Source organism: Triturus cristatus, chromosome 4_2 (genome assembly GCF_964204655.1).
Source record: "Triturus cristatus chromosome 4_2, aTriCri1.1, whole genome shotgun sequence".
Taxonomy (NCBI): Eukaryota; Metazoa; Chordata; class Amphibia; order Caudata; family Salamandridae; genus Triturus; species Triturus cristatus.
The window spans coordinates 85,496,394-86,485,339 of NC_140586.1; the positions used below are offsets into that span (position 1 = coordinate 85,496,394).

Genomic DNA, 988,946 nt, shown 5'->3' on the forward strand with positions numbered 1-988,946 from the left:
TTACAAGAAATATGACTCAGTGTGCGCTGCAAGCCATTTGGGTGCACCGCACTGAGTCACTTTCAAAGCACAGGGATGCGACATATTTACAATAATATGTCGCATCTCTGTGCTTCCCCCTGCGCTGGGGCACAAACTGCTGCCATGCACCTGCACAGGCACCCTTGCACCATGGTGCAAGGATGCCTGCATCGTGGGGAGATTGTTTAGGGTTCCCTTCCTGCACATAAACAATCAGAAATGGCGTTTTTCAACTTCTAAGTGTGCTGCATTAGCACACATAGAACTTGCAATACGTAATTGTTTTACTGATTGTTTATGTGCAGTAAGGGACACCTTCCTGTACATAAACAATCACCAGAGGTGATTTCCTCTTTCTATGCGTGCTGCAGAACGGAACACGCATAGAAATAGGGAAAACAACGAGGAGAAATAAATACATTTCTCCTTGTTGAGCCTCCCTATGCCTCCGCTGGGGAGGCATAGCATTCAGATACATTTCCAGATTTATGATTTCTAGTAAATCTGGAAATGTGACTGGTTTCATGGGTGTTGCGGGGGAACACCCAAAGCAACACCCATGGAACGCCCCTTTCACGCAAAGTGCTGTGTGCAAATGGGCCATATTTACAAGACCAGGCAAAGTCACGCAGGGTGGCTTTTCCTGTCCTTGGAAATATGGGGCACTAAAATGCGCCACCGGTGCGTCACTTTTCGTGACACACCCGTGGCACAAGGGGCTTGTAAATCTGCCCCTATATGTGTGTGATGTAAAGTGCTCTGACATCCTACAATGGTATGACAGATGCTGTAAAACAAATGAAATACATGTGACAGACAGGCTTTGGAGAGATGAGAGGCACTGTTGGAGGGTGATAATAAGGGAATCATTGAAGAACCCCAACAAAGATTGTCGTATCCTGGTGCATAGTAAGGTAATCATTTACTATTCTTTAAAAGCTGATATAATTCAATATATAATGCTAAATTTGTAGTAGAATGCACCATTGTTTCCTACATTTTCTTGGGGGGAGAGCCTCCCAAAGCCCCCTTTGTAGTGGTCAGGCTCACTCACTGCACTTGGTGTGCACTATATGGGGACTAGTCTGAAAACATTTGCCAGGGCTGCTTTGGGTTCCAGTCTGGCCCTGGCAGGAGCCTTGTACTGCGAAATAAAACAAACCATTTAAATGTTAGTCACGGAGATGTAGCACTAACCTTCCAGTTTTTTGCAAATTCTTTCAATATAATATACTAAAATCCTTAGTAATTTGAGTATTTGTTTTGTGTGCACAAGTGTGTTAACTGCTTTTGAATTATTGTTTTAATGTTTGAAATTTAAATCATATAAATTGCTTGGGGGTCCCCGGCTTACAGTGGTGACTCAATGGGGGTCCTCAGGAGTCAAAAGTTTGGGAACGACTGGCCTGGAGTATGTTTATCAGAACATTGTCAGTTACTCAAAGCTTTCATGTACCAGGAATTTATCAAATATTATAAAAATCATAAATTTTATGCAAGCAGAAAAAATAAGATGCTATCAAGAATAAGAATAAGATTTTTTTAAAAATTCAAAAACGATTAAACATACAGAAAACAAAGAGTAAAAAAACACAATTATTGCTGGTAACTATCTCATTTCAAGGAGTAAAAGATTCTAGAACCAAGCAAGCCTAGCACAGGTAAGTGTATATGCTACTTTTCAAGGCAGGTTGAACAATACAAGCAAGCGGAATGAAAATGACGTTGTTACAAGTTTGGAAATGCTTTCAATACAGTGGAAATTACTGTTTGATTACTTGGAATTACTTTGCAGATTACTTTCTGGATTACCTTTCCTACTCAGTGTGATATCCCTAGATATCACACTGGGACAATTCTTAGAGAAAAGGTAAGTAAGCAGCTTTTAGTTCTTTGCAGTTTTATTAAAGTTCAATACAAAACCAACTCTACAATTAGAACATTTTTCAAGTAAAAAAAGTCAATGTATTCCTATGGAGAGAAATTAAGTTATCGGTTAACAGGCAAGTACTTTGTTGTGAGAGTTGGTATTCTGGGGTTAGAACCAGGGTTCCCGCATGGTCATGAAGCACTCTCAAAACACCCTCAGCAGCACTAGGGCGGCCGAGTGCAGAGTGCTGAGGCCCTATGTTATCCAATGGAGGGTAACGGGGATAGGGGGCTTCCGGTTGGTTGCTACTCACGAGCAAGCCACAAAGTTGTGGGAACAAATCTCCTGGGGTATAGCTCAGGGCAAAGGGGGATCCATTTTCACACCCAAAGAACACCCGCAGCGGCACAGGCACGGCTGGGTGCAGGGTGCTGGTTTGGTGTTGGGTGCCCTGTTGATTTCAATGAGGATTCTCTGGTTTCAACAAAGAGTGCAGGCTCAGGGACAGAGATCTTCTGGAGGTGACCACCGGTTAGACAGGTAAGTTGGGATGCCTGGGGCTGCTGGGACACTGTCCTTTGGGCCACCGAAGGCCGTGGGACTTCGGGTGCAGGGGTGTCTTTTGGCATCGGGTTTTCCTTACCAGCTCCGATCGCGGTCGGGGGAATCCTCCAGAAAGAGGCTGCAGGCTTCACTGGGAGATTCGAGGCAGGTCAGAGATCACCAGATCTCAGGCAGGATCACTGGGGAGACCTCCCTGTGGTGTTGGGCCACTCGAACTTGGGCTGTGGGCGTCGGGTGCAGAGTGGTGCAGACTCGAGGATTTGGCCAGAGCCAGAGTCTGTGGGTGAGCAAATCCGGTGCTCACGGGAGACAGAGTCTTTTCTGTGGAAGGCAGGGCAGGTCCTCGGGGTTCTTGAGGTTGCTGGCCGCAGGACACAGCGGGATTTCGCTTCTGCAGGTTCGAGGTGGGGACAGGCTGGTAGGGCTGGGGCCAAGTCATTGAGTGTCCTCCTGTTCTTAGCTTAAGCACGGCTCTTCGGTCCTTCTTCTTTTCTTTTGGTCGTGTTTGTATGAGGATGCATGGTTTGGAGTGGTGCCTTAATACTAAATTTAGGGGCGTTTCAGTTAGGTAAAGGTTGGGACCAATGGGTTCGTTCCTTGGGGTGGGTACACCCACTATTATGCCACCCTCCAGTGGGAGGGGGGGCATATGCCTCACTCTGGTTGGCTGGGTCCCCTCATCTTCAAGATGGCAGGGACTGGGAGTTGTCCTTCACCTCGCCTCCCCCACCTAAGGGGTGGGGTTGGCAAAGGTGGGCACATCTCCCTTCCTCACTTGGTTTTCCTGCCGATTCTCCCACCCAAAGTGGGGGTCAGAACCGGTGGGGCCAGTTGCTGGAAGCAGCAAAAGGCCTGGGGAAGCTCACAAAGGCGGCAAGCCTTTGAAGGTTCCCCTTCGTGGACCCTGCCCATCCTGGGGAGGGAGGCTTGGCACCTCGTCCCAGGATGTGCATTGTTTCAGACCCCCGAGAGTAGCAGGCTCTCGAACCAGGGGTCCAGAAACATGTCTGTGGTGGCAGCTGGCGAGCAGCCACTCAGCCTGGACACTAGTGTTAGGTCGTATTTCAGGGGCCATCTCTAAGATGCCCTCTGTGTGCATTTTTCATTAAATCCCACACTGGCATCAGTGTGGGTTTAATGTGCTGAGAAGTTTGATACCAAACTTCCTAGTTTTCAGTAAAGCCATTATGGTACTATGGAGTTCATAATGACAAACTCCCAGCACCATATACTCTTAATGGCATTATTGAACTTACAATGTCTAAGAATTGTCTTAGACACTGTAGGGGTACAGGGCTCACGCACCTGTACCCTCACCACTGGTATAGTGCACCCAGCTAGAGGGGTGACTGGCCTATGTCAGGGCAGTGGGTTGTAGGCATGGCACACAGGGATGTGTGCCATGTCGACTCTCTCCTTTGTTCTGCATCAAAACATGCAGCCTGCAAAGGCAGTGTGTGTGTGTAAAGGTACAGGGCCTGTAAGGGTGGCACAATAAGTGCTGCAGCCCTTGAAGGCCTTCCCTGGCCACAGTGCCCTTGGTACCTGTGGTACCCTTTACAAGGGAGTGACCTGTGGGCAAAGAGTGCCAATTGGGTTTTGTTTTAAATGCAGTTTAGGGAAAGAACATAGGCCCTGGGTACCTGTTTGGCAGGAACCTAGGGCACACTCAGTCAAAGCACATCAGCAAAAAGTGGAGGCAACCATGCAAAAAGAGGGCACTTTCCTACATGCATAAAATATTGTGTTGAGAATATGGACTTAACTACAACATATATGTAACTTGATGATATATATAGATATGTGGAGTTAAGAGGAATAAATCTGTACTTAGGTATTTGTACTTACCTTCATGGTAATTTGGTCTTGATATTTTTTACATGATATTCTGTCCACACGATATTTTTAGCATTGATATTCTATCAGACAACCAGGAGCATGCTACTCCGGAATCCAAGGTTTTGTTTGTTAAAATAATTTTTTTGAGTTTTCCCCAACCATCGCAGCAATAAATCAACGTTACATACAATAGCCTCTTGCAAGAGAACTAGGCAGTATAGGACATTTCAGGAGAAACTAGTTCCTCAAAATTGTCTCCCCTAACACCCCCACCCCACCCCCTCTCTACCCCCACCCCCCCTTGTCAGTGTGCCCACGTCAAACCCCATCCGGTTGAGGCATACAGTGCCCCATGTATTGAGAGAGCCTAACTCAATCTTATGGGATAAGCTCCAATATTGTTCTCAAAAGGACCAGAGGCTTCACGCTCCAGAATCCAAGCTTAGAGGTAAATACGTAATAGGTTAGTAATCTGTGCTTCCTTTTCCTAGAAGTAAGTTATGGTAAGTATGTTATGTTTGTGTTCTTGAGAGCTCCTTTCACGCTACGGTTGGCCTCCGCGTCACCATGTGGCACGCAGCCGACCATGGATGCATGAACAATATTCACATTAGATTATCGAGGATATCGTAATAGGAGCAAACATTGCAAGGTAAACAGAGCCGGCATTGGCACACTTAAGATGTATGTTAATATTTGCTCATCAGATGATTTATTCCCTCAGAAGTAACGCCAGGCTTTCAATTTGTCGCGGGCTATTAATATGTTGGACTTTGTATGCAGTATACAACCAGATTACAATAGCAATTCTTCTGCCAAAAGGCGAAATAAATATACAGAGCAATCCACGCTCGAGGAGACAAGTTATTTATTAAATAACCGTAGGATAATCCAGATTTGCCCAAATTTGAGGGATTCTTCTAAAAGGCTGTGCAGTGTCCTCAATATAGAAGTTAGCTCAAATTCTCCCCATTCCCAGAAATGTATCAGATTTAATTTAGCTCAATTACATTGAAAATACTCAAATCTTCACACAATAGCTGATTCTGGTATTAAGTCATTATATACAGTTCACAGAGAAAAAAATGGAAAAGCTCGACTCAACCTGAACCACGGGTAGTTTCTCTGGTAATATTCCATTGTGCTGTTGTTTAGCACGTCTTTTCCATTCCTAGAGGGAAGCAACTCTGTGCAAGCTTGTCTGAGCCGTAGTCGGGGATGAGCAGACCAACCTAAACTGCTAGGGCATATGGGTCTCCGAAAGGGACCACAAGGAAAGTCTGACACGTTTTGGCCTTTCTCAGTTTCATTTCTGTGGTGCAGCTAGAATTACCATGGCAAAGAATGCTAGAGACCCAATCTTAGGAATACCTGTGGCACTTTGGGCGACTCAGTTTTAGCATGTCAGTGTCATTCAGGGAGTGGAGTCATCCATATGCAAATAAGCCCCAAAAAGAACAGTCCACTTCGAAATGTCAGTGTTACGTATCTCTACAACGGTTGGAATGTCGACCCTGACCTCCTTTCTGTTTGCCATGTCTCTACACCCCTTTCCTAACTGGACTAGCTTTTATAGCGAGAGGGAAAGCCATTTTGTAAAAGGGGAAGGTCAGCCTATCCACAGTGTTCCTGTCAGGAGATGGGAATCGCAGCCAATAGCTGTACGAGTATGTCAGACAGACAGGGGAACGTTGACAGGGAGGATGACATGACACTGAAACTGTTCCTTGATGCCAGGTCTCTGTTCTTACTTTTCAGACAAATGTAACTGAGAGTAATAAGGATATGGAGGACAGGATAGCCTCTTGGGGCCAGATGTAGGTGGCTAAATACCGGTCGGTAACTCCGAAATTCGGTAAATTTCAGCATTACCGACCGGTATTTAGCCATTCCTAATGTAGGTAAGGAATCGGTAAATAAGGAATCGGTAAATACCGATTCCTTAATACCGATTCCTTATTGCACTTGCATTGAAGGAATTGGTAATACCGATTCCTTAGATGCAATGTAGGAAGCACATTTAAGAGGGCTTTTGGGCCTTAAGAAATCGGTAATTACCACCAACTTCAAGCTGGTGTTAATTACCGATTTCCTTTAAAAAAGCACTTTTTTGCTTTTTTAAGAGTGTCATGTGGCACACATCCATGCCCTTAGGACATGTATGTGCACCACATGTGCACACATGCACATTTCAGGGGTGCAACAGGTTGTCCTTTGGACACCCTGGCACCCTTGAAATACCTCCCGGTATTACCGATTCAGTAATACCGAATCGCTAATACCGAATGTCTTCACATTCATTCCTATGGGCCTCCAAGCCCATAGGAATGAATGGGTAAGTATTCCTTATTACCGAATCTCAATTACCGAGATTCGGTAATAAGGAATATTAAGGATTCGGTATTTTTTACCGAATCTTTACCTACATAGGAAATACCGATTTCTTCATACCGAATCGGTAAAATTCGATATTAAGAAATCAATATTTCACATTTACCTACATCGGGCACTAAGTGATGTCAGATGGAAGGCCTTCATTGCTCTTTTTCAGGCCTCCTTGTATATATCCTTGAATGACTTGTTTAAACAATATGACCTGCTCCCTCAACTTTGGAAACACCTCCTGTTGTGTCGGGAATGTTCTCTGTATGCTGCTCATGTGTGCCCGACTGCGAGTACCTGGTATCCTGATTTTTAGGTCGAGCCTGGGCAGCGCATGAGCTGCTCTGCAAGGCATGCTGTATTAAGGTATGGATGTGAAGCTCCGCCCACTCTCCACCCAGTTTTTTATTTGGCTTGTGTCATTATCCATTGTAAACTGTGGCGTTTCATTAGTCAATAGGCTTAGTAATCCCTCCTTAGTACCACTGTTTCCCATTTTGTAATCTCCCATGAGGACATCCCCTTTTACGTGTGCTGTTGCTCGGTAGGCTTTAATTACAGCCTCCGAGCACTATTTTCTCAAAGAGCTTTGTCCTGCCTGCTCTTGCCAGCAGGAAAAGGCAGGACAAGCTTTCTCCTAATGCATTTGCAATGCAATAGGTCTCGCATTTGCAAGAGTTCAAGCTATTGGCATTGTAAATGACAATGCTTTTTATTTATCTGTTTAAAAAAAAACAGATAAATAGAAGGCATTGTCATATGCAATGCCAATAGCTTAAACTCTGGTAAATGCGAGACCTATTGCATTGCAAATGCTTGTTTATTTTGACCCTACCCTCACTCTAATCTAGTGTGCGCGCAGACTTGCCTCTTGACATGAGTGAGGTCCTGGACCTATTCTGTGACCCAGAGAGACTCACCAAGCATGCCCTCATTGTACTGATAGTTGACTACCATCCCTGTCATGGATTTAAAGTAGTAAGATGTGAAATATAAATCAAGAAAGAAACAACTACTTTATTAGCAGATATCACACACCGGGTGGTGGGGCAAAAGGAAAGGAGAATGCAGAGGGAAAAACAGCATTACAAACAGCAAGTTGCACAAAGCATTATACTACAACACAATCTGTTAGACCTGTGAGCCTTAGGGTGGTCTGCCCTCACACCTTTTGCCTTCACCGTCCTATTTTTAATGAGTTCATTTTGTTGGCCTTAGGACTATGCGCTTTACCCACTGCTAACCAGTGCTAAAGTGCTTGTGCTCACTCTTGAAAACATCGTAAAATTGGCTTACACCTGATTGGCATTTTTTTGAAACCTTTAATTTTCATCAACCAAACATACAGCGGTAGTGAGACTATAAGACATGCGACATATTGGGCATAGTAGGGGAAAGTAAATCAAGAACCAATCATCCTCTACATGATTTCTGAGAACCCAACGTGAACACAAGCACCCTTCACCTTTCAGCCCTCCAATACGAGCCAACCCCCTAATTGGAGTCCTCTTCCCTGACTGCAAGCGGTCCATCATTTCCATCACCCAACATGCTTTCATCATCAGAAGAGGCCACGGTGGCCTTGGGGTCTAGGAGTGTATCACAGAGCAGCGGCGTCACTAGGGTTGGTGTCACCCAGTGCTGTAACTCATGGTGTCACCCCAGGACAGGGTGCCATCTCTCTCCAGTCTCCACCAGTATTTTCTCAGCCCCTCCCACCCCCATGGCCCCCGGTTACTCCGCATGCTCCTCGTTCCATTTGTATCCAATCTGTCCCTGCCTGGGCTCGGGGCTTCCCCGTGCAGGCTGGTCCGTGGGCGGGGCGGTGGTCCCATTATTTTGCATTTTGGTGTCACCCCATGTGATGGTGTCACCTGGTGCGGTCAGCACCCCCCTAGTGACGCCACTGTCACAGAGGTCCCTCCACACTGTGAGCTCCTCAACCACATTGTTGTCTCGGCTACTGAGCTTTAAGTGAAATTCCTCTGCATTCCTGGAGATCGATATGCCAACAACTCTTTGTCCCATCCAGGTGATGGCGACCCTGCGTCTGGCCAGAACTAGCAACAGTTGCAGAACTTTGTACACCATCTTCCTATCCTTTGGACTTTGAACGTTCCCCAAAAGGAAACACTGTGGTGTGAGCTCAAGGTGAAGGCTCACGGACCTCTTTAGATCTGCAACCATCTGGGTCCAAAAGTACTGCCCAGCCTGGCAGTACCACCATGCTAAATGCAAAAAGTCTGCCCAGCTAGCACCGCATTCAGAACAACTGTCAGGTCAGGAAGAAGTCATATGGTGTAGGTCTCGTGGAGTAAGGTAAATCCTGTGAAGAAAATTATAGTGAACATCTTAAAGCGGGCGTTACGCAAGACCATGTGTGTAAGGTCACTGACACGTGCCAAGTCCCCATCACCCAACAGGACATCCAGGTCGGCATCCCAAGTGGCCCATGACCGCGGAGAGGGCCCCACGGCTTCCATTTGCATTGCCTTGTATAACAGCGTGATCAAGTGATGGCCTGAGCCACAGGACAAGAGTATGCCTAGAGTATGCGTGGGACAGGGTGCCGAGGGAAAATGTGCCAAGCCTCCCTAGCTATGTCTGCCAGGCCAGCATGGTGTAGAAAATGCCCAGGGACATTTGTAAATTTAACACAGGATTGCTCAAATGATATGAAGGCCTCTCTGGGGTACAGGTCTCCAAGGAGTTCACACATGCCCCCACGCCAAGCTTGGAAGGACACGTTTTCCATCATCTGTCTGATGGAGTTTAATATTCAGATCGGAAGTTCTCAGTGGAACGGGGCCCGCTTCAGCACAGTTTGGACAAAGGGTTGCCAGATAGTGGCCGTGTGTCAAACTATGTATGGGATGTCTTGTGGACTACCCCCATACTCCATCAGGAGCTCGGGCAGGCACTGCACCTGGACTCTCCCAGTCAGTAGGCGTTTTTCCCAATTATCTCCGGGATCCAGCCACTGAGCTGCGTGTTGGAATTGAATGGCATAGTAGCATAAAGCGAGACGTGGAGCTTCCAGTCCCCCCTCCTCATACATTCTATTTAGAGTCGTCGGGGCCACTCTGCTACCTCTACCCACCCGCAAAAGGGATATAAGCAGTATGTCCAATTGTCTGAAGACCCTCTTTGGAAGGGGGCAAAGGAAGCTCTGTAAAACGTACAGGCATTTCAGAAAAAGCACCATCTTGGCGATGGTCAGTTGGCCCATCAGTGAAAGAGGAAACGTGTTCCAAAAGAAAACGGAGGATCTTAATCCCTCCACCAGGCTGTCAATATTAAGGCTGAGCTGTAGTGCATTGGTGTGTGCCACTTTGATCCCCAGGTGTCTAAACTGAGACATCTCCCAACGTCGACCCATATCTGGTAAGTGCTCTGGCATAATCCCGACCAGCGAGGCAAGTGGGAACGACAGGAACTTGGTGCAATTAAGCCAAAGTCCGGAATGATTCCTGAAACCATCTAACAGCTGAAATATTATTGGCACAGCAACCCGAGAGGGGGGGCTGGGACACAGGTAAAACAGAGCATCGTCCATGTAAAGCAAAATAATGTGACGGGCATCTCCAGAGCATATGCCCCACTCCTGCAGCTCCCGGTGCATCCATATCGCCAAGGGCTCAATCACGAGCGCAAACAGGAACGGCAGGAGAGGGCAACCTTGCTGCGACCCACATCTCAGTGTTCATGCCTTTGAAAGACTGTGCCTGACGTGTACTCTAACTCTCGGCTCATGTAGAGCACACAAATCCTCCCGTGAAACTGAGGATCGAGGCCCATGACATGCAAGACCTCGAGCAAGTAGCCCCAGTCCACCATGTCGATAAGCATTCTCCAAGTCAACAGCGACTAGTGCCATCTACTCATCGCAGCCCTGGACCTCATGCAGCACATGGGACAATCATCTCAGATTCATCCCATTGTAACATCCAGGTATGAAGCCACACTGGTCTTCATGCACCAGATAAGTCATATGAGCTGTAAATCCAATTCGAGGCCATGTAACCTGTGAATGAGTATGCCAACGCCTGGCACCCCACCGGGTCCACAAGGATGTCCAACAGCATCCTTCATGACCTCGCGCCCTGCGTTCACCCCTCCAGATCACCCTAAAATATAAGGGAGAGTGATCAGATAAAGAATGTGCTAGGTGTGTCACAGCATTATGTTTTAACACTATTTTCTGATAAATTCCTGAAACCTTACCCAAATCCTTTCTAGACACTTCTTTGTAATTGTCCAGTAAAATGTCAATATCATCTTCCTGAGCGATCACACACAACTCAGAGTGGTCTTCTTTATCCTTGAGGATAATTTTGTACATGCAACAGAAACATTACCAAGTGTTATCACACTTAAAGCATTCCTTGAAAATACTTAGACATGTCTTAATCAAGCAACATGAAACTGTGAGCCACAGCGAGTACATCTTTTTTCATCTATGGAATTTGTCCAGCCTTAATTCCATCCTTGATTTCTCAAAACTACCTTCAGAAATAGTAGCCACATCACTAAACCCCAAATCCACATTTAAAGTATTCAAAGATGCAATGAACTGCCCCACAGTCTTCTTAGTGTCATTTATCTCAAGAAGAGTTGGGTTGCGTGACAATATTTACAAATGGCAGTGGTGGAATAATTGGTAGCACATCGATTCCCCTTGTGCATTCAATATGACCAAACAAGTACTGGTGCCCCTCGAGGTTAAGAGAACCGCACCCAACTGCCTAAGGTGCATAAACACCGAAGCCCAATTGGACCCAGTGAAAACATAAGACAGAAATTAACCTCGGCACTCCTGTTCAATTTTATGTTGATTCATAAAGTTATTTGAATAAATCAGTTCACAATACCAGCAGGACATCAATATCGTTCTTGCCATATCAATTCAATATGAATAATTGTCAGAATATTGAGTTACAAAGTTAAAACACAGTAACAATATGAACAGGATTATGCAGCTTGATGTAACAATCCTCCTTTCAAGCGTTGAACCGGCAGCCGACACGTGTTTCGTTTCTTAGAAACTTTTTCAAGGCTTTAATCATTGTTTGCAAGGACGACCAAGCAGTGAAATAAACATGTCCAAGTCTTGTCATGGGGATTCGTTTGTCCCTAGGTATATTTTGTCTCTCTTTGTTATAACAGACGACGGCGTTACGTCTTATTTGGTATTCGTTAGTTTTTGTGGTTACATAGTCTTGAGCTATGATAGGCCCATTTTAAAATCGAGACCCCCTCGCGGCTCAGACGTTCCGCATTCGACATATAGCATCTAATGATTCTCTGATATACACATCAGGCATTAGGCCCAATGTCATAACTTCAGGCAAGTACTCTGGGCGTGGCCACATACAAATCAAGAGACTCATTAACATATTGGGGGAGTTTTAAGTTATATAGGTAGCTGCACTTTATGTTATTGATTTTAATTGTACAGTATTTTATGTGCTATGTTTTATGGACTACGGTCTAAAATAAATGTATTTATGATGAGGATAATGAGCAACAACATGTTGGTGGTAAGTAAAACAAAAATGAACCTCTTCATTACTTCATGAGATTCTTCTCAGAAGTGCACTTTTTGTCTTTCCATTGTTTCAGTGAAACAGTTGTAACCTCTTGCATCCACACTTAGTGGATCTAGAATATTCAAAAAGTTTCTCACCCTCCATATGTAAAAGATTTAAAAGTATTATTTTATTCCTCTATGAATTCAAAGGATTCCCATCAATTGCAAGCATACCGTTTTGAAATCGTTTTGGATATTTTTCTGACGTTATACATAGTTAACTAGACTTATTTAGGAAATATGATGGCAGATTGCCATACTGTTTTATGAAATAAACAAAAACTGAAATGACACTCAAGAACAGTTGATATGTGTGCGAAACGTAAAAGTTACAAGCCTCTTGTAGAAGGATTACTAAAAAAACAAACGTACAGGACATATAATCCCACTGATCATTTTTTAAATCGAACAGAATTACCAGCATCTTCCATCACATGGATTGCTGAAAAGTGTTAAAAGGATACCACTGCCTCACAAAAAATAAATAATCCTTGACAGCTAGACAACGAACTCTCTAGAAATACACAAGCTTGAGACTGCATCTCTCACACACACTATTTGGCTTCCTATGGAGACAACACAGCAACCCTGTTGATGTGTTTGCTTTTGCCATGCACAAGAATCAGGAATAAATGGTCGAGAGGCCAAAAAACACTTGGAATGGCAGGAGTCCAAAGCAGGTGACCCCGCATTTTTTACTCCGCAAAATCTTTAACAAGCAGTGCTTTACAACGCAATCCATTACAACGCATTTCTCATTACAACGCAATTTACTATTCTAACTCCACCAGGGCGTTACTTTGGGGAATGCATTGTAATGGTTTGCGGTTTAAAGCCCTGCGTTGTAAAAGATTTTGCGGAGTAAATAATGCGGGGTAATGGCATGCGTTATAAAGGATGTTTCCTGACTAAAAGGAGTGTAAGTGAATAGGTACAATGCCTGGTGTGGCAGTCACTCCATTTCGTCCAAATTGAAAACAGCTTGTTGCCATATATGTGGTAAGAAATGAACACCACATCAAGAAGGAAACAACTCCTTTATTAGCAGAGCCCACTCACCTGGTGGTGAGGCAATGCAACCCCATAACTGAACTTGGACCTCCAGTTCCAACTAAGAAGAATACATAGTATGTAATGAGAATGTGGAACTAGAATGTGGCGATGAAGGAAGGGTCAAGAAGGGACGGGATATGCAGTGGGAAGAAAAGCATGGCAAATAGCAATTTACACAAACCATTACATTACCACAGTTTAGCACAAGGGGTGGTGGGGCACTGTTAGTTGAGTGCTGAACCCACCCAATAACTTCCTGAGAAGCTGGCGACAGCTCGCCATCACTACCAGTGACATCAAGTGCTGAAGGGGTTGTACTTGGTCCAGTTTGCGGAACCATAGTAGGATGGATCCATCCATATCAGAGGCAAACTACCTCAACCCCCATGGTTTATGCCCAGTAGCAACAATAAGGTGATGGCATATTTAAGAAAGTTTTTTGTATACAAGAGCTCACCCGTGCACTCTTCTCCCAACTGTGAAACGATTTTTTCAGGATGCTGGAGAGATAGTTCTATGAGTAAAACTTTCATAATTTAAACAAAAAGGTCACAGGTTTGAATCCCGGTGCAACTCATCAGCAGCCTGAAGGTAAAATAAGTTACCATACATTAGATAACAGTTAATGTCTGTTATTTACAGCAGCATGAAGGACTATATGAAATTGATGCTAAAGTTCATGGCTACCACCACCCCATAAGAAGTATTTTCATAACTAATTTGGTCTCTCTTTGTTGACCTACTCTCTATGCCAATGCTTTAAAAAAATAAAAAAAGAGGAAAAGACGTCCAATGATGTACCTGATGTTGTCAACCGCATCATTCTGTAGGAGCATGCAAGTGTTATGAGTCTGACTAAGGCTCCTAGTTTTCCATTTGTACTGATTTTCACACATAAATGCTAACCGAAAACCATCAATTTTTCAGTCTGTATTTATTTTTAAATATGAAAAAATAAGGAAAATTGATTTTCTTTTGGACATTCACATTACTGTCAATCACAAGTGTCATGCCTATAGATGTGCAGATTGAGATAGGGGAATAAAAAAAAACATTTCCATATGAGGCTTAAATAACTCCTGATGTGAGTCCAATACTGACTTGCTTCTGCCGCTGTTCCTGCAGCCCCAGCCCCAGCAACTTGCCGCATTTCCACAGCGGGGGAGAGAGGACCACAGCCACCACGCTGCAACGTGGGCGGCAGACCCGCAGAGCCGCACGTCACCACTAGCGCCAGCGGCAGGACGAGGCAGGGCTGGGCCACCCCCCTGACATCTTGGCAACAGGAGAACCGTGTGATTTGTAGATTTTAGATTGGCCAACTAAGGACATAAAAGGTACTGTTCTTTTTTTTCCTAGCATCAAAGTGTATCTAGCCCCGTATAATGAGCAAGCGCAAGGCAACGGGCTCCTTGGTGGGCGGTGGGGTCACGGGGACTCTTGACGCTTTCTTAATTAGAGCGGAATCCTTATTGGTCTATCAAATCCAGCTTACGGAGAAGAGACTTTCCCTGGACTCTATAGTGACTCAAAAACGATCATCTATGGGCAGCATAGCCACGTCTAAATCACCCAATGACGGGGGTCTTCCATGCCCAGAAAAGAGGGGAGTTGGTAATAACCAAAAAAGTCCAATTCCCGTTGTTTGTCCCTGCAGGTATCTCCCCCGCTACCCCCACCTGTTGAGCTGCAAACTGTGAAGAGTGGCTCCTTAGAGAAAGCTGCAAGAGATATTGGGGGGGATACTGATTCGGACGCTTTGTCAAGGCAGGGGGAAGGGACCATTACATTGGTCGGACCAAGTACAAATGCTGAAACCACATTACGCTTAGGCGGGGCGGTTATTACTCGCTCTAAAAGGGCCACCAAATTAAATAGCTCTATAAAGTTATTAGACAACGACATTGTTCCAGTAAAGCGAACGAGGGGTGGGGGGCCCTCTAAGTCTAAACAAAAACCGAAACAAAAGCCCAGACCAGCGTCCAAAGCTATCAGGCCCCCAGACATAGAGAGCACTGTAGATAACCATTTGTGTCTGTGAGAAGTTGGCCTGGCATATGCTGTTCCTAGTTATAGGGACACCTTGCACCAGTCCAATTCGACTCTTATTGATGATAGGTTTAAGACAACCTTTAAAGAAAGCTATCCTAGTGGTAGCTGTGGAGAGCAGCCTTCAGGCTAAGTCTTGAAGGAGTGTTAAGCTTATTGTTTTACCATAATAACCTCTTGAATAACCAAATGAAAGAGTAACCCACACAGGTATATATATAAAATATATGTATTTATTCTAGACAGAATCCCACAGTCACTTTATGTGACTAGTGGCAAAGTTACACTTCAAACAAGCATTTATAAACACAATAAATAGCACAGAAATCAATGGGCCCCAGGGGGGGACCAAACCATATACTAAAATAGTGGTATAAGAACCACGACAATTCTACAGGTAATGCCTAGGGCATTCAGGATCGCTTGCCCCTTCAGAATCCACCCACAGTTAAGAGGAAGGGGACCCACGGGAGACGCGTGCAGTGCAAAGAGCTGCTATCGGGATCGCAATGTTAGCCTATGGAGAATGTCGCGGTTGAATATTTAAAGTTTAAAGACACTTCTAGCAGTAGTACAAAGTTAAGGCTTGAGACTTAAGGCTTTGGAGAGCCCACCACCACGGGAGTACCGAAGTACCACTGTTACCTGCCCCAGGGAAGCCGGGTGCATAGGTCGATTCTGGTGTCGGGTCGCGGGCTGATTTTCAATGGAAAAGTAGTCCAAACTGCTGCTAGCTGAAAGCGTCGATGAAGTCGTGAAGATCTGAGATGCAGAAAATGTAGAGAAGAACCTGAAAGCAGAGGGGACAGAGTCTGGGTCACGGCACAGTGACCAGGGGGCTCACAGCAAGGAGCCCTTCGATGTCGGGTGCTTCAGGTGAGGAAGATGCAGCTTGGCTCTGCAGTCACGGGCTCCGGGAGGCTTCAAGGGAGGCCAGCTTCTGGAGGGCGACTGTCCCACGTCGGATGAGGGTCACTGCGGTGTTAGTGTCCCGATTGGATCCACTAAGCCTTGGCAACCGCAACCCACGCAAGATGAACAAAGCAGCTGCTGGTGCAGACCCACGAGGTCTGAGGGTGCTCTCCTTTGGAGAAAGCGCAGAGCAGGCCTGGAGCAACCAGAGGAACTCTTGGATGTGAAGATTGTCCTCCGCCAGGGCCCACAAGTCGAGAGACAAGGGACCGCGGAAGGCAGCAAAATGGAGTGCGTAAAAGGGCTCCCACGTGCCACCGGAGCGGACGAGGGAGCTGAGATTTGGCACGGATGCTGCTTGAAGGTTGGCTCAGAAATGGGCCAAAGCACAACTTCCCCACTGGTCGGGGTCGTGTGCTATGCAAGAGGTGGCCGGGGTCTCGGGGTATGCAGGGATCTCGGCACCCACGTGGTCCACGGTGCTCAGACTTTCTGGGCACGCTCACAGGACTCTGGGATGCTCTGGAGACCCACCTCAAGGTTGCTGGAAGACGTCAAAGTTCGTGAGAGCAGCGAAGTTCCAACCGGGTATCTTGCAGTCTTTCAGGTGCCTGCCAAGCAGGGGGATAACTCCTTTATCCCAAGGGAGATTTCTTCAGTCAGCTGGGCAGCAGCTCATCGAAGGTCAGTTCTGTAAAGTTCTGGATTAATCTGAGGCTCTGGGGCCAAGTTATTCACATATATCCCCAAGATTAGGGGATGGTCCCAACTAGAGCCTACCAATCAGAGTAGAGACGGGAAAGGGTGCCGACACCCACTCCCCTTTGTGTGTTTCCCGCCTGGGCGAGGGGCAGGATGCCCCTGAACCGGTTCCAGGCAGTGTATGCAGAATTGGGGCTCTGCAGCTGCCTACGTGCAACTCTGAAAGGACATTTGGTGCACCCACCCTGTTCCAATCCACATATCCTGTCTGGGGAGGTGCTGGCACCTCCCTGCCACAGGAGCCCTATTGTCCAGATGGCGAGGCTGGGGTTTTCCCCAGCAACAGCCAGCCAGAGTCGTGTAGGTGGCGGACAGTAGCCATTTTGTGGTACATGTGCACTTTTAAATTGGTGTCTAAATTCTACCGCTTTTCCCATATCGCCCTTCTAGCAAGGGGGAATCATACCCTCATGCCCATGGCTGGACTGGGGGTATGATTCCTTCATGTTTGACACCAAACACGATATGGTTCTGTGTAGCCATTATCAAGTTATCGCGATGACGCAATTTACTTATAATGCGGTTAAGAGTATATGGTATGGCTACACTACAAACAACCTAGTAACGATTTTATGAAGGTTGCAGAGAGGCCCTACTCACGTAGGGGTCCCCCCTCACACATACCTCAGCACCCAGCCCTGTAGGATTACCAGGGCCTGCCATAGGGGTGACCTATGAGAGTATATGTGTTGTAATGGTGTGGGATATAGGGTACCTACATCCCTGTAAGGGGTGCTAGCACCACCTTACCCAGACTACAGTAGTGGTCTGGTGGTGTCAGTTTGTGTGGCTGTCCCGGGGTGGCACAATAAGTGCTGCAGCCCTGGTAGGCCAGGGGGACCCATGCCCTGGGTACCTAGGGTACCATCTACAAGGGACTGGTAGGGCATGCCCAGCATCCAATTAGGTTTGTACCTAGAGTACTCACATCAGTTTTAGGGAGAAAGCAGATAGGCTGGGGTCCTGGATAGCAGGATCCCAGCCAGACTAGTCAAAAACCACTCAAATACCAGGCAAAAAGTTGGGGGCAACCATTAGTCAGATTCCACTCTCCTACAGTGTCATAACTGTGGAGGGGATAATGCGGGGCAGGGATTGGACACTGAACTATGGACACGGATGGAAACAATGTTAACCACTCTTCTGGGGCCCGTATTAGAGAAAATCAGGTCAGTAGAAGAAAGATTGTCGCTGCTCTTGACACAGAACAGTACCTCAACTACTGAGGGCAATGGGTGTGTAACTAGCAGCCACGAGGTACAGGAGGGTCCCAATCTACCAGATGTACCAACTATAATAGGCAGAGTGTCACCCCCAGGGCCCCTGGAAGGAAAGGCACCCAGTACACATATTAACCCCAGAGGTTACAGGCACATGAGGGAAGGGACTATAGGTCACAACACAAATCAACAATTAGCCCCCATCAATACTGGGGGTAGAGTAACCATAACCCAAGACTCTGAGCAAATGTTAGCCCACACTGTTCGGGGTACCCCAGACTTGCGGTCTTTAGATTTGTCGCCTGCTTCATGCCCATATACAGTGGTTCTGACAGGGGTTCCGGCCTGCATAAGTGATGGAGAAGAAACCCCACTAATGTTGATTAATAAAGCAGCCCACTGGATGAGTAGAAACGCAGGATTCAACATCACTAATCATAAGCATATTTTAATGGCTAGAAGGGTGTCCTGGATCGGCAAGTCCAGGAAATGTTTTCCAGGGGACTGCGTGATCGTGAATTTTAGGCACCATGAGCTTGTTCACAACTTGCTCACGCAAAGTAAGGGGTTTTATCATGATGAGGTTGGCTCCAGCATCAAAATGCTCCCCTTGGGCTTCTTTTATAGGCTTACGATTAACCCGAACAACAGTGGTGAACACAAGGACCACATGGTGGGAACATATGGGGGTGGCTCAACAATCTCAGTATGGAATCGGTATGCCCCACTTAAGAATGCGAGGGATCTAAAATAATAAATAATTGATTGACTGGACCGGTCGGGGGAAACTAGGGGCGCCCATGGTGTGGAGAGTCATACTTCTAACACAGACTTGAGAGGAACTGTTAGGGCAAATTCAAATGAGGACACCATAAGTCCATCGCATTCAGAGTTTTTGGGACCCGGCACGCAAGAGCATAGTCACTCACTGACAGAACCCCACAGTCCCCAATTTTGCCTTACACCAGACATCCCAGACGGACACAGCCTGGGGGATTTTAAGATAATCTCCTGGACTATAGCAGGCTTATGTACTAAATTTAAAAATGAAGATTGGTTAGTTTATATTAAAAAATTTCAGGTTATCGGTCTACAGGAGACGTGGGAGGTAAATAGTAGTACCTTCCACCTTGAGGGCTATAAAACTTATTTTGTGCCTACAAGTAAGGCCGCATCGGGGAGAGCAAGGAGAGGATTGGTTACATATGTCAACCTCAAGTTACAGGGCAGATGGACCGATCTGGGCTGGAACTTAGATTTTATGCAGGGGATTAAGTTTTATAATAAGGGCCACAAATTAAATGTTATTATTTTTTATAATGCGATTTTACCGCGCCAGAGTACTGTAAGAGTGGATGAGTTGGAGAGTAGGCTCACGTGCATCCAGGAGCAAGGGGCGCAGATGCCCCAGCTGGTTTTAGTCGTTGACTTAAATTGCTACCTGTGCCCACACCTGAAAGTTAGGAAAGGGGACTGGTTGTCGTGCGCTCTGGAAGAGGGCCCGCACATGGAACACACAAAGGAGGGAAGGGTGTTAGGCAAGTTTTTAAACACACACACCCTCACACATACCATGGACCTGGCTGAAGTTGAAAAGGATAAAATTGTGCACCCTACATTTAAAGGCATAGGAAGTGTTTCTTTTATTGATTTTATCTTTGTTGCGAATACACTAAAAATATGGGTCACAGGCTTCAAAATTTGTCTAAGTATTTTCAGTGATCATAACCCTCTAGTCATGTCCCTCGCGGAGTTAAATCTCTGCAAGAACCCACAGAGAGTGGGGGGGAGGGGTGGTATGTGCCACAGAACAAGGGAGGAGGCTCAGATGGTCACAGATTAACGGTGAAGCCCCTTACAGAGCATTAGCGGAAAATGGCCAACAGCTTATCGCGGACTGTCTAAACCCAAATGTGCAGGGTGCTGAACTGGTCATTGCCCATCTAATTGATGGTCTGCTTAGGACCAAAACACACAAAGTAAGAACGAATGACCAAAGGTGGTTCGACCAACAGTGATCCCGCGCCCTGAGAGAGCCGAAATTAGCATTAAAATCCTCTCCAAGAGACAAGAGCAAGGTGACCCTATGTAGGGCAAATTATAAATCGGCAGTAAAACGCCGTAAAATTAGTTTGCAGCAGCAGGCCTCGGAGGACTTAAGGGAAGCGATAGAGCTAAAGAACACAACTGCCTTCTGGAAAGTTATAAATGACTCTTGCTTCCAAGAGGCAAATAAACCAAGGGTAGCCAATCACATCTTGCCAGAGTCATGGCACAAGCATTTCCATGGGCTTTACAATCACTGCCTGACTGAGGCCTAGATGGAAGCTGAAGGGGGGGAGCAGTCTATCAACCAGACAAGTTTCACCCTGGGGGAGATTAAGGCAGGAATTGAAGGACTGACTCGAAATAAGGCCCCGGGTCCAAACTTTTCTTGAGCCAGGTAGATCTATGGGCACCAATCCTGACCAGAGTCATTAATGCAGCAGTAGACACAGTTATGCCACCATCCTCGTCCACAGCGATAATCGTTCCTATTTTTAAAAAGGGCAATAAGGTCAGCCCACTTTGCTATCGGCCCATTTCCCTAATCGATGTGTCAGCAAAAGTTCTAAGAAGGGCTATCCTCAGCCGGTTAATGGACTGGGCGGAGGATCAACAGATTATCAGTGACACCCAATATGGCTTTACGCCAGGAAAGTCAACCACCGATCAATGTCTCAATCTTTATTTATTGGTAGCCACGAAACTGTGTGCTTGGCTTTCATGGACTTGACGGCGGCTTTTGACCGAGTCAATCGCAGGAAATTATGGGCAATTATGGGAGGCCTTTGTGTGGACCCCAGACTTATCAACATTCTAAAGGTATTGCACCAGAATACCACTGCCAGTGTCAGATACAATCAGGAGGGAAGTACCACTGACCCTTTCCCATGTTCAAGTGGGGTGAGACAGGTATGTATTCTGGCCCCATTTCTGTTCACCCTGTACATAAATGGCTTGGATCAGGCACTTAGCACTTTAAAGGTTGATACACCACGGATTGGCTCAAGAGGGATCCCCGTCCTGCTTTATGCGCACGACGCGGTTCTCCTCGCGCGGACATCCAAAGGGCTTCAAGGTTTGATAGACAGCTTTGTTTCCTTTATGGAGAACCTAGACCTGTCCCCCAATCTAACCAAGTCATACATCATGGAAGTGGGGAAAAAAAACGAGCAAAAATTATGTCTACTCGATTGGTTCCCATCACCTGGGAAAGGTGCACTTTTCTTACCTGGGGATATTATTTGACAGTCGTCTTAATTTTAAGGCCCTTGTAGAAGAGAAATGCCGTACATTAGTGAGCTGCTCTGGGTCGATCATGAACTTTGCACGAAGGCTGGGCCGTTTGTCCCCGGAGCAAATCCGGAGATTATACAGCTCTATATGTTGTGCCAAAAGTCTTTATGGAAGTGAGGCATGGGGTTTTATTGACACACAGCATCTGCAAACTGAGGAAAACAAGTACCTCCGGCGCCTACTGAAAGTGCGTCAGAGTACACCGTCCCACATCATTCATGAAGAACTGGGCGTCAGTTACGTCAGAGATAGGCTGGAAGCCAAACCCCTAACCTGCTGGGCAAAAATATGGGCAAATACAGAGGCCTCATTTAGCAAGCAGATTATAACAGACTGCCTTGCCCGTGACCAGGGGCTGAACATCCCATGGCTCAAGTATGTGAAGGAGACTCTAGAAGTCATAGGATGCGCAGATCTCTTTAATAACCCCACAAAAATGTCAGTGCATGACACAACTTTGGTGCAGGCCCGGTTCGAGAAGCATGTTATAGCACTCAGGGAAGATAGGGAACTGGTTAAACAGTCAGTTAGAGAACACCTCCTGACTAAATCATGTTTGGGTATTGAGCCCTATCTATCTTATTTCCATAATGCCCACAATAGATTTATAATGACACGTTTTAGGCTCAATCTATTTGACCACACACTAGCTGACCCGGTAAGATACACTCCTTCCATAGAGTTGAAGGGTCCGTGTGGCTGCGAACATCGGTCTCCACAGGATAACCTTCACTTTGTTTTATTATGCCCTTTTAATTCATAACCCAGGAGTTTGTTTTTAAAAAGTATTTTAAAGACTTCTAGATTTAAACATGCAAAGGTGGCCCGAAAATTGTCTACAGACGCATTAACCCTGTTCTGCACTGTAAACTTTTTAAGGGTAGCCGTCAGACTCAGAAATACAAGAGGTATTAGATGAACAAATGTGGTTCGTAATGCCAGCCTGTAAAAGGCACCTTAAAAGATGAATTTGATGAGGGGAAGGGTCTTTTAATTGTGAAGGGAGTGAATATGTATCAATTTCAAGCTGTCAAACTATTATGTTTCTCTCTTAATTTTGGTGTTTTCTACATGTACTTTTGTGGCCCGCGATGTTAGCCTCTTATTGGTCCTAAATATGAATTTCACGTGAGAAGGGGTTTCCATTCATGGATGGATCGAACACGTATCACTTTAAGCTGTTGATTGTTTTGTTTTTATATTACGATGTATTTTATCTGCACTTTTATGGTATTTTTTTATACCGAATAAAGTATTATAAAGTAAAAAAAAAAAAACTCCTGATGTGCATTACTGAATGGAAAAGTTTTCAGATTACTGTATTGTAAATAGCTAAAACCCAATGAACATTCAAATATGAGTATACATTTATAGATGAAATAAATATGGAAATATACCTATAGAAAATAACTACCATAAAACCAGGAGTCCTAGTTATGATGTACGTGAGCTCATGTGTCACCATACATGCTCACGCCTATGGCATGATACAGGAGCCACCACTTTCATTTTTATTTACCGATCTAAGATGGCGGATGCCTCTTTTATATGTATATTAAACAAAAAACAATGTATGGCTGGTTTAGCGCTCAATAGCAAGTCGCAGCTGCTGGGCCCTCCCAAACAAAAAAACTTTTTTAAAAAATGTTTTAAATGACCATAAGGGGTGGAAGAGTATCGGAAGAGCAGGTAGGATGCAGGGGAGGGCAGGGGTAGAGGCAAGGGGGAGTGAGTTGGAGGGGGTCAATTGAGATATGTAAAAGTGTTTGTTAGGGCCTGTCAGCAAATAGCAGCTATTGGGCCCTCAAAAGTCAAATTAAAGTTATGTACTTCTAGGACTGCAAGTGCTGCAGAGCAATACAAGAGTGAGTGAGAAGCATATGAATGGGAAGCAATAGGGGACGGGTTTTTCTGGTGTATGCAGCACACAAGAGAGTAAGAAAACATATTCACATTCATGGAGTGCTTAACAAAAAAGTAGTTCCCTAAATGTGAGCAGTAGGACACAAGTCAGTCAATCAACAAAATGGTAAAGATAGGGAAGGACAAACACAAGAAGAGGAAGGCAAACCACTGAATAAAAACAGCAAATTAGAGTGACATGAAAGCCAACCAATGGTAAGCAATGGCCGTGCTCCAAGTCCACTGTACATTTTTTTTTATGGTTCTCAATAGGCTTTCGCTACTTCTACAAACTCAATGATAAATTCTACAGAGGGCTTGACCAAAAAAAAAAACAACTATCAAGAAACTTGCTGACATTACTGAAAATCTTTTTGACCCTTATCTTGTAGCCATCACATTGCTGACCCAACTTTTGTGACAATGTCGCACAGATTGTAGGATGCTGGCTCTGTATGTCATATTATCACTAGGTGGTAATACTGTGCACAGAGTCCAGAGCCTCAAAAGTGTACAGGGCTCAATGCAAAACCCAAAGTGCTCTATTAGTGGTGGTGTGGGCGAGCAGCCTTAGGCCTAACACAGAGGAGCGTAAGACGTTTATTGCACAACCGTGATCAATAATGGATACACAACTCAAGAAGGAGATCCAGATCAATTTTATAAAAATTATACTTTGTTTGTATTTTATTTTAAGACCCAGGTCTTCGTAATGAGGTCAGTACGTTTTAATTAAAGATACTTTTCACACTCAAAAGTTGTAATATTCGAATAGTTCAAGATTAGCCTATGGAGGAAATCAATTGAGGCATGTATCAAGCGAGTATACAACTTACAGCTCCAATCTTCGGGTGATCAGACCCACACTGAGTGCAGGGTCGGTCGTGGGGTACTGGGGCACCCGTAAGGTGCAGATGTCCATATCTTCGCTGAGGAGGTCGATACCAGCGATTATCTTCACCCTCTCAGTCGGTGGGGGCAATGAGCGGGATAGGTTTCAGCAGGCGACCAACACAGTTATTGCCGCGGTCTCTGGCAGTCGATGACTGTAGATTAGGTGGGGGTCGTCCGTCATCGGATCATCTTGGACAGATCGCAGTCGGGCAGGCATTGCAGGAAGCGACTGGTAGGTCCACTAGCAGGAGGGTACAGGCTTTCGGGCACGGAGCTGTGAGGCTGTGAGTAACTCGGGTCGTGAAGCCAAGAGGACCCCTCGAGGTCGTGGAGGCCGTCCAGTTGCAGTGCTTTCTTCGGGCAGTGTAGAATCGCGTCGACACATGTGCCGGTCCTCTACCACTGCGGTCTTCGGTAGATCTTTGGTAGCAGTAAGTCGCATCGACACTAGTGTTGGTTCTCAACTGCAATGGTTTTTGGAGTTCTTCTGTAGCAGGGAGTCGCATGGACAAGTGTCGGTCCTCCCTGTGACGATTCTTGGAGTTTGTTTCTTCTTGGACAGGTCCACTGTCCACGGGAGTTGTGACTCTTTGTCGAAGGCAGCAGTCCTCCGAGGGTCTCAGAGGTCTCTAGCTTGAAGACGGGTCGCAGGTTCAGAGAAGCTGGAGGCAGGCCGGTAGAGCTGGAGCCAAGGCAGTCGTCATCTTCAGTCTTCTCTGCAGGGTCGTCTTCTTGCTTCTTAGGTTATCCCAGATTTGAGGGTCAGGTCTGGGGGAGCCCCCTAAATTCTAAATTTAGCAGGCGTTTTAGGGGAGTAGCAGGTAGGGCCAATGGGCACCTTACCTCAGGTGGCTACTACTTCTACTATGCCACCCTCCTAGAGGAGGAGGCATAGACCTAGCGCTGATTGGAGGGGTCCCTCCATCTTCAAGAATGCGGGGACTGAAAGTTGTGCTTCACCTCGCTTCCCCCCCACCTTAGGGGTAGGGTTGGCAGAGGCGGGCACACCGCCTACCTTTTTTTATTTTCATGCCAGCTTTCCCACCCAAAGTGGGGGTGTAAACTGGGGGCTGCCATCTGCTGCTAGCTGTAGAGGTTGGGAGTCGCATTACAAAGGCGGTAGGCCTTTAAAGCTGCCCTCTTTGAGTACTGGCCCATTCTGGGGGAGGAGGCATGACATCTCTGCCAAGGATGTGCATTGTTTCAAGTCCCAGAGAGCAGGGACTCTTTACCCAGGGGTCCAAAAACATGTCTGGTGGTGGCTGGTTGCCTACAGCCGGTCAGAGACCAAACCAGGGTTGGTTTGCGGATTAGGGGGCACCTCTGAGGTGCCCTCTGGGTACATGGGACAATAAATCCCACACTGACATCAGTGTGGATTTATTGAGAGGAATAGTTTGGTACCAAACACTCCTATGTTAAGTAAAGCCATTGTGGCACTGTGGAACTTGAGTTGTCTAGTTCCCAGTCCATGTACTCTCTATGGCTTCACTGGCCATAACAACACTGGGAAATGGCGCCCAATATTGTAGGTGCACATCTGCTCATTTTGATATAACCTCTCATGGAGATTAGTGTACCCTGCCTTAGGGCTTTGAGGCTTGCTAGAGGGACAACTTACCTATACTGTCAGGCAGTGCTAGCTAGCATGGCACCCAGGCAGGGTGCCATGTTGACTTTGTTGTTTTCTCCCTCACAGGGGCATGCAGGCTGCAAGTGTAGTAGCATGGTCCCAGTGAGGGGGTTCCCTAGGGACCGTCCTCAGCTTCCAGGCCCTATGTACTCAGGGTACCTTTTGCTAAGGACTTACATGAGGCAGAAGTACCAATTAGGGTTTTTTAGGGAAGGGGCACCAGCACAGGGGACCTGCATAGCAGGAACCCTGTGCACCACATTTGAAACTACATCAAAATCAGGCAAAAAGTGGGGGCTAACCATGCAAAAGAGGTACTTTCTCACACAGATCAACAAGAAAACATAATTGTGACTAAATATTTCCAAGAGAATATGGAGTGATGAGTCTCAAGTCTCTGTATCCAACACAGCCCCAATCAAATCTGACTGCCAGAGAAGAACCTGGTTTGGAGACAATATAGGCTTCCGCCTACAGACTGATAAAATATGCCTGGAAGGCAAGACCTACAAAGGCTTTTGCCAATTTCAAAATGCTTTTTTGGTCTTGAGATGGCATAATACCAGTAATTAATATAATGGCCGTTTGACAACCCTGTGCTAGGGACTAAGATAAATTCAAGTGTTCCGTCCATCACTACTTTGGTCATTGCAAATGGCTATATGCCAAACTGTAGGAAGCTGGCTCTTTATATAATATATCAAAAAGAGATATACTGTGCAAAGAGTCCAGGTATTCCCTTATGAGTGGACAGGTGTGAGAAAGTGCCATCTTTCTTGCATGGTATGCCCCCACTTTTTGCTGAATTGCTGAATGTACTTTTACTGAGTGTACCCTGGACTCCTGCCAATCAGGTGCCCAGGGCCTATGTTCCTTCCCTAAAAACACAAAACACAAATTGGCAAACCCTGGCCACATGTCAGCCCCTGGTAAATGGTACCCTAGGTACCCAGGGCCTTGTGACCAGGGAAGGCCTCTAAGGGCTGCAACACTCATTGTGCCACCCTTAGAGGCCCTGTACCCTTACACACACACACACACTGCCCTTGCAGGCTGGGTGTCTGGGTGCAAGACAAAACAAAGAGTCGACATGGCACACATCCCTGTGTGCCATGCCCATCACCTACACTGTCATGGCATACATCAGCCACCCCTCTAGCTGGGTGCCATATGCCAATGGTGTGGGCACAAGAGCAGGAGCCCTGTGCCCCTACAGTACCCAGGTCCATTCCTGGGCTCTGTAAGTGCAGTGCTGCCATTTAAGAGTACATGGTGCTGAGAGCACGTCAAAAACGAACTCCACAGCACCATAATGGCAACACTGGAGACTGAGAAGTTTGGTATCAAACTTCTCAGCACATTAAACCCACACTGATGCCAGTGTGGGATTTAATGTACCAAGCACCCCAGAGGGCATCTTAGAGATTCTCCCTAAAACCTAACCCACAATCCACGTCTGTTCTGAGGCTGCCACACAGCAGACATGTTGCTGGACCCCTGGGTAGGAGAGCCCCTGCTCTCCTGGGCCTGCAACAATGCACATCTTGGGTGAGGTGCTAAATCTCCTCCCCCAGGATGGGCAGGGGGAAGCTTCAAAGGCATGCCGCCTCTGTGAGCTTCCCCAGGCCACTGCAACCCCCCACTCCGGCGGGAAGCTTGGCCGGAAACCCCAAATAAGGACAGGGGATGTGCCAGCCTGCCAACCCCACCCCTCAGGTGGGGGAGGCGAGGTGAGGTGAAGCACATCTCTGGGCTCTCGCCATCTTGAAGATGGGAAGCCCTACCCTATCAGGACTAGGCTACTGCCCCCCTCCCACAGAAGAGAGGCAGGATAGGGGGTGTACCCACCCCAGGACAGGGACCCATTGGTCCCTGCAGCTTCACCTACCTGTAACGCCCCTAAATCTAGTATTTAGGGGCACCCTGAACCTTCCTTCCCCAGATTCCAGATTCCAAGATCCGAAGAAGAGCTAGAAGAAAGAAGACCTGCCCTGCAGCTGCTAAGAAGAGGAAGACACCAACTGCTTTGGCCCCAGCCCTACCGGCCTGTCGACCCTCGAACCTGCCCCTGCTCCAACCCGGCATCTCTTGTGGCCAGCAACCTCACAAACCCCGGAGGACCTGGCTACCTTTTGACTCTAAACCCCTGGGACTCCCATGAATAGAGGCTCTACTCAAAAACTACTTCTAATCCCTGGAAGCAGCCCGGAACCGGGAACCCAGCAGGCTCTGCACCAGTCAAGCCTAGCCTGTGCCGGAGTGAACAAAGACCACGAAGACTATCCCACGGCGACTGTGACCCCGAGTCCGGCACCCAAGCACCTCCCTCGACACTCCTGAAGAAGCCTGCAGCCTCAGAACCAGGTGCCCCCCCAACCGCGATCAACAGAGGGTAAGATTTCCCGACACAAAAAGGCACCCCTGCACCCGACGCCCCGCGGCCCCCTGTGTCCAATCCCGGGGTACCTACCTATCCTCCAACTACCCAACTTACCTCTCGAAGTGGTGGTGCACCTGAAGAATCCTCGTCCCCGAGCTTGCAGTCTTTTTCTAAACCAGAGATTTCCCATTGAAATCAATTGAGCGCCCGAAGGCTCAAAAGCACCCTGCACCCAGCCGCCCGAGTGGCCCTGGCAGTGTAACCTCTACACCTATCTACTTCCCCACTTGCCCTGAGTAATTGACCAGGAGCCCAGTTCCCACAGCCGCATGGCCTGCTAGTCAGCAGCCACCAACCAAGGCCCCCCTACCTCTCATAGGATAACATTGGGCCTAACTCTCTCTGCACCCGACCGCCCTTGTGCCGCTGAGGGTGAACCAACTGTACCTACCTGACCCTGGGAGACCCCTGAGTCTATGCCCAGAACATTAACTCTGCCAGTCGAGTACTTGCCTTTAAACCGATAACTCAATTTTCTCCATAGGGTAACATTGACTTGCTTTTCCTGAAATTTCTTCAAAGTGTGGACTTTTCAAAACTTAAAATATTCACCAAAAATCAGCCGAGTAACGAAAACGAAAATACTCACCTGCTCTTAGGTGAGCTCCCAGTGCTGGATCTTGGTGCCCAGCACTGACTCTGAAAAATACTTACGCCTGTACTTACCAGTAACCCAATTTTCTCCCATAAGAAATCATTGACTGTTTTTCTGTGAAATTTCTTCTGTCAATTTCTGCAATCTTTAAATATTCTTTAAAAATCGAATACATTTCTGAAAACGTAATTACTTACCTGTTTTGGATATAGGTCCCAGTACGGAGTCTAGGCACCCAGTACTGGATTACAAAAGTAACGAGAACATATTGTACCTGTAACTTGAATTTTCTGCCATAGGGAATCATTGACTGTTTTCTATGAAATATTTTCTAAGTGTCAACTTTTAAAATAGCAAAATATTGTCTAAAAATCACCACAGTAATTAAGTCGACTTTCATCACTTGATTCCAAGTACTGACCCAGGACTGAATCTAGGATCCAGTCCTGGAATTCCAAAAGTAATCCTAAAAGTAATCTGTGGCAAATAACTTGAAACTTCCATTGAACTCAACGCATAATTGTGTTTAAAATTGTGTTGCCTATTGCAACCACTTGTAACTTTCTACAAAAGTCAATTGCATATTGCAAAAGTATTTATATAAAGCATCTTATTCTGAGAGAAAGTATATTTTAACACCTATTGTTGGTTCTAAAATAAAACAAGCATATATTTTTTATATATAAACACCATTGGCCTAGAGTTCAGTTATTGAGTGTGTGAGACCATTTACTGGCTGAGTGTGTGCAACAAATGCTTTACACTGTCCTCTGATTCTGCCTTACTGCTCGACCAAGTTACCACTTTAGAGAGTAAGGTTATATCTAACTTTTGCCTCTGCCAAACCTCTGGGGACTGTGGACTCTGTACACCCTGTACCTATTTGGGAACAGCATATACCGAGCCACTTTCTCACACCGGGCTTGAGTAGGGGTCTCATATCCCGGCTGTATGCGGCTTTAAAAGTTGGCATCTGTTCATAATCGCTAGACTGTGGATCTGGATGACCCGATTACTGATGGGGAGTGGAAACGGGCTCGAGCCAAGTGAAGGACACCGCTAGCAATGTGCGTTTTAAGCTCACACAATTGTATTATCTCCACCGGGCTTACCCAACGCCTCCGCATTACCACAGAATATGCCTGGACGTTCTGAAGGTTGTACCAGGTGCACGAGGGCCCCTGCAGTCTTCTTTCATGTGACATGGTGATGCTACAGACTTAGGACCTATTGGGGTGGAGTGGTGCAAGCACTAGAGGGGGGGGGGGGGGTAATGGTGCCTGGCTGGAATTGACAGTTCGCCATTGCCTCCTAGGCCTACTGCCGCTCCCTAAAACAGGGAGAAATATGGGGCACAGATTTGCTCTATTGGGACTGGTGTTGGCCAAGCGACGTATTGCAATACATTGGGTCAATGCATGCAGCCCCAAAGATTGCCCCCGGCACAAGTGCTTGATGGACATCAGGAGTGGGCGAGTAGTGCAGGTTCAAAAGGTTACGGACGGACGAAAATGCAGAACGTGATTTAGCCTGGTGAATGTGGAATGGGAGGATGGTGATTTTCCCATTTGGTATTCCCTGTTATGGCATGGGAGACACCTTAGGGAAGCGGAATGCTGTGAGTGATTGGTTAGATAGCTGCCCCCCCCCACAAGGTGGGTGTTAGAATGCCCCATATCAGGCAATTGTGAGGCCTAGATCTGGTCCCTGTTTGCTCTATTCGGTTGCACAGAGAATGGGAGATCGGTACCCCCCTGGTACGATCCATGCTTGCATTAATCTGCACATAGTACATCGCCGACGTATGTATAATGGGGGACGGACAGTGCTGCAAGGTTGATATAGTGCCATGTTGTTTGGTTTTGTTCTGTTTTTCATTTTATGTAAAGATTGTAATAAAGACAATAAAAAAAAAATCTCTGGTGTCACAAATGAAGAAAATAACTTGTCTACTGAAATTTGACTTCGTTTCTTGTCGAGCAGTGTGATGTGAAGTTATCTTGAGCTGTGGGGGAAGTAAATAGAAACCATGTAAACCCAGTTTATCTTGTACTTTAATACACATTATTAATGCTTGTGTTAGTGGCAAAACGAGGACAAGTCAGAATACAGTTCACTCTTTTCAGAGGCAGGCTAACAGCAGGGAGGGTTAGGGCTGTCAGTCATTTACACGTCAGGCAGATTCAGATATGCTGCTATCTCTCCCCAGCCGTACCTGTTCTTCAGAGTCGTTTGATTGTTTATGCTCTGAAATGTCTTGACAGTCCGGAAAATACAAAAGTGTCTAATGCATTCTTCACATAGTGCTCTGAAGTAGCTAGCTAGACGACACACGGAGCTATACAAATATCACAAAACCGATCTCTCCTGAAAATATTTTCAAGGTGGAGACTTCCTGTCACAACCATAACTGTTCATTGGGTGCTTTGAGCTGAACTGGTGACAAACATTACCAAGCATTTGCAAAGCTAATATAATAGATTTGGCATTGGCTGCTAGCCTTTGGTCTTCATCAATGCCTGTTTTTTTGTGCAATGGGTTTTGCAAAACGTTATTCTTGGGAAAGTTGCCTGGCCCTTGTCAATCTAAAAAGAAAAGAATTTTTTTTTTTTAGCTCACTAGGCATTCTTGCCATTGTACCCTGGCACTGAAGGAGACTGACTACCTTGCGTGTGGATGTGTCTGTTGTGAAAGGGCAGAGTGCCGTAACTGACATTGAAGTTTGCCAATGGCTGCCCCATGCTGAATGCTGTAGTGGGCGGAATAAAAATGTGAATGGCGCGATAACACACTATTGGATGAAGAGGGCTGACTGAAAGCCCCTTATTAGGAAGTATGTTATAAAAATAATTTTCATAAAATAACAAGGATTTGCAATGCAATAGGTCTCGCATTTTCGAAACTTTAACCTATTGGTATTGTAAACGACAATGCCTTTTATTACTGCAGGTTTTTTAAACATAAATAAAAGGCATTGTCATTTACAATACCAATAGCTCAATATCTCGCAATTGCGAGACCTATTGCATTGCAAATGCTTGTTCTGGGTGTACTGAGAGCAGAGGCTCTCACCCTAGGAGGTCAAAACACTGTCTCGAGTGGCAGGCTGGCAAAACACAGTCAGCAAGGACACCAGAGGCTGGTGGGCTTTCAGGGGGTACCTCTAAGGTATCCTCTGATTGCATGTATTGGTAAATCCAACCCTGGCACAAGTGTGGGTTTATCAATAAGAGATGTTTGATACCAAACATCCCTATTTTCAGTGAAGCCATCAGGTAGCTGGGGAACTTGTTTTCACCAGTGTACAGCATATTTTTTTTTAATGGCTTACCTGTTCACTTGTACTGGCAGTAATGGGACTGACCAACGCCACTCTGCTTTACTCCTCTCCACTCTCCTTTACTTCTCTCTACTCTCCTTTACTCCTCTCTACTCTATACCACTCTACTTTACTCCACTCCTTAACGCCACTCTGGTTTACTCCACGCCACTCTGCTTTGCTTCACTCCACTCTTCTTTACTCCACTCAACGCCACTCTGATTTACTCCACTTCACTTTGCTTTACTCCGCTTTATACCACAGCACTTCACTCTACGCCATGCCACTCAGTTCTATGCAGTACCGCTACACGCAACACCATTCAATGAAATACCAATCCATGCAACCCCACTTCACTCTATGCCACTTTAACCGCACCAGCTTTTTCTATTTAAAACATGATCCATTTAGTTTTTGTTTAAAATGTAGAGGAGGAGCTTAGTGCGCATCCAAGATGGTCGCGTGAGCACAGGGCTCCGCGGACCCTCGCCACTCCTCGCAATTTATCCTGATCATATCCTGATTTCTCGGACGGACTCTCGAAGGTGAACCTCGACTGAGTCCAAAACTCTTTTCAGAATTTGAATCGGACTTGGGCGACCAGAATTACAGCACTTTGAACTTTTGAGGCCCACCTGGAGGCCGTGCCGGGGACTTGGTGACTTGTGGAGCCGGGTCGTAGTTGAACAACAACGGCAGTGGGACCTCATCGGTGGCCGTACCCCCACTTTCGGTTTCGTTTCCGGATCCTGACATGGTCTGATTGAGAGACTGTTTAGCTCGGCCGGGGACCAATCCAGCCTCCATTTAGTGTCATTGCTGCCTCCTCATTATAGCCTCTTGGGTCAAGTCGTGACTTTCTCCGGACCGTACGAGCCAGCTTCTTGGCCTGTTGGTGCCCGACCTGCCGGCGGCCATTTTCACCAGGTCTTGCGGGCCCCTCCGGGGTGCATCTTCCAACATGACGGGCAGGGGTGAACCCGAGAAGCGGAAGACCAAGACGTCTCTTCGTGGGGGACCGTTCCAGACAAATGTTATGGACCGTTACACTCAAGCCAAAGGATCCCCCGGGCTCTCCAGTAGTACCCCGGAGCACGCCAGAGACGACCCTTCTGCCCCTGTTGACTTGTCCCTGCAGGACATTGTGGGCGCCATCGCCGGCATGAAGGAGACCATCGGCCAGCAGTATGAGGCTCTGGCTCGTAAAATTGACACGGTCGCCATTGATGTCACTCTAATCAGGGCCGACCCGTCCAAGACTAACGAGAAGGTGAAGTCATTGGATTTGAATACTTCCAGCCTCACAGCCGATGTGTCGGAACTTCACACAGACCTTGGCACTCTGAAATCGGCCAATGACCTGATGTCCCATCGGCTGGAGGACTTTGAGAACAGGGCAAGACGCAACAACATTCGCGTCATAGGGGTTCCAGAGAATCCCGAGACTCGTTCGGTTGACCTCCTGGTCGAAGATCTAATCCTCACCCATCTTGCCCCTTCTGGACTGAGCAAGTTTTCGCTGTGGAGCGTGCACATCGTGTTCCGGGCGGTAAGCCCAAGCCTGGCGCGCCTCCGAGGCCTATCATTGCAAAACTTTTTCATTTCAGAGACCGTGATGCGATTTTGCAGGCTTCGAGGGTGCACGGCCCGGTGAAATTTGAAAACTCTTCTGTCAATTTTTTCCCGGATTTCACTCAACTTGTCCAGAGGCAGAGGATGGGCTTTAAGGGGGTTAAGCGACGTCTCCGGGACCAGGGATTGAAGTATGCTATGCTTTTCCCTACCAGGCTTCGAGTGGAATACGAGGAACGGACCTTCTTTTTTGAGCGACCGGACAATGTGAGTGACTGGTTGGATTCCCTGCCTGGTCAGGGCGATCGAACGGGGCACCCTGGCGGTGCCGAGGGTGGTGAGCCTACACAGAAGTGACCTTTTGGTCTCTAACCCTGACAATCGGACATTGCTCAGTTGGGTTCTAATTCTTTTGTATATTTTGCCTTATAGTAGTTCGCGTTCGGGTGGAGAAGGGCCTCTCTCCTTCTCCGGGGTCTTTTTGTAGAATGGGATTGTTAGGGCGACAGGCACACTGCATTTTGGGGTGGCTTTTTAGTCTGCAGGGAGGGGGGAGTTGTAACGGGTTTTGGTTGGGGGGTGGGAGAGGGTGTTTGTGTTCGTGTTTTCTTTTCTCAAGGCGGCATATTGGTTCTTTCTCTGCTTCAGGTGTCCTGCTCTCTGTGGGGGGACTCATGCAACTCTTGTGGGGATGGGGGGTAGTAGGTTGAGGTTGATATCTTGGAACGTCAATGGATTGGGGGATCGTATTAAACGGGGTGTTGTACTGCAATATTTGCGTCGTTTGACCCCTGATGTGGTACTCCTGCAGGAAACGCATTTGGTCGGCAATGTGTGTCATGCTATGAATAGGTGGGGGTACCGATTGGTTGCACACTCCGGGTTCACCACTGGTTCCAGAGGGGTGGGTATTCTGGTCCGGTCTTCCCTCCCACTAGAGATTGATAATGTCATCCTTGATGACAGAGGGCGTTATGCCGCCCTAACCGGTAGGTGGGAGGGTAAGACTCTTTCTTTAGCCACGATATATGTTCCCCCAGGCCTCCAGACCTCCACTTTCTCTGATGTTGGTCGGATGTTGCTGGAACTCCCCGATAGTCTTCTCCTCATGGGTGGGGACTTCAACTCCGTGCTATCCGGCGATCTGGATCGGCACCCCCCCCCCCCCCAGGCCCTTCCCGTTTCCCAATAATGGCTTGGTGGGTTTTTGGACACCTTTGGTTTGGTGGATTGCTGGAGGTTAATGCATCCGACGCAATGTCAATACACCTTCCACTCCGGGACTCATGGGAGTCTCTCCAGGCTTGATTACTTCCTCATGCCCGCGGCCCAGTCCCCCCACGTTGGGGAGGCAAGACACTTGGCCGGGGCATTTCAGATCACTCCCCTGTGTGGCTTCTTTTTGACACGGGGACGCAAGCCGTGGGGCGGATCGCCCCTATTAACCCTTGGCATCTGCGCAACCCCAAGACTCGTAGCAGCCTCATTAAGTCGCTCGACCACTACTTCCTGGAGAACGAGGGGTCTGTTTTGTCCTCTATGTCCTTGTGGGAAGCCTTCAAAACTGTTATTCGTGGACAGGCCCTATCTTTAATAGTCGAGACCAAGAAAGCTAGTAATGGGGAGGTCGTGAAGCTGGAGGCCGAAATACTGGAGTTGGAGGCTGATCTCGACTTAGGTGTCACCCAGGATAGGCTCCGCGCCCTTAGCTTGAAACAGTTTGAATATAAATCCCTTGTTACTGATGCTGCCAAGACAATGTACAGGGAACAGCAAGGTAGACTGTATGATGTCGGGGATAAGGCGGGTAAATTGATTGCATGGCTTGATAAGAAGGAGAGAGTGAACCGTGTGGTCCATGTGCTTCAGAATTCTGACGGTGTGCATGTGACTGACCCTGGCGAGATTGTGGAGTGTTTTGCTGACTATTTTCGTGTGGTCTACTCCCCGGTGTCCGATAGAGATGAGGATGACTCTCGTTTCTTGTTGAGGGACATTGCGCTGCCCTGCTTGTCTGAAGAGGATCGAGAGCGCATGGAGGCGTCGTTGTCGGCCGACGAGATTGCTACCACGATTCGTTCACTTCGTTCTGGCAAAGCTATGGGCCCCAATGGATTGCCTATTGAACTGTACAAATTGCGCCCGGATAAAGCCGCACCATTTCTCCGTGATATGTTTCTGGAGTCGCGTGAGCTTGGTTCCCTCCCTTGTGACCAGCGTCTGGCCACTATAGTTGTGATTCCTAAGGAGGGCAAGCCTCGTGATCGTTGCGCCTCATACAGGCCTATTTCCCTATTGAATGCTGAACCGAAGATTCTCGCCAAGGTCCTTGCTCTCTGTCATCTGTGACCTGATTCATCCGGATCAATCTGGTTTCATTCCGCACCGGAACACTGCTCTCAACTTGCGGCGCTTACATGGCGTTCTTGCCAGGGCGGAGTTTCTCTCCGAGCCGGCCATCTTGGCTTCCTTGGACGCCACGATGGCCTTTGATACGATCGAATGGCCATATCTTTGGGCCACTCTGGCGAAGTTCGGTTTCGGTGCGGGATTTATTAGTTGGGTGAGACTTCTATATACGGATCCGCTAGCTCAGGTTGTTGTCAATGGTAGGGTGTCCCAGCCCTTCGCTCTCGGGAGGGGTACTAGGCAGGGGTGTCCGTTGTCCCCCCTGCTCTTTGCTCTTGCTTTCGAACCGCTTGCAGCCTGGCTCCGATGGGAACCATCGATAAAGGGCATTCAGTGGGCCCCTGACTTTGAAGACCGGGTTTCGTTGTACGCCGACGATATTCTTTTGTACCTCACCTCCCCGCGTGAATCCCTTAACGTCCTATTTGACGTCCTCACTTCTTTCGGTAAAAACTCTGGTTTGATCATTAATTGGTCTAAATCGTGTGTGTATGTTATCTCCGGTGGCCTTCCCCCCTTACCGAATAGGTTTCCCATTCAAATTTCGCAATCCGGTTTCAAGTACTTGGGAGTCTACGTATCGTTGGACCCGGCGGTCCGCCACGAGCATAATCTCCTTCCCCCTCTCCGGCGATTGAAGTTGGACGTGACTCGGTGGCGTAGATTGCCGTTGTCGCCACTCGGTCGAGCGGCACCTTTTAAAATGATGTCCCTGCCCCGATTTCTCTACGCACTCCAGAACTCCTTTGATATTATTCCGGCGGCCTACTTTCGGGAGGTGGAGGGTTTACAGAGGAGACTTGTTTGGGACGGTCGCGCACGCATCGCTCTGGCAAAACTGACTCTCCCCTGGTATGACGGGGGCATCGCGCTCCCGGACATCAGGCGGTATTATTGGGCCTCCCAGTTGTCCGCCATCAACCATGCTACGTATGCACCCGGTCCGAATCCGGCTTTTGAGATGGATAAATACCTGTTGCCTAGTGGCAACTTCAACAGAGCGCTCTACTCTCAGACGGCGGGGAGGAACCTAACGGGACCCACTAAGATCGCAGTACGTGTGTGGAAGGATGCCAATGTGGCTGTGGGATGGAATGATCGCCTGACACGAGCGACCCCCTTGTTCGCATCGGACAGATTGGGATGCCTCTGGACAACGAAAGGTTTTGATAACTGGGATATGATTGGCATTAGCAGAGTGGGCGATCTCTGGGTGAAAGATGCGGTCAAATCCTTTGCGGTGCTTCAGAGTGAGTAGGAGTTGAGTGAGAGGGAGTTCTTCAGATATGCACAGGTCCGCCACGCTTTGCTGTCGGTCTTCGAGGCCGGTACCACAGTCCCTGCATCTTCACCACTCGAGGACCGTATACTTGATGGTCATCTGCCCGATAGTACGATTTCCTTGATTTATAAGAAATTAATCAACAATCGGGCGGACCTCCTTGTGCGTCTTAGGGAGGCCTGGACCGGAGACGGGTTGGAGTTGGATGACGAAGACTGGCAGTCCGCACTGTCCTCCCCGAAAGAGGTTGCCATTCCTGCCCGTCTCCGTCTCGTCCAACTCAAAATTCTTCACCGTGTTTATGTGACGGGTCCTCGTTTGGTTATGATGGGTTTTTCTTCGGATGGGTTGTGTAAGCGCGGCTGTGGAATGAGCGCCACCTTCCTTCATATCCTTTGGGAGTGCCGCGAGGTTGCGGCATATTGGCACCGTGTGCATGCTGTAATGGAGTGTGTTACTGGGGTCGCTCTGTTGCCTGAGGCTCGTCGATGTTTGTTGAATGTATGGGAGCCGAATGACTACAACGTCGCCCAGGCCCGGTGGGCGGCACTGGGGAACATGATTGCAAAGAGGGATACTGCGCAGCTTTGGGGTTCCCAACGGCCTCCCACCGTGTCAGTGTGGAAGGAGAACATGGACTGGTGCATGTTCAGAGAGAAGACGGTGTATCTGGTTCGGGGCAAGCCTGGGGCGTGGGGTAGAATTTGGGGTCAGTGGAACACCTACCGAGGTAACATCTGTACGCCCCCTTTCGTAGTTACTCCGGACATTTCTCTGTCCCCCTGATCCTGAGGTTCCTGGAATACTGTACCCTTTTGGCTGATTGTTCTGACTTCCCCACTGCCTCCCCCCGGTCATCTTTATTGTCCTCCTGATTCTCTACCTGGTATGGTGGGATCCCCCCGTCGGAGCTCGACACCGTCTAGACTGTTTCTCGCCTTGAGTTTTGTTTCATTGTTTCTTTGTTTGTTCTTTTCTTTTTAAAATTAAAAATATCTGTATCCTGCCTAGCTTCTGAGTTGCTTAGAATATCTCCTGTAACCCTGCTTAGCCTCTGGGGATCAGTCACTGCTGCTTCGTGACATCCAACAATTGATATGCATATACTAGCGGCCGGCCCTGGTGGTTGTAGGCCCATATTTGTAATGATGCTATTTTGCACAATAAAGTTTTTTTTTTAAAAAATGTATATTATGTTTGGCGCTCAACCAATACAATATTTAGATACCAAATGGCTTTCCAAACTAAACGTGCATGTCCAAGCCATTTATACTTTATTTAAAATATGTATTTGTGACCATGCTTAGCCCACAAGATCCTGTTACAGGGATTTACTCATTTACAAAAAGCTGCAAGCCCACTGCGAGTAATCTGCATATAAAGTAGAATTACCTGTACGCCTTGCATTGTCCCAGTCCGTCCAGATTTTAAATATATAGTTATTTTATTATGGTTTGCTGGCAGTTGGATAAAAGGGCAATGCGGCCAACTGTAATGTGCAGCTCACCAAATGCTAATATTTCAGCTTTATAAGTAGGAAACCCTTTTCTGACTTTGGGGGATTTGTTTCTTTCTGGAGCAAGACCTAAAAACCTTGGTCCAATCTCTGGTTCTCTCTAGGTTGGACTATTGCAATTCTCTTCTTGCTGGCCTCCCCAAAACCCACCTTTCCCCTCTTAAATCCGTTCTCCATTCAGCGGCTCATTTTATATTTGGAGCCAAAAGAAGTGACTACATCACACTCATTTTGTCTTCTCTTTGATGGCTTCCCATCGAGGCAAGATCAATCTACAAGACTGCCTGTATCACCCACAAAGCCTTGCACACTTCCCCCCCTCGATACCTGGCAAATAAACTGAAAATCCCTGGAGGCTCTGGACCGTCTCGTAATCCGGAAAATGTACTGCTTGAGCAACCCACCTTCAAAAGGGAAAGATTGATGGCTCAATCCTTCTCAGGCAATGCAGTGAGAATCTGGAACTCGCTTCCTCCACTCTTCTGTACCACCACCTCTACCCAGGACCTTCAAAACTGACCTCAAATCTCTTCTCTTCCGAAGACACTTCAAGAACTAATACACCCCTTTTCATTTCCTTCAAGGAAGATATTTAATTATTGTAAATTTGTATTCTATGCCTGTACAATCTTCATCCTATTGTGTTTTTTGTGTTTTTGAGTGATTGCCATCTATTATTTTACCTGTTCTTGTTTCTCGTTTGTTTCTGCAACGTGTACATTTGTAATATTCTACTCACGTATCGTATTAGGTTTTATTGTGAAGCGCTCTGGCACCTTTGGGTAAAGCCCGCGCAATATAAAAATGCATTAAATAAATAAAATAATAATAAAACTGCCATTACAATTATATAAACTTATGAGTTACCAACAGGCCGGTAGTTTCATTGTTTTCAAATTTTAAGTTCACTATTATAAACATGTTACATTGGTCCATGGGGAGATATATATTACATTTGCTCTTATTGTTTTTTAATAGTTTGCAGACAAGCATAATTAATCTAATTACATTTGGTGCTTTTTTATGTAAAGATGCATATACCACCCACATGCATCCCACCAACACACACCACTACATTCCACACCATGCCACTGCCCCCAAGTCACTGCACTAAGCAGAACTTAGACACCAAGTTTGCAGTACAGAGCACAGCAGCCGCACTGCTCTACAACATACCTTAAAAACATTGCTAAAGCCAATAGCCCTGGCTAAACTCATATAGTCTCAAAGACAAGACCTATTGGCTGTGCCAATTCTTGTTATTAGGCTTTTTCGAGGACTCCTCGATAATTGTTAGAGTCTCCGAGCGCTTTGGGCTTAATCCAATTGGTCCAGGTCAGCATGCCAAGCCCCGCCCACGTCTGCATTGTGCCCATAAAACGACCTGCAGCTGACACCGAATATAACTTGGCCCGCCCCCTCAATGTGCTGCAATTGGTTGTCAGTCACAATGACACACCCGCAACTCTTTTGACGTGTCGGAGTGCTGTGACTAGCGTCCACAAACTTTTAGCCATTTTCTATTGGTTTCATGACCATTTACGCAGAGAGCAATATGGTGTTGCAGTAGTTCTAAGATGGCGGCTGCATGGTTCGTTTAAAAATGGTGCCTATACTTACGTCAAGCATGACGCCATCTTGGATCGGAGTCGGGTTCTGTTTCTTCCAGGGGGAAGCATTGTTTAAAGCAGGCACCAAAGTGTGGAGTGCGTGTTACGTCACTTCAGATGGAAGTAGCGTCTCTTAAAACGACCGATGTCCTGTCAGTTCCAACTTGGAAATGGCTGCTCTTAGGTGGCTCTCTGGGTTTAGTCTTCTTTCCGCGGCGATAGCCGCATTCACGCAGCCTCAGGACACCGAGTTCACCTTTGTACTGCCGGCGGGCCGGCAGGAGTGTTTTTACCAGACGGCTGGGGCAAATGCCACCATGGAAGTGGAATATCAGGTGAGGATGACGACTGGTAGTGTATTACTTCTGTGGTCGCTTGGCAGTATTATATAGGACAGTATGCTAAAAATTAATTAAACATTTAGGCAAAGTGTGGTACCTGCTACCCTTTGTACACGGACGCGACAAAGTGCGCTACTGCCAAGCTCCCCCTTGTCATGTCTAAACTATTGAGACAGGTCTGTCGTTTTAAGTCCTAGGTTTGTTCTGTTGGCCAAAGCACTAGGAATGCTACACGTTGCATTGGACTGCTTGGCAGGTGCAATACCTTTCATTGAATGATGTGCTTGTTTTATTTCCCTCAGCAGTTTGGTTATATGTATTTATTTAATGGGTTATTGCCATCGGCATGTGTTTATGCGAGTTGCTCTTTATAGGTCTGGGGTAGGGTGACCAGATTTTGAGGACCAAAAACTGGGACAGGCTAGCAATAAACGTAGGACTGAAGCCTTTAGTCTTATTTCTATATCTGGCCTGTCCCGGTTATTGCGTACCCTTGTAAATATGTGCCTATAATACAGTAGACTTGTAACTGTGTGTATGTATGTGTATATATATATATATATATATATATATCCAAACAATAGGAGGAGTACACCCTGGATGTACTTCAATGCCTCCGTAATAAAGAGAGAGCTGCACCAAAAGGATTGATTAGTCCTTTTTAGAAGACCCCTCACTCACCAACTTAGTTGGTGACATGCTTCATCATCGGGGTCCCACCCGGATAGCCGAATGCCATCCGGGTGTGCTGCGACACCTGATTACAGTGGAGCTGGTATTTTCTTTTGTGTGCAAGTTAAAAGAAGTGGTTTAAAAATTAGCCAGTTTTAACTCTCTGCGGATAAACTCTTTATTCTGGAGCAACTGGACAATGTTAAAAATTCAGGGGATACCATGCGAGGTTAGATTGGCCTGAGGTATCTAAAGGTGAAGTGAAAGATAAAAGTGGTCTACGTGTTTCAACCTCGTGGAGAATTCTCCAGGTTTTCGTCAGGACCAGTGATAGTAACCAGGGCGGTCTACACACGCTAAGGTGTACCCTACCCTTAGTTAATGTGAAACCCCATCATGTACTCACAGTGGGGATAGATCCTTTCTTGAAATTCTAGAAAGGAAAAGCCTGTGAAGACAAAAGAAAAGTATACTCAAAGCATAATCAATTATATACATGACGTTAATACAAGGCTCCTCTCATTCAGCATCTGGTGCTTCAAGAAGTATCAGATGACTCTCAAAACGGTCATGCTAGGTGTGCCATTTAGAATCTGTGGCACCATAGGGCTAAAAATAAGTCCAACATGTATTTTAAACAGGGCTGGAATCTGCCCGTGATCAATTAATACAACCCACTCAAACAGAAGTGTGTGTGCGCGTGCACTCACAGAATATACTGGGGTGCACACATCCAGAGACGAGCGGTCACAAAACTACCAAAGCAGATGTTACACTCGTCATTCATCAAATACACACGGACTGTTTCAAATTGCTTTAACGTGGGTGTCTGCGCTCTCACTCGCCTAAGTGAGTGTATGTAGAAAACATAGAAGAGCATACTCAGTGGCTAGTGTGTAAGACACAAGCGAGACACAAACAGGTGAAGAAAAACAGAGGGGGAAGCCGGGGGCGCGAGGCTTACTTGCGGCGCTAGATTAGCGCGCCTCATGGGTGACGGGGTCAAGGAGCTTGTTCCTACCACGATCTGGGAATGAGAGCGAGGGAGATGAGAAAGAAGGCATGGGGTGGGGGTCAGACTTAGCGGTGCCCACCCACATAGAGTCTGTGAACTTACTGTGTGTGGAACAAAATCGGCTGTTGTGCCTAATCCAGGACCCGCATCGGCGCCCCGAGGAACATCGAAGCACAGTCGGCGTGGGGATAAATACTCAGTGTATCCGGGTTGACGACGTGTGGGGGCGTGGCCGAGGGATGGGCATGGGTCACAAGATGACGTACCCACTCAAGGTTGTGATGCAGGGCGCCATTGGTAGTCAATGACGCTCACGTAAAGGGGGCGTGGTGGCCGGAGGAGAAAGTAGGGCGGTGCGCCCTAAGTGTTGACAGATGGTAGTGTCTAATGTGTCTGATGGCATAGCGGCCCGAGTGAAAGGTGCGCTCCTATACGTGGAAGTTAAAGGAGGCTGAGCAATGCGCTCGGTTGCTATGGACGTTGAGGCTTTTGTCAACATAACACTGGGGCCAAAAGCCCTGGAACCCAGCAGAAAGGGGAACAAAGTCAAAAGTGAGGCAGGCACTCAAAAATAAAGAGATTTAATTAAAGATAAAGACTATTTAAGAGGCCCAAAAAGTGGAAGGCGACAGGTAGGGGGGAGAGGACGTGATGTTCCAGGAAACCAGTAACTACTGGGAAATGGCGTATACCTAGAGTAAGGCCGGCAAAAGGAAATAAGGAAAATCACATTCAATCTGATATATAGGGAAGCGAGAGAATGACTCATCCATCAAGGATGCACGTTAGGAGTGCCACTCGTCTCTAGCATTCTGCTGGAAATAATCATACAGTACAGCCAGATATTGACATTGTTGATAGTATTTCTGATCCCTGGATCAGAAAATTAAAGGAAAAGCAGTCTATTTATATAGAACAGAATTCCACGTAATATTATCATTCAATCCATTATGTGAGTGGAAAGCCTGTATATCCAACGTTGTTCTTTCTCGAATAAACGTTGTTGTAATCTGTCTTCTGTCTTTATTTGCTCTATGATGGTCCACCTCATATCATTAGTTGTATGGTTCATCAGGAGAAAGTGTTCGGTGAGTTTTCATTGATTTTTTTGCACCTGATTGTGCTGCGATGTTTACAGATTCTTTGTTTGATTTTTCTACTGGTTATTCCCACATACTGGAGATTGCAAGGGCACACAATCCTGTAGATAACATTGGCACTGTTGGGGAGGAGCCAAGATGGCGACCGGGACGGCAGCGTAGTCTCCCGGCTCCGTGAACCTCCGCATCCCGCACGAATATCCTGCCTGAGATCCTCAACCTGTGCTACGTGGTCTTGTTTCTGAAGGAGAGGGGCTCCCGACTGTGTGACTCCGAGGTTTCTAGCAGTGCTATCGCCGGAGAAAACTGCATCTGAACCTTGCGGCCTGTGTGACCCTGGAGCCGGGACATCGAGTGGACGCCGTGGCCGGGTGGCAGTGCGACAACAGCGGCTGGTGGTGACTGGGTGGAGTCGGCCCACCGGAGCGGTGCCAAACTCGGCCTGCACCTCGGCGTGGTCATTTCTACTGCCCAGTGTAGCTGACCGAGTGCATAACCGGGGGCGCAAATCTTGGATCCTCCGGTGGCTGCCCCTGCCTTGATGGTGAGCTGCCCGGCCGCCGTCCGTATCCTGCCCCGATCATTGCGGGCCGCCCCCGGATTTCTACGGGAGCTGGTCCGTGGTGGGGACGACTGTTGCCCGTGACCACAGATAGTTTTTTTGCCTGCCCCCGGAACCCGGTCACCCGCGACGTGGACATCGCGACGCTTGTCCCGGGGTCCCGGCCCCGGTGAGGGTCGGGCATACTTGGCGGCCATCTTGGGTCGATGAAGCCTACCATCCTGTCCGCTGGGCCGCAGCGGGCCTGTGAGCGTACGATTTTTGAGAGTGTGGCGGCGAGATCACAAAGAGCTGAGCTGGGGTACGGCGACCTCCTCGAGGCTATTGGTGCTCTTCACTCCTCCTTGGTTCATGGTTTCGTGATCTTGGGGAGTAAGCTTGATGGTGTGGCGTCGGAGTTGGGGCAGTGGCGGCCCGCCTGTCCGCACGAACACAGAGTCTACCCACACTGCGCGCAGGAGGACACTGTGGCGGCCACCCCTGAGGTTAGTGTACGACTGGACGCCCCGGCCAGTATGCTACAGTGTGTTCGACCTTCTGAGGGCCTGATCTTTCCCGGAGTCGTCGGACCTGAGTGGGATTTGGTGGCCTCATCCCGTGCATGCCCTCCTGCGACCCAGAGACAACTCCAGCACCTAATGTCTGCTTTGGCTGCTTCTGCCTTCCTGAACCTTGCGTGCAGAGCAGATCCTAAGGCAGCCCTGGGAAGCCTGTTCCCTCAAGCGGCGGACTGTGTTGATGCTCAGAGACTTCCACCCCACCTGTGTGCGTCGCTTCTCTGTTGTTATTGGACATTCCTCTGCCTAGGAACATTGGGTATGGTGCTGGGTCGAGGGGTCGGCATGGGCAGAATTCCAAAGAGTGGTCAGGGATGAGGCTAGCCCCTCGGGGGTGGTCGCCTAGTGGACGGTCGGGCATGGGGTGGTGTGCTCTCCTGACAAGGCTACTGGCACAATAGGTGCATAATGCTCCCCATCGAGGTTGGAGAAGATTGTTTTTGTACTGTTCCTTGTTCACTTCAGGGGAACCTTACCGTGCGGGAGGGAGAAGCCGGGGGTCTGTTATGAAGGCCCTCCTCCAGTTTATAAATACTTTCTCTACCCCCCCGTCTGGTGGGGGTCCTTTCCTACTTCTTTTTCCCTATTCTCCTACATTTCGGGTCTGGTTCCAGGGCGACAGGCACACTGCTGGGGGGGGGGCCGTACTCATCTGCAGAGGTGCAGGGTGGGGGGTTGGGGGAGGGGATTCTGTATTCTTTCATCTTTTTTTCCATGGCCTCCTTTTTCTTCTCTGATTCTTTTTGTTTTCTTTTCTGGGATCAGCGTGATACACCTCCTTTTGCTATGCCTCGTTGCCGTTCCATGTGTTCACAACTTCCGGGGTGTTCTTGGGGAGTTCTGGCGGGTGACTGCGGGCGCAACTGTATACTATGTGTTTCCCCATCCTGATGTTCTTGTGTTTGCGCCATTGACAGAATAGATTGCTGTAAATCGCTAACGTTCATTACTCCGCATATCCGCGATCGTTGTTTTTTTTTAAAATTGCTTGTCACCTGATCCTTCTGCCTCGTTTCATCATAAAATGAAAACCTCTTTCTCCTGGTGCCCTACTTACGCTGTTCACAGTATTAGCAGTACGATTTTGCTCCCCGAAGTGCTGCCTGTGTTTATACTTGTTGTTACTGCTCTGATTGCTTAGCGGCCGGCCCCGGGGGGTTGTAGGCCCATCCTTGTTCTTCCTGAACTGTCAATAAAGGTTTTCAAAAAAAAAAACATTGGCACTGTTGCAATTGGTGTGTGCTCGTAAAGTCCACACTTTTCCGGGTTCTAGTTCCAGTGTCTTTGCGTTGTCTGTAAGATGACAGATGCTGCAATTTCCACATTTAAAATGTCAAGTGATGTCCGGTAGACCCCAAGCATTTAGAACAGTTGCTGGTTTGTCTTGGGTGGTTCCTTTTGGGCGTGTGTTCACTATAGAGTCTTTTATGCTTCTTGATTTTTTTGAAGGAAAACCGCGGTTTTTCCCACTTCAGATTTCCGGTGTTCAGAATAGCCCAATGTTTGTGGATAGATTTAGTGACCAAATTCAATGCCGTGCTGTATGTCGTTACGCAGGTCAGTGGTATCTCATCTTCTGATCTTACTTTGTCCTCCAAAAGCACTGCTCTGGGCTGGTTGCGTGCTCTTTTCTGGCACTTTGTGAGGATTCCTTCAGGGTAGCCTCTTACAGTCAACTTTCTCGTGAGATCCATCGCCTGCTTGCAGTAGTCAGTGATCTTACTGCAATTCCGGCGTAGTCATAAATATTGGCCATAGGGCAGGTTTTCTCTCAATGGTCTGGGGTGGAAGCTTTCAAATCTAAGTAAGTTGTTCTTTGCTGTTGGTTTGTAGTGGGTTCTAGTTTCAAGGCGATCATTTTCCTTGGTGATCACGACATCCAGAAATACCATGGTGTTATGATCTTTAGTGTGGGTGAACCTCAGGTTCTGATCACAAGTGTTGATCCACTGACAAAATTCAGAGAGAGTATCTTCCGGTCCTTGCCAGATGGCAAGGACATCATCGATGTATCTTTTCCAGAAAATGATGTAAGTGGAAAATGGGTTCTGTTTGTTAAGTATGAATTTCTTCTCGAAGTCTGTAGGAGAGTAGGGTCTGCTATCCTATGGTCACCCCAAATTTTTGCTTTTTGCTTCACTGGTTTTTTGACATATTGAGGCTGTGGGCCTGCCAATCAGACCCCCAGCCTGCTGTTCTCTCTACTAAATTAAAACTATGCACCCTAGGTGCATAACCAATTGGAAGTGGATCACCCTGTCAGCCCCTGTACCAGTGTACACTAGGTACCCAGGGCATTGGTGTACCCAAGGCCTGCCAAGGGCTGCAGCATGTATTATGCCACCCCAGGCTTGGCCTAACAATCTGACACAACTGGCTGATCACTCAGCTGGGGTAAGTTGGTGTAATCACCTCTTACTTAGGTGTAGTATACCTATACCTAACCTTAAATGGGACACCTGGTAACCTATAAGTCACTCCTATGGCAGGCCTTAACAATCCTGAAGGCAGAGTGCTTGGTTCCATGTGAGATGGTGCTCTGGCATGAGCTGAGCCTGTCTGCAGTGGTCGGAACAACTTCCTTCTACTGTTTCCAGATATCGTCATACCATATACTCTTAAGTGCATTATGAACCTCGCGGTTAAATGCTATCTTTGGTTTGGCTTTATCAAAACATGTCGAGTAAGGTGTCATACGAATTAGAATACTAACCCCTCGCCAATTCTGGCGACGGGGTTAGCATTCCACCCTTCTAGAGGGACACGACATGTACAGTACCTGAAACCCGGGTAAAATCAGACATAGCCTCAGCTCCACAAAATGGATGCTGCCACCACAGACACAAGTCTGCCCTCCTGCTGCTGGGAGTCCTTCCAGCTTGGGGGGTGTGGACAAAGGGTTTCCTGCCAGGGGAGGTGCGTGCACCACCCCAGACAGGATTTTGTGTATTGGTCAGGTAGGGCTTGAAAGAAACCAGACATGCCTGTGGCTCACAAGGAGCCTCGGTGCATATGCCAGTTCAAACCGGTCCTGGGGCACACCAGTCCCGGGCCTGGGGCGAGCTGGACAAAGGATTGGGGGTGTAACCACCCCCCTTCCTGGTCCCACCCATAGGGAGGGACCTAGCAGGTAGTCCGGCCCCTAGAATCCGAATAAAGGTAGGAGCTGTGTCCTAAGACTTCAGACATCCTGGAATCAACTTGAAACTAAGAAGAAGACGGGAACTTCGACGCTCTGCCGCACAGAGGACTGAAGCCAATCTCCCCTGTGGTCAGGGAGTGACCACCTTGCTAACGCAAGCACCATCCAGCGAATCAACGTCTGCTTTGCCGCCGCCTCCCGCCGGAGCCCGAGCCCAGAGACTGACAAGACCTGAACCTCCAGACCTCTCACCGCCCGATCCACAGTCCCTGCAAAGAGGAGACCCGTGGAGGCACCGAGACACGTGGAGCCAGCCATCTTGAAACGACCACGACAAGCTGACCAGTGCAACAACCGAGGCTCCCTCCAAGTTGTGCTTTGGGTCCTGAGAAGCCCAACCCTCGAGCAGCATCTGCACCAAAGGTGAGCCCTCCAGCATCTCCACGATCTGCGTGGGGCCCTTCTGCATTTTGCCACTCGACGCGCCTAACCGGTTGCTGGCCGCTGGCTAGTGGCCATCTTGGCGACGAAATCTACGACAAACACCGCTGGTCTGGTTGCTCCAGACTGGCCCTTGCTCCCCTCCAAAGGAGCAGTTCCTCTGACCTTGCTGGTCAGAACCATCAGCTTAAACTCCTTGCCTACAACAATTGCTTTTGCCAAGGCTTGTTTGCTTCGATCAAGTCGCCGACACCGCCGACAGCGAGAGCCTGCGTGGGACAGCTCGTGACTCGACTCCTGGACGTCGTCGACCTTCAGGGACCACGTGGCTGCAGAGTCAAGCTACACCTTCCTTCCTGTTTGCACCCGACATTGCCTGGTACCCACCTGGTGCCACGCTGGTCACTGGCTAGTGACTGTGAACACTGTCCCCTCTGCTTACAGGTCTTCAACATCTCCGATCCACTCTTGGATCCACTGCATCTCTCCCGGACCGACCGCCTGCAGCATCTTTGTCTTCAAGCTCAACGGAACAGATAGAAGAAACCCGACGCACTTTGAGGCCTATGCACCCGCTTCCTGTGGGTGAGGTAAAGCTGGTACTCCGGTGCCCAAGTGTAGTAATACATCTCTAGTGCCTGTGTTCCAAATCTTAAGTTCCTAGGTCATCCGGAAGATTCCTTTTGCAGTAACTTTGTACTTTTTACGCACCCATTGAAACCTATGGGAGCACGCGTGTGACTATTTGCTCTGCACACGCCACCCGTGGACCTCCTGGTCACTAACTGACGTTAGCTCCTTGTAGGCCCAGCGATTCTAGAGGCCCTAGGCCTTTTCCCTTTTCTGTTCGTGGTACTTATACCACTATTTTAGTATATGGTTCGAGTGGCCACCAGGGCCTATCCATATAAAGTGCAACTTCTGTGTATTCTGTGATAATCTTGTTTGACGATTTGTGCTCCTGTGCTCATAAAGAGACTAGGGGTTACTTTGATAAATAAATACATATATATTTTGAATATATATCTGTGTGGTGTCCTTTCATTGGTATAAAAGGGGGTTACTATTGGTAAAACAGCTGGCTTAACACGCTTCACGAGTTTAGCCTCAAAGACTGCTTAGCCTACGCTACCACTAGGGCAGCTAGTCCAAAAAGGTTGACTTACAACCACACCATAAGGGTTGCTTGGCATGGTACAAGGTGATCACTTTAACTAGCGAGCAGCATATACCAGGCCAACTTCTCACAAAGTCCAAGACATAAAGTCCTGCCACACTTGGGGCGAAAGTGCTTCCCATAGAAGTACCCCCTGTTTGGAGGTAGAGGGTACCCTCAAATAAGAAAAAGTTTCTCTTCAAGGCCAGTCTGGCGCATTCCAGAATGAAGTTCTTAGGTGTCCGAAATGTCCAATTAGTCTCATCCAAGGCTCTCTTGAGTACTTCCAGAGTATCGTCCTGGGGAATACTTGTGTAAAGGCTTTCAATGTCAAAGCTCACCAGTATTGTGGTATCATTTACTTCGATGTGGTCCAGAAGTTGTAGTAGACTCTTGGTATCTTGTAGATATGTTGTTGTGTTTTGTACAAGGGTCTTAAAGAAGACGTCGCAAAAGCGTGACAAAGGTTCTTGTAGGGAACCTATACCAGATACTATGGGTCTGCCTGGAGGGGGGGAGCTTATTTTTATGCATTTTTGGCAAGGTGTAGAAATAGGGAATTTTTCCCTCACTGTTGCACAAAAAATCTGCCTCTTGTTTTGAAATGTACCCCCTTGTTTCAGCGTGATCAACCAGGGACCTTATCTCTTGTTTTAGATCCAAGGTGGGATTAGTTGTCAGTCTACGATAATTCCTGTTGTCTGACAATAGCCTTTGGCATTTTTTACGATAGGCTTCTTAATCTTGGACAACCACTCCACCCCCTTTGTCCCCTTGCTTAATGACAATGTTTTCACATCTTTTCAAACTTTCTAGAGCAGCGTTCTCCACCTTGTTCATATTTTGAAAGGGCCGTTTGGGCTCTAGATTTTCTATGTCATTAAAGACCGCCTGTTCGAAGGCTGAAACTTCCACTGGGATGGTATGTGGTGGTGGTGTGAATGTGGACTTTGGTCGTAGTCCTGTTTCGTTCTGATCTTCATTGTTTGATCTTTCACCTTGTTTTTCGAAGAAAGCTTTGAGTCTTAGTTTCTGGAAGAAACTTGATAATTCGCAGTGGAGTTGGAACTTGTCTAGCCTCGAGGTTGGAACAAAGCGTAGTCTTTTGTTAAGTACTTTTTCTTCGGTGGTTGTCAGTGGTCTAGTTGCAAGATTAGTTACTAGACTCTGCTGTTGCTCGTCCCTGCTTGGGGTTCCCGTGTCTTGCTCCGTTCCTCCCAATGTACTTGATTCGTACCTTTCCTTCGGCCTCTTCCCCTGCCTAAAAAAGGCGGCCTATAGGAATTCGGGGGGAATAATGGTTGGGGGAAAGGTGGTTGCCATCCGTACATAGGGTAGTGTTGTGGCAGATTGTAAGGGCCCTGGAAACTTGGCATCATTGGAGTGTTGAAAGTGGGCCAGTTGCTCTGGGTCCTATTCCTTCCTCTTTGTTTCTGTCTATTGCTTCCTGTGCTCGAATTGCTGCTGGCTGTAGAGGCATAACTTGAGACATCTGAATCCTGGTCTGATCTACTCGGTGGTGTGAACTCGGGGTCCGAGTAGGGATAGGTCTTGATGTACGAAAAACATTTCAAATCTTTTTGAAACTTTTGTACTTTTTGTTGGGTGAGATTATCTTTATATTCATTAATCTCTTTGAGTTAGTCGAGTCTTTTTTTGTAACCTGTGATGGTAGTTTTTATGTGGCTCTCGGTAAGCTGGATCTCGATTAGCATTGTCTCTGAGAGTCGTAAAGCCGTCTTGATAATTAGCACATACCAGTCACACGTGCAGTGCCACGCAATCTGTGCCCAATCTTGTCTGAAGGTAGGGTCATCTAGGAAGATACGTGGTGCATTCGTGACTAGGAGACCTTTCGGTGCCATGTTGTTCCTCAGGTATTCCTTGAGGATGGTTCCGTGTAATATGATCCTTATTCTGTTCCTTTTCATTTCCGTTAGTTTTTCCAAATCTGTTGTCTGTGAGATGGTCTGTGCTATGCTAGCATCCGCAAATAGGGAGGGGTCTCCCAAGATGGCATCTACTTCCTCGCTGGAATAGGAAAGTCCCTGGTTCTCGCCCATGATAGCACAGTGTCCAGGTATGCTCAGTGTAAGGATATGCTCTCGCAGCTGTGCGCTGCCTATACCAGAAAAAGAATGAGAGAGAAAGGGTATTCTGCATGGGAATACTCCTGGTCCCCTTAATCAATATAGCCAAACAATAGGAGGAGTACACCCTGGAGGTACCTCAATGCCTCCGCAATCAAGAGAGAAGTGCACCAAAAGGACTGATTAGTCCTTTTTAGAAGACCCCTCACTCACCAACCTAGTTGGTGACCTGCTTCATCATCGGGGTCCCACCCGGATAGCCGAATGCCATCCGGGTGTGCTGCGACACCTGATTACACTGGAGCTGGTATTTTCTTTTGTTGTGTGCAAGTGAAAATAAGTGGTTTAAAAATTGGCCAGTTTTAACTCTGTGGATAAAACTCTTTATTCTGAAGCAACTGGACAATGTTAAAAATTCAGGGGATACCATGCGAGGTTAGATTGGCCTGAGGTATCTAAAGGTGAAGTGAAAGATAAAAGTGGTCTACAGGTTTCAACCTCGTGGAGAATTCTCCAGGTTTTCGTCAGGACCAGTGATAGTAACCAGGGCGGTCTACACACGCTAAGGTGTACCCTACCCTTGGTTAATGTGAAACCCCATCATGTACTCACAGTGGGGATAGATCCTTTCTTGAAATTCTAGAAAGGAAAAGCCTGTGAAGACAAAAGAACAGTATACGCAAAGCATAATCAATTATATACATGACGTTAATACAAGGCTCCTCTCATTCAGTATCCGGTGCTTCAAGAAGTATCAGATGACTCTCAAAACGGTCATGCTAGGTGTACCATTTAGAATCTGTGGCACCATAGGGCTAAAAATAAGTCCAGTATGTATTTTAAACAGGGCTGGAATCCGCCAGTGACCAATTAATACAACCCACTCAAACAGAAGTGTGTGCGCGTGCACTCTCACAGAATATACTGGGGTGCACACATCCAGAGACGAGCGGTGTTATATACACACACATGCGCGCGAGCACATTCAAGGCTAGCTCCCTTTAAAGGGCAGAGCTGGGTCACACAAGTGGCTAGCCTTTGTAGAAAGAGAGGGGAAAGCCAGAGAAAATGTCTCTTTAATGGATTTCTCTTCGCGCTACACTTATCTTTCTGCAACAAGGGCTCCAATGGTATGCTAAATCCATGCACTAAAGAAAAAAACCGGGACATTTTTCTGCTACACCCGGGCACTACACAAAAACCAGCACATTTTCTTAATTTGGGGGATAGTGTCGGGACACCGGGACACTTGTCCCAAAACCAGGACGTCTGGTCACCCTAGTCTGGGGTCCTCGTTGGCCAGAAGCACACATAGTTTTTAGTGAAATTTCCATGGTTTATGTATTTAAAACGTTCTTTAGACTAAAACTTCGTCTTTGCTTAAAAAGGACTCCATAAGAGTCTGCAAGTAGTGCTATGTAATAAGAAGGTCTTGGCTTTGGCACCTGTTGGCTTTGCCAGTTCCTGTTGGAGATGCTATACAGTGTTGGGAAAATGCTGTGTAGCATCGTCAAAAAAAGTACAAAGGTGCAAATATCCGACAACTGATAGAAGATGTGCCATCTCGTGATGCATATAGGAATGCTTTCATTACAACACACGAGTACCAGTGGGATGACTCTGACCCCATTTGCCTTGTATTTTTATTTTTTTCAAGCAATCCAGGATGGCAGAAGCCACTTAAATCAGTAAATTAAAAAAAGTTCCGCAAGAGCACTAAATAAATAAGTCAAAAGGGTGGCTGGGGGTCAAGGGTGAGGGAGGAAAAGCAGGGTAAAAGGAATGCAGGGTGTGGAATAGCACAAGCAAGAGCAACATGGGAAGGTGGGAGGAAACCAAACTGGGAGCGCAACAGGGGGGGGGGGGCAAAGCACACAGGTGAAGCAAACCCTGAGTGCTGGTAAGAAGTATATGAGAGAGAAGAACACGCCTGAGAGAGCAACAAGGTGGGTGGACATTTGTGGGAAGCGCAGGAGGCAGAGAGCTGGAAAATATATGCAGTCTTAAAGGAGTGCTGTAGGAAATCTACAGTCTCTGCCTGGTCATTCTGGATTTTTTAGCTGGACCCTATATTTTTGCGCGCTTTATAACTCTGGGCACTTTACCTTTCCTAACAAGTAGGAAAGTGCCTGTGCCTTTTAAACATGGTTGAATTGGCATATTCTTTATTGGCGTATTGAACTTGCCTTTAAGTCCCTAGTAGATGGTACAAAGTGTATTCAAGGAAATTCCTCTACTGGACTGCAGCACCTATTGTGCCATCTACTACAGTAGCAGTGCAAACATGGCTTCTGGCCAACCGTTTGTAGTCTGAGCAATGTAAAATCTGCAGTTCGATCTCTAAAAATAAACCTTTTTGGCAGGTCAAAAACTTAGTTTTTAATTAATATGTCAACCCTATGTAGGTCTTGTAGCCCACAAGACAGGATACATGGTATTAAAAAGTAGGACCTGCATCATATATTGACTTTTCTTGGGGGTTACTCTAGGAGAAACCAAACCCCGTCTTCTCATTTCATCATAGGTTCCTGGCTTTGACATGGTCCCCCCCGTCTTTTTTTGTTTTTTCTCCATGATTGGGCTTACCTGATTCTTTGACAATAGATACCTGCTTTACTGCATTGCTCCTTGTGACCCTTTCAAGTGTGTTCCTTTGTAAGTGCTTGTCTCTCGAAAGTTCTGGTCTCCATGGACAAAGTCTTCCATTAAAATATGAAGCAGAGCAAATCTGGTACTGCTGTCTGAAGGAAGCCTGGAGTCTGAATATATGCTGGCCCCAAACATAGATTGCATATGGAACAATTAGATCTTGTTAAAATAGAGCAAGGAAGAAGTAATGTTGGTGTGATGTCTTTGGGTGGGAAGTGAAAGAGATTCTATCCTGAGGTGCTTGTGCTAAAATGGGAGATTAAAGGGGGTTTGAATACCACGAATGTCCAGTAGTGGCACATAGTGAGAATGGAACATTTCTCTCCTGTAGCACAACCAACTCTACTGCTTGCTGTTATGTGCAAGCTGCTTACCAACAGAAAATACAATGGGTATCCCTCCTGTCAAGCATTCCTGTGGCAATTCACACCAGTATTCTGAATTAATTTGTGGTAGTGCTTTAGATCCTAGGCATATCACCTGATTGCCCACCTACTGAGGGTGCTAGACTTTTTTTGTGTGTAGGCGTTTGCTTGTGCTGTGTACAGGCATCTTCTATTTGTTTACTCAGTGACTTAATCCCAAACTCACATGTCCTCTTATCATGTAGGTCATTGGTGGTGCTGGCCTGGATGTCGACTTTATCCTCATGAGCCCCGCTGGAGCTATGCTTGTGGCAGAGTACAGGCGATCAGACGGAGTGCACACGTGAGTCTGGGGATGGGTGCAGTGAGATGTAGTCTAATCCTGAAACCCTGTCAATTCTCACTGCAGAAACATAACCTGAAAAGACTAGAATTAATTTTCCTCTCCACCTAATTTTCAAATTTTGTTGGCCACCATTACGAGATTAGTAAGACTGCATTTGTTTAAATTATGCTCTTCTTTTCCCCATACCCTGTCACATGAAACAATAATGCAAGTTTAACAATGGCTACTGTAGGAAACTGGGTTTTTGTTGGAGCCCCACACACTTTGTGCCCAGTATTTGATACAGCTTTGACCGAAGTGTACTGGGTTCCTGCTAACCAGGTCCCCAGTACTAGTGTTCTGTCCCTAAAAAGGTTCAATTGTTTTCCCAAGTTGGCAAAGCTTTAGTACTCTCCATAAGTCTCCAGTAAATGGTACCCCTAGGGCCTAAGGTACTAAAGCATGAATTGTGCCACTCTAAGGGACCCCTCACCAAGCACATGCAAGACTGCCATTGCAGGCTGCTTGTCTTGGTGCAGACAAAAGTGAAATTGCGACATGTCACACATCCTTGTGTGGCATGTTTCCTACCACTGCATTCAGTATTTGTAAATGATCCCTACAGCAGGTCTAATAGCTCTAAGACAGGGTGTTGAATATTACATGTGAGTGCATACCTGCATGAGCAGATATGCCCCAGTGCTGGCCTGTCCTGTTACTGCCAGTAAAAGTGACCAGGGAAACCATCTTAAGACATTTGCTGGGCACTGGTGAAAACAAGTTCCCCAGCTACATGGTGGCTTCACTGGACAGCCCACACTGATGCTTGTGTTGAATTTACCAATACATGCACCCAGAGGACACCTAAGAGGTGCCCCCTCAAAGCCTACCAGACTCTGGTGCCCTTGCTGACTGGTTTCTGCCAGCCTGCCACTGAGACACTGTTCTGACCTCCTAGGGTGAGAGCCTCTGCTCTTAGTTCACACAGTACAAAAGCCTGTCCTGGAAGAGGGTGTGACACCCCCACCCCCCCACACACACACAGGATGACCTACTGAATAGCCTTCCTTGAGTGGCAAGCCTCATAGGGCTTCTGCCTTTGAAGTGCGAATCTGGCTCCCCCTCACAGGAGAGGAAGCCGACCCCATTGTCCAGGGCCCCTATGGCACCTGGACAGGTGGGAAAATTAGATAGTGAGGTAGGCGTACCATATCCAGGCTAGTACAACTCCTAAGATAGGCTACTGTGAGGTGGACAATGTTTTTCAGAAGTAGCCATTTATATGATGGCATACTGTATACTTATTAGCATTATACATGTATGAATCTAGCCTTGTTCTGCTGGCAGGGACGATGGCGTGACGATAATCCAACCACTCCCTTTGGTGTTCAGTTGGAGAACAAGTAGTCTCGTTCCCCAAAACTGACACACAAGGAATGGGGGAGTGGGTAAAATAAAACAGACTGGTAGCCTCCTCTCACTTTGTCCTGCTCATGCTGTCTCTTCAGGGCACTGGGTGCGGTAAACTGTTAGAGTCCCCACCTCACATGTAAAACCTGCAGTGACCAAAAGAGAGAAAAACAATTTACCTAAGCGTTCCCCCTGGCCCTTCACTCCATATATACATCCCTTCTACTTATAGGGTTCGCTCACCTGCAAGATTTAAGGCTTGACCGTAGGACTCTTTACTCACGAAGGAGTTAATTTCCTCACACTCCAATAATGTACATAAATCAAATAACCATGATCTGTCTCATAACTAATACTATGTCAATAGTTCACTTGTTAGGGACTGTTTCTCGTGGTAGCAAATCCTTAAAGTCAAACTACATATCGTACAAGGATTCTTACTCCGGATAGTGGATATAATCTACTCCTAACAAAGATTAGAGTCATGGGCATTCACTTCCAGTACATTTAGCTTCTGTAGGTGGAAGCCGGCCAAGAAATATGGCGTCGCACCCGCGTTGCTGCGCAGACCTCGCGGCAACTCTGACAGAAGAGCTTGTTGTCGATACCCGTGGTCCAGAAAGAGATGGCCTCTCTAGGATACACAGGAGCCCACCAAAGGTGCTTCAAGAGGTAGCTCGGAAAAGTGAGCAGCAACAGAATCCAAGTCGAAGAGCATGATGCAAAGCCACACCCCTCCAGGAAATGATCGGGTGGAAATCTGCCGGCTCAAGGAAAGAATAGCAAGCACTGATGCTTGCTTGTTGCACTCTTAAAGACTAGGGAGTGTATGACGTCTCCTGTGGTTGACGTTTTACACCCCCCCCACACCCCCGCAGGGCCTGAGCCCATGTGCTGGTTCTCCCCGACTGGCCTTCAAGGCAGAGCCTGCAGCCTCTTTTTCGCAGTGACTAATCTCCATAGAACCTATTGGGCTCCCGACTCTGTTTTGCACCTTGCACCCAGCTGCTCTTGTGCCGCTTGTGGTGTACTGCTTGTGCTGCTTTGGATCTTGCCCACCACGCACCTTAACTTCTGGAGATCAGTCATGTAAGTCGCTGTACTATACCTGTTTGCAGAACTTGTTCTACCATCCATAGGATAGATAACATTGCAGAACTCAGAAATTGCACGGTGTCCACTTTATAAAGTGGGAAAAAAATTATATTTCAAAACGTACTTACCTGCACAATCTTTCTTCAATGCTAAATCTTATATATAGGTACTTGTTATTTTTATAAATTGGTGTGGAGCTCCTTGTTGAGTAGTGTCATTTATTTATCATTGTGTGTATTTGCAAATGTCTTGCACTCCTCTGTTAAGCCTAAGGCTGCTCCTGTGTCAATTGTTTGTTTGACATAGAAGTTTTTTATTAACCTAACTGGATCTCTCTTTAGACTTGCAGAGAAAGTAGGTTGTGGTTCTTGCATGAGGTTATTACTGGCATGTCACAGGCTCATCACCTCATTTGGCAGCTTCTGTGATTTTTCTTCTTCTTGCTTTTCTTCTTTTTCCCCTCGTATGTGTAAAGCATTTGTATGTAAAGTATTGGTTGAGTGGAAGCTGCAAGGTAAGGAGGGTGATGATGTGTTTTGGAAAAGAGTGTACGTAGTGTATGAGAGGGAATAATCAAGTTAGTGTTTGTTAGATTTGAATGCTAAAAGAGTTAATGCGTGGTACAGTGGAGTGTAAGGGTTGTGTTTTTTGCGGTAAAAAGAAGAGGAGGGTGTTGGTGAGTGGAAAGATGGAAGGCTGAGTATAGGTTTGTTTGACAGAAAGGGGTATGTTAGGAGTAATTCGGGAGTGTGCGTGTCCGGATGGGTTATAGTGTTTTTTTTGTGTTTGAGTGAAGGTGCAAATGTGTGGTAGTTGGGGTATTTTGTAGTGGGTTTTGAGACCTTGAAATGTGTGTAGTGTTTGTTTGTAGTAAGAGTACATTCACAGAGTGTGTTAATATGGTTGTGGATGGGTTCAGTTGGATGCTGGCGAATGGGAAAATGGGCAGCATTTCTGGCTCTAGGACTGACCAGTCCCAAAAGGCAACTGTCCTTGTCCTCTCTACCCGGGCTGAGACGTCCTGAGCTCTAAACTTAATTAGCCCTAGTGATCAGGTGACCCCCTTAGGCCAATGGGAACCCAAGCCCTAACCCATAACACCACTAGCCCCAAGTCCAATAGGAGACCAGGCCCTTGCAACCACAGCCCCAGTCCAAACAGCTAATCCAAAATGAAACCCTAAGCCCTAGGTCCTATAGAAACCCGAGCCCCAGGACCCAATCAAAAACCCATAGACCTATCCGCCAGTCAGAACACTGACCCTAAGCCCTACGTCCAATAGAATCACCAACCCAGGGTCCAATCAGAACCGTAGACCTATCAGAGCACTAACCCTAAGCCAAATAGAAACACCAGTTACAGGGACCAATAAGAGCACAGATTTAACGTCCAATAGCAAACTTATATAAGGAGCGTGTGACCTCAAGCACAGGCTGATGGACAGGGAGAGCTGCCCCTGAAGTCAGAATCATCTGGGATACAGACTGGCTCAATCCACACTTTTCAGGTCCTGCTTTGGCCAGCAGGTAAGGCCCAAATCTAAAACCAGTGAAAATACTGCATTTCGGGCACTTCATGTTGTCTAGCCAAAAACGAATGCTAGATGCACTTTCCAAACACACTTTAAACCATACAGCAGATTAAGCAGTCTCTTAAACCCGCTCTGCTTAGCCTTTGACAGTGTCATTTGCCCTTTTCTTTTTGTTTTTTTACTTATAAAGACACAAACTGGGTGGGTTGTGGAAAGAGACTGGAGTTGCCCTTGCTGGCCTAAGCACAATGCAGGGAAAACTAGGTGAGAAATTCAACGGTCACAGGTAAAAGAAAACTAGCTGTTTTAAAAGAACAGATTGCACAGGAACAAAGAGTTCAATTTAAGCGGTCGCTGATAGAAAAAAACCACAGCAGTTTTAAAATATCAAGAATACACAGTACAAGCCTATGTTCTTACTACGTTTTCTGTTTGCTCACTGGGTTGTTTAGGGCAGAGAGAGGCTGGAGCTACAAGATGGAGGTGGCTGTCTTGGGGTTCCCTACATAGCCAGTGTTGCACTCTCAAAATGGGTCCTATGTCCAAAGCTTCCAGGTTTGGAATACTTCTTGCCAAAGTGGGGATTCTTCCTTGTTCAGTTGTGCATTTCATTTAGAGTTCTCACACCAATTTTTCTCTTTCATCAGCTGTGGTCTTGGTCAGTTAATCAACCTGAAACATAATTCTCACTTATGTCCTTTGCGGTCACATGATTTAAGTGATTTAGCTGAGAAACAAATTCACGTCTCTAACTTTGTTGTGCATGTCAGTTCCTTCGTATTTAGTTCCTAACATGCATGACTATAGTAAAAAAAAAAAAAAAAGTCTTACCTAGCCAGTAGATTTGGCGGTACTTTTGTAAAATTTCACAAGCAATATCTATTTTACATATCAGTTTAGCGTTAGCAGGTTAATACGTTTTGCACTATTATAATATTTACATTGTGTCATCTGGTGTAGGACCATACAAACTAGTAACCCTGCACTGTTCGTATCAAGTGTTTAGGGTAGGCAGGAAGGGGTTCTTTATGAGGTATGTTGTAACATGACTGTGCATTTTTCTTGAGCCCCATTCGTATCATAACATTAGATTGTCTGAAGAAGGTAACCCTTGTCTTAGTGATGACCCACTTAAGTGTCTATATTGAATGCAAAATAGTGGTCAGCTGAACTTGGCTTACCAATAAGGGACTGAATGAAGTGATCGCCAAATAAACCAGCTTGGAGTTGCATGTCACATTTATCTCTGAGTATATCTCGTGCTTGATGTTAAAGATTTGCATCGGCGTGGGTTATCATTCCCACTTGTAACACTGGAATCCCTTATCCTGCTTTCTTCTAGCGTAGACGTGACGGAAGAGGGAGATTACATGATGTGCTTCGATAACTCCTTCAGCACCATTTCGGAGAAGCTTGTGTTCTTTGAGCTGATTTTTGACACCCAACAGGGGGATGATGAGGCAGAGAACTGGGCTGAAATGGTGGAGCCAGATGAACTGCTGGACATCAAGATTGACGACATTAAGGTACAAATGCAAAGTCTTTACCCAGAAGGTTAAAAAAAAAAAATTTGACTGCTACATATGTAATGACTTTCTGATACATAGGCAAAACTATGCCCTGATTGCCCTAGAGGGGATCCCACCACTCCACATAAGATATGAGCAAGCAATATAGTTGGGAGTTAAACAAGACAGAAAATGTTCCATTCTCACTGAGTTTTTGCTAGTACCAGCAGAGTGGCCTTGCTGCATGAGAATTTGTCAAATGGCCTGGTAGTGTTGCAATTTTTTATATTGAAGGGAGAGATAGGACTTGATTAAATGGTTCCATTAACTCTTCTATTGCACTGGTTACCCTGTCTTAGCTGAGAACTACTTCCAATTTGTGGCAGCCTGGCACCATAGTGTGGCAAGGCTAGGGATGATGCCTTTAGAGCGACTCCCCTCCTGGTAGCTTGTGGCCCCTCTATTATTAACCTATAGGCGTAATTTACAATGAATTGGCGTAGGGCAGGGCCGTAAGTCTTTTTGATATGCTGCCCTACACCAATTTGAAAGGGCAGGAATGCACTGTATTTTCAAGATGCGGTGCATTCCTGTCGGCACACAATTTGATGCCTAGCACCAACACAGACACCCTTGCACTGTGGTGCGAGGGTGTCTGTGTTGTTTGCAGGATTGTTTTTGTGCTGGAAGGGACACCTGCCTGCACACACAAACAATCCATGGAGGCTTTTAGCTCTTTTTGTGCTCCTGAAGCACACATAGAAAGAGGGAAGAAAAAGGAGGAGAAATAAAGATTTGTTCTCGTTACGATGCCCCCCCTTGCATTCCCAGGGTCACAGATCCTTGTAAATCAGGGAATGTGTCCAATCCAATGGCATTGCATGGGAACACACCGCAACGCCCATGGAATGTCTCCTGACGCAGTGTAAGGCAACGCAGCGGCTTGTCCTGCGTTACCGTACACCATATCTACGAGGCTGGGAAAAGCCCTGCAAAGTGGCTTTGCATGACCTCGTAGATGGGGGTCTCTACTCTGCGTTGCCGAAACGTCATAAAAAGTGATGCACCAGCGGCCCATAGGACTTGTAAATAAGCCCCCAGTATTCGCATTTAAAATTGGTCATCAATTGGCCTCATCCTCCTCAGATCAGTGAAGCAGCACCTGAGGGGCAGTAGCTGACAATATGTGGAATACAGACTGCACAATGCTTTCAGTTTTAAGCCCTGTCTGCGTGGTAGTAGAAGTGTGAGGCTTTCCTGCACTGCAACTACCAGTTCCCGGTAAGAAGAGCTGAACAAAGCAAAGAGGGAATAATGTGGTTTCTTAAAAGGGTGCTTAGGTTAAATGCACTGCTACACCGACTGAGTGTAGGGTGAACTTACTCTATTTTACAGCCGGAGTATAGTGGGTAAGTTAAAGGAACAGGTTAAAGATACTGCTATATCTGGTTTCTGTCTGCTTATGCTCTCTCGGTAATCTTACAGCAGGTGGATTAATTTCCAATTTCCATGGGCGACCATTTTTCCCCCCCATAGGATGCCATTGAAACCATGAAGGGCCGCCTGGAGAAGAGCATGCAGATGCAGACTGTGCTGCGGGCGTTTGAGGCCCGTGATCGCAACCTGCAGGATAGCAACCTGGACAGAGTCAACTTCTGGTCAGCTGTTAACCTGTTTGTGCTAGTAATGGTGGCTGTGGTGCAAGTCTACATGCTGAAGAGCCTATTCAATGACAAGAGGAAAATCCGGACGTAGCTTTGGAGCCTAGGTGGAGGGTGGGCTTGGGCCATCTCAATCCAGGGTGTGGTAATACGAACAATAACTGTGAGTTGGGAAGGTGGATGGGTTAGTTGCTTTTGGTACACACAAACTGTGAAAGGAAAGACACAGCACTTCAGAAGCTGAAGTCCTTCGTCCTCTTTCAGACACTGCTTCAGTTTCTGATATTTCCAGGGGCAAAGCTTTTGGATGGATGCGTGAAGGCTGGTGCCGTGCTGCTCAGGCACAGTCTTTGTACATTTCCCTACTGGACTCTGCCGATGGAATTCACCTTGGGTTCAGGAGGCCAAGAAACATCACCCACAAACACGATATCCATTGGTCTCCTTGGTATTTCAAGAAGAGAAAAACATGCAGGAATTCAGACAATGTGAACACTGGTGGTTACAAACGTTTACTAAATGGGGATGAGGAAAGGCACCTTTTAATTGTTAATTTAAGTGTTGAGGTTGTTATTAGGAGCCCCCCCCCCTTATCTTAAGAATTTGTGATGCAGCAAATGCCAGTGGGGCGGCTTCCCTTTCAGGTCTGTAGTCTGTTCCTCCTGGATACACTCCTACAGTCGCCAGTCCAGCCATGGCATCTATCTGGGGCAACAAAAATCTTTATTTTGTCTCGCAACCAGTGTTGTTGTGTATAATGTTAGTATGTGCAGCTAAAGTGCTCTGTGGCATTGATAGACACCTGCCTCCTTAGTTTTAAAAATTGTCCGGGCGAAATAGTTGACTTGTTGGATTTTAAGTGAAATAATTGAAGGCAGATGGGCTTTGGGGGAGAGAAGGGGGGGGGTGTAACGGCTGATTATGTGGCTTTAAAAAAAATGTAAATGGTCTAGTAGCCTCATGTATAATAATCTTAGTTCAAATATACATAAATAGCGGGACTTTAGGTCATTCCTCTTCACTCATTGGCCTGTCCAACTGTCATTTACATTTTGCCCATGACTGCATGCATCACTGGGCAGCGGCTCTGCCCACTTTTGCCATTGGCTGTCTTGCCCTGGGAGTGAGAGCGTTTAGCCTGATCACACCTGCACATGGCTGCAAAAAGAAGTGACACTTCAGTTCCTAAGCTGATTGGCTAATACTTTACTTTTACAATGTTTTTTTCTCCATTTTTGGTCATCCTTGTGTGTATACATGTTTAGGGAACAGAAATCCACAACCAATATTAGATTTCCTTTGTGCCAATCAGAATATTTTTCTTGTGATAGAGCTTAAAAGTAAAAGGTCTTTCTGTTCTAAGTACAAATGCCTGCAAGAAATCACCCATAGTGTGCTATAACTGTACGAGAAGGCAATTTATTTATAGTTAAAATTATTGCACACATATGCCACCACATTTAAATGCAGTTGGCACTGTGTATAAAGTATATAAATAGCCAACACACCAGCTTGTGAAGGCCACACCCTTCCGCTGTGCTTGTATTCTACTGCAGAGAGGTCTGTGTGATGTTCTTTTCCTGGTGACTGCCCCAAGGTGCCTGTTCCCCTTCCCTTGTTTTATCCTGACTTGTTGCTTCCATACCAGCATGGTTCTATTCCCATTGGAGCCATTTTGGGAAGACAGATTTTCATAGACTACCTCTAAAATAAACTGAGCAGGGCCACAATCAACAGCAGCCGCACCTCTATTTTGCAGGTGCACACAAATTGGAAGAGGAATCTCCCCTCACGCTATTTCCTTCTAAAACAATTTTTATTACTGTGCTCGGGCGTTTGAGTTTTTCTTTACCTGGCCAATACACGTTGGAGTTAGATATGCATCTCACTGACTGTCGGAAGAAGGACCAGATTAGTCTGTGCAAACTTGCATTGACCGGTCAGTACCTCTTAAAAGTCTCACCTGGGAATGATAGCAGCATAACAGTCACAAATCTAATGAGTGGTTCGACTGGAGCTTTAAAAGGATCTCTCCCGCTATGTCAGGGTGATTAGACTCAAGGCAGAACACACCATATAATGTCCACAGGGCGAATGTCTACTGGCTCAGGGTTGACTCGTCCAGTACCAAGTCAAGGTATAACTATCCTTTCCAGTGTCTGCTTAGTGTAAGGGATAGGAGGTGCAAGTTGGTGCAATGTTTACGTGGCAGCATTTCACTATTTACTTTTATTTTCAGTAGTCTGGAGAAAAAAAAAAAAGGTATACAAGCTATATCTTCATTCTCAAATGTGTATTTTTAAATGAACCGATTTGTAGTTAGTAAACCTCAAGTCTATATGTGTGTTTTTATTTCTTTAAAAAAAACTTAAAAGCCATTTTAGATCAAGAAGCAACAATAGTAATGTGCCTCCTCATGGAATGGTGCTCCTGACTGCCGGAGCTTGAAGGAAACCAGGGGTGGATCCTTTTACTCCTTTTTTTTTTTATGCCATCACTTACATTTTTGGTTGAGGGTATTGAAATGAAATTAAGGAATACATTAACTCTACTCATCTGAACTTATGACTTCTTTTACCCAACGATGTCTGAAATGGGAACTACATTCTCTTACAATAGGGTTCTGGTTTATGCAATACTGTTCCCACCAAAATACACACCCAGTTGCGCCCGCCCCCCTTTTTTAAATTTTTTTTTTTTTTTTTTAGAGGTGCAGATCTGAATGCATTTGTGAGCACCTTTGTAAGTGGAGTACATCTGGTGCACAGAAATAGATACTTGATCTGTCACAGGTGTTTGAATGGGTTAAGAACCTAAAAATGTAAACTCCCAGCCCATTGTAGTGTCTTTGAACTATGTGCACTTTTTATTGATTAAAAACCAATTTCCAAAAAGAATGCAAACATGGAAAAATGAAACGTGCCTGTTGCGAAAAACATTTACAAAACTAGAATATAGGAATTGTATTCATAAAGTTGATGATTTTGCATACTTTCTGCTTAAAGTTCATGGTGTCCGTGCATGTGTGCACCACAGTTGAACGCGGTCTGTTCTTGAGGGCCCCTGTTAAATCTTTTTGGGCTTAGGTGGGGTTAGTGCTCCCAGTCTTGAGTGTTGTGACTCAAACTTTGAGGAAGAAGGAAACGTGCAGCTCATGCTTTTTGGCCTATGTAAACAGAGGCATTTGATCTGCTTTTAATATGTTACGGATTCACTATCCTGCCTGCTATTAAGGTGGTCTTCTGTATGACTCTGGTTTGCATTCCGGATTGAGGTTAGAGTTGAATTATGAAGATTTGTTTTGGTAATCGAGTTTTGAAAACTGTGAAGACAGGGGGGGGGTGGGGAGTGGGGAGAGGTATGCTAAGGGTCCAACTGATGTGTGATTATTTGATCAGCCACACACCTACTGGTACTGAAAGATACTTTAGTCTCCTCCTAACCAACATGCCTTCCTCTTTTCCAACATTCCCACAATCCCACCCGCCCCAACTGGAAGTATATTCTGCCAGAACAGAATTCTAGGAATCACAAAATCTTTATGCTTAAATGTTTATTTATTTTTTAACTATGGCATGCAGACTGTATTGGTAAAATTGTGATGCAAATATGTTCTCAGCCACAATTTCCTTAACATGTACTCTACTGTACAGAGCATTTTTCTACTAGTTTTTCTGACCCTTTTTGCTCGTGAACTACTTTTTAGTTGTCTGGTTAGATAAAGTAGCCTAACAGTGAAGTGGCTGAACTTTGCTCCCGCGTAGAAACAGCAGCATGGTATAATCCGTCCCCCCCCCCCCCCCCCATTTATAAGGCTATGCAACTCCAATTTGTGAACATCGTGGTTTGTCATTGGAGCTTTGTTGGGGGTTAGTTTTTAAAGGCCTCTTTTTATTAACTTTAGAGCAGACAAGCAATTTTGCATCTGCTCAAGTTGGTCTACTTGACGTCTCACTGTGCCACCAAGCATATGGCAGGGTTTACAACCTGGAATAAGTTTGCCAGCCTTCTTAAACACCCTTTGGCAGGTGACTGCTTCAGCGTACTAGATGATGCACCCCCTATACATACAAACCAGACACTAAATGTGCCATTATTCTGTAAGCTGCTATCTGATGTATGGGATAGTTTCCTGTACCAGGGGATGTGAAAGTTCAAGAATTTTATAGTGTACTACTTTGTGCTTTTATTTAAAAAAAAAAAAAACCTTACTAAATATGCAAACTTGTGACAATCTAACTGACTGCCTGTCAGGGTAAATAGTCCTTTGTACAATTGGGCTCCTGTTGATACAGATTTGTAATCTATGCAAGTTACAGTTGGGCATTGGTGTTGTTAAATAAGAGCAGTTAAGAGGATCACATTTTGATTTTGTTCAGTCTTCGCCTTAGCCCCAAATCTGCTTTCTTTACATTTTGGTGTCCAGTCAGAGATATTTTTGGCACAATAATCTTGATTGCCCCCCAAAAAGTGTTCCCGTTTTTGGGACATCACACTGTGTTAGTGCATGGTCTCTATGCACAAATAAACTGCGCGTCTTAATTTAGTCGGTGCCTTTGTGATCTAAAGAAATCCATGGATTCTTCAACTCTACAGCGTTGCCTGTAAGAGTAATAGTGTTTGTGCTTTTATGGGTAAGGCTGTGGTTGACTTTCTTCACGGGTGAGTGAATATGCTCTCTTTGTGTTTTTTGGATACAGCTTTTGCTGCAGTTCAACGTGCGGAAAACTGATAGAAGTGAGAAACCAATCCTTGGCCCACCATTAGAGCACTTTTGCTTCAGTTTACACCCATAGCAACATTGAACGTGAGATCAGAGTTTAGATTTCTAGCAATTTTACAAAGATTCGTGCCTCTTGTTTGCAGTTAGTTATCCAAAAAATGGTTTGCGTACCTTTAACAAGTGTTGGGGCTTCAGACTAATCTCGATTCACGTGCTGTACGTTATTCCAACTGGGCATGTCCCATTGTAGATCAAAAAGAAACTGTCAGCAGCAATTTACCTACAATAGTCTTCCAGTACATTTTGTTCAGTCGAATAGATATGGATTAGGAATATAAAAGTCTGCCTTTTTGTTGTTGTAAAGAAATAGCTACAGTAGCCCAACATTTACGTGGAACCTGGTCTGGTTTAGAATTCAAATGTTTTCTTGACTCCTCCTGTCCATCATTTTGAAGTATTTGGGTACAACGGCTACTTAATCAGGTAGATTTACTTTGTTAATCCTCCGTTAACATGATCTATCGCCTTTGAATGTGTAACTTTACAGTGGGTAACACTATTTTTCACAACCCAGCTGCCATCAGGGTTCCCCAATTCTGAGAATTATCATTGTTTCTTTATTACTTCACTGTTTACAAGCTGCCTTTAAATACTTTTATTTTCATTATGGTGGCTCCTTTTTTCTTTTTCTAGTTAATGCCATTTTGGTACAAAAATTGACTGTATTTTTATAAACAGATTATTTTTGGGAGGTATAGGAAATTGGGACACATGTCTATGCAGTAACATGAACAATAAATGAGATTTCTCCATCAGCCTGGTGGTATTTTATTTCTGTTTGTCGTGGGTTTCAAGTGCTCAATAATACTTTCTTTTGAACTCCATTTCAGTTGCTTGTTGCATACAGATGGTTCCAGCAATAGCGTATGTCTCATCTATACTGCTGGGTACTGAACCTAAGTCAAAGACACCACGGTGATTACATGACCCCCATTGGAAACCTAATTCTGCTTCCCAACAAAACTACTCACTCATTGTATATCCCAACCCCAGGTGGTACCACAATTCACCCTGCCAGTTTTCAAAAATCACAACTCAGGCCTCAGTAAAATGCGTCCAAGTCTTGTGTAGCAAATCAGCAATAAGTCAACAAAATTAAGAATCCGATGCATCATCGACGGAAGTGATAATCATTGGCTAAGCCAAATTGACTTGGCAATCCTGCAGTTATTCATTTTTGCAAGCATATGCAATAGGCATTTACAGTTTGAATGTAGTAAAAATGCCAATATCTGAAGGTGTGCACGTTTTCAAAAAAGTAAATGTGATCCATCATGGGGAAAAAAAACATGAAAAGAAATCTACGATTAGCCTACCGGCTCTGCTACTGAAGTGAGATGTTCTGTCACTCATCGGGAAGAGAGGCAGTGGCAGAAGTGGGATTACACATTGGCCCATGCTTCATGTTGTCATGGGCGCCAGCAAATTGCATTCAATTGTCGCCAGAAGGATTATATTCCCAGCAGGAAACAGGTGAGACAAACCTCCCTGTTGGCTTATCCAAGGTGTGATTGGCAATGCCTCAAGCCAATGAAAAATTTTTCTTGAGCCACAGCCACTTGGCAACTGTATAGAATACAAAATAATGGGACGCAATTACACATCGATCACAGAGAACTTCCTTGTAAGGCTGGGGGCTAAGTCAGTTATGTGGGTGCTGTAAGCTGCCTTTTTGTAGCAATTCGGGGGACCAATGTATGGGCTTGCACATCTGCAATTTCTGGATTTTAACTAGTTCTTACTGGACACTTACACTTTAATATCTGGGGATCTTATCCACTAGAGTAGAGTGGTTTGGGGGGAGTATCTCTACTTTAGAAGCAAGTTCGACATCAGACATTTTTAACAAGAGAAAATGGTACAAATCCATGCTGTATTCCTAATACTTTCTGGTACTCAATTCAGCACAGGCGAGAAGCTCTGTCTATATGCCTTCTCCAAACACACGGTTTCCATGACCCTTTATTAAACAAGCCTATTGTCTTGCAGCAGTTTTTCGAATTAGCCCAGAGGTGCAGAGATTAAATCTGAGACAGGCTCTTCCACTGTCGCTGTAACACAGCTTTCTTGAACCTGGAAGGAGTAACGAAGTATGAACACAAAGATCTGAGGTTCCTCTTGGGAATATACCATGAAATTGAGTTTCTCAAAAATTCTGGACCAATGCCATGTAGGGCCTTAAGCGTGAGACAGTGTTTTAAATCTAATGCAATTTCTGACTGTCAACCAGTGTAATTTTTTTTATGGCAAAATTAGCGGACTGATAGTTTGGCAAGTTTAGCAGGAGTTTCTGGCTGCAGAATTCTGCAGCACCTGTAATTGGTTTAAATGTTGTTTCTGCAGGTTGGACTATAGGCCATTACAATAATCAATTCTAGATAAAATGAGTGATGAGAAAACGGTTTTCCTTGCACTAACTGGAATATAGGGCAGAATCTTTCTGATGATTTTTAGCATATTATAAGAGTGACATGCCTAAAGCTGTAAACAAAGTGCTTAATTGATGGCGTGTCGAGGGAGATGACCTCCATATTTCATTGGATCCCCACGTTCCAACACTCCCAAAGTAAGCAGAAGATGCCTGATTGATTTTGTTACTCGTTAATAGTTTAGTTTTTTCCAAATGCATTTTACACCACTGCAAGTTATCAGGAAAGTACAGTTGTCCTGTCTTTTAAACACACTAAGTATTATTAAGTATTGACATTTGTACTTGAATCATAGGTACTTCCATACACACACATTTCCAGACAGGCCTGCACTCTCCTTGAGCACAGGGAAGTACAACACCATATGTGGCATAATGCCAACATTTGGAAGCGAGAAAGAGGGACGTTTAAAAACAGAAGATTTTATTTTACTTGCATAGATTTGGAGGCACGTTTATGGTGGAGACAGCAAAAATAAGGCTGTATGTGCTAAAAAAAAAAAATCGTGGGTCACCCTGCTTAGACAGATGTGTTGGCACGTATGGCATGGGTAGAAATGGAAGTTATGCAAATATTCTACAAGCGCACAAACACTTTGGCAATGGGGCCTACATGAATAGGGGTGCTATCTAGCACTGTAAGTGAGTTACAAAAGTTTGAGGGGGTACTCAAAAAAAGACACGGGCAAAGAAGTGTAACTAGGAATATTTTATTAGAGGCGTCACTTTAGTAACACAAAACACACTGCGTATATGATTATAATACCTTCATCAGCTTCATCCCAATTATTTTCAGGGAGAAAAATGCAAGTACTCCTGAGGCCGGGCTTACATCCTCCCCACCCCTCAAAATAAAGTAACAGTGGAGAGCCACGGGCAATGGCCAATGGGTCAAAGAAGCCGCGGGTTGAAAAAGTTTGGGAACCACTGCTGTAATGGGCTGGCCCCTCAAACTTGGCAGAGGAGTCCTCCTCTTTTTGCTTTCTCCTTAAGGACAAATGTTTTCAGCAAGGAGCTTTTAAAAGCCCAAGTAGGATGACCATGTAGAATGACTTTAGCCCAATGGTTTATGAATTCCCACAGTCTATTCCCTTTAATGTAATGGTCTGTCTTTTAAGTTGGTTAGACCTTTAAGCCCCTCTTCCAGATTTGTTAAATCCTCTGCATTCGGTAAACCCAAAAGGGGACATTTTCCAACTATTTAGACAAAGCTCCTCTCCCAAATCCCCCAGCTAGTCAACAATCTGTGTTCCCATTTCAAACAGGTTTATACCGATCTTAGATCCCTCCCAGTGTACCATTGTAGCTCCTTGTCATTTTTTTGCACCTCGCCAGGGCATAGGTTATGATCCCTTTGAAGCCCCAGTACAAAGATCCACAGGGGAAACCGCATTTACAGCGCAGGCATTACCACGCATGCCTTCACAAGGAAAGGCAAGTATATTTGAGGGGTGTGTGTATATGTAAAAGTTACTTTCCTTCGGTAACATAATATCTGGTAGACACACAGTCTAGCTGCATATTCATTAACTTTTTAATTCGCCTCAGGTGCCAGTCTGGATCCGAAAATATTTCAGCAGTACCTCTGCACGCCAGGGGACGGTGTTATACGGCTCCGTGATGATGTTGACTCCGGTCCTTATGTCAGTAGAACATACAAGTCCCTTCCAGCGAGCGGACATCAGTTTCTTCTGTGAAACCTTACGCGTCAGAACGCGGAGCCACTATAGAAACTGGTTGTGGAAACGGTGTGCCAAAAAGTTAAACACCATATACTTTATCGACCATTCATCAAAAACCTTTGAAACCATGGGCCTTGGTAAATAACCCCTATGTAAGGGAAGAAACCCTTACACTATAGCCCATTTATTAGTGGCAATGAGTGGCATGATAATAGGAAATTAAAACCAATAAAAACAGCACCTAGCTGATTGTTGAGTCACACCATTACGTGACATATTGATAGTGTCAACACCAGGTATAATGATACCAAATAAATCTATACTGCCCACTGGTGTCCAATTCAGTGTGAATAGAAAACCTCCCCCACCATACTGACCACACACCTTTGGAAGTGGACAATATCCAAGCAAGACCTATGTGGCCAGACCAAGTGGTCGGTGGAGTCTCAACATAAGTTGAGATAGTGATCCCTGGTATATAAAACCAGTACTGAAAAAGTGCATAACCCTTACCTCATAGGACATTCGCAGTGTGGGGAGGATGGGTAGGGAGTAAACTAATATGCGGCTAGACTGTCTCTACCAGATATTACATTGCCGAAGGTAAGTAACTTTTCTTTCTGATAAAGACATTTAGCCACAGATTCCTTAACTTTTGAATTAAATACCATAGCTATACACTCCTGGAGGAGGGTCTGCAAACTAATCTTACGAAAGTTCTCAAGGAGAACCAGCCGGTCATAACTAACAACCGACCAAGTGACGTAGGAATAGCAAAACAAGAGATTGGCACTCAATAGAATCCATGATGACTGTCACAGAACATATAAATAATAAACAACCTTACAGGCCCAAGAGAATTGGCCTTTGAAGGAAGAATCCCCCAAAAACCATCTGTCAGTTATCAGACATTAACCTCTATTCCCCCAAGAGGATGGAAACTCGTTGATAAAAAGGGCAGAGTGCAAGAGAAGTCATATGATAAAGAAATATCAGTGGAAAGAGCTGTCCTGATAAAATCTCATTGAAAGACTCAGAACCCATTCCATTATACCAAGATGAATGAACACCAAAAGAAAGGTGAACATGAATACCTCCATGGTATTGAGAATTTTGCTTGAACAAAATGACCACCCGAAGGTTACATAATACACTGTAAGGAGGTTAAAATTACACCAACAGATTTGAATTTAATATTGATATTCATCAATTGTAAAAAAAAAAAATGTTTTCACCACAAAGGTGTATCACCTGGACATTTACATGATATCTATAAAATTGAGTCCCAATAGACTAAGTGGTCTGACAACACACAGAGCATCGCTGGCCGACATTTACCGCAGGCCAGGAGGTATCTACAAAGCCTAAGCCGGCATGGCCTTCAGTGTCATGGTCAGAAGTTCTGAGCATGACTCTGAACCGTGGGTCCGCTCAAAATCCCAAGATAAGTGAAAGAAGAAAAGGCAACACACCTATTAGTGCTTTATCAAAATATTAAATAAGAAAAAGATAACATTAAAGGTAAATATATAAAATCAATCCATGTTAGCAACAAGCGCATTCAGCAACACTTGTGAAATGAAACGCAGTTAGCTCACAAGTCTGCATCAAAAAGTAACGGCCATGATTTGCAAGGACTTGTAAAGCACTGTGAAAATAGACTATACCCAAAAAGACAGGTAGTATAAACCCTCCAAACAGATGCAAAAAAGCACTGTGGACGAATAACAAGAAGAGCTTTTTATGAAGCTGAAAAACTCCATAAATTGAATGACCGAAAACGGGTAAGGAAACTGCAGCTAGAAGTCTCCATCAGTATGATCCCGACACTACCAATCATACAGCATAAGATACAGAGTTCACCCCATATGTTCAAGGAATGAACAAATGAAATAATTATCTCTTCCACAGTGGTGAAGGCAACTAACTTGTGTCTTCCAAAGAATAAACCATACATTTGGTGAGTTTACTCTCACAATTTTCCAAAAAGCATGGCACATGTATTAAAAAAGTAGATATGCAGTCTGCCCAGAAGGAGAAGACAACTTACACCCTAAAAACACATAGTCCTAGAGAATGTTAATGAAGGATGACCACAAGAACATGTATTCAAAGGAATACAAAACGTAGGCCCTGAATATTGCCATAATACATATACCCACCACAAGACTAATGAGAACATACAACGTTGATCACTCTAACAAGTAAAGACCAGAGCATCTCTATATACTGGACTTACCACTGGCATACTAACATGTCCCTATGATGGACAACAAAAGGTTGGAAACAAGCTTATTTTAGCATACTGAACTGCTTCAAAGAAGCCTGCGTCAGAAAATCTTTCAACAAGAAGGTACATCTCATGACAATACCCTCTTGAGCACAAAGCTCATCCTCAGCGGCCAAGGGACAAAGTGAAACCTCTCTCTATCTAAATCAACCCTAAGAAAAGGAAAACAATTGGTTCTGAGAAAAAACATCTCCTCTCGCAGGACACCAAATGGTCAAACCAATAACAGACACGTAAAGTGCCCTAACAATGCTTACTCGCTTTGAAAGAAACCTACATCTCAAATATAAGAACAAGTTACACCAGTAACAAACAACGAAAAGCTAGGATTCTTAAGACCTCTGTCTTCCACAGAAGCATCTCAACGCTGCATCAGCTTGCCTCCCAACAAGATGGCCACCATCAAATGGCATTTCGACCAATGTTGACTAGACAGTCTCCGAGAAACCCAGAGTTGCCAATCAAGCTCTACGCCTTATTGCCACTGCGCGGCCTACAGAGTCAGTGATGTCCAAACCATACCTTATGGTAGCGGTCTTCAATCTGTAGGGCGCGACCCCCTCGGGTGCTGTTGAGTCATGGGAGGAGGGTCGCGCATTCCTGGGCCTCACTTTTGACTCTCAAACCGTCCCTGGGCAGTTCATTATGAAATTAAAATACTCCAAGCTGCAATGCTATTCAGGGAGTGTTCTCTTGTTCTGTGCAACCGGAGCTGATGAGACCGCTAAACAAGGTTTCCTTCTAGGATGCCTGCTTGCCCGAAAGGAATGGAAATATACGCTACTGGTTAATCTGAAAATGTAAAGTGCAATTTGCAGCTGTAAAGAATGCTTAGAAGCCTGTACTGACTTTCATTGATCGAATCTTTGGAAGCTTTGTGATGAGCTGTGAAGTGTGTGCTTCTAATTGTAAATATATTTACATAGTGCTTACTATCCCAGAGGAGGTGTTCAAGGACAGTATGGCTCAACAAAAAAAGGGTAGGGCGGCCAGGCTGGCTGGAAAATAAATTGTGGTGAAATGTGTTGGAAGAATAGGAGTGTTTTATACCAAGAGAAGTGCCCAAACACCTAGCAATATGCATTACAGATTGCTGCTGTAAACTGTCACTTACATGGCAGGCACGTTCCTATTCTGATCTTCCTGTAGCAGACTTTTTATCAGCAGATCAGTAGCCCTGGTGCATTTTATGGGAGCTGATAATAAGTTAAAATGTTGGGGGGTCTCCAGTTTCATATTCAAATAAGTGGTCACAAAAAGTATCAATGTACTGAAAGATCTTACTAGAAAAGCTCTGAAGTGAATGCTTTTAATGGTAATTGTATTTACATACCGCTTACTATCCCCTAAGGAGGTGTTGAAGGAACAGTTATGTACAAAAATTGCATTGCGTATGGTCTGGGTATTTCTAAAATTGAAATTTTTGGAAGCACCATTTTATCGTAAAACAGTTTGCACATTTTGTAGCAGTTTTATCTTATACTGTGTGTAATGCAAATATGAAATAATGACTCACATATTCACAGTGCTTTCTATCACAGGCTGTGACCTCATAACACTAAAAATACACAAATCCCTTTTCTCCACTTTACCAACCAAGATTTAATTCTGTGTCTCTCTTGTTACAAACAGACCGTTCAAGGTGGATTAACTACTAGAGGTTTGATAATGTAATATATTGCATTGCCCACTGAGTAGCCGTTTTTAAAATAAAAAATGAGCTGACCCTTAATTTGTATGTAGCTACCTGATGGTGAAGGACCTAAAAAACATGCAGAATAGTTTTTCAGCCGAACCTTTGACCCACTCAAGTGCTCACACTCTCAAGGCCCTCCAGACGCCCCCCAAATATGACTGAAATCAACAGCAGCAGCAAACCAATATAACCAGGAGTCCGTTTTTGCTCAAATAGAAGCGTCTGTTTTCATAATGTTAATACTATACCCTTTTTAGAAAAACAACATGAAAGAAGATTAAGGGACCACTTCCTACCCTGGAATTAAAGAAAGAATCCTACTTGGACCTTACAGTTCATCCTTAATGACTGTAAATGGTATGTTTTACGTATGATGTATGATGTTCAGCAACCTGCAGTTCCATGCAGCTGTGAAAACCAGGCCACCAACATCCCCTGAATTATAGTTTGGTTCTCCTCAGATGCTGTGCACTCAAGTTGCCCCCATGCATTACAGCCATTATACCCAGGGCCACTGGAATTATGTGATTGTGCAACCGCAGCGATTTTCACATAATTATAGATGTGCCACATGGTCAATCATCGTCCACATAAGCTGGCGATTTTAACAAAAAAATGTGTTTATAGCTTAACCGGTCCACTAGTTAAAAAAAGCAGTGACACATGTTGCTGCCAGTAAGGGCCCTTTGCAAAGCTGGACTGGTCACCGTTGTGTTGCTTATTGTCATATTAGGTGTTAAAAAGCTATTTATGATGTGCAAGAAAAGATTGATCATCTCTCTGGAGAAAAATAAGCACGCTCATCACATTAGTTCAGAAAGGTGTTATCTAAATAAGTTTTGCCAATATATGTTTTATTTGCGAAAAAGTACCATTGTGAATTTTTGGGTAGTTCTTTTGGAGACTTTTTGTTTGAACTGTGTAGTAAGCCTGTGATACCAAACGACAGTCTCCCACAAACTTTTGGTTTGCTAAACAATGATTTGCAATGGTAATTGCGAATGTTTATGGTTGTAGAGGATGAGGCGTACCAGGTTCTAGACATTTATGTCAAGAGAGGGTCCTAAAAAAGTTTTGACAGGGGGGGCCTCGGCATCAAAAAGTTTGAAGACCTCTGCCTTATGGTAAGCCTAGCAGCCTGTTGATCATTTTTAATCAAATCTCCAAGCGGACATTATCCGGAAGAGATGGTAACAAATTCTGTAGTGAATCCCATAAAGCATGGGCATTTTGCCCCAGCACACAAGATGTATTTATGGATCTCAAGGCTGAACTTGCCGAAGCAAAGATGTGTTCACCACATGCATCATGATTCCTAGACTCCTTACCCACTGGATTCTTAGGAACAGAAACTACAAACTACATCTTGCGAAGAAGTCTCAACTTGAGTCACCAAGCTACAGGTGGAAGGGTGTCTATGAAGACAAACTGGGTCCCCAGGTGCAGGCAGGTGTCTACGTGCAATATCACGGTCTACCAAGGCCCTAGACTTAGGTTTGGCCCAAGAACCTAACAAAATATCAAAAAGGGCCTCCCCAACGGAAGAACAGGTTCTTCCCCTGTCTGTCCCTGAAAAAGGACCTCAATAAAAGGGTCTCTGGACCTTTGCACCATAGGAAATGACAAGTTTAAAACTCTAGAGTGTAGCCACTTTTCTCAGCATGTCTGCAAAGGAGGAACTTGTCTCCGTGGAAAGGCCTTGGGGAAAACGCAGCCCTGAAGCTGAATCCAGGCCACTAGCCTCTCCTAGAGCAGACAACCAGCTCTCCTCCATCTGAGGTACGTTAATACTGGAAATGGGCTGAAAGGGCCCTGCTTCAATCGACACGGGCTGTCTTTCAACAACCTCTGAGAAGGAATCAAAACCTGCATATTCCTCTCCATCTGAATAGTCTATTCAGCATCAGTCCTTATACGACGCCTACATGGAGGAGGAGAAGCAACTTAGACCCACGACGCTGGCGTCTGTGTCGGAGTCAGCTGATCGAAGTCCGGCGTCATAGGTTGAGATCCCGAAGGACTGTGGTCCTGCGCCAAAGTGGGGCCAACCGATGTCCACCCCTCAACTTTAATGGCTCAGCCGTCACAGAGGGCAAACCCTCCAATGGAGCTCCACTCACCTTTCTGGGGCCTAAGGGCACCCCAGAGGAAGATAGGGTCCCAAAAATTAAGTGCAAAGAATTAGAATATTCCTTCATCTGAGCCATTGACACACCAGCTCCGCATCACCCATGGTTTCCGGGAGCTGGTGCGGAGTCGCGTTCGGCCTCAACTGTCGAGTAAGCAGAGCCATGGGAGACTAAATATCCACGCGATGAAGTCCAGGAATGCTGTGACCTCAACCGCCCCTTACCGTTTAACTTCCCCGGAAAACTACGTCCTCCTGACTGGCTGCGGTTCCGAGGTCGGCCTCGCTTTTCCAGAGATGACAAAGACAGAGGCTGGGAAGACTCAGAGGATCGTGACAGATGCGTCACCATCAACTTGAGACGTCGCTCCTTTAACAACTTTGGTTTTAGGTTCTGGCAGGAGCCACAATCTTCGGCGTTGTGGTTCTCGCCTTAACATCACAAACAAATTGTATGTGGGTCCATAACCAACATATGTCAGTTACAAGACCCACAAGGTTTGAAACCTGTAGACATCTGGCAAAGGTACACTGTTCCACCGACACAGTGTCGCAGCAGGTCAGGCAAAAAAAAAAAACCAATCAACCCAAGGAACTGATTCTCCAGATCAGCGTTACAGTGAAGAAGAAACTGATGTCCGTGCGCCAGTGGGGATTTATATGGCTCCACTGACGTCAGGACCAGAGTCAACGTCATTACAGAGCTGTACGATGCCATCCCCTGGCACGCAGAGGTACTGCTGAAAAATGTCTGGATCCAGACTGGCACCTGGGGAGGATTCAAAAGTTAAGGAATCTACGGCTAGATGTCTTTATCAGATTTATATTTTAGAGTTTGGGGTGGTCAAGGCTATAGAGTGGTAAGGGTGTTTTTAGGGGTTAGGGTGTTTTTTGGGGGTGGGTAAAGGTATAAAGTGTCAAGTGTGTGTTTAGGGGTGGGTATAGGGTGGCAAGGGTGTGTTTAGGGGTGAGTTGGAGCATACAGTTTTAGGGTGGTTTAGGGGGTGAGTCAGAGTATAGGGTATTTTTAGAGGTGGGTACGGACATAAGGTAGTAAAGGTGTTTTTTGCGGGTGGGTAGGAGCCTACAGCAATAAGGGTGGGGTAGGGGTATAGGTTGTTTTTAGGGTTTAGGAGTAGGTAAGGGTATGTTATGGGGGGTGGGCAGGGTATAGGGTGGTAAGAATAATTTAAAATCAGAATTAGCAAAGCCAATAGGTCTCACCTATGCAAGAGCTATTGGCTTTTCCAATGTATTTTAACTATGTTGTACACCAGCATGGATAAAGGTTATTGGCGTAGAGGAGAGTGGCATGGAGTGTCGTACAGTGGAATGGTGAAGGGTGTCAGAGTGGAGTCGCTGAGAGTGGAGTAGCGTAGAGCGGATTGGTGTAGAGTTGCAGAGTATAGTGGAGTAGAGTGCAGCAGTGTAGAATTCAGTGGCTTACAATGCAGAGTCCTAGAATACAGTGGTGTAGATTTGAGTGTTTTGAAGTGGTATTGAGTAGAGTGCAGTGATATAAAGTATAGTGCCATAAAGGGCAGGGGCATAGAGTGAGGTGCAGAGTGGCTTAGAGTGCAATGCCATAGAATGCAGTAGTGTAGAGTTCAGAGATGTAGAGTGCAGCTGTGCAGAGTAGAGTGCATAGCCAAAGTAGACAGGTGTAGAGTACATTGGTTTAGAGTGTTGCAGAGTATAGTGGCACAGAGTACAGTGGCATAGAATTCAGTGGTGTAGATTAGAGATGTGCAGAGTGGCGTGGAGTGATGCAGAGTGCATGGGAGGAGAGTGCAGTGGTGTGCAGGGTTGTGAAGAGTGGAGTAATGCAGGGTATAGTGCAGTGCTATACAGTGTAATGGCAAACAGTGGTGTAGAGATGCAGAGTAGATTAGTGTAGTAGCGTGGAGTGGTGCAGAGTAGTGGCCCAGAGCATTGGTAGACAGGCGTGGAGTGGTACAGAGTAGAGTGCAGTGGTGTGGCATAGAGTGGCATACGTATGGTGTCGTAGCGCACTGCCCTTAGAGACAACACATTTTCAATTGAAACGGGCATTACATTTGCACAGACATACAATTTTACAAATAAGACTATACAGCTCATAAACAATGTGTGGAAGTGGCATCACCTAGTGTATTGATGTGATCGTATTAAAATTTGTTTCCGCCACACTTCAGAATTAACAAAAATGTGCTTTCCTAATTCTGATATACTTGCACAGTTCATTTAAATGTTGCTGTGTGCTAGAAAAAACCCTTTCCTACCCCTATTATCCAGCAAGATTGTTACCTAATCATCTCACTTTGAAGCTAGAGAAAGAAAAGTAAACACCAAGCTCCCTCCGAAGATGGAGCCTAACATTTGACCTTTGTGTTTGAATGCACAGTAAATGTAACAAGATTTACATGCCTGTATACAAAAAAGGAGCACTCATGGAAGAATACAAGGAGAGGTAGTATGAAAAGACTTCCCTCCTTAGGACCGAAGAACTCAGGGTGGACAGCCTAAAGTAAATAAAGCCTGCAAATAGAAAGCCAGAAAATGTTTGTTACAGACCATAAGGCCAATTGTAAGCAACAGGCAGAATGCGTTCCCAGGGAAGCTTTCTGAATGTCCCCAAGATGTCTTTAGCAAACCAGACAGCTGTAATGTCTAAGGCTTCGACAAAAAAAAAGGGTGGGGATCCCGCGCCCCCCAAAAAAAGTAAATATTTGTTTTCAAAAGAATGAGAATGGATCCCCCCTCACCCCCAGAAAAAACAAAATTATGTATATACTGTGAGAAGTTGGTCTGGTATATGTCTACTAATTAAAGTGGGCACCCTGTACCCGTCCAAACAACCCTTATGGTGATTTAAGAGGTCAAAGATAACCTTAGAAAGCTATCCAAGTGGTAGCTGTGGAGAGCAGCCTTTAGGCTTAGTCTTGAAGGAATATTAAGCAGCTTGTTTTACCAGAATGCAAACTTAATGTATTGGTTAAATGAAAGGAGAACCACACAGTAGTTATAAAAATATGTATATATTATTATAACACACCTTAAATACCTCATAGTATCTGCACATTTACACGCATATAAACTCAAAGCACAAAATACTGTATCCCAGAAATCGTAAATAGCCCTAATACGGAGTTGGCTCCCGAGGGAGACCAAACCATATACTAAAATAGTGGTATAAGAACCACGATTCGAGTCAAGACAGTGTCCAGAGGTTGTAAAATCGCTGGGACCCCAAGGAACCACCCAAGGTAAGTAAGGAGGGACTCCACGGAGGACGGATGCAGTGTGAGAACACGACCGCGTGCTACGTACAATTCAATGGGAGAGTCACAGTTGTATTATTAAAGTTTAAGGACCCTTCCCAGTGGATTACGAAGAAACCCTTTGGATCATAGGAGGTTCGAGAGCCATCCCACCCATGGATACCGTAGTACCAGAGTTACCTATCCCAGGGAAGCCGGGTGCATAGGGCTGAAGTGGTGTCTGAAACCACAGTCGATTTCAATGGAGGCCTTAAAAGAAATGCCACTGCTGGAAAGAAGAAAAGTGTCCGGTGGAACCCACAGGTGGATTCTTGATGGCAGGAACCTGAATAAAAGGTGGCGATGCAGGATTTCGACCAGTGTTACCATCCTGACTGTCTGTGTCCAGTATTGGTGTTCACTCCCCTGATTTATTTTTTATTAAGAAAAAACCTTGTCCCTTTGCAGCAACAGGACCTTTTCGATTGCTCCTTTGGAAAGCTTGACCTTAGCCTATTTGTGTAAAAAGTGAAGATGAGGGGGAGGGGTTCCCCTGGGTGGAGTAGTGGACGGTATCTCTTTGAACTCCGCACATGACCCATAGTTATCTCCTTCCACTGTTGGAAATTCTCGCATCCAAGGGATGAGAAAGATGGGAAGCTGGTACTCGATCTTGTTCATTGTTTTCTGCTAGTGTCTTGGCCATGGGTGGGTGTTCTCTTGTGGCCTTCCTGGCGAGAGAAACTAGCCATCGATGGTTGGCAGTATGCAGTAGGTTGGTAGTTCTGTCTGTATTGTGGCTGATAGGCTTGATATTGTTGGGCCCTTTGGAAGCCACCTCTGTAGGCGGTGAAGCCGCGTCCTCTGGCTCCTCTAAATGGTACTTTCCTGTACTGCTGGGTGCCTAATGATTTTGCCTTGTCTGTTTTTATTGTTAAGAGTACCTCATCGATGTGTTTGCCATACAAAGTCTCCATCGAAAGCCATATCCAGTATCTTCGTTTGGACTTCTAGCCTGAAGGTGGTGGCCTTTAACCACCCCTGGCGTCGTAACACAGCAGCACCCGCTAGCTGTTAAAAGCCTTTGTTGGCTATGCCCATTGCGCAGTCAATGGTTTCTGATGCTGCACGCTCTCCCTCCAATAAAATTATCCTGGCTTCTTACCTTCTGGAATGAGGTCCAACATAGAGCACATGTCAGACCACATCCGACGGTCATAGCAGCCAATTATTGCCAAGGCATTAGCTGCCCTAACCGTGATTGCTGCCATACTTGAGAAAGTTTTCCCATAATGTCCAATCTACATCCTTCCTTATCAGGCAGAGTTGTGATGGGAATGGCAGTATTCTTGGATCTTCTTTGTGCTGCCTGCGAGATGACTGAATCTGGTCTTGGGTGATCATGAGGCAAGATAGGGAATCATTTGGCGCCCTGTATTTTTTATCGATCCGAGGAAGCACAGGAGGTATTGTGGCAGGCGTTTTCATAATTTTCACACCCTCCTGGCAGATGTAATCTATTATGGGAAAAGAGCGTACAGATTTTCTTGTTTCCGCCTTGAAGTCATAGTGGAAGCAATCTATTTTCTTCAGTCATTTGCAGGTGGAACCTGGTGGTTGCTCTCGCCATTAGATTATGGAACCCTCCAATGTCTTTGGCGGGGAAGAGTCTGCTGGGTGATGGAGGAGGGAGGGCGTGGTGATAATGTAGTCATCCCAAGGATCCAGTGGCGGTAATGGATCCAGTATTCCACCTTCTTCTCCTCTTTCCTCGTCTCAGGAAGAAGGACATTCTGTGGGAAGCACAGCGATCAGTGGGCGAGGCGTGATCTTAGATGTTAAAGTTGGTGGCAGAGTCAGTCTACGTGGGGGCTGCGACTGAGGAGCAGGCACTTCCAGTTAGTCACTCTGAGGTGGAAATCTCTGCCTATGAATCAGCCAGCATTGCCTGAAGATCTTGGATGAGAGAAGGTGGTGGATGCGACATGTCTCTAGAACGAGGCACAGGCAGGAGGCCATAAGGGGTTGGTAATGGTGAGGTGGCACAATACAAGTTTGCTGATATTACTGGGCATCATCCTTGTAGTCATCATCATCTTCCTGACATTTAATATGTAGCTCGGATGAGCTATGAGCTACATTATATATGCCATAGTCTCCAGTCATCCAAATCCCGTAAATGAGAAGGAGGTCAAGGTTTCACCCTGCTGAGTAAAGTTACCTTCGGTCGTAGGAAAGTTTTGGTAACTTTAGTGATGTTTACCGTTGTTGACGGTGTCGTAGTCATGGGTATTGAAAATTTGTTCGTCGACGGCAAGGACATGGCCTGTTTCGTCGTCATCAACGGATCGCCCATTTGTGGTGTCTTCGTTGATGTAATGAAGGTCGTCGGTAAGGTCATTGTTGATGATGCTGTTCGGGGTATGCTCACTGTCGATTGGCTTTTAGAGATTCTCGCCGATTGTGTTGGTCCGGTGATAGCTACTTTTGTCGTCTTTCCTGCCGTCGACGGAGCTGACCATGAGACAGGGGTGCTTGTCGACGAGCGTGGTGCCGTCGATGGTGTAGTCGACGGCAGTTTGTCAGATCTGTGCTTCATAGAAGCTGAGGAAAAGGCTTGAGGAAAGTCTTTCTTTTCTCGAAGGTTTAGAAGGTAAAGACAAAGCAGGTTCTGAGGAAACTTTGGGTGTTTTCTCCTTTTTTTGAGTCCTTACTCAAATCAAATCAAATCAAATCAAAAATAAGCTTTATTCGGAAAGTTAATTTCAATCCATAAAAGCGTATACATTATAACATATCATACTAAATACATAAAACACAAAAAAAGGTTTATAAAATCCTATATGTACAAGATATAGTGCAAGGAAATTGTCGGTACAAAATTGGGAAAAGCGAAAACAACTTTACAGCTCGAAAATATACAAGTCATTATTTCAAATTTAGCTACCCTGTTATTAAATTGGTGAAAATTTGGTGGAACTAGGGACCAGAAACAATATAATGTGCGCCCCCTACTGCGTTATTAAGATGCGATTGGGGGATAAATCCAAAACAATGTATGGAACTATGTCTTTATATCAATAATACTGTTTGTCCATCTGTTCACCTAAAACCTAACTGGGAACTATTGCTTTGTATGATCAAGTGCGGGAAAAAACATTTACATGTCATGTGAAGGCGATAAAGAGAATCCACCCAGCAAATATATAATACAATATTAACAACTTTAAAAGTCCATATATACAAAGATGCTAAAATGAGTTAACAGTTTTTAGGGCAAAATAGAAGAAACGTATGCCCCCTACTGCTTTATTAGGATGCATTGGGGGATAAATCCAAAACAACGTTTGGTGACTGTTGTCTGCCATTCTTCTAAAATGTACTCTGTTCACAAAGAATCTAGAACAATACTATTTCTGTGTTTAATCAGATGTTTTAAAAAGACAGCAACATTATAATTTATACTTTATACTGTTGTTATCAAGACATTGAAGAGCCAAGAATGCTGGTCGACATTGACGAATTCCCCAAAGTTTAAAAATTGGTTTCAGCCATCTCTTTCTTAGTTCTTCATAAAATTTACAAAATAAGGTGACATGAATTGTTGATTGCACAGAAATGGAATCACATGGGCAGAGTAATAATTCGTTAGACCAGTTATTGACAGTTGGAAAAGTCACCAGCCTATGGAAAACGTTCAGACGGAAGCGGGTGAGCACAAATCTATCGTAACTTTTATCTGTGTTTTGAAGATATAGTTGCATGCCTAGTGAAGTAGATATCATTATGTTGTGGCTCACTGATAGTTTTGTGGCTTCATTGGTTAGTCTCAAACTCTCCATGTGATTCATACAACGTTTCTTAAAATCTTTCCTTGCAATAGCTGTCATGGAAAAGGGATTGTTAAAATAATCGGGATTACCAATGTCTGTCATAAAATCCTTCACATACTTAATCCATTTAATTTCGAGGCAGTGGTCCAGTTTAAGAACATCTTGAAGCACCAACTGATTAAAGTGGTTTGTTTCTGACTTCCAAATACGGTGCCATAAAGTTATGGGTTGAATTTTTATAATGTCCGTAATATAAGGGACTCCCAGCTCAGCATGGCAAACGAAAGTGGAAGTTGAAGCTGGAACCGCTAATAAATATCTTAGAAATGCGTTTTCCACTTTCTGCAGTTCAGAAACATTCCTATGTCCCCAGATCCCTGCCCCGTATGTTGCTACGCTTATACATTTTGCGTTATAAATTTTAATCAGTTCTGATGGTGGTCTTTTCCCTAATTTTTGGGAAAAATTGACAAGGGCAGTGGTAGCTCTCGTGAAAAGGAGTTTTCTTTGTGTAATTGCTTGGTTTCATGTGCCCTTATCGTCTACAAGAATTCCCAAATATGAGTAAGTAGGAGTACAAGCCAATTTATTCCCGTTTAGGTAGATCTCTTTACTCTTTTTACTACCTTTGCCACAGTTCATCACAAAAGTTTTTGAAATATTAATATTTAAATCGATGCCTTGCATATATTTGTTATACAATTCTAATGCCTTCTGGAGAGCTATAGGCGTCCTAGCTAGGATCACAGCGTCGTCAGCATACAATAATGCTGGTATGCGTCTGGGGGTCGGAGTTTGCTGAACCTGGGGGACGTCCTGGGTTCCATCCAATAGGGCCTTCTCAAGGCCATTTGTATAAAGAGTGAAAAGGAATGGAGCCAGGACGCACCCCTGTCTAACCCCTCTGAGTACTTTAAATGACGAAGTACATTCTCCCGCTTTTCCATACCGAACTCTCGCTGAGGCATTGCTGTAGAGGGCTTTCAGGAAATCTATTAAGGGTTCTTCTACTTTCATTTCCTTTAAAATATACCACAGTTTATCATGAGCAACGCAATCGAAGGCTGAAGAGAGGTCAACAAACGCAAGGTATAGTTTCCCTCTCTTCGCCCTCGTGTATTTGCCCAACAGAATGGCTAAATTAAGTCCCTGGTCTATTGTCCCCAGGCCTTCTCTGAAACCGAACTGTAAATCAGACAGTATGTTCTTGTCTGCTGCCCAGGTTTGCAGCCTCGTAAGAAGGCACAGGCAGGAGGCCATAAGGGGTTGGTAATGGTGAGGTGGCACAATACAAGTTTGCTGATATTACTGGGCATCATCCTTGTAGTCATCATCATCTTCCTGACATTTAATATGTAGCTCGGATGAGCTATGAGCTACATTATATATGCCATAGTCTCCAGTCATCCAAATCCTGTAAATGAGAAGGAGGTCAAGGTTTCACCCTGCTGAGTAAAGTTACCTTCGGTCGTAGGAAAGTTTTGGTAACTTTAGTGATGTTTACCGTTGTTGACGGTGTCGTAGTCATGGGTATTGAAAATTTGTTCGTCGACGGCAAGGACATGGCCTGTTTCGTCGTCATCAACGGATCGCCCATTTGTGGTGTCTTCGTTGATGTAATGAAGGTCGTCGGTACGGTCATTGTTGATGATGCTGTTCGGGGTATGCTCACTGTCGATTGGCTTTTAGAGATTCTCGCCGATTGTGTTGGTCCGGCGATAGCTACTTTTGTCGTCTTTCCTGCCGTCGACGGAGCTGACCATGAGACAGGGGTGCTTGTCGACGAGCGTGGTGCCGTCGATGGTGTAGTCGACGGCAGTTTGTCAGATCTGTGCTTCATAGAAGCTGAGGAAAAGGCTTGAGGAAAGTCTTTCTTTTCTCGAAGGTTTAGAAGGTAAAGACAAAGCAGGTTCTGAGGAAACTTTGGGTGTTTTCTCCTTTTTTTGAGTCCTTACTCTCATGGGAGAGTTTGAGAGGTTTCCTACCCTCTCCAGAGGTACCTTCTTGGGGTCTGGCTCTCTTGTGAGGCCTAGAAGATCCATCACTCTCCTCTTCTGATAACGTTCTCTGTTGAGTCGTCTGGATCCATAATAGTAATCTCCCTTCTCTATCCGTAGAGTTTTTGAGGACAAAGTGCTACAAATCTGGCATGGTCTTACCTCATGCTTGGGATGAAGGCAGTATATGCAATCCTTGTGTGAATCATCCACATGAACTCTTCCCTGCTACAGGTCTTACATGAGCAGAAATGGCCTTTCTTATCAGGCCTGATGGTACAGCTGGTTATTCTAGGATAAGATCTAGTTGAGACTGAAGAAAACTGAGTAGAACTCAGGGAGACTCCTTTCACCCACAACGTGCGGTGAAAATCCGAGGAAAACTGCCTCTGCTTGGAGTATTCCGGATGGTTTGGTCCTCTTTTTTAAAAAGGACATAGGCTGTTAAATTCATGGCCTAATGCCACTATAGCCTATGGCAATTGTTAACAACTGCTTGATTATGTTACTGTGGGACTCTCATCTCGACAACGAGGAATTATTTAAGCATGCGAATCTATGAAAGATGCTCCAGTACTGGATAAGTGTATATATATATATATATATATATATATATATATGCATCCTTATTAAGCACAAATCTCTGTGTAGAGCATATTTTCCAAGGGAGGGTTAACTAAAGTACCAGTGAGAGGTGATTCGATTTTCATTCATTGATTGGTGTGCCTGTCCAGCTGTATGGTTTATCGGCAACAGACCCTTTCACTTGGTCTCAATTAACTTTCACAGGTTGTTCGCAGAAGAGGATAGTGACCTCTGATCATACCTCATTTCCTTCCGGTTTAACTCAATATCTACGAGGGATTAGGAGCCAGTATTTAGGATTATTACATAAAGACAATTAGCTCCAGTCAGGTGAGTACAAAGGAGGCAGACGGGTCCAGAGGGAGTGTGTGAGAATGGAAAATCAGTAGCCCCTTTTTGTCAACAACACAGCAGGGCATTCAGTAGAGGGGGGGGGGGATAAGGTTAGAAAAGGGAAATAAAGAACCAGCTTGTCCAGGCGTGCTTGTGTGTGTGTGTGTATACCCACACAATTTTAAAAGATAATATCAAGAACATTCTGGAAATGTGCTAGTTATAGTTAAATCCATAACTCGCGCACCACACACAATGTTCGTATTTCATATCCTTTCCTCCTTCAAATTCAGATGTCCTGTGATCATCAAAGTTCCAGAGGAGGGCAGACCCCTCTCCCTTGCTCAGTTTCTGTTTGCAGAGTTTGTGTGTTACTCTTCTTGTACGTAATGTCTTCTCTCCAGGAGACGGTGTGAAACAGTCTCACATCTTTAGATATTTTTTCTACAGCTATATTCTGCCCAGTGCTCATCACTCGTGCAGGTGGTGGTCCAGGAAAGTCCTCATCAGCTGTGACTGTGATGAGGAATCAGGGAGTGACTCCTGTAGCGACGGCCATGGTCTCCTGCTGTCCAAAAATGATCTGAGTGGCTCCTGTTGCCAATAAAAAGACACATTGATGTGGTGGAAGAATATGTACGATTTCGCTTAATGAAAACCTCAGTATACTTTTAAAGGTGCTTGTACCGATGTGCGGTCTAGTAGTGGGGAGGGCGGAGCGTGGGCGGAGCGAGGGAAGAGGAAGGGGCGAGGAAAGGGAAACGGGGCAGTTAGAGTAGGGACACGAAAGGTAGAGGTTGAATAAAGAAGCCTCTCCGAACCTACTGTGTCTGTCGTCATTGAGGGGCGCCGCAGGGGGACACGACAGCTGGCGACGAGGGTGGGATGAGCAGTGGACTCTCCCGGACCCGACGACGTAAACGACCCGCCGAAGACCGAGTGGTGGCAGGTGACGGCGGGAGCGCTGACACGCGCGCGAAGCGCCCGGAGTCTGACCCGGGACCTGCAGACGACTGAAGCGGACGAGAAGGGGGAAGCCCAGACCCTGTTTAAGGAACCCCCCCCCCCCGCGAGAGAATTGCTTCGTAAAAGGCGATCTCGACACATGAGAGCCCCCCCCCTGCGCAGGAGACACGAAGATACGCGTGCGAGCAGCAGTGAGGCCCCCCCCTACCTGGCGCAAGCGGCAGGCTCCAGGAGTGGGTGAGTGAAGCTTCAGCACGCTGCAACAAGCAGAAAGCAAGGCTCGAGCCTCGTGTGAGGCCCCACGTGTGCAGTGACCCGGTGGCCATCTTGAAGTCAGGCAGCCTTGGAGGGACATCCCCATTGAAGTGAATAGGCGGCCATCTTAAGGTCAGGCGCCCAGGACAAATTTAAACAAGCACAAGCCAACACAAACAAGCACGAGCTAATACAAACGAAGGAACAAACAGACACGAGCAAAGCCACAGCAAGCCTGAAAGCAAACAAGCATAAGCAACAGCAAGAGTGAAAGCAGAATACAACCAACAAGTACAAGTCAAGGCAAAACAAACGAGCACGAGCTAATACAGACAAGTGAACAAGCAAGCACGAACACAGTCACAACGAACTTAGGAAAGCACCGGAGCTGACGGAAGTAGGTTGAGCTGCACACACAATGTCGAACAACGGATCACCGACCCGTCAGGAAGTGAAGCCAATCGTCATGGGACTGTCACACTTGCGCCCTCCGGAGCCTCTGGCGCTCGTCGTCGGTAGCAGTATGGGCCCCCGCTGGGAGGAATGGATAGAGGACTTTGAGGACTACATCAAAGGCTCCAAAGTACTCGGAGATGAGGACCAGCTGATTGCACTCCGCAATCTAGTGGGGAAAGATGTCAGCAAGATGATCAAGGAAATTCCCGCAGCAGATGCAGGAACATACGCCAAAGTTCGTGAAGCCCTCGATAAAAAATTCATACACAAGAAAAATGTGGACTATGAGCGGTATGTGTTTCAGCGGGCGCGACAAGAGAAAGATGAGATAATGGGCGCCTACATTACGCGGCTTCGGCGGCTAGCGCGTCACTGCGACTTTGAAAGGTTTTCAACGGATGATGCCATACGCTTGCGCGTGATCGACGGCTGCCAGTCGGAGACACTTCGACGAAAACTGCTAAAGAAGACCCACACACTGGACGAAATAGAAGAACTCACAAGAGTGCACGACCAGGCGGAGGAACATGCCAAGTCCATGGAGTCGGGGTGCACGGAGCGCAAGGAGCTTGCGTGTCAAGTGCGCACCGGTCGTCCTCGCCGGGGGTCGAAAGAGCGCGAGCGACATGCCCGACCATCGTCGCGCCGCCGCTACCCAGAACATCGGCGACCTGACTCGGGAAGGAGGAGCAAGAGACACGATCACGCGAAGAAATCATCCGCAAGACGGTGCTACCGATGTGGATACGACTTTCCACACAGCGGGACATGCCCGGCCATGGGGCAACAATGCCGCAAGTGCGGCCGGAGTCATCACTTTGAAGCTATGTGCGGGGAGTACCGCCGCGAGAAAGACAAAGACAAGACCGCGCCTGAGTCGTCGAGAAGAGACACCCGCCGGCACCATGTGCGAGCAGTCCATGTCCGTCAGAAGTCATCATCAAGGTCCTCCCATTCCAGCAGAGAGTCACGGTCGTCCAGGTGGTCAAGGCGATCTCCATCTCGAGACTCAGGATCATCTTCGGACGAACAAGAGTATTCGGTAGAGTACGCGAACATGATCGCTGACCCAGACCAACTCAAAAAGTACCCCCGTTTGGACATCAGCGTTGGTGGCCATAACACGAAGTTCGTGATGGACAGCGGGGCGTCGCTGAATTACATCCCAGTGACTGAATACAGGAAGATGAACCCTCGCCCCCGACTGAACCCTGCGCACGTCCGTGTTTACACCTGGATGTCCAGGGAACCACTTCCGTGTCTTGGGAAATTTCCGACTGTACTGAGGCACCAAACGACATCAGTCCCCTCGGTGATACATGTCATCGAGGGGCCGGAAGCGGACTGTCTCCTCAGTCTCCCGACGGCCGAACGGCTAAGACTGGTTGAAATTCTATATCGCGTCACCGATGACGGTGACACCGTCCGCAAGTTCCCAAAACTGTTCACAGGACTCGGCAAAATGAATAGAGGCCAGATCCGCTTGCATATCGATGAACAGGTTCGGCCGGTTGCTCAGCACCCCAGAAAGGTTCCTTTTCACCTTCAACAGGCTGTAGAAGATGAACTGCAAGACCTCCTGACAACCGACATCATCAAGCGTACGGAGGGCCCCACGCCGTGGGTTTCACCAGTGGTGATCGTCCCAAAGAAAGGAACTCCAGGGAAAGTCCTACTCTGTGTGGATATGCGCATGCCCAACACAGCTATCGAGAGAGAACGCCACCCAGGACCCCATCTGAGTGACATGATAGCCGCACTAAATGGTGCGCGCGTGTTTTCCAAACTTGACCTCAGCAAGGGGTACCATCAACTGGAACTCCATGAAGATTCTCGGTACATCACAACGTTCGCGACGCACCTGGGGCTGTTCCGGTATAAACGACTGAACTTTGGTATATCATCAGCTGCCGAGATATTCCAAGAAGCCATCCGGCAGACTATCCATCACATCCCCAACACACTGAATTACAGTGATGACATCTTAGTGTATGGGGCAAACATTCAAGCGCATGACACAGCCCTCGACAGAGTCTGCCACGCGCTATTGGACGCAAACCTAACTCTCAACAAGGAGAAATGCGAATTCCATCAAGAAAAGCTGAAATTCTTTGGGCACGTCTTCTCTAGTGCAGGGATGAAGCCGGACCCGGACAAAGTGAGCTCGCTGAATGACACCAAGAGTCCACGGGATGTCAGCGATGTGCGGTCCTTCCTAGGGATGGCGAGCTACTGCTCGCGGTACATCGAAGACTACGCCACTCTCAGTCACCCCCTCCGGAGATTGACCAAACAAGGCCAGACATTCGAGTGGACTTCGGAGTGTGAGCGAGCCTTTCGAGACATCAAACAAGCGGTGGGAAGAGCCGACAGTCTGGCGTACTTCAGCCCGGACCGGAAAACTGAGATCACAGTGGACGCCAGCCCCGTCGGTCTCGGTGCCATCCTAGCCCAATACGATAAGGACACTGACCAGCGTCACATAGTGGCCCATGCCAGCCGAAGTCTCTCAGACACGGAGAAGGCCTACTCCCAACCCGAGAAAGAGAGCCTCGCGGTAGTATGGGCCTGCGAACATTTCCACGTATTCATATATGGAAAACACTTCACCATGGTGACAGACCACCAAGCGCTTGTCACCATCTTTGGGAACCCTCACTCCAAAATGCCACCCCGCATCGAACGATGGGGACTACGCCTGCAAGAATATACTTTCACCATTGTCCACAAACCAGGAAAGTCGGCCAACCCAGCTGACTACATGTCAAGGCACCCTGAAGCTACCCACCGTCCCACTCCGTCTGTAGCTGAGGAGTACATCCACTTCATAGTGACCCAGGCAGGGCCGCCGGCTGTTCCCCTGGAAGCCATCCAACAAGCCACCTCGCAGGATGAGCTGCTACAAAGGGGGATTCACCGGATACGAACACATCGGTGGAGACAGGACGATGCACCGGAGGAGAGTGACCCAGAGAAGTGCCAAGAGCTACAGGCGTTTAAGAATGTGAGCGAGGAACTATCCGTCACAGCGGAAGGGCTGCTCCTGAGAGACCACCGGATTGTCATCCCACAGCACCTGCGCCAAGGAGTCATCAACTTGGCCCATGAAAGCCACCGAGGCGTGGTTGCGACCAAGAGGGCCCTTCGTGAACGTGTCTGGTTCCCGTTCCTTGACAAAATGGTAGAACGTACCCTCAAAGACTGTCCGCAGTGCCAAGTGGTGGGGCGCGGTGATCCTCCAGCTCCGCTCCAAATGACACCACTACCATCGGGAGTGTGGCAGGAACTAGCCATGGACTTCTACGGCCCAATGCAGTCGGGCAAGTACGTGCTGGTGATTGTTGATGAGTACTCGAGATTCCCCATCGCTCAATTTGTCCCGTCCACCGGAGCAACTGCTACGCTCGCCGTCCTCGACGAAGTGTTTGCAGCGTGGGGAGTACCCAAAGTAATGAAGACAGACAATGGCCCACCGTTCAACGGGCAGGAGTTCAGCGACTTCATGAAAGTAATGGATATCCGACACCGGCGAATAACACCGCTATGGCCTCAGGCCAACGGCACTGTTGAAAGATTCATGGCCACCCTCAAGAGAACATTCCAGCAGGCTGTGCTTGATAGAAAAGACATGCAAACAGCCCTCAATGACGTGCTCCGATCATACCGAACGACACCACATGCCACCACAGGCAAATGCCCAGCGACACTCATGCTGGGGCGGCCCATTCGGACACGAATACCCACCTGGGAAGGAGCATTACGACCTGTGTCCCCAGGTCGCGTCCATCAAGAAATGGTGACCACCGACAGAGCTCGCAAAGAGGGCATGAAGACGTATGCTGATGGTCGTAGGCGAGCCCGATCGCTCTCTTTCCGAGAGGGAGACTGCGTGGTGGTTAAGCAGGAGCAATGTAAGAAAACGGACAGCAGGTTTCGAGCAGAGCCGCTGACAGTCACCCGGCAAAAGGGAACCATGCTGACGGCAGAATCAGACAGGAGACGCATCACTCGAAATGTGTCTCATTTTCAGAGATGTAGCTCGGCTCTGCAGGATGCGCTAGAGTCACAACTCCAGCCTCCGAGAACTGATCAGACTGAACTGCGAGGTGAGACTGTTACTGGCCCAGAGGAGAGAAGCGAAGGTAACACTGCTGCGATTCCAGAAGGCCGGTCTCTCAGACCACGACAGACAATTCGCCAACCACGTCGGCTGATTGAAGAGATGTAAATATTTTGTAAGTTTGTTCTGTTAACAAAGGGGGAGATGTACCGATGTGCGGTCTAGTAGTGGGGAGGGCGGAGCGTGGGCGGAGCGAGGGAAGAGGAAGGGGCGAGGAAAGGGAAACGGGGCAGTTAGAGTAGGGACACGAAAGGTAGAGGTTGAATAAAGAAGCCTCTCCGAACCTACTGTGTCTGTCGTCATTGAGGGGCGCCGCAGGGGGACACGACAGTGCTAACAAGTCAGAGAACTCCAGAGAATGTAGAGCAAGCCTCGCTCTTGTTGATAGGTGTACTGCGTCTGCCGATTTTTTGTCTTTGTTTAAGGTCTGGGTTTACCTCCTTAAAGACAATGTGATACTAGCCCTCTTCTAAACAAAAAGTATGGGAAAATAAGGCATTCACCATATTTTACCTAGGATACAAATGCGTTTGGCGTTTGTGGACAAACTTTGCTCAAAGTTCACAAACGTTTGAAGAGAACCCAACATGCTCTCCAGGTTGTATTAGTTTAGAAACTCTACTGAAGGTTCCCAAACGTTGAGGTGAGTTTGCAGACTTCAAGGCCTATTACCTGCTTCAAGCTTGCAGACCCTGAATGGTTTGCAAGCCCAGCGCAAAACGTCTAACATTTATTTAGTATCTTGACTTGGGAGGAGGGTCTCTTTGCTGTCGTCCCCTGCATCCAGTGTCCCAAATTGCAGACCCTGGGGTCAGGTTATGCTTAACATGCCCAGTTATAGGGCGTTCCATTTTTTTCGGGATGCAGTGACCAGCCATACCCCACATCCAGTAACAGATATGCCATGTTTGGTGCAATTCTGATCAGCATTTTAACTCTGTAGCATAGAGCCAATGTTCCAATGGGAGTTAAAATGGTTATTTTTGGACTAAACCTTTTGTTTCCTTCTCTTTTCCCACCTTTGACAGATTAGCACAAACCCAGAAATGAAAAACGTAGCTGGTTTTGCAACTTGATTATAAGCAAACCAAAAATAGTCTTGACAATGGAAACTCGCACCTAACCAAACTACAGTCACTGTCCCCAACCAATGCTCAATTTGAGCCGATGGGGTCCCTCTGCACTCATCTTTTGGGAATGGCACTTATTTTTCCTCATTGGACATTTCCCCAGAGTAAAAGGGGAAAACACACAAAGGGGGAAGAAGAAGGAAGAAAAAGAAAAGAACCTTCAAGAATCAGATAGGAGTGTGTCGCTGTGGATTAGAGGCGCGAGTTGGTTTCAAGACCAACAGCCTTGTTATTTGGGCACCAACATTTAATAGTGCCGGCTGTAGGCTTCTGAGCAGAGCTTTCTGCACCGACACTCATTCTTGTATAAATTAAGCACTGTCCGGACTGTTTAATACATGTATATATTTGACATTCATATATAAACTACCCATTCCTGGGTTATCTGTGCGTTGTGCAGTGAACAAAAGAAAAAAACGCTTCAACTTATATCAGAGTAAATTTCATTTTAGTTCCAAATGTGCTCATAATGAGGCGAGAAGCTGAGAAAGGGATAGATTGGTGATGGATGCAGGTACACACAGACCTTATATCACAAGTGCAAAAGAGACAGAGTATATGGAAGCAGCCCTAGAACAGGCAGGAGTTAACTTCCAGAGAGTGGTTTCTCTCAAAGCAGGAACCCATGATGACTGTTTGGTTGCTTCTTGGCAGTGCTTGGAGCAAAAAAAAGTAAACACCGTTTACTCGTACTTCCTTCATTTTATCTGTCAAAATCAGCAGTGCTTAGAGCACTACAATTAACTTGGAGCACGAAGGGAAATGACGTATGCTATATTTGGACCAATTGATTTATACTGGACATATTTATAACAGAGCAAGTGTTCCATTATGTCCATTTCACTAAGGAGGCGCCATCTTGGAGCACAGGAATTAACGGAGGTGCAGTTTCAATGGTGTTCTACTGAAACTCTCTCAATTGAAGGAGCCAGTTGAAAACAGATTGCAAAAGTAGGCTACCAAAATCGCCCCCCGCAATAAATTTCTTGCTGCAGAACCTGGGGCCTCCTGTCCCCAAACGTGATAAAACTAGAGTTATAATAGTCAACGGGTATTAAAAGAGTAATAGAGTCTGGCTGGATTTGTGAATACTACACAGGTCAATTTTCTTTGTTGAGAGATATTTGTGAGGTTGAAATTTTGGCAGTCTAGATTTGGGGGTTGATATTTTTACATGGAACCCCCACTGAAGCACACCAGATCAGAGTTAGCATAGTAACTTGCTCCCAAGGGAGATACCAGCCCTTAAATAGACTATAGCTGGTGACTTAAGAAAGGGGTCATTTAAACACTAACAAATCTATTAATATTAGGGATATGACTTTATGAGAACATGCCACACATTAAGAGCAGAATCGTCCCTAATAAACTGGGAAAAGGAAGACTGGTTGAGGAGTGGGTGCACGGACATCACATTCTTTTAAAGGATACTGCAACGTTTGAAATGGTATATGTTTAAACATTACCACCAGATAAAGAGAGAATTTAGTAAACTACAGATTTTTGCCCGTCTAGGAATCCTCAACTTAGAGGGGGTTGTTTATCACTTTGACCAGTCAAGCGCACCCCTTCGAATTCCCTTTTCAAGAGAGGGAAAGTATATATATATATACAAGTAATAATCTACCAATGTGCAACAGATTCTAACCCTTAGAAGGTCTCCAAAACTTGGATGAAAACGACTGCCAAGACCCGGAAGACAAAACTGAACAGGGCATTCCCCCAATTAGCATGACCATAAACGTACAAAACACCAGCGGCTCATGATCATGTTGAAATAAGCACTTCAATCCCAGAATCTCTCCAGATCCCAAATCCCACTGTGGCCAAGTATGATAAGGTTCATGGAACATAGCGGGAATAAGAGCCAAAAGAGGGAATTCATGCTGAGAAAACTTTCTCGCAATGCATCATATCATCGCCCTCCAGGAAACTTGGGAAGTTAACGATTGTTTTTATCTAGACAGTTTCATTTCATTTCACAAATGTGCCATTTCGTCAAACATGGGTAGAGCGAGAGGGGGTTTACTACTAATGTTCTCACTAAAACTCTCTTGCAAGACACGTTTGGTTGATTGTAAATCTCAGAATGTTTTGGCAGTAGAACTGTCCTTTAAGGATCGCCCCACTGGACTAGTTACACATTTTTACAATTCTTTTACCAGCGGGCATGAGCTGGAATACCTACAAGATTTAAAGGACTTCTTGGAATGTTATGAGGAGGCTAAACCAGTTTATTTTGAAATAATAATTCTAGTGGATTTTAATATTCATAAATGTCATTTACATTGTTTCTCAAACCAGGACAAGGGGAAATTTATATTTTCATTAAATCATTTTGAGTACACACCTTCAGGTAATTTGCTCGAAGGCATTTTAGCAAATCAAAATCTATGCGGTCTCCAACAGTTGGACAATATGGTGCCAGTACCCACTTATGTAGGAAATGGAAGAGCTAGCATTATTGACTGTATCCTATTGTCTACTCCACTAGTTTTATTTACCGAGGATTTATTGGTCACTTGGCCAAGCTTTAGCGACCATAACCCACTTACTGTTGCTATATTATTTTTTGCTACCGAAGTTGGAGAATCCGGTACCTGTTTGACAAATACAAATATCAGCACTAAAGATCAGGCCCGCAGGCTAAAGTGGGAAAGGATAGCCCCAGATACGTTTTTTACCAATTGGTATACAGTTTGCGCCCCTGAAATTGAGTCCTGCCTAGACCCTGATATACAGGATAGCTCTATATTAACCTCCTTCGGGAAATTAACAAAACAAATCCAATCTGACCTCACAATTTCTGGTGGAACCAGACACCCAAAGGCTGTAAGATGGTTCAATGGTGCATGTTCAGCAACCCATATGGAGATTATACAGGCCCTAAAAAATACCCCTAAAGACAAAACAGAAATTAGGGATAAAAGAAAGGCTTATAAGATAGCAGTCCATAACAGGAAGAAGGAGTTAAAAGAACAAGCCTGGCATGCCCTACAACAAGCTAGCATATTGAAAGATAGCGCAAACTTCTGGTCGATAGTTAACAGACCCTTCCTCTCCAAAACTCCTAACTCTAACATTGATTGTTTAATCCCAGCTTAAAAATGGGTATCGCATTTCGGAAATATTTTTAGCGATATAAACCTGGGAGAAACAAAGGAGTATAGGGAAGGTGGACAAACTAGCACACCACTCCACTTTAGGGTAGAGGAAGTCTATGAAGCAATTGTAACTACAGCTGGCAGAAAGGCCCCAGGCCCCGACAGGGTACCGGCCGATCTATACAAAGCAGATCCAAATGTATGGGCTAGCATTTTAACAAATGTTTTTAATGCTGCATGTTCACATGGATATCCGATGTCCTGGGGGAAAGCAGTTATCGTTCCCATATTTAAAAAGGGTGCAAGGGATGAGCCTACATGTTATAGGCCAATCTCACTTTTAGATTCTGCAGCCAAAATTATGGGAAAAGTCGAACTAAATCGCTTAACAACATGGCTGGAGGGTTGAAATATTATTTCCAAACTGCAATATGGCTTTAGGCCTGGTAAAGGGACCTTGGATCAATGCTTCAATTTACACTTAGTGGTAGGAAAGTACACCATCGCCAAAAAGTGAACAATACACTTGGCATTCATGGACTTGATGCAAACCTTTGACTGTGTTAACAGATCAAAGCTGTGGTCTATCCTAAGTGATATGGGTCTCGAACCAGAGCTTGTGAACTTCCTACATGCTATCCACAAGAATAATACAGCAGCTGTCAGATACAACAGTAATGAGGATCTGACAACCACCTGGGATGTGGAAAGAGGGGCACGCCAAGGTTGTATCCTGGCCCCTATCATTCACACTATACATAAATCATTTGGGAGATTCTTTAATAGCCAGTTGCAAAGATATTCCTAGATTTGGCGACAAGATGATCCCCGCATTTTTATATGCGCGGCAGTAGTTCTCCAATCACTTTTAGATGCTTTTATAGTTTTTATGGATTCTCTAGACTTATCAACAAATTTAAAAAAATCGCCCACTATATCTATTGGCCCAGGAAAGTAAAAAAAAAAGATCAAATTTTACTGCAAAGGAATAGACTTAACAAAGGTTCTAACTTTCCCTTACCTGGGGGTACTTTTTGACGAATTTGCATCATGGTGCCCACAAATTACGCAAAAAAAGAATACTCTTGCAAGGGCTACAGGAGCCACACCAAATTTTGCTAAAAAACTAGGGACTATACCCATTACGGCCCTGACGATTATATATAAAGGAAAAATGTATCCCCATGGCAACCTATGGCAGCGACATCTGGGGATATAAAGAAGGAAAGGGCATTCAGCATGAGGAAGACAAGTTCTTACGTAAGGTCTTGGCAGTTCCGTATTCCACCGCTGCATATATAATACACGAAGAACTAGGGGTGGGTTACATATCAGATCAGATTGCAGTGGCCCTGTTAATGCGCTGGCTGAGAGTATGGGCAAGTACATTACAAATTTAAACCAAATAATAATCACCGATTGTCTAGCACTAGATAGAGCCAAACATATCCCCTGGTTTAGGTATTTAAAGGAACTGACAAATTGGCTAGGTCGTCCTGACTTATTCCTGAGCCTCAAACCCATGGACATACTCACAATTAAAAACAAATCAAACTTCAGTTTTTGTCCAAGCGCTAGGGTCTAAGGGAAGAAAAGGAGCTGTTAAAACCATCTGTAAGACGCTATGTTACATTATCCACGAACAACCAAGTCCAACCTTATTTACTAAGTGTTGGTAAACCTTTCCGTTGTTTTGTTTTAACAAGATGTTGCCTGCAAATGGCTTTTGTCAGTCCCTCAGGGCTTTTCTAAACCTGGCACCTTAGAACCCTGTCCTTGTGACAATTGCTCTGAACAGGATATTCTCCATTTTTTTTTAAATTCTTTGTATTATATTCATTATAAACAAGGCACAACTCGCTCAAATTTCGTACAGTTACGTTACATTTCAACAGTGGACATTCCCCTAACACTGCTCATAGACATTCTTCCCAGCATGGTTATTTTCATCGCCCCCCCATTTTACTCCCCCGTCTCAACCTCATTTTCATCATCAGTGCTCTCTTCCGCCTGCATCCCTGGCGGCCCACATATGTATCCCCTGAATTTATTCCAGTTCCCCCACACCCTGCTCCACTTTCGAGGACAACCTCGACTGATGTACACTGCTCTTTCGGTCACCATGGCTGTGTCCATATCCTTGCACCATACGGCGAGTGTTGGCAATTCTGCTGAGCCCCATTTTTGTGCGATATTACGTTTTGCGAGCATTATCCCCAACGTGGCCCAATTCTGCGCTGTACGAGTAAGGTCATTTGGTTCCCAAACATTTATCAAACATCTCCTGGGTTCAGGCATCAATGACACTTCCTCTGCCTGTGATATTGTTCTCATCACCTTTATCCAGTACTCTATGACCTTTGGGCATTGCCACAGTGTATGGTAAAATGTACCCTCCTCCCCACATCGTCTAAGGCAATACGGGTGTGATGTTGTACCTATCTTGTAGAGGGTGCGTCTAGTGTAGTAGGTACGGTGCAGTATTTTGAGCTGCACCAACCTAAGTTTTGAAGGTATTCCCACCTCCCGCGGGGAAGCTATTGCCTCCTGCCAGTCGGTGTCGTCAAGTTCCCCCACATCACGGAACCCTTTTCCCTGAGTGTCACATTAGGATCAGGCAAGTTGTTAATTAGTTTGCGATAGGTGAGAGAGGTAGCCCGTTTGTGCATGCAGTCAGTCAGTCAGTATCCTGTCTTCTAGGGGAGTGGCCTCCGGGATCTCTGTATCAGGTGTTAAGACAGCTTGGAGTGCGTGTTTTACCTGCATATATCGAAAGATTTTGCAGGGTGCCAGCTCATACTGTTGTTGAAGACGTTCGAATGTTATTACTTTTCCTTTGCGCCACATGTCTCCCACTGTAGAAATGCCAATTGCGTCCCATTGAGCAGACCCCTTACAAGTCCTGAGCCTTCCCAATGGTTGCGTATCCCAAAGAGGAGTGAGTTGGGTTATAACCCCATACCAGCCCAATTTAGTATGTGCTGTATGCCATATGTTAACCGTATGTTTTGTGGGCCCTAGTAACGAGGTGGCCTGCTTCTTGTTGTAAAGGGCTGACAGCATACCTTCTGGTCCTAGTCCTGATCTGTCTGCTTTGAATACAGGGTCCGCTTGTGGGGCATGTATCCATTGATTAACGACTTAACTGAGCTGCACAATAGAATAATTGTATGTTTGGAAGTGCTATACCGCCGTCATACCATCCCTTGACCAACTTGTCCTGCGCTATGCGTGCTGGTTTGTTCCCCCACAATAGACTAGAGACCTGAGCTGCTATCAATTTGAAGTAACTTGGTGGCACCGGGAATGGTGCATTTTCCAGTGCGTACAAGAATCGGGGGAAGCGCCATCATTTTAAAAAGTGCTGCCTTACCCAGCAGTGTCAGTGGTAATGTTCCCCAATGTATCGCATCCCTTTTTAAACGTTCCAATGGGGGCATGAGATTTCTTTTGAAGAAGTTATCAGGGTTGGGAGTTATGTATATGCCTAAATATTTAAACCCGTCTTCTGTGATCTGCAGTGTGTAATCTGCCGGGAGTGGAGGTGGTGGGTCATTTAGTACAAACAGGATCGATTTGGACCAGTTTATGGTGTATCCAGATGCCCGACCAATAAGTTTGCATATACTTAAGAGTACCAGTATGGAGCGTCTAGGAGAGGTCATATACAGTGATACATCATCCGCATATAGTGAGATGCGGTCTTCCCAACCTTCCGCCCATCTAAGTCCTCGGATCATCGGTTTCCCACCTAATCCACGCTGCCAGTGGCTCCAGCACAAGGGCAAAAAGCAGTGGTGACAGAGGGCAGCCTTGGCGTGTGCCACGTGTTAGTGGAAAATTCTCGGAAATATGACCATTGGCCATAACATGTGCCACCGGCTTAGTATATAATAAACGTATCCATGTGCAGAATTTAGGGTCCAAAGCCCAAGTGAGTAAGCACAGCAAATAGGAAGGACCATTCAACCATATTGAAAGCCATTTGTGCGTCCAGGGAGAGTATGACAGCTGGTTCCTGAATATATGGGATACGGGCCATCACACGAAGCAAGCATCTCAGGTTAAGAGCTGTGTTTCTGCCCGGCATGAAACTGGACTGGTCTGGATGTATCAGGGTCGCCAAGTGTGGCGTCAGTCTGATCGCAAGGAGTTTGGCAAGAATTTTACCCTCTGCATTGATTACAGATATTGGTCTATACGAGGTGCATTCTTCAGGGGGCTTTCCGGGCTTTGGGATCGCCACTATGGTGGCTAATCGTTGATCTAGTGGGAGTTCATCCGTCTGTAGACTATCAGCGTACATATTTAACAAATGTGGGGCAATGATCCCAGCCGTCTTTTTATAGAGTTCAATCGGCACCCCATTAGGTCCAACAGCCTTCCCAGATTGCAGTGAGCTGATCGCCACTTGTATCTTTTCGACCATAAGGTCAGCCTCAAACGTAAGGGCCGCCTCCGCTATGAGTTTGGGCATATTAATATCCTTTATGTAAGTCAGTGCCTCATCCACAGTCATAGCGGATAATGACGTATATACCTGCTGAAAGTGTTACGCTAGTGTGTGTACTATTGTCCGTGGGTCAGTCGTCTCCTGACCTTCCCTTGTCCAAATTCGTGCTATCCATTTTTACCTTGCTCCCTTTTATCGAGCCATGCCAGAAGTTTTCCGGCCTTATCGCCTGTGTCGTATATCCTATGTTGTGCGGCCGTCAGTCGCTGCTTGGTCGCTTCCCTAAGATATTCCCTATGCTGTTGTACAAGACGCAAATGCTGGGATGTAGCCGGTGTTGGGTTGTTGGTGTGTTGAGTGTCAGCGTTATGAAGTTCTAACTCTATATCGTGCAGGTCCTGTTGTTTTCTCCGTTTATGACCTGTAATAGAAGCGATGGCCTGCCCTCTGTGAACAGTTTTGTAAGCCTCCCACAGGGTAGTTGGGGAGCGGACCGATAGAACATTCTCTTGAAAGTAGTGCTGTGTCCCTTACTAATAGCTTTCTTGATCTTTGGGACCTGCAAATAACCAGGGTGTATGGGATAAACCCGCTGTCGCATTCTATGGCGGTATGTGTATGTTAGCAGCACTGGAGAGTGGTCAGAGATACCTCTGGGCCTAATCTCTATATTTTCAACATTTCTCAAACTATCTGCGGAGGCGAGAAAGTAATCTATTCTAGATAAACTATTATGAACCCCAGAGTGGAAAGTGAATATTCGTGCTGTGGGGTGGCGACTTCTCCATATGTCAGTGAGCCCCAGTGCCTCTAGAAAGCTCTCAAGGTGAGAAACGCCAGTCGTGTGCATTCTTGCGGGGTACCGGTCTAGGGTTCCATCTATTATAAAATTAAAGTCTCCCCAAATCAACAGTTCCCCCTCCGGGAGGTCAAGCAGAAAGTCACTCAGAGCCGGGAGTGTTACAGAGTGCAGGGCTGGGGGAATATAGACTGATACTATATTAATAGCTTGCCCCTCCCATTGACCTGCAACGGCCGCGAAGCGACCATATGTGTCTGTCTTTGTTTTATGGACTATTAATGGTGACTGTTTTCTGACTAAGATACCCACATCCCTTGAGCCAGAAGAGAACTCCGAGTGTGCAATCATTTTAAACCCCCACTTGTCTAACGCCTTACACGTGGTACCTGTGAGGTGCGTCTCTTGCACAGGGCCACCATCGGGGAGTACCGTTTTAAACTTTGCAAAACCAAGTCTCTCTTAATTTTGTCCCCCAGGCCGTGTACGTTCCACGTAATCAAGGACAATGGAGCTACTTGTGTCATGGGAAACGATCTTGGATCAATGTCTAGTGGGCCTAATGCCGCCATAGCATAGAATTAGTGTTCCGGATTTAGTTGCGTAATGTGATTGCCGACCAGTGTCTAAAAATGTCCTATACATGTGTGCCTTTCTAGAAACTAACAAAGAAAAAACAGAACCACATAAACAATCCCAACCCTTCCACCCCCCTTCCTGCCTCCCTGCTAGACGGAATCATAACTACCCGCTACCTCAACTTTTCAGAGTGCTTAATACCCAATCCCATGTACAGTACTTGCGTGTAGGGGGGGGAGAAGTCCGCAGGAGGCCGTAGTCTATCCCCACCCCAAAGACGATCTTTCAACAAAGTTCCATTGTAGCTATTTCGGCAATTCTACTGCCGTGGTCTGTGGTTCCTCCCCTGGCAGGGGGGATATTCTCCATTTAATATTTTTCTGTGATTATGTTTCCTTACGTAAGAAATTCATATTACCATTATGCAGAGATTGTCACTTTGTGTAAGTTAGGCCAGCCCTACTGTACCTCCAAATGTCAGCTTCCCCCATGGTCTGTTTTGGGGTTGCAAGTTTTTTAACAGGAGCCATTAGGCACAGGAAAAAACTGGCTTTTTAACTGTCATTATGATTTTACATGTTTTTACTTCGAGGCCCAATATGTGCTATAAGCGAGGATTATCCTAACTCATGAGTTTGCCCTACTGCACTTTATACAATGCATTTTGTACTGTATGTATAGCGGGTCTTGGAATTTTGTATGGTTATTATTAATGTTATAAATGTGGACTATGTTGCCTTGAGTATGCCTCTTTAGCACCCTGTACTTTATAAAAGTCCCTGTACTATATGTATCCCAGGGCTCACTTTTCTGATGGATTACAGGAACAACATAAGCGGAGTCTTTTTGTATTTGATCATGTTTGCCCATTTGCACTTTGAATTTCGGACATAATGCTTTGCACGTATTTTAAGACATGGTTACCTGGCTGACATTAGGAATGCTTTTTTTGTTTTAGAAAATTTTGAACTTTTAAAAAAAATGTGTGTTAATGAAATGCAGTGTTGTATGTTATGTTTACTTTTATGACATTAAGTTGTCGAATAAAGCATTCTTGACTTGACAGGGAAAGTAGCAATGTATAAAAATAAGATTTCTTATATTGCACGTTTTGCTGTTTCTGGACTCCTTTCACTTTAAATTTACAACCACAACCCATCCATAGAGCCCAATACATCAATATGGCAAAAACATCAATACCATTCTAGCAAACACGGAAACAACCACAAGACATATGTAATCATCAATTTTATATTTAGAAAGGGTATAGAATTATCATTCTGTTGAAGTAACAGTTGTCTTTGCATAAAGAAGGAAACAATCCAAATGCGGCCAGCCACGTTTCCAGATTACAAAATGGAGCGCGGCATAGGACACATGTTCCTGATTTAAACGTCCCTTAAGTTGTGCAACAAATTTTAGGCAATAAATATCTAAAGCATTGTATGAAAGAAGAGCAAGACATTTTTCAAGGAGCAGAAGATATACATACACAACAGAAACAGATTATTGAGCTACATGAACCAATTTCTTTGTAGGAACCCCAAACAACCAATACATTAAAAAATCATGATAGGTGCGGAGGTTTATCTATATATATATATATATAGATATAAATATATCTCTATATACATAGATAGATATATATGTGCTCCAAAAGACTCTGAATATTTTTTTTAATAAAAAGCAGAAGTCATTTAGTGACAGCTCCTTCATGGGTACTGCAGCGTAAAGAGAGGCAGTCTTCTCCAGAAACCGTGATCCATTCGAGCATAGGCTGGAGAAATTGGCCACCTAAACAGGACATACTCTCCTACAAGTAATGGCTAGAGCGAGAGGTCTACCTATAATGTGTTCTTTAAAAAAGGCCTTCAGTGGTTGGCTTCCCTTCAATGTGTCCTCCTTTGAGCCATGGCCAAGCAGTTGATGCTCCTAAACCGGTCGTTCTTTGTGCTGCTGATGTTCCTAAAACATGCCCTCCTTTGAGCGAGGGCAAGAGTAGCTGGCTGCCTGAAAATCTGCCCTTACTTTAGCAATAGTTTTAGCCACTGGTGTCCCTAAAATATTCCTTCCTATGAGTGATCGCTGAAGTGGTTGGTCTGATTCCTAAAATGACCTCTGCTTTGAACGACGTCCATTTTTCAAAATGTACCCTCCTTTCAGGTGGGCTCGAGTGGTCGGTCACCTACTTAAGAAGTGCCCACTTTTAAGCAAAGGCTGTAGAGGTCAGGTCTCCCTAAATGTGCCCTTCTCTGAGTGAGAATTCCAGTGATTAGTCTTCTGACGCAAGTGGGCCCTTCATTGAGCAAGGCTAGAGTACTCCGTCTCCTTCCTGAAGAGCGCTAAAGTTTGAGCAAGGACTGAAATGGTTTGCCCATTTATGTAGATATGATCGTTGTTTCCTTCAAAAGCAGGGGTGTAGCTCAACAGTTTTTATGCACTTGCTCTTCAAATTTGTTCACTTGCATCAATTCATAACTGCAGGCCATACTCTTTTGGGAAGCTTTTAAACCTCCCACCCAATCATCACACACAATGTTCGGACTGAGCTCTTACCAACGATGGGTAATGTGAGAACAGGGTGGTGCAGTGCTCTCCCAGCTCAACTTCTAAAGATGGGCTACAGTGAGAAAAAAACCTGAAAATTCTCAGCTGCCCACAGAAGGGCCAAGCCATGAGCAAAGACTGTGGCATATGTACCTGCCCCCACCCCATGTGCCCTGTGATAAAGAACTACCCTCTACCTAAAAGCAATGGAGACATTTTGTTTCTGTGATCATCCATTCACAGCCAGGCGGTTTATCCTCTGTGCAGCAGTACAAAAAGCATCTCTATCCCCAACCTTGTCCAAAAGCAAAAAACCATATCAAGACATGACCGAAGACTGTGTTTAAAACATTAAAATGACACCTTAATGATTTGTTCTATCTGCATAGGTAAACCACCCACTGAGGAAAACTTAGGTAAAGGGGGCTACTGGACCACTTACTCACCCACTACAGGTGTTTGGAGTTTCATGTACACGTCCATTCTGCACACACATCACTAATTTGGATTCTATCCCCAGATCAAAATGTCAAAGCTCCTAATATTGCAGGACAGAAATCAGATCAGATGAGCACAAAGCAACATTTAGGCACACTCTTAGAAGGAGCGAGAATCAAGTTAAACAGAATTTATTACCCTATTACCTTTCACCAGGAACTTACATTTTATAGGTCGTTTTACAGCCTGCCTGGATGTCCATATTCATTTTGTGGGGCAACCAAAGCTTTCTCTTATTGTCTGCACTATCAGCTGCTAAATTTACTTTTAAAAACATTGTAAAACTGCAGAAATTTCTATAAGTGCTCAAAGATTTAAGTTGCTGCATAGGAAATAGAAGAAACATTGCTCGTTAATGCACGGCAAGCGGCCATGCTGCAGATCTTGCCTGGCCACCTTGGTTGCTGCATTTCGTTTTTGGAGGAATCTTGCTCTAGGTGATTTTGAATGCACCTGTAAATTTCAGAACATCATGTTCAGTAGATTCCGCTCTCAAAATGATTTTATGTGGGTTATCACAAACATTTTCAAGTTCATCACTGACTGCCAAACTCCAGCCCGGAAGTGGACTCCGATCGCTGCAGGACTGAGCCTATTTTAGCAGGCTAGACATTTATTTGGAAATAGGGTATTATACTGGAACAAGCTCTAATATGAAGGGGCGGGGTAATACATTATTTTTAGCCACATCTAACAACATCGAAGTAAGTAAGGTGCAGTCCAAGCAATTTCATATTTTCTACCCCCAAGGAAGAGCTTTGAAAGAATCCCACCTGCATTTTTTAACAGGCCCGTCCCCTGTAAAGAGGTTAATATAACTCTGTTCTAATATGCTCCAAATGTTTCAACCCATGTAGTATGGGGTGGGAGTGGGGCTTCTTTTACACCTGTTCATTATTTAATAGTAACTGAATCACAAGGAGGATGGGGGTGACTGACTAATCCCTCAAATCAGACCAGATCAGCTTGAGTTGATCAGGAGAGTCTCTCAATTAAACAACCAGCAGGAAGATTAATGTCATGTTCAAGCTCCATCTTGCCCAATTGGTGACCGAGGCTGTGGCCCCAGTTAAGTCCAAATCACGCCAATGACACGCAGGAGCAATTCTGTCCATCTTCATGACGCAGCAGCATTTTGTTGGAGGAGACGGCACCTCATCACCAGAGTGGCTTGAACTGAGAAGTTGGTGGAGGACGCCTAAACACAAACCAGAAAAAAAGATCACCAAAAGTAAGAAAACATTTGCGAAAGCTCAAACGCTGCTTCTTTTCAAGGGAAGTCCACTTTGGTTTTTGCGAAATGTTATTTTTTACATTTTTATTAGCCTCTCAGCTGTGAAAAAAGTGCTCATCAGTAATGTAAAAGTAATATGGACTTATTGTATCGAGGCACAAGTTCCACTACCGCGAAGGCAGGGATTTTCTGTGCTTCATGGAAGGGAGCTCACAAATGTTGAAGGTACAATGTGGGACTGGGGTCAAGGGCAAGTAGTTTGGTGCGTCTGTTTTGAGGTTGAAGGAAAAGAAAGATTCTCACATTTAGGACATGAGAATGCAGATACCAGGTAGCTGATGCAACCCTTTGGTTATACCCCAGTGTTAAGTTCAGAACTCCATTCTCTATGCTGCATCATCTCACAGCAAAACAGTGGCGGACGGTAATCCAGGCAGGAGGAGGGGTGGGTAGGCTACACAAGCATCCACTCACCAATCTACATGTGAACTCACCCACCCATGCATTCAAAAACATGTACACATAATCCCACCATTCCCAAGCAAAGACATCCACCTATTCACAGCACACGCTCACAAATACACATACATTCATAGATACTCACATGCACACCACATCAAACATTAACATTAAAATAACTAACTGGCTGCAACAGAGATCTCGGCCTCAAGGTTCCTGCAGGATTGGGATTGCTGCCTCCTTTCATTGCCTGTCCTACCTTGTAAGACAGTGGGATGGGGTCATCGAGACTTGCTGACACCATCCCACACTGTGATGAGGCCTCAGTGATACACTCCGCCCTTCAAGGTTTCAAACTGAAGCACTCAGGACTAAGGCTCCCTCTCGTCAAGAGGGGAGATCCTTCAAGCATTTTCCCATACGGAAGAGGTCACGCCCACAGGGCTGTGACATCTTAAGCCCGTCAAAGTTCACCTTTAGGCAGCCAGGTACCTGCACATTTAGGACAGGTCTAGCGCCAGTCTACCTGAACATAGATAGTGTGTCAGGCTGACCTTTGCTCAGCCTGACAGACCCTCTTCATATTGGCCAAAAGGAGGTGGGGTATGGCCCCTCCACCCTTAAGAACAGGTCGCTGCTGCAGCAAAGAGTTCAAGGTTTAGATTAAAGATATAATATGGCCAGGAAACATATTAATTTTTTGCATATTAGCACAATGCCCTTTTAAGACAAGTATTTCTCAATTATGTAAGAGCCTTGTGAATTATTTTAATTTTGTCCGTTACGAGTGGGCGGACTCTTCTTTGTCCACCATAGACATCAGCAGCCCCAAAGCAAGTCCCTGCAAATAAGTTACGTTGCATCTCCAGGTAACCTTTTTATTAAAAAAAATTCTGCCGAAATAAATCTCTGGTCGGTCAGAGTATGACAGGTCAGACAAGACTCCTGGGCAGAGTGTGCTGTCTAATGGGTTTAGCTTTTGGGGGTGAGTACCTACATTTACACCAGCTCTGGATGCACTGAGCATTGGCCAGGCTAGGGTTTGTCATTCTCTTGAGCAATAGCTAGGCGTCCAGCTCGAAGAAGAGCATGAACAAACTATCGCAAGAGAGAAAACGGTTAGTGGGCTCCTGCAGCTCCCAAAAGGTACAGTTAAACGGTATAGAGAGCCCTTGGGCCACTGTGGAGGAAAGGAGCCATGCACCACTGCGTGAGGGCCGGTGTGTCATGTTTCGGTGCACCCAACCTCATAGCCCGGCAGGAGGCAGTGGGAAGCACAGCCCTGCCGAGCAAAAGACCAGATGCACCCATCTATGATGATCCTTATGTAACGGGCTGCCCTGTGCGCCAAGGGAACCTGGTGCAATTTGTTATTATAGACAAAAAAGGGGGTTAAGTTCATAACTTATGGGGGTTAGTGTGTAACAGAGTTTGTGTGGTAACTATGTAGAGGGTATTGAGATACTGATCCTTTAGTCAATCAAACCACAACACTGACTATACGGTTTATCACGGTGATAACCTTCAATCATTTTTGTCTAAGAAAGCACATGTAATTAGTTTGCACATTCAAATTATTTCAAAGTAGAATACACTTCTGAAGTGTATGAACATTGAATTACAGCTTTGACAAGTACTTCAAGTAAAGTGACAGCGCAGTGCTGAGGTGATTGTGATCCTAGTAGTGGGGGTCAAATCCTAGGAGAAACAGAGCACAGCCAATAGGAGTACAGAGATGACAATATTTGGCACATTTACTTTCCAAATCAATGTCCTGTCCTTGCAGGCAAATATTATCCCATCACCATGCAGACAAGGCTCCGTGCCATGGCTTGTCTCATTTTCACTTCCTTCAAACCCCTTTAACAAAGAGAAAGTGAACAACCAACCCTAGATCCCAACCCTTTTCCGCAAATTTCCCAAATCCTCTTGTTGGCCAATCAGCTCTAAATGCGAAGCCACCTTGCCCTCCATGCAGTACTTCTCCATCTTTCACACTCGTCATATGAGGGTTTACTAGGTTTTGAGGTGAGAACCAGTTCTAGAAGTATACAGAGACTATAAATTGGGATTTCATGTCCATTCCCTTATCACCAGCAGTGACAAATGGGAAAGGGTGTTGACACTTTAGAATCAGCCCATGGTACAGCAATGGGCACCTAACCTGCCTTTCACACTTTTGTAAATTTACACCTTCTTTGTGGCCTTCTCCAATCCTTCAGTTCTTACATTTTTCCATTTGCTCTTGAAAACCTGGAGGATTTGGGTGGCCTTTGTTCTATCTCATGATCACAAGAAGAGCATCTGCAAATGTGATGCTGCAGGACACGCAGCACCAAGCAGAAGAGTTCCATGGCTTTAACGTAGATTCAACGTTCTTCAACCAGGATTACAAAAACAAAGGATCTTACACAAAACCATTGTGCCCATGACCTCTTTGAGACTCTGAGGTATCCATGGCTCTAATGCACAACCGCTGCACATCAAGTGCACGGAAAAAGAGGTTCTATCATTCCAGCTCATTTGTATAGGTGCCTATGAAAGTGCACTTATAAAGGCAACATGAACTTAGGATGTGAGGGGTAGCAAGGTGGCTAGGATCTCATCTGCAGAAAGATCAAGCAAGCTTCTCAGCCAAGATAAGAGAGACTAGAAATGTAGTACTTGTACAGAGTAAAGAGAAAAGAAGACTTGCTCCACAGATGAGAACTTAAGATGAGTTTGAAGGAAAGAACTGCAGTGGTAGGAAACAAAAACTATACAATGAACATTGGCAATATCTTGACACTCCAAACATGTCTAATATCAGGTGTAATTAGATCCTGCATAGACAACCAATACGTAGAACTCAATCACTGCCCCATCAGCAAAAGACCAGGGGCAATCGCAAGCTGAACTTTGGCGGGGGAAGAAAACAGGCAATGAAAGTAGAGTTATCCCAGTACAAAAGTTGAGATATTGACCAAATGTTTCTTGGATCCAACATAACCTATTCTCTGATTCACATTCCCTCTGGCAATTTTTCTCCCCAAAAGTAAGATTATGTAAAAAGTAGCGAGGCATGCTGCATGCAGGGGAGTTGTAGGTGTATAACTTTTGAAAGATTCAGGTATGTGCTTGGACAGAGGACCTATTCCCCCCCTTTGCTTTATCATTCAATTGAGTCATGCCCCTGAAGGAAGCCATGTTCCTCCTGCAGTCTCAAAACCTACAATACTGGAATTGTGCCTTTCATCAATTACTCAGAACCGCTCCATTCCATCCAGTCAGGTTTTCTTGAAAGCACTTCACACAAGCTCATTGCCATGTCTCAACCTTTCTCAGAACCCATCTTCCCTACCACCGTGAACCTCTTTTCCACCCTCTCCACAAACTAAATACTCTTTTCCTCGCAGTAAAAACCTCTGGGTTCACCTCAGCAGTCACATGCTTCTAGCTTTTGATGGCCATCTGGGCTACTTACAAGAAAATAAAAAATTAATAAAAACATATATAGGAGATATGAGCACAACACTGAAAAACGAAAGTGACCAGCTCTACTTAAATACTTCCAACCACTTTGTGTATTTTTTTTTTTAACCAAAGTAGTCTACAAAGAAGATTGTCTTTGTGTTACATGAAAAGATTCAGTGAATTCAAATTTTAAATAACCATTTTAAGTTGCAGTATTGTAAAGCAGAAATCGGAATCTTGCTCTTGTTATATGTAATTTTTTTTGCAACCCGATTCTTGTTATTTTTCTTTTCCCACTATAGATAGGACTACAAGTACCAGAAAGCAATGCATCAACTACTCTCACCTGAAATGGAATAATGGGAGGTCACTGTGTAGGGTCTAATGGGCGATTGCTTGTACACATACAGCATGAACGCCTTTTCCTTCACTGTTTCTATAAAGTATGTTTGGATTTTCATACTGGAATTACAGGAATGTTCAGCAGCATTACAATTTTAGTTTTCAAACTAAAATCTTTCTCTCATGTACAACAAGGAAGTCCGTGATACCAAAGCATTGTCAATGGGCCTGCGAGTAAGGGGACCAACGCATGATTTTATTGGGCAGATGATGAGAATGCCAGGTGGCAGTAAGGAAATTATTACTGAAAAAGGAGTCTAAAAGGCTTTACAGAATTGGGGTTTAGGGCATATTTAAATGTCTTTCTGAGGTTGCAAACCCTATAACATTGTGAATCGCAAGAACTGGGAATCCAAACTTTTGGGGTTTTTAGGTTCTATGTTAGGTAAAGAATTAATTTATATTCAAGTGGTATGTTGCGATTAAAGATGTAATGTGTTTTAAATTGGACTGTTTATCTGTTTTTTAATAAAATATTTACTTTTCTGTTTTGTGTACCTGAAAACATAATACAAATACAATCAATTGAAGTTAGGTCTGCAGGTTTTACTACAGGCAATTCCATATCTAGATTATAATTCAGCTCACAAATATGTATATTTACAGGATGTATTGAAGTGGGGAGATGTGGTGGGGACCCCATCAGCATATCTTACAAAGGGTGGGGGGGGGGGGGGGGGGGGGAGACGTCAAGTTCCATTACGCCACTAGGTGCCTGAGTAGAAATGCAGTGTGTATAGCCACTGTAGAGGTCAAGATATGGGTCCCTTGATGGCAATCCTTACCATAAAGGCCTTAAAAGGTCTGGTAAACAAGGCTGGGGGGGAGGGGGCCCTCTGGGACCACTATAAAAAAAAAGCTCTGGACTTAGATTCCAGACGAGACAATGCTGTATAAGCTGCTGAAAGGGCTCAGAGTCCTTAAGCAGAGTCATTGGAAAGCCCAGGACCCAACTTTGGTGAAACCCGCTGTAAAGTCCAAGGGGGCATGTCAGGACACAGTTCATCAAAGGTGCAGACAACTGTCAAATACACAATCATGAACACTGGGTGAAAGCAAACTCCATGGGTATTGCAGATAAATGTCAGATAAACACCAGTGAACAATGCACCAGGTTAAATCAAGTACCTAGAACGTCACACAGGCAGTGCGAACATGGGCTGAAAGTGAGCACCATAGGAGATGAAGACTAATGTCACATCTGCTGCCATGAACACTGGTTGAAACGAAGCTGAAGTTGCAGACTCAAGCCCAGTGTCTACTGGGTGAAAGGAAGCACCATAAGTGTCAAGGACAAATGTACAATAATATCCATGAATATCAGTAAAAGCAGGCAAAATGAGTGGTGCAGCAAATGTTAGCTAGACACAGGTTAACAGTGAACTGAGTAAAAGAAATCAATGAAGCGGTGCAGATGAGTGTCAGTGGACAGTTGTGAATGTTGGACTAGGTTCAAGAGGCATGTCAACAAAGGCCCTCTGGAGTGTCCCAAAGCTCGAAAACTACCTTTCTTGTATTGGGCCCAGAGATATGCTTAGATTTCCAACCATGCAACACTTTAGGAGCCCGAATAACAAGTTACTTACCTTCAGTAACGTATTATCTAGTAGGGACACGATCTAGCTGCAGATTCCTTAACTTTAAATTCCACAGGCATCAGACTGGATCTGGAAGATCTTTGCCTGAACAGTAGCCATGTGTGCCGGTAGGTGGCACTGAGCTGCTCCATGCGGCGTCCTCGTAACCTATATAGGCACCACCTCAGCACCTGGATGTCAGTTACTTTTCACTACTTTCCACGCCAGGAATGCAGAGCCATGAAGTGCACTGACACTGGTGTGTCCAAACTAGGGCCCTCAAAGGGATCAGACCTGACATTAGAAACTTGTCTGCAGGGCGGGGAGGATGGGTGGATCGGTAAGGAATCTGCAGCAAGATCCTGTCTCTACCAGATAATTCATTACCGAAGGTAAGCAACTTGATCATCTGATAGAGACATCTATCTGCAGATTCCTCATCTTTGACTGGATAACCAATCAATACGATCCCAGTAGTGGGCTGCGGATAAAGTCTAAACTAAAAAGTCCTGCAGGACCGAACGGGTGAAGTGCCCATCCCTGTGAACCGGACTGTCCAGGCAGTAGTGTTTGGTATACGTGTGCAGGGATGCTCACACTGCTGCCTGTCAGATATCCAAGATTGGGACTCCACGTGCTAATACAGTGGTAGCAGCTTTAGCTCAGGTGGAATGAACCCTTAAGCCCTCAGGGGGTTGCTTCTTGGCCAGTGCGTGCAGATGTTAATACAGAGAATGACCCAGTGCGAAATGATTAGTTTCTGTACCCCCCCGACTCTTCTTCTCTCAAACATACACCACGAAGAGAAGGTTGTCCACCTGGAACTCTAGTGTGCGGTCAAGGTATAACGACAACACTCTTTTTGGGGTCCAGGCGGTGGAGTCGCTCCTTTTCTTTTGAGGGATGTGGGCATGGTGACGGATTGGCCCACATGGAATGGTGTTACCACTTTTGGCAAGGAAGAGGTCCTACTGCGAAGCACCAATTTGTCTGGAAAAACAGACAGTAATGGAGGCTTAGATGATAAAGCCTGCAGATCACTCCCCCCCCCCCCCCCCCCTCCCCCTCCCATAGCAGATTTTGTTGCCACAAGAAAGGCTGTCTTGATGGTTAGCAACCGGTGGGGACAGTTATAAAGAGGCCCGAAAGGAGTGCACATTAAGAAAGTAAGAACTAAATTAAGGTCCGACTGAGGCATAATGAAAGGAGAAGGAGAAGGAGGAAACATTTACAAGACCTTTAAGAAACCTATTTACTATAGGAGATTTAAAGAGGGTTGGTCAGGCAGTCTCAAAAAGGCAGACAGAGCAGAAAGGTAACCCTTTAGAGTGCCCAGAGCAGAGCCCTGCTGGGCAAGGGTGAACATAAAAAGAAGGATATCAGAAAGGGAAGCACAAAGAGGGTCAATAGACTTTTCTGCACAACGGGATACAAATTTGTTCCACCAGCAGCTGTATACTGTCTTGGTGGAGGGACTCCTGGCTGACAGAATAACATTACAGACTTAAGGAGGAAGGACGAAAGCTGTCAACAGTCACCGCTCATTCTTCATGCAAGAAGGCGTAGAGTTGACAGGTTCGGGTGGAGAGCACTCCCTTGCTGTTGTGACAGATGTCAAGTACCCCACAAGGCTTACCTCTGCTTGTGGAGTGATTCCGCAGAGACGACAAGAGAGCCCGTCCCTGTACCCACCTGACCCTCGTGGAAGGTAGAACCCAGCAGGGATGAGATGGACGCAGGGAAGGGAGCCAGAAAGAAGGTAGGGGGTTGGAGCGTAGGGTTTCTCGAAGACTACTGGAAAACAAGAACAAAGACCCAGCTTAGTAAGGGACCCTTCTCCTATACGCCCCGTAACCCACACACAGAAATGCTCTTGTCCCCGTTCGGAAGACTCACCAATGTACAGCAGACCACGGGTATCAAAGTATACTGGCAGCCCGGAGCGGAGTCCTGAAACAGGGGCTGTCCTGTAAGCTCCTCCTAAGCCAAAGAAAAAGCGCTCCTGCGTGTATCGTGCCCTCGAGTGTCTTCATGCACCTGAGGCACTTCTGGTAGGCACACGTTCCGCTGAATGCTAGTACAGCACTGGGGTATCCTGGCCCACCTCAGCGTCAGGGCAATGGAATTGTGCAAAAGTAAGGAAGAGTAAATGACCCCCTAAAGTAACCCCTCAGTGCTCCTGCGCGGTTTGGGGACAAAATTACCATAAAGCGCTTCGGCGCAAGAATTCAAAAAGCAACACTAGCGCCCATGCGCGGTGCACTTACAACAAGGATGATGCGCTCCAGCGCGGTGGAAATAAACACGCAAAACAAACAAGCAAATGCGCTCCAGCGCGGTGACAACAAATAAGGCAAATGCGCTCCAGCGCGGTGAGAACAAATAAGGCAAATGCGCTCCAGCGCGGGAAAGCAAGATCTAACCCTCGCAACGCTCCGGCGTTTGCAAGAATCACGGATCGGGTAGGATACCTGTACTTGGTTCCAGCGTGGTTGCGATGCCTCCACCTGTCTCCACAGCACGGCGAGTCCACTGGTGTTCGACGTTGCTTGGCTCCGGGACGATCCTCGCGACTCAAGCTGCCTCCTAGAATTCGAAGCAATGATTCCGGCGGGAAACGCGCTGTTTAAGCGTTTCCCCCGGAAGTGGTTTCCTGACCTTTCGTTGGTGTTGAAAAGACTAGACCGGGACTCTACTTCCACCCGGAAGTGAGTCTCCCGATCATTCTGTGTGTGTGTTTGCGGGAGCAACGGGAGTACCAGCAAGCGCCGGAATCACGACAACAGAAGATCCTCCAGAAGGGGCAGCTTGATTGGAGGATTGGTGCTCATGCTGAGAAGCTTGGGATACCAGACTCTCCATGCCCAGTCTGGAGCCGCAAGGATGGTTTGGGCCCGGTCGTTCCTGATCTTCTTGAGAACTCTAGGCAGAGGTGGTATGGGTGGAAAGGCATACAGGAGGCCTGAGCTCCATTCAAGACGAAAAGTGCCTCCGAGCGAGAGCTGCCTTGGAAACTCTAGAGCGCAAAACTGTTGACATTGCCCGTTCTCAGTGGAGGTGAACAGATCTAACCAAAGCTCTCGCCACTGCTGAAAGAGACCTTGTGCCATCTCTGGTTGGAGACGCCATTAGTGATCTGCTAGGCATCGACACCTTTGTTCGTCCGCCCTTGTGTTCAGTGAACCTGCCAGGTGTTGAACCACCAGGGAAATGCCCTGCTTTTCCAGCTGTTTCCAGAGACACAGGGACTCTTGACAAAGGGTCCATGGCTCCACCCTGCCCTGTTTGTTGCTGTACCACATGGCGGTGGTGGTTTTCATGAACACTTGCACCACCCTTCCCTTGATGGAGGGTAGAACAACTTTCAATGTCAGTCGGATTGCTTGGAGCACCAGCATGTTTATGTAGAGTCTGGATTCCACCAGAGACCACAGTCCACTGACCTCCACCTCTCCCAAATGGCCGCCCCATCCCAATAATTATGCATCTGTCAGTACTGTGAGATCTGGTTGGGGAAGGGCGAGAGTTCTACCTCTGACCCAATCCTGATTCGTTATCCACCACTTCAGGTCTTTTTGCAGTTCCCTCTGAGATCTGGGCCATGTCGGAGAGATTCACCTGCACCCACTGGAACTTCAGGTCCCACTACAGAGCCCACACACACCATCTGGCATGTGTCACAAGCAGGAGGCCATGAGGTCCAGCAGCATCAGAGTAATTCTCACCGAAATCCAAGACAAAAGCTGAACCATCTGTATCATAGCCTCAATATCCCAGACTCACTGTTTGGAAGGATATGCCCGAAACTACACTGTATGCAGAACAGCTCAGATGAAAAAGAGCATCTGAGAGGGAGTCAGGTGTGAGCTTGGCACTTTGATAGTGAACCCCAGGGAGTGCAGGAAGTCTTCCGTAGTTTGGAGGTGGGTGACAGCCTGGGGTGAGCCCTCCTTCAGCAGTCAGTCATCAAGATAGGGGTAGACTGTCACCCCCTGATCTGCAGAGATGAGCTGCGACCACTGCCATCACCTTGGTGAACACCCGAGTGGCGCTAATAAGGCCAAAAGGAAGTATGATGAATTGAAAATGCTCGAGGTCTACCGTAAACCGTGGGTAATGCTGATGGGCAGGCAGGACACAGATATGGAAATGGGAGTCCTGCAAGTCCAACGCTACCATCCAATCTCCTGGGTCGAGGGCAGACAAAACCTGAGCCAATCTGTGCATCTTGAACTTCATCTTGAGGAAGAGGTTAAGGGTTCTCAGACCTAAGATAGGGTAAATCCCTTTGTTCTTTTAGAGAATCAGAAAGTAGTGTGAATAGTAACCACTGCCTACTGCTGACACCGGAATACTCTATGGCTCCCTTGTCCAAAAGAGCTGTGACTGCCTCATTGAATAAGGAAAAATTCTCCTCCGTCAGCCGGTCGTAAGATGGGGGCAGGGAAGGATTCAAAGGGAAGGGAGTACCCCCTACGAATGATTTGTAAAAGCCACCTGTCTGATGTTATGGACTGCCAGCAGTTGAGATGGCAGATTCTGCCACCAACTTGACACCCATGATCTTGTAGGGCAAGATTAGGAGGACCTAGAGGCTGCGACTGCAGAGGGATTGGTGGTTGTGGCAGACTTCTTGCTACCTGAACTACAGGGGGTGGGGTGAACCAAATCTTTGGCCCTGCAAAGTCTGGGAAGCTTGCGTGGGGCAGTGACTGGAGTATGACTGGTATGGCAGAAAACCCCTTCCGTAGCCACGAAAGTGGCAATGAGCAGACGAGGGTTGACGCAGGGCAACTGAGAGGCCCAAGGACTTATCCTATGAGTCCTTAAAGTGCTCTGCTTTGTCCCCGAAGAAACTGTTGCCATCAAAGGGCATGTCCATGAGGGAAGCCTGGACGTCCCTTAAAAAGCCAGATGTTCTTAGCAAGGCGTGGCATCCAAGTTCCACCATTATTGAAACTGCTCTGCCCAGCGAGTCGGTCATATTCACACCACACCTGATGGTGAACTTCGCTGCATCCCTCCCGTCCTTGACCTCTTGGGAGAGAGTGGCCCAGGTCTCCTCCGAGACCTGTGGCAGCACTTGGGCAACCATGCTGTAGTGGCCCAATAAGCATGCAGTGTTCACCGACCGCAATGCAAGACTTGTGGAAGAAAACATCCTCTTCCCCAAGCTATCCAGCCTCTTGGATTCCTTGTATGGGTGTGTGGCAGGGAATGTGCCATGGGATGTACAGACTTGAACCACCAAGCTTTCAGGGGTGAGTTGTTGGGTGAGGGAGCTCTGGTCCCCAGGTGCAGGGTGTTGGCGGTGGGCAACTGTCCTGTTAACAAGGGACCCAGTGCTGGGCTTGGACCAGGTTCCCAACAGAAAATCCATCAGTGCTTCATTAAAAGGGAGCAAGGGTTCGTAAGGTGAAGCTCCACTTCCGGAAAAATGTTAGTCTTGACTGCCACTGAAGGCAACTCGAGATCCAGGACCTCATCTGCCCTTTTCACCACCATGGAATAAGATGCTCCATAGCCATTGTAGGGGGGAGAGAGCATAGCAGTATCTGGGGATGTGTCTAAGTCCCTGCCATCCCAGAGTTCCTCCCACCAGTCTTTCCTGGCACTCTAACTGGTATTCTAAAGGGTTCAGTGACCCCTCCCATTCTTCCCCGAAGCCTAGCTCTTCAGAATAGGGCTCAGGCCCCAACCAAGGACATACGAGTCCTGTGAGCGCTGGAATCGACGTCGCTTGACGCTGTTCTTGCTCCATATCGGATTCGTAGATGTAAATGGGGCTGGTGCGGACGGTGTAGGGAGCATCAGCGTTGGAGCCGTGCGCTGTGGCATGACAGGCACCGGTCCGGATCCGGGATTGGATCCATGGGGGCCCATCACAGCTGAGGCTGAAGCCACTGGCGCAGAACCAGTTGGGGCCCCTCTGACTCCACAGGGCCCGCAGGCGCACCGAAGGCGTCAGTCCGCTCAAATACATGGCCTCATAAAATTCCTTTACCTGAGCAGGGGTCGCTCCAGCTCCTGTAAAAGCTGGGAGGCTTGGAGTTGGCCCTGGCAACGATTCCGAAGAACCATGCCTTGAACGTTGATGCTCCTTTGTCGCGTCTGCCGATGGATGAGGAGATGTCGAAGCACACTTCGACTTCTTGTGCTTCTTCCCGAGTGTCCTGATGACCAGGAATGGGAGGAAGACTACATAGGGCTCCTAGAATGGTTCTGTGACCTCAGAGGTGTCATCTGCTAGCAGCTTCAGGGACTGCTCCCTCAAAGCCTTCGGTGCCATGGCCAGGCAGTCTGAGCAAGACTTGGAGCCGTGGTTGCGCTCGAGACACCGCAGACACGCGAGATGTGGGTCCGTAACTGACATGATGCGATGACGGGCGCTACACAATTTAAACCCTGCCTTCCTCAAAGACATCACCTCAACACACCAGGAGAGAACATTTCTAGAAAAAATATTTTTAAAAATCGAGAAAATGTCAAAACAATTCTGTCAAGAAGCAACAGAGGGGTAGCACTTTTTTGTGGAAGCACACAAATTCCACCCAATCAAAACGTACTCCTCACTCCCAACATGCAAGCAGAGCCAAAGCGCTCTCCTCGTGATTCTCATATAATTGTCTGGTGACAGCTGTGCTGCCAAACCAGACCATAATGAGCTGGGGGAGTGAGACACATTTCAGTAGTATGCTACAATGTGTCAAGCCAAAATAGGTTAATCACAAAGGCAACTGTGGTCTGAGATTAGACTTGACTAAATGCCGGTTGCAATATTAGTTGATAACATGGCATTTGGTAAAGACGAACATAGACCATAACAGGTGTCCGAAGACCAACTTCACATAGTGTAGTTGTGTCCACAAGTAGTGTATGATGACTGCTTGATGAGTAACTACGATGCATATCTACAAGACATTCTCCTAGGTTCCCCGGGGAGGAAGGTATTTCCGCAAATGTCAGATCCGGTTACCGGCGGACTGTGTTTGCTGATTTCCAGCTGCTAAACACACTTTAGCAGCTTTGGGGAGTTTTGGACAAAAATGCTCCGACTATACCCGATCTCCTTAAGTTTCCGGACGACAATGGTTCTCACAGAGTTTCTAAAATCGAAATCACTGATGACGCTGGATCCGGGAGAGTCTGTTCTATGGCTTCACCTACATGGATACTAAGAATTTGTATTTTCCACCAAGGTCTTTTTAATACAGCTATTCAAGTTGCAGTCAGGGCTCCCACCCAGGCTCAGGAGTATGAACATCTGTGACACATGGGAGTCTCCGGGGCCCATTATTTTGCTTTACACCACTTTGTAACTTTATCCATTTCTCTCAGTAAAACTGAATATGGCTCTTATGCATGCATAAGCGCTCCCTTTCCCCTCCTAGACTCCATTGCATAATTACTCCTTTCCGCGATTAGCATTATGCAGAGAATGCAGCTGGGAAATGGAACTAAGACATCAATAACTAGCCTGAAGACATGCAGAAGATATTTGGAAGGGCAAACCCTCCTGTATTTTGAACATATGGAAATGGCCTACAGACAAATATAAGAGGGGCATTTATTCAAAGATCTAGTCACAAATGTGTCTCTGCCACACGCAAAAATAATGTATGAGTATCCTGAGGAGCAGATGCCTTGATTGTTGAGAGATGACCGGTTGACGACGAGGGCGCTTTTCAAGAGAGGTGCAGTTTAACAAAAGACATGGTGAGTGTGAGGGTACTAAAGATCGGTGGTTCACCACTGAGGAAGGATTTTCATCCAATGCCCAACTAGAGAAAGCAGCAGTCACCTGGACAGTGGTTACTACACTCACTTAAGCAACATGAGGGTGAAGGAAAGGGCAGAAAGACACACAAAATAAGCTCCTTTGGTTCCACCGAGGGGCTTGTGTCACTACACAGCTGCAACATCGGATAACGCAGAGTATGCCGGAGGTCTGCAGTTAGTTGCGCTTACTGCACACTCTTCGAGGCAGCCACCCTCAATGAGCCAACTCTCCTCATCATGTAGTATAGAGGGAGAGGACAATTTATGGGGACAGGAAAGTATGAGGCAGACACCCATTTACAGCATCTCTCTGACAACTCTCAAGTCCTGAAATAGAGACATAAGCTTGCTGCCGAGGGCGCATGTTCCAGGTTACAAACTAGGGGCTCCTTTCGAGACACTCGTCTCTACCACACATAGGTCTGGATTACCTTTCAGAAGACCACCTAATGGATGGCTCCAATGTGGCAAAGTAACAGGCCAGACAAAGGTGCCACACATGACAACTTAGTCCCCCAGCTCTACTGCCAGTTTGAAGAAAATACTCTCTCATACAGAAGAGGTCCATGGTGGAGACAGTGTCTATGATCACTGCTTCAGATCTCACTAGTGAAGGAAGGCTTTTGGTGCTAGGTTTTTGCCTGCATCCCCAAGATGTTTACAGAATGGGACAGACATGGTAGGTGTCCTATAGCAGTGATAGGAGAGCTCTCCTCAGTCCGAACCCTTCCCTACTCACACACACTCCCTAACAAACTCTGATGAGCCACTTCAGACCAAGAGCTGTGAATGGAGCAGGCAGAGGTGACATCCCCAGTTAGGACCATGGATGTAAGGACTGAAAAACTGATTGTCCAGCAGTTAGCCCCAATGTTCTACTTACTGGAGGGAGAGTCTGCTTTCGATACAGGAGGCCTTTAGTTACAGAAGTTTCGAGACCCACCACAATGTTTCAGAAGTGGTCTACCAAAAGAAAGCTTTTGGCGAATTGGAGTCTTGGAGTGCCCCAATAAACAATCATTTTGGCAGTCACAAAGGTGGGTATGAGCTACTTCACAGAGATCCAAATATTGAAGAAGGAATTCAGTTTCGTGCACAGAAGCTGCAATGATTCAGTGCAAGAGTGTGTGTGTGTGTTTGTTGCGGGGGCAGGGGATTGAGAAGCAGCAGTCAATTTGAAGCCACTGAAAGGCAGCCACCTGGGCAGGATCCTGGGGATGACCGCAGGGGCAAGAAAAAGGAGGCAGTGGGCCTTGGTTAGAGAAAACGGAAGCATCCTGCTACTGGTGCTGAGGTTTCCCATCAATGATTAAAAGTACCTCCTCGGTGCATACATGACAGAAATGTAGACATTTCTGGAAAGCTGTCAAGAAGTAAGCCAACATTAGCATCTTGACTTGCTGTATGGTAAGGAACTGATTTCTATCATAAAGATCTCGGTTGAATACTGGGTGTAACTTCCCAGAGCCTTTTCTGCAGGCAGGACAAGCTCAATCACTCTTTACAGGTTGAAATTCTCGACCACCTGTAGATTGTGGTTGAGTGGAGCACAGAGAGGACCCACGAATCAATGGTAATCTGGGTCCAATGATGGAGGTGGAGGGAACCTTCATCATACCATGAAGTGGAGAGGTTAGCCTGAATAATTGTATTTTACTTAGATGACGCAGAAGCATTAGGGCACAGTAGTGCACACAGTGTCCAGGACATCACTTCTAGTTTATTTTCCAATTACATGGCATTGGACTAGGGTGGAGCCCAGGGCCGGCTCCTCCAAGGCGGAGGAGCATCACCCCACTGCTCTCAGAGCAGTGGAAAAGGGAAAAATAAAACTATAATAACAAAGTTATTATCATTTTTATTTTTCGTTTCTGTAGGGGTGGAGTAGGGCGGGCGCAAGGCTGGTGGCTCAGGGAGAAGGAGTGGACTGTGCACACAGTGCGCAGGACTGCTGGGCCGGCCAGCGCACTTTGCATGTTCCCTATCCAGGCTGCATGACAGCCTGGGTGGGGAACATGCACAGGCTCCCTGTCCCAGTCTGAGCACCGAACTACGATGCTCAGATCAATCACAAAGCTGCATTGCAGCAATGTGATTGGCTCAGAGGAGCCTGTGTGCTTCCGGTCTCTTCAGCAACGAGGGATAAGAGACGGAGGCGGCCACGGCATGAGGAGGTAAGTGTTTTATTTTTAAATATTTTGCCCCCTCCACCCTCCACCCCCCACCCCGTCCCCTGCCAGCCTCCACTGGTGGAGCCCTTTCCACCGTGTGCACTCAAAGCACGTTCAAGATGTTCAAGCATTGTCAAAGGTTTTAAAGCAATAGTATTAAACACAATGTACCCACTGAGTGCATTACGACCCATGCCATTTACATAGCCTGAAGGTGGACAAAGAGGACAAAGAGTCACTGGGGAAGTCAGTAGGGAATTTGGTCTCTATTGAGCCCGAAAAAATGGGTCAATATTTGCCTTGATTAATCCCTATGTACATAGAAATCTTGAGAAATAGAAAACTCCTGCTGGTGCTTCTGTATGAAGAGAGGATGGGAGAGGATGTGGTCTCACAGCTAGACTGCAGATTTTGGAGCTGGAAAAACAAGGTTCCAGCCTTGGGGTCGACTCCACATCCTGTGATTCTGGGTAAATCGCTTAATCTCCCCGTGCCTACAAAAAAAAAATGAATGTGTCCTTGTGTAACAAATGGTGCTCACGTAAAGCGCTCCAATACCTTCGGGTCGAGTTCGCACTATATAAATCGGCACACTTTTTTTTTTAATGAAGACAATCTGGCCTTCAATGACTGGAAGACGTGGCTTGGTCTTAGTGGTGCCTACTTGATATAATTGGCAAATTAATTATGACTGTGCCAATGTTGTTATGCTAGATAGCCTCATCTATTGTTGGTTGAAACTTTTTCTTTCTATTGAAAGGGAGATTGCTGTCCTTCTCAAGGGACTCTGTCTTTTGGACCAAATACTTAAATCAGGCCTGCCAACACAATGACAAAGAATAGTTCATGCTACTGGTGGCAGTGCTGATAAGGTCCATAAATATCTGCAATTCCTGCCAAGCTGTCTCCTTGCTACAGTTATGCATAAGCTTACACCATTCCAGGGCGTTATCTAGGAGCGAAAAGGTGTACCAAACTCAAAGGTGTACCAAACTCGTACTAGAGGTACAGCCTCCCCTCTATGCCTGAGAGAAAAAGCGTCTGACTGACCTAGTTCTAGGACACCCCCGCGCCGCACGGCCACCAGCTGCTGCGTGTGCCTCCCCGCATTTGTGCCTCGTTGCCCGGCTGCCGCCGCGGGGCCACGCCCCCTCCTTCGAGCGGCGTGGTCCGCTTCTCTCCCTGTGCCCCTGCTGTCTGATTGCTTAGAATTGTTTGTATAGTTGTATTCTTGCCTTCTGTATCTCGTGTTTTTCTAATCCCTGTGCCCCTGCTGTCTGATTGCTTAGAATTGTTTGTATAGTTGTATTTTTGCCTTCTGTATCTCGTGTTTTTCTGCCTGCGACTAGCCTTCGCCTTCCCTCCCCGCTCCCCGCTTCCCGCCACCGCCGCTAACCCCGCCCCTTTTTCCCTTCTATACCCTCCCCGCTCCCGCCTTCCAGCTGCTCCGCCCCCCCGCGCACTTCGCCATATATGGCGACCGTGCGAACGCGCAGCGGTCACGCGCAGCGGGCGCGCCGATTGTGCGCCGAAGGCGCGCCTAAGGTAAGCCCGTCTGCGCCCGTCCGCGCCTGGACCGCGCCCAGTGCCAAGACCCCTGGCCCACGAGGACCCCGGCCGACCCGCCTGACGTACACCGCCGCCACCCTCATCGCACTCAACACCGGCCGATTCCCAGGATGCTACCGAGCCACACCACGACGCACCCACGGACCCTTCAGCTGCCACGCCTGCAAGTTCACCTGCATCCGGACCTGCCTCGCACCAGCACCCGCCAAGTCGAACACCAGCAGCACCCACCTCAAGTGCATCCTGCTCAACACCCGCTCCGTCCACAGACACGCCATCGAACTCTGGAACCTCCTCGACACCACAGCTCCAGACGTTGCCTTCCTCACGGAGACCTGGATGAACGCCTCTTCAGCTCCCGACATCGCCATCGCCATCCCAGAGGGCTACAAGATCACCCGGAGGGATCGCACCGCCAACCAGATGGGAGGAGGCATCGCCATCATCCACAGGAACACCATCCGTCTCACGACCAGCACCGACAACACCCTGACCACCGCCGAACACCTGCATTTCCAAATCCACACCGACCCGAAGACCACCCTTAGAGGCACCCTGATCTACCGACCTCCGGGACCACGCACCCAATTCAGCGAGGACATCGCCGACTTCGTCAGCCCGCATGCCCTCCCCTCCGCTGACTACATCCTCCTGGGGGACCTCAACTTCCACCTGGAGAACAACTACGACCGCAACACCAGCACCCTGCTCGACAACCTCGCCAATCTTGGACTCAAGCAGCTGGTGTCCACCCCCACCCACCTCGCCGGACACACACTCGACGCAATCTTCTCATCCAGCACAGACATCGACTTCAGCCACGCCACAGAGCTTCAATGGACGGACCACAGCTGCGTCCACTTCACCTTCAAAAGAACGACGACCCACCACCACCAGCAACAGGCTGCCCGCAGAAGCTGGAACAAGATCACAGCCGACCAGCTCGCCACCTCCCTGAGCCAGCACCCTCCTGCCAGCTCAGCGAACCCCAGCCAGGCCGCCGACAACCTCACGAAGTGGATCAGCAACTGCGCGGACGAGCTCGCCCCGCTGAGGACCCCGCCCAGCAGACCCGGCAGCAAGAAAGCCCCATGGTTCACCGACGAACTCAAGAGCTCCAAGAAGAACTGCCGAGCCCTCGAGAAAGTCTGGAGAAGGGAACCAACACCGGACAACAGGACCACCTTCAAGCTTGCCACCCGGAAGCACCACCAGCTGATCCGCGCCGCCAAGAAAACTGTATTCAAGGACCGGCTGGACAACAACGCACACAACTGCAAGGAACTCTTCAACATCGTGAAAGAGCTATCCAACCCCAGCGCAGGAAACAACGACATCACCCCATCGCAAGACCTCTGCAACTCCCTCGCCTCATACTTCCACAACAAGATCGCGGACATACACAACAGCTTCAACAACCAACCAACGCACACCACGACCGAACAACCACCCCCCACGACCACCATCCACGCCTGGACTCCGATCAGCACCGAAGACACCATCCGCACGATGAACTCCATCCACTCCGGATCGCCGACCGACCCCTGCCCTCACCACGTCTTCAACAAGGCCGACGCTGTCATCGCACCCCACCTGCGAGACATCATCAACACATCCTTCGACACCGCCACCTTGCCTGAGAGCTGGAAGCACGCCGAACTCAGCGCTCTACTCAAGAAACCCACAGCGGACCCCACCAAACTCAAGAATTACCGCCCCATCTCGCTCCTCCCGTTTCCAGCCAAAGTCATCGAGAAGACCGTCAACAAGCAGCTGGCCGCCTTCCTTGAGACGAATGGATCCCTCGACCCCTCACAGTCTGGCTTCCGAGCCAACCACAGCACCGAGACCGCCCTCATCGCCGCCACCGATGACATCCGAGCCCTGATGGACAATGAAGAAACAGCGGCCCTCATCCTCCTAGACCTCTCCGCGGCATTCGACACTGTCTGCCACCGCACCCTAGTACAGCGCCTCAGCAACGTCGGAATCCAGGAGAAGGCTCTGGAATGGATCATCTCCTTCCTCGACGGAAGAACACAGAGAGTCCGCCTACCACCGTACAAGTCAGAGGCCACCGAAGTCTTCTGCGGCATCCCTCAAGGATCCTCGCTGAGCCCCACCCTCTTCAACGTCTACATGAGCCCCCTCGCGGCCATCGCTCGCCAACACAACCTCAGCATAATCTCCTACGCCGACGACACCCAGCTGATCCTCTCCCTGACCGACGACCCCGCCGCCGCCAGAGCCAACCTGCACGAAGGGATGAAAGAGGTAGCCGAGTGGATGACGACCAGCCGCCTGAAACTGAACTCAGACAAGACGGAGGTCCTCATCCCGGGCTCTTCACCCTCCGCCTGGGACGACTCCTGGTGGCCTCCCGCCCTGGGCACCGCACCCAAACCGACAGACCACGCACGCAACCTGGGCTTCATCCTGGACTCCTCCCTCTCCATGACCAGGCAAGTCAACGTCTCCTCGGCGTGCTTCAACATTCTACGCATGCTACGGAAGATCTTCTGGTGGATCCCCACCGAGACCAGGAAGACCGTCACCCAGGCCCTCGTCACTAGCCGACTGGACTACGGCAACGCCCTCTACGCCGGTACCACCGCCAAGCTCCAGAAGAGACTCCAGCGGATCCAGAACGCCTCAGCCAGACTCATCCTCGACATCCCACGAACCAGCCACATCTCCGGACATCTGAGAGACCTACACTGGCTCCCCGTCAACAAAAGAATCACCTTCTGCCTCCTCACCCACGCACACAAAGCCCTACACGACCAAGGCCCGAGCTACCTCAACAACCGAATCAACTTCCACGCTCCCAAACGCCACCTCCGATCAGCCAACCACGCCCTCGCCGCCGTCCCCCGCATCCGAAGAGCGACTACAGGAGGAAGGTCCTTCTCCTACCTGGCCGCCAAGACCTGGAACTCCCTCCCGACCGACCTGCGCCTGACCCAAGACCACCTCTCCTTCAGGAAGAAGCTGAAGACCTGGCTGTTCGAGCAGTAGCGGCACCCCCCTCCCCCCAGCGCCTTGAGACCCTACGGGTGAGTAGTGCGCTCTATAAATGTCTTTGATTGATTGATTGATTGACTGGTACATCCCAGTCCCAAAATTTGTGAGACATTTTACTTCTGTGTCTATGTGGGAGGTCAATGCTTTATCCGCAGCATGGAGTGTGATTTTCTTCAGATTTCCTGAGCCTGCTTAGATATCTGGTATTCGATACATACGGTGGAATATGTTAGAGGAGACCAGGCTTCCACCAATACATAGATGCTCTCATTTTTCAGCAGGGGTGCTGAAGCTTCAGTGGACAGTGTATTCATTGCCTTGGTCTTGGCTGACGCAGGCTCTTGGTAGGGTGCAAGTATTTTGTGGTCTCTGGTACAGGCATAGGAATTGGGATATGGCTTCTCTGGGAAGAGCGTTTGCAGGAAGGATCCACAAGACATCACTCACTAAACTTCTGTTGAAACGGTAAGAAAGCAGGTGGTGGCCTAGCAACTAGAGGAACACAGCAGTGCTGGTAGCGAATAGGTTGGACGGAGCGTGGGCTGGTCCTCAGGTGCCGAAAGATACATTGGTATTACCAAGAGTTGCTCTTCAGCAATGGAAACTCGGCAGAAAGGATGGACAGCTTCCTGACATCTAGGTTCGTTCTCAGAGCATCCAAGAAAGGGTCTTTGCACATGCTGACTACATAGAGACAGAGCCTGCCCTAGGGATCTAGGAGAGCTGGGAGAGGATGTGCAATTCCTAATTAGTTTGATTTTGTTCAGTTGAGGCTGATACGTCAACTATAGAGTTAACCGTCCCCAACATGTGGACATCAGGGAAAAATTAAGGCAAGTGTGTGGGGGAAGAAGAATTCAGGTCGAGTGAAGCAATAGAGGGCGAAACCACAGAGGGTGGGAAAGCAACACTGAGGGAATGGGGGGGACAAGGCAGACGGGCTCCTGGCTCGTAAAATGCGCATACGGCCAACAAGTAACCATATTAGGGAAATTAAGGATGGGGGAAGGTAGACTGCACCAAGAGATGTCAGACATAATCACCGTCTTCCATCGATAGTATTCAGTCATCTACCAAGCCCAAAACCTAGATGGGCAACACCAAGACGATTATCTTTGCGACTCTGATCTCCCTGACACGGAGGAAGAGTTAGGCCTATTGGAAGAGGAAAGTACCCCAGACAAGGTCAGAGCAGCAATTAGCAACCTCCCATCCTGCAAGGTCCGGGGCCCAGACGGGTACTCTGACTCATTTTACAAAGCCTACACCTCCCTGTTAGTGGAAACCCTAATGAAGGTGTTCAACTTTTCCCTGACATCGGCAGTAGTCTCCGATACAATGTTCGAGTCTTCTTACGCTACTGTTAAAGACTAACAAAGTCCCAACATGCTGTTCCTCATACAGACCAATCGCTCTGCTGAACTGCAATGTGAAACTCTGTGTCAATACTCATGGTTTGGCTTCAACATATCTGACCAGTACTCTTTGCTCACCAGCAATCAGGTTTCATCTGCAACAGGCAGGCTAACGACAATACCTGATTGGGAATTGCACTCATGGAGGCTGCAGAACAGCAGCAACAGCCGATGGCTCTCCTCTTTCTAGATGCTAAAAAGACGTTTGACAGGGTGGACTGGGCATATCTGTCGAAAATACTAGAAAATGCCTCACCCAGGCCCCAAGATGAAATCTTTCACTGTAGCAAATTTTAATAAATCATTTCCGTTTTTGCCTTCACAATGGTGTGCTTGGCATCCAAAATCCAGTCCAACCTCCCCATTCGTTGCGTGATGGCTGGTGGCAGACAGCATAAATTAGCCCTATTTGCCGAGGATATATTGTGCTTCATCACTGACCCAGACTCCACCATTCCTGATCTGATTGAGGGAACTAGATCAGTTTGCCTAAGCTTCAGGCTTCATAATCAATTTCTCTAACTCATGGGGCATGAGTGTAGGAGACCCACAGGACTATCTCAAGGAGCCAGTCCAGAATTGTGACTTTCAATGGGCGACATCAGCGATCACATATCTGGGGGTCCAGCTCCAGACAAGCATGAACGCCCTATATAATAGCAATATTCCTCCTCTTTAAAGACCTTTATAGGTGGATAAGTCAGAAATCTCCTGGCTAGGCCTACTCAACTGTCTTAAAATTTACTTTATGCCCCGACTACTATATGTCCTCCAAACCCTCCGCCTTACCATCCCCAAATCGATAGAGACACAGATACGCAGCAAAATACTTAACTTCGGATGAGGGCAAATCTCCAAGGGTGGCATGGTCGACTCTTTCGACCCACAACAGACAGCGGTTTGGGATTTCCAGATGTTGCCACATACATCCTGGCAGCCCAGCTCCGACCCGCACTCGACTGGAACCACGACCCTGACAGTGAGCCTTGGGTGCAGGTGGAAAAGACCTTTTCTCCAGTCCCTCTGGGCAGTCTCCTGTGGCTGCCTACATCGGCCTGGGCACGCGGCCCCTCACCTCTACCATTGACATCCACACTCCTTGCCTACTGGAGAAAGGTACGAGGGAGACGTAGGTTCTCGAAATACCCCTTTCCTCACTCCCCTAGCTCACAACCCCGACTTTCCCCTGGGTGCAACAAACTCAGGTTTCTTTGGTTGGGACCGAGGCCAATCTTCCACTGTGAGGTACTTCTACAATGATGGGGACTTGGGTACAAATGGGGATATGGCTGAGATATACGCCCTGACCAGTTGGGACACTTACAGGATTGGACAGGAACTACACTGTGCTGGAAGACCCCCACCTGCTTACCTATGCAAAGGGAGGAAACGTCCCCAGAAACTTTATACTTTTACAATGTTCGCCATAGAGGCATCTCATTTCTGTTACATCCTCAACCTCACACCCGCAAGGAAACATGCCTACATGAAACAATGGGAAATGGATTGGTCACAGACATTACAGATGAAACATGGGGAGCAATATGGCAGAGGGCCTCAAAGTCTTCCATTTGCCTCCGATACAAAGAATTCTTACACAATCCTTACACGCTGGTACATCACACTCGTACGACTCCATAGGAATTTTGGGGTCTGAGAGCTGTGTTGGAAGGGGTGTGGGGAACGAGGCACTTTCCTACACATATGGTGGCCATGCCCGACGATACAAATATTTTGGGGTGAGGTCCTCCACGTGATACACTCCATCACTAGCATTTTGCTGTCACATGATCTTCTTCTGGTCCCCTAGCTGGACCCAGAGGCGGATAGACTTTTTCCCACGACGAAACCTCAGGGGCGGCTTTTCTCCCATCTCCTTTTGGCAGCGAGATTGAGCGTAGTAGCCCAGATGTGAAAGCAGCCACAAGCACCCTCATTAAATATGTGGTGGGGGAAGGTGTGGTCAATCTATGCCACGGAAAAGGTTGCAGCAGATATAACGAGACAGAGCTGCTAAATTCAACATAATGTGGCGTTCATTAACCACGTACATACGGAGTCAACAAAGAACTGGAGGGCTGCATCTAACAATGTCCAAGACGCTGAGGGCTTGGGAGATGTGGATGATAACCCTCTCAGACACAGACAACGGCCCAACACAAGCTATGCATTCAAACTGACTGACATTACTCACTGGGGATCACACGGGGAGGGATGGGAACACCAATATGAATTGTGATACGATGACATATCCTGTCTGTTGAAAACAACATTTTACATTCTGGGGGAGCTGCTCCCACCCCCTGTTATTGTATTCAGTGATCCTCGGGGCAAAACTGTAATGTGTGTCATAAATGCACAATAAAGTTGTTAAAAAACACTGAGGGAGCGGGAGGGAGTATGCAACAGAGGGTGCAGGGAGGGAAGCAAATGGAAACCAGAACATGAAGGAGAGTGGAGGCAAACGAACAAGAGAGCTGGAGCACAAGAGAGGCGGCTCGAAGGTCGAAGCTGTATAAAAATGAAAGCATGCAGGCTGACCTGGGTCCACGAAGGAGACCCGCTAAGAGGGCAGCTGCCTTAGTGCCACAAGATGGCACAGGAGGCAGCCTCCCAGTGTTTGGGGCCATCAGGGGTACGGTGTGCCACGTCACTTCCGGGTAGAGGGGGTGGGGGGTGAGGTACATATACCTCTCACCTCCCTCTGGGCACCCTCTTTGCCCACTACCCTGACGCCATTTCCCTCCCTACCGCATACCCGGCGTTCAGGCAGTGTGTGTGGGGGGGTTTTGTCTAATGTATTCTTTTGTGTTGCAGGCGGAGTTACAGGGCGATCGAGAGGCTGTAAGGTACATACGGGTACCATCTGCAGAAGCACAACAAGTGTGCAAAGGCCAAATATCCCCAGGGAGGTCCTAGAGTTGGACCCTGGAGGAGCGACCGCGCCCCATTAGTCCTACGGGCAGTTGTGGACCTGAGCAACCGGGGGTTGCCTGGCAGGCTCCGCCCCCTTATGGGGCGTGAGCAAGGGGGTGGGCTGTTGGTCCACCGGGGGGAGGGGTCTTCCCTCCCCCAAAATATGGCAAACACCGTTGGGTAGGGCCTTGGTGTAAGTTAGCTCATCAGGTGGCAGGCGGCGAGGGGCTGCCTGCCTTGGAATCGCCTGTAAGATAACCCAACATGTTGGCATATTTGTAATGCTAATAAACCTGCAGCAGTTTTCTCCACAAAGAAGGTGTTTTGTCTGGCTATTTCTCGAGGAGATTGCTGTATGGGAGGATGGCGAGTGTTGCCGATATTGGCACAATGCGTAGAGGCTCACGAAGGACAAAGTTGTGGAAAACTAAGTTTATAATGTTAAGAAAAATGTGCTGAAAGAAGTTGGAAAACAGAGAGCGGGGTAAAATGACGTCCCCGGTTAGTCTTTCACAACTAGACAGCTGCAGTCTGGCAGGCTTTGACCTAAAAATAGGTAGGGGCTTGCCCGCATATGCAACATGCAAGTGTAGTTTCAGTGAGTAATGCTCCAATCTTAAAAGGAGTTTCTGGTTCAGCCGCCGGGTGGCATGGAAGCCCACATGTTGTGAAGCAGCAAGAGACGAAGACATTTCCAGATTCTGAAGTCACTGGCTCTCCGGGCAGTATTTAATGCCATGGGTGGCAGATCTACAATTGTGTCTTGAATGAAGCCTGACTTCATGACTTGCTTGTACTTGAGGGAAGCTTGTGCCGTCTCTGCTGACCACTTCGCTTATCACAACCCTCCTTTCTCATGTCACCTCTCCCTCATCCTCTCCATCCCATTTTTTGAACACAGTTGAAGACTACAACTTGGGGGGGGGGGGGCACATTTGGTTTCGCTCAGGGCGCTCTCTGAGCAGAACCTGTGTGCGGGTGTAACATAGGAAGGCCATAATAACAACTTTGTCCCGCAGCATCTTAACTGGTAGGATGACTTTGTGAGCGAATATTTTCAGGAGCAGCACTACGGAGACCCCTGTGCAGGCATTTGAACATTGTATCCCCCACTTGTACTTGTGAAGTCAAGGGCAGCTTCAGAAACATCTTCCTGTCTTTCTACGTTTATTATCAGCCTTACCAGGAATTCTGCCTAGCCTGCAGAGGGTGTAGACAAACCACACGTTGAAGCCGGTACAACCAACTACAGATACCCTAGGCTCAGACAGAAATAAATGTAGACTTTATCTTTAGTGGAACCACACTTTAAGGTCTTTAGTTGTTACTTCAACTTGATAACCTCTTCCCAGTTCTTAATTCAGCCAGACCCAGCGATTCTTTTACCTTACTTGCAAGCTTGATCCTTAGGCCAAAGGAGTAAGGAATGGTAACCTTGAAGCGCCCTTGAATCCATTAGCAGTGCTACATCCATGCTTCAGTTTGAGGGAGTCCGGGGCTCAGGTAGCCATGTTGCTGATGCTGGCCGAACCATCCACCAGGAACGGAGTGCCATCAGCACAGTACTGATGCTTGAGTCATTGGTGCTGTGTCACTGATAGAAGAGGCTGAAATCAAATATTAAATAGAACAGGCAAGATAGGGGGGGATAAAATGTCCCCATCTGCTCGGTCATGGAGGGAGCACCCATTCAGAGAAGGGCCAAACCATGAGAGTTCAGGTCCAGCAAGGCCAGCCACACCCGGAGCCTCCACAGGAGTAGATTATGATCCACAGCGTTGAAGGCTGTAAGGAAGGTAGGAGTAAGCAGAACTGCGCTGTGTGTTGGCGGTCCACAAGAGGTTGGCCACCATCTCTAGCAGAGCGGTCCCTGAACCGAAGATAGACCAAATACCCGACTGATGCGGGCCAAGGTGTTCCTATTATCTAGAGATATATGAATCTGTAGGGACTGAAAGATCGGTAAGCCTGGAGCACCTCAACCCTGGCTGGCTGTAGTTGAAATCTATGTTAATAATCTGAATGATGTTGCTCTGCTGCCCTTACTCGATCTCTTCTCTGTATGGGGCGGCTGCCTAGCGGCTGTCTCTGTTCAGTGTGTACGGGGCCTCGCATAGGTACTGCAGACAGCTGCTGTCTGAGCTCTGTCCATCCAGTGCGGTTCCAGAATATCGCCTGACAAATATTGTGGTGCTTACAAAACTACCCCACTTTGGCGTTGATAAATCAAAATCTATACCTAATGAGACATTAGACAAGTTGATGTACATGACTTACCTGCGAGGGAAGCTTGAATTGTAGCTGCCTGCGCTGTCCAGCCCCTCCTCCCCCGTCTCAATTCTCCAGATGGTTGCACTTATTTTCTATACAACCCTGGCCGGCTTGCCTTCCTTTTCGCATTAAGCCCTTCGTTCGTACACCCTCCTCCCCAACTTCCTGGATACCAAACTGCGAGCTGCCACAAATATGGCGGTTGCTAGCCAACACAATCTTAGTTTCTGCTTAGTTTCACTTTAATGTTTGCAATAAAAAAAAATAATAGAAAAACGTGTGTGTAGGGAGGGGGCGTATTAAATGGCATGCAGAAGGTTCTGTCTTTTGATGGGAAACATGTGTAAGGCGTCACAGGAGGTCTCCCGCTGCGCCGAGAGCTCCATATCTGGTTCTTGGGCTTGGGGCGCAGCCAGGACCAGGAAGAGGGGGCGCGGAACAGTAAAGAAGGGGTCTTACATCTGGCGCGGGCCAGCAGGCACCACTGCCAGTACCGACCGCTGTCTCCATCGTCGCAAACAGCTCCTGCTTCTGGGGTGCCCCTTGAGAGGGGCTGGACGCCAGCTCGATTTGGCAGCCCTGTGCGACCCCGCAGACTGCCAAACACAACACACCAACGTCTCCGAGTTAAACCAGCCCACATGGTGAGCTGTAAGGCTTCTTTGCGCTCGTTTGTCTGTCCGTAACAACACGCAGGACCTGTCCCCGGGGGGGGGGGGGGGTGGGGGCCTTGGTCCTGAGTGAGGGGGTGAATGGACCATCAGGGAGGGCCTGGAGAGAATCTAGCGCCTTTACTACTGATGGTCTGTCCAGGGGCTGTGGTGCTGCTCGTTAAAGACACCCTGTCAAACAGCTGAAGCGTTGCATAAGAGGTGGCTGTTACGTTGCCTGTTACAGACGGTCTATCCATGGGTAATAGCGAAGGCAGAGATAACCTGTCTAAACGCCGAACTTTGGCCGTCACAGATGATGCGTCTTACCGCTGGAGAGCTGGCCATCAGAGATGGACTCTCCCAAAAAGGGGTCCCTGGCCCTCAGAGACGGCCTGTCCTATGGCTGGAGCACTGACCACCAGAGGTGTGGCTGGAAAGGTGGTCTGTTCAAAGAAGGTGACAGGAGCCTTCAGCGCCTGGGGCTTTGACCATTAGAGATGGGTGGCCTTTCTTTGGAGTGGACATTTGGCAGTACCAATGACAAAGGGGCATTTGCCTTCAGAGATGCTATGCCCACATGCTGCAGAGCTGGCCGCCGAGGAAAGCTGCTTCAAGAGATGTATCAATGGCCATCAGAAAGGCCTGTCCAGTGCCGGAATCTTGGCAATCGGAATTAGAGGGGCCAAAGGACAGACTGGTCTCTGAAAACAGATGTTCTGGTCATAAGGTTCTGTCCAGAAGTTGGCATACGGACGATGAAAACCGGAGATGAAGCATTTGCCAACAAATTACTTGAGCTACGGCCATCAGAGATGAGGGTTTGTCCAACACAAGTTCATGTAGCTCAGGGTAACTCCTCACAGAGTTTGCTTTGCATCCCAAACACACAGGTTAGCGGAAATATTTATTTTATTAACTAAAAACCCCAACAACTTGATTCGAATTCGCATGTTTACATCAAAGAAAACTTTACAGTACAAAACATCAACTTCATGGTTGGTCAATTGGCAGTACTTTAACACATTTCCACAACCTGGGGGCCGTTAACTCACTGGATGTGAATATATTCAGGTCTGCATCAAAGTAAAGGAATTATCTATGCGCCTCCATCATGGGGTCTGCTCCTCACCAAAGTCTGATGAGAGTTCATGGTGGGCGCCTGGAGCACTCTTAGGCAGTACTATGCAACAGGGAATTATTATAGTTCCAAAGACATAACATTGTGTGGGGTTTATACATTTATTGGTACCTCCATTGCACAAGATTAAAACCACAAGGGATCATTTGTGTCAGTTTTGCCAACATGTCTTTGCATCTCAACAAGCTCTAACAGGTCTTAGGCATTCGTCAAAACTATGGTCCGATTTACTATGCACTAGCTGCAATTCCCCGTGAGTTACGTGATGCGATAGGTAGGTGCAGAAATTGTGATACGACACACTTGTTTAATGTGACAGGCTCCTGTGAGGATCCAACACGAGCAGCCCTCAGATATGCTCAGAGATAGGTCAATTTGCCCGTGCAGCTGTACATAATGCCGAGCGTATAGCATCACTGACCTCATGAATTCTAAGTTCCGAGAGCTAGGCGAGAGGCAGAACCACCTTAACGAAACAGACATGATGGATCCAAACAAAAGAACCTTACATTTGGTAATGATATTTCAGGTGGATACATAATCTTACTGCACATTCCTTACCTTATGAATACTCCTTGCAGGCCTCAGACTGGCTCAGAAAACGTTTTCCCTAGCAATGGCTCTCAAGGGCTACTAGGTGGTGCAGCACAGCTTCCACTGTGAGGCTGGATGTGACATCACTGGAGTATATAAGCCATCCACAAACATGATGGCATCACTTCCTAATATCCTGTCCACACCCAATAGAGGCAAGTGGAAAAGAAACTGAAAGAACCACAACAGTGACAAATGCAGCACGTTATGAGACTTTGTACCTTCTGATATTAATCACACCACTAGCTCATCAGTGAGGAGTCTGTGGGAAGATTATATATCCTTCAAAAATATTTTTACTAAAAAGGTAAAAAAACTTTCTTTTGATTTGCAAAAGTATGCAAGGACGACCACATAGCTACCAGGCAGTCGCTTCTGCAGCCATAGTCCTGGTGGGATGAGAACAAATGTACTCCAGAGGATCTTTCTTGGTCAGAGCCTAGCATATCTTGATACAAATATTCACCCATTGGAAAATAGGGTTTGATCCCCACCTTGTCCTTTTTAGCCACAATGAGGTGAAAAAAGACAGAAGGGTTAGAGACTGGCCCATATGAAATGCAGAAACTACTAAGGGTGGATGCGAAGGACCAATTTATTCAGATAGCACTGTGAAGGGTAGATAAACCAGAATTGCCACCAACTTAACTATTTTAACAGTAAGTACCAGGCAAATGTGCATCAGCTTGAATTGAGATGCCGTTCAGAAAGTGAAAACAACATTCAAATCACATTGAGGAACAATGCATTGAGTGGGAGGGAATGAGGAAGGCAAGCCTTTCAGATAACGTGTCACTAGGGTTGCTTTAAACAGGGAAAATTTGGCACGAAGACACAATAGCAGATATAGCTACCAGGTAGTCTGACTGTAGCCATAGCTAGACCCTGCTATGCAAGGGACAAGGCAAACCTAAAGATGTCGGACAGGTGACATGTAAAGGGATTACTTCCTTACAACTCACATCATTATACAAATCTTCTCCTGAAACGTGTGTAAATGAAGTAGATGGCAAGTTTCTTGGCCAAGATGACGTCTGCAACTTTGTGGAAGGCGAAAGGATTCTAGATGGAACCATTCAGTCTCCACCTAGGCACCTGCAGTGTATGGAGTCTGCGGTGGAGGACCTGACCATCCTTCTGTAAGAGCAGGTCTGCTCTGAGCAGGAGGGGAAGAAGAAGCAGAATTCAGAGAGTCAACAGATCTGCGGACAAGATCCTCCTTGTCCGTTCTGGAGCAATCTGAATCAGCTGTACGTGATCTTGCAGCAGAACTTTAGGCAGAAGAGGGATCAGTGGAAATGCTAACACAGGCAGAGTCAATCTGCACTGGAAGGCATTAACCAGGAAACCATCCTAAGCAGAGTGTATGGCCCATAACAGAGGACATTGATTCTCACATCAAGGGAGTCTGTGAATGAATGAATGAAGCAGCATTCATGGAGCGCACGCCTACTCCAAGGAGTGTCCCGGCACTAGTAGCAGTTTCTCTGCAACCCAGGAGACTGGTTGGAATTACCTCATTTGCTGAACAGCCAAGTTTTTAATTTCTTCCTGAAAAGTGAGAGTTCAGGCTTTAGCACCGAGATACGAGAATGATCTTCCACCAATTCTAGTCCTGTGGATTTTTGGGCTGGTGACTAGATGACCATAAGTAAATGTCCGGAGGGAGCATATATAAAAAAAACTCTTCCTAAGATATACTGCGCCCTTTCCATACAGTACTTTATGTGCCAGGACCAGTGCTTTAAACTGAATCCCCTTTTTCACGGAAAGTCAGTGAAGTTCATAAAGATGTGGGACAAACTGGCTCTAGGGGCCAGATTGAGAATCTCTGGCTGCTGAATATGGAACAATTTGTAACCGGTTCATTAGATATTCTGGCAGACCCAGATACAGGATATTTCCATAATCGAGCCTGGAAGAGATTAAGACCTGAACCACTCTTTTCCTAGAATCAACAGAGAGGAGAGGCAAGAATATTTTCCGAGTGCACTGTAAATCAAAACAGTACCCACCAGAGATTGAATTTAGGGTAGCAGAGACAGCACACGGTCAATTTTAATCCCCAAAATTTTTACAGAGCTCTGAATAGTGGCCGGGGAAAGGACATCCTGGGGCCCCAACGATCTCCAGACTTCTGTAGGAGTTGTGCCAAAGAAAAAATTCTCCGATTTGTCTGTGTTGCATTATAGTTGGTTGAAGGCAAACCAGTTAAACACTTAGACAGGTTTCGATGATTTCACCCTCAAATCCTGCCCCTTTATCACAGGTGAAAAGAAGCTGAGTGTCGTCAGCATACAATATCACTTTGGCTCCATATGATTCAGCAAGAACGGCTAGAAGTGCACTACTGGAAAGACTCCCTGTAAGTCGTGCACATGTACAAAAGTCAATGCGCCATCCTGTCACCCAGATGAGAACTTCAGCACAGTGAAGAGACATCCGCGGACACAATAGTCTGTGATGTGTTAGCGAAGGGCTGACAGGGGGACCCCCTTGGAATGCTGGAGGGGTTCATCTGCAAGTGAGATACAGAAGCACAAACTGGAAGATCAGCACCTGCGGTTAAAGTATTTCATGGTGCTGTAGCCATTGTGCCTCCTCAGGTACCACAGGAAGGCTCTCTGTCACTGGCATAAGGCAGCTGCAAGACTAGCATGGACAGGGTCAGAGCTGGAGTCAGACACATTGTAATCATCGCTAGAATAAGGAAAGATCTTAAAGAGTGTGTCACACATCACCCCAATAAAGGTCAGCCTCTTTGTGGGAGTGAGGAGAGTCGTCTGGATTTCCAGGCAAAGCTTAAGTCATGAAGGATGAACATCGTCCACCGCAGATGGTCCTGGACCAGTGCCGGGGACTCAGATTCACTAGGCATTTGTTCAAGAATGAGAATACCGGGACGATCAAGCACCACAGTAAGACACAAAAACACTAGGGCTTTTGCAAGTCTGAATGGAAGGATCACAAACTGATCGTGTTGGGATTCCACCATAAACTTTAGGTTGTGCCTGTTGTTGGGTTAAGTGGAGGATCCTAAATGTCTAGGGATGTACACCAATCTGCCGAGTCCAAGGCCAACAGGAATTTGATTACAAACAACATCTTGAATTTGTCCTGCCAGATGAGCAGGCTCAGAAGATGGAGAGCCAAGCCAGGCCCAGGCCTCGATCCTAAAGAAGTACAATTCAGAGCCTCTCTTTTCCAGAGTCACCACCTTTATGGCTCCCTAATCTAGCAAAGCAAGGATTTCAACTCTATGATTGAGGCGAGAGTCTGTTCTCCGAAGGAAAGGTGGTGTTCTGGAATGAAGGGAAAGAACGGCGTGGCTATGGAAGATCAGTTGCATGGACCAGAGGTCTGCTATGATTTGTTCCCAAAGGGTGGCAAAATGTGAAACCCCCGTTCTACTGGAAGAAGATGCAATGGGGGGGGGGGGATGGGTCAGCCTGCAGAGGATGGTCAGGATTGATTCTTCTGCTGCTGCTGGCAACACCCTCTATAGGGCAATCCCTGCCCTGAAATGAGTCATTTAGTTGCGGCGTTTTAGCAGGCTGAGATGGTTTTATGTCGACTGCACAGCCCTAGAACAACCAAACAGCATCCAATAATGTTGGTGGAATTTAGGGCTGTCAAAGGCACGAGTCACAACCCTGCTGTTCTAGAAGTGTTGCAAGGAGTGTACGTTCTAACCGACTAGCCCTTTGACATTAAAAAGGCATGTCCACGAGTGTAGCTGGACATCTCCCAAAAATTCACTAGAAAGCATTCCAATGCAGAACAACAGTTATAATCACAGACTGCATAATAGCCTCAAGGCTAGACTTTAGTATCTGTTTGGATGTTTCAATGCCACCATTCACCAGGTCAATGAATGGCTTTTTCATATGGTCTTACAGGCTGATAACTAAGTTTCACTAGTTTCTATAAAGCATAAAGAACAAGTTGCATACCTTTAGTAACGCTCTTTTGGTAGATACTTTAACCACAGATTTCTTGTGAATATCTCCACGTGTCAGACTGGATCCAAAAACTTCAAAAGCAGTGCTCCTGCATGCCAGTAGGTGGTGCAGTGCGACTCTGCATCGTTGATCGGAAGTGACGGAGTAGCATATAAGTGACACCCATGTTTGCGGACTTCAGTGTCTTTAATGATTATATTTGTGCGGAGCCCATTGGGAAACGGAAAGATTCAATGTGTGCAGATTCCTAAATTAAGATCTTTTTAGATGGAAAATACCCTATAACAGAAATAACAGGCAAGAGGGCAGCGAGAAATCTGTGGTTAGACAGAGTATCCGCCAGAAAGAGCATTACCATTGGTATGCAACTTGTTCTTCTGATCAATGCTTCTAAGTGCAGATTCCTCACCTGGTGAACATATACCAAAGCAGTACCTTCCAAGTTGGTGGGTCTGTGAACTGGTTCAGACTAAAAAGTCCTGCAGGACCAAACGGGCAAAATGCCCATCTTGATAAACCTGGCAATCGAGGCAATAGTACTTAGTACACTGGTGCACTGATGCCCGGGTAGCTGGTTGACAGTCTCCAGGACAGACAATCTACATGCCAACACAGTGACAGCAGCCTTGACCCAGGTGAAGTGGGCCCTTTAACCGTCTGGAGGCTTGTACTTTGCCAATGCTTAGCAGATTTTAATCCAGAGGACTATTCATCAAGAGATGGTCTATTTCTAAATTGCCTAGTCCATCTTCATTCTAGAGAACTTCACAGGGCTGATTGTCTACCCAAAGCTTTTTTTTGGTGTGATTGATGTAAGAGCAGAGTGCCCTTTTGAGGTCCAAACAATGGAGTCTCTTCCTCTGTCAAAGGATGTGGCAAGGCGAAGGAGGTTGGGAGAGTGATAGCTTGCCAGACATGAAAAGGAGTCACCATCTTCGGTAGGAAAGCAGCTCGAGTGCTTAACACAAGTTTGTCTGTGGAAAAAGGTGGTGTTTGAATGCTGGACCACAAGGGCCTGAAGCTCACTCCACCAGCATGTGGATGTTATCACAACCAGTAACACAGTATTTAAGGCGAGTAGGTGTAATGGAAAGCTGTGCACTGGTTCAAAAGGAGCACACAATAGAAAAGTGAAAACCAGATTTAGGTCCCCTTGTGGCATCACAAAGGGCTTAGGTAGAAACATGTTTTAAACCTTTCAAGAAATGCATCGCAACTGGTGATTTGAACAAGGATTGTTGGTCCAGTAAACGTGAAAAGGTCGAGAGGGCCAATAAGTAACCTGTAACTGTGCCCAGTGAAAGACCTTGCTGCGCAAAAAACAAAGAACCCCACATCCAATAGTTTGCTCATAACGGGTCCAACCAGTAGGTACCACACCAGGGCACAAAGTTGTTCCAGCACCCTGCGTATGCAAGTTCATAAAAGGGCACTTGGCTGCTAGGATGACAATGACGACCTAAGGAGGAAGATCAAAAGAGATTAACGGTCACCTCTCAATCCCCACACATGGAGGTCCAGGTTCGAGTGCAGGACCCAGCCTTGCTGCTGCAACAGAAGCTCCTCCCTTAGTAGCAGCCTGATTCGAGGACAGATGCAGAATCCCAGATGTTTCGGGTATCAAACTCTCCTGGCCCTCTCTGGAGCTACTAAGATGACTTGGGCCCAGTAGTTTCTAATAAACTTCAGAAAATGGGGCAGGAGGAGTTAGGAGGGGGAGGCATGCAAGAGTCCTGTGCTCCACTATAGGCGAAATGCGTCTGAAAGAGCCTTTTTGGAAACTCTGGTATGCCAAAAATATTGAGATTATGTATTCGCAATGGTGGCGAACAGTTAAAACCCAGGACTCGCCCCATTGCTGGAAGATGTGGCACCTGTGGGTCTAAATTGCCATTTATGGTCTGCTAAGCACTACTGGCAGGTGATCTACCACCAAGGAAATCCCTTGATGCTTCAGCCATCCCCAGAGGTGTCATGGTACAGGACTTAGGACTCCCCCCCCACCCCACCTTGCTTGTGGCAGTACCACAAGGCAGGGGTGGTGTCCATGATACCAGCTGTCCCTTTCTGGAGGATAGGAGGGCCTTCAACATAAAGCAAAATGCCTGCAACTCCGACAAATTGATGTGGAGCTGAGTCTCTGCTGGAAACCAGAGTCCACTGATCTCCACTTCCCCATGATGGCCTCCCCAACGCAGCAGCAAATAATTTTTCACCACTGTCAACTCTGGGTGGGGTAGGTAGAGGTGTCTGCTGCTGGTTCAAATGCAGTTAAGAAGCCACCACAGCAGATATGTGCATTCTCCTCCAATACCTGGAAGAAATCTGACACATTTCCTTGGTGATGGGTCCCCTGAGACTTCAGGTCCCACTGCAAGGATCGCATGTGCCATTACACATGATCAACAAACAGGATACAAGAGCCTAGTAAACCAAGAAGCTTCAGAGCCATCCTCACCAGGACCCAAGACAGACTGAAAAACTGGGATCGTAGATCAAAATTGTTGGACTCTTTGGTACAGAGGAAAGGTTTGAAAATGAAGGCGTTGAGAAGACAAAGATCAAGCAGTGGACGGAGGCCTCCATCCACCCTCTGCACAAGGAATTAGTGGTTATAGCACCAAATTCCCACTCCTGAGACCAATTGTGGCTCCAATGGCTAAAATAAAAAGTCTGCACTTCCTAGAATAAAATTTACACCTGGTCCTCCAAGAAGTAATTCGATATAGGTGGCATGTGCGGTGGGTCCAAAAGGAATAGCAAGGCATAGCCTCGTTGGACAATCTGCAGGACCCATTTGTGGGATGTAATGTGTTGCCTCACTTGCAGAAAGTGGCTGATCCTGCTTCCTATCAGATCACTGTGTGCCCCAAAGTGTGCACTAACGGGGTTCCACGGTGAAGGTAGGAAGAGTGGAGGAATGGAACGTGCATTGACCTCAATGGCAGGTTTTTGTGTGTTGGGCCCACAGTCGACCCTGAAAGGCCTAATGTGTGAGTGGTGGAGCCAGACACTGTCGAAATGCCAAGCCCTTGCCATATCCTGAAAAAGGGGGAAATTGTTGGGGGATTTAACAACCTACCAGCTCCAATCCACAAGGATGAGTTCTGCCTGGCATGCCCGAAGAGGACAACGAATCGGTGCTGAGTGCCCACACATATAAGAAAGACTCCTGGCTACTCCCAAGAACCGTTCTACTCAGTGATTGGAACTTACAAACCTTTAATGTTTTGGGGGAAATGCTAATGCAAAATATATTGTTCAACCTCTTGACGGCAATGACTCCACTCTCTCAACCAATTTTTTAGTAATGACTAAAAACACACCGCTTACGGCAAAAAAGGGTCCCACCAATAGAAGGTCCCCTAGCCAGTTTGGGGTGTTTTAGGTAATTAAGGGATGGGTGGCCGGGAGGGGAGAGATCTGAATCTTTTGAACTTTATAAGGTTCCCTGGCAATGCTCGTACAACAGAAGTAAATCCCTATCTTAAAGGTAAAGAATTTACACTTTTTAAACCATTTTTTAAGGAAACGTTAGCACAATTAAAATGTATTATCCCGCTTTTAGGTTAAGAAGGGTCTAAGCAATAACTGGTGTACTTGTAAGCACAGTGCGTTTTAACTTCAAAGGGATGGGAGGCAGGGAGGGTGGTGGGAGCTGGGGTGGAGGGGTGTTGATTATGTGTTTTTATACTTTTAAGATTTTAAGTAATCACACGGTTAGTAAACTACTTACTTACTGTTGGGGGGGATCCCCAAACAGGAGTTGAAAGGCCCAAAGAATGTGCTGCCGCTTGGCTCTTTTTAAAGCGCTCTAGGGCTGAGTCCACCTTTTCACTAAATAGGCAGGAGCAATTGAAAGGCATTTCTGCTAAAGACACCTGGATGTCTGAGGAGAAGCATGTAGACCTCATCCATGTGTGGCAGTGGAGTGGCGCTTGTTCCTATAGCCTTTCCCAGACAATCTGTGCTGTCTAGACAATAGCGGATGATGAATTTGACCATATCCAGAACATACAGAATGGTTTGGGCAAAGACGGCACATAAATCATCTAGGACCTTTGGTAAGATCTCTCCAACCAGGTCCCAAAGTGCGTTGGTATAGCAACCAAGTAGGCAGCTTTCATTAACCAAATTCAAAGAAAGGTTAGCAGAGGAGAACATTTGATTACCAAAGGTAAGTTTTGACTATGTCAGGAGTGGTTGGGAAGGTGTTCAGGTTTACTCAACTGGTAGATGACTGTACCACCACGATTTCAGGGTTTGGGTGCGGAGTGAAGAAATCTGGGTCGCCAGTGGCCAGTCTATGGTGGCGTGAGTCTTGTTGGTTGACTGGGGGACTAGAGCATGCTTTAGCCCAAGTGTCCAACAGTGTGTCAGTAAGGGCTTGATTGAAGGGCAAGAGAGGTTTGGTCAGTGACTGGCCTGGCTGCAGGACCTTGGTTTTTACATCTATAGTGGGGCGGTAGAGATCAAGGACCTCAGCAGCCCTTCTAATCAAACTGATGAAAGATGTACTTTCTTTTGTTGCTGGGCTAGGGGGGAAACAACCCAGTACAGGATGTGGTGTCCAGCCCACTGGCATCCTGCATGTACTAGATGTCATCATAGGGCGGGGCAAAACCTTCACATCCCCACCATTGTCATCCCCACGGGGCAGGCTCTGGGCTCAGCCAGAGCGCCAAAAAGCTGGTGTACAGTCTGTGCATGGTTGAGCAGAAGTGGAATTGTGTATGAGTCTGATGGATTCAGTATATTGCTAAGCACATCAAGATCTGGATGTGGACTCGTTCAATTTGAAGCTCGCTCGGAGTTGGATACTAAGATGGGTTACAGTGGCATCGGTGCAGGTGCAGATTTTTTTTATTTTTATTGGTGAACATATTCCATACAAAAGAACAACATAACAGAGCATCTGACAAGCAACCAATCAGCAATGAATAGGGGTATACAGATGATGATATAGGAAAAACAATCATAATAACGGAAGCGCCATGGAGAAAAATATCAGAGAAAATACACATTGTCTTGGCCAACCAATGTCTCACCCATCCAGAGCCTAACTGGAACCCAAATCTTTCCCAACTTCCTCCTACAAACATTATCTAGCAAAGACATTTCCAAAAAACTCATTCAGAAATTCATGCCACCACACCCAGGGAGTTGGGCCAAGCTTGCAAGCCAGAAAAAGTCTGGCCAGAGAGCAAAAGAAAAAAATACAGCTAGCAACATTTTGAGGAATAGCAGATGAATGCCCTAGTATAATTAATTTCAAATCCCACATGACAGCAAAGTGTGAAATACTGTTAATTTTCCAAAAAACAAATGCCACGTAGCTATGTAGGACTGTAAAAGCAGTGAAGACGAACTACATTGCTCCTTCCGCCCCACATCGAAAACAATGATCATCCTTTCTAAGCTTCATTAGCCATAAACGGTGAGGAGTATAATAAAACCCATTAATGCATCTGATGTGGTGGACCTTAATTCGGGGAACATTAGGAAAATTATGTGCAAGAAAATTACTGAGCCTCATATCATCACCTATTACTACTGAGCCCAGTGGCCTGCTCAATTAATCTGCCCCTAGCTGAAAGAGATCAGACCGATGGTCCAATCAGCTGACAACATTAACTTTTAGGCCACATTGATGTTTCACTTCTCAGGAGCTCTCATTAAGAAATCTGAAAGAGTGTTTTGAGAGAAGCCAATCTCATCTTTACTAATGCCAGTAATGAAATGTCGAATTTGCAAGTACCTAAAAAATATAATATGAGGAAGAGAAAAACGCATAGTCTCGAACGGAAGAAATACAAGCCCCTCGAACATTTGTCCTAGAGTAAAAAGTTTAGCCAGCTCTCCTGGAAGCTATGATGAATATATAGGTGTAAATTAGGTTTAAATCCTAAATATGTATATTGACTAAAAAGAGTGGCATCTGGAAAACCTTTTTTGAGAGAACTCCAGATTAGATGAAACACCTTTAGAGTCTTAAATCGGGTCCTTTTAAAGTCGACCATATCGATCATGCCAATGCAAGGGGCAATGGAGTACCCCAGAGGTAAATACTCAACAAACATATGGCCCTGCATCCATATTCCCCTACCCATATCCAAAAGAAGTCGAGACAAAAATGAAGTGAGCTAATAAAACTGCTAATCAGGAAGGAAGACCCCCACATAAATCCCTAGGCAGCTGCAGGAGCTCTATATTTATGGCAAGGTTTCTTATAACTCCAGATTAACTTCTGCCACCATGCCTCAATCTTATAAAAATACATTTTAAAAAAGCCAAAGATGGAAGAAAGCCATAGAGGTGAATACATCAAAAAATATACAAATACCTGGGGAGGATAATCATTTAAATGAGATTACACCTGTCAATCGGGCCAGGATGTAGGTGATTCCACTCGTTGAAAAAACTGACTGGCTGTTGATAAGAGTTTCCCATAATTGTAGTGAATGATGTCTTCCATTCGTAGAGTCAGTTCTATTCCCAAATTGGTTGCCGAATGGAGCCACCTCTTATCATGGGAAGGAGGGATGATATTAGACTAAACCTGTGTTTTGTCAGGATTAAGCTTGTATCCTAAAATTTCAGCAAATCACAGCGCGACCGCCTCTAATGCCCTAAAGGCCATAACCAGAATAGAGTGAAGACTACCAGCTCGCCTGTATAAGCAGAGACTTTCCCCTCAAATCGATTTATAAGCAACGGTTGGATATCCTCATATTTTGAGAGCTTGAATATGCGGCTCGATATATAATGAAACAGTTGAGGGGATAGGGGGCAGCCCTGCCTGGCGCCTCATGAGATGTCAGTAGGGTCTGAAAGAAAACCCAAGCAGCAGATCCCAGCTTTCAGGCCAACAAAGAGCTGACAAACTATATATGAAATGAGGGTCAAATCCCGCAGATTGCATTCCTGCCCAAAGAAATGGCCAGTAGACCCAGTCAAAGGCCTTCTCTGCGTCCAGCATAATCATTCCAACAGAGCCCTCGTCTGCAGAGGCAGCCTCGAGAGCTGTAATAGCCATATTGGAATGGGAGGTTGTATCACGTCCAGGAATTGATTCATGCTGGTTTGATCCACCAGCCCTGAGATCACTGTGGATAGCCTATTAGCAAAGACACAAGTGTAGATTTTAGAATCTGTGTTAAAGAAATTAGACGGTACGAGCCACAACGGGTAGGATCCTTCCCTTTTTTGAGGCAAATAACAATATTGGTCTCTCACCAAGACCCCAGGACCTGACCCAGTGCATTGAAAGAACTAATAAGATCCCGAAGGAACGTGGCCAGAATTTGATCTGGACCGGAAACCTTGCCCTTAGCTAAAGAGCTGATAGCTGTTGCTACTTCAGACAATAATATAGGCTCTTCTAATCTAGCCCGCTGAGCCTTGTTCAGCTTACAATGAAAATACCTCCTATGAATTGGTGCAAAGCCTCAGTGGAGGCAAAGCAGTCATTGACCTAGAGATTCTGATCAAATAACAGGAATACCTTCCTGATGCCCACAGGATGTTCCACAAGCTCCCTAATTTCAGATCTAATTTGCTGAACTAGTACTAGTACCAGTGCTATCTTTGACTCTAAAGTAGAGTAGCCAACCCATCTCATCTGCCTGGCATGCAACTTTTTAACTGCTCGATCCCGTATCCTCTTCCTGAGAGACGCCTGCAGAATAGCTAACTGCTCGGAGAGAAAATCCCAGTGTTGCTCATTCTTGGCGATTATGCTATACCCCAGGCTAGCTTCTATCGAGCCAAGAGTAGGGCGTGTTTGAATCTACTCCATAGTAGCTACCCTCCACTGATAAGCAGCAAACTCCAGCATGTGTCCTGGCAGAAGGCCTTAAGCACATCCCAAACGACAATAATAGCTGCGGATCTGACATTAACCTCAATACACTCCCTGAGGAGCATGTTCATTGAACGGATACAATCATCTTCCAGGAGCAGTTTCCGCTCAAATGTCCAACCTTGCAGAGACTGGAGAAGCCCTCTCGACTGAATAAACTGGGATAAAGAATTGTGATCAGATATAATTTTCAGATTAACCAAAATCTTCAAGAATAAAATCAGAGAATGTCTAACTAAGAACATGTTGATATGTGAGAAAGATTTGTGGAGGCAAAGTAAAAAGTAAAGCCAGGTTTGCTCTCTCATAACGCCATACATCAACGAGTGCATGGGAGAACATAAGCTGTTACAGTACACCCCTGAGTCTTTGCTACCCCTGTGCTGGATTCAAGTTCCCCTGACCTTGATATGTAGTATCTATTTTAGGGCATAGTGTGACATTAAAGTCCCCACAGATAATAAGGGGTGACGGTCAAAAGTGCAGCTCAGCCAATAAGAATTCAACAACTGTCCGGTCATCATAATTTGGCCATATTCTACACAAATAATAAAACGCATGCTGCCTTTCTGAATGGTTGCGATAAACCAATGTCTGCCAGAATCAACCTTTTGCCTCACCACCCCTTATGTTCTATCCCAAACCAGCAGTGCAACACCCCTCTGGCCTGAGGTGAAACGCGAAGTACATAAGACTCTATAGCCAAGCTCCTTTAACAGTGATATTTGTTCAAAGGGGTGAAGCGTCTCCATCAGACAAACATTTTGTGGTTTAAGAATATTTAGTTCTGTCCTGACTATCTTGCACTTATGAGGCGCTTTTAACCCATCTCTCTATCTATCCATCCATCCAGGAGAGAATGTGCAAATGCTAGCCAAGACCCCTATCTACCAGCCATTATCACAGCAGATCAGAACCCACATGCTTCCCTTAGACACCACACATCTGCCACCCCTCACCCTGAAATTGAACCCCAAAATTAACTGTTCCAATTGTTTCTAGTCACCAGCTCTTTCTCCAATTTTTACCCCCAAACCTTTCTAACCTCTCAAGGAAAGAACAGAACCACACAACAAAAGGTGCACCAAATAATCCCCCAACCCTCCTTAACCCACAACTTAAAGGCCCCCACACCCCTGCGCTATGCTCTAAAAAAAAAAAAAGGTCATCTGCCACAAAACAATCTACATGCTAGATGGCTGATGTTTCCGGATAGGCACAGAGCCAAGCCCACTCCAAGTACATCTTAGCCTAAAGAGCAATACAGCCCCCACCAATTATCCAAGCATAACTTTTAGCCAGTAAGTAATACCACCCAGGCTGCCAAATTTATTCTGCAATGTTGCTGGCTCCATAAAAGAAACTGTCCCCCCGAGCTTCTGTAGGGCTGGCATATGTTCCTGGAGCTGCCAGAGCTGCCCCACTGTTTGATGACAAAAGTCAGACCAAACAAAAAATTCAATCCCACATGGCCTGATAGGAGACTTAGATGGGGTCGCTCAATAGATACCCTGTCGCAGTATGGAATTCCCAAATCAGATGTGAATGGCGCGGGGGTAATGGGAAGATTCGCCCTTGCTGGGAGGCCTAAGTGGAGAGCGAGGTGCTCTCTATCATGCTATCCATGTCCAAATCGCTTTGTGTTAGAAAAGATTCTCTAAAAAGATACACAACTTATCCTCTAGGGTCATCTCCTTCCTTGCCCTCCGGGATGCCCAAAACTCTCAGGTCAGCCTTGAGGTGGGTTTGATCGAAGATGGCAGCACAATGCCAGACATGGCCTGTCTCTGGGTCCTCTCGGGAAGTATCAAAAGGAATCAGCCAAATAGGCCCCCCCTCCCCCGCTTACCTGCCCCTTTCGGGAGGGGGTGGGGACACTGCAACCAGATTGACTACTTCTCGCTCCCTCTGTATGGCTGCCCGATTCGGTGGTAGATGGTTTGCGGAGCGATGAACAATGAGCGGAGATCAGAGTCTGCATCTTCCCATGGTCCTCAGCACTGTGGAGAGGGTGGCGCCTCTTTTCTGGGGCTGGTGATTTCTCAGCAGCACAGCTGGTTAGTACGGAGCGGGTCATCAAGCTGCTGGCACACCAGCCCCAGACTGGGGGAAACTATTGAACTGCATTTGCTTCATTATTTCCCTTGCAGCCACCAGATGGCATTGTATAGGGCATCGACTTCTTCAAGAGCTTCATTTAAGAAAATTCTAAAAGATCACCGATCTCTGGGCATTTCTATTTGCTTTAACTCACCATATATTGGCTGGGATGCCTGTCAAGGGGGGCAGTAAAAGGAAGTGTGAGGGGGTAGGGGGCATTCTCACCCCAATAAGACTTGGAAGTAAGCGGCTTCTGCCGAGCAAGTTGGCAGGCAATAAACCTGATAGCCCTGGGGGACCTAGTCCCCCGCACTTTGGGCACTGCCAGGGGACATCTGAACCTGCCTGGATCAGCCTGTAAGACTCAAGGAGCTTGTAGGAAAGTAGGATCTGCTTTCATGGTTGCCCCCACTTTTTGCTGGTGTTATTCTGTTGGGATCCTGCTTCCGCCCTAAATTTGACAGTGGTAAGTACTTTGGTACCTTCCCAATTGGCTACTGGGGTACCCTTGTAAGTCCCTAATATATAGTACTGAGGTACCCAGGGCATAGGTACACCATGGGTCTCCCATGCGCTGCAGCATGCTTATACCACCAATTAGAGACAACTCAAACTGTGACTACAGGCCTTTCATTGTAGCCTGGGTAAGCTGGTGCTATCACCACTTACAGATATAAGTTTCCTTATATCCGAGGTCACTGCACTTAAAACCTATAAGTCACCCCTATGGCAGGCACATCAGTCCTGAGGGCAGGGTGCTTGGTTACAAGTATGAGGGTGCCCCTGCATGACTTGATTCTCCAGGCTTTGTAAGTGCGGTCAGCCATTTAATACATATACTGGACATCAAGTCAAATACGAGATGTCTAACTATATATTGGCTGCACCAAAACCAGTCATGTTTGGTATCAAACATGTTGGAATCCTACCCCAACACCGATTCTAGTTTTGGACGTAGTATCCCATGTACTGGGGGGCTCCCTTAGGGTGCCCCACCTGTATTCCCGGTACCAGCCTTATAGAGTAACAGTAAGCTAGTGCTGCTGCAGGCCACAGACACAATTCTGCCCTACTGCTGCTGAGCTCTAGCAGGGAAAGGCAGAACAATAGGTTTCCTGCCACAGGGAGGTGTGACCACCTCCTAGAGAGGACTTAGTGTATTGGGCTGTTGGCATTTGCCAGTGCCACCAGACTGCTTTGAAGGGCACATTTGGTGCCCTCCTTGCATACTCCAGTATGAGCCAGTTCGGGGAGCTGGTGGCTCCCACTCTGGTGCAAAACTAGACAAAGGACATGGGAGTATCCTCTCCTCTGTCCAGCCCCTCCTCTGGGAAGGATCCCTATATCGTCCCAACCCTTTCCCTAGGGTATTTAAGGGCTTACCTGTGGGTGGCTGTTCAGATTTGTCGTGGGACAAGATTCAAACCCGAAACCACTTCAACCATCTGGGCACCTCGGACTTCGCCAGGAACCAAGACTGCATCAAGGAAGACTCCTGCTGCGCCTGGCCTCGCCTTCCTGCCAGCCTTCTGCGTTGTCTGTGCCTGTGCTCCATCCAGGTTCCTCTCCAGGCCTGGGGGTGTCAAGGACACCCAAAGCAATCTCCCTTGGAGCGAATGAGTCACTCCCCTGCATCTGCAGGCACCGCAACAAAGTTGACTGGACTGCTTCTCCTGATGTCGTACGGACTCCGAAAGGCCCAGCAACACAGGTGATTGTTCTGCAACTCCCTCGAGGCCTGCCCTCTCAGCAAGTTTCGAACCAGTATCCCTCATCGAAACTGCTGGAACAGAACCCCTGTGCACTGCGACGACTTGCCGTTGCCAAGGCTTGTTGGCTCTGTCCTCCAGAGATCTTCAGGCTACAAGAATCTCCAGCCTCCAGCATCTCTTCCTGCCAAGATCTTCATCCTCACCACATCCTCTGCACCGTGGGCCTGCATCTTTGGTGAACTGTTTGAGGTCCTCTTTCAACTCCTATGCCTTCCCTCTTGAGGGTCTTCTTTGGCTTCAGTGGGCTCCTCTGCTTGCTCGGGGCCTTCTTTGACTCTTCTGAACTTGGAGAATCCCTTGGACCTTGTTGGTCTCAATGCTGCACCTTTTTTCGTTTACCATGTCTGTTGCTGCTGCCAAGGCCTGTTGGTGCTCCTGCCAGACACTGACCCCCTGGTTCTTGACTTCCAACGTAGGACACCTCGTGAACAGCTCCTGGTCTTCCACAGCATTGTCTGGTCCTCGCAGCAATAAGGTCACCATAATCCCTCCTGCATCTTCCGTCATCGGTGTTCATTGATCTTCCGTGCCTCCAGGTCACTCCAAAGTGGCATAGACTCTGTCCCCCTGCTTGCAGGATCCCCTCTTCAAGAATCCATCCTTCGATTCCACTGGACTCTTTCACCTTCTTCGCTAGCGGCATATAAGATTGAAGTCCTCCATTGTGGTCTACGGCGGTATCCAACGTCACTTCGCACCTATGCACCTGGCTTTCCCGGTGTAGGTATCTTGGTTCCTGGTCTAGCCACGGGTGGGCTGACTCTCCAACCTTCCATCTTACACAGGGTTTCGTCAGGGTCCACAGGGAAGGGTCCTTCTTGAAAACTGCAACTGCAATGTTCCCATTGACTTGCATTGAGTAAGCGGTTGTGTTTCCACTCTGCACACAGCCTCCGTGGGGTTCCTGGGTACTTACCTCAGGTGGTTCCTTGTGTCCCCAGCTCTTCTGAGTCTTCTGATCCAAGTCCAGACTTCGTCACAGTATGCATTCCACTTCTTTAGTATATGGTTTGGTCTCCCCTGGAGACCACTCTGTATTTGTGCTTACTTACCCGTTTTACATTAGAAATATTGTGCCGATATCTCCTGGTAACAGATATACCAATGTGTTAGTGAGTGCATATAATAAATAGAACAAGTTTTAACTACACTGTGTGGTTCTTTTTCGTTCTAACCTACACTATATGATTCGTTCTGGTAAAACAAGCTGCTCAACACTCCTCCTCGACCAAGCCTGAAGTCTGCTCTCCACAGCTACCACTTAAACTCACCATAAGGATTGTCTGGATTAGTGCAAGGTGCTTCACTTAAATAAGTGTGTACCATATACTAAGCCAGCCTCCTACATAGCTGAATTTGATCTGCCCATCAATTCTGGTACTACATTACCCGCTGTGGTTTCAATGGGTACAGGGCTTGGAGGGGCATCTACAAGTTCTCAGATAACTATGGATTGCTATAGCTACCCCTCTTCCTGCTGCTATAAGGGGTAATGGGCACAAAGCAGTGCTCCCTGAGGATACATCTAGGACTACTGCGGCCCCTTAAATCCTCATACCGAGTCTGGCAAGACGGAGCTATCAAGTAGAGCCAGTTCTGCCCTCCTAATTTCTAACGCCTCACTGGTGGAGCCTATTGTTTCGGGAGCGGTGGAATCCTTTCGTGTTTTGACTGATGTTCTCCCAGCTGAGTGGAAGGAGATTTAAGAGGATAATGCGGATTTAAGGAAGGAGCAACAGCTTGAGCCAGTAAATGTATGGATCAATACCTTACAGAATTCTCTGCTGGGGGAAGCAGCCACTTTGGGAGTATCAGCCCTTCTGGCTATTGTTGCCAAGAAGACAGTAACCCAGAAGGTTTTTATTTTCTCTTTCAGATTTAAGTAGCCTGTCTGACACCGACAATCAAGAACAAGGAGTCCATCCAGAACTCAGGAGGAGATGTCCCCTGCTTTCGGGGGCTTCATGCTCTGCTGTTTCCCCGGGTGTCCGGCCTTGCTCAAGTGGTACTGGGGTCTGACAACTACTCAGCTCAAGTCTGCTTTTGAACGTGGGATCCTTGACCCAGCTTTCTCACTAGGGGAGGATGAGATGCTTTGGGACCCTGATGGGACTGAACTAACACCCACTGATTCCCCTCCATCAGCTTCAATCCCTCATATTACCACTCCAGCTGCTATTTTGTCTGTTACTAAGGTTTCAGCTTCAGTGGGAGTATCCCTGCAGGAGAGATCAGTATGTCCCTACTTTGGCTGCTATTTTCAACCTTCTCCTGCAACATAGGGAAGAATATAGGAAAGATTCTCATGCATTGAAATCAGCCCATCTAAAGGCTCTAAAGACTGAAGTGGAGACATCTCAGGCCGCACTTTGCACAGTAGTCGGAGAGAATCATCTATCCTCTAGCACGATTCTCAGCTCTCCAGTCATTCGGCATCTGGAGAATAGATCCCACTGGTGTAGATTTTGGTGTTAAGCCCGAAGTGGGTTCAAGAGCCACAGATGACACAGAGTATGAACCTGCTGGTGGTAACCTGAATGGAGATACCTGTGAATCCTTGGGCCTGAAGGCACGCCAGAGGGATCCAGAACCATGCCAAAGATGCACAGCGTGGCCGCTTAAAAGGCTTCAAGCTGTTGTGCTGTTTCTGGTGGACCTGGGAACTGGGGATTAATTGGAAACAAGGATGGAATAAGCTCCTCTGTGGAATGGGAGTGAGACCTGGAGAGGGGGGGGGGGGGGGGGGGGGTGACATTCGCGTGCCCTTTCTGGCAGACTAAACTTTGGGAGCGGGTCCATGCGCTTGACTTCGACTCGGAGCAGGACCGTCGTGGTGCCTCTCAGTGCTTCACCACATAGAGCTGCGTGTTTGGATGGCTTTGAGATACATCTGGGTGCTGTCATTGCAGGCTTTGGAGTCATGTGTCAAAACCCAGATACCAGAGGTATACCTCATGGGAATCAGTCACAGACAGTTAATGAAAGATTTAAACCCTGTTGTTTTAGGAGGAGACAACCCTTAGAGACTGGAAAATCTGTAAAATCCCTTCACAGAGTGATGAACAGAGGAGTGGAGCATCATATTCACATCTAAGAGGGAGGGAAGAAAGGAATTAAAGTCAGGGCACACAGGTGGTGCATATATGTGACTCCGTTCATCACTTCTAGAGCAGAATGGCGCTGATGTGGAGGCGCATGGCACTACCATCCAGTACACAAGAACACTGCTTTTGAGTTTCTAGAGCCAGTCTACCAACTGGGGATATTCAGAAGTTTTGGAATCTGTGGTTAGAAGTATCCATCAGAATGCACTGGCCTAAAAAACACATGGCATTAGCTTTAAGTAGGGCCAAACTGCCAGAGGCAAAATCTTTGCAGCCCAAGGGGTCAGGTTACTTGGATTCCCTGTCTAGAGAGTCATGGCCATCTACTTTGCCACACAGGTGATGTTATTCCCGATCGACTCTGGCAGATCACCTTCTATATCAGCACCGAAGAAGGCCGGAGCGAACAGATATGGCACCTTGGCAAGTTTCAACTTAGTCATAGGCACTGGGGCTGAAGCTTGTGGAGGCACACCATATGAGTCAGAGTCATTGAGCCAGCAGGAACAGTCTCCCCCAATCACTGACGGCCTTCTGGAAGCATAAGAGTTGGAAGCTGCAGTCTCATGCCACTAATCCAAACACCACAGTCATTATGGGGGTTCGAGAGGGACATCTTCACATAGCAATATTGGCAAGACTTAAACCATATGGTCCCATACAGAGACATTTCACCTAGTCCCTGTGGAAAGCTGAGGAAAAGGTCTGTGAAACATCAAGAGCGCGGTATGAACTGCATCCATGAGGTGTAAAAAAAGAGAAACTGATGCCAGAGCGCTGGTGGGTGCTTAATAGACTATTGATGTCGCATCTGCTGGAGGCCCTGCTAGAATCACATTTTGCCAACTGGTGACACAGGAGATTCATTGATGAAGAAAACGTTTTCCAGACCAGTTTGACGCCTGGAAGAGAGGGATCTATCAGAAATACCCTATTGATTTTACACGTAACCAATATACTTAGTTAACTACCATCTGAGAGTTTCATTATTTGTCTCATGCAATTACATCCTATGAATAGAACTTGCACAACTTAGGCACACTAGTTGTAGGGTAGAACTGACACGCACTGCTTATACAGGTGGGAAAGAAGACAGATCGCGCCTCACCTCCTAAAGCGCTCCATAGGAGCCAATCTGGATGTTTGAAAATGTTGGTGCAGTAGGTTATATTGACAGTATTGCTTGGAGCAACTATGTGAAAACATACAGGGTCCTTTCTTCAATATATGTATGGGTTTTGATATTTTTTGGAATTAATGAACAAGTTACTTACCATGGGTAACAACCTTAATGGCAGAAGTCTTCAAACTGTGGGGCATACACCCCTGGAGATTCGTGGTTGTGTTTCCAGGGGTACGCAAATGCCTCAGTAAGTATTCTGAAAATGAAGATGGCCTGGAAGCGCAACTTTGTTTATTTGTCATGTTTACATGAATTGTTTGAAGTGCATAAAAAAGTATGGCAAATGTTATACTTGCTGTGGTGGCGGCATCAAAGAGCTAGCTAAAAAGAACAAATAGTGACAAGTATTTATAGTGTATGAGAGTATAACCTCTAACAGAAAGCACTGCAAATATATGTAGTTATTTAAAAATTGCATTACACACAGTACAAGCACAGCCAATGGAATTATGTGGCAGTGGAGGGCCAAATTATGCACCAGGGTTGACTAAATTATGCGGCAAGAATATGCAAAATATGCAGCATAACACAGCAGATTTACAAATGGTAACACTGTCGGGGCAAAAACTTCACCTTATGGATACCAACTGAACACCCACACATGGCAATAAGCAAGTGAAAGATAATCAGTAAAACTTTGTGAAGGGCTTTCCACACCGTGGGGACACGTCAACAAGGTTTTAGTAATTTTTGATCTGTTTGAGCTACAGTTTTTTTGTTAGAACCCTTAGATTATGCAGTAGATTACATAATATGTGGCAAATTCAGAAAATCCATAATCAGGCAGAACACACCACGGCCACAGAATCGCATAATTCAAGCGGTCCAGAGTAGAATATAGCCTGCCACAAAATGATTTAGTGTTTAAGATAAAACTAGTGCTTTCAAAGCCAACATTTTGTTAACAGGTAATCAGATTATACCTAGTGCAAAAATGTGTATAGGTCAATTAAAAGGATGCTTTTTATTAGGTCCTAGGATGCTTGTTTCCAGTCCAGGGAGGTCCTGGACTGGCAGTTCGGGCTGGACTGTTACCATTGGGCACAGGGTCTAGACTGATTTGCATATGGCTGGTTCAAACTGGAATGGCATGGTGAGCAGAAAAAGGATGGATTTAGGCCCATATCTCTGTACTGGGGTGAATGTATGACATTGTTCTGCATTCTGTCCATCAATTGTTGTTTTTGCTTTTATTAGTGAAGCAGATGCAGTGGGTTGGGGCTTTACAAAGGGGCATGGGACCTCATTTTCCTTTTCAGCATTAAGGCTAAGGGTACCTTTGCTGCAAAGAGACAGGCAACACATGGGAGCTCCTTTTTCTGTAAGGGAAAGTCTGTTTCAAGATTTGAGTGATGGTCGGGCATGGTGGAAAGGGGAGGCAGAGGAGACCGCCCGCTACTCAGGGCTGCAGATATTAGTGCAGCAGGTGCAGTTGCATTTAGGCCCAGGAGTGCGAGGGACTCAAAACACCCCAATTATAAGGAGCAGGATTTTTTTGGTCAATTTCTTTCGTGTATGATACATTTGTTCTTTTTTAAGTTTCATATTGTGTGGATTATGAGCTAAAGAAAACGTACCCCTGAAATGATTTCATAAGTTCTGCCCCCTGCAATCAGCCCTACCTCTCCCACAAATTTTGCCATAAAGTTTGAGGGGGGCCAACTGCAAAACATTTTGTTTCGAGGGTCTCAGAGCAAAATAGTTTGAAGAACTCTGATTTATGGTGAATACCCTACCTGCATACTCCTCACAACTTGAATCCCCCTCCAAGGTGCCAGCCTGGATCAGGAAACAACTTTCCTCCACCAGTAGGTGGTGTCACAACAGTCTCGGCATCAGTCATCACCAGGGACATGATATCATGGAATCATACATGGCATCACCCCCAGCTCACAGATGTCAATCTACAGTCTTTAATGTCCTCTGAGGCAAAGGCAAGGCGAACTAGATTGACAAAAGGGTGCAGTAAATGAGAACCAACTTGGGAACTTTCTTTTTTTAATTGAACTTTTCTCATAACAGAGGCGCATGTCTTTACATTGTACAGTGCAATGTTCACAGAATTCATACATTGTAGCCAGCCATATCGTGCATGCTATATATAGAGAGAACTTACTAACATTTTGGAATAGAAACAACTAACATCGCCTTGAGAAATCCAGCACTGTGACCCCAGCGCAGTGAATATCATGGCGTGAAGAGCGACACACCTATCCCACCATTTGCAGACCTCCCCACCTTAGGAGCTTAGTTTACAATTGGCCTTCGGTTTCTCTATTTACGTATAGTAAATATGTCACGAACGGGGCCCAAAATTCTTTTGGTTTTTGATGCTGCAGGTAGTTCTTCTGCGTATGTTTCAAGCTGCGTCCTACGGTAGGCCAAATTTCAAATCCACTCTGCCTGTTTTGGCACCCTTTTCCCACCCCAACATAAAGATAATCTACGCTTGGCCAATAACAGAGCCACAGCCACGAACTTGTGTTGCGCATTTGGTATGATCTTGAGGAGGCCCAACAGACATCTCAGGAGAGCATTGGATTCTGGTCCCCACCATTGCCGTAATTACTGCGTTATCTGTTTCCAATATTGCGCAATTTGGCTACAGGTCCATGCGAGATGAAGGAAATCTGCCTCCGCCTCCCCACATCTCTCACATTTCGACTCTGGGCACAGCCCATATTTTGTAGTTGCTGGGTGTTGTAATAAGCTTGCTGTAAGTATTTAAAAAGGATGATTTTTAGGTTGCTATTTGAGATGTCTGTCTAGTAACCCGCAGCAGGACTGCCAGTCCTCTGATACTAGGTGTGTCTAGGGCTGTGTTCCATCAATCCCTGGCTGAATCTATTGGGACCTTGCATTCCCTCTGGGAGGTCCTATACAATTTAGTTATCAGTTTTTTCCTATTAGCGCATTCCAACATGATCTGCAATGAGAGCAGTTCTGGCGGTGCTTAGGGGAAGCAAGGGTACAATGCCTTCATTGCTGACCTCAGTTTGGGGTATACGAATCTCTGCATTAGAGTGCCCCTCCGTCTGCTGATAAACTCAGGTAATAAGATAAAACGAACCCGCAGGGCAGACATCCCCAGGGTTCTAAGCCCGGCTTCCTGCAGTATTGTCAGTGCCCCTGATTCTCTAGTGACCGATAGAGGGGTGATGCAGTAGTGGTAATTTAGCAGCATATAATGGTGTCTTGTTTGCTCGCGTGGTAAGTAGTTTCCATGCTCTGTTTGTGCTGTCTAGTGGACTTGCAGTTTTGAGGTTAGTTACTGGGCACTCATGCCTAAGTATCATGTTAAGGGGGGTCGAATATACTTCATCAGGCTAAATAGCTATGTGTGCAATGTATCTTTGGGCGTGGTACCAGTAGTGGGCGAAGTGGGCGTGGGCACAGATAGTAAAGATAAAGATCTGGGGCATCAAACCCACCCTGTGTATAAGGGCGTGAGTGTCTGCCAGCTTATACTAGGTTGTTTGCCTGCCCAGGCAAGTGTCGTCATACAGGATTGCAATGTCTTCAAAAATTTTGTGTGAGGGGGATGTTGACAAATAGTTATAAATTGGGCAGAATGACCATCTTCATTATTGCCAGTCTATCGGCGAGCAACAGAGGGAGCCTGATCCAGCACACTATTTGATCACGCAGCTTTGTAATAACAGTACCATAATTTTGGCGCATAAGTTCTTCAGGGTCCCTATGTATCCAAACTCCGAGGCATTTTAGTGCCTCCGTGCACCAGTCGAGAGGGATTTCAATTGAATGAGGCATGGTTGCCATCATTAGTGGGAACACCGTTGATTTATTCCAATTAATATTCAACCCAGAATGCCATTCAAAGTTGATATATTCCCTAAACGTGGGTTCTAACTTTGTGCTTGGGTCTCTTATATAAACCACCATATCATCCACGTAGAGCAATATCGCAATAGGCCGTAGACTGTAACCCAGGGCTGCAAACAAGTGCTTTTGTCTTATGATACAAGCCAGGGGTTCTAGTGCAAGGGCAAAGAGAATCGGGTACAGCGGACATCCCCGTCTCATTCCCCTGTATATTTTTACTGGTCCTTTTATTTTGGTGGTTAAGCTACGCCCCGGAATCCGTCCCTACCCATATGCCCTCGCCACCCATCTTTTTGATAAAAAATTGATCTCTTGGTCCACTGTCTCTGTGTACTCTTGAAGATGTGTTCTGATGTTAGAGCGTTAGGGGTTTAGAAACAGTTTCATATGCTCTCTCAAGCATCTGTAGCTGTGCTTCAAGTTGGGACAATCTGGTGTGTAATGACGACAGGACACCAGCCCTGAGCCCAATGCATGTGTCTCGGATTGTAACCTTAAAGGCTTCCCATAATACATACGCTGTGTCTACCAATCCCTTATTTTCACTGAAAGTGTATAATAGCATTCCTTAACCCATCCCAGTAAATGGTCTGCGAGGGCCGAAGCCTGCAGTTTCCATTGGAACAGTCGGGGGGTTTCAGTTGGCAGGGCCAGCGATAATAGTACTGGGGAATGGTCAGATAGTGTTGTAGGCAAGTGTCTAACAGCGTGTGTCCAGTTATTTACTTTGCGGGTTACCAGACAGAAATCCAGTCTGGACGACATGCCATGTCCAGTCGATATGTAGGTGTCCTCTGTCCTGCCCGGGTTCCGAAGCCGCCAGATATCGCTAAGTTCCCAATCTGCCATCCCCTCCGAGTACCTTAGCTGCTTGTTTGATCATACCTGAATGGGCTACGGACCAGTCTACAGTCGGATCTAGTGGGAAATTAAAGTCTCCTCCCCAGACAATAGTGGATTGTTGTAGTTTGTAGATTCAACTATATACCACAGTGAAGAGCTCGGGGTGGTTTACATTGGGACCATATACATTTATTAAGGGGAGTGCTGTGCCTTTGCAAGTATGTTACGTTAACTGATTTTTGTATAGTGTAGGAAGCCAGTGCAATTTGCACCGCAGGGGGGTGGCGTGGGACCTTCTTGGCAGCCTAAAGATCAGCCTGGCTGCGTCATTCAGTACCACCTGCAGTTTATTAATACGTTTCTGGGGAAGGCCGATATATAAGGCACTGCCGTAGTCTAGTCTGGAGACAATTGTGGCCAATACAATCATTTGTAGAGAAGCAGTTGAAAGGAGGGGGGGGGGGGGACACGTTTCTGTAGCTGTCTCATGAGCCCAATACAAGTTCCAAACACTGTGGTGAATTGGTTGGCCATGGAGAACTGAGTAAATCTTTATGCCCAGGATTTTCACAGCAGATACTGCTGTGGGGGTGGTACCCATCTCCTGGGGCCACAAGTGATCACTCCAGGGGTTGTCTTTTGTGGAGATGACAAGGGCTTCCGTTTTGTCAGGGTTGATTTTTAGTGAATTGGCTGTCATCCAATTCACTGTGAATCTGAGGATGTTTTGAGCCAACTCCTGGGCATGGGTGGAGTTGTCAATCCGGAGGATGAGTTGGGTGTCGTCCACATAGTTGAAAACTCGGCAATCCATGTCGGTTAGAGCTGTCACCAGAGGCTGCAAGTAAGTGTTGAAGAGGAGCGGGGACAATGCGGAGCCCTGAGGGAGGGTGCCCCTGTCTGATACCTGCTCCCCTAACTGGATCCTCTGAGACCGCTCTGACAGGAAGGATTCTAGCCACTGGTGTGCCGGCCCGTGAATGCCCAGGTCCGTTATTTGATCCAGCAGCTGAGTATGGTTGACCATATCGAACGCCGCTGATAAGTCTAATAAAATCAGGGTGCTCAGTTTTTTTTATTATCGGCCATGATTCCGAGGTCATCAATAACAGATAACATCACCAGCTCCGTACTGTGATGGGCTCTAAAACCAGCTTGTCGAGCCTGGAGTATCTGATGTTCCTCCAGGAAGGATGAAAGTGTCTTGAAGACGTGTTGTTCTACCACTTTCGCCAGGAAGGGGAGCTGGGCCTACAATTCTTGAGATTAGCAGCATCTGCTCTCGGTTTCTTTAACAGAGGGGTGACTCTGGCCTCCTTCAGATTGGAGGGTAACTAACCAGTTTCCAAGGAGTTGTTCAATAAAGCGAGGATCTGCCTTTCCAGCCCAGGAAGGGTCATTCGGAAAATCCTCGAGGGCAAGGGTCTGCGGGAGAGCCCGAATTAGTGCGATTCATTAGTTGCGTCAGTGACATAGAATCCAGTTTAGGGAAGATAGTGAGCTGCTTGCAGGGGGGAGGGGTGGCCAGATTCTGGCCTAGAGATCTGTGGTTGATGGGGGTATTATCAATCTCAGAGAGGATGTCCCTGACCTTTTGAAGTAAGAAAGTCTGGAATACGTTGCAGTCTAGGGGCGCGGCTGTGGATTTTACCTCAGACTTTTGGCTGAGTTTTTTCAGTATTCTGAAGGTCTCTTTCTGTTTCTTAGGCGCGTCTGTAATTCTCGCCTCGTATTATTCGGCTTTCCTGACAGTGATGGATTTTTTATATGAGGTCAGTAAGATTTTATAAGTTGCCAGCTCTGCTGGGTCATATGCTTTACGCCACCGCCTCTCGGCTCGGCGGAGGCTCTGCTTCAATTCCCAGAAGGCCCCTTTCCCTTTGTCTCTCACCCTGTCCATTCGCTCCGGTGCCACTTTACCTATGGCTCTGCGTAGGGTGTTTGTCAGAGCTTCACTCTCCTGGTCGAGATTCCCTGATTAAATGTTGGGGGCGGGAGCCTGAGTAGGGTATCTACTAGGTTATCGGCTCAATTTTTTTTCCAGCTTCGCACCTTTATCCACTCCGAGGGTGATTGCGATAGTTGGCTGTCTATTGGGACCCAGCAGCTAATTAATGCGTGGTCCGACCATGCACAGGGGCTGATAGCTATTAGATTGGCCCGTGGTTGCGAGGTCCAGATAAGGTCCAGGATGTGCCCTTTTAAATGGGTAGGGCCATCTGCCAATTGATGGAGTCCCATCACGCACATTCCTGTCTCAAACTGGCTGACGAGCGTCTCCCTCGGTGTTTTGTCCCATTGATAGTTGAAGTCGCCAACCACTAGGAGTCGTTGGTACCGTGAACAGAGATCAGTATTAATGTCTGTGAAAAGATCATTAAAACTGGGGGATGACCGTGGGGGTGGTACACAACCAGAAGTAGGAGGCAGGATGATTTAAATAAGATTTTGACCCCTAGTATGGCAGCATTTTCAGTGCTCTGCCACTATTTTGGTGACCATATCCGGTAATTAAACAGAATGGCCACGCCCTCTCCCCGTGTCTTTCCTGTTCAGAAAGCGTCAAAGTCTCCCGGGAGAGCTGCAATGATGTCTGGGACTGAGGTGTCGCCCAACCAGGTTTCGGTGAGTGCTAGGATGTCTATGTCACCATCTTGGAGGAGTGAAAAGACTTCCAGGTGGTGCTTCTGTAAGGAGCGCGTTTTAAGAATTGCCACCTTCAGACCTGGTGGGTTGCTAGGTATGGTGTTGTTCTGGGGGGCTGGACACAGGGTGATTGGTCTGCCTCTTACATTGTTTCTCAGAATATTTTCACCTCTCAGCTGATCTGCTGCCTTTTTGCTTAAGGCAGGACTACCGGAGGCTAGGGTCTGCAGTTCTGCCCCTGAGTAAGTCCGAAATTGACCAGGGGTTCTGGCCCCGGTCAGACGCGGACGGGCACAGACTGGCTTGCCTCAGGCACGCCTTGGGCGCACCCGCTGTACGAGTCCGCTGCGCGTCTGCTCCAGCGTGGCTATTTGGCTATTCCCCTTCCGCCCACCAACCAATCAGCTCTGCGTGGCAGCAGTTGTTCTCCCCCTGTGCACTAGACCGCATTAGCAAGTGGAAGTGCTGAGACCTGGGAGGGCAAAATCGGCGAGGAACAGGTAGGACGAGTGAAAGTTCAATTTTAAAAAGTGTGCGGTTCGAGTTTAAAGGGTGCAATTCAGTTTTTAAAAGGGTGCAAGTCACCTTTTTCTAAGAAGCAATTTCCATTTTCAAGCAGCAAAGTAACGTTTGTAAAAACAATTAGAAAATATTAAAAGCTTAAACAGTGTTCCCAAAGACCAACTGCTAGCATACCATGTGGACCGCTTTGTGAGCTATGGCGTGTCCCTCTCTATCGCTGCGCGTCTGCTCCAGCGTGGCTATTTGGCTATTCCCCTTCCGTCCACCAACCAATCAGCTCTGCGTGGCAGCAGCCGTTCTCCCCTTGTTTCACTAGACTGCATTAGCAAGCAGAAGTGCTGAGACCTGGGAGGGCAAAATCGTCGATGAACAGGTAGGATGAGTGGAAGTTCAATTTTAAAAAGGGTGCGGTTCGAGTTTAAAGGGTGCAATTGAATTTTATAAAATGTACAATTCAATTTTAAAAAGGGTGCAATTAAGTTTCTAAAAGGGTTCAAGTCACTTTTTTCTAAGAAACAATTTCTGTTTCAAGCAGCAAAGTAACATTTGTAAAAACAATTAGAAAATGTTAAAAGCTTAAACAGTGTTCCCAAAGACTAACTGCTAGCATACCATGAGGACCGCCTTGTGAGCTATGGCGTGTCCATCTCCATCGCCTACCAAAGTAGCCTGCCATATGACGAATCTCCCCAGGTTATCTGTTTCCGAGTGTACCGTGGTGAAGGGGGTACCCTTACAGACTAGTGTTAGTACCCCCCTGGAATAGAAGGAGTATGAGGATGCAACTTTTTTGTGTGCCCAACGTGTTCCTATAAGTGTTGCCGCTTACGGTGTGAGGTGCGTCTCTTGAATAAACACAATATCTACTTGGTGCCGGTCGAGATACGCAAAAACCTGCCTAACTTTTGGGGGATTGTTTAGCCCCTGTACGTTCCACGTGATCAGGTTGAGAGCATGTGTTTTAGTGGTCTTCTAAAGATCCCATTGATTTGTGTGTTTGTGTGTGGGGCATCTTCTAGGTAGGAATGTGTCCAGGTGGGATGCAGTGTGAGAGAAATGTGCTTGGGGTGCCCGCAATATGTCAACAGTAACAACCCTTACCTCCACCCACTTTGGCGGCAGAAATGTGCCAAAGCCATTCCCAACAAAAAAACAGTACAGTTAAACAACATAGTGTCGATCGGCCAATAAGGCCCAGGATATAAAACATACATTCGAATTTGGTGGAGTCTACCCTTGTTGGGGGGCACAAGAGCGCTTTACCACTCTAAGGTACGAAGGGGGCCAGGAGATCTATAAGAGGGACCTAGTCCACCATTTTTTTGGTCCATGAGGAGTAGACAACCCCCTTCTCTGGCAAAGTCACGTTGATTCTCACAGTAATTCTTTAGTGCAGTGGTATATCCTTACCAAATGTACATTAACAGTACCAGTGCACCCTCTCCCCAGTTTCTTATCCTGGGCGTTGCACCTCCCTTTTCCCCCCTTTTTCTTTTTGCCTACTTTACAGTGATTTGTACACCCCCTAGATAACACTTATCTATGCAGACAGTTCATTGATGTTATTCAGTTCCTTTAAGGTGGGTATCGACATAATATGTTCCTCCCTACTTTTTTGATGAACTCCATTGCTGCTTTGGGAGTGTTGAGTATAATAGGACGGCCTTCCTGTTCCACTCGGAGGCAAGCTGGATATAGCATGGCGCACTTTAGGCCCAATACCTGCTGCTTCTTCTTCGACTGCCCAAATTTGCCCCGTGCTGCCTGTACTGTGAGAGTGAAGTCTTAGTAGAATTATATCTCGTTCCCATCAAGCTTGATAGTGCCGCGCTCACGGGAGAGGCGCAGCACCACGTCCCGGTCTTTATAATTTAAAAGTTTAGCGATGATCTGGCGTGGTGGGGCACCACGGGGCGGTCCTGCCTGTAAGGATCTATGTGCCCATTCCACTATGAGTACTGTTGACAGCTCTTCACTGCGAAATATGTTTCTCAGCATCTCTTCAACGTAGTTTTCCAGATGACCCGTATTTGTGGATTCCGGGACACCTATTACTCGGAAGTTATTACGGCGCGACCACACTTCCAAGTCCTCATTTTTGGTTTCTGTAATGGGTCAATCCTTGGATGTTGTCTTTGGCTACTGAGACAGGTGCTCCACCGCAGTGAGTCAGTGGTCTTGTTTTTCCAACTTTGAGGGCATCTTATCCATACGTATGTTGAGAGCATCTATCTTGCTGTCGTTCGATTGCAGGCTCTGCTGCATGGCCTGCCGTGTTGCTTCCATGGATCCGTTTGGCTGCGAGGGTGAGTCTTACTCAGAGTCCGAATGTGCATGTTGCGAAATGTTGGGTGCTTTTTTTTGCCTCAAAAGTGAGGCGCGACTGCTGCCTGTCAGTTTTCCCTATTTTGTGAGACAGGTTATACTATGCTGGTTTGCTGTTTCACTTTGCTACCTTATCTTCGCGGTGGCCTTGTTATTGATGATTGCACAATTCGTCACCAGGTGCAGATTCCCTATGCTTCTTGCTGCCTGCACCGTGACGGCCCATGGCTCTTCTCTCTCCCACAGTGCCCTCCCACTTTTCAGATTTAAGTAGGGTGCTAAAGTCGCAGCCCCCACTTGAAGGTTATTTGCAGTGCTGTTCCTACGCTGCCATTGTAGCACTTGTGCACGTGCTGACTGCTTCTCTTACTCTGGTCGTATTAAACATTGTGGGGGGAGGCGTCACACACTCCCCCGTGCAGGCGAGGTATGATCTTTGTAAGTTGAGGAAGCCAGGGTCATTGGCGGGGCAACAATGGGTTGTTGGGTCCACCAGTGCGCTCACTGCCTTTATATTGGTCCCTCCTCTTTAATTAGCCTTAGTTTCCCCTCCGTAGATTCTGCCGGCATTTACTTGTCATATGCCACTGGCGTTTATTTTGGGGGTGGGGGGGCCTAAGTGGTGCGAGTTGGGTGGCGTCCATTGTAGGCCTGCTTACATGCCTGGTGGGTGCCTAGAGAACAGCAATCCAATTTCTGCATACTTTCTCAATCATCCAGCGACCTGTACTGGTGTCATGCAGCTACGTGTCCCACCTGCTATCTCCCCGTTGTGAGTTGTAGGCTTTGAAAGGATGTTCCCCCTCAGCCCGGGGTAGGAACCCACCACGCGAAGGCCAAACACGTTTTAAACAGTTGCCGGGGGGCCAATGTCTGGCATAGCACGGCCGCCAGCCAGCCCCACGGCTCTCTTGCGCTGCGAAGCCCCCGATTGGTGTCGTTGCCGCCTTACTGTGTGCTTCCATTGTCGCTGCATGAGTCTCTGGGGCCCCACGGCGAGGGCGTAGTGGCGTCCTGCACTGTACGCTCCTCCGCTACCGGCCTTCCCATTCTCGGTGCCATCGCTGGCCAGTGCTTGTTCGCAGCCTTGCCTGTCTGGTGATATCGGCTTCGGATGCGCGGGGGAGGGGGGGGGGGGCACAGGTCCTACCTCCCCTGGTTCTCGCCAGCTTTGTTGTAGGCAGCGTCAGCGCACCAGCTTCACGATGCAGCGTTACAGGTTCTCCCCGGTCGAGCCGCTCTGTCCTCAGATTACCAGTCGCTGCTGCCATCCGTTATTTCCGGAGGGGTGGACCAGCCTCTCTCACTTGCAGTTTTATCTGTCTGGTTAGGTGCACACAGTTCTTTCCTGTCCTACATGTGGGGGTTGTGCTGCAGTACGGTTACTCTGTTTTTGGGGCCGTCGGTGGCTTCAAGAGGCCCGGATATCAGTTGGATTCTTATCCCGGCCGGCGGAGCTGCGCTACCACGCGGCCATCTTGCTGAGAATTCAACAGAGCCCCACCCACCCCCTAACTTGGAGCCTTATTATGAACTGTAGCATGACCACTTCTGGGTAGGCAGATGAGATCAGTTAGGAACCTGAAGGAAGATACAGTATCCACCAGAAAGATTGTTACCAAAGAGAAGTAAAGTGTTCTTCTGATGGATACTTTTCACCTCTTGAATGAATATCCAATCAGGACCTAAAATGTGGTGGGTCTAAGGTGATGATCTAACCTCGAAACCCTAGAGCACAGATCTAGTAAAATGGTCATCTTGCGGATTTGAGAGGTATTAAATGCCTGGTTAAGTTGTGAACCAAAGCTGAAGTCGTCACCTGGCAGCTGTCCTGGAGAGTGCTCAAGAGGCAGCTGAGACTCTGGAAGAATGGACTTTGAGGTCCTCAGAAGGTTCCTTATTGGAAAGAGGATAGCAGGTTTTGACACACAGCACAATTCAGTGGGAAATGGTCCTCTACTGGATCGCTTTGCCTTTCTCGAGGTTCCAGATAGTGTAGTTTTTCCTTGGTGCGTAATGAGGCATATAGAAAGTTGGTAGAGTGATGCACTTACTCATGTGAAACATTGTGACAATTTTCAGCAAGAAAGAGTAAAGGACCAATTTGTTCTTGTAATGAAAGGAAGATGGACAAAGCTTGTAGCTCACTAACATGGTATTCCACGTCTACAACCACAGGTGACAACTGTGCAATGGTTCAAATGGTAAATGCATCACAAAAGTGAGCTCCAATTTAGGGTACCACAGCTTCCTCAGAAACTGAGGGATCTGAGCGATGGGAAAAAAAACGCAGTGGAGGTGGAAGTCCTACTTCACTCAGAACTTGTAGCCCACGGCTCCTTGCAGTGTACACGGCAAGGTACTGAAAATTGCAGGCTGTGCCTGTTCGAGTGAGAAAAGGGTTCTCTGGAGGGGCGCCCCAGATGACAAAGATGGATTTGGTCACCTGAGTGAAGGAGTCACATGTGGTCAGCAAGATGCCACAGACGGATATTGTCAACCTGCGCGTTTAGAGATTTCACCAGATGGTTCATGAGCAACGAGATTGTGACCTTGAGTCCAAGACCATAAATTCACAGCCTCCAAATACAGTGGCACAATCCTACACCACCATGCTTGTTGGCGTACCATACTGCAATTATCCTATCGATAAGGACCTGCACCGACCACAAGATGAGGGAAGGAACACCTTGAGGGCTAGGCAGGCAGCCTGAAGGTTAAGCAGGCTGATAAGATACATTTTCTTTGAAGAAGACTAGTAGCCTCTGATCTCCAGCACATCGAGATGAACGCCCCAACTGATGGCAGGGGAGTCGGTCACCGCTGGTGGAGGGCAGGAGAGCCTTCCGCAAATCAGGGTGTCACGACCCTCGGGTCTCAAGATGCTTGAGGAAATCTGGATGTTGTCCATGAGGACTCCCTAGCTTTGAGCCAACTGAAAGCAGAGGCACCAGTGAGGTATCACCAAGTCTGTGGAACCAGAAAAATGCATGTGAATAGGCTCAAAAGGAGCATGACTGTTCGGGCCAGGAGAAGAGTTCCCTCCCAAAACAGTATCACAGACTGAATGTCCCCAACCCATTGGGGAGAAGTGTTCCCTGTAAGTCGAGGGACACCAATTAGTCACCCAGTTCCAGAGCCAGTTGAACCTGCACCAGAGACCGTATTTTCAACTTCTGTTTTAGAGTTCAGAATGCATTGGTCCGAATAAAGCAGGGGCCACAGTCTTTCTTGAGAACAAGGAAATACCAAGAACAGCATACTTGTCCTATCTCAGCTTGCAGCACAATGTTTACAGAATATGATCCCCCTGCACTATAATGCAAGCATGGTCTTTGGAGGTGACTGTGAAACAGGAGGGCTGGAAGGGGTGATTTCTGGAGTGGATGTGTGCAGCCCTGTTGAACAATCTGGGAAAAAAGAGGGTCTCTTGTAATGGACCACCAGAAGTGTGTATGCAAAGATGTTCTTCTCCAGCAGGCCACACATTGTGGTCAAGGTCCTGTTAAAGTAGCTTAGCTGAAGCTGCTGTTTAAGAGGAGGAAGACTGCTGTGGTCACCTCCAGCCTCGGCAATCACCATGTCCTCTATTCTGTTGAAATAACTAATTGTACTGCTATACAGGCAGAGAGGTCTGACATCTTTGAAAAGGGCATGCAACAGGAGCAACCTGTGAATTTAGGGTAGGTAGGGAACCTTCAGAATGCTCCCACTCAACACCAGTAAAATCGTCACACAGGTTGATCGCTAGCAAACTGAACTATGTGAATGCACTATTTCAGCATCTCCACTTATCTGACCAAGAGACTCCAAGTCATCCAAATCAAACTCCCACACATACATCTCCACATCGCAAAGACCTCCACTGGCTAGGTTCAACTTCCTTACACACATACAAAGCTGTGCACAAGCAAGGCCCAGTATACCTTAACAGCCCATCAGCATCCACACCCCTACCAGAAACCTCCACTCAATCAGCCTTCTGCTGGCCCACGTTCCTGCATCCAAAGAGCCAGAGGGCACGCATTCTCATAGCTGTCCCCCAAGGCCTGAAACCACCTCCAGCTGTGCACCAGAGTCTCTAAGCTCAGTCCTGGATGCCCGCACCAAACTGAAAACCTGACCAGGGACGCACCACCCTTTTTTTTTTAGGAATCAGTGTACTGTCTTGGGAGATATGTACCGGGAAAATAACATGACAGATAAAAACAGACTGACTGGGAGTCCAGGCCCAAAGATCTGATTGTAGCCTATCATTGCTTACAATATTCCAGAAGAATTGCCTTTTTTCTTCGAAAGATGACTGATTTTAAATAGCATTCCCACTAGGGATGCCTGGACATCAACTACAAGAATGGGCGATAGATAGTTAGGGAAGGGCCTATAGATTCAGCCATCAACCAGAACATATCCAGGCGGGACAGGAGAGTTTGCTTTCATCGAGTCTTGTTAATCAAGCACCACCTCCTAAAAGTGATCAGAGAAGTAATTTAGCTGATTCGGGATGACCTACTTTGTCATTTCCGACAAAGAATAGAAATAATAGGCATGAAGACAAGTCATATTAGTAGATCACACTACAAAGCCCCAGGAGGAGAAAACAACCTGCCCCATAGCTTCAGGTATCTTGGATTTCTTACTCCTACCTAGGGAAAATACATAGAAAGGGATCTTAATTCTCTCTTTGATCGAAGAGGCCTGGATGGTAGACAGCCCTTACAACAAATCCTTCACTCCTAATGCAATTACAACGCGGTTGTTACAACAACCGCGTTATAACAACGCATACCATTTTCCCGCTAGTCATAACAACGACTTGCGGAGGGGACAGGTGTTGGATTTAAAATCCAACACCTTCCCTACTGTTGCACAGAATGGAGTTGGAATAGTAAATTATAGTATTCCAACATCCAGCGCCTCCCCTAGAGGAAGTCGTTGTTAGGACTTGACCGCGTTGTAATGGCATACGGAGTGAAGGCATGCATTATAAAGAGGCATATTCGGCCTGGAAAATGATGCTCTCCATAGAAGGATGAGCAGTCAAAAATGTATAGATCATCCAGGACCAGGATTATGACAACACAACTGGACGATTCACAGAAGGCACAGCCACTCGCTTATTCCAAACCAATATGGGGTCAAGCAGATTATCATTGAATGGAAACTAAAGTTCAGCCACAGAGGAGGCTGGCTAAAGGATCTCAATTGGCCTTTCTTCTGCTCCATTAGCAATCCAAGACTTGTGCAACCTAATGCTGGACCTATGTAAACAAAGTGATTTCCCTTCCGCCGCCGCACAAAACAGGCCACATCTACCTCTGAAGAAGTGTGCATTTCATTAGAATTTGAGGGTTAAATAGTCGTCTGCCTTAGCATTCATAGGAGGGAGAAGGCGGGCACCTCACTACTGCCATCATCATGCTATAAAATTTCAGGCATCTGAATAGGATCAGTCAGAGCCAAAAATGGCACCAAGGATGCCATAGTACTCATGGGATAGTGGCCTAAGATATGCTTTTTTTTAAATAGAACTAAAAAATATCTTAGTCTTCAAAACATTTATCATGTGATGAACCCAAAGTCAGGACAGCTAGTGTCAAATCAAAAGTCATGTCCGGGCTGGTGACCAGCGTTGGGACAGAGTCGTGGTGTCATCAACCAGGCGGGAGAGCTGTTCTAAAAAAATCTGGATCCAGTCTGGCGCCTGGAGGGGATTCAAGAGGTGAAGATTCTGCAAGTAGAAGTATATCAGAAGCAAGTTTGTTAGGTAGGACACATCAAAATGCATCAGATTTAAAAACTCTTACTCTTCGTGTTGTAGAAAGGTTTAACTACAACTCACACAATGGTGAACACCTCTTCGTATCCTACCATGCTGCAAGTCCCCTCGCCCGCCTATGAGTTTAAAGACCAAATTATTTATCTTTGGAAACGCTCTTTCTGCTGGCGACTATCTAACCATGGAAGGTGGGTTGGAGAGGAAACTAAAGGCAAGGACCCATCTGTCAGAGGTGATGGATTGCTAACCTGGGAGGAACTGACTAATCAAATACCAGAAAATCAGATCAGCCTCATTTAGGCGTTTGGCGTAACAGGACATTGGTACAAACAACTCTTCCAGTGCAATCTGTGGTGTCGAAGCCTGCACTGATGAATTCCTTATAGCACATCCTGCCCATATTAATAGCCCCAAAATCCTCCAGGACCACTGGCAAGATCTTGTTACACACATCCCATAAGCCATGCATATAGCAGCATAAAAGGCAGCCCACATTTATGGATTGTAGTGCCAAGGTGGCAGAAGAAATCACCCGATTGTCAAAAGCATCAATCCGTTTGGATCCTTTATCCAAACAACTTGTCAGAAATGAATTAGGATTAACCTTACTGTTACTGAAGCCTGCACTATAAGACTTTCTGGGGTAGGGAGCTTGGTTAGAAAATCCAGATTTCTGGGAGCAGTCATATATCGGATGATTGACTGTTGATTAACAGGCGGACAACAACATGGTTTTGAACACGTAGGCATCAAGGCACCCTTAAGAGCATAAGTGAATCGGAGTGAGAGCTTCGATGTTGCCAGCTCAGGTTGGAGTAGCTCCATCAGAACAATTCCGCTAGTCTCAATGGATGGCAAATGCAATTCTAGTCCCTCAGGTGCCCTTCGAAACAGCACTGCATATGAGGCACTTTTCTCCAATGGTGACCCTGAGGCGAGTCAAGCTCTGTTTCAGGCGAGGTGTCAAACAAGCTCATTGTCATTTTTTAAGTCAAAGTATAAGGCATCATCAGTATAACATAGGGGACCACAGCCACCCCCTCCCCATCTTGTGTCATGGAGTGAACCCTGTTCTGGTATGGGATCAGAGCCAAAAAAGGAGTGACACTTCTGCTGACAGTACAGTTGTGGTAGAGGTGTGGGGTTAGAGCCAGGAACCTGTTGCTCTTTAGTTATTCTGTAGCACACTGAGCAAGCTCGGGCTGGTGTTGTATCAGAGTCTGACAGGGGAACTGGCACAGGTCGGCATCAGCAACGGCATCTGTGCTGTGGAAACCGGCATGGACTGTTTGACCAGAGTGGAAGCTTGTAACAGTCAGACAGTGTCAAGGGAGGACCTGCCAGTGATAATCGCTCTGGAGAACCCCATTGCTTCATGGGGCCAAAAAGCACACCAGAGAGAGCGAGAAGTACACTAAATATTTGCAACACTGCCTCCTTAAAAGTCAGTGATGGCCCAGAGAACTCTAGGGATGTCAGGACCAGCTGGGGTAATGGTCATGTGACCAGTCACTGCAGAGTGCAGCTCACAACTCTATGGCCTTGCACCTTTACTTTGGAACCAGAATGGTGGGATGGGGTCGAGTACCCGTCCACTTTCTTGTGCTTGGACTCTGACGTACTCAAAGATTTTGAGCAGGATGTAGAGTAGTTGTGAGAGCGGGCTCATGACATGGTCTGGGCTGTGTGCAAAGACTGCAACTACTTTGTAAGCTTGGTGATGTACACCTTCTGCCCCCAAGTCTTGAATTACCTTTGAATGCATTAGTCACATGCTGTGGTATCGTGACTGGAGGTCAGGCACCAAAGGCACACTTTGTGGGGGAAGGGGGGGGGGTTGTCAGTGTCTCAGCACAACTTGAAACTTGTCATTTTCAGAGGGGATGCAGTTCCCTAGCACACTGTCATAGTTAAATTTCAAAACTGTCGGAAGAGAGAAAATTGGGAGTGGAGCTCTGGATCTGCGTCAGTAGTGTGGCAAGGAACCAATGTCCGTGCGCACGGGTGCTACTTATATGAGACTGCACTTTATCACTTGCAAGGCGGTATTGAGCCCGAGCGGAGGGCGTGTAACACTGCTGGAAAATATTCTGCAGATCCAGTCTGGTGCTGGTGGGATATTTAAAAAGTGAAGAATCTCTGGTTAGAAGTATACATCAGAAGATAAGTTCATTATTTTTCAGGAGAACTTCAATCTAAGAAGACAGCTGTGTTGTCCCTTTTAATGGGGTATTCCTGTTCTTTAAAATTTCGGTACAGTCCTGGCTAAGTGCTGTCTATAATCTGTGGAATGTAAATCAGTGTTCATCCAGGTTTACTACGATAAAACAGCAGTAGACTTGTCACAGTATTTAATACAGTCAAGCATCTTTATCATTAACTTTTGAGCCAACCTGGTAGTATTGATCAAAACCATTCTGCAGAGGAGGAGCGTTGCCCCACTGCTTCAGAGCTGAAAAATAAAACTCTCTCTTACTATCGTTTGCTTTTTAGCTGCTGGCTCTGAGCCAGCTTGTGTAGAGAGGGGCGGTGTCGGACCATGGGAGGGAGGAGGAGGAGTGGTACGTGCACTTCTAAGTGTGCATGTCAGTTTGGCCGGCCAAACTGACATGCACACTTAGGTTTCTCCAAAACCTGCTAACAGCACAGACTTCCTGTGCCTGAGCAAGCGTTGATCCAGCTCGCTCAGGCCAATCCCCATGCTGCTCTCATGCTTGAGAGCAGTGCGAGGATTGGATGGGGGTTGTGATACTGCCCAGGGACTGTTGAGACAAGGAACTGCAACAGAGGATCACAAGGCGGCCAGCTGCACTTAGGTGTTGTTTAAAATTTTTGTATCATTAGCCCACCCTGCTTGATTCCCGCTGGCCCCATCTACACCACCACCCCCTCTCCACCCGCCTGCTATTATTTTCCAGTGTCAGCCAACACTGTTCTGCAGGCCAAGATTTAAAAACAAAAACAACTTTAGAGAGTTGGACAAACAGCCCTTAATTTGATAATACAAATGTAGAGACACTGTGCCTCACAATGAGTCATTAATGTGCACGCAGTATGAATGGATCACCCAACTGAGGTTAATGTGGTTCCTATGGACTACCAAGGCACAACACTCCTGGTTTATAGGTTTGGAGGTACCTACGAAAGCCCTTTGATAACATTAGTTGGGCCAGTGAAGCTAATCCATCCTGTTACTTCAGAAGTACATGCTAGCATGTGCCCTCTACCCCCAAATTAAACACACAATCATCAACTCCAGGCACTATGTAAAACCTCAACAGGTACTATACCACTTAAAACCACATACAAAAAGCGAACTCTCAGCCCCCCCACAAGGTCAAGAGACATTCCACAGAGGAAGCTTGTTACCATGGTGTCAAAGCACCCTAAGTTTTTGCTGAGAATATTTAATTATTAATATTTTAACGGGATCTCAGGGCTTATTTACTTACACTTCAATATTTTGATTAAAAAGTTACTTTATTGTGCTTTCAGGAATTCACAGCTTTGTATTGGACTAGGCTACCTCATCACCCAATACCTCATTTGTATCAATATTTACCTTACTGTATGTCACCCTGCTACTACTCTACCATAATCAGTATTAGGAAAATGTTCCTTACCTTTAACACTACTGTTCTTTGATCCTGCACATGCGCATATTGTGTGGGACAAGACGCCAAAAGATATAACTGAAACTACACCTCATCTCGAGTTCAGTTCATACACTTTATTCGGATAGGCATTGTATCCATAAAAGTACACCTCATCTCTAAGAAGTGTCTTCAGAATAATGAAAATAGACTTGAAAACATAAAATGAAGAGAAGCACTGGTAAACTGTATAATTTTTTTAATACATGAATCTAAAAGAGTAGGACCCGGTGTTCTTGGCTCACAACTGAATGGGAAAAACTCAACAATGGCCACTGATGCTTGGTGAGATTGTGCGCATAATCTTATACATCCCACGCGGCAACCACATCATCGGCCACCTGAAAGACCTTCACTGGCTACCGGTCAACAAGAGAATTACATTCAAGCTACTCAAACACACCTAAATCACTGCCTCTCCTACACTCCCACCAGACATCTCTGCTCCGCCCAACTGGGACTGGCCACAGTCCCACAAGACCACGGCTGGAGGAACACTCTTCTCTTACCCTGCTGCGAAGACCTAGAACTCCCTATCTCTGCACCTCAGGCAATCACCATCGCTGCCGCATTTTAGGACGGACCTCAATACCTGGCTTTTTGACTGAACCGCAGACCCAGGCCCACCGGTCATGCTTTATAAGACCCTGATTGATAGATTGGACTATTGCCTGCTTGAGAGTGGTGTTCCTTTATATCCGTGGAACTCAAAGTACGGCCTGCGGGCTGCCAGCGGTCCGGCAGACCTTCCTAAGCAGCCCGCGGACCTTTTTCACGGCATCATAATTGTAGCGGGATCTCGGTAAACACAAAAGAGGGCCGCTGGAGCATGCACATGCTCCAGCGGCCTTCTACTGTGTTTACTGAGAGCCTCGGTGATGTTGTATGCCTAACACTGGCGGGAAAGCAAAGGCCCCTTTGAAGTCAGCTGTTGCACATTCACAGCTGACTTCTACGGGGCCTTCCGAAAGCTCTGCTGCCTTTGTCATTGACGTCGCTGCCCACAGCCTGATCCTTTCTACGCCGTCTGCTGCTTTTGAGCACTGCAGCAGGGGGCCTCTGGTGGATGGGGTCAGCCTGTGCCCCTCCTTTCCACCTGCAGACCAGCTTCTTTTCAAACCAGATTCCTGCTAGCCAGTCTTCTTCCAGGTCAGTGATTGACTGTTTTTTGGATGTTTGTGGGCCGGTTTTACAGTGTGCTGAGTTAGGTATAACATACAGTACCCACACGATTATAAAATGAATGGGTCTGAAAATAGGTAAAACACATAACCAGCTTTGAAATGCCAATCTTATGTTATGTATGTTCACTAAAGACTTTAGAAATTGTACAAGATTTTGTTGACTGTTTATTTGCCTATTTGCACAGTGAGAGGTTTTCTGCTGCTCATCTGCAAATTATTGCACAACCGTACTTTCTATTTGCTTATTTGCTCAAAGAGAGGTTTTGCTGCTTTCATATAACTGCACTGCTTATTTGTCTATTTTCCACAAAGAAAGGTTTGCTGGTATCGTACAACCATACAGCTCATTTGCCTATTTGATTAGAGATGTTCTTGTTTCTTATTTGCGTATTTGCACAAAGTAAGGTCTTGCTATTATTAGCATACAACTGTACTCCTTATCTGCACAAAGAGCTTATTTGCGGTAGTTCTTGTATGATTATTTATTTGATGTATGTTGCTTAATGCTCATCTGCACAGGACGAGGTTTAAACATTTCCTTAGCCATATTCATTTGTTACGGCTGCCTTTTCGCATGTTCCATCATTCTCCTCTCAAAGAATTAATAATATGTTGAAGTTCGTTTCTTTTAATACAAATGGTCTTAATAATGTTCGGAAAAAAAACGCTATTGAATGTTGGCTTAAAAATCTAAACCCGGATATTATCTATTTACAAGAGACCCACTATAGAGAACAGGATGACTCAGATAAAATTTCGAGAACTGGGCCGCCAAAGGATATCTTCATCAGCTGGGCTCGCTCAGAGAGGAGTATGCATGTTAATAGGAAAACATGTAGGTTTAACTCTGGCTGGTACAGTCATAGACCACAAAGGTAGATGGGCAACTGCACACTGTAAATTAAATATAGACATAATTCTTGCTACAATGTATGCACCAATCTTAGATAACCCTTTGCCATTTTTACAGTTGAAGAACGCCATAACAGGGCTCCCTGGGTTAATCTTATGGGGGGGGGGGGGGAGACTTTAATTTTCTCCAGAATTCTTCACTGGACTCCTCCAAAAAAGATCGCCGGCAAAATAAACCCCAAACTGCTTTGGCTATCCAAACTTGTAAATCAGATCTTGATGATATGGATCATTGGCAATTCTCCAAACCTTTTAAACGAGAATATTCATGCCATTCAGCAAAGTATAACTCTGTATCCAGATTAGATTTTTTTTTAACCTCTCATGATTTAGAGCTATATAATTATGTACATCTGTTTAATGCTTTCTCTGATCATGCGGCAGTCTGCATGGAGGTAAAGTTGGGACCACAAGACATAAGCCCTACTAGAAGATGGTTTTTTAATAATCTCAACCTCCTTGATCCTAAATGATGTACAGACATTGAAGAATTTATCGAGCAGTTTTTTTTTTTACACAGAATAGAGGTACTGCCCCATTAAATACGATTTGGGACGCATTCAAGCAAACACTTCGCGGGTTAATAACATCTAAAGAAATACCAAAGCAGAAGGCAAGAAAGGAGGAGAAAATAAAACTTCAAACTGATCTCACGGAGGCAACCCAAGAACACTACAGGGTTAGATCAATGTACTCTGGGCAAAAACTTTACGAGGCTAAGAGCAGGATGAGGGATTTTTATTATGTTCTAGGTGAAACAAATAGTAATCTCTATGCCCAGAAGATCTATGAGGAGAGCGAATACACAGGAAAGCTCTTGGCCTGGCAAGCTAAAGAAAAGCAGGCTCGTAACAGAATAGATCAATTAATTAACCCCATCACTAAATCGTATGCTAAGACCACAGCCTCTATTGGCGAGCTGTTTTTAAAACACTATGAGGGAGTCTATCAAGCGACCGAAGGGGCCTCATCTGTTTCCATTGGGGAGTTCTTAGAGCAACAGATAATACCGAAATTAGATGACGGGGGCAAGAAATGCCTCATAGAGGACTTCTCACTGTTAGAATTAGATAAGGTGATTAGTTCCCTCTCCAATGGTAAGGCTAACGGTGATGATGGTCTTCCGATTGAATTTTTAAAAAAATTTGGAGGAACCCTACATAAAGAATTTTTACTTTTACTAAATGACCTACTCCAAGGAGGCTCCCCACCAGACTCTTTCCACTCAGCTGTGGTGGTTAGCATTTTAAAAAAAGGAAAGGACAAGGAGAATATACATTCATATAGACCCATACGTCTCCTAAATACAGATTATAAAATTTTTACAAAACTTTTAGCAAATCGATTGAATAAAATAGTGGGATGTTTGGTAGCTAATGACCAGTGTGGTTTTATTGCAGGCAGGCATCTCCATTCAAACACGAAGTTTGTATTGGAGGCACTAGATTTTTTTTAAACTAATAAAGTGAAGGCTCAAATCTGGCTTTTAGACGCGGAGAAGGCCTTCGATCTAGTGTCATGGGACTGCCTTTTTGCTATTTTGCACAGTTTTAATTTCCCGGAGGCTTTTATCATTCTTTTAAAACATCTATATATGGATTCTAGGGCACAGATTATCATCAACAATTCTCATATTGGGACATGTCTGGTCACTAGAGGCACGCGACAAGGTTGCCCCCTGTCGCCAATTTTATTCGCGTTATTTATCGAACCTTTGGCGATTGCGATTAGGAAAATACGGACCGACAGTCCCAGTAGCTGGCATGACTAATATAAAATTATATGCCGATGGTATTGCCCTTTTTTTAGACTCTAAACCCTCTAGTCAATTGAAAATTTTAAAAATATTCTCGGATTTCCAAAAACTAGGGGGTTATAAAATTAATGCTAATAAGACGGAAATTATTCTAGTAAACTGCACTGTAGACACTTTAATACCAGAATTCAGGCAAATATACAACCCATCCCCAAAGAGGTATTTGGGAATATTTATATCGGATAATTTGGAAGATCTGTTTTTATTGAACTTTTTACCTCTGTTAAAAAAGGTTGGGTCTCTTCTAGATAGTTGGAATTTATTACCCCTGTCCTTAATGGGGCGAGCAGCATTAATACGAATGTCGGTTTTACCTCTTTTTAATTTTTTGTTCGACGCCGCACCTTGTGCAATCCAGGTCTCCTTTTTTAATAAAGTGGACGCCCTGATCTCCTCTTCTCTCTGGGCTAAAAAATCTCCTAGGCTTGCACGCAACACTTTATACCTCCCTTTTGCAAAAGGAGGGTTGTCCCTTCCAAAATAATTAGAGAATATTATTTTGCATCCTTTGCACACCACAGTTTTAGGTTTCTTTTTTCAGACACTAACGTGGCAGACAATTTTTTTATGAAGAAGATACTGTCAGAAGTAAAAATAATTGATCCGATTAGAATCACCAAAGACCCAAAGAAAGTTTGTTACAAGTTCCTTCAGTGGATTTTCAAACAGAAAACTGAGTTTTTGAAATTTTACTCTATTCCTAGAATAAGTAATACAATGGATTCGAACAACTTTAACTTTGGAGAAGAGGGAGGTATGGATAGTAAAATATTAAATCTCTGGAAAGAAAATGGCTTTGTGAAGATTGAAGACTTCCTCACCGGAAATAGGTGGAAGTCATGGGATGAAATCTCCAGGCAGGTACATCATTCTTATTCCACCTTGAATTGGTCTTTCTGTATGTTCAATCCAAGGCTTAGAGTTGGATATAGGAAATCTATACCACAAAGAAAGTATCTCGACAGCTTTGAATAATAAAATTAAAAAAAAGATGAGTATCTGGATTTAATTATTAAAAGAGGACAAAGGGCAGGTATTCTCCAGTAGGATCATTGAGAGGTGGAAAAAGAGGGAAAATATTGAAATCAATAAGCTTGTATGGGATAAGATAAATAAATTTAATAAAACAATTTTCCGTGGTGCGAATTTTAGACGCATGCAATTTTACAATAAATGGTTGATTTATAGAACTCCCTCCTATCTCCATAGCATCTTCCCCCTAGTTGCTGATAAATGTTTCCGGTGTGAGGAGAAAGGGAACTGGAAACATATTGTCTGGGAATGTCCTAAAATCCAGCCATTTTAGAAGGAAATTGAAAAATATCTCTCCCTTGAGCTTAAAGCCACTATTATATTTGACGACTTAATTCCTGTACTAGGTTGCTCTGTGAACCATACTCCATATGACGAGTCCTTTTTCATAGCCTCTTTAATAGCCAAATCCCTTATTTTGCAGTCCTGGAAAACCGATCAAGTACCAACTTTCCAGGCTTGGAAGGCAAAATTACTACGAATCCAGGGCAGGGAAAGAAAATACGCATTGAGATCAGGGGCACTTAAGAAATATGAGAAGTTTTGGAGTGTGTTTGAAACGTAGTCTTTTCGATTGTATTTTCTGACAGCATTCAATTTTAACTATATTATCTTAAATAATAGTCTGCCAGATTGTTTCTCATTATGCATTTTGCGCTTTACAATTGCACATTGCACTTTACAATTATGATCTGAATTGTGCCTTGTACCGTATTAATTCTATTACAATTGTGCTTTGTATCATGTATTCTGTTTTTATGAACTCTCAATAAAAAGAATAAAAAAAAAAAAAAGATTTTGTTGACTGCTTGCTGGTAAATATACAGCTAGCCTAAAATATACATTTCAATAGTAAACAGTCAATGGTACCACAGCCCTGCATCAAGCCTCAAAATATGGGATCCTCTGGTTGTACTTTTTTGTGCAGTATTTTTGCCTGGTCATAACAGGGACAGTAACACATTCTGCAATACCAAACTGGCACTTCGTTGCCGCAGGAATTTTCTTATTGAAGTGCAGGGCATGCTGCTAATTTCCACATATCTTTCTTCGTAGCACTTGCTCGGTTTCCTTTTACCACAGGGTCGGAAATCAGTTAGCTGGGAGAGGACAAGACAGGGTCGACCATCTCCTACAATTTCTCGCAGTATATTGTCCCATCCATATGGGGCGGGGGGAGGCATTCAGGCGCACAGAATGTCAGCTAAGGGAAGTTACACACTGGGACACTGGAAGAACATGGGGTTACATACTTCTTCGTGAAGTGCCCTGAATTCATATGAATTTGCAGCTGTAATTATAATTTGCAAGCACCTTCTAACAAGCCTAATTGTACAAGCACAGTGTAAGACCCCTGCACCCTTCCAAATTTTGCCTGCCAAACCACGCACAAGCCCCCCTCAGTCCTCTCTATAAACTGAAACACACATCCAATGACCATCTCCATTTCCTCTCTCAACTTCTGAAGCAAACTCAGTGCCTCCCATCACTTTGAATCCTACATCCAGAAAGATCATGTGATGCCCACTTAACCGTCCCCACAGTTGCTCAAAGCACATCCAAGAACCCTTTCTGCTTACTCTGTTGGCTGCCCAAAGCTCAGTCTAGGGTCCTCTCTGCCTCCTTACCCTGCTCACCCAAGCCACACACAATGGCTCCTTCACCCATTTGATTGAGGCATGCCCATATTTATCTGCCTCCTCCTTTGAAAGCCAATAGATAGTAACTTTGCCTGCAGTATTACAGCCATGCACAGGAGGGGAGATGCAGCCCCTGGAAGTGGGAGTGAAGTGTAAAAAAAAAAACTGAAATGCCTAAAATACTGTGTGTTTGTATGCGAGTGTGCGCATTCGCGAGTGCATGTCTATGAAAGTATGTGTGTGCATGCATATGTGTGTGTGTATTTGTGTGTGTACACACACGTGAGTGTGCATGAGCCTTGTGCCCATTGCCCACCATGGTGCAAAAAATAATTCTGAATGCATTAAGGTCAAAGTAGGCGCAGAGAAGAGGAACCAATGCAAGTGAATGCATGCGACATTATGCTTTTGAAATACAGCACGGTCAAGTAATGTCTTAAAAACGTGATTTTTCTTGACTCTAGTAGCCCCACCCCACTTAACACCACCCTCACCTGCAGGCCCATCGGTGCGGCCCTCGGCCACAACCCAGACTATTCTTATGGCCCGAGATAAAGTTAGTGAGTACCCATGCTTTATATGATGATATGGCTATGGGAAAAGTTTGATTTCATTTTTTATTTTGAAAGGCAATGGTATGGAAAAAACTGGACAAACAAGGCAGTTCCACATGGGTTTTCCACCCATTTAAATTCTCCAGGATTTTCTGATGTATTCATTTTGCTAAAAGATACAAAAACAAATGCCTTTAAATATGCACTGTTTGTTTAGCAATGGAAAGTTTTATTTCTGTCTGTTTAAGAAGTGTTCTGGGATACTGATCATGCACAGAGAGATATTCTAATACTTATGAAAATTCCCTAAACTCCCATAATGAAGAACTAAGATTGTGTTTAACCAATTTTTTTTTTAAACTGGTTTTATTTCTAATGGATTTAACAGCATGGTTTCGTCTGCATCTATATTTTTTTAAACTCATCTATAAACGCTTCATGCTGAAAAAATATTTCTTCTGGCATTCCGACAATATAAACTCCTAGAATGCAAATATCAGTCATGTATAATCCCTTCTCTAAAAATCAGTATGTCAACGGTTTCCTTTTTTGGAGCTCCAGTAATCCAGAAAAGTTCAGAGAGTAACTAACTTCTCAGAAAACTGATTTGAGATTTTAAACAAAACCACTTAATTTGATATGAGCAGGTTGTATAAGCCAGAATAGTACCTGGTCTCGAAATTAAGGTATTCTTCCTAGCAGACACTGAAGGTATGGAAAGGAGCAGGAGAGCAGACATTAAAGAACGTTGCATAAAAAGCACTTTACCAAGCGCTTCCAGAATACTATCAATGACCATGAAGTAGAGCATTCTCAAATTTATGACTCTGAAGATCACATGGTTGAGAAGTTAATGGTGCTCACCTGTACCACCACACATCATCAGCATCTTCCCTGTAGATCAATGAGGCTTTTCTCCTACCAAAAGGGTAAACATGAAGGGGGGTGGGGGTTAGGGGGGCCTTTAGGGTTGTGGAGAAAATGTTTCTTACCTGTACTCCTAGTTGTCTTCCAGGGTTTCACAGGAATCTTCATCAAACTCATAAGCATTGAATCTTCCTGCCCATGTGCAGGATCTCAGAAATCTTTGCAAATTATATATCTATTTATGCACAAGTTTTTAAAAACAAAAATACACTATTATGTATAGAAAATAAAAGAATTTGCAGCCCAATAAAAGCTACAAGAGACCAAGTTTCATTTTTAAAAACATCTTTAATTGTATTAACATATTCACTGTATCCAAAGAGATGAGAAATATCAGTCACAAACCTCTTTTTAAAGAGGGGAAAAGTAACAGGAATGCAGGACAATGCTAGCACATAGGCTACACGACTAGAGTATTAAAACTGGCACTATGGCTTTAAGGTATTTCATCCTTACTCGAGTATCCCATCATGCATCAGAGGTGAAAGGTCAGTTCATTTTTTTACAAAGGTAAAGATCATGGGCACAAAATAAAAACTACTGCTTTAAACTCCTGTTCAGGGAAGTGGCACAGTTACTCATGACTTTGATGAGGATTTCCCTGGAGGAGAACTAGGATTACAGGTAAAAAAAAAAACCTTTACTCCTCATCCAGGGATCCTCATTAGTAGTCATAGAAGAGCAAGCTAATTCCACAACAAAAATGTGTGGGCAAAAAAGATACTAATAAGAAACGTACCCTCTGGAAATATGTAAAGCTGCTACATGAAGATCAATATACATCTGCATCTAGTAAATGTGTGTATTGATCTCCATGTAGCAGCTTTACGTATTTCGAGATGGGTAGGTTTCTTATTAAAACCATAGTCTCTGCTTTTCCTCTAGTTGAGTTGGAGGGATTTGTTTGCTAATTGGTAACAAATAATGATACAAGAAACAATCCACCTGGAATGGATTGTTTTGAAGTAGAGACACCAGTCCTAGGAAGACTGTTACTCGAACAGGTGGTCAGGTTTGGCTATCTCTTGTCACATCAAGATAAAATTGCAATACTCTTGACATACAATGAATGGCCCCAGATTTGGGGAAAAAGGTTGTTGAAGAAATTGTCCGACATGAAAATCTGATGCAACCTTTGGAAGAGTGCGTTCTCATTACAACTTTGTCCTTAAGAAAAACTTTAGAATGCTCTTTTGAACACAAAGCTTGAATTTTGGTCATTCTGTGGAAGGACGTAATGGTTATAAGAAAGGCTATCTTCCAAAATAAGTATTGCAGATTTGCTTTATGTATAGGGTCAAAGAGAGGACCAATGAGTTTGGAAAGCACAACGATTCCCATGGGGTAAAAGAGGTCTGAATGGGAGGCAATACAATAATACCTTAAAAGAATTTCTTCACTACAGCTACATTGAAGAGAGGTTTGTGAAGGAACTAATATGGCGTTACTGACGGTAACTAACTTGTTCATCTGATAGAGACTTCTAGACGCAGATTCCTTATCTTAGAAAGATACCCAAGCAATAACTCCCCGGAGGTGGGTCTGCCAAACAATTTCACACCAGAAAGTCCTGCAGGAGTGAATGGGAAGACGATGCAGAGAAGATTTTAATGCAGAGTACGATCCATCAAGAGATGGTCTGTTTCTGCACAGCCTTCCCCTTCTTGGCCCTCACGTGCCCCGCGAAGAGTTGATCGTCCACCCATGATGGTTTTGTGCGGTCAAGGTAGAATGACAATGCTCTTTGTGGGTCCACCCAGTTGAGTTTCTCCTCTTCTCTAGAGGGATGAGGCAGAGCGTTAAAAGTAGGCAAAGTGAGGGACTAACCTACATTGAACGGGGTGACAACCTTTGGTAAGAAGAATGCTTGAGTCTGAAGGACCCGTTCGTCGGGAAAAAACAAGATGTAGGGAGACTGATAGGACAGTGCCTGTAGCTCAAGGATCCTTCGGACAGATGTCATTGCTACCAGAAAGGCTGTCTTGTTGGTGAGGAGCCCAAGAAGACAAGAATAAAGCGATTCAAAAGGAGAACATATTAGAAAGTAAGAATCAAGCTATGTTCCCATTGAGGCATAAGAAAGGGAGATGGGGGAAATATGTTCTATAGACCTTTAAGGAACCTATTTACAATAGGGGACTTGAAGAGAAAGGCTGATCTGGCAGCTGTAGAAAAGCACAGATTGCAGACAAATAACCCTTCAAAATGCCCAATCCAGAGTTCTGCTGGGCCAGGGTAAGGATAAACTAAGGAACCTGGGGAAGGGAAGAAGATAAGGGATCAATCCGTTTCTCAGCACACCATGCCACAAATGTATTCCATCGGTTGGCATACATCGTCTTGGTGGAGCAAAGCCGCTCAATCGCCACGTCTGAAGGTGGAGGGTTGACTGGATTGGGTGGAGAACCCTCCCCTACTGCTATGACAGAAGATCCTCCCGAAGGGGCAGCCTGATCGGAGGACAGATGGCCATGCTCAACAGCTTGGTATACCAAACTCTTAGAGCCCAGTCTTGAGCCACAAGGAGGACTTTGGCCTGGTCGTTCCAGATTATCTTGAGAACTCTGAGCAGGAGTGGTATGGGCAGAAAGGTGTACAGGAGGCCTGAGCTCCACTCGAGACGAGAAGTGTCTCCTAGCGAGAGCTGCCTTTGAAGTTCCAGGACATAAAATTGCTGACAATGCACATTCCCAACAAGTGCTAAACAGATCTAACCAAGGCTCTCCACACTGCTGAAAGAGACCTCGCATCACCTCCGGATGAATACTCCATTTGTGATCTGCTAGGCATCTTCGGCTGAGTTTGCCCGCCATGACATTCAAAGAGCCCGCCAGGTGTTGAACCACTAGGGAAATGCCCTGAAGTTCCAGCAATGTCCAGAGGCTCATGGCCTCTTGACAAAGGATCCACTACCCCAACCACCCTGTTTATTGCTTTAGCACAGGTCAGGAGTGTTGTCTGAACACCTGCAATAGCCTTCTATTGATGAAGAGTAAAAAAGGCTTTCAATGCAAGCCGGATCACTCAGGGTGCAAATAGGTTGATGTGGAGTCCGACTTCCACCAGAGGCGTCTGATCTCCACCTCTCCCAGATGGCCACCCATTCCAGGAGTGACGTATCTATCACTACTGTCAGATCTGGTTGCGGAGTGTAGAGGGGTCTGCCACTGACCCACTTGTGGTTCATTAACCACAACAACATATCTTTTGCAGTGCCTCTGATATCTGGACCATGTCGGCGAGACTCCTCTGATGCTGCGCCCACATATGCCAGAAGGCACGCGTCACAAGCAGGATGCAAAAGGCCTTGAGGCCCAGCAGCCTCAAAGTAAGTCTCACGAAAGCAAGGATAGAGGCGGACTCATCGGTATTATAACCTGAATATCCTGGACTCGCCATTCGGGAGGATAAGTAAAAAATTACACTGTGTCCAGAGCAGTTCCGATGAAAGGGAGCATTGGAGAAGGTGTCAGATGTGACTTTAACACATTTATAGTGAACCCCAGTGAATGCAGGAGGTCCACAAATAGTCTAGAGGTGGGGGACGTCTTGTCAGGGACAAGCTCACTTTCAACAACCAGTCATCGAGATAGGAGAGGATTGGCACCCCTGATCTCCGCAGGTGAGCTACAACCACCACCATCGCCCAAAGAGGAGCACGGTGAACTGAAAGTGCTCTTGATCGTCTGTGAATTGCAGGAGTATGGAAGTGTGCACTCTGCAAGGCCAACGTTACCATCCAGTCTCCGGGATTCAGGGCAGACAGGTCTTGAACAAGCGTAAGCATTTTGAACTTCTTTTTCAGGAAAACATTGACAGGGTGCAGATCTAGGATAGGATGAAGGCCTCCATCCTTTTGGACACTAGACTAGATAGCAACCACAAACTACTTCTGCTGTCGGCACCCTCTCCATGGCTCCCATGGCTAAGACAGCCACCAGTTCCTGGTAGAGTACGGAAAGATGGTTTTCCGTCAGCTTGTCACAAGTCAGTGGCATGGGTGGAGGGTTGGTCACCAAGGGGAGTGAACAGCCCCTTCGGACAATCTGGAAAACCGAGCGGTTGGAAATTATCGATCTCCAGTGGTGAAGGTGATGGCACATCCTGCCTTTCAATTGGTGCCCATGATTGTCGGAGGGCAAACTAAAGAGGCTTGGAGGCTACAGCTGACGGGAGTGCTGGACTGGCCCACGGAGTCTGTGGGTATGCGTCCTCGCCCATGCAGGGGCTGGGAATCTTGCTTGTTGTGGTGGCTGGGCGGGTAGAGATGCAGCTGGAAGCACCTTCCGCAGCCACGAAAGGTGGACTGGGGTTGGCAAGGGGACATGAAAAAGCCCAAGGACCTGGCCATAGATCTGCTTTACTTGAAGCGCTCTAGTGCTGAGTCCGCCTTGTCTCCAAAGAGACAGGAGCCATCAAAGGGCACGTACATAAGCAATAATTGGACATCCCCAGAAAAGCCAGTCGTCCTTAGCCAGGTATGGCGACGTAAGGTCACCGATTAAGTGTCCAACCCACATCGGATTGTGAACTTAGCTGCATTTCTCCCACCAGTAAAAGCTTGGGAGAGTATGGCCCGGGCCTCCTCCGGGACCTTAGGCAGCACAAGAGCAACCGAATAACAGAGTAAATGGGATAAAGACATGCGGTGTTCACAGAATACAGTGCCATGTCGGCGAAAGAAAACAATTTCTTGCCCAAGGTGTCTAGCCTTTTGGATTCCCTAACCGGTGGGGTTGGAGGGAATATGCCAGGATTTACTCGGGAAACGGAGGCTTGGACCACCAAGTTCTACGGGGTAGGGTGCTGTGTGAGGATATTGGGGTCCCTTGGAGCGTGGCAATGGCAACAGGAAATTGTTCTGTTCACAGGAACCTCTGTGCAGGGCTTGGACAAGGCCCCGAATAGGACGTCCATGAGGACTTCATTAAACATGAGAAACAGTTATGAAGGGGTTACTTTCGGCTGAAGCACCTCTGTCAAGACGTTTGTCTTGACAGCACAGAGGGCAGCTGAAAGTCTAGGACCTCGGCTAACCTCACAACCACAGCAAATGAGGCTCTCTCCTCCGTAGCCACGGTAGGAGGAAAGTCCAAGCCAATATCTGGGTGGTGTCCAGTCTACTGGCATATGCCAGATCCTCACACCAGGTGTCCTGATTGCATCTAGGGGCTGGTATTCAAAGGGGCCAGAGTCACTTTCCAATCCTCCTCAAGTCCAACCCCAAAGGAATAAGGTTCAGGAACAGACCTGGATGGCACAGCTCCAGCTGGCACCCATTCGGCTCCACGTCGGAGCCTGGGATAAGAATGGGGATGGCGCGTGGCGCCAGGGAAGGTCGAGGTGGCTGACCGGCATCAGTCCTGATCCATCTGTGGATCCAATGGCGCAGAGGGCAAACCTGCTGGCGGAAGACCAGCAGGCTCCCCTCTTGAACCAGAAGGGCCTGAAGGCCTCCAGAAGGTAATGGCCACCCACAAAAAATTCTCAAAGTTGGGTGGGGTTGCTCAGGCCCCAGGAAACTAGAAGAGACACGGAGCCAGCCAGTGCCAATGCTCCAAAGTCTAGCTGGGCGACTTAGAGGGACTTTTTGCTCTTTTTCCTGTAGGACTTATCGGAATGAGACGACTTCAACTGCGACGAAGATCGATAGCTGTGCAACCAATCCATAGACCTCCTCTTGACCGGAATCGAAACAGTCACAGCGTCCCACATCGAGCAGCAAGGAGTTTGAGGGATCACTCCCACAAGGCCTTGGAATGCATGGTGCGACAATTGACACAGGTCTTAGCATCGTGGCCACGCTCATACCACCAGAGACAGACGACGTGTGGGTCCACCACCCACATTTGTCAGTGACGGGCATCGAAGGGCTTGAATCGAGCCTTACTCATTGATAACCCTGCCACACCAGGAGAGAAGTCCTAAACAAATTCAGCCAAAGTGGGAAAAAAAAAATAATCAAAAATTAATCAGGGTAGTTCTATCTGCGGATCTGCGCTGACTGCCGCGGAAAGACAAACTGACGTCAGCGCGCTGAGGTGGTGCCTATATAGTCACTGCTCACATCACTTTCGGCATGGACAGAGCCATACGATACGAACACCACCACCTACAGGTGCGCAGGAGTGCTGCTCATGAAATATTTCTAAATCCAGGTTGACACCCGGGGATAATTCTAAGGGAAGGAATCTGCAGCTAAAAGTCGCCATCAGAAAGGCCAGAAGTGTCTTTTGTAGCTCTTAAGACAGGATTTGAAACCATCATGCCCTCCTGTAAAATCTCCGAAAAATCCTGTCTGTCCACATTTTTCTTCATATTGAATCCATAGGTTTACTATCCATGTCAGGAAGAACAGTGGATGAAGATGCAACAGTGTGACATTTCTTAGCAGAAGAAATTATCACTGAATCATTAGTTGTATCTGATCTAAAAAATAGAGGCTCTTTATATTTTTTCATCAATTTGGAAGGTGCAGCTTTCAGGGAATCTGGTGTCAAACTATTGCATGGTGGGTTCCAAGAGACCTGGAACCAAGAGCAGCAAAGGTTTTGAAGAATCCCTGTGGTGAAGAGTTTTAAAAAAACACTGACGTAGAGGTGTTAGCCATCAGGATAGGGACGTTTAACTTGGTAGCTCCACTTACCAAAACTTTGTTAAAGGTATTAATTTTATTTTTTGATCATACTATCACTGGTGCAGAATCAGAAAGTGTTGGAGGAGAATCTCCAATAAAGGAACACAGAGTATGGCACTGATGGTGAATAGTGTCATCGCCTAGAGGTCCTGCCTGAAGATGATCTTCCAGTATTAAGTCTGTGGCATTTTCATGGGGATCTAGTTTTTCATGGGGGATCTAGATCTAGTATATCCCCTTTTCCATGGAGTCTCTTTATGCTCAGGCTGAGATGGAACCTGTGGGACCACTGGTGAACTTGGTCGCTGTGGTGAAAAAGGAGGAACCAATGACACTTGTGAAAAGCGTAGAGAGATAGGCATTTAGGTTGGAGGAGTGGGCGATAGACTGACCGCAGGCATCACATTCCCTGTGGGTGAGCATGCCCTGGAGTACTCTGAATCTGAAGTGTGTCACTAACCTTTAAAGCAACAGAGGCAAACAACTGTATCCCTCTGTGATAGAGATGAAGTTATTCTTTAGGCATTGATGGGGGTGGTCTTGGCTTTGACTTGCTGAGTAATCTTGACATTTATGGTGCGGTACCATGTCTCGATTGCGAAGCATGTGGCAACAGTTCCTGTTCTCAACGTCATAGGCCTCAACATTGATTGGAAAATGTTCCTAATGAGACTTCTTGTGCTCTTTATATCTACCTCTTGGGCAGTCCCTAGAGCGAGACAAAGGTGCCAAGGTAGACGTATATTTGGCTCCTCGCCCTTCTTCACATCCTGAAGCGGTTTCTTGAAGCCTTTTGCTGTAGACTGAGCAATCTGATCCTCTGCCTAGCCTTCAGGGTTCTTCTGGACATCTTTTTGCAAAGTCCACAGTCTTCTAGATGGTGAACCTCAGGAAGACAAACAATGCAGCAATTACAACTTTTTTTAGCCACTGGCAAGTTACTTCACAAAAAATGAAGGCATTCTGACAAGGAAATATGGTCAATTCCGGTCAGAAAATAAGGAAAAACCCCTCTGGTTCTTAAGTGCGTCGAGTGAGGTTGGTTAGATCAGGTTTGAAAGAGGTGTTTAGAGACAATAGGCCAAAAAGACTGAGTTCAGTGCTCCACGATCCAGTGGACATGAGAATGAAACATGAACTGATCTGTCACCTCTGGAGAATGATGGTATACTGGAGTAAGGCTGAGACCGTTAAAGGCACAGTACCAGTTTTAATGCTCTAGGTGTGCAGCCTATGTGCTAGCACTTAAATTCCCTCTATTTTTTGTTTCTTTTAAAGATTTGCGACTGATATTTCTAAGCACTTTAGAAACAATGACTATATCAATACAATTAGAGAGGTTTTTTTTTAAACATAGAAGATGAATTACATTTGACCATTTCTAGCTATTTTTGGGCAGCAGAGCCTATTTTCTATACATATATGGACCCTTTTTGTTTTGTAAAAGAACTTACACATATATATTACAAGGTACTCCTGGATCCCACACGTGGGCGGGGTAAATCAGTGCTTATGACCATTGATGAGTATCCCCTTGAAAATTATTTTAAGGTCATAGATCTGTAACGTTACAGCTCTGAAGAAGAGGCCCATAAAGGTGAAGTAAATGGTACATACATTCCCCGTTCCCCAAAAGTCTGTGAAAGGCTTATAGCAAATACCCTCCATAATGGGAAGTCTTTTTCAGATTCATAAACCCTGGGACCTTTGCCCACTGTGAAAAAGTACCATCCCCCCAACAAGATCCAGTAACTTAAATAAATAAGGAATATGCTACTTACCAGTATGCATCTGTTCTTGGCATGTAGAGCTGCAGATCTATACACTGTGCATAGATCGCCATCTGGTGTTGGGCCCGGATGTTTGCAGTTTGTTTTTCTTCTTGGACAGTCTTTGGAAGTCACGAGTTCGGTGACTCCTCCTTCGGTCCGCACTGCGCATGGGCTTCGGCTCCATCCTCAGATTGTTTTTCGCCAGCAGGGAAAAGCTGGAGCGTAGTGATAATAGTAAGAAACCCATGTGTGTTGTATCTAAATAAGATAGACTGGAACGGATACATGTAGCCGGGGAGGCGGGTGGGCGTGTATAGATCTGCAGCTCTACATGCCAAGAACAGATGCATACTGATAAGTAGCATATTCCGTTCGAGGCATATGAGCTGCAGATTATACACTGTGCATAGATTATATAGCAGTACCCAACCCTAGCGGCGACCACCGGTATCCGTTGCAGTGGTTTGAAACAGTGTCTTTAGTACAGCCTGGCCCACACTAGCTTGTTGTTTGGAGTGCACGTCTACACAGTAATGTTTTGTGAAGGTGTGCGGTGTTGACCATGTGGCTGCTTTGCAGATGTCATCTAAGGGTATGTTCCCTAGAAAAGCCATAGAAGCCCCTATCTTTCTTGTAGAGTGGGCTTTAGGTGGAACAGATAATGTTCTTTTTGCTTTGTGATAGCAAATTTGTATGCACTTTACAATCCACCTAGCTATCCCTGATTTTGAGATGGGGTTGCCTTTATGCGGTGGAGAGAAGGAGACAAACAACTGTTTAGTCGTTCTGAAAGGTTGCGTTCTTTGTATGTAGTACAGTAAAGCCCTTTTAACATCAAGTGTATGTAGAGCCCTTTCCGCAACAGATTGGGGTTGCGGGAAAAAAAACGGTAATTCCACCGATTGATTAAGATGGAAGGGGGAAATGACCTTGGGCAGAAATTTTGGATTTGTGCGAAGTATCACCTTGCTGTGATGTATCTGTAAAAAGGGTTCTTGTATAGTGAACGCTTGTATCTCAATAACCGTTCTATGGGAAGTGATAGCTACGAGGAAAGCTGTTTTCCAAGTAAGGAACTGTAGCTCACATTTATGCATTGGTTCGAAAGGCGGACCCATTAGCCTGGTAAGAACTATGTTTAGATTCCACACAGGTGAGGGTGGTGCCCTGGGTGGAATTACTCTTTTAAGGCCTTCCATGAAGGCTTTAATAGCAGGTACTCTGAAAAGTGATAAATGCTGTCTGTTTTGCAGGTAAGCAGCAATTGCTGCTAGGTGTAGACGGATGGAAGAGTACGCCAGGTTACACCTTTGAAGATGGAGCAGATAGCATATGATGTGCTGTATGGATACATCTAAAGGGTTGATTGTATTGTTACGGCAGTAAACAACAAATCTCTTCCACTTTGCGGCATAGCATGCTCGAGTGGTAGGACGTCTGGCTTCCCTGATAATGTTCATGCAATCAGGGGGAAGATTAAGGTATCCAAATTCTAAGATTTCAGGAGCCAGATCGCAAGGTTGAGCTGAGCTGGGTCCGGGTGCCTGATTTCTCCATGGTTCTGGGTTAGGAGGCATGGGGACAGGTGCAGTTTTTGATGTGGCACCACAGAGAGCTGTAGTAGTGTGGTGTACCACGGCTGCCTGGCCCATGTTGGGGCTACCAGAATGAGTGTGAGGGAGTGCTGTTGTAGCTTCCTTACCACTAATGGAATTAGCGGGAGAGGTGGAAAGGCGTATGCAAATTTGCCTGACAAGTTCATCCATATCGCATTGCCTTTGGACAATGGGTGTGGGTATCTGGCGGCGAAGCTTGGGCATTTTTTGTTTTCGTGGGTGGCGAAGAGGTCTATCTGAGGATGCCCCCACTTGTGAAAGAATGGGTGAAGAACTTGTGGATGTAGTTCCCATTCGTACATTTGCTGCGTTTGTCTGCTGAGCAGATCTGCCATGGTGTTTTGTATACCTGGGACGTGCTGTGCCAGGAGAAAGATTTTTTGTGGGATTGCCCATCTCCATATGCTCTGTGCTAAGCGAGAGAGCTGGGGAGAGTGTGGCCCCCCCTGTTTTTGAATATAATACATTGCAGTCATATTGTCTGTGCGAATGAGGACTGCCTTGGCTGAGATTTGTTTCTGAAACGATTTCAGGGCTAGAAAGATCGCCAACAACTCCAAATGATTGATGTGGAGTAACCTCTGTTGTGGCGTCCATACACCTTGCACTGTGAGGTGTAATAGGTGCGCTCCCCAGCCGGCGAGCGATGCGTCCGTTGTTAGAACCACCTGAGGAACCGGGTCCAGGAACGGTCGCCCTTTGGAAAGGTTTGTGGTGTTCCACCACTGCAGAGAGCGATGGGTGCGACCGTCCACCAACACCAGATCCGTCAGCTGTCCCTGGGCCTGGTTCCACTGGCGTGCTAGGCACTCTTGGAGTGGACGCATGTGAAGTCTTGCATGAGGCACTATGAAGATGCAAGATGCCATCATCCCTATTAGTTTCATGAACACTGTTGCTGGGAGAGAGTGCTGAAGAAGGAATCTTTGGCGCAAGACTTGTATGCTTGCGATTCTGGCTGAGTTGGGATAGGCTATGGCTCTTGAGGTGTCTATAGTGGCACCGAGGTATTGTTTTGTGTGAGACGGTATTAAGTGAGACTTTTGGTGGTTCACCGTGAAGCCTAGCTGGTGGAGTAGTTGGATGGTAGTGTTTGTATGCTGCACACACTGGTGGTAGGACGCGGCTTTTATGAGCCAGTCGTCCAGATAGGGGAAGACGTGAATGTTCTGTCTTCTGAGTTGTGCCGCCACTACTGCCAGCCATTTGGTCAACACCCGTGGTGCGGTTGTGACCCCGAAGGGGAGAACCTTGAACTGATAATGTTGGCCGTCCACCACAAATCGGAGGTACTTTCTGTGAGCAGGGTGTATTAGAATATGAAAGTATGGGTCTTTCAAGTCCAGTGTAGTGAGAAAGTCGTCCTGACAGAGGAGTGGGAGAACTTGTTGGAGAGTTACCATGTGAAAATGGTCTGAATGGATATATGCATTTAGAGGCCGGAGGTCTAGAATAGGCCGGAGGGTCTCGTCCTTCTTTGGTATTAGAAAGTACAGAGAGAAGACCCCTAAATTTTGCTGATTGACGGGGACTTGCTCTATAGCTTGTTTTTGTAGGAGGGAGAGTACTTCTTGTTTCAGAAGTGTGGTATGTTCTTGTGACATCGCACGGTGTCTGGGTGGAATGTTTGGGGGGGGTATAAGTTAGTTCGAGACAGTACCCTGACCGAATAATTTGGGTCACCCATTTGTCTGATGTTATGGTCTCCCAGGTTTAAAGGAAATCTTGTAGTCTGCCCCCGACCGGAGTGGAATGGTCTGGGGGGAGCGGGGGAAAGTCATTGTGTGGGCGGTGTGGCAGAACGGGCGGTGTTGGTTTTGCCCCTGCCTTTATTATTGTTTCCTCGATATCCACCTCTTTGATAGCCCTTTGTGAAGGTATTTTGAGGAGGGGACTTATAGGATGTGGAGGCGTTATCGGAAGAGTAGCCTCTGCCAGAGCCTCGAAAGGAGGAACGGCGAAAGGAGCGTCTAGGGGTGTGTGATTGTAGTGCTCCCATAGACTTTGCCATATCTGTATCCTTCTTCATTTTTTCCAAGGCTTCGTCTACTTTTGGGCCAAACAAGTGTTGTTGGTCAAAAGGGTGGTTTAGTATAGACGCTTGGACCTCTGGTTTAAAGCCTGAGATCCTGAGCCAGGCGTGGCGGCGAAGCAGAACACTGATGTTTATAGCCCTGGAAGCCGTGTCTGCTGCGTCAAGGGCACATTTAATAGAGGTGTTGGTAATAATCTTTCCCTCTTGTATTAGTTCATTAGCCTTATTTTTAGATTTCTCTGGGAGGTGTTGCATAAGAGCCTCCAGTTCATCATAGTGTGCTCTGTCGTAACGCGCCAGCAACGCTTGCGTGTTGGCGATGCGCCACATATTGGCAGCTTGCGAGGCAGTGCGTTTCCCTGACGCGTCTAGGAGTTTGGACTCCTTATCGGGTGGCGGAGCTTCACCTGATGACTGGGAATTAGAGCGCTTCCTAGCTGTGGCTACCACTAATGAGTCTAGGGGTGCAGGTCCTTTAATATAGGCAGGATCTGTGGGGGCTGCTTTGTATTTCTTTTCTATTCTGGGGTTTAAGACCCTAGCTCTGACGGGGTCTTTGAAAACCTCTGTCGCATGTTTGGTCACCCCCTTAAGCATGGGTAATATAGCGGTAGATTTATCTGCTATGTCAAACGTGTCAAGTAGGAAGTCTTCCTCAACTGGATCACTGTGTAACTCCACCCCATGATAATGTGCCGCCCGTTGTAAGAGGTGGTGGAACCCCAGGGAGTCCTCTGGTGGAGATGGCCTGGATGGATAAAGATCATCCTGAGGCACATCTGGGTTGTGATAATCCTCCCATGGGTCAGGTGTTCCCGGAGGAGTGGGGTCCTATGGGGCATCTGTTGGATAATAGAATGGATCCCCTTGGTCATCAGGGTCTGGAGACGGGGTTGGAGAGCGATGAGGCAAGGGTGGAGAAGGTGGGGGCGGAGATGGAGGGAGTGGAGGAGGTGGAGGTGGTGGAGAGGGTACTCTGAATGGAGATGTGGCAGAGTCCTTCCGTTTTGGTGGTGGAGGTGGAGCTGGCTTGTCTAAATGTCTTTTCTTGGAAGACAAAGTCAAATGTCCAGTCTTTGGATCCTTGGTTAAAGTCTTTTGAAGAGGATCTGGCGTGAAAAGCTCCTCCGGCACCGATTCCTCTACCGGTGCCGATGTTTTCGGAACCGAGGGCTTCGTTGGTTTATCCGCGCCATGCTTTCTCGGGGCCTCCGATTTTTTGGTCGGCGCCGAGGCAGGCTTCGACACGGAAGCGTCTGTGCCGAGGGACTTCTGTTTGGTCGGCACCGAGAGGCCAGGTTTCGACACCGATGGCTTCGGCACGGAGCTGGTTTTCTTCGGCACCGAAGGGTGTTTTTCGGCGCCGCTAGGAGGCTGGCTCGAGCCCGAGCCGCCAGGAGACTTGTAATGCTTTTTCACCGGGCCCGAAGGTGGGGTGATGGAAGCGGTATGCTTGGTTTTACCTAGGCCCGGGGGCGAAGAGGTAACCGGAGTCTTTTTCGGTATGGGCGCGGGAGGGGGTAGAGTACTCACGACCCTGTGCGCCGGTGTGATCTCCTCCATGTCGGAGTCGTCGGCTTCGGAAGCGCTGACGACGTCGTCCTCCTGTTCGGTGTGCTGCTGTCCCGAAGCCCCTGTATCTTCTCCGAAGATGTCAGGTGGAGCCGAGGTCGATGAGTGCGCCATGGTGCGTCGAGCTCGTCGATCCCGAATGGTCTTTTTCGATCGAAAAGACTTACAGGCGGGGCAGTCTCGGGCCTCGTGTTCGGGAGAGAGGCAGAGGTTGCACACCTGATGGAGATCGGTGTGGGGAAATTTAGACCCACATTTTGGGCACTTCTTGAAGGGAGTCCTTTCCATCGGCTGAGACCGGAGTCGAGGTAGGCCCGAAGGCCGCTGCCAATGCCTGGAATCGAGGAAGTGCCGAAAAGAGAGATGAAGAAGCCGATTTTCGTCTGAAGAGTCTCGATGGACGAGGATTTTTCGCCGAAGGTCAAACTGGAAAGGTTCGAAGCCGGAGCACGAAGTATAACATCCGAGCCCGATGGCGGAAAAAAACAATCTGAGGATGGAGCCGAAGCCCAGGCGCAGTACGGACCGAAGGAGGAGTCACCGAACTCGTGACTTCCAAAGACTGTCCAAGAAGAAAAACAAACAGCAAACATCCGGGCCCAACACCAGATGGCGATCTATGCACAGTGTATAATCTGCAGCTCATATGCCAAGAACATATATATAATATAATTGCAACTGAAATAAAATAAAGGACTTTAGTTACAAAAAGAAAGTTACTTCCTTGTGTCATTAGTTTTCCATCTTGAGTAGCATTGTCAGATTTATAATATGAGGAATGGTAAGCGGTCTTAACCCCTTCAGCGCGGCGCGGATTTCCGAGCCACGCTGAAGGTTCTGAGCGCGGGCGGGGCCATGACGGAACGGTTCCGTCATAAGCACAGCCCAACCGACGTGCATGACGGAACCGTTCCGTCATGCGCGTCGAAGGGGTTAAATTGTTAATCAACAGAAGATTCCTTGAAGGAGCATCGCCCTTTGCAACCACTGCTGAAATAGTCCCACCCATTGCCCAAATTATAAATCAACAATGGATATCCTTTTGTAGATTGTGTGAGACGCATAAACCATTAGATGCTTATGTGCAACAGCAAGGGTCTGCAACATTATGGCATTAAAGGCAGCAGCATGACCAAACAACAAAATGACATGTGCTGAACAACAAGTGACAGAAGACCCACACCACACCTTGAAACCATAGAGACAGTGCCAGGCACCAAACGTCAATAACCGAGTAGAACGCACAAAGGGAGGGGTTGAACGGATAAGAGAAATAAAAGACAAGAGTCAGGAAATGAGACCCACACAGCCAGCACCAAAAACTTCCACCGAAAGAAAATTCCCTTTATTTTAGTTTATTAATTGTTTACAGAAAGGAGGCACTTACAATTATTCAAACTGGATGAAAACATTTGAGAGTTTGCAATCAATTTATTTTCTTAAGTCAAAATGTTTGCACCATTTTCTGTTAAGTCACACAAAACAAGAGGGAAAGATCAAATATAAATCCACATCACAAAAAGAGTTGTCAGGAACAGTACAAGATAAGCACATGGATTTGTTGGTTTGGTCAGCAAATAATTCCTGCGCTGTAAAGGTAAAATCTGCATTTTAGTCCACCCTTCACTACAGTGACCCAAGGCAATACATGACCCTTATTGAGAGAGCTAAAATGTACTTGCCAATACATGTACATCTGGCAGTAAATTCGTTATTGGTTTTGTGATGGTTGGAGGCACACAAAGTATCTATTTGTAGACTCGAGTAAAAAGGAAAAAGCCATATTGATAATCCAGCACTCGCTCGCCTAAGGCAAAATGTAATTCTCTCTTCACACACCCTCATACATATATGTATTTTTTCCACTTAAAAAACGTAGTTAAGAACGGAGTTATGGCTCTGGCTTAGATGAGTGAAACCACTGAAATTTACCAATTATGGTTTCTAACACAAAAAACGTATGTCCTAACTCGCGCCGCCTGACATGTTGCTTTCTTGATGGCTATTTGTTGCTTCTGTGATGTTGGCAAATTGGTGTTTTTGAGCATGGCGGGAACCGCAACTTATAACTTGAGTTGTGTGCATGGGAAATAATAACTGGCAAATCTCAATGTTTTTGCGTGTTTAACACAGACCATATTTCAGTTTTATCTGTACTTTTTCTGTGAATTTCCTTATTTTTAAAATTTACTTATTTTACAACCCCAGCCACACATGACCTTTGGTCCGTGCACAGAAGAGCTGACTGCAGGGCGTAGCCTTCGGCAAGACCCCGAGCCTTACCGACGCCATGCAGCCAACTTACACCGTGGAGACTGTCACTGTGTGTGTGTGCGCGATATATATATATATATATATACACACACACACACACTCTGAACCTTACAGTCAGTGAGGTGAACCATAATGCCAAAGTATTTACACATTTGTCTACGAAAAGGTTGAATTAGAGAGTAGTAGCATCTAGTTTTAAGTGTGTTTAAATTTGCCCCACCTCAGATTCCTGGAAAACCCTGCTGGATGTTTTAACAAACATACTGGCTAGACTCATTCACCGTAATATCTACTTCACGCAGCCAGAAACATAAGAGCAAAGTAACCCTGGGTTGAGGTATTGGTAATAACAGGCACAAAAAGCCAACACTCGACAGTGTCCACCTGTCTGCAGTAATATTCAATACCCTCGAAAGTCAACAAAGCCTGTTTGGTCAGAGCTTGCTGCTCATTCTCGGAAAGTACTGCAAAGGAGGCTATTGTGTTTGAAAAGAAATGTAACCACTTACTAAAAAACCAACTAACGATCAGTAAAGAATGTAGGCTGACAAAGCATATACAAAAATTCTACAGTCCAGTCAACAGGTATGTTCTCTAGTAAAATGAATAAACTTAAAAGTACAGTTCATTTCTAGATTTGTTTTGAGGTGAGCACAAAATGGTACTGCCGTTCAAGAGTACATCAGCAAAATCATATTTCTAGCTAAATCAATGTCACTATAAACGTCCATACATCTTTGAGTTACATCAGTGTGACAAGAAGTTCCATTTTGATTTTTCATCTGCTACTTTCCAGATACGGGAGCAATTTATCTTTCAACTCCATCACACGTGAAAGGTTTCAGGGCAGCACAGAGGCAGAGGACACCTCACATTGCCGGAATGGTCCTGTATTTAGGAACACTTGGCAGATTACAAATTCGTTCAGAGTCTTGCAAGGTTAAAAAATGACTCCACTCAAATATTAAAATTCATAAACCTATATTTTACTATTCATTAAAAAAATGAATGTATAGGCAGATGTTTTTATATTTGTTACCACAGTTTCATTTAAGCTGTTATTTATAATTATTGTGCATTTATTTAGACTCAAAGGGCAAGATTTGACTTGCAGGATTCCGGTCAGCAGGGAACAGTTTATAAAATAATATATACAACTAACTTTACTAGAAAATGTGGGAGTGTTTTTAAAATGTATAGCTTTTTCTAAGAATAAAATGTAATAGTTTGTATTATCGTTATCTGCAGCTGCACTACGACCCCAACCAAATATGCATGTGAATACTTGTGTATTGTACATAAAATATAATAATGGCAAACAAACACCCTTGCGAAAGGAAGCCCGGCTTTCAGCTATGAGCACTTCGCATGTCTGTAGATACGCGGCCATGCTTCCAATGGGAGAAAAACTAGGAGGCCTAGAAGAGAAAGTACTGTGCCTTATAAGCCAGTGCTGGCTGAAGGTGTCACTTATGAATCACCTATCAGTTTTATACACCTGTCAACTATCATACTAATTTTAAGAACACCCTAAAGTGAACTGAACATAATTTCGGATAGGCTGAGCCCGTACTGCAGACAAGTGATCTGTTTTGCATTACATACAGCATAGGCAATTTAGTAACGAGCTTATTAGCAGGCCTCCACCTCTATGTCAACCAGACTGTACAACATATGCACTACAAACTAAATGTGAAGCACAAATCTGTTCAATGTGCCATCATTTAGCGTGGCATAAATCTCCCTACACTATTCCACACCATTGCTGATGAAAATCTGATCTCTGAAGGGTGAGGAAGGGATTACAGAACCGTATTAAGACATGCATTTTTCAGAGAGTAAGTCTGATGCTTTGAGTTTTATACCATATGCAAGATTTCTCAAAGACTCTGTGTATTACCCAGATAAGGTCAATCGGAGAATCTTTCCTAAACCTTCAGAACCTGACACAGGATATAGAAGGGCAGGGCTATGGCTTAACAGTACACTCTTTGCATTTTGTTCCTACCAGGTCGTTGAGTAGTATTCTTAGTTTTCATGCTATATGTTGGGGACACGAATAAAGATTTTAGGCTCCACCATGAGGTAGTTTTAATCCTACTGTTTACTTCTCCAGCCTGCTTCACACCCCCCACACCACCCAGCGTACAAGTAGGATCATCTCCCAGACAACATCTTTTAAGTGCTCCTCCTTACTGAGGTGAGGAGTTGTAACCCACAGCACAAGCTTGCACAAGTGGTGTGAGGAGAGACCTTATGATGAAGCATGCCACCCTAGGGTGGGTGAGTATTTTCGTCCTTAAACAATGTTTTTGTGTATTTGTTGATTTTATGCCAGAGAGACCACTTAGGACACCCCCACCCTTAAATTAATCGGGCTATCCTTCTCTATAGACCCGGAGTAGTTTTGTGTTTTTATGTATTTAGTTGAGAGACATGCTCGTTGGTCTTTCACCTCCTTCAACCCCTGAATGTTTTGTGCTTTAAATATGTTCAAACACACAACTTTTGTATTCATATTTTCTGCAACTTACTCCATGTTAAAGAGGGATGCGGTGAATAGTGACATGACACATACATCCGGAGTTCAGCCACATTGTGCAGACCCAGTAACTGGCAACCACACACTATGGATGAAAAAACGGTCTGTACTTCATGCAAAAATGCCACGTTCAACTAAAATGTATAAATTAAAACATGACTACAACAAGAAAACTACTTCATAACAATGATCAGCTAAGAGTGAACTGAATATTCAACTCCATACTCAATTCAAAGCCAGTGTTTTTCAATTACAAGCGTTTATTTAGAATGAAAGTGGGAAGGATGCTATGGTTTTAGGTATCTTGCATTGAAGAAGTAATTCTTGTCAATGGACCTTAGTGAGAAGAGAAACTGCATGAACTGTTAACACTTTTTAGATAGGGTCAGGTGTAATTTATGGCAATTTTTTTTATTTTCACCTAAAAGAGTTGTTTCATGTCAAAGTCTCTGCTGGCTTTGCTGATCTGGCGGCACCACCGTATCCTACTTCATTTTGAACAGATGACTTGTGGTAACTGAACATCTTACACATAGCCTATCTTACAGTTGATAGCGGTTATTGTGCAGACTTGATGGCAGTACGTTTCAAGTGTGGACAAGGGACCACTCCAACTATCAACTTTGAATTCATTAGCTTTCAAGCCCATTACAGAGCACTGAAAGATTGTGATGCGTCAACAAATGCCCAATCCAAACCCTGAGCGTCTGCTTTTCTTCTGTACCATTCTCCGAAACGAACATGGAAGATCAGCACATCTGGTATACAGGAAATCTTTTCCTACCAAACCGAAAAAAACATTTTTAGCAGCGAGATACCGTAAAGCTTTATAATTCAAATTTCTCCATGACTTAAAGGTGAGGAGGGGTAATTAGTCGAAATTTTGGTTTTCCAAAGAAGAAAATGTTCAAAACATGCATTACACAAGAATGTCTGGTCTTCTACAATAATCCATTCAGGAGCAAGGAGCTCAAAACAGTATGCTCTCAAGTGTTTTTTTTTTTAGAACAGCTTGACTTAACAGCAAGTTTAAAATTAGCTGTTATGCCCCCTTTAAGATCATTTTACTCCAGACTTTGCCACAAAGAGGACAAAACAACCAAACAGCGGATCTCTAGCATAGTCTGGATTCGATGCAGTTACCTGCTCTCTTGCCAGTTTGAAAATGTGTATTTTCCTATGCAGGCTTATAAGGATCTCGAAGGAAGGAGTAAACGTGTTCTAGTTGCTTTGTCGCTGCTTCAGGAACCATGAGCCCATGTTCTAGTTCTCCTTTTCCTACTTGAATAAAGTGTGTGGTAACTGAGGTAACACAGTGGCTGGGGGATTTAAACCATGTTTTTCCTTTAAAGTTTCCTACTTAAAGCAAAAGTGGGACATGCTACAACATCAGGTAATATACAAAGTACAGAAAACCATGTTTGTATAAAACAGAAAACTATAACCTCTATTGAGATCCACTTAATTGCTTTGGGTAGCTTACTTTTACACTACAGGACTAGCCTTGAAAGCTAGTTAAATAAACCAATATGCAACTGTCGACCACAACACAAAAACGTCGTGTTTGATGCAAGTAGCTCATCCAGTCCGATTTATTTTCACACCTTGGGTCTGATTTAAAGTTTGGCGGACAGAGTAGTGTGCGTTAGGATTGTGGAGGACATTACCTCTGCCATCCCGAGGGTATTTCACCTGACAAACTTAAAATACCTGCCAACGCTGCAGTCTGTACACTGCAATTCCTTTCACTAAACTGTCGGTTTGTTGACGGTAGACCAAACTATTGCCATTTTTTGTTTTTTCAAATACCAACTCCGAAAGTGGGAGGTTTTTTGGGGGGAAAACTAAAAAAAATCCTAATGTGTTTAACTGCGTCTCTTGCATGTGGAAAACCATCCAAGATCCCAGGAACCTTGTGATCACAGTTAACAAGATGTACAAATACCACCAAAGGCGAGAAATCTCTTTCTCAATAGTGCTTACTTCTGCTCTCTTTTTGCATAAATATAGCAACGGAAAAAAGCACAATCTACTCGTACCAAAGTGCTTCCAGTTTTAAAAGGCTTCTGGTGTGAGAACTGGCAAATCAAAGGCCTAGTAAATGTCTAGCCAATACATTAATATAAAACAGTTAATACCGGATTAGCATTGAGGTGGTTCCTTGTAAAGATGTCATGCATCTCTGGTTGACAAATGTACAAAACAAGGACACCCTGTGGCCGAGTTGGCTTCAAGAAAATGCAAATTAAATCAAAAGGAAAACTTGATTATGAGTCTGGGCATATGGCGAAAGAGAAAAAGGGGCTGAAGCGTACACAGATTTGACAAATTTCTATATTTATGGTGAAATCACCCAAAGAGTCACAGTTCTTAAAGAATTAAAAATCTGCCTTTCTACTGTCATTTCATAGGATCTAACCAGACTACGCCACACACTCCTTTCATGTCACAAACCACACAGGTGCTCGGTCTCAGTTTCAAGTCCCCATGACATTTAAAATCCATTCTTCTCCTGTTATCACAAGATTGCATTCTGCACAATGGTTCAAATCCACTTGTTGAGTAGAATAATTTATAGCACATGCCATAGTCTGTCTGACCAGAAGATATCCTGGTGACTTGGAGAACGTACTACCTGTTGCCATATCACAGCAGTTCAAAGTTAATATGACATTATTTCAATCATACTCACACCTCACTTAAGCCAAAATATATACCATCTGGTTAATATATCTTAGAAACTGCTTTCAAGTCTCAAGATGATCCGATCTCCCATGGCATAATGGGATTTACGATTCAGTGGACCCAAAGCACGTTATTACTGAGATTAGTGTGGCTGGTAGTATAAAGACTACATTTTTCAAAGCGTTTATGGGGAGTTGCCCCGTACGTGTTTTGCAGGGAGTACAGCATTACTCCTTAAACAGATTTTATTAATTGGACATATACTTAAAGTCAGTTCACAAAATAAGTAACGTTGACCATGTAATATGCCGATATGGTCGGAATGAGGCTGCTCACATACCATGTACGACAGCTTGGCATTGAGCTACCCTGAGAATTCGAAGGAGCTTCAACTGTGGTAACAGGATTTAGGCATTTGGTAGTCTTTCTTGTTCTTCTAGGAACATGACCGGAGATAACAGCATGTAAGACACTTCTTTTCTAATGTATTTTGATCTGTAATTTCCCCTCAATTTCTATTTTGCAATATTTCATTTTTTACTAAGGATAGTTTTCCAATTTACTGGCATACACAATGTAATAACAGAGTCTTTAACTTGAAACATCTTAAAGAACATATGTAATGATTTGGTGTAAAATTGTACACCTATAAAAACGGTTTTAAAAAAGAGCACACACCTAAAGCCAAGTCAATACAGATGCATATTCTTTTTAATAGTAAGTTTCAGTCCTATTGTGTTTGCATATTATATTTCACTCCGCATTTGGGTTACTCTTTCCGGTGTTTATTTTGTATTATATTTTGTATTCTATTTTTCAGAATACTAAACTCAATTGTATTTCCTCTGATAAACGATGCATCTTTTGACTGACTGATAGATCTTTTGCACTTTTCAGTTGCATTCACAACTTTGTTTTATGGCTTTCCTGGTCATTGCTTATATATCTCTTTAATTGAACAATGAATATGCAGTGGCGGCTGGCAGGGCTGTGTATTGCAGCCTGATGAGGGACATGCAAAATGTGCATTAATGTTTGGCCAGCCCAAGGCGGCCGGCCAAGCAGGCATGCACACTTAGTGTGTGCACACAACTCCTCTACGAGTGCCGCAAGTCCCGCCAGAAGAAAAATAAAGTGATAATAACAAGGTTATCATCATTTTATTTTGTTTTTTTCTGCTTGGAGGGCAGTGGGGCGACGATCCTCTGCCTTAGCGAAGGAGCCACCCCTGTGAATATGATCAGCCTAAAACCCAAAGGCAGAGGTTGAAACCGTACACCTGGTTTTTGACATGGTGAGGGATTCAAATAGTAAATAAATGTCCAAACTTATTGCATGCATCATGAGAAAATGTGGATGCAGGGGGTTGTATGTTTTCTATGAATTTACACGGCTAACACGAGAGACCTCTTCAAAATGGCTTTCCAAATATAACATCCAAGGTCTTAATCACCATCTCTAGTACTTACTTTCTGAACAGTGCTAAAACAATTTATTTGAACTGACTGAATAACTAAACATTGCAACAGCAAACAAGCGCATAAGTGGATAAAGAATAGAAAAACATAGGTGAAGATATTGCCATGATTTTCATACCACTTTTTGCCAATAGCGTCAACCATTTCAAGCCATAGCTAAGAATGTAAGACCGCTGACCTAAAACGGCTCTTAACCTGAATCTTTTCTCCATTTTCAGGTGCTTTTGGAAACTTGTGGACTACATTTTGTTAATAGGACAGGTGATATTTTGAATATCCCTTTACTGAAATAAAGCTAAATTTCTCCGTCACTTGGCATAGAATTTCAGCGCTAGTTTTAAATGCCATTCTCAGTTCTGGAGTTTAATCGCGGAATTAAAGGGCCATGTGGAACAAAAATTCATTAATTGCAAAGCATTTTCCTAAACGAATTTTCTAGAACAAATTAGACTGAATTTCAAGATAAACAATGCGCCTCAATGCATTCTTCAGTTTTGAAGTTCACATGGAGCCACAAGATCCACAACAGTGTGTTGGGTGAGGGGGGAGAGAGGGGTGAGTACTTAACCGGAGGACTGAATACAGGACAGGGCAATCGCCAACTTCCAAAAAACTCTCTTCGGGACTTTCCATTGCACTGCCTCAGGTCTAAACTCGCACAGCCTCCTTACTTAGGAAGTAACATCTTACCATTCCACATTTTACGGTATGTCTTTTACATAAATCTAGGAAATGCAGATTTAATGAACTCTAATTAAAAGTTAGTTTGCAAGGCTTGGGCAAAAAGGTAACAAAAACAAGTATATGTTCATATAATAATACATAATTGTGTGTGTACAGAAAGTAGGAGTTAAATCACTTGATCTCTTTGAATAAACAGGGGTTTCACTAAGTTATTCTAAAAGTTACTGAAAGTTTCCTGAAAGTACAAAAGTTTACCATTCGGATACATTCAAATGGCCTCCGTGCCAGACTACCTCTCTCATTAGCTAAACTCAAAACAAAGTGCAGCATTAGATCCCCGGAGAGAAACTCCCCAGACTGTTTCCTTCTGGATACACTAGTGGTATTCAGTACACAGAACAACATTAAAGCAACAGTACTGCTGGGGGAATGAAAAGAAACAAGGCGCCAATGCGCAGCAGCGCACTTCTGGCTCCTCCAGGCTTGGTTTCCACTTGCAACCAAAAGGTCGGCACCAGCCACGAAACCGTGTGCAGCCCTGCTGCTCATACCAACAAATCAAGTTACACTAAGTGCTTTGACCTGGGAAAGGAACAAAAACTTGAAAGCAGGTATCTGCAGAAGACGTCTGTTCAGGGGGAACCAACATAAGAAGAATGTAGTCCATTTCTTTAATAAGTTGGAAGATATACAAAATGCATCGTGGGGCAGAAAATACATCACAAAGGAGGGTATGGAGAATGATTGTAGTACTGTTGCTTTAATATTGCCTCGTAAATGACAATCTGTTCTCTCAATAAAGGGAAAAAAGGAGAAATGTGCACGTAAGCACCAAACCTCAGTTTCTGTATTTGCACCCTATTTAATGAGACATTCTGGAGTGAGACACAAATGGCACATTAAGGCAACAGCATACACGGCGTAAACAGAGACCCTTGGGGGGCATTTGCAGGCGGTGTCCAGGTTTCGGCCAGGATGTTAGTGCAGGTTTCCAGCTTTAGAAACGGTACACACCAAGCCCCACACGCCTTTTCCACAACCGGTCGCGGGTACGAATTTGAGAAAAAAAACTCCAATTTTTTTCCACCATCAAAATCAGTAGGTACTGCGTTACAGCAACAACGCCTGAAATTAGTACACAGGAGAGCTCTGCTCCTCCCCCAACGTCTAATCTAATAATGACGGCTCAGCTGGTCTGATAATGGTAGGTCGGTTCGGTGCTGCTGGGGGTCTTCTGCTGCAAGGAGAACAGAACACAACATGGGAAAAAGGGAGTGGAAGTAAGAAAAGGAGTGAACACTGGGTGATTGGGAGAATTACCATTTGCAAACTGAGGAGAGAAAGACCTTCGTTCAACATGCAAAATATCAGCAAATCATGCCACAAAAGAAGTCACGTACAAAGGGTATTGCTTTGAGATCTTTAAAAGTCAATTACCATAGGACTAAAATAAAAAAAATGAAAATTTAATATACCAGGCACGGTCAACAAAAGCGTGCTTCAGAATGTGCTAGCATAAGGTTAAGATGATCAACGCAAGCTCTAATATGTAAGCGAAATCATGCAGCTGAAGCAGTTCCAGGAGTTAATTCTTGATGCCTCAGCACCGGATCCCAATTGCCATCTTACATGCATTGGCAACTAGAAGAGGTTAAGCCAACAAATTAACAGCCAGAGCCGAGCCAAGGGTCTGGCTTGGCTCTAAGAGCCATACACCAGCTTTGCCTTAAAAATTATTTAGCATGTAAATCATGCAACAAACATTTTAAAATATGGCAAAGTCTCTTCAAAATGCAATAAAAAGTGTCTAACATACAAAGGCGTTTGACCTTAATACATCTGATTATATCACTGTACAGAGATGTATTTATTGAAAGTGAAACTCTTTAAACATGAATTTAGAGATTTTCCAACCCCCTCGCCCTGACATCATTAATAAATTAAGAGGCAAATCCGTTTTCATGTGTCTCCTATGTGTGGTTTAGATTCCTAATATACATGGAGTAAGATTATAGTTATTAAATCAAACACATGAGGTTTTTCTACAGTGTACATCCTGAACTCATCACTTGAAGGTGCTCTCATGTGATAATGAAGAACAAAGAGGCTGAGAGAAATAAAATATTTGCCTGTTTCATTTCAAAGTTCAAGACTGTCTTTAATTCTTGGCACATTAGGTCAAAGCATGATTGGCTGGCAAAAGTCACATGAAAGCTTGACTCGCTTTGGCTTGAGCATCCAAAGGGCTTCGAGCTGAGCTTGAGCCAGTTTCGAGCTTTCAGTGGTTCGCAACACAGAAATGGGCAGTGGATGGTATGGTGCCCTTTTGCAATTTGAACAGATTCAAGATGGTGGAACACAGTTTGTATATGCAATTTAACAGGTGCAGTTCTGCTTTCAAATGTTTTCAACATTTTATCTCCCTGGAGGCATTTTAGTGCATAGATGTATCTGTGGACTGCTGAAAAAAATTAGGAGATACACTTTCATGATAAAATAAAATATAAAAATTCAGATGCATCCACACATCTGATTAGTAGTTCTGATAATTATCCTCTGCATCGTGATTACAACAGGAGACTGCAAATGCAGACACTCAGTTAAATAGTAATAGAAGGGTGAAGTTTGAGCTTGCACCAGGCACCACTTTTCTGTTCCTAGTATTGGTCTTGAAACATATCATGATGAACCCTTATGCAAAAAGATAATTCCTTCTCTATTGGTATCCTAAAGGGAGAATTACTAACCTGCAAAATAAAACAAAAGTGTAGGCATTCTTCTCTAATTCACATCTTGCAAACGGTTCCAAATTACTGGGGAGGAAGATTCGCACCAATTGCAGGGTATGGATCAATAAGTAAGAATCTGAGAAAGATTCAGTCCCGGAGTACGATAAAAAGGTTTGGGTATAGCAGTGGTTCTCCATGGTGAATATCCTCATATTTACAGTACTTGAACAGCTGCCAACTGTCAAACAGATGGTTTAGGTTTGCAGATGAAGCAATTTAAGAGCTGCGTACCTAAAAAAACCGTCCACTGCAGTTTGACGAGTAAGAGTAGTTCTACAGAAAGGGTGTCCAAATGAAACTAACAATTGGTAACGGAAATAATGTCGCTTTCTCTCTCTCTTCATAAGAAAAATCATTACCGAAGAGAGATAATTTTGCGGAAAAGACAAAATTACCTCTCTTCTGTAATGATTTTTCTTATGAACATTTTATTGTCTCGCAGATTCTGCACAATATAAACTTCTTCCAGGTGCTTAACTGGATCTGGAAAATTCCCCCTTCAGTGATAGCTCTCAAGTGTTGTCGGGTGGTATCATGCGGTTTTGACTGCCTATACTGTCAATCTGGCAGAAGATCCTGGCACTTTTTTCCATATCCCATGGGTGTGTGCAGAGGACCTGATCAAGTATGACCCAAAGCAACAATAGCAGTAGACAACACATTGTATACTATGGGAACTTATTAACAATTGCACTCCCTCCCCAGGACTAGAGGGAGGGCATTAAATAATTTGTTTAAAGATATAGAATCCACCATGTATATTATGATGCGTTAGAAAAGATCAAGTTGCTTACCTTCGGTAACGATATATCTGTAAGAAACATTAGTAGTGATAGATTCCTTACCTTAGAATATCCCCAGGCGTCAGACTGGATCCAGAAAGTTTGTCAGCAGTAACCCTGCGTGTCGGTAGATGGCATCGTGCGGCTACGCGTCAGTCGGCGTCGTGTTCACCGGGATGACGTCGTGGCCACTCTTTGGCGCCGCCAACGCGCGCGGACGTCAGTTCTGGACACGACTTTCCGCGCAAGGAACGCAGAGCCATGCAAGATACTGACCACTGGTGCATTGAAACTAGGGCCCTGAAAGGGATGACCTTAACCCTAGAAATCAGTTTGCAGAACGGGGAGGATGGGTGGGGCGGTAAGGAATCCATCACTACTAATGTTTCTAACAGATATATCGTTACCGAAGGTAAGTAACTTGTTCATCTGAAAGAAACACATAGTGATAGATTCCATACTTCAGAATAGATACCCCAGCAATACCAACCCCGGTGGTGGGTCTGCGAACCAAGATCACACCAGAAAGTCCCGGAGAACAGAACGGCCAAAGAAGCCATTTCTCCGGACTTGACTGTCAAGGGAGTGATGCTTCGTAAACATGTGCAACGAGGCCTACGTGGCTGCCTGACAAATGTCTTGCAGGGGGACACCAAGTCCCAGTGCAGTAGTGGCAGCAGTTGCTCTAGTGGAATGAGCACGCAGCCCCACCGTAGGGTCCTCTTTAGCCAAAGAGTAACAGGCTTTGATGCACAAGACAACCCAGCGGGAGATAGTCCTCTTGTGCACCGCCCGACCTTTCTTGGTGCCAAGGCAGCCAACAAAGAGTTGGTCATCCACCCGGAACTGATGTGTGCGGTTGAGATAGAAGGTGGGCAAGGTAATGGACTGCCCAATGTGAAAGGCCGTAACAACTTTTGGCAAAAAGGAAGGACGGGGCCTGAGCACAACCTTGTCCGGATGGACCGACAGAAAGGGAGGCTTACAAGAAAGAGCCTGGAGCTCACTCACTCGCCTAGCAGAGGTGATGGCCACCAGGAAGGCAGTCTTCAAGGTCAAGAGACGAAGAGGACAGTTGTGAAGGGGCTCAAAGGGAGCGCACATCAAGTATGTAAGAACCAGATTCAAGACCCACTGTGGCATCACGAAAGGAATAGGAGGAAAAAGGTGTGTAATGCCTTTGAGAAATCTATTTACAACAGGGGACTTGAAAAGAGAGGGCTGATCAGGGAGCCTGAGAAAGGCCGAAATAGCAGAACGGTAGCCCTTGGGCCAAAGAAAGAAGGAACAAAAGAACCTCCGAAAGAGGGGCAGAAAGGGGATCAACAGCATTTGCTGTGCACCATGCCACAAACTTGTTCCACCTGCAGGCGTATACCACCTTAGTGGAGGGACGCCTGGGTGCCAGAATGACATCACAAACTTCAGGAGGCAAGTCGAAAGGAATCAACTGCCGCTGCTCAATCTCCATGCAAAGAGGTGGAGTCTGGACAGGTTCTGGTGGAGGACCGTCCCCTGTTGCTGCGACAGAAGATCCTCCCGAAGAGGCAGTCGGATTGGTGGATCTATGCTCATACGGAGTAGTTCGGGATACCATACTCTTTGAGCCCAGTCTGGAGCCACAAGAATGACTTGTGCCCTGTCGCGCCTGGTCTTCTTCAGCACTCTGGGCAAAAGTGGCATAGGCGGAAAGGCGTACAACAGACTGCAAATCCACTCGCGACGAAAAGCGTCGCAGAGCAAGTGCCGCCTTGGAAATCCCAATGCGCAGAATTGATGACATTGCGTGTTCTCTTCGGTGGTGCACAGATCTAACCAAGGCTCTCCCCATTGTTGAAAGAGACCTTGCACCACCTCCGAGTGAAGACGTCATTCGTGATCCATCATGCACCTGCTGCTGAGTTTGTCCGCCCTGGCGTACAGAGAACCTGCCCGGTGTTGAACCACCAGGAAAATGCCCTGATGTTCCAGCCATGTCCAGAGGCGCAGAGCCTCCTGACCAAGGGTCCACGACTCCACCCCGCCTTGCTTGTTGCAGTACCACATGGCGGTGGTGTTGTCTGTGAACACCTGCACAACTCTCCTCTTGACAGAGGGAAGGAATGCCTTCAGTGCAAGTCGGATCGCCCAAAGCTCCAGAAGGTTGATATGGAGCTTGGATTCCGCCGGAAACCAGAGGTCTCTGATCTCCGCCTCTCCCATGTGGCCACCCCATCCCAGGAGGGACGCATCCGTCACCACTGTGAACTCCCGTTGGGGAAGGGAGAGGGATCTGCCGTCGACCTGATGCCGGTCAATGAGCCACCACTGCAACTGTCTTGCAGTGCCCTCTGAGATCTGGACGTGATCGGACAGGTTACCCTGATGCTGCGCCCACTGGAACTTCAGGTCCCTCTGCAGAGCCCGCATATGCCATCTGGCATGATTGATCAGCAGGATGCAGGAGGCCATGAGACAAAGCAGCTTCAGGGTCACCCTGACCGAAAACTGGGACAAGGGCTGAAAGATCGGGATCAGAGCCCGAATAACCCGGACTCGCTGTTCGGGAGGATAGACCCGAAACTGCGCCGTGTCCAAAACCGCTCCGATGAAGAGGAGCTTCTGAGAGGGAAATCAGGTGCGACTTCGGCACATTGATGGAGAACCCCAGCAAATGCAGGAGGTCGGCCGTAGTCTGGAGGTGGGAGACGACTGTCCGGGGCGAGCCTGCCTTCAACAACCAGTCGTCGAGATAGGGGAAGACTGAAACCTGATCTGCGCAGATGAGCTGCGACCATCGCCATCACTTTCGTGAACACCCAAGGGGCGCTGGTAAGGCCGAAAGGGAGCACGGTGAACTGAAAGTGCTCGTGGCCTACCGTGAACCACAGGTAACGCCAGTAGGCCCGCAGGACTGGGATGTGGAAATACGTATCCTGCAAGTCCAGCACTACCATCCAGTCTTGTGGATCGAGAGCAGACAAGACCTGAGCCAAAGTGAGCATCTTGAACTTCTTTTTGCGGAGGAAGCGATTGACGTTCTGGAGGTTTAAGATAGGACGCAGGCCCTTGTCCTTCTTTGGCACCACGAAGTAGTGGGAATAACAACCACGCCCTACTTCTGGCGCCGGAACGCGCTCGATGGCCCCCTTGGCCAAGAGGGCCGCAACTTCATTCCGAAGAAGCACCAAGTGATCCCCCTACATGCGGTGGTACTGAGGTGGCATGGCTGGAGGGGTAGTCTCGGAGGGGAGGGAGTAGCCCCTTCGGACTATCTCTAAAACCCACCTGTCCGATGTGATGGTGCACCAGTGGGGGAGGTGATGGCGAATGCTGCCGCCCACTGGCGTTTGATGGGCCTGAAAGCTCAGACTAGGAAGGTTTGGAGGCAGTGGTGGCCGGGGTGGAGGTGGACTGACCCGCCCGCTGGCCCCTTGGTCCGCCATGGCGGAACCCGCATCTGCGCTGGGATTGTTATTGCACAGGCTTGTGGCTCTGTTGCGAACGCTGCGGGGCACCCCTTCCAGTGCCACGAAAGGAGCGAAAAGCAGACGGCGGATGAGGGTGGACTGCAGAGAGTCCTAAGGACTTGGCCGTAGCCCAGGAGTCCTTGAACCTCTCCAACGCGTGGTCTGCTTTATCGCCGAAGAGGCGACGGCCATCAAAGGGCATGTCCATAAGGGTTGATAGGGCATGTCCATATGGGTTGATTGGACATCCCCCGAAAATCCAGTTGTCCTCAACCAGGCGTGGAGTCTGATCGCCCCCGTCGTTGCAATCGATCTGCCCAGTGAGTCGGCGGTGTCTAGGCCACAACGAATCATGAACTTTGCTGCGTCTCACCCCTCTGCAACAGCCTGGGAGAGAGTTTTCCGGGCCTCCTCCGGACACTGGGGCAGCACGTCCGTCACCTTATCCCAAACACAGTGGGAATAACTGCCCAAGAGGCATGCGGTGCTCACGGACCGCAGCGCAGAACTGGCAGAAGAAAAAAATCTTCACAAACTGATCCAGTTTCTTGGATTCCCTATACAGAGGTGCGGTAGGGAAGGCGGTTGGAGAAGCAGAGGATTGGACAACCAAGCTCTCGGGGTGGGGTGTTGGGAGAGGAAAATAGGGTCACCCGGAGCCGGGCGATGGCGGCGGGCCACGTTCCTATCCACAGGAGCCCCTGTGGTGGGCCTGGACCAGGTGCCCAAAAGAACATCGGAAAGTGCTTTGTTGGAGTGGAGCAGCGGTTCCTCAGAAGTAGCTGCTGGCTGAAGCACTTCTGTCAGGAGGTTAGTCCTGACGGCCACCGTAGGGAGCTCGAGGTGTAGGGCCTCGGCCGCTCTACGTAACACCACCGCATAACTAGCGCCCTCCTCCGTAGCCACGGTAGGAGGAGACAGCATGCCAAGGTCTTGAGAGGTATCCAGACCACTGGCTTCCCCCAACTCCTCTGCCCAGTCCTCCTCATACTTGCAGTCGGCTGCGAGAGGGTCCTCAAACCCCTCCCAGTCCTCCCCTTCTCCTCGGGCCGTTCCACAGGCTGAAAATAAGGAATAGGGACATGGGGATAGGAATCCCCGAGCGGCGTAGAGAACGGCATAGACCGATGCCGGCCCGACGGCGCGTCCCCTTCGGGCTGAAACAGGGGCAGACGTCGTCCCGAGGAGCGGGCGACGTCGGAAGTGGTGCCAGTGGGGTCGACGTCGGTGGAGGTGTTATTAGGTCAACCGGCGTCGACCGGGATCCACAGGGGTCCTGCGGCGCCAGGGCCGGAGCCGCCAGCGATGGAACATGAAGACCCCCAGTCGGGCCCAAAGGCGCACTGGCGGGAGCCGACGGGCCAAAGAGTCGAGCCATGGCTGACAGGAACTCTTGTATCTGGGCCGGAGTCGCCGACGGACCTGGAATGGGCGGGTAGGCCAGTGGCGACACCACAGGCTCCGCCGGAGCCGCGGGGGAGGCCCCACCTGCACCGTCAGCCGCGACCGGCGAGGGGAAGTCGGAGAGCGATGGTGCTTCTTCGACTTCTTGTGCTTCGCCTTACTTGACCCAGAGTGCGAAGACTTGGAACCAGAGGACCGATGATGATGACTCCGCGCACGGTCCCTCGACCTCCCCCGAGACCTGGAACGGCGCAGAGCCGACTGCCAGAACACAAGCAGCTTTGGGACCGCTCCCGCAAAGACTTTGGCGCAATCCTTCTAACAAAGGGCTTTATTTTCAAAGTGACTCGACACCTCTCCTGAAATTTGCATTGGGAAAGGAAAACGAGAAGTGAAAAACAGTGCACATGACAGCTTTCTGTGAGCTTGGATCAGAGGACCTGGGTTGGCACTTGTGAATCTACAGCACTACCAGCAGAAAACAGACTGTTACAAGTATGTAAAGTTTTCTGTCTGCAGCAGGTGTTGCTTTACACTACGTGCTCAGACCAAAAAGTAGTACCCAACTCCCTAAAGCAGTGCCTCGTGAAGCGGAAGACATTTAATAATGGCAAAAAGTACGCTCTGCTTGACCCGTGACTTGTGGCGGATATGAATGTCCGTCCACACAGTAGTGCTTGGCGAATGTATAAAAATCTTTCCTGATCCAGTCTGACACCTGGGGATATTCTAAGGTGAGGAATCTAACTAACGTGTTTCTTTCAGATGTAGAAGTAACACCTATGTATATATCTGCTAGCGGGACATAACCCAGAAATGCCACAGTGGTGCCATTCTTGTAAGAGGAAGGAATCCAGGCATACTATAGAGTGTGAGTTCCCCTTTGGCATAACAAAGCTGAAAGCATCTGGCTCGCAATGTCTACATTTGAGAAGGAGTTGCCAATGTGTGGGTAGGCAAATGCAACAAATAGTGGTCTAGTTCTGCTGATGGACAGAGTATTGTTCACACAGTACAAAATGGCTTGTTGCTCATCTAAAGTGTGTAATGCTTATTATGGGGAAGCAAAAAAGATGGAATTGAAAGGATTGATTTGCATAAAATGGCAAGACGAGTTTTGGCACGAAAACGAAGAAGTGTGTGTAGCAAGACCCCATCTTTGTTCATGTGCACAAAGGATTCTTTGACTGATGAAGCCAGAATTTCACCAACTCTCTACTGGACACGAATAGAGGGTCCTCCAGATATCTAGTGAGGACCATATATAGGAAGGGATTTGTCTTTTGAAGGTGTAGATAGAAGACAGTTTGCTGGACTGTGACTGCTAAGGGCTGTAGGTTGTAACAAGTACAGTAATCAAAGTTTTTCCATTTTGCCACATATCATGAGTGCAAGCAGGGTTCTTAGCCAGCTTGAGAATTTGCACGCATTCTTTAGGGAGCTGCAGATATCCACATTGTATGACACCACATGCCAAATCGCAAGATTGAGTGATAGGAGGCTGGAACCAACCTTGATGCTCAATGTGGAAGTCTGGACGCATCCATAGCTTTTTGTATGGTTGAAGGGGCATCCATAATAGCAAACAGTAACAAGGCTCATGGACCCACATCATGGCAATGAGTATCACTGATGCCCAACACATCTTGTGCATATGCGAAGGAGTCCGAATCAGTGAAGCAAAATCATGTGCAAATATCTCTAGCCATCTCATCATGACACATTTCCTAGGGTCTGTGACTACGAGAACCTGTAGGTGAAGGTTTGCATTTTTATATGTGGAGAACATATTCACAGTTGGGAGCCCCACACAGGGGGAAGTAGTTGTTGATAACTTGGGAGTAGATCTCTGATTCATGAATCTTCTGGTGCCATCTGATGAGACTGTCACTCCTGAGGTGTACTCGTCTAATTTGATGACAGAGTGGTCAAAGCCACATGGTATGGACCACCTTGAACATGTGTGGAGAGTGTGTGTTCCCCTACATGGCAAACAGACTGTCTATTCAGCTCAAAATCACTTTGTTGGGGAGTCTGGATGGACCATGCAATCAGCATTACACAACTGAGATGGATCACCCAGCACTATGCGCTTTTCTGTTTCATCAATTTTTAACTTTCTTCGTCAGTGGCAGAACTCCCCCTTGTATAAGAGCTCTTTTCCAAACCAGGTTCCTTGTCTGGGAGTATGTGTCCTTGAATAAACAAGTGGTCTAGGGGTGCAGGTTTACATTTTTCTCCACCTGTTATGCAAATAACCTAAATTTCACTAGGTCCTTTAAGTTATGATTTTATTTTATTTAAGGTTTGTAAAGCGCTTGAATCACCCCGTAATTAGTGTCTCCGCGCTAGGACTTTGCTTTCGTCAGCCAGGGAAGGGACCTTTTAAAACAGTGCCGTCTTAAGAAGCCCCAGGAACTGCAGGTGATCGGTGCACTTCCACAGCTGGATGGGTAGTTGGTTCCAGTAGGTCGGGGCTAAATGGAAGAACGCTTTACCTTCCTCCCAGGATTTTTTGCAGCGAGGAACTACAAGAAGAGATTTGGACCAAGATCGAAGTGCCCTGGGAGCCTGGTATTTAGTGAATTTGTCTGTCAGATAGCTGGGGCCTTTACTATTTAGGGATTTGTGTAAAATACAACATATCTTAAAATGGATCCACTTGCGCACTGGGAGCCAATGCAAGCTCTGCAAGAGGGGAAGGGAGGAAGTGCGGGAGGGAGCATTGGAGATAAGCCGGGCTGCGGTATTTTAAACCACTTGTAGTCTGTTCAGAGATGCTTCATTCGCTGAAAATCAGCAAAGCGTTGCAATAATCCAGGTGACTTAATACTAGTGTCTGAATGAGGGTTTTCCGAGTGGACAGGGGGAGGAAGGGAAATACCCTTCGCAGGAGGCTTAGGACATGGAAGCAGGCACCGATGGTGGTAGAGGCCGGTTCCTTCAATAGTAACTTCTGGTCCAAGCGGACCCCTAAGTTTTTTACCACGGTCTTGGGGGTAGGTGTAGATCCTAGCTCCGCTGGCCACCAACTCAGGGACCATCTCAAAGATGCGTCGCCAAACAGCATAATTTCAGTTTATCCTGCATTAAGCTGGAGGGAATTGTTTCTCATCCAGCAGGCAATGGTCTTCATAGCTTCTGAGAAGGAAGATGGACTTAGTGTTGGGGTTGTTTTTGTCAAAGGAGAGTAAAAGCTGGGTGTCATCAGCATACGAGATAGGAGGGAACCCTAAATCCCCGAGTACTCCTGCCAGCAAGGCAACATAAATGTTAAATAGGGTGGTACTGAGACAGGATCCCTAGGTACTCCCTTGGTCAGTACCATGGTCTAGGATTGGAAAGTGCCCAAGTTGATAGTCTGAGTTCTGTGTGACAGAAAACTCAGAAGCCACTGCATGGCTGTCCTTTGAATACCAATTTCACCGAGTCTCCTGAGCAGGATTTGGTGAGAGACAGTGTTGAAGGCCACTGATAGGTCAAGCAGCACCAGTAGAGCTACCTGTCCATTGTCTAATGACTGTCTGATGCTTTCAGTGACAGCAATCAGAGCTGTCTCAGTGCTGTGCCTGGGTCTAAATCCTGACTGCGAGGCCTCAACAAAGTCAGAGAGGTGCTTAATAATATCTTATCTGTTGAACGCTTGTATTGTTTTTAACATAGGCAAGAACTAGGTGCTCCTCTCAGTCTTAAGAATCATTCTCCTTCTCCTCGACATGAAGTGGATCTTTGCGTTGTGCTGCAGCTCTCAGTAGAACTTCATGGTAGGCAGAGAGGATGGGGTAGAATGCTAAGCATTCTTTGGGTTAAGTTTGTATTTTTTATAACTTTATTGGCATTTTGAATTACACACACATTACAAGGACACATGAACCATGTTACAGTCAAATGCACGTACTACTGATACATGGGTGTACACGATCCACCTCTGCAAAATGTCTACGAAAATCATGCCACTATAGCCGGTTAACTCCCTCCCCTCCCTCTCTCCCTCCAACCCTCCCTCATTTCAGATGTCAGATCACAGAGCCATGAATAAAGACTTAACCTTGTATATAATCGCCCGGGGTCGTATAGTGACGCCTAACCGGTATCTTCATCTTGTTCCTGTCGGGAGCTCAGCGGCACTGGTTTTGATGCCCTTTCACCTGAGGCCCTTTGGATCTCCGAGGCCTTCTCTTCTTTTAATTCTGTTAGTATATAGGACCATGCCTGGAGATAGTCAATGATTTTTTCATCCTTTCGAATAAATTTCACTCAAACCATTTCCCCGGTTGCCCATTCGCACATATCTCTCATCCATTCCTCAATCTGTGGGGACCTGGGTTGAAGTCATGCTATAACAATGCGTCTCTTAGCCAGAAACAACTCCAGAAGAACAAACCATCTGCTTTACTTCTTATGTTTAGGCATGCGCAACAATCCCAACAATACTTGTCGGATCTCTTTAGGGATTGCCCATCCTGTGACCCTCCAAAGACGTGCAAGCACATCCCAGTAGGACAGTAGCGTCAGGCAGGCCCAAATCATGACGAGAAAATCCGTTGTGTGCGCTTTACACCTTGGGCATTCATCATTGCAGGTCGGATATATTATGTGTAATGTACGTGGGGTGAGATATACCTGGTGAACTAGGTTATATTGAAGGAGCTTGAACCATGCACTGGAGTTCACTTTCTGCACCCCCTCATGTACTTCTTTGCGTTAAATTCCTCGGTCAAGGCACGGGAATGTAGTCTCTAGCATCTTCGAGCAACTTTATTTCCCCGAACCGGCATGTGTTGCAACCACTCCTCGGTGTCGGAGCCTGTAAGTTGAGGCATGTACAGATTTTGTTGCAGTGCCTCTGCACACAGAGTGCAGGTCTAACCATGCGGTTGCAAGTGGTATTGTGTTGAAAAGGTGTGCTCAATGCTGCTGTGAAAGTCATAATTTGTTCTCAAACGACAAATTATTTTGATGCAGAGCTGCAAGGCGCACTCAAAATGCATCCGAACTGGATGGTTGAATAAAAAAGAAAATCTGATGTCGAGTAGGTGTTCTGGTGCCTTGTGGTTTTCAGGGAGAGTATCAGGAGCTTTTGAGAGAGAGTCAGGTGTGACTGTGGGACAGGTATAGTGAACACTAGTGAATGCAGGAGGTCCGCCTGATTCTGAGGTGGTAGAGGACTGCATGGGAAAAGCCCGTCTTCAACAGACAGTTGTCGTCGTAGGGGGAAGACTGGAACCCCTGAACTCAGCAGATGGGCCGCAACCACTGCCTTCATTTTCGTGAACACCCAAGGGGCGCTGGGAAGGCCAAAGGCAAGCACAACAAACTAAGTGCTTGTGCCTCACCTTGAACCACAGTTAAGGTCTGTCGGCTGGCAGAATGGCTATATGGAAATGTGTACAGCACCACCATCCAGGCACCAGGGCAGACAGGAACTGCGCCAATTTAAGAATTTTGAATTTTTCCTTTTTCTGGAAGAAGTTGAGAGGACGTAGATCTAGTATAGGATGGAGGCCTCTGTCCTTCGGCACCAAAATGTAGTGGGAATAGCAACCACGACCTACTTCTGATGTTGGCACCCTCTCAACAGCTCCTTTGCCCAAAAGAGCCTGCACATCCCAGACACAGCAGGTAGAGATGATCCTCCATCAGCCAATGTGAGGACAATGGCATGGGCAGCAGGGTTTCCGTAAATGGAAGGGTATAAGCCAGCTGACTAATTTGGAGCACCCACTAGTCTCACGCTATGACTTGCCAGTGGGGCAGGTGATGCCTAATCCTGCCGCTAACAGGTTACCTGTGATGCTGTGAGGGCATGTTAAAGGGGTTTAGAAGCAGCGACTGCCTGACTGTGGGAGATGGTGTGGGGGGTTGGAGAACTGGGCAGATTTCTAGCCTTAGGCCCCGCAAAACTTGTTGTAGCCACGTCCTTGAAAGGACTGGAGAATCTGTTGGCTGTGGTGGTTGGGAGGAAATAGATGCAGCTGGAGTGAAAGGCAGAGTGTGGCTGGTGTGGGCCCATGGTAAATTCCCAAACAACCGGAAGCTGACCCTACTGTCTTTGAAGGGCTCAAGCTCTGGATCAGCCTTGTTGCCGAACAGATGAGTGCCCTCAAAGAGCATGTACATAAGGGCTGCCTGGACATCCAGAGAAGCTAGTTGACCCCAGTCAACCATGGCAACGAGACTCTACCGAAGCAATTGCTCTATCCAGCAAGTCAGTCATGTCGATTCTGCAGCGTATCATAACCTTTGCTGCATCCCTGCCCTCAGCAATGGCCTGGATCAGGAAGGTTCGGGGCTCCGCCTAAGCTCCGTGGCAGCAGGCAATGATCTTGCCCACAAGAGTAACTGTGTAGTGCTTGGCCCAGGCTCAGAGACTTTGATCCAGCTGCTGAGTTGTCAGTGTGCTTGGACACCGAGTCCCTGTACACTGACATTCCCCAGGTGGAAGGAATTGAGGTGGTGAGGGAGGCTCTAAAGAATAAACCTGGTCCAGTTGTTTTCCCAACTAAATTTATTGTGGACCTTTGACAATTTCATTGACTCGCAACTATTTCGAGTTTGATGAGCAAGATTATCTATAAATTAAAGGGACATTTATAGGGGCTTCTTACACCCCAAATTTTGCCATACTGTTTGTGGACAATTTAAAAAAGAAAAACATATAGGCCAACTCTGTGAATTCTTTTTTCGACAATGTGCACCATTGGATGTGCTACATTGATGACATTCTTTTTATTTGGAGGGGAAATAATTCACCTGTAGCCACCTTCATTGATTGGCTGAACTCTCGCTCACCCAATTTGAACTTTACCACCCACTCCAGTAATGAAATGATTGACTTTTTAGATCTTACAATCATGCCCCATGATAAGCTAGCAACCAAACTTCACACTAAACCTACGACTCGTAACACCTTACTCCAGTACAAAAGCCATAATTTAAAGGGTTTGAAGGATGGGCTCCCATTCAGACAGTTTATTTGAATTAGAAGAAATTGTAAATTCGGAAGTAATCACTTCCGTGAAGCTAACATTCTAGCCAAAAAACTGGAGCATCGTGGATTACCGTTACGCCTTATCAAAAGATCTTTAAAAAGGTCATGGTACAACCATTGCAAATGTCTGCTGACTCCCCTTGATAAAAAACACAATGGAGAGGGTAGTATGTGTGACTACGTTTTGCACACACAGTAAAGCCTGGACCAAAAATGTAAATAAACATTGGCCTTTGATTCAATCAATTGGTATCTCTGATAATCTGCCCCAGTTTTCATTCAAGAGGGCCCATAGCATACAGGACCCTTTAGTGCTTGCCTTCTTATCTAAAACCAATTCCCCTGATTTGGCCTTATCATGGGATTTTTAACAAGATTGTTGGCCATTTTAAATGTGGAAACTCTGTTTTTGTTACTCCACTACTAATACCAAACAGTCCCTACACGCTAACATCATTCACAATTTAAGAGACCATACCAATTGCAACTCCCAGAATGTCATTTACGCAGTCCCATAAGTGTTGCATATGTTGTAGAACTCTTAATGCCCCTCTGGTGTCATTTCCCAGAGCACAACCACTCTAAATAAAACCAGATGGCAGGTCATTAAACAGATACGGAAACCTCCCAGGGGTGGGGACATCCACATGTTGCTGAATAGAGCATGATGATGTTGGAGCTTATGATGTGATAGCATTAATAAAGGTCTCAACACATTGGAGGAATGTAATTCTGTTCTGCTCTAACAAAGTTGTCTGACTGAAAACACTGACTGCATATACATGTCTGCACTCTCATATATATATATATATATATATATATATATATATATATATATATATATATATATATATATATATATATATATATATATATATATATATATATATATATATATATATATATATATATATCTCAGCACCTATAACATGTCAAATACGCTGTATGTATACTGCCTTCAACATATGTATACTGCTTTCAGGTAAAGACCATTCATTTATTCTCATTAATGAGCCAAACATAATACAACTATACAGCTAATTAAGCTTTATATTGGTCTCTAGTCCTTGACTTCCTGTCTTTCTTTGACTATGTATGACTATTCTACTAACAACACGCTCACTACTTAACAATAGTGCATGAGTGAGCTTTTTCACTTTCAATTTATTTATGAACATCTTCAATCATAATCAGGCTCATTTTACTCTCTACGCTGGTATCCCTTTAAAATTACTTTGCTTCAATGCCTCCATTCATCTGGTACTGGTATATGACAGTGTCTATGCCTCCGCGCATGCCCACTGCGGTCTTTTCTGGTTTTGGAAAGGATTTTTTGTATACCTAGATTAGTCGGGCACTCCTTGGAATTTCATAATACCAGATTATTTGGGCCTCAATACCAGACTCAATTGATGCGATACACAATTTAAAATGTAACATTAACATTTACTTTGCCGTGCGGGCGCATCGCGCCGTGGCTTCTTATTTATCACCTTAACATTTTTCTTGGAGATATTCTTAGAGATATTTTGTAGTTCTTATTTGTTTAATGAGGCAGCATTACGTCAAAGGTAAAGACTCACCTGACTGGGTGAGCTTTTACCGACGTGGTCTTTTTTCATGGGGAGCAATGCTATAAGACGCTGCTCTGGACGGGGTTCTACAGAGAAAGTCGGAGAGGCTTGTGAGTGACTAGCTGATTGAATAGACAGGTACCAGACTTTGCCACAGTGGTGGCTTTTCTCATTGTAGCATTTTTACTTTTAGTCAAAACTAAATCCATCCTCTTCTTTTAAATAGCTTATATTCTGTGAAGTGACTAATGCCTGCAGGAGGTTCCTACAAGTTGTAATTAGGACCCCCATGCGCCCGTGTGAATTGAACTTGCGTGGTAGTGGAACTGTAGGTCCTTGGTGAGTCTTTGAATTATTTGCATATCGAATGTCCACTGGTTTAGATGGTTTGTCTGGCAATCATCATATCCTTGGGTTGCAGGGACTATGGAAGATGTGTTATGCCCGAAAGCTTATTCACTATTTATGAATCTTTTTGTATCGGGGCACACTGCTTAATATCTTGATTTATTATACACCCTCTTTGTTATGTCTTTGAGTACTCTTCTATTGGCAAAATTATTTTTTAGCACACAACTTAGTGATATCAATTTAGTGATGGTTTTCATTACTATCTTTGCACAGCTATTAAAGTATGCATGACACTCAGATTTTTGTTGTGTGTTATACTCAATTTTATTGGCTTGGCCTGTGGTTGAGCTGCGTGTTCTGGTACCCCCTACAATTTCAGTTGTTTCTGATTACAGACTGAATTTGTTGGTTGCTCACAATGTTTGTTTTATGTCCCGATGATGCAGTGGCGGCTGGTGACATTTGAAAGTGGTGGGGCGTAAAGTTATCATGGTACTGCACTGAGGCGAGCGAGCGAGCCCTAACAACTCCTCCGAGAAAATTTTGAAAAAAGAGTGGATAAATGGAGCATTTTCAAGCAAATTTGAGGAAGCAGGAAGGTTCTCACGCTCTTCCTCTCCATCCGTGTCACTCTCACCTTGCTGTCACTCTTTCCACTCCCTTTTGCCCTTCCCTCCTTTCTGTGAACCTCTCTCTGTCCTCCATCTCTGTCACTCTCCTCTCATTGCCATTGTTTCCACTCTCATTTGGCCCTTATGAACCTCATCACACGCTCTTTATCTCCATCTGTGTGACTCTCCTTGCTGTACCTCTTTCCACTTCCCTTTGTCCTGTCCCTCCCTGCAAATCTCCCTCATCTGCATCTCTGTCACCCCCTCTTTGAACTCGATTAGATACAATCGATTGCTATTCCTAATTTGAAAAAGGCAGTGTACCATCAAAAGTTCCCATGCCCGTTATCCCAACCAAGACAATCAGATTGGCCAAAACTAAGACACCAAGCAGCCTCAATAAGTCGGACACAGTGAAACAACCTACTACATATATGTCTATCTCACTTCTTAACACATTACCAGCAACATCTGATACACAATAATATAGAAGCAAGTAATCAATGGGGAGGGAAAAAGAAGCTGTGGTCCAGTCGGCTTCCTTATCAGTTATGCAAAAAAATCAAAGGGGAGTGGACCACTTGTCCTGTATATCCAGGGTCTTTTACGTTCTTGGTTCCTTCATAAAAGAACCCTCATAACTATACACAGGTATGGCAGCGGCATGAACTGGGTTACCGCTTATGTGTAATAGTACAGCATCATCATTGGGTCTTTTTTTGTGTGTATGCTGACCTCCACCCGGAGGAAGACCATCTGGTTAGACAGTAGCGTCCAGACATGAAGGTTCAAGAGGTGTGAGAAGGTCCATGTCAAGTGAGTTAAAATCTCTAGATCATTGTATCAAAAGCAATTTTATTCTGGAGATCTTGATCAGAGAAAGGTAAAAGAAAAATTCAAGTGCGGAGGAAGACCGAGTTACTGGTCTACCGTACTGTAAAGATTAAAGGTCAAAGGTCGACATGTTTCAGCCTACTGTCGTAGTCTATAGGCTTTCATCAGGACCAATGCAAGGAGGGCGCATTATGGCTCCTTATCTAGTGAGAATCTCCCACTAGTTTAATTAGAGAGGTCAGTTCGTTTATCTGTACCTAATTAGAAGAGAGAAAACAGTGTTTTTTCTAAATAGTTTTAGGGAGCAAATAATCATGAAATTCTGTCCCATGAATTAATTTGGAGCTACTACCTTAATTTTTAAAAAAGAAGTGAAGGTTAAAATGAATTGGACTATTTTGGTGAATATCGAGCGAAAAAATGGGGCGGCTAGGTGAAGGGGAAAAGATTGTGATTGGTCTTGGCGCGAGTGCTTTTAAGTGCAAACGGCTGGCTGTTCGAATAATATTGGTGAAAAAATATATCGTTGATTGTTAGTTGAATTTGTGGCTGATTCGTAATGGCGAGTATATCTCAAAATAGGTTGAATATAAGAGATTTATGATATACGCTTAAAGTCATTAGTGGAAATCGTCGGCAGTGTGTATCTCAGCAGGACAGGCAGAAGGAAAGGAGTAACCTGGAACGAACAGGAACGGCAAGTACATACCCGGAGTATGTCCAAAGACCAACCAGGCCCCAGCAATGCGAGTCACTGGTGACTAACCTAACAGACACGATACTCACGGAAGATCAGGAGAAGGTACTAAATAAAGGACTAGGTTTTGTCCCTACCCCAACTCTAGACATCTTCGAATTGAAATGCGAACTATCGGAATTCTGTAGAAAAATCAAACTTAAAGCCTTCTTTATGAACAAAGAGAATGAAAACCCGACAAGTGACACCAACCTGAGACCCAAGTCGACCTTCTGTCCACCCAATCATTTAGTCCCAGTGGAAGTACAAGCATTCGAGAAAGCGATCCTCAGAGAAGTAGATAACATTAAACCCTCTAGCAAAACATTCAACAACATCACGAGACGCGAGAAACAAGCTATGGAAGAACTGAGTAAGAATGAAAATGTGATTGTCAAACCAGCTGACAAAGGAGGTGGCATCGTCCTTCTTGATAAACAAGGATATGACACACAATGTCTAGAATTACTGTCCGACCAGAAATTCTACGAGAAGATCATCGATGACCCCACGAAAAGATTACAAGGGACCATAAACTCAATGCTAGAAGAAGCACTAACTAACCACTGGATTTCTAAACATGAGGCAGACTTCCTCAATACTAAATCCCCCAGAGTACCATACTTCTACTCTTTACCTAAGACTCATAAAAACAGAGTCCCCCCACCAGGACGACCCATCGTCTCTGGGATTGGCTCTGTACTGGAACCTCTATCCCAGTTCGCTGACCAGTTCCTCAAACCATTAGTACAACGTACACCCACTTACCTTAAAGATACAAGAGACCTCCTGAACCAACTGGAAAACCAGGTCTATAACGAGAACACCATGTACTTAGTGGGGTTGGACGTGGAGAGTCTGTACACCAGTCTCCCACAACAGAAAACACTAGACACCTTGGAAAACATTCTTTTTTCTGAACCTTGGATCCATTCTACACCAAGACATTTCGTGTTAGAGTGTTGCAAATTAGCCCTGACAGAAAACTATTTTGAGTACAATGGAGCACTTTACAGACAACGCCACGGTACATCTATGGGGAGCACATTCGCTCCTAGTGTGGCGGGTCTGTATGTCAGCAATTTCGAAGAACAACACATAAGGAACTCCACCAATCCCTACTTCACACAGATAAAATTCTGGAAACGTTACATAGATGACGTGATCATGATTTGGGAAGACAGTGCAGAGACATTACTAGAATTCATAGGATGGATCAACTCTAGAGATGAATGCCTTAAATTCACTCACACATCGGATAAACGACAACTTGACTTCCTTGATGTCACGATTTATTCAGAGAACAACATCCTCCAAACAAAAACGTACCATAAACCCACGGCGAAGAACAGTTTACTATCCTACCAGAGCTTCCACCCACGCCCTCTGAGAGATAACTTACCATTCAGTCAATTCCTCAGATTAAAAAGAAACTGCAGCGATCTTGAAACTTACAAAACTCAAGCGAAAGATCTAAGGGAGAAACTTGTCAAAAGACATTACCCGATGAAAATAATCAACAAGTGCCAGAAAAGAGCACGTCATCAACCGAGAGAGAACCTCCTACAAGCTTCCACACGAATAGAACCTGAGAATCTCTTGACATGTGTTACGACTTATAACACGATATCCAACACAGTAAAAAAGATTGTCAACAGAAATTGGAGGATCCTTACCTCTGACTCTTTACAATGGCCAAAACCAAGGTTTGCTAATAAAAGAACGAGAAACCTCAAGGATTTTCTAGTACATACCAGACCAGCGCCATATACCAAAAAGGAAACTATCACAGCAGCATGGAATCTTGAACCAATCACAGGACACTACCCCTGCGGCACATGCTCAGTATGCAATACGACAAAGGTTACCAAAACCATACAACTTCTCCCCAACTTTTCTTGGGCATTACGTCAACACACCAATTGCAATACTACACATGTGATTTACATGATAACCTGCCCTTGCAATCTCAGGTACATAGGCATGACCTGCCGCAAAATAAAACAAAGAATCACGGAACACAAAAGCAATGTGAACTGCAAAAGGTTAACCACTAAAATGAGCCGGCACTACGTAGAGAATAATCACAACGCCAATGACCTAAAATGGGTAGTTTTGGAGAGTTTGAAATCCGTTAATCATACTGCTGAACGCACTTTGTTTGAGAAAGAACAACGCTGGATTCACCGTCTGGGCACAGATCACCAGGGCCTCAATGATAATATTCCTTGGCACACACTGGCATAATCTGAACTGTACCCTTTGAGCCTTTTTTGAAGATCAGACAATTCCTGCTGCGCTCTTTTTATGACATTTTCATCAATAACCCCCTTTTTTGGATATCTAGAGACTAATCAATAACTGTAAATAACCCCCCCCCCCCCTTGTTGTTCTGTCCTTTACCAGAATCTATACCAGCCTGAAGCAACAAATCATGGGCATACATTTATCTGCACACTTCACAGACAATGACCCGAAAAACCGTACACCGATCGCGAGTTTGCCAACCATTGTGAATGCCAACCACCGCTAAGAGAATGTACATAAGGAAACTAGTCTCTCTTCTATCCTAATCCTCCTTCTGATCGCGAGATTGCCAACCACCATGAACGCCAACCACAACCAAGAGAATACACATAAAAAACCAGTCTCTCTTCCATCTTTATTCTCCTCTCGCTTCATAACGGCAAGACGCCACCAGCACATCCAATCGGAGGCGCAGCGGACAGAGGCAGAACAAGTCATCGAACGAGGAGACACCGGTAAGCGCCAATGGCGGATACGACCAGAACGCCGAGATACACCAAGTAAGATGTTTCTAACCATCCCCTTTTTCTTATGCCTCCCTCCGAACCTTAGAAATACGGTTCTCTCACGCCCCCGGGCACCTCCAGAATACGGAACTTTCTATACTTGAGGTAAATAATTGTATGACAACCATTAACGGTATATGTTTCTTTGATTCACTTTGCCAGTATCTCCCTCTCCCTTTCCGTAATCACCACAATAGGCGTTACTCTGATTGGATATTGTCGAAATCTACATTAATGCCTGTCCTGCTGAGATACACACTGCCGACGATTTCCACTAATGACTTTAAGCGTATATCATAAATCTCTTATATTCAACCTATTTTGAGATATACTCGCCATTACGAATCAGCCACAAATTCAACTAACAATCAACGATATATTTTTTCACCAATATTATTCGAACAGCCAGCCGTTTGCACTTAAAAGCACTCGCGCCAAGACCGATCACAATCACAATCTTTTCCCCTTCACCTAGCCGCCCCATTTTTTCGCTCGATATTCACCAAAATAGTCCAATTCATTTTAACCTTCACTTCTTTTTTAAAAATTAAGGTAGTAGCTCCAAATTAATTCATGAGACAGAATTTCATGATTATTTGCTCCCTAAAACTATTTAGAAAAACCACTGTTTTCTCTCTTCTAATTAGGTACAGATAAACGAACTGACCTCTCTAATTAAACTAGTGGGAGATTCTCACTAGATAAGGAGCCATAATGCGCCCTCCTTGCATTGGTCCTGATGAAAGCCTATAGACTACGACAGTAGGCTGAAACATGTCGACCTTTGACCTTTAATCTTTACAGTACGGTAGACCAGTAACTCTGTCTTCCTCCGCACTTGAATTTTTCTTTTACCTTTCTCTGATCAAGATCTCCAGAATAAAATTGCTTTTGATACAATGATCTAGAGATTTTAACTCACTTGACATGGACCTTCTCACACCTCTTGAACCTTCATGTCTGGACGCTACTGTCTAACCAGATGGTCTTCCTCCGGGTGGAGGTCAGCATACACACAAAAAAAGACCCAATGATGATGCTGTACTATTACACATAAGCGGTAACCCAGTTCATGCCGCTGCCATACCTGTGTATAGTTATGAGGGTTCTTTTATGAAGGAACCAAGAACGTAAAAGACCCTGGATATACAGGACAAGTGGTCCACTCCCCTTTGATTTTTTTTTTTTACACAATAATATAGGACAGCGGTTCCTCCCTTCCCCACTCTGCCTACAGTGGTGGCTACAGGAAAGCATGGTAGCAAACGGACAGTCTCTCCTCTCTGGCCTCGGTCGCTGGTCTTTTTGCTGGGTTATGTACCTGCTGTGAGTTTATGAACTCTGTCTCTATACCCATAGCACATTAGATGGCATCACGATGCGTCGTTGCGGACATTCCCACTTGTCCTACAGAGGTTCATTTGTTCTCAAGTACGGACGCTCAGTCATGTCTGACCTTCAAGCACCACTGACTCAAACAAGGAGTCTGTCTTTTAAGTAAATCTTTTCATTCCACTGCCATCCTCTGCTGAGCTCTCTACTGGGTATATGGCGGCGTCACGTCATTTATTAAGAATAACTCGTTTTTTCTCCTCATAATACCATCGTTTTTGCCAATAAATAACTGACGACGTTACTCAGTATGAAAGTTTACAAGTTATCGTTCTTGGGAAAATGAGTCCTTCGGCCTTCCCCACATCGCCTGCACCTGCCCCCTGCTTACGTTTTATTGCCCCAGGGTGCTATCAGTAGTTGTGTCAGTCAGTCACTACTCGCAAAACTAGCGGGGGAGGCCGCTAAATTAAATGTATGACTGAACTCCGGCTGTCTGAGAGGCATTCATTTCTTACAGAGGACACCAGGAAAATGCAGCTCATAACGTCGCACGCAAGTTACATTGCCAACTTCCAAGGTCTATCGAAATAACACATTGTACGGCTCAACATAAAACATTTCTTCGCAGTGATTTGAGGCTGCTTGCTATTATTGTGAGGTACATTAAATCTGCCATGCATGGCTAAATCTAAAGCAAGCACGCTCCTCCTCGTGTTCTCAGCGACATAAGCGCCTGAGACATGAATTCTCTGAACATAAATCCCTCACTTGTGTCTGTAAGGAGTGCGCCACCCGGATAAGCTCTCCTCTAGTTTATTTATTCATGATTAACGGCCCCTCTTGGGTTTGCTTCGCGTGTTAACGATGTCATAATATTTCAAGTTTGGCTGAACCCTGCGTATCAGGTTACAATCTTGAGCACAGCGTTGCGAGGTAAGGCACAACCGATGAGAGGGTTCTTTGTTTTGCATACATCACAGACATCTCAACTCAAGCTGACAAGCAGTTTTCCAACATTAGAAAGGCAGAACAGCGCTTGAATGAAAATGAGCAGTTGGCACCTGACTCGACAGGATAGGGAAAGCGAACATTCGCACAGGGATTCACAAACGAGCAGCAGACACATCTGAAAAGCGCAGCAGCTTCGACTATGCAGGGACAAAACCTGCAAGTCCTCAAGGACCAGGCACGGAATATGTAATTCTTACATGGTTCTGTCTCAAAGTGTCTGTCCATTGTCTACTGATTATCAGGGGAGGAGGTCACGGGGGGCGGGGGGGATTACAATTAAAAAACAGAAAGCTTACCAGACTAGGTCCGCACGGCGCCTCTCTGCTCCTCGGCCAGGTCCCGTTGGCGCCTCTTCTAAGGAACAGGCAGCACTGGTTGGCAACCCCTCTAAGCCAATACTGACGCTGCTCCAGCAGGCAGCAGCGCCAGCATTGGCTTAGAGCAGGATGACTCACCGCCCGCCTGCCCATTAGGAGACCGAGGTTTGAGCCTTTGCTCAACCCTCGCTCTCCTAATGGGCATGCGCCAGCCACAGCAGACAGTAGTGCGCATGACTGGGCACGGAGCGAAAATTCGCCTCCTTCACCCAGCATGCGCACTGCTGCCTGCTGTGCACTCTGTCTCTGCGCCACCCCTGGTCGGTCTGCTGCATGTCAGTCACTCAGCAGCAGGACGTCGGACCGCCCTCCCCCTTCAGACTCTGAAGGGGGTGGGCAGTCCGAGTTCATGCTGACGTGACTGACATGATTGTCAGATTCAGAAAATTCTTCCTCGACGCCGAGGAAGCTGCCGGTGCGGGCGGCTTGTGGGGCAACGCCCCAGCGCCCTTAATGGATGCACCGCCACTGCGATGATGACCTAATGAATCAATAAGGTCGAAACACCGGCAAATTAAGAAAAAGCATACACTGCATCTTGTTTCGGTCACTAGACGGACTTATTTTTGTATTCATTTCCCTCTGTCATTGTCTTGTCTACACTGTAATTTGCATTTTCATTTGCATGTCTTGTGTGACCTTCTAAGCACGAATTATGTATTGTGTTTTTGTATTATCTATGTTTTATATGAATACTTTGCAACAACAAATGATTTTACGAATAATTGTTGTTCCTTATTTTTTTGTGTGCTTTATTTGTATTGAGTGATTGTATCTCTGTATCACTGTTTTATTTATTTGAAAAGTTTTATATAGCGCTGGTTAGACCCGGAGGTATCACAGTGCTTTACATGAGACAGGACATTGTTTCAGAACATTGTTACATAGTTACATCAGTTACAGTTACCAGTATATGCTTAGAAGAAAAACTTGAGCTTACACAATAATAGCAGATATTTGCACGTAGCATATCCAGGACAAACGTCAGATGGGGAATGGAAGGTAGTGGGGGAAAGGTAAACAGGGGAGAGGAAAGCAGACAGAGTCAGTTAGATCTGAAGAGGGAATGTACTCCAAGGGGAATGAAGCAGTTAAGGAGACAAACAGATAAAACCGTGAAGAACTGTGAAATATAATGTCCGGCTGGGTAGGTGACGGCTGATGGGGTGACCCAGAGCCAGGCTCCACTATAGCTGCATAGGACAGCTCCACTGGTCAGCGGCCAAGGATACTCTGGCTTCGCGGTCAGTACAAACAGTTATAGTTCCAGCCCGTGGGGCATCGTCATAGTTCCATAGAAGGCCATTCAGTCACCATTATAGGGTCAGGCGGGACGGTGGGGAGACGACACCTGGGATGCTGAGGATCGTCTGGAGTGATTCAGAGCTGCTGTTAGTCGCCATCTTAAGAACAGGCAGGTTGTCAGGTGTAGCAAATTATGCCCCTCTGATTGTCAGGGGCACCTCGTAGCCCACAATTTCAACTGCTCCACTGGTAATGAGGGAATTCCATAGACTATCATCGCTGAATCTCTTGGATATTAAATTCAGTTTGGAAAGTTTCTTTCTTTAAAATCACTTGGATTGCACTTCTCACTAAAGCTTTTTCCACATTCCGTGCAGTGAACGGGTTACTCACCAGTATGGATTATCAGCTGTATGAACAGTTTGCTTGTCTGAGTGACTTTTCCCACAAATTATGTGCCCAAACAGGGTTTCTCAGCAGTGTGGATTTTTCTCACATTTCCCACGCTAAATCTGCCTTGACGAATTATGCATCTTCCAATGCTGGAAAAGACTTGTGCTTTGAGTAAAGCTTTTCCCACATTCTGTGTAATTATATAGTTTGTACCATGTATGGATTATTTGGTGGCTCAGTAGTGTACTGTTTAGAGAAAAGCATCCCCACATTCTGTGCACTCATAAGATGCCTCACCAGTGTGGATTCTTTGGTGTACCAACAAATTGTAAGAATCTTTTACAGCATTCTGTACACTGTAAAGGTTTCTCACCAGGATGGATTCTAGGATGTCTAAACATTCACAACCAAGAAACATGTACAAACCAACCATGTCTACAGGAAGGGGTGGAAGGGCCAATCAAATAGCAATAGCTATAAGACAGAACCTGAAGAGCAAAACACAAAGCGCTTTAAGGCTCAGAGGATGATAATGTTCTGGCGAACAATGATCAAATAGACAGACTCCCACAGAGGTACAGATATCAAAGGTACCCAACAAGGGGTACTAAACTTCAAGAATGTATGATATCGTACGTCTGAAAAATAACCCAACAGAGGGTGGAAATCTGCCCCCCAAACGAGGGTCCAACAGTGCACAAGCTGAGAATCCCAACTCAGTATATCTATCTATCTATCTATCTATCTATCTATCTATCTATTTAGAAATGCTCTCATAGCATACAAAAGATACTCCACATAGAATATGGAACGTACCATGAAGGTATCAACTCCTGAACTCTTCCGCAGAGCAAAGCAAACGGCAAGACCTGTATATCAGGTATCAATCAAGGGAGGCTGGACAGTATTGCCCGAAGGGTTCGGACACCCTATATTCCTTTCGCCTGCCAAGCTGTGCATTCCCGTAAGAAGAACAGAACAGGCTGTATAGGCGCAGATAGAGAGTTGCCTTAAGCAGACTGTTCCATCGGCTCCGCATCAGATTGCGTTCGGCAGGGATGCGTCAGTTAAATTAATTGGTGCGGCGTCAACTGGCGACGCAGTCATTGGCTGACCTGACTCAGACGCTGAAAGTGAAGACCCCGAAGGGCCATGCACCGGCACCGCCTCAAATCCGATAATGGATTCAGATGTCCAGACTGTAACTGAGAGCAAACTCGTCAGCGAGGATCCAGTCAAGGCACCTCCCACCTCCTTGGGGCTAGAAAGTGCGCCAGAGGGTAATTGAGACTCAAAGACTTTATGTAGGGAAATGTACTATTCCCGCATTTGGGCTACAGCCTTCTCGGCTCCAGGAAATTTTGGGAGGCGCTTTGTGGACTCAAGAATTCTCACCAACCAAAGGTTGGAAGGCAGTATTTGAAACAAACTTGCGTTTGGACGGTTTGCGCTTAGGAGCCTCCCTCAATGGATACGACGCTCAACCGGTCTCTGGACTTCGACGAGGACGGACGACGCCACCACGGTGCCTCAGATAGATGTGCTGTCAGAAGTTTCATTCAATGCTCGCTCAACGTCTTTGGCCAAGGAGACTGGCAGGGACCACACTCCTTTGAATCATGGTGGTCTCCCAGACACCACAAACAGATGGTATGAAGATCTGTGATCGAAATCGGTCTGTCACAAGATCCATAGGGTTTAAACCCTGAAAGGGACATTACATCTGGCTGACGTATAGCCGATCGACACCACCTTCTGGCTTGCAGATGTACTGCTCAAGATTTTCTGGACCCAGTTGGATGCCTGGGAAAGATTCTAAAGGTAAGAAATCTGCAGCTATAATAGTCTCTATCAGATGTGTGTGATCTCTCTCACTCATGGTCAGCTTGAATGTTCTACCACAGGAGTGTTGTTCCGTTTGTACAACTATTATTCAGTGATATTACAAACCATGTCTGGACACGAGCTATGGCTGTTTACCTAAATGAAACCCCAAAAAGAAAAAAAAGAAAAGACTGGCTGTTTTGCCTGAAATTACGTCAATGGAGCTCCATGAAATGGAAAGGAGGAATGCCTTCAGCGCTGCACTAACTGTCAGCAGATCTAGCATATGTATGTGCAGGTGCTGCTCTCACACAGACCACATGACATGTTGTCCAGAAGAGCACCACGGAGACCTCTATCTATGGTAGCCTGAAACTGCAGACAGCTGATGTAATGGCCCACCAAGCGATAGGCAAGGCACATCCACCATTTGAGAGTTCGAAGAAAGCTTTAAATCTCTGCCAGAGCTGAGATATAGCCCTGAGGCTTTAGCCTCTTCTTTCACAAGTGTCAGTAAAAGTCCTCATTCCACATCTGCCACCAAAAAGACTCACAAGGCCATCAGGCGCAGGAGTTGCAGAACTGGGATTGGCATTCGAACTAGAAACAACAAAATCATATCACAAATATCTGATATCCTCCTCCGAGGAGGTAAAGCCTTCATACAGAACACACTGTGTAGGGACTTGGTCTGATTTCTGGGCATTGGTGATAAAGCCTAAGTTGAGCAGTAAGCTCATGGAGCATTGAAGATGTTCAGTGGGGAAACAGCCATCACATTGCATGCATTACACCTGCTCTAGGGGGCGCTCTAAACTAAGAAAAAGTATAATTTACTATTCCAACACCTTCACTACTGTTGCACACACTGGAGTTGGAATAGTAAATTATACTATTCGTAAGTCCAGCGCGCTCCCTAGAGCAAGTCGTTGTAACAACTTGCGTTGTAATGGTACTGCGATGCAACAACGCGGTCGTTGTAACAACTGCGTTGTAATCACATGCATTGTAAACGCATGCGATGTAAAAGGCTATATTCGTCCAGTGACTAGCGCAGTAGACCCAGCCTTCATCAGCTAGCTGTCCAAGTACATACAACTTTCGCTACATCTCTCTGGTGAGTACTTGCACTGCTGTCTTCAGACTAAATGGTGGAACCACAAACTGATATGGCCAATATCCCACAGTGAACCTCAGGGTGGAACGGTTAGTGGGTAGAACTGGCATATAAAAATTGACATCTGGGAGGTCCACGGATACCAGCAAACGCTCTGCAGTAAGGGCCAAAAGAATCTGGCTCACGGACAGCACTTTGAACTTGTCCTGTCAAATGAATAGATTCAAAAGGGAAAGATGCAGGAAGGGAACCAAAAATTAGAGGGAATAAAATCCAGTGCTCCTTTCCTCTAAATGCATGACCTCCATAGCTCCTCTGTTAAAGCTGGGCAGGAACTCTCACCTCAAACATCAGCAAACATCAGCAAGTGCAGGCAAGCACATCCTGGAGGCAGAAGAGCAGTCCAGAGGGGAGGATGGAAAAGATGGGGTGTAGCACTTGCAGAGAAGCTGGATCTCCCAGCAATCCGTCATAATCATCTCCCAGCTGGTGGCGAAATGTGAGACTTTACTCCCAACCAGAAGCTTTTGGTGTAAGTAGGACGAGGTCAGAGTTAAGTAGGTTTCGAGGCAACAAAGCCAGGAGAAGATTGCAGGGATTTGGAGGTGCTGCTACTGCTGATGGTGTCCTTTAGATAAACCCTTACCCAAAAGGAAAAGAAACATCCATTAGGGTGTTTGAGTGAGGTCACCGTTGTGCCAGGGAGGTCAGAGCCAGGGAACACTCTGTTGCACAACAGTTTTTGAATCATTCTATGGAGGATTCGGTTTACTCTCAGCTGTTGGTCATTAACCCTTCGATGCTCATGACGGAGCAGTTCCGTCATGAGCATCGGTTGGGCTGTGCTTATGACGGAACCGCTCCGTCATGAGCGCTGGCACTCCCCCCCCCTGTGGCATCGATCTTGGCACCTTAGAGGGGGATGCCACTCCTGACCCCCCCACGCTTCCCCATGACGTCAGCGCGCACAGCGCGCGCCGTCATCAGGAAGCGCTGGAAACCATTTGTTTCCAGCGTGTCAAAGAGGAGGGTGAGTTTTTGCTGCTCCGGTGGGGCCAAATGTAGATGCCTTGAGGCATCAGGGGAGAGGAAACAGTGTTCCCTCACCCCTGATGTCTCAATGCAGGGCATTCCTGGTGCACGACAACTGCATGTCCCCCCTCCCCCGGGGACAGATCGGCCGTGTTTTGGCCGATTCTGGAACCAGGGGGGGGGGGGGGGGGGGGGCAGAAAAGCCCACTAGAGGCAGGGAATTTGTATTTTCAAAAATCGGAAGCGACCCCTTGGGCAAGGGTCGCTTCCAGGGACCCTATATTTTTTTTAAGTATATTCTGCCCCCAGATTGGTTTTTTTTATGTGGCCTTTCTGCCCCCAAACCCCACTAGACACCAGGGAATGTATTTATTTTTTAAATGAAAGCGATCCCTTGGGCAAGGGTCGCTTCCTGGGGTCAAATTTATTTAAAAATTAAATTCTGCCCCCCCTGGGGACAGATAGTCCGATTTTTTTGGCGTTTCTGGCCCCAGGGGGAGCAGAAAAGCCCACTAGAGCAAAACATAGTGAGGCAACATCAACATTGCCTATCAAAAAATGTTTTGGGCCCTTCCCTGTCGCGGGTACTTGGGCCTCCCACACAAGTGAGGCACCATTTTTATCGGGAGACCTGGGGGAACGCTGGGTGGTGAGAAATTTGTGTGAGCTCGGTGATGCCACAACTTTCACACACAATAAAGTGTGAAAAAAGTGATTTTTTCAGCTACAATTGAGGTTTGCAGGGAATTCTCGGTAAGGAAACGTTGGGGGATTCACGCAAGCCATACCTCCCTGGAAGCCCCCGGGTGTCTAGTTTTCAGAAATGTGTGGGTTTGGTAGGTTTCCCTAGGTGCCGGCAGAGCTAGGGTTCACAAACTACAGCTAGGCACTTTGCCAAAAAAGGGTCATTTTTCCCTGCGAAATTGAGGTGTGACCACGTTGCATTTTTGCACAGTTTCCTGTTGCGGGCACTAGGCCGACCCACACAAGTGAGGTACCATTTTTCTCCGAAGACTTTGGGGAACACTGGGTGGGTGGAAATTTGTGGATCCACGCAGATTCCAGAACTTTCCACCACAGAAATGTGGGGAAAATGTGTTTTTTTGGACAATTTTTTAGGTTTGCAAGGGTTTCTGGGTAACAGAACCTGGTGGGAGGCAGTCAAGTCACCCCCATCCTTGATTCCCCTGGGTGTCTAGTTTTCAAAAATGTATAGGTTTGCTAGGTTTCCCTAGGTGCCGGCAGAGCAAGTGTTCAAAAACTACAGCTAGACACCGCAAAAGAAGGGTACATTTTCATTGTGAAAATGTGGTGTATTCACGTTGGGTTTTGAGCCATGTCGTGGGCACTATGCTTACCCACACAAGTGAGGTACCATTTTTATCGGGACACTTCGGGTAATTCAGATTTGTAAAGCAACTGTTATTACCTATTGATTTTGTATGCATTTCTGCCTTCCAAATGAAAGACTGTGTAAAAAAGAAGTCATTTTGAAAAATGACCGATAATTCTCAGTTTTTGACTCTGGGTTCGTCGGGTTCTTGGTGAACCTACAAGTCCTATATATCCCCACAACCAAGAAGGTCAAGCGGATGTAACGGTATATTGCTTTCAAAGAGCTGTCATAATTAGAAGAAGTTACAGGTGAAAACGTTGACACAAAAGGCTGTTTTTATCAACTAATTTTCAATTTTTCCTATATTTAACTGTTAGTTTCTATCAAGAAACCTTGATGGATCTACACAAATGACCCCTTGCTGAATTCAGAATTTTGCCTACTTTTCTAAAATGTATAGCTCTCCAGGATCCATTATTACTTTCACACCCATTTCTACCATTAACTGGAAGTAGGTTGAAAGCACAAAAAATAGCAAAAATAGGCTATGTCCCAGAAAAATGCCAAAACTGTGTAAACAATGTTGGTTTTCTGACAAAAGTCTGTCATTCCCTAAAAGCTGGGAAAATAATGATTTCAGCCCCACACACCCTTTTTCGATAACATTTGCAGGGAAAAACCCAGACACTTTCATTTCCAGCCCGTTTTTCCAATTTTTCCACACAAAAAAAATATGTTGCTGTATTTTGGCTAATTTCTGGGACCCCTCCAGGGGAATCCACAAACCCTGGGTAACTTTAGAATCCCCATGATGTTGGAAGAAAAGGACGCAAATTTGGCGTGGATACCTTATGTGGTCAAAAAGTTACAGGGGCCTAAGCGCGCACTACCCCAAATTGCCAAAAAAAAAGCTAGCCAGGGGGGAAAAGGCCTAGCAGCGAAGGGGATAGAGGGCAAATCCATAAAGGTTGGTTGGTCAGCTCCGGAGAAGCATGCAGAATACATCCAAGCGTGGTACAAAGAGTCACAGCTGTGGCCGTCAACTGAGCCATGGTGTCAGCCAAATCCAAGCAACGCTTTAAAGACTTGTTTGGAGGCATCCAGTCCATCGCTGAACAGATTAAAAAACAACTTTTCAGGAGGTCGGGAAAGCTACCATCATTTTTTGCTGTCACCAACAGCACATAGACCTAGCAGCTGCCCAGAAGCTCTGACATTAGTTGGGCAAATATTTATAGTACACAAATTTTTGAGCTTTTGTTTAGCAGTTCGTATTAGGAAAGCATAATGGAAATACAAATACAAGTTTGGTTTAAAAAGAAAGACTCCCAAAACACAGACGACAAACTTGCAAGTTCCTAGATCTGGTCATAGCCACGGCCAAACGACAAATTACAAAACGATGGAAAGCATCAGATCCCCCACAAGTACAGGCTTGGAAACGTTCCACCATTGCGTGGGCCAGAGCAGAAGGCATAGCGATCAAGCGGGAACTAATAGTGGGTCTCAGGAAATTATCTATAGCTGAAAACTGGGATGCGATCCTGGCAACTCTACAGCAATCTACAGTCCTGCCAACTCAGTCCCTTCAGACACCTAACCTAAATAGCCAACACCGCGCACGTGACCCTCACTCATAGACCACGTTTCCGCAACCGATCATGCGCCACAAACTAAACGATACTACTTTGATGCTCTTGCACATCATAACCTTATGGCAATGGCATTGCTAAGGGGTGCCCTCAGGGGCATAAACACAGCATTCTACATACTCCAACCAACATGTGCATTCCAACCCTACTCCAAGTTCAACACCCCATGTACACAGTTATTATCACATGACCAGCTTAACCAATCTATCTGCATCAAATTGACTATTTAAACATAACCAACTCCGCACCATGTGCATATGTACTAGATGTATTAGTTGTGGGGAAAATACGGTACAATAAGTAACCTTATGTTAAAATACTATGTCGAATCAGCTTTTGAAACCTCACTGTTGTATTAAATGTATATTGATGTCCAGTGACGCACATCATTTAATGTCGCTACACGCTGCAGAAAAGATGCAACAACTGCTCATGTATTTGTTTACTAAATGCCAATAAAAACAGATTTAAAAAAATAAATAAAAAAAAGAGGTCTTTTTTCATCAAAATGAGAAGCTTTCTGAACCGAGCTAGAGGCCGAACAGAAGAGCTGAAACAACCAGAGACCGAGATATGAAAAAATAGACTTAAACAATCCCCTGATGTTCCTCTACAACATTGCATAGACTCTATAAGCACTGTATCTGTATTTCCATAGCACCTACGGGTATTTTAAACTGGGAAGCAATGCCTTCTTATTGATTTCCAAGAAGTGACCATCTATGAATACCGTAGAGTTAGCACAGAACGCAAGACAGACTGAGGTATGCCACAAGTGGAGCTTAAACAATCCCCATGTATTCCTTTATAATGCCACATAAACTCTGGAAAAGTAATAAGAACTTTACCTGTATTTCTGGAGCACAGAAGAAGAATTGGAATGCGGTGCATTTTAATGGTTACCGAGTGGCGACCATTTATAAACACTGCAGAGTAAGCATATAGGATTACATTACGAGGTACGTGTGTTACTGCCAGTAAATCAATATGAATCACCTTGGACCTGAGTAATGGTAGCAAGATAATTGTTCTTTGGGCTTAAACTTTCCTAGTAGAAGCCGATGAAATAAGATAGTGACCGACAAACACCCCATCCACTACCATTTCTGTACCCTTCATAAATGGAGGGATGTGCTTCAATACAAAAAACCCTAATATTAGATGCGTACACCTTTTTATAACTAATCAGAGTCATGCTACGATTTACTCATATAGCCCTGCTCATTCAATCCTCGATGGCCTATTGAGCACGGTTGTGACCCCAATATAATCTATGAGTGCTTATGTAACTTGCCTTCATGACAAAGAGACAGATTCTGCACAATCAGTGCACCGGAAAATAAGAAACACACTAGTTTTATTCAGATGACGGGGACAGGTTTATACACCACCTAAAGTGATTGCCCTTCCCTAAATAGACGGGAAGTCTAACCAGATAGATTGCAATAAAGTTGTTCATTTCATTGGTTCCTGACTAAGTTGATGGAATGAAGACAAATCTAAGAGGACTATTTGCAAAGAACAGCTGAAGACTTGTTAACAATAATATTTATGGACTCACAGGTGACTGTTGTACGTTTTTAGGTGTTTTACGGATTTTGTGATGAGGCTGAATGTTGAGGCAGAAACATGTCAACAGAATATATTCAAGAGAGGTTCCATCCAGTAAAAGGAACACTACATGATTTCATCAAAGTAAGAGATAAGACTATAAAGCAATATTAGTCTTTCTGGAATAAACGGGTGGATACACTATTGGGTACTGTGGACATTTTTCATAATTGGACGCACACATTTGTAAAGTAACGAAATACAAGGACTGCTGAAAATGATTGACATTTTTATGCACTTCTGTAAACAGATTTATTATGAATCACATACAAGTATTATTTATTGCCCCAAAGTGGAGTAATCATGCAAAGGTAGTATTGTGAAATGCTTATTCAGAGTATGTTTTATAATTAAATCTATATTCCAAATTAGATGCAAGTGTGTTGCCTCAACAGACACTGGCTTCTTTGGAAGCAATGCCGGTGCGGCAGACTGTGGAGGCATAGAGTCTGGTGCCCTTGGGGGTCCGGGTTACAGATGTGTCAAACTGAGAGGAACTGGCCGGCCCTTCAGGAGTTGCTCAGAAGGTAGTGAAGCAGTCCTGATAATATTCAGCACAGCCTGATGAAAGGTCACAACGTGTGTGGGTCTGTACATGGGAGTCAGGAGCTCAGGCTTCATCTTCTTTAATATCGGAACTATCTCGGATGACTAAGAAGAGAAGAACATCTACGAATGACGTAAAGTCTCCAAATGTCCCAGGAATTATTTCTCAAGCAAGATGATGACCTCTATTTCCTATGGTGTTATTTGTGTTTTTAGAATGATCTTTTGAGAGATTATTCCATGACAGGACACTTATCTGAAAACAGGGACCAGTTAGGGTGACACTTAAGGCCATGGCCAATAATAAAATGTGTTCCTGACCACTAATGACCTTCAGATGCATTGAGAAACAGGAGTTACAGACCGATGGATCATGTTTGAATCCAAGGCACCATATATAGAGGTCCTGCAGATCTGACAAAGAATTCTTTTTATAGCATCTACAACAATGTTTAAACCCTGGACCCTTAGGAGACATATGCCCTATTTTCAGTCGAAAGCAGAGGATTTCTGTATCTCAAGAACCAAAAGAGGTTGAGCAGTGTTGAAGATGTAGACGTCAATTAGGGGTCGCAGTTGCGACCCCTAGCAGAGTCCCTGGAAACCTGACAGAGAGGACTCCTGATTTACAGGACTCACGGTTTCATGTTTAATTTCTTTAAAAAATCTTTTTTTTTTTAAATCACTGTAGTGAGGCTTGTTCGTGTTGAAAGAACTGAACAAAGCTACAGTTACTGACACTTAACACATTAGCTTTCGATTTTGTTTTCAGCCGGTGTTACATAATTTAATGCAATGTTACAAAAAGCAATGTACTGACAGGTCACAAGTTCAATAAGGAAACGGTTATCTGGAGCTTGGCACCACCCAGATGGGTCTCAGAGTACAGTGGCAGATGGAAACTACGGCTAGTGGAGGGGCAGGCAAATGAGTACATGAAATAAATCCATAAATAAAAACATACTTACCTGCTTGCTGCATACGTGTCCTCCTCGCTACGGTCCTCTTCTTCAAGTTATGTTACATCCAGTGCCCCAGCTAACTCCCTTAACCAATCCTGGCACTGCTCTCCTGGTGTAATGCTCCGATTCCTGGCAGTTGCAGCAGTCCCAGGGCAGTCCGACTGCCCTAGGTGCAATAGGGCGGTCAGAAGACCGCCACATCGCTCGCAAGTCTGGCAGTACATTGATGCCAGACTTGTAATTAGCCTCTATATCTGGAAATACGATGGTTGTACTTGAGCATTAGGTAGTTGCTCCTATGATGACATGCCTGTTTGCTGATCACTGTTCTACCTCAGACATACAGTGCTGCATCTTGCTTTATAAATGGGTGAAAACTTACACAGTGTTATCTATTTTAGTGTCTTTTCTATTATTATAGTAACTTGCTTTTATAGCAGGCCTTTCAAGTTCAATGATATCACTTCCTGGCAAGTTAACCAATGTTGAGTGTCATGAGATCACTTCCTGTGATGTCATAAGGGGTGTATCAAAGAATGTGAAGTCACTTCTGCTACCCTGGCATTTTAATGAATCAACATACATTGATGCGCAGAAAAACAGGAACTTGTACTAGAATTAAAGTCGACACTTTATATATTCCAGTGTCATTACATCATGAGCAGGCGAAGCTGCGTGGAGGCATGTGTCTGGGATGAAGAGTTATTACTGGCGGAAAAAGTTTGAGTTTAGTCTGGAGCATGAAAATATTTATAAGGTGAGGAATCTGCTGAAAGTAGTATACATCAGAACAATCATAAAAATGAAGGTCAGTCTAATTTTAGTACAAGTGAGCATTTCACTATTCACTAATAAATTCAAACAAACAGTGAAACAAACATTGATCATGTTTGCCATCTGTTATTGTAAATAGCAGTGCATTCTTAACCCCTTCAGCGCGGCGCACCGCGCTGTGCTGAAGGGTTCTTGCGCGGGCGGGGCCGTGACGGAGTGGTTCCGTCATCCGCACAGCGCGACCGACGCGCGTGACGGAACCACTCCGTCACGCGCATCGAAGGGGTTAAAGACATACTTCTTGAACCGCTGGAATACTCCTGAATTACTTTCACAATAAAGCCATCACTCACTGTAAATAATCATAGTCATAGTCAAGAAAGCTTTATTCGACGATTGTCATAAAAGCACATATATATCATACATGTTAGAAGATAAAACATTTTAAAATATTTTATAATGGTTTAAAACAATAAATAAATAGAGATATTTACAAACTGATTCAGCAATTCATTCGAAGGAAAATTAATCAAGGCAGCATTTTGCTCCTAATCACCCATGCCCTGCCAAGAAACTTTGCAACAGATATATAAACAAATGAAGTTTCTGCAGATCGTAAAATGCGAACAGCCACCTTGGTATTCGTGGTACCCAAGGTCCGGCACATTGGTTTAAGCCAGGTCTGTCGGGGGATTATGTAGGAAGGGCATTGGAACAAAAAGTGATTAACAGATTCAACAGGTGCAGTACAACCCGGACAATTAAGTAGATTTTCTGTAGACCATCTAGATGTAAACTCTCTTACTGGAAGACTACCAACTCTGAACTGAAAATAAAGCTTCCGGTCCAAAGGACTGGTTATCTCATCCCAAAAAGGTGCCAAGGAAATGGTATCCTTAAAGTCCAAGAAGATGCCAGATAGTGAAAGCGGTGCTGTTGATCTGAAAACTTTGGATGCTACCATTTCCCAGTACAAGGCCTTCAAGACTTGTTTGGTGGGGAAACAAGCATTTTGAGGATCCTCCCACAGATTTTTTAGGCCCAGGTCCCGAAGTGACTCATAGATCCTACGGAGCCACTTGACCTTTCGACTAATGTCCAGTTTAATAATGTCCATGAGGCCAAGAGCAAAAAGCCTAAGTTCGGGGGTAACCCATAGCCGCCTCCAGTATAGAATAGGGCGGAATGAGGCAATTAATGCTATCGGTCTCATACCAAGGTCATAGAATAATGGGCAAAGGGGAGTGCTCTGTGGTAGACTTGTTAAATTTCGAAGGAAATTATTCTCAGAGGAAGATAGCTTATGTAAATTTTCAAATCCCCACAATTCAACTCCATAAAGTGCAGCTCCAACCGCTTTTGCATCATAGACCCGAAGAGCAGGATCAATGGGTTTGGTCAAAGATTTGGCATGTTCTTTACTTAAAGCACCAGAGAGTTGAGAGTGCTTAAGAGATGCCAAGTTAACCTGCTTTTTCCAGCTCAAGTCATGCTGAATACAAATGCCCAGATAGGTAAAATCTTGGACCTGGTCCAGTAGCAGACTATTCATAAATATCTTGCATTTAAAAGATTTTGGTTGATTAAAAGACATAAATTTAGACTTTAAGACATTAATTTCAAGCCCACGGGCTAAACAGAACTCCTCAAACAAACTTAAGGACCTCTGTAGGCCACTCGGGGTTTTGGAAATTATGAGGCAATCGTCGGCAAACATTAAGATAGGAATTTTAGCACCTGCCAGAGAAGGGGCATCCACTTTCGCATCTATTAATAGTTTTGCTATGTCATTAATGTATAGAGAAAATAAGGTTGGTGCAAGGACGCAGCCCTGCCTGACCCCCTTTTGGATTGGGAACTGCCTGGTCACTTGTCCAACACCACCCCATCTGATCTGCGCAAAGTTGTCTAAATGGAGTCTAGCAATTAGGGAAACCAGAACAGCTGGCATCCCTAGATTGTCTAAGACAGCCCATAGGGTTTGCCGAGGGACTAGGTCAAAGGCTGCCCTAAGATCAATAAAAGCTGCATACAGGCTGCCACCCCCCAAAAAGACAACCTTCCAGTAAAGCATAGCAAAATGCAGCACCTGATCTATGGTGCTTATTCTTGCTCTGAAGCCAGCTTGTAGATGAGAAAGGATTGCATTATCTAGGGCCCAATCCAACACTTTGTTCAAGATCAGCCTGCCTAAGATCTTTTGTGTGGTATCTATCAGGCTGATAGGACGGTAGTTAGCGGGGAGAGACTTGTCCCCCTTCTTGAACACTGGAATAATTTCAGCTCCCTTCCAGGATGTCGGGATAGGAGCGCCTCTAGCAATCAAATTGGCTAAAGTTAAAATGTAGTTACCCCATGACTCACTATTACAGGAGAAAATATCAGCAGGGACTCCATCCATCCCAGGAGCCCTCCCAGGAACCAATGACTTAAGGGCAGTAACAACATCACCCAAACTAAAGGCATCTTCATTGTAAAAAGTATATTGATAACTTAGAGATGGGCATATGTTTTCATCAATTGCATATAAAGATTCAAAATGCTTGACCCAATCATCTTGTGTAACCCAGTTTTGTGGTTTATCAGGGTTACCGCCAGCCCCCCATTTAAAAACTGACCAGAATTGTCTCATGTCTTTATGGGCACCTGCTTCCCTAAGTTCCTGCCATCTTTGGAAGTCCCATGCTCTCTTAGCTTTATAGATGGCTTGCTTATATGCATACCTAGCGGGACGAACTAGGGAGATGTCGCCTGATTTCAATGCGGTGCCCAGATTAGCACGAGCTTCTCTGCAATCGGTAGAATACCAACGTAATGAGAAGTCGAAATTAGGTTTAGTTTTTTTGGTGGGTCTAATAAAAATATCTTTAAGTTCTGCGAAGAAGGATTCATGGATCGAAGTTCCCAGATTACAATGAGTTGCCGATGGGCACTGGTTGAGTACGGCCCCCATATCCTGAGTGGCAAGCACTAATCTATTAAAAATATGAGTTAAGCTTTCTTGGCTTTGAGCAACCTTTGCCCACTTTACGTGACGCATATCATTAGAAATAATCACGTCTTGAAGGACCTGGGGAGAAAGATTATTATGAGTAGTTGGAGACACCCAAAACGAGATAGTCAGAGAGAGAGGATTATGATCACTCTCCAATCTGGCTATAACTTCCATGCCCTTCAGGGGTTCCCATAAATCTAAAGATATAAGGATGTAATCTATCCTGCTTGTGCGGGAACCACTCTTGAAGGTAATAGATCCAGATTTATCCTGTTCAGTCCTTCCGTTAGTTGCACGAAGCCCCTTGCTTAAGCAAAGGGCGTTGATCTGGATTGCCAGTTCAGACCAACGAGTGACAGGTTCAAGATCTAAACATGGGACACCCCATAAGCCATCCTCTGCAGCCGAGATACTCCAATCAATACCAGAAAGGGGTTCAAAGGTTACGTTAAAATCACCACCTACAATAACATGTGAGTGGTGGGAATAAAGAAGCAAGAGTTCCTCCAAACGTGCTATAATATCGGATTTCTTGCCCCCAGTACTTCTAGCATAGACATTGTAGATATCCAGCGATTTGCCGTTTCTAAACTTGAGCTTAAGTAGCTGGATATCTGGGTGAGAGGTGGAAAGCTCCTTGACGATAATACCTAGGTCCTGTCTAATCCAGGTGGTGAGACCACCTGAAGGACGCCCCTTTTTGCCCTTAACGGCCAAGACATTAAAATTCAAAAAACCCGCTACAAACTGAGCCTCCAGTAGCCAGGTCTCTTGGAATAAGCAAATGTCATAAGAATTGATAAATCGTACCCAGTTAGGATCGTTCAACTTAGATTTCAGTCCTGCGATATTCCAGGACAGAAGTGTGCCATACTCAGAGATGGTTACACTGTCATCTTGAATACATTCCAGGGCACCATTCAATAGGGTGTTCTCTATCGGATTTACAAGAGAACAATGCATAACCAGACTATCCAGTTTACCAATAGCAGGGACTTTGTTAATCTCTGGGATGCTGCTCGATGGAGTCATCCTTACATGAACTTTGGAAGCATGTTGGTTATCCCTACTAGCCTGGGCACCGGAGTTAAGGGTTTTGTTAGGCAAAAAAGGGGAGGCAGGGGAAACCACTAGCCTAGCTTCATTACAAAGTCAATCATTTGATTCAAGGCCGGACTCTCCCAGGGGCTGTAGCCAAACATCACCTGAGCAAGAAGTTTGTATAGGGGAGGACTTGATTTGGATTGAAGAATGGTCAGGAGGACAACTTCTAAATTCTAGGTTAATGAGGTTATCTGCTAAAATGGGATCGTAGAAAGTGACCTCTATAAGGTCCATCCTATTACCATTCTGAGAAATCCTTCTAGCTCCCTCTATGTCAGCTCTGATTACAGAGCAGCAACCCCTTACATGCCTGAGCCAGTGTATGACCTTGTTAACCAGAGATTCACTACATTCAAATTGGGACCCAGAGGACAGTTTTGGAACATTTACCATAAGGACCTTTCGTGGGTGAAAAGTGCGACTGCGTGGCCCATGTCTATGAGTTTGATGGTAGAGATTACCTCTAGAAGTGGTTCCTGTTCTCTCATTAGTAAGAGAAGATCTTTCAGCGCGTGGTAATGCCTGAGGCATACCAGGAGAGACTCTAATAGGATGTCTAACAAAAGGTGGGGTGCAAGCAGCGGCAGAATTAGCCTTTGATATAGCTAAGAGACGAGACTGGATATTCCCGGGGTGAGAAACATGGGGCAGTTTCTTGGTATTAACATTAGATGTTACTGACGGCCCATCAGACACCTCTATAGAGGCCTTTACCAAACCCCTCTCCGAATTAACAGAGTTTAGCTTAAAGTGAGTATCGGTAGCCGGCTTAGATTCCCCCAACTTCATGACAGCGGATGATAGTGTATCAATCTTAAGTTGCATAGTCTCAATCAGGGAATGCAGATTTTTCACTAGAACCAGCAGAGATTTTATATCATGTTTAGAGGATTCAGTCCCCATGAATTCCTCAGGCAGGTTAATGATAGGACTATCTTGTGGTAAAAGTGGACCTGTATTTGTATCCAAGCTTGCTGGAGAAAGCAGGGCTGGACAGCTAGCTTCAATATCAACTTCACTCAGAATGGAAAACCTGTTGCTACAAGCTATACCCGGTAGACAATTGAAGTCAGAAGGGGATTTATCATAGTGAACTTGGCTCGCATCCGTTGATGCTGTGGGGGTGATAGAAACCACAGCTTTGCCCCTTACCCCACTTGATTGTTCTTCCCCACCCTTTTTCGAGAGGAACATGTCCGGGACTATAACACTACTTTTAGTAGACACATTTCTACCACCAATAGCACCAATAGCCTGCAAAGGGGTGGCGTTAAGTATTTCCCCACATTCGTCAACAATAACCTCGATACGGTCTATTACACAGTTACTGGCTGCATGTTGGCGAGCTTTCTTTGCTCTTGATTTCCTTATCTTAGGGTTCACAGGCAGGGAACGTGAAGAGTCCGAATCTCCCTCGGGGGTTTTCCTTTTACCCATGGCAGTTAGAGTTGATGATAAATATACAGACCTTGATGAACCGGGGACACCTTGTTGAGGACCAGGCCGACCCGACCCAGTTCGACCCCGGACGGCCACAGACGGCCCGCCCTCTGCCCGGGCTCAGCCCGGCGCCGCCCGCGCGCGTCCCGCGACGCGGGGTGTGCTGACAATTTTTAAGCGCCTCCGGGCGCTAATCTGATGACGCTGGTTGCCGAGGTGGGCCCGGGGATCCTGGGTAATGTAGTCTTTGAATGCCCACCCTCCACGCTGCGGCCACGAAGATTTCACACGCGGCGGCGGGAGGGGGGGAAAGGACTGAGCAGCAGCAGGGCACTCGGAGGCAGTGACGCCCAGACCCCAGGTAAGAGCAGGGGCAGCAGAAAGTCGTGGTTTGGAGGCACCCGCTCCACCGGGTGTACTGACGATTTTTAAGCGCCTCCGGGCGCTAATCTGATGACGCTGGTTGCCGAGGTGGGCCCGGGGATCCTGGGTAATGTAGTCTTTGAATGCCCACCCTCCACGCTGCGGCCACGAAGATTTCACACGCGGCGGCGGGAGGGGGGGAAAGGACTGAGCAGCAGCAGGGCACTCGGAGGCAGTGACGCCCAGACCCCAGGTAAGAGCAGGGGCAGCAGAAAGTCGTGGTTTGGAGGCACCCGCTCCACCGGGTGTACTGACGATTTTTAAGCGCCTCCGGGCGCTAATCTGATGACGCTGGTTGCCGAGGTGGGCCCGGGGATCCTGGGTAATGTAGTCTTTGAATGCCCACCCTCCACGCTGCGGCCACGAAGATTTCACACGCGGCGGCGGGAGGGGGGGAAAGGACTGAGCAGCAGCAGGGCACTCGGAGGCAGTGACGCCCAGACCCCAGGTAAGAGCAGGGGCAGCAGAAAGTCGTGGTTTGGAGGCACCCGCTCCACCGGGTGTACTGACGATTTTTAAGCGCCTCCGGGCGCTAATCTGATGACGCTGGTTGCCGAGGTGGGCCCGGGGATCCTGGGTAATGTAGTCTTTGAATGCCCACCCTCCACGCTGCGGCCACGAAGATTTCACACGCGGCGGCGGGAGGGGGGGAAAGGACTGAGCAGCAGCAAGGCACTCGGAGGCAGTGACGCCCAGACCCCAGGTAAGAGCAGGGGCAGCAGAAAGTCGTGGTTTGGAGGCACCCGCTCCACCGGGTGTACTGACGATTTTTAAGCGCCTCCGGGCGCTAATCTGATGACGCTGGTTGCCGAGGTGGGCCCGGGGATCCTGGGTAATGTAGTCTTTGAATGCCCACCCTCCACGCTGCGGCCACGAAGATTTCACACGCGGCGGCGGGAGGGGGGGAAAGGACTGAGCAGCAGCAGGGCACTCGGAGGCAGTGACGCCCAGACCCCAGGTAAGAGCAGGGGCAGCAGAAAGTCGTGGTTTGGAGGCACCCGCTCCACCGGGTGTACTGACGATTTTTAAGCGCCTCCGGGCGCTAATCTGATGACGCTGGTTGCCGAGGTGGGCCCGGGGATCCTGGGTAATGTAGTCTTTGAATGCCCACCCTCCACGCTGCGGCCACGAAGATTTCACACGCGGCGGCGGGAGGGGGGGAAAGGACTGAGCAGCAGCAGGGCACTCGGAGGCAGTGACGCCCAGACCCCAGGTAAGAGCAGGGGCAGCAGAAAGTCGTGGTTTGGAGGCACCCGCTCCACCGGGTGTACTGACGATTTTTAAGCGCCTCCGGGCGCTAATCTGATGACGCTGGTTGCCGAGGTGGGCCCGGGGATCCTGGGTAATGTAGTCTTTGAATGCCCACCCTCCACGCTGCGGCCACGAAGATTTCACACGCGGCGGCGGGAGGGGGGGAAAGGACTGAGCAGCAGCAAGGCACTCGGAGGCAGTGACGCCCAGACCCCAGGTAAGAGCAGGGGCAGCAGAAAGTCGTGGTTTGGAGGCACCCGCTCCACCGGGTGTACTGACGATTTTTAAGCGCCTCCGGGCGCTAATCTGATGACGCTGGTTGCCGAGGTGGGCCCGGGGATCCTGGGTAATGTAGTCTTTGAATGCCCACCCTCCACGCTGCGGCCACGAAGATTTCACACGCGGCGGCGGGAGGGGGGGAAAGGACTGAGCAGCAGCAGGGCACTCGGAGGCAGTGACGCCCAGACCCCAGGTAAGAGCAGGGGCAGCAGAAAGTCGTGGTTTGGAGGCACCATAAATCTTTTCTTTTGGAAAAACAAATAATTCACATTGTCGATTATCCACATTACATATTCTTTGTGTGCCAAAAAATTAGCACCAAAACCCAATGCATTTCGGGACACAAGGTCCCTTCGTCAGGGGTATTCTGTTCACTGTGCGTATTAATAAACAATGTGTCGATAAAATGTAAATAATCAATTTCAACCAATAGGAACCATAGAAAATCCTTTTTAACTTACATAGGTTTTTTTTCGACTAGCTGAAGAACGCTATAAATCAATTTGTGTTCAGCAAGCTGGTTGCTTACGAAGTCAAGAGAAGAGAATGGTGACATTATACGATCATACTGCATGGCTGTCTTTAAAACATTCACTGGATTCAGTGATTTCAACTGCAACATGAGCTTGAAATTTGGCCTCAAGGCATGGTTAGTTATCGGATGCTTGATGGGAATGTAGCCTCGTGTTAAACTGCCAACACATGTTCCTCCCTTTTTACTGAAAAGGCATTGATGTGTTTCAAGACCGCAGTGGGAATAGAAAAGAGAGAAGCTGGGAGCACTCTAGCAGTTTTCATGTGTGCACACACACACCATAAACACAGGCAGGTGCTCACACCACAGAAGGTGACTTGATATGGAAAAAAAATAACGGCAATAGGACGAGGGGACGAATCTGCATGCCTACCTTTGGGACATGCATGTTAGTTTGTGCATTCTCACAGCAAGGAGTTCAAAGATGGAGGAACACTTACCTAGGCACACCAGGAGGAATACCAGGTGGTATGCGTGCTGGCCGGTTAGGAATCTGAGGGGGTGCAGCGAAGGGATCCTGGTTAGCTGTGCTGAAGGGGCCCTGACCTCCAGGGCGTGATGGAATGGGAGGGGCCACGAATGCTGATCCACCAACAGGAACTGGAATCAGTGGTGGTCCAGGAGTAGGACCTCTGACTGCTGGCGGTCTGCCCGGTGGAAGCACTGTGGATACAGGTCTTCTCTGAGGTGTTGGGCTGCAAAAATAAAGGGAAATTTAAAAAAAGAGGTCACACAATTCTGGTTTAAGAAGTAGCAATTAGTTTCATTTCTGCAAACTTTTCCCAGCATAGGCACCTTCCTTAAATTATATTCTTAGAACTTGTACCTCCCTTTCTCCAGATGCAAGATATGTCATCCTCAGACAATGAAGTTTAAAACCTTAGAATCTAGGTAACAATCCCAAGCTGGAGAATGACTGTTACATGCAACTAGCTTTCATACAGCATGCAATCATCTCTAGATATACAACTTTACAGTTCATACCCGTTCTTGAAGAAGAGTCAAGAAATATTAACGCGGTACATTGCTGCAAAATTGACCGTGAACATTTCCCAACCTTTGTAATCCAGGCTGGAGCATAAAGAAGACAATGTTATACTTCTATATGGAATCTATATCCTTGAAAGGCAAACGTTAACCATAGTACAAAATCTGTGACCTTTATGCAACATTAGGGAGGATTTAATGTGTGTGGCACTACACTGAGGATTCCATATTCTACCACCTTGCCTCACATTTTAGTTTGAGACAACCGGGCAGGATGTGTATGCGACAGAACCATGGATATATAATTTCAAAGGTACAGGAAACAGATGACGCCTTGCCCCAAAGACCCAGTGAACCATTTGTATGGAGGTTACGACTGTCAGATGCACGTGCTCAAGTGCACTAGGTTCAACAATGAACAAGGCTCTGGTGAAAGATCCCTGCAGATCAACCTAATCTACACAAGGAAAAAGCAATGCTCTAGCATATGACTGCCCTGAACATCGGATTAAAATCCCTCCATAAAAAAAAACTCATGTTGCATGTATTTTTATCAACGAGTATGTAGATGGGTCATTATAACAGATTAAAGCAAACACAAGGAGATGATGGACAGAGCGCTGAAACTTTTCAGACACTCACCCCCAGTCACAGATCTGATTTGAATCCATCATCATTCTTTAGCTCACTTTGCCACTCCAGTTCAGACACAGCCATTTGCAAATCAGTCTTGACCCTGTGCCTCATGGAAACAGTCCAACCTGAACTGCCAAGCCATGTCTTCCCTGGACCGGAAGAACAAGTTACTTACCTTCGGTAACGCTTTTTCTGGTGGATACAGTATCTGCCTGTGGATTCCTCACCTTGTGAATATCCCCTGCGCCAGCAACATTCGGAAACTTTTGTAGCAGTCCACGCCGATGGGGTCGAAGATGACGTCACAGAGACACGGCTCCGCTCGCGACTCCACTGACGTCACCGGCTCCATAAGAAGACCTCCTCGGCGTGATGACGTCAGTTCCGCCCCTTTTTTCCGTGCCTTCGAGGCACACGGACGGACTGACAGCAATATGTACATAAACAGCATACACAGTACACAATATGCATATCAACACACACAGTGTGGAAAAGAAACATCAAAGCACTAGAAATAACCCAATGTCCTTGACAGTCATAAATACATTTGAAATCATCAATAGAATTACCGTCATAGAGTCACTGGAATAGAAGGATGGACAACGGGGAGGCGGGTGGGTCAGTGAGGAATCCACAGGCAGATACTGTATCCACCAGAAAAAGCGTTACCGAAGGTAAGTAACTTGTTCTTCTGATGGATACATCTGCCAGTGGATTCCTCACCTTGTGAATAGATTCCACAGCAGTCCCCACTCCCGGAGGAGGGTGTCCATCCCCCTATACCAGAAAATCCTGAAGGACGGAACGGGCAAAATGTCCGTCCCTCCTCACCTCAGAGTCTAAACAATAATGTTTTGCAAAGGTGTGAAGGGAGGCCCAAGTTGCCGCCCTACAAATGTCCTCCACAGGAACACCCCTAGACAAAGCAGAGGTAGAAGACTTTGCCCTAGTGGAATGAGCTCTTAAACCCTCCGGAGGCTCCTTACCAGCTAGGGAGTAGCAGATCTTGATGCATAGCACAATCCATCTTGAAAGGGTGCGCTTGTGCACCGCACGACCCTTTCTGCAGCCAGCAAAGCCCACAAAGAGCTGGTCATCAATCCTGTAGTCCTTAGTCCTGTCCAGGTAAAAGCTCACCGCCCTCTTAGGGTCCAAGCGGTGAAGTCTCTCCTCCTCCTTGGAAGGGTGAGGGGGAGGATAAAAGGTAGGAAGGGTAATGGACTGCCCCAGATGGAAGGGAGTTACCACCTTAGGCAAAAACGCAGCCCTGGTCCGGAGAACCATTCGTTCAGCATGCACAGTCAAGAATGGGGGTTTTGAACTAAGAGCTTGAAGCTCACTTACTCTCCTTGCCGAGGTGATTGCAACGAGGAAAACCGTCTTAAAAGACAACAGTCTCAAGGGACACTTATGTAAGGGCTCGAAAGGAGAACCCATAAGATAAGTCAGTACAAGGTTTAAGTCCCACTGAGGTACAATAAAGGGAGTAGGAGGAAATTTATTCGTAAGGCCCTTGAGAAACCTAAGCACAATAGGTGATTTAAACAAGGACGGCTGATCCGGCAGGCATAGGAAAGCCGACAAAGCCGATAAATATCCCTTAACAGTGGCCACAGCAAAGCCTTGCTGGGCAAGAGAAAGAGCAAACTGCAGAATGTTAGACAAACGAGCCTTCAAGGGATCAATCGACCTCTCTCCACACCAGAGAACGAACTTAGACCACCTATAGGAGTATATGGATTTGGTGGAGTGTCGCCTGGCCGATAAAATAACATCCACCACATCTGGCGGGAGAGAGAAAGAATTCAGGTTGCCCCGTTCAATCTCCAGGCATGAAGGTGTAAGCTCTGGAGGTGGGGGTGTAGAACCTGCCCCTCCGACTGCGAGAGGAGGTCTGCCCTCAGAGGGAGACGGAGCGGAGGGCACGAGGAGAGGTGGAGAAGATCTGTGTACCACACCCTTCTTGGCCAATCCGGGGCGATCAATATAACTTGGGCCCGGTCTTGGCGAACCTTCCTCAGAACCCGAGGAATCAAGGGTATGGGAGGAAACGCGTAAAGGAGTCGTGAGCCCCAACTCAACTGAAACGCGTCTCCCAACGCCCCCTGCATCGGATACTGGAGACAGCAGAATGACAGGCAGTGCGCGTTCTCGAAAGTGGCAAACAGATCCACCCGAGGAGTTCCCCACGTCCGAAAGACGTGACGAACTACCTCCGGATGGAGCCTCCACTCGTGGTCGGCAGAGAACTGCCGACTGAGACTGTCCGCACGTACGTTCAGCACCCCGGCCAGATGATTCGCCATCAGACAAATCCGATGGTCCTGAGCCCAGGACCATAAACGCAGGGCCTCTCTGCATAGACAAAGAGACCCCACTCCTCCCTGCTTGTTTATATACCACATCGCGGTAGTGTTGTCCGTCAGAACCTGAACAGACTGACCGCGAAGGGAAGGGAGGAAGGCCTTGAGCGCCAAGCGTATCGCCCGTAACTCCAGAAGGTTGATGTGAAGCAACCTTTCCTCTGGAGACCAAAGACCCTTGATCTCCAGATCCCCCAGATGCGCACCCCACCCTAAGGTGGATGCATCCGTTATCACTGTGGTCACCGATGGAGGTAGATGAAAGGGCCTTCCTTGAGACAGATTGCCCTCCACGCTCCACCAAGATAGATCCGCTGCAGCTTCTCTGGAGATCCTCACAGACTCCCTGAGATCCCCTTTGTGCTGATACCACTGCTTGCGGAGGCACCACTGGAGCGCCCTCATGTGCCAGCGTGCATGGTTGACCAACAGTATGCAGGAAGCGAACAGACCGAGCAGGCGAAGGACCTTCAGAACTGGAACAACCGCTCCGCTGAAAAACAAAGGAATCATTTCCTGTATGTCGAGAATCCTTTGAGGAGGAGGGAATGCTCGACACACAGTAGTGTCCAGTACCGCACCTATGAACAGGTTGCGCTGAGAGGGCACCAGGTGAGATTTGGGCACGTTGATCGAAAAACCCAATCTGTACAACAGCCGAGTTGTATCCTGCAGATGACACAGCACCTTCTCCGACGACTCCGCCTTGATCAGCCAGTCGTCCAAATAAGGGAAAACCGAAATTCCCGATCTTCTGAGATGGGCTGCCACCACTGCCATCACCTTTGTGAAGACTCGAGGTGCCGAAGTAAGACCAAACGGGAGAACCGCAAACTGATAATGTTGCGATCCTACCGTGAAACGGAGATACTTCCTGTGCGACTTCAGGATGGGGATGTGAAAATACGCATCCTGTAAGTCGAGCGACACCATCCAGTCCTCCTGATTCAGCGCCTGAAGAACCTGCGCAAGGGTGAGCATCTTGAACTTCTCCTGTTTCAGGTAAAAGTTCAGGATTCTGAGGTCTAGTATCGGACGCAATCTGCCGTCCTTCTTCGGGATCAGAAAATACCGGGAGTAGCATCCCTGACCCCTCTCCTGCTCCGGAACCACCTCTATCGCCCCTTTCTGAAACAACTTCAGGACTTCTTCCTGCAGGAGAAGACGGTGGTCCTCCGAGCAAGCACCTTGGCAAGGAGGGTAAACTGGAGGGAATTCCCGAAAGGGAAGGGCGTACCCATTTTCTACAAGATCCAGAACCCAAAGGTCTATAGTAACCGATTCCCAATCTTGTAGAAAATGGGTAAGCCGGCCCCCCACAGGACCAGCATGATCCGGAATGTCGAATCTAGGGCTGTTTTGCAGTGGTGGGAGGGGCAGAGGAAGAGGAAGAGGAGGAGGAGAGTTGACGGCCACGTGAGCGACCTCTAAGTCTTCCTCTATATCCCTTGGAGCTTTGCTGCTGCTGCTGCTGCTGCTGCTGGGCTGGTCTATAAGAACGAAAACTCGCCCTTCCAAAACCTCTGTACCTTTTGAAAGTACCTCTCGGCTGGGATTGAAGGCCCAACGACCTAGCCGTAGCCTTACTCTCTTTGAAGCGCTCGAGAGCTGCATCAGCCTTCTTCCCGAACAGACCAGACCCATCAAAAGGTAAGTCCAACAAGGTCGACTGGACATCCGAAGAAAATTCGGAGGACTTAAGCCATGCACCCCTCCTGGTGGCAACTGAAGACCCCATGACCCTGGCAACTGAGTCTGCTGTATCCAAGCCACTCTGTATAACCTGGCGAGCAGCCGCCTGGGCATCCGACAGTACTTCACTGAAGCCTGCCCTATCCACCTCCGACAGCTTCGGTGCCAACTTTTTAGCTGAATCCATAAGCGCATGGATATAGCGCCCCAATAAACAAGTCGCATTAGAAGACTTTAATGCCATACTGGCTGAAGAAAAGACTTTCTTGGCTGATTGGTCCACCTTCTTGGCCTCTCTGTCCCCTGGGACCTGAGGAAACGCACCTTTTGAACGTCCAGAACAAGCAGCCTGAACGACCAGACTTTCAGGTGAAGGGTGTGATGACAAAAACTCAGGATCCCCCGGAGCCACCCTATATCTCCTTGCAACCACCTTGGACACCGCAGGAGCTGAAAAAGGCTTGCGCCACACATCCAACACAGGCTCCAATATAGCTTCATTAAAAGGCAACAGCGGCTCTGACACCGCAGTTGGAGAGTGCAACACCTCAGTCAAGATATTGGACTTGAACTCAACAGATGGCAATTGAAGGTCCAACAACTCTGCAGCCTTTCTGATTACAGCATGATAAGGAGCTGCGTCTTTTGAAGGTTCATCTGAAGGAGGAGTGATCTCCCACTCCGGAGACAAATCCAACCCACTTGCCTCCTTCAACTCGTCAAACACCTCATCGGATTCGACCAATTCCCCCTCTTCAGCCTCATCCATAAGATAGCTCCTCTCCTCCAGCACTCTCTGCGCCTCCCTCCTGGAACGGATCCGCACCTGCGGCGGCGCCGTGATCGAATCCGACGGCGCCGGCAGAGGCGTCGAACGCGGATCAGCTGGAGCAGCCGGCGTCGAACGAGGTCGAGCCGGCGCCGGTGAAGAGGGAAGCGGCGTCGATGTTTTCGGCGCCGGCATCTGCCAAGACGGCGTCGCTGGGAAGAAAGGCATAAACGGTGCTTGAGGATAAACCTGCGGCACTCCCAGATTAAAAGCCATCGGACCCATCGGACCCATAGGTGCACCAGAGGAATACATGGCCCGTGAGAACACCCCATACATCGCATTGAGATACTGCGAGGGGTCCTGACCTGGATTAGGGAAAGCCGGATACTGGTCAGGTAACACCGGACTCGGGCCTGCCGGCGCCGACGGTGGAACTTGCGGCGTCACAGACTCACCCGGAGCCTGATCATCCTCCTCCTGGGCCGGAGTCGGAGACGGAGCCGAAGGACCTGCAGGACCTGGAGAAGCCATCGGCGCCGGAGAGGACGCCGGCACCGGCGAACCAGCCGGAGCCGGAGAAAACACAGGAGAAGATGGAACGGGAGGCGAAGCCGGAACAGGAGAAGGAGACACTGACTCCCTTCGACGCCGAGCAGGTGATTTAGACTTCGACGTCGAGGCCTTGTGATGAGACGAATGCCTCCTTTTCTTCTTATGCTTCTTGCTCTTTGAAGCATGTCCCGACGTCGACTTGGAAGCCGACCTCAACCTCGACCTGGATCTTCTTCTACCTCTTTTCTCCTTTCTCTTCATCCGGGCGATAAAGAGCTTTGCCTCTCTTTCCTTAAGAGCCTTTGAGCTCATCTTCCTGCAACACGAACATCCTTCAACATCGTGGTCCGATGACAAACACCAAACGCAGTCGTCATGCGGGTCAGTAATGGACATGTGTTTGCCACATTCATGGCAAGGCTTGAAACCAGACTTCCTTGCCGACATTCTCGAAGAAAGACAGAGAAACTTCGGAATAAACACAAAGTAACAGGTAAAGCTACCAGTAACGATTCCCGAAATCCGTTGGCGTCGTCGGCGCGGAAAAAAGGGAACTGACGTCATCACGCCGAGGAGGTCTTCTTATGGAGCCGGTGACGTCAGTGGAGTCGCGAGCGGAGCCGTGTCTCTGTGACGTCATCTTCGACCCCATCGGCGTGGACTGCTACAAAAGTTTCCGAATGTTGCTGGCGCAGGGGATATTCACAAGGTGAGGAATCCACTGGCAGATGTATCCATCAGAAATAAGCATCCTGGGTCTGGTTTTGGGGTAACACCCCCTCATCAGCTAATCTAGCTTGAATCCAGTGTCAAAGTGAGCAAGGGACCCACATCTGGGCATACCCTGCTAACTTAGGGCAAACAAAACAAACACAAGGAGATGATGGACGGAGCGCTAAAGCTTTTCAGACACTCACCCCCAACCACAGATCTGGGTTGAAAACATCATCATTCTTTAGCTCACTTCGCCACCCCAGTTCAGACACAGCTATATGCAAACCAGTCTTGACCCTGTACCTCTCATGGGAACAGTCCAGCCTGAACTTCCAAGCCATTTCTTCCCTAGACCGGAAACTAGCATCGTGGGACCGGTTTCGGGGTGACACCCCTCATCAGCCAGGTTGAAACCGGTCCCAGGATGCTTGTTTCTCGTCCAGGGAAAACAAACCAGACTGAACAGGACCCCAAGAGAAACACAGAATTCTCACAATGTGGCTAACACTTGGTATGGTTCCCCTAGTAGAACATTATGCAACTTGGGGCATAGTCTTTGTTGCCATATATACCCAAACAAAATGGTACACCATCCATTGCTGTTTTGCCTGAAGTGCTAAAACAGATTCAAAACGAATACGGGGCTGACCCTACCCATTATTTGGAGATTTTTGCAGCAGTTTCCTCAAATATTTTAAGTAAAATTTATTTTTATTTTTTTAATTTACAAATTTTATTAGAAAACCATCACTGGGATACACAGCTATACGCCTACAACCCTGGGGCCGTCAGCTCAGTCTTATTATGCATACTACACAGCTTTATAGCCCACATCCTGGAGGCTGAGCAGCATCACCGTAAGCAATTATAACTGTCAACATCTTGCACTACGCGTATGCCACGCAACTGCGTTTAAACAACCTTCTTCTTACCCTACAACAAACAACGAGATGTCAGCACCACACTACACTATCGGGAACCCCGCCTATGGAAGGATTATGATCTTATCACGAGGCTTGGAACTTGAAACATCCCTTCTGCTACTGAGCAGTGCCATTTTTCAACCAACTCTAACCATCCATCCTGACCGTCAATGCCATCTATCCAGCCAGTCACCTTTCCCTACCCCCCTAGGCCACCCACTACCCAAGGCAGAGCCCATCCTTCCCCATTACTGGGCTGGAGAGTCAGGACCCACTTCAGGTACTATCGGTGCTGACGCTGTCGAGTCCTTACCTTTATTATTCACATATGAAGTGTATAACCCCCAGAAGTTCTTCGGTCTATTTCTAGGGGGAGCAACTCGCTAAAGTTCTCCAATTGTGTATAACAGTAAAGTACATCATGCGACCACTGTGGGCAGGGGGCCCCTCATCCAGCACATTGATACTCTGTGTTTAGTCATTAATAACCCCATGTCCACTAGTCAGCGGATCGCTTTCGGTAATGGTTTGGAATGGCCCAGCAATGCCAAGACTGGGTCAGGAGGAATCTCCAGTTCTACTATGTTACTTAATTCAAGGAATATCTTTCCCCAGTACCGGGCTACGCCCGGACAGTGCCACGCCAGATGCATGAAATCCGCACGCGGGTGATGACATCTATCACATAATGCCTCTTCTCTAAGCTCATATCTGTGTAGCCTCTCCTGCGTGTAATACACTCTATTGATGTATTTGAAGTGTACAAGTCTGTGTTTACCGTGTAAGGATATCCGTTTTGTGTTATTGCAACAATAATACCACATGGCATCATCTATCAGCATGTCCAGGTCACGTTGCCAGGCAAGCCTGGCCTTCGTGTACTGGTTGGCCCTGTGGGACATAGCCATCTGATATATATTGGAGACGATTTTCCAGGGGGACTTGGTTTTGATTATATGTCAATTCCTTTATCTCCAGGGGCTCAATCATATCCTCCCCCAGTTGTTGGTGTAGTGCCCTACGCAGTCTGTGGAACTGGAATCTCTGCAATACCGTGCGGGATTCTGCAGTAACCGCGACCTCCTCCCACTTCTTAACTACCCCTCCCGAGAACAAATCTCCTGCTTTGTTCAGGGCGAGCGCTTGCAATGCTTGCAGCACCCTACCGTCTCTACAGGGATCCAGCCAGACCAAACAATCAATTGGCATTTCTGGAGAATATAACAGTGCCCCCGCTTGCTGCTGTAATAAGCAGTGCCAGGCATGCCGTGGTGAGTTGAGGGAATCTAATATTCCTGTCCTGCGATCTACCGGCTCAATGATAACTGCTGGAAGCGGAACGGGATCGGCAAATAACTTTTCAAGCTTAAGGAACGGTATATCTTCTTCGCCGTGTATCCAACAGTGCGCCTGCGCTCCCTGTGCTGCTCTGTAGTACAACTCAAGGTCCGGAGCACCCAGGCCCCCCAATTGATATGGCAGTGTAAGCACTCTCCACTATACTCGGGCTTGCTTACCAGCCCAAGCCAATTTTATTAATAATGTTGTCAATCTAGCAAAAAAGGTGCAAGGTAGCACTATCGGAATATTTACAAATAAGAATAGGAACCTAGGCAACACCACCATTTTCATAATGGAGATTCTACCCAGTAGAGACAGGAGTAGTCTAATCCATGTTTCAATGTCTTCCTCTAGTTTGGTGACAGCTGTACCATAGTTATTGCGAAACACTATTTCTGAGTCTGTATGCAACTTGATGCCAAGGTATCTGACCGAGTCATCAGTCCATTGCAGGGGGTATTCCATCTCAAAGTTCTTGGTCGCCGGCGTGAGTGGGAAGGCTATGGATTACGACCAGTTAACTCGTTGTCCAGACAATGCCCCGAAGCGCACTACTTCTCTGAGGACCGGCGAAAGGTTGTTTTCTGGGTTTCTAACAGAGTAGAGTGTCGTCTGCATACGTTGAAATCACGGATCGCCCCCGGCGACACTATATTTAGGGTGGCCGCTCGGCACTGGTGGCCCGTTGCGGCTGCGGCGGCCTTTAATAATTTATTTAGGGACACAGTGCGTCACTAAATAAATTATAAAGTCCGCCGCAACGGCGCGCGCGGCCCAGTTTTAAAGAGTGCACTGGGCAAGCAGCGCGCTGCGCACTGCGCACACCTCACCTACCTGGTTGAAGTGCTGAGTGCGCCAGTGCCTGCTGCTGCATTGCAATCATTGCCACCGCACCATGACGATCATCCCAGCCTGCTCCAGGGCCGTCAATCTAGGAGAGCGTGCGCCAGCGCTACCAATGACGGCCCTGGGCTACATTTTTGCCCAGCCCTCGCGATGAGAGCGTAGCGGTGACGCGTAACGCGCTTCACCACTACGCACTCTCGTGAGGACCCAATTGTGGCCTGGGGCAGTCTGCTGCGGCAGCGTGGATAATTCGTTTTATATGCAGCCAGGAGAAAAGAAGTTTGTTTATTCCTAATCACCTTTCCTGACTTATCACATGCTTATGACATCCGGCTGTGACACAAAGTTTGACTAATGGAGTAGTAGGTAAGAGAATGTGTGAGACTATTTATTTTTGTTTTAAAAATATGCGCAGGCCCAACAGGACACGTACTTCGTGTACGCTTCATTTAAACAGTTTTTATCATTATCATGGCTGATGCTGAGCAGAACAACAATAAGACAATAACAAATGTCCCAATAACGCTGGTGATTAATGATCCGCTGGAGAGCAATAATTTGTCTGTTAGTAGTTTTTAAATGCAGATGAACTGTATTTTGTGTGGAAGGTCAGTGGGTTACTGCCTTTGTCACAGAGATCCCCCTGTTACTTGCAGTTCAGAAGTTACAATCCTAACATAGGACAGTGACCAATGAACTGTCACCAAAGAGCTGCATACAATACAAACATGAATGGTACAGTTTTTTTGTTTTGTGATATAGTTAGAACTTCCTCAGTCTTTCATCATTCTAATGTTGCTAAAATGAGTAGGTTTGTTTGGGCAGAGACACGTTTTTATCAGTAAAGCTGACCCCCATGGAATACTCTTTTAAATCCTTAAGGTTGTGTTTCCCCAGACCAAACCCTCTCAAAATATACTGCCCACCAGTATGGATGACATGTGATTCCTACACCTTGTAATCCTCATTGGCTTATGTGACATTCCCTGTAGACTGATTTACATACTTGTATGATTCATTGTCTCTGTATAATGTGTTCGTGGTGTAAAGTGCTGACACACTACACCGATATGAGTAGCGCTAAACAACAAATGTATATGAGAGAGGGGCTACGGAGCGATGAGGGCCACTGGTGGAGGGTGGCAGTGAGGGAATCTGAGGAGGAGGTAGTTGGAGGGGCTGTGGAGCGATGAGGGGCACTGGTGGAGGGTGACTGCAGGGCTCGAGTCAGGGTACCAGGCGGGTGGACGGCGTCCCCTCATTTATTTTAACGGGAGCTCGATTACTGGAGCAAATGGAGCCACACATTTACTCTTTGGCCTCTCTGGGGCGAGATCGGAGCTCATTCAGAACGCTGCTCACGCGCTGGCTTCTCTGATGCAATGGCATCTAAGGGGTGAGCGAGGGGAGGCAATGAGTCTGATGGTGCAAGCCACCTTTCGTGACATCACTTGCTGTTGTGACGTCAGCGACCCCCCACTTCTTTTTTTAGGACTTGTGCCCTGGGTGACAGTGAGGGAATCCGAGGAAGAGGTCATGGTGTGGAGGGGGAGCTAGGGTGAGATGAGGAGCACTGGTGGAGGGTGGTAGTGAGGGAGTCTGAGGAGGAGGTCATGAGGGGGAGAGGCTACAGAGAGATAAGGGGCACTGGTGGATGGTGGCAGTGAGGGAGTCCAAGGAGGAGGTCATGAGGGGGAGGGGCTATGGGGAGATGAGGGACACTTGTGGCGTGAGGCAGTGAGGGAATCTGAGGAGGAGGTCACTAGGGGGGCCATGGAGGGATGAGGGGCACTGTTGGAAGGTGGTAGTAAAGGTATTTACGGAGAAAGAGGTTATTAGTGTGGCGCCAAAAAAGACTCATCAGCGCTAAAGCCGGCCCTGTCATGGCCTTTCTGTTTTTGTTTGTTTGATGCACTATTACAAGCTGGTTTTGGGTACCAAGAGCACATGTCTTTTCATTCCCAGGGAGTTGGTTGCTGCTGCATGGAAGTAATGACAGGGAGCGACCCCTGGTTGTTGCCTTTGGGCCACCAGAGTGGGCTTTGTATCCGGTCTGTGTTGGCAAGGTGGAGCTGACTGACCCCTTTGTGCTGCGTTTAGTTTTAAGTGACAACAATAAGGGTTCTGGCTTCAACGCAGTAAGGCTGCGCCAATACAAGATTCAACAAAAAAAACATTTTTTATGTCTTTGTATATATTGTATGTTATTGTATATACCTTTCAAGTCTCTATTTTGTTGTGAACTTAAATTGTTGTTTAAAGAAAGTCCTATAAAAAATTTTTTTTAAAAACTTAAAAAATTCTAGGATTAATAATCAAAATAAAAGAAATGTTTATAAGAAGCCAGACTAAAAGATTGGTCTTTATGAATTGAGGATTGTTACTCAATCAGAAGAAATTATTGAATCAAAGTGCAGTACTGGCGTTTAGTTTTAAGGGCACACAGCGAGTCATTCCCTGTGAATAATTAATTAGCTGTTTTTGAAAGATAAAGAATCACAGGCTTCAACACTGTTAAGTTGGTTTTGGGTCCACAGAGCACATCACGTTTGTGCAGGTCCCCACTGCTTTAATGGGGGGGGGGGGGGGGGGGCCATGATGTATGGTCATTTAATGTCAGCTGTAGATGAAGGTTACATGAACAGTGTCATGTATGTGCATGTTTGCATTGTGTTGAGGGGATTACCAGGTAATTGTTCACGCAGCTCTCTGATGATTGTCACATGCGGTTTTTCTGAGTCCCCAGATAGATCATGCAGTCTGTGTGTTCTCTTTTGTACTGCCAGTCACCGGTGTATTCAACTGTGTAGCCTTGGACCGTGTCATGTATGTGCATGTAACTTGCATGATCAAGGTAACTATTAGCGGCGATACTACGTGTCTCTCGGACCTCTTTGAAGTGCATGCCCTCCCCCCCCCTCCCCCCCCCCCCAATACTGGAGAACCACAGTTTACAGGTAAGTAACAATTGTTCTTCTCCAGTATTGGGGTGTCTTTCATAGATTCACATGCTTGAATAGAATAGTGAGCAGTACTCTGCAGCCTGAAGTGGCAGTAGCAAAGTTGCATGAAATACAATGACATAGCATCACAGAAGCACAAAACTGATGATAACCCAAGGAGGAGGGAAGTAACAGAGGCTCACCTTATCTGAAAAGATTACAAAGAACTGCTTAGTCCACTGCTGTATCGGCTTCGTTGATCGCCTCCAGGCAGTAGTGCCTCGTGAAAGTGTGCCTGCTGGACCACGTAGCTGCCTGGCAGATTTGATGAGTTGGCACACCAGCGAATAGGGCAGTAGAGGAGGACATCGCCCTTGTAGAATGCGCCCTCACTCCGGAAGGAAGAGGCCTGCCAGCCTTCTGATGGCAGAATGATATCGCTGAAGAAATCCAACGTGCAATTGTTGGCTTGGTAACAGAATGTCCCTTACAGGTTCGTCCATAGGCAACGAACAGTTGGTCAGATTGGCGAAAGGGTGCAGTTCTGCTAATATAAAATTTGAGGCATCTCTTTAAGTCCAAAGAATGCAGACTCTGTTCCGCTGGAGATTGCGGATGAGGAAAAAAGGTTTTTAAAATCACAGGCTCATTAAGATGAAAGTCGGACTGCACCTTCGGCATGAAAGCTGGGTTAGTTCGAAGGATAACAGTCCTATTTAAATTGGAGGAAAGGAGGCTGGATTGTAAAGGCGTGAATGTCACTCACTCGACGTGAGGAAGTCAGAGCAAGCAGGAGGGCAACCTTCCAGGTCAAGAATTTAAAATCTGCTGAGTGGATTGGCTCAAAGGGCGCCTTCATAAGTTGCCATGTGGCCGGGGGACGCCGAATGGGTGGAAACATCCGGAACAATCCCTTAAAGAACTGTTGAATCACTCTAGACGAATAGAGAGAGGAAGAGCCGTCCTGGCAAAAACGAGAAATAGCTGTCAAAAAGACTTAGAGTGGAATGAGAAAGTCCTGACTGTGCCAACTGCAAAAGGAAAGGCAGAAGCTGTGCCGGAGAGGCGTGCACTGGGTGGATGTTAGCAGACGAACACAAATGGCAGAAGCGTTTCCACTTTAGTTAGTAGAGGCGCCCGCGCCCTGGCAAGAACCTCTCTGCAGGCAGGCGAAATATTTAAGTGAGCAAGTTCAAGGTGCTCAGGTTCCAGGCCAACAATTTGAGCCAACTGGGGTTCGGATGGCAGATCCGACTGTTGTTCATCGTGAGAATGTCCGGCCGGGGGCGAAGAAGGATGGGCTGCCGAGGCCACCGGGGAGCAATCAGGAGAATGTGGCATGGTTGTCTCCGCATTTTCCACAACACTCTAGGTACCAGCGGGATTGGCGGAAAAGCGTAGGCAAATATTTTGCACCAGTCCATCGAAAGGGCATTCCCGCACGACCTGCTGTGGGGAAGCCAACTTGTGTAAGACTGGCATTTGCTGTTCTGTGGAGTTGCAAAGAGATCCAAGCCCGGGTGACCCCAGAGGCGGAAGACGAAGTTCAGAGTCGGCTGATGCAACTCCCACTCGTGGGTCGATGACGCGGACCTGCTGAGAGAATCCGCCAGAATGTTGGAAATGCCTGGTAGGTGGACTGCTGTTAAGGTGATCTGATGGACTATGGCCCAATCCCAGATCTTCTGAGCTAGCTGGGAAAGCAGCAGAGATTTGGTATCGACCTGCTTGTTTAGATAGTGCATGCTCGTGGTGTTGTCCGTTTGAATGAGCACTGATTCCCCTTGAAGCAGAAGTCGGAACGATTTGAGTGCAAGGAAGATCGCCATCAGTTCCAGCCTGTTGATGTGCGAAGAACGTTGGGACAGATTCCACTTGCCTTTGATGGGCAATCCTTGAAGGTGACCGCCCCACCCTTCCAGGGAGGCATCTGTGGTAAGGACAAGCTCTGGAGCCTTTGCCAAGAAGGAAGTGCCGGCTGCGATGTTGCGTCCACCAGCGCAGAGCTTGTTCCATGCGAGTGGTGACGAAGATCAGGTCGCTGAATGAACCGGACACCTGACGCCACTGCTTGTCCAGTTCTTCCTGAATTGGACGACCCTTTAGTCTGCAATGTGGGATCAAAAAAATGCAGGACGACGCCATCCCCAGAAATGACTTAAAGATGCGGACTGAAACAGACCGTTTTGATCTGATGCGAGCTCCGCTTCTGCCGGTCGTCGGAAACAAAAGCCATGGCCATGGGGGTATTGAGAGTAGCGCCTAGGAAAGTTTTGTGAAGAGCTGGCGTGAACAGAGATTTTTGTGTGTTGACTGACAGACCCAGAGATTGGAACAGAGTCCGACAAAACTGAGTGTCTAAGGATGCCTGATGGTAAGACTGAGACTTGATTAGACAATCGTCCAAATATGGGAAGATTTGAATGCCTCGCAATCGTAGATAGGCCACCACCGGGGCGAGGACCTTCGTAAAGACCCGGGGGGCGGAGCGGAGCCCAAAGGGCAGGACTCTGAATTGAAAGTCTCTCTGGCCTACACAGAAGCGCAGGTATTTTCTGTGGTGTGGTAGAATCGGCACATGGAAATAGGCATCCTGAAGATCGATTGTCGACAGGAAGTCGTCTTGAGAGAGGAGCCGAAGAATTTCCCTCATTGTAAGCATGCGGAAAGTCTGATCCTTTAGAAACTTGTTCAGAGCCCTCAGGTCGAGGCTAGGGGGCCACTCTCCAGACTTCTTTAGCACGAGGAAAAAACAGGAATAGAAACCCAGCCCCCTCTGAGTCTTTGGAACCACTTCGATGGCCCCTTTTTTGATCATTAGTTTGATTTGTTGGAAAAGCTCCTTGAGATGAGCGGGAGGAGGACCGGTTGGGGGGGGGGGGGGGGGGGGGGGTAGGAGGGGAGTTCCGAGGGAATTTGACGAATTCCAGAGCATGGCCTTTTGAAACAATGTCCAATACCCAACGGTCTGAAGTTATTAGCGACCAATTTGAAAAGAATTTCGAGATTCGTCCTCCAACTCTGATAGGGGGGGGCCTTGAGAGGAGGGGGGTGTAAGCAAAGAAAGTCATTGTTTCTTGGAAGAGGTTCCTCGATAGTTAGACTTTCCCCTGTAGGACTGGTTGGTCTGTTGTCGATAAGACTGTGGAATCTGGGAGGAAAAACGCTGATTTCCTTGATTGTATGGGCGGTATTGTGTTGATCCACCACGAAAGGAGGAGTTGGTGCTGCGTCCGCGAGCACCCCGAAAAAGCTGTCTTTTAAACTGCAGCGTGCCAAGGGAACAAGCTGTTTCCGTGTCCTTTATTGTTTGGAGCGCCTCATCCACGTGCTGGCAAAACAGCAACTCCCCATCAAAGGGCATGTCAAGGATTTTCGCCTGGACTTCCTGGCGAAAAGAAGTAGAGCGAAGCCAACACTGCCTCCTTAGAACAGCTGCTCCAGCTAGCTGGCGAAAACCAGTTGAGGCAATATCCACAGAGCAATCGATCTCCGAAGATGCTCTTTCTCCCTCCTGAAGAATCTTTAGAGCGTCCGCTCTAGAGGGCTCTGGGATGAGGTTTATGAAAGCAGCCATGTTGGACCACATTTGGCGGTCGTAGCGACCAAAGATGGCTAGGGAATTCGCTGCTCTGACAGTTCTAGAGGCCATGGTTGAATTTTTTTTTCCAATGGAATCCAAGCGACGCCCATCACGGTGGAGAGGTAAGCGGAGAAGACTGATTCCTTGAGCGACGTTGTGCCGCCTGGGTTATCACAGAATCCGGCTTTGGCTGGGATACCAGGCAAGCAGGAGAAGAGTCTGGAGCCTTATATTTCTTCTCCAACCGTGGGAGAACTGCAGGAATTGAATTTGGTGTTTATCAATTTCATACCCTCGTTCCAGATGAAATCAGCTATGGGCACAGCCCGAACTTGCTTCTGCGGCTGAGTTTTAAAATCATATAAAAAGCAATCCTCCTCTCTCACTACCATTGGGAGATGAAAACGCTGTGCCGCTGTGAGAAAGTGGCTCTGTATATACTGTTCCCTAATAGGTACAGGGTGTACAGAGTCCACAGTCCCCAAGGGTTTGACAGAGGCTAAAGTTCGATATAACCTTACTCTCTAAAGTGGTAGCTTGGTCGAGCAGTAAGGCAGTATCAGAGGACAGTGTAGAGCATTTGTTGTTCACACTCAGTCAGCAAATGGTCTCACACACTCAATAACTGAACTCTAGGCCAATGGTTTATATATATATAAAATATATGCTTGTTTTATTTTAGAACCAACACTTGGCGTTAAAATATAGTTTCTCAGAATGAGATGCTTTATATAAAAACTTTTGCAATATGCAATTGACTTTTGTAAACAGTTACAAGTGGTTGCAATAGGCAACACTATTTTAAACACAACAATGCATTAAGCACAATGGGAATTTCAAGTTATTTGCAGCAGATTACTTTTAGGATTACTTTTGAAATTCCAGGACTGGATCCTAGATTCAGTCCTGAGTCAGTATTCAGAATAAAGTGATGAAAGTCGACTTAATTACTGTGATGATTTTTAAACAATATTTAGCTATTTTAAAAGTTGACACTTGGAAAATATTTCGAATTAAACAGTCAATGATTCCCTATGGAAGAAAATTCCAGTTGCAGGTACAGTATGTTCTCGTTACTTTTGTAATCCAGTACTGGGTACCTAGACTCAGTACTGGGACCTTTATCCAAAACAGGTAAGTAATTAAGTTTTCAGATATTAAACGATTTTTAAAGAATATTTAAAGATTGCAGAAATTGACACTTAGGAGAAATTTCACAGAAAAACAGTCCATGATTTCCTATGGGAGAAAATTGGGTTACTGGTAAGTACAGTTGTAAGTATTTTTCAGAGTCAGTGCTGGGCACCAAGATCCAGCACTGGGAGTTCACCTAAGAGCAGGTGAGTATTTTCGTTTTCGTTACTCGGCTGATTTTTGGTGAATATTTTAAGATTTGAAAAGTCCACACTTGGAGAAGAAATTTCAGGAAAAAGCCAGTCAATGTTACCCTATGAAGAAAATAGAGTTATCGGTTTAAAGGTAAGTACTCGACTGGCAGAGTTGAGGTTCTGGGCATAGACTCAGGGGTCCCCCAGGGTCAGGTAGGTACAGTTGGTTCACCCTCAGCGACTCTAGGGCGGCCGGGTGCAGAGAGAGTTAGGCCCAATGTTATCCTATGAGGGATAGGGGGGCCTTGGTTGGTGGCTGCTGACTAGCACGCCACGCGGCTGTGGGAGCTGGGCTCCTGGTCACTTACTCAGGGCAAGTGGGGAAGTAGGTAGGTGTAGAGGTTGCACTGCCAGGGCGGCTGGGTGCAGGGTGCTTTTGAGCCAATTGATTTCAATGGGAAATCTCCGGTTTAGAAAAAGACTGCAAGCTCGGGAACGAGGATTCTTCAGGTGCCGCCACCACCACTTCGAGAGGTAAGTTGGGTAGTTGGAGGAAAGGTAGGTACCCCGGGATTGGGCACAAGGGGCCGCGGGGCGCCGTGGGCAGGGGTGCCTTTTGGTGTCGGGAAATCTTACCCTCTGTTGATCGCGGTAGGGGGGGCACCTTGTTCTGAGGCTGCAGGCTTCTTCAGGAGTGTCGAGGGAGGTCCTTGGGTGCCAGACTCGGGGTCTCAGTCGCCGTGGGGTCGTCCTCGTGGTCTTTGTTCACTCCGGCCAGGATTGGCTGGTGCAGAGTGTTCTGGGTTCGCGGTTACGGGCTGCTGCCAGGGATTAGAGGTAGGTTTTGAGTAGAGCCTCTACTCATGGGAGTCCCAGGGGCTTAGAGCCAAAAGGTAGCCAGGTCCTCCGGGGTTTGTGAGGTTGCTGGCCACAAGAGATACCGGGTTGGAGCAGGAGCAGGTTCGAGGGTCGACAGGCCGGTAGGGCTGGGGCCAAAGCAGTTGGCGTCTTCCTCTTCTAAGCAGCTGCAGGGCAGGTCTTTCTTCTTGCTCTTCTTTGTATTTCGGAATCTGGAATCTGGGGAAGGAGGGTTCAGGGTGCCCCTAAATACTAGATTTAGGGGCATTACAGGTAGGTGAAGGGCAGAGACCAATGGGTCCCTGTCCTGGGGTGGGTACACCCCCTATCCTGCCTCTCTCCTGTGGGAGTAGGGCAGTAGCCTAGTCCTGATAGGGTAGGGCATCTCATCTTCAAGATGGCGAGAGCCCGGAGATGTGCTTCACCTCGCCTCCCCCACCTGAGGGGTGGGGTTGGCAGGTTGGCACATCCCCTGTCCTTATTTGGGGTTTCCGGCCAAGCTTCCCGCCAGAGTGGGGGGTTGCAGTGGCCTGGGGAAGCTCACAGAGGCGGCATGCCTTTGAAGCTTCCCCCTGCCCATCCTGGGGGAGGAGATTTAGCACCTCGCCCAGGATGTGCATTGTTGCAGGCCCAGGAGAGCAGGGGCTCTCCCACCCAGGGGTCCAGCAACATGTCTGCTGTGTGGCAGCCTAGGCAGCCTCAGAGCAGACGTGGATTGTAGGTTAGGTTTAAGGGGGCATCTCTGGTACATTAAATCCCACACTGGCATCAGTGTGGGTTTAATGTGCTGAGAAGTTTGATACCAAACTTCTCAGTCTTCAGTGTTGCCATTATGGTGCTGTGGAGTTCGTATTTGACGAGCTCTCAGCACCATGTACTCTTAAATGGCAGCACTGCACTTACAGTGCTCAGGAATGGACCTGGGTACTGTAGGGGCACAGGGCTCCTGCTCCTGTGCCCACACCATTGGCATAAGGCACCCAGCTAGAGGGGTGGCTGATGTATGCCATGGCAGTGTAGGTGATGGGCATGGCACACAGGGATGTGTGCCATGTCGACTTTGTTTTGTCTTGCACCCAGACACCCATCCTGCAAAGGCAGTGTGTGTGTGTAAGGGTACAGGGCCTCTAAGGGTGGCACAAAGAGTGCTGCAGCCCTTAGAGGCCTCCCCTGGTCACAAGGCCCTGGGTATCTAGGGTACCATTTACCAGGGGCTGACATGTGGCCAGGGTTTGCCAATTTGAGTTTTGTGTTTTTTAGGGAAGGAACATAGGTCCTGGGCACCTGATTGGCAGGAGTCCAGGGCACACTCAGTCAAACTACATTCAGCAATTCAGCAAAAAGTGGGGGCATACCATGCAAGAAAGGTGGCACTTTCTCACAGCCGCCCTTTCCATCAATTGATGGAAACCTGTGATATCAACAGGAGGAGAATTCACTGGTGACCCCGGAGGCGGAGACGGCGAATTTCTGGTAATCGTCCCAATCAGCCATAGTATCATCATCACCCAGGAGTTCACCGTCTTCTCTAACCGGAAGGACGTCAGCGTCACCCTCTGTAGGAGGTACTAGTAAAGGGACGAATGGTGTTGGTTCCGCCGCCGGCAGAGGAGGAGCTGGAGTGTTCGGAGGCGCTTCTCGTGGAGAGCCGTGGGAAGAAAGTGGGAAACGGCGGTTGTAATCGTCCAGCATAAATTGGAGATTAGAGATGAGGGATAATGGCAACTGTGCCATCGGAATCTGCGCAGGAGGTTCCTTCTCTTCCTCCTGATAATAAAGGTCCTCCTGGTCCTCATCGTCGTAATCTTGACACTTTATGAAAAGTTCAGATGGACTGCGAGCAGCCCGGAATGTGTTATGTATTTCATCATCCGAGGCAGAATCATCCTCATTGCCAGAGGGAAACAGTTGTGGCGGTGGTTGAGTGGCTGGTGGCACTGTAATGGAATCCAAAACAGCGTGACGATGCTGCAAGAGTGAATCATCGACAGAAGCAGGCGTTGGCGTAGAAACAGGCACCAATGAAAGAGATGCCAAATTTGGCGTGGACGAGAAACCTGCGAAGCCACCACCGTCGACGAAGCCACCTGACGAAGCCACCACCGTCGACGAAGCCACCACCGTCGACAAAGCCACCACCGTCGACAAAGCCACCACCGTCGACAAAGCCACCACCGTCGACAAAGCCACCACCGTCGACAAAGCCACCACCGTCGACAAAGCCACCACCGTCGACAAAGCCACCACCGTCGACAAAGCCACCACCGTCGACAAAGCCACCACCGTCGACAAAGCCACCACCGTCGACAAAGCCACCACCGTCGACAAAGCCACCACCGTCGACAAAGCCACCACCGTCGACAAAGCCACCACCGTCGACAAAGCCACCACCGTCGACAAAGCCACCACCGTCGACAAAGCCACCACCGTCGACAAAGCCACCACCGTCGACAAAGCCACCACCGTCGACAAAGCCACCACCGTCGACAAAGCCACCACCGTCGACAAAGCCACCACCGTCGACAAAGCCACCACCGTCGACGAAGCCACCACCGTCGACGAAGCCACCACCGTCGACGAAGCCACCACCGTCGACGAAGCCACCACCGTCGACGAAGCCACCACCGTCGACGAAGCCACCGTCGACGAAGCCACCACCGTCGACGAAGCCACCACCGTCGACGAAGCCACCACCGTCGACGAAGCCTTAGTCACCGTCGACGAGGAGGATCTCTTCTTCTTGATCGTCGTCGATGAAGATTTAGATGTCGATGGGACAGCCACAGGTTTCTTCGTCGTTGACGAAGATATAGGAATCGTCGACGAGACAGATTTTAAGGAGACACAAACAAACGTCGGCGAAGATCGCATCGACGAAGCCGCCGTCGACGGCATAAGGAACCTGCTGGAAGCCGTCGTCACAGTCGTCGACGAAGTACTAGAAGCAGCAGATTTCGTCGGCTGAGTGACCGTTGACGAGCTCGTCGACTGTCTGGCACGTTTATGAGAGGAAACATGCGCTGGGAGAGCCACAGACGCCTGGGAGTGAGATCTCGGGGCGTGGGCGTAGCAGCAGAGTGTAGTGGCACTTTAGCAACCTCCAGAAGGTGAAGCTTCCTCTTTTTAAGAAAGGGGGAGGGCAAGTCATGCACTGCTACGCTTGGAGGAGGCTCCAGTGCGTCCAGAAGCCACACTTTAGGCGTCAGAGAGAGGATTATCTGTGACTTTCAACTTCAGAAGCCACAGAAGGAGGCGGCCCTCTCTATCCTTTAGAGTCTTCTGAGAAAAAGTCCTGACATACAAGGTGTGTAGAGCTCGTTCTGCAACAGAATCAGGTTGAGGGAAGAATACAGGTAATTCTACCGACTGATTTATGTGAAATGCAGATACTATCTTAGGTAAAAATTTGGGGTTGGTACGAAGAACCACTTTGTCTCTGTGTAGTTGGAAAAAAGGGTTCTTGTATGGTTAGTGCCTGTAGTTCACTCACTCTCCTTAATGAAGTGATTACAATGAGGAAAGCGGTCTTCCAAGAGAGGAACTGTGGACTGCATTTGTGCATGGGCTCAAAAGGTGGGCCCATTAATCTTGTAAGGACTATGTTAAGATTCCACACCAGGGCAGGTGGGAGTCTTGGTGGTATGACTCTTTTTAGGCCTTCCATAAAAGCTTTAATTATGGGTACTCTAAACAATGACAAATGCTGCCTAGTTTGTAAATATGCAGCTTTTGCAGCGAGGTGTAGTCTGATGGAGGTGTAAGTCAATGCGGACTGTTGCAAGTGTAACATAAAGCAGATTATGTTTTGTATGGAAGCATCAAGAGGGTTAATATGATTGTTAGTACAATAAATAACAAATTGCTTCCACTAAGCTGCGTAACAGGCTCTTGTGGTAGGCCTTCTAGCCTCCCTAATGATAGTCATACATTCTGGTGGAAGGTTTAAATAACCAATCTCTATGACTTCAGGAGCCAGATGGCAAGGTTCAGTTGTTTGCGATCTGGGTGTCTGATTTCTCCATGGCTCTGTGTGAGGAGACTGGAGGTTAAATGCAGCTTTTGATGTGGGACCAGAGACAGTTCCAACAGGGTTGTGAACCAAGGTTGACGTGCCCATGTGGGAGCTAATAGGATTAGTGTGAGGGATGTTTGCCTGAGTTTCCGAGCCACTAATGGAATGAGTGGGAGAGGCGGAAAAGCGTAGGCAAATATCCCTGACCAGTTCATCCAGTGTGCATTGCCTTTGGATTGCAGGTGTGGATGCCTGGAGGCAAAGCTTTGGCCTTTTGCGTTTTGGTGTGTGGCAAACAAATCTATTTGAGGTACTCCCCAAGCTTGGAAGTATGGGAAGAGAACTGGAGGGTGAAGTTACCATTCGTATATTTGCTGCCTCTGCCTGGTGAGGAGATCTGCAATCTGGTTGTTAACTCCTGGGAGGTGTTCCGCTAGGAGATAAAGTTTGTGGTGAATGGCCCACTGTTGGACTTGGCCCTTTTCGGCAGGTTCACCCCTGAACTTTTTGCCTTAAGCTCTGACATGGTGATAGTGGTTTTAGGCCTCTGGGCACTTTAGCACTGTGACCCAGTGTAAAGTGTGTGCGCTCTCTGAGTGTGTGTGGTGAGATTGGCCTGCCCTCCCATAGAAATGCATGGGGGATATGTGTGTCCATGGTAATTCCTGGTATGAGAGGAGTGCAGGGTCGAGTTTAGTATGTGCGGACTGGTGAGAATAAATGCTGCACAATGGTGTGCGCAGATTTATGGTGACTGGTGGTGAAGTGCCACTTCTAGAAGTTGGTATTTCTGTGCACTGTGTCTGCCTGCCTGATGTGGAGTGCATGTCTGGCTTGTGATTGACAAGTGCTGGATGGTGTGGGGAATTCCAGGAGCCAGGGTGAGTCTGCCCGGTGGTGAATGGAGAGATCTGCATGTAGATGGGAGGGAGGAGTTGCACCTGGGACCTGAATAGGGCTGTGCCTTCCCTCCACAATGCTGGCTCCACCTCCTGTGGTGCGTCTGATGTCCCTGGCCTGTCCTGTGAAAGGGAGAGAGGAGCTGAGCAAAACAAAGTGCTCAACAGCTCCCCTGAACCAGTTGAGCACTTTGTTCCCCTGAACCAGTTCCCCCATTCCCTACACTTTGAGACAAAGGAAAATGCTGTATAAAAGAAGGTGCTGATCCTGCAGGGCGTGCTGCTGCTGGGGGACCAGGGGAGGGCTGGCCTCCCTGGGCCCAGCCTGACCCTTTTGCCCTGAAGACTTCTTACTGGGAGCTTGGTGCTCCATTTCTTCCTCCCCCCCCCCCCCCCCCCCCCCCAAGGACTTCAAGGGCTTAAACCCTAGCACCTAGTGAGCGCTTTATTTTCCTCTCTAGGGAGCGTTTTACTTTCTCCCTGCAGCGCTGGACTGCGCGCCGCTGCTGAGAGGGGATCCCCCAGCCTAGGGATTCCCCCCCTCCTTGTGAGCTTTGCGGGTGCCCACCCTGCTTATTTTTATATTTATGGTGGGTCCCCACCCCACTTCTAACTGTACTTTTACTCTCGAGGGAGCCTAACCCTCTTGCCGCCGAGGGAAAGTCACCGCTGCGGCCAAACCGGAAGTCAGGCGGCCAGGCTATTCAATCTCTAGGTCCAACCACTGGCCACGGTGGCTAGAAGTAGGGGGCTGACCATGGTCTCCTACGCCGACGACACTCAGCTGGTGGTGGCGCTCTAGTGACAACAAGGACGCCCTGAAATTTCAGGGCGACCTGGCTGCGGTCGCAGAGTGGATGACCACCAACTGCCTCCAGCTGAATGCCAGTAAATCTGAGGTGTTGTTGGTAGGGAAGGACCATGGTCTGTGGAGCGAACTCTGGTGGCCAGATAGCCCCCCCCAAGCAGGCCATCAAAAATGTGGGGGTATGGCTGGACTCATCCCTCAGCTACCAAGAACCAAAAAGGTAGCAGGGACTTGTTTTGGGCTCCTACGAGGGCTCAAACCCCTATTGGGCTTTCTTGACCCACCCACGCGCCAGACCATCATTCACGCATCTATAATGTCCAGATTGGATTATGCCTGCTCTCTATACATAGGGGCTAATAAGGCCGAGATTGCACGGCTCCAACGGGCCCAGAACGCAGCAGCCAGGTGTCTGATTGGCCTGCGGAAGTTCTGCCTAGTGTCAGCCACTATCCACTGGCTACACTGGCTGCCGGTGGCTAGGAGAATTGAATTTAAGGTCCTTTGCATCACTTTTAAAGCCCTAAAACTCAACTCCCCCAGTATTCTGACCAACTTAGTTACCCCTTACGTCCCCACTCGCCAGCTCCGCTCACTTGGCCAGCACCGGGTGAGGGTTCCTAGGTTTCGGAGAGTGCGGGCAGGAGGCCGCTCCTTCCGCATCAGGGCAGGCAACCTCTGGATTTCACTGCCCATCCACATCCGGAGCCACACTAACTACTTGGCTTTCAGGAAAGCCATTAAAACGTACCCGTTCCCCACCGTGTAGTCTCCCTCTCCTAGCTGCTCTGCTGTCAGCGCCGGGACGCCCCTTTGCTGGGGCAGCTGTTGCGCTATATAAATCGCAGTAACATAACAGACGCCTGGAGCGGGGCGGGACTTCCGCCTGAGGAAAGGAAGTCCCGCTCGCCGCCTGGAGCCTCGCAGGCTCCCTCTACAAGTCCCGGTCCCGAGGAGGGGGACCGGGTGAAGCATGGTGCAGAGGTGAGGTGGGGCTCCCATAAGGAGGGAGCGCCCCGCAGGCGCCAGCAGTAAAATAGAGAGCCCCGCCGTGTGGAGGTTGCGGCGCAGGGGGCCCGAGGCACATTGTTGGTGCCGGCCCCCGCCGCATGGAAGAGACCACACGCCAGGAGCCTGGTAAGGAGAGAGCTCGGGGTGGTCCCTTTTTTGTGTTGATTCCCGAGTGGCCCCACTTGACAGCGGGCCGCTCCAACGAGGTCCATCCATCTTTACAAAAGGGGCAGCTGCAGCGATAAGGGAGCATGTTTTTGTTTATAGAGCCTAGGTGGCTCCCCCGGTTAGGGCATGTTTGTTTTGAGAGCCCCAGTGGGGTCCTGAGGGCACAGAGGTGCCGGGGCCCCCGCCTTCCTGATTCCCAGCTACGTAGCACCAGCGCGGGTAACTGCAACGATGTGGCCCAATTATTTTCAGAGCCCCGTGTGGCTCCCACGTTTGCATTATTTATTTACCGATCCCCGTGTGGCTCCAATGTTTGACTATTTGTTTTCAGAGCCCCGTGTGGCTTCAACAGAGGGGGGCACATTTGTTTTAAGGGCCATGGGGAGCCCATGCCTCATTTTAATATTCCCAGCTGGCCAGCAAGTAGTGGGCAACTGCACCGTTTAGGCGCACAGTTCTTTGGGGGCATGTCGTGTGAAGTTAGGAGTGAGATGCACTCCTTTGCCCCATACTTTCCCAGCTGCCCAGCAAGTAGTGGGCAGTTGCTACGTGGCGCACCCCTGACTCTTGCTGCACAGGCAGCACGCCCTGACTTTCGGACATAGGGCATTTGAGCCCCCCTTTCTGAGATGGCCAGTTGGCCAGGGGGGCTGTAGGGATTGTAGGGCGCCAGGCCCTAATGTGATGTGGTGCTAGGAAATGTGATATATGTAGTATGATTACGCACCCTGTGTTATACCTCAATGTGGTTTATGATTATGAGGTTGTTTTTGCATATCAGGGTTTATGCTAGGGAGATTATGTTTCACTGTGTGATTTACGCCCCTATAGTGAGTTATACTTAGGAGGTTAGGGTCTAAGGCAGAGGTCTTCAAACTGTGGGGCGCGCCCCCCCTGGGGGGGGGGGCGTTGATGTGTTCCCAGGGGGGCGCAAATGCCTCTGCAAATAGATGTAAATGAAGATGGCCTGGAAGTGCGGCGTGTATTTGCTCCATTTCCAGGCTGTCTTCATTTATTCGGCACCCTCAAAGTGAAAGTGAGAACTGAGGTGGGGGCGGGGGTCAGTGAGTGTGCTGGCAGGGTCAATATGCAGATTATGATTATACTTTCAGATCAAAAAATATAAAGAGCTCTGCACAGAAAATCACTTTCTGATAAACTAGGTAGCAAATCGGAAACTTTCTGCTTTCCTGCTCGAGGTGGTATGTATTTTGCAGTCTAGCAAACTAACTGAGAAGAAAATACATATCGTAGAAACGTTCTGTTCAATGTAGTTAAATTATCTGGGAAAGCTGTACGTTTCTTTCAACTAGAGGCGAGCCAGAGCCCAGGGTCTGGGGTCTGGCTCGCATCCTAGAGCCTGTGCAGGTGCCAAGCACTGAAAATATTTGCTAAGTCAATCATACAACAAACAAAGTAAAATATGACAAGGCCTCCTCAAAATTCCTAAAAGTGTATTTCTTTAACCTGTCGAAGCTTTGACATTAATAAGGCACACTATATTCCGTAGTGAAAAGAACTTATTAAAAGTGATAGCTTAGTAAAACTGGTAGTCTTAACTGACATTTAAAAGGGCTTTCCTAATAATGAAGAAAATAGTTTTGGGGAAATAGAATATTTGCCTAAGATCACACAATTTGATAAGCAAGGAGCCCGTGATTTATTCAGGTTTTCTGGTTACATTTTGTGCAAATCAGCAGAAAATGCGTATCGATTTGCCTTTCCTTATGTTAAGGGTTTGTTTTTACCTCTTACTTCATTTTCCTGCAGGTTTTAAATACAGCGTGAACTCGACCAGAGATGGCCGAGCGCTTTACATGAGCACTATTTACATTACACAAGGTTACATGATTGTTTATAAGCACGGGGAGATTAAGTGATTTGCCCAGAATCACAGGATGTTGAGCCAACGCCGAGACCCGCACCTGGATCCCCACATCCGCATTATGCAGCTCTGTCCCTAATGCCAGATCCTGGGTAAAGGAAGGGAGGCAGGTAGAAGCCACATGAAAGCTCTACTCCTTATGGGCTTGAGGTTCCAAGAGGACCTCAAGCTGAGCCATAGCCTGTATTCAGACTCGAGCCTTCAGTGGCTCGCCCATCTATACTTTCAACTCTACAAACTTGTGGGATTTGTGATGCCATAGAAGAGCACACTGTTCAAGTCGATTAAATATTCTCCTGCTTCTTGGTGCACATAGTGGGCACAATTCGCAACTCGTTCATGCATCTATGCCCAACCTCGCTGCAAAAAAAAATATATATATATATCTGTTCAAGTCCAAGTCTTTGTTTCATATATTGAGAATGCGCTGGCAAATACATGTAAATGAAAATGGCCTGGAAGGGCGGCGTGTATTTGCTGCATTTCCAGGCTTCATTAAGGGCCATTCATCAGTGCAGCAGGTACTGCTACCAGGTGTGTAAGTGGCCACTGGTAGTTATTAATGAAGCAGATACAGCAGGGCTTGGGCCCGGGGATTTGGGGGGGCCACTGCATCACAATTCTGACTGTCTACCTTTAAAAAAGAGGCATGGGAGCTTATTTCCCTTTCTAGCATAATGACCGAGGGCACCCTTGCTGAAAATAAAGGGATACAACATGTGGGAGCTCTTTTTTTCTAACAGGACAGACAGCCTGTTTCAAGATTGGAGTGATGTTCAGGCATGATGGGGAAGTGTTAAAAGATGCAGAGGAGACAGCCTGCTACTCGGTACTGTAGTTATCATTAGTGCAGTAGGTGTAGTTGCATTGGCATCCAAGAGTCTGAGTCACAAACACCCCAATTATGGGGAGCGGTAGTTTTTGGGACAATACATGTTTTTGTTTGATTAATTTGCTGTTTCATTACTCTCATATTTAGTGTGGTTCATTAACTATAGAAAAAGTACTCCTGAAATCATCTCATAAGCCCCGCCTCCTGCACCAGCCATGTCCCTCCCGCTCTCCCAATCATTGCCATAAAGTTTTGAAGGGGGGCCCGACCTCAAAACATTTTGCTTAGGGGGGCTCAGAGCAAAAAAGTTTGAAGACCTCTGGTCTAAGGTGTTTAGACTTGTGGGATGATTGCATAATGTGTTTATGCTGGTGAGGTTGGCGCAGAAGGTAATTCTCGCCTGATATGATACTGTACATGATATGATTTATGTTACAGGATGATGCGGAGTATAGTGTGCCAGTAATTACTGGTTGTGTTCTACGTTGGTTATATGTCTGCATTTATTATCTTTACTAAGTGATGATTCTGACAGTGGCCCACGTGGCCCTGTCATGTGTATATAATCCCCTGTAAATATTGCCCAGTGCCAGTTGGCACAGTGTATATATTGTGTAATTACCATCTAATGTGTTTTATGATAATACAAAGGCTATTTTTGATATAACCTTGTGTGGAGTTCCTTTTGTGGTGTGCCTAGTATGTTGTTGATGTGTGTGTTGTGCAAATGCTTTACACATCGCCACCGGGATAAGCCTGACTGCTCGTGCCAAGCTACCAAGGGGGTGAGCAGGGGTTATCTTTGGCATGTAACTCCCTCGCCCTGACTAAAGTGGTGGTTTCTGCCGGGCTTAGGCGCAAGCCTTAGCCAACCAGAAATCACATTTCTAACACCCACCTCCAGATGTCTCGGGCTAAGTGGGACAGTTGGAGAGAGTGTGTCCCCCCCCCCCCCTGTTTTTGTATGTAAAACATAGCTGTCATGCTGGCTGTACGAACCAAGACAGCTTTGTCCTCCAGGTGTGTCTGAAACTCCTTGAGAGCTAGAAAGATTGTGAGCAACTCTAAATGATTGATATGGAGCAACTTTTGCTGTTGGCTCCACAGGCCTTGCACTGTGTGTTGTTGAAGATGAGCTCTCCAACCAGTGAGGGACGCTTCTGCTGTTAGTACTATATGTGGAACTGGGTCTATGAAGGGCTGTCCTATTGATACATTTTGTGTGTTCCATCACTGCAGAGAGTGATGAGTACGGCCGCTTACCAACACTAGATCGGTTAATAGACCCTGTGACTGGTTCCACAGACTGGCTAAGCATTCTTGAAGTGGAGGCATGTGCAGTCTGGCATTGGGGACGATCATGAAACAAGATGCCATCATTCCCAGCAGTTGCATATAAACCCGAGCTGGAAGCAGATGATTGTGTTGAAACTGGAGTACTCAAGCCTGAATATTGCAAATTCAGGCTGTAGAGGTACACGTCAGAGCTTTTTGAGTATTTAGAGTGGCTCCTAAGCAGTCCCGAGTATTGGCTGGTTGGAGATTTGATTTTACCACATTTACTGTGAACCCTAGTTGATGTACTAACTGAATTGTTCTGAAAGTGTACTGAAGACATTGCTGGTACGTGCTGACTTTGATGAGCCAGTTGTCCAAGTATGGGACGACATGGATGCTTTGTCTTCTCAGGTGAGCAGCTACTACCGCCAGACACTTTGTGAAGACTCTAGGGGCAGTGGTGACTCCGAACAGGAGTAGTTTTGACCAGCTAACACAAACCTGAGGAATTTGCGATGAGCAGGGTGGATTGGAATATGGAAATAGGCGTCTTTTAAGTCTAGAGTAGACAAAAAGTCGCCTTTCTGCAGAAGAGGTAGTACTTTTTGAAGTGTTACCATGTGGAAATTATCTGACAGTATGTCTGTATGTAAAGATTGAGTTCTTCGAGATCTAATATTGGTCTGAGAGAACCATCTTTTTTGGGTATTAGGAAGTAAAAAGATTACACGCCCGACCCGTAATGTTGTGGTGGTGCGGGCTCTATAGTCCCTTTCAGAAGGAGCGACTAATTTTTGTTTGAGGCGGAGTAGGTGATCTGGTGAAAGTTTGTGTGACTTTGGGGGAATGTTTGGAGGAGTGTTGGTAAACTCCAGGCAATAACCAGAACGGATAATTTGTAGTACCCACTTGTCTGTTATTGACTGACAGATTGGTAAGAAACCTGAAAGTCTTCCCCCGACAGGTGTTGAGTAGTCGGAGGGAAGTGTAGGCAAGTCACTGTTTTGTATTGGAGGGGGAGGTGTGTGCGTTTGAACCTCTACCCCTGCCGTTGTTGCCTCTGTAACTCCCTCTGAAGTAACCCTTAGAGGCAGAGGGTTGGTTATTGCCCTTGTATGTGAAGGTTGTCTCTGAAGGAGGTATTTTTGGAGCCTCCGCTGTAGAAAGAGCGCCGAAAGGAACCACAGGCTTATGTTGACTGAAGGGCTCCCATGGATTTGGCCACTTCAGTGTCTTTTTTCATTTTCCTGTAGTTTGGGAGTTGGATCGTAATTGTCCACTTACATATACTGTGTCAGATGGTGCTGGCTTGTATTTTTTATCTACTCTAGGGGTAAGAATACGAGCCCTGACAGGGGCATTGAAGATGTCCTCTACATGCCTGATCATCTCTTTGAGCATGGGTAGTGTGTGTGATGACGTTTGTGTGCTGCTAAGAGTTTCAAAGAGGAAATTCTCTTCTAGGGATTCTTTGTGCAGCTGCACCCCATGGTAGTTGGCCGCTCTACCCAGTAATTCGATGTAGCCTACACTGTCATCCGGATGAGAGGGCTTAGTAGGGTACAAGTCGGGATCATTGCCTGTGGGCGAATTACCATTGTAGTTGTCCCATGGGTCTGTAGGTACTGGCTGATAATCTTCATCCCGATTCCCATCATCCTGGTTGTTAGGTGTATGTGGTGGTGAATGCTAGGTTGAGATGTTGGGAAGGAAGTGATGGAAGAGGAGGAGGGGAAGGGTTAGTTCCAACACTTCTCTTCTTCAAAGGAATGTGATATTCCTCTTCTGTATCAGTCTCTCTTTTTAAAGTCACTTTGGTGGTGATGTGCCCAGTCTTTGGATGAATGTACAATACCTTCTGTTTCGTGTCCGGAGTGTCGAAAGTGTGCTTTCTTGGTGATTTTGGCACACCTGGCTGTTTCGGTGCCGAATGATTCCGTGCCGGAGTCTTAGGCGTTGATGTCTTTGGATCCGAAGTGTGTTCCGGTGCCGAATGGTGTGGGTTAGAGCCGGACTTTTGTTTCGACCCCGACGGTTTCGGCTCAGTGCTCGATTTGGAGTGAGGCTTTTCGAAGACGGAAGGCTTTTTTGTAGGCTTCGGTGCCGAGCCAGAAGGGGGGGCGTCTGAAGCGTGGTCTCGGTGCCAACCGGGGCCTAAGGGCGCAGGTTGGACCGTAGCCATCTTTTTGTGTTGTGGTAGATCTTGGGACAGGGGAGGGTCTGTACTCACAGTATGTTGTACATGCCGGATGTCTTCATCTTGGTCGGAGCCATGCTCTGAAATGGAGATCGGTTCCTGCTCCTCCTCTGTACCCATAGCATCTTCAGCCTCTTCGGCCCATTGTTGGCCGAAGATGTCCAGAATGGAGCTTGTGTGCTGGCTCTGCTTGTTGCGACGTCGAGCCAGACGGTGGCGAAGTGTTCTCTTGGAGCGGAAAGCCTGCCATGCGTCGTAGTCCTGTTCTCTGTTTTCCGTAGACAAACACAGGTTGCACATTTCGTGTGAATCAGTGTGCGGGTATTTCGCGTGACACCGAGGGCAGAATTTGAAGGGAGTTCATTCCATCGACTGTGGGTCGGCCCGAAGCGGGTAGTCTGGATGGCCTTTCACGAGCTTTCCAATCGAAAGATAGTTTCAATAAGTAAATACGATACGCGAAGAATGGGAGACGTGATCAGAAACAATACTGTCGAGGGAGAGTGTCTTGGGCACCGAGGGAAACCGAAGGAACGGTGTTGAACCGGAGCGCAGTAATTCACATCCGAACCCGATGGCGGAAAAAAAACACCTAACAATGGAGTCGATGCCCCTGTGCACTATCACTGAAAGTAGGAGTCACCTACCTCGTGACTGGAGAAGACTTCTTAGAAGAAAACAAAGTGCAAACATCCGGACCCAACGCTAGATGGTCGGAGTATGCACGTGATCTACAGCTCACATGCCTCGAACATATTGTTTCTGACTTAACCAATTACATTTTTCTATTAAACAACTTATATTTTTATTTTGTTACATCTATGATTATAATACCTTCATCCCAATTACTTTCAGGGAGAAAAATGGCGGTACTCCCGAGGTCGGGTTTAAATCCCCCCCCTTACTGCCTCCCACCCGCCCAAAAAAAGAAATATAATGGGGAGCCATGGCCAATGGTCAATAGATCAAGGGAGCCATGGGTCGGAAAAGTTTTGGAACCACTGAGCTAGAGTATTAGGTTCAGGTCATAGTGGGATCCATCACTTGTTGAAATGATCTGTCTAACAATCCTTGGGTGGCCAGACTCCCAAAGAAGGGGTCTAGATGTACATTCCAGATCTTGACCACAGTGGCTCAGATGCGCCTTTTGACATCAATGAACGCTTTCTGATCTTACAGGAACTTCAAGACTTCCGGAATGAGAGCTCAAATGAAATTTCCAAACGTTCTGCCGTTGATGAAGTGAAGGAGCAACCAGCAACTTCTGGCTGGATTCCTAAAGTTGGGGGGGGGACGTAGTTCGAGAGAAGATTACAGACCGAAAATAATTTGGCCCATTATACAGAGCACCAGTGGCAGTCCTTAGCATTCAAGGTACCAAAACAGTGATTTTGCCACTGTGTGCTGGTTGTAGAAACAAACTGTTTGTTTCCATGATATGATCAAGCTACATCATGTGGCCAGTCACACACAGTAGGCCCAGAGGGCTCCTTGGTAGTTACCTGCTTTCTCTCGCTGACAAAGGAAATACCTCTACAAGCATTAGATAATACAAATATTGGTTTTCCCAGCTGGGGGCTTCATCAGATGCTGATCTGTTGCTACTGCTAACACAGGATGTACATCAGATGTAAATGTACAAGTTTTCTACTGCTTCTCTTGACAACGTTGTTGGAGGTGCCTACCAGTTCTCCTTTACCATGTGAGGTCTCTGCTTTTTCAGAAACTGCCTCTGATTACTTTGCCAATATGGATGATTTTTCTTCTGATTCCTCACATACTTCACTATATGGTGTACATGCATGTATAAGTACAATCATAGACACAAGGAGTCAATGGAAACAACAAGACCGTATAATGTGCATCAGGACAAGCAGCACATCGACCGACAGTTCAATTCTCTGAAGAGTGAAGTTTACATTACAATGCTAGAGGGAGACAAGCACCCTGAGAGCAGCAACACATATGCAATATGATAAAGTTAAAAGACATGGCCCCAATAACACCCACAGATTACTACTAATTGACTGCATGGCATTGTGACCCAGGGACTGCACACTCGACACCCATCACTCACCCCCCACAGCTGATACATCCTCGCCCTTCGTCTCTCCTTGCCAATTAGGTAGCTCTGGTATGGACCCCAATGATTCCTGGGGCGACTCTGGGGAGGGAGATGCTCACTGTACATGTCAGATTGTGTGTAACAATAAACCATATCGACATGTCATTCTTTAAGTGTTGGGAGTGAGCCACAAGCCCAGAGCATTGCCACTTTACGTCTGGTAAGTAGCAGACCAATGGCGACCAACCGCCTAACCTCCCCATTAATTTCCCAATCATAAACCAGCAAAGCCAGTATCGGAACAAGCTCTAATGATACTACAGTGATGACGTTCAGCTCGGAGAAAACCGTTCGCCGGACCTCATGCATCCCAGGGCAAAAACAAGCAAGATGTGAAAATCCAGCCACACACTCCGCAACGCTGTCATTCCGCAAAATCTCGTAGGCCATATCGTAATAGTCGTTCTGGAGTGTAATAATCTCGGTTTATATACTAGAAGCATACCAGCCTGTGCCTTCCGTTCAGTCTGAAGTACGGAACAGCAATACTGCCAGTGTTTGCTTAAATGGCAGAGAGACCTAGGTATGGCCATAAGTGACAGAGTCTTGGTCAACCCAGGTCTACGTGCTTCTTGTGCATACGTATGAAGTCTCGCTACTAGCCGGATAGGGAGGTCTACCTGTAGTAGGGAAGACAGTGCTGGCATGTCCGGGAGCTCCAAAATATTGTCACCCAGCAATCTTCGTAATGTGTCTTGTTCTTCAATAACAGTAAAGAGTGAGAGCCGTCAGTGTGCCAGCCTGTCCCTGAACTACCTCCCACATGTACATTGTGCCATCCTGAAAGATGTCCCCCATGGTGCTGATCCGGAGTGTAAGTAAGTCTTGCAATGCTCCATTTTCCTGACCCACAGGAAACCAGGAACACCAACTCAATGGAATATGCTGTGAATAAAGTATGGAGCAGGCCTGTCACACCAGGAGACCACGCCAAGCAAGCACTGTAACATTTAAAGAATCAAAGATACCATGTTGCAAGGTCGGGTTTCGGAACCGCACTTGCGGTATTGTATGAGGATTTGCATTATGTCTCTCAAGATGCAAATTAGGCAAATCGCACGGGCCGTAGATCCAGTAGTGTGCAAAAACACAATGTATGCATTAAGACCTCCCATGTAATACTTCAATGTGAGTACTTCCCAGCATACTCTCAATTGTTCTCCTGCCCAGGCCTCTTTTATCATCAAGCACCGTAAATTGTCAAACGCAGCTTGAGACAGGAGCATCGGGATATTATGGAACAGGAATAAGAATCTGGGGGAGCACTACCATTTTCATAATAGCTGTAAGCCCAATTAGCAAAAATCAGCTTTTGTGCCACCTTCCCACAATTATTGAGAAATACCACTGCTGGGTCAGTGTGGACTTGAGTCCCAAGACAAGGTACAGAGTCCGTTGATCACTGCACTGGATATTCTAATGTTACTGGTGTCATAGCTGGAGTGAGTGGAAAGATAATGGATTTATCCCAATTCACGCGAAGACCTGAAATCCTCGGAACCGCACTACCTCCCGCAGTACAGGAGTGAGGTTCTCTGGCTGACTTGTATACAGCAGTGTGTCATCAGCATATGCTGAAATTATTAGGTTATCACCTGGAAAACACAAGCCCGATGTCCGTGATACTCACGAACCGCTCACACTAATGGTTCTGCCACCAGCGCATACACGGGCGTCAGGGGGCTACCCTACTTGGTGCCTCTAGTAATCGTAACAGGAGCAGTCACACCACCACTGACGCGTCCCTGAGCGGTGGGCAAAGTATAGAGCACTGTCAGACACAGAATCATCTCTCCCAAACCGATGCCACGCAGCACGGCTAGCATGAATCCCCCTTCAACTGAATCAAATGCTTTTTCAGCATACAGAAAAACAGAAGCTGCCCTAATCTACAGATCAATGCGTTGAATAGCGCCAAAACAGTGTTCTGAGATTGTAAGTGATGCTACGACCAGGGACAGATCTGACCTGCAGTAATGCTGCTAATGTGGACCCTGGACATTCCCCTTCCGCATATGTACCCGCAATAGTATATTTTCCTAAGTGGTTAACTTCACTGCTAGCTGTCTCATGAAACTCCTCTATCTTTGTTTTAATATCCCCAAGGAGGCTATCGGCTGAGCTCTGATGTCTCCACTCCAGTTCGGCAATCTACTCCCTCAAGATGCGACACGTGGCCACTCAGCGATCAAAGGATGCCAACATGTTTTGATACTGACACACCTCTGATGTAGACCTTGAAGGCCTCCCAGACCGTAAAAACGTTAACTGTTCCCACATTAATGCATAAGAACTTCTCAATGGCCTCTGTCATTTGAGCTTTGAAGGCTGAGTTCAATAAGGCGTAGAAGGGGAAGTAGCAAGCGAATGCAGTAGCCCTCGGGCTTGGCGTTACAGCACCACTGGTAAGTGATCAGAACACGTCAGTGGGATTGGCTCACAACTCTGAACATGTTAAACTAGCCCCTTCGATACAAGCCCAAAAAACTATTTGTGTTTAGATATCATGCACTGAGGAATAGTGAGTGTACCCCGTCCCAGTGGGTGTTCCGTGATGCCAAACATCAAGAAGGCTCTGTCAGCAATGTCCATGAGTGCTCGCGCAGCTGCAGATGGACAACGGGGGGGGGGGGGGGGGGGGGGTTGCTGGGTGCCTTGGATCCAACAACATTCAGGATTTAAGACATAGTTTAAACCTCCCCCCACCCCCCAAAATCTGTGGCAGGTCACTTCACTGGAGGAGGTGGGCTCTGAGAGAATAATAAAACTGTGGATCATCATAATTAGGGCTCCCGGTTTTATGGCATTTATTTTCTTAGCATTTCCGTCTGTATTTATCCATATTTATTTTTTGCCCATCTTATTGGTATTTATCCATATTTATTTTGTGTTTTGCGAATATAGGAGTCATAAAATGGTATATTTCCACATTTATTTAACTTATAAACATGCACTCATACTTTGCTGCCTGTCGCGTTTTAGCACATTAAGCAGCCAAATATAGCAAAACACTACACCTTCAGGTAAATATGAGCATTATAATACAAATATATGTTACCATATACCTGCATTTATGGAAATCTCAATCTATTTTTACCTTTCCATGCTGCCTATCTGCTCAGCTGTTGTGCTAGAAATCATGAAAAGCAGTATGGACAGTCAACAACAAGAAGCACACTTTTCTGCATTTTTCCGCTTTTAAAAATAGATACAGACAGGAAACACTTTATTTTCTGTCTGTAATTATCTGTAAAAACGGAAAACCGGGAGCCTTAATCATAATCCTGTACACCCCTACAAGCAACACAGCCAAGTCCCCTTTGTAGCAATAAGCTGCCACAAACCTACCCCCCTCGGGTCTATGCATGTCTCTTCTAGACTAACCCCTGATCCACAACGAACCAAAATTGGTACTCTATGGGCATGTGAGATGAAGCCCGCTGCTTAGCAGAGGCCCCGCTTTCTATGCTGCATCAATATACTGCTATCTGGGGCTAAGTGGGTTTCATGCAGTATCGCAACCTCTATCCTATGCTTTTTAAGATATGCCACCACCTTTTGTATCTTTCTGTTGTCATTTACACCACTGAGCTTCCATGTAAGAAATCTAATAAGTGGACAGACAGGTGGGCCTGCCACACTCTGCCCTATGTTAACCATTGGCCAGTGCCGGTTTTTAACTTCTGTCATGCCCAGCCACACAGCATATAAACACTTTTCCATAAACAACAAGAACATTTGCGATGAATACCCCAAGCTATGCAATCCCACAACTTGCATTGCATTTTGACATCCCACCCCATCCCAAAAAAAACACTAACAGGTGTTAAACACATAGGGGTAGATATTGCTTTGTCCAATGCTCAGTGTCGTCCTAGACCACATGCGGCCACATGTAAAACATTGTATGTGCTCAGAATGAAATACTGAAATAACCCAATAGTACCACATAGCACCTCCATCCCATAAATGAAAATAATGCAATGATATAGTGGTAAGAGTGTTATCCGGCAGAGGATAAAGAGCATACAAATGGAGAGCGGTCATGGTACAATTGGAACGTTCTTACCAGTGTCCAAAGCAAATATTGTAAGCAAGTTGTCGCAACCAGGGTACAACCTCAGCCTCAAGTCTCTTAGACCCTCATCATTAGGGGAAGGTATGAACTCTCAAGACAGTCACAATAGGACGAAGGCCAGAGTGCACTCTCTGCGTGATTACGCCGCAGTTACCTCAGCTAGCATCGGCAGTAATGATTAACCAAAGTATTACAGAGTTCATCTGTGTCCTGCATGTCATCCCTGTTGTCTGCTGCATGTGGAGATCTGCACTGGCTACCAGCAACTTCCCTCCGCTTAAGGAATTGTTGTACAAGTTACTTACCTCCGGTAACGATGTATCTGGTAGAGACGATTCTAGCTGCAGATTCCTTAACATAGAATTATCCCCAGGCGTGAGACTGGACCCGGAAAAGTTTCTTGTCCCAGCATTTCTGTGCACCGGGGGTGGCACCACGCGACTCTGCCCCGCCATCTTCCGCGGGCGTGATGTCAGCGAGGTCACATAAGCCCCACTTCGGCGCGCGGACCTCAGTTTGCTTCGGAGAACTTTTCCGCGCCACAACGCGCAGCCATCACAACAAAACTGAGGAGAGCATGGGAACAGTGTGCGCAAAAATGAGTGAAACAGAAGAGAGAGACAAAGGGTAAGGAACCGCACCAGTTGGCACCAAGGTACCAGAAGCCTATAACAGCAAAGCCATAGCAGGGAAAGAGCAGAGCACCACTCCGAGGAACAACCAAGCAAGCCAAGGCGACAGCCATCCTGGAGGCACAAGTATGTGAAAGAGTCGAAACAGAAGAGAGAGAGAGAGAGAGGCTGCAACCACAAACCAAACAGTGAAGGGCCTCAAGCCCGGAACAGAGAAGCAACAGCAATCCACCCCCAGACTACACTGTCAAGGAGGGCCATAGCCCCTCAAAAAGGAGCAGGAGGCCAAAGAACAGGCAAAAAATCCCCAACGCAGAAGACCGCAAGGGAATCAGAAACTCCAAACAGAGGGAAAAAAGAGCAAAAGAAGGCCCCTACACTGGAGAGAAACCAGCTGGAAGGAAGCAAAGGCACGCAGAAACCAACCATCCCTGTGTCAAAAGAAAAAAGGGGGGGGGGAATGGAACAATCAAGCAGAACCGGACAGCCTGACCGGAAGAAAGCGATAAGGACACCCACAGAAGACGAGCCACCCAGTGGGAGGCGAGGGCAGAAAACCAAGCTGAGGGTCCTTGCAGAACGTGGAGGAAGGGCAGGTCGTGAAGGAATTTGCGGCTAGAATCGTCTCTACCAGATACATAGTTACCGGAGGTAAGTAACTTGTATATCTGATAGAGACTACTAGCCGCAGATTCCTTAACGTAGAACAGATACCCTAGCCATACTGAGAAGGGAGGAGGGCCTGCGAGAGAACCTCCCCAGCAGGAGAGACACAGGGCCCCAGCAGGGGACATGTCACAGGAACAAGAAGGGAAGGCCAGGAGAGCCCACGCCCAATAAAGGGAGGGCCGCCCAACAGCCCGCAGGGGCAGACAGCGCCCGAAGTACCACAAGGAACAAAAGAAGCAAACCCCAGGGAGAAGGGGCAGAACCGGAGGCATTGCCCACTGTAAGAAGCACACACAGTGATGGGAAACAGCCAAACCCACCTCGGCCGCAAGCAGCAGACAAGGCAGGAACCGCCCTCCCGCAAATAGCGCAAGCGTAAGAAGGAAAAACACACAGGCACAAAGCCCCAGCGGGACCAGTGGCAGGGGCACAAGGGAACACAGTAAGGGCCACGATGGTGGACCAGAACAAGCAGGCAGGCGAAGCCAGCAGCATGCAACACCACGAAGCAGCGCACCAGACCAAGCCAGGCGCAAGCCGAAGACAGAGGTCAGGGAACGGCCAGGACACACCCTAAGGGAGGGGCCGGTGCCGAAACACACACTAACGCACAAAAGAAGTGGGACCAGGCAGAAGAAAATGAGAGAGGACGGGCCCAGACCGTCAACCAGAACATAGCAGCCAAAGAAAGCCAGTCAATCGGGAACACCAGAGAGAGGACCAGGCCGAATCCCCGGGCAGAAGCACCACAACACCACGCCGCAGACAGCAGGCCAAACTGGGCGAGCGACGTAGCAAAACTGTAGAAGGACAGACCCGGGCGCAACGCAAGCTGCGCCAAGACCAAAGCAATTAGACCGAACCAGCGATATACCGTAACGCCAAGGAGAGTAAGGAACCCGAAAAGGGTGACCACACCACCCCAGCACATGAGAGCTTTGCAATAGCTACAAGTACCCCACATAGGGTATGCTATGTCCCAAGAAAACATGGGAACACCTCTTAGGAAAACATTCTGCAGCAGAGGACAAACATAAAAGCCTGCGGGCAAACCGCAGATGGCTTGCCAAGCAGCCAATAAAGCAGACACAAAAGGCCCAATACCTATACAGGCTTACCAACAGCCAAAACAACAAACAAAAAAAGGGGGGCTGAACCAGCAGCCAACAGCACCGAATGCCCAACCGAAGGACCCAGAATGCACACCAACCACACAGAACACACAACCGGGGCTACTTGTTACTAGACCCCAGAAAACAACAGAAGAACACAGACCGACCCTCCAGATTCACTGAGGAGGAGAAGGACGAAGCCCCGCAAGGAGCCTCTGAATGGCAGAATCCGCAGGGGCGTGAAACAAAAGAGCGCCTTTAGTGGAGATCAACCAGACGCTCCCTACCATTCTCAGGGAAAACACGAACCCGCAGCCAAGCATGGCGATGGAGGGCCACTGAAGAAGCCATGGTGCGACCAAGCGCCTCAGAAACATCCAGAGCCGAGCGAAGAATAAAAGCCGCCAGCTCCCGGCCATCCACCACATGGTGCCGCAGATCAGCGCAGGCACCCTCCTGAGAAGCGCAAGACAGAAGGGACTCCGCCGAATCCCACAAGCAAGAAGTGGCTCTGGCCAACACACAAAGCGTGTTGAGCGCCCGCAAGGCAGCACTGGAGGAGGTGAAGATGTTGCGCCCCCATGAATCTAACCACCGGGCCTCCCGTGACAGAGGAGACAACACCGATGGCAAGGAGGGAAAGGCAGTCTGCAGAAGAGGGCCCTGGTTGAAGGAAAGGCAGACAGGATCATGCGGAGCAGGACGGTGGTGGTGCAGAAGCGGCTGGGGCACCAGGTCTCCCGTGGCAGGATGCCTCCAGGCCCCCAAGAGAGAATTATGGAGCGAAGCTTCGAAGGGAAGAAGCAGCTTCCGTCCACCAGAGCCCTGATGGAGAACCTCAAGCAAATGATCCGCGGGGGAAATGGGCAGCCGGATCGCCCACGCGCAAAAACCCAGCAGCCGTGGAGACAGCCCAGGCGAAGGCAGCACTCGCCTCCGTAGGGCAACGTGGTGGGGAGAGCAATTCCCTCATGGGAGACGACTGTAAGCTAAGCCGGCCGTACCCCAGCCCAACCGGAGGAAGAAAAGGCCAAGCTCGGAATGGGGGAAGGTTGACCGACTAGTGGGGAACCAGACGCGCCTCCGGGGAAGACTGCGGGCGCGAGGACGGCAAAGAGCCCTCCTTGGAAGACGCCGGGGAAAAGGCCATGACGCGGCGTGCCGTCTCCGGGGAAGAAAAAACTAACAGTTGCCGAACCTCTGGAGAAGAGGGGGCCTCCGAAGACGAATCAACGACCAGACGCCGGCACGGCGCCGTGGAGTCTGCCACTAGCGTCAGCTCAACATCGGCTGGCCGAAGGGGACACCGAGACGACCTCTGCAACGACTCGCGCAGCGGGAGAACGGGGCGGGGTCAGATCCGGGGCGGCCAAAGAACGGCACCGAAAAGGTGCAGACTCGACCTCCGATGAGGCAGCCCTCTGCGTGGAGAGACGAGGGGGGCGCGGCGCCTCCAGGGCCAGCAGCCGCCGGCGCCTGAGTTGCGTCAGCTCGGCCTCGGACAAGGTCGCCATCTGCCCAGAGGACCGAGGGGGACTCGATGAGCCCGAGTCCCGGCAACCTCCCGAGACACCACAGGGACCCCCACGGGGGTTTGCGGCGAGGCAGAGGCGCCGTGGTCCGAAGGAGGGAACCCCGTAGGGCCGCACCCAGACGACACCACATCTCCAAGACCTGAAGCCGAACCTGTTGGCGCCGGAGCCGCCGGCGACTCCGCAGAATGCCCCGAACAAGGCAAGGGATCCGCAGACGTCCCAGGAAGAGGATGAGAAGGAGCAAAGGAGGCCTGCAGGGCCGCAGCATAGGCCTCCATTTGGGCTCTGGTCGGCCCCACGCCGGGAAACGGCAGGTACGGGGGTGACGCGGGAGGCCGCACGACCCGCGGAGAACCTGCGCCCCCACAGGGCGGGGACCGGGCCTCGGGGACAAACAGTGACACTTACCAACAGGTGAGCAATGCCCTTGTGGCCTCGGAGAGGGATGATGTTGGAGACGGAAGCGGCGGTTCTTGAACCCTTCCGCAGGGGACGGACGCGGCGCCGCCGCCGACCTGGACATGCGGGCAGAGAGGAGTTTCATCCGCCGCTCCCGCCAGAACTTCGGCTTCATCTGCTGACAAGCCTCGCAGTCCGTGGAGTCATGGTGCTCCCCCAAACACCACATACAAATGGGGTGAGGGTCCGTCGCCGACATCTGGCGCGCGCAAGACGAGCACGTCTTGAAGCCCGAAGGCATTCGCATACTGTTCTCAAAAAGTAGCGCAAAGCGTGAAAAGAGGGCCTGAAAACAGGCCAGGAACACGATCCCGATCCCGATCCACGTTACACGCGGAAAAGAAGGAAACTGATGTCAGCGCGCCGGGGTGGAGCTCATGTGACCTCGCTGACGTCACGCCCGCGGAATACGGCGGGACGGAGTCGCGTGGTGCCGCCCCCGGCGCGCAGAGATGCTGGGACATGAAAAATTTTCAGGTCCAGTCTCACGCCTGGGGATAATTCTACGTTAAGGAATCTGCGGCTAGTAGTCTCTATCAGATGCAACTTTTTTGTGTCGGTGAGGAATAGCATATTACTTTCCGAAATGACCCGCATTCTTGCGGTATAAAGAATGCTGTATTCCATCTGGAGTTCACATAACTCCCTTTTTGCCGGAATGAAGAGTTGCTGGGCATCTTGCACTTGCTGTGTAAATTCAGTGTATAGACATAGTGTCGAGCACTAATGTCGTAGCGTCTGTAATTCACAAGCCCTGCGTAAGCCGGAATCCTGGTACCTATAATTTAAAAGTCTTGCAATTATGGGGTGAGGGCTGGTCTCCGGTACAAGTCGTGGAGCAAGCAAGCAATGGGCATGCTCCATTATGAACATGCCCATGAGAAAATGTCTCTGCCCAGTAAATCAACGAGGCGGCATTCTACATAAAGTTTCATATTGTCTATGATTGTTGTTTCGGCAATGCCTACTGTTCTTCCTCCTCAAACAGGCCTTCAAATCTTCAGTCTTTGCTTGTAGTGTAAGGGGCAATTTATCGATCTTTCTGTGCGCTGCAGTCACTGCAATCTGTCCATCCTCTGCGTCCGATACCTGCCTCTCCACAGTGTCTAGTCTCTCTGCATCTTTGTCCAGTCTCTCTGACATTCTGTCCATTCTAAAGGAGTGTGTGTCAATCTTGCCATTTATTTTTGCAAGACTATGTTGCATGGGCATTAAGATATGTTTCAGGTCCGAGTCGATCCCGGGTTCAGGGACCTCCACTGCAATCCCCAGTCTGTTGTGGCAGCCTCATGGGATTCGGGTGTTTTGCGCAGTTCAAATTGGAGCTTGGGTTGAGACTGGTTAGTTGCACCCATGCAGCCAGTCTGGGAGGCACCACCACCAGGCGTCTGATCTCTTCAATGGAATGTCACCTTCTTGGTCGCATTGCAGCCAGTTCTTAATTCAAGCCTGTGGTTTCCAAAGCTCAGCATCCACACTTAATCATCAACACCGGCGCTTTTCATGAGCACCAGTTAAGGACACATTTATTTATGGGGAGATTAAGTGATTTGCCTAGAATCAAAGGATGTTGAGCCGAAGCAGAGACTCGAACTTGGTTACCAAGCTCCGAAATCAGCAGCTCTGGCCACATCCTCTCCCCACTTTCATAATTAGTAGTTGGTTCTGTTTTAAGCAGCACTAACAGGAGAAATGGGCTGGTGCAAGCTGCTTGCTGATGAGAGCCCCAGAATTAATTTTTTTTACAAATTAACCACTGACTGCAGAGTAATCGTTGACTCCCCAGCGCAGCCACTAGCAAACGGAGTTCCCCTCGTCTAGTATCAAAGAGTTAGGTGGGTGGTCTGAGCCACGAAACCGTGCCTTTGGCCCAGCCAAGGGCCTTGCAGGAGTCACCAAACAGCATATGCAAGGTCTATGACACCTCGTCTCCCTGGCAGGCTAACAGGCAGGTTATGAAATGGAGACCGCACCCGAGAGTCCGCCAACCGCTCCTCTTGTCAAAACTCCCACCAGCGTCCCCCTGCGGCGCCATCACCAATACAATGCACATACAGGGGGACTCCACCAATCAGGGTACCTACACTAGGTTCCCCAGTCAGGCCAAGAGGGAAGCAGCCATCAGCACCCCAGCGTTAAGTAGTATCCTCCAGGCAGAGGCTACTCACCTACACAGAGTTGATCCTTCAATCATGTGTGGCTCAGCAGTACCAGTCCTCAACCCAGTCTAGCTCAGACAGTTATAACCAGGTGGGAAGCCCCATGCGCTCTACCCCAGTGTGACCGCCGGGATCCGCAGAGGCAGGTCTGTAAATTGCACAACAGCTACCGGGCCCTCCTCACTAGTCTGGAGGCTGCCCGTTTGCACATGTGGTCTCAAGTTTGCGGCCGCAGCTCACCATGGAAGCGATGTCTCCCACACCCCACAGTTCACCGCCTCAGGCATCTCGGCAACCCAAGGTCAGCAGGCAGGGCGTCAAATCTCGGCTCCGCATCAGCCCTCCGACAAAGCGGCAGTCATGCGGCGCTCTCAGCTCCAATGTCACGTTTCCTGGCTTAGGCCACAGTTCTTGTCACGGCCCCACAGTAGCGTCCAGAGGCGGAGTTTTCACCATAGGCAGCAGTCCCTATTAAGGATAATATATGGATAGACAGAGCTCTCTGTTTGCGTCCATCTTGGAGCTTGGCAAGCTCCACCACCACAGCTGAAACAGACTTATCCGATTCCTCCATAGTTCTCTATTTGGATTTCCATCTCACTGCTTTTCCTGTTTATTTGGATTGTATTTTCTACAGTCTTTGTCTTGCTTCTGAATGGACATTACCTTCCAGAACGCTCTGCTGTTGAACTGGTAGCCGAGGTGCAGAAGCCTCATTCTTCTTCACAAAGTGCGAAGAGACCTGTACCTTCTGAACATTTCTGAACTTCCTGTCTCTGATGAAATTGTTTGGGATAAGGTCCCATTTGATATTTTTGGTCCTACAGAAACTTAGGTGTTTAAGATCGCTATAGATGAGATTATTACTCCTGGATCCATTTCAGATGAATAGAATGTAGAAACTGTCAAAGGCATGCTTTATGAACCTTGAGTCTTGTACATTATTTGAAACTGAAGCTTTATATTTAATTTCTGCTAATTAATGTGAAATGTTTTGTTTTAATCATTATGCTCGCCACTATTTACACACAGCTAGTACTGCACGTACAGTTTTTAATTACACACAATGGGAACATTGCCCAAAACCACCAGTGGGCAGTTCAGAAACGTATTTGAAAAAGTTTTAATATTTTTCTAGTCGCAAGCCTTTAAACCCAGTTTATTAGTATATGCTTACCCCTTCCCTAGCAAAGAAAAATATGCTGACCCCAACAAAATTAATCTATTCAGATTCATTTATTTCCCAGTTAGTCATACAAGGCTATGATTATTGGAAGGAAAACATTGATTTGCAATCACTTTGGGGAACATGACACTGGCAAGTACAGGGCAGTGATGCTTTAGTTAGAGCTTGTCTGATACCTAGGCAAATGATTTTTCTGAACAAAACAGTGCAGCAAACTACCTGCCTAGGTTTGGCTAAAATTAAAGAAATGAACAAGCCTGGATTTCTTTCTATTGCACGTTTTGACAATTGGCAACACTTTGCAAATTTTACAGAAGAACAGCTCCCTATTTGGATACAGAATGGAACATATATCTCTTCACTTTCAGGCTCAGACGTGTGGTTAGTGTGGCAAGTTGACATTAATGGTTGTAATGCATGTTTTTTTTCAACTCCTCAATGGGTTTCTAAGCTAGCAGACCTGACCTCCAAAAAAAGCAATCAGAACATTTAGGGGTGGTTACCACCTATAACATAGGAAAGTTATGCCAGCAATGGTTACAACATTCCACCTTATCTGCAGTTAAGGAACACCTATCTTTCCTTTCCGATGACAAGGATTTACAAGATTTCTTGTTAGGTCTTAGGTCTCCATGTTCTAAATGATTCATACATGCTACATACAATGACCTTTGCTTTGGAAAATTTCTCAGCAAGAAGCTGCTGAACGCTTAAGACAAATTGACAGGGTTGATTTGGAGAAAGCATCGACTTTTGTGGATTATAGCATGACAACACTGTTGACTCGCATTTATTCTTTAAATAACATTGCATCATCTGCATTTGATAAAATACAGAATGAAATGTCTCTCCTCCAGCATAGGCAAAGTTAGCTGAGATTGATTATGCAACTGAGTTGGACATTGCAGGTTTTAAAATCAAATTGTGTCTTGGAAATATCTGAATACAACAGAATAGTTTTTGCCTTACAATTTAACATGCACACAAAGGCTGATGGCAAAGAAAGATACCACTTACACAATGCTGAACATAGAGCTTTGAAATTGCCTTTCACAGTAACCAAGACACCATCTGCTGTATGGTTAATCCATGTTTTTATTATATTACCAATATCAGCTTTTCAGTCTAGATCTGGTCTGAAACACTTTCAAGTAGGCAGATATGAAGCTTAAAGGGAGAGGTTTCTTCATGAAACTTGGGTTTACCCTTCGATTACAGATGTTTGAGTGGGAAAACTAAATTCTTCATTAGCGGAAACAAATTTGAAACTTAGTTCGGCCAATTATTCGTTTGTAAAGAAGTGACACTTCATGGTGCCTGCAATGCATCCATGGCCAATTTGGCATGTTATCTGAAGTGTGTCTCAGTCTCCTTAATTCGGCCAGTGTTGAGATTACTTTCAAATGGAAGTTATTTGATCGTGAATGACCAAGGTGGTTCTGGGATGAAACCGGGAGTGCCATTATTAGTGAAGGTTTCCCGGATCATGACTTGTTGTAACAACGTGTAATTTCCACCCGCATACATGATTTGGGAAATTACCTTATGGCCCCCGTTTCCTATTTTTAACATTAACTTTGATAAGTTAAGATGACTGAAAGCCTTATTGTTTCAAAAGGACATTGCATTAACATCTACTCAAGAAACTTTTGATCTTCAAATTGCAATGTCTTCCTTAGAATACAATCACTATTGTGAACAAACCTTCCGTGACATTTTGGTGAACTTGTACCCTACATATTTAATACTTCAAATACCGCAAGGGTGGTACACTTTTTAAAGTGATTGGGTCTGGCTTTGTTAGTACATTCCAGACAGTATTTGGGGTGATTCCGTCCTTTTTACACTCTTTGGTTTCCAGTGTATTTGGAGGCATACCACTCGAGTTATTCCTGCTCTTTGCCATTTTGATACTATTTTTGTTGCTCCGCAATTGATATTCCACCTTGAGGCCAAATGGTGATGGACTTATCACAGCGTCCTGCTGTGTTATGAAAGCATGATACAGTACTTTGGAGTGTCTTCACCTCAGGAATTGAACGACAATTGGTCCTTGTCCTTTAGACCTATGTGGTTACACTGCATGCAGCCTGTGTTCCGCTGTCTGTGGTGCCTTTTCGAGGGTGCCCTAAATCGATGTCCTACAATTCAATTGGTTGGATCAATGGATATGAATCTGTAAGTGTGTCTGCTAAGGGCTCATCTTCAGTGCTGTCCTATGAGACTGCCATTGCTGCAGGATGCTTACTATGATCTTTCATGTCCAACCAGCATGGATGCTTCGGCTCATGGATTACTGGGATCTGGCTCTCCTACTGCGGTTACACTACCGGCTGCCACACCATCTGCTGATTGGGCTGGTTATGACTATGTTTGTCCATTGTAATTTACTTTCCAGACCTTAGTGGATACATAGTCTACGGATCCGGGCTCCTTCATGGATCTCACGGACACTGAACATGGGAAACATTTTGGGTGCCTCCTATATTTTAAATTTGGTCCCTTGTTTTTAACACAAATGGTCTTTGATTAGTTTTTTCTGGATTACGTGCATTTCGTTTTTTTGATTGGTTTTTATCTGCTTTGAATATTAAAGTATATTTTATAGTATTTTAGCTTACCATTTTAGGTTCATTTTTATTTTGGAGCGGAGTTTCCCTCTGGCCAAGGAGAGGGTGATGTGCAACATGGCCCGCTCTGAATCTCTATTTTAGCTTCACGTTTTAGCTTGACATCTTTTTTCTAAGGGTGACTTTTTACATGTTTTACACTTACGTTATAATGTACTGAGAAGCTCGTCTACATGCAGTTAGTTTCTTAGTAAGCATTATTATCATGTTGTTCATACAGTCTGTCCAAGTCTAGGTACATACAACACAATGCCCTTGTATTTGGTTGCTCGGTTAAAAACAGCTCCAAGGATCCAGACAACTATTGCATCAGCTCTGCATCTTTGATACAGAGTGATTGGAACAGTCCTTTTATTATATAAACAGCATCTGCATTATATTTGGCTGAGGAACACTTCTGCTGGGATTGTCCTGCAATATGATGCACTGTGACTGAGATGCAGTCTTGCCGACCGCTATCCTGCAAAGGGAGATAGCCTCTTCTACAGAGGCCGGCTTCCTGACACATCACACTCTGGTTGGGAGGGGGGGGGGAGGCTATCCCAGTGGATATGGCAGAGGGTACTCCTGCTATGCTCTCTTTAGTAGATAGGAGTGTAATCATAATAATGTTATACTGGTTGAACTGTTTATATTTCTCAACATTCTTGTAATGCTGGCTATAATGCTTTGTTTCATCCGCCTTATAATTGACGCACACTCTTTCTATACAAGTATACGATAGTTTCAATAAATGTTTGAAAAGTCATATTTGTATCTTTCCTGTGTTTACCCTGCGCATGTAAAAGTAAACAACAAAAGGTTAGATCTGTTTCCATTATTTCCTTGGGGAATAAAGAGTGGCCATGTTCGAGGTTGTTTATATCATCTGACACCCTGGTAAGGTTAACGGTTCAGATGGGACACAGTGAGATAGCTAGGAATTAGGCCAACAGTTCATTGTGTGAATCAAGTTTCCATGTTTTATTATGTATGTTGTCCAGCTGCACAGTCCAACTTAACTTGTAGCAATCTTATACCAAACTGAAGAGCAAATTCTGAATGGTGTGGTCGTAATTTAGATGCAAATGGATTAAGGGCAACAGCTCAAAAGGATCAGGGAACGGGGGCAGCCTTGACATGTGCTTCTAGCTATTTGTCTAAAGCAGAGATCTACTCGTTTGTACAAAGTCTGGCCACCGGAGCAGTGTATAATAGCTGCACCTAGTTCACAAATGATTCCAGCCTGCCCATGCCGGCCAGTAGAGCAAAAAGGTATTTCTGCTCCAGGGAATCAAACACTTTGAGGCATCTAGAAAGACCACCAGGACATTTGTTTTAGATCCAGCTGGTGTAAAAAAGCAATTAAGGTTTGCAAGTTGTGCAAAGTTGAGCGTACCGGAAGGAATATGCTACTTATCAGTATGCATCTGTTCTTGGCATGTAGAGCTGCAGATCTACACACTATGCATAGATCGCCATCTGGTGTTGGGCCCAGATGTTTGCACTTGTTTTTGTCTTGGAAAGTCTTTGGACGTCACGAGGTATGTGACTCCTCCTTTGGATCATAGTGCACATGGGGATCGGCTCCATCCTCAGATTGTTTTTCGCCAGCAGGGAAATGATGGAGCTTTGTAAGAAACAGGAAGGATGCCCATGTATGTTGTATCTAAGTAAGATCATACTGGAACAGATAATGGTAGCCGGGGAGGCGAGTGGGCGTGTGTAGATCTGCAGCTCTACATGCCAAGAACAGATGCATACTGGTAAGTAGCATATTCCATTCAAGGCATATGAGCTGCAGATTACACACTATGCATAGATTGTATAGCAGTATCCCCTCCTAGCGGCGACCACCAGTATCTGTTGCATTAGTTTGAAATAGTGTTTGGAGTACAGCCTGGCCCACACTAGCTTGTTGTTTAGTTTGCACATCGACACAATAGTGCTTTGTGAATGTGTGCGTTGTAGACCATGTAGCTGCTTTGCAGATGTCATCTAGGGGAATGTTCTCTAAAAATGCCATTGAAGCCCCTATCTTTCGTGTAGAGTGTGCTTTAGGAGAAACAGATAATGTACGTTTTGCTTTGTGATCGCAGATTTGTATGCATTTGACAATCCACCTTGCTATCCCAGACTTTGATATGGGGTTGCCTTTATGTGGTGGTGAGAATGACATGAAAAGTTGTTTGGTCTTGCGAAAATGTTTTGTTCTTTCAATATAATAAAGCAGTGCTCTTTTATCATTGAGAGAGTGAAGAGCTCTTTCTGCGACTGGCTGTGGTTGCGGGAAAAACACTGGCAGTTCTACAGACTGGTTGAGAAATGAAGGGAGAAATATCTTTAGGAAGGAATTTTGGATTAGTTTTGAGAACCACTTTGTTATGATGTAGTTGTAAAAATTGTTCTTGGATAGTGAGTGCCTGTAGCTCACTGACTCTTCTAAGGGAAGTAATGGCCACTAGGAAAGCGACTTTCCATGTTAGAAATTGTAGCTCGCATTTGTGCAGAGGTTCTAATGAAGGGTCCATTAGTCTTGTAAAAACAATGTTCAAATTCCACACAGGTGATGGTGGAACCCTGGGAAGAATTATTCTTTTGAGGTCTTCCAAACGCTTTGATGGCAGGAACTCTGAATAGTGACAGGTGTTGTCTATTTTGTAAATAGGCTGCTATGGCAGCGAGGTGCAATCTAATAGATGTGTATGCTAAGTTACACCTGTGGAGATGAAGTAAATAACCCATGAAGGGTTGAATAGACACATCTAAAGGATTGATGATGTTGTTGTGACAATATATCACACATCTTTTCCACTAGGCTGCATAGCAGGCTCTAGTGGTGGGGTTTCTAGCCTCTCTGATAACATTCATACAGTCAGGGGGAAGGTTAAGGTAACCAAATTCTAGGACCTCAGGAGCCAGATTGCTAGGTTGAGCTGTGCTGGGTACAGGTGTCTGATCTCTCCACGGTTCTGGGTTAGGAGGCGTGGGGAGAGGTGTCGTTTTTGGTGCGGACTACAGATAATTCCAGTAATGTGGTGTACCACGGTTGTCTGGCCCATGTTGGAGCAACTAGGATGAGATTCGATGAATATTGGTGCAATTTGCGCACGACCAGTGGAATGAGTGGGAGAGGCGGAAAAGCGAATGCAAATCTGCCTGACCAATTCATCCATATCGTATTGCATTCGGACAATGGGTGTGGATATCTGGCGGTGAAGCTTGGGCATATGGTGTTTTAGTGTGTGGCGAAGAGATCTATCTCTGGTTGCCCCCACATGTGGAAAAACGGCTGAAGAACTTGTGGATGAAGTTCCCACTCGTGAATCTGTTGCGTTTGACGACTTAACAGATCGGCTATATTGTTCTGGACTCCTGGGACATGTTGGGCTAGGAGAAAAATGTTCTGAGGTATAGCCCATCTCTATATGCTTTGGGCTAGTTGCGAAAGCTGTAGGGAGTGTGTCCCGCCTTGCTTCTGTATGTAGTACATGGCTGTTATGTTGTTGGTGCGGACTAGGACAGCCTTGCCTGATATGTGTTTTTGGAATGACTGAGGCCAGGAATATGGCTAGTAATTCCAGGTGATTGATGTGGAGTATCTTTTGGCGAGGAGTCCACCTGCCCTGCATGGTGTGATTTAATAGATGAGCTCCCCAGCTGGAGAGCGATGCGTCCGCTGTTAGCACAATCTGTGGAACTGGCTCGATGAACGGACGCCCTTTGGAAAGGTTCTTGGTGTTCCACCATTGCAGAGAGCGATGAAAGCGACCGTCCAACACCAGATCTGTCAGCTGACCCTGACCTGGTTCAACTGACGTGCTAAGCATTCCTGCAAAGGGCGCATCTGGAGTCTTGCATGAGGTACTATAAATATGCAAGAGGCCATCATCCCTATGAGTTGCATGAACACTCGAGCTCGAAGAGAGTGTTGCAGATGAAATTTGGTTATGAGGGTTTGTATGCTTGCTATCCTGGCTGGACTGGGATATGCATGTGCTTTTGAGGTGTCTATTGTGGCACCTAGGTACTTTGTATGTGGGACGGTTGTAGGTGAGACTTTGCGTGGTTTACTGTGAACCCCAAGTCGTGGAGTAGCTGGATTGTGGTGCGAGTGTGATGTACACACTGATTGTATGAGTTGGCTTTTATGAGCCAATCGTCCAAGTACAGGAAGACGTGAATGTGCTGTCTTCTTAGATGAGCTGCGACTACTGCCAGACACTTGGTGAATACTCTGGGTGCTGTGGTGACTCCGAAAGGGAGTACCTTGAATTGGTAGTGTTGGCCGTCCACTACAAACCTGAGATATTTCCTGTGAGAGGTGTGAATGGGAATATGAAAGTAGACGTCCTTGAGATTTAAAGTGGCAAGTAAGTCGCCTTGTGAGAGGAGGAAGGACCTGTTGAAGTGTGACCATGTGAAAATGGTCTGAGTGTATGTACAGGTTTAGGGGTATGAGGTATAGTATAGGTCTCAGAGAACCGTCCTTCTTTGGAATGAGAAAGTACAGGGAGTAAACACCAGTGTTTTGCTAAAGCAGGGGAACTGGTTCTATTGCATGTTTTTGTAGGAGGGAGAGTACCTCCTGCTTTATCAGCGATAAGTGTTCTGGTGACATTGGGTGCTGTATGGGCGGTATGTTGGGGGGGGGGGGGGGGGGGGTTGATGAGAGTTCTAGACAGTAAAATCAATTAGGACATTGTTCCATGTTGGCGGTGAAAACAAAATTAGTGAACACCTGCTCAACAAAAGAAGGAGTAAAAAGACAAAGAAGAGAAAGAGAAACCGCCACCCTTGAACTAGGTCTTGGCTTCGTCCCCACCCCCAAGGAGGATGACTTCAGAATGAATCAGGAATTACACCAACTATTTAGGAAAATACGACTGCAAGCATTCTTTCAGGGTAAACCCACTCAGGACAGAAATGATTCCGGGCTCAGACCCCCATCCAAGTTCACACCCACCACCGCAATGGTTCCACCTGAGGTCCTAACATTCGAGAAGGCCGTATTTAAAGAGACAAATCGACTTACACCAGGGTCACCGTACAACAACCTTCCAAACAAAACACGCCGGGCCTTGGAATCACTCAGAGGAGATGAGACGATCATCATAAAACCTAATAAAAACGGTTGAGCACCAGAGGGTCGGAGGGAGCAAGTTTAGAGACCGCACAGGATTGATTCCCCCATAGAAGTACATATAACACAAAAGAAATCCTGAGGTCTAATGGTAAAGAGAAATAGGTGGTATGTAGGGTGAGAAGGGAATGACTAATGTACGTAGTGAAACTAGAGGAAGCTCCAAAACCAAGGTCAAGTAATCACCGTGGGTAACTAACCCCATCACATGGGATTTTCATCCCAAAGAAAATCTCATAATCTCTAGGGGCAGGCAGCGCCCTTATGTGAGATATGAGTCCATACATAGTGTTATGATTGATAAGTACTAGACAATGGAATAAATCCACAAATGAGCCTAAGGTGAGTGGGGATTGCAGTGCTGGTGGTAGTGAAAAAAGTGAGTGTTTAAAACAAGTGACGGGACGGCCGGAAGACTTCTGTTAGACAATGCCGTCCCGATGTTGGATTAAAAAGCAAGGGGGGGCAACACTAATCTGGTCTGATCAATGAAGCAACGTGAAAGAATGTGGTCGACATGTTTCAGCCATATCGCCTGACTAGGCTAGGCTTTCATCAGGACCTAGAAGCTACTGCAGGGAAGAAAACAACGTAACAAAGGATATGAAGAGCACCCTCAACTTGATTGTAGAGTGCAAGTCTCTTCAGCGAAACATACAGCACCTAGATAACGAGATAATTTTGGGAGTGAAACCAAAAACGCTCAGTCATAATTATAAGAACAAATAAATAAATGTAGACTTGAAGCAAGGTCCAACTCACCCGTACAAACTAGGTGATGAGATGACCTCCACCTGGCAACCGCTCAGGAAGGAACACCGCTCTGAAAAGGAAATGCCGTGCTATTGGCCCATTCCACCGGCAGTTTTTTCATTTCTTTTTGCCTCCGTCCAATTACACGGGACCTCCGGCTGCAGGCTCATTCCAGCCCGGTTCCCCGACGGACAGGTAGGCTCCTTCGCTGCCTTTTTTGGCGTTCATTTAAAGGCGCTGATCTTCTAACACTATATCTCTTAGCCTGTACCCTATTATACGGAGCTGTATTATCCGTTATCACACTGACTTTGTGTCCAGCATATAGCCATGTTTTAATTGTTGCAATGATCTTACCAGCTCATTGTGTGTGCAGACTCTGCCCTTGGCAGTTCTCCCTAGTTTTCAGTTGATTTTCCCACCCTTTTCACACTTGCTCACGATTTGTAAGCCGCTATCAGTAGCCTTGCATTTCCTTTTCAGAGCGGTGTTCCTTCCTGAGCGGTTGCCAGGTGGAGGTCATCTCATCACCTAGTTTGTACGGGTGAGTTGGACCTTGCTTCAAGTCTACATTTATTTATTTGTTCTTATAATTATGACTGAGCGTTTTTGGTTTCACTCCCAAAATTATCTCGTTATCTAGGTGCTGTATGTTTCGCTGAAGAGACTTGCACTCTACAATCAAGTTGAGGGTGCTCTTCATATCCTTTGTTACGTTGTTTTCTTCCCTGCAGTAGCTTCTAGGTCCTGATGAAAGCCTAGCCTAGTCAGGCGATATGGCTGAAACATGTCGACCACATTCTTTCACGTTGCTTCATTGATCAGACCAGATTAGTGTTGCCCCCCCTTGCTTTTTAATCCAACATCGGGACGGCATTGTCTAACAGAAGTCTTCCGGCCGTCCCGTCACTTGTTTTAAACACTCACTTTTTTCACTACCACCAGCACTGCAATCCCCACTCACCTTAGGCTCATTTGTGGATTTATTCCATTGTCTAGTACTTATCAATCATAACACTATGGACTCATATCTCACATAAGGGCGCTGCCTGCCCCTAGAGATTATGAGATTTTCTTTGGGATGAAAATCCCATGTGATGGGGTTAGTTACCCACGGTGATTACTTGACCTTGGTTTTGGAGCTTCCTCTAGTTTCACTACGTACATTAGTCATTCCCTTCTCACCCTACATACCACCTATTTCTCTTTACCATTAGACCTCAGGATTTCTTTTGTGTTATACGATCATCATAAAGCCAGCAGACAAAGGGGGTGCCACCGTCCTCCTAGATATCACCGACTACGGGGCTGAATGCGAGAAACAACTCAGCAACACCAAATATTACCGTAAACTAAATACAGACCCGACTGAGGGACTGTCCAAGAGGATCAAGATTCTGGTCAATGAGGCGAGTACGGAGGGTTGGATTTCCCCCCATGAAGCGGCCTTCCTGATTAACGATGACCCTAAGACACCCTACTTCTACATCCTTCCCAAAATACACAAGGGCGTAACCCCCCCGCCAGGACGACCCATCGTCTCAGGTATTAACTCCATCCTGGAACCACTGAGTCAATTCAGCAACCACTCCCTTCAGCCCCTGGTTCAAACCACCACCGCCTACCTCAAGGACACACGTGATGTACTTAACTTAATAGAAACCATCAACAAGGATAACATCGTACCTATTGACCTACTTCTGACGTTGGATGTAGAAGCGTTATACACAAACATCCCTCAGGACGCTACCATCGAGGTTGTTGAATATCTATTACAGAGGGCAGAACCCCAAACTAACACACCAGTGGTCTTCATTTTGGACTTGATCACGTTAGCCCTTAAAGAAAATTTCTTCATGTACAAGACCTCCATCTTCCATCAGGTACAAGGTACCAGTATGGGTAGTACCTTCGCGCCGAGTCTGGCTGGTCTGTACATGGCCTCCTTCGAGAATAGCTATATCTTCTCAGACACCAACCCATATAAGGAGAACCTCATTACATGGCAGCGGTATATAGACGACATCCTTATCTTCTGGAAGGGCACCAGATCAACCTGTGAGACCTTCTTAGAATGGGTCAACCAATTGAACCCACATCTCCGATTTACAGGAACTATGAGCGAAACTACTATCCCTTTCCTGGATCTCAAGATCATCATGGAGGACGGCGTCCTGAGGACCACACTACATAAGAAACCCACGGATTGTAACAGCCTCCTTGACTTCAACAGCCACCATCCTAAGGCCCTACGGGAGAATCTACCGTACGGTCAATTTTTGAGGATACGACGCAACTGCACAACTAGTCAGGACTACGAGATTGAGGCCAGCCATCTCGAAAAAAATCTCTTAGAAAGACACTACCTGAAGAAGGTCGTCAGGCACGCAAGGAAAAGAGCCCGCAACAACCACAGGGAAACGCTACTGGAAACAAGACCTAAGGTACCCAACGAGTCTATCACATGTGTCACCACGTTTACACCTCGGTCCAATAGGATCAAAAAAATCATCAAGCGCAATTGGAGGATCCTGAACAGTGATTCACTGGAACTAGAACAACCACGGTTTACGTTCAAAAGAACGTCTAACCTACGAGACACTTTGGTCAACACACGACCACTTAAAAAAAAAACGGGTCCACAAAGTACCACGCTGTCAAATCTACCCCCTGTGACAGGCCACTACCCATGTGGTAACTGCCATGCCTGCTCTACTACAACTCACAGTAAACAACTAACCCTGGAGAACTTCATCTGGGAACAAAGAGGACATTCAAATTGCAATACCAAGAACTGCGTCTACCTTATCACGTGCCCATGCGGTCTCAAGTATGTTGGCATGACCTCACGTCCCATCAAAACACGTATAAGCGAGCATAAGAGCACTATCCGATGGGGACGTACAGCCACCAAGCTTACCAACCACTTCCTTGAACATGGGCATAACTGCGAACAAATATCATGGACGGTACTAGAATCCAGACCGTTCTGGCCCTCCTACTTCAAGAACAACGCTGGGTGTTCCGTCTTCACACTGACACGAAAGGACTCAACGATGAGATACCCTGGGTGGAACTCTGACCAGAACCCCTGTATACACCCCACCTTTTGGTTCAAGTGTCTTTACACTTATGACTGTGCAGCCGTTCGTTGGGTTCATTATTGAGGTTTATTCTACCTCTATTGTGAGCTCTGGTTCCCTCTTTACCTCACTGGACACATCTGATTAGGTTAAGGGAAGCTGCAATTGCATATTGAGTAAATGCATTTATTTGTTGGGGAGGGACCGCTACTACACATAACAGATCAGGATCTTGGGCATAGTTCTAAGTTACGTGCCCCTTGACATGCGCAGGCGCAGTCCCCCTCCTAGGCGTGAGCTGCAGATACCACAGGACGCATGCGCACACAACAGGTCTGTCCCATCTGAACATGCGCACCCTCGAGACACACTTATCCACGCATGCGCATTAACCAGCGCCCGCGAAATCAGCGGCGTTCATGACCTGAACAGGAAGTAGGAAACGCCTTTACCAACCATACTTCAAAGAGAGTCCGAACACGACCCGTACTTCCTACAGGCAGCCGCTGGCAGAGGGTAGGTGCTGAATGAGCCGGCCCCAGACGTAACCGTAAGTACTCTACCACGATGGGACCTCACAGGAGACGCTCAACGATTTCAAAGCGCAGCTTACCCATGCTTCAGGGCTCCAGTGATATACCACCAATCTATCTGTGCTCTTCTATTTTAACAAATAGGGCGCAGGCAGCCACGGCAATACCTATGAAGCCCTCACTTACACTTACGAGGGTAAGCAACTTGGTACGCTTGTTTGAATGTCCCGTATGTGATTTCCTGTCATCTTTATTTGGTTCACCCCTTGGGGGTGAGCAGAGTTCCCACGCATGACTCGAGCGATCGTTGAAATCACTGCCTTAACTAACTAGTATACTTGGGGCGTGTATTCTACTTTCAACAGTTGACCACCACCGTGCGATCACGTTCATGTGCACGGACTATTCTTTAACATCTTTCTAACTGAATGCAACAGATGCAGACCAGTCTTGAGGCTGACTTGCAACCTTTAACACCGCTTTCCTCCCACGGAAATTGCGGTATCCCCTTCCTATATGTTTTGTCTGTCACGGATGTCGTATGGTTGGTGTGGCATTCCGGTATGTTTTAATGTGAGCTACCACATGTCTGACTGCACAACCACCATTTGGATGGCAATTGGGGGCACGGACAGTCTGTGCTGTGCTACGCCCGTTATACTGTTTTTATCATTTATACCAGTACTGCCTAAAAAACCTCCATTTGTGTCTCTTGTTCCCCCCCCCCCCCCCCTCCCCTCCACTCTCCTATCCTTTCCCTCCCCGTTTTTATCCCATTTTAGGTAACACAAGTTCGGTACGCTTCGTAGAGATCATTCTTTGACTCACACTGCTAACTCTGTCATTGTACCCCGCAGTTCTGTACCTTACACCACCTTCCATTGACGCGGGTTACCCTTCCAATTCCTGGAACCCCCGTCTGTATCGTGCACACCCTTTCACTCAACTAGGTCCTGAAGAAACGCCACTGACCTTCCCAGGCTTATTAGGCGTGAAACATGTCGACCTCTTTATGAGTCACACTAGCACCTTGCGCTTATTAGTGACTCCCCGACCTACCGGTCTTTTTACTTTACCAGGGGTCCCGTTACATTAAAACAGCGTTTTTTGGACACCCCTAGGTAATTTTATCCACACACTTTGCACGCACGTAACCACTTACCTCTTGGATCCACCACCATTTTTACCCCACACACTCGCACTCACCTATCGGCTTTTCTCTTTAAAAGACCTCTGACAAAGAGACCCTTCGGGGGACCGTCGGGCATTGCAGCGCCGGCCCGAAGAGGAGCAATAAAAAGCCCAATGATGAAGCAAGACATGCTTCGGGGTGTGTGAGGGCCAACAAGAGGCCATATTGAGTCCTCCCCTTCGGGATTGGATCCTTGATACTGGGGATAGTTCTCTCTGCCTCTTTTCTCCTTCACCCCTACCTCCCCTCTACCACCCCTACCTCCCCTCCCCTCTACACTCTCTCTTTCTCTTCTTTGTTGTTTTACTCCTTTTGTTGAGCAGGTGTTCACTAATTTTGTTTTCACCGCCGACATGGAACAATGTCCTAATTGATTTAACTGTCATTAGTGGAGCACGGACATTGGACCATAAACAGCTCCTGGTCCCCCTCTCTTTTTTGTTGATTTAGTTCTAGACAGTAACCTGACTGAACTATTTGTCTCACCCACCTGTCTGTGGTGATGTTGTTCCAGACAGGAAGGAACTGTAGCAATCTTCCCCCGACCAGAGTGGAATGGTCTGGGGGGAGCGGAGGGAAGTCATTGGGTAGGGGTGGAGGAAGAGCAAGTGTTGTTGGTCTTGCCTCTGCCCTTGTTATTATTGCCTCTGTAGCCTCCTCTTTGGTAACCTCTGGTGAATGTAGTTTGGGAGGGTGTTTCGTAAGATGTAGATGGGTTGTCTGAGGAGGTGCCTCTGGAGGTGCCTCTGTAAGAGGAGCGACGAAAGGAACACCTGGGAGCTTGCGATTGCAAGGCTCCCATTGATTTAGCCGTGTCAGTGTCTTTCTTCATCTTTTCAAGAGATGAATCCACGGTAGGTCCGAACAAGTATTGCTGGTCAAATAGCCGATTAAGATGGGCAGTTTGGACTTCAGGTTTGAAACCTGAAATGCGTAGCCAAGCATGTCTACGCAGCAGGACACTTGTGTTGATAGCTCGTGAGGCGGTGTCTGCTACGTCTAGAGCGCAGCGGATGGAGGTGTTGGTAAAAAGCTTACCCTCCTGTATTAGGTTGTTCGCCTTAGTTTTATATTTTTCTGGAAGATGCTGTAGTAAGGTCTCTAGCTCGTCATAATGAGCCCTATCATACCTCGCTAACAAAGCTTGAGTGTTGGCGATATGCCATATGTTAGCTGCCTGTGATGCTGTGCGCTTACCAGAGGCGTCTAAGAGTTTAGACTCTTTTTCGGGAGGTGGAGCATCGCCTGAGGTTTGAGAATTAGCCCTCTTTCTGGCATTGGATACTACCAAGGAGTCTAATGGTATGTGGCCCTTGATGTATGCTGGGTCAGCTTTATATTACTTTTCAATCCTGGGGTTAATAACTCTAGCCCGAACAGGATCTTTAAACACCTCTGGAGCGTGTTTAATTACCCCTTTCAACATGGGTAAGATGGAGGTGGACTTTTGTGAGATATCAAAAGTATCCATTAAGAAATCTTCTACGGGGTGTGTGTGTAAGTCGACCGCTCTGTGGACTAACGGGTTGAAACCCATGGTATCCTCTGGAGGGGAAGGTCTAGAGGGATAGAGGTCGTCCTGTGGCACGCTAGGGACATCTGGCGTGTTATAATCATCCCAGGGGTGTGGGGTAGAAGGTGGGCTAGGATCCCCAAGTGGCTCATCGTCTGCATCGTCCCCAGTGTGATCAGAGGCATCATCGTCCACTGGTGGAGGAGATGGTGTAGGAGAGTGGTGTGGTGGGGGAGGAGAAGGTGGAGAAGGGATCCTGAGAGGAGATGTTGCAATCTCTTTCTTTTTAGGTGGTGGAGCCGGTGTAGGCGTATCCAGTGGTCGCTTCTTAGAGCTAAGATTGAGTTGACCAGTCTTTGGATCTCTTAGAAGAGTTTTTGGGGTGGGGTCCGGTTTAAAAAGCTCTTCTGTTGGAGGCTGTTCTTTCGGTGCAGATTTTTTTGGTTCCGAAGACTTGCGCGGCACCGACTCCGGGGCAGGTTTGTGCTCTTTAGGCTTGGAACCGTGAGGTTTTAAAGTCTCGGTAGGAGCGTGCGGGCCGGTTGTTTTTTCGGTTCTGGCGGCTTTTTCGGTTCCGAAGGTTGAGTGTGTGAACCTTTCGGGAGCGGCTTTTTGCTTGGTTCCGATGTTTTCTTCAGAGTCGAGGGGTTGGTTGTAGTTTATTTCGGTGCCGAGTGCGTGGATGTGGAGGCAGTAGTCGGCACCGAGGACGACTGTTTCTTTTTCAGTGTCGTTTGGGTTTCGGTACCGACGGTAGGCTGACTCGAGCTCGAGTGGCCGGAAGGCTTAGTTGTTGGCTTCTTTGCCAGGCCCGAAGGTGGGGCGTGAGAAGCGCTTTCTCGGTGTGCACCTGAGCCCGAAGGTGAAGATGTAACCGACGCCTTTTTCGGTGGTGGGGTCGGGGTCGCCGTCTCTACTTGCGACCCGCTACCCAGGGGTGACGTCCTCGATGTCGGAGTCATCGGCCTCTGAGGCGCGGACGAGTCCTTCTTCGGCCTGCACTTGCTCTGGAACATCGACACCCTCGTGGAAGATGTCGTCGGGGAGGGAGGTCAACGAGTGAGCCATTGTTCGTCGAGCTCGACGATCTCGAATAGTCTTTTTGGAGCGTAAAGAGGCACAAGCTGGACAGTCTCTGGCCTCATGCTCCGGGGAGAGGCAGAGGTTACACACCTCATGCAGATCTGTGTGGGGGAACTTCGAACCACATTGAGGACACTTCTTGAATGGAGTCCTTTCCATGAGTCAAAAGTCAAGGCCCAGGTAGGCCCGAAGGTATTCGTCGATGACTGAAATCGAGGACTTCGATGGTGAAGAGATGCGCGACGACTAGGGATCGCGATCGAAAACAATACCGGAGAAGGGTGAAGGATTGCACGTCGAAAGTAGGATCGGTAACGGTACCAAACTTGTGCGCGAGAAACACATCCGAGCCCGATGGCCGAAAAAAACAATCTGAAGATGGAGCCGATGCCCATGCGCACTATCATCCAAATGGAGGAGTCACCTATCTCGTGACTTCCAAAGACTTTTCCAAGACAAAAACAAGTGCAAACATCCAGGCCCAACACCAGATGGCGATCTATGCATAGTGTGTGATCTGCAGCTCATATGCCTCGAACACTTGGTTATGGCAATGTAATTGATCAATTAAAAAGTCCAAACCTTGAGACTATGGCCCTTACTTGAACCAACAGCGGGTCTTACATTCCTCTCATGTTAAAGGAAGAGTAAAGTGCTTGCTTGCTCCCAATACAACAGTCTTACCAAACAAAAGAAGTCAGATCTACAAGTCATGGGCAGAGAATGGATATAGTGCATACCTGTGGCCGCTGCCGGTGGTCTGCATCCAGGTGTCATCTACTGGTGGGGGAATTGGGGTTGTGATGGTGCTGGTGGTGATATCCCCGATGATGTTCATTGATTCCTTTAGAGCGTGGTACATGCGCAGCAGGTCATCCCTCCGCTGTGCCTGATCTGCAGACTCCTCCATCAGGCTGTTCTGGTCCCCGGAAGAGTAGAGGTAGGCTAGCAGCTCATGGTGGATGAAGTCCTTAGTCTGCAGAACCCCCACAAAAGAGGGTGAGGGAATTGTAAATTAATATAAATAATTGTATAAGGACTCCCAACAAAGACCCATCCATACAGTCCATTTCAACCGTGCCCCAAGACCACAGTAACCAGCCATACTCCCCAACTTGGTCTTTGTTATTCCACAAGGCTCAAGAACTGGCAGTGAAATCGAATCTGGATGGCTGAGAGAGATACTATCTTTAAATTCTATGGCCTCAATTTCCGGTAACATTCTAAATTCCAATTCACAGAGTCAAAGTAGGAAAGCTAAGCATTCTGTTAGACTTTGAATCCTAATTTTCCCAAATTAATGAAGTGAACAGGACAACAACCATCCAAGTGAACTTGCAGACCAAGAGACCTGTTCTCTAAAAGTGCGTCTTGAAGCTCATCAATGGAGTGAAATCAGCCAGATGCAAATGCCTTTCAGGCCTGAAATATCTCCACTGACTTCTCAAAGAAAGCGATCCAGGATGTGCCCAAATTTGATGAAACTGAACTACATAATGCCTGCACTGATTTCACTTCACTGGTAAATCATGGGCCATTAAACTCTACATCAATGCAGAGGACTCTGTAGGATGAGCGACCAGGATACTAATGGATAATGGTCCGCTTCAATGGTAGATACACCATCAGAGTGTGACAGACACAACATAAGATGTACATGTCTAGAGTCATAACTATTTGAGAACAAGTCACAGTGCTTCAGAACATCATCATTCCTTCCCAGTTACAAAGAGTTTATTAGAGCTAGGCACAAACCGGGAAGAGATAGAAAAGCTATTTTGACAAGGGCTAACCTTCTCCCCGCATAGAAACCAGATCCTGACCTCAAGGGTGCCATGACAACCAAAGGTCATGTATTTCATAGGTGGGATTGAGTCATCCTGCTAGGCTAGTGCTCACAGCACACCTTAATAAATTAGTAAAATGCAAGAACTGCATAACAATGTTGTTTATGATCTTTGCTTCCACCCAACTCCACCCCTGCAAATATCCCCTTTATAATTAAACCCTTGTCATGCTGCTCCTGAGACATTCCATTGGCCAGCATCACATCAGGCCACTTCTTAAACCAACAAACGAGTTATATACCTTTGGTAATACTCTTTCTAGTTGATACTCTACCTAATCATAGATTCCTCACCTTTAGAATATTCCCAGGAGCTAAACTGTAGCCCGAGATTTTTTCCAGCAATGCTCCCAGTATTAAAAACATAGGGACTTTTTTGATGCAGACTTCTCTTTTGATCCCCGAATAAGTGCTATGGCCCAAGGGGTGAAAATACATATCTACTTTTTGCAAAACATCCTCTCACTTTTCCATCCCAACTCAGAGTTGAGCTGCCTAGTACCTTGTCCAGGCAATTACTGCAACTTTTTTGCTCAGATCTACCGAGAAAAACTCACTGCCATGCTCCAAAGATTTCAGATCCAGGTAGTCAAACTGTGACTTAACCTTCTCAATGTCAAGATCAAATTGTAAGGTTTTGGCGCAGTCCTCAAGGCACACTGGCACAATGGCCAGATAGACCTGCAGAGAGTGGCAACCACAACAATTAACCGAATATTTACCTATTGAACCAACATTCAAGAGGGTGGAACACTGAGGCAAATCACTTGATACATAAAGACGTAGATTCTGGGATGTCCTCAGCCAGAACTTGGGAACTGACCCCAATAATCAGAGGTTCAACTAAACTGAAACAGAACAGTGTTCGAGATCAAAGAATACTGGACATGGGTACTCACCCATACAAGTGGATTTTAACCTTACATCATACCACCCAATTGTATTTCACCCCAGCCAAGGGTCCTGCATAAAACATAAGGAAATGTGCAGAGCTTTCTAAAACGAACTTCATAATCATTTCATTTTGGGATGTACCCTATTGATTCTGGTTCTGGCATAAAGTGAAACTATAATGAAATTGGTTTAATTAACTCCAATGTAAAATGTTTGGAAACTATTTCTGAAAGCCAGTGCGGACATGCTATCAGTCTGTCTCTAGGTAGGCTTATGGTCTACGTCTGGGGGTGCTAGACAGAGTAGAGATTACCTCCGAAAGAGGTCAGGGGGACCCCCTGCAGTCTCACAGAACGAGGCGTGTCGATCCTTGTGCCAATGGGGTCTGACAGTGGGGGGGTGGGTTGCATTACTGACCAGAGAAAACTACCAATGCCTGCACCATTTGACGACTCTACTAACCACCACCATCATTTATTCCCAGGAGCGGCTACAATGTTAAGGCTTATGATCTCCATTGGAGACATTTAGGGCAAAGGCTGCTGTCTGCATGCATGTGCATCACATATGGGGAGAGGGGGAGAGAGAGAGAAAAACAGCATAGTGGAGAAGGCTGCTACACGACCGTATGGCGAAGAGCACCACACAATTGGGTGAGAAATAACAACTTGAGAATGTTGCTCATCAGAATTCATATACTCAAGAACTAGAAAAGCACAGGAGTAGTCTAACCTTTGTGGTGGGCCAAAGTTTAAGCTGGGTTCCTGGAGCACATTGCACTACAAGTCTAGAATGCATCAGTGTAGCTCCACATTCAAGCCAGGAGAAATTGTGGGGATGGGCCTATGGCGCAGAAACAGGGACCGTAGTAGAACACTGCAAAATAACCACTACCAGCAGCCACAGTTGTCTCACTATCCTTAACAAATTGAGTAAATCCCTCAATGTGCGACACTGAATGCCTAGCATTGTTTTGTCAGTAAATAAAATACTTTCTCTTTTTAAAACAAAGCACTGATTGCACATTCATTTAATGCATGCTATAGATGAAACACTGAATTCTGACTACATAACCACACATCACCTCCTTGAGTAAGTTTTGGATCTTTCTGCTTAGCTACACAGAGTCAAGTGCTAAAGGGGTGTACATGACATTCAGTTTGGGTCCAGCAGTGGGGCAAAACATGAGTATATCAGTGCGAAAGACCTCAACTGACAATTGCTTCCCAGAGGACGCTGGGTGCCCCAGCAACCCCAAGAGTTCCCAGAGCAGTAAACTGTAGTAAGAGGGCAGATGTCGAGACAAAGATCAGAACAGTTCTAAAATGAGCCCAACAATGTCAAGAGGTGGACCATAACCCAGAGGTGGTTCATGACTGGCTGCGGCGAACCCACCCTTAGCAGCCAGTCGTTGAGGTTTGGGAACACATGCCCGACCTCTGAAGATGGGCAGCAGCCACTGCCATCACTTTCATGAACACCAAGGGCCCTAGGTAAGGCCGCCAAAAGAGAGCATGGCAAATGCCCAAGTGGGCCAGGAAATGTGCTCCTGGTTCAATTTGAATCACAAAGGAATTGAAGGGTAGGATGTAGCCCCTTAGAATGATTTGTAAAACCCATTTGTCTGTCATACTAGATCACCAGCCGGAGCGGAAATGTAGTATCCTGCCTCCCACGAGCCGCTGATGACAAACTAAAATGGCTTGGCAGCTGCTGTAGCACCAGAGGAGGAATTTGAGGGCTGTTGACCCTGATGCGCTGCAATGTATACTGGTGCCCCCAAAAAATAGACTGATGTACTACTGGATGGAAAAGCGGACATTAACTACAGGCTAGTCCCCTGGAGAGCCTTTTAATTTCCTTAACGGATGGGGAAATTGTTCCACTGGTGTCAGTAACACCAAAAAGTGAGCAGTGGATTGGTTGCCTGTGAACTCTCAAGCCCAGTGTCTGCCTTTTCTTCAAAGAATTTGGACCTATCGAACAGCATACCTATTAGGGATGTTTACACTGCCACGAAATCCGGTGGACCTTATCCAAGCTTGCCGCTAGAGAATGACACTGTTGCCAACAGCCCTGCTAAGGCAATCAGTACTATTCAGGCACACCCATATTACTCACTTAACTGAATCGTGTTGTCTTAACCAGAGAGGCTCTGAGGTCCTCTGGGAGACTCACCAAGATCTTGCTGGCCATGACCCACAGAGCATGCATGTGTAAATGTACAATAAACAAGTTAACTTTATGGACCTGAAGGCCAGGCTTGCAGAAGAAAGGAATATGCTACTTACCAGTATGCATCTGTTCTTGGCATGTAGAGCTGCAGATCTACACACTTTTGCATAGATCGCCGTCTGGTGTTGGGCCCGGATGTTTGCAGTTTGTTTTTCCTCTTGGAAAGTCTTTGGCAGTCACGAGGTCGGTGACTCTTCCTTTGGATCGTATTGCGCATGGGCTTCGGCTCCATCCTCAGATTGTTTTTCGCCAGCAGGGAAAGATGGAGCGTAGTAACCACAGTGAAGAAACCCATGTGTGTTGTATCTAAATAAGATAGACTGGAACAGATACAGGTAGCCGGGGAGGCGGGTGGGTGTGTGTAGATCTGCAGCTCTACATGCCAAGAACAGATGCATACTGGTAAGTAGCATATTCCGTTCGAGGCATATGAGCTGCAGATTACACACTTTTGCATAGCAGTTCCCAACCTTAGCGGCGACCACCGGTATCTGTTGCAGTGGTTTGAAATAGTGTTTTCAGTACAGCCTGGCCCACACTAGCTTGTTGCTTGGTTTGCACATCTACACAATAGTGTTTAGTGAAAGTGTGCGGTGTTGACCATGTAGCTGCTTTGCAGATATCATCTAGTGGGATGTTCCCTAGAAATGCCATGGAAGCCCCTATCCTCCGTGTAGAATGGGCTTTAGGGGGAACGGAAAGCGTTCGTTTTGCTTTGTGGTAGCAAATCTGGATGCATTTTACAATCCACCTAGCTATCCCTGATTTTGAGATGGGGTTGCCCTTGTGTGGTGGAGAGAAAGAGACAAACAGTTGTTTGGTCTTTCAGAAAGGTTGTGTTCTCTGGATATAGTAAAGTAAGGCTCGTTTGACATCTAGCGTGTGCAGAGCCCTTTCTGCAACAGTCTGAGGTTGCGAGAAAAATACTGGTAATTCTACAGATTGGTTTAGGTGAAAAGGGGAAATGACTTTAGGTAGGAATTTTGGGTTGGTACGGAGAACAACCTTGTTCTGGTGCATTTGAAGAAAAGGTTCTTGTATGGTAAGTGCTTGTATATCACTGACCCTTCTAAGGGAAGTGATGGCTACAAGGAAAGCGGTTTTCCATGTGAGGAATTGCAGTTCGCATTTATGCAAAGGTTCGAAGGGAGGCCCCATCAGCCTTGTGAGAACGATATTTAAGTTCCACACAGGTGAGGGTGGTACTCTTGGGGGAATTATTCTTTTGAGGCCTTCCATGAAGGATTTAATGGCAGGTACTCTGAAAAGCGATAGGTGCTGCCTGTTTTGTAAGTAAGCTGCAATTGCTGTGAGGTGTAACCGAATGGATGTATAGGCTAGATTACACCTTTGTAGGTGGAGTAAGTAGCATATGATGTGTTGTATAGACACGTCTAGAGGATTGATTGTGTTATGGCAATAAACAACAAATCTTTTCCACTTGGCAGCGTAGCAGGCTCTAGTGGTAGGGCGTCTAGCTTCTCTGATGACGTTCATACAGTCAGGGGGAAGGTTTAGGTACCCGAATTCTAGGATTTCAGGAGCCAGATCGCAAGGTTGAGCTGAGCTGGGTCCGGGTGTCTGATCTCTCCATGGTTCTGGGTTAGGAGGCATGGTGAGAGGTGTAGCTTTTGGTGTGGTACTACCAAGAGTTCCAGCAGCGTGGTGTACCACGGTTGTCTAGCCCACGTTGGAGCTACTAGGATCAGTGTGAGGGAGTGCTGTTGTAGCTTTCGCACCACTAATGGAATGAGCGGGAGAGGCGGAAAAGCATACGCAAATTTGCCTGACCAGTTCATCCATATCGCATTTCCTTTGGACAATTGGTGTGGGTATCTGGCGGCGAAGCTTGGGGCATTTTGTGTTTTCGTGGGTGGCGAAGAAGTCTATGTGCGGATGCCCCCACATTTGAAAGAACGGATGAAGAACCTGTGGGTGAAGTTCCCACTCGTGGATCTGTTGTGTCTGTCTGCTGAGCAGATCTGCCACGGTGTTTTGGACTCCTGGGACATGTTGAGCTAGGAGAAAGATTTTGTGGGGAATTGCCCATCTCCATATGCTCTGTGCTAATTGAGAGAGCTGTGGAGAGTGTGTGCCGCCTGGTTTCTTAATATAATACATGGCCGTCATGTCTGTGCGAATGAGGACTGCCTTGCCTGAAATCTGTGTTTGAAAGGATTTCAGGGCTAGAAAGATTGCTAGTAACTCCAGATGGTTGATATGGAGTAACTTTTGTTGCGGTGTCCATGTGCCATGCACTGTGAGGTGTAATAGATGAGCTCCCCAGCCAGAGAGAGATGCGTCTGTTGTTCGTATTATTTGGGGAACCGGGTCCAGGAACGATCGACCTTTGGAAAGGTTTGTGGTGTTCCACCACTGCAGAGAGCGATGGGTGCGACAGTCTACCAACACCAGATCTGTCAGTTGCCCCTGGGCCTGGTTCCATTGGCGCGCTAAGCACTCTTGGAGTGGACGCATCTGGAGTCTTGCGTGAGGCACTATGAAAATGCAAGAGGCCATCATCCCTATCAGTTGCATAAACACTCGTGCTGGAAGGGAGTGTTGAAGTACGAATTTTTGTCGCAAAAGCTGAATGCTTGCAATCCTGGCCATATTGGGGTAGGCTATTGCTTTTGAGGTGTCTATGGTGGCACCAAGGTATTGTTTTATGTGGGATGGTGTTAGCTGGGACTTTTGGTGGTTCACTGTGAAGCCTAGTTGGTGAAGTAGTAGGATTGTGGTAGCGGTGCGGTGTACACATTGGTTGTATGAAGTGGCTTTTATCAGCCAATCGTACAAGTATGGGAAGACGTGAATGTGCTGTCTTCGGAGGTGTGCCGCCACCACCGCTAGGCACTTGGTGAATACCCGTGGTGCTGTTGTGACTCCGAACGGGAGCACTTTGAATTGGTAGTGTTGTCCGTCCACTACAAATCTGAGGTACTTTCTGAGAGCATGGTGTACTGGAATGTGGAAGTCTGCGTCTTTCAAGTCCAGTGTGGTGAGAAAGTCGTTCTGGGAGAGGAGCGGAAGTACCTGCTGAAGCGTTACCATGTGAAAATGGTCTGAGTGTATGTATGTGTTTAGGGGCCGGAGATCTAGAATAGGTCGTAGAGTCTCGTCCCTTTTTGGTATTAGAAAATATAGGGAGTAGACCCCCAAATTTTGTTGATTGACAGGAACGTGTTCTATTGCCTGTTTTTGTAGGAGGGCGATTACCTCCTGCTTTAGCAATGTGGAATGTTCTTGTGACATTGGGCGTTGCCTGGGTGGAATGTTTGGGGGGGTAGATGTTAATTCCATGCAGTATCCTGACCGAATTATTTGGGTCACCCATTTGTCTGAGGTGATGGTCTCCCAGACATGAAGGAAATTTGTGAGTCTGCCCCCGGCTGGAGTGGAATGGTCTGGGGGGAGCAGGGGGAAGTCATTGGGTAGGAGGTGTGGCAGAACGGGCGTGGTTTGTTTTGCCTCTGCCCTTGTTGTTGTTACCCCTGTAGCCGCCTCTTTGGTAACCTTTTGTAAAGGTGGTCTGAGTAGGGGACTTGTACGATGTGGACGCTGTGTCTGAGGAGTAGCCTCTGGATGCACTCCGAAAGGATGAGCGGCGAAAGGATTGTCTGGGCGGGTGAGACTATAAGGCCTCCATGGATTTTGCTGTATCCGTGTCCTTTTTCATCTTTTCTAAGGCCTCATCCACCTTTGGCCCGAATAGATGTTCCTGGTCAAAGGGATGGTTAAGGATGGAGGCTTGTACTTCTGGTTTAAACCCAGATACCCTTAACCAAGCAGGACAACGGAGAAGGACGCTGGTGTTAATGGCCCTGGAGGCTGTGTCTGCTGCGTCTAGGGCACAACGTATAGAGGTGTTTGTGATTGTTTTACCCTCTTGAATCAACTCGTTGGCTTTACTTTTATATTTTTCAGGGAGATGTTGCATTATGCTCTCTAATTAGTCATAATGAGCCCTGTCATATCTGGCCAGCAGTGCCTGAGTGTTTGCTGTGCGTTTGCTGTGCGTTTGCCTGAAGCATCTAGCAGTTTTGACTCCTTGTCAGGTGGTGGCGCATCACCTGACGCTTGGGAGTTTGCCCTTTTACGTGCCGTAGAGACCACTAAGGAATCTAGTGGCGCTGGTCCTCTGATATAAGAGGGATCTGAGGGAGCAGGTTTGTACTTCTTTTCGATACGTGGGTTAACGATCCTGGCTCTAACTGGGTCTTTAAAAACTTCTGCCGCATGCTTTACCACCCCTTTGAGCATGGGCAGTATGGAGGTGGACCTCTGTGTAGTATCGAATGTGTCTAGGAGGAAATCTTCCTCCACAGGGTCATTATGCATATCCACCCCATGATAATGTGCTGCTCTTTGCAGAAGATGGTTAAACCCTAATGAATCTTCTGGTGGAGATGGTCTAGAAGGGTAAATATCGTCTTGTGGGACGTTGGGGATATCTGGTATATGGTAATCGTCCCATGGATCTGGAGATCCTGTAGGGGTGGGGTCTTGTGGCACATCCCCTGTATCATAATATGGGTCCCCATGATCATCATCGTGTCGAGACGGAGTAGGAGAACGATGAGGTGGGGGTGGAGAGGGTAGAGGTGGGGAAGGAGGAGGAGGTGAAGGTATTCTGATCGGAGAGGTAGCAGAGTCCTTCCTCTTTGGAGGTGGAGGCGGAGCAGGCTTCTCCAAATGTCTCTTCTTAGTAGAGAGTGTCAAATGTCCAGTTTTTGGATCCTTGGTAAGAGTTTTTTGCAAGGGATTCGGTGTAGATAGCTCTGGTGAGGTAATTTGGTCCGTCGGCACAGAAGGCGTCGGGCCGATGATTTTTTAGGTTTTTCCATGCCGGTTTAATGTTTAGAACCCGGCTTGGGACCCTCCGGTCTCTTGGTCGGCGCCGAGATGGGCTTCGGCTTGGAAGTGTTGGTGCCGGTGGCCTTGTGTGGTTTGGTCGGCACCGAAGATGGCGTCTGTGCCGAAGGGCTGGTTTTCGACCCCGAGGGCTTCAGTGCGGAGCTCGGTGTCGAGGTGGAGGCAGTCTTCTTTTTCGGTGTCGAAGTGTGTTTCTCGGCACCGCTGGCAGGCTGGCTCGAGCCTGAGCCGCCGGAAGGCTTACTTGGCTTCTTCACCGGGCCCGAAGGTGGGGTGTGTGAAGCAGTGTCTCTGGTCTTGCCTAGGCCCGGAGGCGAAGGCATGACCGAAGCCTTTTTGGGTGTTGGCGCGGGTGTGGGAGGGGGTAGATTGGTACTCACGACCCTCTGCGCCGGGGTGAAGTCCTCCACATCTGACTGGTCGGCCTCGGAAGCGCTGACTAGGTCCTCTTCGGTATGATGATGTTCTGGATCGTCAATGTCGTCTCCGAAGATGTCGACTGGAATGGACGTCGAGGAGTGTGCCATGTTCCTTCTAGCTCTTCGGTCCCGAATAGTCTTTTTGGATCGGAAAGACTTACAGGCCGGACAGTCTCGAGCCTCGTGTTCCGGGGAGAGGCAAAGGTTGCATACCTCCTGAAGATCGGTGTGGGGAAATTTGGACCTTCCATAGGTGTCAGTAGGGTCAGGTTTGTGTGAGTGGAACTTGTGTGGCTCTTAAGGCAGTGTGGAAGTTTGTACTTGAATCCCAATTAATGCATCACAAAGGGAGAGATTTCATCGTCTGAGTACATGCCTGCGGTAATCTGACTGGAGGTCCCTGTGGCTCCATGGTGCCCAAAGGCATGCTAGAGGGGGTATGGATTGCACAAAAGATATGCAGCATGGCCTCCACTATCTGCTGAGAGGTCAACAACTCTACAGGGAACTTGAGGAACATTGGGACCAGTTGAGGAATTGGTTCTGAAACTAGGAATTTAAAAGTGTGCTCTTTATATAATGTACCAAAAAAAGATATATTGTGTAGAGAGTCCAGGCATCCCTTATGAGTGGACAGGGGCTTGCTTTAATAATTCTAAGGTGCTTTGTTTGTGGTACTGTGGTCGAGCGGCCTTAGGCTTTTCAAGAGGGAGTACTAAACATTTGTTGCATGCACGGTCAACACACGGAGATGGACGGAGCGCTGAAACTTTTCAGACACTCACCCCCAGACACAGATCTGGGTCGAATCCATCATTGTTGTTTAGCTCACTTCGCCACATCAATTCAGACCCAGCTATATGCAAATCCGACCCAGCTATATGCATACCCAAGGTGGGGTTAGCTCTGGAGGGTCACAGGACCTCGTTGGCACCATTGGCATACTTCAACTTGGGCTGGGGGGGGGGCTCGGGTGCAGTAGTGCGGTTATGAGTCCGGTTTTCAAGGTTAGAGCTTTGGCAATTCCTTTTGGGTGCCTGCAGGGTACGGAGGAGTAGCTCGGCTACTCCACGGGAGATGCTGGCTGTTCCTTGAAGTGCTGGCAGTCCTCCCAGCCTTTTAGAGGCAGACCAGCTGCAGGACAAGTCGACTTTGGTGCAATTGTTGGGGACAGTATGTAGGCCAGCAGGGTTAGTATCAGGTCAGTTGCTGCTCTTACATTCTTGCAGCTCTTCAGTGTTCTTCTTCTTAGATTGTTAGAATCTCCTTTTCTGGTGCCAGGAGCTTCCCTAAATACTAGATTTAGGGGTGTAAAGGGAGTGAAGGGGATAGCCAATGAGCTACATGCCCTTGGGCTCACTAAACCGCCTTTATGACCACTTTCTGTGGGAAGTGGGAATAACCCTGTCACAGATTTCCTAATTCTGCTATCACCAAGATGGAGGCATTTTCCTAAAGGAGGGCACACCAGGCAGCTCACCATAGGGGTGTGACTAGCCTGGTAGTGTGCCACGCCTCCTTTCATATCTGCCACCAGTCAGTCAACACACTAGAGGATGGTTAGGTTTTCAGGAGGCACCTCTAAGGTGCTATCTAGGTGCATGTATTAAATCCAGCACTGAAATCAGTGTGGGTTTATTAGTAGAAGGTGTTTGATACCAAACACCATAGACTTGAAGCCATCATGTAGCTGGGAAAATAGTTTTTACCAGTGTCCAGCACATTTACTAAAAATGGCTTCCCTGTTCACTTGTGCTACTTGAGAATTGACTTGGACATCACAGAGGCATATCTGCTTATGCAAATATGTCCACACATGTAGTATAGTGCACCCTTCCTTAGGGCTGTAAGTCCTGCTATAGGGGTGGCTTTGTATATTGCATGCAGTGTCTGCAGGCATGGCACACAGGGACGTCTGCCATGTTGTGCTTTCGCTTTTATCTGCACCAAGACACGCAACCTACAATGGCAGTTTGCATATTGGTGCTGTGGAGTCCATTACGAGGGCAACATACATGCGGCAGTCTGGGGGGCCCTCTTTAACCTCCCTGCACTAGGTACCTGTGGCACCACTTACCAGGGACTTACAGGAGATGCTAAAGGTTTTGCCAATTGGGGGAACAATTGTACAGTTTAGGGAAAGAGACCTGGGACTGGGGACCAGGAGAGCAGGAGCCCAGTACACATCTGTCGAAACTGCATCAGATACCAGGCAAAAAGTGGGGGTGAACATGTCAAAAAGGAGCACTTTCCAATAAGGAGTGCAGTGTTTTTCTCAACACCTTCATGCTTTTTCTTCCGAGCTAGAGGGACAGGTGTCAAATCCTCCTTCGTCTACTTATGTTTGAGCCTGGAAATGGACTCACCTGAAGACTTAGCAGACAGTCGATAGTTCAGGAGGCAGTACCCACAATTGAGCAAGAACGAAACCTGTGCTTCAACAGTGACCTCTTGGGGCTGGCGATTTAGTTTTGCCTGCCGGTCCCATATCAACCTCGGGTGCAAGAAAGGAACCAACATCAGTGAGCAGTAGTGGCACTTATTTTCAGCTCCCTACTCTCCCTTCCAGGGTAATACGAAATCCATACGGAGCTGCACAACACCACCTGCTGGCACACAGGAGCACTGCTGTTGAAATACTCAGGATCCAGTCTGATGCTCAGGGATATTGTAGAGGTAAGAAATCTGCAGTTAAACCAGTCTGATGCTCAGGGCTATTCTAGGGGTGAGGAATCTGCAGTTACAAGTATCTATCAGAATCCATTCATATCAGCTGATAACCGGCGGAGCCAACGTAGGGTACCCATACAAATCCTACACAAGAGATAAGATAATAAGGTGGTACTTGTTATAATTTGTGTGCTGTATTAGATTGGCAGCCTGTCTTGGTGCACTGAAGCTTTAAGGCAAAACACTGGTGAAAGTTTGGGCAGAAACGTCAAACCTCCATAAGTACCCGAGTAGGTAAACTCATTCCTCTCCATAAGAAGGCAGCAAGCCAAGTCTCAGTGAGCATCACTCTAGTGGCAAGCTCATCCTCAAGCATACCTGTGCAGAAGACAGACCGCCTGGTATCATGATTCCACAACTTTGAATGAGTCACAGAGATCCCAGCACAAAGCTAGAGCCAAACCTAGAAGTCAAAAGTCTTTATCATTACTCACATTGCCTATTTCCTAGAACCGAAGAACCACTTCAGGTAGACACTAGTGTAATTTAGAGATTCTGCCGTGCCTTCTTGTAGTGTCACCCAGCAGATTTAACGTTCTACCACATCTGGGCCCCTAACTGAGGCGGTCTATCACGAAGCCCATCTAGCTCTTCTTGACACTTGAGAATTCTAGAAATGGCAGATTAGTCAGAGAACAATATGAAACAACTTCATTGAAGCCTACCATCAAGACTACCCTCTTCACTGTCTCGAAGAATCTCCACCACTACATCAGTGCTCTATTTACCAAACCCCATAAGATTACCAGTAGAGCCACGCCTCTTCCCGCATTACTCTTAGCCACATCCCCCACCATGCAATAATGCAAAGTGTTTTTGCTGCTAATATTTTTAAAGAGCCCACATTCTTTGACATGGAGCTATTTTCAAAGCTTTGGACCAATGTCTTGAATAAAATCGTGACTGGATTTTTTGGATGAGCTGTAAGAAATGCCTCCAGTGCTCAGGTTAATATATTGATCAGCTTGACTTGCGACTGTCCAGATGGGACAGTATTCACTCGAGATCAATACCTTAAAAGACTGAGTAGTTCAGGCGTATGCCAAAATTGCGTATGACCTATCCATTGATTCTCGTTTGAAAGGAATGCAAATTGTTTCCTTTTTATATTCCTCTTCCCACCAAAACCAACAGGATGCTCATTTTCTTGGCTACAATATATGTTTAATTGCTGTTAATAAAATCTTTATTTTATAATAAATTTACTGGATTTCCATAATGAATCTATGAATGTTCAGTGAAAGTGCCACACTTCATTCCCTGGCCCACCCACTTCCAGTGCCGCAGGCTCATGATCATTCATAGTACTGAGATAAACGACTGTGTGGCTAACTGACCCCCACGTCAACCTTAACACTGGGCAACTGAGCTACAGAAAGCACATTAATGCTCTAGTCTTCTCTGTGGCAATACTCCTAGTCAATGACAATCACACAAACGACATACACAAACATCTGCATGTCAATGCAGACGCACCAGCAAGGAATCGTGCTGCTGCTTTAGTGTTTTAAAGTGACATACCCAAATTATTTGTAGAGTAACTCACATTGTTGATCATGAGGTGCATGATGGTCTTTGGCATGAGGTCGCGAATAGACTTATTGATGATAGACACGTAGGAGTCCACCAGATTTCGGATGGTCTCCACCTGCCGCTCAAGCTGGGGATCCATGGAAAATGTATTCTCGGGCACCTCATCTTCATTCTCCGCCTGACAAAGTCAGAATAAACAGGGTAATGCACTAAGAATGACCAGGAATACTCTGCACTCCCAACTCTAACTTCAATAACCTGTAGGGCTATCGAACAGCATAGAAAGAATATCCAAATGAAGACAAAACTTTGAATATGCTACAGTTGCACTGTAATAACCTGTGTGACTATCTGAAATTGTACGAAGAATACTAGCGTTTGGGGTAGGGCAACAAATATTTTAAACGAATCATACAATGTTTACCTGTGAGACTGCACAAGCTCGGACTAAAAGACAGGGGATACAACACCAAGAAGATAGTGTACTCCTACTATACATATTTTCACCTGTTCCACTTCTCCCCAAACTAGCATGCAGAGCTAAACCAGTAAAAACAGCCATCCCAACAATGCCCACCCACAACGGTCATATAGTCCTACAGCTGTAAAGACTGATTTGACATCCCACTACAGTGGTCAAGCAATATTGGCACCCACTGGATAGTAACTCCAGCACCTTGTTTCCCTCAGAGCTGCAGCCTGTTGTACAAGCAACGGCTGGACAGTCACTCTAGCAGTGCCATCTTTTCCCATGGCTGGGTCCACCACAGAATAGCATCCTATAGAGGGGTCACTAGGAGATCTCCCCCCATGCTAAGGCGATAACGCTAGACCCTAGCTGCCAGATATTCTATCTTGAATATCTCTAAACCACATTGACGTTTTGAAAAGACAATGAAAGGTACGGTATACTTGATCTTTCTCTGGGTAGACGCCAGCTCGCAGGAAGGAGGCTTTCCAGCTGTCCACGTCTTCTTGGGCGTCACATGCCAACTCTATCTGGCGAAGATCCTTGTACACATTCCTGGTTAAAGAAAACCAAAAAGTTTTAAAACCGCAGCAAATGTTTTTGAGCTTCATATTTAACAATCCCTGCATAAAACTGAATTCTTTCCATGCACCAAGCAGAACAAAGCCAAATAAAGTGTGTGGTCGTGCCAGCAAATGTATAACAGAGCACAACAACAGATGCTCTTTCACACCATAGAAAGGATGCCATGGCAGATTCTAAGAGCTACTCAATGGACTAATACGGCTAAATAACAGCCGGGTCCATTTGAACAGGAAGGCTAGCGCGTTGCTGTCCATTTTACACTGAGTGCTATATTCCTGGTCGAGGAGTTCACTGTACTAACAATGCTTCCCACCCCTTTTCTTTTTAAAGGCAACTAACTCCTTTGATGTTGGTCTAAAATGTCATATAGCATACATCTCTATAGCAATATTGTACACCGGATTGGGCATGGAGGGTTCATGGTTCTGGTGAGGTGGTTCTAAATTCACAAGCCATCCCCGCGCCACACCAATAGAAGGACATACTCTTATACCACCAAAACATGAGATCTATGTCTGAAGGTATTCTATTCGCACTCTGACACCAACAGTACTTACTTAGCACCTGAGCTAAGCACTTGCTAGAACACAGCAAACTTGGAAAACTGGACATAGGTGATTTCATGAGGAGTGCATGTAATAAAAAGTCAAACTTAACATTACAGAGAAAGGTGAGAGAAAACTGGAGGTTTGCAAACATAAGTTGCTCCCACCAATGGCAAACGCTGCTTCCATTTCTTGACCAGAACTGCCTCTTCACTATCAGTCTAGAAATATTTGAACCAGAATAACAAGTTGCTTACCTTCAGTAACACTCTTCCTGGTGGATATTCTATTGTACTGCAGAATCATCACCTTAGAATATCCTTCAGGTGCCACAGTAGATCTAAAGTCGTTTTGCATAAGTGCTTCAGCAAGTGGCTAGGCGGTGTTGTGTGGCTCAGAGCTGATTGCATGCCACCCCCAGAAGCGAAGCAGTGGAGCTGCAGAGAAGAGCAGCTCTACTCAACAAGTCAGACAAGTTACTTACCTTTGGTAATGTCTTATCTGGTAGAGACATGATCTAGCCACAGATTCCTTACCTTTGAATTTATTAGGTGTCAAACTGGATTCAGAAGAGTTTCCTTTGAGCTATACCCCTGCGCACGAGTAGGTTGCGTCGGTCGGCTATGTGTGATGTCATCTGCGCCGTTGTGACTTCCACATCATCTATATAGGTACCAACTCGGTTCACTGATGTCAATTACATTTCACGACTTTCAACGCTAGAAGTGTGGAGCCATGAAGTGCACGGACATTGGTGTGTTTCTGAACAACTAGGGCCCTGAAAGAGATCAGCCCTGACCCTAGAAAACTGTCCACAACGCAGGGAGGGTGGGTGACTCAGTAAGGAACCTGCGGCTAGATCATGTCCCTACCAGATAAAGTATTACTGAAGGTAAGTAACTTGTTCATCTGATAGGGACATCTACCTGCAGATTCCTTACCTTCGAATAGATAACCAAGCAATACCATCCCGTAGGAGGGACTGCGGACAAAGAGCGGACAAAAAGGCTGTCCCTGTTGACTTAACTGCCCAGGCAGCAGTGCTTGGTAAACGGGTGCCCGTGTTGCTGCCTGACAAATGTCGAGGACTGGGACTTCACGCTGCAAAGCAGTGTTAACAGCCTTAGTTCTGGTAGATTGAGCCCTTAAGCCTTCAGGAGGCTGCTTTTTGGCCAGAGCGTAACAAATTTTGATGCAGAGGACGACCCATCGTAAGAAAGTCCACTTCTGGACTGCACGACCTTTCTTCGTACCAACGTACCCCAAGAAGATTTGGTCGTCCACCAGGAACTCTTTAGTGAGGTCAAGGTAGAATGACAATGCTCTTTTTGGGTCCAGACGGTGGAGTCTCTCCTCTTCTTTAGAGGGGAGCGGAGGAGCATAGAAAATGGCCAAGGTGACAGCTTGCCCAACATGGAAAAAACAAGTTACTTACCTGTACACTGTGGTTCTGCAGTATTGTTATCTTATATAGATTCACATGCTTGAATCTTCCCTGTTCTCATGGTGGGAGTCCCACCGTAACAGTAAAATAACAATATTAAAGCTTAACATTGAAAAGCCCATAAGAATTCATTAACTTTAGTAACCTATAACCATTGTTATAAAACATCCAAACTCCAGACACTCAGAGCCCAGACCATAGAATCTCCTTCCTCTGCAGGGCCACCATACCCTTGGATTTCAAGCACGAGTGCCCTAGGTAATGAAGGGGTATGGAAGGTGAACCTGAAAAGGGGAGGAGGGAGGGTTGCATGTGAATCTATAAAAGATAACAATACTGGAGAACCACAGTGTACAAGTAAGTAACTTGTTTTTCTCCAGTATTGTATCTTTTATAGATTCACATGCTTGAATCAGAATAGCAACCAGTACTTAGAAGAAAAAGGCCGGGGTGGTGGGAAGGTGAACCATCCCACTGTGCGACCCAAAACAATCATTTAGCATGAACTCACAATAAAGCATATGAATGTTAAAAGACTATATACATATTATATATATATATACATATACATACATATATATACATATATATATTCAGTGAAAAAACCATAGGTTTCACACATGTTATAGTTAGCTGGACATTTTACTCGTAAAAAACCAATGAAATTGCCCCGTTATAGTTAGTTCAGCTAACTATAACTCGCGCGCCCGCAATGCACTGCTGATGACGTCACATATTACATCACTCATGACATGGTCAGTGACATCACTCATGACATCACTGATGACATCTCAAATGACATCACTGATGACCTCACTGATGACATCATCCAGTGAATGTGGGTTTTTCTGAAAATTAAATATGTTTTATATATGTATATCTCAAGGTCGATGGAAGAATAAATGGGTATATAAGTGTCTAAATGGATGATTTGTTTTTGAAAAATTGATTGTTTAACTGACTGATTAAGTGTATCATAGTGAATACATGTTTTAGTGAGTAATGTTTAAATATGTATATATCTGTATCAGTCTCTCACTTTGTGTATAAGTGGCTGCATGGGTTGGTGAGTAGCTACATGGGTGTCTATATAGGTTATTAGTTGGTTTTTTGAGTATCAGTCTGAGTGTCTGCATGGTTCGGTGGGGGGTATTACGTAGTGCACAGGTGCATGAATGAGTGACTCACTGTTTGTATGTGTTGAACAGACCATGTGTGCAGGACTGCATGGGTGGATGAGTGTGTGTATGGGTGTGTTAGTGAGTGAATGACTGTCTCAATAGTGTCTTTATGAGTAACTACATATGTTTAAAACTAGTATATGTGACTATTGGTGTATATATGTGAGTATATGCAAGGGTGAGAGATTGGAAGAGTTCCTGTATGAATAAGTATGTGTTTCTATAAGTGATTGTTTAAAAGACTAAGTATGTGTAAGTTTCCGTAGAAGTAAGTATGGTGGTGTGTGTATAACTGTATATGCAAGTAAATGTATGTTTGATTCTTTATTAGTACGAGTGACTATGTGTGTGAGTAACTCTATGGATGAGTGGCATTGTGTAACAGGATGTATAGGTGTATGAGTACATATGATGAGTGAGTACATGTATGAGTGACTGTATTGGACTGTTGGTGAATGAGTGGATGTGTATGTGGATCTTAGAATTACTGAAGAGGTTGTTGTAACTGGTATTGGTATGTCCATTGTTTTGAAAATTTTAGTCTCTATTTTTGAATGTGTGTGTCAAAGGTTATATTAGGGTGAGAGGAGGTCTGCCACTCTATCACAAGGATGATGTCATCAGTGATGTCATCAGTGATGTCATTTGAGATGTCATCAGTGATGTCATGAGTGATGTCACTGACCATGTCATGAGTGATGTAATATGTGACGTCATCAGCAGTGCATTGCGGGCGCGCGAGTTATAGTTAGCTGAACTAACTATAACGGGGCAATTTCATTGGTTTTTTACGAGTAAAATGTCCAGCTAACTATAACATGTGTGAAACCTATGGTTTTTTCACTGAATTTCTAAGGTTTTTTAAATGCTAATTCCTAACTATAACGTGTGTGAAACCTATGGTTTTTTCACTGAATTTCTAAGGTTTTTTAAATGCTAATTCCTAACTATAACGTGTGTGAAACCCATGGTTTTTTCAGTGAATTTGCAAGGTTTTTTAAATGCTAATTTTTTTTTTTTTTTTTTCTAACATATTTTTAATTTAATTATCTTACCTTTTATAAAGACTATGATTAAATTTTTAAAATTCTTTAATATGTTTTTTTAATATATTTTTTAAAATAAACATGTAAAATTTATTTGCAGTACTTTTTTTTAAAAAAAAATATTTTTTTAGTACGCGTACCGTAAGCTCACGGTAAGCGTACGGTTTACGCAACGTCCGTAATCTATCTACGCTGCTTGCGTATAGTTACGCACTTTGCGTAGCCGCGCGTACTGCGCGTGGGACGCGTGCGCGCTTACGCTACACGCGCACGTTACGCGGAAGTGTCGGGTAGTGACTGTTATGCGCATGCGCGCAAGCGCGTGTCTTTTTTACGCGCATGCGCACTTTTGCCGTAAGCGCACCGTAAGCGTACCGTAAGCGTACGGTAGGTCATGTGATCATGAAACACAACTTTTGATTGGTTGAAACTACTTTCAGTTCTAGAACTCTCCTACACCACACCCATTCCCCTCATTTCTGCTTGTGATCCCATGGGAGAAGGAGCTGGTTTGTCTTTGGGATACGATGGCAGAACAGCAGAGCTCTTCTGAGAGTGAGGCTAGCACTAGCAGCACTGTCTTGAGGCAGAGATCGAGGAAACAAAAGCCCTCTTATGTATGGGATTATTTTACTTTTCCTGAAGGCCAGCAAAAGGTAAATGCACCCTTAGTGACTTGTAAGCTGTGTAAGCGTGTACTTTCTAGAGGTAATCCTAACAGGAAGTATTCCTTTGGGAATCACACCATGAAGAGACACCTCCAGGATGTACACAGAAGGACACATGGTCATCTTTTTGGAGGTAACTCTTCAGAAAGACGAGCCAGTACATCCACAGTAGCTCAGCCTGGACCATCATCTGCAGGGCTGACTCCTTCTTCTCCAGGTCAGGTGAGCCCTTCATCTGTGGGGGGAGAATCTCCTTTTGCTGGCCCTCTGGAAATGAACCCTCGATTTCGGAAGGTTGATATTCATTGCACATTTTGTAAAGATCTAATTTGCCATAGGGAGACCAGTGTTTCCCTAGTGAACAACAAAATAGATCAGCACATTTGTCGCTTTGAATAATTTTCCCATGCTTCCTTTCCTCTGTCCCTGCATGAACACAACGGTTCTTTTAAGAGCCAACCTTATCTATCATCTTTTTTTTACATATATTTTTAAAAACTTTTTTTTATTTTTTTTTTTATCGTACGCGTACGGTGCGCGTACTTTTTTTTTTTTTTTTTTTTAAAAACACTAAAAATCATTTATCACATTACATTGTCCTTGAGAGACTACAATTATTATTATTGACTTACCATACAGACCACCACCATGTGTATTCTCGGTGACTGCCTACACTCCAGCAAGGGCAACCAGCCTTAGTGATGCTGAATGTATTTGCATTACAGACTGAAACCTGAAAACCCCACTCGCTTGTAAATACTGTGCATGACTATACATGGCAAGCACATGGGTGTGTGCTAAGACTCTGCTTCTTCCCCCAAAAATTCGCTCCCCCTTTCCATCTAATGTAACTGTGAAATCACCAGAGCAATACGCAATAAATCTCTGCCTATAATTCCTCTCTGCACACAGAGTCATGTTTTCACATTAGTCCCAAAACGAAATTTCTTTGCCAATTTGAAAGCACACTTACTGCTCTTTTTTTTTTCGGCGCAAGTGAAAATCACTTTTACAGACTGACACATTAGGAAACCACTTTTTTTGATTTATTTAAATGCACATGTCCAAACTGTTTTTTCAGACCACCACCATGTGTATTCTCGGTGACTGCCTACACTCCAGCAAGGGCAACCAGCCTTAGTGATGCTGAATGTATTTGCATTACAGACTGAAACCTGAAAACCCCACTCGCTTGTAAATACTGTGCATGACTATACATGGCAAGCACATGGGTGTGTGCTAAGACTACTTCTTCCCCCAAAAATTCGCTCCCCCTTTCCATCTAATGCAACTGTGAAATCACCAGAGCAATACGCAATAAATCTCTGCCTATAATTCCTCTCTGCACACAGAGTCATGTTTTCACATTAGTCCCAAAACTAAATTTCTTTGCCAATTTGAAAGCACACTTACTGCTCTTTTTTTTTCGGGGCAAGTGAAAATCACTTTTTACAAGTGAAAATCACTTTTACAGACTGACACATTATGAAACCACTTTTTTTGATTTATTTAAATGCACATGTCCAAACTGTTTTTTCAGACCACCACCATGTGTATTCTCGGTGACTGCCTACACTCCAGCAAGGGCAACCAGCCTTAGTGATGCTGAATGTATTTGCATTACAGACTGAAACCTGAAAACCCCACTCGCTTGTAAATACTGTGCATGACTATACATGGCAAGCACATGGGTGTGTGCTAAGACTATGCTTCTTCCCCCAAAAATTCGCTCCCCCTTTCCATCTAATGTAACTGTGAAATCACCAGAGCAATACGCAATAAATCTCTGCCTATAATTCCTCTCTGCACACAGAGTCATGATTTCACATTAGTCCCAAAACGAAATTTCTTTGCCAATTTGAAAGTACACTTACTGCTCTTTTTTTTTTCGGGGCAAGTGAAAATCACTTTTTACAAGTGAAAATCACTTTTACAGACTGACACATTATGAAACCACTTTTTTTGATTTATTTAAATGCACATGTCCAAACTGTTTTTTCAGACCACCACCATGTGTATTCTCGGTGACTGCCTACACTCCAGCAAGGGCAACCAGCCTTAGTGATGCTGAATGTATTTGCATTACAGACTGAAACCTGAAAACCCCACTCGCTTGTAAATACTGTGCATGATTCTACATGGAAAGCAGCTGGGTGTGTGCTAAGACTCTGCTTCTTCCTCCAAAAATTCGCTCCCCCTTTCCATCTAATGCAACTGTGAAATCACCAGAGCAATACGCAATAAATCTCTGCCTATAATTCCTCTCTGCACACAGAGTCATGTTTTCACATTAGTCCCAAAACTAAATTTCTTTGCCAATTTGAAAGCACACTTACTGCTCTTTTTTTTGGGCAAGTGAAAATCACTTTTACAGACTGACACATTATGAAACCACCATGTGTAACTACAACAAAAACAATTTCCATTTCTATTATTAATTTCTTAAATTACCACATACATCCCCTCTCAAACTGTAAACTCACCTTTAAAATTAGTTAGTTGTGAAAGAAATGTGACACTCAAACAGCAGATTATCAGAGCCAGGATCTCTGTTGTGTTCACCTCTCTCCTCTCAGCAGAACCAGATAATGGCAAACTTTCCCTCTATTTTTCCACACATATACTTGTAAGTTTCAAATCTCAGTGCTTCCCCCTTTTTTTCAAATGTAATCACACATTTCTATTGGTTGAAAACCAACCCTTTTCCGAAAGTACCCTTCCCCCAACTTGACTTCTGCCTAGTACCCTTCCCCCAACTTGACTTCTGCCTGCTACCATAGCAACAGCTCATGGAACACTGCTGTGTTGAGTTAGGTCAGAAGTTCGCCAAACAATGTTTCCATTCCACAGAGCAAGAGTGCTTGACTTTTCAAACCTAACAGCAAATCCATAGTACTGTTCTTTGGTTACACATTTTTTTTTACCAATACAAAACATGCTTCTATTAATTTACACATACAGCCTAGTTTTTATTCTAGAATGGTATGAAACAGCCAATCAGTTCTTTTTGTTTTGAAAAAAATATGTATGCCTCCATTTCCAAACTGTCTTTCTTTTCATATTGCCATTCTACTGAAAGACACCTCCTGAGTGCATCCAGTTCTCCTTTGAAGATGTTCACAGTGTGGATTGTAGGGCACAGCTATGTCTTCTGGAGTGAAAAGTTTGCAGAGAAAACAGGTATGGTGAGAGACCTTGCTTTGCCAAATGTAGACATTAAATGGATTGGTCAGAGAGGGTTAAAGTGGCACCAATTGATGCCATTGGTGAAATCCTTCATTCAAATCCAACACCCTGACCTCATAATAGTGCACTGTGGTGGCAATGACCTAGGCACTTTGACTGGGGTAGGTCTGGAAATGCTTATGAAGGACACCTTTGCACAACTGTTTACACTTTTCCCTAAAACTGCCTTTGTGTTTTCCAACATATGCCAAAGGCAAAAATGGAACTGGTCCAATCATTTCTGTCCACAGATTGACAAAGCAAGAAAGCACGTCAACAAATCTGTTTCTGCTTTCCTCCGTGACTATGGTATGGGTGCCATTTACCACAACAACTTGCGTTATGACATGCAAGACATTTATAGAGGAGATGGTGTGCACTTCAATGATGAAGGGAACAGAGTCTTCCTCTTGAACCTTAGACTCTGCATCGGTACTTACTTGTAGGTACCACTAAAAAATCACTTCATAAACACAACGGCTCTTTTTAGAGCCCCCTAATATCTAAACTCTTAAATCTGCTTTTCATTTATTTTTTTTTATTTTTTTTACCGTACGCTTACCGTAAGCTTACCGTACGCGTACCCCGTGATTTTTTTTAAAATCAATAAATGTTTTTTTTGTACTTTTCTGTCCTTCTTTGACCCCCTTACAAATGTTAGGGGGTCTGTAACTCTCCTCATTGCCCCCTTTCCTTGTTTTCACTCTTTTTTTTCAGAGTGAAATACACAAAATGGCGGCCGCCGCTTCCTGGTTTCGACCGATTCGAATGTTTACTAAGATCTAAGAGCCAATCAGAATCGCGCTCGCGCACGCCACCGTACGCTTACCGTAAGCGTACGGTAAGCGTACCGTAAGCGGGCTCAGATATATATATTGATTTAAAGGCTATTTTCTCAGAATCTACTGAACAGATTTACACCAAACCTACAAAAGGCACTTCCTTGACCTAGGGACTACCTCTCTGCCAAATTTTGAGTAATTCTGTTCAGCCGTTCGGGCTGTAGCTCGTTCTAAAGGTCCTATGGAAAAATGCATGGGAAAAACGCGTTTTGGGACCCCCCTTTTATCTCAGCCCCCGCTTGACGGATCCCCCCGAGACTTTCAGGGTAGGAGCGGAGCGTAGCGCCCCACCTAAAATGAGAAATTCGCGAGGATTCATCGACCGGCGCCAAAGTTATTCAAAATAGAATGTTGAGGTTTTCCTATGGAAACGTGGTCCTAACTATAACTACCTACTGGCGACCGCCAGTAGGTAATACATATACATATATATATACATATACATATATATATACATATACATATACATACATATATATATATTCCCCCGTTATAGTTACTGTAGGCAACTATAACTCACGCGACCGTAATCCTCTGCTGATGCGAATACTGTATTTAGACACTTATTTGCCCATGTCTTCTTCCATTAAATTTTAGCTATACATATATTACAAATATTTTTTTTTCATAAAGACACATATGTCATCAGCAGAGGATTACGGTCGCATGAGTTATAGTTGCCTACAGTAACTATAACGGGGGAATTTCATTGGTTTTTTATCAGTAAAATGTCCAGCTAACTATAACATGTGTGAAACCTATGGTTTTTTCAGTGAATTTGCAAGGTTTTTTAAATGCTAATTCCTAACTATAACGTGTGTGAAACCTATGGTTTTTTCATTGAATTTGTACGTTTTTGTAAATGCTAAGTTACTTTACGCCATTTGTGGCGTGCGCGCCCACTTAACGCAGTTCGTTCCGTGCGCGCACGGTGCGCGAAGCGCACCGTGCGCGCACAGTGAGCACGCGCTTCGCGCACCGCGTGCCCACGTTACGCTAGATGGGCCATGAACGCACGATGCGCTTCGCGCACCGTGCACACATGGAGGACATATGATGAGCATCGTTGTGACAGGTAAAATATATGTTTTGTTTTGATGTAATAAGCCATGCACAACTGGTGCCCTTCGGGCAACATTTGCACACGGGGTGGGGAGAATGTGGATATTTTTTTTATTTTGTATTATTTATTACCGTACGCGTACGGTAAGCGTAATCGGCGAAATTTTCGAAAAAATTAAAATTGCCTTTTTTCACTTGGGGGATCGTTGGGGACTCCCTCGACATGGCTAGGTGCTTGGGAGCTGTCTAAACAGCCCCTTTACATGTTTTTGCACTTTGTTTTTCAACCCCCTGTCAGAGTGCGAGAGAGAAAATGGCGGCCGCCGCTTTCTGGTTTCGACCGATTCGAATGTTTACTAAGATCTAACGGCCAATCAGAATCGCGCTCGCGCACGTCACCGTACGCGTACGGTAAGCGCACCGTAAGCTGGCTCAGATATATATATTGATTTAAAGGCTATTTTCTCAGAATCTACTGAACGGATTTACACCAAACCTACAAAAGGAACTTCCTTGACCTGAGGACTACGTCTCTGCCAAATTTCATTAAATTCTGTTCAGCCGTTCGGGCTGTAGCTCTGTCTAAAGGTCCTATGGAAAAATGCATGGGAAAAACGCGTTTTGGGACCCCCCTTTTATCTCAGCCCCCGCTTGACGAATCCCCCCCGAGACTTTCAGGGTAGGAGCGGAGCTCAACGCCCCACCTATTTTGAAAATTTTGCGAGGATTCGTCGACCGGCGCCAAAGTTATTCAAAATAGAATGTTGCGGATTTCCTATGGTAAGAGGGTCCTAACTATAACTATCTACTGGCGACCGCCAGTAGATAACATACATATATATACATATATATACATATACATATATATACACATATACATATACATATATATACATATACATATACATATATACGAACAAGTTACTTACCTTTGGTAACGATGTATCTGTAAGAAACATTAGTTAGTTAGATTCCTCACCTTAGAATATCCCCAGGCGTCAGACTGGATCCGGAAGATTTTTCGTCAGCAATACCCCTTGCGCGTCGCTAGGCGTCGTCTGCGGCTCCGCGTCCGTCGTCGGCGTCGTGCGCCGGAATGACGTCGGAGTACTTAGACGCCGCCCTCGCGCACTGACGTCAGTTCTTGTACATAGCCTTCCGCGCCAGGAACGCAGAGCCATGCAAAGACCGACACTGGTGCCAAAAATAAAATCTAGGGGCCTGAAAAGGATAACCTTAACCCTAGATGTCAGTTCGCAGAACAGGGAGGATGGGTGGGTCGGTGAGGAATCTAACTAACTAATGTTTCTTACAGATACATCGTTACCGAAGGTAAGTAACTTGTTCATCTGAAAGAAACACGTTAGTTAGATTCCTCACCTTAGAATAGATACCCAAGCAATACCAACCCCGGTGGTGGGTCTGCGAACCAAGATCACACCAGAAAGTCCTGGAGGACAGAACGGCCAAAGAAGCCATCCCTCCGGACTTGGCTGTCAAGGCAATAATGCCTGGCAAACGTGTGTAGCGAAGCCCACGTCGCCGCCTGACAGATGTCCTGCAAAGGGACTCCCCGTCCCAAAGCAGTAGTAGCCGCTGTGGCCCGAGTAGAATGGGCGCGCAGCCCAACAGGAGGGTCCTTTTTTGCCAAAGAGTAACAAATTTTGATGCACAAAACGATCCACCGAGAGATGGTCCGTTTGTGCACAGCTTTCCCCTTCTTAGCACCCACGTATCCAACGAAAAGTTGGTCGTCCACCCGGAACTGCTTTGTGCGGTCCAAATAAAAGGAGAGCGCACGTTTTGGGTCCAGACGGTGGAGCCTCTCTTCCTCTTTGGAAGGATGCGGAGGCGGAAAGAAGGTGGGCAAGGTGACAGACTGCCCAAGATGAAATGGAGTCACTACTTTCGGAAGAAAGGAGGGACGAGGCCGAAGGACAACCTTGTCCGGATGAACAGACAGAAAAGGAGGCTTTGAAGATAAAGCCTGGAGCTCACTCACCCGTCTAGCCGAGGTGATGGCTACCAGAAAAGCAGTCTTAAGAGTCAGAAGACGAAGAGGACAATTGTGAAGAGGCTCGAAGGGAGCGCACATCAGGAATGTCAAGACCAGATTCAAGTCCCACTGAGGCATTACAAAAGGGACAGGAGGGAACGTGTGAGTAATGCCTTTTAGAAAGCGTGTAACCACAGGGGACTTGAAAAGAGAAGGCTGATAACCTTTCAGGGTGCCCAGGGCAGAGCCCTGCCGGGCCAAAGAAAGAAGAAAGAGGAGAACCTCAGAAAGAGGGGCGGAAAGGGGATCCACAGCCTTTGCTGTGCACCATGCCACAAATTTGTTCCACCGGCAGGCGTATACCGTCTTTGTGGAGGGACGCCTGGCTGCCAGAATGATATCACAGACTTCAGGAGGCAAGTCAAATGGCATCAACTGCCGCCGCTCAATCTCCACGCATGGAGGTGGAGACTGGACAGGTTCGGGTGGAGGACCGTCCCCTGCTGCTGCGACAGAAGATCCTCCCGAAGGGGCAGACGTATCGGGGGATCGGTCAACATACTGAGTAGCTCGGGATACCAGTATCTTCGTGCCCAATCCGGAGCCACCAAGATGACTTGGGCCCGGTCGTGCCTGATCTTCTTCAGCACTCTGGGCAGAAGTGGTATAGGCGGAAAGGCGTACAACAGACCGCAACTCCACTCGTGACGAAAAGCGTCGCCGAGCGAGTGCCGCCTTGGAAATTCCAACGCGCAGAACTGCTGACATTGCGCGTTCTCTTCGGTGGCGAATAGATCTAACCAAGGCTCTCCCCACTGCTGAAAGAGACCTTGCGCCACTTCGGAGTTCAGACGCCATTCGTGATCCATCATGCACCGGCGGCTGAGTTCGTCCGCTCTGGCGTTCAGAGAGCCCGCCAGATGTTGAACCACTAGGGTGACGCCCTGGTGTTCCAGCCACGTCCAGAGGCGCAGAGCCTCCTGACAAAGGGTCCACGACCCCACCCCGCCCTGTTTGTTGCAATACCACATGGCGGTGGTGTTGTCCGTGAACACCTGCACGACACTGCCCCTGACAGAGGGAAGGAAGGCTTTCAGTGCAAGTCGGATCGCTCTCAACTCCAACAGGTTGATGTGGAGACGAGACTCCGCCGGAGACCAGAGGCCTCTGATCTCCGCCTCTCCCATATGGCCACCCCATCCCAGGAGGGACGCATCCGTTGTAGGAGAGTAGGGTCTGCTTTCTATGTTCACCCCCACTTTTTGCTTTTGCTTTACTGGTTTTCGACTTAGATGTGGCTGTGGGCCTGCCAATCAGACCCACAGCCCTGCTGTTCTCTCTCTAAATTAATACTATGTACTTTAGGTGCATAACCCATTTGGATAGGATCACCTTATTGGCCCCTGTACAGTGTACCCTAGGTACCCAGGGCATAGGTGTACCCTAGGCCTACCAGGGGCTGCAGCATGTATTATGCCACCCCTGGCCTGGCCTTCCATTTTGACACAACTGGCTGATCACTCAGCTGGGGCAAGGTCGTGTAATCACCCCTTGCTTAGGTGTAGTATTCCTATACCTAACTTACATATAGACACATGTGTACCTATCAGTCACTCCTATGGCAGGCCTTAACAATCCTGGAGGCAGAGTGCTTGGTAACATGTGAGATGGTGCTCTAGCAGGAGCTGAGCCTGTCTGCAGCTTTCGGAACCAAGTCCTTATAGCTGTTCTATGATATAGCCTACCATATACTCTTAAAGTGCCTTATGATCTTAGACGGTTATGGTAACTATGGTTTGGCTTTATCGAAACATGTCGTGTAAGGTGTCTACCACTGTGGAATAATACCCCCATGCCATTTCTGGACATGAGGATATTATTCCCCCCTTCTAGAGGGAAAGACATGTTAAAATCATACTTCACTCTTAGCCTCTGACCAAAGCCTCAGCATCACAAAATGGATGCTGCTGCCACGACACAAGTCTGACCTCCTGCAGCTGGGAGTGATCCCAGCCAGGGAGGCCTGGACAATAGGTTTCCTGCTTGGGGAGGTGCTAGCACCTCCCCAGACAGCCTTTAGTGTATTGGGGCAGGGTGGGCTGAAAGGAATGAGACATGCCTGGGGCACACAAGGTGTTCCTTGCATAGTCCAGTTCAAACCGGCGCTGGGGCACTCCAGCCCCAGCTCTGGCGCGAAACTGGACAAAGGGAAGTGGGTGTAACCACCCCCTCCCAGGTCCCACCCATAAGGCGTGACCTAGCAGGTATCCCAGCCCCCCAGATTAGTATAAGAGTGGGAGTTGGGCCTCAAGACTTGAGATTATCCTGAACCTGCAAACTTGAACAGAAACTCTGGACCTTCGACATTCGACGAAAGAAGAAGACTGAAGAATCTCCCTTGTGGCCAAGGAGTGGCTACCCTGTGCAAACAGGCACCATCAAGAGACTACCCTTTGCTTTGCCCACGTTCTACGAGGAACCGACTGCAGAGCCCGACCAGAGCCTTGACTTCCAGACTTCTCCGACCCTGATCCACATCCACAGCAGAGCTGAGATCCGTGGAGGTTACGAGCGACGTGGGACCGGCTACCTGGGAAAAGTGGCTAGTAACTTCAAGCGCAGCTTCTGAGGCACCCTCGAAGTTGTGCACCGGGGATTGAGAAGCCCCAACCCCAAGCACCATCTGCACCGAAGATCAGCCCCCCACACTCCACGAGTCCTGCGTGGGGCCCTTCTGCATTTTCCTGCTTGCCGCGTCCGTCCGGTTGCTTGCCCGCTGGCTAGTGGCCTTTGTGACGACGCACTCTGAAATCTTCTGCGCTGGTTTGGCTCCTCCAGACTGGCTCCCGCTTCTCTGCAAAGAAGAAGCACCCCAGACCTTCCTGGTCTGCACCAGAAGCAAGTCCTCCGTTCTTCGTGGGTTCCGCTTGCCAAGGCTTGGTGAGTCCTAGTCCAACTTCGATGCCGCCGACAGCAAGAGCCTTCGTGGGACAGCTCGCCTCCTGGTCCTGGTCGTCCTCGACGCTTCCTGGTCCTCCTGGCTGCAGCGACAAGCTTCACCTTCACCTGCAATCTTCACGACATCGCCTGGTTCCTTCCTGGTTCCACGTGGTCACTGGCTAGTGACCTTGACTCTGTCCCTTCTGCTTGCAGGTCTCCTCTCTTCTTGATCCCAGCCTTGGGATCCACCGGACACTCTTCACTGACTGCCTGTCAGCATCTTTCTTCAGGCATCCATAGGAGTCGACGACGAAAACCGACGCATCTTCACCCCTATGCACCCGCAGCCTGTGGGCTAGGTAACTTGGGTACTCCGGTGCTCATCAGGATAGTGACTATCCTAGTGTCTAAGTTTCAAGTCTTGACTCCCTAGCTACTCCGGAAGTGTCCTAAATCTATCGTTTTCTAAACTGTACTATTGCTAGTGACTTTTACGCATTACGCGTGAGTGTTTCCACTCTGCATACGAATCCCGTGGGCCTCCCACTTCCTAACTAACGCTAGTGTAGTGTAGCCCCAGCGATTCCCTAGGCCTAGGCCTATTCTATTTCCGTGACAGTGGTCCTTATACCACTTACTTAGTATATGGTTTGCGTGGCCCCTAGGGCCTAACTGTATTACTTACCTGTGTGACTTAATGTATGCTTAAATAAGACTGTGTTGTACTTACCTCTAATCTCATAAAGAGTGCTGAGGGTTTGACTAGAATAAATACACTTTATTTTATATATATATATCTGTTGTGGTGTCCTTTCATTTGGTATTCAAGGGATTATATATGGTATCACAGCTGGCTTCACATGCCATTCAGAGTTTAGCCTAAGACTGCTCTTGTCCATGCTACCACTAGGATAGCTGGTCTATAAGGTTGACTTTACAACCAATCACCATAAGGGTATTTGGACTGATATAAGGTGTACACTAGAACTAGTGACATCATACATCAGGCCAACTTCTCACAGCGGCTTTCCTTGTCGGGCGGGACCGTCGATGACGGGGTGGTCGCATGCTGTTTTCTTGCCGCCGTCACGATGACCGAATCCGGCTTCGGGTCCACTCTCAAAAAGGTAGGATCCGACTCCGGGGCCCTATACTTTTTCATGAGCCTGGAGGGAGCGGCCTTTGTCGTCGCGGGAGTGAGGAACAGCTCCAACGCGGGTTCCACCAGTCCTGGTACAAGAGGCAGTAGAGGGCGAGACAGATGTTTCTTATGAAGCGTCTCGAATATCACGGACGTCGTGGGTGTTGGAACCGTCACCGTGATACCCAACTTTGCAGCCCCTCGCAACAGCACCTCTTGGAAAGAGACCAAGTCGTCCACCGGAGACACCCTAGTCCCCGGGGAGTCCGACAGCGTCGGGGAAAAGTCTCTGGTCGAGGAGCGCGTGCGCGACCTGGACCTGTACCTCCTACGGCGTCGTCCCGAGTCCGACGATGACCGTCCACGGCTCCGTGACCTTCTCCTCCTGTGAGAGCGGGAGCGCGACCTCTTCGGCTTCGGCCTGTCCGCCGGTCTAGCCGGTCCCGGCGACCGCGGGCGTCGTGGCTTCGGGGTCCCCTGCGGCGGAGTCGGGTACCTTGGAAGGGAAACCGACCGCGGGGGAACCGGTGGCGGTCCCACTGGAGAGCGTGGCAGCGACCGAGGTGGGGGCGGCGGAGGCAGTGTCCGCGGCTGTGGAGGCGGTGGTGGCGGTGGTGGAGGTGGAGGAGGCGGCGTTGGTGGAGGTGGGGGAGGAGGAGTCGGCGACGGAGGCATCCGAGGAGGCGTATATTTATTTATTTATTTAGGTGACTTATAAAGCGCTAACAATCATCCTGAGGGATATCACGGCGCTGCGATTGCTACAGTATGGATGCAGTGGGCATAGTTAGGTGTATTTAGTCATAGTCAGGGAAAAGGAAAGTTTTTAGTTGTTTCCTGAATGCCAGGTGATCCTCTGTAAGTCGAAGGGCCACGGGAAGTTCATTCCACTTCCTTGCGGCAACGTAGGAAAAGGCTCGTTCACCCATTCTGGCTTTCTTTACCCGGGGTATGCTGGCTAGCGCCGCGATTTGTGAATGGAGGTATCTAGTGGGAATGTAGAACCTGATCCTGTTTCTAAAGATAAGGGGGCCTGTCTCGTGAAGTGCTCTATGAGTGATGCACAACATTTTAAAAATTGCTCTTTGCTTCATCGGAAGCCAGTGTAGATCCCGCAGACAGTTTGTGGCCGAGTCAAATTTCCTTTTCATGCAGATAGCCTTGGCTGCTGCTTTCTGAAGTATTTGTAGCTTGGTGAACAGGTACTCCGCCATACACCACCGAGTACACCGATTCCGGTGACTCTCTCTTCCTCGACGTCGATCTTCTCCTCGACGGCGACCTTCGCCTCGACGGCGACCTTCGCCTCGACGGCGACCTTCGCCTCGACGGCGATCTCCTCGACCTCGAGCGTCTCGACGTCCATCTCCTCTTCGGCGGCGACGTCGACCATCTCCTCTTCATCGACGGCGACCAGCGCTCCCTCGACGGCGAGCGCCGACGCCGGGTCCGATCTCGGCGCCGACCACTGGACGGGGCCGAAGACGGCGTCGTCGACGACGCCGATGTAGTCGACGGCGGCCTATTCAGGTCCCTCGACGGCGATCGTCGACGCCGCTTCTCCCCAGAGCCCTGGGGAGACGGCGAACAGACGGCAGTCATCCTCCTCGACGTCGCCGTCGACGCCCTCGACGGGGAGTGGGAGCGCTTACTGGTCTTCCTGCCCCTGGGGAGCCCCCCAGAGGCCTCAGTATGGGCCAAATCAGCCCCTCCAGACCCACCTGGTGCCTTCAGTCTTCTCTCCTCCAGAACTTGAAGCCTGATTTTCATTCTGTCCCTCAGGGTCCTGGCTGAGAACGAGTGGCAAATGGTACAGCTTTCAGGCACGTGGGACTGGGGAAGGCAACCTATACACACCTCGTGTGGATCAGTTTTAGCCTTCTTTCGACCACATTCCGGGCACTTGTCGAACAAGCCAGGCATGTTGACAGTACCAGCTACTAAGCACTTGAAAAAGCGACAAAAATTGACAAAATCTCCAAAAAACCCTTGAAAAGGGGAGAGATCAATGCTCCAGGGTCCTGCTAGCAGGAGCCGGAAAAAAGAACTGAAAGTAAATGGGACCTGTTGGGCATTCTGGGATACTGGGGAAAGTTCTGGAAAGTTTTCTTAAAGGCACAGTATCCTGTTCTAAGCCACATAATGGCAGCCTATGGGGCTTGTCTGTCCACTCCTACTTCTCTATCATTCCAGAGGCTTTTGCTGGTAGAGGCAGGGTTTTTTCCTATGTGGAGAAAAACTAGACAGGCAGTGCTGTTTGTGGATGTTGGTGGAATTCTAGTTGAAGTACTGGACAGTGTAGCCTGTGGGTATAGGCTGCATTATCTGTCTTTAAATTAAATTCTCTCTTAAAGGTGTATGCAGGTCTGCATGATTTGTCACCTTTTAGAGATTACTTTTTATTGCTCCGGGGTCCACGCACATGGGCGGGACTATTCACTAGATTATGACTATACACAGAGATCCCCTACTACAGAACTTGGGTTGTCTCCTCAAGTTAAAAGACTGGACCACCAGACTTTCTGGCATGAAGTGTTGCATTAAAAAAATATGGATTACCCGGCGCGAGTCTGTGGAGTCTGGCTATGGACCCATTCACCGGTGGGAAGAACAAGGCTTAGCCCAGATGCCCAGTGATGTGTCCGTCAGTGCCTGTCCAGGCTACATAACTTCCGTTAGAACATTGGTCTCGACTTCCACAAAATGAAATGTTTTAAGCCAGATACCTCAGCTGCATACTGAATCACCATAGTAAAGGAAGCACTCCCCCTGTGGATGGCCAGGGCAGTTGTGGGGATGGGAAACCAATCCGTAACCAGGGTTGTCGGGCGCAGAGGCACTGTCCTGTCTGAATCAGATTTAACAGGGACAGGGTGTTTTGGGGCAGGCAGGAGACAACCCCGATTTAGGCAGATCTAGACACAATTATGGATACGTGTCCTCCTCAGGAACCGGCGTCTATAACAAAGGGACCAGTGTGGACTTTGGAGCTGGAGTTAGAGCTGGCGCCATAGCCGGTGCAGAACCAGAGGTGGATTCAGGAGGCACAGCTGGTGCGGAGGACAGATCCGCCAACTGTTAGCCGACTGGAGACCTCAGTGGATACTTAGGGCCTGAAGGTGTGTCAGAAGGGTGCCAAAAATACATTACATGGCCTCTTTAAAGGTCTCAATCTATTACAACACTGTTGATGGCCCAAGAAACTCAGGGTGTATAGGGATGAGCTGCAGAAACTGCTCCTCACCGGGGGACCGGGAATGAGATAGAGGAAGCCTGGCGGCCTTGTGACTTCTCAGTCAGAGAGTGGTTGGACTAGGACAAATCCCACTTATCCTTTTTGTGCTTCCAATTCCGCTTACTGTAAGACTTGGACCGAGACTAGGACCTTCCAAGAAATGACCCAGAGTGTGGTAGCGGGACTACTACCTCTACTTCGAGCAGGAGTCTCACGATTTCTAACGGTGTTCAGTGACGTACAGCTTTTCTTCACATTGTCGGATTGCCTTTAGATTCAGTAGGGCACAAACTTCCTACAATTTGGAGCTGTGCCCCAACCTCAAATACTAGAGACATACCTTGTTCGGGTCCGTCATCGACATTTTGCTTGTGACAGTCCCAACAATGCTTAAACTCTGTAGTTTTAGGAGGGGACATGATACCGTGCCCACTGTTTTGTTATCTTTTATTCTTTTTATTGGGTAAATAATATATAACCATCACATTAATCAGAGTACTTACATCTTACATATGGTCACATAACATTCATAACATATATGCATACAGTTAGTACACAGTACTGTTGGCTCAGCATTAAATGTACACTGGTTTTTGAGCAAAATGGGAAGACAAACTTGTCAACTGGTGAGGAAAAGCAAGAGCAAACTCCAGATGAGCGTAGAAAGAAACAAAGGAACTGATGTAGGTGTGTAAAAGTGGTGCTTATATGTTGCTCTGTTAGTCACTGCCGGGGTGGAACGAAGTCAATGCGGAGCCACAAACACACCACCTACTGAAACACAGGACAATTCTTTTTATTTTACGGATCCAGTCTAGCATCTGCGAATATTCTAAATATGAAGAATCTGCGGTTTAAAGTAGCCATAAGAAAAGTTGCGTCACCAGGCACTGGTCTAGAACGTCAGGCCACCTTCCTTATAACAGGCAGGCAAAAGGAATATGCTACTTACCAGTATGCATCTGTTCTTGGCATGTAGAGCTGCAGATCTACACACTTTTGCATAGATCACCATCTGGTGTTGGGCCCGGATGTTTGCAGTTTGCTTTTCCTCTTGGAAAGTCTTTGGAAGTCACGAGGTTGGTGACTCCTCCTTTGGTTGGTATTGCGCATGGGCTTCGGCTCCATCCTCGGATTATTTTTCGCCAGCAGGGAAAGATGGAGCGTAGTGATAATAGTAAAGAAACCCATGTGTGTTGTATCTAAATAAGATAGACTGGAACGGATACAGGTAGCCGGGGAGGCGGGTGGGCGTGTGTAGATCTGCAGCTCTACATGCCAAGAACAGATGCATACTGGTAAGTAGCATATTCCGTTTGAGACATATGAGCTGCAGATTACACACTTTTGCATAGACTATATAGCAGTACCCAACCCTAGCAGCGACCACCGGTATCCGTTGCAGTGGTTTGGAACCGTGTTTTTAGTACAGCCTGGCCCACACAAGCTTGTTGCTTGGTTTGCATATCTACACAGTAATGTTTTGTGAAAGTGTGCGGTGTTGACCATGTCGCTGCTTTGCAGATGTCATCTAATGGTATGTTCCCTAGAAAAGCCAAAGACGCCCCTATCTTCCTTGTAGAGTGGGCTTTAGGGGGAACAGATAGCGTTCGTTTTGCTTTGTGGTAGCACATCTGTATGCATTTTACAATCCACCTAGCTATCCCTGATTTAGAAATAGGGTTGCCTTTATGTGGTGGAGAGACAAATAGCGGTTTGGTTTTTCTGAAAGGTTGTGTTCTTTGGATATAGTAAAGTAAGGCGCTTTTAACATCCAGTGTGTGTAGAGCCCTTTCCGCAACAGTTTGAGGTTGTGAGAAAAAAACTGGTAATTCTACCGATTGGTTCAGATGGAAGGGAGAAATGACTTTGGGTAGGAATTTTGGGTTGGTGCGGAGTACAACCTAGTTCTGATGCATTTGGAGAAAAGGTTCCTGTATAGTGAGTGCTTGTATTTCACTAACCCTTCTAAGGGAAGTGATGGCCACCAGAAAAGCTGTTTTCCATGTGAGAAATTGCAGCTCACATTTATGCAATGGTTCGAAAGGCGGTCCCATTAGCCTTGTGAGAACTATATTTAAGTTCCAGACAGGTGAGGGTGGTACTCTGGGTGGAATTACTCTTTTGAGGCCTTCCATGAAGGCTTTGATGGCAGGCACCCTGAAAAGTGATAGGTGCTGTCGTTCTGTAGGTAAGCAGCAATTGCTGCGAGGTGTAACCGAATGGATGTATATGCTAGGTTACACCTTTGTAGATGGAGCAAGTAACATATAATGTGCTGTATGGATACATCTAGAGGGTTGATTGTGTTGTTATGGCAGTAAACAACAAATCTTTTCCACTTTGCAGCGTAGCATGCCCTAGTAGTAGGGCGTCTAGCTTCTCTGATAATGTTCATGCAATCAGGGGGAAGGTTAAGGTATCCGAATTCTAGGACCTCAGGAGCCAGATCGCAAGGTCGAGCTGAGCTGGGTCCGGGTGCCTGATCTCTCCATGGTTCTGGGTTAGGAGGCATGGTGAGAGGTGTAACTATTGGTGTGGTACTACCGAGAGTTCCAGCAGTGTGGTGTACCACGGTTGTCTGGCCCATGTTGGAGCTACCAGGATGAGCGTGAGGGAGTGCTGTTGTAGCTTTCGCACCACTAATGGAATTAGTGGGAGAGGTGGAAAAGCGTACGCAAATTTGCCTGACCAGTTCATCCATATCGCATTGCCTTTGGACAATGGGTGTGGGTATTTGGCGGCGAAGCTTGGGCATTTTTTGTTTTTGTGGGTGGCGAAGAGGTCTATCTGAGGAAGCCCCCACTTCTGAAAGAACGGGTGAAGAACCTGTGGGTGAAGTTCCCATTCGTGAATCTGTTGCGTTTGTCTGCTGAGCAGATCTACCATGGTGTTTTGGACTACTGGGACGTGTTGGGCCAGGAGAAAGATTTTTTGCGGAATCGCCCATCTCCATATGCTCTGTGCTAGTTGAGAGAGCTGTGGAGAGTGTGTGCCCCCCTGTTTTTGAATGTAGTACATGGCAGTCATGTTGTCTGTGCGAATGAGGACTGCCTTGCCTGAAATCTGCGTCTGAAAGGATTTTAGGGCTACAAAGATTGCCAGTAACTCCAGATGGTTGATGTGGAGTAACTTTTGTTGCGGCGTCCATGTGCCCTGCACTGTGAGATGTAACAGATGAGCTCCCCAGCCGGAGAGCGATGCGTCCGTTGTTAGGATTATTTGTGGAACCGGGTCCAGGAACGGTCGCCCTTTGGAAAGGTTTGTGGTGTTCCACCACTGCAGAGAGCGATGGGTGCGACCGTCTACCAACACCAGATCTGTCAGTTGCCCCTGGGCCTGGTTCCACTGGTGTGCTAAGCACTCCTGGAGTGGACGCATCTGGAGTCTTGCGTGAGGCACTATGAAAATGCAAGAGGCCATCATCCCTATCAGTTGCATAAACACTCTTGCTGGGAGAGAGTGTTGAAGTATGAATTTTTGACGCAGAGACTGGATGCTTGCAATCGTGGCAGGATTGGGATAGGCTATGGCTTTTGAGGTGTCTATGGTGGCACCGAGGTATTGCTTTGTGTGTGATGGTATCAGGTGGGACTTTTGGTGGTTCACCGTGAAACCTAGCTGGTGAAGTAGTTGGATTGTAGCGGCGGTGTGGTGCACACATTGGTTGTAGGACGTGGCTTTTATTAGCCAGTCGTCCAAATATGGGAAGACGTGAATGTGCTGTCTTCTGAGGTGTGCCGCCACTACTGCTAGGCACTTGGTGAACACCCTTGGTGCTGTTGTGACCCCGAACGGGAGCACTTTAAACTGGTAGTGTTGCCCGTCCACTACACATCTGAGGTACTTTCTGTGAGCATGGTGTACTGGAATGTGAAAGTATGCGTCTTTCAAGTCCAGTGTGGTGAGAAAATCGTTCTGGGACAGGAGTGGAAGAACCTGTTGAAGGGTTACCATGTGAAAATGGTCTGAATGTAAGTAAGTGTTTAGAGGCCTGAGATCTAGAATAGGTCGTAGAGTCTCGTCTCTTTTTGGTATCAGAAAGTACAGGGAGTAGACCCCTAAATTTTGTTGAGTGATGGGGACTTGCTCTATGGCTTATTTTTGCAGGAGGGAGATTACCTCCTGTTTTAGTAACGTGGCATGTTCTTGTGACATTAGGCGTTGCCTGGGTGGAATATTTGGGGGGTAGATGTTAATTCTAGGCAGTACCCTGAATGAATAATTTGGGTCACCCATCTGTCTGAGGTGATGGTCTCCCAGACGTGAAGGAAATTTTGTAGTCTGCCCCCGACTGGAGTGGGATGGTCTGGAGGGAGCGGGGGAAAGTCATTGGGTAGCCGGTGTGGCAGAGCGGGCTGTATTTGTTTTGCCTCTGCCTTTATTATTATTGCCTCTATAGCCGCCTCTTTGATAACCCCTTGTGAAGGTGGACTGAGGAGGGGATTCGTAGGACGTGGATGCGCTATCTGAGGAGTAGCCTCTGCCCGTGCCCCGAAAGGAAGAGCGGCGAAAAGAGCGCCTAGGAGTGTGTGACTGTAGGGCTCCCATAGATTTCGCCGTATCAGTGTCTTTCTTCATCCTCGAGGGCCTCATCAACCTTTGGACCAAATAAATGTTGTTGATCAAATGGGTGGTTAAATATAGAGGCTTGTACCTCAGGTTTAAAGCCTGAAACTCTTAGCCAGGCGTGGCGACGGAGGAGGACACTAGTGTTGATGGCCCTGGAGGCTGTGTCTGCCGCGTCTAGGGCACAGCGTATAGAGGTATTAGTTATGGTTTTTCCCTCTTGAATCAATTCATTAGCCCTATTTTTGTATTTTTCAGGGAGATGGTGCATGATGGTTTCTAGCTCATCATAATGCGCTCTGTCGTATCTGGCCAATAGCGCTTGAGTGTTGGCGATACGCCATATATTGGCAGCTTGTGACGCAGTGCGCTTCCCTGACGCGTCTAGGAGCTTGGACCATTTGTCAGGTGGTGGTGCTTCGCCTGACGCCTGAGAATTTGATCTCTTCCTAGCTGTAGATACCACTAAGGAATCCAGTGGTGCAGGGCCTTTAATGTAGGCAGGATCTGTGGGGGCGGCTTTATATTTTTTCTCTATGCATGGGTTTAGGACCCTAGCCCTGACTGGGTCTTTAAAAACCTCTGGCGCATGTTTGATTACCCCTTTTAGCATAGGTAGTATAGCAGTAGACCTATGTGCAGTATCGAAGGTGTCTAGGAGGAAATCTTCCTCTACTGGGTCAGTATGTAGCTCTACCCCGTGATAATGTGCCGCCCTCTGTAGTAGGTGGTGAAAACCCAACGAGTCTTCTGGTGGGGATGGCCTAGATGGATAAAGGTCATCATGTGGGACATCTGGGATGTCTGGATTGTTATAATCATCCCATGGGTCTGGGGATCCAGTAGGGGTGGGGTCTTGTGGCACATCTGCTGGATCGTAGTAAGGGTCCCCTTGATCATCATGGTCTGGAGACGGGGTCGGAGAGCGATGAGGCAGAGGTGGAGGGGGCGGAGGTGGAGAGGGTGGAGGATGTGGGGAAGGCACCCTGAAAGGGGAGGTAGCACAGTCCTTCCTGTTTGGAGGTGGAGCTGGTTTATCCAAATGTCTCTTTTTTGAAGACCGGTGTCAAATGTCCAGTTTTTGGATCCTTGGTAAGTGTCTTTTGCAAAGGATCCGGCGTGAATAGTTCTTGCGACACTGGTTGTTCAGTCGGCGCCGAGGTTTTCGGGGCCGACGGCTTTCTAGTCTTGTCTGTGCCGTGCTTTTTTGGAACCTCCGATTTTTTGTTCGGTGCCGAGAGAGACTTCGGCACGGGAGTGTCGGCGCCGAGGGCCTTATGATGTTTGGTCGGCACCGAGAGGCCGGGTTTCGACACCGAGGGCTTTGGTGCTGAGCTCGGTGTGAAGGTGGAGGCCGATTTTTTCTTCGGTGCCGAAGGGTGTTTTTCGGCACCGCTGGTAGGCTGGCTCGAGCCCGAGCTGCCGGAAGTCTTATTAGGCTTCTTTACCGGGCCCGAAGGTGGGGTGTTGGAAGCAGTGTCCTTGGTCTTGCCTAGGCTCGGAGGTGAAGGCGTGACCGAAGCCTTTTTGGGTGTCGGCGCGGGTGTGGGAGGGGGTATAGTACTCACGACCCTCTGCGCCGGGGTGATGTCCTCCACATCTGAGTCGTCTGCTTCGGAAGCACTGACTAGGTCGTCGTCGTCTTCTTCGGTGTGCTGCTGTCCCGGAGCTTCGATATCGTCCCCGAAGATGTCGACTGGAGTGGAGGTCGAGGAGTGCGCCATGTTGCGTCTGGCCCTTCGATCTAGAATAGTCTTTTTCTATCTAAAAGACTTGCAGGCGGGACAGTCTCGAGCCTCGTGTTCAGGGGATAGGCAGAGGTTGCATACCTCATGAAGATCGGTGTGGGGGAATTTGGACCCACATCGAGGGCACTTCTTGAAGGGAGTTCTTTCCATCAGCCGAGACCGGAGCCGGGATAGGCCCGAAGGCCGCCGTCGACGACTGGAATCGAAGAAGTGTCGAAGAGAAGGTGATTAAGATGATTTGTTATCTGAAGAATCTCGATGAACGAGGATTTTGCGTTGATCGTTGAACTGGAAAAGTTCGGAACCGGAGCGCAAAGTATTACATCCGAGCCCGATGGCGGAAAAAAACAATCTGAGGATGGAGCCGAAGCCCATGCGCAATACCAACCAAAGGAGGAGTCACCGACCTCGTGACTTCCAAAGACTTTCCAAGAGGAAAAACAAACTGCAAACATCCGGGCCCAACACCAGATGGCGATTAATGCAAAAGTGTGTAATCTGCAGCTCATATGCCTCGAACACATGGTTTCAACAAGGCAGCCAAAAACATGGTTTCAACAAGGCAGCCACTAGAGTATTTGTGAGGCCATCATTAAATGAGAGCAGTGGCTCACATGTTACCTGCCAGGGTTGTTAGGATTTCTGTAAAATACATATGCCTTAGTCCTAAAGCAGGGTAGCTGTAGTTCTAGTACTTAAACCACAACTGTGAGCGAGACATTTTCTATCTGTGGTGGGTCATGTGGTGAGTCGAGCTCCGTTTCAGAAGAGGTTTCAAGCTAACTGAAATTTTGTATACCGAGATACAGGGTATCATGAGTGACTGCTTGGGTAACTCAGGCGAGTCTGGATCAATTGAGTGATCTACACCATTGACAGTGACATTAGTGGAGTACAAAAGATATCTCAACACCATCGCACCTTTTCTTTGGAGTCAGAGTAGTAGCATGGGGCAGAGTCAATTTTTTATGTTCGCTATGGACTTCAAGGAGGCAGTAGAGTGGTCACGGAAATGCACGTGTAACAGGGCCCAAGACTGGGTCTGCCAATTGGAGCGGGATCTCCATGAAGACCGCGACTTCTGCTTGTGTTCAGTGACATACAAATTCACCTCCCAGTCTTGAATCAGCTTTAGGTGCATGAGGGTGCACTTATCACAAAACTTCAAGACATGTCCTGAGCCCAAGCACCAAAGGCACACATTGTGCAGGTCCATGATCTACATCTGCATTCTGCAGTTGCAGCAGGGCTTGAATCCTGGTGTTTTCGATGGAGATATTGTTCCGTAGCACACTGTGGAAAAGTGTTGAGTCGTCTAAAAACTGACTGACTGGAGAAGAGTTCTGGTCCGCATTGGAAGCCGTGGAAAGAAAGTAACAAACTTCAACATGCAGGGATGGCCCTTGAATGCATCTTCGCTCCTTCATTTGCAGGGAGATATCACCTGTGCAGAGCCGCACAATGCCACCCAGCGGCACGTGCGAGCACTGCTGCAAAAAAAAATCCAGAACTAATTTGCCCTGCAATTTCAACACTGTTAGTACCAAGTACTTATATGCAGTGTATGTGCTACTTGTCTGCTAATGAGCCCCGGCGCCCCATCAGCAGTGAGATTGCAATGCATTAAACTGCACTTCTAAATACAAATCTATAAATCAATATCACAAAAGACAGATATTAAAAATTCTCAATAGGTCGATCAAAAGTTAAGTAGCAAAAGAGGGATACTTTAGTACAGTAGTGTGGTTCACATATAGCACTAAACTGTGCATTACCTTTTGCAGCAGTACGCAGAGGATTTCATTACAAGATCGGAGGCTACATTATGCATATCACTTTTAATGCGTCTCCAAGCAGCCGCATACATCATAAAGCATATGTGCTCCAGAATAGAACACTCAAAGCAAGTAAAAGGCATGAGCCCATAATAAACAGCCTCTTTTGAATGCGGCTCCGAGCAGATAAGTTCACTTTCCATGTCTCTAGCGTACGCCTGCTTAGTTTATTTTTAATTAATCATAAGATGTTCTTTCATTGTCTGCTAACTTTGGTACACTGTGTTTCAAAAGTCTACTTAGATAATGTAGAATAATGCCTGCTTTTGCCACTTACTGCCTCGCTGCACTTTTTGCCTTCCGGGACGCTCGCGCTCCTCACTCTCATCGCCCCGCTCCCTCCGCTCTCCAATTTACAGGGACCGGCGCTTCTCTTCGCATGTTTGATCCCGTCGCGCCCCTGCCGCCTAGCTCTGCCCGCGTACATTATCGCGAATTAGAGGAAGATACCCTGGCAACGCTCACGTTACGAAATCACGTTGCCAGGGATCTTTCCTCAATCCGGATAGTCACAAACAATTCACCAGCTGATCGACGCGCGAGCAAGCTTTCAGTTGCTCACGTTTAAATATCAGCTGGGGATTTTCAACGACGCGCTGTATTTTGCTCTCTCTTCACTGCCTTTTCTGCACTGCACTCATTTATCCTTCCCCCCCCCAAAAAGAATTTTTTAATAATTTATAATCATTAGAAAAGGGTACCATTCTTTACCTTCTAAACCTTTTTTGAACTTAAAATATATAGAAAAAAAGGGAGATCTAACTAATTTAAGGTATTTCTCTTACATAAATTTCATTAAAAAAATAATTTAAAAAAAGAAATAATAACCTTGATATAAAAATCACATTAATTTTTATTCAATTTTAATAACAAATAAGATTAAAGGCGCACAGATATTATGTCTGACATAGACTCAGATGAGGCCAGCGCCCCTATCCCTAATATGGATAACCAAGCCTTTAAGAGCATCCTCCACAACGAAATGAGATCTTGCATGCTGGAGACTATCTAAAGTCATGCCTCACAAGAGATCACTCCCTATCGTGGTGGACGATACCAGCGACACGCAAAATAACATTTCTAACGATCTCACTGAAACAAGGGGGAAAAGAAGTAAAAAGAATAAAAACATTGATTATATGACCCCCAAGAGCACTTCAGGAGTTCAAAACTCCTCTACCTTCATGGGAGGTCACCGCACTTCGAATACATCGGGTGTCCTTGGCGGCACGACTTATAAAGGTGTCCTTAGCGGCACTATCCTAGTGCGCAAAGTAATTTCTTGAGAGATGATGATGACTCATTAAATGATAATGGCTCAGACCTTTACGATGAATACGTCTTAGACTTAGACAATGATGATCAGGAATTTTACGATCAACCATTAGGTGATGAACCCCCCTCTACCTCCAAAGACTTAATCATAGATCCCTCAGGAGAAGAGATGTTCTATCCTCTTAATATCAACCACCCTCGTAGCTCTGAATGGTACCCTCAAGAGCATGCTAGTAAGTTTATTAAGAAGTGTTTAAGAAACGCTTTGGAGAGAGAAACCCGTAACTTATTGAGAGCAGAATGCTCCAGGTCCTGTATTGATGATAAAGTATGTTAGACCCCTAATCTTGATCCCAAGCTAATCAAATACCTCTTAAAACTTGGAAGGGATCCAAGAAAAGGTATGGAGAGATCCCTTAAAGGTTGCCAGGATCGCGTCTTAGACATCCTAGGCCCCCTAGCAAGGATCATCGACTCTGCAGAAGATAGCCACACCAACGGTACACCCCTGGACACCGAAGCAATTAGAGGTTGGTCACAAAGAGCCTTAATTCTCCTCAGCAACGCTAACGCTAGCCTAAACTCGGAAAGGAGAAGGGTGGTCCTCACCAAAATTAGTCCGAAATTAGGCGACCTAGCTGATAAAGAACCCTCAGCCAATCCTAGAGGCCTACTTTACGGAGAGGATCTCATCAAGACCCTTGGCAAATATGTTATGACCTTTACGGCTTTGGACAAGGCACACCAAAACATGAAAAGGGTGTTCAATAATAACCTTTTTGGCAGGGCCAGAAGACGGGGCCTACCTCCCGGCCGCTTCAACCGCAGGCCATATTCAAGAAACAAAGGATTTGGGAGAGGCTACCAACCCTCTAATCCCCCTCAATTTTACCCGCAAAGAGGAAGAGGCCCACGCTCTAGAGGCTTCAGAGGAAGAGGTAACTCCAGCGACATTAATTTCCAAAGTGAGTACAATTTTTCTCTCTCCCCCACCCTCCTTTTCCCCGAAAGTCGGTGGCAGACTCAGATATTTCTATCAGAATTGGAGATTGATCACTCAAGATTCTTGGGTACTGAATACTGTAAAAGGGTTTACAATAGATTTCATTCAGACTCCGATTCAATCTTCTTTCCCCAGAGACATCCCTCTCAACCTAGATCAAGAGAAAATAATAGAAGAAGAGATGCACTCTATGCTTCAGAAGGGTGCGATTATAGAAGTTCCTTTGGAAATGCTAACCTTCTTAAGTACTCTTTTCCTCGTAAAGAAAAAGGACAAAGGCTAGAGACCGGTCATAAATTTAAGAGAGCTCAACAAATTTCTCGTCTACAGACATTTCAAGATGGAAGGCATCCATCTTCACAGAGACTTATTACTGGAAGGGGACTGGCTAGTCAAATTAGACCTAAAAGATGCCTACTTCACCATCCCTATGGCCAAACATCACCAACCCTTTCTCCAGTTTATGTGGAAGAATCACCTCTTCCAGTTCCAAGCCCTCCCCTTCGGCCTCTCCTCCGCACCATGGTGCTTCACCAAGGTGATGAGATCGATCGTCTCTTCCCTAAGAGAAAAGGGAATTGGTCTAATCATTTACCTAGACGACATCCTCATCCTTTCACAAGACCATTCTCAACTCCTTCGGGACTTGAAGTCCGTAATAGATCTTCTAGAGAACCATGGCTTCATTATAAACAAAGAGAAATCGATATCCTCTCCCTCAAGATCCCTGGAATTCCTGGGCTTTACTATAGATACTACGAAGTGCCTTCTCTTACTCCCACCGAAGAAAATTAAAAAAATCAGGAAGGAGATAAGACACGTCCTGAAACAAGACAAGTTATCCTTAAGAGAACTCGCCAGACTGCTAGGTCTCCTTTCTTCCTCCATTCAAGCTATCTTCCCGGGCCCTCTGAATTATCGAGCTCTCCAAAGGGTAAAAGGGAGAGCTTTAAGATCTGGTCTTTGGTACAGGGATCTCATTTCTCTAGACCAGGAAGCCAGATTGGAACTGACATGATGGCTAGACAACCTGGATGCCTGGAATGGCAGGGCAATCTTTGGTTCTACACCAGAATTTATTCTAGAATCAGACGCGAGCCTTCATTGCTGGGGAGCCTGCCTCCTAAACCAAAACACTGGCGGAGTTTGGTCTCGAGAGGAATCCTCTCACCATATATACTATCTAGAACTCACTGCCGGTCTCTATGCCCTCATGAGTTTCAAACATTCTCTTCAGGGGAAATCTGTGATTTTAAAGATGGACAATATGTCTGCTGTTGCTTATATAAACCGCCTCGGAGGAACGAAATCTGTGGATCTTTCGAATTTAGCCAAAAACCTCTGGATGTTCTGCCTGGAACACAAGATCGCACTGAAAGCAGAATATCTTCCAGGAGAAACCAATCTTTCCGCAGATTGGAACTCGAGATTCCTCTTAGACCGCAGCGTTTGGAAATTAAACGTTTCAGTTTTCAATTCCCTCAACAAACTTTGGGGTCCTCTAGATTTAGATCTCTTTGCGAGCAGACTAACCTTCCAACTAGACAATTACTTCAGCAGGATGCCCGACCCGGGTGCTCTAGCAGTCAACGCCTTCCTTCAATGCTGGAAGGGGACCAACGCATAAGCTTTTCCCCCCCTTCTCAATGATCCAGAGAGTCCTTCAGAAAGTGAGACAACAACAATGCTCCATAGTTCTAGTAACTCCCTTCTGGCCATCTCAAGCATGGTTCCCCACGGCCTTGGAACTAGCTTACGACCTCCCCTTCCAAATTCCTTCCCTACCAGACCTTCTTACAGATACAGACGGTCAAACTCACCCGCTGGTTCAAGCAGGGACTTTGACCCTTCTTGCCTAGAGAGTGTCAGGAGATCCAACCTACGCTCAAAACGTTCGTCATCTGCAACTCTCCTCAGTGAATCCTGGGCCCCCGGCACACATTACAGATACAACAGCATTTGGAAATCATGGTCACGTTGATACTTGGAATGGAACTTGGATCCCGTGGAAGCACCTATCGCTGGCATAGTTAATTTCCTCGTCTAACAAGGCCTCAGCTATAGATCGATTAATTGTTACAGGTCCGCTATCTCCGCAGGTCATTCTCTGGTCAATGGTAAGACAGTTGGTAAAAAACCCATTATTTGTAGAGTCCTCAAAAGTATTAGACTCAGGAGACCTCCCAAACCCAGACACCAATCTCTCTGGGACGGTAATCTAATTATTAATCTTTTTTCAAGCTGGCCCGATAATATTCACCTCAATAGAAAAAACCTCTCTATCAAACTGGCCACTCTACCTTTCCTAATTTCTTGTTGCAGGGTCTCCGACGTTAAAGCTCTGGAGATCTCTTCTAGGTCCTATAACATGTTCGGAGTCAAATTTGAACTTTTTAAAAGAACCAAGACTATGTCCGATTCTATTTTCTATCCTCGCTTCGATTTATGCAAAAAAACTTTGTGTAGTCGACTGTATGAAAGAATATGACTGCAGAATTAATTCTCTTCGCCCTCCAGGTGTTAACCAACTTCTCATTTCTTTTGTTAAACCGCACAAAGCTGTACCCTCTTCTTCTATCTCTAGATGGGTCAAAATTGTAATGAATTTAGCTGGCATCGATCTTAACCTGTTCCAAGCTCATTCGATCAGAGGTGCTATGGCCAGCAAATCTTTCTGGTCTGGTGGTAAGTTGGATGATATTCTTAAAGCTGCCGACTGGTCTAATGCTAGTACCTTTACTCAGCATTACTGCAAACCAATTAGTCACATGTCTGATGTAGTTTTACATGGCTATCAACATGCATAATGTAGCCTCCGATCTTGTAATGAAATTGCGATTCTCCTATTAACATGACAAGAGAATCTGGATTTCATTAAAGACTCGGAGGCTAACATTATCCCACCCACCCTTTCCCCTGAGACCTTAATACTCACTGTTCATTTAATGTTATTCTTGTATTATATTACTAAATTTGTTTATTAGAACATATTACAGCTTTAACTTTCTATTGTGACTGATCATTATACCCAACTCACATTTCTTCTCTCCTTTTAGGAATGCCTTGTTTGCCCAAGTAATATTTTAGTCTTTACTTTCTATTTTGAGATTTTACCTCCTTATCTTTACCTTTCTTGCAGATAATCTCATGAACTGATCCAGACTTCCATCGCTCTCTCTGTTCTTCACTTTCTTCTTTTGGTGTTGACTTAATGGACTGTTTGAACGACCTTTTTAACGACTTCTTCAACATTAGAAGACCTTTCCTGTTTTACGCCACATTCAAAAGAGGCTGTTTATTATGGGCTCATGCCTTTTACTTGCTTTGAGTGTTCTATTCTGGAACATATATACTTTATGATGTATGCGTCTGCTTGGAGACGCATTAAAAGTGATATGCATAATGTTAGCCTCCGAGTCTTTAATGAAATCCAGATCCTCTTGCTATGTTAATAGGAGAATCCCAATTTAACTAGTAAAATAGTGCAGTGTGAATTACCCCGAAGACAAGTTAATATCTCACTGAACTAATCAGCAAGAAAATTAATTTTGGGCAAAACAATTTTATCATGGAAAGCAGTGCATCTGTTACTGGCTCTAACATGTTAACAAGTACTATAAGCTCTCAAGTGTAAGACAACTTGGCATAATGTAGAGTGGATGCCTTTGTCTTCCTAAACAAGTTTTCTACACTATTAGGGTCGCTAAGGCACAACTAAATACAACAAGGACACAAAGATGTCCCATCTCATTTAAGGTGACCCATCTGATGCAAACAAACGTCAAAGGGAGAGCGCTTATATCAACCTACTGACCTCTGCTCCGTGTTAAAGATGGCGAAGATGTGCTTAGTGGACATGAAACCCTTCTCCACATCCCGGATCTTGAGGTTATCAAGTGGCAGCATATACTTCTTTTCTTTTTCCTAGAGCATGATCAAGAGTTGAGTTATGGAAGAGCATAGATATATGGATTTAGAAACCAGGAGCATCACGAGAAGAATTAAGGCACTGACATAAAACATTGACTCTATATTTTAGTAAAAATCCATTGATTTGTGGGCACAGGACAGTGTTTCTCGATCCTCAACGTAGAAAGTTCTACTAAGCATTTGAATCTACAGGTAACTCAATGCTAGAAATCTTGGTTCCGTGTTCCCCGAAGGACTTAACAGGACTGACCCCAATGTATACGATGGAACCCTTCTATAAACCCTCTGATGTAGATGCTGTGCAAATACTTTAATTATCCCCGTTGTTGGATCACTCACACAGGACCTGGACATTTCACACTTTGATGCAATAATCACATGCACTCAATAACTGCATAGAAGCCTCGATGGAATCCGTGAGCATGTGTGTACACACAAAGTGACCACACAATACTAGTTGATGGAACTGTTGTACAGGCAGTGACTGCATTTCATTTTAAACAAGGGTTTCTCAATCTATTCATCGACATTGTGATTTTACTTCTATAATTCGGCTGTAATACTAATTTGACTACGGTTTAGTCTTCATTCATCTAGCCCCACCTATTACCCCCATAAAGCAATCTGCAGACCCAACTGGAGTCCCTGCATCTGCAACCCAGTCTTCATTCTTAGTGGATTTAAAAAATACAAAAACAAAAAAAAACATGGTTGATAACGTTGGTTTGAGTGAGTAAACATGCCCCGAGTAAGAGAGGAACACAGTTCCTGTTCTAGGTCCTTTGCATAGTCCTTTGGCATACTCAGCCATTTGTATGGCCTCTCAACACTAACCAAGATGCAACTACACTACACACAAATGGACCGATTCACGCACACTCAGTTGGTCCTTCACACTAACTGATCCTTCCCCTCACACATAAAAAAAACCCGTACACGGACACAACACACTCACCAAAAGAACCAAAGTACACAATCAGACACAAACACACACAAGCCACTACCCCCAATGCAGCGATGGTGGGCACTTACAAACCTGTGAATAAGTACTCTGGTAAGGACGTGTGTGGATTCATGTGCCTAATGCAGAGATATCTGTGGTATGTGTAAGCCAGTAGTTTGAAGGTATGTGTAAGCCAATAGTTTGAATCCCAGTAAGGTAGCTTTGCTTTTTAATGACCATGCTGCAGTGTAAACTGCAGGTCGCTGGCTCTATTTCTCGTAAACAGCTTAGAGGTTTGGCTGCCTGCTGAAGAGCTGTGTATATTCACAGCACAGACTCAGCTAAAGTGGAGACCCTGTGCCAAGTGGTAAGGAGACAGGAGTGACCAAACACTTCCTAAATCACAGAACAAAATACAGTCTGGGGGTTTAAAAAAATAAAATAATAAAGTCACCCGGTTATGATTAGCTACAGAAAAAGCCAGCTGTGCTCTCTAGCACAATCCAACGAAGTGGTAGTTGGAGATGCCACAGCTGGTGAAAACAGCTGCAGTAAGGACTGAGTTATAAGGCAACAACAAATTGGGCCTAAGGGGGAAAAAGGGAGGACAGACAAAGGACAAAACTTGTACTGCCTTGTTCGATCCTCCACATTTCTGGCAATAGGAAACTGTGACTAGCTTCAACAGTAAACCAACCCCACCAACCTTGACACCTAACAGGTAACCCCCAAGCACTTACACCTAAGTGTCACAAACCTGAATGCCCCAACACCACCCAGTCTAACCCAAACAATCCCTAACTCCTACCAGTCCCTTTACTTAGCTGTCATATGCTAACCCAAATCCTTAAAAGTAACCTACAAATCCTACTCCCAGAGCGGTCAACCTGACACTCCATTCAAACACCACCCTTATTCAGACCTACATGGCTTACTTCAACTTGAATTACAGCATCAAACAGAACGAAATCCTACCTTCGTAATCATCCACTATCCCCACCATTACCTGATCCTATTGCCTAACTAGGTCATCAAAACACATTCTCCAACCCCAACGTGCTATCCAGCAAAATCCAACAAGCAGCACCAAGCCATAAATTTCAACTCCAAACACCGCTTCTAGCTGCCAACTTCAAACTTAAAATTACATCTAGAAACAAAAAACAAACTACTCATTCCAAACACAGACCCTGCCTGAAATCCACAACTCCAACCCCACCACTCCAACCCAATGCGCAGCATCAATTTTTAGTCAGAATCATAACCCCCAGTCCTCTTCAAGGCAACTAGTACATCCAATACAACCACACTCCCAATCTCAAGCTGCAACCTTGAGCCAAGATCACAACTTTAACCCCACCAATCAACCACACGAAATGTATCAATGTGAGCTCATTACTGGTACCACACTGCCAACCGTATCTCTACAGCCTTATTTTTACACCCCTAACCTCGACTCATTACCTAACTGACAACCTAAACTTCAACTCAAACCCCTAGTCCCGAAGTGCCCCCTGGCAGAGATCTGTAACCCAATTAGGTCTCAGTATCTGAAAGCAAATTTAAAAGGTACATGCGTTGGAATTACCCCCAATGTAGACTCCCCTCACAGCCCTGACTCTAACTGTACCCCAACCTCACCTTCCAAACCCAGACATCCCCTTTCCCAGAGGCCTGTAACACGGTGATGCCAGCATATCTTCAAGCTTTCACAGATGGTGAGACACACTGTGCTGCTAGCACTCCCATACCTACAACTACTTCCTTATCTCCTAGTGCTCCATTAAACTCACCTCCTATTCTCCACAGTCCCCCACTTTGCCCAGACCAGGAGACCAGCCTTGCAGATACATGTTAGCCAGTTTGTCCCTTTCGTTCCCTGCAGTGAGTTGATGCTGGATGCCAAATGTCCCTCATTTTGCTGCTTCCAGGACAAGACAAAAGAATTTGAGTTACCCAGCGAGACGCAAAGAGCTGACTGGCAAGTTGTCATTTTCTCTTCTTTCGCCCCTACATGAGCTGTTAAGAGGTGCATGTTTGCAGCAAGCATTTGTGTGAATGTGACGGGGAGGAAGAAACTGAAGCTCAGAAGGGATCCTGCACAACCCAGTTACTAGAGATGCTAATAAAGAAAGTGAATATCTAAAGTTGACCTTGGATGACTGTGAGAAGTTGGCCTGGCATATGCTGTCCACTAGTTATAGGGGACACCTTGCACCAGTCCAATTCGACTCTGAAGGTGAAAGGTTAAAAGACAACCTTTAAAGAAAGCTATCCTAGTGGTAGCTGTGGAGAGCAGCCTTCAGGCCAAGCCTTGAAGGAGTGTTAAGCTTATTGTTTTACCATAGATAACCTCTTGAATAACCAAATGAAAGAGTAGTCCACACAGGTATATATATAAAATATATGTATTTATTCTAAGAATAAGCCCACTAGTCTCTTTATGAAACTGGAGGTAAAGATACAATTCAAACAAGCATTGATACAATAAATAGCACTGGAATCATAGGGCCCCAGGGGGGGACGAAACCATATATTAAAAAAGTGGTATAAGAACCACGACAATTCTACAGACAGTGCCTAGGGCACTTAGGGTCGCTGGCCCCTTAAGAAACCACCCATGGTAGTGAGGAAGGGGGCCCACGGGAGACGCGTGCAGTGGTATAAACTACTGTCGGGATGGATTAGTTACTTACCTGTAATCCTAGTTCTCTTCCAGGGGTATCCTCATCAAAGTCATAAGCATTAGAATATTCCCGCCCATGCGCGGGACCCCGGAAACACTATATTATATGTGCCCCACATATATATCCATATATATATATACCTATATATATATACATATATACATATATACACATATATACATATATTACCTACTGGCGGTCGCCAGTAGGTAGTTATAGTTAGGACCCCTTTTCCATAGGAAATCCGCAACATTCTATTTTGAATAACTTTGGCGCCGGTCGATGAATCCTCGCGAATTTCTCAAAATAGATGGGGCGCTACGCTCCGCTCCTACCCTGAAAGTCTCGGGGGGATTCGTCAAGCAGGGGCTGAGATAAAAGGGGGGTCCCAAAACGCGTTTTTCCCATGCATTTTTCCATAGGACCTTTAGACAGAGCTACAGCCCGAACGGCTGAACAGAATTACTAGAAATTTGGCAGAGAGGTAGTCCCTATGTCAAGGAAGTGCCTTTTGTAGGTTTGGTGTAAATCTGTTCAGTAGATTCTGAGAAAATAGCCTTTAAATCAATATATATATCTGAGCCCGCTTACGGTACGCTTACCGTACGCTTACCGTACGCGTACGGTGGCGTGCGCGAGCGCGATTCTGATTGGCTCTTAGATCTTAGTAAACATTCGAATCGGCCGAAACCAGGAAGCGGCGTCCGCCATTTTGTCTCTCGCACTGAGTGTTATTTATCAAACATGATGCCCAAAAACATGTTACGGGGCTGTTTTGACAACTCCCTCCCACATAGTCATGTTGAGGGAGTCCCCAAACATCCCCCAAGAGCAAAAACGGTTTTATTTTTTTTTCGGCAATTTCGCCGAGTATGCTTACCGTACGCTTACCGTAAGCGTACGGTAAAAAATAGAAATAAAAAAAACACTATCCACACTTACCCCACCCCCTGTGCTTTTGGTGGCCGTAGGCCACCAAATGTACAGGGCTTATTACATCAGTAAAAAAACTATATTTTGGCAACATGAAATTATAAAATCGAAATAAAAAAAACACTATCCACATTGACCCCACCCCCTGTGCTTTTGGTGGCCGAAGGCCACCAAATGTACAGGGCTTATTAAAGTTGATAAAAACCGTGCACGGAACGCACTGCGTTAAGTGGGCGCGCACGCCTCGAATGGCGTAAAGTAACTTAGCATTTAAAAAACCGTACAAATTCACTGAAAAAACCATAGGTTTCACACACGTTATAGTTAGGAATTAGCATTTAAAAAACCTTGCAAATTCACTGAAAAAACCATAGGTTTCACACATGTTATAGTTAGCGGAAATTTTACTGATAAAAAAACCAATGAAATTGCCCCGTTATAGTTAGTGCTGGCAACTATAACTCACGCGACCGCAATCCTCTGCTGATGCTAATACTATATTTAGACACTTATTTGCCCATGTCTTCTTCCATACATTTTTAGCTATACATATATTACAAATATTTTTTTTTATAAAGACACATGTCATCAGCAGAAGATTGCGGTCGCGTGAGTTATAGTTGCCAGCACTAACTATAACGGGGCAATTTCATTGGTTTTTTATCAGTAAAATTTCCGCTAACTATAACATGTGTGAAACCTATGGTTTTTTCAGTGAATATATATATATATATATATATATATATATATATATATATATATCCAAGAAAGAAGTGACTCAAACAGATAGATTCACCAAAGAACAAAAATATATTTCCACTACAACGTTTCAGCTTCCGCCTTCCTCAGGTAGTACAAGATGGTTTGCTCTGTGGCTGCGCAGATGACAGCTGAATTTTCAAAAAGCATCATGAGTGAAGATTCCATTTAGAATGTGGAATCAATGCAGTCCTGAGAGCTCTTGAGATATGCAGTAATCAGGTTGTGTTGTCAGTAATGTTCAGTCATTGAGATGTCACCAGTGATGTCATCAGTGATGTCACTGACCATGTCATGAGTGATGTAATATGTGACGTCATCAGCAGTGCATTGAGGGGGCGCGAGTAATAGTTAGCTGAACTAACTATAACGGGGGAATTTCACTGGTTTTGTACGAGTGAAATGTCCAACTAACTATAACGCCCCTGAAACCTATGGTTTTTTCAGTGAATATATATATATATATATATATATATATATATATATATATATATATATATATATATATATATATATATATATATATATATATATATATATATATATATATCAAGCAATTGCAGCCTAAACACCAGAGCTGAATCATGCCATAAGGAATTTCTATCTTACATGAAAAACATGCAGTAGAAACAGGAGAAACAATAGCAAAATTTGTTTAGAAACTGATTTAATGCTCAGCTAACAGTAGAAATCCTCATAAATCACTGAAAGCATAGGAAGCTCCCAGGCTGCATTGCAAACACCCAGTCTAAAAAGACTGAAAAGCTAACCTGTAGCTGTATAGCAATAAACCGACACCGTGCCTTTAAGCCACACCTGACCCCCAGCTTCCCATCATGCCTCAGGGGTGACAGTTAGGTCAGTTGTTCTTTGCGAAGACTGAAAAAGCCATGGCACAAAGAGTTAACAACATCTTCAAAAGATAACAATCCTTTGCCCGGGGAGGCGTGAGGGTTGCTTATTACTTTGATGAGGATACCCCTGGAAGAGAACTAGGATTACAGGTAAGTAACTAATCCTTCTCTTCCAGGGGATCCTCATCAATAGTCATAAGCATTAGAATAGGATAGCGAGCCTCACCTCATCTCCCTTTGGGTGCAAGGGAAAAAAAACAAAGTGATCAGTAGGCTTAGAAAGAGAAACTAAGCTACCCAAATAGATTCCTCAAGGAGGCTTGGCCTACTTGAGCATCAGCCCTGGAATCAGATTCTAGGCAGTAGTGCCTCGTAAAAGTATGAACAGATTTCCAGGTTGCCGCCTTGCAGATCTCTGACATTGGGACGTCATGCAAGAAGGCTACTGTGGCCACTTTCCCCCTAGTGGAATGCGCCTTAGGAGGCAACGGTAAGGGTTTTCTCGCCAGCTGGTAAGCTAAGGTAATGCAGGACACAATCATCTCGAAATGGATCTCTTAGCGGCTGGGAAGCCTGTTCTCATGGCGCCATAATTGACAAATAACTGATCTGTCTTCCTTATGCCCTTGGTACTTTCTAAGTAGAACTTAAGTACCCTCTTGAGGTCCAAGGAATGAAGCGACCGCTCAGCCGGGGTAGCTGGATTTGGAAAAAACGATGGAAGGGAAATGGTCTGATTGATATGAAAATCAGACACTACCTTAGGGAGAAAAGATGGATGCGCCCTTAAGACCACTTTGTTATGGTGAAAAACAGTGTAAGGCTCCTTGGTACACAGCGCTTGGATCTCGCTTACTCTGCGCGCCGATGTAATGGCTACCAGAAAAGCAGCCTTCGAAGACAAATGCTGCAAGGAAGCTCTGTGGATTGGCTCAAAGGGTGGGCCCATCAATTTAGAGAATACCAGGTTCAACTCCCACGGAGGAGAAGGGTTTCGAACAGGGGGATATACCTTCTTCAACCCCTGTAAGAAGTCCTTGACCACCTGCATCTGGAAAAAGGAGGGCTGACTAGGAGATCTCCTGTATGCTGTAATGGCAGATAAATGTACCCTGATAGAAGCATACTTTAACCCAGATCTTGCTAAGTACAGAAGGTAAGGGAGAAACACATCCTCCTGCCCCTTCGTAGGATCAAGGTGATGTTCTCTACACCAAAGAAAAAACCTCTTCCACTTGAACGCATATGACGCTCTTGTGGAGGGTCTTTTCGCTGCTTTCAAAATATGCATGCAATCAGGAGGCAGTTTCAAATGTCCATATTGCAGGACCTCAGGAGCTATGCTGTCAAGTTCAGTGAGGGAAGGTTGGGATGAAGAATTCTCCCGCCCATCTTGGTCAGCAGGTCCGGCATGCAAGGTAGTCTCCTGTGTGGAAGTACCGACAGATGAAGAAGGTCCGGGTACCACCACTGCCGTGGCCAGTCTGGAGCAATCAGAATCATCGTCATGCTGGATCTGAGTAGCTTGGACACCACCTTCGAGATCAGGGACAGAGGAGGAAAGGCGTAGGCAAATGTCCGTGACCAGTCCATCAAAAGTGCATTCCCCCTTGTCCCTGGACGGTGGAATCTGGACGCGAAGGCGTGGCATTTTGTGTTTTCGTCGTCTGCGAATAGATCTATCTCCGGACGACCCCAACGATGGAAAAGGTCCGCCACCACCTCGTTGTGCAGCACCCAGTCTGGCTGATCTTCGAAGTGCCTGCTGAGTGCGTCTGCCTTGATATTTAGCTCTCTTGGAAGGTGCACTGCCACTACCGAGAAGCCAGTGCCAGATCGCCTGTGACTCCAGTTCCACCCTGTTTGTTTAGGTAGAACATGGTCGTCGTGTTGTCGGTCTGGACCGGGACCGAATCGGACTATTGCCGGTAGGAAAGCTTTCAGAGCACGGTGGAATGCTCGTAGCTCCAGCATATTGATGTGGTAGGTCTGTTCTTTCGCCGACACCGTCCTTGTATCTGAAGGCACCCCATGTGTGCCCCCCAACCTTGCAAAGACGCATCTGTCACGACCGATTGCACTGGAAGTGGCTGGTGAAAAGGGACTCCCACCATCAGACTGCGCTGCCGAGTCCACCATGTGAGGGAGGATTTCGCCGCCTGGGAGAGACATATCTGATCTTCCCAGCGACCTGTTGACTGATCCCACTGGTCCTCCAGAGTCTGTTGCAAAGACCGCATCCTCAGCTGGGCGTTGGGAATGAGAAAGATGCAGGACGCCATGGATCCCAGCAGGGATGCCACCTGCCGGACTGACGGGTTCTGCACCTGGAGCAGGAGCATGCACTTCTGTTTCATTGAGGACAGTCTCTCCTCCGAAGGATACGCTCTTCCCACGCTTGTGTCCAGAACGGAGCGAAGGTAGTGGATGGTTTGGGTGGGCTGCTGCACTGACTTCTCCATGTTGACATGAAGGCCGAGATCGTGTAGCTGTTGTAGACAGATCTGGAAGTCTTGCCTCACCCGCTGCTGGGATGGACCTTTCAGCAGCCAGTCGTCTAAGTATGGGTAGACGAAGAGACCTTTTCTGTGAAGAAAAGCTGCCACCACTGCCATGCATTTGGTGAAGACTCGCAGAGCCGACTTGAGTCCAAAGGGCAGGACCTTGTATTGATAATGCCTGTGGCCGACCACAAACCGCAGGTACTTGCGATGACGCTTTGCAATGGAAATGTGGAAGTACGCATCTTGGAGGTCCACCGAACACATCCAATCCCCTACTTGCAGATGTGGACATATTTGATGAAGTGCCAACATGCTAAACTTCTCCTTGACTATGACCTTGTTCAAAAGACTACGGTCCAGGATCGGCCGAAATGTGTGCTCCTGAATCTTTTTTGGGGACCAGAAAGTACCGGGAGTACACTCCCTTTCCCATTTGAGAAGGTGGAACCTTTTCTATAGCCTGCTTTTGAAGAAGGGCCCTCACCTCCTTTTGAAGCAGCTGTAACTAGTGAGGACGGGACTTTTTTGGTGGTATGTCCTTTGGAAGCGCACGGAAATGAAGCGCATATCCATTGCGCAGTATATTCAGCACCTAGCGATTTTTTGTGATGCTGTCCCACTGCCAGATGTTGTGAAGCACTTCCTCCCACTGGAGTGGGCAACGGCGGCAGAGGAAGCCACTGCTCATGACTTCCCTCCTGCTCTCGCCGTGGTAGAGGACTGCTGTTGGTGGCCCCCTCTACCTCTGTTGGACTTTCCTCCCCGAAACTGTGACTTTCCCTGGGTCTTATTCTGGTACCACTGAGGGGTTTGAACCCTCTGTTGAGGCCCCTTGCACTGGTTGGGTCTGTAGAGGCGTCTGAACTCCTTCTTTTTCTCCAACCCAACCGCCTTGAGGGTGTCCAACTCGGTCTTCATGCGACCCATCTCTTCATCCGCATGCGTGCCGAAGAGAGAAGGGCCAGAGAATGGAAGGTTCAAGATTCTCTGCTGCGCATCTGGCTTCAGCCCGTTAGTCTCAACCAGGACGCTCTCCTGGTGCATAGTCCATGCGCGCAAGAATGCGCTGATAGCACCACTCCATCTGCCACCGTGCTAATCGTCTGATTAGCCACCAAGGATCCCTCAGTGACTATCTCCTCGAAATCCTTTTGGTCCTCCTTTGGGAGTTTGGATTTGAACCGCTCCAAAGAGTCCCAGAGAGCTCTGTCGTAACGGCCGAGCAGCGCAGCCACGCTGGAGACCTTAAGGGACGCAGCCGTCGACGTGCAGGCTTTGCGACCCCACGAGTCCTGAGATCTGCTCTCTATCCGGTGGGACAGAAGACGACGACGATACAGCGTGAGTCTTTCTTGCCGCCGCTACGATTACAGAGTCTGCAGGAGGATCCATCTTAACAAAGACCGGATCAGAGGTAGCCGGCTTATATTTCTTAAGGATGCAAGCCGGCACCGCCTTGATGGTTGCTGGAGTTAAGAAGGTGTCCATGACAGGTTCCAGGAACCAATGGAAGCAGTGGTCGAGATGCAGTCTTCTGATGAACAGTCTCGAAAATCACCGTCGTCGTGACTTGCGGGACTGACATCTCAATGTTGAGTTTCTGAGCACCCCTCTGCAGAACCTCATGGTATGTGTTGATATCGTCTATGGGCGAGACCCTGGACACTGGGCTGTCCGATAGCGTGGGGGAGTAATCCCTCTTTGAGGACCGGGTGGAGGAAGTCGAGGAAGTAGATTGTGTTCTTCTACCTCGTCGATGATCACGGGCCCGTGATCTGACTGCACAATCTTCTCGCCTGGGGAGCGCGATCTAGGGCGCTGTCTCTCAGGTGACTTCTCGTGTGCTTGTCTGGGAGGACTCACTCTGTCTACTTCGTCCACCAATCTTTGAAGTGGAGACCTATGCGCCAGACTGGCATACTCTTGCATCCTCCTTGTCGCCCCTGAGTCCTGCCAGAGACGTACGGGCAGCAGCCATCTGGGCGACAGTTGAACCGCAGAAGTGGTCTCGCGTTGTCTTGAGGAAGACCTGCGGACATGGCTAGCAACTTCTCTCCGTGAGAGACCTTGCGGAGTAGCTGACCTTGGAGAAGCCCCCTTGGATAAGTGTGCGAGGACGAATGGCGCGAAGCTGACTCCGTCACTAGGACCACCGATCCATCCTCAGACCTCACCGAGGCCTGTCTCGACGTCGAGCGTGCTCTCGACGTCGATCTGGGCTCCTGCCCTCCTGCTCGTCGTGCCTCTCGTCTGCTAGACGTCGAACGCCGTGTCGACAGCACCAATGAGAAGCAGGCGAAGAATGTTGCCTTGACGTCTAACGGCGATGCGAAGCAGACGACGGAGGGACTCTCTCTCTCGACGCCGAACGTCGTCGAGACGACGGCGGAGCTGCGTCCAATCTCGGCGTAGACGATCTTCGCGACGACGGCTGAGGGGTATTTCTCGCCCTCGAAGCCAAACGCTGTCGAGACAACGACGGAGACCTCATCCTCGACGCCGATAGTCGCCTGGTTGACGACGGCGGAGGAGTCTTCGCTCTCGACGTTGATCGCTGATGGAATTGCGACGACGGAAGTGAGCCTGCCCTCGATGACGGAGGGGTGACACTCCGACGCCGATCGTCGCCGAGTCGATGACGGCGGAGGGTCTCTGCTCCTCGACGCCGGGTTGACGATGGCGGAGGGTCTCTGCTCCTCGACGCCGATTGTCGCCGGGTTGACGACGGCGGAGGGGTCTTGTCGACGCCGATCATCGCCGGGTTGACGACGGCGGAGGGGTCTTGTCTCTCGACGCCGATCGTCGCCAGGTTGACGACGGCAGACTAGTCTTCAACGTCGACGACGTACCTTTTCTCGACGGCGAGCATTCGGTCGAAGGTCTTTTCTTCGAAATATGACCCAGTATCAATAAATATCTTTAGATGCAAGCTAGAGACACACAAAGGAAAAAGAACAAAGAACATACAATTATATACACGGATAGACCAACGTCTCTGAAGCGGCGTCCGGGAAAGAGCAGTCGCTAACGAGTGGGCTGGGGGTTTACCACTCATTCAGTTTTTGCATAAACAGCACAGTTGTATATATCTTGATGAATGTGTGTGATTGGTTGTGAATGGATGTGTATATGATTAGATTTTTCCTCCTTTGAAGTGGGAACCTGTGTTTTTTTAATCTGTTTTTTTAATCTGTTTTTGTTTTCTGAAATTTGTCTTACCTAAAAGCCTTTAATGTATTATATCTATTTACATCATTTATCTAAAGCAATGCAATAAATATTTGTATAAAATTTCAATCAAAGCTGTGTGTGTACTTATATATGTATATAATTGTATGTTCTTTGTTCTTTTTCCTTTGTGTGTCTCTAGCTTGCATCTAAAGATATTTATTGATACTGTGTACTTTTTTGATAAATAGGGTAGAGTTTTTCTCCGTTTGTTTTGAATTAGTCTCCCCATTGTCTCTACCTCTATTTTTGTTTTTTGGGGCCCCCCTTCTGTTGATTGGAAATATGACCCACCTGAAGATCTTTTCTCAACGCCGAGCCCGACGCTGAAGTAGGACGCGAGGACTTGCTTCTAGAAGGCGTTCTAGACCTCTTGGAGCCCTTCCTTACCGTAGATCTTCCTCTAGATGGTTTACCTGCCAGGCCATACAGGCGAATCCTTTCCCTGTCCTTCAAAGTTCTTTTGAACAGGTTCTGGCAGTGAGGACAGGTCTTAGGATCATGGTCTTCCGGTATACACAGGATACAGACCCTATGAGAATCAGTCTTGGCCTTCTTTTTGCCACAAGAAAGGCAAGGGTCAAAAAGAGATGGCATTTTAAGATAACAAAAAATGCCCAAACCTGTCAAAAAAGACAGCTTCTTACTTTAACAGATGAAAAACGTTGAAGTAAGGAATAAAAGTTGTAAAAAGTGAAAATATTTTCTGACAAAACTCAGAAAAGAGTGGAGCTGTGTTGCCAGGATCCTTCCTGAAGGAGCCGGAAAGAACAACTGATCTAACTGTCACCCCTGAGGCATGATGGGAAGCTGGGGGTCAGGTGTGCCTTAAAGGCACGGTTTCAGTTTATAGCTATACAGCTACAGGTTAGCTTTTCAGTCTTTTTAGACTAGGTGTTTGCAATGCAGCCTGGGAGTTTCCTATGCTTTCAGTGATTTATGAGGATTTCTACTGTTTGCTGAGCATTAAAACAGTTTCTAAACAAATTTTGCTATTGTTTCTCCTGTTTCTAATGCATGTTTTTCATGTATGGTAGAAATTCCTTATGGCATGATTCAGCTCTGGTGTTTATTAGGCTGCAATTGCTTGTTATATATAAAGAAGACTCTGTGAATGAAATAAATCAGCACTTAACTGGAGGTCCGTGTCCGCCTTTTATTTGAAGTTGTGGCGTCAACCGTCGTCTTCAATTTACTTAGCGGTACCTGGATATATATAGGTATATATATATATATATGGATATATATGTGGGGCACATATAATATAGTGTTTCCGGGGTCCCGCGCATGGGCGGGAATTTTCTAATGCTTATGACTATTGATGAGGATCCCCTGGAATTGAACTCTATTAAACCCTATGGAGAATGTCGCGGTTGGAAATTGCAAGAATTAAAACACTTCTAGCAGGAGTTCAAGTTCAGCAGCTTAGAGTTAAGCTCTTGGAGGGCCCAGACCCACAACAGTACCGAGGTACCACTGTTACCTGCCCCAGGGAAGCCGAGTTCATAGGTCGTTTTTGATGTCGGGTCGCGATCTCGTTTTCAATGGGAAAGGTGAAGAACTGCTGCTGGCGTGAAGCGTCGTCGATGTCGTGCAGATTGAAGATGTAGAACTTGACGGTAGGGACCTGAAAGCAGAGGGGACAGAGTCTGGGTCACGGCACAGTGACCAGAGGCTCAGGAGAAAGAGCCCTTCAATGTCGGTTGCTTCCAGGTCGAAGATGGGTAGCTTGGATCGTCAGCCACGGGGTCCAGGAGGCTTCAAGGAAGGCCAGCTTCTGGAGGGCGAATGTCCCACGAAGGATGAAGGCCGCTGTGGTGTTAGTATCCGGATTGGATCCACCAAGCCTTGGCAACCGCAACCCACGCAAGGATCATAAAACAGCTACGGTGCAGACCCACGAGGTCTGAGCAAGGTCTCCAGCGAGGAGACTGTAGAGCAGGTCTGGAGCAACCAGGGGAGCCCTTTAAAGTGAAGATTGTGCTCCGCTAGGGCCCACCAGTCGAGAGACAAGGGACCGCGGGAGGCAGCAATTTGGCGTGCGTAAAGATGCGCCCACGGGTCGCCGGAGCGGGCTAGGGCGTCGATCTTTGGCACAGATGATGCTGAGAGGTTGGCTCAATAATGGGCCAAAGCACAGCTTCCCCACTGGTCGGGGTTGTGTGCTGTGCAAGAGGTGGCCGTTGTCCTGGGGTATTGGGGATCTCGGCACCCACGGGGTCCACGGTGCTGAGCTTTGCTGTGCACACTCACTAGCCTCTGGGATGCTTGGAAACCCACCTCAAGGTAGGCATTAGTCTTCGTTGTCCGTAGGAGCAGCGGAGTTCCAACCGGGTCACTTGCAGTGTTTCAGGTGCCTGCCAAGCAGGGGGGTAACTCCTTTACCCCAAGAGAGATTTCTTCATTCAGCTGTGCGGCAGCAAATCGAAGGTTTAAGTCTGTGAAGTCCAAGATTAATCTGAGGCTCTGGGGACCCTGTATTCACCTTTATCCAAGGATTAGGGGAGTGTCTAGATCAGAGCCCATCAATGAGAGTTCAGGCGGGAAAGGGTGGCTACACCCTCTCCCCTTTGTGTGTTTTCCCGCCTGGGCAGGGGACAAGATGCCCCTGAACCGGATTGAGGCGGTGTATGCAGAAGTAGGCACTGGAGAAGCCTACGTGCAAGTCTGAAAGACATCCTATGGTGCACCCACCCAGTTCCAATCCACATAGTCTGTCTGGGGAGGTGGGAGCACCTCTCTGCAACAAGATCCCTATTGTCCAGCTGCCGTGGCTGGAGTTCTGCCCAGCAACAGGCAGCCAGTCGTGTGGGTGGCGGGTAGCATCCATTTTGTACTACGTGTGCACTTTTAAATTGGTGTCTAAAATCTGCCGCTTTTACCATATCGCCCCTCTAGCAGGGGTGAATCATGCCCTCCCTCCCATGGTTGGATTGGGGGTATGATTCCATTCAGCCTAAATCAAACTGCTCACACATGGTCAGCTCATGAAACAGAGTATAATTTGCCTAAGATCAAACATTTTGGTAAAGTAGGAGAACTGTAACACTGCACTTCTTACTGGAAAGTATATAACTTTATCACTGTACTATATTTTGATGACTAGGCCATGAAACTGGGTGCTGTTTAGTGACCCCACCCCACGTATTACCCAGTCAAGTTTTTATGTCTGACATTAACCTACATCTTTTGATTATACAAAAAGTAGATGTAAAATATAGTTACTTAAAGAGGCTTTCAACCAGCCGTCTTCATCCACTGTTTGTTCACGGGTCATTTTCACCCCCCCCCCCCCCACACACACACACACACACACACACTCCATCCCCTAAAGCATACAGAAATGGGACAGCCCACTTTAGCCACTTGCCAACTTCACTGTGAGTGGCAGCATTTTGCCCTTTAGCAAGAAGCACATTTACACACATAGTGGTTCCTTCAAGTGTCGGGGACTACTATGGGAATGTGGGGTTTTGGGGACCCAAAAAGTATTTTTTTCAGCTTCTTTTTTAAATGTTTTATTTATAGAAGACTAGTGAGGGCTCAGTAGCTTGCCCAACCTCATACTTTGCGAAAACCATGACAAAATAAGACAAGCACAGACAAAGTAAAAGGGCCTGTGGCCAACTGCAGAACTACTGGCTTTGCCAATGCTTTTTTTAGGCAACCACAAAAAAGGGAGGGAAATACGTCCAAAAAAGCGATTGGCAAAGAGCACACAATTTAGCCACAGTAGGCCAATATTCACATCTCATTCCACAGTTTTCAACCACCTCCTGGGGTGGTTTATATTTATTAAAAGTGCCTTTTAAAAAAGGTAGTTATGAAATTAAATTGCAAAAATGCGTCCCGTGAATGAGTCACCCTCGCACCCCAACATACGTATTGTGGTGTATCCGTGCGAGCTGTGTCCTGCTAAGTGAATAATGGAAATTTGGCCACCCTACTCGCCGGTCGTCCACATCTGGAAGCACTCTGCGTGCCTCGGCTCTGCGTGCCTCGGCCCCCGCGCTCCAGCCACCATTCGGGAGCACACAGACGCCCCCACGGTGGCCCCAAAGTGACGTCTCCTCTGCAGGCCCCGAACCCGCCCTCGCTTCCTGAAGCCCACAACTTGTTCCAGACGGAGCTGCCACGTCGGAGCGCGCACTGCGAGTCTGTCAGGAAAGCGGAGAGAGGGGGACGCCCTCCCTGCTCGCCCCACAGACGAAAAGGTTTGTAGAAATGGCGGGAAGGAACTCCATCGGACCCGGGCGGAGACCCTGCCGGCCCCGCTTGCCCAGTGTTCAGACTACCTGTTCAGGAGGCTGCCAGTTGTACAGTAGTCTGCACATTGGTTAGGCTGGGCCGGCCCGGCAGCGACTCCCCGGGAGCAGCGGCGAGGGCAGGCGGAGCGCGGGGGCAGAGCGCACAGACTGACTGGACTAGACAGCGACTCCGTGGGAGGGCAGCAAGTGACGGCCGGCGACAGAGCCAACAGACGGGGACATTGGAAAGGTCTGTGCAGGTAAGGGCTGGTGAGAGAAACAACGGGCCGCAAAACGCGGAAAAAATAGGACACAGACCACAGATGTGGCAACGGTGCCAGCGCAGCCCCGTGACAGCACTGACAGAAGTCATGTAAATAGGTGACTAAATCACTAGCGAAGTTAGTGTGTTCCGAGCCAGGAAGAAAAGAGCGCCCCTTCTAGCTGCCGTTTGAATGACAAAATACAGCATAAATAAGGCCTCTGCCCTCCGGTGCCACTGTACCTGCTGCACCAATGGAAGCTGCGCCCCCGGACAGTACCGGCAGGTCATGGTGACAGGACAGTCATGCTGCTGACAAGGTAAGGCTAGGCTGGGAGTACACGGCGGTGCCTCAGTGCTAGGGGCAGCTGTACTGACAGACCGCAGGGGAAAAACAGTGGCGACTATGGCAGCCGGTAGGGGTGGTTAGGGCTCTCACCCGAGGCGCAACTAGAGCCAAATCTTGGAGGGGGGGGGGGTTGAATCTTTAAGCAATAGGCAGAGTGGAGCTGCAGGGGCTCTTAGAAGGGGTGAAACAGCAAGGCCTCATTAACATGCAAATGGTCTTTTAAAGACCTGTGAAGTGCTCGGGTGCGGCTGTGTGTGCGCCCGGGAAGCTGTCTCTTCCCGAACTGCCACCCACACACGACGGGGGGTGGGGGGGGGGGTGCTGAAGCCCTTTGAGTCTAATGGGTGTTGCGCGCCTGGCTCCCACAGCAATAGGGCCTGCGACAGTACCGAAACCGTGGCGGCAGTACACCCTTGCAAGTAAAATGGAGCGGTGGCCCCTCTCCCAAAGGGTGCCCAACGAGCAGTAGAAATAATGGCATTTCAACAGGAAGGCAGTGCCTTTAGTTTGACAATCCAGCCGTTCTCATAAGGCGCTGTACTTTCATGGTCCTTTAGAGGGTGATAGTGATACTATTAATGTGACGTCACTGGCACTTTTTAGCACGGTCGTTCTGCTTTAAACGGGGCAGCACCAGCACACGAGTATCATTTTATTGGTTAAGAATCCCGCCATTAACTTGTCAGGTAACAGTTCAATTGGTGGGTAACAATTTCTAGATGTCAGATGCAGAGGATAAAACATAATGTGGGTAGTAACAACTGCCAACTCCACAACCTTTTAAAACAACCTCCCCTAGCGGAAATTAAATATTTTAACAATGTCCAGAATAAAACCGTCTTTATAAATGAATAGTATGTATGCTTGTTTTTCTATCCAAACGCCTAAAAATGTAACAGTTTATCAGTTGTTTATAAATGTAGCTTAATGCGGCATGAACGAGAAGGACAGAATAATCCGGGAGGGTGCTCAGAAAGCATGATTGGGCGTTCCCGCAAAAATATGGAGCATTTATAATTGAAAACAGTACCAGGCCTCTCGCTGAGGCATGCTTAACAAATGGAGCCAGGGACAAAACTGACCCACTTTAACCTCCAATTTCCTCTACGTGGTACCAGTAAAGTAGCCACAAACAAATGCTTTTCCATATATTGCAGGGAGAACGCCGAAATATTTCGAACCTCCCCGCTTGCAACAGTCTAAGGTAGCAATACCGTGAACCCGAAAGAAATTTTTTGAATACAAAACTCAAAAGGGAACATAATTTTAAAAACGATATCATTAATAAATGTTTGACACCAAGGATCAAACAAAGCACACTTCGCTGTGAGCCTTAAAAAAACCAAAAAGGGAAATTTATTTGCAAAAATGATTCAAGGACACAATGTCTGTAGACTACAAAACTGAAGTAGGTGGCCTCAAAATGGGACATTTACACCAGTTAAAGCGTTTTCTTGAAACTCAAATAAAAATGTACAAATTAACGCACTTTGAGTAACGGACAATCAACAGTACAAAAACACTTATGAAGGTCGAGGTCAGTTTGTATTTTGAAGTGCATGCAAGCGAAAAAAAAAAAAAAAAAAAAAAAACTTTCACGGATTCACCTCTAGATTTTCGAGCAGATTTGTCTATTACCAAATATTAACTTGTAACTTAACTCGCCAGAAGAAGTATTTATATGCATGTCCGGACAACGAAGTGTATATTAATTAACCTAACTCGAGGTGGGCGAGCCGCTGAAACTTCGAGCCAGGCCCAGCTCGGAAACGAGCCGAGCTTTAATATGGCTCCTGCCAGCCACCCACGCTCTAACCTAATGAGCCAAGAATGAAGTTTAAAACATTAACCTTTGACGTAAAACAGGAGCCGGGATGAATACCCACCTAGTGGCTGAATGTGAAATCAGAAAACCTATGAATTTTACCAGTGTTCCCCTTGACCAAGCTGTGCGAGTCTAGACAAATACTTTATTTCACAGAGCTTCCTTATAGCATTTGAGAACACGAAGAAATACACAACTTCAGGGCATGCGACCTCTAAAGCACCTTTTTTGTGCTTGATGTAAATAGACTATAATGTTGCTAGATGTAATCATCCATCTAGGTAAAATACAGGCTGCACGTGACAGCTGACTCGCCTCTTAATACATTATTGGCATGGCCTGGTGTGTGTCGGGTGGGTGGGGGGGGGGGGGGGGATACATAGGTTTAAACGCTTCTATGTGAAAAAGAAACTTTTTTTTTTTTTAGAGTCTTTATTATATTTAATACGGTGTTTGTTGCACAATGTACGCGCCAAACATTTTCAGGGCTTGGCTCGTGCATGGTCGCATTGAGCCCAGTCAAACTCGGCTCGCCTCTTAATTTTTGGGAGCAGACATGTCCAGTTCCAACTACAACCCCCACTTCAAACGTGGGCAGAACAACGCGACACGTACTTACTGACCATTAGATCTGAAGATACACGCTTTATAGCAATTTAAGACGTGAAAGGCGTATTAGAAGACTACCCCGCCCTCATACAGACGCTATGTGTCTGCTTTAGTCAGAGGGGAGGGACTAAGATAGGCTACGCGAGAAAGCGAGGCTAAGAGAGGGGGAACCGGAATCATTGCGTTTGTTTGCCTGAGAGAGAACCAGAGGGCGGTAGGTGGGAGACAAATTAAGAAGGGGCGAAGAGAACACAACGAGCAAGAGAATTAGGGGCAGTGAGACATGATAGGGGCGAAGAGAGAGGGGGCATGGGAGAGAATGAGGAAAGGAGAGACAGACAGCGAGAGAAAAATTAGAAAGAGTGTGTTTGAGAAACGTGGAGACAAATTTATAGGGGCCAAGAGAGGGAGATAGAGAAGGGAAGGACAAAGGGGGGTCCGCGGGAGAATGAGTCAGATGGAGACAGAAAAACAGTGGAAACGAGGACGCTAAAGAAAAGGATGCAATGAGAAAAGGGGGGGATACAGTCGAGTGAAAGAGAAAAGTGACTCAGACAGAGAATGCTCGACAGAACAACAAATATACAAAACGGAAGTATGTGCGAGGGAGACAGTGAAGCGGAGAGAGAACCATGTAGAGGCACGATGAAATCGAAGGGTAACAAAATATTTCATATGGCTACAAAACAAACCACTGTTATCAACTCAACAGATACAATTTTAATCAACGTTTCTTATTAATTACTCCACAGATACAGAGATCAGAGTGGTGACGTTCACATCCGAAGTGCATCTAACACGAAAGACGCGATGGACCGGGGTCATCCGCTAATAATCTGTACTTGCTTGATTTTTGTATTGGTGATTTGTACAGGTAGTGTAACAATGGTACACGTGTATATTGCAGATTGCTGAACATGCAATATAATTGAAGCGCATTTACAACTTTTTAATGATAAAGTGTTCTAAAACGTCCAATAAAACAAGCAAAAAAAATTCAGCAGTAACTAGAAAGAATCAATAACTAAGGTGTGCTTCCACCAGTCCTCGTTCAGAAATGCAGGTGTCACCTAGAGGTGGGATGAGGCAGCCACTGAACGCTTGAGCCTGGCTCACTCCGGGGTCCCCAGCCCAAAAACAGAACCAGACATGAGGCGATGTGGCCTAGTAAACACAGATGCCGACCACACAAGGGGAACCAGATACGAATCCCAGCAAATCTCTCGGAGCCGAAAACAAAGGTGTAATGCAGTGCGTGTCTGGGGTGAAAGTGATGTTATGTTCGAGGGCAAGGTTTATGTATGTAGTAACACTGCCAAAAAAGTAGATGCTGCAAATCACACCAACCCTCCTTTACCTCATCCTGCAGGAATTATAGACAAAAGTATTAACCGTTGATGTCCCCTGCTTCGCCGAAGTGTAGGCTCCTAGGCAAATTAACTATTTCACTGAGCCTTATTTCTGTACATTAGAAACATGTGAACACCTTCAATTACACGAGTTCAGAACGTGCACTTAAAGAAAACTCATAACGCTATAGTGTTGCTTCATGTGGAGCAGGGATCTAGGCCACGTTCACGTCAAACCACTGGAATCATTCAATTCCACGGCTATGGCGTTTGGTATACAGGTATGGATTTGCTACAAAATCCATCACCTCCTACATAATTAGCAGATTTTAATCCCCAAAAATGTTTCGCGCTCAAACATTACAGTTAATAAAAACGCGGCGAGCGACGGCTATATTGTGCAGCGAAAGCCCCTTGCAAAAATTTACTGTTCACCTGTTGGCTGCTATTCCATTTGAGAGTTAAGCTGTTACTAATGAAGTTGAACTTTCGGGCATAATACTGTCGCAAAATGTGCTGCAATGCGCCCCTTAATTTACATTTTCCTACGGTGCAATTAGACCCTCTTCTGTCGCATAACTCCCCTGCATGTAGGGTACACGTGACAATGCGTTACCCCTTAGTTTAGCAACACGAGTGTTATCAAGGCATGGGCAGGAATGTTTCTCAGTGTATGCTTAAAAACAACCACTTAATATAAAACATGCCTCTCAACGGAGTCCTGTAATCTGATGTACTAAGGTGAAACGCCCCACCTGTTAAGGAAATACACTATTTTGAATTTGTAAAACACCTTATATATTCTAATATGAAGCTCATTACATGATTTGTATGCTAAATCTGCTCAAAGCTCGTCTCCCCTGCAATATACACGGAGGGGCCCCGCTCCGGATTTAATCCATTATCCGGAGCGCTCAGGCATAAATCCTGTGCCGAGGGGGCCCCCTGCAGGCTTGGCTCTCCTGTTGGTTGCACAACTCTGCTGCAGCCACAGGACGCGGGGCGCAGTGTGACGTGTCTGCACAATCAGGCGAGTGCGATAAGTGAGGTGGGCACGTGCTTGTCCATGGAAGCCAATGCCTGTAAAATTAGTAGCCCAGTTAGGTTACCAGCAACTAATTTATATATTTCTGCTATTGTATCGGGTTGGCAGCTCTTTCGCAGTACAAGTTTAGCTTTCGCGCCTGACTGACTTTCATTGTGCCTCAGTTGGTTTACATGGTGAAATGAGACCGTTCAAAAGAGGGCAGCTCGGCTGCCGCCATTAAGGGCTACGCATATGACGTGGCTGTTCTCATACGGAGAAGCACGGCAGGAGTGGCGCGCATTTTTCGACGGGACGCCAGCGGGCGGCCATGCCGAGGAGCACAAAGCGCCCATTCATAGGAAGAGGCCTGATGGCTTTCATTAACCGTGTCCCAGGGCGCCCCACTGAACGCAGCAGGAAATGGAAGGCCGCCCCTTCCGCCGAAGGTAGGGGGCTCCACAGGAGGGCGTGAGATCAATGCCCCGACACGGCGTCAAACCACAAGAAGCCTCAGCTAAAAGGAAATGGGCGGGAATATCACCCCTGCCCCACTAGCCCCAACCCAACAATCTCTCAGTCTCAGACAGTGTGAAATACCTATATAAAGGTCGGCAGGAGGGCATAGTGATGCATCATAAATACAGGCATTGGAATTGTGGACTGTGGATGCGGAATAACAAATTAGGTGTCCCTGTTGACTACAATATGCAGAAAGAAAGACCAATTATGCAGCATATGCGATTAACGTCTATACAACCCTTTTTGTGGTATTATCTATTTATTTAAACATTTAACACAGATACAAAAGTAAAATTCAACACAGATACAAAAGTAATCAAAATGCCATATAAAACACAACGGTTTCTTAAAGAAATCTATACACTCACAGCAGATACTACGAACGTTATTCACCAACAATAATCTTGTATTGTACGGAAGCAAAGGAACACAAGGTTATTAACACGGTCCCTTTTAATCTAAACAGCAACATATCTTGCATACAAAATAAAAAGTTGCATTCTAAGAAAAGAAGTATGCGTGTAAAAGATCATCGTAATAAAACGTGTGCATCATTTATTCGGCGCATCCCAGTTACATTCTATTATTCTGCAGACAAGAGCCCTGATAACCGATTTACCATTCGCAACTTGTCTGAGCAAAGCAGTGACCTCTTCAAGTGCCTGATTGCAGTAAGAAACAGCTGAAAGGTGGGCCGTTCGCTTGTAACATACCATAGCCTTACAACTGGTGTTAAACGATTTCAATACACTTTGGTCATTTTGAGCTAAAAACTTTTTTTGCAGGTAGAAAATAAATATTTCGCAGTTAATGGTAAATGGGGTGGCAAGTGCTTTTACACAGAAATAATACGCAATTACCACGTTCTTTAAGGTACCCTGGGTTGTTTTCTTCTAGAGCCCATCAAAGTGGATCTAGATATTTTTAATTTGCTGTATCATTTATGATCTACGGGAGCCAACTGGGACTGGAAACGGGACAACGGTGGCTACAATTACGTTTAACATGGCTTCCTACCACTTCAAAGACCACACTGCTGCTATGATCAGATGCTATGATCGTCCTCTAGCTCGACTCTCCTGGTGTGCCTTCCAGGGCTTGATAGATCTGCTTCACATAGCACAAGGCATGCTATCTAGGGGCTGCTCACCTGGTTTATGAGCAGGGCTATCCTACTCATGGAAAAAGCTGAAGTTCCTCTAGAAACAAAGCCCACAATCAGAAAAACAATAAAAAAGATGTTGCAGGGGCATGTTGTTTGTGCTTTTCTGGATATGGACTTTGTTTCAACAGCCAGTTCATCTTGTTCGGCAAGGCAACCCTGCTCCTAGGTAAACGCTTAGTTTAGAGGACCGTGGACTGGAGGTGCATTGAAAGTAACTGAGGTAACTAACTGTGAGTAAAGTGGGGAAGGGTCTACGAGTGTGGAAAGGAGCTTCAGTCAGGTAGTTCAAACAACGAAATATTCTGGGACTACTTTGTTGGTCTTATAACCTACATGTAACTGAATATACCCTGTAATGCACACACCTAAAAGGAAAGATAAATGCAAGTTAAACTAACCTGTGGAAATGAATTGTTTTGGTAGGAAAGCTCAGCAATCAGTATAGAATTCAGATTTTTGGTTGGTCTAATTAGAGGGCTGCTAAGTTAAATCCTTGTTGGTACGTTGGGACAAAGTGGTGCATATTTATAATGCTACAAAGTCCTATCCTTTGGCATTAATGCAATGTATTAGTTTACCTATTTGCTAGACACAGTAGAATGCAGACTACACAATAAAAAAAATGTAGCCGGTCACACAATATAAAATAAGCTACTGCAAAATGTCCAAAAAATGTAAAGAAAGCATTTTCTAGAAATCTTTGTAAAAGGTGTGTGTTTCTGTCCATCTCCATAATCCCCCATCCTACACTGTCTCTTTGGGAAAGCCACGGAATTGATGCAGTCTCAGGCACACAACAGACTAAGTTTTAGCCACCCAGAAAATGTTTGAGAGTACCTATGCTGTAAAGCATGGCTAAAATCACTGACAAACCCAATAGGTCTAAAAGGCGAGATCTATTTGGTTTTCCAATACCGGTTATGCTTGTTTCGAGCAGTCCATAGGCATGCTTCCCCCAAACTCCTGGGGACGAGCAGCCAGAAAGAGCAAAAATAGGAGATCTATTTTGTCCAGCATGAAACCGGTTAAAAATGATGTCCAGGGACATGAATCTTCCCAATACACCTCAAACATGACAGCAAGCAATATGAGAGTGGGGTACAAGAGGAACTGGGTTGGCGAGACAGAAAAGGGACTAATGACTACCACTGCACAAAATAATACAGAGTACAATATACGAACAATTATCCTGCCTCCGAACTCAAGGGAGTATTACAAAATAAGATAGGAAGGACGACTTCGAGGACGAAGAGTGAGTACAAATACAGTGAATGCTGTGGCCTATAGTTCCATCATCACTGACCACAAGGGAGTGGTTTCCTGGGTGGGATTACGTCCAGGATACCTTGCACTATTGTATATGAACTGCATGCACATTTCCAACTCCCTCTTCCACATGCAATCTGAGGTGACTTTTAAGATGAATGTTTAGGCACAATATTCTTTGCTTGGGAGGAAGACTCTGGGGTTGATTTAAAGTTTGGCAGGCAGAGGCATGTCCATCGGTATGGTTCAATACTTTATTCTCGCTATACCCAGGGTCGTCCTCCTGCAAAATTTAGAGTTGTCCGCCAACCTTGCAGACAACTCTAAACATTGGCAGGAACCTCAGTCATGATGATTACTGTCAATGTTATTACAGTTTGACGGAAGGCTACGTCAAACATGACGGCCACATGTCAACGTTTTACCACATTTTACTTTTTCCAAAAGCAAACTTACAAATCATGAGTTTGTTTTTGGGAAAAGTAAAACGAATGGCCCTCCATTCTTTTTTAGGTCTCGGCCTGCGTAGGCTGCGCTTGCGCAGTCTCGCCGGCAAGATCTTATGTTTCTTAGTGTGGGGCTTGAACCCGCCCCTCTTCTTCATTGGCTGGCTTCCTAAACAGAGGCCAGCCATTGGAGGAGAGGGGCGTCTGTTCATTTAAGCCCGTCTTTTTCGGATTCGGGGGCGTGTTTTTTAGTTTCTTTCTCTCCTCTGGAATGTAAACATTCCAGCCAATGGGAAGAGGAGAGAAAGAAAAACACGCCCCCGAATCCGAAAATGACGCTGCGTTTCTCTGAGGCATTTCTGCTTGACCTCAGAGAAAGATGGTGGTGTTCATGGCGTCATCCCCGCCCACCATGGTATCCCGTACACGGCCCGGCTGGTGCTCGTCCCCTCCCCCTGCTCTCGGCTCCCTCGGTGCTCCTGTGTCCGGCTGCTGCTCTGGTCTCCTCCCCCCTGTCCTCTCCGGCTGGCGCTGTTCGCTCTCCTCCCCCTGGCGCTCGAATAGAGCAGCTGACATTGCAGCTGGGGAATCGGGTTCGAGTCTTGGTGAGAGGTTCAATCACTCAGTCTTCCCGTGGCTAAAAATGAATGTGTCCGTCTGTAATGCAAGTGGTGCGCATGCAAATTGCACCAATACTCTCTGTGCGGTACACGCCGTCCTACAAACCACGGGGCTGCAGGAACCTTGCGCTGAAAAGAAAACCTACTGAGCTGCCATGTGACTCCGTGCCCCGTGTGATGCCGGCTGCAGCCGCCCAGGCATTTTACCCTACAAAACTTTGCATGCTGGGATTATTACTCCACTCCCCACGAGGTCAAAAGCAAAACTACAACTCCCAGAGTGCAGTGCTTCATGGAGTTCTTTGGGCATCAGTGGCGTAAACCTCCTCAGAACAGGTGTGCCTTGAGCAGACACCTGCAGGTTAATGTGCCTGCTGCGGAGATGTCTGCCCCAGCAATAGGACATAGTAAATTCTAATGGTAGCGGGGCACAGTCTTTTATCCTTCCGGTGGAGGATGAAATGAGTGCCCTTGACTTCAGTTCACGCTAATGGATGCTGTTTCACATCTAGGTGCGAGTAAACTGGGCCAGGGCAACTGATTCTTGACTCTCTAGTGAATGTTTGTGTTTTTGCTTTCCGGTGTGGTTTTGAGGTATTGCAGCATTTGCATAGCGCCTCGTACCCCCAGTTCGCTTCCGGGTGGGCGAGTAAGAGATTACCCTGTTCCTTGTGCACTGTTGGTAGAGTGGGGGTTTATAGTTTGAGGAATGTGTGACGTGTCTTTGTGAGTCACATCCTTGTGGGACGGGTCTTTATGTGTGGGTTTCGGGGGGTGCTCAATGTGTGGTGGGAAGCACGTGCTGGTGCCCCCAAAGCATGGAGTGAAGCAGCCAGATGTCGGGGATAGCGCTGCGATGCATGCCCTAGACGTGCTTGGGCAGCTGGGCAGTGGCTTTGCCTGTTGCAAGAAACAACACTTCTTTTTAAATAGAGTAAAAAGTATGCTTCCACCCCTTTCATGAAAATGTTTTGCATCACTATCCATGCAAATGTATTGTCACACCACAAAAAGAAACACCATTTGCTAAAAAAAATGCTCTAACTTGGACAAAGACAAGACCATTGCATTGTAAATGCTTGTTTCTCTCACTGTCCTTCAGCTCCAGGTTTTATGTGGCGATGATAAACAGCAAAAAACATAACACTGTCCCCTGTAAATCTGGCAGACGGTATTATATTTGACCCTACAAAGGCGCGTACTCCATTTGAGGAGTAGGTCAGCTGTGGAGCAGGGATAAGCTCCGTCGCTGACATACTTAAGGTCCACCCGAGTGTAAATCAGGCTGGTGAACATTCAATTTGGCGGAGAGGGTACTCCGTCGTAATGATGGCGGAGTACCCTTTCCGTAAAACTCTAAATCAGCCCCACTGTCTTTGGGCTATACTAATCAGCAGAATGAGAAAACCTCTCAGTGCAGTGTTTTCTGGTGCAGAAAGAGGAGTCCTGGAAGGTTGGGATCACAGTTATTAAAACAAGCATTGGCATAGCCAATAGGTCTCGCCTTTGGGACCTTATAAGTGTTTAGCCATGCAACAGTTGCATAACTAAACACTTATAAGGTCCCAAAAGCGAGACCTATTTGCTATGCCAAGCGGCCGTGAAAATGAAAGTCATCGCGGTAAAAGTGGCGCGCGCGCCCGCGCACATGCACTGTAGCTCTAGGCTGGCCTGGTAGCACTTTTTGGAGCCCTCTCAATAAGTCCCGCCAGACCAGCGCATGCGCTGGGTCAGGCGAGACCTAAACATGGGGGGTTTTAGCCCTAGAAAGTGGGTGACTTTGTAGGAACCCTAGCCATACAAGGGATGGCTGGAGTGGAATATTAGAAATCAGTGAGGAGAGCCCCACACGGAGTCAAGATGTCACATTAAGGTAAGTACATTTTTAAATAAAAATACTTTTTACTTTTCAAAAGTCGACACTTGAAATATTTTCTGAAGAGTTCAATGTTATCCTATGGGAAAAACAATATAGCGGGTAAACAGGTAAGTATCCCACTTCCATTTCTAGTCTTCGGGACCAAAGGTCAGCAAGGGACAAGAGTCAGATGAGTACCTAAACTGCACCACTAGCTGCACAGAGGCAGCCAGGTGAGAAGTCAAAATTGGAGTTCAGCCCAATGTGCTTCAATGGAGACTGCGGGTGTTCGAAGCTACACTTCTTGCAGGTGAGTACATCAGTTGCAGGGGCCAAGCTTTGGAGGTTAAAATGAGCACAGAAGGGGCCACAAAGCTGTACAAAAAATACACCACCAATGGCACAGGGACAGCCCGGTCCAATTTCAGCATCGGGTGCCCAATGCTACTCAATGGAAATTCCGGTGTTGACAAACAGGATGCAGGCGTGGCATCGGAGGTTGCAGAAGGTAGACTAATGACAGCAGAGGTAAGTAGAGGCGTAGGGGGTCGTAGGACCACAGTCTGTTCGGCTCACCAAGGCCCAGGGGCTTCCGGTGCAGGGGTGCCTTAAGGTGTCAAGAGTCTTCTTACCAGAGCCGGTCGTGGTCAGGGGGAGCCTCTGGATTCACACTGCAGGCGCAGTCGTGGGGATCAGGAGAGGTCAGCCAACGCTGGACTCAAGGTCAGGATCGCTGGGGAGACTTCTCTGCACAGGTGAGCCAGGCCGTGGGCATCAGGTGCAGAGTAGGCAGGAGACGTGGATCCGCCTGGATCCAGGGTCCTTGGAGTATGTTTCTTCTGGACAGGGCCGCTGTCCTTGGGAGATTGAAGTCTTTTTTGAAGTCAGCTGTCCTCCCCGATTTTCAGAGGTCGCTGGCTGCAAGACAGGTCGCTGGTTTGTAAAAGCTGTAGAAAGGCTTGTAGGGATGTTTTCTTTCTTCTTAGGTCATCACAGATCAAGTTTCCAGGTCTGGGGGAGCCATCTAAATACTACAGTTCGGGGGCTAGCAGGTAAGGTCAATGGGCACCCTATCTGGGGTGACTACACCCTGAATTATGCCAACCTCCTGTGGGAAGGAGCATAGACATAGCCCTGGCTGGAGGGGTCTCCCATCTTCAAGATGGCAGGACTGAAAGATGTGCTTCATCTTGCCTCCCCCACCTTAAGGTCGAGTTGGCAGAGGTAGGCACACCTCCAATTCTTCTAGGTTTTCCTGCCGGTGGGTTGAAAAACCGGGGTCTGCCATCTGCTGCTAGCAGCAGAGGCTGGGGGTCACATTACAAAGGGGGCAGGCCGTTGAAGCTTCCCTTTTCGAGCACTGGCCCATCCTGGGGGAGGAGGTGTGGCACCTACGCCCAGGATGTGGATTGTTTCCGGTCCCAGAGGGCAGAGGCTCTCCACTAACGGGTCCAGAAACATGTCTGAGTATGGCAGGCCTCCTAAAGCCAGTCAGTGCCCACACCAGAGTCGGTAGGTTTTCAGGGGGCAACAAGGAGTTGTTTGGTATCAACCACTCCTGGTTTCAGTGAAGCCATCATGGTGCTGTGGAACTCGAGTTGTCAAGTTTCCAGCCTGTCTACTCCTCATGGCTTCCCTGGCACTTACAATATTTAAAAATTGACTTAAGAATTGTAGGGGCATATCTACTCAGGCAGATATGTCCTCACCTGGGGTATAGTGTACCCTGCCTTCGGGCTGTAAGCCCTGCTAGAGGGGTAACTTACCTATACCTACAGGCAGTGCTGTCTGGCATAGCACCCAGGCAGGGTGCCATGTTGACTACGTCATTTTCCACCTCAGAAGTGCATGCAAGCTGCAAGGGAAGTGGCATGACCCTAGTGAGGGGGTCCCAGGGGGACCCTCTTGAGCTCCCAGGCCATAAGTACTCAGGGTACGAGTTACTTGGGACCAGAAGTACCAATTGTGGGTATGTTTTTAGGGAAGAAGCACTGGCACAGGGGACCTGGTTGGCAGGGACCCTGTGCACTACAATCAAAACCACATCAAAACCAGGTAAAAACGTGGGAGCTAATCATGTAAAAAGAGGCTCTTTCTTACATTTAGTTTTTTGTAATAAATCATATATTTTTCCAAAACCCATGTGTCTTTTATGCCCATCGGCTTTCCGATTTTATTTATTTTAGGTTTATTTACTACTGGGGGGGGGGCTCTATTTTTGTTCAGCCATCTCAAAAAGAAACTGTGCATAGACTCGAAGTGCATACATATCAAGATAATGGGGCGGTTGATAGGAAAGAAAGGGTGTAACTATATTGCATAATTGCAGGACATGTCAGTCTGAGGCAGTTTCACACCAGCTGAATAGAAAAACACATACTGCCTCCGACTTGCTGTACATTACCACTAGAGGGGGAAATCAGAGCAATGGCTGATGTTGCATCCTGTGAGGAGGAAGAGGACTGGTGTCACAGGTGGCGGCTATGGCCTTTGTAACTACCATGTCCTCCAGAGCTGCAAAAGTGTTGTGCTTTTTGCAGTATGATTTGTGAAGGCTACCTCTGGTGATAGGTGTGACATTAGAGCATCCTCTAAATGTACAGTATTGCTGATGGTACTGACGGACTGACCATAAACCAATAGGGTGTCCTAACCTTGCTGTCCTTCAGTCTGGAGTCATCAAACAGCATATCCATAAGGGACACCTGTACATCACCAGAAAATCCTGTGGCTTGAACTTGGGCATGACGCTTGGTTAATACACTGGTTCCGATGGTACAGCCCTTTCAATTAATCATGTTCAAGCAAGCCCTCAAGACATATTTAATCAGTGATCTGTCTGACTTGGATTGTATGAGCAAAGGGATTCCTGAATTTAAGAATGGTCAGCAAGATCTTGCCAGCAATTTCCCAAAGGGCATGTATAGAGTATTCCAACAAGCAGACAGTGTTCATAGGCATCATAGGCAGAGGAAAAAACTTTTTTCAAACACATAATATACTTAGATTCCCTTTCCAGTAGTGCAGTAAGGAATGGGTGTGGATTCACCTTGCTGGTGGAGCCTTGAACTACCAAGCTCTTGGATATCAGGTGCAGAGTAAGAAATGTCGGGTTCCACGGGGCAGGCCTATAGCACCTAGCAACCGTGCGACTTTTAGGGAGAGTCAAACAAGAGAGGTCGCAATCAGTATTTTTCAAAGCCTCAAATGTCAGCAAGGATCAATGATTTAATCAGTAGATTTGTCCCATCTCTACTCTATGTAGTTTAAGGTCCTTAATTTATGCTGCTCTGTGGTCTACAACTAGAAAAGAGACACCCTCCACTTTGGTGGCTCTGGCCGGGACTCCAACTCTGTCTCCGGAAGTCTCTCAAGGTCACTGGCATTCTGAAGTTCTAACTATAGGCCAGCATCAGTGTAAGGGAGGGGGTACTAAATGATCTGCTTTCTCCTCACCATCCTCCTCATGTGGAACATTTTAAAGGCCCTGAACATTGTCAGAATCTGATCCAAACAAGGCTTTAGCTTATGGTAATACTGGGTCAAGGGAGAGTTTGGTATTCCCCCAAGGCAGGTTCTGCTAACGCTAGTGAAACTCACAGGAGCACCATGATGTTCCAGGAGGCCCAAAGTTGCTCCAGACTGAGCCAGCATAATACAGAAAAGATGCAGACTAGCTTTTGTGGGGGCCCCTATTTCTGCAGGGTCAGCAATGGCCAAGGAAACCCTGGCATGCTAGGACCAGCCTTGGAGCAGGATATGACTCAGATAATTGGGGCAGTCAGGTCCCTCGCGTGCCTACTGCATGGTTTTTCACAAGTGCTGGAATGAATAAAAAGAGTCCCATTTCCACTTCTCATTTATCACAGGTCTTGTCCCACAACTTTGTGACTGAGTGGGGCAGGCTGGGACAGTAAAGGGCCCAATTTTTAGGTGTCGCCTAGGCAGCGCTTGCGCTGTCTCTGTCTCTTCGAGACATGCTGTATTCAGGATGTGGGCTTAAAGCTCCGCCTATGTTCCACCAATGTAGTTTATTGGCGCCTTTTAGTGTCTTTTAAAATTGTTTGTATTTCATTGGTTTATTCCTTTAATAGTCCCTACTTCTCCCTCTTTAGTACTGCCTTCTCTTCAGTTGTAACCTTCCATAAGCACAGTCCTTCTTACATGTGACTTTACTCGGTACGTTTTATTTTCACTCGCTCAGCACTCTTTTCTTAATGACTTTTTCAACTTAACTGGATTTGTAGGCACCTTAGCCCCTTCTCCATTCCCCAGACACAACCTTATTTACTTTATTTGCATTCGTGGCACGCTACGCCACATTTTGCCGACATAATCTTATCATTTTATTAGCATTTGCAGCATGCAGTGCTTTAGCTTCACATGTTTAAAGCTAAAGCGCAGCGTGCTGCGACTGCTACAAAATAAAAAGGAAAAAAAGACGGGTGCCCCAGCTTTTAAAAAAAAATGTATTTACTTCTGTAGCAATTGCCGAACGCCAGGCTTTAGCTTCAATATGTAGAAGATTAGGGCCAAGCAGTACCTTTCGGACTGCACACAAGAGGGTTCAAACTGAGCATTACCCCAGTAACCCAATAATGTAGGACACTAGACGTGTCATTCTGTATGTTTTTAAATATGTTTGATTAATTCTTTGTATATGTTCAATGAATAATGCAATGCATTTTTTCGTGGCCTGTGTTTTGTTCTAAATTAATGGACTCACAAATGTATAATTTTCTAAATGTGTGTATATTGTTATATGTACAGTGTTTGTTTTGTTTACAAGTATTAAAAAAGCAACCGATTGAGAAACAGGACTCCTAGTTTATTTCCTTAATGGTAGGTCTAATCCTTTTGGCGTGCTATATGTTAGTGTACACTATTGAAGAATATCTTCAAGTAACAATAAGTCATTTTATTGACGATTGGAGAAACAATATACGGTCTCTTCAACTAAGGGAAGATCAGATTGATGGTCTAGGCTCAAGGGGGTATTTTCTTATTATAAATTATGCTTTAGCTTCACAGCATTTGCAAGCATTTTTTGTTAGCCTTTTCGTCATGCCACGTTTTAATTTAAATGTTGTAAGTAAAAGCGCGCCATGCCTTCAATGCTAGAAAAGAAAAAAGACAAAAAAGCTGGGCCGCCACCCTTACATCATTGTCAGCATTACCTTTTAATATGGCGGCTGCACCCCTGCCTTTGATTTCTATTTATTTACTGCACACTTTAACTTTAAACTTATAAAGTTAAAGCACGGAATTCCGCAAAGGCTACAAAAGTCTAAAAACAAAATGTTCGCAAACGCTCACACTCTTTCCTTAAGCCACTTGGTAATGGAATTCTTATACAAGGTTTTAAGGAAAGGTTGGGGAGGTCCGGATATGAAGTGGCAGGTAATTCCAGGATTTGGCAGCACGGTAGGAGAAGGAGTGTCCTCCTGATTTGCTCCTGGGATGCAGGGTGGTTGCACAAGGTGAAGTGTGGTTGAGCGCAGTTGCCTAGTAGGTTGGTGGAAGTCAAGGAGCGGTTGATGTAGGCAGGTCCGACACTGTGGAGGGCTTGGTATGAGTGAGTAAGCAGTTTGATTTGGCTTGGTTTCTGGATTCGTAGCCAGTGTAGCTCTCTGAGGTGGGGTGTAATGTGTGTGCTACAGGGCATGTTGAGAATGAGTCTAGCAGCAGTGTTCTAGGACATTTGCTACCTACAGTCATGGCTAAGTTTAAAATCTATAGTCTTCGGGGGAAGACGTATACCCTAGCACAGTCATTGAAAACATCAAAAACACTTTAGGAGTAGAGTAAGACACTAACAAAAACAGGGAGCAGAGCTCCAGCTCTATATCAAGGAGCACAGAAATAAAGGAACAGATGTCAGCACACAGGGTTGGCGCCTGTATACAGCTCAGTGCCCTCACTTCTGAAGATGGTATGAGGCAGCCAGGGAGTGTGATAGAGCATCCTGCCGGTGCATTGAACTAACTGTTATGAGAAGTTCTGGATCCAGTTTGGTGTCTGAGGAATCTGCGGTTAGAAGCATCCATCACAAAGCGAGATACTTCACCCTATTCTTGGTGAAGCTGAGCAGGTACAGCAGTATTTGGTGCGGGTGCAGAGTACCAGAATACAGACCTTTAATCTTGTACCATAGGCACAAACACTTTCACTTGGCATTGTAGATTGGGCTGCCACAGATGCACATGCTTGTACTGCCCTGCATTCAGCCGAGATATCAACATGGCCGCATTCTATGTGGTCTGGTACAAGGTGTGATGATATAGGACTTAATCGCTGTTTCTAAAGACAAGTTTCTGGTGAACCTGAGGGAGCTAAAATCACACCCAAAAAACTGCACACTGGCCTCCTTAACAGCTGTTATTTGTTGTGGATGGGGGGGGGGGGGGGGGGGCATAGGTGGAGCTAAGTCTGCCTGAAAAATTCAGGACCTGCGTAGGACCAATGGCAGAATAGATTCAGACTCAGGAGACATTAGGGATTACATCTTTATAATGACACCCTTGTGTCTGGTCTCTAGAATTTGAGTGGTGTTGGGTCAAGTATGGATTGGTGATCTAGTGCTTATGTCTGGACTCCCATTTAGACTTACCGGAACATCAAACACACCTTCAACCTTCAATGGGATCTATGCACGACCTCGTCTTGTGATTGGCAATAGAGTTTCAATTCTTGGTCTCAATACGCACTGGGATGCTTAAGGCCACCCTTGTTGCACAACTTAGAGAGACGTGCCTGGAGCCATAGCACCAAAGACGTTTCTCATGTGGCTAGTGACCGACATCAGCACATTTTGAATCCTGTCATTTTCAGTGGGGACATCAATCTGCAGTACACTGCAAAAAATGTTGGTGCCGGAAAAACCAACAAATTTGGCTATATAACTATGTAAAAGGATGCAAAAAGAAAAAAAAACTGCAATCAGTGCACAGGGCTGATGATTATATGCAGCCCTGCTCAGTCACTTCTGGAGCAGAATAAAGTGACTGCATAGCCACATGGCTCACCTTCTGGAGTGAAGGAGAAATGCTAAAGAATTCTCAAGATCAAGCCTGTCACCTGGAAATATTCTGAAGGGGAGGGATCTGCAGTTCGTTGCATCATTAGCATGCATCAGTTGTTGTGGCAATACCTTCAATGGCGAAGCGGACTGTGTAAAAGACAATGGAGCTTCCAGTGAAAGAAGCAAGTGAATTCTTGTGCTATGGTCGTGACATCAATGGAACTGCACTCGATGAGGCAGTCATTGTCAATGGGTCACTGAGTACAGGATACTCTTTATCGACTGGGTCTTTGTTGTTGAAACTACTCTCATCGTTGTCAATGGACCCACCATCTACAAAGGGACACCCATCGCCAGGGGGCCCCCAAGCTAGAGCGATGGTTCAGACGAGGTCGTAGGTGGTTCTGTTGCCAGCAGTAATCCCTCCTTCACCAACACTTCAAGAAGGAACTCTGACAGAACCTCTGGTTCACGCAGGAATTCTTACGGACCCTCTGTGGAGCTGGATTTTCATGATATTCTGGGCGCAGAGTGAGCAGATGATTCTTCAAAGCCTTGTCAGAGGAACTTTAGTTCTTTCCCCTTTAAGAAAAGGATGCTGGAGCTTTTTTTTTTTAAAGAAAATTTCAGCTCAGAAAATTCTAAATGTTTCCTTTTTGCATCAACTTCGTGGGAGTGCTTGGTGAAGCACTGCACATGGAACCATACCATGCTAAGGTCCTCAGAATCATGCTATGATCCCTTTAGAGAGGGAATCTGTCTCCCTTAGAGGAACAGAGTCTGTCTCCTATCATGGTCCTTGATGATCTATGAAGGAAAAGTCTGACAAATGTCACAGCAGAACAATTTACTTAAATGAGGTAACACTCCATCCAAATGCAGATCCCTAACCTTAGAATATCTATCAGGCGCCAGTGTTGATGAAGAGATTTGTCATAGCAGTACTTCCGCACTCTGATAGGGGCATTCTGCGACTCCGCGCAGACTTCCACCACCACATTTCTAACCACATAATAGATACCCAAGAAATCTCTCTCTGAGAAGGATGGTCAATAGAGTGGGTCTTGCAGAACCAAGCAGTCAAAGTGTCCTTCCAGCTAGACATGGCTCTAAAGCAGTAGTGATTTGTGAATGTTTGCATCAATGCCCTTCTTGCATTATGACCGATATCAAGGACAGGTACCTCATACCAATGTAGTAGTAGCAGCAGCCATGGCCCTGGTGGAAATGGCTCTCTGAAAGTCCAGGGGTTGATTCTTGGCCAGTGCATAGCAAATCACAATCCTGAGGTTGAGGTCAATCTACCTTGACAGGGTCCTCTTCTACACAGCCTTCTGACTACACAGCATGACTGACTGCCCTACATGAAAGGGAGTAACGACTTTTGGTAAGAAGACCATCTGAGTACTCAGCACCAATTTGTCTGAAAAAAAAAAGGTGGTGTAGGGTGGTTGCAATAACAGTGCCTGCAGTTCACTCTCACAACAAGCTGACATTTTTGTAAATAGGGGTACAGTCTTCAAGGACATGAGATGCAGCAATGTATAGGCTTAAAAGGCATACGCATGAGGAATGTCAAGACCAAGTTAGGCTCACATGGTGGAATCACAAATAGTTTGAAAGAATATGTCCAACCTTTAATAAATCTCATCACAACAGGTGACTTCACATTGGACTGTTTGTTCAGCAAAAGTGTAGACAAATAACCTTTCACAGTGCCCGTTTCAGAGCCTTGTTGGGCTAAACTCAAAAGAAACAAAATAACTTTAGCCAGCTAGGCTTGTAAGCGGGGGTGGGGGCTCAATGTCCTGGACACTACATCAGGTTACAAACTTTTGGCAGCATCCAGCATAGATGGATTTCATAGAGACATCTCTCAGAGTGAGGAGGACATCTATCACCTTAAGAGGCTGATTATAAGCAATTAACAGTTGCCGCTCAATCTCCACGCTTTCCAGGTTTCAGTGGAAGACTGCCCAGCGCTGGGACAGGATGTACTTTCAAAGTTATTGGGGAGAAGATATATTCATGCTTAGAAGTTCTGGGCACCAGACTCCCCTTGCTCAATCAGTGCGCCACTAGGATGGCTATGGCCCATTCATTCTTCAGGTTCAAAACTCTCTGCAAGAGAGTTAGTGGTGGGACGGCGTACACGAGAAACATGTGCCAGTCCAGAATTCACCTCCTAACAAGTGTTCTTCTGGAAACTCCAAAGCACAGATTTGTTGAGTCTGTGCATTTAAAGCTGGCAAAAAGATCTAGCCAGAGATCTCCTCACTGACAGATGTGCCACCTCGGAATCCAGACGCAATTTGTGATCAGCCAGAAGACGTCTGCAGTTTGTCTCCTCTGGCATTCAGGAACCCTATCCTCTAATTGATGACCAGAAGGATGCCCTGATGCTCTACCCACCTCCAAAACAGCAAACCTTCTTGGCACAACCGCAGGACCCAGACTCTGGCCTGCTTGTTGTTGTAGTACTCAACAGTGGTGGTGTTTTCCATGAGAACATGCAACAGCCTCCCCGGTAAGAGACTTTTAGAGTCAGGCGAATGGCCTGTAGCTCCAGTAGGCTGATGTGGAGTCAGCAACCCCCCACTGAACACTGGGGCTCTCTGATCTCCACCTCCTGTACGTGATCCCCAGCCCACTTGTGATGTGTCAGGCACAACTGTGAGCTCTGGTTGGAGAAGGGAGAGTGGCATACTGCAGGAGTGAGTGAGATCTGTCAACCACTACTGCAATCTAGAGCAGTTTCGCCCAGTGTCGGAAAGGTGGCCTTGATGCTGGGTGCACTGGAATTTCATGTTCCAACATAGGGCTTTCATGCTCCTCCTAGAGGGGGTGGCAAAGAAGATGAAGGAAGCTAAGAGACCAAGAAGACTCAGCGCCACCCCTACCTGGATCTAAGATTGAGCCCTAAACATTGGAATCATAGCCAGAACATTCTGGAATCTCTGCTGCAGAGGAAAAGCCCTGAACTCCACAGTGCCCAGGACCACCCTACTGAATGGAAGCCTCTGTGAAAGAATCAAGTGGGGCTTCTTCTTGTTTATGGTGAAGCCTAACAATGTTAAAAATTCCAAAGATGTCTGGAGGTGGTCAATGACTGACTGAGAAAAGCCCACCTTCAGAAGCCGGTCACCGAGGCATGAGAATGCAGCAATTTCTGACCTCCAAAGATGTGCAGCGACTACCGCACTCATTATTGTGAACAGCTTGTGAGGCAAACTGAAAATGCTTCTGGCCAACCTTGAATTGCAGGTAACCCCTGATCGACTGTAAGATGTGTATATGAAAATGCACTTCCTTCAAGTCCAATGACACCATTTAGTCTCCCAGGTCCAGAGCAGATAGAATCTGAGCCAATGTGAGTAATATATTTCGCATTAGTCCATCCAGAGGTCCAAGATAGGCCTGAGGCCCCCATCCTTTTATGGAATGAAGAAATAGCAGGAGTAATAACCAGTCATTCTCAGAGTCTGGTAACCTCTTCTCTGGCAACCTTGTCAGCTTGATGTGTGAAGGAACTGCAGGCACTGTCAATGCAACTGCCCTACACCACATTTTTTTCTAGACAAACTGGTGCCAAGGACCTGGGCGGCATTCTTACCAAAAGTCGAGATTCCAGTCCATGTTAGGCTGTCAATCATGCTACCAGCATTCTTCCTGTAATAGGATGGGCAGATGCTCTGCTGAAATTCATTATAGTGTGAGAAGAATAATAGATGGGAAGGAGTAAATAGGTAGGACGTAGCATATCTGAATGATTTGCAAGACCCATCTGTCAGATGTGACCGATTCACCAGTCTCTGAGGAACTGCAGGTTCCTGCCTTCCACTGGTAAGGCAAGTGCCGCTGAAGGCAAACTACAGTGGTTTGCTTTTTCGAATACTGCTGTTCTGCATGTTACTTCTCATGTTGGGGACCGCAGCTCTGAAATTACTGGGATGCCTGAAGCATCACTGGCAGAGAAAGCTGGCTCTGCATACATGCCAACCATCTGAAATGGGCCCTACATTTCTGGAACTGGTGCAGAAACCGTTTTGGCAGAGGTTAACAGCCCTAAATAATGTGATGAAGTTCTGCAATCCTCCATTCCAAAGCAGAGTCCACCTTCTCTCCAAGAGGTGAGACCCATCAAATGAGATGTCCAATAGCAAAGCTCATTCATCACCAGAGAACCCGGTGGACCTCATTCAGGCATGTCTATGAACAACAACAATGGCCCGCCTACCCTGCCAATGCAATGCATGGCATTCAGACAGGCACATATACAATACTTGGCTGCATCCTGACGGTCATGTATTGCCTGAGCCAGAGAGATAAGATCCTCCGGGACAGCTGGCAAGATCTCGCTAATCATGTCTCAAAGGGGATGAGTGCATCTGCCCAATAGACACACTGCCTGTACCAACTGCAGTGCCAAGCTAGCAAAGGGAAATACATGTTTGCTTAAGGTGTCAATCTTTTTGGATTCTCTGTCTGGAGCATTGGCCAGAAAGGACTTCGGGTTCATCTTATGGGTTGAGAACTGTACAATAAGGCCCTCTTGAGTGGAATACTTGGTGCGAAAAACCCAGGTTACCAGGCACCGGTCTATGACATTTGGCTCCCACCCTAGTCAGAGAATGGCAAGATCATGGTTTGATCAGGTAGGCATGACAGTATCTGTGAAGGCACCATTAAGGGAGAGCAAAGGCTCAGATGTTGCCAGCCCTGGGTGTAGGACTTCTGCCAAAATATATGTTGTAGTCTTAATGGAGGGAAGTTGTAATTCCAGTAAGTAAGCTGCCCTCGGATCACCAATATAAACTAGGCACCGTCTTTCATTGGTGGCCCATGTGGCGAGTCAAACTCCTAAGTCCACTAGCATTTTATAAATCAAGGTATAAAGCATCATCAGTGTAATAAGTGTAGAGAAACCCATCCTCCCCATAAAAATCCAACGTATGCCCTGCTTTTGCAAAGGGTCAGAATCACAGCTGAAATGAGAATAAGCCTGGGCAGATAGTAGCCACGTGGTAGAGATGCGGAGTCGTGCATGACAGCAGGTTACGCTTTTGTATTCTCATAGCACATCATCGATCAAGCAACCATCTACCTTAGATCAGACAGGAGTAGCAGCAATGGATCATCTACGGTCTGAGGTGATCACAGAACTGAATGGCAAAAATCTTGAGGAAGTCATTGCTCAGGGTAAGTACATAGTACATCTTTCCGATGGGTATCTGAGCAAATATTATCTCCACATTTCCCTCTGTGCACCAAACTGCAAAAAAGAAAAATCCCTTATTTCACTATTGATTACGAACTCTTTTTGGCTGAAGTAGCATGGCCCAAAGGGATTTTGTTTCTCCGCCATTTGCTCAAAATATATCCTACATTTCATGTTTAAGTGATGAAGCTCGTTTCGCTACTTGTCTGTAGATAGACTCCATCTATTGCCTCACATCAAACTCTTCGGGCAAACTGCCTTCGTTCGCCCCTTCAGGGAGGTGTAGATGAAAGCAGTAGCTACCGACTGATGGATTCATCACCCTTATACAGCTCTGACATTTACGGATTCCTGGTCCTGACCATGGCTATTATAAGTACGTGGCAACGGAGAACCAGATTTTGCGTCCAGGCTAAATTATGGAGCAAACGAAAGCCACATTGTGCGGCACTGTCTGTAGATTAATTTATGTAGCTGTTTTGGAGTTGAAAAACAATTTTAAAAAATATGGATGCTATTGTAACCACACGGGCCCCCTAAAACAATGCACATTTACCCTTGATAGTACTGTGTTTTTTTTAACCAGCTTTATGCTCACCTATAACTACTCTCGCCTAAAAATAATAATAAAAAAAAAAAAATTCTAGGCCCTTCCCTCTTTTATCCCTCCACTATTCCTTTTCAATCCAAATAACAGACTAACATGTCCACCACTCAAATTAATTGCATATTTCCCTATACTAATTACCACTAATATATAGAGGGTATATAGGAATTTGGTCTCTGGCATGCATAGTCCGACAGGTGTGAGGTGATTCAGTTGATAATAGTAGCCTGATTGAAATGGCACAGGTGGGTGGACAGATAACTTAAGTTAAGGAGACACGGATGGAAATGGTGTTTAGATTGATGGAGTCAGTGGGATTTGGCAACATGGTCGGTCAATGTAGTAGACTGGTGAAATAGTAGGACATGAAGACTGGGCAGTCGATATGTTCCCAGGCCCATTGAGGCCGATTGCAGTGATATGCTTGGTGGAACACTTGTCCGATAGAAAGGTGATGGTTTATACTCTGGACCGGGTCCCTTGTGATTGTCTAGGAAACGGACCACTTAGCATAATGGGACACGGTGGGGAATAATATTCTAAGGGGGAGGGATCTGCAGTTAGATGTATCATTAGCATGCATCAGTTGTTGTGGCAATACCTTCAATGGCGAAGCTGACTGTGTAAAAGACAATGGAGCTTCCAGTGAAAAAAGCAAGTGAATTCTTGTGCTATGGTCGTGACATCAATGGAACTGCACTCGATGAGGCAGTCTTTGTCAACGGGTCACTGTGTACAGGATACTCTTTATCGAGTGGGTCTTTGTTGTTGAAACTACTCTAATCGTTGTCAATGGACCCACCATCGACAAAGGGACACCCATCGCCAGTGGGCCCCCAAACTAGAGCGATGGTTCAGACTAGGTCGTAGGTGGTTCTGTTGCCAGCAGTAATCCCTCCTTCACCAACACTTCAAGAAGGAACTCTGACAGAACCTCTGGTTCAGGCAGGAATTCTTACGGACCCTCTGTGGAGCTGGATTTTCATGATATTCTGGGCGCAGAGTGAGCAGATGATTCTTCAAAGCTTTGTCAGAGGAACTTTAGTTCTTTCCCCTTTAAGAAAAGGATGCTGGAGATTTTTTTTTTTTTAAGAACATTTCAGCTCAGAAAATTCTAAATGTTTCCTTTTTGCATCAACTTCGTGGGAGTGCTTGGTGAAGCACTGCACATGGAACCATACCATGCTAAGGTCCTCGGAATCATGCTATGATCCCTTTAGAGAGGGAATCTGTCTCCCTAAGAGGAACAGAGTCTGTCTCCTATCATGGTCCTTGAGGATCTATGAAGGAAAAGTCTGACAAATGTCACAGCAGAATAATTTAATTAACTTTGGTAACACTCCATCCAAATGCAGATCCCTAACCTTAGAATATCTATCAGGCGCCAGTGTTGATGAAGAGATTTGTCATAGCAGTACTTCCGCACTCTGATAGGGGCATTCTGCGACTCCGCGCAGACTTCCACCACCACATTTCTAACCACATAATAGATACCCAAGAAATCTCTCTCTGAGAAGGATGGTCAATAGAGTGGGTCTTGCAGAACCAAGCAGTCAAAGTGTCCTTCCAGCTAGACATGGCTCTAAAGCAGTAGTGATTTGTGAATGTTTGCATCAATGCCCTTCTTGCATTATGACCGATATCAAGGACAGGTACCTCATACCAATGTAGTAGTAGCAGCAGCAACCATGGCCCTGGTGGAAATGGCTCTCTGAAAGTCCAGGGGTTGATTCTTGGCCAGTGCATAGCAAATCACAATCCTGAGGTTGAGGTCAATCTACCTTGACAGGGTCCTCTTCTACACAGCCTTCTGACTACACAGCATGACTGACTGCCCTACATGAAAGGGAGTAACGACTTTTGGTAAGAAGACCGTCTGAGTACTCAGCACCAATTTGTCTGAAAAAAAAAAGGTGGTGTAGGGTGGTTGCAATAACAGTGCCTGCAGTTCACGCTCACAACAAGCTGACATTTTTGTAAATAGGGGTACAGTCTTCAAGGACATGAGATGCAGCAATGTATAGGCTTAAAAGGCATACGCATGAGGAATGTCAAGACCAAGTTAGGCTCACATGGTGGAATCACAAATAGTTTGAAAGAATATGTCCAACCTTTAATAAATCTCATCACAACAGGTGACTTCACATTGGACTGTTTGTTCAGCAAAAGTGTAGACAAATAACCTTTTACAGTGCGCGTTTCAGAGCCTTGTTGGGCTAAACTCAAAAGAAACAAAATAACTTTAGCCAGCTAGACTTGTAAGCGGGGGTGGGGGCTCAATGTCCTGGACACTACAGTGTATTTTTAACCAGCTTTATGCTCACCTACAACTACTCCCGCCTAAAAAAAATAAAAATCTAGGCCCTTCCCTCTTTTATCCCTCCACTATTCCTTTTCAATCCTAATAACAGACTAACATGTCCACCACTCAAATTAATTGCATATTTCCCTATACTAATTACCACTAATATATAGAAGGTATATAGGAATTTGGTCTCTCGCATGCATAGTCCGACAGGAGTGAGGTGATTCAGTTGATAATAGTAGCCTGATTGAAGTGGCACAGGTGGGTGGACAGATAACTTAAGTTAAGGAGACACGGATGGAAATGGTGTTTAGATTGATGGAGTCAGTGGGATTTGGCAACATGGTCGGTCAATGTAGTAGACTGGTGAAATTGTAGGACATGAAGACTGGGGAGTCGATATGTTCCCAGGCCCATTGAGGCCGATTGCAGGGATATCATTGGTGGAACACTTGTCTGATAGAAAGGTGATGGTTTATACTCTGGACCGGGTCCCTTGTGATTGTCTAGGAAACGGACCACTTAGGATAATGGGACACAGTGGGGAATAATCCTTGTCAGAGGAGCTAAGACGGGACTTTGCTTCCGGTCCACATCTGAACAGCTTAAGACATCCTCATTGGCTGAGCGGTCTGGGGATTTTTTTCACTTGACAGTTGCCCTTCTGGTTCGGCTCGTCGGGGATTGGCTGGGGAAATGGACCCCAGTAGGTAGGGCTAAGACAGAGTTCGATTGATAAAAGAGAACTTCTGCAGCAACGAGAGTAGCTTAATATGCAAGATCAAAGCTTTAGAGGGTTATGCATTAAAAATGGAAGTTTGCGCAAGCCAAACAGCAAGGGAGGATGGTTTTGCAAGCCCGGAAAGAGGACAAATAGATAATTGAAATAGGGGATAGTAATCTAGGTTTCTGATTGGCTCCAGAGGGTGAGGACCAGATAGGGAATTTGCATGCAGCAAACTTATGCTGATTTATGATTGGTGGGACGTCCAGTATAAATAAGGGAGGTATTGGAGACAATGGACATGCATTGACTAGATGGATACTGGATGAGCAGCAGTCAGGCGGTCTCGATGGACAAGTTCTACGGACTTGCAGCATGGTATGGGGACAGGAGGAGGAAATTATTTTGGGTGGATGTAGAGGAATTGGTGGAATCGATCGAGAGGGGATGTTTGAATGGCATTGACGGATATGATGGTTTTACTTAAAAAAGTGGTATGGCTGGATAAGGGAAAAGGTGAAGAATATCATTGTCCTTGGGATTGAGGACGATCAGAAGGGTATTTGCTTCAGAAGACTGTTTCCAAGAACCCTTGGGATTCAAAAAGGATAGTTGGATGGATGGATTACTATGTTTAGATAGGGAATGGATTGATCATGTGTGTCCACTAATTGACTCAGGATGAAAGGATAGTAGTTTGATGGAATGAGAAACCAACCTGGTCTAAATCAGAGTGTTTTTTATGATGGAGCTCAATGAGAAGAAAACAAGTTACTTACCTGTAACTACAGTTATCCAGTATTGGTATCTTTCATAGATTCACATGCCTGAATCATTCCCCGTCGCCGAGGCGGGAGTCTCGGTAGATAAAAAAGTAGTGCCAAAAAATAATTAGTAGTAGTAGTAGTAGTAGGCCCAAAGAAAAAAGTCCCTAAGGCCTATATCTTAGAAGCCCATCTACTTCGTTATGTAAAATAACCCAAGAATTGGTAACAACCAATCAGACATCAGCACCCTTCTAGAACCCTCTCAGCAGAGCCAGCTCTCCTCAGATTTTCCTAGCACGAGTGGGAAGCTTATATCCCAAACATAGAGAACTGACTCTGCGGGGAGGAGGGTGGGTGCATGTGAATCTATGAAAGATACCAATACTGGATAACTGTAGTACAGGTAAGTAACTTGTTTTCTTATCCAGTATTGGGGTATCTTTCATAGATTCACATGCCTGAATCAGAGTAGCAAGCAGTATGCAGAGCATACAGTCGTTTGCGGATGGTGGGAGACTATTGCTGATACACTCCCAATTACGCCCGCAATTTGATAAGTAGAAGGCATAAGATGTCCTCTTTTAAAATCTAAACATGTATCTTACACAAAGAAAAGACAAAGTAGCTTAAAATATAGCAATTATAAACAGTAAATTGAAAAACCAATATCTGACCTTAGTTTAAAAGATGTCGAAGGACGGCCTGTCCTACCGCTGTATTTCCTGCAGAGTAGATTGCAGACAGTAGTGCTTTGTGAATGTGTGGACATTCCTCCACTTTGCAGCACGACAAATATTTTCAAAGGATACTCCTGCGAACAATGCAGTAGATGCTGCCATAGTTCTAGTAGAATGCGCCTTGACCTTTCTTTGCAACGATTTATTGGCTTTATCATGACAAAAATGAATTGTAGAAGCCAACCATCTGGCTATAGTCGCTTTAGTCACAGCGGACCCAAGTGTAGCTTGACCATAAGCTATGAGCAATTGATTGGACCGCCTGATGTCCTTAGTCCTTTGCAAGTAAAATTTCAGACAGCGTTTTACATCCAGTGAATGCAACGCTCGCTCAGATGGAGTGGCTGGATTTGGGAAGAAAACTTAGTTTTACTGGCTCATTTAAGTGGAACTGAGTCGGAACTTTAGGGATGAATCGTGGATTTGTCCTGAGAGTAACAAAGTCTTTAGAGAACTGCAAAAAGGGCTCTGAGATGGTGAACGCTTGAATCTCACTGACTCTTCGAGCCGATGTAAGAGCCAAAAGAATAGCCACCTTCCATGTTAAAATTTTTAGCTCAGCCTTGTGGATAGGCTCAAACGGTCTTTTCATCAATTGAGCTAGAACTGTGTTCAACTCCCACTCTGGAGGAGGTGCACGAATTGGTGGAAAAACACGGAATAGCCCCTTCATAAATTGTTTTATTAATGAAGAGGAACAGAGCGAAGGCTTAGAAGTACTCTTCCTGAATCTTGATAGAGCCGCAAGATGAACTTTAATTGATGAGAATGCAAGCCCAGATTTGGCTAGGGATAACAAATAAGGAAGGATTTGCTCTACCGGAGCTTGTAAAGGATGGACATCCTTCCCCTCGCACCAATGACAAAATCTTTTCCACTTCAAACGATACGTTTTTAAAGTACTTTGCACGCGTGATTTAGATCTCACGGCATTCCTGTGAAATGGTTAGATCTTTGTATTCTAGGAAATCAGGAGCCATGCGTGCAAGTGCAGCGACTGTGGATCTGGATGGAGTATTTGACCCCTTTCCCTTGTCAACATTGTCATTGTTGGTATTAGACGGATGGAGCTGTGAGCTAGAAGAAGCAGCTCCTGGAACCAATATTGCCTTGGCCAACGGGGTGCAATCAGGATGAGGCGGCAATGTTCCATCTTCACTTTGCGGATCACTTTCGCAATTAGTGGTATCGGGGGAAAAGCGTACGCATAAAGCCCTGACCATCTCATGGACAGGGCATTTCCTCTTGATCCCTGTTGAGGGAATCTGCTTGCGTAATATCGGCATTTCTTGTTTTCCTTTGTAGCAAACAAATCCAGTGCCGGCTTGCCCCAGGATTGAAACATTTTGTCTAGTTGCTTCTGCTCTATCTCCCATTCGTGACAGCCTGCCAGAGATCTGCTTAGGTCGTCGGCCAACGTGTTGTGAAGGCCCCTGACGTGCTCCGCTCGCAAGGTTATCTTGTGTGTTGTAAGCCATTCCCATAGTTCCTGAGCTTCCTGCGAAAGGGACAGTGACCTCGTTCCTCCCGGTTTGTTGCCGTAATACATGCTGGTCGTGTTGTCCGTCCGGACCAGCACTGAGGCCCCTGCAATCCTCGGGAGGAACACCTGCAAAGTGAGAAAAATGGCGCGAAGCTCCAGTCTGTTGATATGCTGTTGGCGGTATTCCTGGGACCATCGTCCCTGAATTTGTAAATCTTGGAGATGTCCTCCCCACCCCTCCATGGAGGCGTCTGTTGTTACCACGAATTCTGGAGGAGATGTTAGAAAAGAGAGGCCCGGCGCCAGGTTCTCCATCTGTGACCACCAATGTAGAGAGACCATCATGTGAGGTGTTTTCATGATGGAGTCGTTGAAAGACCCCACGGCCTGTTTCCATTGTAGATGCAACTGTTCCTGCAGAGGTCTCATTCGGAGCCGTGCTAAAGGTACAAGATCTATAGTTGATGAACACATCCCCAGAAGAGACGCAAACCTCCGGACAGAAACTGACCTTCTTCTTGCGATTGAAAGTGCTAGCTTTTGTAAACGAAGCTGACGTTCCTCTGACAAGAATGCCTTGCATTGTTTGGTGTCCAGCATTGCTCCCAGAAACTGAATCCTTTGACGAGGGAGCAGTTGAGATTTGCTTTGGTTGAGAATGAGGCCTAAGTTTGAGAATAGACTTAGGCATGCTGAAACTGCTTCTACGGTAGTCTGCTTCGAAGGGCCTTTGAGCAGCCAGTCGTAGGTACGGGAATACTTGTATTCCCTGTGATCTTAGAGTCGCTGCTACTGGTGCAAGACACTTTGTAAAAATTCTTGGAGCAGATTTCAGCCCAAACGGAAGGACTTTGAACTGATAGTGGACGCCAGCCACTACAAATCGGAGGTACTTGCGATGCTTGGGAAGGATAGGAATGTGGAAGTATGCGTCCTCCAGGTCCAGAGAAGCCATAAAATCTCCTTTGTTCAGGCAGCTCAAAACTTCGACCAGTGTAACCATCCGAAAACTCTGCTTCTTTAGAAATTTGTTGAGCTTGCGGAGATCCAGAATCGGGCGCCACTCCCCTGACTTTTTCTTTATGAGGAAAAATCGAGAATAGAACCCGGTTCCCTTCTGGGGCAAAGGAACCTTCTCTATTGCGTTCTTGCGGAGCATTATTAAAGCTTCTTTGAACAATAAGTGAAGACGAGGGGGAGGGGGACCCCTGGGCGGGGCAGTAGGAGGTTGTTTTAAGAACTCCAAGGTGTGACCGTGTCTGACTAGGTCGATGACCCAACGATCCGAGGTGATCTCCTCCCAATTGTGTGCAAAAGTTGTTATCTTTGCTCCCACTGGGAGGGAAGGAGGGATGACTGGCGTCCAGTGTAAATCATTGCTTCTTGTTGGCGTCGCGACCCTGATTGTTCGATCGCCTTCTTCCTCCCTGACGAGAGAAACTATTCGAGGAAGATTGCCTGTATGATGATCGTCCATAAGGCTGTCTATATTGAGACTGATATTGTCTGTTTTGCTGACTTTGATAATTTCCCCTTGATACAAAGCCTCGACCTCTTGCACCACGGAAAGATCCCAGTTTGTATTGGAGAGCAGCTAGAGACTTAGCTGTATCCATATCAGTCTTGATCGCTAGGAGGGCCTCGTCTATATGCTTCCCAAACAAGGATTCTCCATCATAGGCCATATCAATGATTTTGGCTTGAACCTCTGGCCTAAAAGACGTTGCCTTAAGCCATCCTTGACGCCTAAGGACTGCAGCTCCTGCAAGTTGCCTAAAGTTGGTATTTGCAATATCGAGAGCACAGTCTATGATCTCTGATGCGGCTCGTTCTCCCTCTTGAAGTATCTTCCTTGCCTCTTGTTGACGATCTTCAGGAATGAGGTCTATAAATTCAGAGAATTCTGACCACATCTGGAGGTCATAGCGACCGAGTATGGCCAAGGAGTTTGCAGCTTTGATAGAAGTTGCCGCCATAGTAGAGAACTTCTTGCCGATCAGATCCAATCTTCGCCCTTCCCTATCCGGCGGCGTTGATATCGGCATAGCCGGATTTTTAGACTTTTGTTGAGCAGCCTGTGATATAACGGAATCTGGTCGGGGATGCCCGATTAGACAAGAGGGCGTTTCTGGAGGAGCACGATATCTCTTATCAATACGAGGGAGGACCGCAGGTACGGAAGCAGGTGTCTTCATAATTTTTAACCCCTCATTCCAAATAAAATCGATGATGGGAATTGCTCTGGTAATCTTCCTTTGCTCTTCTTTAAAATCATGGAGGAAACAATCCGTATGCTCCACAGTGACAGGTAGTTGAAACCTGGCTGCTGCACGTTGCATTAAATTGTGAAAGCCACCTATATCCTCTGGAGGAGAATCCGATGGCTGCGGAATAGGTGGAGAAGGCATGGGAATGATGTAATCATCCCAAGGATCCAGAGTGGTGTCCTTATCTGGTACTTAACCTTCTTCGATATCTTCCTCATCAGAGGAAATGGTATCATGGTGCGATTGTGTCCCCGAACCAGCAGGGTGAAGCGGCGAATTTGGAATGTCCGTATGTGACTCTTCCGTTGGTTGTAAATTAGGAAGAGGTTGTTGTGGTGGAAAGCGTTGGCGGTAATCCGCCAGCATAGCCTGAAGATCTTGAATCAGTGTCGGCGGGAGATGACTCGTTTCTCTACGATCCCAATCCCTTGAGGGATGCCTATACACTGGTGCAGCAAGGCCTTCCTGGTAAGCATGCTCATGATAGTCTTCTTCCTCATCCACCTCTTGACACTTTATATGCAACTCCGAGGGGTGCCTAGCTATTCCGAAAGGACCCTCATCATCCTCCTCTTCAAAATCATCCCCTTCAGCATATGAATCCAAGATATGCGAAGGCAGCAAAGGAGAAATATTACTGTAATCCTGTTTATGAAAAGTTTTAAACTGAATATGCGTGTACGCAATAGGCGTAACATGAGTAGTTGGTGGAATCATTTTAAGGAAACCTCTCGTCGACGGGCTTCCCCTCGTCGACGGACTTGCTGCCTTCTGAGGCGTCGACGGGATTGTCAGCATCGTCGACGGGAGCGTCATCGTCGACGAGGTCTTGGCCGTCGACGGGATCGTCGTCGTCGACGGGGTCTTCGTCGTCGACGGAATAGTCGCCGTCGACGGGGCCTTCGCCGTCGACGGGGCCTTCGTCGTCGACGGGGTCTTCACCGTCGTCGACGGGGTCTTCACCGTCGTCGACGGGGTCTTCACCGTCGTCGACGGGGTCTTCACCGTCGTCGACGGGGTCTTCACCGTCGTCGACGGGGTCTTCGTCGTCGATGTTCTCATCGACGATGCCGTTGACAGAACTTCCTTCAAGCTCGACGTCGACGCAATTGTCAACAGAGTCTTAGACATCCTAGGAGACATGATAGGTGACGATATCGAAGTAGTGGAGACTGTAGACGTCGACAGAGGAGCAGCAGAAGTCACAGAGATAGTATAAGATGATCCCACTGACAAAGTCTTAACCTGAGATTTACTCACGGTTTTAGTAGTTGAAGACTTCTTAGATCTGTCAGTCTTTTGACTTCTGTGAATGGTCAGAAGTTACACGAGAGGCCTTATGATGTTTTCTCCCTTCACTGGAAGAACTATCAATTGATCTAGCTCTCTTGCTAGATGTCGAGGCCCTGTCATCCTCCTCAGCCGAGGAAGATTTCAACCATAACAATACTCTTGCCTCTCTGTCCCTTAAGGTCTTAGGAGGGAAAGTCCGGCAAATTCTACAGTCCTTAGCAACATGCTTCGGATGAAGACAGTAAATACACTCCTCATGCTGGTCATCTACATGGACCCTCTTCTTATCACAGGTCCTGCAGGGTCTAAACAAAGCTTTTTTGTCAGACATACTGAAGAAAAGAAGAAACTGAGTAGGCACTCAGGGAGACTCCCTTCCACACGACGTGCGGTGAAAATCTGAGGAGAGCTGGCTCTGCTGAGAGGGTTCTAGAAGGGTGCTGATGTCTGATTGGTTGTTACCAATTCTTGGGTTATTTTACATAACGAAGTAGATAGGCTTCTAAGATATAGGCCTTAGGGCCTTTTTTCTTTGGTCCTACTACTACTACTACTACTAATTATTTTTTGGCACTACTTTTTTATCTACCGAGACTCCCGCCTCGGCGACGGGGAATGATTCAGGCATGTGAATCTATGAAAGATACCCCAATACTGGATAACAGGAGGCCATACATTAACGTTAATAGTGCTGCACCTTGACATACACAGCTGAAAAAATATTAGAATCTTCTGACTGAATCATGATCTTGAGGTAATGATTACTTGTATTTACTCTCTTTGGAAATGGGATATTTGATCCCTTAGGGGCAGGGAGTGCAGGACTGTTAAATACACAGATTGTGGGGTTCCCAATCATTGAGAGGTGGGACATAGGCATTGAGGGTGTGGCTCAGGAGGAGAAAGCATCGTAATGTCCAGACAGGATGAATATTTATAGATGGGGTGACATTATTATTATTATTATTATTTAGGACTTGTATTGTTCAACGAATCATCCCCACAGGGATCTCTCGGCGCATTTGGTAAACACAATGCTGAGGACTAGGAAAGGGCTAAGAGCAATTAGAAGAGCCAAGTCTTTAGGAGCTTCTTAAATGGTTCCACACGATGACAGGCCCTTAGCTCATCTGGCAGACTATTCCAATGGAGAGGGGCAAGATATGAAAATGCACGTCCTCCCGATTTGGCTTTCTTGATTTTACAGGGGAGAAGCAGGTTCCGGTTTCTAGATCTTAGTGCCCAGGCCGGATTGTAGGCTGTTATTTTCCTCCTTAGATAGAGCGGACCGGTCCCTTGTCGCGCTCTAAATACCATCACCAGTAGTTTAAACACAGCTCTCTTTTTCACAGGTAGCCAGTGCAATTGTTGTAGCAGAGGGTGGGAGGGGTTACTTCTAGGTTTACTCAGGACTAACCGTGCCGTTGTGTTTTGCACTACCTGTAGTATTGCAGCAAGGTCATTCCTGATTCCTACTAAAAGCGCAGTGCCATAATCTAGTCTGCTGACTAGTTTGGCCTGTACTAAGGTCTTTCTGTCCTGCATAGGGATCCATGGAAAGATTTTCCGCAGCATTCGTATGATGCCAAAACAGGTTCCAGATACTGCTTTTACTTGCTCCGCCATCGAGAGCTTGTTGTCTATCAGAATACCCAGGTTACGTGCCAGGCCAGTAGGGTTAGGGGCTTACCCTAATTCCGGTGGCCACCAGTCTGCAGACCAAATCTCCGTGGCCTTTCCGAACAAAAAGATCTCAGTTTTGTTGGAATTTAACTGCTGAAAGTTCTTGCTCATCCAGGTGGCGATTTGTAGCAAACAGGACCGAAATTGGAGTCTAGACTTTTCTGGGTCCTTCACGATGGGGACTATCACCTGCGTGTCGTCCGCATACGAGATTGTCTCAAAACCACAGGATCTTATGATGGCTGCAAGCAGGGCCACATAGATGTTGAATAAGGTGGGGATAAGAATTGAGCCCTGCGGCACCCCCTTATTCACTACTGTGGTTTGAGAGATGAAGGTGTCTAACTGGACACACCGAGTTCTGTTGTTAAGAAAACTCTGCAACCAGGCCCAGGCTCGTCCTCCGACACCAATCTCCCGTAACCTGGTCAGTAAGACATGGTGGGAGAGGGTGTCGAAAGCCGCAGACAGATCTAGAAGCACTAGCATAGAGGGGACCCTCTATCCTGTAGCATCCTGATGGTGTCGACCAATTCTACCAGTGCCGCTTCCGTGTTATGGGCTGCGCGGAATCCTGACATGCGAGGGATCTAGTAAATTATGCCGTTCTAAGTATCCCATCAGTTGCCTATTAACCAATGTCTCCTTGACCTTTGAGCTGCTTGGAAGGAGGGAGATTGGTCTATAATTTTGCATCTCTGTGGGGTCTGACAGCACCTTTTTAAGTAGAGGTTTTATATGTGCCCTTTTCCAGCTTCTGGGAAAGGTGGTTGTAGCCAAGGAAATGTTGCACACCTCGGTTAATGATGGGGCAAGGATAGGGGCAAGTTGAACCATTATAAATGGCAGCACAGGATCCGAGGAAGCACCAGATCTTGTGTGCTCCAAAAGGCTTTGCACTTGCTCTGTGGTGAAGGTGGTAAAAGAGTAAAGTCTGGGAAGTGAGGGGTCTCTCTCAACTGGGGTTATCTCCTCAGCGACTACTCCTACCGCTAAGGATCGGTAAATTTTGTCTATCTTGTTCTTAAAATGGTTTGCCAAATCATTGCATAGCGTTTGTGTAGGAGTGATAGAGGCAGTGTTTGCTTTAGGGTTTGTAAACTCCTTCAGAATTTTAAAAAGCTCCCTGAAGGAGTTCTTTGCCTCCCGAATTCGCAGACCCAGATGGTCTCTTCGGGCTTTTTTAGGTATACTTTATGTAGTGGTAAAAAAGGCTTCTTTGTCCTCTGATCTCTTAGTTTTCCTCCATTTCCTTTCTCGACATCTACACTGAGTTTTCTTTTTTTAAAGTCTAAGAATACCAGGGGGCTGAACAGGCTCTTTCCTGTGTGCGTGTGACTAAGTGGTGCAATAAGATTTAAAGTGTCTTCAATGGACGCCTCCCATATTTCTACGGCCTTATCACTTGCCTCTGCTATGTCAAAAGAGGGAGGACATTAGAATATAATTAACTTTTTTTCATAAGTGATTGACATGAATCTGGATGTTACATATATTTTTGAATTTGCAGGTTGAAACATTACGATATGTCACCAAGATGTCGTTTGACATAATGTCTATGATAGAATGTATATAAGTAGGGAGTCTTGTGGTGGGATACTGGGTAGTTGATTGTATTAACTGGTACAAAGCTGTATAGGGGTTGATATGAAAATAGAAAGCCAACTTCACATGATTGATATGTAGGTTTTATGTTTACAGCCATGATGATATCCGTATGGACAAAACGTGCTGGCTGGGCTGCATTGACTGCTTCTGATGGAAAGCATTGAATGAATAAAAATTGGATCCATAAAAAGAAACACAAGACTCCTAAGTGATTATTTTCAAGGGAGACTTAAAAGAGTAACGGTATGAACATCACTATTCTTGGAATTGTGGAAAGAAAAATCACTGATGGACTTACACACTCTAGGGTTGGACTTTGCATTAACGTGGCCCAGGGGTAGTGGGACCACAAAGTTGAGCTGGGAGTGTGCCAATAGAATTGTCTTGATATTACATCAGTGCACCCTTGTTCTGAGCCTGTAGTGAGGGCTGCAATTTATATACATACATTGATAAGTTAGCATAACCGCGTTAGATGTTAGAAAGCCATCTTGCCACTTTTGCTGCTTTTGCACACGACACTGCAGCTACATATTATTTGAAAAATGCCTCCTCGCCTTTTCTTCACATGAGAACTGTCTGTTGTTCACACCCCTAGCCATGAGCAGCGACCTTGGTCTGAACATTGTGTAAAGAAACAGTCTGGGTCGCTTGACAATGCATGTTTTTGAGTTCAGGTTGATCGGCCCACTATTTAGCCATAACACGCACACAGCTGCAAATACCTGAGAGTCAAGCGCTTTTAATATTGCAGGCTGCATGCTTAACACACATTCGGAAGTAGAGCTTTCACAGGAGCAGCGCACACCTGATCCTGTGATGTGATTCAACTAAGCTGATCTTTACGGTATGGGGTTCCCCATTCAAGCCTAGAGACCTTTTATTAATATAATAATATTAGTTTACTAGCGAAAGGAAGGTGGCTGTATTCCTCTGTCGTTTGTAAGATGATCTCTCCTTTCATTTTTTATGGTATTGTAACAATGCTGATGGTTTTGGTTTTAATCATTTGTCTGCTTATGGTAGCCAAAGTATTGCATCTTAGGACACGAGGTTTATGAAATAAACTCTTTAAACTTTACCGTGTCTCTGTTTACTCTTGTTGTGGACTGATATGAGAATAATAACTAACAGGTATTTCTGATCCCCGCCATTCCTGAGAATACACTAAGTCGCTTGTTCTGGGTTGTCTATACATTGGGAACGCCGAGATAAATACGGGTAACGAATGGGACACTGATGCTGGTCGGATAGGGGTTCTGGGGTGAGTTTTTGGTACACCACAATTCAGTGAGGTCCTGGTTTCCTGCGCATAGATCTGTTCATGAGCAGAATCCCTGCAACAATCCCACACTGACAGTTGTCTAGTTTTTGATAATTACCACTAATCCTGTTTGGTTTCCAGAGGAGTGTGCTACTCAACAAAAAAGCATTTGGGGTATATAAATGCAAAACTTTTTCCCTCTCCTATCCCTCCAATATCCTTCTCAATCCAAATAATTGACTAACATATCCACCACTCAAATGAAATTCATATTTCACTATAGTAATTCACCACTAATCCCTTATGGGTTCCGGAGTAGCGTGCTACTCGCCAAAAAAAAGCTTTGACACCTCGCCTGGGGTAGTAAGCGCTATATAAATGCAATTGCAATACAATACAATCAGGCATGTCGGAACCAGCGTGGATCTCTGGGTTGGGATGAAAGCCAGTGATGGAGTAGATACAGGCTTACAAAGGGGTACAGAGGAAACAGGTGGTGCCAGGTAGGGATCCACCAACTTTAACCTGATAGGAGGTCCCTGAAGTTCCATGGGCTCAAAGGTGCACCAAAGTGAGGCGTACGTGCACTGAAAAGTTGCTGCATGGTCTCTTTAAAGGCTGCTATCTACTGCGGGATAGACAGCCTGGAAAACTCAGACATGGTGCATCCAGGTTCAACTCAGGGATCAGTCTGTGGCCAGTGACCTAAAAGAATTGCGACTTAAATCTTGAAGCTCTTGCGCATTCACTTTGGAGTCAGAGTGGCGGGATGGGGTTGGGTCCAAATTTGCTTTTTTGTAATTGCATTTGGACTTGGATTTTGAGCAGGAAGCAAATAGGTCACAGGAACGGCTTTGAGACCAGGATTGGGCCTGTGATTTACAGCAGGAGCTACATGATGGCCACAACTTTTTGTGTTGGGCGATATGCAATCTCTTACTAACCAGTATTTAATCACCTTTGGGTGCATGAGGGAGCACTTATCACACAACTGAGTTGGGGAACACTCATTGGTAGAAAATGTGTAACTCACTGCAGAGTCCAGAACTTTTGCGAACACAAATATATGGAAAATGTGTGTTTTTAGGCACAGTTTTAAGTTTGCAAGGGCCTCTGAATAAGAAAATGTTAGAACCACACAAGTCACACCCCGGGAAACCCCCCACCGAGCATCTAATTTTACAAAATGTCTAGGTATGGTAGTTACCCTAAGTGGCAGCTTGGCTAGAGCAAAAAATCTGCAGTTACTCAAAATATTAAAAAAGCATGGATGCTGCTAGGTGTCATGGAATTGTACCAGGTCGCGATTTAAGGTGTTTTGTGCCACAAGCGCTAAGCTAAGCCTGACCACACAAGAGGGACACCGTTTTTATTGGGAGATGTGTCAGAACACGCTAGTAGAATATGTATTAATACCAATTGAATTTCTTTACATTTGTGCCTTCCACATTCAAGCCAGTGTGCAAAAATGAAGACATTTTGCAAAATGGCCTCTTAATCACATGCTAAAAATTCAGGTGTGCAAATAATGATACTCCTAAACTTCGTATCTGGTGTACATTTCAGAAAAACATAGGTTACCTTCATAACCATTGTTCACTCATATTGTACCATATCAATTGCTCTATACTTGGTACACAGTGAAAGGGTAAGGTGCAGCTCAGTTGGCGGCTAAGGGCACCTCGGGGTTTTTGGAGAAGCTACAAACCTTCTATATCCCCATGACCTGAAGGGTCTAGAGGACATAACAAAATATTGCTTTTATAACAGGCTATTGTGACAAATTACAGATGAAAACATTATCACAAATGGCTGTGGTTTTTCCTACTTATTGTCAATATATTATTAATTTAAGTGTGACTTTCCTTGGTAAAACCATGAGGGGATCTACACTAATGCCCCCTTGCTGCTTTCAAAATTTTGTCTAGTTTTCAGAAATTTATAGCTTTCCGGCATCACCCATGGGTTTCACACCTGTTCCCACCACAAAAGTAGACTGAAAGCACAACAATTAGGAAAAATGCGCCACCTCTTCTAAAAATCCCCAAACTGTTTTTCTATTCAGCTGTGCTTCTGTAGGAAGCTGGCTCTTTAAACAGGTACACTGTGTAAAGAGTCCAGAAAACCCCAAAAGAATTACAGAGGCACAAGTTACACCCCAAATGCTCTCTTTTGTTGTAGTGAGGGCGAGCAGTTAGGCATATCACAGGGTAGTACTAAGAGCATTAACACACAAAGGCAGTAAGTGAGACATACACTCAAGGAAATCCAATACAAATTTATAAAAATAACACATACTTTTATATGAATTTAGATACCAAGATCATCAAAATCAGGTATGTTCTTTTCCAGTTATGAATTTTTCCAGTTTTCAAAAGTTGACAGTGCAATTTTTGGGAGCGGTAACGTTATCCTATGGAGGAAAAACATGTACTGCATCAGGGCACTTAACTGCAGGATGAGACAACTTTAACAATCTGATAGGGAGCAGCAGACAGGTCAGCAGGTTTGGGGCCAAGTCAGTTGCTTCTCCACAGTCCTTGCTTCTCATGGCTCTTCAGTGCCCTCCTTCCTAGGTTGGTAGGAATCGGATTTCCTGGTGCCATGGGCTCCTCTAAATAGTAGATTAAGAGGCGTTAGGGGAGTGTAGGGCAGTAGCCAATGGGCTACTTACACCTGGGGTCACTATGCCCCATATATGACCACTTCCTGTGGTAAGTGGGCTTGTACCAGAGTTCCTAATTCTGCCAACACCAAGAAGGTAGGCTTTTAAATTTCGTATCCACATCAGGTAGCCCACCTTAATGGTGGAACTAGCCTTAGGGTGGACATGCCTCTCCAACGACTAATTTTCCCGCCTAGCCTGGCTCCAAATTGGCCCTGGTCAGTGGGGGTAGGCATACCCTCACCTTTGAGGGAAGCCAGATTTTCATACCAAAGGCAGTGAGCTTTTTGAAGTGCTCCCTGCCTTGGAATGCTAATTTACCAGCCTTCTTGGAGGAGGTGCAAAATACCTCCCTCCAGAGCAGGTATTGTTCCTGACCTGAGACCGTGGACTCTCACCTCTCGTGGTCAAACTCGTCTGTGATGGGAGGCTTGACTGGCCCAGTCAGAAAGGACACTAGAGGGCTGGCAGGTTTTACGGGGTACCTCTAAGGTGCATAAATTCATCCCTGGAATAGGTGTGGGTTTATTAACATGAGATGTTTGATACCAAACACCACAGGTTTCAGTGAAGCCATTATGTAGCTGGGGAACCCGTTTTGACCAGTGCCCAGTACATACCTTAGGTGGTTTCCTTGCTCACATGTAATGTGTAGTAATAGAACTAGACATCACAGAGGAATATCTGCTCATGCACCTATGTCCTCACATATAATATAATGCACCTTAGTCTTAGGGCTCAAAGGCCTGCTCTAGGGGTGACTTACATATATTAGATGCAGTGAACTTTGACATGGCACACAGGAGTGTGATGTCATGTTTTCCCTCATGGTTTGCACCAAGTCAGGCAGCCTGCATTGGCAGTCTGTGAGGAATTTGTGTGGGGGTCCCTTAAGGTGGTATACAATATTCTGCAATCCTTTGGGACCCTCTTTAGCACTCATATTCTAGGCACCTTGGGTACCATTTACTAGAGACTTACAGGGTTGTTAATGTCCTTAGCCAACTGTGGCATAACTAGACAACACCTTGTTTAGGGGAAGGAACACTGGCACGGAGGTCTGGTAAGCAGGCCTCAGGGCACTGTCAGTGGAGCATCAGCATCTGGTAGCTACTAAAAAGGGGCAACAAGCGGGGAAGGATAAATGCAACACAAGCCTAGTGTCCTACATCTTGTTTCTGAAAGCTGGGAAAATGGCGATTAAAGAACAGCAAAAGTTTTGTTAATGCCATTTTTAAGAGAAAAAAACATCTTTCTTTCGCAGCATTTTTTCTTCCAAAACCTAAATTTAGATATATTTTGGCTATATTCTCGATCTCCTCAAAGAGAACCAAGACACCTGGGTACCCTTACAATCCCTACGATGCTGGGGAAAAAAAGACACACATTTGGTGTGGATACTTTACGTGGAAAAAAGTTATGGCGGCATAAGCGCAAAGTATCCCAAATAGCTAATAAGGGTTCTGAAATAGGGTAGAAAAAAAGCCTTAGCATTTGAGGGTTCAAGACTTTTATAACCAATACAATCAGCTAATGCCAAAAGAAACACAACTGACTAACACAGAAGCACGCTTGTTTTAAGTTTCCCACTTATACAAAAATTAAAAACATCTCTAACAGTTCTAATTAAATTTTGTTTACACCAGTTCTTAACTGGACTCCAGAATGACAAAGTTGTTGTGGGATTTGAAATAGGTGAAAAAATGTTTGCACCATTAAATTCTGTAAAAAGGCTCTTTGTTGTACAGTAAGCAGAGAAAACTTCACTCAATGCAGTAAAGGAAAATTACTATATAGAAATATACCCTTTCTCCTAACCCCTGGATTCTAGAATTAATACATCTTTGTTTTGTGAATGAAGATATGGTATCAATGTCTCACAAATCTTTTTATTCTAAGGGGTAACGTCTTCTGTATTTTACATGATTTTGATATCCTACACTAACCAATTGCATCTCCCTGCTGCCCCAAGAGGTATTTCAAACACTTGTCTTTTAAAAGCTGCTCAACTATCTCAGATATGGTGTAGCTTCAACATCTGTGCCAAACATATTAGAACTAAAGGTGATAAGAAATATACATTCAATGTCCAACTCTAAGTAATACATAAAAGCAAAAATGTTTTCAAAAGTTAAACTTATCCAGACTATATGTATCCCAAGTCTGATCAACACAGGGGCATAAATCATAACACACTAACTTGGTCCAACGCATCCAATCACTTAAGCTTATTCATTACACACCGCACCAGTGCACATTTTAAACAAAAGCGTTAGTGGCATACACACCAAAGAAGGTATAATACTCTCCAGACTGAATAAATCTATACAGATCCCTGCGCCTAGTCTCATCTCTGCTTTTAGAGATTTCACATGAGCACCCTATGGCACTAAATGACTTACAAATACCACATAACATTATTTAACATACTCCAAACATACATTTATTTTCCCATCCCATGATTTAGTTTCAGCAACATGTTCCTTTTATGCATTCACCTAGTAATAATATTCTTCCACAAATCTACTGAAGTGAAGTCCGGTAAGTGTTTGGCTGTCAACACCACATCATTCTCACAACACCAGGTCAGAAGCCGCATATCCCACACTTTAAGGGCGTAAGTTGACAACCCCCTCAAGCTCTAGCTGTAAGCAGTCAATGCGAATGAAAAAGGTGGTTAACAAACCAGTTTTTGCCGACCTTCTGTGATTCTGGGTTATAGTTTTGACCCTTCATCAAGCCTCATCATTAAAGTCCAGCAGTTTCCTTATACACATCATTCTTTACAGCAGCAAAGTCCAAAAGGTTCTGTAGAACTGAACCACGGTTACACGCCCCTGAACGCCCTGATTTGGTGAATAAATGTTTATGAATGGAACTAAAATTTCATTAAGACACTAAAAGATTTAATAAATCTGCACTAAGATACATTAGGAAGTGAATTAATCCATTTGGGCCAACAGAAGCACACAGACTGCAACACAGAGAAGGCAGTGATCTGAAAAATTAAAGCCCAGGGCAGAAAACATGATGTTGTGGCAAAACTGTGTCATCTAATCATCCTATGCTATTGATAGCATAATCTCTTGACTTCCAGTATTATGAAATTGCATAAACCCATTACACTGACTCTCTTCAATGGGTTTTATTCAGAACACTTGACTGCTTTTAAGAACCCATGCTTGAAGGATCGTAAAGACCTTTCACATGTACTCACCTTCACAACCCCAGATTAGGGTCCACCATAGTGGACATGGGTGTTAGCAGTAGGGACAGCTTTACTGACAGTGGCTATTTTTGTCTACTAGTCCACTGGTTATTTGGTTCAAAACCCGAGATTGCCATTGTCCCCGACATCTTACAATTATCATTTTGCAAAGTCAACTCTAACAGGAAACTTCAGGAGAACACTGAACCAAGACATAATATAAACTTCTACAACTCAGCATAAAACTGCTTCTCATGCACCCCCAATTATATTATTTTTTAACCCACTGCTTACCTCCTCATCCTTGTACCACGATAAAGACTCGGCTGTCAGCACGAACCAATATTCCTTTGATCCGCCCTTCATGATGCTGATGTTGTTGAGAGTTAGCCATCCTCTTCGAATAACCTGGAGAAAAAAAAACCAGGAAAAAAGTGGGGGAGATTTGGAGAGCGGGGAAGGGGGAAGCAAAATTTACGGTCCACATCTCATAACCGTGTCATCCCTATCATGCTATTTGGGCAATGTCAGAGAACTAGATGGAACATAATGAAAACAATACCAAAGGCTTAGCAACTTCATGAAATTCTAACAAATAAATACAAGGAAAAGACCGACATGCAACATTCTGCAGAAAGCATCGCTTAACCACCCAGTTTTGATTTCAAGCAGAGCTTTCCGCAAACATGCAGTGATGAGCGAGAGTGACTGATTCTGGCAACAATTAAGCATAATGAACCCTAGCAATAGTCGGTCACCATAATCACTTCTCTCTGCTGAATCTGATCCGGCAGACAAGGGGAATGCCCTCAGACGTACACAATCCAGTTATTTTGCACATAGGCACACTGGATGCCATGTTGAAGATATATTGGAGGAAAGCCTTGTGCTGGCCCTTTACTATGATTGGCAAATGACATAGCTTTATAAACTTATGAAATATCCTAGTTTCCTTTGCGGCCTGTCACAGACACTAGGCTCCCTACACAAGTACTATCCCGCAGCTAGCATGGACCAGCAGGAAAGCGGAATAAAGGATGTGGGCACCAGGATTAGCCAGGTCAGTTGCTAGTATGGTCATAGGTGTCAGTATGGGCAGGCTGGACCAACTTGTGCAAGGAAGGCTAATACTAGTGATGGGTTGAAGGGCTGGAGCACTCATGAAAGGACACTACGTTTTCAAAGTGATGGTCTGAGGGAGTAGAAAGACTTGCATTTCTGTGCCTAGCAAACCCCCCACAACAAACAAGCAAATCAGAGTCTGCAATTACGAATGTGCCAACCCTGCAATACTGCCACAGGCATTCTGTTGTCTGTCAAAGATTGCTTGATGAGCCATGTCTTAATCATGATCACACATTACAGCTTGAACTGCTGAGGAAAATTTAAAAAACATCATTCTCATTTATAGCTCGCTTAACCAGATATATGGCCAGGAGTATCCCAATTGCATGGTGGAGTGTGACACCATTTTGAAATCAATAAAAACAAGTAAGGTAAAACAGTGCTGACAAGATGAACTAGCTACAGACACTGAAGCTTGGCAGCACAGACGCAAAGCTCAGCAGCAGACAGGCTGGGAATGCTACAGGAAGCTGGAATTTTTTTGCAGAGAGCGAATAGGCAATCAAGTAATACAGCTGATGTTGGAGTTCTGGTGCGAGGTACAGGTTATACAAAAAAAAAAATACATCCTCATGGAGAAGGGTGGCGAATATGGACAACGTTTATTACATTTAATTTAAACACTGGCTAGAGAGAGAAGGGGATTTGCAAACCAAAAATAATAATACTCTTCTTACTGGACTTTGTAGGTAAAAATTCCCATTGTGTCAAAACATACCTTTTTATCCTCTAGTTTGTCTTGCTTTAAATAAACTACTTCACATTGTCCTGTGGACTCCTGTGTATCCCTACCAGATTTTTGCCTCTCATCTTTGATCTGGTGCCACAGGACCGCTGTCTCAGTCCCACAAACCTTACCTATGCATATTGCGCACTTTCCAGACTGAGCGAGAAAAGAGCACAAAGTGATTCTCAAACACACTTTCCACATAACAAGGTGTCAGGACCATCGTTCGTTCCAGAACACACAGGACCACACACAGGACTTGAGAAAAAACACATCTTCGAGTAATGCCTAGCAGTCCAGCTGGCTCTATAAGAAAGTAACCAGTACCTTATGAAGGGAATAGCTACAAAAAGCAAGAAAACAACACTGGCGCTTAGAAATAGGTACTGCTCAGCCAGCCTTCCAATGCACGTAGTGTAGGTCACAAGCAGACAGAGCAAATGCACGGCTGGTTCCACCGAGCCACCACCGAAGCCTTGTGCAGGGAAGTCAGTGGTTCCAGATATAGGGTCCCAAAGCCGAATAGCAAAATCACAAAAATTACTTATGAGTATTCTGCATTACAGTAGCATTTCCAATCTACCAAATATGCATAAAGGTATATATTGAAACATACATAGCCTTAACCTGTCCTGGAAACGGTGGACCATATGCTCAACAAATATATCCTCACACCAATCAACAGATGGGCAAGATTTGATATGCTTGCCACTAAATCAACCACATCTGACAGGCAAAACCCATAACTCACAAGACACCGTATGTGGAGGTACATAAAAGTACATGGGTCAACCTACACAACACAGAATCAACATGCCATCTTTGAACCAAATCATAAGGGACAGAAAGGGATGAAAATCTGAACTTCTCTGGAAATAACAAAATGGGTTAACATTTCAAATTAGGAGTTATTCCAAACAGTGAGGATTAATATGCTATTCAACAGTTGTAATTAGGTTAATAACACTGTGCAGGTTAGTAAGGACAGCGAAGCTGCACGCAGAAGACCAGGGTTAAGAGAAACGCAACACAGCCTGCAGTCTATAGCTTGTTTGAGGTGCCAACGGTGCACAGCATATGTACCTTATCCACAGCAATGGCAGACAACCAAAGCTACATGCAGGTGGTTTTATGACAATTTTTTTGTTAATGTGAGCAGTAAATTCTGTGCCACTACAATCCAGTTCCCAGGATGGATGGGCCTAGAGAAGCAGTTGGAAGGGCTTTTTTAAAACTCGCCATGGGCATTCAACTGTACATGATACAATTGTACAGAGCAAGACACAAGCTATCCTAGAACTTGAGAATGGCAGGGACCACACAAGGAATCTTTAGTTCGCTGCTGAATGATGAATCCTTCAGGCCCCACCCCCAAGTGGAACTGTGGTTTGATCGAAAAATTTTACACATTGTGCGCATCTGCATTCATGGTTGATGCAATTGTATTTGCTTAAAAAAAAGATATTTAACCCAAACCAGGATGTAAGGGGGTAGAAATTGTTCTGTAAGACAAAATCACATTGATAAGGCCTTGTGACTATTAGGAGAATTGGGTCCAAGTGTTAAACAATTACAATACACAATCTGTGGGGCAGTAACCCGTATTTTTGTGATGTCAAGTTTGCTTGATTGAGGTAATGAATTGCAATTTTACCTTTGCATTGTAGTAATAAATATGTGAATGCACACATTTAGTACAGTTATACTAAATAACAGGACAGGATTTTGGGACATTTATTTTCATTACTGTGTCTGTCTATGTATATGTACATGTACATCAGTACCTTTAACTCGAGATCTCTATCTATATGAAAATATTACCTACACCAACTATCTGGTAGTGGTGTATGGCGCTGTAGTTGACATGCTTTACATACTTCTGTCATCTAGAGTTGTGTCCAGACGTTTGCATCGGGTTTTTCTTCGAAAAAGTCAAGTCAATAAGACCTTATGACACCCTTAGTCTAAAACACGCCAGCACGCTGGCTCCACCTCAGATTGTTTTCCACTCAACGGGCGAGTAGTGAAAGTGAAACATAGTGTCAAAGACAGAGTGGGGGTTTGCAGGGTCAAGAAAGTTAAAGGACATGGAAAGGAATATGCTACTTACCAGTATGCATCTGTTCTTGGCATGTAGAGCTGCAGATCTACACACTTTTGCATAGATCGCCATCGGGTGTTGGGCCCGGATGTTTGCAGTTTGTTTTTCCTCTTGGAAAGTCTTTGGAAGTCACGAGGTCGGTGACTCCTCCTTTGGTTCGTATTGCGCATGGGCTTCGGCTCCATCCTCACATTGTTTTTCGCCAGCAGGGAAAGATGGAGCGTAGTGATAATAGTAAAGAAACCCATGTGTGTTGTATCTAAATAAGATAGACTGGAACGGATACAGGTAGCCGGGGAGGCGTGTGTAGATCTGCAGCTCTACATGCCAAGAACAGTTGCATACTGGTAAGTAGCATATTCCGTTCGAGGCATATGAGCTGCAGATTACACACTTTTGCATAGACTATATAGCAGTACCCAACCCTAGCGGCGACCACCGGTATCCGGTGCAGTGGTTTGGAACAGTGTTTTTAGTACAGCCTGGCCCACACTAGCTTGTTGCTTGGTTTGCATATCTACACAGTAATGTTTTGTGAAAGTGTGAGGTGTTGATCATGTCGCTGCTTTGCAGATATCATCGAATGGTATGTTCCCTAGAAAAGCCATAGAAGCCCCTATCTTCCGTGTAGAGTGGGCTTAAGGGGGAACAGATAGCGTTCGTTTTGCTTTGTGGAGGCAAATCTGTATGCATTTTACAATCCACCTAGCTATCCCTGATTTAGAGATGGGGTTGCCTTTATGTGGTGGAGAGAAAGAGACAAATAGCTGTTTTTGTCTTTCTGAAAGGTTGTGTTCTCTGGATATAGTAAAGTAAGGCCCTTTTAACATCTAGTGTGTGTAGAGCCCTTTCTGCAACAGTTTGAGGTTGCGAGAAAAAAAACGGTAATTCTACAGATTGGTTTAGATGGAAGGGGGAAATTACTTTGGGTAGGAATTTTGGGTTGGTGCGTAGTACAACCTTGTTCTGGTGTATTTGGAGAAAAGGTTCCTGTATAGTGAGTGCTTGTATCTCACTGACCCTTCTCAGGGAAATGATGGTCACCAGAAAAGCTGTTTTCCATGTGAGAAATTGCAGTTCACATTTATGCAAAGGTTCGAAAGGCGGTCCCATTAGCCTTGTGAGAACTATATTTAAGTTCCACACAGGTGAGGGTGGTACTCTGGGTAGAATTACTCTTTTGAGGCCTTCCATGAAGGCTTTGATGACAGGCACCCTGAAAAGTGATAGGTGCTGTCTGTTCTGTAGGTAAGCAGCAATTGCTGCGAGGTGCAACCAAATGGATGTATAGGCTAGGTTACATCTTTGTAGATGGAGCAAGTAACATATGATGTGCTGTATAGATGCATCTAGAGGGTTCATTGTGTTATGGCAGTAAACAACAAATCTTTTCCACTTTGCAGCGTAGCAGGCCCTAGTAGTAGGGCGTCTAGCTTCTCTGATAATGTTCATGCAATCAGGGGGAAGGTTAAGGTATCCGAATTCTAGGATCTCAGGAGCCAGATCGCAAGGTTGAGCTGAGCTGGGTCCGGGTGCCTGATCTCTCCATAGTTCTGGGTTAGGAGGCATGGTGAGAGGTGTAACTTTTGGTGTGGCACTACCGAGAGTTCCAGCAGCGTGGTGTACCACGGTTGTCTGGCCCATGTTGGAGCTACTAGGATGAGCGTGAGGGAGTGCTGTTGTAGCTTTCGCACCACTAATGGAATTAGTGGGAGAGGTGGAAAAGCGTATGCAAATTTGCCTGACCAGTTCATCCATATCGCATTGCCTTTGGACAATGGGTGTGGGTATTTGGCGGCGAAGCTTGGGCATTTTTTGTTTTTGTGGGTGGCGAAGAGGTCTATCTGAGGAAGCCCCCTTTTCTGAAAGAACGGGTGAAGAACCTGTGGGTGAAGTTCCCACTCGTGGATCTGCTGCGTTTGTCTGCTGAGCAGATCTGCATGGTGTTTTGGACTCCTGGGACATGTTGGGCTAGGAGAAAGATTTTGTGTGGAATTGCCCATCTCCATATGCTCTGTGCTAGTTGAGAGAGCTGTGGAGAGTGTGTGCCCCCCTGTTTTTGAATGTAGTACATGGCAGTCATGTTGTCTGTGCGAATGAGGACTGCCTTGCCTGAAATCTGCGTCTGAAAGGATTTTAGGGCTAGAAAGATTGCCAGTAACTCCAGATGGTTGATGTGGAGTAACTTTTGTTGTGGCGTCTATGTGCCCTGCACTGTGAGGTGTAACAGATGAGCTCCCCAGCCGGAGAGCGATACGTCTGTTAGGATTATTTGTGGAACCGGGTCCAGGAACGGTCGGCCTCTGGAAAGATTTGTGGTGTTCCATCACTGCAGAGAACGATGGGTGCGACCGTCTACCAACACCAGATCTGTCAGTTGCCCCTGGGCCTGGTTCCACTGGCGTGCTAAGCACTCCTGGAGTGGGCGCATCTGGAGTCTTGCATGAGGTACTATGAAAATGCAAGAGGCCATCATCCCCATCAGTTGCATAAACACTCTTGCTGGGAGAGCGTGTTGAGGTATGAATTTTTGACGCAATGCCTGGATGCTTGCAATCCTGGCAGGATTGGGATAGGCTACGGCTTTTGAGGTGTCTATGGTGGCACCGAGGTATTGCTTTGTGTGGGATGGTGTCATCTGGGACTTTTGGTGGTTCACCGTGAAACCTAGCTGGTGAAGTAGTTGGATTGTAGTGGCGGTGTGGTGTACACATTGGTTGTAGGATGTGGCTTTTATTAGCCAGTCGTCCAAATATGGGAAGACGTGAATGTGCTGTCTTCTGAGGTGTGCCGCCACTACTGCTAGGCACTTGGTGAATACCCTTGGTGCTGTTGTGACCCCGAATGGGAGCACTTTGAACTGGTAGTGTTGCCCGTCCACTACAAATCTGAGGTACTTTCTGTGAGCATGGTGTACCGGAATGTGAAAGTATGCGTCTTTCAAGTCCAGTGTGGTGAGAAAGTCGTTCTGGGAGAGGAGCGGAAGAACCTGTTGAAGGGTTACCATGTGAAAATGGTCCGAATGTATGCAAGTGTTTAGAGGTCTGAGATCTAAAATAGGTCATAGAGTCTCTTCTCTTTTTGGTATCAGAAAGTACAGGGAGTAGACCCCTAAATTTTGCTGATTGGCGGGGACTTGTTCTATGGCCTGTTTTTGCAGGAGGGAGATTACCTCCTGTTTTAGTAACATGGCATGTTCTTGTGACATTGGGCGTTGCTTGGGTGGAATGTTTGGGGGGGGTAGATATTAATTCTAGGCAGTACCCTGAACAAATAATTTGGGTCACCCATCTGTCTGAGGTGATGGTCTCCCAGACGTGAAGGAAATTTTGTAGCCTGCCCCCGACCAGAGTGGGATGGTCTGGAGGGAGCAGGGGGAAGTCATTGGGTAGGCGGTGTGGCAGAGCGGGCGGTATTTGTTTTGCCTCTGCCTTTATTGTTATTGCCTCTATAGCCGCCTCTTTGATAACCCCTTGTGAAGGTGGACTGAGGAGGGGATTTGTAGGACATGGAGGCGCTATCTGAGGAGTAGCCTTTGCTCGTGCCCCGAAAGGAAGAGCGGCGAAAGGAGCGCCTAGGAGGGTGTGACTGTAGGGCTCCCATAGATTTCGCCGTATCTGTGTCTTTCTTCATCTTCTCGAGGGCCTCATCTACCATTGAACCAAATAAATGTTGTTGATCAAATGGATGGTTTAATATGCAGGCTTGTACCTCCGGTTTAAAGCCTGAAACTCTTAGCCAAGCGTGGCGACGGAGGAGGACACTAGTGTTGATGGCCCTGGAGGCTGTGTCTGTCGCGTCTAAGGCACAGCGTATAGAGGTATTAGTAATGGTTTTTCCCTCTTGAATCAATTCATTAGCCCTATTTTTGTACTTTTCTGGGAGATGGTGCATGATGGTTTCTAGCTCATCATAATGCGCTCTGTCGTATCTGGCCAATAGCGCTTGAGTGTTGGCGATATGCCATATATTGGCAGCCTGTGACGCAGTGCGTTTTCCCTGATGCGTCCAGGAGCTTTGATTCCTTGTCAGGTGGTGGTGCTTCGCCTGACAATTAGATCTCTTCCAAGCCGTGGATACCACTAGGGAATCCAGTGGTGCTGGCCCTTTGATGTAGGCAGGATCTGTGGGGGCAGCTTTATATTTTTTCTCTATGCGTGGGTTTAGGACCCTAGCCCTGACTGGGTCTTTAAAAACCTCTGGCGTATGTTTTATTACCCCTTTGAGCATAGGTAGTATAGCAGTAGACCTATGTGCATTATCAAAGGTGTCTAGGAGGAAATCTTCCTCTACTGGGTCAGTATGTAGCTCTACCCAGTGATAATGTGCCACCCTCTGAAGTAGGTGGTGAAAACCTAACGAGTCTTCTGGTGTGGATGGCCTGGATGGATAAAGGTCATCTTGTGGGACATCTGGGATGTCTGGATTGTTATAATCATCCCATGGGTCTGGGGATCCAGTAGGGGTGGGGTCTTGTGGCACATCTGCTGGGTCGTAGTATGTGTCCCCCTGATCATCATGGTCTGGAGACAGGGTCGGAGAGCGATGAGGCAGGGGAGGAGAAGGTGGAGGAGGTGGGGAAGGCACTCCGAAAGGGGAGGTAGCACAGTCCTTCCTCTTTGGGGGTGGAAGTGGAGCTGGTTTGTCCAAATGTCTCTTTTTTGAAGACAGTGCCAAATGTCCAGTTTTTGGATCCTTGGTAAGTGTCTTTTGCAAAGGATCCAGTGTGAATAGTTCTTGCGACACTGGTTGTTCGGTCGGCGCCGATGTTTTCGGGGCCGACGGCTTTTTAGGCTTGTCTGTGCCGTGCTTTTTTGGAACCTCCGATTTTTGTTCGGTGCCGAGACAGGCTTCGGCACAGGAGTGTCAGTGCCGAGGGCCTTATGATGTTTGGTCGGCACCGAGAGGCCGGGTTTCGACACTGAGGCCTTTGGTGCGGAGCTCGGTGTGGAGGTAGAGGCCGATCTCTTCTTCGGTGCCGAAGGGTGTTTTTCGGCACTGATGGCAGGCCGGCTCGAGCCGCCAGAAGGCTTACTAGGCTTCTTCACCAGGCCCGAAGGTTGGGTGTTTGAAGCAGTGTCTCTGGTCTTGCCTAGGCCCGGAGGCGAAGGCGTGACCGAAGCCTTTTTGGGAGTCGGCGCGGGTGTGGGAGGGGCTATAGTACTCACAACCCTCTGCGCCAGGGTGATGTCCTCCACATCGGAGTCGTCGGTTTCGGAAGCACTGACTAGGTCGTCTTCTCCTTCGGTGTGCTGCTGTTCCGGAGCTTCGACGTCGTCCCCGAAGATGCCGACTGTTGCGGAGGTCGAGGAGTGCGCCATGTTGCATCTGGCCCTTCGATCTCCAATAGTCTTTTTCAATCTAAAAGACTTGCAGGCGGGACAGTCTCGAGCCTCGTGTTCAGGGGAGAGGCAGAGGTTGCACACCTCATGAAGATCGGTGTGAGGGAATTTGGACCCACATCGAGGGCACTTCTTGAAGGGAGTTCTTTTCATCAGCCGAGACCGGAGCCGGGATAGGCCCGAAGGCCGCCGTCGACGACTGGAATGGAAGAAGTGTCGAAGAGAAGGTGATTAAGAAGATTTGTATCAGAAGAATACCGATGAACGAGGATTTTGCGTAGATCGTTGAACTGGAAAAGTTCGGAACCGGAGCGCGAAGTATTACATCTGAGCCCGATGGCGGAAAAAAACAATCTGAGGATGGAGCTGAAGCCCATGCGCAATACGAACCAAAGGACATTCTCACATTAGCACTGTTTTCATCACGTTTGAAGGCGGAAATGCTGGAACTGAGAAGAAAGAACCAGTGTGTTACCACATCGATCCCTGAACAACAATCCCGAAAGTCTGAACCCGATGACTGAAGAGAGCAATCTAAGGTGGAGCCAGTGTGCTGGTACAATGTGTACCAAGGGTGGAGTCACAACAGGTCTTGTGATGCGGACTCCCTCAAAGAAAACCAAGGTGCAAAAGTCAACATACATACATACATACCTAGAACAGCTAATCATGTGAGATCTTGGTTTATTCATGAATGCTCAAATGCCTATAAAAATGTTTTAATCACCGAAGAGGTGCCTCGGGACCAGGTAGCAGTTAGAACTGCGAGTGCGCTTTATAATCAAGCAGTTGTAAAAAGGAAAGCAGAAATTCTAACTAGAGCCTGGGAGGACCTTGAAAGTGCTGCCCTCCAAAATGATAACCGGGCGTTTTGGGAGGTAGTAAATCAACCCTTTTTATCTGGAAAGACAACCACAGGTATTGAAGGCCACATTATGGAACAGGTATGGGCTAAACATTTCACAGATATTTTTAACCCAACTAATAAAGGCAACAGACTTTTACCTCTAAATGACTGTTTTGTTTCACCTGCAGACCTAAAAAACGTTAATATCAAGATACCCATATGAGGGTTCGATATTTTCAACAAGGAGATGTACTCCCCGATTTAGGTTAAATGAGGGGCCAAGCAATGTTGCATTTTAGCCCCTTTTCTATTTGTAGCTTATATAGATGCCTTAGAAACCTTTTTAGCATGCATCTGTGACATTTCTAAAATAGGCTCTCGTTTATTGTTCCTGGTTTATTGTATGCCAATGATAAGGTATTAATCGTATGAACCGCGAATGGGATACAATCACTTTCAAATGGTTTTAACCAATTAAGGCAAGAGATGAAGCTCATGGTGAACCATGAGAAATCCTATGTAATGACTCGATGCCCAGAGAATACCCACTTAAAGAAATACTTTAATGGGGGAAGGGACATTTTAAGGACTAAATATTTTAATTATGTAGGCCTTATGTTTAACAAGAATTTAAACTGGGATATTTTAATTATGCAGAGGAAACAGGAGATAGAGGCTTCTTGTGCAACAATTTCTAGTTTCTCCAGAAAGCTAGGACGTAAGCCTGTTGCAGAAATGGTCATGCTGTACAAAAGTAAAGCTCTCAGCATGGGCACATATGGAGCTAGAATTAGATTTTACATGAAGTATAGTTAAAGATTGCCTTGTGCAGGGGCGCTAAACCAAGATGGCCGCACTGTAGTGAGGCTCCCGCCCGACCGGGCATTATCATCATCCTTCAAGCTATCCTGACCAGCCTGTTCCTTCCACAACCCTCGCCGATGCACTGGTGAGAGCCTGCTGAATCCATCGGCGCAAAAAGCGGAGCGCTCGCACTCTGGCGAGCCGAGATATTTGCTGGAGTACTGGGGAGCGGAGGACGGCCTCAGAGCGGGACTTGACCTGGCCGGCTGCTGCACGCTGGGAAACCCCGGGGATCGGGGGCCTGCACCCTACTGCGGAGACTGGGAACCGCTGAGGGCGCTGCTTGCTGCGGGGAAGGCGCCGTGCTGCCTGCAGAGTTGCTGCCTGACTGATGCCGAGGTGAGCGGGGCTGAGAGGCGGGACACATCGCGGACTCTTCCCGGCCGCTGGCGGCTGTCCCGGACCGTTGGCTGAGGAATCCCCACCCCGGAGGCCTTCTCCTGCGCCACGGGGCTTCGCGCCCCGTGGCGCAGAAGCCCCGTGGAATGGAATGGAAACCACAAAGTCAAATCTCCTGTATTTAAGGATTTCACTCACATTTTAAGAAAGTGACTGTCACTTATACACATCATTAATATATAGGTTGGTAAACATTAAAACAATGCAAGAAATATTAATGATTTGTGGTAAACCTTCTTCTGAGTTTGGCATAAGATTTTTATGGTGATGGTATCAGGTCTTCTTACAGAGTGGTCCACATAGGAAAACTACCCTCTCAACAACATCCTGCAACTGACAGTGCAATACTGGATGTTTGAACTCTTAAGAGAACAAGTAACAAGGAAGCCCTTTCTCTGACGCTGGTCCAGAAATTGCATTTAATGTATTTTCTCATGCTAGTTTCCCATACCTTTGTCTATGCCCTTATTGCGCCCTCCTGGAATCTGGACTGTGTATAGCAGAACTACATTTTTAAATGCAAGTACCTTCCTTTGACTCATAATCAGATACCAGGGTTGTGGGTGCCCGGAGATGTATTGGATTATAATTCCAAGGAAGACACCTACATTGAAAAACGGCCTAGTAACCTGGGTCCATCCATTCGCCACTGCGTACTAAAGCACCACAGCACATGGAGACCAATGTGTTGCACGGAGACACCAACAAAAGCTTGGACTTTGCCTGTGAAGGCTAGAGGAACTTAACTCATACAGTTTGTCTTGCGGAGGGAAGGAGGCAACCCTGAAAAATTAAGAGGGCATAAAGAACAAGTTAAGCGTGGTGCACTATTCTCCTGTGGAGATGCACATCTGAAATAGCTGCCCTCGAGGGATTATTAAAAGGGTACTTTCAATTTAAAAATGTTTTGAAAGGATGGTAAAGCAAGAGGCAAGAAAGAGGACTGGATAGAAAGCAGCAAGAGTTTGGAAGGCAGGTGCTCAAAGGGCCAATATTCAGATGGTCAGACGAGGTATTAACATTATTTCTACTTTTTTTACTTCCATACTACAGAACACAAATATGAACATCTTCCAAGGTCCAAGCTAGAGGGAACAGTCATGGATACCACTTAAAAGTAAAGCTCACATATTTCCAGGTCCGACACCAACGAACAGTAGTGCTTGTGTCTTTTTAGGTCTAAGACAAACTTTATTCTATCCGCTACAGTAGAAATTGAAAAAAAATACTATTTCCAAATTCTCCGCCTTCACGACAAATATTCAAAGCTTTCTAAACCCAACAATAGAGGAAAGTAATGTTCACAGCTGTTTAAATCCAACACTAGAGAACAGTAATATTTACCTATTTCTAAATCCACAGGACTGTAATTGTCTCTTCTTTCAAAATCTTAAACATTATTGTTCACATTCATCTCCAAAACAGCTAGACATCAATGTTCCCATCTTTACAATCCCAAAATTACCTTTAAACCAAACTGCAAAAGGAGTAGTATTCAAATATTTCTCCCTGCAACACTTCCATATTGTAATGGTGAAATCTTTCTTAACTGAACACTATATGAAGTAATGTTGACAAGTTTAAAAATCCAAGAAAACAGAAAATTAATCAATTCAGGACAGTAACATACATCCCTTTCTGCTCTTGAACAGAAATGAGCAAATATTTCTAAATTCATCACTAAATGGCATTATTGCTCACATCTATAAAAGTCGAACATAACATTGATTTATACGTCTTTGTAAAATGCAACACTACATGACGAGAACATTCACATCTTACAGACTTGAAATGTTTACATTTAATTCCTACACCCTGCTAAGTAATGCTTACAGTTTTATGAATCCAACACTACAAGAAAGAAATATTTACGTTTTCAGAAATCCAAAAGGACATAAACCAAACAGTAATATTCATAGCTTTCTACCTCAAACATATCCAAACCTTAATGATCAGATAGTTCTAAATTCATCCCTACAAGACAGTAATGCTTACATACTTACACATCCGATGTGGCAGTAAGGTTCCCTTCATTGGAAACCCAACACTACTTGCTAGTCCTTTAGAGTCTACAAGAACATTCAATTCCAAAACTATGTGACATTAATGGTCACATCTTTATGAATCCAACACTACAAAAAAGTAATGTTCTCACCTTTATGAATCCAGCAAAATACAGCAATGCCGACATTTTTCTAAATTCAACACTGACATCAACTGTTACTTCTTTATACATCCAACAGTACAAAATAGTAATGTTACAAATGTATGTCCAAGCAATACTGGAATATAATGCTCACATCCATCTATCCAAAGCTACAGGACAGCAATGTTCACATCTTTAAGAAACTTAACTTTGCCGGGCACCAACCTTCACATGCTTCTAAATGTAACATTCCTGGAGATAAATGTTCGAGTATTTCTAAACTGAACATTACAAAAAATTAATGCTCACATCTATACAAAACCAAAACCGAATGACAGTAATGTTAAAAATCGTTCTAAATCAAAATGAGTAAGGTCCACAAACCAAAATCTCACAATGTGAGATAGTAATGCTCATATGTTTACCTCAAAAGATTACATTACAGTAACAATCACATCTTAAAAAAAAAAAAAAAAAAAAAAAACTTTACATGGCATTAATAGTTACACCTTTGTAAAGTCAGCTACTCTAGAGAGTAATGTTAAAGTGTTTCTAAAGCCAAGATTAATGAACAGTAGTGCGGATATCCTTATAAAACCTGTATAACTGGATAGAATAGTTCAACATCTTTCTAAACTCAACACTACCAGAGAACAATGTACAGATGTTTCTAAGTAGAACTGTACTGGACAGGAACATTCAAATCATTCTTAACCCAATCCTAATGGAAAGTAAAGTTCAGATCTTGATAAATCCTGCAGAACCAGACAGGGACGTTCCCATTGTTATAAACTCAATCTCTGCATGACACTAATATATTTACAACCTCCTACCACCAACGTGAAAGTATAATAATGCCCTCACCCTTCTATCTCCTTCACTACATATTAGTTTATGCTCACCTCCTTCTAAATCGAACACTACAGTAATGTTAGCATCTTTCCAAATTTAACATGTCATACTTCAATCAGCACTAGAAATCAGTAATGTTTTTTGCTCTTATATTCAATACTATATGCCAGTACTTTACACATTTTCCACGAATCACAGACATATTTCTGTCACAGGGATGCCACCTCAGTACACCAGAATATATATGACCTGGACAATATAGTTCTCAAGTTTTACAATTATACTGGAAACAGTCTGGACAGCAGCTGAATGTTGACAACCATGCAGTACTCCAGTTTACTCAAGTGTAATAGTAAGACCAAAAGGTGTGTCAAGATGGTGGTAAGTTTGGGGTTCTAGGGTGGATCACAGTCAGAAACTTGTTAAACAAATGACCCTTTTAGGGACAGGATGGCAGTGATTGGCCTGCATTTAAACCTAAGCACTTGGCCCTGGTCTGTATGAAAAGGAGTGAGATAAAGAGGTAAAATTCACTAGCTAGGCCGGAAAGATGCACCATCTCCTCAAAAGGTCTTCCGACACCTCTGATCGTTCCTAATTGCATGGATACAAGTTGGGGCTTTGGGGTAGGAAGGTGTTGTAGGGTGCTGTGCAAGTAGCAGCCGGAAGTAATAAAAATGAATAAAGATGCAGGGCAGTATTGGTTTGTGCCCTTAAAGGACCTTGTTTTGAACACTATTCCAATCACAAGCACGTTCCATGCAAATTTTGCCTCTTCTTGCAATCATTGCCTCGACCATGAATCAGAAGCCAGAAGCTTTAAGATGGAATTCGCCAACCCACCTCAGCCCCCAGATTGTCAGGCTCTCCACCTTCCCGTCACAACAGAATAAGCAGCTCTCTATAACTTCAAACTCCAGCCAGTGATGGGGCAGCATTGTAATACACTTAGAAACAACGTTTTGGGACAAATCTTGGAGACTCAAGCTGTTTATAGTAGAAAAACAAATGACACTAAATATTTGGGATACATTCTCAGATGTTTATGGACATTGATACCAAATAATTTATAAATGTAGAAAGGATATATGCCTTCGGGTGCATTATTACTGTGCTCCCTACCATTTTGGGAGTACATCAGTATGTATACCCACAAACACCTATCTTTTTTGAGAGGGCCCAACTGTTCGAACACAGTTCCAAAAGACATCTCATGGGACATGCCTTGGTCAATGTTTATTAAAAAACGTATGCCTACTTTTGCATGCATTAATGTGCGTTTCAATGTGACATTCTGTTGAAAAAGGCATGTTTATTTCTCCATGAAAACAAACTCAACAGTAATTAAACAGCCGTTGCACTTTGCCTATTTCACTGTGGCTAAAGTAACCACAGCCATTCAAGCAGAATTTGTGTCAATGATTTTATTGTTGATCACCATGAGCACAGAGCAATGCAAGTCAGGCAGTCTTGGGGAGACTCAGCAGTTGCAAAACAGGGAATAGCTGCTGCAGAGAAGTGTATGTAAGAAAATAAACACTGTTCTCAATAGAAAGTTAAATAGCAGAATGCAGTGAATACTTGGACATGCAATGTCACAGTTCAATATAACTATGACAATTCTATATTTTGTTCTATTTCAGATTTCTTTCTTTGACCTGTGTGAACTCTGAGGGGCAGACCAAATTCCCAAAGGGCGACTTGGCTTCCTTAAAATGTCATTTACAAAGAGGACAGATCTCATTTTGAAAAACAAAAGGAAGGAGTCAGCAGAAAATGCAGTGTTGACAAAGGAAAGGAGAAAGTGGAAGAGATAACTTTTAAAAGCAGTATAACTTAAATATATATATATAGAATTTTCATCATTTTGTAAAAATAAATTAACAAATTGAGCACTGCCAGTGACACGCATGCATGTTTTGTAAAAGTTTGAAGATGTATTGCCCCTTTCATTTTTACTGGCGATGTTAATGATTCACCAGAAATGCAAGTGGCTTTTTTTTATTACATTATTAAAATTAATAAAATTAGCCATTGCTCTTAAAACACACCCTATTAGATCAGGGTTCGTTGAATAGTGATCTATACCAGACTTTTCAGCTTTGGTAATAATTTTCATTCACAACAAACACCTAATTTACTAAGCTTAGGTGTACCCAGGGCAGACAGAATACATTTCAATAGAGGATTGAAAAATATTTTCTGGATTCTTTGTTTGGGGAACTGGCTTTATATTATTTTTGCTTGCCCCTTCAGACCCCTAACTTTCTAGAACCTCACTCAAACAAATATCTGCATGGACGAGAGTTAACCACATTACAAATTCACAAAGTATTTAACAAAATGGTTACTTTTAAGATTGGTCTTTGTCCAATAAGACGTGTATCTGTTGTCATGACACCCCATTATGACTCAAGTTTTACACTGGTATGTACTGCTCAATACATTTAGCAGTATTTTCTCTTCACTTGGGGAAGAAAGAAGGTATAGTTTCTTACCTGTATTTCTAGTTCTCTCATAGGAGTATTTCCATTATAGTAACAAGCGTTGAATAGTCCCGGCCATCCGCAGGGACCCCGGAGCACTTTATCCAATATATGTTCTTAAGTGATAAAGTTCACCATTTCTTCGGGAAGGCCTTAAAAAGTCACTTTAAGTCATAATGCAGCCCAGGGATAGGCTACAGTAGTCAGAGTTCTTCATCTTGGAATGGCAAAAGCAGAGACTGTAATTCCCTATGCTCTCAGATTATCTATTTTTTGCAATGGCACACCTTCACAAACCCTTTTTCTATGAGAAGACAGACATGAAGTAGTGCAGGGCCCTGTAGCCTACAGGCTGTCATAAGTAGAGAAAAAGAAAGCTGTGCCTTTAAGAACAGAGAGACCACCAATATCCCGTCATGCTAAGCCAGAGGCAGTTACCGCAGTTCTGTAGCCTATCCCTAGGCTGCATCATGAGCTTAATTGACTTTTCAAGGCCTTCCAGAAGAAAGGTAAACTTCATCACTTAAGAACATATATTGGATAAAGTGCTCCGGGGTCCCCGCGGATGGGCGGGACTATTCAACGCTTATGACTACATGAAAATCCCCTACGAGAGAACTCTTCCCATCACTTGATGTTTTTCAGCTCCACAGTTCTCATGTTAGGAAGGTGGGAGCATTCTTTTCATATCTGACAAGGCATTTTAACTTGGTGCATTCAGAGACTTCACCACTTAGAAATCCATGTTTTGACGGCTTTTTTATTTATTTGTTGCTTTAGTGAACAGCAATGAGCTAGCCAATAGAAAGTAGAATGAATGTGCAAGCAATCTCCAGAGTTGACACATAAAGCTTGCCAAAAACATACTTACAATTTCTTCTATTTGCCTGCATTTTTCATTAAATTTGGGAGTAAGAAAACTAAATATCTCAAATATTAGTTACAGGACTCCGAGTGATATCAAGGTTGGCTATATGGGGCAAGGGCAGGTCATGTTCCATATGCTTTGACTAGACGTTAGCCCCCATCACTGGCTGGACTATTCCACACTACACACACTTGTCTGAATGTACTTACCAATATTTCACCCTGTAGGATCGCATTATTAAAAAGTGGACAAATAAAGGATGAAAGGATGCAGAAATACAAGCCACAGGGACAGCGAGAAGCACAAAAAATGGTAGAAAAGAATACAAGAGAAAGTAGATAAAACAGTAAAAGAAAAAATCGTGCAATTAATATTCAGTGTTAATGGTTTAATCTTTTAAAACTCATTCAGAACAAAATGCAATGTTATATACACAACCTTTGGCAAGCACCATCCCCCATGCACTGCTCTCTGCAAGGAATGTAAAACCATGTAACACAGAGATAATGTCAATCAAAGGGACCAGGAAAGGGATGTGATCCCAACACAAGAAAATAACTAAATTGAAGATTCGAGTTTCCAGAATCAAGAGGAATGATACCCAGTGGCTCTTTGGGAAGAGATAGAAAGAAGTATATTTCTTAACATAGCAGGAAAACCTATAAAATGTTGAGACAATTGAAATTCTAACGTACAGTAACACATCAACGTATTAAGTGTGTTGATTTGTAACACATTACCCACTACTTGAATAATTTCAGACCAAAACAGAGTAGTATCTGAAGTATTTATGTAGGGCAAGCAGAGGCAGAACCTACTGCGCATTTAAGTGTGGTGCCCACAATCCACATCTTGTGTAGAAACGGTAGAATGAATATGATGGAATGATTTATATTAATGTTGCGGCATGCACTTGCACACACCAGCAAAGAATGCAGCTACAGGCAGGTAGCATGCTGGGAAATATGCTGGAACATATCCACGTCTTATTTAACATAAGCTATGCAGAGTAAGTAGGAGTTGGACACACCCTTACGTCTGACAACGTGGTTGAGTTTGATTTTGACTATCTAGCTCTTGATTTACTGTACAAGGAAGGGAGGAGTCCAGGTGTAGTGCATAATATCCTTAGGAATCCACAACTGGTTCAAACCCTAGAAGACTACATTATCATCTTGCTTGAGACTTGCTGGACCTGGAACAACTGCATAGCTCCCTACCAGGCCTGCATTTACCAATAGTCACACAAAGAGAATTGGGGATCGGGAGCGAAGTTAGAAAGGAAGGAGGTCCAGTACCCGTGCTCCCACAAGATAACGTATATGTACTGGGGGGGGGGGGGGGGGGGTAACAGTAGTTCCTCATAACTAAGAAAGCGATCAAATTGTGGTACCTACGACTCATGATAGGTTGGATCAACGTAGGTGTATTGGGGAATTTCTCCTTTTCAATATAGTGCCCTCACACACCCTTGCAAGTGTCATGCTTCATCATCGGGCGTTGCTCCTCGTGGGGGTGACGCTGCAGTCCCTCACGGGCCCCACGAGAGGGCTCTTTGGCAGCGAACTTTTGAGGAGACGCCGCAGTTGTGCATGCGGGTGTGTGGGCCTATAAAAAAGGTGAGTGGGTGTTTTAAAATTACCGAATGGTACCTAGAACCAATGTTTATTCAAGGGTCCATATGGTAAATTAACAGCCCATTTTACACTGATGTTCGTTCACTGACGATCTACACCTTAATGTTAAATCTAGAGAGGGGAAGGTCATCTCCTTACAGAACGCTGGCCACTACTCCCTCATACTTTGCATCCAATGCTGGCTGACATTCCCAGAGTCTTGAGAGTCTATCGTCCATGCAGAGACCTAAAGACTCTAAGGAAGAGTCGCATCACAGCTGGCAACAACATTGCGCAAAGATATCTCATTTTCTCTTAGCACCCACTGAGAGTTTTGCTTCAATATTAGTAGCAGTACTCATCTGCGGCTAAAACTACACTTTGAAACAACAGAATAAAGACCACTATTTGGAGAGAAGGGAATTACAACATGCCTTTGTTCAGGCACAATTTTAAATCTGGGATCGGAAAAAATTCAGGACTACTGTTTTGAAAGCCACCCTGCCACTAGCACTAAACTGTCCTCTGCTAATACACTCTGACAACACGAGTCGCACCGGAGAAGCTGGAGGTGGTGAATAGCTCCCCTGCCAAAAGGAGCAGGACAGTGGTCGTACCTGATTTGGCATGGCCCGCTTCTTATTCGTCTGTGTGTTCCTCTGCTGAGCGCTGGAAGACAGAAGGAAAAGATGACAGGAAGTTGAAGGGAACACAGGATACGAAGAACCAAAAAACGAAGAACCAAAAAACAAACAACCCTGTAGAGCGCATGGACTTGGACAGCAATACTGATGCAGAGGTTTATACAGAGGAGACAGAAGACTGGCTTGTAACTTGAGTGCAATGTGGATTCTCTCAGATCCATTAATTTATAAACTGTTGAGGTTCCCAGTAACTCACCTTCATTAAATAGATTTAACAAGTGTATGTATTTGCTTATTTAAGAGTTTTAGAGTGAACGATCAACAAAAAACAGAACTTGGAGGGACGAGAAGCAGAGCACATTAGTCAAGGGAATTATTACGGATTTTAGGTGAATGCATATGGTGATCGTGAAATCCTAGATGCAAAGGTGAACCTGAGCCTGACATTGAAGGTCGCGGGCTCAAGTCTACAGAAAGGGGTTCTTTTAGTTAAAGATAATCTAGGAGAACGATCTGCACTGAGAGGGGGTGTAGGGAGTTGAGAGAAAGAGGACTATGTTGGATCTGCATGTAGAAGGTGGGCAGAGATGTAAAGGGAGATGGGCCATGTAGAGCAAAGGCTGAGCATAGGGATGGTTTTAAATCCGTGTTCTATACAAAGCAAACTGGGGGCTAAGATTTACTGAAATCCCCGTTTTAAAAAACTAACAGCTATTAAGCGCAGGTTTTCAAAAGTTTAAAATCTGATCACCAGACTCTCCTACAGTGGTGTACTCAAATTTCATAAAACAATTTAAAAACTGAACTAAGACGTGTGAAGAAACACCTCAGACACCCATGGTTTAGGGATACCACAAACGGTTTCAAAAAATAACTAACATTTGAGATGAGCCAAAATGAGGTGCCGGCATTCTTCCTCTAGCACTGTAATCTCCAAGACAAGTCAAATAATAAAACTGACAGTGGATAGAAAGCACAATTTACTATTTGGGAAAAGCTTAAAATGTGGTCAGTAGCGCACTATTTTATTGTCAGCTGTGAGCTGAATATGGTCACGGTCTGCACAAAGTTAAAAAAAAAAAATGCAGAAAAGAATTTTACACACACCTTTGGTAGAGCTATAACAATAAATCCTAAGAAACTCAGTGAATGGCTTCTCACACACAGGGGTGGAAGAGCGAATCAGTGAGTGCCCTGCACAGGGCCGAAGATCTTTCTTAATGCAGCAGTACTCTGGTACAGTTGATATCTGACCCAATGGCACACATCATATACTCACTCAACACGACCATCTATGCAAGATACCCACCCGGGCATGTGCTGCTCTGTATAGTAACAGCTGAGGAAAGTGTGATGCAGAAGAGGTCCACAGAGGAAAGAATGGAGGTGTCACAAGGAAAAACAGGAGAGATCGTGAGAAGAGAACTGTGAAGGAAGCATGAAAAGCAGAAAACGAGAAAAAAAACAGTGCACACAATGAGGAAATGGAAGGGTACCGCAGCTACACAGGCTGTTTGGGCTTTAAAGGGTTTGTACAACTAGTTGAGAAATTCACAAAATACACTGACCATGAGTCACAGAAACATTAACCAGATGTTGAGAGGTTCGGCTTTCTAACTAGGGTAACCTGACAAGCGTCCTTGATCTAATCACAAGAGCCCCACCAGATGTGCTACTAAGTACATGCAAAACAGATACAAAGCTGCTACAACGAACACGAGCATTCCCAGCAATCTCACAAAGGCCTGTAAGGGCTAGGGCAACCAGTAACGCAGCGTGTGGTGCATCTGAGCATGAACTACCAACTAATGACCTTTCTGAAATACCAGCTTGTTGGGAAAGCCTCAGTTTTTCAACGGCCAGTCCACTTAGGGATTAATAAGACATTTCAGTTTGTGCGTCAATAAGCAATATTTGGTCAGTGAATTGGGAAGGCTCGTCAGAAGCCTGGAGAAAACATTGGGTAAGTGAACATTCCCAGTCTTGGTGCCTACACTGAGCACTTCTTTTCATTTAGGTACAATCGTTCTCATACTTCCTTTTATAGACAAACACATTTGTCTCCTTCTTACTCTCTCGTTTGTTGAAGTCCATATACAACTTCAATAACCATCTGGGAAAGCCTCTACCAACTACAAGCGCCCTTGGTCTCAAAGGAAATTACCCAATCAGAAAACGACACACAGTCACTCTGAGAACTTGTTGATCTCCACCTTAAAGCAAGATGTGCCTGGAGACCAACTTGGTGCCACTGCTAGCAAGAAGTGCTCCTCCCATGGACCAACCTTTCCAGATTGGCGACATAGTGCTGTCAACACAAAAGGAGGTCTTAATCTAACACTAAAGATAGGGACACTTCCGGTCTGATTAAAGGCAAGATGGGAGACAGAAATCCATGTAGAGCAGGACAGATTCCACCAATCTGAGAAGCAAAAACATTCCTGCCAGGTCTGCCATAGGTAATCCTTCTCTAATGTTAAAGCTTTTATCTACAGATCATGTGTAACCATCCAGATTCACCAATCAGAAAAAACATCACCCGTGTCTGATAAGCTGGGGGCTCTGGCCCACAATTCTCCCTTGTTTCCAACTACTTGATCTCACCCAAACCTATGGTGTCATAAACAGACATGCAATCTGTATCTCTGGTTTAGACGAGTTAATCAAGTGGCCCAAAAAGGAGTCAATGTTAAAAACAATCTGTAACTTCCACCTTTTTTTCTCCCTTTGAAGCAGGCCCAGAAAAGACAACTGTTTTAAAATGTACAAACAGACTAATCTGTGTGGCTTGGTTGTGTGGTCACACTCCATGGCATATGCAAAACGTTAGTAACTTGATGTTTTTGCAACATGGGGTTAAGAACAAAGCCATGCAAGTTGTCGAGTATCCAGCGAAAGATAGTTGGTTATACAGGACTACCAGCTTTTGTATCGAGTTAAAAACACACAAACTTGTTTGTGGATACCCCAAGCAGGACTTCTATGCCCCTAAAAAGGGGAGCTCCAATCCCCGTACCTCACCCACACAACCCTTCGCAGACGTACACACCCTTAGGGGTAGGCTGGTGAAGTCAGCAAGCCTGTCATTCAAAAAGAAGTATGAACATACATAAACACAAGGTGATTTTCTACAATGCAACATCTCATACTAGCAAGCTATCTAGAGGAAGTTGAGAAAACTAAAGCCATTGAGAAGAGACTTTCAATGGTCATGTGAACCTGGAGACCTTTAGTGAACGCTCAAGAAATTCCTAATTTAGCAAAAGGCCCATCATTAACTTCGAAATACACAGAGGGAGAAATCCTATTGAGCAAATAAACTGCCAGCACCTCCACTCCCAAGAGAAATCATGAGCATCTTTTCTAAGGCTATATCTATTCATTCACATCACAAAGTAAGGGGAATCCTAGAGTGTAATGTCTAATTTTACACACACTGAAGTTTGCATTACACAGGCAGGAAGTTCTCCTCTGCGCCACAAAGTGGAAGTGTTGGTCTAAGACGTAAGGCAGCCTTAGCATTTGATGTGCAGTTTGAGCTGGGCTTGCATTACACACACACTGCTAGGGGAGACTTTATTTATACCCTTAATTCCAAGATTCAGGTGCTCGGTGAAAAGGGATCCAGTGTTACTTTTGCATACAATATCCTCACAGTTATACAAGGTGTACTCAATAGATAGGAGTGTACTCAAACTGCCAGTTGGACGATGTCAAAGCCTTACATTTTAATATTATATTTTAGTATTTGTGTATTGTTTAAGGTCACCTTGGTAAATTCAGAGCGCCCTGTTCTACTGCTACACACACTAATGTAAATTGGTTCTGCCAATTAACTTCAAAAAAATCTCCGCTCCAACGTCACCCAGAGGCCGTCCTGTAGTTTACATCTGGGTGGATCACTGTGGGCGGAGACTATTGTATTACCTAATAGAGAAATATCTTCTCCTGTGCAACAGGCAGCTTGTGTGGTTTGTATTGCTAGAGAGAAAAGGGGCGATCATTCAGTTACAAACTTTCTACGGTGCCTTCTTGGCCACCTGCACTCAGAGCACTGCCTGCTTTCCAGAGGTTCACTCCACTAACATTGGATATTTTTCTCGAATATTTAACATCTAGGTCAAACGATGGATGGCCTTCTGGCACATTACCTTTCACCTGGCGCCTTTTAGAAGCTGGAGGCATCACATTGTTGGGAATTGATAAGTTGGAGGCTTACGAACAGTACTCGGTTCAAGGAGTGAGCAGCAAGCCCAATGGAATATGGTGGATCAAGAGGGCTAGAAGAATCTGGAAGCAGGGAGGTCGAAGAGCAATCGGAGGGAGACTAATTAGGTTAATCGTTCACGGGGTCTAGAGAGCAGAATACAATGTGGAACTGGAGCCGACATCATAAACATACAAAGTTTTGCTCTCAGTTGTAATCAGTGGGAGAGAGCTCCATAAGACCAACCTCAAAACACAGACACGGAGCCCGCCTAAGCATTACTTCCACCAACACGTTTTTCTCCTAATCAGAGAAAAATACACGTCTGCGCAAGTCGGTGGAAAATCCTAGACTGCAAAATACAGACCTAGATTCTGGTATCCAACAGAAGCCATGTGCTCGGCGGCAGAGTTACTAATTTAACTGTCAAAACCACACTTTAAAGAAGCTGTGTGGGAGCTCTAACAGCATGTCGCCCACCAGTTAGATGACTTTCTCTATACCAGTCTAGTAGGGTTGAAGTCTTCTAAAAGAGCAAACAATGAATACACCAAGCAGAAACATCACCCCCAGTTTAAAAATGGTATCTCAGGAAGACTAGAGGCTAGAGTATGCATTCCCTGGAACAGGTTTAGAAGAGATGCATGGCAAATCAGATTGCTATATTGAAGAGCAATCATGGACAATGCGGGGATAGGTTGGCTGCTTTTTGGTAAAAGGAATGAAGGACAGCATCTTTTGGAAGCAGGCAAAGCCAGACGTAGAGACTAGGGGGCTGCAGGGATCATACTAGTGAAGTAACTGACCTGCCACATGGAACTGCAAAACTCTCCATGATCAGATGCAAAACAGTAGAAGAATATGCAGAAGCACCATCAGCACTATCCCGGAACATCATTTTTGTTTAAAATGCATTACTGTTAAAAATCCTTTTTAAATCTACGGCCCGATTACAATCTTGGGGGATGGGATATTCCGTCACAAACCGGACAGCTATCCAGTGCACTGTATGACAAGTTCCATTATATCCTATCGAACTTGTAATACGGCGGACGGGATATCCATCACATTTGTGATGGAGTATCCCACCCGCCAATACCGTAATCAGGCCTACAGTCCTGGAATGAACACAAAAAACTACCACGGCCAAAGCAAATAGTTCTCACTTCGACCTATCGGCATTGAGAATGGTTATTAGCGATGCTGTGCAGCATGGCTCAAGAAGAAACCATTAAAACCCCAAAACGCTATGGCTTGGCCGTGTGGCTATTAGTAGGTGTGTGCACCATGCAGCATGCACATACAAAATGCACAGGTGCTTTTTAAAAATTATTTACTCATCTAAGTTGGACTGTTAAATAAAGAAAGTAGTGTAAAAAGCATTAAAAAAGTGAGCGGAGGACGCAATAAGGAGAGTGGGTGTGGAAGCAACACGATGGTGCGGGTGGGGCGACACGGAGGACGCTGCTGGGGGGGAACAATGACAGAGGACGGGGTTGTAAGCAACATGGAGGGAGGCAGGAAAAGTGCATAACTGTTGAGAGAGAGCAATGTAGGACACTGGGGAACAGTAGCAAATGGGCGAAGAGAGCGCAACGAGGAACAGGGAGGCACATGTGAGAAAGCAATGCGGGCGGGGAAGCGGACAAGGGCAAGCACAACACGGACAGGAGTTGGGGAGAAGTACAAGGTGAGGACAACATGAAGCGCAGAGGTGGGGTGAAGAGAAGCACACGAGAGAGACAGTTAGGATAACACTCATGGAGGTCTGAAGAAAAAGAAAGTGTCAAATATAAGCAGAGGAAGGACACAAGTAAAGAGATCCTTCTCCATAGTAATTGAGGGCAAGGTTGAGTGAAAGGGTGATATTGGTTACGGTAGATATGGTAATGAGGGTGGTGGTCTTGAGGATGAGAGTGGTGGTGTTGAGTAGGGTGGTGGTGATTAGGCTGGTGGTAAGTTGTTCGGGTAAGGACGAGGGTAGGGTGGTGGTTAGGGTCGAGGCGTGGGTAGGGTAGTGGTGGTTAGGGTGGCAGTTGTTGCTAGGCTGGTGCCGGTGGTGGTAGGATAGTTAGGGTTGTGATGATGGTGTGAAGGTGTTGGTGGTATGGTAGTGGGTGTAGGTAGTGCTTGCATTTGGTGTGTCTGCGTGTGTCCGAGCACGTAAGCGGGTTTGTTTCAAATGTTAATGATCCCCTATTTCCTAAAACAAATATAATCCCAGCAATATCTTTCCAAAAGCCTATATGGAATATAATTTTAAACAAGGAATAGCAAATATTGAGAAAAGGCACTCACAGAGACGGATAGTTCGCAGATGACTTAATTACCTCGTAAAATGTGAACAATAAGACATGAAGCGCCATGAGGTACTGTTAATGACAGATGTGCAGTATAAAAGAATAAATCATATAAAAACTAGTTTTACTGAGACAGATCTGTAGAACTGCTCCTCCTCCAAAACACATTGTGCCACTAGAAACATGATCCTGCTGTTTATCCCCTCCAGTGACGCCAGAGAGCGTTTATTTCATACCACATATGCATCGCAAATCACCTAGCATGTATCAGCCTGTTTGCAACATGCATAAGTAGCATATTGCATTGTGGGGCTTGTAGTCTCGCTTGTACTTTTTCAATGATTGACTCAACATTTGCGGGGACAATGTGCTGCTTATTAAAAAAGTTAGTGCCGTTTCAATAATCAACTCGTCATGTCCACACTTGGCAGCTAGAGGCAAGGGTACATGAATGTCTTGGGGGTTGTGAAATCCTAACTACAGGTTCGAAGATGCTGAGCCTGTGGGCTGCTTTAGGGCTGTCACAGGTGCCTCAGGGGCACACAGTCACCATAAATGTTGGTATTATGTCGACTCGTACGATGACAATTATATTATGTGCAAGCTTGGTTGCCACAAACCCCTTGATGGGGTTTGTTTTATATAAAAGGGATTAGCTTCGGTAGTCAAATTGCTGTCTATTTCCCACACGCACCCCTTTTCGTACAAGGAGAGGGGCGGAAGGAACCCTTATGGAGTGCAGCAAAGAAAATTAGGGGGGAAAAAGTATCTTCAAAAGCGCTTGAGCAGTGGCAGTCACTAGGCACCACGAGGAGGCAGTACTTCGGTCGTGCTCCAGTGGAGGGGCAAACACACAGAGTAAGTAAAGACGGCAAGTGCTGACCAAAGAGAAGCAAAGAAATGAGTGACAAAGCCAAATAATGTTAACCCAACCGCGCATATGCTGTCTCAGGCGAGAGCTAAAGGTTACTTATTTCAGTAATGCCTTATCTGATACTGACTATCTAGGTCCACATTGCTTCCCTTAGAATATTACTCAGGCAGCAGACTGGAACTGGAAATTTTCTAGCAGTACGTCTGCACGTCAGTGGCATCCGTCAGCTCAGTGTCGGCAGCACTGGATGTGACATGTGCGGGGTCTATATAGGCACCACCATAGTGCACTGACATAGGTTTCTTTTTGGGACATTTCAGAGCCAGAAGCATGGAGCCACAACTGAATACTAACTGACCAGTGTGCAGGGTAACCCTATGCAAAGAATTTGCTTGCATAACGGGCGGGCTAGGATGGTATTGGAAGTTAGATGGTCTCTAGCAGATGAGGCGCTACTGTGTAAAGTAACTAGTTAATCTGATCGAGACTTCTAGATCTCCGAAGATTGGGCTGCAAACCGATTTTGACCATGAAGTCCTGGAGAACTTAACGAGCAAAGTGCCCATCATGACGGGCCCAACTGTCCAGGCAGTAGTGCTTAGCAAAACTATGCAGAGACACCCATGTTGCAGTTATGCAAAGATGTCCATGAAAGGGGTTTCGTGAACTAACACAGTGGTCGAAGCCTTGGTTCTGGTGGAATGAGCACACAAGCCCTCAGAGGGTTGCTTCTTGGCAGTGTATAGCAGATTTTAAAGCAGAGCACAATCCACCCTGAGATGGTCCATTTCTGCAGTCTTTCCTTTCTTGGCCCAGACAAACTCAATGAAGAGTTTATCGTCCACCTGGAACTCTTTGGAACATTCAATGTGGAACAATAATGCTATTTTTGGGTCCAGGCAGTGGAGTCTATCCTCCTCTTTGGAAGTGTGAGGTAGAACAAAGAAGGTCAACAGTGTTCCAGTCTGGCCTATGTGAAAAGGTGTCTTATTCAAGCAAAGGCCCAAGATTGGATAGATGGTCATGGTATCTTAAGCCCACTCCAGGCAGGCTTCTGGGCTCATACAATTACTATAGACCAGGTTTTTCGATTCATATTAATATACTGGTAGACGGCAGTTCTTGGAAAGGGCAGCATGAATGCTACTTTTTTTTTTTACCTCAAGTCAGCCTTTGACCTGGTCTCACACGAACTTTGGGGGGTACTTCAGGAGCTCAGGATGCCTATTGACTTACTCTCCTTAATTGTTCGCCTCCATTAAGAAAACTTCGCTCAAAATCACTGAGGGGCACAGGGAAGTAAGAGACTGACCCCTTTCCTGTAGAGAAAGGAGTACGCCAAGGCTGCGACATGGCACCCACATTATTTTCACTTTTTATTAATGGAATCGCCAAATTTGTATCCTCTATTGCCACAGATGCACCAGTTTTAGCAGGTAAAAAAATTCTGATCGTAATGTTCGCAGATGACACGCGTATAATTTCCAAAACTCTGAGTAGGTTACAGTGTGCACTGCAACGTTTTGAGGAGATCATGACCTTCAACCAGCATAGGTCGTTCAAGGGTAGCATGGTAATGGATGGGTTACCCCATGATCAGGTAGATGCATTAATTTCCTTAGGTATCACCTTGCAGAAGGAATTGAGATGGAGGACACATATTGATACTATGGTATTAAAAGACCGGCAATTAGCCGGTGTCTTGACCAAGGAATTTTCAAACATCGTTGACTAAGCCTCTTACCGCGGTGATGCAGATTTACAGCGCCAAGGTGGTGAGCTCAGTCTTATATGGTGCCGGATTATGGAGCTTCGAGAAACTCACGCAACTAGCTGCATCAGAGAGCAGGTTCTTTCGAGTTATCACAGGTTTACCCCCAAAATACACCCATGCTGCCCCTGTGGAATGACCTGGGCAGAAAAGCACTGCCGGATATAGCAAGACTACGTCCCATCCTTAACTGGCGTAGAATTTGGTGCATGCCAGAATTCGTTATTTTTGCAGCAAGTCTTAGGGACATTATTGATGCTGACCACTTTCATAAGGTTGGCTGGCTGTGTGATATTAGAAGTCCTTTGGCTAGTATTGGTCTGTCGTCTTTGTGGGAAACTCCTAATAGTTCCCAGTTTCTATCAAGAGACTCAATTAAGCAAAGATATTGGGAACTGATCGAACAAGACGCAAATATAAGAAGTGACGGCAGAACGCTGACGGGGAACTTCTTACAAATAAAACCATGGCCGAGTCTTTAGCTTCACTAGGATGTAATCTCAAAGCCCTTAGATCGTAAAGGAAAATGCTGCTTACCAGTATGCATCTGTTCTTGGCATACAGAGCTGTAGATTTGTATACTTGCGCATAGATTGCCATCTGGAGTTGGGCTCGGATGTTTGCACTTTGTTTTTATCTTGGAAGAAGTCTTTGTAGTCACGAGGTAGGTGACTTCTCCTTAGGACGACCGTGCGCATGGACATCGACTCCCATCTCCAGATTGTTTTGCCATGGAGGGTTATGATTGAGTTGGTAAGAAATCGAAAAGGATGTCCATGTGTAATGTATCTAAGTAAGATAGCACTGGAACAGATCGAGGTATCCGGGGAGGCGGATGGGCGTATACGAATCTACACCTCTACATGCCAAGAAAAGATGCATACTGGTAAGTAGCATTTTTCGTTCGAGGCATACGAGCTGTAGATTGTATACTTGTGCATAGACTATACAGCAGTTACCTCCTTAGCGGTGGCTACCTGCATCTGTTGCAGTGGTTTTAAAAAGTGTTCTTAATACAGCCTGGCCCACACTAGGTTGTTGCTTTGCTTGCACATCTACACAATAGTGTTTGGTAAAAGTGCGTGGTGTAGACCAAGTTGCTGCTTTGCAGATGTCATCTAGGGGAATGTTCCCTAAGAATGCCATAGACGCCCCTAGTTTACATGTGGAGTGAGCTCTAGGGGGAATGGTTAAGGTGCGTTTAGCTTTATCATAGTATGTATTTAACAATCCACCTTGCAATGCCTGTTTTTGAGATAGGATTGCCTTTATGAGGTGGGGAGAAAGCTACAAAAAGTTGTTTAGTCTTTCTAAAGGATTTTGTTCTTTCAATGTAGTAAAGTATTGCTCTTTTTACGTCTAGCGTGTGAAGAGCTCGTTCTGCTACAGAGTCTAGTAGAGGTAAGAACACAGAGTTTTACAGACTAGTTAAGGTGGAAAGGAGACACTACTTTAGGTAGAAATTTTGGGTTAGTCCTAAGAACCACTTTGTTATGATGAATTTGCAGAAATGGTTCTAGTCTGGTTAATGCCTGGAGTTCACGGACTCTTCTGAGAGAGGTGATTGTAACCAGGAAAGCTACTTTCCAGATGAGAAATTGTAATTCGCATTTATGCTGAGGTTCAAATCGGGGACCCATTAGTCTGGTAAGGACCACATTTAAGTTCCATTTTGGAGAGGGTGGAACTCTAGGTGGGATTATTCTTTTGAGTCCTTCCCAAATGCTTTGATAGCTGGTACTCTAAACGAAGAAAAATGTTGTTGCAGCGAGATGTAGTCGAATGGATGTATACGCTAGGTTATATTGTTGTAGATGCAAAAGGTAACAGATGATGTTTTGAATGGAAGCATCTAGTGCGTTGATTTTGTTATTTGTACAGTAAATTACAAATCTTTTCCACTTTGCGGCAAGCTCTAGTGGTAGGACGTCTAACCTGTTTAATGATGTTCATGCAGTCTGGCGGGAGATTGGGGTAGCCAAACTCAAAGATTTCAGGAGCCAGATCGCAAGGTTGAGTTGACTGGGATCTGGTTGCCTTATCTTTCCATGGTTCTGAGTGAGAAGCTTGGGTGAGAGACGTAGCTTTTGATAAGGAACTACTGATAGTTCCAAGAGGGTTGTGAACCATGGCTGTCGGGCCCATGTTGGTGCAAACAGGATCATTGTGAGTGAATGCTGTTTGCACTTCCGAACCACTAGCAGGATGAGTGGGAGTGGCACAAAAGCATAGCAAGTGTGTATGACCAGTTCATCCATAGCGGATTGCCTTTGGACAATAGGTGTGGATACCTGGATGCGAAGCTTGGGCATTTTGGTGTGTGGCAAACAGGTCTATTTCTGGGTAGCCCCACATTTGAAAGAATGGAAGCAGACCTGGAGGATGCAGTTCCCATTCCTGTATCTGCTGTCTTTGAGCAGATCCGCAATCTAATTGTGTACTCCTGGGAGGTGTTCTGCACGGATGTATATGTTTTGCGGAATGGCCCATCTCCATATGCTTTGAGCAAGGTGTGAAAGCTGCAGAGAGTGTGTGTCCCCTGTTTTTGTATTTAATACATTGCTGTCATGTTTTCTGAATGGATCAGGACAGCTTTGCCTACGAGGTGGAGTTGAAAGGATTTCAATGCTAGGGAAATGGCTAGCAATTCTAGATAATGTATGTGGGATTGTTTTTGTTGAGAGGTCCATATGCCCTGAATAGTATGATTTTGAAGATAAGCTCCCCAGCCGGTGAGCGATGCGTCTGTTGTGAGCACTATCTGTGGAACCGGGTCGAGGAACGGCCGCCCTTTGGAAAGGTTTTGAGTGTTCCACCACTGCAGAGAGCGATGTGTGAGGCTGTCCAGCAACACCAGATCTGTTAGCTGACCTTGAGCCTGGTTGCACTGACGTGCAAAACACTTCTGTAAGGACGCATCTGGAGTCTTGCGTAAGGGACGATGAGGCCATCAACCCGATTAAATGCATGAACAATCAAGCTGGCAACGAGTGTTGAGGCGTACATTTTGATATGAGGGCTTGCATGGTGCTTATTCTGACAGGGTTGGGATATGCTAGAGCTTTTGAAGTATTTATTGTAGCGTCTAGATATTGTTGTGTTGTGGACGGTTGGAGATGGGATTTAGAGAGGTTGAATCCCAAATCGTGAAGCAACTGTATTGTTTTGTATGTGTGTTGACACAGCTGCTGTGTGACTTGGCTTTTATGAGCCAGTTGTCCAGGTAAGGAAAAACGTGAACATGTGCTCTTTGTAAGTGAGCCGCCACTACTGCGAGGCACTTTGTGAAGACTCTGGGTGCTGTGGTCACTCCGAATGCGAGGACTTTGAATTGGTAGTGTTGGCCGTTTATCACAAACCTGAGTTATTTCCTGTGAGCGAGGTGAATGGGAATATGAAAGTAGGCATCCTTTAAATCGAGAGTGGACAGAAAGTCGCCTTGTTGAAGCGTGACCATATGGAAATGTTCTGACTGAATGTATAGATTTAATGGCCTGAGGTCCAGTATTGGTCTGAGAGAGCGGTCCTTTTTTGGGATTAGAAAGTACAATTAATACACTTCTGTGCCTTGATGAGGCAAAGGGACTGGTTCTATTGCATGGTTTTGTAACACGGAGAGAACCTCTTGTTTGACAAGAGTGAGATGTTCTGAGGACATTGGGCGTTCTTTGGGAGGAATGTTTGGTGGACTACCAGTGAGTTCCAGGCAATAACCATACTGGATAATTTGTTTCACCCACTTGTCTGCTGTAATGGAATTCCAGACAGGTAAGAACAGTGATAGGCGTCCCCTGACAGGAGTGGAATGGTCGGCGGGTAGCAGGGGGAAGTCACTGCTTCGTTGCAGTCGAAGTGCGGGTGGAATTATTTTTGCCTCTTCCCCTATTGTCGTTTCCTCTATATCCTCCTCGATAGTACCCTCGGAGGAGGAAGGTTGATTTTGGTTTTTGTAAGTAGGAGGTATTCTCAGATGACAATGTTTTGGAGCCACCCCTATAAAAGGAGCGACAAAAGTAGCCTCCGTTAGAGGGTAGTTGTAGGGCTCCCATAGATTTGGCAGTTTCTGTATCTTTCTTAATTTTTTCTAATGAGTCTACATTTGGTCCAAAAAGATGATGTTGGTTAAAGGGCTGGTTTAGTATAGCGGACTGTACCTCTTGTTTGAATCTGGAGATTCAAAACCAAGAATGGCGGCGTAGCAAGACGATGGTGTTAATGCCACGGGATGCTGTGTCAAATGCAAAAACAACAATTGATGGACAGAATGCAGAACAATGTCATACATTCACCCCAGTACAGAGATCTGGGCCTAAATCAATCGTTTTTTTGCTCACCATGCCTTTCCAGTTTGAACACAGCCATATGCAAATCAGTCTTGACCCTGTGCCTCATGGGAACAGTCCAGCCCGAACTGCTAAGCCAGGTCCTCCCTGGACTGGAAACAAGCATCCTAGGACAATACCCTTGTATTGATCTGGTAAATGCTGTATTCGCTTTTGTAGTTGATCATAGTGCGCTCTGTCATAGAGTGCTAGGAGGGCTTGCACATTGGCAATACGCCAACTATTAGCAGCCTGTGACGCAATTCGATTGCCTGAAGCGTCTATAAGCTTTGACTCCTTATAAGGAGGAGGTGCGTCGCCTGTGGCTTGTGAATTGGCTCGATTGCGGACATTAGATACAACATGGGAGTCCAGGGGCACTTGACCCTTTATATAATCTGGGTCAGTAGGAGCAGCTTTATATTTTATATCAACTCTTGGGGTAAGTATTCGTGCTCTAACTGGGTCCTTGAATACTTAATTAGTGTGCTTTAACATGCCTTTTAACATTGGCAATGTATTAGTGGATTTTTGGGATGGAGCAAATGTTTCCATGAGGAAATCCTCCTCTAGTGGGTCAGATTGCAATTCCACTCCATGATATAGAGCAGCCCTATTGATAAGTTGTGCTAATCCAATATGATCATCAGGTGGTGATGGTCTGGAGGGATATAGGTCCGGATCATTACTATTGTCTGGGTCTTAATCATAATCGTCCCATGGATCTGGGTCTTGTGGTATGGTGTGACGGTCATTATCCCCATCCCTGTCCCCATCTCCACCCGTATCGCCAACTGCGTCATTATCTCCCTGTGGTTCAGAGGAGAAATGAGGTGGTGGTGAGTTATATGGAGATACTAGTATGTTAGGATCAATAGGTGGAGGAGAGGGAGGTATGTAAGGGGGAAGACGGGTTAGTACCCATGTCCTTGCTCTTTTTGAGAGGTATTTGGTGCTTCTCTGAAATGTCCTGTTTTCGTTTTTTAGGAAGGGTTGCTATAAGATGTCCAGTTGTTGGATCAATATGCATTTTGTTTTGCTTGGGATCCATTGGTTCTTGTAAAGGAAGTTCTTTAGGTGGCATTTCCTTTTCTTTAGTTGTTTCAGAAGGTATTTTATGGAAAGTGTCTGAAGCCTTAAGAGGAATGGTCTGTTTTTTCAGTTCTGAATCCTTTGGTGCATGTTGTTTATGCTCCGAAGGTTTGTGTAAAGGCTTGCCTTTTCTACCTTTCGGTTCTGTTTGTCTTTAGGTTTTGGATCCGAAGGTTTATCTTTGGGTTTCAGCTCCGAAGATTTGGGCTTAGTTATTTCCGGATCTGAAATTTTTGGTTTATGTGATTTCGGATCAGAGTCTTTCGGTGCCGAAGATGACTTCGGAGCCGGTATCGAAGCATCGGACCCATGCTTGGATTTGGTTTTCGGCACCGGGGATGGAGTTTCAGTACCGTGGGGATGGCTCAATCCCGAGCCAGAGGCTTTGTCTTTCGGTTTCATAGACGGGCCGGAGGGCGGGGCATCTGAACCATGTTTTTGGTGTTTCCTTAGGCCTGAGGTCTATGGTAATACCGGAGCCTTCATGTGTTTTTCAGTGACTTGGGCTTGTTACTCACAGTAAGTTGACTTGGAGTGACGTGCGAGTCTTCCTCCATGTCGGAGTCGTCTGCTTCAAACACGAAGATTTCTTCCTCTTGTTCGGCGCTGTGCTGATGACTCACACTGTTCTCCGAAGATGTCAGGCACCGGGCTAGTGCCACGTCTCAACTCGTGACGTCGAGCCAGACAGTCACAAATCGTTTTCTTCTAATGGAATGATCGACAGGCCTCGCAGCTACTATCTTCGTGCTCCGTGGATAGGCACAGATTACAAACCTTGTGTAGATCTGTGTATGGAAATTTAGCACCACACCTGGGGCATTTTTTAAATGAAGTCCGTTCCATCGATTGCTGGTGTGGTCGGCGCGGGTAGGCCTTGCGGCTCGGGTAGAAGCTCCCGATCAAAGTTGCTTGATTTCAACGATGCGCATCGAAGGGGAAAACCGTGATCAAAACAATTCCATCGAGGGGTAATGATTACGCGTCTAAAAGGTTAGAAGAAGATACCGAACCGGAGCGCAGCAATACACATCCGAACCAGATGGTGGAAAAAAACAATCTGGAGATGGTGTCGATGCCCATGCGCACTATCGTCCTAAGGAGGAGTCACCTACCTTGTGACTACAAAGGCTTCTTCCAAGACAAAAACAAAGTGCAAACATCCAAGTCCAACACCAGATGGCGATCTATGCACAAGTATACAATCTACAGCTCAGATGCCTCGAAAATGTATTGTCAATTTAGAGTGGGCTGTTACCCCCAAAGTCTATTACCACCAAATAAATAAATGTCCTATTTGCACTGAGACGGAAGAAACCTATTCGCATGTACTGTTTGTCTGCCCCGCTTATCTCGGCCCCCACAAAGCATGGCTGGTGCAGACATGCAGGAACATGGGCACTAGCTCGCCAGTGTTGTCTTGAGAATTCTTTGCACTGACCCATACCTTTGTTACGCAGTTCCAACAGCAACGTTTTTTAAGATGGATGTGGTCTATAACATCCAAATTACTGCTTGTAAATAATTGAATTTAGAATCATGTCATCTATGGAGGTGAAATTAGTCTTTTACTATTGCGCTGGCGTGTTTTTAATGTATTTAAAGTTTTTATCATTAACTGATATTTTTGCACATGCTCTCCATTTTCAGACTCTGTCATATTACAATGTACTAGGATGTTCTGATTTTACTTATTCACCCATTTTAACTCATTTTTATTGTAATATTAGTGTTTTATGTGCAATGCTTTTATGACGTGTATTGTCGAATAAACCTCATGTTGAAATTGAAAAGGTGTCACCACCTTTGGTAGGAAAGAGGCACATGCTCTCGGAACAAATTTGTCGGGGGGGGGGGGGGGGGGGGAGTAGTGTAAGGAGGGTGCACTGAGAGTGCCTGCAGTTCACTAACCCGCCTGGACGATGTAATGGCCACTAGAAAAGCGGTCTTCATGGTCAGAAGGTGTAGAGGGCAGTTGTGTATAAACTCGAAGGGCAAGCACATCAAGGTGGTTAAGATTAGTTTCAAGTCTCGCTGAGGCATGATGAAGGGTTTTTGAGGGGACATATGTTGTAGTCCTTTCGGAAAACGAGTGACAACAGGTGACTTAAACAGGGACAGCTGATCACGCAACTGCAAGAATGCCGATATGGCAAAGATCCCCATTAACTTGACCAAAGCAAAGTCTTGCCGGGCTAATGAGAGCTCAAACAACAAAATCTCAGACAAAGATGCAGAAAGGGGGATCAACATTTGTGGTAGCACACTAAGCCACAAATCTGTCCCAACTACAGGCATATTCTGTTTTGGTTGAGGGAAGCATGGCTGCCAGAATGACACTACAGACTTCTACAGGGAGGTCAACTGCCTTCGCTTCACTCTGCTTGGAAACTGCAGTGCGCAGAAGTGCTGAAATTGCATGTTCTTGGCAGTGGCAAATAAGTCTAACCAAGATTGTCCCCAATTACGAAAGAGACCTTGCACCACCTCTGGCTAGAGATGCCATTTGTGTACCACTAGGCTTAGACTGTAGAATCTGCTATGGCGTTCAGAGAACCCACCAGATGTTGAACCACCTGGAATATGTTTGGACGTTCCAGACATATCTAGAAATGCAGGGCTTACTGACAGTGTCCATAACCCCACCCTGCCCTGTTTGTTACAATACCACATGGTGCGTGCATTGCCCGTGAATACCTGAACCAGCCATACGGATAGAAAGTAAGAAAGGCTTTCAATGCCAGACAAATTGTTCTAACATCCGAACAGGTTGATGTGGAGCCGGCTTCCCCTGGAGCCCAGAGTAATCCACTCACCACCTCTCTCAGATAGCCGCCGCAATACAAGAATGAAGAGTCTGTCGCTACAGTCAGTTGTGGGTGGGGGAGGTAGAGGAGCTGCCACTGACCCAATCATGGTCCCTCATCCACCACTGCAGATCTTTTGCGGTGCCTTTCGATGCACTGTGTCCAGAATGGTTCAGATAAAAGTGAACATCTGAGAGGGAGTCAGGTGTGACTTCATCACGTTGATAGTGAACCACAGCACATGCAGGAGGTCTGCCATAGTTTGGAGGTGGGAGGCAGCTGCCTGGGGAAGGCCTGCCTTCAACAACCAGTCATCGAGGGAGGAGGAAGACTGAACCCATGACCTCCACAGATATGTTGCAACCACCGCCATAACCTTGGTGAATACCCGAGGAGTGCTGGTGAGGCCAAAAGGGAGCACAGTGAACGGAAAATGCTCGTGGCATATCTTGAACAGCAGGTTATGCCCGTGGGCAGCAGGACAGGGATGTGGAAGGAGACTTCGTGCAAGTCTCATGCTACCAACCAGTTACCAGGATCCATGGCAGGCAGAACCTGAGCTAACGTGAGCATCTTGAATTTCTCCTTCAGGAAGAAGGTGATAGGGTGCAGGTTTCAAAAAGGATGAAGGCCTTGGTCTTTCTTGGGCAGAGAAAGTAGCAGGGATAGCAACCACGCCAAACTTCTGATGCTGGTAACCTCTCTATGGCCCCTTCGGCCAAAAGAGACTGCACTACCTGACAGAGCTTTGAGAGGTTGTCCTCCATCAGCCGGTTTGGAGATGGTGGCATGGGTGGCGGAGTTTCTAAGAAATGGATGGAGTAACCACATTGAACAATTTGAAGTATCCATTTGTCTGTTGTTGGGGACAGCCAGCTGGGCAGGCGATGTTGGAACCTGCTGCCAAATGGTTGCTCATGATGGTAAGAGGACAAACTAAGGAAAATGCTACTTACCAGTATGCATCTGTTCTTGGCATTTAGAGCTGCATATCCACACACTGTGCATAGATCGCCATCTGGTGTTGGGCCCGGATGTTTGCACTTTGTTGTTGTCTTGGAAAGTCTTTGGAAGTCACAAGATAGGTGGCTCCTCCTTTGGACAATAGTGCGCATGGGCATCGACTCCATCGTCAGATTTTCTTTTCGCCAATAAGGGAAACGATGGAGTTTTGTGAGAAACAGAAATAGATGTCCATGTATGTAGTATCTAAATAAGATGATACTGGAAAAGATAAAGGTAGCCGGGGAGGTGGGTGGGCGTGTGTGGATCTGCAGCTCTACATGCCAAGAACAGATGCATACTGGTAAGTAGCATTTTCCGTTCGCGGCATATGAGCTGCAGATCACACACTGTGCATAGATTGCATAGCAGTATTCCTCCTTAGCGGCGACCACCAATATCTGTTGCAGTAGTTTGAAATAGCGTTTTGAGTACAGCTTGGCCCACACTAGCTTGTTGTTTTGCCTGCACATCTGCACAGTAGTGTTTTGTGAATGTGTGCGGTGTAGACCATGTAGCTGCTTTGCAGATGTCATCTAAGGGAATGTTCCCTAAAAATGCCATTGAAGCCCCTATCTTTCGAGTAGAGTGGGCTTTAGGGGGAATAGATAGTGTACGTTTTGCTTTGTGATAGCAAAGTTGTATACATTTGACAATCCACCTTGCAATGCCAGATTTTGATATGGGATTGCCTTTATGTGGTGGTGAGAATGATACAAAAAGTTGTTTTGCGAAAAGGTTTTGTTCTGTCAATATAGTAAAGAAGTGCTCTTTTTACCTCTAGGGTATGAAGAGCTCTTTCTCCTACTGTTTGTGGTTGCGAGAAGAACACTGGCAACTCAACAGATTGGTTGAGATGGAAGGGAGAAATAACTTTAGGAAGGAATTTGTGATTTGTCCTGAGAACCACTTTGTCATGATGGAGTTGTAAAAATGGTTCTTGAATAGTTAGTGCCTGTAGCTCACTGACTCTTCTAAGAGATGTAATGGCCACAAGGAAAGCGGCTTTCCATGTAAGAAATGGTAGCTCGCATGTATATAGAGGTTCGAATGGAGGACCCATTAATCTTGTGAGGATGATGTTTAAATTCCACACTGGGGAGGGAGGTACCCTGGGAGGAATTATTCTTTTGAGGCCTACCATGAATGCTTTAATGGAAGGCACCCTGAACAGTGACAGATGTTGTCTATTTTGTAGTTAGGCTGCAATGGCAGTGAGATGTAATCTAATTGATGTGTATGCTAGATTACATCTTTGAAGAAGCAGTAGGTAGCATATGATGTGCTGAGTGGAGGCATCTAGAGGATTGATGTTGTTATTGTTACAGTATACAACAAATCTTTTCCACTTGGTTGCACAGCAGGCCCTAGTAGTGGGGCTCCTAGCTTCTTTGAGGACCTTCATGCAATTAGGTGGAAGATTGAGATAACCAAACTCTAGGACTTCAGGAGCCAGATCGCCAGGTTGAGCTGTGCTGGTTCTGGGTGTCTGATCTCTCCATGGTTCTGTGTTAAGAGCTGTGAGGAGAGGTGTAGTTTTGGGTGCAGGACTACTGATCGTTCCTGCAATGTTGTGTACCAGGGTTGTCTGGCCCATGTTGGAGCAACTAGGATCAGTGTTAGCGACTGTTGCAGCTTGCGCACCACTAATGGAATGAGTGGGAGAGGTGGAAAAGCATACGCAAATCTGCCTGACCAGTTCATCCATATTGCATTGCCTTTGGAGAATGGGTGTGGATATCTGGCGGCGAAGCTTGGGCATTTTGTGTTGTAATATGTGGCGAAGAGATGTATCTCTGGCTGGCCACACATTTGGAAGAACGGTTGAAGAACTTGTAGGTGAAGTTCCCACTCGTGAATCTGTTGTGTCTGCCGACTTAACAGATCTGCCATGCGATTTTGAATTCCTGGGAGATGTTGGGCTAACAGGAATATGTTTTGAGGAATGGCCCATCTCCGTATGCTCTGTGCTAGCTGAGAGAGCTGGAGAGTGTGCGTCTCCCCCTGTTTTTGTAAATAGTACATTGCTGTCATATTGTCCGTGCGGACTAAGACAGCTTTGCCTGATATCTGTTTCTGGAATGATTTTAATTCCAGAAAGATTGCTAGTAACTCCAAATGATTGATGTGGAGTAGCCTTTGCTGAGGTGTCAATGTGCCCTGTATGGTGTGATGAAGTAAATGAGCTCCCCAGCCGGTGAGCGATGCGTCTGCTGTTAACACAATCTGTGGAACCAGCTCTAGGAACGGTCGCCCTTTGGAAAGGTTTTGGATGTTCCACCACTGTAGAGAGCAATGTGTGCGGCCGTCCACCAACACCAGATCTGTTAACTGACCTTGAGCTTGGTTCCACTGACGTGCCAGGCATTCCTGTAGGGGCGCATATGGAGACTTGCATGAGGTACTATGAATATGCAAGAAGCCATCATCCCTATGAGTTGCAAGAACACTCGAGCTGGGAGTGAGTGTTGCAGCTGGAATCTTGTTATAAGGGCTTGCATGCTTACCACTCTGGCTGGACTGGGATAAGCAAGGCCCTTTGAGGTGTTTATTGTGGCGCACAGATATTGTTGGATGCGGGATGGTTGGAGGTGCGACTTTGCGAGGTTTATGGTAAACCCTAAATCGTGAAGTAGTTGGATTGTGGCATGTGTGTGATTTACACACTCGGTATGTGACTTGGCTTTTATGAGCCAGTCATCCAAATAAGGGAAGACGTGAATTTGTTGTCTTAAGTGGGCTGCTACCACTGCCACACATTTTGTGAAGACTCTGGGTGCTGTGGTGACTCCGAATGGAAGAACCTTGAATTGGTAATGCTGACCGTCCACCACAAACCGAAGATACCTCCTGTGAGCAGGGTGAATGGGAAAGTAGTCATCCTTGAGATCTAATGTGGCAAAAAGTCGCCTTGTTTGAGTAGCGGGAGGACCTGTTGAAGAGTGACCATGAGGAAATGGTCTGATTGTATGTAGAGGTGTAATGGCCGGAGGTCCAAGATGGGCCTCAGAGTTCCGTCCTTCTTTGGAATGAGGAAGTACAGGGAGTAAACCCCTGTGTTTTGGTGATGAAGGGGAACAGGTTCTATGGCATGTTTTTGTAAGAGGGAAAGTACTTCTTGTTTTTGAAGCGTTCAGTGGTCTGTTGACATTGGACGCTGTTTGGGTGGTATGTTTGGGGGAGTAGAAGTGAGTTCTAGGCAGTAACCTGATTGGATGATTTGTCTCACCCACCTGTCTGTGTTGATGTCGTTCCAGACTGGCAGGAACTGTAGCAATCTTCCCCCGACCGGAGTAGAGTGGTATGGGGGGAGTGGAGGGAAGTCATTGTTTAGGGGTGGAGGCGGTACGAGTATTGGTAGTTTTGCCTCTACCTTTGTTGTTATTGCCCCTGTAGCCTCCTCTGTAGTAGCCTCTGTTAGATGAGGTCTGGGTGTGACTCTTGTAGGAAGTGGAGGGGTTATCCGTGGTAAAACCTCTAGAGGCGCCCCTATAAGAGGAGCAACAAATGGAACTTCTGGGAGCTTGAGATTGCAAAGCTCCCATTGATTTGGCAGTGTCGGTATCCTTTTTCATATTTTCTAAAGATGATTCTACAGTAGGCCCAAATAAGTGTTCCTGGTCAAATGGTTGATTTAATATGGTGGTTCGAACCTCGGGTTTAAAGCCAGTAATGCGTAGCCAGGCATGTCTGCGTAAAAGGACACTGGTATTAATAGCCCGGGATGCTGTATTTGCGGCATCCAGAGCATAACGAATGGAGGTGTTAGTTATGAGCTTGCCTTCCTGGATGAGATCATTAGCTCATGTTTTGTATTGGTCTGGAAGATGATGTAGTAGTGTCTCTAGCTTGTCGTAGTGTGCCCTATCATATCTTGCGAGCAAAGCCTGTGTGTTGGCAATCCTCCATATGTTAGCTGCTTGGGACACCGTTCTTTTACCAGACGCGTCCAGCAGTTTTGATTCTTTAACAGGAGGTGGGGTATCTCCTGTGGTTTGTGAAGTAGCCCTTTTCCTGGCGTTGGAGACCACTAAGGAATCTAAGGGTACTTGTCCTTTAATATAAACAGGATCAGCTGGAGCAGCTTTGTACTTTTTTTCTACCCTGGGGTTAATGACTCTGGCCCTTATAGGGTCCTTAAACACTTCAGGAGCGTATTTGATTACCCCTTTTAACATCGGGAGAATGGCAGTGGACCTTTGGGATGGTGCGAAAGTGTCCATGAGGAAATCTTATACAGGGTCTGTGTGTAAGTTCACCCCGTGATATTCTGCTGCCCTGTATATAAGCTGAGTGAACCCTATAGTGTCCTCAGGAGGGGATGGCCTAGATGGGTAGATGTCGTCCTGAGGTGTCTGGGACATCTGGCGTGTCATAATCCTCCCATGGGTCTTTTGGGGTACCAGGAGGACTGGGTTCCCCTAAAGGTTGATCATCCCCTAGGTCTTCAGAGGTGTCATCATCATCCGGAAGTGGAGGAGATGGTGAGGGGGTGCATATGGGATAGAAGAGTGGTGTGGAGGGGGAGGTGGAAAAGGAATCCTAAAAGGAGAAGTTGCAATGTCTCTTTTTTTTTAAGGAAGTGGAGCTGGTACAGGTTTGTCCATTTTCCGTTTCTTTGAAGGGCTAAGTAGTTGTTGACCTGTTTTAGGGTCTTTTTGAATTGTTTTTTGTGTTGGATCCGGTCGAAAAAGCTCCTCCTCTGATGTGTGTTCCTTGGGCGCCGATTTTTTTTGGGTCCGATTGTGTGTCAGAGGTTTTGGAGTCGTTTTGTGCTTTTTAGGCCTGGAATCGGGAGATTTCTTTGATTCTGGTATGGGCTTCGGTACCGGTTGTTTTTTCGGTGCCGATGGTGTTTTCGGATCCATAGTCTGAGCGCCAGTGGTGATCGGAATCAGGAGTTTAGTCGGTTCAGAGGATTTTCTGGGCTTTGAAGGCTGAGCGCCCGAGGTTTTCGGAACCAGGTGTTTGCTCGGTTCCGGCGATTTGTTTGGAGCCGGGGCTTCCGTACCGGTGGATTTCGGCGCCGAAGGCGTCGATGTGGAACTAGATGTTGGTGCGGAGGAAGATAGAGATTTATTTTTTGGTGCGGGGGATGGAGTTTCGGCACCAACGGCAGGCTGGCTCGATCAGGAGTGGCCTGAAGGCTTTTGTATCTGCTTCTTTGCAGAGCCGAAGGCGGACGTAAGAAGTTCTGTCCCGGAGTGCACTTAGGCCCGAAGGTGAAGGTGTGACCGAAGCCTTTTTGGGAATGGGGGTGGGGAGGGGTCAACGTCAGTACTTATGACCCTCTGCCCCGGAGTGATGTCTTCCACGTCGGAGTCATCTGCTTCGGAGGAGCTTATGGTGCTGTGTTGGATCTGCTCCTGCTCCGGTACATTGATGCCTTCCTGGAAGATGTCGTCGGAAATGGAGGTCGATGATCGAGGCATGGTTCTTCGAGCTCGACGAGCCCGCATCGTCTTCTTGGAGCGGAAAGAGGCACAAGCTAGACAGTCTTTGGCCTTGTGCTCGGGTGAAAGGCAGAGGTTACACATCTCATGAAGATCGGTGTGTGGAAACTTGGATCCACATTTAGAACACTTTTTGAAGGGAGTCCTTTCCATGAGCCTCAGGCCTGATGGCGCAGGTAGGCCCGAAGGCCTGCGTCGACGACCAGAATTGAAAATTTGAAGTTGGGAGGGATGCGCGTCGAATGGGAACGCGATCGAAACAATACCTAAGTAAGGGTGAAGGATTTCTCGTCAAAAAGATGATCGGTAACGACACCGAACTGGAGCGCGATGAACACATCCGAGCCCGATGGCAGAAAAAAAACTGACGATGGAGTCGAGGCCCATGCGCACTATGGTCCAAAGGAGGAGCCACCTATCTTGTGACTTCCAAAGACTTTCCAAGACAACAACAAAGTGCAAACATCCGGGCCCAACACCAGATGGTGATCTATGCACAGTGTGTAATCTGAAGCTCATATGCTTCGAACAGGGGTTTTGAGGATGCAGATGCTGGGTGGGGTGGCGGACTGGGGAGACCTCTGGCTATGTGCCCCACGAGGCTTGTGTAAGCTGCGTCCACGAAGTACTGGGGAGCCTGTGGCCCTTGGTGGCGGGGTGGAAATTGACGCGGCTGGTAGCCCCTACCATAGCCATGGAAGGAGCAAAAAGAAGAACAGTGATGCCGTGGGACCATGGAGAAACCAAGTGATCGGGCAGTGGTCTGGCTATCCTTAAAACGCTCGAGCATGGAATTTGCCTCATCGACGAAGGGAATGTCCATAAGGGATGCCTATGCATCCCCGAAAAGCCAGCAGATCTCAGCCATCAGTAGTGTCTGAGTGACACCGACGACGCAATCGCTCTGCCTAGTGTGTCAGTCGTATCTAGTCCACAGTGAATGGTGAACCTTGCTGCATCCTTGCCATCAGCAATAGCCAGTCAGTATGGCTCAGGTCTCCTCCGTGACCACAGGCAACACTTGCACAACTGAATCCCAAACTGTGTGGGTGCAATGCAAGGCAGGCAGAAGAGAACAACCTCTAGCAAAAGGTATCCAGCCACTTGGATTCCCCTATCACGTGGTGTGATAGGGAATGCCCACGGTTAACTTTAGAGGCGGAGGCCCGGACAACCAGATTCTCTAGGGGTGTGTGTTGTTGAGGACAGTTAATCTGGGTCCCCAGAAGAGGGACAATGGCTGCGGGGGCTTCATTTAAAGGGATGAGAAGTTCTGTAGAGTCAACTCCCAGCTGAAGCAAGCTTGACTGCTACTAAGGGCAAAGTAAGGTCGCTGTCTCATGACAGGAGCCAGTCTGGATCCAGCACCAAATCCAGGAGGCCTGACTGGAACTGAGGGGAAATGCGCCATCAGAAATCCAGTGTGGGCACCCGCTGAAGCCATGGGGCCCAAAGGCATTCCAGGGCAGTTAGCCCACCAAAAAATGAGGTGCATGGGCTCATAAAACAGGGGGCAGTCCAGCTCTAGAATCTTCTGAGGACGCAGAGGGACCCAGAGGTAGGCCCAGTGGCTAATGCGTGAGAGTGGGGTCTAGAGTGGTGATGCCATCCCAGTCCCTCGTCCGATGACTTGGACAGGCATGGCAAAGACAAATAACGCTTCGGCTTCTTTGATTTTTTGTGAGACTTATCGGACAATTTTGAGTGTGATGACAAGTGCCTGGAATGGCTCAGTGAATGGGCCATGGGACCTTCCACACGACCAGGACCTGGAGCATTAAGGAGCCAACTGGCAACTGGCGAACAGGAGCTTCAGAGATCACTCCTGCAATGCCCGCAGGTTCATTGCACTGCAGTATTCACATGCCTTTTTTGGGCAGCATCCCTCTCACACTGGTAAACAAAGTCTCAAAAGAGGTAGATAAAAAATTGGAAAAAGGTGTCCAAAAAGTAGACAGAGGTAGCTCTCACCGGATCTGCACTGATGGTGCAAAAAGAAAAAATTGATGTCAGCACACTGTGGTGGCACCTATATAGGCACCAGGCATGCAACACCCGGCGCAGACCATGCAGACGTGGAGCCAATCGACACTCCCTACCGGCACACAGAGGTACTTCTTGAAAATTTCCAGATCCAGTCTGACGCGTGGGAAATATTCCAAGGTAGGTTATTTGTGGCTAGATGTCTCTATCAGACACAGGAAACATCATCAAACATATCAATGTAAATAATATCACAGTCAACACTCTTAGTCTTGTAGAGATCGCTTATTCCGCTTTTGACCGTGCTTTAGGAGGTCAAGACCCTTGAAACATCTACGAAGAATTAACTTGGCTTTTAAACCTTCTTCAATTTATTGCCGACTTTAAACCTTCTTCAATTTATTGCCTAACTTTTTGCAAGCGTCCACCTAGTTACGCTATCCTGCAAACACTCAGATAATGGAGGGAATGAGAAATTTTTACCTTTTGCAATTCAAGTCAACAATCTCAAGATGCAAGAAAACACTGTAAGAGTCGTGTGTGTTACAGGTATTCTTTGGTCCACAACAAAGCTCTAACTAAATGCTTAAGGAACACTCTGAACCTAAGACTTGCCAAAAAGATAATAAAAAACATAGAAATTCAGGATGGTCCCCCTACAACAAATATCGTTGAGGATAGTGAAAAGAGATTGTTGGATTTCTAGGATGCACACTGTAGCATTTCAGTCAGATCAGCTCCAGGAAGCTTTTTGAGGTTCTATGCGATAACTCATGCTTATATGCCAGGGGGAAAATAGTTTAGGCTGCGAGAAAGTAGTAGCCTTGTGCCAGAAAAAAACAACTAAATAAGCATTTTCTGAAGAGAGAATTTAGAGGTCTGATTGGTCATCTCACATGGTTGAGAAGAATCATCACACAGTGATCCCTTACCCAAAGACTATACAATATGCATGACTCCGTTAAAAACACACACTGGAGTGAAACAAGCAATATCATGCAACACACAGGCAAAACTCTTAACATCAACCAAAAGTGGCACACACAGCTCCCGGGACACAGAAAGGTTTGCTGCAAGCCTATCATTAGTAATAGTTGAACCACGCAAAGTTTGGACTTTCCCTTGCTCCAGAAGAAGGGTGAAGGCTGAGTCACAGATCACATTTATGGGAATGGAGAGAGAGTAAAGAAACAACTGAATTAAAGTAATAAGAAAGGAAGGAGGAAAAAGGAAAATGAGATTTTAATACCCCAACAATCACCTGCACTAGACAGTGTTCAACTGCTGTTACTGACATGAGGAGGAAAAATACATACTTGGCGAAACCAATGAAGTCTTCGTGGTTTGTGTTGATATAAGACAGCTCTATGTCAATCAACATGAGGATCTAAAAGAGAAGAAGGCATGGAGTTTAGAGTCATCACAAATGAAAAAAGGGAGACCTAAAAGCTTGGTTTCCTCCCAGGAAAAAGCCCTTTATTCCAATGGCAGGAATCAGGTACTAAGATTATGTGAGGTGGGACAAAATAAAAATAATTCAACCAAAAAGCCAGTGGCAGGGGGTAGGCAAGGCGGTGCAATATTTTTGAAGCAATTAAAGTTGAAATATTACCTAGAGATAGGACCCTTCTAAATGAGAGTGAATAATTGTTTTACTACAGCCTTTGCTCATACACTACCTGTACACCAACTGCAAAGCACTACACAACATGTACACTACAAGCAAGGTATTCACCAACCACTCAAAGGAACCTACCGCCTTTCATTAAAAAGTGCTGTTGTAGTGGAGGAGAGAGATTAACTGTCTATACATGTAGTAGCAATTGGAGAGACTTACTGAGAGTTAAGTAAGCAAACCCCCAAGCGTACAGTGCTAAAGAATAGAGTACAAACAAGATTTCTCTAAGCTCCTACCCACTTACTCTTCTGAAGTCAGCAGAGTCACTACCATAGTTAGAGTCAATGATATTTCTCTTTTTCAACAAAGTCTTGTCTGTCCAAAAAAACATTAAAGCCATTACCGGCTTCATCTTTAAACCACTTTTCCTGTGCCAACTAATTCATCGCTTGGGCATCAGTGCATTTATTCACTTATAAATTCTGATACTTGTATTAATTCCTACATATCTTTTGGGACATGAACATAGTTTTCCACATTTCTGCACCTCCATAGGACTCATTATATCTAAGGGAACCACACTTCGACACTTTTTCATGTCATGCAAATTATTAACCTTTTATGATTTTGTATACATTTACCCAACAGTGATTATAGTTTTTTGTTTTTTTTAACCTTACACCGCATACTCTGATGCTTATGAACCCTAACCCATCCAGATGATAACCTTGGGATTTGTTCCTTGTGGGTCAAAACGTCAACATCTCATAAGTGGCTCATTTAACCTTCACAAATTTATGGTTTAATCATCATCATCATTAGCAATTATTTGGTTGATCCACCTTTTGAATATAATTTTTACCATTTGCTTTCATTATCGTTGGGCTGAAATTTTTCTGTGCAATTCTCAAATGGTTTCTTCTACACTAATGTTTGTGTTTTCAAATTTTCGCACCATGCCATTTACACCACCAAACACTGTTGTGCTCATTTTTTTTCTCCTAAATATATATATATATGTCTCTTTCTATCGGTTTCTATCTCGACACACACAGTCATGTTTTCCCTATGCAATTTTCAATTGGAACACTGAACAGCGATTCAGAACAAATGGCTGATTGGATTGACACTATATTTTTCAGCAAGCTAGTTCTTTGCACAGAAAGCGTGCGTTTTGTGATTTGGTTTAAATTAGGCAGTAATTTTTGATAAAGTAAGGTTAAAAATGTATGTATAAGTATATTTCACGCTGCAGTACCACCGCAAATCCTTTCCAGATATCACCTGCGACACGACCTCAAACCATGCGATCGGGTTGACTAGCTGCAACCTGAAATGTTACGTTCTCCCCCCCCCCCCCCATGTTTTAGTTTGCAGCACCGCAGATCTACTGTAACGCTCAGTGTGCCCCCTGTGTGATTCTGCGGCAGACCACGGATCCAAAATATTTTGAAGAAAAAAAATGGGGGGGGGGGGGGGGGGGGGGGGAGTGGGGCTTTACCAACGACAGGCTAGGTGCAAGGCACAGCAGAAGGCCATGAGCAGAGTCGGCTGCTTATAACCCCATGCCATGCACAGACAAAGGCTGTGGACAGGGTTAGCCTCCCATGCGAGGGTGGGAGCAGGGCCTGGCCTGCCCTACACTGCACAACTGGCCGCCCACAGTGCATGACCAAAAGCTGTGCCCGGCACAGGGGGGTGGGTGCATGGCTTGGCCGCAGGGCTGCACCCTATTCCTCCCCCCCCGCCCCCAAAGAAACAAAATACTTTACATAAAAAAACAAAACTAGAAATTCATGTGGTAGGTATGGTAATAATTAACAAGAAGGGATTGCAAATTCATTGGAACTTCTCTATGTTCACTTGAACGTAGACACTTACACAATCAATGGGGATTGTACAGCATTTTTGTGTATTAAATGTTAATATAACCACCATGTGAGCATTGTGTCATGTGCACAACATATTCACATTTGCATACCCTGTTTGTATATGTAAAATTACAATACATGTATGACAAATTCTGATCTTGTCCATCACAGTACCTTCTATAGTAAGGTTCCTACACAATAAAGTTGGGAATTGCATGAGGGTAAGTAAATTAGAGAGCTACCAAACCTGCAGATTAGCTCTCTAGACTTGAATGAGTCCCACAAGACATTTAGTCCAGATTGCATAGAATGTAAAGCAATCCCTCTCCAAAGTGGTGACTAGCAAACATGCAGATGTTTGTTAAAGTGTCCTTGATATCGCTTGTCGAAATAGAACTTTTTGGTGTGCTAATACATCTACACAGTATTGCTATGTAAAGGTGTTAGGTGTTGACTGAGTAGCAACCTTACAGATATCTAGGAAGAGGATATTAACTAAAAAGCGTACTGTGGGACCCTTTTGAAGTGTAGAATGTACTTTTGGCAGGTTAGGTACAGTGCTCTTGGCTTTAGCGTAGCATGATTGAATACATTTAACTATCCAAATAGCAATTCCAGCTTTGGAAATACCACGCCCCTGTGGAGTTTGCAAAGACTTCAAAAAGTTGATCAGATTTTATGAATGGTTTAGTTCTGTGAACATCATACATTAGCATTCCTTCAACATCCAGAGTGTAAAGCACCCTTTCAGTTACTGACTCTTTGACTGGAGGAAACAAACATTTGCAATGCAATAGGTCTCGCATTTGCAAGAGTTTAAGCTATTGGCATTGTAAATGACAATGCCTTTTATTTATCTGTTTTTAAAACAGATAAATAAAAGGCATTGTCATTTACAATGCCAATAGCTCAAACTCTTGTAACTGCGAGACCTATTCAATTTCAAAGAAGCGGCAGGCACTCTCTGGCTGTTTGGGAAGTGAAAGCTGAATGTTGCAGGAAAGCATGTTGTGCCTTCAGTAGGAGAAACTCGTTTAAAAAAAAAATAGTGCTAAAGATTAAATAAGACATACCGCGTAACAGAAGTAAAAGGGTCAATACACAGAAATGCCTACATAAGTAAAACCTTAATTGATGAAAGCTTTATAAGATGGACTTACATTATATGCAATAGTTAAATGTAAAACAGCAGGAAGGCTCGGCGAGCTGAATGTTCACCACTGATAAATGCAGCCCACAGATTCGAATCCTAGTCTTTCAGGCTTCCAATTTGGGGAAATGGCCACCATTAGATTAGAAAATAATAAACCAAACCCTTTAAGTGTAATGTTTAAAAGTTGCAGAAGTGAGATAAAAAGCAGTATGCATGAAAACAAATGATTATTAAGACTGCAAGCACATCAGGTGATTAATATGCACATGTAAATATTGGGTACTAATAAATAACACTAAAAATAATGGACTGAAAATGCTTTGGTATAATGGAGCTAATGGGTTCGCTGCAGCAATTTACCAAGAACACATAGTGGGGCATGACTTCATGAATGCATCTTCTGTTCACCTGCAATAAGTGGCAGTGCACCATGGGCTACCCGTAACATAAGAGCGCAACGGGAAGCAGGCACGACACCATGAACAAGTGGGGTCGAACTCAAATTATTCACGCACTTGCGGTTGTGAGAACCTTGCAAATGATTTAACATTTTAACATAAACTCCTGCAATGCTGTATAATTTATCAGTACAACCTGGTTCTGGATTAGCAGGTCCCAACAAACAGTTGCCATTTTACACTGGGAAGGATAAGCTCATTGCCCTTTGCATGTGCTTGCCTCCTTCTGTGAGGGCTGACAACAGAACCCACACAGCCTTATGGCAGCCACCAGGTCACGCAAAGCAAATAAAGGACGAGGCACACCCCCAAGAGGGGGGGGGAGAGCCGGGAGAAACCGCATAGAGATGTTACAAAGGGAAGCACACAGAAAACAGACATTGGCAGTAGTCCAGATCGAAGAAACGCAGAGATCAAGTAGAGGTAGAGACATTCGAACAAGTAGAAATTTTACTGAAATGAATAAATAAATTAAAATATTTGGAAAGCGCTACAGTTGCCCGAAAGTGGGTCCTGGCGCTACAGTAATATAGGAACGACAGCATGCTTGATTAATTAATGCGCATTAACCAGCCATGTTTTCAATTTTTACAAAAGTGAGTCTGGGCAGAAAAGAGACACCGGAATAGCTGGACATGTAGGCAGTCACTGCATGATCACAAGACAGACACGTGGATGAAATCGACACATGTGACGAAGCAGGAGACCAACATGGATGGGCTGCAGGTCCCGTCTAGTACTTACTCGCTTACAACAGCTGTGAGATCTCCTTTAATGGTATGCTGACTAGACAAAAAAATAACTTGATTGTGAAAAGATTCTCTCACAAGAGAACATGTTGAAGAGTGAGAGGTTGAAGAGTGAAAGAATTCCGGACAGGCAGAAGAGACACTGATACATATAGAGAAATTAAGTAATAAAGTTTAGAAAGGCAGAAGATAGACAACTGAAATATAAATGGGCATTGGGAAGGGCGGAAAAGAAACTCAGATACGTGGACAAGTAGTAGTCTGATAATACTGAATAGGCTAGAGAGACTGACATCTGGTCATGATATAAAGCAAGGATTTTGGATAGGAAGAAGAAAGAGAATCGGGGACACATATGAAATACATGGATATTTACATAGGCAGAAGACAGACATGGATACACAACAGCCGAAAACAGAGATCTGTATAGAAAAGAGACCGACTGAGAAATAAGATTTGAAAAGGGAGGTAAGATAAATGGGCATCTAGAAAAGTAGAGAGATGGAAATAGTGTTTTGACTGGAATGTGAATTTGGGGGCTTAGGGTGTTCCCTGTGTGGAACTCTGGGGTGGATTCAGTTGGTAGTTGCTGCCCGACGTTGGGAGCCGAAGGCTTAATAAACAAGAAGCTCCTTAACTCAGTTTCTGAGCTTTTCAGTGGCGACGGGCTGGTCTCTCGGCTCCAGCGTCCTCCACTGGTTCAGTTGTGCCTCATCCATGCTGTCGAGGCTGCCCTGGGAGTGTCCGCGCCAGTGAAAAGCATGGGTGGAGCTTCCACCCCGCTTCCGAAGCAAAACCGACGACAAGAGATCTCGCAAGCGAGCAGCGCATGCACTGCGACTCTAGACGAGAACTAAAAAGCACACGCATATACAGTCTAGTTCACGTTTCAAAAATACCCTCCCACTAATACGAGCAGACAAAGGTATTATTCTAAATGAGATTTGAAATTAAACGTATTGCATTTACTGGGAATGTGAATATAATTTAGTGATATGCATTTAATTGTATTGTTAATTGTACCTTAGGGTTACTAGTCGATTTTCACAGTGAATTCCCAAGTTAAAATATCAAGGTTCAAATGGCCATTTTCAAAAAAGTGGAAATGAAAGTTGCCGTGCCCCTGCCATTTCTGCTAACTAGAGAACATGAGCAATGCAATACGATACGTCACTTATTATACCAGCCCTACTAGCCTTTTCTTGCATGTCACTGATTTGGCATTCGGAGAGTTCCCGTCGCCGTCTGGGTATTTTTCCTTCCCACTCGACTCTATGTCACTGATTTTCCGTGCACCTCTCCATGTCACTGGTTGTTCTTGTCCCCCTCGCCTCTCTGCATCTCACTGGTTTTACCTTCCCCCTTGGACCTCTGTAGGTCACTGATCACCCCTCTGTTTTGCACTGATTTTCCATTCCCCAAACCCCTGTGTGTCACTGGTTTTCCCTGTCACTCTCGCCTCTCTGCATGCCACTTACTTTGATTCCTGATTTTCCCTGACCCCCGTCCTTCTGTGTGTCACCGATTTTCGCTGCCCTCATCGCCCCCGTGTGTGGTTTTTCATCCCCGGTCTCTATATTGTTTTTCTCTCTACCTAATGACGGCAGACACTGTCCTACGTAAAACTTTATGGCACCGGGCGCTGCCTGTGCCTGTCACAGAGTACCCACGGCAGTGGAGGCGCCGCTGGCCAATGGGATCCCAGCCCGGGCAGGGCTTTGTCTCTGAAGCGCCACTTCCGCCCGGGGAGGCGGTGGGGGTTGAGGTGCTGCACGGCTACAGGAGTGTTACAGGCATGCCGCGGTGGCAGAGCTCGGTGCAGGTGAGGCACAGGGCACAAGTGTCACCGTCTGTCCTGTTCACAGGGTGACTGACCCTGGGAGGCACTGCTTAAAGCGCAGGCACCCATGGCAGACATGGGTGCTGTGCAGCAAGCAACAATACACATCGCCGGGGCTCTTAGAGGCGATGAGTAGTGGCAGAGACCGCTCTGAGACCTCAGCATTACTGGACACAACTTAGCCATGAAACTCTGAAAGGGCGCTACATGCTATCCATTGTGTCCTGTGTTTGACCCCAACCGTGGCCGATCCTGTGCACAGTGTAACACAGGCTCTCGGTAAAACCTGTGTGTATAGAGGGTCTGTTTGTGGCCCCATCCTGCGAGCTCACCTGTGCACCGGGTCTGACCCACCACAGCAGATAGCAAGTGAAAAGTGAAAGCAAGGACACAACGTGAAGAGACGCTGAAACGCTAGGCGAGTGGGCGGGGCCTAATGCCGATAGGGCGGACACCAACCCCACTTCCAGAGAAGCAACAATAACAGTTCTCGCCGAGGCGAAGTAGCGCATGCGCTGCATTTGCAGGCAAGACCTAAAAACGGGTAGCACAATAGTTTGGTTGCTGTGAATGCGAAAACCCCTTAGGCAGAAATTTAGTGTTGGTTCCCAGTGCTTTTAGAACTTCGAGCTCATTAGTATGTCTGAGTGAAGTGATTGTTGTGAGAAGACCTACTTCCAAGACAAGAATTTTAGGAAACCAGTGCAGAGGCTCAAAAGAAGGGCCAATAAGTTGAGTAAGTTCCACATTTAGGTTTCATACAGGTGCTGGTGTTGACTTTGGAGGGATTATCCTTTATAGCTGTTATATATTAAGATATTTAGCTTTTGGTCAATGGGATTTTGGATCTGTACTTTGATTAAGTATCACTACCTGAATTTCACCCACGGGATTTCTTGGCAATTGGCCTGAGCGAGTTTACCACCAGTGTCCACCTTTTAAGATAACGCAAAAAGGTGCGGCTAGGGTAAGGGGCATTGGGTTGGTTACAGGTGAGCAATTGTGTGGGCTGCGCTTATGAGGCTACCATTGTCTCTAGCCCGGTAATTGCTCTGAGGAAGCCTGATGCAGAAGGGACTCTGCAAGAAGAACAAGTTACTTACCTTCGGTAACGCTTTTTCTGGTGGATACAGTATCTGCCTGTGGATTCCTCACCTTGTGAATATCCCCTGTGCCAGCATTCCACGGAACTTTTTTCCCCAGCACTCCACGTCGACGTGGGCGACGTCATAATGCATCGGCTCCGCTCACGACTCCGTATGACGTCACCGGAGCCATAAGAGGCCCACGTCGGCGTGATGACGTCAGTTCCACCAATTTTTTCCGTGCCTCCGAGGTGAACAGGTGGACCAACGACAGACTCAAAGTATACACAGTATACCATAAACAACCAAATATACATAGCATACAAAGAAAAGGAATGCTAAATAAACAAGCATTTCCTACAAATGTACTAAAAAGTATAAAAACATTTCAACAATACCTCTTTCATGGTATACAAAAGGTGGACAACGGGGAGGCGGGTGGGCCAGTGAGGAATCCACAGGCAGATACTGTATCCACCAGAAAAAGCGTTACCGAAGGTAAGTAACTTGTTCTTCTGATGGATACATCTGCCAGTGGATTCCTCACCTTGTGAACAGATTCCCACAGTAGTCCCCACTCCCGGAGGAGGGTGTCCACCTTCCTATACCAGAAAGTCTTACAACACAGAGCGCGCAAAGTGGCCCTCCCTCCTCATCTCAGAGTCCCAAGCAATAATGCTTCGCGAAAGTATGGAGGGAGGCCCAAGTCGCGGCTTTACAAATATCTGCCACAGGAACTCCCCTGGCCAAAGCAGATGTAGATGATTTCGCTCTAGTCGAATGAGCTCTAATACCCTCAGGAGGAGTCTTACCAGCCAGGGCGTAGCAGATCTTGATGGCAAGGATAATCCACCTCGATAAAGTGCGCTTGTGCACCGCTCTCCCCTTCGAATGACCAACATAGCCAATGAAGAGTTGAACATCCAGACGAAAGTCTTTAGTCCTGTCCAGATAAAAACTCACAGCCCTCCTTGGATCCAGGCGATGGAGTCTTTCCTCCTCCTTGGAGGGATGAGGAGGTGGATAAAAAACAGGGAGAGTAATAGACTGCCCCAAATGAAACGGAGTAACAACTTTTGGCAAGAAAGTAGCCCTGGTCCGGAGAACCATCCTTTCAGCATGTAATGTAAGAAAAGGAGGTTTGGAACTTAGAGCTTGAAGCTCACTCACCCTCCTTGCCGAGGTTATGGCTACAAGAAAGACCGTCTTAAAGGACAACAGCCTCAAAGGACCACTATGAAGAGGCTCAAAAGGAGACCCCATCAGAAAAGTTAAAACAAGATTAAGGTCCCACTGTGGCATTACAAATGGAGTGGGAGGAAACATGTTTGTAAGGCCCTTGATAAACCTCAGAACAACCGGAGATTTAAATAGTGATGGTTGATCTGGAAGGCATAGAAAAGCCGATAAGGCCGAAAGATAGCCCTTGACCGTGGCCACAGCACAGCCCTGCTGAGCCAAGGAAAGAGCAAACTGGAGCACATTAGAAAGATGGGCTTTTAAGGGGTCAACGGATCTCTCCCCACACCATTTAACAAATTTCGACCACCTGTAGGAGTAAATAGACTTGGTGGAGTGTCGCCTGGCCGATAAAATAACATCCACCACATCAGGCGGGAGAGAGAAAGAACTCAGGTTGCCCCGTTCAATCTCCAGGCATGAAGGTGTAAGCTCTGGAGGTGGGGGTGTAGAACCTGCCCCTCCGACTGCGAGAGGAGGTCTGCCCTCAGAGGGAGACGGAGCGGAGGGCACGAGGAGAGGTGGAGAAGATCTGTATACCACACCCTTCTTGGCCAATCCGGGGCGATCAATATGACTTGGGCCCGGTCTTGGCGAATCTTCCTCAGAACCCGAGGAATCAAGGGTATGGGAGGAAACGCGTAAAGGAGTCGCGAGCCCCAACTCAACTGAAACGCGTCCCCCAACGCCCCCTGCATCGGAAACTGGAGACTGCAGAATGACGGGCAGTGCGCGTTCTCGTGAGTGGCGAACAGATCCACCCGAGGTGTCCCCCACGTCCGAAAGACGTGATGAACCACCTCCGGATGGAGCCTCCACTCGTGGTCGGCGGAGAACTGCCGACTGAGACTGTCCGCACGTACGTTCAACACACCGGCCAGATGATTTGCTATCAGACAAATCTGATGGTCCTGAGCCCAGGACCATAGACGCAGGGCCTCTCTGCATAGACAAAGACCCCACTCCTCCCTGCTTGTTGACATACCACATCGCGGTAGTGTTGTCCGTCAGGACCTGAACAGACGGACCGCGAAGAGAAGGGAGGAAGGCCTTGAGCGCCAAACGAATCGCCCGCAATTCCAGAAGGTTGATGTGAACCAACCTTTCCTCTGGAGACCAAAGACCCTTGATCTCCAGATCCCCCAGATGAGCACCCCACCCTAGGGTGGATGCATCCGTTATCACTGTGGCCACCGACGGAGTCAGAAGGAAGGGCTTTCCTTGCGACAGATTGCCCTCCACACTCCACCAAGATAGATCCGCTGCAGCTTCTCTGGAGACCCTAATCGACTCCCTTAGATCCCCGTTGTGCTGATACCACTGCTTGCGGAGGCACCACTGGAGCGCCCTCATGTGCCAGCGTGCATGGTTGACCAACAGAATGCAGGAAGCGAACAGACCGAGCAGGCGGAGGACCTTCAGAACTGGAACAACCGCTCCATTGTGGAATAAAGGGACCATCTCCTGAATGTCGAGAATTCTTTGTGGAGGAGGAAATGCTCGACACAGTAGTGTCCAGTACCGCCCCTATGAACAGGTTGCGTTGAGAGGGCACCAGGTGAGATTTGGGCACATTGATCGAAAAACCCAAGTCGAATAACAGCGGAGATGTTACCTGCAGATGACGCTGCACCGTCTCTAGGGACTCTGCCTTCAGAAGCCAGTCGCCCAGGTAGGGGAAAACCGGAATCCGCGACCTCCTGAGATGAGCAGCCACCACCGCCATCTCCTTCGTGAAGACTCGAGGTGCGGTAGTAAGACCAAACGGAAGGACCGCAAACTGGTAGTGTTGCGACCCAACCGTAAAACGGAGATACTTCCTGAGCGACTTCAGGATTGGGACATGAAAGTATGCTTCCTGCAAGTCGAGCGACACCATCCAGTCTCCTTGCTGCAACGCTTGAAGAACCTGCGCCAGGGTCAGCATCTTGAATTTCTCCTGTTTCAGGTAAAAGTTCAAGATTCTGAGGTCCAGTATCAGACGCAATCTGCCGTCCTTTTTGGGAATCAGGAAATACCGGGAGTAGCATCCCTGACCCCTTTCCTGCTCCGGAACCACCTCTATTGCACCCTTCTGAAGCAAAGCTAGAACCTCTTTCTGCAGGAGAAGCAGATGGTCCTCTGAGCAGTAACCTTGGCAAGGAGGGTAAGGGGGAGGAAACTCCCGAAAGGGAAGGGCGTACCCAGTCTCTACGAGGTTCAAAACCCAAAGGTCTGTCGTAACAGATTTCCAACCCCGTAGAAAGTAGGACACCCGACCCCCCACAGGTCTTACATGATCCGGGATGGGGGATCTAGGGCTGCTTCCCTGAAGCCTCATTGGGAGCAGAGGAGGAGGAAGAAGAAGAGGGGTTGCGTCCAGAACCTCTCCGACCCCTTTGTCTCCCTCTATAGGACCTATAGAGGGGATTCTGCTGTTGCTGCTGAGGCTGTCGGAAGGAGCGAAAAGGATGATCTTCCGAAACCTCTAAACTTTTTAAAAGCAGATCCCTTAGCAGATGCTTGCAGACCCAAAGACTTAGCCGTTAACCTACTGTCTTTAAATCTTTGTAGGGCAGAGTCTGCCTTTTCTCCAAATAACTTCTGCCCATCAAACGGCAAATCCACAAATGTGGCCGGAACATCCGCGGAGAATCCAGATGAACGGAGCCACGCCTGCCTCCTTGTGGCTATGGATGAGCCCATTATCCTCGCCACCGAATCTGCCGTATCAAGCCCTGATTGGATCACCTGTCTGGCAGCGGCCTGAGTGTCTGCAACTACCTCCAAGAAGGACGCCTTATCACCCTCAGGCAGCTTAGGGGCTAAAGACTTCTTTGAGTCCATTAAGGCATGCACGTAACGACCCAGCAAGCACGTGGCATTGGAAGACTTTAGTGCCATACTTCCTGATGAGAAAGTCTTTTTAGCCGCCTGGTCGACCTTTTTGGACTCCCTATCTGCAGGAGACGGAGGGAAAGCCCCCGAAGCGTGCTTTGAGCAGGATGCCTGCACAACTAGGCTCTCTGGAGATAGGTGTGTAGATAGAAAATCCGGATCCCCAGGCGCCACCCTGTATCTTCTCGCCACCTGTCTGGAAACCGCCGGAGATGAAAGTGGTTTTCTACATACCTCCAAAACAGGCTCCAAGATGGCCTCATTAAAAGGTAGTAAAGGCTCTGAAGTCGACGTAGGAGAGTGCAGCACCTCCATCAGCAAGTTAGACTTATACTCCGCAGAGGGTAACTGTAAATCTAACAGTTCTGCGGCCTTTTTAATAACCACATGGTAGGGTGCCAATTCTTGTGGTGGAGAGGATCTTGATGAAGTGTGCTCCCACTCTGGGGTCGTATCCAGGCCACTAGCCTCTTGCATCCCCTCAAATTCATCAGAGGATGTGTCCACTTCACCTTCCTCTACCTCTGCTCTATACCTTCCTTCTTCCAATACCCTTTGGGCCTCCCTTCTTGATCGAATCTGGGGAGCCGGGTCGTCGACGTCGTACGCGGCGTCGGTGGAGCCAGAGGTACTGGAGTCAACGGCGCCACAAACTGAGTCGGCGGCGCCGGACGCGGCGCCGATGGAGTCGGCAACGGCGTCGAGGAAGGCTCTGAAGCAGGATGATCCAGCCGAAGCCGTGACGGATCCTCAGACGGCGCTGGAAACTGCCACGAAGGCGCCATCGGCAGAAAGGGCATAAAGGGGGCCCGAGCATAATGCTGCGGCACCCCTAGCGTATACGCCATGGGACCCACGGGACCAGTTGGTGCTCCGGATGGGAAGGCCACCCTATTAAAGATACCATACATGGCATTCAAGAATTGTGTAGAATCAGTACCTGGAGCCGGGAACTGAGGATAAGGCACTGAACCTGTATCCCTCTGCTGAGTCCCTGGCACGGCGCCGCAGTGTCCTCTACTGGAGCCGTAGAATCTTCAGGCACCGGAGTAGGCTCTTCCCTTTGTTCCTGTTCACCATCAGAAACAGACGACTCCACTGGAACCGGAGACGACACAGGTGACTGCGCCGGGGACTGCGCCGGTGATCGCTTAGGCGAAGGAGATACTCCAGCAGACTTAGAAGGAGAAGTAGAAGGTGACAAGTCCTTACTTCGACGTCGTCGGGGCGAAGTCGACCTCGACTTCCTGCTCTTCGAAGACCGGCGTCGTGAAGAATGTTTCCTTTTTTTGTGATGTTTCTTTGACTTCAACAACCTCGAAGTCCACGACTCCGGCCTCGACTTCTCCTTCTTTCTCCCTCTCTTTTCCTTACCGATCTTTGCCATAAACCGCTTAGCCTTCCTTTCCTTCAACGCCTTCGGATTCATCCCCCTACAGCATGCACAATCTTCAACATCGTGATCCGACGAAAGGCACCACAAGTAGTCCTCATGTGGGTCCGTCATCGACATATGGCCGCCACATTCCCTACAGGGCTTAAAGCCAGACTTTCTCGTCGAAGAAATTACAGATTTTACAACAGTTACACCTTACAACTACAAAGTAGCAGGAGAGTACTGGAAAAAACAGTTGCGCGTCGACGGCGCGGGAAAAAGGGAACTGACGTCATCACGCCGACGTGGGCCTCTTATGGCTCCGGTGACGTCATACGGAGTCGCGAGTGGAGCCGATGCATTATGACGTCGCCCACGTCGACGTGGAGTGCTGGGGAAAAAAAGTTCTGTGGAATGCTGGCGCAGGGGATATTAACAAGGTGAGGAATCCACTGGCAGATGTATCCATCAGAATAGATGGGTCAGTAGGGTTTACTGGAAAATATGTAGTGTTTTCAATGTAATATACATATAGGTGAAACGTGTTCTAAAGTACAGTTCCACTCCACATAGTCCTACACAGTCCAGCAAGGTGTCAAACTGGGGTAAACATGCATGCCCAGATTGGATTAGAAGATCCCCATTAACACAGATGTACATCTTATGGGTCCTCGAGGAAATGTCATTTACCAGACAATCATAACAAGGTCAGAACTGCAGAAAGGCGGTATGGTCTGCGTTTGGACAGTAGGAGAAGCTACGTGAACCAATGCGGCCACGGCCACCGCAGAGCAATGAGAATCATGCAACATGGTTCCATCTTGAGCTTGCGTAGAAGTCTTGGGATGAACGGAAAGGGGGGAAATGCGTATGGAAAGATCCCTGTCCATCTCATCATGAAGGCGTTGCCCCACGAGCCCTTCTCCGGTTCCCAACTGGCAAAGAATAGGCACTTTCGATTGTTCTTGGAGGCAAAGAGATCCAGATTTGGCTTGCCCCACATCTGAAATATGTGTTCCACAACTGATTGATCCAACTCCCATTCATGATAGGACTTCGAGGTCCTGCTCAGATTGTTCGCTAAAGTGTTGTGAATCCCCGGCAACTGCTCCACATTGATCGTGATATTGTGAGAAAGCAGCCGTTCCCAAATGATTTGAGCTTTTTGAGACAGAATGTGAGAACTTGTACCTCCTTGCTTGTTTAAGTAGTGCATGCAAGTGGTGTTGTTGACCCTTGAAGCCTTGGGAGAAAGGACTGCAACGCCAGGAAAATGGCTCAAAGTTCTAGGAAATTAATATGCATCTTTGACATCGCAGCAGAACACCTTCCTCTTTTTTGATAAACAAGTTTTTATTGTTTTAAACAGTACAACAACAGAAACAGTCTGGCATTCTGAAACAGTACCACACAGCAATACATTAGAAAGCACACCCCGTTCCCCCCCGCCCCCAAAAGCTCTCCTCCACCCTCCGAACCGCCCTACTAAAGTATGTTGCCTAGCCATTTCCCCCAAACTTTCCGGTATTTCTTGGGGCAACCTCGTGCCCGATAGAGAGTCCGCTCCTGCGCCGCGCACCAGTCCACCCCAGCACCCCACTTAGCCACACTTGGCGGCAGCGGTTGTTTCCATGCCGCTGCAATGTCACGCTTGGCCACCATCAAGGCCGTCATGAGAAACAGCTGCTCTGAACGCGTGCCATCCAAGCCATCTGTGATGCCCAGCAGGGAGTGTCGAGGGTCGTGCGGCACCTCCCACCCCAGGACCTCCGTAAGCTCGGTCTCAATGCCCCTCCAGGTCAGGGCAGGACCACACCATATGCAGGAAGTCTGCCGGTTCGGAACCACATCGGGAGCAAGCCGCGTCCCCGGACAGGCCCGCACGGTGAAGGCGAGCCGGTGTGAGGTAAGCCGCATGGAGATAATAAATTTGGATGAGTCGCAGCTTAGCGGAGGCCGTCACCAAGCGGGGGCCATAAGGGCGTCCCGCCAGTCGGCCTCATCCAGGGGGCCCACCCACCCCTCCCAGCGCTCCTTAAGGCCCGCAAGGGACGTAGGGGTGCAGTTGACGAGGGAGCGGTAAATCCTGGAAATGCCCCCCCTCCCCAGGTTGCCCAGCAGGACCTGAGCCTCCGGGGGGCTGTGTTCCGGCAGCCGGACGTCAAGCGGGGTGTAGGTGCGTATGGCGTGGCGCAGCTGGAGGTACCTATAAAATTGAGAGGAGTGCAGGGAAAAACGCGCCTGCAGCTCTGAAAAGGAACACATCCGCCCTCCCCGCCAGACGTCCCCAAGCTGGGAAATGCCAATGAGATCCCATGATTTGAAGCCTTCCCGCTTCGTGACCTCCCGCAACCACGTCCCGTGCCACAGGGGAGTGACCCGGGTCAACCGTCCCGTCCATCGGGTGAGGCGGAGCGCCGCTCGCCAGGACAGGAATACAGCCCTGGTGATGTCCGGGCAAGAAGCAGGGATGGGGGCGCCGTACAGGCGATCTTGGATATCGGAGAAACCCAAGCCGTCAAGTTCCACCCTGTAGGCCGGGTCGGACCAACCCCCCCCGAACCAGTCATGAATGACCAGAAGGCGGGTGGCCATATAGTAGAGGTAGAGATCAGACATGCCCAGGCCCCCGTCAAAGGTGGGTATGCGGCACGTCGACAGAGCCAGCCGCCGCCTCCCATCGCCCCAGAGAAATCTCGTCGCCATCCCGTCCAGTTCGCGGAACCACGGTCTCGGAAAGGAGAGGGGGGTGTTTTGCAACACATATAAAAACCGGGGAAGAATCATCATTTTGTAGAGGGCAACCCTCCCTAGCGGGTTGAGGGGCAGCTGTTGCCATCGCGCCAAGTCTACCTTGGCTCTCTTGACCAGGGGGGCGACGTTGAGCGCCCAGCTCAGCTCCGGGAGGAGGGAGACCCAGATGCCCAGGTATTGAAATGATAAGCGGCGCAGAGGGATGGTCTCCTGCCAGTCAAAGCATTCCCTGGAGGGGTGCAACGGAACCAGAACCGATTTCCGCGGGTTGAGGGAGAGACCTGACGCCCGGCCGAAACAGCTCAGAATGGATAGTGCACGTGGCCCGGAGCGCGCTGGGTCCCCAAGGTACAGTAGGACATCATCCGCATAAAGGGCGATTTTGTCAGCTTCCAGGCCAGGCCACTCCCAGCCCCGAAGGAGGGGGTCCGATCTAATCAGGGCGGCCAGAGGTTCCATCGCAAGAGCGAAGAGAAGGGGCGACAGTGGGCAACCCTGCCTTGTCCCCCGGCCGATCCGAAAGGGCCTCGACAACGCACCGTTAACCAATACTCTGGCACGGGGCTGGGCATAGAGGACTCGCACCATCCCCACGAACCGAGGGCCAAAGCCCATGCGGGTCAGGACGTCGAATAGGTAGATCCACCCCACCGAATCGAAAGCCTTTTCGAAGTCGACGAGGAGTAGAGCGAGGTACGGGGTCAGACGATGGCGGTGGGCCAAGGCCACATGGAGACGGCGCAGACAGTGGCGCGTGCCCCGAGCGGGCAAGAAGCCACATTGATCCGGGTGGACCAAGGTCGACAACAGGGGCCTAAGCCGTTGGGCCAGGACCGCCGCATAGAGCTTCACATCGGTGTTGATGAGCGAAATTGGGCGATAGGCGGCTCTATCAGTGGACGGCGGCGTGGATTTGGGCAAAACCACAATCATAGCCAGGTCAGTTTCCGGGGGGAAGGAACCCCTCTCAAGCGCCTCCACATAGTGAGCTCTCAACCACGGGACCAGGGTGTCCCTGTAGGCCGCAAAGAATTCTTGGGGAAAGCCGTCCGGTCCCGGTGTCTTCCCCGCTGATGTGCGCCCGATTGCCTCCCCAATTTCTTCGATGGAGATGGGGGCTTCCAGGCTCTCCATTTCGTCCGGCCGAAGCCGGGCCAGGCAGGCGTTCCCAGACGCGAGCAGGGCGTCCAGAGAAAGGTCTGTTGCACGCGCTCGGTAGAGCTGAGAGTAGAACTGGGCAAATGCCGTCGCCATCGCCACGGAGGAGGACTGGAGCACCCCCGAAGAGTCGGTAATCGCCGGAATGATGCGCGACGCCCTGGGGTAGGTGGCCAGGCGGTGCAACAGCGCGCCGTTCTTGTCACCCCAACCATACACCCTCGCCACCGAGGACTGCCAAAGAAGCTTGGCCGCCTCGAGGGACCGCTGACAAATCTCCTGACGAAGGAGCCGCAGCTGCCGGTCCACCGCCGGGTCTTCATGTGCAGAGAGCGACCGCTCCAGCCGCAACGCCCGGGCTTCGCAAGCAGTGAGCTGCCGCAGCTGTGTCTGGCGGTGCCGCACCACATGTGTCTTGGCCACCCCCCTGATGGTTGCCTTGCAAGCCTCCCAAAGGGTGCCCGCCGACGAAACCGAGCCCTCGTTGGCACCATAATATTGAGTAAGCTCAGTGCCCACCGCCTCACGCAATGTCTTATCCTGGAGGAACCAGGCGCTGAACCTCCACACCGGCCTAGCCGCGTGCGGCGGGGGGCCCAGACCCAGGAGGACCGGCGAGTGGTCCGAAATGCCCCTGGGCAGGATGCGGACATCCTGGACGCTTCCGCACTCGGTGGGGGGGACAAAAATCACATCAATACGGGCGTGAGAATGGTGAGCGGCCGAAGTGTGGGTGTACTGACGATCGTGAGGATGCCAAAGCCTCCAGGCGTCACAGAGGCCCTGGGCCTCGGCCCATCCCGCCAGCTGTCTCGCTCGCGCAGCGCGGGAATCCAAAATCGGTCCCGACGAATCCAGCTGTGGGGCCAAGACAGCGTTAAAGTCTCCCCCAAGCACAACAGCGCCCACGGGGAGAGATTCCAACAACGAGGCGGCGTGGGATAAAGCCTGCGACAGTCCCGAAGGAGGCACATAGAGCGAAAGGAAGCTGACCGGGCGACCCTCCAGCGTACCGCAAATAACAATCCCGATTCCATGGGGAGCACGGGCCACCCTCTGAAGGACAAAGGGAAAGGAACGACGCAGCAGGACCGCCACCCCGCGGGAACCACGGGAAAACCCAGAATGCCACACCCGGTCGTACCCATAACGCGCCAAGAAGGGGCATTTTTCCCCGAGGAGATGGGTCTCCTGAAGGAGGAGGACGTCGGCCCCAACGCGTTGAGCATACTTAAGGACTGCCGTGCGCTTAAGCCTATCCAGCAGGCCGTTCACATTCCAGGACAGGATACGCAGCTGCGCCCTGGGGGCTACGTCAGCCATGGAAACAACGGGCGCATTGGGACGCCGCGGGATCGGAGCCACCCCAGGGGCGCCAGGAGGACATCATGCCGCGCTGGTGCGCAGGGAGGAAAGGAGTATCGCCCAGGTCCCATGGGGAGAGCAGGGGACAGACAAAAGGGGACTAGGGGTGCCAGGCTGGGAGCGGGCGGCAGCAGATCGTGTGTGTGAGCCAGCACGGAGCTTTGCAGTAACGCTCGCAGGAAGCAGCTAAGGGGTGCCAGGCTGGGAGCGGGCGGCAGCAGATCGTGTGCGTGAGCCAGCGCGGAGCTTTGCAGTAACGCTCGCAGGAAGCTGCTATGCGGCGCACCCAAGAAGAACCAGACCCAAACTAAAAGAACCACCCTCCCTAGGAGGAACATCCAACAAAACCCACCCCCCAACCCCCAACCCCCCACCCTACACTTCGAGAACTGAAGCATCTGTCGCCCTAACTTCAACAACTACTACAAAAGCCCCAAGCGAAGCGCTCGGGTGTCAAGAGCGTGGTGGACCCCTCCAGAAGTACGGATGCAAGTGTTCCGGCCTAGACTACTACACATGAGCGGAAATCCGCTGAGTCCAGGTCCGTGGTGGAGGCCCCAGCCGCAGGACCGGGCCGCCAGAGCTGCTGCCAAGACAGAGAACACCTTCCTCTTATACAAAGATCCTGAAAGTGTGCACCCCAGCCTTCTAGGGAGGCATCTGTAGTGAGGATTAAGTCCGGTACGGAAGGCAGAAAAGTGAGCCCGATTGAGACATTCTTGGAGCGCAGCTACCAGAAAAGCGCTTCTCGCATAACTGGAGTAATTTCCACTAGGTCGAACGACCCTGAGATCTGCAGCCACTGACTGTCTAGTTCCTCTTGAATCGGCCGCATCCTTAGACCGGTGTGAGGTACTAACAGAATTGCTGATGATAGTATTCCCAGGAATGATTTGATGAGTCTCACAGAAGCGAACCTTCTTTTTAGGAGTTCTGATGCCAGAGAAATGAGACGTGATTGCCTTTCTTTGGACAAGAATGCCTTGTCCCGGGTAGTATCCAACACTGCCCCTAGAAATTGAATTCTTTGAGAAGGGCAAAGAACTGATTTTTGAATGTTCAGGGACAGCCCCAGGGATTGAAATAGCTGTAGGCATGAGACGTTCCTCGAGAAGCCTGCCAAAAGGAAGGAGCTTTTATTAGCCAATCGTCCAGATAAGGGAATAATTGTATGCCTTGAAGTCTGAGGTGAGCTGCCATCGGAGCCAGGAATTTTGTGAAAACTCTTGGGGTTGAGGGCAGGCCGAAGGGAAGGACCTTAAATTGGAAATGGGCACCTGCCACAGGAATTTCCGATGCTTGGGGTGAATGGGAATGTGGAAGTATGCATCCTGGAGATCCAATGTTGTCATGAAATCTGCATGGTCCAGAAGCTGAAGGATTTCTTTAAGGGTGACCATGCGAAAGGATTTCTTTTGAAGATATTTGTTCAGCTTTCTTAAATCCAGGATAGGTCTCCATTCCCCTGACTTTTTCTTGATTAGAAAAAAGCGGGAATAAAACCCTTTCCCCACTTGAGAGCGAGGCACTTTATCGCTCCTTTCGAGAGCATGTTTTTTGCTTCCTTCCTGAGAAGAGCAAGATGTGGAGGATGTTTCTTTAAAGGTGGATGAGGAGGGGGGGTATTGACAAATTCCAGGGTATGCCCAAATTTTTGAATATCCAAGACCCACTTGTCTGTGGTTAATCTTATTTAATTGTTGAGATGTCGGGATACATTCGGAATCCTGTAAATAAGGTGTGGCATATCTGCTGCAGGTGCTAATTAGTCGTCACTGTTTTCTAGCAGAATCCCTGCCTTGAGGTTGACATCTTCTATTCTGCTGTCTATAAGCGGCAGCTGGAGGGTTTCTGTAGGATTGCTGCGGTTGCTGCTGTTAATAATGATATCTTCCCTGATTGCCTTGGTTTTGGTATCTTTGATAGCCACCACGAAAGGAATACGATCCTCTGCCCCTAGATCCCCAATATTGTAAGGTGCCAAGGGCTCTGGCAGTGTCAGTATCTTTTTTGATATCTTGCAGGGCCTCATCTATGTGTTTTCCAAATAACATATCACCATTGAATGGCATGTCCAAAATCTTCGTTTGGAACTCAGGGTGAAAGGTGGTAGATTTCAACCATCCCTGACGTCTAAGGACTGCTGCTCCGGCAAGTTGATGAAAGCCCAAGGAGGCTAAATCCATAGAAATATCAATAATTTCCGATGCAGCCCTTTTTCCTTCAAGAAGAATTTTCTTTGCCTCCTGCTTCTCCTCATCAGGTAGGAAATCAAGGTATGGAGAAATGTCCGACCATAGTTGGCGGTCATATCTCCCTAGAATCGCCAAAGAGTTAGTAGCACGAACTGAAGCAACTGCCATGGTGGTGAAACGCTTAACAATGTTATCAAGGCGCCTCCCATCCTTATCCAGCGGTGCTGTCACAGGAATGGATGGATTCCGAGACTTACGCTGAGCCGCTTGTGAAATAACGGAATCTGGTCTAGGATGTCCAGACAGGCAAGCAGGAGCATTATCCGGTGCTCTGTACTTTTTATCGATTCTAGGGAGAATAGCAGGCACTGAAAATGGAGTTTATTATTTTGGTCCCTTCTTCCCAGATATGATCTATTATAGGGATAGAACGCACAGACTTCCTACTTTGGTCCTTAAAATCGTAAAGGAAACCATCTGTTCGCTTCATAGATACAGGAAGATGAAACCTGGTTGATGCCCTTTCCATAATTGCGTGAAAACCGCCAATATCTTCAGGAGGGGAATCTACTGCCTGAGGAACTGGTGAGGATGGCGTAGGAATCAAATATTCATCCCATTCATCCACAGTTGTGGGTGAGTTTGGTAATTCCAAATCTTCAGCCACAGTATCACCATCATCATCTTGGACTAAATGCTGTGCAGGTACAACCTCCTGAGGTACATTGATGGGGGCAGAAGGACTTGCAATCTGCAAAATCGCAGACATAGTGGGTTGTGTTGGAACAGACGCTGTTGGTGGAAAGGGTGTATGATAATCCCTCAACATAGCAGTCAGATCCTGCATCAAGGTTATAGGCATCTGCACCATAGGTTCCTGCTGAAATGAAGCCTCTTGCGGACCCCACAGAGACTCACAAGGCTCATAGTACCCTTCCTCATCATCCTGATACTTGATCCAGAGTTGAGAGGGGTTACGTGCTGGGCTAAAAAGTCCATCATCATCTGACTCCTCCAGAGAGTGACTAGGAGGCAAGGGTGAAATATGAGAAACGTCCTGGTAATAGTTTTTTGAAGATGAGAATGATGACAATTTTGATGTTAAAACTGGCGTAATCTGTAAAGATGTAGGCTTTTTACGCTTCAGCGTCGTTGAGATATACACAGACAGTGAATCAGCATCAGCCGAGATAGCCATAACAGAAGCTACCATCGACGTTGTAATCGTCAACGGAAAAACCATAGTCTACGATGTTGTCATCGAAGCCGCTGCCGTCGTCGACGGTGGACTCGACGGGAGTAGTATCGTCGTTGGCGCGGTCGTCGACGAAGCGATCGTCGACAACGGGATTTTCTTCGTCGACATCGAGGAATCACTCACCATCTGAGGAGATAATCATCGACGGTGCTTTTTTCAACGTCGACGGGATCTCGGAATGAGTTTTCTGCTGTTACGAGGCAGTTTTCACTGAAATCATCATTTTTTCAGCAGATTTCACCTTTGAAGAGAATGAAAGTTCCTCTTTTTAAGAGGAAGAGTGACCAGTCTCAGAGTGAGGCTTCTTCAAGGTCTTACTCTGTCGCTCAGGGGGATCACCAGATCTATCCCTCTTTTTGGCCAGAGGGGTGGACGCCTGAGGACTCACACTGCCATCTCCTGAAACAACATCAGATGTAGCCTTCAACTTCTCCAGCCAAACCAGCAATCTTCCCTCTCTGTCTTTCAAAGTCTTGGCAGGGAAGGTTCTACAAATCCTGCAGTCTTTAACCTTGTGCGCTGGGTAAAGACAATAAATACATTCCTTGTGGGGATCCTTAAAATGTAGTCTCTTCTTCCCACATGAGGAACAAGGCAAAAACAAGCTTTTCTTTGCTGAATCAGACATATCTACTCACAAAATTCAGGCAAAGGTGAAGAAAAACTGAGCAGAGCTCAGGGAGACTCCCTGTCACACGACGTGCGGTAGAAAATCTGAGGGTTTGCCTCTCTTCTGTGGAGGGTTCTAAGAGGGCGCTGCAGCCTGATTGGCTGTGTTCCAATTTTTTTTTTTTTTTTTTACAAAAAGACTAAGAAAGGCGAATGTAGTGACTTTACTGTCCATAGTAGCCTATTATATAATGTTTTTATGACTTAAGTATTTGTTTTATTGTACCGCGAGACTCCCACCTCGTCAGCCGGGATGATTCTAAGCATGTGAATCTATGAAAGATACCCCAATACTGGATAACTTTCCAACCCCAACTTATGAATACTTACCCAAGGGAGGGAACCGGGAAGATGATCATAGACCTGGGAGGCGACAATCTGAGGCCCTGCAAGATGGACTAAGGACTGTCTCCAGATGACCCCCTGAACTAGATGGGTCTCTAAAGGGTCAGTGGTACTGGCCCCCTTCTGATCGCCGAGGACAAGTTAGAGGAAGACCTGGACGCTACTACCCCCTTGAGTACCCTTCCAGACAGCCTGGAGCCAGGTGGAGGGGAAGGCTGGTGCAGGGAACAAGAAAACCTAGCTACTAGGAAAGTGTTGTCCACGTGTCCTGGGAGAGGTGTTTTGCATCAGCCTTAAAGTCCCCTGCCACAAACTTACAGCACACCCTTCTTGCCTCAATGCTGGCCGCTCCTGCCCCATGAAGGAAGGCTGCTCCAGTCTGGTGGGAGCAAGGAAAAATGAAGCCGGCTCCAGAGCCACCCAGGGAGGCAGAGGGTTCACGGGAGCCTTAGGGCCTGCAATGAGTAACTAAGGCTGTGGGTGCTTCAGATGGGGCTGGGGCACCCAAACTCAAAGTAAACAAGGCAGTGCAAAGGTGCATACTCACCAACTCTGACCCCCGAGGCAGAAAGCCATGGTTAGATTAGATTATTCATTCATCCAGGCCGGAGGCACACCATATTCCCTGCATGGGTTTCTTTTTGCATATTTTCTGATCCTTGTGGTGCCCCAAGGAGGAGCAGGGGCACCACCAGTGTAACTTTAAGAAGTTAGTGTTGGGGGGGGGGGGGCGGGGGGAAGAGAGATTGGGGAGTGCAGTGACTCCCCAGAAGGAGTAAAAAAAAAATATCCTAAGTATTCAGGGTCATTGAGATGACGACCCCCGGCAAGCTCTCATTCTTTTAAAGCACTCCTGGAGCTAGAGCTTTTGTTCTTTGGCCGGAGGCACACCATATTCCCTGCATAGGTTTCTTTTTTAATATTTTCTGATCCTTGTGGTGCCCCAAGGAGGAGCAGGGGCACCACCAGTGTAACTTTAAGCTCTCATTGTTTTAAAGCACTCCTGGAGCTAGAGCTTTTGTTCTTTGGTTCTGGAATGCATGGACCAGCAATGGTTGGTCCTGTGGCTGCATTATGTTGCCTGGGCAATGATCAAGACTCTGACATTTTCAATTTAGAACTGAAAATGCTGTATTGGCAACATTTATATTGATAAGGAATGTGTTTGGTGAATTCTAACATCTGATTACTGTTTTATGGATGTGTTAATCCCTTGACAAAGCCTATAGTCCTACTTTATATATTGGTGGTGGTGACCTCTTGACAAAATTATAGCCCTTTATACTGTGATGTTGTATCTAGTATAGGGATGTGTGTGTTTTGGGAGGAGAGAGATTGTGATTATGGGGTACAGTACCAACTAAGTGTCAAATGTGATACAAGGGTGTCACCAAAGGCATTCTCATTTTGTAAATGAATGCATAGCATTTAGTAGAGGTTGTAAAATAAAATTACTTTTCCATTTAGAAAGAAAAAGCAGCTACTGGAGGCTAATTTGAGTATTCTTGTTGCGTGTTAGTGAATTAAGATTGCTTGCACTGAAATACTCTGCTTTGCTACCCAGAGAGTCAAGAGCTGCAATGGGGTACTTGGTTCCCAGTCAGCAAAAAAACTGTGGACCTGTTACTTGTGAAGGACCAGTTTCCTTTGCAACTAATAGCCTAATTTTTTGCGTTAACCCGTTCATTATTATGAAATCTGTTTATTGGCATTTTGTTAATATAGACATAGCACATAGTACATTTGAATTACCTGACGGGCAATGAGTCAGCAAGTCCAATGAGACATCCCCGATCATGAGCATGGTAAATAACAGGATCAAGTGCCGCACCCAGTTGCTATGAAAGATGAACATTATGGGTCTCTGAACCAGCACCATTATCTCAACATCCCACTTAGCTTTCACGTCACCGGGGGGGTGTTCCCAGGGGAGCCACTCATAATACACCTGCTGTTCCCTAGTGCAGTCCTCTAAACAGTTCCGTTAAACAATAAGAAGAAAGAGGCAGAACAACAAATGCCCCAGCATAACATCAGCAGCAGGTTCGGTCTTTACCATAAAATCCCCCATGTCCCCTCCCCCGACTTGACCCCTCCCCGTCCCCTGGCACAGACAGTTCCATTGATAGCAATTTTCGATTCCCCTGCACATCACCCGATTCAGCTAATTTTTTGCGTTAACCCGTTCATGAAAGCTTTGATGACCGGTACCATGAAAATAGATGAAGGCTGTCTGTCTTGGAGGTACAATGCAACTGCAGATAGGTGTGGGGTGTATGGAAGTGGAAGCTAGGCCTACCTTGTAAAGACTCAGAAGGTCAGAAAGAATCTCCTGCATAGCTGTCTAGAAAGAAAGTAGTGTATGAACCGTTTGCACTTAACTTTGTAACAAGTACAAGCAGTAGGTTTCCTAGCTTCTCGTAAAATAGCCATGTATTCCTGTGGGAGATTATGGTAGCCAAACTCTAGGTACTCGGGTGTCAAATTGAGACTGAGTGGTTTAGGGATCTGGGTGTCTGAGTTGACCCAGATATTGAGTGAGTAGGTCCGGCCTGATTGGGAACTTCTAAGGAGGACTGAGCGACAGGTCTGGAAGCACTGAGCACTATCGCTGCCTTGCCCAGATTGGTGCAACTAGGATTAGAGTAACTTACACCGGTCTCATCTTCCTCACCACATAGGGGATGAAGAGAAGAGAAGGAACAGTATCGGCAAATATGCCTGAACATTTCAATAGTGCACTGCAGGCGTGGGAATCTGGCAGCAAAGGTTTGGCATTTTACAGTTTCGGGAGTGGCAAACAGGTCTATTGTAGGAGTCCCCCAGCATTGAAAGCACTTTTCGATGACTTGGCAGTAGAGCTCTCACTTGTGGACCCGTTGATGTGTCCTGCTGAACAGATGTGTAAAAACGTTTTGCACCCTCTGGTAGATGCTTTAAAAACAGATTATAATTGTGGCAAGTTGCCCACTGCCAAATCGCCTGGGGCAGCTGAGAAAGCGGGGTGGGGGTGGGGGGGGGGGGGGGGGGTTCGGACTTTAACAGTACTTTCTCTATGAGGAGACTCCACAAATGTACAGTGCCACCAATAACTCTATGCCTTGCATCCTAATAGTGTGCCCCCCTTTTCTTGTCTGAGTCGCTTCTTGCAATGGAATGCGAGGCAGGCATCACAGGATGATTCCATGTGCTCAAGGGAGAGGCAGAAATTCCTCAGTCATACGTGCATTCTCAAAGGAAACCTAGCCAAACCTCAAAGTGGAAACAGCGAGACAAGGCCGCAGCACAATGAAGTGTGTCGAATGTGAAGACGATAAAGAAAATCAAATTTCTTTGATGCAACGTCATCGCTTTCGTCCCTGAGGTGTAAGAGGGAGCTGCAGAACCCCACACGGAACCGAACAGAGGAATACACTTTGTCTAAGGCTTCGGAGCAGAATCCCAGACGTCCAAGCTCGATGGAGGGTGAAAACCATCTGAGGTGGAGCCGTTGTGCTGATGTATTCTGGAACCAGGGAGGGGTCACAACAGTTCTTGTGACTAACTTGTTTAAAGAAATAAGAATCGCAAATGTCTGGGCCCAACAATTGATGGCAGGAGTATGCGGAGCATGTGCATCTAGAGCCGCACATGCTATTAACATACACACATATTTTCACTAGAAAAAACAAAGGTTACAGGGACGTTACAGTTGGGTTCAGATTTTACACACACAAAACCACAGAAATTACCTGAGCTAACTATTTTGCACACTCCCCATAATGCACTCCTTAAGACCTCACGTATTACATCACTCATGATATCAGTGACCTCACTGATGGCATCGCAAATGACATAACTGATGACATCATGCATTGAGTTTTTAATAAAAATGTCTGACATTGAAAGATATATACTCAGTGTCGGAAGCTGGCTCTGTATATACTATACCAAAATGAGGTATAGTGTGCACAGAGTCCAGTGGAGCCCCAAAGGTAGGCAGAGGTAAAAGTAGATAGCACCTTACTCTCTATTTGTGGTGGTGTGGGCGAGCAGTAAGGCTTTATCAGAGGGTAGTGTTAAGCATTTGCATTACACACTCAATCAGCAAATGAGGTCACACACTCAAAGAATGAATCCAGACCAATTTAATCTGTATGAAAATATTTAGTTATATTTATTTTCTAGAACCAAGCAAGCATGCTACAGGTAAGTGTACATGGTACTTTTCAAGGCAGATTGAACGATACAAGCAAGCTGAATGAAAATTACTTTGTTACAATACAGTGGAAATTACTGTTAGATTACTGGTCAGATTACTTTTTCTACTCGGTGTGATATGCCTAGATATCACACTGGGACATTTCCTAGAGAAAAGGTAAGTAAAGCAGATTTTATTTATTTGCAGTGTCTCATACAAAACCAACTCCACACTCAATCAATGCAATCCTATGGAGAAAAATCAAGTTAATGTCTTGCAAGTAAGTACAAGTTTGTGGGAGTTGGTATTCTGGGGTTAGAACCATGGTTCCCCCAGGGTCAAGGATATACTCTCAAAGCAACCTCAGTGGCACTAGGGCGGCCAGGTGCAGAGTGCTGAGGCCCAATGTTATCCGATTGGGGATAGGAGGCCTCCGGTTGGTGCCTGCTTACGAGCAGGCCACAAGGTTGTGGGAGCAAAAGTCCTGGTGTTAGGCTCCGGACAAAGGCTGCAGGCTTCGCTTGGAGATTCAAGGCAGGTCAGAGATCACCAGATCTCAGGTCAGGCTCGCCGGGGAGACCTCCTCGTGGTGTTGGGCCACTCAAACTCAGGCCATAGGTGATGGGTGCAGAGTTGTGCAGACTTGCGGATTTGGGCAGAGTCTGTAGGGGAGCAAATTCGGTGATCACCGGAGACAAAGTCTTTCTTGTGGAAGGCTGGGCAGGTTCTCTGGGTTCTTGAGGCTGCTGGCTGCAGGACACACAAGGATTTCGCTGAAGCAGGTTCAAGGTGGGGACAAGCCGGTAGGGCTGGGGCCAAGTCAGTGGGCATCCTCCTCTTAGTTTCAATACGGCTCTTCAGTCCTTCTACTCCTCTTCTTAGTCGGTTCTTGTCTGAGGTTCGGGGTTGCCCCAAAATACTAGATTCAGGGGATGTTACAGGTAGGTAAAGGTTGTGATTAATAGGTCCCTTCCTTGGGGTGGGTACACTCCCCATTATGCTACCCTCCAGTGGGAGGGGGGCATATGCCTCACTCTGGTTGGCTGGGTCCCCCCATCTGCAAGATGGCGGGGACTGATAGTTGTGCTTCACCTCGCCTCCCCCACCTGAGGGCTGGGGTTGGCAAAGGCTGGCACTCCTCCCTTCCTCAATTGGTTTTCCTGCCCAAAGTGGGGGTCAGAACCAGTGGAGGACAGTTGCGGTAAGCAGCAAAAGGCCTGGATGAAGCTCACAGAGGCGGCAAGCCTTTGAAGCTTCCCCTTCGTGGACCCTGCCAATCCCGGGGTAGGAGGCTTGGCCCCTCGTCTCAGGATGTGCATGATTACAGACCTCCTAGAGCAGCAGGCTCTCGAACCAGGGGTCCAGAAACATGTCTAGTGGTGGCAGCTGGCAAGCAGCCACTCAGCCTGGACACCAGTGTTAGGTCATTTTTCAGGGGGCATCTCTACTCTGTGTGCATTTTTCATTAAATCCCACACTGACATCAGTGTGGGTTTAATGTGCTGAGAAGTGTGATACCAAACTTTCCAGTTTTCAGTAAAGCCATTATGGTACTGTGGAGTTCAAAATAAACTCCCAGCCCCATATATCCTTAATGGCATTACTGCACTTAAAATGTCTTGGCTTAGACACTGTAGGGGAACAGGGCTCATGCACCTGTACGCTCACCACTGGTATAGTGCACCCAGCTAAAGGGGTGGCCGACCTATGCCAGTGGTTTATAGGCATGGCACACAGGGATCTGTGCCATGTCGACTCTTCACTATGTTCTGCACCAAAACAAGCAGCCTGCAAAGGCAGTGTGTGTGTGTGTGTAAAGGTACAGGGCCTCTAAGGGTGGCACAATAAGTGCTGCAGGCCTTCCATGGCAACAGTGCCCTTGGTACCTGTGGTACCATTTACAAGCGACTGACCTGTGGCCAAGGAGTGCCAATTGGGTTTTGTCTTCAATGCATTTTAGGGAAAGAACATAGGCCCTGGGTACCTGTTTGGCAGGAACCCAGGGCAAACTCAGTCTAAGTAGTTTAGAAAAAAGTGGGGGCAACCATACAAAAAGACTGCACTTTCTTACACTGAGCTACTCCATAAGTTAAATTACTATTCTTTCCGTGCTACTAATGCGTTAGTATTTCGAACATAGATCTCAACTATAATCCCATTTTCAAAGAGGTGTACTATTTATGAGTGAATTAGCCTCTACGCTGACACATGACCGCTGATGATGTATGTGTTATGTAGTGCTTTGCGACAGTCTATACTGTTCAATGAGACTTCACTCCAAAGTGATGGCTGAGTATAGTTGTATTTTACGATATACTGACCACTTTCTTAAACCTCTCTATTTTGCAATAAATTCATCTGTTCACTAAGACCTCTCTCCGGGGTGATAGCTCAGTGGAATAATGTGTAGCACGGTTTCCACTTTTTCGTAGGAACTGTTCGTTTGCTGGGCAACATAAAAGTTGGGATGATGCTAAACTGATTCCATGCACCCCCTCAGGATGTGTTGGCGTATAGACCAACTAGTTCGTGCCACTATAAGCACCTCTAAACCTAGTAAGATAGCAAATTTTTTGGGCAACTTCAGAACATGACAACTCTAACCTCCCATGAATCGTGGTAACAGATCTAAAACCCTTCGCTCAGTCACAGATATAAAAGAAATACACAAAGGGGCGTTTTTAATATTTGTTGAACCGTTGCGATTATTGCATAAAATGTATGTGCTGCAAAGACGGACAGAAGCAGACAAATGTGATTAGCACTATGAGGACAGTGAAAATAATTAACAATTCCAACATCGTGCTAATGAAGTGTGTATATATGCATGCATATAAATACTGGGTATAGTGTATTCCTGCTTTTGCATGCCCTAAACAAGATGTCTAGGGCGGGTGTTCTGCCAAGTATCCCCTACCGGATTATCTAAATGCCCATTACCTGAAGGCAAGGTATGTAGGTCCCCATTATGGTCACATGTTAAACATCCCTCCTTGCAGAGGGTAAACTGGAATCAGCTGTGCTTAAGTGTCAACGATCTCGATGACCTCGCAATGACAGCAGAGTGCTCCTCTAATTAGAGTACGGAAATGCCCATGTATTTATAACAATAGCATTCATGCTTCTGTGCCGAGGCTACGGCCAAGCTGACATTGTTTACTGTCTCTGTGATAGCACTGCCACCTTATGGACGAAAAATAAACAACATTTGCACAATCTATGTTCCAGCCTTGTACCAAATGTTGAGGGGTCGTGAAAGTGTACTTAAGCAGTGGAATTGTAAGCAAAGTGAATTCAAATAAACTAATCTGCACTGTCATGTAAACAAATGTGTGTCAAAAGTCAGTGTGTGGAAAAAGTAGGCAACTTTAGAACGCGTACATGTAAAATGGCAGTGCTGCCCTCCCCCGGGCCTAACCTAGTCACGCGATAAGTGGATTACAACAGACTGACGTTTCTGCTGACACCTTTCTCCAGGCAGAAGAATAATTTTAGTAGTGATTTATGACACAGTGGCCTGTCCACTAAGACCGCTCTACTGGGGATGTGTTGTAGTTGTTTGTGTAAAACTGACGTCTGTACTAAAACCTCTTTCCGGGTTGATGAATGGTGGTGTTGTGGTTTGCGATAGACTAGCCTGTATGGTTACACATTTTACTTTGGTCATTAGCGGTTTAGAAGAGACAGGACTATCCGCTGAGAACTCTCGCCAGGGTGATAAGTTAGTGAAGTAGTTGATAAGTTTACAGGGAGCTCTCTGCTGTACGCCTCTCACCTGTCCCCTTTTCTTATTTTAAAATATTTAACTGGTATTTTACTAAGTATATTGAAGTTTACTTTGATGGATGATGTCATCAATTATTTCATTTGAGATGATGTCAGTGAATTCACTGGCCATGTCATGGGTGATGTAATATGTGAGGCCACAAGCAGCGCACTGAAAGGGGGCATAAGTTCGCACAGGTAACTAGAACTGCTGAGTTTCTAAGGTTTCTAAGGTACCTAACTATAACCTACCTGTGACCTTTGTTTTTTTTTTTTGTGAATTTCAGTGTTTCTTTTAATGTAAACTGTACTACAAGTGGACACATAAGTTCAATTTACTAATATACATTTTCACAAGTTTATAAATGCATTTTATTCACACATTCTTAATACATATTTTAAAATAATAAATTAATCAAATTAAGGTGAAGTAACTATTGTAGGGCCTCATTTAGATCTTGGCAGATCTGGTCCTGCTGTCACCTTTCCAACTGTATCTCTATCCGCCTACATGGTGGCTGTATTTAGATGTTGACGGGTCTATGGACGAAAGAACGTCTGACTTAATCAGGATTGTTCGCCCACGTTGACTGCATCATAGGCAAAAGCGGTAGTCTGAGGGAGTCCTGCCAAGCTAATCCCTATGTGCCTACCTTGAGTTGGCAGAATCTAGGGAAATGAGGTAAAAATGTACCTTTTTTTTTTTTTTTTTTTACGGTTTCCTACTTCCGTTTCCATCTCGAACACCACTGTCCAGGTCTTTTCTTTGCTGCTTCTACTTCACCACAACACCAAACAACTCAGTTGTCGCCAAGATCCAAGGTAAGCTTCTTTTACAATTGTCTCACTATGAATCATATGTTGAAAATTGCTGTAGCCGTGTGTATTTTCAAAAGGTAAAAATGAACACACCTGTATTGACATGTTTAAAAAAAATTGTTGTTGTGGTGCTTCTGGGTGCTGTGCTTGTGATGCCTGTGGGTGTGCATTCAGTAGTGTGTATGGAGTAGTTTCTTTTCTGTAACTCCAGTTCTGTAGTAGGGGTATCTCTGTTATAGTCATAATCTAGTGAATAGTCCCGCCCATGTGCGTGGACCCCGGAGCAATAAAAAATAATCTCTAAAAGGTGACAAATCATGCAGACCTGCATACACCTTTAAGAGAGAATTTAATTTAAAGACAGATAATGCAGCCTATACCCACAGGCTACACTGTCCAGTACTTCAACTAGAATTCCACCAACATCCACAAACAGCACTGCCTATCTAGTTTTTCTCCACATAGGAAAAAACCCTGCCTCTACCAGCAAAAGCCTCTGGAATGATAGAGAGGAAGGAGTGGACAGACAAGCCCCATAGGCTGCCATTATGTGGCTTAGAACAGGATACTGTGCCTTTAAGAAAACTTTCCAGATCTTTCCCCAGTATCCCAGAATGCCCAGCAGGTCCCATTTACTTTCAGTTCTTTTTGAAGGCGTAGCACGCAAGACCTGTAGCATTCTTCATATGAATAAATATCTCTCCACCGGGGAGGAGGGCGGGCGCTTATGACTATAACAGAGATACCCCTACTACAGAACTGGAGTTACAGAAAAGAAACTACTCCTTCTGTAGTAGGGGATCTCTGTGTATAGTCATAATCTAGTGAATAGAATGGCAAGCCCATCCCCACACAACAGCAGCGGTGGAGAACAAACAAGACAAACCCACTACTGTGCGAACAAATTTCGCAGCGAAGCCTGCCCAAACTGAGCATCTGCCCTGGCATCCGAGTCCAGACAGTAATGCGCAGCAAAGGTATGGACCGACTTCCAAGTGGCTGCCTTGCAGATTTCCGCAATAGGAACATTACGCAGCAAAGCCGTCGTGGCAGCTTTGCCCCTGGTGGAATGAGCCTTAGGTTTACCCCCTAAGGTCTTATTAGCCTTTTGATAACACAATTGTATGCAGGACACAATCCACCTAGAAATGGACTGCTTAGAGGTCGCAAGACCAGTCCTGACTGATCCATAATTAACAAACAATTGGCCAGACCTACGAATATCCTTGGTCTTATCCAGATAAAATTTCAACACCCTCCGAACATCCAGGGAATGGAGAGACCTTTCCGCTGGCGAAGAGGGATTCTGAAAGAACGTAGGTAAAGTTATGGTCTGGTTGACATGAAAATCAGAGATAACCTTAGGAAGAAATTTAGGGTGAGTACGCATCACAACCTTAGCAGCATGAAACACAGTATAAGGTTCTTGACAACATAATGCCTGAAGTTCACTCACCCTGCGGGCCGATGTAATGGCCACTAGGAACGCCGCCTTCCAGGATAGGTGCTGCAATGAAGCCTTGTGAATGGGTTCAAAAGGCTCCTTCATCAGTCTGGACAGCACCACATTCAAGTCCCAGGAAGGCGAGGGAAGTCTGACGGGAGGAAACACTTTCTTCAAGCTTTCCAAAAAATCCTTGACCACAGGGATCTGAAAGAAGGAAGTCTGTGAAGGGCATTTCCTATAAGCAGTCAAAGCAGCCAGATGAACCTTAATGGAATGGAAATTAAGGCCCGACTGCGCCAGATGTAAAAGGTATGGAAGGATGACCTCTTCCTTACATGTTGTCGGATCAAAGTTCTTGGACTTACACCAGATACAGAACCTCTTCCACTTGTAAGCATAGGATGTCCCAGTGGAAGGTCGTTTAGACTCCTTCAGAATGTCCATACAATCGTCTGGTAGATTCAGATGGCCATATTGCACTATTTCAGGAGCCACTCCGCCAAACTCAAAGACGAGAGGTTGGGGTGCACCATCCGCCCCCCGAACTTCGTGAGAAGGTCCGGCCTGCACGGCAACCGCATGTGAGGAAGGAGAGACCGGTGAAGAAGGTCCGTGAACCACCACTGCCTGGGCCACTCCGGGGCGATCAGGATCATCCGTGCCCTGGACTGGGACAGCTTGATGAGCACCGCCGGAATCAGGGGAATGGGTGGAAAAGCGTACAGAAAGCTGTTCGACCAATCGATCCATAGCGCATTCCCCAGCGTCCCCCGCTGGTAGTACCTGGATGCGAAGTCTCGGCATTTGCTGTTTTCGGCGGTGGCGAACAGATCTACGTCTGGAGTCCCCCACCTTGCAAAGACTTCTCCTAGTACTTCGTCGTTTATGACCCATTCGTGGTTTTCCTGAATCAGCCTGCTCAAGGCGTCCGCCTGAGCATTCTGCACCGCTGGCAGATGCGTGGCCGTAATAGTCAGTCCTCGGGCCAGCAGCCAGCGCCAGATCGCCTGCGCCTCCTGCGACAGAGTGTGCGATCTCGACCCCCCCTGCTTGTTGAGGTAATACATCGTGGTTGTATTGTCCGTCTGTATCAGCAGCGAGTTGGTCTGGAAGGACGGAAGGAAGGCCTTCAGTGCCAGGAAGACAGATCTGAGTTCCAGGAAATTGATGTGGTACGTCGATTCCAAAGGAGACCACTTTCCTTGAATCTGTAAGTCCCCGGAATGCGCTCCCCAGCCCTGGAGAGAAGTATCCGTCACTACACTCGCCGTGGGAATGTCCTTGTGGAAGGGAACCCCCTTGAGGAGGTTTTCCGCCGAACACCACCACTTCAGAGACTGAAGAGCATGCAGCGACAGTCGTATCTTGTCGTCCCAAGAGCCTGTCCTCTGATCCCACTGATCCTCCAAGCACTCCTGCAGTGGTCTCATGTGTAGCCGTGCGTGAGGCGTGAGGAAGATACAGGAGGCCATCGATCCCAGTAGAGAAGACACCTTCCTCACTGTCGTCGATGGAGCAGTCCTGAGGTCCTGAGCCTTCCGAAGGAGTGATAACCGTCTCTCCTCCGAAGGAGACACGCTTGCTGACCGCGTATCGATGGAGGCCCCCAGGTACTGTATGCACTGGACCGGAGTCGTGACCGATTTGGACATGTTGACGTGTAACCCCAGTTTGTGCAAGAGAGCGCACGTCCAGCGGAAGTGATCTTGCGCTTCCGAGAAGGATGAAGCCTTGATCAGCCAATCGTCCAGATACGGGTAGACAAACACCTTGTTCCTCCGCAGGTGTGCCGCCACCACCGCCATGCACTTCGAGAAGGTCCTGGGTGCAGACTTTAGCCCGAATGGCAGTACTGTGTATTGATAGTGATTGGCGCCGACTTGGAATCGCAGGAACTTCCTGTGTTTCCGTGCTATGGGCACATGGAAGTACGCATCCTGTAGATCTATGGCACAGAGCCAGTCCCCCCCGTTGCAGCTGAGGGTAAATCTGGTGCAACGATAGCATGCGAAACTTCTCTCTGCGAATCCATTTGTTTGCCTGTCGCAAATCCAGAATGGGCCTGAACTCGTTCTTGTCCTTCTTGCGAACGAGGAAGAACCGAGAGTACAGACCTCTTCCCCTTTGAGACAGAGGTACCTCTTCTACCGCCTTCTTTCTCAACAAGATGTCTGCCTCCGCCTGGAGCTCTCTCAGCTGGAATCGAGAGCTGACCGGCGGAATCGCAGGAGGCGGGCTGATAAACCGAAGACTGTATCCATTGCAAACAATATTCAGCACCCACTTATCCTGAGTAATTTTTCTCCACTCTGCCGGAAAAAATTGAATGCTTCCCCCCACTGGAGTGGGTAACGGTTGAGGGGGAAGTAGCCGCTCAGGGCCGAGACCCGGCCGGGCCCTTGGTAGTGGTAGTAGCCTGCTGGCCTCCTCTACCCCTCTGGCGCTTCTGGAAGGGCTTGCGGAACTGCTGCTGTTGTTGCTGCTGCTGTCCCGAACCCTGCCCACGCCCTCTGCCCGAAGACCCAAACCGCCTCTGGAACGGGCGCTTCTTCTTCACGGCCTTTTCCAACCCGACGGCCGTCAGGGTTTCCGCCTCCGCCTTCATGCTGGCCATCTCATCATCCGCATGTTTCCCAAACAGGGTTTCCCCCGAGAAGGGCAGGTTGGCCACTCTTTGCTGCGCCTCTGGCTTGAGGGACGTCAGGCGCAGCCACGAATGCCGCCTCTGGTGGACGCCATGACAGTAGGCGTGGGCGGCCAACAAGGATACATCCGCCGCTGCGCCGATCACCTGATTAGAGACCAGCATGCCTTCGCGCACTGTCTCCAAGAAGTCCTCCTTCTTGTCTCGGGGCAGCAGGTCCGCATACTGCTGCAGGGACTCCCACAGGGCCCGGTCGTAACGGCCCAACAAAGCCCCTGCACTCGCCGCCTTCATGGTGGTGGCGGCGGTCCCACACACCTTCCTGCCCGCAGAATCCAGCCAGCGGCTTTCCTTGTCAGGCGGGACCGTCGATGAAGGGGCGGTCGCATGTTGTTTCCTCGCCGCCGTCACGATGACCGAATCCGGCTTCGGGTCCACCCTCAAAAAGGTAGGGTCCGACTCCGGGGCCCTATACTTTTTCATGAGCCTGGAGGGGCGGCCTTCGTCACCGCGGGAGTGAGGAACAGCTCCAACGCGGGTTCCACCAGTCCTGGTACAAGAGGCAGTAGAGGGCGAGACAGATGTTTCTTATGAAGTGTCTCGAATATCACGGACGTCGCGGGTGTTGGAACCGTCACCGTGATACTCAATTTTGCTGCCCCTCTCAACAGCACCTCTTGGAAAGAGACCAAATCGTCCACCGGAGACACCCTAGTCCCCGGCGAGTCCGACAGCGTCGGGGAAAAGTCTCTGGTCGAGGAGCGCGTGTGCGACCTGGACCTGTGCCTCCTACGGCGTCGTCCTGAGTCCGACGATGACCGCCCACGGCTCCGTGATCTTCTCCTCCTGAGAGAGCGGGAGCGCGACCTCTTCGGCTTCGGTCTGCCCGCCGGTCTAACCGGTCCCGGCGACCGCGGGCGTCGTGGTTTCGGAGTCCCCTGCGGCGGAGTCGGGTACCTCGGAAGGGAAACCGACCGCGGGGGAACCGCCGGCGGTCCCACTGGAGTGCGTGGCAATGACCGAGGTGGGGGCGGCGGAGGCAGTGTCCGCGGCTGTGGAGGCGGTGGAGGCGGTGGAGGTGGAGGCGGCGGTGGTGGAGGCGGAGTCGGAGGAGGTGGGAGAGGAGGCGGTGACGTAGGCATCCGAGGAGGCGTATACACCACAGAGTACACCGATCCCGGTGACACTCTTCCTCGACGGCGACCTGCGCCTCGACGGCGACCTGCGCCTCGACGGCGATCTCTTTGACCTCGAGCGTCTCGACGTCGATCTCCTCTTCGGCGGCGACGTCGACCGTCTCCTCTTCATCGACGGTGATCTCCCCTAGACGGCGAGCGCCGACGCCGGGTCCGATCTCGACGCCGACTGCTGGACGGAGCCGTAGACGGCGGCGTCGCCGACGATGCCGATGTAGTCGACGGCGGCCTATTCAGGTCCCTCGACGTCGATCGTCGACGCCGCTTCTCCCCAGAGCCCTGGGGAGACGGCGAACAGATGGTGGTCATCCTCCTCGCCGTCGACGGGGAGTGGGAGCGCTTACTGGTCTTCCTGCCCCTGGGGAGCCCCCCAGAGGCCTCAGTATGGGCCAAATCAGCCCCTCCAGACCCACCTGGTGCCTTCAGTCTTCTCTCCTCCAGAACTTGAAGCCTGATTTTCATTCTGTCCCTCAGGGTCCTGGCTGAGAACGAGTGGCAGATATCACAGTCTTCAGGCACGTGGGACTGGGGAAGGCAACCTATACACACCTCGTGTGGATCAGTTTTAGCCTTCTTTCTACCACATTCCGGGCACTTGTCGAAAAAGCCAGGCATGTTGACAGTACCAGCTACTAAGCACTTGAAAAGTGACAAAAATTGACAAAATCTCCAATGAACCCTTGAAAAGGGGAGAGCTCAATGCTCCAGGGTCCTGCTAGCAGGAGCCGGAAAAAAGAACTGGAAGTAAATTGGACCTGCTGGGCATTCTGGGATACTGGGGAAAGTTCTGGAAATCTGGAAAGTTTTCTTAAAGGCACAGTATCCTGTTCTAAGCCACATAATGGCAGCCTATGGGGCTTGTCTGTCCACTCCTTCCTCTCTATCATTCCAGAGGCTTTTGCTGGTAGAGGCAGGGTTTTTTCCTATGTGGAGAAAAACTAGACAGGCAGTGCTGTTTGTGGATGTTGGTGGAATTCTAGTTGAAGTACTGGACAGTGTAGCCTGTGGGTATAGGCTGCATTATCTGTCTTTAAATTAAATTCTCTCTTAAAGGTGGATGCATGTCTGCATGATTTGACACCTTAAGAGATTATTTTTTATTGCTCCGGGGTCCACGCACATGGGCGGGACTATTCACTAGATTATGACTATACACAGAGATCCCCTACTACAGAAATGTTGTATACCATGCAATATGCAACATAAAGGGGCATAACATTACCTACATATGTTTTTTTGAGCAAACAACACGTGTATTAACACATTAATCACCAGTCTCCACTCCAGTCTCCAGTCCCACCAGGGACTCCCTCGGTAAGCAACCACCGCTACTTTGCCACTGGATTCAAGTTAGCCTGGCTGATGAGGGTTATGAACCCGAAACCAGTCCCAGGATGCTTGTTTCCGGTCCAGGGAAGACATGGCTTGGCAGTTCAGGCTGGACTGTTCCCATGAGGCACAGGGTCAGACTGATTAGAATATGGCCATGTCTGAACTGGGGTGGTGGAGTGAGCTAAAGAATGATGATGGATTAAACCCAGATCAGTTGACTGGGGGTGAGTGTTTGATTTGCTCAAACGCTCCTTCCATCATCCCCTTTGGTACCGCTTTGACAACAGCAGCATAATGAATATGCTACTTACCAGTATGCATCTGTTCTTGGCATGTAGGGCTGCTGACATTCATATCTGTGCATAGATCGCCGCCTAGTGTTGGGTCCGGATGATTGCACGTTGTTGTCCTGGAAGAGTCTTCGAAGTATCCTGGGATAGGTGACTCCTCCCCTGGACTACAGTGCGCATGGGCATCCTCTCCATCCTCAGATTGTTTTTCGCCATTGTGGCAGTGATGGAGTAGATACAGAAAGTGATGACCATGCTTTACAGTAATCCTGAGAGCTGCAGCTGCTACAGGCGCCGGGGAGGAGGGAGGGCGATATGAATGTCAGCAGCCCTACATGCCAAGAACAGATGCATACTGGTAAGTAGCATATTCAGTTCGAGGCATGTGGGCTGCTGAATTCATATCTGTGCATAGAATACATAGCAGTGCCCTCTATTAGCGGCGGCTACCAGTGCCAGCTGCAGCGGTCTGAAAAAGAGTTTTGAGAACAGCCTGTCCTACAGCTGCCTGCTGTTTTGATTGTACATCTACACAATAGTGTTTGGTAAATGTATGTGTAGTGGACCAGGTGGCTGCTCTACATATATTATGCAAAGGAATGTTTCCTAGGAAAGCCATGGAGGCCCCTAACTTACGTGTTGAGTGGGCTCGTGGGGGAATCGTTAAAGTGCGTTTAGCCTTTTGATAGCAAATTTGAATACATTTAACGATCCATCTGGCTATACCTGCTTTGGAGATAGCGTTACCTTTGTGGTGTGGGGCAAAGGCAACGAAAAGTTGTTGTGTTTTCCTAAAGGGTTTGGTCCTGTCGATATAATACATGAGGGCCCTCTTTACATCTAGGGTATGGAGTGCCCTTTCAGCTACAGTCTGTGGGTTTTGAAAGAAAACCGGCAGTTCAATAGTCTGATTCATGTGGAACTGCGATACCACCTTGGGCATGAACTTGGGGTTGGTACGTAGTACGACCCTGTTGGCGTGAACTTGTATAAATGGCTCTTGGACGGTTAGTGCCTGGAGTTCACTAACTCTTCGTAAAGAAGTTATCGCTACTAGGAAAGCTACTTTCCAGGTAAGGAATTGAATCTCGCATGAGTGTAGAGGTTCAAAGGGTGGACCCATCAGGCGTGTGAGGACCAAGTTGAGGTTCCACATTGGGGCTGGTGGGTGGCTAGGAGGAATGACTCGTTTGAGTCCTTCCAAGAATGCTTTGATGGCAGGCACTCTGAATAGAGAGAGGTGCTGCCTGGTCTGTAGATCGGCGGATATTGCGGTCAAATGGACACGTATAGAGGTGTACGCCAGATTGCATCGGTAGAGGTGTAATAGGTAACAAATAATGTTTTGGATGGATGCGTCTAGCGGGTTGATGTCATTATTATTGCAATAAATGACGAACCTCTTCCATTTGGCTGCATAGCAAGCTCTGGTAGTGGGTCTCCTGGCCTCCTTAATGATGTCCATACAGTCAGGTGGCAGGTTGAGGTAGCCAAACTCTAGGACTTCAGGAGCCAGATTGCCAGGTTCAGCTGTTGCGGATCTGGGTGCTGAACCTCTCCATGGTTCTGCGTCAAATGCTCGGGTTTGACCCGCAGCCGTTGATGCGGCACCACGGAGTGTTCGAGAAAGGTGGTGTACCACGGCTGGCGTGCCCACGTTGGAGCAACCAGGATGAGTGTCAGAGAGTGTTGTCTGAGTTTGCATGCCACCAGCGGTATTAGTGGTGCTGGGGGAAAAGCGTACACAAATCTGCCGGACCAGTTCATCCATATCGCATTGCCCTGCGACTGCGGATGTGGGAACCTGGCGGCAAAGCTTTGGCATTTTGCGTTTTCGCTTGTGGCGAATAGGTCTATGTCTGGATGACCCCACTGCTGGAAGTACGGTTGGAGAACTGATGGGTGTAACTCCCACTCGTGCATCTGGTGGCTGTGTCTGCTGAGCAGATTCGCCATCTGGTTGTCCTTGCCGGGGAGGTGTTCCGCCATGAGGAACATGTTCCTCTGAATGGCCCACTTCCACATGCTCTGAGCCAGATAAGACAACTGTGGAGAGTGTGTTCCTCCCTGCTTTTGTATGTAGTACATGGCGGTCATGATGTCCGTCCGGATCAACACGACTTTGTTGCACAAGTGTACTTTGAATGCTTTCATTGCTAGGAAGATTGCCATCAGTTCCAGAAGGTTGATGTGCATCTTCTTTTGTTGTATTGTCCATAGTCCCTGCACTGTGTAACTGAGTACATGAGCTCCCCATCCCTGGAGAGACGCGTCCGCTGTCAGTATTATTTGTGGAACAGGCTCTTGGAACGGTCGGCCCTTGCAAAGGTTTTGTGGATTCCACCAATGCAGAGAGTTTTATGCCCGACCGCTCACCAACACTAGGTCTTTCAACTGTCCTTGAGCCTGATTCCACTGACGTGCTAAGCACTCCTGGAGCGGGCGCATATGTAGTCTCGCGTGTGGGACTATGAAAATGCAGGAGGCCATCATGCCTATCAACTGCATGAACACTCGCGCGGGCAGGAAGTGTTGTGGTTTGAACTTGGAAATCAGCATCTGTATGCTGTTGATTCTCACTAAATTTGGCTGAGCTGTGGCCGCCAGAGTGTCTATGGTCACACCTAGGTACTGTTGTACGTGTGCAGGCTGGAGATGGGACTTTGGGTAATTTAGTGAGAACCCCAAACTGTGAAGGAGGTGAATGGTGCGGGATATGTGGCTGGCACATTGTTGGGCTGACTTTGCTTGAATGAGCCAGTCGTCCAGGTAAGGGTAGACGTGTATGTGCTGCCTCCGCAGATGTGCCGCTACAGTAGCTAGGCACTTTGTGAAAACCCTGGGTGCTGTTGTCACGCCGAAGGGAAGGACTTTGAACTGGTAGTGCTGCCCCTGAACAGTGAACCTGAGGTATTTTTTGTGTGAGGGGTGAATGGGTATGTGGAAATACGCATCTTTGAGGTCCAGTGTGGCCAGGAAGTCTCCCTGCTTGAGCAGCGGGAGGACTTGCTGTAAAGTGAGCATGTGAAAATGCTCGGAGAGAATGTACCGGTTTAGGGGTCTCAGGTCTAATATAGGTCTGAGCGACCCATCCTTTTTTGGTATTAAAAAGTACAGGGAGTACACCCCCGTACCTTGCTCGTGGACAGGTACTACCTCTATTGCACCTTTTAGTAGCATACTTTGCACCTCCTGCTGTAAGAGCGTTAAGTGCTCTGAGGACATAGGACGGTTTTTTGGAGGTATTGTGGGTGGAGTTGAGGTTAATTCTAGGCAGTAACCGTATTTGACAATATCTTTGACCCACCTGTCCGTGGTGATGGAGTTCCACGTGGACAGGAACCTTTGTAGCCTTCCCCCGACAGGTGTTATGTGGTCGGGAAGAAGGGAGAGGGCGTCACTGCTTGTTCTTGGGGGAGGACCTGGTGTTGCCGTAGCCGCGTCCTCTGCCCTTTGTGCTGGAGCCACGATATCCACCCCGGGTGTTTTTGTCGTAGGTGCTCTGTGTGTTGCCCTTGTTGTAGGTTTGCTGTGACCCCTGTCCTCTACCTGCTCCTCTATTGCCGGGGCGACGAAAGGAGCCACTCCGAAAGGTCTGCGTTTGTAGAGCCCCCATGGACTTTGCAGTGTCCGTGTCTTTTTTTATTTTCTCTAGGGTGGTGTCAACCTCCGGCCCGAATAAGTAGTCGGGGTTGACAGGTTGGTTGAGGATGTTATTTTGTACCTCAGGTTTGAATCCGGAGATTCGCAACCAGGCATGTCGTCGCAACAGGACGCTAGTGTTTATGGCTCTGGCAGCTGTATCCGCGGCATCCAGTGCACACTTAATGGATGCATTTGTGAGGAGCTGTCCCTCCCTGATGAGGATCTCTGCACCTTCTTTGTATTGGTCAGGGAGATGTTGGAGTAGTTGTTCTAATGTGTCGTAGTGTGCTCGATCGTAGCGAGCGAGGAGCGCCTGAGTATTGGCAATACGCCATATGTTAGCCGCCTGTGCGGCAACCCGTTTGCCGGAGGTCTCTAGCACCTTGGACTCTTTGTCCGGGGGAGGAGCATCACCTGTTGTTTGCGAGTGTGCCCTCTTGCGAGCATTCGCAACTACAATTGAATCCAGAGGTAACTGGCCTCTAATGTAGGTGGGGTCCCCAGGCGCCGATCTGTATTTTTTGTCGATCCTGGGGTTTATTACTCTTGCCCTGGTGGGTTCCTTGAAGATGTCCTTTGCTGGTTTGAGGACACCCTTCAACATAGGCAGAGTTTTAATGTTCCTTTCTGAGGATGCGAAAGTGTCCATGAGAAAGTCGTCCTCTACGGTGTCAGAGTGAAGTTGCACCCCATGATTGGCCGCAGCACGTTCAATTAAGGCGTTGAACGCGGCAGTGTCCTCTGTGGGAGATGTTTTTGCTCCATAGAGTTGCGGGTCCTGTGCATCTATAGGTGCACCGGAGTCGACAGGGTCATCCCAAGCTTGATCAGGGTCCTGTTGGCCTTGAGGGTCCATCTCTCCGGGGTAGGGGACGTGGTCACCCATGTAGTCCTCCAAAACATCTGTGTCGGAGTGTGTGGGAGAGAAGGACAGTGGATCCTGGTAGGGGGAATGGAGAGGTTCGTAAAGAACCGGTTCCGAAACCACTGGCAACTTTCTTTTAAGTGGGATCCGGAAGGAGTCCAAAGCTGGCTCTGAAGTTATTCTCCTTTTGTGGAGCAGCATCCTGCCGGTGTCGGCGTCGATGATATGTGACGGAGATGTCTCCGCAGGAGAACGTTCGGCAGGCGTGATCGTGGTGTGGGTGACCCGTGTCCTGATGTGGAACAGTTTCGGGGCCGTGGATGGCGGCAGGCCAAAAGTAATGTTGGCCGGTGCCGAAGAGGCTGTTGGAGCTTTTATTGGCTCAGAGCCCGATGTGTCCTGGAGGACTGTTTTGTGTTTGGTGCGTTGCGCAGCAACGGGCCGCACCTGGAGCGCCATCGATTCCTTTGCGCCGACCGGTTCCGTAGAAGCGGGCGTGGACTTTTTCGGCGCCGGTGAGTCATCGAGTCGAGGGGCGGTAATGGCCGTCGACGTCTTCGATGAGTGTGCCTTTGGTGGTGCTGTCGAAGCGGTGTGAGACGCAGCAGGCAGTTTGACCTTTGGGGGTCGGAGTCGATTGCGTCGGTGCCGGGAGCCGAGTAGGTTTGGTGGCACCGAAGGTCTTCTTCCGTATGTCGACGCCGACGTCGGCCGTTGCAAGCTCGGCACCGAAGTCTCGATTGGTGCGCTCGGTGCCGATGGGTTTTGCTGGCGTCGAAGGTGTGGTGGGCGTCGATCCGACCAGCGCTACTTTCGGTTTCGGTTTCAGTTGAACCAATACAGCTTTCGGTTTCGAAGAAGGGAAACCAGCTGGTTTGGGTATAAATGGCTGCCGCTGAATGTCCGAGGCCGGGCCAGAGGGCGGGGCCGAAGAACTGCGGGATAGGTCTTGGGTAAGGCCCGAAGGCGATCCCTCGATCGGAGCCATAGACTGGCGCACTGGGATGTCCTCAGTCTGTACGGGTAGGCCTTGCTCGTCATCGGAGCTACTCTCTTCGGCCCCTAAGGCCTCATTGTAGTCTCCTACCTCGGTGTCGTCTTCGTCTCTGCGAAAGAGGCTTTCTTCAACGTCTTCCGAGCCGGAGTCGTGTTCGGAAACGGGGCTGGAGGGTAGGTTCTCCAAGTCTTCGACATCTTCGGTCTCAGCGCTGAAGATGTCGGCCGGGGCCGGTGCCGCTTGCTGCGCTTCGAGTCTTGCTGCTCGTCGATTCCGGAGAGTCTTCTTGGATCGGAATCGGGCACAGGCCATACATGTAGATTCGTCGTGATCCGGTGAAAGGCATTTGTTGCACACCGGATGGACGTCGATGTGGGGATATTTCGCATTACATACCGGACACCGCTTGAATGGTGTCCTCGATTCCATCGTCGATGACTGGTCGATGGTCGGGTAGGAAGCGAAAAAGTTGGTTCTGGAAGTTAGTAAACTAACAAGATACTATCGATACCGATCGGGAACAGTACCGACGCGAACTAAAGGCCTTTTGGCCTAGAAAAAGTTTTTCCTAACTTGAGTCAAGATAAGCACATCCGAACCCAATGGCGGAAAAAAACAATCTGAGGATGGAGAGGATGCCCATGCACACTGTAGTCCAGGGGAGGAGTCACCTATCCCAGGATACTTCGAAGACTCTTCCAGGACAACAACGTGCAATCATCCGGACCCAACACTAGGCGGCGATCTATGCACAGATATGAATTCAGCAGCCCACATGCCTCGAACCAGGGAGATCTAAACCCGCTCGGCACAAACCCACAGGCCTGAAAGCGACGCAGTACTATTAGGCAGCAGAGGAGTCCGCCGTGTAAATGAAGGTAAGCCGCTTACGCAACAGAATACTGTCTAATGATGCAAAGAGCTGTTCAGCTAGCCCACATCTAAATAAGGCGAGAGGGACTCTATCAGCTCGACTGAATACTTGAAACCACTGCTATGGATGGCCAGCTGTAGTCCTGTCAAGATCTAAATCCGGCTCATGTAGTTTTTCTATAAATGCAATGCACCAAGTCTTTTTTTTATTCATTTGATCGATCTGTGATTCCGTTCCCAATCAAAAGCAAACATTCAATACTAAAACACCACATTTTATACAAACATATGCTATTGCAGTTTTTATAAGTTAACCACTGCCTGTGTGTGGGTGTGAGTGGCTGTGTGAGTGACTGTGTGGATGTGAGTGGCTATATGGGTGTGCAAGTGGCTGTGAGGGCGGTTGGGTGGGTTTGTGGGTCTGTGAATGGATGGGTGAGTAGCTGTATGTGTGGGAGTGGCTGTGGGGGGAGTGTGACTGGGGGGAGTGTGACTGGGGGGAGTGTGACTGGGGGAGTGTGACTGGGGGAGTGTGACTGGGGGAGTGTATGAGCAGTTATGTGAGTCTGAGTGGCTGTATGGGTGTGTAAATGGTTGTATGGGCAGGTGTGTGATTGGGAGTGGCTGCGGGAGTAGTTTTGAGGGTCTGCGAGTGGGTGCGTGGGCCTGCGAGTGGGTGCGTGGGCCTGCAAGTGGGTGCGTGGGCCTGCAAGTGTGTGCGTGGGCCTGCAAGTGGGTGCGTGGGCCTGCAAGTGGGTGCGTGGGCCTGCAAGTGGGTGCGTGGGCCTGCAAGTGGGTGCGTGGGCCTGCAAGTGGGTGCGTGGGCCTGCAAGTGGGTGCGTGGGCCTGCAAGTGGGTGCGTGGGCCTGCAAGTGGGTAGTTGTATGGGTCTGAGCAGTTGTGTGGGTCTGAGCGAGCGGTTATGTGGGTCTGAGCGAGCGGTTGTGCGGGTCTGAGCGAGCGGTTGTGCGGGTCTGAGCGAGCGGTAGTGCGGGTCTGAGCGAGCGGTAGTGCGGGTCTGAGCGAGCGGTAGTGCGGGTCTGAGCGAGCGGTAGTGTGGGTCTGAGCGAGCGGTAGTGTGGGTCTGAGCGAGCGGTAGTGTGGGTCTGAGCGAGCGGTAGTGTGGGTCTGAGCGAGCGGTAGTGTGGGTCTGAGCGAGCGGTAGTGTGGGTCTGAGCGAGCGGTAGTGTGGGTCTGAGCGAGCGGTAGTGTGGGTCTGAGCGAGCGGTAGTGTGGGTCTGAGCGAGCGGTAGTGTGGGTCTGAGCGAGCGGTAGTGTGGGTCTGAGCGAGCGGTAGTGTGGGTCTGAGCGAGCGGTAGTGTGGGTCTGAGCGAGCGGTAGTGTGGGTCTGAGCGAGCGGTAGTGTGGGTCTGAGCGAGCGGTAGTGTGGGTCTGAGCGAGCGGTTGTGTGGGTCTGAGCGAGCGGTTGTGTGGGTCTGAGCGAGCGGTTGTGTGGGTCTGAGCGAGCGGTTGTGTGGGTCTGAGCGAGCGGCTTGGCTGTATGGGTGCCTGAGTGGCTGCATGGATGTGTGGACCCTTGTTCTCTCAAAAACAAAAACAACAATTAAGACAATTTTCTTGCCTACGAGCGATCCCTCAAAGCCCCACCATCAGTCCCATGGGGTCAGGGTAGATCTACCCTGACCCCTTCTATTACTTTTACATTATATTTTTTCCCCTGGGAACTGAGTCCTGATGTACAAAATGGTGGCCACAATTTTGTTCTCAGGTTGCGGGCCAGCCAAGCACAGCACCACTGTTTGCACATGTATTTGCCTCTCTAGATATACCGAAACATTTTTACTTAAGTAACTCAAAACTACCGAACAGATTTACACCAAATTCCAAAAAGCACTTTTTGGACCAAGATCTAGTTTTTTGAGCCAAATTTGGTGTAATTCTATTCAACGGTTAGGACTGCAGTCATGTCTAAAATTCCAATGGAAAATTGCATGTGGAAAATGTGCTTTGGGTCCCCCCTTTTTCTCTGCCCCCTACTAGACAGATCACCCCAAAACTTTACAGGCAGCAGCTGAAGTGAACTGCAAGCTAGTTTTGAAAATTATGAAGATTCGTCAGAGGGCATCAAACTTATTAGCAAAACAAAAACACTCTTTCTATGGAAAGTAGGCCCTAACTAACTACCTACTGGCAAACGCCGGTAGGTAACTAACACACACACACAACTTTTGGCAATACATAGATATAAATATATTTGGTGTCTATGCCCTATGATCCAACCAGGTGATTATTCAGACAACAGAATTCTTAAGCTATTCACTAAAAACTTTACATATAATTAATGCAAAAGTAAAACCATTGTCTCTTCATTACAATCTTGAAAAAGGTCCCCTTGATATTGGGAGGACCTTTTTGATTGCCAGTTTTAGCCAAAGGTGAAGCGACTGGTAGAATCAGCAGGTGCCCAGAATTTGCAATGAGCTCATTATCCACATCCACGCTGCAAAAGCTCAAGTAGCTTTCTCTCTATTCAGGGCATGCCACAGCAAAACACAAAAAACTCCTGTACAATCTAGCATATTATACCTGGTCCTTGGTTTTCCCTTCTCGTTCTCGGATGTGTGTAGTGACAATTCGCTCGCTCTCCTCTCGTAACCTAGGGTAGGGGGACAACTGCCACCCAAGAGAAAACAAAAGTGCAGATTGAGGGTATTTCATTAAGTGTGCGAGGGGCTTCACAAGTCACCAAGTATTTCAAATAAGCGATTTAACTTCAGAAAAAAAGAAGCATCCACTACACACCCATAAGTTGTTAATAGTGAAAGACAGATCATAAAAGGGTCGGAAAAACAAGCGCAGTCCAGAGGAAGAAACAGTACGGTACAAGAATAGGCTACTCAGAGCCACTAAATTAGCAACAATTACATATAATTGAACTTGCACCCAACACAAATGCAGCATTGTGAAAGCACGCTTGCACATGCCATCAACTAAACTTCAAAGGAAATTTTAAAACATTGTAATGTATGTGCAACTTTAGTGAGTAACATTAAAATGGAACGGTGTCACAGGGACACAGGCGGCTTAAGGTCCAACAGAGAAAAGTTCCATACCCCAATAGGATCAATAAGATAGGACAATGTTTCTTTCGTTTGCACCCACAAAATGGCAGCTCAAATCCCCTTTATATAGAAGCTAAATTCAGGAATTAGCCCATAAAAGCAGCTTTCTGCACAGACCGAAAGCGGGTTATTTGCATATGCTTTTTGACACCGTAAACCTTGAGCATACATGTCAAAGTCTTGTGCCCAAACCACTGCCTTCTAGTTCTCTCCAAAAAAACAAAAACAATGCACCATTATCTACACAAATCAGACTTCTGTAAGAAATTAGAGGCAAATTATCTAATGGTAAGGCTAACTTCACAAATGGGTGTGGAAACACAAACACAGGAAAAGTGTTTGCACAAACAACAAATATGAGCTGGTGGTAAAAAGAAATTTCCGACATTTAAGTGAACCATCAATACCACCAACATTATGCATACAGGCTTCTCAAAGTCCTACAGATGACCATGCCATTTCAGAGTACCTGCAGACTTCTATGTCAGACTTTCAAGCTTTCATCTTTGAAACAAGAAAATGCAGTATGTGTAGGCCTTGTATTTTACACGTCACCACCATTCCTTTTTTGTTTTCTTTGCCTAGGAGTGCAGTTCTACACTTTAACCAAACAGTAACCCAACGGCTGTAGGGAACTGGTACTTTGTTTAACCAGTTAACCGAAACCTCTCTTAAGAGCATACTAAACTATGTTAGCACATGCAACTGTTCCAACTTCAACAACTTATACTGTGAAGTGCATATGGTCTATATTCAGCGGCATACCAATTATTGCTCTTTTCTATGTTTTCTAATTTGCTGACAATTTACGACGGTTGTATGTACAAGTATGGAAACGGGCGTCATCCCCAAAAAATATATTTAAAGAAAAGAAAGAAATCATTACCTTTTGGACACACTTTTTAATGACGGTGGCCAGCTCTGTGACTACCAGATCAACACACTTCAAACTTGGCTCTTTGAGTTTAACGAGCTGCTTTCGCACTATTGTTTCGAATGCCATGTCAGGAGTGAAAAGCCCAGTTCTATGCCCCACAGAAAGCGAAGAACAGGGCCACATGAAGGTGCACGAAGGCCAGAAATCAAAAAGGGAGGAAAGAATAGAAGGGGACAGGAAAAGGAAGAAGAGAGGAAAGTCAGAGTGTTAGTCAGCAGACACGTCAAGCCAGACACATGGGTCAAACTCTCTCTAGCATTTTTTTTTTTTTTTTTTTTAGAGTGTGAGTATAACCACTTAATACTGCATACAACTGATTGAACTGCCTCTTAGTGATGGCAAGTTCGACATCACTCCACTCTGGCCGCAGAAGCCCACTCGCTGAGCCGAATTTTAGCCAGAGTGATGGTTGATGTTATGTTTTGGACCACACAATCATCATGGATTCTTCCATAGGCTTATCTCTGCCTCTCAAATGGATGCAGTTCACAATCTGTTAATGAAAGCCCTTGCGCTAGCCAGAAGAGCAAACTTCTAATGCACATGAAGGTCACTTGCAAACGCATGACTTCTGGGATTCATAAACAAAATGGCAGGATCTTTGAACCAAGTGCTGGCTTTTTCAGATGCACATATCTTTGAAAGAGCAGGCACACATCAGGGGGGCACACCCCACACATTCTTTAAACAAGAGCAAATCTCTGGCTATGTTAGCTTCACAACTGCTCCCCTCTGAACAGACACTCAATCTAATAGGTCATTCTGGTTGCTTTTTCCCCAAATAACTACAGCATGCAAAAAAAAAAAATAGCATTAATGCTACATCCGATGGAATACAGATTTATTCCAGTCAAACGCTTGACCTCTCTGCTGAGGCTAACAGGAGTTAACTTTTAGTGCCAAATGGGAAGGTCTTCTTGTGTGTTTGGATTCTTCCCAAATTTCTACAGCTTTGTTTTTAAACATGTTTAAAACATTGATTTTTCCCTTTAGTGTAGGGTTATTACTTGTAGATTAAACCACCAAAATCTTATTTTTATTCACCGAGCTAAACTGAATGTTTTACGTTGGTGTCCAGAAACAGAATTTAGTTTTCTCGTCAGACGTTTTGTCTTGATGACCTCATGCAAGGAACAGGATTGGCAAATCAGAGGTCAAACTTCTGGATCTGCTTCACACCATTCAATGCAAGCGTTAAGAAACCGCACCAAAATCAGGTTAGAATTACCTCCCTTCCTTACCAGCAGAACCTCATGGTGAGATTCGACCTCCACCGAATTGTGTAGGTCTGATCATGGTTCATGAAGACTTTACAGCAGTGACTACAAACTTGCAATGAGCAGCTGTCCCATGAAAGTCCAGTCTTCGACATCAGATGTGGGCACCAGGGGACTGACAAGACAAAAGGCCAGAACAAGAGGGAGAAAAGCACCCACCTTCTAAATATTCACAAAGGATTTCCCGGCAAGGGATAACTAGCCCAAAGGGCAAAGGTGACCGTCATTTGCCTACAAATTTTCAAAATCAAACCCCCTCCAGTGCAGGCATCAGTAAGACTCCTCCCTGAGCGGGTTGGAGAAACATGCCCTTGAAACTGAACTGAGTTGGGTCAAGGCTTTTTTGGTGGAATGGCAGGAGCATAACGGGCATAAGCCAGAATAAGATTAATCTGCTGTTTGTTAACATCATCATCATCCTCTCCACCTGGATCAGCTGTAGAAAAAAAACAAATGCTACACTAACACGTTTGTGAATAGGACTTAGTTGGTATGACTTACTCCTTTAATCAGTTTCTCATCTTGCCCCACCTTTTTGCTTACTTCCCAGATTGTCACTCAGAGGGGAGCAATTTTCACCCCATCATGCCTATTGCTACTTAAGAAGCTTGAAGATAACCTGCCCATTGGTCCAAGAAACTCTTGCCATCCCACCCCTAACCTCTGCCATGGGGTGTCAGAAAGGAGCCATTACTGTGGTTACAGGTCTCCCCTTCACCAACTTTATGGATAACCAGTTAGCACAAAATAGGAAATAACCCCATCCTCCTTCACAAAATGAAGCCAAATTGTACTTCGATGCCCACATCCACTGCCTCAAATAAACTTGAGTAACATCAGCAATGTGTTTGGTATAATGATTCCAGGCACTATCTTACTGCTGAGAAGACAAAGCATGGATACTATTGGGCAGAGCTCAATCCCCACTCTCTGCAGATGTTTGGCCAGGCACTGTATGTTCCAGGAGGATTGAGGAAAGAGTTTTGCAGGCACAATGGGCAGGTTATAGTCTTGAATGTGCCACCCAGCCCAGCTGACCGACATGAAAGAAAGCATTGCGCATGTGGTGAGGTTTCACTACCTTAATGGTACACTGTCTAACAGTATTGATTAACTCCTGAATGACCAGATCCACACACTTCAAGCAAGGCTCCTTCAGTTTCACCACCTGCTTCTTTACGATGGCCTCGAAGGCCAGGTCCGGAGTGAAGAGCCCCGTTCTACATGTATCAGAGCACAAGAGGGAAGAGGATGGGACAACAAATAACAGAAAAAGGTCAAACATTTCAAAAACACAAGAAACAAATATAGCAAGACAACGGGTGTTCATTAAATCTGTCCCCAAAGCCTCGAAAATAATACACATTAAGTTTAATGAAAGAGGGAATAAAGCTCAGTGGGAAGGACAGTTGCTGCTGAAATGCCTCTGTACCCGGCTTGTGACCAGTTTGAATCACAGTAGGGTACACTCGGCTCTTCCCTGCACTGAGGTCAACAAATAAATAGCCATGTCTTTTAAAAGGCCTGTAATTTTTTGGTTTAGTCTGGTTTTGGAGACTTAGGAAACAATGTCAAATTAAATGCGTTTTGACTGAGGTTCTGAAGTTGAATTTTAACTAACATTTGTAGCACTTTAGTTTAAGGATTGGGGTAGTTTTGGACAATTTGGGATGATGGGTGACTGTTTTCGGTATTGTAACCCACACTTTTTTTCCATTAAGAGATCAGTTGTTAGGGTATGAAATATAGGATGCGGTTATCAATTTTTGATTCTACACAAACCCTTGCCATAGCAATTTGTTTTAAATGCTATTTGAGAAGTTTTATGTTGTAGGGGCTTATTTGAGTATCTTGATTTGTTGTTCCATTTTGAGCATGAGGTGGAATTGCACTCCCACAGTTGCTACCTGGCATTTGGGGGAACAATTTTGACTGGCACATCCCAAGTCAGGTGACCATATTGAAAGGGAGGTCTACCTACAGATTCCGCAGGCTCATAAGAAGCACAAAGAACATACTCGGAACACTGAAACCATGTCTAGTTGGTGTCTACACAACAGAAAACATTATTTGAAATTATATATATAAGCACAAACCTGGAGGTGTGGATTCCCTATCTTTGTTCCCTTTATAATGCTGTACTCCATGGTGCTCCTATTCCCAACACCTGGGCAGGTGCCGAGATAGTCCCGGTCTTCAAGAAGGGCTCCCTACTCTTGCCAAATAACTACCGCCCGATTAGTTTAATCGATGTTAGTCAGAAGCTCTTTGCACGTATCATCTTAGATCGAGTGCAAGCCTGGATGGATGAAAAAACAATACTAACCCCATACCAGGCTGGCTTTAGAGAGAAGACATCCACGGTGGACCAACTTTTTCGCTTACAACTTCTCTATTGGAAAACCGGGAGGATAGAGGGTGGCAGCCTCTACCTAATCTTCGTCGATCTCAAAGCAGCTTTTGACTTAGTTCCCCGGCAAACTCTTTGGGCGGTTTTGGCTGAGATGGGGATCCCTGCCTGTCTACTTGGGATTATAAAACGGCTCCACGAAGACAATTTTGCCCAAGTTAGGTGTGGTAAGAGGGGCAATTTGACATCAAAGTTCCCTGTTAATCGTGGAGTTCGACAGAGATGTGTGCTGGCCCCAACCCTATTCTCCCTTTACACCAACGCATTAGTGGCCCACCTGAGGGGAGTTAAGGACATCGATGCCCCCAAACTTAACAACGAGCAGGTGGTGGCACTAATGTTTGCTGATGACACACTTTTGGTGTCAAAATCCCCTATGGGGATACAGCGTGCCCTCGATAGTTTCTCCGAATTTTGTTCCCATAGAGGGCTCGAGGTTAATTCCTCGAAAACAAAATTTATGGTATGTAACCCACCCAAAAAAAATGACCCTAACCCTTCTCTTAATGGTGTTACATTGGACAGGGTTACAGTGTTTGAATATCTTGGAGTCACACTTTCGGATAGGATGGAATGGGGTCCTCAGTTAGCAAAAGCCAAACTACGACTCAGGCAGACCTGCGGCGGGATCCTCAAAATGCACAGAGCATCTACCTCCAAACCCATAGCACCCACCATCGAGATATACAAAGCACAAGCACGGGGTGCAACTTTTTATGGGGTTGAACTTTGGGGACATTGCCCAACTGGAGACATCGGCAGATTTGAGAACTCGTTTTTAAGGTCTTTACTGACCTTACCACCCAGCACACCTCTCAACCCACTTAGAATGGACTTGGAAGTTAGGTCTATTCAAGAAGAAATTGCATTAAGGCCACTACTGTATTGGCGGAGGCTGTGGGTAACACCGGAGCTAGTGAATTATCAAAACGATCTTAAATCACTAATGACCCTTTCTGGTTTAGCCCATATACCGTGGCTAGTATACATTAAAAGGGAACTTACTAGATTGGAAATTTCTGCTCTATGGCACCACCCCGAGATAACTGCCCCTACATTCTCTAGAGCTGAACTGGTAAATGCATTTTGGTTAAATAGCAAAAATATGATGCTAACCAATAACAAATTAGGCCCACTGACTAAGGATTTTTTTAATATCAAGGAGTAGTTTAAAATAGAACCTGTTTTAGATTTGGTTGAGCCAAGTGTTTCTAGAAATCTGTACATGCAATTCAGATATGGTACACTGCCCTTGAGAGCTTTCTCGGGAAAGTGGTCGATAGATAACCCTTCTGATTGCCCAACTTGTGGAGCTACAAGTGAAACTGATTTACATGTTCTTTTTTTCTGCCCCACATATAAACTAATCAGAAAACGTTGGCTCCTCCCAACTCTGTAGGAATCTGGGGACTACACAATGTAAGGTTGCCTACAGAATCCTGAAGACAGATACATCATTACCTATAGTCTTCTCGGTATCACGCTATTGGCATGCTGTGTGGCGAAGGAGATGTTCCCATCTTTTGTCTACTTCTTTGGCTTATTCAAACAGTTACTGATTTTATGCTCATTGTTTTTATGTATATTTTAACTTTTTATTGTTTTATTCCTCTAATGAATTGCTTATGAACTAATGTAATCTTTATTGCACATATTTCCTATGAATTGTAACATCTATATATATATATTTTTTTTAAATATGTATGTCTGTAAGGACTGATTATCTTTTATGGTCTACGACCGAAATAAAGATTACTTTGCTTGCTTGAAATTATACTTTACAGCCAAAGTTACTAAATATAGGGAAGTGTTGGGGTGGTTTCTAAGTGCTGTCACTCAAAAATGAGTCAGAATAGAGTTACTGATTCATACCTTTGATTTGTCAGTGAATGCATTAGCCATGAACTCAGTAAAGAGAGCCTGACAGCAGGGTATGCAATTACACTAATGGTAGGAACACCAGAGAAGGACAACACACTTTACCATAGGGTACACAAACTTACGTTACCTATAATTAATGTAGGAGAAGCACAGAAACTATTTAGCACAAATTACTAGAATACCAATAGAGTAATCTCTAAAAATTCTAAAAATAAAAAATAAAAAAAAGTCATTCAAATTGCTCAAAACAAACGAGCAACATCTACAGGAAGCATTTTTCCACCATTTACAGCTTTGAGCTTCCTGCTAACTAGAAAACTTGTGCTGTTAAAGGAGAAAGGTGAGGTTGCTTTCTGGCAGCCAATCTGCTTTATGGTCTAGCATAGTGGTTCTTAACCTTTTGACTTCTGTGGGCCTCCTGTAATCATTACTGGAATCCGGGGAACCTCACTGAATCATTATTGAAATCTGTGGCCCTCTGCTGAGTCACAATTGGAATCCTGGCCTAAACAATTTACGACAATTTGCACTGCAAAACAATACACTAAAATATGGAAACAAGCATTCATCAAACACCACATAAATAATGAAATATTGTATTTAATTCATAAAAATAAAAACATTAATTTTAGTGGGATGGTTGGAGCTTCGTGCACACTATATTCTGTTTGATTGCTCCCACAAATCATTCTGAGATTACAAATTTAATTTTTACCCTGCAATTTCAAAATTCAATTCACATTTACAGAACTTTAAAAAAAAAAATCACTTTTACAGATTGTGTTCTTTACTTATATACAATTAGGAATCTGTAGTTTAACAAAAAAAAAATCTAAGGAGTCGCGGACCCCCTGAGCACTAGTACTACTACCATACATCATATGCCAGTGAGAACTAGAATCCAGCAACACCGGGAGAACAGGTGCTGCTGCTACCATCTTAATGGGCACACTATAAGTATAAACTGAAGCATAAAGGACAGATCCACAAACATCCGTGAAGAGTATGTGGTTCTCGATCTTGAAAGTGTACACTTTTACAATTGCAAACCAGGAAAAATTCAATCCTTGTAACAAGAGTTCTCCTGGATGGATATATTTCTCGGTTAGAACTCACTGCCTTAAGCGAGATTCCAAATTAAATTAATATTTTATCTTTACAAAACTCTTTACGTTGTGAACACAAGAGCAAGCACATGAGAGTTTAATTTTGCTTTAAAACATGCTCTGGGATCGTGTGAGGTGGGCAGTGAAAAATGTCAGAATGACACCACTACTGGAGAGAGAAATTTGTTGAGCTTCGCAAACTGTGAAAACCAATTAAAATACTTGCAACTAAATCTCCAATTGAAGAAAAGGACCACATCAGAAGCTATGCAAATTTGGCAGTCTTGCCATCCGACTAGCGCATACTTGCCTTACTCCATGAATGTTCTTAATTGCATAACTAATTTCTCTCCGGAGGTCTTTCTCATCAAATTCCATCTACAAAAGAAACACAAACACAGTTAACCTTCAGTACAAGGGTCTCAGGAAAGAAGAACCACTCCAGTTTTGTGAAAGTGATCTTATAGACTGAAACCTTTTGTTGTTGTCGATCGAATGATACAACAGCACCGACAAGCTTGCAATAGATTTTTTTTTTTTTACGTGTATAAGTAAATAGTTTTAAATAACGGGAAACAGACCGAATTAGGGGTTCCCCTCTCGGGTTACTTAAAAACAAAAAGCATCGGCATAGCCAATAGGTCTTGCTTTTGAGGCCTTATAAGTGTTTACCCAGAGCAATTGGATTTGCCTGCGCTACCAGTCTCAGATGTCAGTCTTTTCAAAATTGGCACAGGTGTTTCCACTTGTCTCTGGTGGTGGGTTCAGTACCTTTGATGGAGGCTAACCCTGCTGTGGTCACCGTGTTTGGTGAAAGGGAAAGGGCTTGGGTGAGAGAGGGAGAAATGTGTTTTATGCTCCTTGGCAGCTCAGTTCAGAGCTAAGAGTTGTAGACATAATGCCAGACGTCAATAAAAAATGTAAAATGTCTGAACAGGAGTATCTTTCAATTAGAACACAGGAACAGCCATGCGCAGCTTTAAAGGTTTCCACATCCCACGCTACCGTCTCTTCTTTGTCTCAACCCCTTCAATAGTTGGGAGATAAGTTTAAATAGACAAAATTCGAAATTTGGTCCGCCTGTCACTTCCAGTCTTTCAAAAAGATTGACCTTTGGAATACCTTGCCATGAATAAAGTGCAATTAACAATTACTATCAAGCGTTGCCTTTGTACCTGCGACAAAACTTTCCATTTTGGAAGGCATCTCACTGTAGGTGTTGTGTAATTGGGAGGGGAAAAAACAAATTGGAAACCTTTTAAAGACAGCAGGGGAAAACAGTATTTCCAGGGCTCGGCTTGTGCACAGGCTCTAAGATCCGAGACAGACAATTGGATTGGCTCTGACTCGGCGATCCCTGTAAATGGGTTGGCTCGACCATCTCTAGTTGTTACTCGAAAATACGAATGTTAAAATGTTAGCCTTGCGTGACCTTGTTCTATCGCTAGAAGCGGATAGATGATGGGGTACTGGCAGATGATTTTTTGTTTAGGCTCCTTTCTACGCATCCTTCCTGCTTTTTATCACAACCACTCTCATTCACAATTGTTTTTTTCTCGTTACGTCTTGGGATATTTTAAAAACTCAGATGTGATTTATACCTGAAACAAGACGGGTAAGAGGTGTGAAAAGAAGGTTTGAGCAGCAGTCACAAAGTGACCAGTTTCTCTGAAGTCTTCAAATCAGTGACACTTAAAAAAAAAAAAAAACACACCTTTTTACTAAACTCATAATTACCTGGCTGGTATTACACCCAAAAAGGGGGTCATTGTGCATTGACAACCCGTTCTGTAATGAAATTACGTGGCATGTTGCCAAACTCTCAGTAGATTTGGGAATCTGGATCAGGAGGGATAATTCCACTCAGAAAAATTCCTGCACTGCCACAGACAAGAACAGCTGTACACCTGCAGAAGTATATGCTTGAAGCAGCCAGAGGTTCTTGGGCCTGTTCATGACACACAGACTATTCACCAATGACACGGAACAAGGATGAAGGGGGTGGAAGAAACCAGTAATAGAGGCAGAACAAGTCAATTAAAGTAACGTGCTGATCAAATAAAAGCATTTTTGCTAGTGCGTGAGTAAACACACGTTTAAAAGTTTCTGACCTACGTTGAATGTTGCCAAACTCCCTGTAGGTTCAGAATTGGGTGCCATCTGCTACTGCTCCTGTGCCCCAGCCGTGGCAATGACGGGCTGTTGAAGAAGCTAGATTCTCTCCGGGAGTGTTTTCCTTCTAGGAAGAGGCTTAAATGTTCTGCTAATACTTCTAGAATGCACCCGCCCCATAAATGTACATAATGGCGTGGGTTGCAGGGCCTAAAAAAGCAATCGAGTCTAGATTTCCACATCAGCTGTGTGTGAGGAGAGCCTCACCATGCAAACTAAAGAAAACAAGAAGAAACAAACAGTGTGCCAAAACTAACACAAATAGACAGGACAGGAAGAGTACATGTAAGAGGGGCAGTCACCATGAGAGGGAACCAAGTACACAAAGGGGGGACAAATTCTTCCAACGCCCCAGTGAAAAGCCAGCATTTTACAATGTCACACAAAATAACGAATGGCAAGCATGGGCGTGCCAAAATGCCCACAGAGGAACTACTGCATGCCTTGCAGAGCAGCACGTGTGTGCTGTTTCTACCTCGACTTAAAAAGCTTTACTTATGTGTAATTATCAGCTTGGAGTGCTGTAGAGTCACAAGCTTTGTTCACTCCCACCATGCAGTGTCTTGTGTGGACACTGCACGTTATTTTGTTCCACGTAGAAATTGAGAGGTGACTTGTGATTCTCCATGAAACCCATAATGTGCCAGGACACAGACTGAACTCTATACTGTATTTTCCCAAAAATGTAAAAGAAAGTACGTGTAGAGGTGTGAAGCACGATAGTATGTGAAGTGGTGTATGGTGAATGTGACGTAATAGATTACAGGCCAAATGTCACAACTCCGGGGAATCTACAGCACTATAAGCTGCAAATAGATTTGTATCCTGGTGGGCATGAAAATCCATGCCAGAATGCTTTGTGATGTGGATGGTAGACTATGATGAAGCTTTACAAATTTCTGCGAGTCAGACACTGCCAAAGAAAGCCACATGGGTTCCCTTTTTGCAAGTGGAATATAACCTAGATACAGTGTGCAGTGCGCATTTGCCTTTGGCATAACACTATTGAGTGTACTTGACCATCCATCTTGAAAGGCCCTAGTTGGAAATCTGTTGCCCTAACTGCACTTTACAAAAGCACCAAGTAGTTGCTTGATCTTTCAATTGAATTTAATGCAGTCACTGTAATACATGAGGGCTCTTTTGAAATCTGAAGTGTGAAAGGTCCATCCTAATTGTGGATGTAAAAAACAATTGGCAGGCCAGTGGTTAAGTTAACTTGGAATCGGGAGATGGCCATAAGCAGAAAATTATGATTTGTTCAAAGAACAACCTGATTTTTGTGGAATTGAAGGAAGGAATCTTCAACCATTAGGATTTCTGCTTCTCTAACTCTAGGCACAGAAGTGACTGCAATGAGAATGGCCTTTCCCAGGAGAGAAACTGGATTGACCATGAGTGTAACAGTTTAAAGGGTGGCCCAAGGAGCTGGGTGAAAAGAACAACATTAAGGACCCATGAGATAAATGGTGAAGTTGTTGGAGGGATGGCTCTTTAGCCCAACCATAAACTACTTCACAATCAGACTTTTGAATATAGATTGTGTTGCCTATTGTACATGTAAGCTGCCATTCTTTTGTAGATGCAACAAGTAACTGACGAGATCATAAACCAAAGCCTGTATAGACTGCTTGTTAAGGCAGACCGTATCGAACAAATCTTTCACATATGGCAGCATAAGAGGCTCTTGTAGTGGATTCACGTGCACAATTCAGGCCCATGATATTTGGATGTTATAGCTGACCCAGTTCCTGTGTGAGAACATCTGCAAACAGAGGTAGTTTTCTTGTGAGAATGTAGTGGTATGTCCAATAGTATTGAGTACCACAGTCGCCAAGCCCAAGTGGGTGTGATGAGGATGTGTGTCAACGATGCCTGCCTCGTTTTCTTCTCTATACATACAGGATCAGCTGTGGTGGTGGACTGGTTATATCACTCCTTTCTGAAGCAATGCCTTCATCTCCTTTTTCAGCAGTCTTTGGAGTGGTTTGCTGATGCCAGCCCTGCTGCTGGAATATTAGTGTGGCATGAAACTCCAGACAGTATCAGAGATGAGGATGGAAATGACCCAATCGACCAAGACCACCTCATTCCACAGGGGAAGATATAACCTCATTGTTCTCGCAATAGGTGTTGTGGTAGAGGTGGAGAGGTAATTGGTTTGAGGCAGAGGGGGCCGTACCTTGGGCCACTGTGGCCCAACCATGGATCATGCTCCAGAAGTCTCCTGTTGAGTTGATCTTCGTAGTTTGCTCCTCCTAAAAGGACTGCTGTGGTTTGTCTGCAAGCCTGTGGAGCGGCCACTGATTTGGCTGAAGCTCATCTCTCATTGTTGAAACCCTGACCTGCCAATTTGGGTGTGGAATACCCTCATTGCTATGGCTGTGTCCACTATCGTCCCTTTTTATGTCGAGCCAGGGCAGCGCATGCGCTGCTCTGCAAAGCATGCTGTATTGAGGTAGGGACTTGAAGCTCTGCCCACATTTTTCAGTGGCTTGTGTCATTGTCCACTGTAAACTGTGGCTGTTCATTGGTCAAAAGGTTTAGTAGTTCCTCTCTAGTACCGCTTTGTCTCATTTTGTAACCCACATGGCAACACCCCTGTTACGTGCGTTGTTGCTCGGTAGGCTTTAATTACAGCCTCCGAGCACTATTTTCTCAAAAAGCACTGTACTGCCTCCTGCTGCAGGCAGGACACTTTCTCTTAACGCTTTTTAAATTTTTTATAACACGCATTTGCAATGCAATAGGTCTCGCATTTGCAAGAGTTTAAGCTATTGGTACTGTAAATGACAATGCCTTTTATTAATTGGTTTTAAAAACAACACATTAAATAAAAGGCATTGTCATTTACCATAACAATATCTCAAACTCTCATAAATGCAAGACATATTGCTTAACAAATGCTTGTTTTTCTAGCACTGTGACCACGTGAGGGCAAAAAAAGATGTTAACCGTCAAAAGGGGCAATAGGAAGTTGTTGCTGGACTCCAGCCAGGTATGCCTTCGAAAGAAGATGATTGTGTTGGTTTCCTGGAGGCAGTGGAGGTGGCAGCCCCCACAGCATCTCTAATGGGAGCAGCATCAATCCACCTACGTTCCTTATCAGTAGGAGAGGTATTCCCAGTTGCCTGGCAAAAAGCCCTTTTTTGCCCATATAGACTATCAGTGAGCCAGGTTAACATATGGACCCTAATATATAGGGAATCTTCTGGCACTGCCTTGTAATTTTTTTCCACCTTTGATGTGAAAAACCTGTTTTTATGTGTGTCCTTAAAGTTCTCTGCCATGTACTTAATGATCCACCTAAGCATTGGAAAGAATGAAACCAATCATAGCATTTTTACCAGGAAGTCCTCATACTTCACCATGTGGAATTTCACATTATGGTGGGTAGCCGCTCACTGGGTCACTACTAAATATGATGCTGCATCATGCAGTGGGGATGGATTGATCAGGTATGGCTCCGAAGACGGGTCTTCCTCAAGATCTACACTGCAGTCCTGCCAGGAGTTGTCCCCATCATGCGCTGGGGTGGACTCCTTGTGAAGGTATGGAAAACCCAGAGTAGGTATGGATCAGGGTCTGTATGAGCAGAACATAAAAGTGATTGAGACTGTGCTGATCACTGACGTGCTGGTGGTGGGTTACATTCCTTAGACTTGTGTTTAACAGCAAAGGCTCTAAGCTCTTCTGAAACATGAGACTTCTCTTCTTAGCGTATAGCTAATGAAGTAGTGCAGATTGTGGTGGATTTGTAACCCAGTCGCTGGTGTAATGTATATTCTTCTTTTACTAACAAAGCTGCGATCCCTGATCTCTTATGGTGTAGGCTCACTCGGCATCAAGGCCAGTTTCAAAGCAGCCTCAGAGTGTGTAGAGACAGGAGTGTCATTGACTTGACTTGACTTGTGTAGAGACAGGAGTGTAAGTATCTAGGAGCAGAGATGGGGCTTCTGTATGTCAGGGCTCAAAGGCTGGAGTCAAGGCTTCTCCAGAGCAGAGATGGGCTTTTTGGGTCAAGATAACTCTGAATCAGAAGGTCGGTGCAGACTGCTGAGGGATAGTTTGCAATGGCTTTGGGCTACAAGCATGACCTGTCGCTCTCATAGTAGTTAGTTGTCCTGGAGCCAAGGTTCCTGTTGGGATGTACCCTCAATGGGAAGATCCTCAGAAAGTATGAAAAGGAAATCCTAGGTGGAGTCTTTGTTCTGGGTGAGAGCTTTACAGGGGGCCTTGGAGAATTAGGTGCACTTGCATCAAAATAGGCAATTGCGATTCTTTAATTGCGATTTTTGAAGAATCGCAATTAAAGAATCGCAATTGTCTATGCATGTAGGAATCGCAAAACATTTTGTGATTCTTAAACATTCCTTAATTGCGACTCACAAATTGCGAGTCGCAATTAAGGAATTGCTACCCATAGGAATCAATGGAAATTGCATGCACGATTTGCGAGTACAAAATAGGTTCTCACAAATTACGCATGGAGGTGCAAGGGTGTCAAAAGGACACCCTGTTGCACCCCTGAAATTGCCATGTGACCACATGAAGCACACACACATGCCCCAAGGGCATGTGCGTGTGTGTGTAACATGTAACTTTGAAAAATGCACTTTAGTGCAATTTTCAACGTTTTCGCAAATTACCGTCCAGTTCCATTTGACGGTCATTTGCGACCCATAATTGCGAAATAGCTATTTCAATTTGCATCATGCAATCGCAATTTAAGTAATCGCAAATTTCGCGATTTTTGCATTTTGTATGATGCATCCCAAGTGCAAAAGAAAACTAGTTACTTACCTGTAACTTCAGTTATCCGGTATTGGTATCTTTCATAGATTCACATACTTGAATCCTCCCCGCCGTCGAGGTGGGAGTCTCACGGCACAAATAAAATATATACATAATAGGAATAAAATATCATACAATAGGCTATAATGGAGAATAAAGTCACTACACTAGCCTATCCTTGTCCTTTCGTAAAAAAAAAAAAACAAGAACCAAATTTGGAACACAGCCAATAAGGCACTAGAACACTCCACGGAGAGGCAAGCCCCTCAGATTTTCAACAGCACAAGTGACAGTAAGTATATAACATAGTAATAAGGGAAGCCTCTCCGGGGAGGAGGGTGGGTCGCATGTGAATCTATGAAAGATACCAATACTGGATAACTGAAGTTACAGGTAAGTAACTCGTTTTCTTATCCAGTATTGGGGTATCTTTCATAGATTCACATGCTTGAATCAGAATAGCTTGAAAAACAGAACAAATGGTCCAAGCTAAGACTGACTAAACCTTATACTTTTCCAACTCCTAAAATGAAATGAAACATGAGGAGGGTTTTATAGATTTCCTTATTAGTCAATGGAAATGATTTTAATTCATTTCACATTTGAAAACAATTTTGCGCTGCAACATTACTTCATTGCGCATTTATCTTTTGTACAAAACAATATCTAACATTACATTTAATACATCAACATAATACTCATGATCCCCTAAATGAGTAAAACAAACACACATACACTCTTCAAACATTCATGGCCAATATACTCCTGCATACACAAAACTACACACGCACTAAAAACTCGGTCCTAGTAGCAACCTTTCTTTTCTGGTAGATTGACTACAAATCAGTTTCTTATAGATTGGATCGTTATTGACGATCCAATCTATAAGAAAGGATATAGCTGCATAGAGACGAAATGTAGCCGGGACCTCATGGTCCTAACGGTGGAGACAGCACATAGACTGTCGTTGATACAACTACAAGAGATCGCCGACTTGGAAACTGAAATCAAAAACAACCCTAATCTAACTGACGCAAAAGCCCTATTAGAAAAGGTTGAAAAAGAAATTTTGGAGTTTAAAGACTACACGGTAATCCAAAAAAGTAACAAATTTGAGCTGGACAAAAAGAATTTTTCGTTGGAGTCCACTTACCCTTACTTGAACAAAGATTTTTATACCACTAACGATTCAAGAAATTACCTTCAAAACTATCAAGGACGATCACGGAAAAGATTCATTAATTTTTCGGAATCATCATCATCATCGAGTGAGGCTACAGATACTAACACTAGGGCTAATCAGAATCCAAGGGTAAATCAACAAAATCAGGACCCGCAAGCATCTAACCAGGATGTACGTTTTTTAGGCCGAGGCCAACGACAAGGCAGAGGACGGTTGCGATACTCCCAACCATGGGAAATGAGGACACGCCGTCAATATTACAGGAGCTAGTTTCATCGCCAATTTTTAACCTGTCTGATAAAATCCTAACAGGGGCGGAAATTTCTATTTTGCAGAAAGGACTTAGTTTTGTTCCTTCTAGATCAACAGACTTTGTAAAAATGAAGCTCGAAACCATGGAGTTTTGTCGCAAAATCCGTTTAAAAACGTTCTTTTCGGACACAACTGAAGCAGTTACGGCTGAAATAACTGGACTAAAAAGAAAATCAACCTTCTGTCCAATAGGCCCCAAGGTCCCCAAAGAAATTACTACCTTTGAGAGAACCATCTTATCTGGAATCCAGGCAATGGAAAGTAAAAAAAGCTTTGTCAAGTTCAACTTAGCTAAACAGGAGAAAGATGCCCTGATTGACCTGCAAAATGATAGATCAATAGTGGTGAAACAGGCGGACAAAGGTGGGGCAATTGTCCTATGGGACGTGAACAAATACAAGAAGGAAGTACAACGCCAGTTAGAGGATGTGACATGCTATCGTAAAATTAAGAAAGATCCAACAAAGGAATTACAAGATCAACTTTTCCATATTATTGAAGAAGGTTTTTCACAAGGTTTTGTAGGCCCTAAAGAACGCCTCTTTCTAAAGAACATGAATCCGAGGATACCGGTCTTTTATGCCTTGCCCAAACTGCATAAAAATGAACTTGACCCCCCAGGACGGCCCATAGTGTCCGGGTGTGAGTCACTTATTGAGCCAGTGGCCCAATATATTGATTTTTTTCTCAAACCATTTATCAAGGAAGTCCCGGCCCATTTGAAAGATACTACTGCCTTTCTCAATAGAATAGCATCCGTGCAGTTTGACAAAACTAAACAACTGATGGTTTCATTGGATGTGGTTTCACTTTATACCCAGATTCCTCAGGATCAAGCTTTGGAGGCTTTAGAGTGGTTTTTAGGTCAAAGAGAGCGACCAGTCCAAGTACCTACGGAATTTCTTTTGACATTAGCGAAGTTTGCATTATCCAAAAATTACTTTTCATTTGATTCGCAGTTCTTTTACCAAACAAGAGGCGTGGCGATGGGATGTCCTTTTGCCCCGGAGTTAGCGGTGTTATACATGGGGCTTTATGAAAATAATTTCATATATAACAACAACCCATTTTTTGCAAACATTTCCAGCTACATGCGATATATCGACGATATTTTCCTAATTTGGACTGGCACACAGGGAACACTGGATGAGTTTGTTGGTTGGCTCAACGAAAGATCTAATGATATCAAATTCAGTTGTGTATCATCAAACGAATGGATTACATTTTTGGATGTCAAAGTAGTGGCTTTAGATGGTCAGCTAGAAACCACACTTTTCAGGAAACAGACGGACAGGAACAAGGCATTACATTATACCAGCAACCACCCTCGAAGTCTGAGACAAAATTTACCTTATGGTCAGTTCTTGCGAATTCGTAGGAACTGCACAAAAAAAGAAGAATACTTCATGCACGCCAATAAATTAAGAGATCGCCTTCTGGAGAGGGGATACCCCAAGAAACTACTCAAACACTCTATGAAGAGAGCTTGGTGGACACCAAGAGAAACATTGCTGGAGCAAAGAACTAGGAACAAGGGCAGTAGACCAGTATGTGTAACGACATTCTGCCCTAATACCCACGAACTCCGTAAACTCATCCTAGCCAACTGGCATTTGATTAAGGACCTCCATGAAGAATTTTCCACCCCTCCTATGTTTGCATATAAGAAGGAGAAAAGTGTAGCCAACTATATAGTCCGGGCGGCTTTACCAAAACAAGAACATCGGACTTTAAGAAGCATGCTGGATTTGCCGCCAGTTGTTGGACACCACAAATGTGGAACGTGCACATGCTGTGAGCAAACCATAGAGGGTGAGGTCTTCACATTTAATACTACCCACTGGAAACACAACACGTTTACCAATTGTAAAACGAAGAATGTTGTCTATGCAGTAACTTGTCCTTGCCCAAAGCTGTATATTGGGAAGACAACCCAGGAGGTCCGACAACGTATCACCCAGCATAAATCAAGGATTAGACGACGAGTGGAAAATGCCCCATTAGTCAGCCACTGGGCTACAATGACACACAGTGAGGTGGATTTGAAATGGACAGTGTTGTCCAAGATTGAAAGAGACCCGCGTGGGGGCGATTTGGAAGGCCAATTAAGCCAACGCGAGGCACTACTCATCATGAAATTTAATACGGCGATCAACGGCCTGAATGAAGTAGCGGAGATATTCAGACCATTGGTCTAAACGGCGAGTAACATTATACAGAGGTACACACTGCCGTTCCTATCTGATCTGCTTCACCAAATATAACAGACAATGCACGGATTGCCTTTTCCTGTAAATTTAGTGTGTTTACAAAAGTTTAGTGACAGTGCCAGCTGTCGTGCAGCCACCCAACCTCTGGTCCTTATGGAATGCCTTCCGTTGTGTAACGCGTGATTGATATAGCGTGCAAAAGAAAAAAAAAAACATATTTTCGCTAGCTGTTGCACATACTTAATTCTAAAACAGTCATAAGTATTTGCCAAGAATACTTTGGTACATTTCTAACTGTTGCACCAGTACCCTTTCTAAATATACCCAGTCTTTTATTCGCCATATCAAACTACATCCCCCAGCAGTCATTTGGTTTCTGTTGTGAAACACGCAATTTCAATATAGTGCAGAGAAAGCGCCGCAAACTCTCTAGTTTGCCTAAACATTCTAAACATTAACAAGTATTTGCCAAAAATACTTTGGTACATTTCCAACTGTGGCACCAGTACCTTTCTAAAATATACCTGATTCTGAAGTCGCCAAGTAAAACTACATCTCCCAGCAAACATCTGGTTTCCGGTAGTTGGTATTGTTTAACCGTCACCATTTCCCACAATGCCAAACGAGCTTAACCAATGGATTGACACGGACATTGAGCTACGAGAGGAGAATCCCGGTAAGTGTTCTGGCGGCTAAGAAAAGAACATTAAGTGCTAGGATAACTTAGAGGACTTCAGCACAGAGGGCGGAGCAGTCTTTTTGATGACTTTCACCGCCTTTTTGTTTTCAGAATCCGGCGCGGGCACCCTACGTGAGACGAACAAGCGAACTCACCTAGGTAAGCCTTCCCTTTCCCCAGGATATGTCGAGAATCAGCCTATCCACGGGAAATGACTTTCTCAAGTAATCGATCAATGTTCACTTTTGGCTCTAGCAAAGAAACAGTTAACAAGTTTGTCAGCCGGAAAAGAGGGCATCATCCCCTAATCCGGTAAGTGGAGCTAGCACCCCATTTTGTGCAACAGTCTTGTGTTTGTCTTGTGTTTGTCCAGTGTTGTGTGTACAGCCTGATTTAGATAAGCAAGAAACGATAATGCAAACGGCTTTTTGTTTAGGTTCCTCATCATTTGGGACGAGTCGGACATTTTTCAGGCAGCTAGATCTCCATTGCGGAGGCACTTTTTGAAGGTGGGTGAAGTGAGTTCTTGGCGGTGTCTTGTGGAAATTCTGAGTTGTAGTACAACACCTAAAACAGATTTATTATTTTTTATTGCAGAAATTGGTTGGTCCTGAGGAGAGCCCAAAATATAGTGGTTCGAAACGCGTCGACCAGTTCGGTCCTTGTTTTGCACCGTCCCAAAAAATTTTTTTGTTTCAAAATACTGGAACTTTATTGTTTCAACAAAAAAGACAGAACGTTTTTGTTGTTCAAACTGATTTGTAGTCAATCTACCAGAAAAGAAAGGTTGCTACTAGGACCGAGTTTTTAGTGCGTGTGTAGTTTTGTGTATGCAGGAGTATATTGGCCATGAATGTTTGAAGAGTGTATGTGTGTTTGTTTTACTCATTTAGGGGATCATGAGTATTATGTTGATGTAATAAATGTAATGTTAGATATTGTTTTGTACAAAAGATAAATGCGCAATGAAGTAATGTTGCAGCGCAAAATTGTTTTCAAATGTGAAATAAATTAAAATCATTTCCATTGACTAATAAGGAAATCTATAAAACCCTCCTCTCATGTTTCATTTCATTTTAGGAGTTGGAAAAGTATAAGGTTTAGTCAGTCTTAGCTTGGACCATTTGTTCTGTTTTTCAAGTTAATTGGGCTCAGTTCAGCTGAGTTTTTTTGAGCCAAAACCCGGTGTTGATTTTTTGAATCAGAATAGCTAGCAGTAAAATCTTGGTTCCTTAGCGGATGGTGGGTATTAGACAGACCACATTAGATACCTTGTAAAATATACTTGTAAACATACTTATAACATATGCCATATCACACGTGAGAGAGACATTAGTAACATTAACAATTAAAAGATATAGCATTCAAAAGCATGAAATAAGTTAAGTCACCTCTCAATAGAGGCTTCCCTTATTTGAAAAGGTTGCGTAACACTGCTTGACCAACTGCTAACTCCGCTTCTGCAGCCCGATCCAGACAGTGATGCCGTGTAAATGTGTGCACATTCTTCCAGGTTGCAGCATGGCAAATCTTCTCCAATGGCACTACGGCAAAAAGCGCTGCCCATGATGACATACCCCTTGTGGAATGAGCTTTAGGCTGCATGGACAGAGGACTTCCAGCTTTAGAACGGCAAAATTGAATCGCTGATGCCATCCATCTTGCAATTGTTGATTTCGTTACTGCTGTACCTGGTTTTTGACCACCATAAGATACAAACAATTGATCCGACATCCGGATGGATACAGTTCGTGATAAGTATAATTTAAGGCGCCTTTTAATATCCTAAGTGAGTAGAGCCTTCTCAGCTGGGGTGGAAGGACTGGGAAAGAAAGTACGTAGAATAATGGGCTCATTAAGATGGAAAGAAGATGGAACCTTTGGAATGAAGGTAGGATTCATTCTTAGGAGAACATAGTCATTGGTGAACCTTAGGTATGGTTGTTTGATAGTAAATGCCTGAATTTCGCTGACTCTCCTAGCGGAGGTAAGCACCAACTAAAGAGTAGTTTTCCAGGCGAGATATTTAAGCTCAGCTTCTTGCACAGGTTCAAATAGGTGCTTCATGAGCTGTGATAGAACCAGGTTAAGGCTCCATTCAGGGGGAGGAGCTCTGATGGGCAGAAAAGCTCTGAAGAGACCTTTCAAAAATTGCTTGACCAAACGGTTAGAGCAGAGAGATGGGCCGCCAGTAGAGCACCTGTAAGTCGAGATTGCGGCCAGATAGAGCTTAACAAACACGAACATGAGACCAGACTTAGCTAGTGAAAGAAGATAAGGGAGAACCTTCTCCAGAGAACAGTCCAGGGGATGTGTATTATTATCTCGGCACCAAGAACAGAAACGTTTTCATTTCAGAGAATGGATTTTTAGCGTAGAAGGAGCTCTTGCAAGTATGTCCCTACAATCTTGCGGTAAATCAAGCTCCTTGAATTCAGTGAGCTCAGAAGCCAGGCGTGAAGCTGCAGAGGGGCTGGATGCGGGTGGAGAATCTTGCCCTTGCTCATGGTCAATAGAGTTGGAGACTCTGGGAGGCGAAATGGGTTGCATTCTGAGTGTAGGAGAAGCTCTGTGAACCAGTGCTGACGCGGCCATCGTGGGGCAATGAGAATTATTTGGCACGGTTCCAGCTTCAGTTTTCTTAGAAGCCTCGGGAGCAACGGAAAGGGAGGGAAAGCGTAAGCGAAAATCCCTGTCCATCTCATCATGAAGGCATTTCCCCAAGAGCCCTTCTCTGGATCCCAACTGGCATAGAATGGGCATTTTCGATTTGTCTTGGAGGCAAAGAGATCCAAGTTGGGTCTGCCCCACATATGAAAAATGTGTTCCACGACTGACTGGTCCAGTTCCCATTTGTGGCAAGAATTTGATGTTCTGCTCAAAGTGTCCGCCAGAGTGTTGTTTACTTCTGGCAGATGCTCCACCTTTATAGTAATGTGATGAGAAAGGAGCCACTTCCATATGTTTTGCGCTTCCTGAGGTAGAATGTGAGAGCGAGTCCCCCCTTGCTTGTTTAGGTAATGCATGCAAGTGGTGTTGTCGGTTCTAATGAGAACTGATGATACCTGAAGTCTTGGGAGAAAAGACTGCAAAGCCAGAAAAATAGCTCAAAGCTCTAGGAAATTGATGTGCATTCTTGACAATGCTCTGGACCATTTCCCTTTTATGCAGAGATCTTGGAGGTGCGCACCCCACGCGCCTGTAGTCTGAATTCCAGTGGGGGGGGGGGGGGGTCGAGGTAAGCCCGGGCGAGACATTGCTGGAGCGCTGTCACCAAAGCAGAGCCACCCGCATAGCCGGGGTTATCCTCAACAGGTCGAACGACCCTGTTATTTGAAGCCATTGACTGTCCAGTTCTTCTTGGATAGGTCTCATTCTGAGACATGAGTGAGGAACCAAAAGGATTGCAGAGGATAACATCCCGAGAAAGGATTTGATCTTCCTCACAGAAGCAAACCTTTTTTTTCGTAGGTCTGATGCTAGAGAAACCAGATGTGATTGTGGACAAGGATGCCTTGTCCTGGATAGTGTCCAAAACTGCTCCCAGAAACTGAATCCTTTGAGACGGAAGAAGAACTGACTTTTGGGAGTTGAGAGACAGCCCCAGAGATTGAAACATGCGAAGGCAGGTGTGAGTTGCTTCTGAGGCCTGCCGGAAAGAAGGAGCTTTTATCAGCCAATCGTCCAGATATGGGAAAAGCTGCAGGCCCTGCAGCCTGAGATGAACCACAACCGGAGCAAGGCATTTTGTAAAAACTCTTGGAGCTGAACGCAGGCCAAAAGGGAGAACCCTAAACTGAAAATGCGCACCTGCCACAGTAAAACGGAGGAACTTTCGATGTTTGGGGTGGATCGGTATGTGGAAGTATGCATCCTGCAGATCTAATGTTGTCATGAAGTCTGCATGGTCTAGGAGTTGCAGGATCTCTTGAGTAACCATGCAAAAGGATTTCTTTTGCAGGTATCTGTTCAGCTTCCTCGGATCCAGGATTGGTCTCCATTCTCCCGACTTTTTCTTGACTAAAAAGAAAAGGGAGTAAAAACCTCTTCCCACTTGAGAGCGAGACTTTCTCTATAGCTCCTTTTTGCAGCATACTCCTGGTCTCTGTCTTGAGAAGAGCTAGATGTAGTGGAAGCTTCTTTAAAGGTGGATGGGTAAATTCTAAGGTGTGTCCGAATTGGATTATTTTCAAAACCCACTTGTCCGAGGTCAGTTTTTCCCATTGGTTGAAATGACGAGAAATGTTCGGCGTCTTGGTGTTGAAGTGTGGCTGAACTGTTGCAGGTGCTGGGGAGACGTCACTGTTTCCTACTATATCTCTGCCATGTTGGGGCTGTTTCCTCCTGTTCTGCTGTCTGTAAGCGGCAGCATGGGGCGCTCTGTAAGATTGTTGTTGCTGTTGAAAACTACACCTGCCCTGATAAGACTGGGGTTGGTACTTTTGGTAACCTCCACGAAAGGAGAAAGACCCTCTGCCACGGGCGACTCGAAAAGAAGGAGTCCTATACTGAAGCGTACCCAGGGCTTTGGCAGTGTCTGTGTCCTTTTTAATCTCTTGCAGGGCATCATTGATGTGCTTGCCAAAGAGCACATCCCCATCAAGTGGCATATCGAGGATTTTGCTTTGTATCTCCGGGCTGAAAGTGGTAGATTTAAGCCAAACCCGTCGACGGAGGACCGCTGCTCCAGCCAGCTGCTGGAAACCTAGGGTGGCTAGATCCATGGAAATGTCAATCGTTTCCGATGCTGCCCTTTCCCCCTCAAGGAGAATTTCTCGCCTCCAGCTTCTTATCCTCTGGCAAAAACTCAAGGTATGGAGCATTATCTGACCATATTTGGCAGCCATATCTCCCTAGGATTGCCAATGAGTTAGCGGCACGAACGGAAGCACTTGCCATGGTGGTAAACCTCTTCCCTATATTATCGAGCCTCCTACCATCCTTGTCAGGAGGCGCCGTGATCGGTACCAATGGATTTCTCAACCTGCGCTGAGCAGCCTGAGAGATGACAGAGTCAGGCCTAGGATGACCGGACAGGCAAGAAAAACATCATACGGGGCTTATATTTCTTATCAATCCTGGGAAGAATTGCCAGTACAGAGAGTTCCTCATAATCTTGACACCCTCTTCCCAAATATGATCGATTGTGGGAATGGCGCGGACCGACTTCCTGCTCTGATCTTTAAAATCATAGAGAAAGCAGTCAAACTGCTTAACAGGCATAGGCCCTCTCCATGATTGCATGAAAACCTCTGATGTCCTCCAGAGTGGAATCAATTGCCTGAGGAACTGGCGATGATGGTGTAGGGATTACATAATCCTCCCATTCATCCATGCTTGCAGGCGATTTAGGGAGTTCGCCCTATTCGGTGACTGCATCCTCATCATCATCTTGTACCCCTGGGTCTTGTGGTTTAGGTACAATATCCTGAGACCCAGCAGCCGGAACAGATGAATCGGAAGTATGCAAAATAGATGAAGAAGGCTGTCTTTGAACGGGGTCAGCCGCAGTTGGGAAACAAGTATGGTAATCTTGCAGCATAGCTGCCAAGTCCTGTACCAAAGTCACAGGCATTTGCACCACAGGTTCCTGTCGAGGCAATAAAACTTGAGGCCTTTGTACGGTTTGATAAGGCTCATAATCTTCTTTCTCATCATCCTCTTTGTATTCGACATGAAGCTGAGAGGGGCTGCGTGCAGGACTGAACAGCCCATTATCCTCTGACTCTTCCAAAAATTGGCTCGGAGGCAAGGGAGAAATGTATGAAGGGTTGTGGTAGTAGTCCCTCGTAGACAGGAGCGTAGACGATAATTTCCATGATAAAATAGGAGTCACTTGTAGTGAAGTAGACCTTTTCCGCATGATCGTTGACGAGATGACCATGGAAGGAGACATAGGGACAGCTGAAGCTGCCATTACCGTTCTGAGTGTCGACGTTGTCATCAGAAGACCCGTCATTGACTATGATGTCATCAAAGTGGAGGTCGTAGTCGACAGTGGAAGCGTCAACGAGAGTGGGACCGTCGTCGATTGTGCCGTCGACGAGAGGGACGTCGACGGAGGCGAGACTGTGATCGCCGGCGGTATAGTCGACGGTGTCGTCGACGGATTTGATTTAGTCTTCGTTGTCGAAGGTACAGATCTTACCGGTTCTTCCGTCGACGGAGATAGTGTCGACGAACTCTGAGGTGGCTTCGTCATCGATGGGGTCTCTTGATGGCGACGAGGCACTAACAGACTGAGTCCTGGACTGTTTCAATGCCGTTATAAGTGGCATTTTTGATGTTTCCACAGTTTTTCCTTCAGAAGAGAAAGAAAGCTTCTCTTTTTTAGAGGCGGAGTGGCTAGTCTCATGGTGAGACTTTTTAGTTGTTTTGCCAGCTCTTTCAGGTGGATCTTCAGATCCATCTCTCTTCTTAGACGCTGGGAGGCTCTCATCATCATTCTCTAGAGACAGTACCTCAGATCTCACCTTCAATTTCTCCAGCCAGATCAATAACCTGCCTTCTCTATCCTTTAAGGTCTTTGAAGAACATTTTCTACAAATCCTGCAGTTCTTGACCTTATGAGAAGGATACAAACAGTATATACACTCCTTGTGGGGATCCTCAAAATGTAGTCTCTTTTTCCCACAGGAACCACAAGGCAAGAATAATCCTTTCTTAGAAGATTCAGACATCCTGTACTCACAGTATTCAGCATACTTTGAGGGAAAAAAAACAAGCAGAGCTCAGTGAGACTCCCTGTCACACGACGTGCGGTAAAAAATCTTAGGGACTTGCCTCTCTGTGGAGTGTTATAGAGGGTGCTGGAGCCCTATTGGCTGTGTTCCAAATTTGGTTCTTTTTTACAAAAGGACAAGAATAGGATAGTGTAGTGACTTTATTGTTCATTATAACCTATTGTATGATATTTTATTACTATTATGTATATATTTTATTTGTACCGTGAGACTCCCACCTCGACGGCGGGGATGATTCAAGCATGTGAATCTATGAAAGATACCCCAGTACTGGATAAATAAATACCTGTCGCAAAGGGGCAGATTCTGAGAATCTGCCTGTGTGCGACCGTTTTTTTTTTTGTTGATGCATGGGGCCCTTATTCTCCCCAAAGTTAAAGTCAGTTGAGGAAAGGTATTCTGGACACTTTTTCCTTTTTAACATGCAAGTATGTTCCCTCAACGTTTTCAACAGGCTCTGGCCAATTGCTTAGGGGAGCCAAGGAGCTGCATTCGGTTTAGCAACCACTGGCAGTCCCTTCTGAAGTGGATGGTCTTCTTATTCTTAAAGGCCTGGCAAGCTGAAGAGTATGACTCCTCACAGTCCCTTGGTAGACAGACGTTGCATCACCTATGATGGTCTGACTACAGGAACTTACTATTACATTTAGGGGAGAACTTGAGGGGTGTTTTCTCTATAATCTACCTAGCTGCGAGTCATTCTCATATGACCAAACCTTGATATCTTTTTGTGTAGATCCATTCCAAAGGGATCAGAGGTCATGCAGTGTTTTTGTGTCACGCAGTAAGCAATTCCAGTGCTTAGCGGCTAAAAATTCAATTTTGTGATGGTCCTGAAGCTTCAAAAGTTATGTTGGAACCCAATGGCAGATTTTCTTTTTTAACTAAGGTGGACTTCAGGTCATGGTGCATTGTGGGTTTCGGAGAGAGATCAAGAGTCACCTTGAAATAAAACCTCTACTTCGGACAAACATGCAACGTTTTCACTCAACTCTAGCTGGAATAAGTGTTTAATGCATGTGCTATACAGCAACACATTTTTTATGGTCTGATTTAAAGTTCTAAATGTTGTTGGCATGTGGAAGCCCATTTGAAAGCGGCGGAAGAAAAAGGCAAGAATTTACATTGGGCCATGATTTTTATCCAATTCCTTATGACACTGCTTACAAACCATAATAAATATTGACCTGAAATGCTACAGAAAAGAACTTAACTCAAAATGACTTTGTGCCAGAAGGTACCTTTGTGTTTCATTACATTATCGGCAAACAGAGCCTTTTTGTAGCTAGTGCTCAAAATAATGGCGAGTCACATAACGTAACATCATGAGAATATAGAAAGGTCTTCTGCGATTTGCTGGCAGATGGAAACATATGCCAGTGAGGGGACATATTTTCGCACCTTGCTGGACCACGAAAAGAAATTACAGTTTAGCATCATGAGATTTTTCATTTCACAGATTTTTCATGCCCATTCCTTCTCAAGGGTTTAGAGGGACTTAGCTTGGTCCCCCAAACCTCGTACGGCTTCTTGCTTGGCGGTTTCAGAGCCAGGACAATGTCTAGTAGACGTGCGCTCTATAAATTCCTCATTCATGACTCCACTCTCACCCAATAATTTGATGATCCCTTAAAAGAGAAGTGTTGTTAATTATGCCTAATTGTGCTTCTGTGGCATTAATGTTGAGGGTTCTTTGTGCACCAAATTCTTAAATGTCGAACAGTAATCAAATTCATCGTCAGGGTTTCTATGCATTCCTAGGCATTTTATGACATATTTATAAGTCATAATGGCTTTCAAAGGACTACACTAAGAAAAAATAAAAATCACTCGCGCTCGAAAAACAAACCCAAAGGTGCTACTGCTAAAGTTTTCTCAACACTTCCCCTCCGTTAGTATATTACGACTCCTTGCTAGAGTTCTCCAGCCAGATGCTGGGAAAGCAAAGTGGGACTGGTAAAGCTGCTGGATGGGATACTCCTCAACCCCGTAAGATATAAAAGGCACATTACATCAACCTCTTCAAGTGACCTTTACCGAAGGACACTTCACTTCTTTGGAAATACTTTTGCTGCAATCTCTGAACTCTAACTCAAGCAGTCATCCATCAATTATGATGTCGAAAAGTCAAGTATGATATTGAAAAGTCGATAAGACTGCCACATCCAAATGTGGAGTACTAGAAGGATAACAACGAGTGGCCAAGGCAATACAATTGGGGTTAGGCTTCTTAGCGGACATCCAAAATGATGCTTTCATCAAGCCACGTCCTACTGGCTACGACTCCTCCCCCTAGTGACGGAAGTAACTTTCATTGATCCCATCGTTAACTGGCCACAAAAATGAGATGCGTTAACAAAGCAGCCAACTTGGCTTTTAATTCTTCCACTAATACCTTTAGTTTGACTACTGTTGGGTGCTTACCACAGCAGTAAACTAATGAAAGCATTTCTTATTCCCTTACTTCAAATAAGTTTACAGATTTTTAATATTCAGTGACCCTGTACACAAAAATGTTCAGTCTTGCCATAACAAGCCATGTGAGATTGAAATAGGGTAAATGGTAGGTTTGGAGTTCATTCACACAGTAATGTTGCGTGTATGAGAAAATCAATCACTGGATTCATCCTTTCATGTTGCATCAGTTGGACTTCCACAGTGCTCTGTGAATGGCAGGTGGCTGTGGTGAGTGGGTCTGCTGTTTAATGAGAGATGCTGACTGATATGGTATACACAGCAAATTCTTGTTCTGACACAAGAGGGCTGTTTCAAAGTGAAAGACCCACTATGAACGGTGGGTGAACACAACTGCAGGGATTCTTAACAGGACTTTAGTCTACTTTCAAGTAGGTAAAGGAACTGGGCCCAGAAGAAAACTACTGGTAAAAGAGGACAATGCTTTCAAGAAGAAAAGGCAGGATTAGAAAGAAAGTCTTCTATATTCACAGCGGAAGACAGATATCCACCTGCCCCTCACACTAATTCTGAAGTTCCACACAGACATACAGCTTAGCCTTCATAGGATATATATTCACATCCCTCATATTTTCTAATTGAAGCGGACCAGCAGCAAGCACACTTGCAGTACATGTGAATGCAGAGTTACCTTCACAAGCTCAAAGGGGAACCGCTCGTGGAAGATCCGGTTAATTCTCGCACCACCTGAAAGTTCAACAGTGTCGACCTGATCGCCGGAGCCTTCTATTCGCTTTTCAAAATCCACACCGAACTGTTGGACCATTCTGGTGAGCGAAAGAAGAGCAAGCAAACATCAAGGTCATTATTAAGTTGTATAAACAAGAGGTGCGTTTGTGGGACCTAGTAACGGCAGGAGATATGCCACTAAATTATTGTTTCTTTTTGAACAGCCCACACACCATGACTCCCACACCGTTTCCACCCACCCCTTACACCTTGGGTTAGCATTGCACATACTGTAGGAGTGCTTTGGTTTTCCGGGTGGGGTCATCGGGACGGAAGTTTTTGTATTCCTCCACTTCCTTCTCCAGGGACAGCAGCTGACTTTGTAGTTTGCTGCGCACCGCCGGTAAAGTATCCCGAATGTGATTAGTTAATTGCTGAAAAACATGAAGAACAGGGATGTGAGGATAGCAAATGCATTTTCAGAAGCACCAAGAGAGCAGGTCACTTACAAAAGTATGCAAAATTAAGCCTTTTTTCTAACCCCAATTCTTTCTAGATGTTAAAAAAAAAAAAAAAAACACTACAGATACTTAATTCACCTATCTGCTGCAATTCAATGAAAAAACTGACAGATATGTGGTGGTGCGTATTACGTAGTGTATATACCCCCTCCTCATTTTGCAGTCTTCCCTTTGCTGTCCCTCTTACGTCCAATCTCCTTATCTCCCACCCAGGATTATTATGGTAAATTGTATTGTTGTTATATCCTCTATTTGCTCCTGATTTTAGCAAACCCGCGTTTTATGTTAATTATTGTATGATCATTTTTTGATGCTTGATTTTCACTTATGTTGGTTTCCTTCCTTTGCATTTGTATAGTTTGTTTATGAAAATGCAATAAAATACAACAATAAAAAAAATCTTAAAAAAAAAAAACCACATGGAAATCCAGGTCTATAACAGACCGCAACTCACTCCCTCTGAACGGGCAGCTTTCGTAATGTAGTCACCCAATTATTCTCCCATTTTAGCAGTTAGGAGGGCATTGTTTAGTGAAAGAAAGATACGAGGGTCTGCGAAGCAGGCTCATGTCAAACCCAAATTATGGAAGAGTGCTAACAGCAAAATGTGCAGCCTGCTGCGAATTCAACAGAAAGTAGTTTATTGAACCAGCAATTTTTCCACCAAAATCAGAGAGTATTTTTAAATATATACCAGAATTAACCAGTCACATATTTTGAGCTAAAGGGTGATGTATTTTAAACTGACAGTTGTCAAAATTGGTGGGGGAAACATGCTTTTTGATTTTAAAATAATGCCGGTTCCTAAAAAACACGGAATGCTCTGACATTGTCTCTTCTAAAATAGTACATTTCACAGAGAAGGAGGTACAGCCTCAGTCAAATGTTTGGTCTAAAAAGGTTAGCCTGCTATAATTTCCAGGAAACTACCTAGGTTTACCCATGATCAGAAAATAGGGTACATGGCTGATCTCTTTAATGTCTACTAAAAAGTCATTGTTGCTGTTGTTTTAGGCAGGATTAAGAATCAAGAAGTGTCTGGGATAAACTGATAGGTGGGTCTACAGTCAAGGGGGTATCTTGGCTTGCCCACAATGTTCTGAACACAGATGGGCCTATTTACAACTAATGTCTTTAAGCAAGGGGGCAGGAAGGAAGTTGCTCCTCCTTCAATTCTCCAATTCTTGAGGACCCAACATATGAGTCCCAAGTACACCTTATCAACAAAAGTGCAATTTCATGGATCAATAAGCCTAACTCTCCCCCTCTACTGAAAAACAGAAACAGTCATCAGAGCTATCGCATCCTTGGCCTGCAAAAGAAGCAAGGGCTGGGTGAAGGTATGAAAAAGTCTGGATTTAATTTGAAAAATCCCAACCTGGTTGAGTGTTTTCTGTAGGTGCGGTGTTCCCATGCGGTCAGCGAGGTGTCTGTAACTTGGATGAGAGAGGAAAAACTTTCTCTCTGCTGCGAGGGCAGCCTTGATGTCCTTCCTGCCATCAATGTCCTTCTGACTTCTGTTGACCACGCCAATATATCCTGGAAAACAAGTTCAGCATTCACACACAGCACGTATACAAATCATTTTCACCCAAATCTTTATTGTTAATCCACAATATTAAACCTGCCCCCCCAGTTTGGCCTTACCTCCATTGAGCACCTAAAAAGGTTTTTTGAGTACAGCTACTTTTTAGGACTCTTACAAATGGAATTTCAAATGTATTCTTGACATGTATACATCAGGCAGGTGTAAATACTGGTTTTGCAAAGAGAGTAAGGGCTAATGTCAAAATTCATATCCAGATTTTATTAGTGGGAGGAGCTTTTTGCAACCTAAAGAACAAGTTACTTACCTTCGGTAACGCTTTTTCTGGTGGATACAGTATCTGCCTGTGGATTCCTCACCTTGTGAATATCCCCTGCGCCAGCAACATTCGGAAACTTTTGTAGCAGTCCACGCCGATGAGGTCGAAGACGACGTCACAGAGGCACGGCTCCGCTCGCGACTCCGCTGACGTCACCGGCTCCATAAGAAGACCTCCTCGGCGTGATGACGTCAGTTCCGCCCCTTTTTTCCGTGCCTTCGAGGCACACGGACGGACTGACAGCAATATATATATACACAGTATACACAGTATACAAAATGCATATCAACACACACAGTGTGGAAAATAAGTAACAAAGCACAAGAAATAACAAAATGCCTTTGACAGCGATAAACACATTTGAAACACCATCAATAGAATCACAGGCATAGAACCACAGGTATAGAAGGATGGACAACGGGGAGGCGGGTGGGTCAGTGAGGAATCCACAGGCAGATACTGTATCCACCAGAAAAAGCGTTACCGAAGGTAAGTAACTTGTTCTTCTGATGGATACATCTGCCAGTGGATTCCTCACCTTGTGAATAGATTCCACAGCAGTCCCCACTCCCGGAGGAGGGTGTCCACCCTTCTACACCAGAAAGTCCTGAAGGACGGATCGCGCAAAATGTCCGTCCCTCCTCACCTCGGTGTCCAAGCAATAATGTTTTGCAAAGGTGTGGAGGGAGGCCCAAGTTGCCGCCCTACAAATGTCCTCCACAGGAACACCCCTAGATAAAGCAGACGTAGAAGACTTTGCCCTGGTAGAATGAGCCCTCAAACCCTCCGGAGGCTCCTTACCAGCTAGGGAGTAGCAGATCTTGATGCATAGTACAATCCATCTGGACAGGGTGCGCTTGTGCACCGCACGACCCTTTCTGCAGCCAGCAAAGCCCACGAAGAGCTGATCATCAACTCTGATGTCCTTCGTCCTGTCCAGGTAAAAGCTCACCGCCCTCTTAGGGTCCAAACGGTGAAGTCTCTCCTCCTCCTTGGAAGGGTGAGGGGGAGGATAAAAAGCAGGAAGGGTAATGGATTGCCCCAGATGGAAGGGAGTTACCACTTTAGGCAAAAATGCAGCCCTGGTCCGGAGCACCATTCGTTCAGCATGCACAGTCAAGAATGGGGGCTTTGAACTAAGAGCTTGAAGCTCACTTACCCTCCTTGCCGAGGTGATTGCAATGAGGAATACTGTCTTAAAAGACAACAGTCTCAAGGGACATTTATGCAAGGGCTCAAAGGGAGAACCCATAAGATAAGTCAGTACAAGGTTTAAGTCCCATTGAGGTACAATAAAAGGAGTAGGAGGAAATTTATTCGTGAGGCCCTTAAGAAACCTAAGCACAATAGGTGATTTAAATAAGGACGGCTGATCCGGCAGGCATAGGAAAGCCGACAAAGCCGATAAATATCCTTTTACAGTAGCCACAGCAAAGCCTTGCTGAGCAAGAGAAAGGGCAAACTGCAGAATGTTAGACAAACGAGCCTTCAAGGGATCAATTGACCTCTCTCCGCACCAGAGAACGAATTTAGACCATCTATAGGAGTATATGGATTTGGTGGAGTGTCGCCTGGCCGATAAAATAACATCCACCACATCTGGAGGGAGAGAGAAAGAATTCAGGTTGCCCCGTTCAATCTCCAGGCATGAAGGTGTAAGCTCTGGAGGTGGGGGTGTAGAACCTGCCCCTCCGACTGCGAGAGGAGGTCTGCCCACAGAGGGAGACGGAGCGGAGGGCACGAGGAGAGGTGGAGAAGATCTGTATACCACACCCTTCTTGGCCAATCCGGAGCGATCAATATGACTTGGGCCCTGTCTTGGCGAATCTTCCTCAGAACCCAAGGAAACAAGGGTATGGGAGGAAACGCGTAAAGGAGTCGAGAACCCCAACTCAACTGAAACGCATCCCCCAACGCTCCCTGCATCGGATACTGGAGACTGCAGAACAACGGACAGTGCGCGTTCTTGCGGGTGGCAAACAGATCCACCCGAGGAGTTCCCCACGTCCGAAAGACGTGACGAACCACCTCCGGATGGAGCCTCCACTCGTGGTCGGCGGAAAACTGCCGACTGAGACTGTCCGCACGCACGTTCAGAACACCGGCCAGATGATTCGCCATCAGACAAATCTGATGGTCCTGAGCCCAGGACCATAGACGCAAGGCCTCTCTGCAGAGACAAAGAGACCCCACTCCTCCCTGTTTGTTTATATACCACATCGCGGTAGTGTTGTCCGTCAGGACCTGAATAGACTGACCGCGAAGGGAAGGGAGGAAGGCCTTGAGTGCCAAACGAATCGCCCGCAATTCCAGAAGGTTGATGTGAAGCAACCTTTCCTCCGGAGACCAAAGACCTTTGATCTCCAGATCCCCCAGATGAGCACCCCACCCTAGAGTGGATGCATCCGTTATCACTGTGGTCACCGATGGAGGTAGATGAAAGGGCTTTCCTTGGGACAGATTGCCCTCCACGCTCCACCAAGACAGATCCGCTGCAGCTTCTCTGGAGATCCTCACAGACTCCCTGAGATCTCCCTTGTGCTGATACCACTGCTTGCGGAGGCACCACTGGAGTGCCCTCATGTGCCAGCGTGCATGGTTGACCAACAGGATGCAGGAGGCGAACAGACCGAGCAGGCGAAGGACCTTCAGAACTGGAACGACCGCTCCGTTGAAAAATAAAGGAATCATTTCCTGTATGTCGAGAATCCTTTGAGGAGGAGGGAATGCTCGACACACAGTAGTGTCCAGTACCGCACCTATGAACAGGTTGCGCTGAGAGGGCACCAGGTGAGATTTGGGCGCATTGATCGAAAAACCCAATTTGTACAACAGCCGAGTTGTATCCTGCAGATGGAGCAGCACCTTCCCTGGCGACTCCGCCTTGATCAGCCAGTCGTCTAAATAAGGGAAAACCGAAATCCCCGACCTTCTGAGATGGGCTGCCACCACCGCCATCACCTTTGTGAAGACTCGTGGTGCCGAAGTAAGACCAAACGGGAGGACCGCAAACTGATAATGTTGCGACCCTACCGTAAACCGGAGATACTTACTGTGCGACTTCAGAATGGGGATGTGAAAATACGCATCCTGCAAGTCGAGCGACACCATCCAGTCCTCCTGATTCAGCGCCTGAAGAACCTGCGCAAGGGTGAGCATCTTGAACTTCTCTTGCTTCAGATAAAGATTCAAGATCCTGAGGTCCAATATCGGACGCAATCTGCCGTCCTTTTTCGGAATCAGAAAATACCGGGAGTAGCATCCCTGACCCCTCTCCTGCTCTGGGACCACCTCTATCGCACCTTTCTGAAACAACTTCAGGACTTCCTCCTGCAGGAGAAGACGGTGGTCCTCCGAGCAAGCCCCTTGGCAAGGAGGATAATTTGGAGGGAATTCCCGAAAGGGAAGGGCATACCCATTTTCTACAAGATCTAGAACCCAGAGATCTGTAGTTACAGATTCCCAATCTTGTAGAAAATGGGTAAGCCGGCCCCCCACAGGACCAGCATGATCCGGAATGTCGAATCTAGGGCTGCTTTGCGGTGGTGGGAGGGGCTGAGGAAGAGGAAGAGGAGGAGGAGAGTTGACGGCCACGTGAGCGACCTCTAAGTCTTCCTCTATATCCCTTGGACAGAGAGCCTTGCTGCTGCTGCTGGGTTGGTCTGTAGGAACGAAAACTCGCCCTTCCAAAGCGTCTGTACCTCTTAAAAGTACCCCTTGGCTGGGATTGAAGGCCCAACGACCTAGCCGTAGCCTTACTCTCTTTGAAGCGCTCGAGAGCAGCATCAGCCTTCTTCCCGAACAGACCAGACCCATCAAAAGGTAAGTCCAACAAAGTTGACTGGACATCCGAAGAGAACTCTGAGGACTTAAGCCATGCACCCCTCCTGGTGGCAACTGAAGACCCCATAACCCTGGCAACCGAGTCTGCTGTATCCAGGCCACTCTGTATAACCTGGCGAGCAGCCGCCTGGGCATCCGATAGAACTTCATTGAAGCACCCTCTATCCTCCTCTGGCAGTTTTGGCGCCAACTTTTTAGCAGAGTCCATAAGCGCATGGACATAGCGTCCCAACAGACAAGACGCATTTGAAAATTTGAATGCCATACTGGCTGATGAAAAGACCTTCTTGGCCGATTGGTCCACCTTCTTTGCCTCCCTGTCCCTTGGGACTTGAGGAAATGCCCCTTTCGACCGTCCAGAACAAGCCGCCTGAACTACTAGGCTTTCAGGTGAAGGGTGTGAAGATAAAAATTCAGGATCCCCTGGAGCCACCCTATACCTTCTTGCGACTACCTTGGAGACTGCAGGAGCTGAGAAAGGCTTGCGCCATACATCCAGCACAGGTTCCAAAATTCCTTCGTTGAAAGGCAACAGAGGCTCTGAGACCGCAGTCGGAGAATGTAACACCTCAGTTAAAATATTAGACTTGAATTCAGTAGATGGCAATTGAAGGTCCAACAACTCTGCAGCCTTTCTAATTACAGCATGATAGGGTGCCGCGTCTTTAGAGGGTTCATCCGATGGCGGAGTGATCTCCCACTCCGGAGACAAATCCAGACCACTTGCCTCCTTTAATTCGTCGAACACCTCATCGGATTCGACCAATTCCCCCTCTTCAGCCTCTTCCATCAGAAAGCGTCTCTCCTCCAGCACTCTCTGCGCCTCCCTTCTTGAAAGGATCCGCACCTGCGGCGTCGGCGGCGCCGTGATCGAATCCGACGGCGCCGGCAGAGGCGTCGAACGCGGATCAGCTGGAGCAGCCGGCGTCGAACGAGGTCGAGTCGGCGCCGGCGAAGAGGGAAGCGGCGTCGATGTTCTCGGCGCCGGCATCTGCCAAGACGGCGTCGCTGGGAAGAACGGCATAAATGGTGCTTGAGGGTAAACCTGCGGCACACCCAGATTGAAAGCCATCGGACCCATCGGACCCATAGGTGCACCAGAGGTATACATGGCCCGAAAGAACACCCCGTACATTGCATTGAGATAATGCGAGGGGTCGTGACCTGGATTAGGGAAAGCCGGATACTGGTCAGGTAACACCGGACTCGGGCCTGCCGGCGCCGACGGTGGAACTTGCGGCGTCACAGACTCACCCGGAGCCTGACAATCCTCATCCTGGGCCGGAGTCGGAGACGGAGCCCGAGGACTTGCAGGATCTGGAGATGGCACCGGAGAGGACGCCGGCACCGGGGATTCAGCCGGAGCCGGCGAAGACACCGGAGAAGATGGAACCGGAGGCGAAGCCGGGACAGGAGAAGGAGACACTGACTCCCTTCGACGCCGAGCAGGCGATTTCGACTTCGACGTCGAAGCCTTATGATGCGACGAATGCCTCCTCTTCTTCTTATGCTTCTTGCTCTTTGAAGCATGTCCCGAAGTCGACTTGGAAGCCGACCTCGACCTGGATCTTCTTCTACCTCTTTTCTCCTTTTTCTTCATCCGGGCGATAAAGAGCTTTGCCTCTCTCTCCTTAAGAGCCTTCGAGCTCATTTTCCTGCAACTCGAACAACCTCCAACGTCATGGTCCGAGGACAAACACCAAACGCAATCGTCATGCGGGTCAGTGATGGACATGTGCTTGCCACATTCACGACAAGGCTTAAAACCAGACTTCCTTGTCGACATTCTCGAAGAAAGACAGAGAATCTTCAGAATAAACACAAAGTAACAGGTAAAGCTACCAGTAACGATTCCCGAAATCCGTTGGCGTCGTCGGCGCGGAAAAAAGGGAACTGACGTCATCACGCCGAGGAGGTCTTCTTATGGAGCCGGTGACGTCAGCGGAGTCGCGAGCGGAGCCGTGCCTCTGTGACGTCGTCTTCGACCTCATCGGCGTGGACTGCTACAAAAGTTTCCGAATGTTGCTGGCGCAGGGGATATTCACAAGGTGAGGAATCCACTGGCAGATGTATCCATCAGAAATACAGTTTATTTATAAAAGGACATTAATTTATTTCTACCTTCAAAACAGAATATCACCTTCAGTGATACATTTCAATATGAGGAAAAAACCTACATTTTTGTAACTGTAAAAATCTGGTTTCAACAGCTTTAAGAGATTTACATGCTACATGCGCCGGTGGTGCGCCGAAGGCGCGCCAAAGGCAAGCCCGTCTGCGCCCGTCCGCGACAAGGCTGGGACAAGGACGGGTATTGCTGTTCAATCAACTCCAAAAATGTCAAATCCTGCTGAGGCCTTGAGAAATTTGAACTCTAAGGTCGTCTGTAAACATCCGATCTTACTAGAAACAATTTTATGGGGCATGCTCCTGCTATAAATGCAGGATCAATCTCCCCTTTGAGTTTTTTACTGGCATAAACAATTCTAAAACTAGTTTGGTCAGTACTAGTGGCAACGGCCAGCTCAAAGGTGGTTTAATCAATGCTAGATGTATGGGCAAACATAGCCAAGATGTTAGAGATCTTATTTTAGATCACCAGCTAGACTTGCTATTTGTTACGGAAACTTGGTTAAAAGATTGGAGTAGTCCGGATGTTGCTGACTCTGTCCCACCCGGCTACTCGATATATAGGAAAGATCGATTGATAGGCAGAGGTGGAGGGCTGGCTATCATCTTACGGGATTCCTTTTCCTGCACTTATTTTGAGCTTGAAACAATTAAAGAAGCAGAAAGTCTGGGTTTTTGCCTCTCCCTCAATGCTACTTCATGTTTTTCAGGAGCTCTTATCTACCGGCCACCTGGTCAAAGCTCTAAGTTCGTAGAGTCACTCGGTGACTCTCTGGGTTATCTTCTACCTAAATATGCAAATTTCACACTCTTAGGTGATTTTAACCTTCACTTAGAGGGTAGTTCCGAGCCTGGTAGAGATAATTTTCTCCAAATATTAGATTTATTCTCGCTACAACAATTAGTGAAGGGACCAACCCACCTGGCGGGTCATACTTTAGATGGGGTTTGTTCTAATTTGACCTGGCTTTCGGCTGATAACCCTTCTCCTCAAATATGGTCTGACCACTTCTTCGTCCCTCTCAGGATCACTATCCCCCACAAGTGTTACAGGGAGAAGTCCCCCAAGGAATTCCATCAGGGGCCCATATGGGCACATATAGCAGGAAATCCTAATTTATCTATTTTGGCAAAGGCCCTTACACCGGCTTTGATAGTTAACACAGAAATAGACTCACATTTATTCCAGTCTTGGATATCCAAAGTATGTAATACACTTTCTCCCCAGGAGAAGTGGAACAAGCATAAATCTAAAATTTAAAAAAAACCCTGGTTTACGCCCCAACTGGCCCAAGCGCATTTGCACTGTAAACAACTTGAGCGACAATGGAGAAAGGCGTATAACGATGAACAAAAAGTAGTGTTTAAAAAGGGTAGGAAAGACTATTTTCATCAGATTAAACTGGCAAAAAAAAGAATATTTTACTAATAAATTAAATGCAGCCAAGGAAGATCAGAAAACGATCTTTTCAATTGTGAAGTCTTATACAAAACCTAAAGTGGAACAAAGGGAACTTCCGCCCTCACAGAAACTGTGTGATAGCATCTCTCAGTTTTTTGAGGAAAAGATTGAAAAAATTCAAAGAGATTTTCAAAGAGATTTTCCAGCATATAATCAGGACTATGTCTCTGATCTTCCTCCGATGGTAAGCACTGTCTCTATTTGCACTTTTGAATCAGTCCAATTGGAAAGGACTCTTGTAGCAATTGAAAGATGTAAATCAGGCTTGCCACTGGATGCCTGTCCCCGACGATTCTCCATAAAATGCTTGATACAGTGAATCCCATCATCAATCACATAGTTAATTCCTCCCTTAGGACAGGTATTGTTCCAGACGAGTGGAAGCTTGCGCTGGTAAAACCGTTAAAAAAGAAACAAAACATTGACTGGCCTGTTCTCTCAAACCTTCGTCCAATTTCTCTTCTTCCTTTGTTAGGCAAAATAACAGAGACATTTGTTCATAAAGAACTAAGTTTCTTGAAGAGCAACAAATCCTCCACCCGCTTCAATCCGGCTTCCGCTCTAAACACTCTACGGAATCGGCCCTTTTGGAAATATCTGATACTCTTGAAATGATCGCCGATAAAGTTAAGAAAGCGGTCCTGATTCTTTTGGACTTGTCGGCTGCATTCGACACCATCTCTCATGACATTCTCCTGAAACGTCTCGAATGCAACGGCATTTTCGGCACAGTATTGAAATGTATCAAGTCGTTCCTCGCTAACTGGAGACAAGCAGTCACCTTGGGTACGTTCCTTTCTTCAGAACGCAACATTACAGCAGGAGTCCCTCAAGTGTCTTCTCTAAGCCCTTTGTTGTTTAATGTATATAGGACCCCTCTTATCTCTTTGATCGGTTCATTTGGGATAGAGGTTACATCATATGCAGATGATACCCAGATGATCCCCTCTATAGAGAATGGCTCCGTGGAGGCAGAGACTAATTTTAAAAGCTGTTTGACCGCCGTTCTTCAATGGATGAGTAATAATCAGTTAAAATGCTATACGAAATTCTCCCGATAGGGAATGACATCCTCTTCCAACCCTCCAAATGGTGGCCTGAAAGAGCAACGCCCCGGCCTGATGTGTTGAATGTTGCTAGAAATTTGGGAGTACAATTTGATACCTCCCTCTCCTTCTTACCTCATGCCAAAGCAGTGGCAGGAATGTGCTTTAGCTTGATTAAATCTTTAAAGAAATTCTTTAAATTTCTCCCCTTGGCAGCAAGGAAATCTGGGGCTGTGGCTCTGATACTCTCACGCATAGACTACTGTAATGGTCTCCTTGCAGGAGTTAACAAAGCTATTTTAAGGAAACTACAGGTGGGGCAAAATGCGGCAGCACGTTTAGTACTCAAACTCCCAAGAAGATCCTCAGCCTGTGCTGCCTTGAATAGTCTTCATTGGCTCCCGGTGCACAAGAGAATTCTTTTTAAGATTCTGTTGATCACCTTTAGAGCTAAACTTAATGTGGGGCCTAAATACCTGGCGGCACGCTTTGTCTCATATACAACCACAAGACCACTTGGGTCTTCTTCAGCAAATCTGCTTAAACCGCCTAATTTTAGGTATAAATTGAAAGGTGGTAAGACAGTAGCTTATCTGGGTGCCAAAGCCTGGAATATGCTTCCTGCTCATCTTAGGTCATGCAAAACTGAACTTTTATTCAGGAAAGCCTTAAAAACCTGGGTTTTCTGTGCCTCTGATGAATTTTGTTTAGCTTGGATTTAATTTTTTTTCTTCATGGGGTTTTCTTTATCACCGGTACTCCAGCGCCAGGATACTCCTTACGGAGTGACAGTTGCGCTTTACAAATACCTCATCAAATCAAATCAAGTATTCCCTATTGGCAGGGAATGACTGGCAAAAAGCTGTACACAACAGTATCAACTCACACACATGTGATATGGAAATGTTCCTGGTCTCATTGTTTGGACCTGCTAGGCAGCCAATGAGATGGATAGTTTTAGAATATGCCCCCCAAGCCCCACAAAAAAGGTCTGCATACCTAATAAATTCAACTGCACAATGTGTTTTGCTCTTCTCAGCTTTTGATACTGCTTTTACTAACATCTGAAGAGGATACCTAACAAACGGGGTGCCATCTGGCAGACTCTTCAAGAGTCTGGCCCGGACATCCTATAATTCCAGAAGATCCATCTCCTACGGAAAGACCAGGGGGAAACAAACACCCTGCATACCTCTTTCACTCCTCAGCCAACACTAAACGGGGGTGTAATCTTCCTGGGACACAATCTCCCTTTGGTAATCTCTCACACTAAAATAGGGCAGTAACAATGTCATACTGGTTGGGGTGCTGAAGGGACGACCCATGGAATATGTGCATAACTCAACATAGGGCCCATTCCTTTTATGCTTTTTCGTGGAGCTAGCTGGAGAGGGCTGGGAGAAGATTATCCTGACAGGGACTTCAATACGGTGTGGAATCCATACAAGGACAGGGAAGGAGGGGGCGGGTCACAAGTGGGAGCCTTTTCTAAGCAGCTGAAGAAAGTCCTGGAGGAGCTAGGCTTACGGGATGCATGAAGGGAGACACAAGCAACTACTAGCTACAAATTTTACAGCCATGTCCACCAGGCCCAGTCGCGTATTGATTACATTCTACTGAGCAAGGCCTTCGTGGGATGATCGATCAGAGGAAATCGGACCTATCACAGTTTCTGACCACGCCACCATCCTGATTGGGCTGGTTCTGGGAGCTGGCGACTCCAACCCTCCTTACTGAGGTATCAGGTAATCAAAAACAAAATAGGACAATAAATCAATAAATACTACAAACATGATGGGGAGGTTTCCATCACTGGAGTTTGGGACACCTTCAAGGAGGTCACTAGACGTTGTTTCATAGCAGCAGTGGCTAAGCGTTCTAGAGTCTGCAGGCTGGAGATTCAGGATCTGTAAAGAGCAGCTGCAGCACACTTCACCCTGTGCCACCCGCACCCTTATTATGGCTAGGGGCCAGCTACAGATGTACTTTACTGACAAGGTGGAGCTTTCATTTTTCACCTTAGAATACGCTTGCATGTTACAAGTGGTAAAGTAGGTACCCAGCTTGCTTGGGCCCAAAGCGGCAAGAGAAAAAGAGGACAAAAGAAGATTCCCGACTACTCCAAGGTTCCAGTAGCAGGAGACGCGAGAAAAGCGGACGAATTGCATTGGTTTCACGGGAACCGCTATCTTGAAGCATCACCCTCCTTCAAGTGTGGGGAGACCTTCACAGAGAAGATACAACTCCTGAAGCTCATATTCAGAAAGATTCCCTAGAGGGCCTGATCCAGCCTAAAGAGGGCAAACTAGCCATTACATCTCTGAAACTTAATAAAACCCCAGCCCGGATAGCCTTACCGCCCAATTTTTACAAAACGCACTCTTCCAAACTGGTATCAAAATTGTGTTGACTCAGGTTCTGTGGCGCTGACGATGGAGGGAGTGGTAGTAGCAGTCATATCGAAATCCAACAAGGCTGTCAGCCGCTGCGTGTCTCACTGCTCAATAGCTCGTCCAAATATTTATGCAAAACGTTTCATGAAGACTCTGGCTACTCATGTCAATGAGGTGCTTCCCATTCGCATGGGCCAGAGCAGAAAGCATGGCGATCCGGCGCAAACAAACAATGGGCCCCAGGGAAATACCCATGTCCGCAAATTGGGACGCAATCCTGACAGCGCTACAAAAGAGCACAGACCTGCCAGACAGGACCCCGCAGGCGCCTGACCCAGCTGAGTAACACCGCGCACGCGATCTGTACCTCCAAAGTACCCAAAGACACTTGATCAGTCACCACCTGCTACACACCCGTGCTCGAGTGTGCACGCCCACCAGGGGCTAGTCGACAGGGCAACATGCGTAGGTGCAATAGGCGACACACAAACGCAATACAGACATATGGGATACTACAACTCAGCTTCTAGTTTTATGTCCTCTCCCCCAGTCATCAAATGCACTACTCATCGTGGTCGCCTAAGCAGTACTAGTCCTCATATGGTACCCATTGCATGATAAAAGCAAAGACAATCTAGTTGTTTCGGACACACACCGTGAGTCTGGATATCCGCAACTCCTGGCTACCATACAACCATGCCTGCTATATAAACAACTGTGATGTTGTAATCGCTAATAATGTAATGGTGTAACAAGGTCGATTATAAACAAATAAAATGTCCTTCCTGTTGTTCCTTTGTTATAATCCTCTACGTGGTGGGCGGACAAACATGGACAACAAACTAAGGCTGAGTGTGATATTCCTATATGTATAGTGGTGACTATAGTATTGTGTTACTGAGAGCATCAAGAAGATGTCTATGGAGCCAACACGTCTCTGCAGGTGGGAAGGCCCCCATAAAAATATCTTAAGTGCTCCCTGAAATATGGTTGAGCCCACCCCGACCTGTAGGAGTCGGGATGGCCCTATGATGAAGCATGTCACTATTAGGATGAGTGAGAACAATTAAAAGAAAAAGGGGTTTTCCCTTCCCACCTGCAGAGACGGGTTGGCTCCACAGACATCTTCTTGATGCTCTCAGCAACACAATACTAGAGAGAGTCACCACTATACATATAGGAATCTCACACCCAGCCTTAGTTTGTTGTCCATGTTTGTCCGCCTACCATGTGGAGGATTATAACAAAGGAACAAGGGGAAGGACATTTTGTTTGTTTAAAGTGTATAAAAGAGGGAGAACGTGTTCTTTCTAACCTCGTGATCGAGGACCTCTGTACCCACCCCAGGCATATGTGGCCCTGGGGATTTGTGATATAGTAACAAGGTCAATACCACTGAATGCTAAAGTATGATGTGCCAATTGTTGTTCTTACAAATGAAAAATCAATAAAAATATGTTTTACATTTTTTAAAAAATTTTTTTTTTAATGAGGTGCTTCCCATTCTGGTGCATCCAGAACAGAGTGAATTTATCCAGGGTTGCTAAGCTTACGGCAACATTTGAAACAGCTATCCACCTGATGGAAAAGGTCTCCCTCATGAATATACCTGCATTCTCCCATCCCTAGATGCAGAAAAGGCCTTCGAGAGGGCCAACCGGGCTTTCCTGTGTCTCGCACTCCAGAGGATGGGCCTGGGTGCCAAGTTTGTAAGAATGATCTTTCAAATTGCGCACCCTGTGGCCAGTCTTGCCCTGAACGGCTGCTACTCCACCCCCTTCTTTTCTTCCAGAGGCACTATGGGGGTAAGGTGCCACTACTTCTTGTTGCCATCTTTATAGAACCCCTAACCTGCTTAATTTAGCAGTTTGCAACTGGGATTGGGACCATGCTTGGACCTCAATAATTTAAAATCTCCCTTTACAGGCCTTGAGAAATCAAGTAGCCCACTTGTTGGTGGGTAAGATTTTATCTGGACGAACTACTTTTACGGCCTACTGGCCCTGTCTGGCGGGCTGACAGAACAGGTGCTCTATTCACTTGTTAAGTAAATGAGCACTAAATAGGACTTTAAATCTAGTTTTTATCTTGGCACATTTGCTCTGCTCTGTGTTCAGAGACAGAAGTTAAATGTTAGTTTACGTCTTCTTACAATTTGTTGCTTCTTTTATCCTGAAGGTTGATGTTTACTTTTATTATTCTGACTGCAAAGGTAGAGTTTTTTGTAAAAAGAACTGTCTGAGAAAAAGCGTTAAATGAAAGGCTGCAGGATTTCAGGCTTTTTTGTAACACACAACATTTAAAAAGCTAGTAAATGACCAGTTCCAACATTTCAAAATATCAGTGGTTATAAAAGCACATTTTTATTGTAATTCTGTGTGATAAAAAAAAAAAAAAAAAAAGATTCTTGGGATGAAAACAAATCCAACCCCTTTACTTGGTGATATGCAAATGACAAATGTTTGCTGCAACAATTTTCACCAATTGTTTATAAGCTGCATAGTTATATCAGTGAAACTGCAGGTTAGTTGGAAAGTTTGTGTGGCCATTTCAATGGAAAATATGCTCTTTGTAAATAACAGCGCGCTACCACATAATGCTTTAGTAATATGTTTATTAAAAGTGTGTTTTTTAAACACAAACTTGAAAAACATTCCTGCAGCCTCCAAGATGAAAATACTGTTGCAGAGCTAAGAGGCATGTCAGAGGTCATGTGTACAATATATGTGGGCTAGATTCCTATTATATATGGTGAAAAAGTTTAATCCATTAATGCAAACAAAAAGTTTCTTTTGGGGCATGGCCAACCAATATGGCCGATCGGACGTGAATCCGATCGGCTCCGTCCCAAGACCTATTGACTAAATAGCAAAAGGCATCTTACAGGCTTAGTGGACGCTGCTTCTGGATGCGGCGGTAGCGCGGATCATCGTGGGCTGAATCGCGAAGTCGGGGGATCCGGGGGACGCTCGGCGGAGCCCCGAGGAGCAAAGGCGGCGCCAATGAAAATAGTGGACACCCGGACTCAGAGAGCGAGAGCGCGGTGCTGACGGGCATCCAAAGCAGCCGGCAGTGACAGGCACCCGGTAATCTTTGCCGCCGGCGCTCAAGGGGGTTGCGTGCCCACATCTCTTGGCCCCCTGGATGCCCCCGGTGGCAGGCTGTGAGAGACCGCCCTGGGCCTGCCCCGGAACTTTATAAGATGCGGGTGGACGCGGTGAGCGCGTTGCGATCGGCCAACCTGGGAGGCCCAGCTAGTGACGACCGCCTCGTGCACGGGCGCTTTATACCTCCATCGTGGCTAATTGTGGACTGCCAAACAGCGCTGGGACCGACCCCCTACAGACTGAGTGAGTTTTAGATCCCCTTGGGTTCCTGGCAGTGCCCGAGGGGTATCCTTAAAGGGGCGGCGAGCCCCTCTTCCCACGAGGGTGCACTTAATGAGGAGCTGAAGAGACACAGAAGCCATAAGTGGGGGCTCTATGATCCGTGCTGAAGCTGCCTAAAGGAGGGGTGCCTGACCCTAACATGGCTGCCGGGAGGCCTCCCCTTGCTGGTATGTGGTCATTGTGAGGGTTCTGAAAGACAGGTTAATTACCCCACGGGGAGAGCTAATACAGAGCGCCAAGGGGACCGCTGGGAGGCATCGAGTCTTGACCCTGCTGTCTCTTGTGGGCTGATGGGAGATGAGCTGAAAGCGGGCTTGGCACCTGGAGCGGGTGGAGCAGTGTGCTCCCATGAGTGAAAGAGCGAGCAAGGGAGTCCCTGTTGGCGGCGATCGGGAAGGCACTGATTCCATATACGTGAAGGGCAGCCGAGCGCTGACCAAGCAGAGGGCCCCCTATGCCACCCAAGAAGAACCTCAATAACAGGGTTTCCAACTACTTCAGGGCGGCTGAAAGGGGGACAACAGAGGAGGGAGCGACCATGTCACCGACCTGAGAAGATCTCTTGTCCTCCCTGCGTGAATTCAAACAGGAACTACGCACTGAGCTACGGGTGGACATTAAGGCGGACATGGAGGCCTCCTTCGAACCCTTCCACGTGGAGGTACGAGAGAAACTGGTATCTATCCAAGCAGATGTAGACTCCATGGGTACACGCACTCTTGATCTGGAAGCACAGCAACAGGAGACAGCTGGCAAGATTAAAGTCCTGGAGGAAAGCACGGCCGACCTACACAAACAACTACATGACTCTCTCCTTAAATGCGAAGATTTTGGAAAATAGCTCCCGCCGTGATAATATAAGAGTCCGAGGCCTGGAGGCGTTCATGGTGGGCCTCTTCTCCTCTGCCCTCTGAGAAGACGGCCCGGAGGTCCAGCTGTAGAGAGTACACAGTCAGCCCGCGCCTCTCAGAGAAGAATCGTCGGCCACAAGATGTTCTGGCTAAGTTCAGCTCATTTAAAATAAAAGAGCTAGTCCTGCAGAAGGCTAGGGCCTCCGATTCAATTACCTTCCAAAACACCACGTGCTCCCTCTACCAGGATGTAGCCTAAGCTACTATCATGCGCCGCCAGAGGTTCCGACCTGTCACTGAATACCTAAGAGAGAAAAACATCAGGTACCGTTGGACATACCCTTTTGGGATTGCCTTCCTGTGGCATAACAAGCAGCAACACTACGTGGCACTATCGGAAGCTGGGCTTGGAACTCCCCACAACCTCCTTGGACTGTGAAGGAGAAGACCGATCGGACCAACGCAACGGCGGACAATGGTGCATAATGGGTAAGAAATCTACGAAAGCTCCAGAATGAGGCTTCAGATTCAGAGGAGCAGCGTGATCCCCAGCACCTGGTGTGGACGGAGTGATGACAGTTTCACACTCACTTTGCTCTTGTGCCCAGGAGAGGGTCAGTTCGAAAGCTTTGGGGTTCGGGATGGAGCGGAGGACTTGCAGTTACCACGTCTGGCGGCCCGATGTTACCGGAGACTTTACTCCTACTAGCTGACATGGACAACACGTGAGCTAAATGTCATTGTGAACTCCGGTTGGGGGGGCCTTGCACTCACTGGAGATGGGGGGGGGGGGTGGGGGGGGGGGGGGTGAGAGGCCTCATGGGGTTGGACTATGGAGGACAGGGCCTGTCCGGTACTACATGGGGGAGCTGTTATCTTGGGACTTTATCGAGTTTACTCACTGCACAGTTCTAAACATCTTTATTAATGACTGCTCAGTTTGGGGAGGGGGGGGAATAGTTTCATCGCGCAATGTATGCCTTGCTTTGCCTCGCTTTGTAACAGTGATAAGGGCTATCTTACGACTACACTCCAAGGGCTATGAGAGTGGAAATAAGGTGAGCACCCTATTGGCGCGCCAATTACGAGCCAAACAGGAGCGAGAATACATCAAACACATAGTAGATGAACAAGGCATTTCTCAAAGATTGGAGGAGGGTAAGGCTAGAGCCTTTGAGGACCTTTATAGAGCCTCATCCTAGACCTCCCTCAGGTAGAGGCGCTCACAAATGACGAACTGTCACAACCCATCTCAGCCCAAGAAGTGCAGAAGGCGATTGACTCCCTAAAACTCCAGAAAGCTCCTGGTCCGGACGGATTCTCAGCCCACTTCTATCGTACTTTTGCTCCGGAGCTTGTCCCCTTCTGGACTACATTATTTAACTGCATTGCTTCCTCGCATAAGGTTACTCCTTCGATGGATGAAGCAATGGTGGCAGTACTTCCTAAACCTGGCAAGGACCCGGCCCACTGCACTTCCTATCGCCCTGTTCAATCTCAATGCCAAAATTTACTCAAAAATCCTGGCTACACGTCTCAAATCTATTTTACCCGCTCTCATAGACCCGGACCAATCTGGGTTCAATAAGGGGAGGCAAACGCACAATAACTTGAGGCAAATCATTCATATTATTGACAAGGCCCGCAAGAAGAATATTCCCACATCGCTTCTCTCGCTAGATGCGGACAAAGCCTTTGATCGCGTGGAATGGTCCTTTTTATTTAAGGTGCTTCAGTGAAGCCTTCATTGGAATGATACGCGCTAACTATCACTCTCCTAGCTCGTGGGTCCTTGTCAAGTGAGTGGCGTCCTCCCCCTTTCTCCGAACCCGGGGGACGCGACAGGGTTGTCCCTTATCCCCCCCCCCTTCTCTTTGCCTTGAGCATTGAACCAATGGCACACAGGATCAGAGGTAATGGGGAGATTCGGGGTATGCGTTTTGGCACAGATGATCATAAGATCTCGTTGTTCGCAGATGATGTGGTTCTCACGGTGAGGGATCCTCAGGTTTCTCTCCCGGCCATTCAGTCGGAGCTGAAAACGTTTGAGGGGGGTCACGGGTTTTAAGGTGAACCTGACAAAATTCTTCCTATTGAACCTAACAACACCCAAAGACGAATGGCGGAGGATCGAGGGGCTGTCGCCTTTCCAATGTACCTCCAAGGAAATTACTTATCTGGGAGTCAAGCTTACCCCACGGGTGCGTGACCTATATCAGGCGAACTTCCCTCCCCTCCTACATTAGCAAAAGAGTGATTTGGGCAACTGAAGAGAGGCTTACATCACTTGGATAGGCAGGAATAATGCCGTTAAGATGAATGTTCTCCCCCGTTTACTTTTTCTATTCCAAGGGCTTTTTATTTCAGCGGAGAGAGGATTATTTAGAGAACTGCGCATTATGTTGATCAAATTCATTTGGCAGGGAAAGATGGCAAGACTCCCATACAAACTGCTCATTAGACCACGCAAGGAGGGTGGCCTAGCGCTCCCGGACTTCCAATCCTACTATAGAGCACCGCACATGAGAGTGATTACTGAGTGGTCACTGAGGGTCTCGGAGAAGCACAGGCTCCACATAGACAGACAGATTACTTGGCGCACTATATGGGATCTCCTCTGGAAACCGAAGCGCGACAGACCACTCAATGCTTATATTAGCACCCCCACCTCTACAACACTCAAGGTCTGGGACACTCACCTCCAAACTACAGCTTACGACCTTTCCATCCCCCTACACGCCTATACACTTTAATGCTGCGTTCCCCCCCTGCATTAAAGGAAGGTCCCTTTGAGACTTGGCGGGAGGGAGGCTGCCTCATGATCTCACACTTGTTTGACAAGGGAGAACTCCTCACCTTCCAGGAATGCAAGACAGTTCGCATTACCTAATAAAGAAGAATACCACTACTTGCAGTTGAAACATTGAGTGCAGCAGCCCCTGGTGCGGCATGCCGCTACCATGGAGTTGCTCCCTCTTGAAAGGTTTGCTCAGTCAGGGTCCTCCTCCAAGGGGATTATCTCCTTTTTATATGCTCTTATTTAAGCGTTGAGCCCCAGGGTAACGCCGCGCTTCAAACACTTCTGGAATACTCTGATGGAGACGCCTATGGAATACAAGAAATGGGAACATTTGAATAGGGATATAATGAAATTCAACCGTTCCACGTATCTCAGGGAGGCACACTACAAAATTATGTACGATTGGTATTTGTACCCTCAGAAACTACACACGATTTTCCCGGGAACCTCTGATAGGTGCTGGAGGGGGTGCGGGCTCTTCAGACATATTTGGTGGGACTGCCCTATCATCAAACCTTTCTGGAATGAGATCCTGTCCCAAATCAAATTTATCTTAGGCTACCCCATTCCCAATACTATGGATCAGGTCTTACTGGGGGTTCGAGACCCACTCCTGAAAAGACAGACACAGAGTGACAAATATGTGTTGTGGCTTTGCTTGGGGGCCGCCAAAACAGCAGTAGCTGCGGCCTGGAAGAAACCAGAGGCCCCATCCCTAACCTAGTGGCATGCACGATTGTGGCGGGTTTTGGCTCTAGAGCGAATGTCGGATATCGTTGAGGACACCATGAAAGGTTTTGATTACATTTGGTCACCATTGGTCAGTTACCTTTCAGAGGGGCTCCTTTTGACCGCTTGCAATTCAAGACTTCGGGACCTCCACTTATTTCTAATCTAACTGCCCTCTAACGCCGGGAAGCATAAATACTGCGCTGATCATCGGGGCGAAGACCTAGTACCCCACTCCTCACACCCATTTCTCTTTGCTTTTATATTTGCACCATGACATCTAACGTAGACTTCTTCCTTTTTTGCTTTCTTAAAGTTCGCTAAGTTTCCTTTTCATGTTCCTCTCTTGGGAGGGTAGCTGGTTATTAGCTAACATTTCAGGGAATGCGACTCATTCACCTGGACATGAGGGTAAAATGTAATTTTTCTGAACGAACTGTATACCTGGGCAGATGGTATTATTGAGAATTGTTGCATATGTACTGCTTTTGTTGCATTCTTGGAGAAAATTTCAATAAAAACATTTTGAAACAAAATGTTTCTTTTGTACAGCGTAAATGCTAAACTAGCATATTAAAAGGTTCTCTCATAGGTGATAATTTTAAAAAAAGGTGGCTCTTTAAAATGAAATATTTGCCTAGGATCACTCAATTTGAGACTAGTTTAGGGGTCAAGTACATTACAGTATGGTCAAGCAGATTATCCAAGCCACTAGACCTGCAAGCCTGGTAAAATGTTAATAACTATTTGAGGCCTGCTTTATGCCAAAGATGTGCTCCTAACAGGTTTGCCGAGCATTTCACTTCTGACAGTCATAAACTTACTTCAGGCCTATGAGCTGGCCTATGGCTAGAAGATACGATCACAAATATGAAATACTCAACTGGACATTGGGACCCCACCTGACCCATGAACCGAGGAATAAGGATTAGTTACTTACCTGTAATCCTAGTTCTCATCCAGGGGTATACTCAAAGTCATAATCTATGAATAATCCCCGCCCACGTGCGGGATCCCGGAGCATATAGAAAACACATATATATATACATATATATGCATATGTGAAAACATATACATGCAGCCTAAAAATGTTTCAACCATGGCAACGCTGTAAATTACATAGGTTTGCATTGTAGTGCCCCCTAACCCATAAGGAAAAAGGAAGCACCAAGCCAATTGTCACACAACAATGCTTTATTGCCATAAAGCAAACCTGTAATTGCAGGCATTTGCCTGTAGGCTGCAGTAGAGTATCAAGAAACAAAGAAAACGGACACCTTGCCTTTAAGGCATTAGAGTAGGGGGACCGTGCCTTTAAGACCTGCAGGAGACCCCCTGCTCCCATGATGCACCACAGGTGGCAGTTGGGCCAGTTCTTTTTGACAGTGCAATTGCACCCGAGTAGATCTGCAACCATAACTTAAGGAGAAAAAATGCTCGTCCGGGGAGGTGGGTGGGTCGCTTATGACTTTGATGAGTATACCCCTGGATGAGAACTAGGATTACAGGTAAGTAACTAATCTTTCTCATCCAGGGGATACTCATCAATAGTCATAATCTATGAATAGGAGTAGCAAGCCCATACCCAAAGTCTCGCGGACGAGCAGTACAGCATTTAGAACATGCATTAATATCACATTAGCATAGCAGTTATGCAAACAAATTCCTCAAAGAGGCCTGCCCCACCTGGGCGTCGGCCTGTGCGTCTGAATCTAGGCAATAATGGTGTGTAAAAGTACGTACTGAGCGCCATGTAGCCGTTTTGCAAATTTCAGACATGGGAACGTTGCGAAGGAGAGCTACAGTTGAAGCTTTCCCTCGAGTAGAGTGTGCTTTTGGTCTACCCTGCAGAACCTTGTGAGACAGTTGATAAGACAAGGCTATACATGAGACAATCCATCTAGAAATGGACCTCTTGGCGGCAGCCAGCCCGGTATTCGTTGGACCATAATTGACAAAGAGCCTGTCAGACTTTCTAAGCGAAAGGGTCTTAGCAAGATAAAATGTCAATACCCTCCGGAGGTCAAGAGAATGTAAAGCTCTCTCCGGGGGAGTGGTTGGCTGAGGAAAAAAAGGTGGGCAACGTGATCACCTGATTAATGTGGAAGTCCGAGACCACCTTGGGCAGGAAGCTCGGATGAGTACGTAGCACCACTCTAGTAGCATGGAAAACAGTGTAAGGTTCCTTGCAGCAGAGGGCCAGAATTTCACTCACCCTGCGGGCAGAAGTGATGGCTACTAAGAAGGCAGCCTTCCAGGTCAGATGCTGCAAGGAGGCCTTATGAATCGGTTCAAAAGGGGCTCCCATCAACTTAGAGAGAACAATGTTGAGTTCCCAGGAAGGGGAAGGAGACTTCACTGGCGGAAATACTTTAAGCCCTTCTAAGAAATCTTTGACTATCGGCATCTGGAAGAATGAGACCTGGGTAGGAGATTTCCTAAAAGCTGTGATAGCAGCTAAGTGGACTCTGATGGAAGCGTACTTCAACCCAGACTTTGCCAAGTACAATAAGTAGGGGAGAATAACCTGTTCTTGACCCCGGATCGGATCAAGGGCGTTATCTCTGCACCAAATGCAGAACCTCTTCCACTTGAAGGCATAAGACTTCCTAGTGGAGGGTCTTTTTGCCTCCCGGAGGATGTTCATACAGTCCGCCGGAAGATCAAAGTGTCCGTACAGGATGAATTCAGGAGCCATGCCGTCAAGCGAAGAGAGGGGAGGTTGCGATGGAACACTCTCCCCTGGTCCTTGGTCAGCAAGTTCGGTAGGCAAGGCAACCTCCGGTGTGGCACCTCTGACAGCTGGAGTAGATCCGGATACCACCACTGACGGGGCCACTCCGGAGCAATCAGGATCATCCGAGTTCTGGTCCTGTAGAATTTCTGTATTACAGCTGGGATGAGAGGGAGAGGAGGAAAAGCGTACAGCAATGTCCGTGACCAGCTGATCAAAAGAGCGTTCCCCTGAGAAACCCGTTGGGGGAACCTGGAGGCGAAGACGGGGAATTTTCTGTCTGCCGCATTTGCGAAAAGGTCTATATCCGGTACTCCCCACAACCGGAAGATCTCTTGAGCGACGTCTTCGTTGAGCACCCAGTCATGCGCTTCGACGAAGTCTCTGCTGAGGCAGTCTGCCTGCACGTTCAGGGTCCCTGGCAGGTGAACAGCAATGATGGACAGGTCTCTCGCCAGAAGCCATCGCCAGATGGACTGAGCTTCCAGAGATAGGACTCGTGATCTGGTGCCTCCTTGCTTGTTCAGATAGAACATAGTTGTTGTGTTGTCTGTCTGAATCTGCACATGGTTGGTTTGGAGGGACGGATACAGGGATTTGAGAGCTAGATGGACTGCTCGTAGCTCCAAGAAGTTGATGTGATAACTCTGTTCGGTATTGGACCAGAGACCTTGTACTTGAAGCTGGCCCATATGAGCACCCCAGCCCTGCATGGAGGCATCTGTGACCACTGTCTGTGTCGGAGGCGCCTGATGGAAAGGGACGCCGTGAAGTAGATGGGAGCGTTTCATCCACCATCTGATGGAGTCTTTGGCAGCTTGGTGAAGACAAATGCGATCCTCCCAGCGGCCGGACCTCTGCGACCATTGATCCTCTAGTTCTTGTTTCAGAGGTCGCATGTGAAGACGTGCATTGGGTACAATGTAAATGCACAAAGCCATCGACCCCAGAAGTGAAGACACTTGCCTGGCTGTGGGAAATGCCGCGTTGAGAAGCTTGTGACATTTCTGAAGCATGGATGATAACCTCTCCTCTGAAGGACACACGCTTGCCTTTGTGGAGTCCAGAGAGGCGCCCAGGTAGTGAATCCGCTGGGTGGGATTGAGGACCGACTTTTTGTAATTGACCTGTAATCCCAGCGAGTGCAGGAGATTGAGGCAAAACGCGAGATGGCTCTGGAGTCGAGCAGGAGTGGAACTCTTCAGGAGCCAGTCGTCATAAGGGTAGACTAATATCTTCCGTTTGCGGAGGAAGGAAGCTACCACCGCCATACACTTTGAGAATGTCCGTGGAGCAGATCGGAGGCCAAATGGCAGAACTCTGTACTGATAGTGCCGACGAGAGATCTGAAACCTGAGAAATTTCGGTGTTTCACTGAGACAGGAATATGGAAGTAGGCATCCTGTAGGTCGATGGCACACATCCAGTCCCCCTGGTGAAGATGCGGGAAGATCTGATGTAGAGCCAGCATTCTGAACTTTTCTCTCTTGACAAATCCGTTGAGCAGACGGAGATCGAGAATGGGTCTGTACTCGTTGACCACTCCTCGTTTGAACAAGAAAGTACCGGGAGTACGCTCCTTGATTTCTCTGCCGGAGTGGAACTTCCTCTATGGCGTTTTTTGAGAGGAGAGTGGCTACTTCGGCCAGTAAAAGCCGTTTTTGGATTTGAGGGAGGTACTGCCTCCGTGGGGATACCTGCGGAGGGGGAGACTTGAACCTCAGCAAGTAGCTATGCTGTACAATATTCAGCACCCATCTGTCTTTTATAATAGCTTCCCACTCTGCCAGGTGAACACTGATACTTCCTCCTACCGGAGTGACGAACGAGCGCGGAGAAAGTAAGATCTCACTGCTTTGAGGGCTGTTTGGTGAAGGACTGTTGCTGCTTTGCACTTCCTCTCCCTCTGCCATGGCCCCTTTGTTGAAACTGGGACCTCTGTTGATTTTGAGAGGACCATTGGGTTGTTTGAACGCGCTGCTGAAAGGCACGCTTGTCGCCCTGCCGAAAGCGTTTGCGATATTCCTTGCGCTTTTCCAGCCCCACAGCTTTAACGGTGTCCAACTCCGCCTTCATTTTGGTCATTTGATCATCAGCGTGAGCCCCAAACAAAGATGACCCGTTAAATGGCAGATTAAGAATCTTCTTCTGCGCATCAGGCTTGAGGCCCGTTAGCCTTAGCCAGGCTGAGCGCCGGGAGCATACGCCATGCGAATAGCCATGTGCGGCGAGATCGGAAGCATCAGCAGCCGCACTGATGATTTGATTGGCTACAAGCCCACCTTCCTGGAGGATTTCAGTAAAATCCTGCCTGTCTTCTCTTGGCAGTTTCTCAACAAATCTGGAGAGGGAATCCCACAGAGAACGATCATACCGCCCTAGCAGGGCTGAAGCACTAGCCACTTTCATGTGGGAGGCGGAAGTGTTGCACATCTTTCTGCCATACGAGTCCATTTGTTTGCTGTCCTTCTCCGGGGGAACAGAAGACGACACGGAGGCAGAATGGGACTTCATGGCAGCCGCCACGATCACTGAGTCCGCTGGCGGGTCCGCCCTCAGAAACAAAGGGTCCTCAGCAGGAGCCTTATACTTTTTAGCTATTCTTGAAGGCACAGAGCCCACCATAGCAGGGGTGAGAAATGTGGCCATAGCCGGCTCCAACAATCCTGGCACCAATGGTAGCAAAGGTCTGGGTGCTGACCGGTGATGCAATGTATCAAAAATGATTGAAGTGGGTGCCAGAGGGGTGTGCAGCGTGATATTCAATTTCTGCGCACCTCTACCCAGGACGTCAGAGAAAGTAGTGATGTCATCAACTGGGGACACTCGTGACGGAGGTGTAGAAGACCAGGTCGGAGAGTAGTCCCGGACCGAGGACCTTGTGGAGGAAGACCAGGTGGGCAATCTGGTGCGTCGCCTCTTGTGGGGGCAGTCGCTGTGGTGAGCCCTGGACCGTGATCTGTGCTTTGAAGGAGATCTTGGCCTTCTGTGCGAAGAGGGACGGTCCCTGGATCGAGACCGGCGTGGAGAAGGCGGCCTTCGACTACCCTGAGGAGACTTGCTCCTGTGAGGAGAAATCCTGGAGGGAGAGTACGTGCGGGAATAGTCCGAGCCCGGACTTCTGCAGTCACCTGTACCCACACCCTCCAACCATCGAGGAGAAAGTCGAACTTCTCTGGTGCCTTAGGTGATCCTTCCGGAGAGATGTGCACGATATGCAGGCCTGGAGATGATGATCGATCTCCAGAAGATCTAGATCTGACTCCTCTCTCCGTGGCCACTGCAGCTATATCCTTCGACGTCGAACCCCTCGACGTCGATGACGTTTGTGTCACCATCGGTGCCAATTGCTGAGACTGGCGTTCAGTCCTCGACGCCGATCGCCTGCGGCGCTGCGGAGACACAGACGTCGATCTTCAGCACCGAACAGGTGCTTGAGGTCGCCCTGATGACTTAGACGTCGACCTTCCATGCCGTCGACCTGGCGATCTCGACGGCGACCTTCCACTACGTCGACTTGGCGACTTCGTTGTGGACCTTTCATGTCGCCGAGTGGGGGTATCTCTTGACATCGAACGGCCCACTCGCGGCTAGACGTACGTCGCCGCATCTCTCGATTCAGACCCCCTCGAGGGAGGCGGAGAGTGTCTCGACGTCGACGGAAACCTCAACGTCGACGGAGACAGTCCAGATCTCACCGGACTAACAGCCTTCGAGCCCGAAGGACTGCGCCTCGACGCCGACTTACTTCTTCGCGGCGGAGAATCTCGACGTCAAGATGAATCCCTAGATGCAGAAGTCGTCCTCTGCTTCTTCGACCGTACCTTCGACGGCGAATCTCCTGGAACCTTGGTCTTCCTGGAGTCAGGAGAGGTGGTGTGTCGCCGTTTTTGAGATTGTGAAGCTGAAGGTGGTTTTGAGGATGAATGGTCGCCTTCACGACTGCTTCTCCTTCACCAGCTGGGCATGTAGCTTAATGCGCTCGCTATCTCGCAGAGTGCGCTTGGAAAACTTCTGGCAGTGGGGGCACCGGTCAGGCTTGTGTGAAGTTGGCAAACACACAATACACACAGAGTGTGGATCCACCAGTGCCATCTTATTGCCACAGGAAGGGCATTTCCTGTATAAAGCGGGCATTTCCTGAATAAAGCAGGCATTCTGACTGGAAAAAATATGGAATTCTTCAGGAAACCAGCAAAATACACCTTCAGGAGCCAGAAAATGTCGAAAATTCTGAAAAAAACTGAATTACCAAACTTTCAGTAAAAAAACTGAAGAGCTCAAGCTCCAGGATCCTCACAGAAGGAGCCGGAAAAAAGAACTGGCCCAACTGCCACCTGTGGTGCATCATGGGAGCAGGGGGTCTCCTGCAGGTCTTAAAGGCACGGTCCCCCTACTCTAAAGCCTTAAAGGCAAGGTGTCAGTTTTCTTTGTTTCTTGATACTCTACTGCAGCCTACAGGCAAATGCCTGCAATTACAGGTTTGCTTTATGGCAAAGCATTATTGTGTGACAATTGGCTTGGTGCTTCCTTTTTCCTTATGGGTTAGGGGGCACTACAATGCAAACCTATGTAATTTACAGCTTTGCCATGTTTGAAACATTTTTAGGCTGCATGTATATGTTTTCACATATGCATATATATGTATATATATGTGTTTTCTATATGCTCTGGGATCCCGCACGTGGGCGGGTATTATTCATAGATTATGACTATTGATGAGTATCCCCTGGATGAGAACCGCAAAGGCACCCCCTGGCAAAGTACCCAGAACATCCGGGAGTATCTTCTTTCCATGTAGTCTCAGCATCAGGACTACTCCATTGAGGTCTATGGTGGTCGTGCCGTAAAGGGTGGAACTTAACTAGAAAACGCTCTGGGGGCCAGATAATGGTCCAAATCTACCCCAATTACCCCCCAGACCATACTCTCTGTCGGATTTGGTCACCAATGCAGACTTTATGGTTGCAAATGCTTGTTTGCAGTTGGATTAAAAATAAAGATTGCTTTAAAATCTGTGCCTCCAAAATCCTCCTATGGATTTTGCTCATCTTGGACTCTAAAAATTCCTTAAAAAATAATCTCTTTCGATAAATTGGCTTTGTATTTGTTTTGTGTTGCACTGCTTTGTTATTTCATGGTTTGGTACTGTTAACTGCTTTACACTAGTTCCTTTGTTCAAGCCTTGCCACCCGAAGCCATAGCTACCCAGGCTTGACCTTAACGTGGTGCAAATGAACCCGACTATACTCAAGAAAGTTTTTGAAAGTACATTTCACAGTAAAACTGCACAGCCATACCACATAATCCACCCAAATCCTCACAGTGGGCATCTGCATAATTCATTGACCTGATGCATTTTACTGAACAACATTTTACTTACGCATTGCATGAATAATACCGCGTAGCACCGTGGTCTTACTGACTGTACTCAACTTTTCGTTGATGAATACTTTTATTTTTCCAAGATATCCCAGATAGAGGGTCAGAGACAAAGGTCAAACAAACAAATATGACTAACAGACCAGCAAAATTGCCATGCGTGTAATGTCTGGAAAAGGTATAGACCAAAGCCCCCATTGCAGCATGGCAAATATCTAACACAGGAATGTCCTTATATAGCACTGAAGTGGCAGCCTTTACCATGGTGGAATCAGCTCCCAGCCTTCAGGCAGTACCTTCGTGTTGAGGATGTGGGAGTGCTTGAAGCACTGGTTGATTCAGCTGTAAAATATCCCCTTCTAAATTGACCTGCCCTTCTATGGCAATGTAGATTTCCCTCCTCCTTGGTGGGATGAGGAAGTGGGTAGACGGTCAGCAGGGTGATCGACTTCACATTTCCTTCATAACGCGGTATCTCCTTTTAATCTGGAATGCTTCATACGTAGGGCCAGCTTGTGTGGGGAAAATGGTTTGAAGGGAGGCTGAGCCTAGTGAGCACTTTTAAGTGGCAACTATGCATAGTTTGAAAGACCAATACATCAGGAAATATATCCCAGATTAAGGTCTAACTGTGGCACTACCAATAGAAAAGAATTGAATAAATTGATCAATACTTTCAGAAATCACATAACAATGGGCAACTGAAATACCAAAGGCTGAAACAGTAAATAAAGAATAGACAGAAAGGGCCAATAAATAATCTTTAACAATGTCCACAGCAAAGCCTGGGCATCGACAAGCGATAGCAAAGCGCAAAAATCTGATAAATGTGGCTTGAGAGGATAACTTCCTCCTCAGTTCACTATGCGACATAACAGAACCATCGAGCAGAATAAACAACCTTGCTAGAGGGGCATTCAGCTGAAAAAACAACATACAATAATTGTGCAGGCTCATACTGCCGCGTTCAATCTCCAGGTATGAAGGTTGAAGTTCTGGAACCCAAGTAATCAGAAGGATGAAAGTAATTTCAGAAAGGAGATGGGAAGTTCCGCCTCAGTCGAAATTAGTCTCCCAGGGCTCCTTGCAACAGAAACTGCACAACATAAAATAGGTTGTGGAGAAGGGACACTGTGGTCTGCAGGTAGTCCAACATCAGCTGCACCTAGCCTGCCTTCAGAAGCCAGTCATCTAAGAGCAAGGATCTTGCGAAGATGTGCTGCCACCACCAACATAACCTTCGTAAAGACTTCAGGTGTGACAAGTGCAGATTTAAATCAAATGGCAGGACTGCAAATTGATAGTGGGATGAACTTACGAAAAACGCGGATACCTCTTGCGTGAACACAGGATCAGTATATGAAATAGTCCTACTACGTCCACACCCTGGAAGTGAAGCTTGGGCATTTGGAGTCGAGAAGTCACAAACAAAGCTATTTTAAATATACCCGTTTGAGAAAATTAAGTTTGTCAAGAATCCATTTGTGGTTTTCCATGAAGGGCCTGCTGAATAGGTCTGCATGACAGTTTTGAAATCCTGGAATATGAACAGCTTTTATAGCCACCTTTCTCACCAGTAGCTAGTTCCAGACTGTTAGGCTTCCACAGAATCCTGGATCTAGTGCCCCCTTGTTTGCGGATGTGACGTATTGGGGTAATGTTGTCAATCTGAATTACAATCCTGTTTTTAGTAAGAGAATGCAGGATAGCCTTGAGAACTAGATGAGATTGCTCTCAGCTCTAGGACACAGATATAGTAAAAGTAGTTCCTTGTCTAACCACAAGCCTTGCTCGTCAAACTCTAAAGGTGGGCTCCCGGGGCAGTCAGAGATGCATCGGTCACATTCCCCACCATGGCAGAGACTGCTTTGCAACTAAAGGCAGGAGCAGTCTGTCTTTTCAGCTGTCCTTCTATGGAGACCTCTAATATTCTAGGCACTGCTGAAGAGGTTGCATGTGGAGTCTTGCAAATTGGGGCAATGGAAATGAAGGAAGTCATTGCCTTAAGTAGTGAAAACATCTGTAGACCAGTTGGAGGGGCGGGGGGTGTTTTGAATTTAGAGACATTTTTTAAAAAAAGGTAGACAGATACACTTCAAGGCAATTGAGAGCTGAACAGGGATTTACATAGTCTCTTGAAAACTTGCATGAAGGTCCAAATTTTGAAGGTGAGCAACTGCAAGACTGAAGCCTTGGTGAGTTGTGTGGATCTTCAACAACCAATCATTAAGATTTTTATGGATGAAAATTCTCTATCTGTAAAGAGAAGCTGGCACCACAAACATGCACTTTGAAAAACTCTCAGGTGTGAATTTTAAATCAAAGGTAGAACTCTATTGGTATTGGACATTGCCCATTGTGAGCCTCAAGACGTGCATGCACTTCTTGGCTTTTGGGATGTGAAAATAGGAATCCTGTAAAACATCTGCACACATCCACTCCCTTTTCCTGAGGTGGGGAACAACTTGATAGGTGAGCAAACAGGTGCCATTTCGGTTTCTTGATTCAATTGTTGGCCACCTTGACATCAAAGATCGGTCTAAACTCTTGCTTAGGGCCTTGTGTACCAAAAATGCCCTTTCCTCTTCAAGAAGAGGCAAAAGGCCCCATTACTTTCTTCAGAAGAAATGTTGTAGCTTCTTTTAACAGGAGATGCATTTCATGTTTTGGACCAGACTGGTGAAATCAACGGAGGGGGAGACATGAACTGGGGTGCGTATCTATTTTGGATTATTTGCAAACCTACTTGGTGGTAATATTTAGTCATTATTGCAGATGGTTTGAAAGACTTCCTCCCACATCAATGGCACACACAGAGGAGAGGAAGTAGGGTAAGTAATTGTCTGGAATCAGTCTGCTTCATTTCCCATTTGCAACTGTCTCTGCCTCATCACATACAGTATGGCGGTGTTATTGCTACTGTTGTCAGAGAGGCTGAAACGACGATTGAGGAGACTTAGCCCTCTGCCTAGGATGGAAATTGCAGTATTGAGATTTGTAAAATCAAATTTTTCTGCAGTGTAACAGATTTTAGGGTTTACACCACAATCCTCATGCTCTGCAAATCATTTGTGTGTTCTATGAGAGGGGGTGGTGGGTGAGGGGGTAAATTAGGGCTTACTGATGGGGGTAGATCTTTTGGGAGACCCACCTTTGCCTTTTGAATTGTTCCCTCAGTAGAAACCTAAAAAAATAGCCCATGGGAGAGGTGTTTTGGGGCTTGTGGCTACTGGTATGATGTTGAGGTTTCAGTGGAAGTGGTTTTGGAACCTTAACAGTAGGATGAGCGGAGAAAGGACCCGCGATGGTAGGAAGTTTGAAGGGCATCCATTGCTTTTTCGCCGTTTCGTTGTCCTTTTTTATTTTTTCTAACAAGGTAACTACCTGCAGACCAAAAGGTGTTCCCTATCCAAAGGCAGATTAAGTAGGTTTTGCTGAACTTACAATTTGAAACCGGAGACATGAGGCCATGCATGCCTACGTAGGAGGACACTAGTGCATTGCCCCCCCCCCGGCAGTATTGACAGCATCTAGGACACAGCATATGGTGGTGTTTGAGATCTGCTTCTCAGAGTCTATTTTCTTATGTTCATCTGGGAGATATTGGAAGAGTTTCTCCATTTTGTCCCAATGAGCCTGGTAATATTAGGAAAGCAGACCATAGAAATGGCAATCCGCCAATGGTTGGCTGATTGCGCAGCTACCTTTTGCCTGTAGCATCTATTTTCTTACTCTCTTTATCGGGCGTAGGGCCATCACTAGTGGTTTGAAAGTTGACTCTTTTACTTGTAGTTGCTATCACTAAAAAGTCAGGTGGAAGCTGCCCATGATGTAGAGTGGGTCAGCTGGGGAAGCCTTATACTTCTTTTCTAACCTTGGTGTAATGACCCTAGCTTGAACAGGGTCTTGAAAGATGTCTGGGGTGTGAAGAATCATGTCTTTGAGCATAGGAAGGTACTGAGCAGAGCATTGTGTGGATGAAAGAGTCACAAAAAGGAAATCATCGCCCGATGCCTCAGTATGTAGATCCACTTTATGGAAAGTAGCAGCCCTACAAATGAAGTCGTGGTAGGAAGTAGTATCATAGGGAGGGGAGGAATTTTAAGGGTATAGGTCAGGATCTGTATCCACTGGTAAAGCAGTATCATATGTATCCCAGGGATTATCCTGTGGCTGGATGTCAAAGGTATCCCCCTATATCTGAATGAGGTGACCCTCAAGGTATGCACGATATAACGTTAACTGGAAAACTCAGGTGATGGTGATCATTGTAAGTAGGGGATGGGGGGGGGGGGGGGGATAGGGGTTGGCGCAGCGAAATGTAGAGGGCATGTAACCTTGTCCATTCTCTTCCTCGGTTTTGGTGGAGGCGGCATGTCCAAAGCTTCTTCACGGATAAGTTGCAGTTTAGAAGGTTGGGAAGCAGAACCAGAAAGGCGTGTAGTTATTCAGCCTGTATGGAGATGGATCATCAGGTGTTTTTGGCAGGTGTCGATGTCTTCTTCCAGTTTTTGAAGAACGGGCTTGACCGTCCCTGATCCTTGGCCAAACTTGCCAATGGTCTCAGCTCAGAAAACGCTTGTCCCAGATCCGATGAACTCTGCTCAGACGATCTCAGCTTTGATGTAGATTTCTGTCTCGGATCCGACGTTGTGGCTGAGCAGGTAGGCTGTTTTTTTCGGTGCCGGGGATAGGAATGTCCGAAGATGTCAGTCGGTGCAGACTATGGTGTTACATCCTGCTTTTCCTTCTTCTCTGTCCTTCTTCTGTGTTTGTTCTAAGCCCCTCAGCCTGTATCTGTGATGTCACCCAAGAGTTCCTTTTGTGTATGTTTGATTCTACTGCCAGTTAGATCTGAGGCTGAGCAGCAGGGCAGCTGCTCCCGGTGGGGCTTAACTGGGTTTTAAACTGGGCCTTAACTGAGCTTTAACTGGATCTTAACTGGGGCCTGTATCCTGTACATTGATTCCTGATTAATGAAAATAAACTTACATCTGGATGCAGCAACCCAAGGACTCATCTTTTATTTTATGAAATGTTACACTGGCGACGATTTGGAGGAAGAAACCACTCGTGATCAAAGAAATTTTACAAGAGATACTAGAAGAAATTTAATGAACCTCATGTCCAACCCTCTGATTGCCCCACCGGTGTCTACAACAACTGACAGCCTGAAGTAAGTTGGGTTTGGGACATGACATTGGACTTTCACTTGCTGAGGTTATTTGGTGTACTTTAAAGGGCCCATTTAAAGAATTATCATTGCAGCTTAAGAGAAGAAGAAACACGTTTAAATATTCCTGTTTGCCTCTGGGTAACCTTTACTGAAGCGACTTTACTTCTAATTATCTGCAATAACCTCTGGCACATGTCTAAAGGACAATCTTGCCTTCTGCCGTTCAGTCAGCTTACATTTGAGTGATTTTTCTACTGCTGACTATTCTCAGTGTGCCTGCGCTCCAATGGTCTCCTGTTTACAAAACCGCAACTTCGACCTTTACAACCTGCAGTTGAGATTGAAGTGTCCTGCATCGATCTGTGTGGACTCCGGGTTTTGGTGCCTTGGAGATTGTGCACTGGCAGTTTATGTAAACAGACGGCTTTCACGTTTATGAGGACTATCTATTTCAGACTTTCCAGGATTGTATTTGGTGACATTTCCTTTGTTTAATTTCAAGACTTGAGGAGTTAAACTTGTGCCTATTCTCCTCATTATTGCCTGTTCGTTTTTCTGAAGTCAGAGGGGTGTTTTTGAAAAGGAGGAGAATATTCGCCTCGGATTGCTGCCTGCCGGATTTGTGGAACTGCTGGGTGAGAGACTTTGAATTTACGTTTTTTGGCATGTCTACGCTGTTTTCTCTGCTGCCTGGGCTCAAGAGAAACAGTTACGCTGCATTTCAAATTTAAAATACGGCTCGCGCTTCTTACCTGATTCACTGTGTCGCGTGTCCCGTGGAGCAGAGGGTGAGTTCATGACGTCTTCTATTCTTCCTGGTATTCTATGCTGCCTAAGGACGTTTTGATGCTGGAACGTGCCGAGAGCCACCCAGTGTAACGCACGCTGCGTGCCGCCATTTTAAGTTTGGCATTTCTAAATTTCAACATGCTTTTCACTCGCATTGCCAACCACTATGTCTTTTCTTCCTGCGGACTTCCGGTACTAAGTCGTTATGTATTAGTAATGTTTTTGGAGTGTTGGTTGGAGAAGATTTTGCCTACAATCTGGTGTTGGAAACACACCACAACTCTTATCACTTGGCACACCATTCACGAAACGTTACCAGATGAAGATCACTGTTCTACACTGCATCTGATGAGAACAGCTGTGTAGATATCTCGTTGCTAATCTACGATGACTGTGACTGCGGCATTTCAACATTCAGTCTACGGTGACTACCTTTGTTATTTTAATTTCTTATTTTGAAAAGTGTAATCTGCTGTATTATTCATATTGACCAACATGCTTATTGTATTGTTGATGACATAATTTACATCTATGTGCTGTTATGCTACTTTTATGTTTTCTACATGTTACATATGTATGGTATTGTCATTACATGGTGCTTATCGCATTTTAGTCCGTCTTTAGACTTCAGTGATGGGCTGGATTAGTTTGCTTTTATTGGATTGAGCCACGTATGTGCTCAACTTTGGTTGGGGTGCTCAAATTTTATTTATTTCCTCTGATTGTACTTAAAAGTGATGCGATATGTTCATGCTCAGTTCATTCCTTATTTTTGATGAACCACATTAGTGCTCAAAGTGTTTGAGGTGTTCATGGTCATGGAGATTGGTGATTGCTGATTGCTCCAGTGTTTGGACTTTAAGATTTGTATTGTTGCGGAGCCACATCGGTGCTCATTTTTGAGGTGCTCCATTTTAAAAAAAGGTAAAACTGGAGATTGTTTGCTCCAGTGTTTGGATATGTATTGTCGGAGCCACATTCGGTGCTCATTTTTTGAGGCGCTCCAAGCTTTCAAGTTTAAAGGTGAAGAGCCATAGTGTGCTCAGTTGAATTCTTGCTCGCTTTCATGTGAGAAGTCTTAGGGCTTCATTTTTTCAAGTTTAAAGGTAAAGAGCCATAGTGTGCTCAGTTCGTGCTCGCTTTCATGTGAGGAGTCTTAGTGCTTCTTTGTTTATATATGAACCACGTATGTGCTCTAATGTTTTAGAGGTGTTAATTTTCAATTGATGACAAGGTTTTGGGAGCAGTGTTCTCCAATATTTTAAGAAGTTTTGGAACTTGAGTCAGAAATGTTTTATTGGATTTTCCCAAGGGAAAGGAATGGTGATCATTTCATCTAAATGGTGTTATATTTGGAAATGCGAATCCATTGCGCCATGGTGATTATTTCATCTAAATGGCATTATATATGAAGATGTCGTTATATTTATGAATATTTTGTTAATGTTTCCATTTGATCTCTATCCTCTTTCACTTACTTGGGGAAGAGGGTTTTCTTTTATGTGCTGTTTGTTCTATCCTTTACTTTTCTTCTTTCTGTCATTTCCGTATGTCTCTAATTTCTTTTAAAGGTGAAGTTGTGTTACTTCCATCTCTGCTGTTTGTTCTATTTCACATCTGTCTCTTATTTCTGTCAAGGAGGGAGATGTGTTACATCCTGCTTTTCCTTCTTCTCTGTCCTTCTTCTGTGTTTGTTCTAAGCCCCTCAGCCTGTATCTGTGATGTCACCCAAGAGTTCCTTTTGTGTATGTTTGATTCTACTGCCAGTTAGATCTGAGGCTGAGCAGCAGGGCAGCTGCTCCCGGTGGGGCTTAACTGGGTTTTAAACTGGGCCTTAACTGAGCTTTAACTGGATCTTAACTGGGGCCTGTATCCTGTACATTGATTCCTGATTAATGAAAATAAACTTACATCTGGATGCAGCAACCCAAGGACTCATCTTTTATTTTATGAAATGTTACATATGGCCCTAGGGCAGTGGTGGCCCAGCTCTAGAGTACCTGTTCAACCCTTAGAGAAGGGATGATCTGCTTTGGGTCTGTGGCAAGGTGGGAGTGGTACAGCACTTGCGGCTGGCTGTGCGGGTGGAAGATCGTGGATTTTGAGATCAGAGCTTGTGCTGTCGTTGAAGGAGAAGGTCCCTTCGTTCACAGCTATTTGCACAACGGTATTCCCACTCAATGTCCTCTGTGCCGAAAAGGTCCGGTATGTCGTCTCTGCTCCTCCGTAATATTTTGAGTCGTCGAGCCCGACAGTCGCGAAGATTTTTGGGAACGGAAGGAGCGGCAAACATAGCAATCAGACTCATTGTGCATTGTGGAGAGAGACATATTACAGATCTGGTGGGGAACGTTCTGAGAGTATTTTGCGTGACACCAAGGACTGTTGCAGAATTTTGTCTGTTCCATCACCGTGTGAACATGGTGGAGGAGATGCGCTGAAAGCCAAAGAATTCCCCCTAAGTATGAAGGCCCACAAGGGCCTCGATGGAAGAAACTGACCTGTCGATTCCATAGTCATCAAACTGGGAAATAGGAATGCGATCGATAACAATACCGACGGAGGTAGGAACTGTGTAAACTCGAAAAGAGTGCACCACGGGGGTGTCGAACCGGAGCACAAGTCTGAACCAGGCGGCGGAAGAAAACATTCCAACAATGGAGTCATGGACCATGCGCATTACCAGCAAGAGGAGGAGTCACAATAACTTGCGACTCAAAAGACTTTCTTAGAAGAAAAACCAATTGCACATATCCGAGCCCAACACTAGATAGCAGGATTATGCACAACATAGATCTACAGCCACACTTGCCTTGAACACAGACTTACCTGCTCAACGAAAATGTGCAAACCTTTGGGACTCCCAATTTACAAGACATACAGTACATATATTTTTTTAATAGCTCTTTATTTCTTTTCACATTTAAATAATAGACCAAACTACCACAGTGTAATTCTCTTAATATTAATCAATCACTACAAGACCTCACTGTGAAAGAAGTCTTTTCCACCCACACACTTATACATTCAGTTACATTGAGACATTGATCAACCCATACAGCCTATATTTTATCATTTAGTTTTGTACATCCACGTCTTTTATGAACAGTTTTCTTCCGCTGCAGTGCAAAGGTCCATACCTTGGAGCCATGCTCATACTGAAGGGGTTCTTCATCCATCCAATGCCTGCCAATACTTCACTTTACCACTAGCAACCAAAATAGCTACCAAGTTTTGAGTCTAAAGGGTATGTGCTTCACCTCTTTTACCCCCCCATGCCCAGGATTGAGTGTATGAGGTCCAGTTCCAAACTAATGCCCAAGGTTTCACTTAACAGTTTGTGTATCTTAGACCAGTAATGGCTAATCGCTTGTAAGACCAGACCATGAGAAAAAATAACGCACTATCTGCACTGCGCCATCGGCATTAAGGGCTTTGCCTCCTTCCAATGTTCCAGAGTTTAGTAAGGTCATAGTATGTTTTATGGAAGTATTTGGACTGCATTAGTCTCAGTTTAGCCTAGATGGCAAGGGATCTCTCAGTCGTCTTGGACCACTCTTTATCCTCTAGGACAACCACATCCCCCCGCCACTTACACCTCACGAGTATCAGAGCATCTGGTTAATTAACCACCAGGGGTCTGTACGTGCAGGATATACCTTTTTTGAAACGTGGTTCCATCATGATCTTAAGATTCCAGACGATTAAACTCAGGGACCACTATCAATAAGTGATCATGTTGCAAGAGTGTACAGTGGAGCTACAAATATAGATGCAATAGAATGGAGAGCTATGAAGGGCAAACTCTTGGTTAAGTGAGGATATGATTTAATGTGACTGAACGCCCACGCATCACACCTTCGAGATCAAATTAAATCCTATGATACAAAGCCTGCAAAGCCAGACATGTGAAAGTCAGGTAACCTGCAGGGGTAGGGATCTCCTGCTGATAGTTTTGAACCATTAAATGTGCTTCATGATTCTGTGCCAACAACGGAGGGGATCCTGGTTGGCTCGGACAATCCTGTGGAGACAGAAGAGCCACACAGCCTTTAGATGCCGAGTTATGACAGTCCCCGAAGACCCAGTCATTGATGATCACCAGCCCTGATGACCAGTAGTAAATAAAGGCAGATGTCCAGCACTCCCAGATGCGCATTGTATAGTGCCTGTATGTATTCAGAGAGAGTGAGACCCGCGGGTGAGCACCAGCCCAAAGAAATGTCCTAAGGACGGAATTTATGTCTAAATACAAGATAGCAGGGAGGGTGCTTGGGTAGCTTTGTAAAATACAGAGGACTCTTGGAAGAGCCTCCCTGCCCATTATGGATAAGGGCAGATTCTATCAGGCCAACAATTTCTTCTTGGTTTTCGTCAGAAGGAAGGCAATGTTTTGGACTCCGCACTGCTTTGGATCTGTGGAAATGTGGACACCCAGGTACTTAAAGTGGTCAATGGTCTGACGCAGTGCCACCTGGGCTAAGATGATGGGATGACACCAGACAATCGGAACGCATTGTGCCTAGCCCAATTAACCCAGAGGTCAAATGCATCTCTGTAGATCTGCAGAATTGCCATCAGCCTCAGGAGCAACATTCTGGGCATTGTATGGATTATAAAGATACGATCTTCATATCCTGACCGCCACTTAAATCCACGTACCTGGGTGTCACGCCTAATTCACTCTACCAGTGGTTCCGCTAACAAAGCAAAAAGGAGTAGGGGGGGGGGGGGGACCCTGCCAAATACCCTGCCCTTCTGGGAATGGGAGGACAACACCCCTTTCACTCTCTCTTGCAACTAGGAATCATTGTATAAGCATCTCCCTGCAGAATTTAGAGCATAGCAAGTTAATGTACCAAACTGAATGCCTTTTTAAAGTCAATATGAATTAGAGCCAAAGCTTCTGACAACTTATGCACTCTAGCGAGGGCTACTTGCAAACGGAAAATGTAGTAACAGGTGCTCTGTGTGGTATAAAACCACTCTGATCCACATGGACAAGCGTTCATATTACCCTAACTAGACTATCTGCCAGGAATTTGGTGAGGATTTTGGTTTCAATGCTCATCAGTGAGACTTGGTGGTAGAAGGGGCATCCACTAGGGTTCTTACTAGGCGTGGAGGATAAACAAAATTTGGCATCATGGAGTCTCGTGGCTGTGCCCTGAACTGTCCCAGTTCTTCATAAAGCTCCATGAGATGAGGGGCAACTATTAAGGAGTATTTGTTGAACTCTGGAGAACCCATTGGGGCTAGGAGTTTTGCCAATGTTCATGGAAGCAATAACCTGCTGTAGTTCCTTTACAGAGATCTGAGCATCAAGTTCTCCCCTCTTCATAAAAGGGGTGGGTTGTCAGTGACAGGTTGTGTCCGTCATCGAGCTCGCATCACAAACGAACAACTAGCTACAATGGATATGCAGCATTATTTTAGGTAGGAGCTCTTTGTCACCAACCAGAACAATTTCTTCCACTCTTTTTACCATTTCATGGATCTTATTTTGAGTGGCTATCCACGAGAGCCTATTGCTCGAGGTCTAATATTTGTGTCCCAAGGGTGTCAATCTTGTGGCCTCTGTCCATCTTTTACACTGTAATTATAGCCATAATCCAGCATTGGACGACGGTCTTAAAAGCTTCTACAACTGCTGTCGCCAAACCAATTGAACCAGCATTGACATCGAACGAACAGGCCACCTCCTCCCAAAGCTTATCAGAGAAGCCGTCATCTGTTAACCACCAAATGTTAAAATGTCATCTCCACGGTCTACCCATGAGGGCACCACTATTGTGTAGTTTCACCGGGGAATGGTCAGACAAGCCTCTTGGGAATATCCTCACCCGCTAAACTCCTGCCATATCTGTAGCTGGCATAGGAAAATCTATACATGATAACGATGAGCGAGAGGAAAATCTGTATTGTCGCTCATCTTGGAGCCACTTTAATTTGGTACATATCTCAATCTCGTTTCTATAGTTCGAGATTGCAACCGGGGAGTAATCTTTCCTCCAAAGGCGTTCTAGGCGTTTGCATTTGGATTTTGTAGCCTTCAGTTGCTTATTATACCATAAGGCAGGGGAGTTATGAGGGATGGATTTTTTGTGAGCTTGGGGCAGGAAAGTGTCATGGGCACCTAGGAGCCATTTGTTAATTTTGGTGGCTACGATCTCTATGTCTTCGGTGTCAAATATTTCATCCAGAGGGGCAGCGATTAGGACGGACGTGAATTGGTTTATGTCCAGTTTTTTCCAATTTCTTGTGAAGGACTTGCTTGTCCCGCTCGGAAGGCTAGAAGTCGTATGATCATCCACGTTGAATTTTATTAGGAAGTGGTCTGACCAATCTAGGGGCAGAGCAGGCTGGCAGTGTAGATGGGGAAGGCTGGAAAAAATAGGGTCCAGCAGGTGGCCCCCATTGTGTGTTGGGCCCGAGTTCTATAAGGTGAAGTTCATGGCGGCCAGGTCATGAACTAAATTGTTTCCTGGTTTGTTTGTTGGGTCGTTGAAATGAATGTTCAGGTCGCCTACGATAGATAGGTTGTTGTAGTTTACCCTTACTGAAGCTGTCCAATCCACTAGTTGGGTGGCCCAAGGTTGTATAGGGCCAGGTGGACGGTAAATCAGGAGACCTGTGAAGGTGAAATTCGGGTGGGGTTGGAGTTTAAAAAGGGCGGTTAAGGGAATGGGTTCCAAAGTACATTGCAGCGATTTTTTGAAAATGACTGCTAACCCAACTCCAATGCCGGTGGTTCGGTCTTTTCGGATGATGGCATAATTCAATGGTAGGGCTTCAGCAATGTCTGGGCCAGAGCGGACGTGTAGCCATGTCTCAGTGAGGAATAGGGCGTCTAGTGAGTTGTCGGACAGGAGGTCAAATATATCTCTTTTGTGTTTGCTGAGTGACCTGCAGTTCAGGCTACCAAGATGCCATGTGTGTGCCGACTTACAGCCGGTGGAGACCGTGAGGAGGAAGCATGCTGGGCAGATGTAGACCGGTGGCACCGGGTTGATTCACCCTCATGGGCCGTCGGCCATCAGGGCATCGCTGAGACCGGGGCTACTTGACCCCAACATGGCGCCCGGCGAACTCGACTACTGAGCTTCCCGGGGGAAGGAGCAGTGAACCGCATCGGCTGGGTGTGACCAACGCAGCCTTCAAGACGGTGAGTGGTGGGGGGACCCCCCCCCCACCCCCGGGGCTGCCTGGTCCCGGGGAGTGTGGGTGGTACCCCCCCCACCACCGAGACCTAAGCTAACATATGCCTGACCCTAAGATGGCAGATTGATAGGCCGCTTGGAACCCAGAGCAGTGCTTAGCCCCCACCAGCCAACTGGCCACAGAGAGTGCGACACGATACGCTCCCCACAAGACATTAGAGCCATACCCGTCTGGACCCCTCCAACTATACCACTCACCTAATAACAAGGACAAAGGACAGGGAAGTAGGGAGGTACCAACGCCCACGACGGCTGTGCCCCACTGAGTGACCCACACGGTGCTCACCACAGAGTGCGGTCGGAGGAAAACACCCCCAGATCGGAGAGCTGGAGCACTCGCCTCACCCAGCGGTGCAGACGGGGGTCAGAATTACCCAGAACCCGCATCAGAGGAGGAAAGGCCCAGCATAGTGTCCACCGGGCCCCAGCACCACAACATGCAGACCCGAGAGAGACAAGGCACCCCAGGAGGCACGATGGGGAAACCAAGGACCACGCAAACCACCGCAGTGCCAGAGACGGCACCAGAAAATATGCCACAGCCCAAGACAGGGACTAAGTGGACAGCGACCCCGCCCGACCTGTCCATATCGGATAAACTGGACCGAGTATTGGCAGCCATAGAGCTCTCCAGGGCATCTATGGAGGAGAGGCAGGGCACTCTAACAACGGACATCAGCCTCATCAAAGACGACCACCGAAAGCTGGCCGACAAGGTCAACGAAGGGGGAAAGATCATGGCGGACTTCCAACCTGCAGTACAAGACCAACAAAAGATAATCCGCGATGTCCTGACCCGCCTATCCACAATGGAGGAACGAATGGTCGACCTAGAAGGACGCTCAAGGTGCTGTAATATACGGGTGCTCAGGCTACCAGAAGGAATTGAAGGGCAAGACCCGGTGGGGCACATGGAAGCATGGGTGAAATCTTTTACCCCAGCTGCTGACCGGTCGGCTTTCTTCTCCATTGAGCGCGCCCATAGAGTCCCGGCGCGAAGACCCCAGCCAGGAGCGCCCCCCCCGACCGATGCTAGAGAAATTCCTCCACTTCAGAGACAGGGACGCAGTTCTCAGAGCCGCTAGACGGTCGGGCCCCCTTCAGGTCGAGGACAAACAGGTGATGGTCTTTCCAGATTATGCACGGGCGGTGCAGCAGCAGAGAGCACTCTTCCTGGAAGTAAAACGGCGGCTACGGGCAAATGACATTCAATATTCCCTGTTATTTCCCGCCAGACTCAGAATTATCTACAATGACTCTGCTTTATTTTTTACATGCGCGGAGGAAGCGAGGGACTGGGCGGACCTGCACTGCCCACAGCTACCCAAGTCAAGAACCGTGCGAGGACAGACACAGGGCGCCACGACCCAGGAAACATAACTCAAACAAGGGGCGCAATGGTGAGAAGACTATAGCACGGAGCCCCGCACTAGACTCCCGGGATCTGGAAAAAATCATGCAGGAACGCCGAGACACACTACGGGCCGCGACAGCATTACAGGCCTCACCGCCCTCAGATGACATGGACAGAGCCTGTTCTCAGCGGGTGAAGAAATAGCGACGAAGCATCATCTAAGGGAGACTCCATCACCCTACCACAAGTCACCCCCCAGACAGCAGATCTCATAAGTTAGAGAGCACGCAATGGGACACAACAGAGACTACCATGGAAACACTATCCTCAGTCTCTCACAACACACAGACGCAGGATAGCCCTAGTAGCAGTTGGTCGAGACCCCCTCCACAACTGCAGTCCTCACCCGCTACACAAGTAACAATGTTCTGACACTGCCAGGGACCAGATGACGCACACTGATCCTTCACAGACCTGCCCAAGGATCACCCTCGTATGCACGCACCACCGCCCCATAGTTGTGAACGTCTTGTTCACGCTCTCCTTCCTCCAGAGCGCCAGTTTGGATGTATCGCTCCCAGCGATAGGTCCCCAGTATTGGGACTGTTTCCCCACCCCAGTTCTTAGTTCACGCACCCCATATACCATGGTCTCTCGTTACCTCCCATTTACAGGGCAGGGGCGCACACTGACAACTCTATACAGCTTTGCACGCGACATCCATCAGCTAGAGATAGAAGACACCACTCTCCCAGTGGCCCAGAGCTGTCGGGACACAACTACGTATCCAACATGGCACACGCAGACTTCCAGTTTTTAACCCTAAATGTACGGGGGATGCACACGGCCAGGAAACGCTATGCGATCTATGCGTATATTAAGCGGCATCAGGCACAGATCATATCCCTCCAAGAGACCCACCTCACTAAAGAGGAATTACGCAAACTCCAGAAAAAACGGCACGGCATTTTCTGCGCCACAACCTACTCCGCCTTCGTGAGAAAAGCACTGATCTGGATCCGGCCCGGTGTGCCCTTTCGCGAGAACGGTAGAGGTGTGGTCCCAGAGGGCCGCTACGCGCTACTAGAAGGGTTACTGGATGGGCAGCCCATCCTCGTAGGCAGCATCTACGCCCTTAATATAGATCACACACCATTTTGGGAGACCCTGTTGAATACCCTGGCGCGATTCACACATTCCCCGTGGATACTAGGAGGGGATTACAATTGCTCCCTAGTCCTCGCATTGGATAGATCCTACCCCCCCAGCCCACGCGCACACAGCCGCATTCCGCGCCTGGACTGCCCACTGGTCCCTAGCGGATGCATGGAGACACACACACCCGACCACCAAAATATATTCCTTTCACTCGATACCTCACAACTTACGAGTCTGTCTGGATCGTTTCATGTGCACACAGTCTCTCTTTCCAAGCATCAGACACTCGGACTACTTGGGCAGGGTCATCTTGGATCACGACACGCATATCGTATCACTCGTATGGCGGCCACCTGTACCACCGATCCCAACGTGCCGCCTCCCCAAAGACTGCCTTATGACCCAGTGTTCCACCGCGAGCAGTCACACACCATCCAACACTACTTTGCTGAAAACACAGGTACTACACAGACTAGGTCCCTAGAATGGGACGCTTTTAAAGTGGTCCTGCGGGAAGCGTGCATCAGGCAAATTACAGGAGTGAAACAAACACTAGAGAGGGCGGTACAAAGAGCAGAACAGCAAGTAGCGCAGTTATATAAAACAGCTGATCAACGGGAGCTCCCCCCCACGCAACTAGCGGAGGCCAAAACCAAATACGAGGAGGCATGTGCCGATCTACGGCGCTATAATTTTCGCACATACACCACTAGAGTTCACAATGAAGGGAACCGCGCCGGCACCCTGCTAGCTTGGCTCATTCGTTAGGATACGCTAGCACAACCGATCACCGGCATTCGCAACGCCGTGGGGGAGGCGATATACGCGCAGGCTGACATTTTATCAGCCTTCCATGATTACTACACCATGCTTTACAAGGAGCCGACCCAGGACAAGGGGGAACACATTCAGAGCATACTAACCACAGACACCATAGTACAAATCACGGATGAGGAACGCACGACATTAGATGATCCACTCACACCAGCAGAGATCAAATCCGCCATTCGCCGCTTAGCCAAAAACTAGGCTCCGGGACATGACGGTTTCCCGATAGAACTGTACTCCGCATTCTCTCAGCAGCTAGTCCCGCTGTTGGACACAATCTTTCGGGAGGCGTTAGAAGGGGGACTACTCCCGCAATCAATGCGGGAATCCATACTGGTAACGTTCCCCAAACACGATAGGGATCCTCTATTCCGAACTTCCTATCACCGTCTTGACGACGGATTGCAAAATTCTAGTGAGGATTCTGGCAGATAGACTCACAGAGCTACTACCCAGACTGGTACACACAGACCAGAGTGGTTTTGTCCCCGGGAGAAACACCTCCCAGAATATAAGTCGACTGTTCCAGGTACAGGATGGGGTGCGGGGCAGATTCCCACGAGCGGCGTACCTTGTACTGGATATTGAGAAGGCGTTCGACACCCTAGCGTGGCAATACCTTTTTGAGACACTCCGGAGGGTGGGAATAGGGCCCCAATTTATAGCGTACACCCGGCTATTATACACCGACATCACCACAAGGGTTAGAATAGGCCGATATATATCCTCTCCCATCCCGATCATGCACGGCACACGCCAGGGGTGCCCCCTGTCCCCCGTTATATTTGCCATCGCCATGGAGCCGCTGGCAGCATGGCTGCGGGAGGTGGGTGAACATTGGGGCATCCCATTGGGAGGTCGCACTCATTGAGTCTCCCTCTATGCGGATGATCTCCTCATCTACATTAGAGATATAACAGCCGACCTCACCACCCTTTGGTCCACGCTCAGATTTCGAGAGGGCTGCAGGGTTACGGGTGAATTGGGAGAAATCCTCTATCTATCCCCTGCACCCGAATACCCCACACAGGGAAATTTGTCTGGGAGATGCCTCTCTGGCATGGACGGGTTACGCCCCGCGATACTTGGGTATCAGACTGTACCATGAGCCCCGAGACCTCCTGGAAGGCAACCACTACCGAGCCCTCCGAGGACCTGAAAGTCAAGTTAGTTTCTGGCGGACCCTACCTCTGGCTCCCATCGGCAGGGTAACCTTATCCAAAATGATCATGGTGCGCCGGCTTCTTTACTACTTCGTTAACATCCCAGTTAACCCGCCACGGTCCTTCTTCCAATTCATTACTAATCTCCCTGATCTGGCGAAGGAGCTGCTGCAGAGTGGCCCCAACGACATAGCAGCTGCCTTCTTACAAGGCGGGTATGGGCTCCCCGTCATTTGAAGCCTATTTCTTAGCGGCACAGCTGCAGTGGCTATCATGCTGGACAGTGCATCGGAACCTCGGGGAAACTGACGCCCAGGACAGATAACGATCCCGGAGCTGACCCGAATGCTCCTTCCAGGTACCAAACCCAACCCGGCTCATCCATTACTGGTCAAAACGGCCAGAACCTGTACCATGCGGATCCACCATATGTACAAGGGGATTCCGATATATTCCCCATTACTACCGCTGGTAGGACTCCCTAAAGGACATGATTTCTACTCCGCAGGAGAGCTTAGGATTTGGACTGAACACCAGCTCACCGAAACTGAAGCCCTGTTCTCCGACGGACGACTGATCTCGTTCACAGGCTTGACCGAGGGAAGCGGGCTTCCAGCCGGCCAATTCCTGCTACGCTGGCAGCTGGTGGCGGACTGCAGAAGGACCAGAGGGACGGGGAACCCAAGACTCACCCGGTGCTGCACACACTACTACATATGGGGGCTGGTAGACACCATATCACATGGATCTACAAATCCATCATGGAACTCACACACGTACCACTTACACGTTTACGGCTCAGCTGAGAGGAGGACTTTGGTCGCAACCTCCACGATAGAGAGTGGCTGACGGCCCTAGAACACCACAAAAAAGTGTCCCGCAACCAAAGATTAAAAAATGTCCAGTTTAACGTGCTGCACCGCGCTTATCTCACGCCGGCGCGGCTTAAACGCTTTTACCCGACATCCCACTTCGAATGCCCCTCCTGTCATGCCCCGGACGCCCCATTTATTCACATGTTTTGGACATGCCCGGTGATACAAACCCTCTGGATGACGGTACACACCACACTACAAACAGTCACAGGCCTAACTGATTTCCACACATGGGAGGCATGCGCCCTAGGCATCTTTAAACGCCATAAACGAAAGAAGGAAAAGACCAAATTTGCACTGCTGGTAGTCCTACTAGCAAAACGTAGTGTGGCAATGCACTGGCGCACAGCAGAGGGTCCCCCAATAGCAGCATGGTGGGGGGCGGTAAAGAAATGGGCCACAGCCGAAGAAGACCTTATCCGTCAGGAGGAAGTTCGAGGCACACGAAAGCGTCCTATTTCATTAGAATGGGCGATGCTCCGACATGACTTTAAGCAAACACACACTAATGGCGTGGCACCCCCGCATGACACCCAAGCGACGCCGGGACCAAGCACATCTTAATCCGCCTGCGCACTCTCCCCTCCCCTCCCCCCCTCCTGCTGCGCCAGCTCACCCCCCGGGCCACCCTCTAGGAAACACGCCATCAGTCAGGATAGGAAAGAGTGCATACAGTTCATAGCATAACACGGACCTCCTCTACATTTGCCCCCGCCATATGCGACCCCACGCCCCTCCTCCCCTGCTTCTCACTCCCCTGGTACTGAATACCCAAGTTCAGTTGAGAATATGGATTACCATTTACCGACACCCTTTGCAGGGGACTATGGACTAGAGACTGTCATACGGGTCAGAGGATAGCGGAACCCGTGCCAGCGACCGCTTCCTCGATACCTCCTGGCATCTCCAACCGAGACGATAGGGAAATTACCCTCCATTGATTACCTACTTAATTACTCGAGAAATTACCACGCTGCTATTTGTCACGACAATGTTAATATTAATTGTAATACTGCAGCAGACGAGTATGGTATGATTAATGTATGACATGCATAAGAGTGAAATCCAATAAAAAGGTTTTATAAAAGAAATGACAAGAGTAAGGGTTCGATCTTCTGCCTCATGAAGAGCATCCTTGCCAATGCAAAATACTTGTCCATCAACAAGAGTTACTTGATAACCTCCCTATTAATGACCAAGTAGTTCAGGACTCCCTCCTATAACAAATCATAGACAAAGACCTCTCAACTGACAAGACTGTTGTCAACAAAACCCTTCGGCTGATGAATCAGAGGGCAAGCACTACAATGACCAGCAGAAAAAAAAAACACTAACATGTTGATCCCTTCGGCCAGTCTGAGTGATTCCTCAACAGCAAGTTTGCTGTATTCTGCCTTATATTAGCAAAATACATTATCTATGATTCCTCTAATGACCAATGGTCTCCAATTAAGATGCAAGCAGAACAACTGCACCAGTTGCTTTAGGAAGAAGGGAAACAACAAGAACTAGAAGATGTAGGTCGTAAATACTAGTGGCTCTTAGATCCTGGCCAAATAGTCACCCACTTACTCCCAGAAGAGGAGGAGGAGGAATAATCCTAAATGCAAGAGGAGGACATTGATTTTTTTTATTGCTGGTGTTGTGGGCAGGTGGGTAGTGCGACCCATTGTTTAATAACAAAATTGCACATTCTCCAATTCTTCTATATGCATTTCCTAATCCTTGATATTTAACTAGTTTGTGGAAAGTGCTTTCTTTTAAGAATGTAGGATGCCATCAAGGATGAGTGAAAAAGGTTATGGAAAGCAACAGCTTATTGATTCCGCTCAAAACACCAAAGAAAACTTAGGTCTGAAACAACAGTTAATGAAAGGAACATGTCAGCAGTATGTGCGTCCCATTGTTTGACACATGAACAATATAGATAACATCCAGTGTGAGCGAGGACGGGCAGTTCACTTAGATCGTACCCCCAAGTCAGTGAATGCACAGACCGCTACTACAGTGCTGTCTACTGTGGGGCAGTCTACGCGTTCACGACGGGACTCCTAGATGAAGGACTGTGAAACGCAGATACATCACATATGGACTCAAGACCCTCTAGCTCTTAAACAGGTTTTCTGAAGAAAGGTTATTGGGGGAGATTGGAAAATCCAGACAAAAGCACTTCAAGAAACTGACTATATGGGGATGATTTTGCCAACCATACTATTCACAGATTGTGTGCTACACACATCAATAAAACTGTTATTTAAAGCATCATTCACTCCTGATGCTTCGGTGAAGCAGTACCTTTCAAAATTAAGAAAAAATAATAATACATTTGTGATTGCCTCCTAGAGGCTGAGCTGAAACGATGCGCAGGTCTATGAAATGTGCCTTATATACAATGTGCTGCTCTTACGAAAAGCGTTACAACAAACAAATGATGGACGGAATGCTGACAATGCATACATTCTCCCCCAGTCAAGAGATCTGGGTTAAATCCATCGTTCTTTTGCCCACTACACCACCCCAGTTTAGACATGGCCATATGCAAATCAGTCTTGACCCTGTGCCTCATGGGAACAGTCCAGCCCGAACTGCCAAGCCATGTCTTCCCTGGACCGGAATCAAGCATCCTAGGACCGGTTTCTGGCTATCAGCCGTCATCAGCCAGGATAGCTTGACTCCAGTGGCGTAGTGAGCACGGGTCCTACGTCTGGGAATACCCATCCCACTTAGGGCGAAAAGCGTTACAACAAACAAATGATGGACGGAATGCTGACAATGCATACATTCTCCCCCAGTCAAGAGATCTGGGTTAAATCCATCGTTCTTTTGCCCACTACACCACCCCAGTTTAGACATGGCCATATGCAAATCAGTCTTGACCCTGTGCCTCATGGGAACAGTCCAGCCCGAACTGCCAAGCCATGTCTTCCCTGGACCGGAATCAAGCATCCTAGGACCGGTTTCTGGCTATCAGCCGTCATCAGCCAGGATAGCTTGACTCCAGTGGCGTAGTGAGCACGGGTCCCACGTCTGGGAATACCCATCCCACTTAGGGCGAAAAGCGTTACAACAAACAAATGATGGACGGAATGCTGACAATGCATACATTCTCCCCCAGTCAAGAGATCTGGGTTAAATCCATCGTTCTTTTGCCCACTACACCACCCCAGTTTAGACATGGCCATATGCAAATCAGTCTTGACCCTGTGCCTCATGGGAACAGTCCAGCCCGAACTGCCAAGCCATGTCTTCCCTGGACCGGAATCAAGCATCCTAGGACCGGTTTCTGGCTATCAGCCGTCATCAGCCAGGATAGCTTGACTCCAGTGGCGTAGTGAGCACGGGTCCCACGTCTGGGAATACCCATCCCACTTAGGGCGAAAAGCGTTACAACAAACAAATGATGGACGGAATGCTGACAATGCATACATTCTCCCCCAGTCAAGAGATCTGGGTTAAATCCATCGTTCTTTTGCCCACTACACCACCCCAGTTTAGACATGGCCATATGCAAATCAGTCTTGACCCTGTGCCTCATGGGAACAGTCCAGCCCGAACTGCCAAGCCATGTCTTCCCTGGACCGGAATCAAGCATCCTAGGACCGGTTTCTGGCTATCAGCCGTCATCAGCCAGGATAGCTTGACTCCAGTGGCGTAGTGAGCACGGGTCCCACGTCTGGGAATACCCATCCCACTTAGGGCGAAAAGCGTTACAACAAACAAATGATGGACGGAATGCTGACAATGCATACATTCTCCCCCAGTCAAGAGATCTGGGTTAAATCCATCGTTCTTTTGCCCACTACACCACCCCAGTGCTAAAGAACGGTGATGGATCAAACCCAGATCTGTTGACTGGGTGTGAGTGTTTGATTGGTTCTGATGCTCCGTTCATCACCACCCCCTTTTGTACCGCTTTGTTCGCCATAAGTTGGCAGGGTATGCTCAGACGTGAGTCCCTTGCTCACTTTGCCACTGGATTCAAGCAAGCCTGGCTGAAGACGGCTGAAATGCCAGAAACCGGTCCTAGGAAGCTTGTTTCCGGTCCAGGGAAGGCATGGCTTGGCAGTTCGGGCTGGACTGTTCCGATGAGGCACAGGGTCAGACTGATTTGCATATGGCCATGTCTGAACTGGGGTGGCAGAGTGGGCTAAAGAACGGTGATGGATCAAACCCAGATCTGTTGACTGGGTGTGAGTGTTTGATTGGTTCTGATGCTCCGTTCATCACCACCCCCTTTTGTACCGCTCTTACGAAAAGGGCAAAAACAAAATGCAAGACTAAGCAAAGCACATTTTCATCTGGAGTCCTATGTACAGAAATCCGCTTACAATGCCTAAGATGAGACAAGCATTCTGATGCTTCTTTTAAGGGTGCTAGGTCTTCGGCAAAGGTTTGCTCACATAATGTCAAAATAAAGGACCCAACAGGTGCAGCATGCCTCATATGCACACGACCAGTTAAAATTACAGGGTTGTCCCCCCCACCCCCAAAATACAGCTCAAGAGTTACATAGTTTATTTTTATGGCTAGATCTTGATTTATTTAAAATGGTGAACAACCTTTACAACGCAACTTTTACACCGCACTACCATTACAACGAAACTATTACAACGCGAAATCTGTTACAACGCATGCCATTACAACGCATGCTATTACAACGAAATGCACTAGATGGCGTGCTAACATTAGAAATAGTGTAGTTTTACTATCCAAACACCTTCCCTACTGCAACGTGGACTGGAGTTAGAATAGTAAATTATACATTTCTAATGTCAGCACTCCATCTAGTGTACGTCGTTGTAAAAGCATGCGTTGTAAAGGCTGGCGTTGTAACAGATCTTGCGGTGTAAAAAATGCGTTGTAACGGCATGCGGTGTAAAAGCATGCGTTGTAACGTCATACATCCATTTAAAATATAGGCTGTCAAGACAGAGTGATAGAAATGGAAAATGCTGCTTACCAGTATGCATCTGTTCTAGGCATGTAGAGCTGCAGAATGACATACTTGTGCATAGAGTGCCATCTGGTGTTGGACTCGGATGTTTGCAGTTTGTTGTTGTCTTGGAAGGAGTCTTTGTAGTCACGAGATAGGAGACTCTTCCCTTGGACTACAGTGCGCATGGGCATAGACTCCATCTTCAGATTGTTTTACGCAATGAAGGGAAATGTTGGAGTTTGTAAGAAACAGAAAAGATGTCCATGTGTACTGCATCTAAGTAAGATAGCACTGGAACAGATAGAGGTACCAGGGAGACGGGTAGGCGTATGTCATTCTGCAGCTCTACATGCCAAGAACAGATGCATACTGGTAAGTAGCATTTTCCGTTCGAGGCATATGCGATGCACAATACATACTTGTGCATAGACTGTATAACAGTGGTCTCCCTTAGCGGTGGTCACCTGTATCTGTTGCAGTTGTCTGAAAAAAGTGTTTTAAGAACAGCATTGACCTACAGAAGCCTGTTTGCCTGCACATCTACAAAGTAGTGTTTGGTGAAGGTGTGTGGTGTAGACCATGTTGCTGCCTTGCAAATGTCATCTAAAGGAATGTTCCCCAAGAATGCCATGGAAGCTCCTAGTTTGCGTGTTGAGAGCGCTCTAGGGGGAATTGTTAATGTGCGTTTTACTTTTTGATAGCATATTTGAATACATTTGACTATCCATCTGGCAATTCCAGCTTATGAGGTGGTGAGAAAGCTACAAACAGTTGGTTTGTTTTCCTAAAGGGTTTAGTCCTCTCAATGTAATAAAGTATAGCTCTTTTGACATCTACTGTGTGAAGAGCTCTCTGCTACAGAATCTGGTTTTGGAAAGATAATGGGCAATTCTACAGATTGATTAACATGGAAAGCAGAGATTACTTTGGGGAGGAATTTTGGATTTGTTCTGAGAACCACCTTATTATGATGTATTTGTAAAAATGGTTCTTGTATGGTTAAAGCCTGGATCTCACTTACTCTTCTGAGAGAGGTGATCACGACTAAAAATGCTACTTTCCATGTAAGGAACTGTATTTGACATTTGTGTAGAGGTTCAAATGAAGGACCCATGAGCCTAGTAAGTACAATGTTTAAATTCCACACTGGAGAGGGTGGGATTGTGGGAGGAATTATCCTTTTAAGTCCTTCCATGAACGCTTTGATAGCAGGCACCCTAAACAATGACAAATGTCTGTTTTGTAGGTAAGCGGCAAAGGCAGCAAGATGTAGTCTTATGGATGTATATGCTAAATTACATCTTTGTAGATGCAGTAAGTAGCAAGGAATATGCTACTTACCAGTATGCATCTGTTCTTGGCATGTAGAGCTGCAGAGCCACACACTTAGGATAGTAGATCGCCATCTGGTGTTGGGCTCGGATGCTTGCAGGTTGTTGTTGTCTTCGGAAGAAGTCTTTGGTCACGAGATAGGTGACTTGGACGACAGTGCGCATGGGCATCAACTCCATCGTTAGATTGTTTTTCGCCAGGATGGGAAATGATGGAGCTGTCCATGTGTAATGTCGAAGTAAGACAATGCTGGAACAGATACAGGTCCCGGGGAGGTGGGTGGGTGTGTGTGGCTCTGCAGCTCTACATGCCAAGAACAGATGCATACTGGTAAGTAGCATATTCTGTTCGAGGCATATGAGCTGCAGATCACACACTTAGGATAGACTATATAGCTGTATCTCCCCTAGCGGTGGTCACCTGTATCGGTTGCAGCTGTTTGAAATAACGTTTTAAGGACAGCCTGACCCACAGAAGCTTGCTGCTTTGCTTGCACGTCAACACAATAGTGTTTAGTGAAGGTGTGTGTTGTAGACCATGTGGCTGCCTTACAAATATCTTCTAAGGGAATGTTTCCTAAGAATGCCATGGAAGCCCCTATTTTGCGTGTGGAATGCGCTCTAGAGGGAACCGTTAGTGTGCGTTTAGCCTTGTGGTAGCATATTTGGATACATTTAACTATCCACACCTAGCTATCCCAGATTTGGAAATGGGGTTGCCTTTATGTGGTGGAGAGAAAGCAACAAACAATTGTTTTGCAGAATTATTTGGTTCTGTCAATGTAGTAAAGAAGGGCTCTTTTAACATCTAAGGTATGAAGAGCTCTTTCAGCTACCGAGTCTGGATTTGGGAAGAACACTGGTAACTCTACTGATTGGTTAAGATGGAACGGAGATATGACTTTTGGAAGGAATTTCAGATTTGTTCTAAGAACCACTTTGTTACGGTGTAGTTGTAAGAATGGTTCTTGTGTGGTTAAAGCCTGGATTTCACTTACCCTTCTGAGGGATGTGATGGCAATAAGGAAAGCTACTTTCCATGTGAGGAACTGTAGTTCGCATTTATGGAGAGGTTCAAATGGAGGTCCTATGAGCCTAGTAAGAACAATGTTTAGATTCCACACTGGAGAGGGTGGTAATGTGGGAGGAATAATCATTTTTAGTCCTTCCATGAAGGCTTTGATCGCAGGTACTCTAAAGAATGACAAGTGTTGTCTATTTTGTAAGTAGGCTGCTAATGCTGCTAGGTGGAGACGTATGGATGAGTATGCCAAATTACATCTTTGCAAGTGCAGTAAGTAGCAAATGATGTCCTGGATGGATGCATCCAGTGGGTTTATCTGAGTGTTAGAGCAATAAATGGCAAATCTTTTCCATTTTGCAGAATAGCAGGCTCTAGTGGTAGGTCTTCTGGCCTCTTTTATAATATTCATGCAGTCTGGGAGCAGGTTAAGGTAACCGAACTCTAGGACTTCAGGAGCCAGATCGCCAGATTCAGTTGATTTGGATCTGGGTGTCTGATTTCTCCATGGTTCTGGGTTAATAGGGACAGGGAGAGACGCAGTTTTTGGTGTGGAACTAGCAAGAGTCCCAGTAGTGTTGGCAACCAGGGCTGGCGTGCCCATGTGGGAGCTACTAGGATCAGTTTGAGAGACTGTTGCCTGAGGTTGCGTACTACTAATGGAATGAGTGGGAGAGGCGAAAAGCGTACGCAAATCTGCCTGACCAGTTCATCCATATCGCATTGCCCTTTGACTGCGGGTGGGGAAACCTGGCGGCGAAGGTTGGGCATTTTGGTGTGTGGCGAACAGATCTAGGTCTGGTTGGCCCCATTGTTGGAAAAAGGGCAGGAGGACTTGGGGATGTAGTTCCCATTCGTGGATTTGTTGAGTTTGTCGACTTAACAGATCGGCGATTTGGTTGTGAACCCCTGGAAGGTGTTCTGCAAGTAGGTATATGTTCTGGGGAATGGCCCATCTCCAAATGTTCTGTGCGAGCTGGGGACAGCTGGAGAGAATGTGTGCCTCCTTGTTTTTGTATGTAATACATGGCTGTCATGTTGTCTGTCCGTATGAGGACAGTTTTGCTCTGGAGATGTAGTGAATATGCTACTTACCAGTATGCATCTGTTCTTGGCATGTAGGGCTGCTGACATTCATATCTGTGCATAGATCGCCGCCTAGTGTTGGGTCCGGATGTTTGCACGTTGTCCTGGAAGAGTCTTCGAAGTATCCTGGGATAGGTGACTCCTCCCTTGGACTACAGTGCGCATGGCCATCCGCTCCATCCTCAGATTGTTTTTCGCCATTGTGGCAGTGATGGAGTAGATACAGAAAGTGATGACCATGCTTACAGTAATTCTGAGAGCTGCAGCTGCTACAGGCGCCGGGGAGGAGGGTGGGCGATATGAATGTCAGCAGCCCTACATGCCAAGAACAGATGCATACTGGTAAGTAGCATATTCAGTTCGAGGCATGTGGGCTGCTGAATTCATATCAGTGCATAGAATACATAGCAGTGCCCTCTATTAGTGGCGGCTACCAGTGCCAGCTGCAGCGGTCTGAAAAAGAGTTTTGAGAACAGCCTGTCCTACAGCTGCCTGCTGTTTTGATTGCACATCTACACAATAGTGTTTGGTAAATGTATGTGTAGTGGACCAGGTGGCTGCTCTACATATATCATGCAAAGGAATGTTTCCTAGGAAAGCCATGGAAGCCCCTAACTTACGTGTTGAGTGGGCTCGTGGGGGAATCGTTAATGTGCGTTTAGCCTTTTGATAGCAAATTTGAATACATTTAACGATCCATCTGGCTATACCTGCTTTGGAGATAGCGTTACCTTTGTGGTGTGGGGCAAAGGCAACGAAAAGTTGTTTTGTTTTTCGAAAGACTTTAGTCCTGTCGATATAGTACATGAGGGCCCTCTTTACATCTAGTGTATGGAGTGCTCTTTCTGCGACAGTTTGTGGGTTTTGAAAGAAAACAGGCAGTTCAATAGTTTGGTTTATGTGGAACTGCGATATCACCTTGGGCATGAATTTGGGGTTGGTACGTAGTACGACCCTGTTTGTGTGAACCTGTATGAATGGCTCTTGAACGGTTAGTGCCTGGAGTTCACTAACTCTTCTTAAAGAAGTGATTGCTACTAGGAAAGCTACTTTCCAGGTGAGGAATTGAATCTCGCATAAGTGCAGAGGTTCGAAGGGTGGACTTATCAGGCGTGTGAGGACCAAGTTGAGGTTCCACATCGGAGCCGGTGGGTGGCTTGGAGGAATTACTCGTTTGAGTCCTTCCAAGAATGCTTTTATGGCCGGCACTCTGAATAAAGAGAGGTGCTGCCTGGTCTGGAGATAGGCTGATATTGCGGTCAAATGGACACGTATAGAGGTGTATGCCAGATTGCATCGGTATAGGTGTAAGAGGTAACAGATTATGTTTTGGATGGATGCGTCTAGCGGGTTTATGTCATTAGTATTGCAATAAATGACGAATCTTTTCCATTTGGCTGCATAGCAAGCTCTGGTAGTGGGTCTCCTGGTCTCCTTAATGATGTCCATACAGTCAGGTGGCAGGTTAAGGTAGCCAAATTATAGGACTTCAGGAGCCAGATTGCCAGGTTCAGCTGTTACGGATCTGGGTGCTGAATCTCTCCACGGTTCTGCGTCAAATGCGCGGGTTTGACCCGCAGCCTTTGATGCGGCACCACGGAAAGTTCGAGAAAGGTGGTGTACCATGGTTGGCGTGCCCACGTTGGAGCAACCAGGACGAGCGTCAGTGAGTGTTGTCTGAGTTTGCGTGCCACCAGCGGTATCAATGGTGCTGGGGGAAAAGCGTACGCAAATCTGCCGGACCAGTTCATCCATATCGCATTGCCCTGCGACTGCGGATGTGGGAACCTGGCGGCAAAGCTTTGGCATTTTGCGTTTTCGCTTGTGGCGAAGAGGTCTATCTCTGGATGACCCCACCGCTGGAAGTACGGTTGGAGTACTGATGGGTGCAGCTCCCACTCGTGCATCTGGTGGCTGTGTCTGCTGAGCAGATCCGCCATCTGGTTGTCTTTGCCGGGGAGGTGTTCCGCCATGAGGAACATGTTCCTCTGAATGGCCCACTTCCACATGCTCTGAGCCAGATGAGACAACTGTGGAGAGTGTGTTCCTCCCTGTTTTTGTATGTAGTTCATGGCGGTCATGTTGTCCGTCCGGATCAACACGACTTTGTTGCACAAGTGTACTTTGAACGCTTTCATAGCCAGGAAGATTGCCATCAGTTCCAGAAGGTTGATGTGCATCTTCTTTTGTTGTTTTGTCCATAGTCCCTGCACTGTGTAGTTGAGTACATGAGCTCCCCATCCCTGGAGAGACGCGTCCGCTGTCAGTATTATTTGTGGAACTGGCTCTTGGAACGGTCGGCCCTTGCAAAGGTTGTGTGGATTCCACCAATGCAGAGAGTTGTATGCCCGACCGCTCACCAACACTAGGTCTTTTAGTTGCCCTTGAGCCTGATTCCATTGACGTGCTAAGCACTCCTGAAGTGGGCGCATATGTAGTCTCGCGTGTGGGACTATGAAAATGCAGGAGGCCATCATGCCTATCAACTGCATGAACACTCGCGCGGGAAGGGAGTGTTGGGGTTTGAACTTGGAAATCAGCATTTGCATGCTGTTGATTCTCACTAAATTTGGCTGAGCTGTGGCCGCCAGAGTGTCTATGGTCGCACCTAGGTACTGTTGTACGTGTGCGGGTTGGAGGTGTGATTTTGGGTAATTTAGTGAGAACCCCAGACTGTGAAGAAGGTGAATGGTGCGGGACATGTGGTTGGCACATTGCTGGGCTGACTTTGCCTGAACAAGCCAGTCGTCCAGGTAGGGGTAGACATGAATATGTTGCCTCCGTAGATGTGCAGCCACCGTAGCTAGGCACTTTGTGAAAACCCTTGGCGCCGTTGTCACGCCGAAGGGAAGAACCTTGAATTGGTAGTGCTGCCCTTGAATAGTGAACCTGAGATATTTCCTGTGTGATGGGTGAATGGGTATGTGGAAATACGCATCTTTGAGGTCTAGTGTGGCCAGGAAGTCTCCCTGTTTGAGCAGAGGGAGGACTTGTTGCAGGGTGAGCATGTGGAAATGCTCCGAAAGAATATAGCGGTTGAGGGGTCTCAGGTCTAGTATAGGTCTGAGTGACCCGTCCTTTTTTGGTATTAAAAAGTACAGGGAGTACACCCCTGTACCTTGCTCGTGGACGGGTACGACCTCTATTGCGCCTTTTTGCATCATGCTTAGCACTTCCTGGTGTAATAGCGCTAAGTGCTCTGAGGACATAGGACGGTGTTTTGGGGGTATTGTGGGTGGAGTAGAGGTTAATTCTAGGCAGTAACCGCGTTTGATAATATCTTTGACCCACCTGTCCGTGGTGATGGAGTTCCACGTGGCCAGGAACTTTTGCAACCTTCCCCCGACAGGTGTTGTGTGGTCGGGAGGAAGGGAGAGGGCGTCACTGTTTGTTCTTGGGAGAGGATCTGGTATTGCCGTATCCGCGTCCTCTGCCCTTTGTGCTTGAACCACGATATCCACCCCTGGTGTTTTTATCGTAGGTACTTTGGGTGTTGCCCTTGTTGTAGGTTTGCTGTGACCCCTGTCCTCTACCTGCTCCTCTATTGCCGGGGCGACGAAAGGAGCCACTCCGAAAGGTCTGCGTTTGGAGAGCCCCCATGGACTTTGCAGTGTCTGTGTCCTTTTTTATTTTTTCTAGTGTGGTGTCAACCTCTGGCCCGAATAAGTAGTCTGGGTTGACCAGCTGGTTGAGGATGTTATTTTGCACCTCAGGTTTGAATCCGGAGATTCGTAACCAGGCGTGTCGTCGTAACATGACGCTAGTGTTTATGGCTCTGGCAGCTGTATCTGCGGCATCCAGTGCACACTTGATGGATGCGTTTGTGAGGAGTTGTCCCTCTCTGATGAGGATCTCTGCTCCCTCTTTGTATTGGTCAGGGAGATGTTGTAGTAATGTTTCTAGTGTGTCATAATGCACTCGGTCGTAGCGAGCCAGGAGCGCCTGAGTATTGGCAATACGCCATATGTTAGCTGCTTGGGCTGCAACCCGTTTGCCGGAGGTCTCTAACACCTTGGACTCTTTGTCCGGGGGAGGGGCATCCCCAGTCGTCTGCGAGTGCGCCCGTTTACGAGCATTCGCGACTACTATGGAATCCAGAGGCAACTGTCCTCTAATATAGGTAGGATCCCCAGGCGCTGACCTATATTTTTTGTCGATTCTGGGGTTTATTACTCTGGCCCTGGTGGGTTCTTTGAAAATGTCCTTTGCTGGTTTGAGGACACCTTTCAACATGGGTAGAGTTTTAACATGTCTTTCTGAGGATGCGAAAGTGTCCATGAGAAAATCGTCCTCGATGGTGTCAGAGTGGAGTTGAACACCATGATTGGCCGCAGCACGTTCAATGAGGGCGTTGAATGCGGCAGTGTCCTCTGTGGGAGACGTTTTTGCACCATATAGCTGCGTGTCCTGCGTATCCATAGGTGCGTTTGAGTCCACAGGGTCATCCCAAGCTTGGTCAGGGTCCTGTTGGCCTTCAGGGTCCATTTCTCCGGGGTAGGGGACGTGGTCACCTATGTAGTCCTCCAAAACGTCTGTTTCGGAGTGTGTCGGAGAGAAGGACTGTGGATCTTGGTAAGAGGTATGGAGAGGCTCGTAAAGAAGTGGTTCCGAATCCACTGGCAGCTTTTTCTTTAGTGGGATCCGGTAGGAGTCCAAAGCTGGCTCGGAAGTTATCTTCCTCTTGTGAAGCATCATTCTGCCTGTTGCTGCATCGATGATGTGTAATGGCGACGTCTCCGTAGGAGAGTGTTCTGCAGGTGTGATCCTGGTGTGGGTGACACGTGTTCTGATTTCGAACAGTTTTGGCGCCGTGGATGGTGGCAGGCCAAAAGTGATGTTGACCGGTGCCGGAGAAGCTTTTTGAGCCTTTTTCGGCTCGGAGCTTGATGTGTCTTGGAGGGCCGCCTTATCTTTGATGCGTTGCAAGGATGCTGAAACTTGCCGCACCTGGAACGCCGACGGTTCTTTGGCGCCAACCGGTTCCGTTGAGGCAGGCGTGGACTTCTTCGGTGCCACGGGGTCATCGAGTCGAGGAGAGGTAGTAGCTGTCGACGGCGTCGATGATTGTGCCTTGGGTGCTGTTTTCGAAGTGGTGTGAGATCCAGCAGCCATTTTGACCTTTGTGGTCGGAGCCGATTGTTTCGGTGCCGGGAGCCGAGGCGGCTTGGCGGTCTTTTTCCGTGCGTCGGCGCCGACGTCGGCTGCTGCAAGCTCGGCACCGAAGTCCCGTTTGGTGCGGTCGGTGCCGACGGGTTTGGCTGGCGTCGAAGGTGTGGTGGGCTTCGATCCGACCAGTGTGACTTTCAGTTTCGGTATCTGCTGAACCGATACGGCTTTCGGTTTCGATGAAGGGAAACCAGCCGTTTTGGGTAGTAAAGGCTGCCGCTGAATGTCCGAGGCCGGGCCAGAGGGCGGGGCCGAATGGATGCGGGATAGGTCTTGGGTAAGGCCCGAAGGCGATCCCTCGACCGGAGCCACAGACTGACGCACTGGGATATCCACAGTCTGTTCGGGTAGGCCTTGCTCGTCACCGGAGCTACTCTCTTCGGCCCCTAAGGCCTCATTGTAGTCTCCTACCTCGGTGTCGGCTTCGTCTCTGTGAAAGAGTTGTTCTTCGACGTCTTCCGATAAGGAGTCGTGTTCGGAAGCGGGGCTGGAGGGTAGGTTCTCCACGTCTTGCAGATCTTCGTCCTCGGCGTTGAAGATGTCAGTCGGGGCCGGTGCCGCTTGCTGCGCTTCGAGCCTCGCTGCTCGACGATTCCGGAGAGTCTTCTTGGATCGGAATCGGGCAAAGGCCATACATGTGGACTCGTGATCCGGTGAAAGGCATTTGTTGCACACCGGGTGGACTTCGACATGGGGATATTTCGCATTGCATACAGGGCACCGCTTGAAGGGCGTCCTCGATTCCATCGTCGATGTCGGGTCGATGGTCGGGTATGATGCGAAAAAGTTGGTTTCTGGAAGTTAGTAAACTAACAAATAACTATCGATACCGATCGGGAACAGTACCGACGCGAACTAAAGGCCTTTTGGCCTGTAAAAAGTTTTTCCTAACTTGAGTCAAGATAAGCACATCCGAACCCAATGGCGGAAAAAAAACAATCTGAGGATGGAGAGGATGCCCATGCGCACTGTAGTCCAGGGGAGGAGTCACCTATCCCAGGATACTTCGAAGACTCTTCCAGGACAACAACGTGCAAACATCCGGACCCAACACTAGGCGGCGATCTATGCACAGATATGAATTCAGCAGCCCACATGCCTCGAACTTGGAATGGTTTTAGCGCTAGGAACACTGCTAGCAGTTCCAGGTAATAGATATGGAGCACTTTCTGTTGAGTGGTCCATTTGCCCCAAGTGGTGTGGCCGAGGAGATGGGCTCCCCAGCCTGTGAGCAAAGCGTCCGTTGTCAGCACTATGTGTGGAAGAGGCTCTAGGAACGGGCGCCCTTTGGACAGGTTTGTTATGTTCCACCATTTCAGAGAGCGATGTGTGCGGCTGTCTACCAACACCAGATATGTAAGTTGTCAGTGAGCCTGGTTCCACGGACGTGCTAGACATTCTTGCAAGGGACGCATTTGAAGTCTTGCATAAGGTACAATGAAGATGCATGACGCCATAATGCCTATGAGTTGCATGAACACTCTTGCTGGAAGGGAGTGTTGAACTTGAAATTTCGTGATAAGAGCTTGTATATTGGTTATCCTGGCTGGGCTGGGATATGCTAGGGCTGTGGAAGTGTTTATGGTGGCTCCTAGATACTGATGTATGTGAGAGGGTTGGAGATGAGATTTGGGATAGTTTATTGTGTATCCCAAGTTGTGTAAGATTTGGATGGTTTGCTGAGTGTGTAGAACACATTTGTTGAATGATTTGGCTTTTATTAGCCAGTCGTCTAGATACGGGAAGACATGAATTTGTTGTCTTCTGAGATGTGCTGCTACTACTGCCAGACATTTTGTGAATACTCTGGGTGCGGTTGTTACGCCGAATGGACTGTAAACTGGTAGTGTTGTCCGTCCACCACAAACCTTAGATACGTCTTGTGGGCAGGATGTATGGGAATGTGGAAGTAGGCGTCCTTGAGGTCTAGTGTGGCAAGGAAAGCGCCTTGTAGCAGTAGTGGGATCATTTATTGAAGAGTGATCATATGAAAATGATCTGAGTTGATATACAGATTTAGGGGTCTGAGGTAGAGTATTGGTCTTGGAGTCCCGTCCTTCTTGGGGATTAGGAAGCAGAGTGAGTATACCCCTGTACCCTGATGTTCTAAGGGAACTGGTTCTATTGCGTGTTTTTGAAGCAATGAGAGAACCTCTTGTTTCAGGAGCGTAAGATGGTCTGGTAACATGGAACGCTGTTTGGGCGGTATGTGTGGGGGGTAGTTCTGAGTTCCAGGCAGTAACCATACTGGATAATTTGTCTTACCCACTTGTCTGTTGCGATGGAGTTCCAGACAGGTAGGAACTGTTTTAGTCTGCCCCCGACTGGAGTGGAATGGTCTGGGGGGAGTGGAGGAAAGTCACTGTTTTGTGGCAGGGGAGGTACGAGTGTTGTTATTACCTCGACCTCGTCCCTTGTTGTTTCCTCTGTATCCGCCTCTAAAATATCCTCTACTGGGGGATGTTTGTGTTTCGGGTTTGAATGTAGCTTAAAGCCTGAAATGCGTAGCCACGCATGTTGTCGTAGGAGCACACTTGTGTTGTTAATTGCTCTAGAGGCGGTGTCTGCAGCGTCAAGCACACATTTAATTGCTGCATTTGAAATTAGTTTTCCTTCCCGGATAAGGTCATTTGCCTGGGTCTTATATTGGACTGGCAAATGTTGTAAGAGAGTCTCTAATTGATCGTAGTGGGCCCTTTCATAGCTTGCTAGTAGGGCTTGGGTGTTGGCAATATGCCAATGATTAGCGGCTTGTGCTGCTACTCGTTTGCCAGAGGCTTCCAACAGTTTGGATTCTGTGTCTGGGGGTGGTGTATCTCCTGTGGTTTGGAAGTTGGCGCGTTTCCTAGCATTGGAAACGACCAAAGAATCCAAAGGGAGTTGCCCTTTGATGTAATTAGGGTCTTCAGGGGCAGGCCTACATTTCTTTTCTATTCTTGGGTTGAGAACCCTGGAACGAACGGGGTCTTTAAACACTTCGGGGGCGTGTTTTATGACTCCTTTAATCATGGGTAGAATTTGAACAGACTTGAGATTGTTCGAAAGTGTCTAATAGGAAGTCTTCCTCTGGTGCGTCTGAGTGCATTGTGACGCCGTAGTAAAGTGCCACTCTATTTAATAATTGGCCGAACCCCAGGTGATCGTCAGGAGGCGATGGTTTTGAGGGATATGGCTGGGGGTCAGGCATGTCTGGTAGAGGGAATACCCAATCATACAGTGGTGAGGTGTCTGGATCCGTGAACGGATCATTAGAGTCACCCCCACCCCCTAGGTCATCATCCTGTGGAGGTGGTGTATGTGATGGAGGATATAGATAAGGTTGGTGTAGACAGAGGGGGTGGGATAGCAGGCAGTATAGGAGAGGAAGGAGCAATAGGGGATGTTGCAGAGTCCTTCCTGTTAACCGGAACCGGGGGAAGTGGTGTGTCCAGTTTCCGTTTTTTACAGGGCACCGCGCTGACATGTCCAGTCTTGGGGTTGATAAAAATCTTTTTCTGACTTGGGTCGATGGGATCTGGATGAAAAAAGTTCTTGCTCTTCAGGAACAGTTTTTGGTACCGATCTTTTCGGTTCCGATCGAGGTTTAGGTTGATCGGTGGATTGTTTGGCTTTAGGAGGCGTATGCGAGTCCTTAGCTGTTGGTTTCGGTACCGATGATGGTTTCGGAGCCGATGTTGGTTTCGGAGCCGAACGTGTATCTGTGGGCTTGGGAACCTTCGGTGCCGGTTTATCTATTGGCCTTGCTGTTTTCGGGTCCGAAGGCGTTGGAGATGATTTCGGTGCAGAGTAGTCTTTTGTCTTCGGTGCCGAGGGTGCCGGTTGGACAATGACATGCGGATTGCTCGGTCCCGAGCTACCGGAAGGCTTATGTTTCTTCGGAGCCGAGCCCGGAGGCGGGGCTTCTGAAGGGTGTTTTCGGTCTCGACTGGGGCCAGCAGGCAAAGTCTTGACCAATGCCTTTGGTTTTGGTGGGGTTGGGGCAGGGGCAGTAGTACACACACGTTGCCCAGGAGTGATGGGGTCGACTGAGTCGTCTGCTTCGGAAATTATTTGTAAACCTTCGGAATCTTCTTCCGGGACATCGGGGCCTTCATCAAAGATGTCCTCTGGTTCCGGAGCCGTTCTCTGTGCCATGATATGCCGTGGAGCCCTTCGATCTCGGATGGTCTTTTTGGATCGAAAATATGCGCAGGCTGGACAGCTGGACTCGTCGTGTTCAGGTGATAAGCACAGGTTGCAGACTTTGTGGTGGTCACTGTGCGAAAATTTTGCTCCACACTGGGGGCAATTTTTTGAAAGGGACGTCCTTTCCATGAGCCGTAGTCCTCCCGGCGTGGATAGGCCCAGCGGCCCGCGTCGACGTCCGGAATTGAGCCGATTAAATCGGTGTCAAGAATGAAGGTGCTTCGATGTTTTGTATGAAGTTTTGCGCTTCAAAAAGCTTGGAATTGATATTTCCAACCGGAGCGGAAAAGTTGCATCCGAACCCAATGGCGGAAAAATCAATCTAACGATGGAGTTGATGCCCATGCGCACTGTCGTCCAAGGGAGGAGTCACCTAGCTCGTGACCAAAGACTTCTTCCGAACACAACAACAACCTGCAAGCATCCGAGCCGAACACCAGATGGCGATCTACTATCCTAAGTGTGTGATCTGCAGCTCACATGCCTCGAACATAATGTTTTGAATTGAAGCATCTAGTGGGTCAATTTTGTCGTTATTGCAGTAAATAACAAATCTTTTCCATTTGGCTTCATAGCATGCTCTAGTAGTAGGATGTCTAGCTTCTTTAAGAATGGTCATACAATCTGGTAGTAGGTTGAGGTAACCGAACTCTAGGACTTCAGGAGCCAGATTGCTAGGTTCAGTTGAGCTGGATCTGGATGCCTTATCTCTTCATGGTTCTGTGTGAGAAGCTTTGGGGAGAGCTGTAGTTTTGGTGTGGACTACAGAGTTCTAGGAGTGTTGTGAACCATGGTTGTCGGGCCCATGTCGGGGCAACTAGGATCATTTTGAGAGAATGTTTGAGCTTGCGTACTACTAATGGACTGAGCGGGAGTGGCAGAAAAGCGTATGCAAATCTGCCTGACCAATTCATCTATATCGCATTGCCTTTGGACAGTGGGTGTGGATACCTGGCGGCGAAGGCTGGGCATTTTGCGGTTACGTGTGTGGCGAACAGATCTATGTCTGGGTGGCCCCACATCTGAAAAATGGATGAAGAACTTGAGGATGAAGTTCCCATTCGTGTATCTGCTGTGTCTGACAACTGAGCAGATCCACAATTTGACTGTGCACCCCTGGAAGATGTTCTGCTAAAAGGTATATTCTTTGTGGGATGGCCCATCTCCATATGTTTTGCGCTAGTTGAGAAAGCTGCAAAGAATGGGTTCCTCCTTGTTTTTGTATATAATACATTGCTGTCATATTGTCTGTGCGGACAAGGACTGTTTTGTTGATGAGATGTGTTTGGAATGATTTTAACGCTAGAAAGATTGCCAGTAATTCGAGGTGATTGATGTGGAGCACTTTTTGTTGAGGGGTCCACCTGCCCTGAATTGTGTGGTTTAGAAGATGAGCTCCCCAGCCGGTGAATGATGCGTCCGCTGTTAGCACTATCTGTGGAACCGGGTCTAGGAACTACTGCCTTTGGAAAGGTTTGTGTGTTCCACCACTGCAGAGAGCGATGTGTGCGGCTGTCCACCAACACCAGATCTGTAAGTTGACCTGGAGCCTGGTTCCACTGACGTGCTAAGCATTTTTGTAAAGGGCGCATCTGAAGTCTTGCATGAGGTACTATAAAAATGCAAGAGGCTATCATTCCTATGAGTTGCATAAACACTTGAGCTGGTAGTGAGTGTTTGGGTTGAAATTTTGTTATGAGGGTTTGCATACTGGTTATCCTGACTGGATTGGGGTATGCAAGGGTTTGGAAGTGTCTATTGTGGCCCCTAGATACTGATGTATGTGGGACGGCTAAAGATGTGATTTGGTGAGGTTTATCGTGAACCCCAAGTTGTGGAGCAGATGAATTGTTTGGGGAGTGTGGTGAACACACTGAATGTATGACTTGGCTTTTATTAGCCAGTTGTCCAGGTATGGAAACACATGAATTTGTTTTCTGCGCAAGTGGGCGGCTACTACCACCAGACACTTTGTGAAGACTCTGGGTGCTATGGTCACTACGAATGGGAGGACCTTGAATTGATAGTGGTGACCGTCCACTACAAACCTTAGATATTTCCTGTGAGCAGGGAGTATAGGAATATGGAAGTAGGCGTCCTTGAGATCTAGAGTGGCAAGGAAGTCGCCTTGTTGGAGCAGTGAGAGGACCTGTTGAAGAGTGATCATGCGAAAATGATCTGATTGCATGTAGATATTGAGAGGTCTGAGGTCCAGTATTGGTCTGAGAGTACCATTGTTCGTTGAGATGAGAAAGTAAAGGGAGTAAACCCCCGTGCCTTGATGTTGGAGGGGAACTGGTTCTATTGCATGCTTTTGAAGAAGTGATAGAACTTCTTGTTTGAGGAGCGTTAGATGTTCCTTGGACATTGGACGTTGTTTGGGTGGTATAGTTGGGGGAGTCGCTGTAAGTTCCAGGCAGTAACCATACTGGATAATTTGTCTTACCCACTTGTCTGTAGTGATGGATTCCAGACAGGTAGGAACTGTGAAAGTCTTCCTCCGACTGGAGTGGAATGGTCTGGAGGGAGCGGAGGGAAGTCATTGCTTTGTAGTAGGGGAGGTTCGGTTGTTGTTACCTCGACCTCTCCCTTTGTTATTATTTCCTCTGTACCCCCCCCCTAAAATATCCCTTGTTGGGGGATGTTTGTTTAGGAGTCTTGTAGGAGGAGGAAGTAGTGTCCATGCTAATGTTTTTGGATCCGCCCCTATAGAAGGAGTGACAAAAGGAACCTTGTGTTGTCTGAAATTATAATGCACCCATAGATTTTGCAGTGTGACTTTTTTCATTTTTTCTAGAGCTGTGTCCACAGCTGGGCCAAACAGATGTTCTTGATCGAACGGCTGATTTAAAATAGTTGTTTGCACTTCCTGTTTAAAACCGGAAATGCGTAACCATGCATGTCGGCGAAGTAAGACACTGGTGTTAATAGATCTAGATGCAGTGTCTGCTGAATCGAGGGCACATTTGATGGATGCATTTGTAATTAACTTGCCCTCCTGGACCAGATCGTTGGCTTTGGCCTTGTACTGGTCAGTTAAGTGTTGGATAAGATCTTCAAGCTCATCGTAGTGAGCCCTGTCATATCTGGCAAGTAGTGCTTGCATGTTTGCTATCCTCCAGTGATTGGCTGCTTGGGAGGCAACTCGTTTGCCTGATGCATCTAGCAGTTTAGACTCTTCATCTGGGGGTGGTGCATCACCAGAGGTTGTGAATTGGGACGTTCTCTGCCATTGGACACTACCAAAGAATATAAGAGGAGTTGTCCTTTGGTGCATACTGGATCTTTAAGGGCAGGCTTATATTTTTTATCAATCCGAGGATTTAAATATGTCTGGTGCATGTTTTATGACACTTTTGAGCATTGGCAATGTGTGTATAGCTTTTTGTGACTGAGCAAAAGTGTCCAGTAGGAAGTCTTCCTCCATGGGGTCGGAAGGCAGTTCCACGCCATGATATTGTGCAGCCCTAATTATGAGCGGACTAAATCCTATACTGACATCTGAGGGGGGTGGGGTGGGGGTGGGGGGGCTGGTATGGGTCTGGATCAGGCAGGTTTGGAGGATCTGTGGGATCATCGTAATCGTCCCATGTATCCTGTGGTGGGGTAGTGTGATCATCATCCGGGTCATCTAAGGGATCCTTACAGTGTCCACCCCCATCCCCTAAATCATCCTCATCCTGTGGTGCTAAGGGTGAGCATGGAGAAAGTCTAGGAGAGTGTATAGGAGAGTTTATAGGAGACAAAGGTTTAGTAGGAAGAATGGGAGAAGAGGGTCTCAGGGGTGAAGTTGCAAAGTATCTCTTCTTCACAGGTACCTCAGGTGTGTGTGTGAGGTATCAGATTTCCTCTTCTTTGTTGGAAGACTGACAATATGGCCTGTTTTAGGGTCCACATGTAATGTTTTTGGTTTCGGATCGACAGGATCAGGTCGAAACAGTTCTTCCCATTTGTCTCCTTTCAGTGCCGATTTTTTCGGTTCCAAGCATGGCTTTAATTTGGTCTCTGTAGCCGTAGAAGGAGTCTTGTCCTCCTTTGGCTTCGAAGTCGGTGCCGAGTTGGAACTTTTATACGGATCCGAAGATTTTCACAGTTTTTCTGGTTCAGAGGCCTTATGGTCTTTCGGTGCTGAAGGGTTCGATGCAGAGGCCTTTTTGGACGTAATGGAGATGTGTATCCCAGATTTTGCTACCGAAGCTGTTTTCTGGGTACTGATATGCGGCTTGCTCGGTCCCGAGCTGCCGGAAGGCTTTTCTTTTGTTTTCGGAGCCGGGCCCGGAGGCAGGGCTTCTGAAGTTTTTTCGGTCTCAACTAAGGCCTTCAGGCGTAGTTTTGACCAGAGCCTTCTGTTTTTCAGGTGGGGTAGGGTAGTTTGTACTCACTCGTTGACCTGGAGTGCTGTGGTGATCGGAGTCGGAGTCGTCGGCTTCGGAGTCGGAGTCGTCAGCTTCGGAGACTATGTCAAGCTCCTCCGAATCCTCTGCCTCTGGAACGTCGGGCCTTCGTCGAAGATGTCTTCTGGCATCGGTGCAGCCTGTTGCGCTATAACGGGTCGTCGAGCCAGGCGATCACGAATGGTTTTCTTGGATCGAAAAGAGGCACAGGCTTGGCAATCCTTTTCTTCGTGTTCTGGCGATAGACAAAGGTTGCAGACCTTGTGGTGGTTGATGTGTGGAAATTTAGCTCCACACTGGGGGCATTTTTCTTAATGGAGTCCTTTCTATTAGCCGTAGGCACGAATGGCGCCGATAGGCCCAGTGGCCTGAGTTCACGACCGGAATTGAGGATTTGGGAGTTAGCGCGTCGAGGGCACGCAAACGAGACAATACCCTTGAATGGTGATGGTTGCGAGTCGAAAAAAGGTTTGGAAACACTGTACCCAAGCGTAGCGAGTCACATCCGAACCCAATGGCGGAAAAAAACGATCTGAAGATGGAGTCGATGCCCATGCCCACTGTAGTCCAAGGGAGGAGTCACCTATCTAGTGACTACAAAGGCTTCTTCCAAGACAACAAACTGCAAACATCCAAGCCCAACACCAGATGGCAATCTATGCACATGTATGTATTCTGCTGCTCCTATGCCTCGAACATATTATCTGCAGAAAGCATGGACGACTGGGATTCTCAATGAGCAACTCTATAAACTAAAAGGTCTGGTGGTAGAAAGCATCAGGTGACAGTACAAGTCCAGTGGCAGGATGTGGGGATGTAGCACAGGAATAGAGGCAAAGAGAAGAGGAGTCAAAAAGACAAGAGTTCTTTATGCTCCATGGCCTTGATAACAAAAAGATCCTCAGGACTCCTTGTTTGGTCCAATATGTTCTATTAGAACAAAGGATACATCTATCTTACAGCCGGATCCAGAGGCCTTCTCCCGAACCAAGGTCAATTTTCTATTGCCCTATATCCCACACTAGAATTAGAGAACTCCCCATACAACCTGAATTGAAGACGTCCATATTGTTGCCTTACTAGAACCAGGGTCTGCCTTCATGTGATTCTCTATTCCTACCTATACATTGGCAATCCACACCTGGCCGTCCAACTAAATCTTGGGGCCGCTTTGTACAACTCTAACTTAGAACCTTAGGTTTCCATCAGGTGACCACAACCAAAAACCGAGATCTCTCTCCGGGTTCCAACTAGAGCTTGGGATTTTCATCTCATGAGCCCCATGTAGACCAGTAGCCACCCTCAGATGGCACAGTTAGAACCTGGGGATGTCTTCCTGTGGCCCTATCTAAAGAGCACAGGCATCCTTCATGTATCCTTATGGTACGACAGACTGTGGTAACTCATTCATATGGGCACAACTAAAACCAGTGCCTTCTCTTCTGGTTCTATGCAAAACCTGGATCTTACTTTCTGGGATTACTAGACGTCCCTCGTGTGGCCCCTTTGGCTTAAGTGTTGCAGGCCTTCATGACATAGTCCAGCTACTTAATCATGAAGCAACTGACCATCTTCCCATTATTCTAAGAGGACCCAACATCTCTTCACCAGTTTCCAATCAGCCAACTCATACCTCTCCGTAATGGCAGCAGCTTGTTTTCCAGGATTTCCCGTGCATCAGTGCCCTCATCCATCAGATCCAGCTTGGTAATGACACCGATGGTACGCAAACCTACAGAAAGACAGTGTGCTTTCATGAACATATACTCAAGTAACAGACAGCATACTTGAATTGGCAAGTAACATAAGCAAATGCGGACAATAAAATCTCACAACACAATCTTGTTAATCTGCTACACGTGACTATACAGCACCGTAGTATGGGCACATACAGTAGTGCACCTTTAAGGCTACTGAAACTTCTAGCTATGGCTTCACAGTTCTGAAATGAATATGCAATTCCATCTTCGCTGCCCTGGTGGTGGGAGTGACCGTGTCAGAGTTGATGCTAATACACAGGCAACATCCAAGTGAAAGCCCCACCAAAGCTTCCATTTCTTACTTGAATGAGAGAGTAATCCAATTTTTACTTACATTTTAACAAATTATGTAATGCTTTTAACATGCGCGCACACACAGTGTCCAGCAAGGTATATTGTACAGCATAGGTCTACTGTCCCTTCACCCAGCTTCCACATTCACAAGAGACACTACTTTAAGAACAGAAACTGCATTCCACCAATCCTACTCTCTAGTTATTGACGTTAAGCAGTCCTGCAAACCACTTCAAAAAAAGAAACGCTCAAATAAGATTCTGATAGCTAAAGCCCCACATATCCCTTGATACCACTTGAATAACATTCTCTAAACATGCATGGTACCACTTGCACCTTCCAAGACAGCTTACCCTCTGGTGTAATCTACACCTTCAGGCAAAACTATTATGTGGTAGAAACAGGTGACATGGGGAGATCTCCTTGTAGTGTGTACATTTTCACATCATGACCTTCCTGGAAGGCATTCTAATCTCATTACATCTTTGCAAGGTAAAATGTCTAAAATCATATATTCCCAAACTGTTAATGGCAAAGGAAATACTGTTTTCGTTTCAGTGTCTTTTTTCCATGGGCATAAACAAATTTGTCTTCACTTTCAAGTCAATTTGCCACTTGGCGCAAAAAGTAATGTTCCTGCTTGCACAATCAGTTACATCAGTTTACAAGTGTTGACATCAGGGTGGGATGCAATCTAGCCTAATATCAGAGGGACTAAATTAATCAGTGGCACCTTAAAAGACAGAGTGAGACTGAAAGAGGAAACAATGGGTACAAAAATGTCTTATGGTGGCTACTTTAGAGTAAGAGTGCTCCTATTGGTACAGCCAATAGCTAGTTACCAAAGTTTTTCACATAAAGGTTGCAGGATTTGACTGTTTGAGGAAAAAAGCCAAGTCTGGTGTTGTTTTCTGGTGAGATAAGGGGACTACAGAAATAACCCTTGAAAACTTCCATCCAGGAAGAAATATGCACCTGTCAGAGCCTCTTTAAGAGGACAACGGGGCAAGCAGGAATTAATGGGCACTACTGTGGTGGTTAAGGCCTTTCACTTCTGATGTTCGAGGCTCTGCCTACTATGAACTATGAGCAACTAGGCAGAGTACCCCTTCAGCACTTGACTCTCAGTGGTAGTCTCGGTCTAGCAGTCAAAGGCTTCTCAGGGAGGAAAGGGGTGTAATCCATCCCCACTGGTCCTTACTCCCTCAAAGTGAACTCCTTCACCTTACAGGACCACTGGTCTTGGGTTATGCTCCTGGGTAATGTCTTCTCACCCAGTATGGCAGACCATTATTCGAAAGTACTGTTCACAAAAGGCAAAACTCATGCTGAACTTCTTCAAGCTGATATAAAGCTTCAGTTTCACAGACTAGAGTCTCAAGCTCCCCTTTTTAGAACCCATTTCCAGACACATTTCTGTCTCTGGATTTGTAGTTCGTAGTCTGGTGGTTGTTCACTTTTAAGTATCCACTCCTTCGTTGTGTACTTCTCCTAAAGGCCCCAGTACAACCCTTTATGATTCTCTTATCAGCTCCATCTCTTTCCTCAGATGTGCCCAGGCCCATTTGACCAAAGACAACCTTTCAGAATCAAAGAACTCCTATTAAAGTGCACCAAAGAGCCTGGCTCTTCCTTCCACCAAAGTCTGGCCCGCATAGCTCTCAGAAATGGAGCAGTCCATAAATGTCTGGGGGAAGCCTCTGCCTCTCCATGCTCCTCCAAGAAGCCACTGGTCTCCCGAAATGGAACCCAGTGTCTTCAGTGTGTTGTGCTCTTCATAAGCGCACACATGCCCCTGAACATACAGGCAATCACACACATGCAGTCTCCAATGTACTGAACATCTTACCGGGCACGAGGAGGGTGGGCGCACTCTGCCTCACATACCAGCACTCAGTTTGCCCCGATGCATCATAGTAAATGCAGTGCATAACACTTATTTCGGTGACAGGCTTTAGTTTTTGTTGGTGCAGCCAGTGCTGTGTCTCTAGACAACCGTTTCAGGATAGTTGTCCTTCAGTAGAGAGCAACACATTTTTTTGGGGGTGCTGGAAAGGCTACCCAAAGTCTTTTCACATCTCTGTACCACACGCTGAGCGGAGGTGCATCAACCAGAGCTCATCCGCTCATTAGCTCAAGGGAGCCTTTTCAAACAGGAGGAGGGTGGGCGCACACTACCTCCCGGGCACATGTACATCCTTGCGAGCTCATGCAACACAACACGCTCTCTCTTATGTGCTGTGCTTTCACACGGGCACATGCACATCTAGCACACGTGCAGCTGCATGCACTATTTCTTCCACACAATACCATCTCTCAGACACACATACATCCTCGGGCGCATGCAACCACTCGCGCTATTTCTCATACACTGTACCATTTTTCCAGCATAAGTAAATCCTTGTGTGCACACAACCCAATGCAGGCCAAAGGTCGAGTAAAGCACGCAGCCACAACACTTTACTAAAGTGAGCCAGCAGGCTAAAATGGACCGGTTCACTTTACTGATGATTAAAAACACAGTTTGCTGCCACCACGTGCTGGTGCTACTTAACTCCAGGTAAAGGCAGTATCCTTAAACCTCCTGAGGGAAACGCTTTGGGTGCCCCTGCCAGTCGAGCAGCCAATGAGGCAGGCTTAGGTCATAGCGCACACACAGGATTTGTGTTCGCTCGTGACCAAAAAACATTACCAGGGATCCAGATATTACTGTAGTAAGGGTGTTCAGAGCAGGAGCGTCCATCACAATGCAAGGGACTTTTCCATCCCAACACCACCCAATCAGAGTATTTCCAATCACTTTTGAATCCAAGACAATAGGCTGACAAGCAGTCAGTGATCTCCATATTCCCTCTTTAGTTTAACTGGAAGGAAAAAAATTTGAATTTCTGAATACAGAACCCTGAATCTTTCACCACTTATTTCATAAGTCACTGAAAGGAAAAGGTACCCTTTCCTTTAACTTTGTTCATGCACATTAATTTAATTCTAGGGCTTGGGTATTTCATAGCTGCTCTAGAGGAAGCCTAATCAAGAAACCTTAGTTTCAGGCTTTAACAAAATTTCTTTGTAGCAGTAATGAACAAGTCACTTACCTTTGGCAACGCCAATTTGGCAGAGACTATGTAGCCACAGATTCCTTACCACAGAATGATCTCCAGGCATCAGGCTGGATCTGTAATTTTTTTTTCTTTTTTTTTTTTTACAGTACCCCTGCGCGCCGGGAGGGGGTGTCACTCGCTCCATGTGGTGTCATTCACGCCAGAAGGGACTTGCGCAGTGTCTATATAGGCACCACCACAGTGCGCCGACGCAAGTTTCTTTTCATGACTTTCTGCACTAGAAGTACGGAGACACGAAAAACACTTACCATTGGTGTGGAAAACCAGCACTTTGAGAGGGGAACAGTGCTGTCCCTAGAATTCCATTTGCAGAGCAGGGAGGATGGGTGGGTAGGTAAGGAATCTACAGCTAGATAGAGTCTCTACCAGATAAGGCATTATCAAAGGTAAGTAACTTGTTCATCTGATAGAGACTTCTAGCAGTATATTCCTTACCTTAGAATAGAAACCCAAGCAATACCTCCCTGGAGGTGGGTGTGTGAAACTGATTCACGCTAGAAAGTTTGACAGGACTGAACAAGCAATGTGCCCGGACCAGACTGTCCAGAGAGTAATGCTATAAGAATGCGTGTAGAGAAGCCAATGTTGCGGTCTAACAGATACTCAGGACTCCACATGCCAACACAGTGGTGGCAGCCTTAGCTCTGGTGGAATGAGCACCCAAGTCTGCAGGGGGTGGTTTCTTGGCCAATGCGTAGCAGATCTTAACGCATAGCACGATCCATCGGGAGATGGTCCGTTTCTGCACAGCCTTTCCCTTCTTTGCTGAAACATACTCCCACGAAGAGTTGGTTGTCCACCAGGAACGCTCGAGCGGTCAAGGTAGAACGACAACGATCTCCTTGGGTACAGTTGGTGAAGTCGCTCCTCTTCTTTAGAGGAACTTGGCAGAGCGTAAAAGGTAGATGGGGTGATGGACTGACCTACATGACAAGGAGTGACAATCAGCGGCAAAACAGAAGCTCTAGTGCGAAGAACCAGCTTTGCTGTGTATATGTTCAAGTATGGGAGCTTGGATGACAAAGCCTGAAATTCACTGACCCGACAGGCAGATGTTAGTGCCACCAGTAAGCGGTCTTGATTGTAAGGAACTTAAGAGGACTGTTGTGTAATGCCTTAAAGGGAGCATACATCAAAAATGTTCAGACTATAGTAAGGCCTCACTGAGGCATAATGAAGGGTGAAGGAGCAAACATATTGCAAACCTTTCAAGAACTTATGAACAACAGGGGATTTGAAGAGGGCGGGCTGATCAGGTAACCGCAGAAAGGCTAGGATGGAAGAAAGCTAGCACTTCAAGGTGCCACGGGCAGAGCCCTGCTGGACAAGGGAAATGATAAAGAGAAGGACCAGAGAGTGGAGCAGAAAGAAAGTCAACCTGCTTCTCTGTACAGCATGCCACAAACTTGCCCCAACCAGAGATGTATACCATTTTGGTGGAGGGACACCTGGCTGCCAAGGTAACATTGCAGACTTCGTGAGGGAAGGTCGAAAGCTGTGAAATGTCACCGCTCAATCTCCATGCATGAAGGCGGAGCATTGACAGGTTCGAGTGGCTGCTGCGACAGAAGATCCTACCCTACTGCTGCTGCAGAAGATCCTCCCGAAGGGGCAGCTTGATCGGAGGACAGATGGCCATGCTCAACAGCTGGGGGTAACCAACTCTCCAAGCTCAGTCTGGACCCACAAGGATTACTTGGGCCAAGTCGTTCCTGATCTTCTGGAGAACTCTGGCCAGGAGTGGTATAGGCAGAAAGGCGTACAGGAGGCCTGAGCTCCACTCGAGATGAAAAGCACAGTTGAGCATGAGCAGCCTTGGAAAGTCCAGCACACAAAACTGTGGACATTGCACGTTCTCGGCTGTGGCGAACAGATCTAACCCACTGCTGGAAGAGACATTGCACCACTTCCAGATGGAGTTGCCATTTGTGATCCGCTAGGCATCTTTGGCAGAATTTGTACACCCTGGGGTTGAGAAAGGCAGAAAGGTGTTGGACCAGCAGAGATATGCCCAGACGTTCCAGCCATGTCCAGAGACACAGGGCCTCTTTACACAGGGTCCACGACCCCCACCCCGCCGTGTTTGGTGTAGTACCACAAGGCAGTGGTGTTCTCTATGAACACATGCACTAGCCTTTGCTTGATGGAGGGTAGAAGGCTTTTAATGCCAGCTAGATCGGCCTGAGCTCCAGAAGGTTTATATGGAGCCCAGGAGTGACGGATCTGTCACACTGTAAGATCTTGTTGGGGAAAGAAGAGGGGTCTGCCGCTGACTCAACTGCAGTTTGTAACCACTACTGCTAATCTTCTGCAGTTCCCTCGGAGATCTGGACCATGTTAGAAAGATTCCCCTGATGATGCACCCACTGGAACTTTAGGTCCCACTGCAGATCCCGCTTAGGTCAGTAGCCATGTGTCACAAGCAGGATGGAAAAGGCTATGAGTCCCAGCAGCCTCACAGTCAGTCTCACCATCCAAGATAGTGGTTAAAACATCAGTATCATAGCCTGAATATTCTGGACTCAACGTTCGGGAGGATATGCACAAAACTGCACAGTGTCCAGACCAGCTCCAATGAAAGGGAGCGTTTGAAAGGGAGTGAGGTGTAACTCTGGCATGTTGATAGTGAACCCCAGTGAATGCAGGAGGTCTGCCCTAGTCTGGAGGTGGGAGATGACAGCCTGGAGCGAGTCTGCCTTTAACTGCCAGTCACTGAGAATGGGGAAGACTGATACCACTGATCTCCACAGACTAGCTGCAACTACCGTCATTACCTTGGTGAATACCGAGGGGAGCTGGTAAGGCCAAAGCGAGCACAGCAAACTAAGCACTCGTGGCCCACCACGAACCACAGGTAATGCTTGTGGACGGACAGGACGGGAATGTGGAACTATGCGCCATGCAAGCCCAACGCTACCATCCAGTCTCCAGGGAAAACAGGACTTGAGCGTGTGTGTGCATTTTAGACTTCTTGGGAAAGAAATTGAGAGCGCAGGTTTAGAATAGGACAAAGGCATCTGTCTTTCTTGGGCACCAGAAAGCAGTGAGATCAACCAAAATCTACTTTTGGCGTCTGCACCCGCTTTATGGCTCCCTTGGTCAAGAGTGCTGTCACTTTCTGGCAGAGCAAGGAGAGATTGTCCTCCATCAGCTTGTCGCAAGTGGGAGGCATGGGTGGAGGGAGGGGGAGGTCACAAAGGGAGTAGCCCCTTTAGACAATGTGAAGAACCTAGTGGTCTCATGTTATTGACCTCCAGTGGGACAGGTGATGGCGTATCCTTCCTTACACTCTGTGCACATGATGAAGGTGGTAGACTGGCAAAACTTCCGGCTGCCCGACCAACAGGACCGGAGGGTACCGCGTCCTTGGCCACGCAGAGGCTGGGAAGCTTGCGCGCCATGATGGCTGGGTGTGTAAAGACACAGCTGGAAGTCCTTTCCGTGGGCGTGAAAGACAGACTGGGGCTGGAAAGGGGAATTTGAAAGACCCAAAGACCTGGCCGCTGCCCTGCTGTCCTTAAAGCGCTCCAGCGCCGAGTCCGCCTGGTCTCCAAAGAGAGGGGAACCTTTAAAGGACATGGCCATAAGCAATGCTTGAACATCTCTGTAAAAGCCAGCTGTCACCATCGAGGCGTGGCGCCACAATGCCACTGACAAAGAACCTACTCTGCCCAGCAAGTCAGTCGTATCCAGCCTACATCAGATTGTGAACTTGGCTGCATCTCTGCCATCTGCAATAGCTTGGGAAAGTGTAGCCAGGGCCTCCTCCGGGACCATGGGCAGCACCTACACCACCAAATCCTACAGAGCATTGAGTAACAGCCCAAAAGGCACACAGTGTTCACAGACCACAGCCAGGCTGGTGGAAGAAAACATTTTCTTCCCTAAGGTGTCCAGCTTCTTAAGCTCCTGATCCGGTGGAGTGGTAGGGAATGCACCAGGATTTACACGGGAGGTGGAAGCTTGGACCACCAAGCTCTCTGTGGTAGGAGGATATTGAGGTACCCTGGGGAGAGGAGGTGGCGGCAGGCAATTGTCCTGTTCACGGGTGCGCCCGTTCAGGGTTTTGGACCAAGTCGAAAGCAGGACGTCACTGAGGGTTTCATCAAGTAAGTGGGAGAAGTGATGCTGAGGGGGTCCCGGCTGAAGCACCTCTGTCAAGACGTTAGTCTGGTCTGCCACTGAAGGTAGGCTTAGGTCCAGTACCGTGGCTACCCTTCTCACCACCATAGCAAACAAGCCTCCCTCCTCCGTAGCTATGGTAGGAGGAGAGACCATGCCAGAATCTGGGGCAGTGTCCAGTCTGCTGGCGTCTGCCAAATCCTCACACCAGTCAATGTTAAGGGCTGGCATTCTTCAGGGTCCGGCGACCCCTCCCAATCCTCCCAGAGTTGCAGCCGATAGGAATAGGCCTTGGGTTCCGGTCTGGAAGGCATGGCTCCAGTTGGCGCTGAAGCTGGCATTAGACACCCCTCTGGCTCCATGTCTGGGATGAGAATGGGGATGGCATCGCTGGGAGCCTAGGTATCGGGAGTGGCGCTGGGGAAACGTCGAGGTGGCTTGGCCGGCACCTGTCTGGATCCATCTGTAGATCCAAGGGGCCTGATTGGAGATGGGCACAGAACGGCTGGCTGTGAACCAGTGGGGGGAGGGGGGGGCCTTCCGAACCCCACTGGGCTCGAAGGCACACCAGTAGTAATGGGCTGTCCAAATAAGGTGCATGGCCTCCTAAAATTCATGAAGTTGGACAAGGGTCGCTCCAGCTCCAGGAAACTTGGGGAGGAGCGGAGCCAGCCCATGCACAGGCCGAACGGTGGAGTCAGGCCTTCAATGATTAAGCCCCTTGTCTCCTCGGATGACTGATGGAAGGTGTGAAGTTGAAGACCTCTTCTTACAATGGAACTTACCCGAAGATGACTGAGTGTGACGAGGATCTTGGACTCCACAACCGATCCCGCGACCGTCCTCTCGACTGGGCTCGAGGGTGTTGCACATTGAGCAGCAAGGAGCTTCAGGGAGTGCTCCCTCAAGGCCTTGGGATGCAAGGCACGGCAGTTGACGCAGGTCTTTGCACCATGGTTGCACCCGAGGCAACAAGATGTGGGTCCGTCACAGATGTTCATTGATGAGAGGCGCGGCAGAGCTTGAAGCCGGCTTTCCTAGCTGACATACCTGCCACACCAGCAGAAAATCTCAAAAAAAAAAAAAAAAAAACATTGCCAAAAAGTCAAAAAAGGTCAGTCAAAAAATGAATGTGGGGGGGGGGGGGGGGGGGAAGAGGGGGGATTAGATCTCTCCAGATCTGCGAAGACCGGCGCAGAAAGAAAAGAACTGATGTCAGCGGGGTGGAGTGGTGCCTATATAGGCACCGTACACATCACTTTTGGCACGGAACACAACACCTACCAGCACGCAGGAGAACTGCTCACTAAACAATTTCCGGATCCAGTCTGACGCCTGGAGATCACTCGAAGGTAAAGAATCTGTAGTTAGAAGTCTCTTTCGGATAAGACACTCAAGTATAGCTCTGGGACTTAGTGAATTAGTCATGTTTAAATCCAGAACATGAGGAACAGAGCCCAGTAAATGTTACACTACTCAGCACCCAGTTCATAATCTTGTGTTTGCCGCCACTTCGTCTAGGGGCAACACTTTCGAAAAGAAAATTAATCTAAGGTCATTTTGGAGACAAATAGGAATTAAATGGATTACTGGGAAATCTGTGTGAATGGTTCAAAGCAACACTATCTAATGTAAAATAATTGAGTAGTAATCTTACCACAAAACTCCCCATACTTCCATTTCCAAGAAACACATGGAGGAAGGGAAATTGTTATTTTACAGCTCTAATGCAGAAGTGTGTTATCATAGAGCAAAGCTATTGCATTTGGGCACAAGACCCATATATATCAACCTCTCGGACGTGTGCTTAAGGGGGAAAAGTTAGAGTGGTTCTAGTGCTCAAATAGATTACCAAGCAGTCCCATAAATTCAGGAACACAGTTTCAGTCATGTTTTTAAAACCTCCTAGCACCTTCTGGGAGTCAGTTTGTTGTTTTAACTGAAACAGTTGGACCAACACATTTGAACACAAGGACTAGTATAAGGAAAGTCAAGAGCTGGATACTGATGTCACAGATGACATTGAGACATCTGATGAACATTAGGGCAGTTTGCAGACAAACTTGAAAATATATTCACAACATGCAAATTCCAGTTTGTAATCATGTGATGTCATTGACGGACACCAGTTTTAAAAAGCTTTACTTAGAAATTTAGATAGAACCTAGAGGTGTAATAAATGAGTGGAAATATTGCTTCACTCACTATGCAGACAATGCTCTGGATTGCGGATGTTGTTTCACAGGTGAAGGATCCATGCGCTGGCATGGTAGGCACAACCAAATTCAATAAAAGAAGTGTCGCAGATTAACATTTTTAGTGGAAGTAAAAAGAGGCAGAGGTAAAAACTAAACAAAAACAAACAAACAAAAAAAACAATTTGGGAGTTCAAGTAAGATTGACTATTTCAGCTGCTCCTACTGGACACATTTCGCTGTATTTTCTGTAATTATGGCTTACTACTAAATTTCCCAGTGTTACCTACCAGCAAAAACAGAAAAAAAGCTGTGAAACTAGCCATTCATTTGAAAGCACAGGACAGCAGAATCAGTCTATAACTTCATGGCTATTTCAAATAACTGTTCCGATGTAATCCAAACAACAACAAAATAATCAACATTCCCTGTAACAAATTGTGTGCCAGAAGGAATGGTTTCTTACCTCTCTCTCTCCATTAAAATCATAAGCATTCAATAGTCCCACCCACATGTGGGGATCCTGGAGCACATTATTAAAATATATCTTCTTAGGGGCAGACATTCGCATAACCTCAGAGTAGCACATAATTAGTTAGAAATGTTTTGCAGCCTATAAAGCAGGGTAAATTGACCAATTACTTTAATTTACATTTCAAAAGGGTGAAAATATTATTTTTTTGAACTTGGTAAATTTCCAGGAGCTGTGCAATTTTTCCTTATAAATCTCCTTCACAAGCCTTTCTTAAAGTAAATGGGAAAGGAAGAATAGGGCACAGTAGACATATAGGCTGCAGAGAGGAAAATTTAGCTGTACCCTAAAGAGTTCACAGCCCTCCAGTATCCCATAATACATAGCAGTTGGCAGTTACCGCAGTTCTTTTTTTACAGCGCAAAAGAGAGGATATCTAAACAAACACAGAATGCCATTTTAATTATTTACGTCTCTCCTACTGGGGAGGAGTAGATTTCCTTGAGATATAGATATAGATATATATATATATATATATATATATCTCTCTCTCTCTCGGTCTCTCTCTCGGTCTCTCTGTCTCTCTCTCGATCTCTCTCGACAATCATAAGCACTAAAAAGCAGCAAGCCAATCCCTAAAAATGGAGGTGGAAAAGAACGATCATTCATAGAGTTAGCAAGGCAAAGAGATTCCTTAGAAAGCTAGTCCTACTTGAGCATCTGCTCTAGCATGGAAGTTCAGACAATAGTGTCTCGTAAATATGTGAACAGAACTCCATCTTGCTGCTTTACAGATTTATGCAATAGAAATGTTAATCAAACCAGTTGTTGCTGGTCTATCTCTGGTAGAACGACCGTTTGGTTTATCAGTCAGGCTTTTGTTTGCTTTCTGATAGCACAACCTAATGCCAGAAACAATTCACCTGGATATAGATTGTTGAGATATGGCAAAACCTGTACATGAAGGGCCATAATTCACAAACAACTATTTGGACTTAGTTTTGTCTAAATAAAGCTTTAAGACCCTTTTCCTTGTTTTCTCAGCCTTTTATGATCGCCCGCTCATGGATTTTCTCAGAGGGTGGTGTTAGAGGACTGACCCTACCATCTCTCTCGTGAAATCCCATCTTCAGACAGCACCTGCTGCTGTCTTTTTCACTCTTGTTTCTCATGAAGGAGAATCTTCTCCCTGTCCTCCATGGTACGCCTAGAAAAAGTCTTGGATCTGTCCGGAATGTGACTGTCAGGAAGGCAGAGCTTACAAAGGTCATGAGGATCTGATTTTGCCTTCTTTCTGCCACATTTGGCAAACAAGGATGGCATTTAATTTGCCTGGAAAAAAAAAGGTATCGAGTAAAGCTGTTGGCAAATCATTTGAAGAATATTTCTAGTGAAAATAGAAATGCCAAAATAAGACCGAGCTCAGTGTTCTAAGATCCTGTCACCAGGAGCCTGGAAAAAAAACCTGAAGGTAACTGCCAACTGCTGGGCATAATGGGATACTTAACAGCTGTGTGCCCTTAAAGGTGCAGTGTCAGTTTGAGTCTCTACAGAACTGCAGCCTATACGTATATATTGACCTATTCATTCTTCCCCATTTACTTTGAAAAGGTTTGTGAAGAAGATTTACAGGGGAAAAGGACAGAGGCCTGGATATTTTTCCTAGTTTTTAATAATATTTGGACTTTTAAAAAATGTAAATTCAAGTAACTGGCCAATATAGCCTGCTTTATAGACTGCAAAACGTTTTAATAAATTATGTGCTAAACATGGCATTCCTGAAGTAAGGTGAATTTCTACACTTGATAAGGTATATTTTAAAGAAGTGCTCCGGGATCCCTGTAAGAGAGTGGGGCTATTCAGTGCCTATCCTAATACACTTAATACCAGCACTAAAAACACACCTGCTACAAACCCACACAATACTGTTCACTCTTCTACAAAACAGATTTCCACTGTCACCAAAGCACATTCTCTAACCTATCTACTAATAAATGCTCGGTTGCTCTCTAAAAACAAACATCAAATCTATGACCTTCTCACTGACGCAAAACAAGACATGCTATTCATAACCGAGTCATGATTGGAAGATGATATGGCTCCAGTCCTGCATGAAGCTGTTTATCTAGGCCATCAAACAATCACCCAAAATTATATATAAGCAAAAAAGGAGGTGGCCTAGCTGTTGTGTTCAGGCAAACATTACATATCACTAAAATTGATGACATCTCCATAAAGAATTGTGAGGCTCTTCTCACCAGATGCAATCCTACACCGTCTTCCTCCTGTAACTTCCTGCTCCTTTACAGACCTACACCTAGCAAGGTGACATTCCCGAACACACTTCTAGACACAGTTTCAAACCCGATAACAATACACTCCAACCTATGCGTTCTGGGTGACCTCAACATTTGGTTTGACAAACCCAATATGTCTCATCCGAAAACAATCAATGGCCTAGACGCACTGAACCTGCATCAGATCGTCCACAAACCCACACACATTGCTGGACACATCCTAGATGTCATTTTTGCTAATGCTGAACTAGTTATCTTTCAAACTATAACTCCAGTTACATGGTCAGACCACCATTTGCTTGCTTTCCAACATAAAACAACACTAAGCGACTCACCTCAATTTGGAACACAACTAATATCTAGTACAGATCTGGAAACAATACATTCTGTTAAACTAGGAGTGGTTACAGGAACCTTTTGATATCCTGATACCACTCAAAACCACACAACAGAACAAAAGAAAACAAGCACCTTGGAGAAATACAGAGATGGAAGACATAACACAACAAATTAGGAAGCTGCAAAGTGCATGGCTCAAAACAAACGCCAGACAAGACAAACTTCGCCTACAGAAAATCAACAGATTATACAAGTCAGCTATCAAAAAGGCAAAGAAAAGGTACTATTCAGACAGAATTCAAAATGCTAAATGTCGACAAAGAATTCTATAAAATACTCAATGAATTTCGCAAACCAAATTGCCTAGAAGGAACTCATCCAGTTACTCAAGATTTCACTTTCGACTCATACTTGAAAGAGACAAAGCACCAGCACTAACCTTTTAACAAACCAACAATACAAGAATACGCTAACCCCGCCTCTCCATTCCCTCCAACACATTTCACACAAATGTATGGATCAGGTGAATGCAAGCAGGCCTGCCGGCAGCCCTTCTGCCCCATGTCCACCTCACACTTTCAAGACAATTCTTCTAACAACCTCTGCTGCCACTCCAGTAATAAGAATCAACGTTTCTTTAACTACCGAGATATATCCAGAAGAACTCAAAAACCAATACATACGTCCTTTACTGAAGATAAAGCTCTTGGACCCGCTGAACCCGGACAACTACAGACACATTGCAAATGGACCTTTCCTGGGCAAACTGATTGAATTGTGACATCTGGGCGAATGCTGCTCTTTCTATGAAGAGAATGCCATACTTTCCAACTTCCAAATAGGATTCCGTTCGGGAAGAGGCACAAAATCTGCCCTCCTTGCCATCTGAGATGACCTGAAGAACACAGTTGACCGCAACGGTGTTGCTGCGCTACTCCTCTTGGACCTCTCAGCTGCCTTTGACACGGTTGACCATGATACTCTGATACAAAGACTCTACGAAGCCGGCATAGAGGGGACTGCTCTAGACTGGATCGCGTCCTACCTTCGAAACAGAACTAATGTCACCTTTCTAGTCCTAATCATACGCCACCAAAGCAGGGATCGCTCAAGGCTCTATCATCCCGCCCATGCTTTGCAACATCTACATGAAGTCATTACAGGCATTGATCAATTTCATTCACGTGCTCTAACAATGCAGATGACACACAAATACTCCTTCAACTGGAATGCCCCAAAGACATTGGAAACTCGCCAATTTTCAGTCTTCTCAGAGCCGTGGATCAATGGATGACTTGGAGCCATCTCAAATTGAATGCTTCGTAAACGGAAATACTCATGTGTGGCGATTGGAAACATTATGTCCCGCTTGCCGCCTGACCTGATAAACTGGTATCACCGCCTAAAGTATCGAAGGAAGTAAGAAACCTCAGCATGACCATGGACTCCAAGCTATTGATGAATGACCAAGTGGACAAACTAGCAAGATCAAGCTTTGTTACTATAAACACTGTGCGGCAAATCTTCCCCCATTTGGGATTTCCGCACAAGGTCCAAGCTACCATCTCCCTTGTTCTGTCCAAACTCCAGTACGCCAATAGCCTCTACCACGGATCAGCTTTAACAACCATGAAAAGAATACAACAGATTCAGTACTCGGCCGCCAGACTACTCTTGCATACCAAACTGCAAGACCACATCTCCCCTGCCTTGAAAGCCCTGCATTGGTTACCGGTTGCCAGAAGATCCACGTTCAAGCTGCTTTGTATCACCCACAAAGCGATACATGGAATGGGACCACTCTTCATCAGGAATAAAATCACCAAACACATTCAACAAAGGAACCTCCACTCTAGGTTGGCATCTTGCCTCAAAATCCCAAGATACAAGAAATAAGTCATGGGTGGCACACCCTTCTCTGTTCAAGCAGCCAAACTATGGAACTCTTAACACCCCCCCCCCCAACATAAGATCCATGGACAACCACCTTATCTTCAGAAAACTACTCAAGGATTGGCTCTTCCCCACATAAGCACCATATGCAAACAAATCTACAGCATATCCCTCTATATATAAGCATTTATTTGTACTATAAATATGTACCCATATAGGTGTACTGCTTTGTATATACATGTAGAATAATTATGTTTTGAAATAAAAAATAAATACATTTTCAAGTCCAACACTTGAAAACCAGCGTTAATCTAATGCATCTTTATTCTACATATACTTCCTTCCTTTATGCATCTATATACTTTCCATATACTTATGGATCTATATATTTATTACATTCTTCTAACTCAGCATATCCAATGCACTACCCTATTTCTCACTCTATGCCTCTCTGAATATGTCTTCTACCTCAACTCTGACCCATCTCAAATCTTTCTACTACTCTTTCCAATACACTACCCTATTTCTCACCCGATACCTCTATTAATATATCCTCTACATCCACTATCATCAATCCCAAACCCCATACCACTACTAGGATCCCCAAAATAACCCTTTCTAGACTCTCCCCTCCTTGCATAATCTGACATCTTTTACTATACCGACACCCCAAAACAAGCATTTCTAAACTCTTCGCTCTGACTCTTCCACTCCACATGCCTTTATACTCATCCCAAGCCTCCTCCTACTGCTATGACCTCCCCCAAAAAGTCTAAATCCTTCACTCTTCTATCCCTCCACTATCCTTTTCAATCAAACTACCAGACTAACATGTCCACTTCTCGAATTTCATATTTCACTGTACCAATTCAACAAATCCTTTATGGATTCCGGAGTAGCGTGCTACTCGCCAAAAAAGCACTTCAACACCAGATCAGGGGTAACAAGCGCTATATAAATTCAAACCTTTTTCCCTCTTCTATCCCTCCGCCATCCTTCTGAACCTAAATAACTGACTAACCTATCCACCACTCAAATTACTTTCATATTTCACTATACTAATTCAACACTAATCCTTTCTGGGTTCCAGAGTAGCGTGTTACTTGCCGAAAAAGCACTTTGTCGCCTTGTCAGGGGTAGTAAGCTCTATAAAAATGCAATTACAATACAATGGAGAGCCCCTGAGAGAGAAGTTCGGATTCTAAAAAGTTGCAGAATTGTTTAAACACCTTTGTCTTGTTCACCCACACAATTTATGCTTATGTTTGGGGCACTTCTTTATTAGTGCAAACAACCTCACCTAACCATCCAGCATGCACACTTAACATACATAGGGGGAATCAAACCTTCATTCATTTATTTGTATTAACTGCTGCACTCTGTCTGAAAAGATGACAGGCACACTCTAGAACACCAACCAAGACATTCTGATCGGAATGTAGCAAATATGCACAGGTTTTGAGTAGGACTGTAGTCTTCCTAGGCACCAATATATTTGTTTGTGTGCAAACGTAAATTATGGTAGATACATTTGTTTTGGTGCACTGTCCCTTTGGCGATAGATGCAAGTTCCATGACAATATGGAAAAAAACATTTGAATCATGCAGAAATCTGTGCATAAGTGGCAACCATGCCTCCTGGTTAGTTGGAAGGAAAAGGGAAATGCTACTTACCAGTATGCATCTGTTCTTGGCATGTATATCTGTAGAGTTGTATACTTTAGCATAGATCGCCATCTGGTGTTGGGCTCGGATGTTAGTAGTTTGTTTTTGTTCGAAGAAGTCTTTGTAGTCACAAGATAGGTGACTCCTCCTTATGGTGATAGTGCGCATCGGAATAGACTCCATCTTCAGATTGTTTTTCACCATAAAGGATGATGATGGAGTTAGTAAGCGAATAGAAAAGGATGTCCATGTAATGTATCTAAGTAAGATAACACTGCAACAGATAAAGGTATCCGGGGAGGTGGGTGGGCGTATACAACTCTACAGCTCTACATGCCAAGAACAGATGCATACTGGTAAGTAGCATTATCCATTTGAGGCATATAAGCTGTAGACTGTATACTTTAGCATAGACTATACAGCAGTTTTCCTCCCTAGAGGTGGCAACCTGTATCTGTTGCAGTGGTTTGAAAAAGTGTTCTTAGTACAGCCTGGCCCACAGTAGCGTGTTGTTTTGCTTGCACATCTACACAATAGTGTTTAGCGAAAGTATGTGGTGTAGACCATGTTGCTGCTTTGCAGATGTCATTTAGGGGAATGTTCCCTAATAAAGCCATAGAAGCGCCTAGTTTGCGTGTGGAATGAGCTCTAGGGGGAATAGTTAATGTGCGTTTAGGTTTAAGATAGCATATTTGGATGCATTTAACAATCCACCTTGCAATTCGGTTTTTGAAATGAGATTGCCTTTGTGAGGTGGGGAGAAAGTTACAAAGAGTTGTTTTGTGTTTCTAAAGGGCTTAGTTCTTTCGATGTAGTAGAGTATTGCTCTTTTAACGTCTAGCGTGTGTAGAGCACGTTCTGCACAGAGTCAGGTTGAGGGAAAAATACTGGAAGTTTAACAGACTGATTAAGGTGGAAGGATGATACTACTTTAGGCAGTAATGTTGGGTTAGGTCTAAGAAACACTTTACTATGGTGTATTTGTAAAAATGGTTCTTGTATGGTTAATGTCTGGAGTTCACTAACTCTCCTAAGGGATGTGATAGCTACCAGGAAGGCTACTTTCCAAGTAAGGAACTGTAACTCGCATTTGTGCAGAGGTTCAAATGGGAGGAACCAGGAGTCTGGTAAGGACTATATTGAGATTCCCTACAGGAGCAGGTGGAACTCTAGGTGGAATTATTCTTTGAAGTCCTTCCATAAACGCTTTGATAGCGGGTACTCTAAACAAAGACAAATGTTGTCTGTTTTGGAGGTAAGCAGCGATTGCAGCCAGATGTAGCCGTATAGATGTGTATGCTAGGTTACATTGTTGTAGATGCAAAAGATAAAAGTTAATGTTTTGGATGGAAGCATCTAGCTGATCGATTTTGTTGTTTGAACAGTAAATGACAATTTGTTTCCACTTTGCCTCATAGCATGCTCTAGTGGTAGGATGTCTGGCCACTTTAATGATGTTTATGCAGTCTGGCTGGAGATTGAGGTAGCCAAACTTTAGGACTTCAGGAGCCAGATCGCAAGATTGAGTTGATTGGGATCTGGAGGCCTTATCTCTCCATGGTTCTGAGTGAGGAACTTGGGGGAAGAGGTACAGCTTTTGATGAGGTACTACTGAGAGTGCCAACAGGGTTGTGAACCATGATTGGTGTGCCCAGGTTGGAGCAACTATGATCATTGTGAGTGTTGTTTGAGCTTCTGAACCACTAACGAATGAGTGGGAGAGGCGGAAAAGAGTATGCAAATTTGCCTGACCAGGTCATCGATAGCGCATTGCCTCTGGACAATGGGTCTGGATACCTGGAGGCGAAGCTTGGGCATTTTGGTGTGTGGCGAACAGGTCTACTTCTGGGTAGCCCCACATGTGAAAGAATGGAAGGAGATCTTGAGGATGAAGTTCCCATTCGTGGATCTGCTGTGTTTGACAACTGAGCAGATCCGTGATCTGATTGTGTACTCCCGGGAGATGTTGTGCGAGGAGATATATTTTTTAAGGATTAACCCACCTCCACATGCTTTGCGCTAGTCGTGAAAGCTGAAGAGAGTGTGTCCCTCCCTGTTTTTATATGTGGTACATTGCTGTCATGTACGTACCAAGACAGCTTTGCCTACTATCAAGAGTTGAAAAGACTTTAGTGCTAGAAAGATTGCCAGTAACTCCAGGTGATTTATGTGGAATTTTGTTGATGGGTCCATATGCCCTGAACGGTTTAGTTTTGGAGATGAGCTCCCCATCCTGTGAGCGATGCGTCTGTTAGCACTATCTGTGGAACCGGATAGAGGAACAGCCGCCCTTTAGGCAGGTTTGGGGTGTTCCACCACCGCAGAGAGCGATGTGAGCGGCTGTCCACCAACCCCAGATCTGTCAACCGACCTTGAGCCTGGTTCCACTGATACGCCAACATTCCTGTAATGGCCGCTTCTGGAGTCTTGCATAAGGGACGTTGAGGATGCAAGAGGCCATCATTCTGATTAGCGGCATAAAGACTCAAGCTGGCAATGAAGGTTGAGGCTGGAATTGGGATATTAGAGCCTGTATGGTGGAGATCCTGACTGGATTGGGGTATGCTAGGGCTATTGAAGTGTCTAGAGTGGCTGTTGGATAATGTTGTATTTTGGATGGTTGAAGGTGAGACTTGGTGAGGTTTACTGTGAACCCCAAGTCGTGAAGTAATTGGATTGTTTTGTGTGTGTGTTGTACACAAGTGTTGTGAGACTTGGCTTTTATGAGCCAGTCGTCCAAATAAGGGAACACGTGGATGTGTTGCCTTCCTAAGTGAGCTGCCACCACTGCGAGGCATTTGGTGAAGACTCTGGGTACTGTGGTCACTCCGAATGGGAGGACTTTGAACTGACAGTGTTGACCGTCCACTATAAACCGGAGGTCTTTTTTTGTGAGGGATGAATAGGAATATGAAAGTAGGCATCCTTTAGATCCAGAGTGGAGAGGAAGTCACCTTGTTGAACTAGGGGGAGCACCTGTTGGAGAGTGACCATGTAGAAGTGGTCTGATTGAATGTAAAGGATTAGGGGTCTGAGGTCCAGTATTGGCCTGAGAGAGCCGTCCTTTTTTGGGATTAGAAAATAGAGCGAGTAAAACCCTGTGCCCTGATGATGTAAGGGGACTGGTTCTATTGCTTTTTTTGTAAGAGACGAGAACCTCTTGTTTTAGAAGGGTCAAATGTTCCATGGACATTGGATGGTGTTTGTGAGGGATGTGTGGGGATTTGGAGGGGAGTTTCAGGCAGTAACCATACTGGATAATTTGCCTTACCCACCTGTCTGTGGAAATGGAATTCCAGACAGGTAGGAACTTTGATAGACATCCCCCGACAGGTGTGGAGTGGTCGGGGGGAAGTGGAGGGAAGTCATTGCTTGGTGGTAGGGGAGGTGCGGGTGTTGTTACCACGTCCTCTTCCCTTATTGATGTTGCCCCTGTATCCTCCCCTAAAATATCCTTTGGAAAAGGAACTTTGATTGGGGCTTTTGTAAGATGAGGAAGGCTGCTCCGATGTGTTGGTTTTTGAGCCACCCTTCTAAAAGGAGCGATGAAAAGAACCTCTACGGGAAGGCGATTGCAAGGCCCCAATAGATTTTGCAGTCTCTATCTTTTTTCATCTTTTCTAAAGATGTGTCGACTGTGGGCCCAAAGAGATGTTCTTGGTCGAAAGGCTGATAAGGATACTGGTTTGCACCTCTTGTTTGAAACCGGATATCCGGAGCCAAGCGTGCCTGCGTAACAAACCGCTGGTATTAACGGCGCGAGATGGTGTATCAGCAGCATCAAGAGCACACTTCATGGATGTATTTGTAATTAATTTACCTTCTTGTATAAGGTCATTTGCCTTCTCCTTATATTGGTCAGGGAGATGCTGGATAAGCTTCTCAAGCTCATCATAGTGAGCCCTGTCATATCTTGCCAGTAAAGCTTGGATGTTGGCAATTCTCCAATAATTTGCAGCTTGTAACGCAATACGTTTTCCGGATGAGTCTAAAAGTTTTGATTCCTTGTCAGGAGGTGGGGCATCTTCTGTGGTTTGTGAATTGGCCCTTTTACGTGCGTTAGACACCACCATGGAGTCTAAAGGGATATGACCCTTGATGTATATTGGGTCGTTGGGAGCTGCCTTAATTTTTTTTTTTATCTATCCTAGGGTTAAGAACCCTGGCCCTGATGGGGTCTTTAAATACTTCTGGTGCATGTTTAAGCAAACCCTTCAACATTGGTAGGGTGTGTGGACTTTTGTGGCTGAGCGAAGGTTTCTAATAGGAAGTCTTCCTCTAGGGGATCTGCGTGTAATTGTATCCAGTGATATTGTGCAGCCCTGGTGATTAGTAGCGCAAACCCCAAATTGTCATCTGGGAGGTGATGGGCGAGAGGGATATAGGTCCAGGTCATTTTGTAGATCCGGATCATTATTATAATCCTGCCAGGGATCTGGATCTTGTGTGATGGTATGTGCTTTATCATCCCCTTGTGGATTTGTGTTCCCATCAATATCCCCATCTCGTCCCCACCCCCATAATCACTATCTTCATCTAGTGGTGGAGATGAAATTTAGGGTTGTGGGGAATGTACTGGAGAAATTAATAGATTGGGATCAGTAGGAGGGGGGAGAGGGTGGAGACAGCGTTTACAACGCTGGCAATACCACGCGGGTACATAACACGGTCGTTGCGACCGTGTTGTTACCACGCGTGGCATTACATCGCAAGTCGTTTCAACGACTTGCGCTAAGTGGTGTACAACACCAGGGAATGTGTTGCATTTTAAATCCAACACCTTCCCTGTTGTTGCGCTAACTGGAGTAGGAATAGTAATTTATACTATTCCTAAATCCAGCACGCCATCTAGCGCAAGTCGTTGAAACGACTTGCAATGTAATGCCACGAGTGCTAACAACGCAGTCGTTGTAAGGAGCGCCTTGTTACCTACCGCGTGGTAACACCACACGTTGTAACATCATACATTCTGGAGGAGGTGCAGAGGTATTAGTACCTATATTTCTTTTTTAAGGAGGAACTGGAGAATCTTGTGAATTGTCCGGTTTTCTTTTTGGTGTGGAAGTGATATAACCAGTCTCTGGATCAATATGTATTTTTGTCTGCTTTGTATCTGGAAGGTCTGGTACAGAAGGGTGTTTGGGTCCAGTGTCCTTTTTCAGAACGGAAAATGTATGGCCCGTATGTTCCTTTGTCTTATGAGGAGTTTTATCCTGTTTAGGCTTAGGTGTAGGAGTTTTCGGTTCGGGGACATTTTTCGGCTCCAAAGACTTCGGTTTAGGCTGTTTCAGCGCCGAAGGCTTGTCTTTTGGCTGTTTCCACGCCGAGGATTTCGGAGTCGAGGGTGTTTTCGGCGCCAGTGGTGGAACATTTATGTGTTTGGGCTTTGGTGCCGAGGGTGTTTTATCGGTAACGGAGTGGGGTTGGCTCGAGCCCGTGCCGGAAGGCTTACCTTTCGGTTTCATAGCTGGGCCAGAGGGCGGGGCGTCTGAAATATTTGGCCGGTGTGGACCTAGGTCCAAGGGCAAAGGTATTACCGGAGCCTCCTGTGTGGGAGTGGATAGGACAGGGGTCTCGGTACTCACGGACCGCTGAGCTGGAGTGACTGTCGTTGACGTTGGAGTCATCGGCCTCGGAGACTGAGATCTGTTCTTCCTTTACTCTTTGTTCTGGAAGGGTTTCGGGATCTGGTTCAAAGATGTCCTTAATCGAAGTGCTTCCCCGGGACATTTTGTGGCGTCGAGCCAGACTATCACGGATGGTTGTCTTTGACCTCTGGAGAGAGGCAAAGATTACACACCTCGTGTAGGTCAGTGTGTGAGAACTTAGCACCACACTGGGGACATTTTTTTAATGGAGTCCGTTCCATCGACGTCCAAGTCTAGGTCGAGTAGTTGGATTGTAGAGGATGCGCGTCGAAAGGGAAACACGATCGAAACAAAACCGCCGAGAGGTGAGTGATTGCACGTCGAAGGGGTTTCGATAACGACACTGACCAGAGCGCAGCAATTCACATCCAAACTCGATGGCGGGAAGAAAAAAAAAATCTGAAGATGAATTTGATTAAGATGGAATGGAGAAATTACCTTACACATAAAACAAGTTTGTTCTAAGGAAGACCCGATCACTGTACATTTGGATGAAGGGTTTCTCCACAGTTAGGGCTTGCAAATCTCCGTAAAGGACGGACTGCAACAAGAAAAACTACCTTCCATGAAGGAAACTGTAATGATACAAGAGTATTGGCTCAAGAGGCATCCCCATGGGACAAGTGAGAACATTAACTCCTTCCGTGCTCATGACGGAACCACGCCGTCATGAGCCACGGTTGCCGTGTGCTCATGACGGAGTTGTTCCGTCATGCTGCGGCCGTTGGCGGCCGCGCCGCCCACGCGGCGCTAATTCCCTGCCTGTGCGGGCGATTAGCGCTGTGGGCGGAGTCATGACGGAACCACTCCGTCATGAGGACAGCCCAACCGTGGCTCATGACGGAGTGGCTCCGTCATGAGCACCGCGCTGCCCCCCCCCCCCCGCACCCCCCAGCGCTGCAGCGGAATTTCCGCCGCAGCGAAGGGGTTAAGAACCCAAGGGAACTAGTAGATTTCTCATAGGGATGAATCTATTAAGGCGCTCCATGAAAGCTTTCAAAATTGCAATTCTGAATATCGATTGATGTTGTCTATTCTGCATGTTAGCTGCGACACCTGCCAAATTAACTATGAAGGACTAACCTGCCTTTTTGCAGGTTCAGCAAGTAGTAAATGATACTCTGTACTGAAACCTATAAAAGCTGCTTTTGTGGGCGTCTTGACATGTCTATTGGTATGGAGTACTTGCTCATGCAGGTACAATGAGAATAAGCCTCATAGGCCGCGGTCTTCTTTTCCTCACCTATAGCGATTATTGGCAGTGGAGAGAAATCATAGGCAAGTATCCCGACAAGAGCATCCATATTACATTGGCCACAGACTGCTGGTGTGGGTACCTGGAGGTAGAGCATCAATCGCGCCTTGAAAAATCATGAACAATATGACCACACCTGCAGGTCTGGTGACTTTAATAATCTACTTGAACTAACGGTAATGTACTTGACCTATAAACTGGTCTCAAACTGTGATCAAGGACAAATATTTAATTTTACAGTCACCTTTTTGCTATTTATCGAATATGAGATGACCTTCAAATATGCAAATTCAGCATTACTGCTGTACAAAAAACGTTTGTTTGCTTTAATAGACTAAAACGTTGGTCCATGTGAACTAAGATTCTGGAACCCATAGAGGGTACACATGACCCCTGATCTGCCTCCTAGTTCACTAAGAGAATTGTCTTTGGGGTTTGAGCAAAAGTGTTTTTCCGTTCATGTTTGAAAACTCACTTTTAATAAATATATTACTAAGCATGATGTCATTTAATGGCAACTAATTTTCCATTGAAATGGCCACAAACATTCCCACTAACAATTTTAACGATAAACTATAAAAGCGTATAAATATGTGAAAATTACTGCACATTTATTTTCTGCTGTGATATTGGACTTCCTACATTTTTAATAAAGAGCAGAAAAAATCTTAATAGTAATGAATTAAAGTGACCGGAATGTGTCCAAACACATTCGACTGCCTCTCCCAGTGTACCACGGCACCCCCGCACAAGCATGGAGATGGGCTAAGACCCCTAACTGTGCATCATCAATTTCTGCAAATTTAACTCTGGCTACTCTGCAGACCAAGGACATCTGTTGCTCTTGACTATAAAGCCAGGACTCAAGCTAAATAAAGTCAGATCATACATTTTCTGCCACACTTGAAAAAGTCCATCGGTTGAGAGATAGACAAAAGGAGCTTGGTATCATTGTCCAGGACTCCATCACACCATATGAAAAATGCAGGCCCTAAGTCTTTTGCTAGAATCACCAACATTTTGAGAATTTGTAAGCTCTCTCTGCAAGCAGACATAAGGGTTAGGAGATGTATTCTATGGTGCCTCTAGAGGGTACTGTATTATTTTTGTATTTATATTACACCAGTAGAAATACATGGCCTGGCTGAGATTCTATCCTACACTAAGGCATAAATGTTGCATATCCCAAATTTTCTTTTGGTTGTTTTACAAGGCTACATATCTTTGTTTTATTGGAAATCTACCCCAAGCTTGAACAGAAAAATAGCTAAAACATTTTCCCCATCCAGACTTCCAACCAGCTGGTGATTGGCTAACAACGTTGGTACTAACAGAATTCAATCTTATTCCACTGGCATTTTTCGGCATACTTTTCATAAAATACGACACACTGCTTTATTGATCATTTTCCATTAATTGACATTTTCTGAATTTGACTTTAGAGTGGAGACGCAATCCGAGGGCCTACTTTGCTGACTCTGAAAGCGGGAGACCTGGATTAAAATAGTAGATCTGTTACTCAATTAAACCTTTGTTTCCTTTATATCCGCCAACTTAGTGCTAGGAAACCAGCTGTGCAGGCAACTTTAAGCTACCACTTATTTCCGTTCTAGTGTGTGTATATGACACAAACGCATGCATTACTATTTTAAATTAGATTTTTACGTTTAGTTAAGTATTTGCTCACAAATATTATACTTCATGGCGTTAACTGCTCTATACAAATCTTGCTACTCATTTATTATTTATTTAGAAGATCTATACATTGTTGTGCATCTCCTTTCCCTACTTCAAAGCGCTGGTTTAAACATATAATAGATGTCGATTTCTCAGGAAATTGGAGAGAAAAAAAAAATGGAGCATGTTTACATCCTGTACACCAGAAACGTGAATGCATTCTAGCTCCATAATAACTGGAAATTATTTGTCAACTTCAAAAGCAAGAATTCTGCTGTGGAAATATAACAAGATTCCCTTTACATTCACCATGGAGCAGTATAAAGAAAAAGTCGAATCTGCTCAAACTAATGCTTTGAAAACATTTGATTACAAAATAAATGTTCTATTAAAAGAAGAACCCTGCTATCATTTTGGAACTATTTACTGAAATCTGTACACTGGTCTCTGACCAAAAGGGATGAAGAAATTGGCATGGAGACAGACCTTGCAGACGACTAAGTGCAGTCACTTCCTGTTATCCTCAACTAATTGGTTACTCACACTTCCTTCTATGATCAGCTGACACTTAGGAATTGGCAGGAGGCCCAGTGAGTGTGTGGAAAGTGCATATTCCATATTCTATAATTACAGGGTACCATTAGTGAGCTACTGTCCAGTAATCTTACAACCACGGGTCCTTGAACAGACACAGTGACTGAAAACTTTCAGAGAAATACTGTAAAGCCATCCTGTTCTCAGGCATGAAGTACAGACAGATGAACAAACAAGTTACTTACCTTGCGAAACGCCTTATCTGGTAGAGACTCTATCTAGTCTCAAATTCCTTACCTTAGAACAATCCCCAGTAGTCAGACTGGATTCAGAAATATTTTGTGAGCAAAACCCCATCATACCTGAGGGAGGCATCATTCGGCTCCGCGTTGCGTGTATGTGTCATCCATGCTGGAAGTGACATGCATGGTGCATATATAGGTACCACCCCAGCGTGTGGACGTCAGTTTCTTTTTGCAACTTTCCATGCCAGAAGCGTGGAGCCACGAAGATCACGGACTACTGGTGCGTCAAAACTAAAGCCCTTATACAGGAATAAGCCCTTCACCCTGAATATGTTCGCAAAGCGGGGAGGATGGATGGGTCAATAAGGAATCTTCAGCTAGATAGAGTCTCCGCCAGATAAGGTGCTACTGAAGGGAAGTCACTTGTTCATCTGATTGAGACTTCTAGCCAAAGATTACATACCTTAGAATAGGTACCAAAGCAATACCTCCCCGTAGATAGGGTTGCAACACAGATTATACTAAAAATTCCTGTAGGACTTAACGGGTAAAATGCCTGTCCCGACGGACCTCATTGTCAGGACCGTAGTGCTTTGCAAAAGAGTGCAGTGACAACCACAGTGCTGCCTGACATATCTAGGATGGGTACCCCGAGAGCTAACATAGTGGTAGCACCCTTGGCTCTGGTAGAATGAACTCTCAAACCTTCAGGAGGTTGCTTTTTTGCCAATGCGCAACAGATTTTCATGAAGAGGACTATGCATTGCGAATTGGTCGGTTTCTGCATCGCCTTTCTGTTCTTTTGGCTCCAACGTACCGCCCAAAGAATTGATCGTCCACCCAGAACTCTTGTGCGGTCAAGGTAGAATAAAAGTGTTCTATTTGGTTCCAGACAGTGGAGTCTCTCCTCTTCTTTAGAGGGATGAGGCGGAGTGTAAAAGGTAGGCAAGGTTATTAACTGTCCTACATGCTCTAGTCCGAAGAACCAGTTTGTCTGGGTAGATTTTAAAATATGAAGGCTGAGATGACAAAGCCTGTAGCTCACTGACCCTCTGGACCGATGTTAACAAAACCAGGCAGGCCATTTTAATGGTAAGGATAGGGCAGTTGTGCAAAAGCTCGAAGAAAGCGCGCATCAGAAAGGTTAGGACTAAATTTAGGTCCCACTGAGGCATGATGAAGGGTGAAGGTGGGACATGTGTTGGAGACCAATGTACAATAGGGGAATAGAATAGAGATGGCTGATCTGGCAACCACAGATGGTAGAAAGAACCTGGGAAAGGGGAGCAGATAGGGGGGTCAAATTGTTTACCTGTGCACCATGCCACAAACGTTCTCCAACGGCAGGCATATATTATCTTGGTAGAGGGACGTGTAGCTGCCAAGATGACATAGCAGACTTTGGACAGAAGGTTGAAGAGAGGTCAACTATCGCCACTCAATCTCCAAACATGAAAGCGAAGCGTTAACAGGTTCGGGTGCAGAACCCTGCCCTGTTGCTGCAATAGAAGATCCTGATTGGGGAACCCGTGTTCATGCTCAATAGCTCGGTATACCAGACTCTCAGTGCCCAATCTGGAGCCACTAGAATGACATACACAGTCATTGCTGATCTTCTTGAGAAGTTTGGGCAGAAGTGGTATTGGCAGAATGGCATCCAGGAAGCCTGATCTCCACTCACAATGAAAAGTGTCTCAGAGAAAAGCCGCCTTGGAAACTCCAGTGCGCAAAACTGTTGTCACTGTGCGTTCGCTATGAAAGGGAACTGATCTAACCAAGGCTCTCCCTCCTCCCATTCTTGGAGACCATGCGCCACCTCTGGATGGAGACACCATTCATGATCCGCAAGACTATGCATCGACAATGGAATTTGTCCGCCCTGGTGTTCAGACAGCCTGCCAGGTGTTGAACCACCAAGGATATGTCCAGATGTTCCAGCCATGTCCAGGGGCGCAGGGCCTCTTGACAAAGGATCCAAGACCCCACACCACCCTGTTTGTTGCAATACCACGTGGCGGTGTTGTCCTTGAACATATGCCCCAGCCTTCCCTTGACTGAATGCCAGGCGGATCCCCAGGAGCGCCAACAAGCTGATGTGATGTCCGAATTCCATTAAAGTCTAGAGTTCTCTGATCTCCACCTCTTCCAGATGGCTGCCCCAGCCCAGAATTGATGCATCGGTCACCACAGTCAGCTCTGGTTGGAGAAGGGAGAGGGGGTTTGGCACTGAACCAATTGCAGATTGTTAGCCACCACTACAGGTTTTTCACAGTTCCCTCAGTGATCTGGACCATGTCGGAGAGATTTCTCTGATGTTGTACCCACTGGAACTTTAGATCCCACTGCAGAGCTCTCATATGCCAGCAAGCATGTGTCACAAGAAAGATGCAGGAGGCCATGTGGCCCAACAGCCTCAGAGTCAGTCTCATCGAAATCCAAGCTACATGCTGAAACATCAATATCCTATCTTAAATATCCTGAACTCGCTGCTCAGGAGCATTGGCCCGAAACTGCACTGTGTCCAGATGAAAAGGACCATCTGAGAGGGAGGCAGCTTTAACTTCAGCATGTTGATAGTGAATCCCATAGAGTGCAGATGGATTACTGTAGTCTGAAGGTGTGAGATGACTGCCTGGGGTGATCCCGCCTTCAACAGTCAACCGTCGAGGTAGGGAAAGACTGGAATCCCAGACCTGTGCAGATGAGCTGCAACCACTGCCATCCCTTTTGTGAACACTCTAGGGGCACTGGTAAGGCCGAAGGGGAGCTGGGCACACTGAAAGTGCTCTTGGCCTACTCTGAACTACAAGTAGCGCCTGTGAGCATTCAGGACAGGGATGTGAAAATAAGTGTGCTGCAAGTCCAGCGAGAAGGTGCAGGTCTAAAATAGGACGGAGTCCTCCATCCTTTTTGGGCACCAGCAAGTAGCAGAAGTAGCAACTACAATCTACTTCTGATGCCGGCATCTTCTCTCTAGCTCCCTTGAACAAGAGAGCCAACAACTCCTGATGAAGGAAGGATAGGTGGCCCTACGTCAGCTTGTCGTTGCATGGGTGGATGAGTGGTCTCAAAGGGGACGGAACAGCTCCTTTGGACAACCTGCAAAACCCAACAGTCTGATGTAATTGTCCTCCAGTGGTGCAGGTTATAGCATATCCAGCCCTCCCACTCCCAATCCTCGGAGGGCATATTAAAGGGGTTTGGAGGCTGCAGTTGTCGGAGGGATGATGGGCTGGCTAGACCTCTGACTGCATGTTCTGCGTGGTCGGTGGCAACCGCGCCATCGGCCACAGCAAGGTTGTGAGGATTCCTAGCCGGTGTGGCTAAGAATGTAAAGACGTAGTTGGAAGTCCCTCCTGTTGTCAAGTAAGTGACTGAAGGTGGACTGGGGTTGGCATGGGGCTATGGAAAGGCCAGAGGACCTGGCAGTAGCTCTGCTATCTTTAAAGTGCTCAAGCACAGTCCACCTACTCTCCAAACAACCGAGACCCATCAAAGGGTATGTCCATGAGAAAGGTTTGGACATCCCCTGAAAAGCCAGTGGTTCTCAGCCAGGCATGCCGCCTAAGGGCCAGCCAGGCATGCCGCCTAAGGGCCAATGAGGATTAAAACACTCTGTCCAGCCAGTTGTTCGTACCCAGTCCACATCAGATGGTGAACTTGGCAGCGTCTCTACTATCAGCAATAGCTTGGGAGAGTATGGCTCAGGCCTTTTCCAAGACCATGGGCAGCACTTGCGCAACTGCGTTCCAGATGGTATGGGAGTATCGACCCAAGATGCATGCGGTGTTCAACGACTGCAGAACCAGGCTGGCGGAGTAGAACATTCTCTTCCCCAAGGTATCCTGCCCTTCCCTATCCAGTAGAGTGGTAGGGAATGCGGCAGGGTTAATCTTGGATGTGGAGGCCTGGATCACCAAACCCTCCAGAGTGGGGTGCCGGGTGAGGAAACTGGGGTCCACTGGGGCGGGGCAGTGGGCAATTGTCCTATGCACAGGAGCCCCTGTGCAGAGCTTGGACAAGTCCCTGAGAAGGACATCAGTAAGGGCTTCACTGAATGGGAGTAAAGGTTTGGAAGGGGTAACTCTTAAGACCCCCAGTCAGGACGTTCGTCTTGACTGCCACTGAGGGTAGCTGAAGGTCCAAGACCTCAGCCGCGCTCTGCACCACCATTGCAAATGAGCCACTGTCCTCCATAGCCATGGTAGGAGGACAGAGCAGGCCAGTATCTGAGGCGGTGTCCAGACCACTGGCATCCGCCAGATCCTCATACCAGCTGCCTCAGGCTCTACTAACTGGTATCCATAATGGGTCCACCCACCCCTCCTATTAGTCTCCCAACCCAGGCCAATTAAAGAAATAAGGCACTGGCTCCCGCATGGGGAGTCTGCCTCCCATTGGCACTGGACGACACCGGTCCGACTACGTATCGGGTTAGGGGGATGACGATGGGAATGGCACCACCTTGGGGCATTGGCAGCACTGGGGAGATCAGCACTGAAGCCGGGGAAGGCCAATGTGCTCGACCGGTGCCGCTTCGGATCCAACCATGGATCCAAGGAACCCGACTGGTGCCTGGGGTGAACCTGCCAGTGGTTGACCAGTAGGGGCCCCTCTCTAGAGCCTGTGCTCTTGATGGAGCTCCAGCAGGGACAGAAGCCCATATATGAGGAGCATGGCCTCAAATTTCACGTAACTGGGTGGGGGTTACTCTGCCTCCAGGAAACTGTGGAGCGCGGAGAAGGCGCAGGCTCCACCACAGAGCTACGCCCCATGTGTTGACGCTCCCTCATCAGAGGACTTAAACGGATGTGGTGAAGTCGAACATCTCTTCGACTTGTTGCGTTTTTGGGACTTACTCGACCTCCCAGACAACCTCGACTGCAACGATGAGCACTTGGGAGTGGGGTTCCTTGACCGATCATGGGACCTTCCTCTCGACAGAGACCTTGAGCATCACGGCGTCGCCTGTCAAGCGTCAAGGAGGTTGAGAAACCCCGCCCTCATAACCTTGTTGTGCATGGCGCAGCAAATCAAAGCAGGTCTCACCGTCATGACTGCGCTCAAAGCACAAGAGGCAGACTAAATGCAGGTCCATTACAGACATCTGTCAGTGACAGGCACTGCATGGCTTGTAAGCAGATTTCACTGCGGATATCTTTAACGCACCAGGAAACAAATCTCTAACCTTTAACACAAAAAAGTTGAAAAAGAGGCAGTCAAAAAAAGACTGAGGGGAGCTCTTCTATGGATCTGCACTAATTGGCACAGAAAAAAAAGAACGGAAGATTCCGGATCCAGTCTGACGCCTAGGGATTATACTAAGGTAAGGAATCTGCAGCTGGAAGTCTTTATCAGATTTAGTAGTTACTCGTAAGTAAATCAGATCTTTCGTTACCAAGAAGAAATGCAATAATTTGGTAGTCTAGCATATTGAATTCTGAGAGAATCATAATGCACTTCTTTTCTCCCCAGGACAAATTAAACGAGAGGTATAAGGAAATGTTACTTTGGAATCCGTGTTCTTTTTCATGAATATCCTTTCTGAATTAACAACTGAGCACCTTATGCACAGGTGTAAAATTCAAGAAGAGCAAGTTACTTACCTTTGGTAATGCTCTTTCTGATGAATATTCTATCTAACAGATTGCTCTCCGTGAGAATAGCCAACCTCAAACGCCAGATTAAATAAGGATGTTTTCACAACAGGGCTCTCACACGCTCCTATGTGGTGCTGTGCAGCTCCACGTTGGCCTGATTCTTCCCAGGTATTGAAGGAGTGGAGCCACCGCTGCGGAATGACGTCAGATTCTTGCTCAACTCTTTCTTCACCCTCAGACGAAGAGCACAGAACAGTTTTCAGTACCAATGTGCAGATCTCAGATTTGGAAACTTTTTAGATGGTGAAAAGAGACCACTCCACAGAAAAGAGGTGGGAGGTAGTAAGGAATCTGTAGTTGGATGGAGTATCCACCAGAAAGACTTATCAAAGGTAAGTAACTTCTTTTAACAGATACTTCTAACCGAAGATTTCTCACCATTAGAATAAATACCAAAGCAGTACCTCCCAAGCTGTAGGGTAGGTGGAGTGTACACAGACCATAAAGTCCCGCAGGAACAAATAGGTAAAATGCCCTTCCATTTGGACACAGAGTCAAGGCAGTAGTGCTATGTGAACATGTGCACCAACACCAACATTGCAGCCTGACAGTGTCAAGAAGAAGTGCGTTACCTACCTGTAACTACAGTTATCCAGTATTGGTATCTTTCATAGATTCACATACCTGAATCATTCCCCGTCGTCGGGATGGGAATCCCCGGTTCATAAGAAAAGTAATGTCTCACTAGACATATAGAGAGATACGCCAAAGGCCTCACATTAGTAACATATCCAGGTCCTTTTGTAATGAGGACCAAACTAGAGAACAACCAATCAGCCATCACCACCCTCTGGAACCTTCCTGGAAGGAGCGCTAGTCCCTCAGATTTTCGTAAGCACAGTGCTAAGTAGATTTATCACTGAGAGAACCAGGTGAGCCCTTCCAGGGGAGGTGGGTGGGTTGCATGTGAATCTATGAAAGATACCAATACTGGATAACTGCAGTTACAGGTAAGTAACGCATTTCTTATCCAGTATTAGGGTATCTTTCATAGATTCAGAATAGCAAGCAATGATAGGCACATTTCGGAGGGAACAGAATGCACAAATTCATCAGATAATAACATATCAATGCGAAAGCAGAGAAGTAACAAAATGCAATCAAAAGAAAACAGTAGAAAACACAATGGAGAAACGTGCATGTAAAGGAAAGGATGGTGGGATGAAAAGAAGGCTCACCTCTATCGAAATGGATGACGTAACACCACCTGTCCCACTGCAGCATCCTTCATAATTTCCGTATCAAAGCAGTAATGCTTGGTAAATGTATGCGGCGTCTTCCATGTTGCCGCTCTGCAAATGTCTGTGATAGGCACACCCGCAAAGAGTGCCATGGAGGTAGAAATCGCCCTAGTGGAATGGTCATGAACTGTTGAGTGCAAGGGATGGCCTGCTTGCTGGTGACAGAAAGTAATAGCGGCATAGATCCACCTAGAAATACTCTGTTTAGTAAGTGGAAAACTTTTTCGAGGTAGACTGTAACCCACAAAGAGTTGGTTGGATTTGCGGAACATCTTTGTCCTATCAAGGTAGAATTTAAGGCAGCTTTTAAGATCCAGTGAATGCAGAGCCCTTTCTGCCGCCGTTTGAGGATTCGGAAAAAAGATTCGTAAGACTATAGGCTCATTGAGGTGAGTCTGACGGGACCTTGGGAACAAACTTGGGATTAATCCGAAGTATAACCCTATCATGTTTGAATTGAAGAAAAGGGTCTTGAATTGAGAATGCATTAATTTTGCGTACTCGCCTTCCAGGCGTAAGGGCTAGAAGCAGTGTTGTTTTCCAAGAGAGAAACTTGAGGTTGGCTCTGTGCATCGGCTCAAAAGGGTATTTCATAAGCTGAGCAAGAACGATGTTGAGTTGCCAAGCTGGAGGTGGAGATATCACGGGAGGGAAAGTCCTAAACAGACCTTTGAGAAATTGTTTAATCAGTCTATGTGACCAAAGAGAAGGACCCGTAGAAGATCTCCTGAAAGAGGATATCGCTGCCAGGTGAACCTTATTAGAGGCGTGAGCCAGACCTGAAGTCGCCAGATAAAAAAGATAAGACAATATTTGTTCTGGAGAAGAAGTGAAAGGATGTATATTCACAGACTTACACCAGATGCAGAATCTTATCCATTTCAAGGAATATGTTTTGTGTGTACTGTCTGCTCAAGCCAGAGCCAGAACCGCCCAGCAGTCTGGAGGAATGTCTAAGCCATGGAACTCTCGGAACTCAGGAGCCAAGCCGATAATTTGAGAGATGCTGGATCCGGATGTCGGACTCGTTCCCGGTCCATTGTGAGGAGAGAAGGAAAAGGCTTCAACGGAATTGGCGGTTCCAGGGAGAGAAGATGGACGTCTGTGAACCAATGCTGGCGAGGCCACGCTGGCACGATCAGGATCAGCGTGCAGGGTTCTGCCTTCAACTTCCTGAGGACCCTGGGAATCGGGGGACTCGGTGGAAAAACGTAAGCAAAGACGTTGAACCATGCTATCAAAAATGCATTCCCTAGAGATCCCCGTTGGGGATGCCAACTTGCGTAGTTTTGGCATTTGGCGTTGTGCTGGGTGGCAAATAGGTCCAAGAGAGGTGTGCCCCATTGAGAGAATAGGCCGTTGAGAACCTGCTGGTTCAATTCCCATTCTGACATGTTGTTTGTTGCCTGCTTAGTGAATCGGCCAGCACACTGTCTGTTCCTTTAACATACTCCGCTCAGAGGGAAATGTGTTGAAGTAACCAGTTCCAGATCTTTTGAGATTTGCGAGAGAGTGGCAGTGAACGAGTACCCCCCCTGTTTGTTCAGGTAGTGCATTGTTGTGGTATTGTTCGTCCGGACAAGCACCAGAGAACCTTTGAACCTGGGAAAGAACGCCAGGAGGGCCAGATTAACAGCCCGAGGAGGTTTATGTGAAGTTTCCGTTCAGAAGGAGACCACTTTCCGCTGATCCGAAGTTCCTGGAGAAATGCTCCCCAACCCTCCAAGGACGCATCCGTTGTGATTATTTGTGGAGAGGCTTGAAGCAAGAAAGGCAGGCCTTGAGAAAGATTCCGTGGACGAGTCCACCTCTGCAGAGCAGTGACCATCTGGGGGGTCACCTGAACGACATCGAAGGTTCCTCCGGCTTGAATCCACTGATCGGATAGTGACTCCTGGAGAGGGCGCACGTGGAGGCGACAGTAGGGAACCAGCAGAATACAGGATAACATCATCCCGAGAAGAGATTTGAACAGGCGCACTGTGAGAAACTTCCTGGATTTTATGCAGTTCGCCAAGTGGAGAAGTTTGCACTGTCGCTCTTGTGATGGGAAAGCTTTCCTCTGGTTTGTATCGAGAATAGCACCCAGAAACGTTATCCGTTGACAGTTGCAGGCTGGATTTGTCTAGATTGAGAGTGAGCCCCAAGCGACTGAAAAGCTGCAAACCGGCGTTGGAAGATCTGCTTGCGCCGTCCAGAGAAGGTGCTTTGACGAGCCAGTCGTCGAGATAGGGAAAAACTTGGTGACGTTGCTGCTGGAGGTATGCAGCCACTGGAGAAAGGAACTTTGTGAAGATGCGAGGGGCTGACTTGAGTCCGAAAGGCAGGACTCGGAATTGGTAATGCCTGCCTGCCTGCCACAGCGAACCTCAGACATTTTTTGTGATTCCTGTGGATAGGGATATGGAAGTAGGCATCTTGAAGATCCGAAGATACCATGAAGTAGTTTGCATTGAGAAGTTGGAGCACTTCTTGAATGGTATAATCTTGCGTGGTGTTTCTAGTATGCGGTGCGTGATGGCGCCTCTGCGTGTGAACGTCAGTATCAGGTAGAATATATACGGTGCTACAGATGAGGGGAAAACCCTAAACCCCTTAGGTAGACCGAAGTCTTGGTACAGCAAAATAGAAAATCTGTGCACACGTGTACAGAGTTAGCAGTATAAAATACTGTAAGTAAAAGAATAAAAGAATTCAATTGAACAAGAAATCAGTACACCGTAATACGTTGACGAGTGTTTTCTTCCTTGGCGGATTTATTCGGTGACCAAATGCCCAGCCAACACGTGTTCCGTCAAGGAGTTAACCCACGACTTCTTCAGGGCTAATGGGCAAGTAAAGGCAGAATGGTGTGTCACTCTGCCGGTTGTACTTCCGTCCCGGCTGGAACAGGGAAAATCAGTCCCAAGAGGGGCAACGTGTAAGGTCGGGTAAGTACCACAGTGCAATCGCAGCACAAATTCAGTAGGGAGCCAAGCAAGTGGCGTACTCGCTAGGCTCACTACTGAATTTATGCTGCGATTGCCCCTCCTGGGACTGATTTTCCCACTTCTTGAATGGTAACCATGTGAAACGATTGTTTCTTTAAGAATTTGTTGAGACTTCTCAAATCTAGAATCGGCCTCCATTTCTTCTCCTTTTTGCGCACCATGAAAAAACGGGAGTAAAAACCTTTCTCCCGCTGGCGAAGAGGAACCCGCTCTATAGTACCTTTCTGGAGCATTAGTGAGATTTCCAGGTGTAAAAGGCGCAGATTCTTGTGAAGCATAGGTCGAGGAGGGGTCTGCAGAGGAATCTGAATGAACTCCAGTGAGTGTCCAAATTGTACCAGTTGAAGAACCCAACGGTCCGTTGTATTCTGTTTCCAACTGTGTAGGAAATGGGAAATTCTTCCTCCTACTCTGGAGGAAGGAGAGGAAAAGGAGACCGGCGGTAGACAAAAGTCATTGACGCCGGGCAGAATCCTTCTGTCGTCCTCCCTTTCCACGAAAGGAGGACTTATTGTATTGAGATTGCTGCTGTTGGCGCTGTTGAAACTGTGGTCGATATTGCTGGTTGGAAGAAGAATAGGAAGACCGATACTGCTGGTAGGTTCCCCTAGCGGAAGACTGACCTCTACCCCGTGAGCCTCGAAAAGTTTTTTTTTTTTTAAATTGAAGGGTACCCAAAGCCCTGGCCGTGCCAGTATCCTTTTTTATGCCCTGAAGGGCTTAATCAATATGAGTGCCAAAAAGCAATTGGCCATCATAAGGCATATCTAAAATCTTCGTCTGGAGTTCTGGTCTGAATGTTGTCGCCTTAAGCCAAACTTGGCGGCAGGGGACGGCAGCCCCAGCCAATTGGCATAAACCAGTAGAGGCGCAATCAATCGCACAATCTATTTCGGAAGCCGAAAGTTCTCCCTCCAACCAAATTTTCTTTGCCTCCGCTTTAGAGTCGGCCGGCAGGGCCTCCAAGTATGGTGTAATGTCCGCCCACATCTGCCTGTTGTAGCGTCCCAACAACGCTAAGGAATTAGACGCACGCACAGTCAATGCAGACATGGAAGAAAAACGCTTCCCAATGTTGTCCAGGCGTCTGCCCTCCCTATCTGGAGGGGCTGAAAGTGGAGCAGAAGGGTTTTTAGATCTCTGCTGAGCTGCCTGAGTGATGACGAAGTCAGACTTGGGATGTCAAGTAAGACAGGCTGGAGCGGTGTCTGGAGCTCTGTACTTTTTATCCAAACGAGGCAACACTGGGGGAACCGTAGAAGAATTTTGCATGATTTTAATGCCTTGATCCCAGATGTAGTCTATGATCGGCACAGATCTCACCGATTTTTGAAAAGGTTCCTTTAAGTCATACAAGAAACAGTCCTGCTGGTGAAGGCATAGGAATTTGGAAACGCTGTGCAGCCCTTTCCAAGACATTGTGAAAACCCCCAATATCCTTAGGAGGCGAATCTGCTTCAGGAGGCACTGGAGACGCCGGAAAAGGGATGACGTAGTCGTCCCACTCATCATGAGATGATTGGGACTCATGAACCTCTCCCTCCTCTTGTTGGTGGTCATCCTCCTCATCCGTGGAAGGGGGAGATGGTATTGTAACAGGCATAGCCGGTGGAGGCGGAACCTTGTAAACGTGGAGGCGGAGAGAGAACTGGAGTAGAAGACGGAGCAGAAGTGGGAAACCTCTGCTTGTATTCAGAAATCAAAAATTGGAGGTCAGAAACCAAAGACGCAGGGAGACAAACCATGGGTTGTTGGCGAAGATGGCTGTCGTCCGGATAATATGCCTGATTTTCTGCGTCTTGCTCGTCATAGTCCGAGTCCTCCTGGTACTTGACGTGAAGTTCAGAGGGACTTGTTGCAGCCCTGAACATGCTGCCCTCATCTGAATCCTCCTCCTCATCCAAAAGGTGAGACGGAGGTAATGGCTGGACCCTGCTTGGTGACCTTGAGGTGAACATATGCACTGTCCACCGTTGATTTTGGTGTCGTCGATGAGGCCGTCGTTGGTGTAGTCATCACCGACGAGGAAACACCAACGGACACAACCGATGATAGCGTTGACAAAGGTAGCGTCGACGAAGTCCCCGTCGACAAAGTCACCATCAGCGACGATGGAAGAGACGTCGATGTAACACCCCTTGTCGACGTACTCGACACTGACTTGGACGTCGACGACGATTTTTTAATCTTGATCGTCGACGGCAATGGAACAACAGCCGTCGTCGACGAGTTCGATGCTGACGACGCCAAGAGTGTAGAGACTGTCGTCGTCTAGGTTACTCCCACAGCTATAGATGGCGATTTTGTCGTCGACGGGGCTGAAGTAGGTTTTTTAAAGGTGTGTACAATCCTCAGCGGAGGATCCTTGTACGGCAAAGCGTCAAGTTGTGCCTCCGAAGACTTTTTCTGCATCTTCTTTTGAGGGGGCTGCGAAGAAGGACCTGGAGAAGCATCTCTGGACATTTTCAGTGAGGTTCCTGAAGACTTCGTTGAGCCCTCACTCTCCTCAGAAGACAAGGGGTATGCTTTGTCCTTAAGCCTCTGCAGCCAAATTAAAAGCCGTCCCTCACGGTCTTTAAGAATCTTTGATGAAAAGGTACGACATACCTTACAGTCTTAGGAGGAATGGTCCGGATAGAGACAGTAGAGGCAGTCTTTATTTATGCTGGTCGTCGACATGCAGTCTCTTCTTATTGCAGGAAGCACATGGCCTAAAAAGGCCTTTCTTAGGAGTGTGACATGAAGACAGAGTAGACTTCACTCAGAAGAAGTAATTGTGAAGAAAAATCCATTTGAATACCAGAAGCAAGGAAAAACGGAGCAGAGCTCAGTGGAGACTCCCTTAGCACGACGTGCGGTAGAAAATCTGAGGGACTAGAGCTCCTTCCAGGAAGGTTCCAGAGGGTGGTGATAGCTGATTGGCTGTTCTCTAGAGTTTGGTCCTCATTACAAAAGGACTTGGATATGTTACTAATGTGAGGCCTTTGGCCTATCTCTCTCTATATGTCTAGTGAGACATTACTTTTCTTATGTACCGGGGACTCCCATCCCGACGACGGGGAATGATTCAGGCATATGAATCTATGAAAGATACCCTAATACTGGATAATAGGCACTCTGCATGCCAACAAAGTAGTAGCAACCTCAGCTCTGATCGAGAGAGCCTTCAGTCCTGGCTGAATGCATTTCCAAGAGAAAGCGTTCTTGGGGACACCAATGCAGATGTTTTGACACTGTGCATTCTCAATGGCGGTGAAAAGATCCAGCAAGGGTTCTCTCTACTGATGGAAGATGCCCAGCACTCTGGGACAAAAATCACCATGCGTGATCTACCAGGCGTCGCGGCTAAGCACGTTCGCCCTGACATTTAGAGATCCTACCAGTTGCTTCAGGATGAGGAAGATGCCCTGACACTCTAGTCGCCTCCAGAGGTGCAGTGCCTCTTGGACGGGACCAAGGACCCCACTCGGCCTTGCTTGTTGCAGTACCACATGGTGGTAGTGTTGTCCGTTCATTAGCCTTACTTGACTTGAGATTCCACTGCAGAGCTCTCATCTGCCACCTGGTAATGTGGACAAGCAGGATGCATGAGGCTAACAGACCACAAAGCCTCAGAGTCACTAGCAAAGAGATCATGACCAAGGCTGAAACATCTGATTCCTAGACCAAATGAACTGGACTGCTTGCAGCAGAGGAAAGGTCCTGAACTGCACTGTGCCCAGACAGCTCCTATAAAAGGAAATGTTTGCGAAGCAGTTAAATGCAACTTTAGCATGTTAATTGAAAGCCCCAACAATACCAAGAGGTTTGCAGTCATCTGGAGGTAGTCTATGGCTGACTGTGGGAAGTCGGCCTTTAAAACAGTCAGTTGCTGAGGGTAGGGAAAAACTGATATAACTCCAAACCTCCGAAAATTTGCAGCGACCACCGCCATCGTGAACATCTGAGGGGCATAGATGAGGTTGAAGGGGAGCACGGCCAGCTGAAAATCCTCTAAGCTGAACTTGAACCGCAGGTAATGTATGTGGGACTTCAGGACAGCCATATGGAAAGGCCTCTGTACTTCTTAGGCATGAAAAACTAGCAGGAGTAACAAACCATTCCTGCTTTAGAGCCCATCACCCTCCCTTTGGCAAGTAGAGCTTGCACCTCAGTCATAAAGATAAATGGGTGCATCTCTGAAAGCTGCTCTGGTGTAGGAAGAAGCTTTTGGTGGGTCAGAAAGAAACAGGAGGGCATGAATCAGCTGGGCGATCTGCAAGGCCCATATGCTGGATGCAACAGACTGCCACTGTGGCAGGAAAGGTCTAATTCTGCCTCCCACTGGTTGGTTTTGTGCCACTGGGGACAAACTAAAGTGGCTTGGGGACTGATCCAGAAGGGGTGGGAGGTCTAGGAAAAATGGTATCCCTGGGGACCTGTGCAATGTCTGCTTAACCCCATCCCGATCACGAAAAGACAGAGGGTGTGCATGCAACAGCCTAATAAGCAAACCACACTGACTGACTGCAGTGCCAAACTGGACAAAAGAACATCCACTTCCTGAATGCCTCAATCCAATTCCACCATTTCTCTTGAGTAGTTGTGGGGAATAAATTAGGATTAATTTTGCTGGTGGTAGCGTGGACCATCAAACCCTTAGGAGTAGGGAGCTGTGTAAGAACATCTGAGTCACAAAGCGCAGATTGTGGTGTCTGGCCACCTGCCTGTTTACCAGTGGGCGAGAGCAAGGTCTAGCCCAAGGTCCCATAAGAGTGTCAATCAGAGGTTCATTACATTGAAGAAGGGCTGGCTGGGAGCGCAAAACCTCAGTAAGCCATTTGTCTTCACGTCAACAGAATGAAAATGTAGGTCCAAGACCTAGTTGCTAATCTAATTCCTAGCGTAAATGAAGCCCTCACCTCTGTAGGAGGTGCAAGGGCCAAATTAACCCTAAGTCAGGGAAAATATCAAGCCTAGTGGCCCTCTTTTAAGTATACAGCATGTATTACAGATCCGTCATGCGTTGCAATCCTGTTTGCGGAATGGAGACGTCCTCCCAGACTGTTCACCCCTTGAGGACAGACTCCTTGATGGATACTTACCAACGAAAGCCATATCACTCACCTACAAAAAGTAAGTAAACCACACTGGAGATCCACTCTTGAAACTGCGGGAAAAGTGGGAAAGAGACGGAATAATCCTAGATGACTAGGATTGGACAAGCGCACTAGCCTCCCCACGTGAGGTTGCTATCGCTGCCCGGCTAAGGCTGGTGCAACTTAAAATACTACACCGAATCTATATCACAGGACCTGGCCTGGTACGGATGGGGAGAGCAATGGATGACCGGTGCAGGAGGGGATGCGGGAGTAGGGGCACATTCCTCCACATACTGTGGGAATGTACTTATATACAGAGGTATTAAGATTCACGAGGTGATGGATGAGGTATAGCCGAACGCACTTCCACGGGAGGCCAAGAGATGTCTCCTCAACGTGTGGGAACCCACAGATCTCAACAACTCACGTATCACATGGGCCACGGTGGGGTTCATGGTAGCTAAAAGGAATATAGCACAGAAATGGGGGGCAGTGCGAGCACCAGTGGTGTCCGCATGTAAAAAGAATATGGATTGGTGCATGCACCGAGAAAAATATGTATACGTAGCTAGGGGTTGCCCCAAAAAATGGTCCCACATATGGTCTGACTGGAACGCACACAGAGGGTACATCTGCGCCCCACCTTCTACAACCAGCCCACGATGAAACAATTTAGATATGACACACGTTACCGATTGTTGTAAAACATGCACTTTCGCTTGCCCAAAATATATCGCTCAGAATTATGCGATTGTACTGTGATTTGCCAAGCAATGTTGATTCCAATTGTTAATAAAAAGATTAATTAAAAAAAAAAAAGTTTACAGCATGTAGAGACTACTGTAATTGAAATTTGGGGGCACATTATCCCCATCATTACCATTGTCATCATCATCATCATCATCATCATCATCATAATAATCGTCATCATCTTCATCAGGTGAAGGTAAACTCTAGTCAGAATCTGAGCCAAAAAGATGGAGCCTCTGTAAACGGCTCTGTGGCAAAGGAAGCCTGTTGTGTGAATCAGAAAGTAGGGGAACTGGAAGCGCTGGAGTGGAGTCAAAGAGCAATTTTCGGCAGGGGCAAGCCAGTGGCTCAGGGTCAGATACCAGGATTGGCAGGGGATCAAACTCCAGCGCTGGTGAGATCAAGTTGGTGAAGAAAGAACCAACACAGGTCTAGGAGCTGTAATAAAAGTTGGCATCTTAGTTGCTGTGGAAAGCTAAACAGGTTCCAGGGGCTCACAAAACTGATCAGCTGGCAGTAACAAGACTGGAGGACCCTGCAGATCCTTGCGGCCCAAAAGCATGTTAGACGGAGGCAGAAGAGTGGCAAAAATATACAGCAAGGTCTCTTAAAAGTCAGCGACCTGCTGCAGCATTGCCAATGGCCAAGGAAATTGCTTCTGGATCAGTTGAATAAACACATCCTCAATTGAAGATCAGGAGCGAGATAGACTGGCACTTTGATGCCCTTGCGACTCCTCTTTAGACGGAGGGGAGTGATATGGCAGAGTCCTACTTCAACTTTTTTTTCTACTTGTACTTTGACTGCGAAGAACTGTCGCAGGAGTATCCTCAAGGGCTCTCTTGACTTGAAACAGGACTTATGCTGTGAAGTCTTTCGATGTTCGGCAACATGCACCATGTTATCAGATCCCCTCTTCATGTTCAACAAGTTGTGCCGGAATCCAAACCCCAAAGGCATACATCATCCGAGTACATCTACGACAGCTGTTTGACAGTCACAGCACGGTTTGAACTATGTTGTAGTCGGTAGGGACAATGTTCCCTGGAAATGGAATTTTGGAGGATTAGTCAACTGATGAAAAAGATAGCAGAGCTTTGGATCGGTGTTCAAAGGCATGGAAAGAAAATAACCATGTTGACGCTATGGAAGGTGCTTAAATGCAGCACTGCTCCCTCACTTTTGGGGCGAAACAAGACCAACACTGATCCATTCATCACCACCTAGATGCCTGCAGAAGCACTGCTATGAAAACGTCTGGAGCCAGTCTGGCGCACAGGGAACATGCTAAATGTGAGGAATCTGCAGTTAGAACTATCCATCAGATGGTGTTTTTTCAAATGAAAAAAAAAAGTGATGATTCAACATTTTGTTTAAGAACTTTGAACAATCCTATTCCCCTTCCCCTCCTTCGATTTTAGTGTATGGTTGGGGTCCCCCCATTTGAGGAGCGTATGTTGTCATTTTCGCTCTCGGGTTGCCTTGCGGGTGTGGTTTTATGTTGTTGTGTTGTATAAAACGAAACCGTATTGTGGGCTCAGAGTCATGTGGCCCACGTTGCTGATACCTCCTGCTTTAGCGTCTTTGTAACGCCAAGTGCCTTATTGTATATATGTCATTTATTTCTGTCATTTTAGCGGCCGGCCGGCAGGTTGTAGGCCGTACCTGTATATATTTGAGATTGCAATAAACGGTTTCAAAAAAAAAAAAAAAAAAAAAAAAGAACTTTGAACAAAACCAAGCCCTATAGGAGTCAACATTTTCTTATTTCCATTGCCAATTAGCCAAATAATTCTGTAAAATAAATTAGATTGAAAACAACACTTTTGGAAGAAAACTAATAAGGAATAGAAAATAAGACAGAAAACCGGTCTCCTCACAGAGACTGAAATAACATTGGAAAATAAGATTTTGCACCTTGAAGAATCTCCAGGATCCTAAGTGGCCTATCATAGACGGCAGTCCTTGTGAGGCAATTTGTTTAGTGAAAGTCAGATAAGAGAAATAATTTTAAATACTCCTCTATGCTATATTCGTTATACCTGGGGAAAGAATGGGGTGTTTTTGAATTAATGGAAAGTCAAGATAATGTCCTTCAGAGTCGTGAGTTTAAAAAAAAATAGGAAAACTGAGTAATCAGTCCAATTAATATTTGGAAAAGTATTTCAGAAATTCTTGCTCTGTGAGCACAAAATGACTGCCTCAACGAATCAGCTGAGCATGGTGGGACAACCCAGTCTCAGTCCCAGGAGATACTTAAAGGTGCAGGGTAATTTTTTCCATCATGGTTCCAGAGTACATAGGGAGCTCCATTTGCTGCTAGATTTGCGTTTCCAGGTTAAATTTCTTTTTTAAACTTGTATTTTTAGTTTAATGTATCAAAACTGTTATTCGCAGTCCAATATGTCTTACAGACTAATATGGCTGACCGAAATTAGGGGGAAAAAAATGAGTACATGGCATTTCCTACTGCCTTGATTTTGTCAAAATTGTGACTAATTTTGAAACAGCAGATAAAAAATAATGTTTTTCGGAACCTTTCACAAGTGCTGATATATTCAACCGTTTATGAATTTTAATGCGACTCAATGACTGAAAGACACGTTATTAGAACTTTTGGGCACAAACTAAGTATTGTTTCTAAGCATTTTCTTTTTGACATTAAACAACAGGTTTCTTGAGCGGCCGCCTTTATGATACTTCCAGTTGCTTCATTTAGAGACTCCTCATGGTTAGCAGGCATATTGGTTCCAATATTACAAGGGATCAAAAGTTCCAATGAATTAGTTACATGCAGTGCATAGGCAATATGCATATGACAATTTTCAAAGGTAGAGAACGCTTCATCTCAACATTGCCTTTGAAAACGAAACATCTCACACTATTGATGACCGAAACAAGAGAAGGGAGCTCAGGTGAACAGCGGAATGGAAGGAAGGAGAAGGCATTGCAGGTTTCTGGTGTGGCAGGGTAAGACATTGGTCTAATTGCATACCATGCTTTCTGCCGCTGTACTGAACAGAGAGCAGGAGTACTTGAAGCCGAAATAAATATACAACAGAAATAACTCTTGTTTTGAGCTCCCCGTCTGGTTCAGTTTTTTTCTCAATGGTGCTAGGCGAGCATGGTCAACCAAGACATTTCTTTCAAAACAAAATAGGATGGGTAGCAGTTCTTGCCCGACATCTGACCTGCCTATATTTTAAACGTCACCATTTCACACTTCCCCTTCAGGATTCAGAAAGAAGCTGTAGTTAACTAGCAACGAGAATGCAGGAAAATAATCTTCAAAGGGTCATCAGTTCTGCCAATGCACCTCCACTGTGGCCCTTCCACAGCTCTACCAATACATTAACTACACTTTATTTTTCTAAACCAACGCGCTACACTTTTGACCTATACAAAGCTCGATCAAATTGACTCCATTTTGAGCATTACACTGCTGTCATTGCAGCTTACTTTTAAACTATCATATACTAGCGAAGCCTCATTCGTATACATGGCATGGGCTGCTAATGAGTCACTGCTTACTGGCACCAGTTAGTGCACAGATAGTCTAGACTTCCATATAAGTGCAACCCTATACTCTGTAGATTAGGCATCATACGACAACAGAAAAGAATGAAAATGCAAGCACTGGTTTACTATGCTAGGATTACTTTTAGCGAAACAATGGGTGACAAAGTGGATCAGGCCCAGGGGGGCCAAACATGGGGTCCTGGGAATGGGATCCAATGTGGGTCCTCAAGAGGGCAACGGAGGATATACCCCTGTAGACCACGATACAGACAGAGGAGCAAGATGATGCCCTCACTGGGGTGACAGACCAAATAGAGGTGCAGGATACCAGATACCCAGAGCGTGGGAGATATGGGAATGGAGGAGCTGCGGCATGAGTGCCACGCATAGTAGTGCATCAGGGTCTTTAACATTCCAAAATATAGTCACGCTATCACTCATGGTGCATTGGGGTGATGATTCGTATCTAGGAAAATATGATAACTTCCTGGTCTAATGGAATCTGGTGCAATGTTTGGATTTTGAACATAACACCATCTGCACACTGAGATGCTCATGTAAGCCCTTGGTAAAATAACGTGTATGTAACGGTTATTTTTTTATATATTGTTAAAAAAAGATTTAAAACCACCAAAGCAGCTTCATTTTGCCCCATGCATGGCCACAAAGCATCTTCACCCTAAAAGCATACAAAGTGCTGTCAACGTGCTGCCATTTTGACCCATACAGCTTTGACATTCTACCTCCATTTTGTCATACACAGATCTGAATATACACCTCCACATTGGCACAAATATAGCTCTGTAAATAGATCTCCATTCTGATCATACACAAATCTATAATTTTACCTATATAAACCCCCCCACATAAACATTTAGAATTTTAGCTCACAAATAGCCCTGCCAACACATCTCGATTTTGAACCAAACGTGTTCACCATAAATTCCCCTCCATTCCGACCAATGCACAGCCCTTTCAACGCATTGCGTTTAGACTCATAGACCGCTCTATAAACGCACTCCTTTTTACACACATGCATAGCTCAATGAAAACTCCTCCATTTTGAACATGCAGCTCTCTCAAATGACCAAAATCGTAACATGTTCAGTGCCCTTCCTCTTGTATTCCAAACACCTTAGAGAACAGATAATGGGCAAACCACTAGTTTAATAAAGTACAATTAAACAAACTGTCAAGGTTCTAAGTAATTTGAGTGTCAATAACTGTACTGTTTGAACAGTACCTCACTGGTCATGTAGTGTGGCAGGCCAAGAGGGCAGTGTCGTGCAAGCTCTCTCGCATGATACGAATACTACATAGCAGTATATTCCATTCTGCTTCCAGAGGCTGGTGCTTTACAAGGTGGAAGGAGGGAAAGTGACAGGAAAGACCATAAAAAAGCACCTGGCTTCCTTCGATCCCTGCCATGCATCACCCCAAAATCTATCATTTGTCGATATTTTGCTGGGCTGAATATGGGGAATCTGTTGAATCATGTGCTATACCTCGGATTTTGACCACTTTCTGCATATTGTTCTTATTTTTGGTTTAACTGCATGTTTGGCAGGATTTGTATACCTTCATGGAAATGGTTATTGACGTATATATGGTCAAAATGATCATGCGTGTCACTGTGGGGTTTCCGCCCAATATACTGCAAAATGACCAAGTAAAATTTGTTGTTAAAAAAAAAAAAGCACCTGGCTTGCCTCTGCCATTTTCACCTATTCTGGGTGAGGCTCCACCATCAGAAACCAAAAAGTTCCAGACTACAAGTGAAAGTTACAGAAGGAAAACCAAGGCCCTCTTACATAGGCTGTGTGTTAGCATGTTTTCCCAAGTGAGAAACCCAGCCCAGAAAATAAAGCTAAATGTAACTACTTATCTACACACACAGCAGAGATGTAAGAACGCACTAATTTATAAATAAATTTAAAAAAACAGTGAATAAACAGTGACAAACTCTACAAACACACACAACTGCCCCTCCACCCTCAGCTTATTTCCGCATAACTGATAACATTTATATCAAGCAAAAGCCAACCTCCGATATAGCAAGCGTACCTTGAGGATCCACCTCCTTTGCCAGCTTTAGAGCATCTGAGTTGGCCAGGTCACTGTTGGCTGGGGTGACGGCCAGGATCAGGCAGCTCTCGCGGTTGATAAACTGAAGGATCATTTCCTTAATCTGGTACTCAATGTCTGCTGGCTGGTCGCCCACTGGCACCTTGGTGATACCGGGAAGGTCAATTAGCGTCAGATTCAACACTGCATGGGGGGAAGGGGGGAATAGAAACAGTCACTGAAAAAAAAGAAAATCAAAATATATAGTGTTTGGATGCCTTAAAAAGGTTTTGGGCAAGAGACCTGCAGAATAGAACATTCCTGTGCTTCACTTCAGTTTAGGTGATGCGTAGAAAAATACAGTCAGGTTACATTGCCAAACCTAACAAGCACCGGAAGGTCTCAGCTGTGAGACCCAATTGGTTTTCCGACGTTTTTAGCCGTGCTGTACAGCATCGCTGTGCTGCATGGCTATAAGAAGCACACAGGTGCAGCCCCTACATCATTCTGTAGGCATGCACATGTGTTCAACACGTAAGTGTGCCAACAAAATTACAGGTGTTTTTTTCTTTGTAATAACCAATTTGAGATAGATTATGAAAAGCAGTGCAAAAAGCTCTTACATTTTTTTTTTTAAACAAAAACTGAGGAGCGGGTGTGAAAGGGGGAGAAGCATCATAGCGTTTGGAGAAGAAGCAACACGAGCAGAAGAACATGGACAAAGCGAAACACAAAGGCGAAAAAGAGCAACGTTGAGCGCAGGATAGAGAAAACCACAAGTGCAGGTTAGGAAGAGAAATACATGTGAGAGACAGAGAAAGGTGAAGGAGGGCAGAGAAAAACAAACCAGGAAGACAGCTGGAAAATGCATTCACTCTCATGGAGTGCCTAAATAAAAAGAAAAGAAAAAAGTAGTTACCCAAAAGCAAGCAGTGGACGCACATAAGCCAGCCAAACAAAATGGTAAATAAACTATGCTCCATGGGAGTGACAAACACAAGATTGACAAGCTGCGACATGGATATCCACTGAATAAGAAGCAGGCAAATGAGTAACAGTAAATCCAACTAATGGTAAGCAATGAGCAAGAACAAGCCCCTATAAGTTCTTGGTAAAATCACAATGTGTCTTTAGCCACTAGACAGCTGTGCTGTCTGGTAGGCTCAACCTCAAAAGGTGTCGAATGCATATCATACCATGGAGGATGAGGTGGCAAGTGCCAAAGTGTCAGCATTTTGACAAGGAAGGATACAACCAAAGATCAAGGATCAGAATTCCAGCCTGACACCACACTCACCATGAGGGGAGTAGACACGAAGGTTGATGGGGACGGGGGAGATCCCTTTATTATTTCCAGTCACCCGGTCAGTCTCTGCTTCGATCTCCTGGCGGACTTCATCAAAGTCTGTAAACTTTTTCGATTTGCAATGCAAGAACTCTGCATATTCTACAGGAGGGAAGGAAAGGGAAAACACAACAAAAACAAGTCAACTCGTAGAAACAACAAAACCCCTTCTGGGGTGTTCTCTAAATGCATTAATATAGGTTTAAGACTGTTTAGAGACCGCAGAGTGTTCAACACAACTACATGTGTCATGCCACATGCTGCACTTTACTTTGTTCAACCAGTAGTTGACAAATCTACATCAGAGGGGCTCCAGTTTATCTTTTCATCTCTAAAGTCGGTCAACAAAACAGGGATTTCTAGATTAGGGCTTTGAGAATGTGATGCTTTTGTGCAATTTACAAAAGAGGACTTGGTATGAGATGGCTACATTTCATCATGGATCATTAACAATAATATCAATTAAATGTTTGAAATCCTCATCAATCTGTATGTTTATCCCCGTTTGTCAATGTTTTCATGCAAACTGGAGAAGTGGTACAATGTTTTTAGTAGCAAGAGATGGACTCTGCTGGCCTAGCCTACATTCAAAGTGTACCCCCCACTTACAGTGAAGGATGACTACTGTTCCTTCACCACTAGGCTATGATGAGAATGCTGGTTGGAGCTGGTCTACAGGAATTCTCGAATGCTTAGAAAAGAGTTTACCCTCTTAAAAATAAAGTCTGTACATCTTGCTATAACAGATATGCCTCTTTTCTCCATTAAAGTCTTCGGTGCGCTTGTGTTAATACACTACGTGTCATGAATGGGCAAACTGTATGGCATACAAGACTGTGGTTGCCTACAACAAGACAAACACCATTCTGACGTTTGGAGTCAGGGATACCCCACACAGTTTCACACTTGCCTTGCTTCTGGCGTTCAGTATACATTCATTACAAAGATCATCCTGTAATGAAGTGACAAAAACATTTTGCCTGCTAGAGCAGCCTTGTCCTCCGGTCTGGTCCTAGACAGCAAATCACTGATCAGAATGCCTGTCAAGTCGAACCTCAAGAGAGTCAAAGCAGACCCACCAAACCCAGACTCTCCTACTAAAGGAAAACGCGACATGAATGCAACGATGGTACCAGATTAAGTAAACTTGCAGAGGTCCACGACGTTGCAAAATCCACGAAGGAAGAGAGCTCTGCGATCAGACAGGATATTAGGGATACCAACGTTAGACTGTCAGAAACAGAGAATAGAATTAGTCAGCTAGAACATGCGGAGATGAAAAATTAATAAATCTCTCACAAGTCTAACAATCTCAACGGACTCTATAACAAAGCGCCTATCAGGGTCAGAGGACAGAAACCGGAGAGGGAACTTAAGAATTTTTGGAATCCCTGAATGAGAGGAAGACTCCTCTGGTTCTTGCATCACTTTCCTGGAAAGTTGGTTTTTGCTCAAGCCACTAACCTGTCTTTCTGTAAACCCCTAGTTTGACAGGGACCATTGGGTCCCATCCAGAATCATGCCAAACCCGAAAAATCCAAGACCAATTGTTCGTAAACCTCTCAGTTACCAGCATGTAGAACAGATCCTTGCCATCATGCACAAAAATAACCACATCCTTTGAAAGAACAACAACATTTTTATCTCTCAAGATTACAGCAAAGCAACTGTGGACACTAGAAAAGGTTTCCTGGCACCTCGCCCAATACTGAGAGCTTTTAACTATCTGTTTGCTTTAGCAGGTCCAGCAAAATTTCGAGTTATGATCCAAGGCTCTCCACGCTTCTTCACAGACCACTCACAGTTGAAAATATTCGTGGACGGTCCAAAAGACACTTTTATGGATACTACGACCCCCGGGTCTTCATCCATAACCCGTCGATTCTACATTGCCTCAATATTCTTAAATCTCCACTGTTTCTACACTCCTCGGCGAAAGGTACGATGATAATTTGATCTCTCTTGGCCTTCGCCTGTTTCAACAGGTGTACCTCCACAAATGTTGTGCATAGCGACATTATGCTCTCTCCTGGTCTCTCTCGCAGCTGCATGGCCATCACCTGATCTTCAGGAAAGTTACTATGTCCTAACTTAATGTATTAATGTCATAGGTTACGAACCTGTATTCTCGATCCTCAGTTGTAGGTTGACAGACAAGATGAGCTCTCTTGACCTCCACTTGTCCTCATTTTTACGTCTCTTCAAGCTAGTGTTTGTGGTAATGTGTTAGTGAATCTGGCCTGCATCCTAGGTTCTATCTGTAGGTCGTCAGGCAATTTGTTAATGCTCAGCAAGTTAGCTTGCCCTTATCGTTCACTATTGAGTTGACTTGACAACGAAGTAGGTCCCATTGGCAGCCTGTTGTAAACAGACCACAAATATGCCTACTGACCTGGCTCAGTTTTATGTCAAAATGGCCTGTTGGCTAATAGATAGTTAGTTTACTATGTTAAAAGACCAATTCTTGCTCCACTTGCATTATATGGTCAACAAGCATAAATACTTAAACCAATAGTGCATTTTTGAATGGCAATAGTCCATATAACACTCTAACCACAATCAGTTCCTAGTTCATACTTTTTGATGAGGTTTATTCCTTAGCCGTAGTCTGAACTCATGCGTTCAAGTCACTCTTGTCTGGTTCCCATGGGAGGGGAGCTTTCTTCCCTAGTCACCATGCCTGTTTTCTATCTCCAGGGTCGGGTGGGAGGGTTAAGGTTGTGGAGGGGTAGGGTTAGGATTGTGGGGGGTAGGGTGAGGGTTGCGGGGGGGGTAGGGTTAGGGTTTTGGATATTGTTTTTCTTATTTTATTTTTCTATTGTTGTTTTATTTACTCAAGGGCCTTGCCTCTGCTCTCAACTGACGATTTTTGCAGTGATAACATGGTTCATACAGGGGATACAGTGTAATTATTGTAGGGGAGGTACCCTAATACTGGGAAAAGGGATGAGTATATAAGCACAAAACACAAATTCCCTGCTCCGATTTTATTTCTACAGTTGGGATCCAACTCAGACCCAAATACATTTTTTTAACAGACACTATTAATTACTCCGTGATCTTCATCAAATATAGCAAAACCATAAGAGATTTCCAGGTCGCTAAATCACAAATTTCTATTCATTCAAGTGCGAAAAAAACATTACTAATAAATAATAAATTCTAAAAGGGAAATGTTATATCAAAATAAGTTTTATTTATACTCATACGTGAAAGTAATATGTTATACATAAAAAGCATGAATATTCACATGTTAAACCAATTTTTAAAAACATTTATGTAAATTCATAAGCGTACTATTGAGAATCATAAAAGATTTTGAATGAATAGATATTTGTGATTTAGCGACCTGGAAATCTCTTATGGTTTTGGTATATTTGATGAAGATCACAGAGTAATTAATAGTGTCTGTTAAATTTTTTTTATTTGGGACCGAGTTGGATCCCAACTGTAGAAATAAAATAGGAGAGGGGAATTTGTGTTGTTTTGTGGACATACAGGGGATACATTGCATTGACTGGTCTGCTGCATATGTGTGACATGTCTCCTCACTCAAGTGCCATGTTTATTCATTCAAATGTAGTGTATTGCAGTAATAATCTTGTCTATGCAAGTGTTTCCTCAATGTGTGGTAGGATCCACGTACGTGACGGGTTTCTTTTCTCCAGTGCCATGTTTCTTTACTTTAGCACCATGATTTTTCTCTCAAGGACCAGGTCTTCTTTCGCATGTCAAATGTGTAGCAATGCTAACCTTGTATACATAAGTGGCTCCTCTTCGAGTGGTAAGCTTCATATGTACGACATGTACACATTGCCTGTCAATCCAACACAAATGTGTCCACTGACTATCGCGAGTAGAAAAGTGTGTTACAAACTCTGCTCATACAGTGTGTATACTGTACAAAACGAACTCTTTAGTCGGAGAATCACAGACAATGTCTATAACGCACCTATGATGTCGCAAACACCCCCAGGTAATATGGCCCATAACAATATCAAGATTGTCTCACTGATTGTTAAAGGCTTAAACCACCCCATTAAAAGAAGGAAGATCCTTGATTATCTACATAAACAGAAAGGTGATGTTTTCCTCCTACAGGAGACGAAGATTGACTCAAAACCATTTAACTCACTTAGAAATAGGTTCTACAATGATGTTGCAGAATCAGACGTGATGGGTAAGAAAAACTGTGTCCTGACTCTGGTAGCTAAAAAATGTAACAGACATGGTGACAAGCACATCTGATACTAAAGGGAGGTGGATCTCAACGAAACTGACAAAAGACAATAGGGAATTTTACATTACTAATATTTATGCCCCTAATAGGGATGACCCTGACTTCTGTGAAGATCGAAGCAAGCAAATTGATACAATCCCAGACACTGCTATGCATATATTGGCGGGAGACTTTAACCTACCCATGGACCCGGCATTAGATAGGGACTCACGCTGCCCTTTCCATTCCAACAACTCACAAAGCCCTTATAAATCTCTGCACACGCTTCAATTTGATAGACACCTGGAGGCTCCAAAATCCCACTGGGAGGGAGGGTACTTCTATTCTTCCCCAAATAATTCCTATTCACGCATTGACTACCTACTTATTTCAGGCAACACCATTGCCAGAATTGAACAAACCTCGATCGAACCAAGGTTGATCTCAGACCACTCATGCATCAGCTGGTCTATAACTAACCCTTAACCTTTTAAAAAAACAATCTCTTTGGAGACTTAATAATGAAGTCTTAGAAAAAAAGAGTCACACAAACAAATTAAAGTGCGATACAGAATTACCTTACAACTAATAAAAAGGGTGATATATCAAACCTCACAAGATGGGAGGCATTGAAAAGCACCATAAGAGGTGAGATCATTAAAATTAGATTTGCCATGAATAGGGACTCAAATAACAATCTTGAAAGGATAGAAAAAGAGATTGCTGCTCTAGAAGAAAAATGAATATGCTACTTACCAGTATGCATCTGTTCTTGGCATGTAGGGCTGCTGACATTCATATCTGTGCATAGATCGCCGTCTAGTATTGGGTCCGGATGATTGCACGTTGTTGTCCTGGAAGAGTCTTCGAAGTATCCTGGGATAGGTGACTCCTCCCCTGGACTACAGTGCGCATGGGCATCCTCTCCATCCTCAGATTGTTTTTCGCCATTGTGGCAGTGATGGAGTAGATACAGAATTTGATGACTCATGCTTTACAGTAATTCTGAGAGCTGCAGCTGCTACAGGCGCCGGGGAGGAGGGAGGGCGATATGAATGTCAGCAGCCCTACATGCCTAGAACAGATGCATACTGGTAAGTAGCATATTCAGTTCGAGGCATGTGGGCTGCTGAATTCATATCTGTGCATAGAATACATAGCAGTGCCCTCTATTAGCGGCGGCTACCAGTGCCAGCTGCAGCGGTCTGAAAAAGAGTTTTGAGAACAGCCTGTCCTACAGCTGCCTGCTGTTTTGATTGTACATCTACACAATAGTGTTTGGTAAATGTATGTGTAGTGGACCAGGTGGCTGCTCTACATATATCATGCAAAGGAATGTTTCCTAGGAAAGCCATGGAGGCCCCTAACTTACGTGTTGAGTGGGCTCGTGGGGGAACCGTTAATGTGCGTTTAGCCTTTTGATAGCAAATTTGAATACATTTAACGATCCATCTGGCTATACCTGCTTTGGAGATAGCGTTACCTTTGTGGTGTGGGGCAAAGGCAACGAAAAGTTGTTGTGTTTTCCTAAAGGGTTTGGTGCTGTCGATATAATATATGAGGGCCCTCTTTACATCTAGGGTATGGAGTGCCCTTTCAGCGACAGTCTGTGGGCTTTGAAAGAAAACCGGCAGTTCAATAGTCTGATTCATGTGGAACTGCGATACCACCTTGGGCATGAACTTGGGGTTGGTACGTAGTACGACCCTGTTGGCGTGAACTTGTATAAATGGCTCTTGGACGGTTAGTGCCTGGAGTTCACTAACTCTTCGTAAAGAAGTTATCGCTACTAGGAAAGCTACTTTCCAGGTAAGGAATTGAATCTCGCATGAGTGTAGAGGTTCAAAGGGTGGACCCATCAGGCGTGTGAGGACCAAGTTGAGGTTCCACATTGGGGCTGGTGGGTGGCTAGGAGGAATGACTCGTTTGAGTCCTTCCAAGAATGCTTTGATGGCAGGCACTCTGAATAGAGAGAGGTGCTGCCTGGTCTGTATTGAGGCGGATATTGCGGTCAAATGGACACGTATAGAGGTGTACGCCAGATTGCATCGGTAGAGGTGTAATAGGTAACAAATAATGTTTTGGATGGATGCGTCTAGCGGGTTGATGTCATTATTATTGCAATAAATGACGAACCTCTTCCATTTGGCTGCATAGCAAGCTCTGGTAGTGGGTCTCCTGGCCTCCTTAATGATGTCCATACAGTCAGGTGGCAGGTTGAGGTAGCCAAACTCTAGGACTTCAGGAGCCAGATTGCCAGGTTCAGCTGTTGCGGATCTGGGTGCTGAACCTCTCCATGGTTCTGCGTCAAATGCTCGGGTTTGACCCGCAGCCGTTGATGCGGCACCACGGAGAGTTCGAGAAAGGTGGTGTACCACGGCTGGCGTGCCCACGTTGGAGCAACCAGGATGAGTGTCAGAGAGTGTTGTCTGAGTTTGCGTGCCACCAGCGGTATTAGTGGTGCTGGGGGAAAAGCGTACGCAAATCTGCCGGACCAGTTCATCCATATCGCATTGCCCTGCGACTGCGGATGTGGGAACCTGACGGCAAAGCTTTGGCATTTTGCGTTTTCGCTTGTGGCGAATAGGTCTATGTCTGGATGACCCCACTGCTGGAAGTACGGTTGGAGAACTGATGGGTGTAACTCCCACTCGTGCATCTGGTGGCTGTGTCTGCTGAGCAGATACGCCATCTGGTTGTCCTTGCCGGGGAGGTGTTCCGCCATGAGGAACATGTTCCTCTGAATGGCCCACTTCCACATGCTCTGAGCCAGATGAGACAACTGTGGAGAGTGTGTTCCTCCCTGCTTTTGTATGTAGTACATGACGGTCATGTTGTCCGTCCGGATCAACACGACTTTGTTGCACAAGTGTACTTTGAATGCTTTCATTGCTAGGAAGATTGCCATCAGTTCTAGAAGGTTGATGTGCATCTTCTTTTGTTGTATTGTCCATAGTCCCTGCACTGTGTAACTGAGTACATGAGCTCCCCATCCCTGGAGAGACGCGTCCGCTGTCAGTATTATTTGTGGAACAGGCTCTTGGAACGGTCGGCCCTTGCAAAGGCTTTGTGGATTCCACCAATGCAGAGAGTTGTATGCCCGACCGCTCACCAACACTAGGTCTTTCAACTGTCCTTGAGCCTGATTCCACTGACGTGCTAAGCACTCCTGGAGCGGGCGCATATGTAGTCTCGCGTGTGGGACTATGAAAATGCAGGAGGCCATCATGCCTATCAACTGCATGAACACTCGCGCGGGCAGGGAGCGTTGTGGTTTGAACTTGGAAATCAGCATCTGTATGCTGTTGATTCTCACAAAATTTGGCTGAGCTGTGGCCGCCAGAGTGTCTATGGTCGCACCTAGGTACTGTTGTACGTGTGCGGGCTGGAGATGGGACTTTGGGTAATTTAGTGAGAACCCCAAACTGTGAAGGAGGTGAATGGTGCGGGATATGTGGCTGGCACATTGTTGGGCTGACTTTGCTTGAATGAGCCAGTCGTCCAGGTAAGGGTAGACGTGTATGTGCTGCCTCCGCAGATGTGCCGCTACAGTAGCTAGGCACTTTGTGAAAACCCTGGGTGCTGTTGTCACGCCGAAGGGAAGGACTTTGAACTGGTAGTGCTGCCCCTGAACAGTGAACCTGAGGTATTTTTTGTGTGAGGGGTGAATGGGTATGTGGAAATACGCATCTTTGAGGTCCAGTGTGGCCAGGAAGTCTCCCTGCTTGAGCAGCGGGAGGACTTGCTGTAAAGTGAGCATGTGAAAATGCTCGGAGAGAATGTACCGGTTTAGGGGTCTCAGGTCTAATATAGGTCTGAGCGACCCGTCCTTTTTTGGTATTAAAAAGTACAGGGAGTACACCCCCGTACCTTGCTCGTGGACGGGTACGACCTCTATTGCACCTTTTAGTAGCATACTTTGCACCTCCTGCTGTAAGAGCGTTAAGTGCTCTGAGGACATAGGACGGTTTTTTGGAGGTATTGTGGGTCGAGTTGAGGTTAATTCTAGGCAGTAACCGTATTTGACAATATCTTTGACCCACCTGTCCGTGGTGATGGAGTTCCACGTGGACAGGAACCTTTGTAGCCTTCCCCCGACAGGTGTTATGTGGTCGGGAGGAAGGGAGAGGGCGTCACTGCTTGTTCTTGGGGGAGGACCTGGTGTTGCCGTAGCCGCGTCCTCTGCCCTTTGTGCTGGAGCCACGATATCCACCCCGGGTGTTTTTGTCGTAGGTGCTCTGTGTGTTGCCTTTGTTGTATGTTTGCTGTGACCCCTGTCCTCTACCTGCTCCTCTATTTCCGGGGCGACGAAAGGAGCCGCTCCGAAAGGACTGCGTTTGTAGAGCCCCCATGGACTTTGCAGTGTCCGTGTCTTTTTTTATTTTCTCTAGGGTGGTGTCAACCTCCGGCCCGAATAAGTAGTCGGGGTTGACAGGTTGGTTGAGGATGTTATTTTGTACCTCAGGTTTGAATCCGGAGATTCGCAACCAGGCATGTTGTCGCAATATGACGCTAGTGTTTATGGCTCTGGCAGCTGTATCCGCGGCATCCAGTGCACACTTAATGGATGCATTTGTGAGGAGCTGTCCCTCCCTGATGAGGATCTCTGCACCTTCTTTGTATTGGTCAGGGAGATGTTGGAGTAGTTGTTCTAATGTGTCGTAGTGTGCTCGATCGTAGCGAGCGAGGAGCGCCTGAGTATTGGCAATACGCCATATGTTAGCCGCCTGTGCGGCAACCCGTTTGCCGGAGGTCTCTAGCACCTTGGACTCTTTGTCCGGGGAAGGAGCATCACCTGTTTGCGAGTGTGCCCTCTTGCGAGCATTCGCAACTACAATTGAATTCAGAGGTAACTGGCCTCTAATGTAGGTGGGGTCCCCAGGCGCCGATCTGTATTTTTTGTCGATCCTGGGGTTTATTACTCTTGCCCTGGTGGGTTCCTTGAAGATGTCCTTTGCTGGTTTGAGGACACCCTTCAACATAGGTAGAGTTTTAATGTTCCTTTCTGAGGATGCGAAAGTGTCCATGAGAAAGTCGTCCTCTACGGTGTCAGAGTGAAGTTGCACCCCATGATTGGCCGCAGCACGTTCAATTAAGGCGTTGAACGCGGCAGTGTCCTCTGTGGGAGATGTTTTTGCTCCATAGAGTTGCGGGTCCTGTGCATCTATAGGTGCACCGGAGTCGACAGGGTCATCCCAAGCTTGATCAGGGTCCTGTTGGCCTTGAGGGTCCATCTCTCCGGGGTAGGGGACGTGGTCACCCATGTAGTCCTCCAAAACATCTGTGTCGGAGTGCGTGGGAGAGAAGGACAGTGGATCCTGGTAGGGGGAATGGAGAGGTTCGTAAAGAACCGGTTCCGAAACCACTGGCAGCTTTCTTTTAAGTGGGATCCGGAAGGAGTCCAAAGCTGGCTCTGAAGTTATTCTCCTTTTGTGGAGCAGCATCCTGCTGGTGTCGGCGTCGATGATATGTGACGGAGACGTCTCCGCAGGAGAATGTTCGGCAGGCGTGATCGTGGTGTGGGTGACCCGTGTCCTGATTTGGAACAGTTTCGGGGCCGTGGATGGCGGCAGGCCAAAAGTAATGTTGGCCGGTGCCGAAGAGGCTATTGGAGCTTTTATTGGCTCGGAGCCCGATATGTCCTGGAGGACTGTTTTGTGTTTGGTGCGTTGCGCAGCAACGGGCCGCACCTGGAGCGCCATCGATTCCTTTGCGCCGACCGGTTCCGTAGAAGCGGGCGCGGACTTTTTCGGCGCCGGTGAGTCATCGAGTCGAGGGGCGGTAATGGCCGTCGACGTCTTCGATGAGTGTGCCTTTGGTGGTGCTGTCGAAGCGGTGTGAGACGCAGCAGGCAGTTTGACCTTTAGGGTCGGAGTCGATTGTGTCGGTGCCGGGAGCCGAGTAGGTTTGGTGGCACCGAAGGTCTTCTTCCGTATGTCGACGCCGACGTCGGCCGTTGCAAGCTCGGCACCGAAGTCTCGTTTGGTGCGCTCGGTGCCGATGGGTTTTGCTGGCGTCGAAGGTGTGGTGGGCCTCGATCCGACCAGCGTTACTTTCGGTTTCGGTTTCAGTTGAACCAATACAGCTTTCGGTTTCGGTTTCGAAGAAGGGAAACCAGCCGGTTTGGGTATTAATGGCTGCCGCTGAACGTCCGAGGCCGGGCCAGAGGGCGGGGCCGAAGAACTGCGGGATAGGTCTTGGGTAAGGCCCGAAGGCGATCCCTCGACCGGAGCCATAGACTGGCGCACTGGGATGTCCTCAGTCTGTACGGGTAGGCCTTGCTCGTCATCGGAGCTACTCTCTTCGGCCCCTAAGGCCTCATTGTAGTCTCCTACCTCGGTGTCGTCTTCGTCTCTGCGAAAGGCTTTCTTCGACGTCTTCCGAGCCGGAGTCGTGTTCGGAAACTGGGCTGGAGGGTAGGTTCTCCACGTCTTCGACATCTTCGGTCTCAGCGCTGAAGATGTCGGCCGGGGCCGGTGCCGCTTGCTGCGCTTCGAGTCTCGCTGCTCGTCGATTCCGGAGAGTCTTCTTGGATCGGAATCGGGCACAGGCCATTCATGTAGATTCGTCGTGATCCGGTGAAAGGCATTTGTTGCACACCGGATGGACGTCGATGTGGGGATATTTCGCATTACATACCGGACACCGCTTGAATGGTGTCCTCGATTCCATCGTCGATGACTGGTCGATGGTCGGGCAGGAAGCGAAAAAGTTGGTTCTGGAAGTTAGTAAACTAACAAGATACTATCGATACCGATCGGGAACAGTACCGACGCGAACTAAAGGCCTTTTGGCCTAGAAAAAGTTTTTCCTAACTTGAGTCAAGATAAGCACATCCGAACCCAATGGCGGAAAAAAACAATCTGAGGATGGAGAGGATGCCCATGCGCACTGTAGTCCAGGGGAGGAGTCACCTATCCCAGGATACTTCGAAGACTCTTCCAGGACAACAACGTGCAATCATCCGGACCCAACACTAGGTGGCGATCTATGCACAGATATGAATTCAGCAGCCCACATGCCTCGAACCATGTAATATCCAGGGACACCTCAACCTTGAATGAAATAGTGAAAAAGAAATAAGAGTATAATAAAATAGTAAGTGAAAGAGCAGGAATATGGATAAACAAAAAAAAAAAAAGAGCATTAGGCTTTATAAATCCAACAAAGCAGAGAAGAGCTTAGCATCATACTTAAAATTCAAAGTGCAGAGGAATACAATTAAGAACATAATATACGAAAAAGGTTTAGCGAACTCTGATCCCAATAAAATTGCAGAAATCTTTGAGAATTTCTATAGTACTCTATATAGCAAGAACCGGGATCTGGACAGCACAAAAATTCTGGACTACCTAGATAAATGTATTCTGCCGACCCTCTCAGAACCAGAAAAAATTGAAATTAACGGCCCTATTTCTGCTCTAGAAATCGAACAGATGATAAAGGTCCTCAAAGTTGGTTAGCCACCGGGCCCTGATGGGTTTAATGCTAAATTTTACAAGTGCTTCTCCTCTGCACTGATTATCCCACTTCTAAACTTGTTCAACAAATTTAGTGACTCTGGTCAGATTATTGGGACACCAGCAGAAGCTATCATAGCAGTAATTCCCAAAGATGGTAAGGACCCAACACTCCCTAAAAACTATTGGCCGATATGGTTAATTAACTTAGACTGCAAAATCTATGCAATGATTCTTGCTAAGCGCCTCCAAATTCTTTTACCCAAACTCATTCACCCTTCACAAGTCTTTTTTTTTTTAAAACAGACTCTCTAGTGATAATACTTGCATTCTAGCACATGTCCTTGAGAGAGCCTAACTTACTGACTCACCAACAGTTGCTATCACTTTGGACACCGAAAAGGCGTTCAACAAAGTTGATTGGACCTACTTGAAAGGAACACTTGATAAATTTAACTTGGGTGAGAATTTTACGCGTATGGTTATGGCTCTTTATTTTAACCCCTCAGCCAGGGTCAGAGCGGGTGGGTGCCTTTCATCTTCCTTTAAATTATAACAGGGAACAAGGCAAGGCTGTCCTCTTTCCGCCTCTCCTTGCAATTGAACCTTTCCTCTATCAACTTAGGAACAATAAACCGATCACAGGAATACGTTTCAACAACTGCACGGTCAAATTAACTGCCTACGCGGATGACGTGTTAGTTGTTTCCGAGAATGCGGAAGCGGCTATAACTGCACTTATGTCCTCAATAGATGAATTTGCTGCAGTATCCAGATATTTATTAAATAAGGACAAGAATGAAGTAAAAATCCTGAACAACCTTGGCGGGAAAGAAGTTATTGGCAACTCGGGTCTCTTATGGCAACCTAACTGCTTCAAATATCTTGGCTTGAACTTTACGAGAGATCTGATCACCACCCTTCAGACCAATAAAAATGCTCTCTTCAAGAAAATCTCTTCACTATTAGATGGTTGTTCACCTACATTTTTATCCTGGTGGGGAAGAGCTGAGACATTAAAAATGATGATTACCCCTCTTGTTAACTATCGAGCCAGCAGGCTACCAATGACACTCTCAAATGACTTACTGAATAGGATCTATAATCTTTTTAACACGTTCCTTTGGCAAGGTAAGAGAGCCAGAATATCAATGAAAAAACTTCAATTGCCCAAAGAAAAAGGTGGTCTGGCTCTTCCGAACTTTAGGAACTATCACACCGTGTTTCTATGTAAACAGGGATCTAACTGGCCCAGGGGGACTGCACCCCAGTCTGGTTGGACATAGAAAGATCAATCATCAACGATATGCCTTTGCCTGCTTTCCTCACTATGGATGTATCTTCCATCCCCCATTCCAAATATATCTTGCTTAACACTAAAAGAGCCCTTTTACGCCTGGAACACTTCTCCGCACAAAAAAATTTGCAAATCCAACTTGGCCTCTCTCTGGCACAACCCGAGCATGAAGGTTGATGGAGAGATGGTATTTTGGGAACATTTATCCAAAAGCAGCATAAATCTAGTCAAAGATCTTTTTACAGGGACCCTCCCCTACCTTTCTCTGAGCTTCAGTCTCGACATGGACTACACACGATAGATTTGTATAAATTCCTAAGACAAAAATCACTTCTCGCGATGCTCTCCATCAAGCCTTCCGATCCTACGATTCTCTGAAAGATGCTTCAGCTACTAAAGCCAGGTCACACCTTCTCTAAAATTTACAAACTCCTATCCCCTAACCCTCGCAGGTCTCACAGGAGAAGTAAAATGGGAATCCGAACCCAACTCTAGCAATATCCCACTCGACTGGAAGAGGATTCATATCACCCCCTTCTCGAATAAAATCTCCCCAATATTATCACAAACCAAGCTTATGTTAATAAATAGGACATATTGGACCCCTGAGAGGATCTTTAAAGTTAATCTCAGCGAAAGCCCGACTTACTGGAATTGTAAATCCCATGTTGGTAATCTTGCTCACATGCTCTTCCATTGCCCTATCCTACAAACATATTGGGACAAGATCTACGATTGTATAAATAAGACTTTCAAGATTGTCCCTCCAAGGGAATTTTCCTATATCCTACTAGGTGCTCTGGACCCCAAGACCAAAGATGTGAATGACCGATGCTCATTAGATCTTATGCTTACTTTAGCCTGCAAAATTGTACTGAATAAGTGGAAAAATTCCAAAGAAGTCTCCTTTAGGATGTGGCAGGAATGGTTATCTTTCCTCAGAGGAGCTGACAACGATGCACTTCACGCCTCTCCATGGCGCAAATTAAACGGGAAACTTTGGAAATCCCTTGACGCCTTCTCCTTCTCTTACGACCCTCCGCGAAAATTGACTCACACTCTCCTCAAGGTAATGCTTATTGAATGCCATATCTGCTGTCACACCTGTTATATATTGTACTTTCCACTATTATTCGGAGGTAACAGTGTTTGTTTGCCCACTTGTACGTCACTACAGCTTCACTGCGGCTCCCATGGTAAGGCACTCGAGTAATTTGATGTTCGATTATTTCTATTTACTTTGTATATTTATGATTTGTATGTACTTTTCTTACCCATTGCTTTCACCTTATTACTGATTTCATCTTATTATTGTGTATATCATTGTACTCATTATTATTTGTTCATTCTTTGGAAAAATTCAATAAAAAGGATTTGAAATAAAAAAAAAAAAGAATGCCTGTGCCAGTAACAATAAACAAGCCTGTATCATCTAACTTTTCTCTTATCACTCCTCTTTGTGTTTGCTGTGCTGAACACTGCCCAACAACAGAGGTAACTGTTCAGAGTATCTGCAGAATGGCTTGCAAAAAAACACTCCTCGATAATCTGGTGCACTTCACCTCCCTTCCAGGGTAGGCATGCTTGGGAAGACGTGCTCTATAATGCTTGGTGGAAAAAACGTACCTTTCTTTCCATCGGAGCCAGAGAGTTCGCCATTAAACTAGCCCTCTCAAGCCAGCAGCTTGATTTTGTCTGGACATCTTAATATGGTTGGTGACATCAGCTGAAAGATTTATCTTGCCCAGAACTGTGAAACACTACTTCTCCCCAATCCTGGGACCACGCATGGGACAACAGAGAAGCCCTGCTGATTTGCCCCTCAAGAATGGCAAGCTTCTGGGCTACTTTCAACAAGAGGAGCTGCTCTGATCTGGAGGACAATACCAAGACCCAGGTCAATGAAGCCTGTACAAAGGATAACTGGAGGAAGGGAGTCTAGTCAGAAGCTAGAAAGATCTGTAGCCAAGCATTCTCAAACTGAACGACAAATACAGGACTTGATGTGAAGTACTTGATAGATCTGTCAAAGGCATACACTTGTCATGGAGCAAGCAGTATGCGTAGACCAGCCTTACAATGTGGAAGGCTAATCACCCCTTTTTTCCAGCCTGAAAAGCATAATACTTTAACCCCTTTATATACTAATCGTGATCGTATGCTGTTAGGCTGGTCACTGCAAGACCAAAACAGTTTTATCCATTGAGGATCCCAGATACATAGTTTGCACTTACAGTTGCCCCTATATGTTTCCCTCAGTTTCAAATGAGGTCCAGTTACTTAAGAAGGTGCCGCTGGCATTTTGTAAACTCAACTAGCTGTTAAAGAGATCCTGGGGCTGTAGCGTTAGCACACCCAGAGAACTCTTTTCAGCTATTCCTCTCTTCTCATCACCCTGAAATATGTCTAGTTTCACCAACTAACAGATACCCTGTGGCCTCGGGTAACCAGACTGTCGGAACTCAAGATACTGTGTAGTTTACTGTGATCAAACTGGTATATGATATTTATTAATTTATATAGCGCTGAATCACCCCAAATGGGTATCTCTGCGCTTAGGATGGTTGTGCTGCAGCCAGGCCCAAGGGACTCAGAAAAGAAAGGTCTTTAAAAGCTTCCTGAATTGAGAGAGGCTCTGACAATCACGAAGCTGGAAGGGCAATTCGTTCCAAAGAGTAGGGGTAAGATGTGAAAATGTTTTGCCACCCTTGCAAGGCTTTTTAATTTTAGGGGTACAAAGAAGTAGCTTGGAGCCTGATCGAAGGGGCTGTGAGGGAGTGTACTTGGTAAGTGTGTCAGACAAGTAGGATAACAACTATTGTGAGCTTTATAAACAGTGCAGCCAATCTTAAATTTCACCGGCTTTCTCACAGGGAGCCAATGAAGTTTGTTAAGAATTGGGATAGAAGCAGTTCTGGGTTGGGCATTTGCTACTAGACAGGCGGCAGTGTTCTGTACAACTTGTAATTTGTGTAAGGAGGCTTCGCTGGCCGAGGCTAGCAGTGCGTTACAATAGTGCAGACGGCTTAATACTAGGGCTTGCATCAATGTTTTTTTAGTGGAAGAGTACAACAGGGGGAAAACTCTTCTGAGCAAGCTTAGTGTGTGGAAGCAGGTGCCAGCAGTAGTAGTGGGAGTGAGCATCGAGTGTGAGGTTCTGGTAGATCCGGATTCCTAAATTCTTGACCACTTCTTTAGGAGAAGGGGCCGTGCCCAGCTCCTCCGGCCACCATCTGGGGTCCAGCTTAAAGCTGCTCCTCCAAACCGCATGATCTTTGATTTCTCTGCGTTCATTTTGAGGAATTTGATTCTCATCCAGGCAGCAATGGTCTTCATGCCCTCAGAAAAGATGAGTTGTATATCAAGTCTATTTTTATCAAAGGTAAGGAGGAGCTGGGTGTCGTCCGCGTAGGAAATAGGACTTAACCCCAAGTTCCTCATGAGTTTGGCCAAGGGGGTAACATAAATGTTAAAGAGAGTATGGCTCAAGCAAGAGCCCTGTGGTAGCTCCTTGGTAACCTTAGTGGTTTTAGATCTAAAAGGTCTTCAATGTAACAGTCTGGGTTCTATCTGTGAGAAAATCTGTCAACCACTTCAGTGCGACCCTCTGTACTCTAATGCCTTGAAGTCTCTCCAGTAGGATCTGGTGCGAGATGGTGTCAAACGCCGCCGATAGGTCAAGCATCACACTTGGGGTGGGGAAGCGGTACACTTGGGGTGGGGAAATCCTGTTAACTGGCACGGAGACATGCACTGCATCTAGCGACGGCTCATACACAATTAGCAGGCCTACATCGGCCCAGAGTTGTGAGGAAAGTAGAACGAGGGACAGATATATCATCACACAATAAAGAAACTTTGTTAGATGTTTCTGGCACTTTGGTTTGAGTTTAGAGAATCAGTACTCACAAACATTTTCACAGGGTCCAACAGGCTTGGTCTGTGATGAGACCAAGGGCTGCACTGATGCCAGCAGGGAGGTGGTGGAGTGTTTGGGGGCAACAGAAGGGAAGTGAAGTACATACATCTAGTGGCTGAATTGCACAATGTGAAACCAGAAAATCTGGGATTAATCCTGGCTTTCTCACTATACTAAACTATGTGATCCTAGGCATTTTTTTTAAAGTCACTCATTTTTCTTCATTATCACTTATAACAGGACCTCGAAATCCATGAATTAAGGATGTGCGCTGTACAAAACCTTCTCCAGTGTTTTATTTAATAAACTATAATGTTGTTCATGTATAATAGGAACTCAGGCAATCCAAAGAGTGAGTATAACAATGGTCAGGTGCTGTCAGGGTGGGGTTGGGGGGGGGGGGGGGGGGGGGGGACAGATGTTTCTAAATTCATGTTTGAAAACTATCCCTTTAAAAAAGTACTTCTCAATACATGATATAATCTGATGTACTAAAGTGAAACGGTTCTGCATGTTCATGGAATACACTTTTTGAATTCTGAAGAGACTATCAGATTTGTACACATTTGATGCAAGATGTCTTTTAAAATGAAGGTGATCCTAAAGTTAAGGGGACGGGGGGGTCAGGAGACTCTAGTTACTTCCTTTCTTTAAATTTAACCTTTAAACCAACGCTTGCCTGTTAATATAACATTTTAAAATAATAGTGCTAAGTTACGTAAACAGCAGCCCAGTGCTGCTGTTGACCAGGTGCAGCATGTGAAGGTCAGGAGGGTCGCATGCGGCCCCCGGACATTCGAGTATCACTGATTTAGAGCACACGAACCCAGGACTATTTATAGTCACATTCCAGAGCAAAATCTTTCTGATCACCTCTTGCAGAATAAAATTGACAAAAACCCTAATATCAATCGAATTAGGTGCCTTTGCACAAGAATACTATGAATATCTGTAAGATTGTATCTCATCTCCAGAAGTTGCAGGGAACTGCTGTCGTTCATACACAGCTTAGGTCTGAAAGGAGAGCAGAGTCCCTCCACACTACCTACTACGCACACACGTCATCTGAGAGAGAGGTCTGAAAAGAAAGGCCAGTTCCTCCCCACTCCCTACTATGCACAAATGTCATCTGAGATACAGTTCTGAAAGGAGAGGCAAGTCCCTCCCCATACCCTACCACACACACCTGTCATCTGAGAGAGGGGTCTAAAAGGAGAGGCCAGTCCCTCCCCTCTCTACTTATACCTTCATATACACTCCTGTTATAATCTGGAAAGCTTTGAGTGGAGATGCCACCTTCTCCTCATACACTAGTAGTAGGAAATGTAAAGTAGAACTACTGTAATCAAAGAGGAGTGACTTCGGCACGGCGGGGAATGGAACTACAAATGGTAATAAAATATTACGAAGGATAAAGTAGCATTGTAGTTCGGTGTGAAAAAATCTGTTTTTATTTTTAAAAACCTTTGAAATTCACTGGGGAAAAATAACAGTTTAAAGGAACGTTAAAGTTAGGTGAGTATGGAAATGACAACATTAACGTTTTAGAATAGAAAAACACAGAAATTCACCAGTTACAGTTAGCAGCACTAACTTGTGTTCCTGCCAGAAACTGCTTTTGACCTCACATTTGACATCACTCGTGACATGTTCTAGGACATCATTTATGACCTCACTGATGACATCATCCAAGCTTCGCTTTTCCACATATTGCTCTATAAATTACTATGGTATCAGAGGCTTTAAAGTATTTACAAAATAGATCAGGAGAATATCAGCCATCATTACTGCCATCAGACACAACTCCCTTAGGTGTAGAAAGCATGCATTGTGTGCCACATTGGCCCTATCCCATACACTTTATAGCTAGCATAGTTCACATTAACAATCAAAGACATATATAGGAAACCCTCCTTGAGTATGGTGTTCAATCTGTATACAACTGTTCACAGAAAGCCAAGTTCCTAAAAATAGTGAATATCAGTTCCAAAACAAATGACCTACTATGGACAGCTATCTGTAGCAATCCCTTGAAACTCACTGAACCTACATGTAGAAATATCAGTAGAGAACTGGGTACTGTCAACAGTGCATTCTCTATGGAGAGAGGTTACTCAGTACCACACTGCAAACAGTGAAACTTTCATGAGAAATATACCACAGAGTATTAAAACGTAACTACTAAGAATGGTGTACACTCTATACAACAGGTGTTAAAAAAGACCCTATTTGCTCAAATTAACCTAGATCTGAAGGTGCTAAAAATCATTCTATCTGCACTCTTCATACAGTGGTGAAAACTTTACAGACAGCCCATCTTCTAAAGCAAAACAAGCACATAGACATAGATTAGTACCTGGTGCACGCAGTCTTCTATGTTATGTAGAAATGGTCATGCAAACACATTTCTGTCCAATAACTCCAGACTGCTTGCAAAAGTTGGTGTCTACTATGTAGAATCTTACTCCTGTTGAAAACTTTTTCTGCAGAATCAAAAGGCTTGTGTGAAACATAATAAATACAGGTCGACTGTCACCTGCACACCGAATTACTCTAGAATAGAAAGATTTATAACACGTTCAATAGCTGTACACAGCTATGATGCATTAAGAGTACATGTGCTTTGTAAACACTTCCACCCGTTAGCTGGACCCAAGTTGTACATTAGGTAGAAAAGTAACATTGTGCTTACCCGCCACTAAGTAAACTATAAAACAAACTAGCACACTTCTTGGATGATGTCATGAGTGATGTCATCAATGTCATTTAAGATGTCATAACTGTAATGAGTGTTGTCATATTTGAGGTCATAAGCAGTCCAAGGCTAGGGCGCAAGCTATAGTGCTGCTAACTATAACTGGTGAAGTCCTGTTTTTTTTTTTAGCCTCACTGGCCCTTGGGTAAACTCACTGGTCCTGGGATCAACTGGGCAGAGTCCTTGGTGCTTTGTGGGCATCAAGGGGTTCTTGCTTCCAGTTATTCATGGCAGCTCCAGGTTCCCGCAGCGAAGTGCGGACAAATGACCAGGCAACCAAGAGTCTCCTCCTTGTGCAAGAGTGTTTAAAGGGGAGAGGAAGGTTCCAGAAACCAGGCACCTCTGGCCAATCCTAGGGTGCCAGGTCACCTCTCCACCCCTGTCCAGACCCTCCTGCACAGCATGCTGGAACAGTTCAAAATGGCATCATCAAGGAATCACTAGTCACATCTTCTCTGGGGGCCTCTGCTCAGCACCCCAGTGACATCACTGCTAGGGCCTTCCTCACTAGATGTACATAGGGGAGCCCCCTATAGTGTTGGCTACAGAGGTCTTGACTCCCCCCCCCTTTGTTCAGAAGGCTTGGACAGGCCCTTTCCTGGTACAGTGTGACAGCTGATTCATTGATATAGATCATTACCCCCCCACCCCTTTCCTTCTCAGGAGCAGAGTGAAGCACTTACTTGCTCTCTTTGTGTGGGGAGGCCTTGGTCCTGCTGCTGGAGAGAACTGTAATTAACCTGGCAGAGCAGGGTGGCAAAAGGCCTGGACTCTATCCTGAGCTGCTCCAGAGAAATGATTCTGGATGGCTCATAAATGGTACAGATATCTTTTAGGAATTCGCAACAAAGATTCTCGCACAGGTTACACTCAAATTTGATACATCTCTGATCTCTGTAGGCCAAAAGGGAGCAAAACTGTACTTTACGGCAGTTTTCGCCCTATGTGTATGAGAAAGTGTCACCACAGAAAAACACAGTGAATCACATTGACTTTCCCTGTGAGTGTACACTAAAATAATAAGGCCTACCCATAACAGTTGTCTCATATGCACAGGTGCGCACACATGTAACCAGCCAAGTGCCCCTTACCTTTGCTATGTCACAGCAGCTTTATCTTAAAAGGCAGACACTGGTGGTAAACACGCGCAGTCCATTTGCCATGTGATTACCACGGGGAGACATATGTAATGAAACTCACCCATAGTAAAAAGTCCAAAACCGGGTGATCCAAAAAGCAAAACATGTGGGCGTACTGAAGGTGCAGAAATCAACTGAAACGCACACAGATATCAACATATAGACCTAGTTAAAATAGATATTAAAAATGTTAAGCTTAACGTTAGACTTAAGATTACAATTTTGCATTATTTTTAGCGACAGAATAAAGACCGAGGGAGGCTTGGCAAACAAGTTATATAACTTTTTTAATGCTCTTTCTGGTAGAGATTCTATTAAGCCACAGACTCCTCACCTTTTGAATGTTCTCTAAGCATCAGACTGGATCTGGAAACTTTTCAGCAGTACCTAGGCACATCGATTGGTGTCGCCGTGCGACTCTGCACTGATGCTCTTCTTCTCCAGAAAGAACGTGCTGAAACTATGTAGACGCCACTCCTGCATGCAGAGGTTAGCTACTTTTTAAAGTATTGTGAACCTTTAAAAAAAAATGCATAACAACTGGAGACTTACACAATAAGGGCTGATATAGCAACCACAAAAAGAAAGAGGTGAAATGCTCCCTTTAACCATGCCCAGAGCAACGCCTTGACGGGCTAGGGACAAAAACAACAAAACGCTAGATAACTTTGCCTGGACAGGGTTTATCTGACGAGTACCACACAAAGCCACGAATTGTTCTGCAACGGCAGATGTATACAGTTTTGTCAAGGGACACTTGACTGCAAAGATAACATCAACCATCTCCAGCGGAAAGACAAAGGTGTTAAGCTGTCTCTGCTCAATCTACAAGCATGAAGGTGGAGAATGTGAAGGCCCAGGCACAAACCTTCCCCTGCCCTGTTGCTGCAAGTGCAGGTCTACCTGGAGGGGCTGACCTGGTGCATTCTCGGCAGCAGTGAACAGATTGAGCCAAGGTTTGGCCCATTTTCAGAAGAGACCTGGCACCACCTCTGGATGCAACTGCCACTCATGATATCGAGCTCATATGCTATGGCATACAATGATCCTGCCAGGTGGTTCAACACCAGGAGGATTTCTTGATGGTCCAGTCATTTCCAGAGTTGCAGAGTCAACTAGCACAGGGTCCCCATTTGTTGCAGTGACACGCGGTGGTGGTGTTGTCCATTAACACCTGTACCGGCCTCCCCCTGATGGAAGGAAGGCTTTCAATGACAAGCTGATGGCCGTCCGCTCCAGAAGGTTGATATGGAGTTGGGACTCTGTCAGGGACCAGAAGCCTCTAATCTCAACCTCTCTCAGATGGTCACACTCCCAAAGAAGCGATGCATCTGTCATCACCATCAGTTCTGGGTGGGGAATGGAGAGGAATCTGCAACTGACCCAATTGCAGTCCATTAACCATCAGTGCACATCTTTTGTAGTCTTCTCTAAAATCTGAATGTGGTCTGAGAGGTCCCCTTGATGTTGGGTCCACGGAGACCCCAGATACCACTGCATAGTCCACATATGCTACCTGGTGTGCTCAACCAGCACAATGCATGAGGCCACCAGCCTCCGATTCTACCTCACTGAAATCCAGGACAGAGGTTAAAAGATAGGGATCACCACCTGAATGTAATGAATTCTATGTACAGGTAGAAAGGCACAAATTCGAACCGTGTCTAAAACAAAAAGTTACCTACCTGTGGTAATTACCTTTCTGGGGGATTCTCTATCTACTGGCATATTCCTCACAACTAGAACACACCCAGGCATCATATTGGATATGGAAAACTTCAAAGCTTCCAGGTCACCCTTAGAGGGTGCTGGACCCTCTCAGTGACCTAGCAGGACACCGGAAGTCACATCAAATAGTATCCCCTAGTCCTTAAGTGCCCGTCCCGGTGCAACAATTTCAGTTTCCACCTAGGATAGCAGTAAAAGGGCTTGCAGCTCATTAACCCTTCTAGCAGAAGTGATAGCAACTAAAAATACAGTTTCGAAAGTTAACATTCTTAGTGTACAACTATGAAGAGTACAAACTGAATCCCTACCAAAAAGGTAAGAACCAGATTCAAGACCCAATGGGGAACCACAAAAGGAGTTGGAGGATACATGTTTGTCAAACGTTTTAGAAAAAAAATTACAATAGAGGACCTGAAAAGGACAGTTGAGGAGTGTGGCTGAGCAGGCTAAGATAGTGGTCACATTCTAGATATGCTCCAGGATCTCCTCCAGTATCCTGTGCGATCCTGCTGCTTGTGGAGCCCCCCATCATGTCTAAATCGCGACTGCTGGCCGGTGGAAGCCTCTCCACCCCTGAGGCCCACAGACCTCCGGGATTTCTGCCCACAGTGAGAGACTGGCAAGGCGGCCTGGGGCAGAGGAGGCAAAATGGCAGCCTGTTAGGCGAGGAGATGACTAGGGCCCGCAGTACACTCAAGCTGACCCCCCTTCACCTTCCAGAGGGTTGTCACCCGGGGATATGAATCCCAAGTGGACTCTAGGGGGCGATTAGCGGAATGACACCCCCTTCCCGTTCCTTCCTTCCTGACTGGCACAGCGGTGGGCCGGGGACTGCTCCCAGCCGCATCACGGTGAAACCTTTAACCGCAGGCTACACAGTGTATTGCTACAGCCCACGCGACGATCAGAAGCCAGCAGCAGCCCGGCTGCTCATGCTGCCCTAGCCCTTGAGGGGGTGGCGGCAAGCAGGCTGGGTGGTCAGCAGGGCCTGCGCCCTGCTGCAGCCAATGCTGTGGAGGTGGTGGGCCAAAGCCTTGGGGGCCTCCTGGCCAGCCCTGTGCTCCGGTGTGCTTCACTGCTTGTGGCTTGTCAGCGGATCGGATTGATGCTGCCACACTGTGGAGAGTTTGCATCAACCTTTGGAGGTCTAACCCACCCAAACATGCAGTGAATACCTGGAGGGGGCTCCTCACGTGAGCTACTTGCGTCCATCTCATAAGGAGATAACCACTGAGACACTTACACCATGAGCAAAGACAAAAGTCACAGGGCCCAGATGCAGACAAATATGGAGAAATTTGTGATCCAGGCCCCCACAGGGCACGAACCCCCTACTGGACATGAACTCGTTGCCCCACACTGATGCTGCTACAGACCTGGCCACCATCCTACAAGCCACACAGTCCTCTAAAGAGGCAGTGGCGAGCAAGATTACTGAAGTCGGAATTGTGGGGGTGCTGCTGCGCAAAGACATGCGCAATGTGGTCGTCAGGGTCTTGGAAGCAGAAGGTAGGGTCTCAACCCTGGAGGACAAAGTGGCTGCTCTGAAACGCTCCCTCGTCAAACTGACAACCAGAACTGCCACCCTGGAAACACGTGCCGAAGACACCGAAAACTGATCTCGTCGGAACAACTTGCGGTTTGTAGGTTTCCCCAAAGACGGTGAGGTTCAGAATCCTGAAGAGTTCATGGAGGCCTGTTTCACGTCCTGGGTACCAGAGGAGATATTGTCACCTTGGTTTGTTGTGGAGAGGGCGCTCCTTGGACCACCCACCCTCTCACCCCCCCAGGGCCTTCCCTCTGCCCTTCACAGCCAGAGTACTCAATCATAGCGATGTGATTCTTTGTGAAGCCCAGGCATCTACCCGGACACACGATTCCTTTTGCATCATGGTCTTCTCTGACTACACCCAGGCAGTTCAGCTGCAGATAAAGTCCTATGAGGAAGTGAAACAAAAGCTTAGGACCATGAAAATTCAATACATGCTCATCATCCCTGCAACGCTTAAGGCCATCCATGAATCTAATACCTACTACTTCTACTCCCCAGGGGGACACCTGGGAGTGGGCAACCGAGTGGCCAAATCTTCATGAAAGACAGCCGCCCTCGTCACCCCATCAAGCACAAGCAGCCGACTGCTTGTAGTCCCTCTGGGACGGGCAGCAATCACTCCCGAAGCAGAGACCAGCACCAGAAGCGGAACAACCCAAACTGCAATCATCGTTCTGCCTGATCACTGAGGGTCCAACCCTAACGCAGACACCAGACCTGGGCTCTGGTGGTGGAGCCATGCTTGCCAGAATTTTGTAAACAAATATAAAACCCTAGAAGCTACGGAAGTCACGCTTTATCCTGCACTGGAGGAGGTACCACGATAATGCCTCGTTCATGATACTGTTTAAGTGTTGGTTTTCCAAAGGTTTGAGGGCGAAAAATGCTTCAGGGGGGAGAAGTACGGGGTGGGGGGGAGAAGTACGAGGTGAGAGGGAGTTGGTTTATTTTGTTTAGTGTCGATTGTTCTTTTAGCTGTTTCTGTTCCAGACCGTCTTTGAATGTACACACCAAATGGGGTGGAAGCTCTCTCTCCCCCCTTGTCCTCTGGGACAGGCCCGACACTGGAGGCTGGAAGTCACACTCTGCACTATGTGGCGCTGCTCCTCCATTGGTCCTTTCCGCTGGTGGTGACCTCCACTGTCAGATATTCTGGGTGGCTACCTTGAAGTGGAGGGCCTCCTGGAAGGAAAGCCGTACAACTTTCTCAGCATGTACATACCGCCCCAGGCCCTCTGTCTTAAGGAAGACCCTCCTTGTATTTCTGTAGGGGTCAACGATTATTGGTGGTGATTTCAATGACCCGCCTGGTCCAGCCCAGTACTGTTCCTGTCCGCCCAACACCCACAGACTCGCTCGCGCCAGACATCTCTCCTTATGGATGAGAGTCCCTGGGGCTGTGTGACGCTTGGCGGGTATGATATCCCAAGAACTGGAAATACACCCATACCTCAGCGGACCACGGGACCTTCTCCTTTATTGATTTGCTTGTCCTGCTGGCTACAGATATCCTTTCGTGTCATGAGCACCACTATCCTTCAGCTGGGTATTTCAGACCACTCTGTCTCTCCAGCTTGAGCACCCGGACCATCTACGGCACCCGGTATATCATTTTAATGCATGGTGCCTGGTGGATGCCCAATGCATGGAGTTTCTAAGGTCCGAAATACAAGCCTAATTTGACCACAATAAGAGTATGGGGTGGAGTCCCCTGGGACCCGGTGGGTGGTGGGCAAGGCTACCATTACAGGACAAGCTCAGGAATTCCTCTAGGCCCAGAGCCGGTAAAAGCTGGCTCAGATCACTAAATTTGATGTTCACATACTGGAGGTGGAGCAGCAACTCTGATGGGACCCCTCAGCGATTCTGAAATGCCAGCTGCAGCTTGCCCAGATCTCCTTGAGGCAGATCACGCTTGAGACGGCACGGCAGTGCGGGAGCACCTCAGTCAAACAGGTGTACAAATGGGGTGATAAAAGTGGCAAACTGCTCTTCTGGCTGGCCACCCGCGATATGGTTTCTAGAATGGTCTCTGAAAAAGTGGACCCAACTGGTCTCTGCCGGTGAACCGCTCCGGAGATTGCAGCAGCATTTACAACATATTACTGACAGTTGTAGGCCCGACAACCAACTCCGCCAGGCAGGTGCGACCACCCGATCATTAGCAACATTCCCCTGCCACGACTCCCCCACCCTCCGCTCCGATTTAGAGGAACCACTGGCACTGTACGAAATTGCATCCACAGTAGCCGCAACAAAATCGCTGTAAACTCCTGGGCCCGATGGCTTCCTGCTGTAGTACCACTGAAATACAGTGACATACTCAATTTCATTCTACCAGATATGTAGCCCGAGGCAAAAACAACAATTGATGGACTGAATGCAGAACAATGTCATACATTCACCCCAGTACAGCGATCTGGGCCTAAATCCATCGTTTTTTTGCTCACCATGCCTTTCGAGTTTGGATCCGGCCATATGCAAATCGGTCTTGACCCTGCACCCAATGGGAACAGTCCAGCCCGAACTGCCAGGCCGGTCCTTCCTGGACTGAAAACAAGCATCCTAGGACCGGTTTTGGGCTTTCAGCCCTCATCAGCCAGGATAGCTTGACTCCAGTGGCAGTTCAGGCTGGACTGTTCCCATGAGGCACAGGGTCAGACTGATTTGCATATGGCCATGTCTGAACTGGGGTGGCGGAGTGAGCTAAAGAATGATGATGGATTAAACTCAGATCAGTTTACTGGGTGAGTGCTTGCAATGTTCAACACTCCGTCCATCATCCCCTTTGGTTTTGCTTTGTTTGCCCTAAGTTGGCTGGGTATGCCCAGACGTGGGTCCCTTGCTCACTTTGCCATTGGATTCAAGATAGCCTGGCTGATGAGGGTTATGAACCCGAAAACGGTCCCAGGATGCTTGTTTCCGGTCCAGGGAAGACATGGCTTGGTAGTTCAGGCTGGACTGTTTCCATGAGGCATAGGGTCAGACTGATTTGCATATGGCCATGTCTGAACTGGTGTGGCGGAGTGAGCTAAAGAATGATGATGGATTAAACCCAGATCAGTTGACTGGGGGCGAGTGCTTGCAATGTTCAACACGCCGTAGTACATCCTGTTTGGTTTTGCATTGTAGTCCGAGGCACCAACCAAAGGACACTTCCCAACAGGGTTAGTCACCACCATGATAGTGGTTATTCCCTATGCTTTTTCTTGCCCGCTGACAATGAGGATGGAGACAGAGAGCAATGTCTCAAACATTTACGCCGCTGATGGTCCTTCCTAGCCAGACCATGAAGAACTACTCTCTAATGGCTATGGGGTGCGTGCTGTGGCAAGAAGAGCAGGTCTGGGAATCATGATCTGATCCCAGACACCACAGACAAACTGAGTGGGGGCTGGTAAAGGACATCTGTCCCTTAAAATCCCCGTCTGGTTCAAACCCTGATTTCTTGGGAGAAGACATGGTACTGCTGTTCAAATTTTTTCAGCGAGTTAACTCCTTAGAGAGCAAAGCTCCGGATCCACATTGAAGGTGTGGAAAAAAGGGGACAGACTACGTTGGGCTGCAGCAGGCTCTTTATGGTCTCTGGGACTCTGCCTGACATCACTTCCGGTGTCGACCAAGTCTGGCACCTTTTACCAGTTGCTCAAGAGCTTTGAAGTTTTCCGAATCCAGTCTGACACCTAGGATTGATCTACAGGTGAAGAATCTGAATGTAGAAGTATCCCTCAGAATGGCTCTGGTGAAGGGGAGATTTTGAGGGGAAGTTAGGTGTGATTTCGGCACAATACAATATTGAACCCCTAAAATGACAGGAGTTTTGCCGAAGCCTGGAGATGATTGATGACTGCCTGGGGTGAACTAGCCTTCAACAGTGAGTCGAAGTAGAGGAAGACTGGAATTCCTATTCTCCGAAGGTGTGCTGTGACCACCACAACTTTCCTGAACACTTGAGGGGCACTGGTGAAACCAAAGTTGAGCACAAACTGAAAATGCTTCTGACTCATGACAAACCGCAGGTAGTGCCAATGAGCCTGCAGGACAGCGATATGGAAAAAGGCATCCTGCTGGTCTAACTCCACCATCCAGTCTCTAGGGTCAAGGACAGAGCAGATCTGAGCATGTGAACATTTTGAATATTTCCTTCAAGAGGAAGGGGTTGAGAGGGTGCAGGTCTAAAATCGGACAAAGGCCTCCGTCTGTCTTGGGCAGGTGAAATTAATGGGAATGACCATGTCCTACTTCTAGCGCAGGTATCCTCTCGGTCGCCCCTTTGACCAAATGGCTTGCACTTCTCCTGCTGCAAAATAGATAGAAGGGCCCAAGTCATTTGCAGGACTATGTGTCCGATTTTATGGCCTGCCAATCCTGCAAAAATCATTGGGTACTGCCTCCAACCAGGTGACTGCGTCCATCTAAGGCACAGTAACAGAGTTTGGTAGATGGGGCTACAAGGTATAAGTTGTCTGGGTCGACTGTCGACCTTGCCGGGGGGGGGGGGGGGGGGGGGGGGGGAGGTGGAGGGCACCACAATTGCAACCACAAAACTGCTGGGCACCTTGTAGAGGTTAGATTTACTGAGGGCATGAAGTATCTCTGCCAAAGCCGCTAAAGGAGCAGTAGGGCTGATGAAGCTGGCAAGGTGAGGCAGCTAAGCCTCGCCTTGCCAGTGCCATGGCCCTGCTATCCTTAACCCGCTCAACAGCAGAGTGAGCCTTATCACCAAACAGGAGACTCCCATCAAATGGCATCTCCACAGCGAATGTCTGGACATCACCTGAAAAACTGATAGAACACAGCCAAGCGTGGTCGCAGACACCAACATTGGTACCAATGGCCCACCCGATGGAATCGATGGTGTCCAAGTCGCAACGAATTGTGAACTTGACCCATAATGACCGTCCTGAATAGCCAGGTCGAGGACAGGTCAGAGATCTTTAGGAACATCCGGGACGACTTGAGCCACCAAATCCCAAAGGGCACTAGAATATCACCCCAACAGGCAGCTGGCATTAACAGATCGAAGCGTTTTGACTCCTTATCAGTGGGAGTAATTGGGAACTTGTTTAGGTCAATATTGCTAGCAGATGTCTGCACCATCAAGTTTTCAAAGAGGGGTGGAGGGCAAATGCTGGGTCGCCTGGGGCAGGGAGGAAGCATTGCGTAATCAGGCAGTTCGCCATGCCCCCAATAAAGTGTCTGTAAGGTCCACATTAAAAGGTAAGATGGGCTCAGTGAATGTTAGTCCCAAATGAAGGACTTCTGTATGAACACTGGTCTTGACCTCCAAGGTGGGGGAGCTGGAGGTCAAGGACTTCAGCCACCTTACACATTACCATGACGGAAGAAGCACTCTCCTCAGTGGCAGGACCAGGCATGAAAGAAGTCCAAACTCAGGGAAGGTATCAAGGCCACTAGCCTATTGTAACCACATAACTCACTTCCTGGAATGGTTGGCCAATCTCATCACTCGTGTCATACAGGTTTTCCGAATTGGTGCCAAATAGACAATTTAGAATGTGTTCTCCCTTGTTTAGGCTCGGGTGAAGGAAGTAGAGACTCTAAGGTCGAACAGGTGCGGACTCTGAATCAGAGTGTACAATGAGCACCTTCTCTTCTGGTGTGGATGAAGTAGGTATTGCGTTGACCTTCCAAGAACAGGCATCGGCCTTAGCTCTGAATGTGGAGTCAGAAGTAAAGCTGGAGGCAGCCATTTGGTGGGCTCAGAGGATCCATCCAGTGTTGTGAGCTAACCGGTCAGTAGAATTCCAGATAGAGGACCTCTCGGCTCCATGGGGCCAGAAGGCACACCAGAGGAGTTAAGTATGCATCCGAAGACTCCGAGCATGGCCTTGCAGAACTCTTCGATCTGTTTCGGACTGGCGGCCTGCCCTGGAAACTGTGACTGTTTCAGAACAAGTTGCGGAGTAGGCTCTGAAGTCCAGCAACTTTGGAAGTGAGATAAAGTATAGCACCACCCCACGCTGACTCAGTTAGTGCAGAGATCGCTTAGGTTTCTTCTGTTTTCTATTCGACTTACTCGACAACTCTGATTAGGACAAACACCAACCTCTGGAATGACTCCTGTGACTTCTAGATCTAGAACGGGCCTGAACATTTGAAATGGAGCAGTCCTGTCAGAGTCACCCAGTGTGTGGTGATTTAGAGTGTCACCTTGCGGTCTCAGATGACCTTTAGCTTTATAGATGTGCAATCATTGCGGGCCTTATAATTGTGACTCAACCGCAGGCACCACAGGCAAACCTGATGAGGGTCTGTCAAAGGTCAGTCACAGACATTTGTTTGCGACAGTACCTACAAGGTTTAAAACTTCTCATTTTGGGAGGTGACATTTCCCTTGCACACCGTTTTATAATTTTAAACTGTAGTAGGAGACAAAAGAGATGGGATTGAGTTCCGGATCCACATCTAGTGGTGAAGAAAGAAAGAAACTGACGTCAGCTAGAAGGAGGGGCACTCATAGGCACCTCACATGATTTCCAGAGCATAACGGCGCCAGTGCAGAGTCACAAAACATCAACTACCGGCGCACTGAAAGGTTTACTGGCCCAGTCTGCTGCCTGGAGAATATTAAAATGGTGATTAATCTGCGGGTAGATGCCTCTATAAGAAATAATGTGTACTGGCATTAAACGTTGTGTTAAGGTTGAACATAATGGGAGCATTAGGTTTAGGCTCAAGGCCAGGTTTAGTAGTAGACTGAAGGTTAACAATAGGCATAATTCCCATGTTTTCATGAAGCCCAGAACAAACAATACAAATAAGTCCTACAACTTGACCCTAAATCACTAAGACATATTTTCCTTCCTTCAATCCACGATGTAGTTATGAAAAGCAGCAAATCCTTGCCATGAACAGAAAGTACTAATGCCGTTCTCTCAGGATGGAGTTCACACTGTATAAAAAAGTAAATATGTGCTAAGGTTGCTTTCACTTTATAATGCAAAATCTCGGGAAATGCAAATATGCCATTTATAGCTACGGTTTGCCACATAATGCATTTTCGTGTTCACACTAGCACCAAAATCACAAATACTGCACACGACAGCTGCATGCGCTCTGTTTATTCAGGTTATTCCCATGCTATAATTTTGCCACGAATGTGGCACGATTACACAACGTGGCACAGTGGTGTAGTTTGGGGAACAGCGTGCAACGCAAAATTACCAAAATGACGCAGGAGTTATTCAAATGTGACTTGGCCTACAAAAAAACAAGTATAAATACATAAATTTAGTAGAATGTTGGGACGAGGAACAGAAAAGAAGCATGCAGGGGAAGGAAGAGGAATGCAGGGGAAGGAAGAGGAATGCAGGGGAGGGAAGAAAATGCCATGTCTAGGGAGACTCAGCAAGACTGCTCTTGTACAAGGTCTTCTATGGCCTTTGGAACACACACTGATCTGACAATGATGCCAGGCACCCGGGTTCTATGAGAAAACAAAAGCACTTGCAAAAATAACTCCGCCTAAGCAGGATTAAATGGAGTACATACTATAAGCACTAGCCAAGCACTCCATTTTCTTTGCGAAGAAATGTTCATAGAACAATTTATAAAGTACAGCAAATTGAACTGTCTTAGTAGACAGTGAGCAGCCACAACATAATTACAACTTTATTAATTTTATAAGGACAAAGGGATGTGAACTGCAGGATCCAAAGATCATTGGCAGGCACCAAACCTACTCAACCACCTCATCTGTCCATAATGAAGCAAGAAGGGTGGTGAGTTACAGGTCAGTAGAGCCGCGGCTGCACATCATGCATAGTTAACGGAGTAAGAAGAAACTGCTTACAGCAGCTCAGTTTCTACGAAATGGTTCACCAAACACAGCCATGTCACCTTCCGAGGCACAGCGTATTTTGAGCATGGGTTTCTCACCAGAGCGGCCATAAACTTTTAAAATAAAGTGGTGGATAGGCCCGGGTATAACCTGGAGGGCACAGTCTCAAACCAGAAACAAGCAACCAACCCATTCAACCAGCTTGATAAAAGGAGTATAATTAAGCGTGAATAAATTAATAAATACATCTTTTATTTACGCTCCAAGACGCAATTCAAAGGGTGGAGTGCACTAGGATTAACATCACAAATAGCCCCTGCATCCACATGAAGTTCTATTTTTACCCTGGCAAGGTAGAAAAATAATGTATTTAGACCCGGAACTCACTGCATATTGTTCCAGTGGTCCTCAGAAATCCCAGGTTAGCTAAAGTGTGGCATAAATTGATTCGAGGGGAGGGATGGTATAACAGAATCAAAAACGTAAAGTAAGCAAACTAGAACAAGGTTTTTAAGCCACAAAACATAATGTCTTATAGACATTACTATCTTTAATAATGGTGTTACTATGGAGGTGTTAGCATTTTTCTTTGCATTACCCACAATCCAATAAAGTACCCAAAGCACCCATAATAAAAACTCACAGGATCGGCAAACACTTTTTTTCATAGATATTATGAACAATTTGGATAGGATGGGAGCTTCAAATGCAGAAACAACAAGCATTTGCAATGCAATTGGTCTCGCATTTACGAGAGTTTGAGCTATTGGCATTGCAAATAACAATGCCTTTGAATTATGTTTTGGTTTTTAAAACACAAATAAAAAAAAGGCATTGCCATTTACAATGCCATAACAAACTCATGTGAATGCGAGACCTGTCTTCATTGGCTCTATCCAGCAAATGTTATAGATGCAAAACACTTTAATAACTCCAGAATACATTAATATAATAACAGCATACAAGGCAAGTGAAAATATCGGACGTACACAACAGTGCACAGTAAAACAAAGGTGAAAACATTACAACAGTAAAACAAGGACATGTGGATAAGCACACTTCATGATGTTTACGATCACCATACAATTAAGAACATCTGAACAATCCTGCAACTAAAAGTACAACACCATAACAATGCAATTATAGAACCACCTAAAAAGGTTAACAATACTCTCAAATAATGTACGAACACAATCACTAGCAGACCGGAATCCGCTTACTACAAAATGGAAGGGCTGCAATCCTCCTGCCAAAACGGTAACTTTGTTACTTGTCTGGAAAGTTCACTGTTTGCGACCCTAATGGTTGCAAATGCCAACAAGCATTTGCAATGCAATAGGTCTCGCAATTGCGGGATTTTGAGCTATTGGCATTGTAAATGACAATGCCTTTTATTTACGTGTTTAAAAAGCCTGCAATAATAGAAGGCATTGTCATTTACAATACCAACAGGTCAAAGTTTCTAAAACGCGAGACCTATTGCATTGCAAATGCTCGTTATATCTGGTGCTGGGCAGGATCTGGTTTCTCGACAGCTGTTCGGAATTTGGAGGTCGAGGAACATCGCTTAGGGATGATGGTGGTCCGAGTAGAATTGTAAATTGTGGGCCTGAGTGCTATGTAAATTATCCTGCCGGGAGAAATTGTAATTAGATATATATTCTCTGGTAATTTTAGCAGGGTGCAACTGTTAGCTCGTACTGTCTTTGAGATGTGCTATAATTTCTAAATATGATAATGTGAAGACAGCTGTTAATCTTTCTCTGGTTCATGTAGAATGCTTAATGTTAAGGCTATACTTTTCTCTGATGTTATGTTTTGGATAAATAAAAAACATGTCTGTACACAAATCGAAATGTTTTGGCAAGTCATTGTTTCGTTTGATTTGATGGGGGGTGGGGTCCACACTTGGGCCTCCTAGGCCTATGTTTTCACGCACATACTCATAGCTGTCAATCATATCTTTTTTATTCTGTTCTTAGATGCTCTTACTTACATATTCCAATCTTTGTCCCATAAAACAATGAGAGAAATGGTGTTCTCTTACACAATGTACCCAATGCGCACTCATATGTGACAATAATCAATTGGCATATTTCTAACGTAATATTTATCAAAGAGTTTGACCCCGGATTCCTTCTTTGATGATTTCTCGTATTATTTGAATTACTCACTTACTTTGTTTAAAAAAAATATTCATTTGATGTATTCACAAATGTTAACATTTATTTAATAGAATGATGGCTTATTATTTAGTGACTACTACTGTATAGCTTTTCCCTATGTCTAAATATCTTTAATGATAAATCCTGTTTTCAGTGCACTTCACAAAAAATGAACTAGTCAGAAAGTCCTGCCGATATCATGCACTTGAAATTGTGTGGCATAGAGTGGAGTTCTGTGAGGTGAATTTATGTGGTATGGTGTGCAATAGAATTATGTGGATATTAATTATGCAGTATTAAGTTTAGTGGCTTATGTCTAGTGGTATTGTGTGTCATAAAGTGCCATGCATTGAGTGGAATTATGTAGTATGTTGTAGAATTATGTGGCATGATGTGGATTCTGTGGTGTGGATTGGATGCATGTGGTATCTAGTTGAATTATGTGGTGTGGAGTAGAATTTTGTGTCGTGGAATGGAATTGTGTGGAGTTGAATTGTGTTGTGTGGAATTGTGTGGCACTGAGTGAAATTATGTTGGCATGGTGTGAAGTGTATTTATGTGGAGTGTTGCTATGTGGCATGGAGTAGATTATGTGGAGTGTAATTGTGTGGTATGGAATAGAGTTATTATTCTGTGTGGTATGGAATTGTGCTGCATTGAATTGTGTGGCGTGGCACTGTGTGGTATGGTGTGGAATTATGTGGAGTGTAAATACAGGGCATGCTGAAGTTGTATTTTGTTGAGCGCAATGTGTTTTGGAGCTGAGTGGATATATATGTGGAGTGTAATTATGTGGTGTGAAGTGTAAGTATGTAGGTTGAAGTGTAATTATGTGGAGTGGAATTATCTGGAGTTGAATTGTGTTGCGTGGAGTGTAATGGAATTATTTTGCATGGGGTGGTGTTATGTGAAGTAGAATTATGTGGCATGGAACAGAGTGGAAATGTGTGGAGTTGAATTTGATGGATTGTATTTATGTGGCATTTCGAATGATGTGGAGTTGAATTGTGTTGATTTGATTTGTGTGAAATTATGCAATGGTCAATAGTTGAATTTTGTGGTGTGCATTTGTGTGTTGTGAAATTGTGTGCCACTTAATTGTGTAGCGCTGTGTTGAATTATGTGGGGTGGAATGTTTGTTGTCTTCATAAGCCAGCTAAGAGCAAGGCACAGTCTGCATCCAGTGATCTTTGCTGCCTTTAAATTGCAGTTGACTTGGAATGCGCTAGGGCCCGAGTCACCAACTTTGAAACTGGTGAACCATGTTTGAGTCTCAGCAGCATTAGCTTAACATTCTGTGATCTTGCGCAATTCAGTGTATAAAAGACTAATATGACCTTGTGTAATGTAGCCGGTGCTCATGTAAAGCCCTAGAACCCCTTTGGGTCGTGTTTGCGTTATATAAAATTGCCCAAAGAAAAAATAATGATTTGACAGTGAGAGCGAATTTGGCCCATGGACTATACGAGAAACTGGGATAATCTTGGTTGACAAGATGAGGAAAAAATATACATTCTGTAGGGAGGGATAATTCAGTTTGGGACTTACTTTTTGGATTTGAAGACTCGTTTTGCTTTAAAGTGACATTTTACGTATCGTTGAGCAATTGTATTGTGCTGTTGGTACGAAAATAATAAAAAAATGTTACAAAAAAAAAAAAAAAAAGTGACATTTTACCTAGCACGACTTTCATAAGACCTGGAGTGGAAGGGGCTTGGGGGAGGAATGTGGGAGGGGCAGGGGGGAGATGAAAGCACTGCTTGTGGGAATTTGCAGCAGGGGCTAGCACTTTAACCCCTTCAGTGCCCATGACGAGCTGGACTCGTCATGGGCCGCGGTGGCGCTGTGCCCATGACGAGTCCAGCTCGTCATAGACCCCGCCCGCTAATGCAACGGCCGGCACTGGGCGGGGAAAGGGGCGGGCACTGAAGGGGTTAAACAGGATTGTTTATGTTAAGGGCTGGGCTTCCATGGTTTACATTATGAAGAGGGGGAAGGGGCTATACCGTGCACTTCTACACTGCAGTCACTGGTTCACAGCACACGGGTCTGATGTAGACTAAGGTGTCTACATTTTGTGAAACATTCGTCAATTATGATTAAAGCAGAAACCCGATAATGAGTGTTGTTTACGCTGCGTGTCACATAGGGAATTAATAGTTGTTCTGTATGCAGGATCTGTAAGAAAGATGGCCAGTTTGTCTCGGTGGCACGGAATGGGCACTCACAGGATCAAATACCAAGCTGCAGGGAGAGGGAATGAGAATCGGAGGAGGACGGCCAGGGAGGATGCAACAGGCAGACTGTCTAAAAGCTGCAGGCAGAGAGCTCAGTGACTGCAGCAAGCTCTTCACAAAAACAGTGGCCACCTTCAGAAAACATATAGAAACAAAGCCCTCCAATGTGCATAAGCACAGAAGTTAAGATGGGGCAGGAGAAAATGATAGAGGGTGGATGAGACCGACAGAAGAGCGGCAAGGTGAACAAGAAAAACAAGACAAGCCCGGCGGACCGTGGCGCGCGCGCTTGGCGGGGGAGCGCATTCCAGGCGGAGGAGCGGACCCTTTGAAGTGCGATGCCAAACGGATTGCATGGCGGCACGATGCGCGTGTTCGCCAAGCAATCTGCTTTTCGGAGCACTTTTGGGAGCCCCTTACAATAGTCTCGCTTTGCGATCGCTTACGCGATAGCAAGGCGAGACCTAAAAACGACCCAGCCCACATCTGCCCCCATGGCTTTAAGCTTAATTACATGGGGAGGCCAGTAGGTATCTCTCCACAGAGCAACTATGCACCCAAAAAACTCAATATGCTGCCACCAACTATGGCTCGTATAGTCAGGGTCCAATAAGAACTACCCTTTGAGACTAAAGTTGGGCAAGGTCAATTGAGAACCAACTTTAAGTCTGATGGATTACTGAAAATCTGAGGCACTGAAAAAATTTGCCAAAAAAGCATAAAGGCAGGTGAATATTTACTGACAGCAGTAAGATGCAAGGCGATGGCACAACTGCATAGGTCTTCAGGGGACTTTTGTCCTTACACATGGCAACAGCCATTAGGCGAAGTGTCAGCTATAAATGGATTAAATATGCAACACCCTAGCACTGGGCCACTAAAACAGAACAACTGGCATGCAAAGCTCAAAGTTGGATCTTGGTCTAATCATATAAATCGAAGAACAGACAGTCACTTATCAGCCCTCTCGAGGAAGCAGGGTGTTTATATTGACTAGGAATCCAAGTACAGACAAGTGCAACAAGCATTGGCATAGCCAATAAGTCTCGCCTTTGGGACCTTATAAGTGTTTAGCCATGCAACAGTTGATGTTGTTGCACCAAGGATATTGTGCTGGATAACTAAATACGTATAAGGTCCCAAAGGCGAGACCTATTGGCTATGCCAGTGCTTGTTATTTTTTACTTTGCCATGTTGTCCAGCAGCAACACTGCACAACATGGCTAAAAGACAGCTACAAAGCCAACAGCTCTTGGTTATGTGAGAGCTGCTTGGCTTCTTCAATGATTTTTTTTTGGTCCAGGTGGGGCAAGCAACATGGGACAGGGTGGGAACTGCAGAAGTAACAAAATGACCGACAGCAAGAAGAGGGCGGGAAGGGCAAGCATGACCACGGAAGGAAGGGAGGGAGCACGCTACAACAAGGATGGCGGGAGGGAGCCAGTAACAGAGCACAGATAAGCATACTTTACTTCATCTCTAATTAGAGAGACATCACCACTGCCAAGTAGATTGCTTTCAATTTTAGGATGCTGTTGTGATTTCATCTGTCCAATGGAGTCCATGCATGGGCATTGAGAAGGCCGAGAGATGCTCATTGTCATAGTCAGAAGGATTTTTGCTCTTGGAATCTCCTGATCTGGAAGGCTGATGGACAGCCAAATCAAAGGGCTGTTGCGGATAGATGTCTTTCTTCACTGTATAAGAGACTGGCTTCAGTGCGATTTGTTGGAGGATAGCTTAGTTACAAAACTGTGATAGTGGAGTCTGAGTATATGGGTATAAGATGATCTCAAGGAGCAATCTGAACTATAATAAACCACCTGACTGTAGTAGAAGAATGAGAGCGAAAGTAAGAGGGGGTATCATGCATAGCCTGGATCCATTATGGGATGGGAAAGAAGACCTTGCCTACCTCTGTATCCAGATCACCTAACCATTGAGACAGACTACGGAGCATTTGAGCTGTTAATTTCAGACTTCCTCTTCTCCAGGCCCACATATTTGTAGCTATGTTTGAATAGCCAGGCTTCTCCAACAAGTAGCTTGTGAACCTGGTAGCGCTCCAGCTACCTGTAAGTAGCTCTCCTGTGTGCAGTCCAGCCTAATAAATCAGAAGTTTACACTTGGCTAAATTAATATATGTATACCAAAATTGAAAGGTGCATATTTAAGATAAAAAGTTGTTTATTTTCAGAACTCATAAGCTGATGCATAGGGAAAATGGTTGATTTCCAAAATATATTTAATACTGATATTGGAGTGATAAAATCATGTGGCATTGGGGAGACTTATTGTTAACATTATTACCTTGGATATCGGGGGCCCTGCATCAATGGCTGTTATGTATTACCCACATAAAGGCATTCCAAGTCGGCAAAGCAGTTTTTCCATTACTGCTGGCAACCCTACCTCATGAACTAACATGATTCCAGCCGGTAAACATGCATAGGGCGGCCACTAGTGTACAGCTGGCTGATGTGGAATTACAACACTAATAATATTACAGAAAAGGCTGGAGACCCTTTGAATATGCCCTTCAAGTAACTGAAGCTGCTGGGAAATTTTGGGTACATTTCATGTTCAATCTCCTTGGAGCACCTTCATACATGAGATAATAGAATTGCTGTCTTTTTGAATATATAGTTACATCCTATTGCACAATCTATACCCCACTACCCCTTTATCTTGGTTTTACATTTCATATGAACCTTATACTTTCCTTGCATCCAGGCAGGACTGAGCTAGAATTTTAAGCACATCAATCATGTGCCTCCTGAACCAGATATTGGGCCCTCAGTGGATGAACTTGTAAAGCAGATGATACTGCAAAGATGAGCCCCACTTATTGCATGCATTTATAAAAATTATCAATACCAATGTCCTTGGGAATGCAAAGAGGAGTCAATACACAGGTACTGTATCACACACACCTATGCTATTCTAGGGCAAGTCATGTGATGTGGGCACCACTGAGATGACTATAGCCAGGATACATTAGAGATTCCTGTGTTGAATATTGGAAAGTCTGGTGGACTTGGGCAGCACCTTGGGTGAACCTGCAGAGTTAGGCCTTGTTGATGCCTTAAAGCAAGCCTCAATTTTAGGCGAGAAGCGCTCTTCGAGGTAATCCTGGTGTCAAAGGCGGGGCATTAGGAAGAATGGGAGTTTGATTTGGAGGCAGTGCAGAAAGACATAGTAACATGGACGAAGAAAGAGATTAGGAATTGAAGGGAGGTGAGTTAAGTCAGAGGCACAGAGTGGGCAGTCAGAAACTGGGCTGGTAGCTAAGAATGAGGGGGGCTGGAGGGAGTATATGTAGCATGAAGCATTAGTAACTAAGAAGGACAGAAAGAAGGTTTCTTGGCACAACACCATCACCAATTAAACTATCCGTCTACCAGTCAAGCAGAGTCGGAAAAGGCTTCCTGTGTGAGACACATCGGGTCTTGCAGTATACCACTGCACTGTGCCCTAAGGGGACACCAGGGTTCCTGGAGGGAGGGAGAAGAGCTCACTCCTCGAGCTGTATTACAACCCTTCCCCATAAAACACTAGTTAGTGGGTTGATTTTATGCCCATAGGTACATCGTACTAGAGCAGAGGATGAATACATCTTTAGGAATAGTTTGTGTATTAGGATTTTTGTATGATTCTCACTTGGTGCGGCTTATCTATCCTTCCAATGCAGATTGTGACATGTAAAGCAGTGACCATGTCAATGTGATTAACATAGGGTCACAAAGAGCGGGTTACCACTGAACGAAATGGGTTTGTATGAGAGTAGACACTGGTGCATGACATTCGGAAGCCAGCTGTCTTGAACAAGACGCAACACCATTGCGAGTATAGATCACTGAGTGATGTCAAAGACGCTTAAGGAGCACACAGCTGAGCGACCAACTCACAGGTGCTCCAGAGCGCGTGCAAGTATTTTATGTGCAATGCACACACCGAATTGACATGTGAAGAAAGGCAACCCGTGGTCCTGAAAGCATTGCGCCTGGAGCCACCCTGCGGTTGATTTTCAGAGCAGTCGACCCTTGGCTTGCGCCCCAGGCCATTCTGCGTAGAATTTCTTCTGTGTAACTTTGTCATTTTCTTACCCGGCCTCTTATGTGGCTGTAAACGTTCGAGGAGCAAAGGAGAGACTCAAAATCAATGGGCATTATATCAGTTCTCTGCCATGGCAGGAAAAAGGCCGTGGCATCCAAGAAGTCTGAGGTTCGAAGTTCTATGTGCGCAATTAAACATGCCTCATTAGAGACGAACTTATGTTATATAGTTAGTGTACTATATTATTTGGGGGGAAAGAGGGCTAGAGGAACCAAAGGAACCGGAAAGTATACAGAGATGTAAATAGAAATTAAATGAAAGAAAAGAAAGAAAGAGCGAAAGAAAGAAAGAGCGAAAGAGAAAGAAAAGAAAGAAAGGAAAAGAAAGATAAGAAAGAAAGGAGAGAGATGTGTGCACTCGTGCTTGTGGCGCGCCGCTGAGCACTCCCGCAAGGTGTATGCCGCCACAAGCACGAGTATGTGCTCCGAAAAACAGCTGAACGACAGCTAAAGGTTCTCCTAAGCAGCGCACACGCGCTGCGCAGGAGAGACCTAAAAAGGACTAGTCTACTTAGCAGCAGACAGGCACCGACATGTACAATTATAAACAGTAAGTTAAGGACCTATTTCTTAAGGAGCAACATTGAAAGGGATTTTTACACCAAACATACAGACATGTAATAAATTCTGTCCATTGAGGGTGACTATGGAAATAAGAACCAAAGATGATGGAAGAATGTACATGATAATATAGGTGAGCATGCTTACTCACCATTGTCATCATGACAATTTCATTTAGAAGCCATCTGCATGCCAAACTTAAAAAGTGTTTAAATGAAAATGCAAGCGTACAATGTGTATAAACACAGAATCTTTATATGGGTAGGTTTCTTGAAGAAAGCTCACATTTGGGCTTGCTCCGCTGATGTGTTAAGATTGCAATGCATGATTGCTAATTAAGGATTGCTAAGTAAGCGCGGGTGCCGCTATTGCTGCAAAAGTAAAGAAATCAGATGTTTTTTTCTATTTCTTTACTTTTGTAGCAATCGCGGCACCCGCGCTTTACCTTTAACACGGTTAAAGTAAAACGCGGGTGCCGCGATTCACCCCCGAGTGCTTCAAAAGTAAAGAAATAGAAAAAAAAACATCTATTTCTTTACTTTTGCAGCACCCGCGCATTTCCAAAGTAAAGTGCGGGTGCCGCGATTGGCCTAGGCGAGACCTAACGAGCCCAGGAGTGGTGCGTGCAGTCTGCTCTTTTTGGAAGCACTGCACTCGTGCTTGTGGCGCGCCCCCGCTAACTCCCGCAAGCTGGATGCCGCCACAAGCACATATGTGTGCTTCCAAAAAGAGCAGAGCGACGGCCAAAGGTCCTCCTATGCGCTGCATAGGCGAGACCTAAAAAGGGTGACGGTTCTAAAGAGAAACCTTGGAGCATGAACAAGACAACTCTGATGAGCATGGCTCCCTAGCACCAAAAACGTTAGGCTTACAGACAAAAAATCTTGTTTGAGCATCACTTTTGAATAGGGTTATTTTTAATGTAGGTTTTTTGGTAGTTACTTATTTTCAATCTCTCGTTCTCTCCAGTGCCTCGCAAGAGAGGCTAAGAGAAGACTCTGGAAAAGTTCTAAATTCCAGTCAAGAAGGCTCATGTCCATCTCAGAGACAAACAGTGCCTGGAATTTAAAAAGACCAGTGTATGTCAGAAATGTCACTTCAACAGAGTACAGCCACTGCAGACAGATAGGTATCCACTTTATACAGCGTTTTATACATTTCACAGTTACATAAACTCCTGTCCACGTGGCTCTCTGGAATGTTTTCCATGACCTAGGACCAAAACGTGTTGGCTCTCTAAAGGACATGGTTAAAATAAAATGCAGGCACGCCTGAAAATCAACCGTTCAGTTTTACAAACTGGTTTGGCTAGTTAGGACACCAAGTAACAGTCTCCTGGAAACTTTGTTACCTGCTAGAGAAGTCACGGGTGTAACATTACACTCACCAGACTGGCAGCGCAATGCTCAATATTAACTGCTCAGGGTCACACATATCTTTATGTTTTTAACGAGAGGAAGCAGGTACGACACTTGCATGTCCAACATGCGTAGCTTGCTGTGCTAGATGATATACGAGCTAAAGTACTCCATATTGTATGTTATAAGGATACCGCAAGTAAGTGTGGAGCTCTGTGACCATTGTACAAGAGCAAAGCCTCACACTGAGCTCCATTAGAAAGGGCCATCCTAGGCCTGAAAACACATGGTGGGTGCTTGTTATATCCTTTGATACATGGCCGCACATACTGTTCCACTTTGAGTGATCCTCCTGGGCTTTTGGTCTCTTGTTCACTACAAAGGACATATTCTGGGTGGAACTATGCGGAGTGCACATCTAATCTGTACCGTCAAAATAAACACTTCAATGCAGTTTGTCATTTTGGCAAACATGTGAAGCACCTTACTATAAATTGTCAAAACCAGCTTTGGCTTAAAGTGCATTAACCTGCACACAGATTCATGTTTTGTTTTATGAACTCGTGCAGAGCAATAAATACAAATATTACAATTAATATCAGAAAATGTTCAGAGAAATTGCTTAAAACTAGTTCATTATTTTTGTTTTTCAAGAGCAGCTTTAATTATGTTCACAGACATGCTGTGTCAATATCTACTTGCTTCAGGAGTGGGCACTGTGAAGTCACAACTCAACAGTAAAACTATTACAGTCAGTATTTATTTATTGCAGATTTATAATGCGCATGGCTGCCTCAGCAACGAGGCGTCCCAGCGCAAACCAAGGACAAGAGACAAGAGCCTAGGAGAGAGACAGAGCAATTAGACAGTAGAAGTAGGGAAAAGCCAGGTCTTCAAGGCCTTGCGAAATGCCAAATGATTAGGAATAGTTCTGATAGGGGTCGGGAGCGCGTTCCAAAGTTTCGCCACCAACCAGCGGAAGGAACGCCTCCCAGCCCTAGCTCTCCAAACTCGGGAGTACAGACCAGAGCAAGGTCGGGAGATCGCAACGAGCGGTTAGGCACATAGGCCTCCAACAGATGGAATAGCCCCGACGGAGCCTGTCGTGACAAGCTCTTATGTGAGATACACAACGCCTTAAATTGTATCCGCTTGTCAACCGGCAGCCAATGGAGTTTGGGGAGAACATGCGCTACTGAGCAAGATCTAGACAATGCAACCAGAATCCGTGCTTCCACATTCTGAACCCTCTGCAGGCACTTAATGCTAGCCTTGTTAGCTCCCAGGTAAAGGGAATTGCCTTAGTCCAATCTTGACAAAACAGATGCCTGGACAATAGTCTGGTGCACCTTGGGAGGGAAGAACCCGAGCAAAGGTTTTAGGCCACGCAGGAGAGGTAGTTTTCTTATTACATATAAGCAGTGAAGGCACACCTATAATGTACCAAGGAATTTACGAATAGGTTTTCATACAGCTACGGCAGGCTTCCATGCATTATATAGAGAATTATAGATGGGGCAACTGCGACTAATGGAGGAGTCATACATAGCAAGGTGTGCGGGTACGTAGGTAGCTGGGTTGGTGGAGGTGTGTGTGTGGAGTGTGTGTTCGCCTGTTTCCTACCACCCTTTCAGTCTACCTTACCCCATACAAAAGCTGTGTCATTTGCTCTCTGGCAAGTGGAGAGCAAGCACCACAATACCAGGCTCTCAGAAAGCCCTGTCAGGGCAGCCTGAGATTCCTTTGTGACGCAACAACGGTGGGAAACACTTATTTTTCCTAATGATGCTCCTTTACAATAGCAAATAACCAGATCTAGGATCTGGTATTCTGGCTAGTGATGTCAATGAGAGTCCCACAACAGAAAACTGTAGGTAGCTAACAGTAACTAATGCACGTTTTTCACCAATGGGATCTGAGTGACCTCAAATAGAGAGCGAAGTAGGAGTTGCCTAGGATGTCACCAGAATTCCAAGATGAAAAACACTCCCGTCATTCACTGTAATCCATCTATAAGTTTGGTATGTATGCTCATCCAAATCATCTGCCTCTGCTTTCAACTGCTACAGAAGGGGTAGAAGAGCACTGGGGGAACCGTACGTAACATGGCCTCTCCTACTTGACACAAATGTGGGCAAAAACAGGCCGCCTGACACCAAATTACCCCTGTAAAAAAACTGAAGATAGCCTGGAAACGCAACAGGCACTTCTCCAGGCTGTTTCCATTAACGTGCAACAGTTAAAGTGCATAAAAAGAGTGTGTGAACTGTACTAGACAGTGGTATGGGAGAGGGTCCGTGAGTGTGTGGACTGGGTCTAAAAGGCTTGGCTAAAAAGAAAATATTCAGCATAAATGTAGTTAAAATAACACCTCAAATGAAAAATGAAAGCAAGTTGAAGTAATCAAAGGAAAATATACTCTTTTACCTAATGAAACCTCAGTTGGCTAATGCGATGACTGCAGATGTCTGTGTGAGGGACCAGAGAATCACACAATTGGATCCCGATTGGTGTTGTGAGGAATAGATACTTGTTTATTTAAAAGGCCATGAGTTCCCAGGGTGTAATCGAAAGCATGAATGTCATTATTTTACAATTGCAGTATAAAGCAGGCTTCTGTAAAATAGCATTTAAGGTAAAACAGGTGCTTTAAATATATACATTTTAGTAATAAGCATTCAAAACTATGTCTCGTGCAAACATTTCTGTGTGTGTCCTTTAAAAGGGTGCACCCATTTTAATTGACAAATTACCTATCAAAAAGGATAAATATTTGTCACCATGAAGTTTCAAGTGACTCCAATACTCAAAACCTATACAGGCTTCAAAGCAGCCTTTACATTTGGTGCACGCACTTCCATTTCTTTCAGGTAGCATGCACCCTGGTGAGAAGGCGTGTTTCTACTTCGTTCTCTAATCGTCTGTCTGTTTCACAGCACAGGAGACCCTCCTTACCCTCATTGAGTGGCCACTGGTCCCCATTTATGGCAGACTTACTATTAAAAAGGGTGGGGAGGTGCATTTTCCTTCCTAACATTATGGCCCTGGTCTCCGTTGCTGTGCATGGAACAGAGCCCAAGTAACAGAGGGCTATGGGCAGGCTAGATGTGTTTTTTCTTTTATTTCTTTTTTTACACAAAGCAGAAGAAAGCGTGCTTTGGGCACCTGGCATAGAGGTGCTGACCATGTTGAGTGGGCAGAATAGATAGCCTGCTTTGCAGAAATATAGGTATCATTGGTGCTACTGTTGCATGAGAGGCCCAGGGCATACTTGCTGTAGCAGTGTTCCTTTAAGCCTCGGAGCAATGGCCCAAGGGAGAGAAAAAATTAAGCAGCGGAGGCACCTTGATTTAGGCATCAAAGAGATGAGAGGGATGATGTGAGATAGGAGCTCATGTTAACAACGGGCAGAGTAGATAGCTTGCTTCACAAGGCAGAAGCTATCTTCAGTGAAGCAGGTGCAGTGACACTTTTGCCCCGGGTCCACAACACCACAGTTATGAATGTTTTACTGTAACAAGTGGTCATGGAGGCTCATTTTTAGGTCTCGCTGAGCAAGTGCATGCGCTGCTCTGCGAGAAATTTAGTGTGTGGGTTTTCAAAGTGCTGCCACAGGCTTTTGGTGGCCTAGCGCTTGCGTTCACGCGAGCGTGCACGCGTGAAGCCACCATGTGGGTTTCTGTCAAGGCTCATTAAGCCTTGCGTGCCTCAATGAGCTCCCCGCCTTTAATCCTGAAAAAGACAATTTGTTCATACTCTCACAAACGAAGTAACGGGTAATATTTCTCAGTTAATATGCAAACGGTTGAATGCTGCCAGCAAGCAAAAAAATATTATAGTTTGGCATTACTTTCGTGCAAGAATTGTAGACAAAAACGGATTTTTGACAAGAAACATATTCCATCTAAAATAATGTGAATGACCCAAAATTTTAAAGGATTGAGACAATGCTTTGAAAGTCGACTAAGAATATTATTTGATGCTTTTTCTCAATAAACCGATATTCCAATGAGGCGAAATGTTATGAGCTTGAGAGTTAGCAGAGTCCGCAAAAATATTTTGACAAAAACGAATGTACATTAGCCAATGTCATTTATTAGCCAAAATAACCTATTTGTGGCATTACTTTTCATACAATGTAAAGATGTTAAATTCTTTTTTAAAGAGCGCAGGGATATATTTTGAAGCGCCCCTTGTAATGTGGCTGAGGCCACCTCTGTCCTTCCTGCCAGCATGTCGTGGCTGTATAGACCGTATTGCGTGCCCTGGAAAGACTACTGATTGACCGCGCCGGGGGTGGGGGGGGCGCTCGTTTTCTGCTCTGTGTATGACACTCGGGTTAGATACATTCCTTAGCTTTGCTGAGGCCCAAAGTGCCACCTCTTACTGATAACAAAGTGTTGCAGCCGCAGACTGTGCTAGATTGAGCCCATCATCTCTCGAGTATAGTGCTTGTCGTATGCGATAACTGCAAACTACATCCTGCTTGCTTTGGAGAAACATGTGCCACAGACTTTAACCATTTCATTACACTCACTGCTTAGTCAGTAGCTGTTTCAGGGATGTGCCTAGCTTTTAGATCACAATGACCCGCTGCCTCACTACCACTCTTCATATTGGCATCACGCCCAGAAACCTTTTTTTATTTGGGGAGATTAAATGTTGTGCAGCCCTGAAGCAACAAACAAAATCTGGATCAGAAGTCGGAAGGTGAATCGGCTATGGTTCACAGCAGGCAACAGCTCAGAGTCATTCTGCTTATTCTGATGAGCTGCTCAGGTGTATTAATGGACATGGTGTGGCACTGTGTATTTTTGTTAATCGTCAGCAGCGCTTCACACAATAGATTACAATTCTCTAAGTACTCATGTGGTTTGCTGAGCATTTCTGGATTGCGGTCCTCCCATGACTGCCCGCGACCTGTGAACTGTGACATGCTTCAAAGTTCCTCCTTGTTTCTGTAACATTCTATGAGTATACGAGGCCATTCAAACTCTCCCTTTACACTGGCTACCAATTCGATCTCAGGTAGCCGTTAAGGATGCAACAATTGCCCATAAAACCCTACACCTCACGTCGCCCTCCTTTCTGGCCAACACTTTTTCTTACTATTAACTGTCACACTGGCTCAGATTGGAAAACCAATATTTATTTGCCACCACTAGGACCAGAGCAGTCATACAGCAGTGCCCAAATTGTGGCACTTGCTCAATTTGAGTTGGCAGACTGAAATAAATCTACTGCTTCAAACGCCAGATGAAAACCTGTTTTTTAAAAAAATAATTAAGCATCCTCTGGCCTTTTTTCCTGGTCACAGTTAGGTTTTAAGGCTGTGTCTTCCTAAAGTGTCAAGAGGCATCTATGTATGAGTGCTCTACAAATAAATGACAAAATAATGTAAAATAACATCAACCCTCATGCCATGCTCCTTATTGCTGTATATTCCTATCTGATTCAATGTCACAGCTACACTCTCCACCACTGCCATTGTCCGATCATGTATACTCGAGATGTATGTTATCCAAACAAATCCATTATTGCAACCAACGTTATAACAGTGGTGTCTAAAAGGACATTTATCTGTAATCTTACTATCTCGAGATGTTATTATACAGGTAGGCAGGGCTTTAAGTGGGATGAAAAAACTGGGGGGGGGGTGTCTCAAAGGGGCATGGCCAATGTAATTAAGGATGTGGCTTAAAAACACGCAAGCTAAAAATCTGTGCTTAGCATAGTGTGCCGCCCGACTTTTATTAGGCGGTTTCTGACATTGCATTCAGATATACAACATAACAAGTAACATCATACCTACAAGTCAGGACTATTGGCTTTGTCAATGGTTGTTAATAGCATAAAAAATAAGCAGCAACGATGGTTTGTATATAATATTGAAGAAGCTTCCACGTAAAGCCCTGGTGACACCACGACAATGTTGCTGCTCCCGAGTTTAAAAAAAGGGAGGGCAATCCAGAGGGAAAGTGCCTCTCTACAAAGGATTTCCCTTCCCCTACAACGGTCACCTGGCATGATGTCATGCTGTAACTTCTCCACTAGTGAGAAGTGAGCAGGTGCACATAGATGTGCCTGCTATCACTGACCGCCTGTGCCAGGGCACAAAACAGATTTATACCCAAGGGGTATACCCAACCCACCCTCCTATATCTGGGTATCAAATACAATCATGTAACAAGCATTGGCATAGCCAATAGGTCTCGCCTTTGGGACCTTATAAGTGTTTAGCCATGCAACAGTTGTTGCACTAAGGATATATTGCTGCATAACTAAATACTTATAAGGTCCCAAAAGCGAGACCTATTGGCCATGCCAATGCTTGTTACTGCTAGCATTAGGGCAGATGGCACCCTTAGCACAAAAGAGTGGCAACCTGCGGTAACTAATTTAAAAAAAGAAAAAAGAGAGACAAAGCTTGTTTTAAGAATGAAATGTTGGTCCGGCATGGTGGAGAAGGAGTGAAAGAAGAAGAGAAGACAGCCTACCTCTCGGGGTTACATCCATCATTAGTGCAGCAGGTTGTGTTGCATTTGGAACTATAGCACCTCAATTATGGGGAGTAGAGTTTTTGGCCAATACCGTTTTTGTTTGATGCTGTTGCTCATTTAAAAATCTCGCATTTAGTGTGGATTACGAGCCACAGAAAACCACACCTGAAATGATTCCCGCCCCTTGCGATTATCCCTCTCCCTCCGGCGTCCCAAATCCTTGCCATACATTTTTTGGAGGGGCATAACTTCAAAATATTTCGATTGGTGGGGTGAGGGGGGTGGGGGAAGAGTTGAGAGCAAAAAATGTGAGGATCTCTACATTAGCGCCACATGAAGCGTAGGTAATGATAGAGCGGTGGTGTGCCCATGGGGGGGGGGGGGGGGGGGGAGAATCAAAACTATCGTCTACTCAGAGCTACAAAACCAGAACTACCAGAGAGGAGTTGGCCTAACGGCTAGGGCAGTCGACCTCGAATCTGGAGAACTGGGTTCAAGTCACGGCAATGACTCTGAACATCCTGTGATTCTGGGCAAATCACTTAATCTCCCTGTGCCTAACAAAAATGAATGTGTCCTCATGTAATGCAACTGGTGCTAGGTAAAGCGCTCTGATACCCAATTCAGGTCAAGTTTGCGCTGTATAAAACACTGTAAAATAAAATAAATAAAAAATACCATACTCATTCACAACCTAAAAGGCAGGGCAATACTGCTACCAAAACAGTGAGGAGGAACAACCTGAACACCCTCTTCCCAAAGATAAATCGAGTCTCACACTGTAGGTCTGCCATATGCTTGCAGCTGTTTTTAATCTAAATTCTATCCCATTTGGTGACCATAGTAGCGGCATGCAACACGATCACGGATTCTTCTGAAAGGATATTTCTGAAAAAAACTGATCATTTAATTTCTGTAAACATCTAGCAACAAAGAAGGTGCATAATGGAACCAAAAAATATCCTCGTTTTGAAAATGGTCACCTAAAAACGTTTTTGTTTTTATTTTAAAGACTAAAACCGCCAAATCCTTAACTTATGAAGTAAAAACCTTAAATAGTTCTGCTTCAAGATATGGAGTGAAAATCTCTGTGATTGTGTTTGGTTATAAACGCTGACCTTTATCAGCACACACTTCAGAATGAAAACATAGCACGGTACAAAGGAACACCTGCGAAGCACGTGAACCCTAAACACATGCCCTGTGTTAGTAAAGGCTTTACTAGGAACAAACTGTAAAAACTGATGGCATAATTCTGCAATACCCATTGCCCACAAAACAAGGCCAGTACAATTTTAGCCAAGTTTGTGCAGCAAGTGAGTTGTAAAAATCAACTTAATATGGTTCCATAAGGACTTTCCCTGTTTGTGAGCTCACTTACCGGTTTTAGAGAAGATAAGCTGGAGGATGAGAGGGCGTCGGGTGACGATTCCGGACCCTCGGGGCAGGAAGTCCCTGTAGGAAAGAAGGAGAGCGAGTTAAGGCACGAGGAACAAGGCGAATGGGGATCTTAAAACGACGGCCATTTTGGACCGTTTAATCTGTTTACTCAAGGGACTACTACGAAGGGTTAAACATGTACGGTTGCAATATACAAGCTGCTTTTCTATTTGCACTTGGACGACCCGATCATTTCGGAAAAGTAGTCCAGGAACACCTGCGGTCTGCCTCCCAAAAAAACACGTTACCAGGGATTCGCCTACTTGTTATTTGGGGCTGCCAACATAAAGTGTGCCTAATTTTGCAAGACAATATTCTTTCCAACCCAACTTCAATGTTAAATCCTGGAACAGTGACCCACCTACATAATGTGCCCAGCTCCTATATCGTAAGACCTAGGCCAGGTTTCAGAGTGCGCATCATGTTCAAACTACTGCTGCACACACCCCATGCTTGCTTCCACAGCACGTGACCCAAGCAGGCTCCCGCCCAATAATAGTTTGTGCAGCTTACACCCTACTTTATCTCTTGCAACACTAGGCTGTTGCCTCCAACCTCCATAACAGCTGCCATGCTTCCAGTTCCAGAAATAACTAATTCACTCTGACTCCAAGGGCTGCTAACTTCGTGCAGGTCGTCACCTTAACAGTCCCCGGGCCAGCAAATTTTCTTCTATCACAGCACGATTACCAAACTCATCCTCCAGACCACTCCTTCTCTAAACGAGCTCTATATAAACAGATTAACTCATACTTTGAACACAAATACAGTTGTATCACTGATGAGGTAACTTATCGAGTTCAATGCTGGCCACTGAGATCTTTGAGTATGACCTATAAGCTTCCAATTCAAATCCTGTGGCAACCGATTCAGCCCTTTACCTTTCAGCTGACATTTCTTTGAATATCATTATGCTGGGTAACAGAAATACCTACTAATTGCAGGCTACAAAGAGAAAAAAATCTGTTAGCAAGTACCGAGTTACTTTTGTAAAGTTTGGTTGAGTGAAAGCTCTGGCTTTGTGACGAGGTAGTAGGATAGAAGAAGCCATGTGTAGTCTTAGAAACTGTCATTCTCTTGGGATCTGGCAATTAACGTTCATTTCATTTACACAGACTGAAGGCAGATGACTTTCATGGTTTGGCCCTGAGAACCTTTAAATTTGTCTACAGCAGGGAAATTCAACCTACAATTTGCATGAATGTAAGTCACCCACCTTCACACATTCCACCATAACATCCAACATGAGAATTTCCTTAACTAGAGGGACCACTGGGCCATCCACTTTGCCCTTTTATGTAGGAAATGTACATCAGTACGAATTTCCTGTAAACACCAAGCCAATTTGGATACCCATTTCATGCATAAAAGGGGCACAAAAAAAATATAGATGTTATTTTCTTCTGATGATGTACTACCAAGCACACACAGATATCCATTTGTTGCACAGGCCTAGTAAGCACAGACCATCATCTAGGTACTACCAAGCACACCCAGATGCACATTTTCTGCATAAGGACCACAAGCACATCTAGATGCTAATTTCCTTCACCCAAGTGTCACCAAGCAAAGACAGTTTCCACTTTTCTGCCCAAATGTGCCTTCAAGCTGAAAGAGGTGCTCATTTCCTGTAGATGAGGACAACCAAGCTTCAACAGCCAAGAGACAGATCCATTTTTGGGACACAAAGCCTCAAAAGAATTAAAGGAATTATCACATCCACATATTTCTTAAGAGGACATGGTATTCCTTGCCAAGACCTGTAAGTGACCTCCTAACTTGGAAATTACACTCTGGTGGACTAAGAAATGGCACATCTCTACTAAGGAAAGACTCAATGCTATCATAGCCCGGCAAGAAGTTGGTTTGATAAAATAAGGTTGCCTTTTAAGAAGACATGGTATTTCAACAGTATTAAGGATCCTCTCCCTCTAGGGATGGTGACGAAGCGGACTCTTTGAGAGGCCATAGACATGAAGGCACAAGTAATGCCCGAGAATATAAAATTTAAGTCTGCATGTTTAGCTATCTGCAAAGCACAAAGGCATACATACTTATCTCTGTGGAAGAGGTCAACAAAATTATTTACATTACAAGCCAACACATGCAAGTTAGCATGAGACGTTTTTCAAAAAGAATTCCCAGGTATTGTATCAGGCAATCCGCAACATACCTTTCACATAAAAGGGCAGTACGCTTTAACAAGTGAGATTAATACCAAAAACAATGTACAAAGATACTGGAAAGGAGTAAAAAAAATAAAAAGCTTCATTTTATGGAATCTACTCGAACTGAAAACCCACAATATTATTTGCAAGCTTCAGCCAGATGTATGCTTCTGTAATTCGAGCGCATATAGGACGCATCTTCAGGTGACAGGTGCACTTTCCCATGATTCGATAAGAGGAGTTACATAGCTTGATGACATTCTAGCTATCTCTGGACAAACAAAAGGAATTTAAATCAAATAATACTGCAAGTTTAACAGCCAATCAACATCATAACTCCTAGATTCTGAGTCACCATGAATGTGGAACAATGGACTTTGACCCACCTGGCGTATGCACTCAGGCAGTAAAAAAAGGCGCATGCATGTAAACAATAACTTCAGACCACTACACCCATTGTATTGAGATGGTTCCCCCTTTGTCGCTATTTTCTTATCTTTCCCCCTTTCTCTCCTTTGTTCTTGGTCACAGTCTGATGATGGAAAATTACCCAAAAATTAGTCACGCCAACAACCACTATTACATATTACGCTCTGCATCTCAGGAGGTTGTCCGTTCTTCTCTTTTTAAACCGCATGGTCAGGCATGCTCTACATCAAAATTACCAATGGCTGTTCTGTTCATTAAATGTATTTACATTAGGGAAGAACTGGTGCAAAGGATATCATGGTCCCGTTTCCCCCCCAAAACAGCATTTAAAAAGCAATATTGACAAGCATTGGCAAAGCCAAAAGGTTACACCTATGCAAGCTTTTTTGTTGCAATTTTTAGCCATGCTGCACAACAGCCCACACTGCTGTGCAACATGGCTTAAAGTAAAGTAAAGACAAAAATGCTATGAAGCAGCCAGCGTTGTCCACGTCCTGGCACTATATTTTTCTTTACTTTCAGCCATGCTGCGCAGCAGTGTGGTTGCTGCTGTGCAGCATGGCTAAAAATTGCACACAAAAATAGCTCTGGTTGCGTCACAGCACTTTTTCCCCCTGATGGACAGGGGGGTGGAGGGGTGAAAGAAAGTATGCAGGAGGGGGTGGGAGCAAGCAACAGCGAAGCAGAAGGGGGAGAAGGACAGAGCAATCAATGACAAACCAAGAGGTGGTGGGAGAGAAAGGGCGGCAAGGGAGAGAGGTTGAGTGGGACAGGGCTAGCAAGGACAGAGCAAGCGACAAGGTCACACGAGGGGGTTCGAGAGAGAGGGGCAAACAACAAGGATGCAATAGGGGAAGAAGGAACAGGGAGGGGAAGAGAGTGCCTGCAAATATATGCACTCTTATTGAAAGCTAGTTTTAAAAAATAAAAAAAATACCTCTTCAAGTACACGACCGACCATCAGAAAGACACTGGCTGTAGACAGTAAGCTATCACTTGGGGCATGCTTCAAAGAAGACAGGAAGACATGAAGAGAAAGAAGAAGTAGGTGGAGACGAATGAGAAGCAAAGAAATAAAACGGACGTCAAAACCAACCAATGGTAAGTAAAGAGAAGGGGGGAGGGGAGGTCCCAAGAAACGCTTTAAGCTTTTTTTTATTTTTTTTTATTTAATGTGTTTACAAGATTATTTCCCAATGACAGTGCACATGCTGTCCAAGGCGAAATCTAAAAAACATATTTTAGGAAAAATGCTTGCGGTTTTAGCATTTTCAGTGCTTGTAAAGTTTTAGTGTTATATATCAGTACTGACAATACAAGTATGTTCATATGATATTATCAGCATTGCAGACAAGTGAATGCATACATCTACAACTAGTTAAGCTTCATGGAGAATTTCAACTATATGTTTTCATTATTTTCCATGCTGTAAACCTGTGCTGCAATTTGCTGTGTAGGGGGGATAGACAGCTTATAGAGTCACTTCAAAGAGTCTCTTGTATATTTAAAAAAAAAAATCAAGATAGATTGTTTTCTGACTGTATTAATGTTTAAAAATAGGTAAAGAGAAAACTGGGAGCGACTGCAATGTACTGAAATTCAAGGACATTTCATAAGATATTATTTTTCATATGAATACAGACAAACATTATACCATGTCAAAAGCAACTACTAAAATTCAATCTACAACCAGCACCATTGGAGCAAAACTGGGCCCCATAAATCAGAATTTTTGCCAGTTGTTTGTGTAAGAAGTTTCTACGGAGCCCAAGGATAAGCGGCACTGCCCACCTCAATCCGCTCCAGATCAAACTTCCATTCAAGCAGGTAACTCTTGTCAAAGGGAAAACTGATCTTCCTTCCTATGAACTCAAGAACTACACAAGAAGCCATTTAACACTCTCCACCAGTGTGACTTGTGTCCCATGTATAAGAGCAGCTAAAATTCCACCTTTTGAAATTGTAACTTCAGCTATAAGAAAGGTAACCTATTTTGTCCCCCTCAATAACAGACAAACATATATACAACAAGGATTGGCAAAGTCAATAGATCTTGCCTATGTGAGATTTATTGGCGTTGCTAATGTTTTTTTAGCGATGTTGCAGATGGCTGAAAGTAATGTCAAACAAGCCGTGTGACAGCCAGAGCTGTTCATTTTCATTTATCGTGCACTGAAGTTAGCGCTGGTGTATAATCTGGCTAAAAGCCAATAGATCTCGCATAGGTGAGACCTACTGACTTGGGCAATGCTTGGCATGGAATGCCATCTGTTAAGTTGTAAGTATTTATATGGTGTTTACAATGGCTGAATTGCTAATAGAATGAAGAATTCCCCAGACTGTGGTTGCTGCCAGCCACGGATGCCACACTTGATGCACTGGGGGCAACACTGCAATACCGCTGCCATGACGGGGGAAGGGTGTACTTTGTGAATCCAGCCACTTCCCCCCCATATCGTGACACCAAGTTCCACCGTGATTAGGATCTTGTTGGCTGGCTTATCGGCAAGAGCTTACTGTTATGCACCTTGCCCCCTATATCTTTAGGACACCACGATACTGGTGTCTGGAGCCGAACACCGAATGGAGTGAGTCTTTTCCTACAGTTAGGTGAGTTACCAATAATGATCCGACTCCCTACCCAGGGGATGCCAACACGATTACACCTTACCCTTAATAGCCGTTTTTAATCCAGTCTTCGTTTCTATTTTTACTCTTTTTAAATAGGAGTGAGATTACCCACTCCCTTATAGCAAATAGACGGACAACTGTTATGAGTGTGTCGGAGTAACGTGACCTGTTCACTGAATGATTTCTGCAGAATCAGTTAATCTTGTGACATTACACTTCCTTCATATCATCTTTCTTATAGGTCACCACTTGGATTGGCGGGACTTTATGCTCGCATCCATGAAGCTTGGTAGGTAGGAGTTCTTTTACCAACCACTGTGTGTAGATGAGTTGAGCCTAGCTCCACTGGACCATAAAGTCAGAGAGTGGCCACTCTAATTGCTTTTAAGACGGTGGATAGCCAGCCTAATAAAAGTTTATTTGGACTACCCAACCTTTTTTAATCTCACTCACTTTCACCACATCTACACTACTTTTAGAGCCCTCACACCCACAGCACCATACGGCAAGGAACAAAAAATCTCTGCCAAAGAGCCCCTTTACGGGTGCCCGTCGGGTATTGCAGCGCCGACCCGACGAGGAGCAAGTCCATATGATGAAGCATGACATCTAGCTTGCTGGGTGTGTGAGGACTCTAGTTCCGCCCGCCAAGGAGGATCCCCCTCCTTCTGCCTCCTTAACACTTTGTCCGCCCTGAGGAACTGCATACTCTTTGTGGAAATAATTGACTGGGTACGTATGTTGGACCTCGTGAATAAGCTCTGATAGTCCCCTCCTTTGACAAAGATAGAATGAAGAATGACCTTGCCAATGTGTTAGTGTGGCCAGATTTAGAAGCCTTTTAGGACCATACAAAAACAGTGAAAATATGCCATACAAATGCGCTGAATGTAACATAAGTTGTAGGTAGACAGAAAATTCCAATAGGTTACAGCTTTTATTACAGTGATGCTTTGGGCTGAGTTTTATTTTGGGTGCAATGGTAACAAAAGAGCCAAAAAAGCACTCCCGATTGCTTGTTTAGTAGTAAGATATAGCAATAATCGGTGATCATTGGGTTCCGAGAGGTTTTGACCCCTGTGCCACTGCACATGCTGCACCTTACAAATCATGACCCTAGTGGGCGCAAGCTAACTGTACTTGTGACTGCTTGTTTAGTAGTACAATATAGCAATAACCGGTGTTCAGTGTGTTTTAGACTTTACGGCCCGTGTGCCACTGAATCTTTCAAATCATGGCCCTAGTGCCCGCAAGGTAACTGCACTTGTGACTTCTTGTTTAGTATTACAATATCGCAATAATCAGAGCTCAGTGGCTTTCTAAACCTTTCGGCCCCTGTGCCACTACACCTACTGCACCATTGAAATCATGACCCTAGGACATGACCCTAGGACAAATAAGAAAATCGTTTATATCCAATAATATAGATGTTACAAATAAGGCATAGTTGCAGAAGGAATACATAATTGTGTAAATAAGCATAAACAAAATAGCTTTAAAAAAAGTGCCTTTAAACTTATCCAACTCTCCAAAACGAGCTATCACATACATCATAGATAAAACATATGATTTACACATCACAGTGAAAACCAAGCATTGTTAAATTGTGTTACAATGTGGCGGTCTCTTTTCTGTTTAAAGATTTTATCCTGTGCTTGACAGCGAATGGGCTACAAACTGTGTATATTGCCCAAGATCACCATATGTTAGGCTGAGACTGAAATACGGTTTTGTACTTGTTCCTGAAAAGACAGTTTCAGAAATTAAATGAACTCGAAGAGTAATTTTACAATAAAACGTGCAAACGTTATGTGGAGCTGAAGAAAGATACCTTTTCAGATGGCTATGCCCAAAATAAAACTTTTAAAAAAGGGCTCAAGCAGAGACCATGAAGAAAGCACAACTGCATTCCTATTGCCTATAAATTCTCCCTCCTTAGCGTCAGCTGAAAGCAAAATAAAATTAAACACCAGACTCCCACGAAAACGTAGCTAGGCATTTGAGCTCAGTTTTTAAATACCCAGCAAATGTGACAAGATAACAAGACTTAGAGGCCCGTTTATACAGAAAAGAGTTTGTGGAAGAATACTGTAAACACAGCTTTAGCATGGGAAGGTACAAACTCAAGCTACACAGCCTGTAGCAAATAAAGCTGGCAAATGGAAAGGCACAAAATGTGATAAAACAAGCATTAATAAATGCAATAGGTCTCGCCTTTGATTGCGTTAAAGCAATTTGCTTTGCTAATGGTATTGTATAGCAAAGCAAATTGCTTTAACTTAATGAAAGGCGAGACCTATTGCATTTTTAAAGCTTGTTTTAGTTACGATTCCCAGAGGTAGGATTTCCTTGGATTTTTCCTCCCTGGTAACTTGCCACCAGTTTGACGAATCACTACAAACCTTTTCAGACCTGTAGCATTTTCTATGTTAGTTTTGTGATCATGTATATTTTAGTGGTGAATCTTGAAAGGGGTATAAAGATAAAAAGGCGTCCCAAAACGTGTTTTTCATCAATGTATTTGCTATAGACTATTGTATTTGATGTAGCACAAAAACGGCTGAATGAATTTCCATGAAATTTGATAGGATTATACATTATGGAGTGCAGATGATCCTTTGAGGTATTGTAGGTAAGTAGGGTAATTATTTTTTGAGTTAGAAGTCATTTAAACTTATTGATATCTATGGCCAGTTACTGTTGTATTGACTGCGAGCTGAACAGTTTGTGTAACGAGGTGCGCTACTTATAATAATTTGAAGGTGCTGGATAGATTGTATATGAAAGCTATAGCTTTTGCTTTAGAATTTTTGGAGTTTGGTTTATATAGGGGGGGGGGAAGGTTTTATTATAACAGAGCTTTTACCTTTGTTTTTTTCATTGAAAAAAAATATAGATGTATATAAAAATATATATCTTTGGAATTAAAAGTGTTTTTGTGGCCCGCATCTTTGGAATTAAAAAAAAAAAAATATATATATATATATATATATATATATATATATATATATATTCACTGAAAAACCCATAGGTTTCACACATGTTATAGTTAGCGGAAATTTTACTGATAAAAAACCAATGAAATTGCCCCGTTATAGTTAGTGCTGGCAACTATAACTCACGCGACCGCAATCCTCTGCTGATGCTAATACTGTATTTAGACACTTATTTGCCCATGTCTTCTTCCATACATTTTTAGCTATACATATATTACAAATATTTTTTTTTATAAAGACACATATGTCATCAGCAGAAGATTGCGGTCGCGTGAGTTATAGTTGCCAGCACTAACTATAACGGGGCAATTTCATTGGTTTTTTATCAGTAAAATTTCCGCTAACTATAACATGTGTGAAACCTATGGTTTTTTCAGTGAATTTGCAAGGTTTTTTAAATGCTAATTCCTAACTATAACGTGTGTGAAACCTATGGTTTTTTCAGTGAATTTGTACGGTTTTTTAAACGCTAAGTTACTTTACGCCATTCGAGGCGTGCGCGCCCACTTAACGCAGTGCGTTCCGTGCACGGTTTTTATCAACTTTAATAAGCCCTGTACATTTGGTGGCCTTCGGCCACCAAAAGCACAGGGGGTGGGGTCAATGTGGATAGTGTTTTTTTGATTTCGATTTTATAATTTCATGTTGCCAAAATATAGTTTTTTTACTGATGTAATAAGCCCTGTACATTTGGTGGCCTACGGCCACCAAAAGCACAGGGGGTGGGGTAAGTGTGGATAGTGTTTTTTTTATTTCTATTTTTTACCGTACGCTTACGGTAAGCGTACGGTAAGCGTACTCGGCGAAATTGCCGAAAAAAAAATAAAACCGTTTTTGCTCTTGGGGGATGTTTGGTGACTCCCTCAACATGACTATGTGGGAGGGAGTTGTCAAAACAGCCCCGTAACATGTTTTTGGGCATCATGTTTGATAAATAACACTCAGTGCGAGAGACAAAATGGCGGACGCCGCTTCCTGGTTTCGGCCGATTCGAATGTTTACTAAGATCTAAGAGCCAATCAGAATCGCGCTCGCCACCGTACGCGTACGGTAAGCGTACCGTAAGCGGGCTCAGATATATATATTGATTTAAAGGCTATTTTCTCAGAATCTACTGAACAGATTTACACCAAACCTACAAAAGGCACTTCCTTGACCTACGGACTACCTCTCTGCCAAATTTCTAGTAATTCTGTTCAGCCGTTCGGGCTGTAGCTCGTTCTAAAGGTCCTATGGAAAAATGCATGGGAAAAACTCGTTTTGGGACCCCCCTTTTATCTCAGCCCCCGCTTGACGAATCCCCCCGAGACTTTCAGGGTAGGAGCGGAGCGTAGCGCCCCACCTATTTTGAGAAATTCGCGAGGATTCATCGACCGGCGCCAAAGTTATTCAAAATAGAATGTTGCGGATTTCCTATGGAAAAGGGGTCCTAACTATAACTACCTACTGGCGACCGCCAGTAGGTAATATATATAACTGAAAAAACCATAGGTTTCACACAAGTTATAGTTAGCTGTACATTTCACTCGTAAAAAACCAATGAAATTCCCCCGTTATAGTTAGTGCAGGCAACTATAACTCACGCGACCGCAATCCTCTGCTGATGCTAATACTGTATTTAGACACTTATTTGCCCATGTCTTCTTCCATTAAATTTTAGCTATACATATATTACAAATATTTTTTTTTCATAAAGACACATATGTCATCAGCAGAGGATTGCGGTCGCGTGAGTTATAGTTGCCTGCACTAACTATAACGGGGGAATTTCATTGGTTTTTTACGAGTGAAATGTACAGCTAACTATAACTTGTGTGAAACCTATGGTTTTTTCAGTGAATTTGCAAGGTTTTTTAAATGCTAATTCCCAACTATAACGTGTGTGAAACCTATGGTTTTTTCAGTGAATTTGTACGGATTTTTAAATGCTAAGTTACTTTACGCCATTTGTGGCGTGCGCGCCCAGTTAACGCAGTTCGTTCCATGCGCGCACGGTGCGCGCACAGTGAGCACGCGGTGCGCTTCGCGCACCCACTTTACGCAGTTAGTGCCGTGCACGCACGGTGGTCACGCGGTGCGCTGCGCGCACCGCGTGCCCACGTTACGCGGGATGGGCCATGTACGCACGATGCGCTTCGCGCACCGTGCGCACATAGGGGACATATTATGCGCTTCGTTGTGAATGTTATTCATTTGTACTTTCCATTTAATTATATATGCCATGCACAAATGGTGCCCTACGGGCACCATTTGCACACGGGGTGGGGAAAGTGTGTATATTTTTTTTTTTTTATAAATTTTTTACGGTAAGCGTAATCGGCGATTTAAAAAAAAAAAAAAAAAATTGCTTTTTTGGCCTTGGGGGTTGTTTGGGGACACATATATGGATGCTGGGTGTTTAAGAACGGAATATACTCCCCCTGTAGATGTTTTTTGTCTTGGTTTTGCAGCCCCCCTCAGAGTGCGAGAGAGAAAATGGCGGCCGCCGCTTCCTGGTTTCGACCGATTCGAATGTTTACTTAGATCGAACAGCCAATCAGAATCGCGCTCGCGCACGTCACCGTACGCGTACGGTAAGCGCACCGTAAGCGCACCGTAAGCTGGCTCAGATATATATATTGATTTTAAGGCTATTTTCTCAGAATCTACTGAACAGATTTACACCAAACCTACAAAAGGCACTTCCTTGACCTGTAGACTACCTCTCTGCCAAATTTCAAGGAACTCTGTTCCGCCGTTCGGGCTGTGGCTGTGTCTAAAGGTCCTATGGAAAAATGCATGGGAAAAACGCGTTTTGGGACCCCCCTTTTATCTCAGCCCCCGCTTGACGAATTCCCCCGAGACTTTCAGGGTAGGAGCGGAGCGCCCCACCTATTTTGAAAATTTGGCGAGGATTCGTCGACCGGCGCCAAAGTTATTCAAAATAGAATGTTGCGGTTTTCCTATGGAAACAGGGTCCTAACTATAACTATAACTATAACTATAACTATATATATATATATATATACACACACACACATACATACACACACACACAAACACACAAACACACAAACACACAAACACACAAACACACAAACACACAAATATAGTTGTTCCGAACAGGTCTACTAAAAACTGTCTGGCCCGGTGCCCCAAAGATTCTTAAGATGACACTGGTTGCTCCTGGTACTGAAATACCTTGGAAAGAATTTAAGTGCATTGATAGAGCTGTGTATGGGTAGCAGTGCTGGGTTAATACTGGGTTCAGCAGGCCAGGGTTGATGCCAAAGGGCAGACAGGGCTTTGTGTGGGTTACAGAACTGTACCAGTAGAGTTTGCTGCCGACTACAGATGTCCTGCATTGTAAAGTCGCTACTCCTTTAGTGCCAAGGTGCTTGTGGGTACCAGCGGTGGAGTAACAAGCGTAGCTGCTGAGTAGGGCGGAGCCTGTGCACTCGTGAATCCGAGCACGCACGGCCGGTCGGGGTCTCAGGACTGCACATGCCTGGTAACATCCCTGCCCGGAGGGGCACAACGAGCCAAAGTCCAAACCACGGACTCGCTGGCTCTTGGGCACATAAGTGGGACAATCGGCAGCGCTCAATGCTAACTTAGCGCTCTTACTGCATCAATTGGCAGTGACATGTATGTTTCTGTTTGATAAGAGATCTGAAGCGCTACATTGCTAGGTGTGAGTAATTCAGTCTGTCAAGAGATCAGAACAGAAACACTATGTACCAGGTGGGAGTAATTCACCCTGTCCACAGATGATGCTCTCCCCAGTCGCGTGAGGGCAGCACAAACAGTTTGTGGATCTCAAGCTGCCCCGTGATGGGTTTTTGTAACTCACTCACTCGCTCCAGAGACGCCATGATGTCTCACATCAGTGTGTAAATAGTTCACTCTGTTCACAGTTCGCAAGCTTTCCTGTGTCAGTGTGTATAGCCGCCGGTCCCATCCAGAGAGGTCAGGCGGTGCCAGGTGTGAGTAGCTGATCCCATTCAGGGATGGCAGGCGGTGCCAGGTGTGAGTAGCTGATCCCATTCAGGGATGGCAGGCAGCGCCAGGTGTGAGTAACTGATCCCATCCAGGGATGCCAGGCTATAATCTGTCAGGGGCGAGCAGTTTACCTTTCCTAGATAATGCAGTCAGTTTCATGTCAAGTAAGTGTGAGTAGCTCTCGCAGTACACATATCTCAAACGTCCCTCGTCAAGTGTGAGGATCTGATCCACGGAACTCGATGTGTCGGGTGTGAGTATGTCTCAGTCCCCAGCAGATCTTAAGCTGTCCCACGTTGGCTCGTGATGCTCGCCCAGACACCTATCTGACGCCTTGCCTTGACGGGTGTGTGTGGCTCACCCAGTCATCCATGTCAGGTGTTCATCTGGTCTTGCTTTTCATTTGCACTTCGACAAGTGCAGCCTTAAACTTGTGGTGAAAATGAACAAGGAAGGGCCAGAATGTAAAGTAACACACACAGCTGGTTCTCTCGCTCGTACCTGGCATTAGTGAAGGGGGGAGGGTCTTTCGGCTCCTGGACATTTCCCCGCGCAAGGCCAAAGCACAATTAGTGTGATACATGGGGTTTCTCTCTGGCTCTGAGGTAGGTCAGTTGGGTAGAGCGCCAGCGCTGCTTTCTGATCAGATCTTTGGGGGTCACAGATTTGAGCGTCGATGCTTGTTTGCGAGTCTGAGTGTCCTGTAATATCTAGATCTAAAAGTATTGTGTAAAGAACTTTGCTTATGAATGCTTAGAAGGTTGAAAGGCCTTTTTCCTCCTTCATACCCGTGACCCCTTACTAGAATGGAGGGGTAGGGCAGCCTATAAAGAAACAGAGGGAAGCGGAAGGTACCTCAGACTGTATACTTTACAGACATTGTGCATGTTCTATGTTTCTTCATGTCTACTTGTTTAGTTTTGTGTGTTTCTGTTTTGTTTTATGACAAAAATCTCAATAAAATCTTATTGAAATTAAAAAAAGAAAGGTTACTATCATCCTAGCTCTGTTCACCATATAGCTGGAGCCTCTATGTGCCTCCACATGCACACTTCATGTCGGTATCTTTTTTCCCCTAAACAGACAATCTCCAGAGAGCTGTGCCCCCGCCAAGATCCAGACCCGATTCTGCTTCGGACAGTGCAGCTCCTTCTACGCCCCGGGAACTCTGACGGGCGCGTCCCGGCCGTGCTCCGGCTGCGCCCCCAGCAGCAGAATCACCGTCCCCCTGCATTGCGAGAATGAGGTGCTGGTGCAGGAGGAGGTGGTGACGCTGGTGGAAGAGTGCCAGTGCGAGGCGCAGGGAGAGACGGATGCCCTGCACCACCTGAGCGCCCTGAGCCTCCAGAGCTGAGTGTCGGGCTGGGACATCAACACCTACCGTCTGCTGCTCGGGGTGACCAAGCAACAATTGTGCTCCCAAAATACGCGTTTGACACCTTTTAACCCTTTTTGACATTTTAGTATTTACTGTCTCTTCCTCTGAAACCCTCTGAATACCCGCCGTATTGTAATATGTTTTAAGCTATTGTGTGTCCCACTGACCGTGCTCTCCAGTGTGCGTCCCCACAGCGACCAGCTCATTCTTTCTAACAAGCGCTCGCCAGGCAGCCTATGACGTTTACGTTTGGCTTTTTCTGCCGTCCCACTTGGACGGCCTGCTTTTCTTCTGAAGTAAAAGATTTATCTTTATGGGGCCATGTGTTTCTTATCTTTATGGGGCCGAACACATGGCCCCATAAAGATAAATCTTTTACTTCAGAAGGAAAGCAGGCCGTCCAAGTGGGACGGCAGAAAAAGCCGAACGAAAACGTCACTACCAGCTCTTTTCCAATGGTTGGCCACCGTTTAGAATAAACGGTGACGCCGGCCAATGGAAAAGAGGGGCAGGGCTTAAAACCCTTTACAGAAAAGACCTAAAAACGTTAAATCTCGCCAGGGAGACTGCGCATGTGCGCAGCCCACGCAGGCGAGACCTAAAAATGCAAGCAAAATCCGTACTGCACAATTAAACACACCAGTTAGCAATTTTTGACAAAAGATATTAGGATCGGTTTTATATCAATAGGACTAGAAATGTTGTGGTGAAACATGCAGAGTTTGTCTCTCATGTAATGACCCATAGTGTGGGGGAAAAATAAATCTGTTGCTACAAATATCTTTCTGCCGAATACCTTTCATTTTAGAAACAACATACCAGATGATGGAAAATGTGGTTCCTGGTTTTGTTGTTTTAACAGCAACTGCCGTTAACCTTGGCTGCTGGCAGCAAGTATCTTGACATCTTTAATTATTGCAAGCCACTAGATGCATCACCATACATGCTAAAACTCAATTTGCAAGCGTTGTTTTAGTTTTTGCAAGCTGAAAATGGCTTCATTTTGTCTGTCTCCCGACTGAAATAGCTTTTCCGTTGATAGAAGTCAATAGGGAAAATCCATTCTTCTGATTATTTTATTTTTATTTTATTTTTTTAAATCTCCCACTTTCCACTTCTAAAATATTGGTATGCATGGGTAACATGTCACCCAGGCTTCCATGTATTATAAATGGATATTCACAGCACTTTGAGCGCCTGCTTTCACTCACCAGAGACAATTCCCAATTAGGCATGCCTCAGACACAATGTTTAGCACAGGACGGCTCTTTTCCAAATGATGGCACCACCTTGCTTCTTCTACACATTGCACAACAATCCTTATCCAGTTCTGATCTTATACTTCAAAGAAATTGAGAGTGAAACACACACACTACTTTGGAATGGAGCCCCTCCACAGATTGCCATTCAAAAATTGACAAGAGGTGGGTATGACTGTGGCATTGCCCTCCTGCCATCCAAAAATACTACTGGGCTGTGCAGTTAACAGCTGTAAACTACTGGGTGCATCTTCCAAAAACCGAACCCGCATAGCATATAGATAGATTTACAATGCACCTGGGGGGGCCATCTTAGGATCATATACAGTGGAATGCGCCACACAACATTTAAAGGCCCAACAGCAATGATGCTGGACACCTGGCACACAACTCCCCAGGCACTTGGATGGAGAGACAAAATAACTCCAGCCACCCCTCCTGTGGGACACAGCCAGTATAGATACTCTGGGGACACAGCCAGGTTTCAATAAATGGGATCTCATTGGCCAGTCGAGGGCAGGAGACATCTAGGTACAAGGGCAATCATCCCTTTTACAGATTTGTTTAAGCAATATCAGCTAGCACCCACTGAAACTTACCGTTACCTACAGATATGACATACATTTCAGAAGGCGCTGCCAGCAGATTCAGTGCTCCCCGAGGCCTCCCCACCAGTGGTCAGGCTACTTGACGCCCACAAGCCCCATAAGGCAATTTAGCTTACTTATCAAAAAATTATTAGCAACTCACCTGACACCCTGGTTCACTTAAGGGCACAATGGGAGAGGGATTTCCAAGGTCTTGAGGCTGACGAATGGCCGGAGAGGCATTTGCATCCCCTAGGGAAGTGGCCATATGATACAGATTTCGTTTGGTACAACTCAAAATATTACACAGGTCCTACTACATATGCACTACCTTAGTAAATATCGGCAGGGCCATTAACACACAATGTCGTAGGCACTTTTTTTCATATTGCATGGAGCTGCCCCGTGCTGCAAGGCTATTGGACAGATGTGGTCAATTGTATAAATAATATATGTGGTTGTAACATGAAGCCTAGTGCCAAGTGGTGACATCTCAATATCTGGGACACGTTGGACCTAATCCACATGGAGCAAATTTGGATAACACTAGGAATGATGGTGGCCAAGCGCAACATCGAATGTCTATGGGGTGAGCAGGCACCGCAATTAAGTGACTGGAAAAATGAGATGGGCTGGTGCATGATTGCAGAAAAGGTGGTGTATGAGGGGAGGGGATGGCCCCAATAATGGGTGAAAATATGGGGAAAATGGAATGAACACAGAGGTAACCCCCGTACATCTATTGCCATGACAGGAGTGGATTCTTTGTTTATTGAACAACCTAGGATTGCTGGATGGGCGGGGGAGGGAGTGAGGGAACAAAGATGCAGGTGTAGAATGATGGCTCATTGTCTTCACTGGACTAAGTTGTTACATGGCAGTGCATTGTTTTCTTTAAATGCCTTATGTTTTGTTGTTTTCATGCTTATAAACAGAACTTAAAAATCTTAAGAGGAACAATGGATTTGCATTATATAAGGGCATTCCTATTGTTACTGCAGTAGGTGTAGTTGAATGGGACCCACGGCATCCCACTGTTGCCTTTTTTTTACTAGCGAACTGAGGCACATTGTCCTTGCTTGCATTTGGGTCAATGGTAACTGCAATGGCATTTTATGTTCATTCACAGGGTGCATCCCATCTCTTCAAATAACCACAATTCTGCCACTGCTCCAGGCAACCCTCAATTCACTCACCCTGTCAACCTAACCTGCCAGTCTTATCATGTGCAGATTCAATATCTTGGATTGGTGGTGTCTCCTAGCAGCTTACAATCTGAAGAAACAGAACATTTGCTTCTGCAGAGCCAAATGACCATAGAAGAACCAATTCTATACTTTCCTAGCCGCCAAACTGGTTGAGATCCATTCCATGAATGTGACAATCCCATGTCCTGTGCTCAAACATTCAGTGAAAGAACCAGAAAAGAGCATGCAAAATAATCACAGATGACAAGTCCTTTCAAAGGACTCATGAGGGTGAAGTAGGATTCTAATTAGTAAGACGCCCTGCCTTCCAGCTCCTTATAAGCACTTGGTCTCAGATCTTTAGAGAGAACTCTTTCTAGCTTGGCCATAACTTTTTATCAATTAAAAAAAGATAACCCTTTAAAACAATAGCTCTTCGCGTCAGTCCTTTTCAATTTGTGCAAATACAAGCTGTTCCCATTTCCCAATGTAACTACATTAAAAGTACCGATCTCAAAGATGGAAAGCTCAGCTGGCCTTGCCGGGTTCACTGCAGATATGTGGATCACAAATCGCAGGCAAGCATTTAACTCAAAAGACAATCTTGTTGGAATTTCCTTAGGCAGGAACACGGTCCGAGGACATAAGAGAGCTATTCATTAGCAACCTAGGAAAAAGACTGACAACTTGTTCTTTACACAGAACGAATGCAAAAAATAAAACAAATTCGATTATAAAGGTCATCCTCAGCAAACTGATACAATGTCAGCACAATTAGAACTCAGCGGAGAGATCTTAGACAAGAGGGCAGAGAAGTCAGGAGCACTGCAATTCCTGCTCAGTAAGTTTATTTTCCAATATAATGTTGGAATAAGAGTTTGGAACAGTTTCCTAGCAGTCCATAGAGAGGGATTAGTCCTCGAGTCTCGGGGTTCTAGATGATCATAGAAAGAAAGGGTGCGATGCCCAAACTGTGCTGAACCACTATTAGAACAGAACATATTCTCATAGTTCTATCTTGGACCATTTTAGGAGATTTAATTTGCCCATCTGCTAGCTGGTTTAAAAATGTTGGCCAAAGTTTACACAAATCCTTTGGCTATATCCCACTTTCTACCCAGGGGATATTGTGCAAGCTAACAAAGTAGGTAGAAACTTCTTCCATCCTTGTTATAGCCCCAACCCCTCCCCCCCAGTAGGTCATTTCACCTACTTTTCTGCTTCTGAAAACAGTCTTCAGAACGCCCGATAGTTTCTATAATTGAGGAAATACTAATACCGTGAAGAAGCCTTGTGGAGCCCCTTGCACAGGCTGAAACTAATTTGTAGCAAACTTTTGCACCTTGTAGCCACGCAAACTACAATGCACTATTTAAATAGTTCGCACTGCTCTACAATCCTGTGTTGACAACCTTGGACTGTATCTGCCAAAACTATAAACAGCATTCCGATGGTTAAAAAACCCTTCAGATTAAGTTGTTGCACTGTAAAATTTAGCATTCTGTTGAGCTTTTGCTATCACTTATATCTTGTGTTTCATAACTGAATATATTCAATTCAGAATTAACTAGTCTTACTTTCCTTGTCTGTTTAAACTATTGGTCTTCCTAATAACACCAGCCGTTTAATATGCATCCCTCTCTCTCAAGCCATAGCTTGTAAGTACTATCCCAGGCCCAATCTCACACTTCGAGCAACATGAAATGAGGAAACACTTTCCCGACTTTGCACTCAGCATCTACAAGTTGTTCCAAATTGGCACTTTATGCCCAGAGGAGTAACGTTATTTAATCCGGTGGCATCATTTGGAGGTCAAGGTTAAATTGGGGGTAACATCTTTGCTGCAATTAGTGTCTGTGTAGGGTAACAGGCTAATTTTCAGTGGTTTTTAATCTAGATGTATTTGTTGGTGTGGTCTTCCAACAATCTTTTCACCTTCGATTAGCTGGAGACTGAAGCCCATCTGAATGCTTCGAAAAGCCTGTACGGATGGTTGGATGAGCTTGTGGTTCAAGAGGTGTGCAAGGTCATAGGTGAGGCTTTAAGAGGTGTTCAGAAAAATGTGGATTAGATGGGCATTCGGGCATACTCCTGTCCAGACGATTGTCAGAAGGACAGAACATACATTCATGTTTACCGAACATTCATACCATCCAGACCCTGTGATGGTTGCACTGGTAAAAGCAGATGGAAAGACATTTGGAGTCCAATTTGGCTCCTGCCCGTGGGTCCAACAAAGGTTTTAAGTGCATTCCCACTAAAAGTGCCTGGTTCTGCCTCTCATGGTCGCAAAAGGCTCTTTCACAAAGAACAGTGATGGCAGACTAAGATTCTTTCAGGTAACTCAGCTAATCATTAGTACATCTAAACCAACTGCATCTCAAAAATGCAGCTGATTCTTCACACAAGGGGGGTCATGTGTGCATGCCACCATCAGCCTTCCCTGTCCAAGATCTGAGACAATGTACCCATTCTTTGCTTTCAACAACCACCTTTCACCAAATGCGGTACACCACCTTCAAGTGACTCTAAACAGTGATTATTACTAAACATGTTTCCCAAACAACCAGTTCTTACAAGCGTGAGCAGGAAAGAATGCACTGAAGAGCTTCAGAAAGTGATTGTTCTTTCACACCACTGTAAACACAGACAACCTCTCCTTCCTCAATTGTGTTTAAATCAAGACAAAACACTTCACTTAAAAAGAGAGATCAATCACACACACACACACACACACACACACACACACACACACACACACACACGAAGCAGTCTACAATGGCTCACCTATTTACATCACAGCAGCTAAACTAGTCCAACAAGAAAGTAAGACCAAGTCAAGCGAGGAAAGCTTGACATGGTTACCTGCAGCGAGTCTGTAGTAAGACACACCCTGCATTATGCTATTCAAACACTGGCCAGATCAGAGATTAAAAAGGTAAATACAAAATGAGGGATTCAGGAGCCATGCCTGATGGAGACTATGGAAAACACAACAACAAGACGATGAACGGAGTGCTGTAACTTTTCAACCACTCACCCCCAGTCAAGACATCTGGGTTTAATCCATTGTTCTTTTGCTCACTATGCCACCCCAGTTTGGACCCAACCATATACTATTCAGTCTTGACCCTGCTCCTCATGGAAACTGTCCAGCCCGAACTGGCAGGCAAGGTCCTCCATGAACCAGAAACAAGCATCCTGGGACCAGTTTCGCGGTATCACCCCTCATCAGCCAGGCTAGCTTGAATCCAGAGGCACAGCGAGCAAGGGACCCCGTCTGGGACGAGCTAGACTGTTCCCATGAGGAGCTGGGTCAATACTGATTTGCATATGGCTGGGCCCAAACTGGGGTGGAGTAGTGAGCAAAAGAACAATGGGTTTAACCAAGATCTCTTGACTGGAGGTGAATGTTTGATTTGTTCAGCATTCCGTCCATCATTTGTTGCTGCAGTGCTTGATGTAAAATATGGCCACCTCAGACTACGAAAGAAGAATACAACATTGCCTATACGAACACTATCCAAGCCCTTCAGGTTCCTTCGCCCTTGCCAGGTATTGAGATATTTTTAGTTTTCCTTCTTGTGTTCAGACATTCTTCTGGGAATTTACACAGAAATTCAACATGGACATTATTGCCTTGAAGAGTTCAATGTGCTGTCATTCGATGGATTGCGATAATGATCTGTTTAGTCTATGTCCGAGACCGAGGTCAGAGCTTCCTTGTACAGATCTCTGGTTCCGATTTACTAATCTGCAACAACAAAGAAAATAGTCAGTCTGCAATCTGTTGAGTATTCCAAAAAGCTTCTGAAGGAGAAAATTGCCCCAAAAGATGTTTGATAAGAAGTATGTAGGAATTAATCCTCTATGCCACTCTGGAGCACGTGAGACTAAAGAAACATCTAGAGACCACAAACAAATATTGGCTACCTAGAGCAAAATAGGTTATCTAGAAGGAAAATGGTTAAAGTGACAGAGTCTGGTGAGAAGTAACAGTTGTTTTTGACAGGGTAGCCAAAGCTCTTGAAATGGAATACACTCAAAGACAGGGACCTAAACAAAACATAGAAATATGCTAAAGAGATGGCCAGAAAACCCAAACGTGGACATGCACATCCTTTAAGAGAAGCATGCTACTGTTGTATTATCAAAATAAACATCTAATCCACCAACCTGTAAATATAGGTACAGTTGATAATGGAAGTGTGGGGATGATTTAACCGAAAACTGACATCATGAACATTAAAAAAACCAGAGCGATCACACATTAGAAAGCTGCATGGCTTTATATTAAGATCTAAATACCATCTCATTAATCGCTTAGGCTTGGGAGGTAGTTAAGTGGTCTAGTTGCTGAAAATAATTGAAATTGACATGCAACAAAACTTTAAATAAAGGTGGAATCTGAACTCAATTCTTGGTGAGTTGGTTATTACATACTACTATTCGCTTCAGTGGCCTTTGAAAAGAAGTTACATTGTTTAAAAGTTCTTAAATGTAAGACTTTCGGAAACCGAGATTTAAAGTTTTTCAACAGCTAAGCAATTATTTCACAGCCCGTAATACATCCTCTGATGGCCACCCTACAATACAAGTATTCCTACACACATATCCCCAAGGCTTCTTATTTGAAAGTGGAGCAATGAGCCACATACTGTCCACATAAGCAGGGTCCTTAAAGAGTCCTCGTTTAAGTATTTCTGGCTGAACCAGCCAATTATCCTTGCCCATGCAAATCAACTGCTCCTTTGAAACTCGGAAGGTCTAGGGTCTTAAAACCCTGCTCCTTTCCTTACCAACGAGTATCACCAACCACCATGGCTTTTAGTCCGAAATCACCTCCAATAAGCACACCTGTCAATATTGCAAAACCTGTCACGTGAACACCTGCCCCACCTAAACACCAGGATGACCTTTCCAAAAACTAAGTAAGATGGAATAGCATCTGCAGATGTTCTGATCACCAGGGAGGCTGTTCATCAGAAGGGGTGCGGTCCTCATCTCCCATAGCAAGTCCCACTCCTTGAATTACTTTACCTGTACTGTCTCAACTGTAGTCTGTACGCCTGCTAAGATGTGGAAGAAACGGAGTACCAGTTACAACAACACTTGTAAGAATAGTTCACTCTTCACCCTGGACCCCACCACCTCAACAGCAGAACCCTCGAATGTGGTAATCTGTCTGAGCCAGTGACCTCCAAGAGAGTGAAGTGAGCCTTGGATGTGGGAGCATCATGGACTGTTCCATTCAAAACACATTACTTAGGTTAATTTGTTTTACATGCTTGGTGTGATGCAGCCAATAAGATAGATAAAGGGGTTGAGAATCACCAGAGGTTAGTATATGCTGTGTGTGGTGAAAGATCAAATACATGGTAGTTATTGTTTTAAAAGTGAAAATACAGTTTGGGTACTAAACAGTGGTATCCAGTTGTTTCTAGCACATCCGCACTCTCTGCTGCTGTGCAACTGACAATGGACTCACCCATTGCCTCTTTCAAAAGCAAAAAGACTGATGGCCGTTTCATACCTTGGTCGCCTCTCTTCCCAAGTCCTCCCTCTCTCCCTAAAACTCTTAAGTTTGCCTATAGCCCCCAATTTATGTACCGTTTCACTTGTCTCCCCACTGTACTCTGTCGCCATCCCTCCTCGGACATGTCTCTCCTTCTATTGCCCTTACTGAAGACATTCATTAATGCAGAACCTGCAGACAGAAGCAAGTGGACTGAAAGTATACAGAGTGCCAACACACTGTGTCCAAAAAGGGAAGACATCGACAAGGGGTGCAAGAAAGACAAGGGGTTAAGGGTGGCTAAAACACCTGTAAGGTACAACAGCAATACGAGTTTGAGGAGAACAACCCAAAGATACAGGTTGTTTTGATAGGGTCCTTCCATTACTTACCGGCCATCTTATTTAATTTCATCCATTCTGCGCCCCCTAAGAATATTCAACTTTCAATTAACCATTCAACTGCTGCTCAATCAGTCCTTTTGATTGTGCCTAAAACAGTAGTTTGAGACAAGAGAATCTGAGAAGGCAACAATTATTCTAGAACTACACTGAAGACACAAACACAATTAAGACCAAAGGATAGCACAAGATGCACACTGAAAGTCACACAAATCCTTCTGTCCATGCCAAACAGTTAGCTTGCTCTGCCGATTCTCACCCTGCCTACCTACCTGCTCGGATAAACCGAGAAGCAGCAGGTAACGAAACTAGCAAAGGAGGAAAAAATGCCATAATATCAGTGTGTGCCCTGACATACACACTGGTTTCCATGAAGGCACAAGGAAGGTTACAATACATGACTCTTCACCTCCTCCCAGAAGAGCTACTTGGAGTCGGCCAATTGACCATGAAACAATCCTAGACAAAAGAACTTCAAGGCAGGGTTAACTGTTACAAGCTTTTTTGGGAGTGCTGCATAGGCAAACATGCAAATGCTACCCAAACGATGACTGCACTAAGCACAGCACCTACCACTTGCAGAGCATCTGCCACAGCAAAACATTTCTCTATACAACACTCAAGTCAAGTCAAAAGCAATGTTTATTTAGACCATAGTCTTTAAACAGCAATAAAACGATTATAAGTAATAAATCAATGCAATTTCATCAATGATTCCATATGAATAGGTAACCTTTATGCAGAAAATTTACAACACGAATATCCCACATTGAGTGACACAATAACAATTCCTTAATATGAACGATATCAGTACGACCCCATTAAAATTAATAAAAGTTCAAGTTAATTTAAATTTTATGTTAATAAATAAGTACATATTAATAACATTCAACCTTTAAGATCACTAAAAATACTTCTATTTTTCCCTAAAAAACTTTTTACGGCCTTCATATAACTATTGCCATCTCAAGATTAGACATATCTGTAAGTAAGACTACCGCTTGAGCCCGTGACGTTGTATCATATTTTAAGAAAATGGGGCGTAAAAATAATTTACGCTGGGCTAAAACTGCAGCACAGTCTAATAATATGTGCAAAATATCACTTTTTGTTCCCAGCATACATTTTCAGTTTCCATCAGGCTGTATCCTTTCTGCTTTGATTTTCTCATTTGCAAACCAAGGATTAATGAGAATTCTTAGTCTTAAAATTTCACATCTAAGCCAATAATTGGGCAGTGTGTCCAGGTAAGGGTACCAGGCTTCATTCAACCATAAAGCCCTCATAAATTGTACAGATTTTTTCATGCTCAAGTACTCCATGTCTACCCTCCTGGACAATTCCTGGCCTTGTGATCTAAGTGTACTCTTGGTAAATTCTGCCTGCAGTGATTGTTGACAGATTCTCACCTTTAAGTCCTCACTAGCTATCTACAATTTCTTTCTAGTCTCTTTGGCCCATTTTAGACTACTAAGCGGAATCTCATTTCTACACCATTGTGAGACCTTCTGTACCGTCCCAGGATCCAGACGGTCTCAGAACCTTAGCAAAGTCACTTGAGCCTGTATGCTCCATGATGTTGTTCCTAGCTCAATTCTAATGGCCTGGATCATTGCTGAGCCTGGTAACGACAGTAGGGATTTTAAACACTTCCCTTCCTCTAATTCCCAGTCACTTTTACCACTTAGGTAAAGGACTTCTGCTCCATACAGTACTTGAGGGGGAATCATTGCGCTACAGGCCCTTAACAACGGTCTATGGGACATCTCGATTACATTTTTTCAACCCACAAACGGATGTAAAGGCCTTTGCTTTTTGGGCTTCTAAGTGTGTATGCCACTTTAGAGTACTATTGAACCAGACCCCGAAGTATCTGTATTGTCTCACAATTTCCAATTTTAAATCGGCCTAAAAACAAACTAAAACTGGGGTCTCTTTTCCCAAAGCTTAAAATGTTTGTTTTATTCTAATTTACAATTACAAACTTTGCCACACAGTACTCTCTAAAAGCGTTTAACTTCCTTTGGAGGCCTAGCTCGGTCTGATCAAAAATTACCTGGTCATTTGCATACAACAGGCATGACAATTTTTACCATTCATTTTCGGGCTGGCACTTCTATCGACCTCTAAGGCTGAGGGAAAATCTGCTAGGAATATGGCGAAGAGCAAGGGGGCCAACACACAGCCCTGTCTGAGACCGTTCTCAATCGCTATTTTTGGCGTAAAAGACCCCCCCCCCCCCATATCCTTAATAATCTGCGCCCAGTTTCCTCGATGTTGCTCTTTAGTTATAGCCAGAAGACCCTCCGGTATGTTAAAGTTTCCAAAGTCTCCCAGAGGCATTTACGGTCCACTAAATCAAACGCTGCACGGAAGTTGACAAAACAGCAATATACCTTCCCTTTTTGCTCAATTGACTTCAGTGCCACTGCCCATAGTGCGAAGCAGTGGTCGGCGGTGGAGTGGCCTTCCTTGAAGCCCCCCTGTTCTACTGGCAAAATCGACTGCTGATCCACCCAATCCTCAAGTCTGCCTAATATTTTTATGAAGATTTTTTCCGCAATGTCTAGTAAGTTAATTAATCTGTAATTTTTCGGAGCTTTCATGTCACCCTCTTGTACACCAGTCTGATTACTGCTCCCTTCCAGTTCTTAGGAATTTTTCCTGAGTCTAAAATGACTAAAAACATGGGGGACAAAAATTCAGCCCACCAGTTCAACTGAGACTTTATTATAATAGCTGGGAGGTTATATGGTCCTGCAGCCCTGGTTAGCTTTTTCATCATGTTCATCACATTCGCCATAGAAAAGTTTTTTTAAATCTTCGACTAACCTACTCCAATACAGCGGCTCTCCTTCTTCCGGTGCACTACGGGATCTATACAGTTCCTTCAAATATTCCACCCCTGAGGCCTCTTCTACCACGCAATTCATAGCCCCCACAGGATGTTCTGCTGCTGCCTGAATCAGCTTCCAGAACTGGCGTAAATTCTTTGTTTCAATGGTTTCCAACAGCTTTCCCAAAATTTTTCTTTGTAAACTCTTTTCGAACTACTGATTAACATTTTATATTCTCTTCTCAGTTTTTTGAGATTTCAAAATCTACCCAGGTCATATTTAGCGCCGAGAATTCGTGCTCGTCTCCTTATCTCCCTCTTCTTCTTTAAACATTCTACGGAGAACCACTTAGCCTGCCTTACCGGACAGGACACGACAAAATGCCATAATATCAGTGTGTGCCCTGACATACACACTGGTTTCCAGGAAGGCACAAGGAAGGTTACAATACATGACTTCATCTCCTCCCAGAAGAGCTACTTGGAGTCTGCCAATTGACCATGAAACAATCCTAGACAAAAGAACTTCAAGGCAGGGTTAACGGTTACAAGCATTTGTGGGAGTGCTGCATAGGCAAACATGCAAATGCTACCCAAACGATGACTGTACTAACCACAGCACCTAGCATTTGCAGAGCATCTGCCACAAGAAAACATTTCTCTATACAACACTTCAATGCACTCTGGAGTCAGGTTTGAGTTGTATCAAAAAGTCGGAGAAAAAAATGGGGAAATGTACAAGGCATGCTGTTGGAGTCTCAACCACCATCTAGCAAAGTGCATCCCTAAAATGGGATGAAAAAAGCCAGGCTTTAGGAACTATTTGATACTTGCTAACAACCTGAATGTGTGTCCTAATGTAATGTAACTGGTGCTATGTAAAGCGCTCCGATACCTGATTGGATTCGGGTCAAGTTCGCGCTATATAAAACTGAGGAAAAAAAAAAAAAAATAGAAGTCAGCTTTCTACAGTATGTATAGGCTGCCAAGTGGACATGTGTAGACACAGTTTCTTCCGACCTCAGAACAGAGTGGATATAGAGCTTAATATCGCACCAGATTTAAGATCTTTGTTGAAATGAAAAACTAGCTGAAAACAACAAAGGCTTCAAATGTTCTACTAAACGCCTAAGATGATATAGCTGCACCACTTGACATGGTTTTCCTGCTATTATCCCAATGTATCGATTCACCGTGACTGTAAATGTATAGTAGCAAAAAGATAATATTGAATCACCAGCTGCAGGCAGTACAAATTTATATTGAAAACAGTCATGTCAAATGCGACCTTCCAAGGCCAGCCTAATGTACTTTCAGCAAGTGCTTTGTATATTAAACGGAATGGACTCAAGCTATTTCAATGAGGCGTGTAGTGCTCAAGTTAGACATAGAGAAATAGGCGTGGCACTAGTCAGTAATTTGTGAGCTGAAGCACGTAGACAAGCTTGCGCATCATTGAGTGCCAAAAGCAAAATATAGTTTGAAAAGCAACAGAACAGGTTAAATTAGACATTGGATTATATCCTTGATCCATCAATTTACCCTTTTGTTTTCACGCCGTTCTTATGCATAGAGAAGTGTACAGGTAAAGTAACAAAAACACAATTCCACTGTTATACAGCAGCACAGTTCTATTCAGTTCAAAATGTTTTTCAGCAGTTTACAATACAATTGCATAAAAACACAAAACAAATCAACTGTAAAAGCAGATTTATCTTCTTAATGCTGCCACAACATCAAGACTTTTGATTTAAGATAACAAAAAGGCCAATTAAGAAGTACTGATGGTATGAAATGTTTCATATATACACACACAAAGACACTTGCCTTAATTCTTTTACAAGTGGCCTGAAACATGATCGATTTCCCAACTGCCATTTCCTTAAACAAGGGTTTAAAAGTCATATAGACACTTAGTTTCAACAAACCAAATAGGCTGGGGTCATCTGGATTTAGGGTTCAGTTTGAACATAGCATTGATCATTAGTCTAGATCAAGCAATTCCAATCCATTTTGATTATATATTTTACCCCCACAGTAGTTCCTCTTCTAGAATAACCAGGCATAAAACTTTGATTTCAGCACCCACTGAACTCAAATTCAGTCAAACTTTTCAGAGTGCTACTTCCCAGGTTAAACAATCGCCACAAAAAAAATTATTCTTAAGCCAATATAGAAAGCTGGTGTATCTACCGTTCGCCAGACAAGCCCTAAAAACACAACTTCAATTCAAGGTGAATGCCAACAACTGCAATTGGTTTGGGCAGTTACATAATTTGCTTCAGGGCTTTCCTTTCAATAATTCACTCCTTCCCAATGAGCTCTCAAAGATAGCGATCTTATAAATAGCATACTGTCAGCCATACCAACTTGCAGCCACTAAGCCACCACAAAGGTGTAACCTTCTTGCATTGAAAAAACACAATTGTTATGTTATGTTAGTACTTTTTATATAGCGCACAGCTGCCTCAGCGATGAGGCGTCCCGGCGCTGGTTGCAGTGTCATAAGGAAACGGGAGACTAGGCCACAGGAAACAGGAATGCTTTGGCCGCGCCTTACGAAAGGACAGCAGGTTGTCCAGACAACGAAGCTGCGTAGGCAGGGAGTTCCACAGTTTCTCCGCTAAACAGCGAAAAGAGTGTCCTCAAGCAAGGAGACGCTTCACTCGAGGAACCGTAACCAGATATTGTCCAGCAGAACGTAGCTGGCAGGTGGGTACGTAAGGTGCCAACAGATTGGACAGGATCTCAGGGGAAGAAAATATTTTAAAAATTAAAAGTTAGACACAGAGTTTTGAATTCGATCCTTTTGGTCATCGGCAGCCAATGTAGGCGATGGATAGCCGCCGTCGCAGAGCAGGTTCTGGGAAGCCTCAGCAAAACTCCGGCTGCTGCGTTCTGAACACGCTGCAGACGAGTCACTTCTGCCTTGTTTGCCCCTAACAGGAGCAAGTTAGCATAGTCCAGCCTAGACAGGATGGCTGCCTGAACGATCATCAGGCGGGTAGAAGGGTCAAAGAACCCCAACAAGGGCCTTAATCCCCAGAGTAGGCCAAAGCAGGTACCTGCTATTTTTTTGGTGTGCTCCTGAAAGCTAGGAGTGGCATCCAGCAAAACCCCAAGATATTTTACTACCAGCTTGTGGGTGGGAGCACAACCCAAGGTCTTGGACCACCAATGTTCACTCCATAGTCCCTTATCTCTCCCCATCAACAGGACTTCGGACTTATTGGCGTTGAGCTGAAGGCAGATGGTGGTCAACCACTCCGCAACCGCCACAAGGCCATTCCGAAATTTGGCGGTGCCCTGCGTAGGGTCATCGGAGAGGGCCACCACCAACTGCGTATCATCAGTATACGAGACCATGGTAAGACCATTGTCCCTGGCCACCGTTGCCAGGGGTTGGACGCAAAGATTGAAGAGTACGGGACTGAGGGCAGAGCCCTGAGAAACACCTTGTCCGATGGACTGGGCGCGGGAGAGAAAGGGGGGGGGGGCAGATACTTGGAATGTTCTGTCAGACAGGAACGATCTAAACCATTCCAAGGCTAAACCTACGACACCAGCCTCCTCCAGACGATCTAAAAGGATCCAGTGGGAACCGTGTCAAACGCGGCGCTTGGATCAAGTAATATCAGCGCCGCAGTGTGCCCCCCATCCAGAATGGTTCGCAGATGTTCGGTCACAGCTAGGAGAGCAGTCTCAGTGCTGTGGCCAGGGCGGAAGCCATTCTGGGACGGATCCAGGAAGCTGGTGTTCTTCAGAAAGCACGTGAGAGTGCTATTAACGTGAGCCTCGGCTATTTTAGCTACCCATGGCAGTAGCGATATAGGGCGGAAATTTTCCAGTTTTGCCGGGTCTAAGTGAGGGTTTCTTGAGGAGAGGGACTACCCTAGCTTGCTTCCACAGCCTAGGGACAACTGCTGTGGTAAGCGAGATGTTAATCAACTCACACAAAGGTACAAGCAGCACAGGTATGGAGTCCCTAAACTGGGCTGGCTTCATTGGATTGGTGGGGGAACCAGATTTAACTTTCTTACTTAGCAGGAGAAAATCATGCGAAATGGCAGGGATGGCTGCCAGCGTATGCGTGGGAGGGGGACCATGTACAACAGCCAGACCCGTAGTAGCCCCAGGAAAGGATTTATAAATAGTTTCCACCTTCCTCACAAAAAAGACAGTCAGGTCCTCACACTGCCGTTCAGACATGATTACAGAAATAGCAGAGTCTTTCCTACTTTTAAGATTAAGATTGTGAGGATTTAAAAAATACACTTGGCAGGGTTCTTACTGTACTTTTTTTTTTTTTTTAATTGTTTGAATTGTTTGATCTCATTTTAATTTTAATTAATTGGCGAAAGTACTTAAGTGGTGCCTTTATATTTCTCTTAAAACCATTAGGTGTTCAATCTAATATAACCAAATTTTCTGCACAAAGACAACAACTGATAGGATTACAGCCTATTTAGGGTGCAAATGATCCAGCCTTTCCCCAAGGACCCAGGCAAATCTGCTATAAAGATGAAAAATAATGAAGGACTCGGGATACAGCACTGCTTTAGGCCATTCTTATAATCCTTTAATCTGGTCCTATTGTTTCAAAGCAAAATACAAATTAGGCCAGTTTGAATAGCCTCGCCCCTATTTTGTCCCACAGCACAATCAAACACCCTTGAAATCCATGACGCACACACAGATCCTACCCATCTGCTACAAAACCCACAAGGCCACCCCCCCCTCCCCCCAGAACCAAACAATGGTCCAAGGGGAAATAATTAAGCTGGCCTGTTCCCAAAGAATACATTTACTCTGGGTTTTCCAATGTATTTATTTGGTACACTATTACTTTAGCAAAATGTTTGGCCAAGATGTCCATAAATTATATTAACCAATAACACACTGGACTCATTGGTTTCCATTTTTAATGTCAGTCTTATTAAAGCTCCCAATCAAGTTTCAGGCAGGTTACCGTTCTTCAATAACTTGACAATAAAGGAGCACAGATGTTATTCCCACTCCTCCATATTTAAGCAAAATAAAAATACTGCGTCATTGGCCCAATTCCCTATAAAATGTTTTTTCCACAAGCCATACTATCACGTAGACAATTATCAACCGCACACAAGATTGTACTGGGTTCCAAATCAGAGGCCACATACATCAGATAAGTATTGAATACAAACTTCATCTGGGACAATATATTCAATGGCACTATTGGTAATCTGGACATACTTAATTATTAGTCTCCACTTCTTACATTTATTCCCAGGTCTTCATCAAATAAGCCTTTTTTTTAATTTCGAAGTGCTGCTTATATTTGACATCAGGGATTTTAAAGCATTCAACAAATGAGCAGTTTTCTAGGACTTATATACTCGAAAAAGATTCCTAAATAGGCATTTTTTACAATTTTTATATAACTAGTCCTTGAAGCTCATTTAAGCTTTCCCTGGCTAGAGGACATACTAAAATTAGGACTGCTAGTTAAGGTCAAAATCAGGCATTGTTTAACCACACCAAATCGGATATTTGCCACAAAAATGATCAAAACTAGTTTCTGAATCCATCTGAAATTCTAAAAGCTTACTGATTTCTAATTCTTTCAGGATAACAGATGCAAAAAAAGGGAGCTAAGATTTTTTGGCTAGAGAAATTCAATGCAAATTTTGGGTAAGAGATCATGTTCCTCCCTGTTCACTGTTTCAACATTGACACATGAACTGAAAAGATTTGCAAAGACAAAAATATCACTAAGATTCATAAGATGTTGCCCATTTCCTAATGTAAAACTCATAGCTACTCGAAAATCAGGAGGAAATTTCCTATTTATTGGTAAAAAAGGGTGCAGAGTTAAATTTTCAATCATCTTAATGGCATTTAATGATGGCTTAATTTAATAAGAAAATTCACGGCACAAATTAGATACGCATCTGGATACGTATTAATCAATATGGATAGTCAAATTTCAAGTTAGCCATTTCTGACAACATATTATTGAAAAGTATGTTTATATACAAATTATTACGCACTTAGAACTATCAAAAATTAAGAATAGATAAAAGGGGTATGACATTTTATAAAATATCTATTCGCTCAACAGACTACATACTTCAGAAATCTACTTGACCTGTAAAAACACACTTCCCCCATGTTGGTGCCATGCTATGTGACAAACTGAAGGCAACATTCGAAATATCCCAACTATGATTAAACCAGAATTCATATGGGATCAGAGTTTGGGTTCAAAGAAGGCTTTGATAATATATTTTTTCTGATTATGCCAAACTATGAACATACCAAGGCTCCATTTATCTCAAGCCATTGAATATTTAAGACTCTGCATATGCAGTGACTTTTGTTTATGATTTGGCTGCGTTTAGGCTATCTTTCTGATCACACTTGGTAGATCATTGGTTTCTTTCTTAATTTAATTTTTGAGGAAGCATCCTGGGACTTGGTCTGACAAATTTACTTAAGCATTAGTCCCAATTGGCAAAATGTCACTAAATATACTCAGGTTCTACTTAGTTTGCCAAGTGAGGATCAAAGCATGTCTGACATTCTCCACTTGGCCACACTATGCAAATCTTAGTCAGATAATTTCATTGAGCCACAGTCCCCATATTTGCCATAGCTAAGAGCACATACTAAGTGCTTTATCAATGATTAGATTTTTATATTTTCCACCTAAACTCTGCCAACTCTAGCCAGAGTTAAAATGTTATGGGATATCTGCACATGTAAGTTTGGCTTGCACATAGAAACAATGTTTTTTTCACTCATAAAAGTATGTACTCACGAAGATGTTCATGCGAGCAAATTATTCACTGGGGCTGGATGTATGCGGAAGTGTTGTTTTCAGGTCTGCAATGCCCTGTGAGTTTGTACACTCATGGAAACTTAAATATTTAGGGGAATTGACCCTTCCCTCTCAGAAAAAGGCTAAAACCATACTCCTGACAAGGACAGGAGTAAAATATTTTCCATGATGGAAAGGGAGTTATTTCATGGAGTAAATATTTCTTCCTGAAGAATAAAAGAAAAAAAAGAAAAAAGGTTTATACCAATGTATTCGCACATGTTTGACAGATTTTCCTGTTTGAAAATAAGCGCATGTATATTTGCTCACGAGAAAATGGAATCCACAAACATTTCTTAGGAGTAGGTCTGGAAACCTGCAAGTGCCCTTGTTTCCAAGGCCTGCTTCTGTTAGCTGGTGTGAATTCCTGAAAGTTGTAAATCTGCAGCAACGCATAGTTACAGGCCTGCGGGTGCATTTTTGTGACTTTAACCAACATGGCCCAACACGGTTTTACACTAACCATATTGATTGTATATGGATTCCCAATTATTTTTTAACACTGACATGCATCAAGTATGTTTAATTAAATAATGATTCATAGAAATGGCATTTAAAGTTGTGAAATTCTATTGTCCTGAAAAGTGTATTATAGTTAAGAAAAACTGTCTGTAGCCTTGGCTGTATTTTTATTCAAGATGCAAAAACATTTTGTGGAATTTTTTATTTCAAAAGCAAACAAACTTCACAATAGCTCAGCAAAATTCACTAATTTTCCTGATCTCAACCGCTCAACTTCCACAAACCAAGGAGCTGTTATATTTAACAAAATTATGAAAAGACCACCAATGAAACAAATGGTTTTGTTTGCCCTATTTCCATCAACCATCTTTAACAATTTGCAATAATATTGATATTAACGCAAAGAAAATCTGAGAGTTCCATGTGTTCTTCATTCATGGTTAGGTTTAACTCTAGTATCCCTTGTAATAAGTACTGTATCAACATCAATAAAGAAACAATTAATAGGATAGATACACCTTCGTTTATTAGTTTAACATTCACCTGAGGGTAAAGGCGTTTCCTCTTAATCAAGTGAGGTATATTCAGAAACCATCTGTTTCTGATTCTTAAAGGTGTGAGCGTCAAGGTTTGGTGTTTAGTGCTTGAATGCGTTTTGGTTCGAAAGGAAAAGGGGGGGGGGGGTTGCAGGTGTCCTAACCCAAATTCCTAGACTTCAGCCGATCAGCGTTATGCTTAGAACACTGCACATCAGCTCAAGAGAGGAAATGAGAACCAATTAAACTGGGAGACCGAAAGCAAGAGGCCAATGCTGGTAGTGAGTGGGAAGGTATGAACATGGGCTCACACAGGCAGTACCCTTGGTAACAGAGGTGTATAGTGCTGAAACTATTCAACTAAAGAGTATATCAGAAAGTAATCAGGGAATCCTCTAGTCTAGAGTGCACCAACAAGTTCAATGGATTGCACACACTCCCTGCATTGGCTCACAGTGAGAGAAAGGAGTCAATGAGGCGGTGTGCAGGAAGACCAAGGGTAGGTGGAAAACCAGGTAGTTGACAGGGAGTGCTTAATCAGTGGCTGCACACAGGCACCCTCAGGAATATATTAGTCAAACTGCAGAATCGAAAAATAAAAGCAGCAATAAGCAATGGGTCCTTTTGTCTAAAATACACAAACAAGATCATTTTAAAATTGTATTTGCAAATATCCCAAAAAGTAAAAAAAAAAAAAAAATTCAATTCAAAAGTGCTTCTATGCAATTACTATAAAAGACAATTAAAAATAATATTTTATTAAAGTAATTTACCTAAGCTGCCTAGAAGTAAAAAAAAAAAAAAAAAAGGGTGTCCTTTTCTCCCTCACCCTCCTAGCTGGGTAATCATAAAACTGAAGTAAGACACTATCGGAGCTTAAAAAAGCCTTTAAACAGGCCACTCCGGTTCACTATTATGGCAATTTCCAACAACATCCAGTCAAACTAGGAGGGGGAGGTAATCACGCTTCAACATAAGCCGTTTGAGGAAAATCATGTACCATTCCACTTTCAGCGAAGCACCTATCCAGACACCAGCAATTAGTTAACGATCTTGAACAGGAAATCAAACGAATGTCATCTCTCATGGTTTTATTGCACAGAATACCTGAATTTAACAATTGGCCACTGATTCAGTTGAAGCACCTAGGTAATCCTGGAGGAGGAGGCAAATTCTTGGACTGGCCTACTCTTCAGCTATCGAGCCTACGCTGTTACGTTCTTCATATTAAGTCACTGCTTGGGAATTTATTATATGGAGTATCCCAGGATCCTACTACTTATACCCTGTTTTTAGGTCTCGCCTGGCTATCGCGTAAGCGATCGCTCAGCGAGACTTATGTAGGGGCTTCCGAAAGCTCAGCAAGACTTATGTAGGGGCTTCCGAAAATGCTCCCAAAGGCTTCCCAGGCGGATCGGGTGGCGGTTACACGCACAACCACGCGCATTCCATTTGCTACCAGCTACTTCCTGCGCGTGTGCCGCCTCACGCATTCATAGAGATTTAGTAAGGGGCACAAGACCTTAGGAATGCGGTTTATGGCCAGTGCATGTGAGGCATTCAAGCGCAAAGCTGGCATCTGGCATCGGACTTGAAAGCAGCAGACTGCTTTCGCCAGAACTTTCGTTATAACTCACACCCCATATGCTCGTTTCCTCCCACCCTTCCTTTGATGTCCGTTTTTCTTGTTTACAAACCACGCCACAAACTGCCGCACGCCACACACTGCTGCACGCCACACACTGCCGCACGCCACACACTGCTGCATTGCACACTGCTGCACGCCACACACTGCTGCACGCCACACACGGCTGCACGCCACACACTGCTGCACGCCACACACGGCGTGCAGCTGCACGCCAGTGCTGCATGCCTCACACTGCTACACGAAACACTGCTGCACGCCGCACACTGCTGCACGCCGCACACTGCTGCATTACTCACTGCTGCATGACGCACACTGCTGCACGCCGCTGCACGAAACACTGCTGCATGCCACACACTGCTGCACGCCGCACACTGCTTTTATGCGAGTTTATGCTACTGACATTGTAAATGACAATGCCTTTTATTTGTTTTAAAATCAAAAACATAAAAGGCATTGTAATTATACAATGCCAATAGCTCAAACTCTTATAAATGCGAGACCTATTGCATTGCAAATTCTTGTTAATATATTCTTGCAAGTATTAATTTCACTGATCAAAATCAACCTTCAGTTTGTCTATGTAATACAGAGCTGATAATGTTCTAAACGGTTTTCGATTTCCCTCCTTCCTTAATGCAAGAACGTATCAGCAAAGGCATGCAGGCTATTAATAACAGAGGACAGAGAATAAACTCTAAGTGAACCCAATGGAAGTGATAGTCAGACTGAACTTCATCTGGGGCCTACTCTCTATAATAGCCCTTCCACTTCGAAATCCTTCTCCCCAGGTACGCAATATGTGGATCTTATTTAAGAAAATGTGGGGTATGGAGTTTCTGGTACCTGCAGTTGTAAAAGCTGTTTACTTTCACATTGTCCTGCTATTAGCACATCTTCGGATAGGCTTTCATTGTTGAGATTACCTTTCCCACTACGTTTCTGTCATTGCCGAGGCTTTCAGTGGCCGAAATTCAAAACTTTGTGAATTACGGTTCTGCTCTCCTTTAAAAGTTATCAAACACAAAAAAATGAAACGCCTGGAGTTAAACTTTTCTAGGATCCGTGCCTTGACTATAGAACCTACCTTTTGCCTTAAAAGTACCTAATAAATAAAGAAATAGGTACACACATGAATGCTATTAAGGGCCTGGAACAAGTACTGTAACAAATTTAACATCATTCACGTAAAGTGGTAAGAAGCCCAATGGGTGTATGCAAACTCTAAAATTACCTTAAACAGAACAATTCCTAAAAAAAAAAAAAAAACGCGCACAGCAGCTCACTAGTCTGCTGAGAGTACTAACTTGACTTAAGGTCAAGTTTAAGCACAAAACTGGAACATTTAAAGTATGTAAGCCACCTAAAAAACAAACGCAGACATTTCACTGACCTTATGATCATGTCAATTCTGCTGAAAACAAAAAACGCAAGCGGAGACGACATTTTGCAAAGCAACTACAGACTACAGCTAGTATTCAGTTCCATGTGTTGTAGACTGCAATTGGGTCCTTCCTCAATTTTTTTTGTTGCAGTTTTATAGAACAGGAACTCAACCCAAAGATATTGGAGCACTTTACATGAGCACCGCCACCAGTTACATTATACAAGGCCATATTTTTAGGAAGGGGAAGATTAAGTGATTTGCCAAGAGTCACTGGATGTTGAGCCGACACAGAGGGTGAAACCTAGTTTCACAGTCAGCAGCTCTGCCCTTATGCCGCATCCTTTTCCCTAAGTATCAGCTGTGGTCTTTTCCCTCTATACAAGCAGCAACTTAAGGCATTCGCCCCAAAACAGGGTTCGACACATTTAGATAGACAGCATGCAGGGCTATCGCCACCAAGAAATGCACTTTTAGATTCTGCTGGATAACCCATCTGAATATTGTTGCCAATTTTTTATTTTTTTTATTTTTTTAAACACCAGACCACCTGATTAAAACAATACATAAGTCACGTGGATGAACAACCAAAATACCTTGTGATCAGAAATTGAAATTTCAGGTTTGTTATGACTGCCATTCTCAGCAACCACCAGTGTTCCCACAGGCAGGAGTCGAAGCAGTTAACCTTATAATGAAGTTGAATTGTAGTTTGAAGGTAAATATTTTTAATAGCTCTACACCTGATACAACAACAACATCCAAAAGAATATTCTGAACAGTGAAAGGGGATAAAAACGACTTAGGAACCTTGGTAAGGAGGTAGGGCTTGGAAATTCCGGGTGAAATGTTCTTTTACAATAGCGGGACTTTATTACGTACAAGCACAGGTCCAGACACCCTTACATCTCCACTTTGATGAAAACATGGAAAGGAGTAAAAATGTTCATAGCGTGAAAATATGATCCGACCAAATTGCCTCTTAACTTCAGAAAACCTGCTGGGAGGCCTGCGCGGACTGAAGGAGAGAAAGAAGGACCAACAGAGCATCGAGAGAAAATACAGACACTGAGGCAGAGAGACAAAGACATATACTTAGACATTACAGGGAGACTCATACAGGGACACAGGACAATCCAGACACAAATATTGGAGCAGCGAAAAAACCAACAAAGACAAAACATTGAGGCAAGGAGAGTCAGGGACTACGACACGTAAAGTGAAAAAACACAATGGTAAGGGCAGTGAAACACCAGACTGGGGTAGGAGACAGACGCTGGAGCAACAAGAGATCAATATTGGGGCAATGAGATTAATGCACTCTAGGACAGTGCGACAGAGACACAAAGTCAAGACTGACAAGCAAATCCTAAGAGGGAAACAGTAGGAATCAACAAGGGGAGGGAGACAAATACTGTATTTAAACGTACTCAAACAGGTGTTGGAAAAAGTTAGAATAGCCTCTGTAATAGCAACAAGCATTTGCATTGCAATAGGTCTCACATTTGCGAGATTTGGAACTACTGGCATTGTACACGACAATGGCTTTTATTTGTGTTTAGAAAATCTGCAAGCAACGACTATGTACAAAGTGCACATAAATAAAAGCCATTGTCATTTACAATAGCAATAGATCGAAGTTTTCCATAATGCAAGTCGGCTGCCATGTGTTACACAGTGATAGGGCGTTAACCCATAGAAGTGAAATCTGACTCGAAACTTGAGTGATCGCAGATGGCCATTGTAGAGGAGGGGGGTTGTTGGAAAAAAGACATGCAGATGTCATTGGCTGCTTCTCAAAGGGCAAAAAAAAAACGTGCGGGCCACGCTTGCAAAATAAATAAACAGTACATATAACAAGCATTGGCATAGCCAATAGGTCTCGCCTTTGGGGCCTTATAAGTGTTTAACCATACAACAGTTAATGTTGTTACGCCAAGGATATTGTGCTGCATAACTAAATACTTATAAGGTCCCAAAAGTGAGACCTATTGGCTATGCCTATGCTTGTATTATATAAGACTGCTAAGACCCCTGTATTTTTCCCAGACCTAAAAATGAAGGCATCAGATGAAAATGTAGGGAACTGCGCCTAAAATGACCCACCCGGCTTACGTCACCATGGCACTCTAGGTTCCGCAGTCGTAGTGCATGGACTAAAGAGATAATATATGCATCATCGAGAAATTCAAAAGGCACTTTGATTTTTTTTTTTTTTTTTTTAAACAATAGGTAATTGTGTCTTGCATAAATAAATGCTAAGTTTTGCATACCGCAAATGCCGTGCTAATACATCCAGTCTCCCGGATGTTGGTAATAAGGAAAAAAAAACAAGTAAGTAAGAAAGAAGCTTGATTTCAAAGGCTCACGGGATTAACCTAAAAAAAAAAAAATATCTACAGGAATCTATTTGCAAGCGGTTTATCTACAGGGTTACGATAATTTCACGCAGGGCCCATTTCTGGTAAAAATATTTACAAGTGAAACTCCGTGAATTTAAGAACACGTTTGACGAGAGTGTACTGGTTTCGATATTTTTTATTTGACTCCCTGCCAGTCAGGCAGGATAATGCAAAAGCAACGTTGACTTTTTTTTTTTAAACAAATGCCATTCAGCAGTCATATCGGAAGTCGTGTTACACCATGCTCTGCTTGAAAGGAGCGCACGTAAAACTTTACAAATCAACCTGGATGATGACTAGCACTAAATTGGTTTTCCATTGCATTTATAGGTGGAATCTTGAATTCCAGGTTGCAATACATGTTTTGGTTTAGATATAATGTAGGCGGCAGAGAGGGGGTGGAAAGAGCACGTGAAGGGCAGCGCTGCATTAGTGCAAGTTGAAATGTGGTCAGACAGACCCAGCAATACACAAGTGTTGTGGCCCCATATCTTAACAGGCGCGCGCCTCGCACTGAAAGTTTAAACAAACAGGAAGTGGGATAAGGGAGGGGGGTAGGGCACGTCGCGCCCACTAAGGCGGAGAGAGGCACGCAGGCTTGCAAATGGTGTGCACTTACGTGGCCGCTTTGATGTTCTCAGTGGCAGCGCGGCTCACTGAGAACATCAAAGCGGCCGCTAAAGTGATCACGCAGGCTGACAAATGGTGCGCGCGCCCAGCGCACATGCACTGTAGCTGGAGGCCTGAAAAAAAGCCACTAGTTAGCACTTCCGAAACCCGCTTACTAAAACTCTCGCCAGAGCAGCGCTAAACCGCTGGCTCAGGCGAGACCTAAAAAGGAGCAAGTTCCGAAGAAAGTGCAGGTGCTCAGCACAAATCCTGAAAGCGAGCCACACTTGCAAAATAAACAATGCATATAAAACGGGGCAAGGGCCGAAGAAAATAAAGTTGTGCAGACGCTATAGTATAAGAGTGCCGCGATGTCAGATAAAAAAATAACGTACATGTAAAGGCACTAGTTGCCCTATTTGTAATAAAAAAATTAAAAGCAGGCACTGTGCTGAAACGGTAGCGCGGCGCCCGGAGGCAAAGCAGGCACCCTTGCAGGAAAGCACGCTGTGGGTGGAATAGGGGAAAATCATTAAAGAAAATAGTGCTCACAGACTACATAAAGCAGATAGTGTAACACCACAAGTAAAAATTCCATTCCTCATGAGAGGTTACAAATGCAGACAAGGCGGTACTAAGGAGGGACTACTAAGCATATTCATGAATCAAAAGCAACGATTTTAAAAGGACAGTAACAGGAGCCAATTGAAAAGATGGGCGGAGCTTCAAGTCCACACCTAAATATAGCATGCCTCGCAGAGCATGCACGGCCCAGGCTCGACCTAAACAAGATTAACCAACGGACCAATGGCCCAATAGCACCACGATGACATGGCTATGAGTGATCTATACAAAAACTCCGGAGTTTAAAAAGGGCTTTAATAAATGTAGCCATTAACTCCTTACATACCGCCCCTGCAATTGTCCTACAAGAAAACTAACTCAACAGGTCTTGCTTAGTAGAAGCAAGAAAACCCTCGACATGTCATCACATTTGGTCTTGTGATCAAGAATAATTTTGAATATTTCCTTGGGCCGTGCTGCCGTTAAACTCATAATAAATTTGGCAAAGAATGGAAAATAAAAGCATCTACATATACAGGTCTTTGTAACCACAAATGATATTGATTGCTCTAAAATTATTACTGTGTGGCATGGATATTACACCTGACCTGCTCTGGCTTAGAATTGCACTTGGTTCCACAGACTTCTCAGGATCCTGCAGTAAGTGCTTCGACTTTACATTGAAGCCTTGACTTCTGCCCCCGAAATACTCCTTTTTTGGGGGGGTTGGAGGGGGGGGGGGGGAGAGAAGAGACACCTGTTGGCAGCTGTGCACTTTATAAATCCTTTAACTGATAGGTTTTCGCTGCACAATATTTGAAAAAACCTGAAGCTTGTCCCAGTTTGGAAGAAGTGTCAAACCAAATCTCTAAGGTGTTGGCTGTATTTCGAGCAACGCACATGTGGGCAACGCAGTGTTTAGTAGCCCAAACAATCTGGAAGTTTTCACTTCAATGATAAACACCAATGATGTCTGGCAGGAGAGAAATTCTAATACTGGTTAGCAGAGACTAACACTGCTTCCATAATTTGAGTCTTGGAACAGTAGGCATTCATACGAGAAAGAAAGCCAAGTGTCTTAGGATGGAAGAGTGCACCGTCAATTTATGATTTCAGGAAACGGAAAACATTTCTGCAAACTTTTATTTACCTGCCCTTGGAAAATGGAAGAAGACCGAACCGAACCATTCCCTGAGAACAGGCGGTAAGTATTAGGGAGATTCAAAAAAGGCTCTGCTAAACAATTAGAGCATTGGAGGACCTAAATGGAGCCTCGAATATTTTCCAGGCAAGGCCCAAGGAAGGACTGGATAACAGCACTGCCATATAAGAGGAGTCCATAAAACATTCCGATGCTGCTTAACTAGTACAGGTCACTGCTTCCCAGAATCAGTAGTTTTTGAACTTTTGATGTGGACATCTTTCCAGCCCAGTGGGACATGCAACTGTAGCTGCATAAGCTGGTACCCAGAGTGTCCTTTATTATGTGAACATGAGCGGGAATCAGCAATGACGTAAGCACGATGGATACTAGGGAGAAAAAGAACCGACACTTGGCCTGGGACCTGTTACACACTCTTTGGCTTGCACTTTTTATCTCGTAATTGCATAATTAATGGCTCTGCCACTCAGTATCAGGTGACGGGACCGATACATAGGAGGAACGCAACACAGTATGTTGTCTGATGGAGGTGCGGGTTATCAGATAAAACATGTTTTTTGTTGGCTTTAGTGCCGAAGAATCCCTGGCAAGTTCATCTTCTTTTCTACTACTTAGTTTGACGTTCTGGCCACACCAATACCAGGGGACTGGTGGTTCGCTGCAAGATGTGCAGAATTGGCTTCTAGTGACAAATTGGACTATAATGTCACTGTGTATACTTTCTACGGTGTAAAAAAGAGGTTGCAACTAACCTCAAAACATAATGGATGTCAGCTTGACGGCTGGAGGATAATAATCTGAAAAGTTGGGTGTTTTTTCAAAATTATTTGTCAGCTGTAAACCTCTGTTTTTGTGCTTATTTCGTGCATAAAGGGAACTGAGAAAAATAGAGACTAAACGATGTGCCAAAGATCACACAACTTTGTTCAAGAGGGAGCACTAAAACAGTAATGTTTGGTTCCTCAACCTACATGCACTAGACGCCTCCTCCTATGAGCAAAAGAGAGAGGGGGGGGAAACACAGTCAGTAGCGGAAAATGAAAAGTCTGTGATAGATGCACACACATGTAATGACGTCCCCTCAACTGGAATGTGGTGCACGTCACAGCGCCTTTTAGGCTACTGCTAATGCTAGACTCCTTTAATCAAAGCGATTCGTTTGCTAAAATTCATCCGAACTGGCTAACTGCAGGCAAAAACAAAACGGCGTGCAATTATCTGCTTTTCCTGTAACAAAAGATAGGCTGTTCCTGTTTTGCTGTCCAGTGTGCAGGCACAACCAGCTTCTTTGTGCAGCCGACTCAGCCAGGGCGCGGTAGAGGAAGCGGGAAATAACACCCCCAAGCAAGCTAGAACGTGGGACCCGGGCCGGGGGCAGGCCAGTTACTGAGAATCCGCTAAAAACCACACGTAGTGGTCACAAAGAGATCAGTGGACAAGGCCAGGGCCTCGAAGGCTTTCACGTAAACTGTACTTGGAATTTATAGAGCTACTACTACCCCCGACGAGGCGTTCAAGCGATTTGCACTGAATCCGATATTGCAGTTCGAGTTAATGGATTCATAAACTGCGTTTCTTTACTGTTTTCTTCTGGTGGGTTAGCGGTGTTTTCTTTGTGCTCCCGAGTTTGCATTTGGTGGAATTGGGGATAGAACGGTGGTCACCGTGGACTCTTATACAGCTAACCTAAAGCAACTGTTACACGGAGCCAATATTAGTACAAAATCACATGACGTAAACGTTTTTACAATTACAATTAGTGCTAATATACAAGACTCCTCGAACAGCTTCTTTAACAGAGCTCATGCTGTTGTGAAACTCAAGGATATGCATCTAAAACGCACATATACTGACTTCAAACATAACACCCAATCTTTAAGACAACTTCAGGGAGTGGGAGGTGTTAAAAAAGATGTGAAGATCTTTCTTGAACCTCAAAGTTATGTGGTATTATTATAAAGAGTTGTTCATTTGTAAGATGTAAGCAGTGCTGCTGCGGTGGACGGGAGGCATTCAAAAGTCACGTGATTAGGAATAGTCAGTGAGATGGGGCTACTGGAAACAGGAAGGTTTTAACATTTTTACACATGGAGTACGGATTTATATGTCTGGCTTTCGCATTAATGTTTTTTCCAAGTTTTCTCTTTCTGGGCTGTGTCATTTTACATTAAAGGAAATGGCGAGGATGAGCTACTGGTAAGTTATTGGTGTCACATATGCTTTTGCCATTTGTTCTGTATCGACTATTGAATTTCTTTTCTGTACCTGCATTTAATCTTTAATGAAAGATAACATATATTAGAACTCTGCACTGTTGAGATCGCCAGACATTGGCGTGGTTCAGAACAATAATAGCTGTTAGGGACCCGAGGCTCCAATATCCTAATGTACTGTCTTTCCGTTTCTCCCTTTTTCATTTAGAACATTCTACTCACAATGGATGGAATGTTCTAATATCCTTAAGGCCCTTCTGACTCGGGTAATACTGGTTGTGTGAGGCCCCCTCCCTCATCATTAGCCCCTGTCATCAGCGACTCAGGTATACAATTCTGGGATAGGACCTCTAACAACTTTCATTGCCCTCTGCAGCGAGCTAGAAGGCTGTAAGAGAAGATTTGGAATAGCCATGTGGTTCTGCGGAAGTGAATGCCAACGGCTAGCGTGATGTGTGTGTTGGGAGCTTGCCTGCCAACGTTCCAATGCACGTCACGAGCACTGGCGCATGGCAGCAGTTCCAGGGGAGAGAAGGACATTCAATGAATGACCATTGCTACCAGCTTGTTCCTGGTGCTGTAAGGACAAATACATCTTATCACCAACATGTATTTTTCGTGTCCGTTCAATGGCGACGATGATTGACAGTTGCTGCCAGCTTGGTTCCTGGTGCTGTAAGGACAAATAAATCTTACCACCACCAAGTTTTTTTCTTGTTCTTCTTGTCCTTTCAATGTGAAATTAAAAAAAAAAAACATTATTATCTATAGCATCCATGGCCCCCGATACACGGATACACACTTTTGTATTATTTACAGCATAAATCCTAAGTGTTCTTATACATGTCCATCAAGAGATGCCCCATTCTGCACATTCATAGGTTCCTATATGAGGCAAGAATATTCTAAAAAGGCAACTTCATATAAGGGGAATTTGTCCCTCACGTTTTTTTAGAGTTTGCGCTAGGTTCTTTCATGCAACTCTCTCTGAACTCCCAAGAGCTGCAAAAAACGAGTGGAACTGTAGGTTCCCTTTCAAACTCCTCACCTCTACAAACACACAAGAACATTCCACTAACAACAATTGCAGCAACCCCTGCGTAGACATCTGTCAACTTCCTATCTTCTGGCACCTTTTCCAAGTAGAACCAAAAATAATCTAAATAGGTCTGCTCATGAAGCGGAATCAGCCGCGACCCAGCAGGCCCAGTTAGCTACAGACCAGTACCGATCCAAACGTTTCATGGACACCACAAAAAAAGAGCAGCATTCACTCACGTTTGACACTTCTTTGGGGGAAATAAAAAAACAACTTTCTCAACAGTGTTTCATCCTGGGAGCTGCATGAAATACGCTCTGTTCTCCATGAAGGACAAGACAACAAGATTGAGCATAAATTGTGTTGCTGCCCTTCTACTGTACTAGTTGGTCTTATTTGATAGTTAAAAATTATTCCATGTTACACAGTTAACCATTACTCATCTCTGGAACTCAGTCTTGCTTCCCCCATTTGAGTCACTGTCTTTATGCTTCAATTCAGGCATAGTTCAAAGATCAATCACTGCTACACTCGCTCCTCTTTGACGTCTACTCAGCACACTACCACAACTGATCAAATGCTTAAACCTGACAAACAAGTTACTCACCTTCAGTAAATCGCTCTCAGGTGGAATTTCTACCAGCAGATTCTTCGCATTAGAATATCCCCCAGGTAGCAGACAGGATCCGGAAGATTTTAAAGCAGAGCTCCTGCACGCAGGCAGGTGGGTGGTGCTGTTCAGCGTTCCCTTGCCTTGCAGCGGAAAATGCCACAAAAAGTTGATCAACCACTCAACATTCCTTGGTGCGATCATTGTAAACGCTTAAAGCTCTTTTATGGTCCAATATATGGAGCCTCTCTGTCTTTTTCCAGGGATAAGGGGGAGCAAAGAATGCTGGTAGAGTGGACTAACGCCTTAAGTGAAAAAGAGTCACAACTTTCGGTAAGAAGGACAATCGAATCCTCAGCACTTATTTGTCTGGAAAGAAGATGGTGTAGAGCAGTTGCACAGAAAGTGCCTGTAGCTTACTCACACACGCGGCTAACGTAATCGCAAACAGGAAGATAGCCTTCAAAGAGAGGCGACGCAACTAGGCACAGACTCGAAAAGCGTACATATGAGGAATGTCAAGACAAAATGAATGCCCCACTGTGTAAACACAAAGCGTTTTGAAGGGATGTGTGCCAAATCTTTAATAAATCTCATCAAGTACCATTGGTCAGGCAAACGTGGAAAGGTTAAAAAGAGGCAACAAATAAGTGTTCAAAGGACCCACTGAAAAGCTTTGCAGGGATAAAGGCAAAAAAAAACAAAAGGAAGGCTGACAGCTTAGTCTGCAAGTGGTCAGTTTCTTGGACACCACACCATGCTACGCTACAAACCTGCTGCAGCACGCAGAATAGATGGATTTTGTGTAGGGACATCTGGCAGCAAGGATGACATCCACCTGCTCAGGCAGCAAATTGAATTCAGTCGACTACTGTCTCTCAATCTCTGCAAATGGAGACTTAAGTTGCAGATGTTCGGGTGGAGAACTGCTGCGGAGACAGGATGTCTCAGGTAGTGGTACCCTGATCAGAGGGTCGATGCCCATACCCAGGATGTCTGGGTACCATACTCTACTGGCATCAAATCGGCAGTCAATAGGATGACTCCGGGAAGGAGACGTGATGGTGTTAAGGCATACAGGAGTCCTGTGTCCCATTCGAGCTTGAAGGCGTCGCCTAATGACTGTTCTTACATTATCTCCAACACAGGAAATTAATGACACTGCATTCTTGGCCGTGGCAAAAAACACACAGCCAGGACTCTCTTTACTGGTTGAATATACCCTGCAACACCTTGAGATTTAGGCACCAGTAGTGATTTGCTAGTTGTCTTCTAGTGTTCGTCCACTCTAGTATTCAGGGACCTTCTCAGATCCTGCCAACCAGGAAGATGTTTTGGCATCCCAGCCACCTCCAGAGGTGAAGAGCCTCCTGACACAAGATTCAAGACTCCACGCTGCCCTGCTTGTTGAAGTACCACATGGCGGTAGTATTGTCTGCAAGAACCTGCAAAAGCTTACCGATGATTGACGTCAGGAAAGTTTTCAGAGCCAAAAGAATGGCCCATCAAAACTGGGTCTCCACTGAAGACCAGAAGCTTGCACCCTAACCGGATGACATCCCCCAAACCCACCAGCAATGCATCAGTCATCCCTGGTTGCTATGGGTGGGGGAGGGACAGTGGCCTATCGTAGAGCAAATTGTGACTGGTCAGCAATACTGCAGATCCTGGGTGGTTTCCTCCTAGAACTTTGTGTGGGAAAGTTGCCCTTGGGACTTGAATGCTTTACAGGGCTCACATACGCCATCTGGCGTAGTTCACAAGGCCCCCAGACCTTGCAAAATTGTTGACCAGATTAATCGCTGCCCCATTCCGTAAGAACTCCCCTTTAGACTCCCACTAACTTTTAGGCCTTTGAGGCAAAGGTGCTCACAGTGCGGAACAAAAATTCACATTTAACTAAGAAAATAACAAACAGGGTGTTTGGGTTTGGAGTGGGTATTTTGAAGGGACAGTTTCTTCCAAAACCTCAGAGAGAAAGCCTTTACGTCTGAAGTTGTGCTGAAAGGAGATATGTGGGAGGGAAGAAGGAGTACAGTCTTTTTCTCACTCATTTCCCCCCCCCCCATTTTAGGCATCAGAAAAGTCCTTAAGGTCCAGAACAAAGAAATAAAACGCGAGGGCACACTCACTCCGACTCTCAGAGACAACAAGTATTGTGGGGTCGCAGCCAGGACCAAAGTTTAGGCGCTATTGAGTTGCAAGACTTGCAAGCATTAGTCGGAAGAGCATACAGGGTGCGGTGGTTTGCACATTGGGGTTTGGAGGGGGGTGGGGGGGGAATTATAGTGGGGTGGGGAAAGGTGTCAAAACCTAGAGGATGGCACGTGAAATCCAACTTTTTAAAAGACCCAAAACTGTCCCTTTAGTGTGAAAGTAACCTGAACGACCCGCTTCTTGATGTAAGCATATGCAATGCAAAGGCCTGACTACAAGTGCTTCGATAAACTGCATTATGGTCTCGACTGCTTCCGGTTACAGGTGGCAAAGCAGCTTCCCCTGGCAGGCCTGCCACAGTCACTCCTTCTGGCATCTTTAGCTCCACTGGAGGAAAAAACAAGCATTTGCAATGCAATAGGTCTCGCATTTACACAAGTTTGAACTATTGGCATTATAAATGACAATGGCTTTTATTTATATTTTAAAAACCAAAACATAAATAAAAGGCATTGTCATTTACAATGCCAATAGCTCAAACTCGTGTATATGCGAGACCTATTGCATTGCAAATGCTCGTTTTTCTGCTCTCAAATGTGTCTCACGGCGCCCCCTTGTTAGAAACCATCACCTCGACTGCGGTCGCGACCCCCTCGCCCCCCACCGCCTGTTGGCCTCGCGCTCTGACTTACCCCTCGCGCGCCCCCTGGGGCGTTTAAGTAGGAATCCCTGACAGGCGACGCGCCGCGAGGGGTGTACAGACACGGCAGGGTTCGCCACCCACTTCATCCCAGCTATTAGATCTGGGAAAGGCCGCCCAGTGGGGGGACTTCCCATCTGGATAAATGTTAGTCTTAACTGGGTAGTTTCCTCTCACCCAACCCCCTCGATTGATATCTTACATCGGACGATAAAAGGTCCAAAAAAAGATCTCCTCTTGGAAATTTTCAATGTCTATGCCAGAGGGTCTCCTGGGGCTCAATTTTCTCCAACTATATCATTATTAGAGAGAGAGTTATCTAAAACCAACCCCAAATCAGTTGTCATCGTGGCTGGTGATTTTAATTGCACTTTCGAACCTCTTTGTACTCTGGATGTTCTGGGCACCGGTGACCAGGATACTAAATTTGCTATTCCTCCTCTCAGCTTGGCCCCAATCAAGAAATGGTCCCAAAGGGCAACACAATTGTGCGCCCCCACATTGGAGCACAACCTTAGAGCCGTCAATGGCAGGTCACGCTCCGATATGTGCGGGGCCAATACATACAACAGAGCTAGCTGCCCATCCAGGATAGACTACATCTTGGTGGACTTACGACTCTGGCATGACTTAGTAGACATGGAAATTCTACCTACCCAGGATAGTGATTACAACCCGCTCTGTATGCTTTTAACCAACTCCTGGTCGGTCTCCAAACCAGTTAATGCAATAAAACTGATAACAAAAGAGGTAGTCCCCGGTCATTGTAACCGACGCCTTAAATGGCACAAGGTTGCACAAGACGAGGAGAAACTGTGCAAAATAAAAACTTTGGTAGAGCAGAAGTCTAGGGAGCTTGGTATACTCCAAGAGCCCCCTATGGGCGCACAGAATTCCCCCTTTTTACATCATTATCAAGATTTTATCGATAACATGGGTCTCCTTAGTATCCCAGATTCCCGCACTCACAAACCAATTAGTGGGTCCACTAACCTTTGGTATTCCAGGGAATGCAGGTTGATGAGACGTAAGCTAACAGCAGCCCTCCAAAGCAGCAACATCACTCTGGTTAGGCATGCGAGGAAAGAGTACGCTAAGACAATTGAGTTAGCCAAGCGTACATGGAAGGAAGCGCACTGGCAGGATCTTCGATACGCGTCTCTTTAGCGGGATGCTACGTTGTTTTGGGAACTTATCGACCAAGGCAGCCGCATGGGTGAGGCTCCACTCCCCAACCACATCTCTTCACACCAGTGGCATACACATTTCACTAGGCTGTATAGTGAGGTTAACTGCCAGCCACAACCGACATGCCCCTCACACCTTCTGAGGTCCCCCCCATTAGTTGCGATCCCCGTTTCTGTTATGGATTCAGATCTCATTAAGCCTAGTGAGGTCTCTATTGCCATCTCAGGGTTGTCATCCGGGAAGGTGGCTGGCCCGGATGGCATTCTGGGTGATCTCATTCTCTATGCCCCAAAAATCTGGACAGACCTCATTCTTGTTAAAATGAATCTAATTGCCAGAGGTCATCCTGTCCCCGACTCCTGGAAGGGCGCCGAAGTTGTAGCTATATTCAAGAAGGGGAATAGGGAGGAGCCAGCCAACTATAGGCCGATAAGCCTAATAGATGTTATCCAGAAGGTGGTTGGCAGAGTCCTCCTCATGAGGGCCAGGATTTGGCTGGATGAAGCAAATGTGCTTTCTCATCTCCAGGCGGGCTTTAGACACAGGGTGGGCACGATGGACCAGGTCTTCCGGTTTTTTACGATCTACTGGAAAGCGGTTGTCATTGGGAAAGGCAGCTTATATCTGGCCTTTATAGACTTAAAGACCGCATTTGACCTGGTCCCTCGCTCCAAACTCTGGTCGGTGTTGTCTGATCTGGCTTTCCTCCCTTGATTCTGGAGATCATCATGCGCCTCCATGAGTGAAACTATGCAAAGATCAGGTGGGGCAACCAGGGCCAGCTGACAGACAGGGTGGCGGTAGACAGGGGAGTCCGCCAGGGCTGCGTGCTGGCCCCAACCCTGTTCTCTCTCTATATAAATGGGGTGGTTGACTATCTGAGAGAGATCCCTTCAGACGCTCCAACTTTGGCAGGGGAGAAAACCCCCACTCTCCTTTTTGCAGACGACACCCTCTTGATGTCAAAAAGCCCAAGCGGCCTACAAAAGCTGCTTGATAGGTTCTGCCAGTTTTGTGATGCACGGGGTTTAGTAATCAACACCACTAAAACTAAACTAATGACACAATCCCCATCCAAACGTTTCAAGAACAACATCTCACTTAATGGCACCCCACTAGACAACGTAGATTCCTTTGACTATCTGGGAATTAGGATCAATAAGTCGATGAAATGGAACGATCACATAGCCAAAATGTTCCTCAATCATAAGAGGGTGGCGGGTGCCATTTTAAGAAAACAGCGGCTCTCCTTTAGCAGACCAATTGTCCCGGCACTTGAGATTTATGATGGGAGGGCTCTACCTTCAGCTCTATACGGAGCGGAGCTATGGGGGTTTGAGAACCTATGCGATCTGGAGAAATCAGAGAACCACTTCTTAAGAGGTCTGGTTTCTCTCCCTCCCTCCACTCCCCTGCTACCACTACGAATGGATCTGGGTAAACATCCCATTAGGGACATCGCAAGACTACGCCCGCTGCTTTTTTGGGTCCGCTTGAGACGCACCCCCGAACTGGCTAGCTATGCCGACGCCTTGGATGAGATCATCAAGATAAATACAGGCACCAAGATCAAATGGATCTCCAATCTTAAGCGATTGGTGACTGACATTGGCTATGGTGAGGCATGGCTCAACCAGACCCCACCGCCAAAGCAAGTCATCAAAAAAGCATATTGGGTCTGGGTAAAGGGAGAGGAAGCTAGAAATCCTAAGAGAGGTTCTCTCACCAACCTGTTCCTTGAGCACAAGCTGGTGGCAAAATCTGAGCAATACCTTGATTATATTCAATGCCCCCGCGATAGAACGCTCTACATGAAGTTTAGGTTTGGGTCCCTCCCACTCAATTCTTGGGTTGCAGGGTGGAATTGTCAATCTCCAACATCTGCTGACTGTCCTGGGTGCTCTGCCCCCAGTGAATCTATTCCCCATTTCCTCTTTGTATGCCCAATGTACAGGGCGGCCAGGAGGAAGTGGCTTAGACCCATTTGCAGGAATATGGGTTTTGAGAATTATAGGGTGGCACTCCGCTTCCTCTCAACTGATGTCTGTTCCCTGGTGGTGGTCTGCGGGGTAGCCAAATTTCTGGGGTGTGCCTGGCTGATCCGTTCCAAACTGTTAAAATCTCACAAGAGCCCGGTCATTGGAGACGCATGAGCATTTGTCCCTGCTATATCTTGAACTGTTCTTATGGTTTATTATCGGTCTATAATCATTTTTTATCTTTTTAATGTCTATGTTGTATATAAACGGATTTTTAGGATGCTCCACAATGTACATACTTTTATGATATTTTTATATCGAATAAAGTTATACAATACAGACACGGCGGCTTTGCTTAATGCGTGTGTGCGCCTGGTTCTCTGAAACGGCAGACACTGTGGTGTGCTTCCTTGCGGCAAAGAAGGCATTTTGTACTTTTTATTTTTGGAGTGTTCATTATTTGTGTGTTTTTTTTTTTTTTTTAAGCGGTGTCTTCAGTTGTGTATTTGACATTCCCTATATGTGTGAATGAAATTGAATGAGTTAATAAATACTTGTTGCACCATTTAGGTTGCAAAGCATCTTGCATGCTAGAATTGTCCTTATGGCAATAAGATTATATAATTGAAACACTGTTTTTTATCAGGTGTTCTCTTCTCAAAACATTGTTTTTTTAAATCGGACATTCTCTTCTCTATTACTGTAGAACACCAGACTTTTCCTCACTGCAAAGTACGTGCTTAGTCTTATTTATGCACTTCATTTTTTAACTCGTGTTCTGTCCGATATGTTACTTAGCTTTCCCCTCACAAAAAAGATAATACAGGAATACAGACAACGAATAGGGCAGGGAAGGTGTTGCGCGTGTACTGATGCTTTGCAACCTAAATGGTGCAACAAGTATTTATTAACTCATTCAATTTCATTCACGCGCAGAGCCGTGTTTCGCTTCCTGGTTACCGACCGGACTGTACCGTTGTTGTGGATAGCAGTGTGTTTACCAACCAGGTTGTGCGCGCGGTGAAATGGAATACTCAGCAGACCATGATGGGCCGGTGTAGAGGAGAGGGTCCGGGGGTGTACGCTTTGACTTGCCCCGTTTGGCAGAGAGACTGGCGCAGGTAGCCGGATAAAAGAGCGGGGGGGGGGCACGGAAAAGGGGAAGCAAAGACCGAGCACGAGCAGGGAAATAGACTGAGAAAAGAGAAAGACAAAGCCGAGGGGAAGAGTTAGAACGAGAAGCCCCGGTATTACAAGCACTCGCCATGACGTATTTGCTCGGCTTTTTCTGCCGGCCTCGCCTGCTAAAAGGTTTCTTGTCTTTATGGGGCCATGTGTTTGAAACACATGGCCCCAAAAAGATAACAAACCTTTTGCGACAAACATAATTCAGGCGAACCCGTCCAAGTGGGACGGCTCAAAAAGCCAAGCAAATACGTCATGCACAGCTCTGTTCCAATGGCTGGCCACCGTTTACCATAAACGGTGACGCCAGCCAATGGAAAAGAGGGGCAGGGCTTAAAGCCCCTTACAGAAAATACCCGTGAACATTAAATCTCGCCAGCGAGACTGCGCATGCCCGCAGCCTACGCCAGGCGAGACCTAAAAACGACTCCTCTCTGTCGCTTAGAGACAGAGATTCGTCTCTGATGGGCACGGTGAGAGGAAAAATCTTCCTCTGGGACTTGTTGCTGCATCTGCCACTGCAATTACACTGAAGACAGATCGGATAGTGGCTAAAAGGCAGCATTAAGGAAGGATCGTATTTTAATAAAGAGGCATACATATGAGTGAATTTGCCATACTTAAAGCAAGGTGACCTTGAAATGTAACTCAGCGCTAGAAAAGTAATATTCAACTCAGAATCCTAGTAATGCATGAACTGATCTCAGTTGCATCAAAATTGGCAATGTACCATTTTTCCCACGAACCATGTGCTAGGAACGATGCACTAGAGTTAACCGCCAAAACAATATACAGGTAGAAGAACAACCAGACCTCCCAGATACAATTAATCATGTAGACATTCGGTACAGCCCAAAGCCTTTTTGGATGTGTTGGAAAACCACTCCCACACTCGAAAGGGTGGTGGTGGTCTTCCGGACACACTGTGGTAGCTTGGCTCGAGTGGTCAGGAAACAGGCGCAGTGCTAAGCATACAATATACCCATACAATAACCATGCGTGCATCCGTTCCAAAAACGACTCTACACCGTAAAAATTATGAAAATATTCTTCTTTATCTTTTTCTCTTAGTTGCTGATTGGAAAAATAAATAGGTCAATCACAATTTACAAGTTTCAATTAGTGCAGGTCAAATAAATATTGGCTGTTTGATGAAATAAATAGGGGTGATCATAAATAACAGGGCATAAATACAAGTGCAATATATACAGACAAATACTTTGAGGCAATAAATACTGTACCAATAAATATTGTACACCAACAAGTCCTGTGGACCTATAAATATAGTGCAGCAATAAATAGGTAAAAACTCAATAAATACAGTATCCCCAATAAATAATTAAAAGTATACCGCAACCCTCATATAATCAGATGACACTTCAATTCTTAAGGGCTGATATGGCCCAGGCACAGCTTGTAGGGTTGTGGAAGGCTTGAGGGGGGCTACTCCCTGGCTGGGACAAGGCTGAGGCCTAAACTGAGGTAGATCAAAGGGGGGGAATACCAGTGCCCTGGCTTTCTCTCTCCACACAACCTCTCTAGGTTAGTCCCAGTTCACCCCTTGCACAGTCAGGTTGGTTTCAGCACCTCCCTAGCCCCTTAGAGCAGTCTCTCAGGTCTCCACAGGGCCTTAGGCGCCCTCTACTCCACTTACTGCCCTTTTTCTGATGTTCCGACGCCGCTGGAGTCGTGTCGACGCCGTGAGGCGGTTCCGGTTCGGTCTCGGCGGCCTCGGCACAATGTCAGTTCTTTGACGACGCCGGCAGGCGGTTCCGGTCCGATGTCGGTGGCCTCGGTTCGATCTCGACCTCCGATTCGACGGCGTCGGGCAGTCTCTTCACGATGTCGACTTCGGGCGGCTCCGGTCCGATGGCGCTCTCGGCTCCGATGACGTCGGCCGGCCTGGCCTCGATGTCGACTTCCGGCGACTCCGGGGTGCGATCCTCACCCCCGACCTCCGGTGCTCCTCCTCACAGGCTCCGGGCGACTCCGGAGTGCGATCCTCACTCCCGACCTCCGGTGCTCCTCTACCTCGGTCTCCGACGACTCCGGAGGGCGGACTTCACTCCTCCGATGACGCCGCTCGCTCGACCTCGGTTCACTTCCTCCTCGACCTCTGGTATTCCTCACGACCTCTGTCGGCGCCCTCTCACGACCTCAGGCGGCTCCGGGTACGACGTCTGCTACTTCAGTCAGCGCCGCTTCTCCACCTCGGGCTCCAGGTCTTCAGGCTACTCGACGCCGGACTCCAGGGAAACCAGTTCTCAGGTCAGAATCTTGCTGCTTTCTGCTTCTAAGGCCTGTTCCTGCTGTTCAGGTCCTTAGGATGAGTTTTTCTGTCTTCTTCCCACACAGGGCTATAGGCTGGGATCCATCAGTAGGGACAAGTATCAAGGGTGGGTTTATGGACCCCACTCCAGGCACAAGTTTCCACCCCTGCTGCTTCACTCCTTCCTCCTTCACTGTTGTGCTCCTCTCTCTTCACCAGTCAGGTGCCAACTGCCAGCTCCAACTGCCAACTGCCTCTCTTATCCTCCCAACATTCTAAACCGCCTCCAACGGTCACAGGGTTCTGGAAGCTCCTGGAATGTTCTGGAAGGTGCTGGTAGGTTCCAGTGGATGCTGGTGATGTCACAGGTGGCCACCATTTTGTGCTTCAGGCCCTCAGACAGAAGTTTCAGGGGTAGCTAAAATGGCTCCCTGAATCTGCAGCAACACGAAAAAGTCTGGTGGTTCCCAAAAAGGAAAAATTCAAACAGGGTTTGAGGCAAAAGTGGGACAAAATAAATAATGATGAGGAGGGACCACCCAAAGGGCTGACAGGTCTAACACGCGTCCCCCCCAGCTGAAAGTGGGGAGAGCTACCCAACCCCTTGGGAGTTCTCATCACTAAGGCGGAAATACCTTGAGAGACCGTCTGCATTGGCGTGGTCCACTCCAGGCCGATGTTCCACCTGAAAGTCCATTCCCTGTAGGGAAATAGACCACCTCAACAACTTGGGATTCTCCCCCTTCATTTGCATCAGCCAACGAAGGGGTCGGTGGTCGGTCTGAACTAGGAAGTGCGAGCCAAACAGGTATGGCCGCAACTTCTTCAGAGCCCATACCACTGCAAAGGCTTCACGCTCTATTGCACTCCACTTCTGTTCCCTGGGAAGTAGTCTCCTGGATAGGAAGACCACGGGTTGATCCAGACCCTCTTCGTTGAGTTGCGATAACACTGCCCCAATGCCATGTTCTGATGCATCTGTCTGGACAATGAACTTCTTGGAAAAGTCTGGGGCCCTTAAGACCGGGGCCTCGCACATGGCTTTCTTCAATTTCTCAAAGGCTTGCTGACAAGCCTCCGTCCAGACTACCCGTCGAGGTTGTTTCTTGGACGTGAGCTCCGTGAGAGGGGCTACGATGGTACCGTACCCCTTCACGAAGCGGCGATAGTATCCCGTGAGGCCCAAAAATGCTCGGACCTCAGTCTGTGTCTTGGGGGGTTCCCAGGCCATGATGGCCTCGATCTTCGCCTGGAGGGGTTGCACCGTTCCCCTACCCACCAAGTGTCCAAGGTACACTACCGACCCCTGCCCGATCTGGCACTTGCTGGCCTTGATCGTCAATCCAGCTTGTCTCAGGGCCTGGAGAACAGCTTGCAGGTGACGCAAGTGATCCTCCCAGCTGTTACTGAAGACGGCTATGTCATCCAGATAAGCAGCAGAGAAACTCTCCATTCCGGTGAGGATCTGGTTTACCAGGCGCTGAAACGTGGCAGGTGCGTTCTTGAGCCCAAAGGGCATCACACAGAACTGGTAGTGGCCATTGGGCGTGGAGAAGGCTGACCTTTCCCTTGCTCCATCAGTCAAAGAGATCTGCCAGTACCCCGAAGTAAGGTCAAAGGTACTTAGATATTGGGCAGCTCCCAGCCGGTCAATCAATTCATCCGCCCTAGGGATCGGATGAGCATCAGTTTTTGTCACTGAATTCAGTCCCCGGTAGTCCACACAGAACCTCAGTTCTGGTTGGGCACCCGGTGGTGCAGCTTTCGGTACTAACACCACCGGACTAGACCAGGGGCTGCTAGAAGGTTCAATCACTCCTAGCTCCAGCATCTTAGTGACTTCACTATGAATGCTGGCCTTCACCTTGTCTGACATCCGGTAGATCTTGGACTTCACAGGTGGGCTGTCTCCTGTGTCCACGTCATGGACGCACAGGTGAGTCCTACCCGGGACAAGGGAGAACAACGCAGAGTACTGCCCCAGGGCCTGGCGACAGTCCTCCTGCTGTTCAGGAGTTAGAGATGGGGAGAGAATCACTCCCTCCACCGACCCATCCTTTTCCTGAGACGCAAACAGATCAGGGAGAGGCTCGCTTTCCACGTCCTCTCCTCCGTCAGTCACCATCATCAAGATGACTTCGGGCCTCTCGTGGTGGGGTTTGAGGCGGTTGGCATGCAGCACCCGCAGGGGCTGACGAGGGGTCTTCAGGTCCACCAAGTAGGTAGCCTTACCCTTCTTCTCCAACACCTCAAAGGGTCCTGACCAGCGATCCTGGAGGGCACTAAGCTCTCCGGGTTCGATCACCCACACCTTCTGGCCAGGCTCCAACTCCACCGGGTGAGCGTTGTGGTCATACCACGCCTTCATCACTGCTTGGCTGGCTTCCAAGTTGTCAGAAGCTTGCTTCCACAACTTAGCCATTTGGCTCCGGAAGGCCAGCATGTAGCTCACCACATCCTGGGGGAGCTTTCTGGGAGTTCTTTCCCATCCGTCTCTCACCAGGTTAAGAGGTCCGCGTACAGGGTGCCCATACAGAAGCTCGAAGGGGCTGAAGCCCACTCCCTTCTGTGGCACTTCCCTGTATGAAAAAAGTAAACGGGGTAGGAGGACGTCCCATTTCCTCCGCAGGCTTTCAGGCAGACTTCTGATCATGCCTTTCAAGGTTTTATTAAACCTCTCCACCAGACCATTGGTCTGGGGGTGGTAAGGAGTCGTGAACCGGTAGGTCACTCCACACTCCTTCCACATTGCCCGCATATACGCTGACATGAAGTTGGTCCCCCTGTCGGACACAACTTCCTTGGGAAAACCCACTCGGGTAAAGATTCCCATCAGGGCCCTAGCCACAACAGGTGCTGTTATGGTCCTCAGAGGTATTGCCTCTGGGTACCGTGTGGCATGATCCACCAGGACTAGGATAAACCTGTGACCAGCTGATGTTGGTGGATCTAACGGACCCACAATGTCGATGCCCACCCTTTCAAAGGGGGTGCTAACGACAGGAAGTGGTTCCAGGGGAGCTTTCAGCTTCACCCCTGTTTTCCCACTGGCTTGGCAAGACACACATGTCCGGCAGTAGGTATCGGACGACACTTTCATCTGAGGCCAATAAAAGTGTGGGACAAGACGGGCGAAGGTCTTGTCTTGCCCCAGGTGTCCTGCCAAGGGGATCTCGTGAGCCAACTCTAAAAGGAAGGCTCGATAACGTTGAGGAACTACCAAGGCTCGTGACGATCCATGTAGGGGTGCCTTGGGTTCACTGTAGAGGAGGCCATCCTCCCAGTAAACACTGTAGTTCCCTTCAACGTTCCCTGCTGCCTGGGCTTCGGCCTGTCGCCTCAGCCCCTCAAGGGTAGGGCACTCCCTCTGGCCCTGGCAGAATTCCTCCCTGGACGGGCCTCCCTCCACGTGCCACTCGGCCGGGATGGGTAGGTCCTCCAGGTTGGTAACGTCCCCCTCCGCAGACTCCTGGTCCACCACCTCCGGTGGCCTATCCGTCCTACGGGGTGGAGACGCCGAGGCAGGCTCCTCCTGTCCTCGGTTCTTCCCTTGACTGGCAGCTGGCTGGGCCTTTGTTCCAGGCTCCAGCCGGAATGAACTCCCTCTTCGGGTAGTCGCGGACCTTGTGCTAACACAGGCCCAGTCAGGTGTACCCAGCATCTCGGTGTGAGTCCGGTATTCCACCTCCTTCCAAGCGTTGTGCTCCATGTCATTGCCCAGCAGACAATCGACTGGCACGGCAGGGCTTACGGCAACTCGAAGTGAACCTGCAACCCCCCCCCATTCAAAGGGAACCTCGGCCACGGGATAGTGGCCTGTTCTGCCGTCAGCCATCGCGGCTGGGTGGAGTACATCGGGAATTACCTGCTCTGGAGACACCAGCTGGCTACGCACCATAGTCATACTGGCTCCTGTGTCTCTCAGAGCCTCCCCTCTTTGGCCGTTGATGGTGATCCACTGCCCATACTTTGCGGTATTTGCGGGCACCTGGATCTTAGGAACCATCTCCCGTTCTCCCAGGGACACTAGAGTGACACCCGCCCACTCCCTTCCCTTAGTTAAGGGCATCTCCTCCCCGAGCACTACACTAGCTACTCCGGGGGGCTTTCCTCCAGTGGGAGGGGGTGATCGTTTCTGACACTTCGGATCTCCTTTATAGTGTCCAACGCCACCGCACTCGTAGCAATGGACAACCCTTGGCTGCTGACTCTGGCCAGGATTAGGGTTTCTGGGTGGGTTAGCCTTAGAGGTGAATCCTGTTCCCTTCCCTTGGAAGTTATTTTGGGGGCCTTTGGAGAACTCCTTTTTCTTTTCCCCTCCTTCTTTCTTCTGGGGGGCGCCCTGTCCGGCCTTTTGAGTATCCCCTCCAGTCCCCCTTGTGGACACCCGGGTACTAGCCCAAATGTCCGCCTCCTCAGCAAGCTTCCGGGGACTGGTCAGCTTGCTATCCACCAGGTGTTGCCGCAGTTCAGGGAAACATTTCTCGAGTAGGTGTTCCTTCAGTACTAGGTCAAACAGATCCTCGTAGTTCCTTACTTCACTGCCCTGAATCCAACCTTCCAGTGCCTTCTTTGCATAGTCCAGGAAGTCCACCCAATTCTGTGTGCCCAGTTTGTGACTACCCCTGAACTTCTGTCTGTACTTTTCAGGTGTTAGTCCAAACTTTCTGATGAGCGCCAGTTTCATGGTGGGGTAGTGGGTCTGCTCATCCTCTTCGAGGGCCAATAAAGCATCCCTACCAGCTGGAGGCATGTACCTATACAATCCTCCTCCCCAATACTTCACTGGAACCCCATGGGCCCTCAACGAGACCTCATAGGCTGCTAGCCACTTGGCGATGTCGTCACCCGCCCCATAGCTAGCTACTATGTCCTTTGGCAGGTAAGGTTTGGATTCCCTGGTGATTTCTTGGTCTTTGCTGCCACCATTAGGAACAGTTGGTGCCCCAATTCTTAAGATCTGAAGCTCTATCTCTTTCAGTCTTATCTCATGAGCCATCCTCTCTTTCTCCGTCTCATGAGCCAGCCTCTGTTCCTCCTTCTCCTTCTCCAGCTTTGCTAAATCCCATGTGAGCTGTCTTTTCTCTCTCCGATCTGCTAACTCCACGCTGGATAAGCCCCCGCTAGAGACAGTGCTGCCCTTCCTAGAAAGTGTCCTGGGCCCTGCTGACAGGTTCCCCACCTCAGGTTGGTACATCTCAGCCCCCTCGGGGTCAGGCTCTCCATCCCTGTCTTCCTCCTCAGCCTTGCTTTCTCGGCGTGCCTCCCCCCAAGCCCTTAAGCTGGTTTGGAGTGCACCCTTCTTTGCTCCTGGGGGACAGTACACCCCCTCCCGCTGGCAAAACTCCCTGAGTTGGGCCACAGTGTACGTTTCTAAATCTTCCAGTACAAACTCCATCTTGCCCACTCAGGTTAGAGGACAGGTTTTGTGCAGTAACAATGTAGGGTGGTACCTTTAGTAATACCTCCTCCCACCACCAGAGTAAATTTGGAAAAAAACAAAAACCCACAATTAGGAAGGCCGCTGTGAGAAAACTACCGGTGTAGGCCTATGGACTACCCACAGTTATTGTTGAGTATATGTAGGCACAGCTCTATCCCACCACTGAACACCAATTTATGTTGGAAAACCACTCCCACACTCGAAAGGGTGGTGGTGGTCTTCCGGACACACTGTGGTAGCTTGGCTCGAGTGGTCAGGAAACAGGCGCAGTGCTAAGCATACAATATACCCATACAATAACCATGCGTGCATCCGTTCCAAAAACGACTCTACACCGTAAAAATTATGAAAATATTCTTCTTTATCTTTTTCTCTTAGTTGCTGATTGGAAAAATAAATAGGTCAATCACAATTTACAAGTTTCAATTAGTGCAGGTCAAATAAATATTGGCTGTTTGATGAAATAAATAGGGGTGATCATAAATAACAGGGCATAAATACAAGTGCAATATATACAGACAATTAAATACTTTGAGGCAATAAATACTGTACCAATAAATATTGTACACCAACAAGTCCTGTGGACCTATAAATATAGTGCAGCAATAAATAGGTAAAAACTCAATAAATACAGTATCCCCAATAAATAATTAAAAGTATACCGCAACCCTCATATAATCAGATGACACTTCAATTCTTAAGGGCTGATATGGCCCAGGCACAGCTTGTAGGGTTGTGGAAGGCTTGAGGGGGGCTACTCCCTGGCTGGGACAAGGCTGAGGCCTAAACTGAGGTAGATCAAAGGGGGGGGAATACCAGTGCCCTGGCTTTCTCTCTCCACACAACCTCTCTAGGTTAGTCCCAGTTCACCCCTTGCACAGTCAGGTTGGTTTCAGCACCTCCCTAGCCCCTTAGAGCAGTCTCTCAGGTCTCCACAGGGCCTTAGGCGCCCTCTACTCCACTTACTGCCCTTTTTCTGATGTTCCGACGCCGCTGGAGTCGTGTCGACGCCGTGAGGCGGTTCCGGTTCGGTCTCGGCGGCCTCGGCACAATGTCAGTTCTTTGACGACGCCGGCAGGCGGTTCCGGTCCGATGTCGGTGGCCTCGGTTCGATCTCGACCTCCGATTCGACGGCGTCGGGCAGTCTCTTCACGATGTCGACTTCGGGCGGCTCCGGTCCGATGGCGCTCTCGGCTCCGATGACGTCGGCCGGCCTGGCCTCGATGTCGACTTCCGGCGACTCCGGGGTGCGATCCTCACCCCCGACCTCCGGTGCTCCTCCTCACAGGCTCCGGGCGACTCCGGAGTGCGATCCTCACTCCCGACCTCCGGTGCTCCTCTACCTCGGTCTCCGACGACTCCGGAGGGCGGACTTCACTCCTCCGATGACGCCGCTCGCTCGACCTCGGTTCACTTCCTCCTCGACCTCACAGGTGGCCACCATTTTGTGCTTCAGGCCCTCAGACAGAAGTTTCAGGGGTAGCTAAAATGGCTCCCTGAATCTGCAGCAACACGAAAAAGTCTGGTGGTTCCCAAAAAGGAAAAATTCAAACAGGGTTTGAGGCAAAAGTGGGACAAAATAAATAATGATGAGGAGGGACCACCCAAAGGGCTGACAGGTCTAACAGGATGGATTTGGAAACAAGTATAGATTCAATAGAAGTCATTCAACCCATTTTGTTGCGAGTTAGGTATCGGTTAATCCATTTGATGCATTGCATCAGAATGATCAAGCAGAGATACATCTCCTTTTAAAGGTCCCTGACTAACCGTAGTTTAAAGATTTACGAGCCAGGTTAAGTGGTATAAATGTTATCTAAAAGTGGTATATGCCTGAGCGCTTACTACAGAGATGCTCGTGTGCATCAGGAAGCCTTCAAAGGATAGAAAAGCATAATGATGTGGAGGGGCCTTCCTGTCGCCTACGGGATTTGCTTATATGAACTGGAAAGCGGAACGGATTTTGAGGCTCCCTTGACCAGATGCCCTTTTCCCTTGTTCAAGTGATTGTATTACAGCACCTTCTCTTGGCCTCTGGAGCTTACAGATGAGACAAGGTAGGGGATTAAGTTAGGCTCACCATACAGCAAGTGTAATAGGGCTTCTGTGGAAACAATTGAGCATGCCTTCCTCCTCTGCCTCTTGTACTATCATGTAAGCAGGTGTTGTCAAAAATCTAAAAGAGTTGCAAGGATAGTCAAAAAAGCAATCACCTTACTACAATCAACAGAATGCACAAGGCGCCAGTTTTGAGCTGCTCATTTCTGAGGATGACTTGGGTTCCAAGAGGCACAATTTATCATGAAGTCCTCCTATAATCTGCTTTGGATAATTTTAGCACTTTTGTTTATCTAGTTGTAGCATTTCCTTACTTGGGTTGTTGCCACTTTAATGGACTCCTATGTATGTGTACTTAATGTATTTTCTGTTGTAATACCGGTGTCTAACATAACGCAAGATTGTGTTTAACTTTAGAACATTGAAAATATAACCGTACACCCACTGGCTGGCTTTTGGCGTGGGAGAGCTGGGCCCTGGCCGCCAATTTTTAGAGGGGCACACAGAGCTGTCTGCATTAAAGTCCTGCAGACAGCAGCATCCCTCTCATTTGACTTTTAATGATTGAGACTGAACTGCTTTCAATCCCTTTTAGGTCACAGCCTACAGACAGCACAGTTGTCTGGTTTGCTGAAGACATCTTGGGACTTTCAGAAAGTTGACCTAGGAATGCATTCCATCTGTGCTTACCATTGGTTTTGGGGTTTGTAACTCACGCTTTCTGGTTTTCGATTTGCTGCCTTTATTTACTTTAAGATCACCAGTTTCAGTTAGTCAATCCAGTTGCCCAAACCGTTATTACTGTATTCTTCCATAAACTCCCTTTCTGTAAGCAGGTCTTTAAATCCTGTTCTTATCTTGTCACATTGGCTGTGCATTCAAGGTCAAATTGTAGGCCCTCTTTTCCAGGGAGCTTAATGTTTATTTTCACTTTCTCAGACTTCAAAGTGAGAGAATTTATGTGACTGTGCTGCTGTTTCTGAATATATCAGAATTAGTAGAAATGAAGCACATTTTCTTTGTAATTCTGAAGTGTGGTGGAAATATCTGAATATGATCAAAACACATCAATACACTAAGTGATGACATTTGGACACATTATCATTTGTCTGCAGTAAAACTGTATTTCTGTGCAAATATAATGCTCATTTCAATTTAAATGTGTTTCTGTAATGGCAGTGTGCTACCACACCATGCATACTTAACAATATGCAACTGCACTCAATCTAACCCAATCAACCCCACCCCTTTCCTATCTAATCCACCCCCAAACTACCCCACTCTGCTCTAATCTACCTCAATCCACCCCTGAATCTACCTGAATCATATCCAATGTACCCCACTTCAAACTACTCCTCTCCAAGCTAGGCACTTCTAATCTAACCAACCGACTACACCGCCCTCCTAACCAACCCACCACACCGCACCGTGCTCCAACCCAAACCACACCACCACTCCAACCCAAACCACACCACCACACCACACCACTCCAATCCAAAACCCACCCCAAACTCATCCCTCTTTAATCAACCTCTAACCCACCCATTCTACCAGACTCTAATCCACCCACTGTACCCCACCCAAATGAGGCTCACTACATTATACATTCTACTCTACCCCACCCCACCCCACTCCACCACACTAACATTTAGCCATGATGAACAGCAGCCATACTGGTGTACAACATGGTTAACACACAATCACATTGGCGAGACCAATTGGCTTTGCCAATGCTTATTACTTGCTGAAGGTGCTGTTTTATACCCCATTAACCCTCTTGCTTCCCCTCCCATTTCCCTGTCAGCCCACTGCTGATATATACCAACACCACCATTTGCACCACCAACAAATTGGCGCTACCGTGATCCAGCTACACTGTCAGTGATTCAGAATATTTGGGGGAGGTGTCGAGAATTTTGTGCTCAGAGGTCAGTTCCTGCTTTGATAGGTGAATGACCTGTAAACCCAAAATTGACCCCCTGATACCTTATTTTATTCACCAGCTGCAACAAGGGCGGCACATTTCTTTCCTCCCAACGCTCTATCTGACCAAGGGCTGGCTCTGCATACACACATTTTATTAACGGTATACCACTTCAGACCTACTACAAAGCACTTCCTATGGAGAAGGTGGACAGGTATGGATACTAAAACAGATGCTGCCATTCATCTGAGCTGGTCATCCAATGCAGGTCAAGAGAGCCGCGATTACAACGCAAGTCTGCTGGTACAACACCAGAAAATCTTCCCTTAAAGGCCGCAATGGGTCCAGCGTTCAGAAAATTCAAATTGCCAAAGATGACAATACATTCCGACTTTTTTTTTTTCCAAAGCAATCACGAATATTCTTTCTCGTGCCTTGCTTAATTACACAATTTAAGTTATGCTTTGGGTTGGATTGTACAAAAAGCAGTAAGAGTACAGATTAAGCACATTCTTCCTCTCAACACATACAAAGAAAGCCATATTAAAAGGAGGCAAAAGACCCACCGCTCTTGGTCGTGAGTGTTGTAGCATTCTGCAGACGTTCTACAGGAAACTGCTTTAAAAAAAATATATATATATAATAATAATAATAATAATAATAATAATAATTATACAAAGTTAGCTTCTACAACCATTTACCAGCTTCCATCCGACAGCTCCTCGCTAGAAGTTATAAAAGGCTGAGAAATGTAAGGATCCAAGGAAAGTATTTTATTGACCTCAGGAGTAAGCGACCTAGTTGGCACAGCTGAACCTATGACGTATATATCAAATAGATATGCCTGCAGTGCAGCAGGTATTGAACAAACAGCTACCTTAGCACGGATCAGGAGACCATTCATAGCGGGCAGCAGAAATGGGGTCCGAAACCCCAAAGAGTTACAACGTGCCTAGGCTTAGAAATGAAGCCAAGGAAAGAAGCACTATCTGACAATCGCTGTGGCGCCCAAAGGCAATGATTAGAAGGAATTACTATAAGCAGTAAAGTCCCCCGGATCATGACTGCAGCTGTGGGATTAACGTCAGAGGAGGCTCACGAAATGATGGTATTAACACACACTTACGTGCTAGCAAAACAAGATACTCTGTGGAATAGGAAAAGTCGCATTTTATTTTTAGAAGCATGGACCACCTAGTAAAGCGACGGAAAATAATTAAGGTGTATGAAAAAAAAAAATAAAAATAAAAAAAAAAAGGCGCAAGTCGCTTACATCTAGTAGTACCTTATCTGGTAGAGACTATTTTGCCTCAGATTCCTCGCCTTAGAATAATCCACGTGTCACACTGGATCCAGAAGTTTTTGAGCAACCATTTTGCGGGCTGCTACGTGACATCATGCGACTCTACATGGCTTCATCCGCGCCGGAAGAGATGTGCAGGGGGTACATAGACGCCACCCCAGTGTCATGAACTGTTCTTGATTGTCCACGCCACAAGCACTGACGCAAAGTGAAGAGAAATGGCTAGTGCACCAGTAGGAGGTCCGAAAGCATCTCTTGAATATTAGATACAGAACGGGTAGGTTCGGAGGGTCGGTAAGGAATCTGCGGTTAGATAGAATCTCTATTAGATAAGGCGTTACCAAAGGTAATTAACTTGGTTATTAGATAGAGACTTCTAGCCACTGATTCCTTACCTTAGAATAGTTACATAAGCGATCTCTTCCCGGAGACGCTGCACATGTTTATCAAACATTACTGCCTGGACATTTCGGTCCGGTGAAGTGAGCATTTCGCCCATTGGTCCTCCTGAACTTATTAGTATAACAGTCCACAGCCCCACCGGCATGGAGAGACTGCTTTGGTATCTATCCTAAGGTAAGTAATCAGCAGCTAGATCCATGCCTCCTTTTTACCAAAGGTGGTCACACCTTTTCATGTAGGGCAGACCATCACACTGCATTCCTTTTTTCCTCCTCGATGAAAGAGCATGTGAGAGGAAATCAGGTGTGACTTTGGCATGTTGATAGTGAACCCCAGCGAACGCCGAAGGTCCACTGTCATCTGGAGATGGGCAGAAGACTGCCAGGAGCAAGACCGCCTTCAACAGCCAGTCACCGAGGTTGGAGAAAGACCCTTGACCTCCGCAGAGGAGCAGCAACCAATGCCATCACTTTTCTAAACATACAAAGGGGTGTGGTAAGGCCAAAGGAGAAAAAAGTGAACTGGTAATTCCCATGGCCTACCATGAACTGCAGATAATGCCGGAGACCAGGCCGGATGGAGATATGAAAGTAGGCATCCTGCAAGTCCATTGCTACCATCCAGTCTCCAAGGTCGAGGAAAGAGAGAACGTGAGCATCCTGAAATTTTCCTTTTTTAGGAAGTAGTTGAGAGGTTGTAGATCTCAAACAGGATAGAAGCCTTTTTCAGCAAAAAAAAGTAGTGTGAATAGCCACCACAACCTACTTCTGATGGCGGCACCCTCTTAATGGCTCCATTGGCCAGAAGAGCTTCCTGTGGCAATAGCAATAGCAAAAAGTGTTCCTCTGTCAGCATATCGGTGGACGGTGGCAAGGGGGGTGGGCCTGTTTGAATGGCTGGGCATAGTCCTGCTGGATGATCTGAAGCACCCACTTATCCGAGGTTATTTCCCACCGCTGAGACAGGTGGTGACGGATAAGGCCAGCAACCCGGAGCCTACGATGGTGGCAGGGCAAACGAAAGGCTTTTGAGTTGCGGTTGTGGGGGGCACATATTGGGTCGAACTCGGACTCTGGTTCTAATATGACTTGTGGGAGCCGCAGCCACAAAAGGACTGAGATGCTTGCTGGCTGTGGTGGCTAGGGGGGAAAAAGAACGCAGCTGATGGCACTTACGGGAGGGGCAGAAGGCGGATTGCAGCTGTATCAGGGTAATGGTGAACCCCCAACGACCTAGTGGTGGCACTAACATACTTTAATGATTCAAGAACCAAATCCACCTTATCTCAAAAAAGGCCATGTTCATAAGAGATGTCTGGACATTGCCAAAAAGCTAGTTGTCCTCATACAGGCACGATGTTTAAGCACCACCATGAAAGGAGTGGCTCTGTCCAGTGAGTCTGTCATATCCAATGCTCATTTGATGGTGAACTGATTGGCATCTCTCCTTTCAGCAACAGCTTGGGAGAGTAGACCCGGGACTCCTCTAGGCCCATAGGCAGCACTAGCACAACCGAAACCCCACACAGTGTGGGAATGACGGCCCAATAAGCACATAGTGTTCACAGACCACAGTGCCAGGCTGGTGGAACAGAAAATTATCTTGCCGAAGATATCCAGCCTCTTGGATTACCCAACCCATGGTGTAGTAGGGTACACACCTGGATTTATGCGCGAGTTTGAGGCCTGGATCACCATGTTCTTAGGGGTTGGGTGCTGGGAGAGGAAGACTGGCTCACTGGAAGCAGGGCGATGATTTTGTGCTCAGGAGTGAGCAGGACACCAGCGAGGGCTTCACTAAAGGGGAAGAAGGGTTCCAATGAGGATACCCGGCCGAAGCACCTCTTTCAAGACACTGGTCTTGACCTCCACCGTGGCAGCTGTAGGTCCAGGACCTAAGCCACCCTTCTAGACTACCATAGCAAAATAAGCTCATTTCTCCGTAGCCACTGTGGGAGGAGATAGAAGGCCAATGTCTGGTGAGGTGTCCAGACCACTGAAGTTAGCCAGGTTCTCATAACAGGTGTCAATCGGCCATGGACTCTGCTAGGAGGTCAGAGTAGCCTTAGGGATCCTCAGATCCCGTCCATATGTGTTCCTCAAGAGAGCCCTCCTGGAACATCGGTCTCCCTCTCCAATTCAGGTTGTGCAGGCCTGGTCAGCGCTGGAGCAGAAAGAAGGCGAAGCTGGTCTGGCTCCGTATTGGAAACAAGAATCACGATAGGATCAGTGCAGCCAATGGGCTTTTGCAGCTCCAGGAACGGCGCCACTGGAACGGTCATCGGAGAGGGTCACAACATCACAGCTGGGGCCGATCCAGATTCACCAACGGATCCTGAGGGCCCAACTAGCATAGAGGGCGGATCAGTCGGCAGAGTCCTAGTTGGAGATCCTTTCAAACCATGGGGGCCGAAACCACTCCACAGGGGTTGGATTGCCGAAAAGAGAGGCTTATGGCCTCAATATTTTCATAGCAGGGTGGGGGTTGCTCCGGTTTCAGAAATTTGGGAAAGCGCAGAACGGACCCAGTGTCAAGACACCGACTCCACAAGAACAACCTGGGAGCGGAGCTTGGATCTGTGGCATTGTTCCCTTGCGTCACCTAAAGAATGGGAGTGACAAGGAGAAGTCAAAGAGAAATTAGACTTCTTGGATTTCTTCTTGTGGGACTTACCTAAAGAAGTCCAGGACTGCAACAAAGATTGACGCGAGCGACTCTGGGAGCAGTCCCAAGACCTCCCTTGTGAACAGGAGCGGCGTGGAGTCACATGATGAGCAGCCAAAAGCTTCATGGCCCACTCGCAGAAGGTCTTGGGGTTCATGGTCAAGCACTTCGCACAGGCCGCAGTTATGGTGCCGCTCCAGGCAGCACAAACCCATGCAGTGGGGTCTGTCACAGACATCTCTCTGCGACAGGGATCACAAAGCTTGACCCACTAGGTTTCTTTGGTGGCATCTCTGAAAAAATAGAGGGGAAAAGGTATACAAATTGAATTCAACAACACATTAAAAAAAAGCAAGTAAAGAAAATTACAGAGGGGAGCTTGTCTAGATCTGCGCTGATTGTGACTAAAAGAAGGACTTGAGGTCAGCGTGTTGTGGTGAGGCCTAAATAAGCACCATGCACGTCCCTCCTGGCATGGACGACACTGACGCAAAGCGGAACCAACAAATGCCACCTACCGGCGCGCAAGGATATGGCAAAAAAATTTACTAATCCAGTTTGAAGCCTGAGGAATATTCTAAGGTAAAATAATCTGAAGCTAAAAGTCTCCATCAGATATCCCAGATATTTCAGGAAGTTGGGGACTGTGCTATTGCACACACTTCAGAGACAGCAGCTTCTCTGTTCTCATTTGCTTGAGGATGCCAACATGGAACATTATCAATGTTGTAGTGGTGTAAGGCACTAAACATATACACACACAAAGAAACACACATCTATATATCACACTAGAATTTAAAAAAAAAAAACTGGTTCAATGAGGGTAGAGACCAGTAACGATGGATGCGGTAGCTAAGAGTGAGCATCATAAATCTTAAAAATACACAAGGTAAAAAAAAACCTGCATCAGCCATTTCCCCAATGTATTGTAGTCCATGGTGTAGGGGGCTGTGAAATTCTGTTTCTTTCTTACCCACTAATTTGCCGTATATGCAATTGAAGCTAGGATTGTTCTCAGCCCTCCTCTACTTTACTACAGAGCAGAAAAGCTTACTCTCAACAAAAACAAGCTTTGGCATAGCCAAATGGTCTCGCCTGTGGGACCTTATAAGTGTTTAGCCCATGCAGCATATTACCCTCGACTTTGGGAAATACAAGCACCAAAATATATAATATACATGCCAAACAGCGTCACAGGCAAGACCTGCATGTTTTGCCAATGGGAGACGGGTGCAGAGAAAATCAAAGGAAGAAAGTGTTTGTTCATGATTCCTACCACATGCCTGGCTAGCACGGATTTTTTGAGTGTCACAGAGAGTGAAATAACACACTGTTTTCTAAATTGTTCAGCCCACCACGCAACACCCAACGACAGGGGGTCTGGTTCCTTTTCACTAGGTCAACTACAGCGTTTAGAAACGGAAAGATTCGTTGTGCAGCGCAATGCAGAAACAAGTTATTATGACTGGGTCGGTTTACGCTGCTGAAAAAATTCAAATACTAACTAAATACAATGTTGATGTGACATGGTTATAAGAAGGCCGGCGCGGCTGGGGTTGGAAGCGAGTCACAAACACCCGGGAAGTTGTACGAGGCGAATAACGGGGCATGAGCCTGGGTGGCGGGGGAGGAGGCTGCAAGCACATCTGTGTGGAATGAAAAGTGCAAATATATGTAGAGCGCTTCCAAGCTGAAGCAATAAGGGGGTCAAATGGAAACAGGCGGGACAGAGGCTCATGATGGGGAGAGTGGGTGCTAACTGAGACAGGGTAGGAAAGAGGGGAATGGACAGGGGAAAGGCAGGTAAAAAGATAGATGATGCGGAGGGCAGGCGAGAAGGGGCGGGTGAAAAAAGAAAAGACTTCAGAGAAGTGTGGGTGAATTTTGGAGATGCTTGAAAGCAGCAGCGAGATGGAAAACAAAGTGAGTGAGAAGGGATGTGGCGGGACACAGAAGCAAAGATGAGACGGCCCAAGAGCGGTAAAAATGTACGGTTGGATTAAGAGTAGACAGAAGGGAGAGGCTGATAGCGACAGTGATGAAGAGAAAGAAAAAGAGATTGAGAGGGGAATAAACGGGAAACGAAGACAATGGGGGGGCAGACTAAGGAATGTTGAAAATGAGGAGAGGGAGGGAGCTTAGAGCATGTGGTGGAAATAAAGGCAGAGAGAAAAGGACAACGTAGAAGGAATCGGGGAGGGGAGAGGGTGTTGGCGGAGACCTAAAATAAAATAGTGAAGGGGTCTCCATGGACATCGATGTTTTACTTACAGATTGTAATCACAGCCTAACATGAATTTAAAAAACTTTATGTCATGTCACTACCATACATGAGTGTTAAAAGCGAGCCCCAGCGCCTTGACAGCCTGTAGGTGGAATGGGCGCTACACAAACATCTGATACCCGTCAGATCGTAGCGCTGAGAGGCTGAGCTAGAAACAGCATAAAGAGAGGATGATGAAGAGATGACAGAGAGCTAGAGACTGCCCAAACAAATTTGGCGGGGTGGGGAGATTGGAGAAGCAAGGGGGAGCAAGAAAGGGGGAAAGAAGAGTAGAGAATCGTTCTGAAAGCAGTGGGGGGCGAGATGGGGTGCAAAACACGGAGAACGACTCAGAGAACGTAAAAGAATTGGTCAGTATTCATTCGAATACTAAAATATACCGTTTGATACGCTGGGCTGTAAGGGATCTAAAATTCTTAAAAATAACCCAACGGCAACTGGCTGGGAAAGATTTCTTTTTGCCAAATAAATAACTAAATAATTAAATAAGTGATTCTGGGGGGAAAGGGCAGTCGAGTTACAGTGAACACAACAAATACATCCTGGACAGGTTACTTCACAAAACAGTAAACAAAAAAAGTTACTGAAATCTTTCTAAACCAGTTTTTAGAAGAATTAGATTTAGCTCACCCCATGTCCTGTTTGATGCCAAACAGGAAAAATGATGCAAAACATTTATTTTCCATTGTGTTGCTTGTTATGGCATAAAGTTAGATCCTGGAAAGCTGGGGGAGTATTTCATAATAAAGACCATTGTAGTACATTTCCAATAACGGTCACAGAGGCAGTGACTACCCAGTTGCAAATTTGGACTGGGATTTCCTAAATTAAAAGGAAGGCTAAAGATGCATAACAGATATCCCACAAACTATAGCATAGACACATTTTAAATATATAGGGGAAGTATACAGAAAAAAGCACCCAATTAATTTATTTTTCTTCTGAAAACGATCTGTAGACGTTAAACGGAGGAAGTAAAACATAGCAGGTTTGGCTGTAAACTAATTATGGAATGATATCACTCTGAGGAATAATTCTCCTAGCTGCAACAAAGAGCAAGACTGAACTGAAGATTCTGGCAAACTCATAGAGGTCGTAAATCCCTATTAGAAAAGATACTTCTGGTTAGAAAGAAAACTGAGCTCAAATGAAGATTCTCACGGATCTGGTTGCAAATGCTCCTCGAGACTGCACTGCACAACCTCAAGATCTACATTTGGAAAGAAAGAGAACAGAGCTAAACGGAATGGTCTCACGAGTTGGTGGCAAACTCTTGCCAAGTCAAAAAAGTAAATTCAACATATTTAATTAAAAAAAAAAAAAAAAATACCCCAGTTTCCAATGAGAACAATAACAGAAGATACTTGGGCTTCTTGTAGCAAACACTTGCTGAAGTGGAATTACTGGATTTCTTTAGATACAGGTCATTCAAACGAGAAAGGCAATTTGAGCTGAAGAATCGTGCCTCTGGAAGCAAACAGCGAGGAAGAGTTACCCAAATTAAGAAGATGCACATCAATCCAATCAGAACTGAAAAAGTTACCCCAATTCTGGTAGCAAACTACGGAGGCTTCATTGCATGACAGAAGTGAATTTGGCTGGAGCGGATCCTTTGAAATAGCTGCTGCAGCCTTTTGGTAGGATTCCACTTTTCTATTCATATTTAACGTATACAGAGAGGAGGCTGCCCGCTCACTGTTTACTGCCCACAGCAGTTTTGCATAATGTTTTTTGGTAACGGGCATGGAGACAAAGGCAGTGCACCACTGGCTTGCTTTTAATAAGAGCTGCTATTGGTTCTAGAGACATACATTTTTGGAAAGGCCACTAAAGCGTACCTTATCACTCTAGCTATGAAACATAGTGGCCAACACAGTTTGCCTCAAGGTGTAAGTCATGGTAGCTGCATTAGACCACGATTTGAATTTTACCACACCCCTCAAGATTCCTGTGGCAATGAGCATCTGGGCTGCAATACTTAAATCAACCCTTTACCAAGGCAGAGAACTTTGAATTTTAATCTTCTGGTGACCACACCTGAGGCTCGCCACATACTGGTGGAGTTGGTGCAACCAGATAACTTCACCTGCAACACCACGTCCAGACTGGCCCCAACAACTTAACAAGAATTTTAACACCTAGTAACCAACACTACAAGCTACGACATACACAACACACAAGCTTGCCTTATTCCTTGATTTCGGATGTGGCACCTCCCGCTAGGACACCAGGGAGACAAAAGGGTAAAGCAGGTGCACATATTGGTCTTTTAAGTCATCGCGCACCCCTATATTTTCTGATCGGGCATTGAACGTATTGGGAACAAAATCGACCTGTCCCAAAAAAAAAATATGGTAAATAAATATAAAGGGAACCTGGTAGGGAGAATGGGGTAGATATTGAGCCTGCCAAAACGTAAACCAGCATCCCAAAGATTGTGGCAACACAGCCCTTGCCCCTTTATAATATGCAATGCATCCTGGTGCGTGTGGGCCTTGGATGGTGACATAATTGTGGTTGGATGCTTTAAAGAGACAGGCTTTTCCCAATTGCTTGCCCACCCTCTAAATATATAGGCACCCCATGGCTCAATAAACAGCGCCAAAAGGGGGGATCTTGCAATAAAATTACATTTTTTTCTCCCCTGACTTGTTTTGCTCTTTTTGCTGAGTTTCTTTTCTGGAAGAGCTCTCAAGTTTGAGTTGACTGCAACAGCCTTGGCTCAGGAAAACATTCACTATGTTACGTTATTTGTACACGCTGTGGACTTTCCATAATGCATGTTGCTGTGTAGGACTGGATAGTGTTGTCTCCATCAGCACCGTTCAGGGTAACATGGGTGTATAACAAGTGCATTTGGTTGCGATGGTTATAAAATGTTATGTTTGTGGTGTTTGCGTTTATGCATGGCCTGCTCACATACTCACCACCCCCTTGTGGGCTACTTCAGAAATAGGTTTAATTCTGGCTTAAGTTGGTAGCCAGTAATGGAGGCAGTCTTGTCATAGTTACTATGCCCAAACAAGTAGCCCCTGGGCTGAGAGGTGCCACATGCACTACATGCTGTTTGAGAGAATCCGCTAGTATCATCAAATCCCTTCGTCTGCTTTGAAGGACTGGAATCCATATGCAAGCAAGTGCTCTTTAGACAGGAAACTGCTATTCATAGTCCTTATCCCACAGGACACCAAAGCCAATCCCTTCAGGAGAAATCCACAAGTCTCCAAGACCAGAGCTACACTTGACAGGGCGAAGTTGCACACCAGGATTACAGCTGTGGAAAGGGGATTGATTTGCCCTGTCAGTGTTGATCTGAAGAGAAACAGCAATCCTCAAAGGTGAAAGGTGGAACAAAAATTTAAAGTTAAGCAACTGTTGCACAGACTTGGCACCTTGTTGTACTCCATTTAGGGCGGAACAAACAGCCAGGAGGAAGGGTATCCTCAAACACCGTCCTTCATTCTACTTATATGCCACCTGCTCAAAGAGCAAGGAAATTTCCCAAACTGCAGCATATTGAAGGATTTGTTGAAGGGTTCTGATAGTTTATTAAGAGTCCACTGTGTGATCAACACAAAAAGAGACCACCACTACACTCCTAAATAACACAAATTGAGTCACAGAGAAGAGAAAACGCAATCTTGCATTGGATGCTTCATACGTGTGGCATGCCAAATTTCCCAGCAGCAGGGAATTACTAGTGAGCCCATCGCAAAACACTGAGCCACTCATACCCCGTGCATGGAAGGGCTCAAATCTAAGATGGTGAATTGCGGATTTCAAGGGGATGATTTCACCGAAGCACTGCACAACAGTATAAAGAAGAGGCTGTACTAGTGGACTTAGGCGTAACCCCATAGCCAAAGACTGGGATGCCATTCTGGAGGAATTGAAGGCCACGTTTTGAGAAGCTGAATCAGAGAAGCGGTCTCCCACTTCCCTTTGGGGTTTTACAACCTGGCAAGACTTTAACGTTATGAGGAAACTATTTAGTTGCAAGTCTTCCATGGCTGTCATTTGTTTCAGATGGGAACCATCCATTAGCATTAAAAACAACAAAGTGAGGCTCCTTGGCTCTTCGCAGAGACAGGACTGCATCTTGACACGAAGGTTAGTGACACACACCTGAGTCACTCCAGTGTCAGGTGCGATACATGTGTCGCAATCACTTGAACTTTCCTGACTCATAGTAGACACCTCGAGTTGTCTCGAGCAGAGCCAAAGATGTCATTATTTCAGAAAGCAAGGCCAAGGCAGTACAGGGGTGCAAAGTCCGCTCGAGGCACAGTCACAAGCCCGTACCAAGGCAAATATTTACTCGGATCTTTTATGCACGGTACAGACGAAGGTTTCACATAAATATATACTGTATCGCCTCAGCTGTTCACCATCCTTGGTCTCTTTCGCAGAGTTTCCGAAGAACAGTGTGCGGCGTATGAATGAGTTAATGTGACGTGTTGGTACAGCTGCAGCTCTGCGCTATAAATTCACTGCTAGGATTAAAATTAATCCCGGAAAACACGACCAATGTGGGCTCCAGACAGTGCAGGTGTTGGTACCTGGGCCGTGGGTAAACATGGATTTATAGAAGTCGGAAGAGGATCCCATCAAAAGCAAGAACAAATATGCCACTGAAATGCAGATATTAACCCAAAACAGCCTTCAATGTCACAGGGTGCAGCATCGAGTCCTACTGATGGCACCGTGACCACAGAATTAAATACCAAACCTGTAACTTTCATCCACAGAACTAGCACACAGATCCGGAATTCAACCCTGCAAGACACATACGTGCAATGAAAAAATGCTCCACAATTCCGCAGCCTCGAGATTTGTAGACGAGTTACGTTACCTACAGGATAACAATGAAAGACTATTAATAGGTCAAGTTACTTCCTTGCAAAGAAACCCTGGCAAACAGTTCATGTTACCACGCTAGGGTCAAAGGCAGAAATACAGCTGTAACGTTACTTGCCTGGGACAAACGACTTACTATCAGTTGCCATGTTACCACCCGGTTTTAAAGACTGGCATTACCTTCCTGGGAAAGATGAAGGTCAGACAATCTGCCATCACGTCACTTGCCTGGCATGCTGAAAACCTGACAGGTGTTCTTCATGTTACCAGCTAGGGATGAAAATTGGTTGATTCATTGCCTCACTGGGCATAAAAAGGTGACAATAGACTGTCATGTTGCCTGCGGAGGATGAAAGGCTGACATCTAAAGGTTGCCACTCTGGGATGAAAAGCTGCACAATTAATGTATTTATTACCTCCCCAGGATGGAAGGCTAACAACTGACAGTCATGTAACCTGCCTGGGATAAAAAATGCTGACGCGAGGGAAAGATGAAGGGCTGACAAGCTGCCCTTAGGTCACCTGTCTGGGATGAAAGTGGACAGTCCTACCATGTGCCTGGAAAGATGAAAGGCTGACCATCAGTCTCCTTGCTGGGATGGATGCAAGGCTGACATTCTGTTCACTCTGCGCAAGGGAAGAAATACTGTCAACTTCTTTTTGTGAAAGGCACAGACTCGCAAAATACCAAAACTGAATAGATCAGCTAATAACCGACACTGTCACCACCCTCCATTTCTCAATCATTTTACAGATCAATCAATCACCTCTACGCTAGCCCTGCTGGCCCTTCAAATGCATTTTTTCTGATCCCTTTATACCACAATGACTGGCAACCAAGAGGCACAATTTTGTCCTTCGAAAAGTGACCTATATACTATGCCTGGTCGGGTCAAAGATCTTCAGAAAAAAGACTGAATCACACCCACAGAGAATCATAGTGGCTCCCTCTGCCAGCCAAGAATGCCTTAAAATGTTCTAGTGACATCTTGAATGGGGGTAAGCTTCCAAATCATCAGGCATGCAAAACCAACATCTCTGTTGAGTGTCACTTAAACCGCATCACGGTCTAGCTTGGGACCATTAAATGCAGGAAAGAGAAGACAAGATGGCAGATGTTTCTCTAACCAAGGATTGAGGGCCTGGATTGCTATCCCCATCGGAACTCTGCCTTTCACGTACTTCTCCATTTCAGAGGAAGATAAAGACCCTACTCTTCAAGGATCAACTAGTCATGTATCCGTTTGGTCCTCTCCCACAACCCCTTTCTTGCAACCCTTCTGTGCCCCTGCCCTCAACCATCCTTTTCCCTCTGCACCCCGTTCTATCATTCCTTTTCATAATTTGACACCACTCTGCTTTCCAGGCTTGCTTCCACCATGCAAGTCCCACAAGCCCTTGTTAAGTCCAGCTGATCAGCCTGTTCTGCCTACTACAGAAGCAATTATTATTGTGAAGCATTGGTAACCAATTTTGAGGAAACGGCTACAGAACTGATTAGGAGGTTAAGACAAGCATTGGCATAGCCAATAGGTCAAGCCTTTGGGACCTTAGAAGTGTTTAGTTATCCAGCACAATATCCTTGGTGCAACAACATCAACTGTTGCATGGCTAAACACTTATAAGGTCTCAAAGGCGAGACCTATTGGCTATGCCAATGCTTGTTTTATTTTGAAATGCCGCCCGTTTTTATTAAAGGAAAACAGGATGCATTTAATAAAGAAAAATGAAAAGTTTACTTTTCATTTTTCAAGAGTAGCTGCTCTTAAAAAATGTTGGCACCCACATTCACAAAGAGGACAGAGTCCCATGGGGACCCCTTCTCATTTGCGAATGGGTTACCACCTCCTTCAAGGAGTTGGTAAATTATGAATATTTTGGGACAGCATTCCGGTCGAAAACATTCATACATGCCCCTGCGTCTTGTTATAAGGAAGGAAAGCCCTTGGCACGTCCCTTCCTAATAGCGACTCGCAAACCCTACATGTGATTCTATAATAGTTTACCAAATCGCAAATAGGGCTTTGTACATTTAAAAAAAAAAAAAAATTCGTTCGCAAATGGCCAGATTCACAGAATCGGGCCGTTTGCGAGCTGAAAAAGGCATTGTACATCTGGCCCAAATTGCACACTGCCATACATTGTAAAGATTTTGCAAGTCACCTTAGAGTTGGATGACTTAATAAAGGAATTCAGCCTATTATTGGTGACGTGTAATGTTCTTATGACGTACGCCTGAGGGTACTTTATCCCATATATAATAAGTCATCCACATTAAAAATGATTGCAGCCTTAACACCCAACACAAACTGAGTCCTTCATATGTAGCTGAAGAGAGTTAATTGCGATATTATGAATATACACGGGCCATTAAGTTTTGGGTGAAAGATGGGCAGAAGGAGGTCCTAAAAGCGTAAATTTGCTCCGTCCCATGGCAATTGGATAAACTGAACCAAATGATATTGAAGCAATGGAAGGAAGGGAATGGAGATGCGTGGGGAAGTTTAATAACAGGAAAATGTGGGGGTTGACTTTGACTCAGGAAGCACTTGAAGCGACCTAGCAGCAGAGACAGGCCCAGGGAAGGTCGGTGACAGGTCTGTTTGCTTTCTGTCTAAGCTTGTGAGAATCGCAAATCGCTGTCTGGGCCTGTGCCAAAGTAAGTCACAAGACACAAGGAGGGGTGCCCACCCAGGTCACCGATGACAACAGCGAGGCGAACGGTCAGCGCGAGAGAGAGAGAGGGAGGGCGGGAAGTCTTGTGAGGGGAGGCAGCAGCCTAAGGCCTTTCCCATCACAGGCCACTGCTGGGAGGGAGGGGGTGGGATGTCATAAGACTGAGAGGGCAGGAGCGACAGGACAGGAGGATCCCAAACCAAGAGCCCGGACTGGGAGCCCAAAGCAGCCTTGGCAATTTTGGCGGACTAGCCCTGAAGCACTGCTGTGTTTGTTACTGTGGTCCTGGACCTATACTTAGAATGAATTAATCAAAATATTTTGTATTTTATGATTCAGTTAACCATATCATTGAATGAATTAAACAGCAAAAAAGAGAGAGAGAACGACCTGGAAAAGAATTCATCATATGTTTATTCAATGATGTGTTGGATAAAAGCCATACATGTTATATTAATCACATGAATCAATCAAAAGAGGTTGCACCAGAGGAAGATGTGCAGTGAAAAGGAGAGGGTGCTCAAGTGTAAGGAAATCAAAAAAGGAAATACTTCAACATATTATCTGGAATTTAATATGTCAGGGCAGGGAAGAGCGGTTACAAGTCACCGTCTTAGCTAGTCTGTCCCAAATGGCATTCATATAAACTTGACTTTTGTTTATTCACAGAAATCAATTCCGATGTAGCACATTGAAAAGGGTATTTCGGGTACAGACTAAATACAAAGGGGCGTCGACGTTTCGATCCGACTTGCGACCATAAGGGAAATTTAGACAGCCTCGGTCTTGCGGATCTTCATCAGGACTTGGCCTGGGCAACCTAAAAGGCAATTGGCGCCGATTAGTAGGTCGTTGCATTAAAAGGTGCAGGTGGTATTGAGAGATGTGGACAAAATATTGTCGAGCCGACAATATGTCAAGTACAACATCAGCAAATCGGAACGGGAAGGTTTGGATTCCCTTAAAACCAACACCAAAATAGTCATAAAACCAGCTGACAAGGGGGGTGCAATTGTGGTGCAAAATGTGGAGGATTACAAGAAAGAGATTCTCGCACAATTGTCTGTGGTAGGAAACTATAAAAAACTTAGAAGGGACCCCACCCAAGAAATTACTAACATAATCAGACGTACCACACAAGAGGCTTTGGAACTAGGTATTCTCAAAAAACCTGAGTATGATTACCTAAATAATAAACACCCCCGTACACCAACCATCTACACTCTACCTAAAATACATAAGCGGATGGAGTGTCCACCTGGTAGACCGATAATCTCCGGGTGTGGCTCCATTCTGGAGCCCCTATGCAAATATGTTGATGTGTTCCTAAAACCCATCGCTGAAAACACATCCACATATCTAAGAGACACAATGCAAACAATTCAGCTAGTTGATGGGCGTCATCATGACCCCACGACTGACATCTTGGTTACAATGGATATAGCATCATTGTACACTAATATCCCACAGGACACCGCCCTTACATGTATTGAGTCAGTACTGAACAACCGTACCACACCACACAGGGTCCCTACTGAACTCATTATTGAGCTTCTCAGAATTGCCATGACACGCAACTATTTTACATTTCTGGGGGACTACTATCTGCAAACAAAAGGCGTGGCTATGGGCGCTAGCTTCGCCCCGAACCTAGCAATCATATACATGCATGAATATGAACGATGCTTTGTTCTTAATGAATACAACCCACACAGAGATTGCATCACGCTGTGGCGTCGTTATATAGACGACGTCCTTATGTTTTGGAAAGGGGATGAGGCACAACTGATAGCTTTTCATCATTGGCTTAACACCTGCTCCCCAGATATTCAGTTTACCCTTGACTTCAGCAGGGTGACTATCCACTTCTTGGACATTAACATAAATGCTCAATCAGATAAACTGTACACTAGTTTGTATAGGAAAACCAGTGAACGAAATACTTTGTTGAGATACACAAGTCACCACCCACGTAATTTGAGAGACAATCTGCCTTTTGGCCAGTTCCTTAGGCTTAGGAGAAACTGCTCTAAAAAGGAGGACTTCCTTGAGGAGTCGGCGGGTCTCCTCGCGAGACTAAGTGAACGAGGTTACCCCATTAGATTGCTTAAAAAGGCACGCAAACGGGCATGGCACAACCCTAGGGACCTTCTGCTGAGCCCCAAGGTCAGAATGGAGAATAATGACGAGCGCCTGGATTGTGTTACTACCTTTAATACAAAGAGTAACGCTATTAAGAAGGTAATCAACAAACATTGGCACCTGGTTTCCGATGAGTTAAAAAATATACCACTCCCCCTACATGCTTTCAAAAAAGCTAAAAATATTAGGGACAATGTGGTTAAATCTATGTTAGACACTCCTAGGATCGATGCACAGACAACTCTATGGGGTCTCCCACCTATTAATGGTCATCATAAGTGTGGTACTTGTAAGGCCTGCTCTATGTCCAAAGAAATGACTGATTTTACATACAATGGGTGCACGTACAGCTTAAAGGAACACAGTAATTGTAATACGAGCGGCGTGATTTATGCAATCCAATGCCCTTGCGGATTCATCTATGTTGGGCAAACCATACAGAAAGTCAAGTGCCGTATACTACAACACTGTAGCCGTATTCGCTGTAGAGTACAGGGTGCCCCCTTAGTAGAGCATTTTACGCTATTCGACCATGCGGCCAACAGTCTTCAATGGTGGGTCATAAAAAAGGTTAGCCCCAACCCCAGAGGGGGAGACTTCAGCATAACCCTCAATAAACGCGAGTGCAAATGGATACACTCTCTTAATACAGTAACCCGAGGCCTTAACGAATTTGAAGAGATCAGCAGACAGGTCTCAATACTCCCAAATTACTAAATTAACTGTATTGTACCTTCTTGCACTACATCTGGCCGGTTTAGACATTAGGGCTCTGGTGTCGACCACTGACTGATTCATTGTCTGTTGAAAATACTCCAGGCTTATGGCTTTCATGTATTTGTAAGACTGTGTGTTTTGTCGCATCACCCTTATTATGATGTCTATCTAATTTTCTATGCTCATGTCTCTCATTACAACATGGTATGTTCTGTTGTAATATCGCTATTATTAAGTTTGTATGTAATTGTAAATATTTTGAATTTGCTCTGTCACTCGCCATCATTTCGGGAGTCTTTCCTCCCTTCCTATTCTCACACCGGTCACGTACTGCCTGACGCTGCCGGTAACGTTATAACTAACGTGAACACCGTCCACCTCCCGCTTCATTTGTGCCTGACTCCACGGTGATGATCGTGTACTGGCTAGGCGCGCTCTAACTAAATAATCTAAGGAACCCCAGTTGTCCGCCTAATTTTGAATTGGAACAGTAAGTTAAAAAACCCCCCACCCCTTGGATCACTACGATGTTTTGTTATAGACGCGGCCGTGACGCGTAGGACCTTCGTAATTAATGCGCTTAGCTTGAACATGCCGGCTTCTTGCATGACAGGTAACCGATACACCTCCCCCGCTTTGGGACTTAGTATACCGTTTCCAATTGGCATTCAGGCGCCTTCTGGGCGCTGATTACACCCAGTGTCGAGCGCTATGAGTTACACGGTCTTCCAATAGAAGCTTTTAAGCTTTTTAGCTTTTATTAATATCATTGATGGTCCGTTTTACTGTGGCAATGTGATTCCATGGGTATTGCTGTATTCCCACTGAGTCACGCAATTAAATCGTAACCTCCCTCCTTGTTTACACAGTTGGCTGTAATCGTCCCCTGAAGCCTCTGGTGGTTTACTTTTGGACATTCACTGTCAAGGTAATAAATTCATTGTATCCCTTTGTAGTAGTTAGAAGTTTATTATTTTAGCTGATCCTACATTGATTACAATTGTCTTTCAAGGTTGACTATAGAATTCATTCTATTGGACTCCATGTATGAACCGTGGATTTCGCTAATCACCTATAATTGATAGGTGAGCCCCTGAAAACCTTTTATTGATTTTAACCCCCTTTTAATGCAACGACCTACTAATCGGCGCCAATTGCCTTTTAGGTTGCCCAGGCCAAGTCCTGATGAAGATCCGCAAGACCGAGGCTGTCTAAATTTCCCTTATGGTCGCAAGTCGGATCGAAACGTCGACGCCCCTTTGTATTTAGTCTGTACCCGAAATACCCTTTTCAATGTGCTACATCGGAATTGATTTCTGTGAATAAACAAAAGTCAAGTTTATATGAATGCCATTTGGGACAGACTAGCTAAGACGGTGACTTGTAACCGCTCTTCCCTGCCCTGACATATTAAATTCCAGATAATATGTTGAAGTATTTCCTTTTTTGATTTCCTTACACTTGAGCACCCTCTCCTTTTCACTGCACATCTTCCTCTGGTGCAACCTCTTTTGATTGATTCATGTGATTAATATAACATGTATGGCTTTTATCCAACACATCATTGAATAAACATATGATGAATTCTTTTCCAGGTCGTTCTCTCTCTCTTTTTTGCTGTTTAATTCATTCAATGATATGGTTAACTGAATCATAAAATACAAAATATTTTGATTAATTCATTCTAAGTATAGGTCCAGGACCACTGTTTTTTGTAACATACATTACCCAGGTCCTTGACCAGATTGGGTTACCCCGTTTTTTGTAATGATCTCGTGTTTGTTACTGTGGCGGGGATGGGGTGGGTGAGGGGGGGGGGGTTGTTGATATTGCAGCACCGCTGCAAAACCTGCCCCCAGTAACACAAGCATTGGCATAGCCAATAGTTCTCGCTTTTCGGACCTTATAAGTATTTAGTTATGCAACACAATATCAGGGGTGTGGAATTTAATAAAATATCTACTTGTCAATGGGGCAGGTTGCTTCATAAATCTACTTGTCCTGTAACAAAATCCACTGGTCCCTTTTGTGCCATGTAATGTGGCGACAAATTACGGCAGCAATCTCATTATGCAAGAGTTCTGATAAAGCCTCTCTAATTATGCCAGGCGTTGTACCCTAGTAGGGTTTGAATACTAGCAATTCCCTTATGTTGCTACGTTTCTGCAGGTCTACATACTAGAGCTGAAGGTAGTGGTAAGCAATAGTTCAAGGGTTGGAATGCCCTTTTGAGTCTGTGCAAACCTACTAACTTGCATGTTTTAAAGGATGTTCACCAACTCTTTTCTAATCTGTTCCCCATACTGAAAAAGGTTGGAAATTTACTCCTGGCAGTGGCAGACGTAAAACTTCAGGGTTGGGAAAAAAGTGGTTGGAGGAAAAGTGAACTTGAAACATTCAGATTTTCACATGAGCAAATCTACACATGCACATTTGCTCATGCTAAAATGCAGTTCACCCATATTTTCTAGGAGTACTATTTCTTGGCCTATTTCTGTAAATTCTTGTGAATTCACGGAGACTGTATATATGCACTTAATGCAAGGATATACACCATGGATGCACTTTTGGGACTTTCTTTAATAATTGGGCCTCTAATTAGGCCTGGGGTTAACCATGACCTTTTGTGTTTAGTAAAATTATGTCTCTCTCTCTCTCTCTCCTTCTCTCGGTCTATCAGTGATTCTGCTCTATTATAAGGAGCATATTGGCACACAAAGTAGTTTTGTTCAGTGCCTGGAACTGCTGTGGCAATGTGTGCTTTTTGAGACCAAAAACTGTTTTTGTTTTTTTTTTGCTTTTGCCAATGCTTGTTAGAATAGCGAGGGCCCTGCAGCTCCCACACAGATAAGGCTTTACAAAAACCATGCCAAAAAAGTCACGCATTGACAAAACCAAAAGCCTGACCACCAATTTCTGACCTACTGGCTTTGCCAATGCTGGTTTATTTTTGTTTCCCACAATCATATTTTAACTGGTGACACTGATTTTCCATTATAAATATCTTTGGGGAATACAAGCATACATCAACATGTTACTAAATGATGCTGATATGGTACCTAAAATCTTACAGTAGTTTAGTAAAATATTTTTTTTTTCCTACTTGCATTTTTTTGTGAACATTTAATTTTGAAAGCAAGAATCGTCACTGTTGCTTTCAAGCTTCTGCAAATATTTGCATATTATCAGAGAGCATTCTGGGAGCATTATACATAGCCTCATATTATCAAACTTTAAAAACGTGTACACACGTTTATACTGGAACCACCGTTAGTAGTGCACGCAGAGCTGACATTTACTTTTAGTTCTCACCCTAATAATAAAGGCTTTGCATTAATGAACCATAAATACAAGTTTGAACAGTGTTAACACATGGACACACATATTACCGTAACTGCAGACAATGCCCTTCCTTGATCCATAATGTGGTACTGTAAACTGGCAGCTAAAGGGTTTGTGCTCTAGGGGGTTGGGCCTACTTGTCCCAAGGACAAAATAGACATTAAAACTTGTTGCCTGTATGGTTGGGGAGGTCAAGGTCGATGTTGCCCTTCTCCGGCAGGACCTGCGTAATGCCACCGCTCGCATCACCGAAACAGAGTCAAGAATCTCGATAGCCGAGGATGACATCCGTCAGTTACAGGACCAAGTGCGAGAACTGACCACCCACTCTAAGGAACTGCACCGCCGGGCTGAAGATGCAGAAAGCCGGGCCCGGCGTAGTAACCTCCGCCTGGTGGGATTTCCGGAGGGGGCTGAATCGGGCCGTGCGGACGACTTCCTGGAACGCTGGTTTAAGTCCTGGATGCCGGCAGACAGCCTGTCGACTTGGTTTGTAGTGGAGAGAGCCCATCGCTCGCTGGCTCCTAGGCCTCCGGGAGCGCCCCTCCATCCTTTCATCTTAAAGATCCTTAATTTCAGAGACAGGGACGCGATTCTACGTGAGGCCAGGCGCAAAGGGACTCTCACATACCAAAATCACACTATAATGATCTTCCCGGACTACACCCGGGAGACCAAGGAGCTAAGCCGATCCTACATGGAGGTGAAGCAGAAGATGCGGGCTATGGGCCTCCAGTACCAGCTTCAGTTCCCGGCCCGCCTCTGGGTCATTTTTCAGCACAAAACACTATTTTTTGAAACACCACGAGCAGCCTGGACCTGGCTGGCGGAGGAGCGTCCTCTGCACCGATCTGAACGGGGATCGCCGGCGGCTGGGCATCGGGAGCAGGAAGTGTCCCGGCCGTCGAGAACCCGTCGACGGCGACTCACACAGCCCCAACGGCGCGCAGAAGGAGAGGCGGTAGTCACGCGCTCCATGAGCCGGCCGCGCCGGGCATCTGGGGACTCCTCTGCCTCTTCGGCTGCACCTACAGGTCCCGCTGCTACTGGAAGACACGCTGGGTCCCCCCCGCGGGTGGGCTCTGTGGTCCAGCCGGACACACAAATGGACCTCACGGATCTTTCCCGCAGTCCTGTCATTTAATCTCCCTCTTACTGCATGTGGATTTGTGGGGGAAGGAGGGGATTTGCTTTACCAGGCTTACGATACGAGGGATTGGGCTTCAGTGTTCCACTATAATCACAGCTCTCGGCCAGGGCAGGAGAATGTGTCTTATTTCGCTCTACTGAGGGGTCCACTATGTGCTCAGGCCCAAGCGTTTCAGCTTGGTTGTTGTTACATACCGTTATGGCGACAGATGCTTCTGTTTTCGAAGTATAGGGTGGGGGTTGAGGTTGGTTTGGGGTTGTTTCTTCCTCCTAGGGGGGATTTTGTTGGTGGGGGATGAATTCCTCGCTGTTGTTGTTTTATGGCATCTCGACACTGTTGACCTGGTCTCCTGCCCGCTCTCCCGATGTCTCTCCCTCCGGGGAGGCCATGCACCTGCACCCCCCTCAGTTTTGGTGTGGGTGCCGGACCCAACGGGTGGCCCCTTTCTGCGCGCTCCCCGGCCCTCCTTGCGATTGACTCCGGGGCCATCCGCTCCTCACAGGGGATGTGCTCCTTACAGTGGCGCCCGTTCACATCTCATGCAAGGGTGGCGTCGTATTCTGCTCCCTGCTCCAGGTTTGCGCCCCTTAGCTTGTGGAGTTCCCTACGGTCTGAGGGATACGTTCCCCGAAATCCAGAAGTAGAGAACTCTTGTTAGGCCTACCCAGACTATAATTATGGCTGACACACCTATTCCTAGGGCCGCCATGCGCGTACTGTCCTGGAATGTAAATGGTCTTTTGGATCGTTTCAAACGCATGGCAGTCCTCAAATATGCACAGCGTTTGGGGGATCAACGTGCTTCTCCTTCAGGAGACCCACCTCCTCGGTAATAATTGTCCCTTTCTCGCCCGCTATGGATATGATAGGGTGTTGCACTCAGGCTTTGCGAGGGGCTCCCGGGGGGTGGCTATCCTGATCAGACGGTTCTTTCCCTTTGTATTTGCCCAGGTGCACTTAGACCCCCAGGGTATGGCTGTTGCAGTTTGTGGCACTCTCGAGGGGCAACCACTCACCTTGCTGTCCCTATACGCGGCACCATCCCTGTTGCAGGCTGCCCTTTCCTACACCGCAGAGTTGTTGCCGGCGCTTCCGGCGGGCTCGCTCGTTCTATGGGAGGGACTTCAATGCAGTCTACATGCCCCGTATGGACTCAACGCACCCGATCTCCCTCGCCAGAGCCACCCGCGCAAAGCAGTTGTCGGGTTGGGCTGAGGCCCAGGGCCTGTGCGACGTCTGGAGGGTTTGGCACCCACATACTCGTCAGTATACGCACACCTCGGCGGCGCACCATTCACACGCCCGGATTGACTTAATTTTTGTCCCGTCTACGGAGTGTGCGGGTGTTCAGGACGCCCGCATTCTTCCAAGGGGCCTTTCGGACCACTCACCTCTGCTTATCGCTCTCGGCCCGCCTCCTTTCTCGGCCCGCCCGATGTGGCGCCTGAATGCCTGGTTCCTTCAGGACAAAGTTTTTCGGAAAACAGTGGGAGACGAGATTACCATTTATTTTCTTCATAATGTTGGCTCCGTCTCTTCCTCGGCCATCCTTTGGGATGCCGGCAAGGCGACTATTAGGGGGGCTGCCAGGGGGCACGTACAACAGCAACGCCGGGCACAGCTCCAGCGACTCACGGCCTGCGAAGCACAAGCCTTGGAACTTGAACGGGACCAGGTGGCGTTGGGTGACTCCACGCGGGCACGGCGGCTGGTCTTTGAGGGAAGAGATACGTATGCAATCTATGGAGGCGGCTAAGACTCTTTGGCGCTCCTCGGTGGCCCGGGTGTACGGATGGGGGTACAAGAACGGTACACTCCTCCATCGGCTGGCTACTTGCCCTCGGGCAAACCGGATTATTCCTGCCATTGTGGACTCCACTGGCGTGACTCACACAGTCGCTGTGGCACAGACCTTTGCAGATTATTATTCCCAACTATACTGGGCTCGGGCGCCTGGGATCTCTCTCGCGGAGATGATGGGGACGAGCGGGGCCGATATTGGGCGACTGGGGCGGGAGGAGACTTTAGATCTGCCCATCGCGCTGCAGGAAATTGATGAAGCAATCAGTCACTTGGCATCCGGGAAGATCCCGGGGGCGGACGGCTTCCCGCAGGAATATTATGCCCACTACCGTTAAACCCTTGCCCCGAGGCTTCTAGATTTCTATGCCGAAGTGGTGGAGAAAGGATCGTTCCCGCTGGAAACGGACACCGCCATGATAGTAGTCCTTCCCAAGACACAACCCCCATCACAGTCTTGCTCGGATTACCGGCCGATATCTCTCATTAATACCGAACTTAAGATATACGCTACCATCCTGGCGCAACGGCTTCGTCCGCATCTTGTCTCACTGGCCCACCCGGACCTGTGTGGATTCATGCCGGCTCAAGGGACTAGGCACTGCTTACGCCACCTACATCTGGCCTTGGCCCACCAAGAGCGTTTATCTCCATAGCTGGCCCTTCTACTGGTCGAATTTGAAAATGCCTTCGACTCGGTGGGGTGGGTCTACCTCGGAGAGGTCTTGGAGTGCATGGGTTTCGGCCCCCAGTTTCGTGCCATGGTCCGGGTCCTGTACGCGGCTCCGCGAGCACGAGTGTTGGTGAACGGAGCTCTCTCTTACACGTTCGGGGAACGCGGCAGGGCTGCCCGCTCTCGACCCTCCTCTTCGCCCTGGCGATGGAGCCTCTGGCCGTTCTGATTCGGTCGGACCCTGTTCACCGGGGGTGGGATTGGCCTGGTATGGTCTCTGATAAGATTGCCCTATACGCGGACAACGTCCTTCTCTATCTCTCGGACCCGGCGGTTACGGGCCCTCGGGTTCGCCAGATTCTTCGCCGTTTCGATCAGGCGTCTGGTCTCCACCTAAACCCCCATAAATCTGTCCTGGTCCCGTTGCACCCGTCTAGGGAATGTTGATTGCAGTCTGATATTCCCCACCGGAGACTCTCCTTTAAATATTTGGGGATCTGGATCACCCTTCTTCCGGAGCTCTGCTGGGCCCTCAACATGGCTCCCGTGGTTAATAAGACCAGATCGGACATGGTGAAGTGGCAATCGCTCCCACTGGGGAGGATCGCACTCTACAAGATGATGATGATTCTCCCTAAGTTCCTGTACATGCTACAGAACACGCCTTGCTCCTTCTCCCGCTCCTGGTTCCGGGAGATGGACAAGATTGCGACCAAGTTTCTCTGGGGTGGCGGTAGGCCCCGTCTGGTCCTGGACCGTTGTCGGATTCCCTCACATGACGGAGGCTTGAGCATGACCAACCTTTATCTGTACTAGCTTGAAACTCGGCTTCTGGTGGTTCATGATTGGTTCTCGGGTGGGTGGGACGATCCGGCCTATAGGTTAGAGGTACAAATTGTGGGGTTGTCCTCTATTCAAAACATGCTCTACAGGGCGGTGATCCCTCTGTTGCTCTCGGATGTTACGCGGGCCCCCTTTTTGGCATGGCGTGCCACTCTACGGCATACCCGCTGGTCAAGGACACTGACCCTAGTTACACCACTTTGGCATGGTACTTGGCTGCGGGATTAGAGGGGTTTCGAGCATGGGACCTTCTTGGGATCTCTCTTTTGGGTGACTTGCGGCGGGGGAGCCGCATGTGTTCCTTTCATGAGCTTCAGGGTCGATTTGCGTTGCACCCTTCGCAATTCTATAAATACCTCCAGCTGCTCCATGCGGTCCAGACTCGCGTCCCTCTGGATTCACGGATTCCCGACCACAGCCCGCCTGAGGCTCAGGTGATGCTGGGGTATCTTGGGAAGGGAGGAATTTCCCGTATTTATCGTTCCGTGGTTAATAACACCCCGGTGAACTGGGATAGACTGAGGCAGCGCTGGGAGACGTGGGTGGATCCATTGGACAAAGCTGACTGGAGGGACGCCCTTATGGCCCCCAGGACGATTACCACATCGGCTAGACTGGTGCTCATCCAGCCTGATTACCTGCACGCTGCCTACCTGACCCCGGCGCGCCTCTATCAAGCAGGGCTTTCCACGGATGCTTCATGCGCCCGCTGTGGGGTAGACCCGGCGGACTTCTTCCATATGGTCTGGAATTGTCCGCGCTTGGAGAGCTACTGGGGTGAGATTGAACTTGAATTAACAGAGGTCCTGGGGTGGGAGGTCCCCCATGACCCCAAAATGTCTTTGCTGGGGATAACGGGTGGTTTGGATGGCTCCCGCAATGAAAAATATTGCCTTACTGCTGCTCTGGTAGTGGCTAAAAGGGATATCGCATCCGCCTGGAAACAGACTGATCCACCCAAATGTGCTAAATGGAGAAGGGGCGTGGACTGGTGTGCCGCACAAGAACAGACGTTGTATGCTGCACGGGGATGTCCCAAAAAGTTTTGCAGGGTGTGGGGGAAATGGTTAGGGAGTTTATTCTAGGGAGGGGGGTACGGGTAGGGGGAGCGGGAGGCCAAGGGAGGGGATGGGGGGCCTTGCTATTGACTGTCATTGATTCCATGATTTGTCACTTTGATGCCAGTTCAATCGGATTGTTGTACGTGTTCTTTGAGTTTGTTTTTCACAAGAAAATAAAAATTAGAGTATCAAAAAAAACAAAAAACTTGTTGCCCTTGACCCCAAACAATATGTCCCAGGCGTCGGGCTATAGGAATTCCACATCCTGAATATCCTTGGTGCAACATCATCAACAGTTGCATGGCTAAACCCTTATAAGGTCCCAAAGGCGAGACCTATTGGCTATGCCAATGCTTGTTTGGTTTTGTGGGCAAAGCCTAAAAAAACTGTCTAAGGGAGTGAGAAGCAATAGCATGAGGAAACACAGGAGAAAACAACGGGGCCATAGAAGTCCATTGTGTGGCAGTCATTCTGTGTCGGAGATTGAGAAAACAAGGTGCTGGCCAAGACTGCGCCTTGCAACTTATGCAAGAAAACCTTCAGCCGCAGTACAGAAAATCCTGCTCCAGCACCTTAGGGATGCATAGGCATCAGAAAGCACGGCACTCAGTTTAATGCTGCCAAAAGATGCCAGTACGAGAACAAGAGGGCCTCTTTGTCATCTGCACCCTAGTAGGAAGCAATACTTCCTCAAGCCATTGTACCATAATCTGTTCTCCAGAGTGAGAAGAATACACAGATCCCTCTTTTGCCACTGTGCCTTCACTTTTTACTCAACCATAAGGTTATTACTCTAGGTGAGGCCAGTAATCAAGCTATAAAAAAACAATCAAGTTCTCAGCCAAAATTGCAGAAAAAATAATGTATCCAAAATGGAATTCGTTTTTTTAGGTCTCGGCTAGCGAAGGCTGCGCTTGCGCAGTCTCGGCTAGTGAAGGCTGTGCTTGCGCAGTCTCGCTGTCGAGATTTTATGTTTTCTAGTAGTGGGGCTTGAACCCGCCCCTCTTCTCCATTGGCTGGCCTCTTAAATGCTGGTCAGCCATTGGAGAAGAGCTTTGTCTGTCAATTCAAGCAGAGTCTTTTTCGGATTCGGGGTTGTGTTTTTTCGCTTCGTTCTCTTTTTTAAGCCCCGTCCCTTTTACACTGGTGGGCGTGGTTTTTTTTGTTTTCTTTTACAGGGACGTTCTCTTGTTTATTCGTGTCTCTTGCTGGGTCGTGGAAGAACTCTTCCCCGACGCACAGCTGACTGACAATCAATGTGGCCTCATCCCAAGCATCGAGAGAAGTCCCTCAGACACCGCCGCACAGATTCCACCTCTGCCATCCCACGCCAAATACAGCATGCTAGGATTCGGTAAGCGATTACTGCTGCCTAGCTCGGATTAGCTGACTGCTCAAACAAACAAGTAGACCGCGGATGTAGACAACAGAGCGGCATAACGAGTTAACTTTACTTTGTCCAAACGAAGACTATAAGTTCACATTTAAATAATTTTACTCTCGATAGTGCTACCCAACAATGATTTTGTGAAAACTGAAAGAGCCATCGGCGAAAATTCCTAAACCTTGACCGAAAGCTCCCGTTTGTGAAACCACTTTCAGAACGTAGAACTCAGGTAATAGCGAGGACTTTAATTATCCAACGTGTGTCATCGCACGTGTGTGTGACTATGCCACGTAGGTACAAATGCACTTTCTTGAACTAAGAGAGTGTCTCCCTCATGCACTCGGGAAATGAGTTTAATACAATAGTTAATCTTGTAATGAAAAGTTCTTCAAAGTCACTTTGATGTTACACTTTGTGTTTTTATTTGATACTGAGGTAAATCATCTCATAGTAACATGAATTGTATATACTTCAAATTCGTATTCATTCAAAGTAAAAAGTTGCCCAACGCATTTCGGGCATGAAAGCCCTTCGTCAGGGGCTAATCTTCTGTAAATGCAAGGAAACAGGGTGTCAGCACAAACAAAATATAGTAGTGTGTGTATAACAATATTATGAGTATACACAAAATCTGATAATGTTGCTCATGCATTAGTAAAGGTGAATAGATGTAGAAGTTGTGTTTATCAGAAATAAACCAATATCCTATGGTACACAACGAGGGTGCCAATCAGAAAATGAACGTGTGATCATAAACAGAGAGGTGAGCGGTTGAGTGACAAACGGTTAACGGAGAGGTGAGCGTTGAAGTGACAAACGGTTACCATGCGCCATCTTGTGTAGATGGCCAGTAAAGTACTTAGGTGACAAAGTGTTGATGAATCCACGTAGGTGCCACTTTTGTGTAACGTTTTTTATTTTTGCAGATTTATATAGAGCGAACTGGACCCGAAGGTATTGGAGCGCTACATGAGCACCGGCTACGTTACACAATTGCCACTCTGCCCTTCCGCTCGCGTGCCTGCTGTCATGGAGCGCAGCCAGGGCTTGTGGTACTGCCTGTTATGGATTGTGGCGCCTTATAACACGGATTCTTTGTGCTGCTGCTGAAGAAAAACTGACACAGAATCCCCCCTGCGTATTCCTCTGCCGCCGGTTCCAACCACCCTTTCCAACCCCCACGCCTGGTCTACCGCTCTTGATTCGTTTTGATGCAGTTTGTAGTAAGACACTGCGCCCCTCCCTCAAAATGGATGCCGAGCAAACGGCACAGGTGCTAGGGCAGTAATAGTTATTTTGTCACTGAGCAGGCTCTACATTAGACTGCTGTCCCTGCAGGACTTACGCTTAAGGTCTCATAAAAGTGAGAAACTTTTAGCAGTTGGTTGATGTTTTGATAATTAGTGGTATTCCTCATTTCTGTGCCTTAAATCTGGAATTGGGGTCTCTTCCTTGTAATGTATCAGTTGTGATCCTCTGCCAGTGAGCTTTTGATTTTCTGAAATTAATCTGGATAAAGACTTTATGTATGATTGTGTTGCTTTTACACAGGAGGAACGGCTATACCTGTTGGGATGAGTGTACAGTACTAAGTTCCATAGAAAGGTGTTAAACACTTGCATTAACCCGGTTGCCTTTTTAGGTCTCGCTTGACAGTGCAGGTGTCATCACAATGTAATTAACCGCAGAAAGAGCTTTCGGGAGTACTGCATACATCTCTGCACACATTTTGGTGGGCAGTAATGCATGTTTTAATCGCGCAGGAAATTGCTTGCTCTCCAAGAGTATAATCTATCAAGTTGGCAGAGATATTGTTTTGCAGCTTGACCTTTAAGTCAAACAGATGCCACAGCAATTTTGTAGACAGGGCCACTAATATTATGGTACTCTGCGTCTTTGGCGTTTTCCACATAATCTGTGGCATAACCTGCAGATTTCAACTCAAAAAAAATTTCTAGCTCAAACTAATCATGAATTACTAATAAACAGCAACAACACGTACTGCTGCACAGCGAAAGGTCTTTTGCAAAGGTTAGCTGATTCCCCTATCACACCACACCACTGATGCCCAATTATGTATCTGGGTGTTGAACGGGTACTAGTGATGCAAAACTTTTGCCCAGGCAGTGCTGACCGGTCTAAAACGGGAAAATCAAGATGTAAGATCACAATGTGGGAAATTGTCCTGTTGTAATCTTTCAAAATATAGACATCTCAGTGGTTTCGAGGAATCCACCATCAAATGCACTATTTAAATTCTCATCACCTAATGTAAGTTAAGAAACGGAGACATTAGACTGCTTGTAGTTTCTGTCAAAATACATAGGTTCAACCAATCCATATGTAATGATGTGTGAAAAAAACATTACAGTGCTGGGGGTCTCTTCAGGACAGTCATCCGACTACTGCACTACAAAAGTATGAGCCATGTTGTAAGGCAAGTACCACAATAATACTTTTCTCAAATCTTGTATTTTCAGTGATATGTCCACCGAAGCCCCTGATTTTACATTAAAAACAGAGCTTTGGACTATTCCATTTCCCGCTGAAAGGCAATATTTCTCTCCATGTGTTCCCATACCCGGTGTGTCATGCAGTTTGGTGCTTACTTTCCCTCCATGTTAAAGACGTTAGATGTTTCAGCACCCAGGCTAATGTGCTGCATAGCTAAATACATATAAGGTCTCAAAGGAGAGACCGATTGCATTGCAAATGCTTGTTTTTAGATATGTTTGACCAAAAAAAAAAAAACGGTAAAATATAACAAAAAAAACTGAAAAAAGTTTCTTTTGAGAACCGCTTTTACTCGTTCAAAATTAGAAAAAAAAGAAAGTTGTTTATCATGCCTGTTTTTATTGGAAAAAAATATTACAGTCCGCTGTAAAGATCTACATCAGACGTTAAGGACTTGCTGTAGTGTTCCAACTCCGAGCGAGAGGCAAGGGCCTATAATAAGGGATGTAAATTTTGTATTATTTTTCTCATCATCTGAGTGTTGTTGGTTACTAAATACACAGGAAATGTACTTACAAATGCATTAATTATCTTTCTGTATCAGTTTCTGAACAAGGTCCTATTTTAACTGTAAACAGCTCATTTATTCCACACTAACACAATATACAAGCAGTTCTTGGCTACATATCCTTTCCCAAGTCAAAGGTTAAACTTTGTTGCAGTGAAATGTCCTTTGAAGTTACATTTATAAGCTCTCTTAAAGAGCTTATCTTAACCATTATAAGGCAATTATGGTAACGGGCAGCTACCTAAAAATGTATTATTATGTTTCTGAACAACCAATTTATTCATTATATATCTGATCAACTGATCATAAATATAGCCTAGGACAGCAAAGCTGGCGAAAAGAATCACATAATCAGATTTTTGTGAAATATCTGTATTTAATATTTATTCACCGAAAGTCAGATACAGCACTTGTTCACGAGAGGACCAGCACAGAAAACGCCAGATGAGAAACCACCGACAGATCAAAAACAAGCATTTACAATGCAATGGTCTCGGCATTGTTCAAGTTAGAGCTATTGGCATTGCTCATAACATTATTTTTGTTTATGTTTTTGTTTTTAAAACATTTAAAGCAACTGCATTGTTATTTACAATGTCAATAGCTTAATCTCTCTCAAATGCAAGACCTATTGCATTTGCACCCACACACAGAGCCACCCACACAAAGCCACCCACACACACAGAGCCACCCACACAAAGCCACCCACACACAAATAGAGCCACCCACGCATAGAGCCACCTACAAAAAAAGCCACCCACACAGAGCCACCCACACAGAGGCACATACATATACACAGAGCCTCCCACACACACACACAGAGAGCCACCCACACTTACACAGAGCCACATACACACACAGCCACACACACACACACACAGAACCACACACACACACACACATAGATCTAGACACATACACATTGCTCTTGGGAGCCAAAGCAGAAGTGGCACCGTTGTTTTTAGATCTTTGCATTTATCACTAAAAATTAAGCATTTAAAAGATAAATGACTAATAAAAATTGACAGATTATCGGTGGAAAAGACGTTTTGAGATTTATGATTTTTGATACAGCGAAATACACAAGGATATTGTCAAAAACAGTAACTGGTACATGTGTAAAGCGCTCGGATACTTTTCTTGATTCTGGTCCTTGTAGGGCTGAATGAATTAAATGTCAAACAGGACTACAAACCCAGGGCTAAAAAAGAAAATCACTTGAACATGCAGTAAGCTGGACTGGGTCTGAAAGTGGAGGCCAATCTTCCAGTTCAGAAAGCCGGCAGGGGTCTCCTGGTCAGCAGTAACTTGTGGGGCCAGTTTCTGCAGCCTTTTCACATGTCCGAGGTCTAAAGAGTGCAGGGGTCTGCTGAGAAGTGTCTGTGTTTGTTGTTAAAGTTGAGGCGGGTCTCCCTCTCTTCCTCACAGGGCCTGGAAAGTTTAGGAAGGGCTGGGACGTCTCTGGGTCTCGCATTTGAGAGAGATTAAGCTATTGACATTGCAAATAACAATGCCGTTTCTTTAAATGTTTTAAAAACAAAAACATAAACAAAAATAATGTCATAAGCAATGCCAATAGCTCTAACTTTAACAATGCCGAGACCATTGCATTGTAAATGCTTGTTTTGTGATCTGGTCTCGACCGGGCAACGCACACCAGCTGTTCTATGTACAAACCCTGACGTTTGGAAGCGTCTGCTACAGCAAAAATGTTATGTGTAACGCTCTGTGTTGCTCCTTGGAGGAGTTGTTAATATTGAATGGACCCCTTAAAATCAAAAAGGCATGGATTCTGGAGACGTTAACTGAACTAAAAGCCCCCCACGCTTTCCACCAAGCCTAAACAATGAGCAAACGCTGCAAACACACAAAACCAAACACATCCTGTCATCCAAAACTTCCCGCAGTTTGATGGCTTTCCCCAGATCCGAAGGTAAGGGCGCCCGAATAGAACACGTGCTCAATGTGCCATGACAATGGTGGTTGGCGCTTTACAAATGTGAATAAGGTAACACAAAGATGCAGCGCACTGAAGCACAGACCCCGTCCCAAGAGTTTAATAAATACTGTCGTCATACAGTAAGCTGGAAACACTTCTACTACAGCCACTAATCCTAGAAGCATGGGCACTGATTTAATGGACTTTGAAATGATGAAATGCCGAGTTAACCCTTAAATTCAAAACTGCGACCAACAGGTTGTACACACCTCTCTGCAGTGAATGCATTAACCCACTGAGCTAGTTTAGTGCTCTGCACGGACCCAGTGCACTGGCATGACCCTGGCTCTACAGGTCACCGTCAGGACCCCCCTCCCTACACGAAGACAGCTACCTCCCTCTTCTGGTAAGAAAACTGAGATTTCAACTTCCCATCTGTATAAGCAGAATGAATGAATAAGTAAAGACCCTTATGTGGCGTCACCAATGTGAATTGAATCTCTTCTAGGCACCTCCTAATTGAAAGAAACAGGACTGCACACTGCTTCTCTCTACACAGAGCCTAGTCTGCAAGTGGATGAACAGACTATCATAGCGCTTCACACTGAATCACATTTAAGCGCTTTATGCGTAAAAGAAGTCACAGCACCAGGATGAACAGATGAATGAACAGCACAATAAAACAAAGCGAATCACATCTATGCACATCCAATCCCCAAAACACGATCTGTCCCCTGTACATAACCCCCTACCCACCTCCTGCCTGCAGCAGGATGAACAGATTAATGAGGGTAAAGCTGGTAACTTGTTTTTATGCAACACGTCTTGTTTCGGTTTCGCTTTCTCTAAGTGCTTTGGATAAGAGATGTTCCACTGCGCAGTTTACTTCTAGCACATAATGAAACTTGTGTAGCACAGCGCTGCAAACAGCACGACTTCTAGCCGCTTGCTGTCTGAGGCAGCAGCTGGCGTCGGTGATGCTCACCTGTCTCCAGCAGGCTCTGCCGGTGCTCCAGGTAGCCCACCTCGTCGCAGTAGTTCTGGGTGTAGGTGGTACTGGAGCCAGCGCTGCGGGACCCGGTCCAGTGGACCCGGGCCAGGCCCTGGGCGTGGAGTTTGATGGACTCCACCTTGGCCTCGGCCACCAGCTCCAGCAGCACGGTGTCCCCGCCGCTGAAGACGGGCGGGGAGTCCGGGGTCAGCACCAATCGCTTCACTTTGTCGAAGATCATCCTCGAGGGTGGGAGGGTTAAAATGAGGTAAGAAGAGAGGGTAAAAGGGGTCCTTCACGGTGTGCGGGTAAAGCCACCAAGAGATGCCCGGCTGCGCCTAGAAGTCACTCAGCGCCTCGCAATGCCTTAGGGACCCCATGCTGCCTGCACGCGCCAGTAGGCTCTCTGATTGGTTGACAAGGTCCACCAATCACAGTGCTTATTTGATAGTTGCCAACCAATCAGAGAGCCGACTGGCGCGTGTGGGCAGCGTGAGCAAGACATGCTGTCTTGTGGGTGTGTATTAAAAAAAACACGCCCAGAGAAAGAATCGAAAAAACACGCCCACGAATCCGAAAAGGACGGGGCTTGTTTGGAGAGACAACCCTCTTCTCCAATGGCTGACCAGCATTTCGGAGGACAGCCAATGGAGAAGAGGGGAGAAGAGGGGCGGGGTCAAGCCCCACTACTCCAAGTCATTAAATCTCTCGAGCGAGACTGCGCAAGCGCAGCCTTCGCTAGCCGAGACCTAACCACTCAGGCTGACCAGGCATGGCATTAAATCTCGCCAGCATCCCTGGAACCTATAAACAAAACCCTGGCCTTCGACGAACAAAGTGGGCCTGGGGTTGAGTTGGGAAGATAAACGATAGTGAACACTGACAAGTTAGATATATAAATATCAGTTCTGCGTCTTATATTATGTCAATTGAAACAAAAATGGAAAAACGGAACTCCCTGATAACAAGAGCACAGACGTGTGCGGCAGAAAGAACACAGTATTGTATCTGCAGCCCGATCGCTGAAAAACTACCTGACGTCATGAAAAACATGATAGTAGAAATAAACAAGTTCATGGGGCTGCTGCAGCCGCACTAGCACTGCGCAGGTTTTAATGTAAAACAGTGTGTGCAGTGTGATGTGAGTCACTGTATTGCTACAGCAGTAGCAAGTAATATGAGGAAGACCCCTGTGGCTTTTTTGATCTTTTTATATTCACTTGGTGATACGGAGCCCACATGTTCTGCTTGCATGTCCGATGTCAGGGTTTGAGCCCGCTCCTCTGCATTCGAGCCGCATATTGTAGAGTAAAACATAAAGGTACAGCCTGGCTGCAGATTAATGTATTGCTTTGATGAAGAAACTCTGTGTTAGGTATTCCATATTGTAGTCTTTTTTGCCACACATATCTCTTCACTCTAAACGTGTAAAAGAGGGGGGGAAATACGCCCTAGTCGTAATATGTCCGAGAAACATATTTTTCTTGTACAGTGGCCACAGGAGGGCGAAGTTGAAATTAAAACATTCACGACATGATGCTTCTAAACATTAGGCATGCTTGCGTTCTTGAGGAGCGCGGGCCGATAGCACTCTCTGCTGGCCTGAAAAGGTAAGGCGATCGAATAGAAAGGGAATGCTAGTTAGTTCTTTAGTAAGGATGTGTGAAGTAAAAAAAAAAAAAATAAAAAAAAAATAATAAAGCATTACCCGTGACGGAGAAAAGACAGATGGCGTCTGCGCGCGTTCACGTGCACATGCACGCAAGCTTGAGGCCAGCGGCTGGCAGCACTTTGAAAATCCCCTTACTAAAAGTCGAGCAACAGCACATGCACTGTTCTACGCTCGACCTAAAAAAGTATATGGCCTGAAAATTAAACAAGCATTAAAATGCAATAGGTCTCGCCTTTAATTGAGTTAAAGCCATTTGCTTTGCTACACAATACCATTAGCAAAGCAAATGGCTTTAACTTAATCAAAGGTGGGACCTATTGCATTTTCAATGCTGGTTTTGTTTTTTATAGTTTTGTTTTTGCAACCAGCTTGTACTCTCACGCACGGTGAGAGACATATTTAAACAGGGCTTTTAGTACAAACATAACACATTACAAACGAATGGAAATAAAAAGTCTTGGTGTCGCAAAAAGTAAAAGCGGGCGTGTCGAGTTACTTTTTATTTTTACTTTTCTAAACACCTTGCACGATATATCTGCGTCACACGCCTCATAAATTTACGCTGCGGCTAGGACTCGGAAGGGCCTGTTCTGCATTTGGAAAGGGCGGGTCCCCTGATTGGGCCCACCTGGTCCCCGGAAGAGAACAGAACATTTAAAGAAAAGACACTCTCCAATATTCAAACCACCCTCCTCCCCAAGCCACGACGCACTTACTCACAGGCCTTATAAAACGTTTAATATTTTATAATGCTATAATATTTCGTTTCACTGGAATGATTAAAACATAGTTGGGTCTGTGGCCTGTAAGCCTCTGAAAGGAAGGAATGGATTTTAAACTTTGAAGCGAGAATTATTATTGTTGTTGTTAATTATCACCACCCCATATTTACGAGTTTACAACAATAATGCTAACGTCGATTTATTTTGAAGAGATTGAAAAAAAACGGGATCCATGGATGTGCGTAGTGCAGTAGGAATCCCACAATTATAAATGCAGATTTGGACGCAGTATCAGAGGGGAAAGAAAATGGTTTATGTAGGCCACTGAAGCAGAGAGACGACCGGTGCTTTCTCTGCTCGATTCACGCATACAAGTCATTTTTAAGCCTCAAGTTCCCTCTTTTTAATGTTATAAAAGCTTAAAAACCGAAGGGGTATAATAACACACTATTGTGCTTGTTTTTCTCTTATTGTTGATTCATATTCTGTCGGTATCTTTCAAAACAATATTTAATTAAAGGTGTGAGTCACTGCCATTTTGTCCATTTCTTGCGATGAAGCGGTATTAAACTGTTTCCAATATACAGCAGGCAAAAAACCTGCATAATTCTGAGTAACCGATTACCAAAGGCGCTCCCAAAAGCCTCATACTAAATACGTTAATCGAATACGACAGATTGCACTCTACAACCTCTCAGTAAATTGTATACTTTCCGATGCATGCTCTAGTCTTTAAACTCAGCTTCCGCCGCCAAAGACCAGGGTTCGAGTCCCTAGCTCAGAAGGCAGAACAATGCGTCTTTTTTCTCCCCGTGTTTGAATTTCTTCACTGCTGATAAAGCAGTAAAGTTCTGCCGATACAGTGTCCACCACCAAGCACTGCCACCAACATTTTACCTCAAGTGACTTGATACTCTGACGTGCAGCACATCTGCTGCAAACGGCTCATTCTTAAATAAGCTCACATATGTCCCGCACAAAACACACAATGTACCGTATTCTGAGGCCCGAGAACTCCATTTAAACTCTGTTAGCCAGGTCTGGAAGTGAAAAAAAAAAAATACCTGTGCACATAGCAAGACAATGCAAATCAACAAATAAAGAGACAATAGCATAAAGACAGATGGAGACATTAAAAACAAGCATGCAAACACTCGCTACAATGAGCGCAATCGAAGATTGCCGACTTTTTTTTCAATATTTGATGCTTTTAGTAAGCAGCGCAGCATGCCGCGCTGCTTATTAAAAGCATCAAATATTGAAAAGTACAGTTTGCCGAGCCCCCAAAAAAAGTCCTCAGAGTGTCATGCCGCCAGTGAAGAATCCAGCCCCCGCGTGCACATCTTCTGTCCGTCCGCGTGCACGCTTGGAATCCGTATCGTTTCCAAAAGGCCCTCGCATGGCGAGAACAGCGCATGCGTGCTGCTAACGCCAGGCGAAACCTAAAAATGCACAGTTTGCCCATGCTTTACCACAGAAAAAGTTTGTTGGGAGTTCATCATGAAAGAATGCCAGGTTGATGAATCCAAACGTCTCAGCATCTGGGAGACGGCAACTCAAAGTAAAGCCTGAATTCTTTCTGGTATACACACATAACAAGAGCTAGCCTTTTTAGGTAATTCAGTGTGCAGAGCGCGATGCTCCAGGGCGTACTACAAATACAAGGCTAACTGTCCACAGTTAAATTCAGGTAGCTGAGGAAACTATCAACGAGCATATCACATCAAGACTCAACTGTGTCATTTGTTTTTGTACCTGAATGACAAACTCTTGCTATGAGAGTATTTAATTCTATGGTAAGTGGTGGCTCCCTTTTTGCTATCAATGTGTGTGTTTTTAAGATCAGCAGCTGGCTCTATTTCTTGTCTTGATTGTATACATTTCTCTGGTGTCTGTATCTAGGTTTATATAAAACAGTGAGATGCACTTCTCTTTCTATCAACTTTATATGAATCTTACTCAAACTTAGCCCTGGCCCTAATGCTAAACCTAAAAAATAGCCCTAGCCTTAAAATCAAAGCCAACTAAGCCCGAACCCGAGAGCAATGTTAAGTTGTATTTTAAATTTTGCAGTGAATAAAAAGGTGTTTTAAATATTTCGTAATTAAAGTATATGCACTTGATTTTGCCATTTGTGTTTTATCCGTTTTTGTTTTCTATTAAATCTGCATACCTATCCTCAAAACAGAAGACCTTTGTGAAACCCAAAACAAGTGGTCTCACCTGGATCTTGTGGCATTCTTGAAGCATGCTCTCATGCCATCTTGGCTGTACCTTCAGACCACCACTTTTACATAGCAGTGAATATATATAGTAGTGAATACATATACAGAACTGCGTGGAATTAAAATGATTACTGCAGACAGAATGTTACAGCAAACTGAGAACACACTACGAAATCTGATAAAACTAAACCCAGCGTGGAAGAAAAACTGCAGTGCAATACTTTTGATAAATTCTTAAAATATAGGAAGTGGCTTAGCCATAATTCTTGCTTTCTTTCCTCATAAACCTTAGAGCATTTTGGCTTTGCTACCCTGACATTATACCACTTCTTTCAAACTTCCTTTGTGGTCCCATGATGAACCCTTTACGACCTTGAACTTCTCCAACTAAGATGCTCAAGGCCACTCCCCTACATTTATTTATCCAAGTACCTTCCAAAAAACGATTGTCAAAAACCTGAGCAAATTAATTATTTTAACACAGGCAGGTTCAGGCTTTAGTATATCCTTCTCCAAAGAGCAAACTCATCTCTGCTCCATCTTCATGCACAGTATCCAAGAAGACATTTCAGCCTCTTACCACCGTGCACCTCACAGCACCCAAAGGGTTCAACTGAGAGGTGAAACACGATTAATTCTGCCAATTCAACTCAATGTATTTACCTCTTATGTACACAAAGGCATTTGATTTAGGGTCTGAACTCACCTCGTCATTCCCACGCCTAACAACAACTGCAGCGCCTTGGATGGGATGCAGTGGGAGGCAGACAAACATTCCAGTGACCTGTTTTAGCTCGCTCATACCCACAGCATACTTCGACTAAAAATGTAGTCAACTCTCTCAATGATGCTACTCTGCTGGGACATGACTGCAACCATTATCGACTTCCACTTTCAGATCAACGATATCCAAGGACAGAATAAAGATATTTATGCTTTTTAGTGGCTATATTTTAATGACCGAGCCTACTTCATAGACACTTAACACCATAATCCTCATTTCTCCCCGAGAGATTAGATTCTGCAATCCTTCATGCTGCAATGCTGTTAACCACGTAATCTGAACTGTTGCATTAACACATCCCCATCAGAAGGGCTTAAACATGCAGTCTTCAGAGGCTACATCTTACCAAACAATAGCCACGTTTTAAAATATCACGCTTGCAGTGTTTGATTGCAGCTATCGTGTGGTTGGAATTATCACAGGAAGCAGAAATAAGAAGAAGTAACAGAACTGGGCGAGGTTTGCCATACACACAAAAACATGTTTTGGCCAACATACCACCCATTGCAGCGCAGTCTGCATATGTCCCTCATTTCTTTCCTAGAGCATGCGGTCAGGACTTAGAAAACGAGTGCACTGTACAGCCTTTGGTACATTTGGGAGGTAGGCCAGGATTTGTATCCAAGTGTCTGCTTTCTCCACGTGATCGACGTAGTAGCGAAGGCTTCTACCAAGTACAAAAAGTACGACCAACAAATTGTCAGGATGTTTGTCACACATTCTTAGAACACCAAGGTCACTGCACACAGCTTCGAGACACGTTTACAGTGGTACACTAGAAGGAACAACTTCAAAAACAGGGTAGATTGCACTTTACGTCGTGCGGCCAGAGGATAGGTCCCCAAAAATTACAATGTACTTCATTTTGAAGAGTATTTGTCAATGCAGGCACGAGTCGTCTGTGCTCACAATGCCCAACGCTGCATTCCAAAAGGTGAAGGAATATTAAAACATGTAGTTCATGCTTTTCATCTCTCTGACTGTACTAAGAACATTTTTAAAACTTACAGCTGAAGGCTGCGCACCATACGGAATCCCTCCAACAGTAAACCCGCATTCAGCACTACCACTGGCAGTTCTCTTGGACAATGCAAGGTTTAAGGAGAAAGTCTTGAGTTTCAGACCTCTGAGAACCTGTAATCAGTGTGGTAGCAGCAGCAAGCTGGATGATCCGAGACCAACCAAAACAAGCATTGGCATAGCCAATAGGTCTTGCATTTGGGGCCTTTAAGTGTTTAGCCATGCAACAGTTGATGTTGTTGCACCAAGGATATTGTGCTGCATAACTAAATACTTATAAGGTCCCAAAAGCGAGACCTATTGGCTATGCCAATGCTTCACAGAGGATGTGCCCCTCCGCCCCTGCAATGTTGACACTATGAGGTCAGCCACAGGTTTTCAATGGCGGAGAACCCCGTTGGCTGGGTGTACTAAATGTATAGTGCAGAGAGAGGTGGCCATGTGTATACCCTGTCACAGGATAGAAGAGAGACACAACATTCCTAAAGAAACAAACATATAGCTCTGTAATATCATACTATCTCTCAGAGTTCGATACTCACATAAGCTGAAGAAGGAAACAAAAAAAGGTCACTCATACATGCCACACGACTTGCAGTCCATCATGACCTTGGCAGTGCCATCCTGAAGAGACCAGTAGGAAATTGGGGAAAACAAACTTTGTCACAGGAAGCTTGTAGCAATCACCCTCCAAATAATCCAGGAGAAAAGTACTGGAAGAAGTGCTCTCGAAGTGGCCCTGTTCATAGCTTAAACAATAAAGCCCATGCTCGGCAAACCCTCCCAAATCCTCTCAGCTGGAGGTAATGTTGCCTGGCAGAGAGGTGCCTGCTACAAGCCTAATGCTTTACGCAACATCAAAGGCGCTCACATGTGGTAATAAATGATATACTGAACGGTTTATGCCTCTTCCGTGTACACTCACGTTGAAGGTAAATGTAAATGGCTCCTGCCGCTTTGGGGCACACGTGCGGTGAGAGTGAGTTGTACACGGCTCCTGCCACTTCGGCATAACCCCACACGAATGGAACAAAGAGAAACGGCTTCTGCGTACACACGCGGTAAAAGGAAATGCAAACAACTCCTGTCGCTTGCAAGCACACTCGCTGGGAAAGTATAAATACAAATGGCTCCTGCCGCTTGCTTATCGGGAGGTTCGTAGCTGGAGAATGCGGCTATTATTCACAACGGGAAGCCACTAATGAGTTTGGCAATATGAAAAGATACGCCTTACTACAATACCGAGGTTTACAGTGAGAAACATATGGCCCCTGCACGCCTGTAGACGCTGAGGCGAGAGGGGGGGGTGGCGGGGGGGGGGGGGGGCTGTGCAGCCGAGAGCACACATAGCGTTTCCCTTGCGGGAGCGAGCAAGGGCACCATCTGTTTGAAAGCTCGCTCCCGCAAGGGAAACGCGAAATGTGCACGCGTTGCCATTGAAAGCAATGCAATGCGTGCACGTATAAAGTGAATTGATTCCAAGAGGTCTCCTCCTATACAGCGCATACGCGCTGCGTAGGCGAGACCTACAGAGTACTCAAAAGGCTTCAATACAGTGAGCGGCCATAAAGTGTTAATTCCACCAGAAATTTTATAGTAGATCAACTAAATTTAATGATAAGGAAAAATGTTCCAACTTGTTGGAAAAAACAAGTTGTAGGCACAGTTGGGATCAGATGTCCGAGGGAGAGATTATAATCAACACTGAGCCACATAAACCTTCCCCTCTCCCCCTACCAACCCAAATTCAGGGAGCGGAAGGAAGAGCCCCACAGAATCTTATTTATCAGGGTTAATCTTAAACCGGTTGCCAACCAACTCCTTGGCCTCATCCATTAAGTCTGAAATTAGAAGCTGCTGTCACCAGGTCATCATCTAGATCGGGGTACAGTTTGCATACATATAAACACAAAATCCACTGCAGGGTACGGCACAAAGCAGAGGTACCATATAAGGTCAAACAAGGCTCATGATCACCAGGGCCCTTGTGGCAACCCACAGCTGGTGGGTGTTGCCTTAGAAATGCATGATAAAAATTAAACAGTTAGGATCCTGTGAATAACAAAAGGATTTGAACCAGCTAGATACTGCTCCCATAAAGCCATCTGCCTTAAAGCAGTTTAGCAGAACGATTTAGCCTGCAGGGTCAAAGGCTGCAGACTGGTCGAAAAGGACCAGGCGAGTATGTGGGCGCTACCAAAATTAGAGAGCAGTCTAAAATCAAAGACAGGCAATATGAGTGGTTCATAACCTCTTTAAAACTCATCATCAGGCCCCAGGTGTGTCAGAGTTGAACTGCCAAGGATCTTCACAGGTGCTGGTAAGAGCACAATGTAACGCTGTTTAAAAAACAAGATAAAAAGAATTACAGGCACCAATCACCGTGTAGAATTTAAAAGCACCCGAGTGGTGTATACAAATGAAGGGCATACAGAACAAACCAAGCACTGACAACTCCAACAGGTCCGATTGAGTTTATATTATAAACCTGAGTGTGGAGCATGAAGATAGATTTTGTTAAAAAAGTAGGACTATGTGCCTTAGGGGATTCTAATGATTACCATGTTTTCAAGAGAGACACGCAATCAAGCTAGACTTTCAGACTACAGAGCTGTAGCATTCAAGGGAACTTTGAGAATAAACGTGCTTGTGATTCCTGATCGGCTGTGAAGCTTATTAACCAGGTAATGGCTCTAAATGCGGCCTCATTTGGAGAGTGTTGCCATTCTTGGACTCCTCTGCCCCTTCCAGTAAGATACCTTCTACCGATTGAAAGAGTTTACACTAACTTCAAGCCCTACTGACACTCCCCAAAATGTTTACCCCCTGACTGTAATTGAACCACCTCCCAAAATATCAGATCCAAGAAGTTAAGAAGTGTGCGGATTGCAAACACAGAACTGCTTCTTTACAAGCTGTAGACCAAATTTGCCAGCAGGTGTTTGCACTATTTCCATGCACTACATCATCTGTAAGTCAACTGCTGTTTGTGCCACTTTATAATCTTACGCATGCTAATCAATGCACTCTTTTCTCGCGAGGAAGAAGCCACACCCCAAGGGGTGAAGTGTCTGAAGGGCAGGAGAAAATAAAGAAGACTACTCTTACTCTCTTTGAAGAGAAGGCCTTTTGCTTCAAAGGTATAGCCTTCGGCCAGATCATTTATAAATACGAGATTCGTGAAGACGAATCCAGACTGGTGAACGACAGCAGGACAGAACAAGTCTAGGTATATGCTGCTGTGCGCATGAGAGTCTTACGGAAACAGAGGATCTATTTTCTCCTAGCTGCTTCCGACGCAGCAATATTCGTGCATCCAAGATGGAAGCCAAGGTTGTATCACAAGTGTGTACAACACAATTTCTAGAGCTTCAACATACTGGACAGAGGGCACCCAAAAAATCCCTAGCTTTCTTTTTGGATAACACGCAGAGTCAATGGACTTAACAAACATGGGCCCACTAAGAAAATTGAAGAAACAAAAAAAACCTGAGATGTTAAAGTTCATATGAATGGGCTCATTTACAAATTGGTAATATCTGGAAAACAGGTGACAAAGACAATGACTGTCAGGGCATGCAATTAGAAACATTCTGCTGTGCGCTTTGAGAACAAACTCCTTTCATATTCCATTGTCTAATGCCTCTGTTAAAGCTCTATGGCTTTTGTTGAGTAGAGCTTTCTAGGACTGGCTGAAGACAGCATCGATATTCATCAATTGTAAGATCTTGACTCAATAAGATAGATTCATATTTGTCCATTGACATGGCCTACTGGTACTATTTTATGACTCAGTCTGCAGAAAGTTTGTTGCAGGAAGAGAGGATAAGAGTGGTTACCATACACTAATATCCTGTGAAAGTAGTTGAGTCTCACCTTTCAGTTCTGGTTAGTGTGACAGTATTCTGCTGTCGCTGTGCCACATACAGGTGTGGGAATGGCAGCATCATTCTAGTTCTTGAAGCCATGCATGTGTCTGTGTATTTACCTGTTCCTCAGTCACTGCATTGTCCCAGTGCCCCTGTATTAGTTTTCCCACCGATGATGTATTTGTTGCAAGAGAGTCAGTGTATTGATCTCCTGTTTCAGTGTCAATGTATGTACAATATGTATGTACGTATTCCCTATCATCAGTGTCCCTGTGTACTAACCCTAGTGTTTGTGCACTAGCCTCCCTGTCCTGGTGTGCTTGACCAGGTCCCTATGCTTCAGAGTAGGTTTTCTTAATGCACAATATCCAACATAGTGAGTACCAAACAATAGGTATTTGCCCTCTGCTCCCCCCATACTGCTCCCAGTAAATATGCCAGAATTCGGCAGTGCTGCACACCCCAGGAGATGCTCTGCTGGCTATTCTGGTTATCTGATCTGAAAAAAGACCTCAAGTAAAAATCTCATTCCGTGTACATAACTAGATGAAATTACAATACAAAAAACTTTTACAAACTATTTGTAGTGCATAATACCAATTAAGTATGAGAACTACTTATTAACCCCAGCTTCAAATGTTGCAAGTAAAATACAGCTACTTAAATTACCAAGAGGACTGATCCTGGCACTAGCGCTAAGGATGACAAATGTCATCTCAGGATGCTCATCCTTTTGGAGATGGGTTCCCTCCTTCTGCTCTGTATACACTCATTCACAGCTCTGGATCCAGGGGCACTGTGAACTTAAACAGACCCGAAGAAAAAGAAAGCAGAAGACCACCAACAGCTCCATCTATAGGTCTGATTTCTCCATCAGTTGTAGGATTTGTCCCTGCATGGTCTCTGGCCCTATCATGGTTACAGCACACTTTGGTGCATCTTAATCACTGAGCTCTAGAAACTTAACTTGCTTAAAAAGTTCTACCGTCCACCAATAGCACCTGCCTGGAGCAAACAAAGATGTGCCAGCTTGCAACTTACTCAAACAAACAGGGTGTGCGAAATTGAGTTTGTGTCGCACTGACCATTTTCCCATAGGACTAATTTTCACATAATTGTTGCAACATGTTAGTAACTTTTGATCCATTTGAGCTACAAACATTTCTGATAACATCTGCAAATTATGCAGATGATGGCTAGTGTAGCCGAGGCAGAAAATCAGTAACTATGAGGAAAACGGGGCAGCATCACATCATTCCAAGGCCCCGCCCTAACGAACAGTGCAAACCTCCACTATGATAATCAACACACCAACAAACCCGGTTCCTTACTGACGAGCACTGACTATGCGCCTTCTGGCAGATCACAATCTGTAAACGGAGCAACAGCACCACCCAAGGATATATGATCATCACAGAACCTGCCGACCTGGAGCCAATCAGAGTGATGCGTTTAACAAGTTCAAAAGTAAACTAGCATGAATATCAAACAGCATTAGGGACAGGACAAGGTTTTTTATTTTATTCAGTGTGGAATTAACTGTTCTGTGCAGTTCAGCAGAGTATAACCAATCACTACATTAATTTAAGACTCCAAACTCTCTTATCGAGAGACATAACACACCAGAATGAAGGCAGACAGCGTGTATATTCTTACATGGAAACACTCACGTTTTGCATACTAACGCTTTCTCGTAAAGCTCACAAACATAAATCCTTCCATGAGTTTCACTTTAAACAGCAATTTAATGGCTAAACCTAGTCAAAGATTACTGCCGAAGTAAACTTTCAGGCAATGAATGTGAGTGTTGATGAAAGCACGATTAAAATGCCTTTACACGCACAAATATTTTAATGAAATAAACAAGGAATGGAACCAAAAGCTGCACCTCCATACTCCAAATGCCAGGTCGTTGTGGAGTGTAGGGGTCCAGCTTTTCCTAAACAGGGCCCGTTGGAAGTCGACATTGTAAAAGTAACAGACCTAATGGGAAGGCACAATTATACAACATTTTGTAATAACTCAAACAAGGCTGATCACAATTGTGAATTCAACCAAAAGCCACCGCGGAGAACTTGAAAAGAGTCCTTTAAACGAGAAAGGGGTACAGCCTGCCTCTGGAGGTCTGGGGTCGTGTAGGCAGAAATCGGAAATAGTTAAAGTAAGAAAAACGAAGGCAATTCCTGCACAATTTGTTGAAGGGGAACCTATAAGGTGACCCTAGCTCCTACATATACGAAGTTCCTGAATTGAGCTGGAGTCTATGTTTGAGCCCGGATGGTAAACGCAGTGCCTAGGAGAACCACTGACTACACTGGCTCCTTAGCTAAAGGGACGTTGGGCTTCGGAGATGCACGAGGCCACCACCCAAGGAATGCTTTGCAGGCGGCTTGCCACAGCCGATAACGGTCAGGAGGAGCCCATCTCACTCCTAGATGAACTTCGGCCAGCTCCTTATCGCCTGGCTTCAGGTGGGTGCCACCCAAACCTCCCACAGACCGCAGAGTGCCATCCCACTCTTCCAACAAACCTATATTTACTGCATGCCAGTGCCATTCGAAGGCAGGGTCACAGGCAGGCGCTCAGGAACAGGGTTGCTATAAGATTTTTCTCCTTTCATAGTATTTCTGCTGCTTGCATTGTTCTACCAAACGATGTCTTTTTACCATGCTGTGCTTTCACCAAGGAGTGTTCATGCTATCCCATTAGCAATGACATGTTCCAAATTGCAATTGAAAGGCTATCTCAGACTTCTCACTCACTGGGCTGTTTAGCCTTTAATAAAACAAAAGGCATAGAGTGAGGAACAAAACTGTATTTAGCATTTCACTATTTTGTCAAGGGCACTATGATATATCGGACATTCTTCGCTTTTAAGCAAAATCCCAATTGCATTGTGGAGTTTGAATTTTCGCTATTCCACTTTCTTTATGGGTTCAAAGCCCAGGGCTTTAAGTGGGCCGGCTAATTTGTAAAGGTTTACTCTTTCATTCATGTCACACATTAAAACAAGCATTGGCAATGCAAATTGGTTTTTCTTAATAGCAGTAAAAAGTTCAGTGCTGAGCTTCACAACACAACAAAGAACATGGAGAACTGTAGCAGCACAGTTTTCCCCAACACAAAAAATAAGTTGAGGACCGGTGGCTGTGGCAGCAGGAACATCACACAATTCTCTCATTCAGTACAGGACATGTACAATACAGGTAGCTAATACACTAACGATAGCAGTTAAAAGACCATTTTATTCTTTCCAAAAACACAGAAGCACAACACACCTGGAAGAAAGAGCCAAACCTCTAATAGAAATTACCATGCATTCATTTGCTCATATAGGATGATGAAACCCACCTGCCTAGCAAGGTATGGTTCAGCAGAGGTTTCCACAACTATCACTGTAAACATCCAAGAGTACTACTGTTCATTAATTGTACAGCATTTAGTTATGGGCTCCCTACTTTTCCTAGGGTCATGTCCTTATGTCAAGATTTATATTTCCCTTTGTTAAAGTCTCAGAACTATAAAATAAAAATGGTGTTGCTGGGGTCTCCATGCACAACATTAAAAAGAGAAGATAGATCAACAGACCCTGCTTCTCTTGTCCATAAACATGTTTTGGCACTCAAATACTGCTCTTTGGGGACAAAAACGCTCTCGGGACTATAGTCCCCTCACATCAATATATAGTGGATAAGTCCCCGTTGACAGAACATGAAATGCAAGCACATTCCATGTATCCTGATTAGCTTCATAAGCAGTGGAGACACCTTTATACAACAGTAGAAACACTTCTTCACAGAACAGGTACACTTTGAGAAGGACTAGTGCAAGCTTTGCAGCATAGGTAGAGCAGCAGCAGAGTGTGATTTCCCTATCACAGAGCACATACAAAGCAGGCAGCAGCAGTGCACGTTTCGCTTCCCCACAGAATTGGTAGAAAATGGCAGTAGCAAAGCAAGCTTCCCACTCTAAAATATGGCAGCAAATGCAATCTTCTGTTGCCGTCACACCATATCCAGCAGGACAGGCTCGTACAAGCTTTCATCGCACTCAGAACATGTACAGGTAAGGCATTAGCGACATGCAGCTTAGGGACAGATCTCTGGAGCAGGTGCATAACCCACTGCGGGTAATCTATAGGGTGATGAGTGAGTGAATATGCAAGTTCTGACAACATTCTCACTTAGGTGATACTCCAGGTCAACATCCTAAAAGTTCCACATATTGAGAAGCAGCCGTTCAATCGTAGGTCATTGTTATTTGGAGCGGCCCAGCCACTACCTGAGCAACTATGCTCTATACAGATGAACCGGTGACAACCAATTCAAAAGGGTTTGAATGCCCATGCACCATTTGCTGGGCAATCCCAGGCTCGATTCTGCACCGGTTCAAAATACTGAGGGCCACTAGTGGGTGTGTGCACTTTGTGGAACATGTGAGCGAGCAGGATTGAAGCTGCCAAACAGGTTGGGCGAAGGTCTTTAAACAGGAGCTGATAAAATCAGAGCAATGATAAATGTAAAGCAAATATCGAAAGCAAAGAACTTCTCTTTAAATCCTGTTCGGCGGGGTTAGGTGTGATCACTGGGCCACAAATGCCGCAGGGTGGCATTCTTCTGCTACCATAACCAGCTTCCAGAGGTTGCGTCATACTGCCCTCAAGAACCGGCCAATTAAACCAGATGTACCAGACAAGCCAGCCAATACAACCGATCTGGCTAGATAGCCCAATGTTCTGTGTCAGGCTGTACCTAATTCGAACAAGAAAGGGTGCTGAAAAAGTAGTTTTCCATCGCGCAGACCACTGATATATTTTGCTGATAAAAAGGCTTGGCGACTACGTAGGGGCAGGGATTCGGCACCTACGGTAGAAGTCACAAACCTGGTGTTTGAGAAAGCCAGACTATAAACCATATTAAGCGTTTTGGCAGCTCCTGAAAATGTTCCTTGCAGACTGGGCCAAGAGTCTGAAAGGACTACATGCTATCCGCTAAAATCATTCGGGAAGACGTGCAAAACTTGCAGGATGAGAACTGTTGAATTCGAAACCTGAATTTTAAAACACCTTTACAAGATTTATAAGCCGCAAGCCATAGCAAACATGGGCATTCCTACTGACAAAAAAAATAATAATAATAAAGATTCCAAATCTTCAGAGTTCAATAAGCTTAGTACCATTACATTGGATTGGATTGAAGTATCAGGTGCTATAGACAAAGTTAAGGAACAGCAGGAATGTAATATGAAGCGCTACATTAAAAAAATGACTACAAAAGAAAGAACAGAAGGTTCAAAAGGAGGAGCCATGGGAGGACCCAGATATGGGCTGGTCTGGCTTTTTGCCTTTTTAATGGAAGAACATGGAACCCCAGAATTAAGTGGCTTGTTTTAGACCTGCATGTTTTGAAGAATGTCAGTTTATGTGCAAGATATTCTGGTGGTCCCAGGTGTGTTGCGTTGCAGGTGAAGCAAGCAAGCCTTAAGTGAAGCCTCACATTAAAAGGGAGGAAATCCTGGTTCCTCACCACAAGGTGAGATGATCCAGTGTTCCAGTCTCAACCACAAACCTGTTTGCAGTACTTGGAGGTGAAGAAATGAGAACTCTGTGCACCAGTTAAAGAGACACAATGCTCTGTCTAGACGTTAACATGACCAGGCATGCGCACTCACACATAAGCAAGTTACTGGATAAATGGGGACATGCATACTTACAAATCAGAAGAGCTTCACATGATTGGTAAGGTCAAGAGGAGATAAATAGACTGATGCTTGAGAAGTGTAACCATAGGATAGGGAAGGTATTAAATTACTTATGTGGTATATCTATCCAGGGGGGGGGGGGGGAGAAGAGTGCTCATTCCTTTAGAAAAGCTGTTCTACAGCAAGAAATCACGAGACAATGAAGTTCTTCAGTAAAGTGGAACATGAACTCTGTTCATGCATCAAACTAGGTACACTCCAAAGATGGGTCTATAATGGGGGGGGCTTGCAATCCCAGACGTTAGGAAATACTACTGGGCCTCACAGGATTAGTAGTCAATTAATGGGTTTTCTCAGACATACTCGAACTGGCCTGCTGTGTCGATAGAGCTGCAATTAGAGATGGTGATAATGAGGCGGTCCTCTGTCGGAAACTGGAAAAGAAATTGCCATCACATACAGGGATAGTTGGCAATATCTGGAGGGAGGTTGATGGATGTTTGGGTTGGAAAGACAAGCTTACAGTGATAACCCCTTTGTGAAACAGTCAGGGCTCGAAAAATCAAACAAATTTCTAGACCTGCAGGTCTAGTAATTTGAATAATCTACTCACCCTAACTGTAATGTACTTGACCAGTGACCTGATTTCAAATTGTGTGATCCTAGGCAAATATTTGGTCTTATGAAGCCACCTTTTTCTTCATTATCACATAAGAGAGCACCTTCAAATATGCAAGTTCACTATTTCTGCTGTACAAATAAACTTGATTTACTAGACTTAACATTTGCTCCATGCATAATTAGATTCTAGCCCACATATAGGAAACACATGATCCCTGGCTTGCCTCTTAGTTTACTAATAGCATTGTCATCTGGGCAGGAGCAGGAATATTTACCAGTTCATGTTTAAAAACTCACTTTTCATAAATATATTGCTAAAGCATAATGTGGTAGTGCACGGTCATTTACAGGTAGCACATTTTCCATTGAAATGGCCACAACACTTTCCCACTAAAATGTAGTTTTATTGATAAAATTATATAGTGCATAAACAATGTTTGGAAGTTAGGTTTCAGCAAAAATAGTTACAATTTGCACATCACCAAGTAAAGGGTTTGGATTGGTTTTGAACCTATAAAAATCTTTTCACCCCAGAATTACAAAAATGTATCTTCATAACTAGTGAAATATACTTGAAATGTTTGAACAGTTCACTTAGCTATTTCAGTGTTGTGTTAGAAAGAAAGCCTGAAATCTTACAGCCTTTCATTTCACATGCTTTTCACAGCGCGATTGTCACACAGTTCACTTTGCAAACGTTTCTAACTTCAGCCAGAGAGAAAAGTAAATGAAGACAAACTAACATTTGACCTCTGTCTGAAAGCCCAGCAAATGTGACAAGATAACAAAATTTAAAGGCATCTTTATTGCTCATTCACTTTGTGAGCAAGCACATCTGTTGTCAGCTTGCCAGAATGGGCGAGTAGGCCATAAAAATAGCCTGTTCTGATTAAATCTGTCTCGCAATAGCAAGTGGATTTTTCGTCTTGGACATTGACTTATGGCGACAATAGGCATAGAACCTTGAGTGAACAAGTGGAGAGATAAATCTCTGATAAGGTTTGATGTCCTCCGTCAGGAGTATGAGTTGGCCGAAACCAAACATTTTCCCCATCTTCAGTTGGGTTATGCGCTACATGTGCACATTCGTGAGGGTACGAGGGTACAGACCTCTCCGATGCATCACCCTTGGAAGACCGCTTGCTCACTGAACCCATACCTGATAAAGGTGTTTCCACGATTTAGCAGAAATTGATAAATAACTCCACACACCTGCTGGGACCCCTAAGAAATGCTTGGATGGAAGACCTAGGTGAAATTGAAGGGCTGAGGCTCTCCAGGGTCCCAGGGAAATAGCTAATCGAGCCCAGTTCAGACTAGTCCAATTTATAATCCTGCATAGGTCATACTAATCATGCACTGTTTTACATAGGATTGAGACAGTTGACTTGTCGCAGTACTTTATGGGCTGTGCCCAAGAGGGCACCTTCTTCCATATCTTGTTGAGGTGTCCAATGATCCGGGGATCCTGGCGATGGGTGTGATGTCTCGGGCTGTGTCCCTAAAGGTGCCTCTTGATGCCAAATGGCTTTTATTAGCGGTGTAGGGGGGAGGAGGATTGGCCTGGTCATCAAAAGATTTGCTTGATGAGGGCAGCCAGAGTGGCAAAACAATGTCGCAAGAAAATGGGGTGCGAGCCTTCCCAGAGTGTTGCCGATTGTGAGGTGATTGGTGTCAGAGAGCTTAAGAAGTGATCTATACAGACAGGGGCTGCCTCAGAAAGTGGGAAAAGGTGTGGGGAGGCCGGAGAGTTTTCCAGGGCACTGATATGGTGATAAACTGGGGGAACAAAACTGAAGATGTGTGAGTTATTGGATTATGGATATTGTCTAATCTTGAATATCATAAGGCCGTAAAAGCACCAGCGATGTTTTATGTTCCGTGCCTGTTACTAGCATTGAGTGTTTAATTCAGTGCAGTACTGGATTTTGACTACTGTGTTTCTCCCCGTCCTACACTGTATGATGAGCTTTTGTTGAATAAAATGTTTGTTTTAAAAATAAATCACGAGACAACTGCCAGTAAAACACTAGGGATTAAATAATTCCCTCTCTGCAAACACTAACACATACATCAAACTATCTTCCAACACGAGTGGTGTGCGGCAACAAGAGAACAGAAAAAAGATGAGAATAATTTAAGTAATGTAGTAGCTGTCACTAATCAAACCATTAAGTATCACCAACCTGTCAGTAACTTCACACTATATTGTATAAGAAAAGTCTGATGCTATCTGCAGTCCTTTGGTTAATAATGACTATAATCACTCTTAATAAATGTTTATGAAGAGTGGGAGAACGCACTAGAGATATGCATGGTTTTGTATTACAGAAGGCAGGGGAGGGGACAGACTACACGGGTCTAGGGCTCCTTCCTCCGCTGGGAACTGGAAAAACACAATTTGCTTGGGTGGCCTCATCTGTCGTCAGTGGATCTGCAACTCACAGCATGGTCGTAATTTCACAAGGGTGGGCGTTAAAATAGATGGCTATAGCTGGTAGCAGCAGGTGGTACCTTTAAGTGGTAGGAGGCTTCGTCTCGGGCTCAGTCTTTTTTTGTGCTCACCTGTTATGCCAGCCAGCCACACACAAGTCTCCACTAAAATCACCACTCTGCTAGTGAACTTGCAAGTCTGAACATAGCTCAGTTATCCAACCAGGAAGCAAACCTCGAGTGCAGGCATGTTTGTCTTTTTTTTTTTTTTTTTTTTTTTTTTTTAAATAGTTGCCATCAAGAGGGAGCAGGACACAATGAATGAGATCATAAAGTGTGACGGAAAAGAAGTGAAAAAAATAGTGCTACACTGACAACGGGGAAAGAGTCTTGGCTCTGAGGAGGCAGAAAAGATATATAGAAATGGATGAAACGTTAAGGAAATGTTGCAGTCCATCAGAAGAGAACACACAAAGAACGTACTCTTTCTTGTGAAAAACAAAAGGATGAACACAAAAATCTAATTTGTTTAGATTTTAAAATCCTGCCAACCAACAGCAATTTAAGAACAAAAAAAAGAAACACAACTATGCAATGCTTTAGCAACGCCACTACTTTTTTTTTTTTTAAGTTGCAAAACTCTACAGTTTAGCCACCACACAATAAATGTATTTAGTCAGAAGGACAAATCAATACTAAATTTAGTGAGCTGATGGCCGCAAGAGCACTCACAGTTTAAAATGGCGCTAATTATCAGAGAGGAGTGCGGGTACTGTTCAACACCTTTTGGTGGCGATTTTAAATAACACCCTGTTGAAAATGTACTGATGCTACAGTGTTGAACACAGCAATACAAATATTGACGACCCATTTAAAACAACATTACAATATAGAAAGCACAGGGTGTGCCTGGCACATCTGAACTGCTGCCCACTACTGCAGGCAAGGCAGCCAAGGGTGAGGTTTGCTGTCCTTGCTACTGCATTAGGGGGTCCACCCACCATTGGGAGCTGTGCCTACACTTGGAGGGAAGTAACCACACTCAGGACCGAAAGAAGAATGGTCCCCAACAGCTGTCTCGCTACATCTGCAAAAACCTCAAAGGAACATAAACTACATAGGCCTGTAAGACAGTTGCTGAAAACAACTGTAGATATCACATCTTTGAGAAGATAACACCAAGAAACCAGCATGAATCTGTGGGCTTCTGCGTTCTGTACTACTTTGAGCCATGAAATGTCCAGAGCATGATTCTGTATACAATGCCTTACTGTAGACAATCTCATGATACACAGGCAGGACCTATGGATTTACATTTTTGTACCAAAGAGTAATGCTACCCACCGAGCACACGTAACAAAAATCCATCCTTCTAAAAAATACTAGCAGAATTGGTTACGACGTCTACAATGTAGTATAGCATGTCCACGTCCCAGATCCAATCACAGAGAAACCAGCCACAAAGAAAGAACAACCAATTTGGGTCTTTGCTTTCCAATTTGCTACTCAACATTCGAAACAGCATTTATCTGACACAAACCCTTTGCCAGTCAATCGCATCTGCCCCAAGGCACCATCAAATTGATTTATTTAACCAGATCATACATAAAAGTAGCTTCGGAAAGTGCAATGAAATTCAACGCCGTGATCCAGACCAGTGGAGAGGGTGTGGGGGTAGGGAATGATACACAAACCACACAATGATCTCTCACATTTATTTTGTTGGACAACCTCAGTCATTAGCTACACGTATCACTGACACATCAAGAAGTAGCAGCAGCAAGAAATAAAGAAAGCCACTGTAGGAGCCATCAGAGCAATGATGCCAACCGAAGTCATAGTGTACTTCCACTTTGAAGATGGTGGACAGGTCAGTATGATGACCACTTGGGTCAATGATGTATAGCATGTTCTTATTAGAGAGCATCATAAACATTTCTACAACTGTGTTCTTGAGACAAGTTGCAGGATGTCGTACTCGCGAGGCTGCTCTAAACAGTCCATGTTATTTTATCTGATTACATTTCAAGCCAATGCTATCTGAAAGAACTTCCCAGTTGACAGTCAATTTAATGAGAAAGAAAGAAAGAAAAAAAAAATAAAGAATTATACATGGGTAACAGTGAATTACGGGAATGTTTTTTACCGAGGGTTCTGAGTGATGTCGGTGAAAAACATTGCTCTAATTCACTTTTTACCCATCTACAATTTCATGTTATGTATGGCCCCTAAAATCATCTGTCCCTACACCTTCAACTACTACGCAGGGGCAGAGGATAATGGGTAAGCAATACACAACATGCCTTCTCCTCCCCAACGCAAATGGGAAAAATAAATATCTTACCCTGCTCTCCTAAACCAAAACCCACTGTCTTTCCTGCCTTCCTTCCCCAGCTGTGCTTTCTACTTTCAGTCAAAGCAGCGCTGCACTGACAGGCTCTCAGAGAACCAATGAAAATCTAAGGGCTTTAAGAATATCAAAATATGGCAGTCATTGTATCAAGCCTGAAATTTATAACCCTATTCTAGTGAAAAGGGTCTCTTAAGTTTATAAATAGAGGGAGGGACAGGGACACAGGGATACACACACACAAGGGCACCAGGAGGCGATCTACTTTTTGAGAGTTTTAAAATTTCCATTACCTGACCATAAAGGCCCATGGCAATATAGCAAAATAGCCATTCTTAAGTATCCATTGATACTTACAAAAGCAATGTTGTGTGTCACGTGGCCTGGAAGGCCTTTATGATATCACAACAGTTGATTACCAATTTTGTTATCAAATTTTGTGATGTCATTGCAAGAAGTTATGACTTTCAGAAACAAATATAAACACTATCTATGAGAGCCATACATACCAATTAAAATTATCAGATTTTGCTATACCTCGCAGTGAAATCAACATTTATCTATGTGGCTTAACCCAGTATCAGAAAATCTGAATTTATCCTTTCTAGAATGGTTACTCTGATCCTAAACAACCAGTAAGCCATGAGGAGCTACCAAAAATATAATAAATGAAGTAATTGCCAAATTGAACACCATCCTTGAATCCTACTCATACACTCTACCACAAACCTGACTGTGACCCCAATGCCCACCTACTCTTGAACTTCACCAAAACCTTGGCCTCAATCCTTATAGTTACCCAGACCCTAGCTCTAACTTGACATTTGCCCTAAAAAAACAAGTGATCTGGGCTCAAATTCTGACCTTTACAGAACTCTTATCCTGAAGCTAAACAGAACTCGGACACATACCCAATCCTAAACCTAACTTTCACAATGACCCAAAGTCTATTACTTTTTTTTTTATTAAACCTGTTTTTATTGGCATTTGTAGTTTACGAAAAACATAGTGCGTTCGGTCACATTTGAATTACTTGCATTTTATAGCATTATACAATGTTACTTACACGATAAATGGACATAAATCCTGCCATTGGTACAGTCTAGCATCAAACAATTTCTACAGAGAACTGGGATACAGAACTTCAGGGGGGGGGGGGGGAGGAGTATTAATGGGATCCTAGGATCTAATGTTGAGTGGGGTATTGGGGCGATATGCGCTTCACTAAGTATAGTATCTGCATGTCTCTGGGAGTGGTGGGGAAATCAGGTTGGCCCGGCTCCAGCGTCTGGCCTTAGAGTGCCATGTGGCACGTGGAAAGAATCGTGAGCGACGCTACGTGTGCACTGCAGGAGGGGATGTAGTGCGCGTTTTTGCGACTTAGGTTGATGGGTGTGTGTCAGTCGGGTTGTGCAGGTGGCTATCTGGGTCGTCGTATGTAGCTGTTTGAATTAGTGCAGCAGCATGGCCCACTCCATAGAAATAGGGTGCTTGCGTGTCCCCTTCACCTCCTCCTCCCTTAACGTTTCCTCCTCTGCCAGTGCCCATTTGTGTACTGCTCCCGTCCATGCCGCAATAGGTGGGCCTGTGGGGGAATCGCCAGTGCATGGTTATACTCCTTTTGGCTAGCAAAATTGCTAGGGAGACGAACCGGGTTGGCACCTTGGGTTGCTTTAGTTTCTGGAAAATACCTAACCCACAGGCCTCCCACGTGTTCAGAAGTGTAAGCCCTGTAAGAACTCCGAGTGAGTTATGAACATTGTGCCAGTATGGTTGCAATGTGGGGCAGCTCCAGAACATGTGATGGAAATCTGCTTCCTAGGAGTTACATATAGGGCAAAGGAACTGGGTGTCAGGGAAAAAACTGTGGAGCCGTGCTGGTGTTAAGTATGCCCTGTGTAGGATATAGAATTGTATAGTTTTAAACCGTGCAATTCTGGACACCTTCTTGGGGTATTCGAGGGCCATCTCCCATTCTTTGTGTGTAATTCTTTTTTTTTTTTTTTACAATTACTTTCAATTAATTGGTTTGCCCTGAAATTTACTTGAATGAAAGACATTCCAAATAAGATACACAAATCAATAGGAGGTTTGATGTTCAATAAGCAATCTTTGTACTGATAATACATGTGCACTGCTCTACTTTACCATGCTTTAAAAAATAAAAATAACTGGATTACAAGAGTGCATTGCCATGCCTAAATCACTGGATAAGAAGTGTTATCCACACTGGAGTTGCAAAGGAACTACAAGCCAAGCTTCACACAACATGAAATTGTGCTGCAAGATGGCAGGCAATTGAAAGTTGGGGTTGTCAGTAAGGAAGACGTTGAGGAAGCTTCTTAGGCTCTAGTCTAGACTTTAAATAAATGCAAATTTGGAATGTTCTCATAACAGCCATTAAAGGTGTTTAAAGTAGTATACCATCTTTAACATACAAACAATCCCACAGATCAATCCTCTCTAGCCTCAGATGCTCCCCAATTGCAAAAATGCTGCTGGTACCATCTTACTACTGCTTCACCAAAAGGAGACAGCATCTTTCTCCACTAAAATTAAGCTTCTGGAACAGTGTCCAGTGAATACCCATAAAGGTGAGAGTACCATGACAATTTGCTAACCAGACACCCCATTACCTCCTACTCCCCATCTAACTGAATGATACTTAAGGGAAAAGGAAGGGTTTGTTATTGAGCAGGATAAATAAAAACAAACATTATCCATGGTGTATTGACCACCTTTGCTTTTAGAAAATAAACCAAGAGTGATCTAACCAATCATTAAAGTGCCGGATTAGAAAATACATTTTCATCAGTCCGAATTATCGTAAAACATTAGAAGCAGTAGATATATTTAAAGTGCACCAGTGAGTGAAAGTGCATCCTGGAACGTTTTCCAGCTTAAGACATAGGTATGAAGATAAGGAATTGTATTTTAGGTAATCATTCAACTCAATATCGAGTATACTATACATAGAAATTGGAGGCGGAAACAAAAGGTTAAGTCTTTAGGAGTGCCTAATTACAAAAGGAAATAGTTAAAGTGCAGGAGTGCAAAACACATTTCATCAGTCAGAATCATCGTTAGCAGACCTTGGCAGCAACAAATGTCTTTGAAGTGCACTAGTGCTTAAAAGTGCACTGTATAACATTGTTTACCAGCTTACAACATAGGTAAGAAAGAAAAATAGATACAATAAGATTCATCATTCAGCTCAATATCGAGTATATGAAACATTACAACTGGAGGAAAAAAAATGGTTAAATCCGCATATGTGCCTAAATACTGAAAGATGGCTCCAAGAAAATTACATCTTGAAAAACATGGGCACATATTACTTAAAACTAAAATTCATGAATACTAATATCAAAGATGGTGAAATTGATAGACCTAGAGGAGTCAAACAAATCTCATCAGCCAGTACTTACTTAAAAAATAATCCTGGATGCAATTGATCTTCTAAGGAAATTAATTCTGCTTGGGCTCAACGCATAATAAAAGAGACATAAGCCTATACTCTAATACTAGACCTTGAAAAAGATTACAGCAACATAAATGTCCCCCATATTGCCCCAAATCTCTGAAGGGCCCCTACCCACTCAGCATATGTCTCTCCAAAAGCTCAAGTTCTAATCATTTTATTATACCATTGATGATATAGTGGAATGGTATCCGTTTTCCAACTTTGTAAAATCAGCGAACAAGCCACTGCAATGGCTATTGATATAAAATAATGTTGATATTTGCGCAAATGACATGGCTAGTTTGAGGAGCCAAACAGCACCAACTTTGAGATGGGGAAATTGAAGTTTAGGTGGTTTGGCGGATTACCTGAAAGACCCCATCCCAGAACTGATGGAGCATAGAACACCAAGGGTAAGTGTGGACCCAGCCGCCCCCATCAGCTGCCTTGCATCTAAAGCACTGATCTGGATGGGAAAAATCATCCCATGTAGCTTGTGAAGGCATATAATATGCTGTTCATCCAGATAAAAACACCATTCTTTCAAATCGGCCCCTCTGAGTGTCTATGTCCTAATTTACTAAGGTGCTGCCATTCTTCAATATTAAACCTACTGCTGGTTTCCTGAGACACTTTATGCAACAGCTTGGGTAATGTGGTCTGAGTGATCTGATGCTTCAATACCTGGTACCAGTTTCCCACTCCCGAAAGTTTGGTTTCACTCATACGATGGACAATTAGACAGATCTCATCCTTCATTACCACATAATTAGTCTTAAGAAAGCAGATTATTTGGTTCAAACTAAAACATAACTATTCTGGCTGCCAGATTGTTGTATTATTGAACCCCACAAAATCAAATGTTAACCATTATAAAAATCCCCCAATTTCTCAAAGCCTAGTGTTCGCCATTTCTGAAAGATCGCCTTAAATAGTACCAACCCCAGATCTCAGTCTTGTATCAGAGTATAGGCACGGCATATCGGAATTTCCCAGGATTTAACAAATGTCTGAATGCGTGATGCAAAGGCCTCTAAAACCTTATACCTTTTTTTCATGGCAAACTTGGCGGTTTTAAAAAAAACTGGTAAATTAATTTGGCTTTCCCTGTTCATATAACATAACAGAAAATGATCATGGGCTGGAGTTGCTGCTGCTGCTAGTTGGACCAGAGAATAAACTAAGGTGGCCCGATAGCATGACCAAAAATGCAGCACAGCTAACCCTCCCTGAGTGGTCTCAAGTTGCAGACTGGCCATACAAAGCTTCTAATAGAGGTATTAAAATAAGTACTGGGTATTTTTAGAGAAAGATTTAAATAAAAAAATAGGAAGAATGGACATTTTGACCAGAGCGATACTACCAATCGAAATGAAATAAAAAAAACGAATTTCACCTTTCTAGCAGTCTTCTTGTTTTGACGAGGATTGAGCCATAATTTAAATGAAATCATTGGGAAAATCATTGCAACAAAGATCCCTAAATACCTAACTGGACGCTGCTGAATAATATGTAAACTGACTGGGAGCTCAGTGTGTGATGAATTAAACAGTAACATTTCTGCCTTTGCCCGATTCACTTCACATCCCCTAATTCACGTGAAGTTGTTAATTTCATTTATAGCATACTGGATGTTTTACCGCTCAAGTATAAAATCACATTATCGACGAAGTGCTCAATTTGCACCTGTGACCGATATCATACATTTGTGGTGGTTGAGGATGTCCAGGATCTTCTCTCAAAGCGGTCAAAATCCTTTCTCAGTCACTATTACTTGTTACCCTTTATACATCTGTTCCAGTGGATTGCGGGGGGGGGGGGGGGGGTTGCCGCCAAGGGACGCTGGGTGCAGCAACAGGGCACCTACTGAGGGTTAGGCACCTTGGTGGAGGGGAGCTATTCTCGGATCAAAGGAGGGGGATGGGTGTGGTGTTGAGGGATACAAGCAGTTGAAAGGAGCAGGTTACAGGAGAGGTTGCATTGTTTTAACTGGATTATTAATAGAAAGCAATTGGGGCGAAATGTCTGTCATGGGTTTAGATATCAGAAGATATGGCGGTTAAAGAACGAAAAAGTTACAATATTTTAAGGACCAAGATAGATATTAATCGTTCTGGAAGAGGTTAAGATTAATACTGCTGGCCGAAAATGGCTCAACAGATCAAAGTTATTACCTGTAATGTGAATGGTTTATTGAATAAGCAAAGGTTTGGGGCCTTGCTGAAGTGGTTAACTTTGAGGTAATTTTCCTGCAGAAAGCCCACCTTAAAAGCAATATTGCCAAAATATGCATTTCCGGGAAATATTCACTAGCAGATTACGCCTTAGCAGGAGTGGCAATGCATGGGGGTAGCCAACTTATTTTCCAATTCCATAACATGGCAGATTAAGGAGATTTTACGGGATAGCAAGGGTAGCTGGATCTGGATCCAAGTCTGTGTGGCTGACAATGTGTTGAACTCTCTCAACTATTATGACCCCATTTAGGATTAAACAAAGACTCTGGAACACATTTACAATATTGCAATTCATGCAAAGGGTTGATTAGTGATTGGGGAAGATATTAATTTCATACAAGACCGGAGCTATGACACCTCCAATAGAGACAGAATACAGATGAAGCCAAAAACTGCTAAGTCACTTTGCATATTTAAGCAAGACCTGCCTTTAGTGGCCTCCTGGCGTCTAGACTATCCCACCTCCTCACAAAACACACACTATTTCTCTAGATATGGGTCGGCCTTGCGTCTAGACATTTTCCTTGTGACAAATTTATTGAAGAGGGATATTGTCGAGATTAGGGCTAAGCCCTTCTCAGATCATTCAATAGTCCCAATGGTTGTAATTTTAGAATCGATCCAGAGGGCAAGAACAAGATGGCAATTCTACAAGTCGTTACTCAGCTAGCAAACTTGGGTAAATGACACAAACCACTTTATTCTGGAGGGTTGTTTTTTTAATGAATTCTAACATTGCTCATGTTTTTATGGGGTGGGAAGCATTTAAGATGGCTTTTTGGGGGCCAGGTGATTTTGTATAAAACCAAAATTATTATTATTATATTATTATAGAGGCTTTTATAACGCGCTCTGCTACTAAATAGTATAGTATCCTGGCGCGAAGAGAAAAAAGAAGGGGACAGATCGCAGTAAATGCAAGGGAGGAGCAGCCTTTAGGCATTGGTGTTGAATAGGTAGGTTTTTAGGCCTTTCCTGAAAGCCATGATGGAAGGGGCTGTTCTCAATTGCAGAGGCAGGGTATTCCAAGCTCTCGCTGCTCCAACAGAAATGGATTGTCCGCCAAGCCTGCTATATTTGAACTTTGGTACAGTCATTTGATGGAGATTGCTTGATCTGAGAGGGCGATTGGGGGCATAGGGAGAGAATCTTTTTCTCAGATAGGTTGGGCCTGTTAGGTGGAGTGCTCGGTATGCTAACACAAGAATCTTGAATAAGATCCTTTGTGCCACTGGAAGCCAGTGAAGGTCTCGGAGTGGTTGGCGAACGCTAGATCTTCTGGGAATGTTAAACAGCAGCCGGACCGCAGCATTTTGGATGACTTGGAGGCGATGGATCAGATAGGCTGGGAGTCCGCTGTAGAGAGCATTCGCATAATCCAGTCTGGATAATATCAGAGCGCGAATGACCGTCTCCTTAGCTGATCGCGGAAGCAAAGGAAGGAATCTGCGTAGAGTTTTAAGAGTGGAAAAGCAGATTCCGGTGAATTTTTTCAGGTGATCTTCAAATCTGAGATTATTGCTGAACCAGATTCCTAGGTTTTTTGCAGGTCCACCTGTGGATTTAGGGCTGGGAAAATCGGTGGGCCAGAGAGAATCATAGAAATTATCTGGGAAGGAGCCGTACAGTAGAATCTCAGATTTGCTCTCATTGCACTTAAGTTGAGCCAAGGCCAGCCAGCGGAAGACCGATGATAGGCAAAATTGGACTCTCGTCGTGTCAAGGTTGTTTTTGGGCCATGTAAACAAGAGCTGGGTATCATCGGCGTAGGCCATAATTTTGGCCCCCAGCTGTTCCGCAAGATAGATAAGGGGGGTCATATAGACATTAAAAAGCAGGGGGCTCAGGGTTGAGCCCTGTGGTACGCCAGTTGAGAGTTTTTTGGGAGAGGAAGAGAAAGGTGGCATCCACACTTGCTGGGACCTGTCATCTAAGAAAGATCTCAGCCAACCGAGGGCAGGGCCAGTTATGCCAATGTCTGCTAGTCTGGTCAGTAGGAGGGCGTGAGGGACCGTATCGAAGGCGGCAGAGAGGTCCAATAAAATCAGCGCCGCTCTGCCACCTCCGTCTAGGCACTCCCGGATAGCCTCAGAGACCTCAACCAGGGCCGTCTCTGTGCTGAAGGCAGCTCTAAAACCTGATTGCGCAGGGTGGAGAGCTTGAGAGTCTTCTACGAATCGGTCCAGCTGTGAGAATGCAACTTTTTCGCATATCTTTGTTAGAGCTGGCAGTAAAGAGATGGGTCGGAAATTAGCGGGAGTTTTTGGATCTAGGCCATTTTTCTTAAGGAGTGGTAGCAGTTTTGCCTGTTTCCAGCAAGCTGGAACTATGGCGCTGGAAAAGGAGAGGTTCACTATATGCGTCACCTCTTGGCCGACTGTGTTAGCCAGGCCCGCAAGGACTCTGGCTGGGCAGGGGTCCGCTGGGGAACCCGATTTTAGGGTAGCCAGAATTTTCGCGACCTCAGTTGGATTCACTGGAGTGAAGAGGGCAAACTGATCCGTAGAAGTGGGCATAGTGGGAATGGGAGTAGTCATAGAGGCTGGGAAATTGTTGCATACAGTGAGCAGATCATCTTGGATTTTATCGATTTTTTCCACAAAAAACACAGAGAGTTCTTCACACCATTTTGCCGATGAGGCTAGAAGAGGGTGAGCGGCGCAAGGGGAGACAAAGCTTTTAACAACAGCAAAGATTTCCGCGCTGTTGTTGGCCTTGGAAATACGCCCTTCATAGTATGAGCTTTTTGCCACTTTAATTGCAGCATAGTATTTCTTTTGAGCTGTTCTAAGTTCTTTCTTGGTCTCAGGGAGGTATGCTTGTCTCCAACGTCTTTCGAGTTTTTTGCAGCCTGATTTAAGATCGCGGAGGGTGTTGGAGAACCAGGGTTTAGAAGGGGAGGAGCGAACTCTACAGACGAGACCTGATTTGGTTGAGAGAGCAACACCTTCTTTAATCCATGAGTTGAATACGCTCACTGCTGGTTCAATTTCTGAAGGCAGTGAGGGGCGAGAGGTATCGAGATGGTCACAGAGTGAAGTTAAATTAATTTTCTGTGTATGAGCCACAGATTGGTTGGTCTCAGCAGGGCGGGACAAGGGCCAGGAGAATCTTATTAGCATGTGATCAGACCAGTTTAATTTCTCAGGTTCGGACATATTTATATTAAAATTGGTGCATACTAAGTCAAGGGCATGACCCCCTGAGTGAGTGGGAGCCTTGATCCACTGTTTCAGTTGGGCCATCGCAAACGCATCGTTTAGCCGAACTGTGTCGGATAGATCAAGCTGGTCCACATGGATATTAAAGTCCCCCAGAAGGAGATATGTGGGGTATTTCAGGGCGCGTGGGACTATCATGTCCTCTAGTGCCTCTAGAAATTTTCCTGCGTGGCCAGGTGGTCGGTAAACCAGAGATCCACCTAAGGTAAAGTGAGCCCCTAAAGTGAGAGAAAAATGGAGTACCTCAGCATCAATGGATGGGCCCATAGGGTCTAGAGAAAAGGTCCATTTATCCCGAAAAATGGCTGCTACGCCACCTCCTCTGCCTAGGGGGCGGTCTTGTCTGATAATTTTAAAGCCACGTGGGATGGCAAGTTCGATCACTGGGTTACATGTGACATTGAGCCATGTTTCGGTGACAAAGAGAAGGTCCAACTCGTTGTCACTTAGTAGCTCGAATATTTCATTAGAATGTTTTACCAGAGATCTGGCATTGATCAAGCCGGCCCGGAGACTAGACGGGTCAGTAGCACACTGTGTGGAGGCTGGTAGAGTAGGTTGAGAGCGGAATGAGCATGATTGACAAGTGTACTGAACAGCATCCGCCAGGTCCCATTGACTCGAACAGGAGCAAGATTTAGTGTTCAGTGCAATTAAATGCTCACGAGAGTAGGGAACACGCAGCCGGTTACAGGGTAGGGGGGCAGCTGCAAGGGGGCTGGCGCTGGCCGCGTCCGGGACGCGGACGGGCGCAGACGGGCTTGCCTTAGGCGCGCCTTCGGCGCGCAAACGGCGCTCCCGCTGCGCTCGTCCGCTGCGCTTCCGGTGGCAACACATGATGTAGCCAACGGAGGGGGCGTGGCCTGTGATGTGGGCGTGGCCCAGGGACTCGCCTGAATGGCGTGGTATCGGTCGTTGCAGCCGGCGCTATGCAGCGCTTCACGGCTGTTTCAGGAGGGCTTAGGGAGAGTAGCACACACAAGTAAAAACAATAGATTTCAGGTTTTTTTAAAAAGAGATAGCACACAGAAGCTCCCGGCGTGTGCCTGCGGAGTCCTTCAGTTTCTCGAGGCAGCGCTCACCAAGGCGCGTTTTTATAGGCTGCCTGACGGAGGGGGCGTGGCCTGTGATGTGGGCGTGGCCCAGGGACTCGCCTGAATGGCGTGGTATCGGTCGTTGCAGCCGGCGCTATGCAGCGCTTCACGGCTGTTTCAGGAGGGCTTAGGGAGAGTAGCACACACAAGTAAAAACAATAGATTTCAGGTTTTTTTAAAAAGAGATAGCACACAGAAGCTCCCGGCGTGCGCCTGCGGAGTCCTTCAGTTTCTCGATTAACTACGATTCAGACAGTCAGGATTCAGGTTTTACAGACAGCGGTAGACAAAGCCCTTAGCCAACTTGGAGGACTATTGGGAGGTTATTTTTCCCGCTACAAGACATCAACTAATACAAGGCCAGCTATCAAGGGCAGAACAGAACTCAGGGTTTTTCCTTTGTACTTAGAGGAAATTGCAGGTAGAAGAGCCTTATAGAATTAAACTCAAAGTTTCACTCAAAGAAGTGATAATGGAAGTTACAATTCATCCTGGAGAAATTAAACCCTATAAAAAGCTGCAAAGGTCAATGACAGTCACATTCTTAATTAGACAGAGGTTGGGTTTTTGATGTTGTTCATTTAGCAATTACTGCAATCTGCAAACCACCGCACACTAAAACCTTAGCACTAAAACCTTCTTCTAACCTTATCATATATTGGCATGCTAACCTATGTAGTTTGAACAAAAAACGTTGGCTAGATGGTTTGACTGGATGGTTTTATACAGATATAATAAAGGAATAAAATCATAATTGGAAAATACATATTGGTCTCCTATGGATTGCAATTTTTTCATAGAGCTCCTTTCCATTTGTTGTCCTTTCAAGTCTGCTGGACAGTGGTACAGAACAACGGCACGTATCGGATAAGCAGTGCACTGGACTATATATTTGGAGCTGGTGCGGTCGCTCTGGTCTGCCGTGGCATGATGTTTTTGATTGCCACAAAAAAACATGCTTGCCTAACTGCAGCAGCCACGAACACATAATATGAGTTTTAAATAAAAATAGGCCGAATTAGATGAACATGATGACCTAGTTTAAACTGACAAGAATGACTTAAAAATGCTGAACAAAAAAGAAAAAAAACACACCGGCAAAGTAGGGTTTTGACCAACCATCCATGGGACTAAACTGCCCTTCTTTTTTGGCTGCCGTGTGCTTGTGATAAGGGAAATTGCGATAGCTCACCGTGCAAGAATGGCAAGGGATGAGATGGGCTGGCTCACAGCTCCATACTATATAGTGTGGTGTGCAGAAACAAAATGTCAATGAGTGATGAATACACCAACGGATGAGGAGGGCTAGCTAGGCAAAGCCCCTTTGTATATGCTTGTTGGGTTTTCTATTAATTCATATTTTCAGGATACTAGAAAAAAAATATATGTGAATGCTGTCTCTAGCAAGAACTAAAACATAACAAGCATTGGCATAGCCAATAGGTCTCGCCTTTGGGACCTTATAAGTGTTTAGTTATCCAGCACAATATCCTTGGTGCAACAACATCAAGTATTGCATGGCTAAACACTTATAAGGTCCCAAAGGCGAGACCTATTGGCTATGCCAATGCTTATTTGAGCGAGTGGCTCGTGCAGGTATGCCACTGTGAGGTAGAGATGCTGCAAGTGCTTTTACAGGAGCCCCTGTGACATTGCGGCTCTTCAAAATGTATCTTTGGCCTGGTGTAATACTTCTAGCCCCTATTCCAGTCTTCTCGCACCCAATGCAGCCTTAAATTTCCCAGGTACAGCCGGGGTTGGCACTCCTATCACCCCTGCCCTCCAGTGACACTTTACCGGTCACGGGTGGTGGACGTGGTGGTGGACGTAGTTGTGGACGTGGTGGTGGACGTAGTTGTGGACGTGGTGGTGGACGTAGTTGTGGACGTGGTGGTGGACGTAGTTGTGGACGTGGTGGTACTGGTGGACGTGGTGGTACTGGTGGACGTGGTGGTACTGGTGGACGTGGTGGTACTGGTGGACGTGGTGGTACTGGTGGACGTGGTGGGGGACAACTTGGTGGTGGTGGACGACTTGGTGGTGGACGTGGTGCTGGACGTGGACGTGGTGGTGGTGCTGGTGGACATGGAGGTGGACATGGAGGTGGACATGGAGGTGGACTCTTGGGTAGGAGGGTGCTGGCAGAATGCGGATGGAGAGGAGGATCTCAAAGGGGGCACATGGGAGAGCAGAAAGAGGCTGAATATTAGATACAAAAAACGGCGAGTAGAACACGAAAACAGATTTAACGGGGTGGTCCCTTCTTATAGCGCATGTGAATGTTCCTTAGCACCCTGTATTTAGTAAACAGGGGTACCATGGGGAGATTAATTGATCAATCATCATGCATGATCGCGTGCGATTAATTGATTAATCACGCATGATGATTGCGCGTGGTAACTGGTGTTGTTCGAGTCACGGCGTTGGCTTACCAATGTGTGATTCTGGGCAAATTAGTTCATCTCCCGTGCCTTCTAAAAGGCAATGTGCCCCTGTGTTTATGTGCTCTTGTGTAATGTAACTGGGCGTCTTATAACGGTGTCTACTACTCTTGAGTTCAGTTTGCGCTGTAGGAATTTGCAAAACAAACAGCCAGCAGACCTTGTAGAGCAAGAGCCTAATATATCCGTTCATATAGCGCACGCACGCACAGCAATGAGGGCTCTGTACAGCCCAGTACTGCACACTACACAACAAAACAAATATCCGTTCATGTAGTGCATGCACAGCAATGAGGGCTCTGTACAGCCCAATACTGCATTTAAAATTTAAAGCGCAGTGCTCCGTTAATAAAAAAAATATTTTAAAAAATATGTCGTGCCTGCAAGGAGAGTGGCTCACAAAGAAAAGAAACAAGCCACACCATAGCTCTGGTTGATGTTTGGGAGGTGGGAGGGGTGTTCTGTGAAGAAAGGCATTACAGGGCTCTAGTAAATAAATAAATAAATAAATAAATAAAACAAGCGCGGTACGCGAAAGTGACCGCGTTTGGAGCTGAAAGTGCACGCTGTGCTTAATGAGCCATGACGAGGGAGGAAAGTCACCCTCGCTCCCGTGGACGCTAGACCAGGGCAGAGAGAAGGCGGGACACGCACCGGCCTTTGGCCAATTGCGTGCTGTCTTTCTTAGAAAGACGCATGAAAAGGCCAATAGTGGGTGAAGAAAACGAAAGCACACGCATGAGTGTGTGTTTCAAAGTTTAAAGCCCTTACTAAATGTCTTGCAGAGCAGCGAATGCGCGCTGGCTCAGGCGAGACCTAAAAAAGGAAGTACAGTGTGGCTACGGCTGACAAAGTTAAGATTAGCAGACAGAGGTTTCAGCTCTACGACTTTGCAACATGTGCAAAAATACTGCTTTAAGGTTCAAAATGGCTGATGAAACAATTTCAGTGCAACTAATTTCTTGATCTAAGGTTTGAATATGAAAACCACTGCATAATGTAGCATACAGACATGCACACAACAAGCACCAACACACTAGACAATAGTCACAGAGGTTTTAAGTAAGAAGACTTTGCCACCAGACATTTTTATTTTAAAGCGTTTGTTACAATATACTTTTAAAACAGAGAGCCTATTCACAATAGGCCACATACCCATACATTATGCATTAATCATGTTTGGGAAATGGAAACGTTCTTCAAACTGCTCTTGTGGACGTCTTAAAAAAAAATACGCTTGCTAATCACTCCACTGTGTAGTGTCTGCTCACAGCTGTTGCTACAGGTGGGCGACCCACTGAAGGCTCAAGCCAGATGCCCATCTCTGGTTCAGCTCGAGGTACTCTTGGAACTTTGAACCAAAAATGAAGCAAGTCTTCAGGTGGGTCCGGAGCCCTTCCTTTAACATCGATCACCATTTTTGAAAAAGTCTGGTTTCAACATTATTTTTTTTAAACTTTCATTTTATTGAGTTTCTCACGAAAACAATACACAACAAACACAAAAACAAACTGTGTAAAAGGCAGGATACAATCAATGGAAATACCATTTCTGCATATCCAGGCAGGGTCACAAATAATAATTTATTATGTCATGTGGGTCACAGGAGGCAAAAGACATCCATTGGCCATAGCAGAATGAGGAGCCCAAAACATAAAACCATTTACTCAAGAAGTACACAGACAAATGCTATCACACTTAGTGGACATATAGATTGCTAGGTAGCAAAGAAGGAACAGAATCCTCACATCTCATTTTCCGAGTCATTGCCCAAGCTAGCATCGCCTTTTCAGTTAAATTTATTAAGAAATAGCCTCAAAGTCATGATCGCATCCTCTGCCCTCTCGTCCGTACGCATCAAGTATAATGGGGGTAACCCAGTGCCCCTCAGAACCTGGGTGTATAGAATGAAGTAATGTTGTTTCTGTCAGGTTCCAAATTGCTTTAACACTTAATAAATAATAAACAATGGCAAAAGAAATTCAATTACTCCAACACTTAATCAATGAAGAATTCAATACAAAAAAAAAGAACACACCAATTATGAATAAATCAAAAATAATGTATTGAAATCTTAATTACGGTTTGTTCTTTTTTACATTTTTTTGTGGTTTTTTTGTCCAAATCCATACCCTATTCTCTCCAGTCCACATGAAAGGCAAACTAAGTCCTAGTCAGACTGGATATTCATGTACTTACGGACTTATGTCTTTTGAAAGAGCATTTTTATAAACAATTTGGACAGCACTGTATATATTTCACTCATGTCCAGCACTTTTTTGTCGTTTTTCAAAAAGCTTTGTTGATTGCTTGCGATAGCCTGATTGTGTCATTTCTACACCACAAAAAAATTTAAAGAATAAAAAAAAAAAGTGAATAGGCTTTCAATACATTATTTTCTGATTTATTCATAATTGGAGTGTTCTTTTCTTTTATTGAATTCTTCATTGATTAAGTGTTGGAGTAATTGAATTTCTTTCGCCATTGTTTATTATTTATTAAGTGTTAAAGCAATTTTGAACCCGACAGAACCAACATTACTTCACATTCTCTTGTCCGTACGAGCAAGGCGCATATGAGTCTCCACCACTGCACCCCATTCATGGAGGTCCCTAAGCCAAGAGTCTGTCTGTGGCAGCCTGCTACCCATCTAGCCAATGGCTATTCTCCTTTTCGCTAGGCAAGCTTGTAGGGGATCTTGCGACCCTTGGGTCACGACCCCCACTCCTAGAAGGCAAGCCAGCAGGGTGAGGAGGATTTCAATATCTGTTGCCCTTACTATGGTTGGTACCACATTTCTTAGGAAACCCTGCATTCCAGCACAGGGCAAAGCTAAATATAAAAAAGAAGCTCCTAGCGCCCCACAACTGGGGCAACTAGGTCCTCTCATGGGTGTCAGTTCTGTTGATCTGATTAGTGGCCATGTAGATGTGATGCAGGAGATTAAAATGCAGTAACTTGAACCTGTGGTTACAGGACACCCGCCTCACCAACTCGGAAGTTGGGGACCAGTCGGAATCCTTGATGGGCTCCCCAAACTCCCCGGCCCAGGCCCCATGCTCCGCACAAGCAACACCCTCTGCATTCGCCTGCACCGTGCCATAAAACAGGGTAATTGGGTGTTGCATGTACCCCTATTGGAGCATTCCACTGTACATTGGGTTGGACTGAGGCGCTGCTGGGAACCCAGCCCATATATCTCTTACAGTATGTTCCAATTTGGCATAATGGAGAAAATGACCTGGTCCCACCCCAAACGTCTCCTGTGCTTCCTCAAAGGTGAGGAAGACCTCACCCAGGTACAAGTAACCAGCTACTGTGCATCCTCCAAGCCTCCACTGTTCCATAGACCTATTGTTGTCGATCGCACGGAAGGGTGCCAAATCACACAGGTTGAGCTCCCTGTCAAAGGGGGCACTATGCAACACCCTTGTGACAACAGTCTCCCACACCATTGCTGTCTGTCGTACGAAGAAGTTACATGGATGTCCAGAGTGACACATTCGCACCAATAAAAGCATCAGGGTATCCCCACCAAGAATTTTCCAAGTTGTTGGAGTCGGTCAATCACCTCGCATTGTGCTGCAAAGTGGCTGTTATAATAAACAGGAAGGTATGATAGAGCAAGTCTCCCATCTTCCACATAGCGTTTAAGAACTGAAAACACCTCTCTACTGCGCCTCCCCGCCCACACCAGCTTATTGAGCAGGTTATCCAATTTACGGAAGGTATGCGGCCTAAGTGAAAAAAGCGAGTTTTGGACCAAATAAAAACACTGAAGAAGGAAGACCAACTTTGCCACCGCTGCCCTGCTCATCACTAATCAAGGGATTCTAGTCCGGACAGCTATAGAGGATGCCAGCCTCTCCGGCAGACTGTACATTGAGGCAATTAAATGCAACCTCAGTGTGAGCAATATTAACGCCGAGGTACCGAAAACTCTCAGTCTCCCATCAAAGGTCAAGATCCGGCAGCCGGGTCGAAGGCGCTCCAATCAAGTTCCCGAGCGGAAACAACAGCGACTTACGGACATTGACAGCAGGGATGTGGAATTCCTATAGCCCGACGACCAGGACATATTGTTTGGGGTCAAGGGCAACAAGTTTTAATGTGCATTTTGTCATTGGGACAAGCAGGCCCAACCCCCTGCAGCACAAACCCTTTGGCTGCCAGTTTGCAGTACCCCATTAAGTATCAGGGAAGGGCACTGCCTGCAGTTAAGTTAATATTTGTGTGCATATGTTAATGCTGTTAAACTTGTATTTATGGTTCATTCATTGAAAGCCTTTATTATTAGAATGAGCGCTCTCAGTAAATGCAAGTTCTGACTGCACTACTGACAGTGGTTCCAGTATAAAAATGTGTACAAACGGTTTCAAAGTTTAGCAATATGAGGCTATGCATAATGCTCCCAGAATTTTCTCTGATTAGATGCAAATATGTGCAGAAGCTTGAAAGCAAGATTAATGATTCTTTGCTTTCAATATAAAATGTTACTAAAAATGAAAGTAGGAAACATGTTTTTTTTTGCTAAACTACTGTAAAATTTCAGGTACCATTTCTTTGCAGCATCATTTAGTAAAGTGTGTTGATGCATGTTATTGTTTCCCCAAAATATTCATTAGAAAATCAGTGTAACCAGTTTCAATAAGATTTTGGGAAACATAAAAATAAACAAGCATTGGCAAAACCAATCGGTCTGAAATGGTGGTCAGCTTTTAGTTTTGGCAATGCGTGACTTGTGTTGGCATGGTTTTTGTAAAACCTTATTGATGTGAGAGCTGCCGGACCCTCACCATTATAACAAACATTGGCAAAAGCAAAAATTGTTTCTGGTCTGGTCTCAAAAAAGATCACACTGCCACATTAGTTACTGGCACTGAACAAAACTAATTTGTGCGCTGATATGCTCCTTGTGAAAGAGCAGAATGCTGTCACTCACCGTGAAGCCAGTCGATACAGAGAGAGAATGAGAGAGAATTTTAATAAACACAAAAGGTCGTGGTTAACGCCAGACCAATTTAGGGGCCCAATTATTAAAGAAAGTCTCAAAAGTGCACCCTTGGTATATGTCCTTGCATTAAGGGCAGCAATATGGCTTTCGTGAATTCACAAGAATTTACAGCAGTAGGGAAAGCGATAGTACTCCTAGAAAATATTTGTGAATTGCATTTTAGCATGAGCAAATATGCATGTGTAGATTTGCTCATGCGAAAACCTGAGTGTTTGCAAGTTTATTTTCCCTCCAACCACTTTTTTCCCCATTTCTGGAAGAAGGTTTACTTCTGCCATTGTCAGGAGTAAATTTCCAACATTTCTCAATATTGGAAAAGATTAGAGAAGAGTTGTTGAAAACCCTTAAAACATGCAAGTTAGTAGGTTCGCACAGACTCAAAAGGACATTCCAACCCTTGAACTATTGTTTACCACTACCTTCAGTTCCAGTATGTAGACCTGCGGAAACGTAGCAACATAAAGGGATTGCTAGTATTCAAACACTACTATGGTATGAGCCCTGACATAATCAGAGAGGCTATATAAGAGCTCTTATATAATGAGATGGCTGCCATAATTTGTCGCCGCACAACATGGCACCAATGGGACAAGTGGATTTTGTTACAGGACAAGTAGATTTATTAAGCAACCTGCCCCACGGACAAGTAGATATTTTAAGAAATTCCACACCCCTGAATTGACATTTTAGAGGCTGGACACCTGTCCAAAAATAGAGAGCAAGCACATCAAGACTGGCACCGATCGTTCCCAGGTGTGGACATAAATGAGTGGGTCATCGGCGTATAGGGAGATAATATGTAAGGTGCCCCTACCTGAATTCCCCACTGCTCCAGTTCCCTAAATAACATTAAGGTATTCCATTTGAGGTATCTCAGAAAATTGAAACCTTTTATTGACGCTGCCGACCTGAAAATGGCTGTCCAAGCTTTAGTCATCTCGAGGATTGAGTAGGATTGCACAACTCTAGCTGGGCTCCCTAAGATCTCAACAGCCCCACTAAAAGCCTGCCTCAATGCTGCAGCGAGAAGCGCAACGAGTACAAGGAAATTTGACCACATCACTCCATATCTGAAAGCGCTCAAATGGCTACCGTACGAGGCAAGAATTCAGCTAAAGATGGCGTGTATTATACACAAAGCTTTACACTACAAAACACCACTTTATCTTGCACAGAAAATCAAGATTTCTGGAGGCTTTAGATCATCGAGGGGGAGGGGGGCACAGATTTCCTACTGAAACAAGCAATTTTCCGCAAGAAAAGAACGTATGATAAAGCTTTCCCAGGACCGGCACCAAGAATTTGGAATGCGCTTCCACCAAATATTAGAAGAATCACCTCGGTCTCGCAATTCAAAAAAGAGGCTAAGTCCTTTCTCATGAGTAAATTTCTCCCTTAACTACGGCCATTTTGTGACTCTTGAGACAGTTCAGCATCCCTGAATATAATATTGTTAGATGCGTGAACAGGTGGAGATAAGCAGGATGACTGTAATGCGAATATCAAACAAATGGCTCCTGTATAGCACAAGTCAGTGCGTTTTCATCGAGTCTCACCCATGGACCTCAGTCAGGCCTGCATGGATTCCCAAATCCATACGCTAGATTCAAGGATGATAGTTTATGAAGATACGCACGCTAGTCAAGGGCAATAGCTAATGTTGATACTTCCATCAAGCAAGTTGTTTACTGATATGTTGCCGGTAACTGTGCATCCAGTCAGAATCCAGGTTTTCTTTGGAAAGGAAATTCATTGTACATTACTTTTTATAAGCAAGTATGACATGTATTACTATAACCCTAGTGGAGGCCTAGTAAGATTGAATATGTTATTAACGCAAATTTGTAAAATGTGATCAAAACTGTTTAGTGCTGAATTGTAAAGTGCTCTGACACCCAGGAATGGGTCACGTTCGCGCTATAGAGAACACAAAAAAATAAAATAAATAAAGGTCAGGGGTTAAATTACGAGAGGAAATAGCAGGGGAGATTGGGTCAACCCTGTCTAGTCCCTCTCCCCATGGCTCTGAGAGGTCACCTCCAACTCTAATGCGGACCATAGAGATGGTTTACAGAAGTCGCACCCAGCTAGAACACAGGACCCAATCCCAGACCCTTCAGAACTGCAGTTACGTAGCCCACTCTACTATATCAAAGTATTTTCTTTTAAATCTAGGAAGACCAGGGCCAGTTCCCGGTTGTCATCGATGATCTTGTGGAGTACATAAGTAAGCCTTCGCAAATTGAACGCAATACTGCGTGCCGGCATAAAGCTGCATTGATCTAAATGTACTAACTTTTGAATGGCCCCTCCCAGTCTAGTTGCAAGCAAATTAATTGATGACTTAATTGAGCATTGCAAAGGGTCTGCAGAGGGAATCCTGGTTTCGGCATAAGATAGACAACACCCTCCCTCATGGTGGGCGGAAAAACAGAGAGCATTCTAGTGGTTTGAATGCACAAACAGGAAACTTGGGATCAATCCCGGCTTCCTCCTTGAATAATTGTATGATCCACGTCAGTTATCTTACCTCACGGAGCCACCTTTTCCATTACGTTTGAGAGCCACTTGAAATATATGAGATCAGGAAGTGTGCTGTACAAAAACCTCCTTGTTTACGTTTTAGTAGACTTTAATGTTGCGCCACCTATAGTAACAACCTAGGCGACATACGGATACCTGACAACGGATTTGCCTCTTAAATCACCAATAGCATCGTCGTTAGGAGAGGGCATGAATGAATGAGCTAATGTCTGGAAATTCTCACTGCTAATAAATACGACTCAATTAAGTGCCAACTATGACGCCGGCTGGGCTCTTGTTATGGCCCTTCGAGCCAAGCAAGGCTTGGCCCCTGTACAGAGTCACTCCATTAAATGGGCCCCCAAAACAGTGTCACTTTATCGGTCAAGAGCTCACGGCGCACCACTTCATCCAGGCTGTTTAATACGTCACTCCTTCAGAAGCATCTCTTGTTAGGTGTCACTGTATCTAATAGGGCTTTCATAAGAGGAGTTTGGGGTCCTTCACCGGGTTATCATTTGTTCCACACTTTTCACGAGTTACGTAAACAACGCTATTGGGTCCATTCATTGCCTTTTAGAAACTGCACGCCAACTGCGTGTATCTAGTTTGTGAATTGGAAGGTGACAACCACTTCCCCGTCTGTACTTAAAGGTGACGATGCGGAGGGCACTTAAATATCTTCGAAAGCTGTTTGACACCCCCTTTTCATCAAGATCATCAGCTAGGGTGGGGTGATCCAGAGCCTATATTCACAAACAGCACCTAAGGAAACAACGTAGGCTAGTGCTATACTAACTGGGGGTCATTAAGTGTCTTGCTCAGCTGTTCTACTTCCACCCGGTATGCACGTACACAAGTGCTCCGAAGGCGCTGCGCAGACCAATGCATGGGTTAGAAGACCGCGCATCCAGCGTGGCACATGCGTACTCACCTGCCCACGAAGTTCTCGAGTACGGAGCTCTTGCCGGCGCTCTGCCCGCCCACCACGGCGATCTGTGGCAGGTCTAGGTGGCAGGACTGGCCCAGGGAACTGAAAGCATCCTGCAGCCTGTTCACCAACGGGATCAGCTCCTCCATCCCGCGGTTCCCCATGGCGGCAGCTGCTGAGGCGGCAGGTCCCGCGTGACGTCACACGCCCCCTGCAAACCCGTGACGTCAACGGACCAGGATATGCCGGTGTCCCTTTTACTGTCTGTGTTGTGTGTTTCTTTAATTCCAGGTCGACAACTGTTCCGTTCAGCCCCTTCCCTCTAACACAGCTCCCGGAAAATAAATAAATAAATTAAAAAAAACTGCCGCTCCTTAGGTTAGTCCTACCGCTCCGCCCCCTGGCACCACGTCTGCTTTGCTATTCGTTGACTGCTCCGTCAACAAGTGCTACTTGCCTTTTCCATTGGACAGTCATTGATGTCATTCAAATTTGATGCTGAAGGGGCGGGATTTAACCGGCGAGGGGAATGGGTCACCCGTCAAAGGAGGCATGCTCGTTATTGGTCGGCGTCCTGTGTCAGTCAGGTGAAGAAGGCGTTCCAGATCACTTCCTTGTAGGCGTCATTGCACAATGCTAGTATTGGCCCAGAGTTTAGCTTTCGCTCACATGATTTGTGCAGGACAGCACAACAGCATAGACGAAGGACCAACTGATTAATCGCACGTTCACTTCCTATATTTAGGGATTTTTTTAAATTATATTGTCTACAGTAGCGCTACGTGCATTTGTAATCTCCCCGTTCCCGCTAGTTTTGAAATATATGGACCGTTTTCATTTTTTTTCAAAATATTCCAAGATAGGAGCTAAAAAAGGCTCCCGAATTTTTGGGGGTAGAGTTGTGCATTTTACAAATATCATAGGCCAAGAATGGTAAATTAGCATTGCAAACTTTTGCAGAAATCTATGTTCTCCTGAGAATACAACAGAAGTCACATGGATGTTAAACAATCCTAGCTGGCGCACTCTGCTACAAGAACAAACAGGTTGCTAATTAGGAAGGAACCTTCCCATTAATTTTGGGCATCTATCGTAGCACGTTCCTTTTGACATGTAGAAACGATTGGCAGGAACACTAACGAGTTTTGTTTTCAGCTAGTACAATTTAACTGTGTTTGATAGGTTTGTGGCGTCATCTCGTACCTCTCAACTCACCTTCATTTGTAAAGTGACAGAGCTGACAAGTTTTCAGTTTTGTGTGTGAAGTTTCCATATTTCTAGTGTACCCTATGCACAGTATTTCAGTAACCGAGGTGTGATATGAGTGATGAAACTTAAGCTTGAGCTCAACAATGCAGTTATTATGTCAGTTTAAACCTTCCTTCAAACTAATGGTGTACAAATGACTTTAAAACACATGAACACTTCTTGAAGTGCTTCTGCGGGGAAACAAGCAGCAGCACCTTGCCCCTACTGTAGCGACTTTCCCAGCCCGGGAGCATGTAACAGACCGCACCACACACCAAGCTCTGGTTTGCACGTTTTTATTCTTCAGCATGCAACCGTCAACTGAACGCACTGCATCACAAACTTTATTAACCACACCCAACAGGTTATGTAATGCTTGTAAGGGGTCCGCCAAGGACCACTAGGGGCTCGTACACACAAACACAGGACACATCTCCCACTTTGTTAAAGAAAAACTGTGAACAAATATATTCATATTTGTAGTATAATGAAGAGCTCTCAAAGCCAGGTGGATTTTCCATGTAGGTTTATTGAGAAACAGGATACATGGTAGAATGAGTAATCCTTAAGTCAGATAGTAATCAAGAAGGTAAGTAAAATCCCAAGTAAGAGGGAAAGCATGAGCCCCACCAGGAGCAGCCTCTCTGCTGCTCAGCACATCCACCAACTGATTCATGCACGTAAACATTCCGAACACCAACATTTTATCAAGCAGTCATTCTGGCTGAGCAGCAGGATACCACATATCTCCCTCTTTTACAACGGAAAGGAAGGAAGTTTCAAAAGGCAGCAAGAAAATGAGAGGATAGAAAACTGTAAGATGGCATGGAAATTAAAGATGGAAAAAGCAAGCAGAAGAAGTAAAATGGACAGGAAGAGACAGGAAAGACAAGTACAAACAACTCATGAACCATCTTCCTTTCCACCAGAAACACAACACACACACCCATAATACAGACAAAAAGAAACCAAGTACTAGGATCATGTAAGCTGGCCAGGCAAACACGAGGAAAGTACAGGGTGCTAGCAAGAAGTTGAAGAAGTGAAACAACCAAAGAGGTAAAGAGAAAAGGTGGAAGACAGCCGTAGACGGAACAAGGAAAGAATGGCTGCCCTACACAGAAGTAGAAGCATGGGAAAAAGTCCCCAGAAATACAGCAAACAACGAGGTGCAGAGGTCACAGAAACAGGAAAGGAAAGGACAGGAAAAGGGGAGGCAAGCTACACCAGAAAACTTCCCCCAAGACAGGTTGGGGTGGAAAGTGTGGGAGAATACCACACGGTACAATGCAATACTAATACAGTAACTGCAGAACTACCCCAAACAAGAGCTGGGGTGGAAGGTGTAGGAGGGACCCACACAGCACAACGTACACATGTAAAATGCAGGAAAAGTAGAATTGCCCCAAAAACAGGTTGGAGTGAAATGTGTGGAGGAAGACCACATGGCAAACATAAACTCAAGAAATGCAGTACTTCCATTCCCCAGGGAGAGTAATTATGCCACCATAGAAAAAAAAGCTTTAGCAATCAAGTGGGCCATAGATACCTTACAATACTATCTTGAGGGACGGGAATTCACTTTATATACAGATCATGCTCCCTTAGAATGGTTAGCCCGAAATAAAGGGAACAACGAAAGAGTTCTTAGATGGTTCCTATCACTACAGCCCTATCGGTTCCACACGAAACATCGAAAAGGAACAGAATAAGGGAATGTGGACTACCTGTCTAGGTTTCCTCAGAACCAAAACCCTAGTAGTAAGACAGCAAGGGAAAGGGGATGTGAGAAGGCGGGCGTAAGGACCGGACTCTTACGTGAGAACATGGAGCCCCGATCCAAACGCGCTGGTTCGCTATGAGTCCGCTGTCCACAGTTTGACAGTACGAAGGTGGGAATAAGGCAGCGAAACAGACCCACCTCTTCTATGTCCTTACAGCGGGATTCAAAAGCAAGACCGGAAGTAGGAGGAGATAACCCCGGAAATGATCGTCAACTCCCAATGAAAGAGGAGCAGAACGAGGGAGGCTGGTCTTTTTCTGACATCGTAGTGGCGAAAAGGATGACACAGAACGAAGAGTCTCAGAGGAGTGAAGACGGCAACCCCGCGGAAGAGAAACGGCGAGACGAGGACGTTGGTCGAGACGAAGAGGAGCTGGAGGAGCAGTGGAGCGAGGAGTGGTGGTATCCGCCGGAGGAGACTGGAGAGCGGCCGCAACTCAGGAGAGTTGCGGCGGAGCCGACTCCGGGGTGGTACTGACGGAGCAGACGAGCTGGAACCAGCCACCTACAACCTCCATCCTAGCTCATCAAGAACAGACCAAACAGAGGAAGAAGAAAAACCCTGTGCTGCACCCGCTACCATTTCTTTTTTTTTTATAAACATTTTTATTGACATTTTTAGTTTTCTTCTGGACAGAGAATAGAACAACCAAACAAGCAGATCGGCACCGGTCAACACACCCACCTTGCCCACCTTGCCCACCAGCCACCCCCCCCTCTCTTTCAGTACACAAGGAGCCTGGTCCATAAATATTCCGTGGTTGGCACCATCGTCCCCAGTATATACCATCGCCCATGCCCCTGGGCTGTACACACCTTCCTCGAATCGTGTAGGACCCCCCCACTCAGCCACCTCTCTAGAGACCCCCTTCCAGGCCACGATATTTCCGCCACCGGGACCGCACCCTGTGAAATTTTTGGGGGCAGCCCCGCGCCTTGTACGTAACCCTTTCGGCCGCCATGTATAAGTCAAGACCCCTCCTCCATTCCTCTAGTGGGGGTGTCAAGGGCGCTCCCCAGTATTTAGCCACATCCCTTTTTGCCACCACCAGGGCCAGCACCAGGAAGGTCAGCAGCGGGCGGGTGAGATCCACGTCATGTGTCATGCCCAGCAACACTAACTTGGGGTCCTCCTGCAGTGGAACCTCCAGCACCCTACCTAGCTCCCCCAGGATCCCCCGCCAGTACCCCTGAATCTGTGGGCACAACCAGATTATGTGATAGAAGTCCCCTCCTTCCCTTCCGCATCGTAGACATGACGTGTCCCCTATCCTCCCCATTTTGTACAGTCTGAGTCTGTCAAAATACGTCCTATGCAGAATATTGAATTGGATCAGCCGCAGCCTGGACTTCATCGCCACGTCTCGCGGATGCATGAGAACTGTATTCCAGTCCACCTCGTCCATTTCACCCACATCTGCCTCCCATGTTGCCTTAAGCGCCCCCACAGTATCAGGCATATTGTTCATAAGGGTCCGATACGTGAGGGACACCGCCCTTTCCACAATGTGTCCCTGCAACAGTCTCCCCTCCAGTGGTGCGTATTCTGGGAGAGAAGTAGTCTGTAACCCCTCTGCCTGCCAGGCATGCGTCAGCTGCGCGTATTTGTAGTACTGCGTGGGGAGAAGTCCAAATTCCGTGCGGAGCATCGAAAAGGACTTCAGTTCCCCCCTCGCTAGCACATCCCCCAGTGTCGACACCCCGATGGTATCCCAGTGTGTGAACCCTCTCAACTTGTTCAGTTCTGGTAGCCACATGCAGTGCCATAGGGGCGTTTGTCTACTTAGTTTCCGTTCCCAGCCAATCTCCCGGGTCGCCCTTTTCCAGATCGCCAAGGTGATTTTTGTGGCCGTCAGTAACTGTCCCGTACCCTTACCACCATATAAGTAGTAGTTATACGAGTGGGCGCTCATGACATACCTCTCCAGAGCATACGTTGGGTGCATTGCTGGGGCGTGGAGCCAATCATTAATGGACACCAGGTGTTCCGCCCAGTAGTAAGCCTCAATGTTGGGGAGCGAAATCCCCCCGCTATATTGGTGCCGTTGTAGGGTTTTTAGCGCCACCCTGGGTTGCTTGCCTAACCAGAGGAAGCCACGTACTTCCGAGTCAATCTCCCGAAAGATCCGCCTAGGAACCGGATAGTATTCATTCTGGAGCGCGTACAGGAACCGGGGCAGCGTTATCATTTTAAACATGGCTGCACGCCCTAGTATTGTAAGCGGCAGCCGACGCCATCTGTGTGCGTCCTCCACGAAATTGATCAGGACCCTCACGACATTCTTGCTATAGGAGACAGCCCGATCCAGTGTTATGAACACTCCAAGATATTGAAACCCAGCCTTCGTTGTCTGGAGCCTGTCCGGGAGGCACGGCCAGTGCTCCCGTCCCTCCGGGTTGTATAACACCGACTTATGCCAGTTAACCCTATATCCTGAGTGGGCACCATACCGTTCCAGCTCAGAAAAAATTATCGGGATCGTCGTGTCGGGGTGGGTAACATCATCCGCATATAGGGATATTTTTTCCTCCATGTCATCTAGTGGTCCCTTCCGAAAACCCCTAATCCCCGGATGTCGTCTGACCTGCGCCGCCAGTACCTCTATTGTCAACGTGAAGAGCAGGGGGGACAACGGGCACCCCTGCCGCGTACCCCTACAGATAGGGAATTCCCCCGACGTGACCCCATTGACTCTCACTCGTGCCCTCGGGTCCGTATACAGTAAGCTCACCCACTGGCGGAAGACAGGTCCGAAGCCCATGCGCCCCAGAACTCCCTCCATGAAGGGCCAATGCACCGCATCGAACGCCTTCTCCGCGTCGAGGGAGAGAAACCAGTGGGGATCCCGTCGGCCACTCACCGCCTGTAGCCAGTTGTGCGATCTCCGCAGATTTAGTCTCGTCGCCCTACTGGAGAGAAAGCCCGTCTGATCCAGGTGAACCAAATCCGGGAGCACCTTCTGCAGCCTGAGGGCCATCACCGTCGCCAGTAATTTCACCTCGGTGTTAAGTAATGAGATTGGGCGATACGAGGTGCACTCCTCCGGCGGCTTCCCCTCCTTGAAAATCGGGACGATCGTGGCCAGTCTGAGATCTGGGGGGAGGCACCCCTCCTTTCGTTCCCCCTCAAGTAATGCCAACATATGGCGAGCCAAAAGATCCGCCGTTTGTTTAAAGAATTCCGCCGGGAACCCGCTTTCCCCACCCGCAACTTGGCCAGCGCCTTTTTAACCTCATCTAGCGTAAAGGGAGCCTCCAGCTCTTTGAGGTCCCCGTCCGCGAGCTTCGGTATGTCTAGATCCGCCATGTACTGCAGCGCGTCGTCTTGCGAGCCTAAGGCCCGAGCTGCATAGAATGCCCGAAAGGCTTCCGAGATCTGGGCATCAGAACTCACCAGATTACCCCGCTCATCTCGCACCTGCTCTACCCATCGCGCATGCCGCTCTTTTCTGCTTAACCACGCCAGCAACTTGCCCGACTTATCTCCGACGTCATATAGACGGTGGAGTGTCGCCAACGCCTGCTTTTTGGCTTCTCCCGTAGCCAGATCCCTATACTGCCTTTGAGCATCGAGCAACCGGCGCAGTGTCTCCCGCGCCTTATCAATGAGATATTCCCGTTCCAGCTGAAGTACCTGACGCTCCAGCGTCTGCAGCTCCCTTTGCCTTTCCCTCTTCTCCTCCGCAATCCTATCCTGGACCCTACCTCTCATGACTGCCTTCATGGATTCCCATAAGGTCACCGGCGACGACACCGAGCCCACATTTTTGGCTAAGCAGACTTTGACATCTGCGCGGATGCTCTTCAGCACCTTCGGGTTCTGCAGGTCCCACGCTGATACTCGCCACTGCCCCCGCCCCGGTACCCTGGGGGCCATTGTCACCATAAGGGGAGAATGATCCGACAAACCCCTCGCTTTATACTCAGCTAGAACCCCCTCATTTAACATGTGTCGCGCCATGAAGATATAATCCAACCTGGAGTACACCTTGTGGGCACCTGAGAAAAAGAGTACTCTCGCCGTGTCGGGTGTAACCAGCGCCATACGTCTGTCAGACCTAGAGTCGCCATCATGGTGGCGAGGGCCGTCGGAGGCTGGTCCCTTCCCCTGTCTCCCGTCCTGTCCAGCGCCGGGGCCAACACATCGTTAAAGTCTCCCCCAAGCACCTGCGTCGTATCTGACGTGTCGAGCATTATTTCGGCCACGCCTTTTAATGTGGCTACCTGGAGCTTAGGTGGGGCATAAACAGACATTATTGTGTATTCCTTCCGCCTCCACCCGCTACCATTTCTGACAATAAAAAGAGCACCTTTGGAAAATATATTCAGCCTCCTCGTCTGTTTATCCGACCTGCCCTCCCACAATGGCAAAAGGATTTACGTCTGTTTTCGTGAAACTCACACTTCTCTGCGTTTAGTGTGAGATGTGCATCAGCAAGCAGACGGCATACTTTTTCAAGGCTTCGATCGTTGTTTACATGTGCGACCAAACAATTGTATAAAAATGTCCAAATCTTGTAGTGGGGAATCGTCTTTCCCTAAGTGTGTTTTAGCAACTTGTTGCATGTTAAATCCGGAAAGACTGCGCAGCGAGGGAGTTTCGAATACAAAAGGGGCATATCATACCCCAAGACCATGTGACTACTAAAACTAGAAAATAACCAGTGGATTTATATGAAAAATATGTGACGTGGTCTAAAACACACTTAGGGAAAGACGATTCCCCACTACAAGATTTGGACATTTTTATACAATTGTTTGGTCGCCCATGTAAACAACGATCGAAGCCTTGAAAAAGTTTCTGTAAAACGAAACACGTGTCGGCTGCCGGTTCAACGCTTAAAAGGAGGATTGTCACACCAAGCTGTTTACTCCTGTTTATATTCTTACTGTTTTTTAAATTCAAGATTGTGTTATATATTCTTATTAAATTGATACAGCAAGAACTGAATTGATGTCCTGCTGGTACTTCAGATTCACCTGTTTAAACAACTGTATGAATCAATATAAAATTGAACAAGAGTGCCAAGGTTTATATATCTGTTTTACGTTTTCACTGGGTCTGTTTGGGCTTCGGTGTTTTGGCACCTTAGGTAGTGGGGTGCAGTCATCTTAACCTCGAGGGGCACCAATACTTGGATACCTATACGGAATGCACAAAGAGAATAGATGTGCTACCAATTAAACCACCACTGCCATCTGTAAATATTGTAGAGATCAGTCTCATGTCAGTAGCAGTATCTAAACTTAATAAGCATGCACTCGAAGACGTACCTTAGAGGACATGAATTGGCGCTGTATTGTCATTTTCTTGTACCGCATGGACCCTGCAAAGGACACTTGACTCTGCCAGGGCGTAGAAGCTGCCCAGGTGTACACCTTTGTTTTCGACAGAGTGAGACATGGTATCAAAGATAGTTCTTTGTACTTTTCTGCCGGCATGATGTTTATCCATGCACTACTGTCTATAATGAAAGTTGTAGGGCAACCATTCACCTTGAACGTGATTTTAGGACAATGTCCAAACAAACTTTGTTGCTTTGTGGCGATTCTTTTTATATTTGTGTTCTTCTTTGCAAGTGGCCAATCCTACATTTCACATGTCAGTCTGTGACTGACACCACCATCCCACGTCCATCTTCCTCACTGTCACTCGATGATGACGTTAACAAACCTTTGGAAGATGAATTTGATAACGATTGACTTCGTTTTGTTTTCACTTGCCTTTGTAGATGTTGCCAATTGGGCTTGTGGGAGTGGCTAGAGTGCTTCTTGAACTTTCTGGCATTCATCTTCTCATCTCTCTGTGATGCACTTAGTTTCTCTTTTGCTTTGCAAACCATTATGAAATGTTTTTCTTTCCTGCTGCCTTTGCATATCTGTTCGATGGCGAAACATTTACCTTCATTTGGAAATGAGAACCCACAGCGGAAACACAATTTCTTTTTCTTCTGCGACATCACTCTGTGGGCCTTTTCCTTGTGTTTCTGCTTCCTTTTCATACTCAATGCTGATTTATTTTGGGATGTTACAGCTTCCATATCAGCTGCCGGTCGATAAGCACATTCTTCAGCTCTTGCAGCCATGAGCACTTCCTCCAAACTGAGTGTTTATCGCAGCATGCGTCATCAGAATGAATTGGAGAGGCAACCATCAATTACTCGGAAATGCATGGCTTCTTCATCACTGAATTCACTAAGCTTTCAGTGCTTTGTGAGAATATCAAGTCTCTCAACAAACCAATCCATCGACTCACCAGGTTGCTGTTTTCCTTGGTTAAAAATTTACCTTTCATAATCAACATTGAACTTGGCTTCCAACGTCTTCATGATTTGACGTATAATACTTCATCAGCTTGTGATATCTTCTTTATCACTTCTTTTACTCCGTCACCTGCAAGGTTCTTTAAGTATTTGATATTCTGTTTATCATCTTCTTCTATAGCATCTATGAAGCGTCAAACATTTCAATCCATGCAGTCCATTTGGTGCAAGTATACTGTCTTTTGGCAGTATCGAATGGAGGCAGTGGTGTCAGGAAGATGGCTGTGCTGTATTTGGTGCTTTTCCAGTCTTCCATTTGTTCTAGCATATGTTGTTCAGACAGCGTTTGTCTTTCCAAGTCCCTTGCCTCCATGGCACCTCTGCAAGTATCAGCCTGCTCACTAGTACGCGGGTCGTCACACCCAAGCTAAAGTCGGCAGACGCCATCTTCCTTCTTCACAATGAGTAATGATTTTGCTTCTTGCACATGCTCTTCACAGCTCTTGACTTTATGCATTTTGCCTGGCTGTCGCTGCCTTTAATGTTTCTATGTGCCTGGTCATCTGTGCCTTTAGCTCTTTCCTGCACCTGGCTGTCGCTGCCTCTTCTTTGTACGTTGTTGTCACTGTATTTAGTGTTTCTGCTTTGTATCAGTGCTGGCTCTGTGTTATGCTGTGGTGCAGGATCTCTTCTTTCGGCCTACCAATAGATTTTTGGCATGCTTACGGACCTCAGGGGCCTCTCAAAAGTTGCACTTTGACTCCACATACACCAACGGTAGACCGATTCTTGGGGTGCACGTGGCACGCAAGAGCAGTTTGCTGGACCACAGCAAACTCTCAGTGAGAGCTGTTTTGTATCTTTGGGATCACGTATCCTCTGACTTGTTGTCAGTTGTAGCTTCTTCCTCAGCCAGGGAGCATGTAACAGACCACACCACACAGAGAGTTCTGGTTTGCACATCTTTATTCTTCAGCATGTAACCGTTAACTGAACGCACTGCGTCACAAACTTTATTAACCACACCAAGCCACACCCAACAGATTACGTAATACTTGTAAGGAGTCTGCTGAGGACCACTAGATGTATCGTACACACAAACACAGGATACAACACCTACGTCCTTTATCCATGCCCCAGACATTACCATGCTTTAAAACTGTCACCAACCTGATGAGTCACTGGAGACAGAGGCTGGCTCATTCTTCCTTGCCTGTCCCGGAAGTCAGTTATAAAGTTAGAGCAATTACATAAATTTAGTTTCCAACCAATAAAAAAGCACTTCAGACTTTCTTGGGAATGGTACAGTATTATCGTAGGTTCGTTCCTGGATATTCCATTATAGCTGCACCCCTGACCAATCTTTTAAAGAAAGGAACACCCACTGTCAGGTTCCAATATCCCACCAAAGAAGCAATAAAATCATTCCAGACTCTAAAGGAGAGTATCACCTCCGCCCCAATTCTAACCGCCCCAAACTTTACAAATGTTTTTGTTATACAAACGGATGCTTGTGACGTGGGGATAGGAGCTGTCCTCGCTCAGAAGGATGATGAAGGTGTTGAAAAACCTATCGGATATATTAGCAGAAAATTATTTCCCTGTGAGACTGCTTATTCCGCAATAGAAATAGAATGCTTGGCCATTAAATGGGCAATTGAGAAACTCCCTTATTACCCTGAGGGTAAACCTTTTGACCTATATACAGACCATACACCCTTAACCTGGTTAAGCAAAAACAAAGGGAACAATCCCAGGGTTCTTAGATGGTTCCTCTCATTACAACCCTTTTGATTTGAGGTGTTCTATAAATCAGGTAAAGACCTAACAGGGCCAGACTTCCTATCATGTTTTCCCCTTTTTCCCGATCTGGTAAATCCAGGGATGTGGATATGTCACCAACCTGATGAGTCACTGGAGACCAAGGCCAGCAAGAAGAAAACGGAGGAGCCAGGCAAGCAGCGGAACAAAACAACAAGCCAGTTCCTGAGGAAGCTAACGTCATGGTCGAGGAGAGAAAGCCACCGGAGGAGTGAAGTCTCCTACCTGCCAGCTGTCTCTGGAACCCCGCAGCATCCCAGAAGGGACGTGGCTACACCAGGTACGTGCCCAGTTCCTAGTTAGGAACCAAAGGAACATAAAAGAATCAGGAGAGAACAGGGGGAACCAAGTGTAGAAAATGGAAAAGGAGGTGGGAGGGGAAAAAAACCATTACAAATAAAGGAAAAGAGAGGAAGGAAAGTAAATTGAAAAACCAAAAAAAACAAAGGAAGACTTACAGGAACCGAGAAGTCTAAAGAGTTAATCATTTGACCGCAGGTGCAGTCAACATTTCTTTTGGGTTATCAACTTCTTAGCATAAACCTTATTTTTTCTTTTGCTAACAAGCACTCTCATCAACAGACAGAGAAAAGGATCACCTTACTAATCCACTCATATTAAGATAAGATTAATAAGTACAAATACTTACCACTTTCTTTACTTGTGTTGAGGGTACTGGCGGAGAGGAACTCCGGAGGACCTGGAAAAGAGAAGAAAACGCTATTAAGGACTGGAATGTGACTGTATTTTCTCTTCTCTAAATGAACTATTCTGTTTGAATAAAGCATAAGTAAAGTTATATCTATCCTGAGTAGTTCCTTAACCCACGTTTAGTCACACCAACATTTTAGGTAAATACAATATTAAATGTATTGTAATCATGGCCAGAAAGATAAGACAGAGACACGGGGGGGTTTCAAAATCAATTCAATTTTTAATTTTCAAAAGTTTTCTGAAAATATGTAGATACGTTTAGAAATTGATATCACGGTTGCTCTAAAAGGTGCATAGAAAATGTGTTAATAGAGGTGCTCTTGTAGAGGTTGATACAGAAAAGAAGAATGATGATTGTCACAGAGTTCTATTATACAATGTTCCACAATGGCTAATGTGTCTCAACTTAGCCAATGTAATGTGCCTGTTTGAAAAACAATTGTCTGCACAAAAGTAATGATCCATAGCTAAGAGCTAGCGGACACTGCATCCTAACACATGGTATGTAAGGAGCTACGTATTCAATCCAGGCTTGAAATACAATGTTGACTATTCAACCTAACTGTTGAGTAAGATGAATTAATACCTTGCATGCGGGTCTTCAATAGGATAGTAGTGAAGAACTAATAGGGCAATATAAAACAAAACAGCTTAATTAATTATATGACCCAATTAGCATACCAAAACTCTGAATTCTCTCTCAACGCCAAAAAGCAAAAAGCATCTACTTACCTATAGTAGTGCAAACACAAGGTGGGTAACCGGTTCCAGCTCAGATATACCCGTAATAGGGCCCAAGGACCCATATCCAAAAATTCAAAGTAATCCAAAGGATCTGAAGATCCAAATAATAATGATTATTACTCGAAGTTAAGTAAGTCTTGTAGAGACCTCTAGAGAAAAAAGGAGAAAGTGCACCTCTCAACAATCAGCTAACGTGTATGATTCAACTGGTGGAACATCGGATACATGCAGGATATGTGTGACGAGGAAGAAGGTGAGGCCGACTCATTCCCTTGGCCCTTCCCCTCTCCCTATACGTCACAAACCACTCTTTTCCCAGGCCACCTGGGACTCCTGCACCTTTAAGGCGGCTACGTTGAGATCAGAGAAAGAAAGGCTTGACCTTTACCCCACAAGAGAAGAACCGAATTGGAGCCAACGGGGCAGCTAGACTAGTCAATTTGTTGCGGAACCTAGAACTAATTGCAATACAATTTCTGTAAGTGGATTGTTATTGAAATTTTACCGTAGAAAATGATGGTGAAAAGTCTACCCCTCTATCATGACGCGTTAATCCAATATGGCGGATTTTTCAAAATGGCTGCCCATTATTTGAGATATAGGGTATAACTGTTTATATACCCATGTGTGGTATCATTTTATATGTTTTTAGGGACGGGAAAGTCAAAAATAACATCAAAAATTGTTTCTGATGACCATAATATCAATTAATCATGGAATATGTCAGATAGACAAAGCTTGTATAATTTTTTCGTTGACTTATATGACAAAGTGTGAAGGAACGTAAATATTACAATTAACTTTTGAAATAAAAAGTTTGCTATTGTTTGTATTTTGTTTTGTAACTTTGTTGTTATTGTTTGTTTTTTTGTTAATCAAAAATGTTTCATTTATGTGTTACAGGTTCTTGTGAGTTGCTGTGAGATACAGTGAAAATGGACGTAGAAAAGTGTTTCATTTGTGATGTGGTGTTTCGAGAAGATGACGATGTATCTGTACTCACTGAAAGAGGAGTGACTGGAATTCAAAAAACATGCAAGGAGAGAAAAATATCTAAGTTTCATGTTTGTGTTGGGCAGAAAGTTCACAAGAAATGTAGAGCGCGTTTTGTTAACTTGAAAACTCCGTTCCAGGAGAAAGAATTAAATCCCACAACTTCTCGTGCTCTACGGTCGTGTGAAACCCCGTTTGATTTTAGAAAAAAATATTTTTTCTGTGGTACTGAGTTAAGTTTATACTTCAGGGAGAGGAAAAAAAATGCGTGGTTTAATGCACGAACAGTTGAATTCAAATCATCAGTTTTACAAAAATGCAACGAACGCAATGATGAATGGGCAGACAAAGTTAAGAGACCTATCCAAAATGTGTCTGATTTACATGCTATAGATGCATGCTACCACAAACAGTGTTACGTCAATTTTTATACTGCAAAATTCATTCCCGGGCAGTTCACTGATAACCCTCCAATATCTTCAGGTCGACCAGAGGACTCAGTTCACCAGGAAACCTTTCTTCAAGTAGTTAAATACATGGAGGCAAATGATGAAGAACAAACTACTGTTAAAGAACTTGTTAATAAAATGCGAGAATTACTGCCAGAAGATAGCGAACCATACAGTTCGAAGTATATGAAACAAAAACTCAAAGAGCATTTTGAGGATGAAATCTTCATAGGAACAGTTGCAGGGACTGCTGATGTCGTTACTTTTAAAAGTACAGCTGCTCATGTATTGCAAGAGTACCACAGTCATAGCCATGAAGATGTTGAAGAGGATCGAAACAATCTCCTTATGGCAGCTGTTGAAATAATAAGAAATTATATTAAAGACATCCCTGTAGAACCAGAAACATATCCACCCATTGAAAACATGAGTAGTGTTGACTATGTTTTTCGTTTTGAACGTTCAGCTGCAGCAGAAAGAGGAAATACAATACCTCTCCTTGTGGAACCTTCTGAAAGTTCTCCGAAATTCGTTCAATATGCAGCTGATAATATTGATCACAATATTATTACAATAGATGGCCATGGTACTTTTCATGGGATGGGCATTATCGCCACTGTGACTCCAACTGGAACATTTTCAACGGTCATTAAGAAACGTCAAATTTAATTTGAAGAACTGAGGAGGTTGGGGCAAATCCCAATAAAAACATATCATTTACAGGCCAGTGGGATGAGTTTCTTAAAGTATAATACCATTAAGGAAATTGCGTACAGTGACCCATCTGCAAAAACCTGGATATTTTATTGAACATCTCATATCTACTCAGCAACAGTGTTCCAGGATGGCAATGAGTATGCCAACTACTACATAATGGTAAACATCCCGGTGTATCATCTGTCATCTTTCTGCCAATGATTAACATGGATCCAACAAATGAGACGTGTATTCTCTCAACACTGTTTTTTGTTTCTGACCATGCCAAGAGATACAACCAGACCCCTATTATAACATTCAACCAGCCTCTTTTCCACAAAGCACTTAGCATCATAGCCAATGAATCTCAGGATAGTCCTTTGAAGAAGGCCATCCTGAGACTAGGAGGCCTGCACACAATCATGAGTTTTCTTGGATGCATCGTTTTTTTGATGAGTGGAGCAGGCTTGGTTGATATACTTGAGATTATATATGCAGGAAATGCTGTAAAGCGCATGCTTTCTGGTAAAGCTATTGCAAGAGCGATTCGTGGTCATCTTATTGTTTCATCAGTGTTCAACACGATTTTAGCAATGCAAGCCCTAGATGATAACGACAATTTACAGGCAGCTAGATCATTGTTTAATAATCTTCTTAATGGGGAGCCTTCTGTTGAGGATGTTACACATAATGCTGTTGTCGAAATTGCAACCAAACTGCTGAAGGTCAAAGATGAACTTAAATTTTACAGGACTTCTCGACTTTGGTTGCAATATTTGGAAATGGTCAACATCCTGAAACAATTCTTAAAAGCTGAAAGAACAGGAAATTGGCATCTACATCTTGCAATGGTAAAGGAGATGCTACCTTTTTTTGCAGCACGTGGCCATAATTTATATGCCAGTTCTGCACGACTGTATTATGAGAGAATGGTTGAGCTTGAATTTGAAGCTCCTGATGTACACACGGCATTTACAAATGGTCTGCATGTTGTCCGAAGAAGTGATAGGTTTTGCGGTGGCCTTTCCACTGATTTGGTAATTGAACAAGTTCTAATGAAGAATATAAAAGGATGTATATGCAAAAGACAGGGAATAGTGTGCACAGATGCGTGCACGGATTGTTGAGGAATAAGCTGTTGCAATTCCATGGAAGTGGACATGGACGATGATTGAAATCATACTATTCTTATACTGAGGAGTGCTGTTTGAATTTATCTCTTTAACAATTTTCATTTGTCTGTGTCATATTGAGACGTGCTATATTATCTAGTTGAAATTTGTTTATCCTTTTCAAATGATGTTAAAAAAATTTAAATAAAAGATAATGTCAAAACTATGTTTGGCATATTAACATATAATTATCGTTGTTTATTGTATTAATCCCAATTTGATATTATGGTCATCAGAAAAAAATGTTATGTTATTTTTGACCCGCCCCTAAAAACATATAAAATGATACCACACATTTTCATATAAACAGTTATACCCTATATCTCAAATAATGGGCAGCCATTTTGAAAAATCCGCCATATTGGATTAACGCGTCATGATAGAGTGGTAGACTTTTCACCATCGTTTTCTACGAAACAATTTTAATAACAATCCTCAGAAATTGTATTGCAATTAGTTCTAATTTGACTAGACTAAGCGTAGGATGTAAAACGTTAGAGGAGGAACACCGAGAGGAGAGGGAGGAGACGTCAACAACAAAGTGCGGTGAACCCGTTGCCTAGACGAAAGGAGCCATATTAGAGACAAGCCGTGACTGCGGAGGACTCTGCAGAGAAGCCGGGAGGCCACCCTCAATGCAAGATGCCCCGCCATGTTCCTGGAGGAGCATGCTCGCTTGATAGGAACTGGAGGGAGGCAGGAGGCTAATAGTCAGGAGGACGCCAAGCCATAAAGTAAAGGCTCTCCAATTTAAAACAGAGAGCACGTGTAAGTTCATCAGTCAGAGTTTATGGACTCTTATTTTAGTTTTCCTTTTACCCCAATTAGAAAACGAGCGCTGTAATTGGCGGAAGGGCTATGGAGCCTGTAGTGAATATTTTCATTTTTGTGTACCTTTACTAAAATCTGCATAAGTATATTATGACCAGTTGAAAAACATGGGTGTCATAGGCTTGTTTCTTCCACATCCGTCTTAAGTCACATGGTGTTGAGACAGGAGTAGGATTAGGTGACATTCCCCCCCTTCACACACCCTTCCGTTTGGCAAAGATAGACCTAGAGGTGAGCACCTACCTTTGCCATCTCTTCCTCCGAAGGGCGAACTTCCTCTACAGTGGCCTGAAACCATCCGGACCTGGCAAGGAATATCAGAAGAGCAGATGAATCTCAACTGTGATGTATTCTAAAGACTCAAATAATACAAACCTCTATTTATAAATTAAAGTCTATGCCTCATTGATTGACAGAAGATATTTAACAAACAACATCATAGAACTAAAAGGTTGCCAATATGCAAGGACGTTTTGAGCCGATTAAATTAGGCAGTGGATAAAAAGATAATATCCTTGAATTAAAACCGTTGCATCTTGAGAAATGGCTTAAGAACACGCCCATGAAGATTCTACTCACCCTCGCTCTTCATGGCCAAATCAATTGAGCCTGCGTCCAGAAAAATGAATGAATCGTTAGGGACTCTGTAAATATGAACATAAAAGAACCGTCAACCCCTTCTGACTGGTTTGTGCACAGCACACAAATCACAAGGAACAAATAACACACCACAACGATCGTTACTCTATTTTTACCTCCTTAGGTTATCCCACCACAACTCTCTACCCATCCGCTCGAATGCACAGGTGGCAAAAAATAAGGAGACCAGATGTGTCAGCGTCGGTGTGCACGTCAAGCATACACGTCAAGCATGCGCATCTGCCCCATCGAGCAATAACTATACTCCACGCTATTACTTGAAGCGTAAAAGGCCATTTTATCAGGACAAGGTTGCTATCATTTAGACTTTATTAACAGTACATAAATGCAAGAAATATACTTTTCACATCCCATACCGACTCATTCTCCCTTCAGCCTTCTCAAAACCATCTCACCTGTTTGACTCTTCCCCATTCACTCGGTGACCTCCTTCCTCTCCCCATTCTCACCTTCACTTGCCCTTCAAGCATCCTCTGTTGACTTTCCTTCATTGCTCATTGCCTCCTGCACCCCACTATCAGATACCTGTGTACCGTTCCCCCCCCCCCCAGAGGGGTGGATCTGCCTGTATGTGACTCACCACCCCTCCAAAGTACCGCCAACCAGGGAACCCCCGTAGGGCGGTTACTTGCCTGCCCCCCCATTCCATCCTCTGTGAGGCACAATCATTCACGTAACCAACTACCCCCAGGTTCCTTTCTATTAAACCATATCCCCCTCCATGTATCTTTGTGTAATGCCAGTCCTAACATACTCTAGAATGCTTTCACCCACATGTATCTTCATATCGGGACAATTCCTTTTTTACCCGGTTTCACTGGTAACGTCAACAACGCCCCCCCATTGCATTCCACTTTTTCCCCACCATATCACATCCTGGTGGCTGTGCTCTCAGCCCGGTGACGTCTGTACACCTGCTAGTCTGCATCCTTTGCCGCCCCAAAGCCCGGGAGAATGGCCACCTATCCAGGCAACCGTCCTGGTTCCCGGTCTACCCCCACATCCTGTAGTAGAAAAAGAATGATTAGTCTCGTAAGAAATTCTTCCCCTTTCCCATAGCGCCCTTCCACCCTTTGTTCCAAACCCAATCCTAAAAAAACCCTTTCCAGTATATATCTTCACAGAACACAGTTCCAGTACTACCATCCCCGCCATCCTTCAACTACCGCCCCCCTCAATCCATCCTGACACTCCCGGTGCTACAGCCCCAATGCGTAGGAATTGTATGTCTCCCACCGTTGGCCCCCACCCATTCCACATGGGTCTTGTATGAGACCTATAATGGCCGGCAGAGCCGTCACTCTACCCTCCAAATGTGGAAAACAAAATACCCCCTTTAGCCAGAGGCCTTCCCTTTCTTGACACCATCGCTACTGCATCATGCCCTCTCCTTGCGTCCCCTTTTTCTACGACCCACGCCCCACTGTCCCCGGCCGCTGCATCCAAACGAACAACTCGAAACAACAAAAACTGCCCTTGCCCCAGGAACACCTCCCCATCCTCACCTACACCTAAACTGAGCCCACCCTGCCCGAGAACTCTTTGCACCTGAACCACCTCAAACACTCCAGGCTCACTAAACAGCCCCTTTCATCTCAGCCAATGCCCTCCTGCCTACTCTCCATATTAAACCATGTCGTCCCGTCTCCAAGGTTCCACCCCCAGCCACCCTGTTCCACCAAACCTTTGGAAAATTACCATGTTATCATAGTTCTTTTTGAATCAACCACTGGGTGATGGCCCCACCCCCATACATCCTCAATCATCCCCGCACATACCCTACTTCACAGATTCATGTTGCTTACACCAACTTTGCACCTGCCAAACCAACGTCCGCCTCCGGAACATCCTATGGCACCCTTCCACTCTGCCTCATTTTACCCACACCCCAAAAATATTCTCCCCCACAAAAACCACACCCTATGGTACCACAGACCTGCCCCCAGCCATGCCCAGGCATCAGCACTCTGTCTCCCTGTTACCTCCTCCCCACTTACCCTTTGTGTAACTCCCACCAGCCCATTATACACTGCCCTATTCCCCCCCCTTATATACTGCACTCGGCTCAAGTGTCCTCTTGCCCGTTAAGATAAACTTTCTCACGTAACCGTGCTCCCCCTTTTAAATTATCACCTTCAAATAACCAATTAGCCTGCCTTGGGCCCAACTGTTTCTCGCGGCCCCAGGCCCCTCCACCTTGTATAATTCCCCAAAGCATTTGCCTGTCCCTTCTCCGACCTCGTGGGCTCCCTGTCTTTCTCCCCTTTTGCACCCAGTTACTGCAAAGCCCCCAGAGCCCCTATTGCTCGTTAGGACACAAAAACAAACCCCACTGAGGATGCTACCCAGTTTCCGACCAGGTACCCCATACATGTCTGGCCCCCAGGCAAGTCCTTGCCTATATATCTGCCCCCCATCCCGCTGCACAAACGCTTGCGCCCAGTTACTGTGACCCCGGAGCCCACAGCTCTTCATGACAAATCCCCACCATGTGTGTAAAGCTCGTCAGTCAAGTGGCCCCAATACTCACCCGACCCCCAGGCAAGTCCTTGCCCATCTATATGTGCCCTCCTCAATTGTGTACCAAGCAAGAACCCGTGCACGTTGAAGCATTGGTGAAAGAGCCATCTAGATGTACACGCCATTTCTCCCCTATCCGCACATTCGTCCCCTACGACAGACTTCCTCTTCCACCGAGGCACGCCACCCCTCTCAGGGGACCTCCACTACTCCCAATTAATAACTGTCCCCTTTTTTCCCCCAACTGGGTTGTGGCTCCCTTGAAGTCCCCCGACACCGTTTTTGGTGCCGTCCTTGCAGATGAACTTGACCAAGTTCTCCCTAAAGGTGGCCGTCTGGACCGGCAACACCTCTCTCATTGACCCCTTTTCCCCATAGTCTGCCAGCCCTTGCCATAGTCTAACTATTGCAGATCGCCTGCCTCCTGGACCCTCGTGGACTCGTTGTCATACCCAACCCACTTCCGAGAACATCTCCCTTCCTTGCCGTAGCACCGGCTTCCTGTTGGGAGATGTCGAGTGCCATGGGCCCATGGCCTCAAGCTAACCGGGTAAAGACCTCTTAGCCCCCCCCACCCTATCGCCCCTGTCATGGACTTCCCATGTTCCTCCAGGGTGTCCCCAACTTGACCTCATCTGAGTGGATGTCTCTCAATTCCCCCCGCTCCTGGTTAAGTGATCTCTTTGTAAGAGCCGATAAAGTCGCTAGCACACCCTAGCTTTTCCGTAGAGGCTGAGTAATGCGTTGAAGCTCCTTCTGGTTTAGCCAAGTTGTGACTGATCCTAGCCCTTCTCCCTCATTTTTCAGCCATGCGAACCCCCCCTTTCCTCGTGCCATTCAGCTGCTATCCATGGTGTTCTGCAGAGCAATTGCCCCGCTCGAGCCCCCACACTGTAAGATGCTGGCCTAATGTTTTGATACAGATGTCCTCTTTGTGTTAACTGACACCCCCGGACCATTTGTCACTCTCCTCCAACATGGCAAACAGCGATATGTGACCCATTGTTTGATCTTTTCTTTTCGTGTGTTACATTGTCCGCCTGAACCCATCCCTACCCCATCGCTAGGCCCCAATTTTTCCTTTTGTCCGGAAGCATGCCGCAGCTGTACCTGTATTTGTGCCAAATCCCTCACAGCCCCCTACAGCCCCAGCCGACCAGCTGAATTTCTTTCTACGCTGTCTTATTCCTTTACCTGAGCGTCTATCTGGGACATCCTCGTCCTTACCGGCGCTGCTGTTCCCTTTTGCTCCGTGTCCGCAGCTCCGTCTTAGGCCTTATTTGCCTCCTGCAAAAACTAAACAGTCTGATTACTTTAAGTACCCCCACCCCCTGAAAAACCCCACTCAGCCACATCCTTCCTCACACTGCATCTTCCATTCAAACTCCCATTCCCTTCACACACCATCACCCGACCCAGTCTTTATCCTCTCAACATCCAAGCCAGCCATCTCAAATAGTATTCATAACGTTGTATGATTTGCTGCGCGATCCCTCGTTGGAGGGTAGGCGGCCGAGGACCCCCCTACTGCTCCTGGCCAGCGTCCCGGGGCCGTTGTGCGCCCCGCTGGTAATGCCCTCTTCCCTGCCGGCCTCAATTGCCGGTCCTGGTCCCCCCCCCCCAAGCCGTTCTGACCTGATGGGTCCCAAGCACCACCGGGCCTCGTGCCGTGCTGGCAGTCCCTAGCCTCTACTCTGGGACCGGCTAACTGCTGAGACCCCGGTTCCCCGCAGTCCCCCTCCTCCCAACCCCAGTCCCCCGGATTGCAGCGCTGGCAGAGGGAAAAAAAGGGGCCACCCCAGGGCACCTCCCGCCTACTGCGCCCCACACGGTCTTCCTGAGGGACCCCCATCCTACTCCCCGAGCAGCAACTCCTGCTTATGGCCCTGCCTCGCCCTCCCCGGCACAGCCTTCCCGTACAGAGCCCCCCATCGCCCCTGCCACAAAAAATCCAGGGCCGGACTGACTGCGCCTGAAGCCTACAAACGTCACTGGGAAGGGGCCCGCTGCTCACCCTCCCAAAGAGGCTCCATACTTATTAGGGGCACGCAGGCACCCCCACTGTGGCACCGTCCGCTGGGATCAGCGCTGTGCGGGTGGTCTCTTAAACCCCCGCACAACGTCCGGGAGCATCCCCCTCCCAAGCCTGTAGGCTCGGCGGCTCACCTGCTCCCGCCGCTGCCAGCATGACAGCCCCCACGCATGCCCCTTGCGGTAATATATACTCGCGTGGGCGGGCTGCTTGCTGGCAGGGCCCTGGAAAGCCTCTGTTTTTAGCCGCTGGCTCCTAGAAAACCCTTGTTTTCCATGTGTGGTTTTGCCTGCTCGCTACTAGGGCGGTGCTGAACAGGCTCGCTGGCTTCCGCTAGCTTGAGAATTCGGGTAACAGCCTCTGGCAATGACAGGAGTCACCGGCTGCCACACTCGCTCTGTGACTATTTGTGGCCTCTGACTGTCACACTTCGCTGCTGGGGGCATTTCCACGGCACCCGAGGCTTCACGAAGGTGCGGGCCACGGTTGGCCGGGCCCCGGACTCTAGCTGTGCGCAGGCTCCTAACCACCTCCGCACATGGCTCAGGAACATCATGCATATTGCCCCCCCCCCCCAAACCTCGAGGCCTCTGTTCCCGTGCAGACGAAGCCCACCGGGTGCCCTTAACACGGGTCCCCCCCCCGCCCTCCCCCACCTGGTCAACAACCGGCCTCCAGGAAACCGCCCAGCATGGTTCATGCACCGCTTCGCCGCACTCGCAGGGACACCCATTTCGGCGAGGTAAGCCCGAACCTAATCCTCGAGGAACCCTAAGGGCACTTTGCACCTTGCTACCCCGTCCATTGATCCCAATGACCTGCCCTAATCCGCCTGCAAACTTTACACAAACTTTCCCTCTGACCCCCTGGTGGTGCTAAGGTGTCAGGAAGAGGCTGGATCCTCCTCTCCTGACACTTTATATACATTCCGAACTCCCGCCCTTTCCCCAATCTTCTAATCCCTCCCCCACCTTGTCCTTCCGGCCATTGTGCGAATAGCCCCGGGGGAAGACTAGTCTGCGACCTTCACTTCCCCCGGGGGCCGTCATCGCGTGCCCACTACCAAATGCCTACTCCCAATATGGCCGCAGTCCGAACTAGTGTTCTGCAAACTGACACAGGGCAGAATGTTGCAAACCCGTGAATAGAAAACGGATGGGTGATAACCAACAGATCTCCATTTAAAACACAAAAGCAACACACTCCACACACTCAGTAAAACTCCCAAATATATTGGGAGACGTGCAAGAAATGAAAGGAAAGAAATAATCATTCAAAGGTTACATTAAAAAGATATGAATAGATGGGGTTCAGTGTTGATAAATATATACTACTTTACATTATTTACATAGTTACAAGGGCACATAATGTATATACAATCACCCATTGCATGGAGATACATTATACCAACAAATCAGATGGTCAAGTGTCCTATAGAGGATAACTGAGGAGAGAATCTACTTATACATATTAAATACGGGTACAAACAATGAATGAGGTCTTCAACAATATCATAGAACACATTTTATCACCAGTCTGAAGCACAAGGTATTGAAGGCGAACGGCTCAACCATTTCTAAGAGTGGACACCTGTCTTGAAATCTCCACATATTCATTTAAACCCCTGGTAACTGTGTTGAGGTTGTTTATCAATTTGCACTCTTGTAAACTCAGAATGTTAGCAACATTTCCATCCCTGGCGTTGGAACTGACCTTCTCTATTACCAACCAATTCAAACTTTATGCAGGATGTCTAAATGTATTGAAATGTTCAGCAAGCACATTGACCCTCAGTGCTACTTTCGATTCAAAACTGGAACTAGACCAGGGGTACTCACAAACTTTCTCTCGGGGGCCAAATTTACAGTGTGGTTTGTGGCCGAGGGCCGCACCGGTGGGGGCGGGGTCAGTGGTGGAGGGGGCGGGGCTAGAGCAACAAAAAAAACTGACCATGAGGTTGAACACAGACCCCTGCAGCGGACGCATTCATCCACTGAGCCACCAGACCCAGCATACACACACACATATGTATACAGTTCATTGGGGATTTGTCCATCAGAAGAACTGCACTTGAACACAAGCTGCTTTTCCCCACAAGCTTTTATTAGGTATGGTTCGTCGCGCTTGCCTGTAATTATTCACACCTGACTGAACCAGACGCGTTTCGATGACTCTCTTCCTCAGAGGCTCACACAGTCAGTAGTATGCGAATGAAAGTTCCCCGAGTCCTTGTTTGGCAGTATATCGTACGCAACGTCAACGTGCTGTCTCATATAGAGCAGCCCATTTGGTCATACGACATACTGCCAAACAGGGACTCTCTCTCTCCCGGTCTCACTCTCTCTCTCCTGGTCTCCCTCTCTCTCTCTGTCTCCCTCTGTCTCCCTCTGTCTGTGTCCCTTTGTCTGCCTCCCTCTCTGTCTCCCTCCCTCCCTGTCTCCCTCCCTCCCTCTCTGTCTCCGTCCCTGTCTCCCCCTCTCTCTGTCTCCCCCTCTCTCTGTCTCCCCCTCTCTCTGTCTCCCCCTCCCTCTTCCTCCCTGTCTCCCTCCCTTTGCCTCCCTCTGTCTCCCTCCCTTTGTCTCCCTCTCTCTCTCCCTGTCTCCCCCTCTCTCTCCCTGTCTCCCTCTCTCTCCCTGTCTCCCTCTCTCTCCCTGTCTCCCCCTCTCTCTCCCTGTCTCCCTCTCTCTCCCTGTCTCCCTCTCTCTCTCCCTGTTTCCCTCTCTCTCTCCCTGTTTCCCTCTCTCTCTCTCCGTTTCCCTCTCTCTCTCCCTCTCTCTCTCCCCGTCTCCCTCTCTCTCTCCCTCTCTCTCTCCCTGTCTCCCTCTTTCTGTCTCCCTGTCTCCCTCTGTGTCCCTCTGTCTCCCTCCCCCTCTGTCTCCCTCCCTCTCTCCCTCCCTCTGTCTCCCTCCCTCTCGGTCTCTCTCTCTCTCTGTCTCCCTCCCTCTCGCTGTCTCCCTCCCTCTCTCTCCCTCTGTTCCCTCTCTCTGTCTCCCCCCCCTCTGTCTCGCTCCCTGTCTCCCTCCCTCCCTCCCTCCCTCCCTCCTCCTCCGTCTTCTACATTTATCTGCCTCTCTCTGTCTGAGAACTCATTGTCCTTGTGATGAAAATTAAACATGCACCCATTCTAAAACCCGCCAAGTTCTACAGGCCATGCTGACCTGTAAGTGGTAACTGGGTGAAGATTAGATTCTGTGTGCTGATTTTTGGCGTCATCGGTGATCTTTGGCAGTTGCCAGCCCACAAATACAAGCCCCCTGAATGTGGGCCAAACGTACTTTAAAAATATTTTACTGTCATTTATTTTTGTAAAATGGAAAACAAGCACAGTCCAGCAACATCAGTGGACAATTAAGCCATACTTCATTTCCCATGTTTATTCACATCTTTGCTTGGAGCAGTATGTGGCAAGAAGGAATATCTATGTACAATCATTTAACCACCTGTGTGGCAGCTCGGGATGAGACAGCTTTCCGGGCCACAGCCGCACCCGAGCACTTCACAGGTCTTTAAAAGACCATTTGCATGTTAATGAGGCCTCGCTGTTTCACCCCTTCTAAGAGGCCCTGCAGCGCCACTCTGCCTATTGCTTAAAGATTCAGCCCCCCCCTTCCCCCGAAATCAGCTCCACTCTGCCTATAGTTTAAAGATTCAAGCCCCCCCCCCCGCCGCCGAAAATTGCGCGGCACTGGTTTTGCAGATGCTTCTTTCATCCCTTACCCAGTGAATGCGGCCCCCGAGGAATAACAACAGGCGGAATTGCAGTTGATTGCCAACTGTCTGTTGTTTTACTCGAGGGCCACATGGAAAGGGCTGGCGGGCCGCAACTGGCCCGCGGGCCGTACTTTGAGTACCGCTGAACTAGACAAAGCACAAATCTCTCCAGCAAATGTGTTAACCTCCAGAATCATTGTACCATTATTATTATAATAACCCTTTCAATCTCCTGAGGCGGAAGCCGGGAGACCGCCGATTATTTTAAAAATTGTCACTTTGTTTACTCTGTGTCACCACGTAAAACTGCATTTTTAAAGCGCACTCACCCGGCAAGCATCCCAGCAGCGGGCTAGAGTCACGCACATACAGCGACCCCTTCGCTGCAACGAAGATAGCCAGGAAATCACTCTTCGCCGCCATTCACGGCGAGGAAGCGAGGCCACGCCCACCTGAGGCCACGCCCACTCCCACAGCATAAATACGCTGCTGTCAGCGCTAAGCTACCAGAACCCTTTCAATCTCCTGAGGCGGAAGCCGGGAGACCGCCGATTATTTTAAAAATTGTCACTTTGTTTACTCTGTGTCACCACGTAAAACTGCATTTTTAAAGCGCACTCACCCGGCAAGCATCCCAGCAGCGGGCTAGAGTCACGCACAAACAGCGACCCCTTCGCTGCAACGAAGATAGCCAGGAAATCACTCTTCGCCGCCATTTACGGCGAGGAAGCGAGGCCACGCCCACCTGAGGCCACACCCACCCGCCCCTTTTTTTACCTATAAGGATGTGCAATCACCGGACGCGCAGCGGACGGGCGCAGCGGGCGCGCCGTCAGCGCGCCGAAGGCGCGCCAAAGGCAAGCCCGTCTGGGCCCGTCTGGGCCCGTCCGGCCCCGGACGGCCCTAGGCACCGTTACTCTGCCAGGTGGCCCTCAGGACCGAGTGACGTATACAGCAGATATATTGCGCTCCCTTCGACCTAAGAACATCCTTACCTGCTACCACACGCTCACCGCAGGTAATGCTTTCTCGTTCTGTCCTCGATGCAATCCGACTCCCCCCCTGAAATCTACCACACTCCCTTTGAAGTTGGGACTTCTCAACTGCCGTTCGCTCCCCAAACATGCTACCGAAGTAAACCTTTTGATTCAGAATCAGGATCTTGACCTACTGTTCTTAACGGAAACATGGCTATCAGATAACACCGACCCTGACGTCGTCGCGGCCCTACCCACTGGATACTTCTGCCAAGCTTTAAATAGACCTAAAGGGAGAGGAGGCGGGGTAGCTATAATTCACAGGGAACAATTCACCTGTAGGATGGCTAACGCTGGTATCGAGGACTGCGAGAGCGGCCAATTCTCCATCCAAATCTCCTCATCCCTTTCCCTGGCAGGGCTACTGATCTATCGCCCCCCAGGAGCCCCAGGCAATTTTATCAATTCCATATTCGAATCTGTATCACAATTAGCTTCCTCCACCTCCAACTTCCTTATACTAGGTGACCTGAATTTCCACTTCCTAGACCCCATGGATCGAGTAGCCTCGGATATTAGACACGACTTAACATCTTTAAAGATACATCTAGTGAATAACGAGCCTACCCATGAGAAGGGCCATCTATTGGACCCTATCCTCACCAATATAGCAGCGGTGACCACCAACCTACCTGTGACCCTACCATGGACGGACCATTTTCTGGTCCCTTTTTCCTGGGAAATCCCCAAACCTACTCTCCTAACCCCTAAAATCCAGGTTACCGACCGACAATGGCGCAAATTGTCACCGGAGAAATGGGCTGCTTCTCTTGCAGACTCCATTCCCGAGCTCTCCTTTGACCCCAACACGGCTGACAAACAATTTTGTGATTGGATCACTTCGTCCCTTGATACGATGCTTCCGAAAACCACCACCCTTAAACAGCTCAAGAGAATTTCCCCCGCTCTATGGTATACTCCAGAGCTTAAAGCTCTGCGCCAAGAGTGCAAAAAAACCGAACGCGCTTGGAGACGTGAAAAATCAGGAACCAATAAAAACACCTACTCTACCTCTCTTCTAAGCTACAAAACCGCTATTCGCAAAACCAAAGGCGCGTTTTATCAGGAGAGAATAGAAAAAGCGGGATGCTCCAGTAAGGAAGCATACGCCATCCTTAAAGAGCTCTCAAAACCCCCAGAACAAGGACTGGGACCTCCTTCCGACCCTAAAGCAGACCAGGAGAAATGCCAAAAATTGGCTAATTTCTTCCATGACAAAATCCGACTTATTCTGGACTCAATTCCTCCCTCGAGCCCAGGGGAAGAAATTGTTTCCCAATACACGACATCGTCCACTTGTCTGTCCACATGGGGCCAGGTCACAATAGACGAAGTGAGAAATACGTTCAACTCCATGAAGAGCGGCTCCCCTAGGGACCCTGCTCCTCTTCGGATCCTTAAGGAGGTAGCCCCCACTATCATCCCCTCCCTTACTCATTTGATTAATACCTCACTTCAACAAGGAGTCGTACCCTCGAGCTGGAAGAAAGCTGTGGTAAAAGCCCTACTGAAGAAACCTTCTCTCGATCCTGAGAACCTGGCGAACTACAGGCCCATTTCCCTACTCCCAGGAGTCAGCAAGATCGCGGAAAAATTAGTCAACAGGAAACTCTCGCAGTTTCTAGAGGCCAATAACAAACTAAAAAGTTCCCAGACGGGCTTCCGACCAGGGCAGGGCACGGACATCGCCCTCCTGGCAGCGGTAGAGGAGGCCAGAGCGCTACTGGATGGGGGAGGATCAGTGGCAGTGATCCTCCTCGACCTTAGCGCGGCGTTCGATACCGTCGACCATCAACTCCTTATCGAAAGATTGGCAAGAGTTGGAGTGGAAGGTACAGCCCTATCCTGGCTGTCATCTTTCCTGGCCCAACGGTCCTATCAGATTTGGGAGAAGAACGCCCGCTCCTCCGAAATGCCCCTCCAATGTGGTGTGCCTCAGGGCTCTTCCCTGAGCCCCACATTATTTAATATCTATATGTCCACATTGGAGGAGGTTATCACCCCATTCGGAGTGAGCGTCGTCAGCTATGCTGACGACACACAATTAGTGGTGTCTTTGTCCCATCCCAAACAACAGAAAGCTGATCTCTTCAACTGCCTCACGCAGGTTCATCGTTGGATGAATAGATCAGCCTTAAAACTAAACGGGACAAAAACGGAGGTCCTTATACTTGGCCCGAAAGGAACCTCACCCCCCCTGGACAGTTGGCCAGCCTGACTAGGTCCTCTCCCTGACCCAAAAACAGAGGTGAAAAGCTTGGGAGTATGGATCGACTCCGATCTCTCATTTATTCCGCAAGCAAAGAAGGTAGCAGGGACCTGCTTCGGTCTTCTAAAATCTTTGAGGAAAGTCCTGCCCCTTCTTCCCCCTAAATCCCAAAAACTGCTAATCCAAGGTCTCATAATATCGAGACTAGATTACAGTAACGTGATTTATCTGGGCGCTCCCGAAGCGACCCTTAATAAATTGCAGAGAATTCAGAACACTGCTGCCCGGATCATCACAAACACCCCGGCCAGATCATCTGCTAAACCCACTCTCAAACTCCTCCATTGGCTCCCCATAAGGGAGAGAGTCAAATTTAAGGCCCTGTGCCTGGTCCACAAAACGTTGCATAACCAAGGCCCCCCAATCCTCAGCAATTTTGTCACCCCTTACATTACCACTAGATCCCTCCGTTCTAACGCAGAAAACCTCATCAATACCCCGAGATTCAGGAAAGCCCGATCAGGAGGAAGATGCTTCTCGGTACAAGCTGCCCGTCTTTGGAATTCACTCCCCCATGATTTACGTCTTGAACCACAATATCTGCGCTTTAGGAAGCTGCTAAAAACACATCTCTTTCCCTAGCTTCCATGCCCCCCCCCTGTTTTGATTTCCCACCCTTCCTCTCTTTTGCTCTTAGCTCCCGGGCCTCAGATTTGTTGAATTAGGGTTTTTAGCGCTGGGATACCTCCGGGTGACTACGCGCTTTATAAAAAATAAATAATAATAATAATAATAATTATTCCTTGGGACTTACTTGGCAGACACAGATCTCTGCAGCTGGCGCCTTAATAATATGTTTTAAAATGCAGACTTTGCAACCAACTAAGCAGAACAGATGTACTCCCACATTTCTACTTGTTGCAAATTTCTTTGTGACAGACTTAAAAAAAAAAAGTATAAGTTGAGGCCCAGATTTTGTGCCGGGTTGCATCACTTTTGTGTCACAACCCCAACGTAAACGCTCCTTTGTTGAATCTCCTCATGTGCTCAAATGTACTCATAACAGACCTGCTAAGCATATGTGTGAAGTGTTAAGATCTGAAGTCACTTCTTGTGATGTCGCTTCCTCTAAGGTCATGGGTTGGGATCCCACTTCCTGGGATGCCACACGTGATGTCACATGCTGTGATGTCTAATGCCATGATGTCACTTGCACTTGGTGATGGATTCCAGAGAGGACACCTTCTTGTGGAGGGATGCAACTGTGTCTTCCGTGGTTGATATTTGGGTTTCTGCTTCTGTTATCCTGTCCTCTGCATATCGGAGGTCCTGGCGGATCAACATCACATCCAACCCAACCACCCCGATTTTGGCCTCCAGTGCATCTCGTGACTGCGTTATTGCCGCCATCAACGCAGCGTTGTCCTGACCAGCAGAGCCGTGACTCGTTGGATCCGCCGATTGCGCCCCAGAGCCGGCATAGCGATCAAGCGTGCTTTGTTTGGTGCTCTGCAGCTTGTCGCGAGTCATGTTTAACGACAACAGATAGGCCCTCACAGTGCCAGCAGAGTTCTGTATAAGCCAGTAAGTGGCACACTCTCACCCAAATCGGCAGTCGTGGTGATAGCAGCACTTGAGGGGTGAGAGAAGGGAAGGACTCCACACAGTGAGCAGTCAATCCAGACAGTGTTGGTCTACATGGTAGGCAGGGTGGCAGGCGCGGAGTCAACCCACACACAAGCCGCACTGGGGCCTAGCCTGGCCGCCTCCGCATGCAGGTGACTCCTCAACCCCCTAATGGGTGCCACTGCCGAGTTATACTGCTGCTGCGCTGTGTAATTTGTATGTGGGGGCGCTAAGCAGGGATCTCCTTCACGCCCCAATTGATGTGTGGGGGGGCAGGTCCCTCGCAGGATCGTTGTTGGGGCCGAGGACCTGCCCCGTCGCTACCTCCACTCCACAGGGTTATGAGGGGGTCCAGGCCCCTAGGGCTCTACCGGCCTCGGTAGTGGTGCACACAAAGGGGCCTTAATTTGGGGTCAGGCCGTGTGAGCAGCCCCACGCCTAGCCCAGCGTGGTAACAGCTGCGACACACCACCGCTTCGCCAACAACCAGGAGCACAAAAGAAGGCCCCCCAAGGACCCCAATGGGCCCGGCAGTAGATGTAGTCAGGAGCACGGTACATCAGGGAGGCATCCAGGGACCCTCGGGGTGAATCTGAGGCAAGGGGGCCAAACACTGACCATAGGAGAATTTTTCTTCAGCCACGAGAAGCTGTGCAGCAAGGTGAAAGTCACCTCACATCCAGGCAGCCGGGCCCAATTTCACCGACCGACAGGCCCGCCAGCTGTAGCGTCCTCCGGCAGAAGCCCGGCTCGGCCGCGTGGCCCAGCACTAAATCCACGCGTCCTCCCCAGGGGTCTGCTCACAGCCAGAGGGGAAGTAGGCAGCGGCCACCGCCGTCACCGGAGCCTCCAAGCAGGCAAGCGACATGCAAGGCCAGCGGTGGGGAACACTCGAGTGTGGATCTCCAGCTCCGATCTTCTCGCCGCACGGGGCCTGTAGTGATGTAATGACACTGCAGCTCCGGTGTATTCTCCCCATGGTCTTCGGGGTGGATGTATCACAATCCCAACCCAGGTTGTCCTCGTCCACCATCGGGTCTCAGGTGTAATCTGGCTGCAATACGTCAGAGGAGCTGGGATGCAGCGCAGCAAGGGCCCAAGCGGCAGGCTCCGATCTCGCAAAGGACTCTGCCGTCGCTGATTCGGCCATTAGGTTCCGCCACGATATGGTGGGCGCAGATAGGCACGGTGTATGAAAGACTTGGGGGGAAAAATGAGCTGATGGCACAGGATAATGGAAGGATTTAAAGTGGGCCACCGGAGCGCGTCTAAAGCGTGTCCGCCATGTTGGACCGATTCGCCACGCCCCTTTTTATAAACCTTTTTATTAAAGTTTTCTGATGCAGACAGAGTATACGAGCATAAACAACATCATTTGCAGTTTTTTGCAGTTTTTCGTCAGTCAGTTACATTAAATTGCCAGTATGGTGAACAAGTGGGTCTATTGAGTGTTTAGGTGTGTTTATTGTCTTCCATATGTAGCTTGGGTGTGGTTGAATGTACTTGGTCTGTAGTGATGCGCTTGGTTGTTAGGATCTCGTCAGAGTAACTCCACCGCAGTTGTGGGTAGTGTGCGAGCGTCATTTTTAACTAGGGGGGTTACTTGGTGTGGTGGAATCAGGGAGGGGTGCAGGGCTGTACCTTCAAGTGTTCTTCCGTGGTCCGTGGTTCACCAGTGGTCGCTTCCTCAATGTGGCACATGTGGGCTGCGATATCTGAGTGGCTGACGGGGATACTGTGGGTGACTTGCGCGTCTGCTTGAACTCGTGTAAGGGGGCTGCCCATTCCATGGAAATAGAGTTGTGGCGTATTCCCTTTACCTCTTCTAGCCTGATCGCTTCTTCTTCTGCTGCGCCCCATTTTGTGGTCACCCCCCTCTATGCTTCTATTGGGGGACCCGTGAGAGAGCGTCAGTGCACTGTGATGCTGCGTTTCGATAGAAGAAGGGCTAACACTGCGAATCGTGTTTCCATTTTTTGCTTTTTCTGGCGTTTAAATATTCCCAGGGCACATGCCTCCCATGTGTTGAGGTTTGTCAGGTCAGTGATTGTCTGTAACGTGGAGTGTATTACGGACCAGTAGGGCTGCAGTTCGAGGCATGCCCAGAGCATATGCACAAATGTAGCACTGGGCTGGCGGCAGCAGGGGTATTTGAATTGCTCTGTAGGATAAAAACGCTGAAGCCGCGTAGGGGTGAGATACGCACGGTGTAGTATGTTAAATTGAATATTTTTGAAGTGCTGGTTGCGCGATACTTTCTTATGGGGCTCTAGGGCTGTGAACCATTCCTTGTCATGAAGTGCACGGCCAAATTCATCTTCCCATTTCTGTCTGAGTCGGGTTAGAGCATGGCCGTGAGCATTATGATGGATTTGTAAAATCCATGTTATTAGGTGGCGCCCTGTGCCCATGTTTAATATCGCATGTAGAGTGGGGTGTGTCTGTGGCTCTCCATCCGTCAGATTCCATGTTTTCCTACAGTCGGAAATGAGCTACCTTTGTAGGAGAAATTGCCCCGGGGGGAGCCCGCTTCCCTCTGTTAGACTCTCAAAGGTGGATAGTTGGCTCTCAGTAAATAGTGACTCCACTTCTGTGAGTGTATATTCTGTCCAGACCTGCATGTCTCAGGAGGTGTAATGGTTGCGCCCCTTGGTGAGTCCTGCTAGTGGCAATAGTGGGGAGTACAGTGGCGTGGGAGAGGCGGCCGAGTCTGAGCATACAGGACCTCGCTATTTCCACCAGGATGGGATGAGCCGGATTCGGTTTAGTGCCCGGGAGTAGAAGTCAATGCAACGCGAGGATCGTCAGGTGTCCAGCCTGCATGTCCATCTCTTCCATTTGTCACCCCGCTGTCCAATGCGAAAGCAATTGTAATTGCACTATGAGGAAATAGGCTTCAAAGGATGGGGCTCCCAGACCGCCTTGGTCACGTGGGAGTTGTAGAGACGCCAGGGCAACCCTATGGCGTCCTCTCCCTCAAATCACTGATACCAGCAGGGAGTTTAACTCCCGGAAAAAGGATTGCGGGGGGATCACCGGGACGTTCGCGAAGTAAAAGAGGACGCGAGGTACCACCACCATCTTTGACAGGGCCACTTTCCCAATTGGGGCTTGGGGTGGCGTGCACAGGAAGTCAACCTGGGTTTTAATACTTCTTAGGGCTCTGTTGTGGTTGCCCCCCAGGAGATCACTCGGGTGTGATACAGCCTGATGCCTAGGTATCTCGGGGCGTCCCCACTCCACGCTAGCCTGACCACCCCGGCTCGTATTTCCTGGTGCGCAGCATCTGGGTAGAGGGGGTAGATAGTCGACTTTTCCCAGTTTATGTTCAGTCCCGCTGCCTTTCTGAACTCATCCAGCATGACCCGGAGTGGAGAGAGGTCCATTGTTACGTCCCTGATATAGATAAGGAGGTCATCCGTGTATAGTGATACGTTGTGAGTGCGTCCCTGCAGCGGTATCCCCCAATGTTCCCCTCCCTCTCGCAGTCTGATTGCTAGTGGCTCCATCACAAAAGCAAATGGGAGAGGGGACAATGGACATCCCTGACGGGTTCCACAGGTCACTGGGAAAGAGAGCGACATGTACCGGCCTATGCATACCCGGGTCGCGAGGTCAGTGTACAGAAATTTGATAAATGTCACTAGGTTAGGGCTGACTCCATCTCACCACAGGACCACAAACAGGTACTATCATGCTAGGGTGTCAAAGGCCTTCTCGAGGTCCAGCACGAGGCACGAGGGACACGGCATTCGGGAAACGGTCCCGCACCCCGTCCTGGACGAGGAAGAGCCTATGGATTTTCTGGAAAGTATTCCTCCCGGGCATGAATCCGCACTGGTCAGGGTGTACCAGGTTGGGAAGCACCTCCTTGAGTCTGTCCGCCAGGATCTTGCCTAATATTTTACAGTTCGTCATGAGCAGAGTGATTGGTCTGTATGATGATCTATAGAGGGGGTCCCAGTTTGGTTTGGGGAACATCACCAGTATGGACTCGAGCATGGATTTGGGGAGTGTTCCGATTTCAAATGGTGCCTTGCAGACTATGTCTACTCTTGGGGCCAATTGGGAGGAAAAAGTACTATGGTATTCTATTGGAAAGCCATCGTGGCCTGGGGCTTTGTTCTTGGCTTGGTGGCGGATCATACTTTTAATTACTGCCGGTGTGATCTGTTCATCCAGAGCTGTCCTTTCGCTGCTGCTAGCTGTGTCATGGTAATCGAGGACCGGATTTTGTCTTTGTGTTCCCCACTATCTGGCTGCGGCTCTCTGTATAGTTTCTCTTAATACTCGTGGAAAGATTGTGTGATCTCTGATTGTGTGTAGGTGACTGCGCCTGCTGAGTCCATGATGCTGGTGATGGGTTGCACATCTATATTTTGCCTTCTAGCCAGGCTAATAGGGTTCTGGCTCGATTCCCTTCTCTGTGGGCTCTAGCGGCATAGGCGTGGAAATTGTATCTGCGGAGGTCTGCGCAGGCCTCTGCGTACTTGGTTTTGGCCTCTGCTAATTTTGTGGGATGGAGCGCGCTTTTGTCTGCTTCTTTGGATATTTGTGCAAGGCGTAGCTCTGTCGTTTGAATTGTCTGTTCTAGTGTTTTCCACACACCTGTGATTTGCCTAATACAGGCTTCCCTCATGACTACATTGAAGGCATCCCACTCTGATGTTCTAGAGGTTATTGTGTTTGCGTTGTTGGCGAAGTAGTGCTGTATGTTTTCCCTTTGCTCGTGTTGGAAAACTGAGTCCTCAAGGGGAAACTCTTTCTTTTGTGGCCGAATAGCGCAGCGTTCATACCTGGGAATCACTGCTGGGCAGATCGGCTAGCTGGACAGTCTTCCCCTCCCGCTGCTGTTTGGTGCTCGCAGCGGCCGCCGAGAGGAGGGAAAGGACTTAATTTCCCAGAATTCCCTCAGTGACACCGCCCCCAAACACTCCCACTTCCGCGCCCGGAGGCGCCAAATACGAAAGGCTCCCTCCGCATCGCGGGACGCGCGCGGACGGCGCCGGGCTAAGCCCGGGCAAAGGGCGGGCCCTCTGTGGCCCTCAGAGGCCAGAGGAGGCTGGGCTGGGCCTCCCTCCCTTTGGCCTGCAATCCATTGTTGAGTATGACTATTTCGTACACAGTATTTGTAACCCGATCTGTTCATAGCCTCTTGTTTGGCCTCTCGGTAAACTGTTAGCTGTTTTAATACATTTGTCAAGTGTTAACTGTTAGTGTGATCTGACTTGCCACATATATCTTTTGTAGCTCGCACTATGACCCTACCTGTTTCTAAAGAGAAATCCTTGGTAGGAGGAGATGTCAACCGAGGAACATTAGATAATTATGTTATAAGGCCCACCACAGGAATTGATAGGGATATCGCTCTTGATGAGCGACGGGCCGAGAGACGTCGCTCTGTCGAGTTTGTAAAGAACAAACGTTCATCTCTGGGCCCGTCACAGCCAGCCATGTCAACGCAATCTAGTACGCCTCGCGAAAGCGAGGGCCTTGATGCTTCTCTCTGTGACAACGTACCTTTACTCCTTCGAGATAGATCCCCTCCATCTGAGCCAAATAATGATCTAATTATAACCCTATCTCCTTCCCTTAGTAACTCAACATTAGAGCCAGATGTTTTGCCAGACGCACTGTCACTAACTCCACAGATCGTACAAAAAACTATCAGTACTCCGAAAATCTCTCGACTACAAGGCCCACCACCGAAAAAAAGAAGAAAGAAGGGGAGTGGACCAAAGAGAGATAAGACCAAAATAATTAATCTTGGTAACTCCAAGACCTCCTCATCCAAAGTATCCATACTACCTACATTGGCTGATCCATTACACCTCCCAACACCTGAAGCATTAGATACTCAACTATTGGGACATATCGAAATTATTGAAAAATTAATGAGATCTTTCATATCGCCACTACTAGAGAGACTAAAAAGAATAGCCCTACAGTTGGGGAATTTAGAACAGGCAATTGGGGAGATCAAAGAGGGAACTAAGGATTTAGTAAAGTCCCCATTAGTGCCCCTAACTATTGTATCAGCCCCAAACACTACCGTCCAAAAGGGAGCAAAAGCTACGACTCAACTAAAATCAAAAACCCTGAATCCGACGCCTCCACAAAAATTTCACTCAATGGTTAAAATTAGAGAAATAGAGGCGGAGGTGGGTGGGAAATTAAATTCTCAACAAAATGCCCAAAAACTAAATGACAACGAAGATTCTGTAAGGACATCCATGTCTAAAAGCCACAATGTGGAGCTGCCTCCGGAAGCAGCTCCCCTCGTGGTGGTCCTTACGGGAGTCCCTGTCCTAAAGGACGGAAAAAGAGAAGACCACAGGCAGCTAAAAAATAAGGTCATATTTTGGCTTAAGCAGAATCGCCCACTTCCTCCAGACATAAATGGGGAAATTCTACATGTTAGGCGTCTTCCCTGGCTAGGAAGCAGAAAAAAGACATTATGGGGGACGTTATTATAATTAATTTCAGAGATAAAAGGGCAGTTAGATATATTTTAAATTGGTTTCCTTTTAATGTCAGTAATACAATTGAAGCACATGAATTGCCCTACTTTTATCCTAGAGTAGTGCCGACCTCTGAAACTAACTTGAAGCCATTATTTCAAAATCAGGATGATTGCATTAGACCCCCATTCCAATATCAGGATGTGCACTCTAGGCCCCCATCTAAACACCAAGCTGATCGCTTTAGCCACTCACTTCAACATCCGGAGGATTGTTTCAGGCCCCTATTCTTAGGTCAGAAGAATTATTATCATAATTCTCTATATCAATACCAGAATGACGTTTTTAGGCCCCTACCTCCAAATCAGAGTTTCTCCCCTGTTCCACAATTCTACCCTCAGGCTGATCGCCCTAGCCCCTTAATTCAATATCAAAATGGTCACTTAAGGCCTCCACTCCAACATCACGATGGTCGTTTCAGGTCCCTATCACAATACCAGGAGGATCGCTTTGGGCCTGCATTTTGTCACCAGGATGATCCTTCCTTACCCCTTCACAACCGCTATGCGGCATTATCAGGCTTGGAAGGAGTGGACTGACTTGATTTTTGGGGTACAACAAAAGATGCTGCCGATAGTCCACAAAAGGTGCCTTTTATGAGCACAGAAGTAAATTCTAACTACACTGTGCATGTCTCTCATGTTTTCCATTCAAGACCTAACCGGTATCAGGCCACATCCACTGACCTATCAGGCAAGCCCATAGATTTGAATCAGGCTGAATCCATCCCGGTTTCAGAACGGGACCTAAATTCTAACCCCATTACTAGACCCGTACTAGATATGCAGGAACGTATAGGGGAGGAGAGCAAACCTCGAATTGTAGCTCTATTTTGGAATATAGCAGGCCAACGATCCAAGGTCACAAATGACATATGGATGGACTTTAGCTCTAAATTTGATATCATAGCACTCCAAGAGACGTGGGCGATTGACGTGATACATATCGAGGGTTTTAAAACCTATTTTACACCCGCTCAACCCTCCATTTCAGGTAGAGCAAAAGGAGGTCTAACAATTTATGTCTCAAACCTCCTTAACACAAAGGAAGTAGTACCTATAAATCTGGATCCAAACTTCCAGATTCTTAGGTTGACTCTAAATAATAGGGAAAGCTTCCTAATAGTGAATCTCTATAATAACCTTTCTGACGTTGAGGCAATGAATCTGGTATCCTTGATCCGGTCCATATTAATAACTAGAATAAGGAAGTCAACTAATGAAGAGATAATTATTTGGGGGGGGGATTTCAACCTGGGACCATGCTCTACCACCAATAATAATAATATCTGTGGTATCCTGGATGAATTTGGAAATCCCATCCCACATTTTACTCATTCCATCTTAGGTAATTACTTAAACGAAACCCTATTCGAGTTAGACCTGGTCCAGGCAAATACCCGGAACAACAAGAACCTAATACTGGCTCCTACTTTTCATGGCAGAGGACACCTAACAACTATAGACTACATTTTGGTCTCAAATGGTGAAAGGACTTTAGATGCAGGATTCACTAGACACACAATTGCGCTAAGTGATCACTATCCCCTTAGTATTTCCCTGTCACTGACTTATAAACTAAAGAGTGGCCTGGGTTCCATTCTACTACAAAATAATCTGGCATTAAGCAGATTAAATGGACATGTGCTTAAATGGGGGAAAGTAGATCCCATGGAAATAACAAAGCTAGTGATAGTGAGGGCCTATTCCTCTATTTTGAAATGTCTTAATTTAGATACTACCCATACCGAAGTCATTGCAAATTTTGAACTGACCGTTAAAGCGATCAATGAGGCTCTGTGGGTAGAAATTAAACATAAGCCAAAAAATAAGAAGGGCTGGTTCAATCATGACTGCACGGTCGCTTACTCAAATCTAAAAACTGCATTGAGAAAACTGGTTAGGGTACCACATGAGATAACATCATTAAGGAAAGCTTATAACACCGCACTAAAAAACAGGAAAAAAAGAACTAAAAAAACAACTCTGGGACCAATTGCATGAAACGTGCTCCCAGAAAAACTCGGCTGCTTTTTGGCAAGTGGTCAAGTCCCCTTTTCTAACTGACAACACTAATCATGCAAAGTTAGATCTAGCAATAGAAGAAAAGGAATGGGTTCTTCATTTTTCCAAGATCTTTTCAGTTGGTACGGAGTCTGTTAAACCGCAGGACTCAAAACTCCCCTTCTAACTAGAGTCCTGAATGCATCCTGTAATATAGGTTTGCTAGCTTCATGGTCAAAATCCGTACTAGTTCCCATCTTTAAAAAGGGTGATCGGGAGTCAGTAACCTGCTATCGTCCAATCTCTCTCTCAGACTCCCTGGGAAAGGTGGCAGGACGAGTCATTTTAGAGCAACTACAAGATTGGGCGGATGATGGCAGGATTCTTTCAGATCTACAGTACGGGTTTCGCCAGGGCCTGGGGACCATCGAACAGGCCCTAAACCTTTCACTTTTGATAGACAAATATGTTTATATCAAAGGAGGAGACCTGTACATGGTCTATGTGGATTTATCAGCCGCATTTGATTGCGTCTCCCATTCCAAACTTTGGGCTTTATTGGCTGATATGGGGGCTCCACTGAACTTGGTCAAGTTTATGAGGGAACTTTACGCAAATGCCACTGCAAGAGTGCGTTATGGGGTGGGGGGAGAGTTGACGGAAGATTTCCCAGTAGAAAAAGGGGTTAGGCAAGGGTGTGTCCTGGCCCCTTTCCTCTTTACCCTGTATACTAATGGGTTGGAAAGAGAGATGTTGAAGGGTTCTCAGGATCTCCCAATGGTGAACAACCGTCCAATACCTGCACTCCTTTATGCAGACGACACCGTTATTTTAGCCCGTACCCCCCGTGAACTTCAAAAGAATCTGAATAGATATTCCACATTTATGGCAAGCCTCGACCTGAAGAAAAATATCAGTAAAACCTTTGTCATGAGGGCAAGTTCTTGCCACAAAGGAACAAGTAAAATGAGGGGTATTTATCTGAACCAAGAAAAAATAGCTACCACGCAAAAATATTCCTATCTAGGCATAACAATAGATCACAAACTATCCTGGAAATCGGCTGTAGAAACAAGAAAACTTCTTTTTTTAAGAACAACTACAGCCCTTGCCAATTTCACCAGGAAGTTGGGAAATAGAGCTCCCCCTGAAATTATTGCGATCTATAATGCTAAATGTCTATCTGTGGCTTTGTACGGGGTGGGTCTTTTGGGGCTTTGTGGGTATTGGTACCATTCAGAAAGTTGAAAATTCCTTTCTGAGGTTTCTTCTTGCAGTTCCTGGGAGTGCGGGTACCTTCGCTTGTCATACAGAGCTGGGTCTAGTTCATGTGACGGACCTAGCCAAAGTTGAACCACTTTTATTATGGCGTAGGATTTGGTCTTCAGACAAAGCAACCCTCTCTCAGTCTATTTTGTCTGACTGCCTAACCATGGATAATGTTCGTAGGTCCAGGTGGCAGTGGTACATTGCGAGCTTCTTTCACGACCTGGGTTGGGATAAATACTATCATAATCCCATCTCAATACGTGAGGTTTCGAGGAAGGTTCTAAAAAATAAAGGTCTCGCCCATTTGGAGGAGCTGATGAGCGAAATTGCCAAACCTTCTGTTACCCACAGTTTAATGGTACAACTGGTGCCTACAATACAGCCGTACCTTACTTTAAATATCACGAGTTATGAGCGTTACCTATTGGTAAGATTTAGGATGAATTTTTTTCATCGAATGTTTACATTTCCAGTGCGAAATAACTAAGGTACTTTCTTCCTGTCCCTGTGATGACATCTCTCTACAATCGACTCTGCATGCCATTCTTTTTTGTAAATTTTATACAACCAAGAAAAAAATGGCTTATTCCGTTTCTGAGGCGTATTGGTCATAGACAATGCCGCCCAGCCTTATTTTTCTTACAGATGCTGGAGGGTGAACAGTTGGTATTTATAATAGTTAGTTTTCTGAAATGTATTGTCCGTTATCGTAGGAATTTAGACTAACATGGCACGGAGATCAGCCAATGTCATTTTAACCTTAATGGATGTATTTTGTTGGTTGTGAATCGTTTTAACCAAGAATCAAATAATTGCCGTGTATATGCCCTTTCAGATTCCTCATAAAAGGTGAGGTGGGGTATAAATTTTTTTTTTTTTATTAACTTGTAAATATTATGTTTTTAAGACTGGCATTTCTCATTGTATGTTTCTTATGAATGATTATTTTATTGTACACTTTTATGATTTGCATCCAAAATCGAAATATAGCAAGAAATTGAATTGAGTCCTCAAGGCAGTTGCGAGGGAGTAGCCACGTATGGATTGGTGGCGTGGGCGGGCGCCATCTGAGGGTTACCTCATGTACGTCATGATCTGAGAGTACCCTGCTTAGGTAACCCGAGTGTTGGATCATGGGGAGAATCGTGGAAGTACAGAGAAACCGGTCCAGCCTCGCCCGCAGATCATGGGAGATGGAGTGAAACTAACAGAGTTTAGTTGTCTGGTGTGTATGCCGCCAAGCGTCGGTTAGTGCCCAGTGGTTTGACCATGCGCGGAAGCGGGCTGGTTCCGTGTGGGCGTGTGAGGTTGTGTTGGGGGGATGAGATCTGTCCAAGTTGAGATGTAGTGTACAATTGTAATCTCCCCCTAAAATCCATGGTGAGGTGGTAAATTGGGCTAAGCTTTTCGAAAGGTTCTCCCAGAACGCTGCTTGCTCTGTGTTAGGTGCATAGATACTGCCTATAGACACAGGCTGACCGTCAAACAGTTTCTTTAATAGGGCATACCTCCCTTCAGTATCCACCTTCCTACCGGTCTCTAGAAAGGGGGATCCTGGTCTGAGCCAAATTAGTGCCCTCGCGCGTATGTTGCGCAGAATATGCCTTGCCACTTCCTTTGAAGTTTTCCGAGTTCCCTTTTAGTGAGGTTAGTCTCCTGCAGGAGTATGATTTGTGCTTTCTGGCGCTTGATGTACACTTGTAGAGCATACCGTTGCCGGGCTGTGTGGATGCCCGGGCATTTAGAGTGAGAAACGTAATGTCTGTCGTGGGGGCTATAGATGCTTGCAGAGTGTACAGTGGGGTGAGGGAGGGATCCCGGGGAACCAACCCAGTGCCCTTTGATTGGGAGCAACGACACCTGGTGTGAGGTACGAGTGTGCCGGTTTGTAAGGTAGCCCTGCATGTAGAGGTAGGTGTGGGGTTTGGATGTAACACGGGGTTAAACCACAACTGCTGTGGGTAGTAAACCCAATACATGGGATCTGCTGCAACAGACAACACATCCAAACTGGTACGAACGTGTACCCTCTAGAGTTTCGTGAAGGGGAGTTCTTTGAGCGTCTGGTTCGCGCTCAACTCTGAGACTCCTGCGCGGGATGGTGGAGTTTCGGGCCCTGTAAGTCTGTGTGTATAGTTAGTTAGCGGGGGTCGTTGTGTACGAGTGGTCTTGCGGTCTGGCCGCATGCGTCGCACCATGCGCTTTTTGTGGTCATGAGGTGGAGTATTGTTGCTGTGGGAGTGTATGGTGTGGGCTGTTGCATAGCATCTTTATATGAGTGTGTCCGCTGTTTGCGGGGTTACTGTGGATAGTGTCAGTGAGTCCCCGTCTGAGCTGCATGACCCGTTGGGCTCTTCTTCTGGTGTGAAGATGTGTGGGCCATCTTCATTGTCCGATGCTGAGAGGTGCGCTCCCAGTTCTGCCACCTCTTGGATTGCTTTCTGGCTCTCACCTATGATCTGTTCCAGATTCGGGAAGGTCAATGTCTTGTTTTGTGATTGTGTTTCTGATCTGTTTCGCACCCCTCGACCTGCGCCTCAGGGGTCTGAAGACATTTGGCTTTTTTGATCGTTTTGTAGGTCTTGGTTTACTTGTGAGTTCAGTTCTAGCCAGTCCAAGGCTTCTTGAGGATCTGTAAAAAAGTGTGACACCTCGTTGTGCATAAGTTTGAGCCGCGCCAGGAACAGGAGAGGATACTTCACATTGTTCTCCGTTAGCAGCCGCTTTACTTCCAGAAATGACGACCTCTTCCATTGTACTGCTCTAGAGTAGTCTGGGAAGAGCATGACTTGCTTGTCTTCCACTGTGATGGAGCTGTTCTGCCTGGCGGCTCTGAGTATGGCGTCTCTGTCCCGGAAATGAAGACGTTTAACTAGCATAGGGCGTGAGAGTGAGCCCGGGGGTGGTCCCCTCGCTGGCACTCGGTGTGCCCTCTCAATCTAAAAGAAGGTGGCCAGTTCTCCACGCGGTTTGAAGGACTGGAGCCAGGCCCCTACATATTCGACCGGTTCTTTTCCTTCCACCCTCTCCGGTAGGTTCTATATGCGTAAGTTACTGCACCTGGAGCGCCCTTCCAGGTCGTCTGTCTTGTCTTCTAGTAGCATCACTCGTGCTTGTAGCTCTTTCAAGGAGTCCTGCTGTGCTTTAGCTTGTGGTTGGTCGATCGGCATGGTTTTTTCCCCGTTCGCCACTTTGTCTGCTAGCTTCCGGTGGTCATCTCGCAGCAGGTTGAGGTCTGTGGCTAGGGTGCGGAACCGTTCCCCCATGGTTACACGCGAGTGTTCTATAGCTGCTAGGACTTTGTAGAGTTTGTCTGACATGGCGGCGTTGGTGACGGGGTATGTAGTTTGGACTTCTTGGGTTGGAGATTTGGATCACCCCACGTTGAGAGGCTGCGGTCCCCCAGTTGTTTTTGGACGTCCCTTGGCTGCGTGCCTATGGCGTTAAGGCTGCTGTCTTGTGAGGCTGCTAGGCTTTGGGCGCCCCAGGTATTCTGTTAAGTGACTGACACAGTCGTTGATGGGTCACCGGTTACCCTCCGTTGGCTCCTTGGACTGTGTGGGTTGAGCAGGCGAGGCTTTCTGGTGTCGTTGTGGCATTTCCCTTTGTGTGCTGGTGTCACAGTTCCAGTGGTACAGGAGGAGAGGACGACGTTTGATTTGAACTTGCCTCCATTGTATCGCACCATCCGCCCGAGGTCTGGCGCGGTTGAGTTGTCTTTGTGCTGTGGTTATTTGGGCGACTGCCTGTTATTCCTGGATTGTTGGCCTGCGCCTTGTTATATCCAAGCCTCCGCCTCCTCCTATCCACTGCCTCCCCTCGCCTGTCTCTTTCGGAGGGGAGGCACCTCTCTCTTTTGTCAAAGTTTGTGCTATGGCTAGCAGTTCTAGAAGCTCACGCCCATGTGGCACCAATCCTCTCTTGGTGGCGGCGAGCATCCGAGGCTCTCCAGTTGTCCTTCTTCTTCTGTGGAATGGGGGGGGGGGCTGGTATCTTCTGCACTGGTCGTGTTGGTCCCGATCTTTAGGGCGGTTTGACTTGGCTCAGCATGTAGGATTGTGGGCCCTGCTGACTCCCATCACTCCCCTAGTGACTACTTGTCAGAGTAAAGGGGGGATGGCAACAGTTTGGTAGTTGAGACGTTGTGGGGGGCAGGGGGGCCTGTTGGTTCCACCCAAGAGGCAAGCAGGGGGAGGAAATGAGGCACAGACCCCGCAGCCGCCCGTCATTGCCTTTGGCTGCCTCTCTCTCACGGCCTCTCACCAAGCCTCCACGTATGGCCTCACCTTCTTCAAGCGCCTTCCTGTTTTCCCTCGGATCTGACTTGCCAATTCACTGGGGGCCCACATCGTCCACGTCTCTCTCCCGGGACACCACGTTGGAATTTCTCTGGTTGATGCCTGTGGTTGCCAATCCTTTAGGCTTTTGGTCGCCGCCCCCCCTGGCATTACCGCCCCTCCTCACTGCTAGTTCCTGGGCTCGCGGTTCTCAGGGCCTCATTCTTGTCTGTTGCAGTTACAGGGCGGGCGCCATGCTGGGGTCAGGCATGCTACCTCATGCCCGCCCAGGGGTGCCTGCTCGCATCTTCCCTCCACCTGTCTCCCGTTCAATATTCAGCCCCTTTAGAGGCTTCGGTGCTCGTAGTCACCACCCGCCTGGGGCCCCCCTCAACGTTTGCGCTTCTTCCCCGGGTACCCCAGCTCAGGGTACGCAGTGTCGGAGACAGTAGCGGCCAAGTCTCTGACGCTTGTTTGCCGGCTTTGTGCGCGTGCTCGTCTCTGGGATGCACTAACTGAGTTGGAAGTACCTTCCTAGCCTATCGGCTCCCTGGGGCGCAATGCTGGTGACGTTCACTGCTAGGAGGACGCCATGTTGAAATCAGGTGCCCGATCTCATGGTCGTCCATCAGCCCTTGTCCAAGCTTATTCTTACCTCCGCTGCTCTCCCAATTGGTGTCTCCGGTTATCCAGGACCCGATTGAGGTGCTCTGGCTGCTTTGCAGGCCCCCGCTGTGGCGGATAGACGACGCTTGTCGGGCCCTCATGCTGAGCCTCAGCAAAATGCGTCCACCATCGTGGCTAGTTAAGCCCCGCTCCCATGATCTCTTTACAATTAATAGTGATCTTTTGCGGATTAGTGTGTGCTTCTGTAAGGCCTCGTTTCTCAAAGGTTCTCCTTAGGTATAGAAACCAAGGTATTCGATTGACCATATCTATGGATAGGCAGTCAGTGATGCAAGTTCTAACTAGGGCCACCTCTGGGTTCCCCCAACAATTTATCCACAAAAGCCGAAGGGCTACACCAATCAGGTCCTCCACAAAAGGCAGCCCCAGTTCCTCGTAACAAATGAAGCTGGCAGTTCTTTTGAGAACTGCAAGAAATCTACGAGTGAAACCATTTTCTATTAGATGAATGACCCCCATGTTACAGTACCCCCACAGACCCACACCAAAGAGCCCTGCTGAATTACATTTGCTTTAGTATAGATTTATAATTTCCTCAATATGTTTATGCTTTAATTTCAGTACAAATCTAAAAATGGCCTTGATGTTCCTGCCAAATTGCACTCTCTTCTCACTGCAAATTCTAGCAGTGAGAAGAGATTTCCAAAGGAGAGATGAACTAAATATAATCCCTAAATACTTTAAAAATGTTGTCTTCTCAAAAGGTATGCCCCCATTGCAAAGTACTTTGTTTTCGTGTTAGGATGCCCACACATCATTGTGTATGATTTAGAATAATTAACTTTTAAGTCTTAATCTTTCATGTAGGCTAGAAAAGAGTCCAATAACACCTTCAGGTTATTTGCAGTAGCGCCAATCAATACAGCGTCATCTGCATATAGCGGAATCAATATCAATTGGTCTCCCTGTTGTTTCCTGTCATTATTAAATGCTTACTGATCCCATTTATGTATAGCGGGAAAAGTAAGGGAGCTAGTATACACAACTGTATCACACCCCATATCAAGCTGATTTGAGAAGTATTTTCACCATGTGGGTCATTTTGGACTGTTACTGTAAGGTCATAATGAAGGCATCTTGAAAGTGTGAGGAGTTCAGTATCAACCACCATTTTCTCCATTATCATCTATAACTGTGCTCAATTGACTAAGTGAAAGCACTTGTTAGATCAATGAATGCCATATGCAGTTCTGCCTTCCTAGCCATGACATACTTGCCCGCGATAAGATAAAGATTTCAGGATTGTTCCACTGAGCCAATTCCTGGTCTGATGCCAAATTGTGCATTGGACAGGATCTTATTTTCTTTGGCACATGTTTCCAGGCGGGTACAAAAGCACTCGCCCCAGGATCTTGGCACTTAAATCTAACAGCGTAATTGGTCTATAGCAAGTGAATAAGGCTCTATCTTCTTTTTAGGTCTAGCAGACCTGCGTTGCAACACACATGCGCTGCTCACTCTGCGAGGCTTTTTCTAATCTAGCAGATTTCCAAAGTGGAGGGGAAGCCCCTCCCATTATTTTCATTGGCTGGCGTCATCCTTTATGCTAAACGCTGGCCTCCGATTGAAAATGCGGCTTCTTTGTTACCGCCCTGTCTCCTTTTGGCCCCGCCCATCCCGACTGGATTGTTTGCTTGCGGAGTTACACTGTCCTCGATATGCAGGCCGTCAGCACTATTTTGTTTCAGCCACACACTGCTTAGCATCACGCTGGCCGGAGGTGCGCTCGTTGTTGTTATTATTAGCAAAGTTACCGTTTTTAAATATTGCGGCAGTCTCATTTACAGACCCCAGGTGGCACCGCGTCCTCCTGTCACCATCTCCCTCAGGCGCCTCCGGTGCCATCCAAAATGTCGCCATTACTTAATGCGACCGATGGCGCTTTCCGGCAGCATTAGCATATTTAGTGGCACGTAAACTGCCGGAACCGGGAGCTTTTTGATTTCTCTTCCGAATGACAGCTTTTACGGGTGAGTGCTGCGGAGGATACTACTTATTAAATGGATATATGTGCCGTACACTTCAGCAATGGTGACATTGTAACTTCTTTACACTATCAGAGCGTGGCGAATAGGTCTAGTATCGAGCAACTCTGTACGCCGGGCATAGTATAATTAATGTGTCCATGCTTTCTTTTCTAACTAACAGCTTTTATAGGTAAGGGTCGCAACTTATATTGTTGTATGGGCCGTACACTCGAGTGAGAGGTGACGTGACTAACTTCACTACACCAGACGAGTGTGGCACTGCGTCTTATATTTACAGGATTCACACGGTGAACATTGTACGAGCTTACGATTTACTTTCCTTTTTAAATATCTAGCAGGCTTTGGCACAGGGAAATGTGTGTTAAAATCTGAGAAGTGTGTTCAAACCAAGGGCTGTGAACTTCATCGTGTTATCCTGGCATCCCTCTCTTTTGTTGTCTCTTCTTTCTTTTAACAACAGTCAGTGTTCACGTCTCATGCTCTGCAGCTGCCCCTCCCCCCTCAAGATTGCATAATGGAGAAACTAGGGTGTTACAGCGGTGTGTAATGTGTGCTGGCGCCAGTCTGGGGATATGTGACGGACTGTGTTTACTGGAAGCACTCGGGGCTACTACAGCTTGCAGTCCACTCATGCGTGCTCCGGGAGGGGCGCAGGTACAGTGGCCTCTTCCCCAGACCACGGCTAGAGCCCCGGACCTCACCGTATGCTTGTTGGTGGCCGCCACACACATCACTGGTGGGAGTCGCTGTGTTCTGTCCTTTCTCTCGCTGTCCTAGCTCTCCACTGCTCTCTGCCCCGTCGCCTACTATTTCTGCCCATCTTTTTCGGTTCTGCTCTCTGCCGCTGTTTTTTCTCCTTTCATTACAGCTAAAAATAGGATTTCATCAAGAAAAATCAGAATGTAGCCGCTCTGTGCTTCAGCCAGGAAACACATTTTAAATGAGCAAGTTGGATTTAAGCTCCAAAGCAGGTAAATACATCTATTATTCTCTGTTTTATCCCTTTCTCGCATATGTGACAATATTCTGCTTCAAGGTCTCAGGCATACATGTGGTACCGCAATAAAAATTTTAATATGTACAGGCACAAAAATGTGTCACTCTCTCCATTACCCGACTTCTACCACTACGTAAAAACAAAGGCTGTTTTGTGCGTCTGTGCAATAACATTAGTGCCTTTGCAATCTGTTTAGAAATTGTTTCCCACCACACCTTAGAGCGATTCTGCTTAATCTTGCGATTAGCTTGGGAAGCGGTAATAAGTTTTGCACTTTGTAGCAACCCCAGCTTAAATGCTGTCACGGTCCTTCTCTTCTCGTGTTTTTAGGTCTCGCCTGAGCCAGCGCATGCGCTGCTCTGGCGAGACATTTGGTAAGTGGGCTTTTAAAAGTCCGACCACACGCTTTTGCTCGCCTCAAGCTTGCGGTTAAGCGCGAAGTTACGCACAGAGCCGCCATATGGCTTTCTGTCATGGCTCATTAAGCCTTACAACCCTTACAGCGCACAAATCACTTTTATTTCTATGCTCCTCCACCCCCTGCTCTCTGCTCTCACTACCCCCTCCCTTCTCCCCCTCCCTCCACGTCAGTTACCGGGCTACAGCTTGTTCTCTTTCCTTCTATGCTCCTCCACCCCCTGCTCTCTGCTCTCACTACCCCCTCCCTTCTACTACCCCCTCCCTTCTTCCCCTCCCTCCTCGTCAGTTACCGGGCTACAGCTTGTTCTCTTTCCTTCTACCTTTTCTGCTTTTTTAAAATTTATTTACCCAGGTGTTTTAGCGCTTGTTTAAGTGGCTATGTGCGTGCGTCCCTTTATTTTTTGCTCTCTGCTTGACCATTACTGAGAGCATAGCTGGAAATAAGCATTTAGCTGCCGGCATCTGTGATATTGCTGCACCATCCATGACAGAGTGGTCTTACATTTCCTACAAACCGACTGAAGCTCTCACTGCTGCTGCTCTTATAGTGCTGTTTTCTACGTTTTACCAATATGCTTTCTCAATACAAAAGTCTTAAACCAATGATTGTAGTTTGTAACCTCTGAGGGGCTCCTTAACCCCTTTGTAAACGTGGTCCTCCAGAAATCTGTGACCTAATCTGTAGGCTTCCAGCCATTCGCAAGCTCTGGCAAGTGGAGGTTGAACCACTGGACTTTGGCTCAAAGCATCAGGGAAAGGATGTTCGTCTGAGAACACGCTTCCCGACGAGAAATCGGTTTTATAAACTACTTAAAGACGCAGATCTAATATAGTGGGATACAACACCTATCTGCTCATCACATCCCAGTGGAGTCAGATTTGTATTATTTTCCACTATAATCCACAATACTAAAAACAGTGCACAGAACATGCTGAATAGCTGGGTATCTATGTGCTTAACGTGGCACGGACTACAAAGAAAAACCATACCCAAAATACGAACGAACACTTCACATACACATATACAACAGCAACACTCAGCACCACCACAGCATCACTCAAGGCCACAACAATATCGCTCAGGGCCACAACAACATCACTCTACGCCACCACAGCAACCCTCAGCACCACCACAGCATCACTCAGCACCACCACAGCTTCACTTAGCGACACCACAGCATCACTCAAGGCCAACACTGCATCACTCAACAACACCACAGCATCACTCAGCACCACCACAGCATCACTCAGCACCACCACAGCATCACTCAGGGACACAGCAATATCACTCAGCGCAACCACAGCATCAATCAGCACAACCACAGCATCACTCAGCATCACCACAGCATCACTCAAATCCACCACAGCATCACTCAGCACCACCACAGCATCAGTCAGCACCACCACATCATCACTCAGCACCACCCAGCATCACGCAGGGCCACCACAGCATCACTCACCTTCAAAACAGCATCACTCAGCACCACCACAACATCACTCATAAACACCACAGCATCACTCAGTACCACCACAGCATCACTATGCGCTACCACAGCATCACACAGCACCACCACAGCATCACTCAGCATCACTCAAAAACACCACAGCATCACTCAGTACCACCACAGCATTACTATGCACTACCACAGCATCACTCAGCACCACCACAACATCACTCAACGCCACCACAGCATCACTCAACACCACCACAGCATCACTCAGCACCACGACAACATCACTCAGGGGCACCACAACATCACTCAGCGCTACCACAACATCACTCAGCCCAACTACAGCAACCCTCAGCTCCACCACAGCGTCACTCAAGCACACAACAATATCGCTCGGGCCACAAGAGCATCACTCAGCGCCACCAAATCATCAGTCAGCACCACCACAGCGTCACTCAGCACCACCACAGCATCACTCAGGACCACCACAGCATCACGAAGCACCACCACAGCATCAATCAGCACCACCACATCATCACTCAGCACCACCACAGCATCACTCAGGGCCACCACAGGATCACTCACCTTCACCACTGTATCCCTCAGCACCACCACAGCATCACTCAGGGACACAACGGCATCACTCAGTAGCACAACAGCATCACTAAGCACTACTACAGCATCAATCTGCAGCGCAACAGCATCAATCAGGATCACAACAGCATCAGTCTGTACCACCACAGCATCACTCAGGGCCACCACAGCATCACTCAGGGCCAGCACAGCTTCACTCAACGGCAGCACAGCATAACTCAGGGCCAGCACATCATCTCTCAACAACGCCACAGCTTCACTCAGTGCTTCTTACACTTTTTAATTACAACTTCTCAGCATACTGCACAGCAGCCACACTTCTCTACAGCACAGCTTAGAAACATTGCCAAAGTCAATAGCTCTACATAAACACGTATAAGGCCCCCCAATGCATAGCCAATAGGTGTCGCCTTTGGGACATTATAAATGTTTAGTTATCCAGCACACTATCCTACATTAAACAACATCACGCATTGCATGGCTATTCACTTATAAGGTGCCAAAAGCGAGACCTATTGGCTATGCCAATGCTTGTTTTTGTTTTCCTGCTGCACCTTCTTCTTTGCATTTTCTGTAATCCATCCCCTCCCTCCATCCAGTCACCTCTCACTCTCTTTAATAACAAAAGGAAAACCAGCAGTAACCTATGCACAAATCAATCAAAATAAGGCCTTATGAGAAAAAGTTATTTCCCCTTATATTTTAAACACTATTCCCCTAGAACTCTGAGCCTTGACAAAGCCTGTGGCCTGCGTGCCAGCAAACAGGGAAATGTTTTAGCTGCTTATCTAAAACAAGGTTGCTTTTACTCAAATAAAATAAATGACAGAAATTATAGAAGCTGGTCAAGAATAGGTCTCGCATAAACATTTGCAATGCAATAGGTCCCGCATTTATGCGAGTTTGAGCTATTCACATTGCAAACAACAATGCCTTTTAATTTTGTTTTCGTTTTTACAATCCCAAAAGCTTAAACTCGCGTAAAGGCGAGACCTGTTGCATTGCAAATGCTTGTTTAAAGCTGGGGACGATGATAGCTAACCCCCAAGAATCTGGAATGGGGCCCACCACAGCGCTTCGTAACAGATTTGTAAACATACTATAGCGGTCCATAAATGGAAATTAGATTTATAAAGGTCGACGGGGACCCTGTCTGGACCTGGAGCTTCCCCGGTCTTTGCCCATGTACATGCTGCAGGAGGGAAGCGGGCTTCTTTTAGGCCTGACTGGCGCTGCAGCTCTCTCCCGCCTCCTTCTCTCCTCCTAAGCAGTCTGGGGCTTGCAGTCTGGCAAGGAAATGCTCATCCCATATTATGGCACCATCAGCTAAGAGAAGTATGATATTAATTGTTCTACCCAATCTCACTGCCCAGTCCTATACAGCCAATCTCAGTCTGCAGGCTTGTGGTTCCACTGTCAATGCGAACAACACAGTCGAGAGGGGCATCCCTGCCCGGTTTCTTTCCTTATGGCATACTCTGACACTATCTGTCCTGTTCTAGCTCTGGCTATGGGCATTCAATTTAACAACTTAACCTATGCCAGATACACCTGTTCAATTCCACATGCCCTAGACCTCCCACACATATTTTCCGATCCAACCATATTGAATACTTTTCCAATAACTGTGCGAGGGGGTAGTGATCATTGATTCTTTGCAGAATTTAGAGCACATGTATGAAGCCCTTCATGTTACACATGTTTCTATGTGGCATAAAACCATCTTTATCCCCATGCCCTAGGCTTTCAGTAACCCTCAACAGCCTATTAACTCGCATTTTACTCAATAGCTTAACATCCGCATTTATCATAGATAACAGCCTGTATGCCTTGATATTAGGGGGGTTTCGATCGGATTTATGCATAAGGGCTAGTAGGCGCCTCTCATTGCGCATGGCAGTAATACATTTTCAAATGTCTGCAGATAAACTTCAAGTAATTTATCTACCAGAAGCCCTGTGCATATTTGTAAATGTAAATGTATAGGTATTTATATAGCGCCAATGACCACTACAGGTATCTCAGCGCTGTACTCATACCACTGAAGGAACACTTCCTGGCTTTCCGTGTGAGGTGTCCACTCCTGGGCACCCCCATGGTGAGGCCAGGCATCCCAGCGCTGTTGGGGCCGTTGTGGAGATTAAGCAAGCTATTGCCCAGAGTTGCAGCGTGGGACCCATCATTAGAATGGCACTGAGGCGAGAATATCCGGTCCGCGGAATTTATAGCCCGAGACCCTGCCGCGGCAGGAATCGAACCCTGGTCCCGGACCAGTGTTCTGCATCGAGGTCTGCCGCTCTAACCATTGAGCCACACTTCTCCACACATATTTGATGAATGTGAACTGTGAAACTGTCACTGCCTGGGATCTTCCCTTTAATTTGTGCCTCAGAGAGATTCAAAAAGTACTCTCTGATAACATGTGCATTTATTCCAGCTGGTTGTTCAGAGTTTTGGCAAATGCATCATTTAATCCCATTTTTGTCATGATGTCTTGCCCTCTTTCATCTTTTAATTGTGCAGTAGTGCTGCAGGATTTAGCTCTTTTTACTTGTCTATATCAAATTTGTACCTATATATTTTGTCATTATTTAAAATAGGCTTCGAAAGAATATTTTATCGTCAGTATTAGGCACATAAATATTAGTCCAGCATACATTCTGTCTGGCCAAATCACCATACGTTGACATATATTTATCCTCAAAATCTGTTGTCACCTCTTCAATAATAGATGGGATTGCTAGTTTTACCCGGGTCAATACTCCCCTAGTAAAGTTAGTGTGTGTTGCTTTGAACACCTGTCCTATCCATTTTTACGAACCCTTTTGATCACTTACTGTAATAGGTGCATCTCCTGCAGCATGGCGATGCTTATGTCATGTCTCAAATAGGAGTAGAGTATGTTGTGTTTCTTTTAGTTACTTAAACTTCTTGTGTTCCACATAACAATTTTTCAATTAACTGCCATCTGCTTCCTGTAAGGAGCTCAGGGCCCCATACAGCACTATTCTTCTGTGTTATATTCTCATTCATTATTTCACCATATTTTGCTTGGTTAACAAGTTGATGCCATGAACTGCATGCATCTACCAGCATGCCATCATAGGATGTGTTTGAATAACCAGTAACTTTTACCTCAGGCCTCTCCCTCTGGTGACACAGTGGAGCCATTAAGTAACAAAACTGCTCTGAAAACCTACCTAAACTGAGGTAACTGCCTCCATATCGCAAAACTTAAACTGTCTCTACTGTAGATCTAACACCAGTCACACAGAGGACCACTCTCATACCTGTGGCTCCAAGCCCAGTTTCAGAGGCAGCTGCACTTAGGCTCAATACAGCAAGTCACTCATCTTTACTCCTTGGTTAGCCTTCTTAGGGAAACAGTCCGAACACTGCGGCCTCAGCCATGTGTGTTTCAACTACGCAAGTGCTACCATGCTTGCCTTAACCACGCATATGCGTGGTTAAGGCAGTGTGCAGTCTAGCTGCTGGCCTCAGGGAGAAGGGAATGGGTAGTGTTTAGGGCTTAGGGGCGGGTGGGCTAGTTTTTAAGCCCAAGAAAGGGGTCATGATCGTTTTTTTAAATTAGGGGTTAGGGTTTTAGGCCTAAGGGTAGCGGAAAGGGTTGGGGTCGTTTTAGGGACAGCGATGGGGTGGGAGAAGGTTGGGGGAAGGTTGTGGGTTTCGGGAGGGCAGGTAGGGGCATATAACTTAGGGCGGGGGAGAGGGGGTCAGAGTAGTGCCGAACTTAGCTACACATACCACCTTATTATTCATGCCTTTACCACAAAATTGCGTGGTAAAGGTATGCGCTGTAAAGGAATGGGTGGTTAAGACGCATTCGTGGTTTGGACTGTGTGCCTCTATCATACAACCGCTTTGTTATCATGCAATCACTTGCTCAGCTGTTATCAGGATTATTACCATATATTGTTTCAAAATAGCATCCTTGCCAAATTTTCATGTTCAATACAATCATCCCTCCTCCTAAACAAGTTGTAACATGCTATAAGTTAGCCACTATGTTATTCAGCAAATCATGTTCTACGTTAAATCTCATTCTTCCCCAGCCCCAAATTTTACACTTTATGGCTTCCAGTCTTCAGTTAGACTTCATGTCTAATTTACAGTGAACTGTCTTCACTTTCAAACGTTTTTGTGTACTTTCTTCAGTAGGTGCCAATTGCCTTCTCACTTCCAGTGATGCAGTTCAGCTCACGCTGTCCTCCAAGATCTCTGGTATGTTCAGCTCTTCCGTGAGTGTACCATCCTTTGGTACTGTTATTCCACTTTCACAGTGTTCAGATTTTGTGATTAGATATATGTGTGATATTGGCTCTAGGTGCAATGCTCTATGCACCCCTTCGGCTTTGCAATAATTAGAGAGTCTCTTAGGCTCAAGGGTAGTAAGGATCCAGTCCTATGAAACAGCTCAACTGACGGGTTCTCCAGTCTCTCTGTAAGTCTGATTAATATAAGGCTGTTTTGTTGTGAGTTATTCTCGACATGACATCTTCAGCTCTCTCTTTCACTATCAGTGTCTGTGTCTCTAGAATGCCCTCAATATCCTTCAGATTCTTGACTTGTTTGATGTGCTTGCCCTATTTGATGTTCCCTGCAGTTTTTCTCATATCTGTGCAGAGGAGATCAACCTCAATAAATATAGCATCAATCTGCCATTCAAGTACTTCTTTTGAGCGCTCAAAGCTCTGAAGTTAGAATGGTGTTGTGGTCAGCAAGATAGCTGACTAGCAGCTCTAGGCGCCTTGACCACCGGCCCTTGATAGAACCTGACACTTAATCCTACAAAAAATCCACCCCTCCGCCAAGAAACTGTGCCCAGAGAAAGTACTTGCTGCCAGGCGACAGGACCAAATGGTGCAGCGGGCTTACGGCATACCCGCTTGCCAGACGGTGTGAGAGCAGGGTCTTGTTGTGTCCTGCGAGACACGTTCTAGTGTCTCGACAGGCACAGTTAGTAGCCACTCCCCTATGGGAGTGGGCACACTGACACCCCACACCCATCCATCACCGGTGTCACGAGTGACGTGACCCGGTTAATAAAAGGGCCAGAGTGCACGTGCTCGGGGCCAGTTGAATAACGATAGACACTGTGTCCGCATCAGTACTTTTAGAAGCATGTGGGCCTAGGGCCCACAACACAACAATGGCGACGAGCGGGCGAATCCCGCGTGTGCAGCCGCCTTTAGGAAGGTGGTGAGGGGGAGAGCTGCCCGTGCGAGGGGTACCCCCCTGTGAATCAGCGAGAGATGGCTAATCACCTGCGGGGCATGTGAAGAGCCCAGGCGTGAAGACGGTGACCGGGAGCCCACCCGCACCGCCGCGAAGACCCGTGGGGCGTGCAACGTGCCCCGGGGTGAAGGCGAGTAAGTCGGGTGCCCACCCCGACCCCGTAGTGCCTGCCGCTGACTGCACCCCCCCCCCCCAACGACCAAGCGCCGGACGCGCCGCACTGTCTCAGGGCGTGCAGGAGAGCCCCGGGGGTGTGAGAAGCCGAGCGGGAACCCACCCCGCATCGGAAGAGCCGCAGACTGCCGTAGCAAGCGAAGAGACCCGCGGGAGCCCACCCCGCATCTGAGGAAGGAGGTAGGTGAGCCCGGAGCGCGATTGGAAGGTGCAGCGAAGTGGAGTTGAAGCGGGAGGGCGGAGTGGCTACCCATTTCCCTGCCCCCGCGAAGGAAAAGGAACTTTGCCCCACCACGAAGTAAGCAATCTCGGGTGCCAGCTCCAGCCTCCACCCCCGCGCAGCAAAGTGAACTGTGTGAGGCTGCTGCGGTGGGGGCGAAGCTGTGGAAAGGAGACAGCGGGCGGCCCGTGGCCGTGCAGAGCGACCAACGAGAACTGAAGCAAGCCCCCCGTCCCTGCGCAGCGTGTGTGTAGTGAGGCTGCCGGCGGGTGAGAAAAGAGATGGAGGCGGCCGTAGGCAGAGGCGCTGGCAGCAGTGGAGAGCACCTCCGGAGGGGCAGGGTGTAGGAGCAGCCTCCGGTGCCAGTGCCCCACCGTCCAGAAGAGAAGTGTGCGCATGAGGCAGCAATAACAAAGGCAGAAAGTGAGGCCTGCAGAAAGTGAGGCCTGCTGGGGACAATCGCAGTGCAGCCGGGTGCGTGCATGAGTGCGGCAGAGAAGTGCCCCGTTTGTGTGCATGTACCGGCAAGGGATGAATGCCGTCTATCGAGATCGGACAGAAAGAGAAATGAACAAGAGGTGCACTTACCTTGCTGCAAATGGTAGTGCCTTGTGAGGGAAGTGACTATGAACAGTACAAGTCACAAAGGCACTCTCCGAATGAAGCGAGCGTGAGGCATTGGATGCTGGGGAGCTGCCTGGGCCACGTTCCATGTAAAGCAACACTGCCATCATGTGGCCTATCAGCGGTACTACACCCGCTAAATAAAAGAAAGGACTGTGTACACATGATGCCACAAGAAAGACTGCAACCCGAAGTCACCACACTGTGAAGACTGCCAAGTCATGCAGACACTGCAGAAGGAGAGGCAGCTCCATGTGTGTATTTGGAAAAAGGGGAAACACACTGCCAAGCAAATGCACAGCAGCACAGGACCGGCTGTTTGCAGTACATGATTGAGGGACAAAAAAAAAAAAAAAAAAAAACACTAGCAGAAAGAAAAGCAAGGCCTGCAGCATATGTAGAGCTCCTGCGGCCAATCCAGGCTCTAGCAATGTGGACGCATCACAGGCAGCATTCATAGAGGCACACAGGTGTCTGCAGCGTGAGGGCATCGGGTGCAAAGAAGGCAACACCTGCCACAAGTCGCCCTCCATTTCTCGACAAACAGCAGCACCACGGAATCGAGTGAGGTTCCAGATAGAAGGTCCTATAGGTAGCCCCACAGCACCACCTAGTGGCCATCTAGCTGCAACGCACCCGCTGAACAAATGAAGTGCAACAGACCCGGGAAAGAGGGACTGAGGAGAACAGAAGTTGATCAGAGAGAAGCAGTTCCAGGCTGCTGAAGAGAAGTAAAAGGGGAAGAAAGACTGGATACTGCAACAAGGAAATCCATACTACAGTAAATGACTGATGCATCCAGCAGAGAGCCTCAACAAGCTCCAAGTTGCCCAGCCAAGGAAGCTGTCAAGAGTCCAGTGAAGGGAAAAGGACCGAAAGCAACCAAGCCCCATAAAGGAGCAAAGAGAATATGCACAATGCGCGCAACCCCACAGTGGCCACCTAGCACACAGGAGGGGGAGAGACTGTTGACTGTTAACCCCCACAGGAAAGCCACAGCTGCCACAACTGCAAAGCTGCCAGGAATCTAGGGACACCCACACCGCGCAGCTAGTATGCCACCAGGACCCCTGAGCACAGCACGTGCTAAACCCCAAGGGCAGCCCACAGACTGAGTCAACGAGAAGCACGCGCCACCCATCCCAGTGGTGAATGGCCACCACCGCAAGCGAGGAGAGAGCGCACAGGAAGAGCGCAGAAAGCACGAGTGCACAAACAGATATGCCGGCGACCCTGACAGTCCGGTCAGGCGCCCAAGGGATAGAGACATCCCCACAATGATGAAGCACTGGTATGCTACTGCTCAACCCAGCGAGGAGAGCATCCACATCTCCACCACACCAGCGATGCCCTGCAGCGGGCCGAAGACAACACAGTGTCCTCCCTCACACTGTCTTAAGCAGGAATCGTCAGTGACCCAAGGCTGATGAGAGGAGAGTCGTACACCACAAGTGGCCAGCCGCCACCACAGCTCACCACTGCCCGTGGAAGACATTCCCTGGAGAGGGAACACTCAGAGTAGGAGCATTGAGAAGCTGCCTGAAAAAGGAGCACCCAAGATGAATGGCTGCTCGCTATGCAGCCGAGAAAAACGACTGAGGTTTTGCCTGTATGGTCCGGAGACCATTGAAGTTAATAGGCCCGTTGGCCTTGTTAGAACACGGTGCATGTCACTGCACCCGGAGGAGAAGCAGAAGAAGAGTGGAGATCGTGTCACCCCGAAGAGCCGGAAAAACGTGGGCATGTCAGACAAAGAGATGAGAAGCACGAGGACTCGAAGCACCACAAGCCAAGAACACCTCCAAAGACACCAGACAGCCACTAAGGTGGACCGACAGCCCTGGCGACAGCACCAAGGGAGAACCACACGTAAGCCGCAGCAAGCGCAAACCGCGTTGCTCCCATCGCTTCACAGTGAGACCGTCTAGCCCAGAGTGTCGGCAGTTGGAGTTGAGTGGCATCCCTGCTCCTGACCGCAAATACCAGAGGGGCAAGAGAAGATACAGAAGAAGCAATCATGTGGCTATGACGTCCATCCAGAAGCTTCATCTCCTAGTTAATCGTCACCACCTGTCGTCCAGTCCCAATGGCAGCTATGTCATCAGTGCCATGTGCATGACACCGCACTCAGCAAGAAAAAGTGGAAGTATGACCGGAGGGTCCTGTTGTATATATGTGCTTGCTTGGTTATGGCTACTTGGGGTCAGTAGTCCATTCTTTGTGTTTATGTCTCCTCAACCTCTCTCACTACCTATGAGGGTGCCACCTGGTGGATTTTCGAAGTATATCTTTTGTGTGTCATGTGTTTCACAATATGGTTTTTGAAAGCTGGAATAAAACTAAGGCAGTACGAGTAATGTGAATGTGCTTTAAAACACGGACAGAGTTCTACAAATGCAAAAGTTGAGAACCGTGACAGTAAATTGTTTGATGGTAATGTTCTATGGCATATATATACATAAATGGTAACGTCATTGAAGAAGTGAAAGAAAAAAAAGGAGTTTATTATTGATTCTGCATCACAAATTAAATCGGAAAACTTGTTAAGCTCTCACCATTAATTTCTGGAGAGAACAATTCATTCAATTCCAGCATGGACAGAAAGTTGTTCAAAAAGCAGGTGTGGCAGATTAAAAAAAAATAAAAGGAAAATGAGAAAAAGTCACAAGGAAAGTTGCCATCTGTCAGAGTATGGTATGTTCGTGAATTTCATGAGATGAAATGCAAATGGAAAATTGCAAAGTAAGTGTTGCTAGCGTTAAAAGTTTTGAAAGACTGTAATTTCAAGTTGAAATGCAAATGGAAAATATTGCAACTCTTACCCGTTTTTGGTAAAAGTAAGTACTGAAGAAGTGAGCCTTGGATCACGACCGAGAGAGGACAATGGTAGTCCCAGGACCGGCGAAATAAGGGAAAAGAAAAGGGGAAGTGAGCCTTGGACCACGACCGGGTGAGGACAATGGTAGTCCCAGGACCGGCGAAATCGGAAACCGCGAGAGGACAAAGGGTGTCCCAGCACCGTAGGGAGACGAAGACAAAGGAAAAGGGGAAAAAATGAGAGAACTAAAGTTCCAACCTATCTTGCGGTGGACAATGGATGTCACAGAATCAGTACCGGGATAGGAAAAGTAAGGAAAATGTGTCCTTTGTCCAGGAGTGTTCACGACCTAGTGTTGTGACGACAAGAGTTCCAGTACCACGAGACAAAATCGTGACATGGAGGTTCTTTCTACCGGTACAAATGTTCCGCGACTAGAGCCGGGCTTTTTAGCCCTTAGTACTGAGACAGTTTGTCAACAAAGAAATTTAATTTTAAGTTTTATGTAGAGGCCCGAACTACATCGTGAGGCCTTTAACCCAAGAAAAGAACCAGAACGTCATTTTTGGACTGTAAGAACTCTGGCTAAAATTTTTCTTAAGGAGCATTCTTCCAGAACTGTTGAGCATTAGAGGCGTTTGTTGAACTTTTATATCTTCAACTGTGTGCAGTAAGCCGCGACAGACGGAAAACTGATTGGAGTACGTAAGCTGTCTCTTCCCGTTTTTGATGGCCACAAAGACGGATTGTAGAGAGTAGACTGTTTCTTTTTGTTTTTCGTCAATCGAAGGGAAGAAAGTGGTCATGTCATCGTGATTTTTGTCATGATTCTCATTGTGATCCTCTTCTTATCCTGCCCTTTGCTTTCGTCATCTGGAAGTCCAAGAGGTCGTTGACCTCCTACATGTTTTATGTTTTCTTGCTTTTCCTTTTCATGCTTTAAGCTTTTGTTGGGTGTTTGAAGCGTTTTTGTGTTTTCTGTAAAGGAAGAAGATATGTTGTATATATGTGCTTGCTTGGTTATGGCTACTTGGGGTCAGTAGTCCATTCTTTGTGTTTATGTCTCCTCAACCTCTCTCACTACCTATGAGTGTTCTATCTTGTATGTGAATGTTCTAGTCTTGGCAGTTGATGGTCTGGTCAGCTAGCGAAGTGCTTTATCTCTGCTGTGCTATCTTAATAAATCTATCTTGTAACCTGAAGACGTGTCCTGATGCCTACTTAATCTACTTACAACAGGTCCACACCGAGAATCGGACAACCAACTGAGGCCAGAAGGGGAAGTCATGAGTGGCAAGGCCAGTCGATGAAGAAAACCCAAGCTACAACAGGAGTGAGTCCTGACACAGCAACAGCAAGGGAAGAGGATAATAGCCAGAGAAGGAACTGGCAGCCGCACAGCGGGAGTCCGAGAGTAAGTCGCATAGCCTGCGTGAACAGAGTCTCAAGCCTTACGTTCCTCAGCGTGTTCATCACTCCTCCGTCATCAAAGTCCCAACAGCCCAAGAAGCACCAGTTCACAAATCCCAATGCCTCCCCTGAGAACATGGAGGTGCCTGGCCACTCCCTGCCTCAGGTGATTGACTCCCGACTAGATGCCTGCATCCATCAAGGCAAGTCGTCACCCGCCATCGTCCAGATTCACCACACGCCTGGCAACGCCACCATGCCAGTCCTCAAGTGCATCAACCAACACAATCTCGAAGACACATGGAGTGGAGTCCTACGCTATTGCCAAACCAGCCAACAAGAAAACTCAGAGGCTACCTGCTAACCCTGGTCTGCACCTGAACTGCGGCAACAAGAGCATGTCCTGACCAAGATCCATGCACCCTTGAGGTTTGTGCGAGAGACTGGCTACTGGGTCCTCGGCGGCTTGCAGCTGCCCCCAGCCGGCACAGACGTCGCCCCAATCGCAGCCTATCAGCAGTCCCGTGGCAAGCCCGAAGAAGGGCCTCCCCAGGCGGGAGAGCTGAAAGAGACATTGTCCTACTGACAGGTCACCGGACACAGCAAGACAGCCTCATAGAGACTTCCGGCTATACAGAAATAATCCAGTGAACTTTCACCATGGACTCCAACCATGATCTTGATGCACCCAGTTAATGAACAGTTGTTAATCACCACCTACCATCCTCAAGGTCAGCGAAAGGAAGTCATCTGGGACCAAAGGACCTGATTCCACAGATATGTTACTAGTGTGCCGCGGACATCTTCAAGCAAGCATTCGTGTCCTGAATCACACAGGTTAAATGATGAAGGCCCGCCGAGATTGTCCTGCTACCGTTGGAGTCACCAGTCCTGGTCTGTTGTCTTCCGGATGCCTGACCCAAGTAACTGATGGACCCTGTGGTGTATATTTCATTGTTATTTCTCCCTACAGGTTGGACTAGGGAACTTTTGTTTTTATTAAAATTTGGGAGGAATGTTGTGTCCTGCGAGACACGTTCTAGTGTCTCGACAGGCACAGAGTTAGTAGCCACTCCCCTATGGGAGTGGGCACACTCACACCCCACACCCATCCATCACCGGTGTCACGAGTGATGTGACCCGGTTAATAAAAGGGCCAGAGTGCACATGCTCGGGGCCAGTTGAATAACGATAGACACTGTGTCCGCGTCAGTACTTTTAGAAGCATGTGGGCCTAGGGCCCACAACACAACAGGTCTGCCGCGAGCCCTCCGGGGCGGAAGCGCTGAAGCCAGGAGACGTCATGCAGCCTCTCCACCGCTTCATTCAGAGTGCAGATTAGCGCAGTGCCTGAGTGATGGCCTGCTGCTGAGGCCGCAAAACTCTGAGGAGAGCCCTTGAGCAGACCGGAGCTGTGGTGTGACTGTCCCAGAGCATAGGGCCTAGAAGACAGGGGGGGGGCAGCGGCCGCCCCCAGGGCGGAAGAAGGCAGAAGGAGAGGCGCCAAGGCATGGTGTCCACCACGCTGAGGAGCACCCTTCATGAGACCGGAGCCATGCACTGCCTGCCCGGTAGTGAAGAGTCTGAAGAAGGACGGGAGAAGACCTGAAGCCCGGAGACGGTGTGTGGCCTCTCCACTTGTTCATGGAGAGTGCCGGTGAGCGCCATGCCTGACTGAAGGTCTGCTGATGAGGCCGCAAAATGGTGGAGAGAGCCCTTAAGTGGAAGGGAAAAGCGGTGCGACCAACCCGGAGAGTAAGACCCAGAAGACAGCGGAAGCGGCGCTCGCCCTAGGGGCAGAGGGAGGCAGAGGTGCTGAGGCGTGGCACCCCACGCGGTGAGGAGCACCATTGAAGGGACTGGAACCGTGAGCGGCCAGCCCGGAGTGCAGAACCCGAAGGGGGACAAAGAAGAAGAGACTCGCTGCAGGAGGGGAAGGGGTGGACTGTAGTGACCCAGAGGGAGTGAGGAGAGTGACCAGTTCTTCCTCCCCTCATTCCCCTGTGGCCCGACCTCAGGGCATCCCACGAGGTCAGAGAGAGTGGGCCTGAAGACACAAATTTGGTAAGGATGGCCAAAAGACGCCAAACAAGTCAGGCCAAGTGAGTCAGGGAGTGCCTCTGGGAAGGAGGGGAAGAGACAAAGGCAAGAACCTTCTGAGGCAACAGTGACTGACGCTAGAGTACTCCAGAGAGGTGAAGAGGCAAAGGCACACTCATGACACAGTGAAAGCAAAGCTCAGAGCACTGCGGATTCAGTACATGCTCTTGTTTCGAGCCAAGCTCAAAGTCATTTACAACCAGAAGATGTTCTTCTTCCAGACCCCGGAGAAAGCCTGGACATGGGTAGAGGAACGCCCACCGAAATAATTAAATGAGACAGAAGTGACGGAATCTGCAGGGACCTGGCAACAACAGAACAACCCAGCGACAAGGCAGACTAAGGGAAAGTTTGGGAAATTCTGAAACCGAGCCAAGCGGCAATGCCTCACACCCAGCGATGGGGACACTCCCGGGAGGCAGAAAGTGTAGCCCACTCTAGTGAAAGGGGAACTCCTCATGGAACGGGGCGGGAGGATGAAGACACAGAGACTTCGGTCAGTGTTCCTTCGACTGACTCTAAACTGGAACACCCTCTGTTGACCTCAATTGTGAACCTGGGACAACATCCCCACACACATTGCTGAATTTCATATCGGTACCCTAATATAGGTCCAGGGAACATCATACACTTTCCCTACATCAGCTCCAGTTATTTCATATGAATGAGCCTTATAAGGACATAACTCCAAATAAGGACAGAATGCCTTATAGGGACATCACGCCTTATAAGGACTGTAGCCTTTTATGGACTAAACCACGGGTACTCATAGTACGGCCCGCGGGCCGCTGGCGGCCCGCCCGGCCTTCATCGGCGGCCCGCGGACCCTTGCATACACACTCGTACAGTATGCAAATTCCTTCCTGTAAACAGAGAAGATGGCCGCAGGAGCATACGTAGTGAATACGTATTCAATACGTATTCACAACGTTAGCTCCTGCGACCATCTTCTCTGCTTATCTCGCCTCTGATTGGCCTGGGTCGCTGAGAGGTGACGTGACGTCACACACGGCACCCAGCGCGAAGCACAAGCCCTTTAAAAGTCAGCTGTAACTAGCGCTTTTACAGCTGACTTTTAAAGGACCTTTGAAGAAGCTTCCTGACGTCGACCTCCTCGCAGCCCCTCCCCGCAGCCCGCAGCCGCAGCCCGCAGCCCCGGAGAATCTTCACTGCAGGTAAGTGTATATAACCGCTTCTGTTTTCTATGCCTGCCGTCCGTTGCCCGTGAAGGATTCTTTACCAAAGTTTATTTTTAACCGGGCATCGGTCGCACCACCCTAAACCGGCACAGCTTCCACCCACCTCCCTTCTTGACTGCTGAGGTCCGGTGTAACAGCATTATCTCAATTTGCCAGGTTACATATTCAGTGAGACTAACACTCACGTATCCGAGTGGTATAGAAAGTTCCAGTTGTGCTAATTATAAGGACGTTCTGCTCCGATTTTGCATGTAATTACTTTCCAAAGTCAGCGTTTCCTCCCTCATGTCTGGAGGAATATTATCTGCCTGTCCTTTCACCTCTTTTCTCTTAATGATGACCAGCCTGGTCGCTCTCCCCCATGTGTATATCGGTATGATCTGACCACGCTGCCTGATAAATACAATTTGCAGTGACCTTACGTCACCCGTGCACGATTCCTGCAGACTCCGATCTAATCACGACGGCGAATTAAATTACACGAAAGTTATCGCACCGTTTGCCTCAGATGTTTAAGGTTCACTGCAGTTAAGTGTATATAACCGCTTCTGTTTTCTATGCCCGCCATCCATTGCCCGTGAAGGATTCTTTAACAAAGTTTATTTTTAACCGGGCACCGGTCGCACCACCCTAAACCGGCACGGCTTCCACCCACCTCCCTTCTTGACTCCGATGCTGCTGAGGTCCGGTGTAACAGACTCCGATGCAGTACCACAGCTCAGATACCGGGCAGCATTGGAGAGGCACAGCGGGATAGGACTGAAGGTGACTGAGCAAGGGCATCTATTCAGCCCTGAATGCGTAACCGTAATGTGTCTGCAATTTAGAGAGGCCTCACACATTCCTTTTCTGCCCAGGGCCCCAAACATCCTAGGCAGCACGTGTTTATATTCACAGAGCTTAATTACTGTCACTAAATTGTAAGCAAACCTCGGTTCTTCAAACATGCAGTCTATAATGTAATTTAAAAAAAAGAAATGGCACAATCACACCCACACTGATTAACAAACTATTGTGTATCTGTTGTGACAACTCACTGCACACAGGAAGCAGAATGTTAGCCGTATCTATATGTGACTGTGTGGCTTTAATATGCAGGCGTGTGCCCCACAGATAATGCAAACACTCACTGTACTGGAGACTAAATGTATCCCCTGACCGTCCTGTGTATGGCATACTGACCATCTGTCTGCAAACATTGCATAATTTGTTGTAATTACATGAAAAATCAGGAAAATGACTTGAAATGAATGTTACTCGTTCTATCTGCTGTTGTGCTAGTTTGTCTTTTCTGGCTGGTCACCCTGTAACAGACCGCGCTGCCTCATGTTGTGAAAGGGGAAGTTGCTGCAGCATAACAGAATTAAACATTGCCTGCTTTAATGCTTCTTCTCGTCCACCGCAGCGTCTTCTCGCCCAAAGCCTCTTCTCTGCCAGAGGCCCCTTCTTCGCCACTTGGATTAGGCCAGCAGCAGCTCCATCACCACATCTGCCTCCATCTTCACGACCAGCTTGATTTCCATCACCCTGCAACACCAGTTCCACCCGCAGGTTGATCTTTGCACCCCGAGAGGTAAGCACAGCATCCTATTTTAGTAGGCAATGTGATGGTCTCTCATCTGTTTCTTCAATTGTCTCTTCCATACTTTCCCGGACTCTTTCACCCTGCGCCTTTTCTCAAGTCTCACCCTCTCTCTTTCTCCCCACCTGTCTCAGATGCCATTGTAATAATGTTAGATCAAAACAGGAACTCGCATATGAGAAATGGGAGTGGTCTCACAGACATTACTTGCAGAAATATTAGTGCGCCGCTGCTGTTTTACAATATTGAAAACACTATTGCTAGTCATGATTACAAAATGTAAACACAGTTTTTTTTTAACTAATAGGACATCTCTCTTTCCTTTGTGAAGTGAATTGTCCTTGATTGATGGGTGCATTTTGGTTGATCCTGTTTTAAGGTAGCTTTGTGGGAGACGTTGAATGTTTTATGGATTAAAGTCGTTGCAGCTTTGCCTTGCATCCTTGTTTTTACTTTCAGCTAGCTGGAGATATTTAAGAATGCAGCAAAGCAGCTGGCATAGAGGGCAAAGTTGAGCTACAATCTTTTGTTAAAATTGTCACATCAAATAGCAGATGATGTATTATGCGTCAGATATGGCAGGGCCCACTGCAGGGGCCTGCGTTCTACCTCATGGTCACAGGTTTAAATCCTGGCGGGTCGTGCCTTTCATCCATCTGAGGTCGATAAAATGAGTTGGGTAGCAATAAACATCTGTTATTCAGCGCCAAGATACCTATGGGTGAACTTGTGCTTATGCTTCCTGCATAAACCACTGGCTTTAGGAAAGCCTCCTATTTTTCATTTACAGGTTTACCCATTACTTTGTATGTTTAAAGTTAAACAAAACATTACTTTGGTGTTGCTCACAGATCTGTTGCGAGAAGTGGTGTCCATCGGTCGTGACGTGGTGTCTGTCCATCGGTCGTGGGGCGTGTCGATCCATCGGTCGTGTCGGCCCATCAGTCGTGGGGCGGTGTCGGTCCATTGGTCGTCCGGTGGAAAATCAGATTCGTGGTCCTTGTTACTTTTTGCATAGTAACAAACTAGCTGGAGAGCTCTGCAATGGCCTACAACCCAGTTTCCAAGCCCTGCAAACGACCCAGATCGATACAGAGTGAACGCAGGACCTTCCAGGAAGCATGGGAAGAAGAGTACTTGTTTGTAGAATGCCCAAAAGAAAAAGCCACCTGTTTGCTTTGCAAAGAGAAAGTAAATGTTCTGAAGAGGTATAACCTGGAACGGCACTACAAAACGCGGCACTCTGGATACACTGCAAACTTCCCACTGAACTCAAAACTGCGATCTGCAAAACTGGCATCATTGAAGCAAGCTCTTTTTTCCCAGCAGAAGATCTTCCTTTGCCAGATGAAGGAATCTGAGGCTGTGACAGAAGCGTCTTTCAAAATATGCTACTTGCTTGCCAAACATAAAAAACCATTCTCAGATGCAGAGCTTGTGAAGCAATGTTTCCTTTCAGCAGCCGAAATTTTATTTGACAATTACACTAATAAGGCCAGTATTTTAAAGGAAATCGGTGCATTGCAGAATAGAGGCAATGGGACAAAACATCCAGGAGCAGGTGATCAATGCAGTGAGAGAGTCACCGTTCTTCAGCATTGCCATGGATGAGTCCACAGACATAGGCGATGTGGCCCAGTTATTAGTTTGGGTGAGGTATCTGGACCAATCGCTTCATCCCAAAGAAGAGCTCCTGTGCCTTTTACCACTGAAAGGGCACACAAGAGGAGAAGATATACTGGACAGCATGTGCAACTACTTTAAAACAAATGACATACCACTGAATACTCTTGTCAGCATAACAACGGATGGGGCTCCTGCCATGGTAGGCCATGACAGAGGCTTCGTATCTATGCTTAAAAAGAAGCTCATAGGACAGACTGTGATAGACTACCACTGCATTATTCACCAGGAAGTATTGTGTGGAAAATTAAAGCATGGAGAACTGAATAATGTCCTAAAAGGTGCAGTGAGAATTGTTAATTTTATCCGTGCCAAAGCTCTCAACCATAGACTTTTTAAAGCAATGCTGCAGGAATCTGAAGCAGAATATACCGACGTCTTGATGCACACTGACGTGCGTTGGCTAAGCAAAGGGAAGGTTCTGGAGCGGTTCATCGCATTGCTTCCTGAAATTGAACTCTTTGTGAACAGTAGAGGCCAATCGTTCCCAGAGCTAACGGATGTTAAATGGCTTATTATGCTCCATTTTCTTTCAGATATGTTCACACATTTTAATGCTGTTAATTTGACCCTGCAAGGTAAACAACTGCTTGTGTGCTCCCTCATGAATGGTATTTATGCTTTTGAAAGTAAGCTTGTGCTATTCAAAGAGCAGCTGGATGATAGTGACTTCACCCACTTCCCAAAACTCTTAGCGGTGATGCAGAGGTTTCCAGATGCACAAGAAATTCTGTCAAACCTAGACCTTGGTGCATGTCTTGAGGAAATTTCTGGGGAGATCAAACGACGATTTTCTCAATTCAGAGCCCTCACCCCTCTGTTCAGGCTGGTCGAAAACCCCTGGATGGTGAGTGCACGAAATCTTGATGTTGTTACCCTTATTGGCATGGAAAGGGCTCAAGCAGAAATAGAGCTCATTGACATGCAGCACAATTCAGCCCTCGAAGCATCTTTTTTGGGGCAAGCACCCGAAGAATTCTGGAAAATTGTGCCCCCTGACAAGTTTCCTCTTCTTTTTACAGTGGCCCAGAAGGTCATTTGTATGTTTGGGTCAACATATGCTTGCGAATGTTCATTTTCCACAATGGGACTGTTGAAGAGCAAACTCAGAAATAAACTTACAGACATACATCTGGAGCAGCTTTTAAGGCTTGCCGGTTCCAACTTGGTACCCGATTACAGAAAACTAATCGGTGACATGAAATGTAAAATAAGTTCGTAGTGTTTGTCTTTAACATATCTATTTTTGGGACTCTGAAGCCTGTGCTGCACTGGCCATGTGCTGAATATCCGGTTACTGCAAATTGCCATGCAATCCCACTTAAGATTGCTATTGTCTGCTAATAAAAATACATTATAAACATGTGCTCCATGTAGTTACATCTGCTTTGGAAATACAGCATTGTCTAGTAATGTTTTGAAACGGCAGTGATTTTTTTCCCCCCTATAGCCCCGCCCCCAATGACCCTGCCCCCAATGACCCCGCCCCCAATGACCCCGCCCCCACCAGTGCGGCCCTCGGCCAGAAACCACACTGTAAATTTGGCCCCCGAGAGAAAGTTTGTGAGTACCCCTGGACTAAACCTTTCACCTAGTTCCATGCCGAGGGTGGGTTTTTCCCAATCGATATTGCTAAGACGTCATCCTTAGCACATATGAATAATTTATGAGTACACTCTCCAGGAGGTATACTTCACCTCTCCTATTGACGCACAAGGTTTAATCCCCTACGTCATCCTCATACTGAACAATGGGTAACACACGTACATAGACTGTATAAATACAGTACCTCTTGCTCTCAGAAGGCAGGAGGGACCCAAGACTTCAAGGCTGACACACTGACCAGAGACGCTGCAGCTCCGGCATGACATCGCTCCAGCTGACAGTGGTCTAACTATCCCTTGCGGGGGGTCCAGCTCAAGTCCAGGAAGAAGTCCCACATTCTCACTATCCAGGTATGGGGGTTCAACTCAATCCTAGCGGGATTCTTGGCTCCTAGATTCTAGACTATTAGGCTTTTAGCCTCAGTAGCTCTTTCACACCTACTTACATGCTAAGTACACTCAGGTACATCTAGTCAGGCATCTTAGGAGTACGCACTTTATTTTTATAAATGCATTTCATATTAATGTATATGTTTGTGACTATTGCAAAATGGTAGAACAATACTATTCCTTTTTATTCACTGTACTGCTGGTTCTATATCTCTGCTACTGTATTACAGTTGTAACAGCGCTCTTATTCTACATGAGAAGAACTACAGAACAATAAATTCTTATTGTAAAAACTCCCAACTGTTTCTTCTCTGTATCTCTCTAAGAGCAAAACAAGCAAGCACTAGTGACTGGGTAAAAAGTAGTATATCGTTTCCACGAGTCTGAGATTATTGTGCTCTGAGGTTGCAAAAACTAATCTCTCTGATAACAGGAGATTCTAGTAGCACTACGAGCTAGCTAATGCAAAAACAGGCTAACATATTCGGTGGGGGTGTACAGAGTCAGTCTGCCACTAGACCCACAGTTTATGTTATCCGCAAATGCATAGGTCCTGTGTAAAGGGTGCTATTGCAACTACACTGCAACATCTGTGACAAGATACGGGAGCACAAGATGGAGAGAGGGGAAATTTGAATACAACGGGAGCCGGGAAGCCCGGCAGCAACATGGGAGACGGTGAACCCCCATCTATACAGACAGTGCCTGTGAGAGACTGTTACCCCACATTTAAGTTAAAAGTCTAATTGTTTGCTTATATTTTTGTTTAATTGTTTCACACACCTTCCAACTCCTGACTTTTAACTGGCATAAAAAAGGAAGGATAATAGGATAGTAATTTGGGGGAAGGTGGGCGACAGACCTCTCTCTCTATACCACTCACGACACAGTTGTCATGTTGACACACAGGAGAAGGTGCATGGGGGGAGGAGGAGCATTGGGGGTAGCGGGTGTTCGGGCAGTTGGGGTACAGGGGGACACAAAAAGAGTACAGTGATACCAGCGGAAAGCAAAACAGACGAGGGGCCCATCGTTCAGATAGGGCAAGATAGGACTACCCAAGACAATAATACTCGATACCCAGATGAGCAAACAGGGGTCATAATACCATGGTCAATACTCCATCATGTCTTGGAACGTTAACGGACTGGGAAGTAAGGTGAAGTGAGGCCTGGTAGCTGCATACCTCAAGCGACTGAAACCCAAGGTGATATTCCTCCAAGAGACACACTTGAGAGGAACGCAATATGGATTGCTGGGTAGAGGGGCATACAAAACATTAGCACATGCAGGCTTCTCCCCTGGTACAAGGGGAGTGGCAATCCTGATCAGGAAATCCCCCCGTTCATGGTAGAAGGCACTTGGGTCGATTCAAACGGGACCTACGTAGCGGTCAAGTGGTCATGGGACAGACACAACATAACGTTGATCAGCGTTTATACACTCCCATACCTACAGACATATACACTAACAAATTGACACAAATTCTCCTGGAGGCCGGCTCTTGTACTCACTTGGGGGGAGACTTTAACGATGTGGTGGACCCCCAGCTGGACCACACCACCCCCACAACTGACACGCACAGGGAGACAGCAAAAGCATTTTCTCACCACAATGGGGCTGACAGACATTTGGAGACGACACCACCCTCAGGCCAGGGCCTACACCTACTACTCGAGAGCACATAGAGTCTTCTCAAGGATAGATTATGTCCTAGCCCCGGTGGGCAAAGTGGCAGAAATAGACAAAGCAGAGTATTTAGCCAGAGGTTTATCGAACCACTCCCCCTATGGCTCTCCCTGGGAAGGAGAAGCTCTACTACTAAACTGGGATGGAAACTAAATGCTTGGGAACTTAGAGACAACAGGGTTGCTCAGGAGATTGGAACAGACACATAGCTGTACTTAAAAAAAAACGTGGGCTCTGTATCATCAGCGGTCACACTCTGGGAGGCATATAAGACAGTTCTCCGTGACAGGGCACAGAACATAATAGCTATAAAAAAAGATGAGAAAGAAAAGAGATGGAGGAAATAGAGGCAAGTCTCCTCCAAATTGAAAACCAGATAAAGACACCTGAGGATACCTCACAACTACGAGCCATGATGATCCTTCGCAAGGAATATCAAGCCTTAGCCCATCACGATGTGCAGGCGGTAATCCAGGCCACACAAAGGTGGCTTTATGATGCTGGAGATAAGACAGGAAGACTGCTGGCATGGTTGAGTAAAAAAGAAGCAGAGGCACGCTGGGTAACATACATAGAATCGGGGAGGGGACATACGCACACCACACCTACCAACAAAGCAAACAAATTTCCCCGTCACTATGAGCCCTTTTATGAAGCGCACCCATTAGCAGGTGCTCCACAAATAGAAAACTATCCCTCTGAAATCTCCACCCCTACCCTAAAGATGACTGCCTCCCATCTACTGGAAGAGGAGATAACATTAGCTGAAATAAGAGCAGCTATAGGTAACATGAAGCCCGGGAAAACCCCAGACCCCAATGGCATACCAGCGGAACTCTATAAGCAGAATGCGGATCTGCTGTGCCCACATCTGTTAAGCTTATTCCAGGAAGTAAGGGAAATGGCCACCCTCCCACACGATCTTAGAAGCGCCACAATCATAGTAATCCACAAGCAGGACAGGCCGCCCACGGAATGCAGCGCATATTGGTCAATCTCTCTGCTTAACACCAAAACAAAAATTCTGACCCTCATTCTAGCCCATAGATTGACAAATGTTATATCTTCCCTTGTTCACCATAATCAGTCTGGCTTTATGCCCAAAAGATCAACCAGATTAAACCTGCATTGCCTGCATAACTGGCTGTAAGCCTTACAACTGAGAAAAGACCTCCACCTGATACTGTCGTTAGACGCCAAAAAAGCCTTCAACATGGTACACTGGCCTTTCTTGAAACAAACCTTCCCAAAATATGGGGTTGAACCCAAATTCCGGGCGTGGATAGACCTACTATATCCATGAAAGCCCAGTTGCCCGAGTGCGAGTGAATGAGGTAATGTCAAGGGAATCCCCTATTGGACGGGGTACAAGGCAGGGGTGCCCCCATCCCCTTTACTATTTGCACTGATACTAGAGCCTCTAGCGAGTATAATCCGTGCACATCCCGAGATTACAGGCTTCCGAGAGGAGGCACAAAGGGCGGAAGATGAACGAATATCTCTCAACACCGATGATGTCCTCCTATATGTAACCATCCCTCGATCAATTCTCACATGCATAATTACCATATTTGAGACGTATTGGGCAAGCGTGGGCTACAAAATAAATTTGGGAATAATCCAGCCTATACCCGGTAAACCCAAGCTTCGACCTAAGCGATATTTCCGGGCAACTTAAAATAGAAAATGAAGGAATAAAGTAATTGGGCATGTACGTCTCCACAAACAAAGTAGAGAGCCTTAATCGTAACATTCACAGGGTCATCTCAGAGTTTAATGAGGATGTGGAACGGTGGAAAACCCTACCATTGACATTCCTCTGAAAAGCAGCAATGTATAAAATGATAACGCTATTGAAATTATTATACGTCCTCCAAAATACATATCACTCACCCCCGGAAGAGGTTTTTGCCAAGATAGAAGGGGCACTCAGAACATTCCTATGGAACGACGGCACACCTAGAGTGGCACTTTACACCCTGCAATGAAACTAATATAATGGGGGCATATCCCTCCGAGACATCAGAGCTTACTACTGGGTGGCACATCTGATTGTTATCAATGATGGGGAACACCTGCCAGGAGATCACCCTACATATGCCCTGGAAAGCACCAAATTTGGTTCACACCCTCACACACACTACCTATATGGAGGTAAGGGGGTGTGGAAACTTCTTCCGGAGACACATGTGACCATAGCCGCATGGAATGGGGCAGAAAGGCAGATGCGATGGAATGACTGAGTGACACGGGAAACTCCTTTGTGGGTAGGATCGAGACTGCAGGTGTTTGCTAATCTGATGTTGTATCCTTTAGGCTAGTCCTGTCATGTATACTCCTTTTCATACATTGTCCCATCCACACAACAATAATGATTCTAAACAGGTGACCTTTTGCCTAGTAGCTTGCTCCTGTCTCTATGACACTAGGCTCCTAGTATAGTATCATAATCCCTGTAATTGACGTACATAAACATGTCCTCAGGCACAGCATAATTATTCTGTATAAGGGTCACCACTTTTTTCATCCTTGGCCAACAGCCCGCTGTGAATGATCGCATTTGTTCGGAAAAACATTTATGATTGTTTTCAAAACATTTATCATTGTTTTCAAAACATATCGATTCTAGAAGAAACCGTGGAGTGACCACTCTAGCATATAAGACCCTTAATGAGGTCCTGCATGCTGCATCTTCGACACGCAGCAGGCTGACATCCCTTGCGGGGTGTCATCCTCGATGCTGAGACGGGGTCCTCTGTTCTCAACCATCAGGTGAGGGGTATGGTTCTTCCCTAGGGGTTTCTTGGCTCCATGCATACATATACGCATATACATTCTACACATACAGATCTAGGATAGGTACATTTAGTCAAATTACTTGGAATATGCAAGTGCTACTGTTTTTATCTGAACTGCTTCTGTTCATCTTATTAGCACTATGGTACAAATGTATCTACTATTTACTATATTGGTACTTGCAATCTCCTTTGTATGCTTCTGTCTCCTGATTGTCACAGCAAATATGTTTTACACAGGACTGACGCTGGACCAATAAATACTTATTGAAACGTCCTAATCGCCATCCTGTGTATTTTCTAAGAATAAGTCAGCACGAATGACTGAGCGAAATGTAATGTACTGTTTTCCACGATCCCTGCGGAATCAGGGTTGTCATGTTCAGTGGTTGCCAGAAACTACCTAAACCACTGTAAGATACAGTGGGGGTAGGGGGTAGTGGCACTGTAGAGATAGCTGGTCTAACGGTTGACATATCCTGTGGGGGTGTCCGTAATCAGTTGGGACACCAGGCCCTCAGTTTCGGTCATCCAAACGCGCAGGTCCTGTGATTTCTTGGAACTGCACGACACTGAGAGGCTTTAGGACATGGGATATGCTGGGGATCTGAAAAGTGGGGGAAATACTGGAGGGAAAGGGTCTTATCCCTTTTACATCACTACAAAAGGAGTACGATTTACACACAAACCAATACTACAAATACCTCCAAATGGCACACGCCTGGAAAGCCCAGGGGTTAGACACGGAGGAAATTCCTGAGTATGCACCACTGGAGGGGAGACTTCTCTTGGGGGAAATTGGTGAGAAGGCAGTCTCTTTGACCTACAGAATACTTCTTAATAACAAGCTGTACACCCTGATAAGACTAAGGGCAAAGTGGGAAACAGAACTAGGACTCCTAGAGGACCTTGATTGGGAGGCGGCATTGATGCATCCTAGAGAGGTCACCATCAAATCACGCCTGCGGTTAATAGCATTCAAAGTACTCCACAGGGCATATTATGACAGAGTCTGCTTACACAATATGGGGAGAGCAGAAACACCTGAATGCCGTCGCTGCATGACGGAGAGGGGACCTACTTGCATATACAGTAGGATTGCCCTATTATTCATGGGTATTGGAATATTCTAACGACAAAACTTAGTGAGATGCTGGGAGAGACAATATCCATGGACCCCAAATATGTGCTATTGGGAATACCCACAGAAGTAGACCTCCCTAGAGCCCAGCTACTTCTTGCAAACCTAGGCATGACAGTGGCTAAACGTGATGTGGCAAGGCACTGGGGAGCACCGGCACCCCAACACTACATGAGTGGAGAGGGGGGATGGATTTATACATGACAGCTGAGCAGATGACATATAAGGCTTGAGGATGCCCAAGGAAATTCACCAAAATATGGGGGCCCTGGATGCGATACTATGGATTTCCCATGAGGGAGGAAGAGACACTGACACAAGGCAAGACGTAAGCCACAGTAGTGGGAACACTGAGGGAAACTTAGACACCACGGGGAAAAGAGTTGGGTCAGATACACCGACACAATCTGGTCCGTTAATAATCTACACCAATGTCTCATGTCAATTGCTCTATGTTGTACCTTTAATTACCAGCGAATGTGATGCTGTAACTGTACTTCATACAAGCAAAAAGAACAGTAAAAAAAGCCCTAAAGTTCCTTCTTTTTCTCCTTGTCCTTTGTAGTATGCGCCAGGTCATCTCCATTGCATGGTACAGTATATTTTACTACTTTAATGCTTTTGAATGGGTTTCATGGTTTCTGTACTTTCCTGTTTGTGCCTGTGTGGTTATTTATGATTGGAAGTGCTTCATCTGACCAGGTTGCCTTCTATTTGTAATACCTTTTTTGTCTTCGTGGACAGATTCCAGATGTCATTGGTTATGGAGCACAACTGATGGGCACTTTAAAATAATTTTTATAGGTCATTTTGAATATTTACAGACCATTACTGGACCATATTTACTCAGCTGCAGGTCACTTTATTATATTCCAGCTTATTTAAATATGAGAGTACATTCCAGTTGTTCTAAGATAAACCTGATCATAAAACCATGGGTCTCTGAACACTCAGTCACACCTGATGTGGCTTGAGAAAGTGAGACCTCATCCTTCCTCCACTAATATAGTCTGCACGCGCTTGCCTCCATGATTAGAAATTTCTACTGGGTCAAGGTGAACCCAAAATTGCAATGGCAAAGCGCCGTCAATCCTAATTTAACAAGGGTATTGGGTCAGCAGACACCTAGACATATTATAATGCTTCGCTCTTAGTGATCATGAATGAATGGCTCAGTGAACCTCAGTTGGAGCCCGCTTACGTAACAGAGAGATGGGCTATGGGAAACCTGAGCTCTCTGTATTTGTACAGAGGGAGGACAGTCACTCCCCTCCCTCCTTCCACTGAGATAGTGATATGGCAGGAAAGGTTGCAGAGCACAGGTTACCACACCAAACTAACAAAACAAACACCACTATGGATGGGTAGCATGTCACACAAAGTCACTGCCTTCCAGGGCTTTAGGGGCAGACGCATTACAGGGGTCTCCAGTCTGGGAGGCATTGGGGATGATTCATAAAGGGCCTTCACACAGGTGGAAAAGGCCCTGCAGTCGTGGCGGGGATGCCGGCAATGGGTAACTGCAGTATGGAAGTCCCGCCACGACTGCGAAGCCTTGGCCACAAGTCTGTAGGCTCTTTGAGAATCGACTACATAACGTCTGGCACACACGTTCGCTATGTATATCGAGCACATGGTTGCCCACACAAACACTTTAAAATATGTGGTGAGTGGATGGACCACAAAGGTACAGAATAAGATTTGGGAGATACACTGAACTGCCCCACAGTATCTAAGGTATCATCTAAGAACCTTTGTGGAACCACAAAGCATGTGAAAGATACAGAAATGATTGTACATTGAAATACACTTTTAATTGTCTGATAAGTGATGTAACAAATATGATCTTGAAATGATGAACAATGTTGTAATAAATAGATGCTAGGTGTTATTTATCATGTATAAAATGCAATAAACTTGTTTTATGGAACAACCATACTCACTTGATTAAACATGTGCCATGATTCGAGCTGGTAATAATTCCAAAGATCATGTACATATTGACAGCCATTATTTATTTCATTTACTTTTTCTGGAGGTGATATTTCATAGTGAGGACTGATGCAAGTACATTCTTAAAGATTCCAGAATTGTCTCTGATACAGAATGACAAATAACTCAAAAAGGTCATATCCTTAAAGGCTAACATTCAAGTAAGCCATAGCTGTATTTGAACATGGCATTGTGGTGTAGATTTATGAAGTCTGAACAAATGTCAGATGCATTTATTGGATAAATTATTCTGTGACCCTTTTAACTTTTCCATATGTGCAGGAAAACTGTATAATATAATTGGTTCAATTGTGGCTCACAATACAGTCAACGCGGCCCCCATGAAGCTGCCCTCACAGTAGTTAGAAAATGTTTAAAATCCATTTACCACAAGCATTTACCTCTAACTCAATTTTCCAAGTGCTCTCCCTTCTTTATTTTGTTACTATAAATCACTCCTAAATATGTATAGGTGTTTAAATTGTGAATCTTTATATTGCACTAAACTTCATCTGCTTCTTGGAAAATGTCATTATCTTAGCTTTCTCAATAGCTAGAAATAAGGAAATGTTCCTTGGTATATTCTTCCAAGCAAGACAGCAGACTTGTAAGCTAATTAGATCGCGCAAGAATAAAACCTCATCAGTCTATGATAAGCTGGTGTTTATAAATCCACCAGGTTTAGGTGAGATAACATCAATGGCATCAGACCTGCTGGGTAAATCTGAGACATACCAGGAACACAGCAATGGAATGAGCATACACCTCTGTTTCGCCCCTATTATTGGGGTTTAACTGCTGTCCAGTGATAATCCCGCCTTCACCCAGGCAAGTGCTTAGGTCAATGAGCAGACTCAACAAAATGTTGTGGATACCTCAGGGAGTTCTTTCCGTAAGCATGATCAGTGAACTCGTTCAAATGCACTGCTGCAGTCAACATAGCAGACAAAGAGATCTGGAAAAATACATGTACTACCTAGAAATGCTGTCAATGATAAAGTCATGATATTGTCCAAGAAGGAGCAATCTTCCCTAAGTCCAGTCTGTGTGGTATAGCAATCTATTTGCCTGCACCTAAGCCTCAAGTTCAGCAAAAATATCCTCCCAAATATCTTGCCTTCAGTTTCGAGTAGAGCCTTTGGTCCTGATTTAGGGCCTAATTATGAGTTTGGTGGTCCGATGGGTCGTCAAACCCACGATGGTGGTGCGGCTACCACTGCACTGGCGGTCCAACCACCGTATTCCAAGTTGGGTGGTTGGACCGCCATGGGACTGCTGCTACCGCCAAAGATCCACAATTCCTGGCAGTCTTGCAGCAGTCAGAGGCCCACAATATGCCTGCTGTGCCGGTGCAGCACTGCCAAGCATAATACGAGTTTGCACATCACCACAGTTTTCATGGCGGTAAGCCCGCCATAAAAAGTGTGGCAGTTAGGAAACTAAGGAGGCCCTACATGGCCCCCTGTTGCCTCAGGGCTAGGGGATGCAAGAAGGGGGGCACATGTTGTGCCCCATCTGCATGCACCCCCATTTCCTGCACAGCATGGACTTCACAGTCTATGCCATGCAGGAACATGCTTTAGTGGTCCTAAGGTGATGCCTAGGTAAGACTTACTGAGCCTCAGCAAGGCACTGCTGTGGGACCGCCAAAACAGGACCGCCCGACCTGGATTCAAGTCGGAATCTGGCAGGCGGTCTCAGTACAATAACCTATCAGGACCCAGGCTACTCCTACATTTAGCGCCAAGAAACCGACCGGTGCATGTGCGCTCTACAATTCATTTTAACATAACATAACAGTACAGGATTGGCGGTGTGGTAGTGGGATGCTGGCATGGCAGCCTGCTCCCACACCGCCAAACTAGGAATCAAGCCCTTAGTGGTTTGCAGATGGATACTCCGTTACAATTGTGATGGATATCCCACACACCTTATTAAAAGTTAGTTATATACTTAATTTATATAAGCACTTGTAATACTCATCCTCCAAATTCGAAATAGGCCTCATTGATGTCCCCCTTTTGTTTATCAGTTACAGTGTTGATCCACCCCAAGATGATGGTATGACACTATGTCTCAATATGTTATTAAATAATGGGCTCAAGCTACTAGTCCACATATCCAGATGTTGTTTGAAAATGTCCATTTCATCTGGTTTTCCTAGATGATCTACAATTTCTATCACAAAGTGATTTCATCAGAACTAAGTCTGTCCGTTGACAAATATATTTTTTCTAGCGTAGCTCAGTTCATTTGTGTTCTTGTATAAATTCAGAATGTAATCCTGCCAATTTTCAGATGATATTTGGAAGTCAGAAGCACTCTTGTAACTGCCCAATCTGTAAGATACTACCCTTGTAAAACGTCTTATGTTACTCACTTTAATAACTTAAGATTTACGCAGCCACGTTTGTTTGTGTTTACTCTGTCTAATAACCATACCGTTCTTTTTATTGTTCTATTGTAAATACCAAGATGGCTATTTGCATAGGTAAACATATATGTGAGTAAATCTACATGTGTAAGTGTACTCTTGCACTTTTAAGTAACTTCATTACTTTTGACTAATCACCAAATCTGAGTGTAAAGTTACTCAAAAGTGTAGATTTACATGTCCACAAGTCACGTCCACAAATCAGTAAAAATGTCAAATACTACTGTAAAGTTGCTACTAGTGGTAACTTTATGACAGTATTTTATGTTCGGCACACTCCCTATGGTAAAGTGCAAGGAGAAGTTTTAAAGCTTCTTAAAGGTAAAAAAATATATATATATTTTTATGTTAAATGTTTATGTTAATCTTAATTTTTATATACTTATTTTAAAAGTAGTATAAATGTTAAAAAAATTCTACAGCACTATTAACATAACTTTAAAGTAAATATTTAATACATTTAAGTCCATTAAATTGAATTGAAACTTTTTTAAAAGATTTATTTGTGGAAAATTCACTTAAAGTAAAATGTTTATATTAATACATTATTAATTTAAATATACTAAAAGGTGTATGTAGAGTTATTTGTAATTTATTTAATTCTTTCAAAATATTTTACATTTCTTTTTTAAATAAAAAAGGAATTGAAAGTAAAAAATTTTTTATTTATTTATAATTTATATTACATGTTTTACCACTAAAATAACTATATATATATATATATATATATATATATATATATATATATATATATATATATATATATATATATATATATATATATATATATATATATATATATATATATATATTTCATTCAAAGGTGTCCACCAACGGAGATGCACTCAAATACAGGCAGGAAACCGCAAATCCCAGCAGAGTCCTTTATTTAGGCAACAACAGGCAGCATCCCCAGTGCAAAGTTAGCCCTACGCGTTTCAGAGCTGAAATGCTCCTTGTTCACGGGCTGTATGCCAATTGGCAGTTCTGCGCAAGCACTCGTCCTGTAATTGATTGCTTTTATACCCTCAGGTGGGTAGATGACAACGGCCTCCTGGGACTCGTAGTGCCTGCCCCATTCCTCTGCCTCGAAGCATACAAAAATATTTAACAAGCTCCAATGAGCCTCCGGGTTTGGTGCCAGTGAAAATGAAAGTCAAACCTGCATTTCTGCTTTCGTGATTCCAGTGTATCTAGATTCAGCAGTCCACTAGATTATCGTGGCGGTGCATCGTCCCCGACCTGGACTGGCCGGAAATAATTCATTCAAAGGTGTCCACCAACGGAGATGCACTCAAATACAGGCAGGAAACCGCAAATCCCAGCAGAGTCCTTTATTTAGACAACAACAGGCAGCATCCCCAGTGTAAAGTTAGCCCTACGCGTTTCAGAGCTGAAATGCTCCTTGTTCACGGGCTGTATGCAAATTGGCAGTTCTGCGCAAGCACTCGTCCTGTAATTGATTGCTTTTATACCCTCAGGTGGGTAGATGACAACGGCCTCCTGGGACTCGTAGTGCCTGCCCCATTCCTCTGCCTCGAAGCATACAAAAATATTTAACAAGCTCCAATGAGCCTCCGGGTTTGGTGCCAGTGAAAATGAAAGTCAAACCTGCATTTCTGCTTTCGTGATTCCAGTGTATCTAGATTCAGCAGTCCACTAGATTATCGTGGCGGTGCATCGTCCCCGACCTGGACTGGCCGGAAATAATTCATTCAAAGGTGTCCACCAACGGAGATGCACTCAAATACAGGCAGGAAACCGCAAATCCCAGCAGAGTCCTTTATTTAGACAACAACAGGCAGCATCCCCAGTGCAAAGTTAGCCCTACGCGTTTCAGAGCTGAAATGCTCCTTGTTCACGGGCTGTATGCAAATTGGCAGTTCTGCGCAAGCACTCGTCCTGTAATTGATTGCTTTTATACCCTCAGGTGGGTAGATGACAACGGCCTCCTGGGACTCGTAGTGCCTGCCCCATTCCTCTGCCTCGAAGCATACAAAAATATTTAACAAGCTCCAATGAGCCTCCGGGTTTGGTGCCAGTGAAAATGAAAGTCAAACCTGCATTTCTGCTTTCGTGATTCCAGTGTATCTAGATTCAGCAGTCCACTAGATTATCGTGGCGGTGCATCGTCCCCGACCTGGACTGGCCGGAAATAATTCATTCAAAGGTGTCCACCAACGGAGATGCACTCAAATACAGGCAGGAAACCGCAAATCCCAGCAGAGTCCTTTATTTAGACAACAACAGGCAGCATCCCCAGTGCAAAGATAGCCCTACGCGTTTCAGAGCTGAAATGCTCCTTGTTCACGGGCTGTATGCAAATTGGCAGTTCTGCGCAAGCACTCGTCCTGTAATTGATTGCTTTTATACCCTCAGGTGGGTAGATGACAACGGCCTCCTGGGACTCGTAGTGCCTGCCCCATTCCTCTGCCTCGAAGCATACAAAAATATTTAACAAGCTCCAATGAGCCTCCGGGTTTGGTGCCAGTGAAAATGAAAGTCAAACCTGCATTTCTGCTTTCGTGATTCCAGTGTATCTAGATTCAGCAGTCCACTAGATTATCGTGGCGGTGCATCGTCCCCGACCTGGACTGGCCGGAAATAATTCATTCAAAGGTGTCCACCAACGGAGATGCACTCAAATACAGGCAGGAAACCGCAAATCCCAGCAGAGTCCTTTATTTAGACAACAACAGGCAGCATCCCCAGTGCAAAGTTAGCCCTACGCGTTTCAGAGCTGAAATGCTCCTTGTTCACGGGCTGTATGCAAATTGGCAGTTCTGCGCAAGCACTCGTCCTGTAATTGATTGCTTTTATACCCTCAGGTGGGTAGATGACAACGGCCTCCTGGGACTCGTAGTGCCTGCCCCATTCCTCTGCCTCGAAGCATACAAAAATATTTAACAAGCTCCAATGAGCCTCCGGGTTTGGTGCCAGTGAAAATGAAAGTCAAACCTGCATTTCTGCTTTCGTGATTCCAGTGTATCTAGATTCAGCAGTCCACTAGATTATCGTGGCGGTGCATCGTCCCCGACCTGGACTGGCCGGAAATAATTCATTCAAAGGTGTCCACCAACGGAGATGCACTCAAATACAGGCAGGAAACCGCAAATCCCAGCAGAGTCCTTTATTTAGACAACAACAGGCAGCATCCCCAGTGCAAAGTTAGCCCTACGCGTTTCAGAGCTGAAATGCTCCTTGTTCACGGGCTGTATGCAAATTGGCAGTTCTGCGCAAGCACTCGTCCTGTAATTGATTGCTTTTATACCCTCAGGTGGGTAGATGACAACGGCCTCCTGGGACTCGTAGTGCCTGCCCCATTCCTCTGCCTCGAAGCATACAAAAATATTTAACAAGCTCCAATGAGCCTCCGGGTTTGGTGCCAGTGAAAATGAAAGTCAAACCTGCATTTCTGCTTTCGTGATTCCAGTGTATCTAGATTCAGCAGTCCACTAGATTATCGTGGCGGTGCATCGTCCCCGACCTGGACTGGCCGGAAATAATTCATTCAAAGGTGTCCACCAACGGAGATGCACTCAAATACAGGCAGGAAACCGCAAATCCCAGCAGAGTAAGTGGACTGCTGAATCTAGATACACTGGAATCACGAAAGCAGAAATGCAGGTTTGACTTTTATTTTCACTGGCACCAAACCCGGAGGCTCATTGGAGCTTGTTAAATATTTTTGTATGCTTCGAGGCAGAGGAATGGGGCAGGCACTACGAGTCCCAGGAGGCCGTTGTCATCTACCCACCTGAGGGTATAAAAGCAATCAATTACAGGACGAGTGCTTGCGCAGAACTGCCAATTTGCATACAGCCCGTGAACAAGGAGCATTTCAGCTCTGAAACGCGTAGGGCTAACTTTGCACTGGGGATGCTGCCTGTTGTTGTCTAAATAAAGGACTCTGCTGGGATTTGCGGTTTCCTGCCTGTATTTGAGTGCATCTCCGTTGGTGGACACCTTTGAATGAAATATATATATATATATACAAAACCAAAGTTATCCTCAGTAGGAACGCCACACGCAGAGGTTTCCGCACATCATCTCGCAAGCGGCAGCATGGTGGCAGGCTACGTGTCTTCCTTGTGGCCATACGCGTTTCGAGCTCCCATGAGCTCTTGATCACTGGCGGCGTGAAGCAGGAAACAAGCAATGTTAGAACAGCTGATTTTTATTGAATACAAAGACCCGCCCCAGTGGGCGAGTGGCATGCTGGTAAAGGTAGTTCCAATGTTCTTTAACCAAGTGGATGCTGTTCCCTCTTCACTTAAAAATGTTAATCCCTGTAGGGTAGGAGGCAACGCCAGCACTGCCTCCTGCTGTCAAGTCTCCAAGCGGATGAGGCTACCTCTGCCCAATGCGCACTCGTGGTTACGAGTACACAGGAACCGCTGTTCGCAGTCAGGGCATTCCCACGGCTGGACCAGCCGCATAAACACAAAACCAAAGTTATCCTCAGTAGATCTGTTAGTTAGAAAAAGTATAACAGATATTGACACGGAACCAATAAGATTTATCACAACCTTCAGCAACCAAGCAAATGACGTTAGAAAATGTCTAAACAAATTTTGGAATGTACTGAGTGTTGATAGCACTTTTGAGAAATGTATTGAGAGTTATCCCAGTATTACATTCCGACGATGTCCAGAACTGAAAGATCTTTTATGTAAAAGTATGCTAACATCCGAGAAGGATCCCCATCTTAAAATCCAGGGGTTCTATAGATGTGCTTCCTGCAAAGCTTGTAGGATAAGCTCTAACTGTAAACAGATAGTACTGTCTAAATCTCTAAAACCATTTGTCATTACCAAACATTTAAGCTGCAAATCTGATTTCTGTATCTATGCCTTTATATGCCCTTGTGAACGGGTGTATATTGGCAGCACTATCAACCAGGTTAAGCTACGCATTTTAGAACATATGCGAGCAATAACGAATGAAGACAAACAGTATCCAATTGCGAGGCATTTTAAGGAATGCCATAACAAAGACACTAGCCTATTAAGATATTGTGCCCTCGATAGAATTGCCATCTCCGAACGGGGAGGGAATAGAATTCAAGATTTGCGCAGATTAGAATCAAGATTGATTATAAAATATGAAACTGTGCATCCAGTGGGCATCAATAAAGATGAGGAACTGTCAGTCCACCTTGGTTGAAATTAAATTTTTTTAAAAATTTTATCTGACCATATTAGACTGCTATGTAAATAGAATTATGATGATGTCACGTTGCCTCCTGTGATATGATGTTTATGATGTTTTTTAAATTTTGGTATAGACCATTTTATTGATGTACATATATGATTTATTTTTCCAAAGGACACTGAGCTTTTGCCAGGGGTTGAGAAAGACGCAGCCTTAGCCATTTGTTGAAGTATTGTAAAAAATGAACTGAATATATGATTATAATTGATAATGATTTGCCCACTGGGGCTGACAGATAAAATAGAAACTGCGTTGCATGTACACCCACTTGGGTTAAATAGATATGGTTTGAATTATGATGGAGTAATCGGAAATAACATATGTCATGCAATTAATTGACAATTTGAAATATTACACTTGTAATTATTATTTACATTTTCATTACACAATTCATTGGAAGTTCAATTCAATATGCTGTAATTTGAGCAAAACGCTGAAAATTAACTGTTAAATACAGTGTCATTATATCATTTAAAGATGGCGCTTATGCTAGCTATGTGAACCAGGCAGCAATGTAGTCCTTAGTTTATATCGTTTATACACTGTGTACTATATCATGTGACGAGTGTCAACATCGTATCGACCCGTGACCAAGGAACCTGTGGGTTTCGAAACGCGTCGGGAGTTGTTTGCCACAAACTTGATGGAATAAAGCACGCTGTTACAAGCAAATTGGGGCTCGGCGCAATCTTTATGAGAAAAGGATTGATTGATTGAATACGAAGGGTCGCGTCCTTGCCGGCAGCCCGCCACCATTTCGAGGCAGAGGTTATCGCGAAATAAGGTTTGAATATATATAGATATATATATAGATAGATATATATATATTTTTTTTTACGTTTTATAATTTATTTTAACATTGTTTGCTACCTGGTTCTAAGTCCTTACCTCCATTATTTTCTTTGGTAGGGTGTTGCAGTATCAGTGGTTGACCATGCGTGGTGATGGACTTACTCCAAGTCTAAGCTGAAGAACATTTCCTACTGTTTCAGATCATTTTTGGCTGTAGGGATTTTAGCAGTGCAGTTTGTGAATAGCAGTGGGTTCATGTCCCTCTGTAAATCTCTTCTTAGCTGTCCTTTAACCCCTCTTTACTCCTCCACTTCAGTAATAAGATTCTCCATTCTGCAGCCACTCCTCCCTGTCCATCCCACATTTACTGCTAAAATATATAACTATGTGTGCAGAGATCTCTGCAGTGAAAGTGAAGATCTCCACACATAAAAGATAGGAGAGGTGGAGATGTTGACCCCTGCCTGCAGGTTCGTGAATTGCATTTGGTAGTATATTATTAATACTATTTTAGTATTTCTAATATACTACAAAATGCAGTTGGTGAATAGGCCCTTTTGTGTATATCTCTTTCAGCACCCCCAGGATGTTTGAGGATTTTCCCTTTTCCTTATTTCTTAGCTATATTTGGTTTTAAGTACTTCTAGTTATTTTGAATATGGCTTGCCAGTGATATAATTTTTCATATGGCTATGTTTCCTAACTTCATAGGAAACCATTTACCAACATTTCTACAAATGCAAAAATGAGTACGGGTAATTATGTCCAACATTTAAAGGTTCAAATAGGATTAGCAATAATGGCTCAAGAACGGCAATTTGTTCCAAAATGGATAAATTAAGTAATTCATTTGTTATTTTAATTCCGTTTATCTCTATAAAACCATAGTGATAAAAAGGTACACACAGATAAATAGTAAAATCAATAAAACAATTGAAAACATCTAGCTATTATGAAACAAGTAAGTTCGTTAGGTAACATTTGCAGAGTAGAGCTGGTCTTAATTGTGTAAAATCCAGGTCATTAAAAGAGGTAATAAATAATGATTAAGGAAACTACAAAATTATACAGAATGCAAGGTTGCTTGGACAGAAACTAAATCACAAGGCCAAGGGAGCAAGTTATCTTTGGATGCTCAACATTTACGGAAGTTCCTGGATGGACAGTGCGATGGGTGGGGGAGTGGGGTGGGGGGTGGTGTTATGTTTTTTTAAGGGAGGAGACTGCTTTGGTTCTGCATGTCTCTTTTGTAGTCTGTATACGATACTTCATGAGAAAAATGTCAAAACTGGTATGTTGTCTTTTGATATGGTTGAAGTCTCTGGGTCACAGAGCTTCGCTGGATGTGTTTTTGACGAATAAAATTTGTTTACAACATTTACGGAAGTTCAACAAAAATTGCACTATGTTCAATATGAAACAATGCAGAGGGAAAGCTATACCTTGCATGGTGTACAAAAGTAGGATAAGCCTCAATTGTGGGAACTGTTTTCAACAGAGTATATTGAAAATATTGTGAATGTTCTAATTAATAGCCAAATTGAAGATCTGAGATGATTTTATTATCATTGGCCTGCTGGATCAACCCTTCCATGACGGTTTGATCTTCAAATGTAACAATTAGATTCTTTAAAGAGATTGGTCTGTGACAAACTGGATCTTCTTGTCCCTCTTCATCGATTAAATGGAAAGCACAGATGGCATGTGATCTTACTGTCGGAACTGTTGTTTCTGCAATTCAGTATCCCACCTATCAGCATATCGGAGGTCATAAAAAGCAGATTTGACCCTGATCAAGTCATGTCTGGTAAGTAAAGAGGGACTGGAAAATAAATCCGGTCTGCCAAGTTTGGAAAATAGGGGTTAGAGACACTTAAGCCAGGGCGTCTTCAGAGTTCATCCAAAGGTAAGCAGACTTGTATTATTTCATTTTCAGGATTGGTCCATTTGGAGATCCAAAGCAATAGGGGTCGACGTTTGTTCTCAAGTGAACCAAACCAAATTGTCCAGGATAGATAAACAAGAAACAAGTAGGAGGGTGAGCTCAAATATCTTAAAAACCGGTTCTGCTTGGTTTATAAGAGGTATCTGTGGGACAACTGCAAATCCCAGCTCTGCAGGTTACAATGTGGACCTATTTATCTCTATAGATGGTTAAAAGGGCCGGTAAAGATTTAGAGCCCAATTTCAAGGAAAGATCAAATACTACCTTCATCGCTTCAAAAAATGTTGCCTTCTAACAATAATAGATATTGCCACTTATTTTGTTGACCACAAAGGACCCCCAGATACAGAAATGGATTGAGTGTATTTATGATTTTTACATTTATTTTAAACATTCTGGTTTTATTTGACTTGGGCCTAATTATCATAGTATATGTGTTCATGAAGGTTGCCCTTAATTCTAATTTGTTCATAAAGGTAACAAATGACTCCAGTAAATTCTTCAAGCCATTAGCAGACTTGCACAGCAAAATGGCATCATGGGTGTACAACAATGGGTTTAATCCACGGCAAGCGGGCAGTGCTGCTGTGGTCTAAAGGTGGTGGTCTGTTAGGCTCATAGGAGAGCCTTAACAGCATACCACTGCTGTGACAGTGTTTGCATCACGTTCCTGCACGGTGTGACGTGCACCATGTTGTGCATGCCACACCGTGTAGGAACATGGGTGCGATTCCAGTGGGCACAACATGTGCCTGCTGCATGCAACCCCAGGCCCAGAAGAGGCTAGCGGCCCTTGCATATCTGCCATCCTTTTCATGGCGAGCTCACTGCTATGAAATGGATGGTGGACGTTCAAATCGAAATATGCTTGGCTGTGCAGGCAGGGCACCACCAGCACATTCCTGGCCATTTCCAGACTGCGGCCAGCGGTATCCTTGATCCCAGGGGAGACGGCGGTCATAATACAGTGGGGGAACCACCAGTGTGGCAGGGGTCGGACCGCCACCATGAGTACGGCAGTTTTGTTTACCGCCGTACTCGTAATAAGGCCCTTAGGGCCATATGTAGGAAGCCAAATACCGGTCGGTAACGGACGATTTTCGGTAAATATCCCGTTACCGACCGGTATTTAGGCTTTTGCTATGTAGGGGGCATATTTCAGGATTCGGTAATTTAACGAATCGGTAATTTTACCGATTCGGTAAATACCGAATCCTGAAATGATATGTAGGGGGAGTGTCTCGTTGGTGTGTGGATTCGTTATTTACCACCAACTAAAAGTTGATGGTAAATGACGAATACCTGTAAAAAAGCATTATTGTGCAATTTGAAGTGTGCAATGTGGCAGACATACATGCCCTTAGGGCATGTATGTTCGCCACATGTGCACACATGGACGAATCAGGGGTGCAACAGGGTGTCAATGTGACACCCTGCCACCCATGATACTGCCTCCCCCATTACCGATTCGGTATTTACCGATTCTTAAATACCGATATTTACCGAATCTGTAATTATTTACCTACATTACATTTACCGATTCATAAATACCGAATCGGTAAAATTCGGTATTTAAGAATCGGTAAATGTAATTTACCTACATATGGCCCTTAGTGATTTTGTATTTTATATTTAATAAGTAAAGCTTGAGGCATTGATTTATGATTCCCAAATCAGATCTGAAGCCGTAATGAAGATCTGAGAAAATGTTGTTATTGTTGGCTCACAGATTCAACCTTTCTATGAGGGGTCAGCCTTCACAATTGGATCAATTGGAGATTGGTCTGTTATAATCTGGATCTCCTTTTCCCACCTTCTTGGAGACGGATACAATAATTGATTGAGCCCAAGAAGAGGGAAAATTGGAGCTTGAGGTAAAAGTGTAATGATCGCGACCCATAGGCATGAAGGCCTTGCCCTTTGGATTTTATTATTAGCTTCAACTCTCTTCTCAATAACAAATAAAATGGAAATCAGAGAGGGCAAGTTCAGATGTAGGCTAAGAGGCCGAATAGATTTTACTGAAATGGGTTTACCCATTTATCAGCCTGTATGTGTAATTCCCCCAAGCAGGGCCGGCACTAGGCATGGGCAGTGTGGGCAGCTGCCCAGGGCCTCACACTCAGTCCACCAGCATGGGGCCCCGCACCAGTGCAAAACACAACCGGTCCTTTTGTATCCCTGCCGATCCAACTGAAAGAAAGGTGTCTCCTTGAAATTGGGCCCATAGGAGGATGGTGGGGGCAGTTCCAGGGAAGAGAGACACTTTTCTTGTCCCAGTTGAAAGGAGACACATTTTGTAGGTGTGTCCTGCAATTAGGCCTCCGGCCCATTCAGAGACACTGCAGGAGGCCCTTTGTCCAGCACTTTAGCGCTCACAGGTTTAACTCTCAGTCCACCAGCAATTCTCACACCTTCAGCCAGATAAGAGCTGTAAAAGAGGGGCTTGTGGGAGGCTGAGAGGAGGAGTGGCTGCCCAGGAGGAGTCTGCACAAAGCAGCTCCAGAGCCCTGAATGTGTCACTTATGTAATTTAGAGGGGCCTCGCACCTCCCCATTATAATTAAAGCTCAGTCAGCTATAAGCTTACCCCATGCCTCTTCTATAAAATTTCGTGGCATTCAGAGCGTTCTTGTGTGTAGCTCTGCAGCTGTACACCATGACCACTAATTAGTCACAGCATGTTTGTTTAAAGACAGTAAAAGGTTATGTGGGCAACAGAGCTGAATTAAGTGAACCATTTGTTTTTTTCTTGCAAGTTTGTGATTAGAAGAGGCAGTCGATAATCTTAGGGTTGGAACAAATCATATCAAAAGAGGCCAAAATATCAGAACAATTCCCATGTAAACGATAAACACCTCCCTCCTACAGTAGACAAAATCTAGATAGATATTGGGCTCAAGGAATCGCGGCGTCATCCTTGTGAATTGTTTCAGACATTGAAAAGGTATGGCAGCTGGTGACTTACTATTATTCCACAAAAGTGCTAACAATTCAGATTGAGCTCTTTAAAATTATTTGCAATAACCCTAAACGTTACAATCTGAATGTTCAGGTCTTCTCTTCTGCAGTGCTTTAAATGGAAAAAAATAAGTGCAGGTACTCATTAAAATGAGCTAGAGGTGTGGTGAGTGGGCGGGGCTAGGGGCGGGGCTAAGAGCAAGACATGATGATACTTAACTTCTATTATAGCTGCAGCACACACCAAAACACATGATAAATGTGTTTATATAAACAAAGCAGGTTAACTCATTACACAAAATGAAAGAGAAATGCGATAATATGTTAACATTTCCTTTATTTGCAATAGTTGCACCTTGTTAATGCCATACTGTTAGTTGCTGTTGTTTGACACAATACTATATATTTGTGAGCCCATGAGTAGGAAGAAACTGAAAATACCCTCACTTCGAACCAAAGCTCTTATGGCACAATGCAAATGAAGCAAATCTTCACGACCCTCCCCAGAAGATATCTCTTGTCTCTTCCATCGATCTATCCATTCATCCTTTCATCCTACCATTTACCTGCTGATATCTGCCATTTAACCTTTACATTCTGTTGTCTATTCAGTCTTTCATCCATCATTCAGTTTTACCCTTTCACCCCTTTATACCATCCACCCTTTCATCCATCCCCCCTCCCTTTCATTCATCATCCATCCAATCTTTCACTTATCCACCCATCATCCGCCCTTTTATACAATCATCCACCCTCTTTCACCCATCCATCCATTCACTCATCCATCCATTCATTCACTCATCAATCCATCCATCCAATCCATTCATTCACTCACCCATCCATTCATCCATCTATACATCCACACTTGCTCACTCATCCATCCACTCACTCACCCACCGACCCTCCCTACTACATTATTTATGAACCTTTGTCGCCGAGTAGTTATGTACACACAAAGTGCCACCCATTCTCTTTAAAATACCTCCTGAGAGTGTCTTGATTCTCTCTCGCTCTCACTTTTTTCTTACAAAAAACAGGCATTCAAATGCAGGCAAACACACAAACATAAGCAGACACACAAAAGACTCTGTTATGGTAAAAGCCATGTTATAGTCTTCACCATGGCTTTTTTAATTGCCACTGCCTGGGGACTGCAATGATTCCTGTGTTTGCGCAAATGCAGAGGATAGTGCGAATGTGGTTGACAGCACAGGGCATGAATGGACCCCATAGCTGCCAAGTTTTCAGATTGCTATGTGTGACATTTTCATATTTTCATTGCAATTATGAGTGACATTTCAACGACTATGAGTGACACTTTCTCGCTAGCAAAATTAAGCAATGAAGACGAAGGAATCATATAAATATCAGAAATGACACCCATTTGAGTATATCTGCTAATGTTTCAGATTGCTTATGTGTGACATTTTCATAGATTCAGTGGATTTACGAGAGTCAGGCAACAACTAGATGTGTTACACTTAGAGTGGCACTTTCTTGCGACCAAAATCATGGAATGAAGTCAATGGAAATAGACAAATATCAGAAATCACACTCATTTGAGTAACAAGGAAGTCAAACTCTGCAGAAGGTGCTTTTGAAGCTATTATTTAATTTCTAAAAAAACTCAGCACCCTCCACCCCAACCTCAGCTTCAGGTGCGGCTGAACCACATGAAACAAAGAGATCTCTGTGACAAAAACAGCAACTCACTGAGCTATCCACATACAATACAGTACAACACAATATGCTTTTTTGAAGGAGGCATATTAACCCTATACGCTACTTAATGGTGAGAGTGAAAACTGCCAGTAGAGAAAACTCTGACCTCTCTCCAGCGGGAACAATAATCACATGACTTGTCTCTGACTGGGCAAGTCTAACTGTGCCGGGAAAAGAAAGGCTGATGCTTCATAGTGTCACTGTCAAGCAGGGATGTTAAACACTTTGAACGACTAATAAATCATCAAATCTGCTAGTTTAGACAAAACGTAGCGCATTTTCAGCTCAGACATTCAACTCTAGTGTGCCCATTCGCAAGGCCGTATACCGTGCCGGGACCCTCTAATCATTTTCGTAACAAACATTTTAAATGTCAGCAGCAGGAGATTATTAAATTAATATCTGATGGACCTGAATCTCTTTATAGCTGTCAGAACGATCCACCGAGAAGAGCTGCTGGCGCGGCACCGCCAGGATCGCTAGCCTGTCTCTTCTTCAGAGAGTCAGGAAAGTAGGTGCCTCAGAGCAGAAAGCACAAGCACTCCAGGGGCCTCTTCGATCTCATTGTCTGGGTATTAACCCTCCGATAGAGAGAAAGTATGGGAAGTGTGAGAATCCACCGCCCTTGCCCCTGATAACATTTCTCTGTTTAAAATATTACCCTGCACGGACTTTTCACTACCTGAAGTGCTGCGCTTTGAAAATCACACGCGCACACTAGCAGGTCAAATGAATCTTGACCATGCTCTGTCAAGCACAGCGTGATAGTGAGTACCCGGACATTGTTCAAATGAGCCCTGCTGAATAGCTCAGCTGGGGCTCAGATCGGGGCTACAGAAGCGGCGCCATGCCTGCCGGAGACACGTCCCACTCCTGCTCAACAGCACAACTAATGAGCCTACCTTTTCATGCATGAGTACCGGTACTCTCTAGGGCAGTAGAGAGGTGCCGGTACTCAGAGCGATAAATTTAAGAAGTGCCGGTACTCAGTACCAGTGAGTACCAGCCCATTTAAAGCACTGCTCTTCTGCCTACAAATGTCGTCGATAGCAGTAATGTATCCTCTCCCTGTAGAATGGACAGATTTGAGGGTGATGGAGAACTACTGGCCCCTCTTGGAATGTGCCTTCCTGTGCAGGCCTCTATGGGGTGCATTATGGCTGTGCAAACAAAACAGACCCAGTAACACACCCTTTTATGGTACTTTGGCACATAGTGTCTTGGTCAGGAAACATCACAAAATATCAGTCACCTTTTACGCACATTCAAAATACTTTAGCTCGGCGAAGGACGGGCATCAGTTTGCGGAATGAAGAGAAATAGACCACCTGATGTTGAGGGGTCTTTTTCAAGCGTAAAACAAAAGGTTTAATGACTGCAAGTAGGACTTGAATAAAGATGAAAATTAGAGGCCACTCTACTTACAACTCTACCAATGGGCAGCTCTTCGCCCCATAAATAAACAAGCTGGAGTATGAGACTTCAGGGAATTTGGAAAACTCTCCCAGACATATGAATCTGGAAGGGGGCTGACCAGGGCTTTAAGTGGGCCGGGTCTCACCGGGTCTGAGCACCGGAAGTTTTTTCTCCCATTTGTCTGCTTTTAAAAACACAAGACTCCGAGCGCTGTTGCGAGTGAGGGGGCCCTATTGAATAGCGCTCACTGCAAATTGCCACTTCTCTTTTTGAACCTCAAGGGCAGCAAGACTGTTGTGGTGTCACCAGGACTTTAAGTGGAAGCTTTTTCAATATTATATACAAGCCATAGTTGCTTCTCATTTATCTTATGCAACGAACAACCATTGACAAAGCCAATAGTCCTGACTGCTTGTAGGTATGATGTTACTTGTATCATATATCTGGATGCAATGACAGAAACAGCATAATACAAGTCTGGTGGCACACTATGCTAAAAACAGATTTTTAGCTCATTTGTTTTAAGCCACGCCCTTAATTACATTGGCCACACCCATTTGAGAGACCCCCAGTTGTTTCATCCCACTTAAAGCCCTGGGGCTGACTACCAAAGTGTTCAAGGTTCTGTCAATGGACTTAAACTCCTAAAGAGGGGGCTCCCAATAGTATCGGAGGTATGGGGGGATAGGTAACAGTTTATAAATGAGAGAGACTTTGGCGGGATGTCTCATGGGACAAAACAGAGAAACACCGCACACATTGATACTGTTGGTCATCCTCAGTGAGAAACTGCAAAGGATGAAGTACTTATGCTGTTGTCCTGCCTTGTAGGTCTGTGGCTTCATTCATATGCTTTGCAACGGTACAGGTTACTTCTATTTCTTTGTACAGCGCTCTGATACCTTTGGAACATGTTTGTGCTATATAAATCTCCCTAAATAAAAATAAATAAATAACATGCATAATTGGTGCATGACACCAGAGAAGTTGAAACAAATGTACTGGCACGCAGATGGTAAATGGAGTTAGTTTGGAATGAAAGGGCGATATGCTGTCTGTTTGGTGGTCGTGTCTGCGTCTAAAAGGGATAATAAAACAGTGGCAGCTGGCATCAAGGGGAGGCGGATGACACTCAGATAAAATGAAATAAATATCAAAATAAATGGGCGCGCTCAACTATTAATGTAAAATATATTAAAATAAACACTTATATGACAACAGAATCTCCTGCTCTGGACCTCGTCGTACTATAGCCCGACCACCAGGAAACTCCCTTGACCATTTAGGGCACTGCTGTCACCAGCATGAGAGCAGCGCCCTGATTGGAGGGAGCGACTAGTCTTAGCAATCCACCGCCCTACGGAGGCCTGCAGTTGCTCTAGCAACATTTCAAAGTGTGCATGTCTGACTGGCCATCCCAAATACAACCCACCCTCCTCCCAGTCCCTGTCTTGATGCTCGTTCAGGACAGGAGAATGTCAGGATGAAAAATTAAATGGTAGGTAATGATGAATTACCATTTTATTTTTGATCTCGGGGCTCTGGGGCATTTAAGTAAGGCAACACTCCTCTGCTCCGACAGAGGAGCCGCTCCTGTAATAAAGTGTTCTGGGGTTTCCCATACCAGACAAGACTTTAGTCACGCTTTAGGCAATACAGTCATTGGCAATGGATGGTTTACGAAAGCTAATTGACACTAACAGTCTATATGCAGTTGACTGTGAAACAGTAAATAGAGGCCTGTTGGAAGAAGTGGTTCAACCACCCAGAGATAACTGGATAAGTATGTTTAATGGCATGTTGATTCTGGGCGTAACAATGAAAGGCACAAATTCTAAACAACATGGAAGACTGTATAGGCTGTTTGAAACACTGAACTATAAACATAACTTGCCCCAGACGTCGCGACCACTGAGTATTCATTGGGAACCCTGAAGCACAAAGCTAGCCAACAAGCTTTTCCAATTGCTCTTATAGTGTGCCCCGACTCACGGTCCTGGGAAATCCCTGTGAGGTAAGCTATGTGCAGGAGTATGATATGTGAAGCTGAGTGTCTCCCTAATTCACCCAGTGTTTTACAGCTTTCTTCTATTTATATTTGATCCGGTGAGGGGGAGATTGAGGTGAGACAAGGGTGGGGGGAATCAGGCATACTTTTTTTCGACACTGTATATGGTTCATGGGAGATGATTTTACGATGTTTGCCTGTAAGTTATGATTACCTTAAAATCAATGAAAATGTGTTGGAGAAAAAGAATGGGCCAGGTTCATTACAACTGAAGCAGGGGTTGGGGACTCTGTATCATAATAATATGTATTCTCTCTCATTGTGGACTCTCCCTCCTGAAAGGGATAGACACTGAGTGGATATGTCCCTTTACCCTGCAGGGTAAGATCATATCAGAATGGACCGCCCTCTGAATGCGCCCTTGAAGGGAGGATGCTGTCTACCCGAATGGGCCCTTTCCCCTGAAGGGGTGCCACTGAATTAGAATACATGACCCCCTTGAAATTGGAGACTCTATGATTGAAAGCACCCTCCTCCCTTTTGAAGTGTGAGACTGTGTCAGAATACATCGTCCACTCTGAATGGGGAAGTTTTAGCGTCAGAAGGGACTATTCCACCTTGAAGGGGGATTGTATCAGAAAAGAACTCCTCCGTTGAAAGGGCGTGGCGTCCTTCCCAGCCTTGGTGCCAGCAAAGGACTCCTCCACACAGGGAGCTCAGTAATGCATGTCTTTATTCTTCTGCGTGTAACCGCAAACTCAACATTCTAAATCAGCCTTCAGTGCATTCCGCTCTAACACTTACATCATAGTTCTACGGAGTCCATCCGGAGCCAAAAGGGTTCCATCCAGTGCTTACTTTGAGCCAGTGGTTTCTGGTACAAGGCACCGGCACTTAATTGTCAACACTGGCACTTATTACAGTCTTCCCCAAGGGGGCGCTATTTCTCTAATTTAGAGATGAGCACAATAACAGTTGTTTATTAAGTCAGTATACTTTAAAAATGACTAATACCCGCTACCCAAGCCATTCTTATAGCTTTGAGGGTTTGGAATAGTCTGAATTGTCAAACTTGCAGGCATGTGAGGGTTAGTAGGTGTGTTGGTAGTATCATTGGCAGTACTGGTAGGGGCAATGGGTGGTGAAAGCTGCAGTGACCTCACGATGAGGGCCATGGCACTTATTTTTATTACAAATTAGGCACTGGTTCCATCATTTCTAATTCGCGAGACACTTCATCCCCCTCTGTTTAATAAAAGCTTATAATTTTTGCAAAATATTTATATAGATCGAGATATACATTTAAATCTCTTCAATTAATCTTCTTGGTGCTTTAATTGCTCGACCTGATCTTGATCTGGGAAACTGGGAGGTGTCATCACCGATGCCCAGGATCTGCATCATCGGTGTAGAAGCAACAGCAGTCGCTGTTATTTCAGACCCAGTCTCTCTTTCAATATTAGATCTGATGAACGATTGGTCAACTGCCTGAAATGAGAAGAGTCTTGGGTAACGGACTTCCCAAGGCCCTGGGCAGTCACCATGTGTCCCTTAGTAGACATCACTTGGAAAGGTTCTGCATCAAAAGGAGTATCATATTTCCTTTTCTGCATTTGTTGCACGAGCACTAGATCTCCTCTGTTAAAAACAATGGGCCCGATTCACAAAGGTAAAGTGAGATGAAAGTCTAACTTTACAACTTTCGGTATTCACAAAGGGCATTTACTACTCGTAAATGCTTTTTGTGAATACTGACAGTCGTGAAGTTTGACTTTTGGTATTCACAAAGGGCATTTACTAGTAGTAAATGCCCTTTGTGAATACCGAAAGTCGTAAAGTTAGACTTTTGTCTCATTTTACCTTTGTGATTTGGGCCCAATGTTCTTTGCATGTTGTGTTTTGTAAGCATACATTTTCATCTTTTGCCTGTTAAAGTTCTTCTCATGAGTTGTCGTCTCATCTTTCTGGCTCTGAATGGTCCATTGAGGTAACTTGATATTCATTGCTCTCCCAAACATCAAAGTCTCAAGACTTTCACCTGTGGTTGAGTGGGTTGTTGAACGATAAGCTCTCAAGGTAGAATTCAATAAAGTTTCCAAACTGAGCTTCTCAAGAGTGGCACGCTGTACTGCTTTCTTTAGTGTACTCATAAAACAATCCACAAGTCAGTTGGCTTGTGGCCACAGAGGTGTGGTCTTTTGATGCTCAATTTCAAATGCTCCAAGAAATCTCGGAACTCTCGACTATTGAAAAGCGGGCCATTGTCAGACTTCACCATGTCTGGAACACCCGATGCCGCAAAGATGCCACCTTGTCTTTCAATGACTTGTTCTTGAGTTGAGGATGAAAGATGTTCAATTAGTAAAAACCGTGAGTATTCATCCATAATCGCCTATAGATGATGTCCATTGTCAAGTGGACCGAAAAAGTCAATGGCTAGTCTCTCCCATGCATGCTTCAGGAGTTCCAACATGTTCAAGGTGTGGTAAATAATTTTTGTCGAAGGGCAGTTGAATAAATGACAGGCCTTTAATTTCTTTTCAACCCTGTCAACAAGGTAAGTGAACCAAGCTCAGTCTCGGAGAGCTTGTTTTGTGGCAGCAATTCCACGATGTCCTTCATGGGCTACCTCAATTATTTTCTGTCTCAGACTCTCCAGAATTCAGTTTCTCAACCTTCGTAATATAATTCCTTCATGAGTTATGGACAGTTCATCTTTAAAATTTTTGTACTTTTGATATTCACCATCACTGGTGAATGGTTGAGTGTGTTGGCTCCATGACTGATGTGTAATTATATCATTCAGCTTTAACATGCCACTATCATGGCTCATGGCAATAATTATCTGGGCTAACAAAAGGACAGCTGATATTTTGGATTTTACATTTAAGTTGATATAGGACTCAGATGGAGTACCGTGACCTTGTAATGGCACTTTGGAAAAGTAGTCAGCAGGGTTCTGATCCTTCCCTGGAAGATGCACAATGGTGTAAATATACTCTTGTAAACATAGTCTACATCTTTCAATGCGAGGAGGCATTTTGGCCTTTGGCTTTCCAAATATAGTCAGTAAAGCTTGATGATCTGTTACTGTCATAAATGGTTTTCTGTACAGGAATACATGGAAATGTTCATAAGCCCATACCACAGCTAAGCTTTCTTTCTCAGATTGTGAGTAAGCATGTTCTGTTTTGGACAAACTTCTTCCTGCATATGCCTCAATATGTCTTTAAGCATTTGGTGTCCACGGTGATGTGCTAGGATAGCGCCTAACCTAACTGGGCTAGCGTCAACAACAAACTCTATATGAAGCTTTGGATTGAAACATGCCTTTTCAGTAGCATTCTCAATGGCTTATTTAATTTCCTTGAAGCTTTTCTCACATTCATGTGACCAATGGAATGAATCATTCTTTCTCGTTAAGTCTCTCAACAGAGCACTTACAGTGGCAAAGTCTTATATGTCGCTGGAATGGTAACTGGCTAAGCCAAGAAATGAACGCACCATGGAAACATCTTGCGGGGATCAGTATTTGATAGTGCTTGTACATTAGCAGGATTTGGTGTTATACCTCTATCAGAAAAGATAAGGACAAAGAATTTTAGCTTTGTCTTATAGAACTCAAACTTGTCTGCATTCAAAGTCAAACCTGATTTTGGCAAGTAAACTACATACTTGTGCAACAGCTTTATCGCGTACTTTTTATGTAGCTCCAAAAACCAGTATGTCATAATTGTAATTGAAAAAATTCATGACAGGCTGTATGATACGTCAAATGACATCTTGAAACACTTCTGCAGCGGATGACACACTAAAACGCAATCTCTTGTATTGAAGCAGACCAACATGTGTAGAAAAGGTTGCAATGTACCTACTAGCATCTGCAAGTTGCAACTGATGATAACCTTTATTTAAATCAAGATGAGAGAAGGCCTTTGCACCATTTAATTGTGTAATCATTTCAGCATTGTGTGGACCTGGATGTCGTTCTCATTCAATTGCCTTGTTAACATGTCAACACATATGCTTACTGCTCCTTCACTGTCCATTTTGGCCACTTCTACTATGAGAGAAACTCATGGTGTTGGACCATTGGAACGCTCAATAATATCATGCTTAAGTGACAATTCAAGTTCTTTCTCAACAGCTTCTTGCAAATGAAATGCAATATGTCTATGTCTTTGAGCAACAGGACAAGTGTCCTCATTAATATGCAACCTCACTTTCATAGTCTTAAGTTTTCCCAAACCATGAAACAACAAAGGGTAGTGACTTACTATTTTGTGATGAGCATTCTTTTTTTTTTTTTTTTTAAAAACCTTTATTCGTGCATCTTAAAAGAACAAATACGGGCCTACAACCGTCAGGCCGGCCACGATACAGTGAAGCACTAATACCCACATTACAGCCCCCGTGCGTCAAGGTCAGGATTAACAACGAGTTGGGAGTCACATCCTGGAAATATCTTTGACACCCGGGGAAGGAGAGGTGAAGGTTAATTTTAAGTTTTTTAGATAATTTTATCAAAGAAAAAAGTCAGTGAAGGATAAGAACAAAGGAGATTCGAGTCCGCAAAATAGCTTCACCACACGGGAGAGCAGCAACATCAGTAAAAACATCAATGGAAGTAAAATCTCAAGCAGTGAGGCGGTGCAGAGATCTAACAGGATAGTCACATGAGCAAGTACGCACCCCTCCAAGGCCGCCCCCACTCGATCCACCCCACACCCGGACCCCGAATCGAAGAAAGTAGAGCGCAGAGACATAGAAGAAGAAAGGCCCATAGAACTAATTAAGAACAGAGAGTATTACCCCCCCACCCTACACCAATGTGGAGGCTACGGCCTACCCCCCCCCAGCATAGTGCCTGTCGCCCAATGAACCCCAAATATAGAGAAGAGAGAAAGTAGGAATAGAGTAAATAAATTAAGAAAACAGAAAAGAAGGCGGGGAGGAGCCCACGGGACACCAGAGCGCCCCAAACCATCAGCCAGTTATGGCCTCCACACACTGAGAGCCCACTACGCCAAAAAACGGCATGCGAAGATACCATGGCACCACTGTTTAAGCGAAGGGATACAAGTCGCGACGAGTGCGCACAAAACATACATACAGTTCCAGTCCCAGGCCAGCCCGTCCATGAACCATGGCGATAGAAGTCAGTCTAGCCCTGGCCCGATCGCGGGCTTGGGATTAAACCAGCCCCTACATGAAGGCCTACATGAAGGCCCCGTGTCCCGAGCAGACAAAGACAAGATGGCCGCTTGTGAGAGGATGGTGAGGTAGGATCACGAAATGGCCGCCGACCATCGATTGAGGTCCCTCTTTGCACCACATAAAATCCAAACCTGGCAAGTAAAGTACAGGAGTTCCACAAAAAGGGAGCAGTAGGCCACCTCGGACGGTTCCTCGAAGCCGTTAGGTATCGCTCAGCAGGATATTCTTGCGGATGCGGTGAGGCAAGCAACAATGAAGCAGGCAGCCATGACCAGGGGGACAAAGTATCCACAGTTGAGGTGGAGAGCGGTGGACCCCGGGTGCCGGGAACGCCAGATGAAGGCACTAGTGTAGCACAATCATACACCGCCGTTGCGTCCCCGCAAGAGGACAAAAGCACCGGGAGACCCACGCCCTGTGGATGACAGACAGAGCGCTCACGACCCGCAGCCGACAGTATGGGGTCAAACCGCTCACTCAGCGCCTGCAGGCCAGCGCACATCTGTAGTTGAAAGTCCCGCAGGACAGCCAGAATGGAGCCGCATGTCAGCGGAAGCTGGGCCCCCACATCGGCAGCGATCCGGGACGGCACTGCGGAGCTGGTGTCCGGAAGAGGGAGGGCGAAGTGGGCGGCGGGCAAGACCGGAGTATCACCCCCCAGCCGCGAGCAGGCACTCAACGCCATGTTTCGCCGCTGTACGTTGCAATGGCCCGGGGGGGGGGGGGGGTCGTGGCAAGGAGTCAATTCCCCTCAGGTCTACGCCGCAACAGGAAAGGCCGACAGTCGCTTCTCTTCCCGCAGGTCCCCTTCGCCGCCGGCTAGGCAATAGGTGAAGAGGGCAGCAGCCTCTCACAGCGCGGCCCTCAGAGCGGGGCAGGAGACCCGCCGCACCGGGGCCCACCCCACAGCTCCAGCCCGTCAGGCACAGGGTGCAGAAGGTGTCCAGCCGGCCCTCCCCGGGCTCATCCGGCAACGATCTGTGGTGCGAGGTGAGATCGGGACCGCGGGGCTCCGGTTAGCGCTAGCTGGTCCGGTAACTGCGGAGCTTCCAGGGGGCCGGCAAAGGCCAGAATGGCGCAGGGTTTCAGTGCAGAGGACAAAAGCACCCAGAACTCGGGCATCCGGGCGGGCTGAGACTCCGGGAAAGCGGCAGCGCGGTCAGCGCGTCTTCGCACACGTCGCACCTCGAGAATCGGCGAGGATGGGCATCAGGATAGTAGTCCGAGGCCACGGGTCGACGGAGCCGGGCGCTCAAGCGTCTGCTCCGGTCGCCATCTTGGCTCCTCCCCCGTGATGAGCATTCTTGTTGTAATTCACAGAAATCAGGTCCATATCAGTGGCTGTGCTGAAACTGAGTAGACAGGCACTGGACGCTACCCATTGAAGCACATGGATGGGTGCTTGTTCCTTAGTTTTCTTGTGTTTCTTTGTCACTACAAATTAACCTTGACATTTTAAGGGCATTGATGCAGCAGATGTATACACTTTGGTTTTCAATGGCAGAAGTTACAGTAATGGAGATAATTCATTGTATTTCCCTCAGGCATAAGGTTTATAGATACACAACATTGTCGATAATGAAAGGTATCAAACAACCACTTACTTTCAGTGTATTTTTCGGACAATGTTTGAATGATTACAGTGCTTTTGCATGTCAATCTTTCTTTGATTTACATTTTTCTTCACAAACTGCCAAACCAACATGCACACGCTTTCCTGAGGTAAACATCGACAAGGCACAATCATATTCTTCACTTTCACTTGATACTGATATTAAAGAACTGTTGGGGGATTATTTAGATGGTGATCAACTGCATTCAGTGTTGATTTGTCTCAACTGATGTCATCACTTGGCCTTGTAGGAGTGCGTCGAACATTGCTTCTGTAACGTTCTGACTGTCATTTTGTCCTTGCGCCATTACGCACTAACCTTTTCCTTCACTTTGCAAACCATCACAAAATTGTTCTCCTTCTCAGAGCCTTTACATCACTGTCCAAGTGCGGGGACATTTACCATTGTAGGGAAATGAAATTCCACATCTAAAACACAACTTCTTTTTACTCGTAGGCATCACTTTGTGTCCTTCACTCTTTTGTTTTGGCTTACTTTTCATTCTCATGATGGATTAATTCTGGACAGCTACGGCCCCTCCTTATGACTTCTTTTATATCACCACCAGCAAGATTTTTGAGATACTTGATAATCTTTTCTTATCAGTCTCTTCAAGTGCATCAATGAAACCATCAAGTGTCTCTATTCAAGCAGTCCCTCTATCGCCAATATTTTTCTTTTTGGAGGTATCAAATGGTGGTGGTGGTGGTTTCAGGAAAGCAGCAACGTTGTAGCCATTTCTGGGAGTGGATGACAGTGAGGGTGGAGCTCTCTCCGGCTCTCTCATCTGTTCATCTTGAACCTGTTTGTGTGAGCCATCTCTAAGGCCTTGAAATGTGCTAGCCTCGGGATCATCTTTAATGATAGCTGGAAACACAACTTTCTTCTCTGCCAGCTGAAACATTTCACTATTACGAAGATATTCGGAGACTGTGGTGATGATTGCGCACCTGTCGAACACAAGCCATGTGCTTGCCCTGGGTTGCAGCCCCTGGTGCTGAGGTCGTACCGGCTTACTTTACTCAGGTTCCGGTTAAGCAAATAACTGTTACATTCTTAGGCATCTCTTAGGGTGTTCTTTGTCTTCACCAGTTTCTAATTGTAACGTTATCTTGCACCTTGTGAGTATCAATAGCTGCTCTTTGAAAACCTGGTTTTATCTGCCTGTGGCGTTCACACTTCTGATTAAATGTAACTGTATATTGCGTAGAAGCATGGCACTTTTATGTATAATCTGACCAGCAGGTTCTCGGTCATCGATACAATGATTTCTTTCCAATGTGTCCGTCATTTTTAACTTCTTTACGGCAGCTGGGGTTGTGCTTTGACTCTACATGCATTCAGCATCAGTTCCTCACTTCGACTGCAACACACGTGGCACACACGAGCAGTTTGCTTGGACCACCGCAAACACTCTGCAAGAGCACTGTCAATCTTCAGGTTACTTATCACCAAACTCGTCGCCAGTTGTAGCGTCCTCTCCAGTCTGGGTACCTGCAAAGGGCTATGCCACACACAGAGCTCAGTAATAATTGTCTTTATTCTTCTGCGTGCAACCACAAACTCAACGTTCTAAAGTAGCCTTCAGTGCATTCCGCTCTAACATTTATGTCACAGTTCTATGGATTCCATCTGGAGCCAAAAGGTTGTATGATTTTTTTTTTTTTTTTTTTTTTTTTAAACCTTTATTTCTTCAATAATCTGGACACAGCTATTCAGCCGACAACCCGGAGGTTCGGCAGCTTCATTAGGAGCGTATAGAGAATCGTCCACAGTACATTGAAGGAGCAGTGAGAAGGTTCCATTTTTAATAATTACAAACACACAACAAACCCCAGCAAGGCAACAACACTGAATGCCCACGGTGGTAGCCCCTCAGGGGGAGCCGGACCCCAATCGTCTAACGGTCACAGTACTATGGTAAGAGGAAAAAGGGGGAAAAGCAGAGGCCCAAGAAGTCAATCAACCATCACATCTACATACAGAGCTGGAAAAAAGGTCAAGAAGAAAGCTGTTCCTCGGGGGGATCCAGATCAGGGGCAAGACATATTCCCCCCCTGTATTGGTTCCACCGCCCCCAGATGGCATGCCACCTCCGAGGGCGGCCTCTGGCGCAATATACTGTCTTCTCCCTTAGCATACTCCAGTCCATATTTTCTTTCCACGCAGTTAACGTGGGGGGCCCCCCGGAACCCCACAAGCGCGCGATGTCCCTCTTAGCAACCATGTTACCCAGGGTCACCCACTGGGTCTGTGCCTCATCATGGTCAGTGGGCCCCCAGACATTCAGGAGACAACACCGCGCCTCCGGCTGCATAGCAATGCCCGTCACCTCCCCCATCACCGCATGAACTCGCCTCCAAAATTCCGTGATGACACCACATTCCCAGATGATATGCAGGAAAGTACCCACCATACCGCATCCCCTCCTACATAGGCCTTCCTCAGAGAATCCCATATGAACCAGTCGCGGCCCCGTCACATACACTCGATGCAGGATCTTAAGCTGCACCAGCCTCAGACGCGACGGGATCGCAACCTCCTTAGGAGAGGAAACAGCAGACTGCCAGTCCTCATCGTCCAACTCGAGTCCGTCCCTAGTCCACTGGTCCCGCAGCCCCAGTAGCACATCAGCCCGAACATTTATCAGTTTCTTGTAGATAAGCGAGATCGTGCTCTCCGGCATATGGCCATCAAGGATCCGGTCCTCCAAAGGAGAGGACTCAGGCACCTTCTCACCCTCCACAAGGACTGACCGCAGGGCATGACGCACCTGAACATATCGGAAAAACTCAGACGCCCCCAACTCATACTCCTTCTGCAACTCTTCAAAGGACTTCACCCTACCCTTAATCAGCATATCTCCAACCCTGGAAATGCCGATCAAATCCCATTTATCAAACCCTTTCGTATGCCAAAGCCTACCCAACCTTTCAGATTCAAACAACGGGGCAGCTAAGGTGAGCCTATCCTTCCAGCCCAGAGAGTCAGTCGCCATCTTCCATACACGCACCGCCACCCCAGTGGGCCCCGTGAGGGATGAGTCGAGGGACCGCGAGTACAACGCCCTAAGATAGTTCCCACCGCGCAACAACCATCTGTCCATGGCATAACCAGGGCTGAGGGCCGGGCCATAGAAACCGTGGTTAATCGCGGACAACTGGGTGGCCCAGTAATAGCGTCGGATGTCTGGAAGCGCGATACCCCCATCATACCATGGAAGCGTCAATTTAGCAATCGCTATCCGCGGCCTCCCATCCCACAACAGCGTCCGTTGGAGGCTTTCGACCTCCCGAAAGTACTTGGCCGGTACCCAATCTAGAGTGTTTTGCAATGCGTAGAGGAACCGAGGAAGGGACATCATTTTGAACAAGGCAGCGCGCCCGACGAGGGAGAGCGGCAGCCTCCGCCAGCCCTCAACATCCCGCCGCAGGCGCGCCAGGGGGGGGAGCAGGTTTCTCTCATACCGCAAAGCGGGGTCCTTGGAGATAAAGATCCCCAGATACACGAAGCCCTGCTGAGCAATCTGGATCGAGCAAGTTCGCGGGACCGGCGGAACCTCACCACTCAGGACGTATAAATACGATTTACTCCAGTTGATGACGAGACCCGAATTCCTACCGAAGGATGTAAGAACGTCACAGACCACTATGAGTGAGTTCTTGGGCGAGGCAAGATACAACAAGATGTCATCAGCGTATAGCGAAATGCGGTCCTCGTGTTCGGGCGACCACCGAAGGCCACGTATATCCGGGTGCCAGCGTATCCACGCCGCCAGAGGTTCAAGAGCAAGGGCGAACAACAGAGGCGACAGGGGGCAGCCCTGCCGAGTCCCCCTCCCAAGCCGGAACGGAGTCGATGCCCGACCATTTACCACCACGCTCGCAAGGGGTCCCTCGTACAACAACCTCACCCAGCTCACAAAACCAGGGCCAAAGCCGAACTTGGCTAGCACAGCCCACAAATACTCCCATTCCACCGTATCGAAGGCCATCGTGGCATCAAGGGACGCCACAATAGCCGGTTCTCGCAGCGTGCCAGCCCTGGCGATCACCCCATGAAGGCGCCGAAGGTTCAGCGCGGTGTTGCGATGCGGAATAAAACCGGATTGATCCGGGTGAATCAAGTCTCCAAGTACCCTGACCAATCTGCCCGCCAGGATTTTAGCCAGGATCTTCGGCTCGGCGTTGAGGAGTGATATGGGCCTATACGAGGCACACTTATCTCGGGGTTTACCATCTTTATGTATCACAACAATTGCCGCCAGCCTCTGGTCCAACGGGAGGGTCCCACTCCCCCGCGCCTCCACAAACATGGCGCGCAGGTGAGGGGCCACCCTATCCGGGAACAATTTATACAGGTCAATCGGCAAGCCATTCGGGCCCGAGGCCTTGCCCGAGTTCAACGCGCGAATAGCTCCCGCCACCTCATCGACCGTTAAGTCTCCATCAAGATCATCTCTATCTACATCAGAAAGACAGGGCAGAGCGATATCCCGCAAGAGGTCACGCGAGTCCCCGGGCGGCCTATCCGACACTGAAGCATAAACCTTACGGAAGTAGTCCGAGAAACACTGGACAATCCCCGCAGGTTCCACAATCACCTCTCCCCCCTCTCCCGTCAGCTCCGGCACTACTCTATTAACCCGTTCTTTTTTATCCAGCCAAGCTAGGAGCTTCCCGGCCTTGTCACCAACAGGTTGTATGATTTTTAATTTGCAAGACACTACAGGGGTTTTTGTTCTTCAGTATGCACCCTGTCTTGTTAGAGGATGTGGGCAGTGGGAGGTATTTATCTAAATAGGCGCTTCCTTCTGAAAGGGGGTGGAGGCTCTTTCTAAATGGACGCTACTGCCTAATGAGATTTAAAAAGGATATCCCTGGTTCGAGTTCTCCTAAATTCAGCCTTTGCTGCAAGAATGATATTAGTGTCAGAAACATGCAATCCCTGTGTAAGGGTACAAAAAGTGGTTGGTTTTAAATTCCACCAATCTATCATTAGGTCTGCGTCTGCTGGGGTAAAACGTTGATCACAACAGACTCTCACTGGGTGTGTATCCGATGAGGTCATATTAGGATCACATCGGATTCTCCCTGCTGTGTGTCTGCTGCAGTCATGACAGGATCAAAGCAGATTTTCCATAGAATCATAACAGGAGCACAACAGGCTTCCAGCGGTGTATCTGTTGGGTTCAGAACTTGATCACCATAGAACCTCCTTAGATATGTGATGCTTATGACCCTTTCCACTTTGGATGAATCAGCAGATACACCAGCAGACCTGAAGAAGTCTAGTGACATCTTCCAAGATTCACATTTCAATTTGTGCTGCATGAAATCTATGTTCCTCAGAATCTGAAGTACTGCCTTTGTGTGCATGTGGTATGGGCATAGGGTAGTATTTCATCATTCACATTCAATATTCCTTGGAAGACTAAGAGAACATCTTGAATTACTTCCTGGAACCCTTGGCAGGCTCTGAAATTCCAAAGTTGAGACGTTTGTATTGCTACAACCCGCCACTCTTTGTAAAAGTTGTCAATAACCTAAAGTCTGAGTGAAGGTCCAGTCGTTAATGGTCTGATAGCAGTTACGCTTAGAGAAAAATAACTTAACCATGATATTTCAATGGATGTGGGCATGGGCTGACTTTCTCTCTTGATCACTTTCTACGGCATTTGCATGTGATCACAGATTCAAACTGTTTCAGGTTATTCTGCTTTGCCAGCTGTTCCTGACCCCTGTGGCAAAGGCAGAAATGGATCCAGTAGTGATAGACAGCTACTGGCATTACAAATGACCAAGTACCATCTCTCTCTTCTAAACAAAGTGATACTCTCTGAAATTGTATTCAAACTCTCATACTTTCGCATCTTGATGGTGGTAACTTTTTTTTAATTGCAATTTTCAATTTGATGGTGGTAACTCTGTGATCCAGGACCTCCCCAGACTCCACACAGTGGGGTCAATGTGCAGTTTCACTTAAAAGTTCTTGACGCATTGTCGGAAAGTAGGATCTGCTTTCATGTTACCCTCACTTTTTGCTGGTGTCAGTATGTTAAACTAGTCTGGCTGGGATCCTGCTAATCATGATCCCAACCACTGTGCTTCCTCCTTACATTTTGACATGATATGTACTTTGGTACCTCCACAATTGGTAACTCGTGTACCCTTGTAAATCCCTAGTTTATGGTACTAAGGTACCCTGGGCATAGGTACACCAGGGGTCTCCCATAGGCAGCAGCATGCATTATGCCACCCATGAGAGGCCACTCAAACTGTGACTAACGGCCTGCCATTGCAGCCTTTGTAAACTGGTGCAAGCACCACTTACGACGGATATAAGTTTCCTTATATCTGAGGTCACTACACTTAAAATCTATAAGTCACCCCTAAGGCAGGTCTTTTAATCCTGAAGGAAGGGTTCTGGGTTATAAGTGTGAGGGCGCCCCTGCATGAGCAGTACACCCCTACAAACTCCGGAGTCGATTCTCCAGGCTTTGTAAGTGCAGTCAGCCATTTTGATACATATAACGGCCATGCGTCATTACGCAATGGCAAACTGTATAGTGGCTGTGCCGAACCTGGGCATGTTTGGTATCAAACATTTTGGAATGAAGCCCTAACACTGTTACTGGTGTTGGAGGTATGATTCCATGCACTTGGGAGCTCCTCCGGGAAGCCCCCAGTACTCCTGGTAACAGCCTTCCAGGGTCTGACAGTAAGCTAGTGCTGCTGCCGACCCCAGATATGATTCTGCCCTCCTGCCGCTGAGCTGAGCTCGAGTATGGAAAGGTAGAACAATAGGTTTCCTGTCACAGGGAGGTGTGACCACCTCCCAGACAGGACTTAGTGTATTGGGCTGGGGTCAGGGCGCTTGCCAGTGCCCCATGACTGCTTTGAAGAGCACATCTGGTGCCCTCCTTGCATACTCTAGTTAGAACCAGTTCTGGGGCCCTTGGCTCCCGCTCTGGTGTGAAACTGGACAAAGGACATGAGAGTATTCTGCCTCTGTCCTGCCCCTCATCTGGTAGGGACTCCTGAGTCTTCCTAACCCCTTTCTTAGGGTATAAAAGGGCTTACCTGTGTGTGAATCCTCAGATTTGTCGTGGGACAAGACTCAAACCTGAAACCACGCCAGTCTTCGATCGTCTAGACTCTTGGACTTCGCCCAGAACCAAGACTGTATCAAGGAAGACTCCTGGTTCTACTGGTCTTGCTGTTCTGTAAGTTTTCTTTGTCATCTGTGTCTGTGCTTCTTCCAGGATCTTCGACAGATCTGTGGGCTTCAAGGACACCCTATGTAATCTCCCTTGGAGTGAAGGAGTCACTCCCCTGCATCTGCAGGCACCGCAACTAAGCTGGTCTTCCTCAGCATCGCCTGGTCCTCACAGCTGCAGTGACAAGGTCACCTTCATCCCTTCTGCATCTTCCATCATTGGTGGGCATTGCTCTTCCGTGCCTCCTGGTCACCTCCGAGTGGTATAGACTGTGTCCCCTCTGCTTGCAGGTTCTTCTCTTCAAGAATCCACCCTTGTATTCCACCAGACTCTTGCACCTTCTTCGCCAGCGGCAGCTTTACTGAAGTCCTCCATTGTGGTCTACGACTCTCCAACCTCCTGTTTTCCATAGGGTTTCTTCGAGTCCACTGGGAAGGGTCCATCTTCTTCAACACTGCAATCGCAACTTTGCCGTTGACTTCTATTGAGAACGCAGCTGTGTTTACACACTGCACACAGCCTCTGTGGGTTCCTGGGTACTTACCTTGGGTGGTTCCTTGCGACCCCTTCTGTTCTGATTCTTCTGGTCCAAGTCCGACTTCGGTTGCACTTCGTATTCCACTTTCTTAGTATATGGTTTGGTCTACCCCTGGAGACTACTGTGTATTGTGCTTACTTATCTGTTTACAATGTGTACGCACCATACTCCATCTACGACAGGCTACTTCACATTGTATGATACGGTTGGAATTTGGTCTAAAATCTCTGGAAATGCTACATAAGAACAGCTGTGTTAACTATATTATTGACTGTGCTAAGGCCGATTCATAGGTGCACAGACCACGCACCCAACCACCGAACCGACGCCCCCCACCACCACCCTCCGCGCCAGGACTCCGGTCAGCACCGAAGACACCATCCACACGATGAACACCATCCACTCCGGATCACCAACCGACCCATGCCCCCACCACGTCTTCAACAAGGCCGACTCCGTCATCGCACCCCAACTCCGGGACATCATCAACTGCTCCTTCAACACCGCCACCTTCCCGGAGAGCTGGAAGCATGCCGAACTCAGCGCCCTCCTGAAGAAACCATCAGCAGACCCCTCCGACCTCAAGAACTACCGCCCCATCTCGCTCCTCCCTTTTCCTGCCAAAGTCATCGAGAAGACCGTCAACAGACAGCTTGCCGCCTTCCTTGAGACGAACGGATCCCTCGACCACTCGCAGTCCGGCTTCCGAGCCAACCACAGCACCGAGACCGCCCTCATCACAGCCACTGACGACATCCGAGCCCTGCTCGACAACGGGGAAACAGCGGACCTCATCTTCCTGGACCTCTCCGCAGCGTTCGATACTGTTGGCCACCACACCCTAGTGCAGCGCCTCAGCAACATCGGAATCCAAGAGAAGGCACTAGATTGGATCATCTCGTTCCTCGCCGGAAGAACCCAGAGAGTCCGCCTCCCCCGTTCAGATCCGAGGCCACCGAAGTCATCTGCGGCGTACCACAAGGATCATCACTCAGCCCCACCCTCTTCAACATCTACATGAGCCCCCTCGCAGCCATCGCACGCCAACACAACCTCAACATCGTCTCCTACGCCGACGACACCCAGCTGATCCTCTTCCTCACCAACGACCCAGCCACCGCCAGAACCAACCTACACGAAGGGATGAAAGACGTAGCCGAGTGGATGATAAACAGCCGCCAGAAACTGAACTCAGACAAGACGGAAGTCCTCATCCTTGGATCATCACCCTCTGCCTGGGACGACTCCTGGTGGCCCCCCGCCCTGGGCAGCGCACCCAAACCTACGGACCACGCACGCAACCTGGTCTTCATCCTGGACTCCTCCCTCTCGATGACCAGACAAGTCAACGCCGTCTCATCATCATGTTTCAACATCCTACGCATGCTCCGAAAGATCTTCCGATGGATCCCCACCGAAACCAGAAAGACGGTCACCCAGGCTCTCGTCACCAGCCGACTGGACTACGGAAACACCCTCTACACCGGAACCCCAGCCAAACTACAGAAAAGACTCCAACGCATCCAGAACGCCTCCTCACGACTCATCCTTGACATCCACCGACACAGCCACATCTCCGGACACCTGAGAGACCTACACTGGCTCCCCGTCAACAAGAGAATCACGTTCCGACTTCTCACCCACGCACACAAGGCCCTCCACGACCTGGGCCCCAAGTACCTCAACAACCGCCTGACCTTCTACACTCCCACCTGCCAGCTATGATCGACCAGCCACGCCCTCGCCGCCGTTCCACGCATCCGAAGAGCCACCATGGGAAGAAGATCCTTCTCCTACCTGGCAGCCAAGACTTGGAACTCCCTCCCCATCCACCTCCGTCTGACCCAAGACCACCTCTCCTTCAGGAAGCAACTCAAGACCTGGCTGTTCGAGCAGTAGCGGACCCCCCTCCCCCTAGCGCCTTGAGACCCTCCGGGTGAGTAGCGCGCTTTACAAATGTCTTGATTGATTGATTGATTGATACACATTGAAACATCTAATAATGGTGGAACTCTGGAGTAAAAAAGTAAAAGATCTGCAACTATCTAGTATAATTATGGAAATCGACTCCTATGTTCTGCCTGATATACAGGAGATGGGGGGAATGACCAGGGATGTGCGGAAAAATTTCATATGTAAAACATTAAAGTTAACACAGTGGAATTTAGATCTTCTACAAGCCGGGAAATATAAACATACGGGCTTAATAATTGACACATATACCTTACAGGCTCAAGAATACTTGGGATGGAATCTGACCAGTTATATTAAATGGAAATACCTAAGGCTCAGACAATTTTACATTCCGATAGGGGAGTTCGAAGGGACTTGGAATCAGGTTCTCAAAAATACATAGGTATGTCGGCTTTGTGGAATCGGCAAGGAAACTCTTGAACATTTAATATGCATTTGCCCGAGGCTGTTGCCTACACGGAGGACATATTTACGCCCCATGTTTAATGATGCCAAAATAAGAACAACCACGGAGGCTATACGTTATTGTTTTAGGCTCGCAGGGGAAAGTGCAATTAGAAGGATGGTTCAGTTCTTAAAAATGCCTATAAAACATTAAATGACTAGATGGCTTTTACTATTGGATATGTATATAGATGCAAAAACAGGTATCACGATCTATGTATGTTTTCTTTTATAGGATACCACGCTTGGAAATTATGTGATCTTTTATTCTATTTTTATGCTTGCTTGTTCTCTATTATTGTAATCAAATGAATAATGCAATAAAGTATTTTTTACTACTACTACAATTGAAGTATTGTGTGCATTTGTGTTGATATCTCCTGGTAGGAGATATACCAATGTGCTAGTTAGTGTTGTGTAATAAATAGATATATTTGTATAACTACACTGTGTGCTCCTTTTTCGTTTAACCTACACTAGATGATTAGATCTGGTAAAACAAGCTTCTTTACACTCCTTCTGGACTAAGCCTGAAGGCTGCTCTCCACAACTACCACTTAGAGAGCTTGCTATGGTTATCTAAGACCCCTAAAATCACCATAAGAGTTGTCTGGATTAGTTCAAGGTGCTTCCCTCAAATACGTGAGCACCATATACTAAGGCAGCCTCCTACACACATCTACCCACGGAATACATCATTGAGAAACATCATCCAGTTCATCCTCATGAAGTGTCTTGGAGAACATTCTCAGACCACTCAGAAAGCTTCCAATGAAGTGCAACCCATCAGCACATATATGGGTAATGTTGTGCCAATAGAGAAACCCAGTGAAAAGACACTTTCCAGGATTATGGGTATCTATTCCCTCCATACTCCTTCCCTACGCACTGAGTTTATCTTGAATTTTGTCTTCTGGCCTTGGAAGTGGTGTACGAACATCAGGTGCATTGATGCTCAAGATTGGATATGGGCAGATAACCTGGCATTGCCCAGGCCCCCGACATAATGCTGGATCCTTGTCTATTCAGCCTGCAACACTTATGACTTACCAATGGAGAACGCATTGGCATCTTCCTCAGTGGACACATTGCTACCTTTAGGCAGAAGTGGGGTGGTAGAGTCCACCCTTGCAGCCTTCACTGTCTGTCTTTCGCCCAAACCTACCTCACAGGTAGTCACAGATCTTTATGCTCATGCAAAGAGTCCCAGCTCCCCACAACATTTGTAGGAGTGATTCTTAATAGGACAAAAGCTCCACAGTTGCGTCGTCTCGCACCAGTGGCCAGAGATTCATCCAGCCACAGTCTTTCAGCATTACGCTCATGATCAACAAAAGACATCTCAGACTGTGGACATAAGAAAGCCTTCCTGGTATTCATTTCCTTCAAATTTGAGCGCATTAGCCCTTGCTATATCAAGGATTTGCCAAGTGACATACCTGATTTCTTCAAGATCTACCACTTGGCAGACTGGCATATTCCGATAATGAGATATCTTACTTCAGCACCAAAATTTACTAAGTTGCATATGTTTTCTAGGTCGGAAACGTTGAATGACTCATCTTCATGTTGCCTAGCTCTCCTCATGTTGAACCGCTCAAAATCAGCATTGGGAGCAGTATGCATACCTTGAAGACATAAATACCACGTAGGTACATATAACTGGAGTTAGGTTAAGAAAATCTAGACTTACCGGTTGATATTTTTTTCCAATGTTTTGGCCTTGATATTGTGTCCCATCAATATTGTGGGTTTGATATTCCGGGTGCAAATCTTACAGCACCATATTGTCTTCCACATTTCGTGTGTTTGGGAGACTCTGCAGAATTGTACTTCCCAACAAAATGCACCAACAGCAGCACATTACTGCAGGATCAGTTTTCTTTGCTGCAGTGACAGCTACTCAACTTCTTAACCCCTTCAGTGCCCATGACGAGATAGTCTCGTCATGGAGTGCGGTTGCGCTGTGCCCATGACGAGACTATCTCGTCATGAACCCCGCCCGCTAATGCAACGGCCGGCACAGGGCGGGGAAAGGGCGGGGCACTGAAGAGGATAAGCCACATTGTAAACACTGACCTGAGAAAAGAGGGCATGTTTGGAATGGTGTATGGCACAATTGGAGTGAGTGCTGAATCACTTGAAATAGTGGTCCGGAGGCCAACCCATCGTCAGCATCAAACATGAGAGCAGCTCGAACCACACAGATGCACACTTCTCTTATTTAGGCTTATCATACAACATTACAATGTCATCGTGAAAATGAACTATGGAAATGTCCTTAATAGAGGAGCTATGAAGACTGCATTGGTTCCTCTAAAAGATAGCCTCCATTGGGCTAGTCATCTAGCAATGAGCTCTAAAAATGTTGAACACATCTCTTCTATGATGAAAGACCTTCACTGGCTCTCCCTTGAGGCAAGAATTAAATTTAAAATCGCATGCCCAACTTTCAAGACATTGAAACTCGGCCAAACATCATACCTTCACTCCCTACTGGGGATGAAAGAGAGTTACGGAGCAAAACATACCTCAGGCTAGAAAGTAAGAAATTCAAATATAGCCAAGCACTGCATAAATAAGTTGTGGGCATGGCTCTCAGTCTCTGGAATTCGCTACCTGAAGAGAACAGACGTGAAGAAAAGCTGAGCACCTTGAAAATAAAATGATTTTCATACAACACCTAAATGAATAAGTGCAGCTAGCTGAACGATAGGCAGTCTGTTTAGTCTCCCCATCCCCGCATCCTTATCTTGGACATCCCTCCCCACTTCAAACCCTACCCCCACACCACTCTAATCAAATGTTGTTTAAGATAAACTGTGTTTTGGATGACGTTGTTTTGTTGTGTTCAGGACACAAGTCAGGGGCTACACACAAGTAGACGGTGTCTACCCACTCTTTTCATAGGTTGGACACCTTCCCTCCCTCCCAGGAAGTTGGTCCCCACAGAAATATGTTGAACTCATCCTGGTGTAATTTCCAGATACCGGGACACATTCAACAGCACCTGCACCTTGACTGCTTTGTTCTGAGCAGCAACGTGCAGGCTGTAAGGTGGCATTGTCATTTTAAATTCCAACTGGGCCCAAAACAAAAGCTGAATTTCAGGTGCCGCAAAAAGAACAAATGATGGATGGAAAACTGAACAAATCAAACATTCACGCCCAGTCACAGATCTATGTTTAATCCATCGTCTTTTGCTCCCCACGCCACCTCAGTTTGGACGCAGGCATATACATGGGAACAGTCCACGCCGAACTGCCAGGCAGGTCCTCCCTAGACCGGAAACAAGCATCCGGGGACCAGGTTAGGGGTATTAACCCTCATCAGCCAGGCTAGCTTGAATGCAGAAGTACAGTGAGCATGATACCCATGTCTGGGCACACCCTGCCAACTTAGGGCGACAAAAGCAAAAAGAACAATTGATGGACAGAATGCTAAACACATCAAACATTCACCCCCAGTCACAGATCTGGGATTAATCCATATTTTTTTTGCTCACCAGGCCACTCTAGTTTGGACCCAGCCATATGCAAGAACTGCCAGGTCAGGTCCTCCCTGGACTGGTCCCCAGTCACGGATCTGGGTTTAATCCATCACCATGCCACCCCAGTTTGAACTCAACTATATGCAAAACAGTCTTGACCCTGCTCCCCATGGGAACAGTCCACCCCGGACTGCTAAGCCAGGTCCTCCCTGGGCCAGAAACAAGCATCCTGGGACCGGTTTCGGGGTAACACCCCTCATCAGCCAGGCTAGCTTCAATCCAGTGGCAAAGTGAACAAAGGACCCACCTCTGGGCATACCCTGGACGGAGAAAACAAATGTGGGATCACACTGCTTCACCTCCCAGCAGGTTCGCCTCTAAGCATTATTGTGAATGCAGTTCGCCAAGCGTGTGTACTTGTAAAAAAGTTATTTCGAGTATTTCACCAGGTTGGTGCAGATTGGTGCTGGCCATCTCTATACACGTGTTTCTGGATTATTATCCGTCATCAGTAGAGATTAGGCATTTCAAATATTTGGGGTTGCTGAGCAGGCTGCCAAAGAGTTCTCTGGTCACAGTACCTCTCAAGGCGCGCAGGTGCCTCTCCATGAGCTCGTCAGCTCAAATGGCTGGACCCTGGACGGAGCACTGAAACTTTTCAGACACTCACCCCCCCACTCATAGATCTGGGTTTAATCCATCATTCTGTTGCTAACTATGCCATCCCTAGTTTGGACCCTACCATATGCAAATCAGTCTTACCCTGGTCCTGATGAGAAAAGGCCAGCCCAAACTGCCAGGCAGGTCCTCCATGGACCAGAAACAAGCATCCTGGGACCGGATTTAGGATATCATCCCTCATCAGCCAGACCAGGGTTGAATCCAGAGGCGCGGTGTAGGGTGACCAACTGGCATTGGTGCAAATACAGGACGGTGAGTGTAAAAATTCAGGACAAAGGGTCAAAATTCAGGACACAAATTCAGGACAGGAGGTCAAAATTCAGGACAAAACTTCAGGACAATAGGTAAGTTTTACAGACACATCAGAGGAGGTCGCGCAATAGTATATAAGTAAGCCCAGCCATACAGTGCTTAATTTGTAAAATATGAAGTCCAGGTGCTCAAATGTTTGTAGGAGGCCACATCCACTTTCCCTGGCTCCACTCATTTCGTTCACTGACTCCACCCACTTACTCTAGGAACATTATCAACTCTGCAGGGGTCCTCGCTGCTGGATGGCCACCTGCCAGCCAGGCAGTAAGTTAGCCACAGAAACCAAGTAGCTCACCTCGCCGAGCTGTGATCCAATGGCCTGGACAAGGGTGGCATGAAACCAGTACATGAAACCAATGGGCCACCAAGTGTTTACGTTTATGAAAGTGCCCTCAATTCAGCCCTCTAGTGCTGGTCACGGACATAAGTCCCTAGCCTGAACCATCCACTGGTCATGCACATACAGTCCCTCGCCCGAACCATCCACTGATGGTCACACACATACAGTCCCTTGCCCGAACCAGCTACTGATGGACACGCACATACAGTCCCTTGCCCGAACCATCTACTGATGGTCACGCACACAGTCCCTCGCCTAAACTGTCCACTGATGGTCACACACATACAGTCCCTAGCCCAAACCATCCAGTGCTGGTCACGCACATACAGTCCCTAGACCGAACCATCCACTGATGTTCACGCACATAGAGTCCCTCACCCGAACCATCCAGTGCTGGTCATGCATATACAGTCCCTCACCTATATATTCAGTGATGGTCATACATGGCAGTCCCTCGCCTGAGGCATCAAGTGATGGTCACTCATGGCAGTTCCTCACCTGAGACATCAAGTGATGGTCATTCATGGTAGTCCCTGAGACATCAAGTGATGATCACTCATGGCAGTCCCTTCCCTGAGGCACTGAGTGACAGTCACATGCACGACAGTCTCTAGTCCGAACCTATATTAACAACGTGGCCAAACTGCATCAGTATATATGTAGCATTGATGCAGATGCGCCGAGTGCATTATGCTATTTATTCCCAGTGTGAAATGTGGAGAGGGGCCATCAATAAAGAAGGGCAAAGCCTCAAGTGACTCCTGATGTCCTTATCCGCTCTCAGCAAAGATGCCACCAAGTACCATTGATAACTGGAATAATACTGGTTAGTTACAGCGCTTAGAAGCATGAGACGTTCTTTAAGGAGCATATTTACTTCATATGATAAGAAGTTAGAGGGCACAGTACTCTTCGTGGGTCAACGCATATATTGCAAGTCATGCTGTTTTATTATTAATAAATTTATGTTTACGGCTCCATACCACCCTTCTGCCCCTTTCTACGATCTGTACACAACAGGTGTTAATATTTACCAGGTCAAAGGGTCTCAATTACTCACCATGGAGGATTAAAGGCTGAGTGGCCCTGCCGGGATTCACATTTTTGACTTAAACAAAAGCCCACAACCCCATTCCTCTTAACAGGAGGATGCCATACGAAAACACAATTTATACACAAGACAAATAGACCAGTTCTACAACTCAAGAAAAAGAAAACACATTATGCAGCCAATGACCAAAATAGCCATTTCACAACACTAGAAGGAAAAACACCCGGTGAAACTAAATTCCCAGTTCGCTCACAGAAAACGGAAGCCCCAAAAAGCTGTGAAATACTATTTCCAATAAAGGAATTATTTTCCAGCTGTAGTATAGTCGGCCCACAGAACACCACTAAACTGTGTAATCACCCATGCCTCAAGGTGCAACTCGGCACCCTTCAAGAACACGCAACATCCACCCCCTTAGAATGTGCTAGCATAGTAAGGTGGCGTCCTATCAGGAGGCAACCGCAAGGCCTTGTTAAACTCCACATGATGTACAGTAAATAAGCATGACCCCACGTCACATGTGAAGTGTACATAACACAGAGAGCATCTCATGGCTCCTTACTCAACCACACCCCACAACATAATGCTATCAGGTACAACTGACCGGACGTCTCAACCGCCACAAGAGCACAGCAGAATCACATCCATCCTTACAAAAACCTCCACAAGAGCGCAGCAGGGTATCCCCTTTGTTCATGTTTTTTTATTTTTTATTACCTTCACCATCACTGCCTCCTGAAAATAATTTATAGCCCCGGCTCTGACAATGAAGTGCCGGTGCTGAGCACCGGAAAGCAGCGGCACAAATTAAGCACTGCAGCCATATCCAAACATATTCAACCATTTGCAAACCTATCCATCATGTATCCTTCCATCTATCATTTCACTCATCCATCCTTTCACTCATCCATCCATTATCCATCCATCCACCCTTCCACCCTATCCATCTGTGCCACTCATCCATCCACTCTTCCGCCCATCCATCCATTCACTCATCCATCCAGCCATTTACCCTTTCACCCATCCAGCCATCCTTTTACTTACTCATCCATTCACCCAGTCACTCCTCCTTCCACCCATCCACCCTTTCAGTCATCCATCCATCCTTCCTCTCTCCATCGACCCTTTCACTTAGCCATCCTTCCTTCCATCCACCCACCCATCCATCTACTCATCCACTCATGAATCCATCCATTGACCCTATCACTCATCCATCCTTTCTACCATCCATCTATACTTTCACTCCTTCACTCATCTATTCATCCTTTTGTCCATCTACCCCCTTTCACTCACTCATCCATCCTTACATCCACCCTTTTACTCATCTGTCCATCCATTCACCCTTGCACTTATCAATTCATCAATCCATCCACCTTTTTACTCATCCATCCACCCTTTTACCCATCCATCTACCCTTCCGCCCATACATCCAGCTATTTACCTTTTCTCTCATCCATCCTTCCACTCCCCAATCCATCTATCCTTTCTCATTATCCATCCATTCAATCATTCATTCATCCATTCACCCTTTCACTAATTCATCCAGCCATCCCTTCACTTACTCACTCGCCCACCTTTTCATATTAATTTTGAGCTGAGCCTTTTTGAGAAGAGGCCCATCAGGAACTTCACCCTCGCTGCAGGAGCCATTCCAGGACTGGGACAGAAGCCACCCAGGGCGGAGACAGGATCCATCACAGGTGGGGGTTGGGGGGGCAGGAGCCGCCACATGGGGGACAGGAGCCATCGCTGGGGGGGGGCAGGAGCCATCACAGGAGGGGGAACAGGATCCACCAGGGTGGGCACTGGGGTGGGCATGCAGTATTCTAGTATCATCTTGGTCTCTTCCAGGGTGGGGTAGGGCTCCTCACCCCCTCCTGGACAAGACAACGAGAAGACAGGCTCTCTTTCCAAAATGTTAGTATGCCACCCCCCACTCTGATGTACAGTACTTAAAGGAGATACTCCAAGAGAACTGATTTAACTGATTGTCCTCCATACTTTGTTAATCAAAGTGGGTGCGATTGTGCCATTTCTTTATTTTATTACATTATAGACTGCACGTTTGCAGAACCGAGGTTTGCTTACAATTTAGTGACAGTAATTAAGCTCTGTGAAGAGAACCCCGTGCTGCCTCGGTGTAATCAGGGCCGGTTCTAGGGTATTTGGGGCCCTGGGCAGACAGGGAATGTGTGAGGCCCCTCTAAACTGCAAAGACATGAGGCATTCGGGCTGTTTGCATCTGAATAGATGCCCCTGCGCCTGAAGCTGCAGCCCCTCCCTCTCAGTCACCTTCAAGCACCTCTTAGCAGCTCATCAAGGGCTGAAGGTGTGAGGGTCGCCGTCCTGCTGTGCCTCTCCAATGCTGCTGGGGGTCTGAGCTTTGGTGCTGCATCGGAGTCTCTTACACCCACCTCCGAGGCAAAGCAGGGAGGTGGGTGGAAGCTGTGCCGGCTTTAGGGTGGTGCCACCGGTGCCCGGTTAAAATTACGGACAAATGGCGTCCGTTAAAGAATCCTTCACGGACAACGGACAGACGGCCGAAATTACGGACTGTCCGTGAAATTTACGGACGGTTGGTCACCCTAGCGCGGTGAGCATGGGAACCCACGTCTGTTCATACCCTTCTCACTTAGGGAGACAAAAGCAAGAAGAACAAACGATGGACGGAATGCTGAACAAATCAAACATTCACCCCCAGTCACAGATCTGGGTTCCATCCATGTTTTTTTTGCTCACCACGCCACCCCAGTTTGGCCTCAGTCATATGCAAATAGTGTAAGCATACACACGAGTTTTTTTCTTTTTTTTAAACCAATTTTAGTGTTTGTACTAATAGATCTTTGCAAAAATGAAAGAAAGTGGAAAATAACGCCACAAAGAAGCAATTTCAGAATAATCCAGTCGTTGCTTGAGGCAACTGTAGCCTTGTCGCACTAATGCTTACCGTCTAATTGCAATACTTGCTTCATAGCGTGTTGCTTCTCCACATAGTTCCATCAGGTGGCAGCAGAGCCTCACGTGTGGACTTTGTTTTCCCTGTCGGTATTATGATATAATGCAAAAAAAAAACCACTTGATTATTCATTCAAGTTTGTGTATACCGACAATTTTTCATCTAGCGTGCCAGGTGGCATTTCTCGAACACCGAGCTTTAAAATTTGAAACGTTATTCTGGCATAAATGCTATAGGTTTATATCGGGTTCACTGGGTGTCCCACACTGACCCTCGGACTGCCAGCAGGCCCGTAGATAGATATATACGTTCTGGAAGTATGTTCGAGTATGGCTTTAACCTTTTGCCTTCTGTGAACCCCCAGGGAAGCCAGGGACCCCCACCTAAATAATTTGTTTGATTGAAACCTCAAACCAATATACGAAACCCCAGAAAAAGTGTACATCAAAATCAAACAAATACTCTCATTATAAAACAATTCGTTTGCAATGGTCGTAAGTGTTGGGGGGAGGGGTGAAGTAGGGGAACTGTGGGCGGAGAATCAGAGGACAGGATTGGGCCAGTGGGCGGAGTCAGAGGTGTGGCCATAAAGAGCAAAACATCCCAATTTTTTGTATTTGTTTGACATTTCACTGGCCAGTTGCAGCTTATTACATTATTTAATTCAACCAATGGATACACATGTTTAAAGTGTAATATGAGTAACTAACATTAAAATACATTCATAAAGTGGGATATGTTTTCGATCACAGAATGTCCCAAATATTCTGCGCACAAACCATTTGTCTCAGAGCCATGCAGTTTCTGTCATCGGCACTTCTCCTCCTTTTTTCCACAAGAGTAGTTCAAACATGAATGGCAAAATATCCTAGTTTGAAAATGTTTCCCACATAATTAGGGCTCTGCCATATTTTCCACATAATACATCTTCTGGTGCATAATCTGACAATTTTAACAACACAATTTTTTGTAAGCTCAAACGGATCAAAAGTTAGAAAAAATGTGACTTCAGTTGCTACAAAGTGGAGGGCCCTTTGCAAAGGTTGAGTGGTCACCTTTCTCACTGTTGCATTTGTATGTTACACTGGTACTAATTAGGCAGAATCTTTGCAGAGACTGTTAGTAGGTGTAAAAATAGAAAAGTATCAGAAAATTTACCGCATTATGCTGAAGCCTTTTTTTTTGCTGCATAATCTAGTCAACACTGCATGTCCCCAGCGCAAATCAGATTGGAGTTTGGCCTGGTTAAGCAAAGCCTGGGTAGACATGCGGCGTTTGTGAACTGCAGCCAAAGCCTCAGATTTGCGAAGGAGGGCTCCCTAGGTCATAATCTCTGGCTGGAAATACAGGGGAGGAATAGATCACCCATGAGGGCTTATCTACAAAGGTCACTTGCCACCCTGGATCTCACAGCCGCCTAGGCCCAGTATTTGAGTCGGATTGAGCTGAAAACAATAATAAAAACAAACACAAAAGCAATATCTCTCTTAGATGACAAGATGGCTTTGGCAAAGAGGAGACATGGCTGGATAACTCTTTGTAACTATAAGAAATGATAGCCTCAAGGCTATCTAGCTACAATCTTGGGTCTCCCCAAGGCAACGACCGCTCCTCTCAGAGCATCAATCAATACAGCCGCGAGACTCGTTACAGGCACCAAAAGAAACTGCCACATTTCCCCTGACCTGCATGCCCTAAACTGGCTACCGTTTGAGGCCAGGATCTAATTAAAAATCGCTTGTATGACTCATAAGGCACTACACCACAAAACCCCGAGGTACCTAGCCGAAAAACTGGTATTATCAGGTGGTAACAGGTCTACCAGGAGTTCTAACAACCTCTTACTGAAACCGCAACGTTTCTCCAAGAAAAAAACGTACAATCGTACCTTCTCAGGAATGGCCCCCAGGATATGGAATGCCTTACCCCCAGAAACAAGACTCAATCCATCTACGGCTTTTTAAAAAAAAGAAGTGAAATCGATTCTCAAGTCCAAATTCACATGAACTATAGCTATGTGCCTTTCTCTGTATTCTGTATATTGTATACACATAATTCTGTATTTATATGTTCACATCCTCCTTTTTTCCTATGTTTGCTATGTAAAGCGCTCTGATACCCGCAAGGGTCTTGTTCGCGCTATACAAAACCGTCAAAATAAATAAAAAATAAAAATCTACAGCATTCAGACAAAGGAACAATTCCTAAACATCAGGCTATGGATAGTGCCAATACTAGAGTACTACCTGCAATGGCAAAGAAAAGACTTTGGAGAAGAATGCAGACTCTGCGGTAAAGCTCCTGAGGACATAATCCACGCCCTGTGCCTCTGCAAAGCCTCCTTAAATAAAAGACAGACAATACTACGCCAAGAGTACATTAAGAGAGGGATGAGAACTTGCAGAGAAGCTGCGATCACGTGTTTTTATCCGGCCAACCTAACACTCAATTGTGCACTGGTAAGATTTTCCAGGAGTGTGGACAAAAGATCAAGGTCATAGATCCTAGGAAGTCGTAGGATATTCACTGTGAAGTAGCCTAAAGACTTCAAAGCACTTTTGAAAACTCCATCTCTGAGTGGGACAAGGCAAAGAAAGAGTTTGTAAAACTCCTTTGGCACTAACCTTTCTTATTGACCATTTTGATATGGTGTCCTTTCTTGCACCTGGACATATTATGCTTTTTAAATGCAAGAATCTGAATTTTTACAGACAAACTTGGGCATTTTAGAAAAATGAAAGATGTGTTTTATCGAGTGCCAATTATTGTTTTTTTTTGTGCCGAATACATTGTATTGCAATGCTTTTAATTAACTACGCAATGAAAAATGTAGTATTAATATTACTGTTACTCTAGGGTGTGCTGCTTCATAGGCATGCCAGCAAGACTGGAGGTGAACTTCAGCATGGATTGTGGTGGACAGGCCTTCAAGGTTAACCCGCACTTGCCACAGCTAGGGTCCACCTGCTGGTTCTAAGAAAACAGGACTTCTAAGATCTAGCGGGGGCTTCTAAGGTCTAGCATGGGAATGTGCTCCCTCAAGAGAGTAGCCTGGTGGACTGTTCATGAAGGCTGAAACTGGTTCCCAAGATCCAAATTCAGAAGCTCTGGCCATTGTGCCACATCCTCTCCCCCACTGAACACCATGCTGCCCCACCGAGAGAAACTCGCACTGTCTTCCGCTACAACCCAATTGTGCCCACTGTAAACACCAGGGTGCAACTCAATTCAATTATGCACTAGACAAGAGTAATATGCTGCCTGAAAAAGAAAAGTTAGACAGAAAGGCAGTAGTGTTCCCAAACTGGGAATGGACCGCACATCAAACAAATGTCACGGAAGTCAAGTAAAGGCATGTATTATGTAGTTCTAGGTGTCAAGGGGTGCTTAATGAGTCAGCGTTATCAGGCGCGGCACCCTCTCTCGTGGCATTTTGTTGGAGACCCGACTATGTCATCCTGTGCTGTTACTGCCCTACGTTACGTGAACGCCTGTTCTATTTTTGCTCCAGGGGGTTCTTGAGCTATCTATGTGCATGTAAACGGACGTGTCCTGCTACTCAGTTCTCATAAATCACGATTTGGTTATCTCACGATCCTAACGGACCTATTACCCGCACGATTTGCTCATACGGAGGACTCATTCAAAGGATACGAACTTTGTGGATCTTTATATCAATAGCAACACTTATTGGTTACCAGTTTATCTTGCACACATTTCGTACATTGCCTTGAAAAAGTCGCTGTACTTACCTTGTACAGACGAAACACGTGTTGGCTGTTTTCTTCTTTACAACATGCATTGAAGAACATTAAAATCATCAACTACACTGAGAATCTGGTTGGATCGTCATTTCATCATCCTTGAACCTTTTGGATATCCTGCAAGCTATACATGAACTTTGGACATAATAGCTATAATACTGCTACTGGTCTGTAACTTATATGCAGTGCGAATGACCTAGCCTGTTACATTTGGGAGTGCTGTCCAAGCCAATTTGTTTAGATGAAAAAGAAAAGTAACAACATCTTCGAAAAAGCAAACACTCACAGGGAATGCAAGATTATGTAAAAAATGTGGAATGTAAGCAGGAACAACATGGTTACCTTAACGCTTTTACAATCGCTATTCAGAAATCAGTGAGTGCTTTTGCCTGAAAAGTTAAGGACATATCTACAGGGCCTGAAAGGGACCCGCTTCAATGTCCATTGCTTATATCCTTACAAAACGTAAGCAGTATGGTTTAAAAACACCACATCCCCTGAACACAGATCTGCGGTACACAGTTTATAAACTAAAATAAGGAAAACAGCTGATAAGGATCAAATGAAATGCTTTCCACACCACTCCACACATCAACCAGGTATTGCGGTACCTCCAGGAATGGTGCACTTCTTCACCTAGGGAAAACAATGTTGTTCAAAGAACGACGAGAAAACGAAAGTAGCGCTTCACTGGCAAACTATGTAAATTAGCGCTAATGTGTTTGGGTGTGAATAAAACCAATCTGGCCACTTTACAACTACTCTGTCTTGTTTTGTTTTGGTATTTTTTGTATTCTAAACTTTTTTTCTTCCTGTCCCGAGGCTGCACTTTAGATTAGAAAAATTGGTAATTGGTATTGATATTGGTAAAAAATAAATAAAATTTCAAAAGGTTTTCAGTCTGGGGACAGGGGCTGGCGCATGATGAAATGAGTCACACCAGACACTTCAGGTTACACAAAGTAGAGTTGCAATTCCGTACCTCCCTGGAAATGAGGCAAGACACACCTTGATATCAGTTGCACCAGATATTTCCAGTCACACACACAGGTGTAAGCTCAGCAATACCTCGTGAGGTAGAATGAAACTCTGCAGTGTTTGTGTTCCCCACCTCCAAGGGTCGAAGGCTGTGAGTATGACACCACATGCAATGAGCATGAAGTCCGCATGGCGAAAGAGAGAAATGTGACACAGTCGTCAAAGCGGGCAACGTTGGATCCTGCAACCGGTGAATCCGCTCACCACCAACAAGACACTCATGCGTGCAGAGGTCTCCACAGTACTAGAACAACTTCGCCGTAGATGCGGGCAACTTCTTAAGCGCTGCACTAGGCACTCCAGTCATGATTTTGTAGTTCTAAGCTCACATTGCGCTGTTCAGCTTTCAGAAGGCAATATGGGCACTTGGAGGGCACTTCTCTCCAGATGTCACTGGTAGATGGTGTGGGCCCCTTGTAGGAGATCTTTGACATCCCAGAGACCTCCGAGAGAACAAGAGACCAGCTGAATGGTCCTAGGGAGCCCACTTCAGGGTGCCATACATCAGCAGGTCGTTGGACCAGGCACGCAGTCCTTTCAATGGGCAGTTATCTTCCATGTGCACAACAAAGTCCACTGGCAATGTGCATCACACAGATCAGGATTTCTGGTCCGGCATCCCCACAAGTGGATTTCTCCTCATGGTGGGGTGGCACTGGGTACTTATATCCCACTGGGCCTTTTAAGTTGGGGGAAGGTTCAAAGGGTATTCCTTTGAACCACAGATGTGTCACCTAAATCTCCATCCTGTCTGCCATAAGACTTCAAAATGCAAATCTCTGTCTTTCTGGAGGCCATGATCTGGCCCCAGAGGCCAAGTGTCACAATCTCCGCCCCCCCATATATTCCCCCTGGCCTGCAAATGGCAGTGGTTGGCTATCTCAATTGCATGCCCAATGTTTTATGGCTGTCCCTGGGGAATGCCCAGATGTGCTCCTCAGGCCTCATATGTTAACCGGTGCCAAATACCATGGCACACAAAGTGTTTGATGCATAAAAATAACCACCTTCCTTAAGTGCCATTTCCAAGCAAGATATGCCAAGCCCGGTGTTACCATTGGAATGGATTTGGCTTAGCTAAATCATTGATAGGAAACATCATGAGGCTGCGCCACTGCAATCCCTTATTGCAGCTTGCGATACCGGCGACCCCTTCCCCATGCTAACTTAAGGGAAGAGAAAGCCTCCTTGGTAGGGGAACCCTCGTGGGTCTTCCTTCTTACCTGGACAGCGAACACCTGTAGGTGCTTTTCCAACCATTCACCTTCCATCCTAGTCGAGGCAAAAGATCTCCTCAGGATGAACTGTTTGGCACAGGCCAGCTAGAGTATGTGCACCGGTTCTGGCTGGTCAGACACGTGTTTGAAACATACTGTCCATGCGAGTGCACCCACCGGCCTGCCAGAGCAGGTCAGACACATAGGTTAACTACACCCGAGGTGTAAGTGCGCACCCTGGCCGCAATGGCAGACCTGACCTATGTTTACAAATATCATGTCCGCACCACTTCCTAACATGTTTTAGAAAGGTGCACAACTTTCACACTACAGTACCGTGGGAAAGGGCCCAGAACCTTAAGGCTCCACACAAGAACCGGCACGCACACAGGCTTGCCGTGGCAGGCCGGCGGACTGATTCTCCAGGACACTCATGGTGTGTGTGCCCTATCCGACAACCGGCAGTCCGCACTCATACTAGGCACTTCCATGGTGCCACTGAGCACACCGGCCATCTTGGCAGGCTGGTGGCGGATGTCTAGAAACATCACTGGCACAAGGGCTCAGGCGGACCAGCACTAGCAGGCCGGGCACGGGCCCAGTACAACTTTGGTACTAGTGCACCCACCACTTGTTATGACAGGTGACAATCAGTTTCCCCCTTTCAGTTAAATTCTGCTTCCTACAGGTCGTAGGAATAGTGCGCACACCTCCACACTGCACCCAGAATGGGGAAGGGCTCCAGTCCCACAGCCGTAAAGGGGCCTCAGCAAACTTGGGAGGTGTACCAAAGACAGGGACTGACCTCCGACATAGGGAGACCCCCACCTAGGGGTTCTCCCCTGTTTGGGCAGCGGTCCTGCTCAATGCCCTTACCCAGCTACTCGCCTACCCCAAGCTTCACCACTCAGGATGTATCATAGGGCTGCTCTGGCAGTATGGGAGGCCCCCTGCGGGTTGGCTCACCCGTGGCGACGCCAACCTGAGTAGGAGACACAATGGTCCGGCGAGTCCCGCATGGCATGATCAGTGCCACGTCCCCCGACTTGCCAATGCCGCACCCGCCTTGGGTACGTTGTGTACTCTTTCATAGGGCACTCCCAAGAACAACACTTAACCCAAGTGTGCAAGCACCCCACTCCTACCCCATGAGGGGAGTTTGATGTACCTTCCTCCTGCATTATATTGAGAACAGATTCCGAGTTCTAGGGACACGAACAGAGAATAGGCAAATACTAGGAGGTAGAAAAAAGCAAAAACGTTTTGGGGATGTTCCCCTAAGAAGGCCATGTCCAATAGCCAGCGAGTGTGAGAGGAAAAGCTGAGGTTAGCTTGTCAGGAACAAGAGAAAAGAAGGATGGAGAGACGGAATGAACGGGCCCATGAGGAGAGAAAAAGGGAGCGTGAGGAGTGAGAAAGATGAAGGCTGAAAAAGCGGATAGATTTAAAGAAAAAGAAACTCAGGAAATTGCACAGCTCGCTTAGGTCGAAATATTTTAAATTGTAAATTGTAACGATTTTAAGTAATCATACACAATAAACTATTGACTTGACTTGAAACTCAGGACGGCAGCAGAGTCAATTACGTCTGAGAAAAGTAATTCTACTTTCAACTCTACCAGAGTAGCTCCCATGGTTTTGAAATTAACTTGCGGGCATGTATGTCGAGAAACCATGCGTTTAGGAATGGTTTATGAGCTTTGAAACCACTTGTAGAGCACAAACTGTGAGTGATGTGTCTAGGGCAGCCACTTGAATGAGTCACTGAGTCACTTTCTTCAAGAAAGTACAGTAGTTATTCGGAGAATACCTGTGCGCTGAGCAGATGCACTATGGGTGGAATAAGGAGGCTCTGATCAGACGGTATGGGCTGAAGCCAGCTAAGTTTTTACAGAGGTTTAAAGACAACAAGAGTGACTGTAAATAAAACATACATTAATGGTATGTTTTATGATTGGAATGAGTGGTGAAAGAGATAAAGCAGTGTTTCCCAAACTGGGGTCCGTGGCACATTCCCAGGGGGTCAGCAGGCAGCAGTTCTAAAAGCACTGCAAAGTTCCTTGTAAAATTAGCAGTTTTCGAGCAACTATAAAAGTGTCAAGAAAATGCCAGTGATTAATGTACCTGCTGGAGAGAGATGAGAGTTTTGTCCCGTGGCAGCTTTGACTTATCTAATGTAACACAAAGGGTTAATATGCCTACTGCAAAGAACGTGTACAATGCATTTTAAAAAACAGTATTTTATGTGCATAGGTCAGTGGGTTACTGATTTTG

At 46.2% G+C, this 988,946-nt stretch overlaps 3 protein-coding genes across 6 annotated transcripts; 2 read left to right on the forward strand and 1 right to left on the reverse strand.

Moving 5' to 3' along the window:
* The first annotated feature begins 40,900 nt into the window (after positions 1-40,900).
* Positions 40,901-67,931, forward strand: TMED1 (transmembrane p24 trafficking protein 1). Its single transcript, XM_085600669.1, has 4 exons — positions 40,901-41,108; positions 55,109-55,206; positions 60,567-60,750; positions 62,269-67,931. Exons 1-4 carry the CDS (start codon positions 40,944-40,946, stop codon positions 62,485-62,487), a joined length of 666 nt encoding a protein of 221 aa, XP_085456795.1. The 5' UTR covers positions 40,901-40,943; the 3' UTR covers positions 62,488-67,931.
* A 38,478-nt stretch (positions 67,932-106,409) lies between these two features.
* Positions 106,410-859,298, reverse strand: DNM2 (dynamin 2). 4 transcript variants are annotated; one of them, XM_085600673.1, is made up of 20 exons: positions 858,938-859,298; positions 719,547-719,620; positions 669,309-669,458; positions 668,012-668,215; positions 620,822-620,920; positions 551,261-551,421; positions 549,653-549,795; positions 549,324-549,459; positions 528,435-528,502; positions 523,809-523,947; positions 519,978-520,064; positions 472,685-472,755; positions 445,531-445,582; positions 425,835-425,948; positions 365,125-365,234; positions 331,414-331,525; positions 330,515-330,679; positions 316,710-316,945; positions 253,919-254,173; positions 106,410-107,492 (listed from the first exon to the last, which is right to left on the reverse strand). In XM_085600673.1, exons 1-20 carry the CDS (start codon positions 859,096-859,098, stop codon positions 107,453-107,455), a joined length of 2,577 nt encoding a protein of 858 aa, XP_085456799.1. In that variant the 5' UTR covers positions 859,099-859,298; the 3' UTR covers positions 106,410-107,452. The 4 variants fall into 4 exon arrangements, with proteins under 4 accessions (XP_085456799.1, XP_085456800.1, XP_085456796.1 ...); XM_085600674.1 differs by lacking the exon at positions 106,410-107,492 and adding an exon at positions 199,553-203,835; XM_085600670.1 differs by lacking the exon at positions 106,410-107,492 and adding an exon at positions 199,553-209,139.
* Positions 859,299-926,570: 67,272 nt separating this feature from the next.
* Positions 926,571-947,308, forward strand: LOC146833054 (general transcription factor II-I repeat domain-containing protein 2A-like). The gene is made up of 2 exons (XM_085599883.1): positions 926,571-927,884; positions 947,189-947,308. The coding sequence occupies exons 1-2, from the start codon at positions 926,571-926,573 to the stop codon at positions 947,306-947,308; spliced, it is 1,434 nt and encodes a 477-aa protein (XP_085456009.1).
* Positions 947,309-988,946: the final 41,638 nt, after the last annotated feature.

Coding starts and splice junctions, on each gene's coding strand:
- DNM2 (XM_085600670.1), bottom strand. CDS start 859,098: ATGGGGAACCGCGGGATGGAGGAGCTGATCCCGTTGGTGAACAGGCTG. Junction 549,460..549,652: donor AAAACCAAAGCACTCCTACA/GTATGTGCAATG, acceptor TTCGCTCACCAG/AATGGTCCAACAGTTCGGTG. Junction 425,949..445,530: donor AGCGGGCCATGCCAAATCAG/GTACGACCACTG, acceptor TTTTTTCTCCAG/GTTATTCGAAGAGGATGGCT.
- LOC146833054 (XM_085599883.1), top strand. CDS start 926,571: ATGGGACAAAACATCCAGGAGCAGGTGATCAATGCAGTGAGAGAGTCA. Junction 927,885..947,188: donor GGCTTGCCGGTTCCAACTTG/GTACCCGATTAC, acceptor TTGTTCATAAAG/GTAACAAATGACTCCAGTAA.
- TMED1 (XM_085600669.1), top strand. CDS start 40,944: ATGGCTGCTCTTAGGTGGCTCTCTGGGTTTAGTCTTCTTTCCGCGGCG. Junction 55,207..60,566: donor CGATCAGACGGAGTGCACAC/GTGAGTCTGGGG, acceptor GCTTTCTTCTAG/CGTAGACGTGACGGAAGAGG. Junction 60,751..62,268: donor TCAAGATTGACGACATTAAG/GTACAAATGCAA, acceptor TCCCCCCCATAG/GATGCCATTGAAACCATGAA.